Genomic DNA, 856,618 nt, shown 5'->3' on the forward strand with positions numbered 1-856,618 from the left:
TTTTAGGGATTTAGGGATAAAGATTAAACGTATGTTACGTTCTACGTTAAAAGTATTTGTCTATTGGCTTAGCTGTTTAAATAATATTTTGGAGAATATTAATAATGAAGAATCTTTGGGTTTTCGAATTCATATGCAAAATAGAAAATAAATATTTCTATTTATATATATAGTGGGTATAGAATAATAATTGAAGATCAATTGAGAGACTCCAGCAGGATCATGTACCTCCTTCAAATAAGAGATATTTTAAAAATTATTAATAATGAGGAATCTGTGGGTTTGCGAATTGATAGGGAAAATAGGAAATAAATATTTGCATGTGGTGGGTATAGAGAAATAATTGAAGATCAATTGAAGATCAATTGGGGGACTCCAGCAGGATCATGTAAAGTATGACAACACACGAAAGATGGTTGTTGCGTTGAGTAAGGAGACGGTGTGATGTAGTTTATTCGAGCGTACTGGTGGGGGATACCTTGGAGTAAGTCTTGCACCCTGACTGCTGGGTGAGCGTTAGTTGTACCGATCTCGTCCGCAGTGCCGGGTCGATCTTGTGCTTGTCCATAGCGGCTTCTCTGTCGGCGTCAGTTTTACGGCATCGTCAATCGGCTTCCCCCCCCCCCCCCATCGGTGAATATTCCCCCGCGTCTTTTCCGTTTGTGCAATCGAGGATGTTAGTGTCCTCGAATTGACAGCCAAGTCACTGGCGTTATCAGCAACACCAGAACACCGTTAACAGGTTCACCAGTTGTACATCGGTGTAACTGAGTGGGGATCGCTTCTTGTTTTTTGAATAGTTAATTTTTTTTATTATTCTCCGGCATTTTTGTTTTATTTCAAAGCCCTTGAGACCCTGAGGAACCGGATCCACGTTGGAAAAATTCCATGGCATGTTGATTCTACCACAAATGGATAGGAGTTTAAATTCCCAGCATGTAAGATCGATTACTCGCAAGATCGATTGTTTTTTTTACCATTAAGTAGTATTAATGTACATCAAAATAATTTGAAATTCAAAAATTCAACATGTAACTGAATCCCCGTTGGTATTGTGGAGACCCATACGACTGGCCTCGAGAAAAATCGGATGAGAACCGGTTGAAAATCGGTTGTCATCAGATCCCCGATAAAATCGTGATTACGAATTGTTTTGATTCGTCTATTCACTGGTGAATAGACCGTTAATTTCACTCGAATTCATTCCTGCCCGATGTTACAGTGTAAAACGTTATCATACCCATACCGATCTCTCCCATCATTTCCCCCGAAAACAAGGAATTGTTTACACTAGTCCCTCGTAATATACTTTTACCATTATGTGATCAGGGAATAGAGCATGTCCGGTCAGACGGCGATTAGTCACGGCCAATTGCATTTCACGATCGGTGTGGTACCAACTGAACGATCGGTATTGCATTTGAAAACGAGATGATTAATCGCAGGAGATGGGGGGATTCGGGAAGCGTTTCCCCATGGGGTGGAGGGAGGGGTCCAGAGATATCCACAAATAGTAAACGACAAAATCGGTTAGTCAGTTCATCCTCGAGGCGTCACGACCTGTTGCATTCCCCTTCATTTTCACTGAATTATTATTTCTACTCGGAAATTGACGCTCAATAAAACTCTCTATGACCCGGTGAATATATTCTAATTAATTCCCTCAAGGAAATCGGTTCTAAAAATGTTTAAAAAACCGATTTTAATATTTTTTCCCTCGAAAACCCCCGAATCGATCGGATTTCAATTTTGCTCAGAACATATCCGACCTTTTGGAGGTGATTTAGTCGTTGAATTAGTCAATACTCGAAAAATCGAACCTCCCATTCAGGAGAAAAAATTCAAAAGACAAATGAGAGGAGCATCAAGCCCAGTAGACTATAATCGTATCACTCATTTAAAAGTATAATTTTTTAATCATACGGTGACCGACATAACATATTATGCCCACTATATTAACGCTCGGTCATTGGTATGCGCTGTTCGTTTTGTAGGAGCGCTAGTCTTGGTGTAGTCAGTCATTTCAGTCAAACCCAGCTCGCTCTTCTCTCTCCTTTCCCTCTCCCTTCCACCACCTCCTGGGTCCCCTGAATAATTTAGTCGCGATACATACCGCGGAGAAGAAAGGATATAGGAAAGACTCCGAGCATTCCGTTCACGATCAAAATTATTACTCGGCGTTTTTTTTCCGGAGAAACACGAACGTGAGATTCTGCTGCTATACATGTCTCGGATGTCTCTTAAATTTGGAAATAAGGCCCCATTGCACTCGTTGAAGTGCATCTTCGTGGTCATTTATCTCCTCCTGTTTGAGTTCTAGGATCAGAGAGGTCAATAATTCACTTGCGAAGTGCTAAAGAGGAATTTATTGTCCCTCTGATGAACCACTTTTTATTAATTAATCAATTCTATATTCCAAAAATCATATTTGCCCTGCTGGTATTATTCCTCCAGTCCCCATCCCTCATGACATAAATGCATCGTCATTCCATCTGAAATGCGCTGTCATTGGCAGGATCGAGAAGAATTCAACCCCGTTATTCACCAGAAACTCGTATCAGTAACTTTTAAATCACAGGATTAGTGAGCCGATAAAGTCCCGAGGCATTTGAAAATAATCATAAAACGATTACGTTCTATCTTTTTGATTTAATAACTTATCCCAACGTGTAAATGTCATACTATAAATCACAATTTATGACTGATTATGAAGTGCTCATCGCCGGAATGAAGAAAATTTCCATTGCAGATGTTTATTAGTGACATCGCACAAACCAAATGAATGATTCATGATGAGAGTAGTGTAGTTGTAAAGGGACTCGAGTTTGCAAAAAAGGATGTATGAAAACCACGAGATACGTTAGATGGACAATTATGCAAAGCTTGTTCCTGCCATATCTCCATTGCTGACTGAGTGGTGTCCTCGCAAGACACGATCAAGCGAGATGAGGAAATAAATAAAAATCACCTAACAGTTTATATATGAGTTTTATAGTTATGAATATTCCAAGCGGGAATAAATGTACAGTATTATGAGTACAGTACGGGATGATATTCAGATGCAGTGGTTGAAGACCAGTGGCGACATTGCGGTATGCCACGTGCTAATCATCAGCATAAATTCATCATGATCAGTCCCAGCGTCAAAGTGCCCCGAGCAAACACGAATAATCGAAAGATATTCCCAGAGCTTTTTAGTGACTTGGGCACCAGAATTTTTTTCTCTCTCAACGCAGCCAATAAACTTCTTTCGATCCTATTAGACTTACCGTCATGATCCATTGACTTCAAGTCGAACATAACTGGGAACGAGTACTTGCTCATTGTTCTCTTGTAACCGAGGTAATAACTTTCATTACGTTTAGACGTAAAACGTAAATGGGCTCGGGTGGCTTTTGGATAATTTGCGTTGAGACTATTTGGAGGAGGTGGAGCACTTGAAGCAGCTCAACCGTTGGTTAATCCTCTTGGAATGATCCAATTATGGTATAGATTGGGAACCTTCAAAAGTAGAAAGTGTTAATTAGTCGACGATTGGGGGAGACAAAGGGGAGCTAATTGCCGTACTTTCACTAGGATCGAATGACTCGTTCAAATGGTAGAATTCAGGTAACAGTTAACGAGTTGTTACAGGAGGCTATTATATTACGAAGATAAACGCAAAGTTTTGTTTTTTTTACTTTGGAAATGAGAAGAAATTATGTGGAGTTCCCTTGATAAATCATCAAATACCAAAAAAGAATGTCATATTTTTTATGTGATTTTAGTGGAATGTTCTTTCGATTATATAAACAAAATTGGAGTCGAAATCGTCCTGTCGGAGATTGAACTGTTGATTTCCCTCGCGAATAGTATCAAGATCATCATAATATACCAAAACCCCTGTTATTTCTCTCCCTCGTGTCCTAGAAGCCCGCATTATCATTTTATTACCCCCTAACTCCCCAGTACATCCAGTTACAATTCTTTTCCAATGCCTGGTTAATGCTATAAATATTATCTATCATAGCCTGGAGGACAATTATAAGAAAAACCTGTTTTCCAAGCATCTACCTTAATTGTCATTCCATTGAATGGCAGTAAAGACAGGCAATTTACCGCATTATAATTCAAGCAAAGTCACACAACTAAAGTTTTACCTTGAAAGAATGTTATGTTTCTGTTTCAGGATTTTATGATGTGCTGCTGAAGACAGGAGTGCACCATTTGCTGTATTACAACGACAGTGGGACACATGTGAGCAACTGTGGACATGTTATCTATGTAGCAGTGGGATTAATTAGAATTTTGCAATAAAGTGATTAAGAGTGTTGTCGGGATTGCAAGTCGATAGCAGTTGCGATGTCGTCGGCGGGTGAATTCTCGACGCTGTCGAGTGGTGAAGCCACTGGTACTGGTGATGATTCTCTGCCAAGTTCAAGGGAAGCTACTGCTGAAGCTTCTGGTTCTTCCGGTGGTTTTTTACCACTCGGGGAATTTATCGACAGATTTTCGCTGCCAAGAGTTGTCAGGGTTGAAGGTGGTGGTGGACGACCGATATTACTTTATAAGCAACAGCAGCGATCCCTGAGAGTCACGGCAACACTTCTGATGCATCGCTACCGTCACGATGTCAAAGTGGGACCGGAAATTGTGATACCGGAGGGCTATCCTGGTGAGTGATAATGACAGGGGTTTTTGAATATTTTTTTTTCGATAAGATAAGGTTTATGGCTTTGGGCCTGAGAAGGATAACGAGGGGAGAATTGTTTTGGTTTTCTTGGGAATGTGTTGCTATCTACTTGTCAAACAGTGTAAGATATCTGTCTTAAAAAAATGTCTTACACAATGGCTATTTGTTATGGAAATTAATCGTTGTCGTTTATTATTGGTGGAATTGGAAATGTACTTGAGTGAAATGGATTCTCTAGTCGTTAAATAAATAAAAATTCCTACCGATAATTTCCTAGGGAAGTGCTTTCTCAGACTGATAAAAATCTGATTTAGTTTGATCTGATCTGAAAGCGTGAAAAAAATTAATAGAAATATCCAACAAATTCCTTGGGAAATTCCATTGATATTCTGAAGAAAAAATCTCATCGCTTATAGTCTTACTATTAGCAGTACAGTATTGCAGCGTACGGTGGATGATTTTTTACCGAACCGTTTTCTGCTCGGCCGGTTCTGCACGAACAAGTCCCGAGACAATTTTTTTTTCAAATTTCTTTATTCATAAAAGTCCCTGAACACGAACAAAAATATTTAAATCAACTGGTTACGATCTACCTCTTCCCCGTTGCTACAATTATTTATTTTGAGAAGTTTATTCATATTTATGTAATGAAGTTGTTTAGCCTCAGAATATCTCGAAAGTTGTAATACCCGTTCTTGATTAGTCACAGGGAAAAATAACTTCGGTGTTCAGGAACATGTCACCGATTATCGGTGATCTGCCATCAATTACAAGTTTAGAAATTTCTCGTTCGTCTTGATCTGAAATAAATTTGAAAATCTTGTGATTATGAATGGGGTTAAGGGGTAATAGAATTCTCTAATTCTTCATGTCCTCCAGCCGAAGGCGATCGATTACTCAAATATTTGTCGAACATTCCTTGTTATTTAACTTAACACTTTTGACCCCTTGAAAATTCAATGGTAACGCCTAAGCGTGCTATTTCGCCGCGGGTGAGCAATATCGATGGCTTCCCTTATACGTTATACACATCAGCATCATAGGAGGGAATAAATTACAGTAACTTATTGGAATACGGTTGCAGGGTCATGGGGTGTATGGATGTCGTAAAAAGGGACGATAAATAGAAAATATATGATGGCCACAACACCAGTTTGCACTGTTACCCATTGCATTTATATATAAAATAATGGTGTATGTGCATGTACAGTGGGGATTATAAGCACGCACACTGGGCATTCCGATCATAGCCAACGAGCCTACGTAGGTGCATCTATCATGCCCCTGGGCACTGGGTGCGATGATCGATTGTGCACCAGCAAAATACTTTATCGTAAATTCAAATCGCCCGGGAAGATCTACAGAGCATGCGCACCTACTGGCGTAACACCGGGCTCACAGCGCCACTGACAAGTGGATCGCGATCATCGACTCCTCGTTACCAACGTATTCCCAAAGAGGATTAACTGAATAGAGCCGCAGTTCTCCGGGCTGGAGTCACTGAATCGATTGTCAATCGATGATTTAGGTGTGCGGGAGCTTTACGAATGAATCGTGAGCTTGCGATTATGGATTCACTAAATTCTGCTGGTCGTGTGAACGTTGATCATTGTCGCGACGTAGATTGCGTGGGAAACCCATCATTCGGGGGAATCGCAATCCCTGAAGTGGTGCAACTACACGACTGGTGATACATCCGGCTCTTGAATTTTTGGTCGGGGACGATGTGACAAAAAATGATGATTTTGTAACTGGATAAAATTGTTCGATGTATCGATCGGTTCTGATAAATCTCTCGTGTAAAAACTACGCAAAAGAACTTATCCACCGCAGATCAGTTCACGGTGATCACGAACGAGCCCAATGACTGCTAGTCCCACGAGATTTACAACATGATTTCGTGATTTCTCATCTCAATAGTTTGAAATAAAAATCATTGGAGCACGTGTTGACCTACCAAATGACTCCTAAAACCGTCCGATTGTGCTGGAGTTATTGAGACTAGATTCTGAAGTAGTGACCAATTTAATCCAAATGCGGAAGGAAAGCCAACTCTCCCCGTGAATTTCCAAGCCAACAATGAACCGTGAATCCACTTATGTGTACACCAGGAACAATTACATTGTACGAGAGAATCAAGCCGGCGACAAGGAAAAATAAGATTGAACATATCATTATGCTGTCTGTTATCTCCAGACAATTAGTTGCAACTTCGAAGGGATACGTTAAGAGCCAGTGAATTATTTATACCAAAGCCAAGTCTGTAAATGTTTAGAACAAAGTACAATACAGCATAACCAGTGTCTCAGATAATTTACAAAATCACCTGGCGATTCATCTTGAATGGTAACCGCCCATTTGAACGAGATGATATATCCAATGTGTGCTAGTCCTGGATATGCAATTTTTATACTCAACATTTCTTCTGCAATAGCTCGTGATGTAGAAAGGAGAAAGAGATTCAGTACTCGTAACAACCGGGTTAGCACGCCGTACGTTATGTCGTGTGGTCAAGTGGGTAGGTGGTCAGTGACATACGGCCAAGGATAATGTTCCAATCGTATTAGCATAAAGCTCATGATACTTTTCGAATGAAGAGGAATAAATTATGAATACCTGTGCCTTCGCCAGACTCTCACAAGTACTTGCGTAGGTTGAAATTACGTTTCCTTATGTTCTATTCCCATTGCGATATCTTTCTCTATCGATTTTATCTCGTTTATCATCGCTAATCGATGTGAACGGAAATATTTTACCCTGTCCTCACGATCAGTATAATATCGATAACAATTTATTAAATATAAAGAGTTGAGATATTTGAATTCTATTCTGTTGGGCAGGACACACAGACACTGAAATCATTTTTTTTCCTATCAATCGTTCATCTCATCACTTCATTTGGATAATTGTTACAATAAATCGGCTCCACTGTGATTCGCCATTCCATCAGTTACTTTGTACCGTCAACAGATTTAATTTTATCTCAGAAAATTGTGAAACGATGACGGCGGGAGTGGAGCACTGGTGCAATAATGAGGACGTGTGTGAGATTAAACCAACCCCCGGCGTGAATAGCTCGTTGATCCTCAAGCGATAAGTACTCCACTGCTGTCTGATATTACCCGCAACTCACCACGGGCATCTCATCTCCAGTCCCTCAGTACCCCATCGGTATGCACTTAATGATTGCAAAAAAAAAAAATTTTTTTCGTTAATTACCCGCCTTCTCACTGTGAATTCTCTGATTGTCCGAGGTATCAGATTTTATGATAAAATGGGCTTTTAAAAATTACCTTCACATCGTCCTTGTTCGCGATGGTTCGTTGACTTTGGAATATCTGTCAGAAGTCCTTGGGAGAATTTTTCAATGATATATAAATTATATATTTGTATTTACCGACTTTAAATATAATTTTTAAATATAAATTATTATATAAGGGACCGTCGTGCCTTATCATTATGTGCTGGGTCTCCAGGGGTTTCGCTGTCCATCAGGCGTGGGGTCGGGGGCTTTATGCACTACGTCTGGAAAACCGGAAAAAAAAAAGTATAAATGAATAAAAGTTTATCTTTATTGCGGTGGAGCCGAGATATGCGATGAAAGCGCGCTCGAGGTCCCCGCGACACAAAATGGACTCCGGGAATTTTAGTCGATACCTCATTCTGGGAATCATTCACTTTTATATCTCTGGGGGACGTATATGGCACTGCTAATGTCCCTGAATGACTTCTGGGAATGTTCATTAATTAAAGAAGGTGGTGATGGTGCCATTGTCCGGTGACTCTGATGGTTATTCAATTTTCGGACGGCTGTCGAATGGTGACAGATATGTCCCTGACGATCCCGCGTTAAAAAAAATTCTCTGCCGAAGGTCTTCGCGAGAAGTGGAGAAGAATCTTCGGAAGATCCTCCGGATGATCCGGACAAATTGTCACAGTCGAGACCGGGAATTGTTTCCGTTTCATCGCAGATATAATTTTCTCCCCTTTTATATCCTTCGGTTTTCGATCCTCGTCAATAATCTCCTGTTCTCCCACCAAATCGCAGTCTCCGAGTGCGCCCTTATGCCCCAGCAGACGTGGGTGCTCGTGGGTGAAATGTATAACGTTAGAACATTTGAGCTGTAGTTGGATTATGGGCGGAAGTGGCCTTTTCATTTCTCTCCTCGACTTCCCTGGCGCATAACCCGGGTGATTTACAGTCCAGCAAAACTCCTGGTTGTATTTCAGAACATAAATGTTGAAAGAGTTGGTGAGGAAGGGGGTAAAGGAACGGTGCTCCTCTCCCGGGACTCTGTGATACTTGAGTATATGACTTTCGTAGAAATTAAAAAAAAAAATATATGAAAAATGGAGAAGAATAAAAGGCTTGAAACTCCAACGATGTTAAATCGATGGGAGCTTTTGTGCTTTAACGCTTGGGAACCGACACCTTGGCCTCCCGCGTTTGCATAAATCGTTTTGAAGTTAGGTGTGCGCGCGCAGATGGCCGCGAAAAACGAAAGTTCACACAGTATTGTACGGATCACCGGAACATTCGCGTTTACGATCGGCTCGCGAAGTCAACGGGGAAAATTTGTATTTCCTTTGCTGGCTCTTCACCGGGGAATAGTCTCCACTCGTCTTTCAACCGCATCAAGTTAGCCGGAAAGTGGAATATAAATGGTTTTGCAATAAATACCCGATGCGACTGAGGCGGAAGACGATGTGGAAATTTTTTTTTCCACTTCATCCTCCAGAACATTCCCTTTTTTGATTTTTTTTTCCGCCTCGATGGAAGGATTTACGAACGATTCGTTTTCGCGACTGCCCCATCGCCAGTGGATTATATCGTTGTGCGATCAAACGCCGGTCTTCGATAAATCGTAAACGGTTTATTTCACATTCTTCCCGGATCGAATGTGAATCTCTCACTGAAGAATTGCATTTAGGAATATTGTGTCGAGGATCGGGAAGGAGCTGGGGAATTTTACTGAACGCGGAATGGCTAAATATATACGAAAGGCACGTCCGATTTTTTGTTCCTCTCGAGACGATCGTAAAGGCCTCAGACTCCCCGTCTCAACGTTTTTGTCTCTAGTTCCCGAGCAAGACGATCCCAGACCGCGGACGAAGTCCCCGAGTCTCCATTCACTATCGCAATTTTTTTTGCGCCAAAAAATATTTTCACCCGCGCTATTTACCGAACAATATTCTCCCACCACCGGGCACATCGTCCGAACATTCTGCGATAATTCTCCCGAATATTTCCGAAGGATCTTCAGCGGAAAAAAAATCTTCATCGCGCCGTGTTAGCGCTGATAGAAATGACACCAGAGAGATGAGAGCCACTTTTGATCGGAAGGACACCCGCTTCTTTGATCTTGAAACTGGGGGAGAGGATGGAATGGTACATCTCGATGGTTACAACCGTCCCCGAGTGCCACATACTATGCTAAAGCTTTCGCACACAATCACAAGGAGTCAGCCTACAAGACACTGCTGAGATACGTGATGGCACTCGGTGACGACGCGAAGAAGGTGGAGTGCGCCAACCCTTTGGTATATACACATCGTCGTGCCGCAGGCTGTTGTCCCCCTCCCCCCCCCTCACCCTCACCACCTCATCTCAAGGCGTTGTGCCTCACATAAATTAATGCTCAAGACTTTTTAAACCTCAACTTTTTATATTCCTCTCCCACTCTTTTATATATGAGGAGAGATGCACCTGACGATCCTGATGGCCAATGAAAACGTGTCTGTGGGGCTCACGATGGCAGCACAAAGGCGCGCCGACTGTTCGTAGAAAAATTTTGCGATAAACGGTGATTTTTCGAGGGAGGAGAATGGAAAGGGGGAACGCAACCGGCGGCCTGGGGGGGGGGGAGGGAGGGGAGCTAATGAATCGTCAACAACGAGGATAATGGATAAAGTCGTCGGTGGAGGAAAAAATGGAAACGTTAGGGGAGGTTTGAGAAATGATTGTTAAAATCGTTTGAGGAGGGGTAATTTTTACTTGATATTTTCCCTCTCCCCGGGGACATTTAATTGCTCACCGACCGAGTGGCATATCGAATTAATTTAATAAAAATAATCACAGTTAATGCGAATGAAAATAAATAAATAAAATAAAATTGCGCAGGTGATGGTCTGACCCATTAAGGAAAATGGCATCCTTATCTAGTGGGTTCCCACGTTTCGCAAAGTAGATATGGAGTTTGTTTTGTGCACATTTGACCGGGTTGAGGTACATACACTTGCACCCAACGTGATCCCCTCCCCCCTCCCCTCCCCACCACTGGTTTTGCGGCCTAAAGGAGGTTATATTCCGCACATTCGTTAAATGAATTATAATGTCGAACACAGAGAGGCGCGGCTTGTATACCTGTTTCATGCGATGGAGAAGAGCCGCATTCTGGGCCTTAGACGGTTTACAACACTCCGGATGATCTTTGGCTGTCGCGTGAAACTGAAAATCCGGAGTTTATTGGGTTTTGTAATGCTCTCGGTGGATTTTTATGATTTCCGATAAAAAGGTAACTGTATTTTCGCTCGTGTGAGGTGGCATTCAATTTTGCATGTTTAATTAGAGGATGTAATTTGACGTTAATGGGGGCAGAAAGAGAAAATGTGATGTCATAATTTTTAATATATTTTTTTTTTCAATCAGTTGTGGTTGAAATCAGAAGCGATCGGTAGCAAAATTCAACACCCAGTTGTTTTCCCAGGTCCTCAAGATCAGATTCATGACCTTCGGCCCGGTTGGGTGCGCAAATGAAAGGTGAAATTAGTTAGAAAGTGTGATTTTACGAGTTGGCACATTTGGATAGGCGATTTTATTACAATTTAAGAGGCAAAGGTCAGTGACTTTCATTTTTTCTGTGATATCATCTGGTTTCTGGCTCCAGTAAAACTGCCAGCGACGAGTGAAATTCATTTTCATTTCATGGGAGGCGATAAATTTCACGGAATCATAATTCGGCTAATCGATAAAATTATGGGCGCTCATGTTATGGATATTTCTGGCAATCTAAACGATACACTCAATTTTATTGCTTGTTACAAACCAGCGAATGCTCTCGAGCATATCATTTTTATCGGTGGGTGTAAAATGAAATTTCATTCAATTTTTATTCCTAAAAATTAATCGATCTGCGGACGAAGTAAAAATTATCGCGGTTTCCCCATAAAAATAGAACGGAATCGACTAAAGTTCCAGAAATTATTCCAAAAATTTTTGAAAAACACCACTGACCGTTCGGGTAAAAATATAATTCATCCCTTTGATATCTTTGTCTCGGGGCACATGATATGTTGATCGATGCAATGACATGACTTTACGTCCGCCATAAAACTCTTCTGCATCACTTCCAAACTTATCGGACGTCCGTTGCAAAAGTACCTCGACGAATGAAACTCCTCAGCTTCTTATCCGATTAAAAATCGTTGCATTCGCACTCGCCCAACCGGGCACTGGTACATTGTAGAAATCAAAGATACTCGTTGCTGTGCTTTTAATCAATGCGCTGACTCGTAATTTACCAAGGGCCTCGCATTGCCCGCTTGAGAGCGTAATTTGATATGCAGCCCCATCGTCATGACCAACACCGTTTATATTCATAGAAATTTATGGGCGCGATTTCACCGCACAACAACATCAACACATGTATGAACCAGAGTGACTGTATTTCCACTGTATCGTGCACCCGCATGAGCACATATTTACCGTCTAATGCCAGGGGAATTCGTGCCCTCGGGGGAGGCAGTGGGATGGAAGGTTCACACTGTGTTCACCCCAACTAAATGGATATTCTCGGGTAATTTTATTCCAGTGATTCTACTTCATTCCATCGAAAACAATGTTCCGAAGAATTTTTTAAGTTGAAAATTGAGTTTGTGGAAACGTTATTTTCTTTGATGTTAAACAAAATTTTTGTCTAAAACCCAACAGATTTTTCTGACACATGTCTAACCTAATTATTATTCTATTCCTTAAATCTCCACTCGATTCACTTATCATTGATAACCCTCCAGGGAGGGGTCAACTCAAAAACTCAAATTTTAAATTGACTCCCACATCACCTAAACCAACGTACCGCCATTATTCCTCAATTGAAAAACCAGAACTGCCCACAAAATCGCATCTCATGAAATATCCATTGATCGTGACACTGGAGTCTCCCCGAGCGCATCGACTTCTTGAATATTTCCCTGCACTTTGCACATCCGCGAGAAGTTCACCGCACCTGGTGGTGCAAAGCTCCAAACCTCCATCAAACAGGAACAACTCCCATGTCCTCTGTATTGTTCACTCGTGTGCACAGCCCCCAAGACATTTCCACGATCCAACGGGGGTAAATGTGCTCCATTTCACGGCCGGCACGTGCTCCACACGTGCGTATGCCCACCACACCCATCAGCCGGAAATCTATCAATCGTTTGTACAAACATAAACGCACAAATGCCCTGTACTTGAGCAATGCCAATTTACGAGGCGTTACGCCCCGGGGATCCTAGAGAATGGGTGTGGCCTCCACTGGGACCCATATGATAATTGTTAAATAGCGAATCTGGTGTGCGTTAGCCTCAATAAAAACAAGTCACCATTGTGCATGAATCGCTCCCCATGATTTTGAATTACAAAACTCGCTATAACAATTACAATCTACAAGGTACAATTACAATGTACCGACGAAATACCTAGAAAGCGTGACGTTCATTTTTCAACATTTAAAAAATATATTTTTATGAACAGAGCAACGCACTGAGTTTCTTTATCGCACACAACTGCATTTGGATTGAACGCTTGACTGTGCGGTTTGGATGTCGAGGGGGGAAGACTTTGTATTTTTTTTAATTGGAGAAAATAATTAATAATTCTTTCGATCTCAGAATTTCCAGGTTTTTCCGGGAATTTTTCGTTCGCGTAATAAATAATTTTATTGCTCTGTATGAAGCCGATATTGAGCCGACATAGTGCACCGTCGCCGACGAAACCGACATTGTCCAGCTCCTTTGCCCGAACCTATACGTTTTATGGAGCGCCAACACGATCTCTTTACCCACTCATTGCGCCATTTTGGATGGTCTCGCATGCAGAAAAGTAATTATGATCATCAGTGGGTTTGAAATAGTGAAATCGAAAAGCCGCAACACCATTAGGGAGTGGATTTCAGTGAAATGATACTTCATAATGTTGAACGATAGATTTGAATACAGCACATGCCATGGAGGAGCGTAAAAATTTATCGTGATTACCTGAAAGCTCTTTCCGCGGTTTCAGATTGACAGAGTGATATTGCAAAGGTGGTGTAGCCATTAGTTATAAATTTTCATTAGGTAATTTTATTCAGTGAAATCCGCCGAGTCAGCCATTATCGTAGGTATTTACTGAGGACGTCGGATTAAATGGGTTTGTGCATTACAACAATATGATGGATCTGTTTCAACGTACCCCTCATGTCTGGGTGTTGTGAGTCGTGATTCTGGATTTAACTATTTTAAACTTTAGCTCATAAATCTCGGGAAAATACTTGGGAGGCACATAGCACCGGTTAGAGAGTCATGCACACGTTGTCTTCATAACGTAATACCGGTGATTACACGTCGAAAGAGTATTGGACTGGAAAACGTAAGTGGACGTTGCGCTGGATGATCCAGAAGTTTTTTTGGAATTATGGTTCAAGATCAAGGTCAGACTGCAACGTTTGACGTACGAGGGAAAAGGAGAATGAGAGCTTGTGATTTTTTTTTTCACGATTTCAATGAGCAAAAAAGGGGGAAAAAATGGGAAAAGTAATAGAATCGAGGGGAAAATGAGGGGAGGATGATTACATCGGATGCACTATTAGGATCAAAGGCCAATGTCATCAGAAACGTGGTAGTGGTTGTAATGGATATTACGTTCAGCAAAAAGGGCGCCTCTCGGTGCATCTCCCTAGATCGGCGGTCGGGATCGCGTAATCTTGCTAATCGTTTCCGGTATCACTGGGCACTTTAAGCGCTTCCAGTATCATCGACAAGTTCCAAGTAGCCTGTAAGCTCTTGTGTTACCCATTGCAGGGACGCCCACCGAATAAACTAGGTACTGACAGGGCGATACTCCTGAGTTAACAGTTAAAATTAGATTACACGAAGGAAAAAATTATTTTTTTCGAATATCCATTGACTTTAGAAAAATATTTATTTAAAAAAAATTGTATTTCTTTAAATTATGATAATCATATTACTCCAGAGGATGAACATTTTGCACGTGATCTTCAATGAACTCGATTGAAAATTATTTGGTTTTTCTAAACTTCTGATTTTCTTGAGGGAACAATTTCGATGAATTATTTACTGCTCATAATTATTGCAGGAGGATTATTATTGACTTAATGTTATAATTAACATGATCATGTTCAAACTCAATCAGGGCTCAATTGTTAGGGAAGAATTGAAAAAATAAATTGAAATAAAATTCCGAATATTGACCCCCTTTACCACACAATTTTCTTCTGCGAAATTCCTCAGAAATTCACCTCCAGCCCCTCGATAATTAATTAACAGCGCAGTAAATATTTATTCAGCAACAAATACATTATATACGTGTATATAATATATCCCCCCAGTGCTTGCAAATCAATCCCTCGTGTTTGCTCAATCATGATTACCATCCACCGCACCGCCCACACATCCCCAGTGAATATGATTTAGGCTCGGCACAAGGCCACGTGATTTATTTTAGAGAAAATTCCCTGAGATGTTAGAATGCGCAGATCTCGGGTTCATAGACCCACAATCATCCTCTCCTTCCTATTCCCCAGTAATTCTTGAACATTAGGTAATACTCAGGAAGACTAGTTATCCATAATGGCCGATGTTCTTACCGCCTTTATGCTAATTACACTCGATTCGTTACGCGTTTCTGATTTCTCGTACATCTAATCTCAATTGCACTCACCCCCTCGGTGAGTTTGATTTTTCAATATATTTTTATTCGATGATTATTTCCATTTTCCGGCTCCAGAGGATATTGAAGTGGTTCAGATGAGCTGGGGGATGGGAGGATGTCAGGTCTAATGGCTGTAATCGGAAATATCTGACGTGGGATTTCTCATTCCCAGCAAATGTCCGCGTAATATCCTGATCGTCCAGTTGATTTATTTTTGCAAAAGAAGAACCTCATGCAATAATTCTGTTAAAAATCTTGAAAAAAATGAGGCTAATTAAAATATAAAAAATAACAAAGAGGTGAATTGAATAATTATTAACTCTAGCTCATCAGTATCCCTCCCCATCCCCCTTTCCACCCCCCAAAAAATCCCCAGCCACCCTGAAATTCCCTGAAAGTGAAAGCAATCGACTCCGAAAGTGATTTCGTGTTAATCGAGTGTCTGCCACCCCAAAAATAATTACCCGCGTGATTGCTACTTTTGCATTAACGATTCACGTCACGCACACTTGCATTACGGTTCCTCCTATATTAATATTCGATGATACGGAAGAAAATGAGAGTGGTTTTGGAGCGAGAGTCGCTCGCTGGACAAGGTCGAGATCCCATATCCACCACATGTGTGCGAGTCGCTGGAAGAGAAAGTAAAAACCCCTTTTCATTTCCCCTGTGGCTTGACGGCAATACCCAGCTGTTGCTAAAGATCACGGGGCCCCAAATTTACGGCTGATTGTCATTATGTCATCGGTGGTATAATACCGCGACTCCAGGGGCTATTATCGCACTCCTGTATTCGGTAAAAAATTAACAGAGGAGCAGGGACCTCTCTGGGACCTCTCTCTTTAATTAAAGAAAATATAAATAAAAAATATTCCAGAGGTCATTCATTTTTGGGGCATCTCCACCAGATCATATCATCTCATCTCGTTTTGAATCGAATGGAAGAGAAAATTCGCTGAAAAATTCCATTTCACCGCGTGGCCGACGGTGGGGTGTGCCATGTGGGCGGTTACGCGATAGTTATAAGACGCACGCGCATTACATAACATTCAGTACATGGCGAGTTAGCATGGTAATTATGATTGGCCAGCCAAGACCGTTTGAGAGACCATTTGAAACGCAACCGCATCAGCAGCCGCTTCCTAGTTAACCCAACGACCTTTTGTATTCCTTCAGCCTCCAACAACTTCGGAGTCAATCCACCTCCGAGAGGGAGTTTTGAGGTATGTGTGGGCGAGCCGTTTGTCATAGTCGAATGATGATTGACAGAAAACACCTGGAAGGGCCAGCCCCGAGGAATTTTTGTTTGCTGAAGAGCCTTCGTCACGAGTTGTAATTTTTATTTTTCATTTTTAGATGCGATCAGGATCTTCCGGAGAACCAAATTTAGCATTTTTCCAATCGGGAACTTCCGGTATTCTCGCTTTCACAGTTTTTAGAGACTCTGAATTTTCCTATTTCTGTATTTCCACGATAATTGTGTAACGGACGCGCCTTGGAGTACAAGCGAACCTTCCAAAGCCACTGGAACAGAACTAACTGGTGAGGAGTTTTCACGGAAGCCCTCGTATTCCGCGTGGGTTGATATCAGATTCACGATCGTGTGGTGCCATTGTTGTGTATCCACGGGTAACCCTATAATCATAACTAGAGGCGAGAACCACCGGGGATCCTCACACCACACGGGGAGAAACTTTCGGTAAAAATTCCCCTTCACAAAACGAAAAATTCTTCGAAAATTCCGTTTCGTGATCTGCGAGTCACAATATTCGGTAAAAATTAGGGAACAGTGACGCACTTTTCCAGTGAACTTTCCGGAAACAGTACGAACCCCCTCTGTACAGGAAAAAAAATCCGAAAGCACAAGTTCGCCAGAGGGAGCAGTAGTTCTACCGAAGATTTCTCTCCCTTCAGTACCAGCGATTACCCCACCGTAAATTGACGCGTTGAAGATGAAATTGACTGGCGGGACTAGTGGCTACAGTGGGTCGAGTAATTAGTAGCGTTATTTATCAATTAGCCGGCAAATTGCCAAGTACTGGAAGGCATAATTAACACGTCTCACACGGGGTCAGTGTGGCTCGATGGAGACGCCGATTACCCTCATGTTCATGCGAAATATCGGATTTATTTATATTTTCATCACCACTGAGTGATTGCGATCTTCTGGTAGTCGTACCTCATGAATTGGGAAATCAGGGTGCGCGGAATTCTCAACGTTTGCGGTAACCGCGGGAATTCCTCATTCAATTTATGTGCGATGAGAGGCTGAAGGAGTGTCGGTGTTTCTGTTCAACGAATTTACCGTCGCGTGTATGGCAGTGACTTTTGAATCTACCGACTGTTCACTGACTCCTGTGTTTGACTCCATCTCTTCTGACAGTGTAGGTGTACTTTTTGCCGCCTTCTATTCTCTTGTCACCGAGTGACATCACCATGAGGACAGGGCACGACGTGAGACTCAGGACGATACGTGGATTGGGATTATAGTGGCTGTCGAGTACTTCTGTCGATGTGAAGACGGATCGTTTGATCTTGAAGGAACGCAGTGACGAGCTGCGGGGGGCCCACGTCATTCTGTGAGAATCCCCAGGAGTTTTGATTATAAACGTAATCGGGCACTTTGATTTTTCCGGAAAAATTGCGCCTCGAAAAATTCTCTGCGGAAATCCTCGGGCCATTCAGGGGAGGATGAGTCATTGGACACTTTGGCGTTTTATTAACTATTAATTTTAAACATTTTGTGGTCTGAAATGTTCGTTAAAAATTTCTCTCCCTGCGTAATTCGTAAATTGGTATTGCGTAATTCTCTCAACGCGTGTAATCGTTATTTACGGTGATCCTTGATTTTTTAATCACGACTAATGTGCGCGGTGAATTGCCGGGTGATTTCCCCGGTGGACTGACACGCAGTCGGATTTACAAGAAGCAAAAAGATGTCCACGATGTTACCAAGGAGAAGGGATAAAGAGTTAGCGTGCGTGAATGCCACACGCATCGTACGAACGAGCTGTATGATAGTCCTCTGACACGTTGACACGTACCATTTACACCTGATCGTGAGTGCTGAGGATGGAGGCGTTCTTACAACGTTTTGTACGTGATTGAACGGGTGGGTAAAGGGGGGAGGGGGAATGGCGAAACTGAGAGATAAAAATTCGTGGGGTTATTTGCATGCTGCACGAGTACCTCCGCACAGCAGAAAGCGAGGAGGATCGAACACGATGGGCCAGTCGGAGACTGATTTGGATCGCCAAGTGGTCTACGTGCAGTCGTCCTTGAAAGTGAAATTCCAGCCGATGAATTTCCAGGAATTCCCCGGAGGCGCGCCAACGAGAATTTTCAACCTTCGTGGTTGATGTGCATCAGCTGAAGATGACGTGGCAGATTATGAAATTCATAAGGGGAGAAAAATTGAGGAGAATTATGTGGCTGTTCCGTAATTTATCGGTTAAAATAATTTTTGGTGGAAATTATGGAACTGTAAGACATTTTTTTCCGGATCGTTCCACTTTTTCCTGAAAGTTTATTGAAAAAGGGAGTAACTGTTCCGTAATTTTCACTGAATATTGTTTTTGTTGACAGATTACGGACGAGACATGTAATTTTTAAAGAATTTCTTTCTCCATGTGAGTCAGGAGAATGTGATATTTTGTAAAAAAAAATTTAATGCTCGTGGGGCAGATTTGTATTGTTTACCAAAGCCGATAAGATTTTTGATTGCTCTCTAGTCACTTCCCTTCGGCATTCACAGCATTAATCAACGGGTATTGTTACAAACCGAGAGTGAGTTTCTGGAGAAAGGGATGCAGCGTACGTTACGACATCTTTTATTCGATATGATGTCCCTCCTCAAAACTTTCCACGGTGCAGACATGTGTATTGATCATTTCCGAGAGGTTATCCATCACTCAACGAATATTACTATCGAGATAGAAATCATGAGATCGTGTGTTGCCGGATTCATTCCCATTTCCCTGTGCTTTATTTGTGGGAATCGAGTTGGAATTTTATATTGGATTCGGGAAGCACTTTTCTCTTTCATATCGGCAACGCAGTGATTGAGGAAATCGTTTAGATATTGCGTAGAAAATGATTACGAAAATTGCATCCAGAATTGATAAACGGAGAAAAAAATATATTTTTGCCGAATATCCACCTGCTAAGAAGAATTTATTATTATTAATTTATAATTACTCCCCATGTGGATCGACTTATCTTTAAATTATGATAATCATCATTACTCTAGAGACCGAGTATTTTGCACGTGACCTTGAACGAACTCCACTGACAATTATTTCGTTATCCTAAAGTTCTGATTTTCTCGAAGGACAACTTTCCATCAATTATTTACTCCTCATAATTATTACAGTAGTTCACTCAACGTTATAATTAACATAATCATGTCCTAGAACATTAGAAGATCAGTAAAAAAATCTTTTTCTCAAGTAAACAGATATTTAATAAAAATAATATTTTCTCATTGCGATTAGGTCTTCACCAGAAAAAAAAATTTTATCGTTGTCCCAACCAAACGATCAAATCCCCAGAAATATTCTATCAAATCAAATCCAAAGTATCCACCCAATTCTCGATTAAAACTTCACCAGAGATTCCAATCTCTCCAATTTAAAATGATCACGGTGGCGCGTTTAATCTGATTGTAAACCCTGGCAAGGAGTAAACGCCGATAAATTCAGGAACGTGGCACTATCGACCTTTCTCAATGAGCCACTAACTCGTAAAAGATTGGTTAATCGCATATTAATGACAACGAATATGGCCAGTACTGATGAAGTAACAGGATCGGCTTCATTGCTGATGCATTGACGTTACAACAATTGTATGGTAGCAGTACGTATGGCACGATATAAACCTTCCCCTTTATCACGATCATTCTCAAAGGCGTGCACACGGGTATATATATACGACAACCACCAAACAGTCCAAGCACTCAGTTTTCTCCCCCGTTGTTGAGTAACGGATCGAACTCATGGAGTGTCTGGGGCTACCTCACGACTCACGGATCCCAACTTCCAACCATAAATAACAGCGTAACTTGGGCGGTGTACTTCCATTCGTATTTTCTCATCCCGAATACATTTGGCGCTTATTTTCATGTTTTCTTTTTTTTTCCCTCGCAACAGAATTTTTTTTCCCCCGTACACATGCCCTCGGTGTACGTAAAGATTTATTCATCCGGCTCTGAAACGTCGTTTTCATTATATTCACCTAAAATATACGGACTATAAACTGTTCGAGTTGATGCTTTACGGTTGCCACCCTGCGGAGGATTCTGAGAATAATCTGTAATTGGTCGGATGCCCTTAAGGGGTTTCGCAGATAAAGCTGTGGGCTTTTTTCACCTCGAGATTGCTTCACAAAATGCGGACGAGGGTGAGGGCGTGTTGAAAAATTTTTTCGGCTGAAGACGCCGAAGATCCTGAAGAGATCTTCAGAAAAATCGTCGGAGGACCTTCGGGGGATACGAAAGCCCTGGCCCCGAAAAAAATTGTCGTCTCGTGAAGATCTTTGAGAAATCTTCAGTCAATTTTCTACGATTTTACCGCTCCGGGAAAATTCATAATCACTTTTAATTGGTTCTCTGAAATTCAGACGGATAATCCGGGAGTTAGTCCAGCACAAAAAATTTGAGACTCGAGTTTGAGCGATTACAGCGATTACAGAAACAGTTGAGATTCCAGTGATTCTGTTGTTAGCCAATGGGACACATTTTAGTATACGATTTTTCAACTTGAAACCTCCTCTAGCCGCTACATTTTACGGTTTATTGATTGGTATAATTTTCTCGTACTCTGCACAGCGAATTTCTCCAATTTGAGGGTAAAAAATCAGTGGGATTTCAAAGTATCAGTAAAAAGGCGTTTAACGGTGTTGTGGCATGGGGATACCAATTAACCGTGCAATATCGAGTGGCAGCTGTTGCACCGGTAGCTGCGTTATCGACTGACTCCATACAGACCCATAACTAATGGCTATTCGGCCACGTGTTTTCACTATCGTCGACAATTATCTCCGGCCAATGAGGTTGACGGGTGCACCGGAGGTTCCAATCACTTGAATTTTTTCACTTATGCATTACTAGTCCCACAGAAAAAAAATCGGTCACTGAGGTCGTTCAAAAATCCTTGAAATGATCCTCCACCAGAATTTCGAAGGTCTGGAAAATTCCCTGCAGCCGGGCAATAACGATTTTCGGAGAGACCCGACACTCTCGTCGGTTGTATATTCGTCGATTCAACGATAATTGTTGTACGTAATCGCGGGACTACCCGCTGCGACCACTTTGCACAGTCAAAAAGTTATTGGCAATAATGTTTGGTCCTGGGGAGAGACAGGGGCGGACTATATACGATAAGGGGCATTTTACTGGTACTCAATGCGTGCACGATCGTTAGTTGCCCAACACTTTTCCCATTACATTTTAATGCTTCTTTTTTGCCGTGAATTTTTTTATTTCTCTTCAACCGAACACTTAAGAAAACTTTTCCACGGAATTCGCGGTAATCGTCGTTGGAATCGAATTGGTATTGAGCGTTATAACGGCTAACGTGTTTAGAGAGCAGTGATCTACCGATCTATCGACGTTTACGATCGAGGAATTATTTTCTTGTCACGGACCGTTAAACCACTGGGTGTCCATGGGGCCCATGAGTGTACCAGCCCATTGCTCCCTAATGCCTGAACTTCCGCGATTTCAATTAAGACATTCTCCGACCGCGAGTGGAATTGCGGATTACTGACGAGCGATTCACAGGGGTAATTGTGTCACTCGATGACGCAATTAACGTGATCACCCTGATCACATGATTACCCTGCGGCCGATCGGGTTCCAATGATCGAGTGGTCATTTGTGATCAGTAAATTTTGGTGTATTTTTGGTTGAAGGTATGTTCGGGAGATTTTTTTGATAATGTTCCTCCCCCCTAGAAATCAATAAATTTTCCCTGTAATTAGACACGTCAGTCTGGTCACGTGACCCCCATAGAAAACTCCCTTTAATAGAGACAGTTGAACAAGGTATTTACCTATACACAATCCATCGATGTTACTCATTACTCAGCGTGAATATATTGCCATCAGATTATGTAAAAGCACCCACAGCATCTTCACCAATTGATGCTCTTCATTCTATGGAATACCAAGTACAGACCATATGAAGAGAAATTTACTCACCGTGAGTGGTGTACAGTGCCTCCATGCTCGAAGGTAACCTGCATGAGATACGAGTCAAGGTCGAATTTATCGTTCATACACGTCGAGTGGATTTCCACTTCGCTTTCTTTAGCATAAGATTACAATGTAATGTCCTGTCTTGAGTTCTGTACGAGCAAAAGACTCCCAATAAATTTCTCAACAGGTCCTATCCCTCCCCCTGTTCCTCATCTCCCCCTTCGGCAATCCGATAAAAATATCATCGCTGGTACGTTGGGGCTGTGGTGCTGTGCAACTCCCTCGTGCTGTTGTAAATCAATCCAAGATGGCGGAGATATAGCCGGTGTGCGCGCGCAGGAAAATTGCAGTTGAGGAGGCAACTGCGTTTGCGCGTACGCTAATCGTTGCCCGTATTTTTCGCTCTAACGTCACTGGCTCGCGAACGAATTATGTGTCTCTTCCTTGTAAATACCGCGCGACGAGAAATGGATGATTACATTTGACTGTAAATTGTCCAGACGATTATGGACGGGCGTACGTTGGATGGGGGATCTGGGTGTAATGCCCCAGGTGATTTTTTTATGGGGAAATAATTCATGAATTTTGATAACAAGAATTTTATAAGGGGGTTTACAATATTTCGGAGGTACTGGGGAAGAAGGGATGACTTCGGAAGGTCTGTCAGGAGTCTTCCGATAATTATTGTGAAAATCGTCAGGAAAAAAAATTTTTTTCTCCCCCGGATTGTACCGTGAATTTATTCCCCTGCTGGTGGTAATTACAAGGATAAACAGTTACACCGAATACCGGTTGAGGTTGCGTGTGGAGATGAATGGTGTATGCAGTCATCGGTGGTAATGCTCAAATTTGGTAATTGCCGGTCGCACGGTCTGTGTAAATACGGCCGTCACTACTGAATACGCTGTCCCGGGTTTCTTCATGACGCTGGAAAAATGGAGACGCGAGTATGATGTCATATAGACACCTTCCCTGACCCACATGAGCCTTGGCACGAGAAAGTGAAAAGGCCCATGTGTGCGCAACAACGGGGCATTTATCAAATGCATAACGCAGCCAGGAGAGATCACCGGATTCTCCTTTATGGCGATAGTAAATACGATGCGGATTATCAGCAGTTGTGCGCGCGCATTTCAGACTAGCCAGTTTTCCGGAGTCTTTGTGCCCCTCTTACCCAATATCCGGAAGGTTAAATCAGTGTTGTGGTTGTTTTTTTTTTTGTTTCAGGCTGGTTCTCAGTGGTGTCTAACAACAGCGGGGCCGGAAATGCTAGAGTTTACAGGAGAATTGGCGCACTAGTGAGAGCCGGAGTTCCGGCATTTCTACTTGCGAAGCCTCTGCGGGCGTACACTCTCACTCACTCCAAAATGGGTGAGTAGTCCATGATGATTAACAACTGAAGAATCGACGCGCCACAAAAAAAATAAAAAAATTCGAAGAGAATTACAATCAGAGAGAAAAAAATTTCGCTTTAAGCCGGGAATCGAACCCCGGTCTGCCAGTATCGCGCCGGGTACTCGAGCATTTGTCAAACGATAGAAGAATGTCATTCCAGAGGACGTAATGCTAATTCAGAATTTTTATTTCTGCTCTAAATCACATCAAAATCCTCTCCGGAACGTTTTAAATAATTCCCTCAAAGACTTCCGCAAAATATTTCCGAAGACATATTTTCATTCACGGATTTTCTCCGGTGAATCGCGAATATCTTGGGAATATCTCACTTACAGTTGAGAGTCAATAGCAATATGATTCCTTGATATCTCACTAATCCTTTCCGGATTACCCCTGGAAGGGGTAAAAAAAATCCTGCATTACGGTGATGCAATTCAACCTCATGACCCTGGGGTCTCGCCACACGAGGCCATTTGGCGTCTAGCCTTTCCCACGGAGTTTGCCGCAGACCAGTACTAATACACTTGCATATTCCTCCTCCTCCCTCCCTCCTCCCCGGCATTTGCTCGCGACATCAGAGCATTTCACGATGAGCGACAAAAACAGCACGCACCATGACGCACCACAAACCACAATTCACAATTTGCACGGATCCAGCGAGGGTTGAACGAGGGGAGGGGAATGTCCCTGGTGCATTCTCTCGTCATAGTTTAAAGAGAGAAAGTACGAATTTTATGTCGCGTTTATAGCATCGGCTGAAATATCCACGAGGGGTTTATCCCCGCTGGGGGTGGACGGGGGGGTATTAGAAAAAAATTTTCACTCGGAGTTGGCTCTCAGGCTCATAAACGCTTGACGTTAAACGGGGCCGTTAAAACGCGAAATAAGAGCCGCACGCGATTCAAGACTCCCGTGATTTTACAATTATAACGTGGGTTATATTCGTGGAAAGCCTTGGTACAACTATTTCAAGACGACTTGTCGCGTGATCCTGCGCTAGCGATAGTTACTGGGGTTTTTATTGTGCAGTCGTTAGGGATGAATAATTAAGAGAGTGTACCACAAATTGGGGGTATAAAGGGGGGCAGACTCTCGGGAAAATAAGGGGTACGATGAATGAAATTTTGAATAAAAATTGCGAAATGACAATCAACTACTTTTTAATTTTTGGGGTAAGACTTAGCTTCATCCCTCATTTCACCCTCTAGTGGATTAATATTTACATAAGATTTATCTTCATATAAAATGAGGGGTAATTAATTAATTTTTCGTCTGTCTGATCACAGCGGGAATAATCTACTGGTCGCTGTCGAGTCGCTCCTCCAACTCTTGCAAATTTAATTTTTATTACTTTTAAAGCTCAATAAAATTCAGGAAAATTTCTGTCAATGGAATTTTACATTTCCAATCGATAAAAAAATCACCCCAATGTCTACGTTATATTTTTTCCCTAAATACTCATTAAGTCTTTTCCCCATTTCCATTCTTTTCCATTTTACCGAAGCATGAGGCCTTTCGAAAAAATTCAAACGGAGCTGGAGGGGAAAAAAATGAGAATTGCAACAGCTGCCCAGTCAGCTGACAGGGACAATAGGTATTTCGCACGCGACAAAGCACAATAATAGTTGAGGCCCCGGGGGCTTATGTGCTCGCCTAGGACAAGGGATATGGTATACTTTCTTGGGTGCAGTGGCTGGCCGTGACACGAATGTCAATGTGTCTGTTACATGCAATCCAAGTGGCCGGTGCTGTAGACGCAGGCCCCGGAGTCCTGGGCCCCTCGCGCATTGCGTTCGAAAAACGTGGGCCGATAGTCGGGGAGTAGCACGTAACGTAATAGGCACGCGGCCCCGTCGGGTGAAAGCCTCTGAGGGCTCTCCTACGTTTCTCCTCGTCGTGCACATGTACATGCGTGTGTTCTGACGTTGTGCCATTGTACAGCATAACTATTATAGGATTCGTGTGCGGTTCACGAGGATCGCAGGATGCGTTATCCTCGCGCACGATCAACGCGCATCTCCATAAAAATCGGAGCTCTGAGGGTTAAACGTGAGGCGAAACGACAACTGACATTTTTTGTGGTAAAAGTGACCTTCACCCCTCATTTCACCCCCTGGAGACCTCCTTTTAATCTAAAATTTATTTTTGTTTTAATAATTGAAAAATTTCTATTAAATATTTAGGGGCGTTAGGGACTTTTTATTCTCCGAAATAATAGAGAATATTAAATAAACAAATTTTCAGGGAGACTAGGGGTGGAGTTACGATGTGCTAGATGAGCACATGCATTGGCAGAGCTGATCTCACTCAGATGTTTAAAAAGCTATAAAGCAACATTCTTCCCCCAGTTTTTTAACTGCCAGTAATTATTAATGTTATACCCAGCATCACACATTATTCAAGAGTGTACAATTGTAATTGTAGGTTGTATTTACCGAGGGCCTTGGCATAACTATTTCAGGGCGAATTGCTGGCCGACGATTGCAATAGACGCAGGTGAAAAATTTTTCGAAAAATTAGTGCACCTCCAACGCACGGTACTGAGTGGTGCGTAAAAAAGTGGAAAATAGTCTATACAAATTGGATTCTAACCGTCATAACTTAGACTGCCTCCCTTCGGAGCTCATGTGCTGCAACTCAATGCGATGTTTTTTTTTTTTCGCTCATTAGAAACTAGTCTGAGTGGAAAAAAAAGGGGGGAAAATAACGCAGCCTCTCACTTAGCTGATACGGATAATTGTTATTTGGATCGTCATAATGTATAATAATAGTTAACGCCCTGTCTGCACAATTATACTTTGCGCAAACAATGTAGACACACCAACCAACTCAGCATATATATCCGGTGACTGAAGTACCGATAATTCTCACGTTTTTCTGGATCCCTCATGTTTGGAATGGAAAATTCCACACGTTTGTAAGAAGTCCCGTGGTTTAATTAACAAGGTTATGCAGGTTTGTACGCTTGCAGTCTGCAATTTTTTAAGTAAGCTGAATGTGCATACGAATGCAGAAAAAAAATTAACACGATTCATGTGATTGCAAATACTTGGAATTTATTTTTAAATTATCGCCTCCTTTTTCTGGTGGGTTTTTGCATTACTATATTTATTAAATAGCTACTACGAAACGCCTCATAAATGTTTATAAAATTTTTGCAATTTTTTTAATCAGCTAAAAATGCAAACGAATACAGGAAAAAAAATTAACACAATTCATGTGATTGAAAATATTTAAAATTTGTTTTTAAATTATCCCCTCCCTTTTCTAGTGATTTTCATCGCATTAATTTGATTATTAAATTGATAGTATGATAGACATACGCCTTATGAATATTTATAAAATTTTTGCCCGACAGAAAGTGGAAATCTGAGAGCGCACTACACTAAAACAACAATTCGAGCTGGTGAAGTACTTCGACTGGCTGCTGTCTTCCAGGACACCCGAAAGTCACCAGTCTCAGGTGGTGTAACAGCCGTGACAGCGGGTGCCTCGGAGAAAAAAAATTCCAGGTCATCGGAGCGTGATCAGTACGCTCAGTGCCTCGATTCCCAGGGTCATGAACTCTTTGCGCCGCTATCATCACGCGGTGAATTCTACGCAACATGTCAGAGTGGTAGTCTCGACACAGGTAGTGATGCAGTTCTCTATCGAGTGCATCAACTTGCCAGAAGAGATTTACCATTACGAGTGAGTTTATATTATTTATTCATTGAATAACTGAGCAATTAATAAACATACATGTGCTCAAGTTAGTAATACCTTTCACTAACATGAATCAGTTCCATAATTATCATTAAATACACCGATATGGCCGATAAATTTGTTTTACCAGCGATAAAAGTTTTGCAATTTTCCATTGCGAAGTATCCGATGAAAAATAAAACGCAAGAAAATTCGAGTCATTTAAAAGTATTACGTCTATATTTCAGTCCACGATCTGATGTTTTTAAGGTAAATAAGGTGAGTCGAGAAATTGTTGTTTATCTCCAGGTGAGGCTAGTCGCTGGACCCCTGCCGGTACCACTGCCGAGGGATTACACGGGACTGATGCAACTCGAGTGTGCGACGAGGGGCCCTATCGTCCTCGGTTGTGCTGTGCCCCTTCTACCTGAGCGACCATTGCCAAGTGCAACTGTACCAGAATTACTGGAGCTGGTGGCAACTGGGCCCGGTGCACCGAGAGTCAAACGGGCGAGACTGGGCTGTCCGTCGGAGACGCGACTCCTTGCATCACCCAAAATGCAGAGGCTCTTGAGCGCTTGCAGGTAAATCCCTCAGGATATTACTAACGACTTGAAGAGACGATTAACGATTACCATTTTTATTGAGCATATGTGTAAAAAAATTACTGACCGCTGGCGGTTGAAATTAATTAATTAATTAGTCTGAAGATTTGATTTGACGATCCCGTTGCAGACGAGCCCTGGACCAGCGTGCGACGGAGCCTCGAGTGGCGCCTCCAAAGCCAGTAGCCCCCAGTATTCAACTAAAAGAGCTCCACCTGAAGGAGATAAAATCCAAACCCGAAGCAAAGCCCATCCTCCAAAGTCTAAAAAATGGCCTCGAACAAATCAAGAAAACGACAATTCGCGATCGCAGCAATTCCCGTAGTAGTGACCCAACCCCAAGTTTTCTCGAACGATTAACCAGGATAACGCACGGCGGTAGAAGTAGAAATCCAGCTAAAAAATCAGCGTCATTCACGTTTGCAATACGACCTGAAATTGGCATGAGGTCGGCCGAGCGTTACGCAAGCTTAGAATCAGACGCCAATGCACTCCTATCCAGCCGGGGTATTGCCGGTTGTACGTCGAGACAACAGGTACAGAGATCGGTATCAACAAGTGTGCTGGAGGTGCAGCAGACTAGAGACTTGGATCCACCCTATTCTAAGGTCAGGGACAGCCTGACCCCACTTCCACCGACTCCACCACCCAAGCCCGAGGATATCTACACCGAGATCTGCGAGCCAACGAACGATCGATCCAGGAGGAATCGAGCTACGCCGGAAGCCAAGCAACCACCGCATGGAAAAACCGGTACCAATGAGAGAGATCGGGGTTACGTCAAGTTAGCATCGCACTCGGAAATATCAGACGTGTCAAACAGTACCGAGGACGAGGAGGGAATATACAATACTGTTTGTTAAAATTACATTGTTTATTACTCCATTACCTGGATCTCTGGACAATTTTATTTTCGAATTTATCCGTCAATTTTTTTTCTGGAAAATTTTTTAAGATAAATCCCCTGCGGAAACTCCACCCAACCCCCCAGGAATTGATGGGAGGTCAAGGCCACCAGGAAGTAATAGCCAATTGAGGAAATTTTCGTGACTCCCTCGATCTACATACACCGCTAAACGTTTAATCAATTAAGTCGTTACGGCTCTCTGACTCTTCCTGTCCTTTGGCTGTTGTACGTAATATCCTATCCCCCCTGCCACCCCCCCTTGTGCACCGACCAACTACCATCAAGAATTTACGCAGGTTCGCGTGACGCTTGCGATACACCTCGGATGTATGATTACGACATGTGTACTTGGTTGGTATTTTAAACGCCCTCGACCCCGGGGAGTTAAACTACTGGGTTCCCGTAAGAACGTGAGCTCTGGTCAATCTACCGGCATTTTTCCATCACAATTTTTACCTTCCGTATGATTGATCCTACCCTGGTGGGGGCTCACGCCCCGAGGGTGTGCATGGGTGTACACTGGCCGTGAACCGTCGGGAAACGGGGCGGGAGGGGGCTAAGGGGGTGGATAAATGATGCGTTTGGTATCAACTTGTCTCACGAGAGACCGTCAAACTGGTTGTCTTGATGTAATGATTAAGTTGTAATATTTGTATGTTATGTACAGAAAACACTCATGGAATAAATATCATGAACAGACTAATGACTGAGTGTGATGAGGATTTTTTAACCCCCGACAGCCCCTGGATTTGCATTTAATTAGGAAATGAGAGGTGTCTCCTGGACGTCGATAGGTCGTTAGAATTTTTTTTAATCTATAAATTTTCGGTTATCTCAATTGGACTTTTCACGGTCTGATCAGGTCAATTTTTTAATGTTCATCCCCTGGGGATTTTTCCAAAGTCAACCCCGTGATCAGTCGATGCATAGTGTTCTCTCAATGTTGGGGCTCAACATTTCACAACAATTTGTCGCAATTCCTCGGATATCCACACACGTCTATCTTCACAAGGAGAACTTGTCAGGTGAGTTGTTTGTGGTGGAAAAGAAGGTGGAATCTTCGCGCAGGTGGCTAACCACACAATGGAATCAATTTTCCTGCGTGCATATGCACGATGAATGAAGGAACATTCCACTGGTTATTCTGTAAAAAAGAGTGATTCGGTAGATGATACAGTCGGAGTGAATTCTCCGTGAATAAAGCCTTATCAATAAGTGTAATAAAATTTCAACGATGTGTACTCTAAAATAATAACAGGTGATTCACAGCGCTGGGATATTTATGGCCGGATAACACGCGGGGAAACGTGGATGAGCTAAGCAATTCTGACAGGTTAAAAAAAATTTTTAACTGATTTAATTTCTGATAAATTTTTAGAAATCTTCAGAAGAAATTATTTCAGAATATTTTCCAGAAGCTGGTGGACCCCACCACAAAACACATCACTTAATCATCTCAGAAATAAATGAATGCATTAGAATAATGAATTCAATCCATTAATTAAATTTTTTAATGTTCAGAAACCTTTAAAAAAATTAAAAACATCATCGTGATCTCCTCAAGAGATACCACCCCCCCTCCCCGCCCCCTCCGGACCACTCGTACCTTCTCATATCCATTAATATTAATAGCACAAACAACAATAATGATGTACCGAGGCGTTAGGGCGCCCAACACTGGATATTCCGAGTTGATTTGCCCTTTTGCTCGGATGGTTCGCGTTTTCCTGAGCCGGTGTAGATGCCAGGGTGGCTTACCGTGCACCTCGTCACGCGCACAGAAGGGATTACGAGAGTTGCATGATGCTCACTAACGTCCTCGGCCTTCTGCCCCCTTGTGCATTGGATTCATCGCTAGGGAGCTGGTGCACGCCACTTCCGGTAACGCCTTCCATCGTGCCTCCATTATTATGTATTAAACAGTGGGATCTGGATAATAAAAAAATCGGTGGTTCGAGAAGAAAAAAATTTGAATCACGAGAAATTTCAATAAATTGTGGGGATGAACAGGAACGGTACGTTCTGAGGGTAAAAGAATTCTTCTTTGATTTGTTAAGTAATTTTTTTTCCAGGGTTTCGTTGGACGAGTTGGGCCACTACTGAACACCATAATAAAATGCAAATAATTTCTAGATATTTGGGGGACCGAATACTCGTCGGGCCCGACCACCCCAGTTCGATCCAGTGGGTCTCCATTGGCCGGGTCTGTCTGGAGTGATCTTCTGTTTTTTCAAGACTATTTGCGAGGATTTCTGGGGAAGTTGGAGCGCGGGGCCGTACAAGTGCCTAATTTGAGGGACTGAGGAGCGTTAAAACGAGTTCCACTGGTTTTTGGGATAGTGATTTTCAAGGAAGAGGAGAGATTATGGTACCATTCTCACATAATCTCCTTCTGTTCTGCGGTTTTATTCTATTTTCAGGGGGAATTGTGGTCACACCGTGCCAGGAAAAAAATTGGTATTTTAGGATGCATTCACCACACATTTGAGTGAAGACGTCAAAAAAAATTATGACAATGGATTACGATTTTTTTAATTAAAAACATCTGTATGGAAATTTCATGACATTTCGTGCAAATGCTGGTTTCACCGTAGGATACGTTGGCGAACACTGACCTCCCCCCACATTACGAGCCCCTGAGGCTGATGCCATTAAATAACGTTGTCTCATATGTTGAATTGTGCGTTGAAACAACCGGCTGGTCAACAAAAACTGCCATCGCTATGAATCCACACGTAGCATCCATCAAAGTCAATGCATTATTTACTTTCACCCAGAGACAGTATCTGGGCTACGTACGCTATGCGGTCAAGATACTGTCGCGCGTGTTTTACTTTCAACTTTTTTCACCTTCTGTTCCCCTCCCCCCTCCCACCCTCTTGCAATCCAATGGATTAAGAAGCGAGATCTCGTCTGAGATTTGTTGTTCCCTCGTCTCGACGATATCTCCATCCGCTCTCGCGTAGAAAATCGTCGTCGGCTGAGGATCATCAGAGAATCGTCGGAAGAATCATCGGATCGATATTCCCTATCACATATTGTAGCTCGAAATATCGATTATTCTGGATCGATTATCAATACGGTACCCGCAACTCCAGTCGAGGGATTTTTTTTTCTCAATTTTTCTTTGTCCCCCCCCGGGGGTCACACGTGATTTCTTTTTCGGTACAATAGACATCGCCAGCATTCACTGGGTTCTCAGGTTACCCATCTAAATCCTCAAAAGGAATTACCGTTAGTCCCGGACAAAGAGTTGTCCTATGGAAACACCAGTGAGAAAGCTTGCACCATTGGAAAAATAACAACAAAGAAAAAGATTCCTTGTAACACGAGGTTGGATTAAAAATTCTCTTCAGTATCTGTTGATGGTTTTTCATTGTACGAGTTTCTTGTTCAACGAGTGAAGTCCATGATATGAAATCTCGATCAAGGGGGCTCTCGCTGATGTTCGTGGACTGAGGTGAATGTCATCGGCGAATAATAGAGCTTTGATATTCAATGGAATCTGACAGACTGACGAGTGCATCCCATCCGATCCCTGACAATGTTGAGACGTTCTTGTTAGTATAATGATGATGTATTCTATTTTTTCAATAAATCTTGGAGAACGCGTCTGCTCCGGGGAATCTCTTCTCCACGGAAAACATGAACTTGTTCCACAGACTGAGGGGAAATGCATTTCTGCTATTTTTTTTTTGCGGTTGTAGCGCATCTTAATATTTATCTCATTTCCAAATGAATTATCCGTCAGTGCGGCGATCATCATTCAGCGTGTGCCCACCGGTTCCTCATAATTCCTCGCATGATAAACGATCTACGATCTATTAATGAACCAGAAGCGGAACGAGATTAAACATACCCGCATCAATTAATCCCCCCTCACTCACGGAGTTCAAATTAATCTGGCTCTGAGCCCCGCGAACCCCCTAATCACCGGATTGAAAAAGTTTTTCAAAAAATATTTTGGTCGCCAGGAAGATCGTTCCCCGAATATTCTTCGCTGATGCTCCTGATGTCTTCCAGATGTCCAGCACATGAACATCGTCAGCGTCAAGATCTCAATGAGCGCATTTCCCCGGGGATGACGCACTGCATGCTCGGCATGACTGTCGAAAATTACAGTCGCCAGTACTGGGTGTACACACCCAATGATATGATGGCTGCTGTGTACTTTAAAAGGCATTCGACCATTGACTTGCATGCGAGTGTTGGCAGTACCTCAGACCAGTAGTCGAGAAATGCCGTGACATAATATCGTGTGTTAACGTGGGCCGTAAGAACAAAGTCTGGTGGTTAAGTGGAATCAGAAGGGCGTCGGAGGTGGGGCGAGGAACCGGGGGATGGTTGGCGTGTTGGCGTGGCGCTCGCGGCACCTACAGAAGCTGGACCCGGGAGATATATACTACCCAGGACCGTCAACCGTTAGAAGACATGTGGCGCGTTGTTCAATGCATATTAAGTGATTCCTTAGCTCGCTCTGAATACCATTGAATTCAATGAATCAGTTGGGTTATCAGAGTCGTATAATACCAGCCACCGCAGAGCTCAAAATATTTAAATGACGGGGTGACTGGAGGTGCTCTTGAGATGCATCAATTATAATTTTTTTATTCTCGGAGAACGGCAGAGGCGATGGAATTTAATTTAAATGGAGGATTCAGAGAAGTCGGCGCTCACAGGAAAAAAAGATTTTTGCGAAATATTTATTTACTTCAATCATTTATTTATTTACGTCAATTGCATTATGATAATGATAGCAGTCTACAAGAGGAGTGTTCTGGACGTGACCTTGGATGGACTTCATTGATAATTAATTAGTTTTTTTGATTGGAATTTTCTTGACCGAAGAAATTCGATGAATTATTTAATTTTGATAATACTTTTCACTAATAAATGGATTTCTGGCAAAAATAATTTTTGATTTCAAATACCACTGAGTCCACAGAGAGTACAATTCGTTAAAAATTACGGATCTATTCTGTAATCTGTCAGTCGAAGCAGTTAAACATTTTTTTACTGAACGTTCCAACTTTTTTTGGAACACTTCGGGCTTTTTCCTGAAGGTTCTCTAAAAATAATAAATAATTTCCTCGAGTTTCGTAATTGTTAAACAATTTTTCCCTCCACGTAACTGCATTTTTCATATTCCAAAAATTCCAGACTTCGTGGAAGATTGAATTTTTTTTTCACGACTCCACAACTTAAATTCACTGGTGATAGGGATCCTCAGGTAATTGCGGAAAATTTACTTTCAACCGGCAACACTGATGGACGAACAAACTCCGGGTAATAAAATAAAAGCCGTGTATACACTTCCGTTAGTCAGATTTTATGGCATTTGAAATCGTAACCCTCGAGCTAGATTATGATACGATGATTACATTAATTGATAGCAGACACTGAGGACGTCACACCTCCGAGGTATTTTCAGGGCCTATCTAGTTTCCCTTTGATCGTCCACATGCACACTCACGTGCTGTATTCAAGTATGAAAGATCTCGCACCTTCGGGTATACAGTGTATATGGTGTGTGCTATCGTTGTGCGAATTTACAATCATGATATGCCATATATCCGTGGCAGACTGAAGGTACCTTTTATGTTTTATTCCATCCTATTTGCCTCCTCCCACTTCGCCTATCACTTGCTGAGACCGTATACGTACATCCGCGTGATATATGTGCAACGTACCGTTGATAAATAGACGGAACTATTGTTTTCACGTGGAAAGTGAACGAAACTGCCTCCGGGATTTCCTGGAGACGTGGGGCTCGCGTTCATGGGAAAATTCGATTCCTCGGGTGAAATGTTGAGCATTAATTCCCCGAGACCATTCGACAAGTATTTTTCCTCCAGGAAATGATTTTTCCCGGCAATTCCATCCGCTAAATTTCACCCCCAGAGAGGGGGAGGCCGAGGACTGGACGTGAGAGACACTCGTTGACGGGTGGCACGCTCAACTACGTCAGATAAAATTGGAATTGACGTCGAGGGCCCCCGGAGGTCTGGGTGCACATCCACGAGTCGGTGCTCGTGTAGAGGAGTCAGACGAGGACTGGACGTGTATTCCACACATTAGTATCTCCCCGACTGGTTCGATCGCACTAGGAGGGCTGTCTATCACTTGAAAAAATTCCACAGGGCATGATTTAACCTTCGAGCTGGAATGATAAATTCAGGGAGTAAATTCTTCACGAGTTTGTGAAAAAAATCAAATAAAATATGCGTGATTTTATGAAGTGCAGATTGGCCGGTTGGTTTTGTTGGGGTTTGAGGCGCTCCTCGAGGGAGACAACGCGGTGCTCGTTCAACCAGTGAAATTAATGTGATGCGAACACAGCTACCAGGGACCCAAAGAGAGGGACTCTCCTTCGATAACTACCACAACGTGGGCGCGATTACTGACTTTACAATGGCTCTAACGATCCCCAAGCGCACTGAGTTCGAACAGAGTGCCACCACTGAAGTTTAAACTCCTCGTTTTACCTTCTACCTGGTTGTTTTATTTTTATTCCTCTCCCCCTCGGCTTTTTTTTTATCGCAAACGTGTGTACGCTTGGGTAGCGGAAAGGAGAGGATTTAGGACCCGGGGATTTTATACACGTTGTGGAGAGGGGGAGATTCAGCGGGTTAATGCACCCCGAAAGGGCACTCCGAGCATTCACTCGGGGACGTTGTCCTAGCCGCCCACGAGACGACGGCTCGAAACGAGGTAAAATGAACGTGAGTGATATTTTATTTGGACCACAGTCTGGGGAATTCGTCGGACATGTGTGAGTGAATTTTTTAGCTACTGAAGACTTTGCAAAAATATTTAGAAAGATCTTCGGATCAAAAACAATTTATTTCGTAAATTTTGAGGAATTAAATTTTTTTAAATAGTTCAAGATACGAGAAAATAGTTCTCTCAAAAAGTTTTCTCAATGTGGGCTTTCCAACACCCGAATAAATATCCAAAACGTCTTCATATCGTGTCGATCGTCACCACCAATCGATCTTCGCGTGTCTCGTTGCGAGATAGCGTGCATTTTCCCCAGCTAACGAACTAATGCGACTTGAGTAGTCGGGTAAATCATGTACATCGATCTTAACACGAATATCGCCACAGTGGTGGGATGATATCTCGTGAAAAATGATAATTGACCGCATGATTGATGATGTACAGTTTCGGGGTACATTTGTATTCTCAATTAACGATACATTTTTATTGTCTTTTAATAAATAAGGGGATATTATTTACAAAGAAGCATTAAACCTGGTTTTTTTAACCCGTGAAGTGATCGTACGGGGAATATGCCGAGCCGTCGTTATGAGACTGGTCAGCATACCAAATAAGGCCCCATACACTGTGCAGGACGGAGGACAGCGAAAGACGGGTGGAACCGCCGAAGGGCCCTTGCAAATTTCCCGCTCGGTCTCACCAGCAGCTCTTTTTGCGCACATCTTCACTGACTATTGTACAATCCTCCAGGTGAAAAGCGGGGGAGCTCCGGACAAAATGGACCGCGAGGGCTAAATGACCTCATCACGAAAAAAAAATTTTTTAAACACAACGACGGCCCCTTTCCCCCCACCGCCCCTAATTTAATTTGTCAAATGTACGAAATCCATCCGAAACGTCTTAATGTCTATTCCGACAAGGCCCAACGACACGAAAAAATGGGATAATTACGATTACATCTGGAGTCACGTACGGCCGGAGAAACAACAAGTGAAGAAATCGTCATTTTCGCCTGGTCACGTTTCTTGATGCCCGTTGAGTTAACGGGCTTGCGCCGATAATGCGGCTATTTAACTAATCAACGTGACAATGAGAATCTGAGGATCACCGTCAATATTGGGGTTTCAAAAGCTTAACCATAACTACCGTTGCATCGACGACCGGTGCCTCGGGGAACGCGGCATTTTGACGATCTGTGAATGCATCTCAACTTGTTTAAAAAAATAAACTGTAAATTTCTTTTTTCTTCACTCATCAGGGGCCCAGATGATAAGAATTAACTCTCGAATTACTGGGCCCATGTACCTGAAGTAAACCCATTGTTTTCATATTTGTATCCTCCGATACTTGCATAATTCATTGGCTAGGAAAATACCAGGTGTAAATGCTCGCGGGCCTTGTACAGGATGGAAATAAGAGGAGAGTACGTTAGAAGATAACATGCTTCTCGTTGCACTCTCAAGTAAATTTAAAGCCAGTGTACACCATTGCATTCCACCAATTATCAAGTTTATTCATTGTATGAGACAACTCCATGAACTTAGAATTTCATGATCTTCCTCTCCCTCTTTATCGTGGCCCTCCTCCTGCTATTCCTCTTCCACCTTCTTCTTCTGTTCTCCCTCTACCCCATCACCCCCTTCCCACCCCTCCCAGCCCCCTCAGCCACCGGTAGTTCTATAATTAGCTGATAAAAGAAGAAGCAAAAAGCTTTATCGTGAATGTGGCCTCGACCCCATGTTAATTGAAATCCAACGATCTCACGTTATCGTATCTCAAACGATCTACAATTTAAGTAGAAATGATGGAATGAAAAAATTATGTTTCAATTTACATTTCTCCAATCATTACGTTGATTCTGCCTCATTCACTTTTCCATCTCGACGATTGGCTGGTTTAAAAAATAACGAGGAAAAATTGGAGATATTTCCCTGGGGGAGAGAAATGTCTCGCAATTTGTTCTTTAATTTTAAAAAATGTACGAATGTATAAATAAATATAAATCGAATGATCATACATGAATATATAATGTGAGGAGATCAATGTATATCGTATGTATTTTTTATTTAATTCTGATGTTTGCAGTGTTGGAAAATTTTTTTTTATTTAATTTTTCTCTGGAGGAAGAAATACAGGAGTTGACCCAGCGATGGATAACACAACCGACTCTTGGAGATTGGAAGGACTGGCTGGTGGTTCTGCCTTCGATGAAACGCTGCAGCATCCGAGCGACTGGGCCTCGTGCAACACAGGGGTCAACGAACCCAACAAGAGCCTTTTTCGAGCATCGTTAAGTCGGCCTCTCCTGTCCCGAGCATTGTTTGCACGCTAAAACCGGGGGGATTAATGTCCCCAGCTTTTTCACGTACCCTGGACTCAGGTTTACGTCTCAAGTACGAGGACAATTGGTTCCCCTCCCCGCTCAGCTCGATATCACCCGCGCGAGCGACATCCTGGGGTATTGATTCATTGTTTGGTGGATCGATAGAGGGGACTGTCTCAGTTGATCAGCCCTGGAGAGTGCACTTCCGGAGGATACGGAAAGACAGGTTAGCAGGGGGAGCAGGCAAACCAAAGGCTAAGCCCATCCATCATGATCTGACTCGCTGAAGAAGTCCCGTTCACCAACCAGTAGCTCCTGACTCCTTTTCATGCCCTCTCTCCCTCCACTATTTATGTGTCAATGGTCTGGCCTGTGCCCACAGTTACTACTTATCGATTCTCAATTATCCTGACTCAAAGTGCGGGAAAATATACTCGATAAATGAGCGAAACCTTCCAAAGATCATGAAGATGTGTTTTGGTCGCCAAAAGATCTTTGGAGAGATCTTCAGAAGATCTCCAACGATTTCTGTCAGTCATTTTCACGACAGACTTTTCCCCAGAATGAGAGAAAAATGTTGGAACAATTATTTCTTGATTAATTAATTGATGTAACGATTGATGTGTTGAAACTTCGAATCTATCGTAATTGGTTTTTGTTTCCTGGATATTTCATTGAATTTTAATATTTCAATGGAGTCGCATGTGATAAGATATTTTTTATGGAATTTTTCACTGTGAAAATGAAGAATTGAACTGTTAAGACAAGAGAAGTCTATTTCGATCTGAACGAATATGTATTCAACAAGATATATTTGGTAAAATTCACGATATCTTCTTCCCCAGTGCACAAATGCAATCAGTTAACATCACCCTGACCTAGACTGGTGCCTGAATTATCGATATTCATACCGTTACACATGTGCATACCCACTGATGATGCTGAACCGAGACTTGTCGGCAACATATTGCCAAGCTATTCATAACCCTTAGTAGCTACTCGAAGGCACCTTCGTATTTCCACTAACAACCCTCATTTAGTAAATTCTCAACAGCACCGCAGCCACAAGAGTTGCAAATTGATCGGTAAATTTTACAGGACAAATGGTGGATCGCCGCGGTTGGAGGCTGCTAGGCTCGATTACTCCGTTAATTTTTTACATTAGAGGCTCAAGGTTAAGGGATAATCAGGGAAATAGTCCGACTTCTTGGAATAATCCCCGAGGGGTTGAAAAATTTGATGGGAGAACGATTCGATCGGATGCAATTAACATAACCAGGTGTCATCATTGAAGAGGGACAGACGGCAAATCTTGGGACACCATTATGCTATAGCTTGTTCGATAAACCTGGGATACTGTTGGACAGCTGTCTCGTGGGATCCAACCTTCTTCACGTCGTAAACACTCGGCGGACACGAGAGTAGTCATCTCGAACTAGTTTGTCGCGAATTTAGTTGTTTTTTATTCCCTTCTCTGTCGCTCAATTTCTCCCCTTTTTTCCTTTTTTTACCGATTTTTTTCCGGGGGTTTATCATGTTATAGCACGGAAGATCAGATCGGTCTTGTATCTCCATTGGCTCAAGACAAATTGAACTGTACGTCTCGCTTTGACACGGGACAATATCTTGAAAATGTCTCATTCCAAAGCTGACGCAGTCGAGGGCTCGTTATCTCGCGTTATCGATTGCCAACTGCTCTGGACTCGTTTAGCTACGGTAACTGTAAACTGATGGCTTTTGCAGCATTGATCACAGCAGTGTAATTGTCCGGGAGATATCCTGACAGGACGAACTGATGTTATGTCAATAGTTTTATAATTCAACATTTTCTGGTATTTTTAGGTGGAATAAATTTTTTTTATGAGAATTTTGATCTGTTCCGTAATCTCTCGGTGAACACTTTAGTCAGGAAAAATTACCGAACCTTCTGGGCTTTTCCTGAAAGTTCACGAAGAAAGTGCGTAACTGTTCCCCAATTTTTTTGTAATATTTCTATTATTTTTCTAATTTTTGTTTTCGTCTGGAGGATTTTTTGTTTCTCTTCAATTCATAGTATTCCTCATTTTATTGTACTGAACATCAAAGAGACTCTCCGCTGATTTATTTAATAATTCAAAACATTTTGATCCACTCTGGGACAACATTTCCGCATTGTCAAGTGTTGGAATCCCTCGCATGGTAAAATCAATGCTCAATGGAGCTGATGCGACGTCTCATAATCTCCAAGTACCGTAAACTCAGAATTTCCAGTAAAGTGATGTGAGAAAGGTATAATGGAATGGAACCCCCAAGCGACCGCTGGTTAGCCAGAAAATGTGTGTGGTTAGTCTCTCGAATATCTGATCTAAATGATCATCTTTGTGGAATGATGTATGATGTGTTGCCTGCACTGGCGTTAATGATTTTCAATGCGAATTTTAGATTACTGGGAATATCACTGAGTGTGCTCAGTTACGATGAAAAATATTTATGGAAATTTGAAAAATATTTAATCTTCACAGCTATTCTCTGTCCCTCAGGGTTACATTCAGAAGAATGACGAACTTGAATTGCATTGAGGCTGTTTATCTGTTAGGCTCCATGCCAGCTCTAGGAAATTGGAATTCCTCGTGTAATCTGTTCCATGATAGAAAGGCCTTTTGATGGATTTTTTTTTCATTCGCATCAGCGAATATCAGGGATTGATATTCGGGACGCGATCGAGATTATCGTGCACGTCATTGAAAAATATATCTAAAAATATATTGTGTAAAATATATGAGTCATATATTTAGTTGTCCAGGGCTGCATAGGATGTAACAAAAAATAAATAAATTCCATGTAAATTTCAGCCAATGGAACGGGGATGACGGTATTAGAAACTGAACGTAGGCGGCAGTACTGAGACAGGGGCCTTACATTTGCATTCGTTCGCTGGTGGAAAATTCCAAAATTGATTTCTTTATTTCGTCTTCCCATTCGATATCAGCGCTTTACTTGCAAAATATATAATAATTCAACCCTCGTTTGATTGCAAATAAGATCATCACCCTATTTTTCCACATTCGTATGTTGATCTGCTGATTTCCCAGTTGATCTCCAACAGAAGCTCACGGATTAAATTTCCATCGCAAATATTCCATCAAATAAATTTTTAAACAAACATTTCATATTCATTCCTTCAATTTTCTTCAAAATCCCATTTTTCCCCTCCATTCGAGGCAAAAATTAATAAAACAAATCCCAGTTACAGCTGGAAAAAAAATCGTGTCATTAATTTGCGCTCACAAGACTGATCATTAATTACCCACTAAAATTGGGCTTTGGAATTTAACCCGTTTCCCAAGCCATTGGATATTCTAATCACCTTGACTGTCTCATCGCGCTATTTTATCTGTAACTAAATTCTATTCCCTAACGGTTTACCATCTCAACGTTGATTATTTTCATCTTCTCCTCAATAACAATATTTTTCTATTTTCTACAACTTCCGGAAGACAATAATCCTGCGAAGAAGATTACAGCTCCGATGGTTTAGATCTCATCCTCGTGGAGTCTCCGCCAAGGTCCCATTAGATGCTCAGCATTATATATCGTTCAGGGCTGGTCGTCTCCTCTGTCAAGAAGACCTCGTTTTGCTGTTTTCAGGGGGGGAGTGGTGGGATGGCAGGGGGGAGGAATGTACCCAGTGAATAGCCGATGGGAGAATAAATTCATGCTGTACAAAATACCGTTGTACCTTGATGCATGATCCTTGCACATCGACGTATCTGTGTAAACCATATATAGCCTTTACGAGAGTTGTAGAGTACGAGGGCTCGGTTGGTCAGTAGGTACGTTACGTGATGAAGATTCCAACGGCTTTTGAAATGTATTGAGCTACCAGGCTTAGACGGAGAAAGTTATACACGCTGTTTATCAATTCTATAGCCACTGTTTCGGCATTTCATAATGAGAGCCGCCAGAGGTACCGTAATTTATTAATCAAACGATGATGGGCGCTCGTTGGATGATTGATTGACGTGGGATGAGGGCATCAAGTCGATTTTTTTTTAACGTTAAAAACAATGGGTAGAACCGGTATCTGCGGTCAGTGCCCGGGGATGGACGGGAAGAGGTTCGAGAGAATGATTTTTTAAAAGCCAGGGGAAATGAATTTTTTGGGTGATTTGGAGGTGTTGGTGCATGGAAGTGTCTGATTGTCACTTCGTTCCATGTTCCGTCCTCTGGAGGTCCAATTTTTATCAAAAAAATTTAGCTTTCCCATTTCCCCCCATCCCAGATCCCATTTGAGTGTTTAATTTTCCGATCCATTGACTCGCTGAAAATAATAAACTTTTCCTCTCCCTGAATGATGTTTTCCAATCGTCTGTCACTGAGGTGAGTTGGTGAATCCATAAATCATTCAGGAGCGATCGAAGGGACAGGGAATTTTGCATGGGCGTGTCTGTATCATAAACTGTAAAATACGATAACCTAGGGCAGACAATTTAATTGCTACCTGCACGACTGGGGTTGAAGACAACACTGATGAATTATACCCTCGATGCATTGACTCTTCACGGGGTACGATTTTTTGGAACTTGTAAATCACTTTTTTTTTTTCAACCGGTTAAGACGTGACTCCCCGAGTCCTCCAGCAATCCTAGTAAATTTGCTCATTTTCTGTCTTCCCGTGGACGGTTGTTTCGCGTCATTAAGAATGAGAACTCCATTCAGGGCCTCATATAGCACAAGAAATGACACTAAGCAAGGTATACCGTCATATTAATACACGAGAGAAAATGAGTATCGTGTTCAAAGCGACAATCATGGAGGTGGTGGTGCCCATCTACCCATTTATTAATAACGCCCGCCGCTATTTCTTGATATTTTTTTTTCTAATATCCGCGTGGCCGTGACGTGAAGGTTAATAACCATTGTGAGACGAGCATCGCAGGACTCTCTCGAGTCTTCCAACACCAAGCCCGCTGGTGAAATACCTTTGTAATGATGGAGATGACCTACGACTCGATGACGTAACAAGCTCCTCGCAGAATCCCTCCGCATTCAGATGTGCGAGGGGCAAAAAAATTGGGAAATTCGTGGAAAGGGCGCACCGACTGCTCTGACAGATATTCAGGACGAAATTGCTAGAACCAAGTGCCAATAAAAATAGATTGAAGTTAAATTGAGGTTTTCCGGTTTTTCAAGTTCCAAATATTTAGTTCAAAGCAATCGGTCAGCCTTGGAAAAAATTATTTTGCATTTCAGGGGGATATGCACTGGTGGATACCAACGATTACAGATGGAATCGGTTCAGAGTTTGAGGTTTAGCGCATGGGGACAGATCGGGGTCCAGAGTGGTTCGTATTTTCCTGGAATTTTTAATTTTTTTGTGTCCCTCATTCCAAAAAATTCAACAGTATTTTTTACGTAACAAAATATCACATAAAAATATTTTAAAAAACGAGTTACGTGGTTGTTCTGGGAATTCGTAATTTATGAAACAAAGATCGTAATAAAGTACGAGAAAAATGAAGCTCAAACCAACCGTCAATTCTTCGGAAGCTTCAATTACTCACATAGATAAACCGACAGCCACTCGAAGCACCGATTGTATTCCAGGTGAAGAATCAGTCCTATCAGTTTCTGAGCTTCCTGCTGAGCAGTTTTTGTGGGAAAGAAAAAAAAAATCCATATCGATGCTGTTGGAAATATTTGTGATTGCTCTCCTTTGCGGAGTAGCGAAGTCACAGGGTAAGGAATGGAGGCAGGAGGCACTGGGATGCGATTAATGATAATGATCTTCATTACGAAATTCCAGGTTTCTCATACCAAGATCCCACAACGTGGGGAGCACAGTATCCAACTTGCAATGGTAACAATCAATCACCGGTGGATATTCCCTGGAGATTTGGGGACTCTGTGATCGTGCAACCTGGAGAGCTCCAGTGGACTAATTATGGAAATGTTCCTGATTCCATGACAATAGTCAATAATGGTCATACAGGTGAGAACGTACAATGCGAAGTATAAAATTATTTTCCCAGAGGCTACGATAGCTCTCAATTTCAGTCCAGATAAATCCAACATGGCTGAATGCATCCGACAGGCCCTATTTGAGTGGTGGGCCCTTGCAGGGTCAATACATCATAGAACAATTCCACTTCCACTGGGGGCAGAATGACAGCGTTGGCAGTGAGCACACATTCAAGGGCGAAAGGTAATCCAGTGATCAAATTAAAAATCCCTCAAGGCCCCTTTCTCATCTAAAAGGTGCGTAATTTTATTCCTCCCAACGTAGGACAGCGATGGAATTCCACATGGTTCACTGGAAAAGTGACTATGGAACATTCGAAGCAGCAGTAAATCAGGCAGATGGACTAGCAGTGATTGGTGCCCTCTACAACGTACCATATTTTCCTCAAATATTTGACTCGACTTGAAAATCAAGGACGAGAAGAAGGTACAGGATACCACAGAGTCACTACAACCAGTTATTTCCATTTCAGCCGATTTCCGCGAGATCGTCTAACGGAATAGAGCAGATCTGGAGACAACTGGAGAACCTTCGACAGGTAAAAACAACGACGCAGGTGGAACCGTTTCCCCTGTCTGATTTCGAAGTGGTGAATGCCAGAGACACGTACGTGAGTTATTACGGATCGTTAACTACGCCTGGATGTAATGAAGTTGTTACCTGGCTAGTGGCACTTGATTTGTTCACCATCACCAGCGATGAAGTAATTTTAAAATAATTTCAATTCACCAGTTTCTGGTGGATATATTCTATCTACACTCGATCGCTCATTTAACGCTCGATTTCTCTCGTCATCAGCTGCAGCAGATCAGACTGGTTGGATTGAGCCATGGGGATGATCATAATTACCGACCTGTGCAGAACTTGAATGATCGAACCTTCACTTATTACCGGTCAACATGAGGGTTCATCAGCTCGTGAAGTGTCGCAGCAAAATTGCGGATTCCTTGATTATTAGGGATCACAATCTGTTTCATTATGTTTAATTGCTATCTGTGGACCAATACATTAAATATGTGAAGTGAAATTGAATGTTTATTTATCAATTGCTTTAGCATTCACCAGTTTAATTCATTGTCTTCCTAGTTGCGACTTCACCGATATGAACGTTAAGAGAGGAACGTCCGCTAATCTTAGGCACACAATGCATCTATTTATTTATTTATTTATTAAATTGAATGAATACAAATCGGTGAGAGCTCTCAGGAAGCTACTGTTTTCAGTCATAATTAGATGCATCTTTTATCTCATGCCTCATGCGTAATTAGTTTAGTAAATAAATAGTGTTCTAGTGTTTTGAATGATATTAATCGGCCTATTTAAGACCAGAGGCAAATGACTACTTCATTCAGAGTATCATTAGAATTGTCTGGTGCCCATGAGAAGACTAAACCGGTCGTAAAGGTCGAAGGACTCCAGGATCGCCTGTAAGTATTATCCAATGGTCCTGGTACACCCCAAAAAAATAGAGAACCTTTGTGATGACATTTTGGTAGAAATTTGTTCGAAGGGTTTTCTAGAGAATTTTCGGGAATATTTACGGGCCAGTAATTCGTCTTATTACTGGAATTTGAGGGAATGGAGATAATTGTAAAAATCGACGTATTTTAAAGGCTCAACAATCAATCGCTTCCACCTTTTAATGAACCTTCTGGAGGTCGTAAACATCTCTCCCTAATACTTGCGAGTGGTTCTTATAAATCCTATATGTTCTTCCTCGTATCGTTCTTGCACTTGAACCTTGAATCTGCCTTGCTAATTACGAACAGTGAGTGGGCTCCTCTTTATTTTTTGCTTATCATTCTTTGGAAAGTTATAAATAAAATCATGACTTTTTCGCGCACTTAAATGGATCACCTTCCTGCACGAGTCTTCAAGTTGTTCAGTGGAGAGGTAGAAATAATAATGTAAGAGTAATACTCCATTAATGGGCCCTAGAAGAAAGATGTAAAAGGGTGTGTAGGCAGTTAGGTTTGAAGTACTTTGAACTGCAGACAACGAATGCCTAAGTAGTTGGAGTATCGCTTGGCCGGACAACAGGTTTTTAATTCAATTCTTTTAGATTAAACCTATTTATTTATAGAGTTCCAAACAAATCCCGGATTTTCCAGAACTCCCATTTCTCTGATTTATTGACTCTATCGGGTTACAGTAAATAAATAATGGATTAGAAAAATACGAAGTGCTAAACTAATTGTATTCCATGGAAATTAATATTTATGTCGACCTGCGAAATAAAATCGACGTAAAAATGTTGGGGTCTATATAACAATCTTTTTTATGTGCTTTACCATTTCATAGATAAGCACTTCGCCACGAAAGGTATTGAGTCAACAACAACTAGCGAGTGACCGTGAATAATTATTTCAATTCTGAGGTTCTTCCGAGTTCGGAAAAATTGAAAACGCGATGATTAACGCACTGAAAGTATTTTGTCTTCTCCTACTTTTTGGAGCAACAAAATCTCAAGGTAATGACTGTACATATTAGAGAGTAGTTATTCTATTAAATGACAGATCATCTTATTTTCTAACTATTGTAATTATTCTAGAAATAATTGAGCACAGAAATTATTTTTAATTGATCTAAAAAATCAGATTTTTCATATCGAAATCCTGCGACATGGGGACAACAGTATCCCATGTGCTATGGTCCCAATCAATCGCCAGTTGATATTCCATGGAGGTACGGTGATTCTGTGATCGTAAGGCCTGGAGAGCTCAGGTGGAATAACTACAGGAATGTCCCTAATTCTATGAGAATATCCAACACCGGACATACAAGTAGGAAGCATCAACAAACAGACATATTCATTAACAATTTCGTATCTGTTGCATTAGTCGAGAATTGTCACGTTATTTTTATTCCGTTTCAGAAAAATTAGGATCCTATCACTTAAACTTTCCTAATCCATTCCCCAATTTTTATTAAACAGTTCGCTGTGAATGTTATATGCAAATAATTTAAACTAACACTGAATTTTAGTTGAAATCCATCCCACGTGGAGAAATAATGCCTACAGACCATTTTTGAGTGGAGGACCACTTCGGGGGCAATATGTCGTAGAGCAATTTCATTTCCACTGGGGGCAGAGTAACAACGTCGGCAGTGAGCACACATTCAGAGGCGGAAGGTAAATTATTAAGTGCAGAAAGAAAAAAAATGATTTAGAAGACAACTGAATAAAAAACGTTACTATTTCGACAATAATTTTTTGCAAGCATAGGGGAGCAATGGAACTTCACATCGTACACTGGAAACGCGAATATGGATCATTTGAAGCGGCTTCAAGAAGAGCAGATGGACTTGCTGTAGTTGCAGCTCTTTATCAGGTAAAATTACTTCTTCTTTTCTTTCACTCAAGACAAGATCCTTTCAAAGTCAGTTTGTTTCCAATTAATTTAACTCAGTAATGAACTTTCTGCTCCACAACTCCCAAAATCTGCACCAGTTCATTCACAATCAGAGCTTTCACTTTCAGCCCCGAATCAGCGGATCATCACGTGGAATACAACAAGTTTGGAGTCGCCTTCAAAATCTTCGCCAGCCGAATACCGCAACGCAATTGACGCCTTTTCCCTTATCAGACTTAGGACTTGCGAATACCAGGAGTAGATACATAAGCTACTTCGGATCGCTAACAACTCCTGGATGTAACGAGGCAGTGACCTGGCTGGTAGCGTTGAATTTGTACTCCATAACCAACAACGAGGTGAGCTTGAAATAAATTTAATTTCCTGGGAAATCACAGTAACATATATCGAAATAATTGCACGTTTGCTCTCTATTCTTTCCCTCAACAGCTGCAAAACATCCGGCAAGTGGGTCTAAGTCATGGGGATCGTCACAATTACCGACCTCTGCAGCGACTGAACAATCGACGATTCAGCTTTTACCATTCAAACTGATGTTTCAGCGGCTGTTGGTGATTATGACGCGAATAGAATTCCCACGACAGAATTCATCTCGAAATCAGCCACAAAATATTTATACCTGAGCTTCCATCAATAAATAAAACGCATCAGTTTAATAAATATTTTATAACGAGATCGATTTAAATGAACTGTTGGCTAAACAAGTCATTAACCCTCAGCTGCGCATTTTCTCAAATAATTTCGAAGCCAAACTTCTGGAAATTACGCTAATGAGATATTTTTATAATTCCTTCCCACGAATTTTCGCGATGACAAAGGGCAATTTTAATATCGCACCATTTAAGATCGCATTAGCAACAAAAGGACTATGATTTTCATTCATCAATGTCGTCGTTGACTCCATGTGATAGGCGTGGATATCGTGCAGTCGAAATTGTTTATTAACTAGAGTATCGTTACTCTAATAATATGGTTCCACGATACTCAATGACTCTCGTCGCAGTATAAATTCGCTTGCATGCTACAACTCGTCCACTTGATGTTGCAATAATCCGGACAGAGATCATCAGCAATTGTCCACAGATCATTCAAATAGCGAATCTATTCTGACTTCAATCAAAATCATGCCCGAACCACCAAAAATTGGTCTGGTCCTTCTGATTTGTGGGATTCCCCTTACCCAAGGTACGTAAATAATTATGTTCCATCAAAAGATCGTCTGATGATCCCTGAGAGATCCTTTTTTCTTTATATTTCTAGGTTTCTCATATGATAGTCCTGACAAATGGCTGACCGAAGCTCCAATCTGCGGTGGTAAATCACAATCACCCATCAACATCGACTACCATGCAAACGACTTACTAAACCAGGATATATTACCGCTCAGGTGGAATGGGTATGATAACACACCGGATATTATGACTGGGACTAACAACGGGCACACAAGTAACTCTTAACATCTATCACATACAAAGAACTAACGCAAGATTCAATCACAAACTTCTCAAACGAAAAATAATCTTACCTCGTGATATGCTTTTAGTCAAAGTCATTCCCAAGTGGGCGGATGAATCTAGAAGACCTTATTTATCCGGTGGACCTCTCAGTAGTCCATATGTTCTCCAAGAATTCCATTTTCATTGGGGGGCGGATGACAACGCTGGAAGCGAACACACGATCAATGGAAAGAGGTAAGATATTCATTAACACCACTCCGTTACCGTATACATCTCATTATGGTAAACTTTCTAATCCAAATTCTGGGTTGGAACTATCTAAGATTCGTCCTTGAGGCCCACATGGTGCACTGGAAACTCGATTACGGTTCATTATCAGCAGCCGTGGAACAGCCGGATGGACTTGCAGTCGTTGGATCTTTCTATGACGTAAAATCACTCACACAATTGATAATGAGAACGATTCTGATGGACTGAAAGACAGGATTTTTTTTCTGTAAATTTCTGGTTTATGAATCTGGTCATTACAGATCAACAACGTGAAGGATAGACCTTCTCATGCTGGGTACGACATCGCAGCCATCGCCTCGGTGCTCTCCGAAGAAGGTAAAGAAGCTGATATAGCTCCGTTCCCAGTATCAAACTTTGACGTAGTCAACACCACGGATGTCATCGCAAGCTACCAAGGATCTTTAACAACTCCTGGATGCAATGAGGCAGTCACCTGGATGGTAGCAATCCACGGATATCCCATCTCGGAAGTTCAAGTAGGTTTTTAGAAAAATTAATTTCAACTTCATGGTCAAAGTACTTTCCTCTTTCTCCAATGACAGATGGAGTCATTGAGAAGAGTTCAACTGTATCACCGTGAAGATCATAACTATCGACCAGTTCAACCGCTTAATGGTCGCAAAGTTTCATTTTTCCATTGACGATGGTAATCTTTGTTACTTGTGAATGGAATCCCCAGGGTTTTGTGAGCCCATTCGAAGATGTTGACAACGAGAAAAGAAAGTGCTCTAAGATTTCCTTTATACGATAGCCAATGTAGGCCGCAGAGTTTTCTAGTTATCGATAGCGTGAAGTTATTTGTCTCTTTATTAATGAAATAAATTTGGAGTTCACTTTCAAACTTATTTTATGGTTCATTTTATTTTAGATAGAAGTCAATTAACTAAAGAATCCTAGGGTGCAATGATTGAATGCTTATCACTAGATTATTCTATCGCACACAACACAGTTTTGTAAATGGTACAGTAATGAAAAATATCTACAAATTATATGAGAAGTTCCACATAAATAATTAATTTTCCGGATCCCAAATGACGCACTTCGGTTGCGGATTCATTTTAGCGGTCTTGGAGCATTGAAAAGCTTCGCTGAATTCCTTCATATTCGATAAAGAACCGATAGCTCTCAATCTAGATATTGAATGGAACTCATCCTTAGCCTTGTTGATGTAGTACAGCGGAGAGGCCGTTGAGCACCAGAGCTATAAAAATCCAAATTTTAGGATCAACCCAAAAGAGTAACAGATCACTCACCGTAGTGAAAGCTAAGAAGAACAGTTGTCGATCGTTATAAGACTCCAGACCTGGGAACCGTAAATTCGCATCTGCTGGAGATCTATTTTTCTCATAAGCTGCGTACGCAAATTTTAATCCATGTATGTCAGCAATATCTTCAATTGCTGTCCAACCTCGTTCGGCCTGGAGAGACAGAACATAATTACGATCTCAACATCATCTGCTAATTATCGGAATAGTCTTTGCTGCCTCACCATTATCGTCACGTTCGCATTTTTGTAAATTGTGTAGTTTCCGTACTGATTAAAAAAACACTCAGTCTTGGCATTGACGATGTCCTTTGTCTCGTTGGACCAGACATCAAGATATTCCATATTCCGATCGTATATATTTTCGATTTCGTGAAATGCATGAGATATTTCGTGAGCAGCGATCATACCGAAGGTAGCGAACTGGAGAACTCTGATGATTTAAATTTCCAAAGTGATTTGGACGGTTCAATGATGTCAATTAAAGTTATTGTATATCATGGGGTGAACTTACGAAGGATAATCACTGCTGAATATGGGCTCCTGTAGTATGGCAGCTGGGAACACTAGATTTAGAAAATAAGAATCATTATCACAAGGTACAATCATTCACCTTCCAGGACACCCTAATTAATTAAGAGAATTCTGACCGATAATACTCACTGACGGTGTTATGAATCGGAGAATACCCAGCATCAACATCGGCAGGATTTTTCATAAACCTAACATTTTCCAAAACACAAATTAGAATGATGACGAATTGATTGGTAGGACAATTCGTAAATAATTTCTTACTCCTTTCTATCAAGTCGTTTTCCCAACTGTTGTAGATTAACATTATTCTCGAATCCCTTGACTGCGATGACATTCTCCAGGAAACTATCGCTGATGTTGAGCTATGATTGGAAATTAACGATGAATAATCAAGTCTAATGACCCCCAGACCATGATAAATAAGTTACTGTTAACAGTGTTGGTCTGACCTTTTCATAGAAGCGATCCACACCCGCAGACTCATCATACCAGTCAGGATAGCCGATCAAGGGTACCATACCCCTTAATTCCTTTCTCAGTAGATCTTGTTCATTGGGTTGTAACCACGAAGTGCGACCAAAGATTTCATCAGTCACATTAACAATCTCATTTATAATTTCCTTCGCCTGTAATTATGCACACATCAGACATGCCAGCCATCTAACACAAACTAATACCACAGAAAAATTTATCACTCACCCTAATTTTCGACTCTAACGAAAAATACTGTTGAACAAATTCATAGCCAAACGCGTGCCCAGATTTTACTAATTGAACACACGTTACGTTCCTGTATTTAACGGACAGAGATGAATAGACTGGTAATTAGGAGACTCAGTTAAACATTACATTTTACTAACCGATCCTCAGTGTCTTCCACGCCACTTTGAAGTTGGAATATCTCAAACGAAATATTTCTCAACACTTCAGGAGCTGCCACAAGTAGTTTGGAGACGAAGTTCCACTGAATGTAGTTCACTGGAGAAAATATTCAATATTAATATCTTAAGAATGTAATTAGGAACCTAAAAGGGATCTCCTGCTTACCAATCGTCCTGATCGATGAATTATCCATAAGTTTCACCAGATTCTCCACAAATTGTGACTTCATAATGACCACTTGGCTGCTCCCCTCCACTGGCATTTTCGTATTTCGTAGAAAACTCCCCAGAAGATCCATCCACACGATCTACATTCCAATCAATACACATTATTTTATGACCGAGAACTGAAGTGCACGAGATGGCAGAAATTACCTTGGAATTCTCACTCTTCGTCAGGTTATCGTACCAATGTTGGAGCTCATCAATACTATACTGGAAGACCACATTCTCGTCTGTTATAATTTCAGGGTATGGTAGGATCTAAAAAATTGACAACTATGAAGTGGACATATTTGGTGGACATCTACCCTGCCATGACTCCACCTACCTCCACCAATTTCTTCTCAAAATCAATCAAATCGGCGATATCTCTCTCCACATCCGTTATGTTGACGACGTTCCCACTGGCATCAGCCAGCACCTGGACAACCTTCACGATGGCCTCCGCATACTGCGCTATCCTCGGAGAACTTCGTTCCTCAGTGTTTAGAACTCGTTCGAAGGGGGTTCCAGATGTCGGTTTAATCTAATTAATGTCCCGTTAATTACTAGATCATATTGCAGATGTAGAAAAAATATTCTACGTCGTCCAGCTGATAAATCTGACCAGTACTCACGTAGAGTATATATTCAGCCAAGTCCACGACCCCTGGGGTAACGTCAAAAAAATAAAGAGACTCCCCACCAATTTCTTTTTCGTAGTATCCGAGAATTTGGGACAGAGATGTTGCATTTGGTGACCAGTCACTCGGTGCCATCATGACCGGCCAGCCTCCGGTGCTTTGTAATCGTGAAAGGATGGCCTCGAACCCATTTTTCTCGATAGCATCTGTTATATATGCATGAGAGACGGTAAATAAATAATATCGAAGGTAAAAAGTTAATAAAATCAGTCCACTCTCGTTACCTAAATCCATGCAATTGTGGTACATCTTCCTAACTAGCTGAGACGCCCTGGAAGGGCTTGAGGACTCTGAACTACTGCCCAGTATTTCTATAATATTTCAAATTTCAATAACAATCATTAGTAGCTACGGTAGCAAACGAAATAATTTGCGAATCTCCAAATCAATCGAAACGAGGAAAAAATTTCCAAAGTTCACTCTATTTTTTATTCTATTTTTTTTTCTGTTAATTGCTTTGGAAATAGTTTAATTATTATATAGTTACGTACTAATGAATTTCTCCGATATATCTTCGGCCATAATCTTGGAAATATCCCACAGTTCCGCATCACCTGGCATCGGATTGTTTTCACTCCAACGACCGCAAGTGAATTCGTAAAAATCGTCACAAGGATCTACTGCTGTATTCATGTTTTCCTTTAGGGTCTTGGCTGAAAATATTATTATATTTCAGGCCCAAGTGTGGAGGCAATGAAGGATATATCAGGTGATAAGGTCTTTTTTGTAGTTATCAAGAAAAAATTCTGGTCAACTCAGAGGAGAATTTTGTGGGGAGATAGTAAATGTAAATTCTATACCAAAAGATATGCATCCTGGCGTTGTGCAGCCATTTAACGAGGGCAGACCAACCACAAGGGCATGAAGCGTTGTGAAGAGCAGAACGGAGAACATCATTTCAATATTTCGTTTAGGCTGAGACTGAATATCGCTGCGAGGAACATTATTTTATAGTAGACATCAGGCAAACAGTGAATCCCCAGCCGATAATACGAGACTGGCTCGCAGAGGTAATTTATTATTGTGGAGCACTAGATTATCATATTTATCAGGGCCCCGATTTGTATCGATTCAGGTGCTAAATCATCGCGCCCTTGGAAATGCACATGTGACTGAGGAACTGAACATAACAACACCGTCTTACCCAAATTTACATTTATTATTAAATATTTGAGTAGAATGACAATGGGCACTTGAAGTACTAATAATCCTTGTACGTTTTTTAGTCGTCATTCCAGTGGAAAATTTTTGTCCAGCGAATCTCCTGAAGATCTTGAAGAATTTTTCGGGAGACTCCCGGAACTGTCTGGAATTTTTTTGAGAAAAGGGTCAAAGACTCGCAAGAAAATTTTTGCGACTTCGTTTCGAGAACCTGTTTTTTGGGAATTGCTTTAAATCAAAGTCGCGCATCTTCGGACGTATTTATGGGTGCAATGCCTTGAATTAAGCGCTGAGTTCTCGACCGAAACGCTGATTTTTTTTAGTGTAGTTGAATGACCTCAGTGGATGTTACCCAAAAGTTGATGTCGAAAATTCGCGTTTTTTCCCCCGATCACTCGTAATTTAATAAAATCCTTAATGAAAAAATTCTCCACTCTATTGACAATTAAATATTCCCAATTGACAATTGAGAAATCACCGGGGTTTAATGAAATCGCGCTATTAATCATGCAACCAGCAATTACCCAATCACTATCTCCAATGACTAAAATAAATAACAAACTCGCGAACTCGCTAATTCTCCAATTACTTCGGAGAATCCGATCGAGAGAATCCACATGGAAAATAAAATGAAAGTAACATTCATTACCGTTGAAGAAAACTCGTTACAGTTCATCTGACTCCAAGCGGGGACGTAACCGCTGAATAATTAGAAGTGAAAACAATTGCTCTGACGTTTCACTGAGAATTTCCCAACAAGAACAGACGAGTGAATAGTCTCGGGGGAACGTCAGGGCTCGATTAATTTGCCGAAAATTTGGGACGACAGGAGTGATTATTCCACTGGAGATTGCATCGAGTCGCGAATAAAATAACTTCCAGGAGGGTTTCCTGTGAAAGCTGCACGACGAGTCGCAACGGCAACGCACGGCATTTTCCACTTAAGCGAATCCAGGGAAATTCAACTGCGCAGTAGAAGCAGACAGTCACATGTGGACTATTTCATGGAAATGAAATGAGATCGATAAATTATTGTACTCGATTTTTTCTGCGTTTTTTCCTTAAATTAATATTAATTACTCCAGTAGTTTAGTCTGATGAATTTTAAAAGTTAAAAAACCCAGTTATTTCGAAAATATTTTCGTTTCACTGGACCATCAACGACCCGAGACGACTTCGCGATCGTAATTTACGTTTACAATTTACCGGACACCACATACCTTCGCTGGTCTCATTTTATTTTCAGCAACAGAGAAAGACCGGGGATGGGACACTGTACGGTGGTGGTACTGCCTGGGGGATTGTCTGGTCGCGAATGCAGCTGAAAGTAGACAGGGAGTGTCTCATTGAAGTCAACATGAGAATCTAATTCATTAAAATCCTCGGCGTTTCTTCCTTTTAATGACCAATTCGGGAATGATCATTAGCAGAAGCAACCGGGGACAGGATTCATTGACGGATAGAGGCTCCTTCAATACCATTGGGTGGGATAAATGGAGAACTAGGTGGAAATCCTCGGCCGAGGTCGGAGGGTGATACGACCTCTCATCCCGGGGAACCGGAGAGATATCTTCTTATAAGCAAAACACTGAGGGGGGACTAACTGGACGGCCATTTGTGAGTAAAAGGGCGAAAGGCTGTGGCCTTCGTCGGTAATTAAATTAATTACAGGGTAATTAAGATTCATCGAGGCGCCAGCCCGTGGCCCCGATGACCAAGATTCAGATCATCTCATTTTCCATTTGACTAATTAATGAAAACAGGGTATCTCGGGGACAATCCAATCCAATTGGGTATCACGAGCTTTCGTGCATCGAGTGGACAAACATTTTATAAATTTTTTTATTCCGTCACTCGAGAAAAAATTGGGGGCGAAGTCTATTGAACATAACACATTAATTAAACTTATTACAATTTTATTAATTACTATCAAATACTGTGTGTCCCCTAAATATTAAAATAATAATTCCAATTAAATTTTCCAACAGAATTTTTTAAATAAAAAAATCCCTCTTTAATCTCTTGTTTACATTAAATTTTTTTTTGTTATAAATAAAATTTAGTCCCTCGTATTCCTCCTCTCACAGCTCATTCACATCGATGACATTGGAATCGGTTGCGTTCTGGGGAACACGCGGTGGGAGGAGTGATCCAGGGGGGGGGGGGGGGGAATAATAAAAGAGTGGACTCGTTAATCGGACGATTAATCGATATCCCTTTCGTACCGTATGTGTATAAAACAGCCTTCATCGACACACCTGCACACTCAGTTTAAAAGGCAACATCTGGGGGGGGGGAGGGAGACTGAGGGGAATCCAGAGGGTATTGAAAATCACCTCGAGGATTCGCTGCGCTCTCAACGCGAAGGAAATTTTTCGCTGAGGAGAAACCCTAAAGGGTAGAGGGAGATACAGTGAACGGAAACATTTATCATCTTCTTGTATTTGCGTTTCCTCGATCGTTACATTATCTCGATTGATCAAGCGTGGTATTGAAACTATTCATTTAGCCGGACATATTCGCCATCCGAGATCGTTTAAAAATGAGGTTTTTTTCGATGATCGAGTGATGCTGTTAAATTATTTGCAGGAGATAATTTTGATTAATTAATGTTAATTATTGCGGAACGGTCGACACACCTCGAAGGTTTAATCTGTAAAATACCATTGAAAAATCGTTATTACACCAGTAATCGTGACAATAATTGTAAAATAATGGCTGTCAATTAAAAAAATCCTGTGACATGTTATCCAATCAAATAAACCTCAATCTCATTACGATCGTTTAATTATATCGCCTAAATGGGCTGTACAGATAGTAGGATTAATATATTCCAGTATAATCCGCCACAACAAGGAGAAAAATCGACAAAAGCAATCTCGCTGTAAGTGAGATCTATAAAGCCACTTATAGTGAATAATATATCAGCACAGTAGCAATTCAAAAAACCGGATCCTACGAACCAGTGCGAGATGCTGGTGCGTTGTCACTGGATAGGAGAATGACCAAGTGGAGGATCAGCATCGGTGCAATGTCCTCAGCCAACAGGAATTATCAGATTGACTGTTAAATCGAGAAACATAAATACGCCATTTCCAAATATTTTATAAATCCTCGTAACTCTCTCTCTCACTGGGTGCCTTAACGTACCATGTACACCAGGGACTAAAGATTGTACTGGAATTGTTGAACACGAGCTCTTGGCAAAACGACCAGTGTATTACTCCGTATGCTGGTCCGCATAATTCATGCAGGTTGACGCGGTACCATTGTCCATCGAGACCCATTGCTTCTCTCTCCCTCTCTCTGTCTCCTTCTCTCCTCTCCTTTTGTTTTCTCCTGGTAATTTTAAAACGTGGATGTTGTCGTTTGTTGCGAAATGGCGCAGTCCAAACCGGCGTTTATGTTACTCCTGCAATGCTGATCGCGTTGGCAGATGTAAAAATATTTAATTTTTTTTCAGATGGCACTTTTCAATCGCTGGCTTGGGTGACATGATGTGGTCTGACACACTCGGGAGAAATGTCACGGTGGATTTAACGACGCCCAAGTGATGGCTGGAAACACTGGAAAAATTCATGCGGACGTTGGAATTGAAAGATAATTTCATATTTCTCTTTTATTATAAATTTCCAATTGAAAACTCCTGGTCTTAAAATTGATTATACCATTCTACCATTGATTAGTTAATTTTTGAATAAATATGATGACTCATTCGACACTTTTATCCAACGATAGTCTAATTTCCATCAACAATTTCTCTCAGTGAGAAGAAAAAACATTAATCCGTTTCGATGCTTTTAACGTCCACCTGGGAAACTATAAAAAAAAGAAAAAGTCTAGTTTCTTTTTCAATCTCAGCTGAAGGTACCTGTCTCGGGTGTAGCATCATTAACAACCTCCAATGTCTCAACAACAGCATTCTCAATTTGAGACTATTGCTGAGGGAAAGTAGTGTGTTGAATCAATTATTTATGGACCAGCGAATATGACTCGCACTACTTGAAATGGTGAAATATTGATGGTTCTAGTTATCCCCGGAGAATGATAACCCTGAGAAATGGATTACCAATTTAATCAACGGTGGATTGATGGTACGATAGCAGTTGGCTGGCTTGATTAATGCCCCATCTACTGTGACTGATGCAGTCCCAGGTCGTCTGCTCTCGTTAGTCCTGAATTTGCACGCATCATCGGTGAATCCCATTGACCCGAATCCTGATCCCAACATAATGGCTGCCCGTGATTTATAAATTACCGATTACGAGCTAATTCTTTCATTTTCAATTTTCAACATTGGCCAAGATGTGGGTTCAACGCAGGAATTTTTTTCCTCTCGGCCAATAAATTTTTATGGCGTAGGAATCTTGACCTGAGATCTTAATAGCGACGTGGGTGACGCCACCGGCTGCCGGAATTGAATATTGGTCATTGTGCTCTATGGAATTATCACGACTGGTTTTGACTTTTTGTCATTTTTTCAAGAACCTGTCGACAACACCTGTCCCGAACTGCTACCGTTGGACGTGAATCAATGGACTGTGATATCTCTGAAGTACTGAATAACGAACGAGACAATAGATAACACTAGACAAATATTCCCTATCTAATAACTCAAATAGTCACACGATAAAGGAAAAATTAGAGGAGGGGCCAAGGTAACTTGAAAGTTTTCAACTCGTGAATTCAATTAGACAGTTTGTCTGACAGCTGAGTGTGAATTATACATATAAATATATTTCATTATATTTTATCCGTAAATATTTCCAACGACGATGAAAAAAAAAATTAAACCGATGTAAAGGTGCTCGGGTTCTTGCCACTGCCGATAGCCGATACCATGTCCCCACAAATCAATCGTTATTGCATCACGTAAGTTGTAATGATCAGCGAATGCAATAACTGTACCCGAGGGCCAATCACACTGTCAATAAACATCACTAGTGACTTCCAAAAGTACAGCATACCTTTTACCACAGCAGTTCGACGACCGGAGGGACTTTTTCAAGGTCCCCAAAGAGACAGGACTCATCTGAATACATCGAAGTTGCCTGAAATCAGTCGGGCAAAAAAATGAGGAACCGGTCATCGTTGATGGACTGGCTTGTGTCATTGAGTAAATATAATGTTCGAAACGAGTTTACGTCTCGACACTGATGACTCCCGTATCCGTCGAGTCACTCCAATATAGTTTTTTTTTTTTTTCAGCAGCGAGTGGAGAACCGTTTGCATTACCCTAATTATCCTGTTACCGTACAGTTAACGCTGGATAAAAAGCGTGTAAGTTGGTGCGTAAAATGGCATTTTACGCACGATACGATGGAAAAATATTTTTAGGACATAGGGGACATGGTAATAAGACCACTAGGCCCTTTTGCTGATACAAAACAATCGAGGAGTCAGTATCAGGGAGTTGCAATCAGACAGCCAACGACCAGCCGAGCGTGAACGTGCTCCAACGAATTTATTAAGCCGTCTCAACCGGCGGCGAACGTGACGGATGAGAATTATGTACGGCTTTACAATTAAATTCATCGTACGTGCCGTGGAAAACTCAACTGGATCTACCCACACTGGGGCATTACAATCGGCATTGTTCACTATTCTGTTGTAAAAAAAAAGAAAAATATATTTATAAAAATAATCAACGGCATAAAATCACGTATTCATCGTAACTACTATCTAATGTGTCATAAAAAATTTATTCAAACTGAAAATTGATTCTGAAAAAATTTAATTACCCGTCTGCCTACGTTGCATTTCCAACAATGAAATTAAATCAGCTTCTTGTGCGTGCAGTGCGAATTAATCCTGGGCAAATGATCCGTGCGGGCTTGGTAATTTATCCAGATAATCCGTGACTGAGTGGATAAACAATGTAACAGTGAGTTGGCTTGAAATCGATACGTTTAAATTTTTTCATTGGGAGATCGATATCCTGGGGCGACATAAAAAGGCGCCGCATGTGGATTAAAATTTCGAGAATGCCCTGGTAATTGAACGGGTCCCTGTGGTGAACGTTATGGTGAGATCGCGGTGGAGTTTAATTGTTCAACATACCAGACAGTGGCCAGCACTCCCAATCGATAGCTATCTGAGTGCATTTTAAATTCACCGCCGATTCGACGTTCACTTTGGTACGAGATTTTTGAATGTTGTTCGGGAATTGAATGGAATTAAATTTTGAATAAATATTAGGCCCCTTAAGCGACTTTTAGGTGATGTTTTGTTGTAAAAATTAGACTTGGGAGGTTAATTTTTCTGGTAAAACTACCATTCATCCCTCCTCTCACCCCCCAGAGGTCTAATTTTTACCTAAAACTGGTGGAAAAAATTTCTCAACCAAAATTACCCCTGGAATTTTTTTTTAATTTAGAAATTTACGAGTCCCATTAACTTTTACATAGAATTTTTAATTTTTAACAGACAAATTTGCCGAGTCTGACCACATACATACGCTTCTCCTTCCAGACTACAACGTGACACTGGTCAAACGCATGTTCACTACTGAACATACGCAACACTTATTTGAAAATCCATCTGAGCGTTTCGTATTCTCGGTTATTCAAAGCCTCGGCTGGATGCATTGGCACGAGTGCATTGTCGTGCCTCATATATACGTTGGCCAACAATCGGCGACCCCTGGGGGTCAACCGGCACCTACGCTCTCCTCCTCCAGTGAATAAAGCCCGGGTAAAATAAAAAAAAAAGTCAATGGAGAAGAGGTTTAAATAAAAATTGAGGGAGAAAAAAGAGGAATGCAAGGCGATTTGCAATTCATCGGTTGGCTGGAGAAAGCTTCGTAAATCTTTTGCATCGTCCTTATCCTTCGAGCGATGAGGATACAGGCGGAGTGGTCTTATATCATCGCCTCTTGTTTCATCGCGAGAATACTTGCACGAAAGTGAGAGTTTACTTTACTCTCGTTGGTATTCAATCAATAAAAAATCTCTTTGTCCAGATAATTAATTATTCAGAATTAATTCTTACTATATTTATCATTTTTTCCCCCTCGAAAAACCCCACAGACGAACCCCATTCTTTCTACAACTGTTTCAACCAAAAAATCAAAGGCTAAACAACTTTACGGTAGACAAATCTTCTGGTACAAGGTCATTTGCTCGTCAGATAGTTGTGGCCCTCATGATCCCACTCGTAGACACGTTTTGGGTGGACTAGATCGATTAACACAAATTCTTTCGTAATTCCACGAGCACTGCCAGTGAGAATGTAATTAGTATCCTGTCAACCACCCCCTGAGTTTTATGAAAGCGTAGATCTTGTCTCGTGATGATGTTTTGATACTTCAAGTTTTGACATTTAATCAGACATTATGAATTGAGCAATCGGGGAGCGTAAGTGGTGCCCGTAAAAGAGGATACGACGTGTGGAGCTGTTTTACATCGATATATCGAAATCACCGGATCACTGGAATGAAATTGGAGTATTTTTTAAACGATCTTAAATGAATGGAGAGAAAAGTTCTATAAAAATTACGTGTCTGTTCCGTAATCGGCCAGTCGAAACAGTAATCAGTAAAAATTACGGTGAAGCTCAGTGGAAAAGTGTGTAACTGTTCTGGAATTTTTTCCAAATATTTTTTTGACTGATTACGGAACGGGTGCGTAATTTTTTAAGAATTTTCCAAAGCAAATAACTTGACGAATTTAGTAAAGATAAATTGAGAATTGATTTTTGAGACGAACACACGTGCGATCCGGTCATAAAAAACGATGAAACAGCACTTAAAAGACGGTCACATTCGCACATTATTTTTCACACGACCGATACACATCTTTCTCGAGTGTGAACGCGAAAATCAAAGTTGCATTGTTTCATCCTGTTTCCCTCGGTGTTACGGCATCGCCACAGTTGGCAATAATTTTCATTGCAAAATCCTGGTGTTTTGAAATTTCCATGATCTTATACAAGCTCATATGAAGAAATTAGACACCATGCGAAGCCACATCCCCTTGTCTATTCCCCAATGGTGAACAGTTAGCTGAATAAATTAAGTAGCACGTGGCATAAAAAAACTTGTAAACTCGATAAAAGAAGTTATCATGCGATGCAATCAATTGGGAGGAGTTATGTCAATAAATTAAATGGCTTAAGAGATTCGCGTGCTTGAGTACTGGTAAAAATTGGTCAGGGGTCACACGAACAGGGCTTTTACCACGTCTCATCTCAATCTTCACTCAAAATTTCAAGATCATAATCTGAAGTGCACTCTAACGGGAAATTTATAAAAATGAAAATACCCCGGTTAATTACGTGGTCATCAGCCGTCCATCACTATTATTACCCAGTAATAACCTGAGAAAATTTTGATTCCTCAATTTTTTACACCAGAATTTATTTATTTCTTTCTACATTTCGATTGAAAAAATATTCTAACCCACACACGACCGGTTGGACACGACCAACAGACCCAGCGATCCGGAAAAATCCCTTTACCGAAGGGTAAAACATTACCCCAACGGCAACATTTATTTATTCTCCCCAGAACAATATTTCTCAATGAAAAAAAAATCCTAATTTATTTATAAAATTAAATTTCTGAAAATTAACTTTTACCAATCGAGGGGTAATTTCTCCCCTCAACGACACGCGTCTCCCTCAAAGGGCCCGGGGGGGAGAGGGATTTCTCTCGAAGAAGGCACCACCAGTAACAGTACCAACCATTCGCGGGAGTAATATAAATCGTTGGGACGAGAGCAAATCGTTGGGTTCATGGCATACAACAGAATACGTACGAAAGAGACCGGCGCCGTAGGAGTAATGGCCAAAGGAAAATGCAATGCTCAAGGTTGCCGGATGTTACCGACGAGTATTTTATATACGAGAAGACGGCATTATGCCAACTCCAGGGTATCGCTCCTTTTTTGAAAATCCCCACGAAAATTCAAATCCACTATTTGTTTAATTCATGATATATTATCCTCGAGTTCATGAATATTTACAGGGGTTAATGCAATAGTGAGAGGTGTCATACAATCGATATTGTCAATACTTCGATCATTCCGCTGTGGCGAGGGGGCAGGGGCAGGGGGGCTTACGCTCTTCTGGGGGCGTTGGTGTAGGGTGAGTTGGTGTGAAGATTGAACCCTGTCCGACCTCCCCGGCCGTCGCATCTCGCTCTCAGTGGAGAGGACTTCCCGGTGGTGCCCGGAGACGTGCGACTGTCACATCAGTCGAAAATCAATTCCATAAAATTCCCCCGGGGAAGTTATGAATATCCGGGAAGAATGAAGAAGCCTGAGCGTAAAGGATTGTAACAGTACAATTCCAGCAGAGTCCAATGGCAGTGGAGCCCATATAAATCTCAGGGTGAGAGCAAATTGTTCAGTCTCCTGGAAGATAGAACAACGGGAAAAATAAAATGCCAGGAGAGGAGCGGACAAAGAGCGTAAGTGCATTGGAATAACACAGCTAACAGGAAACGTTGTAAAGGGATCCGTTTGGTGTCCTCCAAGCTCGAGAATTTTCTGTTGGTGTTCCCTTTGGCCTCCCTCCCCCCCGCCACTGTCACAATGCGCCTATGGTAGTCCCGGTTATGCTGGTGGATAAAATCCGCTGGAAGGGTTGAGCGAAACGGACACGCATCTCTTGGAGATAGAGAGGCCCCTGCATGCGTATGTACATATATGGCTTACTGTAATTGTCTCCCCAGGTGCCGACAGCTATTTGCGGAAAGGAGGAGGAGGGGGGGAGAAACGATAGTTCCGCGGTGGAGACATGAGGGCGAACTTCCTCGGTAATTTTTCAGTGACAATCTTACCTCATCGGGACTGGGGTTACGTGTCATTTAATTGTGAGAAAAATAATTTAAGTTAGATTTAATTGGAAATGGGTTATTTGAAATAATAATTGGAATTATTTGTCTGCTTTATTATTTAACTCTAATAATTGTGCGAGGAAGACATGTTTTTTCAATTTAAAGTATAAACACTCATAAGAGAATAAGATTGATTTTTCCTTTTATTTATTTATTACATGGGAAATTCAACAGATTTTAGGAAAATTGGGAAATTTGAATACTTTGGAAAATTTTTTTTTATGGAATTAAAAAATCTGTCGCGACGAATCAGCAGGCGTTTGATCTTTTTATCAATGTTTGAACATGGAATGGGGTTTTTTGTGTTTATCTAGGAGGTTGACCGGGGAGGCTCATCCTCCCTAGCATCTCGCAAATATCGTTTTCACCGGGGAAATTAATTGCCACTGGATAGAAAATTATACGTGAAATCGTATACACGCGAGGAGCCTCGTATTACTCACCTCGACTTTGCTACGATTTATGGTATGCAAGGGCGGATCTAACGATTTGCCATATCCCCTTGGCTCCCCCACCCCCCGAGCCCAACTGCTATAATCCGAGGGGGATTTTATACTTTTCTTGGACCGCGTGTGTGTGCCTCGCATCCGCGAATAAAGTTCCTCGAAATAAGATACACGGATAGTCAAGGTCGTAACTCCGTTCCGCCACGCACCCCATTACCCAGGAATTTCTCATGAATCCTATCTAGATCCCCGAATGGTTTTTACTTTTTTTCAAATTTCGTTTTTCTCTCGCGAGGCTCACCTTCAATTGGCTTGGGGATACAACCCACAAGGTCGTGGGGATTTTTTTTTTTTCGTGGGGACGGGGGAGTCGTCGGGAGCGCTGAAGGGAGTGGAACGGGTTCGAGTCTATTTTTATATTGATGAATTAATGAGGATATTTTTGTCGCGGGATACCCTCAGGGGATTTTTTGAAGCGATACACTTTAAATTAAATGAAAATGCGTCAGATTTCCGGGAAAAATCCTGGAAAACCGTCGGACATTTTTTAGCGTCGGAAATTCCGCTTTCAACGTGCCCTATTTCAGGACAGAAAAATCATCAGGACTATCACCTCTCCAGGAAACAATACCCAGATTATTAGTTTAGAATCCCAGGGAACTATTCACCAAAATTTTTCCATTTACACGCACCACAAAAAACAATGACTACCGATAAATGGTATTCGTGCAAATGGAAATTGACTGTTGAGAAAATATTCATAAATTCATTCCCTCTATTCACTTCACTGAAACAAACATTTGATTCTCGCCAGAGAATTCATGGTGTCAAGTCATGACTCGAGAATTTGCATGGAGCGGGGGTCAAGGCTCCGATCGTTGGGGGTCGTGAGCGAAGAACCCCCCTCGGTGGTGCATCTTTCTTCTCGCTGTGGGGAACAAATTAGATTCACTGTGGAGGTGCCGTTAATACGGTTTCGGTAACTCGATTCCACGGTTCGTTGAGCCACCCGAGAAAAACTTTGCGTTATATCACGTTGATTTCGATCAACGTCCCATTACCATTGAGAAGTTATGCCTAGATCAACGGTGGAGAAGATCCTCCCTGCATTCCCCGGAAAGACATCCGGGGTCAATGACAATGGCGAAGAAATCGTTGATTTTTCACATTCGACGTGGAAAAAAATTCCATTCAATCAAATTCATCATTCATCTTAACTATCATTATATTATTTATAACTATGAATGGGTAAATACATGATATACATTCTAAAATTATTTTTTGTAACAACATTTGATGTTTTTCTGGGAGTTACACCGACAGCAAACGGAGAAATAGAAATTTGTAGATAATTTCCAGGGCAATTGTCATTCAAAACGCACCGATGCACTGACCGGGTCCCACTTTACGTTGGGGCAGACAAACTGGGTCATTAGATCATGTATTTTAGCCATGACTTCCTCTTGACATCACGCGATTCAATTTCGATCGATTTGGTCGTTCTAAATGACAATTTAATTGAACAGCGCAATTTCCAGTCGACAAAATAACAATTTCAATTAAATAAAAATTCTTTAAGGGCAAATAATTATTTATCAAGCTGCATAATCGCTATTTGAGGCACCAGGTAATAAGCCGGTGTGTTCCTACCAAGAGACTAAAAATAAATAAAAATTCCCATTATATAAATAGCTCATCAACGGGTTGATCCCCCGTCGTCATGTTCCCCGATACGTATCACTGGTTATGTCTCCAATTGTAAATTCAATAAGCATCCGGTTCCGGGTGAAAAGTTCACTCACTATCGTCTCGAGTACAACAATACCATCACTTTTCCTCAACTCGTCGTATTTTTTTATGTATCTCCTCCAGTGACACCGTTCATAGAAATTTTTCAACCAATTTCGTGTTCCCCAAGTGCTCATTAATCGTGGGATCATCGCTGGGTGATTATAACACCTGTAAACCAGAGCCTCCCGTGTTATTATTAACCTGAGATGTCACGTACCGACGTTTAACAAATATAATAATATGAAATTAGTCATTCATCGGTGAAAAAAGAAATTCCCAGGGATTTTTATCCCCTTTCTCTGGGCACGATAATAAGACGCGTACGAAAAGTGGAGTAGTACGTGAAGCGAGTGATTTTAAGTGAAAATAAATAAAAAGCGAGGGAAATGCGGTCGACGGGGTATCGTGCGTCACAGGTCAATGGAGGTACTTAAGTGTCTACTCTTTCCGGAGAAATAATTCAATAAATTATTTGATAGTCTTTCGTCACGTATCTACTTAGTTGGGGTAGGACGGTCGGACACGCCCCCGGGAATATCAAAGAATTGAATTCAGTGGAGAAAGCAGTAAATTATTTATTTAAAATAATTTTTAACCAGTGAACGTCATCCTCGGGGGATACCCGTAATAAAATGATAAAGCCGATGAATTAAAATTCCCATAAACAATTTACAAGTCCTATTATTCAAGAAAATATGCACACGAGGTTTATGTAACCCAGTGCGCCAGTACCAAGTTATATTTATCCCCCTGGTTTGTGCGTGGTGGTGCGTGAGGTTCAAATAAGGCAAGAGAGAGCATTCCTGATTGTATGTCAACGTCAGTATTGGCCACTATGCTCACATACCCGTCTCTAGACATGTAATAACACACTGTATTTATTCCTGCATCCTTACCTTCATTTTTATCGTGTATTTTATTTTTCAATCTTAAATCGTTATAAATCAAATTTAAGCCTCGTATCAGTTTTACAAAGCAGGAATATCGTTTTGTGGTATGGGCATTATGGGCGCTTTGTCAATGTCGTGAAACATTATGATCTCAATGTGTCGTATGCCCACGTGCATATTTGCTGATGTATTAAGAGACGTTTGGGGTGGGATTAAGGGGTGGGTGATTGATGGAACATTGTGAGATGGGGATAATCGCGAGAGCTTTTTTTTTTCTGGAAAAAATTGTTGGAAATCTTTGGAAAAGGGGAGGGGAGCTTTCTGATGATCAGATGATTTTTTTGGATGTTCAGGGGGCAGATAAAATTGTTTATTTGTATTGAAATAGAGGGGTAACAAATGGAATAGTAATTTTTATCAGACATTTTCCTTCTTGTGCTCATTGAGGGAAAAGAGTAGAATAAAAGAAACGAAGGGACTCGGGGAAAAATAGAAGTAGAAAAATGATTCGAGATAAAGCGGTGGAGCCGGTCATACCGGACGATAATGGCGACTAGAAGAGGATGGCTTTCGGAGGACATAACTCCTTATCCCAGTGCATAACGACCCGAGATTACGAGTGGGGTAAAATTAGAAAGACACGTTGGAAAAAACATTGGTGGTGAGTTGGCAACGGGTGGATACACTTTAATTGTCATATTAAAAACGGTAAAATCAGTGGTGAGATTAGAAGATTGGTAACCATACAAGGGGCATTTACCAGAGGTACATGCGTAGACGGTGTGTGTAATGGCGATAATCACAAGTATTTCTGGGAAGAATTTTTCCGACTCGAGGAGAAGTAAGAAACCTATCAATTGACTGTACTGGGAAGTTATCGTGGGAATTTCTTCCTCAAATTGTCATTAGGGTACGTAGGTGGGAAAAATTCCCCTAAAATCACCAGAAAATAACTGTAAAAATTACTCACAACATTGACTGAAAAAAATACTCTTTTTACCACAAATTCCAGGAGTAATTCCGTCATTTCTCTCTCCTTCTCTCTCTCTGTACATTTTTTGAAAATTCCCACGACGATGAAGACACTCCATTGCGATTGGTGATGTGAATAGAAAATGGTGTCACACTCTCGTTGTTTTCTTTTAATCACACAGTTCACGAGTGAAAATTCCAGGTGATTACGTGACCCTGCGAATTCACACAAGTTCTACGAGGGGAAAACGGTGATTTTATTTTGTATCTTTTTCTCGTGAAGCCTTGCACGTCCTCGTAATCAGAATCAACAGTGGGGCTTGGCCTTATGGGAAATGTGAAAGTGGGTTCCCAATGCGTGGGTGTCGTCGATCTCACGCAATTCTTCTGTTCTAGGTGAATTTCCTAGTGGTACGAATCCGGACTCCTCCGATCCTCCCCCTGATTTTCGTCTCCCCGAGCTCGTCCTTCGAACTCGAGTAGAAAAATGTTTCTGACGTCAATCAAATTAATTCAATCAACACTAACGAGTCGATATTTTTCCATTCCTTCCCGTTGATTTGGTATTTCTATCGAAATTCTACCACCTCCACCCCCTCGACGTTCACCCCCAGCCCCCCCAAGACTCATTATAATTGTCATATCAGCAATCAGAAGTCTCTCAGATCTGGAAAAAAAGTTTGGCTGACACGAAGACACCGTGTCCACTTGTTAGGCCATTAAATCGTCCCTCGGGTAGCCAGACTTGGTCCCCTTTGATCGACCGCTTCATGTATTCCGTTGAGCTTCAGCAATAAGACCACTGACTGTAACTCCTCAACGGACAATCTCACTCCGCGATCAAGCTCAAACTCTTTCCCCTATCTTCGCCCTCTCCCTCTCCCCCTTTTCACCTCTTCGGATATTGGCTCTTTTCTTTCTTCAGGTCGCTCTTCTCATCTTCTCAGCACAACGTTCAGCCTCCGCCGGCTTGTTGGCAGGTTACCGAGCCAATGAGAGACAGAAAATGAAAAGAACATCGGTACCAGTCGTAAGCGTCGTCGTCGTTGTCATCCACTGCCCCCTCGGGTGTACCGTTACCTTCCTCGGGGCTCCCGGGGATCAGACGTGTAATTTATATATCGTTCGAGTATATATAACCCCCGTACCCGTTCGCCAGTCCAGCGAAAATATTCGCAATTTTTTTTTCTCTCTCAACTCCTTTAAAAAGCACATCGTTTTTTTTCCCCTCTCGGTTTTGATGGCCTCTGCGGTTTCACTGTTTCGCTACACCCCCTTTCCTCCATCCCCTTCTCGCCAGGTTGTCAGGAACTCCACGAAAAATTTCACGACGCAAACCAACACAATACAAGAGCCAACCAATTACGATCACGTTAGCAGTTACCAAGCTGTTAAACGCCTCAAAGACTGTTTTTATGTACCTCATTCGTTCCATTGTGGATTTGTTTTCGTGGAGAAAAAATGACAGAGTGTGTTGGGGGAATGCACCAGGTGGATCAAAGCCATCCAGGAGTTGGGAATTTTTTTTTTTTTTGAGGATGATGGTGTTAAAAAATTTTTGTGGGATTTTATTTGGAATTTTCGGGGATATTTTTGTACGTGAGATCCTGCTGAGTCAAGTGGATACTCTCCTTGAATTATCCCCCATCCCATCCCTCCCCTGCAGCCCCCTCATCGCCCGACGGTCGATCAAATCGAAAGATCCCACCGTGCGATAAAAATTCACTGCATCACGGAATATGGAATCACGAAATTTTTTTTCGAGACAAAATAAAGAGAAAATGATGGGTAAAAGGGGGGGAAAAAATCCAACCGGGGGAATCTCGGTGGAGGATCGCCGTCTTGAGAGTCAGCTACTTCAAGAGACTGCTGACCTTTTCCACTTCCTTCTCCCCCAGCCTCCGTGTCTGAAAAGTCTGAAGGGGTATTCCTGGTTACGCCCTCGGTATATTATCCACCGTGTGTTACCAACACTGTTCACAGACAAACTCCAATCTCAACTTCTAAAAACGTGTAAATTGCTTGGGGCTAGGAGGTAATAATGCTCGGGCACATTCAATGTATCCCGAACACGAGGTACAGCATCAACGAGGATCGAGTTGGCTGGTGTATTTTACGATGCGTGCTTGAGATGAGGTGGAGGGAAATATTGTGGATACGATGTTGATACCCATCACTATCATTTATTCATAGGAAGGGGAGAAAATTTTTCAATGGCCGGTTGGGTGTCGACAAATTGTCTTGCCAATGGATATTTATTAAGTCCAGGAGATGGGAAATTGGAAACAAACGGGGGAGGGGGTTTTCTTATCGTTGATGGTGGAATCAATTTATCTGGGGTTTTGAATTTCAAGAGATGAAAAATTCCCTGAACATTCAATGATGGAATTTTGAGAGAATCTCGACATTTTATTGTATAATTTATTTATTTGTTCACACGAAAAGAAATTTCAGGGAAAAATTCAAGGAAAAATTCCAGGAAAAAATTCAGGGAAAAATTCAAAGTTTATTTTTATCCTAAAAATTCCCCTCCCAAGTCTAATTTTTCCACCAAATTTCTCTCTCCACATTTAAATTATTAAAATTGTTTTACGCAAAACGCCTACAACTGTCGCGACAAAAAGAAAAATTCCCGGAGTTCATTTCAAGTCTATTTGCAGTGCCTCAGGAAGAAACCTCCACGAATGACCCACGATTTATTCAGAGTATATAACTTGTACCTGGATAGTCTCTCCCGACGGGGGCATACGCGCATGCAAATGGAGCGTATACGTTGGCACTGATGCAGCCGCGTCCATTAGGATTGATCGGCAACATTAATACAAGTTAGTGCCGACATGGTACTCCTCCGTCGGTTTACCCCGAGAGCGATCTCTGATCTCCGCCATCTCCGAGTTAACCCATTCTCAAACGTCCACTTCAGGATCTATTTGCGTTGTCGTTGTGCCCTTGGAGGGTACTTCCGCCTTCCGTGAGAACTCGCGGAAAAATAAAATAATTGGAAAACAAGAAGAAAAATTGTACAATAAAATTTTGAAAAAATCAACCAATCAATTGCCGTACCCACGTGATGCCAGGACGACGATCACGATATGCACGCGAAAACGGTAGCCGAGAATCAACGGAGAAAATCATGTTTGATACTCCCGTTGCGTGATATCGATCGATCACCTGGACTCGCTCGGTGATTATACCCCGTTTGTCGATAATTAAAACACGTAAAATCCTTACGTAATGATTATCCTCGGCAATCCAGTTTACTCATTATTCCATCTCGAGTCGTACGTAAATATCGAATCAGGGGAGTACACGCATCACAGACACGTTAAATGTACCTGTAATTTCCATCACGAGGTCGTCACTGGGAGGTGTTATCGAGGGCAAATACCTCTCGGCTCTGCAAAAGGTGAGAATTGCCGCAAATATGAAGAGAGAGAGAGAGAGAGTTGGTTCGCGTGTGCACGACCTTGGTGTTACCAGAATTTTGTGGTCCCATCAGAATCAAGAGCCCTAGAATCGCGGTGAAATGAAGGTGTGGTTTAAAATCCCGCAGACGTTGATCCATTCTGCGGATGGGATTAAATTATCATCGCATGCAAACCACTTGTGAGGTACAAAATAACTTGATTTATTTATTGATTTATTGATTTATTTATCTGAAAAAAAATCCAAACGATTCCTTTCCCCTCTTCCCCCTCTTTTTCACCAGAAAATTTCGAAAACAATTTCGAGAATTAGAACCGACGAACTTCTGAGACTAATCTCAACGCAATCAGTCGTATAAATTATTAACTTTGGAAGAAATATTTTTTTTGTCTGTGTAAATATGAATTTCCAGCCACTTCTCTCTCTCACGAATGAAAACGATTAGATAAATCATGTCAGGAGCACCGGCGTGTACTGCTCCCAAAAATGAAGTCGAAAAATTAAAGTCAGTCTTTTAAGATTCACCCTAACAATTACACGGCTCACAAAAATAAACCGTATCCCGTGTGCTGCAAACGAGTGCGGTCTGGAGTCCAGAATACAAAGGAGAAAAATTACGACTGACCAGCGCAGTAAAGGCATCACAAGCACACGATGTTATACAACGGGGCATACACCGGCCACGGGTTTTGTCGGAGATATCCTGAAAGGGACGGTGAATAAAGGGGGGGCCTTTTGGTGTTTAAAACATGAAGCTGGAGAAGTGAAAAAAAAAAGAAAATTAAAATAAAATAAGTGTAAGCACGAGTTGTTTCTCGCGGCATGCCACAGTATTCTTTTGGGAGGCTGAGGCTATTAAAGTTAAGGGATTGGGCAACACCCATTCGCAATCATAGTGATTATCCTTCAGTGTATTACAATGCAAATGCTGGTTAATTTTCACGGGGATGTTTTTCTCCAACGGGAGGCAAACTTGCTCACCGGTGTTTGTGTCCAAAGTGGATTTTCAATGCTAAAGTATCGCCGATGTCTCGGGCCTTTCGGCGCTGGGGCTCGGGATGTGTGCATTTGCTGAGATAGAGAGGGGCTGAAAACGAATGAATGTACAAGGGAGAAAAGGGTGGACGGCTGAGATTTATGCGCGGAAGGGGGAAAAAAAATGCACAGCCAGGAGTGGAGAGAAAAAAAAAATATCTGCGCGGGGGAGGGGGGAAAAAAGTAACGCAGAGTGAAAGAAGTGGAGAAAAAAAATAAAAAAAAACAATACCGAAGACGCGAGAGGCCAAGGTAATGACCATGGACCGGCTCGGTAAGTTTTCGTATACGATGTCTGCGTGGTGTACTAAAACTTTCGGCCCTTACGTGTATCGTGTATGTGCCCGTGTACACATGCGAGAGGAGAGACGAAGGTGAGTTTAAAGTCGCAACGTCAAAAACATTTCCCATCCAAACGCTTGAGCATAAATTATTTTTGACATTTTTAAGGGCACCGAACTAATGCACCACCGCCAACATAAAGAATCTCATATTGGTACGTAACGAACTGGTCAAAATAAGGGAATGTCTGTGTTGCAACTGTATTCGGAGAAATTATTGGTCGGGTTTTGATTTTTTTACTCCATCGTAATCTGGGAGAATCGACTTTTCACTGGGGATTTTTTTTTTCCCCCCCGGAGATAAATGAAAGATTTATGAATTGAATGGGGTACATGAATAGAATGAGGGAAGAATCCACTCCAGACCGCATATTCGACATGCCTGATGTGGACACCGAACGACCCTGAAGTTCGCTCGCTCCTTCGTATAAGGTTTCCCGAGAAATGAGAGTACTCGGTCTGCTTTTTTCAACTTCGTTAATTATAATTACAAGAATCTCCATTAATTCGACCACCATCATTGCTACCACTCGGACAGTCCACTGGTTTTTACGGGAAAAAATCTATTAGAATAAAAATGTCGGTGGTCGCATAGTTTTGCGAGGATCTTTAATACATATGTACCCACCCACGGGCCAGTATAGAGCCGATATCAACCGAGAACCTCTCGCAACCCTCTCATTGATCCTGGCAATATTTTTTTTTTTCTACTTTCGGGTAAATTGGGGTCATTTCCTCTCCCCTTTTATCATCTGCCAATTGTTCACTGACTGTTGGCATTCTAATGAGTGAAACTTCCTGATGACTGTGAGGCAGGTAGACACAGTCCCCCTCCCTCCCCCCCCCTCCCACCCCATCGTTCGATGAGTACGTCGACTTGGTCCAAGGCCAATGGTGGGATGCATCTCACTGAGAGTTATGGCGAATAAAGTGAGACAGACTGAGTGCGCGTCGAACGTCGCGTACATGCTCGGAGAGAGGTTTCTTCATGGGCCTTCTTTCTACCCCCAGACTAAAAAATCCACGACCTGAGCTAGGGAATCATAAAGAAAATGCGCGGTTCAAGCGCCGGTTTATTGGCATGATCGGCGGCCTTGAAGGTTCATCGTCTTTAGTTGTGGCTCACACTGGGTTGTCTCATTGTGCCTGGGACTCAGCCCAACGCTGGCAGCCAACATTCGACGGATAATTCTCAGACGTTGGTTGAGATATTGGGGAAATTCCGTGGGCGCACTGGGATGGGAGTGCAAGTGGGGGCGAGATGGGATTAAACAAGTGGAAAAAAAATTGGCTGCATCAGGAATAGCTGATGTGTCTGTCATCGGTGATGGTCTATTTTTGGATTTCAGCGAGAGTTGAATGTCGAGGAGGAATAAGTCAGGAAGGGTTAGCCGTAAATTTCCTCGGCACCGTTATTTAACAGGGGCGATCGAGGCAAAAATTACAGAGCAGTGGAAAAATCTGATGATTCCATGTAATTATTATTATATTCAATAATCGTATTCTGGGACTAATAAAGTGGAATTTATAGGACCCGAAGACCCGGGCTGTCATCACGCACTTTCGAAAAACGGTTAATTAATTCAAAGAGTATTTTCGGGGCCTGAAGACAGTGTGGATTGTAATCACTTCGGGTCCCGGCTAACGGTCGACTTTAACAGTTTCCGAGACTAGTTTTCTACGAAGTAATTTCGTCTAAAAGTTGTGGTAACTCGATCGATTTAACGGATTATGATTCCTAGACGACGTCTAATGGAGGGAATCTAGCGGAAGGTCAGAAGAAATTTTTTTCCAATTATTTATAAAATATAATTTACAAAGAAATCTTCGAAGATTTTTTTTCCACGCGGTAAAAACAATATTTCCACCTGTTATTCAGCTAACGATCGTCCATTATCCAGGTTTTATTTGCAAGATTATTAACGTCGAGCTGACTCCCTGGAAAATTCCCGAAGAAAGGATCCTTTCAGTCCACCAAATAAAAGAATTTGTTACTCACCAACTCAGCGAGGTGTCGTGTATGACATTGTCCACTGCACTTGCCACTTGTAATTCCTGTCACAGTCACCCAGCAACTTCCATATAGAGCAGTAGACAAGAGCCAATATGAAATTGATAGTCAACACTGCACTCCGGACGTATGAAAAAACGTTGACAGACAAAAGACTCGAGACAGAGAATTTTGCTGAATTGTACCGTACGAAAAATTACTGGACAAAAATACCGGGTGTCCTGAACTTTGAAAGCCTGAAATCATCAACCTGCTGGTGTCTGACTGACCATCAAAATTTTTTCACCAACTCCTGAACAATAATTCTGTCGATCTGAACCATAAAATCACCAGGATCTTTATCGTTTCACAAAAGGTGGGCAATGGGAAATGAAAAACCAGGATATATCCTGGTGTAGCTAGAGCTGAATGCTAGACTAAGCGAATCCGATCTCATTCGCGTGGGTGAACCAGGATATCTGGTTTTTATTCGCAAGTGAAAAGACCAGGAAGTTGCCAGACACAAAGTTAAAACAGTGCTGGAGCACTTCATCACCCAACTAAAACTGGATTCAAGTATCATCCCTTTGGGATATCACCTCTTATCGAATTCCGACCCTGACCCCAAATATTTTCCCCTCATCTTCCTGGATTAGGCATCAATGAAGTCATGAGGATTCATCTCTCCACGCATTACGTTGTTTTTCCTGAAAACAAGGGCGTTCGCTGGAGCCCATAACCTTCAGGAATTACCCATTTCTGTGCCACAAGTACAAGATGAAAATTATTCTCAAGTGGCAGAAGGGCCCACACAGCAGTCAATCCAGAAGACTGTTGGTGTAACACTCTCGGCAGCCTTTGTCCATTTCCATTTAAAACCTGACCACAGTAGTTGGTATCCTCTTCATTATTCTTTTTTCAGGGCCATAAAGACAGAAAAACACCAGACAACAATAAGATGAGAAGAAGAATGTTTCGTTTAGGACAGGGTGTGCTTCCAAAGTGGCAGTGGCAGGTGATAAAAGATCCAAGTACCTTACAATTACATTGAAGGTATAAGCGAAATAGTGAGGGAGAGAGAGAGGAAGGACGACAGGGGGGAAAAAAAGGGCAGGAGAGAATGAGGGAGAATGGAAGATTCAAAGGTGACTGAGGAATCATTCTTGGAAGGGGGAAGTGAGACTCGTACATACACAAGTGAAACTCCGGACTGGAGTCAGCTTCCGCGGCGTCTGGCAAAAGGATCTCCAGAGGAAGAGGTGGATGTGCTGCTGAAACAAGAGCAAACGGAGGAAATGAGGGAAAAAAAATATTGACAGGGCGTGCGTAGCACCTGTCATCCTGGTACTGGGGTACTTGGCATTGCGAGATACTTAACTTCATTTAACTCGTGCATTACTCCATTAAGCACCCGGCCGACATCTGGGACATGCCTCTCAGCATCTACCGACGACTTCACCATTGCTTTCAGCTGTCTAACTTGCACTAATGCATATTGCTGAATTATTTATCCGGCGGTTTGATGTAATGGGCGGACTTCGCTTCACTCGCTGGAGTCGAAAAGTTTTCCTCCGCTGAAGATCTCGCCCGGGACAGGAAGAATCGAAGGGCCTTCCGAAGATCTGGGCACTGGGACTTTTTTTAACGGGTGATTACTCATTACTGGGGGACAGTCACGTCGCTGGGGCTCTTCGGGCGGCCGGAATATTGTACGTGAGAATATATACCAGCGGTTTACACCTTCACTTAGCGGACCGGCGTCCTTGTCCTTGCAAGGCTGTGCTTCAGAGACCATCATATTTTTCTACGCACTTTTTTTTTATATCCGCTTTCGTACTCTACGGCCGGCCGGGGTAATCGTGAGAAGATCGCATTTCAGGTCGCAGACGGCGGGGTAAACTGCTCGGGCGCTGACCAATCGCTCGGGAACATCTTCGGGGTGGGTGATAATGATGACCGCGATAATTGTCGAGTTATGGAAACGGAGGATCGGGGAGTTTTCAAGGGGATCGGGATAACGATCGTTCGGGTAATTAAATTTTAGATTTTAGGAGAAGTTTAATCCACAAATGAAATTATTCCTCTGGAAAATTCACTATCATCTCTGGAAATTTTTAAATGACACCTGTCTCAAGACTTCGGGGATGGAATCCCCCGAAACAACCCCTATTTCAACTCTCAAAATATCCCAACCACCCGAAGCCCGCGGAAAAACCGACCAAAAAAATGTCTCGTCGCATCTCGACTCGAATCCCGTCCTCTCAATTTTTTACTCTCAACTCCCCAGTCGTCGGACTTATCTCCCGATACCCTTTTTTCTCCCCCTCCAACACTCTTCACATTTCATGCACATATATGTGCAATGCACGAGGACGAAACCTCAAGGTCGTTCCATTTTCTCACCGAGAAAACCATACGGTGGATACGGCCGAGGTATACTCGACGCACTCCCGTTGTCTGGCTAGAAGAATTCTCCAGCCATCCATGGGATACCGCACACTCTGGATTGTGTGCTAGGTCTCCAACGAGTTACGACGCGCGTGCGTTGGTAGCGGCATTAATGATTACGCGTGATTATGCCTATCCCCGTAGCTATTAAGAGCACACATGTGTTTTTTTTTTCATTTCCCATTTTTTTAAGTAGAAACGGACGATTCGTGCGCAGACAGCATATTACGAGCTTTACAATTCATTAATTTATGTACACATATTATAATATGTATTACTAGGGGATCACGCCCTTCACTTCATCCCTCATTCTAGGGGGAGGGGGGGGGGGGATCAGCCCCCCCTTTCTTCCTTCATTTAATCTGTCACTTCATTTTTTCATACAAAATACAATGAGCTGTTGCTTATATATTATTTAAAAAACCGGACATAATTTTTTTTTTAAATGTCAATTATCCTTATTCCACCCCCCCCTTCCCCCCCCTTCCCCCCCCCCCTTTCCATAATTTATTCTGTCTATTAAATCAATTTTTCATAGAAAATCAAATGAAATGTTTCCCATACATTATTTAAAAAGTCTGACATGATTTTTATAAAAATTGTGAATTCTCCTCCTCCTCCCCCTCTTCCCCCCTTTTCTTCCCCCCATGCCATATCTCTCTCAGCCATTTAAACACAATGGTTGTGAGTTGAACGCTGTTGTGGCTAATAAAAGGCACGCGAAGGATAAAATGCGTATGTGTTCTGCTAAGAAGCCAACGCGACCCACGAACCCTATACCATCAACGCCCAAGTGAGGACGTGCCTCAACAACCAGAGCCTGGATACACTTCCATTCGTCGTTTGGGTATTTGTCGGGTTACTCTACTCCCTCCGTAAGGTTCACGTAGGTGTATCACAGCTCAGTGTGAGTTTTGTGCGGCGATGGGGACGAGCTGATGGCGCACAGACGTATTTTTCATGGTGGTAGTGCCTATCTTACACTCAGCACGCCGGCTGCCAAGCGTCAGTGACTTCGCGTCCGCCGGTCCGATCGGATCTGAACGTCCGAAAATTGTACTGGGGATTTACTGGATACTGTGCTTAACTCGTCGGGAGTAATGTAAGTAGTATAGATCGTTTTTGAAACGGCGAATATTTTTTTTGCGGACAAATTTGGATTTTAGTTTGGGGAAATTATTTTTGCTGGATTTTTTAGTGTAGAGATATGGTATCGATATGTCGATTCGTGTCGTATTTAGTTGGATCAATATATGATAAATAAGTAAATCGTCGGTGAATCGATGAAATCACCAGTTCGATTTGAAATTCTGTTCTTCATTTTTTACAGATAAAAATATTTAAAGTCATTCGAGTCTTGATTCTCCGTGAGATTTTGGGCAATCACCGCCCGCATAGAAAAACATCTAAACCAAAAAGATCCCCAAAAGACAGATTTTCCCACAGTAAATTCATTTTCTAGACCTTCAGCATAATTTTTCAACGATTTTTTTATAAAATTCCGTCTCCCCAAAAAATCCCAAATTATTAAAATTAATCAAATTAATTTTTAAAAAATTCTGGATCACCCCCTGACTTTCTCCCCCACCCCCCTATAATCCCCCCATGTCGCGATCAACGTTCCTCACCCCCGGCCGTCACTGAAATCAACCCTTTGATTTTCCAGAGAATGCAGTTATCAAAAAACGGAAAACCATCAGTGACAATTAACCGAAAAAATGAGGTGCGGTGATAACCGGCTGAATCGGTTAAAAATTACGGGTCCAGCATTGGTGTAGAGTGCAGAAGTAGCAGTAAATCATAAACGCCACAGGGAATCGCGTGGAAGGAGATAAGTGCCCTAGCGTGCTTGTGCATTTGCCAATCGCAAGGGCACCAAGTGTTCCCTCCCCCTCACCGGGGGGGTTGTGTGACGTGTCCAGTTAAATCGATCGAATGGCGTGGCTATCACCTGCCGATAAATTCCGTATCAGCGACAAAATTTTAATCATTTACCGTCCCCTGTCACGGGGTCACAACCACGTGAGACAGTACAGGTGCGACTGATTCATCGATTGACACAGCAAATTCGCGGTGAATGACGCACCGTGAGTGACGGTGAATGCCGATTGCGATTATTAAGGATATTACAACCGGTTTCGTTCTCCCCGATCGGTGAGTGACTGGGGAGGGGAAACTTTTTTTTGTAAAATCGGGGGTAAATCACGTGAAATTCGCGTGGTACAGTATTAAAATTCACGCGTGCATGACCGATTTCTCATTGCGAATCGGTACGTTCCTCCAGTGGGACCCACCACCCAGTCCACCCGGTGTACCTGCGGAAAATTGCGACTGAGTAAATGATAAGGAGGGCAACAGGGGCGGATAATTGCAGTTCTCCGTTGTGCGCAACGATCTCTCCTCGCTGCGTTCCGTTGCTCCCGCGGCAACCGATTCCGATCAGCGAGTGAGAAGTTTGCGTTTGTTCTGCTCCCGAAGGTTTTCCACCGTAAATTTGTGGGCGCGAGAGAGACACAAGGGGAAACAGGGTGGGGAGTGAATAATCCAGACGAAAGGAAACTCAATTTCCCCAAGAAATCGATAATAACTGACAATTGAAACCATAGAAACAATTCAGAAAAATTCTAATTGAAAAATGGAGAACAGCCGAAGAAAGTGATTTGAAAACAGCAATTTTATCCACTCGACTAGCCACCACTGGTGAATATCTATCAGTCGTGTGGAGGGGTAGAAAAAAAAAATCTAGGAGTAAATTGGACCTGTTGTTTCACAGATGATTTGACTCTTCCGTCAGCCGTGACAACGAGTCCACCAACTCCTGGCATTTTTTAATCCTCAATTGTTCCTTCGTCGCTGTGCATTGATATAAAGAAGGGAAAAAAGTGACAGTGACGGTGCAGCACATCTTCACCTTTCTCCCGTGACTCGACCAGTGAGTGTGACATAATTGAAGAAAGTGTAACCGGAATTTAAACTCGTTATTATCAACCGGTAATTCAAGCAGCTTCACCTTCCGCTTGATTATTATTTCGTGTGTCGTTTTGTCAGAGGACATTGACAAGTGATTAACAGGGCTGTGATACATATTATATAAATTGTTCGATTAAAAAAATCAATTCCAACCAGTGAAAAATGTCGTCGAACGGTGAATTTTCGTCAATGTCAAGTGGGGAAATTCCATCGTTACCAAAATCTCTACCGAGTTCGCGTGAAGCAACTGCCGAGGCCAATTCAAGTTCATCAGGTGGTTTTATGCCACTGCGTGAGTTTCTCGATAGATTCTCATTACCGAGAGTCGTGAGACTCGAGGGCACCGGTGGCAGACCAGTATTACTCTACAAACAACAGCAGCGATCGTTACGTGTCACTGCAACATTGCTAATTCATCGTTATCGGCATGACGTTAAAATCGGACCGGAAATAGTCATTCCCGAGGGATATCCTGGTGAGTTTGCCTGTCCCGTTATCACTGGCTTTTCTCATATCTACGCTTGCTTTTTTTTTTTCTTTTCTTTCATTCACCTTTTTTACACCTTTTCTTCCCCCTTTATGCGCTGATGGGCTGGGAAAACCAGTTCCGTGTGTATTATAGACCCCCCCCTCCCCCCCTCCTCGCCGCCTCTTCGCTCCCTCCCCCTTTTATATTATACCATCGTGTGGATGATTGAGAGTGTGCCCGGTACTGCTCTCAACATGAGGAAACAATTCAATATGAAATGGAGGTAGAGCTAACAAAGTATCATGCGATGCTGGATATTTATGGAGTATTTTTGAAGGGGAGAACCTTCTCAGTCGAGATCTGTACGGAAAAAATGATATATTTTAATATTTATAAATATTTAAAATAGATATAAAAGATGGTAGTACTAGTGGATATTGTTTAGAGTGAAAACCGAAAATTAGCGAAAGAACTCAGGTTTTTTGGATAATTTTTATCCTAAAAAGTTAGAAAAACGTTTTATTTTCATGAGGGACCTTTGAAGGGTGAATTCTTCAGCCGGAAGTTGACGCAATTTTTGAACGTTGACGTATCCGTTATGGGATTAAAATACGATGGAAAAATCTTTGAGTTTTGTGGTAGCTAAATAAAAATTCAATAAAAATTCAGAAATCATAGGAATATATTAATATTTTGTTGGAGTTTCACAATTAGTGGAATATGGGGAATGGAAGTGGGATTGATCCTTCGTTAGTTGAGCAATCAACTGTCAAATGCTGACGAACTGAACGGATGAGAAAATTATTTAAAAGGTTGGACCGTCCCATTGAAATAATTTTTTGCCTCGAGAAATGAATTGATGTTGGGTTATTACAAAATCCCCACGATTCAATAATTTGGGACCACTCGGAGTGGTGCCATTTGCGAGACGAGGATGGGGACATGGGCCTGAGGTGCATAATGATTATTCATTGACGAACCGTGTAATTAGTGTGATTAATATAAATAAATTATAATTCTGAAGGTTTCACTTTCTGACGTCCAATTGGATGTCATCAACATCTGATCTTCGCTCATTTCGGTGGAAGCTCTATTTTTTTAAGACGATAGCAATATTTATTATGAATACAATAATTTATTCTGCGACTAGTTAATTTCCTTCTTTTTCGAGAGCCCTTTTTTGGAATTTTCTAAATTTGAGAAGTCTGAATTTTTATGGAACGCTGAATATTCGTGTCAAACTGTCAAGCAATAAAATTTCTCCACAAGTCCCGGACGTGATAAGACAATTTTGGGAATAGAATTAGACAGTTTGAACGAGTGTTGTTCCCCATAAAATTCCGTAAATCTGCGGTTGAGAATAAAGACCGAAAAATTCTCGCAATTTACCGAAGACGAGAAGAACTAAAACCAGAATCGACAGAGAGCCAGAAGGCTAATGAATAGCTGGATTGAAGTGATTTTCACTGGTCTTCAAGATAATGGGTAGACTCATGGCTATCATCTAGTTATTATACACAGCAGGACTAGGCCAGGCCAATGATTATTTGCAGTAACTCAGAATTATATGGCCGTAAAAAAATACTTCAGGAATTTATAAAGATTGATAGCCAAGCAAATAGTATACCATTTCATATGTTACCCATGGAGTCCAGTAGACGCGGAAAAATGACCTCTTTTTTGCACCATTTGCAAATGTAAATGAATTGAAGATCTCTTTGTCTGAGCAAGTGGAATAGGAGTTGTTTGCGCGCGACGAGGGGTGCGAGTTTTTACATCCAAACCATTTCCAAACAATTTTTTGAAAAATCCTTCCCGTGGATATTCCACACATTTTCTCCCCAAATATTAGACACTTTGAACCCAAGTGAACATTTATTTTCCGGAAGAATCGATGACAGTGGGAGTTGCCATCTGCGTATCAACCAGGAAATTCAATAAAAAAATTATTCACTTGACTGGGCTCCAGTGTTCGTATGTCTTGGCGTAAAAAAATGTTAGATGCGACGGTGAAAAGGAGAAAAATAAAGTACTCAGAGGAGTTGAAAGGGATAAGGAAAGAAAATACAAAGCCCGTTATGTGCTGTACATTGGTGCATGTGTCAGGTGAGCGACCCTGCCTATTAGCATGGCATTACCTATGGGCTCTTGTCTATCGTTACAACGGGGAAAACCTCGACGGGGTTTATGTCCAATAACAAATATAACTGAACAAAATTGGTAATGGATAATTAGGCGATCCTCAAAAGGTAAATTTAAGCCATTAAAATTCACCGGGCAATTTTCGTGTCCTACTTCTCGCATGGAGATAACAAAAGCCATTATCATGGGAATAACTGATTGAATCAGCTGTTGTTACTCACGTTTACACAACAGCCTCCGAATTTCCCAACCGATATCGGTGGCTCGAGTGATTTTTTTTCCATTTTTAAGGCTTTTACACAAAATTAGAAATGAACAGATCAGTGGCTCTTGCGCTAAAACGAAATCGTCAGGAAAATTTTACTGCTGTTTACGCAAAGTATCTGATGATTCTGAAAATTTTATGTAAACACCAGGTACATTCAGGTGCTGTTCAATTATTTAAATTTCCATGTCAGTAAACACCGTCAAATCACCCAGGAAATATTAAATTTCTCCGGAATTTTACGACAACAGAATGATTTTGTAAAGCATTTTGGCGATCCAATCTCTTCACCAGAAATACTACTGCCTTCATCGGGAATATTTATTTATATTTAAATAATTTTTGTAAGTCCCAGGAAAGTCTACGAAGAGTCGCAGTCAATAGTCCCTTCACCAATCAAGGACTTTCTAATTTCCCCACTCCCCCTAACGCCTCATCAAGAAGACCCCGCGAAGAAAAATTTTTATCTGCGAAGATCTTCACCAGATCCTGATGACAAGTAATAATTTCACCTCTTCAACAATCTCTTCTTCCAACAATTTCGGGTGTTCGACTCATTAATTCTTCAACACCCCACGTCACTAAAATAACTCCCTCAGTCCCAATTTATCAGAACACCGTAAATATTTGATAATCAGCTGTTTGCTCCGGTGATAATAAGGCCCGTAAATAGTGACGAGATGTAGATTAGTTTTTTTATTCGTCTGAGTAATTCACTCGCGTCGTCAAGGCCCACGTAATATTCATCTACATTTCATCGGCTCGTTCATAAGGCCCCCTCCCCCTCCCCCTCCTCCATTCAATATTTATCCTCTCCTTTGGTGGATGAGCCAAAATATAAATAAAGCAACAAGTGGAAGTTAAAATGTTAAACACGATGTTGTGCACCATCGTCTATTTGCTTGATCAATTTGCCAGCACGTGACCCTGACGATGCGAATGTGCGAGAATGGGATAAGAGCCATTAAGGTGTATCGTTCATCTCGAAAGATGTCGATGAGGCGAGCTCACATAATTGCAACGACGATACGCGGTGATTCGTCTTCAATGTTAACGTATTACTCAAGTGGATGGGGGATAATACAACCGTCCACCAATGTTAAAACCAACATATTCTGTTAATTTGTCTTTTTTATATTCGAAGAAGACTAATGTAATGAGTGTAGACACGAGAGACGTGAGGTTTACACGACGGAAAAGTCGAAAAGTTGGGAAGATCTCGAGATTATTCATCTGAAGATCTTCACGAAGATTGCCGGGGGATCTTCATGAAGATTTTTTGGGGGGCTTCGTGAAGATTTTGGAAGATCTTCGTGAAGATTTTTGGAAGATCTTCCGGAGAAATTTTTTTTTTACACAGACAAATCTTTCTTGTCTGTGCGGAGGTGTATTTGCACTGATGTACACACGACCTTGGCTGACATCCCACGACAATAAGTTTCTTTCTTCGATTGGTAATCATTCCACTGTCCTATCACTCCTATAATGGTGATCGATGGTGAGATTATTATCACGCATTTTGATTCTTCGTCCCACGCATTTCATTACCACACCTCGTGTCGAGAATTCTAACGGTGAAGATCGTACATGGAATTATCGTATTCTACGGTGTTTATTATTATGGGCATTATTTAATGTTTTTTATTGGACACAGTGTCAATGGATGAACGCACTGACCATCAATTCAATTCACCCATTGGTCCGGTTGTTGTGCACATGAGGAGAGTGAATAGTCGTTGCATTTTGTGAATCATTGCTTCGTGATTTATGGAGGTGATTTAATGCCCGGTATTTGTGCACTACTGTCACACTTTGTGCACGCGTTTCACTCGTTAGAATTGCGATAGATTAATGGGGAACCGGAGAATTTGCGACACAGTTCCGTTTCTCGGGGGCTACTGTCTCGTCCGCGTTATTTATCGTACACACGCACGTGCAGTGGAGAATTTGCCGACAGTTTGGGACATGTCGAGTGCGTTTGTGTGCAGCTGCGGGAGTTTTGGGGGTCGGGGGATAATTCTAATTATTATAATTTTATTTATCTGATAATCCTGTGATGAACGTTGGTAAAATTTTTTTTCTCAAACTGACGGAGGTGGAAAACAGTCGCGGAAATTTCAGTGAGACATTTTTCAAAATCTCGGGATGCGCCGGAGGGGTATTTGGTGGTATTTGAGATGGGGAGGGATGAAAATAAATGCGGGATGAAGCCATAATGATCTCGTGCTCACCGGCCATGAGAATTTTTCCGTTAATGTGACGATTATGAGGACGACTCGAGTAAAAAAGACACTTTCAGTTTCACGGTGTCTTATCATTTTCTCCCCAAGCGATGGTCATCCCCATCTATTAAAATCGACTTAGGAAGTGGAATAGAGGAAAAACAAACTTTAGCACAAGCTAAAAACTTTGGGCGTTTGTTGTGTACATCAATAGTATTTTTACCCAGTGTTTGATGCATTCTGGGAAGATTACACGCTGGCACGAATCCCTTGGAGATGAAGAAAAGGGATCCCGTGTGGACTACACAGCTGAGATGAAGATATTGCTCAAGGTAGCACTGGTGCTTATTAAGGATGTACCTTGAGATTTCCGATTATAAAGTCCACCAAGAATGTGGGGTTTTTTTACTCCTCTCGTATTTTTTTTTGTCCTTTATTCCTTCGAGGAAAATGAAGACAATGGATCCAGACCCGGTTGAAGTGCTCTTTCTGCGAATGCCAAGGGTTTGTTCTTCTTTTATGATGTTTTTATGAATTTAATAGTTCGGCACATAATGAAATCTCAATTGCAGAGGTAATGCTGGATACATACTGCGCAACTCGAAGGTGAGATTCTGACGAGTGTCCCGGGAATTTAGGGGAGACCGGGGACCTCACAGATATAAAGCGAAAAATAAGGGCATTTGCTCGTTACATCGGTTTTTTAATGACTGAAATTATGGAGAATAAAATTTATTTATTTTTGTGCTTATTTTATGCCTTCGGAGCTCCTCTGAATTCTTCAAAAATAATTATTATCATTCGGGCATTCACCTGAATTTAATTTGTTCGTTTACTCCTGTGGACTTTAACACTTTTATATTTCTGACTCACATGAGCATTCTTCGGGTGCGATAACTATCGAGAAATATTTTAATTGTATTCGTACGATCTTTTTCAACATTTGCAAAGGTCAGCTGAATGTAAAATCCGAGAACCTTTATACAACAATTTCGCTAATATTTTTATAGAATAATTGTCTGTAAATTGCAAGTAAAAATCAATCTTCTGATTTTGATGAGGAAATTGATGACAAGTCATTTGAGAAAAATAAACTTTGTTTAGTTCAAATAAACCATTTCTCTGTGGGTACCAGTGGACATACGGATTCCATTAACAGCATCATTCTTCAAAGTTCATAAAGGCCAATGTAAATGTACAGATGATAAAATATCGACTGAATAAATTCACCAATAAGAGCGCTATTCTATCACTGTCAGGGAAGTCTGCACACTCCGAATGCCTTCGATCCATCAATTGCACTCCAACCTACCTCAGCGCATGTGATCTACCCTCTGGAGATACTCGTAACAACTTCAGTCATAACTTGTAATGAACTGTATAAACTTCGCCATGAATGAGTGGAAAAAAAAATCACGAATGCAGTTTTGTAATAGATTTGCGATACCTCGGGCAATGACAAGTTGAGAAATAGTTCTGTTGGTAATTTTTCAGGTCTGATTTATTATTTAATTACTCCTCATTCAGATTTTCAACAAATGCATGAGTGCCTTAGTGCAAAATGAACTTTAATGGCACTTAAAAATTCTTGAATTATTTTTCAATGGGGATAAACATTAATGATTTCCGTGTGAGTATTTATCCTGGAAATTGGTCCTGTGACAGAAGGGAAAAATCAAATTCTAACCGCTCGATATCTGGATATTCCTGGAATTTATGGGATAATTAATGTGTCAAGTGCAGTTCTATGTCAATGATAAACCTTCTCTGCCCCCTAATTCATAATGAGAATGCTCCGGTTTACTTGATTCATGGGTTATTATTCGCCATCTATTCTTGTTAGTCCTGCGAGTGGAAATTATTTTATAAGGAAGTATTTATCACGAGCAATAAATTGTTCAATGGGCAGTTTCTGTCTGCAACTCTCCCGGGGATCAATAAAGTTAGTGTGTCTAGGGGTGTGGCGAAAGAATGATATCTCCTGTCTGATTACTATTCACGGTTCATCGAACTACTATTCCATTTTCTTTCATTTCACGATCGACGGGCTCACCCGAGCCTATCTCAACACAAGAAAAGAGTGAAACCATGCAATCACTGGCTCCCAAAAGTGTTTAAATTAACAATCAATTAGCCACGACCCCCATCGCCTCCAAACTCCAAACTCCAAATATTCCCGCCCAAATTAAAAAAATCCCGCGCTCCCCCGGCCCCTGAGGCGCCGTATTTAACTCATCGGCTGTACCTGTTGATTAAAAATCAAATTAACTCGAGTACATTCCCAATAACTGCGGAGCGGCTCTCATCCCTTCAATCAGTCCCTTAAAAAAAAAACCCATAACCATTACGACGTTTCTCCTCGCCCGCATCCCCCGTATTAAATAACAGAGCACAGCGGCTCGCGGAGGGCACGTGGCGCACACCTGGGATTCACTCTCAAATATCAGCCGCAAAAAGTGTGCACACACACCGGTGCTGCATCTGGTGCATTAAACCGAAGCGAAACGCTTCGAATTTTCTGCTTGGTGTGAGATCAAACGGCGCGAGAGACGCGCGTCGACGCGCCAGTTGTTGTTGAATTTTTCATTCCAGAAGGGGCCTAGTAGACAAGCTGGAATTAATGGAACTCGTAGTAGAAAAGACGGGCTATAACACGACTGATGTGTGTGTGTGTGTGAGCGTGAGGCGTTCACCGTGAGGAGAGACCCCCGTTATAGATGACATAACGGAAATCGCACGTAGAAAAACATAAACACGTGCATGAGCACTATCACATCCACAAGATACTATGGACCCGGGGGATGAGGGGGAGGAGAATATTTTCCTTCTCAATTAATTGAAACCGGTATTTTGTATTTTTCCACGTGATCAGTAGTTTATGCTCACGTGCCTGTTTATTTATCATTTTTCTTTGTTTCGTTATTTTCATTTTTTTTGTTCTTCGGTGAAGCCTTTTTAGGAGATTAATTGGAGTGCGGGGGGATTCATTAAGTTCGAATTACTGTACTTTTCTGGCGTTCTACAGGGGGTGGGGTGTGACGTGAAGATCTGCGGTGGTAAATTTGGATCTCAATTTTTTGGAAAACGAGTTTCGAGAGCTTTTGAAAAATAAAAAAAAATATCTTGTTCTGATCTTAAAAAATGACATCCGGAACAACTTCCGGAAGAATCGAACCTCTGAAGATAGTTTTTGAGTCCAAAAATCTCCTCGGAAAAATACTCCGATGTTTAAAGACATATTTTTCTCGACAGAGAGCCAAACGCCATTAATCCCGCACCAATACGACTGCAGTGGTAGTGGTATTGATGATGACGAGGGTAAAAATTAAAAGAATTTAATAACTTGATAACGGAAAATGGTATATGGGCCCTGGATTTCCGATGACTCAAACCGGCACTTCGTGAGCATTTTCGTACGGCCCAGGAATTTCAAATTTATTACCAACAATTCATCAAAAATGTTTTTTATTCCCCACCCTGGGGTTTATGGCACAACATGTCTGCCTAGTGTATGTTAGTACTCCTTGAATTGCTCGTACCGCAAAAAGCCAACATATTACAGGGATTTCGAGTGTCGCTGATGTCACTGTGGTAATTAATTAATCCCTCGGCTGATTAATTCTGTAATTTTATGTGCAAGAGTTCAAGGGCAAGTATCACTGAACCAAAACGATTATGTTGGTCATGTAGAGAATGCAAATGTATGCGCGCTAGGGTAATACTAGGGGGGCCTAACGATACTCGCGTGATTGTGGGTTATTAATTAATTAAGTGTTTAAGGGTACAAGACTGGAGGAGGATTTTAACTATTGGCACAAATCATTCGGCGCTTGGGGGTTTATTTTTATACGTAAATGGCCATCCACTGCCTCTCGTTATATCACAGATTAAGATATTACGATGAGGGAACTCTGTGAGTTACGCGACAACTTATGGGGGACACAAGCGTCTCAGGTTCATTACCATAATCTTTATAAATCTGGACGGGGTTTTATCGTGTTAGTAGCCTCACTGGAGTTATTCATGAGTGATAAATGATTCTATATTTTATTTCAAGTTTATTATGCAAACAAAAGACTAAACTATTACGTATTTTTGCGAGATCGTGTTTATTTTCATTTTAATCCTAGAAAAATTGAGATTCATTTGATTTTCTAATTTTATTTTGCATTCGGCGAAGGTACCTTAATGTTATCCGATTATTAATACACATTCTCAATTTTTTATCATTTTATCCTGGACCTCCTCTATTATTTAAACGATCTTGGGAACGCAATTTCAATTAAATCGCAAATAGAACGTTTTCAAAAATTGTTTCTGAGCTCAGTAATCCTCGGGAGATCTTTTTGGATCACCTTAAGCCCTTCGGAAGATCCTCCCGAAGATTTCCGAAAGATATATTGCAATATAAATTGATCTTTGAAGTCCTGGATAAAAAATAACGAGAATACCACGCAACTTGCCTATTGTAGAAAGAATTTATCCTTTGAGAAACCTGAGAACATTATAAAAGGCTAACTAATGGTGTCATTTATTCTGTTGCAGGATGGTTTTCAGTGGTGTCAGGTAACAACGCAATGGGCAGCGCACGGGTGTATCGTCGCGTCGAGAGCCTAGTGCGTGCCGGTGTACCAGCTTTCCTTCTTGCGGCGCCACTACGTGCCTACACCCTCACGCACTCCAAGATGGGTTAGTTAGTTACGATGTCATGCTCTCTCACGCGCGGCTTTACTTTTTCGATCGGCAATCCCGATTAATTGATCATTCCCTTCTAACCCGGAGTCTCTTAATTTCCGAGGCCACTGCTGCATTTGCATTGCGCGTAACTCAGATGCAACCGGATTCGGATGACTTCCATTCCTGAAAGGGAAAAATAATGTCATCATAGTATCACTAAAATCCCGTTAATTAACAGAACAAATAATTTCACAGGGGATGGAAATTTGCGAGCCCACTACACAAAGACAACGATTCGTGCCGGTGAGGTACTCCGATTAGTAGCAGTCTTTCAAGACACGAGAAAATACAGTGCCTTCGGCATCACCGGTGGTACAGCCGAGAAAGATCAATACGCTCAGTGTTTAGATTCTCACGGTCGCGAGGTCTTCGCGGCATTATCATCGCGCGGTGAATTTTACGCAATATGCCAGAGCAACAGTTCGGACACAGGAAGTGATGCTGTACTCTACAGGGTGCATCATCTTGTGAAGCGGGCGTTGCCCCTCAGGGTGAGTATCTCCAGCATCAAGATCGATGGAATTGATAGACGATCATGATGACTCTGTCTTTATCATTTTACTCTCATTGTTACTGCCCGTCTGTTTCATTTTTCTCTCTTCCCCTCGACTATCGCAATAGGTACGACTGGTAGCGGGCCCACTTCCGGTGCCATTGCCCAGGGAATACGGTGGTCTCATGCAACTGGAAACATCGACGAGGGGATCAATTGTCCTTGGATGCATTGTACCTGAACGGCCAGTACATAATCCCGAGATGCTGGAGCTCGTTGCCTCTGGTAATGGTGCACCAAGAGTCAGACGAGCGACATTAGGATATCCCTCTGAAGCTAGACTACTCACCTCCCCAAAGATGCAACGATTACTCGCTGCCTGCAGGTAAATTTCGTTATTTTCAACGTTGACTGCTAATACTGAAGTAGGTGATCCTGTAACAAATTAGTGTAGATTAATCTGGTGAGGTTTACTTGCTTCACAAGTCCCCAACTGAAATATTTCTCCCTCATTGTAGTCGAGCAGTTGGAGATCGTGCGACAGAGCCCCGAGTAGCCCCCCAAAAAATTCCCACCACAAATTCAAGTGCTCCAATTAACGAGGAATCACGTGAGATGCACTTGAAAAAGATAAAGCCAAAAGCCGAGGCCAAGCCAATACTCCAGAGTCTACGTGATGGTATTGAACAGTTGAAAAAAACAACAGTACGCGAGCGCAGTCAGACGCGCAATCAAAATTCGTCAAATGGCTTCCTAGAACGTATAACTAAACTGACACACGTCGGTGGACGCAACAGGAATCCAGCCAAGAAATCAGCGTCTTTCACATTCGCTGTTAAACCGGAAATTGTTGTCAAGGCCAAGGAGCGGTACTCGAGTTTAGAAGCGGATGTCACGTCCCAGAATCACCATGCCAATGCAAAATTACCAGTTCAAAGATCCATTTCCACGAGTGTCCTTGAAGCACCAGTTCAAGTTGAATTGCAACCGAATTACTCGAGAGTCAGAGACAGTTTGATGCCACTACCAACACCACCACCACCACCAAAACACACTCACATACAACCAACGAAAACCGATAATATTTACGCTGAAATATGTGAGACTGAGACAAGTAGTAAGGTCCAGGAATGTCCAGGCAGTCATGTCATTGCCAGAATTAAGATTATTGTTAAGAGTGGTGAGTCGTATCTCGAGGAGAATGAGCAAGAGGAGAGATATGCTAATTCAATGATAACAACACAGCAGATTGACTCTATCATCCACACAGAGGATGATGTTATTTACAACACCATTTTCTGATAACTTCGAGTGTTGATTTCGAGGATGTACAGAAAATTCTATGACATAAATGCATTTTTTTATCGTTATTTTGATCTTTCCAATTTGTTGATAAACCAGAGAAGAAATATTCTCGATGATTTTTTTCTTTCACCGAGATTTTATAACCCGTACTAAAGTCTTCCCCGATGGAACTGCCATTCGAAGAATTTTATATCCACTTATTGTATCGAAAGACTTGTATTATAAAGTGATGCTCTCCCCCTCGATATTTAACTCTGTAGATTATTCATGTACGTTTTTTTGTAAATAACATTTTTCATGAAAATATTGAAAAACCAATGGAAATTTGTATAAACTATTTTGTTACGAAGCAACCGCTCAATCTTGTGAATTAATCAGTGGATTTTATTTTCAGAAATAAATCAATTATTTGTAATAAACTGTCTTTTTATTTAATCTACCATATTCACAACGTTCTCCATTAGTTCAAAGATTTTGTCACCCGTTTCACTTTGCGTTTCCTGATACTCTTGCTTTTTTTCGCGACTCCATTGGGTTTTTGCTCTTTCCCCCTGGGTTTTTCATCAATGACCTGCTTCATCACTTCCACCGCCGTCTGCTTGTCCTGCTGAAGTCCCTGTAGAGGTTCATTCATGTCCAAATACTTCCCGGAAAATCCCTTGGGGAACAGAGGTGTGGAAAGCAAGCCATTGAGCTTCTGCCTCTTCCCCTTAAGCTGTCTCCTGAGCTCAGCCGACTCCCTGGATTCCATAGTACTCTCTATCTGCTCCTCATCCAACACAAGGTCCATCTCCTCCACCGCCTTCTTCAACCATCCCTTCTGCACATTATCTCTCCTGCACCTGAGCTCCAGCTTGTCAATCTCCCTGGCGACATTGACCCTCTCCTTCACCGCCACCAGAAGCCGATCCACCACTGGAAACGTCGGTATGTCCTTGGTATGTCCAAGGGTCTTGCAGAGTTTCGTATAATAAGGTAATTCAGAAGGTTCCATCATCAAGACAGTAATTCCCTCCTTCTGTGCACGAGCAGTTCTCCCACTCCTGTGAACATAACCCTCCGATGTCCTGGGGACCTGATAATGAATAACATGCTCGACGTTGGGAATGTCCAGACCCCTGGCAGCCACATCAGTAGCTATTAAAAGACAATTGGGATCTTCCTGGAATTTTTCCAAATTCTTCAGTCGCTGTCTCTGCTGCATACTGGCATGCAGAGGCAGTGGATTACACTCTAGAATACCAAACAGCGTTGCCAGCCTCTTGACGCAGCCAATGCTATTGCAAAACACCAAAGTCCTGCCCTGATGCCTCTTCAGGAAGTAATACAGATAATAATCTTTATGATCCATTGTACAAGTGATTCTACATTCAGTCAATGTCCCAGCAGTGCCTCTGGCCTTCGTGACATCAACAGTCTTGGGATTTTTAATCCTCAGAAGGGACACGATCTTCTGGAGCTTCTGACCAGGGGTCAGCTTGAAAATCTTGCTCCTGTTGTTGGTCTTCTTCTTCCTCTGGAGGTAATCGGGAACATCGTGAACCAGGGTTAGGGTAGCCGAAAAAACGAAGTTCTGACGTTCTCCAATGGTTATTTCGTTGCCATTGATTCGCTCCAGAATCTGATGGAGCTCTTGGAAATGCCCCTTCTCCAACATTCGATCTGTCTCGTCAATGGCCAGGTACTTGAGGGAATCCAGTCGGCTCAAATGAGGATTTCCCTGGTCTATCAGCTCCCACAAACGCCCTGGAGTGGCTATAACAATCTCCGGACCCTTGCTGAGAATTCTCTCTTGTTTTACTGCCGCCATTCCGCCCACAACCACTGCTACTTTAATGTCAGTGTACTTCGCTGCTCTGCTGATGTGATTCTTTATCTGAATTGCCAGTTCTCGGGTGGGTGTCAGGATGAGGGCGTAGAGAGGCCTGGGGAGGTGGGAAGGAGCCGACAGGTCGTTCAAGTCGATGTTCTCGATTACTCGGACGCAACCCATACCCTCCTCACGGGGAGTTTCCAACTCTTCCTCGGAGTCATCTGATTTTTTTTCTACGGAATTGTCATTAGCCTCTGATGAGACTATCCAGCCACTGTTCGTTGCTCCACAACCGGCGGTTTTTTCTGAAGCGTCGAGCGGTCCATTGACCTCGGAATCTCTAGCCTTCAGGTCCAAAATTCCGGTTAGGATGGGAATGCCGAAGGCTAGGGTCTTCCCACTCCCTGTCTCTGCAGCTCCCAGGATGTCTCTTCGACCTAGAATGGCTGGGGGGAGGGTCAGGGCTTGGATCGACGTGGGGGTAGAGAATCTCAGGTCCTTCAGGGCCTTCACGATCACCGCGGGAACACCTAGGGCCGTCCAGGCTTCTGCACTGAAGGCTGAATCGTCGGGTTCACTGGCGAGGGGATTTTCTTCTGGGAGAGCTGCTGAGGATTTTTGAACAGCAGTTTTTCCCTTTTTTTTCTTCTTCTTCACATCGGGCGATTTTTTTTCGCACCGGACTGGGATGTCTTCTAGATCAGATTCTTCGGAAGAATCCTGGGATATCTGAAGGCAAGAATTTCCTTCGGAAATTATGTAGCTCTTGATGAATTTATTTTTTGATTGAAAAATTACTTATTATTTATATTTATTCACGGGAAATATTGTAGTAATCAAATAAATAATATTGTAATCGTAAATACCTTTCGTTTCGATGATTTCTCTGATTTATTCTCGAGACTGTAGTCGGCTAGTTCCTCAATACCAATTAATCCCTCGACACCTGATGAAAGTATCGTACCCTCCAGGGTTAAAGGCTTCCACGAAGAGGAGCCTTTTTGTTTTATTTTCCTCATACTTTGCACTTACTAATTAACAATAAAAAGCACAAATGCTTCGAGTTTCACGGACTTGTTTATCACTGAGAAACTAACCTCAAAATCCACATGCTCGATTCTTGCACATCCCCTGACTAACTAGAAGTTCAAATGGGGTGGCTCACATGGTAAGTATCCATGTAAGTCCCTACCATACCGACAAGCGGCCCTCAATCTCCTTTCGTTACCCACAGTAAATCAGTAATGTCTTATGACTTGTTATGTTGTTTCTCCTTCCAAAACAGTAGTGCCTTAGTTTGTTATTAAAAGTGAATAGTGCTTCCTAAATCCCCAAAAAATGTCCAAAAAATCATTGAAGAGAAAAGACCCTTCGAAAAATCCCTTCTCCCAGCACCTGCGACCCGACGACGAAGATATTCGCACAGAACTCGAAGCAATGATCGGTGTAGAATATAACCTCCCCGGCGATATCCCCGTGAAGAGCAGTGACATACCCCAATCGACCTCGAGAAGATCCAGGCCCTCCACGAAGTCGTCCAAATCCGAAAAAACAATGGCACTCGAACGAGGACCTCCCCGAGGAGAGGTCGAGAGTCAAATTCCATTCTACTCATCCACAGCCTCAGCCAGAGATCTCCAGGGAATAATTCGGAGGGCAGGAAGTACCAGTGAGGACAAATATAAAATTCTAGAGGCCCGGGACAGACTGATGAGGTTGAAACAAGTCAAGAGACACACCCTGGAGACAGCCAAGAAGACTCGTGGCACATGTCCAGACATGTGCCCTGAGAAGGAGCGATTGATGCGAGAATTCCAAAGACAAGTAGCTTCCTACGAGCAGGTGAACTGCGCGGAATATAAAATATCTCACGAGACAGCAATCAAACAGTACTCAAGATCCTCAGCAGACCAGGCTGAGCCAATGCCCCAGGATCTCCGTCCAGTTGAGTCCCTGAAAATGACGATGAGCTACCTCCTCCACGAAATAGTCAATCTCTGCGACGAGGAGGGAACCAACCTGGCTGAGTGGTACCATTTCGTCTGGGACAGGACCAGGGGAATTCGAAAGGACATAACACTCCAGGACTTGTGTTGCTTGGACACCGTTGAACTGGTGGAACAGTGCGCGAGATTTCACATTGTCTGCTCGGAGCGCCTCTGCGCCGAGGAGACAGCTGTCTTCGACAAAAAAATCAACACCGAAAACCTCACCAAGTGCCTCCAGACCCTCAAGTACATGTACCACGATCTGAGGGTGCAGGGGATCACCTGCAGAAACGAAGCTGAATTTCGGGGTTACATAATTCTGCTGAATCTTGATAACACCAGCTTTATGTGGGATCTCAAGGAGCTTCCCAAGGTCATTCAAAGTTCTCCAGAAGTGAAATTTGCCATTCAGGTGTTCTCGTCGATTCAGTCCAACAATTTCTCGAGATTTTTCAAACTTGTGAGAAGGACAACGTACCTGAACGCTTGCCTGATGCTGAGGTACTTCTTCCAGATGAGGGTCAAGGGTCTCACTGTCATGGTGAAGGCTTACTGCAGGACTGCCTCTACAGCGTATCCCCTGTACGAGTTCATGGACATCCTGGGTTTTGACGATGAGAGCGAGGCGATCGCCTTCTGCGAGAATGCTGACCTGAGTGTATCCAGCGACGAGATGAATATCGTCCTGAACAGACAGAATGTCAATCTCCCACCCCCTGTGATGGACGAGGGGAGGGCAATCAGTCTCGTGGAGGCGAAAAGAATGAAGATGGGGTATTCGTATGGGCAGGCCATGGCTGGTGGGGTAATGCCAGAGCAGGTGTACCTGGGCCACAAGTCCCACAATAGCTTCGACGATCAGGGGTACCTGAAGCCAGAGGCGATCAATGCTAGTGATCAAAATCGGGGGATCATTGAGGAGGAGGAGGAGGAGGAGGAGGAGGAGAGGGATCCTTATGAGTACTTGGAGGAGGATGTCGAGGAGATACCTTCCATGAGACGCAAAACCTTTGGGATGGAGTTTGAAGAGGATAATGGAGATGAGATGCAGGATGAAGAGATCGAGGAGGAAGAGGAGGCAGAGGAGGAGGTGGAAGACTATGAAGCTGCTGATGATGGGCAGAACGGGGATGTTCCAGCGACGAAGGGAACGTTCTCGTCGACGTTCTGGAACAACGCCTCCGAAGGGAAATTCAGTTTTTCAACAGAAGAGGGCTTGAAGGTGTCCTCTGACTCAATATTTTCCTCTAAACCAAGAGGGAGCAATCCGTTCGATGGTCAGACTGGGTTCTCGTTTTCAAGTGCTAATGCCAGTGTTTTTGCGAAGCCAGACGTTTCTGAATCCTCCGGACAAGGTAGGGAGGGGATGAATCGAAGGAGTGAATCGATTTTCTCTGGGGCAATTCAGGGGAGTGCCTTTGCTCTGCCTGAGTCAGGGCCCAGTTGTCTAGTGTTCACTGCCTCCGAAGTTCAGAAACCAGAGATCTTATTCAAACCCTCTCAGCCAATAAAACCGAAGGAGTCCCCAACGAAGAGAAGGTCACACTCGGAAATTGCTGAGGAGAAGAGAAGACAGGAAGATAACGAACTGAGACAAGGATCCCTCGCCTGTGAGCAACGTCTTCAGGAGGTGGAGGAAGACACCAAGAGATATGCGAGTGAAATAGAACAGGAAGTGGTCCACGACATTTGCTCTTCAGTGTTGAAACAGCTCATCGACAAGGTGAAGATCTTGGAAAGACTGAGTCTGAAGATGTCAGAGGATTTACTGAAGGAAGTCATCCAGGAAGACTGCAAAAAGGTCCTAGATGAGGAGTTGTACATCGAGAGGGGGCTTGAGGAGGTCTCCAAGAGAATCAGGACCAGAACAGTTATGAAGTGTTACAGAATTTGGCAGCGAAATGCCAAGAAGAAACGAGAGCAGAGGAAAGCTCTGGACAACACTCCAGTGTGGCTGCCAAAATATTCCCTCGAAGCCTGCGCCAAGTCTCTCTACCGCAAAGACCAGGACTTGGTGATTCAGAACATGAGGAGGAGGTCCAACAAATCGATCGACCAAGACACGTTGAAGTATATCAGTCCAGTTGAGTTGAAAATCTACTCTGGATTGAAGGAGAACGCGAGAACTCTTGACACAGATCCAACGTCAATTATGTTCTGGAAGATGGTGGTGTCTTGGCCCTTGTTGGAGAACAGGGTGCTTCTGTGGAGGTACAAGAACATCATGAACCAGTACCTGAGTCCGGAAAACAGCAGGGTAGACCCCATCATCAAGACATACAAGCCAAATCCCTACGAATCCCTGAACATTTGTATTAAACACTGTGAGGGGACCGCTGGGGAGGATGATGTCGTGGGAATGGATGGACTCTTCTTCATAGCGATGGCCGATGAGGACCCTAAAGGGGTTGCCAGGAGACTCACGAAGACTGTTCTATCAAGGCAGAAGCTCATGCCCATTCCTCTGGTCTTCATCATCTTGGGGGACGACCAGGGCTCCGAGCGGTTGGAACTCAAGGCTGAACTGGAGAACCTGCTCAAGGCTGAGTACATCTCGGAGTACACTGTCCACCGGGAGAAGGTGATTGACGAGGACAACATTCTGAAGTTAACTCAAACGGCTGTTCTATGGCTGAGCTTGAACAGATCAACGCCCATTCCACTGGAGATGGACCATCTGAGAGATGTCGTTGAGAATTGCTTGACTGACGAGCTGTGGCTGAGGATCGCTGGTCATGGACCCTTCAATGCAGCTCTGAAGGCGGCCACCGATGATCCCAAGTTCATCATTGATCTGCATAATGAGGCTGTAGGGCGACTGATGGATGTCATTCTTGATCCCGAGAGTTTGATGTACACTGACTTCCCAACTGAGTTCAGCCCACTTCTGCCCAAGGACTTTGATGTACCCTGCAGTTATGAGTACTTCGGGGAGGGCTGGAAGGGGGAGGAGAGCAGGGGGAACATCGAGGACATTCTTGAGGGATTCATACTGCCGCCATGGCCGTAAGTTCGATGTCAGAACGTCATTTATTACAAAAACTACCCTAAAAATTATCTCATAGGTTTCCTACCCCCAAAAGTAATGCATCTGATCATGACAATCGTTTCTAGATCTTTCGAGTTAGGATTTTTTGTTGATTAGTGTCTGGACAATTGTCCTCTACTGAAGACATGCCTTCCTGATTATTCCCTGAAATTTCTTCATTCACTTGAACTCATGTTTCTATGTCTACAGATTCGACTGGCCCATTGACAACATCGTCGAGCTCCACAAGTCCGTCATCCAGTACTGCAAGACAACACTGGGAGGATCAGCTTACGAAGCAATATCCTGCAACATCCTGAGCAATATTTTCTTCATGTCCAACAGTAGAGAGCAGCCAAATTTCGTGCACGTTCTCACTGAGATAATCAAAGGGAAAATTCGCCTCGTGGCACCGGAGTTGTCGGTTGTCTACGATAAAAATCATATAAAATTGTTCAGAACGTTGCCCTGGTGGTTCAAATCGAATGTTTTCTTGAATTACGAGGCCAAGGTGGGTGCCTCAGAACCTCACGAGACGTCTGTCGTGAAGAGGAGACGACTCGAGGAAGAGGCTGACAAGGAGAATCTGGATATATCGATGGTGATCGAGGAGTTCGACAGCATCTCTGATAGGGACAATTCAGTAGTCGCGAAATCGTTATTTGAGGAAAGTAAGAGTCATCTTTCAGAGGTCCAGAGTATGACTGATAAGCTGGAAGGACTTCTGGAGAGGCAACGACTGGCGAGTCAGAAATTTGAGGAGAAACTACATGCTGCTCTGCGAAGTGAACAATTAGACAATTTTTGATTAATTTATTAGGTAAAATTGTAGAATAGATATCGGAGATTAGGATTAATCCAACGAGCGATTCCCTTGTGAACCCTAGGGCATCAGGACGTCCACTTTTGGATGCACATCGGGTAAAAAACTCTTCATGTAAATTTTTTAAATCTTGTTTACAAAAAAAAAATCCGGTAAATGTTGTGATACATTTCTGACGCGTTATTTGTACTGATTATTTTATAATGGCGACACTTTTATACTACTTTTATATCTTATGATTAAGAACTTATGGGAAATGTAGTTGACATTGAGGATTGACTTTCCCGTCGAGTCATGAAGCTTCTGGTGATGATTCCTATGAGGATCGCCAACCAGTAATTGCTTTTTGCAAAGTCAACTAAAACTCTGGTGTATATGAGATTTGTACTGGTTCGCACTGAGCTGAAAATGTTTTGTTAGTGTCTCATTAATTTTTTAATAAATAATTGAAAGCCCAACATGAGTTCAATAATTTCGCTCCGTATCGATTGAGAAGCGTTTGTAGTTCACCACTTCCAAATACCCGGCAGGGATGAGGGTTCTGCACGTGGCAGACAGAGGACACTACGCACATTATTTATTCAAAAATAAATGAGAAACTAATGAAACATTTTTGCGTCAGTGTAAACCTCACCCAAACAACAGCATCAGTTCATTTTGCTAAAAACAATCAGACAGTTGACCCTTTCAAAATCCCAAGGACTTTGGCTAGTGTCTGCCCTTCGGAGACAGCTCTAGGAAGGGACTTCATTGAAGTCCAAGTCACAACACTTGAAAAAAGTACAATCTCCCAGGCAAAACCATCAAAGACTCACGGACAAACACCGAAAAATCGATAGTGCAAGGTTCCATCGCCAAAAATGGGATCGTGGCCTCAGGACAACATCAGTTAGTGCGACAAAAGTAGACAAGAAACAATGTTAGAAAATTTAATTACGTCGTAGAGGATTTGTAAACTTCCCGCAACGTCAGTCGTTCTCTTGGTGTGCGTCGAATCAGTAGAGGATGTGTACAAGGAGTGTGAGGTTCGCGCAAGTCTCCCCAAGTACCAGAAGAACCCTTCCAGTAGGTATGTCACGGTCAGCTGTGATCGCGATTCTCGCAAAATAAACGACACCATTGTGTTGTCCTTTTTTTTTAAGCTCTGTGCACCCATGAATAGAATATCACCTTTGAACCCACGAGACACCAGTGAGAGATTGTTGAAGTGTGTGTATGGATTCAGCTCTGATCAATAGTTTATAACAAATAAAAAAAATAGACAATATGGTGGAGCCAATTTTTGACTATCAATTTCGACTGATTCTGATTGGCGACAGCACAGTGGGAAAGAGTTCCTTGCTCAAGTATTTTACGGATGGAAAATTTGCGGAGGTAATTGTGATTTTTTATCTTGTGTCATTAGGATTAATGGGAGACAACCTGTTGGAGTCATCGACGATTGCATGTGGTTATTACTCTGGGGACTGAACTGTCGGTTGTTTATTTTCATTTATCAATTTTTTTATTCCATCGTCTGGGGAATTGAAGTCTTTATGACGAACTTTCGAAGTTATTTTGGAGGTATGACGCAATTGTCTGGTATTTTGAATAGCTATTGGATTCTGCGAAGGTTAGGTTTTACCATCATTTTGCGTTGTAAGAATTGTTATTACGACATTGTTGTAGAGATAGAGATAAATGAAAGACGTGATTTTTTAATGGGAAACTGGGGGGAGATAACTAAATAAAGAGGGAATGGGTGATCGTCAGATGATGGTGATGATAATTAATTCATAAAAGTAACAAAAGAAATGAAATCCTCATGACAGAAATGATCCACACGAAGGAATAAATAAATATATTTGTTGTGTAAAATGTGAGAGCAACTTTTCGCTTAATTCATTATCCTTTTATATTTATTGGAGCTCATAATATCTCGTTTGTTTTTCGGTCAGCTGTCAGATCCTACGGTTGGTGTGGATTTCTTCGCGAGACTGATAGACGTGGACGATGGGACAAGGATCAAGTTGCAGTTGTGGGATACAGCTGGGCAGGAGAGATTTAGGTTTGTAATTACAGATGATCAGTGTCCAGAAAATATTGAAATTGCTATTTAACGCGCTTCATTAGTCAAGAAGGTGTAATTTTTATTACAATTTTTATTTCTCATCAACAAGCGTTTTATACCCCAGTAAATAAGGGAAGTAAATGTTTTTTTTTGCAGATCAATCACGAAATCCTACTACAGAAATTCCGTGGGTGCCCTCCTGGTGTACGACGTCTGCAATCGAGCGAGTTTCGAGCACATTCCCCAGTGGATGATGGAAGCTCGCAGGCACATAGAGCCCCATCGACCTGTCTTCGCCCTCGTCGGCTGCAAACTCGATCTGGTGACCAATGGAGGAAGGAGGGAGGTCTCCAAGGAGGAGGCACGATCTTTCGCCGATCAAAATGGCATTCATCACATTGAGACTAGTGCCAAGACTGGTGTCAACGTCACCGAGGCTTTTCGTGTTGTAACGCAGGAGGTGTACAACAGAATTAAAACTGGCGAGTACAAGGTAGAGGATGGCTGGGACGGCATCAAGACTGGTTTTGCACGCCCTGGGGGGCTTGACTTCAATCTAGTCGAGGCTGAACCTGCTAAATCCTCATGTTGCTGAGGTCGCTCCCATTCTTTCCAGTCTCTTCAACGAACAATGGCCCAAAATATTTCAAAAGTACTGGACAAAATTTCATTTGTCCTGGAGTCATTCGCCTCGCAGTTCTTGCCATTTTTCGGACTTCCTTTTTTCGAGAAATATTTGAGGAAAATTCTGACTCACGAAATCATAATTTTACATTCGAAATCGATAAATATTTCATGTGAGAGAGCCATGAATTTTATTCCGCATTATTTCAACAATTTAAATGGCTCTAGACGGACGTACAGTCGACTTCATTTCGAAATCATGATATCATTTAATTAAGTGAGCGATTCCCGGATATTTTTAGACACTGGTATTCATCACTGGAATTTAAATACTCGATGTTGAATTATGAGCGCCGAAGCTGAATAATTTTGTACATAGGATGTAAATTACGAAAAGCAATTGAACCATTGAACTTCGAATAGGACTAACAGACCTGGAAATTATCTCCTAGTAACGCGAAATATTCTGTTTTAATTACCAGAATTTTTACAGAATTTAATCAGGTGCATTAGTGGTGCCTTCACTAGTGAAGCGCAATAGAATTTAAAAACGCGATTGAGAATCAAAATTTCTGCAAATGATCCTCACAATTAACATTGGACTTTGGTTACCGATGAAGATACTGGTTAGAATGATCTGAATAGTTAAAAACGCTTTAACAGACTCTCCCTTGTGTACAGGGGAGTTTCTCTTCTTCGAACAAGGATGTTTAGGACTAAAGATTGAAATAAACCCAGAATATCAATTTTTTAATATACTTTATACAAATTGTATCCTCATAATTGATGAATGCGACGATGATATTCATTATTGTAAATATCTGATAGAATTGTAGACCTGAATTTTTAACTTATTCACTAATAATTTTTTTCTGTTAGTTATCTCGGTACCAAAATAAATATTTCTTTCAAGATGAACATATTTTGTAATTTCATTACATATAATTCTATTTTGTAATATGAATTTGGATAAATTGTATTTGATAATTAGATGTCGGAATCAAATTGTTTACAGTTCAATTTGTGTATCAGGGTATGACTCCAATTATTGAAATAACATTGAAAACTAAATAGGAATTACCTTCAGGAATGTAGATGCATAGAAAAAAAAATTCGGCTATCCAAAAAAAACATTGCATGCACGTACTCGTGAATGTACACACCCCAGAGAAGTGCATGTACTCTGTAAATACGCCAAAATGTACCCTAGTATGTAAACGTTTTAATGTCTTTATGTAATAAAGAAAATGTAAAGAGAGATAATATATTATATATCTTTATTATTTACAAGGCGAAATAAAATAGTATATTAACCCCTTAATTACTCAACTTTGTACCTAAGAAAAGTCATTCAATAATAAATCCTATCGATATAAAAACAATTGTAGAAAGAAATAATGTCCTCACGTATTCACATGCATTAAAAAATTTAATAGTTCAATTTATGATTGAACTCCCTTGATAAGTCGACTCCTAAAATTAGTACAATCGTGTAACTAATCAATCGGAAAAATACCCTCATACTCTCGAATAATTACAATCGAATCAACAATTTCAAACGCTCTCATACTCACTAGATTTTTTTTTATATCGCAGAACGTCCAAATTGTATGGAATGTTTGGCAAGACATTTTTTTTCTGATATAAATTTACAAAGTATAAGAATTAAAGTCTTGAGATACAGTTCCCTACAGATAATACTTTTGTTTCATAATCATTATTCAAATTGAATTCCCATTGAAGTTGAAATACAACTCTTGTTATTTACACAGGAGGTACTCCACGTCAACGTGAAAAAAATTGAGATTATTTGTCCGGTTTCCCAGTCGTAGAAAAAATTGAGATCAATTCTGTTTTGAAGTGGTAAAACAAATCAAGTGAGCTGACCTCCAGCCTCGGTTTTTGTTAAAAACCTCAAGATCCAGACAATAGAGAAATTTTTACAGGAATTTTTTTGGAGGACTTGTTTTCCTGCAAAAAAAATTGCTCGGGATATTTTTCTATTTTTCGTTGGTTTTGGGATATTCAGCAGAAAATAAGTTGACCTTATTTTAACACTTCACTACAGAATTTTCGAGCGTCCGAGAGGGGTCAACCGTTGACGCATTTGACGCGGAATACCTCGCAGACTAAGTGAGAATTGAATGAACTATTTACAGATAGAGAACGATTTATCGTTAATTTCTGAGACAAAATGGGAGATTGAAGTAAGTTTCTTCTCATGCACTATTTTATTGGGCTCGGAGAAACGTCTACCTAGATTATCATATCACCTAAAATGACAATTTCATTTTATTTTCGACTCTAACGAGGTCATAATTTCCTTTAATTAATAAAGCTGGAAGCTCTCATCGCCTCGCGTTACTCGGTTTCTTAATACATTACTTTGTATATAAATTTCCAAAGGAAAAAAATTTTGGCGATATTTACTATCGCCAGCTATGACTACTTTCAATAAATTACGTCAATAAATATTCATTTAAAACTTTCTAAAAATGTGCTTCTCGTCAGTTACTTCAGTGCGAAAAGCTGTGAGTGATTTATTATCGTCCCTAACATTCCTATAGATCGATCTGTCTCAACTCAACTCTTAATAGTACGTTTCAGAGACAATATTTTGGATAAACTATATGTGTATTTCATCATTGCACTTTTTATATCAATTCCTATTCCAATTCATTTTTCAAACCTGGGGTGAAGTCGTGGTAAACATGAGAAACTTTCCATTCAAAATTCTGGAGTTCCCCTCCTGTTCGCCATCCTTCAAAAACAGGATTTAATTTTCTTCTCACGGATGACAATCGTCAGGTCCATCTCCCTTTACTCCAGTGACTGACATCCGAAGAGAACGTACTCCTCTCGAGACAGCCCGAAGGGATTGCCCTCGACGTACTCCGGTGGAGTTCTGTCGGGGTGAAGAGCCAGTGGCACATACATCGCTCCCATGGCAACGTTCCAACTGCGTGCACCAACGCAATTTCGTACGTCAAGTATTGATCCGTATTCGGGTAGTACTTCACAAAGATCCTTCCGAAGCCTGGGGCCAAAGCCAGACAGGTCGGTGTTACCGCCTGTCAGGCCAATGTTCGAGAGACATTCCCGAATGAGATCCTGGCTGAGGCCTGCCGTTACCTCTTTTATTATCTGAGGAAGTCCCAGACTGATATACATCATCTCCGGGGCTGTTTGCAGCTCCTGCCCCAGAGAGACTTTCTGTGGATCAAGAGGGAGAGAACAATGAGATAAATCAACGTGATGGATCACAAAGTTAAATTCAATAATTGGCATTAATGTGTTTAAAAGAACTTTTGGATTTACACATTACCCAGAATTTATCATCATATGGAAAGGTATCAACCCTGAGATTGATATGCTCCCGTTTGACAGGGCCTCTCTTCATATCCTCGTTCTCGATGGTATAGCTCAACCGGCACTTTTCCTTCACCGGCATAGTATCGAGATGTGAAATCGGTATCTGATGAAATTCCTTGGGCTGCCACTGCAGTGCCTGTGTGAGATGATAAGCCACATGCCAGCCCCCAACTGGCAGAAGCCTCCACCGATGAGGCATCACCCTTCCTCCAATAACCACAGCAACAGTGGTGGTCAAGGCTCCACTATCCACCACCACACATGTCTCAGCATCCATCATGGCACACGCAGCCAGTGGCTTTGGCACCAGCCATACCCTGGCGACCTTCACTTCTTGAAACAGGTAATGCAGCAGCTGTTTTCTGAGCATTGGATGCATCGCCAGGGGCTCACAGAACATCAGAACTGCGTTGGGTTTCCTCAGAGTGGCAGTTAGTGCCATCTGATGAAACAGGTGATTAACAAACGTCTTCAAGACTGGAAACGTTCCCTCACTGAGGAGAGCCTCTGCTGGGCTCACCACGTCGATGTTTGGTATTCCCATGACTTCAACAGTGTCTGTGCAGTAGCCATTCACCAGCTTTTGATACAGGGGATCTGTCTTTGCATAGCACAAGGACTCCAGAGGATGTACTGCCAATCTTCTCTTCTCTCTGTAGAGTTTCACGGAGTTACAAAAAACACAGAAAGGACCGCTTGGTTTGTATGTGAATCTCTTCGTCGTTTTCAATTCCGATAGTGTGAGGGATTTCAATTTTTTAGCTGTTGATTTGTAATCAGACTTGAGTCGACTCATCCCACTGCCACTTGGGGCTTTGTCAATCGGTGGCTGATACGTTGACTGGATCTCGTTCTCGCACTTGGGAATGCCGAACAGGGAGCAGTGCCTTCGGAGACCCAACAGGGGGGTTCTCACCCAGGTGTACTTGTTGCCAATGTCAATCACAACTTTGTTACTCGAACCCTCCACACAGGTGCGTTGACAGGTGTAGCCACTGCAGAGGGAACATTTTGGAAAGGGTGCATTTTCACCGAGTGTCAGCACCATGTGGAGACGGTAACACACGGATTTGAAGCTCACACTCAGCAGCTGCAAACATTTTATGTCTGGGAAGCGGAATTGGACTTTTGATGTCAACTGGAGCCACTTCAACTTCCTGGAAACTCAAGGTGGGGGGATTACTTTAACATTCTCTTCACTTTTGACAGCTCGGAATAGGTTAGGTTAGGCCACTTGTTATTGTAATTTTCCTCACTCAACTCTGTCAATAAATTATACTTTACGATAACAAAATATTTTTAATCGTGAAATTGACATCATTGGCTCTCATTACTGTCAAAAGTACCCAATCCTCCTCCACAATTGAAGCCCAAGACATTTAGAAAGGGATAAACATTCTCAGATGAATCATTGTGAGGGAATGAGAGGTGACAAAGCCGAGTGATTGGAAAATTAATGATTTGACATGAGTTAACCTCACTCACCAGAGATAATCGGTGTCGGATGTTTTCCTTAAATATTTGCAAGTACTACCGAAGGCTATGATATCAGGTACATCGCAATAGAGCAAGATTTTGATCCATATCTCCTCGGGGAAGACTGGTGGATCCATTGTTAATTGATATGCTTATGATCTACCGATTATTAATAATATAATGGGGCACGAAAGAACGGAGATGCAGTTGTGAGAGTACGTCAGGGAGCACCGCACGAGCGACACTGCCGTGAAGAGTCACGAAATGTGACACTCCCAATCGGTGAACTTTCCGCCGGGTACCAAAGAGAAACCAATACGTTAGTCAAGTTCAAGGTTACATGATATACGACAGAGTGAAGGTAATACATTATGTCATCAGGTAATAATGATGAAATTCTTGACGATGATGGACGATTGGTGGGGTGTCAGGGTGGGCTTTTCCAACACATTGAATCATAGGTACAATCCCCATTGCTCTTTGTATTTTCCTCTAAAGAGTTGGAGAGAGCACGGTACATTCAGAAAAATGTCGTGTGTCATGGGAGCACATTTCCTGAAACTGTAATTTTCCACCAAACTGTTGATAAAGATGGTAGGGGAATTGAAACGCAGGAGGGGGGTAGTTCTGTAGGTAACATCGCTGTCGGACATGCAGAGTGGTTCAGTGGACTGTCCTGAGCTTTGTACCCAAGAGGATAGTCTATCCTCTTTGTTTGGGTAATTGCCAAGTTTCCATCATGGCCGCCACTTCCGTTTTATCAATTTCAAATATATTTTTTCTGACAAGGGCTGATAGGATTTTTTTTCGAGGTGTGGGGATGAAGAAGAGTAAACCTGATTTTACGTATCGACTGACTCATAATTTCTACAAAAAGTAGGAAAACTATTTATTTACGACGAACTTACAGAGTAGTTTGAACTTCTGGTTGGGATACTGAACATAATCGAAGAACTGGGGAGAAATGACAATACTATTACCGTCGAGTAATTATCCACTACCGACGAGTGCTGCAATGTAGGGATTTTTCATCTCCAGTATTTCCGTCCTATACGTTTCAATTTGTTTCTTCAAATCGTCCTCAGGAAGAGACTCATCCAGAGTCTTGCATTTCTCAATGAAGCCGGCTATCAGTTTATCTCCTTCCGCTTTTATTTTCCTCTTCTCCTCGGTGGATTTGTATCCCTCGAACTCTATATTCTCCCCGTCCTCCAGTTCAGCCTGCTTCGCCCTGGCGAACTCGATGATGTCCTCCGGGAACTCCACCATTTTAGCAACGTGAATTCCAAAACTCTGGTCGCAAATTCCGGGTTTAACCGAGTACAGGAACGTGATGTTGTCCTTCTCGACTAGGGCTGTGACATGGTAATTCTTGACCGTTGAAACTTCCTCGGCGAGGAGCGTTATTTCGTGGAAGTGAGTGGCGAAGAGGCAGTAGGCTTTTATCTCCTTGGCAATGTACTCAGCGATTGACCAGGCAACTCCACGACCATCGTAGGTGGAGGTGCCACGACCAAGTTCATCGATGATTATGAGGGAATTGCTGGTGGCAGTTCGAAGAATAGTAGCAGTTTCGACCATCTCCATCATGAACGTGGAGACACCTTTGGTCTGTGAATCATCAGCCCCAACTCTAGCTAGGAGGCAATCAATGACCGAGATGCTGGCTTTATCACAGGGTACGAAGCTGCCAAGATGGGCCATGAAAACGCAAACTCCAATGGACTTCATGTAGGTACTTTTTCCACCCATGTTGGGCCCAGTGATGATGAAGAATTGGCTTTCGTCTCGCTTGAAGCTGGCGTCGTTAGCGATGAAGTGAATGTCCGGCTGAGCCTCCAGGCACGGATGTCTTGCCTGCTCGATATTTATCACTCCAGCATCGCTGTCAAGCATCTCAGGACGAACGAAAGTCGTTTGGGCTTGAACAGCAGCGACAGCGAAGGCAGTCAGCACGTCCAGAATGGCAACAGTTGATGCAATGGCCTTGATTGAATTGCTGTAGCCAGCTGTAAAAGAAGAAGAATACTTTCCAGTCTAGATAAATCAACTCCAGATTAATTCACTGATACATTAATCAATTGGAGATAAATGAAAATATTATCGAGAAAATTAAATGGAATTTCAAACAGTTCAACCACCAATTACCTGCAATTGACATTATTTCTGTGACGACACTCTGCTGCTGCTTCGCGTACCTATCTCGAGCTCCAATATACGCATCATTAAGTTCAGTTAATTTATCGTTCCTGAATTTGACTCCGGCTTTTATCGACTCAAAAATCTCGTAATTTTTGTTGTTCCTGAGAATGGGCTCGTCCTTGAGAGTTATCCTGAAGTAGAAACCCTGCTGCTGGGTCGACTCCAGCTTGACATTTTTGCCGGCGTCCATGTTGAGGTCATTTGCAACTTTATTCAGAAGACTTTCGATCTTACCCTTCAATTTCTCCATTGTTTCCCTCAACTCTCTCAACTCATCATCGAACTCAGCCTTCACCAGGAAATTCCCAGTGTCGGTGGCCTCAAGATCGATGGTCTGCTCCACCATTTGCTGGAATTTATCCATATCACTGATGTCACTCGTGAGTGGTTCAGTGATCATGGCCTTCATAGCAGAGCAGCCATCAGCCTCTGTCAATTTAGCTGTCAGGACTGGTAGATTAAGCATGCAGATGTAAACTTTGTAGCAGTCCTGTAGTCCAGCATTTTTTCTCGTGAGTTTCTTCGACAGCTGCTCGAGATCTGGAATTCTCCTGAGATGATCCTCACTCAGTGCTGACCTGAGATCGCTGTCTTTGACGAGTTGCTCGACAATGTCATGTCTCTCCTTGATCAATGCCAAGTCCTTGAGTGGTTGTCTCACCCACTGGGCGATCAGTCGATGTCCCTGAGGAGTTCTGCATTTGTCCAGGAGTGCTAGGACACTCGTGACAGCCCCTCCCACAAGACCTGATGACCCAGGGGGTGGATCGATGTTCAGCGCCTTTATCACTGCTGAATCGAGCTTCAAATATCGCGAACGCTCCAAGTGCTTCACCGAGAACTGCCCAATGCTGGATGCATCGGACGTCAGGTCCAGGTATTTAATGAGAGCAGCTGTTGATGACATCGCCTGCTCGAGGCTCGCCTCCGGGAGTGCTTGGGCATTCTCCTGCTGGCCTTTCTCGAACTTCAGAAGGGAATTTAGATCCTGAATCAGAGAGTCCTTGGAGAAGTCAGCCTTCTTGCGAGGCGTCACAAGAACGTCATTGCGTTCCATCAATCGTTTCAGTGATTGAAAGTCCTTGTTGCCTCCACCATCGATGATAAGACACTCCTTTGGGGCATTCGTCACAACCAATGCCTCGAGGTCTGAAAAAGCATCGTCGTCGGCAAATTCACTGACAAAAATTGTCATTGATACTGTGTCAATTATACTGACACCCACCACCTTTGATTTTCCTTCTGTTCCTAATTTAACAGCCATGATGGAGGCTCGAACAGCAACATCAGTGTTACCAAAGAGGATCTCCTCGAATTGTGATAAATTCCCGGGAGAGCCCTTGTACTCCACCGTCCAGTCCTGATTCTTGTTCGTTCCTCGGTTTATGTATACCTCAACTCGGTACCGCTTGACCAGCAACAGCTCCTTAACGATTGACTCGAATCGGGCTTTGTTGAGGATGACACCATCGATTTCATTAGGCGCTGAATCAATCAACCGATGAATTAATTATGAAATCAGATCGTGGGTGAAGTCATCTACATGCGGCTGATGGTTATGGGTGAAATACTCACCGATTCCCATGGATTTGCAAGCCGATGTCGTCTTGAATACTTCCCTAGCCACGAAGGGAGCATCTTCTCCGTGAGCTGAGTAATAGTCGACTCGATTGAAGAAACGAATTGTAGTTGTGGGTTTCTGATCAACAAATTAGATTTTTTATGAATTTCATCGAACCAAATAAAATATATTTTCAATTAATTCCATTGAATTAGTTGAACTCCCTAATTACACTCCCTAATTAATCAATTTTCATCAATTAATTAGTTAGTTGAAATATGCGGATCGTATTTATGAAAAAAATCATTTCTCGAAGTACCTCCTCTTAAACTTTTCCACACATGCAAATGAACTTGATCTCATTAATGGTAATACCCCGCAATGATTGCAGACTCCCCCAATAATCGTCCCCATTTCCAGCCGAAGAAAAATGGCTGAAAATTAATATTATTTCACCAATTAAAACCATCTCATCCAACCACAAACTCCGATTTCCCAGTATCCGCGCAGCTCCAACGTGGATAAGAAAATTTCTTCGAATTCCGCGTGCGTGATTGGGGAATGATCTTCGATAATGAATTGACCCCTGACTCAAAGATACGTGCGAAGGTTTTTTAATGTCGTAAATTTTCGTGGGACTTTGAGAATAATCAATACTCAACATTATTTTCAGCGATAGGGCTACTGCGGATAAACATATTATGAAGGGGGATGAGATCAGTCTGACACGTGTCTGTTTTTTAGTTATGATTCAATTGTGATTTTCTTATCGATGGAAAAGAGAGCAGACTCGCTGATAACAGAGTTTCCTCGATGGGTCAATAAACAATATTGAACATTGTGGATTGACTGGGGAAAGACGTAGGGTGGTTTAACGGGTCAAGCACGCCGTTGCTGGACCTGTTATTCTTGTAATTGGGTCAAGGGAAATTAGTTTCGATGTTATTGTTGGCTTAATAATGATGTTATTCTCTTGATGAATGCGATTCATTCATTACCATTCCTGAATCACCCAGAATTAATTAAATATCGCATATCGCACGCCAAATTTCATAGAAAAATTCTCTGACTTCGTTGGAAAATTGTACTGGATTTTTACTGAACTTTCTATTAATTTTGGATGAATGTTATTGAAATTCTAGTAGACTAGGAAATATTTCACGTAGTGAATCAGTAGAACTAAATTTTCAGTAGAATTATGTTCGGTAGAATTTCCTCGATCCAAATTTTCTCTTGTGAAAACACGAATTATTCAATTTCACTGGGATTAAGCTCAATCGAAGATGAAATGAATCTCGTGATCGTCCGGGGACCCGATGATTTATCGCAAACGAGGGACCAGAGTTCATACTTCGGGAAGGTCGCGCTTAATCGGATGTAGGGTATCAAGAAATTGGATATCAGAAGAGAATGATCCCCAGTTTTGGCAACCCTGGGATACACTTGACTTGACTCTTTCATTCAGTAGTGAAATTGAATGAAATCGTTCTATCCCATACCATTCTTTTCCTCAACGTCAGAATAAAATATCAGCATGAATGACTGCCGGCGTCTTCAAGAATGGGGATATGCGAATTAACTCAGCACCTGTCTGTCATCCTTGAAATGATACTTGGAAACGCTGGATGAAAGTGAATCTAAAGCGAATCAACTGAACACGGATGTACTCGTGTGACATCACGTAATTCCAAATATGGATTCTTAGTGTAATTGTTGTTTGAACGCTGGTATAAATACCTCTGGATGTTGGCTTTTTTCACAATTGTTAACGACTCCTCAAACCCCATCGCTCAATCATGCAAACGAGATGAGTTCACTTTTTTATTTAACTCGAGATACTAATACTTGACTTTGCTACTGTGTAGGAAGTGAATGAGTTCATTTTCCTGATCAGTTATGCAAATTAGAATTGTCTGAGAATTTTTCCGAGGTGATTTCAACATTTTATGAACATTCTACAATCAATATTGGTCCTGCGCGAGGGGAAACGATTATTTATTATTTATTTTTGCTGTATCTCGGTTCAATTATCGAAGAAATAAAATATTTCTCTGGGAATTTTTCACGTTTCAACGAACCAAAGGGAAACTAACAAAAACGTCGGCTAAAAGCCAGTTTAATTTTCCAAAAAATCCCCTCCACCGTTTTTTCCTAAAATTTTTTCGTCTGTGGGGATTTCTCGAAACCCTATTTCCTCAAGAGGTTCATCTCCACTGGACTCCCGCGCAGTAATAACAGTTGCGATTACGAATACCCAGTACGTAGCATAACATGCCCTCGAAGTCAACGGACAGCTGGTGGAGAAGGGGTGGCTATACATAAGTCGAATCGCTGCTCCCCAGAGCAGTTACAAGTGCACTTGATTTTAACCAGTGAACATCAAAAATCCCCTAGTGCAAATTGATCTACCCCATCAAAGTTCACACCCCCTCGTGTTCAAAGTAAAATTAAGTGGTAAAATCTCCACATCTGGGGAACACGTGATAAAATGACGGTCAAATGGGCGTTAATAATTTATGCCCTAGTGTCGCAAGCCCTCGGTGCCCCGAAGCCCTGCTACACTAACTGCGGATCATCAGGATCAACCTACAGCCATGAGAGCATCACCGGGGTGACCGGCATGAGCACCCAAGGCAGCTTCATGGCCCAGCAAAATGCTGCCTTCCAGCAACTCCACCAGAGCCTGATGAATCAACTCCAAGAGGCCCATCACCTGGACTACAGTCAGCCAGGAACGTGGCAAAAGAATGCAGCTTACAAAACAAACGACGGGGGACAAGTTTACCAGGAGCACGGTAAAGTGGAAACCGACAATGCCCAGATGCGCTACTTCAAGAAGAACTACACAAAGTCGTGGGGAACTGGTGGTGGATTGAGCAACAACCTTTTGCGAAATCAGGGACACCTGTCTGGGGGTGGATACTCGAGTGGCTCGAGCCACCACGAGAACTGGGAGATCAACTCCAACGGCCAAAATGCACAGAACATCGAGGATCTTGGTATCCAGCAGACATCAACGACCCAAGTCTCGGAGAATGTTGTCCGGAACTTCGAGGAGATGGCGAACAACCTCGAGTCCTACATCAGCCAGTGCTCAGAGCGCGTGCAAATGGGTCAACTGAGCAATTATCAATCATACACTGACGTCGTTCAACAGCACCTGGACCAGATGAAACAAGCAGTCAGAGATAATGGATTGTGGAATAGATTAATTGGGCAGATTAACTCCCTTGAGACGAAATTGAATGAATTGAAAGTGCAGGGACAACAATCAGCGAGTCTCACACACACAGGATCAACATCGAGTCATGGGTCTAGCTCCGTGGTGACGTCGGGTGTGCATCAGGTGCCTGTGGCACCGGTTGGTGGCTCCATTCGCCAAGACGAGGGGTACAACAGGCGGATCAGCATGACGAGCCATCAGACACCCATTCAGACAATTCCTGGCCAGAGCCAGCAGTACGTCTCGGGCACCGCAGGAGGATATCAACAGTCTTATCAGTATGGGTATGTTGTAATCACGAGATGCGAATGCGAGTCGACGTAAACTATGTCGTCAACTATTATCGCGTCTTATTGCTGATTACGTAATTAAACGATGATGAAGAGTAATTTTTTTCTGCATCTCTTCCAATTATCACTAGGCAAAGGAATAAATTAATGTTAAAATAACATTATTGTTCACTGATCATCGGAGGAAATGATCGAATGTATTTGTTTCAGATCCCATGGTCAGAGTGGTCAGACTGGTTACGTAAGTGGCAGCCAAGGTTTATCCAGTGGTGGTAGTCAGCACAACGATTACACCCAGCATGCTGGTTACGGTCAGCATGATGGAAGATATAGCCAGCAGACAGGGGGATACACCCAGGGTCATGCTGGATATAATCAAGCTGCTGCTGATTACACCCAGGGAAATGTTGGATATGGTCAGCACAATGCTGGATACAGTCAGCACAATGCTGGATACAATCAGCATAATGCTGGATACCGCCAACATAATACTGGGTATGGTCAGCATAATGCAGGGTATAATCGGCAAAATGCAGGGTACAATCAGCAGACTGAACAGGTTTATCCGGTCCACACGTCTCCGACCAAGACAGTCGAAGAGAGCTGGAATGCATCCGGAAGTCGCAAAGAAACGACTTATGGGGGTTCGCATACTTACGAACCCCTGCGCACGACAGCTGGCAGATGCAGAGGGGCTGATGGCCAGTACACCTGGTGCAGCTCAAACAACGGCCAGACTGAGAGCATCGGCTATGGAGGACAAGGGTCCGGGTGCCAAGGGGCTGCGTATGGAACGCTGTGTAAAAGGTATAAGAGAGAGACTAAAGACGATTTTTCACAACAGACTGAAGATTTGACTCAACAGACTGAGGATTTGACGCAACAAACTGAAGATTTGACACAACAGACTGAGGATTTGACGCAACCAACTGAAGATTTGACACAACAAACTGAAGATTTGACACAACAGACTGAGGATTTGATGCAACAGACTGAGGATCTCAGTCAGCAAGGTGGGAATTCACGATTGAACAGTCAACGTCGGCAACAGGGGGGCTATGGGCAGAATGATCAGGGAGGCTATGGGCAGAATAATCGGGGAGGTAGGGATTTTAATGACCAATCGGGGAGGATTGGACATGGACATGAGCAACATGGACATAATGACGGAGATCAGGATTATACTCAACAAACACAAAATCCTGGAGACTTTTCTCAGCAACATCAACAACATGGCCGTGGACATGGTCATGGACGTGTTCATGGACATGAGCAACATGGACACAATGATGGAGATCAGGATTATACTCAACAAACACAAAATCTTGACGACTTTTCACATCAACATCAACAACATGGCCATGGGCATGACCACGGACGTGTTCATGAACATGAGCAACATGGACACAATGATGGAGATCAGGATTATACTCAACAAACACAACATCCTGACGACTTTTCCCATCAACATCAGCATCAGCAGCATGGCCATGGGCATCATGAACATGGGGTTCATGGTCACGAACAACATGGCCACAATGATGGGGATTATGGTTATAATCGACAAGGAGGTCTGTATGATAACTCCCAACAACAATCACGCAATGTGCCATTGGGACAGCAGCAGAGGCAACAACCTGGTGGGTTTGGAGTTGATCAGCAGAACCATGGTAGTCAAGGGCGAGGATCCTATGGAGGTTACAGCCAGCAGACTGAGGATCTGAGTCAGCAGACTCAAGATTCCGAGGATCTCACTCAATATTCAACTCAAGATCTGGGCTTTGGACAGCAGACAGGGAATCGACGAGGGAATTCCAGTCGTTCTCCAGGTCATAGTCAACAGACCGAAGACTTGAGTCAACAAACTCAGTCTTTTGGAGATTGGACTCAACAAACAGGGGACTATGGTCAGCAAACCGAAGATTTGAGTCAGCAAACTCAGTCTTTCGGCGATTGGACTCAACAAACAGGGAATTATGGTCAGCAAACCGAAGACTTGAGTCAGCAAACTCAGTCTTTCGGCGATTGGACTCAACAAACAGAGAATTATGGTCAGCAAACCGAAGACTTGAGCCAGCAGACGACTGATAATTTTGGCTTTGAACAACAGCAGACAGGAAACTACGGATTTGGTAATCAAGAACGTGATTCGAGTCAACAGACACAATCCTTCGACGATTTCACTCAACAAACGACAGGGAATCTTGGCTTCGAAAATCAATACGGAAATTGTGGAAATTACAGAGACAACGATCAACAAACCGAAGACCTAAGTCAGCAGACTCAATCCTTCGGGGATCTGACTCAACAAACAACGGACAGTTTTGGGTTTGAACAGCAGCAGAACACTGGCTCTGACTTTGGAAGTGAGCAGCGTGATTTGAATCACCAAATTCAATCCTTCCCTGGTTCGTCCCGGGGATCAGGTTCCCTCGAGCTCGGCAACGAACGTCCAGCTCCAAAGCCCCCAGCAAGGGGCCAAATCAGAAGCGGAGGACGTGGTGATTCCAGTGCAGCACAGGACACCCCAATGCCCTCAGTGAAGGGTGGCAGACGACGTCCAGCCCTCCAAAACACCTACCCTCGACCTTCACAAGACTTTGGCGTTCCCAAAACATCATCGACCGACGACATCGAACTGCAACAGACAACTGGCACCCAGTGGCACAACTCCCATCGACCCAGTGACTTGACAAGTGAAAATTACCGACAAGGAAGCCCCGATGGCTCTCAAAATCCTCAACTATCACCCAATGAACAACTAAACACGACAGACACTGAAACACTCTTTCAACCTCGTATCCTCGAGGCTTATGGTGGCACAGGCCCCTACGACGTCAACCACAATGACAATATATTCGAGGGGGTTAAACCCAATCCAACAGCAACACTGTCACCAATGTCCGACTCTTGGGATATTCGAGAAACATCTCATGACTTTGCTGACAGAAATAATAATAATCCCACATTTGCAGGAGCACCCGATCGAGCACCAAGACATGATTCAGAAGAAACGACAACAACAACCACTCCTGCACCCGGATTTTGGAAACGAGTGGGAAATAAAATCGTCACGACGTACGAGAAAACAAAGGAAAAAATCAGCTCTTCGTTAGGGTAGTTTGTCTCTCAATATTCTGGAGGAAAATGGCCGCTTGACTTTTTTTGCAATGAGTGATAAATATTTTGGAAAAAAAATCAATCTGCCCATTTTGCCACAGACACTCGTCACAATTTTAAGTTGTGATTATGACACGTATTTCGATACGATTGTACAATTATTTTTTTACAACAGAGCATCGAAATCACCTCAATAATCCCATCACTTTGATACAGCATGATATAAGTATTATAAAATATATTTAAACCCCAAGACAAAGAATAGAACCTGTGACAAACTCGTGTGTACGGTCCTCTTATGTCAAATAAAAATCATGTATCATGGTATACGATGAGGTGGCTATTATTTATTGTCATGACATTGTTGAAGAAGACATCTGAAGTGGACTTACCGAAGGGAGAGCCTTGAAGATTCGCACGAAGATCTGCTGGGCCTGGGAATCTAAACAAAGGAAGATAACCTGTTGTTTAGTTATTGCATTTGTGAAGTTTTTACATCATATTTATGTGTACAAACCCATGCCGAATTTGGTCCCCTTCACCTCAGTGACCTCCGTCATTTTTCAGAGTTTAATCAACAACAAAATCACCGAGATAACTTTACGAGACTTTTTAAGAGCTCGATATGTAGATCCCGGCTGAAGACAAAACACTATGGACCATCTCCATGGCTAACCGAAATGCCCGGGCTTTTACTGTAATTTCAAGATGGCCGTCTGGGGTCCCTGGAGCTAGAATCTTTCTGCCAAAAATCCCCAAACGAATTATTTGAATTTTTTGGAAACGAGAAAAGAAAGGATTATTTGAAAAATCAGAAGGAAATACAAATGTCATAAAAAAACCACCAATCTTTTATTCCATTTCATAATTACAGGTAATTCAAAGTAATTGCAAATCAAACAGCAAAGTGAACATTACAATTACGAGCTGATTATTTGTATCAACTCGTACGACAAAAATTAATATAAACCTGGGGCTCCTCTCAAAAATTCCCGAGAATTTTTATTGGTGCACTATGAGAATTCTTTTCATACAAAAGAATAGAATATTATTGAAACAATTATTGTTAAGAAAATCCAACGTTTGGTTTGGAAATATACTCCAATAAACAAATGGCTAAGTAATAAAAGTAGCATTAGATTCTTGTTCCAGTGGAATAACAATGGAAATTCAATAGACTTCTCGAGAAAAGCCCTAGACTCATCTGTTAATTTGTTGTAACACATGAATTAATTTCGTCCTTCACTCACTGATAAATTAACTAAATAATCATCCAATCGAATAAAGTTACGTGTTCTGCTGAACAAGACTCAACCAACTTTTCCCCTCAATCCCAGTTGAAGACGGAATTCTAATTTGAACCAATCTCACAGGATTCTTGCTATCACCCATCAACTCTTTGTATTCAGCTCCTGCAGACACAACTATCGTCTGTTCATCCTCACCCCCGTTATAACTGTACACTTGTTCTCCCTCGTCGTTCGTTTTACACTGAATGACTTCCCCCTCAGCAAAGGCCATCTAAAAATTAAACAATTGCATTTTTACGAATGAAATTACTCGCAACAAACAAGGCTTAGCATTAATGAAACTAGTTTTAAAATATATCTCACCTGGTTATCAACAACCATGTGCTGTACTCCTCCCTCTCCCAAGCCCTCCCCCTCAGTGATATTCAAAACATTTTCCTCCTGATAGATATTCTGATTATCGTGGATAATCACGTGGTCCTTCAGATCTGTGACATAGAGTTCAGTCTCACCAAGTTCATCTCCATCATCCTCGAGCATCAACTCAACATCCCCCTCGGGTAGAATGACCTGGTCCTCCTCAGTGGTCAGCCTGGGCTGATTCACAACAATAGTGTCGTTCAAATGACCCTGGGACTGCATGTGAGCGTAGAGCAGAGGCTTTCTCATGAATCCCATGCCACACACAAGGCACTCGTAGGGTTTTTTGTCACTGTGGATGAACCTGTGGGCATTACGATTATCTCGACTGTTGAATGCCTTGCCACAGACTTCGCACAAGTAGGGTTTCTCCCCCGTGTGGATCCTCATGTGTTTTTTAAAATGTTCTGGATACACAAAGGTCGCTGAACAGGTGTCACATTTGTACGGTCTTTCCCCAGTGTGGGCGGCCTTAATGTGATAATCCAGGAGTCGACGTCTCTTAAAGCCCTTACCACAGTCATCGCACTTGTACCTCTTGTCATTGTAGTGTGTCGCTCGTTTGTGAGATTGTAAATTCGATCGTTGGCTGAATGTAGCTCCACAAAATTCACACTGATAAGGTTTTTCCCCCGTGTGTGTCCTCTCGTGATCTCGAATTTCGGCTTTTCGTGCGAATGCCTTTCCACACATCTTGCAAATGTACGGTTTGTAGCCAGTGTGGACGATGTTGTGGACCTCCAGGTTATGGGGTGAGCCAAAAGCCTTCCCACACTGATGACAAATGTACTCCTTAACTCCCAGATGTGTTTTCTCGTGCTGGTTGAGATTCTGCTGGCTTAGGAAGCTTTTGTTACATTGTGTGCACTCGAAGGGCCTAGGACGAACCTCGTGGGTCTTGACGTGAGCCTTGAAGGTGTACTTAGACGCAAAATCCTTGCCACAGGTCTCACATATATACGGCCTCACTCCGATGTGAGTGTTCACATGCTCATCAAGCAAATTCCTTGAGCTGTAACGTTTACCGCATGTCTCGCAGGGCCACGACTTCACCTGGGGATAGTGTATCCTCCGGTGGATCCTAAACAGCCTCAAGTTACTGAATATCCTGTTGCAGACTTCACACTGGAAGTCGCCCTCCTCCTTCGCCACATGATCGTCCAGGTGAATCGATAATTCGTTTCTTTTCCTGAAGTCAAGGCCACAAATGTCGCAGATGTACAGCCGAGTGTCGTGGGCTGTCTTCATGTGGGTGACCATCTCCTTGGCATCACCTGTTACCCCTGATCCGTCGTCCTTGGGGCAGATCAGGCACGTGTAGGAGTTGTCTACTTTTATGATAATTGGCTCTTGAATTTCGTCCCTTGAATTGCTCTTGGATTTTCGACCTTCTCTTCTCCTCCTCTCCTCAGCTTTTGTCAATTTTAGGGCGTCACATTCCTCCTCGTATTTGATGCTGATGGACTCGTCGAGGTAGACCTCCGTCAGTTTAGTCTGCTCAGCGTGATCTGTGTTGAGATCTTCTTGCAACAGCTGCTCATCCAAGTGTTCCTCCATGGTGGTGTCCGGAGTGTCCTTGATGTCTGGCTGTTCGATCTTAGTGCCTTCCTTTATGTCCTTCTCGTCATCTTCCTCCTCCTCTACAATGTGATGCTCCACTCCATCTAAATAATCGTGATCATTGCATTCATCTCCCGGATTATCTAATTTCGATAGTTCCTTGACGGTTGTCTGATGATTCCCGGACAATTCCTGCTTGATTGTCATCATCTTCTTCTCTAACTCCTCGAACTAAACACAAATATTTCAACGAACATAAAATAGTATTGTTGTTGTTTAAAATGTATTTGTGAAGAAAGATTGATGAAATTATTGGAAAATCTTTTTTTTATCTCGGGAAATTTCATTTATCTTTCTTTTTCTGTGAAGTAAAATCAAAAAAATACTGGTGGAAAACGAGACTCACTTCTTGACACGATTGATAACAGGTTGGACACAAAACAGTGGAATGGGCATTGTCCGATGTAATGTGAGTGTCTAGTAGACAGCATATGGTTTCAGAAAGTGCTTTTCCACTACCATTGTCACGATCACTGAATATTTGCACACAATCCCCAGAGATAGAGTTTCTCCCATTGCATATCAGACAGAGTTCAGGTTTTTTCTCAGATTCGCTCGTCATCCTGGATCCTGGTCAATGAGAAAAATAAGGTTCGAAGTTGAGAGGCACAAATAAGATCATTTACTGGATATTTGCTGAAGGGATTGGGGCAGTCCCACAACACCACGAGGAATGCAAAATCTCAAAGTACACGGGATGAATTCAAATATCGAAAAAAAAGTTTTCTCGGCCCCAAAACAGTTCATCAGAATATCAGATATATCATGAACTCAACTGTATCTCGTCCTAATGATCCCATCGTGTTCCCCCCGTACCCTCGAAAAATCATCCAAATATCTGGAAATGTGGCCTCAACAATTGAACAATCGAGGTATTCATCTCCCACGATAATGAATTATTCGAAACAATGCAATGAAAGTGAAGAAATTAAGCAGAATGCAAACATTAAATAACAAAAAAGTTGTCAGCACTGACTTGAAGTATTTTAGCCTCTGTAAATTTGGAGTATTGGCAGCGGCGATCCAAGGTAAGCACTACCACAAAGCACAAACAGGGGCAACGATGAAATTCTGGGTAGTACCAACGCCATTTACGTTTTCCATTTTCCCCTTCTCCTACGCCACCGTGAGAATTTTCACGAGACGCTTCGATTTGTTGCTGTGTATGTCTCACATACAACCGTTGATTTCGTGGTATTGGTCGGTGAACGAGGCGTCCATCGGCACCTCGACCAATGGGGGACGTGCTTGACGGTCACGTTGGCGTCGCCGAGACAGTGGCGCCTCCATAGTTCCTCCAGACTAATTTCTAACGAACGATGCAGTCGCCATTTTGGAATTTGAGGTACGTGGACTCGCCTTAAGGTCCCAAGAATCCCCTAGGTCTCACGTTTTTTCTCTCCCTTCTCTGTTACTCCACCGGTCGTCCCCTCGATGAGAATTATGAGAGGAATCCTAAAGGGGGTGACTGACGGTCGTAAATGTGAGGCGTGTCGGCGTCTGTTTTTTTTTTAATTGCAATTGTAAAACAAAAATGAACCGCTCTCCATTGTCAGCAGAGTGGTTAGTGGGGTTGTCCCTGATGTCCTAGTGGAGGGAATTTCCTTGGTGATGGTGCACGGTGATGAGTAGTTTGGGTTTTTGGTGTTGAAAGCTACAAGAGGGGGAAATCGAGCACCGGAAAGGTCGACCAGTTGAGCATACACTATGCCAGGAAGGTGCCTCATCTGGAGGTTCACCAGCTGACGAGGATTTTTCAATGGTTTTACCAGCCAGCATGGACTCTTAGTTTGTTATGTCAGTACATGAGCTCGTGGTTTGTATTCAGCCTGGAGGGAATGTTTTGGGGTAATATTGAGGTAGCCAATGCTGTGGTATGGAGACAGAGAGCATAAAGTCAGGGGCTAGCGAGCATAGCCACAGCCACCACAGTAGGAGTTCATCGAAACATTATCGGTCACATAGTAATAAGACACAGCATCATAGGCAACATTCTCACCGAAATTCCAGGTAATTGTCACACGAGAATTTTTGATGGAGACATTGACATTTTTTGTCAAATGTGGTGGCAAGAATTTGCACGATAGTTCAGTAATCTTAATTAATTATAAATTGCCCAGAAGCTGAGAATTAAATGGAGACAGAGATGACGATATTAATGCATTAAAAGAGAAAAAAAAATCATAACATGTACACGAATTCCACGCTTAATGGAAAAGCTGCTAACGGTCATAAATCTCTTCTTTCAGCAGGAACAATCGAAGTCAGCGTAAGGAAAGGCCGACCTTCGACTCCTGTGAAATGGCGCCCTTCCAAACAACCGTAAATGTTCGTGTGAATAGTGTAGAAAATGTGGGGCAAGAGGTTATCGAAGTACAAATTCTCCCCCAAGACGAGAATTGGGGTGAGAATACAACCGCCGTGACTGGAAATACATCTGATCGGTCAGAATCAACAGAAGATGTCAGTCACTGGCCGATTGAAACAGACGGAGCATTTAATTTTACCTGCAATAGATACTTGGCGCCTGTTGTCGCAGCAGCACTCGGTATCGGTGCCTTTCTGAGTCCAATTGCAATGGTTGTACTGCCAAAATTGGGCTTCTTTCCAGCCTCGTCAACGGTCCTAACGATGCAACAAAGACTGCAGCTTTTATCGTGCAATGCCGAGTGCAAGGGACAATTGCTCGGTTTGGCTTTTAAATTACTTCTACTGGCGATTGGGAGCTGGGCTATTTTTCTGAGGCCTAGGAATGCCACGATGCCCAGGGTTTTTCTATTCAGGGCAGGAGTACTCGTGCTGACATTACTCTGCATTTGCTCTTATTGGCTATTCTACGTTGTGCAGGTATTCCTTAGTCATTTTTCCCCACAATTCACTCGAGAAGTGATAAACCGAGATAAGCCACTTCTAATTATCGGCCAATTCCCGATGAATATCAAATATAACGGACGTAATTCCCATAAATCCATCAAATGGAAATACAACTAGAATTTACAAATCTGTCAACTTTTCCTCGATACCCCATCAGGAAGTGAATTCTAATTTCAATCTCTCAACCTATTCATTACTGCCACCCAAACGTCACGATCCGACTGCTCCGAACCGTTAAAACACCAGAATGCACTTCCCCCAATTTCTAAAAATATCCCCCCAATAATATTCCAACTAATTGCATCCCGAAAATTCCAGGTAACGGAGAGTGCAAAAACGGCGGCGAATGGTGAGATAACAGAGTACAAAAGTCTAGTGAATTACGCTGGTACATTTGTGGACACTCTCCTCTTCATCCATTACGTGGCAGTTCTGTTGATCGAAATTCGACACCTCCAGCCGACATTCTACATCAAAGTGGTAAGATCACCAGACGGCGAGTCACGGTCCTATGCGATAGGTGACCTGTCAATCCAACGAGCAGCAGTACTGGTGTTGGAGAAGTACTACACTGAATTTCCAGTTTACAATCCGTACCTGGATCGTCTCCCAGTGTCGAAATCCGGTCGAAAGCAGTCGAGTTTCAAATTCTACGACGTCGATGCTGGTGTTAATGCAAATGCACCACCAACACCCCAACGAGGTGGCGGTGACAGAGCTGTCTTGGCAGCCCAGGCACGAAGGAGGGACTCATCTCACAATGAGAGATTCTACGAGGAGCACGACTACGAGAGGCGAGTGAGGAAGAGACGAGCGAGACTGATAACAGCAGCTGAGGAGGCATTTGCTCACATCAAGAGGCTGCATTCAGAGGCAGAATTGGCACCAAATCCAGGACCAATGGATCCCATGGAGGCTGCACAGGCTGTATTTCCATCGATGGCACGTGCTCTTCAGAAATATCTGAGGGTGACTAGGCAGCAGCCGAGGCACTCGGTTGAATCGATACTGGGACGTTTGGCGAGGTGTCTGGCACAGGATGCTGCACCCAAGGCATTCCTCGAGCCTTTCTTCACTGCCAGCCCTGTACTCTCCAATGAGAAAGAACGGCAGAGAAAGTCACATCATTGGGCACTCGTTTGCGAGGGTGAATTACCATCGAGATCGCTGTCACAGGGCTGTGAATTTCAATTACGTCAAGGGGAGGTTGCATTGCTCTGTACTGCGTACAGATTGCCACATTTCAGTCTCACTGAGCAACTGGCACATCCGAAATCCAATAAATTCCTCCTGAGATTAAATTCGGAAACGTCTGTGTGAGGTGCGATGTTGTCAATTATAGTTTTATAATTGCGTTAATGGAGTAGATTCGAGAATTTTTTTCCCACTTGGGTCAGGTATTTTGGGGGGTTAATCGTCGGGCGATATGACAGATAATCGCGTCTCGAGAGATTCAGTAGATAGGTATGAAGGTTTTATAAATGGAAAAACAATAATTACTGGATCATTTAGTATTTAATATCTGTAATTGAACTGGGGGAGAAGCAATCGGGTTCTGGAATCGGTCTGATTTGAAACTAAAAAATTGTACGTGAAATTGCTTGTTTTTTAACGAAATTTTGAACGTCTGAGGATTTTTATTACAAAAAATTTCAACCCACAATTTTTTTATTCAAATAAGATTCGTTCGAGACAGATTTTCTCCTCTCAGTGGGCGGTATTTTCTGATAGGAAGCCAACTATCAATGCCGTACTATGCCTTTGATATATGTACAATTGAATACATATTAATGTAGCTGTAATATTTGCTGAGAGATGAAAAATTGAGATTAAAATGCACAGACTAGTACATGAAGAAAATATTTTTCATATAAGCCGCTGTATGTTTAAATAATTACAATTAACAGCTGAATATTTATATTAATTGTAAGGAGCCAGTGTTTTGCAGATGTGCATTTACATTCCAAGCTGAAATAGTTATGAGAGACTATGTATAGTATGATCCACGAAATAACCGTGGGAGCACAAATGAGCGCTTGGTGTAAGTGACGGCCAAAGTATTTCAGCAAACTGACGATATTCGTGGGAAATCAGATTATTTTAGCATCGAGAGAGAACTCAACTGCCTAAACTATACAATTCTAGAATTTAAATTTTTCAGTAATATTAGATTAACATATCAAGGCTTTACGTACTGTTCAGACATTCTTGTATATAATTTTAAAGAAATGCGATTGAGGCGGTCTCTACAATGGGACAGAAATTCTGTTAAAGGAGATATTAAATATTAAACGTCTGTTGTCTCCTGGTGGAGTGCAGTGACAGGGCTTCGTCTATATGTGGAACTCAGTGTACTTGTGAAGTGGTGAAATAGGATGAGTTCAGGTATTTTTATTTCGGGATCAGTTCATTTATTTTCCAGGCGTAGAATCGATGGGATTAAGTCCCTGACACGGTTTGTATGAATGACCTCATGTTTTCCATAGATAATTTTTGTTATATTCCTCAGGTAATGGGAAAAACTCTGACTGACTGTACTACACAGTTGACGAAATAATAGTTGCTAATTAAATAATAACTAGAATTAGTAAATAATTAAATGTGGGTTTCTAGCAATTGGAGTTTGCCAACTCATGAGAAAATGGTGAAGGGGATAGGGAACTTGCATGACGATCTATGCAGTTGTGAAATGTAAACTGCGATAAGTTGATTTGAAAAAAAATTAGCATGTCCAAATCAGAAAAGCGAAGAGAGAAAAGTTCGTGCAAGTTCCCTTCAATCAACTCGTCCTGTCTTACCACTTCGATAAAGAATCGAACATATAATTAATGGGAGATGTGTTACGCCTTATGTCGTACTATTTATATTCTTCAAGATACTCAATGAATCATTTTTTTACTCATGATTTTTTTATTCGCCCGCCGATGGAATAAGCAAAGTAGCTTTTTCAACGAAGACTTTAATTTTAAGATTTTTTAAAAATCAAAAAACCTTCGCATTATTATTTATGTGTGAGCGTGGCATGACAGCTGTAAGCGATATCAATTCACCCGTAAGTTAAGTTTTACACATCCTCAAGTCAAAGAAAACCGTAAATTGATCTCTCAAAATGTTTTGTACTTGAAAATGGAGCAAAAAACAATGATAATTAATGAGGAAAAAAATTCTCATGCTGAGCATTTGTACAGGATTAATTGTTCACATATGTAAAGGGAAATATGTGAAGTATGAAATGAATAAAAGAAATTAACGAGTGTAATGCATTGTCTTCGTTTTGAATTATTTATTTATTTGATAACAACTGGGTAAACCTCAACTGCGCATGCGAAATGCGAAATTATCGTACATGTGAGTGGAAGCAGCCGATCGATTCATCGGTGTGGTGTATGTGTAACTATCTAATAACGAAAAAGCATTTGGAACTGAGGCACATTCAAATGCAACAACATTACCAATATTGATTTACCTTAATTTTCTCTATTCAAGTGAATATAAACTCTCAACTCCACACTAGTGAATAACTGATTGGATTATAAAGTTGATTAGAAACTTCGAAAGCTGCATTTGCACATCAGAATTATAGATGGCAAGGAGAATCGGGGGAATTTAATAAAATTATAGTGATGAACAGTTGAGATGTGAATTTAGTACAGGTAAAATCATAAATGCATTTCTTTCCTCCAAAATTATTCAGATTCTTTTAAGTGGACCTGAGAGCAATCAGGAGAGTCCATTTTAACTCAGCCAGACCAGGTAATGGTCGTTGGTATTTTTACTTTAATGTTATATCTTATTTTACTGCTGGGAAGTCAATTTGAAAATAAATTTTGTACTTTTAGAGAAATGGAATCATGCTCGACGTGGGTGCCTCTGTTGTGTGCTATTGTCGTTACACTAGGCATCCTGTTACTAATTTATGGGATAGTAATGAGTCTGCTGAAGTATATCATGAAGGATTCGTCCATCCCCGCTGGAGATATTGTGTCAAATCATAACTGGATGAACTTCAGTTGTACAAGTATCCAGGTAGATTTTAAAATATCCACCGAGGCTCGAAATTATTATTATATGATTCTATTCGAAAATTATTTAAATGACTTTATATAAATAAATCACATTAGTAGAAATTCATTGACAGGGGAGTTATTGAACGCGTGGTATTGGAAGCCCATTCACAAAGTTCATTGGCTATAAATTAATTATCAAATGACTGTCTGAATGATATTTTCAGATTTTTAATTCACACTCTCACTTTGTTCACAATATTTGTACCGCAAGTTAAGAATTTGTTGAGGCAGAGTAGAAGAGAATCGAAACGAAAATTCCTCCGTACACTTCGGATAGAATAATTTCCGCTGTAAATTTCTCTTCGAAGATTTCTCACACGATATATTATTCGAAGACATATTACTGCAACATCTGCGAATTACTGCTTATACCTGCGGGTGCTATTGTGTGTGACTCTTGCGGAATCTATGTGGATGCTCGTTGCATAAAATTAGCGGAGAAGAAGTTCAAGTGCAAAGCCACTACGTTGCCCAACGATCAGCCGATGTTGCACCACTGGATTAAGGGTAGAACTATTTTTCATTTTCTATGTAAATTCGGGTATGTCAGTTTGACGAGTTGGATCGTACAGAGGATTAATCTAATTATTGTTTGACTCTCAAGGAAATCTCCCAGCGCGTGCGATCTGCGAATTTTGTCATACGAAGTGCGGTACGGCGTCGGCATTAATTCACTGGTCCTGCTGTTGGTGTCAATGCTATGCTCATGATGAATGTAAAAATAAAAACGATATGGTAATTGTATTTTACAGATTGAAATTATATTGAGTTACTTTACATTATTTTAGCAGCATAACAAAGATCATTATTTCCGGGTTCTACAGATGATTAAATAGAAACTGGAGCACTCAAAATCGATAATTTTTTTAATTAACAATTTCCGTTCGGGGGTGCAATGAAGTTTCGAATGAATGTCAGGATTATAATATGTAATGAAGTTATGAGAGTTTACGTGCAGATTATTTTGAGCACATCCGCCCTCTGGATTGATTAATTAAATATTATGATGATACTGTTTATCATTTGGTATTATTATATGAAAAAAAAATGATTGAGAAACTCGCGAGGATATTTCATGTTCATTTAGGTTTATTGTTTACATTTTTAACGCAAAATGTGATATTTGCTGGCGAGGGATTTTTATTTTATTATTTGTTATCGAATAAAGGGAAAATCGCTTTTTCGTACGGAGTGAACATAGAAACAGTAAAAAAAATATATTTCCAAGTGTTCACCGACGTTCACGTGCCACAAACGTTCCCACAATTGAAACAAATAATTTCCACAGCATATATGTCTTTTTGGGAAGTTTCAATCGATGATAATACCCCCATATAGTCTGGATGTTTCTGACAAACCAAAGGCAGGACAGAAACATCTTGAATTACGTTCGATTATTCCACCAGCATGGCCGGACTGGACACCCCTCATCGTCGTCGGTAAATCCACAGACATTGAAATATTTTACTACCCAAACTCCACTGTCTCCCAACCCCTTCAGAAAATAACACCCCATTTGATGTGAATTTTCCAGCAAATAGAAAAGCTGGGAATAATGATGGGGCGGAGATACTTTCCCTGTTTCGACGTCTACTTAATCCCATACAAGTTTTTGATCTCTCGAATCGTGATCCAGTTGCTGCTCTGGAGTGGTGTCAATTGCTGGAGGACAAACCCTGTAATTTTCTAGTGGCCGGGGGCGATGGAACTGTCGCTTGGCTTCTGAATGCTATTCACAAATTAAAATTGAAGGTGACAGAAAGAAATTGTGCTATTTCTGTGAAAGTTATTTTTCAGAGTATTTCACCGTGTGGTATTTTTGATAAAGATATTTATTTCACTTCCAAAAATTATGGTAATTTTCCATTTGTCATTTTAACGTCTCACGAGTCATTCTTTCAGGCAACTCCATCGGTTGCAATATTGCCACTGGGCACGGGGAACGATTTGTCTCGTGTTCTGGGTTGGGGAAAGGAGCCCAATCCAAAGTTCGAACTGACAGATATTTTGCAACGCATTCAGACAGCCCATTCGGTCAAACTTGACAGGTATACATCCACAGAATTCCGGTTTTTGTGCCGTTTAATTCACCGAATGATTGATATTTATTGAATGCCAGAGGGAGAATGGATGTACATGTGTAACTGAATCTCACAGGTGGGCGGTGTCGATGAATTCCGAGAGTCCTGGTCTCGGTTTTCGTGGTGAACAGCAGGGAATGTTTATGTATAATTACTTGAGTGTGGGCGTCGATGCTCAGATAGCATTGAATTTCCATCGAATGAGGGAGAGCAAATTCTACATCTGCAGCCACAGGATATTCAATAAGGTACGACTCAGATGAACCGGATGAATTTATCATATGATCCAGTCAAGGTCTTGTTCCCTTGACTGGATCATATGATAAATTCAACTGACTAGAGCAGTGGTAAAAAAAGATGAATTAACTCATTTCTGACTTTCTCCGGAATTTTTATCTCCCTCCAATGGCTCCTTTCCTGCCCCAGATTTTCCATTCCACGATTTCCATTTTTTTCCGTATTTTTTATTAACAATGAAGCGCTCCCAATATCCCCTGGGATTCCCAATACTCATCAGATAAATCTCCAGAAAAAATATCCCATCTCATATTCCGGTTACCCATTGTATTATTCATCAATCTATCGATTTCCAGTTATTGTACCTGGGCTTTGGTACACAACAAGTAATAGGAAGACGATGCAAACACCTCGACAAGCGAATTGAAGTCTATCTAGACGGTGAACAAATAAATTTACCATCGATTGAGAGTATTGTCATTCTGAACATCCCCTCGTGGGGGGCTGGAGTAAAACTGTGGGAGCTTGGGCTCGAGGGTGAGTGCAATGGGCAATTGATAATTCCAATAATTTTCACCAGCTAAATGTCGCACTTTTTTGTTCGCCAACAGGAAATGCAAAATTCAGTGAGCAGAGCATCAACGATGGAATGCTGGAAGTGTGTGCTATTTATTCATCTTTTCACATTGCTCAGTTGCAAATGGGTGTCTCCAAACCGCATCGATTGGGCCAAGCCCATACGGTCAAGGTAATAATAGTACTTCCCCCTTGTCCCACCCCTGTCACTCCAAATCAACCTTTTGGGAATAACTTGAATGACAAACTGCTTGTGATTAATTACTCTAAATGGAATATTATTTTGCAGATTAAATTGATCGAGTCTTATGCAGTACAAATTGATGGTGAGCCCTGGCTACAAGGCCCATGTGAATTTACCATAACGCACTGTGATCAGGCCTCTATGTTAACATCTAACGAGAAATTATAAATTTTATCGTGTAACGAGGGTCTGGGACCTTCTGAAATCATGAAGTTAAGCACCGGTGAGGTGGATTACTAGGTTCTGATCCGTGATCTCAATGGAACTATTGACATCGTTGAAATCGCCTCAGATATCGTATGAAAATTCTATCGGATTCGGCCCGGAAATAATAGAATTTGGGACCGGCGGTGGTGCTGGAATTTACTAATATTGAAGGGCTAAGTGTTTGAGTATTTTCATGATAATAATCCCCTCAATGTTGCGATAACGATAGAAATGTGTTTCATCGAAATTTGAATTAAGCTGCTGCATCGGATTTCAGTACAATTGAGTTTTTCCAATTTACGGTAGAGGTGATATAAAGGGGTTTTGATAATATTCATTTTTCGGTGCGAATGAGCTCGGTCTTTTCACGATAATCCAAGGGGAATTCGCCAGGGCTTTTAAGCCCTACGTTATTCATGTGGAGGGCATTGGCACGCTCCAATTTTGTTTTATTTTTTTTTTCAGGCTTTACAATTCGTTTGAATTGAAATAAGAGGGGGGGTATGTATTTTTTATATTAATAATCTCGATAGTATTATTATATGTTCGCGTTTCATGCGATTCCAGACATTTTCTTCAGGAAAATGAGAGAATATCGAAATTAAATTAATTATTGGCTTCGGTGGGGGAAATTATTCATTTTGGAAGTTAATCCTCGCAATTTTCAGTTATGAGATGATGGGGAGTAAGATGAAACCCCAGTGCATTGAGAATTAATGGCCATTGTCTATTGATAGAAAAATAATGTTCCATGATATCAGCATTCCAATTATTTAATGTCTTCCTTAAAACTAGACTAAAATCGAAAACAGAATTGAGAAGAAACATGACGAATATCATCTCATAGTAATCCACATAAAACGATATATATCGCCAGAAATAGCGATACAATCAAATTGAATGTTAACATGTTAATGGAAGTGCAAGAATAATTAAGGTACCGATCTCATATTTTTTTAATTGAAAAAGTTAAAGTTAAACTGTTCTGTGATCGGTTTTTTTGCCATTTCGATTTCGAATTTTATGCTCAGTCTAGATATCCTTAAATCGATATTGAAGGACACATTATGAGTATTGGCGACTTAATCGCCGAAGGTGAAGTATAATTAAGGAAATAGGAGACAATGTTCATTAGGAATACTCCCAAGTTAAAAAAAAAAAAATGCTGTAATTGAAAAAACAATTCTGCGCTGGACGTCTGAATGAATTTTTCCCCGGCGTTTTGATTATTATCAGGGAGAACAGCACGGAATTGTGTGCTCCAGAATTAATTTGATTCACTCGATAAAGGCTACCTCTATAAATTTCCTATATTTTTATTTGTATGAAGGAAAATCCCGTACAAACAAATAAATAAAAAACAAAATAAGATCTACGATTGTGAGTTGAAAAAAAATTACGGACCTGTCCTCGCCCTCTCCTGAACGAGAAAAAATTGTCTTGTGTATAAATATATTGACTCGCGAAGCATGAGAACAAACGTAATGAATTTAATTCTCAACCAGGAAAAGAGAATTTGCATCACTGAGCTATGACTGAACGTCAAGTCCGGATTTTGATGATTCTTTTGACAATCTGGTTCATGCACGAAATCTCAAGGGTTATGAAGACTTTGAAACGATAATGAGGGTGGGTTTGAATCAAGAAAACCGGTGAGAAACACTTCGATTGACAAAATCATGTATTGGAATAATTTATTTACTTCTCTATTTATTATTTAAATTTTTGTCAGGAGAACGAGACGTGTTCAGTCCAAAATCGAGAAGAAACCTCTTCTCAACTTGTCCTTTCCAGCAAAACCTATTCAGAAAACCCTGGGAAACCCCGGTCGTACGTCCGGTCGATACAGCAGGATTCTGTTTTACTATCACACTGATCGAATGGGGACAACAGGTCCCTACGTTCACGACTCAAGGCAGGAGTTCCCCTCAAGAGGTATCCAAAAAGGGTGCAATGTGGATGATTCAAATCGACTCAAATATTTTATAAAATTATCACCGAATTCTCCGTTCTGAGGGTCGATTTTATTGGCTTCCAGGGAATCAATTAAGCAATTAACTCCAGCATAAATGATGAGGGTAATCTAAATTATTCTACTTTCCATTAACCACTGTCATAAAAAAAAAATTTCAACTCTATTAGTCAGGATAAAAGTAATCTGAATTTTTAATGGTCATTATCCATTCTTTGCATAGTAAAAAATTAGTTCAGGTTTATTATTGACGGTAAGAATAATGAAAATTTTTCACCACCCAATTCTCTGATACTGGTAAACTATTATCCATTAAAAAACATTTTTATTTTCCTTCGTATAAATAAATAATAACATCTCATTCTCTTTTACATTAAAAAACCCTCTGTCGCAATGTTAAAAAACCCTCTCATCGCTTTAATTTTCAACTCTTCCCTTGAAACAATTCCAGCTCGTTCTTGCCCATAACTGGTAGCCAATTAGTTCAATCCGCGCGTCACACCGCAGTCATATATGACAGCCATCGGCGCTCATTACCCTGACTTTCACCTCGTCCTCCTGCACCTTGTGATATTAAACAAGGTACACCGGGCTCTCAACATGAAATGTCGTTAAACCACCCCCTCCCCATCCAAAACCGCGGATGAACATAAAAAGAATTACAATAAAAATTTTTTTATCTCCAAACAGACAGTCCGTTACGCCATACGTCAACGATTTTTTCAGCTTTCCATATTCTTTTCCATTTCGTTGCTCAAGAAAAAAAAAAAGGCAACAACTTTTTTCTTTCCAGAAACTTTAATCGTCCTATCGCGTGACAGGATCCCCGCTTGCACCCCATTTCTGTCTTTATGGTGAACGTTTCGAAATTCCTTTTTTCCCTCTTTATTCTTCAACTCCCTTCTCGAATCTGAACTCCAATATCTCCGTAAAATTTATTTTCCCCAGGGCAATTCGACAGTACTGAACATAAATTATCTCGTAAAATCGTGAAGGAGATAATGAAAGCGCCAATGCCATCCCGCCCATTATAAAGACCATATTATTTTTTTTCTTTCACCAAAGTTAAAACTAAATGGCAAAGAGATACAGTTGAATACGCTGATCGAATACCCGTGAGTTGTCCAGTGAATTGAAAAGTGGTGGAAAATAAAACGTGTGTCCAATGCATAAAAACCACTCAAATGAAATTTGTCGGACGTGACTGCAGTGTGTTTCACCCCTGTAAGTGATTAAATGCGCGAGAAAATCCGTAAAAACAAGCGGTGAACAAATGCTCGAGGCGAAAAAAAAAAATCCACAAGACACATGGGCTTTGAGTTAGCAAAAACATGACAATAAACTCACTGCACTCGTCATTTGTCATGCGTTGTCTTCAAACGAATCTCTCACCTAGCAAAAGGTGATTTTTCACGTGGCCTTTTTTTTCCCCCCCCCCACCCCTTCCAGCAACACTTTTATGCATCTACATCAGCATAACATAAATCCGCATATACATCCGGCCATGAATGTCCTGAGGGTGTCCTTTGACGCACCACAGACATGATGTGTCGCACGGGAATATCTTCTTGTTTGCTCTTGCACCATTTGCGCAATCGATTGGGTTTCAAGCCCACACACAGAGACACATTGCCCACCAATCCAAGCGGGCGTGATGTGTCCTATGCCTATCTGGTGTACGGCCAGTGATTATTAATCGACGGATTATCAATGGACAATCTCTGTCCCCCATACTGATGGAGCCGGTGATATCTCACATCAGTCACATTAAATAGATTTTTGCAGTCGTTAAATTTTTCACACGATTTGGAGCTCCCCAGCTCCGACTAATGACACAATTATCGTGGGCTGAGAAAAAATTACTTTCCCAAGATATTTATTTACCCCAGGATACTAATTATTTTTTCAAAATTATATTCTCCCCATTGAGTGACTCCGCGGCTGATCGGGCACGGTAATTTCCACTGATCGTTTCTCTCCTGGAAAAATACAATTGAAAATAAACCGGGTAAATGAATATTTATCAAAAATAATTTTTTTCTCAGGGCATTTCATCTAAAACGTTTCCTTCCTGAAGTTAAATCCAAACTGATCGCACTTGTATCGCAAAATTCTACCGAGTTGGGGTGGGCCACAGTAGAACACCGTCACCTTTCCCTTTTTACGATCATCCAGCTGTTTAAATACTTTGTCCCAGTTGGGCCTGCCAGCATTGGTGCGGGTTTTCAGGCCAGTTATCAGGTCCCTCTTCTCCCTCTCGTGAAGTAGATCCATCGCCAGCTGGAGTCCAACAGCTTTCATGTCGTTCTTCTGCAGGGCACTGGTTATGTACATGTGCATCTCCAAGAATCTCTCCATTGTAGCGCCCAATTCTGCCTGCTCTATCTCCAACTGGGAGAGGAGATTTACGAACCACTCGAATGAACGTTGGTCACGATTTATCCAGAAGAAATCGACCTTTCAAGTGAGGGAGAGAGAAACGAGGGCGTTAAAGAGATGAGGGATTATCGTAAAGGGGGAAATGAATAAAGTGGTATTTCAGGGGTAGAATGAGAGCTTTTTTTTTTTCAAGCTCTTGTCCTTTGAATGAAATAAAAGTTAATGGCTATTACGCCTGCTTTTCAAGTACCTTTCTCAGCTTCATGACCGTTGTGGGTATCTCACTTGCCCATGAGAATTGGCACTTGGGGCAGGTGTGCCTCGCCTTCCAGTACCTGTGCATTATCGACTGGAGAATAGAGGCAAAAGGCGTGACTCCGATTCCCGTGGCGATTAGCACAGCGTGTTGAGCCTGAAAGATGTGACTCGAGGGTGCACCATAAGGACCATCCAGGAATATCTTCAACCATAAGTGGAGGAATGTTGAGTGCGAGGGTATGGGAAAAGTGTGTGGGACGACATTTACATTTATGGTGGGTGAAAAAATAAAGAGACTTGATTAAATTGAAGGAGATTCGACGGGGGGTTATTCAGGCAGTGGATGATGATCATTTTTTATTCAGGGAAAATGAGGGGATTTTTTTTTATTGGTAGAAAATGAGGGTCGGAATTTAGCGCACACGAAATATCGCTACAAATTTTTTCCAGAATTTCCTCGGCATAAAATTCGTAATTTTTTCTCGGGTTCGTAGGGTGAATGGACCGCTTGTTTTTATGGTTTGACAACAAGTGAGACACCAAAATTTTTCAGTGAGGTGAGAGCCTCAGTAAAAATAGTTGAAGTCAACTATTGAACTGATCTCTTCTTTCCCCATTAATTTTTTTTATTACGTTCCCCCGTATCCTCTCAACTCTTTCCTAAGCTCGTCGAATTTACGATTCCCCAATAAAGAAATTCCCCCTCAAATTCAAAATCAGAAGCACCGAAGAATATTTCCAAATACACGAGAGCGACTGGAAAGTTCGTTGTCGTAAAAAGTGGAGTAGAATTTCCATATAGACCGAGATAAAAGATAAATACACATAATAAAACTAAAGAAGAATGGGCCAGGTGGAAAATGTGAGAATTTAGGGGTGTAAAATGTTGGAAAAGTTCTCCTGCAGTGGTGTGAGAAGAGAATGAAATAAGACAAAGTAACTGAGTAAGTAAAAAAATCGTCAAGATGTAAAAAAAAAAAGTTTACCTCGAGTGGTTTGCCAACGGGATAGTTCACGGAGGGATGAGATGAAAATTGACTCTCAGTGTCCAATGTGTTACTCTTCTTCCGTCCAATCGTAGCAAACGTTTCCCCAATTCTACCCTCTTCAACAGCTACCGTGAGTGTTTCACCCTGTGACACTCTTTGTCCCACCGTGAACGTCGAAACTGAATTAACAAAACAATTAATCTATTTACCGACTACTGAATAGACACTTCATAATGGCTCGGGAAGTGAGTGGATTAAAGTGGCTTATCAAAAACTTTCTTTACCAACAATTATACCATTACGACTGGGTAAAACCATGAATATCAAATTTCCAACATTTAATTGCAAATTAGCTGATTACGCGTAAACAAACTTTCACAATATTACAAGCAAGGATTATTTGAATAATCGAGTTATCTAGCCAGCGCGTATGATAGATAGCGCCGTTCTCCCCCGACTCGAGGGTTTAATATCATGAAAATAATAATTTCAGCTTAATTTTAACAACTTTAAACACAGTGGAGGTACGAGGATCCAAATGCGCACGATTACCCCGAACATAAAGCCTTTCGTTAATTATCCATCGATTAAAATCACTGACAGACTTTTTTAATTTTTAATTTTTAGAAAAATAAATTATATTATTATCCTGTCATTCGTGTACCTGAATTTGTTGGTGTATTTTGCACATTCTCCTCCAAACTCGGTGTTTTAAACGCTATAATCGTGGGTTTTGTCCTCATGTATCGAAAGCTCTGTGCTAGTGATTTATTCTGGGGACTTAAATAGGCAGTTCCAAGTGATTTAAGCCTCGCTCGACGTATCTGCACCTCATTAAAGCTCCTCTCCGACTCGGATCTCATGTAATCGCGAAGACTGCGAGCAAAGAAAAACACAAGTTCTCTCAAGTTGAAATCACAGTGACCAGGCTATTTAACAAACTGCCCTCGTTTTATATATAATTTAATGGAGTTTGTACAAACACCGACAAATTGAGTTAAAGTTTTAATGAGGTTTGGATGGACTGCAAAGAGATAGCCGGAAAAAAACGGGTCGCGTGGAATTGGTACTTGATTCAACCAGAGAGAGAGAGAATAAAAAAAAAAATTTTTTTTTGTTTATTCAGAACTTACGCTCTCACTCGCTCTCTCTTCTTGTGCTTGGTCTGCATGTCAGGCATCGAGAATGACTTCTCCAACGGCATCTTGTTGCCGAGAAGGAGCTGCCTCAGCTTTCTATCTCGTGTAAATGCTCGAGCTTCTGGAGTTGTTCCTGAAATCGTGGATTTGGTGGATGGATAACTAGTCAGGAGACGAGCAATTATGGCAGTCGTCTTCAACTTGTGCTTTTGAAAGGGAGAATTGGTGGCATTTTAAGGTCTGAAGGTACCATTTTTTGCCTCTGCACAACTAATTTGGGTCGGAGGTCCCAAAATTGAAGATTTTCGACGATAAGTTTATGTTCTTGTGAAGCTTTTAAGTGAAATGGGTCAAAGGCTGATCACCCTACCCTTTCGAAAATTAATCTCGATTGTTTTAATCATCGGGAGAGAGAGAGGAAAATTTTTTGACAACTTTCTATTCGATTATTTTCCCGAGGAATTAAATAACTTATTATATGGTTAATTGCACCGATAATGCACCATCTCATGCGGTATTAATTGTCAGTGAAAGTCCGAAAATATTTCAGAAGTTCCTTCCACAGCCTTTATTTATAGAAAGCTCTACTTCTTCTGATTAATTTATTGATAGATGTGAATCCATTAGACATGCAAAAATGATTTTATTATTTAAACCTTAAGAGCCCGGTCTGAATAACGCATTTTCCTCTTCGATAATCAATTGTCCAGATAAAATAAAGAAAATCTCCTTTCCAAAAAAAATTCATGAAATAATTGAAAACCACTTCCATTTACGCCGAAAAATTTCAAAATTCAGATTTCAAATTTTACTCCGCCCCATAAATCTTATGGGAAAAAATATTTTCATTCTTCATTTAAGATTTAACCCACTACATGTGAATATCCGAGGCATTCAATTCACCCCCTCAAAAATAAAAATCATCAATATTTTCACTCCAGCCAATAATCTCAATAAATGATATGAGAAAATATCGGAAAACTCCCAACCGCTCATTTCAATTCTCCTTACGTTCAGGATCGGACAGATGGGACGTGGGTGAGTTGATGCTGGGACTCGAAGAAGTCTTTCCACTGTCCGGAACGAAGTGAGGGTTATCGAGGCCACGTGAATTCCCAAGGGAATTCTCCTCCCTCTCCCTCACGACGATCACTGTTGATGTTGGTGTTGGTTTAGCTTCAGTAATTCTACAAGAATATTCACGTTATATCAGTGCAAATAGTTATATGGAAATATTTGCACAGATAATCTTCAGTTAAACTCACAGTGGTTTTCTCAGTATTTCCGCACTGCAATTCTCAATGGGAATCACATCGCCGCGCTCCAGCTTCAGTTGTTTTCTCTCAAAATATGAATACAGACTGTTGGTCCATTCGCCAACAGCCCTTATGTGCAGCCACATGTACTCTAAAAATAATAATAACGAGAGCCCTTCAAATGCTGGGGGAAAAAATATTTTTTAACTGAGACAGGAGAAAAAATTCACGTACTCATTAAAAAAGAAATAACTAATAAAATTTGCCATTCTCCCCACCCAGCAAGCGCTTTACCAACTTCGGTATTCTAACAAGTCTTGTTAGATCTGACTTTTTAATTCGCTGACCCCACCCGCATAACCGTGAACTTTTCGATTTTCCCTCCATCCCTTCGTCTCCCTGGCACTGCTCCCTCAACATCAGAAAAAGAAATCTTAACACCTGCCGGCTGCTGCTTGAGAATGTACGTTTTCAATCCACCCTTGGGGTAAAAGTTTTACCCCCTTCCCTCCCCCCCCCTTTCACCCCTCACTCACCATTCCGCTCATCCCTTTTACCCGGCGTTCGTCGTTTTCTATCCCCCAACACCAACGTTTTCCTCTGTAGAGAACTTGTAAGAGGGAACTTTTAAAGTGGCATCGCAAGGGTTTTGTGAGTGAAACCCCCGTACACGGGGGAGGAGAAAACGAGGAAAAGTGAAATAGAAAAATTGGGAGTGGAAGAAAAAGAACGCGAATGTTGGGAAGAAAAAAAATTCAGGGAAAATATTTTGAGAGTGAAAATAAACTAATGCTATGGTTAGGGGGGTGAGATGTTGCTCCGATGGAATCAGAGGGCGAACTCATACTCACCTTCTTGTTCCGGGGCACTGCTGATGGTGAATGGATGCCACTCGTACTTGGCAATGACAGGTATATTCACAAAGACGTAGTCGCCCGGATGAAAATCCAAATTTTGAGGTCGTTTGATTACGAGGTGAGTTACCCTCGACGGTAGCAGTAAACCCGAACTGATGTAGGTTTTACCCCGCTCCAAACGTAACCACATCAAACGACGAACACGTTCTGCGATGTATATTGTGCCGGGCAGAACAAACCATTTCCAAAAGTTCGGACCGTGGAATATCAGGAGAATCCAGAATGGTATGTACAGAACATGTGACCAGTAGAATATCTAGTTTTCAATGAAAAAATAAAGCTCGTTGTTATGAGTTTCGTTCATTACCAGGAATTTCCCCTTTGAGTCGGTCAACTTTTATTATCCAGTCATTTCATCAAATTTTCATATCATATTATATAGATATATATGGTGGAGAAGCACATGAGAGGAAAAAAAATGTTAATTTCCGACCGTTTCACTCATTTAACGTTTGGAAATCTTCCCCTTTGATGTGTACCGTCTCCTCTTGATCTGATATTTTTTTTCCTACATCCAATTAAAAAATAGAGACGTGTAATTTTACCTCAAAGGATCCACCGCGTCTGACGAAAGGCATTGAGCAAAGTGACATTACAAACAGAATCATGATCAAGGCTATGCCAGTGGGATTAGCTCCACCACCTACTAAACCAAAGAGACCTGGACGACTCGTCAATAGCCACTCTGACATCGAGTAGTGGGAACTATTCAATACTTCATCGTTGATTACAAACATCCCTGCGGATCATAACAAAAATATCATAATTAATATCCGCACAATAAAAATTAGACGAGTTTTTCATTTTTCCACGAAACGTATTCCGGACATGGTTTTTTACTTTCCCCATCGATTTCAATATTTGTTTCAATTTTTATGGTATTTACCAGCGGCAAGAGAAGGAAAATAAATTTTAATTGAGTGGAACCCGCCCGAATATTTTTAGTTATCCATTGGAAAGTGAAAATCTGTGGAAAAATAATAATTTCCTGAATAAATATGTTCTCGTCAAATTTTTCGATTAAAATTTTCACACGAAATCGAAATCGAATTGATGGCATCGCCAGTGGGGATTCGAATGGAATTCCTCCGGGAATGCGCTAGAATTTTCTATTGAAATACTTCAAACGTGTTGACTTATCTCATCCCCGCACTTCTCGTGTTAAATTGAACTCGATATAACGATTTCATACCAAAATTCAGCAGATGAGCGACGGTGTGAACAATACTCAATATTCCAATCGTCATTCCGACCATTTTGTGGAGATAAATGTTGTGATCGAGAGGGAGAATCGAGCTGAATCCGTGGGTTCGTAGGAACGTTATGCACTGGCGAAGCATGAGGACGAGAATAAAGGTGCAGTCAAAGTTCAAGCACTGACCTGTCAAAAAAAAATCCTGTCAAAGTGGGCGGTTCGTACATTTAGAGAAATCCCATTTTTTGGTGAGATGACTTACCACAGGCTCTGGCTATCATCACCAAACCCCCAGCGTGACGATACTGGTACAACCTCGAGACGAAGAGGGCGACGTTAATGAGGAAAAACATCATCAGGAAGCACATGAGAACGTAATTATTTTTCAAATATGGTTTTGTGAATTGATATGGCCTCAGTGAGCGGAGAAAAGCCAATACCGTGCGGTCTGATTGCGGCGGCTTCGGTGGTACCATCCAGCGATCTATACTGCGTGGGAGTTCATTCGATTAAATTATGTTCTAATACAGGAGACTGCGAGGTGAAATGGACTTGAAAATTGGGAGTGATCGCAAATGAAATGGGAATGTGTTACATGAACGCAGAGAAATTTCTGCGAAAATTCCGTCGGTTGTTAAAAAATCCAATAGAGAGGTAAAACCTCTTGGGATTTTTACAAAAATTTCTGGAAATTACTTGGAATTTTCCAGAGACCGTCAACACCTTCACTTCCTCAATTATAAGTTCCCATTGTGCGCCGATTTCCCCTAGAAAAGCTGACTTCGAAGTCGAGTTGTCTTACTTCGTTCTACCACTTCGCAGATGAATTCCAGATGTCAAACCTCCCCTATTATCAGATTTATCTGAAGGGCATGTGACACCTCTAAAATCATGCTGACTGCAGGAATTGAAAGAGGAATGAAGAGAGCATTAATCACGTTAATTGGATTCTGGGAAATTATTATTAATTGAGTGGAAAATTCGCTTGAAGTTTTTGTCAAAAAACCATTTGATTGAGGGAACAATTTTTTTTTCACTGGAGTCTTGGAAATCAATAGCAATTTAATTTGATATTTTTTGTCTGCTGGACAGTGGGGGAATGAAGACAGCTGTGTTATCATGGTACAACATAATGACAGGATTTAAGAGGTGTCTCATTCCAAACGAGTTGTTTCAACAACGTCGACACGTTAACTTCCTCAATTATAAGCTCCCCTTCTGTTGTGATTTCGCTTTAAAGAACTGGCTTCGAAGTCAAGTTATTTTATCTCATTTTACAACTTCACCATTGCATTTCGCAACTCAACCCTTCCAATTATCGGATTTAATTCAACAACATGGAGCATGTCTTTCATCCCTAAAGCTTTGAAGACTGCAGACATGATAATGATAATCATCGAAATGGGAGAGTCGCATGAAAGGGGTCGCATGGGGATGAAGACAAAAATATTGCTGAGTTGAATGAAAAAAAATTTTAATTAATATTGTTTTCACCGCTGGATTACGATTTCGCAATTTTCCTTTCCCTTTTGATTCGTTTGTTTAATAAAAAATGTCCGGAAAAATTATATTCCACTGGCAGTTACTCTAGATTTTTTCCAGACCTATTTCAAGGTTCCTAAAAAATTTATGCATTAAAAATTCTGTAAGTGCTTTCTGTCTTGAATTTTCATCCGTTGAAAGCAATACCAGAATTTAATAGTCTCCTAATTTCCGACTAATTGGTCTTTCGCAAATGAAACCCCCCCATTCGACTGGGCCATTTTAAAAACCGCTTTTCAAATCGAATTAATTTATCTCGTTTACCCACTTCACCACTGCATTCCACAACTCAATAAATTCCCGATAATCAGGCGCAATTCACCGTCATGAAAGACGTCTGACGCTCATAAAGCACTTCCAGACAGAATCGAAACCCGACATGAGAAAAATAATAATCATGTTAATCGTAAAATCGAAGAGATGAAGTGAAGATGAAGATAAATTTAATTCGCAGATATCGTGGATAGGAGGTGGAAACCCAAGTCAGTGGGAGTTGGAGCCAACACTTTCGATTGATCGATAACGATCCCATTCACCCCTCCCTCACTTGATCCCTCGTCTCATCTTACCTGATTGATAGATTCTCGAGGAGACCCTCGTGTTTCTCCAACTGCTTCTTCAACGCTTGAAACGTGATAGCACCCCTGTTACCCTGATCCGCATCCTCGAAGAGGGCAAGCGTTAAGTCCTCAATCTGTTCATCACTGAATCTCATACCATTCTCCTCCATGCAGGCCCTCATCACGTGCTCCAGTTCCCGATGCTGAATCAACCCGTCACCTGGTTTATGTAGAATGTTTCAGGCCATTAGTTTACAACGTGTCCATTCGATAATGGGGGAGACAAATTGGGGGGAAAATAGTTAGGGAAATTGGTGAGTTAATGATGCCGGTTAATCCTGATTAATTACAAAATTTATTAAAATGTCCCCACTCCAGATTGAATTGTGGAAAAAAATGCAATTTACAATCTAAATTGTTGACTAAATTGAATACTCCACATGTCGATTGATATTCTAAAGGATCGAGACAACAAAAAAATCGAAAATTTCCATTTAACATCAAAAACCTTCTGTTTATAATCGAAAAAATATTCCCCGCATCGCACCCCTGTAATCACTCCATAAAAAAACCTCCATCATCACTCCGTCAACGATCTACCGTAGCAACTAAAGTCACCATTGATAAACATAAACATTAAATGCATTACCATCGATAACCCCCTCTGTACGACATGAGAGCATCGTCGATACATCCAGGTGATATAAAATTCCCCTTACCATCTATATCGTAGACCTTGAAGAGAAATCGTATTTTGTCGTCCGGAGTTTTACCAGCAAATTGATGCATCGCATCTAGAAACTCCTGGAGTGATATCGTACCAGAGTCGTCCTTGTCGAATATTTGAAATACCCGTTCCGTGAAGAAAGGCTGGTGTGGGAGGAAAAAAAAAAGAGAACATTCAGAACGAAAACGTGTGTGTATACACTTCAGTTTATCTTGTGGGGAGGGGGAGAGGGGGTGAGAGGGAGATGGCTTTATTCAAAGATTGTTGCATATGTCCTTTTTTTTTTCAATCTTTTTTTTTATCTCTACTCTCATGAAGTAAAGCACCAGAGATAACCAAGAATTTACTGCCTCACGTTTTTCGATATAACGATTTTCTTGAACTCCTCGCGACGTATTTCCTGCTCGTTTCCAACTGTCTGCTTGAAGATCTTCTCCAGCCATTCCAGATTGCCTTTATCGAATCCAGCTCGGGATCTATTTTTGTTTCATTCGGTGTGAAATACATAGAAAATGAAAAAAAAGAAAAATGTAAAGGATGTGATGCTGTAAAATACTGTTATCGAATTAATAAATACAGGGGGTGACAGATGTACATCAATATTCTATTACCTTGGATTACTTACGCCAGCGATGAACTCCATTATTTGGCTGGGTAAAATGGAGCCGAAATTCTCGTGCTCCAGCAGTCTGAATAATTTATCGATGACCTGGACATCCGGTGAGAGGTTTTAAAATTTCAAAAATACTGGAAAAATAGCGCCCGGAAATATATTGAAAGCTGGGGCGTAAGCGATTGTTAAATTTCAGGGAGATAAAAGATGAAAACATGAGAAACTACGGAAAACCGACGGAAACACAACCGAATTATATACACACGCAATAAAAAAAATTTGATTAAGGGAAATAATTAATTTAATTGACATTTAATTTGTCAGATTCTCATGAGGCCGAGTCTAGTCTGACCCCAACAGATCTCTAACGACAAACAACACAATTTTTAAAAATACCGGATACGTGCAAATTGCATTAGAGGAAGCTCTGATGATTACTGCAAGCACCGATTAATTTAATAACTAGAAACTCACCCCCTTCGCCAGAAATATTCCCTTGAAGTCATTAAAGTTCACCGGTCCCTCACCGCACAGTACATACGCGACACTCTCGATCTGATCAATGAAGTCCGTCTGCTTCTCATTCCTGTGAATGTAGCGAGAAAATTAAAAATACAGGATAATTACTGTAAATAATTGCGAATAAAAAATGAATCAGAGGTATTTGGAAATTGTTCACAGTGTCGCACGTACGTGACAGCGATAAATCTGCCGATAGAGACAGAAGAAGGCGAGGAAGAGCCGGCGAAATGAGATGAAAATCGAGCAGACGGAAAATAAAAATAAATCGTTTGTACAGTGCGAATGAATTTGGTGAACAAAAGAACCTGGTGTCGGTGTTATACTCACGTAAGCCTCGCTTTGAGGAATTCAATCCAATCGTCTTGCCTGAGAACACCATCGCCGTCTTGATCGAACAGTCGGAATAATTTTTCCAACAGTACCTGCAAAAGTTTTGAGGTAAATAAACAACAGTACACTGACTTTGAATAGTGAATCATCGGCTTGTGCTCCAGATCCTCGCTATGGCTGTTACGTCTGACATAGTAATTTATAAATATATATATATGTGTATATGGGTACTACGATTTACGAGCTGGTGTGGAAGAGATTCTTGGAAGAGTTATACACTTATGTTTATATTATGAAGCTACAGTTTCTGCGAGAGTGAATTAAATAATTCAAGGTGTGAGGGAATGTCATTCATACCCTAGAATATTTGAATTTGAATGAAATTTTACGGCGTTGAGAATAATTGGATTTTTATTGTGGATTTTACGCGAAGAATACGAACTATTTTATTCAAATCGAGCATCAGATTATTTGCAAAAAAATAAGGTATTTTATTTTTTCAATTTAATTATTTATGGTTGGAATGAATCTTTCAATTTCTTGCATTTCGACTCAGACATAAAAATAATAATAATGCAGTATCGTATAAATTTTATTTACCATCGGACTCTTTTAGTTGTTTCATCTTTCAAAAAATGATCCCCACAATAATTTAATTTTGATTAAATCCAATGCTTGTGTTCGTTACGAAAAATATTATTTTGAATCATCAGAAAACACAAAACGAACGACTCAATATTTTTTCCGCAAAAAAATCATGAAAAAATTTAATCGTTCAGCGTTCGTTATTTTAAACACATTGCGACGTGTTGTTTTAATGATCAACATACCACAAAACATTGTATTTACACGATCAATGGAGAAACAGGTCAATGCCATGGCCATGTCCGGCAAGCCAATCTCTCTGTTCGGTTCTTCGCCCTTTCTCAGACATAAACCTCCTCTCCAAGACACCAGTGATCTTGTCTTTACATTCTTAAACCGTGACATAAACACCTGTCAGTTCATCCGTGCATAATACCCGCGACTCGAACGAGTCGTTTCCATTTTCAAAACGAAAAGCGGAGAGGGCCGTGTAATTACGTACGTCCACTCGGAGCCAGTCCAATTATCATTCGATTATCCTGGTTTCACTCCACTCCATATATCCTATTTATTACTTCATTTCCCAACTGTATACATAAGAATCTCATTTACGATCCCATATATTACATCTCCCGAACGCTGTCCTGTGCGCAGAGCAAAAATTAAAAAAAAACCGTGGGAATTTCAAGAAGAGGCGCCCAAAAAAATTGAAAAGGTCTTGACAATTGTTCCTCCGCAATAATAAAAACAATACTAGCCATTTGTCATGATGACTTGGTTCAACCTAAGGCCACGATTTTATGTGCGCTCTTCCCTCATCCGAGAAAACCCTGAAAAACGTTCGATTCCTTCGAAGTGATGAAACACGTTCTCCGCAAAGTTCAGCGGAATATTCACCGGATTTACCTGATCCTCCTCTCACCAAAAATAAATACCTCGTGTTACCCAACACCACTGACTCATCAGGGGAGAAATCTGTCGCGACTTTACATAATTACCGCACCCGTCAGACCCCACAATACTGATACCCACCAACAAAAAACCGACAGAAAAATTTAATCGCAAACGTGACTCGTCAGTGATTAAAAAATCACGAAAAAATAACCGAGAAAATCGGTGTAAATTTAAGAATCCACTGTTATCACCCCCGACTTGTAATTCGATAAATACCTCACGTGTCGGCAATTTCACACTTCGCTACAGGGAGAGGGGATCCAACCTTCTAATTAAATTTCATTCTTCAATTTCATTGGCTAACGGAGTTATTTTTCAAAAATATTTTCCTGCCAGAAATTTTTTCCCTTCTATTGACTGCCAGTGTTTAAAAAACCTCCCCTTCCGGGTGAATTCCAGTTAAAAGGGTGTCGAACATCCTTATGGGTGGACCCCGCACACTCTTCCCCCACCCTCCCTCCCCCTTCAACCCCCTCATCATTTCCAATCCACTTACTCGCGGTCTTTCGATCGTGCAGCAAAGCGTATACAGCAAACGCTGGAGGCGTCAAGGTCTCAATGCTTCGGGCGATTCAGTACCTTGATCAAACAGGAGCCCTGAATAGATCGCCTCAGTGCGATTCTCCTCGAACACCCCCTTCCACCCTCCCCTCCACCCCCTCTACACCCGATCACGTACACACGCTAGTGCCAGTGACTCGCCAAAAGCCAAGAACTCCGAGTACCTATCGCTTTAACCAAGGCAAAATCCACCTCTCGTACATCGATATATACGTGTGCGAGGTGAACCAACACATTCACCAGGATCACGATTCATCGATTATTATTTAACGAGCAAAGCCCGCAGGACTATTGCCCGTAGGGGGGCTAGTGCTGCTCGCCAATTGCTCTTCCACTCCTTTACCACTTAACTCTAAACCAACTTGCGTTCGTTATCTAAGACCTTCAATGCTCTTCACCAGGGTCTCTCTGTCTCTCTCACCACTCGTGTGATACTGCAAAATGCATCTACCCCCTTCCGGAGCACCCCTCTCTCTCTCTCTCCCTTTCTGTCTCTTTCTCTCTCTCTCTCTCTCGTTTGCTTTTTCTTTCTTTATTGGCAATTTGTGGGAGTCTAAACGCCGAAGTTTCGGGGTTCGATGGAGGGTGAAACTCACCCACGAAACCCACATAAAGTCCTTAAGGGCTAAAGTGAATGTTTTCGGGTACGTAAAGAGTGCGTGAAGTCAGCTGGGGCCTGAGCAACTTGCTAAATTGTCAGATTAATTTTTGGATTCGGTTGTGAACGGGTGATCGATTTCACGGATGGGGGATTGGGGGGGTGGGAAGTGGTTGGAGGGTGGAAGGGAACAATGAAGGGATTCGATTGGAAATTGGTCGAGAAATCGAGTTGATTCACTCTCCGGAATATTTTTAAAATATTTGTTTCTTTCTTTATGCAAATTATTCATGCTATAATAATAATAATAATTGTTGGAGCTCCAGTGCAAGTGGCGCAAGAGTTATTGACCTTTCTTCAAGAAAAGAAAGTTTCCCATAATTTAGGACCCATTTTTCACTTTGAAATAAAAATCCGAAGTTTCAGTGTCTGCGTTACTTTTATCACTCACATATTCATAGACGTCTACACACATTAATTCCGGTTAATGGAGATTGTTTAAGAGTGGATAGGCAGTACTGAGACGGGGTAGAAGGTGGTAAAGAGGATAAATAACGAATTACCTCATCTTGAAAGAGTTTCCTGAAAGCATCTCGTCCGTACCTAGACGATCCCTCAAGTTTGAGCAAATCCGAGCACTCCTTGAGCGCGGTACTCCTGCGCTTCTCTATAAGACACTCCTCTTCCATCGAGCTCATGCACTCGGCTCGAATGCTGTAATTCGACATCGTAAATAGAATGGAGAAAAAAAAACCTAAGCTCCTGGAGTTGAAATGATCTATCTCTCCACTTTCTGTTTTTCTTTATTTTCCCGCCGTCGGTGATGGAGACGAGCCCCCCCCCGGAGGGGGCTGGATAAGATCACTGGGGGGATTCTGTCTTTATCAGTGGTGCGACGTCCTCATGATGTCCCGGGGAATCCCATCATATCAGGTGAAATTGGGACTGATAATTCAGGTATAGAAACTGGGCAATTGGAGACGTCGGCAAACACACTCGACGAAAACGCCGACGAATCGAGCCCGAGCAACTGGATGCCGGTAAACAGAGGGAAAGGGGTGTGCGGAGGGAAAAATGACTGGAAGTAAAAGGGTAGATGGGGTGAAAAAAGGCGAGGAATCGAGAAGAAATCACTTTGAAGTTTTTCCCCCCTTTTTTATGTCCTTTTCACTTGAAAAGGTACATTTCACGCTGAAAAAAGAAACTCCAGCCTCGTTTCTCGCCTTGGGGAAGGTGCAGTCGGTTTATTTTCCCCCTTTTTTACCTACTCCACACAGCGGCCATGGGAATCCCGTGGAAAACCCTTTGAAAATGTATTTCACTCAGTCACTAACATACGAACAATATATATTCCGTTTCCAATGTTGTAACACTGTCAAAACAAACCAAGTCACTCGATTCATCAAAGTGAATGCACATGCACTGGGATTATTTGCCTTTGTCGTACACACATTCGGTTACAGACGTGATATATATTTTTTAGCGTTGAAATCACTGATATTTCACGGCGTCTGGTGAAACGAGAGCCGAGAGCGATTGAGAATTTCGTACGTAATCGGTTGCGTTTGGAGATATCCCCGGTTGGGCTGTTCCACGCGACCTGATTGGGGGGGGACACCTGATGATGACTCGGTGGAGCACAAGGTGGATGGGAATGAGATGAAGACGGTGGATTGGTTGTGGGGGGGATTATGGATGATCAGGGGGAAGGGGGACCTTTCACTTTTTGACAGGTACCGGGTCTACGTGTGCGATGATCTCGTGGCGCGTGTGGCCAGGCTCGAGCCATGTTTAGCGAGGTGAGGGGTCTATTGGGAGCAATGGGGATCAGTCAGGATGATCTTGATGGAGTTGTTGCATGTCGGAGCTGGTGGATTGGTTTTGAATTTACGGGGAATGGGTGTCAATGAGGGGAGAAGACGCGGAAAATGATTTTGGGAGAACGTTTACGGGGGCATTAGGTGTGAGGGAATTTTTAGAATAATTTGTTGATAAAAAATTCAGGAAATGGTTTTTTATTTCGGTTATCAGGTAATGGAATGTGATGGTGTGGATATTTTCAGGTGTCGTAATGTTTTGTTTGGGTGAAATGTGAGAAAGGGAAATTAAACTGTTGATGTAAAATGAACGATAAATAATTTTTTAGTGTTAATGGTATTTAATTGTTAAACAAATGTAGAATTTTACTGTGCACTCGCCCGTTAATTGGCTCATCTCCCAGTCAAATAGTTTAAATAATTTATCCTCACTTGAAATAAAGAACAATGGGAACATGACCTCCTTAAGAGTCTAAATCCCTTCTTTTTAATTCCACTCTCATCAGCGATTTAATAACTTAATATTCTCTGTGAGGGTCTTTACCGGCTAATTAAATTCTCCGCAAAGTATACTATCATGAGTGGCTTCCACTCAGCATTCAATTAGACCCTTTTCGCCGCGAGCAATCGATATAAATCGTCAAACAGATTGCTCTCATTATTTTTTCCATTCATTCAGTCGATCCTTCACACTCACTTCGCGGTTTTTTTTACCCCACCATTTACCTTTAATTCATCCGCTTAGTGGAATGAAAACGGTGGAAAATCGTGCCCCGAGGAATCTTAACGCCTCGATCTGATCGCCGATAATGCTCCCACAAATGTATTACACAAATGTGGACACAAGAAAAAAACCTATAAATAAAAAATAATAATCGAGGTATCTGTGTTAGTCTCCACATCGCTTCACTAATTATTCAAAGACGATGACTGTTATAGACTCGCGGATTGCTATTCCTGATTAAGAAATTTCACGTCACTCAAATTAAATTTGCGATATTGGAAAATGGCGATTCATTATTCAACTGACACTATTTCGAATATTCTATTATATAATCTTGTGACATCATCAACTGACGATTCCTTCAATCTATCACATTTACAGCACTAAAATCATCGTCACGTCCCTGTTGGTAATTAACACTGTGATGACTCGTTAATCAAAAAAGGCTGTGTTCCGTCAGTTGGATTTTTTCCCTCCGGACATTGAATTTTCATTATAAATTTTCTGAGAGTGGCCGAGTCGTTGAAAAAAATAAAATCATTAGACTTGTGCAAACCAATTATCCCCGATTTCATCTGGAATCCGATATTTCCCACTAGAGTCAGACAAGATAAACTGCACCATCACAATTACCTCTTAAAACCCTTGATATACTTTTTAAAAGCATCAGACAGATGAGATTCTTCAGCTAAAAAAATATCACCGCGGGTGTAACCGGAGGCTCATATATTTTTTTTCCGCTTCGCATCTCAGTCGAAACTATCGCATAAATGTTTTAATCGCTCGAGGGCTAGATAGGATTTTTCTCATTTTTTTTTCGAGTTAATTGAGACTGACGCGGTTTTAAGGGGCCATCGTTCCTCTAACGATATAACACTGGGATCGAATGGGGGCGGGAGGGGGTCGCCGCAGCGGGGGCTGGTGAGGGCTTTCACGGGGGATGGGATTCGCGGGACGGTATATGGGGCACGGCCAGGAGGCACACCATCCCCCTGCTCGAGCGAAGACGAAACTCTGCGTTGCAGTGGAAAAACAAAGTTTATTCGACCACCGAGGCGTTCCGGGGTAATAACGATGTCCCACAGCAATTTCACAGGAAACTGCTTTATTGCGAACTCGTAAATCGTGATACTTACAAGACGACCGTAAAACCCCCCTCAGTCGTTCTACTCTAATGACGAGGAACAAGTGAATGAGCGGGAATTTGTGACGTTCATAACATGATTAAACGTCACTCTTGATATTTTTTTAAACGTATGGCTTCCGAAGGGCTGGGGAGACGTCACCGCGAGGAGAAATCCAATCAAAATTAGAGTGAAAGGGGAGAAATTATGCGATGAAAATATTCAGAGAATTTTGGAAGGGAAATCTGGGGATAATTCCTGGGGTGAGGTCGAGATTTTAATTTTTTTCCGGTGAAAAATCGCCTGAAAATTCATTCCCATAAAATTCTAATTAATAATAATAATTAGTATTCTTATTTTAAATACTGTAGTTGGGTTTGATTATCTGAAGAGGGATTTTTGCATTCAGGAATTCATGGGACGACTTAAAAAATCCGTTTTTCTTCCCTCTCGACTTCAGCGCAGATTATAAAATCATAAAATCAGCGTAACGTAAAAAAATCGCTTTTTCCTGGAGATAGAGCGACGCATGAGGTACGTCAACGATAAAAATTCATCCAAAACGTCCGTTTGCCATGTGACTCGTCGTGGTTTCTGAAAATCCTCCCTTTGTTTGGATTCCAAAAGTCAAATTACGTTGATTCAGTGCACAATCGTGGAAGCGTTTAAAATCTATTCCAGTCTTCATGAGTAATTTCACTGTCTTAATTAGAAGCTTGAGGAATAATTAGGGGTTGTAATTTCTTTGACGATGTTTAACTCGTGCACTGACGTTTGAGAAAGAATAGGGAATATGGTATTTCAGTGCTTGACGGGGTGGCTGGGCTTTTTATCGTCATAGATGTTGCTTCCTTTATGTCTCATATTCTTGGCCGAGTATAGTTGAGTGGAGTACATTTTAATGGCTGTGTACATTTTTAAACACTCATAATGCTGTTTTTTTTATACTTTAGTTTCGGGGAGAGATGGGGATGAAATTCTGGATATCGTTTGAGAGCATGCAATTGTGAGCTTTTTCAAGCTTCGTTGTTGACTCGACGGTTCTCGTAATTGGAGAATACTGATGGGAATTAGCCTAATTGCGTTGATAATTATATGGCATTTCGAAACGATCCGGTTTTCAATTAACCTTTCGCAGGTATTTCGGAGTTACTGAGTGAACTACCAAAAAAAATCCCGAAAAAATTACTGTGCAAGCTCAGTAACGTGGGAATAGTTGGGAAAACCCAGGAAAATTCGCAGGATTTTTTTTTTCTTTGGTTGTGGTAATTTTCCCGGACTAGTGCAAAAGAATTTATTATCTCTTAGAAATCCCATAAATCGAGATTAAGTGGATTTTTTAAATAAAATTCCCTGGAAATATTTGAAAAGCTCACGTTCCCTGGAACTGAAGTCCACATGTGCTCTTCATCCCCATAATCCAATAAACATTTTCCCCGTTTACAAAAACTGAGGAGAGTAGTCACCGGAGCGATGACATTTTAAAACCCATCACGAGTTATGACTCTGGCGATTAAAAATTTACTTTACATTGAATTAATTGGTTCTTTAATACCAAAAACCTTTCAAATATTCCATAAACTGACAGCTGTCGAATAATCCACCGATTTTCACTCGGTATTTCATGCGAAATATCCCCTCGATGTATTGACATTTCATTGCGATTACAATGAATAAGGTTTTCGGTGTAAATTGTCAGAAGTTGAAGTAAAAAAGTCACTCTGCCAACAATAGCCGAAGCCCCATTAATAAATTCCTGTGCGAATGGTAAAAACTCGTATTTACTGGCCATCGCAATATAATTGGGCTGATAAAATAGCACCTGCATGGCGGAGAATAAATACATCATTGAAATAATTGGATGAGTAATTATTGAACACTGTTACTCCATTAAAATCAGTTATTATTACCCCATCACCGTCGGCTTCTCTTTCCCGTAATGGAAATGAAATTCCTTTGGGTTTATGTTAGCTACAGCAGTGCAATTGTGTCAGTGTTTAATTCCGACCTGGAATTTCGCTGAAATGGTGACCACTTGGGAATAAAAAAATTTCGCAAATTATCTCCTGAATTCAAATATCACGAGTATCACAAATATTCATCTGTTTCAATATTTTTTCATTTGCAAATTGTGTTGACCGACCGCATTTAATTTCTTCCTATCAATATTTACCTGCACTAAATTCGCATGTTATCAAATACGTAACGCAAATAAATCATCAAAAACCGCGACTTTGTCTCGTGCAATCTTACAATCACAATTCGCACAGTCCACCAAACCCATGTCCACCAAACGATGGGAAATAATTAATTTTCTAATCACCTAATCCCCGACAACGGCCGAGGGAATATCGACGCCAGGGGCGTGAATCCCACCCTAAAAATTCCACCACCTCAGTCGCCCTTGATCTAGTAAATCCGATAATTGCAACCTCATGCTTATCCCATAATGATTCTGCAAGATAATTAACACCATCTCTGTGATTAATTTATGATGAACACCGTCACTATAATGAATACCTAAAATTTCCGGAATTCCCGTTATTGATGTCTTCGATGAATATAGGATATTGTTAGCCGCAGACCGCTCATTAACGCACCTATTACCTCCCCCCCTCCTCGTCCCTTGGAGCAAATTTATATCCGATCTTTTCCAATTTTATCCTCATTCACCGATCGCAATATACCTCGCATTATTTTATCACATTACCATATCAACTCAGAATCGTGTAATGCACTTTATGGTGATGAGATGATTACAGTGTTTAACTGGCAATATTTCATACTTTGTTTTCCATCATTCCACAGCAAAATACATAATGGATGAAATATTTTCTGAATTAAACATCCGGTATCGAGTTCAATCGACGTCTATCCGCTGTATAAAATAGCCGACATCAGCCGATGAATGATAGAAACATTAAAGGACGAGGGAAAAATATCGACTGACTGCACAAGGGAATGAATTACAAAAATATTTTTCCGAGAATTTCAAGCATTAAATGATATCATTAATTATTCATTCATTTGATATTAATCGAGGAAAATTTGGTTTGGAAATGATTTCTGTCGTTTAAAAAAATTCCTGCCTTCAATGTGAGTGGCATAAAATTTTCCATTCATCCCCCGAAAATCTAAAAAAAATAATTCATCGTCTTGACCTCAGACAATCATCAATCGGCTCTAACAATCTCCAATTTTCCGGCTCGTATAATCTCGAGCGAAATTCTCGTTTATCGTTGTGTGCATGGGCTCGTAGAAAAGCTATCGGTTGAATGGACAGTTGCAGGTGGTAGTGGGGGGAGGAATGGGGGTGGTAGAATGGTTGGGCATCGACGAGGATTTTCAACTCAGGTCTGTGGGAACGAAAAGCGCTCCGAGATAACCAATCACTCGTATGAGCGATCCGAAACTAATTCCCCTTATCCCCATTGGTTTGATTGATTGCGGCTAAGATTTGATCGATCCCCGCACATGTTACCTCCCTTTAACTCGCCGTGTGTACCACCCTGGACGCTAGTTAAAGTGACAGAGGGAGACATAACGATAATTGAAAGAAAGAGACGAAAGCGAAATTCACGGGGACATGTGCAGCGGCTCTGGTCTCCACGATCGAGTCCTTCATATCGGAATTCTCCATAACCCCCTCTCCATCGTGTTACACTTTAACCCGACACAGGACGCGCTCTTCGTAACGCACTGGTTCAACCCTTTCGATAAATCCTATCCCAATTTTGTGGCGATCCATAACACAATCCGCGTGGGGATTGCGCTTGCGTTCATTGCGCTTGCGAACGGCACCTGCGCCGCACCAGCTACTCACCCCCTCTTTTGGGTGCCCCCCCCCCGAAGGGCCCCCTCGCGGTATGATTTCACGTCGACGACGACTCCCTCCCTCCCTCCCACCCTAGCACCCCTCCCCCCTCGCCGACTCGTTCTCCCTTCACCTCCACCCTTTTGTGCCTGTCTGGCTGACTGTATTTCCAGTGCTTCTCCAGCCGTCCAAGCATCCCTTCCACGCACCCACTACTACCCTCCTTCCACCCCCTTCCACTACGTTACCATTGGCACACACATTCAGAGCTTCCCACGAGTATCCAACAACGGTCTGCAGTCAGTCCGCGTGTTTCCAGTACCGCTGCTGTCGTCTTCCTGGGGGGATTGAATTTTCTTTACGCGGACGGCTCTCTTCTATCCACTTTTTTTTTTTTTTTTAACCCACTCATTTGCCCCAAACCACCCCCCCACTACCCCTCTCACCGGTCCAGTCGGTGTTGGGCGGGGGACTTGAGGGGGAGAGGAGTGGCGAGCGGTATTCAGTCACCGGTGACAGCAAAAAGCTCATCCCCAATGAGGTCCCGCCGGAAAATCAAGCCGGCCGGCGGCTGACGCGCCAAGACCGCATCAAAACGCGCCAAGGGGATGTTTTTTAACCCTCTCATCGCGGTCTGAATATCACCGAGTTTACTCGAATATTTTTCTGTTCATACGGCGCTGACTGGATGGTAATTTTTATTTGGAGATTGATGACAATTTTTAGAAATTGTTTAAATACGATAATAATATAATGATAATATAATAATATTATAATAATATATGGAATGATAATATAAATAGGACGATGATAGGAGGGGAGAATTAATATAATAAAATAATAATAATTTTGTGAATATTTATTACGGAATGTGGTGCAGGTTTCAGTGGATGTACGTGCAACTGAGGGGATGATGGTTGATGCTAGATTTTTATGTTCGTGTTGTGACACTGGGGTGCGAGCCAACAGACAACCGGCAAATGTGTAAACACGAGGAATTTCATTTGGGGACGAATTGAGGTTCGTTTCAATTGATTCTCTTGGTATTGTGCGGTTAAAAAAAAAAATTGTGGTTAAAGTTTCCAGCGTTTTACGATTTTTTTTTCCTTCTCGAATCTCAGCTGGGGTTCGTGAGGGGTGGAAAATAGGGGGTTTCAAGGGGGGAAGTACGGAATTTGCGGGTTCAATTGCGGAAAGTTTGATGGTGCAAATGAGATACACTTGTCGTGGAGTTTTATTCTATTTGGGAAAATGGGGGGAATAAAAATTATTTAATTTCGTTCAACAGAAGTTTACGTAAACTACGGGAAACACGCGAAAAGTGGAGAATGAGAAGATAGGGGAGTGAATAAAAAAAAAGGGGATGAAGTGAGAGGGAAGTTTAGCGGTGCGGTTCGTACCCCGATGGGCTGACCAAAGAACGACTTTTAGAGAGACTTTTTCTCCTGCACTTTATAAGATAAACCAAAGTTTTGTTTACGTTTTTGCTGGGGCAACTCCAACCTGCCATCCACTTCACTCTCACCCCTGTGCTCTCGTGGTTTTTTTTTACGAGAACGTGGAGGGAAATTTTTGATAAAAATTGTCCTGTCGGGTGGAAAATTATCGAGCCAGCGGTTCCTCAGTTCTGTCCCGATGTTTAGTGAGAATTATTATGCAAATTACTATGATATATTTTTATTGTTTATCGGAGATATTTGACGTTAACATTAGGATGTGCCGGTACGAGGGGTGGAATATCCGAGGGAAATTCTTGTGGTACGGGACGAGGACGAGAACGTTAAGTGGTGGCCGGGAAAAGATTCTAGTGGTGGTCTGAAAATTTTATTAGATTGAACTAAATGTGGATTTTCCAGTGAAAATTTTCGCGAAATCCCTGGAAAATTCGTCTCGACAGCATCGAAATTCTAGAATTGTCATAAAAAAATTCCCTCCCCGTATGATTCTCTATTCGTTCTCCCTTTACTTCCGGGTCTCCGGCTCGTGGGGACGGGGGAGTGAAATATACACTGGGTATATTTTGGTGGAATACAACTCTTCAATCCTCTTACGTTGACGTTCGCAGATGGAGAAGAGGAAGTTACTTTGTCTCATACTGATTCTACTGCAATGTCACGTACGACTACTCGACTCGTACAACGTGCCCTGTGCTTTCAACACGATGTGTCTATGCTGGATACAGGATGACGAGGAGTTTACGAAAATGGACATCAGTTGTCTCGGTGTACCGTTTGCACGTTTTCCAGGTATGTGACTGTGAATTTTTTATTTTATTTCGAGTTTAGGTGGACATGGATAGCTAGCAAGTGCTCTGAAGAATTTTTTTTGCAAATTATGACTTCCTCCGCACGTCTTACTCCGCGAAAAATTTCTGGGTACAAATAAAATTTTTTGATGGAAGAAAATATTTTTATTTCTCTTAATGGACAATTTTAATTGGCCCAAAAGCTTGAGCCCTAAAAATTCCCCGAAAAATTTTGACAGTGAGACGTCTCGAGCGAAAAACCGGAGATATTTTTTCGCGAAGACGTGAGGGAATGTTCTCACACTGATCCTCATTGAGAAACACAAACACATGCTGTACTAAACATCCGCTTACCTCGGTGCAGAGGATCATATATCCCTCATTGCTGTCACAATTTAGCCCCGGCATACCGAGTTTAATACCAGGGAAATGAATAAACAAGATGTAATATGGACGTCCACTCTCCCACGGGATTATATGGGCTCAGAGAGTCAAAATATCGCTCTCGTTTTCCCCGATACTCCATTTTTCTCGGCATCATCACGTTCACTGCATCATTTTACCCGCAATCCTTTCAAAATTTATGTGAACTCCTCTCTCCGTCGCTTGTGGTGGTTCATTTAATCTCTCGGTGTGGGGAGAGAAAAAAAATCCAACAAAAATTGTTGTACAATCTGAATAATCAGGGGACAAACTAGATGTCGGGAATTTTCATATAAAATCGTGGAAAAATGTGGGCAAACACGATTTTTTGGATAACAACGCAAACTTGTGGATAAACAGGAGAATTCATTAGCTGAATGAAAAAGCATTGTAATGGAACATATAATTAACAAAGAAACTGGAGGATTTTAAATTATTTTTGACTTTTTAAATTTTATTTTTGACGGTATTTTATTTCTTATGTTTTGTCGTTGAATATTTTCCCAATGTTCTCAGTTTTTTTAATTTCTTTTCAATTCAGACAACTTTCCACGATAAATCACTCGTAATTCCCTTAAATCCTTGCACATAGATTATGTCCTCATCTATTTGTCGTTAAACAAAAAAAATTCCAAAAATATTCCCCGAAAATTGATGAAATTCATTCGAGGGCTTGCGATGACATTCCGTCAAACAAAAGGACTGGATAAAAGCTGGGAATCGATGGCAATAAAATTTCCCAGCGAAAAAATATTCAAAAAATCGTGAAAAACCGAGGAATAAATGGAAAGATCGACGACAGTGTGGATAAAATAAAAATACTTGGAAAATTTCACCAACTATTCACCGTGTACGCCGTCCATTGTGCATTGTCAGTGGCTTGAATGAAAAAAAAAAAATATATATATACAACGACATCGCAAAAAAAATCACACAATGAGAATAAAAAAAGTTTAGGTACTACTTGATACACAATCGAGCACTCGCGGGATGTGCCAGATTTTTGTTAGAGAATGGGGAGGGGGTGAAAAAAATTCGTCGCTCCTGTGAGAGCCCTTTGATGATCGAGTGGCAGGGAGGCGCATCTGAAGGAGAACCACGTCAAAGGCGACTCCGGGTATCACTTTTCAAATTGTATACCCATCTCTGCCGGCGAGTTTTCTCGCGTTTTTATACATCATATATGTACGTACGTACATAGAGTACGTGTCAGCCAAGCAGGCCATTCAAAGGAAAGAAAAAGGGGAGAAATATGAAAAAAAGGGCAGAGGTCGTGTAATTCATTTCTCTGCTTGTAAATACGTTCCTTCCTTTTTCATCCTGTGCCCGATTTTTTTTACAGAAAAACACCGGACACACACACTAACGAGGCGTAACCAATTCTTCGATTTAATAAACAAATTAATTTGTTATGATATTCCAATGAAAATTCCAGTCCGAGGAAAATAGCGAGTCGATAGCGAGAGAAATTAGATCGCTTTTTTATGCCGGAAAAATTATGAATAAAAATATATCGGGCACAATGCGCCATCCCCCTCCCCCCCATTAGAGCGTAAGGTACAGTAACTCTAGTTGAAAGCAATGAGAGGCATTCTCGTACATTGTAAACAGGGCTGAGATGGGAATAACGGAAATGCACGAAATGAGGACGTTGAAGCGTGAGCCTGACTAAATAGAGGGTGTTACTACTGAAGTGGGATATTTCGGATGGTTCCTTTGCCCCTGCAGCTCCCACCCCTCGTGAACCTTTCAGTATTATTGCTGTATACATCCCCCCACTCATTATCAAGTGCTCTTGAGGAATTAATTCTCTTCGGGGTGCACTGGCAACTTTGCGTTATCACTTTTCTCGAAGTTCGGTGATTTAACTTGTTGATATTGTGACGGCTTCAATTAATCAAACGGAAGTTTCACGGGGGAGGGGGGTGGGTGGATGTTGGCAGGGTGCGTTGGGTGTTGTTTTTTAGGGAAGTGAATTTATTCTGAATGGAGGGACGAGGTCGTTCAAGAGCACCAAGTTTTGATTCGAAACAGACGGGAACATCCATTTTCGATTCATTGACACTTTCCATTTATCGAAGCGGGTGGCAAAATTGGGCACTGGAGACCGGAGAACATTGATGAATTTGTCTCGGTAATTATACGGATGAAAATTGGTGAGGGGAGGGAACGGGGAGAATGAAATTCTAGTAAATTAATTCGAGGGGTTGTTTTATTTTATATTATTGTATATTTGTTGCGGTATTGTTTTAGATGATTTGTTTCAATTTGGGGATCGATGGTGCTATGGTTCGGGGGATGGGGGATGTTTTTTTAATGAGTTCTGTGATTCGATTTTTCAGGGGTTTATTTGTGAATAATTCACATGTTTTTATTATTGCAAGAACATTGTTCTGTGTCATGTGATTAAAGTAAATAAAGTGAACAGCTGCAGGTGGAAGTGTTCGAGACTGGAAGAGGGAGTAATGTATAATAATATTTTTATAATAAATTGTTACAGGAGGGTGGGGGCTCTCTCCCTTTTTTCAATCTTCTCCGATCCAAAAATGAAATAAAATGAAACACCGGGTCCCGCGTAATGAACTCAAATATACATGAAAAGTAGTAGCTGGAGTTCGCCTCGGCAGAATTCGAGTGCAAATTAGAGGCCTCGGAGCCACTGGTTTAATTGACCCGTTTTCTCCCCAACCCGGTGTCTTCCTTTTGATATGAAACTTCAGGTGGATTAACAATGGCTTAAATATCTGGTATAATGGGGATTGATATCGTCCACTAAAAGGAGTCTGCGGGATGGGATAGTAGATTTCGCGGGGATACGGTTATGAAGTAAATAAAGGAGGAAAAGGTCACAACGTAAGCGCATTGTGGTGTCCTCCCTTCGTCCCTCTCAACTCCCCTCTGATCTTCTTCACCGTTATCCCATTCCACTGACCCCCAGGTATGCGTTGCTTATTGTTTTCTATTGTACATCCGTACTAATGCTTTTTCACTCGCCGCATTCAGGAAATAATGGGTATAAATTGCGAGGAAAATGCAGTATTCAGACGGTTTCTAGTTTTCACTCCTCTCACTCTACCTACCCCTACTCTGTATCCCTATACCCTTTACACAGGCCATGATTCCTATACGGGTTTAGAACAGTTGTGCCATGGAGTTATGAATTTAACAGCAGAGGTAACACACACGACTGCACCCTGCCAGGAAAAATTATTACCCACAATATGGAAACGTGGATTAATGGCTATTTTAATTCACGAAACCCCAGCGTTAGAGTTACAGGGAAAACAAAAAATCACTCTTTCCAACGGCATTCCCTCACACGGTGATATACTATTTTTTTTCATTGGTGCAGTAGTTTTTCTTTGTATTCGATAACGAAACGGATTTGATAATTTATTTTTCGATAAATGCGGGGGAACAACGAAAATTTTTTGATGGATTGGGGAGCTCTCGCCACTGGGGGAGATCTATTGTCTTAGTGGGCTATTGTTCCGAGCAGGAAAAATCTCAATTTTCAGATAATTGTTTATTTTGTGGGAATTTTTAGAGTTTATGCTGTGGTTTTTTTGGGAATTAATTTATTTCTGGATTACGTGATTTTTTAAAAAGTTGTAGAAACACAGTGGAGGGGGTAGTATCATCGGGATAAATACGATGGGGGAGGAATATAATTTTGCCAATCATATTTGTTTGTACAAACAAACGCACGAAATTCGCAGTTAAAAACTTGATTAATTTTATTTTCAGGAGAGAATTTATCGTAGATATTAGGTTTCAATTTTTAATGAAATTTATTGCGAGGGAAATGCAGAGAAATATTTTTTGTTGCAAGTTTTATTTTTTGTGGTAACATGTGCAGGAGTGAAACAATCAGGACTAAAATATTTGATCTCTTTAATCGTAAATATCGAGAGATTCCAACTGGGATGAAAATTTTCTGTTTAATTTTACTACCTTTGACCGATGAAGGTACGATAAGAAGTGTCTGAGCTATACCGAATCTAGATAACCTCCTCGGAAACTGACCAGTTCCTTATCCGGAATATTTGATCGGAAAATCCTGACCCGTATTGAACCCGAAACTGATTTATTCCCGCACTGAGGGAAAAGTTTGGAAATTATTATCTCACCAAATAGAGGAGCGATCTGTCTCATTTTTATTCCGGAAATAGTGGAAAATTAACTGTTTGGCTCTCCAATTTTATACATAAAATATAAATTTTACTTCAAAGTGGAGAAATTTTATTCTGACTCGTAATAAATTTTATTACCCAGCCCAATAATTTTCATTTATATCAAACCAAAATTTCTCTAACGGAGTATAAATAAATAATTTAATTATCGAATATTATTCCCTACTAAATTTCGCCATGCGATGATTTTCATAAAAAATTTCTCTCGGTACAGCCTGAGAAAAATTTCCCCCCGGGCGGAAGTGTAAATCTCCGGAAGATTAAAATATTTTTAAATGGGATTTTTTAAGTTTTGCTGAGGGGTGAAATATCCACTTAGGGAACACTTAAGGCTTTCAAGAACTTTGCATATGCATAAATAATTAACGATTCTCGTTAACCAGAGCATTGAAGTATTATCTTATCACGAAATCAGCGCAGTTTGCAGGAAAAACTGAAATTAGGCGGTTTTTATCGGTACAATAATTCATCGCCGGCGGAAATTTCCGAACCAAAACCGACAGTTTATGTTTTGCCAATTTGACCCACCTCGAATATTCCCGAATTTCTTATCGCGATTACGTCCTTAATTTTTACTGAATAGTTCCCTTCGCGTAGAGTAAAATTTGCCAGGATTTTTTTCATTATTTCTTTGGATTTTTTCTCTTTGTGGAAAACAACAGGGGAGCCCACCCCCCTGTTTACCAATGGAAGTGTACACATGGTACGGGATATCCGGTTTTCCCCCCTTGATGTACAATCTCCTATTTTCTTTCAATCACCAGGAAAGAGTTTGTCCAGGGCCCCCTGGGATATTCTCCAAAAGACTCGCAACAATTCCTGAACCGAAAGGACTCGTAATTTGTAGTAAAAGGAAAGCCGGAATGAATAATGCCGAGGGAAATAAAAAATAGATAAATAATAAATAATGATCGAGAAGATAAAAATGCTTCAAAGACATTTATCGAGTTCTAAATCTCGACGGCATTGAAGGCTGCAAATGATGAATGATCTAGGCCCCCGATAACGACCACCGTCATTTTATGATTTTTTTAACGTGTCAAGGAAAACAGAAAATTCCTCACTGAGCAGGACTTTCTTTAGAAATGATTTCGCTAAAAATTAAAAAAGTTCATTTTGTTTTTTTTTTCGATTGAAAATGGAATTTTACAGCTTTTGCAATCGTTCTACTCCCAACCTTCGATCTCGTAAAACGAAGGAATTGTTCTCCCATTCCGTAGTGAAGTCGTGGTGGAATAGGATGAGTCAACACAGCGGGGAAGTGGTTAATCGGTTTCACCGCCATGGGGATCCCATAAAACTTGAACGGTTCGACTTAATTGTCAGGAAAAAATTAAATTCTCCGGAACACTTGACTAGTAATATCCAGGAAAGTGGCATTTAATTCAGCGAACAACACTCCCATTTTTCAATCCAAAAATCCAATTAAGAACATTAAAAAAAAATCCATACCTCTATACAAATAATGTTCTGCCGAAAACCCCTAAATTTTCCAACACAGTCAACAAAAAAAATTCTAGATGAAGGGTAGACCCCTCGGTATTTATGTACACGAAGAGAAATTTTTCGAAAACTCTAGAGTTCTTCCTGGAACTTTTATTAAAGAATTTCCCGAGAAAATTGCTCCCCATGCCCACAAAGAATAAAAACCTCCCCTGATTATTGTTTTTCTTCACGACCCAATGGTAACCCACAAAACCGCCCCCCACAAAAAAAAAATCACCCGAAAAATCGAAGCCAACCCGCTGAGAAAGCTCCACTAAATGACTAACCTCCCTGTTTTTTCACATCCCCGTATTTTTATTTATCCCCAGACGTGTCGGTGAGTTATGTGGCCCAGCTGGACATCGTGAGCTCGGGAATGCAGGTCTTGGAGAACGATGCTCTGGTGAGTTCCTCGGGGGTTGAGGCGCTCGGGCTCATGAGCAATCGTCTTGCGAGCATCGGTGAGAAGTCTCTCGTGTGAGTGTTTGCACTGGTCCACAATCCAAACTACTTGTCTCCATCTCTCTCTAACACAACTCGGGGTGAACCTTTGAACTGGTCTCTTCTTTGCTGTAAACCGCAAGCAAAAATCCCCGAGCTTCCTCCATCGATTCACAGTTTGCAGGTTGATCGTTTGCCCTTTTTCCCCCCCTTCCCTTCCACTCCTTCACCCCCTTCCCTTCCCCGGAAATTGTCTTTATCGATTTCTGGTTTCCGTTTTCTCCATGTTGCTGCATTCCCCTTCACCTCCTCCCCCCTGCGTTTACCTGATTTCTTCCACATATTCGTTTCCATTTTTACCCTATTCTCCCTTTTCTCCCTCTCATGTCAGCAAAACAATTGTCTTTTCCGTTCAATTCTAGTCCGTTCAATATTCCGTTATTTCATTCCAAGCTCATTCCATTTATTTTCATCTTAACAAAAAATATATCTGTCTCATACGGATCCTCAATGGGTCTCCATTTCACCCTACATGAGCTTCCTGTTTCTGTCATTGCAGGGGTGTTGCCGGTAGCCTGCGCTCACTCGATCTCAGCTACAACTCACTGGAGGACATACCCTTCAAGGCACTCAGACCACTCAGAAAGCTGACGTGGTTGAATATGCACAGGTGAGTGATAATTGACAACTGTGAACAATAGTGTTTCATTGGGTACTGGAAAATATTGAAGTAAATATTGACGAGAAAATTTTTTAATCTGATGGAGATGTTTTTGTCCTACGCCAATATTCAAGGGTTATTGTTGTTGCGATAATTACGATTGTGGATGGTATAATTAACTGGCCAAATTAGAGGTTTTGGAGATTTTTGGGGGCGGAATGGGTCGAGGACTGGGTCCGCCTCGCCATTCCGTCGCGCAGGATTTTCTCCAGGACCTTCTGTTACTCGAATAAAGTGACGAGTCAGCTCTTTTGATATTAAATTATTCTCACCGCCAATCGAATCGCGGGAGCGTCATCGGCTGATTGTCATGCACGTCTCTGAATTAATTTCATGCATTCCTTATTTTTATTACCATTTTTCTCCTCATATTTCCCTCCAACAATCTGGGATATTTACATATTCATGATGTATGTGACCGAGAGAGAGAGAGAGGGAAGGGGGGGAAATCGAGCAATTGAATCGAGGGAGAGGGTGATGGATAGTCCACATTTTTACTATACTCATTTCACTTTTCTACTCGTTCAGTTGGTTCGTTCATTTGAGGATTTCCCCTGTACGATTTTCATTATTCGTTTTTTCGGTCGGGTTTTTCGAACACCCAACGTGCGGATTAAAAAAGAATCCGATATAGATGGCCTCGGTTGCGGGGGAGAGGGGGAGGTACAGTAGTTTTTTTACTCGTCTCTCACTCCAGCAATTTTTTTTTTATTTTTATTTGTTCCACGTTCTTTGTCATTTTTAGCGTTTATCGTACCATTGCACACTCGTGTGAATTTATTTTTAAACTTTTCAATATAGAATTCCGAGTGATTTCGAAAAAATATTGTCGGTTCAACGATGAAAATATGAGGATTAACAAACTGTTGAATTTATAATAAACTTCATTGATAGAGTATTCAATAGCCAATAGGTTTTTATTTGGTGTACAGCGAGTGATCGATATTGAAACAAAGAAATCAAAGCCCGAGATGTATGTGGTGGGAGAAGGGCGAGGGGGTGGAGTGAGGGAATATTATTCATTTTTACCTCATTTCCGTCCGGATGTTTAGCAATAATTGATGCATAAAATCCAGATTTATGCCTCGTTGAATAAACTTTTGCTTGACAAAAATAAAATTTATTGCGGTACAAATTTTACCCTTCCGCTGCCGTAATTTTCGGGGTGATATAAACAAAAGTTCTGGACTGCGGGGAAAAAATCGTACTTCCAGCATCGCGGTACTCAAGTCCAGAATTGCGATAAAATCGAAAACTGTTGGGTAGTCGAGACATGAAGTCTGATTTCTTCGAGTAAGAACAGGCGGGGCATTCAAATATTGTGTCACGCGATGGGCGAGGGTCGGAGGTCCTCTGATTCGGGGAGATTACCTAAATTGTGGTGTTGCAGGACAATTAATAAAGGTAATTCGACGAGATAGGGATTTAGGTTCGAGAACCCGAGGGGTTTTTTTACTTTATGCACCCCGGGGGTTGTTTTCAGTACTCAATCGCTCTTATAAGAATCTAAAACACTCAATTCCGGGACTAAAATGACTTGATTTATGCGGCGAGAAGTATTTACCGTGCGGGAAGAAATATAAAAAAAATAACAGAATTAAAAGTGTAAAAAAATGCGAAAAAAAAATTTGTCTCTATTCTTTCTCTAATCTGGAGTAAAAATCAATGATCATCATTCAATTTTAATTAACTTCCGGGGTAAAACTGAGGCCAGGAAAGCTCATGATACCTTTCACCCGCGACTAGTGTGATTTTTATCAAAAATTTCTTTCCACCTCCCGTGCCCTCTCGTGCAAGACAGAAATTTCCGAATGATAAACGCATTGTTTATTCCAATTGGCTCATAAATATCTCCGAAATTCCGTGGCGCTGGGGTTTGACATAATACAAGCGACATTAAGCAGTATTTGAATAACAGTCCGATGCAAATTTCATTAGTACGTCTGGTCGGACATTCCCGGGTTCGTATCACTAGTATTTTTCCCCATCTCTCGTTCTCTCTCGCCTCCCCCTCCCCCCGAGTTTCTCATTCGTTTGGATTTTGTCACACTGGACATGACCAACAGCAATCACCTGACAAGCCTCGAGGGCGATTGGGGCCACGTGTCGGAGACACTGACGAACGGCTTCTTCGGCGAGAATAGCATCGTGGAGATCCCCAGGGTATTCTCCAACTTCGTGAATCTAGTCTGGCTGAATCTGGACGGCAATGACATACAGGAAATACCATCATCATCGCTACCCCCCAACATACGCACAATGAGCCTAAACAACAATTTATTATCGTCATTTCCACTGAGCGTTGGCGATTTACCGGCTATAACGTGGCTGTATCTTCGTGGTAATTCAATGAGAATTCTCGATCTACCGGAGCTGAGGAGTCCAGTGCTGGAATTGCTGGACGTATCGGAGAATCTCATCGAATCGGTGAGATTTCTCACGTCATCCAATGCAACACTGCACATCAAAGACCTGAATATATCGAGCAATAAGCTGTCAGTGATACCGGCAGGTGCATTTCAGTACGTGGTAACACGGCGAATGCATTTGTCATCCAACAATATCAGCTACATCGACGACGAGGCATTTCGAGGATTGGAGAATACTCTAGAATACTTGAATATCGAGAACAATGGCCTGACGAATGTACCAAGTGCACTTGGAATGTTGAAAAAAATTGTTTACCTGTACCTGAGTAACAACGATATATACAACATCACGACTGATGCCTTTGGCGCGTTTGGGGGAAGTCTGAAGGGCCTGTCATTGTCCAACAATCATCTTGCCTCGCTGCCGGTTGGTGCACTCGCTAATTGTGGAAGACTTCAGCACCTGAATCTCGGGTACAACAGGATAACCCACGTCTTCCCCGGGGACTTCGAGTGGGCGAAGAATCTTGAAATACTTCTTCTCCGAAATAATGTCATAGCGAAACTCAAATCAGGGACTTTTAAAGGAGCTGGCAAACTGAAGGAGCTCAGTCTGTCGTTCAATCAATTGGCGGAATTGGACAGTCGGGCTTTTATGGGGATAGAGGAGAGCCTGGAAATTCTGGAGATGAGCTTTGCCTTCGCCACTGATGCCCTCCCCAAAGCTGCATTCGCCAGTTTGAAGAATCTCCTCTGGCTGGTGCTCGACAACAATAATTTTCACGCCATCGATTACGACACTTTTTATACTTTTCGACAATTGAGGTACATCAATCTCGAGTCTAACAGACTGCACTATCTGCCGGACAAGATATTCCAGGCTGATGTCCATCAGGAATTGCGAGATGTCAAATTTGGGTATAATTTTCTGGAGGCTATACCCGAGGGAACATTTCAAAATCTCACGGAATTGAGATCACTCGATTTAACCGGAAATAGGATCCATTACTTGTCTTCCGGGACAATTGATAATTGTCCGAAATTGGTTACTGTCTCCCTGGCGTACAATAGAATATCGGTGATGCATAAAAGCGCACTTCATGGATTGTCAAGTTTGAGATTTCTACATCTGGAATTTAATGATCTTACGGCGCTGGATTTGGATGCCATTCTCGAGAGCGGGGGAACTGAGTTCTCACTCAATGTCTCGTATAATTCTATCGCAGTGATTAATTATGAGTATGGCCTGGCTAATCTGACTAGTCTCGATCTCGCGTGTAATAATATCAGTCAGTTGGCTGGAGATGTCTACGATGGCCTGCCAAACCTGAGGAGCCTCGACCTACGGGGGAACTACCTGACCGCTGTTCATCCTGGTATGTACACTTTGTTCATTGATTGATCGATTTTGATTTTGGGGAATTGCTATTGGGGCACGTGAAGGGGAACCAGGAGTCTGAATTTTTTCAGAGACAAATTCTCTGGGGAAGTGACGGGACAGACAATTTTATCAGTAATTTTTATTATTCATCGAGTGACTTTAATATTCTCCAGCAACTTCAGGTTAAAATCGCTGCCCGACTCGCTCGTAAAGTCCGCCAGCTCGGGAAGAAATCAATCTCATCTCCATTTAACGGGGAACTGCAGGAAATATTGATGTCAGATGAATAAAAATCAACTTCATGATTTTCCAAGGGAATTAAATTTCTCCCAGCTTTCTCCAGTGAAAAATCCTTTTCCACTTTTTCCCGAAATAACTGAACGATTAGCAAGAATATTGGAAATGACGTGCCACGATTCGCCTCTTCGCACCGAGTTTCCTAGTCGATTTTCTCGCGAATCCTTTTGTTTACTCTATTCACTTCTTTTCTGCCAGTTTCAGAGGCACTCAGGCCACTCAAGTGCGCCTCCTTTAATTCTTCAGATAAAAAAAAAAAATTGCAACCTCTTTTATGCCAGCTTCAGACCCACTTGATGCCGAGTTTCGAGTGTAACTTTTCTACGCTCAAAAAAGTCCTTGATAAGGCTTTCATAAATTGCAACGAAAGGGGGAGAAAAGTGATGGAAAAGGAAGCCATGAAAACCTAAACGGAAAAGCGATTTATTGAATCCTCTCAATACTTCTCCGACCTTTACCTCCGGTTACCACTCATTTTTTATCACTGACAGTTATTATGTGATTAACTTCATCGCTTGAGTCTCTTTGATATAATGTCAAAATTACCTGCATTACGGCCTTTGAATCTTAGATTCCACAGTGACATTTTCACGACATGAATTATCGCTTCAAACTATCGCCTCACCATAACTCGGTTAATGCCCCAATGCACTTAGGTCGAACTTAATCCCCCTTTATCGATGAGCTGAAATATCTATAGAGAGTACACCCCTCCACCCCCAAAATTATCATATAAACAGCTCAAGGACATCCGCCCCGGGGGCGGAATTGAACTGAAAAGTCGACAAAAAAAATTCTGAAGACATTTTCCTCTTCTGGACCTAAAAATATTCTCAATGTTTAATTGAAATATTTTTTGGCTTTTGTGTCTTTAGGACTTTGAACATCTTAAAATGAGACCCATGGAATTGGTGAATCTGTCTCTTCTTAAATTATCCCCATGATTTATGAGGTGACATCACATGTTAGATAATTGCTCTCCACCTTTCGTCACGAATAGTCATAAATTCTGGAAACCCTTGAGCACCTTGTTCGCGTGGGTTAATATTTGAATGCCCCTCACATTTCTCAATGTTAGAACTCAAGGGTCTTAATCTGAAAGCCCAGAAATTCGTAATTGAAAAATCCACCGCTTGATGATTTAATCCATTTTTTCATTCAACCTCAGGAGGGTTTTGAAGCTAAACGTTAGAATTGTTATTTTTTGTTCGCGTTAATAATCATTAGACGTGATTAACATGGAGGAGAAGTCTAGAGTGTGATGAGTGTCAATAGAGTCAATAAAGAATAGGATAATTAATGAACCTATGATTTTGTTAGTGGTAATTTTATTGGGTAATTTATTTGATTTAGTTTCTGAGGCTCAGTTTGTTAGTTTAAAATTCAGTTACATGTGAAAATTATATACTTGTTTTTCTCTGTAAATAAAGAACAACATTTCTCTAAATTAATAATACTTTTCCTGAATCGAGGACATGTTCTGTTTGGGGGACCTGAAAACATGGACGACTGGGAGTGGGATCACTGGAAAGACGAGGAAATTTCATTCTAACTTGGAGAAACATTGTCTCCCTGTAGCTTTCAAGTTACGAACGAAAAGTTTCTGCTTTTATGCACTTGATTTGTCTAATATCTTGGGAATTATTGAGCGGGAACAGGTGGCCTTCTTGTAAGTTAAAATACAAACACCAGATTCGGAAGATAATTTCAGTATCAACTGCGAGAAAATAAGTGTCAATTTTCCAAGGAATAAAAAATCAGCTGAACTTTCTCAACATAAATAAACATTAATTAATATAGCAGGAATATTGAATAAAATTAATTAACCAATCGACCCAATTCCAATCAAGATAAATTCCGTCTGACCCAAAGAAGTGTTTTCTACTTAAAAAATTGTTTTTTCCGCTCAAAAAACGACAAAAAAAATTGACTACAAAAATAATTAATTACCAGAGTCAACTGACCTCGTTTGTATTTATCATTTCAGGTACTTTCGCCCTCCTACACCTGGAAACCCTGAATTTACGAGACAATCGTCTGGAGGCCTTGAGAAAACAGGCCTTTCACGGTGCCCCATCGCTCCAAATTCTCGATCTCAGTGGCAACATTCTATCCCAATTATCAACCGGTCAATTTCGTAATCTAAAAAATCTCCGTATTCTCGATCTATCGAACAATCGCATTCGCTCCCTTCCCCGCGATATATTCGAGGGAACTCGAGTTGAATCACTCGATCTGAGTGGTAACAGGATAAGCATAATACCATCACAAGCATTTCTCGAGATCGGATATACCCTTCGTGACCTCAACCTTGGTGAAAACTTTGTTGAACATCTTGATGCCACAACATTCCCCACATCTCAACTCAACTCCCTCAACCTTGCCAGTAATCGACTTACGATACTTCCGGATAATTCGTTTGTATCACTATCCAAGTTGTTGAGTTTAAACTTATCCGCAAATCATCTCCAAGCTAATTTCAAGGAGTTGTTTCACTATCTGCCAGCGCTGAGGCACCTCTACATGACAAACTGCGGCTTCAGGAAAATACCAGTACTCCCACTGACAAGTCTCAACGTACTCGACCTATCGTTCAACAGTGTAGAGGCTGTGACACCGCTCAATGTACAGTACTTCGAGTCACTAAAAGTCCTTCACCTCGTGAACAATTCCTTGATGGCAGTGCCGGACGTGAGGTTGCCTCTTCTCCGGGATTTGGATTTATCCGGGAATCCCATCGAGGTGAATTTTCCGATTATCAAGGGATATTCCCCCTGATACCGCTCAGTGACCGAACACTCGGGGAACGAAAGTTCAGACGAAGTTCGATTGTCATTCAAATTATACTGATAACACCCGGGGGGGAGGGAGGGGAATTACAAAATTTTCTTCAAACGCGAATTATCATACCTCTCAATTATTCTTATCGTTCCGGAGAGTCGAGTGCACCCGGGAATAATTCACAAAAGAAATTTCTGAGACTCGGATTAATGTACAGATTTGCATAATGACTGGTAAAAAGGTCATATTCTCGTGGTGGACGAAGATCGAAGTGTTTCGCGTGAAAAAATATTTGTCCTTGGAATGTTCTCCAAGCATTTTGGGGAGAATTCTTCGAGGATACAGTCCAATACAGTCTTTCTCATTCATCAAAAAAATTTTCACATCAATAGTTTAACAATTCTCCCAATAATATCTGAAAAATATTCTCAAGTCAGATATTTTTATTCGCGTGTCACAACGCAGACCCCTCCGGTAGTTCAAACTTTCCAATCTCGTGAATGAATGATTAGCCCAGTGATTTGTTTGAGTTGATCGTTTACCCAAGTGTTCCCTCATCGAGTAACTAAGCACACTTGGCAATAAAAAATTACCAATGCACGAACAATCTTTTCAGGAGCTGAACAAAGATAGTTTCAGCGGTTATCGGCGGATTGAAAAGCTCGTGCTGCGTAAACTCAGCCGAATAAAATGGGTGAACAACGATTGCCTTCGTGTACTTCACTATCTCAAACACTTGAGAATTCAAACGTGGCCGCATGCCGATGGCCTTGACCTACGTATTTTCCTCGGTGGATTGCATCTACGTACCGTTGAGATAGAGGTCACCGAGCCCATACTCAAGAATCAAATTCACAATGCATTCACTCGACGCCTGAGGGAGCTTACAATAACGGGTCAAGAGCTTGAGGCAATATCCCCTGAAGCATTCTCAACTATTGAAGGTGGTGAGCTTGTACTCAGGATCAAGGGCACTCATGTCCGACGCTTTCAGTCGGATATTTTTTTATCACTTGCGAGGAGAATGTCACAATTGACACTCGATCTTCGAGACAATCACATTAATGAATTGAGCCCGTCGGTCATCTACGGTAATTTATCGTGGGAGACTGTGGGAACGAATCTCGTTGCCGGTGAGTAAAAGTTTTCAAACTAAATAACAAATTAACACATACAACATTCCAAGAGTACCGTACACACATTGAAACAGCATTCGGGAATTTTAACCCAGTAAAAAATATCAACTTTCTACTTTCTACTGTACAATATTTTATTTAACGTTTTTTAGAGTAGAGCAATTTACATAATTTTTATAACAAAACACTGATGATAATTTGATCCATTCGATTGATCTAGTCATCTCAAATTCCACTGTCTTCTACACTTGTGAAGAACAGGCCAAATGACCCCGATTAAATTTGTCTGCATTGCGCATTTTCCTGACGAATAAATAAACAAATTTTTCGTGATTACTCCGAGCTGTGATACGCTAAAAGAGTGACATTAGTTATCGCCAGAGACAGGGTGAGGGTGAGGGGGAGGGTGAGACTGAGTGGAACAGGAGGACGATATCGCGGACGAAAATATCTGTCTTCGGAAAAGCTCCCAAAGATTACATCGAGGAGCTTTTCGCCCAGTCCCGGATGTTCGGATAACTTCTTCTCGTTCCATTCTACCCCATCCCACCCCCCCAAAGTTTCCCGAAATATCACTGACTCCTTGTTTTGGGCTTTTGTAATGAAAAAATTTCCTCCCACCAGGTGGCCTACAAGTTTCGGGGAATCCCCTCGAGTGTGACTGTGAAATAGCCTGGTTAAGCCTATGGCTACGTAGATGGTTACGTGAATCCCGTCAGATTCACACAGCATCACAGTCGGATGCCCGACAGTTGAGAAACATTGCTGGTAGAGCAGTCTGCACTGAAACTACACCATCTTACTCATCTGACCGAGTTTTACTCACTCTTGGGACACCGCATACCGCATGCCAAGCTTCAGCCCTCAGCTCGGGTCATTATCCCCGTTCGACAAAATCCTCCCTATTTTTCATTCTACTTTTTATTAAATTCATCATCGACTGTACCTAGCTGACACCGGCAAAACCATTTTTCAACGAATTTTAAAATGAAAGTGTGTTGAACCCGAACGAGGGGAGTGGGTAGGAGAGAGGAGACAGTTGTGCATGAGAAAGAGGTAAATTGTGAGAGGTGAAAAGAGTGAGATAAAAAAAAAAAATAGAAATTAGATAGTTTAAAGAGGTGAGAGAAAGAAAAGCGATGAGAGCAGTGAGAGATAACCAGAAGGAACAAAAAAAAATAATTGAAAGAATGACAAGAAAAAAAGTGATAATAGTGTCGTCGACGCGAACATTGTGAAAAATTTACATAGTGACACTCGTTTTAACATATTTTTTTTTTTCTCCATCCCCCCTTGTCCCTCCCACCCCCTTCCCCATTCCATTTATTTGTCTCTCTTGCCGGCTTCTTTATACACAAACAATGCGGCTGTTATGTTTTGTTAGAGCGTTGTGAGTCGGCCTGGCATGAGACAAATTAACTTTATGTATAAATGTATAACTTTTCATCGTCTTATTTAAGTATATTATCATTTTCTTCTTAATTAAACGGGCGGTGCCTGCGTATGCTGAAGACAGCCCTCGACATTCTCAGGCCAGTCGCAGACATTTTCATTCGGATTGAATACGAGATTAACGGGACATGGCATATGATGTTTACGCTCCCCCTCACACATGTAGTACATTGTACAGTCGTTTTTATCCGGATGATACGATATGTGATTGTCCTCCTCGTCGCAGGTAACCTCGTTAGCTAAAAGCACAAGAATCACAGGGGAGTAACCAGTTTACTTTTCTCTGGATTTTTTTTTTTGCTTTTTGACTTTTTCCCCCTGACAATGTTTCATGTCTACAATGGGTATGGGGAAAAAGCTTGGGGATGAAATTTTTATACTCACGGTCTTTGGTGGTGTACTTTCCACTTCGTAATCCAGTCTCATATGGTCCATCGTATTCCAGTTTCACTGAGTAGGAGAGTAGTTCTTTCTTCATTGCTTTTATGAGGGGATATTTGCCTGCACCGCAGGTGCCCTTGAAATCGTCCATGTCTACCGACCAGATCATGATACCACCGAAGCCCTCTTCCTTCAGCCAGTTCATCTGTTGTTTTCAAAATATTTTTTAGTCATTTTGGGTTCAGGTGAAAGGAAATCGGGTAGAAAATTATCGGTCTTTGGAATATATTTGAGAGGAACTTCTGAAGGGCTTTTTGGAGATAAAAAAATTCGATATGATGTTCCCAAAACCGTTATGGTTCTATCCGGTAATGATGGTGAATAATCTAATGAAGAGTATTGTAAACATTGTTTAGGAACGGCTAGAATGCTCAATAATGGAACATATCATTTGGATGAATAATTATGTTAATCCAAGCCCAATCGTTACAGGGAATATGTGTGCACGTGAGCCATGTAAATTTTGCGAACTGTGTGATATTCATTAGTGTGCATGACTGATATGGAATGAAATTATTAGCTCATTAATTTTCGAAAACTTTTCAATGAAAATCGTTGACGAGTCACTCCAACAGGATTCACTAAACTTTTCTTTTTTCCCCTCCACTTCTCATCGTGCTTTTCGTTCATGTGAATTTGTATGTGTGAGTGAGTGTAATTACCTTATTAACGAGACTTCTCTCGTCGTCGAAGCCAACCCACTGGTCGTCCCTGTATGCGAAAGGGACTTGTTGTTCGCTGTCCCAAACCAGGGTCGTGTTGTCCTCATTGAGAAAATTGCAGACCTACGAGGGAAAGAATTATTTACTATTTTACTGAAACTAATAGATCAACATAATTTCATGTAAATTGTTAAGAAAGTGAAATGGCAACGAAATCTTGTAATAAAAATTTAGTTTCATTGACTCCGGGATTAATCAAAGGACGAAATATTTAACTCGATACGTCTTCGTTGAAATAGTCTTAAAATTTTTCTCGCTCGACTGTATCTGATTACCTCGTAGTAAGAGAGAAAGCCGGATTCATTAGTGAAATTGCCAGGTGTACCACCGCCCGATGCCGGTGCGCCAATATCAAATTTATCCTTATCAACGAGAGTGAATGATCTTCCATACGTAGGCATTCCAATCATTAGCTTTTCCTTGGGCGCTCCCTGCTTGACCCACTCACGAGCGCTGAAATCCTATTCGACGAGAATAATAAAACAAGAAGAAGAAAAAAAAAAAGCTATTACGATAAGTACATCAACGCAAATGTCTATTTTTTAGTCCAATAAAAACAAGTGTAAAGAAAGACGTAAAAAAGTCAAGTTTAACGGGAAATGAGATAGTAGCTGGAGGGGGTGAGAGACGAACCCTGGAAGAGGAGGGATGAACCATCGAATGGATGTACAAAAGAAAATGTGAGACACTGTGGAATAAGGAGTTAGCAAGGAAGAAGTTTTTCATTTTTTATTCTCTACCCTTTTTTCTTTTTTTTTTCTCCCTTTCTTTCTTTTCATATCCCGTACTCTCTTTTTGTTCTATTCTTTACGCTCCTTTCTTACCACTGTGAGCTTCTTCTGGTAACTTGTGGCACTTTCCAGAGGGTACAGCGGACTGTTGTGACCGACTTGACGTTCCCATTGTCCATGAAAGTCATAAGTCATTATATTTATGAAGTCCAGGTACTTGGCAACTTCGGGAACATCATACCTGTTTTTAGGGAGAGAATGAGTTGACGAGGAGAACGAACAAATAAATAATGAATAAATTGATGATAGTGAACAGTGAACTGTACGATTTTCATAATTTATTTCGTGAAAAAAAAAAATAAAAATAACTTCAGTAAAAAATGATGTGAGTGAAGCGGAAATTGTACTCGAGCATTTGAAATTCGATAAGTAACCCATCAAAGAATGTTTTCAAGTTGTTCCGAGGGCTTTGGAATAAGGCAATTTTGAAGTTTAATCTATTTAGATTGTTTGAGTGAAAGAAGATTATTTTACCCAGCGGCGATGGCTTCGAAACTCGCTGGTACGGCAGCAGAAAGGATTAGTTTAGGCTGACCCGAGTCCTTAGCCTCACCCTCGAATGCCAATCTAAGCTCCTTCAGTAAATTCACGTAAGCCGCTCTGTCATCAGCACCCCTTTTAACATATATTATATGCATCACACGTTTTACAAATAACATTATAGTTCTGTTACCCGGAGTGTTTCGACTCTGACGGAGGAAAACATCAGGGATTAATGGGATTAATCGACAACTGCACGTGACATATTACCTCGGATATTCCCAGTCTACGTCGAGACCGTTGAATTTATACTCCCGGAGGAACTCAATGGCTTCATAGACGAACTGATTCATACGGAATGTGTTGCTGGTGAGTTCTTTGAATGGAGTGGAGCCGAAAGCCCAACCGCCAATGGCCAGCAATATCTGAAGAGTTAATAAATATTTGAATTTTATTTTCACTTAACGAGAGACTAACATCGATTAATTTCAAGGATTTGGACTCTGTGGTGGGTTTAGAGGTCCTCGAAATATCTGACAACAATTAACTTCCCAAAATTTTCAGATTGATTCACTCGTCAATAAAAAAATAGAGAAATTCCCCGTCACTTTGGCCTTTTCAACAAATTTGAATTTTATCTCCTAAAATCCTCCGGTAATTTTCCATCCGCAAAACTAAATTCAAGGGCTCATTGCACCGGACGGGTAGATATAAAGGTCCATTCTTGAAAGTCTCCTCTGGCTTTACAAAGAACATCTAAATGGAGATATTACTATCCCTCCCAGATGAGAAGATATCCTCCAAAAACTAATCTTCAAGTGAAATTGACTCATCTCACATTGCCACTACCCCTTCACATTATCCCACCCCTTCTCCCCCTGTACCTTTATTCATTATTCTAATGTAAACCAAAACTTTTCCATTATTACCCAGAACATTTTAAACAACAATAAATCAGGCTGAAACAAATGGTTGGGTAAGTATGGGCTTACCTTAATGTCTGGATTTTTCTCCCTGAGGGCAATCAAACGCTCGTACATTTCGGCATCCTTCTCGCTGCTTTCCGTCAGCAAGTGATCCTTCAAGGTTGCAAACGCGTATACGACGTGGGTACACAGAGTAGGATCAATGTCCTCAGGCATAAATCTCCCAGCTCCAGGACGCTTGTGCGACCAGTTTGTCAAGTAACAAATCGTCTGAGGCTCCCTCTCTACAAACATTTAATCTTAATCTTGGATTTTTTTTTTCTTTTCTCCCCCCCCAAATACGAGTGATTGAATAAAGTTTTCCACCGATTACGAGCTGCTTTACGCCGGACGCATTTTCGATATTGCATTTTCAACTTGAATGACTCTTGGGGATCGTTGGCTGGGTACGAGACTCACGTAACTGCCAATACTTTTATTCGAGGGGAAGTCGACTATCTCCATTACATAATAATAATACGAGTAAATTTCTAGCATCCAATTCACGATTTCTGTCGTTTGCTCGGGTCATTCTATTACGAGGAGAGGGAGAAATTGATTTTATGAGTGGACCGGCGTTTATCGAAAGTAAATAATTGAATATATCGATTTTTTAATTATAAAAATCATCGGGAAGACGCAGAGATTTTTTTGGAATCAATTTTCCACGAATATTCAATATAATCAATATCATTCCGCGTGATAAAATTTTTTTAATTGTAAGTTCCACACAGGGGGCGGGGTAATGCTCGTTAATCCGAATAAAATAAAATAAAATAATTGCGAACAGGAGAATCGGGAGATTATTAATTACCTCGTGAGGGCGTGTTGATGACGAGATTAGTCGTTGGTTTGGTGATTTTTTTTGCTTTGTTCAGCACCTCGGAGACCGATATTTTGTACGCCTCTGGTTTCTTAACGACAACTTCGCTGACAGTGGCGGCAACAGCACTCCAATCAACGTCTTTGGCATTGCTACCCCTTGAAACACCCCTGAGTTCCTCTCGCATAGCACCAATCAGTGGATATCTAACATTTCCCGGGCATACTGTGCCGTTGAAATCATCCATATCTACTGTCCATACCATAGCACCACCGTAACCCTTGTCCTTCAGCCACGACATTTTATTCCTAATGGATCTCTCGTCATCAAAGCCAACCCATTGATCACCCTGAACCAAGTACGGTACTTTCATTTCGTCGTCCCATATATAGGCCGCACCATTTTGAAGCATCTCGCATATCTAAGGACGTAATAAAATGATTAAAAGCACTCTCGATGATTGGCAGTGATCAATGAACCAGGGAAAACTGTAATTTTTCGATGAGAAAAAGATGATCTTTCGAAAAATGATTTTAGGAATTTTTTTATATTTAAATTCCTGAGAATTTCCAAACCGCGAGTTTCTCCTCAAAAAACTTGTTGTTTTTCTCAGCGTAAAAATAACGGGACTCGATGACAATCTCCAGTCAATTGACTTTTATGTAATTATTCTCCGGGAGTAAACAAACCCGACAAATTCCTTCGGGCAACATGCCGTCTACTAGTGTTTGCACGTCATTTACATAACTCCTGGTGTATCGGTGTTGGTGAAAGACTGATGTAACGATTTTGTGGATATTATAAAACGCTTCTACTTGACCTTTCAAGAGGGCCTTGTAGCGCTGGTACCTCATAAATTTTGAAACATCATTATAAATTTAACCGGCGAATTGGGGGAAGTAGACGTAAAAAATTGGTGGAGTTTGTTTTGACGTGGAATCTAGGAAGAAGCTGATGGTATCCCCCGGGGGTAGGAGGGGAGGAGAGAACGCTAGAATATCAAAGATAATCTACTGGCTGAACTGTGGGAGGTAAACATGGGGATTCGGTTCCAACCAAATCAGAAGCGAAGCGGGAAACCGTAGGAAGACGAATTCGGAGGTTTTATTGATTGTGAGCTCCACTCGGGAACAAGAGGTACTGGATGGAAAGGTCGGGAAAATATTTGTTTAAACGCACAAATTAGTGACAAATATTTCTCTAGTGCCTTGAATACACCGAGAGAAATATATTCAGCGAAAATTACAGAACTGCCTGTAAAAAATGTCTCAGAAAGTTTGGACAACAGCCACTCCAACCCTCCTCCCCCCCCCCCCCCAAATTTTATTAAATCTCTCGCTGTCTGTTGAATCAATTTCAAAGCGTAATTTTTATTTTTTTTTTGGTTCTTGGTATTGAATATTTCCCTCGTATACACTTTCATGATTTACCTGGGTTCGCTGTCCGATAAAAAAATAATAAAAACCAGGAGATGCATTACCTCGTAGTAAGCCAAAAATCCGGACTCTTTGGTGTATTCTCCGGCTTTACCTCCCCCACTGGCGGCTGCATGCACCCGAAAATTATCAGTATTGGACAGTGTAAAGGAGCGGCCATAGGTGGGCATCCCAATAATCAATTTCTCTTTGGGTGTACCAAGTCTAACCCAGATTGTCGCCGCATTGTCAACGCTCAACTGCTTCTGCCACTCGGAGTCCAAAGATGACGCGTAAAGTGGTGCATTGTGACCGGTCTCACGCTCCCACTTGCCGTGAAAATCGTATGCCATGAGGTTAACGAAGTCCAGGTAACTGCAAAGTCAATTAAAATTGATTAGTGAAGACGGGAGGAAGAGAGATCCTATGGTTTATTCGCCTTCGCCGATTATTTTTCAATTGCATGAGGTAATTTTCCGATAATTTTCAGCAATTTTTTCCTCCCAATATTCAATCAACGAGAGGGTCGTATCGATCACCGAATTTCCATATTTCCAAATTTTCTTCTGTCAATGTGAGAAATATCTGTTTACATATTTCGCGTCTGACTAATTGTGGCCGTTTCTACTCGCAGTGGAAGAGACATTTACACATATATTATGTCAATCGGATTTGGAATACCGTCAGTGGACGAGCATAAACTCTATCAATTAACGATTCCCCGTAGTTCAAATCGATGTTTCGATGTTTGATTTATCGCGTTTGACAGTGCTGTATGGGTCTAATTAGTATTGGTGATTTACCTTGCTACTGCCGGTACATCGTATCCGCTCTTGATGTTGTCTGGGCCAACTGGAACGGCCGCGGTCAACAGCAGACGTGGCATCTTTTTCTCTTGGGCTTCGGCTTCGAACGCCTCTCGCAATTCTGTTTGGTTTTAATTATCTTTTTATGATGATTGATGCGTCTATCAATTGACTTTGGAATATATTTTATACATTTTTTTATATTCATCACGTAATTGGCCAGTGTTGAATATTTTTGGGGTGATTAATTATCGAGAGCCGCATTGTAAACTCATCAAAATCAACTTTGTCAATTGGAAGTGACTGGCGTAATGGAATCACTAATTAATCATGGAGGTTTGATTAGGTTTGATTGCCAGAGGACTGGTACCTCAGCTGAAGGCCACCTCCCCAAAAATAATGTACTATAATTAAATAAAACTGTTTAACATTTTCAGAATGATTCACGAGATTTTTTAATTGGTATGTCCGGTTAGTTATTCTGATGAAGTAATTAATTGCCTCCGAAAATTCATTTAGTTGTTGATAATGAATTTTATATTTTAGGGATCTAGAAGTTTTCCTCGTGAAAAATCGGTTCAGTCCCGCTGCTTTTACCCAGTCGACAATTTTTATTTTGCTTTCAAAGGGTTCATTAAACTCCGGAGAACAAAGGTATTCATTCGTTTTACGATCCATTGAATAGATCATGAAAGAATTGAATATTTTTTTTCGTTTACAGCTTCCGTATTGACTTATCAATTTTGCATTTTCCCCCGATTTTTTCATGAGGCGTGAAATGGCTCGTAAAATGAATGCGGAGCATTGTTCATCGGAGTACAACGAGAATTTTGATTTTTGAAGAATGTCGATGACATGAAAACCCGGGTCGTTGGAAAATTTTGATGATAAAAATAGAAACATCATTTTGCTAAGTGGTTAAGCAAAATATTTTTTAATTACACATTTTTCCAGGGTTTCCTCATTTTTACTGGATATTTCGTTTCGTGTGCACGAAATTTCTCTCGAAAAATCGAGTTTCAACGCCAAAGCACGAATTCCACTGCAATTTCCCCGCCAACAAAACATTTGTCTCTCTGTACACGGAAAAAACAAAATTAAAAGGGCAATAGTTTACCTTTCAACAACAGAACATAGTTTTTCTTGTCGTCACCACCCTTGGGATACTCCCAATCGATGTCGAGACCATCAAAGTCTCTGTCACGTAGATATGGGATTGCACTGTAGATAAATGTCTGTCTAGCGTATCTCGTTGATGACATGTCTTTAAACTTTTGAGTTCCAAACGACCATCCACCTGGAAAAGAACATTTCGAATTAATTTGCCAGTTTTTTATTCAGGAACAGAGCTCTCATTCCGTTTATCGGGGCTTTGCGTGACATTTTTTACAAGTTCCATTTCCAATGGAAATGGAATTGAGGAATTATGCAAGTGTTGTTATAGTTCATTCGAAAATTGACATTCGACAAATTGGAAAGGACTCCAGGCCCCTCATTTACTGAAAAAAAATGTCCCTGCTGAATGCAATCATAAACTATTCAATTAAGACACCAAAAATCTCCCCCTCGTGACGTAAAAAAAAATCCACCCCCTTCAAATAAATAAAAAAAACACAAACCAATAGCAAGTAGAATTTTCAGTGCTGGGTTAGCCTTTTTGAGGCTCCCTATTCTCTCATACAGTCCAATTTTTCCATCCTTGGTTTCGTCGTTGGACTCGAAGCTGGTGAGTTTATTTTTCTTGAGCCAGCCAAATGCAAATATAACGTGAGTACATAAATCAGGGTGAATATCCTCGGGCATGAATTTTCCAATCTTCGTACGGTACTGAGACCAATTAGTGTAGTAGCAGACGATCTGCAGAAAAAATAACACGAGAAGTGAAATAATTGAACCCTGAGACGAAAGAAAGTGAAGATTTCGTGGTAATGGATTAAAGTCCAACAATGATTAATTACAATCCTTAACTAATGCAACTGATCACGTTATACGTGAGTGATTGTGCATTCAATGCCTCTCTATCAGCCTTACCAACACGCAAACTGGCTCTTTGACATTTTAAACACCAGTTTTCTCTCCTGGTTTATGAATTTTAACGCTCACGTTATAATCTAAGCAGCTATCATCGTAAAAAAAAAAATAAAGGCTGTTGAATAAAGAGCGAGAAATAGCTGAGAATGTCACCTGTATCCAGGTGTTTGCACTTAGCTTGTGATTATTATAACGCGAATTAATTAAGGAACAATTATTCTTGTTTGAGAGCTTAACAAGACTGAAACTGCCTGAGGATATAATTGATGACATTAAAGGGGATCTACCCTTAGGAGTCACGTCATTAATTCTCCCTGCAAACAAACACATTTTGTTAATGATAATCATTGATACTTCAGGATGTTCCCAATATTTCTGACGATAATTGCCATCGCTTCAATTTTTTTAATTATTTACATCTGAGGGAAATAGCATTTTCCTAATTCGATATTGATGTAATCAAAATATTTTCTATTTTATCAGAATTTAATTGGCAGTACTGGCAACAGTGTCCGGTCATGTGAGAGGGGGGAACCCCCCTTGCGAGAGTATCCTAAGTAATAAATAATCGAATTAAAAATTTAATGAGTGTCTCTCAACCCAAAAATTCCAATCACTTGTCTTAGGAACAAAATATCATGAACTTTGACTGATTTAATTCAATCTAGTCCAACGTCCTCCCGTGGAGGTACCAAAAGTTGACGTTTTACTCTTTCCCAGCGACTTCTTTGATGTCATTCTTTGATCGCTGTACCTTATAATCATTCGGCTTGGCACTGCTGCTGCCTCCACTACTCGACTGGAGTTCATTCTTTGTGTGCTTTGTACCCAGACGATTTCGCGTCACTTTGAATCTGTTTACGCTAGCTGAGACCTCTTGATCGTTACTCAAGGATGGCGATGATGTCGTTGGCCTCCGGAACCGCTTCCTCGCCCCTGTGTTCAAGAAAATTGCGTAATGAAGGACTTTTCCAGTGGGCGATGGGGAAAAGATGATTGAGTAGAATAATTGGGTAAATTTGCTCACCCCACGGGGTGGCGAGGGGGCAGGGGTTGAGGGTGGGTTGGTGCTGGTGGGGGAGGGGGTGGGAAAGTTTCAGAAAAAAATGCTGGGAATGGAAAATAGCAATGAATCCCCTGGGGATTAATTTTTTTCTGTCGGAATAGGGGTGAATTGATGTTCTAAAAAAAATTGATAAAAAACAAGGGGAAGTCGTTGTGCACTGACCGTTGGAAGCCATTACCTCATCTGACAACACAAATATTGTTATGGCAGTATAAATCCTTGATATAATTCGCAGAAGGCAATGGTTTATGGGCTACTTTGGGATTTTCCCGGCAAATCTTTCTTTTTCTCTGTCTTTTATTTTCCATTCGTCGTTTTCAGTTGTTTTTTTCTTTTCTTTTCGTTTTCTCCCGGTCGATTTTTTATTCCTTCATCTCGGGGTATAAAACTACATCGACGGGGTGCGACCACCCTGCAAATCTCGATCATAAAACTTAGATGGCTATATAGATGAAATTGAGTATATATGGAGTTTGTAGCACAATGTGAATGGCGTCTTAACAGTTTTTATGATGAGGGTTCTACAGGGTTCAGAGGAGCACTGAATGCCATTGTCAACGTGTGAATCATGTCCATAAAGCAGGAAATAACTTTTTTCATTGGATCACGATAGTATTATTCGGGATTTTTTTTATATTTTTCATGTTCTTTTAGTTGATTCCAGAGAATAAATTTGTCGTAATGAATTTTATTGGTGCTGTGGGCGAATTGACATGTTATTTGATCCAGTGGACTGGGATATACTGCCAGGGGGGGGGAGGGTCACAATGGAATTTCATAAGACTGTAGGGGAATGGGGATGAACCTCGCACGTTGAGATTATTTTTCTTAATTTTTTTTTATTCGAAAAAACATTTTAAAAAATATTTCCCTTCGTATTACATAGACCCCCTTATCCATTGCATCCTCCCCCCTAGTCTCAATTACCCGACCATAAAAAATCCGGAAGTTAATCCGTGAAATCTCGTACGTAATGAGCTAATATGCATTACCTTCCGCATGATTCACAATCCCAACGAGGAGAAAAGCCAGGCAGATAAGCGCAGCACTTCTCGTTGCTGTACGAGTTGACACCTGAAGACAGAAAGAAAGTGGTGCGGATGAGCGAGTGACTGTAGCAATTTATCGGCGAATATAAGAGTAACAAAGGCCCCAGGAGGGGGTAAAAACGGTGAAATGAATAGAAAAAGAAGCGCGACGAGAATTGCCAAAAAGAAGTCTCGACGGAGAGACGAGGAAAAAAAAAAAGGGATCGTGAAGGGAGAGGGACGAGAGTTGGATTGAGTGGAGGGAGGAGGAAGAACAGCCGGAGTTTTCCACTCGAACGAGTATCAAGCGTAAAACTATAAATGGGGGAAAGTCTCGGGTGTCTTTCTCTTCCTCAGGAGCTCCTCTCTATCCCTCCCCGGAGCGTCTTACGACTCCTTTTCCCTCGACGTCGGCAAATTCCTGGGGTCTTTTTTTATTTAATGCCCACAACTATCGAGGTGGATGATAGTGCACGCGTTATACCGCGGGCTTATAATCCAATCGCAATTGACGTTGTCCTGCCCTTTATTTCTGCCGGCAATCGTCGTTTATTACGCCAACCGACGGCTCCACCGTACCCTTATTGTCAATTTTCAAACGACAGACATCGAGAATGAGGTACCTTACTTGCTGGCATCGATGGAACTCTATTGATTGTGTTAAGGGGTTGCGAGTGCAGGGGATTATCGATTTTTATCGAGGGGTGACAAGCGACGTTTTTCGGTTTTATTGTTCCCTCGATAATTGTTAGTTTAGGGATTAATTGGGGCATTCGCGGGCATGTTATCTCCGGAGAATGATTTTATCATTTCGATTGTGAGGTATTGATTGCACTAACGGGGGAGGAATTGATAATTTTTTTTGTTTTCAGCGAGAGCTTAAGGGGTTACACTCGAGCTTTTTAATTATTGGAAGAGGGGATTTATGACGGCGTTGAGAAAAATATATTTTATTCGCTAATTTTGGGGAAATAATAATCGTACGAGCGAATGAAATCAGCCCTTCATCAGCCGACTGCATTAAGAATTTATTGGGCTCGCGATTTTTTTGGAAAATCCTCGGGGAAAGCCTTCAGTGCTTTCCAATAATTGTCATCCTATTTATTGATTAGAGAGACGACTCAGGGGATTCGCTCACTTCGATTCGGTACAGAACGATAAAGACAGGACAATGAAACTCCGATAACGTTTTTTGAATGGTCATTATTTATGGATCGGTTAAACACGTCAATAATGAATTTATTGTATCCCATAACCTGAAGGGGTTCAGGAAATTTATTTAAGGATTAATTCATTTAATCCAGCGGCTGAGAATTAATGGAATGCTCACATTTATTATTTGTTTAATGATAAAATATTGTCGTTTGATGACGGATCAAGGGAGTGGACGCGAGTCTGGGGTGCGAAAAGCTGGAGGTCCATTTCCACGTGGAAGTGAATTTTTCAACGAAGGACTCGACCGGGCGGAAGTTGTTAATAGAGTAACCGTTTGTACTCGCATGGGTTTCCCTGTGGTTTCCTATGCTACGTCATGTTCTGTACGAGTGCGATTGTGGTGCAGTGGAGAATCCACAGCCACGTGGGGATGGGGTGGATAGAGTGTCGAGTGTGACCCCAAAAAGGGACTCGAAATACCGTTAAAAAAATTGTCGATATAAAACAACTTTACAAAACATTGTATTTTCAGAGATAGAATCGGTAATGGACGTATCCCTTCGGTTATGCCCCCATCAGAGGCATTGAAACGCACATCGATATTAAAAAGACATTGACAGAGGGAAAGGGGGGTGGGGTAACAATCCTCAGATAAAAAAAACAATTCTCATCAATTTTCTGGAATTTTTGAGAGACGATAACTGAATTTTTTAACTAAATTTTCGCTCGGTGGAAAATTAAATCTGTCAATCCTCATAAAGTGGCAGAACCAAACTAAAAGGGGATGGCATTGACGTCAGAGAAAATGTTTAAATACACAAGAAACTGGGAGAATTGGTGATAAATAAAAAAATTAGTGTTCACATGATTACGGCGGAACATTTACGAAAATAGACAGTTTATTATTTATTCAGTAAATTAGTCCTTCGGTTAAACGCAACGTTTTGTCAGAACTGTAACGATCTCCTTAAATTATAGCATTACGACTGAATGATTGAAATCATTGGGGATAATTAAGAAATTCGGAGTTTAAATCCGGCGTAAATTTTTCAATTTAAAATGCAAAAACTCCTGATAACCGTTCGCTCTGGTTCAATTAATAAATTCGAAAAAAAATTCAGATGAAATATTCCGGCAACTCCCCAGGGGGCATTAAACCGGGGAAAAAAATTTCTACCTCCAAAAGCCGAATTCCCGAAAGTTCAATGAACAGTTCAACAAATCGAAGCTCTGCAACAATGCATTTTTCCCTGGATTACCACGCGACTCCGCTGAAAATAATGAATGAGAAAGCGCTGGAGTATGAATTTTAAAAAAAAGAGACTTCATTACAAAAGAAGTGTCTGAGAAGTAAAAAAGAATGTCTGAAAAAAATGAGTAGAAGCGAGAAAAAAAAAAGACATTGGCGTCCAATTATGTGAGTCACGTCTCTATCTATTCTCCAATTAAATCATCTCATTAAATCACCGGGACGCATCCCAGGCTAATGAAAAGCTTCGCACTTTATCGTCAATTTCTATGGGCCGAGGAGAACAATGAAAAAGATGAGTAATCATAAAAGAAACTGAAAACAAATCTCCAGAGTATCAATAGAAATAAGCCGATTACGGTGGGCAAAACCAACACTCGAAAAATCCTACCAACTGTACCAACGGGAGAATAATATAATAGGAGCTTACGGGGGGAAATGGGGTGAGTGAAAAAGTTGAAACGATTTTTTTCGGGGGGTGGGAATTTTTATTGTTTGGGGAATCAAAGGGAGTCATTTGCTAACGGATCAATAATTATCGGGGAAGACTAAACAACAGGCGGAATATTTTGCTGGTACTTTTTTGTAAATTACATGGACTGAGTCCAGGAGGTGACTGGACTAAATTCCAGGAATTGATAAAAATTTTTATTTATCTTCAAATGTTTGCAAACATTCAGAAATGATAAAACGATTCAAAACAAAATTTTCAGTAAAACTCCACTTAATTTAACAAAAAAAAATTACAAATAATTCCCCTCCCCCACACATCATCCTCTGGAGGAAGTGAAGGTATTTTTGAAGAACTTTGGAAGACTCCAGGAATTTAGAAAAATTTTTTATTTATCTTCAAATATTTGCAAACCTTGAGAAATGATAAAAACATTCAAAACAAAATTTTCAGCAAAACTCCCCTGAATTTACAAAAAAAAATTGCAAATAATTCCCATCCCCACAAGGCATCCCCTGGGAAAAATCTTTTCCCCGAAAAAGGCAGTCTCGCTGAAGATTTTTTGCTTGTAGGAAGCAAACACGGGAATGAGGTAGAAGACAGGGCAACAGTGCCCTGGAGATACGTAGACTGTTGCGTTTAATATCGCCATCCTCGCTACGACTACAGAGAACGCGACGCTCATTATTTTTCCTCTGATATGTATGTCGTGTGGTGTTGCTTTCCACTCCGGTATATGCATATGGTTATACTGTTTAGACGTCGGCAGTGGAGCACAAGCTGCTTTTACCATCCAAATGGAGGGAAGACTGCCATCGCGTTAGATATAAACGCTGATTGCATCGACGGTTACTATGCCTGGCACATTGCCTGTCTCCCTCTTCTTCCATCAACTATTGTGTTACACCAGGCTTGCGCTGAGGGTGGTACATGGATGGAAGCCTAGTAATTATACGCGCACCCACTCAGGCTCGGGATACGACTGAGTATAAGGTACCGGTGCACAGTACCCCACTGTATGCCATCATCTCCACCTAAATACCTAAATAGACGCACTCGAGGCTAATTTGTCATTTACATCGTCATGACAATGGCAACAATCTACTAATTATGTTTTATGGGAAATTATATCGGCATTAAACGGCACAAACAATTATTGGAAAATTCAATTCAATTTGTTCATCGATATCGAGTACAAATTAATTGAAAACCAGTTCTATAGATTTGTCGTGTGCATTCGGCTAGATTTGTTTTGGAAAACTGACTTTTTTTTTTTTTTTCAGTTTGTCGATTCCACCGATAAACTGAAGTTGATTTTCACCAGCCCCGATGTTCTCATACGCCAATTACCGGACAATTGGGCTTTTATTTTTGGATTTTTTTTATCTCGCGTTTTGAACGTGAGACGGCGTCACGATTTTTTAACACTTTTTTTTTCAGTTCCTCGCTTTATTAAAATCCCGTTGTGACGGGGGATAAGTCACAGGGAATGCGAGCAACCTTGCTCGCTTACCTCTCGGCTAATCTACATTTTATTGCGTTTGTTATGCAAGGAAAGCTGGAAAGGAGTTACAGATCGAGAGAGGAGTACTGCAGTGAAGTGCCGGAGGATACGACTCAATAATTAGGTCAGACAGTTTTGCATCACTCGCGAGAGGTTTTCAGTTTTTTTCAGGAGATTGTTTTTTTAATATTAAAATGTTGGTACATCGGGTGGTGGTTTTTCCAATGAAGCCGATGGAAAATGTCGGGATTGGGAATTTTCGGTGGAATTTTTTCATCGAATGGCAATTAGGGGAAAATTGTGGAAAAGAGGGAGCGGAGAGATATTGAAAAAAATGTTCTCTCACATTGGACTCAGTATTTCACTAGCTAATCACCCGTTGGTGCGCTTTCCCTTCCCCTCGGCTCCCCGACCCTCCCCTGATTTAATTCGACTCTCCCCGCGGTAAAAATCCGCCCCAATTTCTCCTGTTTATCCGGCAAAGGAGAAAACATCCTGAATCCCAGATAAAAGGCCTCCTCGAAGTCCATTATATCATTACCACCGTTCCCCTCCTGCCGTGCAAGGACCTGCCGCCAATAAACCCAGTGAATCCAGTCAGTTAACGTCAGACACGCTCCTCTGAAACTACAGGACTCGCACAAAGTCCTCAAACGTAATTATGAGTTACTCCGCTGAGTCCGTTGCATCAATTGCCCGTCATCCGCGAAACCAAAAAAAAATCCCAGTGATAACCGTTCCTCCCCCTTCCACATCCCCACCCCCCATCATTTCCATTCCCACCCCCTGATTTTTATTCGATAATAACATGTCATTTCGTCCGATGTTGTGGGAAGGAAAGACCGGTAACGACAAATTGCGACGTTTGCGGATAAAAATCAGAGAACAAGAAGGCGGAAATTCTTGAGCGGTAAAACTTCATTAAACGCATTCCTCTGTCAAAGGAAAAAAAAAAAAAAACCGTTAACATTTTTTTTTTCCTCCTTTTCTCGGTGTCTCCGTCATTCCCTCTCCACCCCATCGCCCTCTCCCACCCCCTGTCGTGTTTAACCACTGTCGAGCGGAGGAAACGACCCGAGTGTATCCAGGTGGCCAGTCGAAATGAGACAGCCGTCGATCGTGACGCCACCCCCCGTTCACAACCCCCTGATTTGCATGCAACGTCGCACCGAGGTGTTTTTCCAAAAAAAAAATTCCACGGGGGAGTAAACAAAACGGGGAATAAACCGGTGAACGAGATGAAAAAAGGAGAAAATTTCGTGTCAGTCTCGTTGAGTGCTGATGATACACTGATGCAGAGGGTCGAAGGGGTTGCCATCCCTCGGGATTGCCCGTCTACCCTCCGAGACACGAAGACTCCGTCTCCAGAAGAGCAAGATGTGAAATATAGACAAGGGTGAGAGGAGAAAAAAAAAAAGTTGTGGCCCTGCGGGCGCCACCATTTGCACACATCCCCTGAATTCTGGAAGGGAGGAATATTGGAAGTCGGTAGGGCAGGGAACAAGGGTAGAAACGAGTAACTCCAGCACTCGGCACAGCCGTTCTCCACCCCCGTTGCTGCGTTTTATTTGCCACCGTTTATTGCCAATTCTCTCGATTCTCCGAGTTCTGCGTTTTTTCTCCTTCATCCCCTCGATTCGGGGCGGTCTCTCTCCCTCGCTGAACGTTCCTGCAGGCTGTTGACTTGGCGATTCATGGTTTTATATTCCTACGGTATTACTACCGATCCGTGTGGTATGAGGGAGGGAGGTGAAGAGGGGGGAAGGGCTTTGTATCCGCATTTTCTTTCTTCTCCGATTTTCTTTTTTCTCGCTCCCTTTACGCGCGAAACGGGGGGGAAAAAAGCCAGTGTTTCCTTCGGGGGTGGAAAATTTTTCGTTCGAAAATTCAAGTGAAAATGGTGTTTGTTTCGTGAATATGTCTGTCTACAAATGCAATTGCATACGCAGCACAATGCTCCAACATTTTCCTCCTGGCGTGCATATTTTAGATGCTTATTGTTATGTTATGGAGCAGACACCGACAAGAGAAATATGCTTCCACAATTTTTCTTCCTTTTTTTACATTTTTTTTTCTCCTCCGGGCTCCTCTCATCTCGCGTCTTTTATTCCTCAGTGTGCCAAAAGTACTGGAGATATGGTTTTTGAATAAACAATAAAATGGAAGAGAAAAAAAAAAACATTTCTCATGCAAATACATTAATGCATTTTCATGGATAACTCTCGTGGAGGCTGTGGTGTCGAGTCGTGAATAATTGTGTCCTACTTTGAGTCACTTTCAGAACAAAATGAAGAGAGAGAAATATAAAACAACTGTGTTGTGACAATGAGTGGGACTCGTGGAGACTCTTCTCTTTCCGAGATGCACTGGCGTGTGAGCTTGATGATTATGGTTTGTTATAGCTCCAGGGACGTGGGGCAAATTTTCCGGGAAAATTGGGGAATTTTTGTTTAATGGAGAATTGCGAAAGTTTCTGGAAAATTTAAGGGAATGCCACTGGTGTCTAAAGCCCTCCAGAAAGTTCCGAGAAATTCTGGGACTTCCTGGGATGAGCCCGAAAGCCTCCAGGGTATATTCCATAAATTACGTTATTATCTAAATATATCTGTTAATAATCCTCCGCATGCAGCAATTTTTATCGATCCTTTTCTCGCCCTGAACACGTCCCCTCCGATTATATATTTTTTCCTGCAGAATCGCCGGGCAAAGTACCTACTCCCGTCACCTTCATGTTTAACCCGCGGTATCACCTATTCCCGCTCTCCTTTTACATTTAAAGTCGAGCGGGTGAGGATATCTTACAGGACAATTTTAAAATTCATGACTACAGTAAATGCCTCCTCAGTAAAAAAAAAAAAGTCGACATCGGTGTGATGAAAAAAATGGTGATGTACCTGTTCGTCTTTTCCATCCTTTCATATACTATTTTATCACCCTTTATCCCGCAGCCCCCGGGGCACTCATTTTACCTAATGTTTTGGCTATTCACGCTTCAAGTTGATTTACAAAAAAAAATCTAATTATCCTAGTAATAGAGTGCAATCCCCTTGAATAAAAAGTCATTTACCCGGCGGAGAAACACAAAAAGAGGAGAGTCATTCAGGATTTAACTGAGCGTTGCCTTTACACTTTTTCCCGCGCGGGGACAATTTTTACGTACTTAACAGGCCATCGTCGGCTCAAGCTCGGCCGGACCCTTCCCCACTCCTCGGAAAAGCCAGCGGTGAGAATTTATGGACCGTGTCGAGAGCCGCCGAAAGGAAGAGAAGGAAGTCAGGCGCGAGAATGAAAATAGAATTAAAAGAAAATAAAATGAATAAAGAAGAGAAAAAAAAAAACAAAAAAGCTCGAAACAATGGGCGGGAAAAACATTTGCCAGTGCTTTTTTTTCTTTTTCATCACTTTTATTTCGTTTCGACTCGTACACCTCGTTTCAATTCACCTCCCCCTCCCACGAGGGGCCTTCATCCCCTATTTCGACATTTTCCATCTGCACGAGACTCGAATTCGCACGGAAAATCGTCTACGTGCCAAGTATGTAAGGGCAAGTACATTGTAAAGTCAATGAATAAAAAAAGGGAATGAGAAAGAGAAAGGGAAGTGAAATATACAAGGGGTTGGCGTGGATGGTGGTGAGGGGGGGTTGAACGGGGGAAGTACAAGGTAACCTGGGTAGAGATTACAATGTATCGCTAGACGTCTAGCTGTACAACGTTGCCAGGACCACGCCTAACGTTAAGAAAGGCATTATACGGCATGTTGGAAAGTACCATAAAGCCAAGCGATGGATATACCCCGGCTTCATTCTCACTCCTTTCTTACACGTTACTTCAGCTTTCCTTTTGATAAGTTGAAACGTTACGTTTACCTCATTCACGCGCCTTCATATTTCTCATTATCCGCAGGACTGACTCGAGGATGGGATACACTGACAGCATTGTCGAGGAATTACGATGCGGATGGGACAGAATACGCTGAAATTAAGAATATTGTTCCCAGAGATGGAAATTGTGCTGGGTAGTTACGGTAGGTGAGATTTTTTTTTTTTTTTCGCGGTTGAGAAATCCGCGGGAGTGAAGGCTACGCACCGCTGGAGTGAAGAAATTTAAGCGAAAAAAATTGATAAGTTTTTGGGCATTGGTGTTACGTGTGATTTAGACCAGAATTTGTGAATATGGGGTTTTAAATGGTGTGATGCAACTTTGTAATTTTAGATTTGATGTGGGATTTTTTTTTTTCGGTTGGGAAATAATTTTTAATGTCTTTTTCTAGTGAGAAATGATTTTAGGTGATTTTGCTGGGCATTTGTTGCGGTAAAATGTCTGTGTATGGGGGAGATTGTGGGTATAATGTATGGTAATGTATGGGATTAATAACATTTAATATTAGAACGGAGTAATAATTTTTTTTGGAAGGTAAACAAATAAAAAAAATTCATAAATATTCAGGGGCATTCAAACGACATCTTGGGGAGGAGGATTTTTTACGTTTGTTCAAGTCGATATATTTATTTATGTAAATGCAAATTATTCAAGAGAACTTGGGCATTAACATTTTCCTTCGGTTTTTACTGGTTGAAATTACTCTGAACCTTGTAATTTTCTCGATACGTGTGTTTCACGTTATAATGGGTCAATGCCGGACAGGTGCCTTGGGATCGTATTTTAGAAAGGGAAAATTCCAGTGGGATGTAGGGAATGGTCAGTTCCCGAGGCGAAGTAACAGCAGGAAGTGAACCTGCTCCATCTAATGACTCGATCTTTTTTCAACATTGTTGAGAGTGGAAATGACTAGGTGGTCCGTAGAATGGGAATCAGTCTCACCTTGACCCCGAAGACGATGACCCCCTTCGGAGGAACAATCTGGAGCGACAGTGAAACCTCTTAAATAAGGTTTTTATGTCTTTCCTCGGTTTCAAGATTATGGGAAATTGTCGTTCTCTTGAGTTTAATGGGCAATACGCTCTGAGGTGATTTACACCATTGCTTCATTTATTCCAGGGTACGGTGACAAAAAAAAATTTTCTACGCGAAATTCATCCCCAATATTATCTCAGGAATAATTCTGTTAATTACGTTAATTTTTTTGGATCACTCTCGATGAAATTTATCCTGAATTTTTCCTTCTGGCCACACAACACACGTACTGCTACTACTGCCCTCCGGTATCGTGACAAAAGCAGCGAAAATATTCTGAAAATGATCCCGCGATACAGCAAGAAGGAGGTGAATGAAGAACCCACGAGACATACCTTGTGAAAATATTTCATTAGACATGCATGCCACACGTCGCGTACAATCCTTGAACATATCATATTGCGAGAATAGTTACGTAAATAATCCATTTTACTCTGCCACTCCCGCCTCGATAATTTTCCTCGTCTCCCCAAAAATGAATCCCTCCAATTTTCATATTAGAAAAATAAATCGCCAACAGAGCCGAGCCAGTGACACGGATGAGCAATCATAAATATGCACATAATAATCAAAGGGAAAACTAGCCGCCAGTGTTGATATTTGCGTTGTAATTTTTATTCAAAGTCTAGAGGCAAAATGAAAAAAAAATTCCCAGATAACTGAAAAATGAGAGATAAAAAATAAATTAATCAAGCGAACGAATTGATGAAGGCCAAAATCCTTTCACGAATTCTCAATGAAACAGGATACGTACATTATGACCATAAAATCCATAAAATAACCATAAATTTGTTTATTCACATCTCATTGACCGACGTGGGAACCGTACGTTTCTCCAGAGCAATCGCCGGAGTTCAATCCTCCCGGTCATCCATATTTGCCTCGTTTAAAATTTTTTTTCTACTCTCTTTCCACGCGATATAAAAAAGTATTGAGGTTCCACGTTTTCACGTTATGATTCGACATATCCAGAGTGTACAGCGGCAGCAGCTTTCTAATATACGCATTCAATGATCGTGCTGAGTATGCGTAATGCCGCCACTCTCCTGACATTGAACTAGATGGCTTTCTTAATATTTTTGTCATCATTATAATTAAAATACCGAGTCAATCGCTAACTATGTCCCCGCACGTACGGGAAAGTTCCACAAAAAATATCCTAAAGTTTGGTAATTTTGGGGGGGATTGACGTGCCAGGAAAAATTACCAAACGCATTTCAATTTTACAGCGAATTCATAATTCACGCGTTGAGCAGTAGAAATGAGAGAAGAAATTCCTGCTCTCCTCTCCAATCACGAGAAATTCGAGGGAAATTAAGTCGAAACGTCCAAGAGACTGCGGTAAAATTAGTTCATGTGGGGATCGATAAAAATGACCCTTTAATATTTTAGTAACGGCTTTCATTTATGGTTCCACGTCATGTGCATAACAGCAATTAGATTCCAATTTCGATAAGCGCTAAAAGTTGCGAAGAAAAAAAATTACAACGTTTTTTGTTTTATTTTATTCCGGCCACGAGGGAAAAGAGAAATTTAACCTTTGAGTTTATCAATAAAATTCGCCCGGGGAGAGCAACTGAAATATTTCAATCGCTACTTTGTGATCGACCTCTGCATGAGCTACCAATATATCCGACAATATTGGATACCCATTTTCATTAAACAAATATGTTCCCAAATTTTTCCCGGAAAAAATAAATTGTACAATCACTTCAGGAAAATAAAATTCCGATAAATCGCTCCCCCTCCTCCGGAACTGAAAGTGAAATTTCCTGCAATTCACCTGAAGTAAAAAAAATTAATTTCCCCATTTGTGTCGGCAATGGGCAACAGCAATTTTCCAGTATTTGTCGCAGTGCTGTTGCAAAAACCCGAGACGATATTTCCGAATTATATAAGCCCACATGGTGTATGGTTAAAGTCACAAGTAAGACCCGCAGTCGGCGCAGGTGACTGTTTCAAAGCCTGGGAACAACCTGTTGTGAAGAAGTGGCCAAGCCGTGTTACAGAGTGTGATATATATCACATTAAAGGCTCGAGAGTTGTCCGAGTTTGTGTATGAGGTAGCCAACGAGGTACAGAGTGAAAAAAAAAAAATAACAGGTGTCTGTCAACCGAAGAGACGAAGAGACCTGCGTCACCATAATCCCGTACCCCGTCGTCTCCAAAATCCACCTCTAACGCGACTCATTATAATTTCTCGTAATCAACTCGTCCATCGTTTTCACTTGTGACAAACACCTGATCCTTTCCATTCAGTTTTCCATTTTTAATTGCATTTTTTTCGTCGACTATTATTTTATAAAAATAAAGAGACTTTCCTCGATTCGTCTCGTCACCCGTGCGCCGAGTTTCATGCCCCGAGGTGATGAGCTATTAGACTCGTATTATTAGCGAGTAAAAAAAATGGAAAACGTCGGGAAATGTTTATGGGACAAATTATTTGTCAATTTATTACATAAAGAACGGTTCGGGATTTTTTTTTTTCGTCGGTCTTCTTGTCGAATTCAAGAGTTTGGAGAATGGATTTCAGTTGTCTTTCTCCTTTCTCTCGGTGAACACATCCATGAGAGACGTTTTAACATCTGTTTCGATGTTTTTCAGACGGTAATTGTCAAAAAACACGCAATGGAATCATTACGGGTGATTTATCTCGTGGGAAATGAGGTATTGATACGGCAATGCTTCCCTGAACGAAAATAAAATTTCTTACATTGAGAAATAATTGTTATTATTTCGATTGAAATGGAAATTAATGAGTTCGGTTCGATGGGGAAATTCTGACGAAATTGGGAGACTTGCATCCAATCCGTTGATCGACTATTCTAATTTATTATGAATTTTTCTGTTAAATATTAATATGGATTTTTTATTTTGGATATTTCCTCCCATAAAAAATAGAATTAAATATGAAAATACATCGGACTCTCTCCCTTCCGCGAATTATCTCATTTTACGATTATTCGCACCATAAAAATTGTCCTGATTTTTCGAGGCAATTTTCCCTCAACTTTTTTTCTTCGTCCACACCATAAATAACCAGTTGCATCATCCAACACTTGTTCCTCATTCAATTTTCCCCCATAATTCGCGAAATGATTTCATCAGGAATTCTGAAAAATTCTCTCTCATTGTTCCACATGATAAATGAAGCCGCTGGTAGCATTCCCCGACAGATTAAAGAAAACCAACTCGTTCATCTTCCTGGGGGAGATATGATAGTTCCATCCCAACACCACGAGACAAAGACGGATTTGCCCGCAATGACTGCACACAACTCCATGAAAACAAATTTTCATTCCAGTCACGTTGACGATCGTTTTCACCACTTCCGGTGGACAGGCACTGGATGAGGGCCCCTGTGGCGAACTCGTGTCATACAAGTGTGGCTAAAAACTGAGAAAAAAAAAACGAAATGCGACCCGACTACATACGTTTTAGATGAGGCGACAGGTGACCCGAGCGAAACAGCCATTGGGATATCTCAACTTACCTCGAGTTAACCACTTTCTTCGGTTTCCTTTGACTACTGGAACTTGTCACAGCAGATATATCGACATGTTCGACTGCATGACATCGCTATCGCCCGGGGAAAATGGGTCGACTAATTTCCAAAAGGGGGGAGGGGGAAAAAATATTAAAATGGAAAAGGAACGAATTTCGTGTGAGAAGACGGTGACGGTGATATCAGAATTTTTTCCTTTTTTTTTGTGAACGGGTCTACGATTTTATTTTTTCCGGTTCGAGGGGGCGGGAGGGGGAAGAGGGATAGAGTTTAACTGGACAAAAGCCAAAATTGAATCTACTTGCAGGAGAATTGGGAAATAATTAAAATAATTGAGTGGAAAATAATTGAATTCAGGTGGATAATTTGGTTTGTCCGTTGGAAATCCGCGCAGCAGATATAACGTCATTTATATTCGACTATATGACATATAGTTATCAGTCCGAACAACTGGCAGACAGATTTCCCAAAAAAAAAACAGCTTAAAAAATGAAAAATAAATTTAAAAAATCTGGATGAGAAGATAGCAAACAGAAATGTATTTTTTGTTCGCTGTAGTTTTTATTTTTCGTGAAATATATGTACGACTTCACTCTCTGATGTGCTTTCACCGTGTCCAACGCTCATTGCTCCATTTTCTCGTTCTCACCGCGGACAAGAGAAAAAAATCCGAATAGTCAACGGTTTTTCCGTTGGCTGGTAGGGCCTCCTGTGATGCTCGGTAAAATTCTCGAGAAGTGAATTGAAGGTAAAAATGAGAATAGCCAGTCTGCATGGGATGCAGTACTGTGAGCGAAAATGGGTGAGAAACATTTTTAGTGAAAATGAGAAGCTCATTGGTGAGATGGAAAAGCATTCTTATATTTTGTACACCAGCGATTTGAAGAAAGCTGAGTGTAAGTGCCTTGAAAGGTTGTTCCTCGATAATTTCCTTTTTCAACTCTTAAATCCTTCCTCATTGCACAATTGGCACTCTTATGTAATTATTGTAATGCATGAATTACGAGAAGGGTTCGACGACATTTAGATAATGCAGACGGTGGAATAAATGTTGAGGAATTGAGATTATTAATAAATCATGTGCCCAAATGATAAATAATTATGAATTAAAATTTCTATAATATTTATGTTTGTCTGTATCTATATGTCTTTGTGTATTATGTCAAAATGAATATTCTACTTGCATTTATTTGACTTTATCGTGAAATAATTAATAAGTTGGAGTCGGTCAGTTCATTTATCCACGACGGCCTTTCCAGCTTCCAGGGGAACATCTTCATGTTAAGATGACTCTTCTCAGGATTCAAATGATAGGGGATTTCTTTTGACATTAAGCAAAGGTCAAGTTATTTCAGATTTTTATTTTTCGACAATGCATGACGAATTTTTATACCCCAGGGATTGAAATTATCGGGAAAAATCCTGGCGCTGACGGGGGTGGAAAAGGTCACGATGTGACGCTCATGAAAGAATTATCTTTTCCAGCAGAAGTACGGGAAATGATAGGCCCATGGAAAAAACTCCCGCCCATCCGAATGAAGATCGTTTCTTCCCGGACATCCCAGACAAGTAACATCCTCCCGTTGCCTCTGTAAATCCAAAGTAACATCTCTCTTTCCCCCGTTTTTACTCGTCCCTTCATTTTTATTTTTCCATTTCGAACCGCCCAGATCCCCAGAATCTCCTCGTTCCACCCACGTGCGCTCTTTCTCATCCTCGAGTGGGTACTCATAATTACACACCACTCGTAATCCCCCACGTACTCATTACACTCGAGGATGAAAGAACTTTGCCGAAAAAAAACGAGTAAAAAAAATCGCCGGAAAGACGGCGGAGGAAAAAAAAAATTGTATCACTGGCCGGGTTATCGTACGATGAAAGTGAGAGGACATGAGAAACCGATTGGCCCAGTCTCAATACCTATCGAACACGGACCAGTTTCATTACTCTCATTTATCTCAATTGGCTGTTTTTTTGTCGGACATTTTCGAAAGGCGCTATTGCCCCTATTTCGTCACAAACAATTTTTTTTTCCCACCCCTTTGTCACCGTCAAAATCAATTTTCCCCGTTCGATAATTCAATCGAATATTTCCCCGCTCAATTCCCGCAATTCCCAACCCACCCTAAATTATTCCAACCGACCATCACCGGGCGCATGCGCCCATCGCCCCAATTCAAAAACCAAAAAAAAATCAAAAAATCCCAGCTTACCATTTTTCCACCAAACACCGGGCCTCCAAAAATCGACAAAACAATCGGTTAAAATTCTCCAGTCAGTTGAATTTCAAATTTCGAAATTCCACTCAGCAATTAACAACAACAAAATCAACAATAACAAACAATAAAATTTAAAATTAAATTCCGACGACTTTCCATGCAATCACCGCATGTTTAGCATTCACGTGTTCATATTCTCGTACTGTCACAACGTTGGGCAGCCGACTGTTCCCTTTACTCCGTGCGCTACAGCCAGAAATTGTTAAAAAAAATATTATTCAAACGTGTCAGTTCAGTTTCGCGGGTTGTCTAGCACTGACAGTCGTTCAGGAAATACTGAAACTATCATTCTTAAATTTAGTACATGCCGGGGCAATATTATAGACAACAATTAAGCCGCCTTTCATTTTAACTATAGTGAAGAACACCGTTAACGTTTCACTCCCGTACCCCCTCCTGCCTCACCCGCCTCGCGCTCTCCCCCTCGCTGGAGAGGGAAATCCCCCCTTTCCCCCTTCACCGCATATATATTTGCCTTTATATATGTATGTATGTATGTATATATACACGTACATAATACACCTTCAATCCCGATGGAGGTAAATGGGAACAGCCCGAGAGAGTGAAACGCCATCCGCTGATGGCGAATGCGCTGGGGGTACCACACGTTCTCACTGTGCTGTGGCGAATGGATAGAATTCACTGGGACAAGATAAGTGGCTGACGACGAGGCCCCAGGTGCTCCCCACCCCTCACCGAAGAGACAAAACCTGGGGCCCCTGTTTGGAAAAGCGATTCGATGATGAGAAACACGAGGAGTTTTCCTTATTCGTTGAGAACGTCAACTGCAAGTGCGCGTCCTTTCGAAATTGCGAAGGACGAGAGGACCATGTGGGTAAATGGACGGATTGAGCGGTATTTTAGGGGTGGGAGGGGAGGGGAAGCAGAATGGGAGACATATTTGGGTTTCACCGGTCACTACTGACCCACCGTATCAAGAAAAAAAATTGAACTGACCTACGGGAGGTGCCTATGCCTGCGAAGGGCTGGGATGGTCTCCTTTCTCCTGAGGGACCCCATCACCAGACAACCATTAATCCCTGTCCTGTCATTATTATCGTCCTGAGTCACGGAAATATCCCACATGTGCTCAGAATTTATCAGCAGGGAGGGGGGTATCAGGGGTGAAGGAACTCAGAGACAATTGTCGGTGAATATTGTAAATAAAGGGGTGAAGACGAGGACAGGAGTTTCCTCTGAATGACTTGAACGGTGGAGACAATATAATGAATGTAATGAACGTGGACAGGAAGGAGATCGTTTCCTTTTACTCGGTTTCAAAATCGTGTCGTTATCTTTCAGAACCGGCTGACAAGTTGGATTTTGCAGACAGGGGAGGGAGATAAGTGTCCAAGAAGTCTATTGACGGTGTCTCCTTTGGGCTCTGAATGACGTCGGGCCAGGAACGATGCAGGACAGGTCATCGTTGGAGATCTGTTGATGGACAAAGTCCAGGCGAATGAACGGTGTCGATGGACCGCTGGCCGATGAATTACTAAACCGGGAAAAGGAAAATAAATAGAACGGAGTTGAAGAAAGGAGTTTGTTCACTTTTACTTGGCCTCAAAATCAAAGATGAATGATGAACATGGAGACCATGGTGCTGCGATAGCTTTCAGAATAAATGTAGTCGAATTTTTAGTCTATTTTTGAAGTGAAACACTTCATTTTTCAGGAGCTGCCGAACCCAATACCGACCATTTTCACTTCCTCGTCTGTGACTACTTTGCCGGGACAGGGGGAGAAAATAGAACAGGAAATTATTGTACGAATAATTAAGAGGATAAAAGGAAAGGTCCATTTATCGGAAAATTTAGAAAACTAAATCTGTCTGACGAGTCATCGGAATAGAAAATATATTTGAAATAACATTTTTGTATTTGTAGTTCACTCGCGGTGAATTCGTTAGTCAATAACGGTTGTTGGGCTCCAAGAAATTGGATTCGTTAATTGAATAATTTCAGAAACGACGTCGTTAAGTGTAAAAAATATTAGCGAGGCAATTTTTACTTCCTCATTATCACTCGGAAAAAGGAGCTGAAGGAATAAATTGGAGGGTTAAAATGCAAACAAGGAAGTCCGTGGGATAATTAACGAAAATGAGGGACTCGTAAAATTAGCGATAAAATATTCGTTAAAAATATGATATAAAAAATGTTAAAATGGCAAACACCGTCATTTTATTCAATTCGCACCTCTAAAATCCTCTCCACAACCAGAGGAACGAATCCCCAGAGCCACGAAGAAGTAGGGAAGAACATTCCTCCAGTGATCCATCAACCCAGGAAAAGGTAAAATAACAAATATATCAAAGTTGGAAAGAAAAATTATTTTACTTAAACTTTGGTCTCAAAATCATGTTTTCACCCCTGTATTTCAACCCTGGCGAGCGGTTTTGACAAATACGAAACATTTCCGGAACAATTGATGTTGCGATATCTCAAAACAAATGTATTCGCTGTTCAATCGATTTACCAAACATCGTCAAGCACGACAAAACACCAGCGAGTGGAGCAATTAAATTTGATTCATCAGTTCATCAAGATACAGAGACAATCGTCAATTCGTTGATTGAATCAATTTTCCCATCAGTGGAAAGCATTGTCATCGTGACTCGAACTCTTGTCACTTGCTGATTGCATTGAGCGACAGACATTGGACAAAATCATTGAAATTATCATGTACCACAGTTTCACTGTCTCACGATTTTGTTTATTTATTTATTTCATTAATTCTCGTCACAACGGCAGTAAGGAGCAATAACCCAAACGTATTGATTCATCGTACGCATCAGTTTCACGCTAATATTCGGTGTGAATGGATGAGTGATTGTGTTAACGAGCAATACACCTATTCAATCGTTCCATCAGTTTGAGGTCAATAGACAATTTCGACTGTTAATCATATTCTCCCTGTCCGAACTAACACATGACAAAATGGTTTATTTTTTCGTAAGAAATCACGCCATTATATTATTATCAAGTCGCATTGTTATCATTAATAATAACGTATATGAATATATATAATATGTGTTATTTATTAACTTCTTGCCTAAGTCGTTTGTTGGTTAAACTTCATCTTTTACAATTAATAATTAGTTAATTACTGAGTAGATACTCATGATAGTGCAAATGATGAATACAGTTGTTTCTGGTTTATCGATTATCTCAGCTAAAATTCATTAAATTCAATCCAATGAGATGATTGTTGTCTTAACAATTACGAGTAGTAAGAATATTTCGATTTACTCGTGTCATACCACGAGCGTTAGATTTACTGAATGACATTTTATTCAATTTCAATTAAGTCTTTAATAATCGACAGGATCAATCGCTGTTGTGATGGTAAGTAATTGGCGACGTGATGAAAGTGGCTAAAATGTGTTATAATTTTATGAATAATTCCTTTCATTCATTCCCACAAATTCCTCGTTCCGCCTGACGGAGTTCCGTAAATCACACAGTGCCAATTCACTTTGAATGCAATATTTTCAGTGCTGATCATGGGAGAATTGAGTTTTAAAATTCCAAACGAATTTTCCATTATTCTTTGACAAATCAGCACAACGGAGACCTCTCCATTGATCACTGTGTGAATTTGGCTCCTCGAAGCTATTCCCTATCCTCGATTCACTCCACGCTCTGAATCATTTGCCCAATCCACTCTACATTCTTCAACTACTCATAAGAATAATTATCTTATAAAACACGCATGGTCGATTCTCTCATTGTGATTTGGTGGTTTTTTTTTTCTTTTCTCATCCTGTACCTCAACTTCACATTATATTCATTGATATTGTTTTACGCATTAGCTACTCGTCTTTTACATGATTATGCACTTTCCTTTCTCAGCCCAGGGATTGTTCTTCTTGTCAGGTGCATGAATCAGCGGATCATTCTTCTCGTTCTCCTCGACGTACTCTCGCATCCTGAAATTACAGATAATTCGATTAACTGATGATACAAATTATTTCTATTTTTAAATTTCTTTCTGATTTTTTTATCGTACCCTGATCTCATGACATGGGAGGAGGACAATCCTACAATATCCCTAGTAAAATAATAATAATAATAGTGACAGTGTACGTCTGTGAATTAATTTCGCAAGATGGAGGGCCCGTGGTAGCTGTGCAATTGCGAAAAATATTAATTGAATAAATGAAAGTAAAATTTCAATGAAATTATTTCTGCGTCATTTCGGAAATTTAGTTTGTCGAGTTTGGGTATATCCTAAGCAGTTTATCGCCTCTGTCAGCCGTTCTCCAGGTAAACTGTGATGGTAGTGGGGGATGTACAGGGGAGGTAGACGAGAGTAACGGCAGTTTGTCGTCGTTGAAATCGATTCATTAGTCCCAGGAGGAGAATAGGGAAATGCCCCGTAGCTATACCCCACAAGCGAATGTTAATTAGCATTTCCCCTCCCCTCATTCCCAATTCTCCCCCACTCAGCCCATTAAAATCCATCCCCTTTCTTGCTCTATATCCGTCCATACAACCTCAGTAACATCCTCAACTCCACCTCTCTCCTGTTTACGTCCAAATGCTCTAGATCTCCCGTGAATTTACTGTTTCCGGGTTTGAGTAGTGGAGGCACAAGCGCTCACCAATGGGACCCAAACGTGAAATAGATCGATGGACGTCTCTTCCGTCGGGGAATCCACAAAGAGAAGACGTAAGACAAATTACCAGGGGTATGATTGTTTCGGGAGTAATCGAGAAATGATTAGGGTATCGGTAGATTTGCCGTGAATTTATTCAATTCGCCTGAAGCGTGAGAAACAACTGGTCGTAATTAATATTCCAGGATAGTCACAATGACGGTGGAGGGATTATTAATGGGTGGACGGCCTTTCAAATCAATCTTTCAGCCGACGTTGCCATTGATATGCGGAGACAAAGAGATGATGATAAGACAAAAAGATCAGACACTCGACGCAGGGAATATTGATTCAAATGCATTCGATGGGGCGATTCCCTTTATTTATTCCTGGATTTATCGACTCGATTGTCTCTCGATTGGTAATCACCCGGGGGAAGTTCCACTTCTGAAAATTTTTCCATCATATTCTATCATTTTTACGCGAAAAAAAAAATCGCGAAAATTTTTTTTCAGTTCATCGGTGACGATCGGTGACGAAATCGAATGATTGAGTCGCAATATTTTTTAACGATTCGCACAGACATTGGATCTAGCATTTTTTTTTTCTTTTACTTTTATCTCTCATCACCTCTCCCTTTATCAAAATGTTCATCAGCTCAAGCTCCTTGTACGCGGTTACCATCGAGAATCGTTTTCTCGTTACGGCAAATATCCCATTGCCACCGTTACAGTCGTCGGGCGAGCAAAACTCTTGGTGAAAGGGAGCCCACAACTGCACACTCGAGATTCGCGTTCAAGGAGACTGACAACGAGAGGCTTCCGAAAGGAAGGCGAACAAGTGAGACGACGTGGTGCATACAAGAGAAGAAAAAAATATATATATGTGTAAGAACAACGCGGCCGGAGGGGGTGGCGGTGAGGGGGAGGTGGAGAGTAAGTGTGGCACTTTCGTACTTATGTTATATTAGACATTGTGCTGGGTTGAATGCTAGATGGAGAAGGAAAGGGAACAGACAAAAGAATATGCGTCTCGAGAGGCTGTTGTTCACTTTGAGAATGAAAAAGGGGAGAAATATTGTTTCCATAATTATTATATTCAGCGCTGTGATATTATGGTGTTGCTTCGGGCGGCACATGAAATTGCGGAAATTCAAGGATGCACTAATGATAACAAATGGGAAGAGACTCCATTTGAAATTTCTTTTCTGGAGTTTCTAATGGATCGCCGGCGGAAATAAAAGTGTACAATTTTTTTCTGGGGGTTTTACACAGAAATTTGGGGTAAAAGTTGGATGTTCAGAGGGCGAAAAATCGCCGCAACTGCAGGGAGGGAGGGACAGAGTCGGGGCAATTCACAGTAATTTTTGGAGCAATTTTAATTAAGATTTTTCCTGAATATAATTAATTGGAAATGAAGAAGAATTTTTTTTTATCCCGGAAAGGAGGACACGCACGCCTTAAGATCCCGAGAGAAAATGAAACTTTTTGAAGTGTAATCGAGAGTCTACGGTGCCGTCCCAGGATAGGAAATGCAGCAGTTGTACAGGCATGAAGAGGAATTCGATCCCGTGAAAAACGTTCCGGCTTTACTCTAAACGCCTTTCACTCCGCACTCTCGTCGACCGCAAAACCGTTTCCATTTATTTATTTTTTTTTTATTTCACCGACTTCAGTTCGTCGACTATCGAATGGTCGAGGCCATTTGATTTGTTATACCCCACGTCGTTGTGTCATTTCTCCATGGATGCTTCGGCACCATCTGGCAATGGGGATGGAGAACGAGGGAGGCGTGCGAGAATTACAGAGTCATGAGGGCGACGAGAAACCCCGCGACTTCCATAAAGGAAAACATATTCCACGAGGGGAATATTCTTTACCGACTGCTGTGCTGTTACCAGAATGGTAAAATTTTGGTGGCAAGTAACGACTGGAATACTGATCGCTAACCCGGAAGGGTTGTTCAAGGATAAAAGAAAAAGGGAAGGGGGCAAACACCCTTCAAGGCTTTTACCGAGCGACGAGATTGCGCCGGTGGATAATCCTTGAATTAACTCGAGTAGGAGAGATTTTCGGGTTTGTATGGACCTCACGTAGTTGCGATATTGGAGAACAAAGGATAAACATCAATAATAATCGCGTAAATTTCGCGATACGAGCAGAACCGAATTTCAAAGTGAAAGAAAATCCGTTAAAAATGTTTGGAAAATTCAATTTCCCCCGCCATAAACTTTACGATTATATTTTTAAATTACGTAAAAATATAAACTGACAACAGGTTTTTATTTCCTTCAGAAGAAAATTTTCCCCGTCGAATGACACCTCCAGCTGTCTCCAATGTCATCAAGCGCTCAAACAAGTCCAACACGAAAATAGAAATCACTCCTCCAATTAATCAATCAATTAAAAACGATCTAATTACCGAATAAAAAACAATTTCACCCCAACGGAGGGAACTGCCGCGAGGGGACCCAGAATTATCAATTTACTTCGCAAACAGACGACTCCCAGCAGGAAGATGATGACAATAAACTGAAATATATTGTCCAGCAAACCCCCAAGGAGATCCTGTTAATGCGAACGTGTGATACTGCGAGGATAATTCAGCCTTGACTGTCAACGTTAAACGAGGGGATAGTCTGTGCCTTTACTCACGAGTACACTTTCCGACATTGTCAGGCATACCCACATCCCAGTTAGTGGTCTGGGTTTTGTCCTGACGCCTACGTACACCGGTCTCTCGCCGAGACGTGATATATCGTTGGAATCAAGACTGTATGTGAACCATTTGTAGTCAAGGATTTACTCCAATCTGGGTATTGTGAGTCACTACGACTCCCTCAGTCGAGCGAATCGAATTTTTTACCCCCCTACCCCTACCCCCGGCTGTCCCTCAAATCCTGAAAGCTCTGGCCGTTGGTGAATGAAAATTTAAAGGGAAACGAGAGACCGTCGACTATCGATTTCACAGTGAATCACCGCACGAGAAGAGATATTATTATGTCACGATAGTAATTATGCAATATTTTATTTATTCAGTGGTTTGAATTTGTTACTCCCGGCTCCTTGAAATATGCGATATTGTTGGAGAGAATGGAAAATTCCCTTTCGCGAGTTTCCCCAACGGATCCACTTACTCAAGTTCTCAGGGTAACAATGAATTCTTGTATTCAGGACAATAAAGATTGTTTACGTGAATATTCATTGAGCGATGAAATTGCCGATAAAAGTGAGAAATTGCGGGAAAAATATGGGGACTATCTGCGAGAAGAGCCGTTAGTCTCAGAATGATAATCAGGTGGATTATTTATTCATGAAACTGTCAGAATTTCTTTGAGATTCATCCGATATTAACTGTTCGAAAATTGCTACTTTGAATTGGACTTAAAATTAAACTATTCATAAATTCGTTAGTCTCAAGGGAAAAAATTACTCCTCTCGCACTCAACAGATGCGGAAGTTTCAGGGGTCATTTGCATTTCAAGATTTATGGTGGGAACACCAGGAGACGGAATTAAATTTTGAGTAAATGAATGATCGAGGGAATTGAGACCCGAATTTATCATATCCCCCATCGAATTAGTCCTCAATTAAGGCCCTCATTGCGATTTTATTCGGCTTTAAAAGTCGCTGGAGTTTATCAAATGTGGTTTTTCGGAAAAAAATCGTTTGAATATTTTTCGAGCGCTTTAAAAAGCTACCGCCTCGCGTTTTTTCGGTAAAAACCACCGCCCCCTCGAGGCAGAATCGCCGAAATCTTCCGCATCTGTTTCCACTCCCCACAACGGCTTTATTGTTCGGTATCGAGGGACTTGAACTACTCTCATCGCGAATGGAGTTATTAATCAAGATTGAATGAGGAGCATTGAGTGAGCTCAAGAGGCAAGACCAAACGAGAACAATAACACGAATAATAAACATTATATAGAACGACTATAAATAATTTTTTTTTTTCAGAAAGTCCATTGGAACTTGAAAAAAATTGTCTCTCGACGATATGAATTTTCCACGTATTAAATTATTATTATTAAATTACATAAACTATGTGTATATATACATGAAGTATATACTTCATTATTGTATATGTTTTTATGTACACAAGACCACAAGAGACAGTCAGGGTAAACTACCCCATCAGTGCACGGAACACCGGGTGATTGTAATGGCACGTCAGTCGGTAATCATCGGTTGGGCTTATTAATTGTGCCCCTAACGAAGGGTAGTTTGCCATCGAAGTTTGCCAAGTTTCGGTGCAGTGTAATAAAGGCCTGTCAGCAGACATATCTCATCCGCCCCATTGGTAAAACTGACGTCCATGTAATTCCCTCCAGTAGTTAATCGATGAAACACGAGCGCTCGGAGTAACGCTTCGAAGAAAAAAAAAAATGAAAAACCTCCCCTGGGGAGGGAAAATGTACTAAAAATAGAAGGGGGTGGATTGCATGGGGGTTGAATGCAGCGACCGAGTGCGGCGCTGGTGACGACGCCGCCTGGCGGACGAACACGAGACTCGCGAGCGGTCAAACCTCAGGAGGGAAAGCCCGGCTGTGGTTAGACAGTCTCCCTATTTCCGCGGCTCTTTCCCTCCGCCCCCTACCCAGTAAAAACACTCGAAAAAAATTCACCACCCCCACCCCAACCCCCCGACTACTCCGTCCCTCCAATTCACTCCTCGCAGTCACTCGAATTTGTGTCAATCGACAAATGACACGAAAAAAAAAATGCCAATTCACTCAATCGATAACTCCGTCTCCGGTGTCGAAATAATTTTTGTAATCCGCGCCATTACCTCCCCCAAACATTATCAGCACCTGAAACACTCGATGACTGACGATCGTTTGGGGTAATCGTACGATGGCCCGGATTTCGAACGATTAAATAAAAAATTCAATAAATCAACGTGAATTATTCGCGATTGCGGTGATACCGATCGTGAGAAACCGGTGGGGTCACTCGAATTTATGCGCGTGATGTGATAACACTGTCCGAGGTGATGATTTAACAAATCGTAAATTGTTATCGGGGAGCGCGGAAAATCATGTCCGGCAATTGGGTTGAGGTCTTAGTATACAGATAATTAATAAATACTGTAATCAGTTGAACACTTACGCCGCTATGCTCTTTGATAATGGCCACCGTTCCATGGTCGCTTGGTACTTCATGTTCTCAATCTGCTTCTTCAGTGCGTCTTTGTCCATGGTGGCGAGTACACTGGGATCCATGGTAACAACCGCACCCCCCTGACGCAAGTTAGGACGACGTAGCGCTTGCGCCTGTAAAATGGAGAAAATCAATATCGTTTGTGGTAGGGGGAGAAAGGGGGAAGGGATAGGGTGGAGATGTAGGATGAATGAGGACATGTGCATGGGGTGTATTTTGGGGGGGTTGGGGGAGGAAGGGGGTGTCGAGGTGGAGGAGTTTCTCTGTCTCTTACGGTTTGATTTTCTTCGCGTCCGACCTCTGGGCCACGGCGCTTCCGCACCGGGGGAAATGAGATCAGGGATGAGGAGCGGTGAATATACATATGGGGGAGGGGGTGGAGAGTCTCTCAAGAAATGGATCGCGCGGTCCTGGGGGATCGATTGATCTTTTGATGGGGAGGAACGACGGGGAGGAGTTATGGTGTTGGGGGAAACATTGACTTCTTGGGGATTGATCAGTTATGATGGAGAGGGGGTGAGTGCGTGGGGAAAAAATTATTTCTGACAAATATTGCTAGGGGATGAGGAGCTGCTGTGCGACCCTCAATGAACTCTGTTAATAATTATTTAGGTTTTCGAAATTTCGGATTTTCTTGAGGGAGGAACTTTGATGAATTATTTCGGGTTCATTATTACTTCAGGACTTCATTCAAAATTATAATTGACTTGATCGTGTTTTAGAACGAGATAATTGACGCAATTTAAGGGTAATTAAAATTGTCGGGGAATTACTGGGTTTGAGAAATAAAGGATTGAAAAAATAAATATTTCCCTGAAGTAGTTTCTCCCCTCGGGGATTTTAAAAAGTGGTCATTAGTGCAGACCTTTTTTCAGGTCGATAATAGAAGTATCGTAATCGTCGGGGTGTTTTTTTCTCGGAGGGATTTTCTTTCATTTCGGTTATAATTGAATTATGAATGAAGCACGTTAATCCCCTCGAACTGGGAATCCACTAAACCCATCGGTCGGCTAACGGGCTATTCAGCACAAGGGGTTAATGAAGTATCTATTGAGATTCTCGATACATGGTCCGCTGGATTGAAATAAAATTCTCCCACACATTGAAAATTACGAGTCATGGAAATTTCAACAGCAATCGCTTCACGTAGATTTTCTGGGGAAATTTTTCGTTGAAGAGCTCTTCGCAATATTTATTCATTTTCGAATAATCGGATTTTTCCCGTGAGAGGAAAATAATGACACTAATTAGCATATTGTCAAAATCAACGATTTAAATTCGAGGTTTATTTTCGTATATTTTTAATTGTATATTCTCGAATCACCTGTCAGTCTGAATTATCATAATTTATTATTCAACAGTCAGAGGCGGATAAATATAAAATCGGGGGCAAATTAATAGAGTTGAAGCCATCAGAATCGCGCGACTTAAAAAAAAAAAATTATAGAAACAGAATAATTCATTAAAATATTTTCTTTGAAAATTTTTATTTCTGTTGTTGACTTTTTAATGGATCAGGTTGTTCCACTAAATAGTTTAATCCATGAAAAAGCATTGACACATGTACCGTTTAAACTTCTTACAATTGAAGCAGCTGAATACATACAAATGCAGCTCGGATGTACAGCACCTCCCACTCTCCTCATTGTCCGTCATTGATGTGCCAATAATAAGCTCCCGAGAGTTTGCTGTGGTCGTTGGCTATCGAGGACTCACTCACCTGTGTATAAACTCCAGTTAACTAAGTGAAAAGACGGGAAATTATTCGCTCGACGGAGTTTCAGACTTCTCGTTCGAACGACCTATTTCAATGCCCATTGCAATTGTACATATCCACCAGTACCACCATCACCTGTAAATAATAAAACACTAATGAATGATTTGTACCATTTTTTTCAGTGAATTGTCCCTCATGATACGGTCAATTGCCCCGATAATTACATCAACCTGATGGCAAAGTACCTCGCTAGAGGCTGGACAGTCCACTGGACAAAAATCTCATGACCATTCAGTGAAAAAAAAACGAAGATTAAATCGAATAAGTTCAGTAGTTGCTTCAGATTGAGAGTTTCAAAGTTTAACTTACCCAGAGCCAAAACTTAGCCAATACCAATCGTAGAGTTTGACTCGATAGTATCAGTACGATAAAATCCTATCACATAAAAAATTTGCTGGAGATCGAATAAAAAAATAAGCCCAGCAAATGTGAAATTCTTGCTCAGCAGATAGGTCGTATCATTCAAGGGTTCAAAGTTCTGCAATGGGAATTATTAAATTTATACATTGACGCTCGTAAAAAGTCTCATTGGATAGCATAAAATCAATGGAAGTTTTTCATCTCGATTGCTGGACAGATAAACAATTTATTACCCATTGCATCATGGTGACATTCCTCACATTATCATTACTGATTATAAACATTAATAATACTAACGACAAATTCTGTGGATGAGAATCGATGTCCAGGAATTTTTATCTGCTGAGGCACCACATCGCGGACGTTTCAATACTCAGGAGAGAAGTTTATCGATTGATTTGTGTTTTAAAAATGGTGATGTGCGGAGTATTAAAAAATTAGATTTCTCTCCGGGCATCTGGGCCATCCGATCATCAGCTCGATCGACTAGACCATTCACCGGGCCCTGGACAAAATAATTTTACACTGAAAAGCTGCCCATTGAGAATTCTATTACCAGAGGGGGCAATAGAACAGGTGGAGGTATCGGTATACGAATAGGTCCCAATACCCAAATTGATGTCTCAATTTAATAGCGTCGACGGATATTGGGCCTTTGAACGGTCAGATACCGGAAGCATCGAAATAGTCTCTCGTTAGATGGGCGTTCGGATACTGGGTCATTAGAATTTCCCCATTAATTGCCTTGATTTTCATGGGATAATCGAAAATAGTGATGAAAATTTATTCATTCATGACGATGGCCGCACCATAAATGTCCTTCATGCTCCTCATTCCACCCAAAAAAGCTCAATCACTCGACTCATATGAAGAGAAATTTACCGAAAACACCCGAATACAAACGCTAAATACAATAATTAATTAATAAAAAAAACCCTAGTGCAGCTCAGGAAAGTTTCATTCCGAGGGAAAAATTTGGAAAAAAAAATTCAAATTCTGATTCCTCCGGAAAAAATTCCCTCCGCCCCCAGGAGGTGATGTCACACCCCCCCCCCCCCAAGATAACCCCCCGCCAGCGAAAATCGCGTCACAACCCCGGCCTCTCCGGGGCCATCAATCCTCATCCATCAGAATGCCATCGATTCCCTCCCCATCTCCACCCCCGCTCATCGATGCACGAATATTCCCAAAATAATGTGTACTTACCTCCCTCTTATCTAGCAAAATACACCGCCGAAGGTGGCACATTACGTCGACGATATAAACCCCACCCCCACACCATCGTTTCCCTTCAACTTTGTATATTGGACACTGCACTATCCCAGTCGGCCGTTTCTCATAGTTACCAGGAGATGAAACCCCCGGGGGAGTTCTGGATACGCGAAAAGCCCTCAACCCCATTCACACAGCGAGTGGAGAAGGGTAGAAAGGGGTTGGGGGTTCAGGTGAGTTCAAAGGATCAGGCGAGAGACTCTCCTTTTGTTGGAAATTCGTGAATAACAGGGGAGATACGAAATGCAAATTAGGACCGACTGAAAATTGTTGTTAAATCGATTAATAAATGTGTATCCATTGTCAACAGGTTATCACCCAGTGTCAGCAGTTATCCCCAGTCTCGTTGTCCACTTGTGCACATCAACATGTAAATCAACTCAAGTTCGGTCAGTCACAGTCATGAACTCGTTGGATCAGCGAAAAGGGAGGGAGATGCACTTGCCTTTTGGTTGATATTTCAAAAAAAATTCCACTGACTTGAGTCAACGCTGCAAATTCCACTGACTTTATCTTTGTCCTCGTTTTGATGAATGATAAATTCTTTTTTTTCCTCTCACACTGACACAGATGAATATTGCAGAGGAGAGTATGCCTCGTTCACCTTGCACGTCGGTGAAAATCTGAGGCTGCTCGACAGTTGACGGTCTTCGGGATTCGTTTATAGAAGCCCACCGGTGCTCGCAAATCTAATAAAGCTTCCAGTGTGTGGAATACATGTTCAAAGAGCTCTGAAAGCACGAGGAAAATTTTCTGGGGAAAAATAACGAGGGGGAGAGTGCTGTCTGTTTTTTTACCTTCGAATGGAAAATTGTGGTCGTTGATGTTTGAGTTTTTTGGTGGAAAAAATCCTGGAAGATTTGGGAGACAGATTTTTTGAGTCTCCAAATTTTTAAAGCTCCTCCAAAGCTCTCTGAAAGATATTGCCGGGTAATTTTCAGGGCGCAATCATTTGAACTAAATCATCGAGATGGGAAAATAAATTTTAATCGCCTCCGAATGGAAGTTGCGTTTCACTCGACTATTGGCCACTTCCCCTCGAGATGATGCCATATTTCTAATTAATGAGGGAAAATAATAATACTATCTGCGATGGAGGACCAATTTTCCGCTTGTTTTAGCCTTTTTCGCTCATTAGCCCCTGAAAATTTGTTCGTAGAATTTCGGGGGCCGCGTGCGGATAATTGCGCGCTCTGACGTAAAAACTTGGACCAAGTTTCAGTCATTTTTCGGAATAGAGTAGGGTGTTAATGGGGTAGTTTTTTTCTTCACCCGGCAATTGATAGAGGCTCACTTTGATGCAGACGTAGGGACTCGAGTCGCCGACTAATTAGAAAATATCAGGGATCTCGTTGGTACGCACTCGTGCTCGTTGCAGCTGAATCACTCAATCATGATGTTACGTGTCCAAACAACACGTCTCCATTATCCAGTGATTAGGCTCCAGTGTTACATTATCACCGATCATGGGGTTACTCTTCAGCCGGATCTCATTTAGAATTTAAATGGAATTCTCGATTACGTTGAGCTGGTCTCTCTGAATGGAGCTTTTTCTTCCCAGGGAAACGGTGAAAACTTTTACGATTACAATTGCATCCACGTGCTCCACGAATTAAGGATCAAATTTCCTCCCCTTCGGGGAAGAGGAAAATTAAAAATACAGGGGGGAGGGTGGAGGAGGAGATGAAGTACTGCGCGTTATTCCTGTACAGAGATAAATATAAAATTACACGGAGAGAAAAATTCTTTATAAAAATGACCTGTCAATTCCGTAATCTGTCAGTCAAAATAAGATTCAGTAAAAATTACGAAAGTTACGCAGTTTTTTAGTGAACCTTCACGAAAAAATTCTGAACATTCCAGAAAAAGTATGACATGGCCAGTAAAAAAAATGCGAATAGAAGACGTGAGGGATAGGGTGAGAAAAAAAATGTAATAGGTAAAAACCCTTGAGGGTTTGCATTTGAAAATAAATAATAATATTCCTCTCAGCACTCGGCACCGAAAGCTTTTTGCTCTCATTTCATTTATCCAAACACCAGCCGACCGAATGCGATAAAAAAAAACACGTGACATCATTTTATTCATATTTTTGGTGATACAGAATCCACATTGGATACGGAGAACAATCAAAAAAGAGTCAACAGAATTAATTAACTGCCGTTGGCATCAGAAGACTGGTATTTACGGGACAAGTGCTGCATTGAATTTTGCAAATAAAAAATATATCCAGTGTGCAGTGAGCACCGATGCCTGCAGGACTGAGTAAACGTTATACGAAGAGAAATATTCAGTAAAAAATGACGGAACTATTTACGTAATCCGCAGGACAATCGGGATTTTTATATAACAATTTACACTGAATTTTATAAAAAATCTTCGGGCACTTTACGTTTTTTTCCGGTAATTTTTCCCGACGTTTTGTCTTCCTCCATCGCACTAATTCGCTGGCTCGTTATCTCGATTAGGTGAATAACCAGGAGACCATCTAGCCCGGCCAGGTCCATTGATCCTCACGTCCTGCTCAGTCATCCAGCCACAGAGGGCAAGATCGTGATCCCCAAGCTATGTCCTCGTGTTTTGCGACATTAACCATGTTTAATATGGCTTTTTCCTCAACAGCCGCAGTAATTACGACGGGATGACCTGCATATTAATATTGACTCTGGGAAATTTCGCTCGATAAATGTCCAGAGATAAGTGTCGCAAGCGGTGATTTAGCTCCTTCGTTGATGCAGCTGCTGCCGACGTTCTCCCGTACACGAAAATAAATTTTAGGTCAAAATTAGATCTTCAGGGAGCGAAAATTAGTCTCCCGAGTCTGATTTTTCCAACAAAACTTGTCCTAAAAAGTCGTTGATTGTCATTTCATCCCACGTTTCACCCCCTAGAGGTCTAATTTATATCCAAAATTTATTTACCGGTATTTTCTTGGTTTTATGGTCTCCATGTGGTCCACTGGTCCGCAGAAAAATTCAGGAGTCACCAGGAACTTCCTGTGCGACCTGAAAAAAAAATCCAAATCCCAAATTGGCTTAAATATTTTTAATTATTGCGACGTTTGCAATGATCGTGATTTACTTCGAAAACCTTCACTCCAAGTATCGAACAATTTTTTTCAGTACCTGCAAATGAATATTCATCAGCATAATGAAGGACGTTAAAATACACAAATCAATTCACCTGGTGAAAGGACAACGAACTCCGTTGCTCCATCACTGGTCTACTAACGGTCAGCCTACGTCCGCTGGCGCCACTTCCTCCAGCCAAAAACCCATTTGGTCCGACAATAGTCATTTGAAAACCATTGACAATGTTTACATAAAATTCATTGGCACGCGTTAATGCACGGATCCATTACCCATAAGCGAATTTGCAACAAACCCAGTTGCGGTGGGTGAACAACGATTTTCTACATCGCTCGCTCTAGTTACGCTCAAAAGGGCAATCAGTGCAAAACCGGTAATACACTTTGTAATAATTGTGGTTGGGATTTTGGTTGTTGAGTAGAGAAAAGAGTTCCCTAAATATTCCGTTATTTGAAGCTCCGTACGTGCCCTCACAGCCCCCTACCCCCACGAAGATTTGTGGTCCTCGATTAATGGAGCCAATGACACGGGGAATTCCCCGCATATTGACTCGTTTATTCAAATTCTCCTGGATATGTATTTGCATTGTGTTGGATATACATTTGAGGTCTTGTCCTCGACATTAATCGTGTGTTAACTCATTCTGTTGGCGCTTCGTTATATGATCGTTTTATTGTCGACTGCTCATTGCAATGTTTACATTTTTAATTGAGCAGATTCTGTTTACTTTGTTTGTGGAAGGATAGAGTAGTCTGAAGGGTGAAGGGTTAAAATAATAATTTCCAATAACAAAAGGATGGAAATATTTAATTTAATCGATGATATTGAAGGCTATCATTTTTTATGCGATCAATTCGTTGATATTTTAATTTTTCCTTTACTTGTTACTGAGGTAATGAGGAATAATTTAATTTATGCGCATGATGGCCCAAAAAAATAAAAAATCTGCTTTTTTAATTGGACTGTAGCTGGAGTTAAAATTCCAAATTTTGTTCTTATCAAATGTAGGTCAAGGTCAAGTAAAATTCTAAATAAAAATAGTCAATTGAAAAAATAAAATATTTTTTCTATTTAAATTTTTCCGCCCGAGGTCGGTAAAGTAGAAAGTTTTCTTTACCGCGTTAACACGCGTTGAAGATTGTCTCAGCAACAGGTACAATTTTGCAGTCGATGTTTTCTCAATTTTTGGTGACAAAAACTGATAATTTATCGGCTTTGTCTTTCGAAAAAGAATTCGATGCACTCGTTAACCTTTAAATTTACCGCCCGGAAGTGACATCACGGCCTATGTAAAGTTCAAATTCAATATGGCGTCGATATACTGCTAACTTCACAGTACAATGTTTCAATCTATTGGAAGAACTCAGATAATAACATAATAGAATATTTAGTATTCACACGTGTTCTTCAATGTCTGTTATTCCCTGACAACAAAGTCATCTACAAAATGTCCCAAAAGTCGAAAACGTCCAGTTTAGCCGATAAAATAAACAGTTTGATAACAGCAGTACCTGATAATTTTGGGTCTGACGATGAGGCAGAGGAGACACGGGCTCAAGTCGTCGACAGATACGAGGAGTCAGACAATGATGATCAGGTTGTCACGTCCTCAATTCGTAAACAAAATATCAATTTGCTAGACGAAGGTGACGAGAGGTAAGTCACTTCCCATTTGGCATTACAATAATATTTATTCCAACTAATAATAACTATTATTCAATTCCATGTATTAATTATTGTCAAGGCTAGACCCTGTACTCAGTACATAAATAAACTATAATCTATTATTGAGAATTATTTAAATAACATTTTATTACTCACTTGTATTGCAATTCGTCATTGAGCCAATATCATTGATGTGATAATTCCAGATACAAAGGAAGAAAGGTCTCACAAAAAGAGCTTTACGAAGATGAAAGCAGCGAAGATGCTGAAGAATCCTCAAATGAGATACATTCTGAAGACTCAGAAGAAGAAGAAGATGATGAGAACACAAGCGAAGAATCTGCACATGACGATGAGGAAAGTGATGAGGATGATGATGATGACTCGGAAGTGGATGAGGACAACCCCCTACGTAGGAGCCGTGATCCATCCCTCCCCTTCCGAGGCATGAGCTCGGCCAACCTCCAGGGGGACATCGAGAGAGGTCACGCTGTGAGGGAACAGCTCAAGATGTGGGAGAATATTCTGGAGATGAGGATTCAGTTACAGAAGTGTCTGGTAACCAGCAATCAGCTGCCTCAGTTCGATGTGCACCAGCAATTCACTGCTGACAAGCATTTCGCGAAGAGTAAAAATGAGACGACGTGTAAATTAACGCGGATGTTGCAGAACCTCTTGGTGATGCAGGAGAAATTGTTGAGGAATAATCCTGAGACAAGGAGTTTACTATCAAGAGAAAATGATGAAGGGAGGAGGGAGATCGCAGAGGACCCCATGGACGAGGAAATTCCTTCTGATGAGGATGAGGATGTGGGTACAGATGAAGACAAAGAAGAGGATGAGAAGTCAGAAGATGAAGAGGAAAAATCTGAGGAGCCTCCCACGAAGAAACTACGGACCCTGAATGATTATGAAAACCTTCTCCACGAACGTCATGACAAATTCAAGCCCTTTAGAGATTCAGTCATTCAGAAATGGAACGACAAAACCAGACTGGCATCTGGGAATACAACAAGAGGAGCCACACAGCCAGTGGTCAAACAGATTGAGTATCTACTCAACGATAAACCGAAGCTGATAAAACGTACGCAATTAAAACGATCAGAGTATGAAATCGTTGGAAAGGATTCGCCGGATGATGCTGATGAGGATGGCAGGCGAATCCAGGAGTACGACCCAGAGATTTACGATGACGATGATTTTTATCATCAGCTGCTGAGGGAGCTGATTGAGCAGAAATCAGCGGACCTTACCGATCCCATTCAGTTGAGCAAACAGTGGATTCAGCTGCAAAACATGAGGAGCAAAATGAAGAGGAAAATTGACACGAGGGCCACAAAAGGGAGAAGGATAAGATATAATGTACATGCGAAGCTAGTCAACTTCATGGCGCCTATTACTGTTGATGACACTTGGTCTGATCTCGCTAAAAACGAGTTGTACAATTCTTTGTTTGGGAAGATTAAGGCGGCGGAGAGTTCTATATGTGAATCTAATCGAGATTGAATGGAGTTAATAAAATTGTTTTTACTGAGATCCAAATTTGACTTATTTACATAACTGTGCAGCTTTTTCTTGAGCTGCTACGATCTCTTCCTCAGTGATGGTGGGTTCCAACCCACAAGCGATCTCCTCAGATCTAATAAACGCTAATTTCTCCGCTTTCTCCTTGAAGAAGTTCTTCTGCTGTGCCCCCAGCTCTGCTCTGTAGACATCAAGTTTTCCCTGCCTGACCTCGTTGCAATGTTCCTTCGTCAATATTCGAAGAGACTTTTTCCTGGTTGGTTTCTCCCAGATTTCTGGATAAGGGTGATAAACAAGGTTCAGTTTTTCTAAGACCCATTCAAAACGCTTGTAGTCCCATCTCCGTAGATCTGTCAGGTATTTTTTTCTCTTATCGTTCAGTTCTTTCAGAAAATGTTTGCTTTTTCTGTTTCGTGGGTGCGTCTTCTGGCACTCCTGCAGGTGACGAATAGTACTGGTCATTATTGCCACTGAAGTCAAATCAGGAGTTAGTGTATTAGTAATTAGTCCTTTTGAGAGACAATATTGTGATATTTTTCACTGATGTAATAATTAAATTAGTAAACGTAAATTAATTAGTGGAAACGTACATGTGGCTTCGGGCGATCTATAATCCATGTCATGCCTCTTGACAAGATCTCTGAACTTCTCGCGTATTAACTTCTTAGTCTCAGCGGTAGGCAGTTGACCTAGGGTGAAGAGCTTCTTAACAATATCTGGAGCACTGAAATAAAAAGAAATTCGACATGAGCGAGAATGACACTCGTGAGGATCACTGCACCACTCCACAGATTTTACGTACTCTTTCAGCTCTTCGGATTTATCGTATCCGAAGGCTAGCTCATCAGGAGAAGTTTTCACTGTTGATTCCAAGTCTCCAGTTTTTGAAGGGTCTGTACAAGGTATTGCTGGAGGCCTGATCCATTTAATCTTCAGGTTCGATTTCAACCCTCTAGTTACACAGCCTCCATTTTTGGCTAAAGTGTTGGCAACTAGGGATACACTTTTGATGTTGTTCAAGAGTGAATTCATGATTTTCTGTTCTGATTACAAATGCACAACCATTTAATATCACCAATTCATTTATATCGAATAGGGCCGAGGGCGAGTAATTTTTTTAGGTTAGGTTTTGGGTCGACAGTGGCGGCGCCACTGTCAGCGCCACTGTCGACGAAAAACGGTCAGTTCTGGCCGAATGTCAGGCTCAAGACATTGTGATTCCCTGAAATATCCTTAATCCTCAGTGATTTCTCTCTCGGAATTCGTGAGAAATACCCCCTACCACCCCACCTCTATGAAAATTTGGAAACAATGAAATCACGCGAGTGAGTTGCCCCATGACCACGTCAATACGAACTGGAAGGGCCAAACAATGACTCGTTGAAGGAAAACATAAACAGTCCGAATAGACTCCCAAAAGCTCGAATGCAAGTTCTTCACCAAGGTTAGCCATCGAGACAATCCTCCCCCGAGGATCTAAAAATACTCACGACATTAATTTCAAAGCTTTCTCATTCCGGAACCTAATAATTTAGCGAACGAACGCTTCTTCGTTCAGATCTGATAGAAATTGTTCCTCTGTTTATAAAAAAAATGTAAAATTGTATTATTTCTTCAAATATTATTTGTTGTGTAGGAAACTACGTCATGATCCAACATGCAATAATCTAGTCGATAAAGTAGTTCCATTAATAATTAAAAAAATACTATAATTATAGTAACATCAACAACAATAACTCCTCACTTTAAACCTTCGCAGATGCCCTTTAAATTCCACCTGAAGAAGTCCCGTCAGTACAACGTAGTCTCCAAGAACCAGTACGTAATCTGCGTCGAGCTGCTGGACCACACCTCCGTAGAGTGCACCCTCTCCCTGGAGAGTCTCGGCCAGGAATGCTTGGACAACGTGATCCAGCGCCTGGGCCTCGCCCAACCCGAGTTCTTCGGACTGCAATACATCTGGAGGCACAGTGATTCAGCTCTGCGATGGATCGATCTGGACAAGCCCCTAAAACGCCAGCTGGAGAAGGAAGCCAAAGGTCTCACCCTGCACCTCCGTGTGATGTACTACATAACCGATGTACAGCTTATCCAGGACGAGATGACGAGATACCACTACTACCTCCAGTTGAAGCATGACGTCCTGGAGGGAAGGACCCAGTGTAACGGCCGACAAGCAACACTGCTGGCCAGCTACTCCATGCAAGCGGAGTTTGGGAACTATGATTCAGCAAGACACACTCTCGACTGCCTCCAGCAGTATAATCTCTTTCCAAAGGTTCTCCTGGATGCTGAGGAAGGGGGGAGAGAACAGTTGCTGACGTCAGCCATTTGTCAATACAAGAGTCTGTCAGGTGTAACGCAGGCAGTGGCTGAAGAGTTGTACATCTCCATTGCGATGCAGCTGGAGGGCTATGGCCACGAGACTTTTGCAGCTAAAGATGAAGGGAATAATCCAGTAATTCTGGGAATATCCATCAACGGCATCATGGTCGTCAGCCCTGGCAGCCAGACAACGCAGTTCTATAGGTGGAAAGACATCAGCAATGTCATCAATCACAAGAAGACTTTCAGGCTAGAATGCCAGACTGAGCAGGACGAGCCCAAGCAGTTTTTATTCAGTGAATCCAAGAATGCCAAGTACATGTGGAGACTCTGCATCGCCCAGCACACGTTCTACATGCATCACCAGGAGGCGCGAACGTGCGAGAGACTGACAAGCTACTTCGAAAGTGATGGAAATGACTGCGATCAATCCACTGAGCAGGCAAACTCGGTTAACCTCGAGAGGAGGATTCAGGAGGACATGAGGTGGACTAGTTATAATGATCTGTCAACCTCACCGTATCCTCCTGTTTCGGTGTCGTCGACGGAGCTGACCAATCTGCGAGCCCTGCTGCCTTCATACAGACCTACCCCTGATTATGAAACTGCTGTGCAGATGAAGTATAACAATGGGAATCCCAGGGAGCCTTATTATGCTAATCAGGAGACTATTGTTGGAGCTGAACTTAATTGCTTGATGGGTAGTGTCGGCCAGTCCGGAGGGTATTGAGGGGGAATAGGTATTTTTAGGAGTGATTTATTCATTATTGAATTGTTTACGGATTTTTTAAAGAATTGAATTTATCTATCCTCTCCTCCACTACACCTTTGATATCAACAAGAATGAATTAACCAAGATCACCAGTTAATGACTGACAATAACCTTTTTTTCTGAATAAAATATTTCATCGTAATTTATTCTGCATCTACTCGATCACTGATCAACAATGCCAATCTGTGCATCTTGAATTGATTTTAAGACGGCTTGAGGGTCTGGTTTGGCTGCAGTGGCACAAATCCTGAGCCCTCGCTCTCTGATTGCTTCAGCTGTCACAGGCCCGATAGCCACAGGCTTAATTCTGCTGGTTAAATTATTCTTTTCGGCTATAGACATAACGTTTTTGACGTTCGAAGGACTGAAAAATACAACTATCTGGGATTCCTTGATAATATTTAAGAGATCGTTCTCCAAGGATTCTGAGGGCAGGGTCTCGTAAGCGATTATTTTTTCAATAGGGATTTGAGCCTCCTCCAGCAACTGCTGGACTGTCTCGCGAGCGATACTACTGCAGGGATACAGCAGGTGTCGATCTCGATTTTTATGACGAGATATTATGAATTTTACTAACTCCTGAGCGTTCCCACTCTGTGAACCCATGCAGTTGGGGAGATCAAGTGTATTTTTTGCTAGATTTTCGGTTGTTGGACCCACACAATAGGTGGGCAAGTCCTTCCATGAGTCTTTTAAAGGGTTATTTGAAGTGCAGTGTTTGATAGCTTCCACCGATCGTTGGCTCGTGAAAATTAAACCTGGAAAAATGGAAAAGAATCTTTTTTTATTAATAATCAGTCAGTAATGGTTATTATTATTTTTTCTTGGGGAAAAAAGTATTTTGGAACAAATCAGAGTCACGTCTACCCTGTGTTAAAGTCAATAATTGAATTAAAGTCACGTCTACCAGAATATAATTGAGGGGTGTCCAGACAATCTCGCAGTCTCTGGGAATTAACGAATGAAAATGTCAGAGTCGACAGGATTTGACAGTTGTAACCAGCTCCCTCGAACACTTCGATATAAGCATCTTGACCTTCATTCCCTCCCTTTTCACCCTTGCACAAAATCACGTCTCTGCAACTCCCCTCCATAACTTGATTAATTTATCAATAAAAAATTGGGAACAGGGGAGCAAGCTGTGTATCCATTGTCGTCTTGTGCAATGGTTACTGAGGGAGTGACATATCTCATAACTAACACGACATGCCCCAACCTGATGCAGCACTTGGGAATCATAACCTCAATTATCTTTGTCATGTGCATTCATGTATTTTGTCGGTCCGAGAAGAACATTTGAACAATAAAGAAAAATACTGTTGAATTTTGTGGTATGAGTGTGCAGTGATAATTAAATAATTAGGAAACGTTGAGTAACAGTGCAGTGATTGTCTTCAGTATTGGTTATGAGACGTATCAACGATATGGAGGACTGATAATTCAACGACCCAAATAACAGTTTTCTGTGATTGAGAGACTCCGTTAATAAAAGCTTGAAAATGCCTACAGTAATTGCTCTAGATGTTTCCTTGTCGATGAGACGTCCTGTCCCCACGGCAGGACATGACGTACCTCCCAGTGAAGTAGTGGCCAGGCATCACCTGGCTGTTCAGGGGATCAATCATCTGCTTCATTATTTGCAAGTCAATTCTAAATTAGAATTTGTTTCGTTGGTGAGTCGAATTGGAGTCTAGTTCATAAACTGAATAAATTCTTTGAAATAATCGAACTGTGTTGATTTGTTTAATTGCAATATAGATTTTTATAAAGAGTGAACTCTAGTGGAAGAATCTCCATAGTTAGCTCATTTTCCAATGAAGTTATAAAGAAAAAAATTCCTCGCCAAAGAACGAGAAATGCTCATCAACCCATTTATTTTATTACTCCCTCCAAACAGGTAGTATTCTCATCAACATACGAAATGATCTGTCCCTTCACTCGAGACTATGACATGATCAGGTCGAGGCTGCAATCGATTGAAGAACGTGATAAAACTTGCATAGAAACTGCTCTCCACGGAGTCAATACAGTAGTCATGTCAGAGTGGGGAAATACAACCGCTTGCCAAGTTATCCTGATCACCGATGGCAATCCAGGGGTTGGACCCATGTCCCTGGGGCATTCTCTCAACAACCTGCATCTTGAGAGAGAGTCCAATCCCTTCCCCTTGCCCTTTCCTTATCCAGGAAAGCTGAATATCATCTGCATTGCAGCTCCACAAGGTGAAAATTCCCTATCGATTGATCGATAAATTTACTTGGTCTGAAGTTAATTTTAATTTTAAGGAGGATATTGGTCCACCATGGTTAACGTTTTTCAAGATAAAATAAAGATAAAATTTTATATTTCTTCAGACGCTGGACTGAAGTATGGCCTACCCCTGTATCAAAGACTGGTCGATCTGGCTGGTGGGGAGAGTGGAGTACTCGTACCGGATGGCCAACTTTCGAAGACAACAGTTAACAATTGTTTCCAGAAATTAGCAGAGACCAATTACGTTTCCTTCCAGGGATATCTGAAGTGTGGAAATTTAGGATCAAGAATTCTTTTATCACCTCCTCCAATGGTATGTGCTTTGTCTGTCAATGCAGACCGATGCCCGCCCTTATTTTTTTATCATTGACTTTATGACACTCTGATACATTGACTTTCAGTCCTACACAAAAAAGACAGATTTTGATGTGCACTCGGGGCTGACTCTCTCGAAGACTCTGGAAATCTGCGGCTTCATCTCAGTAGCAGACGTGGGAAGTCCAAGCTCAATCTCCAGACATCTAATCCTCCCCCTACCAACGGAAAAAACGGCAAGTATGCAGGGCATTTCCCTGGACGACGACTCAGATGTTGAGGACAATGGGGACGAGGGAAGATCTCCCTCATTCTGCGTGCTTCTTCATGGAGCCCTGAAGGTGGAGAACATGGCAGCTTTGTGTCTGCTGAACACTAGTTGGTATGGCTTCATTTACTCCTGGGCAGACACAAAAAAAAAATCTAATCTTATGCTGACACTCCTGGAGCCTGGCTGCGATGTGGTGCCCTGGCTGGGAAATTTCAACAACTTGGGGACTATTGACGCTGCCTCGAAGAGTGTGGAGGTCTTGAGCTTTCCATTGAAGCCAGCTGAGAAGCGGAGCTACTCACAGAATGCTCCATCATGGATTAGACAGGTCGGGCTGCAGTCTGACATTCAGAAGATCCTGAGGCATGCGAGAAAACTCCCAGAAAAAACGCAGAATTTTTATAAGGTAAAGAAGCGAATTTGGGGGTTTTTAAAGTTTAAATTTCTGCCATTGCTTTTAATTACTAATTACTTTTTGCAGGAATTGAATAGGTTAAGGCGTGCAGCCCTGTCCATGGGATTCGTCGAGCTTCTCGAAGGGCTGGCATCGATATTCGAGCGTGAGTGCACCCTCCTCCCTCCTAATCTCCATCTGGACTGCACAATCCAGATGGGACATGTTGCGGAAATGTTGAGAAAGCCTTATTCCAGAGAATTGAAAAATAATATCACGCCAGTAAGAACTCAATTTCACAAAGGCGATCAATAATTATTCGGACCAAAAAAAAATTTGTATTAAATCATTTGTAAATCTACCGCCATCAACTGATCAATAGATTAATTATCATTTCATTAATAACAATAGTAGTATTATTTGTTCACCTTCCCCAATGTCCCCTTTGTTTCGCGAGGGTTTATGGTAAATTGAACATGGATATTCTTCAATGAGTCGTTTTGGATCATATCTCTTTTATTTTATTACAAATTTATTGATCGATTACAAAATACAAAGGGGTTTGAAACATTAGAGAATAGGAAATAATCGTAATTATTTACTCTCCAAGACTCTCCATTACACAACAGATGATCCCTAAAATCCCACGTTCAGTTTCTTCCGAAGAATAACAATTAAAATCAGGAACGTGGATAAACAATGTTCGATCGTGCTTGATTGCAAGCGACTGATACAGGATGTATTCACAAAGATATCTACCCGCGTCTTCCGAGACGTCGGCGATGCAGTTGAACTTATCTTTAACATTTTTACAAATAGCATTGACATCCAGGCCAACGTTGAGCCGTGTACACGCCATTCCGCAGTCACTGGGGCACTTTTCGACGATGTCGTTTCTAGTATATCCACTGCTGGAGGCGTTGCTCTCTATCGTTAGACATTTAGCCACGTAGGAAACCCCCACGTGTACGACAAGCTGAAAGAAATGGTTCAAGAATTATTTACATATATTTGTTTGAAAAATTATAATTACCAATGGATCATGCTCCTTCCAAATGTTTGGGATTCTCGAAGACACGTGATCGTAAACGACTGGGATTTCTTCGATGATCAGGTCGATATCGTAAAGGTCCTTCAGTTTCCTTGCTGATCTATCCTTCAGTAATTTAACTGCTTCCCAGCTGGCATTAACAGCATGGACTCCAAAGGGTCCAAAACCCGTAACCACAACGTTCCTTTTTTTATTTTCCATCACTTTAGCTTGTTCCATGGTAATTACGTACCGGGTCCTATCAGTGCTCTAAACGTTATTTGCTCATTCTTTCTGTGTAATCAATCGTTGGCTGATTAAATGCTTTTGTCTACGGGTGGGAGAGGGGCGGGGGGCAGAACAACACGCGGAGCTGCAGTCTTCATCATCTGACGCACTGACAGTGAGGGCAAACCTTGACATAACCTCAAACTTAGAACAATTTTCGGCACTGTGACAACATTAAAAAGAATCAAAAATCATTGGGGGAAGATTCAACGAGACAATGGGTGGAATCAGCAGCATTTTCTCATTTTTCGCCTACTGGTACTTCAGGTACACAGTTGTGACGGAGTTGTACATGGTTGCAAAATGGGAGAGGTATTTTATGAGTATCCTTTGAGGAAAAAGCCCACAGAGAGTGTTACAGGATCACTATGCCTGATGTTATAATTTTCTAAAGATTTTGATTCGGTATCGTTTATGTTTTCTTCAGTGTTGACCTATTTTTTGAATTGTTCTCTAGTTTTCTCATTGTAATTAACGGATTGAGTGCAAATGATCTTTTCATGAGTCATTCATGGAAGCAGTGGGTGAAATAAACAAACTCTAATCACACATTGTCCAATTTTATTTAATTTTTCTACCACAAAACACCAATGTCTATTTGTCTGAAGTTTCGTTGACTCATGAAAGGACTTTGCATTATAATCCTGAAGAAAAAACTGTTGCAGAAAGAACAAAAATATTTTCCTTAGTAATAAACTCAAAGATATATTTTTCCTGGCGATGTTCGGACTCCTCTTCGTATTCAACTACAACGTACTGTTACCTACTACCACAAGTTTATTTATTCGCCAATAATAATTACAATTGTTAACATGAATTACTCAAACTACCTGTGCACACGGGCAGAGCTTGCAATCGAATAAACCTACATTATTTACATATCCATACCTACATTATTTGAATGATAAAATTGTGACAATTAATTCATCATTACTCTTATCAATTTGTTATATCGAAAATCAGGCTAAATACAGATATTTTGGCAATAATCAATTATTTCTTTTCTCAGTCTTTTTGTTTAATTGTAAGTTTTGGGCGGTGATTTTAATACCGACATTGTCAACAATTTTTTTTTCCCTCTCTTCAACAGTGATAGAATAATCAACGTTTGTTCTTTATACAAATTCATCATTTGTCTCATTATTCATGAGATATCCTAAGCAAATTCTTTTCAATTTATCTCCATTATTACTTGACCTTTCAATTTGTGCCTATTATTTTTCATTCCTTCCTAACCTCAAAATTGATACAACACAAGTAGAAGCCTTGGTCCGAGTGTCGGGAATATAGGATCACTAAATATAAATTTTCTATCCATATGACGCCATAATCTGAATTAATCAACGACAGAAGACAGAAAGCCAATAATTTTTGCTCAACAATTCGCCTTTTCCCCTCATTTCTCTCGATTGTTAATCTTTAATTAGCTGCCAAATTTCCATCTTTAGGTTATTTTCTAAGTTCTCCTAATTAATTTTTACTTTAATTTCTCATTATCGATAAAAATAAAACCTCTTTTTGCTTTTAATTCACATTATTCATTGTTTTACTCCCACCAGTTCCAGATGAATTTTCACCAACAGATTAATTATTATAAAATTAATTTCACCGAATATTATAATCGTTCACCACTTTCCAACCAATGAATGAATTAATTAATAGTACATACACATCATACATGATTATTGATAAGAGAAGTAGGCACGATAGGATTAGTAATAAATGTGTCACGCCAATGACGCGATCCTTGGGAAGAGTTATTTTCACATTTCAATGCATTAAATAATCATCAATCATGAACATGATTTTGAATGTAATTAATCACGTTGTGGAGTAAAGCTTTTCTCATTTCCTTGAGTAATAAAAGTCATCTATAGATGTAAATAATTAACTGCAAAAAATTGTGATTAACATATGGGCACCCTTTACTACCTTCCAATACTGTTTGGACACTGTGAATAAATTCTTATCATCTAAAAGCTATCATCCATTGTAGAATGCAAACGAACTTTTACAAAATCCTAATTATCAACTCTTCAAAGAAAACAATGCTCTCTTTCTTCGATGTTTTATCGATAGTAAAAATGAGGATGATAACGAACGATTCCATCGCCTCCTGAAATTGCCTGAACCTCAAAAAGTCATCCCTTCTTTCGAAATACATCTCAGAAATCGCGGTTTCAATTCCCCCCCTCCCATATCCTCAAAAAAATTCATATTCACAAAAAATAATGGACTCACAATGAAAACAGATATTCAAATCACCGGTAGATAAGATATGGATCTGCTGTCCATCATAATATCATTCTCACTGTCCAATCGTCGCACACGTACCCTCTGCTTGTAATGATACTCTTTGAGATAACTTTTGAGTGTCTTTGGCAGCTGTAACTTGTTAATGCCGTCGTAAGTTGTTCTCGTTGTGATGACAGCACGACAGAGATGCTGAAGTGGAAATACAAAATTTCGATGCAGTGGAATTGTCAGCATTGGCTCGAAGAACATGCAGCAAGATGGATCCTTGTAATGTTCGATCAGTCCACAGACCTATAACGAATAATATGAAACATAACAGGATACCCCAAAGAGATCTCTCGATCAATAAAATAAACAGAATGAATCCCAGAAATAACGAAGCTGAGATAAAAAAAATATCGGATTATTCTTCTCATTGTAATTAGGTAATACTAAAATAAAATTGAGATAATTACGGTTTCGGAGGCGTAAACACCGGGGTCATGAGAGTCAAAACTAAATCTGTGATTCCACTGTTCAATTCTCGCGTGAAGTGATCTCCCATATTTTCGAAAGCTCACGGAGAAAAGAAATTCCTCCTGGGCTGAGTCTCTAAGTAGAAACGTCCCCTCCTGTTTACCATCCAGAAGGCGTTCAGCCTCGTAACGATCCATTTTGCCCCAGTAGAACGAGCAAGCGGTTATTGAACGCAAATCTGGCACTAGGCAGTGTACATAGTCGATCTGAAATTAATTGTCCGATGGATTCATGATTAAATTGATTGATTAATCACATCCATTCAATGTTTTACATGAATCACATCCATTCCATGTTTTACATGAATAACTTTCTTAATTGATATTTACCTGAGTGTGGGCTGTTCTTTCCATGTTTGGGATAATACTAAAATCAATCCGTGATAATGCAGTGAGTGCAGCAGCTTGAATGGTAGCGTGTACCTGAAACAAGACAGCCAGGCTCTCAACGGGGAGGCCATTGGGATGGACCTCAATAGTTGATGAATAATTAGGCCGATAGCCAGGTGGTGGTTCCACCCCCTCCTCCATTTCCCTGGCTCTCTGCTGTCTCGCTCTCTCGTCGCAATCCTGGAAAAATGATTCCATCCTTTTCAGCTCAGCGAGCAGTGCACATTTAAAACGAAATTTAATATGACAATTACCAGAATAATTATTTTGTTGTAGTCTACACTGATTAGCAAATTTATGAAACTCCGTTGATAAAAAATATTTTTCTTTATGAAGAAGACAATTATCGCATTTTATCTCTTCATTCAATAAAACAATCAATGAGACGGAGCTGATTAGTAATTAGACTATTAATGCATATCCACGTCTACTGAATAATCAGCTATGGAAAATTCTTATTTGCAATTATAGGTAATGGCATTATGATAATTATTGCTCTCTATCACAATAATAATGATTTTCACTGGCAACATTACCATTACCAGAGCAGTTACATAATTAAAACTTACATTAATGTAATGTTAATGTAAAAATATATTATAATATTTATCTATTATAATATTTAGTTTTCCCAGAAAAAAAAACGTAAGAATAGACGCAGAAACGTCAACCGATAATTACAATAAAACCTGATTACTGACGGCTAATTACAACGGTCTGATGGCATTATCTGGGAAGTTTATCGATGATTTTTCAATTGCCACTCACCTCCATCGGAAATTCAGCGGGATTGAACCTGGACAAATCGATGACAGGACTAGGTGGTAATGGCCCTAATTCGGGACTTTGTGGTACTGATCTGTTGTTGAAAACTACACCAGCCCCCATGGGATGCTCCTCTGTTCTTCTGTAACCTGTACAAACACACTCTGAGCTGTTGTTCGATTGCTCGGGTATGTCAGTATTTTTTGATCCTTTATTTTTCGCACAATTGAATTTTAGGACCCAATTCGATCTTTTTTTCTTGGATGATAACGCATGATTGCACACTGGATTTTGGTCTTTATCACGTTGTTTACCTGGAATCAGTAGATAAAATAACAATTTTCAATTTCCAAAAAAAAATCCAAGAATTAAATTAGACAATTGTAAACATAGAAGAAAAATTAGAAAAATATGTTTCCTAATTCTCGACACTTACTTTTTCTCTTGCCAAATGAGAGTGTCTTCGAAGTTCTCCTCAACATAGGATTACCAGGACTATCCTCAGCACTACTACTATTATTACTTCCCCCTGAGCTGCTGCAGCCAGGTTCCTGTTGCTTCAAATCCACCTCATTGTTACCTCCAAAATTTCCATTGCTACAAATTTTTCCCTGCTCCTGCGACTCAATGGGCTGACTATAAATAGTTTCAAACCTAGCATTATGATTATCCAACGATAAATTCAACTGTTCGTTGTCAATATTTCGATTCTGTTTAGTATCCTCGTTCACCAATATGCTATGCCCACTCTGATTGCCATTACTCTCATTATTCCTATTATCAATCTCATTATTTCCCATCTCGTCGACGTTAGAATTGTTACAATCGTTATTACATGCTTCAGCTTGTTTGCCACTCATTCTGAAGAATTCCCGAAAGCTAGCTAAATGCTGTCCCATAATTAAACGACCTGACACGCATTTTATCACTGGCAACCATTCCCTGAATCATTCGCCTTCAAGTACTTGAGCTATCACAACTGATCAATTCCTCTGGAACTTTGTCACTCCCTCAATGTCTGTTTCTCTTCATTTTAATTCCATTCATTGACCATTGATATCATTGAAGCACTCGATTCAACTTATCGCCACGAGAACTGATGCACTCGTTAGCCCCGTTAGCATGCCTTCTTGATCGGACAATCGAGTGTCGAAGACGAGGACGAACAGATGTACTGAGCTTAATGAAAAAAGTGAGACGAGAATTTTATCGTTTGGGGCGGGGGGAGATGAGTCACGCGTCTCTGGTGAAACGTCTTTGCCACTTTTTCGTCAGCCGATGATCTCTCCACGATGGGGGAAAAAATTAGGAAAAAAAAGACGACTGAATAGAACAATTCACTGGCTAACCCAGGCTCCTTCAATTGATGATTAAAACCGAGGGGAAGTGAAAGTTATCGTGTTGCGTAGAGGCTTTACGGTCACGGAAACTAGCCGAGCCGAGACGATGTTTTTATTTATTCGACATTTTTTAATCACAATTTTCTCGATTGTCTGCTTTTATTGGAGATAGGGCTTTCAGGGCGGAGGGTGTTGCACTTGGTTTATTCAGCGGAGTCACTCGTGACACAACATATCAGAACGGGTTGAGACTCGTTTGTGCTTGCCTTGACAGACGGAAGTCTCGAGATTAATCACTCGCGTTGGAAATTATTACGATGCACTCGGGAGTTATCATCGTTGTTCAGGGGTTCTTTCGGCTCACTTGGTGGTGACGTGAGGGGAAGGTCAGGGGCTGTGTTGCCTTCTGTTGCCCTGCGGGTTACTGTTTATCACGAGTCAATGAAGATTTTGGGATTACGTACTACTGCGTCGTCAGCCATTTTTTTTTCCATTGACCATCAGAAGCGCCCCCACAGAAATCACAAAAATGGCGGAGCAAGGTGAAAGAGCCCAATTACCACCGGGTTGGGAATGCAGATATGACATAAGAAGCGGTCGTGCGTGAGTCAATTCATTGAATTTGTACACAATTCTTCATAGACCCTACCACAGCACTGAAATACCCATTAATTTCCCTATCATCCTCACGTAATTGCTTATTATCGTTGTCTCTCTCACTCTCGCTCATCAGTAGTCCCTTATTCCATTATTGTTGGTCTAGATACGTACATCGGAGAGTTTTTGATGCTCGTGATGAGAATATTGAGTGGTTGTGAGACATAACGAGTCCTGGGGTATTCCTGGGATACGTTGGGGGCAGGAAGCTGCTCTTGGATGAATGGGGGCGACAGATGAATGGGTCGTGACATTGTTATAATGTTTCAGGTATTTCATCAATCACTTCAGCAGAACGACTACCTGGGAAGACCCAAGGGTCAGGTACTGGCAGTATGCACAGTATTTACAGGGTAACTCCGTTGCAACAAGCTCCCCATCTACTGGAAATTCACAGGAGGCAATACCTATGCAGGTCAGTGCTTGGGAATATATGGGCGAGGAATTGTTTGGAAAGAAATGTTTCTGGTTTTCAGCAAAAATCTGAACATTTCGGTAGCGAAGTGGTAAACCGAGATAAGTTACTTTTGACTATTGCCAAGTCTGTGATAAATCTCTTAGATTCGGAGATATTGAGAGCCAGAGAGAGTCAGCTTATCTCGTTTTCCCCCTTCGGTATTGATTTGAGAGTTCATTCTCCAATTAAAAATATTGTTGCCCTTAATTGAAAGCTACTGTTGAACTGCAGTCTTTAAACGTTCGGAACGTATTGTAAAAAAATTACAACTCTTCGTCTGTGAATGGGACGCCCTAACACGACTCTATTTTTTTCCTGAATATCTTGGAAACTAAAAGTTTTCGTAATATAATTAGGTAGATGTATAATGCTTCCCATTTTAATTAGAATACGGTCACACGTATTATAAACGGTTATTTGTACGCTCAGTGACCTGCATGCTGGATAAACTTCAGTCGAAATGGCTTGACAAATTCCTAAATATATAAATCGATAATTGAAAAAAAACGTGTACATGCTGCGTGGATTTGAATACGAAAAAACGAATATAAAAAACTGGAATAGACTGGAGGAGGTATTGTCGGTGTCGGTGGAGGTCATTTGGTGTATGCGGCTGCCCACAGGGCTCCTCAAATCTATCCGTCACCATACAATAGCCCACAACCGGCATTTTTACCGCCAAGTTCACAGGTACATGGAATTGTCCGACTAAATGTCGAGTATTTCCATTATTTTCTGTTGTTACATTAGTGATGAAGTGGCAAAAAGGGGAAATAGGGTTGAACATTCAATTTTTCTCGTCTCATTGGAAAAATAAATTCAAAAAATTGTTTATTGCTCACTACGTTCCTCACGAGCTTTGCAACTTCACTACTGCTGTCCTCGTTTGAAATCCCGTTTCCCTGCTTTTATTTTCTCTGAAGGTAATGACAATCTCATTAAATAGGAATTAAAAACGCCAATGTCCACACGTACAATGAGCGGAATGACAAATAGATTTGGTGATATGACTATTGGTTCACCAACGCCAATGAGAACAATGGAAACGAGTTTAACTCAGAATGGTGACACTGAGTTTCAAGTTGCAAGGATTAACGCCATTTTTCCCACGGTATCAGACACACACATTCGACTGTTGTTAAAAAAGTAAGTCCATTACAACAATTGCGGGATATTTCGTCATATGATAAGTGCATTCTTGAATTCACTGATGAAGTGGTGAACAGCTATATTTTTCATGGAATTTTTGCTTATTTATTCGTGCCAAAAGTACATAAATCAATAACTTCATTTTCACCACTTTGTTGCTGAAGTCGTACCTGATATTCTTCAGTACTGTTTTGTACATACTCTAACATGCTCAAGACAATCATGTGTCTAACGCTATGTATTCTCACACTCACAATTAACACATGAAATTGGCTAACAAATGCTCCACTAAAAATTCGCGATATTGAAATTACTCACAATGACGATGAAACTGTTAATTTCCTCGTCATTAAAATCACGAATTGGCAGTAGACGAGGGGATCCTGTGAGGGAGTTGTCCTAAGCTCTCAGCGAATTGCATTTCAGATACCATAATAGACCGGCATTGGTAGTGAGTGCACTGCAAATTGAGAAGAATCCACTTTGTGCGCCTGGTCCAGGCACACCAGTTGGAGTGCATTCAAACTACGCTATACCGAGATGGCGTCTACCGGCTCATGCTATTCACGCTGCTATCACATTGAGTCCACCGCGTGGGGCACGGCCAGCCCCAAACTCCCCAAAAATGAAACTTAGGTTATTTAATTATTTTATCTCGTTGTTTCAGTCACTATTATCCCCCAGTCTGGATGCTAGATGTCAATATGTTATCATTTTTAGTTTTCAATTTAATGAATTGTATGTTGGATGGAGAATCCGTTATTATTAGTAGTGCATAGACTAGCTACAGTAGATTACCGATTTTATTTGTCCTTTTATGATTATTCATGTATGAAAAGAAAATCATGAAAAAAGGAGGTAAATTTCACCCAAAAATGATATCTTGTTTTAAGAATTTCAAGGGATTAATGAAAGCCTCGATTTCAAATTATTTTTTAACATTACCCAAAGTTCAATAGAATTTTTGTTAAATAATTTTATTGGTTTTTTGTTTGTGGGCTATTTTTTAATGAACCCCCACGTTTTTTTAGCCATAGAAAGTGCATCAAATACGGACAATGAAGTGTTGCAGGAGAGGCACGAGCTATTGATCGTGAAATGATTTTTATTCCCTTATTTTCCGTTGAGAAATGTATTTTTCTTTTAATTTCAGTTTTTCAATGAATTACGTTCTCTCAGGGATTCCCAAAAATTGCGTTTGAGATTGACAGTCTCATAGGTTGGTTTTAATTTTTGTTCATATGATTTACGTGTTTATTGCGATGACTTAACCCAATAGTAGAACTATTATTGTCAAAATCTTATTCTGGGAATTACTGACGCATGATAATATGCATGCTAACTAAATGAGCGTACAGGGAAGAACACAAGGGAACGCTGAAGCCCTTTAGATCAATGAATCTATCCATTAACAGCTGCTATCAAATTATTGTCCCGAGGATAGTGATCGATTAATCTGGTGAATGACAAAATTTAACATTGCATCGATGCATGATATATTTCATCTCATAACAAAACGTCAACATTATATGGTACAGTAGCAATTATAAATTGTCATAACAGTAGGCAATGCTAATTAACGAATGCCAAGTGATAGTGTAAAACTGCAAGTTTATGCATAACAATCATAATCCAGTGATTTATTTTGGTTCATGGATTTGCCTCGGTTTATATGAAGTAACTGTTCACTGCAGGTACCTGAAAAATATATTTCCCAAAGTAGACGAAACATTGCTACTTGATATTCTGGAACAGAGCGATAATAATGTTCAGAAAGCAACCGACAAGCTTATTGAACAGGGATATGAGAAGAAAAATCCCACCGGGCCCATTAAAACAATTGCCAAAGAAAGGAAAGAGGAGGAGGAGATGAAATCGCGACAGGTTAAATCCGCTCCCACACCTCCACCAAGGATGAAGAGTCTTGAGGAGAAGAATAAGAGTTAGTTAACTGAATTATTAATTATTCATGAGTTAATTCCAGTTTTTCTGAATTTAATTGTTTGTTTCATGTAATTTCAAATGCATTCATCTCATTACTTCTTTATTCCTTTCTTTATTATTCCAGTGAAGGCAAACTTGATGGAGAAATTTAAATCCGTGCCAGAACGTGTGATAACACTGGCAATGGATAGTGTGGATTACGATGAAGAAAGGGCTATTCATATTTTGGATATTATGGTGGCTGAGGAAGCCGTTAGTCAACCTCGTACCTTGAGTAGTCACAGGTAAAATTGCTATTTAATTATTCATTCTTTTTATTTGAGCATTTTTTTCTATTGAAAACAAAATTTAACGTGTGGTGCAATCACTGCAGTGACAGCAGCCGGAGCGATGACAGAAAATACAGTCCTCCCATGACAGAAGCTATTAAATTGACAGCATCTCCCATCAAGAAAATTATTAAGGACAAGGATAGCGAAAAATCCAAGAGATCGAAGAATAGGAATGAATTACCAAAGTTAGTTTCATTATGACAAATTAACATAATTTGTAAAATATCTAATAATTAAAATAATCCCTTGATTTCTAGAGTCTCACGAGGTACGAGTACAACTGAAGATGATGAATATAAATCGCCATATTTGATTAAAGCCACAGGGGTTAATCCTGAATTAGCAAAGGGCCCAAACAACGATTTGCTCTTGTAAGTTCAAGGAAGATCATTGAGTAATTAAGTAGCTATTTTTATTGCTTATGCTGAGGACTAAATCTGTTGCAGGCCTGATTATGCTCCCTGGGCAGGCGCAGATCCTGCCAATCTCTCCAAAGAATCATCCGTACGGTTACTAGCAGTTGGAAAGGATTCTTCACTAGTCTCCAGTCGCAAAACTCTGGCCAAAGGACCAAATCCAGACTTACGAAAGGGACCCCTGAGAGGCCTGGCTGAGGGATCAATCTACTCTCAAAGGAACGCAGCTAATACCGAATGTCGTGGTAAATGAGAAATGTGTAATTGTTTTCATTTATTTCTGACCTGAAATTTCATCGCCTTCGTTGATATATTTGGGATCGTTTGTTTTATTATTTTAGTAGAGTCAGTGATTTTATTTCTGTTGATTTGTTACTGTTACTCATTATTTACAAAATTAGTTTGCGTTAATGATTACGTTGCATTGATCGAGTTGTTTTATTTAGCGAAATCGTTTCGTTAGAATGAGTGATATGTTCGCAGTTACCCGAGCTATTATGTCCTTTCAAACATATCGTGAATAATTTCCAGTCTCCGACGATTAAAATTCTGTATTATCAATTAATTACTTCATTAGTCGGATAAGCTATTCGAAATGGCTAGATAAAAATAGATGATCTCCTAGGTGTAAGCAAAATTTCGACAAGAATGAAGAAAGAATCACTTACGTCCTGCGCATACACTACGAAAAATAAAAAACAATTTTAAAAAAATACGTCCTCGTGGTGTGCATGAAGATAACCAGATTGTGACAAATTTATTGATCAAATTTTTGATGTATGTATAAAAGTATTTTCATATAGCTTCATTTGAAACGAATCATAATTAAATAATGACTATTATAACATACTAATCCTGCCTTCGAAACAAGATGAAAAAAAACTTGATATTTGAATACAAAAAAAAAAGTAATAAATGAATGGGCTGTGGTTGAGAGGTTTGCTGAGGGCTATTTTTATAGCTTTTTCTGAACTCCCGATGAAACTGAGATCGAATGATATACGTAATATATTTTGACTATATTTTCAGTATAGGCATTGCGCAAGTATAGAACGATAGAGTGAAACTTGTAAAAAATTAACACCTTCGTGAGAGCTTGAAAAAAATATATTAATGTAATATGGTAAATCTTTGCTCACTACTAGAAAAACGAGAATAACTTTAAACAATCATGATATATCGTAATGATAACAGCTCGAATCAATTAGTCGAAATAAATGAGATTCCTGCCAACCGATGTAGGAGATGTATGAGAGAACTCATTGAAAAACCGAGAGAATTCACGCGAGGATTGAACTTCTGACGATAACTATTATTCCATTTTTTCTCCTATTTACTTTGGTAAAATATTTCCTATAGAAATACCTTCACACTAAAATTGCCGATCGGTTAATTTTTTAATGAGAGAAAAAAAGGATGGAATATCGAAGAATTTGTCTTTAGAATTTTTCCCAGAGTAAATTCTACCGAAGTCTCAAGTCGTAGAATTCTCCGATTTCTCAAAAAAAAATTTCGTACGTGTGAAACTCAACTTCTGCATATTCATAGAGATGTTTCTTCCAACCAATCTACTTGTGTAGAGACTAAACCAAAATGGAATGCCAAATTTTTGTCGATTACATTAGGAAAAATTTTAAAATGTATTTGTATTGTTGTATTTATTATAAAAAACTGTTTTGTGTCGATATTCGTTGTGCAAAGCACTGAGTAACATAGATGACTGAGAGAAAATTCATTTTTTCGAGTACATATTATTGAGTAAAAATTCATTGTCGCTGTTAATTGTATTGGAATCCACCATCCCCGTCTGTTTATTCCTACGTAATTAAACCCTAACAAACATTTAAAACAGAAAATGAAACTATTTTTAATGATATTTACACGTAGTGTCAGAATATCTAACTTAACAGGTGCGTTAAATTATTAACAACACTGCTAGAAGTGGGATGGAGGAGGTGCGGATTAATGCACTGATTCTTTGTACTTCTGTAGAATCGCTTTGCCACATGAGCAGTATTATGAAGTATTAATAATTAAACAATTAAATCGGAGGTGAAGTGCAGGACTGTGAAGGGGGAGTGGATTGATGGTGGTGATGAATGTATTAATTAATGTAGTCTATTGTTATCTACACATATCTGTGCAATAAAGAGTCATCTGTAGATTTCAGCATTTGCTATTTCCTTTCCCAGTGCAATGTGTCGGCATTATCAAAGGAAAGCCGACGTTTCATTTCCGCAAAATTGATTTATCGATCGATTGATAGGAGATATTCACGACTTTTGCCAAATTAAAAGCATGAGCTTGAGCATGAGCTTATGAATTGAAGCAAATAATTTACTAGTCAACTCCCACATCATTTTAGGACACGATTCTTATCATTTTTCTTCGTATATTTGTTAAGTTTAAATTTTCCGCTGGAGATTGAGATGAATACCTTGAATTCAGATAACCAGATAATCCTAGTCATATCCCATCTGCTCTCGAATGAGCTCAGCACCCTGTAGTTGTTGACAACTTTGATGTTTTGAGCAGACGTCCGCAGTCTTGTCCCATCTCTTCGTGACTTTCAGAGTGAAACACTCTCCTGTAATCTTGCTCTTTCGATCTTTCCAATAAATTTGGAGCGATGGGTTGTGATGGTGGCACTATTCCTCGAAGAGACGAACTTGTTCGAGTTAAGAAGAAGCCAGAACAGGTAGGGTGATAGGTTATGATGCCTGTCAAATGTATCACATAAGGATATCCGAGTATTTTTCACTGATCCCTGTTATTCTTGTCTTCCATGCAATTAGAAAGACAAAGAAGCAGAGTTGGCATTCAGGTGGAGGCATTGCACCATAAAACAACTTCCTCTCCAGCCCCCAATAGTTGCTTGCTCCCTGGGTAAACTCTATAGTAAAGAAGCAGTCATCGAGGGTCTTCTGGATCGCTCAACACTACCAGACTCTGCACTTCATATAAAAAACCTAAAAGACGTTAAGCCTCTGACTCTCACTCCAAATCCAGCTTACGATGCGAATAAAGCTGAAACTGGGGATGGATATGCAGATGGAGGAAAGAGTCCTTTCATCTGTCCAGTGATTGGACTTGAAATGAATGGAAAATATAAATTCTGCGCCTTGTGGACTTGTGGGTGTGTTATGAGTGAGAGGGCTTTGAAGGAAGTTAAAAGCTCGGTATGTATTTTTACAAATTCTGCCCGTATTAGGAATTCATACTAATGAATCACACCTTCAAACTCCATTTTCTTCATTTTTAATAATTAATGTAATAGCAACACTCCGTAATGACTATGTTTCGTCATTCAAGGTATGCCACAGATGTCAGAAACCCTTCGAACCTTCGGATGTCGTAATCCTGAATGCTGAAGGAGACGACCTGAAGCGTATGGAAGACAACGCAGCTGCTCGAAAGCTGTCAAAAAAGTCTAAAAAGAAGAGAGAAACGAGCACGGAGACTTCAAATGCCGAGGACTCATCCTCAAGAGCAAAAAAACCGAAAATTAAAAAAGAAGAAAAGGCTGGACCGAGCAGACCCAGAGTCGAACCGCAAGATCCAGCCTTCAAAAAAGCAAAAGAGGATTATAGCGTTGCCAAGGATCCAACGGCCTCTGAAGTCCTGAAGAGCATATTCACGACTCACAAGACAGCTTCAGAACAAACGAGGGCACATTGGGTGACATACAATCCATTCTACAACTGATCAAATGATTAATCAGATCTATAACTAGAAATTATTGAAATTGCAATTATTTAAGTCTAATTAACAACATCTTATCAAAGGACTGATGATTTATGGATAACTTTGAATCAGGTAATTAAAAAGATTACACGTCCATTTTTTTTTCAACGTGAATTTAATATTGTAAAGATATTCCCTAATTAATTAAAGATAGTTTATCAAAACAGTCTCCCCCTATTAAACATTCAGTCAATTGAATGATGAATAAACAAGTCCTTTGGATTGGACGGTTGGTTATAACAAAGTCCCCAACTACCCTTTGAACAGTCCTCAATAATTCCGATATCACTGACTCCCTTCGGCACTTCTACAAAAAATTATGTTAATATTATTGGTACCCTAGTAACACTTTTTACAATTGCATCCTCTCTCCGATTGCTTAAACCCCCGCTATATATCCTATGAATATTAACTATTCGATTATGTAGTAGAGATAATTGAAAACAATATGCGATGATTTTTACATCTGAGGCACTCTATGAACGGCGATAGCCTGGATGACCCTCCTCAACTTCCCCATTGTTCGTTTCCTTCTCGATGGCCGTTTTACTCCGCACGTCATCCAGTTCCTGATGACTGAAATCATGATGACGCAAATAATGATAACAGCCAACATGAATGTCCATTGGCTTATGTAGAGCCAACGGTGCTTAATTTTTTCGTGGAATCCACTCGACTCGTCAATTGGTTCAAGATTGACAGCGAACGTTTGATCATTTCCACCGCCATTTCGTCGCTTAAACCACGTAGACTCTGACTCCTGGTGGACTACTGGCGCTGGAAGGTAATCACCGATGGAGAGAAGCTTTTGGGGCTTGTAGAGATTTGTCGGGGCTGACTCATTCAGTGGATGTGGCACGGCAGGTATTGGCAATGGGCATTGGGGAAGGGATCGTAAGTGCTGGCCACCTGCTGATGTGGAGGACGCCTCCAGAACTTTGCTGTGCTGATCCAAATGATTTCCCTCCATTCGTTTTGGCAGGTGAGAAAAAAATCTCTCTGAGGCTATCGGGGTTTTTTTATCGTTGTGAGCATTTGTGAAGATGGATGGAACGTAGCCAGTTGTTGTGTATTCGAGGAAGGCGTCCAGCATCCAGAAACATGGGGCTAAAAAATTATCAATTCAGGTAAAGTACTATTAGTGGATCCGACTTAAAAATAAATTAATTTTTGAAAAATAATTTGAGTGATTATGAGAATAGATGAACGAATGAATACTTACGTTTTTTGGCATGAGCATCATCAATACAGTTAGAATCTCCATAAACGACAATTCTACCAGGTCCACCAGAAGAACGAGCCTCATGTCCACGATTATCACTTTCCTCCTCCTGTCCACCAATCTCATTAAACTTTCTGCTCTTTGTCTGGAGCAACCCAATGATGGGCATAGTGCCGACAGTCCCAGTCTCCTTCCCCAGCAACAGTTCTTCCCCCTGATCTCTCAGCTGCATTTTCACCAAAATTCCCTCCTCTGGAAATTTCACGATGTTCGTTCCTGATGCAAAATTAATTGGTGCATGTTCTCCCAGCCTGAACAGTCCATCCCCTACCCAATCACCAAAAGCCACCCCCCAATTTTCGTAGAGAAGATCATTCAGGGCTGGAACATTCGCTCCTCCAGTGTCTGGTATCCACCATTGCTTCGTGTTCTCATCGTAGAACTGGACTTTCTTCATCACCGTAACGTTATACCAATCAGCAAAAACAACAATCGAAAGACCTTCTTCCTCCACATCCTTTTTCAATTTGTTTATCTCCTCGGGAAAGAACTCCTCTTCTGAATCGACAATCAGAAGTGTTCCGTAATATTTAGCTTTAAAACAGTTGAAGGGAGTGCCGAGGACTTCCAGATAATATCCGTTATTCCTCAGATGTTGGTACATTTCCTTAAAATTCGTATGAATGTGATCGCCATTCCAATCGAGAGGATCATTTTTAGCTCTGAGGTCGTCTCGTGGAAAGTATCCAGGGGGATATCTTAAATTATGATACTGGTCCCACAAGATCCTCTTGTGCCTCGGTGGTGTAGGAATGACCCTTGCCTTAAGGGGTAAATCAATAACTGACCTCCTGGGCTCGTGCTCCCCATGACCAGGTGGCGATTCAACAGTTATCGTAATGTGACCCTGAGCAATTCCTTGCCAATTCGCCGCGGAACTTGGAACAGTGATAGCAACAGCCAACCACCCAGACCATGGCCACAATACGTCACTGTGGGTAAGGGCGACCTCGATTTTCTCCCCATCTCCATTATCAGAGCTGACGTAAGGATGCCAGACGACCTCGGAGACGTTCCCAGACACTCCAAGGCCATTTATTATCGTCACGTTGACGATGGTGGGCATCGCTGTGTGGTAGATAGCCTGGGTGCAGTACGGCCACATGTACTGGCATTCTGTCAGGTCTATGTAGCTGGGATTCAGTGTCGCCGTAGGGATGTATGTTCGGAGGTAATAGAAAGCTCGACGGAGATCTAGCTTTCCAGCCCCCTGCTCGAACATTCCAACCCCTGGGAGACGTTTCGCAGAGCTCAGGAGGGCTTGCTTCATACTAGCTGGAGTTATTATCTCGCTTATTCTGCCGGGATGATCGTCAGGGGAGTCATACTCATCTTGGTTAGTGGATGATTTGGTCACGAACCCACTCGCCAGGAGGGCAATGGCCCCGGCAACTACGGGACTTGCTACGGAGGTGCCTGGAGAATTAAAGGAGCTTTGAATTTTTGATTTCTTATCGTGCTACTGGATAATAACAATCGTGAAGATGTGGAATAGAAACATCAAACTCATTAATATCGGAGGTAGGAGAAAATCATATACCCGATAGTGGTCTGCACCCATGCCTCAACGATGAACCCCTAACTCCCGAACCGTAAGTCACCAAATCTGGCTTGAGCCTTCCATATCCATGGGGTAGCTCCCAAGTGGTCATCCCACGGGACGAGAAGCTCGCAATCTGATCGTCCCAATTAATTCCCCCCACACCAATGACATCCATCTGATCAGCAGGATTATTGTGCGTACCATAGAGTGGCCCATCGTTGCCAATCGCCGATACCATGATCACCCCATTAGCTGTGAGCTCCCAGACCTTATCCACAAAGGGATGGTCCATAAAATCAGGCCCGCCGATGCTCAAATTGAGAACAGTCACCTTGAATGAATTTATTAGAATTTAAAATTGGTATTTTTTTCTCAATTGGTATTTTTTCTTTGATAAACTCGTTCCCTACTTCTTCCTCATTAATACAACCCTTATTCAAAGAACCTCCTCATATTTGAGGAGCCAGGAATGGAATTTGATGAGTGGAATAATATTTAATATTTTAAATAATTTAAAAGTTTCAATATTCAGATATTCGCATATCTGTGAAAAAAGAAATTATTCGACAGAGTTTTCAGTGATTCGGAATATGTTTATCATCGAAAAAATAGTTTTCCAATCCATCCAACTTCTTCATCGATATGATGGATTCCACCTCCTTGCCCAGCATATAAAAATAAAAATACCTTCGAAAGGATAGCATAGTTGAAGGCATCCAAGAACCAGGAGGTGTAGGACACCTGTTTGCTAGTGAACACCCTGAACACGTACAATTCAGCATCAGGAGCGAATCCGAGGCACTCTCTGGAGGCAGAAGCTATGACCCCAGCAACGAAGGTCCCATGACCCAGCCCATCATCCAGAGTCTTCTCATTCGTCCAATTGCTTCTCTCCTTGATTTTTTTGAAGTGTGGATGACTCGCGGCCAATCCTGTATCGAAAACAGCGACCTTCACCCCTCGACCAGTCACCCCCATCTTCCACAGGGCATCAGCCTGGAGAATAGTTGTTACTTCTTTGGGTATAGCCCTCAACAACCTTCTCGAGGAATGACGATTTTCTGATTTCCCTTCGAATGAGAATTGATTGGCGTTGAAACCCGAAATTTTTCTTTTGAAATTGTAGTACTCGGCAGTGTCCGGATCATCGTGAACTGTCTCTTGTCCATCTTCAGTGCTGTTAACGTACTTTAAAGTCCTCTGTACGAATCTCTGAGGTGTCACCCTCCTCACTAAAGGATGATCACTCAGAGCAGTCAACCCGTTTTGCTTATCACTCTCTTCCAGCAGTACAACGTCAAAGTCACTTGGATAGTCGCTTGCTGGATTGACTCTTGATAGAATCTTCCAGTTACTGATCCCGGATGAGTTCAGAGCTGCGCCGATGTAGCTCTGGCGAGTATTTCGCTTGTAGTAGCCCTTGAACGCCACAATATATTCATTCTCAACTATTTTCGAGGTGAATTCAATCTTCAGAGTTGATGGCACATCTCTGGTGGAGTTGCAACGGCTCGATGTGTCATGATGATGATGGTCTTGGGAGGAGGGGATTATCGTCGATACGAAGAAAACCAGAAGAAGGTGCCATTGCCGGTTCATACTATTGGCTCGAGGGCTTTCCAGATGTCAAAACTTTGGATGCACGAGGGACTCAGAAGCTCTGGATCATGATGAAGTGCTGGTAATTATCGCCACCTCTTCTAACCTGATATTTCCTAGCTGGCAGTTCGTGTAAAATAACAGTGTACCGTGCATCTTACGAGTGGGTGAACTGCTTGAGTAATTTAATAGTTTAAATTGCGTGGGAATTCTTCATTTTCTCTTCCGAAATATTCTTCTTGAAAAATTGTATTTGATCACTTTTGAGGGCTCAATCTGGTCTGGATATTAGTGCCGATTGACAGCTTGGAGGACATAACTCTCAGCATTTTTTTGTTTATTATACGAAATTCCGACAATTGTACGTCAGCGGAAATGTTTTAACCTTGTTCTATACCCGTGTCATCAGACAGGGTACCATAACCTCCGAATGAACTATTGAGAACGAGGTCGGGTCTCGGTTCCGAATTATCTACTCAGAAGATAAATCGACATCTTCAGATATCATCAGGCATTGTCATTCGTCATAAAAGCCTTGTCACGCGACTCTAGGATTTTTCTCGGAGGGAAAGGGACTTTCGCGAAAATCGAATTAAGTAGCCAAGTGATTTTTTTTGCATTTGTGGGCGCCATAAATATCAGGAGACCGGGAGACTCGCAAAAAAAATCCATTTAGTGATCCCAAATTTGACTTTTTTCTATTGTAGAATAATTTTCTACAAGAACAAGTGTTTATTTAATGAATTTGAAGATGGCGCCTTGTCGGCTAGTGGTGGATCCATCGGCCAATCATAAGAGAGAATTAAGCAGACGAGTACACCTTAATAACTTTCATCATCTGGAACCCTGAGGTTTTCCACGTCGTTTCCTTCAAAATTTTCAGAAAAAAGTTGGCATGCAACGCACCCCCTGACAGTCGCCCAATCATTATCATCAAAGAACATTGTAGTTTGTCTTTTTGATCGACAAACGTTCTCAATACCCAGTCGCATTGCTACATCCGTTTCCTAACTTGTTCTCCGATTGGTCAGAAACGACGAGATTATCTGCTGCCAGCCAATGAGATAGCCGGTGAACGCCGACTGGTGGTTGAAAATATTATTCGCCACAACTCAATAAACACCCGAAGCCGATCCGCCGACCACCATTTTGTGGTGGAGTCTTGATGGAAACACAAGGTACGCATTGATTTTACGGAATAAAAGGTAAAAATTGAGGAATTTTTATCTCTTACTGCGTGGGAGCAGTAGTGGAGTAATTTCAACGAATGTGGAGAGGATTTTAACAACGTTTTACTACGATAAAACATGAGTACGGTGAGTGAATAGTTCGGGACAACGCGGCGTGGTTATCCGCCTTGATTTTTCACTGATAAAAATTCAGAGAATTTATTTTTCCCCTCTTTCTCTTTCCCTGCAGATGTCACGTTATCCGTCCGATTGTAAGATCTATGTCGGAGATCTCGGCAGCAGTGCAACAAAGCAAGATCTCGAGGATGCTTTTTCATACTACGGACCTCTGAGAAATGTTTGGGTCGCCCGGAATCCACCGGGTTTTGCATTCGTCGAGTTTGAAGACGCCCGTGACGCTGATGACGCCGTCAGGGGCTTGGATGGCAGAACAATATGCGGAAGGAGGGCTAGGGTTGAGCATTCCAATGGAAAACGTCTGAGGGATCGTGGCGGTGGCTCCAGACGTGGCGGTGCTGGTGGTAGACCCTTCCATCCTGAGGATCGATGCTATGAGTGTGGTGAGCGAGGTCATTATGCCAGGGACTGTCCCAGGCACAGGGGTGGACGCAAACGCAGGTAAGTTCATCGTTTTACTCGTTTTTTCAAATCATGAGAATCATCAGGTTTCAATATTGCTATTATTTTTTCATCTTGGACATTATCAATTTTTTTATTTCAACTTTCACATTTTTTTATTTTTTGTGAATGTGATATTATTAATGTTATCACACTTGATACGAGGGATTAAGGATGTTTATATGAACTTTTTGGGATAGGGATTTAGAAATGAGGGAAATCAATTTTTTCAGAAGAAATCATTGCACGTTTAATGGAGTCAAATTTTTATAGATTTACATTGTACAATTCAAGTTATCTCTTGCAGAGTTCAGATATTGGGGTATGTCTGATAATTGCAGGAATGGGAATTGGTAGCACTGAGGGTTCGCAGTTACTTTTTCATAGCTTTATTATTTATTGTGAAAATTCACAGCCATTGGAAGGGAATTACAAGTTTAAATATTAATTAAATACCTGAATAGCTTCAATTTTTGATGACCTGTTCGTGATGTTGGCAGCATTAAATGAAAAGATAACTCACCATGAAGAACATCCAAAATCTTTGTCAAACCAAAAAAAAATTTCATCTTCCCTTGCGTATAAACATCCTTACCCCACGCAGACAAAAACAAACAGTCAATGATTACAGGGTAAAATATTACAGATGTAATCATCCCAACGTTATTTATAGGAGATCCAGCTGACAGTGTGGATTAAAAAAAACAAAAACCATTAACTCAAAAATACGCATTGTGTGAAACAGCTCATGCGTAGAAATGTTGAATCAACCTGCCAATAGTCCGCGAGAATCCGCCTATGGGCACCTTCAGTCGATCGAAAACTGTCATTCCTTGAAAAAAAAAGAAAAATCCATAAATAACAAAAAAAAAAAAATAAACACACACACACTGCGTAATTGTCAGCGTAGAGCACCTACTTTTGGGTATTCCTTCTGCACGCCCGTCGTCCCTGAATACCAAATATGGGTGAAAAAACGAATATACACCGGCCAGACGGGGGGTGGCTAGTGCAAACACGTCTACTTCGGCGCACTTCGAGATACCACCAGCCAGTGGGGGACGAATTATCTCTTAATTTCCATAATTGCTCGATTGTCAAATGAAAAAGAAAATGCAAAACAAAAAATAAATATTATTTAGTCGTCGTCGTCGTCGTCGATAGGCCCCATCTAGCCACTCTGCGTCAACTGTGTTCATCTCGCGAGACCCTCGCGTGATTTCATCTGCATAAAATGACACCTCGTCTAGATCTTCTCACTAGTACGTTCTGGCCCACGTATTTGACACTGCGTGTGTGTACGCTGAGCTCTCACCTGCGATTTAATAGTAAGATCCATAAAACAATTGAAACCGGTAAAAATGGTTATACAGATACATATCAATGGTATTTATCTGTATACATCAGTATTTACTGTAAAATAAGTAAGAATTTATTTTTATATTGATGAAAGTGATAATCATTGAATTATTCAAAATTAATAATTATTTATTTCACTTCGTAAATTTATTCATCCCAAAATAAGTGGTATATTTTTCTTTTATTTCATGCTGTAAAAATCTGTGCTATTGTTTTGCAGCTGATAAAAAAAAGATGATAATTCGTTGATTATGTGAATTCAAGCTGTGAAGGATTTCAATAGTCGAGGAAAACGGGATTTTTTAATTACACCATTTTTTAAATTATGTTCACTCGATTCAGTGGGTTTTTTCACTAAATTTTGCTCGAGTATTGATTGAAAAATTCACAGCTTAGTGCCTTCATCATTTATTAACCAATTTTAGGTCTCATTCAAGATCACGATCAAGATCACGTAGCAACAAGCGTTCACGCTCCTCATCGCGCAGTCGTTCACGCAGCAGAAGTGCCAATGACAGACGTGGAAGGTCACGCAGCAAGGGGAGATCCGATTCAAAGGATCGCAGCCCTCGTCGTACGAGGTCAAGATCAGCGTCACGATCTCGCAGCAGGTAAATAATAAATGATAGATGTTGGTTTTTGAGCACAAATTCAAAACATTGAACACTCATTAACTTCATTAGGCCCTTGTTATGAAACTGGGGTTTTTCGATGATTTCATAATTATATTTACGAATAGAGCTTTGATATTAATGAATTATCTTCAGGAAATCAATCAATGGCGACCGCAACGGGGGCTCTTAAGATCTCACTCATCGTATGAAGACGCATTTTCACTAAGAAATTTAGTTCTCGTTCTCGTATTGTTTGAAAGCTTGAAATACAAACTTACCTCCAATTTTCATGAATTCCTTTATAATTTTTCTCTCAATTCACGAATTGTAATCTTTGTCATTGTAACGACGTTAGGGGTTTGTTATTGAACACGAGATCTAAATGAATCAGATGTAATAACTGTAACTGAAGTTCAATAAACAACTTTTGACATGAATCAATAATTGTCTTAAATTCTAAATCGTATAATACCCTAAACAATTTTAGCATATTTTTTAATGTAATGATCAAATAATTATGAAAGGAAGAATCTTATGGATTAAGTACTCGCACCATTATATAAAATTACAGCTTCAAATAACAATAATTTACAAAGCGATGGATTTATCGTCATGAAACTGTTAAATAATTATCACTGGTGCCGAAGATTGAATATTTATAATATCAATACATATAGGCCTAGAGAAATATGCCCTTTCCGTTAAATTTAAGGGGGGAGGTCCTTCCTCAATAGGCAGTTCAGGTAAAAATTCTCAACGATTTCACAATTGTGGGGTCAGTGCAGGTAACCATCTGCCACCTGAATAACTACGGGATTATTCCAAGGGCTGCAAAAAAGGCTATTACCATTTGGAGTAAAAAAATTAATTTTATAAATGTTTATCGATTTATAAAAGTTTGAAGCCAATTGACCGACATAACGAAAAAGAAAAAATAGCTTCTGAATCCGTTCCTTGCCGAAATTTTCTCCCGAGAAAGGCCTACTGTCGACGCCACTGCTCCTGCTGCATCGCTTTTTCGTCTTTTCTGTTTCTTCGGCAAGTGGACAACTCAAACATCAGGGAGGGGATAAAAATGCGCAGAGTGGTGAAGAGAGTGAAACTGCCTCGCCAGAGGCCAGATCCGAGAGAGCTGGTTTTCGAGTTGATACAAGTGTAGCAACTAGTTTACAAAGTCGACGCATTTTTCTCACTTGAATCACGTACACCTGTTGCTCTATATACGTGGATATCAGACTCGGGTTTTGGTGTCATATCGCAGGCTAGTGTCTGTTTTAAATTGTTGCACGTGTAGGGAATTGTTGTGTTCGTGGGAAGTACCTCAGTGGACGATTAAAGTTCATTTGAGAAATTTTTTTCGCCAGCGTTCTTACATTGGGCTTCGATCACTCTGGAATTTCTTCGCGAATAAGCGCTCCAGGTCCGAGGTATCAATTCTTATTTGATATAAAGGAGTTTTAGAGCATCATAATATCACAGTGTTAATATTATTGCAATTTTTCATTCCCGGCGTCGATTGTTTCGAGTAAAAATTATTGAGAGAAATTTTTTTAGCTGATACATTCTCTGTGTAAGTTTGATTTGTTCGGTTAAATAAATATTCATTACTTGAATATTTATCATGAGTGGAGTATGTGTCACCTCTGACGGTGGCAAAAAAGTGACAAATGATCCCGATGACTCGGGGAATTTGGAGCGTCCGGAGGAGCATTTTGGAACTCGAGTGAATGAAAATAATGGAAAAAGTGGAAGACAGGATGTCTCCATGTGGGATGAGAGCGAGTATTCGTGCAACGATGAAACAGCGAGTGCTGCTTCATCAGCGAGTTTAGGGAGTCACGAGTCAAATGAGTTCAACGAGTCATCTGGTTACAATTCCCCGGGTAATGAGGGGGATCTAAAGTGTCGGGGTGTAGAGGAGTTGGAGGGGCTCGAGGGACTATCCCTAGATGATGGCCCCATCCGGGCTGGGGGTGGAAACGCGACGGGGACGAACAATGTTGGCTGGGAGGCTGGTGATAATTCCGATAGATTTTACGAGGCTGTGAGAATCGGCGATTGTAGGAGAGTCGAGGAGATGCTGGGAGAGGGGGCTATTGTGGATGTTGATGAGCCTAATTGGAATGTTTCGGGAGATCCACCACTACTGGTGGCCGCCACCAATCATTGTTACGATGTTTTAAGGTAATTCATGGAGTTTATCGAACTTGAGAATTTTTTTTGGAAATTAATTTAACTCTAGTAAAAACTTTAAGCCAAAGGTGATTATAGTCACCAGGCTGATATTTCTAATTTTATGATTTCAAGATTATTATTGGCAAAGGGTTGTAACCCAGGTGTCCGTTCCCCCCGAGGTGAAACGGCACTCCATCGTGCAATAATAAATCGAGGTCCATTCAAAGCCCGTAAATTTGTGGAGGAGCTTCTGCGACACGGCTGTTCCCCGGGTGTAAAAGAAGCCGGTGGTGGCTTGACAGCGCTCCACATGCTCACCCGTCAATTGGCCCACGCGTATTCATCGAGGATCTCTCAAGTGGACTTTCAAGAGGCTCTCGAGACCCTCAGTGTTTTGGCAAAGGCTGGGGCTGTCAATGAAAGGGATCACCAGGGGCGAAATGCTTTGCACATATTGGCGTCTTCAATCACATTCGGTAAGACTATCTGAACCTAACGTTTATCTTCATTTAAATTTCGCTGTTTTGGAGAGAGCCAGAAGATTTATATGTAGATGATTAATTAATTAGTCAATCACTTGATTCATCAAAATTACGACTTCAGCTGAAATTTAATGTTGGTAAAAAATATGTCTTCAGACAACAGCAGAGCCGAAATTGAGTCTGTGATAGGCGCACTGCTCTCAGCGGGGGGTGACCCGTTACAAAAAAACGATCGTGGCGAGACACCGCTGCACGAGGCCCTGGAATTCGGTGCCTTGAATACAGCCGATCTTCTGATACCTCACACACCAACGGGTTTGACGTCTCGATATGGAGAGACCCCCCTGCACATTGCATCGAGGAAAAATTACCTTCAAATTGTGGATAAACTGTTAATGCGAAACGAAAACCCGAGAGCTCAGGACGCAGGTGGCAATACTCCAGTTCATTTAGCTGCTGCCCGGGGCTACCACAACGTTGTCTCCCAGCTGATGACTTCGAATCTCGTACAATTGGAAATTAATAATGACGAGGGGCTCACGGCTCTTCAGGTGGCCGCTGAAAGCGGATTTATCGATACTGTCAAAGTTCTAATCGACGCCGGGGCCGATCTCACGTGCATCAAGGGCTCCACCACAATTTATCATCGCCATCCTGATATCTCGATGGTTATAGATAAGGAGAGAACAAAGAGAAAGGAGAATCACACTTGAGAGGCCATTGGAGGATAGAAATGGAATGAATATTTAGCCGAGACATCGATAGCATCAGTGTCTTTGGTAATCGCCGTGGGGTCCTCCTCGATATGTAAAAGATTACTTGTTATTGCGATAGGAGCATTGGATTTCAGTAGTCGAGTGGGAGGCAAGAATGAGCGAACTCAGTACTGCTAGAGCATAACTCATTAAAATTCCAGTGAAGTTTAAAATAGTAAACAGTAAAGTATACGCAATTTGGGAATATTTTTTCATCGACGAATGTCCTAATTTTTTGGATTTACAATTATTGATAATGTTCAGTGAGTAATTACTCGAAAATTTATAGGTTCCATTCATCTGTTTCTAAAGTAATCATAAACAAAAAATACTGAACTAAATGATTTTTGTTCCTAAAAATTCCTGGATCGTAATAAAGCCCCAAAACCCCTTCATATAACATCTCCATATATTTAATAAATGTATAATTCCGAAATCAGGCAAAAATTAACGAAATGATAGTGTATTATCTCTGTTTTCTTTGGTGACTTATGTACAGTTAATAATGTATAAAATAATGTTTCCCTATATCGTGTTACACGTCTACTTATTCTCCTCGAATAATCCATCATCCTCACACTATTAAAATACAACTTGGCATTCTCTATGAATAACGGCTGCATAATGACAGTAAAGAGACACACAATCATTACAAATTTCATTACACACGGCATTACTCATCCTTTTAATGCCTCACTTCTACAATTACGTATTTATGTGCGTTCCCATGATGATTAGGAGTCAATTATTCTCGTAACTAATTATCTCCAGTCCAATATCGGTTCGTGAGAGGAAGCTCCGCCCTTCATAGAAAAATAAAACTCTTTCTATCGCATCGATTATCTCCAGTTCGATTCTAAATTTCCTCGTACTATCCCTCCTCACGTTTATACTAAATGTATTAACGTCAGCGTAATCATTGTGATAGGATTTTTCATTATCCCTAAATTCCACGATGCAATATTTCTAGGTCACTTTAAATTAATTATATTTTTGCACTCTCGCGGACGCGTTGCATTCATTTTTTCCCTCACATATTCTCATAAATATTTTATTCTCACCGGAGTTCAACATTCGTGGCAAATGATATTTCACAGCCATTGGATACAGTACCTGCATTAAAACGCAGATTTTGTTCTTTATCGGCCAATACAAAATACATTGTTGCATCACACAAATATTTACAAATTTTTATTTTTATTCTCTCGACATTATCTCGACGTCGTCACATTCACCAAATTCCTTTCACATCGATTTGCCGCTGTACACTTAAACAAATATTTGCAACTTCTTCTGTACAATATATATTGCCCTTTCTATCCAAATATTACTCTTAATATGTAGTAATGAAAAATAAATGATAGTGATTTCTTTTATGTTCCAAATCATTGAGCCATCATCGTCGTTTCGATTCCACTATGTATAAGGCAGATAGACTAGTTTATTATGAATTTTTCTTTGACATTAATACTGTCATGGTTGTGATACTCGAGAGAGTGTGGAACATGTCAAGAACGATGAAAACAAGTATATATTCGTATGTTGTGAAAATTAAAAGAATTTTAGTGTTTTTGTGAATTTTCGTGAAAATATCGTAATTCTGTATTCGTTGTTGATATACTCCACAACCTCATTAAATCACGAGGAGTTCTTTTCTTAATGATTAATGAGTATTTTTATTCCTGTGCTTCTAGTTTCCTAACGACTTGTCAAAATCTTTTACAAAAAATGTACTTTTTTTAAAATATATTATGGTGAGGGTATTTCTCGTCGATGCATCGTTACATTTACTTTACGAAATTCGTTAGCTTCGTTCTTCAGGCCTGAGCCCAGTTGCTGAGCAATGATCTTCAAAATGTCAAAATTATCTCTTTCCTGATTTAAAAAATTAACTGATCGTCATGGTCAGACGAATCGATCGCTGTTTCGTGCATTGATGGATGAAAATTGACAACTGAGTGGAAAAAAACAATTCGCAAAATAAGAGATCTACATAGACAGCTCAATTTTTCTCATATACTTTCCATCGATGTATAACACTAATTAATAATTTATATCGTTTAAAAATTCCTCCGTATCAGTATGAATTTGTCATTTTTCGAGCTTTCGATAGTTCTTTGGCATCTGTCAATCAACAGTCTCAATTTAAAACGATTCTTTACATATCTGAAGTTTGGCAACTTGTTTATATTTATTATTTAATATCAGTTGTACATTAAAGCTCATACGCAGTGACCTATGACCTACATTTAGCTTTTCCGTTTATAATTTTCATCAATAGTCATTTTAACATCTATACACGAGATTTTTTCTTCAGTTATATGCGATTACAGGGGCATTGTCTGTTTTCTGTTGCTGGAGAGAAAAATCAGAAGAAGAAGAATCATTTAAGAGATTTTCTCAATTACAGATAATTTTATTATGAATTGTTCTAAGAAACGAATGTGAGGAGCTTTTGATAGCTGGATTGGACATTTGCTTTGACTTGATTTTTCTTTCAGAATTGTTCTCTCCCCGCATAATCGATTTAACAGTCCATCCGCTCCTAAAACCATCCCCCACGGATTCCTCGATACAATCAACACTAAAAGCTATTAATTATAACAAGCCAGAACCCATGGCCCATAATAATCTCTACACAGATAGGCCTCGTAGTATAAAATCTCATCCAAAATGTACTTTACATTAATCTCCCCCATAATAATCCCCGCGAATGTGAGAGAAAACATTGAATTGTACCGGAGTACTACAGGCACATGCATTACCATCACCCCTAAATGCAGAATCAACCAAGTCGCATTTAATGTCTAACGATTCAGGAGGCCGTGATCCCTCATTTATTTAATTTTTCAGGAACCCCAATACCTTCTGCTTTCGTAAGAAAACAAAATAGTTTATAGACTGCCGAAATCATCTTTTAGGCAAAATAGTTCGCATTTCGTGGAAAATTCTCTCAACACAAATCAAAAATTATTGATAATCCCATTAATGGAATTGAGATCCACCTCATCTAGAGTTAAAAAAAAAATCAAACAATTTTTAATTCACTCACTGATCGATGAGCTCTGCCGCGGTGAAGCAAGATCGTTGATCGTCGAATTATGCCTCGTCTTTCTTGATCCTTCATTGTCATTAACCCCATTAGGATTGACAGAATGTGACAGGGCGGCTGTCTTGTTAAAGTCAATGGTAGCGTAACCCTTTCCCATTTTGCTGGGCGATTCGGGTGGCGAAGGTAGAGCAACGCTGCCACTTGCATTGTCCCCAGTAACCGTGACCGAGACATTATTCTTATCGAGATCCAGGACGGCATAGTTAACTTCTTTTGTAACTTCCCCGGATGGAGTTGTCGGTGGTAATGAGAACTTGTCGGAATTAACTGATATCCTCATGCGCAAGCTTTCGATTTCACCTGGCTCGAGATTTTCGTAGCAGTGACGAGCATCACGATCGTCCCAGGGATAGTTTTCAATTTGTGAAGCGAGGTGAGTGGGGGTTGACAACGCTGGAAGAGTCGGTGGTCTTGACCTGTTGGTCAAACTGTGACAATTTCATTTTTTAGATAAATATTTGGCCACATTCGATTAAAACTTTTGGTTAAAAATATGTTGCAAGAGAATAAGTGAGAATTTAAAAACCTGTTCAGACCCACATGGATTATCTTAAAGCTCTAGAAATGTCGACATACAAACCTGTTGATTTGTAGAGATTCCGCAACATTATCGACACCTGGGTTGATGTTCATGTAGGCATGACTCACGTTCCCAGTATCAATTTCACAAGTGTCCTCCTTCAGTGGCGTTGATATGGACATACTGTGTGATGGTGACAGTGGACTGGCATCGCTGCTTATGTCTATGTTCATGTAGGATGATACGCTTGGAAGGGGTGGAGGCCGATTGCGAGGGCACTCCTGGGTAGATTGATTTACACCAATTGATTCTGATATCAATCCCGTGCTGGAGGTTGTGCTGCTCATTGTGTAGGACCTTTGCATTGTTCTTCTGCGACTCTTGTTGTTATTGTGCTCGAGTTCCAGCGTGATGGCTGATAAAACCTCCTCGTTGACATAGAGAGCCGATTGGCTCGGAGGGTGCGACATGGACAGTTTCAGGGATTGAGACGTTGTTGTTGCTGGGGGTGGGGGCGGTGGTGGCAGTGTCATTGGAGACAATGGGGGTGGGGAGGGTGAACCCATTGTACCCTGTGGGGATATTGGACCACTGCTGCTACCAACACTTCCTAGACGACCAAAACCATTTTGCTGGCTGTGTGGAAAACGTGTTGACATGCTGACTCGGGAGTTTGAACGTATTGGCGTGGGATCGAGGTAATTTGGCTCGCTTGGTATTGTCATTCGGGTTATCGTTGGACCGGTATGCAGGGGCATTGTTAAGTCACGGGATATTGCGTCCTCTCCGCTGTTGTTGCAATCCTGAATTTTTTAATAGTTTATTTCAGTGACAAAAAATTAACTTAATCAATTATAATGATTCCTGACTTAGTGTTGATGCAAAAAATTGCTAAGAAAAATTATCTTCAACTTGATGGTGTACCTGAATATTAGTTTGGACGAGATTAAACAGCTGATCAGCTCGTCGGCACTTGAATGCGTAAATACCAGGTCCAGTGGAGCATCTTCGTCCCGATTCAAATGTAAATATCTCAGAATCATATCCATAGCGTCTAAGGCATCTCAACGGCCATTTGACGGCTTGTCGGCCACGCTGATAAAGTACAATTTCAGATTCCGTAACTTCTAGTCTACCGGGTGTTATGAGATTCCCTAAGTCATCGACATTCATCACTTGGAATATGTTTGGATGGAGATCATTGATGTCTGCCCGACTGTTGACGCAACCCATCCTCTCTGCATCTTCATGTCAGTTCAATGAAATTCACAATTCGTCAGTTTTTAATGATAATATTTTCCTGGGATATTCAGGAAAATTACAAAAATTGTCAAAAAAAAATTAAATACACAGATATACCCTATGATAATGAATCAATTCTAAAAACCCTTTTATTTATTTTCCCTCTGTCTGTGAATCGTGTTGGCTGATGATACGAATATTTTTAATAAATTTCTCCAGAGAATTTTGTCAAGAACTGCGAGAGGTCCTTCTGACACTAGCTCAAAGGTATTTTTATTTTCAGCCCAAAGAACGATAGAAATATTTTCCTAAACTTATCACAATGAAAGTACCCACAAACAACAACTGCTCGGCACGATGGAGTGAAAAGAAAGAATAACTCAGGGCAAATAAATTGACTCAATTTAAAGTAACAATTGGCACATTGTCACTCGTTGAGGGCTAACACTGTGCAAGATACACTCACCAAATACGACATATCCAGTGCATCACAACCAATTGACAATCAAGACTGTTTTTTTCGCAACGATCGTATCATTTCATCTGTTGTTATCTCCATAAAATAAGACGGAGTCAATGAAGCTCACTTTTGTTAACCTAATGTAATCATCAAATTCGTTGAATCACCATCAATCAATCATATCGTTGTGAATTCACCGACTGCATTGACGCAAAACTACAAACTTCAATTGTCGACAACACAATGATGCACAGTAACAATTATTCCTTTGTTTATTCTCCCAGTCATCTTAACATTGCTTTATTGTTTATGTAGACTTATCACTGATCCACTGGTTTTCACACGTGAAGTGAATTTTTCATGGAGAGATAATGGAATTTATTTTCAAACTCTTCGTTGTATTTTTGCTTTGGAAATACAATTGTAATTTTATTTCATGAGAAAATAAACTACCTAACTACCCCTCACTACCCAACGGTCGACTGTCCGGAGATAATTTCTATCAATCACGAATTACACAAGTTTTACCGAGAAGAAATGTCATTTTTTTATGGGGTGTTTTTGTTCTCGGATGGAAACGATTATTCGCGACATCTCGAGTGATTTCTACGTATCATTGACGATCCCGTAGTTCTGTTGCTACTGCAGAAATCACAAAGTCATAATTATCGCCTGTAATCTGCAAAATATTTCCCAATGACCTTGAAGTCTACCGATATTCAATTGAAAGTTCACTTACAGCGTCAATTTTTTGGTTGAAAGAATCTCTTTGAGTTCGTTCCTGATATGAAAAAAAATGACAAATTGCCAAATAAAATGTAATAAGATAACTACAACAGAGAATTCGACCTGATTGGCATGACAATGTGCACGGAAAAATACTTTGGAGAAAGTATTTTAAATTATTTCATTTTCGTCCGTTAATTTCTCATAATTGTATCTAATTAATGAATATCCACCTGCTGCAGATAATACCCTAAACGAAACTAGATATTCTGATAAGACTGATAGCCTCTACAGGTGCACCCTTAATCCTGAATCGATGGAGATGGTGAGGCAAAAGGTATAAGAATTTAAACGTACAACAAATGTCAATAACTTTTTCATCTAATATCTGTTGCGTTGCATTTCCTGCAAATATAAGTTCGGATTTGATATGAAGGACGAATATTCTAGAATGTCATGTGAATTTAGTAATTACTATTCAACTAAATACATTGACAAATGAACTGTTCATGAGAATAATGAAATAAACGATGTGACACGCAGTCACCATTGTTCAAAGACTTTCTAATAAACTTCTAATTCCTTGAATCAAAGGTGAAAGGGCATAAGTATGGACTTCTCTCGCCGCTAACGTGTTTCATAGTGTGCGCTATTTCGTCATTCGCAGCAGCAATCGATAAAAAAAAGATGTAGATAGTATTTAAAATGGGATATAAAATACTCCAGTGTTCACATTACGCACGAAGTCAGCTAAATCGTGGAATTGTATGCGCCAACGGCCGAATACCTGTTTACAATGGATCAATTTTTACTGCACCTCTGGACATTGTTGTTGCCATTGCTATTGATATCGGTGAGCCAGATAATCATCAACGAATCCCATCTAGAATAACCACTATTTATCTCACTTGTTGACGTCTAGGGTACGATGGAGAGTGACAGTAGCTGCGCTCCAACCCCTTCCATCCTCAAGGAAACTGTCGAGCGATGCGAAAAGTCTCTCAGCGAAGGTAATACCAGCCCTTTAAATTAATCAATCATTCTTCTCATCTTCAGTATGTCAATTAATACTCGGAGAAGGGCACGGGCTATCGGGGGGAAAATTATTAATGAGTTAATTGCTCGTGGTGTTTCAGCTTCGCATGATTATTTTGCTTCATTAGACTTTAGGAATACAATGTGTTCACAATGTTGCTAATTAATTAACAGCGCCACAAGTCAGCTATCTCGACATAACCATTAAAATTAACGCTAATGAGAGCTACAGCGAAAATGAAAAACTGCAGTTTCTATAAAACTGTTTTCCAGTGATAAATTAATTGTGTAATGAGCTCAATAATTCCGGGGAGTTAATTTTTGGCGCCGTTCTTCATCGTCGGTGTGCGCTTTCATGTTTATTTGCTTCTAGAGGATAATTTTTATAGACGTGAAAATATTATATCGTCTCTCTCTGAGAGAATTAACTGTGTCAAAGCTCATGACAGTTTAATAAATCAGTTGACGATTCGGTAGTGAAGGGGTAAATCGAGATAAGTTACTACACAAATATGATTACAAAATTTCGTTATCTCTCTTTGATTTAGAGATATTGCCCGAAAAATTGACTGACCGATAATGAATTTATACAATTGCATTAATGACAAAGGATGTTTACAGAGGATAGAGCCTTGATCCGAGGTACGGAGCCGGATGGTGGAAAACTCAAGGATTTCTCGTTCTGTTTGTACACAGGGTACGGATACGTAAGTTGGGATAGTTCATTCTGATGAAAAGATAAACAAAGTGTTTGCTTATCGATTGAAATATTGAGGTGGAATTTTTCTATTTAGTTTAAAAATGGTTCTTTCGATCTGGAGTACATAAGGACATTTTTGGAAAATAGCACTCCGGATAAAACTCTCGCAAAACGTGTGTACGAAGAGAGCGAAGGACACCTCAAAGGCGGTGAGTCTTATTATGGAATAATTTTTAATTGTCAATGTAATTTGGCTAATTAAACTGCCCCTCTGGGGGTTTCCACAGCTAATGCCCTGCTGGGAGCTGATCGAGACAAAACTTATAGCTTTTGGCTTCGTAATTTCGATCAGGAGTCCCGGAATCTAAGGGAACAATTGTGGTGTTGATTGTAAAATATAATTGTGACAACTGCATTATTTACACCACATGAGTGATTCAATTACTTAGAAATATATCATTTAAAATAAACAGACTAATATATATCTAGATTATATGCTTCGTATATGCATTCATTACATCTCATTGGGGCTAATTCTCGCCCCTATGTACTCAGCCTGCGGGGGTTGCAAATGAAAAACTAACTAATGTACACGATTGTACATAGTTAGTACGTCATTGTGCATGTATTGATTTTGTTGATAACAGTGTTGATGTCCACATGGTAGGTGTGTACTCGTTTGCACATGAGCTCAAATGTTGCGTTACTGTCATATTTATTTTTAAATAAATAATGTGTCTAATGCCATCTGTCTGCCACCTGCGGAACCCCCATACCGACATAGTATTGCAAGTGGTAAAGGCTCACATCAACGTTAGTACTGACCCCGATGGTGAGAGACGCCACTGTTGATGATAAATTGTGGGGGTGGGGAGTAATCACTATTTTTATTTGATTGTATTCGCTAATTAGGGTAGGTACAAACGAACAAACCATCATTGTGATCTACAAACCAGTTCCTACATAACTAGCTACATTTCAATTGAAAAAATATATTTTTCATTTTTTTTTCGGGTCAACATCATTTGGAAAAATTACTATTAAATAATGCGTGTCAACTACGAAAACAGTACATTTTATCACGTCACATCCGGAGCATTTTCAGCAATAGGCCCCTTAGCGAAACCCACTGAATACTGTCGTAATCGAGACGAATGAAAACCCACCCGCAGTTATGGTTGTTATTTGTTTTCCTAGGTATTTGGAGTAGTTGTAATTGTCTTCAATTTTCAATTCGGTCTCATGTAATACCCAGTGTGCTGACCTTAGCTTGGGACAACAACTCAATTCAACAATTAACGACATATTGAAGTCTTTTAACCCCCCACGTCAATTTAAACAATGCCCTAAAAATCGTGACTGATCTCCTGCTCCTTTTGCAACAACAATAATAAACCCAGGAATGTCGCCCCAGTGATGCTGAATGTCTGGGAAATATCACGATGCAGCCATCAGTGACCTTCACACCAACAGTAATTCACCCCATTCCCCAGCTCGATTGTAGTTTGGTGCCAGTGTCATACTGCTCTCGGAGGTTCCGAAGGATTCTCCCCAAATTAGAGCCAAATGCTTCCTACAGTGCAGACATCCTGCCATCGCCGGCGATTGACATTGTCCATAACCCCTACATTATTATCATCCCGAGGCTTGACACCACGAAAATTCCAGTACCAAATAACGTGAGACTGCCTAGAGTTAGCAAGAGAAAGCCAATACTGAGGATAACCATCAATAAGATGTCCAATACCGAGGATTCTGACGTCATGAATGGAAGTAATGACACCAGAAGTGATCACGAAGGACTCGACGCAGGGGAGGATGAGGAGGAGCCAGAGACTGAACGAGTTGAGGTCAGGAATTACAAACTGAACAGATCTGTTATTTTTTCGTTGGATCCTACCACTGGGGAAATACTAGTCACAAAGAGGGCTATTGAGAGCTCTACGTGTGGTAATGGCGATGTAAATACGAGGCGGGATTCATTGCAGGATGACAAGTGAGTGAAGGACTTCGTGTCTTTTATTGTGTCATCAATTTCCTCTGCTCTTCGGACACTGTGGGACAACGAAGAAAAGAGGAAGTCATTCAGGGCAATAGTGTAATGTATCTCAAGATTAATTTCTGAGTGAAAAAGGACTTTCAGAAATGAATTAATACGTTGGACTTTTGGAACGGATGGAGGAGGGTTTTTTAAATAATGAGGGATTGGAGTGATTAAGTGGACAGACCCCCTGTTTCTGTGACAAACTACAGAGAAAGCCTTAGTTGATTTTCAATACTGGTGAAGGAGATCTTCATCTCTCGAATTATTATATTGTTACGCATTTATGAAAAAAATATGGAAAATGTTGGAGATAATCAGCCGTTTATAAGTTTTCTTGGTTATTGAATAATAATAATGATCGTGTCGTTGAATATTTATTATTTTATTTTCCCATTATCATGAATTAATATTCACATCGTCAATTGTTTCTGAATTTATATTGCTCTCATTTTCTTGACTGACAATGGATTCCGAGTCTTTTGACTCCAGATTATCAACATTTTCACTTGACAATGGCTCTCCAGCATTCAACGCCTCAATTACAGGCAATGTTGGAAGAAATGACTCTTTCATGACGCTCTTCAGCGGTAATAACGTCGACAGGGGCTCGACTATTTTTTTTCTGTCCAGAAACGTGATTCCCTGACAAAATTAATTTCATTAGTTTATACAAAATCAATCATGCGTTATAGAGGTTAGATATTTTTACCGATTTTTGTAGCTGCCCAACAGTGATATCCAGATGCATAGCAATTTGATTCTGCGGAAAGATAGCGTGAATGCAGTACTGAATGTACGGTACCAGCTGATCGCTGAAGCACTCGGCAAATTTCATCATGCTCTCTCGTTCACTCGCTGTAAATGCCTGCTGTTCTTGCTTGTAGAACACCAGGATCCCTTTTGCCACACATTGCAAAGATTCCTCGATTGTCTGAGTGCAGTACTCAGCCAGGGCAACAGGTGGGCACACTCTGAGTTCATTGAATGTCGCGATCAGGCCATTGCAGTATTCGGCTAGGGGGTAGAAGTTGACGAGTTCTTCTGGGGGATTTTCCTGGTGAAAAAAATTAATGAGGATTTTGTCCATTATTTCCTCCCCTCGCGGATGACTTCTAATTGAATGGAATGATAAGACAAAGCATCCAACTCAGGTTTTTACCCTCAAATATTCTAATTTCAATACGTCGGCTACACGAGCATGCCATCAGTTACTTCAGAAATCTTCCATTCATTCTTTTTAAAAATCATCAGAACCTCTAAGACTTCCTAAAATACTTACTGATTTGCCAGGCGATTCAACTTTGACATCAAGCCTGTGCAACTTGTTAATCAAAGTGAAGGTCTCCATGTCCTTCTCGAACCTCCTCGTGGTCTTGTAAACACTCTTCTGGAATCTCCCCCCAATGACTCTCACGAAAATATCAGACATTCGACTTGTGAAATCCGCCCCAACGCGCCCAAAGGACTGGCCGAAGTACGTGCACTGGCCCAGGATGGAGTCGATGGAGGACACTCCAGGCAAGTCTTGCTCGAGGGTTACCAGGAACTGGGACAGCTTCTCCTCCAGCCAGTGGTAGAATATCGCTGACTCGTTTATCACAGAGTCACGAGTGGACGTGTGATCGTCATCGATGAACATCGCTCGATATTGAGTGATGATATTGAACAAGTGGATTCTGGACAATTCGATGGTCTTTGTCAGATGATAATTGGGGTCCTCCTTAGGTATAGTATTCAGCAGTCCCTGCAGCCACCCGTCTCGCGCCTGCAGAAATTTTATTCGAAGCTCTGCCTCGGTGAAGGCGTCCATGGATCGAAGGAGTCCAACCAGCTGGAGGCACTTTGGCAGGGGGAGGTCACCTCTGAGGGAACCAATCACCTGTCCCACCATTCCAGACCAGCTGTTCTCAATGGATGACACTATTGACTGGATTATCGGAATGTCACTGTGCTTCATCCCCAATTGTCGAGCGTATTGGGATATCTCCAGGGCTTCGTTGTAGTGACTGCTCTGGAGGCATGTCTCCATTAGCTGTGGCATCTCCAGGATTTCCAGCATCTCCGTGGTTTTCTTCAGGGTCAAAGCGTTTAATCGTTTGTGGGTATTTATGTCCTTTGATCTGTCGCAGAACGATTGACATTTCTCCATAAATTGGGGAATTTTTTCCAGGAGGTTCTCCAGGTTGTCCTCCGTCTCGGTGAACTGGCGTATTTAATATTGAGGATTAGTCGTGAAAGAATTACAATCTCTCATTGACTCTCATTAGTTCTACTTCATGACTAATTCAATGAGTTATTGACATTTTCCGAAATCAAAACAATTCTCTTCGAAACGAATCATTGAAAAGTGAATGAATAATTATTTAGGTGTCACTGAGGCACATACCTGGTGGAAGATTTCTCGTGAGCTCTCAGCTGTCTGGATAAATGTTTTGTAGTTGGAAAAAGCCAACTCCTGAGTCGTCTGCAGTACATGATTTTTTTCTTCCACTAAATGGTCTGGCTCTTTGGCTGAAAAATGTCCATGAATGTCATCAGCTGCATTACCTCCTTATTGACTGTAATACTCACTCAACTGTTCGACGTCAAAGGCCCCGAGCTTCGACAAGTACTGATAGAACTCCGGATTATCCTTCCAGGAATCTGGGAATTTATTAACAGAATTATTCTGCCTGTGAGTTTTATTTGCAACAGCTATGTTTATTGGAAACCTCACCTGTTGGCACTCCCTCTGGAAACACCAGCTCAATCACCTTTTCCGTTTCTATGTCCATATTTTATATCACTTTGTACAACTGTGGACAATTATTGTCATTAATTCATCCCAATAAATCAGAACTGACAAACAAATGACTATTTAATTGGTAAATTCTACACGCATGACTCTGGAAAACGTTGACACTTCATCTTGACGTTCTGGCAGTTCGAGTCGCGCATGCGCAACTGCACAGTTGCAACGAACCTCTAAAAGCTTTTCCTGCTCTTGAAATGACAACAACAAGTGAATCCCCACTCATGTACCCCAACATGTGAATAACATTGATATCAAATAGTAAAAAAATAAAACTTTCTGACTGGAACAATCAACAAGTGAACAGGACAAGCAATTGTGTCCATTAAACAACAACAGAATTGTTTTTCCAACAACTAATAATGGAAATGGCGATAGATGAGAATAATCCAACTCCCCAAGACCTACAACGTAAGCTGTACTTCCTAGTGGAGCAGCTGCAGAACATGGCAAGTTGTCTCCCCCCAAAATACCAGATGAGATTGCCCTATGAGCTTCTGTCAGCCCTAGCCAATTCCCTCCTCAACGACACGATCTTCGAAATAGTTAAGGGACTCATGGAGATCCAGCACGTCACCGAAAAGCACCTCTTCCAACAGCGGCTGCAGCTGTTGAACAGACAGAAGATTGAGATGCAGGAGACCCTTGCGAATTTTATCACGGAGGAGGACAAACTGACGGCGCAAATAGCCCTGCAAGTCAAGCATAAAGCTGAGCTGAAGCAGAATGACTTGAAGCTGGTTATGCAGCTGGACCAGAAGGTAGCCGATCAGCAGAGTATACTGGAGAAGGCTGGGGTGCCAGGGTTTTATGTCACCGATAATCCAATGGAGATTCAGGTTCAGATGAGACTCTGCGATTTTATCATTCGTTTGAGCAAGATGGAACCTAGCTAACCTTTGAAGATATTCAAGTGTTTAGGTTACTTTTTCAACAGTGAAGTGATTCTCTTTTAACCTCCGAGTTTCCTTTCCCTTTAATATTATTTATTGTTCCATCTGCATGTGTCTCACTTTGACTTTGAATGATTAGGAAACGTGTCATTAAAGATAAAACAATTTGTAAATATGAATATTATTTTTCACTCTCTGTTAATTGAGAGGAATTGCTGATTATTTTATACAAAAATCAATTGTATTCATTTATGTACAAATAAATTTATTTTCAGTACTAGTCTCATAGAATTTCAAATGCCTTATCTTACGCAATTCACTTTTTTCATGACGAAATTACAATAAAGTTGGATCTGTAAATATTTACACTGTATTTCCCTTAATTAATTAACAAATTAATAACACATCTGTTCATTTTCGACAGCAAACACTAGTTGGTAATACACAAATAAGTAGATCCATAAAATTATGTACGTTCCAGTGGTAAAACAGGGCTTATCGGAATGTGCTGGATCCCCAACGTCAACCAATAGAAACCCAGTTAGACATCCTCCAGCTTCTTACCATGAACAGAGGCAACTTGAGGTGGTATCTCACCTCTGGCCTCGCCTTCCTTCAAGAACATTTCAGCCCCTCCCTGTTCTCCAAAGCATATTCTGTACACATCCTCAAAGGTACTCGCAAAGTGCACCTCCAGTCCATCGGTGATGTACTTGGCAAGATCATTGAAGTCTTTTTTGTTCTCTTCAGGAAGGATAATGCAGTTAACCCCAACCCTCTTGGCAGCAATTACCTTCTCCTTGATTCCCCCAACTGGCAGAACCTTCCCAATGAGACTCAATTCCCCAGTCATGGCAACGTTCTGCCTGATGGGCTGATTTTTAGCTAGTGACACCAGGGCAATGGCAATTGTGACTCCAGCACTGGGACCATCCTTGGGTGTCGCCCCTTCAGGCACATGCAGATGTAGATGTGAATCATACAAAAAAGTGTTGGATGGTTCAGTATTATTCATGAAATTCCTGGCGACTGTCATGGCGATTCTTGTCGACTCCTTCATGACATCCCCCAAGTGTCCAGTGATCTCCAAGGAGCCCTCGAATTTCTTCGAATTGGAGGGTTTATTCAGTGTCGTCTCGATGAAGAGAGTGGAGCCACCCATGGCCGTCCACGCCAGCCCCATCACCACCCCGGCAGGAGTTACATCGTGCATCCGGTCGTGTGTGAAAACTGGTTTCCCGACGAAGTCACTCAGATTATTAGCTGACACGTCCACCTTCTCGGCCTCCTTCTTGACGACTTTGAAAGCGACCTTTCGAGAAACCTTCTCAATGTGCTTTTGGAGATTTCTGACACCAGATTCACGACAGTACGCCTTGATCAGCGTGTTCAAGGCACTGTCCTCGATCTTGATGTGCTCGTCACTCAGTCCAGAGTCCTTCATCGCCTGTGGCACGAGGTACTGCTTAGCTATTGCCAGCTTCTCTTCAGCAACGTAGCCAGACATGTCTATCATCTCCATTCGATCCCGAAGAGGCTCTGGAATTGTGTCCACTATGTTTGCTGTGCAAATGAAGAGAACCTTCGACAGGTCTACTGGCACGTCCAGGTAGTGGTCCAGAAAGTTGGCGTTTTGCTCTGGATCCAGCATCTCCAGCAGTGCTGAAGCTGGATCCCCCTGATGGCCCTTACCAATTTTATCGACCTCGTCGATCAACACCAGGGGATTCTCTGTCTTCGTTTTCTTCAGGCACTGAATCACCTTTCCTGGCATTGCGCCCACGTACGTTCTCCTGTGGCCCTTTATCTCGGCTACGTCTGTCATTCCACCAACGCTGAACCGGAAGTACTCCCGATTCAGGGCCCGTGCTATCGATCGAGCTATGGAAGTCTTGCCGACACCTGGGGGACCGTGGAAGCACAGGATTTTTCCCTGCGTTGTGCCTTTCAATTGAGATACCGCGATAAACTCAAGGATTCTTTTTTTTATATCCTCCATTCCGTAGTGATCTTCATCCAGGATCTGAACTGCTTCTTGCAGACTCAGGTTTTCCGGGCTCGTTACACCCCAGGGGAGGGAGGTCAACCAGTCAAGATAGTTTCGCGTCACGCTGAAAGGGATATTAAGGATTTGTATAACCGAACATGTGGGTTCTCATTTGAATTCCAGAAAATACAGTGGTTTTTTTCATTAAAAAAATTATTTATACTTAAAAAATTGTCATGCCAACTCACTTGAACTCACTGCTGTGGCTCTCGAGGAAGCTCAATTTATTCAACTCTTCCTCCAGTACGTCCATCACGTGTTTGGGAACGGTCTTCTGTCTGATCCTCTCCCTGTACTTCTCTTCAATAGCATCTTTGTCATCCTTCTCCAGGCCCAGCTCCTTCTTTATGACCTTCAGTTGCTCGTGGAGGATGTACTTCCTGTGTTGCTGCTTGACCTTCTCCTCCACTTCTCTTCCAATTTTCTGCTGAAGTTTGCTCAACTCGTACTCCTTCTTCAACAGTGCAAGAGACAGTCTCAGGCGTTTGTGAATATCCATTTCCTCCAGAACCTGCTGGAGTTCCTGAGCATCAGCACCGGTCAAAGCAGCTCCTAAGTCACTCAAATAAACTGGATTATCCACGACCCTTTGGCCCTGATGGAGCATTTGTTGAAGGGACTCTCTGTACAAGGGGTTCATGCTGATAATGTCCCGAATAGTCTTGATCAATTCCTGTGTCAGGGCCTTGATTTCTTCAGTCTGTCGAAATTTCTCATGCGTCATGTTGACGACCTCAACCATAAGTACTGATTGCCCAGCAGTGCTATCACCAGGTGGAGCACCCCCTGGAGCTGCAGCTGCTTCATCAGCGCTCTCGGGAGTTTTCTCTTCGGGCTTAGTTTCAGATATCATATCCTCTGGTTTCTCAGTCGTTTCCAGAGTCTCATTAATTTTTTCATCGACCCTCTTTCGTCTGTAAGGACGAGTTTTCTTCCCTGAGGGCGCGGCCTCGTCTACAGGAACGTTAATTGTAGTATTTAGTAGTGGAAACGTCAGTTTCATCTCTGCATAAATCAGTCAGAGAATCAGAATTTACAAAAGAGTTACAATGGTATTTTTTTTAATACTAAAAATATTTGAAGATGTTTTAGTTTGTTAAAATATCGATATATAAACAAAACACAGAATCTTACCATGTGGTGGCTTAACGTCCAAATCCTCCAATATTTGATTGACAATTTTAATTCTCCTGTGAGCCATGATGACAAGCCTCAGCCTGTCCCCAAGATCTTGTACTTCATGAATTTGGGCGAATGTTCCCACTGAGTACACGTCTTCCAGATTCTGAACGACTTCAGCTTCATTTCTGCGAGAAGAGATGAGTGAATCATACATAAGCTCAACTGAAAACTCTACTTTCTCCCGAACTACACGTGAATAACTTAAACTCACTCTTCATTCTTCTTCAAGAATATCCCCACATACGGCTGATTCAACTTAACCTTCCTCCTGACCAGATCAATCAGAATGGGATTTGTCAGTTCAATGAGTTTGATGAACCGAGGAAAAACCGGATTCCTGCTGATGGCGATGAGTGGCACATGTGGCCATACCTCAGGTACAACAACTGTGGCTGGCAGTGTGGCTGGGTAGGGCTCGGGTGCATCAGCCTCTACACCTTCAGCCTCTCTAGAAGACGCCATTCAGAGGAGGGACAATTAAATTAAAATAAAGACCTATCATCTATCGTGCTTTCCCTAGTATCTCTCGTCTTTTTTCAACTTATATCATCGATTTTTCTTCTCCAACAAATCATTTCATTTTACTCACGGTGGAGGGTCATCAGGCTTTTTCGTCGAGAACTGACGAACAACAATTGTCGTCAGAGGTCTGCAGTTCCACCGATGTGAGACTCGAATCCCTTCGTGAAGATTGAGCCATCCGATTTTTCTCCTCACCGGCAAGCCCTGGCGATGGGCAACACTACTCGTTCTCGAGAAGACTCGACTCACTGACACCCGATGGCTGAACACCGGCAGAAATTTCCCATTGATTGTACTGATTAACGACTTCATGACGCTATCTTCAGGGTTTCTCTAACATTAAATCAAAAGATGTGGACGCAGGTTGTTTTTGATGAACTTCTAGATTATTCGAAATGATAAATAGAAGATGATGCAAGGTTATGCATAGGACTGGGTAATACTCGTGCACCACAACCTCAACTTTTCAAACTGCAACAAGCCCTAGCCTTCCTGACAGCTTCGAGCAGTATCGACTCACGTCGGTGACATTCGGGATTTTAAATTGTTCATTCGGGGGAGGTCTAAATGTTATTCAACAATAATTATTGTAAAAGATGGATGAGCACAGGACAATCTCTTGGAAAGCTGCTTCCATTGCTCTAGGGTCGAAGGGCAGTGGCAGGAAAGTTGGGGTGGGCTCATCAGTCGGACAATCAATCAGCCCTTATTTCAGTACTGAACCGTCTCAGCCTCTGGCTGATTCAACTAATTATTACATGGAGACAAAGAACAAGATGCCATTCAAGTGCAATGTGGCAATGCCGAGGATGATCTCTTCCAAAGAAGTATCCAGACGTAGAGTGATGACCAGAAAAACTGCGGTTCCTGCTGATGTCGAGGAGAATGACGAGGATTTCTTCGCGAAGCTGATGAAGAACATGGATGAGGACATGAAGAAGTGAGTACTGTTGGGATGGAAAATCATTGACTAGCAGGGATTTGTAAGTAAATGTTGATAAAAGAAGATGGCTGCCTTCTTGGGAAGATGTTTGCGAATAATTACGAGTTCGAAAGAAACTTCTGACCGAAATTTAATTATTTTACTTGAACTCAGAAATATTCACAGACAACTGATTGTCTTTTCACTCTTATTTTAATTATTCTCCTAGGAATCGTCGTCTTCCCACCATCAGTGTCATCAAAGCCTTCCAAAAGAAGAAAAGCCATTGCAGTGCAGCCAGCCTTAAACTGATGAATGACTTCAAGGAGTCTATGAAAGCTCAGGAGGCCACCGTCAGAGCTTCACCGAAGAAAAGTGTAAATGTGCCTCGAGGACAAATCAGAGAAGCTCTTCCTGGACAGGGGGAATCACTCTTCCCATCTTCATTAGGCCCGTCTCAGCCTCCCATATTGAAAAAAATATCCTACCTCCAGAAATACGATAATGGGGCCTCCTTGTATCGACACGACGATTTGTTCGATCCTCCGGACCCATCGAAGAGGGAAATTTCCAAGAGCTCATCCTTTTTATGGTATTTTCCCTGAGTTCAATTTTAAGTATTGGATTTTCTCTCAGAATTTTCTGAAATTGTTAGAATGACATTCGTCACGAATTTGAGAGTTAAAATGTCATTTTTTGAATGATTTAGTAAAAATGTACATTACAGGGGCAAGCAGTCCTCCAGTTTCTCCAGGAATCCACCGTTCAGTTCTTCTTCAACAAGAAATGCTGCTTCTTCCTCTGAAGCTTTCGACCTCTCCAGACAAAAAGCCTTCATGTTATCTGAATCGAATGGGACTGAATCCCCAAGACGGTTGGGACTGACAGTTCCTAACCACTATGAACATTCGCCTTCCCTGGAGATGATGGCCCACGTTCAGAAGTCTGCCAACGGTTCTGTCGATTATGACAGCGAAGGTTTGTTCGAGAGGGAGTCGACGAGTGCAGCAGGTTTAAGAAGGTTATAAAGTTCATAATAAATTTGATCCTTATTTTTATAATTATTAATTATGGAATTATCCATTCAACAGTTGGGACTAGGTCCTTGATACCCAAATTAAAAATTGATTAACTGTTATTTATAATTAAATTATCAAAGAAAATTGACTTTAAATACATTATTTTAGAAATCGCAAAGAAAATTGTTATTCATTATTTGACGAGAGAAAAAAATTACCCCATCAAAGTCTCTCTACATGTTTACATTTTTACTGAAATATTTTTTAAATCTGGCGCTCGTGAGCAACGCCATTGTTCAATACCCTGACACATGCGCGTCGTCTTCGGGTCTAATGACGAAAATCCGACACCCGAAGAGGTTTTTTATCAACCGAGAAAGACAGTTTATTCTGATCATCGACAGAAGCAAATCCTAGTCCCTGTTCAGACTTTTTTTTATCATTTCTGTCATCAACGCAGAGAAAAAGTTAATAAGTTTAGAGTAAAAAGCAAATAAAAAATGGGCGATTCGTTGGACGGGACGGGCGAGCCCACGCCAGAATCGCAAAATATTGTGATTGTCGATTCCTCGTCGTTTGCGAATTTCCTCCGTAAAATTGTATCCATCCTCGCCCCCGACGAGGACGGGGTACCCTCTGCCTTCGTCGCAGCACTCGACGACAAGAATCATCAAGAGTATATTCGCAAATTTATCGGGGATTCGCAAGTATGGGCGTTGTACATCCAGCGTAGTTCGACGAAAGGTGAGTTATTCGTCGAGATATGGCTGCTTTACATTGATGAGTAGGTGTTGTCCTGCATCGACGAGTCAACGGTAAATTGTCGGTTCAACACATTCACAGGAGTCAATCGTGGAAAATCAATGCAAATGCCCCTTGCGACTTTTCGCGAATTTAATCTGGGATGAGTCATGCCGGTAGTCAGAACGTTAAGGGCTGAAAATGGCTGATAAGTTTCGTAATTTCTTGGGGGTAGTTATCAATATTTTTATACGTCAAAAAACATTAATGTACCGTTAGTGACAACCGTTAGGGTGCTTCGCCTAGAGATTTTCTATGCAAATTAGGAAAAAGTTTTCTCGAAGGAAAAAATTAAATTCTAGAAGACTACCCCAAGGAAATTCTTGATCGTAGATCTATCCTCCCAGCACATCCCTTTTAGGTTATGATCCCGGATTCATTAGAAATGAAAAAAAGTCCCCAAACCTACATTGAAATTTCCAGAGGAAGACAATGGCGAAGGGGACGAGGAGAGAGACACGATGTACCACATCTCTAATGAGATCTACTTCACAAATCCAAAAATGGCCTCCCTAGTACTGACAAAGCGAGGTGGTGTGATTGAGGCAGACAAATCCATCTTCTCTCAAGTGAGAATAGTCAACTTCTCAGACGGTCCTCCCTACGAGACCCTCCACGCGATCAGCAAGACAATGGCCCCCTTCTTCAAGAGTTACGTGAAAGAGACAGGCAGAGCTGACAGAGACGGTGACAAGATGGCTCCCTCTGTCGAGAAGAAGATCGCCGAGTTGGAGATGGGACTCCTCCACCTTCAACAGAACATCGACATTCCCGAGATATCCCTGCCAGTTCATCCCCTGGTGATGCAGGTTATCAAACAATGCGCCGAAGAGAACAGAAAGCCCAAGGTTGCTGATTTCGGTGACAAGGTCGAGGACTCGACGTTCCTCAACCAACTGCAGAACGGAGTCAATAGGTGGATCAAGGAGATCCAGAAGGTAACGAAACTGAACCGAGATCCTGAGTCTGGAACAGCTTTGCAGGAGATATCTTTCTGGCTGAATTTGGAGAGAGCTCTCCACCGCATCCAGGAGAAACGAGAGAGTACCGAGGTCACCCTGACTCTGGACATCCTGAAGCACGGCAAGAGATTCCACGCGACAGTCTCCTTCGACACTGACACTGGCTTGAAACAAGCCTTGGCGACAGTCAACAACTACAATCCCCTGATGAAAGACTTCCCGATAAACGATCTCCTGTCAGCGACTGAACTCGAGAGGATCAGAGCTGCTGTCCAGCAGATCTTCATGCACATGAGGAAGATCAGAAGCACAAAGTACCCGATTCAGCGTGTCTTGAGACTGGTTGAAGCAATCTCGAGGGACCTCAGCCAACAGCTACTGAAGGTCCTGGGAACCAGGCGACTCATGCACATTCCTTTTGACGAATTTGAGAAAGTCATGGCACAGTGCTTCGAGGTGTTCATCACGTGGGATGATGAGTACGACAAACTCACAGGTTTACTCAGGGATTTCGTCAAGAAGAAAAGGGACGAGCACATGAAGATGGTCTGGAGAGTCTCCCCAGCTCACAAGAAACTGCAGACGCGAATGGAGCAGATGAGGAGATTCAGGAGACAGCACGAGCAGTTGAGAACTGTCATTGTTCGTGTGCTCAGGCCCACTGTTCGCCAGAACAGCAACAATACAGCCATTGAGAATCCAGACAATGATAACGTCAAAGTGGAGTTCGCTCTGGATGCTGCTGATGCTAATGCTATCAGCGAGGTCAACCTCGCTTACGAAAATGTCAAGGAGGTAGACTGTCTAGACATCACGAAGGAGGGATTGGAGTCCTGGGAGGCTGCTGTTCACAGGTACGAGGAGAGAATCGAGAGGGTCGAGGCGAGAATAACAGCCCACTTGAGAGACCAGTTGGGTACAGCCAAGAACGCCAACGAGATGTTCAGGATCTTCTCGAGGTTCAATGCCCTCTTCGTAAGGCCCCACATTCGTGGAGCCATTCGGGAGTACCAGACACAACTTATCCAACGAGTGAAGGACGATATCGAGGCACTCCATGAGAAATTCAAGGTTCAGTATCCCCAGAGCAAATGCTGCAAGATGAGTATGGTGAGGGACATTCCACCAGTCTCAGGGTCCATCATCTGGGTCAAACAAATTGACTACCAATTGACGATGTATCTGAAGAGAGTGGAGGATGTTCTGGGTAAGGGCTGGGAGAATCACATCGAGGGACAGAAACTCAAGGCAGATGGGGACAGCTTCAGGATGAAGCTCTCCACTCAGGAGATCTTCGATGATTGGGCTCGCAAAGTTCAGCAGAGGAATATTGGTGTTACTGGGAGAATATTTACCATTGAGAGTGTCAGGTCGAGGTCTGGGAGGGGTAACGTTCTCAAGTTAAAGGTGAATTTTCTGCCTGAGATCATCACTCTATCGAAGGAAGTGAGGAACCTGAAGAATCTTGGATTCAGGGTACCACTGGCCATTGTCAATAAAGCTCATCAGGCCAATCAGCTGTATCCATTTGCCATTAGTCTGATTGAAAGCATCAGGACTTATGAGAGAACTCTTGAGAAGGTAATTGTTTGGGCTTTTGGGAATTCAAGGCCATGTGTCCTGGGGGTTTTATAGCGTTTGAAGAATGTGTTTGGGTCAATCATACTGTGAATTAAATAATTTTCTAGCTTACCAATCGGAGTCCCCACTGTCCCGCGTTGAAGGTAGCTCGTTCATAATGACGCTTTCCATGATAAAATGCATTTTGGCGATTGATCATGTTCGCAATTTCGTTGTCCATGCCTGCTTAGTTGTATATCATAGAGAATAAAATTATTGGAACCTTCAGGGAACACTCAGTTAGCTGCGACCTGCTATTCTTTATTTTTTCCGATTCATGCAGCTTGTGACCGAGTACAGTTGAGACAATCGAAATTTTTTTGTTTATAATTATGCCCCCTTTGTACTACCGCTTCGAGCCATGAATTTTATTTGCCAGTCGATGTTCTTCCTTTCAAACGATTCTGAATGATTATTGACTGTTGTAATTTTGTAATAACGAGAGGTCGCAGTACCTATGGCTGATGAGTATTTTTAATATTCTATTTGATGAGTTTAATTTGAGCTCATATTTTTAGATTGAGGATAAAGCAAGCATCATTCCTCTGGTGGCTGGCATGAGGAAGGACGTGCTTACTCTATTTTCCGAGGTATGTGATATTATTTCGATAGACGATTGATAATTCATTGGGAAGAATGCATAATTAATGCATCAATCCTTTTCATAAATCCCAGGGCATAGCTCTTGTCTGGGAATCTTACAAGCTCGATCCCTACGTGCAACGTCTCTCGGAGATAGTTGTCCAGTTCCAGGAGAAGGTCGACGATCTCCTCGTCGTCGAGGAACAACTGGACGTGGACGTACGTTCCCTGGAGACATGCCCCTACTCGGCCAATACCTTCGCAGACATCCTCTCGAAAATTCAGAAGTCAGTGGACGAATTGTCCCTGAAGAATTACTCCAACCTCCACATCTGGGTGGCTCGTCTCGACGAGGAGGTGGAGAAGAATCTCGCAGCTCGCTTGGAAGCAGGAGTGAAAGCTTGGACTGACGCCCTCATGGGACACAAGAAGGAGGTAGACTTGAGCATGGATACAGACGCTCCAGCAAAGCCCACGCACAAGCCAGGGGGTGACCCGAAAATCCAGAACCAAATCCACGAGGTCAGAATCACCAATCAAACGATGTACCTCTATCCCAGCATTGAGGACGCCAGATTCCAGATAATGCAGCAGTTGTTCGCCTGGCAGGCTATTGTCACCTCCCAGGTAAGACTACAGAGCTCGAGGTATCAGGTGGGTCTCGATAAACCGGAGTCCGGGACCTACAGGAATCTCCTGACGAAATTACCTGGCGGTAAGATCCCTCTGGAGGCCGCCTACGAGGCTGTAGAATCGAAGATGAAGGATATCGCTGACTACGTCGATCAGTGGCTGAGATATCAGGCCCTCTGGGACCTCCAGCCGGATAATCTCTACGGAAAACTCGGTGAGGACATTAATCTATGGATGAAGTGTCTCAATGACATCAAGAAAACACGCACGACCTTCGACACTTCCGATACTAGACGAGAATTTGGCCCTGTGATAATTGACTTTGCCAAAGTACAGAGTAAAGTATCACTGAAGTACGATTCTTGGCACAAAGAGACACTGGGGAAATTCGGGGCCCTTCTCGGTAACGAGATGGTTGGATTTCATGGGCAAGTGTCCAAGTCTAGGAGTGATCTGGAGCAGCAGTCGATTGAGGCTGCTAGCACCACTGATGCTGTTGGCTTCATCACGTACGTCCAGTCCCTGAAGAGGAAAATGAAGGTGTGGGAAAAGCAGGTGGACGTGTACAGAGAGGGTCAGAGGATCTTGGAGCGTCAGAGGTTCCAGTTCCCCACTAGCTGGCTACACGTGGATAATATCGAGGGCGAGTGGGGGGCATTCAACGAGATCATCAAACGAAAGGACATGAGCATCCAGACGCAGGTGGCCTCCCTCCAAATGAAAATCGTTGCTGAGGACAAGGCCGTTGAGACTAGGACAACGGACTTCCTGAATGATTGGGAGCGAGGAAAACCGGTGGAGGGGCATCTTCGTCCCGACGACGCCCTCCAGCAGCTCCAACTCTTTGAGAGTAAATTCGCGAGGCTCAAGGAGGAGCGTGACAACGTGGCTAAAGCTAAAGAGGCTCTCGAACTGCAGGAGCCTGGCGGTGTGTCCACCAGTGAGGATAGGATGTTGGTGGTCTTCGAGGAGCTGCAGGACCTGCGCGGCGTTTGGTCTGAATTGTCCAGGATCTGGGCGCAGATCGACGAGACGCGAGAGAAGCCCTGGTTGTCAGTGCAGCCGAGAAAACTCCGCCAGCAGCTGGATACCATGATGGCTCAGTTAAAGGAACTCCCAGCGAGACTGCGACAGTACTCATCGTACGAATACGTCAAGAAGATGCTGCAGAATTACACAAAAGTGAACATGTTGATAGTAGAACTGAAGTCTGATGCCCTGAAGGAACGTCACTGGAAGCAGCTGACAAAGCAGTTGCGTGTCAACTGGATCCTGAGTGAGTTGACACTGGGACAAGTGTGGGATGTGAATCTGCAGAAGAACGAGAGCATTGTGAAAGATATTATCCTTGTCGCTCAGGGAGAGATGGCCCTTGAAGAATTCCTTAAGCAGGTCAGAGAGTCCTGGCAGACGTACGAATTGGACTTGATAAATTATCAGAGCAAATGCAGGTTGATCAGAGGCTGGGACGATCTCTTCAACAAGGTGAAGGAGCACATCAACTCGGTTGCAGCCATGAAACTCTCACCGTACTACAAGGTTTTCGAGGAGGAGGCTCTCACGTGGGAGGAGAAGCTTAACAGGATCAACGCTTTATTCGACGTGTGGATAGACGTGCAACGTCGCTGGGTTTATCTTGAGGGAATCTTCTCAGGAAGTGCTGATATTAAGACTCTTCTGCCGGTTGAGACATCGAGATTTCAGAGCATCAGCTCTGAGTTTTTGGGGCTCATGAAGAAGGTCTCCAAGTCTCCGATGGTGATGGATGTGCTGAATATTCCAGGAGTGCAGAGGGCACTGGAGCGTCTGGCTGATCTTCTTGGGAAGATCCAGAAGGCTCTTGGAGAGTATCTCGAGAGGGAGAGAACTTCTTTCCCTCGTTTCTACTTTGTCGGTGACGAGGATCTCCTCGAAATCATCGGTAACAGCAAGAACGTCGCTAGGCTCCAGAAACACTTCAAGAAGATGTTCGCTGGTGTGGCAGCCATTATCCTTAACGAGGAGAACAACGTTATCCTGGGTATTGCCTCCAGGGAAGGAGAGGAGGTCTACTTCCAAAATCCAGTATCAACGGTAGATCATCCCAAGATCAACGAGTGGCTGAGCCTCGTCGAAAGGGAGATGCGAGTGACACTGGCATCCAGTCTGGCTAAAGCTGTCCAGGATATCAAGCAGTTCAAGGACGGAAACATCAATGCTCACGCCTTCATGTCCTGGTGTGACAACTACCAAGCACAGATAATCGTTCTCGCTGCCCAAATTCTCTGGTCTGAGGATGTTGAGGCTGCCCTTCATGAAGCCCAGACTGATCCCAGCAAGAACCCCCTCGAGAGGGTACTACTCCAGGTAGAGGGCACTCTCAATGTCCTCGCTGACTCCGTTCTCCAGGAGCAGCCCGCTCTTCGCCGAAAGAAACTCGAACATTTGATCAATGAATTTGTCCACAAGAGAACAGTCACCCGGAGACTGATCTCCAACAAAGTGAACAATCCTAAAGCCTTCGAGTGGCTCTGTGAAATGAGATTCTATTTTGACCCACGTCAGACTGAGGTCCTCCAGCAGCTGACCATTCACATGGCCAATGCCAAGTTCTTCTATGGATTTGAGTATCTCGGGGTACAGGATCGATTGGTCCAGACTCCACTCACTGATCGCTGCTATCTCACCATGACTCAGGCACTTGAGGCCAGGCTGGGAGGGTCTCCATTCGGACCTGCTGGCACTGGCAAGACTGAGTCTGTTAAGGCACTGGGCCACCAACTGGGGAGATTCGTCCTGGTATTCAACTGTGACGAGACCTTTGACTTCCAGGCGATGGGAAGAATTTTCGTGGGACTCTGTCAGGTGGGCGCTTGGGGATGTTTCGACGAGTTCAATCGACTTGAGGAGCGGATGCTCTCTGCTGTCTCACAACAGGTACAGACCATCCAGGAGGCTCTCAAGAGCCAGATGGAGGGGAAGAAGGAGGGAACACTCTGTGTGGAGCTCGTTGGCAAACAGGTGAAGGTCTCCACAGATATGGCCATCTTCATTACCATGAATCCTGGCTATGCTGGACGCTCGAATCTTCCTGATAATTTGAAGAAGTTGTTCAGGTCACTGGCTATGACCACTCCGGACAGACAACTCATCGCTGAGGTGATGTTGTTCAGTCAAGGGTTCAGATCTGCGGAGAAACTTGCATGCAAGATTGTCCCTTTCTTCAAACTCTGCGACGAACAGCTGTCCAATCAGTCACATTACGATTTTGGTCTGAGGGCTTTGAAGTCAGTTCTCATATCTGCGGGCAATGTTAAGAGGGACAGGATTCAGAGGATCAAGGAAGGCATGCAGGGACGAGGAGAGACCAATATCGACGAGGCGTCCATTGCTGAGAATCTCCCAGAACAGGAGATTCTTATTCAGTCTGTCTGCGAGACTATGGTGCCAAAACTTGTCGCTGAGGATATTCCATTACTCTTCAGCTTGCTGAATGACGTTTTCCCGAATGTTAATTACACGAGGGCAGAGATGAAAGGTACATAATTTGATTTATGGATATTTCTTCTTTTAATTTATGGTGTCATTAAATGACAGTCGAAGTAATTTAATGCTTCCCCAGGTCTGAAGGATCAAATCCGAAAAGTCTGTGCCGAGGAGTACCTCGTTTGTGGCGAGGGCGATGAACAAGGAGGTGCTTGGCAGGAGAAGGTAATATATATCCTCATGATTTTGAGACATGGTGAATTGAGAACGGCAGTTGCATTAAATTCTGTAGCCTTCCTGGTATATGCACATGTAGCATGTCAAGTCGTAATAAATAATCACAGAATTCAAAGATTCATGTACATCAGTTGAGGACAGGGAATATTCGGTGGTGAAGAGGAACAATTGAGAAAAAAATCGCTGACACCAGCAAAATTTAATTTTTCTCTTCACCACTGACTGATTCCACCGTAACATGCTAGAACGTCATGAAATGTAAATGCATAACCCGTAACAATATTTTTTATCATGCACGCTCAAAGGAATTGGTCGGTGAGACGTGGGTAGAAAAGGTGAGAAAAAGTGGGAAATCCCCAATGGATGTGACAACCTCAAAATCCTGATCATCATCCCTGCTCGTTTCATATCCTCATTCTCCAAAAAATTGAACAATGAATAATATTATTTATTATAAGAGAAACAATAATAAGTAATATTGAATCACAATTGGAATAAAATAATCCCTGGGGGCTCTCCCTCGTAGGTCCTCCAACTCTACCAAATCTGCAACCTGAATCACGGTCTGATGATGGTGGGCCCCAGCGGCTCAGGTAAATCGACGGCCTGGCGAGTCCTCCTGAAAGCCCTGGAGAGGTTCGAAGGTGTCGAGGGTGTTGCCCACGTGATAGACCCCAAGGCCATCAGCAAAGAGACGCTCTACGGCGTCTTGGACCCCAACACGAGAGAATGGACGGACGGACTATTCACCCACATCCTCAGGAAGATAATTGACAACGTTCGTGGCGAGATAAACAAGCGCCAATGGATTATCTTCGACGGTGACGTAGACCCCGAGTGGGTGGAGAACCTCAACTCAGTCCTGGATGACAACAAGCTCCTGACTCTGCCCAATGGCGAGCGCTTAAGTCTCCCCCCGAACGTTCGAGTGATGTTCGAGGTTCAAGACCTGAAGTACGCCACCCTGGCGACAGTCTCACGATGTGGAATGGTCTGGTTCTCAGAGGATGTCCTCTCCACCGAAATGATCTTTGAGAATTACTTGATGAGACTGAAGCACATTCCACTGGAGGACGGTGAGGACGACAACCTAGGAAAGAAAACCGACAAAGAGGACATGGTATCCCCAGCTCTGTCAGTCCAGCGTGAAGTTGCCAGCATATTCCAGAGCTACTTTGCCCCTGACGGTCTCGTCGTCAGGTGCTTGGAGTACGCTATGAAGCAGGAACACATAATGGATTTCACAAGACTTCGTGCCCTGAGCTCTCTCTTCTCAATGCTCAATCAAGCGGTTCGCAATGTCCTCCAGTACAATCACTCTCACACGGACTTTCCTCTGCCGAGTGAACAACTGGAGCGCTACATGCCCAAGTGCCTGATCTACGCCCTGCTCTGGAGCTTTGCTGGAGATGCCAAGCTGAAGGTCAGGTCTGATCTGGGAGATTTTGTCAGGTCGATAACAACCGTCCCGCTTCCAGCCCAGTCCAACATTGCGATCATCGATTTCGAGGTGAACATTCACGGAGAGTGGCTGCCCTGGAGCAACAAGGTGCCCCAGATCGAGGTGGAGACGCACAAGGTTGCAAGCCCAGATATAGTCGTACCAACGTTGGATACAGTGAGACACGAGAGTTTGCTATACACCTGGCTGGCTGAGCACAAACCCCTGGTGCTCTGTGGTCCCCCAGGTTCTGGAAAAACGATGACACTGTTCTCAGCACTGAGAGCCCTTCCTGACATGGAGGTGGTCGGTCTCAATTTCTCGTCAGCGACAACCCCGGAGCTACTCCTCAAGACTTTCGATCACTATTGCGAATACCGGAAGACCCCGAATGGAGTTGTGCTATCACCAGTCCAGCTCGGCAAGTGGTTGGTGCTCTTCTGCGACGAGATTAACCTCCCAGACATGGATCACTACGGCACTCAGAGGGTGATATCCTTCCTGAGGCAGTTGGTGGAGCACAGGGGATTCTACAGAACGAGCGACCAGGCCTGGGTGTCCCTGGAGAGGATCCAGTTTGTAGGGGCTTGCAATCCTCCCACTGATCCTGGAAGGAAGCCTCTGAGCCACAGGTTCCTAAGGCACGTGCCTGTAATTTACGTGGATTATCCTGGGGAGACGTCGCTCAAGCAGATCTATGGAACTTTCACGAGGGCCATGCTGCGACTGACACCCTCGTTGAAGGGCTATGCTGAGCCCCTGACAAATGCAATGGTCGAGTTCTATCTCGCGTCGCAGGAGAGGTTTACCCAGGACATGCAGCCACACTACGTTTATTCCCCTCGTGAGATGACGAGATGGGTGAGGGGCATTTGCGAGGCAATCAGACCTCTTGACAGTCTATCAGTGGAGGGACTTGTTCGACTCTGGGCTCACGAGGCCCTCAGGCTCTTCCAGGATCGTCTGGTGGAGGATTCTGAGCGCGCCTGGACGAACAAAAATATCGACATCGTCGCTCTCAAACACTTCATGGGGGTCGACAAGGAGAGGGCCCTCGCTAGGCCCATTCTGTACAGCAACTGGCTGTCCAAGGACTACGTCCCTGTCAACAGGGATGAGCTAAGGGAGTATGTCAGAGCCAGGCTGAAGGTCTTCTACGAGGAGGAGCTCGATGTGCCTCTGGTGCTGTTCGACGAAGTCCTCGAACATGTGCTGCGTATTGACAGGATATTCAGGCAGCCTCAGGGACATCTACTGCTCATTGGAGTGTCTGGAGCTGGAAAAACCACACTATCGAGGTTTGTCGCCTGGATGAATGGACTCTCTATCTTCCAGATCAAGGTGCACAACAAATACACTGGAGAGGACTTCGATGAGGACCTCAGGCAGGTGTTGAGAAGGTCTGGATGCAAGGACGAGAAAATAGCGTTCATTCTGGATGAGTCTAATGTCTTGGATTCCGGGTTCCTCGAGAGGATGAATACACTTCTGGCCAATGGGGAGGTACCTGGACTCTTCGAGGGCGATGAGTACACGACACTCATGACTCAGTGCAAGGAGGGCGCCCAGAGAGAGGGACTCATGCTCGATTCCAATGAGGAACTGTACAAGTGGTTCACTGGACAGGTCATGAAGAATCTTCATGTTGTCTTCACTATGAATCCAAGCACTGACGGACTCAAGGATCGCGCCGCTACTTCACCAGCTCTGTTCAATAGGTGTGTTCTCAATTGGTTTGGGGACTGGTCTGATAATGCCCTCTTTCAAGTTGGAAAGGAATTCACCAATCGAGTTGATCTGGAGAGACCCACATGGAAGTGCCCTGACTTCTTCCCTTCTGTCTGCTCGCTCATTCCTGCACAAGCTGCTCACAGGGATGCTGTTATCAATGCCTGTGTCTACGTTCATCAGACACTGCACAAAGCCAATGCCAGGCTGGCCAAGAGGGGCAGCAGGACGATGGCTATTACCCCCAGACATTATCTCGATTTTATCAATCATTTCGTCAAGCTCTATCAAGAGAAGAGGAGCGATCTCGAGGAGCAGCAGTTGCATCTTAATGTTGGGTTGAGCAAAATTGCAGAGACTGTCGAGCAGGTTGAGGAGATGCAGAAAAGTTTGGCGGTGAAATCTCAGGTAATTTTTTGTGGTTGAATATCTTTTATTTATTTATTAAGTTACATCTGAATAAATTCACGAAAATTGTTGCCATGCGTCGTTGATTTCTCATGCTGCATGATATCTTGTTCATTCAGGAACTTCAAGCGAAAAACGAAGCCGCCAATGCGAAGCTTCGTCAGATGGTGAAGGACCAGCAAGAAGCGGAGAAGAAGAAAGTCCAGAGCCAGGAGATCCAGCAGCAGCTAGCCATCCAGACAGTAGCTATCGACCAGAAAAGAGAGTCTGTAATGGCTGACCTGGCGCAGGTAGAGCCCGCAGTGATTGATGCCCAAACAGGTAAGACTCCCATCATCACCATCAACTTATCAATTTCAACCTTCATCATCACAGCGCCCCTTCAATTGACCTCTGATTGTCCCCCATTTCTCTGTGCGAAATACCTCGCCTTCATAATTTCATTGCGCGTCTAGCTGTCAAGGGAATAAAACGTCAGCACTTGGTGGAAATACGATCAATGGCAAATCCCCCAGCATTAGTTAAGCTAGCACTCGAATCAATGTGCTTCTTGCTCGGTGAAAATGCGACTGATTGGAAGCAGATTCGCGCTGTCTCAATGAAGGACGGCTTTATACCCACTATCGTCAATTTCAACACTGAGGATATGACGTAAGAAACGATATAATCGACAGCAACAGCACAGTCGTCTTAAATCGAGCTATTGATGAATGTATCGATCGCCTCAGCTGGGAAATTCTAATCAACGACGTATTAATAACTCGCTTTTGTTTGTTATTCGTTAATTAAATGCACATTTTTATGAATTTAAGGGACGACTGGGAAAATATGGATTTTTTCGTGAAGTGAATCTCTTTTTGATGTTAGAGGAAAATTAATGAAATATTTCTAATGGTCCACTTTATCCCACTCGTTTCTCAGTCATTGTCTTTCCAGCACACGAATAAGTATTAACATGACAGCTAAAATATAGGAGGATCAGTGACGAGCTTTTAAATGCAACAAAACCGAATAACTTGTGTATATTGTTTAATTGTCTCTCTCTCCCTATTATTGTCTGATGGATATTATGTGTTCTAATTACTTACCTGGACAATCGTTTAATTTTGTCGGATAGCGGTGAAATCAATAAAGAAACAGCACTTGGTCGAAGTACGTTCCATGGCAAATCCACCTGCAATCGTCAAAGTTGCATTGGAATCAATCTGCCTTTTACTTGGTGAAAATGCTAGTGACTGGAAGTCAATTCGCGCTGTCATCATGAGGGACAATTTTATCAATACCATTGTCTCTAATTTCAGTACTGAGGACATAACGTAAGCATGCTTCTTACAAATAATTTGTGAATGAATTGTTTTTTTGTGAATTATATTTTCTTTTAGAGATTGAAGAATGCCAGTTGACATGCTGGTAAATTTCCTAATCGTGGTGGGTGAGGGTACAGGGGGGTCGAAAAAAAAAATTTTTTTATGCTGTCATAAAAGCCTGGTCAGAAATTTAACTTCTTCCGGTTGTATGACCCTCACCCTTCGTGACATATCTGCTGGATTATGATTCATATCGATTACCTCTGTGGGTACAATGCATGCTATCGGAGATTAACCATTAATATGCTTGTGCTAACTGTGTTTTAATGATTGTTTTTTTAAGTCTGGGAGTTTGGGGGTGAAGTTATGGTGACTATTAATCAATTCATAACATTTTCTTTCAAATGCTTCAGCGATGAAGTTCGTGAAAAAATGAAGAGTCGCTATCTCAGCAACCCTGACTATAATTTCGAGAAAGTCAATCGTGCCAGTATGGCCTGTGGACCCATGGTGAAATGGGCAACTGCTCAGGTAAGCATTCTGCATCTCAAAATTTCATGTTCAATTCTCGAGCTACAACTCCACCTTTTAATTTTCCATAAAATAAAAATGTTGAACAAACGAAAAATCTCTTGGTTTGGACCCATCAGGTGGAGTACGCAGACATGTTGAAACGCGTGGAACCCCTCCGCGAGGAGTTGTATTCCCTGGAACGTCAGGCTGAGACAAACAAAGAGAAAGGCGAGGAGGTGAAGCACCTGATAGCCCAGCTGGAGTTGAGCATAGCCTCCTACAAAGAGGAGTACGCCCAACTGATCTCCCAAGCACAGGCCATCAAGACGGACCTCGAGAATGTCCAGGGTAAGGTGGACCGATCGATTGCCCTGATAAAATCCCTGGTGATCGAGCGTGAGAGATGGGAGGCAACAAGCGAGACCTTCAGAAGCCAGATGTCTACCATAATTGGTGACGTCCTGTTGTCATCAGCCTTCCTGGCCTACGCTGGCTACTTTGACCAACACTATCGGCAGAACCTCTTCACAACGTGGTGCCAACACCTCCAACACGCAAACCTCCAGTTCCGTCCTGACATTGCGAGAACGGAATATCTGTCGAATCCTGACGAGCGTCTGCGCTGGCAGGCCAATGCCCTGCCAACAGACGACCTGTGCACCGAGAACGCGATAATGTTGAAACGATTCAACAGGTATCCGTTGATAATTGATCCATCAGGACAGGCCACCGAGTTCATTATGAATGAATTTAAAGACCGAAAGATCACAAAGACGAGTTTCTTGGACGACTCCTTCAGGAAGAACCTGGAGAGTGCTCTGAGGTTCGGCAATCCCCTGCTCGTTCAGGATGTTGAGAACTACGATCCCATCCTGAACCCAGTTCTGAACAGGGAGCTGAGAAGAACTGGTGGCAGAGTGTTGATAACTCTGGGTGATCAGGACATTGATCTGTCGCCTTCGTTCGTGATATTCCTGTCCACTCGAGACCCAACAGTAGAGTTCCCCCCTGACATTTGTTCACGTGTCACTTTCGTGAACTTCACTGTCACCAGGAGCTCCCTGCAGAGCCAGTGTCTGAATCAAGTCCTGAAGGCTGAGCGTCCTGACATTGACGAGAAGAGATCGGATTTATTGAAATTGCAAGGGGAATTCCATCTTCGTCTGAGACAGCTCGAAAAATCACTGCTGCAGGCCCTGAACGATGCCAAGGGGAAGATCTTGGACGATGACTCGGTGATAACGACACTGGAGACACTGAAACAAGAGGCTGCAGACATCAGCAAGAAGGTGGAAGAGACTGATAAAGTAATCGCTGAGATTGAGACTGTTTCACAGCAGTACATGCCACTGTCCCAGGCATGCTCCAACATGTACTTCACCATGGATTCGCTCAATCAGATCCACTTCCTGTACCAATACTCGTTGAAGATGTTCTTAGACATTTTCACTTCGGTTCTCTCACAGAATCCAAAATTGTCTGGAATATCTGATTACACCCAAAGGCTGTCACTCATCACGAGTGATTTGTTCTCAGTTTGCTACGAGAGAGTGGCAAGAGGAATGCTCCATGCTGACAGGCTGACATTCGCTCTTCTCCTCTGCAGAATCCACTTGAAGGGGATCTCCGCAGAGTCCACTTACGATCAAGAATTCACATTCTTCTTGCGAGGGAAAGAGGGAGTCCTCAATGTGAGGGGACCCATGATTCAATGTCTAAGTTCTGAACAGCAGGAGGCGATGCTGAGACTGAGCATAAGACTGCCAGCCTTCAAGAAGTTAGCCCAGAACATCCAGGACGACCAGGACTTCGCGACGTGGCTGCAATCGTCGAACCCAGAGACTCAAGTGCCCAAACTCTGGGAGGAGGAGAAGCCCCTGACCCCAATTGGAACAGCTGTTCATCAGCTCCTGATAATCCAGGCATTCAGACCTGACAGAGTAATAGCTGCGGCAGCGCTCTTCATCGCAGCAGCCCTTGGGGAGAAGTTCATGGCAGCTGCTGAAGTAGAACTGGACTTTGCATCAGTTGTGGAGAATCAGCTGAAAGCAGCAGTGCCAGCATTGCTCTGCTCAGTACCCGGATTCGATGCTTCAGGAAGAGTTGACGATCTAGCAGCTGAACTGGGAAAACAAATAGTCAGCATTGCCATTGGCTCTGCTGAGGGCTTTAACCAGGCAGACAGAGCCATCAACATGGCTGTCAAGGCTGGCAGATGGGTGATGCTGAAGAACGTTCACCTAGCGCCTCAGTGGCTCGTTCAACTAGAGAAGAAGCTCCATAGTCTCCAGCCCCACGCAGGCTTCAGGCTCTTCCTTACAATGGAAATCAACCCCAAGGTACCAGTGAATCTTCTGAGAGCTGGTAGAATATTTGTCTTCGAGCCCCCACCAGGTATCCGAGCCAATCTCCTGAGGACATTCAGCACAGTTCCAGCATCAAGAATGATGAAACCACCCAACGAGAGGGCCAGACTGTATTTCCTCCTGGCCTGGTTCCACGCTATCGTTCAGGAACGTCTGAGATACTCACCTCTAGGATGGGCCAAGTATTATGAGTTCAATGAGAGCGATCTTCGAGTGGCCTGTGATACCCTGGACACCTGGATCGAGACGACAGCAATGGGGAGAACAAATCTACCCCCTGAGAAGGTCCCTTGGGATGCCCTGGTGACACTTCTCTCTCAGTGCATCTACGGTGGTAAAATCGACAATGATTTTGATCAACGACTGCTCGCCTCTTTCCTGAGAAAGCTCTTCACCCCGAGATCGTTTGAATCTGACTTTGCACTCGTCGCAAACTTCGATGGGGGCTCCCAGGGGAACCAGAGACACATCACAATGCCCGATGGTACCAGGAGGGACCATTTCCTTAAGTGGATAGAGTCCTTGTCAGACAGACAGACCCCCTCTTGGCTGGGACTTCCCAACAATGCTGAGAAAGTCCTCCTGACGACACGTGGAACAGACCTGGTATCGAAGCTCCTGAAGATGCAGCAGCTGGAAGACGAGGATGAACTCGCATACTCCCACGACGAGTCCCTGGACACGCCCAGAGAAGCTGAAGGGGATGGAAGGCCATCCTGGATGAGAGTTCTACATAACTCTGCCTCCACCTGGCTCCAGCTCCTCCCCAAGAACCTCCAGACTCTGAAGAGAACTGTCGAGAACATCAAGGATCCTCTCTATAGGTATTTTGAGCGCGAGGTGAACAGTGGAGCCAAACTCCTTCAGGACGTCATCCACGATCTCGAGGACGTCGTGCTGATTTGCCAGGGAGAAAAAAAGCAGACGAACTACCACAGGACAATGCTCTCTGAACTGGTCAAGGGGATTCTGCCAGCTGGCTGGAGGAGGTACACAGTGCCACGAGGTTGTACTGTCATCCAATGGATCACCGATTTCAGTCATAGGGTGTCACAACTCCAAGAAGTCTCGCGTCTGGTCTCCCAAGGAGGTGCCAAGGAGATCAAGAGTTTCCCTGTCTGGCTGGGAGGTTTGCTGAATCCTGAGGCCTACATCACTGCCACCAGACAGTGTATCGCTCAGGCCAACAGCTGGTCTCTGGAAGAATTGCAACTGGTGGTAACCATTGGTGACAGCGACAACATCGCCACGGACGACTGCTCATTTGCTGTCACTGGGCTGAAGCTGCAGGGGGCACTTTGCAAGGACAATCAGCTGTACCTCACCTCCACCATCATGACTGATCTGCCTGTCACTATGCTCAGGTGGGTGAGGTCCTCTGGAGATGAGGTCAGAAAGGGAAAATTGTCGTTGCCTGTTTATCTGAACAGCACCAGGACTGAACTATTGTTTACTGTGGATCTTAATACTGCTGCCAACCAGGAACCTCACAGTTTCTATGAGAGAGGTGTTGCTGTACTCACTTCAACTGCTCTTAATTAATTGGGAAATGCAATAGGCGGTTTAGAAGGAGTAATAGTCTCTCAGTGTTTTTTTTCTGAAAGCCTGATCGATGAAGCTGTTTCTTTCTCACTTTTTAAAATAATTTTTAGTCATTTTTCGAAAGCTACTCGCATGGAAGGTCTTTGAGAATTTTCAAGGCAATATATAGTCATTGAATAATGATTGAATCTTACGTAGAATGCAGCTTTTGCCTCCAGTTATATGTACTACTGGACAAGTTCCAGTTTTTAGAAATAAGTGCAGTTATTGTTGCTAATAAATTAAAAATTTGCTTTGGAATTAATCTTTTATCGTTTTTATTTCATGATTATTTTTCTATTCATTTCTAAGGAAAATGCAATTTTTTGTTTGAATGCAAAATATATAAAACTATATAAAAAAAATTAATAGCAATAATCTCGAGGTATGAATAAACAAATATTTCATTACACATTCATGAAAAAATTCCACAGAAAATTTTCAAAAGACAAATAAAAATAAATATCCTTGAACTGAAATCGATATATCTCTTTTATTATTTTATTACAGAAACGTCTCCACCTAACTTATAAAAATCCTACAACTATTTACAAAAAAGAAACAAAGTCTTTCATTGACAAGTCAGTTTCGTTAAACATTCATAATGAATTATGTTACATGATAGTTTGAGAACTCTCCAGTGGAGGATTTACAAAATGTCGTTGAACACATGTACAACAATGACGATAAATACATTCAGCTCGTTTTTCTGTGCTCCCCAAGAATCTCAGGCTCGCAAGGCATTTACCGAGATCCCTTGACTACGAAAATTTCCTAGAAAAAAAAACGGCAACACCTCGTGCACGTGAAGAGCTCCCTGTGTCTCATTTTCAATTCAATCTCCAAACAATTCATCAAATCGCGACGAGTTAATCCCTCACTTTTTACTTCGCTACAGAAATTGAATCACAATCACGAATTAACGATTAATCAATAACAAATAAAACTGTCTCGAGTCTTATATCACAGAAACAGTGGAGTCCGTTCCCCCAGTCTTCTCATCCCCATCGTCGTGACTCATCTCGTGGACTAGTGGTGTATCTTTATCGGAGACGAGTGAGTCCTGTCCAATGGGAGCCGCAGCATTCACCAGATTCTCCACTGATGCACTTGCCACTGGAGGATTGCTCACGGAATTTCGTCTCAGTGGTTGACTTGTCCTGTTAGTCCCACGTCTGATACTGCTCCTGAGGAGATTCGCCACGTCAGCAGCCGTCAGATTGCTCGAGCCACTCTGCAATCTCCTGTTGCGTTCAATCGTCGAGTGTGTTCTGGCAACTGGACACCTCTCCAGCGAGCTTATCCTCGTCATTCTGTCAATGGTGTTCGGCCTGTGTCTCTCGTGATTCACCTGTTGTGGGCCTGTGTCGGTGACGTCTGGTCGAGGTTCGATGGCGTGCACAGTGACGTCCTGGGGGAGAATCGTCTGGTTCATCTCGACGAGAACCGTTGCATAGTCTGGAGGAGGTGGCTGGAGGGCTGCTCGTGTCCTCGGGGCACTACCCTCCCCCAGGACATTCGCGATCCTCCGGACGCTGCGACGAAAACTCTGCCGAAGCATCTTCGCTATTCTTGCTCCTGTTGCCGTTGTGTAGCTCGGTGGGGGAGTGTATTTGGGCGGTGGATCCTCGAAGGGGAGGTCCGAGGGGGTGGGGAGAACCCCGTTTGCGTGAATACTGCTGCCTGGATCGGAGGAGTAGGTCTGAGGGTGGCGACGCAACTGGTGGGGCTCCAGGGAGGGACGGTACAGCAGCTGGATTCGCTGGAATTTACATTTCTTTAGTCAAAGGGCGAATAATTGAGGGATAAGGGTGGAAAATAAATACAATGAAAAATTTGGGGGCCTATCTAAACGGAGACAGAGAGGACAATGTGGGAAGTTGAGTTCTGGGGGGTTTTACGAGGGGGGAAATTGAAGTAATACTTTCTTGGTTACTGCAATTTATATTCGTTTTCATGGAATAACCGAACGAAATTGCGATTTCGAATTTTCTGTGAGATTGTGACGAACATTTGTAGAAAGTGAACGGCAAAATTCAACTAACAAGTGCAATAAAAATTCTTCAAATTCTATTAATGGACTTACATTGGCGTTGCATTGCTCGCAATGAGTATAGTTTATCTCCACTTGTTCAGCCTTAACGAATGGCACAACAGAAAAAAAAATATTCGTCCTCAATGTCTATGATTCATTAAAAAATATTGATAGAGGAGAACAAGTGGTGAAAAGACATGAAATTCACCCGTTCCTCCAAATCTAGACTAAGAATGATCTTCGGGGCACTCACATCGAATATATCCGGTGGTCCACTGTTCAAATATCGACAAGTTTGAATGATGGCAACTGCTGGGATGATTAATATGGGAATCAACTGTATCGCAGCACCCAGTTGCCTGGCCCACACCGCCCAGTAGTCACGGTTCGTTCTTCTATAGCTGTACAGATCGCGAAAGCTGCTACTTTTGAACAGAGTGATGCTCAGTACCTGCGGAAGAGAACAAAACAAATTGTTCAAATTATTGTGAACACGAGTCCCAGAATCTTATTTCCTATAAATCAAGGTAATCACCATGAGAGTGACTGGAAGGATGACGTTCCATGTGAAAGAGAGAAGAGGACCCGCCCAGTGTCTCAAGCATCGTCCAGTTGGTGGAAACAATTCAGCCACGACAGCTTCTCCAGTATGCGGTCTCCCCCTGACAGCGAACACCGCACCAACTTGTACGAGGTACAGAACCATAATCCACCAGGCCCCACCGACGGTGTAGTCCAAGTAATAAACGACATAAATACCGAACTGAAACATAAATAATCGATACGATCCCGTTGAATTAATTAATCCCTCGTTGTTGACTTCAAATTGTCGTGAAGCCTTAAAAGAGAAAAGTCAACTGAACTCTCAACTGACTTGTGAAGAAATAACTCGGATTTTGAAGGCGCTAGGAAATTTTTTCCATAACTTTTTTTTGTACATTTCCCTGTCTCCCTTGAACACCAAAAGTTCACCTATCTCACCTTCATTAACCCCATCTCTAAGGACTTAAGCAATTAACGACGATGAAGACAAGCTCTCCCTCATCTCCGTGATTTGAATATCAATAAAAATGACATTATTCCTCGTGTATCCATCATATCTTGTGAGAACCGTGTGCGGAATGAACATATCGATCACCGAGTCCTGTTCCCCACCGGCCTCATCCCCCTTAGAACTCGCTCTAGTCTTCACAATTTTCCTGACGTTATTCGCGGGATTATCCTGGTCCCTCAACGTAACACTGGCCCTGATAACGCAGGGCCAATCCAGCAGGGGGTCCCAGGGTCCCTCCACTACTTGCAGACACCCGATAACATTACGATCTCTCCACCTGTCTCTGCCGTTCAAGTACAGCTTCATTCTCAAGGCATATCCATACTCTCTGCTAAAAAACACTGGACTAAACAGAATAACGTCGTTCTCCTTAGCAGCTGTCATCCTCTCCTTGTACCCATCGATTCTCCACAGGAGTCTTCCCCTGCCTGCCCCACTGGAGAGCCGACAATCGCAATGATCACAACACCTCGACTCTCCCTTATTCTCCAAAAACAAATCATCAACGCACTTTATCACGTCCTTCATCTGATGCTTCAAAGTCTTAATCATCCTCTCCTGCTTCCCGAAGCTCTCCCCATGCCTCTGCAGCTCCTCCACCAATCCCTCCAGCTTCCCCGACAGTACCTCGTGTCGCCCAACCAATTGCTCACCAGCTCTGCACCTCATCTCCAGCTCCAGCTTCAAGTCGTTCAGCCTCTTCTTGTGCTCGTCCCACACGTCTCCGATGAGAACGCTCTCCTTGGCGATAAATTGCTTCAGCTCCTTAATCTCCTCCTCGTGATCAGACATAATTTCCAACGTTCTTTCTCTCTGATCTACTGCACTCGCTTGTACCGCGTCCAATCTATTGCTCACAGCTTCGAAACTCGCCCGGGTGCGACCCTCCACCTGCAGCACATCGCGATCCAAAATCTTCATTCTTTGGTCGAGTGAGGAGATGATTTTCCTGGAGTTGCTTGACTCCATGGAGAAGTCCGAGTGGACGGACTTGGCAATGTCCTCAATTGTCGTGAGCCTAGACTTCACAATTGCTACGTCCACCATTATCTGGCGTCTCTCGGACTCGGCTTCTCTCACTGTTGTCCTGAGAACGTTCAGCAGGGCGAGTACTTTCTCGCGGTACTGGGACTCCTCTGGTGTTTCCAGACGAAAATTGCGAGGCAAACTGGCGCGATCCACGGGATGTTGCCTTGAACACTGTCTCTCATGGGATCTGAGACTCCTTCTGGGAATGTAAGCGCCACATTTGAGGGAGCACTCCTGGAGAACAGCTCCGCAAAGCTGGATATGCGCCTGGAAGAGCTTTTCCTCGAACGAATCGTTGCAGAAGTAACAGGGGACTGAGTAGGAAGGGAATTTCCGAGAGTCACTCATTTTGTTGTAGCAACCGGGGAGTATTGAATGTTTATTCCCCGAATTCGCGAGTTTTTATTGCTCCGAGAAGGGTTTATTTTTCAGGGGATGGGTATACGACCGGTTGACGAGATTTATTTCGGGAACACGCGATGATACGGGCGCACTGGTGGACGATCTTCCGGAATGTGGGATGGGAGGAGATAGCGTGATTATGATAAGGGACTTGATAGGATTTGTGGGTCAGGAAGGTGGGGGTGATAAGATAACGTGAGGATCGGTGTCATTAGGTAAATATTTGGCGGCTATTTGTGTGTTTAGGCCTGTGGCTGATTCAATAGGATTGAATTCAACGAATAGATATGAAAAATGAGTTATTGGAGGAGTTGGTGAATGGATACAATTTTTAAAAATAATCATATTGTTTATATTACAATATTACGCTCAGTTGAAGTTTAACCTAGGCGAAATGGATCGATAATGAAAAACCATTCACTGGCTTCTTTAAGGATTTTCCTTACCTCCGTCGCCATCGGGAGCCCCAGAATGTACGCACAGGCACAGCTGAAGAAGGTAATGGTCGTCTCCCACAATTTCATCATTTTGGTGTTGATTGCCATTATGCCAGTTATTACACAGTGCCATATTGCTAGCTGTCGAGCATTAAACAATTTAATAAAACGATAGCTGACTTTCTAAAGTTTTCCACAAGTGAAGAATTTTTTTTTACACTTTCTTATATTTAAATACCCAACGCTGGCTCTTTCACACGATTAAAGTGAACGAATATTTGCAATAAAAAGAAGGCGTACACACCTGTTGAGCGATTCCAAAGAGAATAAGGATGAAATAAAATAAAACAGCCCAAAAAGGTGAAACTTGCTCAGTCCCCAGGACAGCAAGTGTCGCAGGAACGAGCTCGGTGGATAGTCGAAGTGCCTGATACCCGGATTCTAGGCTGAGATCAGCCCCAGGTCTAATCGCACGCTGACCGAGTAAAAATGAGGCGTGAGACATAAATCTCTCGGGTGTGTTACCGTATCCCGAGGGAGCTGGCTGGTTCACTGGGCGCATAAATATATACCCTGATATCCTCTCTGTGAATAAATCATTCAAATATGACTGTGTAATTCTCATAAATTGCATCTTCACAATAATCATTGAAATAACAAATAATCAATAGTACGTGAACGATTGATTATTTTTTGTTGTAATATTTTTTAATTATCTTTATTTACCAAAGGTACTTGTTGTATAGATGTAGCCGTGATATCTGAGTATTTGTACACATGTATTTGCTAGAAATGCTGATAACAGAAGGACTACGAGGGTCAGGACTATCACGAGACTTGTGTCACGTTGGAGGAGGTGTTTGTGTTTATTGTGTGCGGCAATCTAAAATTAAAGAAAAATTGATAGATATATATTTATCATTATCATTATTTTTAAATTTTAATAAAATAATGAAGTGATAATGCGATTTTAGCTTTTCAATTTTCTCATTTAAACATCAAGGCCTGGGAATGTCTCGGGAAATGATGAATACCTGCATTGCAGCAGCTCCAAGCAGTCCCCAAGTCAGAAAAACCTCTGACGAAGCCGCAACCCAGGACCTGTTGTTGATAAAAAATTCATTCCACACAGTCGCTGGGAAGAGTTGATGAATGGTGCCAGCTGGGGTCAAGCCCAACAACTTGGTGCACAAAACGAGAGTGCCAAATACTGGTACGAGCGTGAAAACGTAGACAACTTTTCCATATGACCTTAAACCTGCATGAAAAGATCAATAAATAACTCCACTAGATTTATTATATTCACTAAATTCTAATTTTTGTAGAGAAAAAAAAAATGTCCGGGAAAATGTTTTTATTACTTCCAGATTTTTGAATATTTACGAAAAACCAGGACTGGCTTCACTCAAAAAATAATACATCATTTCCCCAGTACCTTTGCTCAACGATACGAACACGATCATCCAGACAACAGCTAAATTAAAGGCGACTTGAAACTTCAAAGTAACAACACTGGGATTTGGTTCGTTGAGGTGGTGCCTCTGCAAGACTACACCGCTGAAGTAGTCAGGCACAGTCTCCTGAAGTTTAAAAGGTACTGATGTGTTCACCGGTTTAGCGTCTTCTCTGTACAGGTCGAAGGGTTCAGCCCATCGATATCTGTCTTGTTTCGTGATGAAAGAGTCTCTGGAAAGATGAGGACAGGGAGTGAGTAAAAAAGAGGGCTTTTGAGAGGTTTTCTTTTCGGAGGAAATTTACCTGAAGTAGACGAACATCCAGGATATCCCTATAATACTGTAAATACCGATGAAGGCATGGGCGATGAGCAGGGCTATCCCAACTCCGTGAAAAATCGGCGATATTCTCCACATGTCGACAGCACCCGCGGCCAAACGCTGGCCCAGACATACTTGTAAAGTTAACAAGGGGATTCCCAGGACGAGGGACAGGACCAAAAATTGTACGATGAAGTTTGCTGAAATGGGGAAGGGCTCATTACATCCCAAGAATGATGGAATTATGCAAATTTATTCTCTCTCACGTTCATTAATTATAAATAAAATCGTGTCCCTCTCAATTATGCAATAAAATAATTCTGGAGACAATTCACAGACTTACCACCGAATTGAACACTGAGTATTGCGAACCTACTGATGTTGAAGAGACCAAGTGTACATCCTAAACAAGCCAGGGCTGGGCTCAAGGCGTGAGGCCATTTCCCCAGTGGATTTTCCTCTTCATCTTCCTCGTCACTTCGTTCTGTTTCCCTGTCCGACTGCCTCTGTCTCTCGCAGGTTCTGATGCATAAAAAAATTCATTCCTCCATCAACATGAAATTGCACTCGGTAATTGAAAATTGATAAAATGGACAAATTATGCACGAGGACAATTCGTGAATTATTCAGCTGCATTCCACTGGAAAATTTCCCTCTATTTTTAAAAAATCGACATAAAAACAAATAAAATGGTCTAGTGGATGTTGTCTTCGGTGTTTCATTCAACTTGTCAATTTCAGCGCTGTTCTTTCCTGCCCAGGGGGTTTCTCACGATCGATTACGCTCGAGTAGTCAAGCCACCAGGTATGTGACTACAAACTCGAATGGCAGAGCAATCGATGGGACGTGAAAAACAAGTATACCACTGGGTTCTGTCCCTTCCATTACGTAATATTGTGTTATGTCGGTTGATCCAAGGGGTATACCACGATAAACCATCATAATCACCATATTCGATGATAAATTGTTCAGTTGTAAAACCGAAATTGATTGTTTATTCTCTCCCAAGGGCTGGGATATATTGTTCGATTTATTTTCCTCGGGGAAAAATCCATTTTTAAAAATGTTTATTAATTTAAACGAGTGTATAGAGACAACGTTCGTTCAGCCGACCACCCCTATTAGATAAAAAATAATGAGCAAAAACCGGGACAGAAGGAGAACGAGAAGGTATGCGGGCGTCCCGGAAGTTGGACGTCGCGCCTTCCAGGTTCGAATAATAAACCCGAGCTCGACTTGTCCTTAGTACCATCACGGTTCACCTACTCCAAGCTGTACTCCACTACACCCACTGTCACGTGTCCCTCCGCAAAGAGGCCGATTCATCAATTCTCAGATTTGGTCGTTCACTTCCGTTCGGCAATACCATTAAATCAAGACTAATTTATGAATTTCGATCGATCTCCAACGGGACATGTCTTAAAAATTACCTTTTCGAGCTAAAAAATTTAACGACTCGTTCCGTAATTTTTAACGAATATTTTTTTTCCTCGGTGCACCTGAGGGAATCATTAACTAAAATTTAATCGGCCGAATGGGACTTTACCTGCCGGGGGGAGGGGGCATAATTGGTTGCGTAAAGACCGAAATTAGCAGATGAATTATCGTTCGTTCACGATCAGAACTGTGAGGTAACACGAGGAAGTGATTGTGAGGCGTTTTTATCTCTTCAGATTTAATCACTCGGCTTTATCACATGTCCATTTGATTTCGAACGATATCTCGACCTTCGTAAGTTGGATGAACGTGTGGTCTGTGATTAATCGAAGGCTTTCGCGCGGACAACTTTGAGAGGGATTTTTCCAATGGGTCAGACTCTCCTTGGGTCTATCTAATTAGGTATTCAAGGGACTAACCATAATGAGACTCGAGACCTATAATCGGCAATTGCTGGAGTTTATTCGTTACGAAACGCCGGATTTTTTGTGCTTTACATTTGTGAATTTAATAAAAAATAATGAGTCTTAGAAGTTAAAGTTACTCTGTTAATTGCGCAGGAACAAATGAGAAAGCGAGAGGACTTGCGTTCTCGCTCTTAAGTCACAGAATTTCCCATGCACCGGTGGACGATTTCATCTCCGAGGTGATGAACGATCGATTAACAGTAAAATACTTCATTCCCACTAATTAATAATTTTTTACGCGAAAAAACAGAAGAAATAAAATTAAAATCTTTTCTAAAAAATGTCTGGGTGCAGGAGGTGTACCTATCGAAGCGCAGTCTCCGCTGGCTGTAGTAAAAATATTCTCTGCACACTATGGAATCGTGGTTCATCCTGACGATGTTATTGACGCGCCAAGGAGTCTGGAAAAACCAATAAACTCCCTCTTCACTGGCTCGAGTGTCCTGATACCTCAATTTCCCGAGCGCATCTTCGCTCTCTTATCTCCGAAAGGTACCCTATCCCCATAGAATTTTCCCCGCCAAGTATAACCGAGTACAACCCCTCAATCAGTTCATCGAATTTCCACCCCCACCATTTCACCAGCGAGACGAGGACGAGTGAAAAAAAATCACTCGTGTCTGACTAATTGAGCCCGAATTTACGTGAAAAAACATGAGGATTTGTTATTCCACTTTTGTTGTCATGATCAACATTTCGTAGGTGAGTTGATGACGAAGTAAGCTTTATCGATTGAATATTCCCACGCAGTTCAGGCACATATCGACTCACTAATTCATCGTTTTTTTATTAAACACTTGAAAACCGCACGAGTTAACTCCACTTTCTCTCTTATGTTTATAATTTTCGCTGTGAAAATATTTACTAGGTGATGTTTATCACCTTCTCCGGATTATAACTAATCTTCAAAACCCCCTAATCATTGTCCCATCAACTTAACAATCATCGTAACCAATTTTCCTCTAATTCTGACAATGAAAAATCCATTAAATATTTTCCACTTTAACTAAAATTAAATGCAACGATAAATGCAACCGCTGCACAGCTCGCGATTCCGTTATTCGACTCGGATTCTAATTTTTCATTTCCATCGTAATCCGTAACTGCACTTGCCCTTGACACACTCGGCGAATGATAGACCTCCCTGCAGTGCAATACCGCGGAATCAGATGAGACCTCCAGTTTTCTAAAAAATAAAATCACTCGATAATCGACAATTTCGATTGATACGACTGTCAGGGTATTTTTGATTGATTTTAATCGAGTGACTGGGTCACTTGTGGAGACACAACGCGTGTCCACGGACTCAACTTGACTGGCTCGATTTAAAGCGCGTATACCTCCTGGAAGAATGGCCTTCTGGGCCTTGACTGTCTAACCACGTATGCCGAGTATGAACTTGCAGTGTAACTGTAAGTCCAACGAGTCACGTGACACTTGGTTTATATCTTCATCGACGACTAGATGTTTTTGGAGGCAGTTGTGTTTTGTGGAAGGGAAGGGCCCGGGGAATTGGAGCAGGCATCCTGGGAAGTAGTCACAGCTGACAGGAAAGAGACGATTGTCCACTTGTGAAGGGCCCGGAAATCTTGGATATCTAGGGAGAAAGTCATTCTATTTAATAATTAATGAAGCCATTTTTTCATTAATTTGTTAAATGATTTGTTTGTCGCGATCTGCAATTTGCGGAAAAAATTGAAGTCTGCGAGATTGAGTTATTTGTGTTAAAGGTCTATCAGAACGATAAGATTAAATTCGAGAGTATCGAGGAAGAGTCCATCGAACGTGCGATAATGTCGAGGGGGTCGAAACAATGGTTGTTTATGTCGAAAAAAGATATATCGTTGAATTTCTCTGATTACCGACAATTTATGTTTCTGTAATAAAAAAAAATATCCAGTTGAATAAAATATTCTTTTCTGTGCGGAAAAAAAAATTTAATTCACTTCTTGTTCTTTAAAAAAAAAACCCTTCGATCAAAGGAAAAATTGATTATCAAATCCGGATGATATCCGGAAAGTGAAAGAGGGACAAAGCGCACAAATTAGACCTCCACGAGACGAAACGAGGGGCGAAGATCAATTTTATCACCAAAATAAACTTTCCAACTCTAATTATTCCAACAAAACGTGAACTAAAAAATTGTCTGACTGTCATTTCATCCTCCGTTCCGCCCCCCAAAGGGCTAATTTTTATTCAAAATTTCTTTTCATTTTTTTTTGTAGGCGATACGCGAGAATGGAGTGAGGTAGCATGTGCAGCGCTTTGTGCATCATTGTTGCAGCGGAGGTATCAGGCGAGCAGATGAGTCAGAGGGATAAACTGGCGCTTGGGTGCATTCTACTGCACCGTTGCAAGTGCTCGGTGTCAAGGTGTTGTGGCACTTGATCGATGCATCATCTTCAACGAGAGCATTTGCACGAAAGTGCCAGTTTAAAGCTGCAGTACACAGTTTTTCCGCTCCTTCAGAGATCCACTATACACTCGCATATTATTTTATATTATTTGTGACGTCAGCGGACGTATCTGGAAGGGATGGGAGACACAACAATTAAATCGTCTGTAATAATCTGGTTACAGGCGCTGGATGTAGTGCCCCAAGGCAACATCGTCCACTCTTTGTCCCCCACGAGAATCGATATAATTATCTAACTATTATTGTTCTCAACCGAGTGCTGCAGCTCACCTAACTGGTAAACTGCGTCAATAGTCCATCAACTGTGTCATTCATAAAATATTCATAATTCCACGGAGAACTTTGGCTCATTCATCGTCGAGAAAAAACCATTGATTGGTGGGTGGTGTAGGTGTTATTGATATTCATGAACAAGTTGAATTAATGGAGAGAGGGATGTCACGTTGCAGTTAAAGTTAAAGAAACATTAAATATTAATTTTCCCTTAAGAGCGAGGGTACACTATTTTTTAATGAATTATTCAAGTAAAAATTAGGGGATTGAATTACTTAGAGTTCTTCGAATTCTCCTGTGACTATTAAAATAATAAAAGAACGACTGAGTGAATATGATTAATCGGTCAATTACGGAGGGACAAAAAAATCACCGACATTAATTAAATAACCGTAACGATCTGAATGATCTAGACTCTAGATCAGGACGTGAGGGAAGGGGGGAGAAGGTACAGTGTCGACTTGTGTTCAAGTTGATCAAGCCAATCAAGTTTCCATTACAATTTTCATGATCCTCGTCCTTCAAACGATCCAGACACGAATATGAGCCGTCGTCGGTGTTTAATTCGAAGCGAGGCCGAGCGAAGAACCGACTTCCGCGATTTAATTTCACCCGTGACTGAGAGATTTTTGAGGTCATTGATCGGAGCAGATCATCTCCACGGGAGGAAAAACACACAAAATCATCTCCTGATAATTTTAGGATTAAAAGCTCGTGTAAAAATGCACAAATGCCATTCTCTTTGCATTCAACTGCGAATATAATTTTCCTTGAAGCCTTCACTTTGCGACATCCTCAAGTGTTCGATCAGAGCGTAACCCAGCAGAACAAAACTAACGAGGTAAAGAACATTGTCTGGAGTGCCTTTCGATCATTGTTTCCTGAACTCGTCGAAAATTTCGCAAATCCCGTAGGTAACATAGGGTATTTTCCACGAGAATGTCTCTTTCTTCAGCTTATTATCCTGATATACATCTGGGTCAAGACCCTTCCGTCAGCAACTGTTACCTGTGCAAGAACAAAACATTACGCAGTACATATTCATTTCTAATAATGAGGAAGAGAAATGTCATAACGTGCAATTAAACCACACGCGAGTTGATTTTTTTCCTGACATGTACACACTAGTCGTTACGTTTCTACTTTTATTTAATCGTCAGCACATTAATTAAATTATTAACTAATGAATTTACGTGCGTAATCAAACGCCCACATGTTCTTTTGTCGATTCGATAAAAAAATACTTAATTAAGTCTCCAGTCACTTTAATAAAAATCATCGTTCCATTTTTTATCTGACATCCTGACATTCGCGTTTGACAACGAGTTTGATTCCCACTTGGAAATAAAGGAATGAAGCAACACGGTGAGACTCCTGGTGTGCGTAAACCTGATAGAAGTAACAGGCGAGTTGGATTGCACATGGATGCGGTGCCATTGCAAACGCGTAGGAAGACGAACCGGAGCCACGCACTCGTGATCACACAATCAGAGGTATCCTCAACCCACAGGGGGAGAAGAGGACGTGCAACAAAACCAAGTGGATGCGTTTTACGGGAGATCCATTGAACAATGAACAATAGGGGGGAAAGTCGATGTCTCCGACAATTTTCGATCATCCGGGACTCACGTATTCAGGGAGACAAATATTCAGAAGAATTATAAAAGGATTATCAAGGATAATAAACTTCGAAGAAAGATTGATACAAAATAGAGAATTATATCCAACAATAATATCTCGTTATCCCTCACGGTGAAGTCGATGAACAACGGGGATAGAATAAAAATGACATACACCATATGCACCAGGAGTTGCCGACTCTCACCTGGTTTTAACGAACAGCTGTTAAAGTCGGCTTCCGGTGCACATAATACCTGTGTTTCCCCTCAGAGTGTGGAGAGAAAATTGGAAGTTTGGATTTTCCTACTTATTCCTCCGAGAAATTGAAATTTCTCTAGAAAATTTCTATTAAAAAACGTCTCATAAAATTGCATCAAAGCTCATTCCCCACAACATGCGGAAGGCCCACTAGCTCTTCCCACGCTACGACAATACCCTGGTTAAATAAAAAAAATGTAATCTGGTAAAGCCGAGTCTAGAGTACCCATTAACAGCCAGTACTCCTCGAAGTTGATGCGCAGTGATAAACCGGTATTGTTCCGGGTGTATCGCAGGCCAGGAAACACCAGCTGGAACTATTTCCGCGCCCGTTCGACACGGATGAACCTGCAATAACAGCTCAGGATCAGTTTCCAGGGGAAAACCTGCTGACAGATGAATTTTTCAAACTCCATCAACGTCTTCTCCACTTAATCGTGAAACTGGTGTATCGGTTGCACTTTCCAGCGGTTCTACGCTCCTGATTTTTCACCGTTACAACCGCCAAGTCGTACAGTAAATACGAATTTTTATTTATCCGAGACTGTGGTGGTGATGTCCAGTTGAATTGGCCAGCGGCAGCAGGATAATCAATAGTCAGGGAGTCCTGGGATCTATACACCGTCAATTGGAGCGTCGACACGCTAATGCCATCGACGTACATGCAGGGGGGGGGACCTGGTGTTGGCTGACGGGCGTCACTGAAGCGAGGCTACGGAGGTATTATCGGACGGGGAGGCGGCTGGCAGATTTAATTTGACCCTTCGTGATAGTCCAGCATTGAAATCACACTCGGCCATCTCACCCTGACCATGAATGCCTTCCGTTCTCCAGTTAACCACGCAACCCACCGCTGATTGGGGATTTTTTAAATGTATATTTTATGAGACTGCCAGTCCACGGGGAGGGCTTTCGTGGTTGAAGCCGGTTTCTCAGGTGAAAGTATCGAATTTTCGGGGGTTGTGGAATTATTTGGGTGTGGTAACTAGGTAATGAAGGGACTAAGGGTTTTAGGAATTTAATTATCGAGATTCTCGAAATTCAAATTCCACACAGTTATAAATATTAATCAATTAATTGTCAGGAATTAATTGATATTCAGAGGTATTAAATGGAAATTATAGTCAAACTCGAGGGGAATTGGGTGACAGGTGTTTTAACATTATCATTAATTAAATTCACGTATTCGCTATCTTTCAGCCTACACTCGCTTTCATTTCAGTTTTAACTGATAACGAAAGGTTTATAAATATGAGGAGAAAATAGCAGCTATATCGACAGCCATCCATAAATTAAATATAATCCAATTAATCCCACGAAGCGTTAAAAATGGAAAACCGGAAATACCGTGATTTTTCCTCATCCACCCAAATGTCTCGTGATACCAGCCCCTTTCATTATAGATCACCCTGACAAAGAATTTTCGAAGAACCTCATCAAGTTCAGTGAGCGTGAAATTTGGTGGTTCATTCACGTGCGCAAAAAGTCGCCGACAGAAAGAGGAAATGAGATATATCGAGAGATTAAACGCATCCAAGGACGCCGATATGATTTTTTCCATATAATAATAACATTGAAAAAATGAGAGAGTCCAAGGAGCCCACCAGGAGCCTCTTCCTTGTGATGGTCTTCTCAAATTAAACAGAAAAAAAATCACTCGCGTTGGAAGTACAGAGGGAGAATGGAGGAAATGAAGAACAAAGAAATGTCCTAGATTTGCTCGGTTCATCGTTGTGATGCGTAACCTCGAGGACGTACCGTTATCTCAAGCACTTGAAGCTATTGTTATTTAAAATTTTATTATATCATTCGAATTATCAGAATGAAATTCACACCGAGAATGAACGAAAAAAAATTCAGATGCGTTTTCTGAACATTTTTCACTTGCCCACGGGGAGTGTTTAATTACGGTATAGTAATTCCCCTGGATTTTTACATTCGTTCCTCGGATATCGTTACGCCATCGCTCCCTTTCAGAATCGATTAAAAAAACTCCTAACGGTATGACAGTAATTAATTCCCCGAAACGCTCTCGCTAATTCGATTCACGAATTGAATTTCGTTTTTGCGGTGTCGAGGGAATTCCAAGGGCATCGGGTGGTGATCGTGAAGTCAAGAAAGGAGAGACGCTGGTGATATAATTGCCGAAATCATTATAAAAAAAAATACCGCCCACATGTAGACTCCAAGAATAATATTTATATGTGAAGACCCATAAAAGGGCAAAGGGGGCCAGTTCGCAGTGCCTGAGCTGGTTATCCTGGAAAAAAATTATATTAAAAATATGTTCAATGTATGTCCAGCATTGTCCCATCGTAGGCTATCAACGAACGAAAATAAATGGACTTCAAGAATAACAAGAAAGAAATAATATTCGCACACGTGCACGGAATCCTTATCGATTGCTTTGCGAATGGTATAGAATCCACTTGAGCTGAACACCAGATGATTACGAGGCTTTTTTTTATCAAGATAACGAGTTTAAATAAACCGTTAATCTGGGTGCGGATCTATGTATGAGTTTCTAACTTAATAGAAATGAATTCCTCCCACGTTGTTGTCCTTCTGAATGATTACAATTTAATTCGTTCGGGTAACGTTTTGTGGCCACTGTCAAGACCTTTGTCGTCAGGCATTCAAGTCACTGAATGCTACGCCACCGCTCTGCGTCTAATAGTTGAAAAGGCGGAGAAACTGGGCGACATACGATCGTTATAGAGTGAAAATCTCAGCAGAGATTAGATTTTGCAAAATATCTCATTCATAGAACAATAAAAATAAAATAAAATTCACCAGATCTCTTACCTTCTGCCGGAACTGGTGGAGTTCTGATGCTGCGGAGACCTAGAAATCGGACTAACGGAAGCACTAGCACTACCACTATTAATCGAAACGTCCCTTGAGGAAGCTCCACTAGCACTCTGCCTCCTGTTCCCCTCCCCACTTATCGAATCTCTAGACCTAGTATTCCGGCGTCCTCTCCTGGGTGTAACAGCCCCTGGTGCCGAGTTCCTCACAACCGGAGCACTCGATGGTCTCAGCACACCTCCAGCACTGCCATTGGTCTGTGCAGCCAGTATTTCCGGTGCAATAAGTGCAATATCCGGCAGGGAATTTGGTGCTGATATTACCACAGATGATTCAATTGTCGAATCATTGTTGATTGATTGTGGTGGTGGTCTTCTGGCTCTATCAGCCTCCGGAAGCCTGAGATGCCTGAGTCTTCGCATTGACGCGCGCACCCACGAATTGGCGGGTGAATTTTGAATATTACGGCCAATTGAACTGTCGTAATCATCATGATGGGACGATTCATCGTCAATTGTCGTGGTTATTGTTGTCATCGATGTGTCATCGCGCGGTGGATTTGCTGCACTGGCCGGTGAGGACTTGGCCGTCGTCTCGACGGACATCGCGACACTGCCATTTGGGAGAGGACTGTAGTCGCTTGGGGAACGCATGCGCACAAGCGATTGCTGTCCCTCCAAACAAACGTTCTCTTCGCTTGTCGGCTCCACTGTCTGGTGATTTACACCGGGTATGAGATTACACGGGGGATCAGTTGATGAGGGGGTTGGGCTCGGGGGTGGCAGGTGCGATGACGAGGATTTTGAGGAAGGGTGGGAGCGATAGTGCTCCAGCTCCTCCACCCAGGACCAATCCACTTCGGAGCACTCCGAGGACGAGGCTGAGGGCTTCTGCGTTCGGCTGAAAGTTAAAATTATGGAAGTTAGATTCAAATTAATGTGGCTCCTGATGAGATTTAAATGAAGTAGTTTTTCATCGCGCGAAAACATTCCAGAGGAATTCATAAATTTTGAAAATCGTTTCCGCCCACGTGTACTCATACAAAATCCCCCACTCAACCCCTGAGATCCTGAGGCACTGGGTGCGCGTGCCTAAGGTGATATCCGCGATGTTTCAGTGCGTACTTCCACTTCCGGTTGCGTGTATTTGAATCTAAATACAGCCAGGGTTGATGCTAATAGCTTTTTACGCTATTGACCACGTGCCAATGGTCGAGTGGGGAAAGCACCTTGGCTGGTGCTGGGGGGAGTTATCGTCCAGGTGGCACGCACGTTCAACTCTGTTATTCTAATTTCAAATTCTAATCTTTATTCTGGATTTTTTAAGCCGGAAAAATATGCACTGGCACAGAAATTATTATTGAAAGCAGGAGAGTGTAGTTTATATTTTCATTTAGCTCGGAATTTTCATTTTTTTTTCATTTATTCATTAATTTTCAGATGTCCAGGGAACGGAAAAACAATTTCGGCGAGAAAAATGACAATTAAATTTCAATTGACGTAGACAATAAAAAAAATTTCGTCTTCTAAATCGCAAACAAATTTGCAAGGGTATGATAAATTATGCGGAGCTCTTCATCCCGATTCATTACGATTATTTTGATATCCGTTAGTCTTACGGTATTGGCTGAAAAAACCTAAACCCGCGAATAGTTATGTACACTCGGATTTTATGATCCTTGACTTGAAAAACTCGGCATACATTACCAGCGGAATGTAGTAACATTCAATAATAAAAAAACATTTTTTCCACATTCTAGGAATCAACGGTACCATCTCCAGCGTACCCATCGCCCCGGAATACTCGGATTTTTTCACCACTGAATTTATTTATTTAATAAACCAAACACGCTCAGAGAAACAATAAAAATCACTGAATTGTGGATAACTGAAGAAACCCACGCGGAAACCTTGACGACATTTGATTTGAATACTTTAGCATAATGAAAATATTCTTCAGAATTAAATATTCATTGTAAGAAAACCTCCACTAATTAACCTCAATAATTGATCAATGAAAATTACCTCTGAAACTATTAATTTGAAATAAACTCACCAATTCGACGAGCTGGCAATTCCCGAAGTAGACGGTTGACAGGAGTAATTGTCCCGCCAGCTGTTGGACCTCTCAAATAAACAATCATCCTCCTCCCTGCCACCAGCACTCCAGGACTTCCTCTCCATCCTCTGTATTTTCCTTCTCCCACTCTCCTCGTCACCTCCAAAATTTACGGACTTCGGCCGATCAGTCCCTGAAAAATCGAACCTTGGTTTTTTCGATGGTGGAGACACGTCATATCCCAGATTATCGAATTCCGTAGAAAAATCGAGTCCCCTGTCCTCCACAACTGGTCTCTCCTCACTGCAGTCCAACTCTTTATTACAAACATCAACATCGTGAAAACTTCCATTCGGATTTTTAATAAAACACGTGGGCTCCAAGGGATAGGGGTTCAATCGTCTCCTTTCACTCCCAAACTCCTCGTCATTGACCTCTTTGGTTCCCCCCTCGATATCCTCCTCGTTGTCATCCAATTCCGCCAAAAAATCGAAAGCACTGATGACTTGCGCTTCGACCATCGCATCATCAGCCTCTTCTCCTGGCAAAAACGAGTTGGGACTGTCCAGCTGATCGCCTTCAAGACCCCCAGAATCCGAATTCATCACGGGCTCGAGGTTCTTCGTGATATCCCGAACCCTCTTGATGGTCTCCGATGACACCACGTCGATTCTCTTCCTCGTTGGCACCACCTGATCGTGCCCCAGTGTCACCAATATGTCTCCATTGTCACAGTACTCACGCACCAGCTTGTGCTCGCGTGTCAGCGACAGCTTCTGCTCCAACTTTGGTGGACAGACATCCAGGAGGTGCTCCTGCTCGTCAGCAGTTGCGTCGTGAATCGACGCCCTGGAGACGTTGACGCCCCCCTCGAGGTCAATCAAGTCCTCGTCGTCTGGAACGTTTGCCATCTTGCGATTCAGGTTGACAACTGCAACAGAAAGTGAGGAATGCATCAAGAATCCATCAATCTTGAGGATTATTTCTTTGCGAACTTCATCTACCCATTGGAATTAATGGGATCCTAACAACTTTTTTAATTATAATTAACATATACCTTTTATTTCCTACAGAACCAATTCCATTATCGACGTTACAACAATAATGAAGACTCACTATCAGTTTAATAATTTAAAAATATCGTTTGATAATAGTAAAATTGCGTTCTCTCTGTGAGAAACCAAAGTACTGCGGATATAAATCATCTTCGAAGATAAATGGGAATGGGATTCACTCTGGAGTATAATTTACCCGGACGAGAAAAATTCAATACAAAAAAAAATGGCATTTTATCGAGATGGAAAACGTGAGAGAAAAGATCAGTCGAAGTTTCCCCTGGCAGCGATATTCTAGTATACGATCCAACCGTTCCACATACAGCCCCATGACTTTACTAAGTGTTACAGCGACCCGGTGACCAGGATAGAGATCGCATCACGAAAGGTTTATAGGTGCGGTCCTTATTTTCAGGAGTACGGTGGAAGTACCGTTGGGCACGATCAACATGAGGATGAAAATACTGATGCGCCGGGAGGAATGGTGGTCTATATCCTGATTAGGTTCTGAATTATTCTCCGGAGATCACTCGGGGTGAGTGGATTCCTTCGATCGTTGATACGAAGACAAGTGGAAAGTTCTTCATTTTGTTTCTAACAAATTTCTAAAGTAGGAATTGGGGGACATTTTTCCCTTCGTCAGGACCCTCACCATGAAAGCAATCGCGCAATTGATCGATTTTTAAACAAATTAAATATATATATAAAAATTAAAGTGGTTTTATGAGGATTCTCTTACCAAAATTGTGAGCTGATTGCCAAATCCTTCTAAGCACCACAGACATGAGGAAAAGAGCGAGGGGAATCCCCTAAATATTTACGATTCGAAGCACAAATGTTTTAATTAGGGAACGTCAGCGGTGAACTTGAACTCTACACCGGAATAGAGGTGTATTAATTAAAAATAATTCAAGAAAAATGTGATTCTATTGGAGTTTGGGGCCCTACGGGCTCAGGCAGACAAGACTAATCCACTGTATATTGACAGATCCAACAATCAACCGCACTTAGTAACCATTAACATCTTATCGATAATTTTTTTGTGACCATGCGGTGTGGGAGATGATCACGATACACATGAACTTCAGAGTCATTAAGAAAAAATCATTGTTATTACAACGGAGCTGAAAAGGAACATTAATTATCACTGACATTAATTAATTTGAACAAACTGGTGACGAGTCTGATACAGAAAGGTACTGCAGAAGTGCATCGACTAGACTTTGTCATAGAAAATATTTTAAAAAATTGTTTTATCACCCAACGTCAAAGGACATCACCTGTCCTGCGGATCCATCACCACCTCCAGCACCAGCTGTCCCCAAATATCTATATATTTTTATCAAAAACTCATCGTCAGAGTGCATCGAACTTTTAATCTTCCGGCAAGTGTTATGGACCCCTATCTTATTCTATTCAAGTTGATGCTCCTCTAATATTCTGGTTCGAAAAAGCCTCATAGATGTTCCCATCTATTTCTACACACGTGCACACCCACCGGGAAACGTATACCAATCGCTCTGCATTGGAATAAACGACCTGATAGAAATGCCTCAGCGAGTCATTTGGCTGGTCGCTGTATTTACGCTGCCCTCTTTTTGTTGTTTCTTCTCCTTTTATCTTCATGACGATTTTAGACGCTAAGAAGTCGGTCACTATGAAGTAATCTTAGACCAGATTCATTCTCAGTGACTCCCATTGCATTTCTCCATCAGCAATTTGAATTTCATGGGCCATTGTGAATTAAAAATGCTGGCTCGCCTCATTATTTACTCATTACTTGACCTGAATTTTACCGCGTCCCCCTTTGCTCTTTTCCATGAAGCATAATCGATTTCACCAAATAATTATTGCATTATATTGATTCCCTGTGCTTCACCTAGGATCGTCATTGTTTATTTATTTTAAATAAGGCAATAATGTCCATTAATACAATGCACTAATGAGTCAGTCATTATGTTAATGATGAATTATCCGCTGGAACTCAAACAATTATTTCCACTGTATTCAACTCCAGGTAATTCCTCATAATTAAATAGAATAAATTTTAACATGTCTCATGTACAATACCACAGACCCTGACTGGGTGAGTCATCGATTAACCAATTCACACTCACTCTCTTCTAGTGGACAATCGCGCCAGGGGAAGTCCCCTTTCCCTTCGTCTGTCTTATTCACCACGACAATCCTGAATATATCGTTGAATAATATTCCACCCTGGGTAATGGGAAGTGCTGTCATTTCATGGGGCCAAGCAACCGGATCTCCAGAAACCAGTAATACAAATATTTCTCTTATGATTCACTCAGAACAGGTATCAACCGCTGAGTGTCCGGAGTTATTGTCTCATATCTAATCATTGCGGTACCCATTTATGTGACTAGAGAGAATTTTTTCCTTTACGTCGGCGGGGGGAGGGAATTTTGTTGGGAAAAATTGCGCTCTTAGTGTAGATTATTTTTGTCAGGATGGGGAATGAAGAGTTTTAGCCGAGACATTTACATGGTGTAGGGTACATGTAGAATGTAACAAGCGCTAGCCGCAACATTGATTTTTTCATGGGCTCAGAGTGACTCATGGTTTCAACCCGTAGTAAATGGAATTATATTCGCATGTAACGTAGTCCGTGAAATTTCTACTGTCGTATCAACGACTGATGATAACAATTATTTTACGTCGTGTGAACTAGGCTGCAAACCGAGTAAAGTTTCTGTACGAGGAATGTTATGTTAAAATGAATAAATAAATATGTGGAATGGGAATCTCTGGTTTTTTTATGTAACGAATTTAATTAAATGTCACGTTGAACAACAGCAGACGAGGGGAGTGGCTCAGAGAAAAAGAAAAAATTATCGATGGGATTAAACAAATTGGTCTTTCCTCCTCATTAATCTGTTAATTATTGTTTACGTTCTTTTTGATGGATTGACGCACGAATTTTAGTCAACATCGAGTCTCGCACGAGCTGGTGATAAGACTTCCACGGTGTCTTCAGAAGAGCCGCACGTGAAAAGGAAAATAACATCTGAGAAAAGACGAAGTTCCTCTTCCTGATGAATGTCTCACGTTTTTTCTTCAATATTTATTGCCTGCGGCATTAAAAAATGCAGGAAAGTCCCTCACCTTGATTGACAAACACGACAATGCGATGTATTAAAACTTGGGAATCATTTTTTATTCTCTTTCTTCATCTCTCGCCACACACTTCATCCTGATTGACCCGACATATCTGCTCTCTGCACACAGTACGGAGAATCCAATTGCAGGAGAGGAGATACTGGAGTTCACTGTGACTTGTTGAAATTGAAAGAAAAGAAAAAAAAATGCAGAGAAATAAAAGTCCACTCTAGTCTTGAAGACTGAATCCATCTTGTATTTCAATTAGGAGCGTTTTTGGGGCGTATCGCGGGAATGAAGCCAGATAGTGGAATTTTTGTTAATAGATTTTTTGTGGGGAATTTCCTAATCCACAAAAAAAGTTATAACCAAAATTTCGTTATCTCCCACGAGTTAGGAGATATTCACGAAAATATAGCTCGATTCTTGGGAGCGAATGACGTGAGGTACCATTGAAGTGTGAAATTTCAATTTCAGGTGTGTTGGTTCATGGTTCCTGTGGGGCAACCTTTTGTCGACCCCACCGGGGCCATTAACACCTTATTCTCATCTGAAGATACCCACAAAGCTCGGAAAATATGGATTAAAACGAGCATTAAAGGCCTTTAGGTCAACCTAGATTACGGTTTATCTGGTGTCCCCCCATCACCGTTACAACTTATCATTATCGCTCATAAATAAAAACGATTTATAACTTTTTCACTGCCCAAATACACAACAGACGATTGTAAATAAAGGGATAACTACCTTGGCAATATCCACCAGTCAATCCTCGTAGGATTGTTTAGTTTGGAATTGTTGACCTCCAGCCGCAGGTGTCCCTCCACATCTTCAGACCCTTTCTGGATCCAGTGGCGATTTTTTTTGTTTCCAATTCACTTCACTCACACCACAAAGTCAACTCACTAGTAAACGAGGGAATTAATTCCTGTCAATTGATACGTCCAACTAAAACTCGAAATGTTTCACTTTGTCGTCACCATATAAACAATTTTTCATTCAAAGAATTTGATTCTCCTCGTTTGGTCGCATCAAAGTACACTCCCAAAGTCCCAAAACTCGATGGATCGACCTGATGGTCGTCGGAATTCCACGGCCTGCATCGTTAATTAACCACAAATGCCTCGAAGATGTTATCAAAACCTTCGATATTATGTACACAATAAAAAATCGTGAGGAAATCCGAATTATCGAAACATTGTACTTAAAACGACACAAGAATTGACGTGTTCAACTCAACAGACGCCATCGAGACTTCAGATTAAAAAAAACTCATCATCATTATCATTTAAAGAATTCCTCGTCCTCTTACCTCGAGTCCATGTCTTAATTCGTCACATTATCATCAAAATTCCTCGAAGTGTGTCCCTAATTAACTACCACCACCTCGATGACATTGTCAAAGTCACCAATATTATGCAGACCGACAGATAACCCAACCACTGACATCCAAACTTCACAAAAAAATCCTTAATGTCACTTAAAAACCGTCCATTCTTCTCATCTTGTTGCCTGAAGACTCTCCATAGAGCAGGTAAAACATTCACTCAGTCTTAGACCCCACTGTGTTCACCTCATTCTCCTCGAAACTTGGCGGAAGGTGTCATCAATAAACCACCAGCACTCGAACAATGTCGCAAAAATCATGGCTATCATGTACACAATCGAAAAACCGTGAGGAAACCCCAATTTTGGATATTCTCTACCGAAGAATAACGACAGCCTGGGCACTTTTGAACGCGTGCATTCACCGAGTCACGTACAGTGGTGGCCTAGGGTACGACGAACGGTGGAACAGAACAAGGACGGAAAAGTGGGTGCAGGAATGAGACAGAGATGTCCGTTGTATACCGTGGCTTTGGATTAATGTTGTGTTGGAGAGACGGTCTGGGGAAAGCGGGAAAGAGAGAGAGAGAGAGAGAGAGCCACCACACACCAGTGCATGGCGAAACGACTCGTGTGTAGTGGGACTATGGGGTTTACGCCGGTGGGGGGTGCACGAAGAGGAGAAAGAAGAAACAGCGTTTGCACTGTATAAACCGAACCTGCACGGACCTGTATCTCGTACATTGGCGTCGACTTGGTCTTCGGCTGGTCTCTCTTCACCTCCTTCAGCATCGCGGACATTTCTATGTCCTTGAATTGGGGATTCTACGCGTGTGCACGCGTCCTCTGTCTCTGTTGGACACCTGGGGGGAGCACGGGGTTGGTCTTTCTTCGATGTGGATGAAGAGGGGGTCGCAGAGGCTCGTGGGGAGATGGGAATAATTTTTTTTAATGCTACCTGTAGATGGGATGGGACAGACCTTTTTTTGGAGATGATGGGATGACGCAGGGTCTTGGGAGGAGGTCCAGGGGTTGGGAGTGGTGCGGAGGGATCCACAGGGGATTCGCTCGATTTCTGGTGCTGAGAACTTTATTGGATTTCAATTCATTATTGGTTCTGGACGAAATTAATTTAGACAGGAAAAATATATTGTTGTAGGTGAATTTTATTATAAAAATTGAAGGGCTCAATGCAAGGGATTCAGCATCTGTTCTCGATCTCCTCCAGTCGCCTCTGCAGGTGGTGAACGTCCAATCGATGCTTGCACAGGTACTGGCCTTCCAGAAAGACCACTGGTATTTCGTATTTATAGAGATTATGGTAAACCTCGTTTCCTGGGGAGGTGATGTCGATCTGGTCTAGCTGGTAGCGTCCGGGAAATTGAGATTTCAGGGTTTCTTTCATGACGTCGCAGAGTGGACAGGGATTTTTTGTGAAGAGGGTCAACCTTGGTGGCGATGAGACTGGATGCGATCTGTGGGTTTTGCGGCCAAAGACGTCTTGGTTGTTCATTCAGCGATTTTTTTCCGATAATTGCGATATTACACTATTAAGTCTATATTCGATCGAATTGGATTTTTTTAGGTAATTTATTCTCTTCGGGAATTTTTGATAGAATTTTCAAATTGTCGTTTTATTTTTACTTTTTCTTTGTCAGATCAAAAAGGAGTTGATGCAATTACAAATCTGTAGACCTTGCGATTGAAAAATATTTTTTATTTCGTCATAAAAGTATAAAAGTTTACAACAATCTCGAAATGTCGTAAAAAAATTTTTCCAAAACATAACGTAAAAAAGTAACATGATTATTTTGATTAACTTTCAATATGTTCAACAGTCTGATGATTTACAATCAGAAACTTACAATTTCTCGATCATTATGGAGGAGGCCCCACCGCCACCGTTGCAGATCGCGGCGATTCCCTTCTGTCCAGGCTTCAGGGCGTGCACCAGGTGTACAACAATTCTCGCTCCTGACATACTGTATTAAAAAATAGAATTAAACTTAAATTATAATGAAATTAAGGTCAAATGACAATGAAATAATTACAATTCTAGATCAATGATAAAAGCTAAAAATAAAATTTCACTCGTCCAGTTGAATTTGTTGTCTCTTCAGTAAATAATTAATTATATTCACCCGATAGGATGCCCGAGAGAGACCGCACCACCGTGAATATTGACTTTGTTGGGGTCTAGGTCGAGAATCTTTTGGTTTGCGACGACTACGACGCTGAAGGCTTCATTGATTTCCCACATTGCTACGTCATTTTTATTAACTTGAGTTTTTTTCAGGAGCTGCAAAAAAACGAGATATGACATTTATGGATTTATGATTTTTTTCCTGTGGAATGGAAATTTATATGAAAAGCTCTGATTCAATATTTAAAACGTAATTAAAAATTTTCAATCGTAATAATTTCTCTCACGTACAGTGGGAATGGCAAGTGCTGGAGCAATAGGAAAATCGATAGGATCGGTCTCGGCATCCTGGAAGCCAACAACTCTAGCCAATGGTTTGAGATTCATTCTCTGAGCAACATCAGCTGTTGTAAGAATCAAAGCAGCAGCTCCATCATTCAGGGTAGATGCGTTGCCCGCAGTAACAGTTCCATTTTCCTTCTGGAAATTTGGATAACAAATTATATCAAAATTATATTATTTTTCTAACCCCCTGGAAGGCTCACTACCACCAAGAGCACCAAGACCCTTATTTGCTTATAATATTTCTGGAAAATGATTGCTTATTACGTGGATATACCTGAAACACAGTTTTCAGGCCCTTGAATTTCTCGAAATTCACTCTTTTGTACTCCTCGTCCTCAGAGACGACTAGATCAGGCTTCCCTTTTTTCTGAGGAACATTCACAGGAATTATTTCATCCTGGAAAGCTCCGCTCTCCCAAGCAGCTGCGCTACGTTTGTAACTGCTCAGGGCGAATTCATCCTGTTCGTCTCGCGTTATTTGGTGCTTCTTCGCGGTGTTCTCGGCGCAGTTGCCCATGTGGAATTTGTTGTAGACATCAGTCAAACCGTCAAAGACAATTCCATCCTGAAATGGATAAATTATCCTGAGGAAAAGTTACACGATTCCAAAAAAATGATCTCTTCGAAAGCGACATTTCAAATTGACAAAAATAGTTCTTGAGGATTACCTCGAGGTTTACACCTCCGTAAGGTGTGACCCCACGTCTCATGTAGTACGGAACGTTGGACATGGACTCCATACCACCAGCAATGATCACATTTTGGTCGCCACATCGAAGAGACTGGGAGGCCAGCATGATGCTCTTCATGCCACTGGCACATACTTTATTGATTGTTGTGCAGATCGTGGATTTTGGAAGCCCTATAAACGACCATTTCGATATTACCCTGGACTAATCAGATTAGTTGTTAGTACGAAAATTTACCAGCAAATATTGTTGCTTGTCTGGCGGGTGCCTGTCCCAGCCCCGCTTGACAGACGTTCCCGATGTAGACTTCATTGATGTTGTCCTTGGCAATGCCAGCACGCTCAATAGCTCCCTAGAACACAAATCATCAGTGAAGAACACAAATCGAGTGTCGTGGTACGATCTGAAATAGAAGGAACATCGAAATGGGGTTACGATGGCTTCAATTATTTTATGTGGATTAAAGTGAAATGTCAAACAATATCAGCAATATGGCAATAAAATTTCTGATTACCACCGTAATAATATTTTATTGACTTCGATTAATAAATTAATTTTTACCTGAATGGCAACAGCTCCTAATTTCGTAGCAGATACTGACGATAACGAGCCAAGGAATGATCCAATCGGTGTCCTGGTGGCACTGACAATGACAACCTCATTCTGTTGTCTGCCAGTACTGTAAGCCCTACCCAAAAACTTCTGAAATAATTAGTGGGTGAATTTCATTAATAATCAGTTCGAACATTTATTAGAACAAACAATTTGTATAAATTATAAATCCATAGTTTTACACTCTGGTCTTTGGAATACCTTGGCTGTTCTGGAAATCAGTTGCATGGTTGGAAGTATTCTATTCTTCCCTCTTGATTTCGATACTCACTCACTGGACACGTGGAGTTGTATCGCTTAATTTTTGCACACGCACTTTATTATCTACTATCGAAGTTTATGAAAAGTACAATATCATGTTATAAATGTGTTATTGACTCTGGAGGCATTCCTGATTGGTTAGGCCAACAGCAACAGGATAGATCGATAGATTCGAGTTGGGAGTTGAGAGAGCTCGAAGGTCAGGCGACCCCGAGGCGGCGTCACGAACAAACCCCGATCGGACTGCGCTGCGGTTCCCTGGTGACGGCGGGAAAATCGAAGATCAGCTCCGAGTCCCCGAGGCCCCAAAAAATATTGTTAAGGGGATTGTTTTTTAATTATTGGGCTGTCGCTGCGTTGGGGAGTGACGTTTCCCCAGTCGACTGGAGGATTTCGATTCCGGGGACTTCCTGACAGGTGTTCCCATCCTGAAACCAGGAGATGATGCCTGAAGGTATCGTCAGCGGACACTTCCTCGAGTGTTACATCATATTGAATTGTTTTTAGTAACAAAATATTTTTTTTCACATTTATCGAATGTTATTTTAATAATTCTAATTTTTTTTCGGAGCTCATTACCGATTTTCGGATCTCAGCATCTTGATGACCTCCGGCGTTGGCGGTCGCTCGATTGGCACCAGGTCGTGGGTAATTAAATGGCTGTACACCGGTATCTGCCGTATGACAATAGTCACCATAATTAGGACCAGATTGGGAGGGGATAATTTTATTTTTGGGAACAGGAACGTGAAAGTGACTTACGTAGGGCAATGAGCTGTCCAGAATGGGCGGATCGACGTGAGATTTAATCGGCAATGCCTCGCATCCTGGTGAATTCTCCTGATCGATGAACTCCGCCATAACTCGTGAAGAAGACGGAGTGAAAATTTTCTATTGACTCTGGTGAACGCTCGGTAAAACCCGAGAGAGACTGGGAAATCAACGTATGCGAATGTCGTTCACCTCCAACATAATAAATCGAGGAATATTAAATCGATAATGACAGCTGCCGAGCGACGGTCTACCCTTAGTTGTCAATTAACATTTCATTGACTCAGTCGGACCGAGTTAATCGACGACTGATGACATGTTCCCATAATTTATTTGCTTGTCCTTAGGAGGCAGTTAAATAAAATTGAATAAATATTGTTCCATTCGCACCAGGATTTCTCATATATTTTATTTATCTTATCGATTATTTTATTTGCGTTGGGGATAAACAAAAGAGCCGACGAAAAATCCCGAATGTTTTCAGGTTTTTCCGAATTTCTCGTTCCTCCGGTTCACAATTTATTTACTAAAATTTTTTGAGTTCCAAAAAATGTCGAGAATCTCCTCAATCTTCAATTTTTCTCTCGCCCCTCCATCAATATCTCGAACAAAAAAGTCTCCATCCCCCATTGTCCTCCTCACCAGCGATCTCCTCATTGTAGTGTCAAGGACAGTGTCCGGGGGGTCGTGTTCAGCCTCTCCGTTATTCCGTGCGGTTACACCGCACCACTGAGTCGTCAGTGACTCGATGAATCAACGCTATTGCTACCCCAGAGGCGGCTGAGAAAGGCGAAAAAGCTCCGTGCTTACCACCCTCCACCCATCCTCCCCCCCGCCGCGGATGTTGCGACCGCGGGGTTTCGCCCTCTGGCGAGCCACCAGGACAGAACGAGCGCAACATATATGAAGGGGGACGTTTATCGATCCTCTCCCTCTCGTTCTCCATCGAAAAGCTCCGCCATGTTTCGGCTCACGCGCACTCGCGACACCCTGAGCATCCCCCTCCTTCGGCATCTCTGACCCCTTCACCGAATGTGCAATACGAGTTTTCGTGCACGGAGTTCGTGGATACTTAACAAATTTAGACAATCAATTGCTATCGAAAATGTGGTAGAATTCGACTGTTCATTAAACGAAAAGACGAGAGGAGAGTTTGTGAATTTTCCTATTGTTCCGGGCAATTGACGCCGCGAAGCCCTTCTGTACTTGATATTTAACGCACCATCGCAAGTGCTCGGACATTATTGCTCCGACAGTGAGGAAAATACGTTCCAGGAAGTTGCTCGAGAGATAGTCCAACGAGCCACTGCGTAAGTTATTTGGAAAAGTATTTTTTTTTTAATTAGAGAGACTCCTGGAGAGGGTGGGGTAACGGTGAGATTGAAGGCCTTCGTTTTGCGTGATAATTGTCTCCATCCGGACGGGGCAAAATCGACTGTTACGTGATGTCAGGAGAGGCTTATTTTTCTCGTCGCGGTCGAGTTTTTCCAGGTAATTGGGAGCTTTTTGGTGAAGCTGGTGGACAGTTACGCGAGACGTGAGGAAATGTTATTGATCAGGTTTGGATTGTAACATGGTCGGGTTTTGGCACGCCGAGAACGCTGCCGGGGACGCGGGGAATGGGGCAAAATCGTGGCTCCAGGGTTTAGTTCAAGAGGTTTTTAATTCGGTAATTTTGGAGATTGTTTGTAATTCATTTTGCGCAATTATTGAATTTTTTAAAATTATTCAGTTGTCTGGAGAGTCGGGAGGATCACCAGAGTCACCCGAAGGATGAGCAATATTTTTTTCTGATCCCTGAGCGTGTGAAAAAAAATCAGAGTTCTATTTCCATCGAAAAATGATTTTTTTAATTCTCAGAGGCCATATTTCATAGTTTTGTTTAATAATTCAGACTTCAGAATTTTTTTCTTGATTTTTTAGTACATCATCCCCTCGAAAAAGCCCTTTCCGAAGTATTGATTCGGTTTCGTTCTTTATTTTTCCGTTGACAGACCATTTTATCAGGAGCTCCCCTATCACAGGATTAATATTACAGTTTCAATTACCTTTGACACTGAAAAAATCACGTGTGATTTTTTTACCGATATAATAAACAAAAAAATGATTGAACTAAATGACATGTAGAAGTGCGATTGCTCTCGCGACGTGAGGATCGATAAATGAAGTGCAATCGATTTTTCAGCGAAATGGAAATAAAGATATTGGCGGAGACTCTTCAGCGTCGTATGTAGGGCAGTCGATAGACCCCATAGTCGCCATAATTAACTCTGTCAAAAAGCCAATTTTTTCACCCCCCCAGTCGAAATGAGGTTTTCTCCACTCCAGCGATCCCATTCTCTCCACATGCCGCGATTTCACCCTCAGGAGTTAGGAGTCACGAGGGTATTCTCGGTGGAAGGTAGATTGTTGTCATGGAAAAATGTTTCCTTGTATGGAAATGTCTCCCATGAATGTGAGAATGAATGGGAACTCAAATTACCAGTCGCGAAATTACTCTACCGGTGAGCTTTATTGATCCAGAGGCTAATGTGGATATTTGTCTTGAGTATATTTACACGCATGAAAGTGTTTCATCAAAAATTTCTATTTACATCAAGAATTATTAACTATTTAACAACAATAAAAACTCCCAGCTGTGAATAAAAATTTTAACGTCACAAATTTTGAAATTCTGAGTTTCCTTTTTGCTCCGGCAATTTTTAAATCAGAAAATACGAACCACTGACCTCGATACAGCCGAAGTAATTATGTTTGAATGATTTTTTTTAACTTTACGATTTTTAATAAAAGAAATGAAGCGACGATTGCATATTTATGTCGTCAAGTACGTGAGCCATCTCAGTAAAATTAAAATGCAAACCCAGTGGATGCCACCCACACGTGGACATCCCGAAGCAATTTATGCCGACATCCACCGGAGAACAGAGTCCCCCGTCTGTAATTCGTAATTCGATTTTTAATGAACGAAGTTATCGGGTGTAACGTGTGGGTAATTCGATAATTTTCACTTTTCCCGAAATTGAATGATTTCATTGCCCAGCGAATTGACTTCATCAGTATCGATTGGGCGTTGGTTTGTTGGTCAGCGTGGACCTCAGGCCGTCCCCAGAACCGTAATTTTCACCCTGGTTCATTAGGGCTATCGTCGTAATTGTCCATAGCCGCCAGTTGAATTGCCCCCCTGATTCATCGAGTGAAATTAGTTGAGAAAAGGAAAAAACTTCTACGAAATTGGATTTCGTCAGGAGCTCTTGTTCCGGAAGAGGTTCTTTGAGGGGTTGGGCGGGTGGGGGATTTACACAGAAGTGATTCCTATGACGTCAATCACTTGGTCATTAATTTTTGTTGTTCAAGCGGTGAAGCCCCGCGCCCTGGACGATGCGTTTTCATTTATATTTTCTCTGGTGACTAGACGTGTTAATTTTTTTTAAATTGAACTCGTTAGTTCGTAGATAACATTTCATTAATTAATCGTTTCCATATTCTTCAAAATATATAAAATATATGTCTCATATATTTTTATATAAACTTTACAAATTTGGAAAATATGTGAAATTGGCCCAAATTATTGTTTGCAAATTATTTGGATTATTTATCAGTGTGGATGTCTCATTATTAAGAAATTAAAATTCTAATGTTTAAAATAATAAAATCAGTCGCAAGAAATTCGCTAGATTTTCCTTTGAATTTTTTTTCGAATCCCGTCTGACTGGAACGGGGGTTGATCTACTCAATTCCTTCGCCAGCGACTTCATTCATGTCTCACTCATACCCTTACGCACCCACCACCATGGAATGCCCTTCGAGAGAAGAACCCCATGCAGCCGTGTGCGTAAACCTCGAGGGGTGCGTGCGCAGGCGATGGTGAATGGAGGAAAAGTAATGAGGGTTATCTGGCATATTGAGGATTCGAATATCGACGTCACGTCTGACGATTCCACCAGTCCCTTCATCTACAATTTTTCAATTCTCATTTCCCAGAAGAAAATATTTTTTATTAACGTGAAATGTTTCCAACAAATTCGCTGAATCTCTCTATTAATTCATTAATTAATGTTATTGATTGTTCATTTAATTAATTCAATTGCCTCAAGTAACTTTTCTGTTCCCCTTCCACCCTTACCTCCACCGGGAGGAGACTCTGAACTGAAAAAAAAAATACTCTTGAAGCCACTCAATAGAGCGCGTCCTCGAGAACCCTCGGCGTTCATGTGCCCACCGGAACCTACCCTATTAACCACTATTCATAATTTCCTGAAGTACGGATCGAACACCCCCCCATCCAGCCCCCCCCCCGCAAATTTAAATTATCGTATGCTAATACGTTCGAGCGGTTCTGTTAATCGGCGATATTGATCTCGCCGCGTTTGACATTTTACCTGAGTTGATTCCTATCCTCCGAAGGAATCTAAAAATATGAGAAGAGAGTGCAAAAGGTCGATCAGAGGCGAAGAAGTGAGATAAGATCGGATAGATGTCGAGGATTATCTGAGTACATGAACATTTGTCATGTTAAGGATGTTCCAGTGCTCTGGGAATTTTTTCTGCGGTTAAAAGTGTTTTTAGTTTTCAAACTTCTTCGATTCGAAAATTGGAAATATTATTTTATTTACTTTAGAGAAGTATTTATTTTTTGAAAATTATATTTCTCCAGTCTAATTACTGCCCTGTGGCCCTAAGTTCCATTTAAATTACGATAATTATATTATTCTAGAAAGTGAGACTTTTGAACGTGACCCTGACTGAGCTCAATAAATAATTATTTAGTTTTTTCCAAATTTCTGATTTTCTTGAGGGAAAATTTCGATGAATTATTTAACTCCCATAATCATTGCAGGATTTCATTCAAAGTACTAATTACCCTGATCACGTCCTAGAACAATATGATTGACGCAATTTAAAGTTAATGAGAATTGTCAGGGAGTTGAAAATAAATATTTCCCTGAAGGAACTGGACATTTGGCAAAAATAATTTTTTCCTCAGTGTATCAGTACAAAGCCGTGGGAGTATTTCATCCCCCACTTGCTCAATAAACTCCAGTATTTATCCCCAAAAATGGCAGTTCTTCGCCACTTTTTCTCCCCCAGCCAAGAGACCTCCACTCAGTCCTCTAATCTTCTTACGGCCTTATCCTGGATTTTTCCGTTCATGGCGTTTCGCCATTCACATCCTCGTCCCACGCAATCACCGGGAGTCGATAATGTCATGACGTGGATGAAGCTACTGGCTCCTGTCCACCGTACGTCCCAGTAACTTAATTAAATTTATATTTCCATACACGACATATTTACTCCCCCGAAATACCAGACAGAATTTGAATTTCTACCCCTAAAGGCACAAATTAATTTCACCAACAACTTATTCATTTAAATTAAAAAAATTATTCACTGAATTTTACGAATAATTATTTTTTTTGATAAAAACTACTCGACTGACTGGGGTATAAAATATTTTAGTTAAAATTTTCTGTTCCTACGGGTGATGTCATCATCAGACAATGATTCATTCACCAAAATATTCCCTTTTTATCCAACAATTAAAACGGTATTTGTTTAATAGTGCCACAACCGCTGAATGTAGACTGTAATCAACATATGTGGCTCCAAGGTCGTTCAAATGCTATATGCTCGCCTCAAGTTCAACTTGTCAATAAATTTTTTTCTCTCTGTATAACACAGACCAGTTGCCAGTAACTTCAGTTGGTGCGCAAAGTCCGGGTCGGACTATTGTGCTCTCGTATCCTTCATTCATCTCCATGACGAATTTACCGCGCTCTGTGTGTTGCACGATAAAAGAATTTAATCAGTGGGAAGTTCAATCAATTTCGCGGATGCTGAACGCAACCGTGATTTTGCGTTGAATTAATATTCGTCGGTTTGTTCAGTATGGAAAGACAATTCAGACGATCTATTTATATTTTCTATTGTGACACCAATGGCTGGACAGTGGAGGCTACTGATCACACGCTGCTGTACAAACAATTCGAGGAGTAGTAACAATTCCATCAAATTATTTTCTCGGAATTTTACATGCAACAGTGCATGAACAAATTCTAAAAAAACATAATTCTGGTAAAAACATCAAGAAGATTTCAGTATTTTTTTATTCACTGTAGGCTTCTGTTTTACCTTCCACATTTTTATCTTGAAATTTTATGAAATTTTGTTATATTTCAAGAAGCTCAATTTTTTTTTTAGAAAATGCCGGCAGTAAAGAGAGATATTCCGCTACCTGCGGAGAGTCAAAATGCGGCACGCCCTCTTAGCACTTCTCAACTCCTCACTACATTACCCAGTGAAATAATGAAACCGGGGACAACCAGCGAAGAGTCTGCAACTGGTAATTATTTCAATGTTGCAGATTTTTATCTGATTTTTATGCGCATTCCCACGTAAATATGAATATGCAAAAATTGTATGTTCGAGGAGAGTCTGCATGTCGTTAGTAAAATATATCTCCCTTCATTAATAATATAATGAGCGATTCTTGAATTCTAATCACCTCCAGCAGGCGTTTCGGAAGCTCCAACAGAGTCGACAGCGAAGAATATCGCGAAGAAGATAGAAAATGTCGGTGAGGAGATAGCAGCTGCCACAGGCATTCCAACATGGGGAGTGGTGGCTATCTTCATAGGTAAACCTTCTCATCAAAGTTATAAACAAAAACATCCACCGAAAAATTAATCCGATACGTAAAATTCTTAAAATAAATATTTTTCGATTCTCAGCTGTGGGTGCAGTAGTCCTGGGCATCTGCTTCTGCTGTATAAGGAGATGCTTCCGCAAGCGTCGATCAAAGGATGGCAAGAAGGGCCTGAAAGGCGCTGTGGACCTGAAGAGCGTCCAGCTTCTCGGTGGCACCTACAAGGACAAGGTTCTTCATTTTAGTTCTATTTTTGTTTGGCTAGTCGCTAGATAAATTAATCTTTATTCGCCCCCCGTGGAATCCACTTTCATGTACCCAGGTACAGCCCGACATGGAGGAGTTGACGGACAACGCCGAGGAGCCGGATGAAGCTGAGAGCAAACAGAGCGAGGTCAAGCTTGGAAAGCTCCAGTACAAGGTGAACTGATGCTTGCCAAATTATCAATGTCTCTTGCCAAAATATTTCGATTCATAAAACTATTTCCTTCTCTCCCACTCTGCACCCTGTCAAGGACTGTCACACACCACTGGGATACATGAACATTTATTCATAATTTATGTACTTAATGTTGGACATATACTGACGATGTACACCTTCGATGTTGTTTTTGTATTGCTAATGGTTTTTTACGGGTTTTCATGCAACTAATGTTGAACTCCTCAGCTCGAATACGACTTCAATTCAAACAGCTTAGCTGTGACAGTCATCAAGGCTGAGGAGCTACCTGCACTCGATATGGGTGGCACCTCGGATCCTTATGTCAAGGTTTATCTTCTGCCGGATAAAAAGAAGAAGTTCGAGACGAAAGTGCACAGGAAGACACTCAACCCTGACTTCAACGAGACCTTCACGTTCAAGGTAATTTATGGGGAACTTTTGGGAGAGGAACAAGGGCTCTTGTGCTGCTGGAGAAATTCCAGGGACAAATAACTAAGGATGTTTAAAATATATAAAAATATTTGTAAAGCAATTTTGGAATTTTTTTTCGACTGTTCAGACCTAAATTAACATTGTATATTCTGCTCTCAGGGCGTTCCCTATGCTGATGCCATGAACAAGACCCTCGTATTCGCCATTTTCGATTTCGATAGGTTCTCGAAGCACGATCAGATTGGGGAAGTTAAGGTGCCACTCTGTCAGATTGATTTGGCTCAGACAATCGAGGAATGGCGAGAGCTGCAGAGTGTTGAGGGTGAGGGTGGACAGGTGAGTGTTGACTTTGACTTCTCATTAACCCCAATGACTCGAGATAAATTAAAATTAGCAGCTAATTAATAAGAAGTTATCCCCCAAATTTTCCTATCAACAATTTTGGATCTCGACTTTGTCAACAAGTATAATATTTAAAAATGTTTAATGTTCAATAAAATTCAGGACAACAAACTGGGTGATATCTGCTTCTCCCTTCGCTACGTTCCCACCGCTGGAAAACTGACGGTTGTCATTCTGGAGGCGAAGAATCTGAAGAAGATGGACGTCGGGGGTCTCTCCGATCCCTACGTCAAAATCGCCCTAATGCAGAATGGAAAGCGATTGAAAAAGAAGAAGACATCTATCAAAAAGTGCACCCTCAACCCTTACTACAACGAATCGTTCTCATTCGAGGTTCCCTTCGAGCAAATTCAGGTAATCACTCTCTCATCCCTTCAGTAAAAAATTAAGGGATTGTCTAATGCCTCTCTCTCTCTCTCATTGCAGAAAGTAAATCTCATGGTAACAGTCGTTGATTATGACCGCATTGGGACATCTGAACCAATCGGTAAAGTCATCCTCGGTTACAATGCAAGTGGTACTGAATTGAGACATTGGTCTGACATGCTGGCATCCCCGAGACGCCCCATTGCACAATGGCACACACTCAAGGACCCTGAGGACGGTGATAAGAAGGATTAAGACCCCTCCAGTCCTTGTGCGAGGTAAATTAACGAACGAATAGAAGGAGTCAAAGTCCCACGTTCCCCTCCTTTTATTCTCCAATTAATTAATTAACAAACGTTAAAGATAAAAAAAAAACAGGAGCCGAAATACTTCGAAATACGTTTAGACACTTTATAATTTTCACTGAAGCGGAGAGTAAATTGCATTATTGATGAGACAATTGACAAATTTTCAAATGGCAGAGGGGAAAATACCTAATGGATATTATCTATCGAACGATTATTCCGATGATTTAAAAAAATGGGAATAACTTACCATCACGAATATAGAATTTAACATGCTCTGACGAAGTGTAGTGTCTTGTATATACACATATATCTTATGTACTTCTCTCTATAGATGAATTTTATTGAGCAGAGAGTGGTGATGATTTCTTCACGAATGACGTCACCATTGACATCGGCATTTTCACACGAATGAAATAATTTAATAGAAAAATTTGGAGGGACGATAAATTTCCCCTAGAAAATCCCAGCCAGGAATTTTATTACAAATTTAATTGGATTTCTACTGAATTTTCCATCTGTTTTTGGCGGATGCCATTGAAATGCCATTCAAATATTCCATAGAATTTTTTCGGTCTATTTTTGTTATTTGATTTTCATCTCAAGGAGAAAAGAGACATAGAATGAAACAAGGAAGCCTAGAAAATTCTATAGAATATCTCTATAGAAGTCTATGGGAGCCTATACAATTACATAAAATTCAATAAAAATCCGATAGAATTTCCTGGAGATATCGTCGCTCTATTAAATTTATTCGTTCGTGGACGTATTTTGGGTTTATTTTATCAAAATCACTAGTTTTGAAACGAGAAATGAATGACTCATTTTCATTCACCTGCATATCCCGTTTAATCATGTTTCATTTAATATATTTATTATATTTTACGTAGATTGACTAACGATTGACGTTATTTTATGACGATTAAAATGAATTTAGTGATTGGTTGGTTGTAAAAGTTCATTGTTATACTCATGCTAAATATCATTGTTTTATCATTTCATTAATGGGAAAATGCTTTCTCACGATGTCTTCGTACGCTGACGTAATAACCATAATTCATAATAATAATGATAGTGACGATAAGAGGAGGAAATGGAGAACAGTGCAGAGGACGAAAATACTAATGACATTTTGAGTTGTTTATTGTACACACGTCATTGGTATTTTTTTTAAAAACCGACATTCAAATTATTTTCAAATTGTTTGGTTTGGATGATAATTTTCGGTAATTCCGCTGGTAGAGTGAAAGAAGGTTCTGGAGTCGTATGAATGAATTTCACGGTCATATTGATGTCGAAAAATCCATTATTGAGAGCCTTGGAATTACGATACGCCATTTAATCAACTTCTATGGTATTAACAGCTAAAATTAAAATGACCGAAATGTGGAGGGAATTTAAGAACAGGCCTAGGGTTTCGGTGTCTCTGCAGATCAACAGGAATTGGGAGGGATTGGAACGGCGAAATAATTTCGTAGAAAAATCCAGCAAATTTCGCGAGTAATTTAACGGCTTCACTGAGGGGGAATTTATAAAAATTATTTCATGGGGAAATTTGAAATGAAAAATTTCTACAGAAAATGGAAAATTAAATTCTACCGATTGTTCCATCGAATTCTGCGGATTTTTCTATGAAATTTAATCCCACGTGTGAATACATTCAAGAGCACAAATATATTACATGTGTTGTTAACCATAATTGCAATGTTTCCGATGGTTCCTCGTGAACTGGCGTATATAGTACATGTACCTATCCTGTATTGTACATATTTTATTCCGTTAACGTATTAAAAAAGCCAGAACACACTAAAACATGTTTTCATTTGAATGAGAAACAGTAGTGGATTAATCCATTAATTTTAATCCCCTGAATAATTACTCCCTTCGACGATTGCGATTGAATTTCTCTTTTCCCTCCGCTCCATTTGTAAATAATTTAGAGTAATTTATGTACATATACACCAGTGGAAAAATCATCCCGCGAAATAAATCTGAGAACGGCCTTTTCTTCGAAATTATCCCCGACGCGAAGAGAAGAACAATGAAAAAATAAAAAAAAATCAAATCTGTGCGAGATTCTGCAGAGGAACAAATATATCTAAAGAATACAATTTAACAAATGGACAATATATGTAAAAATGAAGTTTTCCAAGTCACCTTTGGAACTTTTATCATCACCGACATTGATGTAATCACGTGATCGAGATAATTATACAACGCCGAGGTAAAAAAAATGTGTTTATTTGTTCCAAAACTAATGGGCGTTGAAGGACGTCATTAAAATCCGCAATCAGCGCTCCGATACCTTCAGACTAGATTAAGTTCTGGGAGTTATCCCAGATAAAACTGAAAAAAACTCGATTAATTGTCGTTGGCTCATCTTTTTATGAAAAATGATGTACGATTTATAAGATAGCCCCTCAGTGTGAGCACATCGATGCTCACACACATGGATCAGTATTTCCGATGATTATAGGATTAAAACATTCTGTCAGTATCTAGCAGAATTAAGACAGGCACCTACTAGAGATTTTAATCCGAGGGGTTATTCACAGGCGAATAATTTCATCGATCGCAGTCGAAAGCTAATTAAAATAAATAAAAGCAAAATAAAAATATTTTCCAGCTCCTCATGAATATTCTTTCCACATTTTAATGCCAGTGGAGCCATCAGAATTAATTGGTTGTACCTTTAAATGGTTCTAATCAACGTCCAGAGTGTACCAGTGACCGGAAACCCCGTTCGCATCCTCTCTGATTCTGGAAAAAAATCCTTTTGAATTAATAAATTTTCAATATTATGAAATTGCATAATTATAATGAATCCGTGAATTTTCCGGGGATTAAAATCGATTACAACGTGGAATGATCCCACCTCTACCCCCGTGAGTGGCCCCTCGATTTAATCGCGAGTATTTATTATTTGGTTCAATCGTTTTGTTGTCAGGACCAAGTATTACTGTAACAATGAATCATCTCGTTCCATGGGCCATTATTTTGCACTGATGCATCGATTCACTGAGGGAATACATAAGCAATTATATATCATTAAGCTGTTACGGAGAAATTGAGTGAGGACAGTAAATTCGAGCGAGTTGGACCACTTTATTTGTCTATTTCCACTATCATCCTTCCACCCTGGGCTTTTACAGCTTCAATCCAATTAATTCGCTTCGCACTGCACATTTTCATTAAACATTCGGAACATTGCGTAACCGATGTTATGATTTAACTGATTTTGAAGCCTCTGTGAGGCACGTCCAGCTGAGAATAAAAAAAAAACGAGAGTACCTCAGATTGTATAATAAACAAATATTATATAACACCGCGATGTGTATATAAAATTATATAATTGTCAGGTACGCGAGGAGATGTAGCGAAATGTGAAAGATACACGAGGGAAATTTCCGTGGGAATTTCAATGGCTAGGGAATTTAAAAAATATGTTGATAGTTAGAATAAAAATTGAGAATTTAATTAATTTTTGAAATGATAATCGAGTAATAAATTCTGTCGTTGTTTTTAATGTTTAGTTTTTTTTTCATTTCGTATATTAAATCGAAAGGTAAATTTTAATTTAATATGTCAGGTCCATTGTTTCTATAAATAGAGTTCAGTTGACAATTCCCTTGTGGTTGAAATTACCGGTGAAATTTCTGCTAGTGTATCGAGAGTGAATTTAATCAATTGAGTGTATCTGCACGCATGTACCTTTGACACTAATGTATCTAGAGTGCCTTTGATTATTTCGAGGAATTATTGATTTCGAAAAGTAACAACTCGTTGTAGTCATCGCAATTGCTGTCCTCCTGATGTCTAGTTGGGCTGGAGTTTACGATTCGTAGAATCGACGAGAGTTAGCACATCACTGGTGGCTATCACCTATTTAAACGTCATTCTAGACCTTTGGTTTTGACGACTGTAGTGAACAGGATTTTTTATTGATTTTTTGAATTGAAAAAACGGCCGTAGTACAAACATTTTGTGAAAAATACGTATCCAATAGTTTTCACAAAATTTGTGTAGCTCATCAATTTTTTTAATGAAAAAAAAAATCCTAAAACTATCCCGTTGGGAACCTGGGATGAGTGCGTTTCATTCGAAGTTAGTTAAAGGCGGATAACTCGTAAATAAAGAGAGTCAGAGAAATTTTTATAAATATCTTTTTTGTAGAGCGAAGGGTGGACTAAAAAAATGGTGTATAGAAAAATTTTGCTATCTCCTCTCGTTGAAAAGATCTGGAGCGATAATTGGGAATGCACTTGTTCTCGGTCCACGATTCATTACAGATCGTCGATTTTAATAGGGACACTATCATAATCACAGAACACTGATCAAATCTTAATCATTAGGCACGAGCGGTAACCCTGTGTCGTTGATCGACTGAAAACTTATATTTGGGAGTCATACATTGTGTATTATAGATATTTATCTGTGAAGGAGAGTGAAGATTATTGTGGTATATTAGGAAAATGTTATGGTAGACTGGTACACGTGTAATAACTATGCCCTACTTTGGGGTTTCGGGGGTGGGTCTGAATTTGAAATAAATGGTAATTCGGTTCGGGATTTTGAAGGAAGATAAAGGATCAAATTTTCAGAAATTGTAATTCAATAGAATCGAACGTTGAATTTGAATCGAGAAAATTTGATAGGAAATATCTTAATAGAATAATTCGTCAAGAAAAGAATTCTATTGACATTTTCTATAAAATATTTCCTATAAAAGTTGAAGATTCCAATTGAATTCAGAACCACCAACCGAAAACCTCCTGGAGCTAATTTTTCCCATTCGTTGATTTATACGGATCTAAATATTCAATCGCCGGAAATTTATTGAATCACAGTTCAATGAGCCATCACCAAACTCATTGCAAATTGTCATTGGAAAATGCAGTGACTAAACGAAATAAAAATCCCACAATTGCGAGAAATATTGAACGAATAGCCTAGTTATTGTTCATCCAGGCACTAATCCAACTCGATCACATTCCACTGCACCACTGAGTAATTACTAAGATACGTGTGAAACCAGTGCCTTACTGCATTCTCTAATGACAATCAGTAATGCCCTTGAAATTCGCAACTCGATCGTTGACATAGCAAAAAAAATATCCACCAAAAATCATCCTCACGATTTTTCCCTCAAGCTTATCACCACCATCAATCAACTCACGATTTCAAGAAGGAATAATTACAATATTAATCAAAGGAATCCGGAGATTATGTAAATAAGATTGATTGAATGATTGAACCAAGAAAAAATTCAATGTTTGCAAAACCCCTCGTTCCGTTCACTCTCGAAATTTGTAATAAATAAATGGATTTATTTACTGAGTACTGGTAGTTTTCACCGAGGAATGGAGACGATGATGACACACAGTAGGGATGATAGTGTTATCTCAACAGTAGTGGTATTGATTGTAAAGAATTAAACAAAAAAATGATGCAGATGTTTGTCCCCAGCTGAGTATCCTCGGAACAACCCCCAAGCGATAATACTCGCAGGACGATGATTTTTCAGGTAAAAATTTCATCGTAATAAGAACAATTGAATGAAATCGAAATTAATCGATGAATAATACAACAGCTTGAGCAGGAGGAGATTCCGACGCACGAATTCGAAGATAACTTGATCTTTTTATTGGTATGCACTATTAAAATTAAATGACATGACGGAAGAGATTTAAATTATGAGGTAAAAATGAGTAAAAATGACCCCCACGCCTCCAGCTTGCGAACATAAATAAACTTATATAAATAAATAAAATGAGAATGTATCACGTAATTGTATCATTCCATTTAATAATTATGATAATAAGAACATTAGTGCGACAATGTACTGTACATCATAGAAGTTATTATTATATCGTAATTATGTAATAAATATTGTTGTTAACATAAAATCATTGGTTTTGTCATTTATTGTGTAATTTTAATGGCCGGAAAACTGTATTTTTCATTGCGCAGCAGTTTAATCATCAAATCTCTCTTTGCCATTCGTCGCAATGACTAATTATCAGTAACGAATAGTAGGAGTTGGCTTTTAGTCGCCACAGGCGAATAATTCTGAGAATAAATTTCAATTGGTCTATGAGAGTCGAATAAAGATAATTGTAGTCAGTGCTGAGTGGCAAAATATTTACTTTGTTTGTCGGTATCGTCTAGCCTTGGTTGGGGGGATATAATTCACGAATTTGTCGGTTTAGTTCGGGGTGGGAGGTCTCCATGAAGTCCATCAGACGACGCATGATCTTGGCTTGAATGGATGAGCAATGGCCACAATCATTGTTCAATGCATCGGGTAATATATCTGAAAAAGGGAAGAAATTATTGTCAACGGTTTTCGTTCGTTAAGTTTCATCGATTTTAATTATTAACCAGGTCGAATGGTCTGTGAAATAGATCTTTTGGGGCATTCCGGGAGAACAATACTCACCTTTGATCATTTGTCCGATTATATCGCAGGGTGCCTTGTTCAACATACAATCAATTTCTTTGTTAACAAATGTTTTGTCCTTCAGGAAGGTTTCGACCCCCAAATCGTGAGCACCAATAACAACAAAGAGTGTTGCAACAAAAACCAAAATCGTTTGCATCTTCATTTTTATCCACAAACAGTTGCTAATTCGCCAGCGAAATTCTCGATTGTGTAGAGTTATCGTCGGTTATCACTTGAATTAATTCTCGACTGAATGATGGACTCTGCGAGACCTGATGTCTTATATACCCAGGAGCTGGTCGGCTCGCTATTGTCCTGGTTGTGGAATTGGCTATGCCCATGGGTGCTTCTGGAGAGATGGGGGAGAAGAAAGGGTAAAGATTGAAGTAATTAATTTTGGCGATGAAGATTGGCAAGAGTTATTAGAAGGAAATAGAATTTTTTTAGAGTATGAAAAAATTTCAGTAATTTTTCACATAAATAAATTCACTTTTCACTCGATTGGCAAAATTCTTCCTGAAATATTCATCCCCACCACCGTTTAGTTTTCCCGCGCGAAAGTTGTAGGTCAGTGTCATAGGTCAGTGTCCAAACAATCGATTCAGTGAACAAAATGTTGTGAAATTGAGCCATAAAAATCGCGAATAATTAGAATAATTAATTCTAAATACGTCCAAGAACTGATAATGTTCATAAAGAGAAGGAGAATATCCTTAAGAGACTGAATACGACCCTCCACCAGGTATTTATGTTGCATTCCCTGAAACATAACCTCACCAAAGATGTCAGTATCGCCAGGATCTTGGCTTTTCTCCTGATTTTGTTCACAAAAACGAAATAATCACCGATAATTATCAATCTAACTAATTGTAAAGCCGAAATACTCTTGATATTACTCGAAAAATGGGGATCGACAACCCCAGGAGAGCCCCAGAGGCTCTGTCCACCCCATCGCCGAGCAGTTCTCCCCGCAAATGTAACTTGTCATTCTGCTTCAATTTCGACGTCGACGGAATCGACAGCGACACGACAACCGACTCTGAGACTCCCGGTCTCCAGATCGACGTCTCCGAGGTGATAAATTACCAGAAAACCCGCAAACGAAAGTACGTAGAGATTGAAGAGACATCGGCGATCGACGAAATGGAGGAAGAAATTGAACGACAGTTGGATGCTAAAGCAGCAAAAACAAACTTAACAGCGACCAACGTGAAAAACATCCTCAAGCATGTCATCACCAACGAGCACGTCCTGGCGATGGTTCAGAACAGCGTTCACAACACTGAAGAGGGTGCGATATTCGAGCCAAAATTGACACGAGCAAAGGCGAAGGAGCTGGCAATGGCACAGCCCAACATTCCCTGGCCAATGACACCAGTCAAGAAACCTGGCTCGTCGGAGGTTCAGGCCCTCATCAGTGAAGATTTCCACGAGGACTCCTCCGACGAAGAGTACCACCCGGATCACGACCAACAGAGTGAGGATGAGGGGGATCAGTTGATAAATAGTGACGTTGATTCATCTCCAGCAACCTCAGCCCCTCAGCTTGAGGCCCAGGTTCAACCTGAAGGATCCCCTCGGAATCGATTGGCGCAGGTGAACGTACACTACGACGATGAGGGTGTCTTCAAGATCCCCTCGATTCCCCATGTACCCACTGAGGAAGAGAACATTGGCCAGAGGACGAGGTCCAAGTTGTCGTTAAGTGAAACACCACTGGAGCACATCGAACAGGCTTTCATTCCCCCTGACATCACCACTGACATGTACGACTGGGACTGTGACATGGACGAGGAGTGGAACAAGTTCTTGACCGAATTCACCCAGCCCCTGCCCCATGAACCGAACGGTGAGGACGACCCTGAAGCGGATCCAGAGTACAACATCTTGGATGACAGGGAGAGCGAAACGCTGGACAAGGAGGAGATCAGGGACGATAAGGCGGTGAAAGTCTCGAGGAAAGAGCTCAAAGATCTCGTGGCTGAGCTGTTTGAGTTCGAGGACATGTTCGCGAAGGGGGAGATTCAGGAGGAACTCGAGGGGTCCAAGAAGAGGAAGAGTTTGGAGACCTCTGTGAGTTCAGTGCATAATAATTCAACTGACAATCCAATGGTGAATCTTCTACCAGCTCTGGCTGAGCCAGAACTCCCCAAGATCGTGAGCTTCGAGCACAGCAATCTCATTGCCATTCAGTTTCAACAGCATGTCCAACTGATGGTGCAGCACTTCGTGATGACCTACCAACATCCGGAGCTACATTCACACTCGATAACTTGCAAAGACAATTTAAATAGTATTAATTTCCTTCGCACTGGTGATCATTCAGCGTTCAATGTCCTGAATCTCCCTGATGCGCTGGTATTGGCGAACGATTGGGAGGAAAAATTCAGGGATGAGAAATTTCAAGCGGAGTACAAAGACATGCAGGAGAATGAGATAAAAATAAATCGCCTGAGGGCATCGAAAAAGCTCGGCTATACTCCGAAATTCCACCCTGAAATGATTAAACTCTTCATGGAGAGTCGAGCACTCATGTATCCAGAGTTACTACCCCACGTACCCATGAAGGAGCCTCCGAGAACAGGTTTTAAGACTCTGTATTCAAAATCAGAGGAGCACTTGCTGGCTCTAGGCCTCGAACAATTCATCCCCTTCCATGAATCACGACAACGGAAATTCTCGCTCAAGAGGATGATCCTCATGGATGCCACCCAGTCTATCTCTGAGTTTCTGATGCCAGTTAGGAGCTCCAAGGCTTTGTATGGGCATGTGAATCACCTACGCGGTGCTGGTGACGATAATCCGGTCGGTTACTATTTCAAAAATGGGTATGTTCCCAGCAGAATTCATTGCATTGCGTTGGACAATACTGCAAGGGCTCCAAAGGATCAACCAAAGAGTTCACTGCCTGCCGTGTGGCAGGAAATATCTAGTAAGGTAATTTAAACAAATCGACAAATTTTTTGCAATTAGAAGTTCACAGCGTTTATTTATTAAAAAAAAACCATTCCCCTGTTGAATAACACTTTGTTCCATTCCAGAAGAACTCTCCAAAAGAACCCCTCACGACGTCATCAACCTCCCTCATCCGATGTCTCTCAGAATCAACCGACAACATGATAATCGATGCGAGTTTCTTATCGCCCCTGATTCACATGCTCCCTAACATGCCAACCCTGGACCAAACTCCCCCAAAGCGTGTCTCAGACCCCGCTAAAGAAGCATCACCCCTCCAGGAGCACCCCCAGAGTTCCCCACAGCTGCGCCAGATGACTCCGCGGCTGGCAAAAATCCGAAGTGCCCAAAATATGAAGCTAATGACCCAGGTGTCAGGCCCCAAGAGTTCTCTCAGTCCCTCGGTAAAATCACGCGCAAAAGACGACTCCCCGAAGACCCCAGAAATCTCCTCCGAGCAATCCCGCGGTGACAACGAGGACGAGATAGCGGAGCTGATGCTAGCGAGCACAACAATTCGAAAGGACTCAGTGAACCGAAAGAAAGCAAAGGAAGCCAGAGAACTGGAGAACATAAAGAGACTGATGGAGGCTGAGACAGCCCTGGGTCATGAGGAGCGCGTCACCAAGTTCGCAGCGTCCTGCATCCAGAAAGTCCACATGACCCTGGAGGCCTCCAACCCAGACCTGCTAAAGACAATAATCAAACTCTTCACGGACTACAGCGAGAAAATGGAAGGTGCGAAGCAGATGACTGAGGACCTCCAGGATAAATTGGCAATCGACTTTTATAGAGGAGTCTGCAGCGCCCTTGCGGACTACCCAGAGCTCTCCTCTGACTTCGTCTCCTTCCTGAAGCCCCACCAGGCCGTGATGATGGACAAGTTCAAGGAGCACACCATGTCCAAGAAAATGGCTGAATTCATGAACGTAGCGCAGGTCTATTTCGCGAAGCAGCCAGCCAGGATGACTCGTCTGATGCAAGCGATCACTCAGTTAGCTGCCGAGTCGTCTCCCAGTCTGGAGGGGGTGCACAGTGTCATGGATCCAGTGCTGAAGGGACACTCCCTCCCCATGGACATGTTTCTGCAGTGTATCCCCAGTGGGAAGCCACCTGAGAGCCTTTTTCTACCTCATCTGTTTGAGAATCTCACGTGCCCAGTGGGGCCTTATGATAAGAACAAAGTCTACACCGAGGATTCAATGGAGCTATACGAGAATGTAGAGCTGTCAACTCCTCCTACACAGGATGATCCTTATGGGGGTGACAACTGCAAGTGTATTTGCCATGAGAATAATAATTCTCCATCGAAGACGAGTGGCTCCGATCACTGCATATCCTGTGGGGTCAGGTACCTCAATGGAAGGATTTATCTACAGACCTCTGAAGGACTGAGACCTGCCAAGGTCACGTTCCCAGGAGATGAGGAGGAGAAGTTGGAGAACATCGCGAGGGTGTCATTGAAGACCAGTGAGCGATGCACACCTACGGGCTCCACTGGGAGGAGGAGAAAGTCGTCGAAGAATGAACCTGGGGGTGAGGAGGTCTCCCAGAAGTGTCCTGCCAAGAGCTCACCCCTGAAAGAGGGCGACGAAGGAAAGGCAAGACGCGGGGGAAAATCTCCACCGAAGTACATTGATCACAGGAGAATGTCTAAATCCTCGGACACCAGCAGTTGCTCGGCACAGACCACTGATCACTCTCCCATCAAGAGCAAGAGGGAGAGGAGGGCTGAGAGGAGAGAGGCTAAGTCTGATTCGAAAAATTCTATTTTGGATGTTAATAAGGGCAGTGAGGGACAGTTTGCGAACTCCCACGATCATGAGGATGTGACGAGTAGAGCTGACGCGGTGGAGACGGAGGAGGAGGTCAGTAAGGTTGATAATAGTGAGGATGAGGTGAATGTGAGTGAACAGTTGGACATGGAGAACAGCAAGTCTGACAGCGACATGGTGGCTGAACCAGAGGATGTGGAGAAACCCTGGTCTAGGCAAGAAGATGCTGTTCTTCTGCAGCACGTGCAGAAGGATTACTCAGAGAGAACTTTTGAGGTTGTCAGTGAGGTGTTGGAGGGAAGGTCGATGGACCAAGTGAAGAGACGATGTGAAGTACTACTTTCGTTGTTAGAAAAGATTATTTAGTTAGGGAAGTTTTTAAATATCTATATTTAAAATTGTTGAATGAATTGAATTAAAACGACGAGCGAATTCTTGGTCATTATTGCATTATTTTATTCCTAATTAGGTAGTCTGAAATTTCTTCTCGTATTTATTCATCGTTTATTCGAAATACTTGGTGATTTAGTCGCCTAGCGCTGTTCCCTGCGTGGGTGACCAATGGGCAATCACCACGTGACTATCGGTACATCATTTGACAGCTGATCATCCAAAAGGAATGAAATGTGAGGTTGTGGATTGCCACAAACGGTGTATTGTCGCAAAATCTCGTGCTCCAAATCGGCTACAATAATGCACAGAGTAATCACTTACAACAATTCGAAGAGACGTGTTTGGATAAAATGTCACTCACTAGTGCTTCCGAGTGTTACACATTATGTAATAAAGAGTACATGAAGAAAAAAGACACTCCACAGACAGCCCCATCGTTGTCCAAATTTGGTGTTCTTGGGGTTTTTGTGTCTGGAGTAACTGTAGCTGTCATTGCCATTTCATTTTCGGCATATCTACAGTACAACAAGCATGATTTTCCAGGTAATTGTTGTGGGGATAAATGATTGTTGTCATTTTCGAATGTTTTGTTTACAAGTGGATGGGAAAAAACATTCGTATTATTAACAATTTTTTGAAGGGTAACATAACCTAGAAATATTTTTGAAGATGACGAGCCAAGAAAAGCATTCACCCCACTGCCCTCCCAAAGCTTCCTCAACATCAACGAGGACAGTACGATCGGTCTACCCCTGGAGCGAGCTGGTCTTCAGGCCATGGAAATACCGGACGATACAGCCTGCATATCAGAAGCAATAACGTCCCTCCAACTAGCCCTGGAGATGAAGCTCTCAGGGAAGAAAAAAAAAGCGATAAAGCTGTTCCAACACGCAGTAGCCCTAGCCCCACAGCACCCAGATGTCTTGAATCATTATGGAGAATTCCTGGAGCACACTCAGAATGACGTGATCAGGGCCAATGAATTCTACGTGCGCGCCCTGACGTACGAGCCCAACCACGAGAGTGCGATGATGAATAGGCAGAGAACAGCCAGAGTCGTTGAGGAGCTGGACAAACGCATGCTTAGGAGGATCGACGAGAAGAGGGACGCACTCTCAGCCATTCCTGATCACAATGGGGCTCTGATAAGGGCTAAGAAGGAGGCGTATTTCCAGCATATTTATCATACCGTTGGTATTGAGGGGAACACTATGAATCTGGCGCAGACCAGGGCCATTGTGGAGACGAGAACTGCCGTTGCTGGAAAGAGTATCGACGAACACAATGAAATTCTGGGGCTGGATGCTGCTATGAAGTACATTAATGCTACTTTGGTGAACAGGTGTGCAAATCAGTTTTTTTAATAATGAATTTTATTTAACGCATAGTAATAATTACTTAAAAAATCGAATTTCCAAGTCTATATTTTTGGTACTTATTACATTGTCTAATAATTAAAAATGGAATTAATTAATCATCCAGTTTTTATATCATGGGTCTTGCAGAATTGGGTCAATATCCTTGAAGGACATAATGGAAATTCATCTGAGAGTTCTGGGGCACGTGGATCCCATTGAGGGGGGTCATTTTAGGAGAACACAAGTTTACGTCGGTGGTCATATTCCTCCAGGCCCAGGGGATATTCATTACCTCATGGAGGAATTTGCAACTTGGTTGAATAGTGAAAGAGCTATTCGAATGCACCCTGTGAGGTACATGTTACTCCCTCAATTTTAATGTTTGAAAAAATTATTTGTCATAAATAATCATCTGTTGTTCAACTAGATATGCAGCACTGGCCCACTACAAACTAGTGCACATCCACCCCTTCTCCGACGGCAACGGGCGGACGTCAAGACTGCTTATGAACACGATATTAATGCAAGCTGGTTATCCACCTGTCATAATCCACAAGCAGCACCGCCACAAGTACTACGAATACCTCCAGATAGCAAACACCGGGGACGTGAGGCCCTTCGTACGGTTCATCGCCGAATGCACTGAGCAAACGCTGGACTTATTCCTGTGGGCGACAACTGAGTTCTCCAAAGAAGTGCCGGCTCTCAGCCAAGACTCCCTCATGAGAGATCGCCACAGAACAATTGTCCTCGATCCTGAGGGCAGTGGTGACTTTATCGACGATTAAAATCATAGAAATCCCTGGATCCTACTCACTCGCATTTCTCGTGATCGAAGAATTAAATCGTGGACATGTGATAGTAGTTTTTTCCCCGCTGGGGAGTTCTCAGATGAAAATTAGCCAATTTGTAAATACAATTAATTTAATTAATTCAAGTTGACGTGGAAATTGACATTTTTCTCTATTTTGTAATTACTTTTCTTAGGAAACTTTGCAGAATATTTGTATTAATATGTTGATGAATTGGGGGACTCGGTGTGGAATGCATTTGCTTGCTGGTCGAGTTATTTATTCCTTTCTCGATAATAAATTATTCATACTTTTGAGGAGATACATTGCGTTGTTTCAGATAATTATTTCCCATTAATGGGTGCAACAATAAATGTATGTTTTAGTAATGACAATTTATTCAAGTAGATTTTCATCTCCAATAGAATTTTCGTGATATGGTCTCTGTACACCGGGCATGCCGCAACTTAAAGCCTTAAAGTAATCGATGTCCAATCCTCGTTTAACATTATTTTTCATTATCTCTCAAAGGCCACTAATCATCAATCAACGCCTCGACACGCGATTATTGAGGAATATAAGAATAAACACATCACCAAACATGTGAACATTCATTTGAAAGCTTCCTTTTTTGTCAGTTACATACTTGGATTGCGGAAAAATAATGAAAAGTAAATCAAATGACAGTTTTAGATGAAATTTAATAAAAACATCTAGCGACTAAACAGAATAAAATATTTAAAAAAACATGCTTGAGACGATTCATATTCACACCACAGGTAAATTTCAATTCAATCACCTTACGATCTACACTGTTATCATTCTGGATTCAGTCGTTATTTGGTTTTTAAATTTTTTTATTGTTACGTTATACGTCTTGAGAAGCTATTATGCTTTATTTACTCGGAGCTTGATCGGGGCGAATTGATAATTGTAGAAAGAAAACAAAACTTTGAAAAAATATGCGATCGATGAGGGATGAGTTAATGGTAAAAGCAAAATAATAATTGAGAATTTAAAATAAATAACCGCCACGTCGGGTCTCTCAGGGATGAAAAAGTTCATGAATTATGCTGGCATGACTATTCTCATTTCTTTGACTTCTATCTATTTGTTTATCGAGAAATAGCACTGGGCATCCGGCGAACTCACAATCATTGTTCCCATGCATTCTATCACTGCCCAATGAAATAACTTGAATTTTACGTGAATTTTTTCACCTGTTACGTGTTAATAACTTGAATTTCTTGAGTTTCTTCTTACATTTTTAATCAACGCTCTCCATACTCATCAAACGTCCTGCGTCCTATCTAAACATAATCGTACATCTTCAAGCTTTCATTAATACAAACGTTCTTTCTTCCCCTCAACGTCATTATTCAAATAAGTTACAGCCAGTGCTCAATCGACATTAAAAAATCTCCCTCAAAATGCAGAACAAAGAAACGATGATTTGGTGTGGTGACAGCAGAGTGACAGAGCTCACCACCCAATTGGTCAGGCCATTTTCATATTTTTATCTACTTGACATTGAAAATTGTAAAATATCTCACAAATCATTGAAGCACTCTACTTATCATTAAAAGAGTATTTCTGAAAAATTCTGGGGTATCGAAGATATTAGCGATTACTTGAACTAACATTCACTCGTTAAAATTCTCAATACTTGTGTTGTCATGGACATTTATCATAAGATGAAAAAAACCATTGAGAAATGCAAATAATTTTTCTAGAGCACTGGAGATTTAATTCAATAAATTGGTCATGTCCGATCGATGTTTCTCGATCGTAATGATCGAAATGGATGATTCGTTCTATGCTCTAATAAATTTTATCACGTTCGTTAAAAATTATGATTCAGGACAACCCTACACCTCCTCTCGATATGCAAGCAGGAAAAATTCACATGACAGTGGTAAAATCGATTAATTTTCTCCCTCCATCTATTTATCATTTTTTTCACAAGGGTTAATTCAATCAAGCTGTGTTTAATTGTGTCGGGAATTACGGGTGCGTATCATCTTCTGGCTGATCTCCTCCTCTTGGAAAAGTTGACTACGAAATTGACTGACTTGATCCAACGCTGCGTTGAATGTGTCACGCTGCTGCAGCAACAATTCTGCCCATTTTGTCGCGTACGCTGAAACACACAATACTTGAATCCCGGAAAGCTGAGACCCGTGACATTTTAATATGACAGTTTAACTCTCTTTGAAAGCAAATATGACGATTAATTATCATTAAATTGTGATGTCAATCCTTCCGGATTTTTTTATGGAATGAGAGGCGATGAAAAATCCCCAGTATTTTCTTAGGCTTATCTCATGTGCATGAATATTAGTCTTGGCATCCGTTGCTAGTGTCAACCGGATCGAATGAATCCTCATTAGTGGAACGAATTTACAAGACAACTGTTAGAACAGCGAAGTCAACGAAAAATAACATTTATTAATAATAAATTCGTTATGATACATTTTCTGGAAGCTCGAGGTTTGTATTTGCTCTTCACTATCTCACACAATTCCAATCTAAACGACCTGCGAAGACGACTGTCCTCGATTCCACCAGGACCTTGTACTCCATGAGACACGAAAAGAAAAAAGGTCATGAAGTGAGGGACAATTTGTATATGAATATGACCGAAAGCAATTCCCCAATTCATTAACATATTATATCCGAGGGGGGAGGGAATCCCACAATGATATGATGACTGCAATCGACAATGAAACAATTCGCCCAATTCGTGATTAGTACTTGATCAACTGAATAATTAAATGACTAAAAGCGATTAGATGATTTTGATAAAAATTTCTTTCACTAATGAGTGAAGAGTTCTTGTTCGTTAGTTAATATCGTACCGTCTGAAAATTGGATTCTCTCAATAAGACGTCTAGTCAAGGAGAACCTCCTCGTCAGGAAGGGCGACTCAAACTTTGTTCTTTTCCGTCTCAAATCTGCAAGGTTTTCTGGCGTTACACTTTCCATTTTTTATCGCTAAACTTTTAAATTATTTGATCAAAAATATAACTCATTCTGGACGAAAATGGATAGGGTTTTATGGAATGTATGCATTAATTTGATTATCTTACGATTAAGTGACTCGTGATTTAATCAACATCAATAAATTTGATTGAATTAAAATTCATTTAGATTTTAAAGAAAATCAATTGATTGTTTATACAAATTATATTCGTGCATGCGTCAACACATGTGGTAAACAGTTGGAATGCTCTCTACATGATTTGTTTGCAGTCTAAATATCACCGTGTGATATTCCAAATGCACTCGTGAGCTAAATCGACAATACATCGACAAATGTAAAAATAAATCCGCCACAACCTCTAATAAATGCTCAATTTTCAATTGAACTTCCCCTTAAAACAAGATTCAGTGTAAAAATCTCGGTAAAATTGAATAGCCCTAACTACTCATCATCACCATGCATGTAAATAAAAATGGTGACATATATCACTGGTAGAAATGCAAACATCAGAACATTGACTAAAAATGAAAAACAAAAATCTCTAGCTCTTCGATAAAATGAGGGCCTCTCGTCACTGTCGTTAGGACGATAACGAGGTACGTTCAGTGGGTTCAACTCATCATTGTCATCATTATCATCATCATCATTAATATACAAATCATTAGTCGTAAAAATATCCGAATGCCCTCTATTCATCCACCCAATATCACGCCTGATTTTTCCGAATCTCTGCCTGAGGACGTTGACTTTTCCATAATCACTCAGGTTGGCGAAGTCCTCAGCAGCCTCAGGGACATCCTCAACCTCACAGAAATGACGATTATCATTTTCCCAATCGTCTCCAACCTTTAGATCATCCTCCATAAAATCCTCTGACTCACAGCTAGAATCGCGACGAATTGTCCTCGTTGTATTTAAATGAAAAACCCTCGCCTCGGTCTCTGGATCTCGTCCGTAAATAAATCCAGGATCCACAGGGCTGGGGGTCCTTGTCAGCGAGCAAATCTCCATTTTTTTTTCGAAGGACGAGGCATTCCGCGAGTATATCGAGCGTTTTGCACGATCAAACTGCCCAGTCCAACTGTACTTGCTTTTTTTCTTAGTCGTAAGTGACCAACGTCTCCTGGGAGTCGAGTTGTTCTTCTTCAGGGCTGTACGTGGAGTTCCCTTTTCTGGTGCCTTCCTGGCTGGTAGTGACGTACAATTGGCTCGCTTCTTCCTCGATCTTGGAGTCGATTTCGTCATTTCTCGAATGGATATTTCACTTGAGCTAGAGCTGCTCTGACTTTCAAATTTCCACGGGGATCTTGTGACGGAGAGTGACGTTATAAAGCACTTTCTGCTGAGATCCTCGTCGTAATCATTGATGAGAGATGTGTCTGGTGAGCCGGTCCCAATCACTTCCAAGAACGTTTTGCTCGGAGGGTTAGGGCTCGCATCTGTCATGAGAACGCGAGTCACAATGTGATTGTCGTGATAATTCAGTTGTTTCTCTTCATCGCTTTCTCACTTTCTCTCTCTCGAGATGTCTCTATTAGTTATCCGAGCTTAGGGGAGGAGCTTTCTCATGGATTCGAAAGCACTAATTGGCGTTGATTTCAGTTATCAACGGTTGAAAACATTTTGGAAATTTTTTTTGGGGGATAAATAATCATCAGCTTAGAGGATAAAAAATGTTAAAAGCAAACAAGCTTCATATACAATTCTAGGTCTAAGACTAGTTCCAGTGCACTTGTAGGTCACAACGTGGGATTATATGGGGAATTGTGTTGATGCTTACCTTCTTGATCGTAATCGACTTGGTGGGTTGCGCTGAATAGACCGTGAGCATCATTGAGGAATTTCGTCGCGTTGTCTATGACGAGTTTGTGCGTATCCAGGACTTCCTCCTCCATCAGCTGCAACGCTGATACTGCCTCATGGAAGGTGTATAGGTCTTGGGAGATTTCACCCTCCTGGAACAGCAATGAAAAATTATTTTAATTGATTAAGTTCAAGGAGGAAAATAAAAAAACCATTGAAACTTCAGAGAAAATTTATAATTGTTCATCTACTCATTAAACGTTAATCAAATTGGACTCACATTCAATGACCTCAACTGCGCTAAATCACTGTCGGAGAGCACAGTGTCATTCGCCTGCTCGTCGATCTTGAATAATCGATCATCATCAGTAGGTGAGGCCTTCATTTCTGTTGGATCTGTTGCTGCGAGCTCCTTGACACGATCAGCGTATCTCAATGTGTTGAGTGAGTGCTCGCAGGAGCTCATCCCTGGACTGATCATAGCAATCATGCAAGTCCTTGATTTTTCACCAATGAAACTGTCCCTGAGTACCTGTGTCAGCTTACTAGCTCGGAAAGGTAAGTGGGCGCCCTTGCGTCCCAGTGCGCGAATGCACTCCTTCAGGGCCAAGAGAGATTTGTTGATCTCAGCACCCTCCATTCGAGTTTGTCTGTTGGCTGATGATGTATCAGCACCCCTCTCATTACCAGCCAAATCAATGAGTGAAAATTTTCCATGAATTTTGTGTGTACCCGGGCTTCTCACGACTATTTGAAAAACTGCATGGGATCTAGATGAATTTGAATTAGCACTAGTTTGTCCACTGGTCCTAGCACTGTTGCCATGCTGAATGAGCTTCAATACTTCATCACAAGTCTCCACAACCTTCTCAGTCAATCCAACAATCTGCACCTGCTGTTTACCATCCTCCAGGACCCGGAGTTTCTCCTTGTCAGCGAGAAGATCAAACACTTTGCCAGAGTAAATTTCGAAGAAGCTCGCTGATATCACCAAGTTAAGTCCCCTGTACTTCGGTGACTTGAGATACTTGAAGACATCCTTGGCGACCATAGCGTAAATTCCCTTCTTGCAGTCCTGGGTTTTGCCGTTGAAATCACCACCCATTGTGTGGGTCTTACCACTTCCTGTCTGGCCGTAGGCAAAACACGTCGCCATACCACCCTCGAAGATTGTCTGGACCAAGGGTTTGGCCGTGTACTTGTAGACGATTTCATTTGTGCAGGTCTCATCGAATGCGTAGTCAAATCGGAATAATTGGTTCTCCAAGTATTTTGTTAGATCGACTTTTGACTTTGGTTCGTGCACCACCATTTGATCCTTACTCGGGACACTTATGACATCTACTTCCTTCCGATTTGCTTCCTTACGATTCAGTGGTCTCTTCCGAACGCAGACTGTTATCTGGTGGTCCTCAACTGCATCTGTTTCCCGGAGAGGCCTGAAGTCTATGCTGTTCTGGTATTCCCTGATCATCGCTAGAAACTCCCAGTTGGGATTTCCAGGATCCATATTCATCAGCGCCTCTTTCTCCTCCTTAAGTTCCGCCTGTCGTTGCCTCCTCTCCTCGCGATTTTTCTTGAGTCTCTCGACCTCCTTGACAACATTGGATCGTCTTCCCCTGCCGTTCTCCACCTGTGACTGATTACTCTGCAGCTCCTGCGGCTGCTGCTGCTGCTGCTTGGGTTGGATTTGCTGTGTCTGGGCTGTCTGAATCTGCTTGGCTTTGTTGATGGACGAGCTAGTGACGTTCGAGAATGTCGGTGCCGTTGGTGTCGGGGGAATGTTTTCTAATTCACGACGACTCGTCAAGCCTGACACTGAATCGTGACCATTCACTGAGGTGACAGGTGGTATTATGTTCGTTGGTCTTCCGGTCTGTCTGCTTATCTGACGATTGGAACCTGCTGTGGGATATTTGTCGAAATTATTATTAATTTTATCGTGAAGACAGAATGATTTTTGTAGCTGAAGTGAGAGAGCGAAACGAGTTATTTCTTGAGGACAGTCAGTCATAAATATCTCCGAATACGTAAGGAATAGCGCGACCTTCATACGAACCTTTTCTCTAGCTCAAAAAATTCCCTACAAAAAATCTATAGATGAAAATTTTGCTATCTCTCTTATTTTCCGAAATATTCTACCTTTGCACTTGGGCGATGGTGCCTCAATGGCAATGACCGCGGCTTTCTCGTCAACAATTTGATTTCTCCGTTTAAAAAAATGTGTCCACGGTATGAATTTCATTTCTACTCCCAAAATGTCAACATTCACAGTACCAAATTCAAATGAAATTCCCTCGACAATCGATTCTCTATAATTCGGGGTGAAAAAATAGTGCAGAGGGTGTAAGCGCCTCGTGCCGGTGTGCACAGAACACTGTCTAACCCGTCGGGGTCCTTGCCCTTGTGCGTTAGCTATAGCCTAGACACAGGGTGTTGTATAGCGTATGAATATCGATAGTCACACTATGTATACAACAGGCGGAGGCCATTACACGTTAGTTGGCAAGACTTTTCAGAACTACTGTGGATAATTCACCCTGCAACGGGATAATCTCCATCCCCACTGGCACACATACGACTCCACCCTGGCTACCGATTTTTTAATTTCGAAATAACGATTTTTTAAAATTATTTTACGGAACGGTGTTCCGTGGAATCAATTAAATATAAAAAAATATCAAGGGAGAAACAAAAATTGTACCTTTAACTGGAATAGACGGCCTCGTAGAATGCTGAAAATAATCATCAAGAGATTAATTAATTTCATGAATAGATGAGGACACGTGCCCACGTGCATGGCCGCTACAAATAAAAAAAAATAAAGTCATTAGATTCTCTGGGCTTGGAAGCTGTGCCCGCGGTGAAGCTCCATGATCCCAGGGATTTTCATGAGTGTCGTGTGGTTATTTACAATTTTTTATGGTGACCAGACATTTGCTGATGACGCATGAATCATTAACCCTCTCCACATTTGTGAAATGTTGACAAGTGTCACGTAAATGTGTGAATAAAAGCCCCAGGTGTACCGTTCACATGATTATTGAACCCTCCTGGCTTCTAGTGTTGGTGAATAGCTGTGCGATTTCTACGATTACCGTGAGATTAATGAAATCACTTGATGATATTTTTTTTGTGATAAATTCCGGGAAAAAAATCCAGGGAATTCTTCACGTCGAAATGAAAAATCATCAACCAAGTGATTTACCGTGCGCGATTAACAATTAACGTCAATTTACTCGTACAGATAATGTTGCCGACGTCAGGCCATTTCTGGTGGTCTGTCCACCGTGACGTCCCAACGAGCCATCCTCTTGGTTATCCAGATCATCAGGATCATCATCCTCCTCACCGGAAGAATCCTGTTCCCGCACCCAGCGTATATTCGTTTAACACAATATTTTAAATATTCAATCGTCGTTTTGTGGCGGTGAAGAGGACACGTAAAATGATGAAATGAAAGAAAATAATGAGACATCATTCGATAATGAATGCCAAAATCGAGAATTTGATTGCACAAAATAAATTACCAAGATGATAGTGGTTGGGAGAGGGAATTAATTGTTCATCGTTAAATGTCAGGGTTATGACAATGGTCACCAGATGCGTTGTTATCGGTCCGTCATTGACGATCGGTAGCAGCGTCCACATGAAGAGGAAAAGATATATCACATTAGTTTCACCCACTGATTTATCAGATATTCAATAGTTAATTTATTAATTATCAATCGGATGCATCGAGTCGTGGGGAATATTGAGGCATTGGCGATATGATTTTTGCGTTATTTGATCTACCTGAAAGAATATCAGGTATTGGAACATTCCCGGGGATGCACACCACTGCCGACAGACCGGCACATTATTCTACATAAAGCCTCCAGGGTAAACAGGTTAGAGAAATTCAGTAGTCATGGGCAACGCGTCAACAAATTTCGATTGAAACGCGAGTCGATAATCTTATTCGCAATTGAAAATACGGTTTCTACGTTGCGTCATATTTTCATGCACCTTGAGGATTGCCAGTGAGCACGGGGTAATCGTGATTTTTAAGGGAATGTCTTCAGGATGTCTTCGGAGATGATCTTTTCAGCTGTAAGGATAACTTGGAAGAATTCCTCGATCACTTACCCTCGATCTTGTGGTAGACAGCATGTTGTTGTTTTGAGGAGGACCCATACTCTTCGACGTCAGCTCGGGGTTCAGAGCCAGGATCGCGTCCATCTCCACCTGAATGATAATCATGAGTTGTCAATATTCTGCGGCAATGAAGTTGGTTCACAGATGGAGAATAATTATTGAAGGATAAAACCTGATTCTAAAATTATCTAGAGTAATTAGTTCAAGTTTTCCAGTTATTTTTCACCCTGTTCAAGTGTTTGCTGGTCGTTCTGCGGGGAATCAGACTGATGGGCATCTTCTATGCTATCGGTAAATAATCGATTGGGAATAATGATTTCCTCCAGAAGCGACAGTTGGACCCGACAAACTTCTAAGATCACTGGTTCGAAATAGACTAACGATGTCAAGCAGGTTACTACTTTCGCATTGCATAAGCTAGCAGATTCAAAATAGCACGTTAACCGTGACCTAGGGCGTTGACTCGATGAAATCATAACAGTGAGGGTTTAATTATCAGTATGTGAACGGAGCACGTGCACCGCGAGAGTTCAATAGATTCACCGGAATGAAATTCATTGACATCACATTTAGAAGACGTGGAGAGAAGGTGGGGGAACGATAATCAGTAGTGAGTAGAAATTTGTCAAAAAAATTCAAGTGTCGACTCTACTCCGTTTATCTCTTTTCATTCGATTATGAGGTGGTTTAGGCCGTAAAGACGGCTGTTAATTATAGTTTATTATTACCTCCTTCCCCTTGGTTTCCCCTTTCTCGAACCATTCTACTGTGACACTTCTCGACTCCCAGTTGACGCCGGAGACAATCGCCGAATGGACACGGCCTGCAAATAAAAATCACCAGAACATCAAATTATGTAAAAACACCTGAATTCTACGAACAATGGGGAAAATGTTTAATGGCACAACTGGAGTAACGCGACCGTGAAGACGGTTATTCACGGAGCCCTGTTTTTTGTATTAAATTACAGAGAATAGTTCGAGAAAATGTCGATTACTATCGTAATTTTAGTCATTCTGCTGAATGACAGTTTCATTTCAGTTTAAATTTGCGAACGCAATCGGAGAAGCATTCCGAATAAATAATCATCCCTTCGCAACTAAAAGAATACCATCATCAGGTGGCCGTATCGTATCCTTATCAGCCCTTGGTACGTCCCTCGAAGCTGCTGGTTTCGGAATCATCGTCTGAATTTTCTTTTTCCTACTGTTGCAATCCTTCACCGGCACCTCATTACCCCGAAATGGTATCACAAAGCTGCAAGAATTCATTCCAGACCGGAAGTCCCGTTCATTTCCGTCTATCCTCAGACCATTTTCTCCGCAGCCAAATAACCCCGCTGTCTTGACATTGACTCCCTTCATTTCAAAATAATCCGCAGCCGTATTTTTCCCGACATCTCCACTCCTCCTCTCGTTGTACAAATTATTATTCAACGTTACGAATGCACCAGTGCTCTCATCCACTCGACCGCCTCTCCGGTTGATCCCGGACTCCCACGGATCATTCGAAATTCGACATCCTCCATTAACCATCGAGCCCGGTATCGTTGAATCCTCGATAGTTGACGAGCCGGCCGACCTATTCCAGGACTTACTACTGACGTTGTTATTCTTCAAGGTATTTTTCTCCAACGTCCCCTGAGGGCTCGCATCCGATAGTGAATCGTAGAACTCTCCCTCGTTGACCGTCGCCTGCGACGGATTATTCGGAATTTTGGCATCGACTGTCTGTGATAATTCACGATTTGACCAATCGTTCGTTCCACGTTCTGCACCACTGACTCTAGCTAATCGCTGTTGCTCAGCATTGTCGATCCACTGGCGTCTCTCTTCCTCTGCATATTTCCCTCCAGACTCTTCGTTATTTTTATCCTTAATCACGTATATCTCCCCGGCTGTCCGGGACTTCGTCCTCGAGTCCTTCTTGTCCTTCTTGTCCTTCTTGGGATGAGACTTCGCATTCTTCACGCCGCAGACGCACTTGCTGAACCACCCCATGTGGAGATGTCTTGGAGAATATCTGGCAGATATAAATATATTATTTTTCAGCAAAAAATTTAATTTCCTGAATCGTCTCCAATCACATCACGCACTCCTCTAGTGAGACACCTTGGCCTCTGGCAATCACTCAATGAAAAACCGTTGTGGATGGACGTGTCTCATTCCAGCCTTGTGGGGCACGTTAAATGATCACTCAAGGACGATTAGTCTCGTTATAATCACTATGAATCTCATTCATTGACAGTCGTCTTCCTCACGACATTTGGCCCGACAGGACACGCAAACGTTGAGGACATTGACGCACCCACGGCCAAAATAGAAATGTGGCTTTCTTATTTTTTAACGTTAACACTCTGTTACGTCTTGAATGACAACGGTTGCGACGGTAATTTACGAACAAATGCTCCGCAATAATGAATGCTTTACATTGTTTACGGTGCGTTTTATTTTCCCAAGACCTTGAATTTCAAAGTTACCAGCGGCGCACTGAGAACAAAATTATTTTTCTCTGCCAGGAATATCCTCGATTGAAGCAATTTTTTTTCTCTCACTGCACGAGTCCCTGGTCGAAAGGAAATACGCGAATTTATCCACGATATCTCGATTATATCGCGATGAAAAAATTGGTAAATCGCGTCACTACTACAACCATCACTTCACCAACTGGCGGAATCGTTGTTGCGCCGATTCATAAATACATTTATTATATCGTCCCGGAGAGGTAATTCGATGTCATACACCGGGCGTGTGGTGGCGAGAGTTGCCGAGTGGAGTCGACGGGCTCGATCAACCATCAAGTTGCGATTCCTCAGGGACATAACAGTTACAATCGATCATGCACTTATCAATCGTTGAATGACAGCGGTAATTAAATTGGACACCGGTATCATCGGTTGTTGGATCATGAATTAATGAGGATGTGCACTGGGGTCCCTAGGACCTAGTGGCCGTGTTTACGGACGTTGCTAACCGAGCTGGGAATCGACAAAACATCTCGATCGAGGGAAACACTTTGTACTGTTCGCAAAACGTCACGCGTAATTGATTGATTACGTACGATGACGACTCGAATTTTTTTTCTGATCTTTGGACGATTGTTTATTTCAGAAATATATTTGCAAGAGCGTTGTTCGAAAATATTATTAAAATCTGGTTCAGAATATTTCATGAAGTCAAAGCTTTTGCGAAAATTATTATTGACTTCCTGACGCGAAAATTCTGGCCGTGAGAGACTTTAAAACAAATGTCTTCTGGAGATTTCTGGCAAATCTTCAACAAATAAAAATTCCAGCGATTGTTACAAATGATGCTTTCGTTCCCTTGTGGCTTCGACGTTCGACTGCGGATGATGAACGACTGGAGCCTCCTCCTGGGCTTAGTCCACTGGTAATTGATGAGGCAAGACCTGTTAATCAAGACCAAAATTATCGCAATGGTGCTAGCGAGACCCAGTTCAATCGGTATTTTCTCTTGTTCTAATTCATTTTTTTTTTCATTGACTGGAGAGCAGGGTAATGGGAGAACCCTGGAGGTACTCGATATATCCAACAGTTTCCAGTCATGCGTGATGCGTATTTATATACACAAAAGAAACACGTGACGTTGTTACTTAAATTTCCATCGGCCTCATTTCGTCAATTGCTGCTGTGACCATGTCTGATCAGAATGAGGGAAAAAATGGTGTACCTCCTCCGTAGATGGAGAAATGAAGTGAATACTGTTTTTTTTTTTATGGGGCACTTGACGCTCGGGGAGTCGCCGTGGATGGGTCTAGGGATTGGATTTAAATGGGTGCATCCTGCCGCAGTTCGCTTGACGCTCCATAATGTTTTATGATTTTTTAATGCAGATTCTAGAATAGCATTTAAAAAGCAAAAGAATCCCAGCAAAAAAAAAGGAATAAACATTTTAAATTAATCAATAGATAAATTAAATTTAACAGCTAAATAAATTGTGAACCAAAATCCCTAGGAAAGCAGTTCAAGTGCAGTTTATTTTTATTATGAATAAAAAAGTTATCGTCCTTGACGTCTCCTTCAGAGCAGCATTAATGAAATAGTTCCTTATAAGGGAATACCAACACTTCCCTTGACATTTATTATTGAAACTTTTTTGATAAAAATGGAATCAACATTATTCCCTGAACAAGGTTTTTAATGGTTCGTATGGACCGACCCTGGACGTCATGGGAATCCGCTTATTCGAAATTCCCGACTTTTATTTGCTTAATTGAAATTCGGTCAAGTTGGAATGCGTTGAATTTCACGGTTTACCTACTCGGCACGAGTAATAATAATTTTAGTTCAGGTAATTTACGAATGTGGCGCTAGGAACTTGGTTATCCATTTATTATTTATTGTACCGATACAGCAATATCGTGCGCTTGATTTGCAACAGTAATTTCAATTATTTATTCATGTTGTAGTGAACGGTTCAACAGATTCCTATTTTTTATTCGACGTTTGCGATAATTTTACTTCGTTTATCTGATGAAATAGTCAAGTAATTCTAAAGTTAACAGATTAATTAACAAATTCCCATTAATGGATCCGGTTTTATCCGCACAAAAGGGTGACGAATGGCCTATTATTAGAAGTCGTCAGATTTTTGGGGTAAAAACCGTAGGCGTTATCGAGGAAAGTGTCCCACTTTGCCATTCACGTGCAATCACCTCATCTCCGATGGAATAAAAAATTAGGAGCGCTGAAGGCGTAGGTAGATAACCCATGATATATCGATTTCTCGGGATTAATGTTTCAATTTTCGATCCACGATCGGGGGATAATTTCACCGATGTGGTGATCAACGTCAGAGTAAGGGGATTGTACGACCTTTGTTCCGCATTATTTCTAAGTCTTCCTGAACCTCCGGTGAATTTCAAATGGAATGAGGTATTTTTTTGCAGCTAAGGTTTCTGCTAAAGATCATTCGCGACACGTGTCAGCATGAAAACTGGTGGGCGCCACACCACCGTACGTGCTTGATGATTTCATGTTCAATTAGCAACATCACAGCATTGGCATTATTCAGAAAAATAATCATCGGATTGTTGCTTTCGCAAATACAATGTCTTGCTCTGATTTAACAAACGATGGCCATGGCAGAGAGTGAGATAAGAAGTATTGAGACAGAACGATGAGTTTTAACGCGGATAACGTAAGAGTTCTCAAGCATCGAAGCATCCTTATAAGGCTGGCTCGCCCACACGAGAGCCGTTCATGACGACTGAATTTCGGACAAGGACTGTCCCCATGAGATCTTTATACATTTTACTCATTTATGATTTATAGTCTTATCAATCTAGCCTCTATTTATCAGGAATAATCAACTCCAATCATGACATTGTTCTGACGAAAAAAAAATTGCAGAATTTTTTAACTCTAGTTTTTTCTTCACAAATCATCTCTGTGGATTCATCGCGATAATTAATGACAGATATCAACGTATAATTCTCTCCAGATCTGATTATTCGCATATGAATCAGATGATTGGCGAACAGATCGCCATTGATTCCAACATCAAGGCCGATATTTGATGAATTAGTCTCGATCATTAGGTACATGGAGCTGGTATAGTCAATGTAACATTGTACAAATAAAGCAAAAATATATTAATTAAAAAGTGGTACTTTGAGATCTTCCCAGAAAATTCAAACGTGTTACATTGAATGTGCCAGCTTCAGGTACCTTCACTCGTTGATCTATTCTCAGTCGAATCCTGGCGATCTAGTCTGTCCGGCTCGATCTAGATACTTTGCTGTACCCCAGGTCGAAAAAGCAATTGTCCGAAAATAGATGTGCATGTCAAGGGAAACGTCCCATAAATACCCTGGGAGAAAAATAAAATGAAAATCACTGGAAGAAAATTCACAAAATTAAGAATGAAATTTAAATGACTCTCTAAGTCCAGACTCAGTTTTTTATCAATTACTATGATGATAAAGACGAGGATGAATTTCAGCTGATGATAACTGTTCGCAAGAAACGATTTCATACTAAAAATAAATACAAGTTAATTAAATTCAATAGCAATTAAGCGAAAATTATCGACATGAAACACAAAAATGACAAAGCGAAAGCCACGAGTGACATAACATTAAATAAAAAATGTTATCAGTAGAAACTCATTTGTTTAAACATCTGGGATCAGAGATACTATTCAACAATATTGTTTAACTGACTGATAGGTCATTGATATCAGTATGAATGAAGTGTCACTTATTACATGGTTCACTGCACTAGCATGATAATAAGACATCCACGTTATCAGTTGGAATGAAATGCTATATTCAGTCCCTTCAATTTGCCAAATGAAATAAAGGGGTTTAACTGTCCGGAAATTACAACAAGGGGTGGAGTAGTCCCTGGACTTGCCCACAACTCTCAGGGCAAATGGGGGAAGCTCCGCGACTGAAAAATGCAATAATTTTGCAAAGTGGATATCGGAACAAATAACATTTACTGGTTAAAGTCAACGACTCGCATTTTCACACCACTACCAGCATTCCAATTCAATAGTGTGTCAATGTATAAAATAAATACACAAATACCGTGAAATTTCAGACCTCCGGACTAATTCCAGATTGTAAACAGAATAAATTCGTTCCACTTACAAAAATTGGTCTTCAAATACCGAAGGTTCTTCCGTTCAATTCGAAATTGCAAAAGCAGTGAATAACATGATAAAACAATCGTTATAGCCAGCCCCCCGCCCCCCGGACGGTGAAAGGGGGTCTCTCTTGTACCGATTGAGAAATTCCCCGAGTGTTCGTTGATACTGAGCACAAGCTGCCAGAAAAGCCTGAGCAATCGTCCTCGAACTTCTTTTTTCTCTGTCGAGAGGAGCAGATGAAATGAAATGAAAAATTAATAAAAGAGAGATATCACCAACTGCGTCCACCACTGACTCGAAAAATCCGTAAATGTCGAATCCCCGTTGACGGGGAATCAACTACCACTACTTCACACTAGAGTGGTTTTTGTCATGGCCATGAGGTGTACGTTAGCTTTGGAATTGAAGTGGACAAGCCTATGGCCACAGGTAGGGAAAATTTTCCCAATATGGGAATGTCGACGGGCGCGAATCCAAATGAAAAATAAAACCGGTTGAGTCTGGACATGAGTCTTTGCATACCCACGCACACAGACAATCGTCTGATTGTCATAAGTGTTGGCCAGGGGTAGCCATGACGTGGGTGAATGTGAAGCAGGATAAAAGTCGTTGTTCGAGGGGTTAGAGTGGCCGAAAAACAACGGACGAGGGAGAAAAATGGTGGAAAATTGTTTGGCGGGTTGACTCACCGTCGGTTCGCTTGATGTTTATGCTGGTGCCAGTCTCTATGTTGCACATGCCGTGGTCCATGGTCATTTAATCAATTTTCAGGCGTTGAGAACGAAAAAAAAACAGCACCATAAAGGGTCGACACGATTTGATAACACAGCGTTGCGATTTTTAATTGATTTTGGGTAACCTTTGATTGTCTCTGTGGGAACGAGGTGAACCGGCGACTTAAGAGGGAGCACCATAAACTGACAGTTACGAATGCGTGTGCATTCAAAAATCTTCCCGTCAAGGCGGCCCTCCGTATCCACTGCGGGAACGTCCGAATCAAAGGCACGCCCGTTGATCGGTTATTGTACAGCTGGTGTTACGGATTGATGGACTGATTTTTTTGGAGGTTTATTTGGTAAATCGTGGCTGGTTGCGACTAGGGCTCGCGCGGTTCAACGATTATTTCACACTAATGGTGGCACACACGAAACAAAGAGGATAAACTGAGGTAGAGGCTCAGATTCTGGGAGCCAAATGACCCCACGCCAACGTCAGTAATGACCCCAGCCGTAGGACGCGCCACCGTCGACGATTGTGGCTGAAGGTTCTGCCGTTGGCAGACAGATCTCGCTACTTGGTTCAAGGTCAACCATAAACAAAATTATATAGAAGACCAAACTCATGTTCATGGCGGTCCCTGGGCTCTAACCCAGGCGGCAGACGACGCCACCGTCGAGTCTGGCAGCTGCCAGCGACCACAAGAGATCGGTATACGAATGTTGAAATGTTTCATTATTTTTGCTTATTAATTTTTAAATAAATAATGTACGTAGCTACCTCTGTGTGCCTCATTTTCTACTAACCCATTATTAAATAAATAAATTATTGAACTCCAAACGATTCTCTATCGAAATGGATCATATGGAGTTGAGAGATCACCTTTTGTAAAAAAGTCTTATTTATCGATAGTTATTTATAAAAATTAATAACAATTGTGACACCTCCGCTATTACAAAATCCTCGTCATTGCATCCTTGATCAAGTCCTTAAGTTTCCCTGCCCCCTGCTCCCCTTCCATCGAAACAGTAGCAATCCGTCTCATCAGGATCCTCCCATCCTCCTGAGGCTTCGTCGACGGCCTTCCTCCCCACCGCATGGCCTCGAAGATCTCACCAGCTTCCACTAGCACATCATCCTGCAGACCCACACTCCTAGCCACCTCGTGCGCGAAACTCTTCTCCACGCAGCCCGATGTCACTTTGTACAGGAAAACCAAACTGTTGTCCTCACTGAAGATGTACTCGAACATCTGCAGCTCGAAGATTGGATTCTCCGGGAGAATGCTGGCGATCCTGTGCATGTGGGTTGCGACGAAGATGTGGGGACAGTAGTTCTCGCGTTTGATGAAGTTGGTGAGGACACCTGCCAGGAGGGCCAGTCCATCAATCTCAGCAGTTCCTCGTCCAAACTCGTCCATGATTATCAGTGAATTGGGAGTTGACGAGTAGAGAATGTTATTGATCTGGCGGAGGTCAACGAGGAAGGAGCTGGCGTTGTAGCAGCTGCTCTCCATCGAGGGTATCTGCGTCAGGATGTTAGTTATGACACCGATACGCGCTGAGCTAGCTGGCACGTAGCACCCAATGTGTGCCATGTAGACGATCAGGGCTGTCTGCTTCATGTAGGCAGTTTTTCCGCAGGCGTTTGGACCTGAAAAGATCTTGATGAGGCTGCTGCCTTCTCCGGATTGCGTGTCGTTGGGGACGTACTGGCTGAATAACTCGCGCAGGGGGTGTCTGCCAGACTTTATGTCGATCAAGTGGGACTTTACCATCCTGGGTTGAGTGTAGTTGTGGTCGCGGGCTAGTGTCGAGAGAGACATCAAGCTGGGGGGCAGAATGAAAGGATGGATTTTTTTTGTGGCGATGTGCAGCGAGGAAATTTATTGGACAGGCGAGTTTTGAAAAATACTTACGCATCCAGTTCTGCACAGCACTCAATAGCCTTAGCAATAGATACGATGTCTTCACTGATAAAGTCAATTAATTTCATCAGAATAACACTCTGACGGTGGGTTATCCTGCACAGAATATCCCCCACGGACTCGTCCAATTCTAAAATATTGAGGAAAAAAATTGAGATCTTCCAAGAGTCTTCCAGAAATGTACTTGAAATTTCCTAGAAAATTATTGGCTCAAATAGAATCTAATCCCTAAACAAATGAATGATCTTCACCTCTAGCAGTGGCGCTCTTGTAATGCCGAATTCCCCCGATGGAACACTTAAACTCCAGCCCCTGAATTTCCACCTCCTCAGGGGGCTCCCCAATCCACCCAGTGATCCCCAACAAGAACCCAATATCCGGCAGATAAATGAGCTTCGCAGTGTCCACAGAATCCGGCAGTCCAGGCATATCCTTCAAGACATACTCCGCCAGCATATCAGGAAGCGACTTCCTCAGGTCGTTCAGCTCATCAAGCTCAGTATCGACCCCAGCACGAACCGCGAACTTTCCCTGGTGCTTGCTCATCTCATGATCGACGATGTAATCAATAAAGTACCGAGACTGGTGCATATGCCTTGTAACGGAGTTGGCAACTCTGCTGAAGATAGTCGCAGATGTCCTGCAGGAGTCGCACAACTCGCCGATGTGCATGACACTGGACAACGTGCCACTCAGTTTCTTCCAGTCGTGGGGCTTGGCCAGGGGTGTGGCATAGCGATTGAGGAGAGCTGGTGTCAGACGAACGAGGTTCTTCAAACTACTCCTCAGGCTCTCAAACAGATTTCTGTTGTCAGGATTGAGGAAGAACTCGGTGACTCGAAAGCGATCCTGGAGGACGCTAACGTCCCTCGTCGGCTGCTGCATCAGCCTCCAGAGGTACTTCACCCCAATCCTCGATTGACATCGGTTCAGCAGAGTGAAGAGGTTCATCCCCTCGTGCTTGACAGAGGCACCGAATTTGAAAAGACTGGGGTGGTACTTGGTTTGCATAATGTTGAGCTCCTTGTAGGTCTCTTCCTCCATCATCACGAGATCCCGCAGTCTCACGTAGTTGACGTAGAGGTAGACAGCCTCGCCATTGGGATCAAGAGCCAATTTTCCCCAGTTGATGTCGATGTACTTCAGCAGCATCCCCAGAGCGTGAATCATCAGTTTTGAGTTGTAATTCAAGACTGAGTTGAGGAAGGTTATTCTCTCATTGCTGCTCATACCCTCGGGCTCCGACGTCAGGTGGAGGAGGTTGACTCGATGAACGCAGTCCTCGAAGGTGTTGGCATTCTTCGAAAGGATTTTTAAAGCCACCTGAGCTCCTCGATCTAGACCGGAGCCACTCGACATCGAGCTGGCTACTGTGTCCTTGACTATCAGCTTCTTCAGGACATTCGTGAAGGCCTCGGGACACCCTGACGATGTGATCACATAGCGTGGCTGGCACTGCCGGTACAATGTCCTTGTGATGCAGTAGTTGAAGTCGTCCTCGATTACGTCGTCCATCACGAATAACTCTGATGTCACGATGTTGTAATATGCTGCACCCACTCGACCTTTCAGCCATGTCATCGTCAGGATTACCTGGAGAAGTAATTTTTTCGGCTCGTGGGGCTTTGAGGGACGTACAGAATTTTTTAGGGGTAAGAATTTTTATTTAACAATTAACCAATAATTGGTATTGAGGTACTTCGTCAATATTCTCGTCAGAGAGGTTTTTATGTTGTCCATGAGAAGCTGAAGCTGATGCTGACGCTGATGTCGATATCGCGGCTTTTGGAGGGGCCTGAAGGGTCTTTGAGGATATTGGAGAGACTGGTGGTGATGCCTCATCGCTGGAGGACTCGTCCAGGAGACACTCGAAGGGTCTTTCTCTGGTGGTGATTGAAGAATGATCTTGTGGACTTGGGAATTGTTGGGGAAGAGGTTTTGTGATGAAATACTCACGAAATTACAGTTTCTGACGATTCAGCCATTGTATTATGAAACGTTGAAGTATCTTAGACTTCTTTTTTGTAAAGGAGTGAAGAGGAAGTGGAATTGTTCGCCATTTATCACTACTGAGGTCAAAAATTGGTCTTCCATCGACCTTTGAGTGACTTTATCGTTAAACAATGCGGAATTGTACGACTACTGAGGTCAGGTATTGATATTCAACAAACAATTGTTAATCATGTTTTTCTTTATTTTCATCCTTGACGTCATTCGTCCATAAATGGAAATAAAAACAAGAAACATTACACAAAACATTAATTATTTATTCGATTAAATTTAGGTGAGCAAATTACAAGATTCCCTGTACATAATTACAATACATTTGTTTCCCTAAACCTTGTTTCCTATCCGATAAACTATTAATCGATTAGATAAGTTACATTTACACAAAGAATTGGTTAACGAACGATTCATTCGGACTAAAAATCTTTGATTCGGGGTTTTTGTTAAAACTTAGATCTTACCTTACAGGCATAAATACTATGGGATTACACAGGAAGAAGGGCAGGGAAAATTTTATGGAACACATTTGGTTATTCTTTAGAATGCTAATGATAAATAATAGAAATGTACAATTAACCATTTGGATTAAAGAATAAAGACGATGTATCAATTTTACATTTCCGTAATCCAATGATCCACAGAAAATAACAAAAAATCTCAATAAAATCTTCAGAACGTGTAAAATTTCTCCCAAATTTTTTTTTCTCAACATCTATATGATATTCATCTTCCTGAGTTGATTGTTAACTATGAGGTGATTCCTGGAATGTGGGATTGAATTTTTTGCGAGCTTATCGACAATAAAAAAAAATTTCTCCCTCAGTTATGAATCAGGAAATGGAGGAAAACGCTCGATAATTTTAAACTGAATTTTAACTGGGCACTGGTGGAGGTGGTGGTGGTGGTGGTTGAGGATTGAACGAAATAGGTCGATAGCTCTTTTCTCTGACAAATGGCTGTACAGTATTGAGAATAAATCCAGTTGCCGGTGTGATGGAATTGCGTTCTTGTTTGATGGCTTCAACCGGTGCCTCTTCCTCTGAACTTGCGACCTCTGAGCTCCTAGCTGGACTCGTCGATCTCGCTAATGTCGTCGATCTTGTTTCCTGGTCGTTATTAACCTTTGGCGATGACTCATCCCTGATTTATTATACAAGTTAATGAGACACATTGATTTTGAGGATTTAAGGGTGATGCTATGGCGAACATTAAGCAGTCGTACCTAGTTCTGTTACTGAGAACATTTGCTGTTAGCAAGCGCTGATTTCGATTGTTTTTTAAGGAAGCGTTGTTAGGTGACTAGAGGTGTTAGGATTACTTACTCTACGGCAATCTTAAAACCTGCGTGAAATAAAAATCGGAGACGGATTAATTATAGGCAAAAACTTTTTATTGAAATAAATGGAAAACAAATTGGATAGAAATCTGTTTGAATTCAAATGTATCGTTTCTCTGTGTGTGGCTATTAAATTGTTCAATGGCTCTGTGAAAATTTCTCGCAATTTTCCATTAATTTATGTTGAGGCGTACACGTGTTAATTCAGAGCATAATTTTCACTCTTCAGTCGGACATGCAACATGCAGTACTCGTTGAAATATCAAGTGGGTCATAGTACGACTCAGAGACAACTTTATTTTATCCATAAATACTGAAATTCATTCTAGGGATTTAGCCAACTAATGATGAATAATTTTTTATCAGGAAGATGGATTGTACTTGGACATTGGAATTTATTAGGGAGATTATGTTCAATGCTTAGCAAACTGACCCACTTTGGCAACTGCATCGATCGTAAATACTGGCTTTCCGAGACTAGAAGGGGTCAAGCGAGATTTGTATACTCATTAGCGGTAACTAGGACGTTTTATTTACCTAGTACGAACGGGCTTGCTCGTTTTATTGCCATTCTGTCTCGAGTGAGGGCGAGTATTTGGCTGAGATAATTCACTGTCACTGCTGGCCAGGGAGGACCTGGCTGCGACAGCACCGTGAGCAAAATCTTTTCTATTTTACAAAAACAAATACATAAAATTTAACCTGTCATTTGAAACTTTAAAAATTATGCGAATATGCGAATTAATTACCTGTAATTGTCTGATCGTGGCGTTGAACTTGAATTTGGCTTTCCCGTATGATTATTCGTATCAACGAACACATGAGAACTTTTTGGAATATCGCAAACAATCTTCGGATGAACAGTGGTCTGTTTGATCTCGAGATGAGAGGATGACTCGTTACTACCAGCCCAATCGTAGTACTTGGGACGATAGTCTTTGTATTCCCTCGGCGTTTGTGATTGTTGCTGAATGCGGCATTCTTTCTTCCTGTGGTACTCGTCACTGCTAACACTGGCCTTTCTATTGTTAGTGTGTTTACCAGGTGGTGCGGAAGTCGGGGACGATGCTGATGACGACGGCGCACCGTCCGGATCCGCACGAGACACGTGAGAGTCCCATACCGGAGGCAAACTACTATTCAATGGAAAAATTTATTGATTAATTAAGTGATTCATGTATTCTCAGAAAAGTCGTGAAACGACATTTGCGAATTAATTTCGATGCTTGGAAATACATGTTTTGACACTGAATTATGTGATTATGAAATGATTTTCTAAATAAAATTGAAAGGACAAATTCGTTTGTTTCACCGGTTAATTGTTTTCACGAATAATTGACTTTAGATGGACAATAAAATTTCACCCTGAAGGAGCGTAAATAGAAAAATTCTCAGCGATTAAAAAAATGTAAAATATCTTCTCTCCAATAATTCTCCACCTTCCCAAACATACCTCGCATTCTCGTCCATACTGTACAGCCTCAACTGCTGTCTGATATTAGCCTTCTCTTTAGCTCGCTTCCTCTGAAACTCCTCCTCCACCTTCCTCATAGCCTCAAGCTCACTCTTCCTCTGGCGCTCTTTGGCCTCAGCCTCACGTGACAATTTTTCCGCCAATCTTCTGCGTTCGATCTGCCTCACAGTCGACTGGAAGGTAAACCGCTTACCCTTTGGATTTGGTTTTATCGCTAGTTTCAAATTACTAAGATCATTCCTCTTATCTTGTAGATTCTCCGGCTCATTGGACGGTGAGCAGCTCCGCTGCTTCATCTCGGAGATATTCTCACAGGATTTCGAGAAATTCATGGATGTGCGCTCTTTGGTGCCCAGGTTAATGAAGGACCTTTCGCGTTGGAGATTTCCGTTCTCCTTGAATCTATCCGTGATTGCACCACCGCTGGGGGCACTGCTCAAGCCATTTGGCCCCTTGGGCTTCAAATTCTTCGAGTTATTTTTCACACCAACGTCACCCAGAGAATTCCTGTAGTTCAGGCTCTGGGTTCGCTGATCTGTACCATTGGACGATGGTAGGTACATCACGTGGCCCCCAGATGCCAGGTAGGAGAAGGACGGTGGCTTCATGACGACGGGGAAATCAGGCTTGTCCTCCTCCACCGGTTCCTCATCAAAATTCACAACGGCAAAATTCGTGTCCCATCCGGGAGAGTTCCCTCCGTTCTCTCTGCCACTTCCAATATGGTTCACCTGACTGTGCTGCAGAGAGGTAGGAGCACTCGTGGACAGCAGCCAATTGTCGTCGAGAATATCATTTCGCTTCCTCTCAAAGTCCACGGAGCTCAGGCCAAAGGCCCCCGAGACCGATTTTTTGATCTTCTGGAGGGAATTGAATGAACCATTCTCCTTTGTCTTGTCAACTGCGTAGACTGTGTGACGATTGTCATCCCTCGGGAGCGAGAGGGAGAATACATGAGGTCGTGAGGGAAATTTAACGGATGGTGGCATTGGAGGGGGTGAATCGACACCTGCATCACTACTAGACTCCTCGCCGAGATCCTGCTGGGGGGTCCAGGTGGGCCTGGATGCCTGGGCTTTTAGCCTGGCGGTGCTGATGTTGGGAGAGTCCTCGTTCGGTCCACCAGCGTCTCCGGATATACCGGAGTCTCCGGACTTGTCGTGGGAGCTACGGGGACCCAGGGCTATCAACGGTGGGGGCGGCCTCGATAACCTTTCGATACGCTCTTCGTACATTACCTGGAAGGCAGGGGGAGGTGAGGGATTTCTGTGGGAACTGTCGATTTTATCGACGTTACATTGCTGGATATTTTTCAAAATAATAATTTCTGGGGAAAATTTTTCACTAAATAGCTTGGGATATTTTTAATGAACTATTCGTCTAGTCTAATACTCGCACAATAGGACTGAGAAATACTCTTCCCCTTTCTGCCTATAAATAAAAAATTTATTGATATTCCCGTGAAACCTGGGGCTTCATGATTTTTTCCCACGAAATAGAACATAACTCGCGTGAAAATAACAAGTCAACGATCCATGCAATTTAAATTTTTCCCCCACCAATACAATTATCAATTATTGATGCAACCGTCGCCCATCGATTCTCGCAATTTTAATTCAAGAGAAATCCACCGGTCATTCCGGTAAAGAAAGCGCGAAAATAATTCCATTCCACTGGAATATTATCCTGAAATGATCGTCTACAATGGCTATAAATCACGAAATCATTCAATCGTAATCACGTAATGATAGTTCGTCATTGGAACGGAATGCAGATGAATAACAAGCCCCTCGTCCAACGGTTCTCTCTCTATCCCATTTGTTGATTTGATGGCTACTAAAAGTGGGAAGCATTTCACTCCCAACGCCATATTGCTCCAGACGATATTGGAAGTAAATCGAGATTGTGCCGTTGTGCGCGAGACTGTATCGAGGAATTCAAACGGTTTATCAACGTGTACCTGGTACCAGTTTTCCACGTGCCGGCGATGTCACACAAGGACATGAGTATGATTTACAATTGAACGACAGGAGGGGAAGAGCAAATGTCAGGCTGCATCCACCGATTTTGCCAGTCACTGACGATCAGATATTATGATAATCGCGTGAAAAAATGTTTCCATTGATGAGACGGTTTTAGAAAAATTAATTGTTAGGCGAAACCACGTTATCAATTTTCCCTGAATGCAGAATTGAATCTGATAGACTTGAAAAATTAAAAAAGAAACATAAATAATTGTAAATCAATACTCACTGGCATTTCTTCACTGGCTGTGCTCATGGTCGGTCCTGGTGTCTCCAAGGCGGACAACAATCTCCACGCAGCCGACGGTGAGAATCGTGGAATCTCCAATTGCTTCTTCGGCAAGGTCGGCCGTAATTTAAGGGCTATATCTTCGTTTTGAATTTTTATCTGGATAACATAATTCCCCGTTAACTATACCATATACCAGTAAACCAGAAACAGAAATGTCAACGGGTTTTCACGATGAAAAAATAATAACCCTCGTGACATCTTCGGTATGCACATAATCATGAAAATTACCTCCAACTTGTTCTCTGAAGCGCCACAAATAGACAAAAAAAAACAAGACTCTCAATTAACTATGAAATAGTACGTGAAAAGTATGGTCACCGTGGGTTTATCACAAAAGCCTACCTCATCAACCCCATTCTGAGTCTTCGTGTATTCCTTTTCATGAAGTCGCTTTTGAATCCGGTTGCTCTTGCGCTCAGTACTCGTCTGCACTTTATCATCCTCGGTATCGAAGTAGAATTTCTTCACGGGCTGTTTGTCTTTCGTCGATAAACTGAATGTGAATTTTAAATGTTCATTATCAGTGCACCTGCTTTAAGAATTTGATGATATCGCAAGTACTTTGGATATTTATTTTATTTCCCTAATCGTATTATACTTCTGTTGAGCAGCAGAGCTTTCATGGAAGCTCCGACTGATGGATTAAGCCGTATGTTAGGAAATCCTAGCGATCAAAAAAATATAAATGAAGAGCCCTCACCCATTATTAACATTCCAATTCTTGTTGACGACCTCCAGTGTCTCCTTGCTGCTGTTATTCTCACAAGCTATCACCTGATACTTTTCACATTTTGCCCCAGCTGTCCATTTCTCACAATCCCCGGTGATATCCACGTTAACATTATTTCTCCTCCTCCTGTTATCCCCGATCTTCTCGTCCTCTCCCCTCGGTGGCTCGGGTGTGCTCTCTCTCCCAGAGCCTTGACCCCTGACATCCATTCTGTCTCTGCAGATTCTCTGTCCAGGGCTATCGGACCTCGTTCTCCCCACCTCCCTATCATTTTTACAGCCAGCATCGGCCATCCTCGCCCTGTCATTTCTCCTGTCACCGTGACACTGTCCATTCAATAATTTCCCTCCCCCATTGAAATCAGTGCAGCCATTACCGATGACCTTGTCACCGCAGGTCGTCGACTTTTCACGAACTCTTCTTCTGTTACCAACATTCTCACGTACCTCAGCATGCTGAGTGTCCATTCTGCTCTCATCGTATAAACGTACTTCCTGATGGCTCCTAATGACTCCGTTCTCACTCCTAGCACGTTCTTGAAATTTTTTATCACCAGTTAATCTCGCTGAACTCCGAATTTCATCGCGTCCGTTCACCAACGGTTCATCACTCTTGTTTTTCCCCCTCGACAGCCTAGAATTTCTACGATCCCCCTGATTATCTCTCCCGCTGTCGACAATAGACGTCATAGACTTTGAAATTCGCAAATCAGTGCGCTGTTCAATTGTTGTTGTCACTGTTGCAGCACCAACAGGTCCAACTCGCTTATTGTAACCGAGTTTGTTCCTCACTTTTCTCGCGACCTGCATCAACTCAGCCTGAAATTCCGGGCTTGACAGACTCCGCTGGAGTGTATTTTTACCATCAAATTTTTTCGCTCTCTTCCTCTCATCCCTGGACCAGCGATCCTGCTCCTGATACTCTCGCAATATCGATCGATCCTCCTTGCCACCACGTTTATCACCACTGCGCCATCTTCTCTCGCTATCCAGAAGGCTGTCGTTGGTCTCAGTCTGTGACTGCCAATTACTCAATTGTCTTTTCGTCTCGGCCCGGGTCTTGAAGAGCCTCGATCGTCTAGGAGGTGGCTGAACGCTTGGATCATCCTCTTGTCTCATATTTTCACGCTCACGACCGATTATTTCCCACTTGTACGAGTCCGGCGATGAGCCGTCACCGTTCGTCGGCGGTGCTGGGGCTTTGTACTTCTTTTTGCCACGGTAACGGCTCTCCCGTTCGGGGTAGTAGCCCGAATGACGTGTCTCGGCCTGACGTCGTGGCTCCGTCGGGGAGTAACGAAGGTCCGGCTCACTTCCGAATCGTTTGATCTCCATCATTTCGGCGCCCCGGCAGTTGCCGTTGCAGGGACGGTAGTGACCACTGCAGTTGTGCTGATTTCCATGGTCACGGCCACGGGGTGCCATGGTCGAGGCACTTCTACTGCGGTACGCCTCCTGCTGGGGGATGTCAATGCAATGGTTAATCAATTTGAGGGGTTTTTTTCAAGTATTGGGTTATGAAGTGGCGATATAATTCAGGATTATTGCGACCCGGAAAAATGAAAATAAATTGATAATTTATCAGGTTAAAATATCCACGAGAATATTTGACGAGACAACAATTGATTCCCCCAGAATGTTTATTCTTCCCCTCAATAATGAACACCACGAAGCACAGGGCGGCGATAAATTCCGGATTCTGATGCATGCGATAGTATACCTTGTTAAGATCGTGCGGCAGCGTCAAAGCCGATGGTCTTCGGCCACTTATGGTGCCACCGTTGTGAATGATATTACCATTATTGGTAGCACGTAAACGCTGATTGGGTGGTTCAGGCAGGACCTTGTGCCCCGGGGGTTGTGAGTGGTGTCGCGTCAATTCACGGGGAAATGATTGTGTCCAACCGCGTCCCATCTCCTGAGATGCTAAATTCGTGGGACAGTGTTGATGGGAGCTGCTGTTTCCCATTTTTATGAAAATACGATTATCCTCGGCGTCTTTTATCTTGCCGTCCTCGCCTTCAGGGACTCGGTTTGTAATCGATCATTTTGCGTCTGTAAAAAAAATGCCAGTGGATTTTTTATTAATAAGATGTGGTGATTTATGTGTGTGAGTTCTGGAAAATTATTGATTAGGATATTGCTCATTAGGAAAAGGGTTTTTGACCAAAAAAAAAATGGGAAAAGTTTTTATTCCCTCAGATTGAATGTTGAGTCAATTAAAAATTCATTGAGATGAGCCGCTCCTCGAGAGATTACCCTGAAACACTGGAAATCGTTGTGTGCCATGTCTGGCCGATCCGGATAGGCCGGTTATCTTACAGTTAGACACGGATTAACCTTCTTGTCCCTCTGCAGAGCATATCCGATTCAACCCTCTCTCCAAACTCTCAACTTCTCACAACATTTATCTCCATCTCTCTCAGTTATTTTTCCATTCTCCCTCCTCTACCTCACGCGTTCATTGAGAAGACGAGTTCGGTGAGAGCACCTGCGCCATGCCCCAACCTGCAACATTCGCTACGTTGTTTCTCGTAGGACTCGTAAAGAGAGGATCGACGAGAAATACCGTTAACCGATGAGTGCACAGACCGCCTCGAACCGGCAGCCCCGGACTCGTGACCACGGTTAAACGGTGGATTAACAAAAAATGACGGTAAAAAAAAAACATTTCAAAGGATGGATTTACGAAAAAAATTGCCATTGCAAAAAGAAGATGAGAGGGAAAAAAAGCCGAGTGGTCGTGCACTAGAACTATCAGGATCAATGTTTCAGATAATGTTTTGTTTTAACGGTTACCGTACACCAGCAAACAACTGTTCACTGTTTACACTAGTTCACGGATTTACTGGAGTTTTTTATTTATTTTTTGCGGAAATTTTTAATACATTTTTACGGCAGTTCCATCGTGTCACCGTTGGACCGACATTTCCATGACTTTTACCCTGAATTTCAGGGGAATAAATGTTTTATCTTCGTGATTTTAATTAATAAATTAATCCTCGGAAAAGGGGGATGCTGAACTCTTCCAGTGAATTAATTTAAACAAAGAGTATTTGACAAATGTATTTATTTTTCTTCCTGCAATATAACGTTGATATTCTCCCTGAAAGTTCATCGTCATCCACGTATAAAGTGCACGATACCTTATCGCATTAATTTGCGGGGAATTACGAGGTAGTGAACATCCTCTAGACAGGTTAGTAACTGGCACAACTCAGTCTTTTAACAAACATAATTATTCCGTATGCAGTTGTATATTTGTACGAATTACCAGAAAATTCACGAGCCTCTGGTGCTCATGCCATTAACTATTTTTCACGAAAGGTAATTGTTGGCGTTTCATGTGGCAGATGTTTGAGGCTGAAGATTAAGGGGATAGATATTGGCCAAGTACCTGTGTACCACTGGGTATATACACCTTCCTTGACTATCCTTCGTACCGGCAACAGGATTTCGCGCGCTTAACGATCTTTCGGATTACGAGATTTCCAGCAACATTGTACCGGCAATGGTGCGTAGCCAACTATTGAACGAGGGAGGGGGGGCAGGGGAGGGGAAGAGGCGAGATGGCACTTTTCTAGAGTTCTATGGGTACCGCATGGATTTAACTCCAGGGGGATACCAATGGGGCCGCTGGAGTTATCCCGATTGCGAGTCTGTGTGCGTGGAATCGCTTTGATTTCTCAGAATTTCGTCTGACTCTTGCTTTACGACTAAGGCATGTTTCTTGTTCAACATTTTTTCCCTCAATAACACGCTTTTTTTTTTTTTTTTTTTCAACTTCTGGTTGTGGTCATTTCTTTCGCGATGTTCATTCAGTTCGTGGAATTAGCGAGGAGGGGATGCATACAGGGGGATAAATGGAGAATTTTCCCTGTGAATGTGGCCGATGATATTGAAATATTGGAGGGAAAAAAGATTTTTCATAAATATCCTTTCTCTGATATTTTATATTTTTTATGTTTGTATTGCATTGTATTGAGACTGTTGTAGTACTCCCATTAAAAAGAAAATATAATTTTTTAATCAGGGGATGGAAATAAGAAGCAATTCATCCCTTTGTGAGTACATTTATGTCTTATTCAGCTGAAATATCTCCCTGCCGATATCCACCGGTTCCCCCGGTATCTGTCAGACATGATCGTATCCATAATGTTGCGTTGTATCTTTCCCCCTCCCCCCTGGTATTGTAGTATACCGGCCTTTACATCGTTGGAGCGCGTCGTCTTCGAGGACGCGAGCGGCACAAAGTACCCGGTGATGCGTGACGATGAAGAGGTGGCAGCGGTTTATGATAGGCATTTTTTCCACCGATCGCCGAGTCATCGAACTTACATGGATTGTTTAAATAAAAATTCTTCGGCATTGGAAAGAGATGTGTGCAACACGTAGCTCATGAATCACTCTTTACAACATATATTCCGTAATCAGAATGTGTTTGTTCGGTGCGGTACATTTTCGGGGGAATAATTATGAGGGCGGGAGGGGAAAGGTTTCGTAAAAATTGCTTTAATCACGTCCTGAGTAAATGTATGAAGAGAATAAACGTGTGATAATGGATGAGAAATTAATTCAATTGTAATTTAATAGTTTAATTACTACTCTGTAGTTTTAATGAAACTCTTGCGCACTTTTTATGGGACCATTTGTTGTTTTTCTTAAGAAATAATTTTTTTAATATCCGCAGATACCTCGGAGACGGGGAATAAATTGATTTTGTTCGATACTGGCGCCATCGGACGCCTACTCTGTCCGCACATCCGGATATTGCGCGGGTAAGAACACGCATCGTTGCATCGGCGTGGGTTTACATGTTCATATCTCGCTCCGCGCGTAGAATAAAAACAAAATTATAATGAAATTAATGATTGATTAGGATGCAGTTCACACGGTGTAGTATATTTTTAATTAAATATTATTACGACCCCCCAAAAGGTGTAATGATTCATTCGTGCGGTTTTACGGGCGTCAAAATTTTCAGTTCTTTATTTTCCACCACCTGACGTGAATATTTTCGTCGGGGAGGTTCGCACCGTGGAAGTGGTTATTGCATAGCTATTATGTTTCAGACCGCGCGTGTACGCAATACCTTGTAAGTGGTACTTGAATGTTGCAGAGGCTTTACGGGCTATGAGCATGCAAGATGACGCAAGGTGATGATGGGTGATAATGGCTCGGGGTAACGGAAGTTTTTTTTTTTCCTGTGGATGGTATGAAATTTTTGGTGAACATTAGACCTCGAGAGGGCAAAATGACAATTAACCACATGTTTCGGTGGAAAAATTGGATTTGAGAGGGTAATTTTTGTGGTGAACTTAACATTCGTCCCTCGTATCGCCCCCTACAGTCACCCGGAGAGAAAAATTCTTGAAAAATTACGCACCTGTTCCCTAATCTGTCAAAATAACGTTCGGTAAAAATGACGGAACAGTTACGTAATTTTTCAATAAACTTTCAGCAAAAATTCCATAAATGTTCCGCAATTTTTCTCTCCGCGCTGTGCACCGAATGTTTTCCTGTATCCAATCAATTTTAATCCGCTATAAAATCACGTTAATTTGTAAATTAATTATTATTACTCAGTGGAAGACCGTACATCCAGGCCCAGTAAACAGTCACGTCTATGCACTGGCGCGCCTGGATGTGAGTTGACTCCAGAGTGAATGAATCCAGGAAGGTAACCCGATGCAGTGTAAAGGCCCTCAGTTGGCCTCGGTCTCGGTGTCCAACTAAAGATTACCCAGACTCCCTCTTCCTCCTCAGTCCGTATCACGATGACAAATACACCCGGAAATACCGTTCGAGCGGAACGTACTGTATTTTAATTTCCGCGATAGTCCAATAGTACCAATGCAGGAGATATCGAAATGGAAAGGCCGAGGAGTTATGGTGAATGATAATTAAACGACGAATAACATTAACAAAAATTATTGAACCGATAGAAAAAAAATAATGGAGTTCTCGATCGTAAAGCACCGATACCGTTACAACTGACAGGTAAATGTTATATATATACCGATCACGAGAGGTGGCTATTGGTCATGCAAATGTGGGATACACTTGAGTCGTTTGGACACGGAGATGTGCACTTGTGCAGTTGTAATGTTCAAATATCTGGTCTCCACTTCCTGTATCAGCAGCACCTCTGATTGCTGTCGGTGACATGGGGGACATTGTTGAAGTGTCAAGATTATGAGAATTATAAAAAAATTGGTCTGCGAGAGCCTCTGGTGAACAATTATCCAGAGAGTGTGACACCGTCTGCCTCGATTACATTGACTCCACTGGAATTATAGTGGATTACATCAATGAGTGTCAGCCCACCAACACCACTGACACTCCCCTCAAAAATACCGGTAATGACAGTGAAATTTTGGAAATTACGATGAGTACTTTGACTGATCGCGTGTGGTGAATGTGTCTCAAGGTCTCGCGTCAATACACCGAGGTCAGAAACCAGGAGATTAGGTAACTGTTTGGTTCGACGAACTGTACCTCACGTCTGTCCCTCGTTTTATGGTTATACAGGTCTGAGGAGCAGGAAATTAACCAGAAAATGTTGTACATCAGTTGTATTTTATCGATAAAATTTAACAAACTCGTTGCTACACCATTGAAAATATTATGAAGAGTAAGCAACGAGTGAGCAGACGGAAAAGGAAATGACGATTGAATATAAACGAGTTATGCTGAGAGAGGAGAGGACGAATGGACTCTCTTTCAACCAGCTTCGAGCCAACAGGAGAGCAAAGTAAAATGGAGATTGCGCGAGTATACGTCCTAGGCCTGTCTCGCAACTCTTGCTTAATTGACGCTGAGATCCTCTTCTGGATGCCTACTATACTTTGCCGCGTCTTGTGGGTAATGCTTTCTAAGCCCCCATCTACTGGCTTAGTATCCCAGGAGGTACAACAACTCTTCGCTGACTTCGCTCTTGCACTAGACGTTATGGAATACTAGCGCGAGTAATATATATCGCACTGGGAGAAAACATTCGACTACTTTAAACTCATTTATTATTTTTTTTTAGTCGTTTAATTAGGCCGATATCATAGCTCCTGATCTAATTGGCATTTATCGATTTTTACGTTCGTCCCGAGTAATATTTATGTCATTGCGATTTTAAAAATATATGAAATAAACGATTGAAATTAATTTCTGATTTTGTTAAAATTGCGCGTAATTTTTCAATAATTTTTCCTTCCGTTCAGACATTTTTTATTGAATATTGGTGTCCGGCCATTTTTATGAGGGGAGAACAATAACACCGGCGAAAGTAGTAAAAATTTTCAAAGTTCAACAGTCCCATAACTCATCCGTGTTTGTCTCTGTAATTCATCCAAAGACACACTGTACTGTCTCACCGATGGTACATTGATACGTCTAGTCGTACGTTTTAAACGCAAATGGTGAATAAAAAGAGAAATCCCTCAAGTGTGCGTGATTAAACTACGTAAATCACTTGGGTCAGTCCTTCCCTGGCATTCCCTTAATTAATCATTTAACGCCACTTTGTCGCGTAAAATCTACGTCTCCGGTTTCCTTCTTCCACCGTGGACTGTCTCCTCGTACGTTCACGGGCCATAAATAGTAATACCCAGGCAGTAATTCTTTTCGAATTCTCTTTATTCAACTATTTCATTTAACGTTTTGCAAACTATACAAAATTCTTGCGTGACATTTGCGTCTCACGTTGGAAATAATTACCCGGGATATTGCGTAATTTGTGGGAGCACTCGAGGGAGTAGAATTTGAAAAGAACCAAATGGTGTGAGTATTTCACGAATTTCAATCGATTTAAATCCGGAGGAAAAATCATTAACCCGGAAATTAAGTGGGAAATCGCAATATCAGAGATAATTAATTGCTTATTTTTCTAGATCAAATGAGATATCAGTTTAATTAGTGTAGAATATTTTTTCGTTATTGTGCAACAATTTTCTTTAATTAGACGTCATCAAGTGGCAACAAGAAACATTTTATATTTAATTTCATATTAAATAAATTGCAATAAGTCCCACGAACACATTCACCAAGAGAAAAATTATTTTTCCGTGAAAATTCAGGAAAAATGCTCAACTGTTCCGTAATTTTTCAAGAATTTTTCTCACCCGGTTGAGACAAAACTTGAAAGGTGGGAAAATTTCTTTGGAAAATAATATTTTAAACGAATAAAGGAATTAAACGTGCATTTGCACGATAATTCATTGACACATTGCAGGTGCATATAAAGTTTCCTCCCCGAGTCTGGTAGCACATAACCCCGCGGCGTTATTACGCGGCAAATGCGTCGCCGGCATAATTAATACGCTCAAACCAATAAATCGGACTTTACGTTCAACGGCTAGCCAATGGCTGTCTCATTCTACATTATCATTCATCTCTTTTCTTCTAGCTGGTGGAATACATCGGAAAAGGAGAAATTGCTCACCAGTTGCTCCATACAACTCGTTTCCACCCGATAGATTGCCCTCAACTCGCGAGCTAGAGTTATTTCCCTCAGGGCAAATGGGCTTATTTATTCTGGGGGTGAATATTAATGATTTTTAATTGTTTTAATGTGATATTCTCCACGTCCCTCTGCCCCCGGGGGCTCTCAGATGTCCCGGAATATTTTAATTCCCCGATCACGACTGATGGATTAATGCTGTGAAGATATTATCATCAATCAAATTGTTCAATCCATCAAAATATATTTTTAATCAATAAATATAGTTCGAACGGTTCACGGTACATTTTTCAAAGTGATAAAATATAATGGCGAGTCCTCTCCATGACCTCCAGATATTTTCCACCACATTCCCAACGTCCAATCGTCCCTGATAGTTGGCAATTTGTTTTTCATTAACATTTTATTCTCACCGATGTATAATTCAACTTAACAGACTCTATTATAATTAATTACCACGGTAGAAGGGATTAAACTCAAAGCCAAACGAATAAAATTCTTTCTAATCTTCGATGCTGATAGAAACGTCGGGGTGTAAAAGGTACCAGTTGAGTTTGTACTCCATAAGAGTATACGTGCGGTTGGTGGTGGTGTGCCTCCCGGGTCTCAGCTGCGGGTCGAATCATCTGAGAAAATCTCCACCAGGGGTTATTATTTACGGCCAGGAAACTCAACGTGGAATCTCGTCGTTGAATCTGTCACGTACGTTACTAGACGTATATACGATAGTTTAGTGGATGTATATACATTGGATGGGTGGATGGGTCGGTTTGATCTCGTGTGGGCTCCGTTGGGTGATGGGGGGGGTTTTTTTAAATCAGTGGTTATGATATACCTCAACCGCATACACAGATTGGAGACGAGGGACGTGTTGCGTCGGTAGATCGATCATATAAACTGCCACCGATTACAACCGCAAATATCTTTTACGTCGGCATCAATGATATCGTTAATTGGCACCGGGAAGATGGAAAGAATTCATTTTTATGAAGATTTTAATAACTTTTGAGGCACTTTGTTTTTAAAAAAAAAATTACACGAGAAAAAAATTTAGATAAAAATTAGACTTGAAATGAGGGTGAAATGAGGGTGAAATGAGGACTCAGATGAGTTTTATTATAAAAATTACCCCCTCGAGTCTAATTTTTCCAACCAAAAATATGTTTAACTATCACCTCATCGCACCTTTCCCCCTCTAAAGTCCTAATTTCTCCAAAAAATTTATTTCCACGTACAATCCAAATGAATCTGAACAATATATTGCTCACGTGCACTGGTGAACTATAACAATTACTCTCAGTAATAATAAATGAATGACTGTGAGAAGGCACGCAAAGTAGGTTGCATCAGCCAAGTGGTAAATTATACCCACAAGCCCACGAGCCATAATTTTTATTTTCAATATTTTATTCAGCCCCTCTCCATTGTGAAATAATGCACGAGAGGTTGCCCTGATAATCCAAGAATGGCCAGCATGTTTGTGGGGGCTACCGTAGGACGTCAGGAAGCATTTCGAGATACCGGAAAGTATTAACGCACCGCGATATCTATCCGATGAGATAGCAATGGTGATACTGACAATATATATGCATCGTAGATGGTGAGGAGAGACTGCATTAGCTGTGGTTGAGTATCCATTGGATTATATTGCCTCACCTATTTCATACACGATACAAAAGGCATCTTGAGTCCCAGGTGATAATGTACCTGCCAGATGGGAACAATAAAGTTAAGTCCGACGTTAAATGTCGGGGGGGAATTCAAGGGGAAAGAGGAGATTAAAGTGATGGGGTGGTTTGGACGTTCGTAAATATCGATATCTCACGAGTTCATGATACGATTGGAATGAATCGTCTGATGAATATAAATATATTTTATATTTTTACAACAATTATTTCTCAATTGATAATTTTCCATTTCCCGACAGGTGAAAAACCGACGGTATCGGCGGTAAAAAAAATAATTTAGTGATAATAACGTTTCCCTGAATTTATTTATCACGATTGAGATCATAAAATGTTACTCCACCTGTTGGGCTGTAAACAGCCATGAGCCATTGAGTTTATCTCTCGCCCCCATCTCATTTCAATTTTTCCGCAATTCTCGGGCGTTGTCTTCATTTTTCCATCAAATTCCACGGAAGGCATTAGAAATTACAGATTCACCAGTTGCTCTCACCACTTCCCATACACTCACATCTCGAGGAATTCAGGGATAACGGGTGGTGTTACGCCCGAACGAACAAAAGATCGTTCCGCATTGAATATGCTGTCACGCCCTCGTAAGTTCGGGATGATATGATAGTATAACGTAATTCCGTTGCGTAAACCCATCGACCTACACACGTTTGTGGCTATTTCTACTTTATTTATACATTGAGACTGGGGATAATAGCGTCAATGAGTCTGCGCTAAGCTGGTTTTTGCTCGTGTGTGTGGGTGGAGTGAATCGCAAGGACTTACTGATATTATTGCCTACGCACATGTGTCTACACGATTTCTCAGGATTCACTGGTGACTTTGCATCGAAACAATGATATCGAAATTGCATAATCCGATTTTTTAATGAATTTTTGTGGGGTAGAAATTGTTGTTATCGAGGGTCAAGATCAATTGATTAAAAAAAAACTTTTTTTTTCTTTAAAGTTTCGTTGTCTAGTTACATTTCGAGCTTTTTATAATTAATTAATTAATTGTTAACATTAATTAATTAATTAATTAAGTTCTGGAGAAACGAACCCGAGGAGAAAAAAATTCTTGAAAAATAACGCGCCCGTTCACAATGTCGCAATATATTGTTTAATAAATACTGAGCGCAGATTGGGCCGAAAATTAATGAGCATTATTCCCGCCAACATGATCCCCAGTGAAAAAAAAAATTGATGAAGCGAGATCGTTTTGAACGATAAGAGATAAAATAATCCTCACGAAGGATGAAGGGAACAGCATATAAATAGCGAGTCACTCACGAAAAATAAGGAGACAGAAAATACACTTCACTGGGGTATGTTGTGCGCGTAGAGCTCGCGCATTCGTAGGAAGGCGCTAATTAGTGCTAATGCGCGTCGAGCTAACATAGGTTAGGGCCTCCACCAGCGAATGACTCCGTGGTGGCAAGGACATTGACATTATCCTTTAGCTCGACAGTTACACGTCGTCAGATGTCCCAAGGCACTTGTGTATACACATTCAGGTATAACTTCATTATTGTTGTGGATTCACCGGTCATTGGGAATTTCACGTGGCTCTTTACCCCCTTCTAATGAGTAATTAATGTGAAAATTGAGTCGATTTCATTTTAAAAAATTTCAATTCAGTGTAATTTTAATTTTAAAGAATTGTTCGCGTAAATAATTAAGTGTAATGAACTCACCAGAGGTTTTCTTCGAACAGTATAATAAATCATTTAAATAAATAGTGCGATTTTAAGGTAATGCACACGCAAATAAACTGAGAATTTGCGTAGTGCAGTTAATACGTCGGATAATGAGAATAAAATCAAATGAAAAATATTACACGCGACGATATGGTCATCACCGACTGGTATTTACCCTGGCAATTGCAGCAATTCTTGCGACCCACATGCGTGTTCACCAGGTACCTCTTCCCCCCTCCCCCCCATTTTTTTTATCCCTCATCTCCTCACAATGGCAGCTCTCTAATTGCGAGTTGAAGAAGTGCTTGAAGACGGGGGTAATATTGGCAGAAGGAAAAGTGGATATTGGCGCCAGTGGGACTAGACGATCAAATATATATTTCACATTGTATTTGTCTAATTATTATTCCGCCATTTTTAATACAACCACTCAACTATTTTTCAAACTACCCAGACTTTGCACAATTTATTATTTACATACCTCGGGGATTTAAATTTCATTCTTAATAGTCCGGGCAATTTATACTATTTTAGACGGATTTTATGGTTTTATTATGGGAAATAAATGACTGAAAATATGAGGTAAAAATTCAATCCATTTCCAAGGACTAACGAACTTCCTCATTCCAATTCCAAGACTTATGAGTTTTATTCTACGTGTGAGAGGCCATTCGGAGGATAGTGACTCGGTATCTGGGAAGAGATATACACCTGGATTAGAGATCGACGAGGGTCAGTGGATCGATGGAATTGATAATTCTTTCGTCGGTTGGGGAATTCCGTTATCATTACTCTCAACATCGGTTCAAGTTCGGTTGTTTGATTGGAGGTCAGCAATCAGCTATAAATTTAATGATTTAGTGGTAATAACACCTTACATGGAGAATTGCTATTTCTACCATGAGAGAATCAAAGTCGTAACAATTTTTATAGTAAATTCTCGTCTTCCTTGATGTTAAAAAAAATTGCAAAGTCGCGTAAAATTTGAAAATCAATTTTGTTTTCAATTTTCAAAGACTCGAAACCCTAGTGTTCCTCCTCCAAATGAATTTTTATCAGTTTTCTCACACGACTCAGGGCGGTGCGAAGGGGAGAGCCCCCGGCATTGGTCCGGCCCCGCGGTAATGGCCACCGGAGAACCCAATTTCAAGTGCAGTAATCAAGAAAATCGGATTGCCGAATAAAGATGAACAGTCATTTACTCCTGGCGGGGCCTTGCGATTGTATACCATTGAACACTACCACAGGTGCCTCCGGGGGCCTTATGCACTTCGAAAATACATCGCCGAGGGCTTTCTGTATCGCATCCACGAGTACAACTCACTGCGCGATACAATCAATTTTGGTTATTCCCCCGGCTTGTGTACGCCCCGTTACATAAATTGATAGCTTATAAGCAGTAATTCGTCTCGTGTTAGGAAACCATTAAATTTTAAACCACTCGTAGCTTCAATTAGTTACCGAGTCACGCTCAATCGGACCTCCTGTATTTCATACGATTTTTTGCCCTTGTAATTAATTCGAGGACATATTTTTTCATGTTGACAGTAATTCGAGTGTTTTAATCTCCTTTTTAAATTTTTCCAAAGCAAATTTTGCGGAGGGAAACAGTCGGAAAAAATCTGTAGCGATCTGTTCTGTTGTCTTCTCTATTTTTCGTATTTTCCTTCGTTCAACACCGGAAAATAAATTTTGGATAAAAAATTAGACTTCGAGAGGGTGAAACGTGCGACAAAATAATTTTTCTGATAAAACTAACTTTCACCCCCTGGAGGTCTAACTTTTACTTAAAATTTCTTTCCCGGCAGATATTCACCAGATTCTGTTCATCTCGGAATGAATAAAAAACCGTAAGCGAATTAAAGTCCGTAAAGTCCGTGTTTATATCGCTGAAATAATTTGCATGATGAAAAAATGAGGCGAACCGTCACGGAGTCTGTGGGAGTCGGAAAAAAAAAATCCAACGAACCACGTGAAAATTCATATCCCAAGGGCAATAAACAGTTGTACTCATGTGTAAAAGATGCAATGATCCCCTGATGTGTCCGAGAGTGACGTGAGTAAGGGATAAAAGTGTATTATAAAGTCCACGAATGAGCCCAGAGTGCGCATTTCAAAGACCCCCAACGATAATCATCATAACGGTCATCCTTCCTCAGCACAACTCCACAGATACCTCACCTAGCTTTACTTTCGCGTTGAAAAGCCCCCAGTGTAGCATCGCCGTATTACGTGTACAGTACTTACAGTACTCACGCACAATGAACGTACTTCCTAGTTTCTCAAGGCGCCAGGGTCCCTCTCTTCCGACGGCACCCCGTTACAATGACGCTGTGGTATACCGGTGCACCGGGATTAACCCGATGGGACAACAATGTTCACCAGAAATTGACAATCGAGAGTGTCTTTTGCCAAGAACCCAATCCCGTACACAAAAATAAATTTTATGTAACTGAGACCTCCAGGGGACAAAAGGCAATTTTTTCCCCACAAAACTTGACCTAAAAAATGACTAATTATCATTCTGCCCCACGTTTCGCCCTCCAGAGGGTTAATTTCTATTTTTAATTTCTTCCCGAAGAGAAGAATATTTTTTATCAACTCAATTTTCCTCTGATTGTCCTCGAAATATCGTAAAAAAATCATCAGTATAATGCTCCGATGGGGAAGGAGGTAAGCTGGAGTCAGCTAGTGAACCGATTCGCTTCCTCGTATGATCCGGACTGTATGGGGAGCGTGAGGTAGAAATTACGATTAGTTCAACTGTATGGGTTGCAATATAGGAACATAAATTGCATCGATGCCTCGGCTGGGGGCCATTAGGTACGCGTGAATGCTGCGGTCTACACCTCCCTCTTCGACAATGCATTCTCGGATGTTGGTGACCCGGGGGAGAAGGAGGGGGGGGGTGAAGGAGCATTAGTGTGTGCTCTTTTGAATTATTTTCTATTATACTCCGAAGGGGATCACCTCAAAAAAAAAAAGGAACTCCACGTTCGTGATTTTTTTTAATTGAGCAAAATTTAGGGGGGAAAAAAAAATTAAAAAAGATTCGTCTCGCGCAAGTTGTTCCTGAGGCGCATAAAAATTCCCTTCAGTTGTTAAAAATCATAAAAAATAGTTATTGACCAATTTATGCATATGTTGAATACCGAGCCCATGGCAATGCCACCAAGATACATAAATGAATAATTATTACCCATAATGGAGGCATATAAAATCCTAGATCGGCTTGTACTCCTTCTCCTTCTCATCCCCCCCCCCCCACCCACCCGGAGTGGTAATGCACTCGCGGATATCCAACCGTCGCTAAAACGTACTCGGGCGTGAATGCGGAAACAGAGATGGTACTTATACGGCTGTTATTTTCGTAGACATCTCCCTCCATGACGAATATAAGGCCTCACACAGGAAATAAATACCACGGGAAATACAGAATAAGATAGTGTCTACCGGAGTTGTCATTCTGAATAATCTGATATTTTCATCTAAATAATAAGAAATAATAACAGCCTAAATGAAGTAATTAACGGAGGGATATGTATACGGAGTGTGCGACGATGAGAATTATGTATCCTGGGTGAATGTAAATTTTATTCAATTATTGTAATAATTTTTTTTTTCTCTTCTCTCATTCAGATAAGAAATAACACTGATTAAGAAAATTGGGTTAATTTGAGGATGCATGCTACCAGCCAATTTACTGAACTGCTTGAAGGTGGCGTGCCTGTATGAGGGGTCAGACACATGCCAGGGTAACTGAAAATATTATCGCGTGGTATGGATATTCACTTATATCGAATGAGTACGGTATGTACAGTGGACGAACAAAATACGCCTTAAATTAAAATACGATAGTGTTGATTAAATTTTTGTTTTAGATTTTTAAGACATTTTTTACTGATCACTGACAATTAAAAATATTTATTATAATATGTAGGAATATTCTATTGATTATATTTTTTTAAATCAATTCACCCCGACCCTGAAGTATTTATCTGTCCCTCCCCTCGACCCCTCCAACAGCTCCGACGAATGATGGATTCGTGACAGCTTCGCCAAGTTATTCGCATATATCAGTAAGTAATTACAAAATGTAGTAGTAGAGTAATGAACATCGGCGCAAACATTCGCGGGTAAAATGTCAAAAGTGGCTGATGCATATTGAGGGAGGCGGATGCTATCAGCCCCATTCCCATCTCCAATCGACCACAATCATTGATCTGAGACGTCTGAAGGTGCTGGAGAGAAGAATGGGATATCGGGGTCGAGAGCCAGCACGAGATAGATGTTCAAGTGATTATTGAAGGGATCACGTACTGACCTATCAAGTATCTCTCCATCGGAGTCAATTATGGCCCCTCGGGATAATCGAATTTCGGAAATGGATAGCGTTTGTCAATCGTTTCATGATCGAAATCGATGGAGAGTTGAAGGATTTTATTGTGTCACCGAGAATGAGTTGTGGAATTTTATCGACTCGTGGGACAATTTTGGATGAGATTCTTATCAAGATTTTCCTCTCGACTGAGGAAAATGTTGAGGAAAATTCGCTCGATGATAACGACAACTGCGAAGAAAAAATTTCGTCTTCATAAGAGGGAAAACCTGACGAAGAAAATCAACTTTATAGGCCAAAATGACCCTGAACATGACAATGTTAGTTAATAATTACCACAACAATGTTGTTCGTATGTTTCCCCGGATATTAAAATAAAAAAAAAAATTGGAGATGTGCTTTTCACCGAATACCATCGTAATCACTGACTCCTCGTTCAATTCGAACCCCCCTTCCAATCTAATTCCATCAGCTAAGAACCTCCAGCTAGTCTGAATCTCACCGGTTATCGACACGTGTCAGATAAAAAGATAATTGGCAAAAAATACCACCACGCAGAAGGAAACATAAATGTTTTGAAGTGTAGTGAGACAAAGAGGTAATAAAAGCCAGGAATAGCTGAGCTCAGATGGATAAGGTATGAGAGGGGAATACACTTAGAAGGATCTCTGGGGGGCAGAAAGAAAAGTAAGTACTTGAGTTAGACGGAAAAGCGAGGGTTAATGGTACCACTGGAGTACAGCGAAGGAAGTGGGGAGGTACGAGAAAATATAAAAAAAAGGGACATTATTTACTGGGAGAATATGGTTTGGGGCTCCATTTAGAAATTATTGGTTGGGAGTTGAGGCGATGGTATTTTCAGAATGCGGAAGGAAAGCCTTTGAGGGGATGTTGTTAAGAAGGTAACCTGAGAAGCCGGTCTATCGTTTCAATACACTTGAATACCATACCCTACAGTAGATGATCTTGACAGTGAATTTCTGGTGAGAAACTGAAGAACAGTTGTATCACCCAAATTATTTATCGTATATTTCCGAAAATCTGTATGACCGATCGCATTTAAATGGCTTTTGTCGGCTCCCATGTACCTCTTTATGGTGCCCCAGGGGCATTATACGTCTGCATGTACGATTGGTCCATTCTCTTGTCCCTGTTATTTATTGTCTTATTATTTATCTTGTATCGCTGGTGTGCTTATCATCGATCTTCGTTTCCCGCTGACGACGTAATAGCGGGGCGATCCGATAGGGCCAGAAGGAAACTAAACTGGCGCATAACAACAAATTCGATCAATGAGTTCATTCATTTCTCTGGAGAGATGAAACGGTACATTAAATTGAGACACAACTGATTCAGTCAAAAATCATTCATCCAAATACTTGAGAATGATCTTGAGAAAATATATCAATCACAAAACTCTTTGATATTTCAATAAAATGTTTGTTAAATCGATAAGTCACGTCCTAAATTAAGACCTCTTGAGAGACCAACTTTTTACATAGCAATTACCTCCGTTCTTCGTTTCATTAATTTTATGGTATCAAATTAATGGCCCATTCCTCCTGTATAAACATGACGTAATCGATAAGCCATTGATAAATCACTGGTTGCGCTACAGCTGCACCGTATAAAGCCCTAATGAGTAATCACAGAGCAACTAAACGTCCATTTGATTGTTTTATACCATCATGACTATCTATAGCAGTCGATAATCGCCCCACGATAGACCATCATAAACGAGTCACGGACTAAATGACTTATTCAAATGTATTTTTAGGGACTTTAATGCACTACGATGGCCGCCGGAATGCTCCTCAGGATATCGAGCCTCGTGAATACCAATTTTTCTATCCACAACGACATTCGCGCGAGAATGGAATATAGATTGGTGGATTAACTCTAACAATGAACTCCACGACTGCATTATGTATCGAAGCGTCGGAGGCAGCCGCTGATGACAGTGGCACGAGCCGCGATGACGTTTGTGTCATGATGAGAGTTAAACAGGGAATTCTTAATGGATTTGAAAATTTCGAGCCCCAAAAGAACGTTCTGCGTCAAGAAGAGAAATTATTTCCATTTATACGCGACTTTAGGAGAAAAATTACGGCCCCCGGGGCCTCACCGAGGGACTGAGACTCGTTTTATCCCAAAAATTACGTTCCCAAGTCCGATTTTTATAATAAAACTGGACCTAAAAAATGGTTAATTGTCATTTCCTCCCACGTTTCCCCCTCTAAACGTCTACATTGTACCCAAAAGTTATTTCCGTCTATTAAAATGTTATTATTTGTTAAATAATAACCTCCATAATTTTCATACCTGAGATATATTCCACTCACCAATACCTCTATCAATCCATTTTTCCACTTACTCATTTACTCGAAAAGGAATTATTACATTTCCTCAATTTTAAACTTCCGATTGTACAACAATAATGTACAATCTCCGGTCGTACTAATTCCGTTACTCCCGTATTTTGTATACAACCACCATTTGAACGTGTACACACATCAACTATCGCGAAGATTGTTATCACCGTTGAGGATTTATCGTCCTCTCCTGCAGCAGCTTCATACCCGGGTATACCCATTCAAGTAAATGTTACTTCACAGCGGCAGCTTTTCACTCGGACATCTCACGTATTATGACGGTACGTTGGCAACATTTCACAAGAGGTATAATTTACCGTGAGGAAGTGATTGATTTCTCTCGCACGTGCTACACCCATCCCTCTGATTATTGACTAGCTGAGTTATACCATAGTTACTCTGTATTATCCCCTGATTGTCCCGTCTTTCGTGATTTTACTCATCCAATAGTGGCGACACTTCCATCATTCCCGAGAGGGGCGGGGGGTAATTTATTTATTGCCACTCGATGTATCATTACGACTGTCTCCGGCGGTCTTACGTAACGTTGTCTAATTAATTTTTTTTTACTTCTCCTCGTTGAGTCAATGAAATGACTAATGAGATTCTATTGTCGTGAACAGTGTCGATGTTGTTTTGTACACCTGTCGATGATTAACATTTTCCCCGGGAATACATGTCAAGGGGCTTCATAATGCAGCCTCACATCATGGGATGAATTGTTGAGAGGAATTAACGAAGGAATATTCGTTTTTTCCTGAAGACGAGAGAAGTGTCAATGAATTATTGCTAGAAATCTGACAATTTTTATTCGAGCGATGACCGATGACGGAGGCAAATGGGAAGAGACGGCATCACAGTCGTCATCAAATGACCAGGTTTAACCTGGGGAATAATAAAAGTCGGTAGACCAACACCCGTGAATCCCAGGTGCGGAAAGAACCCGAAGTGGACGAACGAGGAAGAGGGGAGACTCACACAGGTATGCGCCATTGCAAACAAGCCATAATGCCCTGGTGCACTGGCCAGCCAACAGCTACAGGCCATTTCACCAGGACTCCAACATAGCTACCAACTCACGAGGTTAACGACACCATCACCATCCACCGATCCATGAACCAATATCACATAAAAATCCTCATTTCGCCGTTCATTATCACCCCCTCTGGATGTTATTCATAAAATAATAAAAATCCCGGTACCGCCCACCCCCGAAAATCATTCCCCCCCCATCGACGTACAGACGAACGATGGGAAGATTAATGGGATGAGACCATCGGATATATATACAGGCGGACACCAGTGAGGATGAAAGGAAACGCGAAGCGGGAAATTGTCCCCTTGAAAATTGTTCAGCCAGCGAGCAATCAACGTCGCACCACCGAGCCCTTCACCAACCTAGTCACTCCTTCAGCAAAACTATAAAGGCACACCAGCCACCAGTATCCCTCTCACTTCAACCTCAACTTTCCACCCAGCGATTTCCGTCCTGAGGTTTGTGTATAACAGTGTTGAAAGCCAACTTGTTGGAAAAATATCATGAAAGATTCTCACGCGTCTGAAAGGTAAATTCCACTGAATAGCATTGCATATAGGGTGTACGTCTCCTGCGGTGTCTCACTCGGCAAGTAGCTGTTTGATTGTCCCATGTTACCTGCCGCCCTCCCTCCTCCCTCCCCCCTACTCGCCCCATCCCCCCTGGACACGCTCTCTCCTGCTGGCTAAATGCCCGACATACCGCGCTCCAACGTCGTGTGATCGTTTAAGACTATTGACTCTCGAACATACGTGTCGACAATCTTGTTATCCTTTGTTTTCAAGATCACTTTTTTTAACGAAGGAAATTGGAACATTCAGGGATATTACGCGTGAATGGTCAGACATATTTTTTTTTTTCATCTCCTGGCCGATTTCACGGGGATAATTATCGCAATTAATCGGACAGAATGATTCGTGAATGAAGAATATCAGAGGATTCTATGAAAAGGATAGATCATCAGTAAAATCATTTCACTGAATTAAAAATCCTGAAATCACTTGCTCATCATTATAATGAGACTAAACCATTTTTTAATTGCAACTATTTACCCCCATGAAATTTAATGACCTTCATTGTCTCATTGTCTCTTATCATCTCATCACCAACTTCACACGCAAAATATTGCCTCTGAATAGTCAGTGCAGGTGAATTGTTCGCTCTCATGAATGATGGAAAATCTGAGATTGGAATGCACCTGAGTCGCTTCCTCCTCCATCGAGTCTGTACTTGAGTGCGAAAGTGAATGTCTCCGGGTGAAAGTAAACTTATGCAAATGGGCACGCCGTGATATTCCCATAATTACCATAATTTTTCATCCATCCAATCCTGGGGTATCATCCTGACGACATAAAATCGTGCGAATGCGGAATTGAAATGCAAATGACGAATAAAAAAACAATAAAAATAAACAATAATAATATTCTAACGTTATTCCCCCAGAGTCGACCTTGCGGCCTCTGCTCCCCCGTTCGGCACGCGCTGATGACTGCTACCTGGGTCATAAATTAAATTACTTGGATAGGAGGGGGCCCATACGGATTGTATGTCTCGCGGCCAACATCAGTGTTTTCTTCCAGGCGTTCCTCCATCCTATCGCACAGCTGTTCAGGACCCCAAGGCTTCCCATATACTCGAGAATCTAGACACTATCCGAGGATACTCGTAAACAATCATCAGGAGAGTATTTATTCACTGAGAGTGTTTTGCGTTAATTTCCCGTCTTTCGATTGAAAAATATTTAAATGTAATTTTTTTATGTAGAGAGAGAGGGAGAGAGAGAGATATCTGACAATTTTTATGGTGCGATCTCAATGCAAACTCCAGACCTGAGAAATTTTGAAACTTTTTAAAAATAAAATCAATTAAACAAAATTCATGTGAAACAGAGTTTTTTGACCTCGAAGACAAGATCAATAGTTCGGATAATAATGAATGCATGTTAAATCGTATCGTCATTATAAATTGCGTATCCTCAAACGTGTAATTAACCTCCCACCAATGGATACCCCAAAGTCCATCGTAACTCGTTAAGAATCGGAAATTCGAAGGTTGCAGAGCGCGACACGCCAAGTCGCGTGTTTTCTACGTACAGATGGCAACGGCCACTAGATATCCACCACGATGGTGTGTATGGACTACCGTTAGAGCCTCCACTATCCTCCCGGGCTCGGCTCCAGCTCACAGCAGTTAATAATTTTTAACAAACTGCTGATTCCTGGTTTCTGATCAGTTCATCTTGGAGATGACAATAAAACGCCCGAAGCTGAGGTAAATGTCGTGATGGGAAAAAAATCGATCTCTCTCTCTCTCTCACACTCTCTCTCTCCCTTCTGTATCCTGTTCACCAATCCATCCTCTGCATGACCACCAGGACTGACTTGGGAAATCTCTGAAGGTGCATACAAAAGTCCCTCGCTAATATATCACGTACCATCGTACAATCGCATACAGATCAAAACCGGCACGCGCGTGCGTGTGAGACATTTATGTTTGTCTTTCCATATGGGCTCCGTGGCTCCAGCAAATCCAGTAATACCCATTCCACCGGAAAGAAATGCTCAGAAGAGCCGGAAAAAAAAAATAAGAAATGAGGGGGAATGAGAAAGGCAGAACGAAATATTTGACGCGAGTGTCCTTGCAACGCATGTACCTCGAGACCTGAATTCATAAGGATGGAATTCGAAATGAGGCTGAATTGAATTCCAGGAACCGAGATCGATCGGTGAAAAAAAAAGTAAATCTTTGCGATACTTGGAGCGATCGATCATGCGGAAATAATTGCATGTAAAGTAGTCAGTGGGGAGATTAAACCCTCGGAGTTGTTGGTACTGCGATGTAAAAAATTCAAACACAAAACCTGAAGAGCATTTAAGGTGGATACAATGTAGAGGGGAAATAAGAGAGACCATTGGTCTGGTGGTACTGGTGTTCGTCACAAGGTGGAATTGAATTGACCGGAAATTGCGAATTCTAAGTCCCCGGATTCTGGGATACTGTTATTAATATTTCTCAGAATATTGACGATCTGGTATTTTTATTCGTTGCCCGCGGGATATCCCAGGAAGCTCCAGGACTTTGGAATTTATTCTTCATTACTAATTACCCCCTAGACAGAAATAAATATTTTTTTTTCTATTTAAAATTTTCAGACTAATCAGCACCGATTCCAATGAATTCTGCATCTCATAAATAAATTCTTAAATAAATAAATAAACTCCCAGACACCACTGGACTTCAACCTACCTGAATCTTCGAAAAATAAAAACCCGTAAAAATAAAAAATCTCAAATGCTCCGAAGTCCTCTCTTGCAAAAAAATTGTTAAAAATTCGGCCAACGTATTCATCAATGCACGTCCCCAGGGGCCAGGAAAGTCTTTCCCAGATCCCCAGCGTTAATAACACCGGGTCGTAAGAGTATGCCATGACTTTCGTATTAATAAACGACTGACCCACATAGGGCCCACACCCCCCAGAGGTGGAGAGGGGCTCACTTGTCCTGATGCGACTGCCAGAAAGATCAAGAAAAGAAAACCGAATGTTTCACTCGCCGCTGAGGGTGACAAGTCCCCTAATTTTTTTTCGTCTTAATTTCCCCGAAATGAATGACTCGACCACATGGCCCACCTGTCTGCTATATTTCGGCTCATTCCATTCGCGAATAAAATTCTATAATTCTCATTTCTCATTCGAAAGTTGTGACTACTCTCCACTTTCGCATTTTCATGTGGCTCCCAGATGCCCCTTTGTACATTTGCTAAATCACCTGCAGCGGTGGAAATACCCTAGACCCTTGATACGACTTTCTAACAATTGGCGAATACATTTAATCACACAAAGCTATTAAATCCCGTAAAAATTACGTTTATAACGCATTTCTCTTCCCTTTCGTTTTTATTGTTGCCATTATGTCATAATCATTACAACCGGTAATGTCTGGTTGCAATTGAAAATATAATAAAAACGGCTGAAGCGAACAGGGCATTACATGGGCGGTGAGTATTCTGATTTCGTTGTAGACATTCTTTGGAAATTTTTTCCATGTTTTCTAATGTTACTTCACATTCTTCAACACATTCACTCGCATCTGAGTGAACGCGTTCTCTCGAATTCATTTCATTGAATGTATTTTTAAATTAATTTATTTTTATTTTGCGATTGCGCTGTTCAGCCGAAGTTCATCTCGCAAAAGATAAAATTCAATAAAATATATCTCGAAATAGAGATGAGGCGAATGCACCCATTCGATTATCCCCAGTGCTCTCAGTTCTCAAGGAAGTCCCTAGACTACGTGAGACTTTGGCTCATTAATTAAAACTACAACTCTCAGACGAAAGCACCGACATATACTCAGTGCATCAGTGCGTATGTGATGTAAAGTTCATTATAATAATTCATAATAAACGCCCGGATACTTCTATTTTCTATTAGCTGCACCTGCACCCGGTGCTTCACCATGAATGAAGAAAATCGTAAAATTAAAATTAAAAAATAATAATTCGCAACAATGAGGTGTGCATCGGGCAGATGGTATGTTGCAATAAGTAATAACTGTAGCAATGGGTTTGCAATGCAAGAATCACCCGACGTATTAAAATAATAGCACCGGTAAATCTTGGTATTTAATGAAGAATTCGTAACAACATCCGGTAATTCAAGTTAACACGACGGAAAACACAGCAGCCGCATTCTTAATTGAATGATTACAAGCTTTCATGTTAGAGATGTTTGTTCATGCGTAATTTGTACAGAATAATGACAGCTATTGGTATTTTGTGATCATTCGCGATTGGAAGACAACCCCATTCACCCACGTGACTGTCTATATTTGTCAAGAGGCTATGAAAATCATTTTAATTCACCCGGAGGCTCATGCCCAGCAAAATGTGTACTCTCATACACTGTTGCAGTATCTACCCACTTCCGGAAAGAAAAGACAAGGTGGATTTCTCCGGACCAATTAACGCCGCGGAAATATACCGCACAAGATAATCAGTCTAGCGTGGAAGGTTATGTGGATTTTTTATTTTTATTTTTCATGTGAAGATTTACACATGAAAAATCTACCTCACATCAGCCCATTAAATATTGTATCATTTCAATTTAACTAACTCTAATTTATGCACACGAAAAAACCATTTAGGGAAAAATTAGACGTCCAGGGGATGAAATGAGGGACGAAGGGTAATTTTATGACAAAAATTATCATTTTATTATCATTTCATCCCACATTTCGCCCTCTAGAGGTCTAATCTCTATCCAAAATTTCACTCTTCTCACCCCCAGCACGAAACTCTCGCCCTCCCCCCCAATTTATTAAATAATCCTGGGCCAAGGTCGTGCCGACCATGATATCCACGACACGAATAAGTGTACCACGGCCAGATGCATCGTCTTTTCCTCGCAGCAACTCCCGTTGAACCGCATTCACTGCGATCAATCGGCCATCAGAATTCATAAAAGCGCCACCAGGCTAGATCAATGATCGACGAGTGCGAGTACAGTATCTCCTTCCCCCCCCCCTCCCCTCCTTCTCAATGTAGGAGTGACGAAGAGCTACACATCCCACGAGATTACAGCAGATGAAAGACTCCAGTCGGCAGCGAGAGAGCTGTAAGTCCCCCTTTCTACTCTCCCCCTCCCGCTCCCCCTGTGGTCCGTGTTCCACCGTTTCGTGTCCACGCGCGACTTACTTTCGCTTTGTTCCTTCTACGCCGATCTCAGCCGCATTCCGCGAATGGCAAGGACCTCGAATCGCCAATAGATCGCGGCCTATCGAGGCCGCTGTTACACAGTGGAAAGCTGTTTATCGTAGTTTCGTATTATGCTTACACTGTCGTACTTGTTTACATCCAAAGTTATCGAAGTAAATGATGTAGTATTCATCGATTTATTTATATTGGGAAAGAATATAGGTCTTTCCAATGTCTTTTAGGATTGTGTGGAAGGTCCTTCGGCACAATCCAAAAGGGAATTTCCGATTTTTTTTTTCTTGTAAAGTAAAAATTAATTTTGTATCAAGAATCTTCTTTAATAATTACGTGGCATTTGCGTAATCTGCCATTCAAAAGAGGGAGTGGGTATATTGGGATAAGTGGAAGTGGGGTAATTTTGAATAATTAAAATTTATGAATAAATGTTTTATTTCATGGAGAGAAAAATTACGTAAAAAAAATTCCGTAAAAATCACGAAACAGTTACGCACTTTTTCAAAAAATGTTCGATAATTTTTAAAGAATTTTTTCTCTCCGTGTAGATGGCAATAAAAATTCATGTTAATACATACTGAGAAATGAATATTAGAGGGTATAACCACGCAGAAATTGCGTTGAATTGATTGTGAGAAATCCAAATTCTCGAGGAATGGGCTAGGCTCGTTATTATCGTGAGAATGTTATGATTGTTGGAGGCTAGATGAGAAAGTAAAAGTCGTTGCATATTGTTGATGCAGTTCCTACAGGATAGACCGATTTTATTAAGTGAAAAAAAAAAAATTGTCTAAAAATTCTCATGGAGATACTGGGTCTCGATTGAGAAGTCAATAAGGCATGGAATTTGCAGGTGCCATATTTGTACTGAGAGAGAGTCACGTGCCGTGACCTGAAAACACACCGACCCGTGGCTCTAAAAAAATGCACACCTCTAGACCACTTGATTCATTTGGGTCAACGTTCTTCGGAGAAAAGATGCCGAGGGGGTGAGGGAAATTTTATGCAAATTAAATCGTGTCTCGAGGCATCTGATGATCATCGGGATGTCATCGCAACTTGTTCGGTAAAAAAATGCCGAAAAGTTGGTGGACACGAGGAGATAAATTTTCCCAGTCAATTTACCCTGTTGTCCGGTAAATATTAGTTAACAATGTACACGTGGAAAATGCACATGAATACATATCGATGGAGTTGATGACCGATGGATAGGGAGTGCTAGTTTCAACGTTCACAGGAAATGACGGAGTGGTTGCCTCATTGCCACACACATACACATGAACACAAACGGGCCACCGAGATCTCGTGTATTCGAGAGGCAAGATGAAATCTCATTGAACATATTCAGCCGGTGAAACCAATTAACAAGTTTTTCTTATTCGAGTAGGTTCGTGATCACGATTGGCCAATATTTTCTGTTATTCGGTGAGTTGTATTTGTTGTCTCCCGCTGCCCTCCCCCGGGTATTTACACACGTTCAGGCGTTTGCATGCCGATGTAACACATACAGTGATGCAACATTGAGAATGTTGAGATGTGAAGTGTCATTCCGATGAACATTAATGAAAGAAATCACGCTGTGAATTATTCCATTTTCCCAAGTGCGTGTACACGCACCTGGAATTTTATCGTTTTTTGATTGAGCAAGATTTATTTTCAATTTAACTTTGGACTTTCACGTTGTAAATACATGTGCGCTATGAATTATCTCAATAAAATTAACTTTATTCGAAAAATATAGGAAATCCTTTCTCATACTTTCATAGAAATCACGTAAATTTTTCCAATTTTCCTAAATATTCAATAAAATCATTAAAAAAAAATTCCACCGATTTATTGAAAAATTTCATTGCCTGATGCCGCCTATAAAGTCACGTAGTTATACCCGTTTATGCTCATTAACATTTATTTTTATGGTAAACAGTGAAAATGTTTAAATTTCCCGTTTTCGATTGATCGTATAAACTTTCTATCAATAGTTGGAGAACACCTTTCTCCGTACAATCACCAAAGTATATCTCCCAAGAACTAGGTACTTAAGATATCTCGGAAGTCCAGCAGGTCATTTTTTACCACATCCCGTAAATGACCGCTGATGTATTCCCCCCCTCCCCCTCCCCCAAAGGTACACCATAAAAAAAAAATAAAATCAATTTGCAAACATTCAACATCGGCCATAAATGTTCGGGACAGATACTATCAGCGAGCCATCAGATTATTCGACATTGACCTAGGGGAAACAGTTTCTTCAACTGGCACGTAACTATCATCTCTTCCCAGGTGAAATTAACAAAGGAGAATAGGAGAGTGGAGGACCCTGGAGCATATAGGAATGGCTTTCCATGTAGCTCCCCAGCTCGTAACAATAATTCTAGGCTTCCACACTGGCTAGATTGTTATCTCGTGATAATCTCAGAATTGCTATTACGTCTATCCACTGAGATCTCCACGGAAAATGGTAACGAGCAGATTTAGATATATCCCCACAACATAAACTCATATAAACAATGATCACTCTCGGTGAATTCTTGGGATAAACGATTACCACTGAAAAGAGTAATTGAAAATATATTTCTTCAATGGAAAAGTTTACCTGACCCCAACGAGAATTGTTTTAAATTAATTGATGAGATTTTGGGTAAAAATTGGAGGTCTAGAGGGTGAAATGTGAATTTGTAATGGAAAAATTAAACTTGGGGGGCTAATTTTCGGGATAAAACTACCCTTCGTCGACGTCTAATTTTTCTCTAAATTTTCTTTCCGTAAATTATAAATTATTCACGCCCCTTTCCACGACTGGAGAAAATATGAATCACAAACATGCGATATTCCCCTGAAATTAATCTCCCCAATCGATAAAATATTCACGCCCATGATTCATTAATTTTAATCAATTAGTACACTCACAGATTGAATATTGCATGTGTATTTCATTGATTAATGCCTCCTCACAGGGGCTTTGCACATATGTAAACGTCAGTGTATTATATTTTCGTGGCCATCATGACATCCAACGAATATTTATCACACACGCGTTATTATGAAATCATAATTTCTCATGATGATTTCATCATCCCAGTGATAAATGAATTTTTTCAACGTCATTATTCGACGAATATCAACGGAATTTTATGTACCCATAGTGACTTAATACACGACAATTCGATGAATAGTAACCACCACCCAGTGGTATTGGAATAAGGCCAGGGTAGGGCGTGTGTGTGACACCGATGATAACACGAGCAACAATTTATACCGCCAGCACCAGTCATGCGTCTTTGCGCAATTAGGTAAATACCTTTCTATCGGTCTAGGGGAAGAGCCTCCTGCACACGAGGCAGTGAGTTATTGATACAACCTGTGAATAAATCCTCGTTTGTACCATCGTAAAGTCAATTTTTACACGTATAAAAATTCATCCGCAAATACCCACGAGAGCGCCTTATCCAATGATTTATTACATCGAATCGTCAATGCAAAAACAATTTACACAGGTGTTTTTCATTTTTATTGCTCGTGTGATCCCTTTTTCATTAATTCTCAATGTCCAGGAGAGGGGAGATTGCGATTGCATGAGAAAACTTTCTATACGAAATGGGCTCACTAGTAATTATTTTTTTTTTGCAACTTTTCTCAGACACAGAGAGAAATATTCAGTAAAAATTACAGAATTAATTGTTAAATATTTTTAATTGGTGCAGTAATAATTACTATTTAATTGTCACGTCTGTCACGCCCACTATCGGTAAAATTTCCGAATTATTTCCACGACATTCACGAGAAAAGGTGAGTTGGGGGAATATATCTGCTGATACAGACAGCGTGGCGGCATGTATCTCACTGAATATATCTCACAAGGTTAATTATATCATCATCCCAATTACCCGCACCGCTTCATTGGATATTCTCTTTCGCTAGCATCATAAATTCGCTTTACCATGTGCTCACATTCCTAGATAATTAAAATATTTTTTTTTTCCCCCACAAGATGCTGGACGAGACAGAGGTAGGGGATCATAATCCAGAACATAACCTTGAGCGCGTTATGCCGCCCATATGGTTCTCTCATGAATGATTTATCACTTTTTTTTTTTCATCCACCGGCTGGAGTCGGTTTTAGAAATGGCGGAGAACTTCATCAATCAATTTTACTAGAAGAACGAGGGGAAGATTAAGTGATGTTATTATTGATGATATATTAGGAGTTCTTCATTTGTGGTTGGAGAAAAAAACGGGAAAATTACACATCATCGGGGGGACATTAATAAAAATCAATAAATTTTAAATAGTCCAGGGGGAGGAGCGGGGACAATTAAAAAAATTTTTTTCATCGTCTAGACGAAACAATATGTCGAGTTGTGGTTATTCCGTAATTTTTACCGGACCTCCCAGCGCACAGAAAAAAATTTTAGGTGAAAATTGGACCTTCAAGGGGTGAAACAAGGGATGAAACTTAGTTTTATCAGCAAAAATAGCCCCCGAGCCTAATTTTTTCAACAAAATTCGGCCTAAAATGCGCTTTCACCCTCCAGAGGTCTAATTTTTATCCAAAATTTCTTCTCATACCATAATTCATAGAACTTTCCGGTTAACGTCAATTTAAATCATCATTCGCCTGCACGATCATTGAAACCCTTACCCCGTGATAATGCAAGTATAATATTACCAACGACTCGTAGATGTTGGCGTTCGGTATCTAATTGTTGACTATCTAACGGAGCATAAGGTCCCGCCGGGTTAACGTTCGCCCGGTGACTTCCTCGATTCCTCTGTCCTGAATAATTCTCCACGTGACCCATTCAACTCTCACTCTACCCTCAAACCCCCCACAGCCACTGCCCCACTCCCTCCCTCCCCCTGTCATCACCCTCACCAAGGGCCACACGCTATTATTTCCATATTTCGGAAAATTTCCCTCTTTGTTGCTTTGTGAATCGAGAAAAAAAAAAAAAGTCCCAGCCCAGCGGGTATTGTACGCATTCTCCCTGATGATGGCTGTGCTGCATTATCCCATTCGATATGGCGACGTGAAAGCGACTCACAACACTGGCTATGTACATTCTAAGTTCTCTCCTTTCCCGCGGGAGTCATAAAAATTAGGCATTGTGTTTGGGTTGCCAGCGGAAAGATGCGCTCCTACCATTCGGCACTTACATATCCCATTGTTCCTACAAAACTTATCCACTTTTCGCAGATCGAGCCGTTATACCAACTCTCTTATGCATGTTTATTTTCCAAATAAAAGATAATTTACAAATTCCTTGAACGGCAGAAAGTTCATCGCACGAAAAGAGATTTTGCATAAAAATCGAAGGTCTAGAGGGCGAAATGTGGGGTAAAATAAAAATCACCCACTTTCAGGCTAATTATTGGGACAAAACTAACCCTCATCCCTCGTTTCCCCCCCCAGACATCTAATTTTTACCTACAATTTCTTCCCCTCTGGACCAGATCATCCAAACTCCCCCAATTGTTCTCAATTTCCCCCAATTCCAACTCCTCATTCAATTTTCTCTCTTATCCACTTTAAATGACGACAATTCCGTCTGATTAAGATGAAAATTATTACTGTTTACCCATTGGAAAGCGAAAAATGTCGGGCCCAGAAAACCCACTGTCCGACCACCGTCATCACCTCTGGAAACACCTGAAAACCCGGCCTTTGTTTCCCACGCACAGCGGCGTTCTCAAGACGCAACAAAATCACCTTTTCCCATTTTCATGATTCTCTTTTCTCCCTCTCTCGTGTATCACCACCAAACACTTTGCTCATTCGAGAAAGTACGGTATAATGCGAAAGGCGGTGTGGGAAATGTCTCGAAAGGGTTCCACGCGTTAATCATAAACGTTTCGTATTGATTCGTGGGGAGTGAATTATCGTTTGAATGAAAATTTTAAGACTTCATTTAACAATGAAAAAGGCTTCGGCAATATCCTGTGGCTCTCGAATGATCCCTCCGGGGTATCATAAAACTTTGGCTTCTGCCTGAAATTTTTTCCCCTCAATAATTCGGCGTGAGCAGATCGAACGATTGATGCAGGCGATTACTATTGGAAAGTCCACGCTTTCCTCCATTTATCGAGTGAGAGAGAGGACAATTTAATTTCCGACGACCTCCCAGATATTTTTCAAAATATTTTTTAAAGCCCTTTTTATTATTCCCTCATTTTTACTGAATATTTATCTCGGTGTAGTGCACAACGTTTGATTGCCTCGATACATCAACATACGCAAACCCATTAAATCTCCTGAAATTCGATTAGACCATTAGCTTAATCAGCTATAATTCCTGGGTTTAACTACACCATATCGTGAGAGTCATAAATTTAACGATTTTTAGTCACCACTGTTTACAATAATAAACATTTATGAAGATGAAATAAAAATAAACTAACTAAATGGATTATATGCATTCCACAATTTTTTTATGGAAATTTAATTAGTAGGTTAATCGGTCGTTTAGAGACAGGTCACATTAATTAGCCGTTAATATGCGAATATTATACGACGCAAACTCCTACTCGTCGGCTCGTAAATGGAAGAACACGGGCATACGTGTGTCTGTGGGTCGTCGAGACTTCAGCAATCCGAGGATTATGGTCAGGGGGTTGTCCCGGGGCAAGAGTAAAAACAAAAGTTATGGGAAATAGGGGAGGGGGGGTGTATTAAAAGGACCTCGCGGAGTTCATCGAGGCAGTAACAATATTTTTTTGATGTCAAATATTTTAATAATAATATGATGAGATCTAATTTTTATCTAAAATTTCTCTCCGCGTGATATTTAATTCGAAAAAATTCAGTTTTTTTTTTTTCAAAGTCAATGAAATCCAAGTACTCAGCACCCCATCAAGATAAAGATTAATTGTTCCCTTCCCCGGATAAATATGAATCATCATATCAAGCCAATCCCAGAATATTCCCCCCGTCGAGATAATGACAAAAAGTAAAATAAATAAAACTGGGACTATGTCGCACCTCGATCGATTTATCTATGCGTCGAGTACAGTGGAATGCACGTAATCTGGTCGATGGTGGAACTGGCAGTGGTTAGTGTGTATGTATGTACCCGCCTTAACGTTCAGCAAAACGAGAAAATCCCTATAACGAGCCTTGCCACAGCCATAACTAAATACCGAACCGGGTGAGAGTATATATCCCAGGTAGGAAAAAACGAATGGGCCAACCTTGGTACAAGCACGGCCGCCGAGCTGCCGTAGCTCGGCACCCGGGCTCCAGCCAAACTCGCGCCGAACTTGGCTAGACCCTGGGATGATAACACGGGGCCAGGCCTGGGACCGAACTTTGGCCAGACTTCGGTCGCCGTACTTTGGCCGCACTCTGGGCTTACCATTCGGCCCGAAATTGGCCCAGGCCTGTTGCCGAACTTTGGCCGCACTCTGGGCTTACCATTCGGCCCGAAATTGGCCCAGACCTATTGCCGAACTTTGGCCGCATTCTGGGCTGACCATTCGGCCCGAAATTGGCCCAGATTTACGACCAGAGCTGTGGCCAGGCTCCAACCGTTGCCTGTATTGGGTTCAGAATCACCAATAAATATATGAACGGTATATCTGATAAGCAGACATGTATTTATTACCTTCAACATTATACAGAAAACAGTTTTATTATGTGACAAAACTTATATTTAAATTTATTAAATCTATTGACAAAAAAACTCAGCCAATCAAAAACTTTTTTCCTCCTATCGACATAGTACATGTTTTCATCCGATTTTGGTTGAACAGTTAAAGATATGCAGTGTTTGTATCTCCAATTTTCATGAAAGATAATCACAACTATGAGATTTTTCCGCGAACAGAATATGAAAACTCAAAAAAATGATTGCAGGTATAAATTGTAGAAAAATCTTTTGTGGATTATTTTCATCCGCTTTTAAAATAAATAATCTACGTAGATCATTTGAATCCGAAATTTAATACGACATACCATATTAAGTCTTAATAAACTCTCTCTTACAATCTAATAATATTAGCAGTCAGTCTTCAGAATTCGAAGATTGTATTAACAAAATATCCAACAAAATAACGCACCAATGTTATTTTTTAAATTAGTAGTTTAGAATTGATAAATTATCGTGCTTCAATTCAAGCATGAAAACAGTCATTATAATAGCAATATTATGGATAATTTATTCCGCTATGGATGATAAGAATTAATTCTTATATCCATAGACAATTGCTGATACGAATTATCCTGATAAGAATTATTTTTTCATCTCGGAAAGACGTCCTTTTTTTACAATAATGTCTTCTCCATCTGCAACTCCGGAACACAGAATGATATTTAGTTGCATTGATTGTGTGCTAGTTCTATATAATATTGCTTATTATATTCACTCTTTCAAACAAACTTAGAAATATAAAAAAGTCTTGGATAGGATTACATATAACTAATTAATTTCAACCCTTAAATTTGAAATCTTTGGGGAATATGGACGCAGTCCGATTGTGAAACTTCAACCTTATAAATATTATTTGACTTGAATCACCAAATACTGAAAACAGCTCTCAATGGCTGAAATTACTTTCATTAGAATTTTTCTTAAAAATTAAAAATCCACTTATTATTTTTCCCTTTAAACTTTTGGACATAATATTTAATCCCTGAACCAACAACGGATATTTATTCCCGTGATCTAACTTATGAGGAAATGACATAGAAAATACTTTATTATGCTAAGATACATCACATTTTCCAATTGTTATTTCCATCTTCTGGATTTCCGACCTCGCCAGGAGAAATATAATAAATATAATTAATACTTCAATGACAGCCGAATACTAAACAATATTCATATATTAATATATATTCTGCCCAATGAAACGCCTCGCGATAAAAATATATTGATAATATAAACTTTTCCTATTAATCGTACCTTTTATCAAGAATATCACAACTAATACAATTACGAAAATGAACTAATGGAGTCATATTAACACAGTGATTTTACAATTCCATTTATCCCGGAAAAATGAAGTATTATCGATTGGTATCGGTTGGTTGGTTGGTTGGTTGGAGCTGCCGTGTAGTCTTGGGTATTGATGTGTAACCTTCACTTCTTAAAATGGCTAACAATTCATCGATTGCTTCTGCTGTTGTAGCTCTTCTGAATTTCACTGCCCATTGATTAATTTTTTGCTCCATTCCCCGCGGTTCCAATTTGTCCAGAGTTTGTGTATTCTTGTCTCCAATGCTGTCAGTGAATACTTTGTTGAAATCATTGTCAATGTCATCTGAATCACCATCACAACCTGAGCCCCCAAGAATTGGTTCATCCCTGTCTCCAACGCTGCTATTGGATTCACTGATGCAATCATTAAGATGCTTATACGAGCCACAATCACCATCACCACCCGACCAACTATCACCACAAGCACTAGCATTATCATCGAGATGTCGAACATCGACATCTCCACTAATTTGATCCACAATAGATCCACTACGGATAGTTATTTCATTGGCTGTTGGCAAACTAACCTCTTCCTCATCGGCATTATTGCGTTCACTGTAATCCGGAGTTTTTTCTTTAGCGCCTTCTACGTTTACAGATTCTTTTTTCTTCAGTTGATGAAAATGTCTGTATTTTTTAACCCGTGAATATGAACTCTGAGACATATTACAATAGTAAAAGAGTAATATTAAAATAATAAATTGCCGCACACGACACTCATGTCTACTGCCACAATCAGACTACTCAACACGCCATCTTACGGGCTGTTGTCATAGAATGTGTGGTATACGGTGATATCCACGCATATTTTCCCCTGAAATAGTATGTTCAGAAGAAATAATGGTACCTTCGGAAGAAGGAGAATCAAAGGACGAAAAATTTAGTGAAGGAACATTCCCCATGAGAATTCAATTTTTGGAATGCTGTTCCATATGGGACCCAAGCCTGGCAAACCATGCCCCTTGTCTGCCTGGCCATGTCTCGGGGCAAGCTTGGTGACCCAAGCCTGGCAAGCCATGCTCTTTACCAGTCTGGCCATACCTCGGGTCAAGCGTGGTTGCCCAAGCCCGGCAAACCGTGCTCTTTGCCAGTCTGGCCATACCACGGGCCAAGCTTAGTGACCCAAGCCTGGCAAGCCATGCTCTTTGCCGGTCTGGCCATGCCTCGGGCCAAGCTTGGTGGCCCAGATCTGGCAAGCCAGTCTCGTGCCAGACCTGGCCCGTTTCGTGGACATTGGCATTTCCTACCTGGGATAGTGGCTTGAATAGCGTCTTACAGTTGGAGCGTTCGAGTTTCGAAATTTATGATCACGAGGATCGATCGTACATACTGGTCGAATGCCGTGCATAGGGTGTTTCTATCACTGTTTAAAAAAAATACATTTTCAATTTTACCCCCCCCCCATCATTGACAACATTGCTTAATTAATTCAGCCAATCAACAGTTGCCCAGCTACCCCCATTCTCCCCCCATCACCACGAATAAAAAACAAACAAATGTTGAGATCGAATGACAAGTGTGATGAGAAGGACGACGAGTGCTGGGCAAAGTGTCGACATTTCTGCGAAATCTTATGAGTTTCTCAATATGGCACAAAAAGATGCCGAGAAATCGAGTAAATCGTATACGTGACGGCACGAGATAGGTGTGTTACATTTAATCCTTTTAATATCACGTATCCCAGGGTGTCTCAAGCCCAATGGGATTTAGTCCCTTTCTCGTGATTACGATAAATCATGAAATCATCCGGAATTATTCACCAGATCCTGGCCATTTAGCATTTTTCATTTTACTCGTACGATAAATGTTGTCACGATACGATATATAACGTTATTCGATTAACATTCATTGGGGTGTACATGTGTGCCCAATTGTTGAGGCGCTAGAGATCGGTTGTAAATAGGGCGTGCGACCTGGCTTCACGTCTCGGTGAACACGGGCACGTGTGGGCAAACACGAGGTGAAAAACGAAAATTCAGTTGCCTCCGTCCTCGAATAATGGGCGTATCGTAATTCACACGTATGCGGTCAGTTACAACTCTAACTCGTTGATTCAATGAAATTGATGTGGCGATTAATTTATTGGTGAGTTTCTTCGTGAGTATATTCGTTGATTTCGAATTAAAAAGAAATTGGATCAACCTCACCAAGTGCACTGGAAAAGGCTGGAAAGTGTTCAGTCCTGCAGCTTTTTTTTACATGTAATTTCTAGTTAAAAGAGAAACACTAATCAACGGATGGAGTGAGATTAACGATTTCTCGAATTTCTCATTGGCCTTCGGGGAGGAAATTTTTATTACGCATTTTTCGAAGAGCATCTGTGTTAGCATTTTGTTTATCACAATATTCAATAAATGAAATAAAAACTTTCAAAACAGTGTCAAGTTCCTAAAGGTCCCGGAATGAATTGTGTGAATAATTTGTGAAGATACTGGACAATGAAGACATGATAATGTCTATGAGCATTGAGTAATTGTTTTCCATCTGCGACCGAGTGGAAAATAATTTTCAGTAACCATTTTCGAAACAAAGTGGGTTAATGACTATTTACAAACAGGAAGATCTGATGAAAGTAAATTAAAACCTCTAAAAGAGTGTCAACTTCCTGAAGGTTTCATCCCAGAAAAGACAAATGATTCTATTCAGTTCCAAAAATGAAACCGTGTGAAAAACTTGTAAAAATAACAAACAATAGAATCCTGAAAATGGTTTGTCTATTTGGAACGCAGGTTTCCATCGAGCATCGAATATTTATTCCGAGGAAAGCTGTTTAGTCTCAAGTGCAATGAGTAGATTAATATTCATTAAAGTTCTTAAAACAAAAAAATTCCATTGCTCATTTTTGAGATGAAGTAATCACAAAATCTTGAAGTCCATTGAAAAAATTCTTGCACATATCTCGATCTCAGAAACGACAGATGAGGCAGAGTCCCAAAAACGAAATCGTGTGAATAATTTTCAAGAATAATATAGTGAAATCTTGAAAATAGGAGAGAGCTTTGAGTGAAAGTTTTCGTTGAGCAATCACGACGATCAATAATTATTTTACGTTCAGAAAAAGCTACAGATGAATGAAAAACTGGTCTCAATCATCTGTCGTGCAGAAAGTATTTTTCGCTGACCATTTTTGAGATAAGTAGGTTAATAACCGTTTATGGACAAATATCCGATAAAAATACCTGGAAACATCCAAAAAAGGGTTGACTTCCTCAAGGTTCAGTCGCACAAGCCATGAATGATCTTAGACAGCCGGAAAAAAATAAAACTCTGAGAAACGCCTAACAATGGTATGAAAATTATGCAAAAATAATGTAACTAGCTCACTAATTATGTCGTTCCCGACAAAAGCTATTTCACCCAGCTATAAACAAATAAAAAAAACCACCGATTCGACAGTTCCGATTTTTTCTCTCAGCCCCAAAGAAAGACTTTCCCGGAAAGTTACCACCAAAATTTATGAACATCCCCAAGGTTGAATCCCAAGAAGGCCGTGCTCCCACCTGAAAGCTCAGACCCGTGGGACAAATTCTAAAAAACCCTACAACAATAAGACCGTTAAATCCGAAGGGGAGCTCTCTCCCAAGAATTCTCTCCCCCAAGATCGCCTAAAAATCCGTAAACTCCCGGTGCCCTCGGAATAATCCATCACCAGTGAATGCACCTGTACTAAAATCAGGAAGCGCCGCTCCACATTGAAGCACCAGTTGTCATTATTTCAAGAGGAGGGGAAGCGCCTAATTTGAAAGCAAGTCAGAGAATTGAGGCTTTAAATCGCCATACACATACCTTGCATTATGTACGCACCGGTACAAACACAGAGAGGCCGCGTTAATCATCGTCAAACCTTAACGAGCACCACGTAAAATGGCACTTATATCGCCGCGCCCCAAGGTAGACCGCTAGTCGTTAGATCCTCTTTCAGGTAAAGAATCTCAGACAGTTGTGGGTACGAGAGGAGAAGGTGCAGGTGAAATAAAGGGGGGTAAGAATTTTCAGTATTTGGAAAAGTCGGGGGAGTTGTAAAAATTCGTACGATCACCTTAGCCCACGGACACGTGCGAATGATTTTAAAAGCAACTGACAATAACGACTGGTAATATTCTAGTTATTAGCGAAGGTCAGTGACTCGACAATATCCAGATAACTACCAGATTTCATTTAACGCGTCAATGGAAATCGTATTCAGTAATCCGTCACGATAAAAGTAATGCACTTTCATCTGATCTTTTCTCCCGTCCGAAGTTGCACGAGTAGAATTTTATGCTAATTATTTATAATCAGATGTCCATTTCCGGGAGAAATATTGAATGTTGGGGGAGGGGTTACCAACGAGGATGATATTCCTCGGGAGATTATGGCGTTCGGTGTGATCTTGAGTGAACTCCCTGGATAATAATAATTATAGAATATTTAATTGAAATTCATCTGAGGGAAAAATTGAATTTGCCAATTTCAGAGCTCACCCAAGATCTGTGGACCGATCGTCCTCCGGAGAAAATATTTTTGTAGCAATTCGGTGGGAATAACATAATAATCGATGACCCTCGATTTATCCACGACGTGACGAGCCAGTACCCAAACGAAAACAAAACATAAACACTCACCGAAAATAGAGCTCCCTTTTTCCCACGGCGAGCGATATTTCCACTTCAATATCACAGATTCACGACAAACACTCCGTGAGAATCGAGTACAATGGCCGTTTTGTCGTCACAACGCGACAAGTCTTCACACTCAATCGCTCTCATACAATTGTCGAAACAAAACACCACCAATCGTTAATTCCGCAATCACTCCCGCTAAAACTCACTGTTCCCGCGTAAACCATTAAACTAACAAAAAATTTAACAAATAATTTTCACCGGGGGTTCCGCGATCTTCCCAAATGCCGGCACAAATCAATAAACAAAATCACTGATAAATATTGGGCAAAAACATGTCTGAACGGCCGTAGAAAATGTTGTTTACATTCTCACCGAGAAAGACGCGCGTCGACGAGGTATCAACGGTGTCTCAGAGGCAAGTGTGGGCCACCGCTCGCCTTCTCTTAAACGCGGAATCGCAACTGGCTGTCATCTCCCCCACCTCTCACCACCACCCGAGGCTGATCCCCATTGGCTCCCGCTCTTTTTCTCTTGTGTCCATCGACGTGAGACCAGCTCCCCCCTCAGTGACGCCGTTGGGGGTACATTGTCCTCATCGGTCACTCCAACCGTTTTTTTTTTCTTTTAAACTGTTTTCCCTCCCGATTTCTACACCTCGAGCGTCTTCATCGCCGACAAAAGTACGTGAAATTTTAATTCTAATCAACTTTCCGAGCTGATGCCTCTTTATTCGCGGGTGATTTGCTGCTGGGGGACATGGAAAGAGGTGAGTACAACCCCCCACATCGATAATCCCCCCATAGCGTCGGTTGGACATTGAATGGCGTGCCTCTGGGTCGTTTTGATTATAGTTGCTTGGCTGGGGGAGAGTTATGGGGGAAAAATCATTGAGGGACCGGCAGATGCTCTTTTAATAGTTTCGTCCTCCGAGTAATAATGCTGTAATAAGGCAAGCACTTTGCGGGAAGAACACAACGACAGCCGGTGGCTGCGATCCTTCCGAGCACACGACCTACTGATGCGAAACGCTCGAAGACCAACCGCCATTTTTATTTTTCGGTTTGCCGGGTAAGCGTTACTTGACTGATTTTTTTACGCAATCTTCGGATGATAAATGCCAAATATGTGACCCTCGTCACTCCCGGGAATTTTGGCTCAAAAGTTTTATTTTTTGTGTAAAAGAACAAGAGTTGAAGTACTCAACAGCCACATTTTTTTTATTTTTGCGAATTGTTTAAACCGAATATACATTACTCCATAAATTACGTTATTTTTGATCTACAATATTGGGCATAAATTACTTTGTGGGTGGCCAAGACCACTGGTGCTGAGGAGCCTCGGCAACCAGGGGCTCCCAGGGCTTCCACACAGACATCTTACGGGCTAGGAGGAGCTCATGCTCTGCTTGGACAATGAGCTCTTCCACCTGACCACAACCTATTTTTTCTTCTATGGTTGGGATGTCTTCCGTCTATAATAAAAAAAAATCTGTTGCCATTCTTTGTTGAAGAATTCTAGGTCTATTTTCTAATTGACATCTGAGTGATGGGCTTTCGAAAATGAAAATGAAAAATACATTTTTGATCCAATACCTCGAAAGTGACAGGATTATGACGAAAAAAATCTTTTTCAATCGATAATAATTTTTAAAATACAGATGAAGCTCTGGTTTTCATTTTTTCAATCGATTCAATTGTCATTTGCTGACCAATTTACTCACAGAAATCAATATTGCGGTTCGGTCCTTGATAACTTTCTCGGTGTGCATTCTGTAAGGGTACGTAGGTGGCAGCTTCTGCAGGGCTCGTAGAATCTTAGAGTAGAGATGATTGAGTGAACGATGTGGTGCTTGGGCAACTTTCAAGCCCGTCAGCATTGTTGTCTAGAATGAAAGTAAAAAAAAATATACCACGAATCATAAATATTAATGAGCACTCCTAATTTTCTCTTTTATGTCGAGAGGAGAATCTTCACGAATCAGATTCATTATGTAAACAATATTATCGCAGTGGAATATCTTAGAGAGGTTATGTTCATCCGGGGATATTTCAATGACATCATCACGAAAGAAAATAAATTCTACGTATCAATTTCCCAAGTGCTTGTTATCCTCCAGAGAATTATTTATTTATACTGTACCAGTTTCGGTGTGGCTGCCATGGTGATGGAGTGAAGAGAATGTATTTGATTCGAGAGGATCAAAGCGAAGATGATAACCTGTACGTCTGATCAATTCTAGCAAATTGTCAGATTCCTACATTATCATCTCTCTTCACTCCCAGCATTGGATCATTTCAGTTCACCTCGAGTTTCAGTTAAATTTTCGTAGCTCTTCATCCGCATCTGTTTGAATCTATTAATTTTCAAGATGCTATCGTATCATCGAGGCATTTGATAATTAATTAGCTTTGAAACACTTTCTTATTCAAATGAAACACGAGAAAGTTGTGAAGTTTCCATAAATATCTCGTTGATTAAATCAAACATAATTATTTCATCGGATTTTCCTGAAATTTCGTAAAAATTTCTAAACTATTGGTCATAATGAATTATTTATGACTTCATAAAATAATATCCTCGAAAAACACCAGAGGTTCCCCCACGACTCTGCAAGGAAATGGATTCCAATTTGTGAAAGGAAATAACAATGAAAACACAGTCGTTTAAAGTAAAATGTTTATTTCGAACGTGGGCTGTTTATCGGTTGGACTTGGCAACACGCTCAAGCTCATCCTTCTTCTTGATAGCATAAGAGTTTGACGATCCCTTGGCTGCGTTGATGAGCTCATCAGCTAAACACTCAGCAATTGTCTTGATGTTTCTGAAGGCTGCCTCACGTGCACCAGTGCACAGAAGCCAAATAGCTTGGTTGACACGACGTAGGGGTGATACGTCAACAGCTTGACGACGTACTGTACCAGCACGACCAATACGTGTTGAGTCCTCACGAGGGCCAGAGTTGATGATGGCAGTTACCAGGACCTGGAAAAAACAATTAATTTGATTTAAAAACATAAATCAACGTCAAATCAAGGAGGTCATCCCCAGGAATCCCCAGGAATTCCTCTGACTTCGAACCAGATTGCAAAATTTTCGTTCAGACCTTTTTGTGGAGCGAATTCAAAGCTACAAAAAAGGTTGGGACGACAATATTGCTTGGCATCTCGTAAAAATCATGAGATATAGAAGAATATTCACCTGCAGAGGATTTTCAGCAGTCAGCAGATGAATGATCTCAAAGGCATGCTTCACTATCCTCACAGCCATGAGTTTCTTTCCGTTATTGCGACCGTGCATCATCAGAGAATTTGTCAAACGCTCGACAATGGGGCACTGAGCCTTACGGAAACGTTTGGCAGCATAACGTCCTGCCGAGTGTGGCAGGTACTTGGCATTTTTCTCCTTGACTGCGATGTAGTCCTGGAGGGACATGTCGTTCACCTGGACATCGTCGCAGTTCCAACGACCGAACAGTTTGATTTCTGGGAGATCGGCAGACAGGGCCATTGACACTGTCTCGGCGCCTGCTGTCATGAGTACTACATCTTCGTAGGAGTCTATGTCCGCCATGGTTTTACCTGAAACACAACGACCATTGCATTTGTCTGACAGAGCTTGAGGGAAACTTAACCTCAAATTTTTCCATTCGTTGAATGAAAAGGCAATAAATTTGTTGACTTTTCATTCATTCAGTCAATAAATTGGACGATTGGATAACACTTCAGGGATTTAAAGTACAATTCACAACAAATATTAACAAAATTAATAGATAAAAAAATTATGTGAAAAAATATTGTGGCGCAATAGTTGCAACACAAGGGGCTGTTGACGATAGTCATCAGTGTTAAATGACTTAAAACAGGACAATTGTTGATTTTTTAAAAATATTTTGGTGACTGGCAGGAGTGGTAAAATACTATGGGACAACAACTAGACCATCATGTGGCCATGCGGTCACATGGACACCAAGTCTGCGAATTTTCCATCAAAAAGTAACCACATACTTGTCACAAATTATTTTTAATTGGAATCAGCAAGTCCTGAGGGCTTTATATCACTGTAACTTGACACACCGACGCGAATTATTGACCGCACAATTTGATTTTCTTACCTTATCGCGGATGCTCACGTCCTCGTCAGAGTCAGCGTGAACAGGAAAAGGCCATGACAGTCATGGCACTCGTTGCCCTAGGATCACCGGAATCCAGAAGAACTAGTCAAATGACGAACCAAATGGCGGTTCAAATGAAACGTTCGGAATACGATATTTCAATCGGGTATTTAAGAACGATTGAATAATATATCTTTCGTTTTTTTGAAAGATAAAATTAGAAATTTTTTCTATGGATGATATTTAATTATAACAAATGTTTATATCGAGAAATGGGGACGTATTTGGTTGATATGTCCTCATGAATGAACCATTAATGACTCTGTCGATAATTATTAATTTTAAATTATTTCAGAAGGGTAATTTGAAATTTTTATTAAGAGAATTACGATTATGTCAAGAATTTTTTCTAAAAATCGAACTTGATTGAAGATCTCGCAGTTATCAACTAAATTATCTGCAGACAAGTCGGATGTTCGGTTTCACCCATAGATGGCATTCATCAACGATGTCAATGATTGCTAACCAGAGACATGTAAAAGCCTTTCGTTGTCAATTACTTTTAATTTTACATTTAATAATAGAAAAAAATATGAGTCCCAATTTTCTCCTCTAATTTTCACTTCTAAAATCATCTCGTGAAATTCAATTTCCTGGACACTTTAATAATACAAAAATGCTATTGATAATTTAGTTTTCCATAACATTATAAATTTATATTACGAATATTTTTTACAAGACTCATTGTCCCCTTATTCTCACGAATTTATCGTCGTTCAAAATGTTCAACGAATTTATCGATACCCAGTTACTCGAAAATTTCCGATGCAATTAAAATCCCCAGACCCAATAGTCAATCACTGAAATATTCCCTGCTTAAATTCCAAGCTGTAATCCTTGTTATTTGAAGAGAGTTTCCGTAGTCGACAGTTTGGGGATACCTCAAAAAGGGGGTTTGTCCGAGAGGATTGAAGTGAGTGAATGGGGTAGTCTGGTCTCAGGGAATCGGGAATAGTGTGGTTGGGTAGGATGAGGGCCATTGGAAGGGTGAGTGCAGGGAATTTACGACCCCTAGCTCGGAATCGCCGAGCCTTCTCGGATTCCACTTTATTACTCTGAGTAAGATTAAGCTCAACCCAACGGGTCTACCACACAGTCGTTAACACTTTCCCATGTACATTCCCAACATGCGTATTTCCCCGTCAGTTGGTGTGTTCCTCATCTAATAATTTTTCTCATCGATTCCAGAATTGATTTTCCACGAGTGAGAGGGCCCCAACGCCTTTCGAGGCCCATGAGACTTGTGAAAATATCGTTTTGCCTGGCCTCTACGCCCTATCGACGGAGGATGAAGAAATTTCTCGTCTTTCACTGGGGCTACCTGATCCTCTCGGAATTTTTCCCTCCTCACCGTCTTTTTCCCTTACCTCCGGGTGCGGTTCCCTCTTATTCGGCCTTTTTTTTATTCTATTTTATTCCTTTATACCAAGGTAAACCACCTCGCTCTCTCCGCGTCCTCTTCTTGCTCCTCCGTCACTTCATTCCTCCTTTCCACTGTATTTATTCTCCCCTTTTTGCCTCTCGCACCGTAGCTTGACGGTTGTGTTCCTTAACCGTAGGATGCTAAAGGCAAAAGGTGTTCGTACTCCCTCCGCCGCTCTCACCAAGTGTATTCAGCCCACCCAGCTGGCTATCGTGCGTATGTGCCCCCTTGAATCCCGAAGCAAATGAGGCGGAAGAGGCTGAACGACTTTGGATAATTCCATTGTCGGTCAATAATGCATGACATATGGCATTTAATTGGTATTTTTAGCTCGGTTTACATGTTGATATGGCCTTCCTGACAATTTATTGGCAATTGACAAATTACCTGCTGACCCGCTGTGACGAGAAGTCATTGTCACGTGAACGCGAATTATCGCAATTTTTTTTTTCTCGTTAATCTCTCTATTAGGAGATATTTTCTGATATTTTTCTTGTCGTGGACACGGGTGCAATCAAGTGATTAAGTTAATACACTTCCTCGCGATATTTTAATGACAGCAAGTTGGGTACACCGATTTCAACTGTCAGTCTCGGCTAACGGTATCGATTGTAGTGAAGTACTAAAGTTTAAGTTTCTTGGAAGTAATCTGGTCAGTTATTTTCATTGTTATGGAGAGAAAATTTCCCGCAAGAACCGCAACTTTTACGAGGACGTAACAATGTGAACATTGAAAATATAGCGGGGAAAGAGAGTTCTCAACGTCCCTTTAGTCCCACTTGAGGAATATAAAGCTGATAAACGCCCTGTGATGGATCGAAATGACGGATATACAGACGTTAATGTGCAGATGTGGCTGTATCAATTAGTCGTACACGTGGAAACTATTCGCCGGAAAAGGGATGAAAAATTTTCAGGGCAGGGGGGGGGGAAAGTTGGGCGAGGGGATGTGATGAAGAGCGGAAATATATGGAAGATTAGAGACACCGGTATGGGTGCTATATATATGTCTGTATTCTTCAGTGAAGCCCCACAAGTTTGAGAGTTTGACCGTGGGGTGTATCCTAGCAACACGAACGAAATGCTCAGGAGGCAGGGGTCCAGTGACGTAACGAGACACTTCATGCTCAGTATCCCGGGATGAAAGAAACCCGGAGTGGATGCTCTTGGTTTTATTTGAAAGGAAATTTATATGTGATGATACTTGACAATTAAATTCGCGGTAACGAGCGACCGAAAAAATTCTGATGTTGAGATTTCAGGGATGTTGAATTGGGGAGTTTTGAGAGGATTAAAAAATGGGGAAAAAATATTTTCAATTATTTTTTTAGCGAATAGAGACGATACTGGAGGCTTCACTTCGGTGTCAATTGAAGCTGAATTGTTTATACGATTCGTAAAAAGGGTTTTTTTGTTTTTTTGTTTTTTTTTTTTTTTCAAAATCCGCCCTGAAGAGCGCAAAAATGGGGATTATCCACTCGCGACCCATCGGATTATACCATTGAATGTGTGTTTAACACTCTCACAACGGAACACGAGTTTAATCCTTTTTTCATAAGCGATTTGATTAAATCATCGATAAGAAAGATTTTGAATTGATTTTATGCTGAATCACTGTGTAAATAGCTACCGACATGTTTGTGAAAATCCTCCTATTCTCGATCATTGAGGTTTATGGAGATTGTTCACTCGTGTGGAACCGACTGGCACGGACTACCACTCGCTGTTGCCCGGTTGTTTGATAACAGGTTAATAGAATCTATTATTGAATGGGGAAAACTTTTTGTCAACGCCAATACCTGATTTTCACGCTTAATTGATGTTGAAGTGCTCATGAAAGGCGTCGGAAATGTCTTCGGGATCACCGGGTGAACCTTGGGAAATGGAGAATGGCCTTCCGAACATTAATCATGTAATATTCCCGCAATTAGAACGTTCGTTTCATTCCGTCGTCAATGTGATTGAGTTTATTTGTAAAGAGACAACATTCCGGGAATATCTCAGTGATCAGTGAATGGAAGTGGGGGAAAGGGGATGGCAGCATTCATTTCAATCGCCCGCGAGTGTGTTTAAATACCTTTCAACATGTTCGAGAAAATTTATTCATTATCACTGGGGTTTATACAGGCCGATCACTCATGTGGAACTCACTTACGTTCCCTTTTCACTGTCCACTTGTCTGACTACAGCTCAATAAATTCCGCGAGTGTAAAAATTACCCGTCGATTTTCGCCTGCGTTATCTTTCCAAAAATTCACGTTTACAAATAAACAAAAAGGGACAGTCGACAAATAAAAAAACCCCACCGATTTCCTCCCCATTGAATCGCTGGAATGCCCAGATGACCCCCGATGCAAATAGCTCATCCAAAACATTAACAATATCACATTACCCCACTCATCACGCTCCCTCCAATCCAATTAAATTGATTGAGTTTATTCCAAAAGAGACAGCGCACACTGAATATTCCAGTGATTAGCGAATGCAGATGATGAAAAAGGGATCGCGCCGTTGCCCGAGGGTAAAATGGGGGGCTGGGCACGTGTTACTGAAAACGTTAAACACATTTCTGTCGTTTGTATAGAGCAATTAGTATTTATAACAAGCGTGGATCTAAGAAGTTGGGGATGGAGGGGGGGAAGGGTGGGGTGGGCTTTGTGCGAATGCATCGGGGACGAGCATTTTATCCGATACATGAACACGAGGGAGATGAAAGTGATGGCACCCGGGTAACCGAGAGAGACGAGACGACTTTGTGAGGGGGAAACAGGGACTTGGGGATGGTGCGACCACATGTCGTGAACAGGCTGTCTCGCTCCCCCACTGTTAGCCCTGGCTCGATGCCGCGTTGAAACGTGACGAGACTCTCCAACAGAGACTTGAACTTTTTTTCCTTTTTCACTCGACTTTTTTTCTCCCCGTATACCAGCGTATCTTTTCCTTTTTCACCTAGAGCAATCGAGTGGAGTCAACTGTTGAGTACATATAGGGAAATTCCAGGGTGAGGGGGTGAGGTGGAGGGCAGTGCAACGTTTCGAATGAGACGGAGTAATCGAAGGGAATCAGGGGCAGGTGTAAGAGACAGTATTTCTCGAGGCGTTTCAATTCACGCTTGAAGATGGTATATTGGCGTTGGGGGGGAGGGGGATTAGTGTACCAATTGCGAGTCATTTTCCGGTCGATCGGGTCAGCCGTGAATGACTGCCTTCGTTTCGATGGCTCATTGTTATTCAAGGGTGGAGGGACGAGGTGTCGGTGGGTTTCGGTGGCGGGTTTATTCTGTCGTGGAGACGTTTTCGGAAGTTTTCGTCGACACGAAAAGACATTTTAGGTAAAATTAGACCTCCAGGGGGTGAAACGAGGGGGGAAGGTTTGGTTTATCACAAAAATTATCCTCAAGTCTAATTTTTCCGACAAAACTTGACCCAAATAGCGATTGATTGTCATTTCGTCCCTCGTTCGACCCTCTGGAGGTCTAATTTTTGCCCAAAATTTCTCCCGGATTGTGAATTTTATTTTTCTTCCGACTGCAGCAGCTGTTTTCGTAGGATAAAATCTTTATTTTCAATTCTCGGGTCCCGAAAATAGTAAACTAATGACGAAAATTCCATTGACCCTTTTTATATATTTATACAAATGTTTCCCATGGGGGTAGTTCTGGTGAACATTTCCCTCCATAAAGGGGATATATCGTCCGCCCCATTACTCGGAAAAAACCACACACCTGTGCGATCCTTATATTCATCATCACTCCAGATAAATATAATGATACGTCAATTCATTGTTCATAGTTGACGTGATTTCAGTGAAATTCCGGGGGTGGCGCTGTTGTGCGCACGATTCACCCCCGGTGGAGTCTCCGACGCTGGCTACAGAGAAGGCGGAGTCAACTGCCGGTCGATATGAAACACCCTTCAATGAAACAACCCCAAGCTCTATCGTATTCTCTTGCACCCCTCCTCACTCGAATCTCGCCATTCCTCTCTCTCTCTCGCTCTTCCTCCCTCTCAGTCCCTCCTTCACGCAGATAGGGCTTCCATCCCTACATATTTCCGTGTTCCGCCCTCGTATATACTGCCAACTTATACAACGTAATCTCTCAAAACAGCGTTAGGCCACGGGGGGGCGTGGATGCTGAGAACATGAACGCTTGCAGTTCCATTTCCACTTTAAATCCCGATAACGATTTCGGTGGTACTTCGCACTTATCCGAAGTATATTCTGTTTTGCTCGTCCCTTTGGTGTTCATGTTGATCCGGGGTCGGTGATGGGCAGGACAAATCAGGGGGAAAATATAAAATTAAATCTGCGCCAAAAAGATTACGTAGAAAAAATTAATTCAATGGAAAAAATGAAAAAAAAAAATACCAACAGATACATTTTTGACGTCTCAAGGAGTTACGATATTCCGGTTTAATTAACTACGAGTTATTTGAATCGGCAAAGAGATCTCCGATAGACAGACAATTATTAGTTCCTGCGAATGCATTGAAACCTGTCGCTTCATTAAAATCATACCCCCATCTCCTGCAATGCCACCGCTAGTTAGCTTCCTGTATCGTTGATTAAGTTCAGGATCATTATCGAGGCTCCACTGTTTATGCGCAAATGTCATTGTGCACGAAGCCCCGGGGGCTAATTGTTCTCCAGGCAATCGTTATAATTCTAAATAATTGGCGATTACAATGTTTAACGAGTTCTGAAATTCGCTGGGGCAGGGAGGGGGCAGGAAGGGTTGTATTGAATTCAGAAAATAAAGTGAATGAGTAATTCGGTCGTGAATTCATAAAGAAAATATTGTTATTGATGTCATTAAGGGAGCGGTTTACTCAATGTTCTAAAATTCAATTATTTTTCTAGGTGTCCCTCGGCCTAACAACTTCACCGACTAATGTCTAATGACGAAGTACTCCGTGTGACAAGTCAAACACATGCCTGCAGTGCAGTAGTCAAGTTTGCACAGCGTATGAACATGTACATAATGAAAGCTATAGTGGTCGATGGAGAAAAGATAGCGTACGCCTACAACACATGTAACAGCAACAGCCCACGTGAATTTGCTCGTTTCACTGACCAACCAGTGGAATCGTCATAGTGGCGTAAACCTCGGTCGCCTAAATATAGGTGAATTCACCACGAGTGAGTACTGTATAGATATACACGATGAAATAGCCACTGCTTACAACTATTTCCGCTGGATTGGCTCATTAAGTTTACAGATACACTTGCGGTTGGCTTACATTTTCATTTTCCGAGTGACTGGCTTTACCCTGTCACACGGATATTTATTTAACCAACTTGAATTTTTTTATCAAGCAGAAAAATCAATTTTTCGTTAATGAAAAGTACCAGAGCCCTCCGAGCACTTGATGATTGCTCCACGAAAACCTCACCCACACATTAACCATAGTTCTGATAAAATGCGAATCACGCAGAACTCTCAGGCTGTACTATCGCTACCAATCTGCTAAATTCTCTCCTCTGTGTATCTCCAACTGCCCCAAGCATTTTGCCGTTCGTTTCATTCCCGTGAGCGAACAGCTATTACGTGTCTTCGTCTTACCTGTCAGTACCGCTCGTACTCCCCCTGTATTTCTCTGTCTCACTTCCACTCTTTGTGTCTGTTGCACTCGAAAATCCTCTCCTACAGCAATCGTGAGTGGCTTTCTCTCTCGGTTGGTGTCTGGTCTCTTTTTCTCCCATCAACTGCTGGCATTGGGTGGCCTTTATCGCACCCCCGTCGAGTCATTCGCCTTCTCCCTGTCGCACTCTCATTCCGTACCCTGTTATTCCCTCTACACTGCCACAGTTTCATTCGCATCCAAGGCTTTGCCGAAAGCACCTCCTGGGAGTCTCGAGTGTCTTGTATACAGATACATATCCGTGAATTCCCTACACATTTACGGAGCTCTCTTCATTTTTCTTCGCTTACCTGTTTGGTTTCGTCGTTGGGTGGAAATATACTGGCGCCCGGAATTATGGGGACGTGGGGACTCTCGTGTGATCATTTCCTCGTTTATGATTGCTGAGATAAAAATAATAAAAATAATATTCTAATCGGTGGATGTTCGTTATTGTTGAAGGTTCAAGGGAATTTATAATTTCGTTGAGTTCCATCTTCTGGAAATTAAAAATTCTGTCTTTAATGAGGAGAAGTCAATTACCAGGATTCAATGAACTCGATAAATACATCAAATCCTCCACAACTCCTCCAACATTTACACGTCTGCTATAAATATTAGTTTTGATGGAAGACTGGTAAAAAAGCAAGGATCTATAAAGCTGTTATTAATAGGAGGGGTAGAATCGGAGTGGGTAGCCACTGTGAATGTTTGCCCTCGGCACGAGACTCTCACCGGGTACCGTGTATAGGACAGTTCATTGTGGGCTTTGTGGGTATGTTGAGAGACAGAGACAGCCGGGGATAAACCCAAGTGGAAGAGGAAAAGCTGCAGCAAAAGGGGTTGATACCTAGGGTGCATGACTATCAGGGTGGTAAGGGGGCGAGGGGGGATGGGGGGTAGATACAAAGCCAGTGGGAGAAGACGAGAGCTGTGTGCAAAGGGAGAGAATTGTACGGTTCTATCCTATCCATCTACGGTATTTTTTTTTCCTATTCACCATTGTGATTGTGCATACATCGAGATTCATCCATAATTTAATGGTTAGATGTCCAATATTATGAAATAATTCCTCAATTGCGAGGAAGTTTTCTCGCTCCAGCTGTTCACGATTCTAGGAACTACTGTTTCACGAGTTATGAAAAAAAAGTTTAACCGTCTTATTCAATATTTTTGACTCGTCCGCTGATACAATCTCAACTTTTCAGATGTCGTGTGAAATACGTGGGAAAGCAGATTGCACAGCTTGTGCGGAGAATTGCTGAGAAAAGTATTGAGACTGAAGATTGATGAAAAATTGGGTGTTCCTCCTGGTGGTATGTCAATTTCTAATTATTTTTTTGTTCATTTGTAAATGATTGTTTAACGAAAAAAGGTGGGTCGAGGTAGTCCGTATATTTTATAGTTCCAACGAAATTAATGAAGAAAGTAGAAATGTTTGCAGACCCCCAGCTTAATAACAAAATAAGAGCGAGCCAATTGTCAGTTCATTGTGTTATTTGTCACCAGAGATCTCGTCAGAATTTTGCTGGTTGAGTGCATTGTTTTTTCCTTCCCTTGTTTGTTTGAAAAGACCGTAGTAAGGGCGAAAGATATAATACAGCGGAGCCAAGTAAAGGCGCCTTTGTCTCAGTGAGTGGAGGTACCCGCAGGAGAAGAGGAGAAACAAGAGGGAAAAAAAATACGTATACACGTTAACGTGAGCTCAGAAGGGGCTTGCTCCTTTAGGACTTTTAATATTTTTTTTATTAAAGTCTCTCGGGGCACTACCATGCCTCCTAATCTGTACTGGTGGATGTTTAAGGTGCCTCTCACTTTAATTTCATATTTATACGGGGAAAAAATAGCGTAGGCCAATTTTTTTCACAGAAATTCCCTTTTTTTTGTGGTTCATCTCCATTTCGCAAGTCTTTACCTATTTTATCGGTTCTTATTACTCAACACTTACCCATTAAGCAATTACTTTGCGGGAATTAAAGACGTCTTTCACTTTAATTTTGCGTTTATGGGGGAAAAAATAATAGTGAGCCTATTAAAAAAAAGTCGGGATTCTTTCCTCGTTTTGTTGCATTTTTCTGTCGTTCAACTGGTCAATGGGTTCTTGCTACTCGACAAACAATTTATTAGCGTTTAATATGGTCATGTCCTTAGGTATGTAATTTATCCGTTGAAAAAACATGTTCTTTCAGAGAAGACATAAACTTTGAAAATATTTCCACATCAACTTTTCTTTGTTCCAAACGAGCAGTGGCTCAAATACACCTCCCAGGGTGATGGAAAAAACCTTAAGGATAACCGAGTATCGTTTACAGACTGGTACAGCCCACACTAGGAATTCAGAAATTTTAACTGATCCATCGAAAAAAAATTCTAACGTTTAATTCGTAAATTGATATTACAATCACTGGAGAATATCGGGAGGTTTCGGGTCGACTCAAAGGGCTTTTCGGGGAGGAAAAAAAAAATCAAGTCTTAAACGTGAAGTAGACGATAAAATTCGCCAGATTTCATAGATTCATTAAATAGAATAAGTTCAATAAGACGCCGGGGCCCTCAGAATCATTTATACCACCCAAAAGGAGTGAGCCCCACGGAGGAGTGAAGGGCGAGGGGCGTTAATGGTCGCCATAAAGCGTCAATGAAGTGCCAGGCTTTGGATTCAAGCGAGAATGTCAAAGAATAAAGGGAAGAAGGGAAGAGCCGGAAAGGATCCCAGGCTCTTTTGTTTCTCCGCTGGGTTAGGCGGTGCAATGCCACCCCAGGGAGTGAGGGAATGAGACGAATGTACAGGGAACAAAGAACTTAAACAAGAAGAGTGATTAAGGAAAAAGTTGAATTATTGGAGTAAATAACTCGTGATTCGCGAGACGAATGTGGAAACAATTATTTTCGGAAAAAAATGATTGCACATTTTTTTTTGTAAAAACAAATAGCTGGTTGCATAAATCAGATAATTTACGTTTATTTGATATTCTAAAGCTGATAGATGCCGTTCGATTCATCAATATTATCCCAGAAATCAACAAAAATCCGGGCAATTCGCTTCCGTAAAACACATCGGGAATAATAAAACATCGTTGGATGCTAAAATGCACATACACATATATTCTCGTTGTAGCCCACCCACGCACTTATATCTGTGCGTGGTGAGACACGGGAGACGATTTATGCTATGGGCTACCGGCCAACAGCGACTCGTTAGAGACACAACTTGGTGGAGATTAGGTGGTAGATATACGGATGAAAATTCAACGTTCCCCCTCGTAAATATCGCTTATGACATTCCATTGACATAACACGCGTCTGAGGGAAAAAACTATCGAGGGAAAAATAAACGCAAGAGAAACAAAGACAACGAGGGAGCTCTTTAATTATAAATAAATTTTTCCCCTTTCTCCGGCCCCGGGAAATCTGGCTTTCGGGTTTATTATGGGGATGTGTACATTTGACTCGTCAATATGGTCATGTCATAACGATGAATTGGTACTCGGAGAGGGAGAGTACAAATAATCGACTATAGGCGGGATAACGTTGAACGGGGAGTGAAAACAGACGGAACGAGTATGAGAGTGCTCAATCGATCCGCGCGAATATGGAAATCGGCATTGGAATTGCCAATGCCCTCAGCCCACCCAATAGCAATGAGAGTGAACGACATTTTCGGGAAATTATTCTTTCCCTTTTACCACTTCCATTATCGCATCGTCTTTTTGCCGGATTATTTGCGATTTCTCTGATTTATCGGATAAATTAAAAATGCAGTTCTCCAGTCAATTTACTCATAGAATATTCAGCTCATTAAATTCTCTGTCACTTCAAATATTTTAATTACAAATTGTATTTCAATTTGTTGGACGAGTAGTGACCGCGTGGCGTCGAAAAGACGTTCTACCAAAATTTGATCGTGACACAGATCAATTAATCAACCCCCCCAAGTACTACATATCAATATTCCCCCTAACCAGGCATCAACCGCGTCTTTGACTAGTGCACCTACATAATCGTCGATTATCCAAGTGCGGTGAGACACTCACGCAATTACCTACGAAGTAAAACGTGCACTGGGGCTGCACCAGGCCGCGCTGAAGCGGAAGCCGACGTTCCTCACCGCGAGTCCAGGTTTAACATCGCGGTAACATATCAAGGAATGAAAAAAAATTGCAGCTCAAATTCCACTCGAGTAAAAACATTCATAAATGACCAGAGAAATATTGAGGCACTGAAAATAAAAAAAAAAAGTGAGAGAAACGAGATGTTGAAGTACCCGCTGGAACTTCGCCCCTGGCATCGCCGTCCCTGGCCGAGGTCAGCCGAACGCTGCCGACTTCCACCGATCTTGCCGGAGACTCTAGCCATGTGTTGTGTTGCCGTACCGAGTGCTTTGTGACGCGGGAGGTGCAGTGTTTGATTTTTTTTCCCTCGCTTACTGAAAAACCCGTATTTCACTATTAAAAATTCACTATTGACAACTCCAGTGAAGCGCCAATTGAACCCAATCCATAATCGAATTAAAAAATCTCATAACACACCCCCGGAAAAACGACAACGAGGTTGTTTTTCAGGGTGTGCCCAAAGCGACACCCGGCGTCGTCAAGGTACTTATCGTTGCGTTGGTAGAGCGGCACAAGATAACGAATGATGTGTGAGCGAGTAGGAAGGAGGATCCAAGTGTAGAGGAAAAGAACGACAGGCGCTTCGTCGAGTTATTGACAGAGACGGAAATCAACCGGGGGGAGAAGAAAAAAAAAAATCCACACCGAGTGAGATGGACAGTGGGCTCTGCTCGTTGGATTGGATGAGGACGCATTGAGTGTTGTTCTGAATCGTGAGAGCTGCTTTTACCTCCAGGACTCGTAGCTCAAACCAGCCACTGATACTCGTGCATCGCCACACGTACATCATATGCACAAAATAACAGAATAGGTGAACGTGCAGTCCTCCCCCCCCCTCCCTCCCTGCGACCACCCCTTGTTGCTGGACGCATGTCGTGCGCTTTTTGGCATAATCTCTCGGGGCCTTTTTTTTTATCATTTCTTTTTTATTCGCACTCTTGTTCAGGTGAACGTGTATTTGTGTATAACCATGCGCCGGGTGTAAAGGATAAGTGTGCGCGCAGAGGAGCGATAGGAGAGGAAGAGTGCGCGGTGGACGCGCCCGCTGTCGGTGAAAAAAGGGTGTGCGTGTTATAATCGAGAGGTGAAAAAAAATAATAATAAAACGTGTATGTAGTGGTGTGCTTGGGCCCTCGATAAATATCAATCAATTGGATTTTAATGTTCACGTAGACTTGGTGTTAGTGGATTTGTGGTAAACAGTACGAGGGGAGGTGTGCAGGAACTTAATGTGAATGAAGTCATTTGGATATTTCTCGGAGGAAGGTGATTTTTCAGGATTTTTTTTTTTTTTGTCGTTAGGTTGGGAAAAGTAAATAACCGTGGCCGAGAGAAACGCCAGTGAGGAAGAACGAGAAAAGGAGGAAAAAAAAAAGGAGCAGGTGTCTTCGGTGCCGGTGTTCGTCCGACTGTTCGTCGTCGGGAGGTCTAAACACGATTGAATACAATGGTGAGTGCATTCGTGTTTACGATGATTTGTCGCTCAATGGAGGCTTTATAGGTTTTGGAATATTACCTGGGTGATGGCCTGGATTTTCAGGCCTTTCGGAGCTTTCACAGGGGATTTTTATTATCTGTCTCAGGAATAATGGAAATGTTTCAAAGTTAATGAATTCATTGTCGACGCCAATTGTCCGCTAATCCCCATTTTCTGGACTCACATTATTGTCCAAATTTTCTGGTATATTTGATCCCTTTCATTTATTCCTGATTTCGGTTATAATCATAATTCATTTCTGGCCTACTCTTGATTATATAAATGGACGGATGGAGATTAATTCATAGTTAGAATTAATTACGTTTTAATGGGTGCAATTTGGCATTTACGAATCACAGAGATAGGGAATTTCTTCGTAGTGTTGAAGGGAGTATGGAAAAATTTTCATTGGCCCAATTCAATATATTTTTAAAAACAAATTTTTCCGTACGATATTCAGTCTCACCAATACGAGTAGACGACTCTTCCTCTGAGTCTGATATAACCAACACACGCACAGAAACGAATGGAGCTTTGTCTCTCGGGCGAATATGCCGGGCCGCGCTTGCGCCGACGTATACATACAGACAAACTCCACATCTTCAGGGTGAGATTGTGGATGTTGGTATGGATGTAGGTATATACAGTGGTTTCGTCTCTCAAAGCTACACCCTGAGATGCATTGAATTTTTAAAGGGCTTTTCACTTCGAGGTTTAACGCGGTAGGCGAACCTTGACAGAACCCCTCCCCCCTTCCTCCCCATCCATTGGGTTACTCTTGAATTTTTTGACTCTAGACGACGCACAAAGCGAATGTCAAAGTAAAAAAGTTAGAGGTGATTTTTTTCCAACAAAAAAAAAATAAAATAACTATTTGGAACAGCATTATCCAGTCACTTGGATATTAATGGTTTCATTCGATAGTTCGTTGTCGTAAAAAATATGATTCTATTTTTTAAAAGAATATTTTACTGTCTTGGAAGCGATAAAAAAATCGCTGTAGTCAAACGCATATTATTTATATATATTAAAAATATGCTGTCAACGGAATACTTATCATCTCTGCTTTTAAAAAATTTTTACGTATGCAAAATAATGATAAACTATTTACCGCAATATTATGCATCCATTCAATCAATTGTCATGAACAATTTTTAATGCTTTTTTCATTGAAAATATTTGCGATATTGAATTGAGTGTCAAAACCATTGTTCGTCGTGACGTTCTTTATTTTTTAAAGCCCCAGTATTTGACTCATAAAAAAATGATTAAAAAATCACGCGCTGTTGTACATTTATATTGACATCTACATCGTGTTTGGGTTCAATAATAAATTGTAATAAAACATATTTAACAATCTTGAAACGAATGGAAAATCACATGACACTGCCGGTGCCGAATGGAACATCAAAATTATCCTATCGCCGTAGATTTTTTTTTTAATTTTTATATTCGAGTGGACGATGAAAATAAATCGTTATCTCCCGTCCAGCCCCTACTCACAATTTCAATTAAACTCAATTTATTTCTCACACATAACACGAATCTCAGGGGTGTTCATGACATCATTATAAGTTAAGGTCTACATCGACGAATTACATGGTGCTCATTCATCTGTTTCTGTAATATGATTCTTCCTCCTCCCTTCGGTCCCTCATCCACGGGGATTCCACTTACTGCATCCCACACTCGCCATCCGCACAAGTACATTCTGTATATAGATGTGGTGGTGAGGGGCAGGAGGGGGAGAGGTGGAAGAAGCACGACGGCAACAGTATAGCTCTTGTAATTACGATTTTGCGGTTACACGCATCGTCGAATGAGTAATTTTCACATACGTATGTGTAAATTATATATGCACGTATCCCTGACGAGTAGCATAATAAAATGATGTATCACCCACGAGAAAATCACATTTTGATACTTCGGTTTTCATGTTTATTTATCAGTGTCGTTATGATTTAGAGAAAGAAAAAAAAAAATACAATGCGCCTTTCTCTCATTTCTCATTCGTTTATCCCCCCGTGCCATCGGTCCGGTGAACCAGTAGTAGATGTCGTAACGGGAGAATAGTGATGTGTGAGTGTCGCTTCTGAAAGTATAAGTGTTTCTAGCACACGCGCCTTAATTACGTACAACGAAAATTCCACTTCCAAATGAAAATACCGTAGTTATCAACGTGGGATGACAAATCGATTTGACTTTGGAAAATTGGCTTGTTATGTTTCCATTATTTAATGAATTCGAGAGGTATAATTGTCCGGGTGTGGATGAAGTTGTCCCGATCCATTAGAATTTCGTAATGCGCGAACGGAGTCCATTAGATGGGGGGGGAATTAACGAGTGAATTCAATGGCTTTCGACACTCGGGTGATAAAGCGAACGCCTAATTTTAAACGTTTAACGCTTCGTGATTTGTGGTTTGTTACTGTTAGGAAATTATTCTTTAAATTTTAGACAACAATTTTTTTGGTAATTTTCGACCGTAATTAACTGAAATGTTTTCTCAACATTCGAGGAAGTCTTTAAAAATTGCTGGGAATCGTTGTCACTCGGGTTTTTTTTTTTTCTCGGAAATTTTCAATCCATTTTAGATAAATAAAAAATTCTAGAGCCCCATTAAAAATTAAATTGTTAACCGTTCTGTCGACATTTTGGCGGCCTCCGAAGAATGTCGGATACTGGTGAGGAGAATTTCTGGTGATTAAACCTGTCACATTCATTTGCCGTCTCGACTGCTCGCGATAGATCCGTTTACGAGTGGTATATATGCAACTATTGACGCACACCAGGGGAATTTGCCTTTCATATGCATTATCTGGTACCTCGTATTAACAGAGGAACTATAATACGTATCTATGTCGATAAGACCTCCCCGCACATTTCCCTTCGACTTCCCCGTAAATAATAGGAATCATGTAGATTTATGTCTTCGTCGGAGAGTTCTTATTGCCCCTGGCAGTTCGACAGTTATATTTCACAGGTGTATATTTTATTACTGGATTTTCTCCATTCTCGATTCAGGAAAGTAGCACATTCTTGAATGGATGAATTTTATTTGCACACGTACGTCCAAGAGATACACACACGTACAGGGAATTGAAGAGAAGCAATAAATGTGCGATCGTTTCAGGTCATTTATCATGTGCCGCTGAATTTTGTTGACATTGTGATTACCAAGAATAATTCCTCATCGAAATTCAATCGTTTATTTTAGCTTGATAATTTTAATTAGTAATGCTGTATTGATTACTCGATGATGATAGGAGATGTAGGGGGGGGGGGGTGATAGTTATATATCAATGGGTAAACTTCAACTTGTCGGTGGTGATAATAAAATTCATGGGAATATCGGTGTTTATGTATGTGGAAAATAATTACCAGGGAACGGTTGCACTTGCGATTGCTCGATGTTCGTGTTGGAACTGAACATCTGAGTTCTATCCTAATTTATTGGCACGCGTGGTATACCCACGCAACGCGTTCCACCCGATGAAGGCGACGTTTTTCACGCACGAGGAAGCACGCTACTGCTTTCATGAGTGTCTCATATGTTTGCATTAAATGTAGTGTACGTTAATGTCTTCTCTCCACCATCCGGATGATCGATACGTTATTATAGTCAATACGTATGGTCAACAATTTAATTGAAAAGCTTATCGCGATGTATCAAATTAATATGCAATGGCTGTGTCTAGAGGGTATGATTCTACTGGTTATAAATAAAAATGGCAACTTTTCTGAAGAGGCTAATAAATGAGGAGACCTGTAACCTCAATTTGGCCTTGCGTGCTAGACGCCGGCATTTTATTACTTATTATCTCCTAAACTCCGGAGACCAGAATGGTAAAATTTCCTCCATATACCTGAAGACCATTATAAACATTACCCGGGAGGGAGAAAGACAGACAATTCAGAAAATACCGTTCACAATCCAACGAAACTTGTGTTCAGGTACGTCTTATGGATGACTAATATCCGAAGACAACGGAATATGACAGAGACCCAAAAGATAATATCCCCAAAGTGAATTAACGTACATATACCCTGGGTGGTTTGGAATTGTGGCAATATTTTCCCAGGCAATGAATGCCGGAGGTCTCTACGAGCCAGCGCAAAATGGCTGCCGGGGAGTAGGAGCGATCGACCGTGTGCGAGCTAACGAGCGAGGGAGAAGCACTCGTTTTCAACTTCAATTTCTCCTTGTTCAACACTCCTCCTCTCTCCACTCAACTCATCCTTCACGAGGCTACATAAACTCCCCTCTTTTCATCTCACTTCTCTCCTCCTCCTCCCCCCCTTTCTTCTTGTTTTCTTTATTTTCCCGAGTGATACCGGTTCGTTGTCTTTGTTGGTTAGCCAGTATTTTAAATATCCACATCTTTATTTCCATATTACTCCTTTTTCTTCTAACACAGTCTCATTTGACTTGTTCCGCACGCTGCATTTCGTCTCTCACTAGCAGCTAACATTGACCACTCAACCAACTATTTTTTAACATCTCCCTTTGTTTCCTGTTCTCACTGATACTCAGCTCACTTCCTCCCGTGTGCTACAGCCTTTCTGTACCTCCTTTGTCGAGTCAGTCTGTCCTTGTTCACCCTCCAACTACCTGGCTCGCTGGATTTTCCCCCTCGTTCCTCTCTTCCTCAATCCTCATTCCCAGTTTTTACAAACCGACGTGTGGAAAGAGCTGAAACTACCACAGAGACGATAACCTCCGGCACATGTACAGAAATTCCCCCCTGGAACATGTGTTCGCCGACTCTTCTCGCTCCTCACCGACAGGATAGAAAACTCGGGGGAGAAAAATGTCAGTCCATGAAACATTTGTCATGAGGTCATCAATTGGTCCAAGCAAACATCCTGATGAAACTGATTTGCTATTGGTAAAGATGGAATTTTCATTAGAGGATAGGCACGTAGCTCTACTCTCACTCAACCATTAAACTTCCTAATTAAGACTTTGATGATGTCGTGATATGATTTTGACTGATAACCAATACTCAAATGCCGGACATTGACTGCAATTATGGATACGACACGTACACAAAACCACCATTGATTGCACATGGACATTGGTACCAGGCGATGCCATTTCAGTATTATTGTGAAGGCATGCAACACATGCACATGGTACCTTGGACGAGTCATATATGGGAATGAGCCGGGGGAATATCCACGGGGGAGAAGCATCTCCCATGTACACTGCGTACATGGTACAGTTAAATATGACGAGCGGTGAAACATATACCCGGGGCTCTGGTGAATACAGATAGGTTGGCTCAGCATTACGAAGAGAGGGCGACGCAATCGCACTTGCTGGTCATCATCCAGAGCTACCATAGCACTAACCACGTATACACTAATTGTGCGGTGTTCTCGGCGAGTTACATTGTTTCGTATTATGCGAACGCGTTATTGGGTGGTTATGGGGAACATCGAATGGCTAGAATGATGATGTTGATACATCTTGCTGGATTATGAGGATTAGCTTGCCCGGATGGCGAATGGGAGCATTGGGGCCTTTTCAAAATATCACTATTCGTATTTTCGTCAATAGGGGCCCGATGGGCCTTTTCACAGCTGCATACTACGCCAGCTCCTCCCCGAGGAGTCTCACTTTACAGGGAGAATTCTGTCGTTATTAGGGCGTCGTCAGAGTGAGTCAGGTTTATCGAGCTCATCCCGGTGATTAAATCGCAGTGGAAACATTGATTATTGAGGAAATTAATGGATGGATATGATTATCATGTTTGATAACTTTCATTGCGAAGTGAAAGCCACTCGACTCGAAGATTCCATTGTGTCCACCCACGGGTTACGCTGTGATTATCACGATTTTTATTTTTCTTCTGTCAGCCAATCGTCTTATGGTTAAAGCCCTAGAGGTAACGAGTGCTAATCAATTGCCACATTATTATGGATTCAGTTCTAATCGATGTGGCATTCCATAAGATCAGACTTTGAACTTATTCGCAGTGTCTCACTGAGTCTCCCGCAAAGCACGTAGAATAATCATAATAAAAGACAGCAGTTATGATATTAGACACAATTCTCATTTTGTTGACACTCTCATCACGTTTTAAAATTTCCCAGAAATCATGTGGAGCAAAAACATGAACGCATAATTGATCGCAATAATTCCAATCAGAGCTTGATAACATTTTATTTGCGTTTAACGTGAGTTATATCATCCTCAACTGACGGAATATCGCTCTTATCTCCCTTCTCACATCATCGAGTCATGACTCGCATATAGAATTAACTTTAACCGGTGAAATCCGATGCGCGTTACAAGTGATTATCACCGCTGATTCTCTTTAAAGGAGTAATAAACTCAAAATATTTTTTCTTTATTTTTCGGGACAAATTACGGACAGTTTTATCGTGTCGCAATTGACACCGAACATTCATATTTAAGGTTTAGCCTGTGAGAGTGAGAATTTAAGGACGAGGGAATAATTTATGGCAGTCCGAGACATTGGGCAACAATGAAGTTTAGGTTGAAGAAAAAAGTACGCTAATTTGGCCGAAGTATTTGTATATCCCCGAGGAAGACAGCAAATGAGAAAAAAAAAAAGAAAAGAGGCCAGAGGAATCGGTCTCTAAACGCCTGGAGTGACGAGAGTCGAGTGATTATCTCGACGTTGCCTGCATTGAGAAAGGGAATGAGACCTCACCATCAATGTGTTTTGTTGGTGTGTACAATGCAAGTGTGTGTAACCCTCCTGGCCGCCGGGCACTGAGAGAACTTGGGGTGGCAGCCTACTATAATGCCGTAAATGTCAGAAGCCGGAGGGGGGAAACTGCCGAAGAAGGCGCTGAAGTGAGGCAGTTGCTGTTCACCATTAAGAGAAAGAGAGAGAGACTCACAGTGCGAATGAGTAGCCAAGTGAGACAGAGTCTAGTTGGAAAAAAAAAAAAACACGTGAAAGAAATAGATATAAAAAGAGCACAAACAAGCCCTGAATTTTCAAACTCGACCAGTTCTTTAATGCACTGACAATTGAGCCGGAAGTTTGTCATAAATACAGGCGTCGTAATTGATTATTTTTATGACAATGATAACAATGGCGTTTGATGGAACCATAAAGGTAGAAAAATAAACACCACGACATTATTATTTTGTCCAGTAAAACAGTGTTAAGTGACGTCAGGGCAATTATTTTATTTATTATTTCTACTCGTGATAATGGGTGAGTGGTCGCGCAATCACCACGAATTGTCGGATATTTTTTCACACCGAAAATGTCCGCAAGATCGAGCGATCTTTATAGCCCTCCCTGATGTAGAAAACCCAGAGTAAGAGACAGATATCTACGAATTTCCTAGTGGCATTCCACTAGAGGTTTACAACGTCTCTGAGGGTCTCCTCAATGCCTGAGCGACTGGTTCTCGACAATTCAAGAGGAACAAACAGTGGACTAAACCGGGAGAGAAGCCGGCGAAAAAAGAGAGAGAGAGAGAGTGAGTGAGAGATGGCTGGGGGTACAGAACGAAGGAGTGAAAAGAAGATGGAGGAAAAAAAATAAAATGAAAGCATAAAAAGAAGGCAAAAGACCGTGGCAAAAGTGTGTGTGTATACGCTCGACTTCTTCAGCTACGTTGGCTTTTCTTACGTATTTCTGGCCGTTACGAATTACAACAAAACTTAATAATTAAGACTCATTTCCTGCCACTCCTCTCCTGCTTACATTACTTCTTCGGATCGAATTTTTCCGACCATTCTTCGACACTCGTTTTTTTTTTTTTTTTTTTTTATTTAGTCCAGTGCACTTCGGAGTTGACTGAGGGGTTGGCTTTTCTCCTCAGTGTGTGTATTGTGTATGTATACATGTGTGTGCATGCTCAGGGGCGATTTTTCCTGGCGAGGAGGGAGAGGGGTGCGTAGATTCATGCAGAAGGGGTCCTCCTTCTTCTCTATAAAACATGAAAGGAAAAGAGAAGCATTTGAGCATTGAGTGGAAGTAAGAACACACTATAGTCAAGCTACAATACGGTTTAGGAGGGGTGCCAGCCTTCAGGGGGGAAGGGAGGGGGGGGGAAGATAAAGTGAGACAATATTATGCGGTTTAACCTCTGTGTTGAACGGAGAGGGGTGCTTTAAATGTGGCTGAGAGAAATACACCGGGAATTGAGATGAGGGCGACGAGGATGGAGTGAGGTTTCTCTGTGCCGTGCCGAGACTGCCAGTAGAATAGGGCAGGTAGAATTAGAGAATCGTCTCGCACTGTGTGGGTTTGACGGAGATGGAGGTACTTGTCTCTGCAATGGTGTCGACAGCAAAATTTTTGTAAAATCCTGGCGTCAATAATGATGTCCTGAAGTAAGCGCTTTGGGACTCGTGAGGGTTCACCAACTGTTCAGAACGAGGGAATAATTTTGGGAGAAAGAGAAACATGTTCGGAGTTTTGAAGTTATTTTTGAAAAAAAGAGATATGAAAGCTTAATTGCGATGAGTAACACATTGTACTTAATAAGCACATGACTATTGTAAAGTGATAATGGTTATGAATTTGGAATACAGTTTGAAAGAATAAAAAGATAAAAATGTACCCGGAAAATATCGGTGATAATGATATTCGTGATAAGCTGACAAATTTTGAATAATGAAAATATTCACTCGTGTTCAATGATTTTGAATTACAACCGTACCATTGTCACTGTTTTCGAATAGTCACGGGCCCCTGTGATTCGGCGCCATTGTCCCACAGCCCATGTACCGGGCGACTCGACGGCGCGGTTGGTTGTATTACGAGGGGTGGGGAGAGGACAGAGACCCGCGAGTCTTCAGTTAACGCCAAGCGCTCGGCCTGGTTGTACGCGAGAGTCGTTCCAACGATTTTTATTAAAACGCCACCAATTTATCAGTGATATTACCGTGCTCTTTGTTCACCGTACATTGGAATAACATGTGTTAAATGTAGTGTCAGCAACCAACTGGATGTACCCCCATAAATTTTTCAACTAGTGGTGAAATGTGAACGTGCTCACTGAATTACCGTGGATTATTATTACTCTTGGATTGATATATTTTTACTGTGAGGTTATATACATCACGCTCGTATCAGTGTAAAATTCCATTCACTTGAATCCAGTGATTTATTCATTTTTCATACCTCCCCCCCCCCCCTCCAGGTGCATGTGCCTCGTGCACACCCTACACCAAGTGCTCTACATTCGTGCTTAAGTGATTAATTTATGGTAAATAACAATTGTCGGTGTGAATAAAAGTGTGTGCAGTGGAAGGAGAATTCATAATCTGAGAGTGTCTCTTCGTCATTTTACGTCTGAGCTGGATGCACATCGAGGAGGAAGAAAGACGTGCTCTACACATCCAATGGTGATTACGTTGTGTATACTAAGTGTTATTAAATCTTCTCCCCTTTACTCCCAGTAGCGCCTTCTATTCCCAATGCTTACATTTTCGTTGAGCTTATTCTTGGAATTGTCCATAATATTTTTCACCCAACGACAACACAAGCCATGAGTAATTCTATTTGTACTCGTGTTTCTCACCCTATCTGTTGTTCTTCGTAATTCCCCTCGATTTTTTTATTATTCCTCAATTCATATTTCGTTAAGTCGCCACGAGATGGTGGAAGTTGGTGACGTGATTCAGTGAACGCTTCCCGATATCCGGGGACTGCTTCTCTTCACCACGTTTTTTCGTACATCTGTGTGGGTTAGTACGTGCAATTCAGTGTTTATGGAGTTGTTTGTCTGTGTGGCGTGTTTCTTCGTCTCTCTCTCTCACTTTCATAACGGCACTAAGACGTATTGGATGTTCCCCCCTGCCCTCCCAGAGAGGGGGACTAGTCCCCCCCTTCTTCATCCATGTTCTCATCGTGCTGGCGCATGTGCGCAGGAGCTATCGCGCAATGTGTCTGCTGGTCTCTCTCTCTCTCTCTTGCTCTCTCTCTCTTGCTCTCTCTCTCTTTCTCTAGGTAACTCGGACCGACTCTACAACAGCTCCTGATACAGATTTGCTGTTTGGAGTTTAATCCTGGACGAGAGAGGGGATTTGTTTTAATGCTTTCATTGTCTACTTCATAATTAGGTAGGGGAGATTAGCATTTTCAGGTGGTGAGTCTTGCTTTGGAATTGTGAGTTTATTTAGGGTGAAGGGGTAAAAATGGTGTCGAGAGGATCGGTTTCTTTATTTCGAAGTGAGGGACAAGCACCTGGATATCATGGTCTGGCGTCTACTTGGGAAGGTTTTTATGAGAAGTGTATAGTATGGTAGGGTTTATTGGAATATGTTTTTGGGTAATAGGGAAGATAGTATGCTACGGTGGGGAGAATTGACGATAGTCAGCTGAGGATATCAATCATATTTTTTTTTTTTTTGTGGAATCATGAACCCGAAAATTCCATTTCGATATTTCTTTGGTAAAAGCATGTAAATGCGATCACTTCCATTGTTAGAATATCTATGACCCCTGACGTATCATATTCACTGGAAATATGCAACGGTTGTAGGCGGACGTCTTACATCTACTTACCATATTTACGTATACATCTGTACTTTAAGCTCAAATGCTGAATGCACACATGTATATTGGTATTTTCCTATGGCGGTGCAGCTGCCATCCAGACGATCGACTGAGCTTCTAGAGAGCTAGGGAGAACTAAGCTATAGCTATTGGATGTATCTCAGCTTTCTGCAAATGGATTTCGAGCATGAGAGCTTTTCTCGTTACTGAAACGTCGACTTTGATATGCCGAAAGGCGTTGAATATCCACGATATATTGGTGAACGAATAGATTGTAAAAAAAAGAAGTAAAATTTCTGTTCTTAATTCTTTGAAGCTTTAAAAAATATTCAGGCCAAATGCCGAGAGCTTTCGTTAATTGTTTTTCCACTTCCTTAAGGTGATGATGACATTAAAAAAAATTCCCAGTGGAATTTTTAGTCCACACGAATACATTCAACGATTATCCATAGAATTCGAAATTTAGTGCTGAGCTTTAACGATTCTCATGATTTGAAACGAGTGTTTCAGTCGTTTTTTTTAGTGAGTAGATGTCCAAGTCGTTAAAAATGAAGTGCGATTCACAGTGGAGAGAATAAAACTTAAAAAGTCCCATCGACGAACAGTCGAATTGTAGAGATCGTTTGAATTTTCCCGTTGGAACTTTCTCATTTCATCTCCTCACTCTATCGATCTTTTTTTTTAATATTCAACTTTTTACACATTATCAGCTGTTAGCGATGACTTTGTAACGTTCACCGAGGCGTGAGTAATGCTCTCCCCCTCGATCGAAATGAAGAGGAAGGACTAGTAAATCGTCAAGTTTTTTTTTTCCTCCATTTTTTGTCACCAGCGGTATCTGGCTTTTTTTTTTCTTTTTACAATCGAATATTTCCTTTCATGAGGAGAAGACATCTTTCCAATATATTTTCCCCCTCCCGGTGACCCCGAGGCTAATTGGGTTTAGCGCTTGCTCGTAATGAATTGCCTGATAAAAATTAATGAGCGTTGGATGCTCTTGGTCGTGTTAAAATTCTGGTTTAACAGAGCTTGGCGTGGCTTGTGTGGAATGAGAAAAATGAAAATCAATGCTTGGGAAAAAGGGGGGAGAAAGAAAGGAGGAGAGATTTAATGCAGAGAAATGTTTCTGTTGTTGGCAAGAATTCCTGACATCTACGGGAATATGATTTTACCCGGGAGAATTTACGACTAGCAGTTTTATTTCGAAAATGCGTGGGCGGTACCACTGTTTATATACGATATTATTTATTTAATGCTGATGGATATCGACGATGTACGTCTTTCCCTATCATTCCAGACTTGAAAATAATTTTTAAAACAAATTTTTTGTTTTTCTTACATGCAATAGTATAATCATTGATCTGACAAAATAGTTTCACAGCTTAAAACGAATGATTTTAGGAGAAAATAATTTTAAAACTCATGTTAACAGGGCTACCGTTTCCCACTTAACTCGACCATAAAAGTCAATTCGTGTTTTCCCATCGCACGTTTGATCGACCGATGAGGCAATACCATCAAATTATTCAAAACACTGATGTATTTGTAAACTGAAGAAATAGAATGAACCTCAAAGTCAACCTCAGGACCTACAAATATTGTGAATACATGAGTCGTTGGCCCGAAAAATTTTTGCCGAGTTGAGTCCAACGAGCGGTTGAAAAACCGGTATTTTGCGTAGCCCGTGCGCGCGCACATGTCCGTGATCCCTTACCGAGCTTCCACTTTATAGTTTTTATTTTTCTCTCCCTTTTGCCTGGTGTCGACCTCGTGTCCACAAACTGCACATAAATCTTCTTTATACCGATATGGAAGCGATGGAAATAGTGGAATAGTTGCAAACTGCTGGTGGGGGGAAAGGTTTTTACTTTTTTATTTTTTTTTTTCAATGAAGTGAGGCATTCAGCCGTGGATGCTCGATTGAATTCCTTTAATAGGCATTTTACACCCCACTGCTCATCGTGATTGCCCGGAAATGTCTCATCACTCGCTCCGATAATTACACCTCAATTATGTATTGCTGGGGATTTATGTGAACAAATATCTTCATCGGGGGGTTTAGGTGGGGTTACGTCCTAAGACGATACCTAAGCGTTACTTGATTTATCGAATTCTCGTGAGTTATTATCCTTCTGATATCGATAGATTGTTGTAATGACGAAAAATCAGTAATCGAAAATCGATTTTTCACGATAGCTTAGTTGATATTCTTGATATTCATTGTTTTTTAATCACAAAATGAGTCATTTAAAATTTTCAAGTACTACGGAGAAAACAAAACCCCAAATTTTATTTTAAAAAATTAATAGACGACGTCGATGTAAATAATTCTTATGGTTCTCTCCTTTCGTCGGGTATATTCGATTAAACTACCGAGGCAAGTCACGATTTTTATCCTCAAAGCCAACAATTTAATAACAAAGTCTCTTATTATTGGGCATCGTATAGGTCTCGTGAAAAATTAGTACTTTGTAATGCTCAGATCACGTGTCATTCGAGGCCAGATTACCAGTGCCGCGTGTCACTCGCAACGGAAGCAGCTTCACGCAATATACTCGGCCTCATTGTGGTGGTAATGGTGACGGGATAGGTTCGTTTAAGGTCACGCAATTAGCCGGGAGGGCAACTTGAATTTCCCCTCCTTCCCTCTAGTGAATTCTCAAAGGATTTCTTCGTGAACGTTAACTAAAATCCATTTTATTTGGTTTTCTTTATCCCCACGGACCCTTCCCTTTTCACTCTATAAGTGACGTTATTCTCTCACTCACAAATCACTTTTGTTCCGAATACATTGGTTTTTATGGCCCACTCAGGCATTTTCAGACGATATTACAAAGAATTTCATTTATATAAAAACAATGTGATGAAGTGCGTGCACTAAATTGCTCACGGGGAGTGGCTTTGACCGCACTATAGCCTCAGTAATATTTAATCGCCTAATTTATCAATTAAATTGCGTGAATTACACGAATAATAGTTTTTTTAATGCTCCTATTTTATATAAATAATGATAAATCTTCCAGCCATCGGAAAGTCTTCCATTATTTTTTAATCGTTTCATTAATCTTCCTCGAAGAGCTAACTTTCTAATTTTTAAAAATATTTCCATCTGCAATAACGACGTAGATATTCACATCTACAGTTTAAATAATAAAATCATCATAAAACACCTTCGAACTTGAGCCCAAACTCAAACAACAAATCTATAAAACCATAAACACCATAAAACCATTTCAGTGGTGGAAAAAAAAAATAGCTGAAGTACTTGAATACCCTCAAATAGCCAGTGAATAAACTTTAAACTTGTGCACATACTCTACAACAGCAAGTTGTAGATTCCATACAACCACTGACAAGTCGTATTAGTGCCTCCATAAATTATCATTTGTAGTTCGATATGCTTGCGTTCAAGTGGCGTAGTCCAATTATTCAGCATTATCGTGGGCATGGTTCTTTGCACTATATATTCATCGCTTCGATCAACTACTAGTGCTCAACATCTTATAGTTGAAGGGGTAAATACATGAATTTTTCAAGCTAATAATTCTATATTCAGTAGAATGGATAAATAAAAAAAAATTATGATGATAATTAAAACTCTAGAGGGTAAAACGTGGAGTGAAATGACAATAAATCACCTTTTAGGTCAAGTTTTGTTGGACAGATTGGATTTGGGAGGGTAAATTTTGGGATAAAACTAACCTCCGTCCCTCGTTTCACCCCCTGGAGGGATAATTTTAACGTAAAATTTATTTTCGTGGAGAAAATAACGCTTGGAAATAGTTTATTCATTATTAGGATATACAGAGGGATAGTTCGGAAAGTGAAATTACTCAGCCATCTACCCCTCTGTTCCTTTCATCCTTCCACCCTTTCAGTCTAGTCATCCCTTTGTTGGGGGAGTTTTCCCAGAATTAATGTAACTCGATATTCTGTCAATAGCATTTAATTATGCATTTAACATGGATTCGATACGTGTTTTCCACACTTCATATGTATGTAAACACACGCGAATATTTTCAGTACAACATGTGTCGATGAATGCATACAATCATTAATAATTGAGTGAGCTGACTATGAGGCATTGGAGTCAATGTTAAAAACGACTTCGTACTCATCACTGTTGCTGCATAAATTATCCATCAATTGATAAACTCAAGTGATCTTTCTGATAATCATCAATTAAATGTCAATTGCAGTCGAGTAAATTAACATTTACTCGGTTATCGTATAATCTGTTTATTTCTTTTGAGATTCTCGGAGCTGTTTACTAAATGGTTTGATTTTTCGTTCTTGTTATTGTGAATTTTTAATTTTGCAAAATTGCATTGAGGACTAGTAAAATTATTATTTAAATTGAAATATGAATCCGAAATTTCCAATGGGATCCTGATGTTTTAAAAAAAACTCCAATCAATTGTATGCAGATGTATCGAATGTTGATTTCATCACATCTAAAAATATCTCATTTTTTTTAAATTGAAAATTTCCCCGAATTGACCTGAGAAATTCAGATAAAAAAAAAATTTCTATCACTCCACATTTATCGGCGCTTGCTCTGTGAAATCGGTTTACAAGCGTGGGACAAAGGAAATGTCCGTTTTGTACGAACCGATCGTATATACGTATATAATTCCCCACACGACATATATAGTAATGCAAAAGCCGAGCAGAATGGAACAAGAAGAAAGACGCGTTTGGCTGGCCACCAAGCTGCCCCGAAATATTATAGCAATTTGGCGTTGAGTGCCCGAGCTGTGATGGTCGCATTAGCTGAAGAGAGAGAGAGAGAGAGAGAGAAAGACAGAAAAAGAGAGAGAAAGAAAGGTTCATCGATCGTGTTTTATCGCACGGATATGGGAACGTACCCGTGTTCAGCTGGATTGTTATAGTGTGACCATGTTTTCTCTTTTCTCAGTCTCTCTTTTTTTTTTTTCTTCTCCAGTTAGTTTTATCTTTGTCTCACTCGTTGGTTTCTACATTCACCCGATCGATGCCTTCCATGTGCTCCTGCGCCTACCGCCTCGACGAACACACACACAGAGGTATAAAATCGACAATTTCGAGAGATAGAATTCTCGTGACTTGTCGTGCTTTTCGATTTTATTAACTGTGGATCGATTTTCGTTTGAAACTTCGATTATACCAGTTATTTTTCCCTTTTCCGGTCATCAATATTTTGTTATTAATTAATCGGTTGTAATTGTTATCGGCTGAAAGGGGAACACGAATGACAAGAGTGACAACAATGTCCCGTTTTATCAGCTGTTCAATCTTTATATTTCAACGGATGATTTGTCGCGGTTATAATTTTTACAGAGACTGAAATATTATATTAATACGTAATCTTTTATCTCATCAACATAATTCTGTATTAAGTTTATCATTTATTCGTAATTGCTGATCGTCATTGACTCGCGTAATTACGAATATTTTAATTAATGATTAAAATGACTGGGAAGTTTGTAATGCCCACATCGGCCTTCTCAATTACTTGAATCGATCTTTATCATTAGTATTCCACTTCCTCGGTTGCACTCGCACGTCACAAATCATCGTGATGCGTAACTTCGAGTTCAATTTATCATCAGTACTGTGGAACGAGAGATAACTCGTTTATTCGTTCGATTATTAACTGACGATTGTCCCAGCAAATTTTGTATCGTTCTTGCGCCATCAATTCGGTAGAAAATGTGGTTAATTGTGTTATATGTTTATTTATCAAATACAGTTGCATGAAGTTTTACGTCTTACAGAGACTTATCAACAGGTAACAAGATGCCTCTTTATCTCGTTTCCGTCGTAGAATGTATTGATAATTTCTTTTCAAATATTTGAGAGACAGGAATACCTGTGTCAACCAGGGAGTAATAAATATTTGTATTTTTTTTTTCTTCTCATGAAAATGTTGGTTCAGATAGAAATAACGATAATCAAGCAGATGTTGCGTAACATTTTTTAATATTTGTGGGAGCTCTCACTAGCGGTTTCACAAAATTTTCCTAAACTCTGCTTCTAACATTCTCCATTTTGTTTAAAATTTTCTCCAAGTTATTGTCCATTGTTGCTCAACGTCGAAATGAAACACCGGAAGATTTCCGGTCATTGAAAAGTTAATTGCCAAGAAGAATCTCAAACTTTTTTTTTTTTCTTTAAAGCGATAAAAACATCGCGCATTGTCTTACTTTCAATGCTCAATTTCCATGTAATTGGTGCGTTTAACAGAACGAAAAATAGAAGTCATTGTTTTCAACATACAGATGTAAAAAAGATGCTCGAAAAATGTCAAACATAATCACTATTTCTCTCGTCTCTTTTTTTTTTTTTCCTCTGTCAATAGTAGCCGATTATACGACCATGATTTATACGTCCTTGTCCCGATTTCTAAGTTTTCTTTCCACCGCAAGTCATGCATTTTACTCAAATATCATACTAATAATAATATTATCCTGGAATCGATAATAATTTTAATAATTGTAAAAACACTGAAACATTTGAATGTCAAGCAAATATTCATCTAGAAGTGAGTGATGATTATAGAAGATCTGGTTTCACAACTACAATCTATTTTACACTCCCACATGTACAATTATAAGACACCGAAGTGCCGAACAACTACAAGATAATTCGTTCGATAAGGAGTTGTCATTAAGTCATTTTTCCACTTGAAGAAAAATTATTCGACAAGTTAACCTATTTTGCTTATCACAAAATGAAAAAAAAAAATGTCGATTAGGAAGGCCAATACTATTTTCATTATTCATACGGATATTCATCCATCTTTTTTGCGTAGTTTGTCTTATTTTCACGTCCCCTCCCCCCCCCTCTTCCCTCCACCCTGCTGATAGTCCATGCGCTATCTTTATTTTTTTTCAATACAACATTGCGAGAGTGTTATCTCGTGCTTTTAATCCTTGTGATACCATAGGCATATTTGATATGTCATGTGGAGCATAATATAATTATTTATTATGATGATACAACTTGTAAAATATTCCTTATGATCTTAATTAACTTGAGCTGAATTTACTAATTTTTCCGTTATCTCCAAAATGAGAATAAATTCATTACGCTGGTATGACTGATTAGGGAGATATTCAAAGTCGAAAAAACTTCAGACGGAAATGTTATTACATGTTGTTTCAATTGTGATAATTGATAAATCAATATCAATTGAAGGGAGTCTATCCATTACATCATCAACAAACTTTAATAAAGTAAATACGTCTTCTCTTATCCTCGATAATTGTAGATCAGCGGCGGAAAATTTCCCAGTATTCATTTTCACGATATTTTCGTGTCATCAATTCGATGTTATCAAATTTGACTGCATATATAATAATGAATAATTATGAATCATCAGTTTAATTGGATATTTATCCCATCGTTAAGAGACATTAATAGTGTGAGGTCTACTTAAATCTTCAATAATTCTAGATCGACCCAGTAAAATTCCGTAAGTGCCTTTTCATTTCAATGACATTTTCATATGCTTGAAAATGAGTTCAGCCTCATTAAAATCGCATCAGTCTTTCAGGAGACATTGAAAATGAAAAATTCTTTCTCAAACAGATGTTATCGTATAACTTCATTTAGAATAAGACACGGGGGGTGTTTGTTTGAGGATTACACCATTAACAAATATTAATATTCTCAACGATTGGGTCCTCTATGATCTTCAATGATCTCTTCATCATTTCCTCTCTTTCCATCATTTCATAGTAAAAAAAAAAATGAAGAGAGACCCATCGGAGTCGCCCCATTTGTTCAGTAATTATTTGCCGATAAAAATACTTCATCAACCAGACGTTATCAACCGTTGTTTCATTTAAACCGACGAATAAATCAACTCGATCAACTTGATTGTAACAAGCATATCCATTACTTTATTAACAAACATTAAATTGCCCAGGGTTACGCAGTTAACACATGCTAAAAAATGTAGTCACGGTTGTTATGCAAATATCCAATAGAATGTATGATTAGCAATCATTAATTTAGCACCTTCAGCTAGATTACAATGACCACCACGAGCTTTGCAAATTCTCTACTTCCGCGAAATGTTAAAAGAGCAATAACGAGTTACCAAGACACTCAACATTTTTATTTATACCTAAAATTCAATTAATAAACACCACTGGTTGTTGAACTGCTAGCCAATAAAGTGTTGACACATCGTTTATTTTCATTCACTCAATCGTACGTGTATTACAGTGTGACATGCCTCGAGGGCTCTGCAAAGTGGAACACGAGAAGAAAAAAAAAAAAAGTACGTGCGGGGGGGAATTGTTTAAATGGTTTCACTGGAATATCTATTCTGTGTCATTTATCCTTTTCGTGGAACAACCCCACGATTATTTTCCGATATTTTTTCATATAATGACACACAGAGAGATCAACAAATCAATTACACGCTGTGCTGAAACCCCTCAGCATCGAAAGCATGTAATTAGCCGTTCGTAAACGACTTTGAAAGATATTTGAAAAAACAACGGGTATCCCTTTATTAAAAAATTCAGTGGAACGTTTTTTGGAACGAATATATTATATATTTGTATATTATCTTACTTTATTTATTGTATTCAATTTTACTACTTAATAATAGAGAAGACTATTCTCACGCCCACACGGAGAGAAAAAAATTCTTGATAAATTATGTTACTGTTCCGTAATTTGTCAGTCAAAATAATATTCGGTAAAAATTACGGAACAGTTACGGATTTTTTTGGTGAACTTCTGTAATTTTGTATCGAATATATTTTTGACTGGTGAATTACGGAATAGGCACGTAATTTTTCAAGAATTTTTCTCTCCGTCCAAAGATCGTGACACGTCATGTTTTAATAAAAATAAAGTAGGTAAAATGCTTCTTCTTCACATCTCAAACGATCAACGAATTCGTTATATCATCCGAAAATCTTCCACAATCTGCTCTTCACCATAACTCCCCGGAGAATTCTATCCACACACCCACATTGATTTCATCCCAGTAATGGTTCACAAATACAAGTAAATGTTGTAGTCAGGTTGAAACATACTCACAACCCAAAGGATATTCTATCCACGATTCACGCTTGCGCACTTATGCACTGCACGTCTACGTACGTATAAATATTTATGCTTCCACTGGCAAGTAAGCGACGTTATACACGAAGCCACGTACACTTTCCTCCTATAGGTATTATTTATTTATCCGTATGTGTTTCTATGTACATACGCCCAGCCTCCATCCACCTGAAATATTACGCAGAAAGCATCAAGATGCGCGGAATAACTTGAATAAGTAGAATGAATGGTAGTTTCATTATTCTTGGGATTCCCGAAAGGTCGATAATACGACACGTTCTGTGATGTATCTGGTACGGGATATGAATAAAAAATAAATGGGGTAGGAATTAGCAGCGAAGCGGTAAACATTTTAAATAAGCTGTTATAAACTGGGAAGAATTTTCATAAATTACGTAGAATCCAGAGGTGATGGCGATATTTTCATGATAACCTTTTTTGGAGAGCCAATGTTAAGCTACAAAAAAGGTCATATTCAACATTTTGGTATCTGCCTTAGATTACAAGTTATGTTACAAGTTATGAACGATTGGCGAATTGAAATTTTACGTGGATGTGTGAAAACATTGAAAACTTTTTTTAAATTCTTCAGAAGCTCGAAAATGAGAGCGAATCGATTAACATGTCATGTATATGACACATTAAAAAATGCATCAACTCCGTTGGAGGAAATTTAAAAAAAGAAATACAAAATAAATAAATAAAGAAAAAATTTATTTTGGGATTAATGCAGGCTCTCCATCACTGGATACATCACCCGATAAGTTAGCGTGCTTCGTGCTACATGAAACTGTTCATGTAGAGGTACCAAAAGATATAGCTCTGGTGTTATACGTGGTGGATCGGAGGCACGATACCAATTATGAGCAACGCTTGAGTTGGGATGGCCTACAGCACGTATATAGAAGAGAGTGGGTATGGTTCCTGCATGTCGTTGGTGTAGCACGAGCCGGTTACGTATACTTCGAAATAATACACATCGCGTCAACCCCCTCTAAGCCTACTTAAGTGGCTGACAAGTACTTCCGGCAGACGTACGTTAAGCTCTCGTTACCATTTCCTTTTTGATTATGGTGGTGAGTGTGATCTCGGATGAATTCTGGTGGAGGCACTGATGATAATCATTCAACGAGCCCTTGTTGATGATTATTCATAATTGTTCGGTTATAAAAAAATTATTGACAATATTTACAGTGGTGTCCATCTTTAGCTGTTTAAATCGATCTCCTCTGTTACCACTTGGCTTATAAATTCGAGTTTATTTGTTTTTATTGGCCAACGGCCACTTGTACGATGTCACACGCTTCACATGCTCTTTCCCAATGAATCGTACATCAGGGAGAGGACAGACCTAGTTACAGTAGGTTCATTCAAGCCATGACCCTTGGCCTCAACTGGGCAAACTAACTGAGACACTAAAACCCCACTCAAACCTAATTTGTAACTATTTCCGGGATAGTGCGCTAGACAGTTTTTCGCTGTTGTTTCAAGATTGATTGGCTAGTTCGCTCCTTCTCACTCTAATGCCTGTCAATTACAATGTCAATTAGTCATTTCCGTTGGTGCTGGATCATTCACAACAGTTGTAATGAAAATAGCATGACTAGACTGGTGAATGGTAATTCGTTGATTAGAAGAATAGATATGTTGGATATTTGATCATTCAGACTTGTGGTTGGTCAGATGTATTGAGATGGTTGGATTGGCCGGTGGTTGGTGAACTGGCATTAGACATTCTTGACTATCCACGACTACTCAATTATTCAAACAACCGGGCAAACTCCATCTCTAACCCTCACTGTCCTCCAACCAGACTGCTCAACCGAGACAGGTGTGATGGAATATCAAGTTGACATAATTTCTACTCGATTCAATGCACTAACGATTCACGGATTTCCGTTTCTCTGTACAGTTATGAGCCATTCAAGACAGGGAATGGTGAATTGAAAATGTCGACTGGTGCGTTAGGCCGATGGTGTATAGTTACATTTAGGGTTATTATGGGGTAATGGATATTCAATATTTTAGGGCACTGTCTGGTGTGCTGTCTGTTCAATATTGATGAGACTTTTTTTTATTGTTGTGACGTAAATAACTGCGATTCAAGTTCAAGAATTATATTCTCTATCGGGTCGGGCCAGAAAAATTGTTTAAAAATTAAACAATTAATTTAATCTGTCAGTGAAGATAGTATTCAGTAAAAATTGAAGAACAAATCCGCCTTTTTTCTGAATGTTCGGAATTTTTTCCGAAAATAGTTTTGTAATTTTGCCTGTCAATTTACGGAACAGGAAATTAATTTTTAAATAATTTTTAACTCCGTGCGCAGAAATAAAAAAAATTGTTGACCCATTGAATTCACATCTGTTTCACATAAAATTATTAAGTCACTTGTTCACCCAAAATTTCAATGTTCATTTATCTCTGTAAATGTAGAACACAAAATTCCACGTTATTTCCTCATACCATCGCCTCATTGACAGCCCCCCTCCTCCCCTCCCTTCTGATCCATACTTTCCCTCATCACAATACCTCTCCTGTAATTCAAACTATATCCGCCACCAGATGTGAAATACCACCTGAGCAAATTTGCGTGCACTGTATGAAACTCAGGGCTTCTCATATCACATTGTAACCCCCCTGGTACATGCACACATTGTTCCATACTCACACCCCATACACGTACATCATTCACCATAACACGAGGAATATGCACATTGTAAATGGTCTAGCAATTTCCCTGCTTGCGTATATAATCGCTCTTAAATTACTTCAATTTCACAATGGTACATTTCAATTCCCGCTATGTTCGCATGTTAAATTGATACAAAACTTCATCAACAACAGTACAAACTCAGTTTCACGTGACCAAGGTACATCGTCCATAACATCAATTGATTCAACCACTCCCCCGTACCCCAAAAACCCCTCAATCTTAAGAAAAAAAAAAAAAAAAAAAAAATCGAAAGCCTCTGAAATGGGAGCAACCAACCGCGACCCAATCCCCGCACATAATCGTTTTGGAATGATTCTAAGAGGGTCATGATTTGCAAGTCCTTCAATTGTGCAACGGCCTGTGTTATGGGTACTACACACTCTAACACATGAACAAGGGGGGGGGCAGGGGGGCGCACCCACAAACGAGTGAAAAAGAGGAAGAAGGGAAGGGGGAGTGGGTCCCCTGTCGTATGGATGAGTGAACCCATGCTGCAGAGTAGCATCTGCTACATCGTGACTTTTGGGGTCGTGATAGGACTATTGGTCTTGATATATGTGTGTGCGCCAGTGTGAATACATTTGCACATGCTCATACAAGTGTACAGAAGAACGAAAATACAATGGGATTGGGGCGTAAAAGGGATATTGGTGTGGAATCACATAAGGGAGGCATTCAGCCTGTGGGCATATGGCATACGACCAGAGGTTTTATTACATTCAGGCACGAACGTGTGGAAGTGAGACAAACAAGTTGAAGGAGGACATCGACTGAATGGAGAGAGAAAAAAAAAACAAGTAACCTGCCTCTCTCTTTTTATTCTCCCTCCCCCCCGGGCGAGGGGGAGAGGGGAGGAGAGGGAGACGAGTAATTCCTGTAGTTTTCATCACGTATCGTCCCTCTGAATAAATACTGTATTTCCACTTACATTTGTGTATTACTTCTTCGGTGGTAGTTGCCGAGGGTCGCCTGGTAACCTACCACCAATGCTTCAACCATTCTCTCCTGTTACCGTTCTCTACCCAACTCTTAGCACTACTGTGGAGTGATTTAAATCACTTCCCAACTGGGGAAATACCGTATCTTCCTGCATCAGTGGTACAACCGCTGTAACATCTCAGCTTTCCTTTTGTGACAGTTTCAATCTCACGAGTCTAGTGATTCGTTTCTTTCCTGTTTCCATGTGTCTCAAGGAGAAATAGAAAAATTGTTGTTTTTTTATGGATTATAAATTTGGAAAATACAGACTTTGTCCAGATTATAAATTTTTCCAGGAAAATGAACTTATATTTTCAGGCATTGAGCAGGAAAAGTGATATTATCCTACCGTGTATGGATAATGTGACAATAAAATTAAAATTATATTATGTTGAATTACATATTGCCAGTGATTTCAAAATAGTGCTTTCACCACCGTAAAAATGCTTCCGTGTTGTATGCGGTGAGGGATTCGTGTAGTTTCTCTCGATGTAGCTACATTCACTATTTTCTCTCTTCATTTACGTTAACATCGGGGTCTTTGATATCACCGGCTGGGGACAACAGTTGTAAATTACCAGTGACAATATTATGCTCAAACACCCATTGACCGTGTATTGTTTATAATTCACAGACACCACACCTTGGATTCAACACGATGAAAGTCGTACACATGTTGGGGATTTACACTGTTCATTAGACAGCATTAAAGCATTCCAGTTTAATTCGTGATAATTTGTCATTTTTGAGAATAGTACGAGGAGAAATTTGGAATAAAATTTACTGTTTCTCTGGTAAAGAATTTTGTTGTATGGCATCAAAAAATAGGACGATTTAAAATCCAATTAGATTGTATAATACAATGTATCGTCTATTTGAAGCTCACAGCAGAGACTTTTTGTTTCCGCACGTGTGCCATTTGTCATTCAACATTATTTTCGTCACAAAACATTCACCAATTGAAATTGAATCGAGCACATCGACTTTTGGCTCGAACAAAGAAACGTGACACACGAAGGTGATGACGGATACCAATAATCGTGTGGAACAAGCCAACTTGAGTTTCTCAGAAGATAATAGTGTGCCAAAAGTTGTTGACAAAGTATTAGTATAAAGGAAAATGAGAACACATGGTTTTAAAAATTGATTAAAATCAAATTAACGTTTGATTGGACAATTTCACGATATTCCATCGAATAGAATAGTCGATTTTTCGCCCGAATAAATAGGGAATCATGATCTAGTCTTCGGAAAAGCTATCGGATGCCACTCCACCCGGCTAAACAAGATGAAACGGTACATTTAGAAATTGACTAAGAATGAGACAGGGGTATGAACGAAGTACCTAGATATAGATAATGAAACAGAAATATTCTATCTCTCTCGTTGCATCGCCTGTGTTTTGGATTGTCGCCAAAATGCTGCCGGTAAAATTAATCGTTCTCTGACACGAATTCCTACCCAAGTGGGAATACCAATTTGTTGGCAAGGCGTATAGAGAGCACAGAGATGAAGCTCTCTCCCTCATCACCAATTCATACCCCAATAAGATTAATGAACACGAAAAGCTATTTCTCATTTTCTGTTACGAATCAACTGACCAGTTGTTCTGTCTTTATGTTGTAGAATTGGACCAATGCCGGAGGTGCTTGTAACCGTGGAACTGAGAGAGGAGTATCCTGGAGATAGTTGGCTGTCCAACAAGCCAGGATTGATACGAGTGATTACGTATGTGATGACGAGTTGGTGATTGTGGCTGTGATATTGAGAGATGATTATTGGAAATGCGTTTGTCGAAAATAGGGAGTGATATGTGGTGAAACAAGCGGTGAATTGTGAAGACGTGAAAGGATCGAAGGGGGAATTCAGAGAGATTATAAACGAAGATAGAGAGGGAGAGAGAGGGAGAGAGGAAAGAGTGGGAGAGTTGAAAAAAGAAAGAAAAGGCGATAGAGATCTCGAGTGTGGAGTAGAAATAGTGGAGCGAGTGGTAGCGGAAACGAGGTGTACAAGGGTGTGTAGAAATAGGTGATAAGTGATGTGTTCGATGGACGAGGAGCGTCTTGTGGGTGGTGGTCGGGGTTCAAGCGCTTTAACCATCGGATCCTATACGGGATCGGCGAGTAAAGGCGTCGAGTCGGTGGCAAGGCTGGCGGGCGCCGGGGAAACGGTTCCAAGGGCATGGCGACCACGCCAATAGGCGGTCGCCTCCCTAATTCAAACCGCAAAGGAATATCGCCGTGCACGGCGATACCAGCAACACCGACAAGTGTCGGTGATAAGAGCGGTAACAGCTGTAATAATCACACTGTTCAAAATAAATGTGAGCGTAAAAATAATCGTGATTGTGGTAATTATCAGGAACAAATTAGAAAATCGAGTTTTGATAAGTCAGCGACGTGTCGTGAGGTGAAAAAAATAAGCACAGTGGCTGCTAACGCCGGGGAAACGGACACGGCCGCGTCAAATGCGACCAATAACTTCGAGTACGACGACAATGAATGGGACATTGGCATAGGCGATCTTATAATCGACCTTGATGCTGATATAGAGAAGACGAGGGACGAGAAATTGAGCTCGGGAAACGGGATGGCTTCAACGCCTGCCTCGGCACCAACAGCCACAACAAATCAGAATCATCAGGTACAGCAGAATTCAACGACTGGACAGAATTCATCATCGTCAACAATAATTTCAAGTGGTAACGGTCAGTCAGCCTCTTTATCGTTGTCGTGCTCGTCGTCCACCACCGCGTTACCGTCCTGCGGTGTTAATTCATCATCAGTTAATACAACAAATTCCGTTAATTCGGCTAATACTAGTGGTAATACAACAACAGCCAGTAATACAAATAATACTTCAACGGGCAACGGTCCAACTGGTAAGCAACAACCCGGCGCGGTTAACGCGGTACACACGAACGCCGGAAATCCCGGCAAAATGGCTGTTGAACATTCGGCCACTGTTGACAAGGGCCTCAAAATGAAGATAAAACGCACTAAACCAGGTACAAAAACCAGCGAGGCTAAACACGAAATTGTCAAGTCCAATGAGATTAATGGTACATCATCATCCCAAGACGGTACTGGCAATTCTTCATCATCAAATTCATCATCATCATCGTCAACATCATCGACATCATCCTCATCGTCGACATCATCCCAAAATTCAATTGCCGAAGTAACGAGCAATAATTCCTCATCATCATCCAACAAATCCAAGCCCCATTCACCAGCATCAGCGGCATCTGGCCCACAGGCCTCATCAACGGCTGGCTCAAAACGTGGCTCAAGTGGCCATCGTAGGGACAAAGCCCGGGATAAACACGAAAAACAACCACAAAGTAATCACGGACCTCAGCAAACTAAACCCGAGATGAATGGTACAGCGAGACCAGTATCGCAAAATCAAAATTCAACTGGTGCTGCTGCACAATCTCAAGGACCAACTCCTGCTGCAACAGCACCACAACAGACCCAAGGCCCACCACCAAGCTCGAGAACGGGTTTTCCGGTGGCACAGGGCGCTGGGCCACCTGCAACAAGTGCAGCAGCCCCTTGTCCACCACCGAGTCCAGCATCAGCTACAGCTGCTGGCTCTGCTGCTAAGCCGGAACAGACTAAAGTTGCTGCTGTACCTGGACCAACACTCAATACAACTGTGGATGAGGCCATGGATACGGCCGCCTGTAGTCCACCACCAGCAAAAAAATTAAAAACTTCGAGTACTGAGCCAAAGGTAAGCGTCAATAACATCTATCGTGGATTTAAATTGTTGAAATTTCAAGGTAAATATCTTGAGATTTACAACAAATTATTTACATGAAAATTTCATTGGTTTGGTTATTTATAAATCCGTCAATGTTATGGAATAATTCCTTTGGAATTTTTGAGAGAGGGAAAATTAAATTGAAGGTGACGTCTAGGTTTCACGATCGGTAAAAAAAATCCAAATAGTCATGGATAATTCAAATAGATTTGCTACTTAAATTTCAAACAATTTCTTACAGTGAACCGTATCATCAATTTGTATTTATGTATGTAGGACCTTCGAGTCATTTTATCTCGCCTTGGCACACATCACTCTTTCTTTCATTGTCGTTATAATACTTGTAGACACGATCTTAAGAATTCAACCACACAATTTGTGTTTCATCGAGTCTCTCGTTGATGAAGAAACTGGGTAACCATAGTTTTACCCATAATATCAACCCATTTGGCCACCAATTGGCTGGTTTATCGTAAATCAAGAATTTTCCTAATGAGTTTAATTGCTTCTAACGAGAGAGATTTCAACTTGTCCTGTCTGTTCTTGGCATATTCACTCGAGTTCAGAAACACTAATTACTAATCGTGACTTTATACCCACATACCGGTGGGTTAAATCAATGCACCAGTTGCTGTTAAAACATACTGTCTTACAAATTACCTTGACAACAATCTTTCTTCAAAGCACTATCATTCAAATTGCTTTATCCTACACAACTAATCATCCTGATCGTACAAATTGCGCGAAATTATTCCCTCATTTCATACCAATTTACCATTATTTCTCCGGATAATTGTCTTCTGTAAGTTCCACCGCGGACTTACAAATGCCTTAAAAATTACGAATTAATTCCTGTAATTCCGTAATGAAAATTTGCTTTTTTTTTTTCCAAGGGCCAATACGTCACTCAATTACCCCTTCCACAAATATCAAAATATTTTCCACCCGACAATTGACCAACTCCAGTATCAAAAACCCTTGAAAACACGATTAATCATGAGTAAACATTGTCGAGTGTCATAACCCATCGTTGAAACACCCAACGTACACGAATTCAATAATTTTTATTATTCCAATCGATTACCCCCTCGGTTTTCACTGCTAATATTTTGAATATATCCCCGAGAAGTTGAATGATATACATACTGGTAAACCACCGGGTGGAGTTGATTGGCCGCTCGATGACGAGGGAGAGTCGTACGAGCCCTAGGTAGATACCCTGATAGAGAAAACGGGTGATAGTAAAACTGCTTGTGCTTGTCTGGGTACAATTTAATTCCCACACACTGACTGGGTGACGTGTGTGCACACAGCCTATAATGCTGCGGGTAAAATTGGGGGGGGGGGGCAGAGAGGGGGGAGGGGTGGTGGCTAGGGGGGACTGGAGGAGGAGGAGTGAAAAGGCAGTCAAAATGGGGTTGGAAAAGGGGGGTGAGTAGGGAGAAGAGAGAATGGAAAGCCGTCGGGGTCTCTCGTACATGGCAGGGCAGGGGCTTGAAATCAATACTCTGCGGTCTCCGCCCCCGCGAATACACGGATGAATACACGTACAAACACCCTTCAGCTGGTGCAGACGTAGTAGTGCAGAGTAGTTGGATGGCGCCAGGGTAGGTTTCGTTACTCCACGTATTTTCCCTCCCTTTACCCGGTACTTTCCACTTCAACTCATTCTGCACAGCATCATCGGGAATGCCCCTGGAGCTTTTTATATTCGTAGCTTTTCCTTTTTTTTTTTCACCCTCTGTCTGTTGATTTCAATGTCTCTTCTCTCGATGAAATTGACAAATTCTTGGATTATCAATGGTTTTGCGGGTTATGAGAATACGAGTGTGTGATGTTATCGATGGAATTGAATTGGGGTACGGTGGGTTGGGGCGATGCCAATTAACTGCGGTCCGACCAACAATGGATTCTCGTGCATTCGTCAAAAGTGATTTCAGAATACGTTTGGGGATAATGGGACGATACCTTCAAAGTAGTGGAGCCTCAATACACCGGAATATTCGAGTTATGTTTAACTTTCGTTTCGATGATTGGAAATCGATTGACAACAATCCAATGAAGTGATTAGATTTTTTCCGATGATTGTGGGGGTGGTAGACGAGGGGGAGGTATTTTCGGAGGGCTGACGTTATCGTTCGGTCATTTTTCATAAGGGAAAATTAAGGGATTGTAACATTTTCAGTATTTTCACTATTTTTGGATGAAATTTGTCACGGGGAGGTGGGGGAAAATGTTGGGGGTTGGGGGTGTATTAATTCCCCTAAAAAGTGCGGCCACGTAAAATGAAAATGATGAATACAAGGAAATGACAGATGTACTATTATATCTCCCACCGGAGGGTCGAAATACGACGTCGGTCGATTACAGTAATTAAGCGGCTGCTCTAATTAAAACGACAATCCAAGAGCTCTGCCAACTCTCCGTTTCCGTAAGAAAAGAACCAGTTGAAACGACGAGACTCAGGGAAAATGAGGGAACAAACGACGAAAAATCAATTTTTTTTATTTTCTGAATTGTAAAATGATACTTTTACACCCCATTCATATCTTACTGGGGGGAAATGGACGTAGGGTATTGTCGTTGCGTGTACAGGAGAAGTTTGCGTGAGACCATTCTTTGATCACTGATGCACGCCATCACCGCTGATAAACATCGCACTTCAGCGACTTGCACGAGAGGTATATTCACAAAAGCAATTCGGGAGTAAGGAAAGAATAAATAGAACAATCGGATGAAAAAATCAACGGTTAATGCCGTTTGTAAAATGACTGGAGAAAGTTATACTCCGATTTTTTACAAATTAATTAATTATTGAAATTCATCTCTTCCATTTAATCTGGAAAAAGAAGGGAAATTTGATGTGAAATCTCTTCGAATTTTTGTTGTATTGAATCAATTGATTTGTTGACTAAATATTTCCACTAAAACTTGATTAGTTTATGTCTTCCGGGTAAATTCCTTACGAACAATTATGGCCCTGGTCTTATCGAGTGAATGTGGGTGATTAGCTCATGTCTTTGTCCAATGAAAATTTATAATGTTCGGGAAGACATGATGATGTCCTTTGAATAAATTTTTAGTGGACAATTATTGTTATTTCTATGCAATATTTCTCTCGGCTTTTGCAGAATTTATTGTCCTAGAATATTCAGAAAATGTATAATACACACGTCGACACTTGGCATTTCTCTCAGTTCTCTTTATCCATCGCTTCTTCGTTATACCCGAGAAATGGATATAGTTAGAGCACCTTTTATCTGGCCGCCAAGTGCCTCTGGCGCAGGTAATTAGCGTGGCGGTTTGAACGATTAACGAGGAGAGGCCGCAGGCACTCTTGGGAGGCTCTCCCCATATACCTCTACCTGTGGTGTAAAAACTTGGTACTATTTTTCATCACTTTTTTTTTTTTTCTTTTTCACCCTCTCCTCCTTGCGGTGTGAATTTCGTTGAATGAAACTTACTTTGAGATAAGAGATTTAATTGTATCCACTTTTTTCCTTGAATTTTTTTTTTCTCTGCTCTCATCGTTCGGGGGAAAATAATTTGCTATTCAGCAAGTCAATGGCATCTGTATTCAGTTTTGTTTTTATTAAATATCGGCTTGAACAAAAGCAGCCGTATAAGATGGGGGATTATTACATGCACGACTTGGCAAGGGAACATCGATTTTTCATAGTTAACACGCAAGCCTCAGCCTGAAAGTGTCCGGCTCGTTTGTTTAATTTTCTCACCGATCCAATCAGTGAGGTTTGAATGCCAGTACTCGGGGTATTTATCACCTTGTTATTAACGGAATTTCCAGGTTTCGTTTGAGTTCTCACGTTCAGGCACATTAGAGGCGCCTGGGGAGTTATTAAATACGAATCAATGAATTCTTCATGAGGTAAATTACATTTGTATTTTTTGGTCGTGAAATTACATTAGAATTTTTCGAAATTATGAAACAATTCTCGGAAACAGGAGCGGGAGGGGAGAAATATACCATAAAAATTCCCTATAATTTTTATGAATTTTTTCCTCAACTACATTTCGCCCTGAATTGGCTGAAAATATAGGTAATTTTTCTCGGGTATTTCTACCTGCAGAATCGAATATCTATAACCTCGATAAATAATCCTGAATCCCTTCTAATAAAAAAAAAGTCGACTGGTGCTGCATAGCATTCCTGAAGGACACAAATTTCCCTCGTCAATAACAAAAAAAAAAAATTCAATAAAATATGCAGTCTGACAATCGATGAAACAAATATGATCCGTTCACCCCGTGCATCATGTTCTTGTGAAACTGAACAATCTATAAATGCTACAGATGCATTGGCTTTGTTGTTACGCTTGTTGAATTCACGGATACGTTTTGCTGGCAGATGGCGCAGCTCAGTGAATCAATATTCCTCGTTGGTACACGTTGACTGGTTGGATACTCTCTACACCACTGTATATATGGATGAAATATACAATTGTATTTCACTTTAAAATCAAATTCACCTGGACAGATACGTAATACCATTAAAGTTGACGCTCGTAAATGCATTCAAAACGCAAACTCAAACACATGTACATCAAAATGAACAGCCACTTTGGTGTGTTTGTCGTCGACTGTGGGCAATGCTCATTTGAATTTCAATGTGAAAATATCCATTAGCCGATGAAGTACAGGGAGATAATGTTCTAGAGGAGCTGAAGATTCGGGAAGTCATGAATTGATAAGAGAATTTCGAAAGCATCAGATTATGTGAATAGAAAAATTTGAAAATACTTTATCATTCTTGACGTATCTGTCTTATTTTTATTGAGGTCTAGGGGCTGAGAGACACAATCGAGCTATCACTCTCATTATTCGTTCTTTCATTGTGAGTGAATGGACACTCCACGTCTTGGATGAAGAAAAAACAAATTGAAACAGACAAATATGAATTTTTGGCTGAAATAGCTCGAGGAAAAAAAATTAATGTCTGTAATATTTTCCAACCAATTTTTACTCGTGGCTGAAATGAGGTGAATATAGATTCATTAAAAAATTCATTTCCACGGCAGTTAATAATTTATGTACCTCATATGAGCATGTAACACAATCTAAATTACGTAATACTAGCCACCGACAATTTAACGATCCAGAAATAAACTCTCGGTGCTTATAATGTCACAAAGTTTATTTGTAACGATTGATATGTCCGTTTATAAACTGTCTGTGACTGGTGTATTAAACGAACGATGTGTTTATTTATACAAATCGCACGTTAAATTGTCATTATTTGGATCAATGACAGCATCGATATCGATTCGAAGATATCTCCATTTCAGTTGTGGTTTATTTAATAGCCCCAACGGGAGGATCGATTTTCATGAATTAAGAATGAGAAGTGAAATCAATGTTCTCTCTGATTTTCAATTGAAATGTTAATTGAAAATTCTCATCGGTGTGAGTGAATCAATTGCTTGGGTAAATGGTAGTTTTTATTGCAGGAAGCTGTGATGATGGTTTATTATGATGAGATTATGACAATAAGAGCATAGAAATTGCTGGGATGAGATTTATTACGATACAGAGAGAGAAATTGAGTGGTTAAAATTCGCGAGAACTGAAATAGATTTTGCAAATATTTTTTCTTTCACCCATTCGGGATGAAAATGTTGGGGAGAAGTAAATAAAAGCTCTCGCGTTGTGATAAAGCGTCGGCGCAACATCAAAATGGATTCAGATAGATCCAGGGAGACGCCATTGAACCCTTGTTTCCTCACTCACACAAGTATCATCACCAATGTCCAAGTATTTTCTACAACTCGTGGGTACTTTGGTGAGGATACAGTTGAGAATGCGTGCCACTGCCACCTGCATTTTATTGCTTCCATTAAAGTTGATTGCTGTAATGCCTTCTCGGGTAACAAAGACGAGTCTTCATGATGACCTTGTTTTTAGTTTCATTTGTGTTTTGCCTCTCAATATTTTTTTTATTTTTCTCACTGGTTGACGATGGTGGAATTGTTGCGATTGCACGGTAATTGTTGAGTAAACTTTGCCGACACTTTTTACGAATCACTGGGAATATAAGGATAATCAATAGTTACGTTTATTTTCATTCGATCGTAACTAGATATCGTGCTGAGAGAAATATTGACATAATATCAGAAAACTAATTTGTTGCTGGTGATATCTCAACTCCTGGGGATAAAATCATTGGGATTAATTCGTCGTTGGAGCACGATACACTTGGTGATAAAGTAGTAATTTAAATTCTCCCAGTGGATGATTCCAATTGCTAAAAATAATTAAATAATTAGATATTTTCTGAGCAGTCGATTTTTCACTCACTCAGAGGGAGATAATTTTGTCTCATTAGTCAATTGAAATGGAGTAGAACAATTCGTACATGAGTGAATGTCTTATAAGGTATTCCTCCCACTTCTCCCCAACATAGTTCACATGATGGATTAATACTAGTGGATTATTTCCTCAAGCAATGTCGTCAGAAAGCCACCAGGTCTTTCTCTCGCTTCAGTCGTCATCTCCGCCCTCTCATTCTTCTACTTCTCTTTCTCGACTCAATCGCTTTTTCTTCTCGTGTTGCTACCACACCGTCGTACACTTCTACGTGATGGATTAACTGTGCGAGCCAACAGCTGTTACATCCCTGGCCAGTATTTGATATGTGTGTGAATGTGTTGGACGTTGCAAAAGCCATCTCCAAAGGCACTTTGGAGAGATCATTCGGTGGGCCACAGCTGCCTCTAAAACCGGTCTCTCATTATTTTTGGATAAAATCATGTCAGATTGAATTTTTTGATGATCTAGGAACTCTATCAATCGGTGATGCGAGCAACTCTTCCTGTCGTTTGATGAATATGAAAAATTATCACGAATTAAATCTGTCAACTGTGCGGTGGATGCGGAGAGCTGCAACGTGATTGCACGTAACGCGGCAACCGGAGAACTGTAATTGGTTCGTAATTAGCGAAGCCAGATATGCTATTTCTATTTCCTCTTGCCGTTATACCTCGATGGGGGGAAAAAAAAAAGAAGATGGATACCAACCGCTAAACCGGATTTAAGAGCCATTTCAATGCTCCGGGGTAAGCGGTTTAGGGGATTTTTTATTTATTTTTTTTTGGGGTTTGTCAGCGGTCACGAATTTAATAATTTCGAGGAGGCGAGATGCAAATGTTGATTCTCTGCTTTATTCATTATCATTTCATTAACTTAAATATGGATAATGAAAATTTATTTTCGTAATTCATGGTATCGGAAAATAATAACACTTATGAATGTAAACAGGAAGAAATCGAATAAAGCTCTCCACCAACAATATAAGTCAAAGGCGTAGTTTACATACCACGGGTACAGTGTTACTTGCTAACTATCACCGACGTACATAATTTACCGTGAGTAACGCTGGATCGTTGTATGTACTCGGTGGTTCGGGCAAAGCTCCATGCATATATTCATGAGAATGGCCGAGTAACATGGCTGCCGAGAGGTCTTCTCCTTTCCTCTCTCTTGTGAGTACTCCCTTCGATACCGTGGGCTCTTTACCACTCAATGCCCTCTCTTTTTATCCAATGCCCATCGTCTTCAGCGTGACTCTCTCTATCTGGTTTAACTTGTATATCTGCCACCCGTACTCTCGTCCAAAACAACGATCCCAATCGCTGTTACGGGTGGGGGAGCACTGAATATTTCCTCTACAATGCTCATGAATCGGGTAATTATTTCGGGATTCAATCAAATAAGTTAAAAAAAAAATTATTTCGTCTCTCAGAATTCCGGAAAATTTCCTCTTGAAATTCCGGTTCTGCCAAATGCGCAAAAACTATATTTTCTCCAATAATTCCACTGACTCAATTTCCTCGTCCATATTTCGTCGTTCCTTTCCGGTTAATTTATCCAAATTTTGTTTATCTCCGTTCGCACGAATTCTCGTGAACAAAAAATTTTAAAAAATCAACCAGAGATAATTATTTGGAAGCACCGAAGAACCGGATCTCCTCGCGGAGTCAAATATCTGGTCAAAGGCGGAGGGAAACGGCATTCCATGTGCTCAGGGTTTTTCTCTCTCTCCCCCCCGGTTGCTTGCTTTCGTGGATATGCACCAAAGCGCGCACAGTGCAGCAGCTGCTGCCTTCACAGTGGTGAAAAAGAAAAATAAATATAGAAAAGAATACACTCAAAGGAGCCGGTTGGACAATGCCTGGCCTACGTGACGTGCACACTCATAACTCACGATGAACCAGTGAAAAAAAAAATTTATTTATTTGTTATTGATCTCTGTTCATGTGGATTGCGTAATTGATTGATTTCGCGGGATTTGGAAACATTCGTTTTAAATGGCAATAAATAAAACAGTTAAGCAGACACAAATGCGGACAATTAATGTCCACGTATTAAAATAAAATTGCGCACGAGAGAGAGAGTGATGGAGAGAGGGGATGGGGGATGGGGAGAGGGTAGCGAAAAAAGGCAATGTGGATTCAAAAGAGTAAAAACTACCGCATATCGTAAAATGATCGTAAATGACGAATAAAAATGAGTCGCAGGGGAGTTTGAGACGAGTGACTGGTGTGTATGGTATATTGCAAGTGTGTGGTGGTGTATGAGTTGTTCTAACGATCCAACCGACGGCTAAAAATGACGAGAAGTTGTAAAAATCGATAAACTACTATTGAAAGCCCAGTATTTGCCGGCTTATAAATTTTTAACATCAGTGTAAAAATCAGTATAAACCGAGGCATAAATTCCGTCGTCAAACGAAAACCTTACGAAATCGTGACTTTTTGCTTCGCTGTTGTTTTTGATAGTAAAAAGAAAAATATGGTACGAGGGCACACCTACACTCGTGAAAGAGTCGTTAAAGTGTACAGAACGCACATAATGTTGGGAGTTGGGTACGGATAGGTACTGGAGAATATACTTTGTTAGAAATAGCTCAGTGATATTTATGGGTGATTTTTGATGATTTTTAGTTCACTTTTATCGAGGATTTTAATGGAATTTGAAGGATTTTTGTGATTGCGGATTTAAAAATTTTATAAGAAAATCCAGGAGAGGTTTAAATATCGCTTCAATTATTCCAGGACTATCTCGGATAATTCAGGTAAATTTCACCTTGAATTCTGGATTCCCAATATGTTTTTTCAATTCCCGGGAATTTTAAAAGTTTAAAAAAATCGTACGGTAAACCACGCGATGTAAATATTCATTTTCAGTTAAAATTTCATGTAAATTATGGATTTTTCTCCTTTTTTACTGCTGAAAAATTTAACAGTGTACGTCTTGTTTAAATCACCAGGTTTTATCGCAACATTTATCTACCAAATTCCCCACACCTGACACAACCGCTGTGTTTCGTGAATCTCGCGAGATGTCTCGGCAATGTTTTTCTCATATTTTTCATTTATTTTCTCGTCTTCATCTTTTCACCGTCAGGCCTTGTCCTCCTTTCGCTCAAATTACTCGGTATCTCATTTTAAAATTCTGTTTACCAGAATGAAAAATTATCCGCGTTGTGGGAGGGGGATGTGCGGTGAATTATTATTTTTTTTTCGGTTATCTAGTGTGTGGAGAAACATTTGTTGAAAATTGAAGAAATCATTTGGAGGGGATTTACTCATTTAGTCTGTATGAGTACTCGTTTCCTGTTTTTTTTTCTTTCGTTTTTCGTAGTTTCTTTCATTTACTTCCCTTCATTATTTTCTCCACTGTCATCCTTGGTGTTTTTCATTAGTCACGTTCCACCATGCCTGTCATTACATTCCCTCGGCCTACCTCTCCATTCACCATACGTATTCTACCTTGTATTTTACCGCTTTTTTTTTAATTCTTTTTTTTTCACTTTGGGATCAGTGTAGGCTCTTTCAAGTTCACCGATGCCCGATGATTTCATCCTAATTGAGGTACTCAAAAGGATTTTTTTTTCAGGAGGAAGAATAGTCCTAGAAAGCCCAAATTTTTGTCTCGAAAAAATAATTTTATTTTAATTTTTAATGAAATTCGCAAGACCTTCAGTGCAAAAAAATCTCACGATTTCACAATAGTTTCCCGACTTATTTCATTTAATCCAGAATATTTATTGTGTATTTCTCTCGGCATTAAAATTCAAGTGGAATTAAATAAAATGGTGGAAAAATTCATTGAGCTGCTTGAAATAGTCTCCATAACACGGCTAAAATTATCACATTATCACAGTCGTAAAGATTTAAATATATGGCTCGGTTAATCGCCACAACTGGACGACTAGATACTTTCAGTAGATTATTCTCATCCATAATTCCCCGTGATTTATCCAACAATAAAATCAATAAAATATTCAATTATTTCCATAATTGACTGATTAAAACCATCAACCACCCACGACAACTCAATAAACAAACAATTAAAAAACATTATCGTTATGACGCGTGAAGTTGTTAAATCGACGTTAAACTGCTCACACGACATTTCTGTACAATAACAATGACGAGCCAAATAGACTCTTGACGAATGGACGTAGATTGTAAGCGGAGAGAGTTGTGGTTTCTCCCCCTATTTCGTACAAATGTTCCATATGTTGAAACACAGTTTACAATTGCATTTCGGTATACAGCGTACTCGCTGCATTATAGAGGGTAACAGGCATATACCAACGTCACTTCTGTAATTATGGAAGTCCCGGCATAAACTTGACGATTTGCATTTCAAACTCTGCCATTGTAATCCTCGTGACTCCGTTGGCTCGTACACGAGAGAATGAGATAGATTAATAGAGAAAGGCTACCAGAGACGAGGAAGATGGGATAGCGATGAGAGTTGATACGTGAATAACTAGAATCTCTTCTCTATCAACTGAATTTTCTCGCAATTATCCATCAACTTATGCACAGATTCGTACTATTTTCAGGGAACTTTAATCTCTCGAAACTCGTTACTTTCCACTCGTTCTCATTTTTTTTTCAATGGATAACTGAGTTTACGTCCACTTATGAAAATTACCCCGTGAATTATTAAATCTGATTATCGCGGTGGGTTGAAATGCTTTTCATATCGGGCAATTGCCCGGCTATTTTCATTGCTTTCTACTATTTTTAGACCCGTCGGGAGGAGATTGTGGGAATTGGGTCCAACGACTTTTTCCGTCGCTCAATATGGATATTTAATATGGGTTTTTAAGAAATTGCCTGATTTCCCTAGTGCTATTGCAGAAGCCTATTTTTATTTACAACAAAAAAAATTGAGAGCTCCAAAATTGAGGGGATTTGGGAATTGTGAGGGCTGCTTCGATGGATTTGAATAATTATATCATTATCATTGTCTTTAATATGACAATTTTTGTTACAGGATATGTCAGACGTGTGCGTTGGAACGAGTGTCGGTACCATAACAGAACCAGAATGTCTGGGGCCGTGTGAACCTGGTACCGCGGTAACACTAGAGGGAATAGTTTGGCATGAGACAGAAGGAGGTGAGGACCTACAACATTTAAATTATCTCTTCCATTTATTTCAAATCACACCTCAATTACAATCATCAAACGCACGCTATTTCCATTGCCCTCTTGTACCTGAAAATTTCACATTTCCTGTCGTGATTTATACGGCGAAAAAAAAAGGTGAAAAAATTCAGTGGGAAATTACTGGAACAAAAAGACAAAAATTTCGGTGTTTATAACTCCAGTATTTTCATTTGGTAGAAATAATTAGTGTGATTTGTACGAATGAAATTTATTTCCCCCTTCAGCTCGTGCACACTCTGCACTTCTTTTCACTGTCTCAAAGTACGTGAATTGCCACGTCACGAGTGAAAGATTGTCGTAACACGGTACATGGGTAAAACCCATATATTTATCGAATCTCAATTGAATATCACGGCAATCTGCTGGAACCCCTATAATTCCCGGAAGTTTTATTACCATCCCTCGATACCCCACCGTTCAATCCCTGTTCTTCATCACCATTTGGATTTTCCCCACATTGGTATTTTTCCCCCGTTGATACTTCATTCAGCCTTCTTCAAGGTCTAGTGTCAAACGAGCAAATAAAGGAAGATGGGAGGGTGGAGTTTAGCTGATAACGCCCAGTGTTCCAAAGACAATGATTTTTCTTTCCATTTTGTTATCTCTCATGAACATTGATTCACCCTCGGTGGGACAGTTCCTTTTAGAAAAAAAAATGGGACTATTTTGATCGAGAAAAATCAAAACGGACGGGAAAACATGATAATAAATGCGCATCAACACCCGAAAATAGCGACTCATCAAAAATTCCCCCCGCGAAAGCCATATTACTCCTCCATAAATCGAAAATCCATCAATATTTGATTCACCGAAAGAGTCTCGACGTAAAAAAAAATTTCCTACCAGTGAAGTAAACTGCAAACACGATGTATCATGAAAGGCGGTTTGTGATGCTTTCACAGAGCTCGATGTCGATATCACGAATGCTCATAAAGACGATGCAAGAGGTAGAGATCGACGTTGAGCAGACTGAAGTGTAAGGGGGAGAGAAAACCCGACTGCTGTCGAGTCTCGAAGGAGAGGGAGAATGTTGGCTCGTTATCGATCCTCTTGGCGCCTGTTTTCGTCCTCCACCTCCCCCTCCGAGGACGGAGACAGAAAATACACAATTTTCTCTCGAATGCTCAACTGCGAAACAAATTTCTCGGATTCCCCTTTGTGAAGTCCTCTTCATCAACTTTCATGCCTGTGTATGACAGAGAATTAATCAGTTGAAAAAAAAAAGAAAAAAAAAAGAAAGCATCAAATGGTGGAACATCCAATCACAGTTAATGCTACTACTTTGTTTTCCCTTTCGTTTCATTGTTTCCTTCGAACATTATTCATGTTTTTTGTTCCACGGAATAAAGGTCAAGTGGGTTTAAAGTAGCCTCATGAAACGACTTTCTTTATTTTATTTTGTCTTTACGGTAATATTGACGGACCGAGACGAAAGGTTCGATGTTAATTATTTTTTATTTAACTTCTTTTTAATTTTGCCGTTTTGTTTGGTATTTTTAACGTTTAAACGGAGGAAAAATAATGAGTAATCCACCGAGCTTTCTTTCCTCCTGGACCTCCAGGGAGGTTCAGGGTGTCGTATTTTTATCCAGAAGCATTGTCTATATTCTGCCCAATGGCCGAACACAGTTCTTTCTCAATACTCCATTCAATTCCCCGAGTAATGGGGATAAAAAGAGAATACGGCGGTTAATTTAGCCGACACTTTGGAATGAACCGTGAAACATTAATTCACACTCAATCTTGTTTGGTAACCGACAGAGGGGGGTTACTAATGTAAACTTCCGGTGGTTCTTTTGTCTTGTAGAGTACGTTACCAAAGATCTGTACTATGAATTTACACGAATATGTACTCGCTCTTATCTCCAAGTCTATTGTGTACATTGGAGGAGTTGGTGGTTCTGTGATTCATGGGAAGGATGTGGCTGGAGGATCTATTGAGGGCGACTTTCAAATGATGAAAAAGTTCACGAATCCTCAATACACCCTTAATTTTTTTATCATCATATCATACAACATGCTCATTCAACTCAAAGTGATCTCTTTATAAACCGACAATTACTATTTGGGACGTACTATTTTTCTGTTGCAGGTGTATTGGTCGTTAATGTAACGTGGCGGGGTAAAACCTACGTCGGCACCCTGTTAGACTGTACCCGCCACGATTGGGCGCCACCACGTTTCTGTGATTCCCCAACAAGTGACTTGGACGCGAGAACGCCAAAGGGCCGAGGAAAGCGTGGTCGTGCCGCGGCAAATGCCACACCTGGCAATGACCTCAGTAATTTCACCGAGACACGTAGCTCGGTACACAGTAAATTACGAAATGGTGGTGCAAAAGGGCGACGTGGTGCCCAAGGTTCACCAGCAGCTAGCCCAAGCCCAGCGGCATTTGTCCCACCGAGGCCAGATCCAGCGGCAAAGAGAAAGTCACGTGGCCCAGAAGATGAGGAGAAGACGAAGAGAAGAGCAACAGCAGTGGCACCACCACCAACACCACCCAGTGGTTCCCCACCGGCTAGTCCAGTATTGATTGAATGTCCGGAGCCAAACTGTAGTAAAAAGTACAAAAATATTAATGGCCTGAAGTACCATCAGAGCCATGCCCACGGTTCTGCCGACGATGACGATACAAAAGAGGGTATAACGAGTATGTCGGAGAATGACGAAAGTAATATTGAGGCACCAAGTCCAGCGACGCCAGTAAAATCACCAGCAGACAAGCCAGAAGGTACTCCAGTGAGGCCAACGAGTCCACCAGTAGTACCACCTGAAACACCACCACCCAGAGTACCATCTCCAACGGCCGATCCAACGCCAACAATTGCCGATAAAACAAGTATCGTCAAACCAGGTGTTTTGAGGTTTGGTCAGGAGGATCTACCGGCGCCATCGATTCAATCGAGCCCGAGACCGCCGCCTGTGCAGCAAAATCTCGTGCAACCAGTGCCAACAGCACCAGTCCAACCCGTCAATCCCCCGCAGAGCCCCAGTCCCCATCCAAGTCAATCTCCAAGGCCAGTACCATCGCCCCACTTAACAACAAACATTCCCCAGCCCATCAACATCCCCCAACCGCCTCAGCCGACTCAGGTGGTACAGCATCAGGTCCAGAATCAGATGTTACAAGCGCCCCAGCCACTGATGACACAGCCCCAGCCACCGAGTCAGCCGCAGACATTACCGAGTCCTCAACCATCCCAAATTCAGCCTGCTCATCAGATTCCTATTCAACATACACCGCAGTTGGGCCAGCAACCGGCGCCAGCTCACATGGTGCATCAGACACCACTCCCCCAGCAGCCAGTGCCACCAGCTCAGACATCCCAGTCTCAGCAGGCGAATCTTCAGAGCTTAAATCAACATCCTGGCTTGAGCATTCCCACTCAGATGAGCCAGCAACCTCTTCAGAATCCGACAGCTGGGCATGCTGTGCCCTCGCACATGCAGTATCCCAGTGTCGGCCTGCATGGCAAAATGCCGCAGTTTAAGGTGAAGCCAACGGCAGCACTGATGCCAGAACAGGACAAGAGCAAGGATCCGAGAGCGCCGAAGCCCCAGGGATACAAGAAAAAATCGAGAAAATCACCTGGTGGTAGCCCTCATCCCTCGCCCCTGGAGGCCCCCATGGTGGATCCAGCGAGAGAAGATGTCCAGAGTCCTGCATATTCGGACATATCCGATGATGCAGCACCAGTGCTGGAGGCTGAATCAGCGGACAAGGCGAAGCAGGGACAAGAGAAGGAGAAAGCCACTGGTCAAACTCATTTGCCCCCTCACTTCAGTATGTATCCTTACTACGGCCAGCCTCCCTATCTGGTCCCCAATGTACAGGACAAGCAGAGTGACCAGAAGCCAAGTGATCTCACTCCCAAGCAGGAGTTGAAGCCCTTGAACATCCCACAAATGCCGTCAATGGCGAGCCTTCAGAATCAAGACAAAGAGAAAAAGGATCTCAATCCTCCCCAGCAGCAGGCGCACTACTACGGTGGCTATGGTAGTTACATTCCCTCGGGTTATCCATATCAACCCCAGCCAGTCAGCCAGCCGCAGCAGCAGCCACCGCCGCAAAATGACCAGGACCACGAGCAGAAAAATAAAATCAAGCAGGAGCCCCAGCTGCCCAGTATGAAAGACAAGCAGCACGAGAACCATCAAATCCTGAAGGAGAGTATTGAGATGAAGAGCCAAATGAGCCCTTATCACGTGTATCACGGACAGAATCGTCAGCCGGCGCCACCAGTGCAGGATGACAGGAGGTATTACTTGTATCCCGAGCAGAGGAGAAAGGAGGAGGTGGTGAAGCCACCTCAGCAGGCGAAACCACCACCGCCAAGCCCCAAGCACCAGTCGAAACAGGAGAAGCCACAAGATTTGGGGAAGAGCGACGAGTCGAAGAGCAAGCAGGAGGGAGTCAAACCGACAATGGAGACACAGGGTCCACCTCCTCCACCGACGTCTCAGTACGCTTACATTCATCCTGGTGCTTACATGCCAGCACAGCATTACGGAGGGCTCACTTTCGACCCTGGTCATCCGGTTTACAGAGGCCTCAGTCCCATAATGGTACCAGGTCCCTACTCCGGCAATCCCTACCTCCATCAAATCCCGAGGTATCACGCACCCGAGGATCTCTCGAGGCCACCTGGTGGAAAAGCGCTCGATCTCCTTCAGCATCATGCCAATCAGTACTACTCAGCGCACAAAATTCATGAACTCCAGGAGCGAGCCCTAAAATCACCAACTCCAAAGACATCGGCTGCCTCAGCAAGTCCTTCAGCAGCAGGTCCAACCCCTGCCAGACCGCCCAGTGGTCCACCAACGTCTGTCGCTGGCCCTGGACCACCCAGCAGTCAAGGACAACAGCAAGGAAAACAACAGGGACCTGGAAATCCACAACAATCAGCACCTGGTGATCCTGGCAATGGTGGTATTGGGAAAGACAGTAGGTCACCACCACCCCAGAGGCACGTTCACACACATCATCATACTCATGTTGGACTGGGCTATCCTCTTTTGACGGGACAGTATCCCGCGCCTTATGGAGGTAAGCCACTCGTCAGACCCTGACAGTAAGGCTACCGGCGATTCCGCGGCTCCAACTCAATTGAATAATGTGCGTCGATAAAATGGCCAATCCCTGATTTGTGTGATTTTATGGGGTTGGGTTGGGATTTGGTGAGATTTTGTCAATCGACGCGGTTTATTTTCAGGGCGATTAGTTCGTCTAGGGAGGGATTACGTTCATTACGCGGATAGGATCGATAGGCTTTGGAATGTCAGTGTGATGTTTATGATGGGAGATAATCTCGTGGTACTGCAATTATTATTCGGTGATTTCTATAATCTTTTCATCATGTTTTGCATCAATGAATTTTCGATGATTCCGATGGAATGACATTTGGGTTGAATTTAAAAAAAAAAAATCAAGGTTTTGTGGAGGCAAAAAAACCAATTCAAAATTCATATTTTGTTATCAGGTCGAGAGTGATTCGGCTGTGGAGAGTGATGCCCTGAGCGGGAACAATTCTACAACGCTACGTGAGAATATGATAAATATACTGTTGTATATAAACGCCATGACGCGGCATATGATAAATTGCCAGCACAAAATCATCTTGTGGATAGTTATCTTCTTTTATTATTAAACGAGGACAAGTGCGATTTTTTTTCCAAGCGTTGATAATGCTAACAATATTGAAGAATCGTCTAGTTAGGTTTTAAATAAACATAGGATAGTTCAGACTGTGATAATTATTTATCGTGCTTCTCTCTAATCGTATGTTGTCGAAATAATACAACACAACACACACACAAATTGATCATGGTAAATCATAACGTGTTTTTAATAATCCGAGGAGTAGCTCAATCACGTCGTGATGGAGATTGTCACTGTGGTTAATTGATAAAATTGTTCAGTCTTCCAGAACTGGCATGAAGATTACAAATTTTTCATCTCCGTAGTCTCATTATTTTAACCATTTTATTGATTGATTTCATGCAAAGTGAAATTTTCTGTTAGCATCCACTGCCAATGACCCTCAATGTGAGCAAAAGTGAACACAGTGTCGATTAATTTACGAATAAATTAATAAAATTCCCCCCGAGTCCCCATCAACATTATTAATGATGAAATAATAGAGGCCAAACCTGACGTGCGAGCTGGAGTCGGGCGGGATCGCTGATGGTTTTATTCAAGACTTAATTTGGGTGATTCAGGACCGAAGGGGTAAACGGTTCAAGTCAAATTGCTTCTCAGCCAGCTCTTCGACGAATATCTTCGGGATTGAGGGAGATAACAGAATTTTCGATAAAATCCTTTTTCTAGAGTGGATTGAGAGCTACAAAGGTTATCACAAAAATTCTGCTATCTCCCCCACATCTCAAGATATCCATTGATAACTTGGTAGTAGTCAAGATCGACTTCCAACCGTTTTCCCAATTAGTTTCTGAACGATCGAAGCATTCAATCAAGATAAAAATTAACAGCTGTTTAAATAATTTGATTCGTAACAAGGAAGTCATTGATGATCTTAACGTTAACGAATGTATGTTTTGCAGCGGCCGTGCTGGCGAGTCAGCAGGCTGCCGCTGTAGCCGCCTCGGTGATCTCGCCCTTCCCGCCCAAGTGACCCGCGGCCCCCGCACCCATACACGCAACCGGAAATTCAGCACAAACCCACCACACACATCCGACATCCACCGCAACCGGTGGCAGTGTGGTACACTCGCACGCCAATACAGGCAGGCAGCCGTAGGACCCATTGCTGAACACTTTGTCGATTCCTTGTGATAAGACCTGGGTTATTCCCCCAGGATCATTCGAGATCATTGATTATTGTTGATGGTGACGTGGGCCCAGGGGATTCTTATTGAAAGGTGGTAAATCATCGGTGAAAATCGAAGCGAGAATTCTTCAATAAGTTTCTCAAAAATATTTTTTTTTGTTACATTCATTTGCTCGAGTCCTTGCGAATGTGTACAACAGAATATTGTAACGGAAGAAATATCTTCCTATCTATATAGATTATCGAAATTTTCGTCGTAGGATTTATCGTAGGGTGAAGTGAGAGCAGGAAAAAGTGTCTCGACAACATTTTTTTTATTTCCGTTGAATCACGAACTGGCAATTGTTATCATTTGTCAACGATGATTTACCACTTTGCCGATCAGATTTCACTCGCGATGAGGTGTGAACATGGTTCACTGATAAATTCAAAATGGATCTCCATACCTAGAATTATGTTTTTTATTATTCCAAAAAAAATCAGTAGGCGCTATTACTTAATGCAATGAAAATATTAAAAAATGTATAAAGTATAGAGAAAGACAGGTGGGAGATGAATCCCTAAAAATGTCAGCATTTCACGTATATTTTAATGAAGATAATGGACATTTGACCCGCGGGAAGACCCCTGAAATTGCCAGCATTTATACCTAAATACGATTTTGGAGAAAATTTCCACAAACACCATTGCCTCGGCATTACGATTTACTGAGTGATTTTATTTTTAAAAATATAATTATTCTTGAAATCATATCTGTAGATAATTATACGTGACACTAACCAACCCTAGTGTCCCACAGACTTTTTTTTGTAATTCATTGAACGTTGATAAATTGATTCAAGGCCTCTCGGATTGACATCCAATTATAAAAAGGAGAAACTTCTCAGAATTCTCACGAAAAAAAAAAACTAAAATACGGCTAATACTCTGTATCGACTACGTAGTTTGTAAATGAATCGAGGCAATTTTGGACAAAAGCCTTGACAGGGGTAGTGAAATCCTTGAGTGACTTGTAAATATTGTAATTAAATGAAAAAAAAAAATGTCAGTGTATACATGAGCGTATACCCACCAGGCATGAGACGGTACGGTCTGTACAAAGATTTTAATAAACGAATGGAGTTAAAGAGAGCATAATTATCCAGGTCAGGAATTTATATCATGGGAATACCGTCTTCTCTTCCACTGAAATGAAGAGGAGGAGAGAGAATTTAATTCACTCGATGAATTTGTGGAGATGGCAGTGAGCCATGAAAATCATGAATATGCATGGCCATTGAGGGGATTGATTCAACACAGAGTATTCCGAGACCACAATGATAATAACGACAATGCAGATGAAAAAAAAACCCAAAATTATTAACAATCTGCTTTTGCATAGAAAGTCCGGGTAGACTGAAACTTGCGCGTGTCTGTGCGTCGATTTAAATGAATTAGTTGAATTATTTAACAGTGAATGATTCACACAATTATTGACATACAACTGGACATTAACGTGAGTCATATGTGAGAGGATATTTCATTGAAATTTGTAAAATATTTAAATAACGATGTAAGTGAGTGTGTAGTTCTTGTGCATAGTAAAAATGTATAATGTATGAGAAAGTAAAAACATAACAATTGTGTGATAGATTGTCGAAAAATCCACTGTCCGAATCAATGTATTTTATTGTAAAGAAAATAATAATAATACTGCAGACTTCGATTTTTGTAGGGACGAGTGAATGACTGTGAGCGTGAGGTAAAGAAAAATATTGTTTGAATAAAATCATGAAAAATCAATTTACAAAATGATAAATGCATAACAATACGATCTTATATCTATTAGATGAAAATAGATTTATTATGTAATGGACAACAGATTTGAGGAAAACAAAGTGAATGATTAAAGAATTATATAAAGGATATTTGATAAGTCACAAGAGAAATCATGATTCTAAATAATTAAGTGGCGTTAAGTAATTGTAAATCGATAAAAAATAATAAGTAGAATGCTATTTGTTTACTAAAAATAATCATAGTTAATGGGGATGAGTGAAGGATGAGTGTTGACGTGAGAATCTGAGAGCAGAGAGAACGGTAATGCGCATGTAGTGACAGTGAAAACTTGAGATGGAAACGAAATAAAAAAAAAACAACTAGTAATGGGTAAATAAAAATACAAAAAACGTATTAATTATTATAAATATACAATTATACAATTTAGGTAAAAAAAACAACTACATAATATTAGTTCGGTAACGATTTAATTACGATTTATTATTTTATTTTTATTATCATCATTGCCATTGCGATAATGAGAGAAACAAAAAAAAATGTATGAACACACTTTGTGATCCTGTAGCAGGGTCACAAAGTTAATTATTGGACAGCATAGTGTTGCAAATGCCAAATCAAAAGAACAGTTAATGTGTGTCATTATAATTTTCTAATGACTAAACAAAATGAGATCCAAAATCATAAATTTCACATTACTGAAACGAAATAGAAGCGAAACACAGGGGGTGCCTCAGTTTTAATGGGGCCTCCACATGCGGAGAAGGGGTAGGCTTTAAAGTAAATGCTGGTGCTGTGCTGTGATTTTTACTAAAAACATGAAAAAATAAATAAATAAAAAACAAAAAAACGTAACGATAAACAGAATGGAGGGAATTACCGACGACGAAATGAAAAAGCTTTTTATGAAAATATGCAGATAGCCTAAGTACCTGGATCCTGCCCTGCGCTCTCCGCCAGCTACTGGAGTTTAAATAAAATCGAAAATTAATAACAATTGTGTAACGTTTGTATAGGCTGTACAATGTATTTGCTTTGGAAGATGAAAAGATTAAATTGAAAACGTATAAATTGTTTCAAAAATTGACTCGTTACAAGTGGAGAGAGAGTGATGGATCTGTCTCTTGGTTATCGAGTGCGTTTTACTATTTTACCCGAGCTAAAAAAAATTTTCTATCGAGTTTATTAAATTCAAGGTAATTAGTCGAGTTGTAATTGAACAATTGGATGACAAAACTCTGTGAAACGAGATCCGTGGGAAATTAACTATGAAAAATTGACTGATACTGTTAAAATCCTAACGCATCAACTTTATTTTTATTCGTTAGGGTGAATATAGCAAACCGTTGGGCTTTATATATTACATAACTCGAATATATAAACACGCAATTAACACATTACGTACAGAAGCAAATACAGAGAAAACAAGTTAATAAAAGTGCAGACGTCTTGTCGTTAAATTGTAAGATATTGTGTTCAGACTCCGGAAATGTACTCTGACCCCTTCCCCCAGACTACTATATATTAAATATATTGTGCACTATGCTCCGACTTGTCCATACAAATAAATATATTAAAAAATCTCATTTTTGGGTCTTCTCAATTAAAAAAAAAATGACACAGTTAAGTCCAATACGAACGGGTACAAACCTAGTCTGAGCCGCCGGTGGCACACAGATGTCGCTGCTTGTTTCAAGGTTGACCGTAGACAAGATTATATAAAGACTAAACTCAAGTGCATGTACTACTGTACACACCGCCGGTCAAACAGGCACATACAGGCAGCGTATGTAATGACCCCGGCTGCGGAGGGCGTCACCGTCGATTTAGGCAGTTGGCGGGCGACAAACAGACTCGTATGTAGATACCGGACAGGTGATCCATAGGTTATTATTCCACGACTATTTATCCCTCCTCTTCCATAAACAGATGATTAAAAGAGGACTCTCACATATATTTTTCCATCGACAAAAATCACATCTAACAACGAAAAAATCCACACAATTCAAAGATGACCTGCCTGGAGAATAAGTTCACCTCCAATAACCCGGCCTTAATAACCCACAAAATATCAAAGCTGCTCCAATCAGCTGAGGCAATAATACGCAGGAAGGACACTGACCCCCTGAAGCTTCCGGAATTGAATTTATTATTTGCACAGTGTAGCAGTGACAATGCAGTTGTCAGCTCTGGAAGCTGCCAGGCTCTGGTGTACCTGGTGGAATCTGAACTGTTGGAAGTGTCTCCAATCCTGTCTAAGTTCATCGCGATACTCGGGGAAACAAAGAATTATTTGTCAGTTACGTCAGCAATATGTGGTCTATTGAACTTAGATTTGAAGAACAGGAATCCTGGGAAGGAGTACACTTGTCCATTCTCCATAAAGGCGCCTCAGCATCCTCTAATTACTGTTCTCATGCAGAAAACCACTGTATGGAGGGACATTCTAGGGCACATGAAATTGATGATTCATCAGTCAGATCCAAAATTGTTAGGACATTACATTGAGCTATTCCGTCCAGTCTTCGTCTACATCCTTTGTAACCCCACAGCAAGCCTCCCAGAGAGCTGTAAGCAACAAGCCTGGGACCTGTTGATGAAAACCGACGAGACAATCCACCTGCAACTGGAAATCCTCCAGTGGCTTCCCATGAACGACCCAAACTCTTGCATGGACACCAGCAATAGAATTCTGGAGCTCTCTGAATACTCCCTAGCTCAGAAGAACACAGATTTATGTGCAGCGTTGCTGCCTCTGATAGCAGCAGTAGCTTTGGACCTTGTAAAACACAATTGTGATCCCAGGGCCAACATCCTGATGATGGAACAGATGGTCCACTGTGCTGATGGTAGAGGAGGGAGTGTCGTCATGTTTCTGTTATCAGAAATGATCGAGATTACTCATAGTGTTTATCTCCGGAGTATAATCGAAATAGGCTCCATGCTCTTCGAGAAAGGCATCTGCAACGAGACATCCTCGAACGCCTTCATGGGCTCGATTCTCTCCTGGATGGCCTATGCCTCCCCCTTATCCTCTGAAGCCCTGATGACCTCCTTGTCCCTGCTGCCAGCCATATCATCAAAACGCAACTGGTCCCCTCCTGAGAACACCCACACAAATCCCTTCCATCAAGTTCTGCAGCAGTCCAATCCCAACTACCAGTTCTACTCGATCATCTGTCAGTACCTCTCCTCCGAGACACTGAATCCCTGGCTGCAGAGGCTATCCCACACCCCAGCAAGTGTTCTCGTCAGCTACAAGCACGTGTTATCAGGCCTCTTCATGCAATCCAGCAACAGCTCAATCATCTCAAGTACGTTAAAATCCCTGGCTAGGATCGTCAAAGCCTGCCCAGACTTCGCCCCCAACGTTCTCTCCATGGTTCTTCACAAGCTGACGACATCCAAGGATATTTCGCAGACCAAGGAGATGCTGTTCACAGTGCCAGACCTTGCAGTATCCAAGGAAAACATGCCAACGATAATTCACATGACGGAGTCGCTACTTTTATCGGATGAACCCATGAAATACGTCGCCATCGAGCTGTACCTGCGCCTGTGGGAGGTAGAGCCCCGTTGTCACAGTTACCTGATGACAGCTCTGATATCCCTGACAAGAAACGACTCGTCATTCATGGGAACAGTCACCTGTGCCAACGCTATGAAGCTCATCTGCGAGAGACGTCCGGAGAAAGGGGCAGAACTGGTGCCCTTGCTGTCAGAAATTCTGAACAAGTGCACCACCACGACAGGATCAGCAGCCAGTGCTCTAGCATTACGAGGGATCTCAGCCCTCTGTGTGTCAGGAATAGCAGACGTTTGCTCTGCCTGGCGCGTCCTCTCTCCCAGGATGAGCGGTGAAACACGAACGGCTGTCATCAAGAGCATCTGTGAGTTTTTTGGAGACGTTCCGTCAGCCGCGTCGTATCTCGAAGAGGAGTTCAACGAACTTCTGGGGGAGAGCCTGAAGAAACTGTGGGATTACGCCTGCCATGAAAATATGGAGATCGTCAAGGCTGCGTTCAAGGCCCTGTCCAGGTACAAAGTGCAGCAGATGAGGGTCTGTCATCTTCCTGTGAGCTTCACTAGTGCCTTGAAGCAGTCACATAATCGCGGGTCAGCTGGGAGTGCTCAGGATGTCGTGGAGAAAGAACTCAATTACATCCCTGGATCCTGCTGGATCCAAATGCTGGAGAACGTTCGAGAACAGGCGCTGCCCACTACTGGGGATTTCCTTGCCAAGTTCATTGAGGATGAGCTGAACAACTACAGGAGTGGAATTTATATGTGGTCCATAGGGGAGCCAGTGAACTTCAATTATCTCCCTGAAATCAGCCCCGCCAGGAGCATAGGAGAGTATTTGAGACGCTATGCCAGCAGCCAATCTAGTAAAAAACATATTGTCGTTGCTGAATGCATGAGGATATTCTCCAAGAAGTACTCTAAGGCATTGCCTCCAATCAAGTTCGATCGACTGCTCGACGCCATCAATTTCTCCGATGAGACAAAAGCCTATGGGGTATCCCTGGCGTGTCATCAGGCGGCTGTTTCGCCATCTGCCAAGGAGTACCTCAGTAAATTACTGGTGGAGATGACTAACTGCAGCTTGATGTCTCCTCAGGAGTTCAAAAAATGCTGGCACTACTGTGAGCATTTGGAAGACATCTGCCGTGGGGTAGCCTCGAACGTCCTGGGACCGTTCCTTGACGTCACGATTAACTCCATAGTTGAGAAGGCCATTTTTGATAATGACAACGCTGTCTCCATGTTCAAGGAGATCATGAGAAGCTTCTCCAGCATTCTGAAGGATGATTTGGTGCTACACGACAACAAGACCATTATAGGAAGTGTTCTGGAGCGGCTGGTGGGTAAAGTTGACGTCGATCACAAGATATTTGGGGATATTGTCCTGGCAATGATAGAAATGCCAACAGAGGAGATTGAGAGGCTGACTTTGCCCAGTGTCTGGGAGGAGGTCACCACTGAGAAGCTGGAGAAAGCCATTGAAATTCGAGGGGGGCTCGTGCTGAAGAAGAATAACGAAGTTCCACTCAGCTGGATGAATGAGATCCTCCAGGTAGCCTCGAACATTCCCAGTGTTCACAAGCGACTGTTGAAAACGTTGCAGAGGATTCTCGTGGATCTGAGGCAGGAGAAGTCCAATGCTGTCTGGTGCTGGGATCTCATGAGCAAGATACAAATTATGATCGTCGACAGCCAGGATTACAAGGCGTTAAAGGCTGCCGAGTTCCTCTGCGATGTATTATTTGTTACGATTATTGTCTTGTCTTGGGGTGATTGTTTTGTAGGATCTGAGGAGCTCATCACTTTGTCGTGGGATGTCAGGGGGGAATTATTTTCTCATGCTGTTTATAGAGTTATTGAGCTGCCTTCTTGGGGGAATATCACGCAGCAGGTAGGCTTTTCACCAATAATTTTCACGAGTATCGTTAATTAGTCGTTAATTTTTAATTATTTTTCTTGTAGGTCATGGAATGGCTACATCTTGTCAGAACGAGTTGTCTACCTGCGGCGTACAAAAGTATCTTTCATAATGCCCTAACGTCACTTAAGAAAGACCGGTACTTAAATGAGCACTGGACAAAATATTTGTCTGTTAAGAGTCCACTGAGTTATTCGTTACCTTCAAAAGACTAGATTTTGACAAATTAAAGAAATTAGGTCAGTCAAACCCACTGGGTCGTTCTAGCCACAAATGCTCATCTGATTTATACCCCACGAGACTAAGATTCAAATTGTCTACTTTACAAAGCCTTTCCCAGAAGGAAATCTCAGATTTTATTTTAATATCAAAGTGCCTAATTTTTTAATATAATTTGTTTTAAAATAAATCTACTATTTTACAATTATTTTCCCTCTCCTTTTCTGATACAGAAAAACAGATCATAATTAACTTATGCTGAAAGTATGTCACTCAACACTAAAAATCCCACGGGACGAGGAAAAAATTGTCATGAAGTTATAAAACGAATAAAAATTTTCTTATTTACATCGAAATGTACAGTGGATCCCTCTAATCCACGGAATTATTAAGACAAGAGTTCAGGACGTAGTCTTTTAAGAAGTTTCTCAGTTTGAGGATATCCAAGTATTTTTGTATTTTTTAAATTTCTTCTCACGGAATTTAATGGATAATCGTAACTACTGAACTTTATCATTATAAAAAAATTAATTATTATTACTGGCCATTGAATCTACGCACCTTCTAGTTATCCTTAAACATCCTCGAGAACAACTGAGAAAGTGCCTTCTAAAATCTTGTCTCCCATTTTCGGTCTACTCATGAAAAATTCTTCATTCAATTTACGCAACGTGATGCACCCCGCGATGGACATATCAACAACGTTGGCATCCATCCATCGTTCAAATAAAATTCAATAAATAGTCAGCCCCTCGTCACATGTGTTGTATGTGACGATTCTCATAATGCTAGACAGTCGTTTCGGTGTTGTCCAGGGCCATGACGGTGAGTGTATTGGGGCGAGAGCCACTCAGGATCTGCTCCTCAGGGGGTCGCATCTTCGGCTCGAGAATATTTCTCTTGGTTTCCACACTCTTCTTGATTGGGGTGCGACTGGGACTGGACTTTCTGCTGCTGGGGTACGACTTCAGGAGTCGCGCTGCGTCCATCAGCTTGAGGTGAAGTCGACAGTAAGCTTGGTACTCCTCGTCTGTGAATTCCGTGGGATCGTGGCGGGCGTGTTCATAAAAATCGCAGAACTGGTGGATCATCCTCTGGCCACTGCCGTTCAAAGGAGCAGCCAGAGTCGTGAGGAGATACGCACGAAGATTCTCACTGGGATGACGTTTCAGGCAATTGTCATACTTGGTGATTTCTGATTCTAGATGAATAAATGGGATTGACAAATAATAATTAAAAATTGATTGCGATAAAATCTTACCAAGAGCCTTGACATCATCTACAGCCTTGAGCCTGTAATAATGAGGTGGTACCTGGCTCCCAGGTGCCATGATATACCTAGGATCACTGATGAGCTGAGGCTCATATTGAATCCTAGGTATGACTTCGATTCTACGCTGGATTTCCCTCTTCAGCGACTGAATACGAAATTAATTTCAATTTCATTGAATTCGTTGACATAACCTCAATACCAGTACCTTTTTAGCGTCGTGGCCAATGGCAATGTGCGGACCCCTCCGCGATCGCAAGGCAAATCTCATAATTTGTCTCTTTGCGAATATAAATAATAGCAACATTGTTAACACTCCAGTCGCTATAAATATTACGATCGTAACACCAGACAGTTCCTCCCTCATGTTGACAAGTTTATTGTTGTGAATATTGAATCAAGCACAGATGATAAGACTATTGAATCTGGGGGGTGATAATGTTATCGACGGAGGTAACAATTTGCCCAAAAATCGAAATAAAACTTGTATAAATAAATTATTTATTTATTCAGTTTACGACACGTGCCACAGATCTCGATGACGAAACATTTGATCAAAAATATTTTTCATGGGTTTTTTGAAAACCGTTTTATGTACAATTATTATCTCATGCAACATATTTCTCTGGTCGTCTGTGAAGGGTGATTGTGTCTTCAAGAATGATAGTATACACTGGCTGTAGGTCTTGTCATCTGCATAAGACAGAGCTTTGTCAGCTAACAATGCCAGGATCCCAGTATTCACCTCGTTATGTAATTTATTGTTGATCAGGCACTGTAGGACTGTCATGTGCCAGGGCTTGAGCTCCTTCACTTTTTCCACGAAGTCACTTCAATAATAAATAATTTATCAATTGAGAGACTACACATTCAGGACATTTTCTGAGACTTACGATATGAGTTCTTTCTTGATGGATGGAGGATAATTTTTAATCAGCGTTGATATCACCTTTACGTTGTTCAAATTTGTGTTTAACAAGGGAACTAGAAGAAATTCCTTGACATCGTCAGGGAATTTCTCCGCTATTTTCGTTACTATAGACGTCTCAATGCGATTAGAATTTTTTTCCAGTTGAACTATCTAAAAAAAAATAAAATAGGCTCAGAATAATTCCAGAAGTTTTAGGGTACACGATTGAGGGCACCTTGAGTGGTCTACCTTCTGGAACAACAGGTTCGAGCAGACAATCCTGGCATAATAAGCTCCCAAAACTGTCTCCATATCACAAACTGAACAGCATAAATTGTAAACCCCCTTAGGGCTCAGTTTTTTTCCCAAATTCTCGACAATCTCGACAGCATTAGCGTCGGTCAACTCTTTAATGTCTTCAACATCCAAACATCTTGTCTCCAATTTTCCAGACAGCGACTTGACGATGTCTGAGACTGACCTCGTCGATTCTGCCAAGGGAGAAAGAGGAGTCTCTTGGGGTTTGGCTTGTGTGAAGTAGAAAGGAGTGGACGACAGCTCCGCATCATTACCAGGTAGTGAAGACTTCTGGGAGGATTCCTCGACGATATCCATGGAGACATCTTGAATAGGACTCGTATCGTCACTGTCATGCTGAAATTAGGGAAATGAACGAACGGGCTATTCCCCTTCAGGTAACTGGTAATTCAACAATTGTTTCTAACCTCAACGTGGAATAGTTCTCTCCAGACTCTGTTTGAGGATTGTGCGTCATCTCTCAATGTCTCTCTAATGTCCTTGAGCTTCTCTATTGTTTCTGTTGACAATCTGTACTTTTCAAAACAATCATCCTCCATTTTTTTCGGTTCTATGAGTGATTGGACACGACGAAAATTGATGGCCACAGAGAACTTGGATGGAGCTCCATTGCAAGTCGCCTAATTCACCCACTCGCCATAAAATACATTAGAAAAATGTTCGCCTGCCTAATTCATTGAATTTACTAACCCAGTAATTAGAAGGATTCAATGATTTTTAATTGAAAAATTCTTGATTCCCATATCCCATCCTTTCACGAGTGGGAACTTTGGATTTGGTCAGGTGCCTCGAGGCCAGGAAGACTCTTCCCGAATTTTTTCAGCTTTATATTCAGACCCTGAAGAGTCTCGATCTTTTGAAGTGTCTGATTCACGTCAGGAAGGGCTGTTTGAGCGGCGTAAATTTTCCTCAGATTCAGACCCATCATTTCCATTTGAACCTCCGCCAACTCCCGGAGGATCTCCACGGATACTGCCATGTAGCAGTGTGGTCTGACCTCCCGAAGAACTGCACTCAGCGTTTCCAAAGCATCTGCTCGCAGTTTGTGCACGGAATATTGACTACACATGACGAGATCAATGGTGAGTATGAAGACAATTTAAAAAAATTAAATTCGTTAATAAAATTACGGGGACAAGGATTTTCGTAATAGGAGACCTTTCAATGTCTTCCTCGAAGAACGCGAGGTATCTGTACAGTTCGTTGAGGTCCATTATGGTGTTGACGTACTCTATAGGGTGGTCTTGAAGCGTGTAGAAGAGTTTGACTTGCTTCAGCCACGTGTGGCTCTGGTAGAAGAGAATCCTTGCTTCCAGTGTACTATCTACTAACGAGTCTGTGACTCCGTCGTATTCACTCAAGTCAAGTTTTTCGAAGAGGAATAATGGTCCTAAAAAATGTTATGACCTGACTTCAAAGCTATCATTGTTAATGTTCATCATTACCATCATATTTAGATAATTTCTCGTTCTCCACTGCTGAGGAACCAGCAGCTTCGTCACCCTCCGAAATGCTGGAAAGAGTTGGCTGGGATTTCCCCCCAGTCCTTGCATTTTTCTTATTTTTCTCGCCAATCCCCTCGGAGTCTCCTGCTGGTGATTGTGGAGATCCAAAAAGTGGGTTCCAGACTCGAGCCAACATCTCATTGGAATCCTGGCAGAAGTGTTTCATTGCATTCATTTTCGAAGAGCTGAATATGGCTAGACCATATTTAACCCAACAGTTGGCGACATCCGCATACTTCCGGTGGAATTCCGGACACCTTGAGGAAAATGTCTCATAAATCCTTAGAATGTAGGGGTAGAGGTTTCAGGTGAACATTTACTTCGGTGGAGAGGTGGTCCCTGACTCCAGTGGTCTAGACTTTTTCTCGGCTTTGCAGAGCATTTCAGTTGCAGTCGCCAAATGATTTTTCGCTTCTCTGCAGGACTTTAACTTTATTATCTCCATTTTGGCATAATTTATCCATTTTTTAATTAAAAAAATGCAAAGAATATCGAATCAACATGGGAATAGTAGAAAGTTACTTGAATCGATTCTGCGCCATAAAAAAACATGCGAGCTTCGTGGCCTTCATTGCCCACACTGGGAGTTCATGTCCAGAGATATCGAGTTGTCTCTCCAGAACCTCGTGCTGACACCCGGCATATTTCTCCCACAATCCCAGCTTCTCATAGATCATCCCCAACATGGCAAGATTGCTCGTCACCAGACGTTCCAGCTTGTTCCAAGACTCGGAAGAGTGCACGACAGCTTCACCAGAGAACAACTCCTCATTACTGAGGAATTGAACAGCTGAGCTGATTGGTTTCGCTCTTCGGTACGCTGAATCTCCCTTCTCCAGTATCTCTCGAGCCCTATCAAGGTCATCACGTTTCATGAGCAGATACGCCAGATGATTCATCATCCTCAGCCCCGAGAATATAATTTCCCTTCTTGACAGGCGTTCGTCGATGTCGGCGAAGGCGTCCGATAGAATTTCTTCTGCTGAATTTTCTTTTCCTTCGCAGACTAGTGCCTTTGATTTCTCGTAGAGAAACGTTAATTTCATGGCTAGTAGACGTGGGTGATTGGAACAATCAGAAGTGATCATTAAATCATTGATTCTCTGGACTCCTTCGTTTATCAGCTGATAAATGGTCTGAGGTAGCGAAATCACTTCAGTTTTTGGGGCTTTCTTCTCTGCTTTTTGGAGTCTCCGAATTTTTTCATAGACGTCACTCAAGATTTGGTAGTCGGTCTGAAGAGCTTCCATGATTTTTATTGGAGAATATTACTTTTAGGATTTATTAGGGGAATTTTGAACAGTTGAATCCATTTTTTGGTTAAAAGTCCACCAGTGGCGGAGGGAGGGATCAGAGCTGTGTCTAATATTTTCACTAGCTCCACCCAACTTCAGATGTTGCAGAATAATAATAATAATTTTAATTGAGGTGATAAGAACTGCTGGAAATATTGTTTGCAAGGGGAGAACTGAAGACAAGAGCGAGACTGGAACGACGACAGCTGGAGGCGTTGAATTCCTCTACGCATTTTCATCGATAATAAATTCCATTTGATGATCGTAGGAATCTCGATTTTAATTTATGCAAAAGTGTATTAGACGCCTGAGGATAGAATGGAGAAATCCCCCAGGAATAAGTTCCCTCATTCCTCGCAATAACAGGGTCAAACTAAAGAATAACTAAAATATCAATGAAGCAATGAAAAAATATTCTGTTGCGATGACTTGAATCTCAATTTTTTATCTTTGTACCAAGTAAACATACACAGTTTGTACGTTCAGCATAAAAATCGTTTACTACTTTGAACGTTCAATTAAACGGACAATAAATTTTTCACCCATTTATTCACTCGCTCTTCATCAATCTCACTCACACTTGACTACTGAAGATTACTTACATCTTGACTTCGATTTTGAAGTATTTTTTTTTTTTGTCTCGAATTATTCGTTTCATAGCCTTGTTAATGCAAGTTTGGACATCAAGGATTTGTAAAAAAATACATCGCAAATAGATCAACGGATTAGTTCGAAGGATCGGGACCCACAGAGCCGTCTGTCATCAGGATTTTTTTTATTTCATTTTCGTTTTTCAATTTGAGCGAATTTTGTAATTGTGGCGGAGAACAAAGTCAATGTGTCTGAAGACCGTGCGATTGATGCAGTTCAGGGAGAAATCGTCCAGGAGAACTGGATGGATTCGTTACTTTATTCAAGGGGATCACACAAATTTTCCTTTAACTTTATGTAACGAAAAAATTCGGCGATTTATTTCACGAATTTCATCTTGACTTTAAATCACAAATAAAATTTTTAATTTCCATGTTACGAATAGTTGTTGAAATTACTCATCTCCTACTGTAAAATGGGAAAGAAATTTCCAAAATCCCCCAAAATAATTCACGATGAATTTGTTTATCAATTTTTCCTCAATTTGCCGTAAAATTTCGAAAAAATTGATTCAATATTTTGAAATTCAGGTAGTTGAAATAAATTCCAATGCTCTGAATTATCTGAACACAGATTGGAGGGATTTCGATTCCAAATAACCCCGCAAAGCTACATTATATTCATTCAATTCACATTGAAATTTTCCTATTACCCAGTCTAATTATATTCTCAATCGAGCACACCTGATCGTTCAACCAACCGCTGTAGAGTGAAATCGAGTAGAAGTACATCGTTTTTTTTTAAGATAAAAAGCCGGCAAAACACTTGAATTTTTTTTTCTCGAACAATTAAATAATTTATTTATTTACTCATTCATTTACTTTGTTTTATAGTTTGAGTTTTCACCCAATTCTCAAGCGATTAAAAAATATTATTTGGCCCAGACAATTAACCAGGCCCAAGCTCTTTTTCGCTCATAAATCTTCAGTTAAACTCGAATGTCTTGCAACAGCAACGATCTCTCCTCTCAATTATTTACTGTATACCAACTTAACTATTACTTGTCTTTATTAATTTAATATTAATTTACAGTGATTTACGTTATCGACATTATTTTTACTCATAATTGCTGTTGCAATGGTTCCCTAGGATGATTTTATATCAATTTTAAAATGGAAAAATCAAAACAGCAAGTGATCGCGTGATTCAAGGAATTAACACTTACGACACTGATTATTACCATTCTTTTAAATCTGAGAACCATAGACAGCCCTCGTTATTTGCAATAATTGTTTTTTAAACATCTATGGATAGCTTTCGATTGATTCGCAATCTTGAGGCCGATAGAACAGAAAGAAACATCTATAATACTTATGTATATATAGACAGCATTATCATAATCAACGACTTCATTTATACCCTGTGCATCACTTTAAACGTCCAATTTACTTTTTTTTAATCCATTTATTTATTTATTCTCCTTTGTATGTATCATCATTACCTCATCGACACCAGTGAGTCTGCCAAGAGTAATCAATGATTAATCCCTTTCATCACGAGAAAATTGTTCATCTCCATTACTACATGGGCTATTCAATTGTAATTATTTATATATTTATATTTTTATTTATACATATATATCTGTTTTATCTTCTTTAATTTTTAAATCTATATTTATGATTTATTATAATAAAACCGATGCATAATTTTACAGCGACATTACAGCTTCAGTGGATGTTATTTAATTTTTTTAATGGGTCTCGTACAATTATCAGAACAATATTGTATTCTTCGAGTCATAATTTTATACTTTTATAAATCAAATACATCTATGCATCAGTTGTGGATAAATCGCCATTACAATAACTGATTCGTGGAAAAAAAAATAATAAACGAAAATTAGAATATTAATTATGGCATGAAAAACGTAACGTAACACGATCTTAATTCACGGTAATTATGCGACAATCGTGGTAATGAGTCTTCATCATCATCACCGGTTACAATTGATTTACATTTCTCATTTTTTCATTGCACTGTAAAAAAAAGCAAACGTGATAATTTATTATCTTTACCAATCGGCGATAGCAGTCGATGATGAAGATCATTTCACGGAATTTTCAAAAAAAAAATGTATTGCTCTTTAAGTTCATGTTTGGTTTATCACGTGACAATTAGCCGTCAATGACAATGATAACAACATCAATGGAGAAACGCCGGGACGATTATGCGAATAAAGTGAAGATGTGTTGTACATTGTGTTTCAGCTCAAGCTGTTTCGATTGATCACACTAGTTTGAAACTTCCATTGTCTTTATATATGTTTATTTTTTTTTCTTTATTCATCATCTCATTAGCTAGTTTTTTTTTAATGCACGATTATGCATTTTTTATTTGGCGATATTGGCCAATTGAATCTTAGTTAAAATTCGTTCCACTCGAATTGATTTTATTTTACTATTTACAGTTGCGAGGAATTTGGAGATCAGTGAGATACCCCAGGCGATTCTGTAATGGACACTTCTTAATTAATCCCCAAATTACGGTGGCTGATACGTATGAATCGTTGATAATTCATACAACAAATTGTATGCAGAGAAGAAAAGCAGTTTTTACTTGGCTGAGGATATCTGAGCGGCTCAGTCCCTAATTCAGGACGCAGATAAAAATAATTTATCGAATCAAAAACTCTTGTTCTATAGCAAATTTTTAGTTCTATCATTTCAATTTTTTCTCTGATGGGAAAATTAATTTTTGGTAATTTAACTAACAAATAAATTCTGAAGCTGACTGTTCGTTTGAACAAAAAATGGATTTTCCATTTTTTCTGTGGTCCTAAATAATTGAGAGTCAACAATTGATACAAAAAATGTCAATGGCTGCTCACTAGAAATCTCCTCGAGCCACACGGAATTACCCCCATATCGAAGAGAAAAAAATTAATAACTAATGATAATGATGAACTCGATGAAGTTAAGCGTTTTCAAAGGGCAATAACAATATAACAACAACAATAACAACAATGTATAATTCAGGAATAAAACACCGTACGATTGCTCAATTGCACACTCGTTTAGCACCGAAACTGGCCTTAAAAAATAGTGTATTCCGTGGCATTAAATGACGAATGATACTAATCTGCATACATTCCCTCAACGAGTCACCAGTGTATCCCGTAAACAAGAGAGTTTTAATAAAAAACTTGAGCATAAATCGCACTTATCAATTGACACTGACACACCCGCCCCCCGAATCCGCCGATCTCACTGATTTCCAAGTGAAAAAAAAAAAAAAGAAAAATACATAATGCACAAAAATCCTGAAGGATCAACAGGAGCATAATTAGACACCGCCCGCAGCAAACGATATTCGTTTCGGAGGTGGACTAGATTAAATTCTAAATGAGAAAAAAAAAAATTCGTGTCATGAGAGCAATCTCTCTCTCTCCCCCTAAAATAATTCTACCCAAACGTATGTAATGCCAAGAGCGTTATACAAATCAACGATTAAATCGACTATTGAAAAATTAAAACAATCAACTGATGATGAGAAAAATTCTGTAAGTGTAAAAATACGTAGAAAATGTAAATATTCCAGGTTTGACTAATCGTAAAAAGGTATTTAAACACATATATAATTTTCCATTTCTCTGTAAAATTTCACAATAATTATCATACACCGTCGTAAGCAAGATCAACAGGTGGCCTATGATGTGATTGAAGGTATGAAGGTGGTGTTGAATGGCCAGTAGGTGAATTTGTTGAACTTGCATAACCACCAGGATAATTTGGACTTGGTGCATGTATACCACCAGGTGGTGTTGGATAACTATCGAATGAACTCGAATAAGAGGTATTGTACGGATATGGATTGGCCATGTGTCCAAGTGATGGATGCATACCACTCATACCACTCATACCATAAGTACGTTGCATTAAACTCGATTCAAGACCACCAAACAGATAGCCATTTGTCGAGCCCATTGTTGGTACTGGATAATGGGGTCCTGGAATAATATTAGTGTAATTGCCAGATTGATTCATACTTGGTGTATAATTACTCGATGCTAAATTTTCAACCGTGTACGATTTACTGTGCTGCTGTCCCTGCTGTACATCCTGCCTACCATTGCTATAAATACCATAATTATCACCAGAATAAATATGTGTACCTGGATAAACACCACTACTACCCAATGGTGGACTGTAATTTGTCATTGATTGTGTGTTAAATCCAAGATACGACTGATGATGATCGATTTTATCATTCAAACCATCGTCAGACATTGCACTTTGTGAATGCAAACGCTGATTACCACCATCTGTTATACTTGGTATTTGATCGACAAGTGATTCTAAATCACTCAGACTCTTTGATGCAACATCCTGATTTCCACTGCGTTTCATACCAAATTGTTCGTGTGGATGAGGTGACATTGATGTGTGCGTTGGTGTGTGTGAGTGATTGAGCGGTGGTGTCTGATGTGAATGATGCGAGTGCTCTTCAGTACTCTGACTCATTCCAGTTGGTGTTGTTTGGTGTTGATGGCCAGTGTGTGATTCTGGTGTTGATTGATCATGATAACCCATATAACTCGTGTAACTCGAGTGTGATGGTGTATCTGGACTGCTGCCATGATGAACCGAGTCGCCACTCGTTGGATTATATTGGCGATGGTTTGTTAAATTCTGGGAGATACTCGTTGGTGGTTCAAAATCAGGATGTTCAACGCTGGGTGATGTCAGGGGCGATGGTTCGAGATTATTCTCCGATGATATACCTGTTGTTATCTCCGACGACAAGTCTGAATGGGTAAACGACAGGGACATTGACTTTGGACTCTGGCTGTAATGTTGGAGATGCACTGGACTATGTTTTGAGCTTATGTTGTATGGACTATCGTTCATTGTTTGTCCATAAAAATTTGAGTCACTCATTTGCTGGGGATAGGGTGCCATGTGGGCAAAGGGCTTTGGTGGTGAGAAGCAGTTTGGCAGATTTCCATAGTCGCCCATGTGTCCCATGGAGGTATGATGATGTTGGCTCTGATTCTGATGATGATGCTGTTGCTGCTGGAGCTGCTGCTGGTGTTGCTGCTGCTGATGCTGTTGCTGCTGTTGCTGGACCAGTTGATCGCGCTCCCTCGCCTCTCGCTCCTGCTGCTTCTGCTGCTGGTGAATTTTTTTCGGTCTACCTCGTCGCTTCTTCACAATCTCACCATTACCATCCAACTTCTCGGGCTCTGGCTGTGGCATCTCATCAGGATTCTTTATTTTCTTTGGCCTGCCTCGTTTCTTTTTACCTGGCATCAAACCCTGATCCTTTGAGTCTGATAATCGATTCTCACCGTCCAAATCATCGGGGAATTGCTTCTTCTCCTCCAGTGCGTCGTGCTCGCGCTTCTTTATTTTAGTATCGGCAAAGACAATATCCGACTCTTCTATGTGGGATATGGTGCCGTTCAAGTAATCACGGAATTTTTTCAGGGCCGCGTAGTACGGGACTTTGTCCGCTGCCCGGGGCAGTTGGGCACATCTTGCGCTGCTCGATGGCATCACCCACATGTACTGCAAGGAAAAAGGGAGGTGGATGAAGTAGTGTCATGGGAAGGGACTAGTTTGACTGCCGCAATTATCCTAAAAACTAATCAAGAACTCACAGTGTTCGTGCCTTCAACGAGATTCGGTTGTCTCCCAAATCCAAACTCCTTTTTACCAGAAAATACTTCGTAGATGAGTTTACCATTGAATACTGCTATTTTTGGCTTGTACTTTTTCAATTTTTCGAGTAATACGCTGCTACCTGAAACGAAAAATATATTCATCTAGAAACATAGGGAAGACGCTGCATAAGTTGCATTTCAATTCTCGGGAATAGACATTGCAAATGACGGGAAGGGTCAGCTTGTCGGATAAATGGTGTCAGTAGCCGGGGGATAGTTTCGAGGCCAGCCTTGAGTTCACTTTCATTTAACTGTGTTCGACTACTTTGGAATTTCAAGGCAACTCGGTTATAGGAGATGAAGGGTTGGGATCTTCGGTGCTAAATCACTGGGGAATAGTTTGATACCTTGTTGAGACTCTCCCTCGTTGACTAAATTGAACTGATGAATATCTACAAATAACTTGAGCTCTAAGTCCCAACGATTGAAGGATTTGACATTTTTTATTTCGAGTGTCGAAGGTATTTAATAATTTTTGAAACTTCTTGTTTAGGCGGCTCATGGCATTGGATTATTTATTATTATTAACTCTTATTACGGACCTTCTTTAATTTCTTTCCTCGTGAGGTCAGCGCTGCCCTTTGTCGCACGTGCAACCATATTTGTGAAACCAATTCCCAAACGCAACAGCTTGAAATCATCGTCCGCTGTCAGTGGCTCCGGTGTTAAGCCACTCAAGTGTAGACATTTCCCTGATAACAATAAATGTTACGATAAATTTCATTTTTCTTGTTGAATTGTTTAAACGGAATTTTTCAATTTAAAGGAAACCTTCCCTTGCACCGCAAAAAAATCTTAATTAATGCAATAAATTATATTCAATTCAAGTTCAAAGACAAATTCATGAGAAGTAGATTCACAGTGAAAATCACCCTCAAACAGAAACAATGCCAAGCACCAGAAAAAAAAATCCAAATGATCCACATAGTTGGGCAAACTGAAAAGTAGGAGACAAACTTTTCAGTGAGAGTACGGAGGGCAATGGTAAGGGGAATAGTTGGCACAGAAATTTTCAAGAGTTTCAAAGTAAGACGGTGATATGCAGGGGTTGTTGCCTTGGGATGGAGTAAGAAATAGTGAAGGAGTGTAAAATTGTCGGATGAGTTGGGTGGGTTATACAAGGAATTTATGACTTCACGGAAACTCTCGTCGGTTCGGTTGAGGAGCAGGAGGGACGGGGGGACTTGCCAGTTGAGGGAAGTAACAACTACCCCGACTCACACTAAAGTAGGGAGAAGCGAATGGCCCCGGCGCACCGCGACCTTGGCTGAACTTCGGAACAAAGTTAACTGGTCGAGAGGATAGAGAGAGGCACCCAGAATCACTCTCTCTAACGATATCTGGCTATATTTTTCAGTGAACTGAATCGATTGAAATAGAAAGTATGTCATGAAGAGGAGCCCCATCAACCCTCACACTCGTACTGACATTATTTTTTTTTTTATTTCACTTCGTCCAGAGCAGCACTAGCCTGGATCTGAGCTAATGGCTGACGAATAATGTATTGACCTACATTGAGAGCAATGCAAGAAGCTGTACAAAATATAACGGATAATCCAGCTCAATTTATAATCTGTGGACTTTATTTTTCATTCTGTTATTTTATCGCGACGGCGAATGCGCCGGTCAGGTACGGTAACCAGAACGCAGGTCGATGGTAACCTGTGCAGCCAGCGTCGTTCCAGACACCGAGGAGTTTGGCCGCGCCTGGAAAATCAATTTTCAGTTGTTGGAATTATTTTATCCTTTTTAACTGTCAATTCGGGTATTTCGCGGTTGCTGAATGATGGGAGATTATTTATCAGTTGTTGATGTGTGTCAATCGAAAATTTTGGGGATTAGGAGCACCGCCTAATGGAAGGAAACCCAGAAAGACTGAAGGGATTGAAGAGACCACAAAAACTGGACTAGAAAAATGTTATTTGAAAAACTGACTTGGCATTGAAGCAACAGAAAATCCATTTGTTCGACTAAAAAAATTTTTTTATGCAAAAATATGTTATCATAACATGTAGAGTACATCATTCAAGCGATTATAATGTTTCTGATCACGACTAGTCTCCAACATCTTCCCGACCCATTGCGGAAGACATTTCACTGCAAAAAGAACAGGATAAATGGACCTGAAGATTTGTCGATGTTCGTGTGAACAATTTTTTTTCCTCAATCCCTTTTATTTCCAAACTTGATTTTTTGGATCTAAAGCGCAGGACAGGAAAAGAGTAAAAGAGGGCCCCCGTGAACGTGGACAAAGCTGCTATCGAGCGACTAGTCCTGCTGGCGTCCTCCTCCAGCAGCGCTCACCGCCCTTCGACCCTCGTCGCCCTCGCCCGGTTTCCCTTTTTACCCCACCATGTTACGTCCATCTCCCAACAACGATTCGAGGGTGAATCGTGACGGCTGAAACGAAAGGTCCCGGAAACCGACAGAGAGAGGGTGCTAGCTAAATCCCTCCTTTGATGCTTCTCATCTTCTGGGGGCCACAAAACGTAACAAAAGTGCCAAAGCGGATGATTTTTCGAGGACTGGGCGCGGTTTTTCCCCCCAGCAATCTTTATTTCACCCTTCATTCTTAGTTTTCCAAGAGCATTTCAACTATTTCGACAAAAAAAACATTGGTGTTTTGTTTCAGTAATTATAAAAACATCCCCCTGGAGTTGAGAACACCTTGTGCTGCCCCATTTGCTCGATAGGGACATTAACAAAATGAATCTCATCACCTAAAAATGTCGTTTCGTGCCTCATCAGGACGAAATTTCCTTTTTATTGGGAAATCTTCATTGTTGAAGGTCCTGAACGAATGAAAATTGTCTTCCAATTAAAGGGAGTCATTTTTCTCAAGTACAACAGGCAAAAAAATTATAGAATGACATCTATTTATGTTGGAACTACTCGTGTGTGTCTTCTCATTATCCCAGGAACCCCTCTGTACCTTTAAAAAAATGCAACAATCCCCTAGAAGTGTGTAAAAGTGTTTCCCGTCTCTTGAGAGGTGCGTAAAAATTCACTCAACCCACAAGTCATGAAAAACCTATTCGTCGGCTATTCGTCTCCCTCCAGAGACGACAATATATCGAGTATAAAATTCCAAGAGTATAAAATTTCAACCCGCTGCCATAAGTTCATAAGGAAGTCTTCCTCGTTCCATCAGCCAACGAAAACTCTTTTAAAAAACATCTAAAAAAAAAATGAGAACAATAAAAAATGTACAATGGGGGAAAAAAAGAGAGAGAGAAGAGTCGAAAAAAAGCCCGTGAATTACAGCGGATGTCCCGTTAAACGAATCCTCAGATCTTCCTGATAAGAGTGACAGCCACCACTCTCGGTAACATTCAACATTTCGACCTGCCCCCTTCCCGTTACTGGTTACCCCATCTCCACCATTTCCATTCCACATCCAACTCTCGACGCTCATTATAGTTAACTCTCTCTAACCACTCGTTGTTCGCCCCGTTCTGCCCTTTTTACCAAGCCTGCACAACCCTCCACTTACCACTACGGAACTATCGAACCCCCGGGAAAACCCTGGAAAATCGAGCCCAGCAGCAACTGCCATGACTTTTTTTTTCCCCCCCCCTCTCTTTCACTTCCCACCCCCTTTGGTTCTCCATCCACTCACAAAACCACCACCCTTTTTACCCTCAGTCAGATGTAGAACGCACGCACGCGTATGCGTGCATAATGGCTCCAGTGGGTACCGCAAATTGTCCGTTTAGAGATGATGTTGAAAAGTAAAAAAAATATTGAGGGAGAAATTCGTTAAACACGGCTATTACTCACAAAAATGATTGCCAGGTCCTGCGTAGTGATGGCCTTTGTACGCTGCAAACAGTCCAGGATTTATGCCAATCTGAAATTTAAAAAAATTCTCATCACTTGGTGCGTCATACGCAGGATAATTACATGTCGAGAGACTTCATTGTATCAATATCCTGGGTGCCAGGATCAAGAAAAATCACTCCACATGTTCATTGACTGTCAAAAGTCCTCGTCAAGTTTTCCCAAAAAAATAAAACTCAAAATACTAATTCTAATTTTCCATTTTATTGACTTCCTGTTGATCTCTTTGACCGCAAAAGCCCTAAGACTTCACCGTCCGGTTTCCCTCAATACTCGCATTTCCGGTTTTACGATAGTCATGGCTTAAAGGATTAAAAACTACTGATATCCCCCTAAATCTTCGACCCAAAGAGAAATCGTGTCTCTAGAAATTCCCCCAAATAATCATCAAATAATGAAACATTTGCACAACAATTGTTAACGTTCACCCACGAAACTGCTTTATCGACTGCGCCAATGAATCATCGAACTAATAAAAAAAATCCCCAAAAAATAACCCAATCCAATCCCCCCCTGCAGCCCGTTCTACCCCAGGGCGTAATCAGCACGACCCCCTTCCTGCAGACTGGAAATGCAGTTTTCTGTTCCAGGAATCCAATTCGCCGACAATAATGCCAACAATTATCGAAAACTCCCAAGAATATAATTTTATCTCAGCCCAGAGGGTTGAGAAAGAGGGAAAGCTGTTCACCGGTGGTGGAGGAACGTGGAAGTGCATTCGTAATACCTACGTCCAGGTCTAGAAACACGATAGAGACCCAGTGAGTGAGAGAGAATAATACGCGTGGTTCATCTGCATTTGGTAACGGCGAATGATTATGCAACGGTCCGACACGGACACGCCGGGTTACCTGTTGCGCAACAAACATCCGAAGACGTTATATTCGCCTCTTTACATTTGAGGTTAGGTAACTAATAAACGAGCCATAGTCCAAGGATAAAACCGCCAAGAGTCGAGGGCGTCGTTAACGGCGCACATGCCTCTTGCGTAATTATCTTAAAATGAAGAGAGAGAGAGAGGGAGAGAGAGAGAGAGAAAAAAAATGATGAGGAAGGAATAGAAAGCAAATGCTTCTTGCACTTATGCACCGGTATCGCACGCAATTTGCCTCGTTTTAGTGCTTACAAGCAGACCCTTGTGGTGGTCTTTGATCGTCTCGTTGAAAGACGAAACGAAAACGAGCGAGGAAAGAGGAAAATGAAGAAAAATGAGACTTTAATCGGCCCATTGTACCTTTATTCAGGCCCTCACGAGTGACACGTTGAATACACATTAACACGTGTGTCTCCATCGTTCCGAGACTCGTCTCGGGTGCAAAAAAATGGGAAAAAGTGAGGCTTTTGTGGGTGAGCAGTTTTTGATAAGTATTCCGATTGTTTCCTGGGATCGCAAAGCTCATTTCCAGAGAGACATTGCTGCAGTCATAGACACGAGGGGAGAGATAAATTGAAAACGTCGACTTTCATTCACTTCCCTCGTTGAATTGACAATTTTGAAAATCTTGAATGAAGAATCATTTTCTTTCTCGGTTTCACTGAAGCTATTACTGTCGAGTCAAGAATATCTTGGTTCCTCGAGGCGCGGGGACTACCTTCCTGAAAGCGACAAGTGACAAATTTTTCAAAAATTTATTTACTGCCAGTTTTAGATTTTTTTTACAATCCTATATTGAAGATCTTCAGGAAGAAATTCGGAACAGTTTCGCCAAATTCCCTACAACCTCATTTATCACTGACCTGTATTTTTCATTTAATATGTAAATTTATGCGAGAAAGCAGAACAAATAAAAGGCGATCACTTTGTATCAATTTTTCAATTGATATGACCGTGAATGTTCGGTGCAATAACTACATTTTCACGGTTCAACACCTGCTATCGTAGGCCAAATGCAGAATGAACTAGAGTGTCTATAGGAAAACGAGTACGGCTGTTCGTGGGAGGGTAACGATCCGCGGTATAGAGACAAAAGAAACGGTGCGTGAGCAATTATTGATATCATACACTTCATCGTGCCAGGAACGTCAATACTACAAGGGGGAGGGGGCAAAAGAAACTCCCGGATCGTTTCACGATTACACGACATGTTTTCATCGATGTTGTAAAGAATCCCAGCAATCGAAGACAAGAATCGACAAAAAAAATTGAATTAAATTCTGTTAATCGATTCTATCAACACCTCAAGACTCTTGTTACCCCAGAATATAAACAGTTTACGATTGAAAATTACAAAAATAATGATTTCAAATATATTTGTAATGATCAGAACTTACGATTATAATATCCAGGTTTGGACTGAGGTGATCTGGTAGTACACGCTTGCTGACCTCCTCCTCCGGCATTCCATCGAATCTGTCGTGTTTCTTTCTTTCTTTATAGGTTTTGGCCCGTTTCTTTGCCTCCGCCAACTCTGCCCTGAGGAAAAATCACGTAGCACCATGTCGTTAGTCAATTGAAACGTCTCTTTTTCCATTTTATTCGTCTTTTACTCTCTTCAGGCAAACATTCTCGGTACCCTCCCACCCACCCACTCCCTCCCTCCCCCCTCCGCCCCTTTTCCTTACACCCTTCTGTTTGTACAGCGACAAATGAACCATACTCGGTGAATTTCATAGTAATTTCTTCAGAAATCCACTGTTTGGAAAGTAATTCTTTGGGCTTTGCAAAGGGATTTACGTGACGTTTAATAGAAAATTGCATGAAAAATGTTTAACAATCACTTATTCACTCGAAATTTTTACGTATTTCAAATTCAGTACATAATATACGCAAAATAAAAGAGCATATGGGAGAGCCCATCGTATTCTATAAATAAATAATAGAACGTAAAAGGAATGGGGAACTGTAGAAGAGGAAGAGGATTACGGTTCTGATTAATTATTCAAAAATTAAATTTTAATTTTCAAAAATCTGTTGAAAAGCTTGATTTATCATGCCTTATCGTGAAGACAAATATCGATGGAAAAAGAAATTGGAAAAAATAGTGAATACTTACTCCTCAGGCGTTAGTATCATCTCAGATTTTTTCTTTCGCCCCCTCTTCTTCGGCTGATGTTGCATTTGAAGGGGATTTAAAACCCCATTCATTGCCATGTTCATCTGATGATGATGTTGCTGTTGGGGATTCATCATTGGACCCGGTGACATTGACGTTGGTGTACCAAGACCTGATTGTGAACCACTGGGGCATGTTATTCCATCGATATTTTCACCAGGACTACTTGCTGTTCGTACACCACCCATCGACATCTCCTCGTCGACGAATGAATAAGGGTCTACTGGAGTTTCACACTTGACTCCAACCTGCAGTTGAAATTGTAGAAAATTGTTCAGGAAGTGAGAATATAATGGATGTTATTAAATTATTCGTTATATCGTCGATGAAATGGAAGTACAACGCAGAGAAAAGAATGGCCTGGTGCATCATCTCTGATCCTCTTTATTTTTATATAAATCTATCTCAGAAATTTGAATGGTGCAGCTCACTAATTTTTTATGTACCAACTTCCGTGGCACGTGAAGTGAGAAGTAAGCTTTCAAAATCATCAGCTGATGTGAGCCTTGACTACCAAATTATGTTGTCAAGAATTCTATACTTTTCTAATGAAGATATGATTCTGGGCATTGCGTAATCCATGAAATTTATCAGATTGAAAGTCTATTGCCCAATAAATCGTGAAATTCTGAGGGGAAGGTGGTCCCTTCGTTTGAAGTGAATCTCCACTAAATCATCTCGATATCGAAATGTACTCCATCATCGATTCGGGACAATCGCGCCCTTTCTAATCTATTTCATCATCATTTAACAGCATTCTTCGACTTGCACTTGGACATACTCAGAAACTGCCGATCTCTACCCGTTAAATTATTCTCTCAAAAATTCCACAATTACTTCTACACGAAACGATCTTCAATCATATGAAGACATCGACCTAGACTTCGAGTAATTTATTAAATTTATCAGACTGCAATATATCGTAAAACTCGAGGGGAAAAAAGGAACGTCTCTTCGCTTGAAGTAGAGTCTCCCCAAATCATCTTGTTATCAACAAGTAATCCATCATTGACCCATGACAATCACACTCTTTCTACCCATCACGCCTTCCCATCATAATTCCCCCGCATGCTGAGCACGCAAAGTCCCCAAAGACGAAAAAAAAAAAATTCTTTTCCCCAGAAAATCGAAAAGTGAGCTCAACTCAATCCTTTTAAACTTCAAAATTCCTCAGGCTTAAGTCCAGGAGCCCTACTGACCCCACCAGTCAACTTGATACAACGAAAAATCCATTTTCAAAGGATTTTTCTCCCCGCGAATGAAACCCCAAGTTATGAATTCCCCTCTAATGAGAACTTCTCAATTTTTTTCCCTCATTTTTTTTTCTCTCTTTGTCCGAGTGCGGATGTGGATGGAACAAAGTTGGTTACACGAGATGCGAGATGAAAGATACTTGCACGAAGGGTGGTTTTGCGGTAATGATGGCTACCGTGGTTTAGGGGAGAAGTGGGAGGTGTATACGGGCCCTATGAAGCTCACTCACCTGTCCCAGTGTGGCCCCAGTGGAGCCCGGCTGTTGAGGCTGATGTGGAGTCGCCGATATTGGCGTCAAAGGTGTGTGCGGAGTATGAGGTGTATGCGGGGTATGAGGCGTCAGTGGTGTATGATACTGTTGGCTACTGTCACCACCATTACTCCTCATCTCCAGATCGGGACTCGTCTCGTAGCCATCATCCCTAGCCTCCTGTTTAACCATTATACCTGTAAGTATAAAAATTCGTATGTCAGGGTAAGTATTCGAGTAATAATTTTTTTATAATTAAAAAATAAACATTTAAAATTCGTAGGTAGTAATTTCAATCGTTATTTGCATTCCCGTAATTCGTAATGATGAATTCAACGAGCAATAAAATTTTCCTTGTTACGTTTCGACACTACACTGCTCATATCGTCTCACCATTTCGCTCACCACTGATGACTACATTTCATTAACGTCATTTCAATTCAATTAATGCGGGAATATTCAATATCCGCGATAAAAATTCTTCATAATTACTCAATAACCAGGAGATTAAAATATTAATATTCACGTACCTGTCACAGTGGTAATCATTACACAAATTCTTCTAACGTTTATCTAAATATTAAAGAGGATTGATTTTATCAGGGCGAAATTATAGGTTTTTCTGGCAAATACCTTGGTACAGGTGAAAAGGTACCCTAATCTACCCCTTCCCCCCTAAATTACTGTGTTTATATTCACCTTGTGAACCGCTACAGCTCATAGTGTTGCTATTCTGTCCTCCGTTTTGTACTGGCGACGGATATGACCTGAAAGTGAAATAACATTGGGTTATTTTTTATATTAGAATTAAATTAAACCAGGCAAACAGTTTTTTGCAAAAAAAAACTTTGGTTCTGGGGGTCGTTAGTAAAAACCCCACGATATTCAGGTAAAATTGCCTTATCGAACCTTCTACCGATTTCAAGTCACATATGAAAGCTGAAAAAAAAAAGGACAGAAAGGACAGTGACGTGAGAGACGTTGGGAATTCGTAAGAAGAGTAAAAATGGCCTCAAGCGTATTAGTGTGCGTAAGTTGAAGTTGAGAATTACGCAAGTCAATGGCTGATGGAAAGTATTCGCGCTGGCATCATGGCAAATGTGTGGAGAACACATTGGCTTGTATATGAGAGAAGAAAAATAGAAAACCACAGCAGTGGCCCAAAGCCAGGCGAGTACAGTACCTGCCACTGACAGACAGAAAACTTTAACTTCCTTGCAATAAAAATGTGGCCTTCTTCTGGAGACAATCGGGGGGAAGAGGAGAAACGTATGAATAATCCATTTCAAGACGAGAGAATCATGAGTTGGAAATATTGATTGGATGAATTATTAAATTCCCTTCCCACTTCCAATTTTTTTTTTTAGGGCGAAAAAAATCCTCATCACATGTCGACCAACCCTCTTGAGTCTGTCTACACGGACACAGTTAAATATCGGAAGTGTTAAGGTTGGATATTCCATAATTAGGCTCATAATTGACACGTGGAGGTGGTCTGGAAGTCGAGTAATCCAAGCTTCGCCCGAGGGGGAGTTGCCAAAAATCCAGTGAATTATTCAATCCCTCTAAATTTCTGAAGAATCGAAATTTTCCCATTTTCTGGGGGAGTCAATTTTCTGATGAAAATCGGATAATCCAGAAGTTAATATTTTTATCGAGCCTTTGTTCCCTCCACTTGTAGGACTTTTCAGACTTTGTTAAAGCACATAAATGTAAAATATTTTTTAAACAATTTTTGGATCGACGGGATGAAAATTGTCGGCGAATTTCATGGTCAATTACCCCCCGAATATTATAAACAATTATTGTTTCATCATTGATTCAGTGCAATAGCAAACACTCGAGATGAATTTTTTGAGATCAGCGAGAGGATTGAACTAAACAAATCAGTAAAAAATGCATAAAAAATTTTACGCGAAATTTATCCTCAATGTCAAACTCTGTGATAAATTATTTATGTTTCCGGGTGTCCTGAATGTGCATAATACTCTAGTAAACAGAACAGCTGTACAAAATAATTTTTTAGTCCTTAAAAAAATACATAATCAGTACTCGGGAAATTTATATTTCCATTTTAGCAATAACAATATTCCCATTCCCAATTTTTTTTTCTCCGTATATATCAAAACATTCTCCCCCCCCCCTCCCCCTCTCCTCACCAAACATCTCCCCGTAATCTCCATTTTTCCAAATTAACATCGATCCAACAAATTCAAAAACCAACCTGATATTATTTTTTAGCTGGAATATACCTGGTTACCATATACTTTTTATGCCAGGCTGTACCTTATGTACATGGCCCAGGGCATCTGTACATGGATATATCCCCGTTTGTACATAACCCACGTTATACAACACTGTAGTTATACATATAGACACTCACATATGTACAGCGAGACCGTGCGGGCGCACGAGACGGCCATATGTACATAGAGCCCTCGTAAATATGTGCATGGAGTTAAATACACAGAGTATATAAAGGAGTGGAGGGGGGAGGTGGGGTTAGCGTGTTGGAGATGGTTGGTACATAGAAGTACTTGCTGGGAACGACGACTAGGGCAGTCGCAGCAGAGTGGGTGAGGGGAATAGCCGGAAAGAGAGGAGAAGAGAGAAGGTGGGGGTCGAGGGGGGAGATAGGGGGGGGAGAGGGCGAGAGATACACCAAGGGAGGGCACACAGAACGTAGTGATGGCTACGAGTTGTTCATGATACTTGAGCAAAAATTATCATTGTCTTTTCACTGGAAAATTCATCTGTGCAAAAAAAAATTTAATTAAAAAATATAAATGAAATGACTGATTATTCATATTTATTTATAGATTTTTTTTTAATATTCGATGGTGAGGGTAGGGTGATGGGGCTCTGGTTGCTTTATGAAAATCAATATAGTGTATATAAATTGAATAAGACGATAAATAATTATTAGGGAATTTTTTTATTCTGGATGTCGGTCCCACGATTATTGCGAATTCGGCCAAACTTTTGTCTGTGAGATTGGACGTTTATCCCAGGTCAATTAACCTCTGATTCGTCTCATAAATATAATTCCGTATTTGAAAAATTGGCAGCTACTATTTTAGGCGCTTAATTAAGTATTAAAGCTCCTATCAAAAAATTATCATTCGATGGAACGAAAATTGGGAAAAGACTTCAGCAGCTCCGAAAATTCATTAATTATTATCCGAACGATTGAATAATTGATTATATAAGAATATTAAATCATATTGGAAATTGGAATAAATTAGGAACAGGCGCGTCTTCGCCCCATAAAAAAATCAAGAATCCGATTAAATTTTTATTTCCACATTAATTTCCTTTTTTCACAGCATATCCCACCCGAAAAAAATTATTTTCAAAAAAATATACTCAACAGCTCCAGAATTGACCCAATTAATATAACAAATATCCAAAATATATCGTTTACGCATATTTTTTATAAAATTCCAAAGAACATGAAATTGACCTAAATTACAGATATTTTCAAATAAATTTTTCCAGAAGGAATGCTGCAGTCTATCTTCCTCGACAACAGGGCGAACGAAAATTTCAACGATAGCAAAGTATAGAGGTACCCTCGGTTCGTAGCCAGTCTGTAGCCGGCGCTCGGCGTTGCCAGGGGAAACCTCCAGAAAACTCGTCTCTACACACGTACAAATGCGGCCGCGGGGGCCACACGGGCAAACGGAAACGAGCGCCAACACACCAATGGGGGTGGGAAGAAGGGAAAGAGAGGTGGTGATATAGAATGACTGGGTGAGAGTGAGAAAGAGCTCTTCACCAACACACACATGTACCAGTGTATGTAGACACAAGCGCAAAGAGGGTACACGCACATTGGGAATGGGGTGCTTGGGTGGATTATATACAGGCTATACCCACCACCTCGTACCTCCCTTTTCCTCTTTAGCCTCCCCCAACCCCCCCTATTTCCACCCACGCACGTAACCAACGCACACACACACATACAGGGCAGCTCAACTCCGCGAAAATGTCGATAACGAAAAACCCCAAGCGCGAGACAGAAAATAGCCAGGACAAACTATTTTCTTCCAGTGCCTGTGCATCCCTGATCCTTTTCTTCTACCCTAGCTTTTTGTCTCCACTATGTATTTTTTTTTTTCTCTCCTTCTTCTTCATCTCACTATGTACCAGGGAAAAAGAGGACGATATACCCACGGGCTATTAGCTGGAGTCACGTTGCCGGGATTCCCCAGCGACGAGAGAGAGAGAGAGAGAGAGAGAGAGAGAGAGAGAGAAAGAGAAAAAAAAAAAGGAGCAAAAAGGAGAGCAGCGCTTGAACGATCGGAGCGCCATATAATTTCGTCACGTACCTGGAGAATTTTAGTCTTTTTTTTGCCTTTCTCTTTTCCCCTAATTTTTTTTTTTTTCACCTCCAGTTTTTATTCCAAGAGTGCTGCGGCCTCGAATTCCGCCAGACGGCCACGAGACGGGGAAAATACTGAGGGGGGAGAACGAAGAAAGGGTGAGTTTGCGGGGGAGAATAATTTATATCTCCTTTATTTCTTCTTGGGCTATATATCTTAGGGGGGGAATACGTGGGGAGGATGTTTGGGTAGTCCGTGCTGAATTGGTAAACTCGTGGTGTCAGCAGACGGTGATTTTTCGGGGCTACGAGTGTTGAAGTGGTCAAGTTCATTGAGAATTTTTTTATTTGAGAGACGGAGAAACAATTATCATAACCAGTAATCGACTTTAGATAGTGATTTATCAATAATAAATGGTTGAACATCATATTGTTGGACGATGAGTGAAATACCGGACTTCGCATGTTCACAATTATTTTTCCCATTGACATAATTTTTTTTTCTCAGTGTCAGAGGAATTTCTAATTGACTAATCGAATAATGAAAAATTAGTGTGACTGTACAGCGGTCTTTACCGAACTGTAAAAAATTCTCGGATATCGCCAACATAAATCAAATTTTTAGTTTTATATATATTGGCCTCGATTACTATGTTCACACTGTAATTTTAATTTTACATCTTCGCGCACCTGAGGAGAAACAAATCATCCCGTCTTCTGACCGAAAGAATCTCCATGAAATACACAAATTATTCACCCTCTGGACTCCCCCCTATCCACCTCCCCTCCTCCTCCCCCGAACCATTGAAGATATTCCTGCTGCCTGTATAGCATCGTAAAAGATATTCTCGGTTACGGCGATAAAAAATTTACGACTAATTTAATGACAACACTATCCACAACACATCGCACATTTACCTCTGCTACCCGCGCCGCATTCGATCGGCCAAAGTACAGTTACAAAAAAAAAAAGAAAAAAAAATAGAAAGAAAAAGGGGTAATCGTTTTTTTGTGTATGGAGATAGTTGATATCTCTAACAAATTAGCGAAGCGCTTCCGATCTGCAGTTATTTGGGGACTTTTTAACCCTAGTCTTCTTCTCTTTAAAAAAATTTACGCAACTCACGAGTGTTAAAATCTAATATTTGAACGAAAAAAGGAGTTCGAGAGACCGTTTCCACAGCCAAAAACAATAATTCTCAACCCTCGGGCTTCAATCATATCAAAATTGTCAAGTTGACCGCGAATATGTGGAGACCTTGACGGAAAAATGGAAAAACAAGGGATACGCCATCAACCGGTGGGAATACACTGGCAGAAAAAAAAAAATAAAAAACTTTCCAAATCGATGTACACGTGAAAAAGAGTTTTGAGTTATAAATTGCCGAGAGTTACCCGAGTTTCGCCCTCTCCCGCCCCCCCTCCCCCCTCATCCACCCCGGCCCAACCGCTGTTTCATCCGGAGCTTGAATATCCTCGAAAGTTGCGTGTAAACAGAGTCGAGCTGGTGAATGAAACTGCAGTTTAAAATGGAAAAAGAGAATGGAGAAGTTGTAAGTAAAAAGCTGGTTAATGCTGATTCTCCCTTCGTTCTCCTTTTTTGTCCGCTAATGATTTTTTTTTTTTTTTATACTCGGAACGAAGTAAAAAAAAATATATATATATTCAACGTGCATGTCTTCAACGTGCACTACCACAATGGTCAAGTTGAATCACCCATTTGTCGATAATAATCGCGTCACGTGCCAGTGTCGGACTGCCGACAACATATCGAAGGGGGAGGGTGCGAGGGGGGGGGGCAGCACGGTGATGCAGGGGGATGGTGAGGGGTGGTAATGTGGTGTATGGAGTTAAGTCCAAGCGCATTGCCGAGCGTGCTACTAATTGTAGCTGTAGCCACGTGGCCCCTCGGTAGTCACAAGAATGAGGATCTCAAGGAATCTCAGGAGCGTGTTCGTTAATGTCGTTAGTTATTTCAAACACTCCGTCGAGGGGGGAAGTGCGTTGCACATTTTTTTGCGATAATGGAGGGACTTTTTTTATTGCTCATGGAATCTGAGGAGTAATGGACTCATTCAGCTGATGACTTCATTAGGCCGGTGGTTTTTATTCGATTTCAGAGGGGATTTACTGCGTGTTCGATGCACTTTGGAATTTTCTGGGCAAAATTTTTCGAATTTTAAATGGATATAAATGTGGAATATTTTTATGAGAATTCAATTTTTTTGTAATTCAACAAAATAGGGGGAAGTGATTTTTTTAATGGAGGCCATCAAAATTTTATTGATTATTTACAGAATATTTTCATGTTCATTTGTAAATACCCAGTTAATTTTATTTTTATTTCAATTTTATTCTCTCGGCTCGAGTCATATCATAGATTATACTATTTGTCTATTGGATTTATCAAAAAAATGTGGAAAAAAAAATCAGGAAAAATAATTGATAATTAACTATCAACTGAATTGACCTCTGATACTATTTAAAATAATTTCATGAAAAAAAACCAGCGAAATAAAGAATAAATTTTCGAGATATTCTCGACGTAGGGCGTAGGGTTCGATGAGAGCATCCCCCAATTGAAATTGAACTCGATCAACTGACACCCTATCCTCCCCCTTCGCGTAACACTTTCATTCTCCACCAGCCTCAAAGCTAAATATTACGATAACCCATTTATGATCTTCCCCCTGTGACTCTGTTCCTGACCTACCGCTGTTTCTCAAAAGAGGGGGGAAAAAAATGTAAACACATTTTTCTAAACGACAAAAAAGAAGTCACCGCGGGTGAAACATACACATTGAAAGAACTTTGAACTTGGGGGATAAAAAAAAAACAACATGAATGACCTCATCCCCCGATTCATAAAGAAGTGACATAAAGGGAGTGGAATATAAAAAAAAAAAATAGACTCGCCGAGGAGGGGATGGAGTATAGGCATGGGGCTGTTGACCGTCGCCAATCCCAGGCAGCTCCTGTACACGCGCTATCTGTCCAGAAAAAGAAAACTGACGGAGATAAAACATTTTACTCAAGTACATAGGAGGAGTTTCAGATTCAAGTTGAAGTGAGACAGTTTCATCACTGGAATTGAGAAGGCGCAAGGGAGAGAGTAGAGACCCTTCGAATTCCCAAAGCGGGGAGAGGTGACGCGACGAGACTTTGACCGAGTTTTCAACCCCAACTCCTAGCGCTCGCACAAGAGAAACGACTACTCAAATCCTTATTTTCTTTCACTCTTTCGAGCCCTCTGTACCTCTACATCAAATACCCAGAATCATATTTTCACTTTAATTATTTTTCAAAAAAGGGTTGCCCGTGTTTTCAACACATTTCTCATGTTTGTTAGTGTTTTAAACTTATAAAAACAAACTTATAATTTCAAGAAGTGACGGATTTTTCCAGTTTTCCAGGTGAACTCTCTTCAAAAATAAATAGACACTAAATTCATCTCAACTTCTAATTTTCAAATCCGGAGAGTTTCAAAGGAAATCATTTTTTCAGTATTACGAAAGTGATGAGCAACTAATAAATTCAAGTTAATCAACTAAATACAAGAAAAATAAATGCCGAAGGGGTAAAGAACGTGGATTACGAAACTCCAGTGTTGGAGGGGCCTAGAGTGAACTTGTCTGACGTCTCTCCTTCTCTCTCTCTCCTTCCCCCCCTTTTTTTACCTCTATTTTTCATTCTCTCACTCTTGTTGTTCCCACTGTTCCTATCTACCGCCCCCACCAGATTCACCGCCCCCCCCTTCTCCCCTCCTACACTAGTGTAGCCCTCGACAGTTTTTCTCGCATGCGGTACAGACTGTGCACACTCTTGCTGAGGTAAGAAAAAAAAAATCAACGACGAAACGCCACTAGAATTCAAACCACAGGTTCGGGATAAACTTTACAACCATCAGAATAGTGGAGAATACAGAGACTAGATATTTTTATTGCTTCCTGATAATACGGGGGAGGGAGAGGAGGGGAAGGGGGAGGAGACAGACTGCGGTGGAGTTGTGCATTCGATTATTCTGTTATTGGAAAGTTTTCATGGTGAGTCGAGAAAGGTTTCACCCTGACCGAGACCTCACAATCGAAAGAACAAGAATTTCCCGAATATTTATATCTTGAGGGATATTATCATTTGTTGCACAATAAATTTATTGTGTGCAGTACATGTGAGGTGAAGAGAATTATCTAGACTGGAATTTTATGACTTCCAGACGAGCTCCGAGAATAGAAAAAAATTGTTTGATAAAATATTTTAATGATTTTTTAATGTTGATTGATCGAAAATAGGGAGAAATCTGGTGAATCGATTCATGGGCACACAATCCGCCCAATGTTCTTCTTAATTATTTAGTATCTATCATGTGAATGACGATATATTGTTTATTATTCACGAGAGGTATAGTAGATTGACGGTTTAGGGAGGAATTCGCAGTCAGGTAGCTATAGCCGACGATGGAGATCTATCTTTGAACGATAATGTCGAGAAGCAGTGGAGAAATCAACAAGATAAATTCATTCTATTTCCACATTAATTGGATTATACTAATGAATAGTTTTTTTTCCATTTTCTCTGAGTGACATTTTCTGTAAAAAATCGGTGAATTAAGTTTCCAGAATAAAAAGAAATTGGCAGACGGTTAGAATATTCATTGTACTTCATCCTTCGATTTTTTTAGTCGATCCTGAGCCGAAGCGAATGGAGATTGACATTCGTCTTCGTCGAGTTATTTAATAACCCCTCAGAATTTAATTAATTTCCCAAAATTATTATTTCAGTCCTCTCATAATCTCAATCGATGCGTGTTAATGGAAATAAAGTGACTCGATTTATTTATTTATGATCGTCACGTGCCGATATGCCAGACTCACAACATGAAGTGTGTAATCTCATTACTCAAGGATGAAGTCGATGAATGACTAATGGAATGCCGGTCATTATCGCTTACTTTTGCCCCCCCCCCTCCTCCCTTTACCACTCGATCCATCAGCTGAAAATGTCTCAATATCAAGGAAACGAAGTGCAATATGCACGTTTAATATTTCTTGAAGACAGAACAATTTTGGAATTTTATTTTCCTGCATTTATTGACATAAAAATGAAAAATACAGTAAAAAGTGCATTTGGGAAAAAACCCAGTGAATTATGGGGGAAATTAATGAAATTTCGTGGATGGATAAACCACATTTACCTTTTGGAAATTGTCCACAAGGATTTTAATGAATAAATTGATTTCCGAATGAAGAATCAGCGAAAAAAATTGGAAATTTCAAACTTATCTCGTTCTACTGAAAAAATAATGTCAAAATCACCCCGAACATCCCAACAATTCCCGAAAATCTTTGGCCTTGACTCACTATTCCACATCCATAAAAATCTGATGGGAAAAAAGTGGAATAAAATGACGAGTCGGAAAAACTTTATCGCGAGTGGATGCGCGCGTTGCTCAATCACTCCCCAAGAGCAAGTAAAAGGGGTAAAAAGGGCCGTAGGTGCCACTGTGTCGGACAAATGTTTTCGCTCCTCCAGTAAAAAAGCACCGGGTAAGAATCCATCGGGAGCAAGAGAGCCGTCGCCACTGAAAGCGACCTCTACCAATCAGATACATTTTATTTATTTTCTTTTCTCGCTATCAAACCCCTCAAGTTCAAGGATAAATCGAGCGTTGAACGACGAAACAGAGGTAGACCCAATCCCTTAACACAAATATAAAATATTGAAAAATCCGAGGACCTGGCAACCAACCGCATTTCACATCCTGTCATAATTAACAATTTCGTCGGTATATATTATTAGACACGTTTCATTGAACCTGGTAATTTTATTGCTCATTAAGCAAATTCAATCGGCATTTATCGTTTATATGCAATTGTAATAGTCACAACGTACACTAACTAGATGCCAACAATATGGGTAGTTTAGGCCGGATAATCAACACGTGGCTCGTTCATAACCGTCCACCAATTAAACGTCGACACATATTCCCATTCGATATTTGGGGAAACTTTCATCTCCTGGTAAAGTGCATTTAAATTGTAAACATTAAGGATGTTTAGTGAAATCGTCAGTATTAGGACAATTGGGAAATTACTCTGATATTGCACACATTAGTATTTTTTAATAATAAATCAAAACAATCATCCCATTCTTTGACGTAATTTGTGTTTATTTTGTTTTATTAAATTGAATATTTTTCTGTCTGGAATTTTTGAGAGAAATTAATAAGATCAAGCCGATGATTAAAAAATAATTAAAATTCTTGATCTGAAATGGAAGTTGTCATCAGAACCGAAATGTTATAACGAATAATTTATATTTCTGGATACCCCGAGAGTGCAGGCTCGTCCTATTTAAACGAGAAACTATTGATTAAGACCATGATAATAAGATAATTCGATGGATTAATTCCTCGCTCTCGTCAGAGTGAGAATTCATGCGAATAATCTTAACTCAGGACCCTACAACTAACGACAATTAAGAAAATTAAAATCCTATGCAAAATGGACTTTCAATGGCGCCGAAAATTCTCGATGTTCTTCAAATTGTTTACGCAATTTATCCGTTTAATGTTCTATAAAAATGGTAGAAAATACTCGACTATCGTTAATTGTCCCAGTGCCGGAGCAATTATCATCATCGGCTCATGACAGAAAAACACAAGTCGTCGGCACTAATCAAAATGTCGAAAACGTTGTACCTGAGGGTGAAATCCCCATTGCCTCAATCGAGAGCATGAACTTGCTGAAAACCAGTTGGCAACTCTAAAACTCCTTTTTCAACCATTTTATTTTTTTCCCCCCTTCGTTCAATTCGCACGACCATTTCATTTCTCAGTCAGCCGATGTGTTACATCATGGGGACTTGCGGTGTAGGTGAGTCACGCGGTCGTGAGAAATAGCGTGCAACTTGTATTTTTTTTTTTTTATTCTCTTATAAATTTACCTGCCTCGAATAATAGGGAAAAGGGGACAGGCTGTGTTTTGCAACATCTCCGTTTCAATTCTCCTGTGTCTTTTCTTAATAATTAGTCGAGTAATGAGTGTTATCAGCGATATACTTTTCCCTTTAGCGGACAAGTTCGATAGAATTCAAGAAATCGATGGTGAAACTACGAAAATAATTCAGGTCCATTTTCACGAGTGTTGAGTTTTCGACGGATATCTGGGAATCCGAGGGAGACACCAAAATTTTTGTCCTGACCTTTTTTCGAGAGCTCGTGAAGAGCAAGAAAAACTTTCATGGCAAAAATTTCCATATCTCCCGTAGATTCGGAGATATTCCTCGAAAACCCGTGAAACTCTATGACAAACAAATTAACAAAGTAAACTCACATTTTGTAGTGATTCTGCATGTGTAGATGCATCTCAGCATTCTGCTGCTGCATTTGCTGGTGATGCTGCATCTGCTGTTGCTGCTGCTGAAGGGCCTGATGATGGGCCTGCGGGGGATCGAGACTGGAGGCCCCCAGCAGGGTTGCGCTTTCCCTGAACAGCGTTGCCACTTGCATCCTCGAAACACTGTTGTATTTACTTGCTATCCTAATATCCAGCGTACCAATGTGACACTGGAGTATCCCTGGGCCTCTCAATTTCCTCTTCTACCTGTAGTCCCCTCGACTCTCCGGATGGACCCCTCTGGCCCAACGAGGGAAAATAAGTGACAAAATAATAGCCTCAACTTGATAAATTCTTTCGACGACTCAAAAGTCGCAGACAGATCCTCCTCGCAGGCTCATCCTCGTGTCCGGCTGATACTCCGGTCCTGGAGAACGAGATAATCCCTATTTCAAATCCACGAAGAGACGTTCAAGAACGTCTGACACCACCACACACGAACCTCCCGGTTCCTACGTCCGGTTTTCTTATCACAAAAATAAAACGACGAGAATAAAAATACTGACTCAGTGCCCCTCAGTCGTATCCACCACTCAGTTATCACCAAGTAACGCCTATTAATACCGCAGAAAACGAAGAAAAAAAAAATTAAACCACTGAACTTCACCTGTTCACGACAATCACCCCGGGGATGTTCACTGAATCCAAAACCCCCTCGTGATTTCACCAGTAATAATCCACTGAGCAATTCAGTCACAACATGATAACACACAGTTAACTCCGCTATATTTTTTCATTTACTTCGGTATTCTCGTATGAAAAGAATTCCTAGCCTTTCATGCACCATCGTTCGTGCCCCTGGCGACGGCGAGCCATTGTAACAGCCGTCGCGCGCTGTGTTTTCGTTGGCTGAATATCACAGCAGTGAAAATATTTAACCTCCAAACGTACACCACAGCCTACAACAAACCCAATTCACCTTAAAATCCAAATGCCTATTCACTCGTCGATCTTCCAAAAAATTTTAACGAGCAACTCGTCTCTCATCCATGTCTCCTCTCCTCGAGCGTGCATTTATTTATCCCCCACAAAAATCACAACTGCATTTTTATTTATTTCTCTTCACTCTCTCCCTTTCTCCCACTTGTGCCCATTGATTCGCCCTCGTATCACCGTAGCTGTGCGTTCTAAATGCAAACACAAGGTAAAAAATACACGACACTGTAAACGCTCGATGTAATCCATTCGCGGTACCTGATTCGGCCGCACTGTTCCCTCGGCCGTGCCTACTGTTGACTTCGGCTCCCCTCGGTTTTACGCTTCGTCGAGCCTCGGCTCTTATCGCCCTCACTCGGCATATTACACTGAAATACACTTTGTTGCCCGCCCCCGACGCTCGGCGGTCTTCGGCTTATCTCGTGCATCACCCATTTACCAACACTGTTTCATTTTCAAATGTACGTGGAGGTGCACACCGGCGGGAATGATTTTTATGTGTTGGGATGAGCCGCCCGACACTCACACACGGCGGGGGCTGGTGGGGGGGGGGGGAGGTAGAACGGCGCGGGTGGGTACCGCCGTTGTGCGATGCGTGAGCACTTCGTGATCCCCCGGCTGTCCCCGCTCGTGCTCGGCACTTGTATGGGTGTGCTTAGAAGGGGAATGTTGGACACGAGATGGCAACTGTGTGCACCAACACTACTCCCAGTACGTGTGCACGCGCGAGTGTGACCCTGTCGGCACGAGAGTGGTGGGTGGGAATTCACTCGGACAGGGGTGTATGCACTAGTGTATCTTAGGTTTTTTTAGGTGAGAGGTTACAGTGCCTTAAATATTTATACATTTTTTTTTTTAATTAATTTTGGGCTAATGGAGGTCATTTTTTTTAATGAGACGTGTGGAGGGTTGATGAATTAGGGTTTAAAAATATTTTTTGTAATGGTGGGCGAAAAGGGGGTTTTCAGGCAACGCGTGCTGAAAACCACTTTTCTGAACATCGTGATAAGAAAATTAGTTTGATACTAAGGGAATTCCTTCATTCTATGGCATTTATTTCCTTCCTATTCTGCTGGGATTCCAACCCAAAGTTTCGAATTTCCCCCCGGAAGCTCCTCCAACTCAACGGAATAGGGACTATAAATCCTTGTGCCCACAGAACCCTTCAACCCCCTGCAATCCCCCGAAATTATGAATTTATATCCACAAAACAACTTTATCAGCTCGATCATCGCATTATGAAGTCAGTGAATTGCATCCCCCAAAAAAAAATAATTACAGGAGAAAAAAAAAATGCAGACCCCGGGGTCCCGCTTCCTCGAAGGGCCTGGTAACCCAATCCGTCCTTTTTCCCATTTTCCTCTCCCATTATTTTGTTTCAGGGCCCTGAATACGATATCTACAACTCTGCTCCTGGTACGATCGTGTTCTGTACGTGAATACACGAGAAATCGTTGGGTTGCGCGCGAACGCAGGCGAAGAGAGTGCGGTGAGGAGTGGCGCGGTGTGCGGGGGGGGGAATAAACGGGTAGATTTAAAGAGGGTCCGGGGTGTACCGGGCGGTGCAGCGGGGGCCCGAGGGGGTGGCCATAGAGAACAGGCGGGAAAGGGAAGTGAGGCCACAATTGCGGGAAAGAACGGAGAGCAAGAGTGCGAGTGAGATGGTCATCCTTGCTAGTGCCAAGATTAACCAGGATGAGAATAAAGAAAGAGGCAGACAGAGTGATGCGCTGGGATACAGCAGTGAGGGGGGGGGGCGGCTGGTGGTGGTGTAGAGAGGAAGGTTGGGTAGAATACACCGCGATCTTTACCAACACCAAGGCCGTCCGAGGCACGTCCGCGCGCACGACCGACAGTGAACTACTACTCCCACCACACTAAACTTCAGGAAAAATCAATAGAATACGAGAAAAGCCTTCGCTCTCTCGCCTACGAGAGACATGCAGGGACAAAGGGGCGAGTGGAGGCTCTCGGTGGACTTGGGGGGCTTCTCACCCACCATTTCATCCCCCTTTTCCTTGTCTTCAGGAGGAAGAGTCTCGTATCACCTGCAATTCTATATTTTTTTTTTTTTTGGTGCTTCTTTTTTTTTCTGAAGGCGAAGCCGGATTTTTCACGATCGCCCCCGTCGTCCACGGGGAGTACGGCCGCTCGGGGATCTAGGGGTGGCGTCGGGGTTGTTCACACTCTAGGGGCGGACAGGGAAAAAATAAAGATGGCGGTGGATTTGAGAATTGTACAACGGCGTCTGACGCAGACGCAGTTGTCCAGTTGTGCCCAAAGCTCTCGCAGATATTCCGGTGGGTACCGCCTCCACCGGCATGTTTATGTGGGCTTTGCGCGAGAGGAAGCCTCTCGTGTGATCTCGCGCGTTTCCCTGTCTTATTTTTTTTTTTTGTTTAATTTCATTCTTAATTTTTTTGCTTCTTTTGAGTCGTTGACTCGTATGTCTGGGGGAACTAGGAAATAACGACGACGTATTTTCAGCTATTTATGTTGTTCTGAGGTTTTTTCCCCGAAATTTTCCGGTCCGGGGAGGGAAATCGCTTCGGGTGTAACCGCCTCCTTTGCCAAAGTCAAAAAAAAAATTAGAGATTGTACCGGAAAGCGAGCGTTCCAAGGAGAGACACGAAAAAAATTGTGACTCTTTGTTTGCTAGTCCCGCAACACTCCTTTTGCCTTCGCGTAGACCTTTTGCCGGATGACGCATATATTTTCATTAAAACCGGTCCTACGGGTCGGTCTTTCGTCTGTGCAATCTCTCCGGGCCCGCCCGTCTCCGGGCCTCTTCCCGGTTATTTTTTTTCATTTGCAATCCTTGAGATTTAATGTCTGTTTTGATACCGGGGCTTTTCGGTCTTTCAGGTCACAGCAAATCGCGAAATGTTATTTTTGCAAAAAAAAAATTTCACCCCTTTACATCTGTAATCCCCCGTTCCCCTGTCCTGCCCCACGTTTTGTGGTACACACAAATAATAGCACTCACCTTTTTGCACCGTTTTTCCCTCATCACACTTTTTTCTCCCTTTTTTTTTTGTCCTACTCCAGCTCCATTCTCCCCTCAACTTTCAATTTATTCCAAATGCCAACGACGGACCGCGTGGTTGAACGAACGCCCTCGAGTGAAAAAAGTTCCTTGTTATTATTGTGATATTCGGGTAGGTCGTACGAAAAAAAGGGCCGACAAAGATATGAAACAATCCTTGACCTAGTTTTGACCCTAAAAAATGAGGAGGCGAACTATTCTACGCGGATGAGATTTTTTTCACGGCCAAAAGTTTTCCTTTCCCTTCCGTTGAACATGTGTCTCGTTTAACTTGAATTACAGGGGACGGGAGACAGGTGATTTTGGCCGTGGATCACAAGTCTAAATAATTCTACAGATCCTCAACTTCTCGTCTAGAGGATTTCTGAAACAATAGGAATTGAGTAAAATTGAATTCTATTCAATGCATTTTTAAGAATTCTAAGTGACTCAAGAGCCCAGAAAATTACCGTCGGAGGAGAAATTGGATTCCAAGTTTTTTCATCGTCAGGTGATTATTTAGCAAAACTCAAATTCTCACTGTCGACGTCAAGGTCATTGATGATGATAGAAGTTGGCTTTGCTAAATAGTTATCTGACTATTGAGAAGCTCAGAATTTAATTTCTACTGCGATGTGAATTCCACGAGTTCTATTTGGGAGTAGAGAATACCCGAAGCACTTGGCTATCGTCGATTCCCACAAAAATGAACCTCTCTCTTCTCCTTGAGCTCTGGAGGAGTGATTTTCAGCACCTTCCACTCAGCTCGGTATCAGCCTTCTCGATGGCGAGCTCAGAAAGACACCTGTCGTTGAACTATCGAGACCAGCATGTATGCAGGCCAGTGTTTACGCCCTCCTTTTTTTTTTACTTGAAAATTCAGTCTCTTCGGTGAAGGTAACCACCGTACTCTCTTTTTTTTCAACCCTCGCGGGACGTTTTTTCCCCTCGTTTTGTATTCGGCGCAGATGAAAGAGGTCGTACGTGAAACTTTATGAATGAATATTTCCGAGCCAAGTGTGAGAGAACGTGGGGTACAAATGTCCTCTCTCTTTCGCCCCTTTTTCTATGCCGTTAACCCAGCAAACGCTTTTCCCTCGCACAGCCGGTCGTTTTCATTCATTGATTCCAATTTTTTTTTTCTTTTCACTCTCGAATGCATGTATTGTACGAGTTTGCATTTCCGATTCGGAAATTTTCCCGTGGAATGACGCAGGACGATCTTCAATCCAGAAATTTTTATTTCCAATTTCTCTCTCACCACTAGCAACAGATCATGACGAGGAAAAATCATTCAAGATTTTTTGAAGGTGTTTTCAATGGTAAATATTATAATTATATTTCAGGGAATATCTTAAATATTTCCGACAATACCTGAGGGATGATTGTATCCTCAAATGTTACGACTGACGGTTGAAGTAACACGCGTGGGTGGATATGATCATTACAGGTCTGCCAACTATTACGAATGATAAATTGATGGTTCACGTTAATCGAGAACCATAGTATTTCAACTCGGGCACGTGTTTCGTGTTGCTTTGCACGATTATTCGATATTCACTTCCGCAATTTTAATAACTAGATTATCCTACGAGAAAATAAACTTCTGTTAACTGGGACTCGAGAGCAAGACGTAATGCAACAAAAATAATCGTTTTGAAAATTATCTATTTTGTAATTTACTCGTCAAATGAAAATCATATGATTGTCGCTGTGATGTGCTGAATCATCGTGTTGTCATCGACTTAAAAAAAAACAATTGTCCCCTGGCAAAAATTTTTTTTCAAGTTTTCATCATTTTTTGATAGAAAAAATGCATTTTTTTTTTCTATCAAAATTTGTTCAAATCATAAAATTGTATTAAATCGAAATATCATGACGATGCCTCATACGGAAATATCCTCTTCTCGGGTCACGACTGGTCGGTAACTCGGGCTCACCACCGACATATGGTGAGCCTGGACTGTTTAACTGTAACAGACCGGAAGGCACTGGAAGGGATCCAATCAAGCAATTAACGTGTTTCAATTTAGACAATGAGAGTGGAGTATTGATGTATAATTTCTCATTTGTCATGTCAACGCCTCGGAGAATACCTGGGAAGAATGCGACCTCAATTAGTTGATAGATTTTTACTCTTTATCAATTATTTATGAATAATCAACTAATTAAATTTTTTTCACGTTGTAAAACCTCTGAGGTATAATTATGAGTGACAGGGGATTCACATTATGCAACAATATACAAGAAAACTCCAGTCAATCATCCATAAACGGAACAGGAAGTTTATAACGTATTAATAAAATATAATAGTACTAAATAATAATATTACCGAAGCCGTAGCAAACGCATGGAGGAGTCCTAATCATGACCTTGGGATAGCCAACTTTTTTCGGTTCGGAATTTTCATCTTGTGAACCAAAGCTGCACATTGCAACAATATTCCCATTCATAACTGAGAGAATGTGTGATGTGCTGGGTTGTCCGAGTGATATGCTTACTGCGGAAAATGGCACCTCGTATGGGACGACCTTGTTGATACTCGTCAAGTCCTGGAGGCCCTTTCTGGGTTTCAATATTTCACTCATGTAGGCTAGCATGGCGATTTCCCTCTGTTGATAGGGTTCGATGTTCCACAGTTCTTCAGTTCGATTTACCGATTCAGCTTCGGTATCCACTACGTGGAGTTCATAATTCAGGGGAGGGTGGGGAGGTACCATGGCAGTCGATGTGTCCTTCCAGGTGGGATTCTAAAGCAATAATTTATGAATTAAATTAATTAACTGAAGCCAGTCCTTGGTTTGGTAACACTTAATTTTTATTTCCTAGTTTTCCTTGGAATTTATGGGCTCTCAGGAATTTTCATGGAATAATTGAACTGAAAAATCAAGTATTTCCTTGATTGTTAGATTATTGAAACAAAAATAATTTCTGAATATCATAAACACTAACCTGAAGGGTCACCAAATCGGGAGTCAACAGCTGATCATAATTATTCTTCCTATTCCTGGAATTTATCTGCACAACATGAGTGGGTCGAAGTCTCTTGATGACGCAGCACATGATGTCCCAACCGAGCCCCCTGCAGAAGCCCATGGTGTTGACCAGCACGGGCAGGCCCTTGATTTCCTCGCAGCCATCGAGAAACTCCGTCAATTGTCGCACACCCTCGATGTAATTCGTGAAATTTTTAGCAGCATCAACACCTCCCACGTACAGCTGATGACAAGGGCTTTGCAAATGAGTAAAGTTGGGCCCGAGGAGGGGACACCTGACGATATTCAGGGATATACACCCCGGAGGTGTGAACTCAGCCTGTCCTATATCCAGGTCAACGAAGGCCACAGCCTCAAAAGACTCCAGCAGCTTGTTGATGAAATATCGCCCTGTAGTCGACTTTCCTACGTTCTTGCCCCCAGTCAGAACAATCCTCATGTCAGGGCTTGGCTCCGAATTTTTAAAAATTCCCTGGAGGACAGCATCAGTTCGATGAAACCGAATCGTCTGTTTCCAAGTACTTGCAGAGTGTATTTTAGCTTGTAGGACAAGTTCTGCTCGTTTTGGGTCTACCCAGGAGTACTTGCACAGATCCTCGAGCTTTGGAAAGAGTCTGTGACTTGAATAATTACTCAAGAAATTTGTCAAGTTGTTCTCCAGCCTCTGCAACTTCACAACAGCCCAGCCAGCTTCCAGATTATTCACGTCTCTCTGTAGATCATTGGTGATGTTCTGGTCGATGTTGTCCTTGCTGAGAGCAGCCCACACATCCGGGATAGTCCCTGGGTTTTCCTGGAGTGAGGACTCTATGGAGACTAGACTGGCACCTCTTGAAGAGTAGACCTCCACTGGAGGATCTGTATGGGTTCGATCAAGTACTGCACCGTAAGCCTTGACAGCTCCATATAGCACCTGGAGCTTAAGCTTTCCTTGGAAGGAGAATCGGCTCTGGGGGTCGAGGATGCATATGACTTTGTCACGAACACTGTAGAAATGTGGAATTGGTGAATCGTCGAGAATCTGTGAAGTGTCGAGGGTAGAATCTACTGGGTTCTCCCAGAAACGATTAGATTCATTCTGGAGTGATATATCGTTCAAATTTATGGAGACATCAGCTTCCAAGGGATCCTCTGAGTCCGGATTAGGCGGTGGGGCGTCTTCAATTTTTTTACTTCTCCTCTGCCGTTTCTTTTGACGAATCTCGTCAGGGACGATCGTACGACAGGTCGTGATGGTTGCCAGGGAATTTTCAGTAGATTCACTCGACAGGAAATCTCGCAGAATTTTATTCTTACGACGGGTGATCCTGTGGTTGTGATTTGAAGGGAGTGATTGCGACGGGGATGAGAAAAGTTGTGCTAGCTTCAGCCCCGAGTCGATGGATACTGGTCTGAAACCAGGTGTTTTCTTCAGGGGGATTTTTTTTTCTTTCTTGGGATTGGGTGCCTGGAATAATGGATTATTAACTTTGAGACATGGGGTTCTAACACAATGTGCAATTTTCATAACATTACCCCCGGGTTGTGGTCCACCACTGCTGATAACTCCGTGTTCAAGGGAACCTCTTCGATAATTATTGCCTCTTCAACGTCGAACACATCGAGCGTTCGACGATCGTCTCTGGTTCTTGACTTGGGTTTTTGAATTTTCATTTTGATGTAAGGATGATTACTTACTGAGGGGATTCATGGTCACTTGGGTATTGTACAATGGAGGTTATGGTTGGTTGTTGACACACGTGTTTGCAACACCGATAAAGTAAATTTCTGAAATACCTACTAGCCCAGGATTTTCGTGACCGTAACAAATTGCGTCAGGATCTAGCTTTGCAGGGTATGGTGGGAGGTTTTATTGAAAAAAAACTAATTACGCATTCGCTTAAATTATAAAATTTTATTAAATTTAGTCGTAGGATAAGTGAAAAGTCTTGCGATGAGCCATATTATTTTCCTGAAGCAGTGGCGAGTGGATTCCGTAGTACGAGAATGACTGAGTCACCTCGGAGAAACATCTTGGATATGAATCGATCTTTATTCACTGGTTTTGCCTGAATTCGAAAATGCCAGAATGAGAAGCAGAGTCAACAGTAATTCTGAACGTATTGTTGTCCAAAGAAAGTGTCTTACCTTCTTCTTTCCTTTTCCTGTCCTCGGGAGCTCAGTCCACATCTCCTTGACATTCTCCAGGACCATGTTGCAGTGCCTGTCGAAGGCCTTGACTCTCCCAAGGAGTTTCTTATTGTTTCGGCAGTTGATTAATACCTGTGTGTTGTTCTTTACTGATTGAGTGAGAACTGATAGTGGTCCTGTATTGAATTCCTCCTCTTCGCGCTTGGCCAGCTCTTCAGGAGTCATTTCGGACTTGGGTTTGGCGAGGGATGCCCTAGAGTTAATTATTTCATTTATGAAAATACTCTTTACAATATTTTTGTGAGTGACAACAACTTTTTTGAGGTTAGGTTTTTCACCGGATGAAAGACTTCATTTACATCTTCGAAATTTTGCGAGGCACACATTTATGGAATATCCAGGGTTGTACTTACATTTTTGTACGTAGTCAATATTAATTGACGAGACGATTACCAAGCTGTAGGAAATATCCTGGTGTCTACAGGAACGCGCGTTAGAAAACGTTTTTTTATGAATCCTACTGTCTTCTCTACTTGGCTAAGAGGCCTTTAGAGGGCGTTCGATAAATTCAGCAGTGGGAAAAGGGATAAAACAGGAACGTCAGGGGGAAATTGCACACCTGACGATTATTTCTAAATTTTTATTTTCCTCGGGACTCAAATCTTGGATTATTTTTCAGGAGAAAAAAAGCGAAAAAAATGTAGAGACAGCAAATATGAAGGCAATAACTTATGCGATCCATAAAAAATTCTTCAAGTTTATTGGATAATCGGATAAACCCACACCTGCAATTACGATTGCAACATCGTGGAAATGAAAGAAAAAAGTGTATCTTTAAGCTATTTATTGGATAATCAAAACGGATGTTTGAAAATAATGCGAATTAATCCTTCTCGGCGATGGCAGTGAGATGCTTATCAATTTCTTGCTCAGTGAGAACTCGAAATTTGGGATGATCCTTAGAGACAACGCCCACTTCAATTTCCGAGGGTTTAAAGTCAACAGAGAGAACTGTCGATAGGCACGTGATAGCCAGTTGAATGGTCTCATCGTGGCTGTAGTTCTGCTTCTTCTTCAGCTTCTTCTCGAGGTAGGAGTTGGCCTCGGTCTGCCTAGCACCAACGGAGATGGCCCGATAACCGCAGAAGTAGCCAGCAGGATCTGCTTTGTAAATGGAGGGGCCTTTCTCCTGATCGTAAGCAATCAGCATCATTGAGCAGCCCAGGGGCCTCATCTCGGCGTTCTGCGTATACACCTGGCTAATATCAGCGACTCGACGACAGAGTGTATCCACCGGGATCTCATAGCCGTACTTGTATTTGAAATTCGCTGCCTCGTAGCGAGCACGCTGCACTTGAGATTTGCTGTCAGCTAAAATTCATTTTAAAGATCATCATCGTCATTTTTACGGACTCAAAATTAATCGGAGAATTCAACTGGACAATTTTCTCACCGATCATTCCTGTCATCACACAGCCGATGTTTTCGGTGAGCTGGAAGACGTGTGTGACACTCGAGGCATCCAGGAGCTTGTCCTAGAAGAGAATATAATTCATTTCTCTTGATTTAATATGGGGTATTTTTGTTTCTTTCTTTTATATCTGCAAAACAACAATACTGATGATCAGTATCCAACAAAGAGGTTAACTCACAGGAACTTTCTTCTGTGTCGCAAAGACCGCGGTATCGCTTCCCTTGACAGCAACGGACGTGAGTCCACCCTGATTAATAGCTTTAAAAGCATATTCTGAAAGAGAAACAAGGTGAATTAATTCATTATTTTCCTCGGTCCCCGTTCAAAAGTGCTGATCACGCCGTGTCATCATGTACACAAACTCCAATCCAACGCTGAAAAAATACTTCACTCCTGCTGATACTCCCCAGAATGACCCCATGAACCCCTTCGTTAGTTTAATTGACTTACCGACTTGATACAGTCGCCCTTCAGGTGAAAAAATCGTAATATGCCTGTCAAAACCAGCACTACTGCCCCGCGCCATGTTTGCTTGACTGCAAATCACTGGTGCAACCGAAAAGATGGGGGACAGTGATGGCGGCGATCAAAGGTTTATGTGTTTATGTGACCCCGTGTCGGCGTTAGTAGGAGACCCCAATCGAGAGGCGCTATGATCGATTCTGGCGGTGGGAGAGCAAATTCATTTGCTAAAACAGTCCATTTTTACCTGAGTCAATTTGTCATTGCGTTTATTTCGTATCTGAGTGTTTCGTTAGCATTTAGGGAGCCCATAAATGCGGAAAAAATCGTTACCGGGTTTCGATCTAAGTCTTTACTTTATTTAGTATCGTTGGCAACTGCAATGGCGACGTTCTCGAAAGTATGGCGTCAACGGAAATACTTGGAAAGTGGAAGCTGAGTGGGCCAATGAGGTGTGGGCTGCTTTTTCATGGCAAAAATTTTGAAAGCAATGGTTATCACCTCCTCATGATGGGATTGACATTTTAAATAGCTGAGGAGAGCAACAATTCGTCAGTCATTTGTTCTTAAACATACAATTGTATTGTGTTATTGAGGGGGTTGAAGTACTCCGATACGATTGCGCTTTCCTCCCAGTCTCCTGCGAAAATCTGACCTCCGACGAGTGAAGGTTATCCGACTGATAAGTGTTTGGTATCACATTTTGGTATTAAAGTGTCAGATGCATCAGTCGATTACAGTGTGACGAGCATTAGAATAATGGCAACGAAGGAGGAGACTGTTTTTGATGCCACAGGTATGATGTAATTGTTTGTCTTAACTGTTTAATAATCCGGCAATTTTCGACATTTTGTTGCATTTTTCAATGAAAAAAACCATTATTGGCCTTTGTAATGAGTCTAGAGTTATTCAAGTGTTAAATTTGAGTCTTTGGTCCGCGTAGTTTCGTAAAATTTCAATTTCTGAATGCAAGTATTTGCTTGTGGTTTGTGGCAGAGCACCCACATGTGAGGTACAATCCTCTGAGGGGAGAATGGGTTCTAGTATCTCCCCATAGAATGAAAAGGCCCTGGTCTGGGCAAATAGAACCATCAACTGACGAGGAACTGCCAGAGTACGATCCGGAGAATCCCCTGTGTCCTGGCAATCCTCGAGCAAATGGGAAGGTGATGAAAAATGAGTTCGTTTATTCCCTCCATAACCCGGAGAAATCGCAACTCAGGGGGGAATAAAAATTTCAGGTCACCGCGAAGTACGACAAAACTTACTCCTTTGTCAATGATTTCCCTGCATTACTGGAGGCCATCCCACGAATAGAAAAATCAGACGATGAGCTGTTCAGAATGGAACCTGTGGGGGGCACCTGCAAAGTTTTATGTTTCCATCCCAAGTCGAATGTCACTTTGGCTCTAATGAAAATCGAAGAGATTGTAGAAGTCATTAACCAGTGAGTGCTGATTATTTCGATTCTATTGTCTTTAATAATTTTGTTTTGCAAAAATATTGTCTACGTCATCGTTAGGTGGATAGTCGAAATGATAGAGCTGGGGAAAACCTGGACTTGGGTGCAAATATTTGAAAACCGAGGGACCATAATGGGTTGCAGCAACCCCCATCCTCACTGTCAGATTTGGGCGAGTTCGTTCATGCCCTCTGAGGCGGACAGAAAGGATAAGAACCTTAGAGATTATTTTTCTAAGCATAAAAGGCCACTTCTGATCGACTACGTTAAGAAAGAACTCGAGAAGAAGGTAAACAAATGATTTGATCATCCACAAATCTTTCAATAGAATAAATAAATAAATAAATTGAATTTGGAAAAATATGGAAAGTTGTAGGACTGACATGAAATTCCTCCAGTAGAATGAATAATTAATCGATGTTAATGAATTACTTTTTCTTAAGGAGCGAATTGTCATTGAAAACAGGGATTGGGTCGTCCTGGTACCGTTCTGGGCGGTGTGGCCGTACGAGACATTGCTCCTTCCTAAAACTCAGATCTCTCGGATCCAGGACCTCACTGAATCCCAACGAGAATCACTAGCAGCAATAATGAAGAGATTGTGCATAAAATACGACAATCTCTTCCTCTGCTCGTTCCCCTATTCAATGGGATGGCATGGAGCTCCCACTGGGGCTCGTATCAACGACGACGCGAGCCACTGGACATTCCACGGAATGTACCTGCCGCCCCTGCTGCGATCAGCAACAATAAAAAAACACATGGTGGGTTATGAACTGCTGGCACAATCTCAGCGAGATTTAACTGCTGAACAAGCTGCTGAAAAACTCCGTAATCTCCCTGACGCACACTATCGTCATCCTGAGACGAGTCTGACTCCTGAGGAGTCCAATAAATATCAATGAATGGTTCAGATAATTAACGAGGAGCATCTCAAATGATCTTCAATTAACGGGTTCTGATCTTTGTCGTGTTCAGTGAACTAGGCATAGTCACGAGTATGTAGCGGATTTCCTTGTGTAATAAATTACTGAATATTTAAATATGGAAAACAATATTTTTAATAAATTGGGAATGTAGCATCTACTTCATGAGTCCAAGCGTGAATACCACCAATTACATCCTTTATCTTCTTTGATGTGTCGTTCAGGGAGGCTTTCAGGAGTTCTACTGCTCTTTGAGAATCGTTCCCTCGACGACAAATTATAAGAACTGAAAAACCAGTGAAAATTGATTCCCAAATGATTTTTTTTAAATCAGAAGAACAGAAAAATTTCCTACCATTGGAATTGCTGTCCTGCAGCTTATCATCCACAACTTTTTTAGCCCTCTCCAGTCCCTCACTTTTCTGCATCTCCGAATAGGGAATATTGACAGATCCCTCCAAATTACATATCGCGAACTCCTCCCGTGATCGCACGTCGATCAACAAGTGCGAGGAACTCCTCATACTTTCGTATTCCTTTGCAGTTATCCTCTCATCCTCCTTCAATAACTTGATCCGAGGACTTTTATCATTGGCTTTACTGCCACAGAGCTGTTCATAATCCAATAGCTCGGTTATTTGGGGATTCTGTCCACAGACAAGACAGTCCGGGTCTCTCGATCGCAGACGTATGTTTCTAAATGACAAACGCTGACCATCGAAGAGTAACATTCGTCCGGACAACACTTCAGGCATCCCCAAAATAATTTTAATGGTCTCCAGAGCTTGCAGAAGACCGATCGTACCCACAGCTGCACCGAGAACCCCTCCGTCCCCACAATTAGTCACTGTCTCAGGAGGTGGGGGTTTCGGGAATATGCACCTGTAGCAAGGTCCTCGATGATTGTAAACTGTCAACTGTCCCTCGAATTTCAGTGCAGCTCCTGACACCAAGGGCTTCCCGGAGAATACACAGGCGTCATTCAGGAGATATCTTGTTGGTACGTTATCAGTAGCATCTAGAACTACGTCATATTCCTTGATAATATTCTGCACGTTGGTGCTGTCCAGTTGGAGCTTGTAGGGAGTTACCTTCAGATTTCCGTTGAGTCTGTATCATGAGAAGAATCTTATTCAATTTTGAGATCATATGAGTTTGCATAGAACCTCAGGGGTAGTGAACATTAAAAATGGGAAGGAGAGTCTTTTACCTCAGGAGATGATGAGCAGCAGCATCAACTTTAGCAGTACCAATATCGTCAGATTTATATAACAATTGTCTGTGTAAATTGTTTATCTCGACCTCGTCGTAATCCACGATACCAATGTGCCCCACACCAGCTCCTGCCAGGTACAGAGCTGATGGACAACCGAGTCCTCCAGCACCGACAATAAGAACTGATGCATTTTTTATCTGGAGTTGTCCTGAATTAAATCAACTATTACAATTTTTAATTGAGCTTTAAAATGAAGGGAAAATTAACTGCAAATTACCTTCAACACCGATTTCTGGAATTAACATCTGTCGACTGTACCTGCCAATCTCCTCATTATTTAATTTATTATTTGGAATTATTATCTTTTTCAACCTCAGCTCAGCGAGGGCATCCTCCTTCTCGCGCAACAGGCGCTTCAACTCAGTAATCTCACGAATCAATTCTTCTTCGTTCATTTCTACCCACTCTCTTCAACCCCAAGTTGTTCCAAATACAAACAATTAAAACAAAGTGTAACCAATCTCAATCATTTTCACATCAATAAATAATGGTGACACTTCATCTCACAAAAAAATATTCCCTCTCCCTGGTACTTTAACTTCATAACATGTGTTTATCTTCACTTATAATCTATAGATGGGAAGATTCACGGAAGTTCTTGGTGCTCGTAGCCCTCTCTCGGCAATTCTGATTGGCGAACCCCCCCCCTGTCCTCATTGGACGCCATTTTCTTGATGACCATCTACCAATGGCGTCCCCTTCAGCCCCATCGGTTGATCGTCTCGACCAATGGTGTGATAGTGACTGAAGTGAACGTCGCTTCTAACAGAAAAACCTATCCCGCCGTAACGTTAGTGGGAATTCCATGGGACTACATAACGCGACGACTTTTGCGGCCTAAAGTGCCCGCCATATTGTCTCAGAGGGTAGCGCGGGTCACTGGCGCGTGTGTATGGTCACTCTTCTTATTCTCAATTAAAAAAACAATAATAATAATAATAGAGTTCGATAAAAGTGAGGAATTAAAAAGCTCAGTTGACACTGGATACGAACAAACGGGTTACAACAAATTCGATTGTGTATGATATAAAAACAGAGTTATGGATCCAGCCAAACTGAAAGTGGTTGAGTTACGTGCTGAGTTATCACAGCGTGGTCTTGACACCAAGGGAAACAAGGCGGTGCTTGTTGAACGACTTCGGAAAGCGTTGGAGGAAAACGAAACCGAGGGTGAGTCCTAATTCAGTGGTTCATTTGGGTAATTTAGCCCCTTGGGAGTTAAGTATTCCCGAGGAAATCAGGGTTGTTTACACTCACGCTTCATGTCTCCTGTTGTATGCAACCATAGCATCATCAACAAACCGGAGGGTGCAGTGTTTTCGTGGGTTACAAGGGATTTTTGTAATCGTTTTCTTGGATCGAAGGGTTATCAAGAGTTCTGCTTCGAGTGTGTTTTTTTCGTTGTGATGTTTCGGTGGGCGGGAGGGGTAGAGTGACAAGGTCAGTTCTGAGGGTTTGCTGACTCGGGATTAAGGGCGGTAACGGATTCCCCCGCGTGGATGGTGTTTGTGAGAGAGATTTTGGATAGGATGGGGGTTTTGGGCTCGATGGGCATTTCATTCGATTGTTATCAGGATTTTCGTGGTGTTTTAGAGAGATTTGGTTTATTTACAGTCGATAGAGGGACTTTTTAGCAGAAACTAACCTTCAAGGGAATTATTTTATCACATAATTGGAGGGAAATTTGAAAATCCGTAACGTTTTTTAAGTTTTATTTATTTTTTGTGACAATGAATAAGAGAACTCCTTAAATCGAAGATGCAAGAGCTATTTTCGAATGTAAAGGAAAAATTTTAATAACTACTATTTTTTATCGTTCAGCTGAAGCTGAGGAAGCATCTACCCCAGAGCCAGCTCCTCAGGAAAGTCGTTCAAAGACTCCAGAGTCGAACAAGCCGCCCCAGACTCCTTCAAAAGCATCGACAAGAACCTCGAGGAGTCTCCGAGGAACTCCAGCCAAAGCGTCCTCGAAGACTCCTCCCACTCCCCAGAAGCAGCCTTCACCAGTGAAGCCTCCGGTGGTAGAAAAGCCGGCGTCTCCAATCATCGATAAGGAAACTGAAGCAGCTCTGCTGGAGGAGGACGAGCCCCAGAGTGGTGCAGTGCCGCAGACAGCAGTGGAGGAGTTGACAGAGGCCCCCAAGGTCGACAGCCGGACCCCTCAAGTAGCTGAAGAAGCACCAGAGATACCACCAGCTCAGCAAGACGACTCCGTTCAAGAGTCCAAGCAATCGGAAGTAGCTCCAGTCATTACAGCCTCGTCAGAGGCATCAGAGCCACCGGAACTACCTGAACAACCTATCGAGGAACCTAATGAGGAACCTAATGAAGAACCTGACAACGAAACTCAATCAGTTGAACTCCCAGAGGAGCCTGAGGAGAATGACGAACCGATTGATATCAAGACCGAAGACGGCGAATCCTCCGAGAGAAATGACACCCAGACACCTGAAGATGAGAATCAGATGCCTGAGATGATGGAAGTGCAGGAGGAGGTCTCGAGTGTCCTTGAGGAGATCGAGACAGAAACGACTGCAGAAGTGAAGTCAGAGCTCCCAGAGGAGAAGCCAGAGGCTCCAGAGGAGAACCCAGAGCTTCCAGAGAAGCTAGAACTCCCAGAAGAAAAACCAGACGTGCAGATGAAAGAGGAGAATTTCAAAATCGAGAATGAACACGAAGCGCCAAAAGCCGAGGACATCAAGCAGCAGGAGGATATCAAGCAAGAGGAGGACCAGAGTAGAAATGACCGTAAAGACCGGAAAAGAAAGCGTTCGACGAGTTCCGATCACCCCAAGAGTCCTCCGCCTCCGGAGAAAGCCGACGACGAGCCGGAGTTGGATAACTCCCGGGTTCTCCTGTCCTGGTACGACTCAGACCTCAACTTGGTGATCGATAGATCCACATTGTTGTCAGCAACACCAATGCACACCGATGGCTTTGGGTACGTGTGGGCTGGAGCGAGAGCCTCTTTTGGATTCACCAGTGGCAAAGTTTACTACGAAGTTAAGGTCAAACACGAGTGTAACATCACTCTTCAAGACGAAGAGCATCCCCACCTGGTGCGTGTTGGCTGGTCGGTGGTGCATAGCTCGATGCAGCTGGGAGAGGAGAAATGGAGCTACGGTTATGGAGGGACTGGTAAGATATCCACAGAAAATGATTTCAAGGATTATGGATCGCGATTTGGACTGAATGACGTGCTTGGTTGTTACTTGGACATGTCTGGGGAGGAGGTAAGTATGACTTACATCCTGAATGGGAAGAATCTGGGGACGGCGTTCTCAGTGTCAAAGGCTGAACTCGAGGGTAAGGCCTTGTACCCTCATATACTGACGAAGAATTGTGAAATCTCATGTAACTTTGGGGACGAGGAACCGTGGGATCCCACACCTCTCGAGGGATTCGTCCCAGTGGGACAGGTGGACATCAAGGACAGAGTCCCTGGGCCCCTGAGACCCGAGAGGCGAGAGGACTGCGAAATGATCATGATGTGTGGTCTCCCTGGGGCGGGGAAGACCTACTGGGCTACCAAATATGCTCTCGAGCATCGCGAGAAGATGTACAATGTCCTGGGGACCAATAACCTAATTGAGAAGATGAAAGTCACTGGATTACCGAGGAGGAGGAATTACCATGGACGATGGGACGTCTTAATTGATAAATGCACGAGATGTCTCAATAAACTCCTGGACGTCGCTGCCACCAGAAGACGAAACTACATCCTGGATCAGACGAATGTATATCCTTCTGCACAGCAACGCAAAATGAGACATTTTCATGGATTCCAACGTAGGGCAGTTGTCATTGTACCAACAGACGAGGAATTCAAGGCGCGTACCGCTAAACGAATATCTGTAGAGGGCAAGGATGTGCCTGATTCAGCTATTATGGAGATGAAGGCCAACTTTGAGGCACCAGCGGTAGGTAATATATTCGACGTCGTTGACTGGGTTGAGCTCGACAAGGACGAAGGCAAGAAGGTCATCGCCATGTACAGAAAAGAGGGCGAAGCTGCTGGTTTCGCACAACAACCGACAACCAAAAGACCGCGATTTGAGAAAACCACTGAAAGTAACAGAGACCACCGCGATGTACGACAGAATCGGGATAACAGGGACAGGAGAAATCCTTATCCAGACAGAAACAGAAATTCCACGTGGCGTGGTGGGAGCCAGATGTCAGGTGGTTGGAGAGACAGAGCTCCTCGAGGTGGACACATGAGGCCACCTGGACCTTATGGACCACCAGGCGTCTGGAGAGGACGTGGAGGACCACCTGGACCCATGAATAGACCCAATGAGAGACGAGGGGCCCCAAATGACAGAAGAGGGGGAAGTGATCGAAGGGGGGCTGGAGCTGGAAGAGGCGGCTGGGGACCCATGAATAACAATTATAATTCTGGGTCGTCAGGTGGATGGGGTGGCTCACAGGGAGGCGTTTGGGCAAGTGGACAGCCTGGGGGATGGGGCGGTGGACAGGGCTGGGGTGCACAGGGCGGATGGGGCAGTTGGAAGGGCTATGGCTCCAATTCCAACTACAATCAGAGCAATTACAATCAGCAGAGCTATGGCAATGGAAACTGGGGTGGCTGGGGTCAACAGTATTACAATCAGTATTGGAGTCAGCAGCAACCAGCCAGTGGACAATCTAGTACAAGTAGTGGGCAGAGTGTGAGTATCATTGTAATTCTTTTTCATAACTTTAGAAAATTTTATCGAGAATTCGTTTTAATTAAAAACTTAATTATTTCAGTCCATAGCTGGTATTAATTCAACGACGCCAGCATCGACGACAAGCACTGGATCATCGTACAATAACTATCCCCAAGGATGGCAAGGTTACACACAATCGTACAATTACTCGACAGATGTTTCGAACACTAGTGTTCAACAAGAAAAGTAGATTTTGTAAGTATAAGTGATTTGTACTTGTTTTTTTTTCCTTCATTGAAAAATGAATGAGGAGTGACGACGAACCGGTAACTGCATCATTAGAATTTAGTTCACACCCACTGGATTATGATATTTAGCTGTTGTTCATCTCACCGACATTGAGTAATTTCACCTTTATTTTACACCATACCGACATTACCATTAATTAAAACTAGTATATTTTAATATACAAGTGATAGTAATTGCTGGAGACGATGAGTTTGACATCAGCTGTATTTTATCTCATATGTTTCACGCATTTTGAATACATCGATCCTCGACTTGTCTTTATCAATGCGTAGATAAGAACTAATCTGCACTATCCAATTGTCATTGACTAAAAATACGCAATGGTAATTAATTACGATTGATCAGGGGGCACCACAGTGACAGCGATTATAATCAGTAAACACATTCATGGCAAGTTATGTAAATATGTACAGATCCGCCTATAAAAATACAAAAATATAATGGATAAATTCGTGGCTGATTTTCTTGATGAATAGAATTCTTATCATTAAACAATCAATTTACATTCCTGTTTACGTAAAAAAATGTTTACATATACATTTCTTGATCCATGATTTATCACCTTCTTCAATGTTTTTTTACAACTGAAATTTCATACAACTTCAGCGCACGATCGAGAAGGAGAACAGTTCATTCATTGCCCTTATTGTTTATCGATTCAGTGAGTTTGTGTTCTCAAATGAAATTGTGCATTAAAAGTGGAGTATTGACACCATTCGTCCTCAGAGAAAATTATATAATCCAGTGGATGCCCAATAGTACAGACAGATACGGATATTTTGGCATAAATGATTTATTTAATCATTATTTTTAGTTATACGTTTCTAATACTGCAAATATTGTTTGCTACTATTCATGACTTTCTGGTGAATGCTGTACAGCGTGAGAGAACTAAATTTGAGATTACCGATAATTGTCAAAAAAATTTAATGTAGAAATGTATGAATAGAAGAGTTTGAATCACAATCGATAAAGAATGACGTATGTGAGCTATATATTTTAAGGAGAGCAACAGCAGTCGAATTTAAGCAAAATTATTTAAGTGAAAGTAGATATTTAAGTACACTAGTAATTGGCAATAAATGGTAAAAAAATCTTTTCGAAATTCACGCAGAGTTGCGTCGAGTCCAAAACAATCTTTTTATAATCGAAGATGACTCGATTACCCTATTTGTTAATAAGAATGTATAAACTCATTCGTAAAATAAAGAAGATGTCTTGTATAGGTTATTTATTGATTGGGATAATTGCCAAATCCAACCCGACCTGTCAGCCTATAGTCCTGAAATCATTTGCTGAAGGATTTTCTTCCTCGTAGACTCACAGAGCATTGGATGGGATAATTAGAAATATATGCTTTGCATTTTTAAACATCTATTTATGTTCTCCAGAAAAAGAATACAGTAGTTTGTTTACAATGTACATTATTAAATTAGCGTGAAGCTGGCGTTGCAACAGACCATATTAAACTGTTTCTTTCACTTTCGAAATTATCGATACAGCTGAAAATATCAAGTAAACTGTGAAAATTTGCGGTAATGGAGATTCATTCTATTCATCTTCTCTCTCTCTATTTCGACTATCTGATGGAGAAACTAAAATATTCTCAAAACCAACGGATCAGGCGCGTCCCTCGATTCGTCGAACGATAGAGCATTCAAATGGCAAAAACACGGTGAGGTAAAAACTATACGAATCATTAATGTGAGAACAAAAAAATTATAAACAAAAAAAAAATAATTAAAAATTACATCTCAAAAGAGCTATATTCAACCTCAATTCATAATCAATTTTGCCAAACTTCAATTTTAATTTCATAAAATAAAGTGCAACAACAAATCGATAATTGCTACCGATAAATTATTTTTTCATAGTCATGGTGAATTTATCGAACAAAGAATTTTTTTTTCTTTTTTTCATTTCATCATAAAAAGGTACATGGAGTCTTTAATAACTAATTGTTAAAAATCATCTGGCATTCAGGCAAGTGCAGTGTGCATTTGTGATCTTCAAGGGGATCGTAGGTATATCGCAACAAGCGTTACTCAACGTAAAGATAATTATGATAATCATGATAATAAAAATATAATATAATCAATATAATAATAATAAATATTCATGATGAGATATTTACATTTTCGCATTCCGAGAAAAAAAGACACATTCTGAGAGGCCCAATCGGCCGCTGTAAAATAATCATCATGATCAATGATGAGTAATAATTTTTAATAATTTAAATAGATAAGTAGCTTCTCTCGTCTATCAATTTAGTTTCTACTTTACATCCGATAACACCGGGGGGATTATGAAAAATATAATATTCCATTTTTTTTAGTTATCAATTTTTGTGCAACAAAGCTACCTCCGCGCTACTCGCGCACGCTCAATTTTTCATTCACCTGCAGTACTCGAAACTTGTTTCTCATTTTATAATTTGTACATTCAACTATAAGATCTTAACAACATTTGATTTTTATCTAATAAAAATTGGAAATAATTTACAAATAACTCTGTACATATTTCATGTAATTTTTTAGACCGTGCACCCAATTTAAGATGATTAGGAAGCAAATAGATAAAAATAATGGAGACATGGTTGAGACGATGATATAGGGTATAAAATTGATGATTTCCCGCAATGACGAATAGGTTTTCATTACTGGAAAGTCATTTTAATTATTACATAAGAGAAATGGACGGGATAGATGTGTAAAGACATGATGGTTAAATGGCTTTTGTACATACACGTCTAAACGGCCTAGGATAGTCTGAGAGAATGGATTTTAGTCGATTTGGCTGGATAATCAGTGAATGCAATTCACAACTGCAGATGGAAGTTGATTTTTTTTGTTCAGGATCACTGATTCGTAGCCATTGGTCTCTTGCGATTTCGGCGATTACGCTCCAACAGGAATGACATGTCCAGAGGATCCTTCTTGTTCGGCATTCTTTGGAGTAGATTCGTTAATATTCCGTTCAGTCTCTTGCGTTGTTCCTCCCTCTGACAATTAATTTTTTTTTATTCCTGAGATGCTCACCATTGAAAATAATATTGTCCATTGACGTGAAGGATTTGTTAAATGTAAAAATTACCTGAGCAAATGAAAGAGCTGGTGTGATCCTGTGCTCGTCACACGATCTACGTCGAGCCTTATTAACCGATTTAATCTGATCCTTTCCATTGATTTTCCCCTCACTCCCTTCCGCCTTCGGATTCTGCTCAGCCTCAGGATAGTTTTTCTTCTTATCTTTGATAGATTTGCTGGCCTGAATCCCCTCCAAACTGTGCGGCTGTAGAATAAATCGACAAAAAAAATTGAAAACAAATTTTCTCAGAGTTGAGACTCACATAATTTTTTCACACAATGTAATTACCTAATTAAATTATTCGAAATCATTGAATTGTTCTTTAACTCACCAAATAAGTACGATAATGTTTGATCCTCTGGGGGAAGACCTCGAAAGCATATGGTTTCGTGCAGACTTGATGCCTGGACTTGGCGACCTTGGTGAAGAGCCTAGCAGCTCGATCGACTCGATATTCGCACACGTAAATATGTTGAGCAGTGGCGCCAACAGGTCTTCCCTTGCAAAAGGTGTGTGGATCCAATACCCAGCACCTTTCCGCCACCAGATCACAAGGTACAGCCTCATACAGCGGTGCACAAACGACTTCATTCTCATAGAATTTTCTGGTCGGCTCATGATAAGTCTCATGAGGTCTCAAATAGTGATGTCCAAACACGAACCTCTCCCCCTTGTCGTCCTTCCAAAGTCTCTCGATCCTGAATATATCCATCTGTTCATAATCAAATTTCTGAATAGTCTTGTACGTGTGTTTCTCGGGGGTGTCCCTCAGCACGTAGACAGTGTCCCCTTGCCTGAGCTGCAAGTCCCCTCTGAGAAGAGTGACGAAATGCTTCTTGCCCACCTCCTCCTCCCCCTCGAGGGGTATCTCGAGGTCGACCTGTCTGGGCTGGCACCTCTCGCACAGATATGACTCGACACTGGTGTCAGCTTTGACGCAATCGCAGTGCTGCCAAACGAGGCACCTCTCGCACTGTATCATGAGTCCCTCATCCCTGTGGAGGCCACAAATGCACCTGATGACATCCTCCTCGCCGGCTGTTGAGCCCTGAGGTGGCAGAAAGCCCTGAGCAGGTGGTGCACCAGTGGCTTCAGTGATTGCATCGATGAAATCAGCTTTACTTCCCAGGTAGAGCTTGCGAAGTCTAGCAGCAGCGATCCCAAACTCCGACGTTCGTCCAAAGTACTTAACGTTGTTGTCGAACAGCTTTATAATGTCCTGGTCGAACTGCTCAGCAGTCTTGTAATGGCCTGTCCCAATGTTCTGATCAATCATCGTGAGATCGATTGGATCCTGAACTTTCTCGTAATACTCTGGCAATTTTCTCTTCGATGGTAGATTTATGAATGGAGAGCATAGAGGGGAGTCGTTCTCGTCGTTGGCTGATGCCACCACTGTATACAGATCCTTCAGGACCTTGGCCAATTTAGCTGTCTTGCTGACCTCAGGATCATCCTGCGCCTGAGCCAGACTGCGAGTTCTCACAGTTCTCGATGCATTATTCGTGAGGGCATTGAGTTGTGTGAAAAAAGCTTCTGAATGATTTTTTTCACTTGGTGGCTTCTCCTTGACAGCAGGAGCTGCCTTATCTTTGGCTTTACCAGTCGCTGGTGATGGCTGGACCAGTGGCACCTTCATCCTTCTCACCTTCTCGAGGTTCCTCAGGAGGAAGCAGTGGTGCTGCTGAGCGAAACACCGCTGCTGATGCGACATCGGTTTCATCGTTGGAGTACTTATCAGACTTGAATCTCCTATCTTACGAGTTTTGCAGAGGCCCTTGGAGGTTGACTGAACGACATTGGATTTCCGAATATTCTTCCTGGGACGTCCGACTGATTTTCGCTCAGGAGGCTCCACCTGGGGTGGGACTGGTGCGCTCCTGGCAACTCGCTGACTTTTACCCCCGATCACACCACGACAGCCACTACTCCCACATCTACACTCCTGTCCCTCCGAGGGATTGAACAGGGCGAAATTGTAGTCGTAAGTCAACTCCTCACCGGGTTTAATGTCCCTCAGTGCGAACAGAGCCATCCTGGGAAGCCCATGAACACTCCATTTCTGCATCTCGCAGTTGGGCTCGCACGAGTGATTAACGAATCTCCCATCTCCACCCATTCTGTGTCCATCGATCACCAATCCACCATCCAGGTGCAAGCAGTAGTGATGGGTGTCATTGGCGTACCTCGTTGCCATCCTGGACTTGAACTCGCGCTCGGAGACGACCTCCCCCACGTACTCCAGTATGAAAACTCCAGATTTAATGGAGTCCTTGGTCCTGACTCCCCAGCCCTTGCTCTCAGTCATGAAACGCTGGAGTCCAGGCACCCACTCATGCCGCTGGATCTTCTGGTTCTCACATTTCTCCCCACAGGGGCATAACTGGGGTGCACATTCACTGAAGACCATCCGATTGATGCAGTCATCACCGCAGCCAGAGTTGGGCTTGCATTCACAACCTTGCGCTTCGTAGAGAGTCGTTGGCTTGACGTCGTAGTAAATGTTGGTCCTGATTTTTCGGTAATTCCAGGAGGGCACCAGGTCCCTCCCAGGGAGTCTGGAGTGAGTATGCAGCCACCAGAGGTCGTAGGGAAGCTGAAAGGGGATCTTCCGTTGACGCAGGAATTTTCCACAGTGATAGGGAGGCGGCAGGAGGCCGTGGGGATGTTCAGCTGGGTCGTAAGTCAATTTCTTTCCGTCTGTGGTGGACAATTTCCTCGGATCGTCGTCCTTGTAGTAGTCTGAGAACAGTCCAGCTGGCAGGTAACGCTTCTTCCATCTCGGCTGTTTTCGTCGTGTGTGGGATGATCCCGGTTGTTTCCCCAGGTCTGGTTCGTCACTGGCGACGTCACTGCTGGGCACAGCGTCGCTCTCTGTATCGTAACCAGCGTTCCTCAGTCTCTTAATGCTTCTCAGAGTCAAGTTACAGGGGCTTGTGGAACCTCTTCGACGCTTGTGATTGTTGTTGAGACAGCCGGACAGTTCAAGCCTCATGTGGGCATTCGCTCTGTCCAATTTCTTCACATTCTCCTCACTCAACTCTGCTATTCTCTGGCTCTGATTGTAACGCTCCAGGGACTCCTCGAGGGTTGCGTTCTCGTCATAAATTCTGGAGTCCTGGATCTTATCGAATTTCACTGGGCAGAGCTTGTCGCAGGGTCGGCTGCCGTCGCACTCCACCAAGTCCCTGTGGACTCGCAGGTGACCTGGGCAGGTGTCAACATCCGAGGAGAAACTGTGGCAGGACAGCTCGTTATAATCCTTCAGCTCGAGGGGATTCTCGTCGTCCGTTTCCTTCGAGTCGTCGCCCTTTGGCGGCAGGGGATTGACGTCCGCCTCTGACGTAACTGATTTCTCATCGATTTTCGATATCTCAAGGTCTGTCGGGGCTTCAGGTGCTGGAGGTGGATCACCAGGTGCTTCAGCAGCCACCACCGGCTTCTTCTTCTTCTTCTTTAGCGTTGGAAAACCAGTACGATTAATCGCCTTCCTTCTTTTTATTTTTTTCTTTACTACAGGGGGGGCTGCTGGATCCGCTGACGTTGTAACAGGTGTCACATCTTTCTTATCTTTTCTATCAGCCGGTGTCTTATCATCAGAGGTTTTGGAACTCGTGGCTTCCTCCTTGGATTCACTCTTTTCAGGGTCTTTTCCCGTCGTCTTGCTCTTCTCCGACGTTTTATCAGTTCTCATTGATTTCTCAGACGCCTTCTTATCGCTGGCTCGAGTCTCTGGTTTATCCACCATTGGGGAGTGGCTGTCAGACGATAATTTGGTGACAGTAACGCGAAGATCCTTTACTATTTTCTTTTTCCTCCTCGGTGGCTCCAGTCTATTCAACGGTTTACCCTCGTCAGAGCTGTCACTGGGAGCTGAAATCGCTGGGGCTATTGCCTCTGTTTCCCTTAGTCTCTTCTTCAGTGCCATCGAGTCAATCTCCTTCTGGTGGGAGCTCCCAGGGCTGCTGTATCTCTCGATTGTCGCCTCTATTGCTTCCTCTATGTGACTCTCCATGGAATTTGATTCGTTCGGATTTGTCTCTGTACAACTGGCGTTGGAACTCTGGGAGCTGTGGGGGCTCGATAGGTGATAGTGTCGCTTTTTCAATGGAAGTCTCTGTTCATTCGGATTGGATGGTGCACTGGCATTCTGATTGCTCTTCAAATCACCGGAGGGCTTCTCCTTCTTCAGTCTTCTCTTCAACTTCTGATCTTCACTGGAATTACTCTCACCTTTTCTCTTCTTCGTTATCTTCTTCACACGAAATATCTGGGGCAACTCTGAGTTACTCGAACTGGTATTGTTTCTTCCTAAACTACAGGCACTAGCAAAGTCTTGAATCAGTTTCTCAAGCTCCTCGACGATCGAGGGATCGACTCGTATAGGGGTCTTCGGTGGTACGACTCTTCGGCGATGCTTGTGGTGATGCTTGTGACGATTTTTCGTGATTGGCTGCATCACCTTATCACATTTAAGTTGATTTTTTTCAACTGCTTTTGGCTTTAGATCGATTGGAAGTGATATTACTGTTTGGACACCCACTACGTTCGTCTCGGAGGCTTTTTTACTGCTTTTGTTCTCTTTTAGGACTCTCCTTGGAGCAGGCGGAAGGGACTTCTTCGTGGAGATCTGCTTCTTGTTGCTCTGAGGCGATGACTCCACTCTATTTTCCTTGGAGCTTTTTCTCATTGTTTTTTCATCCGTCGTTGTTTCAGCATTAACTTTCGGTCGAGATGGGGATGTATTAATACTCTTTGTTGTTTCAATGCTCTTGACTTGCTTGACATTTGTACACACTTGTTCACACGCTTTACTACTCTCTTTATTAACTTTTTTTATATTACTGAGGCACTTATCCACGGAAGTTTGTTCATTAACATTATCAGATGATGGCTCATCGGTCTGGGGATTGGGTTTTTTAACATTAGTCTTTAACCTTTGATTTTTAGCGCATTGTTTAACGTTTTTAACACACTTTGATGTGGTTTTGGGATTTTTTGGCTCTTCCTTTTTAACTTCAACAGGTGGGCTCTTCGTTCCCTCCACTTTATCCAGTTTGTCAGTACTTTTTGGCCTCCCAGGACCTCGGGGCTGGCTCGAGACTGTTTTCGATGGCCTCCCAGGCTTTCTTTTTGGCGGATAAAGCACTCGGTCGACGTTGACGGCCGGTTTCATCGGCGCCGTTTGAACCGGAGATTGCGAGGGCCCAGGACTCGTTGGCACAGCCAAGTGAAGGGGACTGTTGTCCACCGATTGAATCCCAGAGTCTGGTGACACATTCGAGATGCATGGATACTCCGTTTCATTCTTCTTTACAAGCTTACTCCTTCGCTTTCGTGGCTCGGAGAGAAGTTGCGTCTTCTCCACGAATTGCTGCAGCAAAGTAGAGCTGTAGACTGGAACAGGATTCTCGTTGACATTGTCGCTGGAGTCTGAGTCAGCCCCCAAGGACATGCGCTCAATGGCTTTCGAGACGAGCCTGCCACTCTCAGAGTCCTCGAAGCCGTCGAAGGGTGTGTCCTCCTGCTCCGGGAGAATCGCTGACAAGTGCTCCTGGTTGAGCTCCTGCAGTGGCTGGGGGGCTGATTGGGTCTGCCCCGAGGACGATGGATTTACACTCGTTGGACCAGCCGACGAGTCAGAGTCCTCAGTCTGGCCCTCAGACGTCTTCGCATTGCATTTGGTTTTTCTCATTGGCAGCCTCTTCGACTTCTCCTGGCTCTTCTTCTCCGCCTCCTCCTTCTTCTGCGCCTTCATGCTGATCTTTAGCTTCAGCGAGCCAGGCTCGAAATTCGTTTCTCTTATGAGAAATGTCTGCTCGCTGTGGTCTGACGAGCAATCGCTGTTCGAGCCCGAGTCATCGCCACTTGTGTCGTCATCTGATTCAGAGTCGGAATAAGAGTAACTGCCATCTGAGCCACCTGAACTATCGTCATCTGAGTCGGAATCCTCTTCTGAATCCACTGAGTCTGTCTCATTGTGGCCGTTGGAGGGGTCCCAACTGCCACCCCCCTTTATCGCGTCCATGTCAACGGTAGACGGTAGTTCGCGATCTTGGTCATGATCGTTGTCGTCCCAATTCCAATTTTGTAACTCCAACTCTGATGGGTGATGGATAACGGCATTCCATCCTGAATCGCCAGACATCTTTTATTTTTCACTGACATCAACACTGGTTTGGAGTAGGTGCATCACTCGGAATTTAACTCTGATGAGTCGGTTGCGGGAGTATCTGAAAGGCCAGTGGCACGTTAGCAGGTGAATGGAAGTTTCAACTGATCTTGGGGAGGTTTTTTCTTATTTAAAGAATCTTATCTTCACTAAAGATGTTTTTGACAATGTACGATTATAATTCTAAGGGTGGGAGCCCTTTAGAGCCTCTGAAACTGTCGAACAGTCGATTTTACAGTCCAAATGTCAAATTGACAGGCCAAAAGCGGATTCCTTCGACACTCCTCAGATAACTCTTCTAAGTCTCAGTCAATGAATGTATTTTTCTATGCATGCAGTACCCTCAATTGAAAAAGCAATTAATTGAATAAATTAGTGAATGCAATAGGTACTAATTAGCATTTCAGTCGTCCTCATATAACGACTGTTTCAGTCACCAACAATTGGAGTGTACCAAAATTGTCGGACTGTTTTTGAGAGTACAAAACCATCAGTCACGGCTGCACAACATACCTCCCTGAATAAGTGACTAATAACCTCCTGACAATCGTCAAAGAAGCGATAAAAATCCAGCATTAAAGTCGGCTGGCCAGCTGTTTGTCTCCCAGAGCCAGATGTACCAGGTGCATATCTTGATTCGAATTGGCGCGAAAACAACTACTCCGAGTGAAGCAGACTGCCTCCCCAAGGAATCCACGTCTCCTTGGAATTCTCTACAATCTCCCAGACATCCACTGTCACCCCTAAATCCTTATCACTGGGATTAATGACATAACAACGGCCCAATAAACACGATTAGAAAGTTTGATGTTTACGTCTCCACCGTGCGTGGTCACAAAATGGCGTTGCACAAGTGCGTTTTTCGCAGAACAGACAAAAACAGAATTGTTTCAATCTCCACTCCAGATCAGGCCTCATCAACAGTGATTATCTCAATGTTTAGTGATCATAACAGTGATAAACAACACAAACACTGAGTTATTTAAACACAATTGTGTGTTAAACTCCGCTACTGCGGATCATCAATTGTACACGAAAAATTTCCACATATTTCCACTGGGATATGTCGAACGCACACCGCGTCGCATGTCCCCCGCATTGATACAACAATTGCGCCTCGGTATGCTCGATAATGAAACTAAAACATTGTTGCTCAGTCAATAATACAGTCGCTAAGCCGTTAAACCGGATACTCAAAGTCAACCTGACATGTTTGATCCCAATAAAAAGATCGGGATGCCCCCGATTCAAAGAGTTGCGCCGGGGTCTTAACTAATTTCCATTAGAACAGCGGCTGTTTTGTCAAAGCGGTACGCAGCACTGCGGACGGCATCTTGAGGTACTTGACAACTGTTGTGGGGCAGAGGATGGACTGTAGTAGAGTCTCAAGTCAGTTTTAGTGAGGACTCCGGCGGTGGACGACGCCACCGTCCATTCTGGCGTCTGGTGGCGACAAAAAGATTCATATCTCGATATCCAACTTCTCGCAATTATTTCGTTTCGCGAAATGAACTAATTATATCGTTTGTACTGAGCTTCGAATGTTTCATTAGCTCCTCATCTATTCACAGGCGGAAAACCTCATGTCAAAAGGATTAACGTGTGATTAGGGGATCAGATAAACAGATAATTCTACGTGTGGGAACACCATACAGTCGGATTATTTTAATTAAAGACTCATCGGTGTTTTCACTCTCGGAGAAGGTCCAGGAAACGACCCTATTTCCAGTTGAAGGTATCAGATGACTATTAACAGACGTCGAACTGTCCCCTCATGTATTTTGCGAATCACAAACTAAAATCCTAGTTATCTGCTCATCTGTGCTGTGGAAATGAGATCTGGCCGATATAAAGACAGAGAGAGGGCGACAGCCAATCCCTGCCCCAGCTGTTCAGCGTAGAGAAGTCATTAATTCGCTCGTCAGCACGTCTCCAATTTACCTATTTTCATTCTGGGACAGTGACGTACAGACACAATCATTGAAGGTTCAATGATTGATGGATCATTAATCATGCTGATTTACCCTGACCGAAGTTGATGGGAATCTCGAATAGTTCGTAAAGATGCGGAAGAAGTCGGTGGGGAACAACAGGTAAGTGCACACTTGGTTGCAAGCACAAAATTCAGTCAAGAAGTTTAGGAATTTCCTTTCAATCAGACAAACGGTCTATCAGAGGGGCAATCAGAGAGACGGCTCGCCACATTATGTTTTATTGTACTCTGATGATGAGAGTGGAGACGAGGAGGAGATCCTTCTTCAACCGAGGAATAAATCCAATTCGACACCCAGGAAGGTGGAGGTGATCGTGGTGACATTGAAGCCTGAGGATACTCTTCAGGCACTGGCTCTTAGATACCGATGTACCGTAAGTAGCTATTGGAATTGGAGAATCCAAAAATCAATCTATTTTTTTGTGGCTTTTCAAATTTAATTTTTTGGAGCATTCCCTATGAGTAATTAATAAAGATTCAATTTGCTGTCATCAAAATGACTTGCTCAGAGTCATTACAAGTCTATTAACGTTCAAAACTTCATCAGGAGTCGATTTGAACCAAGAAAAAGCTTTTGGATGTTTGGACAATTGCGCATATCCATTTGTAAATAACGAATGTTATAGAAAATAATAATTCTGTGCAAAATATAAATATCTTGACGCTTAATATTTATTTATTTGTACTGATTAGCTTCATCCATTTCCAATTTTTTGAAAGAATAAATATCCTGAATCTTTAAATAATTAATCTACTTCATTTTCTGCTGTCATGCCAATGTTTGTAATTCGGGTTAAATAACTCAATTTCCCAGATATCCGAGCTAAAACGAATAAACAACATCCACAAAGAGAACGAAATATTCGCCCATAGAGTGATAAAAGTACCGGTCCCTCCATTCTCCATCTTCACCGAGAACAACGAAACGACTGACAACCTGATAAACCTGAATCCCCCTGAGACCATCGAAACCGAAAGCCCTACCATCAAGAGAGAGGAGGAGATAATTAATTTAATAACAACACCGACAGTTGTTCCATCAACGAGTGCGGACATAAATAGTGTTATATTGAATTCAGTCTGCGAGCCCCTGACGAGTGGAATTGATCAAGTGAATTGTTGTGATGAAGAAGACGACAAATTATTGCAGGAACACCCGACTACAGCTGTTGAAACGAGAGTTATTGATCCTTTTAAGTGCTCGGGTGCTGACTGGGGCCTATCCTGGATCCACCTGCTAGGATTTTCTCTACTTCTCGGTTCTGTGGGACCTGTTATTTATATTTACTGCATCGCCTGACAGTATTTTTATACGTCTTTCCTCATAAAGAAATTGAGAAAATTATCTGCGCAGCTGTGGTTTTTGTTAGTTCAATTGTAGGATTCTTGTTGTTAGGTAAACATTTTTATACGTATGGACAATAACTATTAGAGGAAAAAGTTTGATTTATTTGAGAAAATAGGGACCACTGCTGGTGCCTGAAAAACGAGAATTTTCGACTTTATTCGATAAAAAAGCGAATAAATATTTTCTCCTAGAGCCAGTAATCTATATTTCATCTGCTCTCTAACGATTGAGTAGAGGTAGATAACTTTTTATATCTTTAGGACATTTTTCAGACAGATTTATATTTGTTGATACTGATGAAGAATAAATTATATTTTTAAGCTACGAAGAATATTTTTTATCATTTGAAATGATAATTCTCATGCATAACCCCCCCCCCCCCCGTACTGAGGAGAACAAATGGGTAATAAACACAATAAAAATTTTGTGAAAATCGGAATTTATTCAACATCGTTCTCTCATCGCGCTGACATTGTCTTGAGTTGTTACAAGAAAAATTTATTTAGGTCAAGATGAATGGTGATCAATCAGCGCTTGCAATCGTCTCCAGGTGGTTTCCTGAAATGCAAACAGATTGATTACAAAATCGGTTTTGCAGAGGGAACAACAAAGGCAAAATATTTTTTGGGGATAATTCAGTAGACGATAGTGTCATTCAATCTATTTTCAGAAGACCGTCGTCAAACTCATCATGAAAAATACTTTGTAATGATAATAATTTGTACTTGAAGAGGTGGGAGTAGGATAAATGGGGAGATATTTACCATCAGCTGTTGAAGGGAAAAATTAGAACTTCTTGAAACTCTTCTTCGATCCAGTTCCTTTGGTTACTTTGAGGACGTTGAATCTGACGGTTTTGCTGAGGGGTCTGCATTCGCCAATAGTCACGACGTCACCAATTTCCACATCCCTGTAACAATAATTAGAAAATTTTCATTGGTTCAGGAAGGTGGGGAATAAAGTAGATATGGATTTGATTATTTGAGAGGTTCCATTTCAGTTGACGAATAATTATCTTCAGATGTGTTTCTTTCAGAAGACCGTCGTCAATATCATCATTATGGAATGAAATTAAATTGATTTTCGATGAATTCAAATATAAACATAATTAAAATCGATAAATACATAAGAAAATAACAAAGCAGAGGAAATTTTTTAAACAAACCTGAAGGCAGGACTGAGGTGGACACTCATGTTGCGATGTCTCTTCTCGAATCGATTATATTTTCTAATATAATGAAGATAATCCCTGCGAATGACGATTGTTCGCTGCATCTTCATCTTCTGGACAACACCAGTGAGAATTCGACCTCTGATCGAAACATTGCCAGTAAAGGGGCACTTTTTGTCGATGTAAGTACCTTCAATGGCCTCACGTGGAGTTTTGAATCCCAACCCAACATTGCGAGTGTACCTCGAGGGCTTCCTGGATTTTGGTCCAACTCCCTTCTTGCGGTTCAGGAAAACTGTTGGCTGCTTTTGAAACGCACGCTCCGTCTGAATAAAAAATAGAAATGTTAGACATTAAAATGAGAAGTTCAAACCGTTTGCCTGAGTCCTTATGTATGTCGAGTCCACAAACGCCTAACCACGTGTTCCCAACACCAAGATTATTCACTTATTCGTCATTTTCAGTTAAAAAAAACAAGTTTGATTATTTGATTCTGATTACAAAACAAAGTAGATGATTAAAGCGCTATTTTTAATGATTGAAATCCACTCTTAACTTCTTAATTTACGTTTTTGTCTACGACGAATGTGGGAGCGTACCTGGTCAGCCATCTTGCACTGCTGAAAGACCGAAATCCGACAAATTCATCCGGATGTCGTTCACACCCGCCAACTTCGAGGCACAAAACCATCTAGGGACTTCAGAAAGTCCCTAGAGAATAGTCTGGTCGGTAATGAAGGGCTCTATGCAGGTTATGGTTGTAGAGGTCACTGTCGATCGTGCGATATTGCGGCGAGAAATACGAGTTCATTTTTAAAGTGACAAAATTTTTCGAGAGTTCCAGGAAATTGGAAAAAGTTGGTCCTCTTAGTGTTAAACAGTTTGACTTTGCATTGAATTCAAAAATAATTTTTAAACGTGTTAACAATTTGAATTGAAGGAACGCAGATGGGATCAGAAAGAGGATAAATGTAGGTTATTTTTTTTTATATTTATTTTTTCACAGTCTTCAAATTTCTTTCGCTGGAAATACTTTTTTGAAAGAAGTGGACATTCAGTGACATTTTTTTCTCGAAAAAAATCATATAATGCAACTGCAGATTGTTTCTGAATTTGCATAAACAGTAATCGAAGATGGAGAGTCTGTTTCTAACTTAGAAAAATATTTTGAGTACAAAGCGTCCATTTTACCCCACCCTCACCTGTCGCAAACTACGATCAAGAATGGCTGCTTGTAGAAGTATTTATTTCATATAAAAATATTTTTTTCAAATGAAAAATGCTTCTCTCAATCGAATGAATAACATTTGCAATATTTTTTCAGGTGAATGCACAAAAAATCGAAAATCGATTTTCAGAACGAGCGTAATCATTATCTCTCCATATCGAAGACTCAATCCACCGAGAAACTCTATAAGGGCGTCGTCGTTGGCTGTCTTACATTACATTAAAGATGACGAGGGTAAGTAATTTGTGGTTAATATATTTTTTTCCACCAGCTTGTGGTTTCCAAGCCACTATTTCACATCGCTTGATGTCGACAGGTGTGAAAATACACCGTTTCCCCTCCCTCTCACCCCCTCCGGATACACCACAAGATAACTGACATGAAAAATTTGCCAACAGCGGCGCTTTAACTCGAGAAAATAAGTGACGGTGAATTTGAATAATTTTTATCTATCAAACACAGTGCGATAGAGAGAGAAAGATAGGGAGAGAGAGAGAAAAAAAGTTACTATTCCCGTTGAATTCCTGCGGTTTGCGTGAAGCGTCTGACATTGAAAGGGAATAGAGCGACTTCCTACTTGAACTTTTTGTTTCTACATTGAGAATAGATGACCCCCTATCACGCATCCTCCTACTTCTCACGTGAATCCTCAAGATTCTTGAAGCCTCGTAATTATTATTGTGCCTACTACGAGGATCTATGCTACAAGGAAATTAAATACTTCAACGCTGGGGTCAACCCCTGACTCTCTGAAAATTTCAGTGCTCGGATAATTAGCGATACATGGGTGAATTTGTACAACCGAACTGCTCAAATGGATAATTTCAGTACCGCGGTGAGAGAAAAGTTGAGTAAAAAATTCCGACAAAATCAGGAGAAATTGTACCATAGTATTTGTAATTGTGGAGGGAAGTGGAATTCAGGGGGGAAGAGTTATAAAATTTTAAATTTCGATTTAAGTAATTGTTATGTGAGACGATCAAGTCGCTGGAGAAGGGCCCACCGACATGATATTGGGCTTATCTCCCCGTGATAATGATTTTTCAATTAAAGGGGAGTCGGTGACTCGCTCAGAGGGAGCACAACAAATAGCACGATAATACTATTATAATGTTATTAGAATGATCTTGACATAAAGTGCATGATTGTGCCCTCCAGGGGCCCCGCGGGAAAACAGTTGAAAATATAAAGTTGATTAATGATGACTCGACATGCACACAGCGGTATGGGGAAGAGGACGATGTGTATGACCCCCGCGTGCACCGAGCCCTTTCGTCTTCTTGGCATATAACCTACTCTAACCCGATAACGGTACACGTGACTCCCACTTTACTCGGTGTCCTCTCTCTAACGTCTTTTATTTTCTAATTTTTTTTAGTTTCCAAGTCACTGTTTGCATAATACGCGCCTACCATTCTCAGTTGATCTTTTCCAATCTCGCAGCGATGTATTTTCATTCGACTGACAATTTTACGACTTGAGAATATTTATTTAGTCCTAATTAAATTTTCAACTGTTTTTTAAACCGAATTTTGTCGTCAGAAAAAAACGCAAAAAATTATTTTCAACAATGGGTTATTGCTCGAGGGTCTTTAGCCATATTTGGTTCTATCTCGATGAGAAGATTCTCGATGTTTAATGGATGCGATGGATTGGTTGAGATGTTATCAAATTTTTTATGTCGCTTTTTATATATTATTAAGGATACTCGACTACTCCGTCTATTTTTTTCCGTAAAACGTTTTTCTATTTTTGTTGGTGGACGTCAGACATTTCATTCGCCTCTCATTTAAATCCGGCTCCTCTGAATCCAACTCTTGATATTGAAACACTAGAACAAATAATTAATAACACTAACATATCCGTTCATCAAGAGACAAATATTTCTCCCAATTACACGTCTCAAATTTTCTCTCTCAAATTAATTTTTTGTCGGATCACCAGTAATATCCGGCGTTCATAACTATTTAACGCTGAACATTCAACGTTAACACCCAGAAATTTCACTGTTGAACAACATTCACGGTTAATAGTCCATCGTGTTTCATCAATCTTCGTGATAATTATAGTTCCCATAACGACAGAAACCATTAGGATCTCAATGGGAGGAATATATGCCCTGCATGCTAGAAAATTATCAACGACTTGTATATTCTATTGCCTCCATATGTTCCGTCTCCCCTGAGGGATATATCAGCTATTAAGGTATTCACTGTATGGTCCAAGAGAATTTTAAAAAGTCAAGAAGTTCCTCATTTTTTGGAAATCCATTTTTTCAAGTTTTTCAAGTTTTTCAAAACGAAGGGTAAAGTCCCTGATAGCGTATAACAATCCTAACAATACACGTAATTTCTAAAACTCATATGTTATGCATAAATTCATAAATCAAGTGACAGTAATCCCATAAGTTTCCTATATTACCGGCGGCTGGTAATGCAGGAAAAATTATAAAAATATCGGCATCCTATTTAGTCTCATGCATAACCGATCACTTTAGTAATTTCTATAATTGCTACGACTCTCCAAAGCTATTTAAAATTTATTACATAGCTTTTTCATCCATGAAAGAACCTATTTACAAACAATCATCGAGTTCTCGACTTTTTTTTATCATCTCCGATGACGCCATAAATACCTTAACTTCCCTGAGTATTTTTTTGTGTCTCACAATGTTGCCTTTCGACTTTGCGTCGCACCATTCCGTCACGAGTCTTCCGTCAAAAGCCTTAATCCACTTCCCTATTGAGACTTTGGCCTTCTACAGGCGTAAGACAAATCTATTGAAAAATCCGGCGGTTCGATTGAATGGAAATGTGATGAGCCCCGAATATAATATCAATATTCGTTCATCCAATGCCACGTCAACGACTCTTGTCATTATTTTTCCTTTCATCCGGATGATTCCGCCGTTGAGAGGTACAACAAACAATGAACGCGCCATGACTATGCAATACTTTTTTTTATTATTAATCAGTTGGTTATCGCATGGCATTCCTCACCAGCGCTCGTCGTATAAATCTGATACGTGGAATATCCTTCGATTCAACTTCCGGGGACGTGACTATTTTACTCGGTGGAGCTCTCCGTAATTATGAATCACTGGGGTGACGGAGGATTACAGATATTGTTTATCAAATAAATAAAAATGACATAATATGGAGTTCTTTTCATGGGATAAATTGTTGGGAAAAAAATTAATTTCTAGCGCGATTTGCAGGAAAAAAGTTAGAATCGACCGTACGAAAAAAGGCGCTCGTTTATTCATAACAAATTATGATGACGGACAGAAAAATATCGGATAATAAAATTTCATCGACTTCTAAATGATCACGGACTATTGCGTATGGACTAATTTATTCATGTGTGGTGTAACGGAAATTTAAGTCAAAATTCACTGCCACGTGTGTCGAAAGAATCCGAACGACTTGATGTTGATGATTACAAATTAGATGCCTCATTACCATAAATTTCGCACGTAAAATATAACGCAATAACCGGTGAATATGGCATCTCAAAAGGGTAAAAATTTTCATTGATGCACAAACAATTCCCTTTAAATTAAAATTCCGAGTTGGCGCGAATTCATTAGGCAATTAGTAGTTTCCCATCACCTAGCGTTTATTAGAGGTAAAAAAAAAAAATTAAATACTACTCGCCTGTCATGACATTAGTCTGGTACTGCGTGTGCGCCACTCCTAGTCATCTCTGTTGCATAGAAAGTGGATGCCTTCACGTTGTGTGAAAGGGGTATTCCATCAGTCGCTGCCTCCTAGAATTAACCCTTCCTGGTGTAATTTCTCTTTTGAACAAAGAAGTGAAATTAATTAACTCTGCAGTGCTTTCTGTTCCATGATTTCTGTGAATGAGAATGTTAATGGACGTTTAATATACGTATCACACGTGTGAATCATCTGTTTGACAGTTGTGATTAATAAAATATATGTTTGAATCATTAGACTGGGAGAATTTTTTTTCCACCGAAACAAAAATTTAATGTTTCGACAGTTCAATCGATAAACGATTTAATTTAATCACAAAGTTTCTAGTCTCGGGTTTTTTCTCCCAGAGAACAATTAGTCATTAGTTTATTTCAATTACTAGAGACACTGATTAATGAAAATAAGGGGAAAAAGTTGTTGCGGATTTTCATCAACTCTGCAATCACAGTTTTACTGTCTTATTTTCAAGGTCCTTCATTAAACGATAATGCATACGTAGATCAAGCCCCATCACGAGCCTCTGAGCCATGAAAAGGGGAGAAAAAAACATCAGAATAAGAGAACAAATATGCACGTTTGAAAATTTTACCCTGCGATTATGGGTTAATAATGCTCGGTACAATATTATGCAAATTTATCTGAAAAAAAGGCCAACCATATAAATATTAAATTATGATGCATTATGTCATTTTCGCAATGATGAGTGAGGATAATTTCAATGTTTATGGAAATATTGCCTCTCTTCTATTTTCTTGGTGGGGTTTCGTTAGAGAAGCGGAAATGAGGTTTTCAGTGGAGAATTTATAACTTGAGCTATACTGACAGATAATTTTCCATGAAATTGATTATAAATTTTTGAAATATCCACTAAAAATTAATTTATCGAATGATTCAATGGGAATTTGTCGTGAAAATGCAATTAAAATGGAAACATTAATTCAAAATTATGAAAATCCCGGAAATTTATAATATCTTCAAAGCTCATTGAATCAGATTTTCAACTTTTTTAAAATAGTTTTAATCTACGAATTTTGTTATCAAAAAATTCCTGTTTACTCCAATAAAATCGCCAGTCTGCGCACGAGAATTCGTCCCAGGGATTTCTCACTGTTTGAAAAACATGAAAAATAGTTCAGAACAATAATTGAATGGCAGGAATATTTTTTTTTTCGAATGATTATCCGCTAGTCTGTTATTCCGAAAATTCTTTTATTGTTTCACCTCTCCCCCCTTTCCAATCCCGATGAATTTATGGAATACCCCAAGAGATAGTTATGGGAATGAAAAACAAAGAATTTAGAGACGCATAACTGAAGAACGTGCACGCTTAACTCTAACATCCGTGACCACATACGATGGACAATTTATTGTCCCACGCAGGGAGAGAGGTGGAATTCTTAAATAATTTAATTATGTCCTGGGGTAGGATCAGTGGTTATTAGCTCTCGGGAAGATGAGGTACAAGCTCCAGGGTATACCCCATACTCTCCTCGTAACCTTTAAAACTTTGGATGTAATTGGTGTAATATTTACCAGGTTTTACAATGGGTCTGCGCCTTTTTTTTATTCTCCAATGCATAAAACTATGAAAACTCTCGGTGATTTAGTTGCACGGCATATGCCTCTTGAGTGTGTGTATTTACCTGTGAAAAATCTTGTAAGGAAGTTGACGCTTGCCAGGGAATATAATCGCCTTGAATTTTCACGATCTTGTTCTGCCACGCTCCAACGCCAAACACACTGTGTAACTATTCAATTCCACGGTAGATCATAAATCATTTTATGATTGTATTTGTATGTACATGTAGTGCATCCACCTTCCAGGTGTTTAAACGATCATTTCTGGTAAAATTTCGAGTACAAATCAATCAACTTTTCGACGGCGACAATTATTTACAAATGCTCATATTCTAAAAATGAAAATCAATCAATTATGTTACGATACGATGTTTTTTAATGATAAAAATAATTCCAACTATTCCACCACCGGAATTATCATTTATATCTCCAAAGTTTGAGTAATAAAATCATTGCAAAATATCCGAAGACTCTGTCCGAATGGGACTGAAATGAAAGTTATAAGAGTGTGAAAACATTTCATAAAAAAATGGCAAATCGCATGGACATTGTTTAACAATTATCCATTGTCCGGAGAGTTGACGAAATTAATTGTCCCTGAATTACATTCGTTTTTATTCTAAAGTATCAACTTATCAGCTCACAATAACGAAGAGAAATCTTTTGGGCCTGACATTACCCTCATTTACCATTACATTAAAGGCCTTCTACTCTTACTCAGCGAGAACAAACATTAAAATATTTCAACAATGACCTGGAATGTAGGTAAATTGTCAAAACACACGCGATACTCTTACTTTTGCGGAACGTCATCACCACAGGGACAATTTTTCGTTCACTCCAGTCGTCTCATTTTTCCCATTTTCTTCAATATGAGGTGAAGAAACGCGAATTGCACAGTGCTGAAGGAGTTTACGCCCCCTCGCTACTTGATATAACGGTCGAAAACGTAATTTCCATAATTATCCCACGATGGAATATCGAAACGAGGAAGCAACGCGATCCCGCGGGGACTCGGTTCGTCGAGACGAAATAACGTACAACTGGGTAACAAAGACGAAAATGCATATAGATAGCTGGCATTGCTCCTGGTGAGATTTATTCTCTCACCGAGGGTAGGAAAAGAAAAAACGACGAGAGAAAAAACAATTGACCGAGACGTGAGCAAGGGCGAACGAGGGCCAAATTGTAGACTGTTATTCGATGCAGAAGCACTGGAGCAGATGATCCCTCTCAGGAGTTTCATTTTTCAATTTGTCCGGTGCTCTTCCCGCGATGTTTGCAGAATTCATAAGGCACGAGGTGAATTAACTACTCGATGAACTTTTCCCACTGACATGTTATCAAATTCTTGATCGATTGACGTATCAATTAGAATCGTGTCTCGGGAAGTCTGAGCGAAACGAATCCCACACTTCATCCACTATTTAACACGCTCGACTACTCCCATCACCACCACTGGGGAGTTCATATTCGTTAGCTTCGGGTTATTTTTCGTCTCGGTTTCCTTATCAGGAGGTATCGTCGACGATTGAACGAATCAATTGCTGTAATTGAGGAAATTTTACAGGAATTTTGGACTAATTTTGCGCGGAGGGAAAAGTTCCATAAAAATCATTCGTAAAGTTGCCTAATTCTGGAGGAAAATGGGAAAAATGGGGAAATCGAAGTGAGGCTAGTCCCGGGGCCTTGGAGAATCGTTAATAGACTTGAGGACTCCACCAGACCTGGAATAATAATGATACCTCAATTATTTATCGAAGTGTCTCCGAAAAACTCGGAATTTCAATCAATTATTGCGGAAAAACGTATACAGACAAAATGACTCATTAAGTCGAAACGAAATTCGCTAAATATCAACGAATGGTACCGCCATCATAACCAAATGAATATTTGTCAATAGTCAACAAAAGGCGAGAATCAAATCGACAAATACTCACAGAACATACGTCGACGAGAGACAAACGGACGTTGGACACAAACAAATAGCCCTTAACCTACGCCAAAAATCCATTTGTTAATAATAACTATTATTTTTTTGCCTTCTATCAGTGTATATCCCCGAAGACATGTATTTTCCTTTTGTCGCAGTACCACACGTATATTCGTCCTGGTAACATTTCTCGTTGAAGTCACGTATACCCTTTCCTATATGCTCTCCCCCACAGGGGCCGAGTCGGTGGTACGAGCCGAGCGCTCGCGGAATCGCCCGAACGTTGCGCCAAAGCCGGTTGTGTTTTTACCTCCAGTCGGGCTCCCCTCAGTATCGCGTCAGTCCTCCATGAAATTGGTCCGTTGTCTCCATCGGAGCTGGACGCCAGTCTCACGTTTGTTTGTCCCCTTCGACTACCATCGCATCATCAATGCCAACAAATAATGAACAATATCGATTGACGGTGAAATGAACGGTGAAATGGGTTTTAATGAGTGATCTTATTGTTACTTTTGTGGTGAATAAATAATTCCTCGATATCCGAAGTGAACTGTTACACTTGGAGACTTCTGGACCGGTCACGGGTGACTCTCGACGACTATTTGGGGTGAGTTTACCACATTTTATCGATTGCATGATTTTTTTGTCACGGAATTATCGTGATACATCGGTGCCAGGCGCTATTGGCAGTGGAGTAAACTCGTTTTCAAGAGTTCTCTGGATGGTAGGAACGTCGGCGTGCCACCGGTTTCCCGAGAATTCACTGACCGCCATCCTTGGGGTGTAAAAAGATGGTAAAAATCGCAAATACATGAAAAGTGGCGGGAATCGAGGCTTTTTTACGCCGCCATTGTTCTCGCATTATTATGCGATGGTGGGTGAGGGGGAGAGGAGGGCCGGGGGGGAGGGAGGGCAAAAAATGGCGGAGATCTTCGAATAGGGGATTCTCAACATGGTTTACGTACTTTTGACATTCGAGACGGTGGTTCAAGGACGGTGACGTGCTAGAGGTCTGTGCACTTCAATGTTCACTCGATATAAATGCACATACGATACGATATGAGCTCTGGATTTTTTTTTGTTTATTTTTATGCGAGGGGGGGGGGCGGTGAGGCTCGGGTTATGGGGACATAGTGGAAATATCCGGTGGTCTTGACCTAGTCTGGGGGAGGGATTTTGAGATTATTTGGTATTTGAAGATAAATAGATAAATTGTTGATGAACTGAGTCTGTTGATTCCGGGGGAAAAATCAATTTTTACTAAATTCTACCTTTGAAAATACTATTTTTGTAATTTTGTAATTTAATTGAATCTTCTGGGAAAATTGGAATTTCATCATTTTCTTGTTGAAGTCCCCAAAGTTCGTCAGATGCATCAAATCCCACTTTCTCACTAATTTTTTCACCACAAAGGACGATCTCCCCTCGGTCATTGGATTTTAATTGGGAACGAATCAGTTATACTTTGACATGATAATTGGATCGAGTGGGAATTATTATTACAGGTCAGCGCTCTCATTGGAAGCGTGTATTTCACATCGATAAACACAAATGAAAGGCAGTGGTTAAGTTCCCGAGTTTTCCATACTTTTTCCCTGGCAATTGCCCTCCACGCTTTTTTTAACTTTATTGTTCAGAGCTGATAATTAATCTGGTTCGGCTGAGTGTTGACACACTAGAGTTATTTCTTATCGATTCATTCAGAACAGTCAATCATCATTGGTAACCGCTGGCTTTTCATGTCTCAGTAACCAATCGTTCGATATATTTATGGGAATTGACCGGAGTGATTGAATCATAATCATTGGATTGGAAGGGTAAAATTCACAATTCATCAGGATAAAATTTCTCTGGTCGGGAGTAAAAATTAATCATCACATATGATTTTTTGCTGGGGTTTGAGATGGAGCTGAGGTAACGATGACTCATGATTAATTTTTATGGAGTGGGATAATTTTTATCAAAAATTTCTCTCCGTCTACTGAGTCTGCAATGCAGTCGGGTTTGAGTTGATCATTTTTCATTGAAATTTCAAAAGATCCCTGAGCGTACCATTGGCAATTATCCCCCCAATTACAGTGGATGGATCGACTATCTTTCTCAACAAACGATAATTTTTTACGAGTGTGGTCATCTAATGTCGGATATATATTTTTTTTTTCATTACCCCTGTTAGTATCTGCATCTTGCATCACAAATCGCTGAGTTTATTTCAGAAGCAGACGTTGATAATCAATAATTGGATTTGTGCAATCACGTGGAATGAAATGGAAGATGCATCGGCTCATTTTAAATTGTTCGATGAATAAAAAAGTGACAATAAAAAAAAATTCAGGTTCTGCTCTAATTCGATTGCAAGGGTCTCTCATTTCTCGCTCTTCAAATTGATTGTCGCCGTCTAGTAAAAAGTAATACAATGGTACTATTGGCTGATGGAGATAAAAAGCCCGAACACTTCTTTCCCTCGAGTTTGTTCTCTCCATTTTCTCCTTCTCGGTCACGACAACTCGTTTTTTTTTTTTCATTATTCGTCTCGTTCTTGAAATATTAATTAATAAGCTCACCGGTTTTTTTTATGCTGACTTTCAATTTAATTTATAAATGAGAATTAGTCGAGGAGAAAGTTGTCATTTGTATTTTTTTAATTAATCTTATGCGTTAATTTGTCGTTCGTGCGACGTGTCTACAATCGTCACGTTCAGGGAATACAAATATTCTTGTTCAAACAAGAACTGTTTGTATCAAAAAATAATCATGAGTCAAGTTTTATCTTTCAAGTTCATGTTTGGGTAGAAATCAGTGAAGAAACGATGTTTTTACGTTGATTATTCCATTCCAAGAAATGGTAAATTAATTCCGTCTAAAACTTTCAAATGAAATGAGCTGAAGAATTTTTGAAATATAAAATCGAATAATTTTTTCGCTGACATTCTTAAGGTTTCAAAGACTGTCGAACATCGAGACCTTCGTTTTTCTCTCAGTCCAGTCAGTCTTTTTCATTTTTATTACATCTTAAAAATATCCACACACCTCGACCTTGTGTCCTATTGAAGAAACAATGTGGCTCCATAATTAACGGGTCCGTGAGTTTCTCGTTTAATTGCATTTTGTACTCTTCTCTTTTCCCATCTTCGTATTCAATTCAATCGAGGACTCTGTCACGTACTGAAACATCAGTGACACGGTGACCAGATGCAATATAAAATTTAAATTAATGATTTATAACGTCGTTGTAAAAATTAACGAGGTATCAATTACACGTACCAAAGTTGGACGAACATTTCCGGTGTTTGTGAGTCCCTCAGCAGGACTAAATGAATGAGAGAGAGAAAAAAAAAAAGCTAACAGATGTTCTGTGGATAGGAGAGACAAACGAATCTCTACAAATGAATTCAAATTGGATTACTCAATTCCACCACAGCTGAAAGACGATCCTCATTTTCTTGTATCGTGAGACCAAGGTCTTTGGTTCATCAACGTGTACCATCTTCTATTGCATCAATTGATATTTCTCCACACCCTCTGCTCGTCTATCCCACCACAAAATATCATGGCTTACCTTCACAATTTTCGAATCATAAAAAGAGAATAAACCCCCTATGTGGTCAGACAGACGGGGCTGGCATTCGGTTATGCGGTGCAGTATATGCGGCCCGATATAGACAGACTTAAGGGAAAACGGAACTTGTACGTCTGTGTGAAGCTTTAGAACTGTTTTCACGTGAAATTATTTTTTATTTATGAAACAACCTCGATAACTCGACGCTGCGATAATTCCGGTGATAATGCGATTTCATAGATCAGAACTTGAAAATTTATAATAATATATATTTTAACAACGGTACGGTACGGTCAACTACAAATACAAATTTCGGATTTTGAGATATATTTTTTACCTCTTCAATGTCGATATTCAAATCACACCAGAAAAATAGGGAACATATTTTTTTTAATAAATTTTTCTCTCGAGGATCAACTCCCTCTTTCTCTCTCTCTCTCTCCCTCCCCCTATATCTGTGCAGTGAGGATGCTAGGGCACGCACTCATGTGTCCCTCCTCGTAGCAGCATCACATGCATTTATACAGATACAGACAGACTGTCTTGCGGTGTTGAAGGTGGATAAGACTTGCATGCCAAGTTGCAGAAAGAACCGAGTCGAATGAAGGTGCACGCCCCTCTCCATATACCCTTCTGCGTACATGGAGGGTTATACATAGACATCGTATGTGCAACTTGACTGAAGCAGGTGCGTAGGCAGGCCATTTTGTATCGTCTCCGGGGTAAACGTCAGAGTATCTTGTCTTTCTCTTCTTCCCTCCCCTCAGTTCAACGAAAATTGTCCATCGTTTGGTGGAAGGAAAGAAAAATAACTTTATTCCTCGCGAAATGACCAATTCGCAAAATTTAATACCATATTTTATGGCCCCACAACATTGAATTGCAACCCTGAATCAGACGTTAACAAATTCATGACGAAGACGATGTAAAATTGTGAGGGAGAGAGTGAGAGTGATACGGGGTGGGATTGGATGACGAGTTTGCTGGAAGAATTCATGCCCAGCATTACTGGAGATATATCCGGGTATTCAGCGTGTCTGAAATGAAGGTGAAACCACGTCCCTTTGTTCCAATGTACGTGTACTATACTTTGGAACAGGATCTGTTTTTCAGAGGAAGAGAGAACCAATTTTACCGGTCGTGAATAGGGTGAGGATACCGAAAGATACGAAGGCTGCAATTTTCATTCAAGTGTTCTACGATTCATATGATTAATATGAAGTGAATTGATAATTGTAATTATCAATTCACTCCAATAATTATTGACTGTCATTGTATTTGGGATTTATCCGGGATGGATACGGAAGGTTAGGATATGTCTAGGACATCCGTATCTCGGTTGGATGTGACATGACTTTGACATTCTACATCATCTGGATGTAATTCCTTGACAGATGATTGTGATTTATGGTCGAGGAGGCAACAAGTACCTCTTAATAATTATAAATGAGGTCGATAAGTTGGGAGATGTCATTGTTGGGTTTGTCCGGTTTTTTGAAGAGATCCGCCCGTCTGATCTCGTCGGATTGATTCTGCCAAAGTATTTGGACATTTTGAGGCATCGAAAATTTGGTCCTTTGATCCTGGGGATTGAATTAACATTAACCGACGAAACGAATTCCCCGATTCAATAACAGTACACCTAGACCAGTCTGAAGCAGCAACGACCTAGTTATTATGTGTCTGAATGTTATCTCGTACGGTCATCGTTGGCTATTTGCCATCCTCCTCCCACCCTTCATAGTGCAGTAAAGTGTTGCTTTCATGCAGAAGGTACCCCGGTCAGCTAGTTCATGAGATAAAATTTGTAGTTTGTGATATTCGTGTATGGTACAGGTGGGAATTCACTAATGTCTTCTACACATATTCATCGTGTACAACAGAATAACTCTTGGTAATGGGAAAATATTTTCAATAACATTAAATGAATCTTCCTGAGGTGGCTGTACTGTTTGTGTATCCGTTACCATACAACAGCTGTGAGAAACTGTTGATCTGGTTTGTGGAAGTACCGTTTGGGTGTGTGGGCTTGTCCCAACTTGATTCACATGAATACTCAATTTTTCATCGCTCTGCCTTATATGTACCACTGTGAAGTGATTTCTTTTTTCGTCAGTGGGTTCAGTGAGAGAGAGCCTCCATTTTTTAACGTCCTCGAAGGAATATTATGGGACGAGAGGGAAAAGTCAAGTTTGGATTTCGTAAGATGGTTGGCAGCTCTGGTGATAGATTCGTTGTAGATTTTCTGACGTTCCCTGCGGTAATTTGGGAACAAAATGAACATTTAGCTGATTTAGTCGAGACGTCTTTAGTCTTGACATTGAACTGTTGGAATAATTCAACCATTAAAGCTTCCCATATTCATTATGAATTATTATAAATATTTTTATGACAGCTAATGTTCAACAAATGATGCTGACGGTTTATGGGGTCTGAAGGTTTCTTTCAACCCCTATAATGAGCTAATTTAATGATTGAAAATGAATTTATGGTCTGATCCAAACCAAATCGTGAAAAAAACTTCAATATCTTTGAAAAATATTTTCAAAAATTAATTAACGATCGTTTAAATTTTTGCGTTGTCTAAATTATTTGGAAAATCATCTAGTAGATAAATGCTACGAAGAATAATCCTTAATTAAATTTTATTGGAGCTTCTTCCGGCGAGAAATTGACTGAATCAAAGTAGAATCAAATTGAATTCATTATTCGTAAGAAGTGATAGACATCATGAGGAGATTCTTCAGTGTTGCATCACAAAAATCATAGGTTGCTCATAGCAATGGACTATTGTTGGTTACAATACCCAACTTAACATCTATATTTATGTTTCACCTAGATACCAAACGCTTCGATACTCGAGACAACGCGTCACGGGGAGAAAGTTGTTAGTTGGCCGGGGACACGCCATTGCTTGAGCGTTTTGTTTCCGCTCTGCTAAATTCAAGGTCATTCATTGTTGGTATTTCGCGGCCATCCCAACGCACTGCATTTTTTTTTTTCTTTCCTTTCTCCAGTGATGAGTCTTTTATTCTTTTTCACCGCCCGTAGATGAGTGAATGAGTTGGTCGGGTCATCTAGGAGTTGGCTTTGTTTGATATTTTCATGTCTTCGTGAATATCGTACTGGATAAAGTGCAATCAAGGTGTCAGATTGTGAAGTGACTAGAAACCAGTCTCTGGTTAACAGCAATCGGGTTCTTGGTAGCTTGCTACAAGAATTTAACACGGAGGGCTTTGGCTGTGGGTAGACGACAGTGAAAGCAGAGTTACTCAATACTTCGACATCGGGGAATAGACATACGACACGCGAAGGACCGGAGAACAAAGCCAGGTCAGATTATGTATTGGTGTTTCAATCTTGTTGGGAATTCCTTTATCACCGGAGCGATGAGTGATTGATTGAATTCCTCGGGGATTATTTACTGGACGAAGTGCGGGGACTACGAGTCTGTCACAAGGGAACGGAACGGAACGGAAACGTAATTTTTGGCCGAATATTTCTCTCGGTAAATCGAGAAATTGTCGCTGCATTTATCGTTGTCACCAGACACCATCAGAAATTGTGAATCTCCGAGGATCCCATCGTCTGGAACAACGGTCCTTCTTTTCGCTCCACTTGCGAAAGTGCTCGATCGATTGTGACTCAGATATCTGGCACGACAAATAAAGCGGGTGCCTCAGTTCACAACCAGTGATAACTTGAATATTTTATTGAGGTCAAGACGATGGAATTTTACATGAAAATTATTTTCATCTACTCCCTCACTCGTACTATTCTCTTCTTTCTCTTTCTTTGGTACATGAAAAATCCGTGAGCATATGTATATGCATTGATGATTGACGTGAATGCCAGGTGCAATCGATTCCACAGTAAATCGATCAATGTCCATTAGATAGTTTCAACGAGGTGCAAGGATGCATTTGTACACTTCAATAGCATCACGCCTGTTCACCACCTTTCATACCACCATGAAATTGACTTGGATGTATGAGTAATTTGTTGGCATTATTTCATCGACCATTACTAACGTTCTTCGCACATTCTTACGATATTCCACATTAGAATTATTATCAATAATTATTATTGCTCAATTCCGAGAAAGGATTGTGAATTATCCGCTGACTTTGATGAACCCTAAGAGCAGGACATTCATAGGAATCAAATTTCTGATTTAGAATTTTTTTTTTAGTCGATTCATGACGTGTTCGTGTAGACGATTATTTTTAATAATTTCATAGGGTAAATTCTACGAAATTTAGACATTCACATCTGCCATGAATGTATCAACAAATAAATTATCGTTAAATTGATAATATTTTGCGGTAATTAGTACATTTCTATCCAATGTAAATGGCTGATATTACCGAGACAGAGTGAGAAAAATAGTAACAAATATAACGCTCAAAATGATCGTAAAAGTTTACTCGGGTTTACTAGGCTCTCATGGCGTCTCCTGGTCAAGCAATATAACCCCCAGAGAATCGCCGCATGGCCAACAGTGCTGACGGTCACCCCATGTATGGCAACTTGTTTTATACAGCCTAGTGTTGCATTGCGATGCACACTGCACACACTGTCCACCTTCGCTTGTATAACTCCTACCGATATGATACACACCATCAGACACTTTTAATACACCAGACTAAACTTGAATAATAAATAACCGACACGGGAGAAAGAATATTATTCTTTATCAGTGGAGGGGGGGAAACAAGCTCATAATTACTGAACTCAACTCGTTGGGGGGGAGTGGGTTTGTTCTGTAAAATCACGTACAGATTCCATTATTTTATCGTCAAATTGAATTTATTTCCCAATAATTGACTGATCTTTGTATTGCGGGGACTCGTGCCACACACCCTGACCTTACCCCCCCTACCACCCTATCGTGTCCAGGCTGTTCACTCCTATCCCCTTGATTACCTTCTGACTTTTTTTCACATTCTACTAATGCATATCGAGAATGTTTCGTGCGTAGTCAACGGGCGTGTCCTATTACAACGCTGTTTCCGCGGTGTATCTCGTACATTTGTACTAATGGAGATGCTGGAAGATTAGACGGATAATTGCGAATTTGTTTATGTGTTTATCTATCATTTTTTTAATTGAACAAATTTTTTTTTAATTTTTTGCGTGCCATCTGTGCCATCGCCTGAGGCCACCGAATTATTTATTTTGGAGAAAATTAATAAAAATGAGAATTTTAGCAAAAAAAAAAATTTCCGCGATCGAATACCCGCTCACATTCTCATATTGCGCGTTTGATAATGTGATGTCACACTTATTTTATTTTTTTTTTTTTGTTAAAATATACCTCAGCAATTATGATTTGACGTCGCAATCCTGTAGTTAAACATACCTTACGACCTTGGTGAGCGAATGGCAGTTTCCTTGGGTACATCCAACTTACGACTGTGTCCATGTCCATTATATGGATGGTTATATGCCCAGAGTAAAATCATTTTTTTGAACGAGTGAAAAACGTTTTTCCTACCCATCATTATCCGCGCCGGCCGCAATTCCATTCGCCGCGGGATGGCATCCCGATGACGCCAGTTGATTGAGTAAGAAAGACTTTTTAAAGGTAGAATCGTGTCCTGTGTACCTCACCGATGGGGTTGGATGGCCATCCGGCAGGAATAACACATTTATTGTTCATTTGTGACCGTTATTCGCATGGGACATCATCGAACAAAGTGCGAAACAGTTGCGTTAGTTGTTCCGATGAAGTTAAATCATCGGGGGGGGGGGAGGGGGGCGGTAATTTATCGAAATGGATAGTCATGGGATGGCCCAGGGTCGAGTCATCGTCTGGGTTGTCTGACCGCCCGATAGCGGAATCCAAAGCTGGAATTAAATACGTTCAAAGGTAATAGGCAATCGCCCTAGCGACGTTTGACCCCTTAGACCAAATACGATGGTAATATATTTTATCGTATGCAAACTCATGTTAATTAATTAACTCGGGGAATATGAATGGTGTCGGGCGGATGTAGGATGAGAAAGGAGAGATAGTGATGAGCGGTCATCCGTTCGATCAGGAATAATGTAGGCTTTGCGGCCAAGTTCATTGGTTGTATCATCACTGCATCCTCCACTTGCTGCTGTACGAAATAGACATCAAACACTTCATAACCATGATTATAAAATTAATCATTGGAAAGTGGGTAAAGCGAGGAGATGCGAGACTCGAGGAAACATTAGTCAGTCAGGGTTAGTCCACGCGGTTGGATATATATTTTTTTTTTTATATCTTTGATAAATTTTTTGGAAATCTCTAAAAGCCGAGCGTTTCAAGGATATTTTCTCTGGGAACATATACTGGGCCTGAGAGTGTTGGTAGAACTGCCCATATCTCACTATATCCCAGGTAGGAAATGCCAATGTCCACGAAACGGGCCAGGTCTGGCACGAGACTGGCTTGCCAGATCTGGGCCACCAAGCTTGGCCCGAGGCATGGCCAGACCGGCAAAGAGCATGGCTTGCCAGGCTTGGGTCACTAAGCTTGGCCCGTGGTATGGCCAGACTGGCAAAGAGCACGGTTTGCCGGGCTTGGGCAACCACGCTTGACCCGAGGTATGGCCAGACTGGTAAAGAGCATGGCTTGCCAGGCTTGGGTCACCAAGCTTGCCCCGAGACATGGCCAGGCAGACAAGGGGCATGGTTTGCCAGGCTTGGGTCCCATATGGAACAGCATTCCAAAAATTGAATTCTCATGGGGAATGTTCCTTCACTAAATTTTTCGTCCTTTGATTCTCCTTCTTCCGAAGGTACCATTATTTCTTCTGAACATACTATTTCAGGGGAAAATATGCGTGGATATCACCGTATACCACACATTCTATGACAACAGCCCGTAAGATGGCGTGTTGAGTAGTCTGATTGTGGCAGTAGACATGAGTGTCGTGTGCGGCAATTTATTATTTTAATATTACTCTTTTACTATTGTAATATGTCTCAGAGTTCATATTCACGGGTTAAAAAATACAGACATTTTCATCAACTGAAGAAAAAAGAATCTGTAAACGTAGAAGGCGCTAAAGAAAAAACTCCGGATTACAGTGAACGCAATAATGCCGATGAGGAAGAGGTTAGTTTGCCAACAGCCAATGAAATAACTATCCGTAGTGGATCTATTGTGGATCAAATTAGTGGAGATGTCGATGTTCGACATCTCGATGATAATGCTAGTGCTTGTGGTGATAGTTGGTCGGGTGGTGATGGTGATTGTGGCTCGTATAAGCATCTTAATGATTGCATCAGTGAATCCAATAGCAGCGTTGGAGACAGGGATGAACCAATTCTTGGGGGCTCAGGTTGTGATGGTGATTCAGATGACATTGACAATGATTTCAACAAAGTATTCACTGACAGCATTGGAGACAAGAATACACAAACTCTGGACAAATTGGAACCGCGGGGAATGGAGCAAAAAATTAATCAATGGGCAGTGAAATTCAGAAGAGCTACAACAGCAGAAGCAATCGATGAATTGTTAGCCATTTTAAGAAGTGAAGGTTACACATCAATACCCAAGACTACACGGCAGCGAAAAAAATGTGAAAAAAATGTGAATGTGTGTGTGTGTGTGTGTGGAAAATGTGATGTATCTTAGCATAATAAAGTATTTTCTATGTCATTTCCTCATAAGTTAGATCACGGGAATAAATATCCGTTGTTGGTTCAGGGATTAAATATTATGTCCAAAAGTTTAAAGGGAAAAATAATAAGTGGATTTTTAATTTTTAAGAAAAATTCTAATGAAAGTAATTTCAGCCATTGAGAGCTGTTTTCAGTATTTGGTGATTCAAGTCAAATAATATTTATAAGGTTGAAGTTTCACAATCGGACTGCGTCCATATTCCCCAAAGATTTCAAATTTAAGGGTTGAAATTAATTAGTTATATGTAATCCTATCCAAGACTTTTTTATATTTCTAAGTTTGTTTGAAAGAGTGAATATAATAAGCAATATTATATAGAACTAGCACACAATCAATGCAACTAAATATCATTCTGTGTTCCGGAGTTGCAGATGGAGAAGACATTATTGTAAAAAAAGGACGTCTTTCCGAGATGAAAAAATAATTCTTATCAGGATAATTCGTATCAGCAATTGTCTATGGATATAAGAATTAATTCTTATCATCCATAGCGGAATAAATTATCCATAATATTGCTATTATAATGACTGTTTTCATGCTTGAATTGAAGCACGATAATTTATCAATTCTAAACTACTAATTTAAAAAATAACATTGGTGCGTTATTTTGTTGGATATTTTGTTAATACAATCTTCGAATTCTGAAGACTGACTGCTAATATTATTAGATTGTAAGAGAGAGTTTATTAAGACTTAATATGGTATGTCGTATTAAATTTCGGATTCAAATGATCTACGTAGATTATTTATTTTAAAAGCGGATGAAAATAATCCACAAAAGATTTTTCTACAATTTATACCTGCAATCATTTTTTTGAGTTTTCATATTCTGTTCGCGGAAAAATCTCATAGTTGTGATTATCTTTCATGAAAATTGGAGATACAAACACTGCATATCTTTAACTGTTCAACCAAAATCGGATGAAAACATGTACTATGTCGATAGGAGGAAAAAAGTTTTTGATTGGCTGAGTTTTTTTGTCAATAGATTTAATAAATTTAAATATAAGTTTTGTCACATAATAAAACTGTTTTCTGTATAATGTTGAAGGTAATAAATACATGTCTGCTTATCAGATATACCGTTCATATATTTATTGGTGATTCTGAACCCAATACAGGCAACGGTTGGAGCCTGGCCACAGCTCTGGTCGTAAATCTGGGCCAATTTCGGGCCGAATGGTCAGCCCAGAATGCGGCCAAAGTTCGGCAATAGGTCTGGGCCAATTTCGGGCCGAATGGTAAGCCCAGAGTGCGGCCAAAGTTCGGCAACAGGCCTGGGCCAATTTCGGGCCGAATGGTAAGCCCAGAGTGCGGCCAAAGTACGGCGACCGAAGTCTGGCCAAAGTTCGGTCCCAGGCCTGGCCCCGTGTTATCATCCCAGGGTCTAGCCAAGTTCGGCGCGAGTTTGGCTGGAGCCCGGGTGCCGAGCTACGGCAGCTCGGCGGCCGTGCTTGTACCAAGGTTGGCCCATTCGTTTTTTCCTACCTGGGATACCATTATCATTTCCATGAGTAATGTCTGGGGAACTCGGCAAATCTCGCACCTAGCGTAAACGCGCGGCTAATTTTCAACAATATTCAACTTCTAACGGGTTTTCTGCTACGTCCCACTGACCTCGAAGTTTGATGAATAAGCGGACGCCTCCACATGGTCATTAATCCCTCCTTTTTTTTTTCTTCCCTCACCTCTTCTATTTCACCCATTGCGCAATAGTATTTTTTTATCGGCACAACGTGCGCCAATTATCGGTGATTGAATCGCATAATCGTCACGAGGTCCTACCACGAGACGTTTTTTTTTTTCAAACGTTTTTTTTCGGCAAAATTTTTATTATATTTATGTTATTTATATTATAATTTTTTCTCTTCGAATAGTGCATTTCAAGGCCTATTAAACCTCTTGAGGCCCAAAAATCGGGTCGACGTTCCACATTACCCCATTGATAATCCACGAACCCAGGAGTTTCTCGTTTTCACGGGTAAATGCGTACATAACGGACTCGGAGTTATTAACGCTGATGGCACCCAATGACAAACAACTCAAGCAAATAAGTATTTTTATCCTGCAATTTCATCGGATTGGTTTTAGGTATTAACTTGAGCCATGCAAGAGAATAACATGACGAGGTAAAATAGATTGATCGTGAAAAATAAAATCATGTTGTAGATTCCGAGACTGGGAGTAAGGACTGTTTGAAATAAACGATCGTTATGGTGGTGAGTTGAAAGAATGAAAAGCCTCGAGTGAAACACGCGACTCGAAACGCACACGCGCCCCAGTAACACGGCAATATAATATACTTCCGTAGGCTTTTCATATAGGCGTGTACCACACCAACTACCCTGACATATTAAGATTTCTCGAGATGATAACTCGGCGATTAGACGCGTATGACTGCGAGCTCTTGAGCCTCATAAAGTTTTCACTCGTATATTTTACGCACCCCGACAATCGGCCATTGCCGCTTTTCCTCTATTTTTCATTATAAAACACCCGGAATAATTGTAAAATGAGTTATACAAGGACATGACGTAATTAGTTGAGTGAAAAAATGTTGAGTTGATTTTTTGTTATTTTTTCGGGGGAATTATTTTAGTGATAAGAATATTTCAACCCTCTCCAGCCCCGTAGTGACCACTATTATTTAGTAAAACGATCGTTCGCTGGTATTTAGCGAATCTCCGGTGGAATAAATTGAAAATTATTTCTTAAATAGCGAATTTTCATTCTCAGTTTTTCTGGATTTTTCATTATAAAACACTCGGAATAATTATAAAATAAACTACGGGGGAATGATGTAATTATCCCAGTGGAGAAACATTACTCTGCTTTTTTTTATTCTGGTTGTTTTTATCGTCGCAGTATGAAACATTTCGTGGCATAGTGTACCACACAATTTGGATTTCTCAGGCACGCGATGAAGATACGGTAAACGATCTGTCCTGGTTAATTGAAGTGCATACGACCGCAAGTTGAATTTTTCTGTTGCATGACTTTTTAAAGTTTAAATTGCGAAACTATTTTAAATTGTTCCTGTGAATTTGTAGGGTTTGCCTTCGGGGAAATGAGTCTGTTCACTCGGTAAATTAAATGAACTGAGAGTGAAAAATAATTTGGGTAATGGAAACTACTCGTGTGATGAAAATCTCCCCTAAAATCGTAATTTGCGCATTGACAATGGCAATTAATGAGGTGTGGCGTTGAGGTGTGTCGTAGGTACATTCACATGGGGTGGCTTTTAGGGAATTAATTTCCACTGAAATGAACCCGTGTTCATCAGTGTTCAATGGGTCGGAAATGAGGGACTTCGTTGAAACGAAATAAAATTAATGTTTTCTAAAGTTAAGACTTTAAAAATCTTTAAACTGGATTGTTTTTAATTAGATCTGCTCCCCTCTGACCTCTCGAGTACAATAAACAATTTTTTAGAACATCTGCATCGATGGGAATTCCCATTGAAAATTAATTTTCGTTTATCATTGGGAAGATCGTGCGATTGCACAACTCGAAGTGGTAATTTTCCACTGTTTCACCCCATCCTATTTACAACAAGTTGGTCTAGTCAGGGGCGTGACAGTTTTACTTTCTCTCTCAAGCTCTCAGTTACAAGATAACCAATAATAACACCTAAATTTTCACTTCACAACGGCAATTGCCATTCTGTTTGGCACAGTGTGCAACAGCTGTCGTCGAGCACCTCTCTCTTCCCCATCGCCAACGACACGTAATTGTGGTTTTCTAGGATAACCTGAACATGGAAAAAAACAATAAAAAAATAACCGTAAACCATTGGCAAGATCCCGGAGAATATCGTTGAATTACATGATAATATTATCAACAGGGGACTCCCATGGGCTATTGTATTTTGCGTTTTAAAATATATCGAGACACTGATCACTATCGGATACCCCACACCAAGACCTTGTCCTCGGTCGTATCCAATGCTATTGTCATATTTATTTCATTATTGGCAGAATGGAGAAATGGCCGGAGGGTGGGCTGTTAAGTACTGAATAAATTTTGTTATACAATCTTTAATGTTGTACAACTATTTCTAAATGTATGATACGATGTTTCACGCGCTCTTAATTCCTGTTGTACACGTGTTGAACACGTGTGAACATGACTGGTATTTTTTATTGACGTTGAGAGGAATGTTCTAGGTGAAATGAGAAAGGAGGAATTAAGGGAATTTTTGGATCAAAAAAATTATTGTTTTTAGATTATTTAATTGGATTTAATTTCTCACTTCATATTAAACGTTTCAATATTCAGGATAAAGAGGTGTTTATCAATAGATATTCTCATATTAATCAAAGGACACATTCTTCGGGGTCGGTTGGTTATCTCGAGGCAGTTTAAATGGTACGCCCCAGCCATTAAAAATGTAATTAACAATTTTTTTTTCTTCGGTGCATTCATAACTTGATAATAATTTCCCATCGTATGTGGGTTTGTTCTGCATTACAATTGGAAATATATTCACATCTTATCCAACGCCTTATTCACACATTGATTAATCTTGATCATCTCGCCTCTATCCCCATGGAGATAATTATGGTAATCATTCCTGTTAATTAATAGATACTTCCTCACTCGCATGGCGAGCACCACGAGGTGGATTAATTGCGGATAAATATCGACAAGATGTAGAGTCACGCGAGAGGGCCATATAATGGCACATTCACCGCGTGTGTCTCACAGCCAATTGTTTATTATCTTTGAGTGGATTGGATTATCGATTGTTATGACATTTGGAGTATTTAATTAGACGGTTTGCTCGTACCATATCTGGAATGGATCAGAGCAAGGTGGGATCAAGTGTATGGGGATATTACAGTATTAGAATGTTGAGAATTATCTCAAAGTTGCAAAATATAAAATAAAAAAATCATAAAGTCTATTTTCCGCGACAAAAAAAATTGTTTATCTCAATTTTTAGTAACAATTTAGGGGAGTGAATATGAGGAGTTTGAGGATCTGCTTTCACCTGAATCATTTAGAATTTTCAATGCACCATTGACCGGATATTTACAAGTCTCATTGATTTTTATCGAATTCGGGGGAGGAAAAAATTATTCAAAAAAATGGTAAATTCCATGGAATTCCCATTGAATTACAAATGAAAATTATTCAGGCGTGCTGGAGATGGGAAGTTGAGACTGAACAACAGTCAAACAATGCTCAGAGCTATGGAAAAATTCACTGAAACGTTTACGCACACGCGAAATCGAGAGTGAGAGACGTCTCGTCATTCCGGAACCCCAGTATTTCACCGCAAAATGATGGCTCGATGGCTCGTAGAATCTCACCGTACTCTTACCCTCCGGCCTTGTTCTTTTGTTCTAGTCCTATCAGTTCGTCTCGTGCCTTTCTCTGTGCCTATCCAACTGGTCACTGTGAACCAAAACGCAGGCAGCACGCGACATTTACTACATGGTTACTTAATCAAGCCTTCTCCCATGTAATGCAGCTCCTTGGTGCCCATTGTGTCCCTAGTGTGATCAACGACGCGTGAACACAGCGAACTTTGTCCGCAAAACCGTTCCCATTTTCATTGTGACGTATTGAACTCCGGGATTGAATTGATATAATTTTTTAATCGTTCAATGGTATCAGTATCGAAGAAATATTCAGTGAACGTTAATTTTTAACTTCAATATACTGTTGAGGAGCCGTAGGGTTTTTATTAATCAATTATTTATTTATTTATTTATCCAAAAAAATGTCTCAGTTTCAAAGACTGGATTTGCACGTGTGTTTAAATAACAATGACACGAATACAATTGAGATATTTCCGAGGGATATTCATGGTACATTGAATGTTTTCCTTTTTTCTTATCACTCATATCGCATTCCTGATGCAGGCACACATGCAACAATGAGAATATGACCCCCTGGATGACCGGAGCTAGACTAGAGAGGCATTTGCTTGTGACTAGGGGACGGGGGAGGGAGGGAGGGAATCGCTTTTCAAACTGGTGGGAGTACCGCAAGGGTCAATCCACGGTCCCAACCATTATATTCTTTGAAGACACAACGTCTCGCGCGACGTTCGGTACATAACCGTTTCTTCCTCGAGTAATAGCCGAGGATTTGTCTAGTGGGCAGGTACCGTGCTCGGTCAAACCGGTAATAGAACACTATTTCGCGAATTTTCACATGGGGCATCGATATTGCTGAGTCTCATTGGAATTTCCTGACTGAAGGGAGAGGCCGAAAAATCTGAATGAACCGACAGTAAAAAAAACATTCAGGATTGACGTGAAATTTCCAATTAGCATAATTAATGAGCAATCGAATTTCTCTGGAAATATTTCGATCGTTTGACTCATCTCCGGATTCCGGAGTTGCCTGAGTCGCTCGTATGACAAATTCACTGGCGAAAACTCGTTTTCGTCAGGCCCAATCTCTCCGGTTGCAACAAGCGGATCTACAGTTGCTCGGAGAGGTCATTGATGTGAGGTCAAGACCCTCCTCCTCCCCTCGTTAAAAGTCATTTCTTTTATTTCACTCTTTATCCCCCTCTATATTCACTCTTTTTTTTATTTTCATATATTTATTCTTACATCGTAGTACCGATGAAGACGCTGCTGTGAGAGACTTGGCTTTTACTGCATACTCGACACTCCGTACGCGTCACGACATGCGGAAGGATAAATACGTGCGATTAACGATTTATTTGAATTCCCCTGTTCGATCCCCTGCTGGGTATTTTCCAACTCTATCAGAAGGCGATTTAAAAAATAATCTATCTCTCGAATGATTTTTTTAAATCCACGAAATAGGAGAATTTGAATTGTCTGGCTTGATTAATCCCAACGATTATTACAGGGAGTAATGAAACAGAAATCAATTCAGCAATTGATCGATTTATCCATCGATAAGAGCAGCGATGTACTTAGAACGCTGAGATAAAATCAGCCATAATTCTCAGTGCAGTATCTCGCTTCATATTTGTTCGCTGACGTGTTGATATCAGACATTCACTAGTTACATTTTGAATATTTTTCTTTTTCTCGATCTTTAAAAAATCAATACTGAGAGACATTATTTGTCTCGTGAGATTACGGAATTCGTATCGCTGGCATTTTAGCGGAGCTCACGATAACTCATGGCCTACGCTTCGTCGGAACTTGATTAATTACCATTATTGATCGATGAAAGGACAATCTTGCCTATATCCTTTCTTCAGTAATATATCATCATTCCTATATTATCCATCATTGTTTTCTCTTTCGGTATATCGCACTTGCAATCAGTGGATGCACTTCGCTGTATTTTTTCATCGCCGGTGAAACGTTATGCTTACCTTTGATAGAATTGATAATGAAAGATTAATGTCCCGGAAATTTCATTAGACGAATAATTACAGTTCAACGAGGGGATGGGACATTACGAGATGAACTAAAAATAGTTTCACGCGTCATTGAAAATACGGAGTCTTATCAATCACGTCAACACCGTGGGCTCCGGTGAATCCGAAGAATCTTTCTCGAGAGATATTCGCGTAGGAAAAATATTGATTTTTTTTCGTAATGGGTCAATGTCGGCCCAACCTCGGCGGACTGTCGGCCCAGCATCGGCGGACTGTTGGCAATGGCTTGCTTCGGACCAGCGATCTGGGCGCACCCATGTCAGAGTTTAATCAGGGGTCGTGCGTAGCGCGGACTCATAATTTCCCGTCAAACAAACCGAATGGCTTAACCTTAACGGCGATACCCGGAGAAATTTCAAATAGTCGTGGATGTAATCCGTCGTCGATCATCTGCGTGTCAAAGTTCATTATTGACCCCCCCAGGGGGGGGGGGGCTCCAGAGGGCGTGGGCGCGTCCAACTATGGTACGAATGCCATGGTCATCTCGTCAAGTGTGTTGAGTAACGGAGGATCCTGCATCGCTTCAGGGTCATCATCACGATTCACTCGGGGTCAATTTACAATCATGGGTCGTTTACTTTGAAATTTAATCATTCAACGTACCTTCGGGCCGGCAGTAACGTAGTTCTTGGAAGAATGGAGTTGTCACGAATCCGTGAAATCCGTTCAACAGGAGTTGTGATTGAGGATTGCATGATTACAAGCCTGACCAATTAGGTGATTTGCATGATTGCACCGGTGAAAATTTATGTCTCATTTTTCCGGGTCAAGTGCCGATTAATTTTCTCAGGTTCTAGTTTCACGGAAATTTCCGGTAATCTCATTTGCGAGGTCACAGGTGACTGTCTTGGGAAGGAGGATAAATGATAATTTATCAAAACTACCTGCGATTTTAATCTTTAGTTCATTCGATAGGACGAGCTGTCATGACACCCACTATTTCTTCGACAATGGTATGAAGACAATGTTGAGGGTACGGTTGACAGGCCAAACACTGGCAACGGAAATCACCTGTTCTAGTCTTTTGTAGATTCGATCAGTGTAATCTCTTCATTCTCTCGATCGCACAAATGAATAGAAATTCACGCATAAACCACCTTCTTCTCATCGTATGACTTTATAGCACTTGCGTGCTTCGCGCTCCGCTGAACATTCTTTATCCACTCCTCTCCGATGTTGTTACTGCGATGAGAAACAATGAATCTGAGTACTTTATATTGTTGGTGGATCATGGCTCTTGCGTGCATCGTGTTTAGAAGATAAAAAAAAAACGAGTTATGCCGGTGATGTATCGATAGTAATAGTCGAGTAATTGTAGGATCCTGAATCAAACAAGAAGGATATACATCACATTGACAGTTGTACATAAACGAGGGTCCCGAACGTCGTCGTCGTCGGTTGCATTCGGAAAATTTTAGTAGAAACCGACGAGACCAAATATCAAACGATTTCGTGAATCATCGGGTTCATCACCGAACGGAGCACCAATAATCACGTAATAATTACAGCGATGTTCAACGATAATTATGATCTGAAGAATCTTCAAATTAACTCGTAATAAATAAATTGATTCCATTTGCATGTTGACGATGTCGCCAACGAATCAATATCCCGCGGTGAAACCGTTATAACTTCCCCTCCTCTCGCCGGCAATCGGCTGCGTGATCTCACGTTCTCATCTTCCTTCCGTCGGTATTAATAGTTTATCCACATCCACGAGTATTCATATACATGTGCAGTATGTCTCTATCGATAGGCCCAATCACCGATATAAAATTTACGGCAATTAGTTGAATCGATGAAATCAATATCTTTATCTGTGTGATTATGAGCGCATGCGTAAGGTATTCAAGGATGAGAACGCGAAATGAGGAAGAGATTTGAATGGTGGGGTATATCACAATACGTTTTGTAAATATCATGTCCTGTTATTCTCGTAGCGGACCAATATCGGTGATCGATGTCGATGGAATCAGCAATATTTTTCCTCTGATTATCTGTAATGATCATCTCCCGTTGAGTTCCTCGATCTGTTGAATGATGGGGAAGCGATTGCGGGAGAAAAAAAAAGGGAACATCAGTGGCAATGTACAAGTACGGAGAAAACATTCCGGGAGAATCTGTTGTTATTACTGAGGTTATTTTTTATATTTTTTGTGAATTATCGTTATTTTTTAAAGATTATCCTACTTTGTTGAATTGATAACACTGTTACAGTCACTTGAAAGCACTTTTTTTTATGTTCATTGGATATCTTTATTTAAGATTCCATTTCTCGTCCATTTGAGTGAGCAATTGTTTGTTATTTAACATATTTTTATGTGTCAGTAATGCGCTAGTGTCACTGATTTTTCCAACGAAAGCGTCGTGAGGTTTCCGAATGCTGTCAAAATAATAAAATGTCAAGTAGTTTATCCAAAAAATCCGACAAGAATCATCGAGTCGAGATTTTGAAAAACTCAGGGGTCATCTGCGTCGGCTGAACGTCTAAATAAATAAACAATGTGCATTTATTTTACGATCCTCCAGGCATCATGGATCCCCACCACCCACCGCGCCCTATTCCAAGTAATACACCTCCCTCATTGTGGGGGTCACATCGTCACGTGACCCTGCAGACACGTTCCCTCAGTCCCATGTACATTCGCCTCCTATAGTCCTCTAGTCGCTAAGTTATATATCCGCGACGATGCCTCGTGTAAGAGTACTTGACCAGTGTGGACGATCTCCGTGAGAACTAAAAATCACTGACACAAACCCATAGTTTTATCCATTAAATTCACAATGAAAAATATCATTTGTCCTGTTTCCACTATTTTTCGATAATACTGTGATTATTTTTTCATAGTTCAAAGTCATGAGACGGTGCTGTTTGTACATGATGGATAAAATGGCGTGTAGGTGCGCGCGCAACAAGCGCAGTAGCTCGTTATGCGTAGCATAGTCTCCTGGTGCGCGCTGCCGAGCGTAAAATAACGTAATAAATAGCCATCCCCTGGAGCGTATGCTCGTAGTGTTCTCCGTGCTTTACTCACGAAAATGCAAATATCGATATTGAAAACATTCTGACATTTCTGACTACGTGAGACAAAGAGGTGATTTCAAAATTCTTTAAAAAATATATATATATACTATAAATATATATGCGAAGAAAAATGGCTGATGGAAAGAGCAACGGAGTCCTGCACGTACTCCTTTATCAATTCTTCCCCAGCAGACGGCCTATGGCAATTGGCATTTAAATGTTAGCGCTATCTGCCCGATGGTATTTGCCCCGTCGTTGTCTAGCTCTCGTGGCTTCTAACGCAATTCACAACGTCGATACCACTAGACTTTTTTATTTATTTATTTTTGCGACGTTTTTTTTTTTATCGATCACAAGCTTTTCGCGAGAGGTGACGGTACATTGTCGAATGTTAAATGTCAATGGAACGATCTTTTCACGAGATCTAAAAAGATAATTGACGAGAAATTTTCTTTGTCATTAATGAGATAAAATTAAATTATCGTGGGCAGGAGAGGTTTGTCTTGCGAACCGTCTTCAGGACTATTGGCAATACTCATCGGAGGATAATAACAAATTGGCAGATTATTATTGACCGCGAGATAGGTCGTCCCGACGATTTTTTAAAATTAACTCAATTTTTTTTCTTCGACAGAAAAAATTTCTGCTTCGCCCCACCGGGAGTCGCACCCCACCCTCCCAGCCACCCTCCGCCCACCCTCAACCCCAGCCCCTCCGCCCCTTCACCCTCAAATTTACCTCACACACCTTCCACCCCCTTCAGACAATTAAAAAAAAAAAAAATTCCCCTTCGCCCAAATGGAATCCCAGAATAATTTTGATTGATTCCCTAGACAACTCTTGTCATCCCGAGTAAACGCTCCGGCTTCCGGAGACAACAGATATTCTCGACTCTAGTGCACGTTGCAATCCACAACAGTTTAAAGCAGAAAATAACTCGTTGGTTATATATCTTGAATTTACGTACACACATAAACATAGTGACTAAGGTGAAACACGGTCGTACCATAGCTGGTAGATCCCTTACATGGATTGGTATTCTGGTTACGATATATATACACGGGTGTTGGTACGAAAGGAAGTGAAGTTCACTAACGCGCCGGCACACTCAACTATCTATCCTCTCTCGTGTATGCCTCTACTCTACGAAAGCGTCTCCTCAGTTTATACCGAGTAACGGTAGCCAATATACACTGATCTCACTCTACGAGGCCTTTTACCTACCATGGAACTTTGTATATGCGATCCTTCTATTTCTTTCCCTTCTCAGCCCCTCCTCCCGGTGCCTCCCTCCCCCCTTCACCCTTCACCCTTCTCGCCCTTCTTCACCTCCTCGCCCTTACTATAACTTCTATCCAACGCGCTTAACCTCCCCGCATAGACTGCCTACTTGGACAGGAAACGCCAAGGAATCCCTTCCATTACAAGCGCTACTAGCATTGTTACGCCGCCTTGGGATGTTGCCTCTTGTCATTTGAAATTGCATACTCCCTGTGGTATGTATTTTACTGCACTCGAATCGTCATTATATTTCGAGAGGTGATGAGACGATTATCGATTGAAATTGTCAGGGTTTTGGGGCTTACGAGGCCACCGCAGTCCACAAACGTCTACTGGAATTCTGAAGGGACGATAATTCCCTGTAAATGGTGTATTTAATTACCCCCCTCTCTCGGTACATAAAATAATTGAAAAAATATTTTTTTTTTAATTACAAAATGAATATCGCAGAAGTTTTGAGATTAAAAACGTTTTTTTGAAGAAAAGGGAACGCACTCGGGGGAAAAAATTATATTCTTCCTCAGGTTATTGTAATTCACACCCTACGAAGGTGGGAGGGAGTCTCGAGAGCATGAAAATCCATTACCTGAAATAATATACCTTTTTGGAATTAAAACTTGCGAGACGAAAGAAATTAATTAAAGAGTAGTATTTTTGTCTCATTATGGATGAAACGGACGTAAGTGCGTGATATAGTTGTGCTAAAGAGGGGGTGGGAGGTGGAGAGGTGGCAATTAGCGCATTATTTTTCCGTCCAAGTTGGCAAGCGCCATCGGCGTGAAGATGGGACGATAATACCGAAACGCTCTGGGCGACAGAGATGGAAGGGAAGTCACATTTGCAAACCGAATTCATCCTGACGATCATTACCATGGTCAAGAGGGTGAAACATCCCATTTTTCTCTGACTCCTTAATTCCGTGGTGTTACATTACACATGGACTTGACGATGTTATGGTTTTCTATGTGCGTAATCCAGGATATGTCTCGGTAAAATAGTGATTATTTATGTACACATGATTAAATTCACGGTAACGAGGGACCCAACACATATTTACCTTTAATACCATTGGTACAAGGTAGTCATAATGTCAGAACATTTGTATCGTTCACTTTTTATCCAGTGTTTCACCAATTGCGATACGATCGATTCTCAACCAGAATTTCTGGTTCTGTGTGCACACGAGAAGAAGAACACTATCCCGGATGCTCACCAGTGGTATACCCCGGGTAAACCAGATCATTTATTTTTTGAACTCTAATGAATTTACTGGTGTTTTTATGCTGATGGGAGAGCGATTGTACGATATTAACGACGTTTATCTGAAGTGGAAAAAATTTATTTTCAACTTCAATCGGGAATTTATGCTTCATTATTAGGAATTTGTTGATAATTTTTATTATAATTTCTGGTTGAATCATAAATTTTATGAGCGAACTCATAAAATTCGCGATGAGAAAAGAATCCCCTATAATTCTTGTTCCTCAAATGGAGTGATAAAGGACAATAACTCGATTAAAGGGCTAGAGATTTTTTAGAGTTAAATTATGTTCCACTTTCTCCATAATTACACAATTTATTTCTTCACATTAAGGGATGATATTTTTTTTAGCCCTTTTTAGTACATCCCTCGTGACATAAAATTACAATTGTTCAGTATCACATAGAAACAACAGAACAAAAAATTTTTTAAACCCACTTTTGGCAGTAGAACTTGACTAAAGTCTAGATATAAATGTTTCAGGTCTTGGGAGGGGGTAATATAAATAAAAATAAAAAATACTAAGACGATATTTCCATTTTCTCGTTGAAATATCAGTCGAGTCTCTCACAAACTGTCCAACGATGCAATACAAGAGTGATCCCATGAATATTCTCCACCAAAAGATGTAGATAATGTCACAATAAACTCCTCGAATACTGAAGATCGAGTGAAAAGATATAGCGGGTAAAATATAGATATTGTATCGCTCGTAAAATTAACTCGCAATGTCACAAATGAAAGAACGTTAAAATACCCTCGGTGTATGCAATTGGATGATGCAATATTCTGGCTCCTCGGCATTTGCAAGATGTGCTGAAAGAGACGGGCACAAAGCTCTCGGAAAGAGAGTGGTACAATTGACTAGTGGTTTTATGTGGCATGAAGTGAACGAGCCAATGCTGTGATGAAGACTAGGCGCAATTACCTGGTGGTGGATATTATTCGTGAGCATCTGGCGTTGGAGCAACTCCCCGTGGGCTTTCTCCTAGACATCTAGGTGCACTTTCATCTGGAATAACGAGTGACGTCATGGAGATGATGAGGGTGATGGTAATGGGGAATGAAAAAATATTGGGAGTCGATGATTTAATTTAATTCGATGGAGAATCATTTCAATTCGTATGTTTATTGAACATTTGTGGAGAATGCTGATTGTATGGGCGATTGAAAAGTGGAATATCCTGTTGATAATCCAATAGTGGAGTTAAATATCGGAGGGAGAATGTTCATATCTAGTTGGGATGTGGATCTTGTAGGGTAAAATGGACTTTAAGTTATTCAGGTGGAATTGTTGGAATTGTTCGCGAGAGTGAGGGAGAATTTTTGAAATATTGGAGAACCAGAATATATTTTTGACAAAAATAACGTACTATACTCTCGTCGACAATATTTTTTGCGCAAATTTCCTCCGATTTTATTTTTTGAAAATTTAAAACGATTAAATCTCGATAGTTTGATGTGGCAACAGCTCCTTGAATCGATCGTATAATTTTTATGTAATTTTTTTTCAGTGTCAACTCCACTACATTTGACGGGTTTTATACATTTTCAATAGTTTTTATAGCCGCACGGATGTCAAAATTGCATTTGATTTCTCCCCATATTTTTATTTTCAATGACGATAAAATTTTCAACAGTTTACATGAGAATTCTGGCGATGGTGCTCTCACGTAATTTTTCATACCGTGAGTCACCGTTAGAGACTCGAGGGAGCTGGGTAATAAAAATAATCGGTTAAACGTCGGATTGCGGGGAATAAAAAATGAACGAAATTCCCCCAATCTTCGGTCAAATCTCACTTTACGAGCTTTTTGTGTTTCAATTCTGAAAGGGAGTTTTATGGTCATCGTAACCCGGAACTCTCGGTGAATCGCAGTCTGGAAAAACACGTGTAAAAAATAAATAAATAAATGCCTAAATGAAAAGAGAAAAATCGCCCCATAAAAGTGCGAGTAAAAATAGATGAGAAAAATATGGATCGTTCGAATATCTTTAAAAAATCTTCCAAACATTTTTCGGAACCTTTTGACACCTGGAAAAGTGTCTCAAAAATTTTCAAATTAAAACACCGGAGAATATCGCGCGAAAAATTGTTCGTTCGCCATTATATTTATATCACGTCGAATTGAACACGAGGTGATGTGGGATTACAATAGTTCCCGGGTCAAAGGACCGATCATTCTCCCCCTCTCACCTCGGACATTCACAGCTACTTTTTTATCGGCTTATCTTCACCGAACAATGTCAATTGGAGGAACGGTACGAAAGGACTATGGGGGGATAAGCCTCGATGCTTGACAATATTTTCTTGACTCTGGTGTTTCTCTTCTTCTCGTGAATACTCTGGTCCTTTCTTTGCGTACACATAACACAGATCCTCGGAGAGGTCTCAACGATGGCGCCAAGGAGATCGGGTTGCGTCATTGTCCGCTAGTCCACGACGCGGAACGCGGTGCTAAGACCCCTCACATCGGCTTCCCCTGCTATATATCCACCTATACCAGACATTTGCATAATCTCGGGTTGAATCAAACACGAATTGAGAGAAAAGAAATTAAGGGGATTTCAGGGGGTGGGAGAGGGAGAGCGATGGTAGGTTGAGAATTTATGATATTGTTCATAAGCAGAGGATTATACACTAATTCCTGGGGGGAGGAGTGGAAAGTGGGAGGGTTCGTGCGTGTAAACGTGTAATTTCGTGGACAGTTAGGGGTTGAAAAATAATTAATTTTCAGATTTCATGAAAAATTCCAGAATTTACCGCGAAAAACACAAAAATCTCGGACAAATATTATTTTTATTCATTTATTTTTGTTCTGATTAAACAATAGCACAATCGTTCACAAATAATTTGACTAAATATAAATAAAATTTCACTCCCAAACGACAGTAACAATAATCCCCAGAATTCACGATGCATATCACATGTACAATAAACTAACGACCTGTTGTGCCTCATCCCGTCGTCCCACTATTTCGTCTCTACCTGAAATAATGGTCTCTTTACCACAAAAAAAAAATCACTCCATTGTTCCCGGGATAGCCCCCCGCCCCCCTCTCTCCAACCGACGATTCACCCCTCGAAAAAAAAAAATCAAGGATAATAATAAACTAGTTAAATATATTACGATGTCGTTGGCACGAACCTTGAAAATCATTGGGGCAGTGGATGATATGTGCGAAAGTGACGTCGAAAGTGCGTTTAGCAGTCATGCGTGAGCAGCGGAGCATCGCGAGTCGGTTCAAGATCGGTGGAAAAAAAAAATATTCCCTCATTTCCACCCACCACCCTTCCTCCCCCCCTCCCTCTGTAGGATTAGATACACCGAAGAGTTTCATACATATTCTCTGAGGGCAGTCTCGCGTGGAGAACGTCCGTGGAGGAAAATGAAGAATTAACTGTTGTACTGTACATAGCCATCATGACCTCTACCTTGATCGCCATGCGTCATGAAATTCATTGCGAGAAGCGGCAGGCTTCATTTGCATTTCATTATTTTTTAGTTTTTTTTTTTGCATTTTTCGTTCTCGCTTCAGTCCAGTCAGTCGAGATCCCCGGGAGGAAATGAGGGATAGCCAAGAGTGGGCCGGGACTTGGCCAATGTTGGGCGATCCTCGGCCGAGTGTCGGCGACGCCTCCTGACGTGAAATATTTTATTGATAATATTGGTGTCAATGAATGTGACAGTTTTCTGTAAAAATGTCCACGAATTTGTCTGAATTCAAATAATTAATTGAACTGATCATTAGGAGGCAATTATTGGGAGGGGAGGGAAAAAAATGGGAAACCCGTATTGTATTTCCCGCAAGAGCCCAATAATCCCCCTAATCTCGAAGCAGATAAAACGTACAGTAGAATAAATAGTTGAGAATAAATTCACTGATGTTTGTCGTCCTTATCCAGGTTCAGTATAATACGACGTGTAAGGTATTTGTACATCAGAGTGCTTTGCAACGGTTCTCCAGCTCTTCCGAGAATAAGAGGCGCCAATTTCAAAGCCAAGAGGTGGCATGCAACCAGTCGCAAGGTCAACGCATCGTGAGATATCCGTTGCCCGTCAACGCATAATTATTCATCGAGTTGTTTCCGGTGCGTCTCAGCGTCGCCTGTTATTCAGCTCTCACATGAGACTTATTTTTTCAGTCTCAGGGCGCTCGGTACAACATTAGTCAAATAAAAGGGCTCAGTGTACCGGGATTTATTCGAATTTCCCGCCACAAATAGCACGCGCGAAAAATTCTGGTGCTTCGCACAGGAATGATTTTAAACACGTTATAAAGTGATATTTTTTTTTTTTAACTTTGTAATATTTCACACTCGGACTAGTGTGGAAAAAAAATATTGATATGAGCTTGCGCTGATCTTGTGGTATTTTATGATCGAGGCGTGTCTGCTATCCATCGCGAGAATCTTGCGATTAGAGATGTATCGCGATGGCGTTGATGAGTACCCGTCAGGTTACTTTGTTGGCGCGACGTCTAGACGGATTTTCTAAATGCGATGAGAATATGATAATCGTTGACGATTAATTATGCCATCAACGGGCGATAATCTCGGGAAGGATGAGTCAAGGGCTTGCTCAGACCCGTGACATGGGGATTCATAAATTCAGGGGGAAAATTGTATTTTTAGCTGATTATTTCACGGACTTCAAGCGCACACTTTCACGTTGGCATTCATAAATTTACGGATTATTTATGCTAGAAAGTGAATACGAGAGCTTGTAATGAGAATATTAATGAACATGGACGGGAAGGTCTTAATGTCAACGGGGATATTGTTGTAATGAGAGACTGGGAATTGATTTTTTTTGTAAATTGATTGCTTTCGTGGGCGAAAAGTCAATCGTCAGTCTTCTGGGAGTGTTAAGTCTCGGAGGTTTCTACGGCACTTAAAACTATTTAATATCTCGTCTCATTAAAAATACGGGGTTTTTTTAATGAAAAAAATTTTTAAAACTCTCACGATATCTCCAGACGCGTAAAGTTCCCGCAATCACAGAATAATTCGTAACTTTTCCCCGTAATGTCACCGTGGAGGCACTCGGATCCATGTAAATGAGGGGGAGGGAGACACACAAAGTCTATAGTTAGAGGACATACAGTCATGTGGTTGGTGCACACGCAGGGTCATCGACACACGACGCACATACGGGAGAATTCCCGGCGCGGCTAACCCCGACCTAGAGAGTGACGAGTCCACGTTCCTTCCGCGTCGTTAGCCAGCGAAACCGGAATGTCACGTCATTTCACGTAATGATCCGTATACGTACATTTTGTGCGATTGAAAATTTTCAATATTTCCATTTCCGCGGTACCAGCTGTCCCCGCTCACCATTCCTCATTTCGATGTCGTTAATTATGCGGTTTAACGGATTTTCAAGGTGTGCACGTGATGAAATCCTCGGGGATTACCCAATATTAATATATAATCTGGGTGAGAGGTGCCACAACCGACCGAAAGCCCAATTTCAAAGTCACAATCACGATACGAATTTTAGTCGTTAATTCCCTCGTGAAATATAATTTTTTTCTTTAATTATTTTGAAAATTATGATGTTCTGCAGACGCTGGAGTTTTCCAGAGACTTTAATGAGGGGAAGGGGTTGTCAATCCATTTATTTATGAACATTCACGTTCTCTAGGGGATTATCTATATTTTTATTGTAATTGTTAGGATTTTTTTCACTTCGTACACCGGAAATGTGTCTGACTCAATTCGGGGATGTACTCCTGCCTACGCATTAGTCGCAATCTTCGGTGGCATGAAAATAGGCTCGACTGGAGCCAATGGTTCTATTCAATTTCATACTGATTTCCAGCACGATACACATGGGTGTGTTTACTTTCACTATGCAGCCAGTATTATCATAAATTTCAGGATGCGGAGGCACTTGTTTTCGTGAAATCGAATCTAATGTCGGTCTTTTGATAAATACCAGCCAATTGTCCATGAAATTGCAATTTTTTTCACAGCGAATTTCCTGATTTGGTGGCTAATTTCAAAGTTCATCAGCAGATTAGTGGTTATTATCACGAAGCATAATTATCATATTATTTTTTAATCCGAAAAATTAGCGAACGGTTATAATGAGATTATTGGAAAATTTTGGTGACGAAAAATTAATGGAATGGGTTTTGAATAAATTACGTGAGTTATAATAATCTTCGAGTGTGAAACACGACGGAAATTTCACAATTATTTGTAATTTTAAATTGTACATGACGTGCCAGCATTAACACACGTTACACTGTCGACGAAATGAAAAATAGGGAATTTGTTCGCCTGACTTTTCCCATTCTTCCTCCAATTTTTCAATTCCTCTCGAGACAATTACTCAAATAAAAGGTCGAATGGATCTCACATGCACACACCACTGCCAGTAATAATTCACACTTGATCTGATGACTGAAAAAAATTCATACGAGTTTATGCTGATGCTGGTCTATTTTATGATCGAGGTGTGTCTGGTAGTTCTTTCTACCCTTCAAAAAACTGATAATTTTATTGATTTTTCAGCAAAATCTGAAACCTCAAGATTTGTTTCCCTCATAAATCGGATTTAATGTTAATCTGCTGGAAATTATTCGCAAACATCAACTTCAATTTTTCCCCAGTTCATGGGATCATTAATTTCCGTATGCGAGGCACGACGAGGGCCTCACGAGTCCCTTTTTTGTGAACGATATTTGATAAACTCAATCACCTCGCACCTCATTACCATATAATCACCGAACACAGCCCCGATACCCCATACCCTCATCGTCAGAAAAAATTCCACACCTTTTTCGTGAATATTATTCACCATGCAGATTCCAATTTTCATTATCTCAATCTCATTTTTTTTATTTTACAGGTCCTGGTGGAGCCGATCAGCGAGTGCCCTCGCCACGTACAAAATTACGGAGCCCTCGAACGTAAGTTTTGCTTTCATACGCACCGAAATATTTTTTTTACCCCACGTTTTTCAGTCCCTTCCCTTTCGCTTTTTCGTTCATATTAATTGTCAGAGATTCAGCGGTGGCCCTCACGTACACATACAATTTTATGGTTAACGACCGTTTCTCGTGAGATTTATGTTCTCACGGAAGAGGAGAGTAACCGAGAGGGGGGGGGGATGGCAAAGGTGGGACGAAAGAGGGGGAGGGAATGCTCAGTAATTTTATTAAAGTGGTGTATGAGCTGCTACTGGGCATATGCCATTTTCTTCCTCCCCTGTCCACAAGTATATAAAAGTTGAAACCGCAGTTGAGTTTAATTACTTTCTAAATTGCGAAGAAATCCGAGCCTTTGATGGACTACACGTCCCGTTCCCTGATTGACTCATTTGTTATATTAATTTATATCAAACGGAAAATGACTCTGCAGAGAATGATATTTTTTTCGGAATTTTATGGCTCGATTGTCTCATGAAATTCGGACGTAAATCCAAAATTCCCTTTTTCATTTATTATTATTTATCATATCAATTTGCAATCTACATATTCACATCTGTTCAGGCATTAAAGTCTCATTGTGAATATGTGAACAGAATAAATTGTTAATAGAGATGCGGATACACGAGTCATCGGTAATTCCGTGTTTGACGATCTCTCCGGTGTCTAATTAACCAGATAACGGATATGAATACCGAACAATAATGTCATCGTGATGATCATCGGTTCATAGCTTTCTCACCTGCATACGTCATCACTGACGTCTTACACTAGAAGATTAACTTTCCTCGTGACTCATATTGCGTTTGTAATACGCTGGGGAATAAATTTTTTTACGCTGGAAGATTATACTTTGATTTAATCTTTACACTTGATTATTTGAGGGGCTGGGGGCCTCTTCTCCATCAGTTCTATTCTCCTGGGTGTGTCATGAGCCTTCAGAATGATTTAGGATCGTCGAATGCACATGGGTGGATGAACTCCGGTGGAAAGAAATGATAGACGAGACAGTGAGAGAACAAATAATCCAGACAGGAAAGCATAATGAGATGGAAATTATTCCGAAGGCGTGGTCCACATGGGGGATTATTAATTAGCCAATGTTTCGGTTGACAACGGTCAAATCTATCAGCGTAAATTATTTTTTTTTTAGTTTAATTTTTAATCGCTCGGATCGTGTGACTGACGACAGGACGCGGTTTGCGTTGCGTTTTTTATGTAGAACGCTCCAGTGGTCAGACCAATAGCAGCCGTCGAGGAGATCGATAGACTAGCGTTTAATAATGTGAGAAAATTATAAAAAATTTTTTGGAACTCATTAAATGAACGCGAACCCTTATGGGAAATCCTTAATCACGTGCGAAACAAATAATGAGTTTTGTATTTTTATTTTTCAATTTTCGTGGTGTATCTCGGGATGGAAGGGCGATAGCAAAATTTTCACTGATACCTTTTTTGTAGAGGTGGATTCATTCTATAGAAAAGCCCTTCGAGGAAATATCGCTATCTCTCTTTGTTTCAGTGATATTCGCCAGAGAATGATTGAAAACAGGAACTGACTTGACTTTCTTCACGATCTGGCTACCGATTTCAGTTCTGAAAAGGGAAAAGTGGTGGGTTTTACGCCACTGGGGTTTCAGGAACGTCGAATGCCTCCCTTGAATGATGAAAAGGCCGTCGGGGCCGGTTGATTAGCAGATAAAATCCAAACGTGAGGATACACGCTGTGGGTGTGGGTGTTTTCATCAAATATCTCCGGGTCTTCCCTCGTCAAAAATCCTGTCGGCCTCAGTGCATGTCTGCGGAGCTTTTGCATCGTATTAACCGGAGGCACTTGAATCCCCCCTTTTTTTTACAATTTTTTCGTTTTATTTTCGTTTTATTCAACCGACCTGGCCCCGCCCAGCTTCGCGTAGCCGGAAATTTTCGGCACGGTCAGCGTCCACGATTATAAGGAATCTGGCCTTCGTCACTCCATCTGAGGTTTTATCCCTCGGGCTGTGGTTGTATCGAACTAACTCGCGAAATAATTATTCAGATCAGAAAAACATGAGAAATCAATTTTGATTTTATACTTTTTTTTTCTTTACGAGTTTTCAAATCAAGTCTGTAGCGTGTGGTATTTACATCACAAGGCTTTCTTGCCACGAATAACCCCTAAATTTTTGAGGACTCATGATCCTGGGGATTTTCAGGAGTGAGTAACCCTCTTCCTGATTTTTTGAAGGAAAAAAATTCAATTAAGGAGTTCACTCAACGTCATAACCGACATAATTTTTCGAGTACTCGTCTCGACTCGAGGATTACGATATCGAAAAATAAATATTTCTGAAGTAAATTAGAAACAATTTTTTTTCTGAGGAGCCCCAAATTTTCCAAAATTTTCATCTCAAATTTCCAGCAAAAATCCAGCCAAAGATTTTCACGTCATCGACCTCAGGCAAATGCCTCAAGAATAAAAATGTTACAACATTTCACTGCAAATATTGAAAAGGATTCCACCGAATAAAAAATAATCATCTCCGTCTAAACCCCATACCCCCCTACATTGTTGTAGTGTGCGTGTTCGCCAAAGCGAAGAGACTCCACAAAATAAAAAAAAAAATAGCCTCATCCATTGGCGTATACACTTACACCAGACTTACGTTTCGAGTTCTACGACCGCGTTTCGGAACCAATACAATCCCACAATATCCACAACCCCGTGAATATTGTGCACATGAGCTGGAATTATGCTGTGGTAGTGGTTTGTGCATGCGGTGCTGCCCGGGCGCGTCCTTGGTCCGTGTCAGTGGCATAGCCCATACAGGGCCTGTTCAAGGTCGAGGCTCACTTGCCGAGTCTCAACGAAACTAACCGAGAGCACGAAAGAAGAAGTCCTGGCTTTTATACCACAAGGCCCGTCGTCTCTTCAACTCGAGACTTCTCCTCACTCCACCGTTTCCCAACTTTTTTCCCAATATTTTTTTTTTTTACTCAATCATGCTTCTGATCGTTGGAACCATCCGAAGAGTTGTCACCCTATACTCGTGGGGGTACTAACTCCATCGTTCTTCACATCTCGTCTTCACTCTTCTCCCGATCTATCATTTATTTTCGTACTAACGCTTTCAGGTGGAATTCGCGCCCTTCGGTTCTGAGGTGAATTCAACTTTTGTTAGTGGACCTCTCGGATTTTTTCCCCCCCAATGACGTGGACAATTGCATTCTCCCGCCGTTGCTGTAGCTTTCCACACCCTGGAATTGAGAAAATCAATTATTTTTGGTTCCCATCGGTCAATTAATCAAAAATTAATTTTTTAAATCAATTCTCGTCGCTCGGTTCCGAGTTCCTCGGTGCTCTATGTAAAATTGAGTAGAATGAGATCGAGCGCTGTTGCTACAGGCTTTTGCAAAAGCCCCCAACGTGTGTTCGTGCTCAAGGACTCGTTTTGCTAGAAGCGGTATACGTGCGGGTTCCTTCACTCGTTTTCTTGGCGATCGTAACACGGGTAGGACAAGTCTTTGCTGATTCGCCAGGGGGATCTCACCATCATCGATCATTTCTCATCAGTTGAATTTTTTTTTTTTACACGTCCCCTAGTCTCTGTTCTTACCCTACCTAAAAATACCCTGCATTGTGAGGTACGGCTTGATTAGCCAGTAGTTTCCCTCATATTTTCATTTACTCCGGAGAACCCATATGGTAATGATGGATACGCAAATTGCCCTGAATTTTCACTTGATTGCAAATTCTCAAAGATATTTGCACGTATACGTGTAAGACACTGAGCACCAAATGAGTCGGCCCCACATCCTCATGAATATTGATGGCAATTTTTTATTTTGTCGAGAGGCTTGAAAAGCTGTCTCCCCTTTTTTTAAAAATTTTTTTCAACCCTCCACTTTTGCCACACGATTTTTTACAACCCGAGTTTAATTTAATAGATGCCAATATTTTTCATCTTCCACTCTTGTTCTAGTCCCCCCGCAATTCTAGAAGAGAAAGTAAACGATCCTGAGATCGCAAGTGAACTCGGCCTCTCCCTCCTCCCAATCCCGATAGAACTGTTGTTATCAATGCCCAACGCCCCCATAAATTCCCCGAATTACCCTCCGCAATTCGTTAAGCCCTCCAGTTGCCCCGATACTCAATAATTATCTTTCCCACCCTCTGCCTCTCCCTCCCCTCACCATGGTGTACCAAGTAGAAACATAAATACTGAGGACAGACTTTATGATGCGCAGAGAGACGTAGCTTATGTAGCCAACCTACCCGTAACTAAATGTCGGTGTGTCCCAGGGCCCACTCGGCCCCAGTGGAAAAGAAGGTGGAATAGTGCATAAAAGTAAGACCTTGGTGTTGGCTCCGACACGCGTATATTATCCAACCCAAGCAACACATCCCGCACTAGCTCACGTATGGACCCCGTGGATAATCGATTCGATCGTAAAATACGCTCCTTAGACTATCTTCGATCATGCTTGCATTGGTTTTTTCAAAAACTCCGCCTCATTCTCGTATATCATTGAGAAATCGAATTTCTCAATTCGATTGATCACCGAAACTGATTCGAATGCATTCGATTGTTCGAAGTGGAGGGAAATGAGTTTAACTCGTTTATAACATAAATTGTGAATATTTTTGTGGAACGAAAATTGAGTAAAACAAGTAAGTTCATTAATTAATTAATTATTCGATGATTGTAGACTCAGATATTGCTTTATTCACAGTAATCAATTATCTTATGTTAAGACACCCCGAGTTGTCTATTTTAATTCCCCAATGGACTCCCTAATTCTGCTATCACCCCCCGAGTTCGTAAACCACCTGAAATGAGTCAGTAACACCCGATTTACCCCACCACCACAGAATCCCTGGTTAATCCACCCTGATATACCCGACCCCGCGTAATCCTAATCCCCTGTTATCGCATGTCAGGTGAGTTAACGTTCCTCCGACTCCTGAAAATCGAAAATTCATCGAGATGAAAAAATTACCCTCCGGTAGACACACGCACTAGATTACAAGTAACGAGATATAAATTCAAGTTTAAACGCTCGTAGCCATCTCCCGGGTTAATGTACTCACAAATTATCAATTTCCGCGCCTATAGTGGTACTTAAATATCAGTGAATGGTCTTCCGGCAGATTTCCGTGACGAACATTTCTATTTCCTGATGATATTCCGGGAAAATCAGCGCACATGTGAACAACAGGGTAAAGAGTGATAGTAACACACGAATGAATTGCTGGGGCCCACGTACAGGGGTAAGGCCCAGACTCTCCATCTCTCTCTCTCGCGCGCCACCTTTGACCGAGCTCTCTGATCCCTCCAGGAGAATGATGATGGAGGCAGGGAAAATTGAAAGAAAAAATTGAGCGAAGGGTGAGGGGAGGAATCACCAAGTTGGAAGATTGCTCGGTATGCGGCAGGAAGATCGCCAGGTCGTCGTATGGGGTGTGTTGTGTGCCTACAGTCCAAGGGCCATGGAGATGAAGCCCGTGAAGAATGTAAAAGCCGAGAGAGGTGCAGAAGAAGGGCAGTGAGAGAGGGGCCTTAACATTGTGTACGTGTGTGGTGGAAAGAGACCCATGGGGATAGGCGCCTATACTATTGGCAAAGTTATATTTAGATTCTCGGTTGGTCTGCTTCTTGTTTTACATCAGCGCCCACTGCCTTCAGCTAGGCTTGAAACTAGGTGCTTATACACAGTCCGGGGGAGAAAATTTTATTGAGTTATCCGGGGTTGCCGCCACTCCAGGGGGAGAAAATTAGTGATCTGGCTGGTGGCTTTGCCACCTGAATTTTCCCTGTGAAAAAAAAAAATCAGAAATTGTTATTAGATATTTTTGTGTGTTCACCACAGTCTCTGTGAATTTTTTGAAATTTTGGGTGGAATTTATTCGTCTCGAGGGGTCGATGTCAGAGAAAAAAATTTGGGGATGAAAAATCTTTTTTTTGGGGTTTCGTGGGAAATTTTTATTTTTGAAATAATGTTTGGGGGTAATTTTACTGGGATGACGATGAGTTAAGGCCATCACTGGTAACCCACTCTTGGCTGCATCCATACAGTGGTGAAGAGCAACTCAGAGATACTATATCCATATTTTTTGCTCGCGAACGACCTTTGGTGTACTTCTCCTTTGTCCCTATCTTCCCAGTGACTCGCTCCATTCTCGTTTGGTGTTCTAAGGTCGACCAGGCGGATCTTCGTAGAAAACCTGGGGGAACGATTGGATTGCGGTCGAGCCCAATTGAGCCGACTGATCGATTCACAATTTTGAAAAAAATTCTCGGGTAAATTTTTGGCTGCAATTTTTGCTGCGCTTGAAAATTTCTGCAGATCGTTGAGTTGAAATTTTTGGGAATTTTGTCTGTGATAATTTCGACTCCACGAACGATCAATGGAAATTGTTGAGTACGATTCAGCATTTAATTACTGATTTTATTCTTTAGTTATTTGTGTCCTAAAATAAATTTCTAATAATGAGTCACGATAATGAAGGAATTCGCAAGGGGCTTCGAGTTTTACCACAATTATGAAATAATGTTTTCACAATCAAGGAAATGAGACACGTTCTCAGTGCAATTCACTGCTGCAGTCTGACAATGTTTTTATTGTTTTCGGTTTTATAAAACACTCAATGTGGCAGTTGTGCAAGTGTTAAGCGATTTTTCTCCATTTCATTTGAATCTTGAACGAGGTCCGAGTGACTAGATCTCCGTTTGCGAATGTTTCGTCATTCCTCACTCAAAAAGAGCCAAGAATCCTCCAATTATTTGTTGCAATTGTACAAAAAACGGTGTCATTTTGTACTTCCAACCTCTTTTATTCAATTGCTATGAGTGAGAAAATTTTACAGCAATTCTCAACCATCGTATTAACACCGGCTCAAGCGAGCGTGAATACGTGATCTCTTTACCCTTAATTTGGAAACGCGGGTAATTTAATCGATCAATTTTCAAGCGTGTAATTCACGTCTTGAATATCGTAACGCAATACTCCTGAGGGGGCTAAATTACGGTGGCATATTCTTGCACTTCTGGATGAAAAACGTTCTATTTAGCAATTATAGTGCGATTTACCGTGCGCCGGGGAAAATATTTAAATTATGAACAATCGGCAGTTTTAGAATTTCTGAAATTTCAATGCGGGATCATGCGGGAAAGTTATCACTGAACAGTTGAAAAAAAAATTTAAATAATCATTCAAAGATGGAATTACGATTTTTTCTCGGTAATTTAATACCATCGACCCTTTCATACAAAAAAATCATTCAATTTCCAATAGATTAATAATTTTTACCCAACATTTCTCCCGTGCGTGAGAGTAAATGAATAAAAATAAAAATATCATAACGATTGCGTGACACAACCGACGAGTGTTCACGTGGTGGGTAAGATAATTGTTAAGAATATATAGAAATGATGAGTTCGAAGAGGAGTATGTACTCTATGTTTATCTTCTTGGTGCAACAACTCAGTGAAAGTTTCAATGCGAAATACAGATAGAGACAAATTATCCTTAATTAATTCCCTAGATTGGATTTTAATCTACCATTGGATCTAATTTGATTGCCATTATCAATTGAACATTGCATGAATCTCCACGTGCATAAGGAGCTTATGCAACATATTCAGTGATAATGGTTGTAAAAATAAATAACCAATATCTGATGATTGAGAAAGAGAGAGGGATCTTGTATTAATTGCACGACGAATCGATGACTCGTTAATGTGGTTTTAAAAAAAAAATTTTTTCGATGGTATATGGTAAATGCTCGAGTTTGATCATTAATTAGAAACTACGCGGCAATCACAGCAGGACGTCCGCGTAATATGCGTGTCTGCATGTGCGTGGATTAGATGTACCTCAATATTCTACACGATATGAGGCGGATGGGAGGTAAATAGATATTGGAATTGCGGCGAGTTGTGAGAAAACTTATTGCCAGTTCGGAATTATCAAAGATATTTACGCGAAAATTATGGAGAAAAATCGCCCGATGGTGGGAAAACCGATGAGAATACAATAATTTCCCTCCCACATGTCGTGGGGGAACCCATTTATTTATTAATTAAGATCTCAAGCTTTCGAATGCTTGAAAAATTATTTTTATCATATTAAACATGTTTTTGATCTGATCTATTTTCTAGTGCGATAGAAAAATTCTAAAAATCTTTCTGCGAATTGTACCGGAAATTTAAATAGAAAATTTTCACCAGTGGACCTTAAATAATACTGAATCAACATTTCCAGTGTCGTCGCGGTATTCGCCCACTGGAATAAAAAATTACTCGTGAAAAACAAGAAAGTTGTGATAAAAATAAAAGAGTGAGTACCTTCTTCGTGACTCGGCCTTGAATTACTTTCCGTTCGTACAGTGACTACATAACAGTTGCACCACTGTACACTCAGCATTACACGCTATACCCTTTCGCCATTTTGACAATTCAATTCTACTCCAAGTACTTCCTCCCTCGATCTCCAGCAAATTGTTGCACATGACTCGCTCTTGTTTGTTGATTTTTCACTCATTTTATGCATTTTGCACGATATCAGTACTTCATTTTTCATTTTGTACGTATGAAGTGCCCTTTATGAATGGATTTTTCATTGAATATGATGCGCATGAGGTGCGCTTGTGGCGTATTATATGCCTTGGTAAACACAGTCATTATAATTCAATTTAATAATAATTTGTGTGTACCGGCGTGTGTTCATTTGATGCGAGAACACATCCGTCACGTCGAGAGGATGCTTCATCCTGACGTGATAAGAATATCGAATTTTATTCGCTAAATAACTCGGTGTATTATCCGAACCATTATTTTTCCAAACTGTGACACGAAAATTGCTAATTTTGCATTTCCAATGATTGAAATATATTTGAGTCTCTTTTCGCATTCAGTTTGAATAAATCTCAGAGTGAATGTGGTCCTGGCAATGGTCTTTGCCACTGTTCGTTGTGAGCGTACGTCTTATCGGCACTCGTAAATCTCATGATCGACGACGATATCGTGGAGTTGTCTGCCTACACATTCAAGACGGATCTCTCACCAGGGTGGCGTAAGAAATTCTTCTTTATCTCTTTTTCTCTTTATACATTGTGATTTATTGGTACACTCGAATTATGCCAGCGAGCCAGAATGGCTTTCACTCAACAAACTGCTAACGTAATATTCAAGGGAGTGATTTTTTGCTGATTTATTTCTAGTAGTTTCACTCTTGGAATTCCCTTCAACTTTTACAGATTTTAAATTCCGTGAGCTGGGGAATTCGCAATTAAACACTCAAAATCAAGAAAATATAGTAAATGAAACAAAGCGATAAATTAATTTTCAATTGTTTCAAATATTCCACCATCACTTTTACTCTCGACTGATATTTTAATTGAACCTTCAAGTAAATTGCGGAATTACCGAGTCTTTTTCCACCGCATAACGACCCAATCCCGTCGAAGATTGAACGACGCAATAAACAATATTGTCCAGTTTCAAGCTCATTCATTCACGCCCCATAAAGGATGCATTGAGAAATTATTGTCTGATTGAATTAACTCCTAGTGCCAAGTGATATGAGCGAGTAATATTCATGTAGATAGAATGCCAGTATAAGCCAGCATGGCGAATACAGAAGAAAACTAGAGTGTCGAATGACTTCCTAGAGGTGCGCCTGTCACGACGCCTTAGGGTCATTGGTCACATACTTCTTATCTCCGAGTGTCCCCAGGGCATCTTGAGGAGCTAGCAGAGCCACCTTCCCCCTTCTCCCTTGGAGTTTTGTCTTCCTGTTACCACAGGCCAGCATTGGGACTCACCATTCGAGGGCAGATATGTGCCCCGATGAATTCCACGTTAATACCATCGGCTCATTTTCCCCCATGACATTTCCTGAATTTTCCGAGATAAGAAAAGGAAATTTTCTCGTAAAATTTGCCAGTCGATGCGGTAATCGGTGAACGAACACTGGAGTTCCGGATTTTTATTGAATGTCTCCCTCTGGAGATTTCCTTGTAGGGTATCAATAGTTCTTTAACGCCTCCTCGGGGACAATAAGTCTTCCGGAAAATCAGATTTAGGTGTTGGTGTGCGTGCGAAAAGGGAATACAGAATGGAAAACTGGTTGGTGAACATCGACGGTATTGACCCTCAAGGCAATTAAATTTCGCTGAGTTCTAACTTTAACAAAGTTTAACACGCACTGCCGCAAGCCAACATGAGAGTCGTGGTTGAATGGTCTTTACAGAGAGCGCAAAAGAGTACGTGAGGGGACTAGTTACTGGGAGTTTTTTTTTTTAATTATAAAAATCATCGAAACCGGTCCCTAATTGCTACCCCGAACTCTACCAGCATTCAGTATACGCAAAGTGTTGATCCCGATTTCTCTTGCTCACCATCATTATTTCTCCGGCAATATTGATAAGTTAGTTTGAATTATGAAGGCAAATGTGATGATGATAAATTGAAAAACCAAAAAAATCTGGGAAATTGTAACAAATTGATCGTTATTATTGTTTTTCGCAGATGGGGACTCGAGGAACGCGACGCTCAGTGCAGGAAAAACGGAAGAATGTGATTATTTTCATAGTGAAAAACTAGGGAGCTAATACATGCTGTGATGGCAGCAACCGATGGTCAAATTGTTGTTGCAGCGGCGAGATGGGCTGAGGAAGCGACATACTTGCGTGAATTTGTTACCAAGTATCGTTTACCAGCAGTTATAAAAATAACAAAGGGCCAGTATGGTGGTTTTGGTGTACCAACATTGCCAGCACCGAGTCTTCAAAGTACAGCACTATTGGTATCAGCTGGTAGAAGACGTAAAATTGTTGCCCAAGCTGTTAAAATAAAAGAAGGTAGACGAGTCGTTGGAATCGGACCAAGACTTGCTATACCAGACTCGTACTCAGGGTACTTTGAAATACTGAGTGAAGAGGGTAGAGCTGTACGTGGCATTGAATCAGTTAATGAACTGTCAAGAAGATGTCCAGATGAGGGTGCACTAGTGAGAGAAACAATTCGTGGTATTGCATGTAAAGTTGAAGACTCTGGTAATGTCATTGCCGAGGGTAGTAGAACATTGACAGCTGGTGAGACTATTGTTGCTGCTGGTGAAGTTAGCGTAGCAAATCGTGGTAGATTTTTACGTTGTGTTGACAGTCGTGGTGACAATATTCTACTTAGTATGGATCAACGTGGACGTTTCAGTGCACTAGCTAGAGAGGATAATATAAGTGGTGTTCATACAGCTCGTGCATTACTTTGTAAACGTTTGCCTCTTACTGTACGATTAGTTCATGGACAGCCACCTCGAGGTTTAAAATCATCATCACAATTTTTACCCGAGCTGAGGTTACTCTCGACATTTGAGGAGGAGCACGTGTTTGCCCTACCATTGCAGAGAGAAGGTGTGGCTGTTGCATTGCCCCTTGCAGCACCACTCAAGCTTGTCAAAGCGAGAAACGAGGATGCATTGAGATCGATGACAGAATTCACTAGATTGGTTGATAGAGCATCAAGACTGGTCGCTGATGTTGCCGATAGGGCACATGTACTTGATGGTAGACTTGGTGAGAGTAAACAAAATAGACAAACAAGAAGTGCTGGATTTCTCAGGAGATCAGCAAGCTCTGACAGTGCTAATCATCATCGTCATTATTATCATAATCATTATCATCATAATCATCACAGTAGCCACAGCTACAGAGATGAAAATCGTGTGCCACCATCGTACACCGAGGATTACGATGAAATTGATCAGATTTATGACTACGTCAGAGGCTTTGCACCACTTCCAAAAAGCGTCAGATCACCCTACGAGAGCCCCGTTAACAGCAATGCCAATCAGATTAATTCCAGTCCACCACTCACTCCTGTAACCGTGACAATTGCTCCATTGCTTGATGATCGACCCGAGCCACCGCCAATCGAGACAATACCAACGAAAAAATTACAAGCAGAGAAGAGAACACGTCGGGCTGTTAAGGAAACACCAATGCCCAAAGTGGAAAAACCTCCATTGGCAAAGCTATATGTTAAGAACAGTGGTACACAACGTGGACGTCCACTCATAAGGCAAAAGAGTGCATCACCCCTCAAGGAAACACCGCCGGGCTTCAAAGGTGGTTCACCGCTATTCAATATACGGTACAAGAGTCTCACCAATCTTCAACAGGCTATAGAACTCGATGGTACACTAGATTCCAGTCATTCTGGTGGAAGAACCTCCGGCGATTCTGGGGCAGGGGCTAAGCTTCCCGAAAAAAGGTACGTTACACTCCGTAATTCATTGAATTTCCTTCCACAAAAATACATCTTCGGACTTAAACCTTAGACAGTTAGAATTCACTGTCCCTGGAACCTGATGATGGATTTCCACTAGAGATTTTAATCTTATAATTATTCCATCGATTCCCTGATGGACAATCTATGTTATCCCACTTTCCACGTAATTAATGTATCAAAAACCTCTGAGATTGACCGAAAATGTTAACAGCCCAGGGGATTATACAGACAGACATTTCTTCTCTTTCACAATTTTGTCCCCTCACATTCTCCTCTCTTGCTTCCAGATCGCGAAGGCTGAGCAGACCAAGATCCTTGACAAATCTAGTGTGGGACTTGCGCGGTGGTAATGGAGCAGTAAGACCCGAAACACCACCACCAGTTGCAGCATCACCCCTAGCACCAACCAAGTGTGGACAACGATTGGCAGTGACAGTTATAGCTCCACGACGCGTTGGCACGCTCTACCTCTAACTCGTGAGTATACATTTCATCCATTCAACAATTTATTATCCACTTACAACGTTGTCGTCCCTATCTATCCATTTAATTGCGATTCTTATCAGTAATTTTTCCATTGTCACTTTCAACATATACCCGGCAATGATTAAAATAAAATTATGTGGTTATTCGGTTCGCGGAGTATTATAAAGACTTTATATTGGGTACTTCCTCATTGCAACCGGTTACCCTGATTTGTTTGTTTATTCTGTAAACCTCTATTTGGTGTATCATTTCTTGATTTTATCACTGAGCAGTGTCATCTTAACTCATTCTGAGATGATTCCTTTTTTTTAATGACATCACCAGAATTTCAGTCAGGAGGTTGGCCTAACGAAACCAGTTTTCTCGTTTGGATGATCCTTTTTATGTAAGAATTATCGGCATTTTGTTTTAATTAGCTCTTCGTGACGGTTTTTCACTTGTTTTATGGCACGCAACTGATTCCAGAGGTCTTTCAACTGGATGACAGTGTGGATGAACTCAACATGTCTTTTCCATTTGCCTCTTCTCGAGATACGTCAAATGTCCTTTTGCCAAATACTTTCCACATCATTAGTAGCCTCGTAATCTTGGCCTGAAGCCATTGCTCGACAGTCCAAGACACTCGTAGACATGTCCAGCTCAAACGAATGCCAAATTTCCTCTTATGAACTTCATCCAGAGCTCTTCACCAACGAATTGTTGTCGGTGTCAGGGTGATTGATAACCAACAGTCATCCTCTCTAGCCACAACTGCCAACAACACTCTTGGCTGCTGGCGATAGTTGTGGGGTAATCTACCGCAGCCAATCGTACATGTCGCAACAATTCTCCATGTAATTAATCGCTTTCCTTCCTCGCTCTATCTCGCATATTTGTTGTATTACGGAGCTCCTGCAATCCGCTTGTCTTCTATACAACGAACGAGGGAGAAGAGACACTCTTTCGATTTCACGAGTCACTCTGTAGGCACTTCTCGCCTATTGTCCGCCTACGGATGACTCTACTGACTCACTCCTTGACGATTCTTTTCACCCATTTAATCACGAGGGCACAAACGTGAAAGCTGGGACAAGTCTGGCGAGCAGTAAGGGGGAAATATAAAAATTTCAGGGGGATGTCTACACCCGCCAATGCGCCCACGGTTCTCATCTCATTTTTCAGTTATTTATTTTGTCCTTTGAAATTTTTTTTAGTCGGTGTAATGGCGTGGGTGGAGGATTCATCGGAGACCACTTTAATATTCATAGTATCACTTCCTCAATGGTTGGAGGCGAATGAGAATGCTTTCTTCCTCGTTTGTCTGAGTGTAATTGCAATGAAATTACCTGGCGCGAAGGGGTGGAATGAGTTGTTAATGAACCGAAAATTTTGGAAGCTTTAGTCAGGTTTCTATGGAATTGAGAATTTTTCCTCTAGCGCTTGTTGAAAGAATATTTTTCCGTGTTTGCAGGTAACTATTCTGTGAAGTCGTTAATTCCTGAGTTAGGAATAAAGGAAGTGACAATAAAAAATTATTGAGCATTTTACGCGATGAAAAAACGTAGAATCCGTCGATAAATATGTGGTAATAATTGAAAAAATATAACTGTAATACGCATAATATCACTTCTTCAACGGTCTGAGGTGTATGAGAAGTACTTTTTCCGGTTTCACTCACTGTAATTACAATGAAATTAGCAGCGACGATTTGCAGAATTGCCGTAAACATAACAAATACCGTGAAGACGGCCGATGGAAATAGGCACGTGATGGTGTATCAAGACCAAGTACTATGCAGAAGTTGTAATAATGAAGTGGTAGTGGTTACACGTTACGCTCCAACAGACCGATCAAACGGTCTTTGCAGCTCAGGCCTCAGCTACTGGTATCCGCCTACGCACAAATGCGCAGATCATATACCAATCGATATACCGATCGAATACTCCTGTGCGGTATTCAGTGCAGCAGAGAATCGGGTCTTTGGAGGTAAAAAAAAAAATTATGCAAAATTCGTTAGACTAAATTGCTCGTTCGTTTGCTCGTGGAGCTCACCAGGTTTGGGGTAATCATTTCTCATGTTTTATGGTCCATGTATATGTCTGAGCAATTATAATTTACAAGCTGCATAGCGAGTTGTACGAAGATCCATGTGGGTACACTCTGGGCCCTTCTCTGTATCGATCTCTATCTGTGTAAAATGGTACTGTACACGTGTGGCCGGAGGGCGTGGGTGTGTGCGTCGATAGAAACTGCATTAGTCGAGATGTTAACGCGGAGGAGACCAATCGGGGAAATTTCTGGGGGATGATGCACTCCAGGGAGGAAAAAAAGAAATGAGGTATGAAGATTTGAAGAAAATGGACAATTGTCTCCTGGTAAAAATGGCTAGATGTTGTCTTCCACTGATGATTCTCCTGAAGTTACTTTGAAGAGTGTGGATTGATGGGCCACGCCTCAGGATTCAGCTGATTAAAACGGCACCGCACTACTTAACATCCGCTTTAGGCTTCTTGTAGAATCACGTGGTCAGTGTGTGCCCCAGGAATCTACAGCAGTAGCTGGCATCTACCTCAATAGTTTTCTTCAATCTTCCGTGTAGCTGGTGCATGGGTGAACAACCTGATTACAAGACGGTCTCATCGACATTATATAGGCGATAATGAAAGCCCCCGGTCAATCTTCCGTATTGCTATCGGATGTCGTACTAATTTTCATTTTATTTTCTATCAATCATCGTGATATCCTCAATCTCGTCAGCTTCTCCTTTTATTCTTCGACGTTTCTTCATCGGTTTTACAGTTTCTTCCCTTTTATTTTTACCCAGACGATCCACTTATGAAAATCGTTCTATAGAATCGTTGATTGAGGGAGTAATTAATGAAAATTGCACTCCATTTTTTTTTAAATATGAAGTTGTTAAGTTTTTCATGTTCTTCACTACAAAATTCTCAATTCCATCAACTTCCCTGGTACTCATGAGGATTCGTTCCTACATTTTGCAGTCCTTCGTTTCATTATTCCTCGTACTTTCCATTTCTACAAATAAAATTTATTATCTACCATAACGTTGAGGGAACTTATGCACGATTGTCTCACACAATGCGGAGACAATAATGTATGCAACGATAACGCGTTCCTTCAAACACGTCGAATCATTCTCAGAAGTGTGGTTGGTGGGTGGTCGCCTACCAAAGAGGTTTATGGCCATGTCGTGGCAGGATGCTAAACTTGAATGCGAGCATATTCACGATTCATCATAGATGACCGGCGATTTTTCATCCCGGGAATTTCACTGGACAATTAGCATTCGAAAATTCCACTCGAAATTTCCAATAAAAAAACGAGAAATTTGTTAACGACAATTTTGCAGAAAATCCCAGAAGTATTCCTCATCGATGAGCCAGCTGATTCCCTCGATATTCAAGTAATTCCAGTCATTACTTGACAGTAAAAAATACTACTGCTCAACAGGGCATGGGAATCTCGTACTCTCCATTTTATTGAACCTCTTGACAGTTTTACAGACGAAAAATTAAATGGATTGATAGCAACATGTGTTAATACCACCGTACAATGATCTCCGCTGGAGCAGATACAGATCCAATCGATATTCCAATCGCACAACGCCAAAGGCGTCCATCTTCGTAATATGTTCTATCCTATAACGGGATCCTGGAGTGCTTCAGTTACCGGCGGATACTCGCAGTGATCCAGAGATTGACTCACTCGTATTACTGTCATTAAATAATCGTCCAGGTCTAATGCATCATCAGGGAATATTATTTGTCAAATTCACGTGGATAGTCATGCTGCCCCTCTGGCTAGGTAACTTTCATAATTGCGGTGGGATCGATAAATATTTGCTCAATATCCAAAGCACGATTTACGTGAAATTTTCCAGTATTTTATTGGTGAAAAATTGGTCGAATTATGGACTACGCAATGGCCTCACAAATTATAAATAATTTGTGACTTCAAACAACGATAATAGACATCATAATGACCACCAGATCGTTCCAAAATGTCCGGAAATATTTCACAGGAAAAAATCCCTCAACGCTTGACTATTTCCAGTAAATTTACCTCCACAAACCATTTTTCCATTCATCCGTTGAATCTAGTCCGCGATTATTCGTCCGTGAAACAGAAATTCAAATCAACAATATTTTTTTTCATAATTTTTCACTCGTCATTTTTACTTATTCAAAGAAAACTTGTTCGAGAACTTGTTCGCGTCTCTCTCAGTGTAAGCGGATTTCCCAGGTGCAGATGTAACCACCGGCAATTATGGGGGAATTGTTTTGGCCGAGTGTCACCAGGAGGTGACGCAAAGATGGAATAAATATTGGAAATTATAAAAAAAAAAAATCATTGATGTCCTGCATGTAACAACTAACGAGCAGCTGTCGATTTCACTCGGCTCCATGCGACAATACCCCATGCATCTTATATACTTTAGCGTTACAATGATGATTGGAGAAACGCGCGTAACGATTTCTTATGGTAAATGAAACATGCAATTACCGTGCCGTGATTTCCATTCGATGAATGCAAGAAAGACGTCCGTTGAGTGGGCATTTCTATGGCTCACGCTTTGCTTGCTTGTAAGGAGTTTGCTTATACTCGGTTTCAGCCCTTTTTACCACGTTTACGTTGTCAACTACTTTTTTTTTAGTACCGAGCTTCTCATCGCATGGGTATTTATAGAGTTTAAATGTAATGGGGGATGTATTTACATCTCACAAGTATTTGCGGAGGTTTATGGGCCGGGAGAGGGAGGTGAGGGAGGGACTGTAATGCTCCGGTAATTGAAGGGACGTGATTATGGATATTCGATGTTTATTAAATCTAGGGAAAGCTGACTCATCTGTTAGTAACAATTAATATGTGATGATCGAATTATAGTCGTAATTAGCGACATTAGTGTCCCATGAAAAAAAAATTACGGAGTTGGAGGGGTAAAATTGATTAAACATCAAAATTAAAGTCCTCCACCTCAGAATAAAAATTAATTCCAGAATTTTAAAATGGAGAATCGATTTTCCTATCGAGTCCTTCTGATCCCCAGATGCTGCCAATATCCACCGGTATTTTGCACTCATCGATATATAGATCGATTCTCCGATCATCGCCGGTAGAAATCTTAGATTCAGTATCAGCTTCCTATGTATTAGGGAGTGAGCTCTGCAGTACATACTAGAGAATTCACGGAAATACGACTGTATAGGCATTAATCCTTCCAATTGATTTGCCTGAATAAAAAAATAATACGGAACGGAGAAAATGCGGTAGAGGTTTTGCTAAAGCCTCCACGCCTTATCCATTGCCCAAGGCATAACCAATATATCGATAGGTCTTCCCATTGGTTTTATTCCGCATTACGTGGGAGTATGAAGAATTCCGCGCCTTGACCATGCTCCTTGATTGTTTGATTGTTTCATCATTTTTCACACACTTTTTTTACAACGATAAATATTCTCCACTCGTACTTCCTTCTCCCTTACCTCATTCCTCGTTAACACATCGCCCATTAATAATCCCCCAATTGATTTTATTCACCCCCCCCCTATTCCCCCCACCTTACCCTAAAAAAAGTCCTACCAGAACCCGCTAAATTCACATCATAATTTCACTATTTCACGAGCCACCAGACAGATCAGACTACGTCCTAATATGGCTCACCATAACAACCTCTTCCTACGATATTTAAGAATCTAAACGTGAAAGTCGTGCACACCCAATGAAAGCGAGATCAACTCCTCGAGGAAGCGGCTCTGGGACGAAGGTAGCAAACCTACATTATACCGACGGTTTAATTCGACCTTTACCAGTTACATTTGCGCACCTTCACTCTATCGATTTATTGTTGTCTAGCGTTACGAGTCACCCGGAAGGCCAGACGGCCACTGACGTACCCCTTTCTCCCTTCTGCCGTCCCTCAGGGGGTGGAGTATTTATACTTTACTATTATTACTCGAGAGCAGGAATATTAAATTGAGTCGCAAAAATAATTTAACCGCGGAAAGAAGCCGCTCACTTGGTAAATCATAGCGCGATACTTGTTACGGTGAAATGGGGGGGGGGAGGAGTGATGAGGGGGGAGGAAGGGAGATAGCGATGGAGATTCATAAGTACCTGACTTGTGCATCCAACTCCGCCCCGTCATCGTGAGAATTAGAAATTATCGATAGTTCGATTACTCCCCTTTAGCCCCCCCCCCCCAACTCCCCTCTCCCCTCAAAAATGGCTTCCGGATGATTATTTATCTCGTTTTGCCCCGTGGGATTTATAATGTATTAGTGGGAGATATAACTTTCTCATGGGGGGAAAGTTGTTGGATGATATATCAATATTTTATTTTTTTTTTTCACTGATTCACAATGTATTATTAATCGAAATATGATTTTTACGATGTCCCTTCGATTGATGATATCATCATCTCACGATATTGAAGTAGAATGAAGGCACGTTATGTGTATCAAAAGCAATGAAAACATGATGCCTCGGGGTGGTATTATCTTGCGAGAAAGGCAGGTCTCACGTCGCCGGGAATTGCAGGTAATTACGGCTTGATGAACGTACCCCGACCTTCGGTTAATAAATGTATGAGGTGAAGTGTGTAACCTCTGGTGGATCATCTATTGTCTCGGGCCCTGGGAGGACTAGGGGAAGTCTAATGAAAATAAATTTGTAACTGATATTGCGGAGTAATTGGTGGGTTCTCCCCCAACATGTCAATGCGACTTATCAGAAAGAGACCGAACATCAATAGTATCGATATCTCGAAAGTCTGCAGTCTGACGCGTCGTTGGTTCACAGCTGTGTGAGGCGGTTAATTTGAATGAATTTGAATCGTTGAATTTTTGAATATTTCAGTCGTAATTTTTGTAATTACGGCGGGCGGTCGGTTTCGTGGGGGGAAAAATTATTTTCACGTAATGAGAATTGAAATAGGACAGATGACAATGGCAGTTTAGCCTGCGGTGGACTTGGTACATCGTGCGTAGGCGCAAACGAACAGAACGTAGCATAACACTGATGTCTAATATGTCACAGGGCAGTATCTCGTATTGTGTCGCCATTCGTTGTTAGAAATGTTAGAAGGCGCACAAAGCGCATTGTTGCAATATATTTTGACCTAGATCACATATGTATATGTATAAGAAATTAAGACATGCTGCACTGTCCGAGGGATTTCCATTCTCACCTCGAGGAAGGCTCGGTATAACAGTTTCTCATTTTTTTTTTCCTCTCTCTCTCTCTCTCTCTCGCTCCCTCTCATTCCGCTGGGGATGCACATTGCACATGTGGATGTCTAGGTGTCCAGCGTGTATCCAAAGGCATATAAATATATACCATAAACATCGGCTTTATACGGATATATCCAGCAAATTGTATGGCTGTGTATCAGCATGTATTGAATCCCTCTCTGAGTGAAATAAAAGAGGTAGAAAGAATTGTTGGGATGATCCTAACACAGCGTCACAGCGTGCACCAATACACGGTTTTCCTGTACTCATTAGCCGACGTTTATCCAGCAAGCCAAGAAGGGACTCCAAGGTATCCAGGCTTTGGCGGAAGGATCGATCGACGCGTCCAATGACCCGCAATCGTTGCACAATGCCATCGACGATATACGCCTTTTCTGCATTTTGTTGATTAACCGTCGGGGGATGTAGTGGTGAATTTTATTTGGTTAACATTTGGGGGGATTGGGGGGAAGGCATATCGTGGAATATAAATTTGAGGAACGATGGGAATAGGAGTAATTTTTTAAGGGCATTGAGGGGAAAATTTAGTCGAAATATATTCAAGTATTCTACCTGTCGTCAATTACACGAGTTATTACAAAGTTAAATTAACATAAATTAACCGTGTTTGATGTCTTTTATGTTAATAGAAGGGGCGCGTTAAAATTCGTAGTTGTGTTTGACGGTACGTGATACGAATGAAAAATTTGGTAACAGGGGAGGGCATGTGCTCCTGAATTAACCGGAACTCTCGGTGTTGTTCGAATTAACGAGCGGTCATTTTAATTATTAAATGGTCGTGCACCGGGCAACGACCGACATGAATCGAATACAGTTCTCCAGCTGATGTTTTAATATTTATTTTAACAATATTTGCCGGAAATTAATGAGTCCTTCGGTTCAAAAAAATTCTTTAGAAGATTTTACATAAAATAATCGTTTTTAATTTTGGAAAATTCTCAGGCTTATCAACTCATTAGTTCAAACAGCATTGTCAGACTGATGAATTGGCTTTTCGAAACGATCTTATCAACTTAACGGAGTCAAATACAGCATCAAGTGAATGCGAGCGGGAGTGAACACCGGAAAACACGAATCCACGTCTTTGAAACGAAACTGAAATTCTTGTGGGCCTCTCTTTCCAGGTCGTTGACCTGTGGGACTCCCAGGAGCATAAGAAACTGTAGATGGGCTTGATTCTAGTGTGTCATCGCACCACGGGGGTCTTGTCTATTTATTTTTCTCTAGTGTAAAGCAATCAAACATTAGAAATCGTAGAAATTTGATCTTCAATTTCGATTCGACATGAGGTATCGTAAAGAACAGATGTAAACAATCGTCTTATGTGAGACCAATCGTATGATCCCACTGATCATGGTGACAGGTATTTAAGGATCTGGGGAAATTCGAATTGTTAATAATTATTAATATTTATAGTTGTTTAGTACAAATATTTTTTTCGGTCGTGAGGAGAATTTATTCTAATTTAGAAATTATTTTTGAATTAGGAAAATTTGGAAATCTGTATAAAATTCGGTGGAATATCCCTGACGCTTTCTAAATAAAATCCTATCCGTTACACTAATTACTCCATAATGAGGATTTCGTCCGAGCCAGCGGTACCTACTGAACCACCGCCCCTCAAATTTGGCTCCATTAGTGTTCACAGGGCCATAAATTTCAAAAAATCATTGCGCCCAGGAAAAAAACGAAAATTATCTCCAGCAAGCTCATCTTTAACCAAAAAAATCGCGAACAAAAACCGAGTTACTGACTATAATTAAAAATTATAATGAATTCATTTAAATTAAAAATCATCTAACAGCGTAATCTTTCTGAAAAATCTCTCCTTCTCAACTCAAGGTGTTGACTAAACAATTTTCATTTTTCGTCACCTCTTCCCCTAGAATTTTATCTCAACATAACAAAAGAATTCACCACTGACTCTGTGAGTTTCCACGCTCGGACTAGCGTGAAATGTACAAAATATATTTGAAGAGGTTGAGGGCTTCACTCTCGTAATACACTCGGGGCTCGTCCCATCAGAAATGTAGTGCATGAACGGGGGGGAGGGAGGGGGGGGGCATTACCCACGTTGAAAGCCGAAGGTTGTTGCCCTTGAGTCCCGAGGGGGGGTGAGAGAGGGCCCATCCTAAATCCGCGCTCCTTTTTACTTATTCATCCTCTCCTCTTCCTCTCACCGATGTTTCGGTAATGAAGCCATTGTTGAGTGACTGCTCGTACATTTCATTCTTGCGTTAATACACACACAAATTTCTCTTTAAAATTCCTTCTCGTACAGTACCTCGTCTTTTTCCTTTGCGATTGCCATCCGCCGACGATTCGCCAACGATACCCCGACGTTTTGCCGACGTGATGTTCCTTCACTTTTTGCGGATTTTTTTTTTTTTTCACTTCACTCTGTCTCTGTTGCTCATTTTATTCCGGTGCATGGTCGATCGTGCGAAACACGTGACATCCTCTCCTGGCAGTGGGTGTCCCGCACCGTTAACCCGAGGAACAAGCGCATGTTACCTTTGATTAGTAAACACATAGCATATCAGTTGGGATGTTTTCCTCTTCCGATTAGTCAATATATTTTTATTGGGGAGGGTGAGGGGTGTCATCGGTATCGAAACCATCGGAGATAATGGCAATCGTTGAAGGCCCATTGGCCTGAGGACATACGGGTATTGAATATTTTTTTGCACTAGAAAATAATCAGTGACGAAAGTTTACCCTGGAACAGGGGAATCTCGGCGCACTGTTGGCCGTATCTCATCTCCTCCCACAGTAGATAATTGTCCCGCACCTTTCCGAGAGATCTAAAATTTAACAGAAATATTTACCCCTTTTCCCGCCAATTTTTTCTGATTTCAAACTTCAGAAGTTAATGAAACGCCGACAGTAGAATAACTTTGCGACTTTCGCGGAAATTTAGCTAGTGGTGTCGGTACCTGCCCACTATTATCCCGACGAATATTGTTGTACAGTCGATTGTAGTAGCGGTGCCCTTAGAATCACATATGGAATATGAATATGACGGTGCCCGCAAGCGTGGGTCGACTTTGTTCATTTCCTCATGCGGTTTATCGTACTCTCTCGTTTGTTGTCTCGAATACAAACCCAGTGGCGTAGAACTGACGAGAGATTCCTATATAACGAATCACACCCACGCGACTGACTTTTTCAACATCGTTCCCCTTGTCCACTCGCCTTCGTACGGAGTTTCAATGCTCAATGGGTACATGGCACACCCTTAATCGAATATAGGATTCCCCTTCGTCGAGTCAGCCGTGAAAATGGCACTCGTGCTCCGACTAATTTCGTTTCCAAGTGGGACTTAATCAATTTTCAATTGCGAGTGAGCAATTTTCCCACTCGTCAAGGACTGCACCGCAAAATTGAACTATTTTATTAAATTAATAAATTATTAAATACATTGTAAATGCGTAGGAATATATATATCTTCCAGACGGTTCCCCAAAAATTCCAAAATTCGGATTTTACTCCAATTAAAAAAAAAAAAACTGAACGAAAAATTCTCAATTCCACACGACGACTACTCGAACCAACGAAATAGTGAATAAATATTTGTACCCACTGAGGGGCCCCCAACTAATACTGCTGCGTCACTGGCTATGATAATAAGCATATATATATTATATATGTACATATGTATGCGCTCACGCGGTGCACCATTGTGTGAACACATCATGTACGAAGGGGCGACAGAAAAGAACCCGAGGGTTATTGTTTCGGAGAAAGGTGAGGCCCCACTGGGCCCAGTGTATCGACGTACACGTGTCTCCTCCACATCGAGTGGAGACGCAACTCGAATCAGGGACCGCTGTTCGATCCTCCTGTCGATATTCACTCGCGAGACGTTATTTTTTACCCGCAGTTGCCTTCGTATTTTGGTATTCACCGAGAGATTTTATTCCCGAGCTATTATCGCGTTTATTGTCTGGTATCCTTTGTTATTGGGCCCGTATGTCGGAGATCGCACATTGGTAGCGTTATTTATCGGCCATAAAACGGGAATAAAAATACGCCGGAGGATCAAGAGGGCCGAAATCAAGTGGAACAATGCGCGAGATAATTTGCGTCATCGGGGGAATTCTTTCGACAAAAAAAATGATTGAAGTCCGTGAATAATCATTTTTTTGGAAAAAAAATTAATGAAGTACCTCCGAATCGAAATGTATCGAAAACGCTTCACATTTAGTTCTCATTGGCCCAGATAATTGACATATTCAATTTTAGCCAAATTTAAATTCATAATTGATTTAAAATTGAAATTTAGAGGCGTTGAATTAAGAAGGCAAATACTCGCAGTGTTTTGCTCTGTTGAAGTTGAGAAAATCAATCAGGAAGTGTTCATGATAATGCGCATTTGGTGTGCTAACCATATTCAGGATTATCGAGGAAACACCTGCTTCCAACAGATGTTTTTGTCCGCTTTTCAGATATTTACGGACGTCGGAGTTCGTAGTCATGACGTTTCGCACAATTTCACACTGGACACGCGGATTCGCCTACGAGGCACGCGCCATAAATGTTCCGTCGTTGTTATTGTGTGAAACACAAGAAATTTATTCGTTTCCTATTGGCGATGTGTAAAACATTCCACCAAATGACATCCAGAACAAAAAAAAATTTAATATTAAAGAAGGGTCTCATGAGAGTGAGTGGAACAGGTGAAAATGTACAGATTTATATTGATAAAAAAATTAATTTTTTATAATTTCAGTCCGTGAAAAAATGGGGAAATAAAATAGTCGAATTTCAGGAGAGAGCAGAAAAATGAACTCATAGCCAACTCATATCGGTGTTACATATGCATACAAGGATGATGGATGGTGTATACCACGTGGTAAACGTAATGTGCGTGGCAAAAGAGGCAGTACCAAACGGAAGATGATAATAGTGTACAAGTCTTTCAATCTCGTGCTCTTCGTCTCTGTGCCTCGTAGGGCGGAAGTACGTAGAGAAATACTCAATTACACCCTGAATCACGCGAGTTGTCTGTCAATGTGCCATATACAATCGCAAGAAGCTGAAGGGTAAAAAAAAGTGAGCATCGTAAACAAACAAAATGGAACGATTACGTGTGTAACGATTACATGTGTAACTGCGTGGATAATTTCATGTGTCAGTTTAGAGAGATAAAAGTGAAGCGAAGAAATATTCTCCAACGGAGAGTGCACCCCATATTTATTAGCACTGCAATTATTAATGCATTTGTCCTTTTTAATCAAAGTGCAGATGCAAGTAATTAATTTGTCCCTAATTTTTTTTAATTGTCAGTCACGAAGTCTCCGGTTATTTACAATGAACTGGAGAACAAAATTGGAGAACTGTATCGATAGAAATCAGGGAAAAAATGTCGTAGAATATAAAAAAATAATGATTTCACTAGGGCATATGCATACGGTGGCCATTGGCATTCTGTAATCGACTCTGAGCACTGACTATCATCATTACCCCCTCTCCCATCCATGAAAGATACCATCAAACTGTCAGTAATAACAGTCACTCCCGTGATATCCCAGTCCCCAACGCATGCATCCCTCTCATTCCTGGCAATTTGATGTGCGTGTGTCCAATTCCACTCGGACATCTCCACCAATCGAGCCATGGAAATTTCCATTGAATCGAATACAACTCGTATCAGGTTTTAAACTACAGAGGGTGAGTTTATTAAATTACGGGAAATTATTGGCCGAGGTGACCGAGCCAATCGTCTTAGCATAATTTAATGAGCTGGAGGGATAATCTGAGGCCCCTTCCGCTGGTTCTGTATAGATTGGCTCATTATTGAACTGATCTCCTCGTTTTTTTTGTCTGGACATCAAGGATATCTCTCCCCCTTTCATCCCCTTTCCTCCATTTATTCATGATTCTCGTCCGGACAGGGTGCACTATCGCCTCATTAATTTGCGAGAAAATTCCCTTTTGTTCATTCAAATTTCAGATTCAGTTGAATTACAGACTTACTGAGAGACTAAAATATTTCATTAATTTTTTTGTTGGCTATTTCAGATTCGACAGACGAAGGGATGGCGAAGGTATCAGAGCGGGCGAACGGATCTCCAAGAAAGCAAATTAACGAAAATTCCATCCACCGTCAGAAGAACATGACACAGCGAATGAAAAATTGAGCGTTAATAATAACAAAAGTTTATAAAAAAAATGCTCATCTGTATTGGGAGCCTCATGAAATCCCTGAGGATGACATCGAAAATATTAAAAATCACTCAATTGTGAATGAGAGAGAAGATATCGCTACGGTAAATAATCATAAATTAGTTCGACTGGCGAATGCATTTTGGTTGAGCTGTCAGAAATGCCATAATAATGACCAAGTTTTAATTTGTGGTTGTACTTAAGTCATACCCTCTACACGATAAGCCTTTTAGCGTTTCTTTATACAAAACAGCAACGCTGGCATTCCATTATCAGAGAGTGTCTCATAGTTTTTGTTTCTTATTCATTCGTATTTTCCAGGATATTAAATGATTACAGAGGTCGATCGACTATCGACCCGTCGATCTCTTTCCCTTTTTCTTCCCCTCCCCATTACCTCTTTTATTTTCAAAAAGCAAATCCCCCATTACCGTTATGTTAACTTTTCAACCTTAAGGGAAACAGTGTGATACGAACAAAAAATAAATAACATATCCATTAGGGGAATGAACAGCAAGGTTTATGAAGCTTAATACTAGAGACGTCAGAAAAATAAGAAGATAATTGAGGGGATAAAGCAAGGCTGACTTATTGAATTCAGTGGTCCCATGAGAATAATCCAATTGGGAGAGATTTGTTATTCATAATTTTCCATAATTAGGGAATGATAAATTGATGTGGTTTTATCGTTTCCACGTTTCGCCTTTATTTCGTTCTACTCTTTCTCCACTGAGTTCTTCAGAAAGTTTGAAAATTTTTAAATAAATTGTAACGGTAGAACTACTTGAGAAACTTCAGACTGTGGGACCACAATAAAACACTCACGGCCAATATGAATTTCGGTATCCGGGCCTTAGTCTCATTTTTGTGATTATTATAGAGATACATGATTATCATTTAAAGTAGTTTAGGCTAGGCTTTTTTAATTGTATGAATGCAGCAAAAAAAAACATGCGAGATTAAAAATGAAAGTCATGTGGACAGTAACGGCCAGTCGGTGGCATTCCGACATTTGTTAGCAATTAAAAAAAACTGATGAATATGCGCAATGAAAGTCAAGTGGCCTTATTAAACAATATGGAGTAGTGATTACATTAACATCGAGATCTTGAATTCATCTGTTCCACTGCTCCAGAATGAGTATAAAGTAGGAGTTAGTACGTGAGAGAGCGAACGCACGTGAGAAAAAGAAAGTTAGAGATTACGTTTTACGATAAGTTTCAAGTTTACTGATTAATGTAATTCTTCGGTTTAAGATATTCAGTTGCATTAAGTAATGAGTTATGATTTTTTTTTTCTTACAACTTTTTTTTTTTAACGAAGGCACTCGGTCCCCTTTACGATCGAACTCTGTGCGATGTAATTATTCCATGTGAATGGGTATTTCGTGCTCCGATGTTCTTAGGTAGCTCACTATTGCCACGATGACAATGTGTAGTTTTGATGACGAGTCATGCCGATGACTTATTGGTCTGTTCTTGATTTAATGTTTTTTTTTTTCGTGAAAGAAATCTCTGGGTCACTGCCATTATTTTTGGAGTAAACAAAGTGTTTTTTCTTCCTTTGATTTATTTCTTTTGTATTCGACTAGCAGTTTTCGTGGTGAAAACGCTCAAAACGTAAGGGTCGAGGATCGATTGTGCCTTCGAAAATTATGATCTTCAAGTGGATAATTGAATAAAATGATGAAGAAGCGGTTGCAAAGAGGAAATATCCGTTTTTGTGATTTCACGAGCAATTGTTCATTTTTTATTTTTTTTTTACTCCTGTATTGCTTACTTAGAGTAGATTAATGTATTGATTAGAGAATGTTGCAATAAATGACAATGATTCCTATAATTTCTACAATTTTTCTCTTGATTTTCGCTCCATTTCTTTCCATTTCACACGCGAGACATAACAATAATTTTTTAAAGCAATCAATCAGTCCCATTTGCCATTAATTAATAGCTTGAATAACCCATTAGTTGACTATTAATTATCCCACAATTATTTATCTCGTTATCGTCAATGCAAAAGAGGAACCGGAAAAAGTAGGTTCGTACGTGTCCAACAGATGGCGCCAGCATCGTTGCGAAAATTCTAAACGCTCATTCAGGAGCATTAGCATCACATGATCAATTGTTAGTGAACTTTAGCCCACGATCCAGCTTTGAACATTGTTATCTCCTAGAGCCAAGGTGTTTAGACAATCAAGGAAACCTTGGACACCTCAGAATATCTCCAACAATGGGAAAATATCCGATTAAGGTAAGTCACTCCACCTTGACTCCTAGAATAAATCCACAATCGTTATTTCCTCACGTACCTGTTGATTGCACATCAGATCGAATGTTTTTGTTCCAAACGGGACGAACATTCGTGACTCTATTTCGATTTAGAAATTTTTCGTGGTTATGCACTGGTGAAGAGCATAACCACAAAGTCATCTGGGGTTGACCAACAATTGAATTCGACAATTGTTGAACAATATTTTACGGTAACTGCACGACCTTTTCCGGTAGCTTCGCTTGTCCCATTGTGTCATTCTGGAGGGCTCGATGAAATGATGATTTGTGAGATTTAATAACTGTGAATTACCTGGAGTGAAACTCATTATTTGATCATAGAAATGGCATTTCTGTTTAATCAATTTTTCGAGGGGTCACAGTCCATTCAAATTTGTTCACAAAAGATTTGAGCTGCAGGGCAAAGAAATTCTCAAATGGAAATTCAGCTACAAATTAGCAAATCCTCAATTCATCAACATTCCTCTCTCCTTACGCATCTCCAACGTGTCGTGACGTCGTTTTATTTCCAATTTATCTCTGTTCCCATGAAGATTGGAATAATCGGTGGATCAGGCCTGGAAGACCTCGCCAAGCGGGTCCTAACGGATCCCACCATAATAGAAAAAGACCAAGTTCAAAATGATTTTGGTGTTCCAAGTGACAAGATTTACCTTGGAAATATTTCAGGAGTGCCAGTGGCCTTGCTATCTAGGTAATCACTCCACTATTCTAATTGTCGTTCCTTCCACATGGAAGTGGATTTTTAAAATAATTTTCTTCATCCAATGAAAAATTTTATACGAGAATTTTCGAATAATGTAACTTTACCTTTCACTTCCGTTCTTCTACTGCTATCCAGACATGGACCCGGTCACAGAGTGAGTCCGACGACCGTCAATTACCGTGCGAATCTAGAAGCTTTGAAATCGCTGGGCTGCACGCATATCCTGGCGTCGACGGCCTGTGGATCTCTGTCCGAGTCAATCGGTCGTGGGCAGTTGGTCATCCCCGACAGCTTTATAGATCGCACCAATAGTCGAAAGGGAACGTTCTTCGATGGAACTTCGTCCAAGTACCCGGGGGTCTGTCACGTCCCGATGGAGCCAGCCTTCCACCCAGCCACCGCCGAGGCTCTAGCGCAGGCCGGAAAAGCCCTAGGGCAGTCAGTGAAGACAGGAGGAACGATTGTCTCCATCGAGGGGCCAAGATTCTCCTCCAAGGCGGAGAGCAAAGCCTGGCGGTTGTGGGGTGGTGACCTCATCAATATGACTACCTGCCCTGAGGTATGCAGTTGGTGAACTCCTCGTGGTAATGAGTGAAAGTAAATGAAGAAATAAATGGACCGGAAGTGTGTACTGTCCTCCAGAAATATTATCCTCTGAGGAACCATCAAAAGCTTCGATCAATTTAATCTGTATTTTTTATGGACAGGTGTGTCTAGCTAAAGAAGCTGGCCTTCTGTACGCAGCAGTTGCTATGGCGACGGACTATGATTGTTGGCGAGAGTCCGAGAAAAACGTTTGTGCAGCTGACGTAATGGAAGTTTTCCAACAAAATGTCTCCAAAGTGACGGAACTGATCGTTCGTGCTATTGAAATTATCAGGGACATGGAGTGGGATGAACATATCGATGATTTAAAGGTACGATTGATATTCTCTTCGACCTTTTAAATATCAACTGAAGAGCATTTCCTGTTATTTTATTTCAGAACTTGATCGAGAGTGGGAATGTCTCAGCAAAAGACTGAAATCACATCAACGAACGTTGATGTGATTTCACAACATAAAATTGCTACAATCATTTATTCCATCTTATCATCATTCCCAGAAATAAAAGAGATTTGCAATATAACGGAACGGAATATTTATTCATAGCTTTACAGTGTATCTCATAATCGATGTACAGTGATCTGAACAATCGCATAACCAATTTGTATCTACAATATACAAGTTCATCCTGGCGTTTTGTTAAAACCACATCGGTACCTTTGTCGTGATTTTATTCCGGAAGTGGAGCAGATCATCGCCGGCCCTTTTCACATATTATTTCAGAAGATAGAAAGGGTCGTTGGAAAAAATTCAGGAGTGTTATTGCCTGACACATTGAATATTTTCCTTTTATCTTAAAAAATCTTGGAAACTCTCCACGTTAAAAAAAAATACTGAATGATTCCTAGTACCTTACCACTCGTCAGAAATTTTCCAAAGATAATCACGATCTCCACGAGTGACAGGAAAAATCGAGGGGGGGAGGGGTCGGGAGATACGTTTCTAAGAGGAATTCAAGAGTTCAATTGCTGCCTCGGCCATTTTTTTCATGCCACGTAATACTAAATTCAAAACGCCATTTAAACAATTTTAACATTCATAAATCTTAGAATAGAACAGTTTCTCATTGAACTCAGTTAAAATGAGGAATTGAAAGAGGAATCGGGAGTTGGAATACATTGTAAAAATACCGATCAACCCAGGATCGGAATTGAAAACTAATTTTCGTTATATTTAGATTTTTTAGTCATTCCCAATAAATCTTTTGTGATAATTATTTACAATGGATTGTTCCTTTGACTATTTTCATTGCCTTATTGTTTGTCGTCCGAATTTGTGTGCTTATACCAACATGATTTAACGGAATAGTCTCTCATTAATCTATAATGGGAACTGGAAAATCAGGATAAGGGTTTGTTCTATCGTCGAAACTAAAGTGGAAATTGTTTTCATATGCAGTCCATTGGCAAATGACAATTATTGCTGTCACTCACCTGCCCCATGAAACTAGAATTCTTCTTGTGAACGGATGAATGGACAGGAGAAAATAGTAGCATGTTGGATGTGCGCCTAGAGGACGTTAATATTGACACGGTTTCCTCGTTCATTTTTTTTAAACTTTATTGTCAACCATATCGACGTTTATTTTGTAGTAGACGTAGGGGTAGTACTCGTTCTGACCGAAACCTAGACCCGGAATATCCATACTCTGAAAGTAAAATAGTAGAATCGAATAATAATAATCTAACAGTCAATTTATCTGATGAAATCAGTTGAAAAGAAATTTTTTATGTATTCGAGTGCTTACATCTTGATTACCACTTCCTGCTCCCGACGCCGACGAATCCAAGTGCGCGTACAATTGATTCAAAACATCCCGCAGCCTTTTGGTGCTTTTCTTATTCGGATGCAGTAGAATAGCTTGGAAATTGACCGGCAATCCATATCTACAAATTAAAAACCATTACTTCCTTGCACCGACCACAAATTAATTACAAGTAATACCTCAAAACCGATTCAACGAAAACTCGAAGAGCCTTCACGTGAATCCAGGCACAGAAGCACTCGCTGAAGTTGACCTTGAGCCAACGAACGAGTGGTCCAAACTGCTTCTTCTTATCAGTCACCAATTTGGTGATTTCGTTCTTCCCAGCAGCGAGCTCCTCCTCATTATACGTAAAATCACGAACGATGAATTTCTTCTCACGCGCGTGGTGCTTAAATTCCTCAGCAACTTTTTTAAAAAGCGTCACTGTGAACAGCCCATACTCGGAGTCCTGGGTTATCATTTGAGTACTTCGGGGGACTATCATGTCTGTGAGCTTCTCGTACACTGCGTGCCACTCTTGGATATTGGATTTTGGCACGATGACGAGCAATGTCGAGAGGTACTCACTGTCCAAAATAAAGTGCTCTTTCTTGACAAGATCAGCGAGGTTGCGAGTCAATAAACTTCCACTAGAAATAATTTAATAAAAATCAGTGGGGGTGTCAGGGATTTTGGGTGAAAAGCTTCGGAAATAAATTTTGAAAACTCCAAAGAGGGACAGAAAAACTTGAAAAGTCATTTTGCCTGAGAGCTTTTGCAAAGTGTAAATTATTTAATTAATAATATTTTGTATCGCAGTGTCTGGATCATTCAGACCTTTCAAGGAATATCTGGACATGATTGAAGAATTCTAATTAAAATTTTTCATAATTTTCTATTCCTCTTCGAAGCAGCAAATTTTTCTCTACTTCCGAAGCCTCTCAATGTCTAATAATTATAATTTATGATTACGTTTGCTTCTTCTCCAAGTTCTGAAGGCTTCCCTTGAGATTATTATACATCGTCGACTTGGTCTTCAAGTCGGAGTCAATCTGTCCAACTTGTTTGCTAATAATATCAGCGATATTCCTCAACGATTGCTTGATCGGATACTTAGCCATATCCCATTGAAAGCGGGTTATATACGTCGGCAAATCACCTGTTATAGTGGAGAAAATCATTGGAATAATTTTGACAAACCTTTCACCAAATGTTCACACCTTCATCAGACCTGACATCATTGTTCTTTCAAGAAGACTTTAAAAAAATAAATAAAAAAACATGCAAGGTGATGAAATTGTGACCCGTCGCCTTGTGTTAGTGCCAATTTAATGATTTGCACTGTGAATGCAGATTGAGATATCAATATTCTCATCAACACTAGCATTATCAGTCGATCTGTCATGATCGCGAATGTGAGTGAACCTTGCAAACAAATTTAGTAGGTCCATGCCAACTGCAGAACATTTGTTAAAAATTTAGATCCTAATTGTCATTAAAATTACTTAAATTTTGTATAGGATTTTAAGTATACTTAAATTTTGAATTTAAGCAACGTTATGTCTCAAGCCAAGCAGCACAACAGTTCAAAGCAAATATGGGTTTATTGATTATCAGGATAGGGGAACAGTAGAGCTTTCGAGAGTAATTGAATGAACTCGTTCCCCCTTTCACTCGCGATGAAAATTATCAATAAGATTGAAATTCTATCGTGCAAAACATTTACTGCACTTATCAAAGTTATTTTTTTCTCCAAGAATTTCATGCACTTAAAGGTAGCATTCCATCGGTCTCTAATGTTGCTCATCGAACAAACCCCTGTGTCTGTGCTGTTTCTGTTTATATATATATATATAATATGTATGAAATTTTAATTCTGGGTTTTCGCCAGGATTAGCCCCATGTATTCCTGTTGTTGTGTAAAATTGATCGAATGAAATAAAAAATTATCTCTACTCTGCAGAGTCCTACGACTGCGGGGAATATTTATAAATTGCAATAGCCACTGCTGAGGATTTTTCGATTCTTCATAATGAACTTCATGATTATCCGTCAATTACTTAACACGAAACGACACCCGAGCGATATCTAGTCTTTTTCGAGTTGACACATCGAAAAGAAAAACGGAAACAAATGGAAAATAGAGCAAAAAGCGTGAAGGACAATGTATCATCGAAGATGCATGGAGTAGTGCAGAGAGTGGGATTGAAAAATAATAAGACATGACGTTAAATAAAGATAAATCAATTGTATGAGCTGCTCGCTAATCTTCACAGTCGATTTCACCCATCGATTTGTGAAAATAAGTGAGGAAAACCATGAATACATCGGTAGGCAAAGCATCATGGAAGCCCACTGTAAAATTCCAATAAATGCTCGTGATTGCAATTAAACTAATGATTATGTTGTACTAATAATTCGTGTACGCTTCGGTGATTCAATGTCTGCCGCGCATTGATTATCATTTACCTCCCAAAATTTTCCAAATCCAGCAATTAAAAACCGACTAATGATACTGATCACGTCGCACTCACACCGAATTCGGACTTCACCAAAAATAATTATCAAAATATGACTGTCAACCTCTGTATTCAATAGTGGATAACAGGAGATCATTGACATTGAAGAGGAAGAGTGAAATGATGATTGTCTAGGAGTTAACGAGGATGACAGTAAAATGTCTGGATGTAATCGATATTTATGAATAAAAAGGAAAGGGGTGTGTGTATCCAATCGGTAATATTTTGATATAATTTTTTTTGTCTCGAGGCAGTTGGTGGGATGGGTACCTGGATTAGGCAGAATGCCACAATCGTCTTGCTCTTGTTCTTGATCTTCGCTATGCTCCTCATCATGACTGGTATCAGTGTCATCAGCATATGACTTGGAACTTGATGACGTTGTACGACGTAATTTACGAACTTTTCGATGACACTGTGAGCCACGTCGTCTTGTTTTATCCTCATCGCTACTGCAATGTGATGAAAAGGATTGGGACGGACTTGTGGGTGTTGGAGTTGGCGATGGTGATGATGGAGCAGAAGCAGCGCACCAATGTGTATGGTAACACGAATAAATCGATGATTCATTCTGTGTACGATTATCACCAGCTTGATTTATCGTTAATCTCCTATCGGCATTGGAGTTATGATTCTGGATATCGTGATGATTGTAATGACTGGAATGACTATGAAGGCTTTGGCTGTTATGACGTTCATGATGCTGACCTAAACTCGGTGCTGGCTCTCTGTCATTATTGTCCAGCTCCTTCCATGGCTTGTGTTGTTGCTGATCCTTCATGCTCTTGTGTGATGGTGTTACAGGGGTGTTTGGTGGGGTGTCCGGACCCCCCTCAAGGCTCGTGTTCTCACCGTCATCCACTGATGTTTGACCTAGCCATTATAACCCATTCCCAGAATCTTCTCCCGATGTTTTCTTACTCTAGTTCTTTTAATCTCATTTTTAATTTTTTCTTCAAATTCCAGTTAGTTGTATTGTTTTTTAAATTCATCCATTTTTCTCCTTGTATGAACTAAATTTCTTTTGCTTCCTATGCAAAAACGCCTAACGACAACGCCGACGATAACTCAACCAAAGATAATACAGTAAGAGAAGAACATCAATTTGAGAACATGAGTATTTAACTTTTGATAACTTTATTTCTATTCATCTGTACATCACTCAAATGATAAATAAAATAAAAACAACAATTTATGTACCAACAGTAACAATCACTCGTTATTTCTGAAGAAATCGTTAAATACTCTGTGGTGCTCAACAAAACGAAAGATCAAAAAATACTCTTGTGAAATGAAATGACAGAAAATATGATATTCACTAATCGAACCAGAAATAAATCAATAAAATAATCTCTTCACCTCTTCATGTTGATCATTTCAAATAAATAAACGAGCAAAAAGGCTGCAAATGAGAATTGTACGGTGCAACGCAAACAGCCAAAAGTACTCAAACGATAAATCAACATAAATTAACAAAAGTAACGAAATAAATGAAATCATCAAATTGAATCGAAAGGAAACCTTTAACAGTGGCTACTCCTAGCTTGGTGACCACAGTAACCCAAGCAACTCCTAGTTCCTTCCAACATTTCTTTATCTCGAATGATAGTTAACTATTCAGTTGCTCGTGTGGTCCTTTCATGTTTTGTCCAATAATTAAAATTATTTTTGCGGCTATTACGGAAGTATATCGCGGGCAGACATTTATTCACGCATTTGAGACAATTTTTGGATCAGATTATTTGGGCGGTGCGCGTGTTCGAGCATTTCATCAATGAAACAATAAGTAAGGTAGGGGGAGGAGGGTTAATGTGGTCGAAATAAAGAATAAATGAAGCAAGCGAAGCAACATTACAGATACAAATAATTGCCCTATCCCCTTTGATAAAGTGCATTTAGTAAGGAATTTGATTGATTAATGAGAATTATATTGTAAGAAGCTTTAACATTTTGCCTAGAGAAATAGTAAAAACTGTCACAGATAACGTCAGCGAATTCTATGTAAAGACACAGAATTTCAGTTTGAAATTTTAGGAGCTCAATTGCGAGTTGGGTTGTTAAATAATTTTTTAATCAGAAGAATCACTGCAAGATTTTAATGCAAACCCAATGAGTTATTTCCAATTAATAATGTTTCTTGAAAAAAAGTGAAATCCAATAAAATTTTCCAGCGAATTTGCAGAGTTTTTCTGTGAAATTTTTTCACACGTGTTATTATAAACTTACGTCAAATTTTTATGAGGCAATGGATCAATATAAATATTTTTTTAATGAATTTCCTACTCCATAAGCATACATAACGACAATACGATTTATCCGCGTATGCGTACACATCACAGATGTGATAAATTAACCCTCCGTAATTATTGTTATCAGCATACGCGGTAAATCAGACAGTAATATCTGTTCACAGGAAGTACGAGGAGAGGATTTTTAGGTTAGAGTACAGACGCTCTGCGTATGGAATTCATTCCTGTCTTTTTTTTAAAGGACAAATAAACGAAATAATCGTCAATAAATTAATCATGATGCTGAATAATTAATCTTGTGACAGGAACTACCCTTTATCAAAATAATAATCGAAAATGATCAATGAATTCCAAAGTTTGAGTGTGCTTGTATCGTGTTGTGTATAGTATTCATCTCAGTGACATTCCCTAATCACAGTGAATATTCAGTGATAAGTAGTTTTGATACGTCATACAAAAAAAAATGGTATTAATCAATCACCATCATTGAGAGAGTCTGGACGAATGTCTGTGAGTCTATCATTTTATTTCAAAGACGGGGGGTTAGTTTTTAATTGTGAAAATTCAGTAGAACTGAGGAATTATTTTGCTGCATTCCAGACTCCCACATGCATCAGTTGAATACTATAACTATACAATCAGGAATAGTAAGGAGAACGAATGTAAAATCATGAAGAAAGTTGAATTTTTAGGTGGATTACTCACTATTATTGGCCATCAAATTCTCATGGAGTTTGTCTCTCTGATCCTCGAGGACTTCTCCGAGGTAGGCAGCGACCTTGCGAGTCACTTGTTCGACAAATGCATCGAGTTTACCGAGGTCATCGGACAGACCTACCAGCTGATCCAGGGTACCGACTTTCAAGTCTGGTATGTGAAATTTGTAGTTTAGTGATAAGGAATTTTGTTTCGATGTGAGATTGTTCATCGTCTCCCATGTTTGTTGACACGTTTTGTCACCCGGGGCTGATATCAACCAGTATTCCGTCATCTCGAGGGGAGCTTTATGACTGAGGTTCAGTCAAATCTGGAAAGAATGCAAAGGTTCAATTATATGACAGGTCCTCAACAGATTGACTTCCCTTCAAATTAGAATAAAAACTTTAATGAGAAAATGACATCGAATTTGTATTGATTCTAACAATTTTTTGGCAACTTCTGAATAAATTTATGGAGCTCCTGAAAGCTCCTAAATCAAAAAATAAAATTGCAAAGTCAAAAACAATTTCAATTTCTACAATTGTTTAACGCAATCTAGTGGGGGCGTGGCAAATAGATGTCTCTCTTGAATAATTATTACGTAATAAGGCGCGCTTTTCACGTGACCCACGTTAAGATCACAACCAGTCAACCATACGAATCTATCCGTCAACTTTCCGAGTAAAATTTCCCGATAAGATGGACCCAAAAGCCATTCACGAGTTGAGTATCACAATGACCAACTAGACACATCATTTTCGCGGAATAAAAATCGTAGCTCGACGAAGAGGCGACGCCGAGAGGCGCCTGACGTCTGTGGTGCCGTAGTCGCCCTCACGACTACACCAGTCAAAATCAATAGTCGTCCAATGGAAAAGGCGATGAGACTCTGACAAGAAAATCAATATCAACTGGAGTTTCACGCACTTTCCAGGACTCAAGAAAAAATTATAAATCCATTTCTGAGACTGTTCGATCGTCTTGGAAGTGCTACTCCGATAATTACCGCCTCATTATTTATTCAAATAGATATGTCTGAGTGAACGATAGCTTTTATAACTTGATAAGTACCTTTCTGTGATGAACTGCTCGGTTGGAGATGGCAAATTGGACGACTCAGCAAACTCGGTCTCGAGGAAAATTCGGTTTTTCACGTTAATCGAACCACTGGGATCGTCTACTCGTTTTTCGTTGAAACCATTGTTCCTCACGTGATGGAGTGCTACTTTGCGTTGCTCTGTGTCCCACCCGATGCGACAACTAAGCAGGGAAACAGCTGACTGCCACACCAACACTGCTACCAACATTTCAGGGAGGGATCATGGGTAACGGAAAGCAGAAACTAATAAAACGTTTCGAAGTTAGAAAAAATCGGTACAATTGTCCTACAAACGAAAGAATTGGTTCAATTTGCGAAAAGAAATTAGCGATTAGCTATCTAAACACGATTTATTTTATCACCAACAGTCGCTAGAATCGACTTTGGGTCCGGAAGTTAGACCCCCAGTGGCAACACAGAAAAGTTCTTTACGGACCGGGTAAGGGCGGGAAATTTTGAATAATTTGACATTAAAAATTGACATTCATTTTTTTTTGTGCAATAGAGCCTAAAATTATAAATAAAACTCAATGAAAAAAATACAGTATTTGCCCTTTGTACGGGACTGAAAAAGTTTCGTTAACCTCTCATTTATTTTTAAATAAATAATTGAACATCCAACAAAGCGACCTCTGTCTTTCTCATCCCCCACTAATAAGTGATTAGAAAAAATCAATTACCTGAATTTACAAATGATTTTCTATCGACCTGGAGTGAAACTATATATCAATGTTTACTAAACTGTCAGCCAGCCTCCAGTTGGATTTTTACTTATTTATTTAAAAATGAAGGGGAGTCAAACGAAACATTTCAATCCCAGTCCAAACGGGTACAAAACTCGTACAAATGATAGAATCAGTTCATTTTGGGAAAAGCAATCACCTGTCGGCTGTCTCTATACAACTGGTGGGGTTGTGTGAGCTGTTTGTTTGGAAGACACGTACGTGGCCGGGTGGGTCTGATTGTTATCAATTAAGAATCAGTGATCAGAGGTCAGTTTTTGGGACAGCTGGGATTTACTGAGGATCTGAGAATGCTGAAGGCTGTTATTTTGATTGGGGGACCTTTGAAAGGTGAGGACTGACAGACAACCTTGATGTTTATAATATTCGTTCAATACTCCCTGGATAAGATGGAAATTAACATTTTTAATATTGGAATTATCATTTTGGAGTCTTGTTCCAACAATACCATAGTTGTTCTGGGTTTTTATATTCCCAATTCCCTAGGATTTCTATGGAATCGATCAGTCGAGGGGGAGTTCGATTTTTGAGTGGCGAATCTCTTGTACTTGACAGAAAAATCTATTCCAATCCTCATCCGAAAGAGTCGAATGAAATTAACAATTAATTGATGATTAGGGACACGATTTCGTCCACTGTCGCTGGACATTCCGAAGCCCCTCTTCCCCATCGCGGGTCGTCCAATGATCCAGCATCACATCGAAGCCTGTGTAAAGCTGAAAAACCTCACAGAAATCCTGATAATCGGCTCTTACAATGCCAGCGAACTCCAGAATTTTGTTCAGCAGATGATGGATAGTTACGGAATAAGCATACGTTATCTCCAAGAATTCACAGCCCTCGGTACTGCCGGGGGAATGTATCACTTCAGGGATCAGATAAGGGCCGGTGGTCCCGAGGCATTCTTCATAATGAATGGTGACGTTTGTGCGGACTTTCCACTGGAGGATATGGTGGATATGCACACTAACAATTCAGCTGTACTGAGTGTTATGGCGACCGAGGCAACCAGACAACAGTCACTGAATTATGGTTGCATAGTTACCAGTAAAGAGGACTGCAGACAAGTTGTTCATTACGTGGAGAAACCTTCAACGTTTGTCTCGACACTCATCAATTGTGGAGTTTATCTAGCTTCTCTGGATATTTTTCAGTTTATGGCGGATGTTTTTTATGCCAGACATAAGCAGGATAAATCAATGTACGTAGTAAGTAAATAACGAGAAACATGAGACTGTTTTGACGATATAAAAATTCTATACACAATTCCCACGTGATAAAATCTCATAAAGTCCTGCTAGATTTGATCTCATGGGTACTATTTTTTGAGGATAGATATAGAATTAATGGATTTTTCAATTGTTCGAACAGAAAAGTCTTGTAACTTTTACGAAAACTGAGGAAAACACACCGTAGTCATCAGATAAAACTTTTAATTTGCTATTTTAAACCATTTCATCATCACCAGCAACCGGAATTAATTATTCCTGTGAAAATAATTCATTTATTGTCCAGGCAAGTTAATGGAAATGGACGAGATCCTGCCTACATTTCCCTGGAACAAGACCTCCTCACTCGACTATCAGAAACTGGAAAGCTCAGTGCCTTGCAGACGTCGAATTGGTGGTCGCAGGTTAAAACAGCTGGTGCAGCTATCTACGCAAATCGTCATTATCTGGCGCTATACCGATCAAAGGCGCCAGAACGTTTAGTATCACCAGCGAGTGAGAAATGTCATATAATAGGAGATGTTTTTGTTCATCCCAGTGCTGTTGTTGATCCAGCTGCCACGGTAATCACTACCACATAATTGATAGAATTTGTAGACTCAATTTCGCGATGAAAAAGTTCACTCAGGGCTCTCATTACATTCGTTTCATTCCCATAATTATTTTTTCAAATATGTCAATATCTCTCCTGTGATTTCAGTTGGGCCCCAACGTAAGCATCGGACCAAACGCTAGGCTGGGAGCTGGTGTGAGAATACGTGAATCCATTGTCCTCGAAAATTCACAGATCCAATCTCACTCGATGGTACTACACAGCATAATAGGACGTGGTAGTATTGTCGGGGAATGGGCGAGGGTTGAGGGTACTCCATGCGATCCAAATCCCGATAAACCATTTGCAAAAATGGAAAATCCTCCATTGTTCAATATCAATGGAAAACTTAATCCATCAATTTCAATATTGGGCACGAGTGTAACACTCGCTGCTGAGAGAATTCTCCTGAATTCAATCGTGCTGCCGCATAAACAATTGACCAGAGATTTTAAAAATGAAATTATTCTCTAAGAGTCTAGTAGAATTGTTCTTCCTCAAAATTATTCCGGCATAATTAACGGAAAATAAATCGTTTTGTAAATATTTGTTTCCTTGGAATGGGGAAGAAAAGAGAATTTTTTACCGAAACATTCGCACAAAGTTTGTATTATGTACGAATAATTTTACAATGAATTTTAAACATAATAATATATGATATACATTGGATAGTTTATAATTTATAAAACTATTTGTGTAGTAATCCTTTAAGGGAAAGAATGGGACGAGGGACGTTTGATCTAGCAGTCGTTCAATGACTTTGGCGTATAAATTATATTGGCACACAATAATTTAATAAAAAACCTAGTCATTAATGATCAGCATAAATGTTGTGGTATGAAAAAGTGAACGACTTCCCCTCCAGATTATCATGCAACTGATAAAACCAATTAAAAAGCTGAGAATGCCAACTGGAATGTTTGTAAATAAATTTTTCAATTGAATAAAAATTCAATTGGAACAAAAACCTTTTCGAATGACTTTTACATAAAATTTACTATCGTCTCCATAACTAGGCAATTGATGTGATTAATTTATTGGCTGATGATGATACCTAAGCAATAATAAAAACTGGAAAATTGATAATAAAGCGAGAAACCCGAAAGGGAAAACGAAAAGCAATTTCAAGTGATTTTTTCTCCCCTAACCATCGAAGTAAATATTAATCATCAGGAGGTGACCAATGACTTGGACAAATATATAAACAAATTGAGAAAATATCCAAGTGTTCCATAAATCGATATATACTTAAAGAAAACTCTAGATATTCTCAAAAATTTTGCTATTCCATTTTTTCTCATTCTCTCCGGATGACGTCGCCTTCATGAAAAAAATCCCCGGACGAATCGACATTGAGGGCATCGCCTGGGAATTCGCGGAATAATTCACGAAGGATTCTTCACCGAATAATCGTCCTAAATTCCGCTCGAGGGAAATTTTCGTGGGGGTGGATGCGTTTACCAAATTCCTCAAGGGTGGCGCTGTTATATTATGCTTGGTCCACGTCCTTTGGCGCAGAGAAAATCATCGTACCCTGGTACCAACACTCCAACTGTCGAGAGATTACCCCAGGTCCCCCAGTACCTACCATTCTCCCACCATCGAATCACCTCTCGTCTCTCGTCAGGCGCAGTCCTGGGGCTGTAGCTGCAGCCACGCTGCTACCAACGTGCGCGTGTCCTGCACGTATGTGTGTGTGACTTTTTAATAAAATAGTTTAGTCGTGTCAACAGGTACTACGCGATGATCTCCAGTATTCCCAATATTTCGCCGATAAATCTTGTCGTGTGAGAGGACGAAGACGACTTTGGTGATGATTATTATGATGTGCTGTGACTGGTATTGCTGAAATTTACGTGACAGTATTGGTGGAGTATTGCGTGATCTCTCTAGTGCATTCTTGAAATTCCGGAATTGGTCCAGCTTGATCAGTGCTACATTCAGATTAACGGTGGCACTTCCATAAACACTCGTCAATGACACGCCAAGAATGTGGTGAATATCTCGTAGGATTTTCCATTATTTTTTAGGTCGAGTTGTTGATGGAGTCATTGAACTCTCAAGGTTTTTCATTCTTCGTACATTATATATTTTAATTTTTTTATTTTCCCTCAATGATTGGATTTGATTATTTCAATTATTCAGATTTTTTTAATAGCCCTATTACCTCTGTTTCGAGTGCTGCACAATTTTTACACTAAATTCTATTCCCTCTAATCAACCAATAATTCCAAGGAATAATTATTTTCAGAAAACGGTTTATCAACAAAAAATGCCACTGTAACCACACCCTGGATGATTCAAATGGGCAGCAGAGGCCCATTATGGCCCACTTCGAGCAACCACTCCATCAGCACGAATTTCTACCCCTGTGCGATGTACTATTCAACATAATATCCCTAGCGTCTTACTTCTGTGATGTTGTTTTCGATTTGGCGATGGGGTACGCTTTAGCGAATCATCCGACAGCTCCGCCAATATTTTTTCCCCTGAGCATTGGATTCGTGGTTGGATCGTTGATAATTTCCCAAATCATAAGCATGAGGTGGTACTTGTGGGGTGCCCGTGGGAAACTGGCCATCCACGTCGCCTCCGACGACTCGACCTCATGCAAGAAGAAATTAAATTGGGCTGTGTGGTGTGTTATCGTTCTTCATACCACACAGATCGGAGTCTTGTGGAGATACTTTAAATTATTTATTCCTGTCAATTTGACATTTGTTAAACATGAGGTCCGAGAGCTGTGCGTTCTCCGATTGATTCACGCATTTTGCGAGGCAGCTCCAATGCTCCTCCTCCAACTGTACCTCCTCTCAATAGGAATCGGTAACAACGTGGTGAAGGAAGGAAGATCCGAACTAGAGTCAGAGACCTGGGATGCCAGTAAATTGGGTGAACTAACTGCTGTCTCCGCAGGTTTATCCCTGTGGAGTGTTTGTTGGGCAGTGGCAAGTTTCAGTAAAGGTGCTGCAAGGCTCAGGAACTTGGAGCGCCTAGTGCTCACCTGGCTGGGAGTGCTGGCCCAGCTAGCATGGCGACTGGGGACAGTCAGTGCTAGAGTGGGAGCCCTGGTTGTCTATGCCTCCCTGTACGGAGGTCAATGGCTGCTGATTGTAATGGCTCTCCACTGGCTGTCGATGCTCATGTGGCTGTTGCTGACCCCCGATGGCCTCTTCCACGGTGGTGAACGTCTCTCCTTCAGCAGGAAGGCCTTCCTTGCATCGCTTTTAGCCTTCGTCTACGTATTCGCATACGTCAATCTCCATGAGACCAATCATCGACAGAAAATGCTCATATTCTACACTGTTATGTTCCTGGAGAATAGTCTGCTGATCGGTGTGTGGGCAGTGGGGATAAATGAAAATCACTTCAGGCTTCCCAATCAACCGAAACCGGCGATTCTGGTTTTAATTCTGATCGCATTGTTCTTTGGGGGATTGTGTTTCATGGCCCTGTACTACCGATTTTTTCATGTCAGGAGATTGAGGTATGAGGCAGGGGGAAGGATGAGTGGAAATAGTGCTGCTACAACTCTCTCCAGTCATGTAAGTTTGAAAATTTCATTTATTTGATTTAATTAATTAAGGGAGCTGAAGGGGAGGGGACAGACGGTCACTTTTCCTTGAACTTTTCAGGCAGATGTCCATATCAATAAGACAATAATTGGTGAATACGTGAACAATTAAATTTCAGGGCAATAATGAAGAGAAACGAATGGATTATTATGACACGAAGAAATTATCAAACGGTTTGAACATCAGCATGCAAAAGGTGAAGTTGAGTAACAACGGAATACCTGGAGTGTTCAACTGTCGCTTTGCCAACCCCGCTGTCTCCAATCTCAACCGAAAGAAGAAGAAACCAACGACGTTTGTACCGCCCCCACCACCACCCCAGGCACTAGGTGACACGAAACAGTGGAATAATAGTAAAACGAATACCAAACAATTGATTCCATTTTGGAAGCGACCGCTGTCGATCGCCGATAATTACGTGAGTGCATCTTGCTACATTAGGAGTTGTCATTCCAATCATTAGATTATTTATTTATTAGAATTCAAATGGAAATCGGGAAATTCCGAATGATTATCTAGAGTATTTGTTAAGCCTCGTCAATATCAAGCTGATGGTATTATCTCCCCCTCACCAGGAAGACGATCAGAATGACAAGAAGACCGATGTAGATCGTCCAGTGGGCTCATTAAACATCAACTTAATTCGTGAAAAATTGCGAGAGAAGAAGCAGCAACAGTTACGTGAATTACGCGCTATTCAGGAGGAAATAAGAGAGGGTAAATTGGTGCCACCTCCATCGGCATCAGCTACGTCACTCTCCTCCTCAATTTCGGCGGCTAATCAACAACCCCCGCCGAGTGCAAAATTACACACATCTCCAAATTCAACTGTATGTCAGGTGTCTGCGTCGTCGTCTCCGATGCGTGATGCTGGGAATGGGGCACCTTCATGGCCACCGATTAAAATGCATTGTTTATTACCCCCACCGCCGTCTTCCTCGTTTCATCCTGTTACACATGGGTCTAATATTTGGAAGGACCTGGAACAGCGGGAGAGACACGATACTTCGGAAATTTTACTGGCTCCGAGGTGTTTACCACTGGCTTCGGGACATCATTATCCTCATTGGACTCCTGAGCAGAGGTTGATTTTTTACAGATAATTTGCGGATGAACTTTTATGGTTCATGAAGTGATGGAATGTGCAAGATTTTTTTTTTTCATTGCCTTTTACCGTAATATGTCTGATTCTAGTCAAAATGGGGAGGACGATAGTTCTAAAGGTGAGCAAGAGGCTGGAGAAGAGGTGAGTGACATGGAGGGTAGTCAAGATTCCCTTCCGAAAAGCCATACGCTTCCACGAGAATTCAAATACAACAACGAAACTAATCAAGTTCGAGAGCGGCGGGTTTACGCGAATCGGCCGTATTCTTCGAGGTTTTTACAGCCTTCGAATAACAGTTCTGATGGTGAGTTTTTTCAATTATTTGACCATCTAATTTCCCCTGAATTCCTTTACTTATTCAATAGTTTTTGGTCTTTTTAAGCCAAGAACTAATGAAATTTTGTTTAGCAATCCACTAGTTTTTTTAATCTATCAGACGTTTCTATATATTTTCATTTATATTTTTTTTGTCCAAATCGAATATTTGTAAATGCCCCATTGGTACGATGTCTAGGTGACGTCGACAGTGCCGATAATGACGAAGAAACAGATTCAGAGCTCCAGGGGGATGTGAGAAATCTCCATGCCCTCGGCCACGAGAACGACGTGCAAAGGCGATTTGCATTCGAAACCGAAGAAACCATTGATCATGGTAATCACGCGGCCAATGGTGTACTCACGTCCATGGGAACTCTCTGTTATTTAAATAATTCGTATGCCTCCAGGATGAACCAAATGCTCAAAGTTAAAGTCAAGCATGAGACTAAATTGTGAGAGGGCAGCTCGAATATTTTCGCAAAAACAGGATTATTTTTAGTGTTTAATACGTGCGAGAAAAATGCATACGAAAATATTTCCAATTCGGAGAAAAATTCTATGGAAAATACTAGGAGCAATTCATTTTTAATCAATAATTAATCATTTTCAGTTGGATAATTTTCTCACGATTTGGATACATTTTTTATGCAGTTTTTTATACGTAAAATTAAGGAGATTTAACAAGACTGGTTGACAAGAAGAGAGCAACAATTTCCTCGACAAAATAGAACATTGAATTCCGTCCAAAATGTGTATCACTAATAATACATGTGGGAAGAGGTCACAGCTGGGGTATTTTAGACCACTTTTTGACTGAGATGTAGCGTTCATCATACTTTTATTAGAGTAATCAAGCAGTGTACAAATCGTCAGCACATGGTGTGCAGAAACACAATTGAAGTCGAATCCGAAGGAACAAAAATTAGTAAATCTCAAATACTTCGATTCCCATAACTCTGTCTGTAATCTAGAATCGTACTTGGATATTTCAAATCGCCAGATATTTAGGAAAAGTGCCTATTGTTTTTATATATATTCTTTTATACTATTTGTAAATAAAAATGCCTTGTGCTGAATTTACAATGGCGAAATAAAACTGCGAGAAATGCGATTGTTACCGATTATTTTTCACTGACCCCTCGATGATTAATTTACCTCCATTATCAACCAGCAATGGAAATGTAAAATCATTGAGATATCATTCAATTCTCCTCATTCATATCCTCAAGAAGTAAAATGTTTTACCCACTTGTCCACGTAAAAAATTGTTTATTTATCCCCAAGAACTGCAGAAAAAGCGACTCGGGTCACTAATCGAAGATGGCCAACTTCATGGAGATAATCGACTACGTCATAATCGATCATTTGACAATCGATAATCGATTAGTGATGAAGCAAAGACAAAACTGGTATCAAACCTAACTTTTAACTAGCGCCTTGGTAGCGCTAGTTAAAAAAATGGAAACGTAAATAAAAACTTTCTCAGGAGTAATTCGAACAACTGAATTCCCAATTTTGAAACATCGTTCATTCAATTCAAACAGGAGATTCGTCTGTCCTCAGTGAAACCCATCCAGACCTCGCTGTAGCCGTCCACCACGCATGAGTTGGACGAAGAGGGGGTAATGACGTAGTGGGAAAGAATTGAGAGGGGAGTCAAAGGCTCAGACACCGTGTGGCCGATCCAACTCCTGCAGTCGTCAACTGGCAAGTGTTGAAATTTCTGATTTTTCTATCAAAGTTCCTGACGATTCGCTACATCAGAGAGATGAAAATACCGGATTGATCGAGACGACAAATTCGTGAGGATCCGTTGACATTATTGGTCCCCGGAGTCCACGAGTCTCCCCCAGAAGTCGCCAAACCAGGACAAAGGACACGGTGAACACGAAAAAAAATGAAAGGAAATAACGAACTTGTGGATGATGGGAATGCCTGGCGCTTCTCTGGCGTAATATCACGTTGAAGTGAGACGTGCGAGAGCGCCGACCATTTCCTCATTACATATTACACCACACGGTAATGCCCGCAAGCGTCACATCATCTCCCCCTCGAATGATGGAATTTCCATATTCACGTCTGAATAATTTTCCACGCTAAATGTCACGGTGACAATTTCGAAGGACTGAAAATGTGGACTGAAGAACTGGAGAGTTGAATATTTTCCCCCTCCTCCAACTCCAAGGTAGAGAGACGCGAGGACACGAATCGTGATGAGGATTGTGCCACAAGGGAGTGAGTACTACGAGTACCGTGACAATAATGGCTATCACAGTGAGGTTGGATTAGAATTTTTTTGTAAATACAGGTGGCACATAGACGTGGCCAGTTGTTACGAAGGGGGTGGTATTGGTGGTGATTGGTGTGAAATTGATGATCGTGATGGTTGTGAACTGTCGGCAGAGAAGCTACCGGTGTCGATTACGTCGGCATTACTGTTGTTAACCGGTGAACACGATAAATTTGTCTCATAAGTACCTGGTGGGCCATCGTCTTGTCATTTTTCACGTCCGCTTGAGATCATCAACGAGATTTCAATGCATCACGTTGACTAGGGCTTCGATTGGAGGTTAACAATGGACGGTGGGGGCAGGGGATGATCGATTCATGTCGAGAACATGTTGGAGGTGGTGCTACGATGCCAGTGGTACTCGAGTGCAGGTGGAAATTGAGTGAATGGAAATTGTTCTGAGATGATCAGGGAGTTTAACTGTTTTGGAAGTGAGGTTATTTGCTGGAGATAGAACATTCAGAATGTGTTGGTGAGCGATGTGGCAGTGTCCTTGCCATTGGAAGTCAACACACTTGACCAGTAAGACAACCTCGTGGAAATTGGAGTTATCAGTGGAGGTTTTGATGGGTGAATTTTGATGCTGACGTTTTTTTGGGATATTTCGAGTAATTTTAATGGTTGAATGTCTCAAGGGGGGCGCCGACACGTCATAAATATAAAAAATTGTTAATCGAAGTGCCGGAACATGCTGAAGTTTTTAACGCACAAACTGAGGACTCACTCACTTAACGAGGATCCAAATCAAGATAAGGTAGGGTTGTCTCGTTGTTGTGACAGTGTGGGTACTGTTGGATATTTTTTCAACTGTGAAATTATTGTGTTCTTTTGTTCGAACCGGAGATCGATGAGGGAGAGTGAAGTTATCTTTATTCCTATCAAATCACAGAGTCGATTTTCTTTGTTTATCGGGCTGGACATTAGGATGGATGATTGAGGGCAGGAATAGTAATGATTAGTCTGGACTTCCGGTGGGACCGGGTTCAAAGAAAAATATTAAATTAATTAGGGAGGGAGTATTTAATGTTGTAGGTTTCGAGATCGTTTGTTGGCATTTTTTAGTTTTAACTGTTTTCATGAGGATATTTGTGAGATTTGACAGAATAATAAATAAATCGCGTATTCATTTATTTTAACAAGAAATTAGACCATCGTCCTACAACAAAATATTCATGTAAAAGTCAAGTTTACTCATAAAACATCAAAGAAGTAGAAACAAATGGGAATACAGAGAACAACTGATGTACCTCGCACAATATCTAGTACCTTGTGGAAACACATACTTATGTTTCCTGGATACGTCCCCATGATTAACATGACATGAGCAAGCTGAGAGACAACTAGAGATAACGTGAATAATTGTTTGGAATTTCGAGATGTTTTGTCATCAACTCTTCAACGAAGATTGGACTTCTGCGAATTTTTTATTCTCATTAGAATTCCTGCCTTCGGTTGTAATATAATATGTTGCAGACGATCATTCACGTCTTTTAATTAATTATTTCTTCCTTTTCATGACGAAGAGTAGAATAGCCCAATGGGATGACGCTTAGACTCTTTACATTGCAAAAAAAAATATCACAAGTTGGAATAATGTCAGCATTTTACTTTGAAAACAAAAACGAAGCTTATTAATTACTAGAAACTAATCGCAAAATTTTTCCATGGACAGGCGGATGACAATCACGATTCGGGAACCGAATCAGATGATGAGTTTCAAGATGGCAGTATCACTGGAAACGAGCCTTCTGGTCGTAAGTAAACATCAACATTGACAATTACTTTGGAAAATGAAAATTCCCAGAAAAACCTAGCGAATTCGCTGGAAATTCTACTGAATTTTACAGTCCACCTATCCATTTTTTATTTACAAGAAAATACTTCACTTTTTTTTTGTTTTCGTCTGATAAGACACCAACACTGGAAAACTTGGAAAATTTACGCAGTGGAAACTCTCACAGAAAACGTGTCAATAGAAAAACTCGTTTAGAAACGTTGAAATGCCACGAAAGCTAGAAAATTCTTCGCCCGAATCGGAAACAAATAGAACTTTGAACACAAGTTCGGTGGACCTCGAACAGTATCCAGTAGCGAAGTGGAAAACCGAGATAAGTCACTCTTGACTATTGACCAATTCTTGATGAATATCTCGGAATATGGGAGAGATAGGAAAATTTTCATAATAACTTTTTTGTGGAGTAAATCAAGCACTACCACAAACGTTATTGCAACCATTCCGCTATATTCCTTAGGTTCAAAGATATTTCTCAGAAACTGAACTGAGATAAGTCAACTTATCTCGTTTTACCACCAAATATAGACAGTAAATATGAAAATTCTATCGACACGAATCAAGAAATTTTTTTGCACTTGAATTCCGGCTTCTACTTGACCTAAAGTCAATAATGACTGTTGTGTCATCCCATATATCCTCGCGTCATGGATAAAAGGAAAAAAATGATAATTTTCTCGACGCATACCACGAGCCTCGAAAGGACAGTAGTAACAGCGAGTGATATGCATTTTAGTCAGACATGTGCATATATCATACAAAAGAGAGTTGGAATCCAAGGGGGTAAGGGTGTAAGAAGGGCCTGGGGTTGGCTCGATTCAACTCGAGTTGCTTCGTAGCCTCCATGTTTTTCAGAAAGTTAGTACCAACGGGTGACGTGTATCGATCAGCTGATGGCTGGGTCACGAAGTACGGTTGCATATAATGAGAGAGAGGAAAAAAAAAATAGTGAGATAATATGGGCAGTCTGACGGCTTCCGTTTGGATTATTCTATGCCAATTCCTTTAACAATACTTAAGCCCTCTTATTTCATATTTTAACTGGGGGAATGTATCGCGTATGAAGGCTTAGTCAACATTTGCGCTCGCACGACAGCAACTGCAGAGCTTTCTTTCGAGTTCGAAAATAGAATTTTATTGCACGAATTTCTTCGGTTTACAGTAACGAAGAGAGGATGAATTCGATGGGTTTACGGAGCGGAGACATGCACCGAGAGGAAAAAAAACATTTTTTTAAATAAATTTTGGTTGAATTCGAAGTAAACGCGATCTTGGAAATTCTAGAACTGACGAATTTGCCATAATTTTCTTATTTATTAATGTACTTTTGATAAATATACTTATGAATGGTCCTAATGTCTGGAAATTACTTAACTAATCTTTTTCAGGAGTGAATATCCTCCTCCCTAAAAGCTAAAATAATTAAGACTCCGAAATTAGGAGAATTATTCTCGTTACCTTCGAAATAAATTAAAATCAATTTTCAAGAGATAGTTTTTACCTGTCATTTTTTCCGTTATCGAATGAAGAATTGTTTGAGAACTTGTTTAGTTTCACTCGACGAGAGGATAAGTTCTAAACAGAGTGAGATGATTTCTCGATAAATGGAAAAAGGGAAAACTCCAGCAGAGCGCTCCTTTCCAGCTGAAAGTTTTAATATGACAGATGATTTCTGCCACCAACATCTCCATTGCGTTTATAATGTAACCTGTTTGTCTGACACTTTGCCGTGTCAGACCGTAATGGATTCGCAGAGCGGAAGGAGAAATTGAATCTCACGAGGGGATGTGGGGAATGCGAACGAGACAAAAATGGGAATTGTTGGCTGGGCATGCGTTTCAATAGGTTCACTATTCGCTCATAAGAGTCTTTGTTAATGTGTTGGGAGAAAAACCACCATATATTGTAATTATTAACATAGATATTAAATATTCGTTTGGTCCTTTCGTCACTTTACAGGAAATTCCAAGCGATAATTATTTTTCACTTCACAATTTTTATTCGATTCCCCCCATATTTTTCCCTCAATTCACACCCCAAAAATATACTTCTAGCCATGGGAAGTCCGTCAAGCCCTCCAGCTCCGGACAGTGCCCTCCCATCGGACCCAAATTTCTGTGCATCAACGACGACATTCAGTTACCTCCAACGCAATTCAAGCGAAGAGTTAACAGATAATTCCGAAACACGATTGCAACATTCAGGATCCGCAACAACATCCAGACTGCAGAGCTGTCAATCTCGTGAATCTAGCTTACTGTCCCTAAATTACAATGACCAACACAGCTCCGAGGAGGAGCTCGAGGTGATAAATAGTCCAAAAGCAATAGCATCACAGGGATGTAGACCAGCAACAGCACCGGAAAAACGGAAATGGTCGCAAGTGAGCAGTAATAGTAGTGCCCAGGGACATTGCAGTCAGACACAACAGCAGTCCAGCCAATCCGAAAAATCCCAGTCGCAACAAACACTCGGTTTGGATGTACCAACGATCGTATCCACTTCCTCGGCGCCGGTTAGCAGAGCCGGTATGGAACCAGCTGGTTCAGGCTCCAGCGATGAAGAGGTAATTCCATAAAAACGTGGCAATCGTGCGAAATCCCGTACGGTTATTCGGCCTCACCATCAGCGATTTTTAGATTTTTTCATTGAATTGTTTATGTGCTGAGGGAACATACGGTTCCAAATCAAAAAAATTAATTTTGTCTTCATAATTATCGACAATTCTTCGTGCTTTTATTCCAATAAAAATATCGCAGTGACCTAATATTCATTTGGTACAGCACTGACATTGATAACTCGTCTTTCAATTCACTCCGAATGACCATGAACATATCGAATGACCTGATCTGAGCTCTCACGATTCTCAAGTATCCCATAATACCCACCTAATACGTATTTATTTCCACGATTATTCATACAAAACAGGTACAAGGCTTATTGGGTAGTAGTAGAAGCAACGGGAGTATAATGTCTCAGCCAGTGCAATTTCGTACATCACCACCAATCGATGCTCACAAGCCAGGGAGATCATTATCACCACCACCAAAGCTCTTCCATGCATCGACGAGGGATCCACGACCGCCACCGAGGCCTCGTTCACGGCCCAGACATCATCCCCACCTATATCATCACTATTACCATCATCATTATCAAATCGAGACGGATGTAGACTCGCTGAGTGCTTGCAGTCCACGTAAACGTCATCGACCACCTCATCGTCAGCCCAGGCCATGTCTCGATTTTGAGAAAATGCAACAGGTAATATTAATATTTATTGACGATCTCATTCCATTGATATTTATTATGTGATACATCATCTTGGTGTTCGATTGATGAATTTATTGATCCGATTTTTCAATGACGAATGGGGAAAGGGACGAGGAATGAATATTAGTTGTTGAATTTTCTGGTACTCCGCTGTGAGAGGTCTACACTCTTGAACTATTCCGAAACTATACATGAATAAACTTACACCCAACTACCGTCCTCTAACATGGCCTTTATAAACCCCCTAATAGGACGACACGTTCAGCATAATACATAGTCATTGGGGACGTAACTGAGCACATCGGGTATCTGTGCATAGCGTATCGCGCTTGTAGCACCAACATATACACGAGCCTTACAGGAGACACGAGCATATTACAATAATAATAGCCTGCCTCTGTTATTTCTCGTAACACGTAGGCACGCACCCAGAGGGAATACATATACGGAATCATATTAGTTCAATAATTCCAAGGCTCATTAGCATTATTTCATTGATCGTTGCATCAGATGATAATATGATAAATGTATAAAACAGCTCCACCTTCACAAAATCTATATCTGGCTGATGGAATGGAAGTACATGATTATCGATAATCTCGGAGAAGTTGTAATCGATGGAAGGAACCTCTGGCTCTTTGAGAATTCCCAGGTGCAACGAATTTCCATGAAATTTGAAGTGCGAAAAGCGCACAAGCGTGCTCAGCCGCACCGTGGCGAGGTTCAGATCAGACTGGTTGAAGACAGCAAAGTCGTAAAAATTAAATGAGTAGTGGAGCTCCTTGAGCTGCAGACGGGGGATAATGAACAATAAAAAACAAACAGGGCTTCGAGCCGGTCTGACAGATGGTATGTGCAAGGAGAGAGCGAGTGCCTGAAGTTCACACACCTTTTGCAGAAGTCTTCAAGTACTGAAAGACGTCTGGGTAAAGTGAAAATTCTACGGAATTTATGAGGATGTGGAGAACCAAAATGTCCTCGTTCCTGTCCATCCCTTGAGTCACCACCCCATCCTATAAAATCCCTAAATACCCTTTTTAGAAATACAAAAATCCCAGTGGCCAATATAGTCATGAATCAGCAGTGAAAAATAAATCCTACACTTTGTTGTAATACGTATGGTCAAAAACAAGCAGAGCGATGAGGAGAACAACTGGTCTCGGTTGGTTTGTCTCGTCAGTGCCTAGCGTACCACATAGTACGCGCTCGTAGTATCCGTAGTATTCCCCGTCAGTATCAGCTCCTGGCAAGGGGATTGAGGAGAAGGGAGGATGGTGGTGGTGATGGGGGTCGAGAGGGGAAGTTCACCTTCCGTCCATGCTCCCCTCAATGGTTTGGAGTAATATCCTCCCTCTCCATCTTTTCACCTTTCTCTTTCCCCTCGTGCAACACGCAAGCCACGCCCATTCACCGTCCGCCATCATGTCAATTTCTCTCCTTTCTCCCTCCCCCCAGTCACCCACCTCACCCTCTTGCCCCCCCTCGGATGCAACACTGTATCTGTCTCTCGTCTGATGTCACATTGGCGCTACCGCTTCAAAAGCAGTAGTTTAGATAAATATGCGAGCAGACATACCAGCTGCCACTGTTATAACCAGTAGTAAAGCTTACTGCAGTGAACACCAAACTGCTAATATTACGATTATGTTGGAGAACTAGTCTTTGAAGACGAGAATCCGAATGGATGATATTCCAGGGGTACAGGGGTGCTCCATAAAAAATGAAGGAGAGAGGAGTGGAGAGACGGTTCGAGGAAAAAGAATGAAAGGAAAATTTGCTAATGCTGGGGCTTGGTAAGAGCCGACCATGGGTTAATATTTTTTTTGTCTGTTCCTCGGGCTTTTGGGGGTGGGAATATACTGAGGTGGGGGTAGAAACAATTACTGAATGTCGATTTATGTTGTGGGAATGGAAATTGTCTTGTGATCCAGTGGTAATTTTTGCTGAACTAAAGAAGTTTCTCGGGATTTTTTCTCGCATTTGCGATTCACTGGGTCAGGACGGTTTTCTTGGGGGAAAAAATGTTAGCTCGTCGTGAACTATTCACTTTCAGGTAATGTTTGCTTTCAGCTCAAAGCCCGTGCTGTGACGACTTGGAGGCACGGAGGCGATCACGGAAACGAGGTTTCAGTATTCTGTTGGTGAGAATGGTGAACCGTGAACTGGGGATCATTGCCACTGATCGCCGGGGATCGGTTATGGAGGATTTTCTCTCTCTTTACTATCGAAAGACACTGGAGACTAAATGTCTGCTGGTGTAGAAGGAAGGAGATAGATAGAATGAAAAGATAGTCCCTTTTGTTCGAAAGATTTCTAGGTGTACGACATCGAAGAATAATTATTATTCCTGTTCCGCGATGCGATGGAATGAGTACGATTCCTTGAAGAGTTTTCCAGCGATTGTCTAGGTTGGACAATAAAAATTGTGGATTCAATTCCATTTTCAATTTATGAAAATAACCAACTCCACAATTTTATTTCATTTTTCTCGCGAGAAAGTGCGTCTGGAGGACGTGATATCTGGAGATAGACATCGCGATGAATAAATGAAAAATACATTTGTAAATATTGAAATGATAGTATGGAGGAAACGATTGAAACTCATCAGTGAAATAATTGAGTGACTTTTGGAGAATAAAAAAAATGTTGAAAAGTAAATAGTCATCTCTGTACATCGTCGGATCTTCTGTATATACATGCATATATACATATATTAACTGTATCCTGTATTATTACTATATTATGCGCCCGGACTAATGAAAGAAACAAGAAGACATGAACGACATCAATTTGAATGAGAAATATTTATGATACGTTTTTTTTACAAAACTAAAAAAAAATGACGCTTATAAAATGGGGTCTTCATTCCATACGATAAATTTGAATTAATAAACTCTTAGTGAGTACTCATCATCAGATTTCATCATGAAACATAATGTCACTTTGATAGAGAAATTCGTAAGCATTGACTTTGATGGACGGATGATAATTGATTCAGTAAACAATCGTGATCTCTGTGCTTCTCCTTCTCTGATGGAAAAAAAAAGTAATGGCATGGTTTCATACATTATACAATAATTTTACTAATGAAATAGAACTCGAATGCAATCCTCCCTGCCCCAGATTAAAAATCAATAAAAGAGAATAAAATACGTGAAATACGCTTTTGATGTCATTATGCTACACGTATTCATATAGAATATAATAAACATAAGTAGAGGAACAAAAGAAAAAAGGTATGCGACCATGTCGTAATGGAATTTTTGCCATTTGAATCAAAGTAGGTCATTTGTAAGACTAAACCATGGGTTTTTTTTCGAAATTTTGATATAACGACGGGTGAATATCATTGGCGTCTGGGCAATTATATTTTGTATAATGTCGATTTGTTTGAATCTCGCGCGATTAATAGTCGCATTTCCATCCAAAAGTATTCATTAGTATTTGCATAATTCAGGTACTGAACAATCTGTTCATTGAAAAATGAAAAATTGTGAAGTTTAATCAAGGTTAACTGTACAAAATTATACTCAAGATGTAAAATTCATTTATTTTTTATAAATAATAAAAGGGGATAGGAGTTAAAATTACAACTGAAGCTCAATGAATTTACCAGCCCCTCGGAGATGAAGGGAGTTCAATAGGTGAGGGCGAACCAGGAGAAGAGAATTATACACTGAGAGAAAAAGTAGGTTTTTCTCAAATGGGTCTTGGGTAAAGCAACAAAATGATGAGTTAAAAATTGTAAAAAAATATATTATTAAATTCATTGAATTTTCTGCAAGTGAAGTTTTTAATTGGACCAAGTATTCAAAAATTAAATGAATTATTCGATTGTTTAATGAATTTAGAAAAGATTCATGAAAGATTAATTTAACATTCGTTCGTTTTTCTCTCAGCGTAACGTGAGAAACGTACGTGTCTCGATCTTGTAACACGTTGAGTCTCATCACCCACTGTGATAGGACCATTTATCATTCTTATTTAATAAAAATGTAATCATTCACTTTGGAAACCCATAAATAGACAATTTTCTTATCGAGTAAACGGTTCATCCTGCGTAGATGCTCAATGAAGCTATTCTGCCTGTCCTTAGTTTCCCATTTATAAGAAAAATAATGTCGAAAATCTTGTTTACCCATCTCTATGTAATTGTAGCACTGTCCACTCGTTTCAATTTCCAGTGAATTTGAAATCCAAACTTCTGTAACGATTGACGTGATGATCCTCGACGAGAATTGGGGCATTTCGTTTGCAATCGAATTCGCACATAATTGTGAAAAAAAAAACAAACTGTAGGAATTTCATGTAATAATCCACTGCGATTGAGTCGTGAAGTTGATCCTCTCGAGTATTATAAATGAGAAGAGTGATTGTAACGACACTGAATTTTTAAGAATGATTGAAACAGATAACTGGGAAGCACAGAGGAATAGGATATATTGATGAAAATTGATCTCAATGTATAACGAGATAAAATGATGAGGGGGCAAGGGAGGTTACAAAACATGTGAAAATATCCGATATTGAACCAAAATTACCAATAATAAAAGAAATGTCTACCTGACTGACAATATTGTTCAACAGTGTGTTTAATCTACTCTCCAGAATTTTACAGTTTATTCTCATTGAAATCGATAGAGGACCAGAATTTTTCCTCAGCGAAATCCGAAGTCGACCTCGCCTTCAATTCCTCAGGCCCTGAAATATGGAGATAGTCCAGATCCTCGTTTGAGGGATCCACTTGGGGCCAGTCGATCCCGACGGGGGGTTTTCTAGAGAAAAATTTTAAAAATTGCATTTATTAAATTAAAATTATTAGACACGTACCCTTTTGATATGAAGGATTCTACGATGTTGAGGAGAACATTTTGAACATCTAACGTCGGTTGATCGGTGATGGTTCTCAAGCCTGGGTTGGCTATGAATAGAAATACGTCATCACTGTGACTGACACCTGAAAAATCAAATGGAAATGGTCTTAACCAGTTTCCACGTATAATTATCGCAATTCTGTTTCACATAATTTCACTTTAGCTACTGACCATTCATTTAATGTACTGTTAAAAATTTTGAAATGAAAGTGGAGGTTTTTTTTAATTTCAGTCAATTTTTTAAATTATGAAAATTAAATTTTAGCCACAGGCTCATAGAAATGTTGACTTTTAATCGAATGTTCATTGCTTTTTCCTGAGTTTACCATAATCTCCAGTCACATGGAATAAATCAGTCAAACTGATTGGTGACCTATAGCTGTAATAGTAGACCCAAACAGGGCTGCGATTGGCTTTGGCCATTAGCCTGGCACCGAGTGGTGAGAATGATCGATGTCCATGCATGTGAATAAGCTGCTGAGCCGTAGCAAGTTCAATTTTATCACCACCAAAATAATACTCCCTGATGGTAGCTGCCACCTGCGGCTGTTTCGCCACTGGAACAGTGAAATTAAAGTCGAGCAAATGAGGGGCGATTTCCTCCCATTTTTCATCCAACGTCGCCATCAAGTCCTCCTTCTCGATAAATTCTGCTACAGGAAAGAGTCCCTCCTCCGAGACGAAGGTTGACGTCCAGGGAACATCGGCAGCGTCTCCACTGGCGATGATCTCCACCGGCGATCGATCGATGAACGGTTCCGCTGAGTTTTTCTCTACCACTGGACCGAAGGGGACGTCCGGATTGAACAGCCACGGCTGTTGTGATTGCAATAAATAATCCGATGAGGATCAGTCTGAGTTTATAAATTTTTGGAATTGATTGGTGGACGATTTTACCTGAAAGTGACCGACCAGTTGGGCTATGCTCTTAGCAGGTCGGGATTTCAGGCACTCCACCATCTCCCGAGAGCTGGCTGTCGGACAATCCAGGAGAGACCCCACCTTTTGTCCCTTCTCAGCACTACCTTCTGTCTGGGCCCAATTATCGAGGGCTGTCCCACTGAATGACATTCCACCTGCGCAGGGAAAAATCGGAGACTAATTTGGAAGGAATTTGAGGAATTGGAGAGTGAATTCAATGGTTCAAGGAGTTTCTGGGGATGAGGCCCTTGGATAGGGCCTCGTACCTTGGAAAAGGCCTCGACTCATGGGGCTCAGGTAATGATAATGAGTACTGGAACCCCCCGCACTCACTCCCCCGAGAGTAACTCGATTAGGATCACCTCCGAAGTATTCAATGTTCTCGTTGACCCATCGCAGCGCCAGGTTCTGGTCCTTCAGGCCCATATTCCCAGGAACAACCTCGTCCTCAGTGCTCAGAAACCCTAATTAGATCGGGAAAAATGTTTGATATTTCTCGATAATCAATCAATACGATTAATTACCTAGAATGTTCACACGATAATTAAAATTCACGTAGACGATGTCCCGATTCATGAGGTATGACGAGCCCTCATCGCGACCCTCCCCGAATTGAAAAGATCCACCGTAGATCCAGAAAAATACTGGCAGTTTGGATTTACTTTTCTTCGTCTCGGAGGGGGTGTAGATGTTCAGAAACAAACAATCCTCGTTTCCGGTTACCTGTTCGGGTAACTCCAGTGACGCGGGGTGATATTGTACACATGCACTTCCGGATCCATTTGCCTGTAAAATGCCTTTCCACGAGCCAAAACGCTGAGGTGGCTGTTATTAATTATTTTAATTCGTTTTATTGTCAATTTACCCTATTCATCGATGAATTTTTATCATCCTGATGGTCTTTTGGAGCTGCATTGATGAGAAAAAAAATTAATGAGATGAAAATACCGAGACAAAAACTCGAACATCTGAATGAAAAGAATTTTAACAATAAAATAACTTAAAATTTAGGGAAGAGCAGAAAAAAATGCGATTTATTTAATTTTTATTAAAGAAATAGGGTCTAGAGAAATTTTTTAGAACTGTTCTCATTTTGAAAAATTATTTTTTACCTCAAATCTCAGGTCTCCGACTGGCGGCTTCCCATATGGAATTCCCTCGAATGCCCGATAAGTGCGTCCGTAACTACTTGTTTTCTGGAACCCTTGAACATCTCCCAACGGAGTCTTCACTAGCAGATTCAATTTTTTTGCAGAAAATTCACTCGCCAAAATTATTAACAAAAAAAAATTCAGAAATACTGACATCGTGTCTACGTGTGTTATTTTTTAAAAGCCACATACGTTTATTGACTGCCAAGAGACATTAGTAGCGCGTATTGGCAAGCAGTTTGTTCAAACAAAAGCGATAGCTCTTGCCTGACTCGATAAAGTGATAGTCGGTGCACTTATCAGACAAAATCATTATACACCACCACATAAAACAAAGTGCATTTTCATAATTAAAACGGGAGAATGTGGATTTTGCCGGGACAGATTGACTGACGGGGATGTCTGGGAAGGTTTTCGAAAAATAAATTTCGTAATCATTTTATTTTTATGTTCATTTTGTTTTATTTTCTCTTATTATTTATATTATTGAGTCTCTCCCTGTGGTACTGATACCATATACCAATAAACAGAAGTAAATGTTTATTCTTTTTACAATAACTCTTCGTTACGTCCTCATTATCTTATCAGAGATAATGAGAAAGGCACACGTTTTACAAACACTTCACTTATTTATTACCCATTTTTCGTCTCCTCCCCCCACTGTAAAATTGTGTAGACCACAATTTTACAGTTTATTTTCATCAAAATCCAACGAGGACCAAAATTTTCCCTCCGCAAAATTCAGACTCGACTTGGCCTCCAATTTTTCAGGGCCCGAAATTTGGAGGTACCTGAAATACGGCTGTGATGGATCCACCCTGGGCCAGTAAATTTCACGGGGGGGTGCGCTGTTGCATAATAAAATGTCATTGTAAATCATTAAAAAAATTGAGTCTCCAAAAAATCCAAATAATTCAGGACATACCCCCGCGTCATGAAGGACTCTATGATATCCAGAAGACGATCCTGCACCCTCAACGTTGGTTCATCCCTCACTACCGGCATCAGAGGACTGGTAATGAACAGATTGAAGTCATCCCCGTGGCTCACACCTGAAAAAAAGGTAAATAATTATTCCGCAATTTTTTATCCAAAAAAATGACTGTCTTACCGAAGTTTCCAGTGACGTTAAAAATATTAGTCAGGCTGAAGGTGTTCCTGTAATTATAATAATAGAACCTAACGGAACTCCCACTATATTTCGCCATCAACGTCGCAGCCTTCGCAGCGTCCGCTGAAAACAGTCGATCTCCAACCATATGAATCAGTCGTTGAATATTCAATTCCCCAAGTCTATCGCTCCCCAGATAATGTTCCCTGATTGTGCCAGCGACCTGAGTCCGTCGAGCCTGTGGAATGGTGAAGTTGAAGTCGAGTAGATGAGGCGCGAGTTCCTCCCACTTGTCATCCAGCTCCGCCAATAGCTCCTCGTTCTCGACGAACTCGGCAGCCGGGAAGAGCCCCTCCTCGGAGACCACGCTGGCTACCCAGGGGACAGAGGCAGCCCCTCCACTGGCGATGATCTCCACCGGCGATCGATCGATGAACGGATCTGATGAATTTTTCTCCACCACTGGACCGAATGGGGTGAATGGATTCATCAGCCAGGGCTGCAGAGAAAAGAGGTTTAGAAACTTTTAAGGGGCGCTTGGGTTCGGAGGAAAAAAAACTTATATCACGTGACGATAAAAGTATTATCTGGTGAAACGGAACTTTATAATCCGAGTCGAAGGCCCTCGCCTTCCTTATCATCCTCTCGCTTGTGAACTCTCTCGACTACCTCAACATCAATCCTCGTTATCATCACATTCGTTAGAAAATACTTTTATTATGTGATAAGATAATATACCATATCCTTCATAATTTATCAATTGTTAAGTTCATATGGCGAGAGAAAGCCTTAAAAATCTTGAAAATGTTGAAAATTGACTCAAAAACTTTTCTAAACTTTCAATATTTTCGAAATTAAATTAAATGTTCAATGTTTATCGAGTAAATAAATTTCTCATTATTCATAATTGATAATTTTACCTGAAATTGTTGGGTCAATGAAGCTATGCTCGCTGCTGGTCTAGACTTCAAGCACTTCACCATCTCTCCAGTGTTGGTCGTCGGGCACCCCTCGGACGCCGCCAGCTTTCTCGCCTTTGCCGCACTCTCTTCAGTCTGCGCCCAGCAATTAAGGGTAGTACCACTGAATGACATTCCCCCTGTTCAATAATAATAATTCTAAAAATTTGGGGATTACCGGAAGTGCAGATGACATTTGTACCTCTGAAAAGTCCAGCACTCTTGGGGCTCAAATAGTGATAGTGAGCGCTGACACCCCCCGCACTTCCACCCGCGATAGTGATTTGCGTCGGATCACCCCCAAAGTGTATAATATTTTGGTGGATCCATTGGAGGGCCAGACTCTGGTCCTTCAGGCCCATGTTGCCCGGCACAACTGCATCTTCAGTGCTCATAAATCCTGAGATAAGAAATCGTTTCAAAAAAACCTTTCGCTTATTCAGTCTTTCCACTTGAATTTCTCGTGTTCATTTAAATATTTTTACTGGCCGTTAATTAGTTGCGAATAAAAATGAGGCAGTGATTACCAAATTACTCCAGAGGTACCCGAATTACCTAAAATCCCCAGGCGATAATTGAACGTCACGTAGATCAAATCTCGATTCATAATGTACGTTGACCCCTGAGAGTATCCATCCATAAATTGAAAACCACCCCCGTGAATCCAGAAAAATACAGGAAGTGGTTGGGATGCCCTTTTCGTCTGATTGGAGAGAGGAGTGTAGATGTTTAGATATAAACAGTCCTCGTTTCCCGCAACTTTTCCAGGATATCCTCCCGCAAGAGCGTACTGTATACAGCGGCTCTTGGGGTGAGTTGTCTGCAAGGTGCCCTCCCAGGAGCCGAAGGGTTGTGGGGGCTGTCATTAACAATTTAAATAATTTTATAAATCCGCTTCTGAACGTTTAAAAATTCATGATCCAGAGCCAATCACGAAATAATTGGTTCTGGCCCACAAACAATAATTACCTCGAATCTCAGGTCATCGACCGGTGGTTGGGCGTATGGGATTCCCTCAAATGCCCGGTACCTTCGCCCTCGGCTACTCGTCTTGTAGAAACCCTGGACATTTCCCAGCGGAGTCTCCACCAGCAGATCTGCCTCTTCAGCTAAAAGGCCATTCACCAAGCAGATGAACAAGAAAACTATAAAACTATTTGCCATCGTTTCGCCTGACGACCACAACTGTATTGTGCCTTAAATCATCATCATCGCGCCGCTTTTATCCTCTTCTTTATTGATATTAGATAATAAATAATTACGCGACGTTGCCACCTCCCCCACCCCTCACGTGTCCGCAAAAATCCCCGATTTTTTATAAACTCAACATTTTTCGGGTGGGACAGGCTGATCAACGGATGGTCTACAGGAGGAAATAAAATCGGGGAAAATTACCGTCCAGATGTAGAGCTCCTCGCTGATCACCTGGCAACACTGCCATTTCAATATCGAGGATAGTGTAAACATTATGTACATCCAATTTCGTCAAATTTAATGAACTCGAAAATTTATTCAAAGAAAGTAATCAGTTTATCAGATTTTCGGACGAAAGTTATCTGTCGAACGAATAACGAACGCAAAATTAAAACAGTCCTTCCATTCGAAGCAAAATGTAACGTAAATGTAACGTAATTAATTAACATAAATTGATGAAATAATGAATGCATTCGTGGCTGTAAAAATTCTGAACCCTTAAAAAGTCTCGACTAGCCATATTTAACTCCACAGTAGGCGGCCAGGCATTTAACTTCGACTCTATTAATAGGATATTTGAACGTTTCTAGACTTTACCCTCGCCACACACGTGAATCTCCACACCACCACTCGGACCTATTGAATTCACCCGAGACTAGATTTTTCAATCGATCTCACCGGGAATCAGTAAAAATAATGTCTGGCGAGGACATTTGCGCGGTGTGTCAGCAGCCGGCACAACAAAAGTGTAGCGCTTGCAAGCTCGTATTTTATTGTAGTCGTGAGCATCAAAAGTGTCACTGGAAGGAACATGCGAGCCACTGCAGGCCCTTTAAAGTATGTGTACATATCCATGGAGAGGAAAATTGTGAATTTCAATGGGTGATATGCACGAAGGTATGTGAATTTTCTAGCTCGACAGGGATGACGTCCTTGGGAGGCACTACATTGCAACGAGGAAAATCGAAAAGGGGGAGGCGATTCTGCGGGAAAGGACACCTCTAGTCGCTGGACCCCCGGTGGACACTCCTCCAGTCTGCCTTGGATGCTACGTCGTCTTGAGGGGTAACAATGCTAAAGCCTGTGACAAGTGCGGATGGCCTTTGTGCAACGACTGCCAGGAACACGGGGGTGAATGCCAGTTCACCCTTCGATTTCGAGATTCTAAGGTATTCGTGTGTTTGAGAAAAATAATATGGAATTAAAATTTAAATAAAATTAAATAAAATTTTAATAATTAATCTGTGAAGATAATTATCTGGAAAATATATCTATGTTGTGTTATTATGTCATTTATGCTCAGGTGTCCATCACTGAATTTGGCTGTCCTCACCCGACGTACAGATGTATCAATATCATCCGGGCCCTGGCGCTGCGGGAAACCGACCCCAAGGCTTATCAACGCTTCCTCGAGCTCCAGGGACACAGCCCCACCGACGATGACTCCCTCGAGGGCAATCGAGGGGAGGAGCACAGGGCGTTAGCGAGTTTCGTTAAACGATTTTTCAAGATCGATCACATAAAGCCGGAGGAGATCATTAAAATTGCTGGGATTCTCCAGGTAAATTATAAATGTTTTTTCCACGTTATTCACGATTAACTCCTGATTAATCATTAATTTTTTTGGGGGACGATTGCACGATGAATTGCAGATCAATGGACATGAGGTGCCTACTACTGAGCCCCCTCATATCGCGGTGTACGACGCAGCTTCATATTTCGAACACAGTTGTCATGCGAATAGTTCGAAGAGTTTTACGGAGAAGGATGGGCTCATTATCAGAGCTGCCGTTACAATTAATAAAGGTGTGATGAAGTCCACAGATAAGTTTGGAGTGGGGAAAACATTATTTTTAGTTTGAATAATGAATGAAGGAATAAAAAATAATTTGATTGATGGTACAGGGGATCATATCAGCATGTGCTATACTGACCCTCTCTGGGGGGTCACTAACAGACGTCATTATCTACTGCAAACGAAGTTTTTCCATTGTCAATGTACTCGATGCTCCGATCCAACTGAATTTGGAACGATGTACAATGCATTAAAATGCAGCAGAAGGTGAGAGCTAGATTCGACCTCTTGGAATTTTCGTATTCGTTATGTTAAATTGAAAAAATTGTTCACAATGGGATAGCAATTGCGGTGGGACTGTGCTACCATCAACATTCATAGTCGAGGACAATGAAAGATTCCCAAATTATTCTTGCAATAAATGCGATGAGACTATGACCTGGCAAGCGGTTGATGTCAAGCTGGAGCAGATTGGCATTGAATTGGCGTCGATGAAGAAAAATGATGTCAACGAATGCATCAAGTTTTTGAATAAATACTCCAAGGTTCTCCATGAGAATCATTTCTATATGGTCGATGTAAAACTGGCGATGTCGCAGATGATCGGACAGGAGGCGGGTGGACTGGCTGCTGTCGGCGATGAGATGCTCAACGAAAAAATATCTTTGTGCAAAAAACTGGACGAACTCTTTCGCATTCTCATGCCAGGTAAAAATTCAAGGAATGTGTCTGTATTAGTCTCTATGTGTGAACATTTTTTGCATCAATTTTTCAGCTGAAAATCGTCTCAGGGGGTTGGTGCTCTTCGAAGTACATGCGGCGATAGCTGAATTCGGAAGGCGACAGGGGCCGGAGCAACTCCGAGGGATGTTAATGGTACTTCTCCTAATTTTCAAAATTTTCGTCTCATATTTACTCATTATTTTTTGTAATTTTCTCCAGCTGTCGCAGAAGGCACTGCGAGAGGCTTATGAACTGCTTCGATACGAACCTGATATTCTACCTGAAGGAAAAATCGCTCGCATAGCTCAGAAAAATCTCCTCGAAATGGACACAATCATCAAAACCCTCTGCCAGAACGCCGCTACACCGATGTGAAAATGATCAGACAATTATACATAAAAGTAATACATATTATTCAATCAATTAATATCGATCAATCAATTTGACTATTTCCTGAATGAAATAATAATGACAATTGTTCGAATAAAATTTCTGAGTCTTCAATTTTTACTGCCATTGTCTTTTTATTGTAGTACCATTTACACTCATGAAATGTATTGTATATAAACAGCATTTTATGTTTTATGAAACAATTGAGTAACCTTTCCAAAACTCAAAACGAACTGAAATAAAATATTTAATCCTAATCATAAACAAAAATGGAAACAAAAATTATAGAAATCATCCGTGGGAACAAACTGGGATATTCTCCTTATTTCTGGTACATTCATCACAGACCTTGGGATTCACAGACAGAAGTAAAATATTGTAAAACTGATAGTGAATGACATTGTTACGATGTAATGGTTCATGAACAACGCATGCCATGACTGCCATCAATCCTCCAATAATAAAATATTAATTTTAATAGTTAATGGAGTGAACAAGAGACACTCATAATCCTACTTAGCACAGCCTATTCATTGCATTCAGCTTACAGCTAACTTACTCGTGATTAAATTGATTAATAAAAAAAATAAAATCAACAAGTTTAGTTTTGCAGGCAAATTTATTTCTCTATCGAAATAATGAAGTACGAAAATTGAATAAAAAGTATTTGATGCATATTCTGAAAATCAGTCCAGTAGACAGGCCAATAGTCTATTAACAAATTAAAAAAAACGAATGCTACATTTTTAATGAAATTTCCCTTTAAGAACAGAAAAAAAAATCTCGTACAACCCCAAGTGTCTTGCAGCAGGTCAAACTAAAACTATAAAATTTCATTCCTCACAATCCTGACAGCAATCATCGGAACGTAAAATACTGATAATATCCCACAACAACAAAAAGGCGCTGAAAATGACAAATAAGCTGTTTTAGTAGAAAATGTCCCGTATCGAGGTGAAAATTCCCTAGTAAGTTCTATCCTCATCATCACTTCTCCTCGCATTGGCAGGATAATAATCAACAATTAGTGGTCTAGGTCTCTGTCCAATGCCAGGAGGCTGTGGTAATTCACAAGACTGTTCAGCATTGCTGATGACAGAAACCATGGCCTTGACAACCTGATCATCGAGTGTTGTCATACTCCTCGTGGGATTCTTCATTCTCCTCAGGAAGAGGGCATTCCACTTCTGTCTGAGATGCAGAATAAGCCTGGCTGTCTCAAAATCAAGCTTGAAGACAACCCAGTCATCCAATTTAAGAATAGTCATGCCTTCCCGTGTCTCCTCAGCTTCAGAATCCGATTCACTCTCAGGTACAGACTCCGTCTCATAAATAGTATCCATTGCCAGCCTAGCAGGTCCACTAAATAGAGCGACAGTAATAGGATTGACTAGAGTTACAGTCTTAACATGACAGAATCGTCCAACTCTGCTCATCTCCTCATAAATCAGCCAATCAGATGGCAGTGTGTGAACACTCGCTGAGTGCGACTGGGCAGATGTGGTCCTAGTTGACTTTGTGAATTCTTTCAACGTCGAGGATGGATGAAAGAAGACTTTGGACTCCTTCTGTGTTCTCAACTGTCCATGCTTCCTGTCCACCCTCATCAAATTGGGATACAGTCCAGCAGTGAGTGCAGCCTTGACAACCCCCCAGTTTTCAGAATTCCAATTCAGATCCCTGATATCACCAGAGCCCCTGGCCTTCACAAAACCAGAGGCTCTGAGCTGCCCGAGCAGTTGAGATCTCATCCCAGTGATCATCTCCATCACAGCTGAGGATATAAAATTCTTCTCACAGAATTTTCTCTCCCACCCAGTGGACCTGGCCTGCTGCCAGAGTTGAAAGGCCCTGAGTACTGCCATGTGATCTGAATAAGAACCTGCAGCGAGGGTTTTCCTGGCAGCTGTGGCTGCTCTCCTTTGCGAGGGCTGTGATGGCAGGAGAAATGGATCCTTATAAGCAAGACTGCAGACAATGGTGAGGATTGGATCCAAACACTTGAGGACAACAGCATAAAGCAACATTTTTCCAAGTCTAGGCTCCACCGGAAGATCCAGAAGATGAGTACCAAGCTCTGTCAGGTCCTCCCAGGCATCAAGAGCATCAATGGACTTCAGTAACTGAACAGCATTTCTGGTTACGACGTTCGATGGGGGCTCGAGAGCTCTGTCGAGGTACTCAGCAATGGGTGTGTTGCCTGGGGCCAAGTGCTTGGTGAACAGGCACAATTCTTGAAGAGGTAGTCGTAGGATTTCTGGGGTTGAATAAACCTGCATGCTGTTGTAACGAATTGAGGAGAAGAGCCTGTAGCAGATACCCTTCTGGCATCTACCAGCTCTGCCCATTCGTTGTTTAGCACAGGCCTGGGATATCCAATCGGACCTCAGGGTGCAAACATTTGAGATCGCGTCGAATGACTTCTCCTTCACTTTTCCACAGTCTATCACGTAGACAACGTCATCTATCGTTATGCTAGTCTCAGCGATATTCGTGGACAGAATGATTTTTCTACATTCCGGGAGGCTCGGCCGAAATACTCGTTTCTGATCAGCTGTCTGCATATTGGAATGGAGGATGAATAATTCGTAGAGCATTGTCTGACTCATCCTCTTCTCTTCAACGCTTAGCCTGTCCCTCATGGTGACGATGTCGTCGTACCCTGGGAGGAACACGAGGATCGATCCTGAGGGCTGTTGCGTGTGAATGTACTGAATCAGGACGAACAGAAGATCGTAATTAATAGCATCATCGCTGAATGTATTGTGATAAATTTCGAGGAGAAATTTGTCTTCTTCTGAGAGGGGTGCGTCGGCATTCTGAACTCCAGAGTCTTCAAGTTTGCAGTCGTAGGTCTTCAGATATGCTTCAATGAGCTCAGCACACTCGATCTGATTCATCTTCTTCGCCCAATCGAGGGCTGTCCACTCGTTGCTGGCTCGAATATTGAGATTTGCTCCTAAATTGAGAAGTTGTTCAGTGGTGTTGATGCAGCCTCGTCCAGCTGCCACCATCAGGGGTGTCACGAGGGTGTTTGTGTGCTGATAATCGACAGAAATATTCTCAGACAGAATCAGGTGAAGTAACTGAGAAAAATTGTCTTCTCCACCGATCAGCCATGAATCTGAAATACTCTTGTCCATTTCCTCCCTCAACCAGGGCTCCAGCTCAACCCTCTCCGGCTGGGTTTCAGTCTGCTGACCCAAGATTGGTGATGGCACTGGGGCCTTGCCATTAGCTGGTACTCGTCCAAGCTGCTGAGGGGCGTACTGGGTCCACGAGTCCAGAACTTTTCTCTGTTCCTGTTTGTTTATCAATTCTTTTCGTTTCTCAAGCATTTTGTCTGTTGTGAAACCAGTGATCTTGAGGACGTCTTCCAGAAAGTATACGTCAACTTCGTAGGACCTTCCTGGAACGTTTATAACACTGCATTGGGTGAAGTACTTGACGAAGATATTTGTGTCCATTGTTGCACTCATCAGGATGAGCTTCAGGGATCTATACTTGACGAGAGCTTCCTTGAGGGCGATCAGGAGAAAATCACAGAAACGATCGCGTTCGTGGATCTCGTCAACGATTACGTGAGTTATTGTTCCCAGAGCCGCGTCACCTCCCATTAATGTTCTCAAGAGAACTCCATTTGTACAGTACGTCAAGAGGGTTTTCGGCGCTACTCGACTCTCCAGTCGTATTTGATAACCAAAAGTCTGTCCAATCTTCTCGTTACGCTCGAAGGCGACTCTTTCAGCAACTGAAACAGCTGACAGACGTCTTGGCTGGGTGCAAACTATCCTGCAGGCCTGATTCTTCAGCTGGCAATGCTCAAGAATATACTGTGGAACTTGTGTTGTCTTCCCCGAGCCAGTCTCACCAGCTATTATTACCACTTGGCTCGAGTTAAGGGCCTCGAGGATCTTCTCACGAGCGTTGAACACCGTTAGGCTCCTCCGCAGCTGAACTAGATCCTGATTCGTTCGCAGCTGAGGCACCTGAGCTATCGTGCCATTCAGCCTGCCCATTGCTTTTGTAGTTGTGGTTATCTCGTTGTCCATCGTACGTTCTCGCTCGGTCGGAGGCAGCAAATCCTGTCTCTCTTTGTTGTTTAAGGGAAAGTTCTGGATTAAATTCAACATTGTCTGTTTAGACTGCTTGTTTAGCGTTATTGATGCGTCCGACTGGATTATTGTTGAACCCTCGCGTTTGTAAACTGTAAGGAATCTACTAGCTCCTTTCCTGGAACAATGGAGAAAGGCATGATAAATTAACCGGGAACCCCAGATGTCTAAGGAACGGGTCGAGTCACCGGGTCGACATAAATGCATTTTATTTGGAAGCCCGACGGATATTTACCCTCGACTTTTGGATTTCAATCCGAGCTGGGCTGCCAAATCATGAATATAAGCCCTCTCCTCAGCTGTGTAAGACGAGGGAAACTCCAGCTCCTTCTGATCAGGGGAGTCCATCAATTTTTTCACAGTTAAATTAACAGCTATCCTCGTGTCCTCCCCAATTGCTACCTTCACCGGGTGATTTTTGCGTCGTGGCATTTTTGTTTTTTACTTTTGTTTTGGTGGTGGAGAAATCTCTAAAAGCCACAGGTTATTTCATCAACACCAAGATAATCAGAGTAATCAGAATGGTTACTTGGTTGACAGCTCCTCAATGCGATAATTATGAATAATTGAAGGTGTTCGTTGATGCGAAAAACTTTGGAATAATAAGAAAAGCAACAGAAAAATAATGTGAATTCAAAGAATTGCGAATGGTTGTCTCCATTTTGAATAACGCAAAGCATCCACAGTGCTTAACCTATACTCGTGACCTGGGGGCTCAGACACGTGGCGCCATCTCGACATTTCGTATCAATAAGACTTTCTGGTGTTCAAAGCATCGTCTGTCGGGCTTGTGTCTATGTCATATGATTGTTGCACCGTAAGGGGAGTAAACTGAGTAAACACAACACGATTACTCATGAGAAAATCCGAAAATTACTGAACATTCGCAGTTGAAATATGTCGTAGTGGATAATTAGGGTAACAGTGCTAATTGGCCATGGAAAATAAAAGTTGCAAGAACTTTATCAGCTATGTGGGCTTCGAGGAACATGAAATGCAGGTAACAATCATTGAAAATTACTGGTGAACTTGCGAGTGAAAAATGTTGAAATTTTTAACAACTATCAGCTCACACGTACGTTCATTTATGTTTTTACGCATGAAATATTCGATTTTTTTTATGTTAAACAAACTTGATTATCTGTAAAGAACATGCAGATGAGCAGACGGGATTCCCTGGGTGAGAATAAAATAAAATTGCTCCCCGGTGAAGTTCTCATAGCGGAGGCCCAGAATGTCCTCATGTTCTCCCCCGTGGGGGACCTGAAGCAGGGGATCTCCGGGACTCTCTCCGTCACAAACTTCAAGTTAACATTCATCACGAGTGACGATCTCAATGGCGAGGAAATAAATCGCCAGCAGAATCACCTCTACGGATACACAGACTCGTGTTTATCGAACATCGACGAGATCTACTTGATTACGGGGGATAAGAAGAGAAAGCTCATCCCCGGGAGTACGATACCGTCTAAGGTCAAAGGAATTTTCATTGTATGCAAGAATTTTCGTACGTGGTCGTTCTCGTTTAAATTCTCACCAGTGAGTCATGGGAAGAATCTTCTTGCGACACTACTGCATCATGCATTCCCCAGCAGGCATCAGCTGCTGTTTGCGTATGATTTCAAAGAGGTTTATTACAGTAGTATTGACAAGAATGTCAAGTTTTTTCGAGATTTGAACGATTGGAGAGGAGAGTTCGATCGAACCGCCCAGGGAAATGAAGTTTTGAAGAGAAATTGGAGACTGTCTTCTGCTAATGTGGCCTTCCAGTTGTCACCGAGTCTGCCTCAGTTCATAATCGTTCCAGGATCTGTCACCGATAGTCAATTAACCAGAGCTGCCGGCCACTTCCAAGAAGGCCGTCCCCCCGTGTGGTCGTGGTCGACCAGTCGAGGTGCTGCCTTAGTTAAAATGTCTGAACTAATGACGACGATCACTGAGCGAACCCAGGAGAACATAATGCTGGAGAATATACGAAAGAGTCATCCCCAGAAACTAGCCATGGCTGTGCTCGAGTTGAACAAGGAAATAACAGTTAAATCTGTAGCTAGTAGTTTTTCAAAATTAGTCGCATTGTGTACACCAGAGAATATCCGACAGTTCTGGATGCAGGACAATAATTTCTACTCGTTATTGGAGAATTCCAAATGGTTGAAGTTTATTTCTCACTGTTTGCAAAAAGCTGTGGAAGCTAGTGATCACTTGAGCTCCGGAACGTCAGTTATATTACAAGAAGGAGCAGGAAGAGACATGTGTTGCGTTATATCGAGCTTAGTCCAATTAATATCCGATCCATATTTTCGAACGATAACTGGATTTCAATCTCTCATTCAGAAAGAATGGGTTGCAGCTGGGCATCCCTTCTGTGATCGTCTGGGGCACATCGCGAAATTTAATTCTGAAAAATCACCGATTTTTCTTCTGTTCCTCGACTGTGTCTGGCAGTTGATCCAACAATTTCCCTCGAAATTTGAATTCACGGAGACGTATGTCACGACGCTATGGGATGCTGCACACGTATCTATTTTCGATACATTCATATTCAACTGTGAGAGAGATCGAGCGTTTGCTGCTATGGTAATTTAATATACCGTTTTGCGTATTTATTTTTTGGAATTGTTCATGAAAACTAAAATTCTTATTTTCATTTAGCGATGACATCCTTTGAATTAGAATTAAATTTCACAGGATCCGAACACTCCCCTCGTCCTGCGTAGTGTCTGGGACTGGCGAGAGCAGTTCACAGACCAAGACATCCTCCTGTTCTACAACCCCCTGTTCAACTCGAAGGAGCCAGAAAAAGGCCCCCTGAAACCCCACCACAATATTTCGTGCCTAGAACTCTGGACCCAGTGTTACTTTCGATGGATTCCACCCCTGGAGATTCACAATGGTGGTAAAAACCACGTGGAGTTGTACTCACGCCTCATGCAGAACGATATCAATCAGATGAGGGTCAACACTAGTGACGGGTCTACCTCTCCTGTTGACAAAGTGACCACTTACCTCGTGCAGATGAATATCGATAGTTTCTACCCATTCGGTAATAAAAAATCGGGGAACACTGTGAGTACCCCTATTATGAACAGCTCAGGGTTAACGTCTGAGAGCCTTATCGACGCACAATCCCTGCTCACAGCCCCTGATTGATAATAAAAGTAGAACTAAGTATACTCCCTTGAGCCTGCGTCTTTACGTTGGGACAATTATTATTTAGAAAATTCAACATAATTAGAATTTCCGTTGCATATTTTTGTTCAATAGAACCAGGCGAGAATCAAGAGAGTTTTCTATCAAATTCGCTAGGTTTTTCTATAATATTTTCATAAAGAATATTCGCATGTTGAGTGGAAAGGGCAGCTATCTGTTGATAAGGAGTTACCTTGTATATTCGGTTATGCAATCAACCCATGTAGATAATTACCCTCTGGCCTACGAAATTCTAGCTTTTCCCCCTGGTATGGTGTTGAGTATGTAAAATAAAAAATACGAGTTGGAATTTATTTTCATCCTTTATTCTACCATAATTGTGATTCAAGCACCAATCGTTGGAATAATGTAATTTTTAATAAGTACAAGAAATTAAAAAAATATGTATGAAAAATCTCGTATTGTGCACCACATGTAAATATCTGAGTATTTCATATCGAAAATACGACTTTGTACATTTCTTTTGAGTCTTTTTTATAGTATTTAACTATTCTTCTCGTGGACCTTCATGATGACGCTCTTTACTTCTGTATAAGCCTCGAGTCCATATTCACCGCACTCCCTTCCTTGTCCGGACATTTTGTAACCACCGAAGGGCATTTGAGATGATAGGGTGTTATAAGTGTTAACCCTAGAACAATTAGCAATTAAACTAAATTCCTGACCTTCCTACAAAAAAAAATTTCATACCAGACGGTTCCAGCTCTCAAGCCCTGAATCAAATGATTTGCCTTATCAATATCTTTAGTGAAGACAGCGGCTGCCAGGCCATAATCAGTTTTATTGGCACGATGAATGACCTCATCAATCTCACTGAACTTGAGAATCTGCTGTACAGGACCGAAAATTTCTTCGCGAGCAATCGTCATGTCGTCCTGAACATCAGCAAACACTGTTGGGGCGACGAAATATCCCTTGTCCCCTACTCTCGTGCCTCCGGTCTCCAATTTAGCACCTTGTGATTTTCCAGACTCAATCAGGGAGAGGATCTTGATCATTTGATCCTCATCAATCTGCCGAAATAAATTATTTCGTTGTCGTTCTTTTAAATTTATTGCTACCAAATAAATAAATGGAATTCTTTGAACTCTCAAATGCTCACCTGTGGCCCATGTTCAATGGTAAGATCAAAAGGATCTCCAACGGTCCTCTTCTGTGTCCTCTTGACACTCTTCTCCACAAACTCATCATAGATATCATCCTCGACAAAAGTCCTGGAGCCAGCGCAGCAGCACTGGCCCATATTGAAAAATAGTCCAAAATGTGCGGTCTCAACAGCATGATCCAGATTGGCATCCTTGAAGATGATGTTGGGTGACTTTCCCCCTAGTTCCAAACTAGTTCTCTTCAGATTACTCATGGCAGCTCCTTGTTTAACAAGTTTTCCCACCTCAGTCGACCCCGTGAAGGCGACCTTATCCACGTCATTATGAGCGACAATAGCAGCCCCAGCGCGTCCAAACCCAGGTACCACGTTGACAACACCCGGAGGAAAACCAGCTTCCTTAGTCAATTGTGCTATGTACAGAGCAGTCAGTGGTGTCTGCTCTGCAGGCTTCAAGACAACGGTGTTGCCCGTGGCCAGGGCTGGTGCAATCTTCCAGGCCATCATCAGCATGGGAAAATTCCAAGGGATGATCTGGCCACAGACTCCAACAGGTTCGTGCCTGGTGTACGCCATGAAATTCCCATCCATGGGAATGACCTTCCCATGATTCTTGTCAGCCCAGCCAGCGAAGTACCTCAGAACCGATGCACTGGCGGCCACGTCGAAGCCATAAGCAGTGGCATACGGCTTGCCGTTGTCCAAGGTCTCCAGTGACGCCAGATACGTTCGATCTCGTTGCATGAGGTCAGCCAGTTTGTTCAGGAGGACCCCCCGGTGAGAGGCATCCATCCTTCTCCATGTTGAACCGAGACGAAATGCCTTCTTGGCTGCTGCAACAGCTGCATCCACGTCGGCTGCATCGCCTTCCTGAACCTCGGCGATTACCTCCCCGGTGGAGGGATTCTTCGTTTCGAAGGTCTTGCCAGACTCTGATTTTCGCCATTCGTTGTTGATGAATACCTGTCACAATTTTTGGGGATATTGAGGAGTTCCGGGGGTTCGTGTGACGAATTGGAATGTTTGAAGACGAGAGCCAGTGTCGAGTGATATTTTTTAAATTATCAATTTATAAATTTTTTGATTGAACATTGTAAAGGCCTTTGATAATTTATTCTGTGTCCTCTGAATATCATTGTCTCTGGGCTGATAATGTCTAGTCAGCTGTCCATGCAATATATTTATGACAATATTTTAGTATTTGTTTACTGATAAGTAGTTCAGACCCCGCAAGGTACGATTATAAAACAAGAGCCGATAAATATTGTAATTTTTAAACAATTCATAGGGAGATATTATCTCAGTTTATCACTTCGTTACTAATTCCTTTGTCCTAATTACAAAAATTAGCATAATCATGTGAGCCCACTCATAACAACAACAAAACAACAGAAAGACAAGCAAATAAAATAAATAAATATCTTAAAATTCCGCATCTCATGAATGGCGAATAAATGGTCTGACATAACCCCCATTTCTGCGAATAGCAAGGGAAGAGTCTAGATAACATTATTTCTGGTTTTGCAATATCACTGGACTGGCACGTGACGCTTTAAGAAAACGAAGGATCTTACCCCACAGTACATTATCGAGGGGTTGATTTCAGGAGCCGGGAGGGCAGCTGACGAGTAGGCCCTTAGGGGTTGGACTTTCCTCAGGAGACGTAGCATGATTCCTCAACTTGTTCGATGATTCGGGAACTGAATACTCAATTTCTTACCTTCGAGGGTCGCAGACCGATATGGACTGATAAAAACAACGAATGTATCGGAATGTTTGGCTCCCGGTGCAGCTACATCCTCGTCTCCCACCACTCCCCGGGTGGTTTTTGTATGTGGTGTGACATGCGCCGTGAGTTCTAAACCTGCGTGATAAACTGTCGACACAGCAGGCAATTTCACACGATGACTAGTTAGCATATTTGCTTATTAATGATAGGGTATTGGAATGTTACATAAAACAGTCGACAGGTTCTCGATGATGATTTTCTTGTAATTAAGTTTGTTAAACCAAGCAAATGACAAAAATTACAATGAGACTTAAATAAGTAACATGTTAGATTGTATTTGTAGCGTATTTTGCTGTTGTTTTGCCACTCAAAGTGTTTTTTCAATTGATCCTCGTCAATCTGTGGATTTTACCCTCAGAATATAAAAAGTGATTCGCGAATGTTGAGGTTAAACGATAAACCTCAGAAAATGAAACCGCCTGTTAGCATTTTTCGGATGGTAATTGACCTTCAGCTCCACAAATTTCTTACTCCTCATCTGATAGATGTGAGACATCACAGGATGAACAGCATGACAGCATAAAAAATTTAAAACGAATTAAGATGTCAAATAGTGATGAGAAATGATGAAGACCCAAATTCTGAAATTCAGTTGCATTTTTCGTTCAACAATTTGCGGGCCTTGGCCCCACCAAGTTTTTTGATCCTCGCCTGGTGCATGTGAGACATCAATGTATAAATAGCAGGACCACAAAGCAGCAACAAATAAATCCTCAGCAACGTTGGAAAGTGAAAAGCAAAGTTCCATTCATTCGGCAACGAAACCGTAAATTTCTCAGTCTCTTCGAAGTAGGGGATGTTCCTCAAGATAATGATTCCCTCGCACATGAACCCGAGCGGATACAGGGGTATCCAGATGGTGTACCTGAACCAGGTGAGCAACCCGATTTCCACGTCCAAGACCTGGGTGATGTAGTAAGGATAACGAAATACTTCGATCAAGCTCCAGACAAAGAAGAGGTAGAAGATGACTGGTTTCGTCTGCATGCGGGGCTCAGCCTCAATCATCAGGAAGAGAACAAAGGCACGACCTCCAACTTGTACGAATGTCAGCATGAAATTGCCTTTTGTGTAGCCAAACATGGGGTGCATGACTTCGAGGAATTGCAGGAGCTGGAGGAATTTCATAACGCTACCAACACTGTTGTAGGTCTCAGGCATGGAATCTAGGAAATGTTTTGAGAAATTACTTTTGAAATTTTTGAAAGGAAAATGAACAAATTGATGTTCGTGATAATAACTCAGTTACAAAAATTATCTGTGACTTCAGTCTTCTCTTTTGGGATTCGATGTCCCAGGGGATCAAAGAAAATCTCTCTCTCTCTCTCTATTTAATTCAAGTTGTTGATAAACAGTTCCCTTTCTCATACTGACCTGGACCTTCTCTTGAGTATCGAATTGCCATGACTGTGAGAACATACATGAACCCAACGAACTGGCATAAATTATACCAGACGAGGTAAACCTTCTTGAAATCTTCTGAAAGGAGAACAAGTAGATAAACTCAGAATATTCTAACATTTCGAATTGCACCAGTTGCCTGGATTCCTGGAGCAATTCTAACCTTTTCTGTATCCCAACTCCTCTTTCTGAAGCTTCCCATACATCTGGGGGTAATCGTCATGAACGTTTCTCTTCTCCAGCACTTCCCTATGAACTTTGTCTTTTGCTGAGGTGAAGCCCTCGTTGAGGCTCTTGAAACTGTCCTTCCTGCCTCCTCCCTTGGATCTTCCCGTTATATTTTTGCTTTGGAATTTAACTGGATCCAAAATTATGTAGTCAGGGTCATTCTTCACTGTTAAACGAGGCCAGTCGCCATCGATTTCCTTCTTCAGGATGAACTGCATTTGGTGATTTATCAATTCATACATATTTTCCTGAAATTAAATCGATAATCAAGTGCAGAAATTCTTCAGTAATCATCCCTCAAAATTATTCCATGATCTTTACCTCTTTGTTCGTAGAACCATAAAAATCAATGGAGAAATTGTAGCTGACTGTGTCCCCATTCTGGCTCTTGGAGGCAGAGAACTTCATGCCATCGTCGTCAAGGAAGATCTCAGTCCCCTAAAAAATATCAACCAACTAGAGGAAATTTCCGGTGTGAATGACCTGACCAAAATTTTGGCTGACATTTACCTCAGGATCATCAACGTCAATCCTCAGGAAGACGTCATTTTTGGTCTGGGACCAGTACACCCTCGGTTGGATAGACATCGCCCCACTTTGATATATCACTCTAAATATTTATTACTTCCCCCAAAACAACAATTAGTTAAATTGAACTATGAAAATTCAGCGCATCAAATGGATTTGTCAACTTGTGTAAAAATAATCTGCTTCACTGATTATTACTAATTCCTAGCTCAAAGGTCTGCATAAATGCAGCAAAACTAATTGCAAGTCACTGGAATTATTCACAGCTCCATAAATTCTCGATTTTCCAGACAAAAAATCCATTAACAAATTAATGAAATGCGTTATTCCATCCGGCGTTCACCAGAATGTTTACTGTTTCTTGTGGACACCAATCTCTCAGCTGTTCTATCACCGGAGGCCATCAGGTTACCGACGGAATCAATAGTTGGTAAAACGTCCTCCGAAAGGCGAAGGCGCTGGGGATGAAATCCATGCCGCCAGGAAATTACGAATATAAAACAAATATGCGACGGTAATTATTTACATCCGTAAAATTACAGCAAAAATGTTCATCAAATTTTCAATTGATTATTCCCACGCGCTAAAAAATTCTATTTGCTCACATAGCACTCCATAAATTTTCTTTTGTTTGCTAACAAAAAACGTCGAGTCTTTATTTAGTGACCGGAAGCGTCTGCGACGTTCTGAATGCCTTTCAGGAAAATTAAATACAAATAACAAAAAGATCAACTGGAAATGCCCCGACAACCCCGGCTTTTCCTGATTGAAAAGCCAGGAATCAACCGGAATCGTTTTGCGCAGTTGACAAAATTTTCCTCAGCCGTAAAAAATCTCCCAGAAATTATAGAAAAATTTTGAGGACCCGGCCTTCCTTTTCTTGACCTGAACACCCAATTCACTGACCCTCAGATAGCCCCTACATCCCTAAATACCGATTTTGGACCATAATTCTCGTCGAATGTACTGGAGGCGCCCAACGATGCACGAGACTGACGAGTTTCGGTTTTCATCCCATGCAGAGAAACCCGGGATCCTCTTGTGCTTCTCGATGCACAAAAGATCGGAGTGAAAATCCACTGGGACCCAGGTAAACCTAAGCCAGGTACGCCAGGTGGTGCCAGATATTCTTTTTTTTTTCACATTCTCCTCCACCTACTACTGCTCTCTTCTTTTACCCTCTGATTCACTGTCTCGTGTTTTGCAGTCTCGCCAGTTCGCCCGAACAACAGCTGTTTCCCCCTTGAGGTTCATGAGCGAGTGGGTTCACCCTTATTGTCAACGGTGAATATGAGTATGGGGCCAATGTGTGCCTCCCCTCCCCGACCACTTAATCTCATTTTATATTATTTTTTATTTCTTCATTTCCGATGGAAAATGTCAATATTAGGACTCCGCTCTCATCGCCTTGAGCGCATTATTTTCTCGGTGGAACGAGACCGAACGAGCGCTGCAGCGGGTTCTGATTAAAAAAATCGTAATTGAAAAGCTCGAAAATTAAATTAAAACTGGATTCAAATTAACCGCCTGGGCCACTGAGTCAATGAATAAGGAATAAGTTTGGCAGACTCGAGATATCGAGAACAGCATTTTTCGTTTGACAACCGGGCAATCGTCATTTTTTCAATTTTTACCTGTTCGAGAATTTTTATAATTAGTTTAGGGAATTTTGCGACTCGGATAAACAGCTGAAAAAATTCAGTGAACAATAAATCCTCAGATGCATGAAAAAATGAACGAGAATCGGCCGAGGCGAGCGCCCACGGAGCTTCTCTCCACCCCTTAAAAAACAGAAACCCCAAAAAAAAATCGTAATGACGGTGAAATCGTGCCATCTGTATAATTTGACCGAATTTCCGGAATTCTCGCGCCATATGTGTGAAGTCTGAGGTTGCACGTCGGCCGAGACAATGCCGAGAGACGTAAAAAAAAAACAGGATCCAAAAAAGTCCCACCACGAGACCGATTTTCCAAAGTTTACCGATTCTAATCGACTCGCCCATGCAGCTGGACGTTTTCTCCATGTTCACGTCCTATACCTGTGAAAATACATCTGCCGAGTCAACAACGAATGGCCCTCACCACTGTAATCGCCTCCGATCAGCGACTTTCACCGCTCTATTTCCAAAAATCGAGCGTTATCACTGGATAATAACTCCTCAGCAAAAAAAAAAATTGTAAAATCGAAGTGAATCGCTCTCGAGCCGCCTTCGAGCAGCCTTCGAGACATCCGTTTCGACATTTCCGGCCTATTCAACCAACCGAACTCGAAGTACAAAAAAAAACGATATCGTACTCCAAATAAATCGACCTTGCAAACCCGATTCCCTCGCATATTCGAGTTTTCTCAATGCACTCATCCTTTTTCCCGTATTCACACGCCACGTTCGCCTTGTGACTCGCAAGTTTCGCGAAAGCAACGACAATGATTCCAACCGGTTGCCTGCTTTTAAAAAATCACCCGACTGACCAAAGAACTTGGTTAATGCTCAGGTCAGAAATTCACTGCAGCACTGAGCCTTATTCCCCCCCCTCCCTCCCCCTTCTACTTATTTCACTCTCATTCTCCCAAAAAATTCTCTGAAACTCGGATTATTCTCCAATTTTTGCTAAGGCCCATAAACCAATATTCTTATTCCCAATTCCCCGAAAATCATGTCATCCCCACTCTTTCACCCCATAAGTCCCAATGTCTTTGTCTCTCATCAGATGATTTTTTACTCACCTTCGATTTTAATTTCAACCAAAATTGCCATTTATTTTTTTATTTAACGGCATTTCGAAGGTTTATAATATGGTACGTTGGGCCTTATGGAAGGGGGGAGGGATGAGGGGGGGGGGCAGGTGCTTGGAGGTATAAACGCTCACGGCAGCCTTGAACGTGGCTCCGGCCGTTGCGTTCGAAAATTCAGTGAACACAAATGCCATGGATGAAGAACATTCTCTCTCTTTGTTACTCACCCTGACAGATTCCAAAAGGAAATTGGCCGCTTTGGAAACTACTGGCTGAGGAATATTTCAGGATGAATTGAGGAATACTCGCTAAAAATCCTTTTATACCTGAGATGGTTCTCGGGGTCCAGGCCAAATCCCGGGGCCTCATGCGATGGCAAATAGACGAGATTCCATGTAAATGGGACAGACAAAGTTGTATATTATTTACAGGAATTTTCATATCCCTGTGATATGTATTTTTAACGATTCCAGGAATTAGGATGGGATTACGTCCTGGGCAGGATCTCCGGAAATTTCAATGATTCGGTGCGAATTTTCCCGTAATTTTCCCGTATCGTTATCAATTTCTGGATTATCGGTTCGATGGACGTATGTAATTAATTTTATGTGGCAAATGAAGGGTTGAATGGGGTAGTTAGGGTGAATAATGAAGAATTCTGTGTTAAACAATTGAATTCATCGGCGGACATTTCGTTCGATCGATTGAAACTCTCTCATTTTCAGTGTTTGTAATTAATTTCACTCTCGGGATTCGCATTGTTATTACATTTTGTGGTGAAATGTCGGGAACATTAATTATGATAATTGAGGGGAGATTGATTTAGTTGTCGGAATGGGGTAATTTATTCGCGGAGTAGTGCGTTTATTTTTATTGATCGTTGACACTTCCTCGTTTTGTTGAACACGTCTTCGTATGAAATCAACTTGCATTTTGTCAATGTTGAATATTTGTCAAGAACGGAGGGGTTTTTTAACGTTTATTGAAGCGAGTAGTTCCAGTCAATCGGTCGGCCAGCCGCTCGACCGAGCGTCGACTCACATGCAATAAACAAACACATGCATTCCAGGTTTACATACCCAGCCTCAAGCCAAGTCCGTAACGAAGCAGTAAAACAGTCCAATCCATTTGATTAGTTGTTAGTTTTTGATGAATATATCAAAATCTACCGCAGATAAAAAATTTTTTCGTATCACCTTTTTTGCAGAGAGAACACAGACTTGCAAAAGAACTTCAGACAAAAATTTTGCCATTTGCGATAGATTCTGAGTATCATTGAAAAGTCAATCAAGTTACGAAATTTTCATCTCATTTTTCCTTTCAATTCGGTTCAATGTCATTTTTCTAAAATCCAATTCAATGGCACTGTCAATAAAGACCTGAAGAGGTGTCCTAACACGAGACATTGAATTTTTTCCGGTTTCGTAACAACGAATTTACATCCAGGAATTTTTTTATGACAAAACAAAATCTTCCTCCCCTTACAACCCCTCAATTTTCTTTCCCATCTCCCTAAATCCATTACCTCCCCTGTGCGTTCCGCCCCTTATCACCAAAATTATCCCCAAAAATTAAGGGCACTGCGCGCTGCCCTGACAACCTCCCCTGCCACCCCCGTCAAAGCATTGACCCCCCCACCACCGAACAAAACGCACTGAAACAGATATCACAGCGTTTGTGTTAAAAAAATGAAAAAAAAATCGGTCTGCCCTGAAAAAAGAGCCAGCGTCTGCCCAACTCTGTGAATAAAAGAGAATAAGGGGTCAAAATGAGTGTGGACGACCACTGGCCGAGTATCTCGCCCCGACATGTGAATTTAAAAAAAAAAATATACATTGGCCACTCGAGTGGCGCTGACTGTCGTTTCTCTCTCCTCTCCCACATGTTTATAACAAAAATTCAAGTCTGTGTGCGAGCATGTGCAGATCTCCAGACCTCACTCACCACCACACAGCCAGTAAATGAGCGGAGCCTGGTCTATACCCCCACGACACTGGTGGGCCACGTGACGGTGATCCTGACCAATGGGAAGAGGTCTTGTACCGGCGTCCGGCACATGGCGGAGTGCCGGCTGGTGTAGCCGCAGTCGCAGTACATCGCAGAGTCAGTCGCAGTGGCACTCGAGCGTGAGGGTAGTCGCACGCGTCCCCTTGGTCTGTTTTACTAAAAAAGTCGAGAGAATAACTGGTCTGTTTTAATAAACCGCGCAAGAACTAACGATTACAACAAAAAAACACAATAATCTAAACCTAACGAAGAACGAGTTTTAAATAATATTATTTATAAAGAATCGAGCAGAAACGAGAGGATTCCAGCAAAGAAAAAAATTTGTCGCTTGAATTTCCGTTGGAGACTTCCGATAAAAAATTCTTCAGTTCATTTTTCCCCTCGTTGAACACAACAGAGTTGAATTTTTTTCATTATCCGAGAGGTACACGTTGGGAGATAAGTTGAGACAATTATCATCAGTGAAGGATTTGTAATTATTATTTTTAATGAAATTCATGTATCGAGGATACATGAGTTTGGTGTAACGGCTGAGTGACATTTTGGTTCATCAAATATACACCGAAACTACTGACTAACGAACTCAAACGACCTTCAACGTCTGATATATCCGGAGAGGAGTAAATAAGACAATTGTTTGGTATTTCAGAGTGTGTGGGATTATTGATAAATACAACCAAAGGCTAAATTCAAAAATCAAAACAGATAATTGGTGGTGAGGAGAGGGGTGAGAGAGACAGAAAAATTTTCAACGTGTTTATAATTTATTTTTGTACGAGAAGCCATTTCACACATAATTTTTCTACTTTTCGCACACAACACCGACGACGTAATACTCGAAGAAGACATTTCAAAAAAAATCCTAAAGTAGAAGTGACAGTAAAGCAACGACTGAAATTAACGTGTCAAATATCCAAGTGATCAAGAAATTACTATCATTTTTTCTTCGTCAACAATTGGACAACAGAGAGGTGACTCAGGCTGATTGAGAATAATAATTCATTGGAATAAGAAGAGAAGATGCCGACCAGTTTGTTCAGCGATATGGATCGCAGTGTTTGTAACGCTGGGGCTGGCTCCATCGAGGAGCAGCGGGCTCTTCAGCTTGCCTTTGAGCTTTCCATGTTGAGTATCGAGGGTACACAGGGCTGTGGAGGAGCCGGTGGTGGTGCTGGTAATGTCACTAATTCAGATCCAAGTGATCCACTACAGTCGACACCAACGAATGTCTTCGAGGAGGCTAGATCCAAGAAGAGTCAGAATATGACTGAGTGCGTTCCTGTACCAAGCAGCGAACACGTGGCTGAGATCGTGGGACGACAGGGTAAGTTTGATGATTACGATTCTAATGTACAGATATTCCTTCAAATATTGAAATCCGGATTAATTTATCAGGATTTCCCCAGGGCATCGTCCTGATCTTTTAAGGTACTCCTTAGCATTTATCCTTGGAGAAACATTAAGTTCCATAGAGGATTGAGTACTGCATTGAATTTAATTGCACAGTATTGGAAATTAAAATGCAGTTCTCATGTAATTTCCCAAAATCTCCAACTGCATTCAATGCGTGAGGGTGCGTTATTTTTCCTCGGGAGAACTACATCTTCTCGTTGTAATAATACCAGAGGGAGTACAATCAATCAATCGATTTCTGAGTTGTGGGCATTTCGAAAAGTGAGGTTTCCATTTTGTTACACCTCCTCCCCCCTGTTCTTGGCTCTTGCGTCCCAGAGGGATGAGGAAAGGGAAGGAATCGGTGAGCTACAGTGCTCGATAAGCCTGAGGGTCTGTTTCCGTTTGAATAGTAGATTTTTATCTGGGGGAAAATGCGGTATCCGAGGACAACACGTGTCCCCTCGACGGGAAAAACACGTCCAGAAGACGCAATATCGCTAGAATGGAAAATATGAAGAAAAACATTTCTTGGACTGCTGATTAATTATTTAGAAAAATTTTCCGAATGTTTATTTGAATTTTCCAGTGGAAATTTAGAGCTCTCCTTGCATTTCCACTGCAAATATTCCTTAAAAATACCGGAAAATTTCAGTCAAAATTTTTTAACACTGAGGACTCGTAGATAAACGTTGGAAAGCAGTAAAACTACCTTTTCAGGGTGCACAGTGGTTCTCATGATCTTGGCTACCCAATCATTTCTCACGATCTCAATTGAAACGCACGAAATACACTGTTAATTCAAGGCTTTTTTTCTGCGAGGCCGTTGTGGACGTAAAATTCGTTAAAATGAGGAGTTGTAAATTCGTCGTGCGGTAAAAAGAGAGAGGAAATGTATGTGTGTATGTGTGCGAGGGAGAGAGAGAGAGAGAACGGCATATGCGTTATTACCGTAGGTCATGGTACGCACGAAATACCCAGAGACTGAGAACATGTGCACGAGGGGCTGGGAGATGTTGAAAATTGATGTTTTAGAATGAATTTTCAGTTTTTGGAGAAAGTCCCGCGGGGTTGAGAATTTATATTTTTATTGTTTTATGGAGGTCGCCGCCTCCTACGAATTTTTTTTTTCTCCTTCGCTTTGGCGGCCTTGCGTGTGAGAAAGGAAAGAGAAGTGTATGATCGTTTAACCTTGAACGGGTAACGATCGGAAATCTCTCAAATTTTGTGAATTTCAAATGAGAAATTGTGAAATACTTGTGGCGACAGAAAACTTATCTTTTGTTTAACGAAATTGAATCTATTAACACAAAAAGGTTCTAGCATGTTGGAAAAAAATACTAACAAAGTGGGATTGTCATAATGAAATTTTTCTCTTGCTCATTGTGACCAGAAATTACCAAATACCAAAGTGAAGTCAGGGTAATTTGCAATTTGGGAGGGTGGCATGATTATCCCCCCCCCCCCCATACGGACATAAATGTTAAATAAAAATTGCGTATATTTTTTTATAACTGAGGGATAATTATTTCGGAGGGTTTCGTCAATTTTTTTTACCCATTTCAATGAGTACTAATTCTCGTGATTGACAACGATATTGAATATGAAGAAATCGTCGGCAATTGGAGAGTAGAAAAATCAATTGAATCGAGGTCGGGGCTCTGTCGTCAACGAAATTCCCCGTTCAAGTCTACATAAGCCTCGTGTCCACCAACCACCGAAATATTTAACATAGGTATAGAGATGTTATAAACATACCAATACACAAAGGCCCGACCTCGAACTCGTTCAAGGACCGTGTACCCATGTGCTCTGAAACTTTCCCAGATGTAATTCTTCTCCCCTCGGTGTTTCTCAATAGAAATTCGCAAACCGATTCTTCATACAAAACATTTGCTTGGTCTTACAGAGGGGTTTAAACCAACAACTGGGTATTCTCACAAACTTATGTGCATTATGTGACGTTTAACTGTGGGGGGAGAACCAGTTTTGATGTATACCTGTCTGTATGAATCATTGGTGTTCATTGGATCGGTTTCATGGACTCAAATTCGAATGAAATTTATTTCAGTCATATGGGAATATTTTTTTTCGATTGCGAACGCGAATTTCCTTAGAAAAATAGCACAGATTTATATCTAATAAATAATTCATTGATGACATACATCAAACAGTCCTTTATTCAATTTATTTTGAGACATTTGTTCAATTGGTTTCTTCAGACAATTTTTCCAATTAAATCTTTCCAATAATTATAATAATCATTGCAGAAAAATGCAGAATTATTCTATGAAAATATCTTACGAATTATTGAAATGATTCTTTGATATTATAAATTATTAAACTCTTTTTTAATTATCTTTTGCTCAACTCCGGTGAATTATCGTTAAATATTTCTCGCACGTTTGGTAATTACAAAATTTTTTTACCATTCAGACTGACAATGAACTACGAAAATGAAAGGAGTGAAAATATACATTTTTGCGAGTTCATTGGCCGTAGTGCGTTGAGTTTGAGACGGACATACGTCCTCGTTTCCGCGCGTCACGGCCACGTGGACGCGAAAACCGGTGTCGTATGTCTACGGCTTTATAACCTCTTATATTGTAATATTATTTGACCAGTTAGATAATATTTTATCGTTACGTATCAGTCTCGTTGATTGACATTTACGGTGGTGAGGGGGGGGAGGGTAACAGAGATGTTGTTTCCACCGTAGTCACCCAAACACACTCAGGTCGGGGGACATTATTACCGTCGAGATGACGAAAAGACGGGGATGAAGATATTACGCGGTGTTATGCCTTCGATGATTATCTAATGAATTTCATACGCTCTTCTATTATGAGGATGTGACTAGTTGGAGCATTCTCTCCGTGGTGTACTCGATCGCACTAGGCTTTTTCCTCTGTCTCTGTATGTTCAGCTATACATATGTCCCTAACATATACGATATTGGCCGGAAGTGGTAATGAGCGCTTCTATGGGCGCGAGTGTGGTCATTCTCCCGCTAATATATATATTTTTTTTCTTGTTTCAATCGGCTCTTTTTATTTTTGAGAAAAATTGAGAAATTCATTTGGCAGAATGGGGAAGAATTTTTTTTACGGACATTCTGGTATGAGTGATGGACAAATTATAATCACAAGGTGGTTAAATAAATGTAGCGTTGGTAGGACATAATTTTGGAGATTTTCTGATAAATTTAGGGGATTTTCGGTAAATTTTTACTGAAATTTCAGCATTTCAAGTAGAAGCGAATTATAAAATTCAGTGGCTCGTCTTTTGTCATGAGTTTATCGGATATTATATAGATGTGTATGTGGATTTACATATACCTTTCCGACCTGTTCTGCCCACTCACTCGTATACATTATTTTCTTCAAAATAAAAATTGGGAAAACGAAGTAAATGAAAAATTATAGTATAGCACCACATAAAAAATCAAATGCCGCATTCAGTTCTGGTCTATAAAATATAATGTTAATAGATACAATAATTTCCTTCCTTCCTCCCCTCCCCCTCCCCATCCACCTCTTTACTAGCCAATTATCAGTACAATTATTATTTTCATTTCAACAGTCAACTCAGGGCCCCAAATGAAATAAAAATTGTCATCTTGAACTGAAAGTCTCGTGTTCACAAATTCATTGGACGCCACATGGCGACGGGATGTGTTGTCGGTTGCCCATCCCCACTCAATCCCCAGCCATTTGCCGCGTTCTTTTCGTTCCAGACGCGATCCCCCAAACGCGGGAAGTTGAATAAAATAACGGATGAGAAGAGAAAAAAAAACTGAGAGAAATGAAAGAGAAGGCATATGCACAACTTTACTCGAATCCCTTTGGCTTCTTGCGAAGCCCTGAGATACGAAAATTAATGTCATTCACGATTCCTTAGAATTTCGCCTTCTCTTTGTTAACATTGTGTATTAAACTGTGTTCTCACGGAATATAACCGGTGAGGGAGAGGTAAGAATGACGAAAAGGTGGACTCTTACGACTGGTGTTATTTTTTCCTGACCACGGTTACCACAGGTTCAACCACAAAATTAAAAATTTCCGGTGGAGGTCCCTTTACAATTCACGTCTTCATACGGCTCCCGCACAATTTTTTTATTATTCAAAATTTTCTTTTTCCTTGGGGAGTATAAAGGAGTCTGGGAAAAAATTATTTTTGCGATGTATTTGGTTACTCGAGGGAAATATTGATTTTTATTTGGGACTGGATTTTTTTTAGTTTAGTCAGGCCCGGAGAATTTTTATTTGGGTTCGGTGGTCATAGTTGGTAAAGTCCGGGGGAAATAGGAGAAACATTTTTTGAAAATAATAAATAATTATTAGGGGGGTTCAGGCACAAATGCGGTGTCATTTTCTAGGAAAATATCCCTCGTTTGGGAGGGGTTTGAGTTATCTCAGTGGTGAAATACAATTTTGCAAAATAAATTCGAATATTTGGATGTAATAATTTTTTATCGGTGAACTGCATGCTGATGATTGGCCAGGGAAAAATATGCTCTTTTCACTCCATAAAAAAAAACCTCGTGTCCTCGTTTGTTTGTGTAATACGATGGCGAGTCTCGTGATAAGTGCGTTATCAGTGTGCATGGTGCCAACTCGTCTCGATGTGTGGCTCATTCATACAAAAAATGAAATATACTGTTGAACGGTTGGATGAAATTCACTGGGCAATTAGTGAGAATTTTACGTCATTGAAAATTCAGTCTAATTAAATATTTATGTTTCGATGATAAATCCTAGTCCACCTGGGCAGGAAAACCATCTCAACCTCCGAAAGTTCACATAAATTATTTCTCAAGTATTTCTAATGATTTTTGAAAATTATTTTTCGCTCGATGATGGAATCTGATCGTCCGCAGTCGACTCCACTGTCACGTTTTTTTTTTTTTTTTCAAAATTTTCTCAAAATCCGAAATATCGAGGCGAAAAATTCTGGCCTGTGGAGCATAGCTGTGAGTGGTTGGCGGCCTTTGTTGGCCTCATCGAGCAGCTGCCAGGTCGATATACCAGGGGGCCTTTCCGTTCTCATACTCTTGGAACTCGATCGACCCTCCTGGGCCCTCTTCTCCCTCTCTCTCTCAGGCCCGGCATGTACCTGCCAGCCAGTTGACGTAGAATGGAAATGGAGGAGCGAGAGAGGGAGACAGAGATGGGCGAGGATATGCCGAAAAGAATATGCGAATCGGCTGTTCACCCAGGAGGTGAGCCCGCCCAGGATTCTATGGTGTGAGGTAGGGAGGAGGGAGCAGTTGGAAAAAAAAAAAAAGAATGTATGAAAGAAAAACAATTCAGAGGGCCCCGGGAATTTACACGTCTCCGTCTGGCAGATGTTTACGGTTCAGGGTAAAATTTTCCTCTTCACTCTCGTTTAATTTTTCCCAGTTTCATTTGGCTGTAGACATTTCTCTTGAAATATGAGTATCCGGGGGCACATGGTGAGAATGGCGGGGGGGGGGGGGTAGGGGGTGGGAGGGGTGAGATCATTTTGGGGATTTCACGCTCATTTGAAACCTTGAAGATTTTCCGACAAAATTGTAGGTTTGAGAGAATATCCTGCGGGTCATTTCGTTAAAATGCTTCGTCAGGCCCTTCAATGCTCGGTATGTTGGGTCCAAACGGTCCATTTTCGATGAATCACGTGTCATTTGAAAGCTTGAGGAGGAATCTTGAAAATGAGGAGACAATGGGGATAATCGACTCTGCCAATATCGAGTTATTCATCATCGATATACCTGATTTTAATTAGAGAAATTATTTACGATGGGAGGTCTATCGATATTTTCTGGGACCAACTCCCTGTACACTAAAGCCTGCTGGACACTTGAAAGCAGGTCCTGGCACTCCTGTTTAACGTCCATACTACTCTACGCCTGGTGGGCGAGTCTCATCGGAAGTGGCGAGACGTCTTTGTCCCTCCCTGGACATTGCACTTGGACACACGAGACCACCGCAATACAGAACGCAATATCGAATATCCCGGTGCACTACTGGATAATTTTCCCTCGAGTACTGAATATCTCAAGGCCATGGGCTACCGAGAAAATGGAAATACCTCTGGGGAAAGTAATTTTGCATCATCACCGGAAGTGCAGATGTATTTCTTGATGATCGAGTATCACTTTGTCGTTCACAGGATGTGGTCGGTGGATTCACTCACGTTAACATCCGTATCACACAATCGTGAAACAAAATTTTCGGTTAGTGCATTCAACTCTCATTGGAGGAGTCAGAAGTTTGAAATAATTGAGATAATTTAATTTATTTTTATGTGCAAAAGAGTTTCAAGGACAGAGTAAATTCAATTGATTATTTTTTTTAATGAAAATTATCGAATTTTATCGGTTGAATCAGTCGACTCAATTTCATTCGAACTTCTGACGCGCGCGCAGTCACCGGTGCGTACCCTAGGTCAGGACGACAGGGGGAGACAGGGGGGGGGGCTTTCCCTAGTTCATTTTCTACCCCTTATTGACTGTGACAGAAGGGATTCACCATCAGTTGATTCATCTGTTCAATTGAATTATCGACAATTTGTCCAGGATGACGTTTGTCTGGATTCACTTGTGCGAGTCAATAAAAAATGTTTAAAAACCACTGGCTTTTGAGATCTAACTCAGCCACGATGACTCGTCTATTTCATTGGTGGAGCGTCTAAGCGGCTTTTTTTTCCACTCGTTTCACTCTCGTTCTCGGCCAAGTAAAAGTAAGGGGGTTGGGTGCAGAAGCGAATGAGAAAAACCGAGGAGAGGGGACGGAGACGGCAGTGACCGTCACACACAGGTGAATCAGGATCGTCTGAAGGAGTTGAGTGTCTGTGTCTTGAAGAAGAAAAAATGTGATCGAATTTTTCAACTTCGATCGCACCGAAAGCCGATGGATCATCGACTCGGCGACATTAGGATGAGGGGAGGGCGATTGAGGCATTTGTTGACGGTACTGGGGTAAAATATGTCAAATGTTCTGGTTCTAGTGACCTTAATTGAATACTAAGTGAGATCTTATGTCACGTGTTACATCACTTTGTCGATATGTTGAAATAAAGAGTCGGCAAATTCGCCGTTTCTTTGTGCCTGATAATGAAATTTACGATGCAAATGTCGAACTATTTCAAATATTTGTACAGTAACACGAGTGCGAAATATGGTATTGCCAAAATCTCTTGTGACTATGTCACTGTCAAATATTTTTAAAGAAATTTTAAGAAATTTTCGGATGGAGAGATCGAATTTTTAGATAACAATCGCGATAGCGTCGATCCCAAGAATAGATAGTATATTATCAGACATAATTTATCCATTAAAAACAATGCAAATTTCACTACATCCCCCCACCCACCCCCATCAACACCAATGTTACTCTTCTGTAATTTAATTTTCATCGTTTGATCGTTTGATCGATCGATGATGTAAATTCATAAAAATCCTGAAATTTAATTTTCATCGGCTGATCGATCGATGGCCACATAAATTCGCAAAACCGTAAAACAAAGAGCGACCAGAGATTCTCAACCCCACGTAGCTTCTCTCCCCTTTCCCCCCCTCTTTCCCCCCGGGATTGGTTAAAAGACCTCCTTGGTTTTCGCTTTGTTCCGAGGACCAGTCGTTCGCCTTGAAACAAAGCCCCAGAGTCCCCCCTCTTCTTTCACCCTGGTCCCCTCCTCCCCTCCCCCCCTGTCTCGTTCACATCGCAGCGGCTTTTCGTCGGAGGCGCTCTCTATTATTAAGTTTTTGCTATTTATTTGTGTCTGCACAGTGGTGGCACAGTGGATTTCAGGCATCCAATTCCACCAACACATTAAAACATACATACAGAAACTATGCAATCACTGCAGGTCGTTCGTGAAACGAGTCGACGCCCTCTCCCGAAAATCTCCGTGGGGCCCATCGTCTCCCCCCCCCCCCCTCACCACTCTGTTTCTACCCGAGCAACTCCGCTGGGACAGGTGCTCGCCAGACATATTTTGTGAATTGCGTGGGAGAGAAATTGCAACGAAAATCACCTGCTCACAACTAGTGTTCATCTGCTGATCACCTGGGATCACCTGGATGAATACATGAGTCCCATTCAGCGTGAAAATTTTTTTTTTTCTGTTATTGCAAATGGTTGAGGATATTTTTTGGAGAAAGTTCTTCGCCTCCGAGGCATTACATATTGGCGCCAATATATCTACGGTTGTTTTTTTTTTTTTTTTCGGGGTCTCCGGAGAGAAATCGTCCACCAAACACAAGGCCCAGGTATACGCTCGGTCTATATTATTCGGAAATTATTTACCCGGGTGAGGCTTGTCAGTATTATTGCCATTTATAGGATCATTTGGTACGGCTAAGCAATGAGGGGGAAAAAGATGGAATTTTGTGAACTGACCTGGTTGTGACCAGTTCCTTTGTCGGTATTTATACCTGGGGACTCACGAATCGCTAGGAAATTCGTCACGTGGATGATTTAATATTTTCAGTCTCTGGGAATTATTTTCTCTCACTGAAGTGACTTAATTTTTTGGGTCCAATTGTTCGTGATAAATTGTGACTAAAATTCACATAAAATTTGGCATCAGGCCCTCTCATAATCATCAAATTATCATCAACATGAACAAATATACTCCGATTCTATGTACATTAGTACACGATAATTATATTCATTAACAATTTTCGTCTAAATTTAAATTTAAATCCATAATAAAAAATTAAAAAATATTTTTATTGAAAATCGACCAGCATGTCCTATCAGTCTACAAGTAGATTTCTTTAAATAAAGTTGTCCGGCGTTGGTTATCGCATTATGTGTTGGTGTTTGGGCGTTAGAGAGAAACGAACGGAAGAGACCGGTGGCGCGTGCGTTGAATTCAAGACAAGCACATTGCGCCCGCGGGGGAGTGAAGGGAGAGTTTCGAGGGGGGGGCTGGAGGGATCGAGGGGGGTTGGCGATGGCTGGGGGGGGGAGGGAGAAGAAAGAGCAAAATAGAAGCCGCATGGAAGCATTATGGGTGTCTCAAGTGTGCGACGAGATGAGGCCAAAGTGTTGTATTTAGGAACAGAGAAGAGAGGATCCTTGGAAGTGGATGGTATCGTCTTCGTCGTCGTCGTTTATCTCGACACGACCCCATTTCCTGGAAGAATCTAGATTTTTTTTTCTGTCTTCATATATATATATTTTTTTTCTTTATTTGGAGCTACTTGAAGCTACTCGTGCAACTCAGCTTCCTCTCATTTTTATGAAAAAATTGAGTTAATATTTGATGTTGAATTGTTATGTAAATATTCATTGGGTATTGCTGCATTAATTATTTACGAGTCAATCGAGTCAATGTTTATTCATGGAAAAATATCTTTGTGATGAAGATATCGGGAGAAATCGATGGTGATGGGCTGCATGAAGGGCTCATCTTGCGGATGTTGGGGGATTCATTGGGGTACCACCAGGTTGATCGTTGGATTTTTTTTTTGTTTCGGGGGGCGGGGGGGCGGCTTTTGAGGTTGAGAGTCACTGGCACATCGAATCGTTGAACCACGGAGTGGTTCAGTGGCTCCAAGGCCGGCGGAAACCACGGGTGGGATGCGCACAACCGACAAACCGGGCCGATGGAGGGAGCAACGAGGAGAGAGACCCTCTTTACAGCCCCAGAGTGCAATTCACGAGGTACAGGAGTGGAAACACATAATATCACTGAAATGATAGTTCGAGTGATGATTTTTTGAGGGAATGGGAGACACTCGAAGGGAGAAAATTCATATCTTGGAGAGAGGAGAATTTTTTCGGTTAATTGGGGCGTTAATTTCGGGGATTTTGATAGTTCTATGGAAATTTGGAAATTTTCAGTTTAATTTCTCGGGAAAAAATCGTGTGGAGCAGGAAATTGGTATAAATGAACTGAATATTCAGGGTTTCATCTAATCTTCAGTGGAGACTTCAATTTCGTAATTTTTCCTGGAATTCCCTGTCACTCCCCAAAATTTCAATTTTTTGTCAGCCCTTCGTACGACGAGAAATTTCAATGCCAAATAATTCAGCTGCAGCTCTCGACAAAACCCATTGAATCAAATAATCGGAGAATTTCACCCCATGTGCAGACTCCCTTCCTATGGCTTCCCCTGATATTTCATCGCGAAAAAAAAGCCACTATGTATTATCCAATATTCCGGTTTATTCATTCATGACATTTATTAGAAAATGGGATCATGAGGATAAGGGAATTTGTTAAAGTTTCTTGACGTGATTATATCACGCGTGCTCATTCAAATTCAACATCCGATACTGTCGGAGACATTGACTTTATCGCTAATCTCCTTTATTTTTCCTCCAGCATTTTGTTTTAGGAAATGGCTATTCCCAGAATTTATCAATGCCCCAGTGCGTTCATCAATATATATATACAATTTTTTTTTTATTTCTCTGGGAATCTCGTTGGGGTCTTGCGGTGACTGCAAACGACCGAAATTTCACAACGCATCATATCTTCAAGGATAAACCCGAGTTTTTTTGACTTGTGAGATTTCCCCTGCAGCATTAAGACGGCTTTCACGATCAATTCTCCCAAATCCTGGGTGTGTTTAATGCTCTTTGGACCCTCGGGTGACTCCCCAATTGGGGCTTATTTATGTTGACGCTGATGCCAATTAACGGAATGAAGATTAGAACTTTCTAATGTGACACGATCCCCACGAATCGCAGTGTTAATTTTTCACAGTCAATAATTAAGCGATGGGATCTTCCAATATTTTAATTTAATGAGGGAGGTGGCTCGGAGGAGTAGAAATAATTTAACAATTTTCTTAACCGTCTTATCGTTGGTTTTTTTTTTTCACGCGAGATAACAACTATTCCGTGTGATTCATTCGCCTGGTTAATCTGACTACTTCGGCGCGAGAATAATTGACTCAATAACCGCAAACGGATGTTAGTATGAGGAATTGCACGTGTAGTTTACACGAGATGAATGACACTGGTTTGTCCGTATTTTAATTCAATTTCTAATCACCTCGGCGAACGAATAATTCGATTTAACGCTGAAAATTCTCTCACTCGTGGCACATATTGTCTGCCTCAATGGAGCAACTCATTCCAATGAAATCATTCTGGGTATTAATGTACTGGTGATTGTGTTGTTGTACCTATACGCGTGGAGGCCATTGATAAAAGTCGGATTGAATTCTGATTGGTACATGCAAGTGAGATTGTTTGGACCAATTTTAAGCGCAAATGTATCCTATTAGCATTCAATAAATTTTCTTCACGTGCTGTGGTCAGTGAAAAAAATTCACGATTATCATAGGATTAATTTTTGGGATAAAAAATACTTTTAAAATTTTTTATCGTCAGGTGAAGTCAGGAAAACTCGAGATCAGAGGTTCCTGATCCGGAAGCTTTCGAATTAATAGAAAATTAAGGATAATTTCGTACTGAATATGAATATTCTTCGGAAAAATTCAATTAACTTCCAGGTAAAAGTCAAATTCGAGTATTTTTGGGGATTTAATAGGAAAATTAATAGATATGAGTCGGGTTTTTGGTGGTTTAATATGTTTATGTACAAAATATTCAAAATAGTGTGGGATTAGGGGGCGCAGTTCAGTGATTCAACAATTGTAGTGATATTTTTTGTAGTTTCTATTCGGTTCAACGTCTTTTCCTTTTTCTTGTTTCCTCCATTGGTCTTAAATACGCCCCCTAGGTTGTCTCGGCCAACGCGATGAAGTTTCAACGGACATGCAGCTGTCGGCTGGCCTGGATATAATATGCGAATTACCACGAGAAAGTAAAACTAACAACGGGAGAAAAAAAAATCCCAAAAGAAAGGAAAAAGAAAAAAATTGAAGGAAACAAAAGAGATCGGGACAAGGAGATACCGATGTTTTCAGTGGAGCTTCGGGTTTCATCCCACTGGGTTTTTCATACCTGGTGAGAAATCAAAGACGTCTAGGGGTGCATTGTAATCCAGGCGGGTGCATTCGAGAGGAAGACGTGTCTGAGGACTTTGTGTTGATATATATTTTTTTTTTTATCCTTCTGTGCCGCTTCATTCGGTGGATTTTCGCCGGTATCTTCGGTATATTCAGTCCAGAATAATGGAATACAATACTGGAGTCTCTCTTTCCGTGTCCACAATGTTACGAAACAACGAGTTGGTGGTACATGAGATTGAGAGATGAAAAAAATCGTCGGTGAACCCGGGGGAGTATTTTCATGACTCACCTGAAGGAAGTTTTAACCGAGAGCGAAAGCTAAATAGGTGAGTGTCGAGTAATAGTCGTGGGTTGACTTCCACACATAACTTGACGTGGACCGGCGCATTGTCGGGTGGATATTTCAATAGACATTTGTTGATTTGTCGGATGTATGAACAAACGAGAATTGACGACGATTTTTGGAGTCTCGAAGCCATTTCCGCGGAATTTTAATTAAATCATGAGATATTTCATTTCAATTAGTCTCTTGATCTGAGTAATGTCTTTCAATTTTTTAAGTTCGATCGAACGTTGTAATCAATTAATTAATTTTTTTGTATGTGCGATTTGGGGAGACTTTGCTGACCGGAGTCTTCAGTTATTCCTCACGAATAAATATTTTTTTTCACATCGATAATCAAGTTTATGGAAGCCCATGATGAAGCGGATATGGCCGAGTCGTAAAGCCATCGAGTCGTGACCAATTCAATGTAGTTTTGGCATTTGACGGTGGATTAAGTGTCGTACAAGCTGTTGAATCTTAATATAGTCATGTGTGACTACCATGTTATTCGTTGAATTTTCCATAATTCTCCACATCATCAACCACTTCCCCTTCAGAAAAAAAATCATCCCCCGAAACCAGTTTTCAACCCATGATACAGTGAATTAATCACATAATTATTCATTTTTCTCCACAATTCTCCACATTTAGCTGTTGTCGAAATATCTGACTGTCTCGTTGTAGTCACGGGCTGTCCCTCTTGGTGTCAGTGGAGTTCAATCTTAATATAGTGTGACCCCCACTGCCATTCGGTGTAAAGTCAGTGATGTTTGGCCACATGTGAGATTGAGAGAGATGGGTTAACATTGCCCACTATACTCAGTTCGCGTGCATGCCCGTCCATTGCACCTTATACTGCGCGTCTTGGTTATTTCAGAGACACCCCAAGAGTTGAAGGAATAAGAAGCCGAGGAGAATGAGAGAAAACATGTAGAAGAGTCGAGAGGATGCGTGGCACTTGCGACCAAGATTGCCCACTACGAGAGAACTCGAAGAGCCTGATGCAAGTGTCATCGATCTATTTGCGGAGTCCCCGGAATTCGCTGCCCTCTCGATGCTTTATACATTGTATTATTATCTATTGTAATTCATTACGATCCTCGTTAGAGACGATCAGACGAATTTTTCTCCTGATTTTTTTATCGCCGACATTTGCCGGAATTTCGGCCTGTCCCTTTATTTTCGCGAAGATCGTGACGTCACTGGTCGGAGGGAAGTTCTTCAGGGTCGTTTGATTATATTTCAGGGTGGGGTGTTCATTAATTTTTTAATTGCATTTTTTTTGTTGTGTTGGGGAATTTTTGGGAGGTTTTGAACGTATGGTGGTGGTGCTGGTGCAAATAATTTCAATCGCTCCCTTGATGAGGATAAAAGTTCAAGTACATGAGTAAATCGTGAATAAAAAAATCAGCGGAGGATGTACTGAATATAGAGCACTCAATATACAAGTATACACGTATAAACGAGATTCCCGGAGGTCTCTCGCTGCGGTCGTCGCCTCCTTGGCGAGGTCACGGAAATCGATCGGATGGCCATATTATATACATATATAATATCTATATGATATCGCGTGCATTGGGGAGTTATCACACCGTAATGTCACCTTCAGTACCCTCCCTTGTACAGAAATAGAACGAATATTTTCCCTCGTTCGCCAATGGGGTAGTCACCTGCGTACAATTCATATTTATTTATTTATTTATCTTGAAAATTTTTTTTTTATGATTTTTTTAATGAGATGCGACGCGGTCGTTAACACAGGGAGGAGTGCTGTCATTCGCGTCGGTGGCATCAACTTTATCGTACCTCACTGGTGAGTTTCCTCAGATGATGTGTCCTATCTCTCTCTCACTTTAATTCACATCTGTGTCTCTGTCTGGGGGTAATACGATTGGTGGATAGTGCAATAGTGGGGAGGTCACATGTATACACCATTGCATCGAGACTCTTGTTCTGTCGCCGCATTTTTATCTCTCTTTCTCTCTCTCTCTCGTCGAGGGCTCGCTCGAGAGCCCGCGTTGCATTGTGGGGGTGTTGGCCTTCAACTTGACGGCGCAGTTTCACTGACCTGCCTGAGAATCTTCCACTCGCGTCGTCGGCTCGTGCGACCCGTGCCTGAAACGCACAGCAAACTGCCTATCCCTTCCTCGCCCTCCCCCCTGCCGCCCCCCCCCCTTTATCGCCAATTTTTTCATTCATTTTTAGTCGTGAATTAACGTGGCTGCAAGACATTTTTTCTTTATGATATTTTAACAGAACTTTTTCATGAGAGACAACATTTTTAGGTTCCATCCAATAAATGATCGATCCAATGAAACGTACAGAAATTTTGGATAAAATTTGGACCTCCAGAGGGTGAAACGTACGATAAAATGACAATTACCCACTTTAGATTAATTCTTGGTGGGTTAATTAGACTTGAGAGGTTAATTATTGGGATAAAATTAATTTTCACCCCCTGGGGATCTTATTTTTACGTAAAATTCCAAAGTCAGTGATTTTTTCACGGCTTTTGAATTTGAAAATATCGATATTTCGTGGGATTTATTCCTGTCTCTCTCTCTCTCTCGCTCTCCCCCACAAATTTTTACCTCACAAATTTTAATATAACGATGGAAATTAACAACTGGGAGTGAATAACCACAGCAAGTTCTTTCATCGACGATAGAACGGGGTTGGAAGACCTCCTCGGTTTTTCGAGAAGTTCTCTCGGACAAAGGCGAATCGTCTCGATGCCTTTTTCTCCTCCCGGTTCGTTCGCCTCACCTTGGTCGCGGCCCTTCAACTGTCTACGACCCACGCCCCCTTCTACCCTCTCTTTTCTCCTCCTGTCGTCGCAATATCTGCACCTTCTCCTCTCCCTTCCTCCACCATTCCCCTCATTTTCACCTTTCTATCTCCGGCTTTTGTGAATGTACGTCACATTGTTGGTGTCGTTGATGTTGAAGAAGAACCGTAACATCCCTTGTTCCACCTGTCGTTCAAACCAGCGATATTTGCTATTGGAATTGATTCTTTTATTGGAAATAATTCAAATGAAGTTCGTGAACATTCGACGGCTCCGCAGATTTTATTTCTCTATTATTAATTAATAATAATACTTATAGTAGTGTGGATATGTGTAATTAGTCGTCGGGGTATCTCATAATGAAGCAGTTTTTGAATAATAATTTTTCGTATCGACTGAACGTCTGTTTCCAAAAAAATTTTATTTATTTTACTTTTTCTTTGCACAAATTGCTTTTCTACCCCTCAGTACAATATTAAAAATCGCCTTCACCCTCGTCGTTGCCTCACATTATGCCACCCCTCGCCTCCTCCCCAACTACCCCAAAACACCCCGAGGATTCCTCATCTGCGTAGTTACCATCCACTCGCATTCAGTGTATTCTCAACCCTGAAATACAAAGAATTGAAAGAAAATCAGGTAGAGAGATGATGCAGAAGTGAAAAAAAAAATTGCTCATCGACATTGCATTCCCCTCTTGGTTTATCTGTGAAAGAGAACTCTTCGGATGAATGTAAAAAAATATAAAACAAACCGTACGGGCATGGGAAAGAGAGGAAGGAAGAAGTAGCGAGTGAGACACGTGATGGCGCGCGCACACGATGGGAAATAATGCGAATGTTGGAGAAAGAAGGTACGAGGAGTGGTTCACCTGCATTGCTAGCATTGCGCCCGACTCAAGGCCAGAGAGTCTGCGAGTCCTGCGAGGGGCGGGTGGGAGGGAAAGAAATTGCCGACTTGCCGAGACATTCTTCTCCCCTTTCGTCTTCGGCAGTAGATATTCAACTCCTAGGTGAATTAACATGACAGTATAAATATGAAAACCGATTCTGGAGCAATTTTGGGGTTGAGGAGTTCAAGAGTTTCCCGAGGGGTAGAAAAATGCGTTTTCCGTGATTTACCTCCCCCCTCTCCAATCGCATACGGTCTTAAAAACGTCTGGTTACCGTTCATGAATGTGCAATTTTTCCAATCGGTAAAACCTGAGGTTTTTAGAAATATTTTCAGTCATTTGTAGTGAGGCTGTCAAAAAAATTCTGAAAATTCTGACAGAAAATCCTGATTGTAATGTTGTTACTCTTTCTGATTGCAGGTTGCAAGATAAAGGCACTCCGTGCAAAAACAAATACCTACATAAAGACACCAGTTCGTGGTGAGGAGCCGGTATTCGTTGTGACTGGTAGAAAAGAGGATGTTGCACGTGCTAAACGTGAAATATTATCAGCTGCTGAGCATTTTTCCCAGATACGTGCATCACGAAAGAGTTCACTTGGTGCATTACTTGGTACACCACCAGGTCCACCAGCATCAGTACCAGGTCACGTGACAATTCAGGTACGAGTGCCATACAGAGTTGTTGGTCTTGTTGTTGGCCCAAAGGGTGCGACAATAAAAAGAATTCAGCATCAGACACACACGTATATTGTCACACCATCACGCGATAAGGAGCCTGTTTTTGAAGTTACTGGATTACCAGAGAGTGTTGAGGCAGCTAAACGTGAAATTGAAGCGCACATTGCATTGAGAACAGGTACAACAGCTGGACCTGGTATGGTTGGGGAGGAGGTTGATTTATTGGGTGCACTTTGTCGTGGTGGATTGGGATCAATTCTTGGTAGTCTTGATCCACCAGGATCAAATGGTTCAAATGGCTCGAGCAGTGGTGCATTCTCGAGTAGTGGTAGTTGCAGCAGTTCATCAAGTAGCTCAGGTGCACCAGGACTCAACGATCTTGTTGCTATCTGGGGGGCTGGATTAGAACGCGATGAGGGATTGGGTGAATCACCATCATTTGAATCACAACCAGCATCAGCATCATCAATATGGTCATTTCCTGGTGTTGCATTGCCATCGAGACCGTCACCACCAGCATCAGCTAGTCCAGCAAGTCCAACCGATTCACTACTAGGCAGTGGTAGCGCTGGTGGTAGACGTGAGTGTGTCGTTTGTGGAGATAAGGAGGTAACAGCGGCACTTGTACCATGTGGACACAATCTATTCTGTCTTGATTGTGGTAATCGAGTTTGCGATAGCTCAGATCCAAGTTGTCCAGTGTGCTCTAGGCCTGTACTACAGGCACTGCGAATTCTCTCTTAAGCAGAGCCACTGTTGTCCATTATCACTGGTTTATTATTTTTTATTCATTTTTTTTATACCATAATTTTTCCGTCATTTGCGTTATTTTCCTCTTCAATTGACCCCCCCTCCCCCCTCCGGTTTCACCACTTTTTTTTTTGGACGGAGTAGAGAGATGAATATCGATGGTGACATCAAGATTTAGGATGGAAGGCTCATTCGAGGGACCCTTAAGAGTCTAGGAAGACGCGCACAAGATTTTCAATTCCACACTGCTGCTGCCAATAAGTCTTAATGATGAATATTAACGTGAGAATTTAGGGAAAAAAATGATTAATGCATCGTTATAAGTAATAAAACCCGGGAAATTAGAATGCGTTCGCTCATTTCCCGCGTCGTACCGGATACAACGAATCGATTAATATTCTGTAGCTGTAGATCTACAACTTGCAGGCCATTTGCCAGTTTCATAACAAAGAAGATTTTAAAAGAATTCCAATTGAGTAGAACCAAAAAAAAAAATAATGATGAAAATTCAAGGGTTTAATGGACATTTTAGACACCGCAACCCCGTTTTATCATCCAGGGGGTATTAAAAAACAATATATTAAATATAAAAAAAAGAACGAATAGCTCAAGCGGCTCAAATTCTTCCACCCGCCATCCCTCGCTTAGAGTATTATCTTTATCTTTATATAAGCAACATAGCAATTGAAATAATAATATATATTATATAAAAAAATTATAAACATAAATAAATATATATATGAATATTTTATCGAGAATTTAGATTTTGTATTTTCGCGCGTTTCGCCGACGGGATGACTGGCGGAAGTTCGAGATCGTCGGATTATATTTAACAGAAAAGAAAATATAAAAAAAAAATCATTATGAAGAAAAAAAAACTGCAAAAAAACGATTAAAAAAATAAAATAAAAAAAATTAAAAATAATGATTATGTAGAAGCGAGGTAGATTGCGGGGTTGTGGCGGTGATTTTCTGGGTAGAGGTGTTTCTCCCGACTCTCCGTAATTTAAAAGAAAAAAAAATTATATAAATAAGAAAATACAGAGGAATAATAAACTCAGATTAAAATCATGTGCACACATCTCCAGTTAAAACTCGTCTCCTCGCGCCGCGTTCTCCCTTGAGTGTATTCATCAACTAGTAATAATCAGATTATAAGTAATGATAGAATGATGAAAAAAAATAATAATTAACACGCACTTTTTTCAAGTAGAAGACATTCGAAGGGCGCATGTAGCTTTTATTTCCAGAGACGTATTATATTGTATTATGAAATATCTATAAATATATATCTATATTAGAGGAATATATTATAGAGATGCGAAACGACATGGATATTACGAGGGAGAGATAGATTAAGGGTATGAGGAGACGTACCAATCTGAAATAACGATGAGAGACAAATTCTTACTTCGTAATGTTTTTTATTTTCGAATGAAAAAATATATTCCCAACGCACATGTTTCCTTTTGACACTGATGATGATCTGGTGGATGTCCTTGGAGGGAGATTCAATAGGGGTTTCTATAGGCTTATCGTTTGCAATTGGGACTTGAATTATCGAAATTTCGGGATAATTGATTTTGGGTAATTTCAGGATTTTTCAGGTTCCAATATTTCTTTGTCACTCTGGGGACGTGTCCGGTGGATCATCTATAGTTTTTTTTTCTTATGTGGAGACATCAGAGGGTGGCCCGTATTCTTTGAACATTCAATATTCTGTATTTATATCTTGTCAATCATTGCCATATAGATAAATTATGAAATGAGAGTCATATGCTTGAACGATATCAAGTTCGAGGATTAAAACGTGCTCAAAATAGTATTGAATAAACGTTCAAGATCGACCGGTGCGAGGAGATTCGATATTAAATGCATTTTTTTAATTATCATTTGAAGTTGAAATTATTTTCAATGCATTATTCCAGTAGATGTAGAATATCTTGTGCGCGAGATGATGGGTAACGTTGAAAATTCACCTATTTATTAATTAATTAATTTTTTCTTTCGCCCATCCTTATGTGGAAAAACGATATTATCAATCATTAAATAAGTGACAGGTGCATCTGAAAATATTTTAACTTTCGGGGTGAACTTGTATTTAATTAATTAAATGGTATTTAAGTTCTCTGCAATTATGAAAAAATAAACGCGTTTAAATGACATTCGATCGCACTCTATTGTATTATAACATTGTCACAGCAAAATAATGAACAAAACAAAAGAGATGAAAAACACAGCTCCCTTTGGTGGAAGATTTATTATATATTTTCAGTTCAACGGCAAGAATTCTATATTTTTTCTATGTTACGTATAAAAGTTTAAAAAAAAATGTGGTGAAGAGTTAGATATGCTGACGAACAAGAATTAAGTGAAAAAAATAAATGGTGATGACGTGCATACATACGCATATATATATATTTATAGGTATTTGTCGGAACAGCATCCACATAATTGAAGGAAAAAAAAACAAACAACATTTCCCTGAATGAAACATAGATGACATGTCATTGGGGTGTTTAAAATATATTGTAGACTATATGCAGAGTTAAGGGAAATAACTGAAAAAAAATGTCATTCACTTCAACATAAGTCTGATTGCAAAGAGGAAGGTTAAAGAGGATATATTATAATGAATTTTTTTTTTGATTGTGGGGAATCGAGCGAGACGCCAATTAATGCATTTTTTCTCCAGCAGGGTGGTTTTGCAGGGCGATCTTGAGTGCGGGATTTCATTTTTTAAAATTAGATAAGAGTGAAGATGATGAAAAAAAAATTCTCAATACATATACATAAGATTATTAATATATTAAATATATATAAATTAAGAAAGAAAAGCTAATTATCTTTATAACTATATTCTACGGCGCGCAGAAATCTTTTCTTTACTCATTATCGTAATTATGATGCTTATTTTATCGTCATAATTCATCAGTTTATATTTTTTCAATTGTAAAAGAGGTAATAGTTAAAAGACCAGCGGAATTTATTTGAGCATAACAGCTAATTGCTGAGTCTCGTGTTAAGTGAAATGAATTTTTGTGAGCGGTTGCCGAAATTACAGTCTCCTGGATTTTTGTGTGCAATTTTGAGAATCAGATGAGTTGAAAGAAAAAATGGCGCGAATGGAATTCTGCATTTGTTTGATTTGTTTTTTTTTTTTATTGAATTCTTTATTTTAGAGGAGAAACACTTAATCTCGAATAACTTAATTGACTACAAAATAATGTTGTCGAGAACCTCCGCTAGACCTAGAAGATTTTTAAAAAACTTTGATTTTCACTGAATTTATTTCGATGAAATATGATTAATCAAAGTAAATCAAGGGGGTGGAATAAATGACCTTCACTTTGGCCGAGGTTCTGACATCAAAACACCGCTCGTTGCTCATTACTTTTTCATAATTTTTCACCTTCACAGTCACGTGTCATAAAACATCGATCCTCAAATATTAGAAATATAATGACTTCCATACGTGTGTTTGTGATAATACCACAAAATTCAATCAACATAATTAAACATTTAAAAATCGTTCATTGAGAAACTAAAAAAAAGCAATAATCTTCACATTAAAATATCTAGTTACGATTAATAAATAAATCAGTGAGAGACGTAAAAGAGGTAAAAATATGCGCGGTCGTGTGAAATATCGCGACACGTTACTGAGGATATTATAATAATTAACATGAGATTAAACTTAATTATCTAAACGAGAGAAACAATAGAAACGTAAAGGTATTAAGGCATTAAACGTAATAAATATATAGCCATTGGCTGTGACCGATAACTGCCATTTTTTCGTAAAAAAAAAAGGAAGAAACTTAAAGCAAAAAAAATCGTAATGAGTAATTAAATATGCCAAGAATAAAGATGTAGGATTTTTTTCAAAAAAAAAATAGAAAATGATGACAAGACTAAACGTGCGATAATTCTGATTTTGGTGTGATATTTTGGCAAGATTATTCAGGGGTTATGGGGCTGATTGAATTTAAATGTTCATTAGTGGCTGTAGGCGCATTTATAATCGTCGCGTGATTTTTATTAACTGAACATTTGACCTTTGGATAATCGTAAATTAATTATTGCCCCATTTCCCATGAGTACGATAAGACATTGATTAAAACATATATGATGATAATAAAAAAAATAAATAAATAAATAAAAAAAATGAAATTTTAGTGAACGCGAACATGACGATACATATCTCAAAGAATAATAATTAAACATAAGGATAAAAACTAGTAATAGGTGAAATGAAGAGTGAAAAAATAAAACCTAAAAAAAGTATAACGTATATGATTTTATCGTAAAGAGAAACAAATATATATAGAGGAAACAAAAAAAAACGGAAAAATAAAAAAAAAATGATTGTTGCTTAATTTAACTTGTCTTTACTATATTGTCATATTCTATTTACGAGGTATGTTATGTATTATTATGAATGTTCGTATAATTGCGGTCTATTATTATAAATATTATCATTATTATTATCATTGCTATTATCGCTATTATGATTATTTAACGAAAACATTGAATTAACGACTGCAGTAGAAATTTGCCATAAATTGCCAGATTTTTCATTAATAAAATTTTATTTTACTTATGAAGAATTCCATTGCAATGGCCAACTGATGATTTAACAATCAGAATTTTGGGACGTGAATATTTTTGAAAAATTCTCGTGTAATTATTCATGTTTCTAAAATGACTCGTCAACCATTCGATTGATAAAGTAGGCTGTCAAAAAAAATTAACACACAGTTTGTCGCTCCACCAGTGAATACTGATATTGGCGATTTCGTATGTTGGGATATTTTTGATATTTCGAGTTGTTGCCTCGTAGATTAATAAATTCGAATGCGATTGCTCGTACAGATGTGAGGAAAATAATTTTTTCCAATAAAAATGCTCAAATTGTCCCGTCACATCCACTGAAATGATTCAGGACATTGCGAGACACAATCGCCGTAATTTCAGTTCTTTAATTGTTTTTTGATTTTTTTACGGGCTCTCGTGGCGACGAGGACAGAAACAAATTAAAAATATTTCGCTGAAAATATCGTACAATAATAGTAATTGCTTACTTAATTATCAGGTTGGTTAACAGGTCTCAAGAGCTGTAGGACTAATTGCGCTGATTACACGCTTATAGTCTGTTGTCAATACTTATTGTCAACTAATTCGTGATTCAGTCGGTGATTCACATATTTAACATTTTAATTTTTCTTTCTGATCGGCATTATCATTAACTATAGTACATTGATATCAGGTTAATTTAGTCAATAGCTGTTTGTACTAGCAGTTGTGCTGAATTATTAACACGCATTATTTTTTACTAAAGGAATAAACAAAACGTTAACGCGCAGCTTTCAGCCCACAAACTCGATCTCAGATTTATTATTTTTTTCTTTCATTATTAAAATACTTTTCGTTCCTAATGTGTTTATTTTTCTCATCTTTTAACAATGATTATTTCTGTTAAGCGCATTTTCTTATTCCTTTATTTCGATAGCTGGTAGTTTCACGTAAGACTTTTTTTTTCTTTCAGGTCGGAATAGATGAAGTGTGTGATTTGAGTGTGAAAGCTGATTAAAAAATGAAGCAAATGATGTGAGATGTGGTAATTGAAACGATGAGCGACGCCCATTAATACAAGAGTCCAATGATTGAGGCAACCGTTCGACAAAATAAACAAATAAAAATAAGACAAAAATTAAATTGAACATAGAGAATCAGTATTTCCAAGATTTAATAATAATACAATCGTAATTTTAGGGGGTGATTATTACGAGCTGATTGGGGAGGAGACCTTTTTTTTTTCATTAACATTCAAATACTTTCGATGAATAAAATTTGAAAAATTATACGAAAATGACTTAACAATGGTGCGAGTGTGAAAAACACGTTATTTGGATAATACGATAATAGGAAAATTATATCGAGATAACTCGACAATTCGCGAGATAAAACGACGAGGGAAAAATGAAATAAAAACCGATAATTTTTCATTATGAAAACATTATGATTTTCAAAGAATTTTTTCCTTGTAGAGAATATTCATGAGGATATATTTATAAAAAACCAATTCGTGTGAGAATCTACGTAGAGACCATGGACCTTTTATTGTTTGAGGAATCCTAAAATGTGTGTGTGTCATTATGTAGATGCCCACCACAGGCATTATTATAGTTGTCATATTACGATTGATTACGAATTATAAATTATTCATTATTATATTATGATTATTATATTGAATGTTGTGCGTAGTTTTTTTTTGAGTTCATCGAAAACCCCTGCATCATAAGGAGTTCCGTGACATACGAAATACAGATACAAAGAGGAAAATTTAATGATATGAGAAGAAAAAAGAGAGAGAAAGAAGCATAATGCGTCTGAGTAAATGATGATAGAACAATATAAGGGGAGAGTAATACGAGTAATACGAGGATCAATATATGTAGCGAAGATATTTTATCTTTCGACATTTTTTTCTTTCGAGCATCACATTTATTATTATCACTATTATTAGGTATTAATAATTATTTTGCTGTGCTTTCGATGTCAGTGGAATGCACATCGTTGATGAGAAAATAATGATGAGTATCGAGAATTAATCGAGCTAATAAATCCATGACGATTTATTGAAATTAATGATTTCTGGGAATGAGAAATTATTGACATTGAGATAAATATCAACGCAGTTCATTTCACTGAGTAAGTGCTGTTCTGTTTTGTGTTTTTTTTGTGTTTGTATATAATTTATCGAATCGCCACAAATTAAATCGTCATTCATAATCTTCTAAGTATTCTGTTCCTCTCTGACGTAATATTTTTTTTTATTTCTTTCCCCTTTTAACGAGAGAGTGTGAGAGATTATAGAGAAAAAAGGGTGAATCAAGATTGAAGGAAAAAATAAACAAATTAGAATGAAGAATTGAGTCGGAGAGTGGGACACGAGCCCAGTGTTCGCCTAATCGCGTGATGTTATTTATTATTATTATTTTTAATAAGGAATCCTAGTTTTGAAAAACGAAAAGGTTGAATTTGGGTATCGGGAGGATTTATTATTTTTTTCTTGTATCATTTGTTTATTACTTCTTTTTTTCTCCTGGTTTTCATTATTATTTTCTCTTTTCTGCGGGCATCTTGCCTTCTTAAGTTGAGAGATATTATTTTTCTTTATTTAAATTTTATTAAATAGATATATATATTTCATTTCAAAATCTGCCAGACGCAATTGACTGATACACGTGTTTTTTGCATTTACAACAGATTATCTTCCCGTATAATAAAAAATAAATGGAAAAAAAATCATAAGAGAAATGAATATATAAAGGAGAGAATCTTGAGTATTTATTTTTGGGCATTATTCGACAGTCATTGAGAAAAAAAGACTTTTCTGCTCTCGTGAAAGAAAAAAAAATTGAGTAAAAGATTAAATGTTACAAAATAAAATGAGTAGACAGTGAAAAAAAAAACATAGTGTAAATGCAAATATAAATTACCCGCAGCAAAGACAAATAATGATATATGCTAGGGCACGCGATTTAAATACAATTATTAATTACTACTATCAAAGTACGCATAAAAAAAGGGAAAGAAATTACAAATGCCACGAACGAGTGAGAGAAAAACAAATTATTTTCGAGTGCATGAAAGAGACAAAAAAAAATGAGAAAAGCTAAAAAGAAAAAGAATAATTAATACGAAGAAATAGCTACAAGTTTATTATTTTCTATATTTTTTTATGTAATTTTACGAACACGATAATATATTATTATTAGTATTATATTATTATGAATATTTTAATATATAATATGATTCAAATGAGTGCACTTTTGTTTTTTTATTTACACTTTTTTTCCTCTCCCTATAATTTCCATTTTTTTTTTTATCCATTTATCCATTTTAATTTGTTGAATTTTTACTTCTACAGTTGCGTCTCCGTCTCGCATCTCAACATTCGCCTGAATTCAATAACTTTGGATTTTCCTGATATATTTTAAATAAAGTACGATTGAATGCTTGATCCAAAAGACTTGAATTGAAACATTGCAATCCACGGCGATGATAGGTAACTAGTGAAAATTTATGTACTCACTCGTCGATTAAAAAAATTCGTAAGAAAACATACATGACTATGATCTAGCATAAGTATTTTTACGAAAGTCTTACCAAGTACTATTTTAGTAGAAAGAAAACTATTGACAAAATACATGATACATCTACACCAATACACTGAATTATCTATATACATACAAAAATTAAATAAAAAGTTATGTAATTTACATTGAATACTCGACATATTATTTTTTTCATTCTCATCAACACTTTTACTCAGACATTTTCATCTATTGTTTAGTGATTATTGATTGTTGAAATTCACGATAATTTCGGGTCTTTCACCTCTGTCTCGATTCCTCTGCAGCCGTCAGCCGGATTCTCCCTCCGTTCTCACCTGAAATCTAAAGAAAACATTTTCATGAATCACTTGAGGACACAAACCCAGGGAGAATCCTCTTCGTTCCAGTTTCTCGAGTTACCAATCCCCGAGATGTAATGAGTTAACTCCGCATCGAGGAATTTGAATAGTTTCCGCAGCCCCTGGAATTATCGAAGATTAATTATGAAAAAATATGAGGTAAATTCGGAGGAGGCTGAGGGGATGTAGACGCTACATTCGATGTGATTATTGTGTTGGGAAGACCGACTGAAAGGAAATTCGAGCAGAAAAATCGAGAAAAAATTCGAAATGAACGAATAATTCATATTTAAATTTAAAAAATCTCACGAATCATTTAAAAAAGCAAATTGGGTTGTGACGTGTTTAAAAGTTAAACTTCTTGGAGTAATGAGTTCCTTTGAATTAATCAAATGTCGCAGTTCTGCGCGGCGAGGAATATTTTTCAAAAATCACATTTTCTTTTTTATGAAATTGAAATTGTTTCCGCGGACTCTGGAATTATCGGAGAGAAATTATGAAAAAAAATGGAAAAATCCAGAGGAGGGTGAGAAAGTAGACGCTGCAATAGAATCTCAGGAAGGCTGTTGCCTGTTGGGATGGCAACGTCGCATTGCAGCGTTGGGGGCTGCGGTCGATGCCGTTGGGGGTCGTTGGGGCGGCGGCAACGGGGGATGACGATAGTAGTGGTGAAAAACAAGTGTGTGTATGTATTCCTCTTGCTTGAAATGCTCAATCCCCCGTTACTATACACGGGGACCAACCCTTCTCAGTGCGCCCTCTGTCATCCCTCCCTTTGCCTTTGCTCTCGGTCTCGCCCTCACCGCTCGCTTCGATTACGCGGTCCCTTCCTGCAGCGAATCGATATCATGCCGGTTACATTAGGACGAGAATTCAACAACAGTCGAATTTATTTGAGTTTTAGGTGGAGATTAGGGTGGCTCATAATTTTTGTTGAAACAAGTTCATCTTCTAAAAAGAAAAATGTTTAAAAAATTGTTTTGAATTACCAATAATTCGTCGTCCGAACATTCCAATTTTCCTGAGCCAGGAAATTCCTCGGACTTCCAAAATTAATTTTCCCACAGTCTCGATAACCGCAGAATTAACCGGACAAATTAAGAGTGATTACAGAACGAGAATTTGATGTTTCCGACTCTCGAGTTTAAACGTCTCGAAAAAAGCGAAGAATGATTGTCGGCCAATGCCAACAATTCGGCGATGGTACCATCCCTCGTCTGCCGATTATTAAATATTTCATTACCCACAAAATAACTGATTTTTTTTCTCCGAATTCCGAAAAAAACGATGGAGTTCATTCGCGAGTGGTTCTCATCCCCGGTTTTTCCCTTCGTTTTTTCATTCCACTCGTGAACCTTCTGTGTATCGGAGCCTCGCTCTCACCGGTCTCGGTCGATAGCTCGTGAGGGTCGTGGCGCGGCGGAGACGCGGCGACGCCCTAACCACCCACCCACCCCCTATTCAACGACTGCAGAGGTTCCCAATCGGCCAAAGCGCTAATGCCGACTGAATCAAAATCAGCCAATTTACAGTTCGTTAAATTAATCCCACCCTTTCGTCGATACTGCGGACATTTCCAATGAATTCTCCACCAAAATTATTCGCATTTCAGGGGTTCCATCCCCCCCAAATACCGCTAATTTACGTTTTAATTTGTTTGAGAAAGACTATGGATTGATTTTACTAAATTTCAAGAGAGAAAAAAAAATTCTGAAGTTCTCCAACACAACACATGTGTAACACACAAAATACAACAAATTATCGCGTCGCATGATGTAAATATTAATAAACAAATATGATGGATAGTCTCCATCTTTCTCTCTCTTTTGCTCATGATCCAGAATAGAATCTCCTCGAAAAACGAAAAGAACGGAAATGGATTGATTATTGTGCGCCAGACCAATAAAAAGTACCGAAGTAAATGAGGGCGACATATGATTAGATAACTCATCAATTCACCTCACTTATTTCACTCGTATCTTCGTTTCTAGCCACCCCGGTGTGCTTTTGGTTAATGAGGGAGCAAATGCTTTTAAATCGAATAACAATCGTAAAGTAAAGTTTCCAAAAAATAATGATATACGTTACTGTCGATAAAGTGTGAGACAACAAAAATCTGTATTATTCATTTAAATAATTCATAAAATAATACAGAAACATTGACTGAGGAATTTCTCCAGTTTGACAATTTATGGAAAATAAGGGAAGGTCAGAGGGAGTTGTCCCGCATAATGGAATATATATTGGATGACTCATAAACAAAAGGGCGCGGATGGAAGTCGTGCTACAGTCTATTATTAACATTTTTCTATTTTACTATGTGTGACACGAGCCAGCACTAATTTACGATGTAAGTAATTGTAACGTCTGTAGGTAAAGATTAAATTAGATTATCTGAGGTGATGATAGTACAGGTATTGATAGGGGAGTTGGCACTGTTGGAAAATTAATTGAAATTTTTGGGGGCTCGGAAATTATTCTCAGGAGAGTTCGAAAAATTTCTTCTCGTGGGGTAGAAACCTGGGAAATTTCAGTGGAGCCGTCATTTCACGAGAATTTAGTAAAAGTCTGACGATAATTTCAGCGTTAGATTTTTTAACAGTGCGAATACGAGAAAAGGAGCAACTCTATTACCACCGTATGCATAAACATTAATGTTGATCGGGCATAACGTATGGATATTATGTGTGACGATTGATAATTCTTGCCGAGTTAATGGCAGTTGAAGAATTATGAATAGTCGAGGCCCTCGTAGTTTTCACCTATTCCCCGTGAATTTATGAGAAGCGGTAAAGTTAACGTCATTAGAAATTCACACCGAGCAAATTCGGGAAGACAAGAACATGATTCTAACCGAGTTGTAGGTGATTAATGATTGAGAATTAAAAAAAAAATTAAAATATTGAGAGTGTGTAAAAAATTAATTTTGTACTTTTTCGTGTACGTTGCAAAATGCTCAAGAACATGAGAGAATGTCGTATTCATTGCATTCAAACACTTGGCGTGAATTACCGGTTTTAGAGGGGAAAAAATGTGTTAGGAATGGGATTGTCACGTTCGGAAGAATTTATATTGAAATCTGTCCCTGAGATTCACAGAATTTCCAGTAAAAATTCTCCCGCTAGAAAATCGAATGACTCGGGGGAAATTGCGGTATTTTAGGGGAGAAATTCCCAAAAATATTGTGATCCCAGGATTTACAATGTGACGAAACACAGTCCTAATTACAAAAAAAAACTGTACATATGTATCAATCATGACATTTTTATTTCGTTCTTTCCACAAAATTCCCAATATTTTAGGTAAAAATTCCTGAAGAATCCGCCAGTTTCAACTGAAATCGTAGCATGCGTTACGATTATCGATCCCTACCACTGATTTTCATATGATTTATGTCCTGCAGAAACCATTGCATCGATAACGGCAACCAACATATTAATTTTCTTTTTCACCAGTCGAGAGGGAATAAAATAGTTAAATAGGCTTTCTGAGACAATTTGATGAAGCAAAAGCGCGGCATCCATGTCTTCCGATCTGAGTCCAAGTTGACTTTCTGAAATAGTACGTGAATAAACTCAAAGTAACAAACAAAGATAATTTAACTTGGCAACGAAAATCTAGAAGAAAAAAAAATAGTTGATAAAATAACGTTTCAATGAGAAATTTTCTGAAAAATAATGAATGACTAGAGAAGAAATGAGCTGAGAAAAAAAACCGTCAAATAGGAATTGCAGTGAAAAGATTATAAACAGAACAATGGTTAAGGTAAGGGAAAAAAAAACTAAAATTAATAACAAAATGGAAAATAAATGAGAGAGATAAAGCGTAATGGAAAAATGAAAATGAAAATTATTGATACAAAATATTAATAACCTAAATGCCCGGTTTATTTTTATATTTATTTTTCGATCTATGAAACGTTACAAGAGTTGAGAAAAAAAAAATGATATTAAATTTAAAAAAATATATTGATGATGGATGATTATCACCTAACGCTATTTATACTTATGACATTCATACATTAACCGATATATTCAAAATTTGCATTAACAATTTTCGTAGATTTATCAGTGAATACATCTAGCATGAAGATACCAAGGAAATCAAATATTTCCAATTATTTATACCCATTATCCTCATAAAAAATGTCATCCCACCATCTGTAACTCGCAAATATATAAGAACGAAGATTAAATAATCCCCGATAACCGTGCGAACGATGGACTACGATAAATCATAAAAATTGATGTAGTGGTAGGACTTAAGCACCAGTATAATGGAAAAAAAAATGAATAAAAAATATTCTTTGATTATTTAGCGTAACGTAATTACTGCCCAATTCTTATGTAGCTTATCCATTTTACGTCACGAATGTCATTGCATATTCACCGGACGAATGATAATGTAACAGAATCTCCACAATCGGTCACTTAAAATGTGTTCAAAGGTATAAGTGACAGCCATTGTGAGCATTTAATTTAGGGTCACCGTTGTTGGAGGTGAAACAACAGCAATAACATTGACACATGTCACGGGGACTAATTAAGACCACGATGACGGTTAAATGTACCTCCGGAATCGATGAACAGCTATTACCAATGAATAAATAAATTTAATATTGAAATCCCTTCACTCATTCCAGTAAAAAAAATAAATATTAATTAATCGAAATTGCTAACGTAATAATTTGTGATATAAGTATATTATATGATATATCTATATTTAAAGTTATCGTGTAAATACATGAAAAATATTTATTTTAAAATATATACGTGCGCGGGACGTTTCATGGGATTTTTATTTATTTATAACATCTCGTATTTTTGGGATATACAAATTTGGTGCTGATGGAGCACTAATTTTCATTCGATTGAACCATGAGACGTCACCGTGTTGACATCTGATATGTGCATTTAGCTTTTCGACTGATTATTATCATAACAAGAGGTATAACACAGAGTAATTTGATGAAAATTGACTGACACGTGAGAAGAACATGTCCCTTCAGCGCTAGTGACATAAGAGAGCTTTTTAAATAAATAAATTAATAAATGAGACCCTTCCGTTGTTAATGTAACAGTCAAAAATTATTTCACGACGATTACATAAATTTTTACCTAAAGTCTAGGGGTAGATTTGATGATTTAACGAGTGACCGGTGATTTCCATTAACATTTTCACTATAATTTCGATGATAATTCGACATTTAGCGGTTGTAATCTCAATTATCTCTCTCATTATAAAAAATGTACTATTACAATGGCATACGTATGATTATTCTTTGAAATTGAAAGTTCAATCTTCCTCTTCACGCTAAAAAGATGTTCCAGGCGCGCTCTCGTGAACGTCCGCCAAAAAATGAAAAAAAAAAAAATATAAAAACGTATTTTTGATAAATTTCACGCGGGGAATGCGATTCCCAAGGCACTCGCTGTTGCAAACAACTTAAAAATAACGAGTGAATGAATAAATAAATTAAAGAAAAATGAAACAGTTTTGCATGATTAGTGGAAAGGATTGAAAATGGATTTTAAAATGCGTTGAGATTGATAATTGGTCTAACGAGGTTGTGATCGATATGCGATCGGCTCGTTTGGGGGGACGGGATACGGGAGTGAATAATTATGTATTGACGATGTTGGGTTGTAGATGAGCATTAAATGCTGAATTATGAATTCACATACATATTATATCTATATTCTTATGGATTACGATGCATGGTTAAGGCCTAAAGATGAGTTAAGATAAAAGATTATATACACGTACGCATTTTACATTATGCGGTACATATGCACACCGAACACTGACAGAAACATCTCGATGATGAGTGAGTTAAGAATATGTAATAACGAGGTAGATCTATGTATTGTATAATGTGTATTTGTAATGAGTAGTTACACTTACAGATTAGGCTGGTAAACCTTGATTGGGGATGAAAATTCAAGAATAATCTCGGAACGGGCCCCGCAGGGGGTTTTGGGAGTGAAAAAAGTCCGAAAACGAGAGGCAAAATTGTTCTTTTGGTGGAAACGATTGTGGTTCCATCGGTTCCTGGGGAGGAACTTTTTTAAGACTTTCTGGGACTTTTTTTGCTTCCGAGACGTCTTAAGTCATCAGCATCTTCTGACCAAATCGCGCGATTCGAGAGAAAATGGGCCTCAGAGCCCGGGAAAATGTCTCGAATTATTGAAGATCGAGAAAGGTCCATTTCACCCCCAAAATTTCCGTTTTCTGTTCAATGAATCACGTGAGATCTCGATAAAATAGTACGATTCACCGATGAGACACTGCGAGTGGAATTCTCTTCTTACTTGGGGGCCTAAAAATCTCGTCAAAGGCCATATCAAAGCTTTCTGTGATTCACGAAGACTGATCATCCGTTTTAACGACAAAAAAAAAATTATGGACATACGAGGAATGAATTACAAGGTGACGGCAAATTTGTTGTTCGTAAACATTTGTCCAGACGCGAAGGAAAAATTGAAAAATTAATAAATTAAAATTGAATTATGAAAATGAGACGAGATTTTTACGCACGTGTCGTGCCATTTAAAGCTGGAAAATCTGAGGGAATTCGTAAAGTCGTTTTTATCTCACGCGATTCAAGGCAGAAATATTAAAAAAAAAGAGATGTCAAAATTGATGATAAATCACCCATGTATTTGCGTTATCGAAAAATAATACTACCTTCACTCCATACCATGATTGTAACAAACCAAAAAAAGTCAAGAAGATGATTTAACGAAATAACATGACTATATATTACTATTAAAATACACAATTATATGGAATTATACATATTATATATTTATGAAAGCAAAAGTATATCATAAACAGAAACAGATGTATTTAATTTTCCTCTGTTTTACATTAACGATTTATATATTATAAAAAAATAAAAGAATAAATAAATAAATGAATTCAGCTGTATTGTATCAAGACGTTTGCAACTGAGTTATTCCACGAATTTTATTTGGGAGGAAGAATGAGAGCTCGGTAATTTGGACCAAATATTTCTGGTTATTTTTGGTGAATTTTTCCCTCTCTCCTCTCCGCGGTGATTACCAAATTAAATTGGCATCGAGCATCACACGCTGATGGGAAGGTACATCCAGCACTCAAAATGACCTATCGAAATTGCCCTGAGGCATTTTTCCAGTGCTGCGTTCGATTAGTCAGCAGTTACAGGCCATTTCCGGTTGTTTCGACGGCCATCTCACCACACCCTCCACCGATAGTATTAATCATTGTGGGACACCGCCTATTGACTGCCCAATTATTTTTTGATATGAAAAATCTGAGCAGACAGAGCCCTCGCAATTTACTTCAAGGAAATTTCCCAAAAGTTTAGGGCTGAATTACATTAAAGAAGATGGACATTTCTCACGAGAGGAAATTTCACAAAAAATTCTACGAAAAAGGCGCAAAGTCCTGGGGGGGGGGGGAGGAAAATCCAGGAATTTTATCGATTCAAATGTGACTTTATCCAAACTTGTACCAGAATTTTTCCAGAGCCTTCATAAATTTCCCTGAGACAAAATTTCCCGTCAAGACTTTCGCAGAAGAGATGGGAAAAACCATCGGTCTGACATGTGTGACATTTAAAACGAATAACAGTTGACTCGGGGAGAAAAAATATTGGCATGGGCGACTGCTGAGAACGTGAATAAAGCTCGAACGTCTATATTGATCGGTGGTTCAGTCTCATGCCGGTTGAGATGAGTGGAGAAAAAAGAATTGTGGGCAAAAAAAAAAGAAGAAGAAAAAAAAACGCGCCATAGACCGTTGAAATTTGCTCGCACACCCCTTGCGTTTGCCACCGAGTCGTACCAATTGCGCAGCGATTCTCATTCTTTTCTATAGAATTTCTCTCCCCCTAGTAGTCTGTGAATTCGGGGGATTGGTAAAGCTGCAGTCGACAATCGAGCAGCAGAAATTAATGGTAAACGTATCGATTGTGAAAAAAATTGTTATTTGCATAAACCCGGAATGTCGATGGTTTTTAAAATTTCTATACTGACGCCTGTGATTCCGGATGCGCTTCTGAAATAACAGAAACGAAGAATTGAACCGAGGGGTTGACAGGGGGAGAAAAAAACATTTGTCTTCGATCGTTACCATCGCACCCCAGCGATGCGACTCGAATAAACCGGGATTTGTTTAAAGTCTGAGAATCCAAATACTTCGACTACTCTTTCCTTCCACCCCTCGACTTTCACATTCTCTCCACCGTAAAAAATCATCTCCACCATAACTGAGAGCCCCTGTCATGCGAATGGAGTATTGTAGTGCAACAAACGCGCCCAGACAGGCCCATGGGGGCTCTCCTCCTCTTCTCCTCCCATCCACTGGATATAACCGAGGGGGTTGAAATGAGGCGGCCATGTACAATATTATGTACACCATATACACAGATAGTCGGGGCATCGCACGTCTCCTATATCTCGTATGGGGGTGCGAATCTCTGTCTGGATACTGGGAAAACCGGTGAGCGCAGTGTCACCATAGCAACGGTGAACCCAGGAGGGAACCGAGTGGGGCGATCGAGCCCCGAGGAAGCCCAGCCGTACTCTCATTCCACTCTAAAAACTCAACTCCAGGTTCATCCACCTCCAGGGGGATACGGGAGAAGGGGGTTTACCCTCTCTGCCTAGTAGTCTGGACTCGTTGCTTGCACTGGATACATCACTAGTGATCGCGACTGCAGCCTTTTTCGCCCGGGCGACGCCCCGGTTCATCCACCTCTAGCATTTCTACCACCATACCATCGTATCTTTCGCGAGCAACGTGCAGTTCACCCCGGAAAAAATATAAAGAGTGATTGAGGGGGTGGCGTGGGACAGGGGGGGGGAGAGAGGGAAGGGGGGACATCCCCCGTGCGATCGGTGCGCCGGCGCCGGAAGCAGACGAATAGAGAAAAAAAAATATTGCAATTTTCCACCCCTCGATCGAGTCTTGACCTTCGCCAATGTCTCGCACTCTGGGCGATGGATGAGGCTCAAATATTCATGTATCGACGTGAAATTGGTTTTGCGAATGAATTTCTAGGGGATGATTACCATTTTACGGGGGTGCAGCGGTGATATTTTATGGGATTTGGAAATGGTGAATTTGGGAGATATAGATGTTGGAGATTTGGGGGATGGAAGAGGTTCTGGTGAAATGAAAGTTTCTAGGATTTTTCCAAATTCATTAGGGGACGTCATTAGGGTTTACTTGACTACTTTAACGAATTGTGTGAATTTCAGCGCAGTCAGTGTTCAGGGAATCAACAACACCCTTAGCTCATAAGGCCATGATCGTAAAATAAAGAAGAAAAATTAATTTCACCCCATGAAATAACGTCTTTACCTTCTCTTATCATTCGCTGAATGAGCCCCAAAATCATCGACACACATCTCGTGTTTATCTATAAATCATTCTCACTCGTTAAATAAGAACTCCCGATGGAGTTTGATGAAAAAAAATATGGCATGTGTCGGTCGGTTAATGATATCATTGGTGCATGTTCGAACCACCCCTTCTTTCACCTCGATAATTAATCCAGTGATATAGCACAATGCCCCTCCTCCCGAGGGGTAAATGTGATCCAGTCGGTAATCGATAGTAGGCACGGGAGGCTCGCATGTGTAGCAACTGCCCTCAACCTCCCCGCACCCTTCCTCCCTTCATCAAACACCCTCCAAGTATATGTGCGTGAACTACATCCAGCGGAGAAATTTCATGCGTGTGTTGTGGATGATCGGCAAGTATTGGCCTCTCTCTCGTCTTTTTGCATCATCTTCGGCCTCACTCAGACACATCATCGCTGACTCGCACCAGAGGAGAAATCCCCGGCGGTGGTTTTCACGGTTGGACGTTGCAGGGGCACTGCTTTACACTCCATGGCTGACCAGCTCGTGCATGTGTCTGCTTTTGAATTACTCTCTCCACTCGATAGACACCGGTACATTATTTTACCTTTTTTGTATTCTATTTGTGGAGGATCAGTCGATTATTGATGGACATGGGGGGATTTGTTAATTTATTGAAGGGGTATTTTCTGGACGAAAATATTGAGGAAGTTTGGATTAATAGGGGCGGATGGGGGAAGCTAGTAATTTTTTAGTGGGTTTTTTAAAGGGTTTTTGGGGAAATTGCAGTCGAAGCTCACGACTTTTGGAGTTTATTTCAGTTAATATTTTTGGGATCTAAATATTTGCGTGTTTGATTCGAGGGGGTTGTTTGGGATTTAATTTTTTTGGGTAAAAACTGAGGAGAAACGAGGGGTAAACAATTTTTTAAAGAATAAATTTTCGGTCTAAGAAATACGAAAGAAAATTGAGGATTCAATATTGACAAATATTTTTTGGGGTGACTGTACCCGTCGGTTATACATCCCCCCTTGAAATGGCGTCGTCGTATATTTGCGTTCAGACATAGTTGGGGGTAGGTCGGGACAGGATGAACTCAAGGGGTTGCTGACTTGCTTTTCTCTTTCCCCACATCGAGTCGTCGTGCGCAGTACTTGATGAATTAAAAATACATGAGGCGACTGGTGTCTCGCCCCATGGATTTTATTTCCCCCCCACCCCCTGTCCTATCAGAATTTTGCATTTTTCAGGATAAAAATAATGAGATGAGCCCTGAATGCGGGAAAATATTGTCCCTTCACTTCTGAATCGAGGAGATGAGAGAAACGACGCATTTTACACAGAAAAAAAATTTCTAAGTAATGGAAATTTTATGATTGATCCAAATCGTTCATCGATTGAATAAAATTCAGGGGAAAAAAAATTCTGGGTGTACGTAGACTGGAGAAATATGCTGGAACACCAGGTGGTCGGCACATGAACTCCACCAATAGACATTCGAATGTATGAGGAGGAAAATAAAAAAATGGGTAAAATAAAATGAAAACGGAGAGTTATACGTTCACACGACGCTGGCCCTTTCTTTATCCTCGGTGAGGATAATAAGTAGCAGGTGGTGGCGCGTGTTCGACCTGGACACACGTTGCAAGTAGACATTGCCATCCGTGTGAATTTCACAGCAAAAAAATCATTTTTAAAATCAATTTCGTCCTTCGATTGATTTTTTTCTACACAAAATTAAAAAAAACCTAATTAATTAATTAGGTTTTTTATGTAATTGACTATTGAGGCTCCATATCGAAGCTCCAATTAGGTGATTGACTATTGAGGCTCCATAAAAATTAAAATGATGGTGCATCACGTCATTGCAACTTTCTCAATCCGAATTTTTCCGAAATTTCATTTTTATATTTCTGCGTTTGAATAATTTTTTAATACCAACGCTAAATATTGTTGAAGAGAAACATGATGTTGTATTTATTCAAAAGACATACCTATTTCAAAGGGAATTATTACTCCGAGAATAATCACGTCCTGGTGAAAGCTCTCACAAGAAAATTCAACGAAGTGAAAGAACTCAACGACGCACGCGCCCTCATCAACCCCATCTGCATCTCCCAATGAATGCAAAAACATTCGCATATCTCCGAGGACAAGGGAGTAGTTTTACCCTGTCAGTACATATATAATGCAAGAAACACCTGCTTGCAGATGGCACTTGGCACCCGCATGCATTCAATTCAGCGGCTGAATTCTTTGTAAATTACCGCACCGAGTGCGAGTATTTTTTCATTCCTCCATTTATTTCATGTCTTTTTGCTCGTCTTCGAGAGTGAATTTTGGTTGGGTCATACACGAAATGGCCTCTGGAGAGTGATGGGAAGGGCAGGTGTGTTTTGGCCGCATACGCATGGCAGCTGCCTCCCACCTGGAACTTTGGCCTCAGCCAAGTCACTGTTATTGTTATTGTTTCGATCTCTCCTCCATCATTTATCATCACTCTTACCCATTACCGCGAGTAGCTCGTGCCCAAGTGTTGTAAAATGCCCTTTGCCAATTTTTCGACTATGAAATTAAGTTCCCAATGTTTTCCAAGCGAAGGGAAAGGGATTTTTCGTAAAAATCCCCAAAAGTCCAGGAAAAAAAATCCACCAATTTATTCACCTGAATTTACCTGATCCTTATTAACGCCCTATAATTGACCTAATGAACGATTTCACCTGCCTCTTCGGCCTCTCCCCAATTACAGTTCCTCTGTCGATCTCCTCCTCATGTTCCCTAATTACCCGACTTATTAAGGCGAAGTAATTCGCGCTGAAATGTATTTAAATTGACTGAGGAAATTTGTACTCTCATTTTCAAGGCATAAAAATTTATTCCTCAAGCTGTAAAGGTATGGAGACACCACCTGGCAGATGAGGTGTATTGAAAAGACTCAGGGCTGATGTGTATGGCCTACATAGGCCACCATCAGGGGTATATTACCTGCCTCTGAAGACGAATAACGGATGAACGCGGTCGAATTGTATTAACTGACACCAGTCCGCACGTGACTTTTCATTGTACGTTGAATACCTGACTTTATCAGCATCAGCTGCCATCCAATATCGTGAAAAATCCGACCCTGATCTTATCTACACCTGTCTGATTATTGACCAACAACTGTGAGGATATTTTTTATTCAATTTCAAGTTCCCCTTTTCGTTCATTAATTCATTACGCCGAACGATGGGTTTTTAATGACAAAATATGCCGCAAAATTCATCCGGGGGGAGGTTATTAGCTACAACTGTTCTAGGGACATCGTCAGAGATATGATTAACTTATAAATTAAGTCTAATTAAAGTGGGTATTCTAATTAATTAGGTTTTAGGCTTTTCAACCCTGAAAAATTAGGAGAAAGCACTGATCACAGGTAAACGAGGTAAATAATTCCCTGAAAAAATGTCAACTGAAGATTTAGATAATCAAACGTTAAGTTAATTATATTTATTATAATTACACTTAATTATAAACTCAATTTTTTAATGAATAAATAGATTTGACATATTTTTGAGGCGTGTGCGATTTTTTCCGATGAGTTTCACAAAAATTTCAATTTCAAAATTGCAATTTAATTATTCCGAATTTTTTATGACTTCAGTAACACAAAAACACTCACTTTATTTGGCAAAATTCATGGCACAGTGAGTACCCACGTGCAGATGGCCACAGAGTAGTCTTAATGATGTGTGTGTACAGGTAAAACGTGCGCCACGCGCCACACATCTGAGCGCGTGCTTTAAATTCGATTCTTCAAGTCCCTTTGGGCCCCATACGATGCCAACGTCTTCGAGCGTGTCACCTGCCTTCTTATACGGCCCTCCCTAATCTTTAATTTAACGTTCGGGACTGATGCACGACGTAATACTCCCATAGATCCCACCCCCTGTTTAGGGGCCATCGGGTGAATTCCGGACGTTATCAGGGGAATTTTTCAGGTTATTGTTATTGAATTTTTAGGGCCGTGTGCAGGGGCACATTTGAGGTCTTGAAATTTTTGGAATGATTCAGGCGAAAGCCACTCGGTCCTGACAATTAATTTAGAACTTTGATAAATTGGACACTGGTTTTGAAATTGTTATTTGTCATCAGTCGAAAGATTGATGTATTAATTTCGGTAAATAAATAATATTGGCGTTTTATGGGGACTGAATGGGCCCTCGGTTCACATTATTATACGAGAAATCCAGGGTTCGCGGGCCTTTGTTCGAGCGTTCGGAGGCCAGGTGAAGATTCAGGTATAAGTAATGTAAGGTCTGGTAAACGCGCCAGGCAGGTAAACGTGCGTCTTCGTTTGGGCACCTAAAAACGAAACTCAACGACACGGACGGAAAAAAAAAATAATACGAGAGAGAAAGGAGATGTGAGAATGCTCTTGGGAGCTGGGAGGACGTTTTGTTCCCAGCGAAGATTTTTTTTTAGCTCCATTTATTCAGCTTCATTTTCGCTAAACTGGAGCTTCTTCAATCTATGGAGAATAACACCTCGAGGCGATGTGGGTTTTCTGGAATGAATTTTTTAAGAGTTCTTTGGAACAGGTCTACGGGCGAAAATGGTGAATATTAAGAGGAGATCGTTTCAGATGATCATTTCTTTTGAAAGTTCATAAAAAAAAAATTTCTGGCTTTTGAAAACGTCAGACATTTGTTCCCCGAAAATTACTTCTTCTCCTTCGATTATAAATCAAATCTCGTTGTGTTAAAAATCGTCAGGGAGTGCATCAAAAAATTAAGGCGATAATTTGTAACTTTTTTGGAAGAAATTACGAAGATATTTGAAAGATAAATTTCGAAATTCTTGTCCCAAAGGTTCAGCCACCTGCGCATTATTCTCAGTGGCTGCGATTCTAGAACGTTCCACATGTATTCACGAGTGGTGACGTCCACGCATACCAACACGATCTCCACTGCGTGCGCATACCCCGCCATTTTGGTAATATCGATATTTCCAAATAGATATGAATCTCACAAAATGCTCGAACTTTTCTGAATTAATATTCTCCCAACGACGAAAAAAAGGGGAAAAAGAGGGACCAAAAGTTGATATTTTTTTTCCCCCCTCATTAGTGAGTCCATTTGAATGTGAAGTGAACGTGTGAGATGGAGAGTCAACGTTTAATACGCCCAGGGGAGGAATGAGAACGAGGGGGATGAGAGAATGGGTGGTTGGATCGTTCGGTAGCAACGACCCTGGGATGCATCGACTCCTGGGGTTGTTTCGACGACTGAGGGGTGGCCCAACTGGAGGCTGCACACGGCCAAAGCGACTACCAGGGACCGGGGGGGGGTTGGGAGGGTGAGGAGCCAACAGTCCCGCACCCTTTGTGCGTCTCCCTCTTTTCCTCAGTCTCAGCATCCCTTCGACTTCCTGCTCACCCGCTTCGTCTTCCTCTCTCCCTCATTTCCTTTGCGCTTTCACCATTGGACACGTCTTGTGTCTCTGTCGGCACCGGCCGGTGTTATTGATCCCGCAGCATCCACCGCGAAATAACGACGTACACCGTCGCTATGCCGGCCGGCGGCGCTGCCAGTGTCGGCTCCCATTTCTTCCCCGATTTTTCCGAAATTCGGAAAAAAACCTTTCACTCCGAAGCGCCTTTCGGAGTAACAGTAGGGAGGGTAGTAGGGCCTCATCCACAGGGACAAATACTTAGTAAAAAATCCCGGCACTCACCCCCCGGTTCCCTAACAATTCCGTAATTTTTTCTCCCCCGTAAAATACGTTTTTTCCCCGAAAATTGAAACGTTCGAGCTCCGATGAAGAAGCGAAGGGCTCAGTGGACCGAGAGCCACCTGAATATTCAGTACTTTTGAATATTAATTAGGGCCAAACGGCTACTGGAAAGTTCCACTGTCAGGGTAGTTTTCCCACACCAAATAATTTTCCTCTACGTTATATTTCTCACCAGTTTTGTTGCATACACCAGAGCACTCCAATGGCTTGTGAAATTGTGATGAAATTCCTGGGTATCCCTTGGAGAGCAGAATAAATCATCCTGAAAAGCAAAAGAAAGTCAAATAAAAAAAAAAAAACGAGACTAAGTGCACGTAAGCCTTGGACTCTCCCTCTCGTGGCATTCTCACCCCTCCTCCACCCCTCTGATGTAATTTATTCTCGGGGAATACGTGTTGGGGGTGCCACGGAGGGGAGAGAGAATAGAAAGGGGGCTGGGGGATGGTAGAAATACAATTTCTTGCACGCATCTCACAGGGGGAGATTTGTGCGCCATGAATTGTGGGGGAATCGATTAAAACTCGGATATTTCTGGGGGAATTGTAGTTTTCCAGTGTTTAAATAGTACAGAAATGCTGATGGGGAATTTTATACGATCTTACTGAGTATTATATATGCGTGTTAATATTTGTTGTTCATGTTACGACGTATGAAAATGGAAATGAGCTGTGTTTGAATTCACCCTCGGGGGAGCCAGGGAAAATCCAAGGGATGGAATATTCCTATTGTAGTGAAAGATGGGGGGAATTGGGGGGAATCGTACAATTTTCATAGAAAAAAATGTGGAAATGGGAATAATAAGATAATCAAGGAAATTCTGGATTTTTCAAATCCACGACATTCGCATAAACCCTGAATCAACCCCAGTGTCTTCTGAATAATCTCTCGCGTATTCATCAAGGGAGTCTCGAGTGCCAGTTAGGCAGCACCACTGGGCCCTTGCAAACGAACTGATATACAATGTGCAACCCTCGTCTCGGGGGTTTATACACGTCCGCAGTCCGGAATTCGTTAGTAAAAATAATTATCACCGTTTCTGACATCCAATGGGGTGGGAGAGGAGGTGAGACTAAAGAAACATCGAGGAGAAGTCTTGAATTAAGGAATGACGATAACGAATTATCATCATAATCAAGAGCTCAGCCGATTTCATCATCATTAGTGGGAGAAAAATGTTGTGGTCATGTGTCCGGGATTTTTCGTGGCTTCGATTAATCCCGGTAAAGCCTTAGTAAGACTGATAGGCAACCCCTCAGGGTGAGAAAATATACTGCGAGAAAAATCCAAATTTTATGAAGATCATATTTTTTTGACTCGAGGGAAATTTGGGGTACGTTTTACTGTTCATCGTGGGGTACGTGGAGATGAAGATTGTTGAATAAGATAATAAATAGATGAAAAATCCTCCCCAAACAGCTACATTTCACCCTTTCCCCAGCAGAAGGTGTCACAATTTTCCAGGTAATTTTTATCCACCCCCCATCGCCGGTTACACCCGAGGAGTCCCGGGCACAGCGGATACCGGGTCCCCGGCTCGTCGCATACGCGCCTGAAAGGGTGAAGCGCGTCCTGGGCCACCGGAGAAGAGGGTGCACCAAACCCAGGGATGTAGCCACCCCCTTCAACCCCCTCTCCAGTCGTTGCACTGGAGTTGCCTCTCTCCCTCATCGCTGGGGGTCAGTGCCCTCTCGTAACATTGAACCCCCCCGTTGCAGTCACGGGCGAGGGTTGCGCGCTTGCGCTAAAATTTGCTACCCCTCCAAAAGCCGCATATCCCTCTCCACCGAATCCCCTCCTCCCTCTTCCCTCTTCCTGTTCCGCACTTTTTACGTTTTAGGGTTTATTTTTTTTGCTTTTTTTTTCTGACTCTTTGCGGACTATGTACAGCCTCCGTGTACTCTTCGCACTGCAATATTTATGTGCTCTTTTTGTCAACAATTTCGAGTTTTATTTTTACTCACACGTATTGATAACGAATGCCACGTTCTCCCTATCGTGAAACCCTGGGGCTTCCATCGATCGTCTAATTATAATACAGAAATACCTCGAGAATATCTAAGGATAAAGAGATGAAGACTGCAGAGAGTGTTCACCGATTGTTCTAGAAACGTCACTCGCTATCTATACACCTCGTGCACCCTCACCAGGGGGTGGTAAAGGTGGGAGGGTGTGCAGGAGCAATGGCCTCGTTTTCCACCTCTCACAAGCGCCACTAATACACTCGACCTGGCTTTTTCCCCTCATTTCCACCCCGATTCATATGCCCGTCGACACAACCCAGAAAAACACGCGATATTTTTTCCGAATCGGTATTAATTACCGGAAAATTCACCGGACTTTCGCCGATAGTCGAGCGATAATTTCTGCAGTAGATAATTACGATACGGATCAGCCCAATTGCGTCTGTCCAGATCCGATCGTGGGGGCTCCGGTATTTTTTCGAAATTTTCGGAAACTTTTCATTCCTCGGACTTTTTTGAATTAATTAAGTGGTCCTGCGATCGAAGCCTTCCCCGGTGGAGGTGAGTGACCTGGCACCCCTGCTCCACGACTCACGGGTGCTCGACAATATGGCGCAGTTGTCATCAATAATTTTCCTTGAAATGCTGAGAGGGTGAATTTTCGGGAATACTCTCCTCGCAGCGCACGAATTTCCCACAATGTGCGCTGCCAACGCACCATGTTTTCCTTCACCAACCCCTCGGAGTCCCGTTGTCCATTTCTGGGTCAGCTGATTGATGTTGAGGGAGAATGAAGAATGGATCATGAGGATAAATCTACTGCAAAATTTTCCACCATCCCCCCAAAATCCCACAGCCCCCAGAACGACAGTTACAGTATGATTTCATCAGGGCTGAGCCTCGTTCCAGAATGTGGGGCAAGGGATGAAATGAGATGGCTGGGCTTATAATGCCTGAGCCTATAATTCGAATTGACAAGACTCTCTGATCTATATTGCCCCGTATTTCATTAAAAAAAATCTTGTTCTCAGTCCGCACCTTTAAATTGTCTGTTAAATAATAATGTTTAAATGTTTAACGCGGGGTGAACGCTTTCCTTCGATCAAAAATGAAAAATTAATATTTGAAATATTAGATGACATTGTGGCCGAAATTATAAAAAATTTCTGACAGTCAATTTTTCTTTCGAGATATTTTCTATTCACCCCCGAATGGAATCTGACGTACGTTAACAAAAAATAGCCAATATCTGATGATAAAATCAATCAGAGTCAGCTGATTGATGCCTGAGGGAGGATGGATCGTGAGGATGAATAGAATATCCTATGAAATTTCCCTCCAACCCCCCAAATACAACCCCCAACAGTTGCAGAATGATTTTATCATTCCTCCTCATCTCGTTGAATGTGGAACAAGGGACGAAATGAGACGGCTAGCTTCTGATGTTAGAGCGTATCATTCGAATTGACAAGAGCTTCTGACAAACCACCCACACACTGACGTAACCGCGCATCGTGAAAGATCGATTCTGAGTCTGGGTCAGTTGAGGGCGTTCAACCCCACAGCGTTGCAGCCCGGGAGAAACTACTAAAACCCGAAGTCGTTGCTTGGGGGGAAATATTCGGGCGCTGGGGAAAGCTCTTCTCCGTGGTACACTCCCTCTTCGAGGGGTTGTTGGATGCATACAGCATCAATAGCTTTCCAGCGGCTCTGCAACTCAACGGAAACATTGAGCGCCATAATTTTGGGGTAGATATTTTGGTTTTAATGGTACACTGCGCCGTTGGAAATTCATTCCGAAATTTTCCAGGTGAAAATCTCGATATTTTCACCGATCGTGCGACCGCCCGAACGAAATTTTCATCGATTTTGTTATCCCTCGAAAGAAAAATTTGAAAAAAAATTTGTTTCGCGTGAATTAATTTGTTTTATCATTCATTTGGGCCTGTTGTCATTCACTGGGTCCTGGAGTTCAGGATTCCATGAAAAATCAATAGATTTTCTCTGGTTGTTGTACAACGTAATGCGAAAATTCCAGTTTATTTGGTGATTTTAAAAAACAGCGATTTCCAGGCAGTTTAGAAAACAAATGTTGGCAGCAGATTGTCCCGTCCGCATATGAATTTCCGAGCGTCCTTCATCCCCCCACATTCACCCCCACCCCGTGTCAGTCCGTATTTCAAGATACGTCAAGATATGACGAACGACAGATATTAATAGGAAGTGCGATTGAGAATGTTAAAAAAAGCCCGGAAAATGTCACATCTTCCGCTTTAACCTGGCCGGTCCTACAGGACATCGAGAGGTGAACGATCGCCAGGGCGGAACGTGACCTTTTGCAGAAGGATAATGCCAGGAGGAGGCAAATGCGGTGGCGGCTGGATGACGGGATTTAGAGGGTGGTGGCCGTGTACGTGTACCAACCCTCTCTGTGGCAACACTGCTGCCACCACTGGCGCGAACCCCTCCCAGTGGTGGATCGCTCTCGCGTTCCATGCACCCTCGTGAAAACTAATGTTCCCTCCCCTACCACAGTAAACCCCCATTACCATTCAATCCATTTTTCACCTTGATGTCACTGCGTTCGTTCTCCCCTTATATTTCTGGGATTTTCAACGAATCGGGGGGTTGAATTCTGTCAAAATAATTTGAGATTTGCCTGGATTTTTTTATTTCTTTGATTTTCCAAGAGGGAGGGACTAATTTGCCGAAGATTTCGGTCCGATTTCGAGTTGAAAATTAATTTTTTGCATTTTTCGTGGGGGTACAAGTGCGATAAGTCGTAGAGGGAGTATTTTGGATGGAAGTTGAAGGGTGTTTTGCACCCTTTTGGCCACGATTTCGATTTTTCCTTCTCCGGAATAATTTGCGTTAATTTTGGCTAAAGGGCGAATTATTATTTCTTTTTGTTTATAAAAACTGTAGAATTATCGTACGACCTCAGCACTCGGTGAAAATGAATACTTTAGTAAGAAGTATTCTCAGCAATGCGCTCTCATGTCGTGACGGTGCGGGCTAATCGATAAGGGGGTTGGAGTTCGATTGGTTATAGTTAGTCAGCGAATCAACCCTTAAACAATTCCCCTGACGCCAATCTGTCCCGATATGAATACAATCCGTCATTCCACAAATTTGTTGAATCGATGATACAACAACTGACAGTTTATCGTTCTAGATCGTCGTCATCAAGAGAATTGTTCGCAGGAGTAATTAGTTAATTCTTTAATGATGGGAATATTCCACTAAACAACTCCCAACTTCTTCTTCGAAGTTAAGGTTATAATTAAATGCGAGAGTTGATTGGGTCGTTTACCCAGAAATTTTGATTTCCTTAACTTTGTGAGGGAACGAAGTTTTCCGACAGTTCTCGTCGACCCTCCGGAGGTGGGGTGTTGGACGATTGTGGAATAACATTCGATGATAATGTAGAGAGCAATAAATATTTAAATATTCAACATGAGTTCGATTGAGATCAGTAAAAAATGATATTTTGAACTGAAAAAACCTTTAGTAAAAAATAAATTATTGAACTGAAAACCTTTCAGTTCAATAATTTATTAGTCTAATCATTCGTTGGTGGAGAATGTGGCCACACAGAGGGCACCACCTGAATATACCATGCGGTATGAGGGTTCCGGAGGTGGTATACAAAGGTTGCTACTTGTAGATGCCCTGTTAACATGCGGGTTCTGTTTCTGATACACAGAAGCCGCCTCTTACACATGCCCTGGAGGCGTGTAAGTTCCGCCCTCTACACATAGGGGCCGCTAGTCCCCGCTAGACGCGATCTACTACGCCTCTAACGGAGACTGTCGTAACTTCGGAGTAACAAGACAATTGAGCGATAGCAACACAAACAGTATCGAGTGAGTGAAAATTATTAAAAAGGACAATGAATTACATTATTCCTGAAAGTCTAGAGGAGGTGCTTTCTGGTGAAATGTGCAGCGAAGAGGAGCAATCCACTGATTCGGTTGCATCAGCTGATGTAACTTCTCTGGGATACCAGAACATTTCAGGGACAGATCTGAACATCAAGGAAGAGCCATCATTTATTTCTGATGATGTTATGGATGAGGCGAAAAATACTGAAACGTCTGTGATCACTAGCAAATCGCAAAGCGTATACGACAAAACGTACAAAAATTTTCTAACGTTTTTGAAAGAAAACAAAATAAAGATTGTGAATGAGAAAGTACTGTTGGAATACTTTTACATGTTGGGGAGGTCCATGGCACCAAAATCGTTATGGGCTATATATTCTATGTTAAAAAGGACTCTGCACATTTATGATGGCCATCAGATTAATAATTACCAAAAGCTCACCATGTTTTTATCAGGCAACGAGAAAGCATCTACTCACGTTCCGAAGCAAGCTCGTCCATTCACTGTCACGCAAATTCAGACATTCATTGAAGAGGCTCCTGACATGATTTACTTGCCACAAAAGGTGCGTTTATAATAACTCTAATATCAGTATTATTGTCGAAGGGATTTTTTTCAGTTATGTAGCCAATGGTTCAAATCGCGAATAAATATTCCTATGCATAGGTTACAGCGATTATTGGGATTCATGGTCTGCGTCGAGCAGCAGAGCTCTACAGCTTGACATTGGATAATATAGAAGATCATAATACGTGCATTATCTTTGTTTTGGAGAGAACGAAAAATGGTAAGAATCGGGGATTTTCACTCACCGGAGAATACAGCAATATTGTCAAGAAATACTTGTCTTTGAGACCACCAGGATTCGAGCGGAAAAATCTGTTTGTAAAATACAGTAAAGGTCGATGTCATCGTCAAGTCATTGGCATACATGCTATTGCCAAATTTCCAAAACAGATCGCCAGCTATTTGAACCTCGCAAACCCTGATTCGTTCACCGGACATTCATTTCGATGTACCGGCGCAACCAGCGCAAGCTGAGCCAGGCGTTGACTTCATGGCTCTCAAAAAACTAGGAGAATAGAAATCTTCCTCAACCCCCCATCGTTGTACCGACAGTACTCAAAAACATAAGAACATGGTGTCCACTCAAATTAGTAATGCCATTAGAGGAGTGCCAGTATTTCCTGCTTCTACAAGCACAATGAACGCCCATAATTTCTCACCCAACGACTTCCCATAATCCAGATTCAAATATGAAAAAAGTAACCATTTTAATTTCAATAATTATCGGAGGGTCAATGTCATTATCAAAAGGTAATTGAAGAAAAAGCCCAGAAAATTACTATCAATTTCTTGTATTACGATTTCTCGAGATTCATCCTCTCTGCGTCATTAAAATTCCTTGAGAAATTAACTTGTATCCATTTTTTTTGTTCATTTTTTTCCTTTTGTACAAAATACAAATTATACTTCCAATGGTAAAATACATCTACCCTAAAAATTTTGAAAGATCGTATCATTTTATTCGCTCCACCTAAACTCCCCTAATCTCCCCTGACGTTACAAAAATTATAACAAATAACGGAGAACACCTCGAAGAAAATACAGTTTACCAGATTGTGACTAAAAATTTGAATGCAATTTCCGGTGAAAATTCATTAGGAACAACATGTGACACGTGCTTGACAAGTAATTTGCAATACAATTCACATATTTCATTCAGTATTTTTCGATCTCGTATCAGTATTACAATTTTATTCCGGATAATGCGAGCTGTGATACTTTGCTCCTCCCAAAAGGATAAAGTGGGCAGTTATCACTGACTTTATCTCCCAATTTATAAAAGAATATTCGCATTTGTACACGTTGATTCGTTTCAGCTGAACAATAAACTATTGAGTCTTCATGAGGTATTGTTGTTTCTATTGGTCTATTTTTTTTTTATCGGAGCTGTGGCCACCGAAGCTCTCCCCTAACCCCCCGAAACAGTGAATTCTCTCAATAAATAATATTCCACGAGAATAATCGCGAGAGCCTGACCGTGACCATAGCAGTGTAATTGTGTAGGTTTTGTTTTATTATCCTGTAACAAAATATAAATATTCGGTATGTAATCTGTATCACATGCTTGGCATCATCGTTAATTTAATAATACCCTATCAAGAGGCCTCGAGTTAACGCGCTGTTTATGAGTCTATCACGAATACATGTAAATCAATCATCAATTTATGCCAATCAATAAATAAATCGTTCATTAAAACCGCAGTATCATTCACGTTGATTTCCAATTACTCATCTGGTATTTTCAAAATTTTTTAAAAAGTTTCTTCAGCCCTGACATTGCAGGGAGAGTCACAAAAATATTCTCAAGTTTATTCACGTCCTTCTCCCCCTTTTTAAACTAAATTCTTTTTTTTTTATTTACTGTTTTTAATTATCTCCAGCTTTGACAGTTCTTTTTCTAGCTGAATTCTGGCCTTTACGTCATTGCGGTTTTGAATGAGTAAGATGTGCTGATTTTTTTAAATTTTCATATCCATTTTTTCAATGTTTCATTGTTATATTCATCTCTCGTCGACTTTCCACTGCCTTTCCTCATTATTTATATATAATACATGTGTTCTTCAGCAGCAGATCTCTCATTAATTCTCCACTCCCTACAGTTCCAATTAGTTCAAGCGTCGTAACTAGATATATATCTACATATATATTTATATATTTATATGCTTAAAATTATGGCTTCAGTCCCTAGGTAATCTGACGTGTTCTTTTCATAATTTCCCACTCATTCATTCGTTCATGTTTAAATTCATCTTTTACTCTCCCTCCTCAGGTCATTATGTCCCCGACTGTCTGATTTTTCTCCCCCTGACTCGAATTTTATGCCAATAAAAATCGTGGCTTCACGGGAGGAAGAGCCAAAGGTGGTGACAGTCAACGTGAAGTTTACAACGTTAAGCCTGACATGTTAGGTAAAAAAAAGCTCGCAAGTTAAGCACAATAATTAGGTATACACCTGTGATTTTTTTTTTCTACATGAAAATCCGGTTCGAATTTTTCGTCTTGTTACTCTAGAGGTCGTCCAGCTATAGTTATCTATATCACTCAACATTCTTCTCTCACAATATGTTAAATTCATAAATATCTTAACAAGCGTACGACTTCAAATATACATAAATTACCGTATGAACAATTTATTGAGGCGCTTCAATATATCACTTCGTAGACAGTAGCCTTCTTATCGCCAGATCCAGTTACAATGAATTTATCGTCTGTGGAAATGTCACAACTCAGGACTGAAGATGACTCCTTTGACTGTTGGGAGAAAAATAAAAATCAGTTTTCAATATTCAATTTTCCTTTGACATCTGATAAAAAAAAAGTTCACCAGTACCTGGAATATCGAAGCTCCATAAGGCGTGCGCCAGGCGTTAAGCAGATTGTCCTTGCCAGTGGAAACGAACCACTTTCCGCACGAAGCAAATCTTAACGACAATACACATGACTCATGAAGATGCAGTTGATACTTGTCAGGTTTAGTCGCATGAAGAACCTCAACATTAGAATTTTCCATTCCCACAGCGAGCCATTCACCAGTTGGACAATATCCCAGTGAGAATATCTGCGAGCTGAAATCATGCTGCTGCAACTGTCTTCCCTCCCTGAGATCCCATGACCTGACAGTATTGTCAAGGCCCCCTGTCCACAGTTTGGATCCATCAGCAGATATGTCAATGCACGATGCACCATCTGTATGTCCCTGGAACTGTCTAACCAGCGATTGATTCTGAAGATCCCAAACCGCGATATTTCCATCGCTACAACAGCTGAAGCAGACCTTGGAGTCTGGAGAAATGGCAAGGGCGTAGCAAGCTGGTGCTGCTGATGTTAATTCTGCCTTGATTCTCGGCGTAGGACTAGCAAGATCCCAGATACTCAGATTACTCGCTTCACCACCAACAATCAGAGTTCTACCGTCTGGCAGAAGCTTCACTGATCTTATATAGTTCTCACGCTGAAGACAGTCCAGTTGAGAGACTGGTTTTGCATTACCACCTGCACCCTGACCTATGTCCCACACTTTGACACATCCTTTACCACCAGTATACACGTATTTTGTGGGATTGGATATGGTGACAGCGCATACAACTTCACCGTGAGTGAGAGTATTTAGCTGGCGTGCATGACGCGGTATTCCCGGACCAATGAGGGCATCAGGGGGAAAGGGCACTGGTAGCATCTGTCCATCGCTGGCGACATGAAAACTATAAGCACTGCTTAACATAGAGAAGAAAGAGAATTTATCATTGGAATTCTGAGGTCTGTGGTATGCGAACTAAAGGTGGGAGGATTTTTTTGGGAGATCGTCCTCATTTTTAAAAATAGTGGATGGCTCCCTGATATTTTACTAAAAGTGTTCATCGATAATCAATCAATCTATTCATTAAATTCCTCCGATGTCTGGATATAAATTCTCCCAAAACTTGAAAAAACTACGTCAAAATGTCGTTCTCAAACCTCCCCCGGAACACCCCAACAAAAGACTAATTAACCTATTTTTAAGAATCAAAGGAACACTTACGGTTTGCCGCCAGGCACTCCAAGTGGCCCAAGTGGTGCTCTCATCGTACCGTGGGGATCGTAGAGCTGTTGAAGTGGTGGCCTAGCTGGATATCCGTTGAGTGCACCAGGCTGATACGCCAGCATGTCGACGTGAGGTCCAGCCGGTGGATGATGAGGTGGTGGATAGTGGGGATAAGGGCCAACAGCTGCTGCCGATGCTGCTGATACCAAGGTTTTATTCGAGCTCGTCGCCTTGAGACCACCAGATCCAGAACTACTGCCACCAGCAGATGTTGGTGTCACGGGTTTTGAAATAGGTGTCGTCGGCTTTTCACGCTCCTCCATTTTCTTGGCGGATGGTGTACTGGCATTACTACTTGTTCCACTTCGGGGTGACGGTGGGGGAACTTCTTTCTTCATTTGTCCACCCATTGGACCTACTGATGATGAGCCTAGTTTGTCAAGTCCGTTTTCTCGTGGGGATGAAGTGCCATTGGCGGCAGGACTCGTTGCCTCCTCACTGGCATCATCGACAACGAGGTCTTGATCACTCTTTTCGCCATCACTTTGCTAAAATAATATTCAAATAAAATTGCGGGGCTCATAATTAACAATAATAATATGTATTATTTATTTTGTTATTACATTTGGGGTAGATTTATCACCAATCAAGGAGTGATTAAATATTCTCCCGAGTAGAGCCACGATTTTCCGAATAATTTTATCGAATTATTATCATGAAATACTCACGTGTCCCAGATCCTTTTCCTGCTCTTTCTTCATCTTCTTGTGGAGCATATGATCATGATGCTGTGGATCTGGAGTACTTCTCGGTCTACTGTACTTCTCTCTCTCCGCCGGTGATATCGAGTTTCTCTGCAAATAGAAAATCCAATTACGAATAAATTCAGCATTTAGTTTTCATCGGTTTTAAATGACGCTCTACATTGTTCGAGAAGAGAATAACTTGGCAAGTAAATTCTGCCCCGTTTCCGGTGGACCATAAAAGATTTACATGAATATAAGAACTCGAGAGAGAAATCGTGATCCGCTCCATCTACCCTATCGACCCTCACGTTATTCCATTTTACTTTTCTCACTCACCATTTCACATTCAACGAAACGACTTTGCAGAAGGTTTTTCCCCTTGAGATTTTGAATTACTCAGGCGCTTTATTTCTCGTGGAAGTTGCCCGAGGTGTGGCTTTTTTCTGGGTGTAATGGGGAGGGCAGGATTGAGAGTTTTTCTTTATTCGAGTTTAATCGGTTCACGACGACTTCCTTTCAAAAGCATTCGTCCACTGCATGAGGATATTTAATACACTGAGTCCAGGAGGTCTACAGTCTCTCTGATATTGTCATGTATTATTGACAGGAAAGTTATTAATTCCAAAACTGACTATAAATTCCCTCCATCTAAAATCCCAAATTATCAAACTCAAGACATCCCCGTTGCCTTAACAATCCACCCACCTAAAATTCCCGAAATATTTCAAATCAAATCAAAATGAAAAATCAACAATGCGAACCAGATAAACGACCACCGCCCATCCCCCCCAAAATTCTCAATCCTCAAATAAGAAGTATTTCCTCGATTGAAATAACTCCATGATCGCCCGACGATCCCCACACCGAGTAAGAATGAGAACTATCGACAGTGAGATATCCCCCAAGGTATGAACTTTCGGAAGTGGTCGTCTATACCTGACAATCGTCGTTTCCACAAAATTCCCAGAAGGCCGTAAGCCACTGGTCTCGAAATGAATTTTCCTTCCTTTCCCCAATATCATATCCTGAACCTCTCCAGCCCCTTCAACAAGGTTACTCGCATCCTGGCACAATTTTCACGATCAATTCAGTCGTCTTTTTGCCCCCAACGTCTCTCTCTCTCCCCCTCCCCCCTCACCAATCCCTGTCCCACCTTTATTTTTCCATCCACCGTTAACTCGTCCCTTTTCTCCCTTCCATCAGCCCTCGTCTTCATGAAATAATTCCACGGGTCTGTCATTCCCTGTCATTTTTTTTTTACCATTTGCCTCGCTGGCTCCTCTGTTTTCACCTCCCTGGGGAACGAATTTATACGGCGAACTCTCGGTCTCTTCTTTCCTTACCACTCCTAATCGCCCCGTTCGCACCCACGTCAAGCACTCCCCCATCTCCACCGACCCCCGACTGCCCACACCCCCTTTATTCAGCCCAAAGCAGAGGAAGTAAATCTCCTCTTCTCAATTACCAGACCCTCCCCTCCTCAATCCCCCGTCCTTACCCTCTTTTAACCGCCCTCACGCTCGCTCCATTACCCCCAATGCTTCCCTCACGACTTTGCCGACATACTATCACACAGGCTCGTATTCACACCCCTACCCCGTCACGACGATCGCCGATTCTCCAGGAATAAAATGGAATGAAAATAAGGGATGAGAGCGACAGAGATTATTGATGCTCGGTATTGGGGTTTTCACTGGTGAGAAATTATTTCTGAAATTTTGAGGAGGGATAGGGGTGCGAAAATGAGGGGTAGTTGAGGAATTATTTATTTGCGAATAGTGTGGGAAATTTATTTGCTGAAACGATTGGGAAATTCATTCGCGAGAAGCTGAGGGATCGCGATTCCGAAATTTGAATTGAATTAGAAGAGAGGGATGAATAGACAATATTAAATGGTACGATAGTGACAGTGGAAATAGTCAATCATTGGGGAGACATCTTGCTACGAAAATTAAAAAGGGATAAGTGAACATTCCTGTGTTTGTATCAAATATTTAAATGTTTTTTAAATATTAAAAAAAATCAGGGCAATCGGTTCATCCGAAGAAAACCGGTTTCTCAAATAAATTCAAGTGGTTTAGGGGTTAGAATATCAAAAAATCGAATTGAAATTGATGGAAATTTCCATTTTGAAACGCTGTAGAATGTAAATTTCCACGAATTTGAATGAGAATTCAAACGCTGGGCGTGAAATATGTACAAAATTCGCCTCTTGAAATTCAGGAAAAAAATCCCGTCGTATATCACGTTCGAGAATTGAAATGAAAACAGCTCCATTCCCCAATCCATCCACCTTGAGAAAGCTATAAGCGAAACGATCCACCGAGAAACACTCGTCTCTCGTCCCCCCCCCCCCCAGTAATGGTGTTTCTCCATTTATCCTCTCATATCCCACCCATCCCTCACCACCGGCGCCGTACATTCGACTTCCCAAGAAAAGATACCGCTGAGAGAAGATAAAAATACCCATACATCGAAAAACCGTATTCGCTAGACTCCTTAAATCTCTGTATTGGTTATCAGTCTCGTGTAAGAGCGGTTTCATCACTTCCTAACATTTTTAACGCCGATGAAACTAATTTCGGAATGAATTTATATGGCGCGGATTTTGTCGAGAGTACTCGGTCGCAGATTACGGCGAAGTGGCTTTATGTCGACTAAATAAATAAAATAAAAATGAGAAAAGATCGTTGAACGTTCCCAAAACGTCTGACTAATGCACCAGAAGAGAGTTAACGTCTTCAATTATTTTTTATTTCATCATTTTTTGATTTTTCATTTATTCAATCTCCATAAAATCCGGAATTCAAATGTTCTCAATTTACTCTCCTCAAAGTCAACTTGTAAATCATCCCTCAGCTAATCCCCCAAATTAATAAATCTCCCCCTGACTACCTGTTAAATCTGCAACTTTTTTAATCCCCATAAAACTAATTTCGGGACAAACTTGATATGGAGATGATTTTGTCGAGAGCCCTCGTCCGCAGATTACGCCGAAATGACTTCCTGGAGAATAAAATGGCAAAAAAAAAAAAAATGGATGGAAAGACGATGAAAAAGAGATCGGCCAATATGAGGGGGTTTTGGTAAAGGCGTTCGTGTTTGAGTATAAAGAGGCTTTCTTGCCCGATCAATAAGGGATTCTGAGAACCGCGAGACGTTAGGGGAACACACTTTCATCGGAATATCCGCAGTGTTAGGGACAACTTGCTCGGCAACTTAGCATGCAAGGTCGGATACTGAGACGTCGTAGTGAAGGAGGATAGGTATATCAAGGGAATGGGTGGGGTGTGGAGAGGTGGGAGGTTGGCATACCGAGTGAGGGTGGAGGGTTTGGTGGTCTTAGTGGTCGGAGGCCATGCCGCGAGGCCACGAGGGTGGTAAGTGAGTGAAGCAACTACTTCGCTGGTGGCGCCCTTATACACTCCACCTCATCCTACCTATTCAAACTTATGTACGTGTACATAAGTATATAGTCTATGTATAAGCCATACCACTGGCTCAGTCTGTCTCCCTCTCTCTTCTCCCCCCCATTTCTCATCCCACAAACTTCACCGAAGACTATTCTGCTTTCTTTTCCATCCCCTTGCAAAACCCCAGCTGGTACAAGATTGCACCCAGGGGTTCTCAATGTGTTTGATCCTTCATTCTGATTTTCCGGATGATATTGCGGGAAAAATAGTGGGGAACGATCACCTGGTAGGGTAAATTAATGGCGGAGGGACGACTGGGGGAGGGAAATCGATTTTGCAGTGGGTGAGGATTTTTTTTTTTTTATTTTAACGCGGGAGATATTTTTCATGGGGTTGTTACGGGGATCTGTTACCCCAGTTTTATCACGAATTTACCGGGAATGAATACTTGATGAATTCAACGTACGATACAATAAGAGTCGTCAAGGAAAAAAAATCCTCGGGGGACCTTTTCCATTCCATAATTATATGTTTTTTTAATGAGTTGTGATCGGACTTGAGACTCCATCGACTTCTGATCCTTCACCCCCATAAATACTTCAGAATATCCCGGCCCCATCACTCGATAAAAATATCCAAAAATTCGACTGATAAATTTCTCCCGTTGCATTTGCACGAGAGCAACTGCAGGTGTGGATTCTCATCAAAAATTTGAAACCCCATTTTTTTTTTTTTGAATTTCATGTTGTGCACAACTGCACACATCAACTGCTACCGAGAGAAAGGACGATATAAATGGCATTAAAATCCGCCATACAAGCGCAGTGAGGAAAAAAAAAATTCTCGGCGCCTCCACGAATTATTTAACGACTCGTCGTAAATACAAGCCTCAACTCTCTCTTTCCAGCGCGAATGTACACAGTGTATATCTCTCCACATGTTTTTTTTCCCCTGTATTTTCCCCATTTTATGGTTTTTTTTCCTCCGGTGCAGCCCACAATCCACCGACCACACCCCACCTTCCCCCCAACCCCCTCTGGACCGAGCGAGTGGTGGGCTGTTCTCTGCGGTGGAATTTGCATTTTTAAATTAACTCGCTTCTGTTTGCAGCTATCTCGGAGTGGCACACACCCAATGGCACTCACTACCGACGCCGTCATCCCCCTACCATCCCCCCAACCCCCTCTTCAACACTGGAGGAAGGGATTTTACAATTTTATGCAACAGCGCGTCGCAGTCTGCGCGTCCAAAAACCCAAGCTCCAACGCTTCGGCCTCGGTTATCGACATTGTTATTATTGTTATTATCCTGGTAGAACCGCGAACCGGGTGACTGTATCACAGGGGTAAAAAAAAAAATTGTATCGATATTGTCACCATCGCGGCGATTCCTCCGCCAATTTCGTTTAATTTTTTTTACTCTGCACTTTTTTTGTGTTTTTAACGAGATCTGACTAACGATCCTACGTCATCAAAATGTTACAGCCAAACCTACCCCATTTTTTACTATTTTTTTGGGGGGGAGAATGAATTCAAAGGGTACACGTGTAGGTAGTATTTTCAATCGTAAATATTTTGGGGATTTATGGGAGATTTTTAGCTCCTGGTTTTTTCTCCAGGTTTTTTATCGTCGATATCGATTTTTCAGGTGATTTTAATTTTCGACTGATGCCACCTCTGGCAATATAGTTAATGTAAAAGTAGAACTTTCAAATGTTGACGCAAATTTCGTAATTTATTTTCACAGAATAAATTTTCGTAAAAAGAAATTCTCCCCAAAATTTGATTTGATTGACGAAATAGTAAAATACAAATTCTCCATTCGAGCGAATATCATCAAAATATTCCAGCCAACTCTATCCAGTTGTTTGTGGAACATGAATTCAAAGGGCGAACGTACACATGCCCGTAGTATTTTCAATCATAAATATTTTGTGAATTTATGAGAGATTTTTATTTCCTGGTTTTTCTCCGAGTTCACTATGCATTGAATGCAAAAAATGAGAATAAAGGAGGGAAAAGGCAGAGCCAGCGGACGGTAATTGAAAAGCCCGCGGTGATCTCGCGATCCTTCTGTACACCCTTTTTTTTTTTCAGAAGAGTTGTTTTCTCTCATTCTCTTTGAGTATGGCTTTTATCTCGATTTGCCTTTCTAACCCGCATCCCCGGCTCCCCGCGTCCCTTTTTACGGAGCCGGGGAAAAAGTCCAATAACAATGGCAACGGGGGTGAGGGAGGTATTCTCGCGTGGATGAACTTTTCGTTGTGGCATGTGTAGAGGAGTCGAAAGAAAATGAAAGAGTGGAAGTGAGAAAAGGGCTTGCAGTTCGAGGAACGAGGGCGTCGAGTGGTGCTGCCATCCCCTGAATTTTTTTCCCCTAAAAACCCCATAAAAGGGTTTTTTCAGCAAATTAAAAAAATTACAAATTGTGAATCCTCATTCCCACCCCTAATTAATCAATAGTAAATTAATTAAAAGAAAGTTCACTCCCTATTTTCTATATAAAATAAATTTTTTACAAATCATAATAAAAAAAAACTGCTCAGAAAAATCCTCACCCCCTCAGCCCTCGAAAAATTCACTCTCACCCACCCCCGGATGTATCACAGTTCCGGATCACCGCCGCCATCTTGTTAAATTAATTAATGCGCCCCTAACGAGATCAGAGGTGTCGGTAAGACAGCTCTAAGGGGAGATTGGCGAGTGCCCTTCCGTATCCAGTGGGCTGTGTGTTTAGTGAAGTGGCACGATAGGATAATAGAGGGTTGGAAGTTCGGGGTCGTGATGGTAAGCGAGCAAGGGGTAAGCGCAGAAGGCGTGGCGATGAGAAGGGAGTAGATGGGGTGAAACTTGACGGCTCGAATTAGTTCGAGACCTCAACTAACCAGCGGAGTAAAAGGGAAGGGCCTGTGGGGAGTAGAAAATGACAGTTATGGCAGGTAGCCGTGATCTCTCACGCGCCCTTTTCAACCCTTTCACAGACGCGTTACCCCTTCCCAACCCCAGGGCCCCATTCCACCCACACTGAGGCATACTCTATACCGCTTACATAATGCAAGCCACTCTAATTAAAATAAATTACGTTGCCAGGGTAGACGTTAACATTTTTTTTTTTCACCCCTCCGACATTCTTCCAGAGGCCCTTTCCTCTTTATCCGCTTGCTTCCACTTTGCACTCACCCCCTCCCCGCCCCTCCTCACCGTCTCTTGCCCCGGCGTCTTTCTTCATTCCTTCCCCACCCCGCCCTCCTCCTCCTCCTTTTTTTTTTCATTTAACCCTCATCTAACCCCTCGGTTTATTCTGAAGAGTTTATAAGGGGAGAAGGATTCTTTTTTTCCTACCCGCTTATTTGCACTTTATTCGAGATTTAATTTGCAGAGGGAAACGCCGCCGAGTTTTCAACACCCACGCTATTCCTCTCGCCGTCTACCATTCCGCTATCCTACTTTTCCACTCGCTGATAGGATTCAAAGAGATAATGAAAAGGGAAAAGTGAAAGAGAAGAAGGGACTCCAATGTGAAAATAGACGGATGGAAAAATAGCGTGAATATATCTTCACAGTGAGAAAAAAAAAAAAAGAAAATATTCAGTAAAAGAGATGAAACGAAGTATGAGGGGAAGGAGGAATTGCCGATTGATTCGCTATTCCCTGCTGCTATCTACCTCATGCCCGGAGATATATTTCATCGATATATTTTTTTTTCCACTTCCCTCCTCTCATGCATCTGTTTCCTTTGTAATGAAAAAACGTATTCCACATTTTTTTTTATTGTTGCAGTGCATTTTTGTTGATAATCCGCAAACATCCTGCTGGTACTCATATTCCTGGGAATTTTTCAGTATTTTATGGAATATTTTGTTATGGAATACGGAAGCTCAGGGGGAGAATGAGGATTTTTTTGAGCTTTTAGGGATAACTGAGAGCTTATTCTTAAGGTTATGATTACGGTGGGTAAATTTAATATGAAAATTGAATATCGAAGGAAACCGAATTACTTTGACTAGTTTTTAACTAGTGTAATGCTTTTCTAATTTTATCATCGAAGATAGGAGCTTTTATTGGCGTTCCATTGGAGCTTGAAAATCCTGTATTTGATTCTGAAAGGTCTCTGATAATTTTATCATTTAAATTTTCCTCGTAAATGTCATTCCCTCGCACTGACAAATTTAAACCGAATAAATATCGACTGAAAATATATTCGGTAATTTTTTAAAATCCTCTCCTCAACCTTTAACAATCTCTCCCATGAAAAATCAATTAAAAAACCCCCTAAATACCCAGAAATTGCCTGATTAGTCAGCAACATATCACGAATATTCCCAGAAAATTTCACCGTAATTGACCGCCTGCGGCCCTTCCAAATAAATAAATCCAAGGTGTCATTAAAAAAAACAGTGAGAAAATGTCGACTATAATCATCGTTACGGAAAAGCTATTAACGTCTGTATCGGGAATTTAATCGTAGCCACTATCCACCCAAGCGTTATCAATCTGCAATAATTGTTGGCCATTAAACGCTCCTCTAATTACCAACTTCATACCGCCTCCCCCAAATAGACAAACATTGAAAACTGGTCGATGCCTCGACTCTCCATTCCCCCTTCCCCCAGAATAATCTGATTTACACAACATTGAATACTCAACATTAATTCCAATCACGATCTTCAAGAATGCGACGATAATCACCGTAAAATCATCCGAAGAAGTTGCTCAACAGATAAAATTTCCCTATCAAAATTACTCCGAGTGAATAAATTTTTTGTTTCATTGGTAATTAATTTGCAGAAGTGAAATACCAGTTTTTCATGTACGGCGTTAATTTTTTTTTTTTTTCAACTCCTCTAAAAGCATAATAATTGAAAAAGGACTTCAACCCTCACTGCATCAGACATGAGCGCTTCTGAAATCTGCGGATAAAGTGGGTCGTGGTAAGCGCGTTAACGTTTTCAGAAAGTGCTTTTAATAAACGGACGTCGAATTCGCTTCATCCCTCTCTCACGTATTTCTCATTCCCTTCCAACCCCTGCCAATCCACCCCACCCACCCGACGTTCCCTCATTTGCTTTGTAACCAGGCGCTTTTTGGGGTTGGTTTTTTTAACACGCCGCGGCCATTCATTCGTCGCTTTGCTTTTATCCGACCTCCGGGGGTGCTTTAACTCCATATACGTGGAGGGTGCATGTATGCCCACTGAAAATAGCGGTACGGTATAATACAACTTGTGTTACCCTCATGTGATGTCTAATTCCTTTTGCAAAGTTATTTTCACTCGTGCACTTGTTTTTGAGAATAAAAAAATTATTCGAATTGGACTTTTATAACTGCAGGGTGAGAAAAGTAGGGGATTTTCGTTCAAGGCGGTGAATTGTTTAAATAAATCTCGAGAAAATCGGGGGTTTATTCATCTCGAATGAGAAATAAATAATTTGGAATTTTTTTGATTGAATTAACTGGGGAGAAGTAACGAGAAGTTTTGCTGTTAATTCGCAATTCAGACAAATAAAGGACAAGAACAATTTCACAAATTCAGGTGTACACAATTTTTTTAAATAAATGAAACATTTTTGATAGTTTTGGAAAAATTATAATTTCATAAATATGGAAATAATGTCAAACAGACACAACAGAAAAATATAAAAATAAATTCACTGTCTTAATTTAGTACTTTCAATTTACAACAGAATGTTCACTTTTTCAAATCCAAAATTATCACAAATGTATACGAAGTAATTTACATAAAACTGTGTCATAGATTTGTCTTAAGTCCGTGCTTTATAGTGTCTGACTAATTTCATACACCAGTGTGTCAAATATTTACATTCACATCCTCGAAGATGTCCCAATCAACGGCCGCAAATAATATTAACCAGAATAATCAATCAATATTTTTTCCAAAAATATTCTGATCTGTTCCCCATGTGCTTTTGACTGAAGTCTTGCATCGCAAGAAAACATGAGTAATACCAGTGAAATGTCGAGACTAGTCAGTTTCAGAAATGACTGGGGAAGGGGGGCTTACGTTGAAATTAGGGGTTCGATATCGCAACGAAATTGAAGCTCGTAGGATAATGATGTCGGCTTAATTGCGAGTCTGCTGAAGCTCCCACCACTACCCCTGCGTTCCACAGGATAACCCCATATACCTCATACCTCCCACTATTCATTATTAGTGATTAACCTTGCCAAGTTGACTATTCAGAAGTCCTTGAATTCGATTTGACGTGATGAATATTTTCTTTATGTCCTATATTCTGAAAAGCAACATGATTTACTTACATGCCTCTCCTCGGCGGGATTCAATCCTGCAAACAGAAAGAAAGTACGTAATGATTAGAAAATTTAAAAACATACCCATTAAATATTTATAACATTAGAATATCTTTCCTGAGAATTTTTAGAGAAGTAAAATTACGGTGCCGTCAGGAACGAAAAAATTTCGATTAAAAATTTTACTATCGCACTTTTTTCCATCAAAGGAACAAACGAATTCCCTCAGAAAGACGAAGAATCATCGAGAAAGTACGGATACGTGGTAAAAGTACCCTTTCGTGAAGATGAGGGATGCTCTGTGAATCTTCTCACCAAGAAGTACCTTGGCAAAGCTGTTATGTAGAATGTAAGTTGAAGTAGGTATACATAGATTGAAAGGATGATGGAAGGAAGTGGGGGCCACAGATGCCGCAGCTTTGTCAGCATTCCTTCAACATTGAGCTCCAACACGTACAGTGTTAAAAGGGACAAGTATGCTACAAGTTTTCTGGGATAATTTGAAAATAGAAAGAAACAATGGGATTACAGTGGCTCGATAAAATGTTAAGGATGATGTCACTGAAGTTGATTGTGTGGTACACTGTGTACATTTTGTGTTGGCTCGAGGAGTTGGGGGGATAGTAGAATAAAATGAAGAAACGAAAAGTAAAGATAAAAGCTCGGTGACGAGGGTCGAGATACCGGAGTAGAAAATGGTGGGGCTTTTCCTGGGGATAAAGTAGATGAGTAAACATTTGGGGAAACAACTTGAGAGTAAACCTGCATGACTGGAGCAATCAGAGACAGGCCTTTTGGTGAGGTTTCCTTCGGGAGATGTAGATTAAAAAAATATTTTCAAGTTGTGATGACACGTTAAACAGCCAAAAAGGTGGAATAAAAATATTTCGATCATATCATGTCGTGTCTTCTACGGATGAACACGATGAGATGAAGTCAAAGTGTTATAAACCAGGAAGACTTACCACCGTTAGGTTTTAAATCATCGGGCTGACTCCTATGAAGTTCTGGTTTTGCTAGCATAGACAGGGGATGTGCAGCAGTACCTGCAGGATTAGCACCAGCACCAGGTGGAAGACCTAAACCGAGCAGAGCAGCAGAGGCTGAAGTTGGTACAGGTAATCCAGCACCAGGTCCAAGACCAGTTAACCCAGGCATACCAGGATGTGGACCCATAGCAGCACCAGGTGGCATTTGTTGGGCATGCATCTGCTGCAGTAACCTGGGTAAATCCGGTCTCTGTTGCTGGAATGATAATTTCACTGTTCACGTTACATGTTACGCCAGTAAATTTATTTTTCATCCAACCCACGTGGCAATTACGATGTGTAAATAGCGCAAAGCGATGGGTAGACAGAAAGAGTTGGGACAGGAAGAGGGATTTTAATTGAATACGTGGGCTTCGTTAACTCACTCTCTGTATTTGTGGAACGTGTCAATGATCGTCATCGATACATAAATGCTCTGGTTGTGGAAAGAGTATAAAAAAAGGAGAGAAAATATTCTGCATCTGTTTGGTCATATTTTATTGGTTCGCGATTTCGTGATGGTATAACGAGACGATGAAAGGAGATGGGAAAATGAAAATATCAAACGGACGGTAAATTAGTGCTGAATGAAAATGAAAAAGACTCAGCACAACTGTAAAGAGGTTTAGATAGAAGTTAACTGAGTGTGTTGGGGTGAATAGGGGGTAGTCAACGTGATATAGAACCCGAGGGGTGCATGTACACTCGTTAGTGAGGATTGGAACTGCTGAAAGTACATTATTCTGGGTGAAAGACTATTCAGGAAGAGCAGGAGATGGCAACTGATGATAAAAGAGGTTGAGTGAACTGCGGTGTGAATATCGTGTCGATTTTACTGGGATAATTGAGTAGTTTGACGATATAATAATGGTGAAAATATCTAATTTTGATGGGATAACTTCCGGGAATAATGAGAAGTGAAACGTGAAAAGAACGAGTAACAAGTTGAAATGGAGGAATCAGGGAGATTGCTTAATGATTGAGTTTCTTGGTCTCAATTCATGAAAATCGTTGGAAGAAGTGGCAGTTGCCTTTGCCAAGTATATTACGTCTCCTGAATTCTACTGTGCCACTCGGATCAGCAATTCCAGGGTGAATGTTATAAAGAGAAGGGGGATAGATGCTGACTCTGCGGAAGTGAAAACGAAGGAGTAGCAGACAAAAAGAGGATAAAGAGGGGAATAAAGGTGGGAAACACGAGCTGGAGAGTGCAGACTTTGAACTTTTATAATATTCAACTTTATTATTTCATAATGGGAGAGGTCTTTTAACCGAGCTTATCTTTCATTTTTCAATTAAATATGGAGTTTTCAATTGCCTGACAGGTATGCCAGATACTTCAAATTATCCAACCTCCTATGAGAGGTGAATATTTTTTTTAATTTAAGGACATCAATCCTCATCATCTTCACGATGATGATGATAAAATTTTTAATTATTCCCTGAGTGCTTCAGATTTTTTTTTAATATCCACATAAAATTCACCCCAAAAAACGCTAAAATATTCGATTATCCAATGACCAGATTCTTCCAATTTCCCGAAAAATCAACCCCAACAAAATTATCCAAAATTAATCCCGAAAATGTTGAACAGTGTAATCGAGTCAAAGATTGTTTACGGGTCAGTGAGACTCATTTCCAACTGACATGTCCAGGTTTGGTGAATCTCGTTTGGCTAAGTTCATTCTGGGGTGTGTAACGGTTAGAGTTACGGAATGTAGTACCATATGAAATTTCTCGTGGGACAGATGTAAGGGTAAGAGAACAGAGTGAAGGTAGGGGAGAGGGGGAGAGGGTTAACAAGAGGGAATGCAATGGTGAAACTAAAGGAGTGAGAAGGGAATAGGTTAAAGGAGCCGGTTAAGAGGCACTCGGGCTGCCAGGGATACTTGTATCCTACTAAGGATTTGCGGCACGTACCGACAACGTCGTGCACACAACGCTTGGATACCAAGTTTCTCTCTTACTCTGGGCTTTCTCCTATATCCCGTCTTTCCATGACCGGGGTTTCGAGCATGGAATGTTGATTAGTCGTTGCCCGAGTACTGTATAACACTATAACTTATCCAGCCAAGGGTAAGCTCACCCCCCCCCCACCCACCCGGGTTCACCCAAACCAACTCAAGCCAAAGACTTGGGATAAGATGGTGGAGGAAGGGAAGGTTCTTGGTGGATGAAGTAGTGAAATGGAAAGGGAGACGGAATATGTTGGAAGGGGTGGGGTGAATGAGACGGTGGATTGAGGGGGTTGGAAGAAGCCTGCGGCTTAATAGGGAGGAAATTGAGTGCTCGAGCAATATTGAGGAGGATTTGCGGATGGTAGTGCCAGGGAGAAGTTGAACGTATCCAGTTGCTTTTAGATTTCACCAGTGAAGATATTTCCATCTTTGACTTAACAATTAACATCGTGAATTATCATTCATCACAATCTGTTGATTAATATTACTAAATTAATATATTTTTATTACATACCCCTATGATGGCATTCAACTCGGACATTGTAACCTGTTTCGCTCTGTCAACAGCTGTCATAACCTGCTGATGTTGTTCCTGAGATAAATAAGGTAAAATTTGTCCGATGATGCCGTTAAGTCTCTTAGCTATCTCGGTCTGCAACATAAAATTATATTTACGGATTAAGATCATGATTTTGGAATAACCATTGAGGTGGGTAAATGGAAACAGCTATTATGGAAATTACAAACATGAGAGAAGCAGTCAACTGCAATATTCAAAGGCAGGGAGAAAACGATCCCGTAAATTGAATCTTGCATTTACCAGGAATTTGTCAACGTCAAGACCATCTTACTAAACCCCCATTCACCCCCTTAGAAAAATATCACTCAGTGAAACTCTGGTCAGCATTGATTTTTTATTTATTTATTGAATGTCTGTTATTGAATTTGATGGGGAGTTCAACTGATAATCAGGTTAGAAATAAATAGTAGAAAATGAGAAATTCATGTGGGTACTGGGGGGGTATTTACAGTTGAACTGGAGGAAGATTGACACGAATTAAATTAAAACACCAGGAAGTAGGATGGTCTCGTCGACGATCCAATCTCCGGCGACGACTAACGCAATTACTCAGACAAACTGTGGAGATTTACCTCCCTTCTTTTCAGTAGTTTTTTTCCATCAGTTAACCTGTCACGCCAACAACAACAACATGCTTATAATTCGTATTATCTCTGAACGTTTCATCATGAAAATGAGATTTTTAAAGGTTTCAATTAACCTAGTCTTCCTCCTATAAACGAATGTCCCTCGTAAAAAAGACGAAGAATAAATGGAAAATGTTCATTTGAATTTTAACGATTGATTAGCTCATTAAGTTAAGCCCATTTGCAATGACGTTATGGCACATGTATCCTACCCTCGGCGAAGCCTCGTTTCCATCCAGGGGGTTGGCAATAACCAACTTTCGGATCATTTTCACCCAAAAATTATCAATAAATCCTCAAAAACATCAGCAATCCCTCGAAAAAAAATACAACAGTAAAACTTTTCGAGAAATTTTCCTCTGAAAAAATTCCAGTTCGTTCTCTTCCGTTACACCATCTTATTATTGCGTATATTTACGATTATGCTCACGTAAGTGTGTAGCAGTAAAGTATAAAATAACCCCTGGGTTTCGTGTCATAGCATCGTTAATGGGTCTGGCACGGAGCCCCTTCCATTCCATCGCCCTTAAACGAGCACCCAAAAAGTGTGAAGGGTGTATTTCATCGAGGGTAGGGGGGTTGAAATCGTTCTGGTAGTAGTGGCGCTAATTGAAATATCGCAGCCACACGGAGATTCCAAATACGCTCAGAGGGTGAACAGCAGGGATAAATGAGTATATCTGAGGGGGGATGAAGTAAGTGAAGAAAAACGAATGAGGGAGACAGTGAAAACTTTAGAATAATGCTGGAAAATTGAGGAAAAGGGAGTAGTTGTTTAATTACTCGTTGTGTTTCACTCTCATCATCAAGCAAAAGGAGATTGAATTTCTCTTAGACAACAGCGAGATACAGATTGCCCACCGTTCTGATTGTTGATGAGGGCTTCCAGAGGGGTTGACAACAATTGAAAGAGAAATACGAGTATGAAATACTTCTGACGAAAGAGGGAAAAAGACGTGAAGTCAAAATAGCAAGACAGACGAAAAGAAAATAAGAAAAATTAGCGGGAAGAGGAGTCAGAAGAATTGCAGGTAACAGAGGAGATGAAAAAAAAAAATAAGTAAACTGGGTGGAAAGGAGAATGAGGGTGGAGGTGGGGAGCAGCTGCAGACGTAATTGCGTTGCCAAGAAGTTTTCCCCGAGCCAGAGGTAACCAAGAAAATAATGAATGGAGTATATAGAGTGAGAGGAGTTGGGGGGAGGAAAATGGTAAAGGGGAGTGGGTTTCACTTTAGCTACTGCAGCCTTTTTCCGGGGTTACCAAGTTGTTTTCATACTACACCCAGAGTGCTTTATCATATTTTCCTTTCGTACTATATACTTATTTAATTTACCGAGTTTTACTCTTCAAGAATGATGGATAAAACTTTATGATTAGTCATTGCAATCTCTCATTTGATTTTAAATCTAAACATCCGATGAAAAAGTAAATGAACAATGGAAGGACAAGTGGAGGGTTGATATCGAAAAGTGAAATGAAAATTCAAGATGATAATCAGTAAGTGGAAGTGAGCTTTGCTGTTAACCAATGCGAAAAGTCGTGGCATGAAAATGCTAAAGAACGTGGATACGACGATAAAATTTTTCGCCTGTGAAACGGTGACGTGAACCGAATACTTCCACCCCAAGCCACCCCATTCCATCCACAATTTTTGCTTTCCTCGTTTCTACCTCATTCTCCATTTTTCCTCCCCTTTTTTTTTCTTGTACGTTTTTATTTTTTTTTTATCCTCGTCTTACTAGCTGACTATACCACTCCGTTTTCTCGACGACGTCGATACTCCAATAATCCAATACTCTATCCAGCCAGCCTCGAATCACGCCATCCTTGTAGTAGAAACCCCCTTTTCCTTGGTTCCTTCATACCTACATGTAAAAGGATATAACATTCTGCCGTTATATACTAGTGAGAGCCCGCCCTATCCAGAATCTCTTCGTATTTTTATGATTCTTTTTATCTCCTTTTATTCAAGCCAACCGTGAGTTTTCAAATGTCGGTACTACACTCAACTCTTGTTTATTTATTTATATTATTTTTATCCTATTTTTGAAATATTTTACGACGAGGATTGTACTGATATCGAGAGAACAACAAATTGTGGTGATATTGATTTATGATACGGGTGGAGTGATATTTTTGTTCACGATAATACTCTGTTCAAACAGAAAGATCTGCTCTCAATTCAGCTATGAAAGGACAGTTGGACTCGATACACGATGAGACATCAGGTTTGAGTGGTGGATTGTCATAGACGACAATATGTACTGTGGCATTGAAACCCTGGCCCAAGAGACTGTTGGATGGGCTATTATGTACCGAGCTACCCGAGTAAACAAGACTCAATCAATTCGTGCCCGGTTGGGGGTCAATATGCAAGAGTTCATCAAGAGGTAAGATGTCCTAGAAGTTGACCAAGTGCTAGAGTAGCCAGTTATTCGGACACATTGAATGGTATAAAAATTATTCGAGTCATTTCCATCCACTGGACGAGGTAAAATCTCATAAAACAAACAAATGGAGAAGCAGAACTCGTAGAGTGACAAGAATGGGGACGAAGTGGTCACATGGACTGGGCAAAGTAGAACTCGACAAAGCTCGGGTGGTGGATAAGTGGTTCTCAAGTGGGCGACAAGTACCCGAGACAGACGGCGAAAGATCAGGATGTTTGGATGTTTGAGACTCTCCTACACGAGTGCCACATCATCACTTGAAGCTGTCGAGAGGCTGCGGGCATGACCCACTCAAAACATCAATTTCTTATTTTTCTGATTCACACCTTCGTAGACTTCTTGTCAATAACTTATAAAACCTCACGTCTGTTGATTTATCTGAACCCACCCAGACGTTCGGTATCAAGCTAATAACAGGTGAGACAGACTTTCAAATTCATAGTCGAGGTTGATCATCCAGATGATGTGGACCTAACCCAGTGGATGACGTCGACATTGACACAAAGTTCCCATGTATCCTCTGATAAAGACCTTCCCAGCCATCAGCTCAACCACATGGACGAACAGACTCTGATATTCCAAAGAACCAAACCCACCCCAAGATGTCCAAACATCTCAGACCCCTCCACAACCACTACATCCCCCAATTCCACCCCACCCCCCCCCTCTCCCACTCCCCCATTCACATCTGTTGATTTATCCCAAAATCCACCTGAATTCTCGGTGTCACCCTGAGCCCAGACGAACCAGATTCCCTCCTTCAAAGACATCAAAGTTAAATAAACATCACCACCCCTCAAACACCTGCCCAACCCTTGTTCTCCCATCCCAATTGTCCCCCATCATCCAGACCTCACGAAGACTATGGAAATTGATGGAGACGTTGATACGAAGTTGAGTTTGTCCGTTGGTAGATAGTTCCACCAACACAGTCATCCAGTGGCTAGCACAAGTCCAAGTGTATGGGTGAATGTGGTTTGGTGTTCCAGTAGAGTAGGGGGAGGGGTGGAAGGGGGGTGGAGTGAGGGCCAGTGGCCACTCTCTGGTTGAGGCGATGCGAGGCCACTGGTGACCACTAAGCTCACCTGATATATCCAAGCCTTCTCTCCACTACAACTACAACTATCATTTCCCACCCCACCCACCCCCCCCCACCCCCTACCCCTCTCACCTCTTGATTCACCATCTCCCTTTGTTAGCCCATGCAACCCTTGGTCATCCTTTCCTTTACACAGTCCCCAATGCAACCCGTTGCCCAGAGCTTCAAACCACAAGCCACAACGGGCTACTGCCCTGATTAAACGCGCCATACACCGCCATTATCGCTGATTGCGCTAAACATTATCGGACTTACCACCGCGTACCATCATCCATGCACGAGAGTACTAGTACAATTGGATTTTCAGAGTATAGAGGTAGGATATGGGGTGAGTAACGAGAGGGGTATATGGTGGGTGGTAGGAGGGGGGTGGGTGGGGGTGAAGTAACGCATACATGACTATCGCACGTGCGTCATCTACCCATGGGACAATTATTGGCTGGCTTGTGGGGGGCTTTCGGCTTTTAGTACTACCGCTTCACCTCCTCTTGTTACCATTTTCACTCTCAACCCTTTCTCCACCCCCTCTCATCCCTCACTAGCCATTCCCCCCCCCCCCCAAAGCCCTCTGCACTGTACTAGAATTCTCGATACTGTGACATGCTAACATACTCAACCTACGTTGGTATATATGGTGTGTAAACCTGATGCCTTCCTACCTACACTAGAATCATTATCATGGTGGTTTAATTGTTAATCCTATGATACTATTACGCTGGTAATTATTTCACTTTTCCGATAATGTTTGGAGTTGGGTAATACCGAGTAATGGTGGAACTTGTATTGTAATTTGGTGAATATTATCGTCTTTCGAAGAGGACAATTTGATTAGAGTAATGAAATAATTTGGTTGGATCAACAGGATTTATTTGTATGAGAAATTTCTGTCGTCAGTGAGACTAATGGCAAACAAATGGACAGTTGTCGTCATTCGTCGGTGGAATGTCAATCTGATAATTCTATCGTCTTCGATATTTACGTCAATTGTCAATGGAATTTCAATAAAAAAATTTTTAATGTATCTCAAGTCTCGTCGGTTGGGTGGAAACTTGTTCTCATCGAGAGATGCAAAAGGGGAAGTTAAGTTTATCCTGTGTGAACAACTTTGTAACAATTTTAACCGAGTCTGGCGTCTACGGGGACCCTACTTAATGGATATGGGCAGATGTAATTAACGGTGGCGTTCATCAGTCGCGCATAACAAGGTGGTGCGCAGAGACTAGATAGGAAAGCCGGCATACCTAACACCCCCCCCCCTTTTCCCCCCCTACCACCTAACACCCCCTTGTTCTCTGACTCATTTACATTTGCACTCGGATCCCTGGAGGTTTTCCGCAAAACACAAATTAACGTCACACTGTGTACAACCGGGGAATTGAATGATAAAAAATGTATAATCGCATTGACAATCCCTGGAATTACCACTAATTGGCACCAGTGACTTTCATGCAAGCTCTTATGTCTGACCAATGGTGGAGATATCCACTTGAACTTTGTGATGTGGATTGAGATCAATCGAAATGTCTTTGAGATGAATTATCGCAAGATATTTATGAAGATTTATTTATGCTGTGATGTCTGTTAATCCGAGACTCGACCCACTGTTACCCTCGGTCGACTACCGGCTGTGCCGCGTTTCAGACCCGAATATTTAAATATTTTTAATGACAAATTGGTGAAGAAAAAAAATGTAATGTGGGGGTGAGGCGGTATTTCCGGTGAATCTGAGACTGAATTTCCTTGATAATTCAGTAACTCAGTTGGTAAGGATGACCGGCGCAATGCTGGGAGACCCGGGTTCGACTCCCGGCACAATGAAACCCTAATTTTTTTTTCTCCAGTTCCTCTTCGAATTATTTTTTTTTTCTGGAGGCACTATCCCATCAACAGTTGATAGATATGAAAGTACATTGACTGGTTTACCTCCGCATACGCCGATAAAATGAGAAACGGAAAAGGTGGTAAACGAGGCACGGCTCGTTCACCAGTATTACCATGTGTTTAAGTATGCATGTGCAAGGGGGTGTGTACACATTAAGCTATCTGTCGTTGTATATCCACCGGGTGGTTGCATGTAAATGAAGCATATTAAAGTCAACGACAGAGCCCTGGAGAATTGACTCCCGGCTGGCTTTTTCGTACAAAGTAGAGCAAGAAGAAAAATGTTGTACGATACCAACACAAACTCATGCTGTACCGCAAAGGACTAGTCGTAAAAGTGGTGAGAGCGATAAAAACAGGCGGACAACGGGGACCCACCGACCCTCACGTATAAAGTGTGCTCTCTAACGGTAGGCAATAAAAAGAATATTCCTCTTGAGGGGATTGGCACAGCAATTTGAAGCACTGGAGTGGAAAGAGAAGGTGAGGGTGGATAAAAATCGAACGTGGCTGGCTACTACATAGGATATCAACGTGGGAGAAACTTAACCTAAACTCAAACGACCTTCGACAATTGAGTACGTGAAAATGGGAAATTTAAGGTGAGAACAATCGGAGCACACGATTGTTCCATCAAAACTGATGATTTTTTTTTTTGTTGAGGTGAAAAAAATTTGAGGCTTCAAATTACACTTTTTATCCAATCACTCGATTAATTACCACCTTTTTTTCTAATGAAAAGACTTCTACACGAACTGAATTTCTAAAATTCTCCGATTTTTCATTTTCAAACTGAGTAATACCAATCGAAAAGGATGAGAGTAATGGAAGAGTGGTCAGGCTGGTGAAAAAAAAAATCAGCGAAAATGGCTGAAAGGATGAGATGGTAGCCAGAAGGCATGATAGAATGGAAGAGCTCGAAAGAGAAAAAAAAATAAAATGAGTTAGTCTCGCCGCTCTGGTCTCTATCGGTAAAGCCTGATTTTTTCGATATTGGTCCTCTCATCCGCTTTTTCCTATCCTCCACTCATCAATTTTCTACCCCCACCCCCTCCCCCCCGGCCCCTCTCTCTTTTTTATCATAGCTCGCACTGCCGTCTATCTCTTTACTTTACCATCCCATTCGTTGCCTCACTTGAGTTAAAAAAAAGCCTCAAAAAATTGGGACAAATAAAAGAATTGAAAAAAAAAAGAGTGGAATTGAGTGAAATTGGCGAGGCACTGATCAATGATATATCTATACTCAAGGCTCGCTTAATGGATAAATGAATAGATAATGAGTGAACCAGAGACTCGTAACTGGCAAAGCAGCTGAAAGAGGGGGGGACAGAGGATTGGCGAATATAAATGGAAATATCGGTGGGAAAAGCAACGAAATCGAATTATTTTCGCTGGTTGACGATATTTTTCATGCGTGAATTTTACGGATCCGTACCTCTCTCGTTTCATATAAATATATTTTCCACTTCCACCCTCACCCATCCCCCACCCCCCACCCTCTGTCGATTGACAATCCACAACGCTCCCACCTCCTCCACCCCAAAATACACGTATACTCATGGCTACCACACATTTGAAAACACATATCGAAAAACAATCCCTCTTTTCACAATGATAACGAACCCCACCCCATTCCACCCCCAAACTCGACGGTTAAATTCACGTTTGTGCATCGTTTATTCCCGAATTTTCCAATTCCCGACTAATCCACCAGCATTTGCGTTTATTATTCATCAACATTCACCGATAATATTTATTCTAATGTCTCACCTGCTTGTGCATCTCCACGTTGAGCCCATATGACATTTCGTAGTACTGAAAATAAAATTAAAAATTATCGGTTAATGAAGGTTTGATAGACATTATCAGGGGGAGGAGATAAATTTATATCGAATATTAAATTACCAGTGAAGTGCTGGTATTTTATTATTATAAATTAATCTCCATGTGTCGTGGATGGGTTAAACAATTGTGAATATGAATGATTCATGCAGAAGCGTTCATGATTTATGATTTGGCATGCAATTGTTGAAAGTTTCAGATGGATTTGAGGGAAATTTTCGTTATGATGAAGGTCTAGGGAATTTCGAAGAATTTCCTGATGGGGAGGTTTATATTATTTCATGGGAAAATTCCGAAAAAATAGTTTTTGTAAAGTTTTAAAAAAAATGGGGAGTTGAACTGAATTTTTCATAATTAAGTCGCCATTTAAACCCGGGAAATTTAGTAAATTTTTAATCAACTCGTACTTTCATAACTTTCCCCTAAAAAAAATATCACAAATCACGAAAAATCCACAACGTTGGATAAATTGTAAAAAAAAATACATATATATACATATACATGTATATATAAATATTAATCGCCCTGCAGAGCGAAAGAGGAAGCGTCTTTGATGACATAAGAGACGAGTTCATAACTGTAAAATAAAAACAGTGAACTATAAAAATAAACTAAAAATGAACTAAGTCTCTCTCATATTAATTTCTACCATACATATTCCGTCGTATATTGAAGAGAAATAAAGAGGATACTTTTTACCGAGTGAAGATATATAATTTAACGAGCAAAACAGCGAGTTATGCGAATGAAGACTCATAAATATTTCTATAGAGTGCGGTTTAGCGAAAACCTGAAGAAAACTCACCAACTATCGAGTCGACCTCGTCGTCGGGTATACGATGAACGAGGCTTTAACGAGCGTCCCGAATACCACGGTAGTCCACGGCGTTATCCCGCGTGCCAACGACCATTGTAAACGTCTTTTATGAGGGTCATAAAGAGACTGGTTGGTGCACACACCATGAACACATATATATTTGTGCAAGACGCAAACTGTGCGGGGCGGAGAAGGGGGGGGGGGGGGGTCCGAGGGTGGTTAGAGGGGATTTTAACAGGCGTTTCACACACATACACGAAGGTGTACTTATTTTGGTGAACGTAAGTGGCACCAGACGATAAACGATCATGATTCTCATGAATTTGTGCATTCAATTCTCGTCATCAATGACGGCTATTGGAAATTTCATTCTTTGTTGATATATTGATCGTTGGGAATTCCGATATTGAAATTATAATACACCAAGACTGGAGGAAAATAAATTTTAGGGAAAAATTGGACCTCCAGGGGGAGGCGAAGGACGAAGGGTAGTTTTGTCACAAAAATTGCTAGAAAATTGAATTTTGGTGGAAAAAACCAGGTCCGGGATTGAATTTTCGATAAATTCATTGCGATATGATAAGACTATTATATTGAGGTGCAAAACGAGACGCGATAACGTTAAGTGAGCACCTTGGGAGCGGTTAATCAGACGATTAAAAAGGAAAGCTCAGAACTATTATAAAAGAAGGAAAAAGAAATAATTCCCTCTCGACTTTTCTCTTCTGTCGTAATTAGTCTTCAATTAACGCACCTCACCGAGGATTTCCTCCTGGTAATTTCAGCCGTGAGACCGGCGCTAACTCATTCGTTATTCCGCGGCGATGTGGTCGCATTACCAAAGAATAGTGAGAAATAAATAATAAAAAAAAAATGAGGAATCAGAGTGGAGTAGTTGAGAATAATGGATGGCAGCGATATCAAACCCTTGCGTCGAGTTCTTCCATAATTTGGTAACATCACTGAACTATATAAAACTCCTGAAGATACATACACGAAGAATAGTTTTCAACGATCTGTCGGTCGCTCGTAAAAGTTCACGAGCTCGACAATTACATGAGGGAGTCGTAAAGACGAAATGCCCGGTGGGAGATTAGGTTAGATGGATATAACATTTGAATATATGTAGCCCACGAGATGTTGAATACTTACAGCCATGCTGAATCGAAAATAAAACTTTACCTCCATTTTGTTCGGGCAATAAAAAAATATGCTCGTGCTGAACGAATATTTATTGATATATGTATAGTTACGGCGATCATATTCAGTCATGATGACGAGAATATGTAAAGAATAAATTGGAAAAATAGAAGAGGGGGAGGAGAGAGAGAGAGAGAGAAAAAAAAATCACGAAGTATCGGAGTGAGAGGAAAAAATAGTTCGAACGAGAGATTGAATATTTTCTGGAAAGATTTGTTTAGAGATTTTTGGAAAATATATTTAATTTCCTATTGTCAAGGATGAACAAGAATTTTTTACTGAATTACCCGCGAAATTTAAAAAAGAATCATGCGAATTCTATTTTATTTAGGATTTTTTTTTTAATATTCCTTTTGAAGGGGAAAACCGCAATTTTTTAATGATAATGTCATTGTACAATGTCCGAAATTAAATTTTAAATGGGACTCAAATGAAAGTGGAGGTTTCCATTTTTTTTTCTCTCAATGTACATGCAGGATAATAAATTTTAGTAACACGATGCAGGCGGGAGCTGCCCCATCCAAAAAATTACAACCCCAACAATATCACAGCACAAATAACGATTCAAATTTCCCGCACTTCCCGACGACATTCTTCAGCCATAAAAAAATATCTGAATAGAATAAAAAAAATTTCTCAATAGGAAACAATAATTGAAATGATTAGGCATCCGTTCGCCTGAAATTCCGACAAATTGTTCATTTTATTCAGATGTTTTATTGATATTTGAAAAATGTCTGCTGAAGGCACGTGAAAATCAAACATTTACTTCAATTGTAACCCCTAAAGCAACAATTATCATGTCAATCACACGCCCTCATAATTTATTGACTCACCATGACGTAGTGGCGCTGCATCTCCGTCTTCTCCTGGGCGAGTTTCTCCAGCTCCAGTTTAAGACTGTACAGAACAAGTAGGAAAACGGACGTGTAAGCTAAACATTGGTAAGTGCAGGCAGACATTCACAAACATCGATTATTTCATTATTAAAATACACCATGAAATTTCAATTTAAATAACAACACGATATATACACTGAGAGAAATTAATTTGAATTTAATTCAACGATTAATCAATTTATTTCATTTGGCAATTTGCCATTTGCAACTGAAAGTCTGGACACCTTCAAAAACTCAAATTAAAAATTCAAATCTTCTCTCAACGTACAACCAACAACTAGTAAACAAACTTCAACCATTATTTCTCCAATTGAAAAGTGAATGTTTTGAAAATTCACCCTAACGATAACCAACACCGAGTATCACAGGTTCATCATTATTCAACACCCAGATATAATAAATTATTTTCTCACAAACAAAAAGACAAATACAATTTTTTTTTTTCACTCGTTGGGAGGATACGATGTTTACATTTGTGGGCGGTGGGGAATAAGAGAGGATATTGTGTGCACAGCAAGCCGTTAAAACATACAATTAGTGTAGCGACAGGAAACATTGATAATGATCCTCATGACGGCCGATGTCGTGCGGATAATAATTAATACTTGTCTCTTGCTCATCGCTCCATAATTATGTATAGTTATACGCATAGTCACCCCTCTTTCGCTCCTCCGATTGTAGATTACGATTAACATTTACTCTTGACATTGGAATGAGTTATTCGAGGCTATCAACCTGACTGTTATCATGATTTATCGGTGATAGTGTGAAAATAAAATTGTGTATTGCCGATGATATAATTTTGATTGTTGAATTACAATGTAAAATCGGTAATTGTTGAGGATACGTGCAACTATCGACACTATGTTACAAATACGTGGTTAATTTATCAATGATTGCAGATGTTGTAATTATGATGTCTGATGAAAATTGTGTTGAATGATTACCATAACAAATTCGTGTTGAAATTCGAGTTTAACACTTGGAAAACTAGTGTCTGATGTTGAGACGCATTGGATTTATTTTTAAGACCTTTGTTGTCGATAACTTTGTGGTATTTTTATGTCAAGAGTTTTAAAAAATTGACAAGCATTCCAGATATTCCAGGTGACTTACTTCGAGAGTCACTTCAAATTTCTGATGTCATATATTTTCAAATATTTCAGTAAGTTTTTCATGTGGTCATATGGCGTAAAAAGAGCCGATCATTTTTTACTTTGACAGTTATTTTTTATTCTCAGTATATGCGGAAAAGTCAATTTATTTCAATGACTGCCTATGACTTTAATCATAAAATTTTATATTTGTTTTGCTCCAGAGAGCGGAAATCCACAAAAAAATCATAATTTTTTAAAGGGGAATTGCAAAATAATTGTAATGAAATTTTTGTCATCAGGCCAAAAATGATCGTTCAAGTGATCTTACAATTTCACCCGTCAATGTCACCTTATTCTGTCACAGTGATGGTAACTATCACCTAAAAGTCTCGAAATATCAATTGTGACAATTATTTACTTGTGGCCAGAACAAATTCCCATAATTTAGTGACTTGTTCTTCAAGACATTAATAAAATATTCTGTCTGTCAAACGTCTCGTTTTCTGACAAAATAAATTCCCCATTTTTCCCCATGTCTTCAAGACACTAGTTTTCGGTGCAGGGAAAGAAATTTAGGTAAAAATTAGACCTCCAGAGGGTAAAAGGGAGGACCAAGGTCAGTTTTATCTAAAAAATTAGTCTCTCAAGTCTAATTTTTCCAACAGAACTTGACCTAAAAAATTATTAATTATCATTTCGTCCTATGCTTTACCCTCTATATGTTTAATTTTTCATTTTTATCGAAAATTTCTTTCCGTGTGTCATTGCTCTTGAATATTTTCCACGATGGGCTTACCATCACGTAATGTTTATGTGCGTCAAGTTTCTCACTGGCCAGTTTCTCATAATCCATCTTAAGGCTGTACAAGCAGTAAGAATGCGTCAATTAAATCTCAATGTTGAATATTCGTATAACTGGAAATCACGATGAGTTAAAAAAAAAAAAAAAAACTGGCACGTTCAATGTACCTATAAACATCTTCACTATCCAATGGAATATGTCATAAATTCTCTCGGCACCCTTTACTACGGCATCGTAAAACATCTATCGTTTTTGCAGTATGATGATATATGCAAGAGTGCTTTCACACACATGGAACACACTATCATCTTGAAAATACTCCCATCTCTGTGAACATCATTCCCTCACCCTCAGTACCACACCGTCCAATGGCTTCTAGCTACCACATCATCTTCAACGGCCAGAGAATTTATGGTAGTTTATAGTTCACTTGGTGTTGTATTTCGTATGCAAATGCGGAAATTATGAAGTTGCGAGGGTAATGATTATTATATCGAGTTTACGAACAATATTCACTGACTATTTACTACTATATACGAAGAGATCAGAGGAACAGAAAAATCTGTTCACCATAAATTTATCAATTATTTACTTGTGGCTTATAAAATCTTTCTTAAAATTAAAAAAATATTTTTCTCTCATTCTCTGTCTCGTTACATAATACGCCACAATGACCGGCTATTTTTCCAACTAAAAACCGATTTATTCTCTTTCTTATCAACCCGTTATGCTCTTGAATTTCACACTAACAAAGAATCAAATAAAAATAATTCTCTCTCCAAAAATCCAACAAACAATTTCCCAGGAATCTCGTCATCGGTAGAAAAATTATTTTCCCCTGAATTATCTAATAAAAATAAATAATATATTTTGCACAACAATCCATCGCAATTCTTCATCGATTATCACTCTCCTGCCTATCTCGAATACATAATTCTGAATATACGAAACGATATCACTCCCCATGAATTTTCAATCAAGAAGTTTATATTCATCGCCGATTTAGCCAGTTACGAATGGTCTTAAAAATAATGACTCGAGCAATACTGATATGAAAATGTATGGAGTATATGCCTTATTCAGTGATAGTCTTTAAAATAAAAACATCAAACATCATGTCAGCTGTCGAGGCTGGCCTACAAAGATCGATATCAATTGAATGCCAAGTCTCGTATCGTTTGACAGAGATCAGCTATTGCTGTTGTCTGGCGAATTTCCGTGGGCTGTGTATGAACAAACACTGACTTTCAATGTACATAGCTTCCGGTTGGGTAAACAATTATAAGCGCCCATTCTGATAGAGTATTTTGTAACGAACACACTACAAACTCATCGTACGTGTCTCTTACTTCATGCCTCGAGCGGATTTTTCTATCGTTTGCGAGGAAAAAAAAAACCATGAGGGAAGTCAATGTTTATTCACACACATTGTGAACCTGCAATGTAATCAGTTTAGTCTAACAAAATCATAATTAGAGGGAAAAACTTACTTGTGATACTGGGCTTGGAGAAAATTGAATTCTTCCTTGATTCGATCGCAGGACTCACCAACGGTGAATTTAAATGGTTGACCTGGTTGGGGTGGTCCCTGCAACAAATAAATAAATTTATCAAATTAATTATATAGAATGGATACAATATTTTCCAATAATTTTTCAATTTTAATTCCACGAATAATTTTTAAGAGAATTTCCTTTTTTCTAACGTACATTTGACAAAATGTATGAGCTCTCGCTCCCTTCGAATGAAGTCGTATATATTCGGTTAACACATAAAATGTTGTATCACACATTCATCCATTTACAGGATATACATAGCAATAACAGTTAGAAATGACAATATATCGAATACACTAAAAATATCAACGAACCTGATGCTCTGATCGGTGGAATGGCTGATCCCATTTGCTCACAGCAAAGCCGATCTGGCCAATCCAATTTATTTATTGGCTTTTGCTCGTACCATATACATAGATATGTAACGGTAATGAACAACATATGCACATCAACGACTAGCCGATGTATGCGATTATTTTATGCGCCACCGCAATACCCCGTACATTTGTGGCTTTCATTTCTTTTTATAAACGACGCCGGGGGGTTGAGGGTATGAGGGGGACAAATGCTTTTACAGGGAAACGAATGTGTTTCATGTAAACACGAGTGTGAAACAGTATGAAGAGAATCGGAATAAAAATAAATAAACGGACGAATGAATGAAGAGGAAAAAAATTCAATTGAATAAACATTTGATTATTTGTTATGTTTTCCCGAAAATTACGTCTCCCACTCGGTAATTTATCTCCAATTTTTTTTTGTTCGTTGTGTAAGAACATTTTAAATATAATTGAGAGTACGTGTGCTGGGGTGACAATAGCATCATCCACCACAACTAATATGAAAGCCATTGCGATTTTATGGTGAAAAGCACTGAACGCTCAGCGCCCGGTACCAGCTCGACTGTTAAAGTGCCAAAACGAATCGATGGTCGTTAAATTACTCCAGCATGAATGTCCGACGAGAAGCGGAAGAACTGATTTAAAAGGGGAGAATGAAGTACTGTACACACTTTCACGAAAAAAAAAAAAATTGAAACTTCATGGAGCGTTAATTGATCAATAAAAAATTCATGAAATTTCCCATTCAAAAGAACATTCATTGAAATTTTTACACGAAAAATGGTAACCGGATAACTCCCAACGTTTTTGAACAATTCATTTTTCCAAAAACATGAGAATTTCCGGGAAATTAACAGCAAAAAAAATTCAAGTCTATGGCAAACAATTTTTTACATGAGATGGAACAATTGCCCACATGGATTTTGCAAATTCTACACTTGGAATTCCCATCAGGAGCTTTCACACCGATATGGTGAACTCTTCCAGGGATGCGGTCTCGGCTGTACCGCAAAAACTGCGACAGCCCTGCGGCCATAGGAACCGAGGGTCGACCACGCGACGCCCAACTCTCGGAGTATCCGCATCTCCTCTTTCCTTATCGACTTCTGTTCACCCTTGTACACCCCAAAAACCACTGGCCACATTGTTCGATGATGGCCTCTCCACCGATCTTGAATTCCATTAAATTTGTAGGAAAGAAATATCAACTAAATATCGAGGAGTCGCAATAAATAAATAACCCCCTTCCAACAACTACCTGATAAATAAAGTCTCTCACAACTAACATTAATAATTTTAATTATGTCTACAACAATTTATCTACCGAAAAAAATTCTTTTTTTCCAAAACAAATATTTTCCTGACACTTTCCATTGATTTTTCCTGTCCATAGTTTACCACTATTCCTGATATCTGCCGAAGCATAAATGTTCCACTAAACTTTATCAAAGGCCCAAAATATCAAACTCGTGCGATACATTTCCATCACCTCCCACACATACTAATGAGATCTGTTGCACACCCCAAACTCGATAAGTGAAAGGGGCCCGATGTCACGAGCTTTTGCATATACTCACTGACATGACTGGTATACGTTGTATGAGATCTCTCCTAGCCGATAATTACGCTCAGGGCAGTTTAACCCACACCGGGCAATTAAGGCGATAGGATCGCGACGTGAAACAACGTTACACCGTTCGTGTCTCTCTCCCTCAGGTTCTCACCGCCCTTGTCTTGTCGCCCTTCCCTCCCTCTATTTTCCGAGTGTGTATGCGTCACATGGAGAGCACGTGGGCTTATTAAGATCACGCATATTGGATCATACAATGTATATATGACCGGTCGCGTGACATTATCTGAGGGAGATGATATTATCTCGGATGTGCATCAACGGTCATCGGATGATCAATTTTTTCCAGTAAAAGTGAAAAAAAATTTATCGCTCCCTTTGATATTTCAGTGGTTTGAAGATTCGGAGAATTTCAGAGGTTGAAATATAATGGGACTAATTATTTTTGTTGATAACGAGAGTCCCAAGGGGCGGAAAGCAGTGGAGGAACGAAAAATAAAAATTTGTAAGAGATTTTCAGATCATTTGGACAGAAAAAAAAATCTTCTTGACTATAAAATTCCGGTATTTAACCCACGACATTAAGTCATAAATATTAAACAAGTCACGACAAATATTCTCTCAAAAATTCTGTCCTCATTAATATAAACACTCCCCCCAGTGCTGGGGTAAAATGTTATCGGACTGAAAAATAAATTGAAAAATTATTAAGTCGTTATGATTGTCCTATCGCATGTCCCCAATGACAAAAATAAAACCACAAAACTACAGACACGGAATTATATTAGAGTTTATATACTACGAGATATACAGCTCCATGGCACGGAAATGGCTCGGACGTCAGTCACGCGAAGAAGAGGTGTAATTACGGAGTAATTGGGGGAGTCAGGTAGTCAAGCTAAACGTTCTCCCGCACTGTCGAGCTTTGCATTACAGCAATCGAGTAGCTCTTTGCCCTTCGGTGGTAATGGAGAAACGCCCCCAAGGTACCCAATCAGTTTTGCCACGCCCCGATGATAAAACATATGGCGTTAAACCCCTAGGATTAACGACAAATACTCCACATTAAAATGAAATTTTCAACGGACAAATGACAATGTATTTTTCAATTTTAAGACTAAATGAGTGGTGTCGTTTATTTGCCCGCAAAAATATCGCGATGAGTTGTTCAATTTAGCGCATTTCAATCCGCAGTTGTAATTAATTATTAGATTTTTCAATTTATTCTGTAATAAATAACAAATATAAAAAATTCTCTCTCCAAATCCAAAAAAAAATCATAATAACAGAATGAAATCGAGTCACTGTTTTCATGAATTATACATAACTAAAGTGTATGTGAATTGTACCCATATGTAATACATATATACAATTCCGGGGAAATGTTCGTGATCATTCGCGTGCCAGATACGAATCGTAGACCATAAAACATCCATAAAAATGAAAGCTTTCGCTTCTTTCTCCGGACTGCGGAAGAGATAGATTTGGCTGACAATTTACCCCGATATAATTGACGGTAGAAAAATTATTTCAACACGAAATACTGACACGAAGCACAAGTAGATAATTGTCTCTATCACACGTTACCAACCCCACTGAATGAATATCATTCGGCAAATGGCCAATTTCTGTAGGTCATTCACCTCTGAAGACACCGATCCAACGTCAAATATTTGAAGGACCTTCTCCACTTTTTGATTGTACCCATGACGATATTGGACGTCTCCTGGAGCGAGAATGAATGGTATGCAATCAACAGCCAACGAATATTTACACTGAGGAACTCACTGACGGAGAATTCCCCTGGAAATGGAAGAGAACTCCAACAAAAATTCATTTGTCTTCAGTTGGATACTCCCATCACTTCACGAATGATATTTTCGAGATATCGCAGGTAATTCATAAATTATTTCATTACATAATTACGAATTATCCAATCACGAGTGCTATTCCCAATAAGTTGAATAAAAATTCCCTAAAAAAATTGGAAATTCTGCAGTAAACAAAATTGAAATTCAACTCAATTTGAAATGAAGTATCCTGAGCTCAAAGGCAGTTACAGACGGAAAAAACAATTATAAAATTATTCATATAAACCCAGGGGTTCTCTTTCACCTCAAGAACCTGTTAATTTTTATTCAACTTAATAGAATTACAGTATTTTTTATGGATTGAGTTGTATATCCTTTTAATGCTGCCATTATCGGTTGAGATAAAGTGAATATAATACGGTTGGATTATTTCGCATTAATCCACATGAGGTGTAATGCCCTCCTCACCCCCACCCATCCTCCCCCTCCTGCGTAAAACGACCCATCCGAGAACAAGAGAATGAAGGAACTGATCGTTTAGGACTTCAGGGACACAGCAAACTGCCAGCCCTAATGCCAATTAGTGTCATTCCATCGTTGCAGGAAACCATTCTCAAGAAGCATTGATAAACGTTTCTCTCCTTTTAACATCTCCCTCCCCTCCTCCTCCCCCGCGTCTTCTCACTCCCGCGAGCCCAAGAACGAGTAAATAAAAACGATATATTGACGCAATTAATTGCTTGATGCAATTAAATGTACCAGAAGAAGCTTGTTCGGCTTCTTGCTGTCTACATTCACATGGGTAGAAAATATTTACGCCTCGGTGATGTGTACATGGGAAAGTACATGTCGTGAAATCATCTGGAGTCAGTCAGTATTTCCAACATCTGTCACACGATTGTCGGAGATTTTGAATTAGGGACTCGGTAAATTCTGAATATTTCTGGATTGAATGATGCGATTTGGGCGAAACAGGTGCCATTTTGAAGAGAGAAAAATTACCTTTGAAAGGGAAAAAAAATGTTTGAATTTCACTCTACCGATCTCGAGCTATTGGTTATTGAATATCAGTCGGTGTCTGGGATTGTAACTGACGATTTTTTCAATTTTATTTATTCAACTTTTATTTTATTATTTAATTTTTATGGGGTTAGAAAATGTTTGGAATGTCATCATCGATTTATTTATACGCCGAATTTCAAACAGAAAATAATTAGTTCAATGAATGATTTTTCAATTAATATACCAAGACTAGATACCCTAATGATTATTGATGAATCCGTCACGGATTACCGTACCGAATTAGGCATTTCCCCTAAATGTTTCTCCCCCATTGACCCCATATACGCAAAAGATACAATAGAAACCCCTGAAACATTCATCTCCACCTCTCGGAGGTCAGCTGGGATTGGAGTGTTGAGAGAATAGGGGTGCCTGGGATTTCGAGTAGGGCGAAAAAAAAAAAAAAAAACAGACGGAGCAAATAGAAAACGAGAGGGAATGAGATACTAAGATCGAAGATAGACCACCGCTGTTGTGCGCCAGTGGGGTGAAAGAGAAAACGGGGCTTGAGAGCTTGAGGGTAAGGGGGAGAAAAGTACGGAAACATCGTTCCCTTTCTATAGTGGACCAATTTACGGCACCCTCAGGGCTGAGTAATACGTTTTCAGGGGCTCGAGGGGTCGTTTCTGGCCCATTGTTGTCCATTCTACGGATTATTTTCATCGGGGATATGGGATCCTATTTCATTTCACTAACAGATATATACACTTGGTAAATACAATGTCAAGTCAGTAAATGTTCGTTGATGTACAGATTTTTTATCATTTTTATATTCTATTCCCCATCAGTATAATATCATTTAATTTTTTTTTATCAACGTGATTAGACGATTGGAACGCAATCAAATTCATTCATAACGAAAAACATCGGCCTTTTATTTTTTCAATGGGAACAATTCAAATATCAAGAAAAGAAATTCCAGGAAAACTATAATTCGATTAATCTGACAAATCCTCTCAATTATCTCCCCTCGATTCCAAAAATCCCACTTCATAAATACGAAAAAAATTCAAATATCAAGAATAACTTCGAAGAAAACTATAATTCAATTAATATCACAAATCCTCTCAATGATCTCCCCGCAATTCCAAAAATTCTACTCTGTAAATACGAAAAAAATTCAAATATCAAGAGAAATAAATTCCACGAAAACTATAACTCGATTAATACACAAATTCTTTCAATTATCTCCCCTCAATTCCAAAAATCCTGCTTTGTAAACACTCCAGACACCGATCGAAGCGCCAGTCTAAACAACCAGCTCCGTCGCTTTAACGTCCCCGTCTCAAGGCCCATTTCCACGGAACTCCCGATCCCCACAACAATCCCCAAGTGTCCTTCCAGGCCTCTCCAATTCCTCAAAAAAATACCTCCTCTCCCCATTTTTAACGCACAATAATACCTTCAATATTTCAGTAATTGCCGACACGTTAATCTCATTACATAAAAATAAATAACTCCCGCCGTCAAAAAGAAACCCCAAATTCATGAAACTCAACGCGGCATAACTCCCCTCAAAGTACTCCCTCAGCTGTGTATATATTACTATCAACATTTAAACACATCCTGTTCACCTCGGAATTTTCTAAACGGAGCGATTAAAAGTATCAATATTTACATTCCACTCACCAAGCGAAGGGGGAGAAGTGAAATGAAAGGGCCGAAGAGAGAGCAAGAAAACAGGGGGGCAAGGGGGGGGAGGGTTGACCCGTGCGAGCTAGGGAAGGCCCCTCGTTTCCGTAATGGCCACCTAATACCCGTACACCTACTTAACTACTGTACACGCGATCCCACATCAAGCTCTGAGAATTTCCAGCCCCTCACGAGGGCGAAGGGGAGCGGTTATGTATGAGGGTGACTTTTTTTTTTTTCCTTTCGTTTCGCTTTGACCATATAATACACACAACCTCGAACGTCATTGTCAGCCAGTCCCCCATCATACAGTTGCCCATAGTTCCATTTTTTCCCCTCTCCCCTAATTTTTTTTTTCTTTATTCAAGCGACACTCGACTCTACCCTACCAACGCGTCACATCCGGTCGACTGAATTCCTCGGAATCAAATGTCCCATCGTTCCGCAGGAATCAGCATAACAGGCTTATAGGACGATATCTGGGATATAATCCGCTGTTTTTTCACACATTGAGGGAAACAAATATTTGTTGTTGAAGTATTTTTTTATTCTGAGTGGGAGGAGACGATTTATTGTATTGGATATCAGGGAGTGTAAGGGGTAGATAATTGAATTGAATTAATTATGATGAATTGATGTGAGGAATTTTTTTAACGTCGATAGATCGATTTTTTTGGTGGGGGGAATTTTTTGGAGAAAATGAGACCCCAGCACGTGGTGCCATCTACAGAAATTCGAGAATTTTCGGAAAAATCCTGGAAATCCCCCAAATTTTTAAATAAATCTATTATTCGTTTGTGGGAAGAGGTACAATTATTTAGAGGCATATTTTGTTTAAAAAATAATAATAATAAAAGAAATAAATAATAATTTTCCTAGTCAACAATTTTTTTTTCATTCAGTTCTCTAGATTATCAAGAACCAAATCATGGAAATTATGGTAAACAAATATTGTTTGTCGTAAAACAGGCCGATATTGCAGAGTCCTATACCGTAATTCTCATGATTAAATTTTTTGCCAAAATAATAATCCGTAAACGCGGAAAGCTTCATGTTCCCCATGCATATGTGACACATGTGCCAATGTCTCATGACGATGGGGATCATTTAAATGATTGTGAAGGGATTATGTTCGAACCAATCACATTGTGAATATTTTATTTCACGATAAAACCCAGTCGAATCTTTTGAATGATTATTTCATCCGTTCCGTTCATTAACAGTTGACAGTTGGTTGTCCAACGAGCGTAGGATTAATTCCATTTTCCATTGTGACAATTCTTTTGATTACCGGTATTTCAATTAAATAATCCAGTGCTATAATTTGAGCTGTTTCATGGTATATTTCAATTCTCCGAAAATTCATTCAATTGAATTTAAATCTTTCTTTCTAAAATAATAATCTACTGTCAGTGCAGCAGTTGAAATGAATAAAAATTTCCCCTTAATTTTTTTAAAGTATAAATATGGATAATTTAATTTATGATTTCAACCCACAATAATTTTACTAAATATGAAGGGGGAAATATTTTTATTCGTTAAAATTTCTCCACCACCTGAATACGATCATCTGCATATCGAGGTAATCCCTAGAAATCGATACAAATAAAATTTTCCCCTCTCATTTTCCAACGAGTCAAAAAATTTCCTCAGTATTTGCCTCATCAACAAAAACAACAACAGCCAAACTATTCTCCGATCCCTCAAAATTATTGAAATACAACAACTGACCAATTACTGTTCCCCAATATAACACTTCACCAAGAAATATTGACCCAAACTCTCACGGATAAATTGAGCGAAAGAAGTGCAGACAAGGGTTGTACCACAAACTTCATCCACTGATGTAAAACAAAGTTTTCGTTGTCCAGACATTTATCCGTGAGTTTGTGTAAAAACAAGTTGAAACACAGACACAAAAGAAATGGTCGGATAGAATGGCAAAGTGGTGAGGAAGTGAGGAATAAAGGAGACAAATACTGTTGGTGGAGAGTTGGCGCGATACACTAGTTTTCGGTCGATTAGCGTCCGAGAAGTCTCAACTACGCAGTCACTGTTTTCTCCCTCAACCCGGGTAGTTTGGGTATTCGAGAACTACGGGGTTGAGGGGAGGTGAGGCATTAGTCACTCTGGTACATTTTCGGGAAGTTAAGTGGGCCCACCAACGAGACAGACATGAAATAAAAGGAGCGTTGGGCGGGGGGGAGAGCTCAATGGACGATCTTGAAATGAGCAAAAACAATTCAATTGCATTAATTTATGGACTCTATTATTCTTTATTCACTTCAACGCGTGTCAATTAAATTTCGAAAACAGTTCTCTGTCAACCAAATGGCACATAAAGGAACAATTCAGGGTTTGTTGAATCTCTATTGGGGTAAAATTGAATTATTTCCCTAGAGCAATATTTATTTATTTTTAAAATTATTTCTTCGCTGCATTAGACTTTGTCTAGAGCTTTCGAACCCCCAAAAAATAAAAAGAAAACCCTCAGCCATTCTCCAATTATATCTGACAAAATCTCTCGACTTCCTCGCTCTCCCCCGAATCCACCCCTAAACCAAAAGGATCTTCTCGTCAAGTCGATTCCATTTATCTAATATCAAATTTCCCAAAGGATTAGGGGCGGTAAAAAAAACCGAAAAACCAACATAACTCATGAACCAGCGATCGCACGTGTCGGGACATTTGAAATGAAGTGAGAGAAGAGAGAAGGGAGGTGGGTTTAATCGGAGAGAGAAACCGCGATTGATTTCCCCCCCATCAGCGACAAGAAAACCCGATAGAGACAGATAATTCGAGGGGAAGGGAGCATAGCAGGACACGTGTCCCACCAGGGGTTCAACGTATAGGCACTTCATTGAGTGCTTGCCACCCTACGCTCGCCATTATACGCGCGTTGAAGGGGACCCCGAGGATTCTGTATCGAAATTAACACACTCAACAACTCCCTCACTCTTCTCTCTCCTCATCACCGTGTGCTGAGCGTTGATCAAATGGAAGTGGCATTAGGCTGAACTGAGCAAATACGCACTAAGTGCCTTCGCTAGTCCATTGACACACGTGTTCTCATACAATATTGGCTCTGTATATCAGTATATTCAAGTGTCTGGAAATGTCAAGACCAATAAAATACATTTGTGTAAATAAAAAAAAACACCGAGTGCAAGAGAGCTGAACGTGAATTTGTCAAAAAATGAAAAAAATTGTCCTAAAAAAAAGGCAAAAAAATTGAGTTAAAAACCTGAAAAAAAATGATTTATAAAATAATTTAAGTAAATAAATAACTCACCGGGTGGCGTGCAGCCGCTGCTGCAGCAACAGCAGCGGCATTTATTCCAGTACTGGGATACATTCTTCAGGCGTTTTTACGTCCAATTGTCCGACACTTCGATATCCTCAAACGTTCACTAGACTATCCTCCTATTTTGGCACTTTCACGCATCATCACACAGCACTTCACTCTCTTAAATCCACAAGTAACGAATATACCACGGAAATAAAAGCGGTAATCACACTCGAGGTGAGAAATGGCGCGCTAAATGCGCAAACACACGTACAGCACAACAATACATACACAAGTTTGGGGCGCTACGGGTCACAGCCAGAAAGCGTTAACTTCAAATCACCCGCCATTCGTTTTAACTCACACGGCCTTCACAAAAGCCCACGTACAATCTAAACATTCAGCATTAATTATTATTCCCCCAGAGGCTGTAAAAATTCTACGACGCTTGACTGACGGTGAACGACACAAACTCGTAACCAATGAAATCCAACAAACGAGAATAAACTGTAGCCTTCGATCGGTAAAACAGACTCACGCCAGCCGGTTTGGCGTGTGCGAGCGAGACGTGGATAGACGCTTCTTCCTTTCCGTTTTCACCATCAAATACAGGGAAAAATCCTATATCCGTCCATTAATCGTCCATCGACGCAACCAACACCGACAATAAAAGTAAATCCATCAAGCCAGGTGCAAAACTCCTCGATATTTTCCAATTTTTCGCACCAAAATCACATCACCCCCACTTCAACACATCCCCCACCGAGTCAACAAAATACCCTGTATTTTTACTGCGTGATTTCCCGTCGATTCACACCACCAGAATCACTCACTCGTTATCTCGACACGGCAAAACTTATCGTTAAAATTCCACAACTGGCGTTCTACCTTCGTCAACAGCTCCGAAGCGACTGGCGAGTGAACGAGTGGTGGGGATACACCAGTCGCCCCTCCAGCGCCACTAGGCGGCGCACGAACAATTCCGGCGAGTCATTTTCCCCTTTCCCCTTCTCACCAACTGTTTTCACAAACCAACACTAGTGTACATAACGCTGGAACGACGCTTCACCCGACGCATTAACCGGTACGATAGCTCCTTTACAATTATTGCGATTAGTTACGTGAATGACCCCGAAGGGCATATGGTGAAACGAGCGGGGGTAACCGGAGGATCGGGGGATTTGGAAGAGGGTGAACAGAACACGGGAAATCACGACACGTTGGTCTAATTGAGGCCAGATAAGGACCACCGACCGTACGTTTAACGTTGATGGTTGCGTTTACGTGAGTAGGCAGTTTATTCTGTTATTTTTATCACAGCATTAACCTCCGAACTTTAATGAATAACGATATTAATTCATTAATAACGATAATAATTATTGCGTATTACGTGTTTGCATTTTGCCCAACGGTTTTTCCCTCCAAATATCGCTGTGGGAAACATGGCGGGTGGGTGACGATGACCGTGGGGCAGAGGAGGGGGGGAATAAAATTTATCATCATTACTGCAATATGATCAGTAGAAGTCAATAGAAAACTAGTGGGTTTCATAATTATCCCCATTTCAGGTATCCTCGGGCCATCTCCCCCCCTCAACCCTCCTCGCCACGAGGTATTTTCGATGTGGGTGAAAATGATAGAGACAAAGGAGAGAGACAGAGGAAAATGGCGGTTATCGTTCCGACAAATCTGTTGGTAACGGTTTGGCGGAGCGATGAACGGATAACTTGATAATGTCCCAATCGTAAGTTGCATGTTATTCGATTCGTTCGCCCATAATACTCGGCTATTTATTCGTCAATCGAACGATTCTATGCACGCAAAAAGGGGTGGGGTAGAGGAAGGGGGGGGGGCAGCCCCTGGCTGCTTGTGGTGTATTATATTATGATCGTCTACATGTGAAAATGTACAACACATACAGATGAAGAGTCCGGGAAACATATCGTGCCGTCTGTTATTTCAATGAAATTCGATCGATATAACACCAGTTTTTTTTTTTTTCGTGCTTTATATTTTTTTTTTTTCACTCTGGTGAGTTGGGAGGGGTACTTGTGCAGGCAAATTTTTATTTACGGTGGCAATGGAGGTAGAGACAGCATGGAATTTTTATTCATTTTACTGGGTACACGGGCAAATGAACGGGAAAAAAAAACATTGTGACCAATGACCGGTATCCACGCGGTCATGCGAAACGAAAAAAAAAATATATATATATCACAAGTGGCAAGGGTGAAGGGAGGCGAAGAGTGGGGTGAAAAAAAAATGGAAATGGTAAAAATAGAGGAGTGGTATTAGCTAGACGAACGGACAAGAGAGGGTAAAGGAGTGATGAGAAAGGATAGTACTGAGCTTTGGCCATACAATTCCAAAGTTTTTTTCACAAAATGGCCGTCACAAGTCTGATGGCTTCACCCTTTAGTTCCCTTCCTCTGGTTCTACCCCTCGTTGTCCCTCGGCACTCGTGATTTTCCTCACTTTCCACACCGCCACAAATATGGCGCCTCTACCCGCTTTCTCAACGCCCTATCTACTATACACCAGTTTTCCTCTCCACCCTCACCCCCCCCCCCCAACATCCCGTCTACTTCATCCCCCTTGCCGACACGACTAGGACGTCTATACGACGACGATGACGACTCCCTCATCCCCCATTCACCCCACCCACTCCACTGCATACATAGAGTAACACCAAAGTGCCAAATGAGATAGAGAAGGAGGGATGACGATGGAGAGTACCACACGCGAAATAGGATCTCCTGTTCACGCTTTACAAGTGTGCATGTCATTGCCGTATGTGTGTGTACATACGTTCTTGGAGGCACTCATCGAGTGTGTGTTAGTGCATTCCCTTTTTCTCTCCTCCCTCATCCTCTCCACCATCACCATCCCCTCCTCCCCCTTCCCCCCTACTAACCCCCTTCCGCTATGTGAATATCACGCTACACACAGTCCCAAGGAGTTTCCTACTTGATTGCCGCTATCGTCCGACCAACCGTAAAGGAACTCCACGCGGACTCTGTAACACCTCAACCAATCACCGCTCTCCAATCTCACTCTTAGCCAGTTATATTCATTCAACTTATCCACAGTAGTATTCAACATTGCTGGAAGACTCCAATGTGCCAGCACGCTCGTCCAATCCCACCGTAACTTTTAACAAAAAAAAATATATATATATATTCAAACCCTTGACAGGGAAACTTCAAGTCCGCGCGGACTCGTGTGGCTGTACAGGGTGAGCACAAACTCAACGGAATGAAGGTGCTACGCGAAGCCGCAGTGAAACATGAAAAATAGGGGGGTTTGGCGGGGGTGGGTGGAGTGAGGCGGGTCGGTAGGGGGCGGCTAGGACGAAGGGGGGGAGAGGGGTTACATAGGGAAAAACACGAAGTGCGGAGGCTGAGGGGGGAGTGGGAAGTAAAATGAGGGAAAAAGCAAACGAGCGGTACGAGAGAAAGAGAGAGGGAATTTGTGTGTATTTGGTACCCGATCCAGCGAACCGAGACAAGCCGAGGGAGAGGGAAAAAGAGAAAACGAGCACGACTGGTGGGTGAGGGGGTTGAGGAGATGTGGAGGAGGGGGGGAGGGGATGTGGATGGAAAAGTAACATAACGAAACGTCGATCCCATTACCTGGAGCCTCAACCCAACCTCTTCGTCCCACTAATACATACACACGCACACTTATATACAATGTTCCTTTCAACCCTTAATCCAAGGAGGATTAGAAAACCCCATTGTCATGCTTCGCGGAAACGTAGTCGTTGGGTGTATTTGTGTCTGTGTGGGAATGGAGAACGGAAGATTGAGCTGAACGGAGAGGGGAATATATTCAACTGCGATTACAGACTGGAAGAGACGCATAGGGTTGGGGGGAGGGGGTTTAATTTGATGGACGATTTTGATGACAAAATTTTGGATGGATTGGAAGAAGGTAGTGGGGAGGGGTTGGGGAGAGAACGGGTTTTCAATTGTTTTATGTTGTTTGTTGTAGGGGTCGTTCAGGGAATGTAAAGACAAAGGTGTATTTTGCTCCTCGTTAATTAGTTAATTTTTCAGGGAAAAAAATTGACAATATGGTTGAACCGACGTAAATCAGTGTCGATAATTTTTATTAATTATTAAAGTCTTTCATCTCCTGTAGCTGGTATTTTTTTATTTAAATGTAGAATGGAAACGAATGGTCGACCATGGGATTATCCTTGCCACCTGTGCACTGTCACAGAGGTTTTTTCCATTATTTATTCAACGAAATGAACTTCAAATAATTCAGACTAAATTTTTTCACCCCCCCCCCCCTAAGCACAGTTTATCAAAATCCTGAATGAATAATTCAGAAAAATGCCGACAACACCTTCGAATGTTAACATTAGTACCATCGCACTCCCCCCAGTTGTTTACCACCTTCCGTACTTTGAACCCCAACGAAGTACCAAGTACCTCTCTCCCATTCTTGGTGACCACGTGGGTGAAGATGTGGGGGGTGAGCCATGGCAACCGTGCATACATGCAGACATGTCGGGTATATAATAGGAAAACAGAACAAGGACCAAGGGAATAAGTGAGATAGGTATATCCTGAAGAAAAGAAGAGTGTGAATGTCGGTGTGAGTGTTGGGTGAAGCTGTCGGTTGCGCTTGGTCGGCTGTGGTTATGTGGAGCGTTGCCGCCACCGTCGCCACAGCCGGTTTGCGTGTACATTCGTGTACGTTTGGGTGGAATATACGTGTACTCGCCCCAGTACTCCATGCTTACCGACGCGAACCAGGGAAAAGAGGTAGCATTAGGAGTGGAAGTAAAGAACCATGTGCGCGCGCAATTTAAACGAAAGAGAGATGGAAATGTCAGCTATTGATACGGGTTGGAGAAGGACGTTTGGGGTATTGGAGGGGGGTTGAGGTGCCGGGGGGGGCGGGGGTTGTGGCCGGGGGGTTCGAGGGGTTTGCGGCGGCGGGCCGAGGGGGTCGGCGGCCGGAGGAGGTGGGGGGGGGGAGAGAAGAAGAGGTGGCTTGAACAAGATAGAGAGAATGAGAATCCACTCGCAATGGGATAAACCGAGAGTGGTATGAGTGAGAGAGACTGTGGAAAGCAGTCGGTGTGGTTTGTGCGGCTAACCAAGCCGATGCTCTCAACCAACGGCGACTTTCCAAGACCATATACAGCCGGTGTAACACGACTTCCGTTTCTTCACAAATACTGTGGGCATATTCTTTCAATCGAATGAGCATGAATTATAGGATGAATTGTAATGGAATGTTTGTTATTCATTGGAAATGAATTTTCGGGGTATGAAATGTTTGAGAGACGAAATATTGTAGTCGGATGGAGTTATCGGGAATAATGTTGATGAGGGGTTGCACTGAGTGATTAACAAATTTCATGTACTGTGAGTTATCGGGGGTTGGGTGTGTACACAATATTGGTCACATTATGGTGATGGAGTGATGGAAGTCTGGGTAATAATTCCCAGTTGAGATTCGGGATTTATGGGGTTTTGGAATAGGTGGGTGGGGGGGGGGGGTTTGTCTTTTCGTGATTTGGGGTTTTAGATGAATGTCGGCGGGGTTGATTGGAAGTTAGGAAATTGTGTGATAAATTGGGGGATAATGTTTATTGTTCGTTCGGATGCGCTCGCGAGATGGAATGTATTCGTCGGGGATTAGAATGGGGTTTATAAATTGTACACATACACAGTGTTGGTGCCATTAACTCGATGTACTCGAGGGCTTCCAACGGTTGCAGTTGAGATTCAGAATTGATCTCGATTTCCGATATCTGATATCACTGCTTTTGTCCTTCGGTCTAACCCAGATCGAATTTCCCGACGGAACTAGAAGTAGAGACAGGTTCGAATGGAATTCATATACCACGGAGGTAACTACTGGGCCTGGATACACAAACAATTCCCCGAGGTAATGTCACTGCGCACCATGTAGATTACCAAGATTGACGTTTCAACTTTTTCCCCCGTTACCCCTGAATTTTTCACTCCACCGAGTGGGGGCCAAATGATAAAAAAATAAACGAAACTGTGATTTACGTCTTCACATTAACCGAAGAAAAAATATTCTCTCAACGAAAGTCCCTCCTGATGTTCAAACAAGATTCCACCGAATTTTCTATCAGTTGTATCACACTTCAACCCTTTTTTTTTCCCCTCCGCCTTCGCACACCCACCAAATTATGTTCGAGGTTAATACCGGTAGTATCTTTGCCGCCTCTATGTTGCACGTTCGAGGGAATTAACACGACGTACGATTTATGAGTCCTCCTGTTACATTCGTGGCATGTACATACGTATACATGCGACCGGTTGTCCTCCTGTTCTTTTTCTTTCTAAAATGAATTAATTAATGTTGTTCTCCGGGGGTTTAAAAAAAGTCACAACCATTGCAAAACTTGTTAATCCACTTTTTTTTTATTTCATTCGCCCCGAAACTCCTTCGAATGACGAATGAATATTAAAGCAGATGAGAAATGAAAAAAAAAGGGCATGTGGAGATGCGATTTGAGGCTTTTTTTTCCCTGGGGTCACAACATGGGGTGACAAATTGAGATGATCCAAATTCTCTACGGCTTTTCTGGTAAATGCGTCCCAAACCCCTCAGTCTCTCTCCCTCGCACCTCTCATCCCCATCCCCATGACCAGATCGTTCCCAGGGAGCATCACCAACAGCTAGTGAGAGAGATGGATAGAGGGGTCGTATAGTTTTGGATTGGGTCGAGCGTCAGGGTGCCCTTGGGGACTACTGTGGAGCGCTAATGGAATTACTCGCCCCTAGAAGTTTTTAACGGTCGATTTGCCCCGGCACTCGCACTCTCTCACTCTCAGCACCCGCAGTAGACCCGAGTGTAGTTACCCCCTTACCCCCAGCTCATGGTTTGTCTCGCTACATTCGATGTTTCGTCACGCCGGGGGGTCAAAACTGCCCGCAGATGTCGGCCATAAACCCCTGTCTGCTTTTTTTTTCCCCCTGTCGTCTTTCCACCCCTCTGCAACCCGCTTTGTCTTGCTTTCTCCTATTGTAACATCCTTGGAATAACACGCCCTTAAATAAATCCATCCGCGCTGGAACGAAATCACCCCTGCAGTTGAGATTGGGTACGTGATGGGGTGTCCTTCCTCAGTTTTTTTTTTTACGGATCCTCTACCCCCCCGGTGCCTTTTTATAACTGTTTTCTTGGGTATGGGGTTGGGTGACACGTGTGCAGGGCAATTGGAGAGTTTAAATTGTATACACGTTCGCCAACAGGGAGAGTCAGCTTTGTTTTCAGGGATGTCTTTCGAGAATTATTAGGAGCGAGGTTGGCTGCAAGATTTTTTGCTCTTCGAAGCGGGATTTTGGGGGGTAATGGGGGGGAAGGGACATTTTCCCAGGTATTTTCATGAATTTAGTAATGTAGTAGCAAATATCAATCACAAATAACCAATACTTCACCATCGCATTGGCACCATAAACTCCCCGTAATCAAACCAAAAGAAAATATAAAAATCGCCCGGGAATTACCCATTTTTTACGGCATTCACTTCATGTTAATTTTCAAGGAATAACTTCTGTGTCTGAAAAAAAAAAAAACTTCCCACTGTAATTATCAAATGAGAAATGTTACACTAATTTCCCCGTCATTAACTGCACGACTTCTCATTCAAAGGAATTACCATATTTTTTTTTCTCTTTTTCCAGTGACTCACACATTCCACTTCTTCTCGAATCTTGTCAGTGGAGAGGATAGCAGTCGAACAAGCGACAATGGTAGAGTGGGCAAAAACGAAAGGACGGGAACAGGTAAGCACCACGTGTTGTCGTGGATGTTTACACACTGAAACCCGGGAGACGATACAGAAGCGAAGAAAAGGCGTCAGGGTGAGCATACATATACATATCACCATTTGCCGACCGGTATCTTCCTCTAAGTGTCTGTACAGACCGTTGGGGGCAACTCAAGTGTTGAATGGGTGTATAAGGTCATCCAGGCAAATATCCCCTCCCCCCTTCAGCCCCCTCCCCTCCTTGCCAGCCCCCAGCCAACAACCGCACCCGTATAAATCGTTTCAGTGGAATCCGGTTGATCGGAGTAATAGCTCCGAGGGGCTAATAACAACGAAATCCACTGGATGACTGGAAAATACAGTCAATTTCGTTCAATGACATCAGTGATTACAATGGCGGTGTTTAGTTTATGGTTTCATTAATTTATGATATTATCCCGATCGATAGATCACCTGACATTGCTCTAGATAATTATTTAATAGATTAATTGATAGTATTGAATATTTTTGGGTAATAAATGGTTGAGTGGGTCATCTTAAAAATATTTAAAAGGCTCACGAAGAGTCGTTGTCATTAAAAGTCAAAGATAGAGAGGAGGTTTTGTTTAATTGGGGGTCATTATCCTGATTGGAAAATGGGACTTAAATAATTACCCGATGGTCGGTGAAAATTTGACGATCGGGGCAACAGTGATACGGAAATATTTGAACAATAATTGAAAATAACGAGATTTTTGCAATTTAAGGGGCTTTAATTACTGCGATGGACTGATTGTCTCATTGGCCCATAAAACTATTGACTCTAATGCGAATGAATATTTGGTAAATGATTATGAATTTCATTTACTTTCAATTAACTAATTGCCGATACTCGAAGCGGATTCGATCTACAGATTTTATTTAACTTCTCTCAAAATTTTAATTTAATACAACTGCGGCATAATTTTTTATAATTTTACAATGAAAAATTATGAAAAATTGAACTTCAACGATTTTTTGGATCTCTGATTGATATGATTGACTAACCGAAGAATTCGGTGCGCGAAGAAATGAATATTCAGGAGCTTCAACGATCGATTGATTGTGGTAATGAGTCTGATCAGCTTGATAGGTAGATGGTAGGAGTGGGGGAAACCACTTAGGTGGAGTTTATCGTTCGGGTCGAGGTCACACATCGTCGATCGAACGAATCGTGTGCGACACGCTTGATCGCGTTACTTAATGAATTCATTTTGATTATCGTGTTTAGCGTACGTTACCGAGAGTAAATTATTAATAAATGATGGGTGAGTGAGAGAGGGATGGGGAGGGAGGGAGGGAGGAAGGAAACGGCCAAAGACCAAAACGGTGGAGTATGAAATACATGGCTCGGGCAAAAACGGATATCTCGGTTATAATACCGGGGCACGCCCGGTAACTCGACCGTAATATGGTATGAATAATAATGACAATGATGATAATCGCTGTGTGTTGGTTTGCCTCGCACGGATTCGCGTCAGTTTGCTACCATATTTACGAGTATACATGAACATCATAATTTTAATCCGTGAAAAAAAAAAATGAATAGGTATTGGGCTATTTTATGATGATTATTTCTCTTTTGCTTTTACAACGATGAGATTTATATTTATATTTTTTTTAATTTGGGGAGTGGATGGATTTCACATGACAATTTGCCGGAGAAAATTAAAGAGTTGATGCTTATCAATAATATTTGTGGTAATTAAATAAATTATTTTTATGAAAAACCGTTCGTTTCACTTTCCAATATTCGGGAATCGAAAATCTCGTCTTCGCACTCATTTCGATGGAATAATCGCTCTTCTGATGGCATAAAAACTCGGGAAAAAATTTCCACGACTTTTTACGTGAAACTTAAGGAGTAATTTCCTGCCAGTACTGTGGAGGATCGTTTTTCTATTTTTGTGCAACCGTCTACGTCGAAGCGTGTCTTATGGCTACACGTGAGGAGACAACATAAAGATGAATGAGCGTGAATAATAGAAAAAGCAATTTCTGCAGAGACATTGGAGCAACGGCAATTCACCGACAACATCCAGAGGAGAGTAAAAAAAGAAGAGGGCACGGAAAGGAAAGACGTGGTGGGCAATGAACTGGAATGGAAATTCGATAGTCGATGTATAGCTCAACAGTTGCAATACAACACGCGAACGCGCTAAGGTGGTCTTTACTTTTTCCTGTTCTTTTTTTTTTTTATTTTTGCCGAACAGAAAACGGCATCCATGGATATAGAGGTTTGAGCTCGTCTGCTGTCTTGAGGATAGAAATATAGCAACAGGGGGAGGCCAACTCCAAGTTTATTGCCCGTTCCCCTGGGTCGAGTATTGGCTTTGTGGTTGCCTGACTGGAACGACTCCTGGACGGTCTACCCTCTTCCTTCAAACTCCCCCCCCGGCTGCCGGATTTTCTTCAAGAGTGTACAGTCGTGCCAGGACATACCCTCCACTCCGAGGATGTTTGAATGTTTTCTCGAACTATTGATTGTCATTTCTTCAATTTTTACTGCATTTTTTTCCCTCAATTCCACCAAAAAATGAATTAACGAAAAGTTCTGCCGGAATTTTTTTGAAATCCGCTCATCGATTACGGAATCGACTGGAAAATTTTAGTTCTATCGCTTCCTCAAGTGAACAAATACTCCGTAAAATTCACATTCTTACATTTAACTCAATCGCAAATTTTTTTTCAAGCTAAAGTTCCGCAAACGTTTATTACAATGTTTATCAGTATTTTTCCGCTGAATTTTTAATCTCGCTCAGTTATCACAAAACATCTAAAACACCAATAAACAGCTAGACCTGGTGTACATTTTTCCATAAAAATTTTTCACCACGTACATCAATATAATACACAACTATGAACAAAAACACGTAGCATAATGAGGAGAGGGAACAATAATCGTGCGTTCCTTATCCGCTCGTTAAAATTCCTTTAAACGCTCGAGGGCGTAAAACGCATGAAAGAACATAAAACGCACGATTTTATACCTGCGCTGTGCAATGGGTGGGGGTATCCCCATTACCGTCGTTATTCACAATGTGATATCGATCAGACGATTGGTAACCCCGCAGTCTCTGAGTAATTTGCGTAAACCACGGGTTTTACGATGAATATGTGATTTAACCATGATTGGCCAGTCTTACCCAATATCCCATGCATCAAACATTATTAATGTCAGCCCCAATTCATTCGTTTTTCCTCCCTCGCATTGAATAACAAAATTTCCTCCCTTAAATGTATCGAATTGAACGGATGACTTTTCAATATTTTCATAAGCACTGGCGCCCTTTTATTCCCTTTCACCGGTCGGGTGTTATCCCCCTTTTGTAAATCAATTGTTTGCGGTTCGTTTCAAGCAAAAAACCATACTCCGGATAATAGTTGTGTCCCACTGCTTTAATTTTTAGTTCATTTATTATTTATTATCAAATCGTAATCACGAATTCAATTATCATAATGAATTAATTTATTATTTACTGAATGTTTATTTTAATAGCTCCATAAATAATTGAGTCGAGTTACAATTTCAAGGGGTAGGCCATTCAATTAACTTGTTGCTCATCTTATCAACATATTTTGTACATCAGCTGTTTACGATCGCTCTCACTAGGAATTTTATTTAACTGCAAAATAATAAGGTATTTTTTATTGAATATCTCTCTCCCTGTGAATTCTTCTTTTCGATTCGAAATGTCGTTCATGCTTTTTCCTCTCGAAAGAATGGATATTCGGGGGATTTAAAACATGTGCGAAAAAAAAAAAACCCGGAGCGAAAAGGCTCGTGGGGGGCGGGCTTATGTTATTTTTCAAATGGAATTCTCAAGAGGGAATTTCCGCTCCTACTTTCTCGTTTGCAGTGGAAAAAAAAAGGACCAGAAAAAAATAGAGCCCAAGTAAACCCCCGAGTACACAGTGGCACGAATGAATTTTTCATCCGGCGCCTCAGTGCACCCCCCGCGCGCGCGAAACGTTACGTGACTTAAAACGAAGATTAAAGTGTTCGTCCCTCCTACACCCCATTCTCTTCCGTTCCGGCAGTCTCGGTATATACCATCGTAGGAGCTTTTTCCCATTACACACCAGTGCCAGCGGTGGAAAAGACCAAGGCGTTTCTGGCTTTATTCTCAATTGCCTTGAACAATCTCTCGTCCTTTTGCCTTTTTTTTTTTCTTTTCGAGGAACTGTGATAGTTGAAATGTGAGGTGTCGTGTCTTATGGAGACAAAAAACTTTTCATTTTTAGTGACTCATAACTGATTTTAATTTTAATGAGCTGCCTCTGTCTCTGACTGGGAGTGCACGGCAAAAACCAGTGTATGAATTTTACAAACGTCGGGCAGACGGTTTTAAGACCCTGAAAAAATGTCTGAATAAAATGATAATTTGTCAGAATTTCATATGAACAGGTGTCTACACACCTTAATTCATGTTTGGAGAGTCGTAAAATTTTTTATGACTTCGTTTTCAATTTTTTGGGAACTTGAAAATGTCGGAAATTTGTCGATACTGGGGTCTTTAGGGAGGACTTTCTAATTTTGGAATTTCGGAGAAGAATTGGTGATAAAAATCACTGGCCCTGGGGCCCTAAACTCCGGAAAATCAGGGGTCCGAGGGATTTTACCACTTATCGAAAAATCTAAGTAATGTTTTGCCCTGGGTTCTTCGATAAATTTAAATCCCCTGGAATGTGATGTCATTTCGCCTCAGATTACTGGCCCCTTCATACGTATACCTGGGAATACCGTAACTACATAAAAATCTCCGCCAAATCCCACAAACACAACTTCATCCCCCACTCCTCTATTTTTACCCCGTGCTTACGAGCGTACAGGTACGCCCCAGTGATTCCAAATTACGTATTTTTAACCCAGTAATGTAAAAACGTATTGCCACGGTGTTCCTGGGCTAGATAGCCCCCAGAAGGGAAATAGCTTCGAGTAACCGAGGGAGCTACCAAGCGTGATACTCCTCGCACATGGCCACCGAGCTCATGTAGTTAAAGTAAATACCCGCCTGGATAAATTTAACAAGTGAATTTCATTATCTCAAAATTTATACAATGATTTTGGAGGTGTTGACTATTCACAGGTCAAAGCCCCAACGTTTTCCGTTCTCCTGACTAAAAATAATTTTTCAAAAATGTTAAAATATCTGCAAACTCCAACATCGGCCTTGAAAATCCCAAAACCATTAAACTATTTAAAAAACCGATCAAACTCCTCATCAATCTCCACATTACATCACAACCGATTCCCTCTGTCGCCCCTTCGAATCTTTCCAATTAAAAACCCCGAAGAATCGACTGATCAATTGAGCTACCCCTTCCACCCTTTCTCAACCAAAATTTCCACATTCTCCTCAGCGGTTCCACCCCCTCCCCCCCAAAAAAAAAATCCTCCGGCGTTAAATGGCCAAGTGTTGTATTTCCTCCGTTACCTTCACACACGCGAAAAATTCCTCCACAACTCGCGTGACTTCCAATCGCCCTCCCCCAACCCCCTACCCCCCTGGGAAAAGATTATACATCTCGACTCCAAGTCCGAAGTTATTACTCGCCGGTTTATTTTACCAATGACGAGGGTCCTCTCCACGGATTAGAGCCAAATCAATATTGGGCACTGAGGCGAAGGCTTTTATCGTACGCTGAAAGAAATCCTCTAGCATTTTTATTCTCATTTCTGTTTCCTTCTCTCAATATACCCTTCGGTTCCACTTCACCAGCCGTCGAGTGGATTCCGACAAGGACGCCACTACGAGAGGCGGACAAAACGGAAGAATGAGCGGAGCGCGCTTCAAGCGGACGGAGGAAAAAAGAGACGGCAGCGTCGAACGGAGTGAAAAAAAAAAAGAGATTAGGAGACAGTCGCTCTGTGGCGAAGGGTATGTCGTAGATTGGAAGGGGTGAACGAGTTCCTGGAGGAGTGAGATGAAAGAACTTGAATAGTAGAAAGAGGCGGTGGGTACGGTGAGACGCGGAGGAGAAGAGGAAGACGGAGGAGAAAAAAAAAAGAAACGGCACGAAACGAAGAGGAAGATTCCGTTCAAGCAACTTACTGGACTTCTGAGTTCTTCACAATCGACGATTTACAGATTACGCGCGGTGGAACTGAAGTTCACCCATGCGCAAAAGCTAAAGAGGAAGAGGGATGGAAATGAGAAAGACAGCTAGCCAGTTATACGAGTAACGAAGATGGCGCCAGTGTTGTTGAGTCCGCACGGACTCTGTCTACATGAGGGATTTTTCAACCAATGGGAATTCAACATTTTCCTTCATCCACCAATGATTATTCATTCCACTTTACTCTAACGCGTTTATTATCGCTATGGTCAAAGAAATGACTGTTTATAAATAATTAGAGAGGTTTTAATTAACCCTCGAGATGCCATAGCCCACAGGGACTTTCGTCCCTATGTCGGAATCATTTTAATCAGTTCCTTCGACGATTACATATTTTTTTCCTCATCACGATTCTTTCTCGTGTTTTTCAACATTTTTTTTTTCTTCTCATCTCTTGTATTGACATTTTCCATTTGAGCGAATCCATATGCGCATGCGAGAGGTTATTGTGCACGTGTTGAGAAGGTGCAAGCTACCGATCGGGGTTAAGACAAGGTAAATAATAAAAGAAAAATGGAGCGGTGAGGGGAGGATGCGCTGATGGAACGATTGATTTCGATCTCTTGCACATGATAAACCGCAGTATCGATACGATCGTATGCGGATGCCGTACATCTATCGTTCCACTCACGCACGTTTCCATTTGCTGTCGATTTCAAAGAGACGCTCAGACGCGTCAGACCGATGTGCCTTCCTTTGATCGTTTCGTAGAGAAACCGCTGTGCACCCCCTCCGGCTGAGGGGGAAATTGTAATTGCCCTGGGAGGGCTATTAGTAATTATACGGACCCTTATTCAATGCCGCGGCGAGCTTCCATGTCTCCTACGTGTCACTCATTCCCCGGTGTCCGTTGTACAGTTATTTATCAGTTATTTATTTTCATTATTTGTAATTGGTTGCCCTGTGGTATTTGTTCTTTTCCGAGTTTATTTCAATTTGACGGTGAGAATGAGCATGTGGAATTAAATTACAGGGTGATAATTGTAAAAATATACTGGTCAATGACGAACGTCAATCATTGATCGAATACAAAAGTTGCTTCCGGTTGATTTCATTCCGCGAAATGATTTATTATGCTGTGAAGGGCTGAGGGACGGGCAGTGCATGACACGGGAAATTGTATGTGATTTTAACGTACGAGTGCAAGGCGGTTGTGATTGCGGGGAGTGATGGGGTGGGGGGGAGGGTTTTTTTTGCGATGAGAGTCAAACATCCGGGAAAAAACTAACTCAATAAATTTAAATTAATTAATTTCTTGTTTGAGGAGGCCAGTGAATACTCCAATGAGTTGCGAAAGTCCTCGTCCCTTTTCATAAATTTCAAATAGTATTTTTTCTATTGATTGAAAAAAAAAATCAGTTTATCCCGGAAATTTTTCGATTCACAGTATTAAATAACATTCACGGGACAATCGAATAAAGCTGTCGGGTGCATTTAAAACAACTGAAAATTCGTTGAAATAGATTGTGAGTGAAATGGCCTATGTGAAACCCTCGACGCGAGCATTATACGGCAAAACGATACAACCACTGGTACACATGGACCAGTAACTCCATACACTGACCGAGGTGATATTGGGTGTGCGCGGGCGCATATACAAAATAGTCAGCCCCTCTGTTATTGCATTATTATTGTACCAGAGGGGTAGCCCTCGTGAACCGTCGAGCCGCGAGATTATGGCGGTGATTGCGTGCCGCGCCCACGATTTTCTCGCTTTCTACGCTCGATCGAGTCTGCATACTCCAACGAGTTGCACACACCATGTAGAATATATCCCCAAATCAAAATATGATAGTGGGTATGCCCTAATGTCTCGCCCCGGGGATAAAAACCGACGCGAAACAGAGGGAACTCGTGATTTTCCCTGCGGCATTTTCATCTACGAAAGCAGACGATTTTTTAAGATTGTGCTGAAGTCATTGTGGAGGTGTTGACTCTCCACAGGTCAAAAACCCAAGTTCTCTCCCCTGGGCTACCCCTGGGTCCTCTAGGACCCTTGTCTTACATTCCTGTTTCCCAGTGTATTTTTTTTTTGTAATATTTTCACGTGTAAAATTCCCAATACACGTTATTCTCACCGTGTAATGGTCCACCATTACCCCCAAAAATGAATAACCAATCAGGCAATTTAGTCAATTGATGAATAAATATGAGTCACCCCCCTGTGATCGATTGATTCAGTTTTACCCCTGAAATAAAATTCCCTAATTGAAATGCTCAAGCTCTTGGAACAAATTTAAATTCTGATAATGGGATATTCTACACAAGGGTGGTAGGGGGAAGGGGAGGGGGAGATGAATAGCAAAAAAAAAGAATGGAAGGAAAAAGAACGATTCGGTGAACGCCTGTAAATTCCGAAGAACAGAAGCACACACTCATCGCACAAAAGCTGTAGTCGAAGGGTTTCCAAGAGGGGTGTAGACAGAAAGCGAGAAATAAATAGACAGGGAGATACTTGTCAAATAAGAGAAGAAAAGAGAGAGTAAAAAAAAAAAAAGGGCCAACAGATTTACCGGTCGACATAGCGAGTCTGCTCCAGCACTTTCGCCAAATTGAATGCGAATGAAAAACCTACTTATACCACGTCCGTTCTATTTTATAATCGTTAATCATCCGCTGGGACTGACAACTTCGGGGAATATAATTCGTTCAGAGAATATTTTGTCGCTCCCCCTGGCGCTTTTTGTAATCACTTTTTAGCGTCTGTGAGAGGGAGAGGGAAACTACTTGGCGTCTCGAATTTCTCAAAACGATTGTTGACTGTCGCCAGACGTCTTCGCCGGATAAAAAAAAAAAGAGGACGATAAAGATTAAATGAAATGAGAAGAAGCGAATGCTTTATGCACGGGATTCCTCCTGACCCTGAATAAATTCCACTAATTCTCGAGTTTGCTCTGAATCTCTTATCGCATTTTACTTGTGTACAAGAGTCCCCTCTGTCCTGGTCGAAATACCATGAATGAATACGACGAGAGGGCCCCATTTATCACTTCCTAGAATCTCCAAAGACCTTTTTCCCTCCCCCCTCTTCTGCTTTTCTACTTTGTACCTGAAACCCTCGAAAAAGGAAAGTCAGGCCTCGACCCAAATTAGTTATCCCTAGGTAACCACTCGGTTTTTGCCCCATGGACACCATAAAGTTTTATAAAACTGAAACGAAAACAGGGGTTTAATGGGTGAATGAGAGGGGGAGGTGAGAATTTGAGGGAATTACTTGCTAATACCCTCTCAGAAATTAACAGGATTCTTCGGTTGTATGGAGGGGCGTGAGGCACCAGTGGTAATCGTAAATATTGCCCATTGGGACTATTGATAGGGTCTGACCACTCGATTCTTCTGTCCCCTGCAATTAATTATCTCACTTCAGCTTCAGCGATGGGCACAAACTCAAATTTTTTCGAGAGTTTCCGACACGAGAATTTATCAACTCGAGATTTTCCAGTTCTTCTTACTAGTCTCCCGTCTCCTGTCTCACCCCCACCCCCCTCCCCCCTCCTGGTATGACCAAATCAATCAAATTTTGACGTCATCTCCACCGAAATCGGATAAATTATTCAGGTTATGAACTCCGAATACTCCAATTCTCAACTGATACCCATAAATTCTCCCATCCAATAATATTCCATCTATTTCCCCCGAAATGATGTAAAATTCATCGACAATTGATATTTAGAGATGCTCTCACTCGTGTCCCTGCCAAGCATAACCACCCCCCCAACTCAATTACCGAATGAAATATCAGCCACCAGCTGAGTACCAACCAGTTTATATCACGCTACCAACCATTATAATACGTGTATTCTCTATCCATATTCGTTGAGTGCACGTGGAGGTCAAAGAAAATGATATACCCCATCCCTCCCTCGTCCTCACCCCTTTCCCCTACAATTTTGCTCACTTGTCAACATGTTATACACACATACCCATCCACCACGAGTGAATGCATGTTTGTCCGTGGTGAGAGAGTTCCTCTTCCTCTTTCACCTCAACTCACCCCCGTTTCAATCTGTCCCGGACCTCGTGAATTCCTTTCAAAACATATACCACTAGTGAGAGCAATAGGCGCCCCCCCCCTCACCTCCCCACCCACCCCCTCGAACCACTCGAGCTTTCCCTTGGCACACGACCAACTATTTTCAGACATTATGTGCAACCTTCTCATGCATAATACAGGTGCCTTCATACGCTGTGTTCGTAAATACACAGCGAAGGGTGACAGGCCGTGACCCCCCTCCCCTCCCCTCAGTGACTCCCCTTATCATCCAAGCCCACCACATATGAGAATCCTTCTCCACCCGGATGTCTACATTCTCCGAGTCAAAGTCTGCGGCTCCCCGAAGTCTCAGAATTTGAAATAACATGCAAATCCAACGGACTTCCACCCCCTGCATATGACGAATGCAATCTGATGTCTATTCTAGGGGAAGGTCTTCCCTAGGCTGATGGTGTCGCACATTCCTAAGATACCATGTACTTCTTATGTGGAATATATTGTTGAGGCATAGCCTTCACTGCTTCCGGTGTGCGGAGAGGCAGATGGTCTTTTCCGTGTCTTTGGAGTGTAGAGATATTGCTCGAGTGAGGGATGAATATTTCAATATTGCGAAGGGAGTTCAGTTAACTTCGTGGAAACAGGGGTATAATACGAATATGCGATGGAATGATGAATTTAGGTGGGGTAAAATGGGGATCCAGTGGTGGGTAATTGTGGGGGAGGTGGGTAATGTTTTTTTGGAGGGGGTTGGGGTGGTAGAGCGGCCGAGTTTTGAGGGAAAGTGTTTGGGATTTTTTTTATGGGGGATTCCCATCCCCGAAGTGACGATCGATTTTTAATTAGGAATATTTTTGAATTTTCTGCGAGTCCCAGGTGCCAGGAGGAAAGGGGTGGATTGACTTTAGCCCTCATCCGGACAACATGATGTGGAAGACATTAGAGAAGTCTCACGATGATAGAATTTAGCTGAGACTTGTAGGTACTACGGCACTGCCGTTGAAGTGATTACCCCAAAGGAAGCAAATACCTCGACACGAGCTACAGAGCTCGGTTAATTAGAATTTAGTTAGATAGGAGTCGACATGTGAGGGAGTCATGGTATTAGATTGTGTGTCTCGTTCAACACGCGATGTTATATCTGGACGTGGTAATTTCGGAATATCACCCCTCCCACCCCGGCGAGTTAAACGGTCAGGAAGAGGATCGAACTATCATAAACATTCGTGCAATCGTGCGATGGTATCGGGGGGTATTATTCTCGGATCATGTACATATTCATCATCCCTCGTTATTCGAGTTTCGAGATGTAAACTTTTCACGCGAAGACGAAAGCGTCTCAATTTCCGACAACGACTATTCACGTACCACCCGATTTTAAGACGTGAACAACATTGAAAATTGTGATGATCGAGGGGATGTTTTTTAATTAAAAATAAATTCTGCATTAACGCGTGAGCGAACCCTTCGATAAATCCCCACAAATGAATAAATTTCGTGAATCAATTGTTCGAAGAAAAAAATCCCCATTCGATGGGTGAAAACCCCCATAATTTAATCCTGAAATAGTTGCGATGAAACGCCATATTTGCACCAGGAATTACCGAATAATCCGATGTTTCATGAACTCCTCAATCTGTCTAATAGCCGAGAGTTTTACGAGGGTAGCAGCGGGGGGATAACGCCAATGAGAAAACGAAGAGACCAGTGAGAATGTGTTTGATAAGGGTGAGAAGGGGCTGCCTAGTGGAAAGAAGGAGGCTGGCAAATGGGGAAGGAAATAAGGGAGGAGAAGCTCTCGCAACGACCGCGAAAGCGTTTTCAATCCCCTCACGTCTTTTACCCTCCGCCATCCCTTCTCGACACCTTGTGCAGCCCCGACGTGACTCCGGGATATCAATCTCACCCCCATTCTCAACCCTCCGGCGACGCCGTGTTGCCACTTCATTACTTTCGTGCTGAAGCTGCGCAGCAACGAGGGGTGGGGGATGAGGGGGTGCATTCTCAGGGAGAGAGATGGATTTTGCTGTACAGTCACTCCTGAAATGCCCTATTACATTTTCCAGCCTGAGAATGAAGTTTGTGCCGATGGTACTGAGGTTCGTCGTACGGTCTCAATTTAATTTCCATTAATCTCATCGAGTTGAGGGGGATGGAGTTTGTTGGGTTTAGTACTGTGGTTGGAGTAAGGTCTTGTGAAAATCCAGACTCTATTTACTACTGGAGTCTTACGATGAGTTGAAATTGAATGAGATTGTCACGAATCGTATAAAATTTTGGGGAGCGGGGGGATGATTTTATCGACGAGCGGTGAGAAAATTAATGGATTATTTTGTAGCTCGGGGGTGCAGAACAAATAATTTTAATTGAAGGGACATGGCGGTGATTGTTGAGAATCTGTCAACAAATGTTGGTGCCAATTTTGCGGAATTTTTATCGGGATGAGAAATAACAACAATCAAAGGTATAAAACTGGTAGAAGTCATTTCACAATTGAAAATAAAATTCAATGTTTACGACACTCTTTTCTCTTTATCATTAACAGACCGTTATTTGTGTTCATAAATAAATTGCTTTTCCACAGCTCAGAAACACCACTAAACTATTAACTTTACGTTCCATAAAATAACGTACTAATCGCATAATTTATCCAGAATCCATACATCACGTACAGGATTCTGTACGTAAGTTCTGATTGTCTTGCTCAATAGCAGTTGAGATAATCGATATTCACTCGCGGCTAATTGCGTTTAGGTGCCTCTACAAGCCATTGCAACTCTACGACTTTGAGGTATAAACTGCACGGATACTCCCAGCAATACACAGAAGCATATTCTCGACTGAGTGGTGTGTGATAGGGTTTGTGGGAGAGAGTGAGACAGTGGTTATGTGGAAATAGCTTCGTTTATGCACTGAGATGGGGTTGGGTGAGAAGCTTGCCACTGGCTTTGGTAGGCCATCCTCAGGATAAGCGAGGGGCAAAGGACGAAGGATTGTAGAACAGTCGTTGTAGTGCACTGGTGGCTTCATAGCCAGAATTGAGCTGCTACTCACCTAACTGACGTAATCAAGTGGTCGCCTGTGGAGTACAACAGGATACAGCAAACTGGCCACTCATATACTACTGTTTCACCCTGTACCTGAGACCAAGTTGTGCCGCAGGGAGACGATTTGATGATCTGTAAGTGAGGGTTAAAGACATTGTCTGTTTATGAGATGTCGTTAGCGTGATCTTTCATCTTTCAGCTGGAGATATTATGGGAAATGGGGTGTGGGGGCATTTTTCCTGGGGGACAAGAGAGGTTTTGTTCTTAGGATCGAAACCAAGATGGCTCTGGGATGCCAGACCATGTGGATCTGGTGCCAGGACCATCAGAGCTGTCTCATGAACAGGAGTGAGGTGTCAGGACGAGATGGCGATCGAGGCGATGTGCCTAGCAACACTGACAAGAGCACAACTAGCATCCTCCACCGATTGTTTATTACAATCGACTATTTGAATGACGGTATTTCAATACTCCCACACATTTCCAAAATTTTCTTGTCTTGTAAAATTTTCCATCGACTGAATCGTTCATGGAATTTTCCAAATGACGAGAAAAATAGTCTAGATGGAGTTGGAGGACTGGAACTCTGAAAATTTGATATTTTTTATCAATTTTTCCTCCAGCATTTCCAAAAATTTTGGTACTTGATCCCCCACCTTAAAAAACCCACTGTTTCATTATTAATCCCCGTGAATTTTAAATCATCCCCATTATTGTCTTCTTAATTTCGATGGAACTTGAAACTTCGACTCACTTCCACAAAACTGCACACTTAATTTGCTTTGCAAAACGTATCCTTTCTCACAAGCACCGGGGGTAGACAGCCACCCGGCGGTTTATACGAGCAGTAAGTTTGGCAATAGAAGTGCGACAGTGGTTAGAAGGGGATGGGTAAAGGGGTGGAGGGAGGATGTACGTGTAAAAGGACGAGAAGAAGACGGGATACGGTGGGTGGGATAAAACGAGAGGATATAACGGTGAAGCTCCCGGGGTAGACGAGGGGATAACGGGGGTGGATGGGCTCTGAGGGACCGGGGGGAGGAGGAGGGAGAAAAAGGTGTGTTTAAAATATTAACGCCGGAGGCGCTTGCACGGTGGGTTCTTTGTTCCATGGGATAATGCATAGGTGTATGGGTGACGTAGATGGTGGCATTGCTCGGATACAATTCCACGGAGTGTATACAGAAAAGAAAATTGTAGTATATAGGATGAGGGGGCTTTCGTGTTGGTGAGAAAATATCAGGGGTAAATGTGAAAAAGCTCCGGGGGCAAATGAAAAGGAAAATAAATAGACAGCGAGGCAGGGGCAAAGGGGGGGGGGGGAGAGGGGATGGGATGGGAGAAAGCTCGGAGAAATAATTCACGAAATGTTCACTGAAAGGGGATTCAGTGGTGAAAAAAAAAAAAATGTTCGGTTATCATCGTTGTAAAAGTAATGGCGGGAGTATTGGAGGAACGAGTCTATGGATGAATTACGAATGTCATTGTCTTGATATTCTGGTCGCTGTGCTCGAGTCCCAGACCTCGGCCGATGAGATATCGGGGGTGATTGACCCAGAGGTCATCTAAGTACTTCTGAATAAATGAATCGATAGCTATTCCGGTGGATGACATCTGCAAACTATCTTTGGTATGGGGGAGAGGGGATTTTTGAATTTTAGTGCTGGTCGGTGAGGGCGAGTGGGGTGTTTTGCAGCGTTTGGAGGGACAGTGGGAGAATTTTTGGAAAATTCAGGCGACGCAGGGTGTACATGTGAAGAGAAAAAATACTGAGCCAGTGGATTCACGAATATTCGTGTTTACCCACATGCACAACACATTATTGTGAGTCCCGCGTCACTCTAATCTCTTGTCTGTGCCGTGTATAAGGCACTCAAACGTTCAGAATTAAGTAAATATACATAGCCGCATACGAAGTAATACCACGTAATGGTGGAGAGGGTGAGGGGGGGGGGAGGGGAGAATAGGAGGTTGAAGGAGGAGCTCGTGATCGTGGAGCCACGAAATATTTGAGTTGCTTGGCAAACACGTAAATGTAAACGTGGCGTTTGCATTCCCGTTTACTTTTCCCTCCCTCTCACTCCCTCTCTCACCGATTCCTTCTATTCTAAACTGAGCCCTCTGGGTGCCTCAGCAAAGACTGGGAAATTGCTAGGGGGTGGAAAGGGGCAGTGGGGGGGGGGAGGAGGCTGAAAGGGAGGAGCAGAGTCGAGTCGACTAACCGTCGACCAAATATTGACCGAGCGGGGATATTGCTCCCAATGCGTGTTTGTTTATTTCAATCCTCGTGACGGATGGACCCTGGGACATGAACGGCGAAAGGGGTGTAGGGGGATGACGGGGCCATTGATGAAGTATTGAAAGAGGGAGAATTCCGGGAGACCTTATGTGAACTCGATATCAAACGTACACTTGGGGATTACACGGGGATTACGGGGTTTAAATGGCGTCGGGTGGAGCGAAATTGCGAGATGTGATATCTCGGGGGGAAAATGGAGACTTTTAAAATCACTCGGAAAATTAATAGACTAATAGGGCAGTAGTGGGGGTGCGCGGGGTGTTCTGTCATTATAAATATTGTAAATGTAATTGCACGTTGGAGTCCGTTGAATTTCCGCGTTCACCTGGATAAAACAATTCCGGTGAATTTCAGGGGGAACCTGACATTACGTTTTACTCCTCTCCCGATGATTATCGTCCGGGTAATTTCCATAGCCAATAAAAAAATCGAGGAGTTTCAATAGTTTAAAATGAATATGAATTTCTCTCGTCCACTTTAACTCAAATAACTATTACCGTATTACCATCAATTCATTTCCTGATCGGTGTAATGGCATACGAGGTATTATGATCGGAGATAAACCAGGGATAATAGGGTAATCAGCCCGAGAGAGCTAACAAGTAACCCAGGCTAATAGTTTGAAACCCCCTGTATACCAGTGCGCGGATTAACTCTCTCGTTGGTCTCGTGCGCTCGGTAGATCGTTCTAGTTCTAACACACACGAGTAATTATTTCTTGTAGGTACACTCGAGAAGTTTAATATACAACGTACATACATAATGTGAATGCTGAAATAATTCAAGCACAGCAGTATTTTGTAATCACTTTCCACGAAAATCACGTGATAAACGTTAATGCTGTAGTCTCAGCTATTTTTGTGGTGAAACATATTTATGGGAAATGCGGGGGTTGATGTAGATGAGGACAATTCTTTTCATCTTTCTTCTTCCTTTTCTCTCTTTCACCTCGTAAGTCGTAACCCAGCAACGGTTTTATGGTTCCGCCGTTTACGAACCGCACGCCCTAGCCGTTGAAATGGCAAACACCCGACGTTTTCAAGCCTTCCTGAACTTAACCGTAAAACGTGGAAACGATTAAATGCGAATGGTTTATTGACGAAATTCACCTCCTCACTCACGCTGTCTTTATTTTCTTGTTATTCCTATTTTTGGGTTTATGGCGGAGGATTTTTTTTTCAGGGGAGAGGAAATATTGAAGATGAAGGAATGCAATTATTTTTATGAACATGAGAAACGATTGAACGAGAACATATAACCGCGATGGTAAATCAGTTACAATGTTGAAAGAAAATTGAAATTTCATGGACGGTTCGGTAGGAATTTTCTGATCGTCAATTTAATCAATTATTCCGCGACTGACCACTCTGAATTTTCCAGATTTTTCCATTAAATTTCAAATGACAAAATGTTTAACTGAAGATCTGCGAAAGTCTGAGTCGACGTCGACAATTTTTCAAAACAATTTATTAAAAAATGTAGTTCCCACTGCGAATTTTCCTCGAAACAGACCACTAGAATTGAGTTTATCTTCATGGCTATTACAATAACTATTTTAAACCCCCACATGCCCCTCCCGGACCCCACAACACCGACAACAGACAAATACAAAAATTTTTTCTTCGCAAATCCCCCAGACAAACAGATTCGGCCAATACTCGAAATAAATTACCCTCCAAATTAAATATTCCATTCGTCCTTCCCCCACAAGATTATTTCGCCCCTTCCTCCCCCTTCCATTTAATTAAAAAAATGTCTCCATTCAGAGTAGCCCCCTCCCCCACGTTACCAAGAGGGAGGGGAAGTTCTCGTCAAAAGTCCATATATCGCATCAGACACAGCCTCAAGCTTTTGTTATATATGTACCCAGTGTCGTGGTAACGGTACAGTGGCCATGTTTGGAAATAGAAAGCCCTGGTGATGACAGTAAAATGGTATAGGTGTAGAAACGACGGTGGAAACTGCAACGAGAGACCCAGTAAAAGCACCAAAGCCCTAGGTTATACCATGGAGATATGTATATTCTCACTTTCTCGAGTACTATACACTTGTCTCACCCCTCATCTCATCATCTTCTTCCCATTTCCTCTCTTCCCTTGCCGAGATATTCACGCCTTGTGCAGTTACGCTCACCCAACCGTGTCTTTTTCGTATACATAAAATCATACTATGCACTATTCAGACCTGTCTTTTCACCATTTGCCACCCCTTTGATCTTGGAGTCGTTTCATACTTGCCATGAGCTATTCCGGTAGCTGTTGGTGGTGGGAGCCGGCGCGGTACTGGGAGACATGGGTTCGATTCCCGGCTGCGCTAAAGCGGAAATTCTTTCTCTAATTCTGACTCTCGTCGAATTATTTGACGTCGAAAGGAGGTTAGGGAGGCTTTTTTTGGTGACTTTGAGGGTGAATTTCGGTGGTGTCGGGTAACTCAGTTGGTAAGGGTGGCTCGGGTTCGATTCCCGATTTTTTTTTTGTTTCTATCAACGTCGAGACGAATGTGTAACAATTTTTTTAAATTTTCCCGGGGAATTCGATTATTTATTGCTATTAAAAGCAGATAAATATCGATGGTAATGAGGACAGGTGGAGGAGGTTGAGTCATATTTTGATTGCCCAAACATTTGACTTTGATAATTAAAAAATTATCTTCCCCCGGAACACGATAAAACCCGTCAACCCCATTTTCCAATTCATTATTTCTCACTCATGACTACTGAATATAAAACCGCCCCCGTAAAAATTTTATCCATTCAAATTTCGTGGAATCATTCTCGCTAAAATCTTCACCAACGTATAATCTAAATGCATTTTATGATTTTTTTTTTCCCTCATTTCTGGTGAAAGAAAAATATTTTTCCTTGATTATAAAAGTCTACAGGCACTTCAGTATAATTAGAAAGTATCCCCAACGTTGTGCGCCTGAGTATTTTAATTATATTCTGAAGAGGTACTGTGAGGAGGGCCAGGGTCCAGACGAGAGGGTCGTCTCGAGGGTGTGCAACCGAGGAACTAAAAGAATGAAATGAAAAGGGAAGAAATGAGTGCATATACTAGAGCTTCCGTCGGATGAGAAGATTAGGTCAGGTTAGGTACCTAGAATATATACGTCTATCAAGGGTGTATGGGGGTGATGGGTGAGGGGTGGGGCTAGGGGTGGGTAACAGAGAGTTTGTGAAAGATGGAAGGCTGGAGTATAAGCGTGTATTAGAGTAGGGATAATAAAAAGATTTATTCCGCTTTTATCCCGAAGTTATTCAGCTCTTTTCATCCCACAGGTCTGGGCTCGTTGCCCTTTTTTTCTTCGCCTTCCCTTTTTAAACTTCTTACTCGTCCTTCAGATCCTCCTTCTCCACCCCCAATGTATATATTCTTTTTCTTATTTTATCCTTCTCTATTCTTATTTTTTGCAGACAGCGTCATGTGGGCGGAACAAGGGAGAAAAAAGTGGGAACGGGAAATGGAGAAGATTGTGAATGAGATGAATGAAAAAGAAAAAAAAAAGTGCAAAAGATTGTGATTAAAATAACCCCGCACAACCACACCAAAGTTGATTTCAGTAAATTTTGTAGTGAAATAAATTTAATGTCATCAGTGATAAAATTTTAATTTCAATGGTTACGGGAATTTCTCGCGAGTGAAATGTGGTTTGAGTAATTATTTTGGTTATTAGTGAGGAAAGTTGTGGACGAATGAAAGTCAGTGATTCAGTGAAAAGTGAAAGAGATAAATTCCAGTTACGGTGAATTGTGATGTGACAGTGAATTCTTCAGATGCGAGGGACGGAATTGATAATTCTCCGAGGTATAAGGTAATGAAAAAATTTTAATTGGCCGGACTGCGCAGTTTAGGAGGCCGTAATAATGATTTAGAACGATTTAATCATCATCGAGCGTTAGACAATATTTTTTATGTGAAAAAACACGCGTTGTACCGCCGGCAACCGGGACACCTCAACCCTATAATTTATTCATCAGCCCTATCAAAATCTACGATCCTCCCCCTCATCCCCCAAACAACCGAGTGTATACACCCCCCAATACACGCAATGGCACACGAGTCTGAGGTGCAAATCTACCCAGAATATAAACCCCGTCATTCCGTAAAACACAAATCCCAAACACACTCCCCCAACAGTAGCATTTCGAATAAGTTTTGTCGCGTCGTGAGGGTGTAAGTGAGTATAAGAGTACTTTTCACTCGAATGTGCGTGGTACAAGGTACCTCTCCAACACCTTCACCCTTGTACCCAAGGATCTACGTAACGCCTCTCTCTTTAACGCCTTTCCATTTCCCTTGATATTCCCGTGGAATTGCGAGAGACTGGAGTTTACGAGTGGCGGTGAGCCCGAGGGGGTGAGTTTTCGGTGTAGATGGGAGAAATGGGTGGGGAGTGAGTGATGTATAACGGGGCGAAGAAAAAGGATCGAAACGGCAGCGTTGGCGCGCGCGCTCCACCGACTCCGTTAATTGGACTAATTACAGTAATTACTGAAAGTTTCAGCGCGCCAGCAGTGTTATGTACCGTTGCTGAACAGAGGGTGAGGGGTAGGGGTTAGGGGGTGGATGCTGTACGGTGTATATTCGTGCTGTGGAGAACCAAAACGGCTATCAACCGGATAACGTTATATACCAGGCATTTGCGGTCTCGTTTATACCCTCTTTCAGTATGTCTGTGTTACGTATATATTGATATCAATTTCATTAGATAGATTGATCCATTTCACTTCGGACTTTGCGGAAAAAATTGAAATTTAGGGGATGATTGACGGGGTTTCTTTAGAGGGGCAGTGAGATTGTCCAGATGGAGAGGAATTTTTTGGGTAAAAATTATCGTATCGATTGGTAATCGCTGGCCGCCTGGGAGAAAAAAATTTTCTGAAATTTTTTTAACGCTCGCCTTCACCCTCATAGGGCTCCACACGGGGTGAAGTTGAATGTGGAGGACTCGACGAAAAAAAAAATTAAATAGAGGGGTGGATGGGAAGAGGGTGGGATTTGAACGCGAGAGTGAAAACTTCTCGCAATCTCATAATATCCCTGGAGGGAAGTGCGAGATCCCCCTCGAGAAATCCCTCGAGATTTTAGGGAAATAAGAGTCTTTCTTCGGAGGGCAGAGGTGAGAGAAGAGACGAGAGGTTTTAGTGGAATGGAAATGGCTGGAGAGGATGAGACGGTTTCTCCTCTTGCGTACATTATGTATATAGTCACCTATCCGCGCGGTGAAATGAAGGGTCGAATGACAATAAAAGAAATCCGGGGGAAACAAAAACCATAATAACATTCCAGATGCAAAAGAAGTGAGAGATAAACTGAAAAAAAATTTAGATTCGGGGAAATTTTATTTCCAATATTGTCGAGCTTTGGTGGCTACAGTTTTTGGTCTGTTTGGAATTTTTTATTAACAAATGGGCTGCGTCCTCACACGACGCACACGATTTGAAGTTCCCGCCTCGAATAATTTTTCAAAAATTTCCTGTCAAATCGTCCGACTGATTTCAAATAAAATTATACTGATCCACCCCACACCCCCAAGATGATTTCTCCCACTCGCAAATCCTCTCGCGTCCCCCGACTCACCCCCGAAAAAATTCTAGCCGACAGAGTCCCCACGAGCATAAAAATAAATTCCAAAGTTGTCACTTGATCGTTAGCGCTATGCAGTCGACAATAGAAAAAAAAAGCCCCTCGACTATACGAATTTACGGTGCTGTCTTTGTTAAATTCGTCGCCATATACAGATATACGAGCTCAAACTTTGCCAATAGCTCCACCAGCCGAGGATAAAAGACAGAAATAGGGTAAAAAAAAAAGACCTCGTGGGCGGAAAGGGAGGAGGGACGCTATAGAGAGAACGAAGAGGAAAAAAGGAGCGTAGGGGAAGTTGAGTAGAGTATGCAGAGGCGAACGTTGGCTGTTTTATTATGCAAAAGCTCTCGCGGCAGTTGGGTCGTTCCGCGGGGCTGCACCACCGTCACTACACCCATCCACCTTTCACGGGGTGGTGGAAAAAGCCTCCGCCCCTGAATCACGTAAATACGGGCAGCCATTTTGCGATAAACTTTTTTTGGGGGCGCAACCAGAAGCGCGAAGGGGGGTGGGAGGGATGAGATTCAGAGAAGAAAAAAAGGTGAGGGGGGGTGGAAAGGGGGATGATAAAATGGGGAAACGGAGAGAACAGCGCACGCCAAGAGAGGTTATGTAGCTGGGTTGGCGGGCAAGAGGGACCCCCATTGGGCGTCAGAAGGGGGTGTGAGGGTGGCCGGAGGGGGATTGCGAGGATAAAAAGTTTGGTCGGTGGTCGTGCAGAGAGCGCTGCACTCTCATGCACTGTGTGATCCGGATGTGGGGGGTGGAATTTTGTTTTTTTTTACCGAAGCCCTCTCTTTTCCTCTGTGTACCAGAGGGGGTGGAAAAAAAAAGTGGTGTGGATGTAGTAGGGTAGGACGAGGATGGAAAAAAGCGGAACGACAAGACACTCCTCCCGCCACACGTACACGCAACAGAGGTGCTCAAACCATCCTCCGCTGTTATTTCTTTTTTTGAATATATTCTTTCCCAGGGAGGGATACTCGCCCCTTCACTCGACTATTTTCCCTTTTTTTTTTCATCGTTTTCGCTCTTCCTTTGCTAAACGAGGAAATTGCTTTTTTCCTCTGCGCTTTCTCGTCCACCCTCTCTGTGTGAGCCCTGCTGGCACAGCTCGTTATCCTTTCTACAGCACTTCTCGATCGATTTCAATTTAATAACGCTTCGACCCCCCTCCCCCTGTCGCCCCACTGCTGGTCCCCCACGATCAGGGGTGTTTCGGATTTTTCGGTGACGGGGATTCGAGGTGATGTATATTCGTACACGAGAAAGACGTCGAGGGCGGGGGTAATATCGAAATAAAAGGGGGATTTGGATTCCTTCGGGGTGGTTTTTACAATCGTTTTTCGGGAGATACTTCCACTGAAAGTATCCGGACTCCGGTGAGTACTCCAGTATTGGGTGGGTGGAGGGCCAATGCCTCGGACCCCCCGGTGACGACACGGAGTTCTTGCAATCTCTCAAGAGGATGAAAACATCGATGCAATGTATTCCGAGAATAATACCGCACTTAATGCACGAGTTAGTCTATCAACTCAAGGGAATTTACGACATTTTGATTTCATCGTAAAGTTCGGATTTTCAATTACAAAGTTCTTTCCTATTCCATGGAAACTGGAACGTGATGAACTTCATCGACTGTTCCCAGGAATTTATTCAGACTGATAAAAAAAAACCAACAACCGACAAACATTGTCATGACGCAAGAAAGTGCAAGCGGAAGTCACTACCGTTCTATATGTAGAATGAAGTAGTGAACAAGACAGTGCGGGTATAAGGTCAGCAGCCCCTAATTTCCACATTGCACGGGCGCGATTCATTACCGGGCGGGGCTCGCATTATTACGAGCCCGAATTACCTAATTTCGCTCGTCGTTACGTTGTTTCGGTGCTACGGTTAGTGGAGTCAGAGGGGTTAGGGTGAAGCCGTAAAGGAGGGCGGGTGGGGGGGGGGAGAGAAGAGAGAATTTCAAGAGGAAGTGAGATGGAAACGTCGCTGGGCTCCCCTCCCTCCCTCCCGCCAACCCCTTGTCAAATGGTGTGGGTCGACGAGGGGTTAACAGAGAACCAGTGAAGAAGGGGTCGGTAGAACGAGAGGGGGTGAAGAGGGGGGGGGTCAGGAAAGGGGGATACAGTAGAAGTAGGCGAAGCTCATGAGTCCTTCTGGCACCGAGGTTCGCGTTAAACCACCCCATTTGAGCGTTTTCCACCCCGACGACGACCTTACCGTAGGGTAAATATAGTTGCCCCCCCCCCCTCCCTCCGCCCCTCTCCCATCGCCCATACAATCCCCTTATTCACCCCTCTCACCGTGAGTTTGTCGACGAGTCCGCGCGGACTGGAAACAACCAATGACAGCCGAGAATAATTCAACTTATCGAATAACCCAACGATGTTCTTAAGTAAGACCGCCCTCTCTCCTACGTATACCATCGGTTGCTTTTAAAAACAACCAATGGTGATGGAGAAATGACCAATCACGAGTGAGCTTGTGTATCTGGTTATATCAGTGAGACGTGTGAACATCGAGTCCGCGCGGACAAAATTCACAGTACAACGAACAGAGGAAATATTCTCGCCGCGCCATCACTACCACACACTGGAAGCAAAACTATTGGCCACATACGGCTCTTCCTTTACTCTTTTCAGCCCCCTCACTCTCCACCCCCCCCCCCCCCCCGGCATCACCGGGCCGCACCGGCCGGACCCCCTCGGGCCCCCACCGGCTTTGACCTATAGCCAGTCTCCCACTCCTTTAAACCTCCTCGAACGTCGGAGAAAAACAAAGCTCAAGAGCACATTCCCCTATGTGCATCCCTCTCAACTCCAACTTCATACCCTATCCCCCCCCCCCACTCCCACCCCTTTGTCATGGTGTCTCGAACTCATCAGAGAGCGCTTTTTTACTCGGCATTATCGTATAACAAAGTCCGTCTGTTTTCCGTATCATATCGGTGGGGTATGTCAAAATACCAGAGGTGGGAGAAATTCTCGAGGGGCGGTAAGGGGGGGAGGAGGGGAATTCTTGACATATGTGCTGACACCTCGGTACATGTCTTTGAGAAAAATCTCGGGATTTTTTCCTCCACCGGGGCGAGAGGTGGATGAGTCGACGGGGGAGTAAATACCTACCCCATTCATGAACACATTCCTCCCTTATCACTTCTCACACAATAATTGACCTGAAAGCTCCCACCCCACACCACCCCAATTCTCTCGCCCGTTCGGTTCAACCCCCTTGAAAATTCCGTGAATCCGAAATAAATAAAAAATTCGCTTCGCCCAAAAACATCGAAGTCAAAAAATATTTACCACCGAGCAAAATTGAATTTGATGGTAACACAGGGGATTGAGAAAGCCGGCTTTCATGTGCTTACAACCTTGCCCACAAAACTCCGCCCCCCTACTTACTGATTCTCCTTCGGCCCACCACATTTGCACGGTCGAGCAGTCACGAATGGATGAGTATTCCATGAAGAGAGTAAGATAGCCGAGCCGAGAGTAGTGAGAATTCTCTCCTCCACCTCATAGTCCCCCTCCTGCCACCCCTCAACCATTCAACCCCACCCCAAGTGGAGGAAAATTTGATGGAGGAGCGTTCTCCTTTATGTAGGCGTAAGGGTTAACTGCACAGATAGAGTAGATGTACATTTAAATTGGTGGACTCATCGTGGATCGTTGAAGGGGTGAGAAGGGTGGAGGGAGTGTGAGGGATGCTTGGACGATATTAAAGGGATCCTGGACGCGGTGGCACCGGCATTTTCACCGCGTAACCGCGAACAACTTACTTGTCTGAATGAGAGAGAATACGATAGACGAGAACAGGGAATGAACGAGGAAAGTAAATGGTCGTCGGGTATATATATGTAGATGGTGAATGTACACGGGAGTGAGGGAGACTAAAGCTGGCACTACTCAACGTTGAGGGGCAGGGGGAGGGGGGCACTGAAACCAACTGCATTCCCGGCCATTAGAACATCCGCGCGGTAGTGAAAATTTACTGTCGTAACCCAGTCCTAATGCACTGAGAGACTGCAGTTATGGACGTACCACTGTGGCTTGAAACGTGTTCCCGGTGTATTTGTGTTGGGTGTAAGGTGTGCAACTATGTACAGATGGGTTATGTATATGAGAATAGGGTGACGAGGGGGGGGGGTGGAGGTGGGTTAAAGGCTACTGCCACACTGTCGTGTGTCTGTAGGCGTTTGCCACTCTCCACTTCTCTGGGGCCACTCCACCAATCCACGTACCCTCTAGTACACCAAAGAGCCTCGGTGTCATCCTGCTGTGTTATCTGCCACCCTGGTCTCTTCCCTATGTACCAATGAAACAGTGGAGTGTCTGGGCCACAAGAGTTTCTCGGGGAGGGGTGAATGGGGGGGTAATGGCTTATAACCGTAGACCATTGCTGGGTACTGGGGTGATACAATAGTTGATATTCAAGTTTACAATGTTTGGGGATGGATGTGGCGGGGGATGATGAAGGTGGATGTGGGAGAGGGTGGGTAGGGGGTGGGAGGTTTTGGGGGGTCTGGGTGGGGGAGGAAAAATTATTTTTGGGAGATATTCGCTTGAGTTCTGAGAGGGGGGTCTGGGACAGGTGGGATTAGGGGTGGGTTGCCGCAATTATATTGTTTTAGGACAAGATCGGGGTGTTTATGACTTTGGGGGAAGTCTTGGAATAATTAATGCATCGAAATTGGTCCATTAAAATTATTATAAATCTAGAAAAACTAATAATTATTAATGGAGGTCATTCAGGGTCACGTGGAAAATACTCATCTGATAGAGTAATTAAATTATCGTAATTTAAATATCAGTCGGTCCCGCTTGGCAGTGACAGACCGGAGAAATACAATTTTGGAAGAATAAATATTTCTCTGAAGCAAATGGATATCTGGGAAAAATCATTTTTTTCTCTCTGTGTGGGGGAGAAAAATATCGGAATCGGTGGTGGGAGTGCAGGGGGTGCGGTGAAATGTTATTTTATTTTCATGAAATTTTTTTTAACAATTTTAGCATTCGTTTATTTGGGGGAAATTTAATACATGTCAACTCGGGGGACTGCCATTGTTTATTCAGTTTTGTGGAACCAGTTTTATCGCCTTGGTGAGTCAAAGCGCAAAGCAAATTTAAAAACTTCAAACGTTGGAGTCTTGTGTTTTGGCTGGCAGTCAGAGTGATGAAACATCACGTATGTACGCAGTTTTTTATGTAAACATGTTAGCACGCGCTCTGCATCGACGAATTTTTTGACTGGGGTCGTTGTAAATACAGGGCAAGTGGATAGAGAGAAGTGGGTCTCCAATACACATTTTCATTCCATAAATCTTCAATCAAAAAAAAACATTTGAAAAATAAATTGTCTCTGACAAAATTTGGCTTTGGCAAAATTTTTAATATTCATATATTTGAAAATTCAATCTATTAAAAAATAAATTCTCAGTGAAAGTAAGTTTATTCATTAATTTCACGAAATATCTCGGTTTAAATATCGCAAATTGAATCATCCAGTTGTTCATTACCGGACAAACACAGTCATTTGCAGTCAATAAAATTCATAAAATGAAGTAGAAATTTCCAAAAACAATTCCACCCCCATTATTTCCAATTCTTCCAGTCTTGGCTATTTATTTATTCAAAATAATCGTAATTAAAAATCCTCCGCAAACCGTTCCCCGCTCATAAAATCCATCGCTCTAACGAGCAGTCATTTGAATTCCATTTTTTCAAACATTCCACAAATCATCAATTCGAGTAGAATCATTGAAATCATAAATTCAACGCAGTGACTGAACGCACCGATGTCCTCGGGTAAAATAGACTGCACTTAACAGTCGCGCTGTCGTTCGATTCTGAAATTATTAACCCCCCGAATATTCATGGGCTGTTCAAACCCGACCTGTAAAATTCGCGTCTCATTGCAACCCGGAATGACCCAAATTCCCTTTGGACCCTGAAATGTCCTCCGCCCTTTCATCACATCCCCTCAAAACCCCATCAAGTCCCACTGCCCCAAAATTCAGTGACACGACTCAATTAACCCCCCAACACCAGCACACCCCCCCCCCCCAAAAGCTCATTTCTTTCATCCCCCTGCCCCTAAACAACGTATTTTCCTCCTAGATAACGACTCCAGTCACAGGTCAAAGTTTTATCTAGTCTCCTGACGTTTATTAGCACTGGTATATCCAGCTTGGCTGACTGGCTGACCATCAGAGCGTCCAGTGGTTATGACCTCGACAGCCAGGAGAACCGCGTGCTCACTATCCACTGCCCACACCATCTAGAACCGCAGCACCGGCAATGACCCGCCCCAGCCTCCCCCCCCATTCCCTCGGGCGCCCCGCGAGGCCGACGAGGCAGTTGAGGGGGGCCCTGGGGGGTCCCGGCCGAAGGGGGCTGAGGCAGCTGTGGGAGTGAAGCGGCAACGCAACCGCCACTAAACTCGAAATAGCCAACTCTCTCGTTCTGCTGTACCGACATTCAACCCAACCCCCCACCCCCTCCAACCCTCTCACACACATTCAGGTATTTTCTGCATATTCAACGTCTCTTTCTAGAGTGAGAATGAATCCCGAATGTGTGATGTGGCGCATCCACTTATACCTCGTAATGGCAACCACGGGGCGTTCGACCGTGTGTTTCGCTTTGCCCTCTCGTGTTAACTACACACATACCCATCCCTCTCCACCCCCCCCCCCCTTCACTGACGGTAGCCACCCCTTCATACGTCGAGGCGTCAATGTATGAACATGCATTGAAACACATGGCTGATCATATACGGACTGCAACCCCGTCGAGCGGTGCGTGCTGAGCTTCGGGTATCGAGATTAACGTTAAGTCCGGGCTTCAGCACGTGTGGATGGGTGATGGGGTCGAGGGGGAGGGGTAGAGGTGAGAGGTGGGAGATTATCGTATCAGGAGATTAGGGGTAATAGCGAAATTACTTGAGTCTGGGCTCCCAAGACCCCGAGTGCAGAGTGTTTTTATTGGAAATTTGGATCGGGAAAGTTGGAAATTGGATTTATTTCGGGATTTTTGGTAAATAATGGGGGGAAAGAGGGGGAGACGATGTTGATGAAAATTGTCGTTTGAAAATTCTCGGAATAAATGAAGAGATAGTGGATATTTCTGCAGTCTCGTCGACGTGGGGCAGAATAACATGTGATAGCGATGTTCATTAGTAAATTCTATCACAAAATCATTTATATATCATTTAGGTTTCAATGAAAATTCCAGTATTATCTTCTTAATTGAACATTCCTCGCCTCTGAGGAGCGTCTAATGGTCTCAGTTGTGATGATTTTTCCGAGAACTTGATGTCACTTTTCCATGTTTTCTATCCGTCGAGCGATCTAATTATTCTACCGCATCAGGTGACCACCTTCATCACTAATCTCCCGATAACCCAGTTATTATACTCGATAAACAATCCAAAGCTCCGCAAAGCCTCAATAAACCTCAGATGAAGAAATATAAATAAACCCAAATGACTGAAGTGATTGCTCTTGAAGTGTGTTTCTACACAGAGATAACACCAATAAAAAGTGAGTAATAGTAAAAAATATACAGCCGGAGTGGAGCAGTTGTAGATAACAGTTGGTGGTATAAATGTGCTACAGGAGATCCCACGAAAACGATTAGATGGCACCGGTAATAAGTCGCTGAGGATAAACGCCCTTCGTACCGCATTTACCGCGACACTTTAGAAAGTGCCACGTACTTTTGTTCACAGATGGTAATACACCGAGAAATTGGACAAGTCATGAACTGAGTTAAATAAATACCGGAGCAGTTAAATGAATGAAACATTGTACAATTGTTTGTACAGTCTCATCAGCTTTTCAAGAATTAATCATTCCCCTGAAGCATCAAGACCTTTGATATATTGAAGGTCTGTACTGTGGATTATTGCCAAATGTTCGATTGTGCAATTTTCCCAGCAAAATTCATTCACAAACGAACGAGGAATTTGGCAATTTGCGCCTTCGGAGAAGTGGCCATTTTACCAACCATTTTTTCTTTAATTCCCAACATCTGCCGATGTTTCTGGGTCACCCGGGTTCTTCCGCAGGTTCCTCTGAGGAACTGCTCCTATCATTACTATAACCTGCAACTAATAATGCATTAATTTCACCCACAAAAATACCATCAAGGTATATACATTCATAAATAAACTAGAGGGTCCCTTCAGACCGTAAGATCACACCCTACAAAGAATTATTTATCGAAAACTATTTTTTAATACCAGTTTTTAAGGTTTGTAAATATTCTACATATTGACTCCTTCATATCGAATAAAAATCCGCTCCTCCGAGGAATCTCGGAAGGTCTTTCGTCAACAGTCAATGCGTTATTGTGAAAAAACCCTTGTGGAGTTATGGGGTTTGGAAAACTCCCTCGACATCTTTCGCATACCCTAATTTTCCTCCGTCGGCCACTAAAAATCACCATTACTTAATGCCCCCGAATGCTCCTTTTATTAGATTCTTTCACCTGTCGCCAAATACCTCCAACCCACCCCCTCCCACCATTTTCCCCTCTCATACAAGATTCACATATCCCTGACCCGCATTGTGCGTATAACACACCAGAGTGCATTGACGGCTGTCGAGAGTATAGACAAAAGACCCCTGGCTCACTCCTTGGGTGGTTCAACGGTTTGAGATATACAAGCCTCAGCAAGGGTCCAAGAGGTGCCGGTATACCCCAAGAGTACTGGGGTGTCTAAATCGTTTTGCATTGGTCCATACCGCGCCCTGATTCGTCGGTTAGAAATATTCGAGTCCGCGCGGACTCCGTTACTTTCCATCCTCATTCAACCGATGGTGCCCTCCATCGTTCCCTCTCACTTTCACCAGCTTGAACTGGCTTTATCGTTACACCCATTGCCGTGATGTTCTCTTCCTCCTCACCCTCACCACCTCGTCGCAGCCCCACCGCTCTCCCCCCCCCTACCCGCCCCGCCGGTGCCGTCTACTTGGTTCACCCCTCGAAAACAGTCTCTCAGCGGCAAAGCAGCAAGATCCCCTGACGAGATATGAATTCTCTTCCTTTTATATTCCACGCTTGCCTGCCCTCCATTTTGCTTGCTCTGGCCCTTGTCTGGCGCGCCGATCTGCGACTACCGTATGTGTAGTCGTCGAGCCAGTGCTATCTCACCCGTCACTCCTCATTCCACAGTTTTGGAGTTTCTCTCTTTCTCCTGTTATATACCCCTCCTCTTCCGTCACCCCTCCGGCCAGATCCCATTCCCCCTTGCTCCCCCCTACACCGCCGAGACCTCTCATTCCACTGTGAGCATGTTTTTCTTAGTTGAGTTCCTCCCAAGACCCTCGCTCTCTCATTCCTACTTCTTATTCTTTCATGATATTTTTCTGTTCAGTCTCCCATATTCTCTACTCTATGTATTCTGTTTTTTTTTTTTTTTTTTCATTTATTTGTTTTAGTTTTCTTTGAAAAACCACACCTCCGAGTTGTTTCAGGCTCGTTTTGTGCTGTATGTACCCAACCCTGTGGCAATGCTTTCTCGGGTTTTGTGAAACGAGTGTTGATAAAGTATGTACTTGGGTAATAATTGAAGGGATAATGTGTGTTGATATTGGTGGGTACAGGTGATTATGGGGGTGTTCGATGGTTAGGTGGTGGAGGGGTAGGTGGATTTTTTGGGAATTTTTGTGGGTCCTGAGGTATAGCAGAGGGTCAGCACGTGCTGGTGTCTTTATGGGTGTAGATTGGGACAGGAGGGTGAGAGGGAGGGGTGAAATGCAAACTGCAGGCAAAGAACAATTGTTAATGAAAAGGATTTTTGGGGGTAATCTTGTTGCTGAGGGATTATTGAATTTTTGACGTCCGGAGAACTCGGGGATTAACGGATTTGGGAGGGATTTTGGCTTAACACAACTTGGAAATTTCTTTTCCCCAAGGGCTGGGCACAAATAGAAATTTCAATTTTGGGTGGGATCGAGGGTGTGGGCAGATAGAGGCGGTGTGCTGATGATAACTGTAGTGAAAGGGAACGAGTAAGAGGGACTATATAACGCCACAAGTTGTGCAGAGGCTGCGGATCGTGCGGTATAGTGGTTTTAGGGGAATGGTTAGAGCAGGAGTACCACAAGGGTGGTCAAACCGCAAACGAGACCACCGTCCTGGCTATCTGCTATCTGGATAACCACCAACCCATACCGGTATACCCACGACGAGCGTGCGCTTGCCCTCCCACCTGGGATGCTTTAGAAATGTGCACACGGTAAATGGCTAGAGTGTTGGGTACCCCCTTTTGGACACCACAAACGCCCATATCCCAAGATCCAAACACATCGTAGATGTAACTGTCGAGACCCTTCAATGACCAGTAAATTTCTAATGCCACTTCAACCTCCGGTTGAAGAAAATTGCGGAACACTCGCATGACATTCTTCGCGTATTAATTAATAATTAATTGAGGATTTAGTTGTCTCGGTAGTGATTAGGGCGTTTTCGGGGAAGGAATGGACCTTGTGACGATCAAATCCGTTGAAACTATTCACGATTTCTATCGAGAAATGGAAAACTGACAATTAATGTCTCAATCAGGTTCATTATAATTGAATGGGGAACACTATTGGATGCCAACGCCCACATCTGGGAATTCTAAACACATCGTGGATGTGGCAGTAAATTAGAAAGACCGCTTCAGTGTCATGAAACATTGTTTAGAATTTTTCTAATGGTTTGAAAAATATTTTAAATGCGGATAAAAAATTCATTTCAAATGCAGGAGGTACTTCATGTCATTAATTACCTAATTAGTGTCTTTCAGTAGTAGTTATCTGCTTTCTAATCATAAAATCTGTTGGAAATATTCAAGATTTTTATCGACGACTCGAGCACGTAATAATTAATGTCTCAATTAAATTTGTTGCATCAAGTAACAGTCGACTTGAATCAAGTCACCGTATCGTCCTATTAATCAGTCGATCCCATGCTTGACACAACTTGACTTGAGTCACGTCAAGTTCTCTCTCAAGGTCTCCTCTACCTCATTTTGAATCAGAATTTTTTTTTCGTTTGCTCACTGGACATTTTAATCAACAGCCGATGGCGGCTGAATATTTCATCCACCTAATATTGGGTTAACTTGAACCTAATGATACAGATCCATTTGTTTACCGATATTTCTCACTGGTGTGAACGCTTGCACGTCATTTTGCGGAATTATAGGAGAGGGAGCGTTATACCACTGGTCTATGACTATAGATCTACGAGTGAACTTGTGAACGCTTGAGCGCGTGAACGTTTATTAGTGTCCAATTGTGAAACACGAGGGTGGACTGAAAATGTAGAGTGAAACGAGGGGGGGGGGGCTCAGGAGGGTGGGTAAAATGAATGGTAACATGAAAGCGGCTCGCGTAAACTCGCTCATTTGCGTGCCTGTTAATTTGCTAGCTCTGCCACAGTATGCCAACCGATAAGACCGCAGAGGGACGAATGGAATGTGTGAGCCCAGCATGTATCGGATTCTTCACACTAACAACAACCACCACACCACCTTTTATGAAATATTCATTACACGAAAAGAAATTTTCTGGAGACTCGAAAATTTGAGGCAAAACATTTTTTTATTTATAAAAATAATTGTGAATTATGCGATTCGATTCCTCTCAGGGTGATATTAGCCGAAACCCACGCAGACAGAGTACATACACATCAGCAGTCTCAAATACTTGAGCAAGGGAATAGAGCCGGTAATTTCCAACAGACTAGAGCAGTTCCGAACACTCGTCTCATCCCCGTTTAAAAAAATAGAGAAACATCTGCATTATGACGTCATCACACTCAATTTCCCATCCATCAACAGAGAAATTTCGTGCAAGCCCCAATTCTCCATCATAAAAACAATTTTTATATTCTATTTATGAGGTTTTCAAAGACTTTCACAGTCTGCAAACTTGCATGCTTGAATACAGTTCGCGTGAGAGCGATAACTCGCAGAAACTATCATCAAACTTGGGCTTGAAACGAGTTTTCAAACAAATCACCCTAGTTTGAACATTATTCGTTGAAATTCTCGGGCAAATTGATGCAATGATGTAAGGCCAGTTCAAAACTCTCCTTACAGGTGTATGTGTTAAAGGCTCTAATGCGATAGCCCCAGTGGGCTTTTAGTGATACCAAAAGAGCGTGTTGGGTAAATTAATACCTAGAGACCAAACTCCAGGGAGTGATGTTTATATTCATCCGCATTGCGTGCCCCACGCAGACTTGTTCACTGCTTATATTGTTTAAATCTTGCATAATTTGGTGGTCGTTACGTAAATACGTAAATAAAGAAAAATGAGAAAACTTTTATTGTGGAAAATGAGGGATAGAGTGCAGTGAATTCAACAGCTTCTATTTTTCATTTTTAAAATATGAAAAAAAATCTCTGAGGTTCATATAACGTGAATTGTCCTCTTACCTGATCTCCAGTCCCCATCCAGCAGAGGGATATGTCAAGGGCCTTGTCAATATCAAATAAAGTCACAACTCAATTTTTATGATTTCATTTTATTCCTAATTATCATTCCTGTTTCGTCCCTTTGTCTATAACAATATACAACATGGGCTTGACAATAAAATCTATGTACACAAATAATAATCCACTGTAAATCAGTTGTTTCCCTCCTTATATGTTAATCGACTGTAGACGAAGTATAAAAATATGATAGTATGTGTAACGCGATTATATACAAAGTGTACATAAGTAACGACCCGACGTCTATCACTTAAAAAATTTCTACTCTCCCACATATACACGCTCATAATTCCCATTCATTCATACCGAATGATAAATTCATGTTAACTTAAACATAGATATCTACCATGAGGGGTGGATTTGATGCGGAGGCGAACGGTATTGTGATTGAAATAATAATAAAAAAAAAGTATTGTACCCAATGCGAAGTGAATATGCACCGTTCGTGACACTACCATTGCCTGAATTGTCAATCTCAAATGGTACTAAACTCCTAATGTATCTGCATTCGGCAACAACAATCATAACAACAACAATATCAATGGCATAACGTTACCAGTTAATAACTCTATTTACAGAGAATCAAATATTTCGTTCGTTACTGGTTATAACACTTTCGAGTGTCTCTATTGAGAAAGGCTTCTCAGGTGTCACATGAGTGTGTGTATGTGTGTGTGTGTGCCCTCGTTAGTAAATGACCTCGTACACGGTGGCCTTCTTGTCGCCTGAGCCGGTAACGATGTACTTGTCGTCGGCTGAAATGTCACAGCTCAACACTGATGATGATTCCTTGGACTGAAAGGGCAAAGAGTCGTTTGTTTAATAACTCACCTCACGTTTTGTTAAAAATTACCAACGAGTTTTGCACTTGTGATGCTAAACCAGATGGCTATTTCAGTGGAGAAGGGTTCAAACGGTTGAAATTGGTTCAGATTTTAACAAATGGCAAAGACCTAAAGTTTTAGTAAAAATGACTGTTTTTTGCTGTTTCAAATGATTCAAAATTATTCCCAATTTCAACTCATTGAAAATTTTCCTCTTCAAACAAACTCATGCATTGGTTAAAATATCCCCTCATCATTATCAGTTCCATGCAATCGTTAATTCATTTTTTTTTAACAATTTATTTCCACCTGAAATAGATGGATTGCGTTGTTTGGTTTGAAAATTTCCGCACGGAATGACGTGAAATAAACAAACGTTGCCAATGTGATATACGTAACTCCCTCGTTTGGTTATACAATGGATGGGTAACACACTCGGCTATGTGGGTGGTATACATGCATGTAAACATGCACACTAGCTCGAGGACGTCATTACACGAGGAGGAAACGAGGACACTTGATGCCCGCCCTCTCGTGAGTTTAATTTTCATCATACTCGTGCAATTAACATCATCCACCGAAGCCAGTTGTAAATTACGATGAAAAAAAAAAATGTTATAAAAATTGATTGAACTACCTGGAATATCGAGGCACCGTAGGGTGTACGCCAGGCATTGAGAAGATTGTCTTTGCCAGTTGAAACAAACCACTTGCCACAAGAGGCAAACCTCAACGACAGAACACACGATTCGTGAAGATGTAGTTGATATTTGTCGGGTTTTGTGGCATGAAGTACTTCGACATTAGAATTTTCCATTCCCACAGCGAGCCAATCACCAGTTGGACAATAACCCAGTGAAAATATTTGAGACGTGAAGTCGTGCTGCTGGAGTTGTCTTCCCTCTCGTAGATCCCACGATCTGACGGTATTATCAAGACCCCCTGTCCACAATCTGGTGCCATCAGCGGATATATCAATGCACGATGCACCGTCAGTGTGACCCTGAAATTGTCTGACAAGTGTTTGATTCTGCAAATCCCAAACAGCAATGTGTCCATCGCTGCAGCAGCTGAAGCACACCTTGGAGTCGGGTGATATGGCAAGGGCATAACAAGCTGGTGCTGCTGATGTCAATTCAGCTTTGATTCTCGGTGTGGGACTAGCAAGATCCCAAATACTCAACTGGCTCGCTTCACCACCGACAATAAGTGTCCTACCGTCTGGCAATAGTTTGACAGATCTTATGTAGTTGTCACGCTGGAGGCAATCAAGCTGAGATACCGGTTTTGCACTTCCCCCTGCACCCTGACCAATGTCCCAAACTTTAACACATCCTTTACCACCTGTGTACACGTATTTTGTTGGATTTGATATTGTCACGGCGCACACAACTTCACCGTGAGTCAGAGTATTTATTTGACGTGCGTGACGTGGTATTCCAGGACCAATCAATGCATCGGGGGGAAATGGTACTGGTGTCATTTGTCCTTCGCTTGGCACGTGGAAGCTGTAAGCCCTGTCGGGATAAAACAAATGTCCTTTTAGTCCCCGAATCCGAAGACAAATATTGATAAATTACCCTACTCCATGGACTAATCACATTAATGAGTGAATCTACTCTTCATTAATCAGGAAATAAATCTGAAAACATTTGGGCCAATGACACTGGAAGAATTAGAATGCACAGATAAATATACTAACGGTTTGCCACCAGGTACTCCAATAGAGCCTGCGGGCGCCCTCATGCCACCATGGGGATCATACAGTTGCTGAAGTGACGGTGGTCCCCGTGGTGCTCCATATCCATTGTATGCCATCATGTCGACGTGAGGATGAAGTCCACCGGGTGGCATATGATGGGACGGTGGACCCGGGGGATAATGTGGTGGATATGCACCAGCAACACCAGGTGGTGGAGGCCCCTGCAGTAGCTTACCAGAGCCAGTTGTCTTTACACCACCCGATGCCGATGTTGGTGTCATTGGTTTTGATATCGGTGTCGTTGGCTTCTCCCTCTCCTCCATTTTCTTCGCGGATGGTGTACTAGCGTTGCTGCTGGTACCACTTCGGGGTGAGTGCGGTGGTGCGTCTTTCTTCACTTGAATATTGGAGTTCAATGACGAGACCTTGTCTAGACCGTTCTCCCGTGGAGATGATGTACCATTTACAGCTGGACTTGTTGGACCCTCACTGGCATCATCCACCACAAGATCTTGATCGCTCTTCTCACCATCACTATGACCAACGTCTTTGTCCTGTTCTTTCTTCATTTTCTTTATGTGCATTGGATGATCGTGATGATTCTGGGAGTGATGAGCATGATGGGATTCTTGAGGTGTGCGGGGTCTGCTGTACTTGTCAGCTGGGGATATCGAACTCCGCTGAAACATTGGAAAATCAAATATTTTATCCAAAACGTTCAGGGGACGTTGGAGGGTGGCTAATGCCATAAAATCAGATTTTATGGCTCGATAAACTCCCGATCAATTTTAATACTTGCGCGTGAAGGATGTGAGGAGATATCTCAGAACACTGACGACAGAATCAGCGGATAACCTCTCACAATGGTTGAGAGGGATGAGCAGGATGTGAGGGGGAGAAAAAGAGTAAATGAAATGGCACAAAAGGATGTCAAGAGGGGCTGAGAAAAGCACCAGAGTATTTCGACTGCTCTCTGGAGAGAAATAGTCTGGAAAAGAGTGATCGGATACATGTGTACACGTACAGAACGTGTGAGTGGATAAAATACCATGGTGGAAAAAGAATGAGAGGGTGTTGATGGGCGTTCTGCGGTCCAACGATGATTACAGACTCGCTGAACCTATAATACTCATCTTCGCCTTCCCTCCAGTTTCGCTATTCGTTTTGCTACGTTTTTTTTTTATTCTCATTAGTTTGTCCTCTCCCTGTGGAGGATTCTTGACGGAGCTTTTCTCTTTGTCGTTTAAATTCTACAGAGGAACGCCTCTTTCCATCTTCGACTCTTCAATCCTACCGCAGAAAAACGTAAATCGCGGCCTAAAGTATGTTCGAGGTAGCACGTGACGTTTGTGTGTACTTATGTCTTATCCGAAAAAAGACCCCTGTGGGGGTTTTCTGAGGGCCCGGGTGGCTGAGGGTTTAGGCGATCTCCTGAGTATTGTACCAGAATGCTCTTCAGCATGTGCTCAGTCAGGCGAAGCTGAGGGGGAGGGAATAAGTTGAGCGATTTGAGAAATTAAATCATCGGAAGATTCTGATTTTTTTTTATATTTGTGAATCAGCTGATCTGGGGAGGAAGATATGCCTTTCGTGGGGGTTTGGATAATAATTGGGGTTCGTTGTCAAGTTGTTTTGATGTTATTTGACGATTCCGGTTCGTAATCCAATAGTAAATAACCCGACATACCCGAATTCTTTGGGGCAATAATTCTTGGAGTGTTTAGTCAGTTTATAAGGTGGATATATCGGGCAGATATGCTGACTGTGTCAATAAACGACAGTCATAATAATGGTAACGATGATAATTTACGCAGTAAGTATCAAAAATAACCTGTTGGAAATTTTTTCAAATACATTTGTCATACTCTGAGCTCATGTCGGGCCGATAACCCGTTACGTAACTCGTAACACATTTTTTTTTTTTCAATCTGTCTGAGGTCAAGTACAACAGAACATGCGCGCAATCACTCTAGTATAACATGAAAGTGAATTACTTACGTGTCGTTCTTCCGTCGAGCTGAGACCTGCGACATAAAAAGGAAAAAAAAATTGTTAGTGATATCAGTCGCATTTGTAGTGTAACGTGTTATCATATGTGAGAATAGTTTCGTATTTTTGAACGATTGAATTGTGTGCGCCGATCGCGTCATTTGTTAGAGTATCTATCATCGAACTATCACGTGTGCAAACGATGAAAAAATATGTGTATATGGTGTTCATACATATTTACGACTGCGGTTGGATTCCCAAAAAAGATAGATAGTTCCATAAACTGAGTGATGTTATTGTATCCGCTACCGATTCCCTCCAGAGTGAATTTGTCTTTATTTATTTTGACAATCAGAGTTTGGATTTTTCAATTGGAGAATGTTAAAAACATTTGTTACGATGTGGAAAATTTTCATGTAATTTTTTGGTCGCGAAAATGGGAATTTTTTTTCTATCGCGAGTGGAAAAATTTTTGTCACTCGCAGATCTTTCGGAGATCGTCCGGTGAATCGTTGGAAGATCCTACGAAGATCTCAAGGGTGAGCTTAGAAGATTCAGGGGAAGATCTTGGGAAAATAATTTTCTTGGGAAGAACTAAATATCTTGGGAGAAAAGGATTTTCCTCTGAGAATATTCCAAGTAATCGTTTGCGTCATTAGGGAGATCTTCGGAAGATCGTTCCATGATTCTTCTGGAGAATTCGGGAAGATCTTTGGCAGGGTAATTTTTCCCCAGGGGATGTCTACTCCATTAAACCATAAACTTTTATTCTCGGGGAGGATTATGTATTTCTTGGGAGAATTCAACTTACCACCATTACTCTTCAGATCATCTGGCTGCCCCCGGTGGAGCTCCGATTTACCGAGCATCGAGAGGGGATGGGCCCCAGTAGGGCCTGGAGTCCCCGCTGCGCCGGGGGTCAGGCCAAGTCCCAGAAGTGCCGCTGATGCGGATGTAGGAACTGGTAGTCCACCCGCAGGGCCGAGTCCTGAAAGACCAGGTAATCCGGGATGTGGCCCAATTGCCGCACCCGGTGGTAGTTGCTGCGCATGCATTTGCTGCAGTAGTCTGGGTATATCAGGTCTCTGTTGCTGCAAAAAAATAAAAAACACGACATTTATTTTCCATTAAAACTCAACAATATCAAGGCACCATCATTTCCCCCAGAACTGCATCGTTTGAAATTATTTAATATAATTTTCTGGAAATTTTCACACAATTCCGGCCCAAAACAAAATTTTTAGCTCAATAATTTCGAATTTTCCACCAGAAAACCCCTAAAATTGTTAATTATTATTTCCCAATCGACCAAAATTTTCCTCTCACCAATTTACCCCAAACCATCAAATCAAACTACCTCCCTGTTCTCCTAATTAATATTCCATTAACGAATACATTCTTCAACCCTCCCCCTCACCCCTCAAATCGAAATTCCCTTTCTCCAAAAATCCCCCCCCTCAAAGTATAAATTATCCCCGATTAAACGCAACAGCGTGTTTCGTTACATCCCCCACGTGCGCCACACGCATCCTTCGTCCGAATCGTCGATCGCCCTAACCACAATAACGAGAGTGTGAATAAAAGGGGGGCGGGGGGGTGGAGAAAGAGAAGAGAAATAAAGGGCTGATGTCAGAGAGTTGGATGGCAATCACTCGGCCAACAAATACACTCCAAGTGACACCCCTACATCAGTCCAAAGTCTCCAATATTATCCCCCAACCCTTCAACCCCCCTCCCCTCCCCCCTAATCCATCCCTTCACTCTCTATCTAACCCTTGAGATTCGCATATGCAGAGCCCCTTCGACAAAGGGTCATCCCCAAGGGGTTCAGGGTACATATTACGTGCGACAGGGGATGAAATTCGTCCCCTCGTGTGGCTTAAAAAGGACCTATAGGGGGTAGGGGGTGTGTCGGGAGAGTTGACGAGGGGATTTTCCCCCCGTCTCTTCCGGCAGTCGATAAACTCGTTACGGGTGCGAAATTCAGCTTATCGTGGATTTCACTTAGGCATTTAGGGTTACCGCCCTTGAGAACAATCGTTGAAAGGGAGCTTGATATATGCACTTGAGATGGGACGAGGGGAGAGGGGACTAGGGGGCAGGGGGTGAGATTGAGAGAAAACAGGGCTTATATAGTCGACCAGCCTATCGATTGTGATTGTTATTTTCAGGGGGATATGTATGAGGGGTTGGGCAATGTGGCCACACACATCGTTATACCAGTTTAGATCTATCTCACCCTCTCCCTTTATATCCATCTCTCTCCCACCCTCGTGATGATTCCACTGTTCCCCTTCAGCCGTTAGCGCGATGCCCAGAGAGTGAATGTTTCGGGCGAACAATAATGTCAGCAAATACATTCGTAAGGGGGCGAGGGAGGGGTTGAATGGACAGTTGTATATATCGCACGTGTACGTGGAGATCTTGTAATTCGTTAGGGAATTAACTTCTGGTGAGGATGCATGAGTCCATTAAGCCCGGTTGGGGAGGGAGAATAACATACAACCCCCTTCGGCCGGATGTGCACATTATTGGGGGGGATTTTATTTTCTCGTTCGGATAGTGTGGGTTCGCTGGAGAGAAGAGGTCTTTGAGGGTTTAAAAATATTTAGGGGTGTTTTAAAATCAACAGCTCGATAGTCTTTTAAATAAAAATTGTTTGGGGTGAGAGGTGCAATAATTATAGAAAGTTTATTAATTTTTGTAATTAATAACCGTTTCAATGGAAAGTACGTTCATCGCCCTTGACATGGAAAGACAAAAATTTTAATCTCTTTACATTTAAAGGCGATTGATTCATACAAAAATCCCTTCCACCCCATTAATCACTTTCCATATAACACTCGAATTTAATACACGTGAAAATTCGAAATCTCCCCAATTACCATCGAAAATTCCGTCTCCCCCTCCTCTAAAAAACGTTTCGCATCCCTAAAACACGAAAATTGTCATTCCAATCATGAGGTGCACGAATACAATGACAAATTCATTGAAGAAAGAGTCATAATCGAGAGGGAAAGAGACACGCTTTGGTGGGCTGGGATTGCAGCCCCCGAGCTCACGAAACGGAACGGTAATAGTCCCAAACGGGGTTTAACGCGCCGTGAATAATCCGGCGCATCGGCGGTGAAAACGCGACCGATGGGGTAGGGCTGGATCCATAGAGGGGTGGGAGGGGGATGGAGGGATTGCTGCGAACCTGAACAGGGTGAGATTGAGTGTGTGTCGAGCGGAGGGAGTCGGAGAATGGCAAGTGGTAAGAGAGAAGGGCGACGTGTGGTGAAGGGATGACTAGGGGAAGGGGGGAGGGACAGGTGGAGGGGTATAAAACGAGCCAGCAGTAACTTCCCATTCCAACCCCATCAGTTTGACCGTCGGTGTGCGCCGGCTGGCTTCCACGTTGGTGTATGTATGGTGTTATTAAACGAAATATTGATTCAACTCCTGTTTACCAAGTAATACATATTCATGGGTCTCTGGCGCTTCGGTCTGTTTGCCTCGGCTTCAGACCCCCCCCTCGACCCCCTCGGGCCCCGGTGCCGCACCCGCTGAACAGACACACGTACACTCTTCATAGTCCGGGTTCTCCGACGCTATTCAACCCTTAGTATTGTGTGCAGCGCAGCTCGATATTTTTTTTTTTCAGTTTCTGCATTCAGGGGTGTGGTCTACATGGCCGCTGTATTTTTTGGGTCTTTTGAAAATTTTAGGGGAGGGGTGCACTGGCCGCGTCGAGAAAAATCGGTTTTTGGAATGTCATCGTGGAATTTTTAGTCGCCCGAAATTTTGATTGTAGGACTTCAGAATCGATTTCGGGGACTTTTTTTATTTGTTGTTCGGAAACGATCTTTGGGTCCCGGTCTTCACCCTCGTGAGGACAATTTTTCGGGACTGGAGGAGGTAAAATCGATTCATCAAATGCAATTCTGCATTTAGGGTAATCTGTTATGGGAATTTGGAAAGCCCTCGTTTCCGCGAGATAACAGTGCTTTTGGAAACACGTGTACAAATATCTGTAGTGTTTGTACTATACAGTGTAGCCACTAAAATGCGAATTGTATACAGTAGACCCACACGCATTTCAATGTTTGTTTGGTGGAGGAGTGAGAGTGGTAGCGAAATGAGACAGAGAGAGGTAGACAAGTTTGAATTTCCCAGGGCGACGAGCTCACGATTCGAATATTGGATTCGAGAATGGGATTATATTCGCCAGTGCATGCTGCCGGGGGTATATATTGGTGAGGGTGGAACGGGGACAGGCAATTTTCGGGGGATTGAGAGTTTGAGCACATGTCAATACTCTTTTTCTAGTTGTTTTTTTTTTTTTTTTCGTGACAGATGTAGAGATTTTTTGGGGGTGGGTAAATTGACTGCAGTGGTGAAGTGTTCGAGGGCTTTCAGCTGATAAACAAATACACGAATGATTTTCGAGGATGAACGATGAGTGCTGATGTGGGTTTCATAAATTTTAATGACTTGGATCCCGTGAAAGTACTTTCCGGTCATCAAACGGCGATTTTTAAAATAAAATCCACCCCTAATATTATTATTTAGGGGAGTTTTTTGATTAAATAAACCTCAAGTTTCTGTATTCCATCTCCAGTAGCTCCAGTTCAGTTCATTACCCGCAAAAATCAATCGTTTTCTTTGAAAATCCCCCAAAAAATTCATTTCCCACCCCTTTCCCCACCCCAAAAAATGATAAATCCCCGAGGAACGTATTTGAACAATGAATTGACTGCGCCTTAAACTTGTAAAACCATTCTAGAACCTCCGTAAAATTATTCATGTCGCGGTGGATGCTCGACTATATCCATCCACCATCGGCAACCGGGAGAGAATAATACATATATGTACCGCGAGGGAGTACCAACTCGGAACTCAATTATACGGGGACCACGCTCGAATGCCAATTTCATCGCTTATCTGTGTAATACACACTATGAAATAAGTCTGCGGGGTGGAGAACTCCGGGTGTTGGCTGGGTGTCGAATACCGCGCGCTACTGAATTTCAATGCAAGGGCTCGATACTCTCATCATCCACAACCACTTCACTCTCACCCACCCCATCAACCCCCACCTACCCCACCCACCCCATCTCCTCCATCCATTCGTCCCGTGTTCCCCCTATTTCATCGGTTGCATTTCCTCTGGTGGTTGTCTGCCCGTGAATCGATCAACAATTATGATTGTTCGCGGATGTGCGACTGTTGCGAACCGTAAAACGCAATTAAAGTCATCCAACTGACCCAATACACAACCACACTCAACCCTAGTTATACTAAATAACTAATCAAATTGAAATGCATTTCATTGGAATGATTTGCCTCATTATGAACAACAAATCTTTGGTGGATATATATATTTACCCCGACGATGGAATTCAACTCAGTCATTGTAACTTGTTTCGCACGATCAACTGCTGTCAACACTTGCTGTTGATGTTCTTGCGATAAGTAAGGTAGGATTTGTACGATTATAGCATTCAGCCGTTTTGATATCTCCGTCTGTGAAAGAGATAAAAATGAGATTGTTAAATTGTTAAGCACTTCATATAAAATATCAAGTTGTACATGAAAAAAATATTCTGTTCGGTTACTCATGAGGAGTATTTTTAATTGATTTCATTGATTGATTGCGGAATTTTGTTGCATTAATTTTACTGAATGTATCATTAATTTTGTCATTGAGGACTGGGGCTTTTATGGGAATATTCCCGACAGTCGTGAATTTCCTATCATTTATTGGAAAAGAGGAAAGGAAAATGGGGAAATTCGTCTGACCATAATGAGGTTAAATCACTGACTTGTGATTATTTTATTGTGAAAGCCGGAATTTCTTGATTTTTCCCGGTGAAATAACTAAGTTATTTGAGTATTTATATTTTTGGGGATTGTCTTGGGGGAGACACAGTTCTGAAACTAATTTTGTCTCTTAACTCAGTGGGAGGTGGACCCACGCGTGAGACAGCGTATTTCACCGAAGAGATGTCATTCTAAATAAAATGACACCCGAAAATCATATCAGCTATTTACAAATTTACTGATGAATGAATAAAATAAATATTCCCATGTTTTTTCCCAAAACGAGATAACAAATCTGATAATGTTTATCTCCCGAATATGATGAGGACACTTCACTCTCCGATTACAACATGATTCAAAGAAGTTGATAGTGGTATCAGAGATATCGAAGCACTCAACGAATTTTCGAATGGACAAATAGCACTATTGGCAGTTTTATTCGATACTTTTGCCATTTGAGAACCGGAAAACGTAATGCTCCATTTTATTCTAGTGTTTTTTACTGAATATCTGATGACGAGAAAAGAAAATCTAGTGGTGAACGTCGAATTAATCAACTAATAATTCCAATCAAATAATTATTTTATTTATAGACTTGATTTTTTTACCTGTTTGTGCATTTCAACGTTGAGTCCATAAGACATCTCGTAGTACTGAAACAGAAATTAATATCCAGATTAAAATAACAACCAGAATCAAAGTAAAATTGAAACAAATATTGACAGAAACGAATTAAATACGAAGTTGAGAACCATCGAAAAATTAAAAAGACCCACTCAAAATAAATAATCCAATATTTTCGATGAGTTTAAAAATTTAACCTCTCCCTGAAACATCAATAATTGTTCAGCATAAAATTTGATACTCAATGTTCAATATTCATTCAGTCACAAATTAAATTAAAATCCTCAACATGAAAAATTAAAGTGTTTAATCGTCCGTATTTTCCTACCAAATGATTTTACCGAGTCGTCTTGTTTTGACGTTCGAAAAAAACCTTGAAAATAAAACAAGAAATATATTTGTTCACAAAACCGGAGAATATTATTTTCCTTAAAAAATAATCAAAACATAAAAAAAATTTTCGTTCCCTTCACGATAGACAAGTCAAAAAATTAATATCTGCTTTACAGCTCCTCTATATAAACAATCACATAAATATATAACACATAAATAATATTGCAATCCAGAATCCCCAATAAATAATTTGACTACCCTTCGAAAACTGTTGCACTGCGCAAAAAAAAACCTAAACCAGATCGTTCGTAATTACCACTTCCCAATTGTAATTGTTTAAACAGTTCCAGAATTTTGATACAAATATACGATAGTCATGACCATAGAATCCACGATCGTACCTAATAAAATCGACAAGATCTGAGTCTTAACTCGACCGAGTCACGCGACGTGAATTGTCGCTCCGAGAAAACCCCTATTATTCAAACATAATCATTGTAATCAAGAAGCCATCCATCCACGTACACCACACGGATATAAACTAACACGGAAGTGGATGAGTTTGAGAAGAGGGGAGAAATACCGAGAAGGAGGTAGTAATATCCTCCAAGCGTTATATACAAGCATGGGGGCTTACAAGTTCTTAATTTTACGAGCCATTAGCTTGGTAATTACCCCAGGCGAATTAATTGCGCAGTAAGTGAGTTACTCGGCTAATGCCACCACCAGAACAACCAGAAATACAAGGGGTGAGGAGGGGGGTAAAGGTGCGTGAGGACAGATGATAGGGGATGGTCTTGCATAATTGGAGATGAAAAAAAATTTTCATCGTTGAAAAATACCACTAGGAAATTTCTAATAATTATCTACTGAATTATTAATCAATTTAGGTCAAATTAATTTTTGTCGAACATTCGAAATGTAAACTCCAAAATTATCTGTCACCAAAGAGAAGGATAATTTTTCCAAAAATTGAAAAATAAATTGTTATCGAAATTTCACTCTCCGTAATTTTGATGTCATGAAATGAGTTGCATTCTGTACAAGTATTTTAACTACTTCGGTTTTTCATTAACAATTTATTCCCTTGTCAGGGTTTCAATCAGAGTTGACATTCACCACGCACCTCAGCTAACCGAGCATGGGAGCCATTCACATCAAACATAAATTCATTGAACAATGCTTATATCTAGATACACGTGGGGTGTGAATCATAAGGTCGTAACGCGCAGATGTTCGGTGAATTTGTACAGCGACGAATGTGATTCTAAATGGTTACAATACATAGTATAATTGAATTCGAGTTCCCGGAGCGATTTAATATTCCCAGTGAGTATTAAATTCACTCCGCTGTACGTTTTATCATTGTAATTTTCATTCTGAATGAATAACGCGGGTTCAAATGAAAAATCATTTTCAATGATATTATTAAATTATGAATAAACCATCGGATGGATATCCCAATGGGTACGTCAATGTACGGGGATTCTTACCATCACGTAGTGTCTCTGGATTTCTATCTTCTCGGTTGCCAGCTTCTCGCACTCCAGTTTCATGCTGCAACAAATTTTTTTCCGATATTATCAGTACCCGAATGCATCGATTAATCATTAACTAAGGGCTTCTCAGGGTAATAATTAATTTAGCGGGAATAATACGGGTCGAACGAGCGCTTTAACTAATAAAATGAATGACAAGAGACGATTTGGAGGAATAAAACCCAAGAAAAAAATGTTTAATTCGCTTTTGTTCTCTGGGACTTTGACATTTTTGCAAATTACATTTCTCCACGTGTCTGTAAGCAATTTATAGGCTCTCGTGAGGTGAGGGAATGGGGAAAAATCAGTTGACGATTCGGAGAATCAGTCATCAAAGACATGAGCATCAGAAAAAATTATCAAGCCAGGGATTTTCGTATAATTTCTTGTAATTTCCTCAACAACTGAGCAATCATCTCGAGTCAGTAATGTAATCATCAGAGCCTTGCAAATCTTGAAAATAAACTCACTTGTGATACTGCGCCTGCAGAAAATTGAATTCCTCCTTAATCCTGTCACACGATTCACCCACCGTGAATTTAAATGGTTGGCCGGGTTGCGGTGGTCCCTGAAAGCAGAAAACAAATTCAATGGACACGATTCATATGCAATCAATAAAATATACCAATTTCTAAAATTACATTTCGCTAACAACAATTTTTTCCAATCGAAAACAATTTTTTGTAGACAAATTAACAGAATCTTCGACCCCCCATTCCCACCCTCACTTCACCCCTCCCCTACGTCATCCCAAAACTATCGCCACCAGTATCCCCCCAAATAAAAAATTGAATTACCTTCATTGGACCCCATTGAGACTCCCTCCACCCCCTCGTATAGCACCCCCCGAATAATTCCCATTGACAATATTTACCGGCCTCCAGTTAAGAGTGACAAAGGTAAACAATCCTCACGTTCATGTGTACACGTGTCAAATGGTTAATTCGATCACAGCCGATGTACGAGTGTTCACGGGGTTGAAAAAGTAAATAAACTAAAAATAAAAAAAAAAATACAATTCATGGAAGACATAAAAGATGTGCAAACCCTATGGCTTCATTCTTGTTATTCACCGTTCCACTTATGTATTCCGTTCAGAGGAAAGCGACATGGGTTACACACGCGGCAAGACATCCTCGAACACCACAGTCGACATGATCTCGAATGACTGGGGGAGGTGGGGGGGACACCAGGGGGTGGGAAGGGGTCTCTGCGAGGGGGTCAACGGGGGAGCGCGTGGAGCCGGTGAGTTTGTGCTCGCGGTTGAACACATTCACTCCTGATAGTCGTGGGCACTGGTCCACGTACATGTGCTCACACGCACACATACACACGGGGGTATGTACGTGTGTGTGTGTGGATGGTGTTGATGGCCTCACTGGTGGGGTTTATATGTGTAGATGAGAGGTGGCATCGACTCACAAGCAAGATGGCCTAGTGTACACGTTGTGCAGCCGACAGAGACGATCAGAGCAAGTGTTAATTACATGTTTGCGGTGTCCGCGAGGATTACACGCTACAACCGAAACTATGGTACTACAGTACAGCCATTGCCATTGCCACCCCTGAGTTTCACCGCAGGTGCACTCGAACCACTGGGGGCATTCTGTCTGACTGACTGTCTGTCTCATTGCCTCGGTCACTCGGTGTTTACTGTTACTACTGGATAAATTGCGTACTAATGCATCTATGGATTTGATAACGTTTGTGTAAGAAGGGGGAATGAGGAGGGGGAGGGGGGTAATTTAATGGGCCAGAGGGAAATTTTGATCTATTGATTTTTGGAGGGGTTTGGAATGTGCCGGGGGGAGGGACGAGTGGAAGTTTGATTTTTTATGTAAATAGGTTTTTTAAATCGAGGGGGAAACGTTAGTCGAACTCGTGAAATTCCAAATTTCGAGGGGAATTCGATGGGGTAAAAATTTTGGGGCTGTTTCATATTGATTATGGTGGAGTGTTATTGATTTGAAAATTAATTTCGAGTGAATCAAACTTTCAGATTTATTTGTAAATTGTAGAAATGTCAACATTTCTTTCTGCAAATCACAGACAGTTCCCGTGAAATTTTTTTTTCATGAATTCTCACAACGGGGGAAGAATTCCTATCCACTTAAGGCGGTCAGAAAATTTCCAACGACGATGAAAAAACCTCCTCCAACGGAGAACAGGTTTTTCCATAATTTAAACTGTCATATGGTCTTCAAATTGCAATTTCATCAAATATCTGAGGAATTATCTGAATTATAATTATGGGTAGAAGATTTCAACATTTTTTTTTGACTCCAACTGTCAGGAGTAATTTCAGTGAAAACTTTTTTTCTGTCTATTCTCAATATGTTCGTTGAATTCCTATCCATTTCGGGATTCCAGGGGATTTTCAAAGCCGTTGAAAAAACTCGATCTGAACGAGAACAGGTTTTCTAAATGGCAAATCAACTTGCCCCGTTGGTTCTCGGAGAATTCGGTGGAAGGCGTGGTGGGAATGTGAGGAACGAGTGTATCGACTTGCAGGGTTCAGGCTGTTGCCGACGAGAGAAATGGCCAAGTGAATACACTGAAAAATAATAATGGTGAATAGGGAGGTGGGGGAGGGGGTCTAATAGCCATCTAAAACACCTGTTTGGACGGTTTCCATTCTCCAAAGTGGCTCCACTGATCGAAGAATAAATAGTGATACGTGCGAATAGGGGGAGTTTGGTGAACCGCAACGACGGAACGAACATATCAAACTGAAGAACAAAAAAAATTATTTATTAAAGCAAAATAATTATTCCTAGTCCAGGGATACGATTGAAAGAGAATGGAGGGAATAATTTCCTAAACTGCATTTAAATTCTCCCCACCCCAAGCGCCCAATCCTCTCCCCCACAATTTAGTTATGCCCTCAATCCTGCGATTCTCCAAAAATACAAAATTCTATTTAACGATCATAAATAGAATATTTTCGCCTGTAAAAACACCAAAAATCCAGTCTAGAGGAGGATAAACTGTTCCCTTGCAGAAACTGATTCATTGTTTATTCAAGATTGTGATTGAGTTGACTGTTCTGATGTATCAACTGAGTTTACATGTGCGGGGATTGTGTGGGAGTTTCTGCCAAACATTAACAAACACACCGACCCCGGGAGATGTACTCTCTTGGATAGGCTAGAGGAGATGGGAGAGGTTTCACAGGTACCATGAGCGATATGCTGGCTAATATTTACTGTCCTAAACACACCAGACCTAGGGCCGGTTTATTCATACAGTTCAAAATCACGGTCAATGGTATGGGATTCAACCCCGGTACCATAAATTCAGCAAAATTAATTTTAAGGGATGCGACTGCTTTGGAATTTCCCTGAAGAGCATCCGAGGGATAAATGAAAGACCCGGGTTCGAATCCCGGGGTGGACTATTTATTATATATAATAAATATTAAAATATACGGAATATTATATAATATATTATGAAGATTTGGAAAATACAACAAATTGAATTCAACGTTCGAGAAAATTCTTAATAAATGAACGGAACGGAATTTTAGGCAAAAGGGAGACCTCCAGGGGGTGAAATGAGGGACGGGGGTTGGTTCTATTCCAAAAATTAGCTCCAAGTCTAATTGTTCTAATAAAATTTGACCTAAAAAGTAGTTCATCCCCATGTCGTCTCACGTTTCCCCCATTAGACGTCTGAATTTTATCCAAAATTTCTTTTCGTGTGGAGAATATTCGATTTTAGCGGCGCATGTAAAGAGTTTGAGTACCTCTATTCCCATCTTGCAGCCACTATACTACTAAAGTTTCGTCGGGTCAGCGCAAATGGTAGCGGTTTGCGAACTATCTCAATTTGCTGGCATAACCACAGAGACCGCGAAACCACGACTTCCCTCATCCCGTGGCCACTTCGAGTGGCCGCGATTCCCTCTTCCTCTGCCTTCCCATCGCTCTCAATGTGCCACCTGTACATTCTGATATTTTTCGTTTCTTTTTCCTTATCCCCAGAATTGGCGTTTTCTTTTGTACTGAATTTCGAGGTGATATCCCATCATATCTGTCCGGTGCGATAAAATTCCCTCGGCTGGTCCCATGATTCGGACTTAAAATCGATGAAACCCGATGAAAATGGGGCCCCGAACTAATTCTTCTGCCCCTGAATTTTTTTAAATACAGAAAAATCTAGAGGGAATAGAAAATTTTTCGTAGGAACTTTTTCGTAGAACAGTTTTTCCCCTACAAGAAAGGTCATTACAAAAATCCGCCTTTTCCTGTCATTTTTAAGATATTCATCAGCGAACGAAGTTGAGAATAAGTTAACGAGACCGTAAATAACGGAATATTCCTTCGAAAATCGGAAATTATTTCATTTAGAATATATTATTGACCGCAATTTCGTTGACGTCATCTGGAATGAGTATTCGGATCGTCGCAAAGTGATGCACTCGAATAACTAATCAAATTCCATGAAATATTCAGCGAATACGAAAGAATATGTCATCGATTTGGACTTTCGTCAAATGGAACCACGAGTCTCATGTTGGAAACTCTAATCAATTATTAAAGGGTACAATTTAGGGATATATTTTCAATAACCCGCCATTTTTAGTTTGTCATTGTCTGGGAAAATAATTATTCTGTTTTAGATCATTTATCTCTCAGTGGAGGAGAAGGAAAAAAATCTGATAACATAATAGTCGAATGTCTAGACAAAACGAACATGGATGCCCTGATAAAAATCAACAATTATCAAGGAAAATATAATTTAATATCCCGCAGAGACACAAGAGCCCTCTCACCTCTTAATGTAATTAATTTTCTCCCTAGAACACATCACAGTATCTTTCCAATTAAAAAAAACCCTATATTATATTTATATCGAATATTCAGGCAGTTGAGCAACTAAACATTCAAAGCAGTAAAATCCAAAAATCCTCTTTATTAGCAGAACAAAGGACACCCATCTGTGGGGAAAAGACAGAAATTATAAGGACCATCGGAAAATCCTCACCAGCAAAACGAAAAATTAAGCCATAAAATTTTACATTCCCAGGGGTTGTCCTGCGAATTTGGCCACAAATTCGGGGTTAAACCGACCCTGGGTGCAGACCCCAACCGATCGTAAATTAGTCCCTTTCTAAGGCCATCTTCGCACCTCTAAATCTCGATTCTGTGATTTCTGAAGAAACCCTGAACGAAGTGTGCCCAAATATTCTAACGTTAAATCATTCACTCAGACGTTCCCTCAACCCATCTCGATCTGTTAAGCTCCTAACGTCCCCTTTTCTGACAAGTTTTTCCGAAATATTTCCCACAATACTTGACCGACAATAGTTTCCCCTCAATCCTATCTCAGTTCCTAAGCCTAAATAATACTTTGGAATTAAACACATCCATTTGTTTAATCCAACAACTCCCTCCCCCTCCCCACGCAAAAGTCCTTCCGCGATAAAATAAAAATAAAATAAAAAACCTGTTAATACAATTGATTTTCGTTCTCATTAACTTCGCTCCAAAGGGTCTCAAGCCCACCCCCCGGCCGTTAAAAAAAATCGAGTATCCCGGCTGCCCATGAATAGCATCGATTGATTTTCCTTTCGAGTCCCTCGATGTATTCGGTTTAGAAAAAAAAATCCCTCTCTATTTACCCACGTAAAACGATTCTCGCTCGTCTAGTCATAACACCGCACAGTCGCTCCAACAAACAGTTACTCGAATTGCATCAGTCCCGTCCCAGACCCCAGAAATCCAAGTAGTTTATAAAAAAAAGGCTAAAAAATAAAAAGCCCTGCCATTCTATTATTAAACCGCCTATCAGATTATGATGATCTTTGATCTCGGCCGGGAATCGCTGGAGCGCGACGTTTGAATGTTCATGAAAAACTCCCACAAAACCTCCAACACAGCATTCAAAATACCACCGCAATTTATCGCATTATAAAACGTTAATTATCACTCATCAAAACGAAATCTCGAAGGAAGTTGCGTCTTCCATCAGCAAATAAATTATCCCACATTAACAAGACCAGAGAGGGAAAAAAAAAATTGTTTTCGTTGTCCAGGAGATAAAGATATTCGTAACGAGAGAAAATAAATAGCTCGAGAATTTCCATCGGTGACTAAAAACGATTAAAAAAAATATATATGTTAAACAACGACACTTACCGGGTGCCGTGCAGCAGCTGCTGCGGCCACAGCTGCCGCGTTAATGCCAGTGTTGGGATACATCCTAACCTGCTACTTTTCCACTGGCCGAGAATAAAAAAAAAATTCACTGAAAAATTCCCGTTATTTATCGTTAACTCCAAATCGCACTTTTGATCCTCTCACAATCACGAATAAACCGTTGATTCAGGATTTTCTCCTGACAATTAACAAACTTTTCATCACAAATACATCTAGCACTTGTACAACACATTCTTCATTGTATCCCATGACAATGATCACTCACAATGTGACAATCACAGGCATTAACACAGTATAATTTATCCAGTGGAATCGTATCACACACACAGAGAACAACGGGGACTGGCAATAATTTTTTAACCGTTAAAATACCGATAATTAATGGAACATCAGGCATACCGACCTCGACAACGGTCGGGTATCAACTAATCAGGGAACGGGACGAGGAGAAACAACTCATCCCCACTCCGGTCTACCGCCCCTCCACATTTTTCCCCCACTACTCTGTCAGCGCCACAACACGACGCGTTCTCCACCAGAAAATCCGGTGGGACCACGTGGTACCGTACAACTTAGTACTTCTCTCTCTGTCTGTCTTGTGATTTTTTCCCATGTGATTGTCGGCCCTTTCAGTCGCACCTCCACCGGTGGCGCTGTGTGTCTCTTCCTTTTTCGACTTCCATCTTTCTCCGGGATTCCCCTTCCTCGGTGGAGGCTGTTCTTGAGAGTTTGTTGAAACAGTGTGGCAAGCCGCTTCCTTCGATCTCACCGACTATCTTGCACTTACGTGCTCAACACGCTTTTGTTCCTCTCGCGGGTATATTTTTTTATTCGTTGAATTTCTCGCGTTTCCTTCTCCTTTTCGTTTCTACCCGAACGCGCGCACTCCACTACCGCCGTTTCCCTTTTTTCTCATCCGGTTTTAAAATTTTTTTTGTTTTCGGGAGGACTAGGAGAGATCGCTTGGGGCATGCACGAGGTTTTATGGAGGTTGTTGACGGTGGGGGATTTTTTTTGTTTATTAATAAGTAAATAATTGTATATTATTTATGTGGTGTGAGGAGCCCCGGAAATTGACTCGTTTTTTAAGTTCACATTGCGCAGTTGATTAGGTCATGGGAGACTGTGTTGTGTCTCCATTGATCAATCGGATTGAAAATTGTGGGGGATCGAATCACTCTGTCTATGAGCGATTGAACCGTTTGATGATGAGAAAATATATTTTTTCTATTCAACACAATAGAACGAGGAAGCTACACGAAGACAGATACTTATCACGACAAAATTTCGATAAGAATTTATGACAAGACTGGAGTTGTAAATCCAACTCAATGGGAATATCTCCGGTGACGCTCCGAGTGGGATTATCTCCGCTGATAAACTCACGAAGAGACGTCCCGAGTGATGGCTGACGTCAGCTGTTCGGAATCCAGGCTTGTGTACATGGAGCCCCTTGATTATCTCCCCAAGATTTTTTTTCCCCTCCTCCTCTGAATTTAGGTGTTGTCTGACATGGGAAAAAAAAAAGATAATGAGAAATAAGAACACTTACTTGAATGTGACTATCAAGTGTCTGTCTTATTACCATCTTATTACATTCACTCCCTCCTTCTTCGTCCCGCTTGGCCGTATCGTCGATGAGGCGATCAAGAACCGGTACAGCGGAAATAATTAGTGTCGCGCTTAGAATTACCATGATGATCAAAACTTTCCAATTACCAACACTTGCTCAACAACTCTCATCAATATTTTTTTTCTCATGAGTGAGATAAAATCGTGGGTCTTTACCACTACATTCCGCGGTGGAAAAACTCGGGGGAAAAAAACCAACGTGAATTATGATTTGATGGAAGATATCACTTTCGAAATCGAATTGCAGAGGAGAATTAATTTTTTTTTATTTTCAAGGACATGACACTTGAGTAGCTCATTTCCCCGATAGTAATCGATTGGTCTAAATTATTTTTTATTTACGACTCGATCAATTCGAAGGAGCGACAGGAGCATTTCAATTTTTGGGGTAAATTATGCAGTTCCCCCTGGAACCGATGGAATATTTATCTCCACCCTCTAACACCCTCTCGATAAATTTCCGACGCTCTTCATCTTACCCCGGACACTCGATCTCCCCGAAAACGGAATGCGATAAACTAAAAAATCAGCGCATAATTATCGAGTGTATCGAGCCGAGAAGGTGTGTATGAGCACTCGATTTATCAGATATAACACATCAGCACATGTTGCAATAAGCCACGCGAAAATCTCACCGCGATGGAAATGAGATACATATAGCAATGAATGTGCAACCAACGAGCAGTAACTATACTCGTCCAGCACGTAATGCAAATTTTAATGAGACAATGACATTCGAGGGATGGTACGAGGTAAAAATGGAAGTGGCCAGAACATCATACACGATGAATATTTGTACGTAATTGTGAAGAATATTGTTACACGCTCTCATTCGTTAATTGCATCATACTTGATAAGTACCCAACTGCCAATTGGCACGGCCCATTAATCGCATATTTCTTTTCCGCGTGTATTACGAAATTCGACGATTTTAATGGAGAGAACATCCACGTACCCCCACCCAGTCCGACTGCAATTGCAGTCGGCCAATCACATTGCTCCGTAAAATCGGCTGAACTGAAAATTAGCAATAGCAACAATTTTTGCAAAAATTCACACATAAGTTTGATCTTTACCCCACCCTCAGACGGTGCAGTAAAGTTAAAAATGAAATATATAAATAAAATATTCCCCGAATAATAATTTTTTTACGTTTCTCAATACTCAATACGTTCGCCCAGTTTTCGCCCAACTTCGGCTAATTTTCGGTCAAAACTTCTCGCCCCACCGCACCCCCAAACTCCTGACATCGGAATTAATTATCCCCCGGTGAAAAAAAATCGGTGATTTCCATGTTCGCGAGTACAATGGTTTCACTCGGTGGGAAAAATTTGTTCATTGTTACCCAGGTCTTCCAATAGGCTTGACGAACATGTACAACATCACCCGCATTGTTCACCGGAGCCCAGTGCCTCTCATTGAACAAATCACCGTTCTCATCTCGTTATTTTAAATGAGTTATTCCCCAGTGGCTGAATTATTCATTCCACGTAATTGAAAAATTTTCGTTGAAATGAATAGATTTTTTTTAATAAAGTACATGTATATAGAAGTATATATACATACATATTATTGAAGCCAAATCCATTATTTTGTGCTGCACATTGCGGCTGGGGTGCAGCATCGATTCATCCCCTCCTCCTTTTTCTCTCTTCACAGAAAGAAAAAAAAATATTCTGAAATCGTGGGGCTGAGATATTTTGACGGCTTTCTTCCCGGGCGCTGACGAAACCATGTTACATACCACCGCAAGCACAAATGCAGAAAAAGCTCTCTCATCAGGCTTGTCCCCCCCAGAGGGGGGCTCTCCTGCCCTTCCTCTCTTCCACCTATGAATTCCTTTTTTCCCGCTCTCATCCCTCCACCCTCCGATCCCTCCCGCACTTCACTGTAAGAGCTACCGTTTGCGCGCGACGACGGCAAAAAGCATACTTGAAAAGCTTCCCCGAGGCTCTCTCGTGACGCACAGCATTGGAAATGTATGCCACACGTCAGCTAACAGTAGTCTGAACACGTACCGAGTGTTCGATTACATTTTTCTTTTTTTCCTTCGTCACTTCGCTCCTCACCAGCTGCACAGATATTTCTATTATTTTACCCGCACTATTTACCATTTAATGGACGACAACTTGGCTACACGAATTACCCAGATTTTGTGCATTAATATTTATAGAATGTAATGATGGAGAGGTGAGGAATTCCGGGGAGTGGAAATGGACGTTGACACATGGCAAGAATTTTCTGAGATTTCCGGTGCACGAGTTGAGCATTTTTACCACATTGTTGTTAACTTAAATGTTGGTGGGAAGCTCCACTAAAAAATCCCAAAAATATTCTGTCAAATTTTCGAAACTGTCATCATCGCGATAAATAATCCTCCCCAATTTCCGGAATTCCTGTTTTCCCCTAATCAAGAAATTTATAATTCCCTCTGATTTCCAATCCCTTATAAAATCTCCCCTCCCATTATTCAAAGTCACCCTCTCAAAAATGACTAATCAAATATCCCCAGAATTCCAACTCCTCCCCATCATCTCACCCTACCACAAAAGAAAATTATAACCCCCACGAACCCAGCGCTTCACCCACACAAAAGCACAAGAGGGCTTTATCACAACAGGTTTGATTCCCAATAGACGTTCCCATACGCAGCTTCATCATCGCCAAGAGCACCCCGACCAACCCAATCGTATACGAATTTAATATTCGGTGTAACATCATCCGGGGGAAAAAAAGTGGAGAATTTTCAGAAAAACGTGGCCCTTTCAGACTGAAATAAAAAAAAATCCGAGAGTTCTCCAATAGTCCTCAACATTTTTAGCCGATAAAATTTCCGGTCTGACTGCATCAATGCCTTTGACCCCCCCCCAAACCTCACCCTCCCTCCCTCCCCCTCTGTCACCCCCTCGAGTGCGCTGGAAAACTGGAAAATATTCGAAAGATCCAAGTGAACGAGACGAGTTGGAAATAATTGCGGCGGGAAAACACAGTAAAATCCCACCCCTCCCAACCCCTCACCCTCTTCCGTCCCATACAGAAGTGACTAATTCTCTTTGAGACCCTTGCGGTCACATACAATCGATTCCGTGAGCCACGTAATAAGCGAGATAGACTCGCTATCCTCTCCCCGTATCCCTTGAAATCAGCGGGATACGCAAGAGGAATCCTGGAGATGAAAAAAAAAAAGGTACGAAAGGGGGAGGGGGAGAGAGAAAAAAAAAAGAGGAATTTATATAGAGAAGTGAAGCCAGCGTCTCGAAACGCTCCTCACTGATTTCCTTCTCTAAATATGGCCGCCTTCTCTCCTTTCTTTCTTCCTGCACTCGTTTTGTACTCTCTCACCCCCTTGTCCCACTTGCCCCCTCAACGGCTTCGTAACCACCCATAACCGCCCCTGCTTGCCCGAAGGTTCTACTTGATTGCCGAGGCATCTTAACCTCGGCCACAAAGTCCGCACGGACTCGGGTATTTTCACTTCATCCCCCCGCCAGCCCCTTCCGTACAAACGAGGTACCGGTGAACCTATGGGAGCGATGAATGATTGTCATCCACCAACAAGAGTACAGAAAAATTTACCCCACGCCCAGGTGGAATAAAGAGGCGTTTCGTGAGTGAAAAAATACCAATGATATTTCTGGTAACTTTTACGCCGACCAATCAACAACGCAGATATCCACCGCTGACGTCCGCATGTCGAGTCCGCGTGGACCCGGGGAAGTCCCGACCTTTATTATACTTTATATACGGATATACCGTCGATGCCTTTCCAGTCCCAGAGAGTGTATACGAACCAAAGTCCTCGGTCTTCGGGGTAGTAGCGCGGCAAAGAAGAGGAGGAAAAAAAAAATATGTTGAGTCGGACGGGGGCGGTGGGAAGGGAAAAAAAAAATTGCATAGATCGAACGTTTCCGTGACACGAACTTCAAGCCAACAAACCGGTATACCGAGCATCAACGAACATTCACGATGCTTTGGACGTATTAACCCCAACCTCGGGATCTTCACAACTAATTAATACAACCGCGGACAAGATTGTAAACGCTCTCGTTTTTCAATGAAATCTGGCATTCGAAGGGGGGGAGAGGGAGGGAGGGTTAGGGGTGTGTACAGGGAGAGTAATTTTTTAGAAAAATTGTGGTGTGATTGGGGAAAAAATGTTAATCCCTGAGATGATTACAGTTTGATGGAGATTTCAGGAATTTTTGTCGCTGAAGCTGCGGAAAAATTCACATTTTAAATAACATTTTCAGTATCAGGAACGGATTTTTTTTTGTGGCCAACACTTTGGGCCTCGTTTGGGTCAGATTTTATCTTAGAAATTTCTCTCGGTAGGATATTATAGAATGAAGGAAGGTTTTTTTATGGAATAAAATCGGGGACAACTGGGAAGTTTTAGCTCGTACAGGAATTTTACAGTCTGCAAGGCATTAATTTTTTACTGTTTGCAGAAATAAAAACAGTTGTTCTTCAGTCAATTTTCATAATGTTAGAGAAAAGTTTAATGAAGTAATTGGTGTTAAACATTGCAGCCGATTCATGCAAAAGAACCGCATTTTTCTCTGGTACTGAAACACCTGCGATGTTTTTTCCATTTTGCGTGAAATTTTTTATTTAATAAACTGATGAAAAATGGAGGAGTTTCCGGTAATTGAAATATTTCGTTTGTTTTTAATTATTCAATAAACCCAGTGCACGAGACATATTCCCATTTGCTTCGCCCTCCATTATCATTAGCCCGCCGAAATCATTAAGCAACCGAAGTCAATTGTCAATTTAGAAACCATCTCATCGCAGTGAAAAAATTTTCTAATCAATATTTTTTAATGTCCCTCGCCACCGGCTAAATGAACGTCGAAAATATTTAATTCCGTTTTCCCATTCGACAGTGAAGAATTTTAATTAATTGTCATTTAATGTGAATTCCTGGCGTATGCGTGAATGAATGTCAGTGAAAAAAATAGTCCGAGTGAACAGTTTCTTTCATGAAAGTACATTTCACATATCTGTGAATGAGTTAACACGACGTCAAGGTGCCAATTATCATTCTATCATCCGTGCAAGCTCCTGTCTGTGTGAATCTTCCCAGAATTCACTTGACACTATGAAACAAGCCTTTTTTCACAACAGTTGGCCTGCCTCTATTCTGTTAACCATAAGTTATATATGTGTACCCAACTTTCAGCCAAGTTGACAAACGGTTCCGCTAATAGACCACCACACGTAACTTCCCGTCAAATATAAACGTGTGCTAAGCTACATGGGGAATATCGGGGACACTGATATCTGTACACACATCGATGATTTTACGAGTTGGTATATATGTTGCATTTATCACAGACATGAACGAAGTGGTATGTCTCGCCAATTCGACGCCAATTTTCACCGCTCCTATAATAATAATTGCTGGTTGACGAATTATTTGTTTTGGCATGATGCCCACCAACATCGAAAATCGGATTTTATTGGCAGTACGTTTGCCAAAATTTTTACCCTGTATTGAAATCAATGAAATTGTTTATCCTTTCGGCGTTTCGGTACTGTTGATTGAACTGAATCCGGCATAACCGGAGCGAGTACACCACATTAACAACAAATTCACAGTACATTTCGAACCGATGAAAGAACCGGAGTAAAAAGAAAGCGAATGGAATAATAGGGATGAAGATTAGCAGAAGGGAAGAGTAAGGGAGTGGAAGAAAATTGCAGGTGGCTATGAGCTATGCCCTATTAGACTTAACTCTGGTAATGGAAATATTATTTTCATTTTTTCTCCCCTTTCTCATTTGTTCGCCCTCAACCTGACCGCGTTCAGCTCCCACAAATTACTCGCTCCCACCCTCAATTGCTCTTTTTTTTCGTTGAGAGAACGGGGGGAAAATCTGAATGCCTTTCTACCCTGATTTTTCCTACCTTCTGCTGAATATTGATGAATGTCCTGAAATTGCGAAATCCGCCTTATATTTAAGGAGTTGAAATAATTATGGACAGAAATCGATTGTATATAATTGTCCATTTAATTTTGAAGGAGACTTGAAATGCCTCATTTCTCTTCGTGAATAAATTTCGTGTCACTCACTTGAAAACCATTATATAATCGATTGGCTGTCACTAACTGTGACATCGATTGCAGAATCAATTGAAATACGAAGAACAAGTTAGACAGAAAGGGAGGAATTATTAATTAAAGGATCGAGGCAAAATGGTAGGTCTTCAATAGTGAATATTTTGGAATCTGTTTAAAAAAATCGTCGGATTCCAGCCCATCAAACTCAATCTATTAACAATCGTTGACGTTCCATTTTGCCCCAGTCTCTCCTACGAACTGGACAATAAAAACCCTCCATCAAGCACCGTTACAGTAATTTAATTAATACGCCTTAGTGCGTAAGATATTGAACATGATCAAAATACAATAAGTATGACAGAAAGAATAGTTATTAAATTATCGATTTTGATATAATAAAGTTTTTCATTACAAGAATATTAAATATGCGAATGTCCTATTGTTTATCACGTCTATCTTTATCGCTGAAGAATTTCGTAGCATTTGGAAATCTGAGAGGATCTGGAAAATCAGGGCTTTGATATCTGTTTGGATGAAGGCATTCCCTGATAGCCTCACCAAATGCACGTCTGGCAGTTGAATCAGATGCAACAGCAGCAGCTGCACCATCAATTTCCTCTACTCCAGCTCGTCCAACACTGTCTCTTATCAAACGTTCCATAGAGGCTGGTATTACTGAACTATTAGACGTCGGACTTGCTAATAGCGTTGGCTTCTGTTGCTCCACCAATTTTCTTCGTTTACTGGGCATTGTTGCCAAGTACGCATCACTTAGTGAGGTAACACTACCACCAGATAGTCCAAGCTGGAGTTGCCTCCTCTGTCTAGCTCCATCACGAGCTATTATTGGTACCCAATCAGGCATAAGATTGTCATGGCCTGGGAATGTCGTTGATACTTCCTCATTGTCATCCAGCATCAGTGGATCTGGACCTAAATCAGTCTCCATTGGCTCGGGTACTGATTGAGGGGGGGATTGGGATGCTGCTGGGGCTGATGACATTGTTGAAGTTGCCTGGCTTGCTGCTGGCTCCGATGGAGATGGTGTAGAGTTCATTGCGGGCAAATTCTTGTAACCGAAAAATTTTTTCAGTTCTTCCGCTGGGAGAGGCTGCACTGCTCGTGAATACTCACGAAGCCAGCTCACTACTGTCTCCAAAATCCAGTCACGAAAGATTCGAGGTGTGTCACGACCCATATGAATCTGGAATTATAATTTATTTTACATAGTTTATTCATTTGTTGTTCATGGATATCTATTGTACTGAGTGACTATTCATATTTATTTATTTGGGAATTTTAAAAATATAACATACTGCAAACATTTGCATGCATAGCTCAACTCCCAATTGACGCCTCCTCGATACCAGACGGCCGACTCCAATCAGGGTATTGGCCATTTTTTTTATGCGTCCGACGATAGCGCTAGCGAATACTGCATCTAGATCTGAAGCGAGAAAGAGTAGTTTTGATTTCTCATGACATAATATTGAATGGGTTACAGTAGATATGTAAATGATACATCATTTTTTGCCTGTTGGCAATATCTTCAGAAGAATGAGAAATGTGTCTGGGTTATTTGCATACATTTTCCCCTTCAAACGACTATATTCTCACTGCTTTAAACATTCTCGTACATTCAAGTAACATGTAGCGAGACCATAGAGGTTCGAAAATATATGATCGAAGGCAATTAATCAACTCAACCTTCAGCGCAGTTTTCAAGATGTCTTTAAATCTAATGCCCTTAGAGAAATTTCGGTCTCAATTTAAATAAATGATATTTACCGTAATTAGTGAATATACATCTCACGATTTCCCCAATGTGAACGTTCAGAATGTTCTCGATCGTCTCCCTCACACCGATATCAGCTCCCTGTTCATCCCTGGCATCAAGCGAGTCAAAAACATGCAGATGGGGCTTCAGCTCCCGAATAACCCTCTCAGTAATTCGATTAGGCAAATCCGCCTCAGGAACCGATGGATTGCCCTCTTGAAGCGCATCACGCAATTCCTTCTGAACTTGAAGAGTCAGTGAAGTGTAATTTCCCTCAATAATTCTGTACCAATCGCCAACTGATAATTTTGAAAGTACTCTGTACACACTAATATGAGTAGGTCGTTCACTCTCCCTGCCCTGAGGTAACTGCGCATCCAAGACAACATCCCTATTGGCTAAAGCAGTGTGAAAAGATACAGGACGACGTGCGTATCTCAAATTGGTAATGGTCTCTGCTAATGATATACGAATAGGGGTGGTATTCACGAATTGCCGTCCAGTAATCGTGGCAAATCTGGGACCACGGACTTCACCGACTGATCCAGCAGCTGGAGTTTGCCCAGCAGCATCTCCAGTACCACTGGCTCCACCAGTCTGTGTTGATGCAGCTGTGCTGGTTTGAGCAGGTTGACGACGTACGTGCTGAGATGTGCAGGGCAAAAATGGATCGAATTCAAAGTTATCAGCAACATCAATACCAACACCAAGTGCTTGTGCATGCTGAAGAACATGAGTCCTGGACGTTGTTCTTGTCTGAGTTGAAGTGGTTGGATGCGTGTCTGTATTACCTCGTGGCTGTGAGCTTGCCGATTCACCAGTACCTGTTCTGGAACGATTACGAGGACAACCAGCTGATGGTGTTGATGATGCAGAAGTTGATGATGTTGTTGTTGTTGATGGGGATGGCCCTGAAACTCCAGTTTGTGCTACGTAACCAGCAACTGCTTGCATGAGATGTCTAATAACTTCAGGAGCTGGTGTTCCCCAGGGAAATCCAGCGGTCGGACCACCTGGACTGGAAGTGTTGTTATTGTTATTTGTGTTGTTATTATTATTGTTGTTGGTGGATCGAGGTCGTGATTCAGACGAGAAGCTCCAGATTCGTTGAGATTGTGGGGCCATTTCCATGACGACTTCGACGTTGTTGGGAAAATTGAAGAGTGGAGCAAATGGAGACGTTGATTGTCCTGAACGTTCTGGATTAGCCCGTGGCTGGGATGTCTGCGTTGATGAACCTGTTGCCTCAGTGGTGGTGGTTGATGGTTGAGGGGGCTGGGTTGGGGGTGTATCGTTATCGGTGTTATTGTTATCGGTTTGGCCGTGGAGACTTATGTGAGCCTCGACTTGGATTGGCATTCCAGCTTGGACTATTGCTGGGGGTCTGATGTTCCTGGGACGACAGCGGAGGGGTCGGGGGTGCGCCTCTGACATGTCGATGTTGAAGTTGCTAAGGGCATGCTCAGCATGAGAGAGGAAGTGAAAACACTCGAAGACACCGTCTATTAGACGCTGGTTCTCCTCAGCTGATGAGGAGTTTGATGACATCATTCTATCTCTTATGTACGGCCTCAGGCGATCCTGAGTTGCGAAGAGTTTTTCCAGGAGACCGGCGAGCTGAGGGGGGACGAGAGCGTCGTTTAAAATGTCGTCGGCACTCGTCGCTTGTTCAGGCTCGTCCTCAATCTGAATCTGTAGATTAGATATTTCAGGAGTCATTGAAATCTTTCTCTTGTTTATTGAGAAATGGTAATTCCGAGTTGAATGCGTAGGAGCAATCGTAGTTTTAATGTTAGAATTAAAAATGAGGAATTTATGTGTTGATTAGAGAGAGGCTTAAGAGGATTATTACTATCTTTGAGAGGGCACTCGTAAGGCAATTCTCGATCAATTGACTTCAATAATATGTAGACAAAGATGACTAATTTCGTTTTGTAATTTCTCATTTATATTTATGGGGAATATTCAACGCAAAACTGCACATTGACTCCCAAATTGAAGTCCATACCGTGAGAATTATTGAAAACATCAAAGACATTTGTTTAAATAACTCAATAGTTAATTCCATTCTAATAATATTTACCGATGGCTCCTGTGGCTCCTCCGCTGGGGTCGGGGTGGATTCGGCAGTTGCTCCGTCACGTGGAGCAGATGTTTGAGGTGTGGTAGCTTCGTCAGAGGTGTCACTAGCGTTCTCCAAGCGGTCGATAACTCGATTGGCCTGATCCAGCATACGACTAATCAGTCCCAAGTGGCTGCTGGCTACAACCCCACGCAAAATCGGCAATTCCTCGTCCTGAAGATCGAGAATGTCAGCTGGAAGTGATAGTGATCCCACGTACAGGGGATTTCCATGGAACTGGGTTTGACGGTAGTGAAGCCTGGGAGCTGAATCCCAGGTGGCACCCGAGGTACTCTGGCTGTGAGAGTTATTTTGACCGGCGTTGTTGGACCTCTGGTTCAGGGATGGGGGGGCACGCTGGACCAGATGGATCACCTTGCCATTCACGTCTTGAACACAAGTACAGGTTGATACAAATAAGTTTTGTGATTATAAAATGGCTGACGAATCGTTTTCGTAACTCAACTGGATTCTCCCAACAAAATATCTCCTGATTTTTTTCTATGGACTTATAGTTACTATGGAGCTAGCCAGCTCATTTCTCTTAACTCCATGTCATTAAATTCTCATCAATATGTCGCGCCATCTAATTTCGAAGGAAATATCCAAAGTTAAAAGTCTAATTACCGTATTCGTTGAGATTTTTTTCATCTTGCAGCACACGACCACAATAAATCAATCTCTGAAGGTCAGCTGGAATACTGACAGTCTCTGCTATATGTTCTTTGAATTGTCTGACTGTGATCTAAAAAAAATGGAAGGTTGCGTTGGAAAAGTTATAATTACTGATCTATCGAATCATCAAATTGAGTATTTGGTAATTTAATAGGAACATTCGGGAAAACGTTAGGTTATGAATCATAAGAATGACGCAGTGGTTTTGATTTCCAAAAATCAGTGATAAACTGAGAAAATTTAATTATTTGGATTTTAAATGATATATTCCCTAGAATATTAATTGTTCTCTAGCAGTTAAATATCCAATTTCAAGTCAATACCAGCAAAATTAACGTAGTAAAATTATCGTGAAACGTCCAGAAGTTTCTTTTTCTCAATGGAGACTCGAAACATCGATTCCAAAATGGAAAAAAATGTTCTGCACCCAAAATACCCGAAGTTTTTGAAAAAAATTGCTGGGAATGGAAGAGACTGGGTATGTGGCAGTCACGGGGACATGGACGATATTTCTCTAGTTTGATAGTCGTGGAACATTTGATAACTTACATCGTCGTTCAATGAGAAGGTATGATTCTGGGAATCCAAGGTCTTCACCGTAAGATCGATCATCTTGGGGCTTGGGTGGAGATAAAAATCAGCTGCAACGATTTCCCTGAAGATTTTCTCTACTTCACTTACCTGAGAATTCGTGATTCAATCAATTAATAAATTCAGGAATACCCAGGTGATATGGGAGTGTGGCAATATTGCCACACAATATTGCATGTCCTCTTACCGTGTCCAACCGATGACAATTCCAACGCTAGTGTTCACTCCTGAATATCAAGGGACAAACGGTTTTCACTTTTTTCCAATGCGGTATAATCATTCACTCGATACTATCATCGTCACTCCCTTTAATTATCGGCCCTAAGTACACTTTATTCTCGTGGAAGGTATTATGATGCGTCGTACACGTTATTCTACCCAGAATTCATTATCTTTCTAGAAAAAACCAAAATGCCATACTGCCAACTGTTATATTGGAGAAGACCCCCCAGCACGCTAGCGCCACTGTGCGGCCATTCGAGGCTCAGTTCCATTGGTAACTGCTGGATGACACCCTTCCTTGCCGACCCGTTCAAAAAATTAAACTCCAAACTCCAATTTTCATTGAAAACTGATTAAATGAACTCGTGAATTTATTCCAATTACTTGACTTATTTCGCCATATTGTGAGAGAAAAAATAAACTGAAATTCACTTGTTTTTTCAAATTGCAAAAATCAATGAACATTGGAATTCGAGAAAATTGTCATCTTGTTGCCCAGGAATTTATAACACCAGATTTTCAACTTAAACAACCATAACTACTCCCACAAATTTCACCCAACAAAAAAGTCAAATAAATTTCCTCAACCACTTCCTCGACCTCCAGAAATTCCCGGTTGAATTCCAAATCCTCGAATGGGGTAAAATACTTGGGCCTGATTTCCGCACACGCCGTAATGACTCACTCCCGTCGAGCGAAATGATAAGAAAAACCCAAAAAAAAAGCCTAAAAAGAATGCCACCGGGAATGTACGGAAAAGACAGATAACGTGATATATACACACAGGAGATAAAAACTCGTAAGGCAGAGAGGGGTTACGTTGTGGGCCATCAAGGAGTCGGGTCCATCAGGCGCCAGAAGCTGAAAAAAAAATATATAAAAGTAAAAATAAAAAAGAGGAAGAAAATACGTGAAAAGGAAACGAATAGAGGGAAAAGACTCTCCCCGGGGGGGAGGGCGAGGGGTACCGGCTCATAATGATGTAGCTGTCTCGATTTAGCTCTCGTTCCCTTGTCCGTCCAGTGGAGTACTTGGGTTGGGGTCGTATATGCCTTGTTTTTCTCACATAGCCCGACTGTCCGGCTCCTGCATGTCCGCCAACGGTTCCGGTATACCCAGTTGCTTGTTATGTACACTGAGAGAAAAATGTAGTAAAACGTGTAGTAAAAGGTTTCATGGTGGGAAGTATTACAATAAATTTAAAAAACAATAGCCCTCGATTGCAAACTAATTTACGATATGAGGAAAAATCAATGAACACATGGAAATGCATTAAAAATTAATAAAACGTGCTTTGGTTTTATGTAAATAAATCTGTATAATTTATTTTATATACATTCATATAAAAGAATCCCAGGGCACGTCGCCCTAGGTCCCAAATATCTTCTCAGTCAGTTCCTCGACTAACGGCCGCAAGACCTGAAGTACCAGAAAAATTAGAAGAAGAAGAAGAAGTTCCTCGACTGCTCTCGAAGAGGAAAGACCTCAAATAATTAAGTTGATTGTTCGAAATCAGATTTTAATTATTGCTTCCCAATCTTGTTTCCATATTCCCGTAGGAGCCAAGTGGAATATTGCAAATTTTTATAGCCTCTCAGTTATACGGACTTTTATTAAATATTTTTGTTAAATATCTTCTTGTTTGAATGCACAGTTTTTCGATGTTACGGACGAACGGTAGGCGTTCATGAGGCTTCAACTCCCAGTTCGTGTTTCGTTATGCGCGATCGTCCGTGAGGCGCCCAACAGCCCCTGGTGAACGTTGGCGCCAGGCTGCATTCTCGCATTTGTTTTATAACCAAACACGCGAGACTCTTATTTTAATGTCTTTCTCTTTGATTTTTTTTTCCTCTTAATCTTTACTCATTCACATTTAAACGAGGATAACGCCGGGGACTTGTTCTTCGTCTTTTGCGGAATTAACATTTTTGTAAACAAGAGGTTCGATGTTTTGGTGGTGTGTTCGATGCTTTGGGGATTGTTTAAGAGGATTTAAATGGAAATTTTGTGGTTTTATGGAGTTTATGGTTCGGGGGGTAATATTTGCCTTTTTAAAAAAATTATAATTTTTTGTAGCAAATGAATATCTGCTTTGTTGTGCTCTATTTTGGTGGGTTGAATTGAATGAAACTGAAAAAAATGAATAGTTTCATTCACGGAAATTCCCCTCACAAATGTGTACGAGCAATGGGAGTGATGAGGATAGAGGAAAAGTCATCGGAGGAAAAATTCTCACCACTCCACTAAATCACGAGCGATAGAGTAATGGAGACAGCAGTCGTATTTTCATTGATAAGACGTATTCACGTTGCTCAACTTTTGACCTTTGTTTATAACGTATCGACATAACTGTCTAAGAAAATACACGATAAACTTTCGAGTGAAGACAACTCAATGGTTGACAAAATACAATATCAAGAAGAAATATCCCTTCGATAATTTTCTCAATTTTTTAAAACGTTTTTATTCAATTCCAATCAAATTAATAATTTTTTTTTCAATATACATTGAAATTCGTCAACATTTAATGGTATTACCAGCGAAATCTGTCGATTTCCAGGATCGCCTGGAGTCGATCAATAAATAAATCAATGAATAAATAGAAATTTATATTTATCGAGTTACCAATCATTTTTTAAATAATATTTCCAGGCATTTATCAATTTCGATATTTCTCTGAATTTTTTTTCAACTTTTCGTTGACTTCTGTTTTTTTTTTTTAATATTAGTCACTGGAATGTTGTGCCCACTGAATTATTCATTTATTTATAATTTTTATTTACGTACTCTCGTTTGAATGTGTCACGTGTTAGGCATGCCATTCCAAAAGCTGGGGACCATGTGAGGACGGATAAAGAACCTCAAAAAAGAATTTGAAAAAAAAAAAAAACTAAAAAGAAAAGAAGAAGAAACATAGTAATAGAAATACAGTTCGACGTCCGCAAAGAGTGCGTGGAATGTCCAGTGGGTAGGAGGTGTTGTACGGCACACATAAATTTTCTCTTTGTTTTGTCCACCCAGTAAATTTTCGGCCTGCGACAAAAAAGATAAGAGTGAAAAAATATATATATATAAAATGGAGATAAAACAATTCGATGCTGAATTTTCGGGGTGCGTGACAAGGCGCGTTTGGAATGTCGTTTTCACGACGCCTCGTTGACGCCTCATCGTTTTTCTCGGGTAAAAAATTCTTTGGGGACAAAAAAATTATTAAAGGTGTTGTTTTCAATCGTTTATCATTTACATCAGTCAATGTACCTGGGCTCAATTGATAATCGAGTTACAATTAAGCCGATTAACCCTGAAGCCCTTTTTACCATTCGCTCGTATTACGAATCACTTCCATCATCGTTGAATAAAATTATATTGACATAATGGAATTAGATTCTATAAAAATCACTTAATGTCGTAATCACTTTCGTTCATGTAAGTGATTTTATTTTCAATCGAATCAAGTGCATTATTTATTTATTAGGTCACGTAACTGGATTTTTTTGCTTCCAGATAAACGATTCGTCAATGATTCGTTCGCAAATTCGACTGTAAATTACTTCACTGTAATTTAAATCCAACAAGTCGATAGTGGAGTCAATGGACTAATTTCCCTCATTAAAAAGTAAAACTAATTATTATAGAAAAAAAAATATCATTTGAGAAATTCCCATAGACAAGTGGGTTTCATTTTCCCTCAATAAAAAAAATCTATAATCGATATCCCCTCGGGCGTCTCCTAAGCTTCTTTTCCCATCACCAATCACTCCAGTTTGTGTTTTCGTACTTGCCATGAACCTCGTCGGGGCAGACTATAAGTAAGTCCAGCACAGCCAGCAACGATTTAATGTTGTCGGTGCATTCGTGGCGCCAGCAGTTTAAAATCCCCGCGTGACGAATTACCCATCAATAACCCACTCCAACAATTCCCGAATTACCCCCGAAACCCCCCCCCATTGCACCCCAATTCCGCGGGCCGCATCGACCGGGTGAAAATTCAAACTGACAAGTGGATTAAATTCCAAATTAAATCACCGCAACGAAATCCGCGTCGAAGTGTAACAAGACTTGACGTGCGGGGAGTTAAAAAATTAAAAAAAAAAAACCTGAAGACATTAATAAAGAAAAGGAGCCGAGACAAGTGAGTGAGAGGGAGTATCTCGTGTTGGGGAGAGGGGAAAAAAAATAGATAGAGTGAGAGGGAGTAGGAGGTCAGGAGGATTGTACCAGAAGTGGGGGAAAGCAGACTACTGGGCAAAGCGAGTTGTCTGATTGATTGTCACAGGGAAAAAGACCCGGGGGTGGGGGTTTTAACTGCAGGGTGGATGAGCCAAGGGGTGGCAGTAGGTGGGGGAGGGGTGGAGGGAGGTGAGTGGGGTAGAATCGACGAAGATACTTGTCGGCAATTGGTTGTTTGCGGGGGGTGCGCGCATGGTCCGTTTCGGAATCATTGCGGATGGGGACTTCTTGGTTGTTTGGATGGTGATTAGGATAGTCGGTAGCATAACGTTGACTAAGAGAGTACAATTATTCATCGGTCTGTATTGAATAATTTTTTTTCGGGGGGAGAGAGAGAGAGAGAGAGAGAGAAAGAGAGAGAGAGATAAAAAAATATATATACATAAGTTGTTGATAAAATGTCCGGTTTACTTTACACTCTACTCGGACTCGCTGCCAGTTCGAGTCTACATTGTGCTGTTAGACGTGAGATAAGTCCATGTACATGCAGACAGGAGGATTTTTCAAGTCCAGTTATTGTTAATCCAGTATCAGTAACACCGTCGAGTGATCCTGGTAATGTTGGTGGTATTGTACCAAGTGGTAGTGTCAGTGGTGGTGGTGGTGGTGGTGGTGCTGGTGTTAAAAATGTTAATGCACATGGTCATGGTGAAAGAATTGAAGTTGTGTGCGAGAGAATGGAGTCATTTGGACAAGTTGCTGATGCACTCAGGGGTAAATTTACTGCTGAACAGCAAATTACACTCAGAGTATCGCACTCGCAATTGCGCGATATATCGCGGCATGGTTTCAAGGAGCTCAGAATGTCGATAACACGACTTGAGCTCAATCACGATCATCTGAGGTGAGTGTCAATGGTATTGCAATTATCAGGGGGTATTTCGACTAATTAAGTCGGCCGTGGGGGTCCAATGCTGCGACATTATCGGCGGTTTCATTAAATCCGGACAATTCCGTCGATTTTTCAATCTCATACCCCTATTTTTCGGGGAATACGAAATGGGTGCAGGGTACCACGTGTGTCTGACTATATCATACACACCACTACTCACTTCACTCAAAGATGTGGTGAATATTATTTTTCGGGGAAATTGTTCAGTCATTGGGGACGAACCCATGATGTGGGACGTTGGAATTATGATGGGGTCGGTACACGCAGAGAGCACGTGGTGGGATTTTTTTTCGGACCCATGTCTGGGAGAAAACAACAATAACACAGCGTTAAGCGCTTCATTACACCGAGTTATGTTCATAATTTTATGATACTTCGGACGAAAAATAAAATTTTGATAAAATAAAGCGTCTGCCACTGGTTGTTCCAACTTCTGGCGCCTCGCAATAAATAAAGATAGTCCTAATCGTGACTGACCTTTTTCAGATGACTGTGTAACGTGTTTATGTGGGAATTTATCACACTTATCAGTGGCAGTAATTAAATAATAAATCACAATGACTCGTTGATTTGATGTTTGCAAATGACTCGATTGTGTCTCCGGAAGTTTTTACCGAAATTTCATATTTTTCGTCGGACATCTGTGGGGAAGAGAGAGTTTTTTTCAGCGATTTTGGAGGATTTGAGGAGACTGTGATATTATTGTTGTTCCAGTAATGTCGATGGTGAAGTGTTTGCTGGATTGAGCCGCACGCAATACTTGAGTCTAGCCGATAACGAAGTATTGTCGATACCGAGGCATATTTTATCGCATCTGTCACTGCTTCGGACACTTGATCTCAGTAGAAATCGCATCGGTCGCATTGATTCCGATGATTTTAAGGTAATGATTGGACATTAGTGCTTTAGAACGTAAATTAGTCTGGAATTTGGTGAAACGGAATGCCTTCGCGTTCAATATGTTCTCATTAAGGTGCATTTAGACGATATTAGTTAAAAATCAGTCTGAACTTTCGGTTCACATTTAATTTATGACGTTTTAACGAGGTTCTGAGTTTTTTTGTCATTATATGTCAGTTATGAAGGCTCCTGCTAGCTCCATTGATTGAGAAAATTATTTTTTCATTATTTTTTGCAGCACAGGAGGAATTAGTCCATCTGATGTTTTAATTTGAAAAAAATTATTTAAGTAACTGCCATGCATTACTTCCTTTTTAATCGATCTTGCCATTTGATTGTTGAAATTCAATTTCTTCTATTTGTTAATTAATTATCCATTCATTCGCACAAGTATGTTTTTGGGAACTTTTTAATGAACCTCGGACGTGATTTGTAATGGATTCCCTATCTTTATCCGCTCGATACTCATTAATTCCTCAGGATATCAGTCATGAACTCCAACATTGGCTATTAAATTTTCAGTACAATCCGACACTGCAGCATCTGTCAATGGCCGGCAATTCGATATCGGAAATGATACCCGGTTCGCTTCCACCACTCGTTCGACATCTTCATGTCGGTAGAAATCATCTCAATTCACTGAATCGAACCCTCCGGTATGTACAACATTACTCTTAATATCCTGTTTACAATGTATACCGAAGATGTAATTGGCTGATGAGTTAATGAGGGACAATTAAGCTTCCTACTTCAAGACGATTCCATTAATCTTTCGATGACGTTTCATTGATTCAAAGTGAAAACAATGTTTGCGTCTGTTAAATTTATTTTTCTGTGGAACTCAGTTGAAGTTTTTAAAATAAAAAGGTCTTCTCCTCTGGAATTTTCTAAAGGAGAAAAAAGGAAAATAGGACGAAAAGAATTTGGAGAATTTATGTCGAGGAATTCCTACAGAAAAAATTCCAATGGAAATAGTTCTATTAGCAGATGAAATTCAACGTATTTTACTCAACTCCATTTCTCCTAATTATCAATTTTATCACACCATCACCAGCGACTTGAACCAACTGGAGTGGCTATTCCTAAACTCAAATGAGCTCACCTCTTTGGACGGTGAGCTACCAGCCTCTGGACACAATCTAAAGATGCTCTATGCCGCTGACAACGAATTGACTCATCTCCCAACGGAATTTCGTTATCTCCACAGACTCGAGACATTATTCCTCCAGCATAACAACATTCATAGTCTCGATGGAACTCTGCAGAAGGCGAGGCGACTAAAGTTCTTAGAGTTGTCTTACAACAACCTGCAAAAGGTAATTAAGTCCCATAAGTCCTGACCACATTAACACTCCAATAAAATAGTTTATCACTTTGAAAGATCGAAAATCTCTGAAGGATTTCTCGCTATCGTATTTTTATAATATCGAAATTTATCGTCCGATCCTATAAGGTGATGTCAAATCAGCAAATATTAATTTTTAATATCAATTGAAAGTTAACAGAAGAAGATTTCGTGGAGGCAGAGATGCTTGAGGATCTAGAATTGGGTCATAATTCCCTGAAATCATTGGGCGGTGATACAAGCATTGGTGGTGATGGCAACGGTAGTAACAGTGCTCTCTGGCCCCTGAGATCATTAAAGTGTTTAAATTTGACCCACAATGAGTTGAGTGAATTTTCATTCGCCTTGTTACGTGGTCTCAAGGAATTACGTCTCCTCGATCTTTCAAGTAATCGAATTGTCCGTCTCTATCGTGGACCAACTGAGGTATGTCAGGCACACATATTTTTCAAGGTTGACACAATTGCCCGTAATTAATGAATTCATTGATTAGAATCTCGTTGAAGAGGAGGGAGAGGAAATACCTGGGGCTAGTGTCCAAGACATGAGACTGCAGAATAATATGTTGAGCAGTCTGGAGGGCTCGTTATTCATTGGAATGCGGGAATTGCAGAGGCTCAATCTGAGTCACAATGCACTGGGGCCAACCATTGGACCACAAGATCTGAGGGGCCTTGAGGGCCTGCGTGTCTTAGATCTTTCTTATAACAGACTTACGACACTTGAGGACACATCAGAGGTGAGTGCATTCCATTATCTTTTCGTGGTATTTTATTTTTTTATGTCGATGATTTGCTGTCCTTCCATTTCTCCCAGAATTTCTGGTGGAGATTTTTAACTCATCGTTGCCCTGAAATAGCAATAAAAATTAACGAATTAAAACCCACGAGTCTTTCAATTGATGTCAGAACGGGACTCCACGCCAATATTATCGAATTTTTTTTACACAATTACTAAATTCTCTTTCGTCGCTGTTCGCAGACGTATTTGCCAGCTCTGGAGGAGCTCAATGCATCCAACAATCGTCTGATAACACTATCAGAAAGAGACTTCCGGGGTTTTCCAGGGTTATGCTGGGCAGATGTCAGTGCCAACGAAATAAGATCGCTGACACCGGAAGTTGTTGCCAATACACGATGCACGGTTCATGGAGTGCCCGATGTATTACGTATTTACTTACAAGGTAAATAATAAATAATTTGTGAAGGCTTAAGAAGAGCTATCAGAGTCAAATGGGGCTTAAATGAAAGATGTACTTGATTACGAGAGTAAGAGCTTTTCATTAGATTATGTACTTCCTCTCAGTATCGTTGATAAACTCTGATTCATCATTGAGTATTGGCATTCTTGGCAACATTATTGCACATTTGAGAGTAAATCTGCAGTTGGTTTTATGGCATTTTCATACCACTATTAATCCAATATTATTTTTCACTCGAATTTATTGGAACGATTAGATACCAAAATTATCGTTATTTCATGACGCCAGAGTCACAATAAGTCACTAAAATCAGGAGATACGACACTTAGAAAACTATGAATCCGAGATAACGAGTGATTACTGAAGTATACATTACCATGTATGAAGTTTCATTCAAGCGGAGTTTGACCTCGGATAAGGAAAAGGGGTTGCCAAATACAATGATTCCCGTGTTACATCAATGTTGACTGTTTCCATCATCATGTATCCTCCCCTCAGTGATGATTTCGTCGCTCCAGACGTTTTGTTATCTTTGTCATCCAAAATGATAAATTTTCCAGCAAAGGAAAATGAATAACAATGACATGTTTTTTTACAGATAACCCAGTGCTGTGTGACGCCGGTCTGGCCGACCTAACGGTTGCACTGGAAGTCAACCATGCAAAGGTCTATGGGGTCACCAGTAACTGTCCAACGACGATGAAGACACCAGCTGAAACAACATCTACCCTGCCTCTGATACCGCCTACCCTTTTTATTGCCGCTGCTGCTGCTGCATCTGGTGGTAATGTATCATTTGCTGCGACACTCGAATAAAATTATTTACTGACGCGATGGGAGAAATGGGAAGAGATAATCAAGCTTCAGTTTTCAGGGATGTAATAGTAAATTATCAGAATTTCATGTGCAACAAAAATTAATTCGACAGAAAATTTTGTGGGAAAAAGGAACAGCAGAAATTTGGATTTTAGGAAAGTTTTTGGGCTGAAATTCGTAGGTTTTTTTATTAAATGAGACGAAGGAAAGTCCAAACGATGGTGGAGATTCAAATTTATGTCGTGTGAATGTAAGAATTGTAGTTGGTTATTATTATTATTTAGGTACCAGGCATTGTTGTAGACATTGTAAATAGTTATCATTTGTTCCCCTATACATGTTTAAATTTAGGTTTCAGATATTATTATTTCATAGTATAAAAAAATTTCACGTCTCTACTATCCAGAATGACGGATATTTTAGAAATAATTGATAGTTATTACGGAGGGATCAGATAACTCGAAGCCAGAAAATATTGTGAATCAATAGGTACAGTTTGAGATAAAAAAAAATTAATGGGAGAGAACTCATGACTGCAGGTCAACTGATGAGTAAAATGAAATCTGTCAAATTGAGACTTGTTCAATTGTCAGTGGGCGAGATGTAGTTGACCTCACTACTTGACCCCATGCCCATAAAAATGATTTGTTATTGACTCGGGCATTGCATACGTAATATATCAATCATATATATTTCCAATTATTAATATTATTTATCATTCTTCATTCTTGTTAATTCGTCACAGGCTAGAAAATTGAAGAGTTGAAAATTTTTGAGAAATTCATGGCATAAACCACTAGCAAAAAAATACTTTTGAAATTTCTGGTACACTTCGTGAACATTTTCATAAAATTGCAGTTTCGTGAAGGCATTCAATAAAAACTGAATTTCAACCAGATTATTTCGCAAAAATCAACAGACCTCAAATGTCACTCGTCCTTCAACTTTCCTCACAATGAAATGCCACTCTCCCGAAAATTACTAGTCAACTGTCCCTGAAATTTCAATAGTTTTCTAGCAGCGATAACTGATATTAACATGTACTGAAAATATGTCCTCAAGTCATTCGGTAAAAGCCATTCACTTAGGTATTGAATCATATAATATTCGTCATAGTATTCAAATTAAATCACATAGTTTTATTTCATTCAGCAATTGGGCTACAAAAGTGAATGATATGACGAGGAAAAAATTCAGTAATCATGAATGATCCGATGAGCTTCAATTATCCACAAGTCAAAGTCAGACCCATTGAACTGTTAAGTATTGTAAGTCAAAAAAAATTTATTTCCTAGCGCTAACGATCGTAATACATATATGCATACATTATATCCATAATCTGATGACAAATGACTCCAAATGAAATATTTATACTTATGTGTGCATATATTGATACGATATGTAACATTCTTAGCTTCTAAGTAATTTATCAACGCTGTGATTTGCAGTTTCTTGCTTTTGTTTTTTTTTTTAAATCAATTTTCTTTTCTTCAATTCAAAGGTTCATGTTGATGATCGTTAATGGATCTCTAAGTCTAAATAAAAATTGAATGGAATGTGAATCTATTATTGATCTCTGATAATGGAGAGATGAATAAAACCTATTATTGCAAAATAACGATAAAACGTTATATTTTGATAAGAAAAGCGTTCATGGTTGATCAGTGAATTAAATTTGACATGTATATGTAACGAATCGTGTGTTTGTGAACGTGGAAAGGAAACAATGACGAGAGAAAAAAAAAACAAAGTTTCTAGATATCCTAATTTTTATCAATAAAGGCTTTACTCTTCTAAAAAAATATATGAGTATTTCTTAATGTTCATTCGAATCAATAAAGTATTATTTATGGCTGATATAGTATTTTAAGAAAGTACTTCGTATTTGACATATGAATCTTGCAATATCGAGTGTCTCGTAATCTCTTGATAAATTCAGTTTAATTTCAGTAAGATACTTGTCTTTCAGTGGTGGTTGAATGTTCGAGACTGAAATAAAAAAAGTATCTCATTAAACATTAAAGAGAATCTTTTATTTGCGTAATGCAAGGGAATGAACGGGAGACTCACCTCGCCATGCGCCACCAAAATTCTGAAGAACTACGTAATAATTGTCTCTGTTGGGATTTTCGTTGAGGAAGAATGTCACTGTCAGTGTGTCGTGGTCGTCGTGATGCTGGACGTCCAGGTGAATGGACAATTTCTCTTTGTATACTGCCATTGCCATCTTGATAGCGTTCCACTCCTTCTTCTTCGTTTCCTTTTGTTTTGTTAATTCTGAGAAGGAAGCAATAATCAAATTGTTTCACTGTGGGAGGATTGATCAGTAATTATCTTTACAATTTCCCTTCGGCCAATTAGGGGATTTGTGGGGGGTTATTCAGAATGATTTATTGGTAATTGTGGTAAATTATTAAAAGATGAATTAATACTGCAATAAATACCCTGTTGTAAATCAACCAGTTCGAGTGTCACTGCTTCCCTGCGAGCTTTTTCTTGATTGGTTTCTTCAGTCAGAGTTTTTTCCAATGCTATGGCATTCGCAATTTTTTTATTCAATACTTTTTGGTCCAGAAGTAGACTGTCAAGCTTAGTCTCCAGGTTTCTGGTATCATTTGACAATTGTGATATCAATTCCACATTCTGTTCTAATTTGTTCGAAGCTCCTGAGTAGAACGGAAACATAAAATGTCACAATGAATTTTTGTTCTGTTAAAAAGTTGATGTTTCTTGGAAAAACAATTACTTACCTTTACGATTACTTAACTCTTCGGTCAAAATATGGGATATTTTCGTTCGACAGTTGTGAAGATAAGTGTTTAACCTCTTGAAATAGGCTTTCTCTTCGTCAGGAGACGAGTAAAGTGTCTCAATATCGCACTCCAGTTCCTTTTTTGTCTTGTTCTTCATTATTTCAAATGCATGGAGTCAACCAAGTTGAAAAATCAAGAGTAACAATAAACGAATTATCGAGCAATAACAAAAACAACTTTGAACATCAGTAGACAGCTCGGTAAACACTCAACGGTTTCCCGCAGTTCGAAAACTAACTAGACATCGCCGCCAACTTCAGACAAACGAATATTACTAGATTTTTCTAGGGATATTGGATTTGGGCGCTATTTCTCCGCGGCAACTTTCAAATATTTAAATTTAGTTCCTACAAATTGGGACATTGTCATTGTTAATTCCAAACTCAATCCTCATTTATTTACTTTGATATTTTAAACATTGAATTTTGTGCATTTCAATGAATAATTTATTTCAAAACCGCGTTTCAACATTTGAACAATTCCGACTCGCTATATTTTTCCTTCAGCGTCGCACAGATAAAGGCAATAAAAATTATGACAATCGTTAAATATTTTTGCACATATAACGCAAGACGGGATACAAACAGATCAAAGATTTGTAAATAATAAAACAATGTTGCGTTATTATTAAAACCATTCGAAGAAGAATGAAGCCGCAGTTATTCAAATATCTTATGAAACTGTATAATTTGAATCGTTCGGGAACAGGTCCACGTTTTTATTGGGACAACCATGGGGAAATATTTTGACTCGTTAACACCAAGGTTTTAGATAACACGTATTTGCACAGATGTGACTTATATAGGCTCCATTGTCAGAAATTTAGGAGAAAATACTCAGAGGAGTTTTGAATTCAGTACTCAGTGATTACTTCATGACATATAATTTTTTATTAGACGAGAAAAATGATTTTTAACGTGTTTTTTACTGTTTTACTTGTTTCCCCTTTCATTTACGCTGGACCTGTGCGAGTAACGCAAGTGAGTATTATTTTACGCAACGAGGGGGGTAAAGACAGAGTCAAGTGAAAATCAAGTTTGACTTCCGGTTGAGGAAAAATAAATCCAGCGGAGATTAAAAGTAAAAGTCATATTATTTCTGTTAGCAAACGTCGAGGGCGATTTCGGTGTCGGATGATGCCAGTGCACATGTCCCTGAGAACCTTGAAGATCTTGGAGTCAGCCCGTTGCCAATAAGTTCCCTTTCCAACAAAGAACTTTCCCGAGAAACCCAGACCGGATTCCCCATTTTGCCAGGATTTAATGGAGGAATGCTAGGAGATCTTCCTCAGGAAAATTCAAATAAAATTGATGTTCCGGTGAGGAAGGACAACACCAAACCGAACCCAGGTCGAACTGTTGATGGAGTTTCTACTCCAGAAAGCCAGACTCAGATCAACGAGCCTGGCGGTGATGATGATGAAGATAGTGAGGACGATGTCGACTGGGCAGTGTCTGAAGAAGAGTCGCAGGTAATTAATTTCGAAAGGATATTCTCAAAGGAATTCCTACAAATTTTATGGAACAATTAACAACTCTAGAATATATGTTCACATGTTTCCAATAGGAACAAGGTCCAGTCTCGCAAATTCTGAATGGAATCGCAGATCTTGTTGAGGAATACTTCCAGTCAGTGGTGGATGTTGGTGGAGAACTTCTAGGGTCCGATGAAGACCAAAGTGTTGGGGATGATGAAGCCAGTTTGCTTTGAAGTATTTAATTGTTTATCGTAGCGAACGTTAACTGACATTCTATGTCTAGAGTGATACATGTATACAATAGTAAATACAATATTTACATGTCATTATGTATCCCTTTAATTTTTGCCTATGGTGTGTTTTGCCTACGCATGTGGCACACAGATGTCGCCACTTGCAGATATGGTGCCCCTGTTGGCTTCGTCCCCAACACGCAGAGGTAGCTACTTGCAAATACTAGCCGGTGGCACAGAAAGCTAAAAAAAAATGGCGCTCGATCTGCGGTGAAGTTGGGTAGATTTGGAGTTGTTTTTGTCGGAATGTCGGAGTGTCAAAAGTGTCACAAGTAATAAGAGCATAACTGGGGTGTAATGAGACTGCGGTGGATTATTGTATAAAACTCTGAGAGGACTTCCATGCAGATAACTCGAGGTCAATGCCCACTTCACTGTAAATATCAAATTTCATAACGTTGGGGGGTACGCGAAATCACGAATGCTCAGGTTATGTTGAAATAATTTTTTTTTTTTCAAATTGACATCAATTCGAGGCCGTATGATAATCGGCATATGGTCGTGATAAGTTTAGTAAATCCATGATAAATCCTCACAGCCAATTAAGATGAAGTCTGCTCTGTTCGTTGTGTCGATATTGTGATATTATTATCTGTCAAATAAACAGAGTCAACACGAGCCAATGTCTATCGGGTAAAATATGACCCTATTTTTATTTTCTCTCTCTTGGTTTTATTTGTTCCTCATTTTTTTGGTTTTTTGTGGGGCTGTGAAGTTGATTTAACCAGCGGATGTATGAGTCATCAACATGAGCATTTTGAGAAAGAGGTGAGTGACTTAAATTTATTATTTTAATGATCTGTCAGGGGCGAATTAAATTCATTGATATCTCATTGATAGATTGATCGAGTTTGAGGAAGTCCTGAATGAGGAGGAGATTGATATCTCCCACCTCAAACGAATATGCTTTCATGGTAATTACTCGACAATTAAACACTCTTCACATTTTGTCAGCATTTTCCTTAATTATTTTTTGTGGCTGTTATCTCTTCGATCCCCCCCAAAATATTTCAGGAATTCCTGACGAAGGAGGTTTGAGGTCTCTCTGTTGGAAACTGCTGCTCAACTACCTTCCCTTGACGAAATCAGATTGGGAGGAAACTCTTCAGAGGAAGCGAGATTTATACAACACTTTTATAGGTGAAATAATTCATAAATAATTGCTAAATAAGGATCGAGACGAAGGCATTGACTCAACAAGACGTAATTCATTTACGTGAACGACCTTGATGACTGGTTTTCAGCTGATTTAATCGTGATGCCTGGGGAGGAGAGTCTCGACGGTGAGAGAGTGGATGTGACTCTACACGATCACCCCCTGAACTCGAGCCCTGGCAGCAAATGGCAGACGTTCTTCAAGGACAACGAAGTCTTACTGCAGATTGATAAAGACGTTAGGAGACTGTGCCCTGACATATCATTCTTCCAACAGGGCACTGACTATCCTTGCACGGCTATTGTCGGGTCCAATGGGCCAAAACGTTTGCACTGCAGAGTCCAGCATACAGTGCTGAGAAGTGCTAATGTTGAGAGGAAAGGTTTGGGCGTGACGAAGGTAACGAGCTGTTTCAGATATTTCATATTTGTGCAACAGAATAATTTGTTAATATTAAAAATACAATTTTATCAGCTGAAGTTTATATGGAAAAATAATCCAAAAAAATTAAAAATGTCATGCTTTCTCGATCTAAATTTTAATTAATTCTCGACGCTGTTCATTGACACTTTTGATATTTAGACACGTACTCATATAGTCTATTAATTCACCAAGTTAACACACTAATCATCTTTTGTTCATACCCATGGCTGTGGAGAACAGCAGGTAGAGTATGCACAACTAAGTTTCCACAATAATTCCTAGAATGTGACTACAATGGTCTTAGTTCCACATCAGTTGTTGACATTGCTTGTAGATCGCAGTATCAGTGAGAAAAGCCCCGGAGGATTACGCCCCCTTGACCGAGGGTGGTGAGGCTCACTGGGAAGTCCTGGAGAGAATTTTGTTTCTCTACGCAAAGTTGAATCCTGGCCAGGGATACGTCCAGGGTATGAATGAAATCGTGGGACCCATTTATCATGCGTTCGCGTGCGACCCAGATTCCAAGTGGCGGGGTGAGTTTGCGCCCTGATCTGTCCTTGGTTAGTTATTATTTCCAATTATAATGTTAATTATGCTGGGGGGATTCAGAGTGGGCTGAGGCTGACACTTTCTTCTGCTTTACCAATCTCATGGCAGAGATCAGAGATTTCTTCATAAAGTCTCTGGACGAGGCTGAATTTGGAATCAATGCCATGATGATTAAACTCAGCCAACAGGTCAAGGCTAATGATCATGAAGTCTGGATGAGACTTCAACAACAAGACCTTTGTCCGCAATATTACAGTTTCAGGTAAATTGAGTAATTTATGTTTTCTGGGAAAATCAGTAAATTTTATCCAGAGGTTTATGTCAGGGTATTCATTTGCATTGTGAAAATTGTGACTATTCCAACAGATGGCTCACACTGTTACTCTCTCAAGAATTTCCACTGCCTGACGTTATGAGAATCTGGGATTCCCTCTTTGCCGACGAGAAGAGATTCAGCTTTTTAACACACATTTGTTGTGCTATGATATTGTAAGCAAGAAAAACTCATTCAACTATTGATACAAACATTGAAGTTGGTTTAATGATTAATAATCTTGCTTAATCATATTGCTTTGTTCGTAGATTACTCAGAGATCAGTTGTTGGACAATGATTTTGCTACTAATGTCAAACTTTTACAGGTAATGATCAGTGCTTTAATTAGTCTCACTGAAGTTCACGAATATTATTTTTATTGTAGAACTTTCCGTCGATGGATATTCAGATTGTGCTGTCTAAAGCAGCTACCCTGGCAGGGAAAACATTGGATACTCCTTAATTATACTCTCAAGATTTATGAAATATATTTTTGTTTTCACCTGGATATAATATTTTTTTGTATATAACTTGGAAAGACCAATCTCAATGATGTATTCGTACTATTTGATACTCTATCATAGAGATACAATTTCATCCAATTGACTGAAGAATATCACGAACGAAATAATTTAATATAAAAGTCTAGAGAAGAGTCTCCTATAGAATAAATCATTCGATTTATCATTTTCTTCTCAATATTGTGGTTCAAGTGCTTCTTCTTAGAGACGACAAATCAACTCTGGAAAAAAATGAAGTGATCTATTCATATCATCGTAGACTGGAGTAAAGTACCAGAAAACGTCCGAATTAAAAATATGAAAATAATTACATTATTGTAAGAATAATCCTCGTAAATTTTCCATTCGTCATTTCAGTTTTACTCAATTTTACATGTAATTCTAGGAGTAGAAGAGCATTTTCTCACGGAGCATCGATTACAATGAATGCTAGGTATATTGAAGAGTCGTATGGGATGAACTATCTTATTTTTCGAACGCTCTAGCGTTGTTTACTCCTTTACTTATGTTTATCATGAAATTAAAACCATTGTTTCAAGATACAAACAGCTGTCTCGGTATTTTTTTCATTACATTCCCGACAGTTTTTGTTTAAATTTTTATGATGAATACTTGAAAAAATGACGAGAAGGAGATGACTTCCCCTTTCAAATTGTCCGTTTTGAACTTGAAATAGAAATTTCCAGAGATTTTTCCTCAGGAAAAGCGAAAAACTACTTGCAGATCTTCACTTCTGTTGATGCAACGATGTGTCATAAGCACAGCGCGTCGAATTCACCGGTCATGCACCGTCGTATATCTGCAAACCTGCAGAATGATGAAAAAAAAAAGAATTTGGCGGACCCAACCCTTGGCGAATCAAACAGGCATAAAAATCGTCCAGAACGCTCTCAAAAAATGTTTAATCGGCGTAGGTGGACATTTATAGCGGTTGATTGCTTGATTTACGATTCTCAGAGATTCGAGCATCCGTTCTTGCAACTTGGTAAGCTCTCTGAATTTATTTATTTTCCTTGGTCAATGAAAAGGGATGCGACAACCCTTGAGGCGATCAAAATTTTATGAGAGCCAGAATAGGCTGTCGACGAAAAAACTAGGCGACACGGTGTCTACTGAACACGCCCTCGTCATTAAAGTAATCATCCAGGAGTCTTAAAATTTGCACACTTTCTGATGACGGTCTTGCAATTTTTTTTTTCGTCAACTTGTCCTTTTTTTCTGGGTAATCAGAAGTGGTTAGAGGCTTTATGATGTACCTTCGTTAGGTTTCCTCTGTTAGAGAATCATTGGTAAAAAAAATTATAATAAAAAACGGGTGAACTTTAATTATCTTGATGATCCTCATTTTTTGCAGCATTCGAGGTCTTTTGATTTACAAATGAATCTTTTGAAATCATTCGCCGCATTGCTCTCGTTTTCTTTTTTCGTTGGCGATCGGGATCAATTTTTTTTGCGATTTCTCTTTGAAAAGGTTCGGCTGAACGCATCGAGATTTTTTCCCTCTGAATGTGATTTTTATTTTGTTATTTAAATATTAAATTAAATGTTTTGTTATTTAAATATGATTTTTAAAAAATCGTTGAACGACAGAAGATTTTCCCTGGCGACCGATTCACCCCATATCACACGTGTTAATGCATTGACCAAAGGGGTGCCCTCCGAAAGTAAATTAGTACGAGTACTTCGTGAGGCTCGAGGGTTCTCGAATACTCGAATAAAACCATAAAGGTAAAATTTGAATGCATATCGCATTTCGGCGAGGCCGCGCATTACTAAATGAAATTCCCTCGGCAGACGTAGGTATAATGTCAAAGGCAGCTATAGGGATTGAATTTGAATTGATCAACGGGAAATTGATACTCCCTTTTTCCCTCATCCCGGTATCTCCTGCGATCGGCGGTTAATGTGAGACTGTACACGAAAAAAATTATGCAGGAAAAATTAAAATTCCTATTGAATTGTTTCGCACATATGATAACAACAAAATAACATTCATATTCATAGTCCAGTCTCATCTTCTGTTATCACTTCGCTACCGATCTCCCCCCGGAATTACGGCACCATTCGTAATTTTTATTGAATATTTATACCGAGAGAACTCTGTGTACAGTCTCTTTGGATACGAGGTATCGATTATTAGTTGAAAAATGTCATCGTTCTATCAGACAAATGTTTTCAACAATCAAAACTGACCTTATGAACCGGTGTAATAACGCAGCACATTCGTTCCTCCGTTATACGGTGATCGTGTGTGTAGGTGAAATTGACGAATGTGCCAAGATCACGCAGGGGTGACTGGCACAATTGGCCACGTACGGGTCTTCCCAGATTCAATCTCAGCGGTGGTCTTCACGGTGTTTCTCTGACTGGTGGTAGACGAAACCATTTTTGAACGAGTAGATATTGATGAATGATTCAAATTCAAAGAGCGCTCCTCACATATTTTATGAATTTTTTAATGCACGTTCTGTAGAAAGTGATAGATTCGTGTCTGACCTAATAGGGTAATGCGTCATCACCCCTAATCCTGGAGGAGACCTTTCAAAAATTTGCGATTTATCAACTTTTTCACGCGGAAAAAATATTCACCCGAAAATTCCTCGAAATCAACCCCCTCAATCGCCCAAAAAATCCTCCTCAACATTGAAGGAGGGTTGGAGTGGGGGTCTCACCCCCTCAACACACGAAATTAAATTTTTTTAAGGGCCCTTTTACCCCCCACGTGCGCAGCTTCCTTCCGCCCCCGAAAAATCATGAAAATTCCGGTGAAGTCTGAAAATAAGGAAATAAGTTCTACGTGTATTTCATGCTAAATATCCCACCCCCAGCATTCACCCTTCATCCCCCAAACTTTAGTCGATCTCTAATGAACTGGCTCGACCGTTAGTTTGCCGTTTTCGCTCAGTGCTACGTACACATGAGCGAGTAGAGAAAGCGCACATGACTAACACACGTTCTCTCCTCAATTTCCTATGTCTACATGGATCCCCCAGTGATACATTCTAACCCGATGTAAGTACATATGTACACTTGTTCTCACCCAACTCCCTCATTCTCGGATACAAAATAAATCCCGTTAGCGTTTCATTCCTTTTCCCATACGTGTGAGTATCGGTGCAGAGGCGAAATATATGTGAGCATCTGTGAATATTTGCCACTGCCTGTCCTTTTTTTTTGCTCATTGCCGCTTGTAAACCCAAGTGCACACTGGGGATTTTGAATTTACATTTTTACGGGATTAATGCTGGGCCCTTGAGGATTAATCGCACTGTTGCAATTGTCATAATAGACTTTATTTCCCGCTGTGCAGTCTGCTGGTCTTATTATTTTCTTCGAATCGATTTTTCAATTTTTATTTTAGTCTCAATCATTTACTTCCTCTGATTCAAATTAATTTCATAATTTCATCTCTTCATTTAAAAGAATTGTATCAGATTGGAAGCTTCAAAGTGAAATTTTATGGCATTATGGCAAAATTATAAACTAAAAATTTATTTAAAATAATGGTTCCCTCGAGAAGCTCAATTTTAACCCGAAAAAAATTTTTTTTTGTGTAAAAAATGGTTTTCCGAGGGAAAATACGTGTCAGTACATCGACGGAATGAAGAAGACGCGGCGATGGGGGTTTAAAAGGGGTTGAAACTCCCCCTTGAAAACTTTCTTTCAAATTGTTAGCCACCGGGGGCTCATTTGCTGCCGCCAACGATCGCCGTTTGACAGGAAGTTAAAAGAGGCCGAATCAATTGATGATAAAGTGATGCTAAACTTGCTCTCTTCATTTCTTTCCCGATTTGCATGAAATTTCAATCCTTTGAGAGAAAAAAAGGGGAAATAAAACCATCAACTCGGGTAAAGGCTTTTGATCTCCATCAGCAGCCGCAGATTAGCGCGGAAAACTGCGTTCCAGTTGTCATGTTAATGAAGAAAATTTAATTAAAAAAGGTGATGACCGGAAGGGCGATGTACCGTGATAATTATTAAAATTTCCTTAAGAAAATCACTGCGATTTTTCCAGTGCAAACGGAAAATTTATGTGATTTCTATATTGATTTCTAACCGGATAACTTTTGTTTAAATGTTAAAGCGTACGACGGCCATTTGCAGGGGAATTTTGACCTTTTTTGAGATTTTTTTTATTTACTTTCCTCCTCCAGATGGAATTCAGACAAATTTTCCGCATTAGTCAGACGTTTTTATCCCCAAATAAATTATCAAATGTGTGTGAAATTCAGTTTCTGGTGGGGAGGGACCGATTGTGATACTTCCATCGTTACATGTGTCAAATGTCAAATAACCCACCCTAAGTTGACGATACCCGGGGCGGCGGGTGTCCTGTTGAGAATTACACGATCTGTCGAGCTGGTTAATTCAGCATTCAATTCCCCAGAGTCTGGTTTTGCGAGTACATTTATGTATTTACTGTCCCAATGGCTTAACTCTATTTACATCACATTCGACAGCCGGACAACAAAAATTGTCCAAAAAAATGTACAATTTAATTTACCGTATTATTTACTCGAATTTTCAACTCTTTACCGCGTCTCTCCTGCTCCTGCTCCTGTTTTTTAAAATAAAAATAAAAATCGAGTACCGAAATATTCGCGATTCACAACAACTGGTACATGACAGAATGAACACACAAGTGCTCTTCCCCATGGGATTTGTTTCACCAAATCTGAAAGAGAAAGAGTAGAAAGTTTTTTGTCTGCAATACAAAGTCAAATCCAACGCAAAAGAAAAAACCGACGAGGTAGCAATTTTGCGGATTATGCACTGCACGGTTTCACCGAGGGAAGTTCATTGTTTCGTACGGGAATAGAAGTGAGAGGGTAAAAATGAAAGGGGCGAGAGGGTGGAGGGGAATGGGAATAGAGAGAATTAGAGACAGAGAGAGAGACTAGATTTTCTTTTCCACCGTCGGATTTGCCGCTGTGGCGGATCGTGTGTATCTGTGAGCGTGGATACGTAACAGGATTACGAGACAGGGGGTGATATAGAAGGTGCACACAGGGGGAGAATAATGCTGGCGGTGAGGGTGGGAAACAGTGACAAGTGAACTATATAATAGTCCTCGAAATACATTCGCAGCAGATTTTTCAGGGAATTTATGAAATTTTTTGTAGAAAATTCCTCGAATGCGACGGAGGATAATTATAAATAATTATAAACTAATAATTATAAAAATTTTGCAAGCTCGATAAACGCGTTAAACTAATTTTTCTCTCATGAAAAAAATTCTAAATTGTTACTCCTTTAAATAAATGACGAAAGACCCGTGAAAATAAAAATGTGTAAACAGTTAAGGATGTTTTAGATATATATATTTAAACGATAGAACCCCAGAGCGAGCCTTAGAAGGACCACGAGTCCTGACGAGAGGACGAGTCAGAGGGAGGATCAAGGGAGAATCAGAAGAATGAAATGATCGAGTTATGCCTGATTGCCGCTTGTTGTTCCAGTTCGATAAACCGGACCCGCTAGCGGACACAAATTTTCATCCCCTCGTTCATCCCCAGCCTTTTCCCTCTATTTTTCACGATATTTTTTCCTTTTACTCACCGAGATCAATTCGCAACTCGCCTTTATCTCCAGTTTCAATGCGAATTAATCCCAAACAATTGTGTCTTTTACTTCAGTCGTTCAATTTTTATTTATTCTGTCAGTCGTCAAAATTTATCACATGGAAAATACAGTTTCTGGCGAGGGAGAGGGACGGGGTGAGGGGGGAATGAACGGGTACGATGGTCGTTGTTGGGAATTTGGGTTGACAAAATAACAGATATATTCACGGTGGAGAGAGCCAATCACAAACGCTGACACAACATTTTCCATTCAAAATAGTTTGAGTATTCCCAGTCGGTTTTAGAATATTGATGTTTATTTCACCGACAGGTCCGGGTAATTAGCTGGGACAGGTGGGAGATTGTCATGTTTCTGTATTATCGACGATGAATCTCACGAATTATTCTGCACGAAAAAGGAAAATGATGAAGAACGGGAAGAGAAAAATTCAGATAAAAATTGTCGTATCGTTTGGGGATCGCGGGTGTTTTTTGGGGGGAAATTTAGAGTCCTGGTTGATTTTTAGGGGATGTTATGAAGTGTCGGGGCCAAGATGTTCGGAAGTTTTCGACAAATTTTTATTTTCGAGGAATATATTCGTAAAATTCAGGAATTTATGTGTTAGAAATATTTTATTGCCCTTCAAACTCAAACTTTTGACAAACTTTTGACAGAGACTGTCGTGACAATCTTAAAACAAAAAAAATATAACACTCACACATCTTCGGGGGAGTCCATGCCGGCTTAATTCACCGTGTAACCATGGGTAAGATCGAATTAGCCTTAAGATTAAATTCAATTTGTCCTGTTCTCTATCCTCGGAAAGTCAGTCAACCGACGGAGACCCATTTAATCCGTTTAGGCATACTCCGAGTGAATGCCGACAGCGAGTGTTAACCAGCTGCACATCCTCACCTCAACCTCACCTCCTCGCAGCAAAAGCCAAAGGAACAAAAAATACCATACCATTTTACCCCCATCAAAATTCATCGGGCTCATTTGCCTCGTGTTTTCCAATATTTCACATTTTTCCGAAATGTTTGCACGTCAGGGCGCACAAGTGATTCCTGTGGGTGGTGCGGTACGGAGGCGGTGTAACCCGGACACGCCCCAGCGTCGCGACGCTGTTATCGATCAACGTCTGTCGGTTTCATCGTCCGCGCCTGTCTGTCCGCGGTCTCCATTTTACTTTCGTGCTTCATTCCGAATTCCCTCGCAAATATTCAGTCAACTGGAAGGACGATTGGGAGAATTTTGAATTCAAGTCATTCTGCTGTTAAAAATTATTGAATAAACTCCGGGGAAATTAATTTGGAAATTTTTTATGAAGGGGGAGAAGTACTGGAATTTTTTTAAGAAATTTTGTCATCTAACTGAGAAATCACAGGAAATTCCCCATATTAAATCAATAAAAATGAGGAGCATTCAATAGACTGAAAGAAAATTATTAGAAATCATTAGAGTTTCGAGGCAAACGAAAATTTGAGTAAAAAATATAATTAGAAAATTATTAATTTTCCCCTCAAAATTGTACTTTAATTTTTTCCGGAATTCCCGTCTCATTTTATTCATTAGAAATTGGTCTACGTGTTTTTGGGGCAAATTAATGATTTCAGTGTTTAATTGCGAGTGTAATTAATTGTAATTGTAATTACCAAATTTAAAAAATCATCCGGAACCCCAATTACCAGTGATAACTCGTTAACAGGATCATTACGTAATGAATCGTCTTGTCTCGTATCTCACACACACACTCACCCCCTCATATTCCTAAAGTACATTTCGTATATCTCCCTGGGTAGCCAGGGCCCTTATCATATTTATGGGGCCAAGTGAAAGTGCATCTACACGGAAACTGCATTGGGCCTCATGCATATTTTCGAATACAATTTTTTTCGGCCTGAGGGGTGACTAGGGGGGATGGACACCCGGGCCAGACGGACATTCACGCTTGCTCCGTTCAATAACCCGGAATATCTTTCAAGTCGTCTATTTTTAATAGAACCAACAGAACAATTTACAATATAAAAATACAGCGGGATTTTTTAAATAAAAAATAGAGAACGTGAGAATGAAATTATATTGATTATATTATTTTCCGGTGATTATTATCACACAAAAGAGGAGGTTCTCCCGAAATCTGTTAAATTTGCTAATTACCAGGAGACTTTTTTATTCAATTCTGGTTAAAATAATAAACATAATAAAATAATAAAAATTCCTATTAAAAAAAAAATAGAATTTCCCACAGGTGAGCGATTATTTATTCCAAAATCTGACTTTTTCACATGTTTATCAACCGATAATCAGACCTCCAAGGGATGAAGGTGGGTATTACCCCCCAAATGAACCCCCCACCTCTCCCATCACCCCCAAAACTTGACCTAAAAAGTACTTGACTCCCATTTCCTTCCACATCCCCCTCCGCAGATGCAATTTTCACCCAAAATTTCTTTCCGCGTATCCAGCCCTCGACTATACCCCATTCCAAAGTACATATAAATGTTCGTGTGATTCGAAATGAATAATCGGATTAACGTTTAATATCCCTCGCACTGTCCCCCGTCCACAGTGTCCACGCGTGGAAGGGCCCAGTGAATTCTCCAATGATCGTCGTGTGTCATCGCCTTGGATATATTCTCGCTGTGTCTCCCATGCCTCTCGTGATTTGAACAATGCCCGCAGGCCACGAGAGTTGGCTTTGCTTACGATTGCCACGTGTCAGCTATTACAACACATTTGAGGTGCACCCTGTCGAGGAATCGTATCGCCAACATACACTCAATCCACATATCGACGTTCGTTGAATTAATACGTCCCACGCCGATTCATCGAGCATGATGTCCTCGCTCTAATCGAAATCACTATTCTTCGGAAATCCTCGTCCTCCCCTTTGCCCCCTCCCCACCCCGAACGTCTATTATTTTAAATTTTTTTTCCCGCCAATCGATGAGCCATTTTTTTTCGGCGAAAAGGGAGGAACGAGGGGGATGAATGTGAGCTTATTTGGTTACGGGGTTTGTATGGAAATAAATGAAGAGAAGATTCATTTTTTGGAATGATAGAGGGGGTGATATGGGTGATGATCAATGGAGATTGTTCGATCGGGGGATTCCCCGTCCCCTCGAGTGATTATAGCGATCGGGCGATCGCGGCCGCGATGTTGTCGCCCCTTTGTTGCCCTTTTTTTACCTGATCGATTCTTACTCGAGTTGTCTAGATCGCCAGGTGAATATGTCAGTGGGGGAACGCCAGGGAAATGTGATAAAAATTTTGATAGACAACTTGAAAAAGTATTTTTTTAGCAATGAGGGAGAATGTACTTGTGAGTTGTCCCGTAGTGAGAAAGTTTCTTTTAGTATCGGTAATATAATACATCAAGTAGGAGTTTGTGTGGCCCATCATCCTCGGCCTTCAATTCAAAGGAATTTTATGGCGTCCATTTATCATCATATCCACTTGGAGATACATTTGTAACGATTTCAGGGTTATTGTTTGATTTTTCGTTATTTTGTTACCGTTAGGGGCCGATGTTATTTAAAAAATGTAAAGTGCTGAGAGGAAATATTGGAAGAGGTGAATAAGGTCTTTCAAAAATTAAATCCCCACTCATTCCCAGGGGGATAAACTTTTTTTTTTAATTATTTTCAATCGCGAATGGCATTTAATTAATTCAGTGACTGCGTGACGGTCCATTTTCCACTGGAATATCCTCGAAATTATAAACAAAATCGAACGAGATGGAATGGGAGTAAAGAAAACCGTAGGAAGTGATTTCACTTGGGAAAAAAAAATTTCTTTTTATGTGACATTTTTTTTTCTCCCATTCACCGCACGTCAATTGCTCTCCTAATAGGGGATGATATGAATCCCCGCATAATGACGATATGACACTGTAAATCGCCGTAATTGCGGCATCGATATCAGATTTACGTGTTATCGAAGTACATATTGAATATCCATTCGGAAGTGTATACTTACACGGCGCCAGTGCTGTTAACAACTTCATAGTTTAGACGATAACAAGCGGATTCGCAATCACGTCTGTATTGTCCCACCCCCGGCTGTTACCTAATTTCAAGTGCTGGGGGAGTGAAACTCAGACGAGAAATCCCTTGGAGATCACAGAGCAGGAAGAGACGGGTATATACATCCTGCGACATTCTGAAGGACTGACAGGACGAGGGATGAGCAGAATTATAAAATGAAAATATGTTTCAGAAAATTTTAGGTTTTTAAAATTTTGTTTGCCGAAGCTTTCTCCTCGTGAATGCCATGAAAGTGGATGGGGAACGTTCCTCGGCGACGTTTTCGAGACTTCGTGAGGTCTATTGTTCATGTAATTCATGGGTTCCTTTTGTTTCGGGGGAAAATGTCGACTGTCTATTTTGGCTGAGGGGTGTGGTGGTCTTCCTGGAATTGGAGGAATAATGCAAAATACAGTGGGATGACATTATATATAATACATTATATATAATACATTATATATAATATATTATATATAATAAAAGGTACTTTTAATAAATTAAAATGTCAACATCGAAGCGAACAATCGACAGGATACCCTAGATATAATTATTTTCCAGGTAATTAGTATCCAATTAATGACTTCAATGGTTGAAGATCCTCTAGAATTGCACAATGTCTCGATCTCGATCCCACTCGATCACCCCCTCCCTAAGGATTTCCTTTTGTATTTCAAAATGTCCCCAATCCTCAGCCCATCCCCGGTGCCCTGCAATTTTTCTTATAAATCGTAAGCGTTACTAATGGTTCTGGGTTCGAAGTTTCTCGGACTTGAGCGTTTTCACCAGTGAATGGGTTGTTAATCCTCCCTGAGGGCCTACACTCGTAGAAATTAAGAGAGGCAATCGGAAATGTACAAAACCTCGCATTGACCGCCCTTTTTTTCCCCACTGTCTCGAGTTATCCAGTCGCATCATTTGTTTTATCTGCGAATAAATGACATGCACATTGTGAAAGCCAGTGCGTGGTGAGCATCATGATTCTTACAATGACTCCTCATTTCCTTTTTTTTTTAAATCGTCATTGCAAAGTGTAAGCTCATTGTTCCTCGTAATTGCTGCGATAACGCATCGAATGTGATTTCTCATGCGATCTTTGTCACACTATTTTTCATTATTTTTATTAATAAACCCACACAGAAAGAAAATTTATGTTAAAAGTGAACAAAAAATTGACGTCCTAAGTCTAATTTTTAATTTAAATTTCATTTTTAATTAAATTTTAATTTTAATTTTAATTGAAAAGTGGGTGATTGTCATTTCGCCCCATGTGTCACCCCCTAAAGGTCTATATTTTATCCGAAATTTTTTTTCCTTTCAGGTATCTACAGTAGTTATGAATTTAATAAAGAAAGACAATAGATTTTGGCCCAAAAACCGAACAGAATATAAAATAAAAATTATTTATATATCAACTCCACACAATTAGGGGATGAATCGATGGTCGCATGAATCGTATGGGAATCGAACGTTTTTCCGAGTCGAGAGAACCTCTCGTTCTCTCTCGTGTCTCACTCGTTTTTAAAAAATATTTTTTTTTTCATCAAATAAACCTGCAGCGGTTGAATGCTCACTGAAGCCCTTGAGAGTTTATATATGTAGAGGAGGAGGCCGCGGTGATAAAAGGCGGTTAGTCCATTCCTCTGATGATTTATGTGTCGGCAAAGCCACTCGAGTATACAAACAGGTGCCTTCCCAACACCGCGTCGTATCGATATATGTGTGCACTCGTGGAAGCCCCAAAAACATCATAACTGGGTGGAACAGAGTCGTTGGGAATATTTCATTTCTGACCTTCGCTATTTTTTGTGATGAAAATTCCCCGGCTATTGTTGGAGGGCTATTCTTTAATAAATGGGGACCAGCCCCAATACAATGGCATTATACGGTCATCGACTCGCGTGATAATAGACTATTTCTGTGTTTATGTTTGTTTACTAGGGGGAATTTTCCTCTCCATCAGCGATGGAAAAAATAAAAATCTCCCCGAGAGGAAAATTAAAAAATTAAATTCAAAAGAAATTTATTCAACTCTGGTGTTTGATGATTGACAAATTCTGGGATGTTAATGTTAATTTGGTATTAAGGACTTCGGCAGGAGATGAGGAATGACCAACAGTGCAGTTGATAACAATTGTTGACAGTAGAATTAGACTGGAGACTCGTTTTGAATTTTTTGTGATTTTTCATTTCCACCCCCTCCACATCCCCTTGACTGTAGTTTCTGCAAAGTTCAGGGGATTAGAATCTACGTCTAAGTAGTAAGTCGTCAAAACTCCATTAATTTTTCATGATAAAACCTCAGAAAAATGTCGACTAAATTATAAATTCAACTCATAAATATTGACCTCCTGAAAGATATAAATTTTCCCCTGATAATTCAACGCGTTGAAAGAATGTGATATTCAAAATACCTTCGAAACTAAAAAAATATATCTATATACCTAGATCCATCCGCGATGTGATAATAAATCATTCCTTTGAATGAAAACCTTTAAACCACTCCATTGTCAGGTCTCTTTCAATTTCACTTTCTCACCATCAATCCCATGTAGATTTTTATTTCGTTCTCTATTTTTTTATTCTGTCGGCATATTTCTCAGACTATATATGCATATATGCAAAGTAATCAGAATTAATTTGGGACGAGGTATAAACATATTTTCAGTCTGAAAATTCCCTTCCTGTCGTTCGAAAGTGGAAAATTCTTGCTTTAATCAGACATTTTTCGCAGTACAAATAATTGATAAATAATTCTCTTCTCTGTCTTCAGATATTTTTTAATTAAAGCTTGAATATTGAACTCTTTAGACAGATCGATCTTTACGTCTAATTAAATTAACATTAATTAATATGAATATTAATTTAAATTAATATTTTTCGCGTATATTTCACCCACAAAATGACACTCCAGGGAAATATGAGATTTATTTTTTTATACATATGCGAATCAGGCAAAATTATGTACTCCACATATATGCATATATATATATCTATATAAT

At 41.1% G+C, this 856,618-nt stretch overlaps 89 protein-coding genes and 3 long non-coding RNA genes across 176 annotated transcripts; 45 read left to right on the top strand and 47 right to left on the bottom strand.

The window, feature by feature from the left end:
* The first annotated feature begins 546 nt into the window (after positions 1-546).
* LOC135169862 (uncharacterized) lies at positions 547-30,072 on the top strand. Its single transcript, XM_064135250.1, has 6 exons — positions 547-938; positions 4,169-4,654; positions 24,006-24,149; positions 27,532-27,863; positions 28,167-28,441; positions 28,593-30,072. Exons 2-6 carry the CDS (start codon positions 4,342-4,344, stop codon positions 29,323-29,325), a joined length of 1,797 nt encoding a protein of 598 aa, XP_063991320.1. The 5' UTR covers positions 547-938; positions 4,169-4,341; the 3' UTR covers positions 29,326-30,072.
* A 13,835-nt stretch (positions 30,073-43,907) lies between these two features.
* On the top strand, positions 43,908-48,140 carry LOC135169491 (uncharacterized). The gene is made up of 18 exons (XM_064134541.1): positions 43,908-44,130; positions 44,198-44,383; positions 44,449-44,596; positions 44,678-44,783; positions 44,886-45,116; positions 45,212-45,306; positions 45,500-45,673; positions 45,766-45,840; positions 45,910-45,960; positions 46,027-46,181; positions 46,408-46,453; positions 46,497-46,564; positions 46,715-46,735; positions 46,791-46,883; positions 47,011-47,196; positions 47,399-47,546; positions 47,640-47,745; positions 47,895-48,140. Exons 1-18 carry the CDS (start codon positions 43,908-43,910, stop codon positions 48,138-48,140), a joined length of 2,358 nt encoding a protein of 785 aa, XP_063990611.1.
* A 687-nt stretch (positions 48,141-48,827) lies between these two features.
* LOC135169450 (carbonic anhydrase 2-like) lies at positions 48,828-50,380 on the top strand. Its single transcript, XM_064134490.1, has 6 exons — positions 48,828-48,972; positions 49,048-49,233; positions 49,331-49,478; positions 49,568-49,673; positions 49,775-50,011; positions 50,078-50,380. The coding sequence occupies exons 1-6, from the start codon at positions 48,912-48,914 to the stop codon at positions 50,174-50,176; spliced, it is 837 nt and encodes a 278-aa protein (XP_063990560.1). The 5' UTR covers positions 48,828-48,911; the 3' UTR covers positions 50,177-50,380.
* A 13-nt stretch (positions 50,381-50,393) lies between these two features.
* On the bottom strand, positions 50,394-57,567 carry LOC135169492 (membrane metallo-endopeptidase-like 1). The gene is made up of 18 exons (XM_064134543.1): positions 57,431-57,567; positions 57,244-57,255; positions 53,920-54,050; positions 53,611-53,772; positions 53,344-53,430; positions 53,054-53,265; positions 52,765-52,962; positions 52,590-52,697; positions 52,381-52,522; positions 52,194-52,311; positions 52,033-52,123; positions 51,783-51,959; positions 51,595-51,695; positions 51,463-51,521; positions 51,314-51,365; positions 51,025-51,232; positions 50,789-50,953; positions 50,394-50,736 (listed from the first exon to the last, which is right to left on the bottom strand). The coding sequence occupies exons 1-18, from the start codon at positions 57,565-57,567 to the stop codon at positions 50,548-50,550; spliced, it is 2,349 nt and encodes a 782-aa protein (XP_063990613.1). The 3' UTR covers positions 50,394-50,547.
* Positions 57,568-58,828: 1,261 nt separating this feature from the next.
* LOC135169452 (uncharacterized) lies at positions 58,829-60,891 on the top strand. 2 transcript variants are annotated; one of them, XR_010300206.1, is made up of 3 exons: positions 58,829-58,938; positions 59,085-60,417; positions 60,752-60,891. It is a non-coding gene; the product is annotated as an uncharacterized LOC135169452 (long non-coding RNA). The 2 variants fall into 2 exon arrangements; XR_010300205.1 differs by lacking the exon at positions 58,829-58,938 and having other exon boundaries at positions 59,262-59,396; positions 59,489-60,417.
* Positions 60,892-78,296: 17,405 nt separating this feature from the next.
* On the top strand, positions 78,297-92,057 carry LOC135169618 (uncharacterized). 2 transcript variants are annotated; one of them, XM_064134773.1, is made up of 6 exons: positions 78,297-78,559; positions 79,124-80,902; positions 90,071-90,214; positions 90,458-90,753; positions 90,884-91,140; positions 91,274-92,057. In XM_064134773.1, exons 2-6 carry the CDS (start codon positions 80,590-80,592, stop codon positions 92,055-92,057), a joined length of 1,794 nt encoding a protein of 597 aa, XP_063990843.1. In that variant the 5' UTR covers positions 78,297-78,559; positions 79,124-80,589. The 2 variants fall into 2 exon arrangements, with proteins under 2 accessions (XP_063990843.1, XP_063990844.1); XM_064134774.1 differs by lacking the exons at positions 78,297-78,559; positions 79,124-80,902 and adding exons at positions 85,364-86,029; positions 86,098-86,131.
* Positions 92,058-92,472: 415 nt separating this feature from the next.
* On the bottom strand, positions 92,473-95,044 carry LOC135169617 (uncharacterized protein). Its single transcript, XM_064134772.1, has 2 exons — positions 94,740-95,044; positions 92,473-94,602 (listed from the first exon to the last, which is right to left on the bottom strand). Exons 1-2 carry the CDS (start codon positions 94,890-94,892, stop codon positions 92,521-92,523), a joined length of 2,235 nt encoding a protein of 744 aa, XP_063990842.1. The 5' UTR covers positions 94,893-95,044; the 3' UTR covers positions 92,473-92,520.
* Positions 95,045-95,118: 74 nt separating this feature from the next.
* Xmas (xmas) lies at positions 95,119-100,170 on the top strand. Its single transcript, XM_064134754.1, has 2 exons — positions 95,119-98,867; positions 99,100-100,170. The coding sequence occupies exons 1-2, from the start codon at positions 95,212-95,214 to the stop codon at positions 99,695-99,697; spliced, it is 4,254 nt and encodes a 1,417-aa protein (XP_063990824.1). The 5' UTR covers positions 95,119-95,211; the 3' UTR covers positions 99,698-100,170.
* A 148-nt stretch (positions 100,171-100,318) lies between these two features.
* LOC135169622 (ras-related protein Rab-39B) lies at positions 100,319-103,304 on the top strand. 3 transcript variants are annotated; one of them, XM_064134781.1, is made up of 4 exons: positions 100,319-100,781; positions 100,855-101,086; positions 101,650-101,759; positions 101,919-103,304. In XM_064134781.1, exons 2-4 carry the CDS (start codon positions 100,979-100,981, stop codon positions 102,355-102,357), a joined length of 657 nt encoding a protein of 218 aa, XP_063990851.1. In that variant the 5' UTR covers positions 100,319-100,781; positions 100,855-100,978; the 3' UTR covers positions 102,358-103,304. The 3 variants fall into 3 exon arrangements, with proteins under 3 accessions (XP_063990851.1, XP_063990852.1, XP_063990850.1); XM_064134782.1 differs by having other exon boundaries at positions 100,319-100,777; XM_064134780.1 differs by having other exon boundaries at positions 100,319-101,086.
* Positions 103,305-103,646: 342 nt separating this feature from the next.
* Positions 103,647-107,878, bottom strand: LOC135169620 (uncharacterized). Its single transcript, XM_064134776.1, has 3 exons — positions 107,244-107,878; positions 105,712-106,915; positions 103,647-105,599 (listed from the first exon to the last, which is right to left on the bottom strand). The coding sequence occupies exons 1-3, from the start codon at positions 107,369-107,371 to the stop codon at positions 105,207-105,209; spliced, it is 1,725 nt and encodes a 574-aa protein (XP_063990846.1). The 5' UTR covers positions 107,372-107,878; the 3' UTR covers positions 103,647-105,206.
* Positions 107,879-108,098: 220 nt separating this feature from the next.
* Positions 108,099-118,366, bottom strand: LOC135169615 (DNA mismatch repair protein Msh2). 3 transcript variants are annotated; one of them, XM_064134766.1, is made up of 5 exons: positions 118,148-118,366; positions 118,023-118,072; positions 111,012-111,135; positions 109,383-110,921; positions 108,099-109,243 (listed from the first exon to the last, which is right to left on the bottom strand). In XM_064134766.1, exons 1-5 carry the CDS (start codon positions 118,188-118,190, stop codon positions 108,225-108,227), a joined length of 2,775 nt encoding a protein of 924 aa, XP_063990836.1. In that variant the 5' UTR covers positions 118,191-118,366; the 3' UTR covers positions 108,099-108,224. The 3 variants fall into 3 exon arrangements, with proteins under 3 accessions (XP_063990836.1, XP_063990838.1, XP_063990837.1); XM_064134768.1 differs by lacking the exons at positions 118,023-118,072; positions 118,148-118,366 and adding an exon at positions 112,735-112,874; XM_064134767.1 differs by lacking the exons at positions 118,023-118,072; positions 118,148-118,366 and adding an exon at positions 111,317-112,656.
* LOC135169612 (filaggrin-2-like) lies at positions 113,363-117,957 on the top strand. The gene is made up of 2 exons (XM_064134756.1): positions 113,363-114,504; positions 114,721-117,957. The coding sequence occupies exons 1-2, from the start codon at positions 113,486-113,488 to the stop codon at positions 117,629-117,631; spliced, it is 3,930 nt and encodes a 1,309-aa protein (XP_063990826.1). The 5' UTR covers positions 113,363-113,485; the 3' UTR covers positions 117,632-117,957.
* A 94-nt stretch (positions 118,367-118,460) lies between the features above and the next one.
* On the bottom strand, positions 118,461-122,056 carry LOC135169616 (zinc finger protein 431-like). Of its 2 annotated transcripts, none has more exons than XM_064134769.1 (4): positions 121,897-122,056; positions 121,267-121,490; positions 119,244-121,091; positions 118,461-119,151 (listed from the first exon to the last, which is right to left on the bottom strand). In XM_064134769.1, exons 2-4 carry the CDS (start codon positions 121,480-121,482, stop codon positions 118,918-118,920), a joined length of 2,298 nt encoding a protein of 765 aa, XP_063990839.1. In that variant the 5' UTR covers positions 121,483-121,490; positions 121,897-122,056; the 3' UTR covers positions 118,461-118,917. The 2 variants fall into 2 exon arrangements, with proteins under 2 accessions (XP_063990839.1, XP_063990841.1); XM_064134771.1 differs by lacking the exon at positions 121,897-122,056 and adding an exon at positions 121,697-121,875.
* A 215-nt stretch (positions 122,057-122,271) lies between these two features.
* LOC135169619 (vang-like protein 1) lies at positions 122,272-127,057 on the top strand. The gene is made up of 3 exons (XM_064134775.1): positions 122,272-122,930; positions 123,170-123,767; positions 124,113-127,057. Exons 1-3 carry the CDS (start codon positions 122,797-122,799, stop codon positions 125,112-125,114), a joined length of 1,734 nt encoding a protein of 577 aa, XP_063990845.1. The 5' UTR covers positions 122,272-122,796; the 3' UTR covers positions 125,115-127,057.
* A 120-nt stretch (positions 127,058-127,177) lies between these two features.
* On the top strand, positions 127,178-132,570 carry LOC135169621 (diacylglycerol kinase epsilon). 2 transcript variants are annotated; one of them, XM_064134777.1, is made up of 11 exons: positions 127,178-127,547; positions 127,634-127,820; positions 128,170-128,368; positions 128,466-128,596; positions 129,150-129,300; positions 129,396-129,613; positions 129,764-129,909; positions 130,019-130,190; positions 130,536-130,716; positions 130,791-130,927; positions 131,045-132,570. In XM_064134777.1, exons 2-11 carry the CDS (start codon positions 127,638-127,640, stop codon positions 131,165-131,167), a joined length of 1,641 nt encoding a protein of 546 aa, XP_063990847.1. In that variant the 5' UTR covers positions 127,178-127,547; positions 127,634-127,637; the 3' UTR covers positions 131,168-132,570. The 2 variants fall into 2 exon arrangements, with proteins under 2 accessions (XP_063990847.1, XP_063990848.1); XM_064134778.1 differs by having other exon boundaries at positions 128,197-128,368.
* Positions 132,571-132,745: 175 nt separating this feature from the next.
* On the top strand, positions 132,746-133,221 carry LOC135169623 (uncharacterized). Its single transcript, XM_064134783.1, has 2 exons — positions 132,746-132,858; positions 132,939-133,221. The coding sequence occupies exons 1-2, from the start codon at positions 132,830-132,832 to the stop codon at positions 133,219-133,221; spliced, it is 312 nt and encodes a 103-aa protein (XP_063990853.1). The 5' UTR covers positions 132,746-132,829.
* A 268-nt stretch (positions 133,222-133,489) lies between these two features.
* Positions 133,490-149,887, bottom strand: Nox (NADPH oxidase). Of its 4 annotated transcripts, none has more exons than XM_064134762.1 (18): positions 148,867-149,887; positions 145,603-145,697; positions 145,228-145,339; positions 144,752-144,849; positions 144,496-144,616; positions 144,133-144,283; positions 143,423-143,633; positions 141,574-141,800; positions 141,309-141,497; positions 140,662-140,855; positions 140,051-140,372; positions 139,209-139,350; positions 138,955-139,130; positions 137,938-138,076; positions 137,469-137,680; positions 136,802-136,983; positions 135,808-136,017; positions 133,490-135,635 (listed from the first exon to the last, which is right to left on the bottom strand). In XM_064134762.1, exons 1-18 carry the CDS (start codon positions 149,029-149,031, stop codon positions 135,234-135,236), a joined length of 3,348 nt encoding a protein of 1,115 aa, XP_063990832.1. In that variant the 5' UTR covers positions 149,032-149,887; the 3' UTR covers positions 133,490-135,233. The 4 variants fall into 4 exon arrangements, with proteins under 4 accessions (XP_063990832.1, XP_063990833.1, XP_063990834.1 ...); XM_064134763.1 differs by lacking the exon at positions 148,867-149,887 and adding an exon at positions 146,455-147,145; XM_064134764.1 differs by lacking the exon at positions 148,867-149,887 and adding an exon at positions 146,206-146,235 and having other exon boundaries at positions 133,491-135,635.
* Positions 145,321-174,358, top strand: LOC135169613 (chaoptin-like). 4 transcript variants are annotated; one of them, XM_064134758.1, is made up of 8 exons: positions 145,321-145,713; positions 156,663-156,802; positions 157,848-158,028; positions 164,458-164,605; positions 165,129-165,239; positions 167,357-169,035; positions 171,325-172,079; positions 172,735-173,269. In XM_064134758.1, the coding sequence occupies exons 3-8, from the start codon at positions 157,848-157,850 to the stop codon at positions 173,257-173,259; spliced, it is 3,399 nt and encodes a 1,132-aa protein (XP_063990828.1). In that variant the 5' UTR covers positions 145,321-145,713; positions 156,663-156,802; the 3' UTR covers positions 173,260-173,269. The 4 variants fall into 4 exon arrangements, with proteins under 4 accessions (XP_063990828.1, XP_063990829.1, XP_063990830.1 ...); XM_064134760.1 differs by lacking the exons at positions 145,321-145,713; positions 156,663-156,802 and adding exons at positions 156,106-156,473; positions 173,879-174,358 and having other exon boundaries at positions 172,735-173,251; XM_064134757.1 differs by lacking the exon at positions 145,321-145,713 and adding an exon at positions 156,106-156,473.
* On the bottom strand, positions 173,364-200,611 carry LOC135169624 (probable chitinase 10). The gene is given in 17 exon segments (XM_064134784.1): positions 173,364-174,945; positions 175,091-175,292; positions 175,810-175,932; positions 176,145-176,330; positions 176,694-176,841; positions 177,135-177,275; positions 177,411-177,565; positions 178,133-178,336; positions 178,920-178,965; positions 178,967-179,349; positions 180,409-180,718; positions 181,147-181,270; positions 182,267-182,446; positions 182,769-183,006; positions 183,935-184,116; positions 185,239-185,320; positions 200,268-200,611. Coding segments are annotated over 17 exon segments (2,916 nt in total). The 5' UTR covers positions 200,271-200,611; the 3' UTR covers positions 173,364-174,736.
* Positions 200,612-202,647: 2,036 nt separating this feature from the next.
* On the bottom strand, positions 202,648-214,119 carry Ggamma30a (G protein gamma subunit 30A). 2 transcript variants are annotated; one of them, XM_064134552.1, is made up of 3 exons: positions 213,944-214,119; positions 210,039-210,202; positions 202,648-204,261 (listed from the first exon to the last, which is right to left on the bottom strand). In XM_064134552.1, exons 2-3 carry the CDS (start codon positions 210,149-210,151, stop codon positions 204,156-204,158), a joined length of 219 nt encoding a protein of 72 aa, XP_063990622.1. In that variant the 5' UTR covers positions 210,152-210,202; positions 213,944-214,119; the 3' UTR covers positions 202,648-204,155. The 2 variants fall into 2 exon arrangements, with proteins under 2 accessions (XP_063990622.1, XP_063990623.1); XM_064134553.1 differs by lacking the exon at positions 213,944-214,119 and adding an exon at positions 213,817-213,932.
* LOC135169498 (uncharacterized) lies at positions 210,228-213,809 on the bottom strand. 4 transcript variants are annotated; one of them, XR_010300214.1, is made up of 3 exons: positions 213,433-213,809; positions 212,524-212,731; positions 210,228-212,344 (listed from the first exon to the last, which is right to left on the bottom strand). XR_010300214.1 is itself a non-coding variant. In XM_064134550.1 (3 exons), exons 1-2 carry the CDS (start codon positions 213,625-213,627, stop codon positions 212,189-212,191), a joined length of 351 nt encoding a protein of 116 aa, XP_063990620.1. In that variant the 5' UTR covers positions 213,628-213,809; the 3' UTR covers positions 210,228-211,941; positions 212,176-212,188. The 4 variants fall into 4 exon arrangements, 3 of the variants coding, with proteins under 3 accessions (XP_063990620.1, XP_063990619.1, XP_063990621.1); XM_064134550.1 differs by lacking the exon at positions 212,524-212,731 and having other exon boundaries at positions 210,228-211,941; positions 212,176-212,344; XM_064134549.1 differs by lacking the exon at positions 212,524-212,731.
* A 3,797-nt stretch (positions 214,120-217,916) lies between the features above and the next one.
* LOC135169510 (protein AATF-like) lies at positions 217,917-219,788 on the top strand. Its single transcript, XM_064134575.1, has 2 exons — positions 217,917-218,243; positions 218,459-219,788. Exons 1-2 carry the CDS (start codon positions 218,035-218,037, stop codon positions 219,756-219,758), a joined length of 1,509 nt encoding a protein of 502 aa, XP_063990645.1. The 5' UTR covers positions 217,917-218,034; the 3' UTR covers positions 219,759-219,788.
* On the bottom strand, positions 219,760-220,958 carry LOC135169515 (small ribosomal subunit protein uS15m). The gene is made up of 3 exons (XM_064134581.1): positions 220,579-220,958; positions 220,367-220,500; positions 219,760-220,246 (listed from the first exon to the last, which is right to left on the bottom strand). Exons 1-3 carry the CDS (start codon positions 220,806-220,808, stop codon positions 219,801-219,803), a joined length of 810 nt encoding a protein of 269 aa, XP_063990651.1. The 5' UTR covers positions 220,809-220,958; the 3' UTR covers positions 219,760-219,800.
* Positions 220,959-220,971: 13 nt separating this feature from the next.
* On the top strand, positions 220,972-223,015 carry LOC135169512 (tyrosine-protein phosphatase non-receptor type 14). Its single transcript, XM_064134578.1, has 2 exons — positions 220,972-221,220; positions 221,536-223,015. Exon 2 carries the CDS (start codon positions 221,536-221,538, stop codon positions 222,829-222,831), a length of 1,296 nt encoding a protein of 431 aa, XP_063990648.1. The 5' UTR covers positions 220,972-221,220; the 3' UTR covers positions 222,832-223,015.
* Positions 223,016-223,035: 20 nt separating this feature from the next.
* LOC135169516 (uroporphyrinogen-III synthase) lies at positions 223,036-223,967 on the bottom strand. The gene is made up of 2 exons (XM_064134582.1): positions 223,781-223,967; positions 223,036-223,631 (listed from the first exon to the last, which is right to left on the bottom strand). Exons 1-2 carry the CDS (start codon positions 223,965-223,967, stop codon positions 223,036-223,038), a joined length of 783 nt encoding a protein of 260 aa, XP_063990652.1.
* Positions 223,968-224,372: 405 nt separating this feature from the next.
* On the top strand, positions 224,373-226,514 carry LOC135169509 (integrator complex subunit 14). Its single transcript, XM_064134573.1, has 5 exons — positions 224,373-224,546; positions 224,771-225,095; positions 225,228-225,439; positions 225,528-226,118; positions 226,194-226,514. Exons 1-5 carry the CDS (start codon positions 224,373-224,375, stop codon positions 226,419-226,421), a joined length of 1,530 nt encoding a protein of 509 aa, XP_063990643.1. The 3' UTR covers positions 226,422-226,514.
* An 87-nt stretch (positions 226,515-226,601) lies between these two features.
* On the bottom strand, positions 226,602-229,804 carry LOC135169519 (pyroglutamyl-peptidase 1). Its single transcript, XM_064134585.1, has 3 exons — positions 229,666-229,804; positions 227,140-227,430; positions 226,602-227,082 (listed from the first exon to the last, which is right to left on the bottom strand). The coding sequence occupies exons 2-3, from the start codon at positions 227,374-227,376 to the stop codon at positions 226,705-226,707; spliced, it is 615 nt and encodes a 204-aa protein (XP_063990655.1). The 5' UTR covers positions 227,377-227,430; positions 229,666-229,804; the 3' UTR covers positions 226,602-226,704.
* Positions 228,128-232,249, bottom strand: LOC135169507 (uncharacterized). Its single transcript, XM_064134571.1, has 5 exons — positions 231,787-232,249; positions 231,354-231,664; positions 230,526-230,765; positions 230,136-230,402; positions 228,128-229,971 (listed from the first exon to the last, which is right to left on the bottom strand). Exons 1-5 carry the CDS (start codon positions 232,247-232,249, stop codon positions 229,681-229,683), a joined length of 1,572 nt encoding a protein of 523 aa, XP_063990641.1. The 3' UTR covers positions 228,128-229,680.
* A 911-nt stretch (positions 232,250-233,160) lies between these two features.
* On the top strand, positions 233,161-239,807 carry LOC135169506 (uncharacterized). Of its 3 annotated transcripts, XM_064134568.1 has the most exons (10): positions 233,161-233,293; positions 233,618-233,762; positions 234,369-234,494; positions 234,751-234,950; positions 235,380-235,589; positions 236,648-236,895; positions 237,022-237,181; positions 237,271-237,414; positions 237,487-237,600; positions 237,676-239,807. In XM_064134568.1, exons 1-10 carry the CDS (start codon positions 233,220-233,222, stop codon positions 237,896-237,898), a joined length of 1,644 nt encoding a protein of 547 aa, XP_063990638.1. In that variant the 5' UTR covers positions 233,161-233,219; the 3' UTR covers positions 237,899-239,807. The 3 variants fall into 3 exon arrangements, with proteins under 3 accessions (XP_063990638.1, XP_063990640.1, XP_063990639.1); XM_064134570.1 differs by lacking the exon at positions 235,380-235,589; XM_064134569.1 differs by lacking the exon at positions 234,369-234,494.
* Positions 239,808-240,136: 329 nt separating this feature from the next.
* LOC135169514 (replication termination factor 2) lies at positions 240,137-241,635 on the top strand. The gene is made up of 3 exons (XM_064134580.1): positions 240,137-240,343; positions 240,441-240,824; positions 240,958-241,635. Exons 1-3 carry the CDS (start codon positions 240,275-240,277, stop codon positions 241,348-241,350), a joined length of 846 nt encoding a protein of 281 aa, XP_063990650.1. The 5' UTR covers positions 240,137-240,274; the 3' UTR covers positions 241,351-241,635.
* LOC135169503 (membrane-bound transcription factor site-1 protease) lies at positions 241,486-246,240 on the bottom strand. The gene is made up of 4 exons (XM_064134563.1): positions 244,902-246,240; positions 244,212-244,545; positions 242,612-244,087; positions 241,486-242,496 (listed from the first exon to the last, which is right to left on the bottom strand). The coding sequence occupies exons 1-4, from the start codon at positions 245,811-245,813 to the stop codon at positions 241,850-241,852; spliced, it is 3,369 nt and encodes a 1,122-aa protein (XP_063990633.1). The 5' UTR covers positions 245,814-246,240; the 3' UTR covers positions 241,486-241,849.
* Positions 246,241-246,935: 695 nt separating this feature from the next.
* LOC135169518 (serine/arginine-rich splicing factor 7-like) lies at positions 246,936-250,038 on the top strand. 2 transcript variants are annotated; one of them, XM_064134583.1, is made up of 4 exons: positions 246,936-247,129; positions 247,233-247,621; positions 249,406-249,591; positions 249,748-250,038. In XM_064134583.1, exons 1-4 carry the CDS (start codon positions 247,121-247,123, stop codon positions 249,782-249,784), a joined length of 621 nt encoding a protein of 206 aa, XP_063990653.1. In that variant the 5' UTR covers positions 246,936-247,120; the 3' UTR covers positions 249,785-250,038. The 2 variants fall into 2 exon arrangements, with proteins under 2 accessions (XP_063990653.1, XP_063990654.1); XM_064134584.1 differs by having other exon boundaries at positions 246,942-247,129; positions 249,418-249,591.
* A 145-nt stretch (positions 250,039-250,183) lies between these two features.
* On the top strand, positions 250,184-253,534 carry LOC135169511 (serine/threonine-protein phosphatase 6 regulatory ankyrin repeat subunit C-like). Of its 2 annotated transcripts, XM_064134577.1 has the most exons (4): positions 250,184-251,021; positions 251,149-251,778; positions 251,902-252,245; positions 252,408-253,534. In XM_064134577.1, the coding sequence occupies exons 2-4, from the start codon at positions 251,216-251,218 to the stop codon at positions 252,962-252,964; spliced, it is 1,464 nt and encodes a 487-aa protein (XP_063990647.1). In that variant the 5' UTR covers positions 250,184-251,021; positions 251,149-251,215; the 3' UTR covers positions 252,965-253,534. The 2 variants fall into 2 exon arrangements, with proteins under 2 accessions (XP_063990647.1, XP_063990646.1); XM_064134576.1 differs by having other exon boundaries at positions 250,185-251,778.
* Positions 253,535-254,182: 648 nt separating this feature from the next.
* On the bottom strand, positions 254,183-258,488 carry LOC135169508 (fibroblast growth factor receptor substrate 2). Its single transcript, XM_064134572.1, has 4 exons — positions 258,347-258,488; positions 257,563-257,882; positions 256,699-257,441; positions 254,183-256,546 (listed from the first exon to the last, which is right to left on the bottom strand). Exons 2-4 carry the CDS (start codon positions 257,869-257,871, stop codon positions 256,051-256,053), a joined length of 1,548 nt encoding a protein of 515 aa, XP_063990642.1. The 5' UTR covers positions 257,872-257,882; positions 258,347-258,488; the 3' UTR covers positions 254,183-256,050.
* A 1,218-nt stretch (positions 258,489-259,706) lies between these two features.
* Positions 259,707-261,291, top strand: LOC135169522 (uncharacterized). The gene is made up of 5 exons (XM_064134589.1): positions 259,707-259,919; positions 259,989-260,076; positions 260,723-260,808; positions 260,896-261,010; positions 261,089-261,291. The coding sequence occupies exons 1-5, from the start codon at positions 259,863-259,865 to the stop codon at positions 261,187-261,189; spliced, it is 447 nt and encodes a 148-aa protein (XP_063990659.1). The 5' UTR covers positions 259,707-259,862; the 3' UTR covers positions 261,190-261,291.
* Positions 261,292-261,653: 362 nt separating this feature from the next.
* On the top strand, positions 261,654-263,216 carry LOC135169520 (uncharacterized). Its single transcript, XM_064134587.1, has 2 exons — positions 261,654-261,714; positions 261,999-263,216. The coding sequence occupies exon 2, from the start codon at positions 262,244-262,246 to the stop codon at positions 262,799-262,801; it is 558 nt and encodes a 185-aa protein (XP_063990657.1). The 5' UTR covers positions 261,654-261,714; positions 261,999-262,243; the 3' UTR covers positions 262,802-263,216.
* Positions 263,209-265,764, bottom strand: Cog8 (Component of oligomeric golgi complex 8). Its single transcript, XM_064134567.1, has 6 exons — positions 265,562-265,764; positions 265,417-265,488; positions 265,232-265,356; positions 264,125-265,048; positions 263,555-263,899; positions 263,209-263,487 (listed from the first exon to the last, which is right to left on the bottom strand). Exons 1-6 carry the CDS (start codon positions 265,617-265,619, stop codon positions 263,242-263,244), a joined length of 1,770 nt encoding a protein of 589 aa, XP_063990637.1. The 5' UTR covers positions 265,620-265,764; the 3' UTR covers positions 263,209-263,241.
* A 53-nt stretch (positions 265,765-265,817) lies between these two features.
* LOC135169521 (gonadal protein gdl) lies at positions 265,818-266,809 on the top strand. Its single transcript, XM_064134588.1, has one exon. The coding sequence runs from the start codon at positions 265,999-266,001 to the stop codon at positions 266,530-266,532; it is 534 nt and encodes a 177-aa protein (XP_063990658.1). The 5' UTR covers positions 265,818-265,998; the 3' UTR covers positions 266,533-266,809.
* LOC135169504 (lon protease homolog, mitochondrial) lies at positions 266,769-270,592 on the bottom strand. Of its 2 annotated transcripts, none has more exons than XM_064134565.1 (5): positions 270,348-270,592; positions 269,970-270,206; positions 269,711-269,883; positions 268,765-269,530; positions 266,769-268,640 (listed from the first exon to the last, which is right to left on the bottom strand). In XM_064134565.1, exons 1-5 carry the CDS (start codon positions 270,590-270,592, stop codon positions 267,071-267,073), a joined length of 2,991 nt encoding a protein of 996 aa, XP_063990635.1. In that variant the 3' UTR covers positions 266,769-267,070. The 2 variants fall into 2 exon arrangements, with proteins under 2 accessions (XP_063990635.1, XP_063990634.1); XM_064134564.1 differs by having other exon boundaries at positions 268,765-269,581.
* A 228-nt stretch (positions 270,593-270,820) lies between these two features.
* LOC135169513 (uncharacterized) lies at positions 270,821-272,451 on the top strand. The gene is made up of 3 exons (XM_064134579.1): positions 270,821-271,220; positions 271,432-271,794; positions 271,930-272,451. The coding sequence occupies exons 1-3, from the start codon at positions 270,877-270,879 to the stop codon at positions 272,228-272,230; spliced, it is 1,008 nt and encodes a 335-aa protein (XP_063990649.1). The 5' UTR covers positions 270,821-270,876; the 3' UTR covers positions 272,231-272,451.
* A 152-nt stretch (positions 272,452-272,603) lies between these two features.
* Positions 272,604-290,350, top strand: Dhc64c (Dynein heavy chain 64C). Of its 6 annotated transcripts, none has more exons than XM_064134555.1 (12): positions 272,604-272,965; positions 273,446-275,565; positions 275,673-275,708; positions 276,123-276,194; positions 276,280-280,336; positions 280,421-280,509; positions 280,827-280,856; positions 281,048-284,098; positions 284,218-284,419; positions 284,554-284,749; positions 285,819-285,936; positions 286,056-290,350. In XM_064134555.1, the coding sequence occupies exons 1-12, from the start codon at positions 272,722-272,724 to the stop codon at positions 289,824-289,826; spliced, it is 13,986 nt and encodes a 4,661-aa protein (XP_063990625.1). In that variant the 5' UTR covers positions 272,604-272,721; the 3' UTR covers positions 289,827-290,350. The 6 variants fall into 6 exon arrangements, with proteins under 6 accessions (XP_063990625.1, XP_063990624.1, XP_063990626.1 ...); XM_064134554.1 differs by lacking the exon at positions 284,554-284,749 and adding an exon at positions 285,216-285,414; XM_064134556.1 differs by lacking the exons at positions 280,827-280,856; positions 284,554-284,749 and adding an exon at positions 285,216-285,414.
* On the bottom strand, positions 290,340-313,878 carry LOC135169501 (sodium-dependent transporter bedraggled). Of its 3 annotated transcripts, none has more exons than XM_064134562.1 (14): positions 312,854-313,878; positions 307,932-308,865; positions 305,874-306,776; positions 296,941-297,119; positions 296,581-296,797; positions 296,258-296,508; positions 295,857-296,080; positions 295,549-295,705; positions 295,127-295,407; positions 294,832-294,963; positions 292,436-292,663; positions 292,154-292,351; positions 291,952-292,002; positions 290,340-291,627 (listed from the first exon to the last, which is right to left on the bottom strand). In XM_064134562.1, the coding sequence occupies exons 2-14, from the start codon at positions 308,843-308,845 to the stop codon at positions 290,824-290,826; spliced, it is 4,539 nt and encodes a 1,512-aa protein (XP_063990632.1). In that variant the 5' UTR covers positions 308,846-308,865; positions 312,854-313,878; the 3' UTR covers positions 290,340-290,823. The 3 variants fall into 3 exon arrangements, with proteins under 3 accessions (XP_063990632.1, XP_063990630.1, XP_063990631.1); XM_064134560.1 differs by lacking the exon at positions 312,854-313,878 and adding an exon at positions 309,729-309,880; XM_064134561.1 differs by lacking the exons at positions 291,952-292,002; positions 312,854-313,878 and adding an exon at positions 309,729-309,879.
* Positions 313,879-314,563: 685 nt separating this feature from the next.
* Positions 314,564-317,653, bottom strand: LOC135169672 (acetyl-CoA acetyltransferase, mitochondrial). 3 transcript variants are annotated; one of them, XM_064134870.1, is made up of 9 exons: positions 317,423-317,653; positions 317,171-317,308; positions 316,847-316,961; positions 316,589-316,782; positions 316,195-316,485; positions 315,867-316,055; positions 315,574-315,731; positions 315,298-315,414; positions 314,564-314,907 (listed from the first exon to the last, which is right to left on the bottom strand). In XM_064134870.1, the coding sequence occupies exons 1-9, from the start codon at positions 317,447-317,449 to the stop codon at positions 314,634-314,636; spliced, it is 1,503 nt and encodes a 500-aa protein (XP_063990940.1). In that variant the 5' UTR covers positions 317,450-317,653; the 3' UTR covers positions 314,564-314,633. The 3 variants fall into 3 exon arrangements, with proteins under 3 accessions (XP_063990940.1, XP_063990939.1, XP_063990941.1); XM_064134869.1 differs by having other exon boundaries at positions 317,171-317,311; XM_064134871.1 differs by lacking the exon at positions 314,564-314,907 and having other exon boundaries at positions 315,129-315,414; positions 317,171-317,311; positions 317,423-317,651.
* Positions 317,654-319,257: 1,604 nt separating this feature from the next.
* Positions 319,258-332,616, top strand: LOC135169674 (synaptotagmin 1-like). Of its 4 annotated transcripts, none has more exons than XM_064134877.1 (9): positions 319,258-319,563; positions 324,455-324,596; positions 324,765-324,890; positions 324,985-325,130; positions 325,228-325,320; positions 325,567-325,761; positions 325,933-326,109; positions 326,278-326,529; positions 326,602-332,616. In XM_064134877.1, exons 2-9 carry the CDS (start codon positions 324,458-324,460, stop codon positions 326,794-326,796), a joined length of 1,323 nt encoding a protein of 440 aa, XP_063990947.1. In that variant the 5' UTR covers positions 319,258-319,563; positions 324,455-324,457; the 3' UTR covers positions 326,797-332,616. The 4 variants fall into 4 exon arrangements, with proteins under 4 accessions (XP_063990947.1, XP_063990946.1, XP_063990944.1 ...); XM_064134876.1 differs by having other exon boundaries at positions 324,768-324,890; positions 325,222-325,320; XM_064134874.1 differs by having other exon boundaries at positions 319,259-319,563; positions 325,222-325,320.
* A 15-nt stretch (positions 332,617-332,631) lies between these two features.
* LOC135169675 (ejaculatory bulb-specific protein 3-like) lies at positions 332,632-333,562 on the bottom strand. The gene is made up of 2 exons (XM_064134878.1): positions 333,286-333,562; positions 332,632-333,159 (listed from the first exon to the last, which is right to left on the bottom strand). Exons 1-2 carry the CDS (start codon positions 333,449-333,451, stop codon positions 333,011-333,013), a joined length of 315 nt encoding a protein of 104 aa, XP_063990948.1. The 5' UTR covers positions 333,452-333,562; the 3' UTR covers positions 332,632-333,010.
* Positions 333,563-333,679: 117 nt separating this feature from the next.
* Mute (muscle wasted) lies at positions 333,680-338,460 on the top strand. Of its 2 annotated transcripts, none has more exons than XM_064134860.1 (2): positions 333,680-336,225; positions 336,333-338,460. In XM_064134860.1, the coding sequence occupies exons 1-2, from the start codon at positions 334,192-334,194 to the stop codon at positions 338,382-338,384; spliced, it is 4,086 nt and encodes a 1,361-aa protein (XP_063990930.1). In that variant the 5' UTR covers positions 333,680-334,191; the 3' UTR covers positions 338,385-338,460. The 2 variants fall into 2 exon arrangements, with proteins under 2 accessions (XP_063990930.1, XP_063990929.1); XM_064134859.1 differs by having other exon boundaries at positions 333,681-336,225; positions 336,330-338,460.
* Positions 338,461-338,615: 155 nt separating this feature from the next.
* Fic (Fic domain-containing protein) lies at positions 338,616-340,884 on the top strand. The gene is made up of 4 exons (XM_064134872.1): positions 338,616-338,954; positions 339,081-339,753; positions 339,917-340,123; positions 340,197-340,884. The coding sequence occupies exons 1-4, from the start codon at positions 338,762-338,764 to the stop codon at positions 340,555-340,557; spliced, it is 1,434 nt and encodes a 477-aa protein (XP_063990942.1). The 5' UTR covers positions 338,616-338,761; the 3' UTR covers positions 340,558-340,884.
* A 357-nt stretch (positions 340,885-341,241) lies between these two features.
* LOC135169670 (kinesin-like protein KIF2A) lies at positions 341,242-357,292 on the bottom strand. 8 transcript variants are annotated; one of them, XM_064134866.1, is made up of 9 exons: positions 350,595-352,828; positions 350,212-350,306; positions 349,475-349,573; positions 348,592-348,708; positions 348,051-348,081; positions 345,627-347,251; positions 345,324-345,498; positions 343,419-343,514; positions 341,242-342,700 (listed from the first exon to the last, which is right to left on the bottom strand). In XM_064134866.1, the coding sequence occupies exons 1-9, from the start codon at positions 351,481-351,483 to the stop codon at positions 342,549-342,551; spliced, it is 3,279 nt and encodes a 1,092-aa protein (XP_063990936.1). In that variant the 5' UTR covers positions 351,484-352,828; the 3' UTR covers positions 341,242-342,548. The 8 variants fall into 8 exon arrangements, with proteins under 8 accessions (XP_063990936.1, XP_063990938.1, XP_063990937.1 ...); XM_064134868.1 differs by lacking the exon at positions 343,419-343,514 and having other exon boundaries at positions 350,595-352,818; XM_064134867.1 differs by lacking the exons at positions 341,242-342,700; positions 343,419-343,514; positions 350,595-352,828 and adding exons at positions 343,521-344,982; positions 356,787-357,292.
* A 474-nt stretch (positions 357,293-357,766) lies between these two features.
* On the bottom strand, positions 357,767-360,820 carry LOC135169493 (mutS protein homolog 5-like). The gene is made up of 3 exons (XM_064134544.1): positions 358,993-360,820; positions 358,733-358,871; positions 357,767-358,643 (listed from the first exon to the last, which is right to left on the bottom strand). Exons 1-3 carry the CDS (start codon positions 360,320-360,322, stop codon positions 357,767-357,769), a joined length of 2,346 nt encoding a protein of 781 aa, XP_063990614.1. The 5' UTR covers positions 360,323-360,820.
* Positions 360,821-360,987: 167 nt separating this feature from the next.
* LOC135169693 (uncharacterized) lies at positions 360,988-405,921 on the bottom strand. 5 transcript variants are annotated; one of them, XM_064134919.1, is made up of 10 exons: positions 405,463-405,920; positions 368,324-368,658; positions 366,575-368,061; positions 366,217-366,367; positions 365,812-365,970; positions 363,538-364,796; positions 362,834-363,220; positions 362,622-362,753; positions 362,071-362,089; positions 361,778-361,888 (listed from the first exon to the last, which is right to left on the bottom strand). In XM_064134919.1, the coding sequence occupies exons 2-9, from the start codon at positions 368,570-368,572 to the stop codon at positions 362,083-362,085; spliced, it is 3,831 nt and encodes a 1,276-aa protein (XP_063990989.1). In that variant the 5' UTR covers positions 368,573-368,658; positions 405,463-405,920; the 3' UTR covers positions 361,778-361,888; positions 362,071-362,082. The 5 variants fall into 5 exon arrangements, 4 of the variants coding, with proteins under 4 accessions (XP_063990988.1, XP_063990987.1, XP_063990986.1 ...); XR_010300243.1 differs by having other exon boundaries at positions 361,869-361,888; positions 361,971-362,089; positions 405,463-405,918; XM_064134918.1 differs by lacking the exon at positions 362,071-362,089 and having other exon boundaries at positions 360,988-361,888; positions 362,834-363,217; positions 405,463-405,921.
* Positions 405,922-406,658: 737 nt separating this feature from the next.
* On the bottom strand, positions 406,659-407,758 carry LOC135169724 (NADH dehydrogenase [ubiquinone] 1 alpha subcomplex subunit 5). The gene is made up of 3 exons (XM_064134963.1): positions 407,602-407,758; positions 407,183-407,344; positions 406,659-406,933 (listed from the first exon to the last, which is right to left on the bottom strand). The coding sequence occupies exons 1-3, from the start codon at positions 407,620-407,622 to the stop codon at positions 406,760-406,762; spliced, it is 357 nt and encodes a 118-aa protein (XP_063991033.1). The 5' UTR covers positions 407,623-407,758; the 3' UTR covers positions 406,659-406,759.
* A 366-nt stretch (positions 407,759-408,124) lies between these two features.
* LOC135169719 (small ribosomal subunit protein uS7) lies at positions 408,125-409,688 on the bottom strand. Its single transcript, XM_064134958.1, has 3 exons — positions 409,574-409,688; positions 408,661-409,040; positions 408,125-408,444 (listed from the first exon to the last, which is right to left on the bottom strand). Exons 2-3 carry the CDS (start codon positions 409,030-409,032, stop codon positions 408,160-408,162), a joined length of 657 nt encoding a protein of 218 aa, XP_063991028.1. The 5' UTR covers positions 409,033-409,040; positions 409,574-409,688; the 3' UTR covers positions 408,125-408,159.
* Positions 409,636-428,554, bottom strand: LOC135169721 (uncharacterized). The gene is made up of 4 exons (XM_064134961.1): positions 425,648-428,554; positions 416,989-417,081; positions 416,620-416,918; positions 409,636-409,675 (listed from the first exon to the last, which is right to left on the bottom strand). The coding sequence occupies exons 1-3, from the start codon at positions 425,697-425,699 to the stop codon at positions 416,701-416,703; spliced, it is 363 nt and encodes a 120-aa protein (XP_063991031.1). The 5' UTR covers positions 425,700-428,554; the 3' UTR covers positions 409,636-409,675; positions 416,620-416,700.
* On the top strand, positions 415,925-470,925 carry LOC135169692 (zinc finger protein 608-like). 10 transcript variants are annotated; one of them, XM_064134910.1, is made up of 7 exons: positions 415,925-416,195; positions 417,886-417,993; positions 422,092-422,239; positions 447,152-449,263; positions 460,601-460,723; positions 462,864-465,822; positions 467,337-470,925. In XM_064134910.1, exons 4-7 carry the CDS (start codon positions 447,707-447,709, stop codon positions 467,405-467,407), a joined length of 4,710 nt encoding a protein of 1,569 aa, XP_063990980.1. In that variant the 5' UTR covers positions 415,925-416,195; positions 417,886-417,993; positions 422,092-422,239; positions 447,152-447,706; the 3' UTR covers positions 467,408-470,925. The 10 variants fall into 10 exon arrangements, with proteins under 10 accessions (XP_063990980.1, XP_063990978.1, XP_063990977.1 ...); XM_064134908.1 differs by lacking the exons at positions 415,925-416,195; positions 417,886-417,993 and adding an exon at positions 421,039-422,020; XM_064134907.1 differs by lacking the exons at positions 415,925-416,195; positions 417,886-417,993 and adding an exon at positions 421,039-422,003.
* LOC135169725 (uncharacterized) lies at positions 454,815-456,206 on the bottom strand. Its single transcript, XR_010300246.1, has 2 exons — positions 455,664-456,206; positions 454,815-455,552 (listed from the first exon to the last, which is right to left on the bottom strand). It is a non-coding gene; the product is annotated as an uncharacterized LOC135169725 (long non-coding RNA).
* LOC135169718 (protein C1orf43 homolog) lies at positions 469,987-476,685 on the bottom strand. Its single transcript, XM_064134957.1, has 3 exons — positions 476,480-476,685; positions 476,263-476,419; positions 469,987-476,202 (listed from the first exon to the last, which is right to left on the bottom strand). Exons 1-3 carry the CDS (start codon positions 476,636-476,638, stop codon positions 475,790-475,792), a joined length of 729 nt encoding a protein of 242 aa, XP_063991027.1. The 5' UTR covers positions 476,639-476,685; the 3' UTR covers positions 469,987-475,789.
* On the top strand, positions 471,351-474,997 carry LOC135169694 (focadhesin). The gene is made up of 2 exons (XM_064134920.1): positions 471,351-474,755; positions 474,827-474,997. Exons 1-2 carry the CDS (start codon positions 471,351-471,353, stop codon positions 474,995-474,997), a joined length of 3,576 nt encoding a protein of 1,191 aa, XP_063990990.1.
* Positions 476,686-476,739: 54 nt separating the features above from the next.
* On the bottom strand, positions 476,740-478,042 carry LOC135169714 (uncharacterized). The gene is made up of 4 exons (XM_064134951.1): positions 477,907-478,042; positions 477,431-477,835; positions 477,165-477,352; positions 476,740-477,101 (listed from the first exon to the last, which is right to left on the bottom strand). Exons 1-4 carry the CDS (start codon positions 478,036-478,038, stop codon positions 476,786-476,788), a joined length of 1,041 nt encoding a protein of 346 aa, XP_063991021.1. The 5' UTR covers positions 478,039-478,042; the 3' UTR covers positions 476,740-476,785.
* LOC135169702 (KIF-binding protein-like) lies at positions 477,992-482,338 on the bottom strand. The gene is made up of 6 exons (XM_064134935.1): positions 479,527-482,338; positions 479,325-479,420; positions 478,945-479,261; positions 478,658-478,889; positions 478,190-478,560; positions 477,992-478,119 (listed from the first exon to the last, which is right to left on the bottom strand). Exons 1-5 carry the CDS (start codon positions 480,252-480,254, stop codon positions 478,254-478,256), a joined length of 1,680 nt encoding a protein of 559 aa, XP_063991005.1. The 5' UTR covers positions 480,255-482,338; the 3' UTR covers positions 477,992-478,119; positions 478,190-478,253.
* Positions 482,339-482,482: 144 nt separating this feature from the next.
* On the bottom strand, positions 482,483-510,543 carry LOC135169696 (uncharacterized). 5 transcript variants are annotated; one of them, XM_064134927.1, is made up of 11 exons: positions 506,665-510,543; positions 495,709-495,776; positions 494,989-495,206; positions 493,446-493,753; positions 492,724-492,865; positions 490,393-490,462; positions 487,155-487,304; positions 486,960-487,004; positions 486,550-486,692; positions 485,062-486,457; positions 482,483-484,896 (listed from the first exon to the last, which is right to left on the bottom strand). In XM_064134927.1, the coding sequence occupies exons 1-11, from the start codon at positions 506,838-506,840 to the stop codon at positions 484,562-484,564; spliced, it is 3,051 nt and encodes a 1,016-aa protein (XP_063990997.1). In that variant the 5' UTR covers positions 506,841-510,543; the 3' UTR covers positions 482,483-484,561. The 5 variants fall into 5 exon arrangements, with proteins under 5 accessions (XP_063990997.1, XP_063990996.1, XP_063990994.1 ...); XM_064134926.1 differs by having other exon boundaries at positions 484,951-486,457; XM_064134924.1 differs by having other exon boundaries at positions 482,483-486,457; positions 506,665-507,854; positions 507,922-510,541.
* Positions 510,544-512,338: 1,795 nt separating this feature from the next.
* LOC135169699 (polynucleotide 5'-hydroxyl-kinase NOL9) lies at positions 512,339-515,450 on the bottom strand. Its single transcript, XM_064134931.1, has 4 exons — positions 515,200-515,450; positions 513,641-515,131; positions 513,021-513,438; positions 512,339-512,784 (listed from the first exon to the last, which is right to left on the bottom strand). Exons 1-4 carry the CDS (start codon positions 515,335-515,337, stop codon positions 512,549-512,551), a joined length of 2,283 nt encoding a protein of 760 aa, XP_063991001.1. The 5' UTR covers positions 515,338-515,450; the 3' UTR covers positions 512,339-512,548.
* A 108-nt stretch (positions 515,451-515,558) lies between these two features.
* On the bottom strand, positions 515,559-516,378 carry Smd2 (Small ribonucleoprotein particle protein SmD2). The gene is made up of 3 exons (XM_064134962.1): positions 516,228-516,378; positions 515,812-516,067; positions 515,559-515,732 (listed from the first exon to the last, which is right to left on the bottom strand). Coding segments are annotated over exons 1-3 (363 nt in total). The 5' UTR covers positions 516,230-516,378; the 3' UTR covers positions 515,559-515,627.
* Positions 516,379-516,543: 165 nt separating this feature from the next.
* On the bottom strand, positions 516,544-517,899 carry LOC135169716 (proteasome subunit alpha type-6-like). The gene is made up of 4 exons (XM_064134953.1): positions 517,739-517,899; positions 517,467-517,561; positions 517,268-517,349; positions 516,544-517,185 (listed from the first exon to the last, which is right to left on the bottom strand). Exons 1-4 carry the CDS (start codon positions 517,812-517,814, stop codon positions 516,698-516,700), a joined length of 741 nt encoding a protein of 246 aa, XP_063991023.1. The 5' UTR covers positions 517,815-517,899; the 3' UTR covers positions 516,544-516,697.
* Positions 517,900-518,011: 112 nt separating this feature from the next.
* Galt (Galactose-1-phosphate uridylyltransferase) lies at positions 518,012-520,298 on the top strand. The gene is made up of 5 exons (XM_064134950.1): positions 518,012-518,546; positions 518,747-518,916; positions 518,992-519,197; positions 519,273-519,501; positions 519,656-520,298. Exons 1-5 carry the CDS (start codon positions 518,510-518,512, stop codon positions 520,115-520,117), a joined length of 1,104 nt encoding a protein of 367 aa, XP_063991020.1. The 5' UTR covers positions 518,012-518,509; the 3' UTR covers positions 520,118-520,298.
* On the bottom strand, positions 520,250-521,984 carry LOC135169707 (adenylyltransferase and sulfurtransferase MOCS3). Its single transcript, XM_064134940.1, has 4 exons — positions 521,632-521,984; positions 521,349-521,562; positions 520,494-521,248; positions 520,250-520,424 (listed from the first exon to the last, which is right to left on the bottom strand). The coding sequence occupies exons 1-4, from the start codon at positions 521,807-521,809 to the stop codon at positions 520,273-520,275; spliced, it is 1,299 nt and encodes a 432-aa protein (XP_063991010.1). The 5' UTR covers positions 521,810-521,984; the 3' UTR covers positions 520,250-520,272.
* Positions 521,985-522,230: 246 nt separating this feature from the next.
* LOC135169697 (heterogeneous nuclear ribonucleoprotein U-like protein 1) lies at positions 522,231-527,605 on the top strand. Its single transcript, XM_064134928.1, has 3 exons — positions 522,231-522,584; positions 523,236-526,084; positions 526,167-527,605. The coding sequence occupies exons 1-3, from the start codon at positions 522,455-522,457 to the stop codon at positions 526,314-526,316; spliced, it is 3,129 nt and encodes a 1,042-aa protein (XP_063990998.1). The 5' UTR covers positions 522,231-522,454; the 3' UTR covers positions 526,317-527,605.
* Positions 526,336-536,731, bottom strand: LOC135169691 (histone-lysine N-methyltransferase ash1-like). The gene is made up of 4 exons (XM_064134904.1): positions 536,148-536,731; positions 529,794-535,695; positions 529,469-529,666; positions 526,336-529,376 (listed from the first exon to the last, which is right to left on the bottom strand). The coding sequence occupies exons 2-4, from the start codon at positions 535,608-535,610 to the stop codon at positions 529,233-529,235; spliced, it is 6,159 nt and encodes a 2,052-aa protein (XP_063990974.1). The 5' UTR covers positions 535,611-535,695; positions 536,148-536,731; the 3' UTR covers positions 526,336-529,232.
* Positions 536,732-537,038: 307 nt separating this feature from the next.
* Positions 537,039-539,299, top strand: LOC135169717 (lysM and putative peptidoglycan-binding domain-containing protein 3). Of its 2 annotated transcripts, XM_064134955.1 has the most exons (4): positions 537,039-537,369; positions 537,442-537,727; positions 537,776-538,001; positions 538,442-539,299. In XM_064134955.1, the coding sequence occupies exons 2-4, from the start codon at positions 537,699-537,701 to the stop codon at positions 538,925-538,927; spliced, it is 741 nt and encodes a 246-aa protein (XP_063991025.1). In that variant the 5' UTR covers positions 537,039-537,369; positions 537,442-537,698; the 3' UTR covers positions 538,928-539,299. The 2 variants fall into 2 exon arrangements, with proteins under 2 accessions (XP_063991025.1, XP_063991026.1); XM_064134956.1 differs by having other exon boundaries at positions 537,046-537,727; positions 537,794-538,001.
* Positions 539,300-539,397: 98 nt separating this feature from the next.
* LOC135169720 (small ribosomal subunit protein uS17) lies at positions 539,398-540,895 on the bottom strand. Of its 2 annotated transcripts, none has more exons than XM_064134960.1 (4): positions 540,746-540,895; positions 540,141-540,472; positions 539,740-539,885; positions 539,398-539,533 (listed from the first exon to the last, which is right to left on the bottom strand). In XM_064134960.1, exons 1-3 carry the CDS (start codon positions 540,755-540,757, stop codon positions 539,762-539,764), a joined length of 468 nt encoding a protein of 155 aa, XP_063991030.1. In that variant the 5' UTR covers positions 540,758-540,895; the 3' UTR covers positions 539,398-539,533; positions 539,740-539,761. The 2 variants fall into 2 exon arrangements, with proteins under 2 accessions (XP_063991030.1, XP_063991029.1); XM_064134959.1 differs by having other exon boundaries at positions 540,715-540,852.
* Positions 540,896-540,922: 27 nt separating this feature from the next.
* On the top strand, positions 540,923-607,731 carry LOC135169701 (uncharacterized). 4 transcript variants are annotated; one of them, XM_064134934.1, is made up of 6 exons: positions 540,923-541,117; positions 541,471-541,608; positions 579,638-579,698; positions 590,228-591,970; positions 592,276-592,465; positions 605,749-607,731. In XM_064134934.1, exons 4-5 carry the CDS (start codon positions 590,322-590,324, stop codon positions 592,460-592,462), a joined length of 1,836 nt encoding a protein of 611 aa, XP_063991004.1. In that variant the 5' UTR covers positions 540,923-541,117; positions 541,471-541,608; positions 579,638-579,698; positions 590,228-590,321; the 3' UTR covers positions 592,463-592,465; positions 605,749-607,731. The 4 variants fall into 4 exon arrangements, 2 of the variants coding, with proteins under 2 accessions (XP_063991004.1, XP_063991003.1); XR_010300245.1 differs by lacking the exons at positions 540,923-541,117; positions 541,471-541,608 and adding exons at positions 548,937-549,211; positions 594,168-594,439; XR_010300244.1 differs by lacking the exons at positions 540,923-541,117; positions 541,471-541,608 and adding exons at positions 548,937-549,211; positions 604,496-604,779.
* A 252-nt stretch (positions 607,732-607,983) lies between these two features.
* LOC135169715 (S-methyl-5'-thioadenosine phosphorylase) lies at positions 607,984-610,014 on the top strand. Its single transcript, XM_064134952.1, has 5 exons — positions 607,984-608,142; positions 608,714-608,874; positions 609,022-609,445; positions 609,594-609,803; positions 609,872-610,014. Exons 1-5 carry the CDS (start codon positions 608,122-608,124, stop codon positions 609,908-609,910), a joined length of 855 nt encoding a protein of 284 aa, XP_063991022.1. The 5' UTR covers positions 607,984-608,121; the 3' UTR covers positions 609,911-610,014.
* On the bottom strand, positions 610,012-618,020 carry Vha44 (Vacuolar H[+] ATPase 44kD subunit). Of its 3 annotated transcripts, XM_064134949.1 has the most exons (7): positions 617,777-618,020; positions 616,712-617,033; positions 614,028-614,630; positions 612,211-612,397; positions 611,436-611,888; positions 611,239-611,377; positions 610,012-611,139 (listed from the first exon to the last, which is right to left on the bottom strand). In XM_064134949.1, exons 2-7 carry the CDS (start codon positions 616,995-616,997, stop codon positions 611,044-611,046), a joined length of 1,764 nt encoding a protein of 587 aa, XP_063991019.1. In that variant the 5' UTR covers positions 616,998-617,033; positions 617,777-618,020; the 3' UTR covers positions 610,012-611,043. The 3 variants fall into 3 exon arrangements, with proteins under 3 accessions (XP_063991019.1, XP_063991017.1, XP_063991018.1); XM_064134947.1 differs by lacking the exon at positions 614,028-614,630 and having other exon boundaries at positions 617,777-617,999; XM_064134948.1 differs by lacking the exons at positions 614,028-614,630; positions 617,777-618,020 and adding an exon at positions 617,307-617,496.
* A 511-nt stretch (positions 618,021-618,531) lies between these two features.
* Positions 618,532-621,490, top strand: LOC135169708 (mannose-1-phosphate guanyltransferase alpha). Its single transcript, XM_064134942.1, has 4 exons — positions 618,532-618,877; positions 619,166-619,748; positions 620,063-620,339; positions 620,477-621,490. Exons 1-4 carry the CDS (start codon positions 618,838-618,840, stop codon positions 620,840-620,842), a joined length of 1,266 nt encoding a protein of 421 aa, XP_063991012.1. The 5' UTR covers positions 618,532-618,837; the 3' UTR covers positions 620,843-621,490.
* A 388-nt stretch (positions 621,491-621,878) lies between these two features.
* LOC135169698 (uncharacterized) lies at positions 621,879-626,483 on the top strand. Its single transcript, XM_064134929.1, has 6 exons — positions 621,879-622,363; positions 622,620-623,913; positions 624,062-624,361; positions 624,519-625,027; positions 625,138-625,352; positions 625,563-626,483. The coding sequence occupies exons 2-6, from the start codon at positions 622,693-622,695 to the stop codon at positions 625,820-625,822; spliced, it is 2,505 nt and encodes an 834-aa protein (XP_063990999.1). The 5' UTR covers positions 621,879-622,363; positions 622,620-622,692; the 3' UTR covers positions 625,823-626,483.
* Positions 626,484-628,268: 1,785 nt separating this feature from the next.
* Positions 628,269-636,311, top strand: LOC135169709 (bromodomain-containing protein 4A). Of its 2 annotated transcripts, none has more exons than XM_064134944.1 (5): positions 628,269-628,410; positions 629,329-629,410; positions 631,503-632,014; positions 632,377-632,709; positions 634,789-636,311. In XM_064134944.1, the coding sequence occupies exons 1-5, from the start codon at positions 628,345-628,347 to the stop codon at positions 634,861-634,863; spliced, it is 1,068 nt and encodes a 355-aa protein (XP_063991014.1). In that variant the 5' UTR covers positions 628,269-628,344; the 3' UTR covers positions 634,864-636,311. The 2 variants fall into 2 exon arrangements, with proteins under 2 accessions (XP_063991014.1, XP_063991013.1); XM_064134943.1 differs by lacking the exon at positions 634,789-636,311 and adding an exon at positions 633,257-634,782.
* Positions 636,312-637,292: 981 nt separating this feature from the next.
* LOC135169494 (uncharacterized) lies at positions 637,293-643,190 on the bottom strand. Its single transcript, XM_064134545.1, has 17 exons — positions 643,130-643,190; positions 642,704-642,930; positions 642,290-642,593; positions 641,937-642,134; positions 641,696-641,874; positions 640,776-641,274; positions 640,590-640,716; positions 640,354-640,512; positions 640,178-640,209; positions 639,932-640,066; positions 639,626-639,840; positions 639,038-639,338; positions 638,780-638,977; positions 638,490-638,668; positions 637,919-638,408; positions 637,549-637,675; positions 637,293-637,493 (listed from the first exon to the last, which is right to left on the bottom strand). Exons 1-17 carry the CDS (start codon positions 643,173-643,175, stop codon positions 637,331-637,333), a joined length of 3,579 nt encoding a protein of 1,192 aa, XP_063990615.1. The 5' UTR covers positions 643,176-643,190; the 3' UTR covers positions 637,293-637,330.
* Positions 643,191-643,296: 106 nt separating this feature from the next.
* LOC135169703 (SET domain-containing protein SmydA-8) lies at positions 643,297-645,956 on the top strand. Its single transcript, XM_064134936.1, has 8 exons — positions 643,297-643,765; positions 643,843-644,097; positions 644,232-644,489; positions 644,581-644,734; positions 644,834-644,990; positions 645,067-645,431; positions 645,499-645,599; positions 645,666-645,956. Exons 1-8 carry the CDS (start codon positions 643,625-643,627, stop codon positions 645,819-645,821), a joined length of 1,587 nt encoding a protein of 528 aa, XP_063991006.1. The 5' UTR covers positions 643,297-643,624; the 3' UTR covers positions 645,822-645,956.
* LOC135169695 (3'-5' RNA helicase YTHDC2-like) lies at positions 645,951-650,619 on the bottom strand. Its single transcript, XM_064134922.1, has 2 exons — positions 650,187-650,619; positions 645,951-650,069 (listed from the first exon to the last, which is right to left on the bottom strand). The coding sequence occupies exons 1-2, from the start codon at positions 650,381-650,383 to the stop codon at positions 646,802-646,804; spliced, it is 3,465 nt and encodes a 1,154-aa protein (XP_063990992.1). The 5' UTR covers positions 650,384-650,619; the 3' UTR covers positions 645,951-646,801.
* A 30-nt stretch (positions 650,620-650,649) lies between these two features.
* Positions 650,650-653,621, top strand: LOC135169700 (myotubularin-related protein 10-B). Its single transcript, XM_064134932.1, has 3 exons — positions 650,650-650,951; positions 651,101-652,528; positions 652,640-653,621. The coding sequence occupies exons 1-3, from the start codon at positions 650,889-650,891 to the stop codon at positions 653,099-653,101; spliced, it is 1,953 nt and encodes a 650-aa protein (XP_063991002.1). The 5' UTR covers positions 650,650-650,888; the 3' UTR covers positions 653,102-653,621.
* On the bottom strand, positions 653,445-655,979 carry Aldh (Aldehyde dehydrogenase). The gene is made up of 4 exons (XM_064134937.1): positions 655,841-655,979; positions 654,264-655,229; positions 653,852-654,174; positions 653,445-653,792 (listed from the first exon to the last, which is right to left on the bottom strand). The coding sequence occupies exons 1-4, from the start codon at positions 655,934-655,936 to the stop codon at positions 653,645-653,647; spliced, it is 1,533 nt and encodes a 510-aa protein (XP_063991007.1). The 5' UTR covers positions 655,937-655,979; the 3' UTR covers positions 653,445-653,644.
* A 258-nt stretch (positions 655,980-656,237) lies between these two features.
* LOC135169710 (very-long-chain (3R)-3-hydroxyacyl-CoA dehydratase) lies at positions 656,238-658,610 on the bottom strand. Of its 2 annotated transcripts, none has more exons than XM_064134946.1 (5): positions 658,195-658,610; positions 658,006-658,122; positions 657,620-657,932; positions 657,430-657,531; positions 656,238-657,221 (listed from the first exon to the last, which is right to left on the bottom strand). In XM_064134946.1, exons 1-5 carry the CDS (start codon positions 658,270-658,272, stop codon positions 656,644-656,646), a joined length of 1,188 nt encoding a protein of 395 aa, XP_063991016.1. In that variant the 5' UTR covers positions 658,273-658,610; the 3' UTR covers positions 656,238-656,643. The 2 variants fall into 2 exon arrangements, with proteins under 2 accessions (XP_063991016.1, XP_063991015.1); XM_064134945.1 differs by having other exon boundaries at positions 657,430-657,534.
* A 4,414-nt stretch (positions 658,611-663,024) lies between these two features.
* LOC135169706 (RNA-binding protein MEX3B) lies at positions 663,025-689,531 on the top strand. 2 transcript variants are annotated; one of them, XM_064134939.1, is made up of 3 exons: positions 663,025-664,277; positions 680,691-681,559; positions 687,249-689,531. In XM_064134939.1, exons 1-3 carry the CDS (start codon positions 663,974-663,976, stop codon positions 687,291-687,293), a joined length of 1,218 nt encoding a protein of 405 aa, XP_063991009.1. In that variant the 5' UTR covers positions 663,025-663,973; the 3' UTR covers positions 687,294-689,531. The 2 variants fall into 2 exon arrangements, with proteins under 2 accessions (XP_063991009.1, XP_063991008.1); XM_064134938.1 differs by having other exon boundaries at positions 680,691-689,531.
* LOC135169726 (uncharacterized) lies at positions 688,784-705,819 on the bottom strand. The gene is made up of 2 exons (XR_010300247.1): positions 705,483-705,819; positions 688,784-690,304 (listed from the first exon to the last, which is right to left on the bottom strand). It is a non-coding gene; the product is annotated as an uncharacterized LOC135169726 (long non-coding RNA).
* Positions 705,820-711,072: 5,253 nt separating this feature from the next.
* On the top strand, positions 711,073-712,573 carry LOC135169658 (uncharacterized). 2 transcript variants are annotated; one of them, XM_064134842.1, is made up of 3 exons: positions 711,073-711,721; positions 711,823-711,943; positions 712,019-712,573. In XM_064134842.1, exons 1-3 carry the CDS (start codon positions 711,164-711,166, stop codon positions 712,195-712,197), a joined length of 858 nt encoding a protein of 285 aa, XP_063990912.1. In that variant the 5' UTR covers positions 711,073-711,163; the 3' UTR covers positions 712,198-712,573. The 2 variants fall into 2 exon arrangements, with proteins under 2 accessions (XP_063990912.1, XP_063990911.1); XM_064134841.1 differs by having other exon boundaries at positions 711,823-712,573.
* LOC135169653 (protein groucho-like) lies at positions 712,499-754,652 on the bottom strand. 8 transcript variants are annotated; one of them, XM_064134827.1, is made up of 11 exons: positions 753,717-754,652; positions 743,943-744,040; positions 740,491-740,554; positions 737,566-737,610; positions 729,673-729,810; positions 727,138-727,417; positions 726,182-726,207; positions 716,473-716,598; positions 715,742-716,292; positions 714,554-715,433; positions 712,499-714,474 (listed from the first exon to the last, which is right to left on the bottom strand). In XM_064134827.1, the coding sequence occupies exons 1-11, from the start codon at positions 753,777-753,779 to the stop codon at positions 714,367-714,369; spliced, it is 2,379 nt and encodes a 792-aa protein (XP_063990897.1). In that variant the 5' UTR covers positions 753,780-754,652; the 3' UTR covers positions 712,499-714,366. The 8 variants fall into 8 exon arrangements, with proteins under 8 accessions (XP_063990897.1, XP_063990895.1, XP_063990898.1 ...); XM_064134825.1 differs by having other exon boundaries at positions 714,554-715,436; XM_064134828.1 differs by lacking the exon at positions 740,491-740,554 and adding an exon at positions 742,447-742,510 and having other exon boundaries at positions 714,554-715,424.
* Positions 754,653-754,747: 95 nt separating this feature from the next.
* LOC135169661 (uncharacterized) lies at positions 754,748-809,583 on the top strand. The gene is made up of 7 exons (XM_064134846.1): positions 754,748-754,994; positions 761,394-761,573; positions 773,947-774,292; positions 774,363-774,789; positions 774,855-775,114; positions 780,367-780,764; positions 809,256-809,583. Exons 5-6 carry the CDS (start codon positions 774,937-774,939, stop codon positions 780,471-780,473), a joined length of 285 nt encoding a protein of 94 aa, XP_063990916.1. The 5' UTR covers positions 754,748-754,994; positions 761,394-761,573; positions 773,947-774,292; positions 774,363-774,789; positions 774,855-774,936; the 3' UTR covers positions 780,474-780,764; positions 809,256-809,583.
* On the bottom strand, positions 795,057-814,966 carry LOC135169652 (protein groucho-like). The gene is made up of 10 exons (XM_064134823.1): positions 813,996-814,966; positions 808,326-808,423; positions 807,811-807,874; positions 805,969-806,013; positions 804,926-805,063; positions 800,367-800,646; positions 799,565-799,590; positions 797,567-798,246; positions 796,502-797,381; positions 795,057-795,835 (listed from the first exon to the last, which is right to left on the bottom strand). The coding sequence occupies exons 1-10, from the start codon at positions 814,056-814,058 to the stop codon at positions 795,728-795,730; spliced, it is 2,382 nt and encodes a 793-aa protein (XP_063990893.1). The 5' UTR covers positions 814,059-814,966; the 3' UTR covers positions 795,057-795,727.
* Positions 814,967-821,996: 7,030 nt separating this feature from the next.
* LOC135169651 (large proline-rich protein BAG6) lies at positions 821,997-827,307 on the bottom strand. The gene is made up of 7 exons (XM_064134822.1): positions 827,065-827,307; positions 826,836-826,967; positions 826,239-826,356; positions 825,573-826,000; positions 823,501-825,181; positions 823,029-823,159; positions 821,997-822,916 (listed from the first exon to the last, which is right to left on the bottom strand). The coding sequence occupies exons 2-7, from the start codon at positions 826,896-826,898 to the stop codon at positions 822,149-822,151; spliced, it is 3,189 nt and encodes a 1,062-aa protein (XP_063990892.1). The 5' UTR covers positions 826,899-826,967; positions 827,065-827,307; the 3' UTR covers positions 821,997-822,148.
* A 4,162-nt stretch (positions 827,308-831,469) lies between these two features.
* Ltl (larval translucida) lies at positions 831,470-838,285 on the top strand. Its single transcript, XM_064134833.1, has 8 exons — positions 831,470-832,173; positions 832,936-833,104; positions 833,644-833,777; positions 834,176-834,437; positions 834,620-834,892; positions 834,960-835,205; positions 835,448-835,649; positions 836,266-838,285. The coding sequence occupies exons 1-8, from the start codon at positions 831,728-831,730 to the stop codon at positions 836,481-836,483; spliced, it is 1,950 nt and encodes a 649-aa protein (XP_063990903.1). The 5' UTR covers positions 831,470-831,727; the 3' UTR covers positions 836,484-838,285.
* On the bottom strand, positions 838,248-839,537 carry LOC135169659 (uncharacterized). Its single transcript, XM_064134843.1, has 4 exons — positions 839,234-839,537; positions 838,928-839,149; positions 838,554-838,760; positions 838,248-838,472 (listed from the first exon to the last, which is right to left on the bottom strand). Exons 1-4 carry the CDS (start codon positions 839,391-839,393, stop codon positions 838,327-838,329), a joined length of 735 nt encoding a protein of 244 aa, XP_063990913.1. The 5' UTR covers positions 839,394-839,537; the 3' UTR covers positions 838,248-838,326.
* Positions 839,538-839,866: 329 nt separating this feature from the next.
* LOC135169660 (uncharacterized) lies at positions 839,867-841,099 on the top strand. Its single transcript, XM_064134845.1, has 3 exons — positions 839,867-840,276; positions 840,402-840,767; positions 840,863-841,099. The coding sequence occupies exons 1-3, from the start codon at positions 840,202-840,204 to the stop codon at positions 841,004-841,006; spliced, it is 585 nt and encodes a 194-aa protein (XP_063990915.1). The 5' UTR covers positions 839,867-840,201; the 3' UTR covers positions 841,007-841,099.
* Positions 841,100-841,241: 142 nt separating this feature from the next.
* LOC135169655 (TBC1 domain family member 13) lies at positions 841,242-844,021 on the top strand. Of its 7 annotated transcripts, none has more exons than XM_064134835.1 (11): positions 841,242-841,442; positions 841,543-841,699; positions 841,782-841,834; positions 841,907-841,980; positions 842,081-842,206; positions 842,311-842,621; positions 842,980-843,178; positions 843,255-843,456; positions 843,561-843,683; positions 843,777-843,834; positions 843,894-844,021. In XM_064134835.1, exons 3-11 carry the CDS (start codon positions 841,815-841,817, stop codon positions 843,969-843,971), a joined length of 1,191 nt encoding a protein of 396 aa, XP_063990905.1. In that variant the 5' UTR covers positions 841,242-841,442; positions 841,543-841,699; positions 841,782-841,814; the 3' UTR covers positions 843,972-844,021. The 7 variants fall into 7 exon arrangements, with proteins under 7 accessions (XP_063990905.1, XP_063990906.1, XP_063990908.1 ...); XM_064134836.1 differs by having other exon boundaries at positions 841,605-841,699; XM_064134838.1 differs by having other exon boundaries at positions 841,242-841,424; positions 841,605-841,699.
* Positions 844,022-856,618: the final 12,597 nt, after the last annotated feature.

The sequence above is a fragment of the Diachasmimorpha longicaudata genome, chromosome 15, assembly GCF_034640455.1.
Source record: "Diachasmimorpha longicaudata isolate KC_UGA_2023 chromosome 15, iyDiaLong2, whole genome shotgun sequence".
In the NCBI taxonomy this organism is placed as follows: Eukaryota; Metazoa; Arthropoda; class Insecta; order Hymenoptera; family Braconidae; genus Diachasmimorpha; species Diachasmimorpha longicaudata.

What these genes read in the sequence shown, in the direction of transcription:
- LOC135169697 (XM_064134928.1), top strand. Translation starts at nt 522,455, where the DNA reads ATGGATCCAGCCAAACTGAAAGTGGTTGAGTTACGTGCTGAGTTATCA. An exon ending in GGAGGAAAACGAAACCGAGG is followed by an intron (nt 522,585 to 523,235) that starts GTGAGTCCTAAT and finishes TTTATCGTTCAG; the next exon opens with CTGAAGCTGAGGAAGCATCT. An exon ending in GTACAAGTAGTGGGCAGAGT is followed by an intron (nt 526,085 to 526,166) that starts GTGAGTATCATT and finishes TAATTATTTCAG; the next exon opens with TCCATAGCTGGTATTAATTC.
- LOC135169716 (XM_064134953.1), bottom strand. Translation starts at nt 517,814, where the DNA reads ATGGCGCGGGGCAGTAGTGCTGGTTTTGACAGGCATATTACGATTTTT. An exon ending in CGACACAGAAGAAAGTTCCT is followed by an intron (nt 517,350 to 517,466) that starts GTGAGTTAACCT and finishes ATTCTCTTCTAG; the next exon opens with GACAAGCTCCTGGATGCCTC. An exon ending in TGTGATGACAGGAATGATCG is followed by an intron (nt 517,186 to 517,267) that starts GTGAGAAAATTG and finishes AATGAATTTTAG; the next exon opens with CTGACAGCAAATCTCAAGTG.
- LOC135169623 (XM_064134783.1), top strand. Translation starts at nt 132,830, where the DNA reads ATGAGGGTGGGTTTGAATCAAGAAAACCG. An exon ending in GGTTTGAATCAAGAAAACCG is followed by an intron (nt 132,859 to 132,938) that starts GTGAGAAACACT and finishes AATTTTTGTCAG; the next exon opens with GAGAACGAGACGTGTTCAGT.
- LOC135169522 (XM_064134589.1), top strand. Translation starts at nt 259,863, where the DNA reads ATGGATCAATTTTTACTGCACCTCTGGACATTGTTGTTGCCATTGCTA. An exon ending in TGTACACAGGGTACGGATAC is followed by an intron (nt 260,809 to 260,895) that starts GTAAGTTGGGAT and finishes TTTTCTATTTAG; the next exon opens with TTTAAAAATGGTTCTTTCGA. An exon ending in CGAAGGACACCTCAAAGGCG is followed by an intron (nt 261,011 to 261,088) that starts GTGAGTCTTATT and finishes GGGTTTCCACAG; the next exon opens with CTAATGCCCTGCTGGGAGCT.
- LOC135169498 (XM_064134550.1), bottom strand. Translation starts at nt 213,627, where the DNA reads ATGGGGTTGAGGGCTTTTCGCGTATCCAGAACTCCCCCGGGGGTTTCA. An exon ending in TTTTGCTAGATAAGAGGGAG is followed by an intron (nt 212,345 to 213,432) that starts GTAAGTACACAT and finishes TTCCCATTGCAG; the next exon opens with AACTTTGAACCCTTGAATGA.
- LOC135169701 (XM_064134934.1), top strand. Translation starts at nt 590,322, where the DNA reads ATGGCAGCAACCGATGGTCAAATTGTTGTTGCAGCGGCGAGATGGGCT. An exon ending in GCTAAGCTTCCCGAAAAAAG is followed by an intron (nt 591,971 to 592,275) that starts GTACGTTACACT and finishes TCTTGCTTCCAG; the next exon opens with ATCGCGAAGGCTGAGCAGAC.
- LOC135169507 (XM_064134571.1), bottom strand. Translation starts at nt 232,249, where the DNA reads ATGGGACAGCATTTAGCTAGCTTTCGGGAATTCTTCAGAATGAGTGGC. An exon ending in CTCATTTGGCAAGAGAAAAA is followed by an intron (nt 231,665 to 231,786) that starts GTAAGTGTCGAG and finishes TACTGATTCCAG; the next exon opens with GTAAACAACGTGATAAAGAC. An exon ending in AAAGAACAGCCCACACTCAG is followed by an intron (nt 230,403 to 230,525) that starts GTAAATATCAAT and finishes AATTAATTTCAG; the next exon opens with ATCGACTATGTACACTGCCT.
- LOC135169655 (XM_064134834.1), top strand. Translation starts at nt 841,815, where the DNA reads ATGAGCATTTTGAGAAAGAG. An exon ending in ATGAGCATTTTGAGAAAGAG is followed by an intron (nt 841,835 to 841,906) that starts GTGAGTGACTTA and finishes TCTCATTGATAG; the next exon opens with ATTGATCGAGTTTGAGGAAG. An exon ending in CTAATGTCAAACTTTTACAG is followed by an intron (nt 843,835 to 843,893) that starts GTAATGATCAGT and finishes TTTTTATTGTAG; the next exon opens with AACTTTCCGTCGATGGATAT.
- LOC135169510 (XM_064134575.1), top strand. Translation starts at nt 218,035, where the DNA reads ATGTCCCAAAAGTCGAAAACGTCCAGTTTAGCCGATAAAATAAACAGT. An exon ending in CTAGACGAAGGTGACGAGAG is followed by an intron (nt 218,244 to 218,458) that starts GTAAGTCACTTC and finishes TGATAATTCCAG; the next exon opens with ATACAAAGGAAGAAAGGTCT.
- LOC135169694 (XM_064134920.1), top strand. Translation starts at nt 471,351, where the DNA reads ATGACCTGCCTGGAGAATAAGTTCACCTCCAATAACCCGGCCTTAATA. An exon ending in GGGGGAATATCACGCAGCAG is followed by an intron (nt 474,756 to 474,826) that starts GTAGGCTTTTCA and finishes TTTTTCTTGTAG; the next exon opens with GTCATGGAATGGCTACATCT.
- LOC135169720 (XM_064134959.1), bottom strand. Translation starts at nt 540,837, where the DNA reads ATGGTTTTGTGCCTCGAAGTTGGCGGGTGTGAACGACATCCGGATGAA. An exon ending in CATTCGTCGTAGACAAAAAC is followed by an intron (nt 540,473 to 540,714) that starts GTAAATTAAGAA and finishes TTTTTTATTCAG; the next exon opens with ACGGAGCGTGCGTTTCAAAA. An exon ending in CACCTCAGTCCTGCCTTCAG is followed by an intron (nt 539,886 to 540,140) that starts GTTTGTTTAAAA and finishes TTATTGTTACAG; the next exon opens with GGATGTGGAAATTGGTGACG.
- LOC135169661 (XM_064134846.1), top strand. Translation starts at nt 774,937, where the DNA reads ATGGCTCTGGGATGCCAGACCATGTGGATCTGGTGCCAGGACCATCAG. An exon ending in AATCGACTATTTGAATGACG is followed by an intron (nt 775,115 to 780,366) that starts GTATTTCAATAC and finishes TATTTTTTGCAG; the next exon opens with ACAGCGTCATGTGGGCGGAA.
- Mute (XM_064134859.1), top strand. Translation starts at nt 334,192, where the DNA reads ATGGGGATCGACAACCCCAGGAGAGCCCCAGAGGCTCTGTCCACCCCA. An exon ending in GGCAGGAAATATCTAGTAAG is followed by an intron (nt 336,226 to 336,329) that starts GTAATTTAAACA and finishes GTTCCATTCCAG; the next exon opens with AAGAACTCTCCAAAAGAACC.
- Fic (XM_064134872.1), top strand. Translation starts at nt 338,762, where the DNA reads ATGTCACTCACTAGTGCTTCCGAGTGTTACACATTATGTAATAAAGAG. An exon ending in CAACAAGCATGATTTTCCAG is followed by an intron (nt 338,955 to 339,080) that starts GTAATTGTTGTG and finishes ATATTTTTGAAG; the next exon opens with ATGACGAGCCAAGAAAAGCA. An exon ending in AATGCTACTTTGGTGAACAG is followed by an intron (nt 339,754 to 339,916) that starts GTGTGCAAATCA and finishes TGGGTCTTGCAG; the next exon opens with AATTGGGTCAATATCCTTGA.
- LOC135169695 (XM_064134922.1), bottom strand. Translation starts at nt 650,383, where the DNA reads ATGCCACGACGCAAAAATCACCCGGTGAAGGTAGCAATTGGGGAGGAC. An exon ending in TTGAAATCCAAAAGTCGAGG is followed by an intron (nt 650,070 to 650,186) that starts GTAAATATCCGT and finishes CCATTGTTCCAG; the next exon opens with GAAAGGAGCTAGTAGATTCC.
- LOC135169509 (XM_064134573.1), top strand. Translation starts at nt 224,373, where the DNA reads ATGCCTACAGTAATTGCTCTAGATGTTTCCTTGTCGATGAGACGTCCT. An exon ending in AATTAGAATTTGTTTCGTTG is followed by an intron (nt 224,547 to 224,770) that starts GTGAGTCGAATT and finishes CCCTCCAAACAG; the next exon opens with GTAGTATTCTCATCAACATA. An exon ending in AAACGCAGAATTTTTATAAG is followed by an intron (nt 226,119 to 226,193) that starts GTAAAGAAGCGA and finishes TACTTTTTGCAG; the next exon opens with GAATTGAATAGGTTAAGGCG.
- LOC135169516 (XM_064134582.1), bottom strand. Translation starts at nt 223,967, where the DNA reads ATGGAGGGGAGTTGCAGAGACGTGATTTTGTGCAAGGGTGAAAAGGGA. An exon ending in CACCCCTCAATTATATTCTG is followed by an intron (nt 223,632 to 223,780) that starts GTAGACGTGACT and finishes CCATTTTTCCAG; the next exon opens with GTTTAATTTTCACGAGCCAA.
- LOC135169718 (XM_064134957.1), bottom strand. Translation starts at nt 476,638, where the DNA reads ATGAGGGAGGAACTGTCTGGTGTTACGATCGTAATATTTATAGCGACT. An exon ending in TTGGCCACGACGCTAAAAAG is followed by an intron (nt 476,420 to 476,479) that starts GTACTGGTATTG and finishes TTTCGTATTCAG; the next exon opens with TCGCTGAAGAGGGAAATCCA. An exon ending in AGATGATGTCAAGGCTCTTG is followed by an intron (nt 476,203 to 476,262) that starts GTAAGATTTTAT and finishes TTATTCATCTAG; the next exon opens with AATCAGAAATCACCAAGTAT.
- LOC135169619 (XM_064134775.1), top strand. Translation starts at nt 122,797, where the DNA reads ATGGAGACAGAGAGCATAAAGTCAGGGGCTAGCGAGCATAGCCACAGC. An exon ending in CATTCTCACCGAAATTCCAG is followed by an intron (nt 122,931 to 123,169) that starts GTAATTGTCACA and finishes CTCTTCTTTCAG; the next exon opens with CAGGAACAATCGAAGTCAGC. An exon ending in GGCTATTCTACGTTGTGCAG is followed by an intron (nt 123,768 to 124,112) that starts GTATTCCTTAGT and finishes CGAAAATTCCAG; the next exon opens with GTAACGGAGAGTGCAAAAAC.
- LOC135169700 (XM_064134932.1), top strand. Translation starts at nt 650,889, where the DNA reads ATGGAAAATAAAAGTTGCAAGAACTTTATCAGCTATGTGGGCTTCGAG. An exon ending in TCGAGGAACATGAAATGCAG is followed by an intron (nt 650,952 to 651,100) that starts GTAACAATCATT and finishes TTATCTGTAAAG; the next exon opens with AACATGCAGATGAGCAGACG. An exon ending in ATCGAGCGTTTGCTGCTATG is followed by an intron (nt 652,529 to 652,639) that starts GTAATTTAATAT and finishes TAAATTTCACAG; the next exon opens with GATCCGAACACTCCCCTCGT.
- LOC135169674 (XM_064134874.1), top strand. Translation starts at nt 324,458, where the DNA reads ATGCCGGCAGTAAAGAGAGATATTCCGCTACCTGCGGAGAGTCAAAAT. An exon ending in ACGAGACCTTCACGTTCAAG is followed by an intron (nt 325,762 to 325,932) that starts GTAATTTATGGG and finishes TTCTGCTCTCAG; the next exon opens with GGCGTTCCCTATGCTGATGC. An exon ending in TTCCCTTCGAGCAAATTCAG is followed by an intron (nt 326,530 to 326,601) that starts GTAATCACTCTC and finishes CTCTCATTGCAG; the next exon opens with AAAGTAAATCTCATGGTAAC.
- Cog8 (XM_064134567.1), bottom strand. Translation starts at nt 265,619, where the DNA reads ATGGACATAGAAACGGAAAAGGTGATTGAGCTGGTGTTTCCAGAGGGA. An exon ending in TCCAGAGGGAGTGCCAACAG is followed by an intron (nt 265,489 to 265,561) that starts GTGAGGTTTCCA and finishes ATAAATTCCCAG; the next exon opens with ATTCCTGGAAGGATAATCCG. An exon ending in CACGAGAAATCTTCCACCAG is followed by an intron (nt 265,049 to 265,231) that starts GTATGTGCCTCA and finishes TAAATACGCCAG; the next exon opens with TTCACCGAGACGGAGGACAA.
- Ggamma30a (XM_064134552.1), bottom strand. Translation starts at nt 210,151, where the DNA reads ATGGATCCCAGTGTACTCGCCACCATGGACAAAGACGCACTGAAGAAG. An exon ending in TTATCAAAGAGCATAGCGGC is followed by an intron (nt 204,262 to 210,038) that starts GTAAGTGTTCAA and finishes CTGTAATTTCAG; the next exon opens with GATGCGAGAGTACGTCGAGG.
- LOC135169719 (XM_064134958.1), bottom strand. Translation starts at nt 409,032, where the DNA reads ATGGCGGACATAGACTCCTACGAAGATGTAGTACTCATGACAGCAGGC. An exon ending in CTGCTGAAAATCCTCTGCAG is followed by an intron (nt 408,445 to 408,660) that starts GTGAATATTCTT and finishes TGTTTTTTCCAG; the next exon opens with GTCCTGGTAACTGCCATCAT.
- LOC135169706 (XM_064134938.1), top strand. Translation starts at nt 663,974, where the DNA reads ATGCCGACCAGTTTGTTCAGCGATATGGATCGCAGTGTTTGTAACGCT. An exon ending in TGAGATCGTGGGACGACAGG is followed by an intron (nt 664,278 to 680,690) that starts GTAAGTTTGATG and finishes TTCTGATTGCAG; the next exon opens with GTTGCAAGATAAAGGCACTC.
- LOC135169493 (XM_064134544.1), bottom strand. Translation starts at nt 360,322, where the DNA reads ATGACATGGCTGAAAGGTCGAGTGGGTGCAGCATATTACAACATCGTG. An exon ending in CAAGAGCGCCACTGCTAGAG is followed by an intron (nt 358,872 to 358,992) that starts GTGAAGATCATT and finishes TCAATATTTTAG; the next exon opens with AATTGGACGAGTCCGTGGGG. An exon ending in TGCTGTGCAGAACTGGATGC is followed by an intron (nt 358,644 to 358,732) that starts GTAAGTATTTTT and finishes TCTGCCCCCCAG; the next exon opens with CTTGATGTCTCTCTCGACAC.
- LOC135169622 (XM_064134780.1), top strand. Translation starts at nt 100,979, where the DNA reads ATGGTGGAGCCAATTTTTGACTATCAATTTCGACTGATTCTGATTGGC. An exon ending in CGGATGGAAAATTTGCGGAG is followed by an intron (nt 101,087 to 101,649) that starts GTAATTGTGATT and finishes TTTTTCGGTCAG; the next exon opens with CTGTCAGATCCTACGGTTGG. An exon ending in GCTGGGCAGGAGAGATTTAG is followed by an intron (nt 101,760 to 101,918) that starts GTTTGTAATTAC and finishes TTTTTTTTGCAG; the next exon opens with ATCAATCACGAAATCCTACT.
- LOC135169715 (XM_064134952.1), top strand. Translation starts at nt 608,122, where the DNA reads ATGGGAAAATATCCGATTAAG. An exon ending in ATATGACTACCTGCCCTGAG is followed by an intron (nt 609,446 to 609,593) that starts GTATGCAGTTGG and finishes TTTTATGGACAG; the next exon opens with GTGTGTCTAGCTAAAGAAGC. An exon ending in AACATATCGATGATTTAAAG is followed by an intron (nt 609,804 to 609,871) that starts GTACGATTGATA and finishes ATTTTATTTCAG; the next exon opens with AACTTGATCGAGAGTGGGAA.
- LOC135169515 (XM_064134581.1), bottom strand. Translation starts at nt 220,808, where the DNA reads ATGAATTCACTCTTGAACAACATCAAAAGTGTATCCCTAGTTGCCAAC. An exon ending in AAATCCGAAGAGCTGAAAGA is followed by an intron (nt 220,501 to 220,578) that starts GTACGTAAAATC and finishes TTTTTATTTCAG; the next exon opens with TGCTCCAGATATTGTTAAGA. An exon ending in TAGATCGCCCGAAGCCACAT is followed by an intron (nt 220,247 to 220,366) that starts GTACGTTTCCAC and finishes ATTTGACTTCAG; the next exon opens with TGGCAATAATGACCAGTACT.
- LOC135169612 (XM_064134756.1), top strand. Translation starts at nt 113,486, where the DNA reads ATGACGGTCAAATGGGCGTTAATAATTTATGCCCTAGTGTCGCAAGCC. An exon ending in CAACAGTCTTATCAGTATGG is followed by an intron (nt 114,505 to 114,720) that starts GTATGTTGTAAT and finishes TATTTGTTTCAG; the next exon opens with ATCCCATGGTCAGAGTGGTC.
- LOC135169494 (XM_064134545.1), bottom strand. Translation starts at nt 643,175, where the DNA reads ATGGCAGTGTTGCCAGGTGATCAGCGAGGAGCTCTACATCTGGACG. An exon ending in GAGTCCTTCATGACGCGGGG is followed by an intron (nt 640,513 to 640,589) that starts GTATGTCCTGAA and finishes ATTATGCAACAG; the next exon opens with CGCACCCCCCCGTGAAATTT. An exon ending in GATTTTGATGAAAATAAACT is followed by an intron (nt 640,210 to 640,353) that starts GTAAAATTGTGG and finishes TATTGTAAAAAG; the next exon opens with AATAAACATTTACTTCTGTT.
- LOC135169519 (XM_064134585.1), bottom strand. Translation starts at nt 227,376, where the DNA reads ATGGAACAAGCTAAAGTGATGGAAAATAAAAAAAGGAACGTTGTGGTT. An exon ending in GGAAGGAGCATGATCCATTG is followed by an intron (nt 227,083 to 227,139) that starts GTAATTATAATT and finishes CATTTCTTTCAG; the next exon opens with CTTGTCGTACACGTGGGGGT.
- LOC135169506 (XM_064134568.1), top strand. Translation starts at nt 233,220, where the DNA reads ATGGCGGAGCAAGGTGAAAGAGCCCAATTACCACCGGGTTGGGAATGC. An exon ending in GACATAAGAAGCGGTCGTGC is followed by an intron (nt 233,294 to 233,617) that starts GTGAGTCAATTC and finishes ATAATGTTTCAG; the next exon opens with GTATTTCATCAATCACTTCA. An exon ending in ATTCGACTGTTGTTAAAAAA is followed by an intron (nt 234,951 to 235,379) that starts GTAAGTCCATTA and finishes ATTGCATTTCAG; the next exon opens with ATACCATAATAGACCGGCAT.
- LOC135169508 (XM_064134572.1), bottom strand. Translation starts at nt 257,871, where the DNA reads ATGGGTTGCGTCAACAGTCGGGCAGACATCAATGATCTCCATCCAAAC. An exon ending in TCGTCCAAACTAATATTCAG is followed by an intron (nt 257,442 to 257,562) that starts GTACACCATCAA and finishes TAAAAAATTCAG; the next exon opens with GATTGCAACAACAGCGGAGA. An exon ending in GAATCTCTACAAATCAACAG is followed by an intron (nt 256,547 to 256,698) that starts GTTTGTATGTCG and finishes AAATTGTCACAG; the next exon opens with TTTGACCAACAGGTCAAGAC.
- LOC135169717 (XM_064134955.1), top strand. Translation starts at nt 537,699, where the DNA reads ATGCGGAAGAAGTCGGTGGGGAACAACAG. An exon ending in AAGTCGGTGGGGAACAACAG is followed by an intron (nt 537,728 to 537,775) that starts GTAAGTGCACAC and finishes CAAGAAGTTTAG; the next exon opens with GAATTTCCTTTCAATCAGAC. An exon ending in CTCTTAGATACCGATGTACC is followed by an intron (nt 538,002 to 538,441) that starts GTAAGTAGCTAT and finishes TCAATTTCCCAG; the next exon opens with ATATCCGAGCTAAAACGAAT.
- LOC135169520 (XM_064134587.1), top strand. Translation starts at nt 262,244, where the DNA reads ATGCAGCCATCAGTGACCTTCACACCAACAGTAATTCACCCCATTCCC.
- Dhc64c (XM_064134554.1), top strand. Translation starts at nt 272,722, where the DNA reads ATGGGCGATTCGTTGGACGGGACGGGCGAGCCCACGCCAGAATCGCAA. An exon ending in CCAGCGTAGTTCGACGAAAG is followed by an intron (nt 272,966 to 273,445) that starts GTGAGTTATTCG and finishes TGAAATTTCCAG; the next exon opens with AGGAAGACAATGGCGAAGGG. An exon ending in CACGAGGGCAGAGATGAAAG is followed by an intron (nt 280,337 to 280,420) that starts GTACATAATTTG and finishes ATGCTTCCCCAG; the next exon opens with GTCTGAAGGATCAAATCCGA.
- LOC135169514 (XM_064134580.1), top strand. Translation starts at nt 240,275, where the DNA reads ATGGGTTGTGATGGTGGCACTATTCCTCGAAGAGACGAACTTGTTCGA. An exon ending in TTAAGAAGAAGCCAGAACAG is followed by an intron (nt 240,344 to 240,440) that starts GTAGGGTGATAG and finishes CCATGCAATTAG; the next exon opens with AAAGACAAAGAAGCAGAGTT. An exon ending in TGAAGGAAGTTAAAAGCTCG is followed by an intron (nt 240,825 to 240,957) that starts GTATGTATTTTT and finishes TCGTCATTCAAG; the next exon opens with GTATGCCACAGATGTCAGAA.
- LOC135169621 (XM_064134777.1), top strand. Translation starts at nt 127,638, where the DNA reads ATGGAATCATGCTCGACGTGGGTGCCTCTGTTGTGTGCTATTGTCGTT. An exon ending in TCAGTTGTACAAGTATCCAG is followed by an intron (nt 127,821 to 128,169) that starts GTAGATTTTAAA and finishes TTCTCTTCGAAG; the next exon opens with ATTTCTCACACGATATATTA. An exon ending in GCCACAGGATATTCAATAAG is followed by an intron (nt 130,191 to 130,535) that starts GTACGACTCAGA and finishes ATCGATTTCCAG; the next exon opens with TTATTGTACCTGGGCTTTGG.
- Smd2 (XM_064134962.1), bottom strand. An exon ending in CAGGAAAAGGAAAGAAGAAG is followed by an intron (nt 515,733 to 515,811) that starts GTAAGACACTTT and finishes TTTCGAATTCAG; the next exon opens with GCAAAACCAGTGAATAAAGA.
- LOC135169504 (XM_064134564.1), bottom strand. Translation starts at nt 270,592, where the DNA reads ATGAAGTCGTTAATCAGTACAATCAATGGGAAATTTCTGCCGGTGTTC. An exon ending in AAGCCTGATGACCCTCCACC is followed by an intron (nt 270,207 to 270,347) that starts GTGAGTAAAATG and finishes GGCGTCTTCTAG; the next exon opens with AGAGGCTGAAGGTGTAGAGG. An exon ending in TTCTTGAAGAAGAATGAAGA is followed by an intron (nt 269,884 to 269,969) that starts GTGAGTTTAAGT and finishes CTCTTCTCGCAG; the next exon opens with AAATGAAGCTGAAGTCGTTC.
- LOC135169653 (XM_064134825.1), bottom strand. Translation starts at nt 753,779, where the DNA reads ATGTATCCCAGTACTGGAATAAATGCCGCTGCTGTTGCTGCAGCAGCG. An exon ending in CAGCGGCTGCACGCCACCCG is followed by an intron (nt 744,041 to 753,716) that starts GTGAGTTATTTA and finishes TATTTGTTGCAG; the next exon opens with GGACCACCCCAACCAGGTCA. An exon ending in GGAGTGCCTGGCGGCAAACC is followed by an intron (nt 715,437 to 715,741) that starts GTAAGTGTTCCT and finishes CTCTATGTTAAG; the next exon opens with CAGTGCTTATAGTTTTCATG.
- LOC135169513 (XM_064134579.1), top strand. Translation starts at nt 270,877, where the DNA reads ATGGATGAGCACAGGACAATCTCTTGGAAAGCTGCTTCCATTGCTCTA. An exon ending in ATGGATGAGGACATGAAGAA is followed by an intron (nt 271,221 to 271,431) that starts GTGAGTACTGTT and finishes TTATTCTCCTAG; the next exon opens with GAATCGTCGTCTTCCCACCA. An exon ending in AAGAGCTCATCCTTTTTATG is followed by an intron (nt 271,795 to 271,929) that starts GTATTTTCCCTG and finishes TGTACATTACAG; the next exon opens with GGGCAAGCAGTCCTCCAGTT.
- LOC135169615 (XM_064134766.1), bottom strand. Translation starts at nt 118,190, where the DNA reads ATGACGGAGGTCACTGAGGTGAAGGGGACCAAATTCGGCATGG. An exon ending in TCTTCAAGGCTCTCCCTTCG is followed by an intron (nt 111,136 to 118,022) that starts GTAAGTCCACTT and finishes TTTGTTGATCAG; the next exon opens with AAACCCACAACTACAATTCG. An exon ending in TTGCAAATCCATGGGAATCG is followed by an intron (nt 110,922 to 111,011) that starts GTGAGTATTTCA and finishes TGATTGATTCAG; the next exon opens with CGCCTAATGAAATCGATGGT.
- LOC135169698 (XM_064134929.1), top strand. Translation starts at nt 622,693, where the DNA reads ATGGCCCACTTCGAGCAACCACTCCATCAGCACGAATTTCTACCCCTG. An exon ending in CTACAACTCTCTCCAGTCAT is followed by an intron (nt 623,914 to 624,061) that starts GTAAGTTTGAAA and finishes ATTAAATTTCAG; the next exon opens with GGCAATAATGAAGAGAAACG. An exon ending in TGTCGATCGCCGATAATTAC is followed by an intron (nt 624,362 to 624,518) that starts GTGAGTGCATCT and finishes CCCCCTCACCAG; the next exon opens with GAAGACGATCAGAATGACAA.
- LOC135169492 (XM_064134543.1), bottom strand. Translation starts at nt 57,567, where the DNA reads ATGGGTCTCGATGGACAATGGTACCGCGTCAACCTGCATGAATTATGC. An exon ending in AAACGACTTGATAGAAAGGA is followed by an intron (nt 51,522 to 51,594) that starts GTAAGAAATTAT and finishes GGAAAATGTTAG; the next exon opens with GTTTATGAAAAATCCTGCCG. An exon ending in TCTTCTTAGCTTTCACTACG is followed by an intron (nt 50,737 to 50,788) that starts GTGAGTGATCTG and finishes GGATTTTTATAG; the next exon opens with CTCTGGTGCTCAACGGCCTC.
- LOC135169450 (XM_064134490.1), top strand. Translation starts at nt 48,912, where the DNA reads ATGCCCGAACCACCAAAAATTGGTCTGGTCCTTCTGATTTGTGGGATT. An exon ending in GACTAACAACGGGCACACAA is followed by an intron (nt 49,234 to 49,330) that starts GTAACTCTTAAC and finishes ATATGCTTTTAG; the next exon opens with TCAAAGTCATTCCCAAGTGG. An exon ending in CACACGATCAATGGAAAGAG is followed by an intron (nt 49,479 to 49,567) that starts GTAAGATATTCA and finishes GAACTATCTAAG; the next exon opens with ATTCGTCCTTGAGGCCCACA.
- LOC135169658 (XM_064134841.1), top strand. Translation starts at nt 711,164, where the DNA reads ATGAATTACATTATTCCTGAAAGTCTAGAGGAGGTGCTTTCTGGTGAA. An exon ending in TGATTTACTTGCCACAAAAG is followed by an intron (nt 711,722 to 711,822) that starts GTGCGTTTATAA and finishes TCCTATGCATAG; the next exon opens with GTTACAGCGATTATTGGGAT.
- Aldh (XM_064134937.1), bottom strand. Translation starts at nt 655,936, where the DNA reads ATGCTACGTCTCCTGAGGAAAGTCCAACCCCTAAGGGCCTACTCGTCA. An exon ending in CCTCGATAATGTACTGTGGG is followed by an intron (nt 655,230 to 655,840) that starts GTAAGATCCTTC and finishes AAATTGTGACAG; the next exon opens with GTATTCATCAACAACGAATG. An exon ending in TTGAGAGCTGGAACCGTCTG is followed by an intron (nt 653,793 to 653,851) that starts GTATGAAATTTT and finishes TAATTGTTCTAG; the next exon opens with GGTTAACACTTATAACACCC.
- LOC135169707 (XM_064134940.1), bottom strand. Translation starts at nt 521,809, where the DNA reads ATGAACGAAGAAGAATTGATTCGTGAGATTACTGAGTTGAAGCGCCTG. An exon ending in GCTGCTCATCATCTCCTGAG is followed by an intron (nt 521,249 to 521,348) that starts GTAAAAGACTCT and finishes CTCATGATACAG; the next exon opens with ACTCAACGGAAATCTGAAGG. An exon ending in GCAGGACAGCAATTCCAATG is followed by an intron (nt 520,425 to 520,493) that starts GTAGGAAATTTT and finishes CTGGTTTTTCAG; the next exon opens with TTCTTATAATTTGTCGTCGA.
- LOC135169618 (XM_064134773.1), top strand. Translation starts at nt 80,590, where the DNA reads ATGTCGTCGAACGGTGAATTTTCGTCAATGTCAAGTGGGGAAATTCCA. An exon ending in CCTCACGCACTCCAAGATGG is followed by an intron (nt 90,215 to 90,457) that starts GTTAGTTAGTTA and finishes ATAATTTCACAG; the next exon opens with GGGATGGAAATTTGCGAGCC. An exon ending in CGATTACTCGCTGCCTGCAG is followed by an intron (nt 91,141 to 91,273) that starts GTAAATTTCGTT and finishes CCCTCATTGTAG; the next exon opens with TCGAGCAGTTGGAGATCGTG.
- LOC135169696 (XM_064134924.1), bottom strand. Translation starts at nt 506,840, where the DNA reads ATGCAAGTGGCAACGCTGTTCAGGGAAAGCGCAACCCTGCTGGGGGCC. An exon ending in GAGGAAAGAAATTAAAGAAG is followed by an intron (nt 487,005 to 487,154) that starts GTCCGTAATAAG and finishes AGTTATTTGTAG; the next exon opens with ATATTCATCAGTTCAATTTA. An exon ending in TCGTTGAAGGCACGAACACT is followed by an intron (nt 486,458 to 486,549) that starts GTGAGTTCTTGA and finishes TTTTCCTTGCAG; the next exon opens with TACATGTGGGTGATGCCATC.
- LOC135169714 (XM_064134951.1), bottom strand. Translation starts at nt 478,038, where the DNA reads ATGGAGGATGATTGTTTTGAAAAGTACAGATTGTCAACAGAAACAATA. An exon ending in GAGAACTATTCCACGTTGAG is followed by an intron (nt 477,836 to 477,906) that starts GTTAGAAACAAT and finishes CCCTAATTTCAG; the next exon opens with CATGACAGTGACGATACGAG. An exon ending in ATCAAGAAAGAACTCATATC is followed by an intron (nt 477,102 to 477,164) that starts GTAAGTCTCAGA and finishes TTATTATTGAAG; the next exon opens with TGACTTCGTGGAAAAAGTGA.
- LOC135169503 (XM_064134563.1), bottom strand. Translation starts at nt 245,813, where the DNA reads ATGAACCGGCAATGGCACCTTCTTCTGGTTTTCTTCGTATCGACGATA. An exon ending in TGGGTGCAGACCACTATCGG is followed by an intron (nt 244,088 to 244,211) that starts GTATATGATTTT and finishes TTAATTCTCCAG; the next exon opens with GCACCTCCGTAGCAAGTCCC. An exon ending in TGATGCTCATGCCAAAAAAC is followed by an intron (nt 242,497 to 242,611) that starts GTAAGTATTCAT and finishes ATAATTTTTTAG; the next exon opens with CCCCATGTTTCTGGATGCTG.
- LOC135169724 (XM_064134963.1), bottom strand. Translation starts at nt 407,622, where the DNA reads ATGGCAGCCACACCGAAACTG. An exon ending in TGGCAGCCACACCGAAACTG is followed by an intron (nt 407,345 to 407,601) that starts GTACAGTATAAA and finishes CTTTCATTCTAG; the next exon opens with ACAACAATGCTGACGGGCTT. An exon ending in GAACCGCAATATTGATTTCT is followed by an intron (nt 406,934 to 407,182) that starts GTGAGTAAATTG and finishes TTTTTATTATAG; the next exon opens with ACGGAAGACATCCCAACCAT.
- LOC135169491 (XM_064134541.1), top strand. Translation starts at nt 43,908, where the DNA reads ATGAAGCTCAAACCAACCGTCAATTCTTCGGAAGCTTCAATTACTCAC. An exon ending in TCGGGAATATTTACGGGCCA is followed by an intron (nt 45,961 to 46,026) that starts GTAATTCGTCTT and finishes CGTATTTTAAAG; the next exon opens with GCTCAACAATCAATCGCTTC. An exon ending in TAAGCACTTCGCCACGAAAG is followed by an intron (nt 46,736 to 46,790) that starts GTATTGAGTCAA and finishes TTCAATTCTGAG; the next exon opens with GTTCTTCCGAGTTCGGAAAA.
- LOC135169518 (XM_064134583.1), top strand. An exon ending in AGGGGTGGACGCAAACGCAG is followed by an intron (nt 247,622 to 249,405) that starts GTAAGTTCATCG and finishes AACCAATTTTAG; the next exon opens with GTCTCATTCAAGATCACGAT. An exon ending in GCGTCACGATCTCGCAGCAG is followed by an intron (nt 249,592 to 249,747) that starts GTAAATAATAAA and finishes AATTATCTTCAG; the next exon opens with GAAATCAATCAATGGCGACC.
- LOC135169670 (XM_064134861.1), bottom strand. Translation starts at nt 351,483, where the DNA reads ATGGGGTGGTTCAGCAAGTGCGTCTGCGGCGTGAAGAATGCGAAGTCT. An exon ending in GATACGGCCACCTGATGATG is followed by an intron (nt 350,307 to 350,594) that starts GTATTCTTTTAG and finishes TTTTATTTGCAG; the next exon opens with GCCGTGTCCATTCGGCGATT. An exon ending in TGTCTACCACAAGATCGAGG is followed by an intron (nt 348,709 to 349,474) that starts GTAAGTGATCGA and finishes GTGCGGGAACAG; the next exon opens with GATTCTTCCGGTGAGGAGGA.
- LOC135169521 (XM_064134588.1), top strand. Translation starts at nt 265,999, where the DNA reads ATGGAAATGGCGATAGATGAGAATAATCCAACTCCCCAAGACCTACAA.
- Vha44 (XM_064134949.1), bottom strand. Translation starts at nt 616,997, where the DNA reads ATGACGGAATACTGGTTGATATCAGCCCCGGGTGACAAAACGTGTCAA. An exon ending in GAATTTGATGGCCAATAATA is followed by an intron (nt 614,631 to 616,711) that starts GTGAGTAATCCA and finishes TATAATGGCTAG; the next exon opens with GTCAAACATCAGTGGATGAC. An exon ending in AACTTGGAGAAGAAGCAAAC is followed by an intron (nt 611,889 to 612,210) that starts GTAATCATAAAT and finishes AATTATTTCTAG; the next exon opens with TGGAAGTTTATTGACTCGCA.
- LOC135169691 (XM_064134904.1), bottom strand. Translation starts at nt 535,610, where the DNA reads ATGTCTGGCGATTCAGGATGGAATGCCGTTATCCATCACCCATCAGAG. An exon ending in AACATTATCGTACTTATTTG is followed by an intron (nt 529,667 to 529,793) that starts GTGAGTTAAAGA and finishes TTTATTCTACAG; the next exon opens with CCGCACAGTTTGGAGGGGAT. An exon ending in CAGCTCTTTCATTTGCTCAG is followed by an intron (nt 529,377 to 529,468) that starts GTAATTTTTACA and finishes ATTAATTGTCAG; the next exon opens with AGGGAGGAACAACGCAAGAG.
- LOC135169710 (XM_064134945.1), bottom strand. Translation starts at nt 658,272, where the DNA reads ATGTCTATCCAACCGAGGGTGTACTGGTCCCAGACCAAAAATGACGTC. An exon ending in ATGGTTCTACGAACAAAGAG is followed by an intron (nt 657,933 to 658,005) that starts GTAAAGATCATG and finishes ATTTAATTTCAG; the next exon opens with GAAAATATGTATGAATTGAT. An exon ending in GGAGTTGGGATACAGAAAAG is followed by an intron (nt 657,535 to 657,619) that starts GTTAGAATTGCT and finishes TTCTCCTTTCAG; the next exon opens with AAGATTTCAAGAAGGTTTAC.
- Galt (XM_064134950.1), top strand. Translation starts at nt 518,510, where the DNA reads ATGGCAACGAAGGAGGAGACTGTTTTTGATGCCACAG. An exon ending in GACTGTTTTTGATGCCACAG is followed by an intron (nt 518,547 to 518,746) that starts GTATGATGTAAT and finishes GGTTTGTGGCAG; the next exon opens with AGCACCCACATGTGAGGTAC. An exon ending in AGAAAGAACTCGAGAAGAAG is followed by an intron (nt 519,502 to 519,655) that starts GTAAACAAATGA and finishes CTTTTTCTTAAG; the next exon opens with GAGCGAATTGTCATTGAAAA.
- LOC135169652 (XM_064134823.1), bottom strand. Translation starts at nt 814,058, where the DNA reads ATGTATCCCAACACTGGCATTAACGCGGCAGCTGTGGCCGCAGCAGCT. An exon ending in ACGTTGAAATGCACAAACAG is followed by an intron (nt 805,064 to 805,968) that starts GTAAAAAAATCA and finishes TCTCTTTCACAG; the next exon opens with ACGGAGATATCAAAACGGCT. An exon ending in ACGGTGCCTCGATATTCCAG is followed by an intron (nt 795,836 to 796,501) that starts GTAGTTCAATCA and finishes TTGCCCTTTCAG; the next exon opens with TCCAAGGAATCATCATCAGT.
- LOC135169699 (XM_064134931.1), bottom strand. Translation starts at nt 515,337, where the DNA reads ATGAAAATTCAAAAACCCAAGTCAAGAACCAGAGACGATCGTCGAACG. An exon ending in CCGATTTGGTGACCCTTCAG is followed by an intron (nt 513,439 to 513,640) that starts GTTAGTGTTTAT and finishes TTATTGCTTTAG; the next exon opens with AATCCCACCTGGAAGGACAC. An exon ending in ATGCGTTTGCTACGGCTTCG is followed by an intron (nt 512,785 to 513,020) that starts GTAATATTATTA and finishes CATTCTTCCCAG; the next exon opens with GTATTCTCCGAGGCGTTGAC.
- LOC135169702 (XM_064134935.1), bottom strand. Translation starts at nt 480,254, where the DNA reads ATGGAAGCTCTTCAGACCGACTACCAAATCTTGAGTGACGTCTATGAA. An exon ending in GGGACCACCTCTCCACCGAA is followed by an intron (nt 479,262 to 479,324) that starts GTAAATGTTCAC and finishes ATTTTCCTCAAG; the next exon opens with GTGTCCGGAATTCCACCGGA. An exon ending in GAAATTATCTAAATATGATG is followed by an intron (nt 478,890 to 478,944) that starts GTAATGATGAAC and finishes AACATTTTTTAG; the next exon opens with GACCATTATTCCTCTTCGAA.
- LOC135169616 (XM_064134769.1), bottom strand. Translation starts at nt 121,482, where the DNA reads ATGACGAGCGAATCTGAGAAAAAACCTGAACTCTGTCTGATATGCAAT. An exon ending in GTTATCAATCGTGTCAAGAA is followed by an intron (nt 121,092 to 121,266) that starts GTGAGTCTCGTT and finishes ATTTGTGTTTAG; the next exon opens with TTCGAGGAGTTAGAGAAGAA. An exon ending in ACATGGTTGTTGATAACCAG is followed by an intron (nt 119,152 to 119,243) that starts GTGAGATATATT and finishes TTTAATTTTTAG; the next exon opens with ATGGCCTTTGCTGAGGGGGA.
- LOC135169651 (XM_064134822.1), bottom strand. Translation starts at nt 826,898, where the DNA reads ATGATCGATCTTACGGTGAAGACCTTGGATTCCCAGAATCATACCTTC. An exon ending in AAAAAATCTCAACGAATACG is followed by an intron (nt 826,001 to 826,238) that starts GTAATTAGACTT and finishes CTTGTGTTCAAG; the next exon opens with ACGTGAATGGCAAGGTGATC. An exon ending in TATGCATGCAAATGTTTGCA is followed by an intron (nt 822,917 to 823,028) that starts GTATGTTATATT and finishes TTATAATTCCAG; the next exon opens with ATTCATATGGGTCGTGACAC.
- LOC135169659 (XM_064134843.1), bottom strand. Translation starts at nt 839,393, where the DNA reads ATGAAGAACAAGACAAAAAAGGAACTGGAGTGCGATATTGAGACACTT. An exon ending in AGAGTTAAGTAATCGTAAAG is followed by an intron (nt 839,150 to 839,233) that starts GTAAGTAATTGT and finishes CGTTCTACTCAG; the next exon opens with GAGCTTCGAACAAATTAGAA. An exon ending in TTTTGGTGGCGCATGGCGAG is followed by an intron (nt 838,473 to 838,553) that starts GTGAGTCTCCCG and finishes TTTTTATTTCAG; the next exon opens with TCTCGAACATTCAACCACCA.
- LOC135169501 (XM_064134560.1), bottom strand. Translation starts at nt 309,774, where the DNA reads ATGTCTGTGGTGCTTAGAAGGATTTGGCAATCAGCTCACAATTTTG. An exon ending in ACTCAGTGTTCAATTCGGTG is followed by an intron (nt 296,798 to 296,940) that starts GTAAGTCTGTGA and finishes TCCCCATTTCAG; the next exon opens with CAAACTTCATCGTACAATTT. An exon ending in GACCACCGGATATATTCGAT is followed by an intron (nt 292,003 to 292,153) that starts GTGAGTGCCCCG and finishes CCATTCGTTAAG; the next exon opens with GCTGAACAAGTGGAGATAAA.
- LOC135169721 (XM_064134961.1), bottom strand. Translation starts at nt 425,699, where the DNA reads ATGTTCAGTTCCAACACGAACATCGAGCAATCGCAAGTGCAACCGTTC. An exon ending in GCAAGTGCAACCGTTCCCTG is followed by an intron (nt 417,082 to 425,647) that starts GTAATTATTTTC and finishes TTTTTATCTCAG; the next exon opens with CAATCATAAACGAGGAAATG. An exon ending in CCAACGACGAAACCAAACAG is followed by an intron (nt 416,919 to 416,988) that starts GTAAGCGAAGAA and finishes TCTGTATACAAG; the next exon opens with ACACTCGAGACTCCCAGGAG.
- LOC135169613 (XM_064134760.1), top strand. An exon ending in ATCGGTGAGAAGTCTCTCGT is followed by an intron (nt 164,606 to 165,128) that starts GTGAGTGTTTGC and finishes CTGTCATTGCAG; the next exon opens with GGGTGTTGCCGGTAGCCTGC. An exon ending in GGGAACGAATCTCGTTGCCG is followed by an intron (nt 173,252 to 173,878) that starts GTGAGTAAAAGT and finishes TCCTCCCACCAG; the next exon opens with GTGGCCTACAAGTTTCGGGG.
- Xmas (XM_064134754.1), top strand. Translation starts at nt 95,212, where the DNA reads ATGTCCAAAAAATCATTGAAGAGAAAAGACCCTTCGAAAAATCCCTTC. An exon ending in TTCATACTGCCGCCATGGCC is followed by an intron (nt 98,868 to 99,099) that starts GTAAGTTCGATG and finishes CTATGTCTACAG; the next exon opens with ATTCGACTGGCCCATTGACA.
- LOC135169660 (XM_064134845.1), top strand. Translation starts at nt 840,202, where the DNA reads ATGATTTTTAACGTGTTTTTTACTGTTTTACTTGTTTCCCCTTTCATT. An exon ending in GACCTGTGCGAGTAACGCAA is followed by an intron (nt 840,277 to 840,401) that starts GTGAGTATTATT and finishes TATTTCTGTTAG; the next exon opens with CAAACGTCGAGGGCGATTTC. An exon ending in TGTCTGAAGAAGAGTCGCAG is followed by an intron (nt 840,768 to 840,862) that starts GTAATTAATTTC and finishes TGTTTCCAATAG; the next exon opens with GAACAAGGTCCAGTCTCGCA.
- LOC135169862 (XM_064135250.1), top strand. Translation starts at nt 4,342, where the DNA reads ATGTCGTCGGCGGGTGAATTCTCGACGCTGTCGAGTGGTGAAGCCACT. An exon ending in TCTCACTCACTCCAAAATGG is followed by an intron (nt 24,150 to 27,531) that starts GTGAGTAGTCCA and finishes TTTGCCCGACAG; the next exon opens with AAAGTGGAAATCTGAGAGCG. An exon ending in GAAGAGATTTACCATTACGA is followed by an intron (nt 27,864 to 28,166) that starts GTGAGTTTATAT and finishes GTTTATCTCCAG; the next exon opens with GTGAGGCTAGTCGCTGGACC.
- LOC135169620 (XM_064134776.1), bottom strand. Translation starts at nt 107,371, where the DNA reads ATGGATCCACCAGTCTTCCCCGAGGAGATATGGATCAAAATCTTGCTC. An exon ending in TCCGACACCGATTATCTCTG is followed by an intron (nt 106,916 to 107,243) that starts GTGAGTGAGGTT and finishes TTGAGTTTCCAG; the next exon opens with GAAGTTGAAGTGGCTCCAGT. An exon ending in CATATGATGATAAATTCTGG is followed by an intron (nt 105,600 to 105,711) that starts GTAATGTGTAAA and finishes CTTGATCCACAG; the next exon opens with AAAGTCTCTCTGGGGCAGGA.
- LOC135169708 (XM_064134942.1), top strand. Translation starts at nt 618,838, where the DNA reads ATGCTGAAGGCTGTTATTTTGATTGGGGGACCTTTGAAAG. An exon ending in CATAAGCAGGATAAATCAAT is followed by an intron (nt 619,749 to 620,062) that starts GTACGTAGTAAG and finishes TTTATTGTCCAG; the next exon opens with GCAAGTTAATGGAAATGGAC. An exon ending in TTGTTGATCCAGCTGCCACG is followed by an intron (nt 620,340 to 620,476) that starts GTAATCACTACC and finishes CTGTGATTTCAG; the next exon opens with TTGGGCCCCAACGTAAGCAT.
- Nox (XM_064134762.1), bottom strand. Translation starts at nt 149,031, where the DNA reads ATGTCGAATTACAGCATTCGAGCCGAGTGCATGAGCTCGATGGAAGAG. An exon ending in GGAAACTCTTTCAAGATGAG is followed by an intron (nt 145,698 to 148,866) that starts GTAATTCGTTAT and finishes AAACTTTTGCAG; the next exon opens with GTACTGTTGGAAAAATTATT. An exon ending in GAAATACTGAGAAAACCACT is followed by an intron (nt 139,131 to 139,208) that starts GTGAGTTTAACT and finishes ATATTCTTGTAG; the next exon opens with AATTACTGAAGCTAAACCAA.
- LOC135169709 (XM_064134943.1), top strand. Translation starts at nt 628,345, where the DNA reads ATGCTGAAGTTTTTAACGCACAAACTGAGGACTCACTCACTTAACGAG. An exon ending in CAGGCTCCAGCGATGAAGAG is followed by an intron (nt 632,015 to 632,376) that starts GTAATTCCATAA and finishes CATACAAAACAG; the next exon opens with GTACAAGGCTTATTGGGTAG. An exon ending in ATTTTGAGAAAATGCAACAG is followed by an intron (nt 632,710 to 633,256) that starts GTAATATTAATA and finishes TGTATAAAACAG; the next exon opens with CTCCACCTTCACAAAATCTA.
- LOC135169512 (XM_064134578.1), top strand. Translation starts at nt 221,536, where the DNA reads ATGCCCTTTAAATTCCACCTGAAGAAGTCCCGTCAGTACAACGTAGTC.
- LOC135169693 (XM_064134916.1), bottom strand. Translation starts at nt 368,572, where the DNA reads ATGGGAAACAGCAGCTCCCATCAACACTGTCCCACGAATTTAGCATCT. An exon ending in TGCCGCACGATCTTAACAAG is followed by an intron (nt 368,062 to 368,323) that starts GTATACTATCGC and finishes GACATCCCCCAG; the next exon opens with CAGGAGGCGTACCGCAGTAG. An exon ending in CCACGATCAGACAATTACAG is followed by an intron (nt 362,754 to 362,833) that starts GTAATTAATTCG and finishes TTTGTAAAATAG; the next exon opens with AAAAGATTTTGCTCACGGTG.
- LOC135169617 (XM_064134772.1), bottom strand. Translation starts at nt 94,892, where the DNA reads ATGAGGAAAATAAAACAAAAAGGCTCCTCTTCGTGGAAGCCTTTAACC. An exon ending in AGAAATCATCGAAACGAAAG is followed by an intron (nt 94,603 to 94,739) that starts GTATTTACGATT and finishes TCTTGCCTTCAG; the next exon opens with ATATCCCAGGATTCTTCCGA.
- LOC135169511 (XM_064134577.1), top strand. Translation starts at nt 251,216, where the DNA reads ATGAGTGGAGTATGTGTCACCTCTGACGGTGGCAAAAAAGTGACAAAT. An exon ending in CATTGTTACGATGTTTTAAG is followed by an intron (nt 251,779 to 251,901) that starts GTAATTCATGGA and finishes TATGATTTCAAG; the next exon opens with ATTATTATTGGCAAAGGGTT. An exon ending in GGCGTCTTCAATCACATTCG is followed by an intron (nt 252,246 to 252,407) that starts GTAAGACTATCT and finishes ATATGTCTTCAG; the next exon opens with ACAACAGCAGAGCCGAAATT.
- LOC135169703 (XM_064134936.1), top strand. Translation starts at nt 643,625, where the DNA reads ATGTCTGGCGAGGACATTTGCGCGGTGTGTCAGCAGCCGGCACAACAA. An exon ending in CTTTCGCATTCTCATGCCAG is followed by an intron (nt 645,432 to 645,498) that starts GTAAAAATTCAA and finishes TCAATTTTTCAG; the next exon opens with CTGAAAATCGTCTCAGGGGG. An exon ending in AACTCCGAGGGATGTTAATG is followed by an intron (nt 645,600 to 645,665) that starts GTACTTCTCCTA and finishes AATTTTCTCCAG; the next exon opens with CTGTCGCAGAAGGCACTGCG.
- LOC135169672 (XM_064134869.1), bottom strand. Translation starts at nt 317,449, where the DNA reads ATGCAACTGATTTCCAGAACAGCCAAG. An exon ending in ACGGAGGTGTAAACCTCGAG is followed by an intron (nt 316,486 to 316,588) that starts GTAATCCTCAAG and finishes TATCCATTTCAG; the next exon opens with GATGGAATTGTCTTTGACGG. An exon ending in TCTCTCGGGCATCCTATCGG is followed by an intron (nt 315,415 to 315,573) that starts GTGAATATAATT and finishes TTTTTAATACAG; the next exon opens with TATGTCAGGAGCGAGAATTG.
- LOC135169675 (XM_064134878.1), bottom strand. Translation starts at nt 333,451, where the DNA reads ATGAAGATGCAAACGATTTTGGTTTTTGTTGCAACACTCTTTGTTGTT. An exon ending in AATCGGACAAATGATCAAAG is followed by an intron (nt 333,160 to 333,285) that starts GTGAGTATTGTT and finishes TCCCTTTTTCAG; the next exon opens with ATATATTACCCGATGCATTG.
- Ltl (XM_064134833.1), top strand. Translation starts at nt 831,728, where the DNA reads ATGTCCGGTTTACTTTACACTCTACTCGGACTCGCTGCCAGTTCGAGT. An exon ending in TCACTGAATCGAACCCTCCG is followed by an intron (nt 833,778 to 834,175) that starts GTATGTACAACA and finishes CACCATCACCAG; the next exon opens with CGACTTGAACCAACTGGAGT. An exon ending in CACTTGAGGACACATCAGAG is followed by an intron (nt 835,206 to 835,447) that starts GTGAGTGCATTC and finishes CGCTGTTCGCAG; the next exon opens with ACGTATTTGCCAGCTCTGGA.
- LOC135169692 (XM_064134910.1), top strand. Translation starts at nt 447,707, where the DNA reads ATGGCGACCACGCCAATAGGCGGTCGCCTCCCTAATTCAAACCGCAAA. An exon ending in TTTGGCATGAGACAGAAGGA is followed by an intron (nt 460,724 to 462,863) that starts GGTGAGGACCTA and finishes TATTTTTCTGTT; the next exon opens with GCAGGTGTATTGGTCGTTAA. An exon ending in GTATCCCGCGCCTTATGGAG is followed by an intron (nt 465,823 to 467,336) that starts GTAAGCCACTCG and finishes TATGTTTTGCAG; the next exon opens with CGGCCGTGCTGGCGAGTCAG.